At 36.7% G+C, this 1,085,474-nt stretch overlaps 4 protein-coding genes, 4 non-coding genes and 1 pseudogene across 15 annotated transcripts; 5 read left to right on the forward strand and 4 right to left on the reverse strand.

The window, feature by feature from the left end:
• Positions 1-3,678: 3,678 nt before the first annotated feature.
• On the reverse strand, positions 3,679-3,799 carry LOC150084865 (5S ribosomal RNA; annotated as a pseudogene).
• Positions 3,800-20,400: 16,601 nt separating this feature from the next.
• On the forward strand, positions 20,401-20,543 carry LOC150084866 (U4 spliceosomal RNA). The gene has a single exon (XR_016547140.1). It is a non-coding gene; the product is annotated as a U4 spliceosomal RNA (small nuclear RNA).
• A 4,871-nt stretch (positions 20,544-25,414) lies between these two features.
• TRNAR-ACG (transfer RNA arginine (anticodon ACG)) lies at positions 25,415-25,487 on the forward strand. The gene has a single exon. It is a non-coding gene; the product is annotated as a tRNA-Arg (tRNA).
• An 8,661-nt stretch (positions 25,488-34,148) lies between these two features.
• LOC150084868 (cytochrome P450 2C29-like) lies at positions 34,149-55,537 on the reverse strand. The gene is made up of 6 exons (XM_090376664.1): positions 55,131-55,537; positions 44,828-45,158; positions 42,167-42,366; positions 37,918-38,181; positions 36,751-36,927; positions 34,149-35,767 (listed from the first exon to the last, which is right to left on the reverse strand). The coding sequence occupies exons 1-6, from the start codon at positions 55,474-55,476 to the stop codon at positions 35,589-35,591; spliced, it is 1,497 nt and encodes a 498-aa protein (XP_090232790.1). The 5' UTR covers positions 55,477-55,537; the 3' UTR covers positions 34,149-35,588.
• Positions 55,538-73,431: 17,894 nt separating this feature from the next.
• Positions 73,432-73,550, forward strand: LOC150084869 (5S ribosomal RNA). Its single transcript, XR_016547131.1, has one exon. It is a non-coding gene; the product is annotated as a 5S ribosomal RNA (ribosomal RNA).
• A 17,237-nt stretch (positions 73,551-90,787) lies between these two features.
• Positions 90,788-90,906, reverse strand: LOC150084870 (5S ribosomal RNA). The gene has a single exon (XR_016547132.1). It is a non-coding gene; the product is annotated as a 5S ribosomal RNA (ribosomal RNA).
• A 14,328-nt stretch (positions 90,907-105,234) lies between these two features.
• On the forward strand, positions 105,235-698,576 carry kst (spectrin beta chain, non-erythrocytic 5 kst). Of its 3 annotated transcripts, none has more exons than XM_090376665.1 (80): positions 105,235-105,453; positions 221,403-221,556; positions 224,760-224,927; positions 232,391-232,507; positions 246,151-246,227; positions 247,108-247,304; positions 254,324-254,436; positions 259,623-259,810; positions 268,823-269,048; positions 271,995-272,126; positions 278,719-278,801; positions 292,907-293,045; positions 304,487-304,695; positions 309,033-309,210; positions 309,420-309,620; positions 313,988-314,083; positions 319,383-319,499; positions 326,532-326,726; positions 336,483-336,705; positions 338,728-338,834; positions 344,300-344,386; positions 346,820-346,882; positions 363,325-363,455; positions 370,308-370,367; positions 382,555-382,681; positions 385,061-385,125; positions 388,585-388,666; positions 388,945-389,022; positions 392,596-392,723; positions 397,653-397,812; positions 405,591-405,668; positions 419,490-419,629; positions 421,170-421,293; positions 435,846-435,992; positions 436,302-436,565; positions 444,215-444,345; positions 448,024-448,210; positions 449,879-450,079; positions 452,131-452,247; positions 455,500-455,613; positions 462,360-462,542; positions 462,968-463,113; positions 474,043-474,268; positions 474,734-474,913; positions 476,805-477,008; positions 477,460-477,609; positions 480,654-480,758; positions 484,096-484,190; positions 493,352-493,442; positions 496,309-496,467; positions 504,147-504,338; positions 508,428-508,511; positions 515,959-516,077; positions 541,092-541,206; positions 555,453-555,566; positions 563,251-563,372; positions 568,754-568,814; positions 577,671-577,772; positions 581,957-582,145; positions 583,675-583,752; positions 584,260-584,523; positions 588,239-588,523; positions 598,508-598,633; positions 603,101-603,231; positions 610,502-610,688; positions 615,671-615,871; positions 616,203-616,298; positions 621,291-621,425; positions 632,638-632,820; positions 636,861-637,052; positions 637,326-637,481; positions 643,370-643,587; positions 643,729-644,017; positions 646,735-646,917; positions 649,318-649,440; positions 654,194-655,334; positions 660,771-660,875; positions 678,235-678,372; positions 682,036-682,091; positions 697,199-698,576. In XM_090376665.1, the coding sequence occupies exons 2-80, from the start codon at positions 221,437-221,439 to the stop codon at positions 697,433-697,435; spliced, it is 12,531 nt and encodes a 4,176-aa protein (XP_090232791.1). In that variant the 5' UTR covers positions 105,235-105,453; positions 221,403-221,436; the 3' UTR covers positions 697,436-698,576. The 3 variants fall into 3 exon arrangements, with proteins under 3 accessions (XP_090232791.1, XP_090232793.1, XP_090232792.1); XM_090376666.1 differs by lacking the exon at positions 105,235-105,453 and adding an exon at positions 155,672-155,697; XM_090376667.1 differs by lacking the exon at positions 678,235-678,372.
• Positions 682,325-769,297, reverse strand: LOC150084872 (JNK1/MAPK8-associated membrane protein). Of its 5 annotated transcripts, XM_090376669.1 has the most exons (10): positions 769,168-769,297; positions 766,662-766,732; positions 744,596-744,750; positions 735,924-736,136; positions 723,274-723,443; positions 720,170-720,246; positions 714,700-714,895; positions 711,190-711,331; positions 699,629-699,958; positions 682,325-682,877 (listed from the first exon to the last, which is right to left on the reverse strand). In XM_090376669.1, the coding sequence occupies exons 1-8, from the start codon at positions 769,175-769,177 to the stop codon at positions 711,324-711,326; spliced, it is 900 nt and encodes a 299-aa protein (XP_090232795.1). In that variant the 5' UTR covers positions 769,178-769,297; the 3' UTR covers positions 682,325-682,877; positions 699,629-699,958; positions 711,190-711,323. The 5 variants fall into 5 exon arrangements, with proteins under 5 accessions (XP_090232795.1, XP_090232796.1, XP_090232797.1 ...); XM_090376670.1 differs by lacking the exon at positions 699,629-699,958; XM_090376671.1 differs by lacking the exons at positions 682,325-682,877; positions 699,629-699,958 and adding an exon at positions 697,306-697,358.
• Positions 769,298-935,939: 166,642 nt separating this feature from the next.
• On the forward strand, positions 935,940-1,041,599 carry LOC150084873 (neuroglobin-like). Of its 2 annotated transcripts, none has more exons than XM_090375605.1 (4): positions 935,940-936,182; positions 994,678-994,870; positions 1,033,946-1,034,177; positions 1,041,295-1,041,599. In XM_090375605.1, exons 2-4 carry the CDS (start codon positions 994,716-994,718, stop codon positions 1,041,454-1,041,456), a joined length of 549 nt encoding a protein of 182 aa, XP_090231731.1. In that variant the 5' UTR covers positions 935,940-936,182; positions 994,678-994,715; the 3' UTR covers positions 1,041,457-1,041,599. The 2 variants fall into 2 exon arrangements, with proteins under 2 accessions (XP_090231731.1, XP_090231732.1); XM_090375606.1 differs by lacking the exon at positions 935,940-936,182 and adding an exon at positions 955,442-955,568.
• The last annotated feature ends 43,875 nt before the right edge of the window (positions 1,041,600-1,085,474 follow it).

Here is a 1,085,474-nt window from a genome sequence, read left to right on the forward strand (position 1 = left end):
CATTCAAATATTTGTCCTCAACTGATAGAGACGGCTGCACAATTTGAACCAGAAATTAGTAATTTTCAGTTTCTTTCTCTCCCTTTCCCTCACTCTCTGTGTCAGCTGGAATCTGGTGACCAGTTACTGAAGTGACCTACATCAGTGGCACAAAAGGAACTGGTTGCATGTTCATCCTCATTTGGTGAGCCCACTGAGACAAATAAGGAAAAAGTTGTTCACTAAAACGCCTACTAATACTTAATCTAAGGGTGTTGCGCGTGTCTGTGTAAGAGTGTCTAGACCGGTTAATGTAGCGCACAAGCGCGAAGCACGTGACTGGCTTACCGCCTACTTTCATCCGACCCGTCTGACGAACGTTACCAAAATAAAATCCCATATATAAACCAAGAACTTTTATTACATACCTTGCACAGGGAAAATTTTTTTATTGCGTACCTTATGCAAAATATTCAGGTCAGAAAAAATTATTTCAAATTATAGTGCTCGGAACCCTAGTCCTTAAGCTATTTTTTTTTTTATTTTGAAAATGGTATAATAACCATAACGTGTATTCGACTCTGTTAATGACTGCAAAATGTGCTTGAAATAACTTTTTATACACACAGGGAACCTGAGTAGACAATTGTGATGGGTTTTACACAATTATTCTAATTGTCTAGGAGCAAATTCGGACTGACCTTTATACAACTACACAATAAGTAATGCAGCCTGTGAAAATACATTTGTACGCCCTTGTGGTTAGCACAGTGGTTACTATCACGGTTATACCACACCGTATGCTGAATTAATCGATTGTTTTCATCCCCCGGAAAGTCGGATTTTTCCGAGTTTCTAAGTATTTTCCAACAAATAGGCAAACGGACTGAAGAATACACACAAATACAAACACAATATACAGACGCCTCATTCATAAACGTTGTGCGACCTCCAAGGCAGATAGAAAGAAAGAGAGAAATGGAAGTGCTGTTTTGAAGTACAGCACTTACAAACAGATGTATCTGGACCTTCCAGATACAGCACGCCAGTACCACCAGACATCCTAAACCCGGATATTGCTAATTCGTTCTTACTACATATATATATTTTTATATGCAACGTTATTTTATTTTTAATATTAAAATGTTTTTAAAACTTACACGAAAAAGTGTAGGCAGGATTGGCATTAAGCTGTAGAGGGATATCTTATCTCTTTGAAAGTAGTGCAATATCAGGACAACTCGTTGTTAATGAAATTGAACAAACTTTTGCCTTAATGATAAAGTTGGGGACAAAAGACGTAATCTGGCTAGAAAAGGGTTACCAGACTTCAAGGTTTCAGGGGGCATTCGGCGAATTGCACTGCCTTGGCTCAGAAATTATTTCTTCCCGGAATGGACTTGGTTTTTAGAATACATGTTCAAAAAGATAACTCACAAGAACTGTCAATTCTCACCTAAAACATTCGTGATATTCCACTACTATGGCTGTGCTAATGTGAATGCAAGACTAGATTTACCGAGATGCAGTTATTATAAACAGCAACCCTCTGTGAAAGCAAATTTTACCTTCACAAAGGATTGTCGTGGTATTGCACTGCTTTTAAATATTTGTGTGAAATTACTGTGTAGGGCAACTGGAAGATTAACCTTTCACCACAAAAAAAAACTATTATATTAAGCCACCAAAATAGTTAAATTCATATGCCGTGCTGTGTGTCTGATGTCTGTTAATTGCGTGTGTTCTATGGTCGATTTGTCTGTTTTGCTAGACAAAAAACTCCAGTTTCTAGGGGGGATGGAAACTTGCTATCTACGCCTGAGACCGACTAACTCAGCCACGGAGTGAAAAAAGCCCATTAAAGTTCCTCGAGTCATCGACGGGATTGGAACCTGGGCCTTTTCCACCCGGTGCGGGGAGGACGGTGACGCTACCACTGTTACCCTCGTAGACATTTCTTGCTACTGGCATTCCCGTAATAAAGGCTTTTTCTATGACAAAATGGTGTCCGGGAATACAATCAATTAATAATAATTACTAGTGGGCTTCGCCCCCAGCTCGCTGCATTCCCTTCTTTTGATAAAAATAAATAAATAAAATAAAATACTTACAGAAGCTTTCGACACTGTGTGTGTTTCTTCCTCAGCTATGTACGTTACATATGGAAATCAAGAATGGTATCGCGTGGTCATGCTAGATAAACAAAAAGCATTTACGAGGTTTATCTAGCATGCCCACGAGAAAACAGAAGCTTGTTTTTCCACAGTAAAATCTTCTGTTACGTATTTTAGTATTTGTTACGTATTAGCACGTAATCGCATCCCTCTTCTTCCATTGGCTGAATAAAAATCACTAAGAGGAAAATTATTTTAATGTATAGAAAGAAAAGATTATGATCATAGAGCACTTTGTATTTAATAATGCTAATTCCTAGTTACTTAGTAGCTGGCTGCCGGTAGAAATGATGCACTTACACGTAATAATTATTATTCAATAAATGAATTTATTTATTTAATAATTAAACAAATTAATTTATAATTATATTATAATATGATTTAGATTATAAACAAATATATTGTAAAAATAAAATAATTATTAACACACATGGATTTGGGAGGATTACTCAGTCCTCTATGTGTTTTTATAGCCAACAGGATTTAAACTGCGTAGTGCAATGAGCTTAATAAGAAAAATTTTGCCTTTACAATGAGTTTCATCATTAATTTAGATTGACATCATCATTCTACGTGCCAAGCCCTGCCATAGAGATCTTTTTTTCTCCACTCATCCCGAATTTGGATTTTTGTTTTGCTTTACTGTACAGTAGTTCATTCTTGAGAGTCGGGAGTACGTCATCAAGTGGTGTGATCCTTGGTCGTCCTCTGCTTCTTTTCCCTTCAAGCTGTCCTAGTATGTTTACTATCCAATCATTGTGTCTCCAGAGATGTCCTAGGAACCGCATCTTCCTCTCTATTATGATAGTCTTGATTGTTCTTTGTTCCTCAGCTACTCTGAGGACCTCTTCATTCATCTTTTTGTCTCTCCAGTTGATTTTCATCAATGTTCTCCAGCAAAACATCTCAAATGCTTCAATTCTCCTCCAGTCTGTTGCTGTTACTGACCATGTTTCGCATCCATACAGCAGCATACTCCATATATAGGTTTTCACGAATCTACTCCTCTTTCCTTTGTTCATCTTATTATACATCACTAAAAGGTTAATCTGATATTTATTTAATAGATGAGAGAATGGCTAAATAATATATGTGTAATGCCATCTCTAAAAGGTAATCTGCTAATTGCACTAATCACTAGTTTCAATGAAATACATTTAAAAGCAGCGAGTACCGGGGAAACTCGTTTTGATGACCATTGAACTGACTAAACAGTTTAAATCATGCTAACTGCAAATAAAATATGAGGGCAGAATATCCGCATAATTTCAGTATGACCAAATTTAATTTTTATTTTAAATTATTTCGCAAATATATCTCTAGCTTTTATATAACATCTTTAGACTTTTATTATGATAATGTATTTATATAACTAAATTTACAGTCATGTGAAGGCATTTTATTTTGTTTGAATTTTTTTTACCACAAACAATAAGTTGTGGTCAACGAATAAAATAAAGTTTAATTTGTTTATTTACATAAATAAACAAACGATTGGGAAAAAAAATAAATAAATAAAAATTTTAGCCAACCGCAACCCGGTGTTCCCAGGCGGTCACCCTCCTAAGTACTAACCGAGCCTAACACTGTTTAACTGCGGTGATCAAGACGAGAACCGATGTATTCAGCCTAGGTTGATCGTTGGCTATTAGAATATCTCCTAATGGCCTTATTTATGGCTGATATAACTGCAATGAAATTTCAAATATCGTAATTTGTTTTAGAGTTTAATTAATCGAAATTCTATGATTTAATGTGTATATGTTTTGTAACAGACATCACATAATGTCCAATATATGTCTGATTAAACTTGAACGAAAAAAATATTTTTCAAGTTTTCGACGAATCACGTCACCCTCCTTTATAATGCGGTTCGTATAATGTTCGATTCTGCTTACAATCGGTATATATTGGTAAAAAAAATAAAAATATATTATTATTATTATTATTATTATTATTATTATTATTATTATTATTATTATTATTATTATTATTAGTCATATGCTGCACCAGCCAAAAAATAAAAATAAATAAATTTTTAAAAAATTCCGAGTTACCCTGAGAGAGATAGAATGGTATATTATTATTATTATTAGCCATTATGCTGCACCAGCCAAAAAAAAAAAAAAAAATTCTGAATTACCCTGAGAGAAAGAGAGTCAGAATTAGAAGGGAATCACCAAGAAAGAGAAGAATAATGATATCCAGCTCAAGATCCTGGGTGTGCCAATCCTATACTTACCAGATGTGAGCCCCTGGGTAGAAGGGAATCAAGAAAGTGAAGAATGATGATATCCAGCTCAGAATTCTGGGTGTGCTAAGCTCATACTTACCAGATGTGATCCCTCTGGGGCAAGGAAAAAAGTCAACGGCAATAGAAGACTGTAACGGTGGTATTGTAAATAAATAATTTCTTTGAGGAATTAATTTATCGAAATATGTATGTATTAAATATATACAGTATATATATTTTTTTTTTCTGCTACTTTTAAAGGTAAGCTAAGCTTAAACCTCGTCATAAGGAAACAAAATAGTTAAGTAAGAAAATGATATTCCGCATTCATTATTTTTTCTGTTCAAATAAATATAATAAATAACTGAATAAAAATATACAGGGGGTTTCCCGGTATCCGAGTCCCCGCAGTTACGAGGATTTGAAAATTAAATCTTTTATTTCCTTCAGAAAATTGACCAAGCACTTGAATATTTTTTGTGAGAACGATCTTCTTCATGGTCGTGATACAAATGTTAAGCGCGAAGTTAAAGACATAACTAAATGCTACGACACAATTTTATCTGAAAAAATACGAAAAAAAAAAAAAAAACACGAACTGTGAATTCATTCTTTATTCGTACAACTGAAAAATAGTGCAATTTCAATAAACTTTACTTAACCTTACATTATGCAACATATAATAAAATAATTTTTCTCATTTTTCAGTTCCTTCATCCATTTTTACTATGTACAAGTACATAATAAACTTTACTAATCGGTGTAGAAACAACATATCTACTCAGCCTTCATAACGAGTTGCCAATGTATTGCACCATCTCGAATAAGTAATGCTTCACTTGCAATATTATTATTAGCTATATGATGCTGTTGTTGTTGTTGTTTGGTTTTTAGGAGCATTAGCAACTAAGGCCATATTGCTCCGAGAATATGCGGTGGTCATTCCCTGACCTTTCCGCATCCTCCGTATTTGGTGGTGACGGGCTCGAACCCCGGTCTAATCAACAAGCGTGTGCTACGCACTGCTGCTCCTTCCCACCTGGCTACGGATGCGCCCTCTATATGATGCAAGGAAGCCTGAGGCTTATGCTGCACCAGCCAAAAAAAAAAAAAATTCCCGAGTTACCCTGAGAGAGAGAGAGAGAGAGTATCAAAAGTAGAAGGGAATCACCAAGAAAGAGAAAAATGATGATAGCCCGCTTAGGACCCTGGGTGTGCCAAGCCCATACTCACCAGATGTGAGTCCCTGGGGAATACCAAGATACCTATCCACCCACCGATGAAAAGCCAACTAGCTTTGAAACGGTGCCGTCTGGGTGGTGGCGCCCACAGAGAATAAGTAACAATAGTCTTCTCTATTAGTGAAGCGTTACTTATTCGAGGTAGTGCAATACATGGACAACTTGTTGTGAAGGATGAGCATAATATGAGATACAGATGAAATGATGATTTTCACACTATTATCATAGTTTTTCTTTAAGATTTGTCTATGGTGTATCTACACCGATATTATATAGATATAGAATCTTTAACTCTTAAAATATTATTTATGCCTAATTGCATTTATTTAAATAATAAACACTACGAAAATTGGTCCCCTTTTAAGTGGAACTTTCTGGAATCAATTAACCTCGGATAACGAGGATCCCCTGTATAAACAATAATAATAATCAGAAGAAATAACTACATAAAAAACAAAGAACCTACATGTGTTTTCCTCTTCACATAGGTAACTTCCAGCTAATCTTTGAATTTTCCCGGGCTTTTAGCCTCAACTGCTCGCGGAGTTGAGTTTTTTACAGTAATTAACAATTCTGGCAAAAACAAACAAAACAACTTCCTACAATCCAATATAAATCAATCTCTCTCCTCGTGATTTGAATTTTTGTTCTGGAACTATTTATATATAACAATGAAAATTTCACCATCATTAATTTTACTATCCCCTGAGAGGGGATAGTAAAATTAATAGAATTAATAGATCTCACTCAATCTTCAGTAAAGTGCTTAGTTACCCAGCTCCATAGTCCACATATTCAAAGCCTTCCCTCATGTGGATGCCCTTTTGCAAATCCCACCATTCGGATTGCCCTTCTTTGGACTCTTTCAAAACGTTTGATGCCTTTTTTTAGATACTCTCTCCAAACATGGACACAGTGTTCCATGTGTGGTCTTATAGTTGCCTTAAGTGGGATTATGAACTCCCTATCTTTACAAGGAAATGTTCGATAAATCATCGACAGGACACCATCGGTCCCTTCTTGCCACCTGTCGATACTACTCGGAGAACTTCATGTCCGATGGTATCGTAACTCTCAAATCCCTTTCTTCCTCTGTTTTTAATTAAACCCCACCAAGTGTATATCCTGAGATTAGTATTGCACAAATGTCAGACCTTGCATTTTGTTGCATTAAAAGAGAGCTGCTACTTTTCTGGCCATTCTTGAAGCTTTTCCTGGTCATCCAGAAGGACTTCTTGGTCATCATCATCATCATCAGCCATTTTCAATCCACTGCAGGATGAAGGCCTCTCCAGCAACTTTCCAGTTCCTTCTGTTTTGAGCACTGGCCATCCATTTACTACTCAAAAACTCATGAATTTCATCTATCCATCTCCGCCTTTGTCTTCGAGGTTTTCTTCTAGCTCCTCTTGGATACCATTCTGTTATTTTCTTAGTCCATCTGTCATCATGTCTTCGAGCTATGTGTCCTGCCCAAGACCATTTTAGTTCTTTAGTTTTGATAAGAATGTCCTTTACTTGAGTTTGCTGCCTAATCCATGTGTTTCTCTTCTTATCTAACAGTCTGATTCCCAATATAATTCGTTCCATTCTTCGCTGTGTAGTTCTTAGCTTCTCTTCCATTCTTTTGGTGAGTGCCCAAGTTTCACTTCCATAAGTCATGGTGGGGAGTATACATTGGTTCATTATTTTACGTTTCAGACAAACTGGGATATTGCTCTTCAGTATGTGATTATATTTACTGAATGCTATCCATCCAAAATTTATTCTTCTCTTCACTTCCAGCCATTTATCATTATTACAGCTAATAACTTGTCCCAGATAAGTATATGACTCCACCTTTTCAATTACTGCTCCTTCAATCATTATTTCCCTTTCCGTGGCATACTTGTTCATCATTACTTTTGTTTTAGCCATATTCATCTTTAGTCCAAAATCCCTACTAACTGTGCATAACTGATTAAGATTTTCCTCTAATTCTTTGGGATCGTGGCTTATGACCACAATGTCATCTGCAAATCGTAAATGGTTTAGGTACTCTCCGTTCACATTGACTCCTTTCTGCGACCAGTCTAATCTTCTGAAAGCTTCCTCAAGGGCAGCAGTAAACAGCTTCGGAGATATTGTGTCTCCTTGTCGAACTCCTTTCTCGATTTTAAATTTGCTACTGTCTTTGTATAGTCTAATAAAGGATGTAGCACTCTCATATATTTTCTTCAAAATCATAATATATGGAGTATCTATGCCTTGTCTTTCCAGTGCCCGAAACATTGCCTTATGCTGTATGGAGTCAAATGCCTTTTCATAATCCACAAATGCCAGGCATAATGGTGTTTTATATTCATTTGCTTTCTCCATTAGCTGTGATATTACGTGAAGGTGATCCATAGTTGAGAATCCTGTCCTAAAGCCAGCTTGCTCTTTCGGTTGATTCTCATCAAGTATTCTTTCTAATCTGTTAGTAATGACCCTTGTGAATAACTTGTAGATGTGGGATAACAAGCTAATTGGTCTATAATTTCCAATTTCTGATTTATCTCCTTTCTTATGCAGCAAAACTATGATTGCATTATTCCACTGCTTAGGCGTCACACCTTTTCTAATGCACTTTGTGAAGAGCCTTGCCAGTTTTTGTGTTATGTCTCTTCCTCCCAATTTTAACAACTCTACAGTAACTTCATCTTCCCCCGTGGCTTTCCGATTCTTCATTTTCTTCAATGCATGTTCTACCTCATCAGGAAGAATATCGGGTGTGTCGTATGTGTTGCTACTTTGCATCCATGTTCCCCACTGCTGGTATCATTCCCTCGCTCCTTGTATAATTCTCTATAGTAGTCTTCTGCTATTTGAATTATGCCTTCTCTGCTGTTTATAAGTACACCATCGCTATTCTTCAGTTTCAGTATCATTTGTCTTTCTGTATTACTGCTCATGGCTGCTGATTTAAATCCTTTGTTTTCCCTTAATGCTTGTTCTACTTTTCTTGTGTTAAATCTTCTTATGTCCTCTCTAAGTCTCTTTCTAATGGCTTTGCATAACTCAGTATACACAATTTTCTCCCTGTCGGTGTTTTTCTTGCTCTTCATTTGTCGTCTTTGGTTCATCATGACAAGTGTTTCATGACTAATTTTTTCTTCTTTGGATTTCTTTTTCCCTATAGGTTTCTTGGGCTTTATCACTTTCAGAAAGTTGTAATATTCCTGGTCGATATCTTGGTCCTGAGCAGTCTGCAGAAGCTCAAACTTGTTCTTAAGTTCCAGTACATACTGCTTTTTCTCCTCCTCTGTTATTTCAAAGACCTTTGTATTATTTACTCGAGTCAGTTTTTTCCTTTCCTTTCCTACATCTATATCAAGTGTACATCTTACCATTCTGTGATCACTTCCAACATTTACCTTATTCAGGACGGTAACATCATTCACAATATATCTTCTGTTAGTGAGGATGAAGTCGATTTCATTAGTTGTTAATCCATTTGGACTCTTCCATGTCCACTTTCTGTTCACCCTCTTCTTGAAAAATGTGTTCATTACTGACAGTCCTTGAGATTCTGCAAATTCCACAAGTCTTTCACCTCTTTTATTTCTTTCACCAATTCCAAAATTTCCTATAGTTCCTCTTTCTGCGCTGTTTTGCCTTTTCCAACCTTAGCATTGAAGTTGTGGGGGGTGGGGGGGATAATATTTTTTCTTTTTTTTATTATTTTTATTTATTTCTTGAATAATAATAAATCACGTTAACTTCCAGACCCACCTCTTTTAACTTTGTATTTCTCAATTAAATTTCCCCCTTAATTTACCACCCTCCACGTTAACACCTGACTTGTATACTGCACAGAAGATCACAGATTCTGGGGGAATAATAGTTCGTGTATGTCTCCTCTGGACTGGCTGAGTATTCAGAATGACTCAATACTACACATGATAAACATATACAAACTTGTTTATTTCACAGTATATACATTAAAGAATTGTATCATACAACATCAATTGGTATAATGTTAATAACTAGCATTATATGTGTGTTAAGATGTAAAATTAATAGCAAATGATATAATATGTCTCTTCGTGTCTTTCTACTTTTTCTCCTTCTGGTTTAGGTTACATCTCATAACATTATTTTTACTTTCTAACAGTTAAACTTCCCAACTGGAATTACCTCAGTGGGCTTAACACCTCTATGGATATTGTCCTAGATTTATAAATCCCCGCTATAATCTTTCATTAATTTATCCCTTCCAAAATAATTCAATCTTAATATCTTGTAACGTTTCAAGTACATAGAACACCTTTACTTCTTAACTTAGAACATACCAGTCTCAAGTACATGTATCTAAATCTTCCTTGCTTTAATTTATCCTTGAGATGAAGTACATACATCTATGAACCCTTTTCTTCCTTTTATACTAATCAATACCAAATCTACTATCAACTAAATAACCATTTTTCTAAAGTCCTTCTCTTCAAATCTACTATCAACTAAATAAACATTTTCCTAAAGTCCTTCTCTTCAAATCTAGCTTAAAATTATTATCTCGTACTTACATATTAACTTAGGGAATCACTCTTTACACTACCTTTTCTCAGTTCAGGGGCGACTCATCATCCACAGCATAGGGCATCATCAGGCTCCAACTGGAATTTTTCATCGGCAAAGTACTGCTGTTCATCTACAGGGATTCTCCTACGTTCAGGAACTCGCTCTTCTTTCCATACGGCTATTAAATAAGTTGCTCCGGCCTGCTCTTTGGGCGTCTGATCAGTTCGAGGAAACGGGGAAGCATAATAGAATTATCAGGACTCTTCTTACTACTTTATTAAGAAGCCTGGCTATGTAGCTCTTCCTTATCTTGCTATATCGAGGCTTTTCGATCCTTTTTTCTCAGCTCCAGCATAGGTGTTTCCATCTTTCAACGGTTATCTCCTTCCTATTCCAACAACTCTTAAACAGCAACTCCCACAACTCATTACTCTGTCCGCTACCTTCTGGCGATTCTCCCGGCACTTCTCGGGATTTCTTTCCAGCCGCACATCACTCAGGCATCTCCACGGGAACTCTCTAAACTTCCACCCTGCCAAAACTCACAACTCTCCTCAAAAAACTCCGTAACCCCTTTTCCTGTCTTGCATCTCCTTTTTGTTTCAGCCGCTCATTCTATTTTGATCCAATCGTCGTTCGGTCTCCATCATCTCATTATTCTCATTCGCTCTCTCCCACTTCTTCCGTTTTTCTTGGCCCTTCCCTCTCCTGGGGTAACTTCCTGTTTACAAAATTTCCAGCAACTTCGATGAACTACAGGGCGTCTAGAAATTTCTAGATATTTCCTTGTGATCATTCCCGATTCACTTACCGCCATTAGTCCACTCTTTTTTTTTTTCTACCGCTCCTTGAAATTAATAAGTGCTCAAGGAGTCGGTCTGTTTCATGTATGGGCTAGCTATTTCTACATAGTGTATATCGCATCCAGGGTTTTCTTCACCCTCTTAGTTCTTAAAATCTTCCTCTCCACAAGGGGGAGTCGGTTCCCTTGTTCTTTCCTTCCAAAGAGCTGCTCACTTTCTGTTTATGCGACCATGAACTGGCCTTGCAGTGCTCCCTTTGTACTAGTGTTCCAGTGCTCCCATTGTCTTGTGTACCGTCCTGCTACTCCCCGTTGTTACGTTAATCCTCCCCTGCTTGACTGTATGGACATAGCGATCGCAATCTAAGCAGAAAATCATCCTATGTAAATAATATTATTTAATATATACATATTTTTTCTTGTTATGTTATAATATTTATAACATAACATTCGCTAGGATAAGTGTAAGAATTTTGTTCTTACAAAGTCCCCCATAATAATAGTGTAGTGGGTTTTCTGCTCATCTAGAAGACTCTCAATTTCAGTGTACATTTCTTCAACCTCTTCATCATCATGGCTCGATGTTGGTGCATAAATCATTATAATCTTTAGCTTGTACCTCTTAGAAATCTTGAATATTAGTCTTGACACCCTTGGTGATGTACTTTTGAATTCCAAAATGTTGTTTTTAAAATCTTTATGGACCAGAAACCCAACTCCACCTTCACTCCTTTCACTGTTTCCATTGGTGTACAGCAGATTTCCACTTGATAAACTTATAAGTGATTCATTTCTTCTTCTTGTTTCAGCCAAACCGATGATATTCCAATTCACATTTTCTAATTATTTTTCCAGCTCTAATATCCTGTCTTCACCGATGAGTGATCGTACGTTATAACAGGCCAAGTTCAATTTCCGTGCATGGCAGCCTGGTCGTACCCAGAGATTCTTAGCACCCTCTGCTTCCACTCTGATCCTCTCGCTGCCGTAAGAGGGAGAGTGAAAGCTGCTGGGGACTGAGGGCCATTTGTATTGTTGTGCTCTCATTGCTGGAGGGTTTGGTCTTTTCCTCTTCACGCTGACCAGGCGTCTTGAAGAGAACCACTCTACACGTTCGTTGCCACCTAAGTGACGTAACAGGGCTTACCATCGAGAAGGCGTGCATGAGTGGATTTTAGGGAGGCAGGCCAACCGGACTTCTCCTAAATCTTCTGTAATAGAGAGATATTGGATCCATCAGTGTTTTAGGCTGAGTGTCTGATAACACACAGGATACCTGTTCCCCTCTGGTGCTGATCATTAACTACTTTCCCAATTTTCACAGTATCTATCTATTTTGACATAACAAAACCTCTGTCCTTTTGTGGATGTCATTTTACGTTTCTGTAATATAAGAATAAACTAATTGAAGATTTCAGTTAAATCATGTAGTACGTGCTTTGATACATAGTATTGATCGAGAAGACTATAAGAAATCCTTAATCCTGCAGTTTTTTTTTTTTTACTTCAGAGAAATCGCTCATGAAGTGACGTTCTTGACCTTTTAAGGTAGAAGTCAGTGTCTAGCTATTCATTATAGCACTGCCATGCTTTCCTCAGTTTTTATTTAATTAAACATTATTCGTCCATTTTTCTTGCTGGTATAATAATATCATCTGCGTGTGCTCAATATGCATTAATAAATTTCGTTAAAGACAGCATTATCTCTCTATACATTAAAAACGTTTTCCTCCTAGTGATATTTATTCCAGCCAATGGGAGAGGAGCGCGGGGAATTTACGTCACTTATTTGAGCCAATGGGAGAAGAGGGCGGGGAAATTACGTCATTACAAATGCGCAGGTTAGGTCATTTTATGATTAGATTTCGATTAGTGCGTTATAATGTTGGTATAATTTATTATGATACAAATTTTATGACATTCACAAAGAGTGTGATGTCAAAATAGATAGATACTGTGAAGATTGGGAAAGCAGTTAATGATCAGCACCAAGAAGTCCCCCATCTGGATGACCAGGAAAAGCTTCAAGAATGGGCAGAAATTTTTTTTAACATTATACAAAGTAATTCAAAGTATTTTATTATTATCTGCGGGCTCCAGGGTTTCCCCTATCCGCCGCTGAAGAGTAACTGTACATTATTTACAATTTGTGGTTTTACAAAACATCTTGATCCACCAACTTCACAGGAATGATTACAAACATATTATATAACCTTAACACTTGCAACTAAGTTATTACAATTTGTTGAAGGCACCAATTTCTGTATTAACCTTCACAACTTATACAACTATACAGATAGTTAGGACCTACCAGTTGGGTTACAATGAGGTCCGGTATATCTTACAATTTATACAATTTATGATTTACAATTTATACAATGTAAGATTTACAATTTATACAATTTTAGATTTACAATTTATGTACCTTTTTTTTTACAAGCCGAAGTCCCAGGACACCGTCCACCCAACAGTGATCCTGGCACATCGACTGATATATTCTGAATGCTATTATTGCCTTCCGGCAATAAATACAAATACATTTCCTCATCAGAGGTCTTGTAACAATACGATTAATACCAAGGAGGCAACTATATACAGTGGTAGTACACTTATTACATTACATATTTATTCTCAGCCGGCAAGTCCTTTCCTTCTGCGGAAAGCCTTGTCTGCAAAGTTAGCCAGTGCCTCATAATTTTCTTTACATTCTAAAAACTTGGTGAAGTTATTTACATCGTAAACTTCGGTCAATGCCTGAAGTTCAAATCGAATGTCTACATAATATCGACATTCTAAGATTATATGTTGGACTGTCTCCTCTGAGCCACATTTACAGAGAGGAGACGCAGCCAAACCCAGAGTAAATAACTTTGAGTTTAAGCTACCATGCCCGGATAAAAGGAAAGTTAGGTGAAGACCCGGGTTAAACCAGGGCCAATGTTTTTTGTCAAATTCGGAAACTTGAGGTATAAAAAGGGTAGTAATTCTTCCAGTGTTGGCATTAGTCCATTCGTTTTGCCATTCCTGGAGGAACTGGTTTCTTAATCTAGTGTTGTCTTCTTTCACTGGCACGTCTAGGTTTACAGAAAACTGGTTGAACTGTGCCGCAATACCCTTCCTTCTACAATACTGAAAGTAATTGTACAGCACTTCGTATTTAATTGGTAGTTTGCCGTTGATTACCTGTAATGCCGACGTTGAAATTGTGCGACAAGCTCTTGAAGTTGCAAGCAGGAAGAAGCGCTGGGCTTGAGTCAAGATTTTTTCCACCATGACTCTGCGTATACTGGGGCCCCAAGCGCCCGCAGCATAACAGACAATAGGAATAAATATACATTTGTAGTACAGCTTGAGAGTAGAGGGTTTCAGACCCCAAGAACCTTTGGTAATTCTGATTATTTTGCCTGTCAAAGTCTTGATTTTGCTTAGTACGTATTTAGCATGGGTAATGAATTGAAGTTTGTTATCTAACATAATTCCTAGGTATTTGTACGAGTTAACTAATTTTATTGATTGTTCTTTAATCTTAATACATGGAGGTCTATTTGGGTCTAATTTTCCTTTGAGAAGAATTTGTTTTGTTTTGGGAACAGAAATAGTTAATTTATGTGTACTACACCACTCATCTAGGTCTGATAGGACTTCATTGGCACGGATTTCAAGTTGTAGTCTGGAGTTTCCAGAAACAAGGATAATTAAATCGTCTGCGTAAGCCATCTTAGTAGTGCAATTATGTTCGGTAGCCAGCCACCCATCAAGGACCACATTCCAGCATACTGGTCCGAGAACTGATCCCTGAGGGCAACCGCGAGTCACAGGTCTCGCAACAGAGCAGGATCCACTGGAGACCACAAGTGAGCGATTCTGGAAATAATCCGTGATGAGACGGTAAATAGGCACGGAGACCCCGGCCTCTCGGAACCTCTCCAGGACACTTTGCCACCAAACAGTGTCAAAGGCCCCTTTGAAGTCCACAAGGAGGCCGAGGACATACTTTTCATTGGAGGCTGAGACGTTATTAATAACTAGGTTAATGGCATCCACTGTAGACATCCCAGCAGTGAAGCCAAACTGATATTTGTAGTTTAGATTTCTTTCTCTATAGTGCTTTTGGAATCTCGCTACAATCAACTTCTCTAGTATTTTTCCGAAGACCGGAAGTAGAGCAATTGGGCGGTATGAATTTGCCAGATTTGCTGTTTTGTTGGGATTCTTAATGAGTAATTTAAGATTTGCTTTTTTCCAAGGAGAGGGGAAGGATCCATATTGTAGGCAGGCATTAAAGAGGTTCATCATCAGTTGGGGACAGGTGCTCCAGATTCTTTTTATTATGGTAACTTCTAATAGGTCCAGTCCAGGGCATTTTCCATCACGCAAAGTCTCAACAGCAAGGCCTACTTCGTTTCTGTCAAAATCATCTTCGTGGCTTTGGCCTATGTAGGAAAGATGTTCTAAACGAATGCCTGTTTGTACCGGACTTTCTGGTACAGTTTCATCCTGCATAATCAATTCATCCAAAATTGTTTCCATAGTCTCGGCCCATGTCAGGGTTTCGGAGTTATCAGGTCTAAGTACAGAGGAGAATATTTCCCCCGGATGAATTTTGTCTAGAGTCAGCTTGTAAATCAAGCCCCAGGGCTCCTGGTCCATAGTTTGTTTAACTAAGCGTTCCCAAGCGGAGCGTTTTTCTTTGTAAATATTGTTGAAATATGTCCTTCTCGCGTTTTTGTATATTTCATTCAATCGGTTTATCTCGTCTTCAGGTCTACCATCTCTCCTAGCTCTCTGAACATCTCGTCTTGCGCTCTTTGTATGATTCCTTAGAGTAGAAAGGTTCTGGGACCACCAAGGAACCGAATTTTGCCTTCTCTGTTTCTTCTTAATCGTCTCGTCGCATATTTCGGTGATGATTGCCATCAATTCTTTTAGATGCTGGTCCAAAGTAAGGTCTGTCAGATTTGTCAGTTTTTCCTCCGTAAATTTTTCCTTAAGTAGTTTTTCAAAAGGATTCCAATTGATTTGTCGAGTTTTGTATCTGGGGAAGTCATGAGTTCCCCTCAAAGCTGCTGCGTTTTCATTAGATATTATGTCAAAGGTTATTACATTGTGGTCGCTTACCGACCAAGAGGAGTGAACAGTCCAGTTTTCTATGCATCTCCCGAATGTTGCATTCGACAGAGTGACATCTATGTAAGACTGACCAGAAGGGGATGAATAAGTGGGCAAATGCCCAGGGGTGTTCCAGACAATCAATCCGTTAGTTATTATTAATTCTTCCAGTAATTCACCTTTATTATTCGTTATGGGGCTGTTCCACATGGTGGAAGAAGCATTTGCGTCGGTCATTATAACTATCTTTTTGCCTGATAACCTAGTTAAAGCTGTCTCAAGGAAGTTTAGATAAGGCTCAATTTGTTGAGAATGCTGTGAGCACTGCATGTAGATTGAGATGAAGAATATTTGTCCAAAACTGCCTTCCAAGCATGCACATGCCGCATGCTCGGAGCAGAGACCATTTACCCTCGTGACCGTGATCCGCTTGTCCGCTATAACGAGAGCTGCCCACACCCTTGACACAGCATTTGCACCCTGTCCTGTAACAGATACATTAGATTGAACCACCCTACAGCCGTTTGGTAATCCTTTAACTTTGCCTTTGTAGGAGTATAATTCCTGAAGTCCTAGAATGTCAATTTTGTGATCCGTAATTAATTTGGAGATATCACTCATTGCAGATGCAGAACGCTGGCAGTTTAACTGTAATATTTTTAATCTCTCACCATGCTGTACATTTTTTATCTTACTGAATGTAATTTGTGCGAGATTTGGTAACCTCCTGAGCTCTCAAGAACTCGGGACACTTCGAGTCACGATATGAGTGATCTGATTTCCTCTTTTTTATTTTGCAGTTTGGGCATGTAACGGGTGATTCAGGAGTGGGACACGATTGCGACTGGTGACCTTGCAGTCCACAATGCCCACATGTGTAGTCCTGCTGTCTACAATATCTAGCCGAATGCCCATAGGCCAGACACTTAAAACAACGTGAAGCGATAATAAAATCCTTCACGTTGTGAACCGACCAGCCCAGGTAGACGCGAGCATTTTTTAATATTATTCGCCTGATATAGGCAGGAACTTCAATTATCCAGTGTTTGTTGTTTTTGTTTTTAGCGTTAATCTTAAATCTCACCTTAACCCCCTTTTTGAAATCTTCCTCACTAACATTGTGCTCGCACAGGTTTTTGACATGCAGATCCTCCAAGAACTCTTGGTCTGACGTATCTTTTTGTACGTCATAGATTATCACAGTCGGGTTTAGTTTTCGGGGCGAGTCTACAATTAATTTGTGTTCCCCAAATTTCGGGCAGTTCTTTAATTTAGTAATGTCTTCGTCAGTGGCAGTTTCAATTGCAACGCCTTTTTCTCTAACTTTTGTGATAGATTTTATTTTAATCCGTTTAAGTTCGGATTTAAAATTCGTTGCAATCACCTGTTTAACTTCTTCACTCGTTTTTAATTCACACTTTTCACTAGCTTTAATCAACACTACATGCTTTGACCGAGTTCCCGAGGGAATCAGTTCAGCAGCAGTCTTTATGCCTGGACTCGCTGCAGCCACCTTAGCATAAGTGGCCACAGGGGTGGACGTAGGCAAAACTCTTAAGTCTAAATTTGTTTTTAACCTCTCATTGTCGATGGTGAGATCAATCACCAATCGTTCCATACTGTTCCAGATTTTACCAGCTTCCACCACCATGAGGGGGGTAACGGTGGATCCTGACTTAAAAATATCTAGAAAATTATTTTTCAGAACACTTAAGTAATCTAAATTACCCGGGTTATTTACCGACTGAGAGTCAGCTGCACATTCAGGTGATCCCAGTTGGGGTAATTCCTTCCCTAGCATTTCTATAAATTCGTCTATAGGTTCTTTCAACCCAGTATTTAAAAAGTCTGGAGCTAATATTAGATCTCCAGGCATGTCCGATAAGGAATAATCATTAGACATCATTACACTGGTTAACGGTTTTCCTGTGACTAAAACTAAACCACACCTGGAAGAAACACCTGACTTTAATTTAGTTCAGTAAGCCTTGAGATTTCGTTCACACCAGGAGCAGTCCACAAGAAGAATTAGGATTAAGCGATTTCTGGCCGCGCTGTATAGCAGTCACAGTCTTTGTCCTTGCAATCAGTCCAGCAAGGTAAGATCAGTTGGAGTAAGGCTACTTGGCCCACATGCAGAATGGCATGTTAATCCGGACGTGGTTCGTTTTACAGTAGGAATGTACTACAATTGTCTTTCCCATACTGTTTCAAATTCCTTATTTATGTGAAGGCAGTGAAGAAGCTTCAGGCAAGGATTAACCTGCAGGGGTCACTTCCAAGCCTTCTTGCGAGGCTCGCGACCTTGACGACGTACCTTGAACAGTCTGACTATGGGAATATAGTCATTTATTAACATAATTTTCGAAAGCAATTATTAAAGAATTTACCTGTTGTATCTGTCCTAGAGGATGGAGATTAACACTGTATGAAGTGTACATTGCGTCCTCACGATAGGCAAACTTTCAACACCGTTGGCGATTTAGATCCGACAAGAAAACTATGTTGAACACAGAGCACAGTAAAATGCGACCGCACTGAACATTTCGAACCTCACTCTCTTAACATTATACAATACAAAACTATACAAATATTTACAAAATACTTAAATATTTACAATCATACCTGTACTAGATCGGGACGATGGGTCCATTCATCGGCTGATATTAATATACAAAGAACGATACAATGGAGCATCAATTATGCCGAGTGAAGAGAGAGAAGCACGTGCTTCACTGTATAATACATGACCCCTCTCGGCATCATTTGATGTTTCATTGTAACGTTAAGGTGAAGGAACCCGATATAGTTTGCATATTTGTAAATATTTTAGTCCTACTCTTTCGGATGCAATAATATTACCCGGAGGGGCTGACATCAGGTGAATATGGGCTTGGCACACCCAGGGTCCTGAGCTGGATATCATCATTCTTCTCTTTCTTGGTGATTCCTTTCTATTTCTGACTGTTTATTTATTATTTTTTTTCCCTCATGCATAATGGACACCGAAGCAAAAGGTCTTTTCCTAAGTGACCTATGTAAACGCGGGTAAAACATTAATGATCTAATTTTAAAAGTAGCAAGAGCTTCTTCAAGTAAATCAAAGTAACTTATCTGCGTTCATTGACAGGAGTTACAAAGAAGCTTTTTCTATTCGATTAGTAAAACAGTCACTATTTTCGTAGTCATTCTCATGTCAAGATGATGATCTATTCCAGTTGTTTTCAATCGGGGTTTCGTGGCACCCTCGGGTGCCACAAGAACATTCCAGGGGTGCCACGTAATTTGGATTTAAGTTGCTGGATTTTTTTAAAAAATATATATATTTATTTCATTATAAAAAGGCGCATCCTTATGATTTTAAATTTAAAAAATCTATTATATTTTTTATCTATTATAAAAGATAATAGTTTTATTACGTACAGTATTTAATATTGTATGTAATGAAACCGTTGCACACAGTCGTGTCAAAGGTTAACGTAATATTCAATATTACGTTACCTTTTGTGTCTCTTGTTGTTGAGTAGGGCTCAACATGAGAGAAACATGTGCCCCAGGACATGTTTTTTATATAAATATATATAATTTGCATTTTGAATTTTAAGTTTTATTTATAATGATATTATTATAATTACTATCATATAACATATTTTTTAAATATTAGATATATATACGGAGAGAGAAAATTGCATCTATCAGGCAGAAAATTGAGTGGGGGTGCCACAAAATAAAATAAATTACTTAAGGGTGCCGTTATTAAAAAAAAAAGGTCGAAAACCATTGATCTAATCATTAAAAATTGACTAAATTATATTTTTACGCCATTTAGTGTATATGGCGTATCCATTGCGTTGTCCCAACTACATAAAAAGCCCGTTTAACCCTCAATTTCGACATTTTCTTAACCCAAATATGGAGACAAGTCCCACGAGACATATTCCAATTTTTCAGATCCGTCTGTACAACTACTATTTTAATTTTTACAACCATATTAAATATCCAAAGGATTGGATATGCTGCAGAAACAAAACTGTATTAATTAATATTTTACGTCAAGATAATGAATAATGTACAATCAATCTATAACATAAACAAAATTTTCGAAAATACACTTTAATGGGATATTTCTAATAAAAATATTTATACACAAAACATTATACAAGTATCTATAAAACAATCTTGTAAATATAATTATACTTGTAAATAGCTTACAAAATACTACAATACTTTTAAACTATTCTATAAAACTCTAAATATTCTAAACGCACCAATTAATTTTCTCGATAAATGTCATTGAAGAAAATACGTGAAGATAGTCACGTCAGCTTTGCGCAGAGGCAATGTTGTAGCCAATGAAGTGATTACTGAGGCGCGACTATTGCTGTTTGAAAACTTTTACCAATACCCCGCCAGGGCGACGTGAAATACCGTCGGCTTAGGCAATTTTTGCGAGCCTTGTCACGAGGCTGTACTTTCAAATAACGTTAGAATCTCCATGGCAACTGCCCAAGTTTACCAATGCCCTGATGGCGCGTGAAGTGATGTCATCGATTTGAGGTTAGATTCTCCATGGCAACAAGCAGCCTTAGTTCCTTGACCACTTCTAAGTGACGTCATCCTCTTTGATTTAGTCACTTTTTGTAAGCTAGGTAGATGTAGAGCTGTTTTAGTTTTTCCCACTACAGTATATTTCCAACAAAAACTGGTTGCAATAGTGGCACAACTCAAAAATTCAGAGAAAATTTGTCTTTTAAAATTAGTTTGTTTAGAATTGAAGAAATTATGTGATTCATACCCAGTAATACTCAAGGCTGTGGCTTGATCAACATTCCCTTATGGTTAACCAAATACTCGAAAATGTAACCTTCCCCCCCCCCCCTTTTTTTTTTTTGAGTTGTGCCACTATTGCATCAACAAACACTCAAAATTTGTGATTTGAGTCTCCTAAAGATGGAAGGTAATTAGGATGAAGAACAAAAAAAAAAACATTAAACAAGAGCTTTATTTGTATTCATAAACTCAGGAACATGTATGAACTAAATTGTGGTAAAGCATAAATAAGAACAAGAAGTTAGTACGTAACTATTGGTTTAAAATAAATAAATGCACAAGGCATTGTGCATTTATTTATGAAAGAGCAAATGATGCCTACAACAACTACTTTGTAGTTTATTAAGAGTTATCTATGGTGTATCTAAACACCGATATTATATAGATACCAAACTCTTAAAGTATTATGCCTTGTGCATTTATTTATTTTAAATATTGACATCTACACCTCTTGGCATCTCTCATATTGTGTGATTAACTTCACAACTGGGTCGTCATGACTGCAATACCAGGGTACCTGCCCACCCACTGATGATCGGCCAATAGCCGTGAAACAGTGCTGTCTCGGGGAGCCTGATATTCACGGAGTTTCCGAGAATAGGTAACAACAGTCTTCTCTACTGGGGAAGCGTTGCCTATTCGAGGAGTTTATGAGTTTTTGAGTGGTGTGAGTTGAAGGAGTTAGTCCCTTTCATTCTTCTACACTGTTTCGTTTCTTCTTCTACTCTTGCTATAACTTTCTCTCTACTTTTTGCTTTTCTAAGTCTAATAGGGACAAGTGGATATTCGAGTAGATATTCACATACATACATCAATAGCCGTGAAACAGTGCTGTCTGGGTGGTGGTACTCAACTGAGAATAAGTTAACAATAGTCTTCTCTATTAGTGAAGCGTTACTTATTCGAAGTAGTGCAATATCATGGCAACTCGTCGTGAAGGCAGAGCACAATATGAGAAACAGCAAATGATGCCTACAACAACTACTTTGTAGTTTATTAAGAGTTATCTATGGTGTATCTAAACACCGATATTATATGTAATTATTGGTGTATAAACAAGCAAAATTTAGTCATTCTTAGAAAATTTTATTCTTTTCGTAAATTTACTTTTAGACTGTTATAAAAACCGGCATGAAATCTGGGAATTGTGTTACTGTTCAACAAACGGTGGAGCTCACTGTGCTTCTTTTTCTGAATGGAACTCTTTTATAGGCTTTTTTTTTTTTTTTTTTGAATTCGAAATCTCCAAAGGTTTTCTTGTTTTACTAGCTTTAACATTAACTGATTTATAATCATCCTGATTGTATGTTGTTTTATAAAATAAAGAGTCTAAATACATCTTTTCTGCTTTAAAGATAGCATTGTCATTGAATTTCATTTCGTAAGTATTTTCATTAAATGTTGTATAAGTGCTTCGGGAGAAATCTTTCAGGTTGTAAAAATTGCAATGACTCGTCTCTGTCAGTTTGAAAATGTTTCCTGTCTTTCTAGCATCTAGCTAATGTAACATATTGTGATGGGACGAATACAGGACCAGACTTTAGCGATCTTTTAATATTTTTCTATAATAACGAGTTACAACAAGAAATTTGCATTGTGTTACACTCCAATACTGGCACAACTCAAAAAGGATCACTATTGCACACAGACCGCGCTCCATTCAGTTCCAAAGTTGGGCACACTGAAGAAGTGTCACTGTTGACGCTTCTCAATGCAGTAAAAACTCAGATGGCATAACGACACTTGTGTCACCGCGCAAGATAATATTATTATTATTATTATTAGCTATATGGTGCAAGAAAGCCTGAGGCTTATGCTGCACCAGCCAAAAAAAAATTCCCGAGTTACCCTAAGAGAGAGAGAGAGACAAAAGTAGAAGGGAATCACCAAGAAAGAGAAGAATGATGATATCCAGCTCAGGACCCTGGGTGTGCCAAGCCCATACTCACCACATATGAGCCCCTGGGGGTATATTGATCTCACTTTGTACTGTTATTGCATAAACGTAGAGTCCACTATCCCAACCTCATCAGTTGTATTAACTCAAAAATTAAGAATTTTGAGTTGTGCCACTATTGCAGCCAGTGAACGATATATATGTATATATACAGTAGAACCTGGATAAGTTTTCCAAGGGACCGGAGGTTTAGAACTTCTTAAAAGGGAAAATTACCTAACGGTAATATTAGTGCACAAATGAAAATGAAAAGATACACATAAGTTAAAGATGATTTTTGAGTACTATTTCAGAATTTATAGAAATTTTGCTCTTTCTAATTGCTTAACATTCTGTTCATTAAACTTATTTAACCCCAGGGGCTCACATCTGGTGAGTATGAGCTTGGCACATACCCAGGGTCCTGAGCCTTGAATGATATCATCATTCTTCTCTTCCTTGGTGATTCCCTTCTACTTCTCTCTCTTAGGGTAAGTTAATTTTTTTTTTTTTTAGATGATGCAGCAATATTACAAGCAAGCCTCAGGCTCCCTTGCACCTATGTCTAATGATGATAATAGTTACCAAGTTGGAAGGATTCAACATACCTTAAAAGGTCACAATTACAATAAGACGAGCAATAATCCACTAAACACTTCAGGAAAAAAAAAAAAAAAAAAAAAAAAAAACAGTAAATGCTTCGCGTGATCTACGTATCCAAATATGGATATCGATGAAAACAATTGCAATATGTCACTTCCATTATATCAAAATTTTTATACTGAAAAGGTTTTAAGACTGAAAGCATCAGATTATGGAAAATTGAGCATCATTTTAGTTCGCAGTAAATCACCGAAGTAGGTGGCATCGTTTTTGTGATATCTCATATTGCGAATGCCTTCACAACGAGTTGCCTGATATTGAACTACTTCGAATGAGCAACTCTTCGACACTGGATTCTAGAATAGGCAACTCTTCGCCAGTGGGTTCTAGGCGGATACTACCACTAAGGGGTATTTTTTTTTTTTTTTTTGTTATCTTAGTTAATTATTTTTATTCTTTTCTTTCTCTTCCTTTCGGTTTTTCCCCCCCCCCCCTCTGGAATGGGCCCAGAGAAGGTTTTTTTTTTTTTTTTTTTTTTGCGTTGTCTCATACTCTGAGATTATAGGTGTCCCATCTACTGGAACTGGCCCACTTCCCGTGGTGTGGACGAGTACCCAGAATCACTTACTTCGGTGATTTACTACGAACTAAAATGATGCTATGCCCTAACGAACTTGCTCGATTACCAAAATGTTTATATTTTTTAATATTAAAAATAAATAGTGTGTATATTAAAAAAATGTATTATTGGAAAATGTCATTATAATAACACACAGTGTATTCTTTATCAAGAACTTTTTATGCGGGAAAACTTTTTACCAATGATTTCCGTTACCAGTCATCGCTGGATTTTTAGCAACTTACAATCGATAAAAAATATCGTTTTTGTAAGTGTTACAAGACATTTAACAGCATACGATTTGTATACAGTAAACCCTTGCTAATCCGATTACGGTTAATCCCAATAGAAATATGAAAAATTCTGTTCACAGTTGAGTACTTTGAAAGACACACGGGATTTAGGAAGGCAGATAAGTCGCTCTGGCCACTAGGGGCGGGCCGTCCCGATGGTGAAAGGTGTACACTGCACACGGGCGTCAACGTTCAAGAGGCACCTGAAATTTGCATACACATGAAGAAAATTTTAAATGGGACGACAAATTTCAATGGCACCCGGGCGCCACATACCCTAGGAACGCCCCTGCACTGACAAACATTACATTGTGTTGTTGACTTCGAGTCATTTGCGTACTTCTTCATAAGTATATATGTACATAAATTAATATATTTTACATAATTATGAGTTCTAAAGAATTGAAAAGTGGAATAAAAAGAAAACACGTTACTTTAACTATTATTAACAAGCTCAAATTGATAAAACAACTTATGTTCCTGGAAAATAAAAAAAAAATGCTAATTGGCCAACATACGCAACAGACAAAAAAAACACAAAAGACTCTAATAAAGGTATTTGCTTTAAAATTCGATGGACAGTGATAAAAGCAGTGTATCAAATGGATAAACATTAAAAAAAAACAAAAGAGGTGTTGCTGGAAAAAGTTGTATTTAAGTGGTATTCACAGCAATGATCAAAATGTATAAAAAGACAATACATTTTTTTTATAGTTTTTAAATAAAGGCTTCACGGTGATATTTATTTTCATCAGCACTAAATATATATCATTAAATTTTCCATTTATTTGTGTTCTAAGTTTTTTGTCTGAGGCTTATGCTGCACCAACAAAAAAAAAAAAAAATCAGAATTACCCTGAAAGAGAACAAGAGTCAGAAGTAGAAGGGAATCACCAAGAAAGAGAAGAATGATGATGTCCAGCTCAGGACCCTGAGTGTGCCAAGCCAGGTGTGAGCCCTTGGGGTTAATGATAGTAACCTCAAGAAAACGACTCAGTTATTCACATGTAAATCAAGAATATTAAGAGAGAGAGAGAGAGAGAGATTTCACCATAAGGGCCAGTGGCGCAACGGATAACGCGCCTGACTACGGATCAGGAGATTCCAGGTTCGAATCCTGGCTGGCTCGAGTTGGGATTTTTTTTTCTTTTTAAGCCTCAATGTAACTGAGTGGCGAAGATTAGCGTATAAAATAACTCACGTACGAGCTGACCCTTGTTAAAATTCACGTGATCACGAAGTACGTTTAATGATAATATTCCTGTAATAATAATAATAAATGTAATATTTAGATAATATCATAAAACCTTATAATAAGTTAAAGGAGTAAAAAAAAGTGATTTCAATGTTATAAAGATTATCATAGAAATCTGTAAAATCGCTTTTAAAAATTTAGTTCATAAAAATTTTAATAACAATAGTCTTCTCTATTAGTGAAGCGTTACTTATTCGAGGTAGCGCAATATCATGGCAGAGCACAATATGAGAAAGAGCAAATGATGCCTACAACAACTACTTTGTAGTTTTTTAAGAGCTGTCTATGGTGTATCTACACACCGATATTATATAGATATTAAACTCTTAATGTATTATGCCTTGTGCATTTAGTTATTTTAAAAAAAATTTAAGAACACAAACGAAAAGGTTGAGATAATATTCAACTACCAATTATGGTCATAACTGGCATAACTTGGTTATGCTAATGTGATCAATGATATCACATCTCCAGAAGGTTTATACCTAGTTGGCTAATCTCGTCTTTTAAATAAAGGATAGATTAACTTTTAGCCATTCAATTTTTTTGAAAGTAGTGCAATACCAGTGCAACTCGTTATGAAATTAAGTGGTTCCCCATCTTTTGTCACTCAAGTCACGCTTTAATCAAAAGACGAATATTAACGGCACACTGAAATAGTGATTGCCATCGAACTCAATGGAATTTTTCCTAATCTCGCGGCCCATTTGAAAAGGGTTACGGCACACCAATATGCCGAGGCGCACAGTTGGGAACCACTTCGACTCATCATTACCTTTTGGCCATTGAATTTTTTTAAAGTAGTGCAATACCAGCGCAGCTCGTTATGAAGGCAAAGTTCTGGTCTCTTGTCCATACTTTGTACAAGAAAACTTTTTATTTTATATAAAGTATATAAGGATATCCTTATATATATATATATATATATAATAAAGGTTTTCTTGTACAAAGTATAAACAAGAGACCAGAAGCTCAACCTGAGCTAAGAGAAAAAATAAATAAATATAAAAGAAAATAAAGGAGAGAGAACTGGAAAAATAGTACAAGTTAAGATGCATACGATGTGTAGCAGTAAACTTCCCTGACTGGTGCAATAAAAAACCCCCAAAGTGGAGGAGCTTAAAAACGGTTTTATTAAAAGTAATCATCATCTGATTGAATGCATTCTCAATCACTTAAAAAAAAAAAAAAAAGAGTCCTTGGGGGCTTTGATTTCATTGTTTTTGTCTAGGGCGCCAGTTGCTGGATGCTAATCTAGAGTCACCCATATATATATAATATAAGATTAAGATACTCCAATACCAACAGTACTGCACAATCAGTCGTTATAAACTCCTGTATACACCGCAAAAAAAAAACTGTCTTAAAAATGCAAGCCATTCCTGGTTATTGAAAACTGATTCTTATCTACGCTTATGGTTCATGAGTGAAGCAAAACAAAGCAGTTTTCAACTTATCTTACTTCGATATTTATTTTAACCTTCAATCTTTACTAATTACTTCGGTAAGCCTTTCAATTTTATTCTTTAACTCATATTTTCTCTTTTTTTTTAATTTTTCATAACTATAATACTAATCTAAAATACACTCTTGTTAATCATAGCTTCATTTTCTACAGCAATGGTAATTTGCATCTGGTAGTGCAAATAAAGTGATAAAGTAGTAGCAGTTATGGGACGGGGTAAAGATATCATGGGGTTTCAAAAAGGCATGTCTTGTCGGTCGCTTACGGTCCACTGTGGTTAAAGTGTACACAGAATGGATGTGGACATGTGTTTTTGTAAGGGGCGGCTCCTAGAGATGTGTCAGAAATGTGAGTAGTGTAGGTTTATGTATATTATGTATGGGTTATGTTGTTATGTTATGGCCACTTGGCTACCCAGAAGCATCAGTCACCTGGAGAGATGATTCTGGGTACTCGTACACACCACGGAAAGGTGGGCCAGTCCCAATGGAGCTCGTGCTGTCTCAATTCGAGACTCTGACCCACCTGATGTTGCCAAAAGGTTGGCCACTACGTTCTGCTACGTTCTCGTCCCTCATGATGGCAGGCGGGATTCGGTAACGTGCGCCTCACACTCAAACGTATGGGGCTCCACAGCAGACAACCCAAAAGACACCCGCTACTCACCTCCGATCATCGTCAGTGGAGAATGTTGTAGTGTCAACAACAAGCTGATTGGAGACGAGGACTGGAAACGAGTGTGCTGGTCGGATGGCCGATCCTGGCAAAAACTTAGGACCCTTGGTGGGTATGCAACTGTTCAGTGTAGAGGCGAGAAGGTGAGCCTGTATTAACTTAATTGCCCAAAAAGGTGAAGATCTCGCACCCACCGCAGGCAGTACTAAATCTGTGTTACTTCTTATACAACTATTAATGTTTACACTGCCGGGGCAAGAGTTTCATGAACCCTAGGCGAGACTTAAATGTCAAAGTGATGCGCCGGCAAAGCGACCCCGAATGTCATTAAACCATAAAGAGGATTATGTTGCAAAAAATTACATTTTGTTGGATGTGTAGCAGTAACTTCCCTGACAATTGTCCCCTAGGTTCATCTAATGGACGAGTAGGCTCGGAATATTTCTTGAGAGTTCTACTGGACCACTTATACCTAATCCTGCTTGGCAGAGGGTGGATTTTACTGCAACACATGCCATCTCAGGACAAATCTAAAGTAGAGTACCCAGTGCTGAACTTACAAAAGCAATAAATTTGTCATATTTTACGTATTTTATAATAGCAAGTGGCCGTGGGTGGTGGGATTTATAGATCTCATGCACTAATGCATCCCAATTGTTAATGTCGAAAATAATGATTGCTAAAAAGTAAAAGTATTAGGTCTTTATACACTATGACATTCGGAGATATATGTTGTGTTTTCACATTTTTGCAGCCAGCAGGAATTAAACTGCCTATTAATGCAATGGTCTGATAATGCTCACAGCAGAAGAAACTGTCCCGATATTGCAATACTTTCAAACAAATGCCATCGCCCAAGAGATTCTGTCTTTTATTTAAAAGAAACCATCAACTATGTGGGAAGAACTACAACAGGAAGTTATCTTTTAATTTAATATTAGATTAACCTTTTGCTTATGCCACATTTATTTGAAAGTAGTGCAAAACCAGTGCAACGCTTTGCGAAGCCAAAGTTTGTTCTTTGTGAATGGTAATGTTTCTTTGACTGGACAGTTTAAGTCTTGGTAGCCACAAAAACAGTCCTTTCTTCTAGCTATTATTTTATCGAATAAATCAATAGCTAAAATGTAGCTATTATTTATTGCGCAGAATAATAGCTTTCTGAAATATTAAATAAAACAGCATTCAAAAAAGCAAACACCAGAATTGTTGGTAATTCAGCGAATTCGTTAGTACTATTGGGGTATCCTTTGTATTTTATCTAATTATTGTCACTTAGGTCCAATTGCTACTGGAAGTGCAGAAAAATTTGACACACGCTTTCATAATAATCTTATCTTTGTAGTATTTTTCTGGTTAATAATAATATAGGATTTCTGTTATATCCAGTTTGGCGATCCAATTGTTTGAAAGTGGTGCGATATCAGGGTAACTCGTTGCGAAGACCAAATTAGTTCATTAAGACCCTTGCAGCACAATCTTCTGCTGCAAAAAAGTATGATAGAACGACAGAAACCTCCTAACTTTATGTACCTTCAGTAAAATCAAGTAGCGTTGGTTAATTTTTAATTTTGAACCTTTTTATTTTTTACACGAACCAATATGTATTCCTTCAATGAATTTGCAAACAAAGCATATAGCCCGCTTTCATATTGTTCAGCTTCATAAACCCGATTTTAATATTTCTCTCTTTTGAAAATATTCGAAAAGAATACTTTAAGTTCACCAAATAAAATTAGGACGGTAGGGATAACGCTTCATTCCTTCTATATTGTTTTGAACTAATCCTACAGCACATCTGCGATTGGTCTACTATCTGCATTGCCCATACCAACCTCCTGGTGTGAGAATACTTAATTCCACCATTTTCACATCTCTAGTTACAATTCTTTTGGCTAGTGGAGCAGGATACCTAAAATCAATTGAGCAATTTCAATGCTCTTGCCCTCGTGGAAGCACAGTTGGTAGAATCGACGTCTTCCCCACACCGGGTGGAAAATTTCTATCTGAGTTCGGATCCCCTCCGATGAGGTGAGGAACTTTTATGGACCCTCTTCACAACGTGGCTGAGTTAGTCGGTCTCAAGCGAGTTAGCATGGTTTGTTTTTTTCTCCTCGAAACTAGGGCTTTTCGTCCAGCAAGCAGAAAATCGACCTCAGAACACTCAAATTACAATATACACGGAACAATATGACTTTAATCGCTGATGCTCCTGAAACACAACAAGAAGTTTGCTGGTTTTTCATCCAGAAAACAAACAAAACGATTACACAATACACGCAATTTAAAAACACAATACACTGATACCTCGTAACCTTAATTTCCTTGGCGAAAAATCAAAACATTAATGTATATACCGAGAAAGGATATATACATTATCTTAGGACACTTCCAGCACATTCGAACTAGTTTTAATTGAATTTTGTATTTGCTTTTAATAAAGTTTTGTTGTATTGTAAACTTGGTTCCGTTTTAATTGTATGGCCTTGCATTTAAATAACTCTGAATTACGGATAAATACTGCACCTGATCCAAGTTGAATACCATGTATTGTCGAATCTCACGGAACTATCCATCTGGTCAATCACTGGATATGCATACGAGACGGTAATTGACAAAGTCGTGACATAACCATGAAAAATCTAAGGACGTATTGCCCTGTGAAGTATTATGTTTAAGTTCTACTGGGTTATATATGTACACTGAAAGGACAGAATTCATGAGATATCATGCTCCTGGGCAACGCGATGCTGTCATCCCTTTTGCTAGTGGACGAACCCACCTCTTAGCAGGTATATAGGTACACTGCATTCACGTAGACGGTAATTCGATGCCAGTATGGATAAACATCGTGAGTTAACAGACTTTGAAAGAAGGATGATAGTGGGTACCCGACGCATGGGTCACTAAATCGCGGAGTTGGTATAGGAATTGCACTATCCCAGTTCGACAGTATCAAGAGTGTATCGAGAATACGCCATTTCCGGAATAACGCCTCATCGTTCAACAGTATCAAGAATGTATCGAGAATACGCCATTTCAGGAATAACGCCTCATCGTTCAACAGTATCAAGAATGTATCGAGAATACGCCATTTCAGGAATAACACCTCATCGTGGACAGCGCTGTGGGCGGAGAAAGGTGGTAGCCGTGGCCGTCGATGTCTGTCTCGCATTGTTTCAGCCAACTGGAGAGCGACAGTGGCAGAAATCACCGCCGACTTCAACGAGGAAGGTGCCAGAAACGTCTCCACCAAGACCATCAGGCGATCATTAGCCACAATAGGTTATGGCAGCTGCCGACCCACCAGAGTCCCATTGCTAACACCACGACATAGGACTCTACACCTCACCTGGGCAAAAGAACATCGGCACTGGATCTTGGATGATTGGAGATGGGTCTCCTGGTCCGATGAGTCCAGTTTCCAGTTATTTCGAGAGGACGGGAGGGCGCATATCTGGCGGAAACCGCACGAAGCTATGTACCCGTCATGTTAAGAAGGAACTGTTCAGGCAGGTGGATGGTCGGTAATGGTCTGGGGTATGTTCAATTGACACACATTGGGCCCTCTGATACGTCTAGATGCATCTCTGAATGGTTGGTTGGTCGGTTACGTGTCCATCCTTGCAGACCTCTACATCCCTTCATGGTCATCGTGCACCCACAGGGCAATGCACTCTTCCACCATAACAATGCGTCTTCTCACAGAGCCGTGGTGACTAGAACATGGTTCGAAGAGCATTCCGCAGATTTTGCCACCATGCAATGGCCTCCCCATTCAACGGACATGAACCCTATGGAGCATCTTTTGGTTGCTGTGGAAAAGATCTTTCGAGTTTTGGATCCTCCACCCAGGAATGCGACGGAATTATGGACAGCGGTGCAGCAATCATGGATGGAAATACAGTGTACCTGTGGAATGCTTTTCTGAACTAGTGGACTCAATGCCTCGCCGTGTGACTGCCCTTATACGGGCGAAAGGTGGGCCTACCCGTTTCTGGGTAGATATCCCGTGATTTCTGTCCACTCAGTGTATTATGTAGTAGTTTTTATGTATTATGTGTTTCTTCTTCTTTTTCATGTGGCTTGTCCGATCCCCCGGACGTTGACAATTACTAAAGAGAAAGCATTCCTGTCTTCCGCTGGTCTGAGCAGTTTTACATTTCGAATGTTAGTACATTGTTAGATGTTATGGAGCCAAATTGTTCGCTTCCTACCAATCTCCCGTTTGCCTCCAATCTTGCATTTTATAATCAATTGAAGTAGAAGATATTTCTCTCCCTGCAGAATATGGTTAAGATAAGAGATTTTCCTACATTTTATGGTAGTTATTAATGTTGTCCTTGCTCTACGGAGGACTTTGTTGTTGTTTACTAAATTCGTCCATGGTATTCGCAACATCCTGCGATGTATCCACATTTCGAATGCCTCTGATTGGTTCAGGGAATCTGCCTCGTGAGTCCATGTCTCGAAAGTACTGACCAGATGTAGCATTTGACCGTACGTTGCCTTTATTTCAGTTTCAGGTTGTCATTGCAAAGAAGCGCCCTCATTTTTTTTTTTTTTTTTGAAGGTTGCTCTGGCGATTTCAATATGACTTCGTATTTCTTTCTCGGGGTCTACGTTCTCCGTAATAGTGCTACCCGTGTATTTGAATTGACCAACACGTTCGATCGGTTTGCCATTGAGTGATAGGTCTGCATTTTCATACTGTTGGCTATTAAAAATCATAAACTTCGTTAATATTGAGTCCCAGTTCTGCTCCAGTTGAACTGATCCTATTGAATAGTTTTTGGAGACCTTCATTGGTGTCGCAGAGAATGAGACTAATATTGTTTATGAGAACTCCATTGACTTTTACACCCACATCTATACCTTCCAGGGCCTTTTTGAATATTTTATCGGAGTATAAATTGAACAGGAGAGGTGAAAGGATACATCCTTGTCGAACTCCTCGTTGGATATTGTTTGTTCTTATTCCTCCGGCTTGGACTGTAGCTTTCTGTTCCCAATAAAGATTTTTTATGTGTTTACAGGCCGTTTTTGCACGTTGAACGACTGAAAAACCCAAAGAATTCCCAGGTTAAAACCAAACTCCCTCCTCCTGAGATCAATCAACTACAGCCTCAACTGAGGAGATCTCTAATAATTCCTTTAACCTGCTCCCTTGGTAGAACAGTTGCTTTGGAATAGGGCTCCAAAAGGAATTTTTACGAAACGTAACGCTTGCATGGATATAAAGATGAGGTCACACTGCACCCTTCAGCAGTGTGACCTCGTCTTTATATCACGAATCAGATTTCTCTTCCTTCGTTTGCAGGATCTGAAAATAACCAGTTTTTTTTCCTAGAATCTGGTTTATCATTTCTTCCTGAGATTTTATTTAAGATATTGTCAATTCTTGAATTTTTTTTTATTTTACTTTATTTATTGTTTTGTTAACAGCATATAATACGTATTAATGCTATTATTATAAATGGATAAATGATGCAAGAAGGACGTTTTCTGCATCTTCCAAAAAAAATATATATATATATTCTATCACCTTCCCCGATGTCATAAGTGGCAATCCAATTCAGTTTTGAACTCTCTGCCAGTGTGGCAAGCAATTCATTCCAGTGATCTACAATACACTGCCTAATTTTGTATTTATGCCCCCTAGTTCTTCTCTCTTCCTTTAATTCATAAGTAAAACTTTGACAACTTCCCCTATTCCTTCGTCAATGTAGATTTTAAACAGAAAGGCCCACAGTACTGGTCCTTGGGAAACTCCACTTGCTACAGTAGCCCACTCTGAAGAATGTTCATTTAGGACTACTCTCTGTGTATCGTGCAACGTCGTACAAATCTTTTCTGTGGCAACTGACCTCTCCTTGTTTCTACCAGAGTGTGGGTAATTTATCAGTTGTTTTTTAAATTGTGTGTAATAAAATTATTTAGACAAATGATTATAATCCTAACATGTTTTATACCTTTGTTTTATTAAAAATCCGATACATCAAATATATGCAAAATATTTCACAGGAGAAGCATTATTGAGTTATGAAAAAAGTATAGAAATGAAACTACTTGAACGATCTACTTAAATTACCAATAAGAAATCAAGTAATCATAAAATACCAGTTGCCAAATCAAGTCAGAAAAAAAAAAACTGTATTTTTATACAATACCATCCTTTATACATTGAAAACATTACATAAATGTTTGAGCTTTAGGAAAACGTTCACATTATAATAGCTGGGGTGACCATACATACTATTTCAGAGAATAATATTATTCTTGAATTTCAACGCTTGGCTTTTTATTTTGTTTTGTTTTTACTGAAAAAAATAAATAAATAAAAAAAAGAAACGCTTGTGTACGCCATAAAATGCGTACACATATTGAATAAAATATGAATAAAATACATTAATAACATAGCTTGCAAAACTACTACAGAAAACATCAGAACAAATGTTTGAATTTCGTATAATTTGATGTTTTAAGGTTTCCCTGCCCAAAATGGACAACTTTGGATATTGTAGGTGCTCTATCCATAATTAGCAAACTGCTACAAGAAAAGCAATTTCTTTCCAAACTCGCTGGGCAAGAATACTCAGCCCATTGAATATTTTTTATTTACATAATTATTGAATATATTCTAAAAGATTCGCGACTCCACTGGCAAAACTAAATATTTTTGCCAAAGATGTTTTAAGGTTTCCTTGCCCAAAATGGACAACTTTGGATATTATAGGTGCTCTATCCATAATTAGAAAACTGCTACAAGAAAAGCAATTTCTTTCCAAACTCGCTGGGCAAAAATTCTCAGCGGCTCAGCCTAATTCATCACGATCTTGAGTATTTTTTCTTTATATAATTAGTGAATATGTTCTAAAAATTCGCGACTCCATTGGCAAAACTAAATATTACATGAATAACATTACCGATTCACATAGTATGATATCTCTATGATCATATGAAACAAATTTTAGTTAAATATAAACGTGTTATTATAAAGACAAAACAAAAGGCAGTGTGGATATTTTATCTACAAAACATAGTAACAATGGGCTTAATACAACTTTAAGTTCAAATAGAGGTCAAGGACTGCATTTGCTAAACAGAGTTCCTTTTAAAAAGAAACACGACATTAGTAAATGGCAGTACAAAGCACCATTGTCTTCAGTTACAGGTCTTTGAGACAAACAAGATTGATTATGTAATCTTATTACATAAAAAAAAACTACTCGTGTATTATATTAAGAATCAAGCGATTGAAGTTCACAATATCACAGTATCTGAGTTATTATGTAACTAGATTTATTTTATTCATATTTTGGCCCATGGCCCACTCTAATTATATGGGAGAGTTGGTCAACGTCGTCTAATAATTAGACGACATAGACTAACCCCCCATTTCCGGTAAATTGTTATGTAAATATAGGATGCATGTACACTTTAGTAAAATAAAATTAGGTGAGAAACAAAAATCAGTTAAAAAATTGCAGGATAAATATCAAAAAAATAATTTTTCCCTTTAAACAATATTCTGTTTACTATCGCCCCGTGTATAATAAATTTATTTATTATATTTTTTTCTAATCAAGTAGACATAAACTAGAAAACAAGGTGGCGCTCAGGTAGCACGCAAACGCTTTTGTTTAGTGCATCTGAATGCATTTTATAAAGCAGCATTTGTATTACTATCCAATACCAACCTTCCATTGTTTAATTTAGTTATTATAAATTCTTTTTCTTTTCTTTTTTTTTTCAAAATATCGTTTATAATTTCTTATATGTGACCAGCACAAATTTACATTAGTTTCTAAAGGCAAGTGCGTACTTGCTTCAAGTTAATCTTGTGCTATCGCACATAACTTGTATGGTAATAAGTCGCGATTGGGTGTAATCAAGTCCTCAGTAGATTTATTTTGTCCTTCGGGAGTTTCAATTTTAAAACGATGAACAATTGCTGTCAGGATAAGGAACAACTGGATACGAGCCAATGATTCACCCAGACATACTCGCTTTCCTGAAAAGAAAGAAAGATTTAAATGTCTTAATGATCACGAAAATACACTGAATTTGATTTATTTTAAGAAATTGTGATACGTGCGTACAAGATAACATGCACTTCACTATTTTTGAAGTGCAATCTCGTGACTACGTTATGGCTGATTTAGTGTTGGATTCGAAGGTTGAGAGTATTCAGTGTTGTTAAGAGGAAGTTAGTCACAGTGGATCTGTTCTTCAGAATGGATTTTTCCATCACTTTAATGCGGCATGGCTCTTTCAATGGGTCTATAGTGTTCGATTCTGTTAGTGATGGGATTTTTGGAAATGGCTTGATAAGATAAATCTTCCACTCAGGTGGAAAAAATGAGTTAAATGTGAAGCAGAGAACCTAGTATATAAGGGCTGAGGCATTTTATAATGAATTGTGGGACACCATTAGCACCTGTAGTGCTAGTTGGTGGAAGGACATCGATGGTTTTAATGAACTCATGTTTCTTTAAATCGGATATTGGTAAGGATACCTGGATCTGTCTCATTTCGGGGAAGTTACGGTTCGTAATTATTATCTGATAAGAAACTGGGTAATATAGTTCAGCCATTCAGTAGGGTAGCAGGAAAGGAAAATCTTGTGTAGTCTGACTGTAAGGTGACCTGCCTTCATCTAAGGTAGACTATATGTAGTGTTTAATTGCTGCCGATTTTTCTTTGTTGAAAATAGCCCTGGAATGTCGTTGATATTTCCAATTGCTTTCCAGGTCCAAAAAGGAACTGCTTTCTGTTAATACATTTGGATAGTACTGGGGATTCCTGAATGTTTTGGGAGCTGCAGTGAGAGCAACAAAACGTATCCACTGAGATAGCAGAGTAATCGCGAGATCAGTCTTGCAAGTTTCGAGTGAGAATGATTATAGACATAAGAATTGCATAGTACATAAAAACTATACAGATTTTATTTATTATTATTATTTTTTTTTTTTGTGGTTGCATGTGAAAACTTACCTATTGAGAATGGAAAGAAGGATTCACGTCTTTCAAGTTTTCCATCTGGGCTCAAAAATCTCGCGGGGTCGAAAATGTGAGCATCGGGCCAGTACCTGCAGTCGTGATGAATCGCCCACATATTAGCAACCACAACGCTCCTCTTTGGAATGGTATAATTTCGGAGTGTAGTTTCTTCTGAAAGACCAATAAAAATATATTACATACATAAAACAGTATACTTTTATACAACATCAGTCACATTACTCTGACTTTCGATTAACCCGAAGTTAGTTCTAGCAAAAAAAAAAAAAAACTGCATTCCCAACTCAGATAGCAGGGGAGCCTTAACTGGCGATAAATGAGGTTCTTTGTGATCTAGCAAATAAAACATTTCATTTACCAACCGGATAAAATCTTTCCGGCCACAAAGACAAGAGGTGAAAAATCCTACTTTTCGTGGTTTTGAAATTATACCAATATAATAGCTTCATGGGCTTGTTTAAATATCAAAACAAATATATGGCACTGCTTATGGCTGAAAAAAAAAAAAAATAAATAAACAAATAAATACTCTTTAACTGTTTACTTTCTGACAGAGCTGAATAGAAGTAAAGTATTTTTTTGTGCTAATTTTGGATATTTTTTATAAATTAGTTAACACATTTTATTATATTTTACCATATTAAAGATTTTTAATAAATAACTAGGGGGGTTTCGACCCCTGCTCGCTGCGCTCGCTTCTTTTGATAAAATAAAATAAAATACTTACAGAAGCTTTCGACACTGTGTGTGTCTCTTCCTCAGCTATAAATACATAAATAGGTTACATATGGAAATCAAGAATGGTACCGCGTGGTCACGCTAGATAAACAAAGCGCGTGCACGAGGTTTATCTAGCTTGACCACGCTAAAACAGAAGCTTGTTTTATCACAGAAAAACAATTAGGAAAATTATTTTAATGTATAGGAAGAAATTACGAAAATGCACTTTAAAACTTTTGTAAAAGTGTTTTTTATTTTATTTTTTTTTATTCCGTATAATTCTACTGTATATTGCCAGCAACATACATATGATTATTTTTGATTACGTTTTAATTAAAACTACAGATTCCTATTTCTTATACTTTAATAACGCAGTATCTGCATAATCTAATTCAAATAACTGATTTAAAACCCCAACTGTACCTGCATTAGAGTGGAACAGTGTGAAGGGGAAGATGCTAGCATATCGATGAATTTCCATCAAGGTGGCCTCGGTGTACGGCAAATTGATGCGATCAGACCAACAAGGCAATCGTTGTACCCCGACCATCTCCCTTAATTCTTTCTTGATGTTCTTCTGCACTTCCGGGTGGTTCATTAATATATTAAGAGACCAGTACAGGGTGCTGAAAGTGGTGTGAGCTCCGCTGACAATCAGATCAAGAAGAATGGCTTTCAGTCGATCCACTGCAATAAAAATGAAGATTTATTCATACTTTCGTCTTTATTATTCATCCACCTGTTATTTCACTTTTAGTACATCATTGGAAGCCCTCGTTCTTTTAATTAAAGTGAAAATATCTCTTATTAAAAACATATAATGATATTTAAAAACATCGCAGTCTACTTTGTCTCTGTTTTGATAACCCCAAACAGATATATTTTAAGAAACGTGTGGTAAGTTCGTAAAGTTGTACTGTTATTTACAATGTCTTCCTTAGTTTGCTTGAGCTTTTGAAAGCTTATCAGCCAGACCGAAAACCCGACAGCGGTTAGCGATAACATAACTTGTCAACGATGACACCCCATGAGGAAATTCCCGACACACACATCCGGTGACTATAAACAATAAACACACAAACAACCCTAGCATTTTTCCGATTCAGTGTTGCAAATCTGTGGTTTCCCACGCGTATTTAAGCAGAAGCTGAGTTATGTAACTAAAAATACTTATCATAAATCAAGACGTTGTTATGGTTAGTTGTAGACCCTTGAAAAACTCTATGCGCATGTCAGACGTTTCCGTGACTGGCAAGTGATAAATTTTCGTCTGCTTACTTTCAAGATGCCAAAAGACACAGAAAAGTTCGTTCACTGACGTCGGCGGTCTGCCTTTCACCGAATGAAACTCGAATTTACAAACCTCTTCCAAAAACCGATTTCGTTTATTTTTTTAAAAATTCCAGAATATATAATTCACCATAGTCGGATATACCTATAAAAACATCTCTTACAGATATTCAAATAGAAAGTGTGTGTGTGGGGGGGGGGGGGCAGGTTTAAGTAATAGTCAAAACTTCAAAGGTTAAGATATATTTACATATCTCAACTATTAAGCAAATAAAATAGTACTTCATTATTTGCTTATTTAATTAAATATTATGAACTTTGATAATACGTGATATGCTTTATAATACATTAACAGTTAAATATTAGTATTAGCATTAGTAAAGGCATATGATGCAAGAAAGCAAGCTTATTTAGCATTAGCCAAAAAATAAACCCCTTCCCGTTTCACCCATCCATTTACTCCAAAATTTTGTCTAGTTCTGCCTTGAATTCATTTAAGCTGTCAACTTCCACAACGAAGAAGTTCCAGGGATCAACTACCCACTGGCTAAAGGCAAATTTCCACACATTTTTTCTACATCGGTCTTTCCTCAATTTGAATTTATGCCCCCTCAGGTGCAGAATCTGAGCAAGAGGAAGAATCCCATCAGCATTGGGCTTACTCAATCCATTCAAGGCCTTATACACCTCAATCAGATCACTTCGCAGGTGCCTAGTCTCCAGACGCTGCAATTTGCAGAACTTAAGCCTTTCTTAGTAAGAGGACCCCTTCGTTCCCCTCACCAATCTTGTTCCTCTTCTATTTACTCGTTCTAGCAACTCTACATCCTTCCTGAAATGAGGCCTTCCAACCTGTATACAGTACTCAAGGTGTGGCCTGACCATTGCCTTATACAAGGGGATAATCACTTCCTTATCCCTGCTTGCAAAATTCCTATATATCATTGACAAAACCCCATCAGTGCAGCTTGTCTACACTGATCATAAAATTTCATATCTGACTGCACAATTATCCCCAGGTCTTTTTCGTTCCCCACTACCCTGAATTTAGGGTAGTGGGGAACGAAATTTGCAACTGGAGAAGAAGCACAAGGCCCTCGTACACCACCTAGGGGCATGGCACATTGCAAAGTGGCCGGTCAATGCTCGAAAACTCTACGAAAAATATCAGGCAGCTGAAAGATGGAAATTCGTAGCAACATTGGACGAAGCGTGGATGTACCTCTCCTATTGCAAAAAAATTCGGGAATTTATTATTCGGGAATTTATTCGGGAATATATCCACAGGGTGACAAGGCCTTTCCAACATGGGCACATCAGTGCAAGGAAAGTTTTGGCCGAGGTTTTATGGCTGTAGCCGGTTTTTTGTTATAACGGCAAATTTGAGTTAGGTAAAATCGCTAAAAACGTGAAAGTCAACTCAGTGTATTACCAGACTGAAGTTCTACAGCCGTTGTTTGAACGTGAAATACCCATATTGTAGGGTTCTGACGCTGAAAAGGTCTGGGTGCACCATGATAAGGCGTCCAGCCACAGTCACATTCCACCCGTGCTTTTTTGCAGAGAATGGAAGCGGTGACAGGTATTCGTTCGATCCCATTTGAAGATATGGATTTTTGCGCATTCGGACTTTTGAAAAGAACTCTCGGAAACCGACGCCCCAGAACTGTTGAAAATTTGTGGAAAGTCTGCCAGCAGGAATGGGACAAAATCGACTTGGCAGTTTTGCAGCGGGCTTTACTTCAAGAGAAATTGCGATGCCATGCGATAGTCCATGAGCAGGGAAAACAACCGGTGGTAGCAGCACGGAATTTCGTAGTTTTAAAGGACTGTCAAAATCGTTATCAAAAGGCTGAATCAACCCTCCGTATATATATAAGCGCCAAAAACACAGAAAGAAATTAGTTTGTTAAAATAAATAAATTAATAATCAAACTAGAACTGTTTTACGTATGGGACTAGTATATCCAAATCAGACCTAAAGCAGCCTTTTTGGTTTTTATTGGCACTACCATCTATCGGTTCTTTTTTACATGTGAAAAGCTGTTGAAAATTATGTTCAGAATTACATTTTAAAATTAAATATTGCATTTTCCATTGTACAGTTATCTTCTAACTGCTTTTGCTATTAAGAAATGCAGATAGGAAGTAATCTACAGAAAGCAGTGGCGGTTTTGACCACTTTTGGAATCTTAGACACAATGTCAAGTTTTTATCCCTTAGTTGACAAGGTATTAACTCAATCATTTTCACAATTCATAATGAAAGATGAATCAGTGAATTTTTTAAGTAGTCATCTCTTTATTATTAATTTATATTAAACAAAGAAGTGCCTCCAATTGACTCTTAACAATGTTCATATATAGTGGTGGTCCCAAGATTTTCTAAAGGGTGGTGGACTAAAGCGATGTTCCAGAGAAGCATTAAGCTTTAACCATCATATAGCAGTTAAAAAAAAAAAAAAAAAAAAAAATCCGCATTATTTTTATCATAAAGGAAGACATAATCCCCTTACCACCCTGTCTGGGCTCACCATTGTTCATATACATATACACTCGTGTATTGAAATATCGAAACCTTGGAGAGCGCTATTATTGTATTAATACCACTCTTTATACCACGTGAAATTAATAATATAGTTTATTAGGCTGTTCGCCTATATTACTATACATTAAATAACGTTTCGAGTATCTTACCGATACCCATCATCAGACCATCAGTTAATGTATAATAATTTAGGGAACAGCCTAATAGACTATATTATTAATTTCAAGTGGTATCAATACAATAATAACCTTAATGGAAAACAACTACGTATCGTCCTTCCCTAACTATCTTGGAGAGCGCCTACTGATAAATCCATTCTACCATCGACAATTTGAACTTTACCCGGTGTACCGTTTTTTTTTTTTTTTTTTACTTGTTTTCATAAGCTATGGCATTTATTATATATTAGCCATTATTTATAGAATTAACTTGTAATGTTCTTAGTCATAGGTGTTCCCTTTTTTCACTCGTCAAGATTTTTTTTTTTTTGTCAGCCTAGAGTTTTTCCTAAAAGACGATTTGTTTATTTTATAACTTTATTTTTGTTTTCATTTCTCTGCATTGTCTTTTCAATGTAGTTGTAGAAGTCTTGCAAAATATTTTATTTATGTAATTACTTCTTTTTTTATGTATTTGCCATTGTTTTCCTTTTCAAATACTTTATTTAAAGTATAATAATATATTTCTCATGCGTTACCTTTTTTTTATCAAAATTCAGGAAGTCATTTTTATTCTATTCAGGAAGTCATTTTTTTATTTAAGTAGAAGCGCCATCTATTGACAAGTAGTAAAACAATAAAAATAAATAAATAAGAATAAATACGTTTCCACCTACTAGTAAAGGTGCTGGTTTTCAAAGTTCCTTCTTTTTCAGCACGTCGTCTCTCTTCAAGATAAACATCAAAATAATCTCGAAGATTTGCGCTGTCGAAAGTGTCTTCGTGCGCTTTAATATATTTCTCCATGTGGTTGTAGAAATCGTCTTTCGCCTTGTGCAGTTCAATGTAGTCCGACGCTGTTTTCCATGGTAGTGCTCTAAAAGGAAATCACTATTATCAATTTAATTCAAATCTAATTTATTAACTTGATTAAACTATATTAATATTATAGATAATCCGTTAGTTCCCAGATGAAATGACAATAAAAAAAATAGGAAACGTAAAATACCTGAACTTCCCTCCCAACTGCTTATGTATTTTAATGTGGTGTGGACATTAGACTGGTTAAAATTTAAAGTGCATAGATTTTATTGCATTGTAGATTTATGCAAATAAAACAGATTTTTTTAACACTGTATGGGTGATGTGAATGAAAATTTTCCATTGTGCGTGTCTCTGCTGTAAATACAAGTTTTTAATTGGTTATTATCTTTAAAAATCTTTAAGTTCAAGAAGCTATTGTCTTGTTCCAGTGATATTTTAAACACTGATAGACATTATTAAAATTTTAAAGGAGAATATGTAGTTTGATTGTAGACGGAAACGGATTTAGGATGTGGTCTTCTATAGAAGTTAAATAGATTTCTGAAATTAGGCTGAAATACCCAGTTCCATTAGAGGCCCATATATGTGTTTGTAAATATCCCAGTTAAAAACGTAAAATTTCTGGCCTGAATAAGAAAGACGTAAGTGTAATAATATTGTCTATTGAGCGCGTGGTACGATGTTTTAAATTTATATTGTCTGTGGGCCGTTCTTTTAATTTAGCTAATGTATAATCTACATCTACGTTGGTGTACAGTATAATAGGACGTCGAATGACGCTAGAATGTCTGTCTGCGGAGTGAACGTGGGCTGTATTCTCTACTTTAAACTTCGAAAATTTTGTGAGTGGTGATATAATTTTTACGATGTAAGAGGAAAGGTTAGCGAATGTGGAACGTCTGTACGAGACGATAGGTCGAAGTGGTTTTTCCAGTTTATGTAGTTTGATGGTACTGAAGATATAAATAACCCCAGGGGCTCACATCTGGTGAGTATGGGCTTGGCACACTCAGGGTCCAGATCATTCTTCTTTATCTTGGTGATTCCCTTCTACTTCTGACTCTCTCTCTCTCTCTCTCTCTCTGGGTAATTTTTTTTTTTTGTCTGGCGCAGAAAAAGCCTCAGGCTTCTTTGCACAATAATAATAAATCGGCATGATATTGTTCCTAATAGCTACTGCTTGTAAGGTGTGCAGATCAAATTCTATAAATACACTTTTAAGTATAATATTGCAGACATCAATAACATGGTATATTTAATTCGATGTTGACAAGAATGTAAAGCCTGATGGAAGCACTACAGTTAAATATGGCACCTCAAACATATCTAATACCAGAGAGCCTATTGTCACCAAGCCCATTTACATACACAAATACCATACAACCGAACTCAGCCAACACATCCAATCCACTCTTCATCAACCGAAAATTGATTCGGCAATAACACTAATAAAATTATCTTCCAGCTATAAATTAACCATTTTGGAGCTCTTGCAATAGAATGGTTAAAATAAAATACGCAGTTTTCAGTCCTTAATACCAAAACGTTCTCGGCAGTGTGGAATTTGAATAACGTGAGATTTCCAACGCTCATGATCGAATTGCACCACAGAAACTAGAAACACAAAAAGCTCTCCTTCCTTCCTTACCATTTTGAACCAACTGACGGTGATTCTAAAGTTCTTCCTTTGGACTCTTGGTTTAACAGTGATCTTATATAGTGAAAGCCATATGCCAAGCATTGAGAAAGGTACAAGGTACACTATGAAATTTAAATTTTAACCAGTTTAATGTCCAATCCCCTTTAATCAGTCTCATCCATACATAAGCAGCTGGAAGGTAAGTTCTGATATTTTAAGTTTCCGATCTTTTTATTGTAACTTGATTAAATTAACTAGAGTCTAATCAATTTAGCGAAAATTCGATTAAATTATATTTAATTAAAATGTTTAAAAATTTAATTTAATTTTAATTAAATTCCAGTTGATTTTTAATGTAAATTGAGTTCAGTTTAATTTAATTATTAGGTTGGCGTATTTTCTAGGTGAGGTATAATATATGTCCTCCTTTTCTCATAAAATTGTTGCCTTTCTTTATAAACCCTTGCATCTTGTCCAGATAATCAATGGTATTCCCATATCGGATGACCCACACTGGACCAAGTGAACCAGCTTATGGAATTAGGAAAGTCCAGTGATATAGCTATTATTTGTGTGCGTAACTTCTTTGATAATAACGCTGAATGGCATTCTACATTCCCTCATTCTTGAGGGAATGTCGAAAGGCTTTGAACAAAAAAAAAAAAAAAAAAAAGTGCCACAGTTTGAATATTTGTACCATTCTTTTTGCGCATCATAAAAATACAAAGGCGACTTGTGTTTTATGATATGTAGTGGGTTCTTTGAAGTCGTTACAAAAGTATTTGGTGGGATGTATAATCAAGACGTCCAAGAAACTAATTTAATTTACTATGAATGTACTAAGGTACTAAAAGGCACTAAGAATTAAATATACCTTACGAAAATACTTGAGTTGAAGCTGTTTACGGATGTCATATGCTGCCGGACTACGTTGATCTGTTGCTGTAGATCTTGGAATTCGTCATCTTCAGTCTCATATTGTCGATTAAACAACAAACTACAGATAATATTCAGCGTGCTGCTGACCAACATTTCGGAAACATCGTGAGCTTTGCCCTCTGTTTTCTTTAGGGCTTCCAAAAGACTTTCGGTAACTCGAAGAATCCGGTCCTCGAGGCTTTGCTTCCCGAAGCCGAAATCCCTGAGAGTGTGAAGGACAAAACGGCGGTGTTCGCTCCACACCGAATCTTCGGCGTGTACGATACCTGAAAAAAAGATATGGTCAAAGTTAACAGATCACACGATGCACTGCAGGCTGCAGCCATTTCCATCGTTATAAATTTTACATCAAAAAGCATGTAGTTCCTAAATGTCATTTATGACAAATTCATAATGCAATATAAATTACATTTCTTTAAGTGCAGATTCGAAATAGATGCACCTGTTTCTAAAAGATTAATAACAAAATTTTAAATGATATACAGAAGAAAAAAATACGCATGCGCAGTAGACTTGTACCCCTCAGGACCGCATCAGAGTCAAATTCCGCCATCTAACACAAAATGGTGTTTTTTTTTTTTTTTTGCTTTGTTTTGTTCTTTGAATGTCCGATGTGTCTTTTAAATTCTGACTGTTTCGTACCTATGACTGTTTGAATTTTAAAAATTTGCTTACTAGAAAATAATAAATAACAAAAAGTAGAACCACACGTAGTAGGATATTTCTGATACGTGTCCATGCTTATAATGCATGGAAGGTTAACCTTTAAGATGTCATTTGCATATGGATAGCAGTAACCACAGAGAAATGTACCAACTATGTGGTGTTACACTCAGGGTTGTGGAGAATGAAAAAGACCTGGGAGTAATTGTGCAGTCTGATATGAAGTTTTCTGAGCAGTGCAGACAGGCTGCCAGAGCAGATCATGGGGTTTTGTTAATGATATACAGGAATTTTGCTAGCAGGGATAAGGAGGTGGTTATCCCCTTGTATAAGGCAATGGTCAGGCAACACCTTGAGTACTGCGTACAAGTCTGGAGGCCTCCTTTTAGGAAGGATGTAGAGTTTCTAGAACGGGTACAGAGAAGGGCAACAAGTTTGGTGAGAGGAACAAAGGGGTGCACTTACCAATTAAAGCTTACGTTCTGCAAATTGCAGAGTCTGGAGACTAGACACCTGCGAGGTAATCTGATTGAGGCGTATTAAGGCCTTGAATGGTTTAAGCAAGCTCAATACTGATGGGATTCTTCCATTTGCTCAGATTTCACATCTGAGGGGACATGAACTCAAATTGAGGAAAGACAAGTTGTAGAATAGAGGTGTGGAAATTTGCCTTTAGCCAGCGTGTGGTTGATTGCTGGAACAAACTTCCATCTGTCGTTGTGGAAGTTGATAGCTTAAATAAATTTTCAAAGACTGGACAAACGTTTGGAGCGAATGGATGGGTGAAATGGGAAGGTTTTTTTTATGCCTATGCTAATGGGCAATTAGCCCTATAGCGAGGCCATTCGTTTGAAAGTAGTTCAATACAAGTGGAACTCATCGTAAAGGGAACTTTTTTTCTGCTCTGAGCCAAGAAAAAAATCATTTTTATTTTGGCCTGGTGGTTTATCGATCCCCTCAAGCCCATCCAAGAATCCGCTAAGGGGGTACATTTAGAGGTTCATAGACCACAGGTTAAGAAACGTAATCTAATAGGAAACGGGTTGTATTCTAATCTAATGGGATACTAGGTTGGATTCACTGTCACTACTTAAAACATTAGTTTTTACTGTTATATTCTGGCCAACGAAATAATTTTATAGTATTTTTTAGGCACTTTAGTATATATTCGTAATGCGCCTATTGTCTTCACCACGTCCGTCAGTTTTACATTTGGCTCTTTTAGAAAATTTTTCGAGCATTCCCAAATTTCATTATAAATCATGAATTATTACTATTTTCTGAAGCTTTGTACCACCCGGTCATTAACTAACTTGTTATTCCTTTATTGTGCTGCAATAAACGATTAACAAATACATGTGCTTTGAGTGACCAGGGTCCAAGCCCGTGACTGCAAAATACTGTGCTGTTTCTTGTATTCTCTGTCTTGTGAACTCTTCTGACCGTGTGGTCGTGCCGGAGTATAAACAGAAAATTTATTTAAGTCAGTTAATGTGTGCAGTAGCTAAAAATAGCAAGTTAGAACAGGGATTCGCAAAGTTTGGCCCGCAAACCATCTGCGGCCCGTGGCCGTTTTTATGATGTTATGTATAAATGTGAAATTTAATAGAATCATAAGACTTGTGTACTAACATCGAATTCATAAATATTTCTTTGTATTATTTTCAGAAATTTAAACTTGTGATCAGTGTTATACTTAATTGTTTTTCATTTAGCTTTACACTTAACATAAAATTGCTGATTCCATTTTTTTTTTCTTCTCAATATGTGAAAATTTAATGAACTTAGAGTAAGAGTAATCTTTTATGACTAGTTTAAAAAAATAGTATAAAAAAACAAGAAAAAAACAGAAGTTTGCACAGTTAAACAATAGAAATAGTATATAATGAAAATGAATATTGTGAAAGCAAGGTTTTATACATATAAATTGAGTTGTGGCCGGTAGTATATACTATTGTAATGACCTCGATGCTCGCAGAAGAACAAACTTTGCCCTCACAACGAGTTGCCCAGGCATTGCACCACTTTCAAACAAATGCCACTGCCAACAAGTAAATCTCAAATTTATTTGAAAGAGTAGACTACCACGACATATTATTTCAAGACTTACTGATTCCTCATCAGATATTAGGTGATCTCTAGTGCCAGTAATAAGAAAATACAGGGACGCCTGCAGTAATGCTCTTCGAGTTACAATCACCACTGTAATGCTCAAAAATATTTTTGTTTCAGTATCCGTATTCATAATAGTTGCATAACTGTTCAGTTGATGCAATGCTCTAATATACGAGTAGTTAGGGAGGACATTACGTGGTTGTTTTCCATTAAGATTTTTACTATATCTAATACCATGTGAAATTAATAATATAGTTTATTAAGCTATTCGCCTAAACTTGTATATATTAAGGTGACGTTTCAGGTATTTTACGATACCCGTCATCAGACCATGCTGCCGATGCTCCCAGAAACTGTTTTAGGACTTAAAGGTCCCTCTCAGATAACACGTGGCTTCTTTTAAAATAAATTTATTTTGACAGAAGTCAGCTATTTATTATTATTATTTTTTTTTAATAAATGGCAGATTTGCCTTTTGATAACGCCATTACCAGCAAATCAGGGTATGCACATCACGTTTTATGGGAGCATCGTCAAGAGGAGTCTGTCAGCAGCATAATCTGTGTCAGCAGTGAGATACTGAAATGTAGGTCAATAGCCTAATAAACTATATTATACATTTCACGTGGTATTAAATATAATAATAATCATCTTAATAATACAATGCTATTATCCGTTACCGCAGAACAAACTTTTCCTTCACAACGCGTTGCCGTGGTATTGCACTACTTCTAGATCCTCTCACATTCAATTAAAAGGTAACAGCGTGTTTCAGAATTTAAAGCTCTCTCTCAGACAATACCTGGCTTCTTTTAAAATAAATTTTTATTTTATCAGAAATCATTTATTTGTTTATTTATTTATTTTTTAATAAATGGAAAATTAGCCTTTTGGCGACGCCATTATCAGTTCAATTCCAGGCAACTCGCTGTGAAGCCAAAAAGTTTGTTTTGCTCTGAGACTAAATATAATAATGTAAATAAACTTGAAAAATAACCATATTTGTAAGGTTCCTAAGTAGTTGTTCCTAATGCAGAACTGTTTCGGTTTAGTTTGTAATTGAGATTGTCCTGTACGAACTCAATACCGAAACTCTTCTGAATTTGAAGGTATTCAAGATACCATGCGGAAGTCAGATTGCGAAAAGGAAATGAGGAAGTTACTGATTTAGCAATCCAAGAATCAGTAAATATAAATGACTGATCATTAATCGGTCATCGCGACTTTCCAGGTTTGTTTTTTTTCCTGGACCCTTGTTCAGGACTTGTTCATGTAGAAGACTTGCAGTTTCAAATCTTGTTTTAGCGTCTGGTTATATTCTGAATTGAAATATTTGTCAAAGGCTCGGACAGCACAATAATTTGATTTATGTCATATGAAAAATGATGGATTTTCCTTTCAGACAAAGAATAATAAACTGACACCGATGAAAATCTGTTGTAAATGGCATTTACGCAGTAGCTTTATTAAAATTACGAGGCAAAAACAGTGTTTATCAATTAAAATCAGTTTTTTATCAACAGCAACTTCTACACTAAGAAAATTAATCAATGATGAAATTTTTGTCTAATGACAAAAATTTCATTGTGTTTATATTTTAATTGTGCGAAATTTTTGGCTGTATTGCCATTTTTGCACTATTTTAATTTTAAAATTATTATATTTTACTTAATTAGTTCGATTTGTTGAAAATTACTTTTAATTCTTTTTTTTTTTTTATATTTCTTTTGATGGAATTTCTTCTGTTCTGTTCACTTCTGATGCACCATCACGGATCACAATTTTTTTTCATAGTAATGAATAATGAAATTTTAATTTTGCTATCTGATTAAACTTACTGTTCCTTTCTTAGAACCACTTAAAATCACTAGATAAAAAAATAATACAGAAATTTATTAGACACCTTTTCCTTTAAATTACTAAATCTAAATCAGTCAAGAAAATAGATACGAGTAGTATTTTATGCTCTATTTATTTTATATATACTGTATAGATTTGTATTAAATTGTAGTTGTTAGGGACACATCAACGACTTATACAATATATATTATTAATTGTGTGTTCTGTGATAGATCTGCCTGTTTGTTGGCAAAAAAAAAAAAAAAAAAAAAAAAATAGAAATAAATAAATAAATAAAAACAGGTGTTTCCGGGAGGGAAAATCATGCTGTCCTCTCCTGAGACTAACGTAGCCAAGTTGCAAAAATGGTTCATAAAAATTCCTCTTGGTATTCGAACTGAGGTCTTTTCTACGCTTACGGGAGTATTACATTAACTGTGCTAGCCACGAGGACTTTTGGTTAAGAATAGGTTTAATTTATGTCAATATTTAGTTCAAGCCAATTCTTTCAGGGAATGATTTACCTGGCTCTTTCGGCCTGTTTGACTTTGTTCATAAATCACATAGTTGGCGAATTCGTGGTAAAGGAAACCAGAAAAATGTATTGAAGCGATTAGGAATCTTTATGAACTTCATCTCCCAGAAGAGGGGCAAAACAAAAATTAAGGTCAGTAAAAATCGTATAGTATATTCTATTATTTGTAGATAAAGCACAGGCATATGCAACAATGATTTATTCACTAATGATTCACGAAATAAATATGCTGAGGTCAAATGTGCTGGGCGTGGATAAACCCACGGGACCACAGTCATTAATATAGATAACATGATTTGTTATTATAACTGACAACAGCTAATGGCGCAGTGGTCTACATATACATTGGACGAGCTTATTATCGACAAAATAAAATTACATTTGCACTTATAATAATGAAAAATATTATTATTTAGTCCAGATTATTATTATTATTTAGGATCAAATTGTCCAGATATGTTAAATGCCAATTACTTTCATCTAACTTGGTTGTTAAATATATAAAATAAAAATTCGTAATTTCAAATTGGATGCATTTCCAATTTCCACTTGAGAAACAAAACAACAAAAGTGGCCCATAAAATCCATATTTAGTACCATAAATTGTTTCCTTTTTTGTTTTAATCTTTCATTTATTGTTTTGATTCGTGTTTTAATTTTTATACACTATTGAAAATACTGAGTTTAAAATACGAAAACCGAGTTTAAAATACGATACTTACGGTGTTTAAAATACGAAAATACATAGTTTAACTCGTAAAAGTATCTCCTATTTGTATGTATAATTTAATAAATTACAGAGTATTAAATAATAAAAAAGAAATGAATTAGACAGATCACATTTTAATTGTATATTCTGCTTTATTTAATTATTTCTGATAGTATAATATATAAAAAGTTCACTTTTTTAATAAATTCATTATCGTCAACTCTAGGATTGCAGTATCGTCTGCTCGTCCCAAGCGTCATTTCCATTAATGGAGCGAAGGATGATATCATGCAGAAGACATGTTCAAAAACTGTTTATCTTCCCCCCTCCCCCCAACTCCCCCAACGCATCGACATACTTGTATGTAGTGGCAGTTTGTCAAGGCCTACTTTAGGAGATGTCCTTATAGGCTCCAATCACTTAACCGGTTTCAGAAAATAGTTATGTCAGAAGATTGCTATTGAGGTAAACAGTGGAGGAATTTTAAATTAAAACTCCTCGTTCACAGGAATGTTCTGCATTAGAATACTTTAATTTGGAGAAAAACTCAATTTAATAATAAATTACATCTAATTAAAAAATATTTTAAATATACTAAAACTGCGTTTAAAGAGATTTTTATATTTACATGTATTTATATCGAGATAGCTTACAAAATAATCAGATTTGTTCACACAACTATACTGTGGTGGTATAAACTATAATAATTTACATATTGTGGTCGTTGACAGGGCCAGTAACGGTTGAGTTATAACCTCCCCTCTTCAACTCCAGGGACAAAATGGCTTCAACTTAGTCCTCTCTGACAGTACAGTGCTTTCGCCATTTGTCACTCATTTGTAAAAGTATGGGTTGAAGTCCCATTCTAGAGTGGAATAATTTCAAACCACTTCTTCAGTCGAAGCGGTAGTTAGCCGATATCAGGCAAATGAAGTTGGGTTTCCCTCGTGAGTTGTGCCGGGTTTTTCATCCCGCGCAACTTACACATTGGCTCTTGAACCAACTACTTGTGCAGTCATCATACACGCAACCGGGAACAGATTATTATCATTAAATGAATGAAATTATGGACTTATTTAATTAATAACTAAACGAATGATTTTAGTCGCATTATAATATTAATCGAGTATTTTAATTATTTTTATTAATTAAATTATGAGCATAACTTAATAGAATAATTAATTAGATTATAAAAATAAAATAATTATTAAATTATACGGTGTTAGGAAGACTAGCTTGTTCTATCTTTTTTGTTTGTTTGCAGCTAGCAGGATTTAGTAGTTAAATAAAATAAAATAAATTTTCTGTTTTCACTCTGTTTTAAATTGATCAATTTATGCAAATGTCTTTATGCTGCCAGCAGGACAAACTTTGCCTTCACGAGTTGCATTGGTATTGCACTAAGTTCATTACACATTAAGCTTATTCATTAATGACATTACACACAACAGATAATCTGTCAGTTATTTAAAGCAGTAGATAATCTTTTTGAAGATGTAATGTCATCTATAAATGGTTAATCTGCCTACTAGTTCCAAAATTAAATAAATATTTAGGAAAAGCTTAAAGTTACCACAGCTTTATTTACTTGTATTTATTATATAATAAATAAGTAACAATTAAATTAAAAATAAATAAAACATAACGGAAATTCCTCCACTGGAGTAGTGCAATACTGGGGTAATTCGTTGTGAAGATTATTTAGAAGCGTAGAAACTATTTAGAAACGTAGCCCTACGAGTTGCAGTTCTTATAAATCACCTTTCCGGGAACACATTCAAAAAATCGGAGGAAGATAGTTAATAAAGCTTATTCAATCTGAAGTGCTCTTGACCATTATCCTCGCTGGAGGTTCAAAGGGCTTTCTACTGATGTCTGGCACGCTCAACTTGCAGGCTGACGAAGAGGATGGTGAGGAGAATCCTGGCTTCCTGGTACATTGCTTCATTGTGAAAATATTTTAACTCACGACAAATACCATTAGAATGAGGCAGTTATGTCACCAGATTCCGTCCTAGTTCAATGGACGCTGCCCATTGTATTTTCAAAGTTCGTTAAATTGAGGTCCGCTAAAGCGAGGATTTCCTGTATTAATTTATAACTCATTCACTATAGTTGTATTTTTTTATTATTATTATACTGTCTGGTACAGTAAAATTACTATGAAATTTAACGACACATTTTATTTGTGTAAGTCTCCAGACGTATCATCGGCCCTGTTTTATGGATATATAAAAGATTGCCGACTCTCTTGGAATTGATTTATTTTATTTTATTTTTTAGAGTTCAGAACGTTGCCCCTCAATGGCAGAGAGTTCCCCCACTGATCACTCATTGTTTTAACCAGAGACCGCCTCATTTTTATAGTGTACCAGGAAGATCGGCAATAAGTAATCTCATGCAAATCCTTAGAAAAATGTACTAAAGAAAAAAAAAAAAAAAATCTAAACTCGATAGTAGTTTGACAGTCTTTCAATTTCACCACGCCTATGTGCCGTGGAAAAATATTTCACCATATCTGGCAATCAGGATGGATATTTCTGGATACTTTCTACAGGAAAAGCACCAACTTCTCTCCATATGCGGATGATCCAAAAACTCTTCGTTGAATTCAATGGGCTTTACCAGTTAAAAATCTGTCCTTCTTGAAGCAACTAAGAAAATCAACTTACGAAAGAAATCTATCACAGAAAATCTGCCAAAATTATTTCCACTAAAAAGAAAACCGAATAATATTCCATTTCAAACTCTCACAGGTTAAATTTGCCAACGATCCCTGGATAACCTTTAGCCGACAAGAGTTCTGGCACATTATCCTGCAGGAATTAATCGTTGCTATAGCAGAGAAAAGCAAGTCAGCTCAAGGTCACTCGTTATGCCTTCTGTTCCATAGCATTAGTACGGAGTGAAGCTGTTGTTTCTCTTCCAACTTTAGATGGATAAAGTTGGGAGAGAAATGACAGGATATATCTGATAAGAAACAATGTTTTTTCAAGCTGTGGCAGTCAGATGTTGATCAACGTCACGAAAACACTTCCCATCCCATCACTTTTACCACTAGCCTGGAGTACTGACACCTGGAATGATACCTGCACTGATTCATCTTCTAGCTATACCTGGTTCTGCCACCAGCATGGAACAACTGGAACCAGGATTTGTCGGACCAGAAGGGCTCTTTTCCGCTTCTTAAATGTCCGCTTGTCAGTGTTCTGTGCCCGCTCTACCTGTAACGTTTATCCAAGAGTAGAACCCGGAGAGGTCGCCTGCTGCTATACCACATTGACGATAGGATCCGATGCATTCCACTGTTCTGCTACGCTGTCATTTGAACTATTGTGGCCATTCTGTTAGATTGCACAATTCTTTTCATCCTTGGTTAGCTTCTCATATCAACAAGCTATCTCCAACCACTGAACTGCTATTGGCTTAATGTCTTCAGTACATCCTTGCGTGATGGCCATGATCCCTCATATTTGAGCTGACCGTGGCATCAATCATCATTCCATGCTCAGAGTCCTTTAAGTCATGCTGTTAGAATCTGTTCGCGAGTTTAATTTCATACAGGAAACAACGGTTACAACGGAATTGTCTTCCAATTATAACGAACCAGAAATTACACTTTAGGAACGTCATCTAATAATAAAAAAAGGTGCATAATATATCTATACTTACGTTTCCAGTCAATCAGTGCCAGAGATATTGACCAGTAGAATTTTATCAGAGGCGGTGGGCGCGTCAGATAGGGCTAAAGGCAGTGGCGTATTAATCCAATAGGCAAAAAAGACATCTGCCTAGGACCCCGATCAGAGAAGGCCCCAAATCACTGTTTCAAACATTCACTGCTGTTTTTTACTAAAACTGTATTTTTAAGTGATTTTTTTAATCTGAAATTGAACTTTCTACCGGCCAAGGTCAATGAACTTAAAGATTAATTTGAAAAATTTTTTTTTTCAAAGATGGTTTTACCGATTTTGATGAAATTTTATATTTAGTTCTTATGTCATATGATTTGTTGTCACAATAAAATGAAGTTGAAAATGTTCTCTATATTTTTTCTTTAGTGGGGCCCCCAAATTCCATTTTAACTTGGGCCTCTCGAAGGCATAACGCGCCACTGGTTATTCATCCTCCCCCCCCCCCCCCTTTTTTTTTTTTCTTTTAACTGCTACACGATGATTACAGCTCAATGAATCCCGAAATACAGCTTCATTCTGAGTGAGTTATTTTATCAATATGCCAAAAGAGCACGATTCTATCGATTGTACTCGATATAATCATACCTCTATACAATTCTAGTGAGCTACCAAAAAAAAAAAAGGTTACAAATAAAAAAAGGGTTTAAAGTTAAACTTAGAAGAAAGAAAATAAAGAAATCACCTTGTCCATTCAGTAGGCTCAAGAACTCCTGTGGTCTTCCGGAGAATTCCTCTCCCTGTTTCAGGAAGGCTTCTTTCACAGCTTCAAAACTATTGAGGTGAATAACTGTTTTGCGGCCGAGTTTTAGACTCATCACATCCCCATAAGTCTCTGCCAGCTTGGCCAGTTTTAGGTGAGGTTCGCCACTAAGGAAAGGCAAATAACCTACGACAGGTAACCCCATGGGACCGGGGGGTAATTTAACTTTACGGGCGCGAAAATATCGCCATAATAGCCACCCTATTATTAGAGTTGCGATGAAAAGAAAAACGTCTGTCATAACAAGAGTGGACACGTCTAGCGTCATGTTCGTAGTAGTTGCTGACTGCTTTACCACATCCAGAACAGTACTCCTCCTCACTTCGCTATCCGGGTGATGTCTACGCCCACACGTTCATGAGTCAAGTATACACTAGCATATGGTGTGCGTGGTGATAGAAAAACGAAGGTCGAAAAGACAGACAGAGAGGTCAAGTTGTGTTCAGACACCGCACCATTATTTGGGGGACAGCATCAAATCAGGCATCTGTAATTAATCTGCATCGTGTTCCTTATTTAGAAAATGACCGCAGCGTTCTATTTAATACATGTACAGCGTGTGCGTACACAAAATAAATGGATAGGAAGTGCAATATCAATTGTTCATATTTTTTTATTCAGGATTGCCCTTAAAAAGGATCTGTTATGGTTCATTTTATATTGTACGTTGTAGTTCTCATTAAGAAATTACACTATTCATGAGAATATTTGTGTCTTCTTTAATTAATGGATTTTTGCACAAGGACTAGCTCATTTCATTTTAGAAAATAAGATTGTTAATGCCTGAAATATTCAGGTATTTATTCCCATTAAGTTAGGAAAAGTCAAGATTTCGCAAATGCTTGGTCTTCCTTGTGAATTATGAAACGATCTTACAATTTCTAAATTCACAGAGGATTATAATAACTCAATGGTTTTATTGCATACAATAAAATTATTGATTTTTCAGTATTTAATAATGTAGTTGACGTAAAAGATGTGGGCTGCTGCCATAAATTTTAATTTAATTAAAGGAGCAAAATCCTCCTCCTCCAAAAAAAAAAAGCCCTTGATATAGTAGAAAAGAGAAAAACATTCGCAGATTCGAAAACAGAAAGTAGTAGACAGCTATTGAAAATTGAACACGTTGCTCTGGTATTTCATTAAATGCCAAACAAATCTTTATTAAATAAATAGCAGAGTTGTTGAACATAAATGGTAACTTGTACAATGAGTACATAAATGGCAGGTTGACCCATTTGCGATGCTATCGTTTAAAGTACAGTAAACCCTCGATTTAACGTACACCGGTATACGGGATTTCGGATTTAACGGACCGGACAAATAATAATACAATAATGTGCATATTAATCTCGACGATATTATTATTTTTTAGTTTATACAAAACTTCAGTGTTATTATTAATTTTTAATTAATAATAATTATCTATTTCCATCATTGTTTTGATAATTCCTTACTTTTATTTTTATGATCAAATTCAGGAAATTGTTTTTTATCCTTTCTGAAAACGTGTTCAGAAAGTTGTTTTCCCAAATTACAGATAAGAATAGGCCGTGACTTGCGAGCTGAACGTGACTCGGGACACTAAACTGCAGGTCTACCGACTCGCTTTGTTTCGGTCTCAGTCTGCCTAGTGTTAATAAGTATTATATTAAAATATTATTATTAGTGTTCTGTTAGTGTAATTATCATTAGTGTATTTCCCCTTCTTCTACAGAAAGTGGGTTTGAGAATTGTATAATCAAATTTCTGTCTAACTAATTGTTTAACAGTAACTTGTTGATAAGGATTCTGCAATCCTTAATGAGTTTTTGATGTAATCTAATTGATGAAGACTAATAATTATTGCTTTGTATTGTGTTATTTTAGCATTAGTAGTGATACTGGCTAGTATTAGTACTAATAGTACCGCCGTACATGGGTTCAAGATGAGGTGGGGAGGGGATGCCGGAAACTTTGCTCTGCAGACTAAACATGGGTTTCACCACTTCAAGCCTCCAATAGGCAAAGTGGCGGTACTGCACCAGTGATTATTACATTGATATAGGCAGTTAAATTCTTCTGGCCACAAATACCCATGAAAGAAGAGGGCAGCCTTCCAAACTTAATATAATCTGTTAGGTCGAATAGCATTAATTATTTTAATTAATTAACGGATTTTGAAGAGCTTTAAAAATTCTGAGTTAAATTTCAGTTCCAAAAACGATTAAAGTATTGCAACACAAAGGAAACAGGCAATTTCTATACAAATCGACAAATTTTCAAATGGGTTGTAGATGATGAAATTTTTTTAATTTTCTCTTGATCAAAGTGGCAGCTCTGATCTTCGGCCAGCCCCCAGCCTCCTGGATGGGCTACTGCAGTGGTTCCCAAACTACTGAGATCTACAGACTCCTTCAAAATCAAAAAAAAGTTTATGGACCCCTTCAAAAAGCAAAAAAAGTTTGCGGACATATATATATATATATATATATATTTGTCTATTATTGCACTATTAGAACTTACCACTACAACTAATATCTTAAATAATATACAGACGGATGTAATGTTTAATCTTGTAAGATGGCATTAATCGGATCTGTGACAATTAATATAACGTATATATATTAAATTTGATATATTTATTATAATTGAGCTATTAATTAATTATTCATTTATGCATTTTACATACTTGGGAGATATATATATATATATATATATATATATCCCAAGGTTGGGATATACAACCCAAGCACGGTACTAAGTACTATAGGTTCTAATACCTCTCGTGTTTGGGGTTCACATAAAAAAAAAAAAAAAAAAAAAAGGGGTGTCTCAAAAATATTGGTACAAACGTTTAGGAGAGGTAGGTAACATCTAAAGGAATGTGAATCGCATAGGAACCCATAACCGGAAACGTCACGGGAAAGTAGTAGCAGAGGCACAAGAAGCAGAAATGACACAAGACAGTAATTAGTGGCAAACATTTATTTGACATAATATTAACAGCGCAGTACGAGATCGATGCATTTCATGATGTTACAACAGATGCTCGAAGGTTCCACCATGAGACACGATGCATGCGTGACACTGCCGCAGCATGGATTGGCGGACACGGTCGAACACACCTGGAGTTTCTTTGACAGTAGCAGCAGCGCAGACGAGTCTAGCCATGAGATTCATTTCCGTCTCCACAGGCGATTTATACACGATAGATTTGAGGGTCCTCCACAGAAAGAAATCAAGGCTCGATAAATCAGGTGAGCATGGGGGCCAGGCAACGGGTTCACCACGGCCAATCCATCGACGCCCAAAACGCCTGTTCAAATGGTCACGAACACACCTTCTATAATGGGCAGGTGCCCCGTCATGTTGAAACCAAATATTGCGTCTCACATTTGTTGGAACGTCGTCAAGTAACCCTGGTAGAACTTGTTCAAGAAAGATCCGATATTTAGCGGAGTTCATGCGGGATGGTAACAGGTATGGACCGACTAAGCAGTCACCGACCATACCTGCCCACACATTTATTGCGAAGCGATGTTGTGCCGCATGGGGGCGCACACCGTGTGGGTTGTCGTGAGCCCACACATGAGCATTGTGCTGATTGAATAAGCCTTCCCGAGTGAAATAAGCCTCATCCGTGAACAAAACATAGGCTGGAAAATTCAAGTCTTGAACACTTTCTTGGAGAACCCACTGCACAAAAGCCACACGTGCAGGATGATCTTGGGGGAGCAGTAACTGAACCCTTTGGAGATGAAAGGGGTGTAAGGAATCGTCGTGCCAGGCATGCTGTACACTGCAACGAGACACTTATAAGGTGAGCATGGGGGCCAGGCAACGGCACGTGTGCTGGTAGTAGGATTATTCTGAACGGCATTCAACACACCTTCTTCCATGGTGGGAGTTCGCGTCAAACGTGGTCTGCCTGCACTACTCCTGTTACCTCTGAATGACCCATAATCGCACAAATTTTGATGCACACGCGCAAACAAATGGTTGTCCGGTACATGTCTGTCTTTCTGGGAACCATTCTCCATAAATTTATGCGTCTCGTCCATTGCTCTTCGCTAATTCATACACTAGGTGCATGTCTGCCAGCTCACAGTTCGTATATCGATGCATGCTCTTCGTGCGGCGACTACTGCTTGAATGAGTAAACCAGAAATTTTCCTTCTCGCGAACTGATGAACAGCGCCGTGTACCGACTTACGATGACGTTTCCGGTTATGGGTTCCTATGCGATTCACATTCTTTTAGATGTTACCTACCAATATTTTTGAGACACCCTGTATACTGTATATATATATATATGCACACAGAAACATAACCCCAGGGACTCACAACTTGTGAGTATGAGTCTGGCACACCTGAGGTCCTGAGCTGGATATCATCATTCTTCTCTCTCTCTCTCTCTCTCTCAGGGTAATTTAGAATTTTTTTTTTTTTTAGGCTGTTGCAGCATAAGCCTCAGGCTTCTTTGCCCCATATGGCTAATAATAATAATAATAATAATACGCCTATACAGTATTTATATATGCCTATATACACTGCTGTGCAAAACTTAAGGATCAACACTATTTCTAAAGGTTGCAACCACAAAATCAACTGAAACAGCCTGTGGCGATTTGCATAACTGTGGCCGTTCAGTAGAAAGCTGGTGCACATACAAAAATTTGAATCGTGATGAGAGGGTTCACATAAACAGATAAAAGCAGCAGTTATGTGTAAATTACCGAATGGTGAGCACGATTGTTACAGCCGTTCGATTGGTTTTATACAGTGCTACAGACAACGAAATGGCCAATAGACAACATCTGGATGACTTTACCCGGGGTCGAATAATTGGGAAGCTCGAGGAAGGTCGAAGTGCGAGGAGTGTGGTTGCAGAATTCGGTATCATCCATAGCATCGTCTCACGTGCGTGGTCGGCCTTCAGAACGACAGGTACAGCTGTTCGAAGGACCACCACTGGTCCTTCGTACAGCTGTTCGAAGGACCAGTGGTGGTCGTCCATGAAAAACAACGCCCAATGATGACTGCTATATACTGTACTCCTACAGACCAAGAGGGACCGACATCAGACAGTGGGATCTATTGCAAATCAGCTGCACGGGACGCAGTATTTCGCGGTTTACTGTGGCCAGGCGACTCCACAAAGGTGGACTGTTTGCCCAACGGCCAGTACACCGTGTCCCTTTAACACCAGCCCATTGGAGACCATTTACAGTGGTGCGTCGAACACAAGGACTGGACAGCAGCGCAATGAGGTAAGGTACTCTTTACTGATAAGCTAATCTGGCGAGAGATTGGCACACGGTATCACCCCGCAAACATCACTGAAAGGGATAGATATCGTACACAACTCCAGATACTGGAAGGCGGTACTGTAACTGGTGCACGCTACTGTACTGAGGTAATCCTTCCCGTGTGCGTCTGTTCCGAGGTGCCATTGGCCACGAGTTTCTGTTTATGGATGATAACGCCACACCCCATCGCACTGCAGTTGTTATGCTTTTGAGGACATTGTTCGTATGGATTGGCCGGCCCGTTTCCATCAATCTAAATCCCATCGAACACATATGGGACACTCTGGGGGAGATGCCTAGCGGCACATCCACACCCACCAGAAAATGTTCACCAGCTGAAGATGGCGCTGACAGAGGAATGAATGTTACCGCAAGAACTTATCACCAACATTGTTCTAAGTGTGGACAGGTGGTGCAAAGCCTGCATTAACATTAGGGGTGCCATATCTCCTACTAAGGACCACCTCTTCCCTTTGTTCCATCTTTGGCAGTGATGCATCTGTATCATGGTAGCCAGTGCTATGTTGCCATTTTTGAATAAAGTCCCTCTGTACCGTTTTGTTTCCATTGTTGTGACGGTATTGTTTCCTTCATCATTTCTGTACTTCACCAGGTTCCTTTGATATGCTTTTCCCATATCCAGGCCTCCTATGAGAAGCTACAGGTGAAAATCTGACTGTTCCTTATGTTTTGCACACCAGTGTAAATACTGTATATGCATATGTTTCTGTATGTGTGAATATAAACCGATGAGCCAAAACATTATGACCATCTACCTAATATGATAGTGGTCCTCCACATGCAGCCAAAACAGCATGTACTCGGCGAAGCAAGCCCGCTACAAGATTTCTAAATGTGTCTTGTGGTATCTGGTACCAACACATAACCAGCAGATCTTTCAGCTCCTGTAAGGTCCGTGGTTGAACCTTACAGGAGCAGATTGGAGTTGCTGTTCCAACACAAACCACAGATGCTCGATGGGATTGATGTCTGCGGAATTTGGAGGATAGGGAAATACCTGGATGTCTTCCTCATATTCCGTGAACTAGTCTCGAACAATCCGGGCGGTGTGGTATGGCGCATTATTCTGCTGAGTGATGGCATCGCCAGAGGGGAAGACCATTGCCACGAAAGGGTGTATCTGATCAGCAATGTTTATTTATTTATTTATTTATTATTATTATTTTTTAATTATTAAATTTTTTCATGTAAGTTTCTTACTTTTATGTTGAGATTCTGAAGATGAGGGAGAAAGTAAGTCTATAGTCAATTATAAACCCTAGGACTTGGGTTTTGGTCACAAGAGGTAACTGCATTCCTTGGATTTTAACCTGGGGGGGCCTTCGAAGGTTGAGTTTGGCTCCAAAGATCATCATATTAGTTTTTGTTGGATTGGTGATGTTTAGGTAGGCGGTAGACGTCATAGTGCCTGGCATATGGATGACTGGGCCCAGGGTATCCCAGCAGAACATCGCCAAAGCACCACACTGGCTTCTTTTCATCCCACAGTGCATCCAGGTGCCACCACTTCCCGGTAAACGACGCACATATACCTAGCCATCCACATGGTGCAACAGGAAACGTGATTCATCAGACCAGACGACCTCCTTCCAAACTCGAGGTCTGAAGATGTTTCAATGCTCGCGTGTCCATTGTAAGCGCTGTCGCCTGTGAACCGTGGTCAGCATGGGCACTCGGAGCAGCCTGCGGCTATACAGCCCCATTTTCATCAGGGTTCGATGTACTGTGTGTTGTGACACATTACTCCCATCACCAGTATTCCAATTACCGGCGAGTTGCGACACAGTCGCCCTTCTGTTGCCACATACCATCCGGGAGAGCCTTTGTCACCTTGAGCATCGATGAGCCGTGGTCATCCAACACTTCGCCAGTGGTTCGTGGGTTCCCCCTCCTCGGACCATTTCGATAGGTACTAACTACGGCTGACCGTGAGCATCGCACCAGCCGTGCTGTTTCGGATATGCTCTGACCCAGTCGTCTGGTCATTACAATTTAGCCTTTGTCAAACTTGCTTAAGTCCGCTGCCATTCCCATCTGAAGAACAAGAGTAACACTGATTAACGGATCTGAGTATCAGGTGTTTTTTAAAACGTGTCCCGACCCGCACACGCGCCGTATTTCACCTGCGGTTGCTTCGATTTGCATAATGACTTGCTGGTCATAATGTTTTGGCTGATCGGTGTATTTGTGAACACCAAGTTTTCTGAAAAGAAAATTCCAAGTTTTATGTAAAATAACTCAACTTTATTCTTATTTTTACATAAATATATAATAATAACTTTATTTATCATGAATTTGCTATACATAGAAAGAATAATTTGACTAGTTCCAGAGGGTTCGTTTCGCGAACTGGAACTGGTCTATGGACCCTCTCATTAATGGCCATTCAGTTATTTTTGCTTGTCTAAATTTTTTAATTATTTTTCCGCAGTCCCCAGTTTGGGAAACGGCAGGCTACTGCATAATCGAAAAATGCACGTGTTAAAGGTCGCAAGAAAGTCACTAATTATTTCAGTTAATAAATGGTTTTACCCACCAGCAGAAATTTTAACACAAAAAGTCAAAAAGCGTAAAGGAGAAAGTTGATTTTTCAAAGGTGTATTTAATCGGAAGAATTTAGAAATAATAAGAAAAATAAATGTGATAAAAATAAAATGTTGTAAATAGTGGAAAACATAAATATGGGTTTCCTGTACATTGTTTATTGTACAAAGCATAAACTGCCAAAACTTAATTAGTACAATAAACTGTGTAAAATCGGGCATATTTTACAAAAATAAATAAATAAAAATTTTGCAATCCGGCAATATTAAGAAAGAAATCAAGAATTTGTATCAACGACTGCATTTATCATTAAAAATCCTTGCAAAAGAAAAAGTGATTTTTCTTTCTTTTTAAGATGCTTGCAGAACTATGTTGTCCTTTTTAATCTGTTTTTGCGGCCAGCAAAGTTTAAACTGCACAATAATGTAATGTAATGATCTTGTGTCAGAACAGCCTCTCCTTTACGATGAGTTGCCCTGGTATTGCACTGCTGCTTTCAAATAGACGGCACCACCAAAAGGTTAATTGTCCATTTGTCATTTGTTTAAAAGACAAGACTGTTATGACAGATAATTTCAGGGCCATCTGACCCCTCAGTAGATAGCAGGTGGTCTCTAGTGACAACAGAATACATTCAAAGCCCTAACTACCCCTTTGTGTTTTTGACCAATTCTGTTATCCTTCTCTGTACCCAATTCAGCAGATCCAATATCCCTTCCAGAATGAGACCACTAGACCTGTACTTAGCATTCAAGATGCGAACCAACCACTGCTCCATACAATAGGGCGGTCATTTCCCCATCCCCCCTACCAAGGTTCCCATACAACACATCATCGATAGAACGAGCCATCTCAGCAAGCCATCTGCACTGCTCAAAGAATCACATGTTGGACCGAACTATCACCAGGTTTCTTTTATTCTCCACTACCCTGAGTGTTGTAGCACCCAATTGGTAGGTCATTCTGGGAACAACCCCAACCAAAAGCAGTACTCCCAACACCCTTCCATGATAATTTTTCAAGACTTAGAAAACTCAGGCATAGGCCTAATTTTTCTGTCTTGCAGTAGCATGCCTTGGTTTCTGTCATTGACAGAAACTTAAGACACATTTGCATTCATCAATATTGAAAACAATAAGCAGCGAAGCCTTATATTGAGCGGTGAATGAATATATTGTATCTAAAGGAGCAAGTGAGTGATCAAGTGGTAGTTCGGAAGAAAACTTTCAATTGGTAACGTAACTTTAAGTCAATATGTATTAAACCCCCCAAAAAGCAGTTATCGCATAATTCTTTATAATAGAATAGAATTCTTTATTTTGAATAGAATTCTCAAATATATTAAGTTAAATAACTGAAAATGTCCTTTTCTCTTCCTGAATAACTCATTCAGTATTTCAGCCAAAGATTATTATTATTTCTCTCTGATTGGGAGGGGGGGGGTTACACACCAGTTGGTTATTATTATTAATTATTATTACAAATAATAATTAATAATATTATTATTTATTTATTGGTAATACTTAACTGAAAAAAATAACTTGGAAAATGAGATTTGGTAGAATGAAAACAGTACATTCCAACATCAGAATTTACCATTAAAAATTATATTCACATAATTGTCTAGCCTGACTACATCAATATACACTACATATCTATTATCACTTATACCAGTAAATGGAAAAACTGATCCCACAGATCAGTCTTCTTTGTTTTACAGGTTCTTCAGTAGCCACTCAATGTATTGGACTGCCTACTGATAGCCACGCCACAAGTCATGATGGTTGAACATTGTGTTTCATTTTAAGAAGGGCATAGAGGTACAGTGAAGGGCAACGAAATTAGTGAAGGGAACAAAAGGATGGTCTTACCAAGAAAGATTTCAGTTCTGCAAATTTCAGCATCTGGAAACTAGGCAACTACACAGGGATCTGATCGAGGCATTTAAGGTCTTGAATGGATTGAGCAAGCTCAAGCTGTTGGCATTTTTCCTCTTGCTCAGACTACACATGTAAGGGGGCATAAATTCAAACTGAGGAAGGAAGGTTGCAGAATAGATGTGCAGAAGTTTGCCTTCAGCCATTGGGTGGTTGATTGTTGGACCAAACTTCCATCTGTTAATGTAAAAATATTTCTTCACTAAATGTCTAAGAGTATGAAAAGGTTGTTTATGCATGGGTAATGCACTTCCATCATTTCTACTACCCAGGTAGTATACATGCATCATTTAATTATATCTCATATTGTGAATACCTTCACAAAGAGTTGCTGAGGTGCAAACAACCTTTTCAACTTCAATCTGTTGTTGTGGAGGTGGGTAGTTTGAATAAATTCAACGAAAAACTAGATAAATTATTGGAGGGGATGGATAGGTGATGTGGGAAGGTTTTTTTTTTTTTTTTTTGCTGATGATAAGCTTGTTTTCTTGCATCATTTGCCACTACTAATACTTCACTTTCATTGGAGAGAGGTTAGCCATTTTTTTAAAAGCCCCAATAATTTTTGAATTTTGTTTCTTAACTGGTGAAAAGTACAGATTGTTTTGCATTTTTTCAATTTCATTTTTTTAATGAAAAGGGAAAGTGAAAGGGGAAGTGATATGCTTATGTCCATGAATGTAATTTGGCAATAAGTCATACTCACAGAACACCAAACCAACGAATGTAATCTACAAAGCTCTCTCTCTAAGGGCACGTACTAGAACCATTCAATCGAAAAGAAACATAAAAAGATGCAGACGCACGTAAGCACTTTACTTGGTCACACACACACACAATAATAATAACAAAAAATTGTCTTAATATTTAAGAGTCCGTGGATGCTATTGTAACCAAAGCAGTTAAATTTCATTTCATTTTAATGACTGCAGCAGCACAATTATCAAGCATTTCATCCATGAAGCATTTCTGCTTAGGAAAAGGCAAGGGAATGCCGCACCACAGCCTAAATTTGCAAGACTTCATTAATCCATCTGTTGGCAAACTTGTGATGGCAACAATTTTTTATGACTGTGGGATGAGTGCTCATTGTTTCTTAAAATTTTCAATTGTAGAAAATTTGTAATATTTGCATGACAAGCAGTACATTAATTTGAGAATAAATGTTCCTTGTATTGGCAAAACATGAAATTTCTGTAGCTTATAAAAAAAATCAAGACCACCAAAAGTACTGAAGAATTTTGGTGTGCAAACATATATTGAATGAATTATAGCTTACAACCATATTACAGCCATTTTCCAACACATATTTTATGTGAAAAACTTAATTTTCTATATTTTACCTAACAATCTGCAAAAATCTGTTAAAATAAACTTTGATTGAAAATGTGAAATATTTACATTAAGACTACCACAATATTGTGGAAGTCTTAATATAAATATTATATTTAATGACTTAAAATTTAAAGTCATTTTTAAATTTATTTAAAGTCATTAAATATAAATTATATTTATATTTAATGACTTTCCAAGTGCATATTGGATGCATGCAGAAATATTTCTAAGATAGAGGCTATGTCAAATTTAGTGAATAAAGAACTCAAAATACCAAAACCTTGCATGCATACTCAACACTCAACAAGTTAAGTTATGTCTGCATCTGTAAACTTGCACTTACAACGTGAAAATTTGAAATTGTTCTAAATTTCACCGAATGCATAGAAAGAGTATTGAAAGCTGTATTGAAAATTTTTAAAATCAAGGTTATCAGAATTTAAATTTTACAGGAGATACTTTCAGTGACGTTTCTATAAGTATTAAGCACTGTCAAAGAGCACAAGTAAAATTAGAATTTTTCACGCGAAACATTTTTCTCTTCTAGTGCCTGGGGGTGGAGGTGTAAGAATCAGCAGAGGAGCAGGTACTTTTAAGTTTCGGCAATCAACCTTTTAATACATTCATTTCTAACATAGTAAACAATATTTCCATATGGATTTTGGCATTCTTTGTACATTCAAAACATGAAATTTACATAGCATAGACTCGTGAAGACCATCTAAATGCTGAAAACCAGCGTAAATATTCACTGTTAAGTTATTACCACACAATATGGGCAGGAGCGGATTAAGGTCAGTTGAGGCCCCCGGCGCAGAAGAAAATATTGGGCCCCTTAAAAAAAAGAGAGAGACAGGGAAAATAAAAATACAAGTTAACCATTTTTTTAAATAAGTAAAAAATATTATGTACTATTAACGTTTTATTTCCAATAAAATTTGAATATAATATATGTATAATATAATCAATAATAGCATAATAATAATTACAAAGTTTTGAACTAATAGTTGAACATATTAGTTTAACTATTAGTTGAACTAATATGTTCAACTAATTTGTTGGGGTTTTGCGTGGGCCCTTCAAAAGTCGGGGCCCAGGGCGCGTGCCTGGTGCGCCCACCATTAAATCCGCCTCTGAATATGGGTATGTCTCCCAGGGCCAAAGGTTGATGATGTTGTAGAGCAGATGTCATCTTTTAAGGGCACAAAAGGTAATATTGTTGTACATGTTGGCACTAATGATATTAAGACTAGGGAACTAGCAGAATTACTTAACAAGTACAGCTCAATGTTGAAAAAAAGCCATGAGTTAGGGTTGAATTTGAAAGTGTCTGCAATTCTCCCCAGACATGATAGGAGGGAGTATATAATGAGAGCCTTGTCGATCAATTCAGCCCTGGAGAGACTGTGCAAAGCTCAAGGGGTAGAATTTTTCTCAGCCTGGTCTGTGCTTGTTAACAGGAGAGACTGCTTCTACAGGGATGGGATACATTTAAATAGAAAGGGTGCAAGAATATTTGCTGATGGTATCGAGGCAGAGTTAGGTGGGTCGGAAAAAAGCTAGTTTGGAGGGATACAAGGACTAATAGATTAACAGTAGCCACTGGCAGAGGTGAAAGTGATTCCTGCACTGCTTCTACTGAAATGATCAGCAGACTGGAAATCAAGGTGCAGGGATTCCAGAGACTGCTGGGAGTCATTACGAAACAAGTAAATACATGGGCTGTGTTAGTGTAGCTAAGAATAGAAACAGGTGCATGTATACTTGTGCGTACACCAATGCTAGGAGTTTGGTAAATAAATTTGATGAATTTGAGGTGTTGGTCAAAACTTTAAAGGCACATAATGTTGCGATAACAGAGTTGTGGTTTCACACAGATATAAGGAATGCAGAACTGGAATTTGGGGAGTACAATGTGTACAGGAAGGATAGACAAGATAGGAAGGGAGGAGGGGGTTATGCTATTGGTTAAGAAACACAAAATCCAAGGAAGTACAGCCAGTTGACATGGCTGGACAGTGCAGTGTCGAGTCAGTTTGGTGTGCCATAAGCACTAGGAAAGCAAAATTGAGAGTAGGAGTGTGTTATAGTGACTCTGATGAGTATAATGAGCAATTGGGCAAAGAAATAGAGTGGGCCAGTAAATCAGAGTGTCTTATAATGGGGATTTTAATTTCTCAGATATTGACTGGAATTTGTGAATTGGTCACTCACACACTAGAAAGGCTTTTGTGGATTTATTGGATGATTGTTTTGGACAGAAGCATGTTCGGGAGGCAACTAGATGGAGTAATACTCTTGATCTGATTATCAGTAGTGATTCTTCATGCATTAAGAATCTGTAGATAAAGGAACCACTAGGTGGCAGTGATCACAGTGTGCTGAAGTGGGATTTACTCAAAGAGACAACTACCATCAGGGATAAAGGGAAGGGTTTTTGCTTTCCTAAAGGTGACTATGGTGGTCTGAGACAGTATTTAAATTCTATACAGTGGGAAAAACTGATGATGTTACCAACAGCAAATTCAGAATGGGAAGCATTCAAAGAATTAATCTTGAATTCTTTTCATACCAACTAAGATATATTGTTCAAGATTTAGGCCTAAATGGATGTCAGATGAACTAATTAGACGTGGCAGAGAAAAAAATGCATTGGATACATATAAATTAACAGGTGACACAGAAGCCTATGATAGATATAAGCTGATCTGTAACCAAGTTACAAAGGAGGTTAGGCAAGCAAAGGCAGTTTACGAGATATCTTTGGCAAAGGATGCAAAGAGAAACAGCAAAGGGTTATTTACTTATGTAAACTCTAGAAGGAAGGGGATGAATCAGATTGGGCCACTTGATATCGATGGTTCAACTGCTGATGATCCTGCTCAGGTAGCTAAAAAAACTAAATCAATATTTTGCATCTACATTCACATGAGGAGTTATTCAGGAAGGGGAATGCCAGAGGTGTATTAAACTCTGGCAGTAAGCTAGATAATCTTGTAATAACTGAGAGTAAAGTGGAGGAGAAATTGTTGAAGATAAACATAAAAAAGGCACTTGGAGTGGATGGAATCTATCCAGTTATATTAAAGGAGACAGCAAAGTAAGCAAACCCTTAGCCATAATTATGTGAGCTTCCTTGGATTCAAGGGAGATACCCATGGACTGGAGATGTGCAAATGTGATCCCAATTCACAAAAGAGGATCAAAGGGCAACACAAATAATTATAGACCTGTTATTTTAACTTCTGTTCCAGGGAAATTAATGGAGGCACTGGTTAAATAAGCACTGCAGGATCATCTAGACTAGACTTCAAATATAGCTCGGACACATCATGGGTTTATTAAGGGGAAGTCTTGTCTGACCAATTTGACTGGATACTATGATTTGGTTACAAAGAAACTGGATGCAAAGAATAATTTTGATATCATATATTTAGATCTTAGAAAGGCTTTTGATACTGTTGCACATGAAAGACTGCTGCACAAATTGGAGCAGTGTGGCATTGGAGGCAAATTGCTGCTATGGATAAAGGGATGGTTGAGTGGGAGAAGACAGAGAGTGGTAATCAATGGACACTGCTCTTCGTAGACTAATGTTATTAGTGGAGTTCCCCAGGGTTCAGTGTTGGGTCCGTTGTTGTTTTCTGTATTTATTAATGATATTGATGATGGTATATCAGGCTTAGTGTCCAAGTTTCCAGACAATACGAAGGTCAGCAGGGTTGTTAATGACACTACTGACAGTACGCTGCTGCAACAAGATCTAGAAAAGTTGAGCAGGTGGCAACTGAAGTTTAACATTGACAAATGTAAACTACGGCATATGGGAAGCAGTACCCCAGAGTAACGTATCAACTATGTGGTACTACACTGACAGTGGTAGAGAGTGAAAAGGAACTGGGGGTAATTGTACAGGCAGATATGAAGTTTTCTGAGCAGTGGAGATGGTCTTCAAGAGTAGCTCATGGTGTCTTGTCAATGATATACAGGAATTTTACTAGCAGGGATAAGGAGATGATTATCCCCTTATATAAGACAATGGTCAGGCCACACCTTGAGTACTGTATACAGGTCTGGAGGCCACATTTTAAGAAGGATGTAGAGCTGTTGGAATGAATACAGAGAAGGGCAACAAGATTAGCAAATGGAACAAAGTGTTGCTCTTACGAAGAAAGGCTTAAGTTTTGCAAATTACAGTGTCTGGAGACTAGGCACCTGCAAGGTGATCTCACTGAGGTGTATAAAGCATTGAATGGTTTGAGCATGCTCAATGCTGACAGGATTCTTCCTCTTGTTCAGAATAATTGCCTGAGAGAGCATAAATTCAAACTGAGGAAAGACAGTTGTAGGATAGATGTGCGGAAATTTGCCTTTAGCCAGTGGGTGGTTGATTGCTGGAACAAAATTCCATCTGTTGTTGTAGAAGTTGATAGCTTAAATAAATTCAAGGCAGAACTAGACAAACATTTGTAGCAAGTGGATGGGTGAAATTAGAAGATTTTTTTTTTTTTTTTTTTGGCTGATACTATATCAGCTTGCTTCTTGCATCATGGGCCTTTGCTAATGCTAATATCATCTCAACATAAGTTTAGTATCACAATCAGCATTCAACCTGGTACCTAGCATATTAATTCAACAAATATATCAGGGTATATCAGCCAGAGGCAAAAGGTAATTATGTACATTTAGTACTGTTAATAGTAGAGACTGTTGTAATAGTACAAAAATATTTGCTGATGCTATTGACGATGTTATTGAGGTGTATAGGGCTGTGAATGGTTTGAGCAAGCTCAATGCTGATGGGTTCTTCCTCTTGCTCAGATTCCACACCTGAAGGGGCATAAATTCAAATTGAGGAAAGACAGTTTTAGAATAGATGAGAGGAAATTTTCCTTTAGTCAGTGGGTGGTTGATTACTGGAACAAGCTTCCATCTGTCGTTGTGGAAGTTGACAGCTTAAATAAATTAAAGGCTGAACTAGACAAACTTTTGTAGTGAATGGATGGGTGAAACTGGAAGGGTTTTTTTTTTTTTTTTGACAATGCTATATAAGCTTGCTTTCTTGTGTCATATCAGTGGCATAGCTACCATGCAGGCAGGTAAGGCAATTGCCTCCGGGCCCGGGCTCTTTCGGAGTCTGGCATCTTAGGCTGTCTCCTCTTTTTGCAATTTTCGTTAATTAAGTAGGGTTCCGAACATGTTCTTTGCCTCCGGGCCCGAAAAAGGGTAGCTATGCTACCGTGTCATATGCCAACACTAATGCTATATCAATAGTTTAACAGCAGCCACAAACAAAGGCAGAAATGATTCTTGTAGTGCTTCTATTCTTCCAATTTTCTTGTCATGGTGGACTTTAATTTTCTACATATCCAGAGTGTGAAATGGGTTCTTCAATCCCCATGACAAGTAAACTTTCACCAATAGCAAACAGGATAATATATACATGCATATATGCCTGTATATGGATTTATACATGACCATAATTTGTGAATACTGTACTCCATAAAGTTAACTTATGAAAATTGCCATAACAAAATCACTTATTGTGGCACATCTTTTAAAATGAAGTTCTTGAAAAAGAGCAATCTTCTGATAACACTGGTTTACTACAGAAAACAGATATCATTTTCATTTAAGCAAAGTCTGACTTTCTTCTGAATAGTCATCAAAAAGAATGACAAATGAAATGACAGCAGAATGATAACCATAATTGCTGTATTTTTGTGTAGTTAAGTGTTCAATTTTATTGTGCATATCAATAAGATAACCACATTTCACGTATAGTAAAATTATATCTAATTATCTTTGCATCAATATTCCTTAATTTCAAACAAAACGAATGGTGGCTACCACATAAAAATTCTTCTGCAAAACAAAACTTTACACGCGTCTCTGACTGATAACCAAATTTAAGTTATATATCCCAATTTTTAAGAAAACAGTTATGAGTTTTTTTCTTATAACCATCTGTCAAAATACTTCTACTTGAACTCCTTTTGCCATATCAGTTACATATTTCAAAAGCAGTCGAATTGCATGCACTCAATTTTTTATCACAAAACCTAGTACATAAACCAGTGTTGCTATAGCATTTATCATCTGGGAAAAGCAATTTGTTATTTATTTGAATGCATTTTCTGCTTTTCGTGCAGATGTAAAGTTTTGCAACCAGATCGGTTACTTATCTACAATAAGCACATCCTTGTGTTCTTATTATAGATATGTAACAGAACTGAAATTCTGTTACCAGAATACATCTAGTAACAAAATTTCAAGGAAAAAATTCCTTATTGACAGCTACGATTTCAAAACTTCCCAGATATACAAAAAAACAAATGTATGCTACTAATTAAACAAAAATTGTTTCTTTTAGAAACAAACACTATAGAAACACTTATGTTGGTTCTATAACCTTCAACAAAAGTTATGAATTTGCACTCATCACTACACTGCAGGCAAATAGTTTAACAGCTTGCACAAGTCGGTCTATTTAGAAATGTGCTCATGTAATTTTTTTTTTTGCTGTTAACAGACTTGGAAACAGTATTGTAATAAGGAACACCTTACAATACACATAAAACTGCCACTCTGAAATGAAATGAGTTATTGTGAAAAAACTGTTCAAATAAATCATCAAAAACCCTGAGACTAGAATCACATAGTAAGATACCCTGTGACCAACAGTCAATGGAAACTAAATACAACCGTATGCATCCGACCAAAGAAACAGTGCAACGTAAGGCCAGGTAGACAAGCATAGTTGGTGCCTCGGTAGGTTCTATACAATATCACCTTCCCCTTTACGATTGTAGAGCCATTACAGCAGGATAAAAATCATTTCACACACGGACTCGTATTACAAAGGAGCGAGTTTTGAATTCATCAAGCGTTGGCATACAAGAAATGTGTTCGCTGAGGTTTAATTGGATAAATGCAGGATGCCTGTGTCTTGTCTATTACGAAACATTAAGGAAACTAATATATATAATTAATTTCGATAAATTAATTGCCAATATGTCTTAAAATTTCATTTTAAAAGTTGGTTCAGCACAATAATCGTAATTATAAATAAGGGCATTAGGCCATTTATATTCAGCCAACTGTCATACTGGGCTGAATACACCGGTTCTCGTCCGATCACCGAAGTTAAGCAGCGCTAGGCCCGGTCAGTACTTGGGAGGGTGACCACCTGGGAACACCGGGTGCAGTTGGCTTCTTTTCATTTTTAGATCCTTCTACATTTCATTTTCTCATTATTTTTTTTCTTCTTCAACACTTATTTAATAATAGCATGCAACACAGTGACCAAGTCGTTAATTTTCGTGTAAGTACATAACATGAATGAGCAGACAATTACAAATAACAGACTGTGGAATGCCAACAAAATAATAAAACGCAATGCGAATGGAACTATTGATAGTGCAAAATAAAAATATTGAAAGGTTTTAAAAAGGAATAACAAGAAATAGTTAACTGTCTAATTACAGCTTGCGAAAAGGAGTAGTGGTCCGAAATAAAAGCTGAAGGGACAATAGTTCCTTCCCCCATGATCAAACTAATGTCGATTTTTTTATTATTGTGTCATTTATTTATTTATATTTATTTATTTTTTACTGTAGAATGATAAAAAGCCTAATGATTTTCCAGAACACTACTTTAGCCACGTCCTCAAAAAAATTCTGGTACTGTCCATTGCCTGAGTGTGTCCGTTATTTTTATCAAATCATCTTTAATTAATAATTCATCTAAAAGCCTATCTTTATGTTTTAAAGTAAATGAAGGAATGTGTGAAAACGGAAGTTTAGTATTAACAAAACCAGAAATTGCGGATGTGTAAAACTGAGAGCTGTTCTCAGTTTTACACGTTGCCTTCAGAACGAGTTTCCCAGGTATTGCACTATTTGCAAACAAACACGACATCTACAAAAGGTTAATCCGCCATTTATTAAAAATATCGTATTTTAACCTTTTGGAGATGCTATTATATTGCCAAAGATTAATCTGACAACTTCGCCACTTAAAAACAAATGCATTTTAAAGTGGTACAATACCAGGGCATCTTGTTGTTAAGGCAGAGTTTGTTTTGCTCTGAGCGATAGCAGCATTGCATTAATCACATGGGATATTTTGCAGCTTGTTTTCCATATAAGAGGTAAATAAATCTACCAGTTTTGTTTTTCTTAAATAAATGGCCCACACTGACGATTCATTCAGTTTTTAAGGTAAAAACCAAAGTATAAATGAAGTATCATTCACTATATACATTGCCATCACTTCATATCGATGGATCCACACTCCTCGAAAAATTAGAGACATACATGGTGGATTTCCCCTTACCATCTTCACCTGTATGTTTACAGTTCTGTAATCGCGTGTGGCTAATTTGTGGGGGGAGGGCTGGAGAAACCAAGAATAAGTCATGGTGGGAACCCTTCACCTATTTTTTATGACCAAGTACTTGAAACCCAAATGAAAAGACAGTTACTCTGACAAAGTAACCAAGCCTAGTTATTCTCAGTGCACTAACAACCAGGTGGCTAATGACCTCTAGTACATGGCCATACCTTTCTCACTCCTTCATCATCCTGAAATACATTACCTTGGCCTCTTATCTACTGTTCTTCACTTGACTATTTCTTGACCAAAATTGCTTCCCACGACTCGTTTCATGTGCGTTCTCAAGTTGTTTGTCTGCTTATAAAAAATGGGTGGGAAGACGAAAGTTACTATGCTAGAGCCTGCTGAACGAATTAATAAGCAGAAAACATTCAAGACTGTAAACATTTTATTTTTTAATTTTTACTCCCAGCCTGGTCAAGTTGTGTATGTGTTTGGATGAACATATTTATCTTTTTTTTTTTTTTTTAGACTTAAAATAAGGTTACTATCCCCCCCCACCTTCAAGTCCGAGGACAAAGTAGCTTCAGAATAAAGAATATGTATATCCTGGTACATTTTTTAAACTTCGTGAGAATAGTTGCGACTGGTTTGTATTTGTGACTGTCTTGCTCCCTGATAGAACTGCCTTTTGCCATTCCTTGGAGTTATTGCTTTCTTATTTATGGTATCGTTAATGGTTTCTTCGAGATAAAGAGAAAATATCTAAAAAGAAAGTGATATTTAAAGTGTTAAACAAGAATAACCTGTGCAGGACTGTAACAATGAACAAAGGTAATTGCTGTATGTTCCGGAAAACTTATTGTACACAAGCAAAACGAAGGAAAGGACTGTAGCTAATCAGGAAAATTGAATACTAAAAAAAAAATAATAATAATAATAATAACTAGGGGGCTCTGCCCCCTGCTCGCAAACCCCAGCGCACGCTTTTCTACGTAAAATGTAGAGGTATGACGTAGTAAGTCAAATCTTTTCTACGTAAAAGACACACATGTCGAAACTCACTGACGGTCTTCCTCCCCTTTTTAGTTCCATCCTTCAGCTATCGCCCTCACTCATGCTTTTTTTCTTTTGTTCTCTATCAGGAAGCTCAGGCGATCCCTGATGGAGGGGAGCCAGAGTACTGTGGGCAGCCTGCCTCACCTCCCAGTGGTGGTGGCGGGCAGCATGGAGTCCCTGCGGCCAACATAGGGGTTCTGGGGCCAAGAAGCCAGCACAAACAACAGAACCCAACACTAAACTATACATGCAACACAAAATACTTTTCTGGCTTTTACAGAGATTCTGTACTTCTTCACAAAGTACCATGGCACAGATGTGGGAAACCACCAGTGACACCTTTATGTAATTATTTACCTGTACAACTGTAGTGACGCAATTGCCCCGCCCACTCGTACCACGTGTTCCGAATCCCTCTTCTCCAATTGGCTACCCAACCCACCACCACGCGGCATTCTCAAGGTGGAATAAATAACAATATGTAATTATTTACCTGCGTTTACATAGGTCATTTAGGAAAAGGCCTTTTGCTTCGGGTTCCATAATGCATGAGGAATATTGTTGCATCCGAAAGAGCAGGACTAAAATATTTACAGAATACTAAACTATTTACAAATATACAAATTATATCGGGTCCCTTCTTCAGCTGACATTACAATGGAACATCAAATGTAAGGAAGTTATATGAAACTAATATTATAGTGAAAATAAGAAAAAAACTTGAATGTAAAATGAACCTCTCATGTACTTCGTAAATACTCTGGAACATTTAAGATTTTATATCAACTGTAAATATCTGTAAATAAAAAAAATTGTCCTAGGCTGAATACACCGGTTTTGTCCGTCCACCGAAGTTAAGGTGTCGTTTCGGGAACCTTACCGGTACTCATCATCAGAAACCATATATTAGCTGTTGTATAAAGACACAAAAAAATTATATTATATATTTGTGGGCTAAATACAAAACTCTTACTTATTATACTTTATATTATACATAATAATTTTGTAAATAAATTTTAATTTATACAGGTAAGAAATATTCTTTCCTATATCATACCCAAATATAAAATTTCTTAAATCTATCGACTGGGAATTGAGTTATTATATGTATATAATGAAACTTATTATGGACGGACGAACAAAGAAATAATAATTATGGGATTCCTATTAGTCTGATTTTGATGAAATGTAGAAAGGCTGGACAAATCTTTTTAAAAGGCCCAAATAAAAAATCTAATGAAAATCTCTCCATCGGGAATCGAGTTGTTACATGCGGACGGACGGACATGGTGGGCATAACAGGCGCATTATGCTTTAAAAAAAAAATACTTGGGTAGTTGTAGCTGTCCCAGATCGAAGAGAAAGATATGGATCACGGAAGTCACGTTTTCCATAAAGGGGGGGGGGGGTATAGAATAAAAATTAATATTTATTGTGCCACTACTTCCATAAAAATGTATAAATCCAAATTTATATAACGCTAAATGCTATTAATAACACTGAACTATTTTTTGCATGTCAGAGTATTACATATGCCAATAGGAGAAGAGGGCGGGGAAATTACGTCACTACAAATGCTTAGGTAAATAATTACATCGTTGTGTTCCATTGAAAGACAACTGCCTCCATAACGTATGTCAGAGTACACTGTATTACATAAAATAGATAATGTAAACTGGTTAAAATAAGTTTTCCTTTGGTATCAACTTGGGTGAAACAGAGTACTTGTATAGACAATAATGGATGGTAACGAGTTATAAAGTTGAAAATTAGAATTTATAATAATATTTCAAACATTTTATTTACTTCCATAGGTAGGGTGCTTTATCAGTTTTAATCTACTTTAAGGAGATATGTCGAATTTACAAGAAATGTGTTGGTAAAACAGAGTAATTTTCTAGTTATTATTTTTTAAAAATCGGCCCATTGAAATTAAAGCAAATGTGGCCAAATCGAAGGTTGGTTTGTTGCTGTTTGGCTCTTGGAGAAATAATGTTGACAAATTCATGCTTAAAAATGATATTCTGTTTATCAGTTAGTCATGATATGACTACATTAATCTTTCGACAGAGAAAAAAAGGAAATTAAGAATTTTTCAATGAAAATTCTGAAAGTTGATGAGTTTCTCGACTATTGTGTATTTCTGGAAGTATTTGATAGAAATTTGTAAATTCAAATATCCCAGTGACTGTACTTCGCACTCAGGATAGTATCGTGGTAAATATACGAACGCCAATTCAAAAACAGGTGTTACAATCCCATAGATAAAGACACGTGTCTGTCTGTATAGTGACGCAAAAGCTCTTTTAAACATGATTATAGTATCAGTCCAATTGTGACTTTTTCGCTCTGTATATCACCACAATGGCGCTGACGAAATTCAAGATTCTATACGTGTTGCTTTTCTTGCAGCTAACGGTAGGTTCCTTCATATTTCTGTAAGGATTCGTCTTTCACTTTTAAAACACTAGCCATCTTATCTCATATGTGAACACCTCAACGGATTCTTTTGTTATTTTCCCTGTAATATGTGAGGACATACGCAAAATACGTTACCACAGGAAAGAAAAATCCAGATATTGAAAGTGTGGTGTCCAGTAGATTTAATTTTATGCAATTACGTAGTGACTAGGCTAATATATCGAATTATTGTCCCGCACACCCGAAGTATAAATAGAAAATTTATTTAATTTTGCATAGAGGGTTGTTCAAAAAGTAGTGGCAATAGGACGTTACTAAAAGATTAGCATTATTCGAGGAGTTTTTTTTTCCAGTATCAATACAGAGTCATATCGATAGTTTGAGATGAGGGAGGCATAATTTTTGTTGAATTCCTGTCCTCCGGGACCATTGTGAATTTCAGATCGCTATGTGGACACATTACAAAATTGAAAAGTTTGCATATATCGAAGAGAAATGTCTCAAGTGTTGTTCTTTCATTACAACGCCAATGATACAGGTCACGGCACCACTGAGGTCATCACAAATTCGGAGGGACTATAATGTTCCACCTTCTCTGTAGTTGGACGGCGTTGCAAAACAACCTTATGAAGATAGATAATGGCGCACTGGAGAATGCTGTGTAAAAGCAACTGAACACAAGAAGATACTTTTACACAGTTGGAATACATATTCGTGTTCAATACTCAATGAAAAGGTTAGTTTGCAATTCCACAATCGAGGACTACACAGAAAAATAACTTTATTCATCAATGTTATGGATATGTACAGTGCAATTTTTACTTGACTACCTTGGAAATGGCATAACAAATCAGTATTGCTAACTTAAAAAACAAATTATGGTTACCATCATGGTCGGGTGATGCAAAAATTCTGGGCCCTAATCAAACTGGAAGTAGTGTACTGATACCAGGAAACAAGGGACGCTCTAACGTTTTGATTACCAAAACTGAATTTCGAAAATGATGTGGAATGATAACACCAGGGCCCAAGATTGCAGCCATACGCAATTAGGTCCACCACTTTCCTCTGGAACTTTACTTTAGGGCTTCTAAAAGTATGTGCGCAAGGCTCTAGACTACTTGAATCCTTACTGGAAGTAAATTCACTTTACAATTAACAAAACAATATTTTAGAAAGAGGTCTTAGATTAAGATATATTTAAAATAATTGGTTTTTTCTGTTTATTGTAATCACATCATTATAAATATGAAAATATCCAGTACAGTATATTCAATACAATTATATTAAAACATTTCCAACCGCCATGAATATATTTTTAATTTTGCACGCAATAAAGGTTTTTTTTTTTTAGAATTTCAAGTGGCAAAACAACAAACGTTAACAGCGGATTTTTTATTTTCTTCTAAAATCAGCCATGATTTTACATGATTTGAATAAGAAACAGAAATTAAAGTAAAAAAAAAAAAGTTAAATAGGTTAGAAATTAATCTTATATGAATGTTGTACATCTTACAAACTGGTTTAAAAATCTATTGTCTTATAGGACTTGGAACTTTTGCTCAAGTGGTTTATATTTTAATTCAGATTTAGAATATAAGATATTATTCATCTCGTAATCAATTCCTTCTATTTTATTAAAAATTGTAGGAGTTGTACACCGAAGTCCAGAGATTGAAATAAAAATTCGAATAAATCACTTTACTATCACGCCATAGTCAGAGTCCATTTTAAATTCGTTGGGGCCCTAAGCTATAAAATGAGGCCCTTCTCTCTTACAGTTCACTTGTGACAATAAGGATTTTTTAAGGTGGAGCGAGGTCCCTTGTAATGTGAGACCTTAAGCTGTTTTTACATATAATCTTGCTAGCTTATATGTAAATCCGGCCCTGGCAATAGTGGCTTGATATTTAAAATAATTCTTTGTAAACAAGTAGTGCAGAGTATGATATCAACTTTGGTGATTTGATAAACTCAATTATGTTATTTAACTGATTTTTTTTATCTCTTATTGTCAATTTCCCATTTTTTTTTATTTTATTATTATTTTTCAGATAACAACAAATGGGAAACGTTGTCGAAGAGGAGACGAATGTGAAAAAAACGAATGTTGCGTAACTTCAGGAGAACAATACGGAGGCTGCCGTGCTTTCATTGAAGAAAGTACGATTTGAAAAACTTACTAAATAGAACGTAAATGAATATATTTATTTCTTGTGAAGATATAAAAATTTATTACATAAGATATAATGTTATCTTCATATATTATTCGTAAATTATTAATTCGAAGTAAGAGATTAGTGAGAATAACTTGAAATACTTTACCAAGAATGAAAGACAGAACATGTCTCTGCATGAATTTGAAATAATTGCCACTTTTTGATGTACAGGAGCCCAGATGGGTAGCGATGGAAATAGAAATGTTTCTATTGATGTTGCCAGGGCTCTTTCAGTTGGATGTGAGCGACTTTTATAGGCAGAGTCGCGCACATCCAAGGGAAGGGGGCAGAAGCTTTAAGTTGTGCTCTTTAGCTATTTTGATGATAATCCTCCATCCTTCGTGGTCCATTTAACTGTCCAAGTGCCAATATTAACAGAAACATTGTAGATTCACCTTCCCTCCCTCCTAAATTGCGCTATTCCTCGACCTCAGGTGCTTCCTCAGAAAATACTTCAAACCTTTCACCCCGTTATCCACTTTCTCCCCCATCCACAGTTAATTCTGCGGGCCACACGAAGTCCCAGAGAATTCAAGGCAGACAGCTAACAGCCATCCAACCGAACCCAGAACCGTCCATCCAACCCGCAGTCATTCTACGTAATCACTGTTTTTCAAAATAGACAAACCAGAGCCAATGAGCAAAAGGCAGCTTTCTCTCGAGGCCGTGGTGGCATCGCTGTCTGTTGGACTCCTGGAAATTGTAACTGTTGAGAGTGGAAAAGCTCTCACAGACGTCCGTCAAGGACCAATCTTCCTCTAACACTGTACGCCATCAAGTCGCTTCCTGGAGATGCATACTTCCTATATAGTTTTTTTTTTGGTATTTCATTAATTCAGCCTGTACAAGCTGAATTAATGAAATACCGGAATACTTCCAAAAAGTGTCAACTGCAGTTTAATAAATTAATTCAAGATGGGCGTGTTTTATTTTTCGTTCTTGGTATATCACATTACTTGCGTGCAGAAGTTGCCCTTCAACTCCTATATTATATTGAAATGCTTTGATAATATTCTGTACAAGGTTTACGTTGAATAAATGATGTGTAAAGTAATTTTCAGCCTTTTATGGTCGAGAAATATTTCTTAAATTTAGACAGCACCGCACATCAATATTAATTTTCTATGACGTCATTAACTGATTGTTTCAACAAACGCCACTTCCCTATACTTGACTAGAAAAGGTCGACTCTATACAAGGTCGAGTAGAAAAGATTGCCCTTGAAATAGATAATACAATAATAACACAAATTAAAATAAATAATTAAATAAGTACACAACTTAAAAAGATTAAGAAATCCTGATGAAAATAATAAATATTTGTAGAAGGCATAAAATACTGTAAGAGAAATCACCTATACGCCATGTTTTTACGAAGTCCTCCAATGGTTTTGCCACTTGTGACTCCTTTCGGGGTTTGGGTTTGAATCCCGTCAGTAATTGGAAGAATTTCTAAAGATCTCTTCAATCGGGGTTGTAGTTGGTCAATCTCAGGTATGGATTTTCCCTGTGTTATTTCAGGATTTTCAGTGCACATACACAAAAATCAGCACATGTACATAATACGCAAAGGAGCAACATAGTCTAAGTTGCCGATGCTCCTAAGAATGCTTATTGAGAAATTATGTATCAGCTAGCGAGTGGAGGCTATGGTCCACTCATTTGGCAAAAATAAATGGACCTTGGTAAAATGCTTATTATTGTAGATTATTTCATGGTACTAAGCTAGTATAAAGGTAATAAAGTCTTCAGAATTTTTCTTCCTTAATGGTAAAGATTCTCCCATTCGTATATTGTGGTTCTCAGTACATTAACAGTCTGCCTGTGTACTAATATATTTTTAAATACTGCAGATAGAACATGTGTAGTGGAATCACTGAAGGCTCCTATAGGAGATATGTATTTCACCTCCTGTCCTTGTGGTTGTAACTTGGAATGCAAAGCAGAGCGTATAATTGAGAAAGGATCGGTAAGTTCTGTTTCTTCCTATAGTTTTATTTATATTTTTAAGATATGTCGACGCATGAGCAGTTGGCAATTTCAGAGTACAATTGCGTATATAGCCAGTATCTACTTAAATTAGGAAATAATAAGAATGTTCTTTTGTATGTTTAGTTCCGAAATACGTGTACAAAAATGTACCAAGATGACACAGTAAACTCAAATCATAGTTGAGTGTAACTAATGGTAGAATTACAAACAGTGCAGACATCGATTATATTTAAGTACTTTACCACGTTTTGACCTGCTTTGGTAAATACTGAACACTGTTTTACTGGACGAAATCTTGTTTGTTAATCTTCTTCCTACGAGGGAAATGGAGTGAGATGTTAATGCAGCATCAGTTCGTGTTGAACGTGATTCATTAGGAGTTGAGTGCAGTACACGTGAAGATCGTAGCCTCTGACAAAGTCAAGAAATGTTAGAAGGAGGATCTCAAGAGAAATTATAAAAAAAAAAAAAAAAAAAAAGCTGAATAAATGAAAAGCAAGAGCGGATCTATTTAGAATAGCTAAGGTTTCGTTTTTCATGTAGAAAGGCCACAGCTGCAAATAATTTTATGAATTATGAGTTCAAAGGTTAAGTTGACAAATCTGTAATACGAATAGCTTCATTTCTGATTTCCACTTTACTGGTGTATCCTTCCGCCGCAGCTGAGTGGTCAGGCAAGGGTTCATAGAGTGCCTTGAGTGACCGGGTTTCAAGCCCGTGGCCTCTAAATACAGTGCTGTTTCTTGTATTCTCTCTACTTTGTGAACTCCTCTGACCGTATAGTTGTCGCGTACTAAAAACAGAATTATTTATTTATTTATTTATTGCATAGCAGACTCAAATGCGCAGAAGTTTACTGCGCACACATTTGACGTAGCTGTCATCTAGCCTGACAGTTGAAGAACTGCAAACAAAAAAAAAAAAACAATGTTATTTCACATTTTATTATATTGCATAAATATAATAAAAGTTTATTATATTTCATAAATATTATAACAGACTTAAAATTAATATATATTATTTTTCCTTTGCAGCATATATTAATTTTGGTCACGTTCTAACAGTTTACAAATTCGGAACTTTTTTTTTATTATTGAAATTAATTTTAATTTTGCAGTTTAGCTACCAATTAAAAAGATTGCTTAGTACTATCAGAGAAAATGCAGAATGAGGTCAAAAAGGGAATTTGAACAGATTAGCTAATGCAAATGGTTTTATGCTGGCAGCAAAACAAACTTTACCTTCACAACGAGTTGCCGTGGTATTGCACTACTTTGAAACAACGGCATCATGATATGGTTAAATCTTCACTTATGAAAGATAAGAGAATGGCTAACAGATTAACCTTTTGGCAATGTAATGTCATCTCTAAATGGTTAACCTGTTAATTGCTAGTTTCAAACAAATGTATTTGAAACTAGTGGTGTTTTAAAGTAGTGCAGTCTTTGGATGGTATACACGACAACTCACACGCTCATGTTGCTTTAGTTTCTGTGCAGTTTTTCGCTGCCTTAATATCACATGCACTGTATCCTGCGGTAGTTCGGAGTGGCAGCCTCTTATTTTTACTTTCTGACGTTCTGTTTATATTTCAGCACGACTTCAGAGGAGTTTACAACTAATCATCTGGATAGGAATATATAATCATCATCGTATCAGTTCTTTGGTTATAGAGCTCTGGTTGACATGTTTTATCGTGTACATATTATGCAATGTGTATTCGAAGTCCAAATAAATGAAAAATTTATGATTCTTCTTTTTTGAACAGGCCTTGAAAAGTAAACAATAATGAATTACTGTATTTACACGCATATTTTCCTTGAAATTGTATACCTTAAAACGAAATATAGAAAACACGAGAGGAATGTTTCATAGTGTGAACCTCAACTGTAAATAACTCACAGGTTAGCTTCGAGTGGAAAAAAACGAAACCATGGTGTGATTGATGGTGAGAGGTTAATTTACTTCAAATATGCTATAGAGGTGAAACAGTAATAAAACTTGCAGTCAGAAATTGCATGACTATTAATAACATTTATAACTAAGTTATCAGAAAATAATTTAGCCTGAAGAGATGAATTAAGTCTTAATTTAACTTACCAGAATAATTTTCCTCATTTATTATTTGAAAAGAGCGAAGCACACAACGTATACAATATTCGAAAAATTAAACAGCAAAATATGCGAGTAAATACGGTAATTGCGTTTTAATCATGGTGCATTCAATTTATTAATGTAAGACATGTGTAATATTATACAGGATCGAAACTGAGGGGTCAACAATCCTAATTCTAATGAAGACTATTTTTCATTCCAGGAAACGACGTACATTGATCCGCGTTGCAAAAAAATTTCAACTCCAAAAGCTGATTGTTCATCAAGATAGTCTGTCCCTGTTCAGTGATTACTGTGATGGCTGCTGCATTTAATTTGGAATTCCATTAAGGGTTATCTCCGATGTATTATTGATGTGTGTGTAACTTCTTTCAATAAATTTCTGAGCTCAGTGCTGCCATCGAATTGAGTAATGTGTCTTTTTTTTTTTACCAGTTATATTATATTCAGTACAAGAAATATCTGTACCTAAAAGGTGTGTCTGTTTACCTTATATCACATCCAACAGAGAATTTTTTCAATAAAAGTGGTTACTAAATTCAGTAGTGAAATAAGGGATATAGGATGAGATCACAAACTAATGGAACTAATTTATATATATTTTTTTTCTGTGATTAATAGAAATGAAAAGTAAATATAGTTATCTTCTTATCAATTAATTACTAAGGTTACAACTTTATAGAACACTTAATAAAACTATAGTTTTACATTCTCTAAAAATAGCTGTTCAATTAAATTTCTACTCTGTAATATTTATTACCTTTCTCCCATATACTTTTAAGTATCTTTTCTTTCTCTATTTATGTTCTTCACATCTCTTCACAAGTCTCGCGAAACATGCATGGACTGTTTAAAGCTAACAGTACTGAATTAAAACTATATTTAATCTATAATGAATGGATTTCTATTTGTACGATATTAATGAAATTTAGTTTTACCCAACAAATATTTTTAACAAGTCCAAATACAAAATCTCACGAAAGTCCGTCCATTGGGAGTCCCTTAAAATGATACGAAGATTTTCTAAAGCCAATAACGAAACATTTTATTTGTATAACCGTCTAAATAAAAATGAACTCCACACTGTTTTCAAAATGTGAGACTCATTTCCAAAAATGATTTAAATCTCGTTTCAAAATACTGTTCTATGTTTCCCAGTTAAAAGTTGAGAAAATTGTATCTTACAAGGATACCATGATAAGCGAGAATGATAGATCAATGGCGTGTTATACCTTCTTGGGACCCAAGGCAAAATGGAATTTGGGGGCGCCATCTGAAGAAAAAACTAATAAAGAACATTTTCATTTTATTGTGGCAACAAATCAAACAAATTATATGACATAAGAACTAAATATAAGATTTCATCAAAATCGGTAAAACCATTTTTGAAAAAAAAAAAAAACGCAATTTTCAAATTAATCTTCAAATAAAGTTCATTGACCTTGGCAGGTAGAAAGTTCAGTTTCCAATAAAAATCACCTAAAAATACAGTATTAGTAAAAAACAGCAATGAAGTTTTGAAACAGTGATTTGGGCCCTCCCCTCTGATCGGGGCCTAGGAAAATGTCTTTTTTGCCTATAGGATAACGCGCCACTGGTCGAATGTTTGTCTGGCTTCATCCGCTACGTCAGGCGTGTGTATGGATGGTGAATGGCCATTATGTCCTTTCCACTGATCAAGAAAGCAACCCTTTCAAACTGCAACCTCTCTCATTTTTCTAGTACTCTTTCACAGGGAATATTCATGTGATGCTGTGGTGAACCCGAAGGATTTCCCCAATTAGACTAATACTCTTTCACAACGAAAACTTTCTGTCCAATGATGGATTTCATGAACTTGAAATATGAGGAGCGATCAAAAGTTCCTGAATTGAATATATTTTAAAGCCAACATTACAAGCTTTCGTGGGTAGCACAGTTGGTAGAATCGCCATTCCCCCCCCATCTGGTAGAAAAGACATGAGTTCGAATCTTTACGATGACGTGAGGAATTTTTTTTCTGGGCCTTTTTCCCAACGTGGCTGAGTTAGTCGGTCTCAGGCGAGGGTATCGTGGTTTTTTTCTCCCGGAAACTCGGGTTTTTCGTTCAGCAAACAGAAAATCGACCACAGAACACACGCAATTCACAAACAATACAGACAGAGCAATATAGCCTTAGTCGCTGATGCTCCTAAAAACAACAGTAACCCTACTACTACACCAATATCATACATATAAAATAATCAAACTTATATATTAAATTAATTTAATTCTTCCCACTTGCCACTATTAGAAGCATTTCTGGAATTCTTCTTTTGGGATAGAGTTTGGGAGAGAGTTGCTGTGCTTCCAGCAATATTCTTGACATCCCTCAAATCTTTGTCCCTTAGGAGTTTGCCCTCCAGTTTGCCTTATACAAAAATGCAAACTTTCAATGAATAAGATTAAAAAAAAAAAAAAAATGCAATTCACAGCAATAGGAGTTGTGATCTTGGTTTTTGTGCCATGATGAAGCAGTTGTTCATGCAGTCTTCTTGATCGGCAATTTTAGACTCAACAGAACATTCCACTAATGCCTAAACTCATTATTCGTTAAAATCTCCCACAAAATGACTCCATCTTGTTCCCAAAACTGAAATTTCCCTAAGCGGAAATTTGAACTCATGGTGAGCATAATTCAAAACACTAGATCTCGAATTCCTCAGAAAGGTCTTTGTGAAATCGGGGAAGGGATCCATTTAAAACTAAAAAGTCACAAATATATGTTGTAGTTTCAATGTTACGAAAAATTGAAATGGTCTTATGATTTTGGTCGCACCTTGTACTTCCATAACGATTATTAAGTATGCATTGAAACAAGAAGACTGCAATCTTCCCCAGTTGTGAGGACCTTTGCTTTTGAATGATGTTAATGTTGTCAAGACAGTCCAGAAATAGAGTGAGCAATTATAGTTTAAAATAAAATAAAAAATAAACACAAATGAACGGAAGTGGGCTGTCGTGGTACACGAAGAAAACTGACACATGGAGATGTATTGCCGACAAAATATTCTCCGCGATGTCTTAGTTTATTTAAAAACCAGCACCGGCATAGATATAAATAAAAATCAGTAACTGTGTACAATATAAGTAATTGAAAGCAAATGCTTACTTTCACCAATGAAGAAAAAGATACGTAGAAATGTGGCAAAGACGAAATATCTCAAGATAGAACACATGTGCTCGTGGTTTAAGAACTTCTGTTTCTTTATATAGTTGTGTAAGATTTGTAATGGCTTGGGGAAATACCCGCCCACATACGGAGACGTTAGATGGACAACGAACACTCACACAGCCGCCAAGGGATAAAGTGATGACGTTTGTAACGTAGTTGGAGAGTTAGTAACAGATCTGGAGCGTGGAAGATGAAGATGTATATCTTACTATAATGGAAAGTATTTTTAACTTTTGAACCGAAAAGAAAAAAAAAAAAAACTTATTTGCTTATCTTTTCTAAATTTCTTGAAAAATCATCTTTTAGTTCCTTTATCATATCTTTTTTTATTTTATTATTTCTAAATCAGTATTTCAGTATTTTTAATTGGGATTATGTCAACTGTTGCTCGCTTATGCAACCTAAAAAATGACTGAGAACAAATTTACAACATTCATCGTCATCATCAAGAATTTTCAATCCACTGCAGGATGAAGGCTTCTCCAGCAACTTTCCAGTTCCTTCTGTTTTGTGCAATGGCCACCCATTTACTACCCACGAACTCGTGAATTTCATCTGTTCATCTCCGTTGTTGTCTTTCGTATGTTCTTTTAGCTCCTCTTGGGTAACACTCTGTTATTTTCTTAGTCCATCTATCATCATGTCTTCAAGCTATGTGTCCTGCCCAAGTCCATTCCAGTTCATTAGTTTTGATATTATATAATTCGTTCCATTCTTTTTTGCTGTGTAGTTCTCAGCCACCCTTCCATTCTTTTGGTGAGTGCCAAGTTCCACTTCCATAAGTCATGGTGGGGAGTATACATTGGTTAATTATTTTACATTTCAGACAAATTGAGATATTGCTCCTTGGTATGTGACTATATTCCTAAATGCTATCCATCCAAAATTTATTCTTCTCTTGACTTCCAGCCATTTACCATTATTACAGCTAATGACTTGTCCAATAATAATAATAATAATAACAATAATAATGGTGATCGCCCAGACTGAGTACACTCATAGACACGACCAGGTAGCCAGGATAATACATCAGAAGCTAGCAAGGAAATACCAACTGATCGAAGAAAGTGTACCGTACTACGAATATGAATCCCAGGCAGTACTAGACACCCCAACCCACAAGCTGTACTGGGACCGCGCTATAATAACGGATAAAACAATCCCGCACAACAGACCGGACATAACCCTTGTGGACAAGAAGGTAAAGACTCCCTATCTGATTGACATAGCGGTACCCAACATTGCCAACCTGCAGAAAACCCATGGGAAAAAAATCAAGAAGTACACGAACCTAAGACAGGAGATCAAAGAGATGTGGCATATGCAACAAGTAACGACCATAAGCCTCAGGCTTCCTTGCACCATATGGCTAATAATAATAATAATAATAATAATCCCGATTATCGTGTCAACCGCAGATATGGTGCCAAGGACTCTACATAACAGCCTAGCAGCAATAGGTCTCCCAGCGAACACCTACAAGGAATTCCAGAAAGTTGCAATCCTGAACACCTTATTATTATTATTATTATTATTATTATTATTATTATTATTATTATTATCCATATGGTGCAAGGAAGCCTGAGGCTTTTGCTGCACCAGCCAAAAAAAAAAAAAAAAAAAATTCTGAGTTACTCTGAGAGAGAGAGAGAGAGAGAGAGAGAGAGAGAGAGAGAGAGAGAGAGAGAGAGAGAGAAGAATGATGATATCCAGCTCAGGACCCTGGGTCCCTGGGGTGTAGGATAGTCAGTGTTCCTTGACCAACAGTAACACCAGACATAACAACAACCACCCTGTGTACTTGGTAGCAATACCCGTCACGAGATGGAACCCCCAGTCAGGGAGAAATAATATAAGAGCAATAATAATAATAATGGTTTTTACAAAGACTCACGTGATACCAACGCAGAGGCCGAATAGAACCTTGTAGAGAGTCACAGACCACCTGAATCGGTACATAATACCGCATTACCTCGACAGAAATGGTGCAACATTGGAGGCCATCCACACAGCCGTGTACAGTATTGTGCTGCGGTAGCAGCCACGAGGATTAATGAAAGAGAAGCGAGAGACCAGCAGCAGAAGAACCGAAAACAGAAGGAACCGCCAGCTTGGGAAAGAAGACTTCAGAAGGAGATAGAAGAAGAGTCAAGATAGGTCAATTGACCCAGTACCAACGGGGCAATAGGAGTAAGAAATTAATTGGAAAAGTGAAGAGCATCCTCAAGAGAGACAGCCTCCACAGCAAACATGAGACAAAAAATCAGAGAATAGGAGAGTACTTGGACACATTGAAGCAGAACCTCCTTGCACATAGCAAGGGACTACGCCGATACAAAGAGAGCTCCCAGTGGAAAATAAAAGAAAAGATTTTGCCTTCGTAACGAGTTTTCCTTGATTATGCACTATTTTCAAACAAAGGGCATCACCAAAATATGAGACCCTATGACAACTTCTTTGAGGAATTCATTGATCAACCCATTAGATATTAAGTTCTCTTTTAAATAAATAGGGATTAATTAACCTTTTGGTGATGCCATTTTTCTGAAAGTAGTGCAATACCATGGAAACTCGTTGTGAAGGCAATGTTTGTTCCTTTTGCATTAGCGAAGCAGTTTAAATCCTGCAGGCCTCAAAATCACGTGAAAGAAAAAGACAGTCTTTCCAACTGCATATAATTGGATGAAAGTTACTGCATTAATGCTCTTTTCAAAAAAAAAAAAAAAAAAACAATAATAAAAATAAACATAAAGAAATGAGAGTGACCACTACTCCTTTTCGCAAGCTCAAGCTGTAATAATTAGACAGTTAATTATTTATTGTTTTTCCTTTTTAAAAACTTTCAATATTTTTATATATTTAAAATTTTTTTTAGTATTTATGTATTATCAATAGTTCCGTTGGCAATGCATTATTTGGAATGCGTTTTATTATTTCGTTGGCATGCCCACAGTCTTTGCAATTATTTGGTTTGGATTATGTCTGCTCATTCATGTTATGTACTTACACGAAAATTAACGACTTGGTCACTGTGTTGCATGCTATTATTAAATAAGTGTTGAAGAAGAAAAAAATAATGAGAAAATGAAATGTAGAAGGATCTAAAAATGAAAAGAAGCCAACTGCACCCGGTGTTCCCAGGTGGTCACCCTCCCAAGTACTGACCGGGCCTAGCGCTGCTTAACTTCGGTGATCGGACGAGAACCGGTGTATTCAGCCCAGTATGACAGTTGGCTGAATATAAATGGCATAATGCCCTTATTTATAATTACAATTGCTGTGCTGAACCAATTTTTAGGAATAAATTTTAAAACATATTGGCAATTAATTTATCGAAATTAATTTTATATATTAGTTTCGTAATAGCAAGTCACAGACTTCCTGCATTTATCCAATTCAGCTTCAGCAAACACCTTTCTTGTAAGCCAACGCTTGACGAATCAGGTCGCCCTCCTTTGTGATACAGGTCTATGTATGAAACGATTTTAATCTACTTACAATGAATTTATAATATCGTGAAAGGGAAAAGCAATATTGTATAGAGCCTATCGAGGCACCAACTACATCCGCCTATGCTTGGCCACCTGGCCTTACGTTGCACTGTTTCTTTGGGCGGATGCGTACAGTTGTATTTGGCTTGGATGACTGTTGGCCGATTAATCTGCACGCAATATTCAAATTATTGTTTACCTGACGTCTGGGAGAGAATTGATTGCTAATCCTCACAACTACTGGGTATTTATAAATAACTCCTGTGTACTGCTCATAATGTTGCTCGACAGAATGCTCTTTCATGATCTTTAATTCTTGCAAAAGTAAATAAGTGAAAACGCAGGGCCCAGTTGAAGGAAAGATAGTACGCGTTACCAGCTTGTCCTTTGAATAGACTATTGCTGTTATGGCAATCAGCTCTTAATGATTGTGACAGGGAGTAGAGAAAGATTGTTCATATTCAAAGAGGTGAAAGTTTTTTGACCGTTCATCACCTCAATCTTTAATAGGCTTCAAGCACTGAACGTTGCATTTCGGGCACTTTCCTTTAGGCTCTACATGGTGTTTAACAGTCATTGAGGTGTTCGCATTTGAAATCAAGAATGGAAACAGCAACTTTTAATTAAAAAAAAATAAATAAATAGCTTCTAACTGGTAGAGATGGATTATAATAAGAAATACTATATAAAATATAGAACTAAACCGAAACTTGATTGAAAATAATAATCTGTAACTTATAATTTAAAGTGATTGTTCAACTGCTATTATTTTTTTATATAGAAAACATCTTTCACATCCAGACAATTGATAGATATATATATTTTTTAAGATATATATTGATAGATATATATATATTTTTTAAGATATATATTGATAGATATATATATAAAAATATATATAGATATATATATATTTTTATATATCTTGGCTATGCAAGGATAATGGAGTTTGAACTGTTCCAACGACAATAATCGTAGAGAAATATAAAGGAAACTGATTATAACTAAAACTAGACTAACAAACGTATAAAATTATAACAAAACTTACTTATTTTATTGAACAAATAATGAACACTTGGCAATCCTAATGTCACAGGGAGTTAAGGCAGATTATGGGAAATCTTTCGCTAAGATGGCAAAGAAAAATAGCAAAGCATTCTTTGCTTATGTCATCACTAGAATTAAAGAGATGAATCTCATTGACTCTATATAACTATTATATAAAGCATTTAATAGTATTGCATATAAAAGAACCCTATACAAATTACAGTAGTGCGGAATTAAGGGCAAGTTGCTGTTATGGATAAAGGGATGGTTGAGTGCGAGAAGACAGGGTGCTTCTCAATGGGCGTCGCTTTTCCTGGACTAATATTATTAGCGGAGTTTCCTAGGGTTCGGTGTTGGGCTCCTTATTTATTAATGATACCGATTAATATATATCAGGCATAACGTCAATGTTTGCAGATGATACAAAGGTTTCCAAGGAGGTTAATGATGATAATCAAGGTATATATGCTACTGCAACAAGAACTAGAAAAAAATAGGTAGATGGGGTGAGAAATGACGACTGAAGTTTAACGTTGATAAATGCAAAGTACTGAGTATGGGCAGCAGTACTCTTAGATTTACTTAGCAAAGGTGTAAATGGCACTCAGGGGAGAATCATAAATACCTGGGGACAATTGTGCAGTCAGATATGAAGTTCTTTGAGCACTGCAAACAAGTTCATGGGGTTTTGTCAAAGATATACAGGAATTTTTCTAGTAGGAATAAGGAGGTGATTATCCCGTTGTACAAGGCAATTGTCTGGCTGCATCTTGAGTACTGCATACAGGTCTGGAGACCCCATTTTAGGAAGGATATTGAGCTGCTGGAACAGATATAGAGAAGGACAACGAGATTGGTGAGGGGAACAAAAGGGTCTCTTACCAAGAAAATTGCAGTGTCTGGAGATTAGACACCTGCTAGGTAATCTGATTGAGATGGTTAAGGCTTTGAATGGATTGAGCAAGCTTAATGCTGATGGAGTCCTTCCTCTTACACAGACAACACACATGAGAGCTGCATGCATTTAAATTGAAGAAGGATAGTTGCAGGATAGATGTGGGAAGTTTTTGGGTAGCTTGAATAAATTTAAAAAGGAATTAAACAAATTATTAGAGAGGATGGACAGGTGACGTGGGAAGTGTTTTTCTTGTTTATTTATTTATTTGTTGTCTGTGCTGTATAAGTCAGCTTCTTTACAACATTTGCCAATAATAATACTAATTACTATTATGCATTAAGTAAGCATAACATGAGGAAACAGGACAGCCTTCCATGCTCATATAATTTAATAATTATTTTATTTTGTTTATAATTGAATTAATGGTGTAATTAATAGTATAATTAATTCGTATTATTAATTAACATTAATATCATTACAGTAATTAATGCTATTATAATATCAGATAATAACATTAATTACTGTCGTTTCATTTTTGATTATTAATTAAATAAATTGATAATTTTATTTATTTATTTCTGTTCCGGATATATAAAGTGTTATATTTTAATTTTCCGTATTGTTTATGTTAAAGCAATTTCGTCCTCAAATTTGAAAGGGAAAAAATAAATCCTTAGTTTAATTTTAGGTCTCCTTGTTTGTGCGTCTGAGAAGGAGTAAAGACGCCATCAGCAATAGGAGTACTGTCACATCGCTTCAATTCCTACCACAGTTGTTCTTGTAGAATAATAGGTGCACTAAAGAAGGCGGCTAAATTTCCTCCCCTCCCACAAGAACATTTTATTTATATTTTATCTATGAATTGTACTGCCACATGTTGACGCTTGAAAAGCTACCAGTGTAGAAGATACTATCCCCCCCACACATCCAGACAGCCATTGCGTAGAACAATATCAAAAATTACTCATCTATGTTTGTTATCCTTTGTGATGTTTATAATCAGATTGGTCAGGAGTGATCTCTTGACCAGTCTGATAATCTGAGCTATAAGACCATCATATTAACTATGCCATTTAAAATGCTCTGGCTGCAAATGAAAGGATAACATAGGCCTCCAAACTTTATATACTGTATATTTTTTTATAAATTGCTTTATGAAAATACTATCCAAAAGTATATAAAAAGCTACAAAGTTTTGGATAAATGGTCTTACTGAAATTACATGGAGTTAGGAGGATCATCCTGTCCTTACTTAATATTTATTTATTTAATTAATCAATTAATTATTATTATCATGCTAATGGCTGAGCAAAACAAAGTGTGCTTTCGGAATGCGTTGCTTGCAAATACATTTGTTTGAAAGTAGTACAATAGCAGAACAACTCGTTGCGAAGGGAAGTTCAAAGCGAAATAAATAATCCAGGCTATAGTAATCTATCAGCACTTATAGTTTACTACTGTACATTCTGACGCATAGGTTGACCTCAAAATTTTATACTATTTTTTTAATTCTGCAATGTCGACTTATTTCATTGTCTGCATCATATTTATCGTTTGTTTATTTAGATTAATTGCTCATCAGGAATCAATAAAAATTTTATTGTTTATAATTGAATAGTTTATTGATTATACTTTTCTGTTACCCTCCTCTAAAGTATTGAAAAAAAAAATAAAAAACTATTTTTTCGGAGATTACGCAGAAAAAAATTATTTATTGATTATTAATTAAAAAGATATTAGCGTTTGAAGAAATCCTGACTACATCATCTACATTTTACTAGAATCTACATTTTAATCTGAATTCTCAGATTAAAATCAATAATACTTGTTTATTCATCGAAAGCCAAATAAAACAAAAAACATTATGCATATAATTTCCTATAAGTGTTATTTTCTCATGTATCACCACTAGATGGCAGCACTATGTAAGTATAATTTACATGTATCTATTAGGTAAAACCCTGTCAAGCACAACAACAAAATGCAAAATAAAAGTGAGTAAATATTGTATCTGAAAAAAACACTCCTTATCTTGCATAGATAAGAGGAGCATACAAAAACATTAAGACCACTCTAGCCTCATTACTTGTACCGTTATATTAGTTATTGCTCGCTGTTCTTCTTGTTGTACTTGGGGTTTTAAGAGCATTGGCGACTAAGGCCATTTTGCTCCAAATATATGTTGTCTGTAAAAGGCGTGTGTTCTGTGGTCTATTTTATGTTTTGCTAGAAAAGCCCGATTTTCAGGGAGGAAAACCATGCTACCCTCGCCTGAGAGCGATTAACACAGCCACGTTTTGAAACAGGCCTAAAAATTCCTCACGTCCATGCGAACTCAAGTGTTTTCCACCCGGTGTGGAGAAGATGGCGATCCCACTAACTGTACTACCCACGAGGGAAATTATTGCTCAAATACACTAATCAAAACAATCACAGGATCACAGAATGTGCAAACGATGTTTATGTAAATATGACGTACTCCATGATATAGTCAGTTGTGTGCTGCAGGGAGCTCGCACGAGCTCCTTGTTAAATCTTTTGGGATTATTCGAGCCTCTTGTTAACAAATTGGAAGCCCTATCATGGACATAGTTGAAGCTTACTTCCGATCAGTATATCGAAACGTTCAAAACAAACTGCAGAGTGAATATAACTGCGGCTTTACTGGAACGTGACACACCAGAATCAAAGGTACTGTAAGGAAGTCTACTTGTAGGAACAGTTTTTGTCACCATTGTCGACGGTAAATGCACGGACAACGACTTCAGTATGGTTTATCATCCTCAGCAACTGCCTGATATGTTTGGCACCCGAGCTGCATCAATAAATTCATGCTTTAATGAGTTTTTCGGAATCACTTTTGTGTAAGTGATGATTAAGTTTCACAGGATAGTTTGGATGAGCTGTAATATGATCACAGAACGTTTAACAGAAGTGCTTGATGGGACTCAATTCAGGGAAGCTCTTGTGGACATGTGAACATGTACGAGGGGGTATCAAAAAGTTCATACCCTTACCTAGAAATAATAGCCCTAGAAAGGTGAAACTTCACAGGAACTTTAATCCTTTTTCTATGTACTCTCTATGTATAGTAACACATTTCTCCCATTTTTGGATCAGTTGTTTAATGCCTTGATCATAGAAGTTGGCACTTTTTGCCTGAAATCACGATTCCACTTCATTGATGACTGCCTGAGATGAATCAAAGCCATTGCTTTGAAATGTCTTTAGTCTCCGGGTCATACTGGTACACCCAACATTTGTCATTTGTCACTAACCGAATAAAAAAATTCTCAACATCCCCATTACACAAATCCAACAGTTCGCGATAATATTACATTCGACATTGCTTCTGAAAGGCGTCAGCAATCTTTGAACCCATCGTACGGAGAACTTAGACATGTGCAGATGGTCATGTAAAATGTTCCCCCCCCAGAAACTGGGGTTTTTAGTCCAGAAAAACAGACAAATCGACCAATGAGCACATGCAATTAACAGACACAAGAACACATAGCACGGCATATAAATTTAATTATTCAGGTACCCTAAAAATAATAGTTTGGTTTTGGTCATATAAAATGCTGTGGGCAGACCCATAACTAATTCCCGCTGCATTTGGGATGAAATGAATTGTCACTCAGCACCAGCTGTTCAACATTTGCAACTTGTACGACCACACTGGAACTCCGGTTTCCACCTTTTTCCAGTGTCATAGGAGGAACAATTCTGCCCATACACAGCTTTCATTTCTTCGTCAATTTCCTGAGCTTTCTTCTCCCGCAAATTCAGGAACTTGATCACTGCTCGATACTCCACTTTGTAAACCATAGCGTCCTTCCTCAGATTCCGGGCTCCACCTCTGGTGTACGATCACCTACGGGAATGAAATTCCACACGTTAGTTATTGAATATGTACACAACTTATATTAAAATATGTACACAACTTATATTAAAAGTGGCATCTTCCTACTGACGTTTTATCTAGGTCAGGGTACGAACCATTTGATACCCCTTCATATATATGTAAAAGGCAGCGCCTGGAACGTCTGTTTAACTTCGTCTCGTGTCTCTGTGAAGAACATAATCATTGTAAAAGGGACAGTATTGTGATTGGTGTAAGTTTGTGCGAGTAGTGTGCATGTTCTGTTGTGTTCTGGCAAATTGGCTACCCAGAAGCATCAGTCACCTGGAGAGATGATTCTGGGTCCACACCATGGGAAGGTTGGCCAGTCCCAGTAGAGCAAGTACTGTCTCAAATGAGACTCTGACCACTTGGTGTTGCCAGAAGGTAGGCCAGGATCCTCTGGAGGTTCATTCCGAAGGGGTAAAATACACACGCAGTGCTGGATATAAAAAAAAAAAGCCAGTGATACTGGTAAAAAAAAAAAGGAAAGAGAGAGAGGAACAGGAGATATGGATACCATAAGATCAGTCTATGGTTAAATTCTTCTATTCACGAACCATCGAAGTACAGTAGTAAAGTTAGTTTTAATACAGTCATGTTTTAACAAAGTTCATAATTTACCTAAGGCCAAAGATCCCTAGTAGCCTTCAATAAACACTTGTTTTGCCATCCAGGATAAATGAGAGGTCATACTAACGTCCTTTAAGATTATTCCATCGATAATTTTTTACCATAATTCCAATAATAATTTTACCATAGAAGTAAATATAGCTAATTTTGATATCGTTATGCTTAAACAAATTCATGAACAACGTAACACTACATAGAAATCCCTGAGTGTCTTCTGAAAAAAATGCAAAACTATTATATTAGTTTAGTTATCACCTGTAAAATTACTTTCAACTACGCATTTATATTGTATCTATAAATTGCTTGTTAGTTAGTTAGTTAGTTATTTTGGTTTTTAGGAGCATTAGCAACTAAGGCCATATAAATTGCTTGTGTTCTCTGTTCAATTTGTCTGGCAAAGCAGACAAATCGTTTGTTTTTTACGCCAGAAACCGAATAACTCTGCCACGGGGATAACAGTTCCTCGCATCATCGACGGGATTCGAAACCGGGCCTTCTCCACCCAATGCGGCGAGGACGGTGACGATACCACTGTGCTACACCCGCAGACGAGTGTCCTCTGAAGGTATATGTTTTGCCATCCAAGATAACTGAGAGATAAACTGATGACCCACCCAAACAGGTGCATATGGTGGACTATTTTGGTGCGCCATTTCAGCGTTGATTCTCTTTCCGCGAGCAAAGACCTCGGAGGTAAAGTGGAAGAGATCGGTGTAAATCGAGCCAAGCTGATGGAAGGAGCCATGTCCAGTTACCACAAAGGAAGTTTCCATAGTAATAAGCGTCAAGTTTTAACTGATTTAGAATAGAAACTGAGAAGGTCACATCAGACAGGAATTTTCTTTGTCAGCTCCAAGTGGGGTAGTGTCCCGTTTGGTCTGCCAAATACTAATTAGCTCTTGAAAGCATCTGGATTTCTTTTTTTTTTTTCAGATCTTCATTTAAATTTGACTGATACCAAGTGATTCTGAAGGTATTTGTTTTTTGTGTTGAAAGCAGAGGCCACGATAGATAATAAATAGATCTAAAGGGAAAGAGAGGGAGCCCGCAATAACTTGCATTGCAGCAGTGGTAGGCCAATCCATCGAGACCATACCCTTCTCTTCCAATATATTGTTGACGAGCCGTTCTTTATCTTATTGGGGTTGAGTCGCCGTCCATCAGACTGACCACTTACCTACAGCTCGCAGAAGCATAAGGAAGGTCGATGAGTCATATTGGATCTCATCTCTATACATACATGCAATCAGGGTCCTGTTCCTGATGATATAGAGGTCTATATGATCACAGAGACTAATGCCACCCCTAAGCAGGAATCCATTTCCAACGAATTGACTCTTCCTGCTGAAGAGATGGCTCTCATTCGCCTAAGATGACATTTTCAGGTGCTTCACTATGGCTCATCTTAATAGTTTGTAAGGCAAATCACCGACAGCGCCCTTTTCTGGAGAGTACTATAGGTTTGCACCAAGTAGATCCCTACCCGCACTGTCACTTGCAATAGAAAAATATTTTCTTTGCATTTTTTTTTTTACAAAAAAAAAAAAAAAAAAAAAGGCGAAACAGGAAAAACAGAATTTTTAGGAGTAACAAAGGATCACGGCAGAGTAATGAATTGCTAATTCCAAAAAAAATATTTATTAATAATTAAAACGTCTTAAAACTGAGAAATTTTAAGAGAGGAGCATCTTCTGTGGAGAAATTGATTTTTCACTATCTAAAGAAGAACACATTTTGTGAGAAGTTGTTTGTCCTGTTAATGGAACAGGAGCTTGGAGTCAAAAATGAACACAGTGTCACAGAGGGATAAAATGTTCTTTATGGGGGTTCCACATATTGAAGAGATGACATTATTAGATGGAGTATGTTTCCATGATAATGTTATATGCGCAGATTTTTTCCGATTTATGGGTAGGTTGAAGGGATGCAGGTATTCTACAAGATCAACCAACCTCTGGTTAATAAATCTCTGAGCGATGAGAGGATCATCCCTAGGATTAATTAGCATCATTACCATCAGCTTATGTTTGTCTATTGATGACGAAAAGAACCACCAATTCTATGAGGAGAACCGAGGAGAGAACACCACCTTGGGGAACAGCAGAAGTTATTGACCTTGATCTCCTGGGAAGACCATGCTCGAGAATTATGGTTTCCTTACGTAGGATGGCCTAAGTAGCCAGACAAGGTCGCCTTGAATTTCGAAGTAAACATCAAAGAGGTACACCAGGGGAAATATCCACATGACATCAAATCGAAATGAGTGACAACATTATCTTCGTAATCTATCTGATGTAGTGATTGTGGCGCCATCTTGAAGAGTTTATGAGTACCTCTAGGTTTGTTTTATATTTAAGTTTATTGAAGTTAAAAATGTAAGTTCGTCTAAAAAAAAAAAAAGAAAATATAAAAGGTTCAGTATAATAAATTAAATAATGCTTCATGGTTTTACTGAAATTATATAAAGTTAGAAGGGCAATTTATTATAACTTTGTGGCCTCTAGGATTTAAACTGCTGGAATGATCTTAATGAATACTTTGACTTCACAACAAGTTGTTCTAATATTGCACTATTTTTAAACAAATTGGATCGTCAAAAGATTAATCTGAAAATTATTTGAATGATGAGACTATTAGGGCAACGTGCTTCAGAACTTTCTGGTTCTTCCAACGGCCTTTAGTGACAATAAAGAGGCAAAATACAAAATACCCGCAATAGTGCTCAAATATATTTGTTTCGATATTTGCCACAAAGCTGACAATCATATGCATATATTGTTTTATTTAAAAAAATAAAGCTAAACGATAAGACTATTTTGTGTTTCCATGTGCTTTAGTCATTACCAAAATTTAAACTGTAAAGATATGAAAAGATAAGATATACATCCGAACTTCGTATAATTTAAAAAATCTAACATTTTTAATAATATAATTTAACAAAATTAACAAACTATAAATTCTGAGTCCCCTATCAGACTGCTCCACGTTATTTTTGGCAGCCATACCAAACCAGCTACCTCCCCCTCATTCTTTGGGATCTTCCGCGGTGGTGGTATGGTAGTTTTGCCACTTGTGAGATGTAAGATCGTTGGGAAATTGAATATCGTTATTTATTTGAAACAGCAATCAAACATGCCTTAGAGTGCAGCAACGAAAATAAAATTGCACAGCAGAGGCTTCACGTAAAAAACGGAAAAAGTACATAAATTAATAAATAATAATAATAATATTATTAATTTAAAGGCTCAGTTAACGGGTGCAGTTAGAAATTTCAGTTGCCTCTTGAAGTTTTCAGGGATATCAAATATCTCCAAATTTGCTTTGTTGATTGATCTTACAGTCCTGTTGTAGTAGTTGTAATATTCATAATTTGTTCTTGCATAGGATGGTTTAAGCAGTGGATGATTTCTTAAAGCTCTTTTCGATGCGTTGAAATTAATTTGTGAGACGAGGTAACGGCAATTTATGGTACCATTTAACAACTGGTTAAATAGGAGTAGATCGGCTTTGTTTCTTCTTTCTTCCAGCGTTTCAAATCCAAAGAATATACACCACTCTTGGTAAGATTTCTCATTATATTCTAATCTACTTTTAAAACAGACGTATTGTATTGCCCTTTTTTCGTATATTTTCAATTTCTTGTTTTTGGTAAGCTGCACGTGGAGACCAGACCTTGGAGGCATATTCTAGGGCTGGCCTAACATAAGTTTTGTAAAGAAATATGAATAGTGCTAATTGATTGAAGTCTCGGTTAATTCTTTTAAGAAAACCTAGCTTTTTGCTAGATGCTCTTCCAATGTTTCAGACATGGACATCAAAGGAAAGTGATTCTTTCATAAAAATACCCAAATTTTTAGCGCTACTAATTTTTTGATCGCCTTGTTGTAAATGCAACAAGAAAATTTAAGTTTATTTTTTTGTGTGGATTGGCAAAACTTATTTTCATTGACAGCCATTCTATTACCCTTCAGCCACTGAATTATTCGTTGCAGAACTTCGTTCAGAATGATACAGTCGTTGGTATTGCGAATTACTTTAAAAATTTTTATGTCATCTATAAAAATGTTAATTAATTGGCAGGTCGTTGATGTAGATCAGAAATAACAGCGGGCCTAAAGATGAGCCCTGTGGGACACCGCTATTGGGTTTAAAGGGTTTAATCTTGCCTTTAAAAGCACCGACATTTCTCTACCTTCCAGGTAGTTTTCTATCCTAGGCCCTATCTTCTGAGCCCATAACGATACAGTTTATTAATTAACTTCTGATGAACAAACTTGTCGAAGGCTTTGCTTAAGTCAAAGAAGATGGTGTCGATTTGTTCTCCTTCGTCAAGCGCCTTTGATATATTCGATACAAAAGATATCATATCAGTGCAGTTGGGGCGTTCCTTGATAAATCCACGAGTGCAATCCGATAGATCAAGTTTCATAAATGTAATTAGCTGCTTCATTACAATGGATTCAATTATCTTTGAGAGTGTATTTAGTTGACAGACTGGTTTGTAGTTGTTGGGTAAGGATGGATCTCTTTTAAAGGTTGCTTAACCGGTGTAGTTTCACATTTTTTTCCATAAAACAGTAGGAACACCATTCGGACCTCGTGCAAGATCCTTTTCCATACTATGGATTATGCTCAACAATTCTGCTTGGTTGGTTTTAAATACTCTTAGTATATCACTGTAGTTGCGTATTTCTTCAACGTTGCTAGCAAGGTAGTCCGCCTCAGACATAGATGACAGATTTTTGGGAATATCCAGCATGTTTACAACAGCAGTTTGATTTTTTTGCCTTGAAATAGCTGAATATAGGCTTCATATCTTTTGTCTCAAAGACTCTTCTTTCAACGAAGCCCAAGTATTTGTCGTAGTCCTGTTTTAATGTCTTCTTAAGGAATGGTAAAAAAAATTGTAACGGTCTAGACGGAATTCTTCTGTTACTAAGGAAGAAGATTCAACACACTCTCGTGAACTTTCTTGCATTGATTGGGAGAATATCCAGTTAATTTCAAAACATGTTTTATTTTCCCAATACATACAAGCACACAAGGCTCTAATGTTGAATCATCGACCAGTAACACTATTGATCAATTTATTTCAAAATAAACAACAACACGGTTTTAGATTCCGCGGTTTTACACTGACAAACCAGTTGTTTTTCTTCAGAAGTTTTCATGCTTTGGATTCCTGCCTGCATGGACACAATATGTACAGACCCCTCACGAGCTTTCGACTTTGTGAATCACCAGTTCTTTTACATAAACATGATTTTGAAATGGATAGAACCTTACGTTGGAAATAGAATGTATTTCGTTGTTGTTGTTTGGTTTTTAAGAGCATTAGCAATTAAGGCCATATTGCTCCGGGGATATGCGGTGGTCATTCCCTGACCTTTCCGCATCTTCCGTATTTGGTGGTTACGTACGGGCTCGAACCCCGGTCTAATCAAGAAGCGTATGCTACGCACTGCTGCTCCTTCCCACCTGGCTACGGAGGCGCCTTACTGTATTTCGTATGCGTCAATGGAGTATGTTCCATTTTCCCTTTGAGTTGGTGTAGGTGTGCCCCAAAGATCGTCTCTTCGTCCCCTGCTCTTTTTCATATTAATGATGATTTATTATTATCTACAAAATGTGAATGAATGTGAGTGTATAAGCATATGCGGGCGATCCCAAGTTTTTTTAAAAAAAGCTTATAATCTTATGATGATAATATTGGCCAGTTTTATAGATAGTTAAAGAAAATAATGTGAAAGTTAACATTTCCAAATATAATATAACATAATGACTTTCGTGATCCAGATCTCAGATCGATTTTATACAAATATATCGATTCCTGGATTCGAGAACCTGAACGATTTAGATAACAACTAATGTTCTAATATATATTCATGTGAACATGTGAACATGTGAACTCTATAGCAAAACGTTGTAATCAAGCATTTAGTACTCTGAGATGTTTCATATATTCCACTTCACTCTATAGAATACTTAACGTAGCTTTGGTTCTAACTTGTCTTGGAATATGTTTCGATTGTGCAGTCATCCCATTCTACACCGCAAAACGCAACAGTTAAAAAAATCCTTCTGTGAAAATGTTTATACAATACCCGGGCCCCTCAATTCTTCCTGGAAGAGGCCTTTACATCGCATTTTTAAATAATTAAATTCATTTTTACTAATCGGAAGCAATCTACAAACTTAAAACAATAAGCGTTTTTATTTAATTAATTTTTATTGATTTATTATATGTTAGAATTGACTTGTTGCTTTTTAGTCTTCACATCTACATGTGGACACGCACGCACGCACACACAAACACATATTCAAAAACAAGGGAGTCCCGTCATGTACTTTGAACTTGGGTTCGCGTTAGCTCTCGACTTCCCTGCCAATTCATTTCCATGTTCTGTTTAAAGACACCCAAACACACTATTTGCAATCAATTTTAAGAATATTCTAGATTTAGTCCATTATCAAGAATGCTTAAACTCATTAATGATTTAAACCTAGATCCCTTATAAATTTAACGTTTATATAAAGTTTTTATAAAGTTATAAAAATGCGATAAGTCAAGTTTAATCAAGTTTATTTTGACTGTTGTTTACATAGCTTAATTCTATTACTCTGTAAATCGAAATGTTAATAACATAACTACTATTTAGTTCAAGGTTCAGCATTTTATATTTCATTATTTCAATTTCACTTTTATATCAAAGTTTACAATATAGAATTTGCTTATTTATCCCTGTTTTTTATGATAATCAATAAAGAATACTTCACTACCTTGTGAAGGTAGTGCAATACCTGGATATGCTAAGCCCATACTCACCAGATATAAGCCCCTGGGGTTACCAGATGTGAGCCCTTGGGGTTCATATACTAGTTTGCTAAAATGAGATCAAATTAAAAGCTTATTACTATACTGGGAATAGAGTTTGGGATTAAATAAATTAACCACTGAATATTTAAATTCAACTTTATTTATTTATTAATTTTTATAAATTGTGCTAACAGTTTATGCAAAAATGATAACGAATTTTCTCGACAAATGCGAACTGTACAATTTGAAGTCGGCGCTGTAGAGATTAAAGCCTTCGATTTTAGGCGCCATCTATCGCCAAATGGTGAAAGTAGTTGTAATATATCGGCTTGTAATATAAAGCAGTTATATGAAAAATATTTATATTACAGAATTAATATAGAAATTCATGTTATTAAAAATACTGTAAATATTTTGCTTTTATGTTGCATACAAACTAATGTTGTACTTATTATACAAATAATCTTATAAAACTACTCCGGACAACGTAGTGCTATCGCGCTTTTGATTTATCTTTAACTTTTCCCGCAACGCCAGAAAAAAATTAATAAGAATATTTTAAATTTCGTTTTCAAATAAAATATTAATAAGAATATTTGCAAGGCTCTTTAACTTCAAACATGCATCTTTATATTGGTATTTGTGCTTTAGCATTTTATTTAATGAATTCCACGCATGAGGCGCTACAATCGCCAACACCTGCGGCACACGGTGATACCCGCCTCTCGACGCTCATTCAGGTTGTAAAAGTTGTGTTTGAGAACCCCTATGCTAGTTTTGTTTAGTATGAATTAGGCGTGCAAAATATTAATTTGGAGATACAAGAATTTTGATTCGCTTTTTTTTTCACATTCTACTTGGTTTCTAATTTTTGTTTCGAAGGCTCTTTGGTACAAAGTTAAGGTTAAAGTGCATTCGTTTTCATTTCGTCCGATCCGGAGGATGCGTGGCAAGTAACGAAGCGACGTCAAGAACCGCAGGCCGTATCTAGACAGGTAAGTTTATATTCGGACAGTGACGATTAAGCGGTCAGGGTAGATAAGAGATGGCTACGTCTAAAGTAACTGGAAGCTCAGCAACACTGTAGCATTTTGAACAACACCATTCACACGTGATGTGTACGGGAGGGAGTGTTATGTGCGGTAGTTATCCCAGTGTTGTTTATTTTAACTTTATCGATATGAATTGCATTTGTGTGTAAGAAAATGGCTCGACTTGTATGCTCGCTAGATGGTATAAATCAGAAACACGGTGGTTAATGGAAGTCAATTAACTCCAGATTATGGGTACACCTCCGGAGGAAGTGGCTTCTTTTGCTTGAATCCGTCCCGAATTACTGGCGTAACTAACCTAACCTTTTTTCCACTAGCCAAAAATGAAAGTCTATTAAAAAACCCACAATTTTTTTTTTTTTTTTTTTGCTTGAATCCGTCCGAATTTGGTCATGCCTGCAACGCGGTGACAAGGTATACCCATAATCTCGAGTCAGTCTGGAAGGCCAATGACGTATAAATTAATATTTCGAAACTTCTTAGTACTGTAGCTGAAACTGTATAAAAAGAAAAGTTAAAACAACTCAAATTATTCATAATAAATCCATAAGCGAAATTATATTGAAATTTCGTTTTCGATAGCAAACCGAAGTATGTTGCTGAAAACATGTATTTTTATAGGACATTAATATGTAATAAATTGATATTCGTGAAATGATGTTTGAAGTATATAATTGGCTGCATTTTTGTTTATTGAATTTCAGGGGTCAAGTGCTAAACCAGCAAACATTATGTGGTATTCTTTGAGTAGTTACTAATAAATTAAATGATTAGTGTATTAATGCGCACCACGTCAGAGTGGACATTACCAGAGTCCTTTGCAGTCCAAGGACCCTTGAAAATTAAAATATTGCCGTTAGTAAATCAAATTATATAAACTTGTAACCTGTTGAGGTTACAAATTTATAGAATACACTCTACCCTTGTTTGAAAACTGGAGTTTTGGAGAAGCATGGGGCTCTGGTTTCAGTTGATATAAATATATAGTTTAAATCTTGAAAACCTGAATTAATATATTAATGAATTTTAAAAATAAGTTATTTATAAATAAGCAAATAAAATTTCTGTTTAATTCGTAATGGCCACATAAGACAAGAAGTAAAATTTTATTTTTTTGTAAATAGTTCCTGTGTCAGCAGTTAAATTTGAAAACTTGTGACATGTGACCCTATTTTATTTATTTACGATTCGATTTAATCCGATGAATCGAGTTAAACCAGATCCGAAGCACCCAGGAATATGTAATGACATTAACTTCTTCTGCATATAATTAATTTAAAATATATTTTTAGATCAAATAATTTGCTTAATTGAAACGGTTTACATGCTATTAATTACAGTATTTTGATCACCGATTTTTATGCGAATGGGTTTTGTTGATAATTAGATTGGGAAATAGTGTTTGAACTGGAGAATAGCATAATCTTAATTTTTTTTTCGAAATATTTCGCAACAAAATTAGGATTAAATATATATCTTTGTTAAAATTGTATCCAACATATACAAACGTTATACACTAGTTTATATTGGTTCTGACATTCGGAAGCAACTGTTAATCGGCCAAACATTTTTAAACTGCTTTGGGAAGTTGGGCAAACGGTTGACAAAATTCACAGTAGTGGCATTTACCAGCATAAAAGTTTACTAACGTAAATAAAACTAAAGTAATATTACTATAGAAGAGCACTATCGCATAAACATAGGCGCGTTAAAATCAGTTTATGCTGTTAAAAATAATAATAAATAAAATAACTCAGACAGGACATTGTATGCGCCATTAAGTTTGGCTCATGAATAAATTTCAGTTAATGAATCTTCTAAAAGCAGAAACCTCGAGACATTCGGAATAATAATTCCGAATATATTTTGAGGTCATAGGCTTAGCTACAGCCAGGAAAGAATGGACCAATTTCTCCAATCTATCCCATAATAAATACGGATTTAGATTAGTATCCCGTTTTAAGCTATCAAGATTTTTTGCACTGATTTGTTTTTCTTTCCATGCCATACGCAGTTTGCATCCACTGAGGTTGACATTTGTGATACCCTTTTTTTTTTGTCCAATAGAAAGTTGGGAGCCAGAAAGAAGAAATAGAGGATATGCTGAACATAAAAAAATAATAAATATATAGTTAAGAAGAGTTGCTAAGTAGAGGAAACTGTAAACTTAATCTATAATAAGCTGAAGCAAATAAATAATAACTTTGGGACTGATAAACAAGTTTTCCAATATATATGTACATGGATTATAGGAATATTTCTATAGGTTTGTGCATTGGGTTGAAAGTACTTAATTGGCACACTGGAGCCAAAGGCTAAAGGTCAAATACCTCCCTCCTCAAGGGGGCTATAATTGCAAAAAAAAAAAAAAAAAAGTTGTTAGAGAGCTGTAAACTCTTTTCAGTTTAATGAGAAGAATGCACTGTGATCCTTCAATAATTAGTATTCAAATATCAAGCTGTAAAATGCAAAGTATAAGTAAAAAAATAGGCAGGGGAAGGGCTGTCCTAGATAGGGCTATAGCCCCCTTTTATGATTAAAGTGATTTGGATATTTTTTGCTGTTTTATTTATGAATAAATCTTAATGATTCCCTGGAACACTGCTGTAGCCTCCCCCTATCTGCTTTGGCCCTCTCCTTTAGAAAATCTTGGCACTGGAAATTGGCAGTAGGCTTTTTTTTTTCCTTTCAAATTTCTAGAGGTGAACTACATGTAATTGAAATCATAATGCTGTGTATGATAAAAGGCAATGAGTTTGTAGATATATACTATTGTGATCACTCACATAATTTGAGGTCCAGCACTTTTGCTGCATTTATTTTAACCAATTGTTTTTTGGTGAAATATTAAAAATAATAAATTTATCACATAGTGCATTGCAAGTAATGAATTAATTAAAAGTACTTGGAATTTGATACTTTTATGTTGTGAACTGCACACAAATTCATTATACCAAAGTGCAGTTATTTTTAAATAATTATTTTAACTTGATAAATTGGCAGTTTCTCTGGTTAAATGAGGGATCATTCTTCCTTTTCTAAATTTCTCTTTTATGTAAAAATGGCCTAAAGTAATTTTAGAATGTCTCTATTTGTTAGGAATGCTTAGGTGCTTTGAGATGTGGATTTTGCATATATAAAATTTTTTGTAGTTAAAGGAAACAACTCTTGATTAACTTTGCAATAATGTTATACACTTGCATGAAACTTGTATCACAATCCAATTGCCCTCTCTGTTAATATCTGTAATTAGTAGTTCCAGTTTTTCTTGAAAGACCACTGCTATTGAATATTAATGGAACTTTGTAATCTGTTTTTACTGGTATATGCTTGAGAGTTAGAAAAAGAAAAAAGTAGTTTCTCATCAAGAGAAAAAAACTGGATTCTGCACAAAATATTTTTTCTAATTTAAATGTTAATCACCACATTTGGTCAAAATAAAAAAAATATATATATGAAACTTTTAATTAAATTTTCAAAAGCCTTAGTTATGTATGAAAAAAAAATTTTGCTATGAAATGTATTTTGAGAAATTTTTTTTTAAATTAACGAGAAGTGAAGTTTTAGTGTAATAAAAATTTATTAGATTATTTGTGTTCAAGAATTACTTTAATTATATATAGTATATTAAAAATAAATTAGCGTTATGCTTATATATTTAAATAATGCCTCAAATATGATATGCAGCAGTAGAGAGGTAATTATGCATAAATTGTTCAATTTAAAGTTGATTATATAACTTTAGTGTATTTAATTACATAATTTTTAAAAATTATTTTTTATAATGTTTAATTTATTATGAAAAAGTTACCTATCAGCTCTTGTATACTGTTGCGAACACTGGCCTATTACCACAATAGGCGCCTCCGTAGCCAGGTGGGAAGGAGCAGCAGTGCGTAGCACACGCTTCTTGATTAGACCGGGGTTCGAGCCCGTCACCACCAAATACGGAGGATGCGGAAAGGTCATTCAGGGAATGACCACCGCATATCCCGGAGCAATATGGCCTTAGTTGCTAATGCTCCTAAAAACCAAATAACAACAATTACCACAATGATTAAAATTTTTTTTGCAATATTAAGAACTGCACATTTAAGTAAGGTTTTTTTTTTTTTTTTATGCGAAACGTTTGAAATTTTTAAGAGGGAAAATGATATAGGTCAATGTGTTTTTTAGATTTTGGGAACCGTGATGAAATTTTTAAAATTGCACTGCTGTGACAATGAAAATGCTTTGTGTATGCTATTTTGTTAGACGAAAAATTTCAGATACATGCAGTATAGAATAGGGTGGAACCTAGGCATGTTGCCAGTTATAGGTTTTGACTACTACATGACAATTTTCCTTTTTTGCCCTTGGTCATTTTGTATTGTTTATCAAATAACATTGAATATTATTAGAAAATTTTGTGATCATTTCATATTTTATCCACATTTGATACTAGAAGTTCATTTTATCAAAATGAACATCTTACATTTTCAGATTTGCTCAAGATGAATTTTTTTTTTTTTTTTTTTTCTGTCAAAAACCCAACAGAAAACATTGCCTTTCACAATTCTTCCATTTTTTCTTGGATAACGTGTATTGCTCTATTCTAGGACAGGATGTTTATGCATATATTATCATGTAACAAAACATATATATTTTCTGTTCTTTTAAATATGCAAGGATTGTGAAAGTGAAAAGCAGTGGTTTTCTAATATAATTCATTCCCACATATATGAAAAATGATATCTGCAGACTTCTGTTTTTGAATTTAAGTGACATTCCTGTTGCTTGTTTATATACATTGGGAAAGGGTTACAGGAACTTATGAGTAGGGTGCTACCTATCAATTAACAATAGGTTTACTAACCTAAGAACAAGTGCTTGTCACACACAATTGTTTTAACAGTGACTTGGTAAAACATTCATAATCTAACGACAAGCTCATCTTGTGTCTGACAGAGCTTGTAATAGAAGCCAAATTCAAGTTATTATTCAAATTGTTATTTTAATGGTTCCCAAGCTTAGCACTTTTATCTGTATGTGTAGTTGTCTGTAGAAATGTTTGTGTGCTGATTTTCACGTTGTGTGGCTAAGGCCATAATGTGCTGTATATATTGTATATAATTGCGTTTGTTCTGTGGTCAGTTTTTTGTTTGTTTTGTTGGACGAAAATCCCAAGTTTCTGGGAGAAAAAAACCATACTACCTTCACCTGAGAGTGACTAACTCAGCCACATTGTGAAAAGGCCCATAAAAATTCTTCCCATCATTGATGGGATTTGAACTGAGGTCTTTTCCACCTGGTGTGGGGAGGATGGCAATTCTACCAACTGTGCTACCTATGAGGACATGGATTGTCCTGCTGCAATAAAAACAATGTCCATAAAATGCTGCCATTTTTGTAAAACTTGACTACAAATAATGTTCAAGAAATGATTATTTATTTTGTATTTGCAGTTCTGTTGGGTGGACCATTACAATGCAGCATAACACCGTTGAAGTTATGCAAAACAGTCAAGACCTTTACTTTAGCTGGGTTTTGAACAGTTCTGTAGTCGTAAAATTAGCAGAAGATATACTCTATGAATGTTACAAAAAGCAGAGAGTATACTGTGCATATCTGGCTTATTAATCGTATTCCAGGAGTATACAGTGTATACATGTGTTATAAAATATCAAATATAGTACCAATTAGTTAAAAACAGTGGAATAAAGAGAAAAATAAATAAATAACCTGATCATGTATCAACTTTTTTATTTTTATTTTCACTGACATCTGATTTAAATGTATTTTTGCTCTATTTCCCCTTTTTGAACTATAGCTAAATTTATCCACCATTATCTGATGTCAGCTTTTGTTATTTTATTTTACAGGTCACTTCCCTTAAAATATTTCTTTTATGTTTTGTCTATTACTTCCTTTTGGCTTGCTGTGTAACTCATATCTACCTTTTTATATTTATTATAACATGCATATATATTTATATATATACATGGCATATTTACTTACTTTTATATACAGCATATATATTAAAATTTTGATTCTTACGCAATGTAATTATTGCGTAAGAATCAAATTCTAATAAATTTATTTTTTTAATTTTCAGTAAATATTTTAATAATCTTTGTGTTTTTTGGCATCTTTCAAAAACCAGAAGGTATATGCTATGCACCTAAAAAAAAATCCAGAGGGTGTACGGCATATATCTGTGTATACCCTCTACTACAGCCCTGATTTTGGATGGTTTTTTAATGGTCTTATGTTGCTGGCAGGGGTAACACTAGGTAGGGGCTATAACCTTCCCTTATGATTGAAGTAATGAGGATTTTCTTACTATTATGCGATGATTAAAACTTAAGATTACCAAGAAGACTGCTTTAGTCCCCCCCCAAATCCTGGGATCCTCTCTGATTGTAGCCATTTCACTTTGAGCTTATCTGACTGAGTCCTTATTTTAACAAAGGCAGTTGTCCAGTGCAAAAATGCAACTCCTTATCTGTTGTACCATTTATCCTTACAGTTTATGCTGGCATTGGTGCATATCAGTGAGATACTGAGGAACTGGCTAGAAAGAACTTTTAATGAGGTCTCGCACTTTCTAGATGAACTCTTGTGGTTCTAATTGTTATTCTTCCCCACCATGAAGAAAAGACCTTCGATTAAATCCCATTTGGCTGGAAAGAACTTTTAATGGCTTTGACCATGGGCCACTCCAGTCATTGTTGGACAAGAGTTGCATTGTTTTATCTTCCATAAACTCAGTGTTTTGTTCTCTTAAATAAAGCAACTATAGGGGACACAATTTACAGATACAGTATACCAGTGCCTCACGTCCTTAGTTACTTTGATGAGAATTGTTAAATAATTTAATGACTTGGATAAGGGTCGCATGTTTTTTTTCTACTTGAAACATGGATTTTTTTTTTATAACCTGGAAATAGGCAAATCAACCATAAAGTGCATTCAACCATAGAATGCATGCCCAATATATAGATGTATCATGACCTTAGTTGCCTTGGTGCTTCACCCCTTCTTCCAGATGTCCTTCACCATAGCAGAACTGTTTCTGGGCCAATCCCAGCCAGGCAAGTGCATTGTCACCCTCCCGTGTGATTCTAACAGAGAACAAATGTGTTTTGGTTGCTCTCCATTGAAGATGGATAGACTAGAATATATTTCACCATGCACATTGTCATGGCCAGGGCTCAACAATCAATTTAAGGGCTGTGGCACAAATACACTATCCCTCCTATCCCAAATATTGTTTACTGGGAAGTTTTTGCTATCATGAAGCAATTTTCCTGGCCCAAATGCCTTGCCTCACAAAATACCTTGGGAACTGGAAACTGTTACCTTCTCCCCCTTCTATAATTGGGATCTTATCACAGAAAAAAGATGTACTGAAGAAAATGCATTGTCATATCAGTTGCACACAGTGCATTGGAGATATGTGTTGTCTGTTTGGAAACAGTCTATGGATCCATTTCTGTCATAACTGGAGGACCCCACACCTCTTGAGAAAACAAGTAAAAAGTAATGATTTTATGCATGAACAGAGAACATTTTGTTTCTCTGCATCTGTCACATTGCCTATTCATTGTTCCCATCAGTGAATGGCAACAAACATAATATCCAGTGCTTCAGCTACAATGTATGGTATGTGGATAGCCTATTATGGTCCTATGTGATATGTATAAAAAAATAATAATTGCTGGATTTCTGTTGACAAATCATTCCAACAGAGCGAAATGTAAAATTTCATGAAAATCTATCTACTGGGAGTTGAGTTATTACATGCGGATGGACAGACAAATAATAATACTTTAAATAAATATCTGTTAAATAATTTCCTGATTGCCATTTGTCTGATTTTAATGAAATTTGGAAGTTCTCGACAACTCTTTCTAAAAGGTTCACATATAAAATTTCATAAAAATCGATCCACTAGGAGCCGAGTTATTACATGCAGACTGATGGATATACCGAAGACGAATAGGCGCATACATGCTAACTCACTTAAAATGCGCTCCACTGTTTCTAATCACACTAACTTGAGTGTAAAGTGGCTGCTTGCTCATTCAGCATGGCACTGCAGTGCCATGCTGAATGAGCAAGTGAATATTTTAGAGTTTTTTTTTTTTGTAATATATTAATCTGGAAAGCTTCTAATTCATAATAATAATCATAATACGACGACTTAATTTGTTAAAATTATATCGTCCTATGATTACTCTATTATCAGATCACCGAACTTTCGAATATTCGCAAACTAGTAAAATTTCAACAAAAGTTCGAAAGTTTCAGAACTACTGGTATAGAACACAAATGTCGACCGGGCTAGCCGGGTGGGTAAAGTGCCTGCCTGGCAACCCAAAGGTCGCGGGTTCGAATCCCGCCTCGGGTTTGGATCAAAGCACTGCAAAAACCTTGGGAGGTGCACTATGGCCACAGAAGCCGATGCGCCAACAACTACGGAAAAAAAAAAAAAAAAAAAGACCACGAACACTGGCTATTTATTTGCATAAGTGATCTTGACACGTTGTATACAGTGAAGTCGCAGCATCGGTACACTTCCTTATGAGTGTCTTTGTCGCACTGTAACATATCGAGGTGATAGGTGACTCTGCATCTACGGTGGTCCTTGTGGGTAGAATCGCCGTCCTCCCCACACTGGGTGGAAAAGACTCGAGTTCGAGTCCCGTCGACGACGTGAGGAATTTTTATGGGGATTTTTCGCAACGTGGCTGAGTTAGCCGGTCTCAGTCGAGGGTAGCATGGTTTTTTCTCCCGGAAACTCGGATTTTTAGTTCAGCAAACAGAAAATCGACTACAGAACACACGCAATTTACAGACAGTATAGGAGCAATGTGGCCTTAGTTGCTGATGCTCCTAAATCTTTACAATAATAACAACAGCATCTAATGCTTGATATTAACTGTAATACTGTACTTTTAATCGAGCTGTCGTTAAGTTTATTTATTATTATTTTCGGGGAGGGAATTTGCAATTGTAGACAGATGTCATGCTTCGATTCGATTCATGGGTTTCGTCTACTTTTCACAGTTAGTACGCCTACTTGTCACAGTTAGTACGTGCGATATTTCTTTTACGTGCATTGCAATAAGGAAATGGGAAGAAGTTATTCAGTTCGGATTTCGAAGTATACATGTATAATTACCTTTCATGTACATCCACTCAGTTCCTTGGCAGCTCTTGTTGAAGGTTTCATTTTAGCAATACAGAAAATATAAAATAAAAACGAGACTGTGAAAACTAGTAGAAAGAAAACCTTTATAGCTTTATACAACGATGATAACGTTCACTTTTTTAATTTATATAAAAGTAATTTAATTTTTATTGTATAATTTCCTTAAAACGCATTGGTGATCATTTAATTTACAAATACACAGAAGATTCAGATGATGACAATTCATCATCTGAATCTTCTGTGTATTTGTTCTTCTCAAAATACTCTCCCTTGAACTTTACGCACTTTTGCCACCGTCGTACTCACGCATTAAATTCTTCTTGCAGGCCCTTTTTCGAAAGACTGCGAATTGCTTCCGTTGTGGCTCTGCGAGCATCCTCGTGTCGGATGCGAAACGCTTGCCTTTCAGAGCTTTCTTCAGATGTGGAAACAGAAAGAAATCACACGGGGATAAGTTTGGAAATAAGGGGGATGTGGCAGAACCTTGACACAGCAAGTGCTTCTTTTTTAAGTAATACACCTCCCATAGATTAAAGAAGTAGTCCTTAGAACCTACTTAAATAAAGTTCTTGCTATTATGTTAGTAAGACAATAACTAGCTGCCATCGGACTGTCTTGTATATCACTAATAAATCCATTAATACTTTGACTTTAAATGTGCATCGAATTTTATTAAATGTGTTCAGTTTTTAATTTGATTTGTGTGCAGTTTACTAATTTAAATTTTTCAGCGTAAGCTTTTAATAAGTTTATACGATTTTTTTTAGTTAAATTTTTTGAAATTCAGATTTTATTAAAATTCCATGCACGTTCCCATTTAAGAGTCTTGTGATGAAGACTGTGGTTTAACTGTTTTTGTAGCAGCCCCAAATTGGCCTTGTTTTCTTTGACAGGTTGACTTATTTGAATATGCACTCTGCTGGTGATGAAATGGAACCAGTGTAAGCAGGGGAGGTGCAAGAATACAGGAGTGAAAAGAGGACATGCAGCTGAATTTAGTAATGAAGACGCAGCAGATACACTACCTTTGAAAGCAGGGAAGTGTTGATTTGTTTTCATGGTGATTGGCAGTTCTGATCTGCAGTGTTTTTTGCACTACGTGAACGAGGTGATATTGCCCAAGAGATGAGAGGCACAGCTGTAGTTGAGTGGTTAGCTTAAAATTACAAAATTGCTCACCTTATTTCGAATTCACGTGATTCCAAAATCTTCCTCCTCAAAATTTGGAACATTTGTCATTTTTTTTTATTTTTATTTTTTAATTTCTAGTCGAGTATGGACCATATTTATTCCAATTCCACCTAATACTAAAACTAAATTCCAACCCTTGAAATTTGGGGAAAAAAATATATTGGCCATTCCTCTCCCTCCCCCCTTCCATTCAGGTTCCTGCGTACTCTTCTGAAATGTTGTTGCTTATTGATTTTAAAATATATCAATCTGAATAATATCCGAATTAAGAGTTAAGTGAGATATCCGATTATCTGAATTAAATCCTCGTATTAAAAAATATATTTTTTTTTTCATGCGAAAGAGGGTGAAACTGATATAATGCTTTTGTTATAAACATACACTCGTATTTAAAACTATTTTAAATAATTACTGTATATCCATTGACACCATCGCAATTTAATTATGGCAACAAAAGTTGAAATTTGTCAACTGATGTAAAAAAAAAAATTACTACTGTATAGAGCATACGGGTGGTACTAATTGTACCAGTTGGTTCGGATAATAGATGTTCTGTTGAGTTATGAATGTCAAGTGCCACAATCACATAAAATTTGAATAAATAGATTTACTATTTAAAAATATAACTTAAGAGAATGAAGAAAATCCGTGGTTTTAAGGGACGTATATACAAATAAAACAACAAAAGTTTAAAACGAGAGCTAGGGGAAGAAAAAAAGAAAAGAAAACAGAAGAAATAAATCGTGGTTTTGGAGAAACACACCCACAGGAAGACGGTTGAGTTGTGCGAAGTGAAATCTGTCTGTACTCTGTCTGGATTATAAATCGGTTTCATCTCGAGTTGCAGTCATCACCATTTGATCGGAACAAGTCAAGGTCAAGGTTATCTTGTGTGGTTACTGTGCCCTCCCCCTTTTACTTATGGAATTCGTTGCCTGTAGGTCCCCTCCTTTGTCAATATTTTGTGTTGTGTTTTCGCTGTTATCAGCATTGCTTGTTATTAAGGTAAATATTAGGTTGATTGGTATTGCTCTTTGTTTTATTTTCTGAATTATTATTTTTTTCTTTAATGGACTTTCCATAGCAAGAGTCCAAAATACGGGCCAGACCTTTTTTAGTTTGGAAAATAAATAAAATACATCGAAGTTTAATAATTTAATACAACTTTCGTTATTCGAACATAAGTGAATACTTGGTTTCATGATGGAAATTTTGTGTCCAGGCATGAGGGACTCGGGGAAAAATCCCCCTTCCGTGCAGTAATTGTTCCAGGAGTATTGTAAACAAATTAAATGAATTTGTTGTATGATTATCAATAGTATTTGATCTTGTCTTTAGTGACCATCAAACTTCATGGCGTAAACATGATCCACTGCTTTTGACATCGACTGATACGTAAATCCAATTTACGTGCATGGTCTGTTAAGTTTACAGTGCGCAAAAGTTCCACTAATGACAACAGCAGATGTAGTTTGATTGACAACAATACAGCTGTCAATCATCTGAGAAGCAGCGAATCAGAAGTATACTGCATGATCTTTGATTGACATTAAATGCGACCAGTTGAACACGAGCAGTAAACAGCTATAACAAACTTTCCTTTAGTTATCTGTAGTTCATAACTGATGATTTTTCCTATCTCGAATGTAATTCGAGTATGAGTAAGGAAACAAAGGATTATTTTTTTTTATTATAAAGCGATAAATCTTATAAATGTGGTCTAGGGCTAGTAACAGGCTTATGCATTATCCAATATTTGTATAATTTATATATATAAAAGGAGAAAGAAGAAAGTGTTCTCCCCTCATATATATTTCTTTTGGCCTTAACCTCATAAATTATAAATTCACTAATTTCTTAATCCTTTGTTTTACCATTTCCTGGCATGTGCTTTGCTTTAGAAACAGAGACATATTGTCTTTTCGTGTGCAATTTTGATGGTGGACTCTAGATAACGATACCAGGGTTATGCGACAATATCCTTATCTATTTCTATATGTATATTTTATATCGGCTACTGTATTTATTCATACATTATATATTTTTTTCTTCTTTTTTTTTTTTAAAGATATTTTTCTTTCTCCTGTACCTTCCCGTGATGTATTCATATTCATAAATCGACTGATAATGGTTCTTTCCTTGTGCCATAGTCATATCAGAAACATGCATTTTTCAGTGTGAGGTATGCAAGATTTTTGAATGCTCCTAGACAAAGTCAGTGTCTCCATTCATCACTGATGTCGTTTGTTCATTGCATTGTTAGCGATAATTGCGGCCTCTGACCTGGTCCCTATCATAAGCTCAGACAATCCGACAGTAACGGCGACACCCCTTCTCCACTCGACGTTGTCGTGTTTCGGCTGGTTGACGTCGCTGTGGAAGGAGGGGGGAGGATCTGGGGAGGATACCGTAGCAAGTGACCCTGCTGGGCTGTTGGGGAAAAATGGTTTCTGCCTTCGTGTCTAGATAGACGAGAATCCACCGCCACCTCCCCCGTCCCTCTCCCTCCATTCTTGGTGGGGTGACGAGTGTTGGAGCAGGAAGAAATGTCAGGTCGGGGGTTCGTAGCTCTCTGAGACCTCTTCAGTGCTAATTAAAATTCAGAACCGTGTTAAGCGGATGACCGAGTTGAAGAAACAAGTTTGTCTCCGACAACTTGTGGCTGGTATTTGACTTGTAGATCATTTAGTATGCGTTCAGTTGACGAGGAATGCAACTTTGGGATGTTTCTGCCTCTCAGTTATACTGTATATGCTGTATATATATGTGTGTGTACAACGAGCATACCAAACTGGCTAATAATATATGCATATAAGTCACAAACACCAAGTGGACGTTAGTTTACAAGTAGTAATTGGAGATGTTTAAGTAACGTCTGTACCTGTTCTGTTACTGTAATTATGTTTGTAGACGTTTAAAATTAAACGTTAAGAAACGGAACGTTCATTGTTTAGTTCTAAGTAGATGTTTCATATATTTCTTTCATGTAGGTGTACCTGTCATATGTATACCGATAGTTGAACATGCACTCCAATGATGTTGTTTGATTTAAATAGTTGAACCGAAAGCGCTTCACCTTCCCAATAAATAGATTTTAAAAACTTGCTAAGTTTTTAACTATTTGATTTAATTTGTTAAACGTTGAGATTTTTATAAAATAAAATTAATGTGTATGCTAATACAGTTTTACCAAGCATTAGTAGCTTGTTACAGTCGAACGTAATGCCTATAAAAATGCCATTGAAGAATGCTACGTGGGCGCCGTCTATTATTTTTTCTGTGAATTTAAATTACAATATTGTTTCATTTTACGTAGTAACACGTTATTGTTTTGATTTAATTTATTTTATTTTTTATTTGGGTGCACCACCCCAGATGTGGGAACAACATGGTAGCGCGGATTTGAGATTTGTACAGAGTAGTTGCTTAGAAGAAAAGTAACGTCGACAGCGAAAGAGATAACCTAGTTTTTTTTATGCAGAAGAAGCAATATTTGTGATGTGCGAATGCCAAGAGAGATTAGAGTAGTAGATTTATTTTTGCGAGGTATAAGACAGGATTGATTTTTAGAAGGATTGGAATTAAGTTATCTTTTTCCTATTGGAGAGTTTTACCTGGTGGTGGATATTCGAGAAGATGAAGCAGTTTGTGAAGGTCAAGGTTTTTCAAAGTGGAAGGTGGAATGCAGTATGCATTAATATACAAGAAGAAAAGAGTGGGAGGAAGAATTGAGCGAGCGGTCAGAGAAAACCGGATACCCAATTGCAAAAACAGTAGACAATCCATAAAAAAAAAAAAAACTGTCATATTAGGGCCACCCAAGACAGCCTTATAAGCCCATGCGTATTATGCCCATAAATCGCTTCTGTTTTGGTCGATTTGTCTGATTTTCTGGACGAAACATCCGAATTTCACGGGGAGAAAAAAACCTTTTCCGTCCAAGCCTGAGACCGACTAACTTAGCCACGGAGTGAAAAAAAAAAAACCTAAAAGTTTCTCGAGTCATTGACGGGATTGGAACTTCAGTCTCTTCCACCCGCTATAAGGACGGCGATTATAACCACTGTATTATCCGCGCGAAAGTCGGCAATCCATAGGATGGATGCTTGTTTTTCTTCAAGTTCATCAACAGTTTTGGTTGATTCATAAGGTGATAGATCCGAACTGATATGTGCATTCAGATCTATCACCTACTCAAAGAAGGTAATTCAATTGGTCCACTCTATTCTAGCTGCATTCCAGAAAAGTGAATGTCCAGCCATGCACGAATGTGGAGGGCAACTATCCTGCATGAATATCAGTTTTTGAAGGTTTTTCCCCATTGCGAAATAACATTTCTTTTCAAATGGTTAACCACACTACGTTTTAAAGTATCTACAAACGGCGTTTTTCATTCACGGTATGTTGTAATTACGTCAAACGAAACACTTATTTTGGCCTGGATTTTATTTCTCCACTGTCATTCACAATAATGCAATCTTTCATAAATACTGTACTGTAATGGGAGTTGTGATGACTGACGAATTCTTCAGGATGGAGGTTTATATTATTACCTTAAGAATGATCTCAGGGTAATGATATAAACCTTGGGTTTATTCTTGTGGCAGTGTTTACTATACATACAAGTTTGAAACATTTTCTTCTGTCTATAATGATCAAGGCTTTAACATTTATATTTTAATTGAATCTGTGGTAAGAGAGGGGAATTAATTTTTGCGTGACAATTAGTCTACTTCGGCTTATAAGTGTCGACCTTTGAAGTACAAAAAAAGAATTAAGTTCGACCTGTACGCTGAGTATAAAATCGTAAGCATGAATTAGGAGTACGTGCGTGGTATTAGGCTGTGGTCACACAGCCTAATACCACGCTAGCGATTTCAGGCGAATTTCTGATCGCGTGAACTTCAGGTGTAGCTCTGTAAGCGATCCATTGCTGTTTCAGTCACTTTTCGTGGTCATTCGTTAGTTGCCTTCTTTCTTATTCATTATGCTTTTCACCTACATAATTCGTGGTACCGACTGCTTACGTAAGCAGCACGTTTCTTAGACCAACAGTTTGTTGATGAAAAGGGCTGGAATTGTAGCGTGAATGTGTCGCGAGATAGCTAGTGAATGACTTTGCCCCATCTTAAGAAATTCTCTCTACTAATACAGGGTTTACACAAACCTTTACGAAATTAAGACGTCATTTTGTGTGAATATAGTGAAGGCATTTCAGATGATAGAAGACATCTTCAAGCTTTTATTCGATAACCATTAAATGTATGCGCTTGAAGTACATGGCAGCATAATCGCAAAACTAATCATGGTGGAATTTACCAATCCGAGTAGGCACCCGGTCCTTCGGAAATGCTATCGTCACAGTCATCTGGACATGTTGCAGAATTTTCTTATGCCTCAACTGCAGGATGGTAATTTATTGGTTTTCCAAAAAGACGGAGTTCACTTTACCATAATGAAGTTCGCGCATCCTTGAACATATTGTTTCCTGGGAAGTGGATTGGAAGAGGAGGGCTGATTTTTTTTTTTTTTTTTTTTGCCACCACGAAGGCTCTTTTAGACTTTACTCTCTGGGGGTTAGCAAAAAAACAGGTGTGTTCCACCTATATGTGCCAGCAGGAGCGTATTCAGAGGGGGTATATTCCCCCTTTAACCATGCGTATAAGTGTTCCTAGGTCTATCTTAAAAAAAAAAAAAAAAGTCTGGTCGTCATGCCCCCCTATTAAGATAATACCTGGATACGGTACTGTGTGCCAGGAACCATTGTGGAACTTAAACAAGGAATTTGTGAAGCAGTTAGCCGCGTTGACTCGGATATGTCATGCCAGTTATGGAAGGAATTGAATTATGGGTGCGACATCAGCAGAGCAACTAAAAATGTCCACATCGAACACCTCTAAGTAAAACTTGAAGATATCCGCTATCACCTGGATATGGTTTCCGGTTTGTATTATGTACCTTATTCATGCAACGTTTTGTGAAGGAGGTTTGCGGACACCCTGTTGAAATGCTATTGAGCTGGGTAGGTAGCTGTTTCGGTGGCATGGAAAGCAAGGCGACTAAAGAATATTCATTATAGCAAATTTTTGCAGATCCCTGGAAAATTGATCACTGAAATTACTACAAAATTTAAGCTTCCTCACGTTGACTGCTCTTACCAAATTTCGTTACTTCTCTGTGTATACAAATAACAATTTCACAAGTTGTAATCATGCACATTGTTGCTAAATAAATGTTTATTTAATAAATCCCACTGGAAACGTTCACCTCATTTGCGGTGTTATTCCATAATTTTCTTGAAACATCCCGGTTATAGTAACTTTTCATTTTTTGCTACCACAAAGAAATTGAGAGATGATGAGTTATCCATTGAATAAATTCACTTCTGTATGTGTGATCTATGAGAAAATCGCTTATAGTGTGACTGCAGTTTTAGAAAGACACGAATTAATACTAATATATTTATAAATTATTGCATATATATTTACATAAATATACACTGTTGCTCATCTTTTAAAACTCAAGAATTTATTCATCTTCATCAGACGAATACCTGAATTTGGAACCTGAATTCGGATTCACTTTTTGAATCTAAAACAACTCCCGACGAGTATTTTTGTATATATTTCATACAAAAATATATTAGAACCTGGGAACGCAATCTTACATTTCCCAGAGACCTTTATATTTGCAACCCCTGAGATCTGTAGGAAAATAATCTCGGATCGAGGAGAACTTGCTATATTTGATTGGTATCACGTACCACGGAAAGAAAATTTATTGCTTGAACTGATAGATTACTGAATCTCCCAATTACATTCATTTTTCACATGTGTTAACTGATTTAGTTACTTTTTTATTTTTATTTTGGAAGGGGTGAGAAGGATCCGAAAATTCGTGAGAATGTTTATTGGAATTTCAAATAATCTAAATCATTTAATTTTAGATGAAAACTGAGTCCCATGTGGATGAATATTCTTCGGTCGAATAATAGTCATCAATGCAAATTATGGGGGCAAAAAAAGGAGAAAATAAAGGAATTTGTTCGTGATAACGAGAATATTCTCATGTAAACAAACTAAATTTCAATTACACACTGAGATATAGCAAATTACATGACCGACTGCATTATGATAGCAGCCACAATAGATTCGATAGTTTGATTTTGATCATTTCACGTAGCTCACAATCAGATAGTGTTTCTCAGCTGCGATCTGACAACCGTATTACCATGCCTAAAATAACCAGATTTAGAGTCCGGTAATTACGGAATATCAGGGATAAAGCTGTGGAACTGAATCAGGTGAATGAACCTTAATTCTTTGGTCATTCATCATTTCGGAGAACCAGTGCTGGTTGGTGTGGTGATTTATGACCTCCACCAACTCGCTCCAGCTTGGCTTTTGTTGTTGTTGTTGGTTCGCGAATATCCGCAGATAATGGATTCGGGAACCGTATCAAATATATACAAATAACCAATTGTCGGTTTAAAATTCGCTATTCAAATATGGATGCGTAACATTTTGTTGTTTTGCGTTTCAGATGGTCACGGAACTTTAAAGTAACATGGATAAAAAGAAAAATCCATCTTTATGAAATTCATTTTTCTTCTATAACAGCTTCGGGGAATTCTCTAAAAATGTTAGCGAAGTTGCAAGCTGGAAGAATCAGTAAGGTTTCTTTTAACTAAAGATGATTGTGTGCGAAACGTGTCAGTGATACTAGTAGTCTGAAGTGCAATAAGCCGGTGGTTTTGAAGATCGGTTGAAGTGATCCGAATGGGCGCTGGTGTTAATAAGTTGTAGTGGAATCATTGGATTTAGTAGTTCCGAGGAACATCTTCCAATGGAGACTAGGAATATTACGAGGTGCTGTTGTGGCATTGTTGTTTACTTTTGCTAGTGGATACCTGATGTTACTGTCCACCAGATAGTTGGAGATAGCCGTGTTAGTTGACTAGGCGAGTTTGACCTTTGACTGTAGCTTGTGTACATAGCCTCTTTGAGGATACAAAATGCTTATAGAAAATTCGACTGTGTATATCACTCATGGATCAAACAACGAGTTGATCTATGAGTAATATGTTATTCTAACTTTGAGTTTGCTAAGTGATTTTAAATTGTTATGGCTACTTTGCCGATTTGCATTTATAGTACTGTAACTCTGCAAGGAATTGATTTTTGATTAGTTATTCTGTTTGTCTTTTCAGTACCGTAAATTTCTCGAGTATCATCACTTAATCGGTATTAGTTAGTTTCGATGCTTTCGACTTTTATATCTGTCATCTGTTCAGTGCCTTACAAGAAGTTTGTGATATTTCCTTTCTTACTAATATACAAATATAAATATATATTAAAGAAAACAAAACGTAGATCGAACTTAAGTACGAAAAAAAAGAAGAAAAAAGATATTAAATATAGTAAAATGAAATAGTTATCTTTCAGTTCCCTAACAATGGAATATTTTTGCTTACAGGTATACCTCTCTTAACGACATTTCGTTTGATGGCACCTTTAAATAATTAAGATATATGCAAAAGCATACCACTGAATAGTAACATTCCAAGCCGAATAAAAAATTGAATTATCATTTCCATATTTCCTGCCAAACCGAGTAGAAGATATGACAAGAGGTTAACTCGGGGTAAAGTAGCAGACGCGTTTGAGTTGGTTCGAGTTCACTTAACTGCTAAATTAAATAAAGTTTAGGATTGTATTCATTGTTAAAATGCGTAGTTTTCAGATACCAGAGCATAATAACTGAACCTAACGCTTGAAAAGACCAAATTACAATGCAAAACTTGCTCTATTTTTTTAAATTAATTTCTTGTTGTAAAACGTTTTTATTTATTTTTTACAGTACTGTACTTTGCGATTTGTTGTAAAAGCCACATGTACAGTTCACGTGCAACAACCCTTCCCTCTCTCCTGATTTTTGAATTGGTGGCACGCACGTGCATTTGTAATGGTATTGGTGCCACACATAGAATTTGATCTTTTTTTAATGTTCATAGTATATTTTATATTTACTAGAATTCAATGAATTTGGGACACATTGCACCTGTACTGGAATTTTTTATCAAATAACATTCAGTTCGCATAGTATGAATGGGAGATTTTTTTCTTTTTTTAATTTGAATTAAAGTGTAGCTCCATCAAGTCCCAGGTTAGGGTGATTACTGTCAGCGATAAAACTCACCATGGCAATATAGTATCTAAATTTTGTGTGCATGCTAAACTTTTTAATGTAGCATCCGATTTTTAATATATGCAGCTTTCGGGATAGTAGCAGATTGTAACTTAACTCCAAACAGGTGTGCAAATTAATCCAGGCATTCTTAGAATTTATACTGAACTGTAAATTCTTAGAACATGCCTGTAAGCAGTACGACAGGCCAGCTTGCCATATTTTCAAACTGGTTCCTTCCTAAACTGCTTTATATACGGGAATGCGAGGTCATAGCCCCTTTGCAATTATAAACAGTACAAATGAGTGAAATTATTCTCTAAAAATATTCTGTAAATAACTTACGCACGTATGGGGGGAAAAATGGCATTGTTTAATATTAAGGAGTGATGATGAACCCGAGAAGTGATGTTTTGGCTGTCCGAGTACGAGTCTGATTGTACGAGTATAATCAGAGTATAGTAGGAAATAGCGAATAAAATAAAATTTATATATACTGTACTTCGCTGGAAAAAAATGTGCAAGTTATACCGGATTTTTCAGCCCGCACAAATGTCGATTTACATGTTGTGCAGGATGAAAAACCGGAATAACTCGCGGAAGAAAACTCTGCACCCTCCGCCACATAACCGAATATAAACCTCTTCAAACAAGTGACAGACGGCGATTTGTCATGTTGGCTATTCGTCTATCAAGAAGTGGAAGCATAGCCAACATCTACATAGAAAATGCTCAGTTAATAGTGGGTTATGTATTTTTTGTGGCGCCACAAGGTTTTAAGTATGACATTATCATCAGCCATTTTCAATCTACTGCAGGACGAAGGCCATTCCAGCAACTTTCCAGTTCCTTCTGTTTTGTGCAATGGCCATCCATTTACTACCCACGAACAACGAGTTCGAGTTTGTATGCATGGCACATATACATAAATGGTCAAATAAACAACACTCAGATCTTAAAAAAAATTCTGTATTCAATAAAGAAAATGAAATTTTCGTGATTTTTTTTTTTTTTTTTTTTTAATGCCACCTTCCCCTCTATCTCTGGTTGTACCATTTAACATTTGTAAAATGCTTCAGATCAGTCGGAAAAGTCTCGTGAGGCATCTCTGTTTTATAGAAATGTGTGGAAATTATAGGACTTTATATTTCTTTTAATTCGACATCTTAATTTCGGGACTGCTAGTAAAGGGAGAGAGAGAGAGAGAGCGAGCCAGATCATAGAAAGGATCGTTGCTTAACTGTAATACGAATGAAACAGGTTGATATCGTTAGGATTATCCGGGTCCTGGTGTTGAATTTCAGGAAAGATTCTTTGGAATGTATACCTGGGGCTGTGAATTCCCCGACCGGGTTGTTCTAGTGCGACATAGGGCCACCTAGCTTGTTCGTTACATAGTAGTAGACTTGTTCGGCACTCTCAAAGCTACGCTTAAGGAACAGCGTGTAAGACCTTCATCACCCCCCCCCCCATTTTTTTTCCTTCCACCCGCCTCAGGGTACACTGATGTCAATGGCCGACCCTCGATCTTCTAAGCCAGTTTACCTCCCTAAAAGAGTTTTTTTTTCTTTTATCGTCATCATACGAGAGTGGCTAATTATATTGTTGTCTAGAAAACGGTCTGTGGTTTGAAACATTTTGGATGAATTAGCCAACAGGAATTGGTTAACTGTGAGATCGAAAGGATTAAGACGGGATGGGAAAAAAATAATAAATAAGACCGTGTTGCTAAGAAGATGAATGAAAAATGTATCAGTGAAGATATCGTGAATCATTGTTTAAAATAAAAAAAATAAAAATGCAACAGGAGTAATTTGTATTCTACAAGGTCATAGTTGTGTCATTTTTCGTGATCTCAATGGTTACACCTTCCGGTCAATCCTTGTGGTAACCTATTCCTGGAAATTCTCTGCTTCTCCATTGTCTATTCAGCGAGAGATATAAATTGGTGACAATAGACATTGTTGTACATGATTTATTCCTGGTATAAACCACAAACAATAGACCAGGGCGTCATTTTGTTGTCATGCTCACTTTACTGTTATTTCTGATCGACGTCAGCGTCTGAAGATTTGAATTCTTTCACTTATCTTTGGAAGGATATTCTCTAACTGTTTTGGTGGTGTGATAGCCAAGTGAAATCTCGGGTCTCTATTGGGTGTATTCCATGATTTTATTAATATTATTGTTGATTAAGCTAATAACAATAATTTGTGTAAATAAATTTTTATTGTGTTTGTTTACATGAATGTCTTCTGGACTACATCCTGTAGTCGTGTAAAGTATATTTTTTTAATAAGGGGACATTCGCAAATTAACGCAGGAGGGGAGGTCAGGTTGAAGGGAACACACGAAATATTACGTGAAGAAAGTTTTTTTCCATAAAAATAAATAACGTGGTCACGAAGTATTAAGTTGGGGCATTCAAAAAAGGTTAAAAACCGCGTTATATAATTTATGAATCCCTCCCCTAAAGGAGGGATTTGGTGGTGATTTTATGAAAAAAAAAATTCGATAAACAAAACCGACAGCACTATTTTTTTTTTAAGGCAAACCGATCTCAAATTTCATTTACAGAACACATTTTGTGGTCTGTAAATTAAATGTGAGGGGAAATTGTCATAAACAAGCTTATTTACATAAGTACATTAAAATCTCGTTATCCGAAACAGTTGGGATCGAGTTATTTCGGGCAATGGATTGTTTCGAATAATCGACTCTAAATGCAGTTTTTCTATATATAAAACGGAATTAGAAAAAATTGTGGTAATTTGCACATGTACGGCACATGCTCTGTACAGTTTAGAAATAATTGCTAATGTTTTGATGCTTAAAACATGCCAGTCTTTTATTCTGGTGCAAGGTTCTGTATTTTCATCAAATCACACATTTATCCCCCCCCCCCGATTCGGCTCAACTGGTAGGGAATGGTTTCCTTAGGATATATTTATTAATAATCGTAGTATCCCTTATTAATTTTTTCATTTCTGTCTGATTTAGATTAGTCTTTATTTGGGAAACTTATTTCATCTGTCAAATAAACAATTAACTGGATCATTACGAAAATAACCTGCTGTTAAATATGTCCAAAGTATATATTACAGACATTTATGGAAGTGTACACAGAAAACATCTCTTTATGTACAATTAAATGGAGGGACTATACAAATAAAAATTTAAAGAATAAATCATATTAAAAAACAAAAACGAATGTTTCTGTGAAAATAGCCAAGCAGGCTGGTGAGATTATCCATGATGCTGTGTAGCATAATAGCACTGTGATGCATGAAAACTTTGCTGGAAAAAATAAAATGCCTACAAATTGACTATTACTTAAATTATTTGCAGCAATTTATTTATTTCTTGGTGAATATGTAGGTTTTTTTTTTTTTTTTTTTTTTTTGTGGTTTTATGCATCATGATTAATATGATTGACATTATACGGAAATGATATGGACGAAATTTACTCTTTTTTACCTCATGCATAGTGATCTTGATTTTATTGTATTCACACGCTAATTTTCTTATTTGCAGTTAAATATTAAGTTTGTAAATTTTTTGAGTGAAATTATGAGAAATATTAAAATTAAAAAACTTCAAAAAGCACTTTAAATTAAGGAGATGATTTTAGAAAATAATTCCATTCTGCTTTGTTTTTCCGTCGTGATTGTCTCTGGTGGCGCTGTAGTCTCTCCAGTGATGGTCACTGTGATTTGGCTCTGGCTCTTTAGAAACGACTACGTTTATCCACGATCCAACCTAAAGTAACTAATATCGTTTTAATCAAATAACATAATCCAGTAGGGGAATCTGTTATTTTTTTTTTTATTTATTATGTTTTTTTTTTTTAATTTTAAAAACTGTTAAAATAGTACACCGCTGTATTAAATTAAGGAGTAAGTTTATTTTCAAAACTTTTGAATCATAATGAATAAAATGTAATATAATTATAGGCCACGATTTCTCTTTTCCATAAAAAAAAAAAAAAATCAAAATATTTTGGTTCCATAATAAATTAAAACTCAAAAATAAAATAAAAACCCAAAAATCTTAGGAATTACAGTTATTAATTAATCAAGCTCAAATTGATTAATTGATACTTGTATTTTGTGTATATTTGAGCACATGATTGCGTCGATTCTCACAAATCCATAATTATTATTATTATTATATTTTTTAATATGTTGACTTGGAAAGCAATTTTTTTTTTTGTTTGCATCTATAAAAGAAAGAAGTGGATGAGATTGGGAAATTGCCTGTACATCATGATAGCATCTATAAATAAATAAATAAATAAAATGGATGTCTTAAACTTTGTGCAAGGCGACACCAGGTGACATGCAATCTGACTATTGTTGACCTGTGACGTAAACGAAAGTGAGAAGGTAGTACGCTGTTATTCTTTATCATATAAACGAATGCCATTTCGTCATCTGAGGTAAGATAAGACCGAGTTTCTAATTAAAGAAAATTCTACCTTGCAGATAGAGTCCAAGGAAACTTGTTTGAAAATGACGTTGCATATTTACTTTGGATCCTATGCAAAATAATCCTCATTTAGTTTATCTACAGACCACTTGACGTTGTTAAAGTGCATTTGGTTCTGTTCAAGGTTGAGAACTGTTAAATCTTCTGCTTATATGCATTATATCCATTATAAATTATGTCTGTGTTTCTGTAAAGTGTGGTATCCCACCTTTCTTATTGTGATCTCAAGGCATTTTACTAGAACTGTGATTAAGGTGAGGACACTCCCGCACACTTGCTTTTTTAGGTAACTCTGGTCCTATGATTAATCCTGCGAAATGGGGGCTTCTCGCTTACCTGGTTATAATGATCTTTGGGGCCGGCCCTTTCTTAAGCGCTACTGTGTGTATACACTAAATCCTCCCCCGCCCCACACCATTTGTGGATGCTATTTTTTCATTTTTTTCATCAAGATTTTGGTATATAACATTGCTAAAAATGTATTGATGGTACTGTATAGTGAACACACGCACGAAAAATAAAAGCAACAACAAAAAAAGCGTTATAAGCGGGAAAGAGTTTTAAAAGGCAGTGCTACAGACTATAAAAATGAATGGCACTCATGGGATTGACTATGGCACCAGAAGAAAAGGGTTATCGTATTTTTCGGACCATAAGATACACCTTTCTTTCTGAAAAAAGTTGCCTGAAATTTTCCCTCGTGACTTATGGTCCGAAGGCGTAGGTGTATATAGTGAGAATTTTTTTTTTAGATTAGATTGTATATTGTTTTTACCTAGTATGCGAGTAAGGCGTTAGGCTTTACTCATGTTTCATAAGAAAATGTTCTACTAAAATTCTCCTCGTGAGACCAGGGTGCGTCTTATAGTCCCAAAAATACGGTACTTAAAAGTGAGATAGTGCTGTAAGCTAGAGTGTTATAACACACACACACACACACACACACACACACACTGTAACACTGTATTTGCTGTTTATAATATGCAGTGATTGACAGTTTCAATTTTAAAATGAGAATTTTTTTTTAATGGAATTGATTGAGAGTATTGTTAATTTTTTTTTTTTTTAAAGCTTTCACCTTGAACATTTTCGTTATCATTGAGTACAAGGGTTAGGCACAGCTGAAGTGTATTGTGAAGAAATAAATTCCCCTGGTTCTGCTTAGGATTACGTTTGCGTTTTTAAATTATCTGCAGAGTGAAAAAGCGTTTCCTCGTTATGGGTAAGGATTGGCTTACCCTTGAAGTGCCGTGCGACCAGCCTTACTATTTATATTTAGGTTAAAGAATACGCTGAAGGAATCATGTTGCGGAAGGTGGTGTAGTGTATCCTCTGGGCGTTCTACCTCAGAGGGCCTCTAGGTGACGTGCCTCGGGTAGCCATCAATTCACTTCCGTTTCTGCCCTCTGATGCTTTAAGTCTCTCTTCATAAAGAAAGAAAGAAAAAGGTTTCTTGTTTTCTTTTTTTATTTTATTTAGAGGGAGGTGGAGAGATACCGTTTGTTTAGTTACAGCTAGTGCCAGAAGATTTAAGTATGTATTTATTTATTTACACTCATACCAATTACTGAAATATGCTACCTTATTGGCAAAATAGTGCCAGGAATGACTGATGTCAGGTTTCTGATCACAGTTCGTGTAACATTGCTTTATCTGCATTATTTTCTCTTACCTCTAGGTACTGTCATTTTATTCTTCATACCATGGATGGGAACAATGTTGACGTATACTACTTGCTGATATCAATTCGTTTTTCGTTTGAATTGTGGGATTATCGTGGTTTTTGGTAACCGAACGCGTGTGTTTCGAACCTGCGCGATGCTACAGAATCACGTGGCTCATTTTTAGCTGAGCCAACGCCACCCAGATATTATCTAAGAGGCGTTGACTGGGCGCAGCATGAGAGCATAAACAATCCTTTTTATCTGTCACCTTACCGGAAAACATTACCATTAGGAGTACACCAAGGAGCAATGTTAAGGTGAACAGCCATAAAGTTTGTTGTTTGCAAGGGTTAAAGAGTTCGCAATAGGCACATTACGTCTAGTTAAAGGCCAGTCGGGGGATGGGAAAATGGGGTCCATTTGGTTGAGGCCTCGAGTAATTTTCAAATTGATTTTTCCACAATGCATAGGAAAAGGCTACCAAAAGAATTTGTTAAATGAAAATGCGTTCAAATAATGTTTCATTTCTTGTTTTGATGTATTTTGATTTTATTATGTCTAAGAAGGGGTGGGGGACTCCAAAGCTGTAAGTGGCCGAACCTCTAATCTATAAATTACTCCTGTTTGCCAAGTGCAATACTTGGCATTTGCTAGTATTAAACTTGAGCTGTCATTTTTAGGCCCTTTGCATATATGTATAGAGTATATAAATCTGTAGCCATTGGCAGTCCACTGCAGGATGGAGGTCTCCTGAATAAGTAATGTTGAGAGAATGGACCATAATCCACCACGCTGGTCCAGTGCAGATGGACAAATCGATCGTATGTAATAGCCAGGGGTTTGAACCCCTGTATACTCAAAGAACGTCTGCTGTTGCACTCCCGTTTTCAAACCACTCGGCTACTGAGGCCTTTTGCATGCATATGCGTATATTTGTTTCACCATGTCCGTCCATATGTAACAACTTTTCCAGTGGAACGGATTTTCATGAAATTTTATATTTGGGTATTTTACAGATGTTTTTGAGCCATTCCAAATTTCAAAATCGTACCAATAGAAATTCAGCAGTTGTTATTTATTTTTTCCATGCAAATTGTATGGGAAAAAGAAATTCATACTAATGTATGAATTCTTTTTTCTGCATTTAATAATGCAGTTTTAAACCATTAGACAGTCCATGCATGCCTGATATCCGTGATAAATATGTATATAGAGAAATGAGAGTTGAAGAAAATAGTATACGGGAGGAGAGTAGTAAATATACAGGTGTAATTAAACTGAACGGTCGGTTTAGAGAACATAAACCTATAGAGTTTTATTAAGTGCCTATAAAGTTATAATATTAACTAACTCCTTCAGATCATACTTTTGCAGCAGCTTAGCCTGGTTTTGACATTAACCATCTTCCCAACCTTTGTCTTCAGTAGGCAGCTTTTCCTGTATTACCTCAGCAATATCATTTGGGAAGATAAAGAAACAAGGGGGGTTCGAGTACCGATCCCTGAGGGATCCCTTTTGCTACTCCAGTTCAATCCGAAGAATACCCGTTTATGACCGCCCTGTCTTCTGTCCTTCATCCAACCTCTAATGCACCAATGGATCTTATCAAAATCACTTTCCTCTTATTATAACCTCATCGTATTAACTTACCGGTATTGTCAGGTAAGATAACCCATTTAGGATACCCTGTGTTGTCGATTTGATCGTTTATTGTGTCTATAACCATAGATTCCGTATTCTTATCAAGTAAAAAAAAAAGTAAAGTGCAGCCATTATCAACCCACTGCAGGATGGAAGCCTCCTCAACAATTCATGATTCTTATCAATTGGTCTATAATTGCCCATTGCTTCCTTAGCTCGTCCCTTATGGATTACTATTATTAGCTATATGGTGCAAGGAAGCCTGAGGCTTATGCTGCAACAGCCAAAAAAAAAAAAAAAAAATATCCCTAGTTACCCTGAGAGAGAGAGAGAGAGAGAGAGAGAGAGAGGAGAGAGAGAGAGAGAGAGAGAGAGAGAGAGAGGTAGAAGGGAATCACCAAGAAAGAGAAGAATGATGATATCCAGCTCAGGACCCTAGGTGTGCCAAGCCCATACTCACCAAATACGAGCCCCCGGGATTGGGAAGGCATAAGCACTTTTACAGTCCATAAGTTCTTGAATCTAACGATGATAAATTAATATTAACAAGGGTTGGATGTGTACTCACTTTCCATGCTTGTCAGTATTACTGGATGCATGACCTCGTTTTGGCGCATTATAGCCTTAGTTTCTAATGCGCCAATAAAATCCCAAACAAACCAAACTGAATGCATACTATCTTTCTTTGGAGTCCAGTCTCAGTTTCAGTGGCTCATCAGGTAGCCACTTCTCTAATACCATTATGTCACATATTTTACAACGATTCAACTGAGATCCACTATTCACGCTTGGTACAAAAATGGTTTCAATAGTAAAGACTGTTGCAAAATACTTGTTCAACTCGGTCGCCATTTTGGTGTTGATTATGCCATCGCTGTGGTCTTGACGGAGCTTTACTACATTGAAATGTTCCACAACGAGCACATGTTCTTCTATTCCGAATGTCATGTTCTTTTACTGCAGCGCATGCGCACTAGTAGTTTTACTGACGTGGTTTTACGTAATATACATTTTAATTACGGTATATGGTACTTATCATCAATAAGTTAATTACGCGGAACCAGGTGGTAGATACCGAGACTTTTGCTATTACTAATATTCTTGCACAAATTGTTCATTTGCCTACTGGAATACTAGACAGTCCTAATCATATACTTGGCATCCTTGATCTTTTTCTCACCAACAACTCTTCCAAGTACACAGTTAAGTTAGTGCCCTAGGTTACAACTTGGCGATGGTCTCTTTTTCATTGAAGCCACAATCTCTTGTTATTTGGCATTACAAGAAATTGATTGTAACAAGCTGTGTGATTTCTGCCTCTCTTTTCCTTGGTTGGATTAAATAAATAATTATTTTTTATTGCAGAGTTAATAAGGCACCATCAAAATCTGCGATATGGAAGCTTGTGAAAATGTTCAGGGAGACTGAGAATGAATGTTATGGGTCGTGTTTGCACATGGATTTGTGACCTGGAAACGTTTAGCATAGGTTAGGTAGAGCCTGGCAGCAAATTCACGTCAAGCCACTAGGGAGGCTTGCACAACAAAAGGGAATATCGTACTGCAGTTGTCATTCAGTGGTGAGGAAATCAAAACTGTTCATGTCATGCAGCAACTTTTGCCAGTAGACCGTGGAAAAAGCCATTTCTGTGAATAATTACTGGAAAAAGTGGACGAAACCCTCAGACCATTCTTCTCCGATGAGGCCATGTTTCATCTGACTGGGTGATATAATGGTGATAATTTTGAACTTCTTTTGAAACGAATTTTTTGTATTAAAATTCTGAACAGGTGTAAACAAGTCAGTAATAAGTTCAAATTCGATTTTGAAAAGTCCAAGAACAGGGAGCTTGCTTCTTGTCCAAATGGCAGTCATGCCTTCTGGCTGTAGTCATAGCTGTTGATCGTCAATTCTGTTCACCCATTCTTCCACTTCTGTTTCACCTTGATGGTTTTATTGCTTATTCATGTAAAGGCACAGCAGATTTATTATGATCTTACTTTTCCTCCAGCTCTTGCATTGATGACCTTGATATATCTCCAACCCAACCAAACACATCTAGCTCATTGCCTTTTTTGGATGACCAACAGAAAGAGATTAGAAGAATTTTGAAACACTTTCAATATCAAGAAGCCTTCAGGCTCCGGGTGTGATTTAAATCACAATACTGTATAAGGTTTGATGCGTTTGTGGCAAACTCAATTTTCTCTTTCACTACATACAAAATGGTTTGTTATCCTTTTCATGAGCTGAATATGAGCAAACCTTTGTGTATAAGAACAAATACCAGTAGGATAAGAACGTAAAAAGGCAACTCAAAACTGGAGCTAACACTGGAGCACAAGTTGTTAAAACAAATGAAGAAAAGCCATCAGGACCTGGAGAAGTGAAGCTTGTTTGCTCTAAAGTATTCAGTGTCTAATAGCTGCACCTTTTAGTATCTTTGATTGTGGAAATGTTTCTTCACTTGGTTGTCAAGTCGTGCACTAAGGGATGCTTAGTTCTGTACTGAGGTTACAATAAACCTTGAAGCAGTCGTCTGGATAATGGCACACATTATATACACTGAAGTCTCGAGGTTGACGTTTGGTGATATGATCTGCAAATAGAAGCGGACTGGTGCTGAAACTATCACGAAACGAGAACCTCCGAAGCTGACGGAACGTGACAGGAGAGCTGCGAAGAATTGTCTGCGTGGAAGGCAGATCGAAGTTGTTGCAGTACATACAGGCTTTCAGTGAGACGATTGGGATGCTTGTCTGTACCAGTATAGTTGTACAGGACATTGCATGATATGGATTATCATGGTCGTTCAACCATCCATAAGCTACTAATGGCCCTATGCCAGACACCGTCTAACTTGGTGTAAGGCTCGCCGTTCTTGTATCGTACACTAGTGAAAATCTGTCTTTGGAATAACGAGTCGATGCGTGGTCTGCCAGTCTGACTGTCGTACCTGGTATGGCGGATGCCCTGAGAAAGTTACCAACTGTACTGTATTATCCCAACAGTGAAGTTTGGGGGAGGCAGCGTGATGGTCTGAGACCATTGGTTGTTTTTTTTTTTTACAAAACCAGAATGCCGAGGCCTATCTAGACATTCTGGACAATAATGCGTTACCTACATTGTGGCAACATTTTGGGAAAGGCCTGTATCAGCACGACAACGCTACGTGTCAAACTGTTCGCTTTGTGACAGACTGGTTTGAGGACACGAACTTCGAAAAGTTTGACTAGCCAGCTCTTAGCGCGGACTTCAGTTTTGTAGAGAACCCCTGGGATAAATTGGATCATCGGGTGCGTGGGAGGAGAGGCTGCCCCCCCCCCCCAAAAAAAAAACCAGAGCTGAAGTGGTCGCCGCTTTGAAGGCCGAATATTGGAGGACATTTACAAAAAACTGGTGGAGAGTGTTCCATGGAGTCTAGAGGCTACCATAGAGGTTTCAGTACACTTTACTAGTTTTCCTGTAAATGTTTGTAGGTATGCAGGTGTTCGAATATTAATAGCAAGCTAGTGTATATTGGAATAAATTTCTCGTTAGGGAATACAGTTTATTTGTAGTGTGAGACTGAGGAATCTGATGCTGATTTGCTTCACGAGGTGTTTGGTGCATTAAAAACACACTTCGTATGCTGTTTCGCTGTATTAGTAAAATATGTTTATATACAATGTTTGAGTTGTGTAACTATCTTAAATATACTTTTAGCGGAGGTGCTCAGGTATATCAAGAACTGGAAATTGGTGAAGTAATGAGCACTTATAGCACACGATACCATCAGCCTCAGTACGCATTAATCACCAATTTCCAGTTTTGTGACTATCTTAGCCTCATAAAGGTAATGAAAGCTTCTAACGGAAAATTCGTAGTTTTATATATGCCAGTAATTTTATTTTAACATTAAAATAAAAATAATAATTATTATTTAACGTTCTTTAAACACGATTGCAGCGCCACTGATAAAATTAACCGTTATCTGTTACATGTACAATGCTTATTTAGGCATGCGCAGCTTACCATCGAAACAATGGCACCTAGATTTCGTCTGCTTTGCTTTGATAAGGGGTGACGAGAGCTGCACGTCTTCTTTATCTTTATGCCTCTTATCGAAACCGTTTCGCGTAGCTGTCATAGCCCTTTGTGGGTGAGTTCCACCCTCTTAGAGCACAACAACAAGAGTATGCAGCCATGTACTAACGGAATGCCATCTTTTGTTGTTTATCCGATAGATCATTTTTCCGCCCATTGGTGCTACTTTTCTAACTGGGGAAGGACATTAATTTACTTTATTGTTCGTGTCTTAAATAAACATTAATAATTTTATTGTCTCAAATAAATAGGGGTTAATTTGCCATTTTGTTTCGTAGCGTGAGTTTCAGTTATGTAGGTTAATGCGTTTTTAAGAAAGTGAAAAAATAAAAATGAAAAAAAGACAGAGTATAAAATCGCATTTAATTTGTGGCGTTCATTTGTCATTAAGGTTATGATGTTTTATGCCTTTCGAGATATAGTGGTCTCTCTTTAGATTTAACAAAATCGTTTAAAGGCCTAAAAGAATTTTATAAGAATCGAGAGGTTACCAATTTTGGCAGTTAATTTCCATTCGATTGTGTTTGGTATTTAGACCTGAATTATTTATTTCCTCTTATAATGCTGGATTATGGCAGTCGGTAGATATACTTCTCAGAAAGTGTGGTCGATAAAAATATCGACCAACCAAAAGCTGCTATGAGCAGAGGAGAAGTAAGAATGCGGCCACTGTAGACCATTAATGGTCACGTGGATTATTTTGGTGTTATGTTATTTGCGTGTCCCCTTCCCAAATATCGATTTTTTAGTCAAGTACTGAGAAAATGTTCTTTCAAAAACGTGAACTCTCCATAAGTATGATTTAACAAGCTAAACAAAGAGTCTGTGGCAAATGCATTACCAGTTTTACACCTAGAGTAAGTTTGGTTGCATACTTGTTTCTGTAAGGGTTCCTTTTGACGTTAATGACTTGTTAAAAATAATACTGAGATTGCTTTAAACGGCGTTTAATTTTTCTTGTTGAAAATTCATTAAGAGATAAATACATTAATACGCTGTTACACTGCCATTATTACCTTTGTTAGCAGCATCACATTCCGGAACTTCTGCCATTCCCTAGGTTACACGCACTAGTCCTCAATAGTCAGAATCTTAAGTAAAATAAGTCGCGAAGGGAACTATTTTAGTTAAGATTATGATCATTGCTTAGCCGATGTGCTTATTCATTGAGAATTATCTTCCGTGGTAGTAAAGTGGGTTCAAGTCCCGTCGAAAATTTAAGGACTCCTTAAAAGACTTCAATTGAAGCTGGTTAGCCGATCTCAGGGACGGAGAACTGGTTACCCTTTGAGTTATTCCAGAATTTTTCAGCTCGCTCCAGTGCTGTCTTGATAATTGCTCCCTCCCGGCACTTGCAGGTAAATAATAATAATAAAAAAATTACAAATATACTTTTTGAGGCCCCTTACCATGTGGGGACCATCAGCACATGGTAGGTCAAGTGGGCCAGGGCTGTCTTTCCATGATGAAGGCGACCCTAGCACGTATGACATATAAATCAATCCTTGAATACATATTTATGGAACTTTTGTAACTTTACTAATATTCCCAAAGCAATAAAATTTCCAAGCAGAGTCATAAAATTCTTGGGTTCGTTCCGCAAGATTATCGACTGTCCTCCTCCAGTTGCTCTTTAACAACTACAACCACTCCCCGACTTACGTAAGGGTTGCGTTCCTCGAAACTCTACGTAAGTTGGAATTTCCCTAAATGCTTATGCAGCACTCGCAAATTTGATAGAAGAAAATTTGATTCAATTTCATTGAAGCAAAAAAGAGATGTTCGACGAACATGTAAATAGAATTATTTATTCAATTTTTTTTATCTGATGCGCAGGAAAAATTAAAAAAGTGTACAAAATTACAAAAATTTCAAAATTTTAAAATTACAAAAAGAGAGAGGAGACGGGCAAGTTTACCTTTCGAGCATAGTTGCCAGAATTAACTCTCCAGCTGATAAGCACGCTGCTGCGAAAGTTGAGGACTGTGGATATTTAGAAGGGGGTTTTTCCCAACACATCACAAAATTTCTTTGCAGCTGCAGAATCGGCACTGTCGACTTCACCGCATACTTTAATGATTTGGAAACCAGCGCGGTACTTGAACATATTAAACCACCCATTGCTTGCCACGAACTTTGCTTGGGGTTTGCCGAACTTATCCTTAATATCTTCATAAATACTTCTTGCTTTTGGTTGAATGGCCTTTCTGAATCTGATTTTCTATCTTCGATATAGCACCTGAACGCTGTTTTGTGATCACTGTTGATCATAAATGCATTGATCCTTTAAAATGTTCTTTTATACGCGCACTATCCCTTGAAATAGTATTCACTGTGAAGCAGCGAGACCTAATTCCATGCAATAGATGACAAACTTTGTCCTTCTTCATACTTCTTAATTAATCAACTTCATTTCTAAATCAATTTTTTGTTTCGTTTCCTAGCACTGCCGGCACTTCCACTTTCCGTTGGTCCCTTTCCTTTCACCATTGTAATAATATTAGTAAAATAATAAGAGGAGTTTACCTCAATATAGTACGTAGAACACTTCCGTATGATACCCTCCAGAAATTAAAACGGCAAAAACGAAAAAATCGACAACTTACCGGTACATTAGAGTAAAATATAAATAATTAAATAATCAATTTAACACAATACAAATCATCAATTTAAAACAATTAAAAATCAAATTAACGCAATTAAAAGAATCTAGCCAAAGGAAGGAAAATCGTTTTGAATATTTTCGTTAGATTCTTTTAATTGCGTTAATTTGATTTTTAATTGTTTTAAATTGATTTGTATTGTGTTAAATTGATTATTTAATTATTTATATTTTACTCTAATGTACCGGTAAGTTGTCGATTTTTTTCGTTTTTTCCCTTTTAATTTCTGGAGGGTACATACGGAAGTGTTCTACGCACTATATTGAGGTAAACTCCTCTTATTATTTTACTAATATTATTATCAACGTAGAACATATTGAGTAGTACAGCTCTGATTCATACTACCATTGTAATAAGTAAATAGGAATGAAGAAAAGATTCTGAATTTATTTATGTTTTTTTATATGATTCAAGATTTCAGTGAAGGGGAACTCATTTCACCATAATACCGTAACGTAAAAACCCACAGAATTCCAGTTATCGGGATTATCGCAAATGCAATAAGATCGAGTTTACTACCTGTTTATAATAGATTGCATTAACAGAAAAGCCCAGTAAACCGGAAAGTGCAAATTGGTTTTGTTTTATGGTAGTGACCTCCAGAATTGTGTTTTAGAAAAATATCACAAAGGCGTTCAAAATTAATTCTTATAACGGAATATATGATAATGATGAAAGTGTAGTGCAATTTCCATTAGAAAAATGATAAATAGCTTAGTTATATAGCGAAAATTTCAGCTTCCGAGGTCTTGGAGTGAATTACCAAAAAGAAACAGTGTTATTGAGTTCACATTACGATATGTTCACGATACTTCCATTTATTCCTACTGGATGCAAAATACGTTTCCACGATTTTTTTGTTTGCAGCAGCTGGCAAAAACGTACGTAAAGTCGAATTTCCGTAAGTCGAGTATTATGGAAAAGAGGGACAGCTTAATGCTGGTGGATTCTGAAACCCTGGACTGAATACTTGATCATCATCTTAATGCTGAATTCAACTCAAAATTTTTAGAATTAATAAATGATTCGTTATTGGATGATTTTCAATTGCACTCCAGTTGGTTAAACTGTACTACATTTCAAGGTAATGAATGACTTCCTCCCTGGCGAGTAGACAGGTGTTTTAGATTTTAAATAATGTCCTCGCGGTACCGTGACGAAATTCATCGGTCTCGGGCGAGAGCAACTTTTTTTTTTTTTTTTTCTTCTCGGAAATGTGGGGTTTCTTATCCAGCAAAATAGGCAAACCGATCAAAGAACTCACGCAATTTAAAGATCCAGTGTAATGATACTTAATAGCTCTTGTTGCCTTGATTCCAAACAGCCGAATCTAACATCGAAACAGAAATCAGAAGACATCAAAAACTGGAATCTTTTGGTTCGGGTATGAGTTCATAAATTGGCTAAAGTGTTAAGTAGAAATTATTGGTAGCAGTAGGACTTTCCCATTACATATAAACACAATTATCAAAGTTAAATATAAAATAAGTTATTTTGGGGTTAAAAAAATATAAATATCATCCATTAAGAAGAAATTAAATAATGAAACTGGAGGAATTGAAAGAAAAGTTTAACTATGGCGTAGTAAATCTTGCTTGTTGTCTTTAGTCGTCTGCATCAAATGAACTCAGAAAACTGTTCACTGATTCCGAAAAGAAAATTAGTCCATCCAGTCTATGGCATCAAAGCATTAAATGGCTCGTGCACAAATGTCTGGAGTGCTAGGTGGTGCTTCCTGGGATCGAAAGGAAGACACCAGGAGGTGCAGTTAAACTTCAGTAATTCGGACTAATAGGGAGGTGGGGGTAGTCCGAATTACAGAATATAATTATATGAAAATATTTAAGTAGTAGTTCATAAAAAGAAGCAAATTTATTCACAGTCCAGCAAACATGGTAATTTAGCTTAGAACTGAAATATGACGAAAAAGAAAATATATCGTGAAAAGGTTTATATTCGAAACGAAGTTTATGCAAAAGATCAGATCAATTAGACGAATAACACGATTTTTTTTAAAAAATAAACCTTAATTGTGTTAAATGTTAATAACTATAAATTTAATCAGACAAACAGTCCTTTGCAATCGTTATTGCCTTTTTTTAAAAAAAATCGGGAATGTTCTGTTGAGTAAAAGTCCCTATTGTATTGTCACAACCAGTTAGGTTGCGACAATAATATCCTCTTATTATTTGCAAATTTTTATTATTTGTGTTAGCAAATGTGGCATTCGCCACATTTTCCATTCATTCCTCCCTCCAACCACCACATGGCAACAAACATAATATCCAGTGCTTCAGCTACAATATACGGTATATGGATAGTCTATGTGATATATACGAAAAAAAAAAAAAAAAAAAAAAAATAGATAAAATAATAATAATGGTCGGATTTTTCTATTATTCCTATTAAATTATTTCTCTTAAAGCCAAAACATAAACTTTCATGAAAATCCATCCACTGGAGTCGAGTTATTACATGCGGACGGACGGACGAAGAAATTATAATTGCCGGATTTCTATTGGTCTGATTTTAATTAAATTTAGTATGGATCTTTAAACCTTTCTTCTTCTGGTGTTATAATCCAGGGTGGGTCTTAGCCTTCTCAACGATGTGCCACCAGTAAGCTCTCCCAGAAGTCAAACTTCTCCAACGTCTTATTCTCATGATCTTTAAGTCCTTCTATACGTCATCCATCCATCTTTTCCGTGGTCTTTCTTTTGCCCTCCTACCGGTAGGTTTCCATTTCATTATACTCTTAGTTGTTCTGCTGTCATCCATTCTCATGACATGTCTCAACCAAGCAAGTCTCGGGCCCTACCTTTCTCCACCTCTACAAACCTTTCTAAAAGGCCCAAATAGAAAGTTTCATGAAAAGCAATCCACTGTGAGTCGATTTATTACAAGAGGACAAGAAAAAATAGCAATAATAATTGCTGAATTTCTATTAAAGTAGTCCGATTTTAATGAAATTTAGAATGACTCTACTAATATTTCTTAAAGGTCCAAATATGTAATTTCATGAAAATCCGTCCACTGGGAGTCGAGTTGTTACCTGTGGACGGACGGCCAGTCAGATGGACATAGTAAAGATAATAAGCGCATTATACATATATGCTTCACTGTTCTTCTGGTTTTCAGTCGGGAGAGGAGTGAAGTAATGGTTTCAAAGAGGAGTGGCGAACCTGATGGATACATTACAATGGTAGGGAAAGAGCTAAAAATGGTTAACAACTTCAAGTATCTATGAAGCACCATCATAAAGACTGGAATGATAGACGAAGAAATAAGTAGGAGGATACAAGCGGGCGGGAATTAACTGCTGTGTGTATAGGCAGACAAGAGATCTGATCTGGAACAGGAACGTACCACTGAAATGTAAGAAGGTTATATACCAGACCTATTACGTACCAGTTGTGACGTATGCATCTGAAACTTGGACTGAGTTAAAAAAGGATGAATGCAGGGAGCAGAAAAGAGATTTGTGAGGAGCTAAAAGACAAGATAAAATCAGGAATGATGTGATTAGGGAGAGAATTCAGAGTGAAAACCTCCAGAATAGAATTGAAAGGTCCCGTTTGAAGTGGTTTGGACATGTCAAGAGGACGAACAAGAGGCGTTTGCCAAGAAGAATATTTGATTTACAATTAAGGGACAAAAGACCAAAGGGGAGACCAAGAATGAGGTGGTAGGATAAAGACCGATGTCATTAAGAGAGGAGGAAACTGGAGTGCAATCAACGTATACGGACAAGGTATGGTGGCGAGGCTTCATACTTCGACCCGTGAAATAGGGGACGATGACAGGATGATGATGATATGCATATATGCTAACGCGCCTAACAATAACGAATTCCTTAGTAGATTCATTTGTATTTCAGCTGTACTGGTAAGGATTCATTTTCTGTGTTGGAATTAGGGTTCATTTCCTGCATTAGGATTCGTTTCCTGTGTTCCGTTTCATCCCCTTGTATGTTGATTCTCTGTATCGAGACAGTTCTGTGGAGAGAGTTGCGCCCTCATGCAGTAGTTGGGCATAGAGGAGAGGTGTTTATATCTTTCGTAATTGTTTGCTTTTCGTTCTCTCCAGCCCTGAAAGGTAGCAACATGGTATTTGCGATATCTCTTTTATGGACTTGTGTCATTTAGTTGTAAAAAGATTTCTTTACTTTCTAAGTGTACCGTTTCGGTTATTATTATACTGTCATTTGCAATTCCTTCATTGTACAGAAAGACAGCGATTTAGATACAGACTCTGCACTTTTGTAATCGTTAGCGCCTTGAGATGTTGACGCATGATAACTCCATTGTGGGGCTTCCTTTCGTTCCGTGACTGGGTGTTATTGGATGGCATTGTTCGACTCGTGATTCACAAAGGCACGGTTTGTTGGCTTCCAGAAATCGGTGGACGTCGAGTGTTATTATAAAAGTAGCGTGGATTAGGCAAGTGGAGTCGGTACACAAACTCTGGAAATTTGCTGTCTCGATGGTTCGTGTCCTTTTTACAATGTTTGTCGTTTTTAGTAATAGAAAACCTTGGATGAGTGGGTGGATGGCCGGAAAACGAGCACACGCATTTCACAGACCAGTTTTTCATTCACCGCCATAATAAATCATTGTGGGCTTTTTTGTGCATATGCAACTCTACACACCCCTTCTGCTATTCAGGTTTTCAACAGATCGCATTTTATTCATAGAATGTTTCACCTTGGACTTTAGATTCTTCGTCGGTGTAGGTGCGTGGGCGCATGGCGCTGAATATTTCCTTGGCATAAAGCTAGATTATTGAATTGTCTGCTGGAAGCTTTGGACTTTATTGGATGCGAGCTCTCGGTTGACCTGCCTTTCTGTATAGCCAGCATTTTTCCCAAGGTTATCCTGGCCTTTCATACCTGTAATATATATTAATTTAAGGGAAACAGACGTTTATCTTTTCTGTTTAGGGGATTTGAGTCTCTGTAATTGGACCGGTTTTAAGAATTGTAAAGCGTAATTTTATAAGTTTAGCTATTATATATTTGTTTGTTATATTCTAACGGGGAGATCCTCCCCCCCCACATCTGAATTAGTTTAAATAAATTAAGCTTGCTCTGGTTTATTATATTTTGTTCATTTAAAAATGTATTGGAGGAAGGTATGGTGTTTCAATACACAGGTTTCCAAGCCTAGAAGGAATCAAAAGAAGGAAATAAAATAATATAGAATAAGAAAATTATTATATCTAATGTCGAAATAAGGACAAAAATATAGAAAATGTAGAATTAATCAGGTCTAAAGGATGGCAATGCATTAAAATGTACATTAATGCAACAAAAAAATAATAAATAAACTATAGATGGTTAGCATCAGGGGACTGTGGGCATGTAATCTATCTGGGACATAACATTTCGAACCTCCTTACCGATGTAGACAATAAAGGATCTAAATTTGCTTTGTATATCCTCTGTTTTATTTCAAACTCTTACATCCATCCATAATGTTTTTCAATAACACATTAAATAAATTTTTACTTTATATGTATATTGCTTAGGTGTTAAGCAACTTTAATGTTCTTGGTTGAGGTTGTAAATGCCCTGCAGTTAGGGTGCGGGTTCGATTTCAGTTACTCACCTGGAACGATACCTTTATTTTATTCTTATTAACTAAAAATAATAACTGACCACTCTTTGGGATTCATATGTAACAAACATTGTAGGCCTAACAACCGACATCTAATAATCATCATATAATGCATTCTAGTATGCCACTGTTAGTGATAAACAATATGAAACGGGATTCGGACCACGTTATATATTTCCTCATAACCACCGTTCATGACACCATTGAAAAACTAATGTGTGTTTGAAGGATAACTGAACATACTATGTATCCTTTTGAGATGATCTTGGCATCATCACAATGCGGTCTCTTTACGAGTTGCCTCAGTATTACACTACTTCAAAGAGCACTTCCCTGTTGAGATAGAAGTAAGTTTAAACTGTTAGAAAAGAATTTTAATTAAAAAAACCTTTTTGTGTTTTTTTTACCTTTTAGAAGATAATTTATTTCGGTGCTGTTACACTTAATGGAAATGACAAGTAATAGCAGGTTTTCTGCTTATTGAGGTAAAGAAGCCATCTGAGTATCCTTCAGCGAATTGATAGATTAGATAATAGATTATCATTTATTTTATTTTATTTTATTGCCTGACAGGTTGAATTCTCTTTTCCTGCTGGGTTCCTGATCAACACAGCGACCGCATTACTGAAAAGTTCATTATGGCGCAAACAGCGGGGAGTTACACTTTAGCACGTGGCTCGGCATGTGTCGTCGCTTCACGTGACTGCCGATTAAAGAGGTCACTCAAGTCGCTGCATCTTCCTGACTTGGCGTTTGACTAAGAAAAGAAATGAACGAGTTCTGTATGGTGTCTAATTGCATGAAAATAATTACGAAAAGGGAAAAGTGTAGGTAATCCGGATGTAGAAACGGAACTGCAAGATACTACAAATGGGGGGGTACTATTCTCCCCCCCATCTTTTTATAGAATAATGAACACGTAAATAATTTTGTTGTTACTGTTGTTTAATTCGGGTAGATCAGAGTGTTGTTACATCAATATGGATTTTAATAGTTTTATTATTTTTTTTTTGACTAACCCCAAATCCCTGGTAACATTTTATAAGAGGATATTTAACTTGCGAAACCCGTCAAGTTTCTCTTCAAAAATGTGCCCTTTAATAAGGTTATGTCAGACTTTATCTATGTCGTGACCTCCAGTGCGGACCCGTGCCATGAAATTAGCGGACTACCAAGAGGTGCAAAAGGGGTCACCGATTGCCAACAGGGTTTTGTCTAACAAGACCACGTTAAACGAATACCCCCAAGCTGCAGCATTGCAAAATGTAACTCACAACTTCATTATTTTTTCTCCCCCTCATCTTCAAGTTCACATGCTCACTTTCGATTTTCTGGATTATCATCCATTAACTAGTATTATGCTTCTTCATTGAAATAATTCGCCAAGTTCCAGGAGGAACTTGAACATAGAAAATTAGTTTAAATAGTTGGTTTCTTAATGGGAAGAAACCATAAAATTATCAACAAATAAACTTAAGAGTTTATGTTCAATTTTTAAGTGTTGTTTTTTAAAGGCCATCTTGAAATTCATTTCTTTGAGACAAACAGTCTAAATAGTTGTTTCATTGCTTTGACATATGTAAGAAGTGAATCATATATGGATAGAAACAGTAGTATTTCAAAAACCCCTTGGGTCCCGGTATATTGGACCCGTAAAAAGTGGTTTCTGTTCCAGTCATTTTTAGGCGCGTTTGCATATATATACTTGCACATGTTCCAGGAGTTTCTTTTTTCTATAAAGTTTTTCAGTGGGGAGCCACCTTGTCCTCTTTCCGGTGCATCTAATAACTAGACTTCCTGTAAACAGAATTTCATGAAAATTTATATCTGTTCTTTTAAAAATATTTTTTGAGCCATTCCAAATTTCATCAAAATCGGACCAATAGAAATCCAGCAGTTATTATAATCCTATAAAATAAATCTCAACTTTAAAGTTGTTGCGTAGAAAACAGTTAAAAAAATTGTAATTTATAAATATTGGTTTTGTATTATTACATTAGGAGGATATTGGATAGAAACACTGGATGCCTCTTTGAAGAAATGGAACATGCTTAAAAACGAAAAGTACTCCTTGCAGATAGTGCCCGTCTTCTCTTTTGTATAAGAATTGAAGAACCTCCTCTGTGTGGAACAATCAGCAAAGGTTGTCTGTTGAATTCTCTCTAAATGAACGGGGAATTCACTGCATACCATTCTAGTCAGGGTGCTCAGTGAAGAATTGGGTGGCTAGCGTGTGTTGTTTGTCTACTTAAAGTCGTAGCACTGCGTCTTCTGTGTGGTATGCCTTCCTCTTGGTTACAGCCCGACGACCCGTCGACAAACTGGTTTGTTTTGTAAGTATAAGGCGAGCCGCATATAAGGAAGGACAAGACAGGTCACTGTAGACCATGTAGGTTACTTCAGTTTTGCTTTGCATAAATCTCATTTTATGGCGTGTCGAGTAGTTTCCGATACACGTGCGAGAAGCAGGTGTTGTTGGAGGTCGGACAAGCATCCCATAATTCCAAGGGCCGCTGCCATGTTCAGTCACGACTACAGCAAAGTGAGGGACAATTAGTATACGTAGCAGTCAGAGGAGCTCACAAAAGGCGGCTCCTCTACGTTGTTTTATATTGGGGCCGTAGAAAAAACATCGGAGTCGAATTCGATCCTCAGGATAGCTGTTACAGAATATCGTTTTTGAGACCAAGCGAGGAGAATTATATTAGTTTGTATCATGTGTATATAGCAACTAACACGTAAGGTAGAACTTATAGTACCGTTTTTGGAATTGAAGGAAAAAAGATACTTATTGACATTCAATTTGAGTTTCTGTAGATTGTAATTTTCAGGAAATACGTGTCCAGGAAGATTGTTCCAAAGAGGCAGGAGGGATAAATGAGGCAAGGTTAGTTGTGTGAATTTGAAGTTGAACAGTTAATTGGTGTTCATTCATTCAGACATATGTTTGAACTGGTTTGGAAGAGAGAGATGGAGTCACAGAAGCCAGTTCAGAAGAATAGTACCCATGGAAAATAGATGCAGTAAACGTATGCAGTGGAAACTGAACATCTACGCGATAGATTGGAGAGCGTTTGTAAGAGGCGGTCATTAATTAACCAGATTGATTCTCTTTTGGATAGAACTTCAGAGAAGTCCTCGGGGCATAATATTCCATGGCGAGACGGATTTGAGATTTCTACGGGGTGGTCAATATGGAAGAAAACTATTTTGAATAGCTGCTGGTGTAAATATGTATAAGTTATTTAAAAAATAGTTTATAATATTTTTTTTGTTGTTGTTTCAGAATAATTTGAACTTTGGAAGAGTACCATGAGCCTTACAATGAAGGCGAGGATTGAAACTGTCAAGTTGCCTACAAAATTATGAAAATGCTGCAGAAGTTGTACGTCGGTTCAGGAAGCTTCCTCTTCATTGAAAAAAAAAAAAAAAAAAATCCCCCCCCCCCCGAATCAGAGGAAGCAGTTTGTTATTGTTATTTGGTTTTTAGGAGCATTAGCAACTAAGGCCATATTGCTCCGGGATATGCGGTGGTCATTTCCTGACCTTTCCGCATCCTCTGTATTTGGTGGTGACGGGCTCGAACCCCGGTCTAATCAAGAAGCGTGTGCTACACACTGCTGCTCCTTCCCACCTGGCTACGGAGGCGGCCAGAGGAAGCAGTATTTTGTGATATGTTTATACCAAGAGAGGCTGGAAGTCCGAGTTATCTCCAGTAAACTCGGGCAGTTGAGCATGGAAGCAGCAGTTTTTTCTTTTCTTTTTTGAAGCACCACAACCGTTGTTCGACACGAATCTGAGATGTGACCCCGCCCACCGCCAATCCATAAGCTGTCCTCATCATGACAAGAGTTCGTAACAGTCTTTCCCAGACGCATAGAAAACTTGATCTTTGCTTTCCTTCAAATTGCAACATCCCGTCCCTTTCCAAGACTAACCGCTCATACCGGAACCAGTCATTGATTACTTATATGGATACATGCCTCGCATGCACAGAGAAGAAGAAGAAGAAAAAAAATAGCGAGTTAAATCCTGTGTGTATGCGGATGGGGTATTTGAAGTGGTGGAGTGCTTCGCACGAAATCCTTGAATGGAAATTGTTGAGTGTCGGGGCGTTGTTAACGCAAGCGTCTATTCGCCGAAACCAATTTTCCTCGTTTTCTCCAAACAACGTTGCGTTATCGCCGTAGCGTAGAACTGTCTTGTAGTCTTATTGGTCCACTCTTTCACCACGAGGAACAAATTCATAATAAACAATGTTGGCGAGTCAAGAAATGGGATCTTCACATTGGATTGAGATTGACTTCCTCTTTGTGGTCATTGGAGTGGACGGAATCTTCTATTGAGAGGTCCTGGCATTTGTTTCTGGTCAAGTTGGGTCAACCATACGATTTTTCACCAGTAATGATAGAAGAAATAAAGTGTGTGTCAGCAGCCTCACTAACAACAGCGGATAGTTAAATTTTGATCACTTCTGATCAGATCACGAATATGAGCAATCGAATCGACCTTCGATTAACCTTCTTTAACCTTTGCTGACCACTGAAAAGTCTTCGAACGACGCACAGCATCTTCTCCGTAGCCTTTTTTTTTTTTTAATACTTCCTTGGGTTTCTGTTGCACCCCCCCCCCGTCAATTTTATACAAAATATGAAAATTCGCTACTCAGCAAAATCATTCATGCGAAGAAACACATAAAACGCCTTTTATTCAATTGGCCCTGATTCAGACTACTGTACTGCAGATAAATGGGAAATGCGTTACTACGTCTAGATGAGCCATTGAACACGTTATGACGAATCGCAACTCTACACCATAATTTCAAGGTATAAAATGTTTCCCCGAACTTTTTGATCACACCTTTTACGTGAGATAAATGCTCAAAAATTGCGGGGGGAAAAATCTACATTTGGTTTCACGTTATTTATGTAGTTTTAAATAGTTATCGAGTCCCAGAAGTAGAAATTAGACAAAAGACTTAAATCTATTTCGTACCTTGGAGAGAGTTTATATTGGGTAAGCCCAATATACTAAATAATATTGCAGTCTTGTCGACGTTTCGGATCCAGCTTTGGGTATTTGTTATCCAGGAAAAGTTGAGCAAGTAACAGGTCTCCAGCTTTGTTTGTTTGCTTATCAAAATTGGAGGTCTGTTACCTGTTCAACTTTTTCTTGATAACGGATACCCATAGCTGGATCCGAAACATCGACAAGATTACAATATTACTTAGTGTATTGGGCCTTTTGGTAAGAAATAGATTTGTATTTTGTCTAATTTCTACTTCTGGAATTGTTTAAAACTGCGTAGTGTGAAGTTAAGTGTATAATTTTTTGAAATTTTGTTAATCCATTCTTAACTTATAAAACGGAAGGACATTTTTCTCCCACGGCAATATTGGCCGACACCCAATACGTTTTTAATCTTATTGAGTTCTTCTGTGTTAGAGTTGCCTTTGTTGCTTTTAAACCCTTCTATATTTGGGCATACTTACACGAATACATATAAACACCGGTGGTGGGGGGGGGGGTACATCGTGCGCTTTGCACCCGGGTCCGCATTAGCCCTTGACGCCTCTGAGCACGTGACTGATATTTTACTCACTAAATATAAAACTTGGCAGCTGTGGTTTCCTTTTTCACTTTTCCTGATCGCATGGGCTCATGAGTTTTGGACCACTGGCGAGTGGTTGGAATCCTTACACGTAATGCCTTGTTCAATCTAATTTCTCGTGATTAGCTCAGAATAAGTGTTCACTCTTAGCAGAGATGAACTTCGCCTAACATAGGTTAATTTTTTTAGACTGAGACCGCTCTCTCTCTCATCTTTGGTTCCCAAGTTTGCACGAGGTATTAAATTTCTTAATTAAATCGGAATTTAGTGATACTTATAAGATAGTGTTTAAGGTTAATGTATTTGGGATGCCCTCTGAGAGATGGAGCAAGTGTGAATTGATTTTATCTGATGAGTTGAATGGACACGAAAGGATTAACATGTTTAGTTAGGATTCAAGAAGGATTTTTCAACGTGAGTTGCATCTACAATTACTAAACTCATAAAAACTTTAGAGTTTTGTATAGGATGTTTGTTTGTATATATTATTTTTATTCTTTAATTTGTTTATAATAATTATACACTATTGATTATTAGGAAGAAAACTTCGTTTAGAATAATTTATAAATAAAACAAATTAAAACCATATAAGTACTGTTTTAATTTATTTATAAATTGTAAATACGAATGCGATTTATCCTACCGCGAAAAAATAATTATTCATACAATAAATGCCATATAGGCTATTTGTCTCATATATGTTCTTCCCCACTGATTTAAATGTGGTCTAAACTGATGTTTCCAGATGGGAGAAAAATCCAAATTCAAGTCAGTACATACTTTAAATCTGCGTACCAGTAGCTAGGTTAGTTTGTTCCAATACTTTAATGCAAAGACAAGCTAAAATACACGGTACAGTCAAAATAATGGAAACACCTGTGATAAAAGTTACAGGTATGCACTAATATGGTGTTGGGTCACCATTTGTTTTTAAAATAGCCTGTATTCTATGCAGAATACATTCAAATAAATTCTCCATTCTTCATGGAGAAACGTTTCAAGCTCCTTGAGTGATGAAGGTGGAGGAGAATCTGCTTCTCACTCTCTTCTCCAAATATGTCCACAGTGGCTGAATAGTCTGGTGATTGTACAGGCCATGGGGATCTGGTTATTGTACAGGCCATGCTTAGCCACAGTTTCACGCTACTAAAATCAAGATTGGACACATCTTGACTGTGGATTGGCGTCGTTTATCATAGATTTAAGTAATAAATTACTTAAGTTTACCACGTGATATAATAGTGTAGTCTCAATCAATTCATTACCGCACAATGATGCACAATCAACCCCCTCCTCTTCCAATTATTTTAAAGAGTTATCGAGTCCCAGAAGTAGAAATTAGACAAAAGAATTAAATCTATTTCCTACCTTGGAGAAAGTTTATATTGGGTAAGCCCAATATACTAAATAATATTGCAGTCTTGTCGACGTTTCGGATCCAGCTTTGGGTATCTGTTATCCAGGAAAAGTTGAGCAAGTAACAGGTTTAATAGCTCAGATTATTGAGCTCTGTTGCTAAATCTAAGCAATAAATGTGTTTTGTGATAAAGACGTCCATTAGTGTGTAAACGAATGTAGTAGTAAAATTATGCTGGCCGCGGATGGTGAACGAAGCCACATACCCTCTCCTCGTTGCAGGTTGTGGTTCTCTGAATTTAACCAACAGAGCGAAATTTTTTTCAGACCTGAATATTTGAAATATTAAAACAGTCACACAATACCACCGTCTTCATTTCCAGTGAATAGAATAACGTATGGGTTTGTGAAATCGGATATAAGCGTCACAGTATTAGTTTCCAGTAGCACCAACTCGTCCTTGCTCACGTTATTCCACGAAGAAGAAGAAAGGCACGCACGTAACCAATGTTATATAAGAGCGAACGTCATAAGCCCTTTTGTTGCAAGGATCAAAACGTAGGAATTGTAAAATAGAAGTGGATCATTTTGGAAATATATACAGTGTTTCAATTAAAAGCAACCGCGTCTATATCGCTTACTATTAATTTTAGGCTAGTTTTCGCCTGAACCTTTTGTCATATTTGGGCCGAAATATTGAAATTTGGCGTTAAAACTGGACTAAGTACTATCGTTTTGATTTTAAGATTTTTAGTTCGTGCTTACTAATTGTTTTTCTCGATGGTAAAGTCTTTCCTAGTCATCGGTGTACTTTTGAAAGGAATGTAAAAGTTCAGTAGGCAAAATTTAAATTTACAAATCGTACCATCTGAAAACTGTAATATTTAGTCCAATTTTAACATCAAAGTCAAAAATTTCTGAAATGTGACTCAATGAATCTGAAAGATTCTTAACACCGCTTTTATTTTCCGAAGGGTTTCGTTCTTGCCTGTTTCTGGAAGAATGTTGAAATTCATTAAAAAGTACCGGGAGCGTAATCAGAAAAAAGGGTCGACTGACGGGTACAAGAACAGTGTGCTTTTATTTTTTCATATCCATGGTTTACCATATTTGGTCATCCGACTCCTGAAGTGGACGGGGACAGATGTTATCTGGGTGAAAAAGTAGGTTACCATAAACTTTAGTGTCTTGTGTCATTCTTGGCATTGTCCTCTCGTTTTCGACTTGTCATCCAAGCCTCTTTCAAGAAACTCTTGCTTTTATTGGTGTTTTTCAGTTTTACGATATACTTCCTTTAATAAACTTCGTAGACATTTTGGATGCTTCACGCATGATGGAAAGAAATCAAGCACAATTTTAAACTTTGTTAATATTTTTCTATTTCTTTTGTTTAAGAAAAATTTAAAATTAATAGTCATTTAATTAAACATAATTTATAGCATAGAGATATAAATTATTTGTATACACGTGTTTGCCATTGCAGTTTGTTTTTAACTGACTAGCAATTTCAGAATGTGGAGGGGGGGGGGGGGGTTTGCTTTTAATGAAAGAGAATACAGGAATTTTTCTGAGCAGTGCAGACAGGATGCCAGAGCAGATCATGTGGTCTTGTCAATGATATACAGGAATTTTGCTAGCAGGGATAAAGAGGTGGTTATCCCCTTGGTCAGGCAACACCTTGAGTACTGCGTACAGGTCTGGAGGCCTCCTTTTAGGAAGGATCTAGAGTTTCTAGAACGGGTACAGAGAAGGGCAACAAGTTTGGTGAGAGGAACAAAGGGGTGCACTTACCAAGAAAGGCTTACGTTCTGCAAATTACAGCGTCTGGAGACTAGACACCTGCGAGGTAATCTGATTGAGGTGCATTAAGGCCTTGAATGGTTTGAGCAGGCTCAATTCTGATGGGATTCTTCCTTTTGCTCAGATTACGAACCTGAGGGGGCATAAATTCAAGTTGAGGAAAGACAGTTACAGAATAGGTGTGCGGAAATTTGCCTTTAGCCAGTGGTTAGTTGATTGCTGGTACAAACTTCCATCTGACGTGGAAGTTGATAGCTTAAATAAATTCAAGGAGGAACTGGACAAACATTTAGAGGGAATGGATGTGTGAAATAGTTTTTTCTCTCGTTTTTCTTCTAGTTTTATCACCACTACTACTATTTCGCTAGCTGTCTAATTAAATTACTCCAGATTTTATGGGGGTATTGCATTTGAAACGTTCAATCTAAGTGAACCAAATATTCCATAAAAAGTAGAGGCAAAAGTGTACTTCATGTCAAGTACACTTTTGTTTCTTTATATTTTAATATATACCTTCAGAGGGCGTGCTTTGCTATGGGGACAGGTCACGCTAGGCGTTTTCATGGTAACAGGTTCTGAGTACTGTAAAAGTGATTGTTTACTTTCCCAATTATCCGTCTGCGTTACTATGGCAACAAAAGATGCGACAGTCGGAAAACGATGTCCTTGTCCATCGTTTTTCCATTTTTAGTCTTTAATACCACCAAGAAAATGTTTCATTTCTTTGCCCCGCTTAAGGAAGTAAACGTAACTGTCTCTTCGTGTTGCGCAAAAGGTAATGTCAGCATGCGGTTTTTGACATTGCAAAACCGACATACTGTACAGTACTTCGTCATCAATATCACAATCCTTTACTCACTTTTAAGTGCACAATCCGTCTTTAATTATACCACTTTACGCTTACGCAAGGAAACTGCTTTGCAGTGGAGATTATATGCACTAATGCATTTATGTATTTTTGTACCGGCGTATGTGTTTCATTTCTTCAAGGTCACCGAGTAAATGGATGAAATCCAGTAGACGCTATTAAAGATAATCTTGAAATTATGACCTTGGAGTGACTCACAATCTGTATAAGGTTTTGCTTTCTTTATGGTTCTAAAAAAGATTTCTGATTTGAGTGTTGTGAAAGATGCTTTTACCCCGTTGAATAGTTATGGCGCTCCCAAATTGTGTGGAAATTCCACTAGCAAATGGCCTTGTAAAAATAATGTTAAGGGAACGAATTGGGGTTGAGCCGTTGCTCATCCTTTTCTTTTTTAAAAACATGCCACCTCAAAATATAACAGGAAAAACACGTTATAAACAATAATTCGCTTGTCCCAGGCAAATTACATTCTGTACATCCCGTTTTCTTGCATATTTAAGAATATTTGTTCATTGGGAAACTATTTACGCGTGCGATTAGTTTGTGAGTTACTCACTCCCAAGGAACGAAGGTTGGGTCTCTAGACCCGTAATACTACTTCGTTGTGAGGGGAAATTAGAATGCGGAGCCACGAGGATCACGACTTTGATGCGAAACTGGCTGTTGTAATACAACCATTTTGGTGGTGTTTTCAACTATGCTTGTTATTGTGTGTAAACGTGTGATCCTTTGGCCTACCACTTGTGACTTATGCCATGCACTTGTCTTATCACTATCAAATCACTAACTGTAAGCACTTAACCGGAAACCTCGCCGGAAAACGTGGGTGTAAATTAATAGGAAAACTCCTTATAACCATCCCCTTTGGAATATTTTAATTTGTCAGCTGTTGAAAGACGGTAAAACCACTATAGCAGGTACTCTAAGAAATGTGATATTTTGCGTGAGTGTTTTGGCCTAGTGGTCAGTGTATAGGTATAGTGTCCCTCCTTCGCGTGTTTGAATCTACACGACATCACGAAATACGCAGTTGATTGTTGATGGTGAGCAGCGTGTTTGGCAGCTGTAAATCACGATAGTTGTAAGCTCTTTTTAGTGTATAAAGAGGAATTTTTCTGTTCTTTATTTATTGTTACACGCAATGAAATTATGATCAAACCATGATTACTTTATGCAGATGAAGTGTACATTGGTTGGGTTTGGACTTTAACGTCTTTTCTGTGCTCGATTTCTTGTTTTCTGGATGAAAAACCGGAATTTCCTGGACTGTGGGAAACATGCAATTCTTCCTTGAGGCTGAACTGAAATAACTCAGCCATGGTGAGTTATGTCACTGAAGATTATCTTCATCGACAGAGGGAAGCGGGCCATACTGATATATTCCGAGTTTTCCACATTAAATAAAGATGCGTGCTTTGCTCATTTTTAGGTTCGTTATCATATATGCATAATGCGTCTATTGTCTTCCCCAGTGTCCGTTCGTCCGCATTAACAACTATAATCCCAGTGGACGGATTTTAATGAGTTATATTTGGGGCTTTTAGAAAAATTTGTTGAGCCATTCCAAATTTAATTAAAATCCGACCAGTAGAAATCTGATAATTATTTTTCTTCATACATATTACATAGGTCATCCATATCCTGTATATTGTAGCTGACGCACTAGACATGTTTAATGATGGTAGTAATGGGCAATGTGGCGGATGCGCAGAAACGAAATTTTGTCGTTTGGCGCATAAAAGTCGTCGCTTTTTGATAGTTATTTTTTCTTGTTGTAAGCTATGAATTATTACTATTTGCTAACGCGTCTGAAATATAACGCACTGCGTACATTAACTAACTTGTTTACTTTTTCCCTTAGCCTGTCAGTCTGTACTTTTAAGGAGGATAAATTTTTTTGACATGGTGTTTTTATTAAACTTTGCGTGCGCCTCTTTGGCAGATGGTGGTTACGACTTTGTTATAACGCTCCTATCAGAAGACCCATATTTGTAGCGTAGCACGCACTCAATCCCCTAAGCACCTTATCTGTACGAAACATCTTTCAATTCCTAATATGATTTTGAAGTTTCTCTGCTTCAATTTGCGACACAGATATAAAATGATCTATTAACTGTCGAAATATTTAGGCCACACAGACCAGGTATAATTTTTGTAACTCTCCCAAAGCGATAAACATTTTTATAATAACCTATTATGACTGTGAACACCGATATGAAATAAATGCCAGTAAGTATAGCTGATTATTTTCTATGGGCAGAATCAGTTTTTGTGTTTATATTGTAAGACTACTATCAGAAGCTGTCAGATCAACTTTAGATATTCCTTCTGGGTTAGTTTAATAGGAGCTTGTCATCGATTTATTTAATCTCTGCAGGTGTTCCCACGACCCCTGTCGCCAGTACGGTTTATAGTTTATTTAGCAATTTGATAAGTGCGACCTACTTTTTTATAGACTAATGCCCGGTCCTAAAGAGCTATTTTTCTGATTGCGTAACATTTTTTGTTGGCTGTGTCAGCTTATGTTTATTTTGTCCGTACTTGGGCTCCTAGCAGTACTGGTAGCAAAGCGGAGGTGGCCCTTTTGTGGTAACCTTGACAACCAGGCTGTACATGGAATGCATGGAAGGACGCTGAAGGTGTAGGCTCACTGAAATGAAACGCACTGTACCGAAGTGACAGACACACTAGTTGTAGGTTACGCCCACCCCACCTGGTGACCATTGTTTCTAGGGGTTTAATAGTTGGCGCCAAACACTCACGAATTACTTCTTTGGTCTTCTAATTAGAATTTATAGCGTGTTCGTTGGAGATATCTGTGGACAATCTAGCTCAGGAGATTGGTACCATTAGGTATCAAAAGTAAAGTATATAACCACCTTTATGAAGTACTCATTTATTAAAATTATATGAACATTAATTATGCCAGTGAAAAAATGGCGAACATCTTCCCCTGTCAAGGGTTCTTTAACTCTTCCTCTCCCCTAAAGATTCTTTGTTTCCTACGAGCAAATCTTGTTATTGATCTCTTAATATATTTGCAGTCTTACCGCAGTGATTCATGATTTCTTTCAGATTCTATAGGGATATTGTAGTTGTGCTGATGATTAAGAAACTGTCTGCAACTAAGGGGGAATTCCCCCTAAACCGGGAAGTCGGCTAATGGGTGTTGCCCCAAACAAGGGTGGGGGCAGGAGTTTAGTAGTATTCAACTGTGGAGTGTGCGGTCTCATGCGAATAATTGAAAATATAATGGGAGGGGTTTAACAAAGGATGAAATACCAGACATCGCTTGAAGGAAATGCTTGGAATGGTTTTACATTGGGTAGATCTTGTGTGACGAATGCCTTAATCATCACATCGAGTAAGGTAACGACCCTACTCAATGAGAAAAGTGCGAAGTCGGTCCCGGATGTTAACAAAGATTGCTCGCTAGTTACCTCCCTTGAAGCTAATTAATAAATTAAAAACATTGCATTAGAAAGTGAACTGTTTTATACAGTGGGCCAGTATTTTTTTTTTTTTTTGTATCGGGCATAATTTCGATACTGCGGTGATACATTAATGAGGAATTCAAATAAGAATTGAATGCACATCAGAAGTAATTTTAGTTGATCTAATAAAAAAAAGTACGTACTTCAGTTTAAATCATTGATTTAAACTATACACAAATATGGTTACTGTATAGTTTAAATAATTGATTTTAAACTTTGGTCTGTGAGCAAAACAGTGTATGGTTTAAAAACTTTCAATAAGGAGTATCTTGTTTAGGTTAGACAGAAATCTTTAGAAATCTTGAGGTTGGGTTTCTAATTTTACAGATGGTTTGAGGTGATAAGATTTACAGAGTTCGGTGAATGGCCACTCGCAGGTACTGGTGTAACCATATTATACACTTGGGGTTGTTGCCAAGGTAATGAAATTATGTTAAGGAAATTCTCAGTCTTTATTAATTTAAATATTGAATTTAATTTACGGTACTTTCATACCACAGGCCATGCAAAATTCCAAATTAAGCTCACGCTTTTTACGATAATTCTGGCAATTTGATCCAAAATTTGTCATCTGTAGGCTTTATTTTCTTTGAACTTTTTTGGATTAATGTGTAAAGTATTGAAATGCTGGATGGTGTTACTTGGAAACATCCCTCTTAAGGAGTCTACGTTGTGAATGTCTTCCTGAGTGAAGGGTGTCGAATATGCTGGTTTCTATTTTTTATTTTTTTTTTTATGTGGGGGTGAGATATCTTCTATGGATAGGATGCCAATCCGGCAAGTTTGCAGCTTAATGAGATTGTGGATTGAGACCAATGAGCTTCAAGGGAACCCATACCTAAATTGACTAGAACAGACAACATTAACTACAAAATCATTTTGTAGTAAACGTTATTGTAATTAACCAAGAAAAGGTCATTGGACATTGTCTTGGTTTACCGGAAATGTGCTTACAGCCCAAGCCGACTTCTAAACTATTAGAGAAATACATTGCTATGACATGATATTGTATAAAGTTAAACTAAAGTTGTCTCAAAACAAAAATGCAATTTTGCAGTTAACGTTGTCTGACACTAAGCCCTCGATTTGGAGATGGTGAATGGGCTCTCTCCCAAACGGTTCAGCCACCACAGAGTCCGTTATTCCACGGTTAGAATTTTTTACGATGAGAGACAGGTGCAGAGGACTAGATTTGGACGCATAAAGATATAGGTGTGAGACATTTCTCAATGTACTGATCGATCAATTTAATATTGAGGCAGCCTAGGAGTTCTTGGCGGATGGCCAAGAATGCAGCACAAGTATTTTTGGTGTTCGGCTTCATGATTATGTGGGATGAAACTTATTTCATTCTCTCGCCGTTAGCAATAACTTGGATGTTATTTGGAATGCAGCTAGCTGTAGGTAGTCAGTTACCAATTGAATCTATATACCGATTCAACATTATTAATTGTCTGAGTCTGTTTAGGGTTTTGAAATAATGATGAATTTTAGATCATTAGCATAGGAGTTTAAATTTGGATTTATTTATTATTAGGAATGGTTCTAGAATAACTGTAAAAAGAGGCGGTCAACAACACCCCATCCTTGAGCAACCCCTCATTGCATAGGTGATTTTCTGGTGGGTTTTATTAGATACAATTAGCTGTCTACATTGTAGCAAAGATGCCATGACGCTGATCATTGGATTTGAAATCTCGAAGTATTCTTTTGAGATGTATATAAGTGTAGGAATCGAGACATTATCAAAAGCAGATTTAATATCGAAAAAGGTAATGTCCAATTGAGCCCTGTCATTCAGGGTTTTTTGTGCTCTGAAGAAGGTTCCAAGAGATTTGATTTGAGGTCGTGGATTTCTGGTGCAGGACTGTGAGCGAAATAGTGTATAAGTTTTAAAATTTTTTCAATAAGGAGCACCTTGTTAGAGGTTGGACAGAAACCCTAGAAATCTTGAGGTTTCTAATTTTACAGACTGGTTTGACGTAATAAGATTTCCAGAGTTCGGTTAAAGGTTACTGGGCAGGTATGGTGCCTGTCTTTAAGGTTTTCTGGTATATGTCGAGGAGTCCATCATATGCACTGAACATACCTTAAGTATAAACAGGAAGCTACAAAGCCACTCCTCAAAATCGTTTTGTTCCATGTTAAAGTGATGGTTGAACTTCTATAAAATTCTGAGTGTTAAATTCTCTTTCTGCAGACTTTTAATCACAGCTCCAATCGCCTTTTTCTTTTCAACAAATTTCTACCACATGCTGGTTTCGATTTGCGTTGAAAAAACAAAACAAAACTAGTATTGTTCATTATTTGATTGGTATGAATATATTGCGGACCATTCTACTTACAGTAGACTCCTAATTATCGGGGTGGATGAGAAATTGGCCCGGATAATCGAAATCCTCGATTATCCACAAAATAAAAAATTCCTAAATGCACTCGTAAACACCTTAGAAAGCAAAGGGTCTTCCTGCAAGAACATCGAAAAATGTAAACAAACAATACCTGGTGGGCATGTGTATTTGATTTTATTATCCGACTTAGACTTCCACAACCCCTGGATTTTACATATCAAATTAATTTAATATCTGTGCTAGTCTGTATAATCTTTCTAATTAACATGCTTAAAAAACAGCAATACAAAGAAGTATATTTGTGAAAAAACTTGGAGAAATAGAGACCTGAGGGTAATAACCAGTTGAGCAATACCCTTATACAACTTGGAGAAAGCCATAGAAAAAAAAAGTAGTACTGGATAATTTTTTCTCTCTTTCTAACTGTTTTCCTACTTTACAGTTCTTTTTATTCTTGGGTCTAAACCCATGTTATGATGCGTTGTGTGACTAATGTTGTTAAAGAACTCCAGTTCACATAACGAATTTAAACTCCACGTTGTGTGGCTTGTATAGAGAAATTCAAGGATGATCGCCGATGCATTTCCACTGGTTCTGCAATAGTTCACCGCAATGACAGCAATTTTGGCATTAAAAGTACTAGAATTCGAACAGACCGTTAACAGCGGCCCCGGCCCTTTTTTTTTTTTTTTTTTTTGAAAGGTCAAAGAAATTAAAGGTCCAGTCTTCCATGTTGCTTCCTTCTTTATATCTGCATGGAATGGTTTCAACAAATATTACGCGGAAATAAAAACCTTCGCGGAATCTGTGCTCTTATCGGTTAATATTTTCTATAGAAAAGCAGGAAATGCATCGAGAGAGAGAGAGAGATACGTCATGGGTCGTCCCAGTAGGTTTAAAGTTTCAGATTGGTGTGTTTTGTAGCATCATTTCAATGTCTGGTGTAGCTGATTTGTGGAAGCCTCCGGTGTGCACTGTGTAACCTTGATCGGCATAATGCGCCTGTGGTCAGGCAAGTTCAGTGTCGTTCAACCCGGGCTCGTGGGAGATGAAGGGAAGAAGGAAAGGAGGGGGGAGAGCAAGCAGGAGGCCTAAGGTAGTTAGGACAGTGACTTTTTAAGGCTTAGCTTCCTGTGTCTTGTATCTTTCCCTATATTCAAACACATGCATTTGTGTTTATAAAATTGGTGTATTCATTGAGTTAAAATGTATTTTTTTCTTTTAAATTCCGAAAGTAAACTTAAATAGGCTTAGTGAACGCATCTAAAGGAAGTTCAACATTTTATTCGGGAGGGAAATGTTTATCCTTCCACAGTTTTGCTTGTTAGTTCGTTCCTCAATATATGTACTGTATTTAATTAACCGACAGTCTTACATTAAGATCTTTGTGCATTTATTTCCTTGCTATGGTAATATATACTTGAAAATGTGAAATCATAAGCATGTTTATTACCGGTTTCCACAATGGTTTTATTGTCAGTGCCATAACTTGCAAGCACGCTCTTTAAGTGAACAGCGAATTACAGAGATTAAAGTATAAGTTAAGATTTACGAGGCTATAGTACATACAGACCGTGGCTACTTCCCCTTTGCACTTGACGTTTTATTTATTTATTATTTTAAATTTCAAATAGAACACATAAATATGTATTCCACTTAATATCTTTATTATATATACAAACCCACCAAAAGTATTTGGATACGACACTATCACATTTGGAAAAGCATTAGTTTTAATGAATAAATTATGAATAAGGTGCAGACCTACCTTGAATCTTAGTGACAGCATTGGGCCTTCGTGGAACCTTTCGAGCTTTTCAGCAGACAGCGGGAATTTGTGTCCATTCCTCCTTTAGTGAAGTTTGCAGAAGAGGGGCGTATTATTGGTCGCGCCCTCTATATCTCAGAGGTAATCGATCGGATTCAGTAGTCTAGTAGATTCTACAACTAGACTTTAGGCTGGCCATCCTTCACTGAATTGAAAGGGGGTGTCCGAGTACGTTTGATGTAGTTTATATTGTTTGTACTACTTGTTAGTTCATAATTTATCCATATCGAAATCAAGGCTGTTAGCAATATGCAAGCTATTGGTGAGAAGCGTCCTATCAAGGCATCAGCTGAAGCCATGTTTACAGAGACTTGCTTCTGATGTATTTACCTATCATTATGAATGATGTCACGGATGATTTCTGTTCTTAGTGTGATGAGGCTGACGAGAAGTGAGATGTTTTGCTTCAAAATGAGATGTTGCCATGTCTTTGAGTCCTGGTTGGCATGGAGTATTGATCTTGATTGAAGAAAAGCTAACACCTTGCTCTGTTTAACCATCTGATGACCCCATATTTAGACATTAGATAGAGTTTAGATTAGATGGGGGAGAAAGATTTACCTTCAAGCGTTTAGAGAAGTTTAGGTCTATATCCTAGATAAGACTCAAGTCATTGTAGTAGGGAACGTTTTGTGTTCATACCATTTATACAGATGGTAACGTTTTTCTTTGTTTTATTTGCAAAAGTTGTAGGGTTTTATTAGGGTTTATTTTTGGGTAAATCCATTTTAGAAAGAAGTCTAGATTTTTTATCCATTCTGATGCTTCTAGATTAATTTCTTTTGTGTTTGCCCTCTTGTGTAGATGTTAAGTGCCAAAAGCAACTAAGACTATGACGCGCGTCAGTATGTTGTTTGCTAGACGTAAAACCAGAGCTTCGGAAATAAGACCATGCAATATTGACCGACTAACTTGTCTACGTTGTGCAAAAGCGAATAATCGTTCCTCCTGTCGAGACAGGATTCGAATCCAGACTTTTACCACGGTAAAGAAGGAACGCGATGGTAACCACTGGGCTAACCGCTGGAGGTCTGCCAGATGTTATGAAATTCGTTGCAGTTTTGGATTGCTTATGTGATGTATTCGTCGTTTGCCATCATGAAGGTTCTAGGGCCGCTACGAAGAAGAATCTATATGGAACACCCACCTTGAAGTACTTCACATGATGCTTTCAGATTAAGAAGAATTTTTCCATAAACAGTAGTTGTGGTCCTCGGCAGGTGGCACAATTGGTCACTAGGTGGAAAAGACCTGAGTTTGGATTCCGTCAGTGATGCGAGGAATATTTATGGGCCTTTTTCACAATGTGTCATGGTTATTTTCTACCAGAAACTCGGTTTTTCGTCCAGAAATTCAACCACCACAGAACATGCACAGTTTACAAACTGCGCGTGTTCTGTGGTCGAATTTGTAACATATACAAATGCGCCTAAAACCCCGAAACAGCAACTTGGAATGTATTAAAAATTTTAGATTTCGTTAAAGGTTAAAAAGATTCGTTAAACGTTTTCATGTTTCACATCGCAATGTTGACAATCAGCTTATGATTATTGAAATTCTCTGTACTATATAGTCAATTGGACGTGTGTAGACTCTTTATGGAGCTTTATCATATTTTACATTTCTATCTCCTCTTGCATCACAAGTAATTGTGCGAACTTTTTCCTTGGCACAGTTGATACCATAGGCGATTTTTAATATTGATCTTAATGTGATGTAATTGCTTCAACGACATTATATTTGATTTTTAACTTCTCCAGTGGGTGCAGGATACTCGCAGACAGTGTTAGTTTCGGCCCGGCACTTTATGCCAGGGACTTGCATTGGGAGGCAGCCTTCCTGGTGATCTCTGCTTGGTGAATAAGAGGCCAAACAACATAACACTACACAATCCACACAAACAACGTACAATTCACACATTGGCCTATTTGTACAGTCTGTATCTCCACAGATAATCACAGTTGAGTTGAATGACGTTCCTGGTGCCTCTTTACATTAGACACTCATACATAGATCCATACAAACGTTAAAATGAGTTTGTAAGACATTGCACACTTCTTGTGTCAAGTCTATTGAAAGTGAACAACATCAAGTTATTTTTTTTTATTATGAAGAGCATTCTGAATATGAAAGGGAATTGGTCAGATAGTTTGTAACGGTTGCTTTGCCTTCAATGATTGAATGAAAGTATGGTGACGTGTGATAAATTTAAGACTGGTAGGATGTTTAATTTTTGGGAAGTAGTTTTGCAAGGTACCCTTTCCACGCCTGTACAAAAGCTTGTTTGAGACATAGGTTGGATATGTACGTTAATAGATTTTAACTGCGAAGAGGGCGGTCCCATCTGCTCCATAGTGGGGTTGTTGGGTAAGTTTTTTACCGTTCTAGTTAGGTCTTGCTTCGATAACTCAGTAGAACTTTGTCGTAGTCTTGATGTGCTTATGAAGAAGGTATGTTCGATTCTTGCGTGCTTTCATTTTGATAGCTAGTTACATGCTGGATCTTTTGATTCATCAGGTCGACACCTATTATAGCCTGTTGAGATAATTTTAGAATCATTTGTGCGTCTAATCCACATCGTATGGAAAAGGAGTGGGTTCGAATCTGGTCTCTACGGGGGTAATCCCCCCTCAAATCGTAGCACTATTAGTCTGTCTTGAACGATGGTAGAACTTTGATGAACAGTACTCGTACACGCAATTTACAGCATGATATACTGATGTCTTAGTGGCCTTCGGGAAAATACAACTCCTTATATCACATGTGATACGAGGAGTTATATTGTTTTGAATAAAACAAAGCATTTTCTTAAAATCCGTTAAAGTTACTTAGGAATTAAAGAAAATAAAATTATTTTTTTCGCGAACTACCGAATGCGGAACTATGATGTAAACTGGTTACTCCGCCTCCGTGTATCTTTAAGTTTCTTCACCTCCCTTGTATAATATTGAATGTCAGTGATGATGATCAGAGGTGGTGGTTGTTGTTGTGAGGTATAATATTTCCTCTTCCTTTCATGTTTGAAAATGAAGTTTCTGCTTTGCCTATTTGGATACCGGTTTTCTAATACTCTATAACAGTTCCTCCTTCCTGTACACAGAAGGGAGGTGTCTTGTTTGCTTTTCTCTTCCATTTGTGTAGTTTTGTTCGAATTGGGAGGGTTTGAGCGAGTACTTCAAATAGTCTTTTCTTGACGGATACTTTTAAGTGTTATTTTCTGCAACGTTGTTTATTTGAGGTCGTAGAAGTCGACTGATGCGTTTGCTTCTGGCTGGAGTGATTTAAAATACTGGACAGGCTTTGGTGGTTTTCTCTGGCTAGATTTCAAATTTTTTTTTTTTCTTGTTCGGTTCCTTGGACTTTTCTTCTCTTAGCATTCTTTAGTTTTACGCAATTGAGGTCAGGATCCATCTTACAGTTTACGGACCCCTCAAGAATCACGTTACCAGCTGGACTTCGCGCAGTGGGCTGTTATAGTAAATTTTACGAAAATCCATCCACTGGAAGTCGAGTTGTTACTCTCATAGACTGACAAAGAAATACTAATTGCCGGATTTCTGTTGACTAGGTTTTAATGTAATTTGGAATGTTGCAGTGAACCTTTTTAACAGAACCAAATATAAAACTTCATGGAATATCCATTTATTGAGAATCGAGTTATTTTATTATTATTTTTTTTTTTTAATGAAAACTCCAAACATGAGAGGTATTAGAACCTATAGTACTTAGTACCGTGCTTGGATTGGAGGTTGAGAAGACGAAAGAAGATATTTGTTGACATTGGACTTGAACTTCTGTAGATTGTAATTTTCAGGAAATACGTGATGAAGGAAGGTTGTTCCAGAAAATGAATAAACGAGGAAGATGAAAAGTTGGTTCTGTGAGTTTGAAGTTGGACAGTAAATGGATGTCCGAACACGTGCTGCCACTAGCACGTGTTCGGACTGTTTTGAAACAGAGAGCGGGAATTATAGAAGCCAATGCAGAAGAGCAGTGCCCGTGGAAGTATCTGTAAAAAAGGCATGCAGTAGAAACAACAGACTGAGTTTTAGAAGGATTGAAATCAACTAAGTTGTCTTTGCCCCACTGGAGAAATACCTGGAGATCGGCATTTAAGGAATTGGTAGTGGATGTTCCAGAAGTTGAAGCTGATTGAGCAGGACAAGGTTTCTCAAAATGGAAAGTGGAATGCAATGTGCTTTCATCGCAAAACTATGGATAGGATTTACAGTCAATGGAAGAAGGTCATTAATATTACATGCAGACGGACGGACAAAAAAATAATAATTGCCGGATTTTTACTGGCCCGATTTTTTAATTTGGGGGCGGTGCGATAAATCTTTCTAAAAGTGCCAAGTACAAATTTTTATGAAAATCTATGTGGACAGATGGACAAAGTGAAGAAAATAGGTGCTTTACGCATATAACGCGCCTAAAAAATGGGGGGCTCACAATTTTTATGAACTACTGAAAAAAAAATGGCAATGTCAGTCTTATAGTATAGCAATAAAAGCCTTATTGCAAATAAGAAAATTACGAGCATAGGAATTTGTTGAATTTTTCACTATGTTTGGCAATTTGTATGAAGTTAGTGTACACTATAGTGGTTTTGACACTAGTTATTCTTTTGGAGAAGTGTGGGTTCAATTCGTGGCGACGACTGGGCGAATTTCTAAAGTCTTCTTCAGTCGAGGCTGTAGTTAACCTCTCTTAGACGAAGGGATTAGGGTGACTCCGTGAATCATTTTGGGGTTTACAAGTTTTCCACAACGTGCAGCTCGCCTGTGAACACACTTGTACAGACAAGGATACACAATGGCACGATATGACCCAAGTTGCTGATATTCTAAAATCGAACAGCAACAAGGAAATTCCTCTAACATCGTTGAATACTGTTGGAAAATGAACGTTAAAAATTTGTAATATAATTTTATTGAAAAACTATTGCTAATTCTATTAACACATAATATTGGAATTTACGCATTTATTTTTATAATGCCGAGTGGTCAAATCGAAGTACAATTACTCATGCCACGTATTCCAATCCACGTGATACGAAATACGGAAATTTTTATCTCTTTTGGACTTTTCTGATTGTATGCGGCCCTCCTGGTGTGTATGTGTACCAACACACACACGCGCGTGCGCACGTACATTGTAATTGCCTAGCTGTATTAACAGTATAATAATAAGAGAAAATTGCTGTGAACAACATGGATGCGTCCAAATGTGTCTTGCGTGTGGTGATGATGCGATTTTTGGGTACAGAGGGTGATCAACTAATGATCGTTGCATTGTTTTCTCCAAGATGCTGAGTCTTTGGCACACACATACGCACGCACACTATACTATATATCGTAGTAATTAGTATTGTTCTACGACATCCATAGACGAGAGTACGTGGATGTCGTGGACTAACACTGTTCAGTCCAACAACTTTTCCATACTTGAATTACCCTAAATTAATATATGTGGCTGTTGCCATGGTACACTACCATCAACTATGTTTATGTTGATTCCCATAGTAATGGGTGCCATGGTAACAAAGACACGACAGACACGGTGTGTCCATTAAACAGTTATGGACTACTTGGGTGACGCCATCTTTGCTATTTATGTGTAAAGAATGGCCATGGTATTTTGGTGTACAGTGGTGTCGAATAAAATTTACTACGTAGTCGTTTGGTCGTAGTAAGTTTCATTATTTAGCCTCTAATTTCTACTGTGATGTCTTTTGGATTGGCTAAGAGGTCGTCTGCTGTGTGAACTTCATTCGACGTGCAATTCTTTTCGATGCATTGCAGTTTGCATTTGAGTAATCGGTCACTTTTAGGGCATGTTCGTTGAGCAACTTTTGATGCCAGTGTTTTCACTTGTGCTGCTTATCGAGTACGACAGAGGGTCTCAGAAGGCTACTTACACTCGATGACATCGAAAGCTTTAATACTATACCTACAACAGATGCTCAGCTAATGTCTTCTCGCTTTTCGGAAATGCAAGTCAACGGTCAAGTTCAAGGATTTTTATGGCGTGTATAAATAGCATCGTATTGCGCGTTGCTGTAAATGGGTTTTTTCAAGAGTGAGCAGACGCACGCCAGACGACGCCAGTAGCAATTGACATGAAGTGTACGGAGAGAAGTGGCTTCTTCTTCCATATCCTTACTCGTTTGTGTTAAGGCTTTGCCTTTCCGCCTTCCGTTGCTAGCCACCCACGGATTTTAATGCTAGTCACCCAGGGAAGCCTTAAAAGTGTCAAGACCCCGACGTTAATGAGGGAGGCGACGACCTCATTTCTAAAGCTGCTGCTGTCCGGTGATTTGGCAAAAAAAAAAAAAAAAAAAAAAAAAACTGCTTTTGCTTTTACTTGCTTAGATGTTTTGCTGTTACCGCTTTACACTCGGGGATGAAAAACATTTCTCTCAACTTGGACTTTTTTTTTTTTTTTTTTTTAACCACCACTGATCACGCAGTGTAGATTCTGTAAAAAGTGTTTGAATTTTTGTTTGTAGTTTCCTTTTTCAGTATTCATGGTTTTGTCCAAAACAGCCAGTAGTCCCAGGCTATCAAGTTGCTTCTGCCAACCTTTTATGGTCAGGACAATACAGTCCGACATATAGTTTTCTCCGAGCATCCGCCACACCCAGACACAGCCATAAGACATGCAAACCATGTACCGTTATTCCTCCCAGCCTCCGCAGCATAGTTTTCTATTAGTCTACGATCCAGGATTTACACCAAGCTATACGGCGCCTGGCATTAGTCGTGGTGATTAGTGGCTTGTGGACGGATGCACGACCGTTCTAATCCATATCACTGTACTTGAGCTGACACTTGTCCTAATCGTCTCACCGAGGATCTGTGTATGTTCTGCGACAACGTCGACCTGCATTCCGAACGGACGATTCTTTGCAGTGATCTCCTATCATGTTCCGTCAGCTTTGGAGCTTTTCTTGGTAATTTCCTGACGGTTTCAGCACCAGTCCGCTTTCATTTGCAGATGACATCGCTAATTGCCGTTGAAATATCACGTACAGACCGAATAATTATGTAGCCTTGTTATCATTCCGCTTTGGCAGTCTGTTAATTGCGTTGATCGCATTTCTTGCATTCACAATCGTACTACTATCTTCTCGATCCTAATCTCCAGTCAGTGCGGGACACCTGTAGTTAAAAATTTGAGGGCCCTCTTAAAACATTTTGTGGACTCCATTGTGATTACCAATCCACCCCTGCCAGTTCTAGAGTTTTTGGGGGAGGGGCACTAGATGAGAGAATTTATGTTGATAAGGAGGTTCTATATTGGATTGTTCCCATTTGTTGGGATTTTGGGGCCAGTCCTTTTTGTTCCAGAACCCGGGTGCAGTACCCCTGCTGCACCTCTTTTAAGGGCCGACCCATCTAGAAGTTATCTTACTTAATTATGAATCATTCGGATATAGGATCATTCGTACTTTGGCCTAGGTTCTAATCGAACCTAGGCCAAAGTACAAATGTTTTGATGTTTGTTTGTTTTTTTTTTTTCGTTTGTATTACACTGAGTGGACAGAAACCATGGGATATCTACCTATTAACGGGTAGACCCACCTTTCGCCCGGATAAGGGCAGTCACACGCGAGGCATTGAGTTCAGTGGTTCACGAAAGTGTTCCACAGGTATCCATGCTGTCTGCACCGCTGTCCATAAGTCCATTGTGTTCCTGGGTGGAGGATCCAAAGCTCGAACGGACCTTTCCACAGCATCCCAAAGATGCTCCATGGGGTCCATGTCCGGTGAAACGGGGAGGCCATTCCATAGTGGTAAAATCTGCGGAATGCTTCGAATCATGTTCTAATCATCACGGCTCTGTGGGGAGACGCATTGTCCCTGGAAGAGTCCATTACCCTGTGGATGCAGAATGACCACGAAGGTGGTCATTCTGCAGATGGTCTGCAAGGATGGAGACCATCTGCAGAACATGAGACCATCTGGAGACCATCTGACCATCTGCATGCAGATGGTCTGCAAGGATGGACACGTAACCTGGACCTTTCAGAGATGCGTCTAGACGTACCAGAGGTCCCAACGTGTGGCTGTTGAACACGTCCCAGACCATTACTGACCGTCCACCTGCCTGAACAGTTCTTTGTTGATATGGCGGGTGCATATCTTCGTGCAGTTTCCGCCGGATACGCATTCTCCCGTCCGTTCGAAATAACTGGAAACGGCCCAGGAGACCCGTCTCCAATCATCCAAGATATAGTGTCGTTCTTTTGCCCAGTTGAGGCCTAGAGTCCTCTGTCGTGGCGTTAGCAATGGGACTCTGGAGGGTTGGCGGCTCCGATAACCTATTGCGGCTAATGACACCTGATGGCCTTGGTGGAGACGTTTCTGGCACCTCCCTCGTTGAAGTCGACGGTGATTTGTGCCATCGTCGTTCTCCGATTGGCTGAAACAATGCGAGAGAGACTTGGACGGCCACGTTTATCCACCACCTTTGAGATGTTATTCCGGAAATGGTTTATTCCCGATACACTCTTGATACTGTCGAACGGGGATAGTGCAATTTCTGTACCACCTCCGCGATATAGTGACCCATGCGTCGGGCACCAAACTACACCTCTTTCAAAATCTGTTAACTACCGATGTTTATCCATACTGACATCGAATTACCGTCTACGTGAATGCAGTATACCTATATACCTGCCAAGCGGTGGGTTCGCCCACTAGCGAGCGGGGTGGCAGCGTCGCGTTGCCCAGGAACCAGATATTCCATGAATTCTGTCCTTTCAGCGTATAATCCTCCCTTCTGTGTATGACTGATCTACTCAAGTTATCTTGAGTAGATAACTCAAGTTATCTACTCAAGATAACTTGAGTTATCTTGAGTAGATCTCACTCCGTTTAACTGCTCAGTCTGTTGCCATAGTACGTTACCATCAACTATGTTTATCGTGTGACAAAAATTTGGGTTTTCTATATTGGGACTTTATAAGTTAACTTGTCTACAGAGGAAAGCTAAATTTGTAATAGTCTAGTCGTTAATCCATGTTTATCCTTGGACAAGTGGAAGGGCTGATGAAGTGGACAAGAAGTGACATTTTCTCTCCCTGTATTGAAGAAAACTGGGATTTGATTTTTTTTTTTTTTTTTTTTTTTTTCAGGTTTATTTTAAGCAGGCCAGACAGATTTGAATTGATTTAATGTATACGTCCTTCCTTGGATTTGCAGATTACTGTAGATGGAATGCGATTTAGACTAATGTGCTGGCTTTGAGATTAAATTCAAATTATTGTTTCGACGCCACCAGAACTTCTCGATAATTTGTTGTGAGAGCTGAAAAACCATACTCCCTCCACAGCTAACTACAACCTCGATAGAAGAGGACTTTAGTCTGGGTTTGAGTGTAGTCATCGACTGGAACGAACCCGGTTCTCCAGAGTGGCAGATGGCGATGTATGGTATCGACTAAACTGCTAAGAAATAGTTTTGAGATGACATCAAATATTTTTTTCGCTGACGGGATTTGAACCCTAGTTTTTTGAAAATATGTACCAAATTAAAAGCAATTACCTTTAGCACTTGAAGTGCTCAATACATTGATATGTGTTGTTGGACATTTGAGGTGCTCTAGTTTATTTATTTATTTATTTATTTTTTGTTATGGTTATTGCCATAAAGGTTTATTTATTTAAGATTTTAAACGTATTTCTCTATGATCGGGTTCCATATTGTTTTTGAAAGGGCAGATAATTCTTTAATTTATTTCAACCAATTAAAATTTATCTTTAGAATCTATAGATTGTTATGGGTTGGGTATAACGGAAAAGAAGAAAGAGAGAAACTCTTTTGACCTCAGTAAACGGAAACAGTTGTCTGTTGTGTTTATTGTAGCTCTCTTTCCCAGGCTCTTCTAGGAGGTATCTCGTAGGCCGTTTTGTCGACCCCCATCATGGTCTTCCGTGTAGTGAAGATGTTAATTATATTTCGCCTACCACGACTTCCTGTTACTGACACTTCGTCGTTGCGAAGGGGGAGTGTTTATGTACGTGCGCGCGCACTCGTGCACCGACACGTTCGATTGGAAGACGTAGTTTCGGTGGGAGAATAGGCTAGGGTTGTCTGGTATGACAATGAACTGCCACCCACACAGTTATCGGTTGGTCTGTTTACGTTTCAGTTGCGAGCCACATAAATGCGCGGCGAAATAGTTTTCGATACATGGCGTTCTACCAGCGTGTCGACATTTCACACGGGCTTCCGAAGGGCGTGTGGATCCGAGACCCTTGTTTGTTTTCATACCAGCGAATAGTAGAGACGCCCATACAGCTTCGCATATTTGTTCCGAAGGTTTTCTGTGTTAATCGGTAGCTGGCTTCCATCCCCCCATTTCTTTATTATAGTGTTTAAAAGTTTAGTGAAAATTATTCTACACAGGGTTATAGACTAATATAAGGGAGGGCACGATAATTTTACAATTATTTATACAGTGACAGAATATGAGGGTTGTTTGAAAAGTAGTGGCAAGTATATGTGTTAACGTAAATTAACGTGTAAATTAAAAAGGAAACAATTTTTTTATTCCTTTCTCAGTACTCGAATAAAATTTTCTACTACATTATTTATAACATGCCATTTTTCTTCTAAAAAAATCTGGTCATCCCACCTCGGGGTTTACATTGAGGAGTCGCATTAATTTTATATTTAATACAGGGGGTCGCCAGCGAAATAAGTGCGCGCGCCACTGGCTTAGACCACGGAGAGAGGATAGTTGTACAGTAATTTCATAAGTGAAGGGGAAAGTTGTTTCGCTGGACGGGGAACTGTAAGTGCGTGCTGCAGGTGCTCTGAATTGTTTGCGAAGCACGAACAGCACTCTTGGATAAGTGTTTTAAGTCTTGCACTTGTTGGGTTTTAGATGCATGAGCGACTTAGGCCATATTTACACCATTGTGTGTTGTCTGTAGAAGTGTGTGTGTTCACTGATTTACATGTTGTGCGGACTTCAAAACCCGAAATAATTCACGGGGATCCTACTCTCTCCGCCTGAGATACGCCATAGACGCGACTCGAACCCCTCTCCAAACGAGTTGATAAGTGTCGAATGCGTTGCCTACTACCTCTCGTTAATGGAGGAATATTTGTGCACAGAAGTGCGAGGAAAGCGCCCCCAATTCGTGTAGTCCACCAGTCATGTACAAAAATGCAGAACGTTGTGAAGCCATTACTGCAGCACTGCCAATGGGAAATCCTTGAGTACGTGTGACTTCTATTTGTTTCACATGATGGAGAAGCCCCTTTCCGACAACGCAAGGCATACTGGGAGCAGTAGATTGCTCTCTCGCCACTCTTCAACGAAATCAGTCGTCTGATCGTATCAGGCGACTCCAGCAAATTTGATTTTGACAGTTAGGGGACTGATTGCTTTCGGGAAATGTACTCCTCAAATACTGTTTTTTTTTTTTCCCTTTCGGTATTGGCCACATTGCCACTACTTCTTGAACAACCCCTTGTAAATCTATCTTTGCAGTTTTATTGCTAAATGAAACACAACAAATGTGCTTATTTATACTCCTGCACCACCACCACCACGTCAGAGAAGTTTACGATAAATAACGAATACAATGGTTAATCGTATTTAATAGTCACGCGAGCTTGAACCACAGTCCACTCAAAGACGCGTACTACTGACTCCCGCTCTGACCACTCAGCTACGTTAGGCCTGAATATGGAGGTAGAGAAAAACTGTGCCACTGTTTACAGAAACTTATATTGATATGTTAGTACTATACTTAATGATCTGTTATTTCGATCGTTAAGTAACTAGAATTGTCTGAGTGTAATAAAAGGTAACATTGGACACTTACAATTTGGTCAACGAGTTTAGACTTGTTCCTAGAACTGGCGATTACCTATTAATTGAAGAAAATTCGGCAATCACAAATATATTACAACCCGGCTCGCACTTGTGAAATATAGGGCATTTCCGTGGGGGAGCTTGCTGAGTGAGACACAACAATTAATGGATTTCCTCATTACTCTAGTAATGAGGTTACACCATTAATTGTATGTTCCTCAGTTTGAATTTGTGCCCCTTCCATTTCTGAAGAGGACGGAGACGCTCTTCTGAATAGCTCAACTGTGAATTTATGGACTTGGTACAACCCGTAAAGAACCCGCCCCCTCGACAATTATTGTCAGGTTTTTACTTCTGATGGGAGACATTCTTCCTACCCATCTGGACCCTCCAAGCCATCCAGTTCTGGGAAAGTTCCCCTTGGGTCCTACCAACACACGTTTAGGGAAGACGGTACACTTGTCACTTTACCGCGGGGTTGTCAGCATATGCATCTGTCAACTGGCGAAAAATTTTAACAATTTTGCCATCTTCCCCCATAAAAATTGAACATCACTTCCCATGTCTTCTTGCGTACACACTGTTAGTTGCGTATCTGTATTGCACAAACTGCCAGTCAACGAGCGAAAATCACTGAGTTGTTTTGTTTGTTTGTTTGTTTGTTATTTGGTTTTTAGGAGCATTAGCAACTAAGGCCATATTGCTCCGGGATATGCGGTGGTCATTCCCTGACCTTTCCGCATTCTCCGTATTTGGTGGTGACGGGCTCGAACCCCGGTCTAATCAAGAAGCGTGTGCTATGCACTGCTGCTCCTTCCCACCTGGCTACGGAGGCGCCTGAGTTGTTTTACCAAGTGATATAATGCATATGCATAACCTGATACAGTGCTTTCATAAGTAGTTCGTTCAGCTAGCAACTTTTCTGTAATGAAAGAAACATATTTCAGATTATCTAATGATTATTCCCTATGTATACCACGCCCTGGGTCTAGATACGAATCTGAACCAGATTTGAATATGGTGCCTCGTATTTATATCAGATGCTACCGTTTTCAGGTGACGCCATGAGGAATTCGCCTTCTGGGGACTCATCTATTTGCCCGGCCCTGCGCGTAACACATTAATAAGTAATCAATTTTAGGCCAGGTTCATATCAGCACTTTAATATGCACAGTGTCAATTCGTGCCTTTTAAAGTTGACGTGATCTCAGAGAAGTAAATCAATTGGCGTAATATCCAAACGTGTTTAATCAAACAAGATCTTATGTTTTGTTGTTGAATGATTGGAATAGATACCTGTATTTTAGCATTAACAGTCGCAAATCATGGAAGAAAGCAAGCTTATACAGCATCAGTCTCCCCCCCCCCCCCAATAGTTTATCTATTTCTTCTGTGAATTTATTTAAACTATCAATTTCCACAATCATAGATGGAAGTTTGTTCAGCAATCAACCACCCGCTGGCTGAAGGCAAATTTCCACATATCTATTCTGCAACCATCCTTCCTCAGTTTGAATTTGTGCCCTCCTTCATGTGCGTGTTTTCTCGGCAAGAGGAAGAAACCCGTCTGCTCAATCCATTCAAGCCTTAAACACCTCAATCAGATCACCTCGCAGTTACCTAGTCTCCAGATGCTGCAATTTGCAGAACTGAAGCCTCTCTTGGTAAGAGCACCCCTTTGTTCTCCTCACCAATCTCGTTACCCTTCTCTGTACTCGTTCTAGAAGCTCCACATCCATCCTAAAATGAGACCTCCAGACCAGTACGCAGTGCTCAAGATGTGGCCTGACCATTGCCTTATGCAATGGATAAATACCTCCTTAATATACAGTACTATTATTATCCTAGAGTTACCCGTAATTTAATATATTAACCTGTATTTGTGTCTGTAAATTGTGGGTGTTCTCTGGTCGATTTGCCTGTTTTGCTGGACGAAAAAAACCCAGTTTCTTGGGGGGGAAAAACCTTGCTATCTACGCCTGAGACCGACTAACTCAGCCGCGGAGTGAAAAAAGCCCACTGGAGTTCTTCGCGTCATCGACGCGATTCGAACCCGGGTCTTTTCCACCCGGTGTGGGGATAACGGTGACGATACCAATGTGCTACCGCGCAGACAATATACAGTACTAGCAAAGTTCATGTATATCATTGACAAAACCCCACGAGCTGCTCTGGCAGCTTGTCTGCATTACTCAGAAAACTTCATATGTGACTGCACAATTACCCCGAGTTTTTTTTACTTTTCGCTACCCTGAGTGTAGTACCACACAGCTGGTACGTTACTCTGGGGTTACTGCTACCCATATGCAGTATTTTGCATCTATCAATCTTAAACTTCAGTTGCCATATGGAACTATTTGCATACTATCATTAACCACCCTGCAAACCTTTGTATCATCAGCAAACTTGGACATTAAGCCTAATATACCTTCATCAATATCATTGATAAATATAGAAGACAACAGTGGGCCCAACACCGAAACCTTGAGGACTCCACTAATAATATGAGTCCACGAAGTGCAATGTCCATTGATAACCACTCTCTGTCTTCTCCCACTCAACCATCCCTTTATCCACAGCAGCAACTTACCCTTAATACCATTCTGCTCCAATTTGTACATCAGTCTTCCATGTGCAACAGTATAAAAATCTTTCCTGAAATCCAAGTATATGATATCAAAATTATTTTTTGCATCCAGTTCCTTTGTGACCAAATCGTACTAACCAATCAAATTGGTCAAACAAGATTTTCCCTTAGCAAACCCAGTGTTTGAAGTATAATCGCGGCCTTGTCTAGATGATCCTGCATTAATTCTTTTACCAGTGACTCCATTATTTTTCCTGGAACAAAAGTTAAACTAAGAGCTATATAATTACTCGTGTCACCCTTTGATCCCCTTTGTGAATTGTAGATACATTCGCACATCTCCAGTCCGCCGGGACCTCCCCTGAATTCAAGGATGCTCTTATAATTATGGCTAAGGGTTTGCTTACATCCTTCGCTGCCTCCTTTAATATAACTGGATTGATACCATGCACCCCAAGTTCCTTTCTTATGTTTAACTTCAATAATTTCTCTTCCACTTTCCTCTTACTTATTATAAAGTCATTTGTCTTCCTGTTAGAGTTTTATAAACTTCTGGCATCCCCTTCCCAAAAGTATTCCTCATGTGTGAATATAGATGCAATCAGATGCGTCAGCAACATGAACAGGATAATGAACAGTCGGACCATTGATATCAAGTGATATCAGGCATGCGAAGGATGCAAATAAATTTTTCTTGGCATCTTTCGCATGCCTGACCTCTGATTTATATGCACCCCAACCACGTTTCTTCTATGTCACGAGTTTCATCAGTTCATCTGACATCCCTTTAGCTTGTAGCTTCCTTGAACGCTTAACATTTAGAATTCGTTGATGGTAATATCATCAGTTAGTTCCACTGTATAGAATTTAATCTGAAACCACTTTAGACACCCTTACGAAAGAAAAAACCCCTCCCTTTACCTTTGATGGTGGTTACATCTTTAAGTAAATTCCAAATCAACACTGAACGTCATTACCAAAACTTTTGTCTTCTCGATGACAAAAATTAAGCAAGTTGATATGGAACAAAACTTGGCAGTTAAAAGAAAAAAGGTGGTCTAGTTTACCCACTTCATCTAGACATAGCCTGGTCACCGGAATCTCTATTATTACATCAGTGTGCCTTTATTATACAGGAAGTTTGTGAAATTATAGGGGAAGGAACAGAAACGAACATAAAAAGATACCATATGTGACTCTATCTTCTGATTTCTCTCTCAATAATATCTGTTGCTATTCTTTATGTGTATTGTCAAATCGCTACTGTCGATTATTTACTTTTTCTTGTAGTTGAAGCAATTCATTTTCTACCTCTGAAGTAAGAAAAAAGTTTGAAAACAGACTAGATATTCCTGGAACAGAAATAGGTTTGTTAACGGTGTCGAAAATGTGCTGTTGTTAATTTCAATACGTCACTGTCTGCCGGCTGCATTGAAGCAACCGACAATGAAAATAACAACTTTATTGTTGCCGATCGTCTGCTATTAGTGTATGAATATCTCACAGACGACTTAAGGCATTTTGAAGTCGGTTGTACCATTTTAGGCATAATAATTGTACACTCGAGAAGTCGTTTTGCATAAAACTGTTTTTGCCTTTAGAAAAATAGCATTGTCTTTCAAAAAAATAAAAATAATCGTATTACGATATGATGTATCACTATATATCTTCGTCTGGCACTTGTTTTTGATAGTTTATCCTGCATATTGATTTTACTGTCTGTTGGCCGTGGCTTTTCGCAAGCACGCACAGAATTGAATACTATCCATCCTCTGGTTAAACGGGTGTGGTCGCAGCAGGTTTCTTGACATTTCCGCACACCATTCGTCGAGCCATCTGTGCTTTGATGGAGCCGGTTTTGGTCAACAAACTCTGGAGAAAGCCATGTGGGCTGTTATAGGCATGGATGAAAGCAACTGCTTTGCTGTTTAGTTAATAGAGTTACATGCATGGAAATGTGACGGGATATTCAATGAATATTTAAAAATATTGATTTGAAGTTGAAAATAAAATACCTTCAACACATTTTAGTGTTTTTTAAGACATTCAAACCGTTCAGTGTGATTCATTCCTTTTGAAATATTTAAAACGAAATATTTATTTATTTTAGCAAATTAGCACGGCATTTTTAGGCGCGTTAGCACATATATGCATAATGTGACTTGGCTTTAGTGTGTCCGTCCGCATGCAATAACTCGGTTCCTAGTGGAAGGATTTTTATCGAATTTTTTATTTGGTCCTTTTAAAAAGATTTTTCGAGCTGGTTGGAGGAATGTTCCCGGTTCACGCATAAGTCTTTGATTTTTGTTATAAATCATGAATTATTGCTATTTGTTAACGCACTGTGTACACGAACTGACTTGTTTTTCTTATATGTAATTTTGACGTACTTGAGTTTCTTAAAACACTTTAGAATTGCCTGAATGCGTTACATTTTCTTATCTAAAGCGAAAATATTCTAATTAAAGTGAAACCCCACGGTTCGTAGAAGGCATGATCTGTAATATGGCGAATCTCAGACCATCTATGGCTTAAACACATTTAATTGCAGTAATTAATATTCGTAGTAAGTCGCAATATAACCACCAATCATGTTTACCAAAATACGTGGTAGAAATAAATGAATCCTAAAACAGCTTTTAGCATGCAAAAACCTTTAAATAGCAAAACTTGTCCCAAACACATTCCCGAGTTACATTCTTTGGATTGTTGAACAGTGCATGCGCTGTTGTTAGTTTCCTTATGCGCAGTACGCTTGTAAATGTAGTTCTAGGTTAAGTGGTTGGGGAGGGAAAGAGAAAAAAAAAGGTGTGGCTACATCACCTTGAATATTTTCGTCTTATTCCTTTTCTCGTATGCATACTTCCTTGGATTTAGTGTCCTTGCCAGTGGCTAGGGCATTGATAGCATAAGATACCCATTTTAAACGATACGTTAATCGCTACAACATTCAGAAGCCGTTTTGTTTTGTTCGTTTGGTAAGCGCGTGATTCGCTTTTATTTATTTATAAGACTAAAAGTTCTGTCCAGGTCCAGCCAGGGTTCCCTTATACCTATAGTCGAAGAGAGAGATAGAAGTAGTTTACTTGCCGTATCTTCTTGGATTTTGTACCTGTTTTGTGTTCGTTGTCACGCTAAGTGTTCGTCTGCTATTAAAAGATTTCTGCAACAAAGAGATGGAATTTGTAGGTCCCCCCCCTTCTTCTCCTTTAAATTGAGTAAGACGATTAGGAAGGGTGAATAATAGGCAAAGCAAGAGGTCAGCTATCTTCGGATTCTTATCTTTCACAATGGCCCAGAGAGAGTTTTGTGCCGCACCTTACTATACTGTCTGATAGCGTAGTAGACACTCCTCCTCGATTACCTTCACCATTGCTTCCTGAATGCCTTTTCAGGCTTGGGTAATACACTTATCTCCAGGATGCACAAGTCTGCATCTCTGCTAACAATCCATTCGCTTATATAATGCTTGCTGTAATTATTTCGTTAGCAGCCTACACATTTTTCTATTCTTTTTTTCACTCTTTTCAAATTTTTCATTTCTTAACGTCCAAATATGGCTCGCTGGTAGTAATAGATTTTTGTGTTATTGCGCTTTTATTAAGAGTACATCGAGATTTTGTTTTTTAGCAAAACCTCGTTCAAGTTATTATGGACAAAATCAGAGTTTGCGTAGCAGATTTCTTGTTGTTTTGTTCACGAGTGTATGAATTATAATAAAATAACATTTTTTGGGTCGTTTGATTTTTTTCGAATAATTGATTTATTCGTATCAATGCGCATATTCAAAATGGCTGATTCCATTATAATTCCATTACAAATACAAAGAGTATACTTGTTAATTAGAGTCTGCAATCCTCCATTAATTGTTTCTTGGCATATGTCAGAAATTTCCTTTAAGGAATCTAATCTCCCCTTCCCTCCACACAAGAAAAATTTATAAATCTGTCTTGGACACATTCAAAGTAGATTTCTTATATGCTCTCCTCCACCCATACTGGAAGTTTTTACCATATTTTTCCGACATTGGAGGAGTACAATAAAAACTTTCCAATATGGGTCCTTCTGAAGACCAATACTTTCTAGCCATAAAATTAACCACTACTTGATTTCATTGAAGACCTCCCTGTCGTTGATTAAAAAGGTTCAATTTTCTTAGCAAATTGCCCTTTACTTTTCGCCATACTTTGTTTTGATACTGACCTCAGTCCACTCTCTTAAATGCATATAAAACAGGGTATACCACACATATATTAATAATCTCTTTTATACTTTTAAATTAATATTACTGTAATAATTCTTTACACTTCCACAAGACAGTTTCGGTCATTTTTATCCCCAAGTTTCTAACCAGTTCCTGTTTCATTTTCAAATTTAAAAATGTAAAATGGATAAAATTAAGTTTTATTCCATACTCATTTCCTTTATCATACATTTTTGCGTCATCTTCACTGTGTCATTTGTCTTCCTTTAATGTCCCATTGAAAATCCCTTATAATCCACTAATATGTTTTGAAAAAAATTCTACCATAAGTGTTAAAGAAAGGTGGTGACCATAACAATCTTCTCTTATCCTAATGTCAATATTTACCTGTATAATTTCTTTATTATTCTTAAGTTTTTTTCTCGATACTTAACTCCTAATGTTTCTATAAAACTCTTTCTAAGTAGTTTCTTCACGATGTGGCTGGAATTTGAATTAGTTGGATCCAGCAATCCTTTTCCAGTATCCAGTTCTGATGCTCACCACAGGCTTTTCTTTCATTAACCTGCTAATATCTGATGCTTTTTGATTAGCATATATCCTGCTTTCTGCACCCATATAGTCTTGACCTGGCATCAACCACGAATTTTCGACACTTTTGGGCTGACTGCTGTCTGAGCCATTCTTGATACACACCTACTGCCCATATTGGTTAGGTTGCATTTGGACATTGTAAATACTGTATAGTCTTAGTGGCTGTTGGGGATGTCTGTTGTTAACATGTTGCAAGGCCAAATATCATAGATACGTGGCATTGCCAGTGGAGGGATCCTCCCTTACAGTATAGCGGGCTTGTTATTTATCTCTTTTTGAGGAGATAGATTGGCGAGTGGGACAGCTTCCTGGGGTGGAACTTGAGGTATCGCAGGCACAGCACGGAAAAGTTCACGTGAATTGCGAAAGGGGACGCACCCTCTGTGTTTCTGGGCGTATATATAAATACATTTCTTTGTAGTTTAAAAGACGATTCATTCCGTTAGTTGACAAAGAAATAATTTCGTCTCTCGATTTAGAAACAAATTAATAACTAGATAGTTTACAGAAATTGGAGAGAACTGGTTTCGGGAACTTTGCCTTCTCCAGATGTTTTTATCGATAGCAGTATTTCTTGGAAAAATATATCTCTTTTTGGAAAGATATCTCTTATAAAGAAGCAGCCTTCTTTATAAGAGATGTATTATAGTTAGAAACATCCTGACTGCATCCAGGTTAGAATTGCACCCTAAACAATGTATAAGCAAAAGGAGCAACGTCTCTGGACGTTTTTGGGATGGGGCGCATGGCTAGGAACTTTTTTTAGGAACCTTGCATGGCTAGGAATAAAAGGAGCACCCAGGTACGCTTCTGTGTGCTCCTTTTACATTTTCCACTCGATATATAATGGATTATTTGGAGATGCTATCTCCGGCGCTCGGAGGAAGGGTGGCATTTTGTAATTATCTGTGAAGGCGAGAAAGGATGAGATAAGGAAGCTTTCTCACCCTTGACATAATGTATAGACAAGGTCTGAACTACAAGCTAAAGAGAAGTCAACGTTCCCACAGTTTGTTTGCATAAGTAGAGTCTGACCTTTCTTGGTGGTAGCGTAAGGCCATGATTCTGATCTCAGAAATACTCTCATGCTTTCTAAGCTGTTTACGTTTCAGCTCGCTGAACTTCGACTCTACAATGAGCTCGGTTTTGCATAAGTGTATCCTATTTACTTATGCCTATGTACATCTACTTATTAACATAAACATCCTGTGTTTGCGGATCGTTGTTAGTGTTGACACGTTACGATTTTCTGTCAGCGTTTGTTATTTATCCCACTACAAAATAATTCAAGACGAAGATCAGAAAGTTAAGAACTGACACGAACCTAATAGCAAGGATGAAGTAATTAGTTTTAGAAGATAAATTAGATCTGTGTAACGGCTAATTAAAAATGAATGGATGTGCGCTTTTCTGATGATAAAACCTTTTTGAATGTGCGTTTTATGGTGGGAGTAATTAGAATCAGGATGCAGCGCGTATCCTCAATTCTGTTTTAATTATCAGAGTTCATCTGGAAGTAGTCCCATCCAGATTAGAATGCGCGTCTTGTAAAGTTATAAAATATATGGCTTCTCATTATAATGAATACTTCCCTCCCACAAGAAACGGTTTAAGTTGCGATTGACTAGTAATGGGGTCCATGAAAATTTACAACCTGAATCTTCATGGAGCCTAAAGAAAATTAACTCATTTGCAGGCGAGTGTGTGTATTGTAAATGATAGCCTATTTCCTTCATTCATTTGCATTATCTTTCTTTGTTAAACAGTAAATCAGTGCTGTTTTAACTCCTTTTCAGAGCACTGCTAAGGCTCTGAAAATGAATTAACCAGTTAGCATTTTTCATTCTCCAATGAAAGAAATCGTTGCTAAATTGCTACTGTACAAGGGCAGCTCTTCACAGATAATGTGGAAATTAAAAATTATCGTTTAGCTCCATAGATTTATCTGTAAATGGTGTTTATTAGAGCTTTAATGAATATCATGGTGTCATATTTGACCTGTAACAGGGCTAGGTATTTTAGATTTTAGTATCAAAACTTAGTATCAAACATGCGAAGGAACGTTGTTTCAAAACAGAAGTTGAAGGGATAAATGAGGAAGAAGAAAAGTTAGTTCTGCGAGTTTGAAGTTGGACAGTAAATGGATGCTGACTTTTTTGCGGCACGTTTTCGGACTGGTTTGGAGAGAGTGGTGAAATTACAAATTCCAATTAAGAACAGTGCTTATGGAAGTATCTATAGAAGAAACAGAATATCTATGAGACAGAGTGGAGAGACTTTGTAAGAGACAGCTCATTAATTAACCTGACTGCTATCTTTTGAATGGAGTCTAGACGCCTGAGAGAGAGGGTTTGGGCGCCATTCCAGATGTGGGAACAATATTCCATGGTAGAGCCAATTCGAGATTTGTACAGAGTAAGTAGTTGGTTAGAAGAATAGTAACGCCGAGTGTGAAAGAGAAAATCCAATTTTTTAGATGCAGAGGAAGCAATATTTGCGATGTACTTATGCCAAGAGAGATTAGAAGTCAGGATAATCCTTGTGATCATGTCTAGAAATCTGAGTGTCATCGAAGATAAGCATAGAAGCAGTTGACTCTTCTTTTGCGAGATATACCACAGGACTGAGTTTTAGAAAGATTGAAATCAACTAAGTTATAGTTTCCCCATTTGAGAATTACTTGGAGATCAGCATTTATGGAATTGGTGTGGATATTTGAGAGGTCGAAGCTGTTTGTGCAGGGCAAGGTTTCTTAAAACTGGTAGTTGGAATGCAGTGTGCTGTCATCAGTAAAGCTAAAAATATCCATTTTTAATAAAATTAGATTTTCTGTAGTTCTTTCTTACTATGTTGCGTCTTCCTTGGTATTTTGAACATCATCATCATCAGTCATTTTCAATCCACTGCAGGGTGAAGGGCTCTCCAGCAACTTTCCAAGTATTTAACATATAACAGTATAATAAGAATGTTATTAGTGTCGTGTATTGATTGTTAGGTTTTCATATTTAATTATTAAATGTAAAAAAAACCCAGCAAATATAAACGTTGATAACAAAAATATAATTCAAAAACTGCTTAATTAGTAGTTAATTCGGTTCTTGCAGGCCCCGCATTCACACTTGGTTTTCTATAAATAAGCAGCTGAATTGGAACATCATTGTCATTTTAATGATAACAATTTGGACGCCCTATATACTGAAGACCCGGCAGTGAGGAACTTAATTAAAGTATGAATGTGAGCAATTGAGGAGGCGGTACCTCATCATAAAACTTAATATGAGAACGTACATGGGGTTAAGTTGGTTCAGACTTTTTTATTTTTGATGTACCACTACTCAAGATCGTTGTTTTTTGCCCTGATCTTATTCGGTACGCAACAGTGGCCGGAACAAATAGTGGCCTTTTTTTTTTTTTATTAAATACTCGAACTTTGGGGCCATCATTTCGAAATTTGCAACAATAATCACTTTGCAGCTGAGAATTGTTAAAACATCAGTTCAGGTCAATTTACAACTGGCTTTTGATGTTTTAAACTACCATAAAGACATATATTAAGTGAATGGACATAATTGCGTTTTTTTGGGGTTAAGAATTGCTGCGGATATCCGCTCTATGTACAGAATCCCCGCGCAGTTTTATCCAGAAACGTGAACAGTTTCTTTCACGCAGATTATGTAAAAGATGAAAAGAATAGTGTTGCGGTGGCAAAGAAACGAAGATTTATGTATTCCTTACCGTATTTTACTCAAATTTCCGTTCTATTAAGCCATGCCCAACGATATTGGCACTCCTTTTTCATGTACTTTCACTGCTAATATGTAGGTAAACAGTTTCTACATGAATTTCTTCCTGAAGAAGACGATACGGTTGTCAGAACTTACTTTCACTGATAATCAGTGATGTCTATGCGAGCTACACACGAAGCGAAAAATTTTAATTAGTGACTTCCATGCGTAGCAGACTATTCCATAAATGGACTGCCACGCACGACGAATGGCCCCTTGAGACAAAGTCGTAAATTATTTCACTGTTTTTTTTTTTTTTTCTTTCTTGCTTCGAATGACTCATTCGCTTTCTGCTCCAAATAGGGACAGATGAAGTTACAAAGAAACAAATAACTTCATATTCAGATAAATGATCCAAAAAAATCATATGCATGATTTTTTTGGATCATACTGTAAACATACGAATTCTAAATGGGTGAATGGTGCCAATTTGAATTAGCAGCCATTTGTCTCAAAATGGTTCTTCGCAATAAAAATACCCAAGTAAGAATATCACAGAACCTTTCTCATGCACTGTAAATTTGGTTTGGTTTGTTCTAGAAACTCCTGACGTATCCGAGTGCTAAACGCAGACGATATTAGCATACACTCGTTTGAGTTGACCGTGGTTCTAGTGCACGTGACCGCTAAATACGCTAATGTACTTGTATTCTCTATCTTCTGAATTTCCCTGACCTCGTCTAGGTGTTTCGGAGAACAATCAGACATTTATTTTTTATTAGGGGGCATCATACGGTGACCTCAAAAGAGGAATAGTATCTAGATCTTCAATACATACTACTAACTTTTACCACCCTCCCAACCTTTGTATCGATAGCAAACTTCCATATAAAATCTGTTTTACCTTTATCTATGTTATTAAAAAATAGCAAATAGGAGACCGAGTACCGAACCTTTTGGAACCTCACTCGAAACCACAGTCCACTTAGAGCAATAGCTATTTTAACCATCCTCTGTTATTCAACCAATCTTTTATGCTCCATAGTATGAGAGGAAGGATAGTTGTAAACTGAATATAAGAAAATTCTCTTTTAGCCGAAGTTGGTACGATACATCGCTGCCTACCACTCGTTTGGAGATGTCTGAGTTCGATTCCGCTAGCGACTGGAGGAATTATTTAGGCCTGATCAATTGCGGATGTAGTTAGACGGTCTTAGGAGATGGGAGCAGGGTTTTTCTTATCCACACGACACGCAGATCGCTTCATGAACACGCGTTATACAGCCCAATTCTTAAAATGTTGCAGGGACTTTAGCCCACTATAGTCATTAGACATCTCAATTAATAAATTCTTTAAAGTATTCATGTGTGAGGAGTGGACCAAATGGATGGATGACCTAGTGGGAGTTGTGTGAAAGACGAGGCAGTTGCCATATCTTTGAAGAATCAGCAATGTTCTTGGTGCTTCTGAAGATGATGAACTCTTTGAAGAAACTAGAAATTCAGATACATCAGTAGAGAGTGTGACAGCAGCGACGAATAGTTATTCGTATATTCGATGATTAAAAGCTTCGACTTGCAATGATTGTTTTGTTTAGTAAGCACTTGTGAATTGTTTCAAACGCAGTATGTGTGAATCTCCCCTCCGCAGAACTTGCCTTCTGAAACTTGCCCCATCTTATCGTCGGAAAAGTACGGTAATCATGATATGTTAATGCGGACGATGTTTATTCAGCATCGTCCACCTTAACATAATAAATGCAATGCTGCATTTGTTTCCATTTATTAATTAACAATATGAGATAACAGGATCTCATTAAGAGGAATACTTTCTGCTTTAAAGATTACAAATACGAGTTGTTTTTCTCCACTAATCATTGACTATCCATCTGTTGCTTGTAACCCATAAACAAACATGAAGGCTTAACTTTGTAAGGTATCTCTCCTTCAAGGATTCTTTATTCTGCTACTTATGTCACTATCAATCACTATAATATTTCTGCCTGAAAACTTAACATCAGAATAACCTTGGCTGCGTAAGACATTTTTGACAATTCACAGAATGCCCTTGATAACATTGATATCCTTGTGCCTTCCTTTGGTGCAATATCTCAGCCACTGTGGTTTCTTGGAGTGTTAGCATTTTGCCCATACTTTCGTGTTGTATTTACCAGTTATTATTCATTTCCAACAGATCTTATAAATTTAATTTTTTAAAATTAATATTATTGTTGAATCGGATATCATGAGGCTGTTTCTTTAGAATTCATTAATAGCTGTAACGGTTCTATATGTCCGATTCATTGCAGGCATTTCTTTCCAACTACTCTTCCCCCTTTTTACTCTTTTCCTTTGGATCTGCCTGTACACCGGGTCTGGTTTTTGTCATCGAGTTTGTCTGTTGATTTTAGCTGAAATGTGTAAGTGGGAAGGAAGCTCTTTGTTGAGAGTGTGTTGGTGTTGACCCTTGGCGCATTTTGGTGTTTCCTTCACTTATCTAAGAAGGTGCCATTGAACAAGTAACTAAGCTTTAAATCCTGGAGCGGTGGGTGACTTATTGCTCTGCTTTATCACGTACTTTCCACTATGTAGTTAAGTTGGTGTGAAGTTAGGCAGACACCGGAAGCTGGAATATCAAAGTATAATCAACAATGGCAATGTATGAGAGGATGTTGCACATCTGTTTTCTAATGTTCAACTGCAATTATGAATTGAACATGAGAAAAGTTCCCATCTGGCCTTCTCAACAGAGCTGTTTATCCTATCGGAGGCCCTCGGCTCTCTCTTTCTGAACCTTTAAGGGCCCCTTTTCTGTAACTTTGTTTGTAAAGAGCTCTCCATAAGGAGTATGGATTTTTTTTAAAATTTCCAATGAATTATTATTACTTTTAACAATAATCATAATAATTAGTATAAAACAGACATTAAAACTTGTGTATATACAGTGGCCCATAAAAGATGTGAACGATTTTATATCTTTTATGGACACTCTTTTCTTTTGTTTCTTTGTTCCCCTCCCACACTCGGGCGTGGGAGGAGAACAGAGGAGTCCGAATGGACTTAATTTTTTGTAAACATAATTTCTTAATATGATCTTTGAAAACATTTTTGGCTAAGTGGTTCCTTAAAACACCAGTCCTTCGGACGATCGTTAGCCTAGCTAGGCTGCTTAATTGTCAACTGCAGAATCTAGTTTTGAGGGATTGAACTGGGTAAGCCAAAGGGGAAAGACGACTTCTTATCACTGTAAGTTGAAATTCCTTTATTGTTATTATGAAAACATATGTTTATCCTGCGTATCTGGATATTACCCGAATACTAGAACATGGCGCCCAGGGTAAGTATGCAAATTTCAAAGAATATTTTCCAAGGGTGTATATTCAGCGAATGGGATGGTCGCCACAAAATGATTTGAAAGATATTTCAAAACGTTGTTTTTCTTACAAAAGATTTAATTATTAAATCTTTAGTAAGAAATAGTTGTGATAGAAGGCTGAAACAAACATCATGTCACCATGTATTACACTTTTTAAACAAAGTCACCACACAAAATGACACATTTTGTAGAAGTCCTTAAACCACGACTCGGCAGCAGAAATCACCTCATCATCAGCAACAGAAATCACCTCATCATCAGCAGCAGACTGTTTTCCACGAAGAAAGGACTTCAGAGCAGGAAAGAGGAAGAAATCTGAGGGTGTAATATCAGGGGGAATAAGCAGGATGCGTCAATATTTCAGTTTTCCCTGCCACATCGACATTTCATGTGCACATTGTGCCCTTTCCTTCTTCTGGTAAGGGGCTCAGAAGTCTGGGAACCCATCTAGCAGACACGTTACTCATATGCAACTGTTGATGGATGATGTACTCCACAGATCCTACATTAATTTGGAGCTCAGCTAATAGTTCTTTGATGCTAATACGGAGATCATCCAGGATTAATGGCTCAGTTTTTGCAACACTCTTCTGCTGCAACAGATGCTGGGCGTCCTGGGATTTCTTCAATATGCACTGAGGTGCTTCTACATTTGAATTGTTTATACCAATGTGCAACAATACTGTAACTTGGGCATCTTCTTCTTCCAGTCACATAGCTCCCTGAGGAGCTGTTGTGGCCACCAACAAATTCCTCCAACTGCACCGATCGTGTGCTATACGAGCAGCATCTCACTGTCATGCGCAGAAGTTCACTGATTCCATCCTTCCACCTAGTTGCAGGTCTTCCTCTGCACCTCTTCCCCTTGGTTTTTCCTTCCATTATATTCTTCAACAGAAAGTTTTCCCTTCGTACTATATGACCAAAAAACTTGAGTTTTCTTTTGCTGATGCTATGAAGAAGAATTTTAGGCCCGCCAATTTTATTCAATACCCACTCATTTGTTCTTCGATCCAAGTAAGAAATACCCAGTATTCTCCTGTAACACCACATTTCAAATGCCTCAATTTTTTCCTGTCAACTCTTTTCAGATTCCATCCTTCTCATCCATAAGTGGCAACTGGCAAAATTAACGAATCAATGATTCTCAGCTTCGTCTTTAGGGACAGATCATGATCTCTCCATAATTTTATCGGATCAGCGACCAACGTTTTAGCAATTGCCGCCTCGTCTCTTTACATCGTTTGAGCAGTCATTATTTTTATTTATTCTTGACCCTAAGTAATCAAATTCATCAACTTCTTCGATATCTTGCCCATTAACCTTCACCATACTGGAATCGAGATAATCACCATAATTTTAGTTTTACACACATTCAGAAACAATCCTTTTTTTTTACTTGCTTCACATACTCTCCTCAGAGTTTCTTTAAGATGATCCTTAGAATTACAAATTAGCACAGATCATCTGCATAACGAAGGTTGTTTATCTTCAGTCCTCCAATTTTGGTGCCAGTCTCTAAATCTTCCGAAGCTTCACGCATGATATCTTCGGCATAAAGATTAAAAAGGTAAGGTGACAAAATACAGCCCTGCCTGACACCGTTACCTATTGTGAAAAAGTCCGTGTTTCCCATGTTGGTTCTCACAATTCCTTCCTGTTCCTGGTACAGTACCATAATCAGCTGAATTATGTGGATTGGGAAACCCATAATAGTAATCGTTTTCCATAGTTTCTCATGTTGAATACAATCAAATGCTTTTGCATAATCTATAAAACACAAAACGACTGGAACAGTGAATTCTTTGTATTTTTCAATAATCAGTCGTAGCCTTAAGATCTGATCTCTAGTTCCTCTACCACTTCTGAAACCTGCTTGCTCTTCTGGCATTTCTTCAAGTTTTCTTGAGATTCTGTTTAATGATTTTAAGAAGAATCTTGCTAGCATGAAAAATTAGGCTAATAGTCCTGTAATTTGAGCAAATTTTCAGATATCCTTTTTTTTTTTTTTTTTTTTGGTAAGGGGATGAAAATTGATTTCTTCCAATCTGATGGCCACCGTCCCGTTTCCCAAATTTTTACAATCATTTTATGAAATAACCCTGCGCCCTTCACACCTGTAGCTTAAATCAATTCCGCTGGGATTTCATCAATTCCAGGTGACTTGCCACACATTAGTTTTCTGATGGCTTTTTCGACTTCTTCCTTCAATGGAACTGGTTCGTGAAAGGGGGCTGGCAGATCATCAGGGCCAGCAGATGTTCGGAAGAGCTGCTCACAGTATTCTTTCCACCTTCCTTTGATTGTGTTCTCCTCTGTTAAAATTTCCCCTTTGGAGTCCTTAATTACATTAAGTTTTGGTCGGAACTTTTGTCTTAAGGACTTAATGACATCGTACATCTTTTTAATGTTGTTTCGTTTTAAACAAAGATTCGATTTCTTTACACTGGTATTCGATTTCTTTACACTTTCGATTGATGTTTGTCCTGGCTTAAACAGCGCTTGATGACTTTGCTTAGTTCCTGATACTTTTCGTATCCTTGTACATCCTGGGCTTTTCAAGTTCTTCTCTGTTCAATAAGTTTAAAAGTGACTTCTGTAATCCAAGGCTTCCTGATCTTTGACCTTTCTCTAATGTAACTATTTGCTGAATTCTTAATAATGCTTTTTGTAATTTTCCACATTTCCTCAGGCAGCATATCGTCATCTACTTCTAATAGAGCTTGAAAACGATTGCCTGTTTCAAGCATATAATCGTTTGGAATATTTTCTACATCCAATCGTCTAGGGAAAACCTTATTCATGATCTTTTTCAGCTTCAGCTTGAGAATGATGTGGAGTAGTTGATGATCACTGCCACAATCTGCTCCAGGAAGCTTTTTTGCTGTGATTACACTGGAACACCACCTTTGCTGCATAAAGATATAATCAATCTGATTCCTTGTTTTATGATCAGGTGATTTCCATGTGTAGAGCCTTCTCGGGCGCTGCTGAAAGCAGGTGTTACATACTTCTGCATAAACAGTGACTATTTCTTCGCGGATTGTTTGGGCGTTTTCTCTTGCAGAAAGAGGAACCGAATCGCCAATCTGTATTCCACTTTATCCATTGTGACACCACTTCATTCAGCGCCGCAAAGAAAAAAAAAAAAATGAATTGTTAGATCGAAAACAAAATTTGTGTGGTTGCTATGAAGATTTCAAGTATCAAACAAACAAAAAAAAAAAAAAATTCATCTTTCTATCACAACTACTTCTGGGTGAATACAAATCTTTTTTGAACTCTTTCCCCCCTTACGTTTTGCGTTTTAATTCTGAACATCTCATGACAGTACTGTCCATTCAGTTAGTTTTTTATGTTACTGTAATTTTTTAAATGAAATCCGAAGTATTAGGACCACTACCTGTTTTCTTTGATGTTTGTGCACCCGGCTCCGTTCCTGTATATTGACCAATGTCTGGAATGCGAATGAAATTTGCGATATCATCCGAAAAGGAGTTCATGACAAGAAAGTTCATTGTAGTTTTATCTGTTTGTACTGATTTCGACCGAAGCACGCGATTTACCGATTACTTTAGCAAAATAGATAAGAGTCGTGATTTTAGTTTTGGTTCTTTTCACCATTGCTGATTATCTGCTCGAAGATGATATGTCGGGGGTGGAAGAAAGGTGATTATTGTGGTGTCACGTGTTTGAGAATTTCTTCAGTTTACTTTGAGAACGTCCGATGTAAAGTAATCGTGGAAAAATAATTTGATCGGAGTGATTTTTGAAGTTTAAGAGAGTTGACATTTTTTGACAAAAATTCATGTGAATTGTGTATGGCGACTCGTTTTACCAGTTCTTGAATTGGAACAGTGGTCTGTAAGCTGTTTTTTTTAAAAGATTGTCCTTTTAGAAACTTTTATTCCAAGTAAGTTTTTGCCTGCAAGTTTTCATTTAAATGAATATAAATTGATGCCTTCCTTTTTGTGGTGAGATGATTGTCCTTTTCTCTTGGTCTTTACGGGTTGCAAATCGTCGCTGCTTTCTCACTACGCAGAAAAGTTCTGGATTTGAATCCAGAACTTTTCAGCGTCAAGAGGGAAGAATTTTTATGGGCTTTTTCCACACCGTGGAAGGGTTAAATTTTTTTTTCTTCTGGAATCTTGGATTTTGTATCTAATAAACCAGAGAAACTCGCTATAGAACACACAATTTACAGACAACATTGACGCTGTGCAGCCCTAGTTTAGCGCATAAACAAAACAACAGCTATTCTTTCACTTACACTTTTTCCTGTATATCAATGACCTTTTATACTGGCTCGAAATTCAATCCATAATTTTACTGATGTTATTGCATTCCTCTTCCCAGTTTCTGTATAAACGGCTACAATCACCTGCACGAGCTTGCCATCTTCGAATTACTTTAAACTTCTTTAGGATAAAGTATTCCTTAAATAAAGCAAAATGACCAAGTAACACGACTCCATATTCAAAATTCCCCCCCATTGTGAAAATCGATTAAAAAGGCTTACTTTTCTCTTTATCACTGCTAAAGTTCTACTGTTATTAGCTACTGTGCTTTGGGATTCGTTCCGATTCTGTAAATTGTAGAATTTACCAGTTCGTTTTGGTAAAAGTGTGAAATGTGAAGCCCAAAATGTCAATAAGCCTTCCATTTCAATGATTCATTCACTTTTCCTATTTTTCAAAAAATTCAAATAGGGGACATATTTGCTGTCCCCGCAAGGTTGTCCGAATAACATCTTCACTATACTGGGAATATAGTGATTGTGTAACAGAGACAACCTTGCGAGGGTTATAAGATATATCCCCTATGCCCGAAAAGTTGCCCAGGCTAAATATTCACCATATTCGAGGCGCCTAATTTTATTTATTTATTTAAAATTTTATGAAACCTCAAACACGAAAGGTATAGATCTAATTACTATAATATAAGAACTAATTACTAATTACTATGGGTTCTATACCTATCCCACTATAACTGTGCCGTCTTGTCTTAGCACACGTCTTGTAAGCACATTCTTTGAGTGACCGGGGTTTAAGCCCGTGACTGCTAAATACTGTGCTGTTTCATATATTCTTTCGATCTTGTGAACTCCTCTGACCGTGTGGTCGTCCCGTAGTATAAACAGAAACATTAGCCAACATTATTCGAACGATGTTTATATGTATTGATTCTTTTCACTTTTGTCTTGCTGGTTGCAGTCATTATATTCTAATCCGAAAGCAAACAGCAAGAGTGCTTCCAGAATGAAATCTATTAGGAAGGAAGTTAAAATTCATACTGTACTGCCTACATTTTGAGTAGTGTCATGCTGCTGCAACCCTCTCAGATATAATTTAACACTTATTTCGTCTTTTGGTCACATGCATTGGATCGATAAGATCTCGACATAATCCCCGCTACACTTACCGGTTTTTGTTCATGGGTCATTTAATCGCGAGTTGCACGTGCAGTTCTCGACTCTTGGTTTAGCAACATTAGAAAAGAGATGATGGAACCTTGTTTACTAAGGAAAAGCATGATGATCATATTAGGAGAAGCCGCTTTGTGCTCATACATGCAATCTGAAGACAAGAGAGCTCTAGAATAATTCTATCTTTGTTGCCTTATTTTTAATAATAAGAAGCTAAATTTAAATATTTCTCTTATGGGCTTACAAAGGAAAATTTTCGGTCCCTTACGCATCGAACAAGAGTATTTCCGGACTTGTTTCTTTAGTCTCTTATGTTCTCAACGTTTTAGTCACCTTTCTGTATAGTTAAAGGAGCTTGAGGTATCCGTTTTAACGCATAGAAAGGGTGTCAAGATTTTACAAGGATTATTTTAAGATTTACAAGTTGCATGAAATTAAAACTGTGCAGGAGATAGCTTTGTTTATCCGTAATGGTGTGTCACTGAAAATGATCGATGAGAGTTGTCTGTTACTCGATTCTTAAGACCTTTTTATCTCGAAAGAAAGGGGGAGGGAACCTAAAAACACAAGCCTGCACTGTGTTGTGAATTCGGTCAGATAGCCTCCGGGCCTAAGATGCCGTTTAATTTGATTTGCGTGATGATGTGTGCTCATTTACTTTGTCCTCAGCCATACTCCTTCAGGCATTAATTATTTTCTGTTAGTTCTATATTACAATTGATATGCCATCTTACAATGTGAAATATTTCTTATTTGAAAAGATCATGAAAAGATATGCGGATGTGGCCGTAATATGTTCCTGAATTAAAAGAAAAGGGATAAAAAATAAATAAAATAGAGCAAACCTCAAGGCATACTGCCACAAAAAGGAGGCGTATCAAGTTCTTAAAAAGTGTCGTTAAGAAGAAAAGAAAGAAAAGTAAATTTAGTCTTTAGAGTCGATCCAAACAAAGGGAATGACATCATCAATTGGAGCAGAGTATTTTAATGAACAAGTTATTGTCATCCTTTGTAGGCGGCCATTTTCAAGTGAGGTGATAATCAAAGACAAAAAACACGCCTAAGCACATGTTTTGAAAGGTTAGGAATAAATAAATACTGTATATATCTTTCTTTCATTTTTTTTACTAGGTACAGCCACCAGAGGAGTTTACATCTTCATTGTAACTGTTCTTAGACTAATGACTTACCAAAGCTATAGTTAACAATGAGCCGTACAATTTTTGTGGTGGTATAGAAATTGGACCTCGCAGCATGTGTACTATTGGTCACATGTACTACCTGAGGGTTACAACCATGACTGTCATTGGAGGTGGACTTTGTTTAGATGTTTTTGTTGTGTTTGAATTATATAATTAGTTATGCTACAGAAGAATCGAAGAATCAATATTTCTGGAGACTTGGAAACGGTGTATTGACTTAGTACATAAATTTATTACTGATGCGTAATACAAATGTGTTCTTAATTCATTAAGTTCTTATTATCCACGAACTTTCAGAACTAGGGATACAGGCAACCATTCTCATTTGCAATTTAGTCTGGTAGTCATTTATCTGATTGATTAATTCTTGAGAAGAAGATGCACATACACATCTTAAAGTTAGTGAGAGGAAGAAAAGAGTGCTCTTAACCAGGAGAGGTTTCAGTTCTGCAAATTTCAGCCTCTGGAGATTAAGCTCCTTGTTGATGGCATCCTTCCTCTTGTTCAGATTACACACACATGAAGGGGCTTAAATTTAAATTGATGTGCGGAAGTTTGCCTTCAGCCAGAGGGTGGTTGATTGTTGGAACGAATTTCCATCTGGTGTTGAACACTGAGTTTCACGTCTTCTGGTGAGGAATTAATCCTCATGGAAATGGTTCTTTTTTTAATTAATTGAAAAAGAACTGGTGTACGCCCTGAAATCCTAGCAGACAAAAATTTTCGTGTATGAATAACGAGAACCAGAAACTTTGATTAATTCATTACTAATTATCAGCGCGTCGCTAACCTTCTTCACAAATAGCCGTAGTTAATCTCATGACCTTTAAGAAATGTATCTATGTAGTTCGGAGTCCCTTTCATTTGAAGTCAAATCTCCGTCCTGCAAAATGGGATCTGTCGCGCTGTTCGGACGAATGATCAACCAAACTAAATTTGCAAATTATTGGGTGTTTAGCCGAATTAGGGAGTACATGACTTGGGAAGTTCAAACTGTACACGCAAGTTGACATGGATTAAAAAAAAAAAGTGATTATGCGAGTTGCATTTGGAGTAGGATCTTCTGTATCAGTGCGGGGAGCTGGAGATTCCAGTTCTTATTTTGTTGGATTGTCCTCATTATGCTAAGTGTAGAGTTCAGATGTTTAGCCAAACTGGTGTATTAATAGAAAATGAGTTGTCGAGGCTTTTTGAGGCAAGGGAGCACTATGAAGTGTTTATACGATTTGTAAATAGAGTTTATAGGATAAGAATGCAGGTTTACAAGTATAAGCAGAGAGCAGAATTGTTTTTTAGCGTATAGAGTGATTTTATTTGTAGGTATGTTTATGGCGTATACATGTTTTTTAATTGTAAATAGTCCACCGAGTAAATAGATTATTTTTTATGAGTTTGAGTTATGTGTTTGGAAAATGCATAAAAATAAAATAGATGTGAAATGAAGCAAAACTAGATAGTAGAAAACCCATCTCCCCGCTGGTTGGGGCGGTAACTTCCCCACGAAGCTGATTCCGTCCGTCGGTAGGGATGGCTAAGTGGTCTAAGATAAAGGTTAATGTATTTTTTAAATAATACTGTATATGGTTTGTGTTGATGAGCATTAGTTCATGAAACTCTTAAGTTTAAATGCTGATGATGATGTACACTCAAGTTAATCTTTTAGGAATGCAAATTTGGACCAAAGTTTTTTAGAAGAAAATTTATACATAAACTTTTCTATACATTTCTTCTCTATTTTACTTTTTTTTATTGTCTTCCTCCACGAACTGTGCCCATTTTGTATTTTAAAAATAGGGATTACAAACCCATTTAATAAAATTAACTCCCTACTCGTCGAAGTTTGCTGATGATTTAAATGCAGGCAGGGTGGTTAATGACCAGAGCCAGGTTAATGACCAACTTTTTTATTTCGAAATGACTTAGATCGGTTTCATAAATGATCTGAAAAATGGCAACTTGACTTTAATGCTTCTGACTGTAAGGTCAGATATGATTTACACCACGAAACAGAAATCTAGGAGTTAATTATAAGCTAGGGGAAGCAGAGTTAAAAGTTCTTCGGGATGAAAAAAAGGGAGGGGGAGAGATTATGATTCAGTTGGACATGAAATATTCCGTGCAGTGTAAACGAGTGATTAGGAAGGCCCATGGTGTGCTGTCTATGATATATAGAACATTCACAAGTATGGAAAAGGATGTCATTGCCCGTTTATATAACACAATAGCGATACTGTATTTGGAATATTGTGTTCAGGTTTAGAGGCCACACTTGAAAGACGTACAGCTTTTAGAAATGGTTCAAAGAAGGACAATCAAATTGGTGATAGTTGCTAATCAATGTCCATATGAAGAACGGCAGAAGAACCGGGGAACATAAATATAAAATTTTGGAGAGTAATAAAAGACTGGATCTCATGAAGTTTACTTTCGGGCAGCCTGTTGTAGATTATTGGAATGAATTTCCTGCCATAGTTGTTGTCGAAGTGGAGAGTAAACTTAAACTTTTTAGTAAACTTAAAAGCAGAATTGGATAGGCATTTTTGGCGACGGGGGAGGTATAAATGATAGAAAATTTTCTGTTTTTTTTTGGCGGATGAAAAAGTCCTATTCCTTGTATCATTTAGTCATTATAATACTATCTTCCTTTCTGTTCCGGCTCGACCTTTCGGGAAAAAAAAAAAAAAAAAAAAATATATATATATATATATGTATTACCTACTTCACTGGCACAAATGACTGCTGCTCCCCTGTATGTGGCACAGTATATACCGAGAAAAGGTTCGTTATCACCAACATAATTCTGTAAACCATTTAAAGAATTTATTTTACCTCCCTCTTCTTGTCATTTATCAAGTATTTAATGTCCAGCTAAATGTTCGTAATTACATATATACTCGATGAAAGATTTATCGAGGATTGATAACATCTTTCAAGCTGTTGCGACTACGATAAAGTAACCCTCGAAATGGGGAGGGTCAAACAGTTTCTAGATAAGACAGAATTATTATCTAGATAAGAGATATTACTCCTTCCGGCAATGGTTACTTGGAGTGTTAATAACATTGATCTCATATGGTTTTCTCTTAAGTTTTCTTTAATTAATGTGAGAATAATTGAAAACCTGTATTAATATGAGAAAACAAACGGTTTCAGAGATGGGAGTTGCACTTCTGGTCTGAGTTTCTGAGTCGACAAATAAATTAGGGTACATGTACTAAAAATCCATTTACGAGTAACACTACGGCCTTGACCACCTCGGTATCGATAAATTCCTAGAACACAGCAGCATTCTTTTGCAACATTTGGTTCTAGCTAGCAATTAAGTTTTGCTTGGGCATTTTATTTTTGTGTAATAAGCGGTTTCGAACTTACCATGCTTCTGGAATTTATTTTTAAATTTCGTTCAGTAATTCTGAAACTTATCTCTCTATACCAATTCAAATGATGTTCAATCATTTTAATTGGTTCTATGAGATGATTACCTCGGGGCGAATGATCAGTTTATTGCCCAAGGGGTTGAAACTGACGCCCCATTGCAGAATATCTTCGTCATCACAAACACTACACAGTAACACTAGTGGCTCGATTTGTCTTAGCACCTTTTCAAAATAAACAAATCTGCGTGTAGCATCCTATATACTTGGTTACCCATTCTTTTTCTCTCACAATAGAAGCGAATTTTTATTAGATAATTTTCTTTCGCTGTTAACATACGTAACTGAACGGACCGTGGATAACGATTGAAATAAAAGAAATGGAGCAAAGAAGAAAATGGAAGAATGTGACCACGTTGGAGGGATTGAGAAAATGGGTATGGGAAGAACAGATGAAGGTGAGAGCTGGTTGGCTAAGGGGACAGCGTATGGAAAAGAAGGAAAAGAATGATCTAATCTTTGTAAAGCTCCTTTCTTGAACCATTCTTTAAATAATGAATTTAAGAATGGGCCAAGAAAGAAGGCATCTGGGAACCGAAATGGGGAAATTTTAAAAGATACGGATCCTATACGGAATAGGTGGACTGAATATTTAGACTATTTATATGAGAGGTGGAAGAAAGAGGATGAGGGTTAGATTCAGAATTAATATGGAGTAAATGAGGATAAATTTTGTGCAGCGATGATTGAAGAGAGGTTAGAATCGCGTTGAATGAACGGAAGGACAGTTGGAATCGATGAGATACCAGTGGAAATACTTGAAGCAATGGGAAATGTCAAGAGAGAAAAATGCAATCCAGTATAAGGATTTGAAAACAGTAGTTCGATATCGCACGCAGCAAAAGTGATATTGAGGATAATGGACAGAATATTGAGGGAAAATTGCAGAAAATAATAGAACAAGAATAATATGGTTCCGAAGTGGAATGAGGGATTTGATAGGAATAATAAGAATTTTGATGGAAAGGAGAGATGAGATGAGATTAATAAGAATGTTTATCTTTGTTCTGGATTTATGGAAACAAAAAACAGCAGTTGGTTAAAGTTGATGGCGACAGTGAAGGATGTGGGAATTAATTACAGAGATGGATTGATAGAGGTGTATTGGGTCAAAAGGTAATGGTTGAGAATGGGTGTGGGAAAATTGAAATAGGAGGAGCTAGAAAAGCTCTCTCTCTCTCTCTCTCTCCCTCTCAAACACTTCATTATAGTGAGTAAAAGAAATTACAGATAATAATAAAAAATGGAGATAATAGTAAAAGATGGGGATGGAAGGAGAGTGTGTAAAGATAGCGGACAAAATTTACAGACAATGTACAATTTTGCAGATGTATGGCACTGATGTCTGATACAGAAGAAGGGTTGCAGATTTTGTTGTGAAGAATATGAAATGAGAATAAATTTTAATAACGCTATGAAGTTATGTCACCGGAAAGATATGAAAAGGAAATAATGACTAAATTGGATATTTCAAGTGAATACATACAGATATCTTGGCCAGGATAGCATTTGAGAATAGGAAGCAGATATTTACACTTATGGATATCGAGTTAAGAGGAAGAGATAAATTAAATGTTTATAATGTCATGCTTTATGGGATTGTGACAGGTCCACTAAGGAACGGGGGATATCAGAACAATTGAAGCTTTCAGTTGCCCTTATAGGAGGCTGTAAGGACCCGTCCTTACATTAATTAATAAAAATTGTTAAATATTATGAGAATGTTAACTGTAGTACGAATAGTGGTTTTCTGGTACAAACAACATGGATTAAGAAACACTGGAATTCAAAAATACCTTCCAGTCACTCTCTGTTTAGTAGTAGCTTGTTTGTATAGAAGTTCTTTGACGAGTGAGTGAAAGTAATATACCATGACAAATCCCCCATTAAGATAGAGGCAGATGCACCATAGAAAGGGCCAAGAGTGCTTAAGCTGGCCCTCTTAAAGATTTCACGGTGAAACGCTATTAGAGGTAGGCGACGTCACCAGGTGTGCGCGCGTGAGGTCACGGGAGGAGCTGTGACGCTTCTCAGTTGACCTGAACTTCCGCTTCTCTTTCTGGATTGTTCTGGTATGTTCGAGGTCCACGGAAGTTGGGGCACAAAGAATAAAGAAGACCCGCCCACGGAAGAGGAGAGGAGACAAATGAGAACACAGGAAAAAGGATGTGCAGATCTCCTATTGGCCAGGAAGAAAGGAGAGGGAATTTTGAGAGGGAGATTCTGAAAAGGTTTTCGTGGCATTCAAAAAAAGTTTTCGTGAGAATCGGAAGAAGTTTTCGGAGCGGTCTGGAGGATGATTTGAAGGAGTTGGAGAACGATACAAAGCAGAGCAGCAGTCTAGTTTGGGTGATAGCTGCAGACCTGAGGTAGATGGAAGCAGTGATAGAAATTCTGCGTATCCCGACAGCCCGTAGGAATGTTCACCTGTAAACATGGAAGCCGTAGTGAGGAAGAAGGAAGAATCACACCCTGAGAATTATATAGGCAAAGTCAGTCGAATGAGTGGTCGAACCATTGACCTACTCGAAAACCCCTCTATCCACGGAAGAAGAAATGCTGACCGGTAAAGAGTATGCGACACTGATTGATTCCAGCCGTGCAGTACCCGGTAGGGAAGCACCATAATCACCGAGGTCCCCAAATGAGCGCCCCCGCATTCCAGTACCTGAATGACCGATATGAAAGGATGCCGAGCAGAGAGGAAAGTTCCAGGCCAAACACGTAAGTCCTAGAGAGTTTACCGAAATAGGTGTACTTAATTTATTAAGGAGAGGACTTTAGGAGAAAAATGTGTATATTTAAGTAATGAATATATGAATGAACGGGTAATGTATTTAAGACGGACGCAGCCTATAATTTGAAGTGAAGATCCTCATATTAATGCTTGCTGGAAGGAGAGATTATAATAGATAACTGAGAATTGTTTAAAGTTGAGAAAGGTTTTTATAATATATATGAAATTAAAGGTTGAAATTTCAATTTATTATGAGTTGATTTGTGGAGAGTATTTCTGATTTAAGTAGGGGCTAATTAATAAGTGATATTATAAAGGTATAGAGGATTAACTGTTCAGAAGGGTAATGTTAAATTGAATTGATTAATATTTCCTGTTGACCTGATTGCAGAAAGGGTGTCTAATTGAATAAATGCAATTTTTTTTACAAATTGAGACACGAACTCTGAAGGTTTTTGTGAGCCAGTTCATTGGCTGGTAGTTGTTGGTTTATTATACAGACTGTTCATAAGAAGAGTGGGAAGAATCTATGTAAAGTGTATGACACGACCTATTGAAGTCCCTGTAAAGAACATGAAGAGACACCATGTCATAATGAATAATAATGTGTATTAGAATAGAATATCTGATGATGAAACAATTGAGTTTGAACAAGATATTTACACATATAAAGGTTAATGAATTAACAAGTCACCCGCCAAATATAGTTTGACCAAATACTATTGCTAATTTCTGTATGATATGTTAATAAACATTGTTTTATTTTACATTAATGTGTTGGAGTCTGTCATTCCGAAACTCAGCCAATCCTGTGGAGAAATACTTAAAATAATTAAGGTCCCCTACGAGTCAGGTAATCTTCTGAGAACAAACAAGTCAGATGCTAAAGTGGGAGGATTGGACTACGGGGATATACATATAAAAAAGGGGATAAATTATAATAATTAAAATATAAAGAAAATTAGGGCAACCAAGAAAAGAAACAATAATACCCCACAACCCCCCACAATAAAACCCACCCCACCCCCACAAGGCTTTGAAAAGCTGAAATGAAATGCATAAATGGCGTTAGAAATAGAGTATTGAGGCGGGTAGAAATAAATATATTTGGTAACGACTATATGAAAAAGATAGAAATTGTATTGGACATGTACTTGTGGATGGGGGATTGTTGTGGAATGTAATTAAGTTGCGGGCAAGAAACTGAGAGAAAGAAGCACTGGAATGTTGCATGACTTCACAGAAGTTGATGGGTATCCGTGTACTAAAGGAGAGGGCTATGACCTGGGGAGATGTGATGGAGTTCTAGCTGTAATGGACCTGGAATAGCAACAAACATATTTATAGGGTGGAAAAGCTTCAGTTGCGAAAAGATAAATATTAACTAAAAACAAAAATCCAGACAACTTTTTTGTTTTAGGAAGGACTGATACTGAAAAAAAAAATGATGCCCACAGTGGCGTATCTAGTACGGGATAATTCCCCATCCCCAGAGCTTGAGCAAATTGGAACAAGTACTGTGTTTCATGATATTAAGTGTTGTATGGTAATTGTTATTGCTAAATACGGTGCTGTTTCTTGTATTCTTTTTCCATCTTTCGAACTTCTCTGACCGTGTGGGCGTCCTGGGGTATAAATAAAAATTTTATTTTATTTTATCGCGTTGTATGTATTTTATATACGGGCTACTTAAAAAATTCGGGATAAAATCGTGCTAAGTTTGACGCATATGGCCGAAGTTGCCGGTGTGCCTAAAACCCAACAACAACAAGCTAAGTTCCAGTTTAATTTTAAATTACTGTCATTACATATATCACCATTGTTATATCGCTCCTTCCCCCCCTAAAAAAACTGTCTCAGTCTGCCCCTGGGTGTATCACTTAAAAATATATTACAACTAAATATTCAAAATTCCATTTGATCATAATGTGGAAGTGATTAAGAAACGATGCAGGACTTTTAAGCATGCTCGCGGATGCAAGTTTTTCACAACCTGAAGTTAATTTTATTAGACAGATTTGTTATTATTAATAAGTTGACAGCTTTATTCTGCTATGGATTCCAACGTAAACTGGTTATTCTAATTACGAGCATACCGTGATCAGCAGTAGTCGCAATAAAGCTTTCTTATCTCTAGTTTCCGGATATTTTAATTGGTACCGCAATGATTTAGTAATGAAAGGGATGAGAATTAAAAAAAACAAAAAAAAAAAAAAACCATCCCGAATTATTCTGACGCTAATCAAACAGGTTTATGGACGTTTATATCAGTTCGGTATTTGACAGATTGAGTCGCTGCTATCTAAAAGGTATTGTAGCTCTGTGAACTTGTTATCACACTGAGTAAAAAAATATATATATCAGCAGCACTGCATCTTTATCTTTCATTTCAGTTAAGATTATCAGACAGAAGATAATTATGTAGGCAGAAATTTGGGCCATCTCAAATAAATAAATAAATAAATAGAATGATGGGAAATGACTTTAGGGGCCAGCCTTTCGTCATCGAACACCAATCGATTTAAGTTGGCGGCGGTGTTTAGCCTTCTCTTTATCTACATGCCATAATTTTTAGAGGGGGGGGGGTGTCATGGGCCTCGGCGCTATCTTGGCACTCAGCACACAGTCAAATTCCAGCCACTAATGGGATTTTTAAGTTTGAGGTTGTGTTATCATTCCGATTACTGTAACAGTATAAAGACAGGTTGCATGCAATCCTCAATATCATGCAGTCACTCTGAGGATTAAAGTGTATAATTATGAAATAAAAAAATTTGGGGCAGTCACAGCGACCCCGAAATATTTTTATTTTCGATAAATATCTTGGGTTACCTGTATATAAATGGGATTATGTTTCAGCTGTTCTGGCATTATTTGGTCATCAGGTTGATACCAAATTTTCGGCGTATGTTCTGTTGGCCCCTGGGAAGGTTTAGTCCCAATTCTGAATCGATGGCATCCCCTCTCCCGCAGATTCACCCTACAGAAATCTGTATATGTATAAATGAAAGCACGTGTGGATGTCCGGGCATTACTTGAGACTTGAGAGGAGAAAAACTGGGATAGGCAAATTTTCATCATGTATTCTATTGATCCTTGGGTTTGTTTTAATAAATAAATAAATATTGGTTTATTTGCCAACCAGCTGAATGTAGAATACATATATATATATATATATATATATATATATATATATATATATATATTTTTTTTTTTTTTTTTGATTTGGTAGTTGTTGGCGCATCGGCTTCTGTGGCCATATTGCACCTCCCAAGGTTTTTGCAGTACTTTGATCCAAGCCCGAGGCGGGAATCGAACCCGCGACCTTTATATATATATATATATATATATATATATATATATTGTGTGTGTGTGTGTGCGCGCGCGCGCACACACACACACACACTGGTGTTTAAAGAAAGTGTACCACCTCTTAAAATTGTAATTGTCCTCCGAATACCGTATGTGGCAATATTTCTTAAGATTGCATCAGATAAGATTGATACGCGTAGGTGATGACGCAATATTGCATCAGCTGTTACTTTCAGCTATATAAGCACGCTCTACAAGAGTTGCAGTCATTCCTTGCTTGTGCCAGAATGGCGAGTTACGTGCAGTTCACTCCACTAAGAAAGAGTGCTATTGTTGCTTTACGTGACGAAGGATGTTCTTCCCGTCATATTGCTTATAGAGTGTCTTGTAATTAGTCACAGCATAAGTTTCAGGCTTCCTTGCACCATGTGGCTAAGTAGTAATAATAGTAATAGACGGTGAGTAGATTTCTTTCCGAACTCAAGAATACTGGTTCTGCTGATAGGAAAAAAGGAACCTGACGCAAACGAGTCTACGCCAAAACAGGACCGCGTTTTGAAGCGCTTAGTCTTAAAAACCGTAAAGCTTCTTCGTCTGAGCTGAAAAGAGAATGGGGAAAAACATACAGGAGTGGTAGCAAGTGCAGTAACAGTCAGAAGACACTTCTTCAAAAATGGACTTGTAGCCCTAAGAAGAAGCCCCTCCTCACACAAAAAATGAAAAAGGCTCGATTAATTTAGTGAAAGGAGCATGTCGAATGGACTCCCGAGCAGTGGAAGTCAGTTATTTTCTCGGATGAGAAGAAATTCAATCTGCATGGCTCTGATGGGAGACAAACGATTCGCCGTAGACGAGGTAAAGAATACCATCCAGGCTGTATGGTGTCTACAGTGAAATTCCCTACCAGCCAAATGATATGGGGGTGCATTTCGTATCGCGGAGTAGGTCACTTGCAGTTTATAAAAGGTTCCGTAAATGCCAGTGGATACTTGGCCATATTGGACGGCAAATTGCTGCCAACCATTTCAACCTGCCAAGTAACTGCATCTTTCAGGACGACCTTGCTCCTTGTCATCTGGCGAAAAGTGTAAGTAGGCACTTATAGTTACTTTAGCTTCATTTCTGCATTAGAGGTTCGACAGTAATGTGTTTACATATGTTAAAAGTGAAAAAAAAAAAAAAGGTTGGAAGAATGGTCCATTTCAACTTTTAGCTGGCCAGGAAACAGCCCGGACCTGAATCCTATAGAGAACCGTTGGCATCGTGTGGAATCTGCAGTTGCCAGAAAGAAAGCAGACCCTTCGTGAACTTCAGGAAGCCATAATCCGTGTTTGGAACACCGAACTATCAGTTGATTATCTTCAGAAATTGATCTTGTCAATGCCTCGACGGTGTGTTGCTGTCATCAGGGCCAGAGGCGGTTCAACTAAATATTAGTTTGCACTTAATGAACTTTTTATTTTGTTTTCCATTTAAAATGATAAACTGAAGCAAATTGAGGGCTTCTGAACATTTTAGCCATAATTGTCGTGTGTACCAAAATTGTTGTATAAAGGTTGAAAATGCTCATTTTGGAATATTTTGAGACTACTGTCAACTATTACTTAGCTTTGCCTTAACTGTTAATAAATATCTTTTGTTTATATTTCTATTTGTGATGCTAGTCATTAATGTAACATACCATTGCGGAAAAGGGTTAAATGTGAAATTGAAATTCCTAGGTGATGCCTTTCTTTGAACACCAGTGTATAATAAAAAGCAAGAAAGACCCATCCTGTATGGCACATGGCCAAGAGCGGGTTTACATTGAGATATAAAAAATTACAATGCAGATGGAAATAAAGTTCAGTATAATCAATAACAAAAATGGAAATAAAATAAACGTACATACATACAATATTATGTACAAACGTATGGGCTTGGCACATCCAGATTCCTGAGCTGGATATCATCAAAAGCCTCGGGCTTCCTTGCACCATATGGCTAATAATAATAATAATAATAATAATAATATGCAGTCCCAGTGCTAACATACTCCTTCAGGGTTATAAATTGGATTAACACCGAGCTGGAGGATATCATGAGGAAGACAAGGACAATGATGCCCGAGATCTGCCGTGGAGAGACTGACAATTGCTGGGAAAAAAGGAGGAAGGGGTCTCATAGACCTCATTGAGCAACAGAAGACAGCGATAGTTAATCTGAAAGATTACTTCCAGAAACACACAGCAGCAGGCCATAAGGAAGATAGACAAGCGGTATACCCCACTCAACCTAAGCGAGGAGTCCCCCCCCCCAACCAGGAGGTACAGATGAAGCTAGAAAGATGGGCAGAGAAGACACTCCATGGCAGACACTACAATGATCTCCATCAAGATCACATAGATAAAATTGCTTCCAATGCATGGCTCACGAGTGGGACGCTCTTCCCCGAGACTGAAAGATTCATGCTCGCCATCCAAGACCAGGTAATCAACACCAGAAATTATAGAAAATGCATCGCCAAGGAGCCCGGAGTGTTCGACGATACATGTCGATGATGCCACCTGGCCTCAGAAACGATCCAACACATCACCGCAGGATGCAAGGTGATCGCCCAGACTGAGTACACTCATAGGCACGACCAGGTAGCCAGGATCATACATCAGAAGCTAGCAAGGAAATACCAGTTGATCGAAGAAAGTGTACCGTACTACAAGTACGAACCCCAGGCAGTACTGAGACCCCAACCCACAAGCTGTACTGGGACCTCGCCATAATAACGGACAGGACAATCCCGCACAACAGACCAGACATAACCCTTGTGGACAAGAAGGAAAAGGTTACCTATCCAATTGACATAGCGGTACCCAACACTGGCAACCTGCAGAAAACCCATGGGGGAAAAAATCAGGAAGTACACGAACCTAAGACAGGAGATCAAAGAGATGTGGCATATGCACAAGTAACGACCATCCCTGTCATCGTGTCAACCACAGGTATGGTGCCAAAGACCCTATATTGCCTAGCAGCAATAGGTCTCCCAGCGAACACCTACAAGGAACTCCAGAAAGTCTCAATCCTGAACACCTGTAGGATAGTCAGAGAGTTCCTCGACCAGCAGTAACACCAGACATAACAACAACCACCCTTTGCTACCTTTGCTATTGCTACCATGTACACAATAGCCGCCAATCAGGGAGAAATAATATAAGAGCAATAATAATATATACAATCTTAAGTATAAATAACACATATATACACAATAGGGATTAAATTTATAGTATAAAAATCTACAAGCAGCAGACTTTATAAGACGTACACCTGTTAAGCACACACACCATTTCACTAGAGAAAATATCAGAAATTAATTTAGAGCAATATCCTTTATTCTGTATAAACAAAATAAGATCAGTGTCTTAATTATTTACTAAGTTTATAGTTGGGTATGAGAAAAACCTATCCAGATACTGTATTCTATTTTGCAAGGGATACAGGACACGCTTATCTCTGGTGGCTTTTGGAGGGATTCTGAACCCAGTTTTATTGATGGAAAATGAATAACTGAAGCATGCATTTTAGTAAACGTTTTAAGCGATTCAGTTACTAATAGACCGGAAATAGGAGTATATTTTAGGTTTTTGTACATTTGGATTCGCGACCAGGTGAAAGAGAATCCAACTTTAACGTTAACCCATTTAAGAACACTGAATACGGTAGAGAGAAGACGACAGATCAGTTTCAACAAAGGCTGACCAAATTACGGAACTATGTAATACGATATAAGTGAGCTTATGTCGTGTTTTATGATTCTTTTTTTTTTTTGATTTTGTCTTGAAGTTTTGAAGATGCTTTTTAAATTAAAGTAAATTCCAAGACCTAAATGGTGCAGATCGCTACAAAGCGATCTGCACGATTTAGTCAAAATTCCAATCCCCTTTCCCCCACTTGCAATGGAAGTTTCAATCCTTTTTAGAATTTCAGGACTTCGAATATTTTTCAATACTTGGTGCACCAAATTTCATGTCGATAACCCATTTCTCCTTATGCACCCGTCTTCTATTCAGAAGTACCGCTACATAAATCCAACTTCACAGCTACCCATCAAATGAAAATTACCACGTGAAGATTAATAAACCCTTCTTGAGGATAATATATTTTACAGTGTACAACTTTTTTTTATCCCTCAGGTAATCGATGCGCCTGAAACGTTACTTGTTTTTAGTTAGCGCTTACTTTGGATGCATCCTGATGTGAGATAACAGTGGTTCATTAATACGTGATTAATATACTGTTAAACATATAAGCGAAAATCAGGATTAAACTTGAAATTATCTTTAATTAGAGCATTTTTAAGAAACACAAAAACTTCACTTGTAAAATAATCACTTGTAAAAGCATAAGTTAAATAAAATTCAAGCTTCTATGTAATAACATATTGAAATTCAGTTTCCCCCATTGAAAACTCTGATACCTGATAGTTATTCTTGAATATATCAGTATTGGCAAAATCAGGATGAAAATCCTTAATGAATATCAGAAACAGTAGGGATTCACCATTGAGCCCTGTGGCGTAATGGCTATTTATAACCATTATGTTTTTTGCCATTCAATCATTCTTTTATCCTTATGCTGTAATGCTCCAGGTTATACTAAAGGCATTCATATGAGACAGCGTCAAAATCATATCAAATAATGTTAAATTATTCTTCTCATCCAATTCTTTTGTGACAACTTCATATTAGTTTATCAGACTGGTTTGACATGATCTACCCTTAATAAAATCCTGCTGTGATTCTCTTGTAATTCTGTTCCTGTTCAGACAACCATGCACGTTCTTAGCCATAAACTCTATAATTTTTGTTGTCATAGAAGTCAAATGGTCTGTATTTAGCCATTTCACCTTAGAACCACCCTTGTGAATCGGAGACACGTTTACACATCTCTAGTCTGGAAGGATTTCACCCGAGTTGAAAGATGCTCCCATTATTACAGTATAATGGGAACATATTTCAGCATAAAAGTGTTATGAGTTGTTCTTGCTGCGTGCTGGATAAATCATACTCGGTACGTTGTTCAGGTTTAAACATGGTAGTTTATCTTCCAGTAATTACCTTTTCAGTGATCATAGCATTAAAAAAAAAAAAAAAAACCAGTATATATTGTCTACAGGTACTATATGGCTAGATGATGGTACAACATCAGTAGCAACAGTTTTACTGCAGCTTATATACTGACAGAACAGTTAAGAATGGGGTGACTTGTGTAGTGTATGGACTTGATCTGGCAATACCCTTCCCTGTGCTTACGTACGTTAGCACAGGGCCACACCTTTTTCTTCACGTTGTCGCGGGTCATATGAAAAGGGAGCGCGGATCGTGGTTTCCTATCCCTGGTTTGGTTCTTTTGCTATTCGTATATATGTGATAATTTTTTTTTTATCGCTGTTTTTGATTATTTCTTTGCCAAAGACATCTTGTCGTCACCTTATCACGCCTAACATGACTAGATATTTTGTAGATCAAAATCAGGCACTTCGTTATAGCGCTGTAGCGTTATAGGGTTGGTGTGTTGACATTTAAAAAAAAATAATAAATAAATTTTTGTATTTACTATCACTCCAAAAAAAAAAGGTGTAACCAGGGACGTTATTAGCCAACAGGACTATCCTGCAAAAAACGGGACTTCTAGTCGTTTGAGCCTAAAGATCAAATTTCAGCATAAGTTTCACAAATTTCAGCATACAGTATGTTGTTGTTATTTGGTTTTTAGGAGCATTAGCAACTAAGGCCATATTGCTCCGGTATATGCGGTGGTCATTCTCTGACCTTTCCGCATCCTCCGTATTTGGTGGTGACGGGTTCGAACCCCGGTCTAATCAAGAAGCGTGTGCTTCTTGATTAGACTGGGTGGGAAGGAGCACTGCTGCTCCTTCCCACCTGGCTACGGAGGCGCCCCAGCATACAGTAATACCCCGAAGTTACGCGATAGGTGGGTCAGACGAAAATCGCTTAAGTCGAATTCGCATAAGTCGGGGTACAATTTTGCATATAAATACATATAAATTTTGTTTAATTGGGACCAAGGACTAACAAAAACACTAGTTTAGAAGAAAAATATTTAATAAAATTGCAGTTATTTATACATATTAATACAAATTATGTATTAAAAAATAAATGAGTTACATAAAAAAGTTATTTCGATGTCGATGGCTTCATAAAATCTAACAAATTCGTCTGACGACACAGCGCCTTCTTTTTTTCACGCAGAATTTTTTCGTAGCAAGCTAATAATTTTTTTATTTCTTGCTTTGTAGCTATAACGCGTTCTTCGTTGGAGTCTGTTTTCTAAAATTTTTAAGCCCTTTTCAATTGAGCTGAGACCTTCTGTCAAGCTTGCAATTGTCATGTGCTTTTCTGGTGGAACTGGGTCTGAAGTGTCGGATAATTCAGTGACGTTTTGCTCACGCATCTCTATGAGCTCATTCATTGTCAGCTCCTCACTATGTGAATCTAACAGCTCATTGACATCATCACCATTGACTTCCAAATCTAATTACCTGGCAAGATTAACAACTTCTATCATATGAGCGACACGATCAGTTTCTGGCGTTGTTTTCGTCTCGTTTTTGAAAAAAAAAATGGACAAAGTTTCTTCCAGACACCATTCAATGTTTTTTTGTGAATTTCATCCCAAGATTCTTCAATGATCCTTACGGCATCTAAAACATTGAATTGTTTCCAAAAGTCTTTAACAGATATCTCACTATTTTGTCTCATAGCTTCATTCAGACGTGCAAACGAACGCCTCTTATAGTAGGCCTTGAATGTTTTGATGACTCCCTGGTCCATCGGTTGAAGCAAGCTGGTTGTGTTTGGAGGCAAAAACACAACTTTCACACGTCGGTCGAAATTAATTAAGGTGCCATTGTTAATAAGAAGGATCAATTTAAATGGACTCTGTTTAGACTTGCAATAACGTTCGACTTCGGGTATGAAGTGGTGACCAAACCAGTCCTCAAAACGGAAGCTGTCACCCAAGCTTTATGATTTGACTTCCAAATCACTGGTAAGCTAATTTTAGATATAATTTTTAAAACTCTTGGGTTTTCGAAGCGATAAATTAAGAGAGGTTTTAACTTGCAGTCACCAGCTGCATTCCCGCCGACCATCATTGTCAATCGGTCTTTGGAAACCTTAAAGTCTGGAAAGTTTTTTTTTTTTTTTTTTATTCGTGAAAACGATGCAATTTCCGACAAAAGTTGAGCACGAATTCGAACGCACACATATAAATATGACAGTTGGAATGCAAATTCTTGTATATGTGTGCAGCACATGCGGCAGCAAAGCTGAATTTTGTGCATCTTTCGCTCTCACTCTCCGCCGTCGCACCGTATATCGATAGCATATGAAAAACGACCTTGAAGATAGTGGGCGGCAGTGTTGCCAAACGAAAAAATCAAGAACCGCGTAAGTCGGGGTACACTGTATTACTGTATTTCCCCCCACTTTCTTGCCAGTTTTCTATTGGACACTATCATTCAGTGGAAATTAAATGAATGGCAAAAAATTATGCTTTTTTTGCTAATTCTAAATTCATTCAAATTAGCAGGTTCTGGTGGCATGCTGTTTTTTTTTTTTAAGCATATATCCACAAAAATAAATCGCATGGGGGACACTAGAACTCATAGCTGGCCATTGTTTGGGGGAAGGGGGGTCGCTACTAAGTAGTGTCTTCTGTGTACATTAAAAGTAAACTGTTTTCAGCCTCCTTCTGTTGCAAACCTAATTTTTTTTTTTTTTTTGTTTATTATGGTTCATGAAATAGTATACCTTCTTCATTTAGAAGAAGATTTGCCATTCCTTATTTTCTAATTTGTTCAATTAGCCATCAGTTATATTTTTATTTACTTTGTGTGTTTTAACCATATTTAATTCTATTCATTTTCTTTGTGTTTCAGTTTTATATATATATATATTTTTTTTTTTTAGCACAAATGCTCCCCCACCTCTCTGTCTTTCTTCAAAATTTTAGCTAATTGTTGGAACAAACTTACATCTGATGTTTGTTGAAGTTAGTAGTTTGAAATTCAAGGAGGAACTGACAAACTATTAGAGGGAATAGCCAGGTGATTTGGGAAGTTTTTTTTTTTTTTTTCATATGCTGTATAAGCTTGCTTTCTTTTATTGTTGTCACTGTTAATAATACTAATACCAAATAAAATTCTGTTTGTCTCTATACAGCAGTGGGGAAGCTGAATTATGGGTGCCCCTATGTGACCTCCAACAATCATGCCAAATCAGTTGTTGGGCCACTGAACTCCGTGAATTATTACAAACTACTAAAATCTTGGTTGCAGTATGTCTCTTAAAATACGCTCCCTCCATTCTCATTTAGAATTTTTCCCAGGCCTTGGACATATTAGTGATAAACATCGGGAATGTTTTCATCAAGATATTGCTACTGTGGAGAAACATTACCAAAAAATGTGGAAGCCCAATACATTGGCAGACTATTGCTGGACATTGATTAGAGAAGCTAATAATCATTACAAAATGAAAAGCAAATGAAAAAAAAAAAAAAAAAAAAAAGAACTATAGTTTTATGCTGATTGTTGTAATACTTGTTAGAATTTCATTAACAATTTCAGTAAGCATAACATCTATTCCTCTCTAAATCTGTGGCACTAGGCAATATCTGATTTCAAATCTAGATTCAGCTCATAAATCCATGGTATTTACCATATTTTGAGTGAAAAAAAATCAAAAGGGTGGTTAATTTATCCAGCTTACTCTTACCAACAGCTGTTTTTAATGTTGAACATCTTACCAACAGCCAATGTTGGTAAGATATTCTGAAGCTAACAATGTTTCAAATGAGTGGGATGAGAAAGATAGGGAAGCAAGCCTAGATAAGTTCAAGGAATGTGTCAGGGTAGTACAAGAATATTTAGAATACTTAGTCTTAACTGTGTACAAGAATACTTAGTCTTAACTGTGTCTACAGTAATGTCAGGAGTGTTGTCAATAAAACAGCTCAATTTGAACTCCTGGTTAGGAAAATTAATGCTGACAGAAATAGGGCTAAAAGAAATGTGATGCCACTTGGAAATTGGGGATAATGAGTTCCACTGTGGTGCATATGATGTACGTAGGGAAGATAGAAGGAGTGGCGGTGCCATGCTTATCAAAAGCAGCTTGGATGTGAAAAGCACTTTTGCTGAGTCTGAAGTTATGTCCCCAGCATAGAAACTGTGTGGTGTGAGTTAGCGGGAAGCAAAGGTATAACGAGAGTGGGAGTAATCTAGAGACCAGAAAAATGAGAAGAGTGTGATGAGAGTCTTTACATACAAACAGAATGGGCAAGCAAGTGCAGATGTCTTATTACGGGTGATTTCAATCTGTTGCAGATTGATTGGAATAAGTGAGAGGGAAACTAACATTGGGAAATTTTTTTTTCTAAATAAACCAGATGATTATTATTTGTACCAGCATGTCAGAGATAATATTAGGGGTGAGAATATTCTTGACCTCATCATTACTCATGAATTAGATAACATCATAAGGCTTAAAATACAGGAATCATTGGCAAGTAGTGATCACACAGTTGTCAGTTAAAGGTAAAGCATGGGTTTTAATTTCAAAAGAGGAGACTTGAAGAGTTTAATTTGCTATATGTCATCTGCTAATTAGGCAGATTGCAGAGTGAGGGCGAATACACTTGAATTATGGAATGCCTTTTAAAACAAAAATCACAGAAGCCATGAATGCATACATACCATTAGGAAAATATTGTAGGAGAAGGATGCTGAAATGGATATGTGTGGAGCTGATGGTCAAATAGAGCAGAAAAAGATAGCATGGAACAGGTTACAGCGCAATGAAAAGTACTGCAACCTACAACAGCTACAAATTGATTTCTAATAGTACCATACATAAGGTTAGAGAAGCCAAGGCTGCATATGAAAAAGCACTGGCTAAGAGAACAAAGAATGGGGACAAGGAATTTTTCACGTATGTGAATACAAGGAAGAACAAAGTGAATCAGATCAGATCCTTGTGCACTGGGTGTGGGAAAGTCTTAGATAACCAGCTGATGTTGCAGATGAATTGAGCAGGTACTTTGCATCTGCCTTCACTGAAGAAAGACCCTTCATGCTGAGAAGAGGCTGTGCAAGTGAGACTGAGTCATATGAAATTAGTGATTTCGAAATTACAGGTGACTGTTTATTAGAAAAACTTTTGAGTACAAAGGCAAGTAAGGCTCCTGGAGCTGATGGCATATACCCAGTAATTTTCAGGTAGGTTGCCATGGAGTTTATTGAACCAGTGAAGTTTATTATGAGGGCATCTTTGGACTTGGGTGAGATTATTTTGGATTGGAGTAGTGCCAATGTATCACCAATACATAAAGGCAGTTCTAAGAGCAAAGTGGTAACTACAGACTGGTTAGTCTGGTTTCAGTGGTAGGGAAAACCTTAGAAGCAGTGATTAAGAGTGCAATCCAGGGATATTTAGATAGATACAGAGAATCCTCGTTATCCAAGGATAGTTGGTTCCAGAATATTCCACTTAAAATGAATCCACTTGACATTTTCGTAATGTTTATTATTTAAATGAAACTAAATGCAACTAGGCATAATATTTTAAGAGTTTAAGATTCTATATTTATATAATATTGGTGTAGATACACCGTAGACAGCTCTTAAAGAAAAACTGATAGTGGTGTGAAAAGCATCATTTCACGTGTATCTCATATTGTGCTCATCCTTCACAACGAGTTACCAGTGTATTGCACTACCTCGAATAAGTAATGTTTCACTAATAGAGAAGACTATCGATGCTTAATCTTGGAGGGCACCACCACTCAGACAGCATAGTTTCAAAGCTAGTTGGCTTTTCATCGGTGGGTGGGCAGGTACCCTGGTATCGCAAGTCAAGCGTTTCTTATTCAAAGTAGTGCAATACATGGGCAGCTCGTGAAAGATGAGTAGATATGGTATATCTACTCATCTATTACATATAGTAATGGTTATTATGTACATAGTTAAAAATGGATGAAGGAACTGGAAAATGGGAAAATTATTTTATTAGACATTTTTTATTATAAGAGAAGGCCATTCTCAAAAAAAAAATATTTAAGTGCTTGGTCAATTTTCTCAAGGGAAAAAGCTTTAATTCTTTAATTTTCAAATCCTCGTAACTGCAGAGACTCGGATAATGAATACTCGGATCCCTGTATAGCATTCTGAATAACACACAACATGATTTTTTTTTATGGGAAAATCATGTTTAGCTAACTTAGTAAGCTATTTGGCAGTTACTCATGAGCTGGATATAGGGAACAATTTTGACAGTTTACACTTGGTCGTCGACTTACGACTGGCCGCGACTAGGCGTAGAAACGAAGGTATGTACAGTATCGCTAAATAAAAGATGAAAACATTACTGTATTTAAAATGAAAAATAAAAGATGATAAAAATTTAAAAGATTATAAAAATAAATTATAAAGATGATAAAAAGATTAGAAAGGTTAAAAAATACTGTTAATAAATATATGGCCAACATACGACCAGATCGACTTACGACCTGTCAGTCAGAACAGAAGTCGGTCGTAAGTCGACGACCAACTGTATTTGGATTTTAGCAAGGTATTTGACTGTCTCTCATGAAAGGTTGCTGTACGAGCTGAAACATATTGGGATTACTGGAAAAATTCTAAGATGCATTGCTGTGTGGCTGCAGGGCAGAAGGCAGAGGTTGTGATTAATGGATATTCTTCAGTTGGTGTAAAGTCAGTAATGGGATCACCCAAAGATTAGTTCTTGGACAATTGTTGTTTCTTATTTTCAAAAATGACATCGATGATGGGATAGAAGGCTTGATGTCAAGATTTGCAGATGACAGAGATTGGTAGAGTAGTTAATGATCAGTACCAAGCAGCACTTCTTCAGGATAACCTGTGAATAGGCTGCAAGAATGGTCAGAAAAGTGGCAGCTATGTTTTAATGTAGCATAATGTAAGGTCTTACTTACACAGGGCTGGCTTTAAGGTAAGGCTGAGTATGCACTGGCCTAGGGGCGTCAGTGCCCCCTAAACCTTGGCACAAATTGGTAAAATTAATCATTCTAAAAAATAAAAATCTTTGCATTGGCAGGAGAGGGCACTGTCAGTCACTGTGGCCTACGGTCACCCTTGAGCCGGCCCTTGGGGAATAGCAACCCCAAAATAAATTATACACTTGGTGGCAGTAGCATAGCTACCCTTTTTCGGGCCCGGAGGCAAAGAACATGTTTTGGCCCCTACTTAATTAATGAAAATTGCAAAAACAGGAGACAGCCAAAGATGCTGGGTCCCTAAAGGGCCCAAAGGCAATTGCCTTGCCTGCCTACATGGTAGCTATGCCACTGCTTTGTGGGGTTTAATTGCAAACAGTAGAGGAAGAAAGGGATCATGGAGTTATAATACAGGAAGATATGAAGTTTTCTCAGCAGTGTAAACAGGCAGCCAGGAAAGCCCATGGTGCCCTATTGATGATTTATTGAAAGTTATGCTGTAGTAATATGGAGGTCATAGTCCCACTGTATAAGGCAATTCTAAGACCACATTTGGAATACTGTGTTCAAGTATGGCGACCTAATCTGGGGGGGGGGGAATGGGGCTTCTTGAACGGGTCAGAAGACGGGTAATTTGCATAGTTAGATTGGCAAAAGGGCGACATATGAAGGAAGTCTCTGATTATGTGGGCTATAGAGCTTGGCAACCAGGCACCTCAGAGGTGACCTGACTGAGGTTAATAAGGCTCTGAGAGGGATTAGTAAAATGAATGAAGGTGGAATTCTCTCTATTATAAAGAATTGTAGAACTAGGGGGTCATAATTCAAATTACAGAGGCTTAAATTAGATTGTAGGAAGTTTTCTTTTAGCCAGAGAGTCGTTGATTGCTGGAACAAGTTGCCCTCGCAGGTAGTTGAGGCTGACGATTTAAATAAATTCAAAGGTCAACTGGATAGTTACCTATGTGAGAAGAGATGCAAATAATTTGTATTTTTTTATCTACTTTTTTTTTTTTTTTTTTTTTTGCCCCACTGCAGCAAAAGCCTGTGGCTTCCTTGCACTATATGGCTATTACTATTTTTTGTAAATAGTTCTTTAACTACATACATGAAAGTGTTGACATTTTATGCAGTCAAACTTGTGAAGATTTATGCAGTCTTCACATCTGTCTTCCATCTGCTACCATATTTAACAGGATAGGGGATAAACTTAAAAATGGAAAATTTGGTGGGAGAATTGATAAATCAGTTATCAGAAATGATATTTGTCCAAGTCTCTTAACAGGTGAAGATAAGTGAAAGTGCTTTTTAATATTTCAATGATCTTTATAAATATATCAGCTATCTAATGAATTTGGTTAGAGGACAATTAGGTGTATTTAATGCACTGAAGTTAAGGAAACAAAAGTGCTACCAAGCAATAGCTGTTTTCTAAATCAAAATGTGAGCCTGAAGACAGATTTCAGTTTATATAACTAGATAAAATTAACATTTTGGAAATCCAAAATGCCAATTTTTTCAAGTTATTGGCAATACCAAATGTACTAGGGCACAACAATTCCAGGGCCCAAAGTTGCCCTTCTCCCTCACCAACATAATTATGTAACAAGTAATGTTTTTTTTTTTTTTTTTTATTTAGCTTTTAACTGTATTTTATATATTGCAATTATTGCTCTTTCATTTATTTTGTTTAAATCTATTCAGAAATATATCAAAGCAATGTATTGTGCAGCATAAAGTATGCAATTTTAATTATGTTGCTTTATTTTAGAACAGTATGATAGATAGTTTGTGTATTTATGTGGGCTATAACTCCAGCTACCTAAATTTGGTATTGGTTATTGGGATGGTTTTTTTCTTCTAATTATATCATTTTATCCTTGCATACTAGTAAGGTAATTAAATATTTCATGTGGAAAAAGTGCATTTAGTAAATATTCTTTCCTAAATATAGAACTGTTTTCCTATGTTAATCTGAGGAAACATTACCACTGGGTCCATTGATATGTATAGATGTTTCATTGATTGATCTCCTCAAATGTTTTTGTGCTGTGAGTTATATGGGTGCCATGTTATCCTTATATTTAAATATGCATAAAATTGTGTATTATAATGTAAACAGTTATTCAATTTTCAGGTAATGTGCTCAGTAAATATGAACTCTGTCACATATATTGCTAGTTTAAAATCCAATTTATGAAAATAAAATTTCTGAATTCAGATATTCAAATGAAGAAGTCTGATTTTCTTCTGTTTGTATTCTGACAAGCATTCTTTCTTGAGATGTCACAGTCATTCTTAACCTTTACAACTCTGTGGTCTTCCAATATTTTTTACACCACTTGACTTGATTAAAATAATAGAAAAGGTTCTAATTTGTAGTTACAGTTATTATCAGGAATTCAGAGGATGTTAATAAAGAAAATCTGTTTTTTATAAAAATGAATAAAACTAGTCTTAAAAAATACAATCACTTTATTGATCGTTGATCAGTACATGGACCAGTACCAGCTGGAAATCATCTTTAATTTCTTAACCTGTGTTTTTCTAAATTATATGCATCATTCAGTTGGTCAAATGAATACATATTTACAGTATCATTGATACATCAATTAGAGAGGTTCATTAAAAGTCTTGTTAGTATGTTATGGGACAGCAAGATTAGTTGATTTTTGATAATTAGGTGATGCTAAAATATTGCTACTTTTATTTATATTTTATTCTCTCTCTCTCTCTCTTATCCCCCTTTTCCCAAGAGAAATTGTTCACTATTACATACTTTGAATTTCTTGTGATATAAATATAAAACTAATTTTATTGAAAATTAGTTTTATATTTACCTATGAAATGTTATATCATCAAAAAAAAAAAAAAAAAAAATATATATATATATATATACACACACACACACACAGGGTTGTTAAAATTAAAGTATCCCTATGTGGAGGGCTCTGGAGTGGGTTCTAAGGCTCGTACTGAAGAGAAATTTGGACAACAGGTACAATAAAGAATGCACTCGCCATTTATTGGAAAAAAAAAAAATTAATTACAAAATTTGTCACTATATGGTTCTGTGGCAATACAAATCACTTGAACAGCGCTACAATTATTCAATGTGTCCTCCATTTTCGTCAACAACAGTTTCCATTCGAAGAACAGCATTTTCTTGCATGGGGTGAGGTCCGGTGATCGGGGTGGCCAAGATGTCTGGAAACAACGGCTGATGACCCGTTTGTCTGTAAAGTGTTGTCTTAGCAATCTTTGGACACAACGGTGGATGTGGGGTGACTCACCATCTTGCATGAATATGGTATTCTGAAGGCACCCACGATGTTGAGCTTTGGTATTGCAAAATTTGCCAACATTTCATAATATCACTGTCCAGTGACGGAACAGGTGCGGGGTACAGTCGGTGTTACCTGTTCAAAAAAAAAAAAATATGGCTCAATCGTGAATGTGGCCGTAAATCCACATTACACTGTCACTTTTGGAGAATGCAATGGGACCTCTTGGATAACTCGAGGGTTTTCTGTTGCCCAAATGCAACAGTTGTTCGTATTCAATTGTCCATTTAAGCAGAAGTGGGCAACATCACTCCAAAGGATGTTCCATGGCCAAGTGATATCCACTGTCATTCGCGCCAAGGATAGTATCGCAACACCTGACGCATTACTAGCCTTACAGTGGAATATGGCATGTCCACTTCACAAGAAACAGCTGGCACACTTGCGCTACCACATGGAGATTGACTTGATAAATCCATGACAGCGATCTTCAACACGAGAGGAGTCCACTCGTTTTTGACCTCTACCTGGTTGAACACTAAGATGTCCTCTCACTTCAAATTTCTCAATCATTTTGCAGACAGCACAAACAGTCATAGGTCCATGCCTTATGCACTTCTGACACTGGAATTCTCTGATAGCCACAGCTGCATTGTTACTGTTCTGATAGTACAGCTTCACTAATAGCACCTTTTTCTGCAACGTTGTTGGCATTGCTGCTGTAGTGCAGGCAAACATCTACTGTATGATTTTGAAGAGACTGCTTTGCTTTTATACAGTACAGTACAGTAGAGCTGAGTAGTGGTGCTGTGGCAATAACTTACGTTATTTGCATAATCGTAAATGCGCTCTCCATTTATTTCTGATAAATGGCGAGTGCATTCTTTATTGTACCTATTGTCCAAATTTCTCTTCAGTACAAGCCTTAGAACTCGCTCCAGAGCCCTCTACATAGGGATACTTTAATTTTAACAACCCTGTATGTATGATAAACAATTAAATATATATATTTAATTGTTTATCAGATTCTTATTTTATTTTTTTCTGTATAGTAACAAAATAAGTTAATTGCATCCTGTAACTTTATTGCTTTTAATTTTTAGGGTGATGCTTTTGGAGGAATGAGTCCACTGTAAAATGTCACAAAGGGAGAATGCCATCAAGTTTGAGACGGACCGAATTAAGGCTTTACAAGAGGAACGTCTCTATATTCAAAAGAAAACTTTTACAAAATGGATGAATTCCTTTTTACAAAAGGTGAATTAATTTAAATTTCTTCTCAATGAATAAAATTTTAAAATTATGTAACGAAAATGGAATTTAAAGCCACTTAGTTAAGATTATGTCTTAATTTAATTAATGTTATCTCTTTTGGCCAGGTATAATGAGGAGGGTTTGAATTGTCTGATTTAAATTAGCCCTCACAAGGCCTGCCTTACATATAGGCTGTCAACTGCACTACTTTACTGAAGATTTTTACAGATTCAAGAGTTAAAGTAATTCTTAGCTTTTAAAATGGTGACATACAGTGATCATATTTAGTATGCACATTTATTTTGAGATAGTATGTAATAGTATCTTAGGTGAACTTTTCATTTAAAAAAAAATGCTGTATTATAATATCTAAGGATATTGGTGGTGGTGGCTCTGAGGTGCCATATATCCTGCCCCCCCCCCTTTTTTTGTTTTTGCCAATTATTTTTAAAATAATTTTTAAACGTAGAATGTATTGAGCTGTAATGCTCAATACGTTCTACGTTGATATCAATATTTGTAAAATAATAAGAGAAGTTTACCTCAATATAGTACGTAGAACACTTCCGTATGGAGAGTATCATGCTGTATGATACTGGAGAGTATTGTATGGAAGTGTTCTATGTACTATATTGAGGTAAACTTATCTTATTATTTTACAAATATCAGTGATATTACAGTACAACTACATAAGTTATCTGCAAATGTTAATGGTAACAAGCATGTTTATTATGTATGTGTAATTTTTCTCTGGCTGGATATGAGCAAATTTCCAAGCAGAAGGAAAAACACCTTTGGAATAAGCAAGTGAAAAAAGGTGGCAAAGAATAGGAGTAAGTTCAGGAGCACAGGTTTTGAGAACAAGTGGAGAAATACCATCGGGACCTGGAGCTTTCTTACCATCAAGATTCGTCAAAATCCTTCTGACATCCTTTTGACAGAAGACCACAGGAGGCATTGAATAGAGCGTGTTGAGAATGGTGGGAGGTGTTTTACCAAGATCATTAATACATGAGTTGGAAGAAAAATGGGATGCTAGCAGGTCAGCTTTATCCATGGCTGAAGTGACAGCAGAACCATCTGGTTTGGACAGAGGTGGGAGCAGAGATGGGCAAAAGTTGTGGCCAATAGCTTTGGTGAGAGACCAGAATGCTCTGCTACCATTAGGGTAAGAAGCAAGTTTTCTACTCTTAGCCTGCTCAAACTCTAGTTTGGACTGATTAATAACTGCTTCACAATTGTTGCGAGCTTTGGTGTAGGCAGAAAATGAAACCGAAGAATTAGAAACAAGCCAATTGCGATATGTAACGTTCTGCTCTTGAACAGCTTTAGCACGTTTATTGGAAAACCAAGGAAAAGGACGAGATTTTAAAGTGGAGTGTGGGATAAAGGATTCCATTCCTGCAAGGATAATTTCACTGACACGATCTGAGCAAACGTTGACATCAGAAATTTTGAAACAGTAATCCGACCAAGGAAAAGAAGAAAAGAAATCTCGTAGGTCGTCCCATTTTGCATTCTTGTAATTCCAAACAACACGAGGTTGGGAATAGCCATGAGATAAAGATTCCATTGGAGAAGAGACAATCACCAAGTTGTGATCTGAAGTGCCTAAAGGACCTCTCACTTCGACCGTGTACTTAGAAGGGTTGTTTGTGAGAAAAAGATCAAGCGTATTGGCTGTATGATTATTCTTGTAGGCAAATGAACAATCTGTGCAAGGTCATTAGTAATTGCAGAAGCCTCGGCATCTCGACCAGTTGGGTCGGTGTGACTAGAAAACGGAAGCCAGCTGGAGTTGTGAACATTAAAATTACCAAGGAAAATTACCTCACTGTTAGGAAAGTTGGACTGGAGAAAGTCAAGTTGCAAAGAGAGGAAGTGAAAGAGCTCCAAGTGATTAGTGGAGTTGGGAGAATGGCAGAGACAACAGAGGAATTTGACACAATGAGGTAGAGAGATTTTAAGCCAGAGAAGATCAAAGAGAGGAGATTCCAAATTTCCAAGTCTCTGACAGGGAATATCAGAATGGACATATGCACAAGGTACCACCTTTGAGGTGAAAGGAATCATACAGCGAATTTTGTCAATGATACATAGAAATTTTGCTAGCAGGGATAAGGAGGTGATTATTCCAATGTATAAGGCAATGGTCAGGCTACACTTTGAGTACTGCATACAGGTGTGAGGGAAGTTTGTTCCAACAATCAACCAGCTGCTGGCTAAAGGCAAACTTTAACACATTGATCCTGCAACCATCCTTCCTCAACTTGAATTTATGCCCCCTCGTGTGTAGTCTCAGCAAGAGAAAGAATGCCATTAACATTTAGCTTACTCAATTCACTCAAGGGAAAATTTCATCAAAGAGCATTAGTATTGACAAATGATGCAAGAAAGCAAACTTATACAAACATCAGCCAAAAAAAAACCACTTCCATTTCACCTATTCATTCCATCCAATACTTTGTCTAGTTCTTCCTTGAATTTATTTAAGCTATCAACTTCTACAACAAATGATGGGATTCTTCCTCTTCCTCTGACTACAAACGTGGGGGGAGGCACAATTTCAAAATGAGGAAGGATGGTTGCAGAATAGATGTGTGGAAAATTGCCTTTAGCCAGCTGGCTGGCTAAAGGCTTGCTTTAGCTAGCTGGTTGATTGTTGGAACAAACTTTCCTCACACCTGTATGCAGTACTCAAGGTGTGGCCTGACCATTGCCTTATACAATGGAATAATCATCTCCTTATCCCTGCTAGCAAAATTTGTATGTATCATTGACAAAATTCGCTGTATGATTCCTTTCACCTCAAAGGTGGTACTTGTGCATATGTCTGTTCTGATATTCCCTGTCAGAGAATTGGCAATTTGGAATCTCCTCTCTTTGATCGTCTCTGGTTTAAAATCTCTCTACCTCATTGTGTCAAATTCATCTGTTGTCTCTGCTGTTCTCTCTTATTCCTGTTGTTGTGGCAGTGGATGATTTGAATAAATTTAAGGAAGAACTAGATAAATTCTTGAAGTGTGTGTGTGTTTGCTATATAAGCTTGCTTTCTTGCATTGTTTGCCACTACTACTAATACCACTTATTTTATTGCATAACAATAAATGATTTTTATATATATGTAAACATTATATTTAAAAATTTTTTTATTTAATGAATGAATAAATTGCAAATTTATAATTTCTATTTTTTTAATCCTCAAGGCCAGAATGGAGGTCGAAGATTTGTTCACAGACCTGGCAGATGGAAAAAAGTTATTAAAGCTGTTAGAAATTATCTCAGGGGAAAAATTGGGCAAACCCAATCACTGCAAAATGAGGGTTCACAAAGTTGAAAATGTTAATAAGAGTTTAGCATTTTTACACACTAAGGTTTGTATTAATACTTTGATAATTTAAAATTTTCATAATCAAATAATAAAGATCACTATATAAAACTATCAGATTTAATCTGTAATATATGGTTCTTTCATATTTAGTTTTTGTGGTTCCTTCATATGAGTCAGAGAATCAGAGTGATATAAGTGCATCAATTTTATAAAAAATTACTTACACCTACGTGAATTTTTCTTAACTTTGCATCCTTTTATTTTGCAAGTGATTAATCTATTAGTTCCATAGTTGACACTGTGAACAACAGATCATTATCATAGTGAGTTAAAATTAGAAACTGTTCAGAAAGAGTGGTTCAAGTCAAGATTAGATTATGCAGTGCTTTTTTTGGGAATATGGAGCGGTGTGGTGTACAGGCATACTGTTTTTAACAAAGTGATGTGTGACATTTGGATGCAGTGCAGTTCGAAATTTGTAATATTCCTTAAATATATTTCATATACAGTGGATTCCAGTTATTTGGGCCATTGGTTAATCAGGGCAGCTATTTATTTGGGGCAAATCTGAAAAAACAGAACCCAATCGAGAAAATAGCCATGGTTTACTTTGCTTAATTGGGACAACATATTTAATCAGAACAGGAGACAGCAGCACTGGAGATTACCCTAAAATTGTGCGACCATACCACGTGGTTCGGTCAGATTTCTGGAGGTCACAACCATAAAACAATTAGCAGTCATCTGTTTATTGGGCTTTTCTGTTAGTGCAATCAATCATAAACGTATAGTAAACCCGATCTTATTGAATTTTTGATGATGCTGACAGCTGGAAATCTGTGGGTTATTATGGTGAAATGCGTTTACACTTCTATGGAATCTTCAATCATATAAAAAAAATTAATTTTCAGAATCTTCTGTTCATTCCTATTTTTAAAGCTTCGAAACTTGTTACTTCGATCTCACTCGCGCATATCATGTTACTTGCAATTTGTGTGCTGAGTTCTTTGTTATTGATTGCTTATCTTTTTACTGTTTTAAATTTTAACCCAAACCCACAAATGTCAGTGAACAGAAATGTCAACTAGTTAGTATGTACATATTACAGTACATATTAATTATTCCGATTTTCACGTATAATTTAATTTTTTAATTGGTAAGGTAATAAAGGATAAATTTGTGCTTAATATATTTTTACTTTTATAGCCTGTGGATAATATTCCTACTATTTTCGCTAATTAGAATCGCTGTTTAATAGAATTAAAATTGAATTCACAAACGTGATCACGATGACTGGCGCTTACCACACATCGTATAGTGAGTGGTACTTTACTGTAGTGAGTCCATCGTAATGTGATTTGACTGTATAGTGAACCAATTGTAAAGTGGGGGTCCATTGTATTTTTAACTATTTACGTGAAACCGGATAATTGGTGCAGCCACTTAATTGGACCAAACTGCACTAGTTCCGATGCGTCCCAAATAACTGGAATTGACTGTAGTTACCAACTATTCAAATAAGCTTAAAATTATTTAACTAAATTTGCAATTTTTACTGTCTATTGTTAAGATATTTCTATATAAAACTGTATAACCATTTTTATAATTCTAAATTACTCAGTCGGATCTGTGTTTAACGAAGTCTTTTTATAGCAAATTATTTTGACTTCCCCTTGGAAGTTACATTTAAAATACTTTCTGTTGAGCAAAGAAAATTTTCACATAGTGAACAAATGGATTAGGAGAGAATTAACTCGGTCTGCACTGTTCGCATTTCTGGCCTTCAGGCAATTTAGGTAATTAGTCCTGCTGTGTGAATTAAGAGAGCTAAAGCATTCTACAACTTAGTGGTACATGGTGAAACCTATCCAACCACCTGTCCCACGTACGGAGGAGTCGCGCTAGTCAAGAGTGAGCAGATCAATGTGTATTCCCAATGGGCTCTGGCCCACCTTCTACTGCAGTGGTGTCCAACTTTTCCCATAGAATGGCAATATTCAAAAAAATTCAAAGTTAGATTTCTTTAGTGTGTTACATTTTCCATATCTTATTGCATGTAAAAGTAAAATTGAAAATATTAGAAAATTTTATTAAGTACAATACACAATTGTTGTTGTTTTTTTGGGTTTTAGGAGCATTAGCAACTAAGGCCATATTGCTCCGGGATATGGGGTGGTCATTCCCTGATCTTTCCGCATCTTCCATATTTGGTGGTGATGGGCTCGAACCCCGGTCAAATCAAGAAGCATGTGATACGCACTACTGCTCCTTTCCACCTGGCTATGGAGGCGCCCAACAATACACAATTACATTTATTGAACAGAACATTTAATGAGAATTATTTTTTGATAATTAACAAAATTTAAAATGCTGTTTTAGTTCACTTTCCTCGCGGGCTGTAGGTTGGACACCTCTGTGAATCAACTGTAAGCACCCCATTTGAGAATTAAAAAAGTTATTTTCTTTTATCCCAACAAATAATCATCTGTTGTTTCATGGAAGTGTGTTATCCACATTTTTCCATAAATTTTCCCTATCTCTTTTCACATGGTCACAGTACCTCAATATTCGAATGACACCGACATTTTGGACAGTTTCAAAAAAAAAAAAGAAAAAATTCAAATTTAAGAACTAGTGACAATACTGATGACGAGAGATGGAAAATGAGGACAACAAAGGTATTAATCCTTCTAAACATGAATTGTTGGCATTTGGTGAAAGCAAAGTTAGAATATTGTCAATTAGGTTACAGTTAAATGAAAAAGATGTAATTCGTGGATTTCAGGGATATCTAATTGATAAGGTTTCGGAAGAATTGAAGAATTTGGTGAATGCTCTGAATATGATACCAATTTCATTGAGTGAATATGAACGAGGATTTTCACAAATGAATGCCAGCCCAACCAGTTTTTTTTTTTTTTCGGAGCATTATTGCTCTGTAGCCCAACCAGTGCTTCGTTGATGACAAAAACAGTTTCTTCACTACTGTTTCTTAAAATTGTAGGCCTGCCACTGACCCGCTTCGATCCAGCAAAATATGTCAATTCATGGTTGCTTCGGAAACGTCATTCAGCAACAGACACACAAAGAGGAAGAAAAGAAGTCGGCATAGGACAGGGGTTGGCAACCTATGGCTTGCGAGTCACATGCAGCTCTTTTAACAAGTAATTGCGGTTCCTTAACTTTACAGCTCACATGAAGCATAATTTCAAATGGAATTAAGAAAGAGGATTTAAAAATCAAGGACATGTGGAGTGCAAGACTAAAATGCCTTAAAACTGAAATTGAAGATTTGGAGAGGCAAAAGGCTGCCGTTGCAATTTTACACAAATGGATGGTGATAGATGAGTTTAAAATGCAGACCAAATTGTGTTCGACTCACGGAGTAGCTTACCGGACCAATATATAAATTTGAAAATATTTGCGTTTGGACTTCTCTCAGTTTTTGGCTCGACATATTTCTGCGAGCAAATATTTTTGAACATGAACTATGTTAAAAATAAATCAAGAAACCGTCTGAATGCGAGCATGTTTAATTACGACATACTCACATGATGTTGAGAGACTCGCTCAAGAAGTTCATCAGCAAGTCACATTAATTTGTACCTAATTGGATGTTTGTTAGGTTTTTTCTGTAGTAATAAATAATATTTCAAAATATATATATATATTTTTTTTTTTTTTAATAAACACCTTCCCACTCTATTCCATTTCTTAAACTCTTGCCTCCCCCCTCCTCCCAGCTTGAGCTGAGATGCGGCTCTTCGGATACTCTCTCTCTTTTTTAATTAGATCAAAAATGGCTCTTCTCTCAATAAAGGTTGCCGACCTCTGGCATAGGGTGTCAGAAGAGAACTTAATAAAAATTTTGGAATATTCTACAAAAACTTTTTATGAAATTATTTTTACTTATATTATTATTTTTTACTTATTTTACTCCCATTTTACTTATTTTTTTATATACTTCAATAATAAATTTCTGCTTAATAAACTGTGTTAATATACTTAATTTGTTGTTCTTATTCTAAAAACATTACTACTAAAGTAACAATATCAGAAAAAAAAATTTTAGAGTACTTTTCATATCCTTTTAATTTTCAGTTTTTCTTGATAGTAAAGAATGAGTACTGGCACCTATTTTTTTTTACAAAAAAAAAAAAGCACTGAGATTATGTATACATTTTTAAAATGGTCTTTTTGTTGTTTGAGCTTTTTTTTTTTTTTTTTTTTTTTTTGAACAAAGTAGTATTTTGTTCTAAGAAAAAATGAAGTTCTAAACGTTTATTTTTTTAAAGTTTGGAACAAAATAGTTTTAAATTATGAACAAAAATGATTAAAATAGAGAACATAGTTATCAGATTGTCATAAAAAAAGAGTTTATTATTTGTAGAATTCAGTCTGAAGAGTTATTTTTCATAACCTTTAGAAAAGAATATTACTAGTCCAAAAAAAAAAAAAAAAAAAAATTTATAGATGTATGAAAAAAAAAAAGTTTTCTTTTTGAAATTCTGTACAACAAGATTTTATGGATTTTTAAATTAGAATTTAAAAGAAAATTAGCTTTAAAATTTAAAAGCTAACCAAAAATTGTTGTAATTTATGGCAAATAAAAAATTATCCCCAATTCATAAGGGGGGGGGGAATTTTAAAGGTGACACAAGTAATTACAGACATGTTAGTTTAACATCTCTTACAGGAAAAATAAAGGAGCCACTGGTTAAAGAAGTAATGCAGGTCCATCTGGACAGGAATGCAATTATACTGCAGTCAGAGCATGGATTTGTTAAGAGGCAGTCTTACGTCTTACCACTCTGATAGGTTACTATGATGCAGTGACCAAGGAACTGGATGCAAAAAATAATTTTGATATCATATACCTATATTTCAGGAAGATTTGATACTGTTGCACATAAAAGACTGCTGTATAAATTGGAGAATGTGGCATTAAAAGCAAGTTACTGCTCTGGATAAAGGGATGGTTAAGTGGAAGAAGACAGAGAGTGGTTATTAATGGGTATTGCTCTTTGTGGGCTAATGTTATCAGTGGAGTCCTCCAGAGTTCAGTGCTTCCCATCATTGTTTTCAATATTTATTAATGATACTGATGAAGGTATATCAGGTTTAATATCAAAGTTTGCATATGATACAAAGGTTTGGAGGGTGGTTAATGATAGTAATCAGAGTGAGCTACTGCAACAGGATCTAGGAAAATTGGTCAATGGGCTGAGAAATGGCAGTTGAAGTTTAACATTGACAAATGGAAGGTGCTGCATATGGATAGCAGTAACCCCAGAGTAACTTATCAACTGTGTGGTACTACTACACTCAGGGTAGTGGAGAATGAAAAAGTCCTGGGGGTAATTGTGCAGTCAGACATGAAATTCTTTGAGCAGTGCAGACATGCTGCCAGGACAGCTCATGGGGTTTTGTCAATAATATACAGAAACCTTGCTAGCAGGGATAAGGAGGTGTTTATTCCACTGTACAAGGCCATGCCATGGTTAAGGCTGCATCTTTAGTATTGTATACTAAAGTATCTAGGTCTGGAGGTCTCGCTTTAGGAAGGATGATGGAACAGGTGCAGAGAATGGCAACCAGACTGGTGAAGCGAACAAAAGGGTGCTCTTACCTAGAAAGACTTCAGTTCTGCAAATTGCAGCTTCTGGGGACTAGGCAGTTGGTTGTTCCGATTGAGGTGTTTAAGGCCTTGAATAGATTAATGTAAATGGAATTCTTCCTCTTGCTGAGATTACACACATGTGGGGGCATACATTTAAGTCAAGGAAGGATGGTTGCAGGATAGATGTCGTTGTTGTTATTTGGTTTTTGGGAGCATTAGCAAGTAAGGCCATATTGCTCCGGGGATATGCGGTGGTCATTCCCTGACCTTTCCGCATCCTTCGTATTTGGTGGTTACGGGCTCGAACCCCGGTGTAATCAAGAAGCATGTGCTATGCACTGCTGCTCCTGCCCACCTGGCTACGGAGGCACCCAGGATAGATGTTTGGAAGTTTCTTTTCAGCTAGCAGGTGCCTGATTGTTGGAAAAGGTTTCCATCTGTTGTTGTGGAACTGAATGGTTTGAATAAATTCAAGGAAGAACTCGACAAAATCTTGGAGAGTGTAGATGGATTAATTGTGTAGTATTTTTTTTTTTTTTTTTTTGGCTAATTTTATATAAGCTTACTTTCTTGCATAATTTGATACTACTACTACTACGCCCAGACAAAGCAACTGTGAACTGGCACGAAGTTGAAGAAAAAGAATATTATGAAACTCTTGCCACCTATTCCTCCTGTGTGTCATAGCAAATGAGAAAGCAGAAGATTGGTGGGGGGGTTTAGATTTACATGAAGAAGAACAGTTTTAAAAGTCATTAGACAGAATTTAGTTGTTGTGTTTCAGTTCTATTTGCTAAAGTACTTATAGGTCTGGAGACCTAATTTTAGGAAGGATGTAGAGAGAAGGGCAAAGAGATTGGTGAGGAGAACAAAGGGTGCTCTTCCAAAGAAAGGCTTCATTCTGCAAATTGAAACATCTGGAGACCTGGCACCTGCAAGGTGATCTGATTGAGGTGTTTAAGACTTTGAATGGTTTGAGCTAACTCAATGCTGATGAGATTCTTCTTCTTCTTGCTTAGACTATGCAAATGAGGGGATATAAATTCAAATCGAGGAAGGATAGTTGCAGAATAGATGTGTGGAAGTTTGCCTTCAGTTTGCCCTCAAAATTAGTCACCTTTCAAATTAGGTTGATTGCTGGAACAAGCTTTCATCCATTGTTGTGGCTATTGTTGTGGTTATTTGAATAAATTCAAGGAAGCACTAGACAAACTATTGAAGGGAATGGATAGGTGAAATGGGATTTTTTTTTATCTAATGCAAAAAAACACCTGGGGGGAATATAAATATAGAGATGGATCTCTCCATTTATATTCCCCCATTTATGTTACTTATTTGAGGTAGTGATACTTTATTATTAGCAATATCATGGCAACTCGTGAAGGAAGAGCACAATATGAGATACAGAGCAAATGATGCCTCCCACACTACCATCGTGGGCGCCTCCGTAGCCAGGTGGGAAGGAGCAACAGTGCGTAGCACACGCTTCTTGATTAGACCGGGGTTCGAGCCTGTCACCACCAAATACGGAGGATGCGGAAAGGCCAAGGAATGACCACCGCATATTCCCGGAGCAATATGGCCTTAGTTGCTAATGCTCCTAAAAACCAAATAACAACAACAAATAACAACAACTACCATCGTAGTTTCTTAAGAGTTATCTATGGTGTATCTACACCAACATTACATATATATATAAAAATTGAATTTTTGAATTGGACTTAAGAACTGTACATCAAATACACAACAGTGGCATTTTAAAGTGGTAGATCATTTATTTATTTTTAATGAAAAAAAAAAAAAAAGCCTGATTAAAATGTGACAACTTTAATTAAAAGCAGAAGTTATTACAGTAAGGAGTTTAATATTCAAACTGTTATATATAGGTGCGACTGGAGAGCATAGGTGCCGAAGACATTGTCGATGGTAATCCTAGGTTAATTTTGGGTCTCATATGGACAATTATATTAAGGTTTCAGATTCAGGAAATAGAAATTGATGTGGTGAGTTAATTTGCATTATTATGAATCAGTAGTATTATTAGTAATATTTATTAGTTTAGTAGATTAGTTTCAAATTAGGTTTAAACATAAAGGAGAAATACTCAGCAGTTTGTTTAATTTTGAAAAGAAAATATCACAGTATAATAATGATTCACACAACTGTTAATTTTCGATATTTTTAAAATTATCAATAACAATTGAATTATCACCTTTCAAATTAAAATATGGATATGTTTTGGGAATAGAAAAGTTATTAATATGTTAATTCTTATCTGGACACTAGCTAAAGATGTTTATATTTTATTATTATTATTATCATCAGTTTATTTCTCTTAGGAGAACACCCGGTTACAGCCACAGGCTAGAGGGTGAACATACATATACAACTATGTTACAAAACATACATCTATGTTACAGTTATAAAATACATGAAATACATAATATCTGATTTATAATTATCTGGAATATAGAATATTTGAGTTATTAATTACTCGCAAAGGCTTTTACTACCGTAAACTGGTAAGAACATAATACCATGACAATTGAAGCATACCTTCTGCTTAAACACACACAAGTGGGAGTTTCGCCATATTTACATAAACACAAATATTTACAGCCAAACAACGTACAGCATTTGAAACAACAGGAATGACCGCGATACAATAAAATAAAAATTTGAAAGTTCAAATTTCCAGCAGTCGTCTTCTTCTGTGGGATTAGAGTTGTGTAGGTAGGACAATCCTGACATCTATTTCTTGATGAGGTCGGGTTTCCTAAAGCCCAGTGGCTCGTGTCTGGCCGAACAAGGTGCTGAAACTGTATCCTTACATCTGTATTTGCAAGTAAGAGTTTCTGAGAACTTCCTTTCTGTAGGATTTGCAATTGCAGAGCTTTTCAGGATTGATGTTGAGGTTGTTGAATAGCTGGATGGTGTTTGCTGGAAAGAATCTTCCGAGGCTATCTAACTGCGTAAATGCCGATTTCAGTTGTGGTTTCTTATCTGCAACTCTTCTTGGTTTTTCGCCGGGTATTTTTATCCACTCTCGGGCTTTCGGTGCGTCCAGTCGTCCCGTTAAAAGCTGAGCGAGGGTCATTATGTTCCTTGACGTGATTATTTGTCTCCAGGGTGTGACCTCTAAATTGGAGTATAGTATAGCTCTTGAGATGGTAAAAGGCTTAGCTGAAATTCTGTTCAGCCATCTCAAGAGCCAGTATTCGAGTCCTAGAAAGGCTTTGATACTGCTTTCGGCAGCTGAAGACCAGATTTGTGCCGCGTATAGGGGAATAGGAGTAACACATCTGTTGATGTATTGCTTCATCAGACCGGGGTCTCTAATACCGGTGAGCTCCTGCCTGGTTGCCCAAAGCGCCGCGTATGTTTTGTTACGGATGTATGCGAAGTGCGGGCGGAAGGTCAGGCCTTCGTCCCACTTGAGACCAAGATCAACTTGTGACTGTGCCTTTTGGACGAGGATGCCGTTCACAAATATTTCCATTTTGTTTGGCTTTATTTTATTTGTGAAAGTCATTTGTGCCGTCTTTTTTTCGTTCAACTGCAGTCCGATACAATCTAGGTACTCTTGAAGTTCTTTTATTCTAGTATTAGCCACTTGGTTGTGGTAGTCAGCTGATTTCTGATCTCCTGAGGTAATAAAAAATTTTATATCATCGGCGTATGTGATGAAGTGCTTCTTGTTCTGGGCTAAGAAGGGTTCGAGGGCTATGGCAAAAAGTGTGGCAGACAATACTCCTCCTTGCGGGACACCTTTATCAACCTCATACGTTGCGTACATGTTTTCGTTTGTCACCGCAATTTGTCTGCGCCGAAGAGTGCTCTTTAATAAATGGAGGGCATGTCCTGTAATGTGAAAGTAGTCCCGCAGAATGACTATGAGAGCTGGGATGGATATGTTATCATACGCGGCTGCTACATCTAAAAAGACTACGTCTACCTGCTGCTTGCTGTTTAGTGCTTGCTGGATCCTTAGCAGTGTCCCCATGAGATTGGTGATGGTCGATCTCTGCGGAAGTACTGAGTGCAGGTATTCTGGCCTGTGCTTAAAGCAATGCTCAATGATGGTGTGCAGGATTGTTTTTTCAAAGATTTTTTGCAATGAGCATCCGATAGCGATTGGTCTGAAGTCTTTTACAGATTTTGGGTTTTTTATTTTGGGGATAGGTTTTATAAAATAGCTTTTCCAGAGCTTCGGGAAGTTCTCCTCCATCAAAATTCTCTGGAATATGTGTAGTAGAACATCGATGATGTAACAGCTACAGATTTTGATCATAAATAGTGGGAAATTATCTGGCCCAATCGTTGCTTTATTTGGGAGGCTGTTTATTGCACTTTTTAAGTTGTCTCTGCTAATACTGATTTCCTTTAGATGTTCATTGTTAGTGACAATCCGATTACTATTGATAGACTCCTTAAACCCCTTGATTACATCTTGTATCCTGTTATTGTTTGCTTCGCTGTCAATTTGGTTTTCCTTGAGGGGTGTTCCGAAAGTGGCTTCGGTCCATTCCTTAAAGGATGCCTCAGTCATTTTATGCGCGAGGTTTTTTTTGCTGACAATTCTTTTGCCTTTTTTTAGTTTTGCTTTAGCCATATCTATGTGTGCCCGTTTCTTCCCCTTCGTGAAACGTGCTCTTTCATGTTTGTACCGGGTGTGGTCCTCTGGATGCCCAGTTCTTTTCCATTTCCTGAACAATTTTTGCTTATTTTTGAAGATTGCTTTCAACTGTGAGTTGAACCAGGGCTTTGCCCTGTCTGATAATTTAATTTGCTTAGATGCTCCTTCTTCAGCCATATGCATGAGTGATTGTGAGAGCGCTGATAAGGCATCATCAGTGCCCAAAAGGTATAGGTTTTGCCAATTATATGCCATCAGATGTTTCAGAATGACGTCACTTTTAATATATTTTGATGAGAAAATTATCTTTGTATCGCTTTTTGGATGCGGACCAGTTTGGCGGATGTCCCGGATTCTTCTTAAAGTGGCTTCGCACGTGAGCGGTTGGTGATCCGAAGTGAATTTCATGTAGCTATTCCTCAACTTTATATCTGGGGTATTGTAGTATATGAGATCTAGGCACTGAGTTCCTCTTGTTGCTGGTGTTTTCAATTGGATCATGTTTAAAGCATTCATTGTATCGTCCAACTCGCTTTTTGCCTCCCGATGTTTTGGTAGTGGCATATTGAGGTCCCCCATTATGATTGTGTCTGTGTTCGTGCTCAGATTTGAGGTGAGCCACGTAAGAAGCTCGGCTCTGTTTTCTTTAGTGTGCTCCGGTGGTAGGTATATTACGCCTAATTGCAATCTCCTTGTTTCTGTACCAAGAATGGCAATGATAGCCTCGAAATTCTCCGATTGCGCCTCGAGTTCTTTGACTACTGAAAATCCTTTCTTGAAAAGAATCATTACACCGCCTCCTCTTTTACCCTCTCTTCCATTTGCGATGCAGTTGTAACCGGAGGAGTGTGCAAGGGCGTCCAGGTGTCTGTTATTATGGAGCCATGTTTCAACTAAGCATACGCAGTCATTCTCCGAGTTGAGTAGTAAGGTTTGTAGTGCGTGAAGCTTATTCGATATGCTTCTTACGTTTTGCAAGAAGATAATGATCCGGTTCGAGTCTTTTGCGAGAGAAAAGTTGACTGTTGATTGCTATTGGGCTCTTCGTAGGTTCGCGGTGCTGTTCCTAATTGTGGGCCTCCCAGCCCTTTCTCTGTATGTCTTCACTAGCGTTCCTAATGGCCAGATGTTTCTGTCCAAGAGCCGTCCTTCACTATTTAGTGGGCAGGAGAGTATGAAAGAGGAATATGCAGGATGTCGTGTGCGTATTTGCTTGACCTCTACGTCAATTCCCAATCCTCTGTCGCACATTTCTTTAATAAGATTTGGACCTGTCTGCGGATTGAGTCTTGAGATAAATATCTTTCCTCTGGTTTGTACAGAGGATATGTTAAATCTATCGGCAAGCCTCTGACTGTGTCCCGCAACACGTTTAGTTGTGGTCTCGGTTCTATTGTGCTCATCATTGATTTGATTTGTTTTTTGAACCCTATAGTCCGCGAGATTGTTCTCAAACATGGATTGATTTGTGCGAGAGGGTATCAGTGGGGCAGATTCACTCGTCTTGTTCTGCTGCGGTGCCTTCGGTCTAATGGCCGCAATCTGCGCAAAGGTAGGTTCTCTAGTAAACCCAGCATTTATTTCAGTCGTCAATGTGCTCTGGGGGTTGTCATTGGTTGATAGGGAGAGGGGACTAGCTTTGGCGAGGTCTATTCTTGTTTCTGGCCTAGTCGTGTAGTCTTTCTCAGTGGAGATTTCAGATCCTGACACTCTTAGACGCAGTAGTGACTCGCCTCCCTCATTTTTAAAGTTATTATTCCTATCATTCCTTGCTTTTCCCTTCATATCCCTCTGTAATTTGGATGTCTGCGTATGCTGATCTGTTCGTGCCCTATCCGCATCCTTGTATTGGGCCCTATTTTCTTGTTTTTTCATAGCTAGTACAGCAGTGTCAATTCTTCTATCCATTAGTTGTAACTGCGCTAATAGTGTGTTCAGTTTTTCTTCTAATAACTTTTGACCTTTGCTGATTTTAATGTTTTGCTCCCTTAGCTCATTGTTCTCCTCTTGGATCTCCCGTAGGGCCCTGTACATCGGAGAGAGGAGCTCTGTTAAGTAATATTCGTGATTACTTGGGTAGGGTTCCGAGCCGCAGTGTTGTTTTTTCTCAGTTCCATTGTAATGAGGGCTTTCTGCAACACGCTGTACAACGAAGTTTGACGTTTTTTCAGTGTCTTGGGTTCCGCTAAGAAGTCTCCGATGTTCGCAGTCATCTGGACATGCGTCGCACCCTAGTATTTCCGTTATCGAGTCACCTATGACATTAATTGGTTCTTCGGGTGTCCCAGAGCAGATACCTTGAGAGGAGTCCGTAGGCTCGCGTTCGCTGCAGGCGTCATCGCCCGACTCGCCTTCGCTAGACTCTTCTTTAGATGGCTTATTTACCTGTTCACCCCCATCGTTCCCTTTCTTGGATTTACAAGTTAGACAAAGAAATTTCTTCTTTCTAGATCGATTAAGTCGAGCTATGTCCACCGAGGAGCAACATCTTCCAATAACCGCCTTGCATCCGCTGCATTTAATAGCGCATTTGCTCACTTTTTGGCATATATTACATATTTGATCAGTTGCTTCTGATCCCTGTTTTTCCATATTTTGTAATCCAGACATGTGTTTCCCTTTAGCTTTTAAGGTCGCTCTTTCCCTAAGGGCAAAAGAAGTATAGTGAGCTACTGTAACTTTACTAAAGCCTTTCTGCCCACCTATTAAGGGGAAGTACAGCAGGAGGTATGACCTTGTAGTGATTTCGAAAGACTCTACCCTCGGTAAGCGGACACGTTGCGTTTATACGAACTAGAAAATGTCCGATCAGGTATTCGCAGATTTAATCTTTAGAAATCATATTTACCTGCATGCTTTAGTCTTCTGTTCATACTTGTTTCAGAAGCTGGAGAAGAGAGCTACCCACTGATATCAAATACACCTAGTTTAACACTTTTAATTCATACTAAATTAAGGTAAAAAGCGGAGCACATAATTCCTCAGTTAGTCAACTTCCGCCACCTAGCGGGACCTGACACTGTTTATCTTGACACTATATCTTGACACTGTTTATGTTCCGGCATGGCCGTATAGGTCAGAGGAGTATATAACTAATCAATGACAAGAATACAATAATGACTGCATTTAGTAGTGTTGTGGGCTTGAACCATGGTCATCTCAGACATATGTGTATCTATTGCTTGGGAAATAGCATGTGCTACTGCATTCCTATGTCACTTGGCTATGTCAGACTTTATGCATAGTAAAACTTATATTTTTCCACATTGACCATTATATTTTTCCACAAAAATAAAGGTTGAACATAAGAATAGAAAAGGAACACTTATTCTGATGTGTATATAAATATTCTTAATTTATTGTAAGTTCTTACAGGTATGTGTTTCTTTTCTACTTGTTTTTTTTTTTTTTTATGTTTAACCTAATTGATTGTTGATAAGTTATTAGCATTGCTACTTACGTTTTAACATATAGTATGAATCAGAGCTGTAATACTCAATACAGTATTGAGTTTTAACATATAGAAGATTAGTCCAAAAAAAAAACAAGTCAAATATAGTTATATTGTTTAATATCACAATTTGCGGATCATATTAATGTGGGAAGAGTTGTTAACAATGGTCACTAGTTTAGACAAATTTCACAACTAATAGTAAAAAAAATGTCAATTAAGCTTTAATGCTAACAAATAAAATGTTCTGCTTGAGGTTACAGTAACCCAAAGGCAAATTATCAGTTGAAGGTGAGTAGCACACTCGACACTGCCAAAGATGAAAAGTACTAGGAATTGTAATACAGTTCACTGTTATGTTCTATCAGTAGTGTAAGGCTCGCTGGGCAGCATATGGGATACTGTCAGTGATATACTGAAGTTTTGCCAATAGAGTTACAGGTAATTATTCCACCATATATGTGGTGGTCAGACCACATCTTAAATACCATATGCAGGTTTGGGAATATCTTTTCAGAAAGGATACAAAGGAGGGTAACAAAAGTAGCTGTAGACACCAAGGGATATTATTATCTGAAGAGACTTCAGGCCTGCAAGTTGCACATTTTTGAAAGTCATCTGTGTGGGATCTGATTGAGGCCTCAAGTTCAAAGCCTTAAATGTTTGAACAGATTTAATTGTGTGGGATTATTTTCTCCTTCTCGGCTGCCAGATAGGTACCACCACCCAGACGGCACCGTTTCAGGGCTAACTGGCCCTTCTTCAGTGAGTGGGTAGGTACCCAAGTGATGCAATGATGGCAAAAACAGTTATGAAATATAACTCCACAATATGAGAGATGCTTGATGGGCCAAATAGCCCTGAAACGGTGCCGTCTGGGTGGTGGTACCTATCTGAGAATAAGTAACATTAGTCTTCTCCTTAGGTGAAGCGTTACTTATTCAAAGTAGTGCAAAATCGTGGCAACTCGTTGTGAAGGTATTCACAATATGAGATATAACCTAAAACGATGCCGCCTTAAAAATTTTCTGTTTATTCAGAAATGACTGTATATTATGATGCTTAAGCACTTTATACATACATAGTCCAAATTTGTTCGCAGCTTGAGGCTCTAGCCCTAAATGCACCCTAGTCTAAAAAACAATGTTATTGGGTTCACATTATGATATTTCACGATACCTCGGGATGTAAAATACATTTCCACGATTTTTTTAAGTTTGCACTGGCTGGCAAAAACTTATGCAAAGTTGAATTTCCGTAATTCGAGTATTATCTAAGCCAGGGAGTGCCTGTACTGATATCGGTTTGCTTCTTCCTCTACCCTAAACCATTGTCTCCAGGCTATATCGCATATGAATGGCATATTAGATAACTATATTGCTACTTTTTCGTAGACGTCCTTACCTCTGCACATACTTCTCTGTGCAAAAGCCGCCAAAATAAAGTGTTCCGCAGTCTATTTGATTATTAGTCTATGCCAGTATATTAATAACCAAAAAAAAATAATGTTAAAAATTATAATGATGCATAAAATTAAAATGTATGCTACAATAAAAATTATAATGTACGCTACAAATATGCAAAATTTTCATTATTTTATTTATTTTTTTAAATTAGTAATTATGACTTTTCACTGAAAACTTGTTTGCGTCTCACAGAACACAGTTTGGAAAACTGCTCTACATGATGGTCTCATTCTGAACTCTTTGAAGGTGAGACACACAGACTCCATCATAAGCCATCCATCTCCACAGCTCTTCTGACTTGTACTCAACGTTCATTCTTTCCCATCATAAGTCAAAAAATTCTACTATCATTTGGAGTGTCATCTAGGTTTCCTGTTGAATATTTTGACTCCACAATACACCATTCAGTTGCCCATTACAGTGCAGGCCTAGGTAATACAATCATTTATATCTTTTTCACATGTTCCCAACTTGTGAATAATAGATCTCAAATATTTGAAGTGATCTACTGCCTTGACTTTGATGACTAAGAAGTCTAAGTCTCTAGCTTCTCCACTAACCACCAAATACTCAGTCTTTGTAAAATTAACTTTAAGACCTCCGATGCTGTAAACATCAACCAATTTCCTTATCATGAAGTCAGTGTCATCTTGATTTTAAACAATTAGTTGGTCATTGGAGAGTAATATTGAATGAGTGCTGTCCCCAATCTCTATTCCCATAGCCCCACACAAAGCATTTAAATGTTTTAGTACTGCATTAAGGTAGATCTTAAATTGGTTTTTGACATCCCACCTCCTTATCTCCGGCCTTTGGACATTACAAACTCAGCTGATACCAGTCCTTGACAGTTAACAGCTGTTCTGTAACTTCTGTATGTTCTCTTAATCAAATTGATAAGTGACTTGCTTACAATCATCCTCTGCAACGATCCTTAGAGTCCACTAATGGGAACTGAATCATAGACCTTTTCAAGACCCACAAGACCAAATGTGTTTCCTCTCCTTTGGTGATTCTTTTTTATGATCTGTCTTAAGGTGAAAATATTATCAATACAGGACTTTCCAACTTAATGTTGGAAAGTCCTGTATTGATAATATTTTCACCTTAAGGCAGATCATAAAAAAGTTCATGTGTCAGAAAAACAGGCTGGCTTTAATAGCCAGCCTGTTTTTCTGACACACTGGAAGCAGTGCTCTTCTCTAACTTCGTAGTTATAATTTTATACAATAACCTACTCATGGAGGCCATCACACACTAATGCCTCTGTAATTGAAGGATTGCTTTCATTGCCCTTCTTAGTGAAAGAGGTCGTACCAATCATCAGGAGTCGCATCTCCTTCTAAAACCTGATTTAATGTTTTAATAATTCTTGTTATTATCTTTATCAGTTGGACACCTCCATACTTCGATAACTCCATGGACACTTTTCCTGGGCCATCTATCTTTCCATTCCTTGACCTTGCCAAGGCATCTTGTTCCTCATCTTCCAAAATAGGATCTGCTGGCTACCTTCAGATCACCGCCTGTATCTCCCTCTATGTATTTCTTCCTGTTCCTCTTTCAGAAGGGTCGCCTCCGTAGCCAGGTGGGCAGGAGCGGCAGTGTGTAGCACACGCTTCTTGATTAGACCGGGGTTCGAGCCCGTGATCACCAAATACGGAAAGGTCAGGGAATGACCACCTCATATCCTCGGAGCAATATGGCCTTAGTTGCTAATGCTCCTAAAAACCAAATAACTCTTTCAGAAGGCCCTTAAAATGTTTCATCCAGGCTTGACTTTCTTCTATTGGAATTTTAATTTCTTCAACGTCTGATTCATTGTTTGTATTCATATTTTCACATAAATTGTCATTGTTGTTAATGTTTCTAGCAGAATCATAAATAACTGTAATTTTCATATGTGAATGAATCTTCTTCAAATTCTGTATTGATATTTACATTTATTTGCTGTCCAGGTTGCACTATTTCTTTTTGTACTTCTATAAAATCAGTTCTAAGATCAACCTCCATGTTGATATCACAGTTAATTCCACATTTATTAAAACAATTTTGTGTAGTATTTTCCAGGCCAATTTTATGTATTCAACATCTATTAGTAAAATTTTTTTTTTTTTTTTTTTCACTAAATCTTTGACATTTCATGCTGTGTCCACATTTGCTATTAATGTAGGTAAAATACATCGGCAGTAGAACAGTTTAAAATGATTGAATGATCCCTTGGTTTAGTGGTTAACAAACACATGATGTATTAGCAGGAAGAAAAATAAATTGATATTACTTAAATTCAAATTTTTGGGATGAAATGGAGCATTATCTGATAATAGTAAGATCTTCCTATTTTTGTTTCAGAAAAAATAGTGCTTTTGTCATCCACACTTTTTTTTTTTTTTTTGTTGGCATACCAATCAAAATTCATGGATGCCATATTCATGTTTTTACAACATTTTGGTCACAGCCCACAGTATTAATTATCATTTGTTGTTCTTTTTTTGTCCTGAAGAATTTAGAGACAGAAAATTGTCGCTTTTTTTCCTTTTTTATAACCAAAAGAATTAGAACCATAAATGCTAACAATTTACTTGGCAGAGCACAATAAAGAGGCTAGTTTTCATCTGTGTTAAAGATGGAAAATGCAAAATCTACTGTTCCACATAATTTTCATTCACAGATGCACTTTCACCACACAGAGTCTTCAAAACAATGTTATTTCTGTCAAAATTTTCTAAGTCATCCATTGCTAGCAGAAATTGTCCTTTTTTAAAGCTTTTTTGCAAAATTCAAAACTTTTTCTTGTAGTTCAAAATTCAAAGCTTTTTTTCTGGACTGCTTACTGGAATTTTCTTCTAGCACGTGTACCATCAAACCAGTCAAGTGTTAATTCATTAATTTCTTGATATAGTTGATATGTTTCTCATTGAATATTTTTATTTGTATTCCGAATCCACTTTTATTTAATGTTATTTTTTTCTTGTAAAATTTTTGAATTTGCATTTTTCCATAATTATACTTTTCTGTCATCTGTTTTTGTGATAAATCATTTGCTATATCTTCTGTAACTTTCACTCATGTTTCTAAATTTATAATTTTCATTTTGCATTTTTCTGCCATTATGTCTATATTCAAAAATGGACAATTAAGAAATAAATGAATGAAATACCTATTTGGTATCAATATTTATACGATTATTTCAGAAACTCCAGATTCATAGAAATCTGTGAAAAATACTGGCTGCCAAACAACAGGATTAATGGCCCAGGTCAGGTAAGACAATGGTTATCTTAGAGAAATACAGATTCATAGAAATCTGTGGAATACACTGGCTGCAAAACAACAGGATTAATGGTCGCAATCTGGGCAGAGAGTGTTTGCCTTAGAGAATACAGTTTTAATGCAGAGGACACGTATTTAAAACCATTCTAAAAGATATTTGTCTTTTGTAAAGGTAGTCTCATTGAGGAGATGGTCCATATAGAGGTTTCACTGTATGAGCATAAAGTAATCTTGAGGTACACTGTTCTGCAGATACCGTTTCCATGGCTGAATAGTGGGTGCATTATTTATCACTCATTTGGAAACTCAAGTTTGAATTCGGTTAATAATGAGGAATTTATTTATTGACACCTTTTCAAAATAGGGTAATTTATAATAGACCAGAGCAATTTACAACTGCCATGTTTGGCAGTTGTAAATTGCTCTGGTCAATATTGGTGTCTTGGAGTATAAACAGAAAATTTCTTTATTTTTTTGTCCAGTAAATACGGCAAACTGATCTCAGACACAGGCATTTTACAGACACAATGCACAAGCACTTCATAATTTGAGTTACCTTGGGGCTAATTTCAAGCAACTTCCCAATCTTCAGATATTGATGAAAATATCTTAGTCTGTTCATAGAATGTATCACTCATGAAATGCCACATGGTAACAAAATTACTGTTATTAGCAGTGCAGCAAAGAGGCATATATTTCATGGATAAGAATATACAATATTAATGAAAAGCCAACTAATGTTAGTGCATTGGCTGTATTGGAATCTTTGATCTCCTGTTTCTTTAATGGCATATTTAAGACTATAGCCAGTTTGTTTTTTGTTTTTTATATGTTTATTTTTATACAACACATAAGTGTAAATAAACCGTTTTTTTGGCTCTTAAAATCTGGCAGGAATTTTGGTTCATACTATAGAATTCTCAAAGGTAAAAGTAGTTTGTTTTTATAAATATTGGATCATGTCTCAACCATAATTTGAATGTTTGTATATCACTATTTTTATCATGTATAAGTATGAAATTTATCTTCTGATTATGTTACTGTAGTACAGGTTCATGTCAACCAAAACTTCTGGATTTAAAAAGTTTAAATGACAAAATCTGCAAAGAAAAGAAAAGGTCGGTGGTGAAAGAAAAGTGGGGGTCCCTTTTCTTTTGATGTAGTATTTTACTGTTTAAGCCTTCTGACATTTTGTGTATGGAAAATAACATGTTTGTTTGGTATCTCAAAAAAATCTTGAAATGTAGGACACTGTGTTTCAAGGACAACAGGCAGTTTGTACTGGCTATTTTAAAAAGCTGGTTAGACTAGTTAAAGAAGACTTGAAAGTGTTATGGTACAGGTGAATGAACACAAAAACATCAAGGTTTTATAATATTTGAGTATTGCTGTATGGAATAAAATAATAGTTAATAAGGGTTCCAATCATTTAAAAATTGATTTTTTGAATTTTCATATTTTACCATATTTTCTAGGTCATATGTATAATATTATGTGTTTACTTAATATTATTTTCATAATATTATTAAAAACTATTGAATTGATTTTTAAGCCTAAACTTACTGGATTTAAAGATCATTTGGTTAATTCTTGTGAAACCAGCAAGACAAAAGAACCTTGACAGAAAACCAAAATCTTGATTTAACAAAAAAAAAAAAAAAAAAAATTGGGATATTGGATTGTTTGTGTATGGGTTGGGGTTATTTCCAGTTACAAGTTCAAACACATCTGTAATTAATTATGGTGTTCAAAAGTTGGCCTGAGTTCAAAATCATTGTTAATGATAGGGATATCACAAAAAGGAATAGAATAATGAGAGAAATATAGTGATAATTAGGGAAAAGTATTCCACAAAACTATTTAATAGTTGTTCCATATAAATATTTAGTTTTACTTTTTTTTACTAGTTATGTTTTAAGATAATTTCATTCCAGTGTACCATAGTGAGGATGCTCAGTAAATGAGGCTGTGAGTTAATTTTTTTATTATTGATATTTAATTATCTGATATATGACATATAGCTTATAAGATTATCATGTTACAACTGATTAATTATTTAGTTTCTCTTTATACTAGTTGTTGTGAGTTGTCAAATGTGATTAAGGGATTGAAATAGACCATAATTTAATGCATATGCTTGTGTTGCAAATTCATTGAAGAATAAATTAGGTATTTTAACCAACCTGATTGTTTAAATTCCTTATTATTATTATTTGAAAATGACTAGTTTTTTTTGGGCTGCTTGATCTCAGATTGTAGACATGGTGATTATTATTGATGTTAGTCAGTGCTTAAAGTGGGAAATGTTAACAAATAAAATGCTAATATTTGGCAACAAAAATAAGATATTAAATATATTTTTTTATTAAATGTTTATTCAATTCATGCAAACATTATACATCAGTTCTTATTGGTTTTGACTTTTGGATGCCACGATTAATTACAAATGTGCTTGAATTTGTAATTAGTTATGATCATATAACAGAAACTACATCAGAATAATTAGTATAATAAATGCTTTTATTTTTAAAGAGTAAGCTTATTAACTAGAACAGTGTTCTTATTCTGTTACGTTCATTCAAATTAAAGCACAAAATTAACATTGTTTGAAGATGTTATGGTGGAAAGGAATCTACTATTTTAACTGTGTGTTGTATACATGGTGGCCAGCAGTGAATGAACTCGTTCCTCAGCAGTCTGTAAAATTGAATTGTATAGTAAGAAGAAACTTTCAATTTTTTGACTTTTTTACTAGTTATATTTTAAGTTAAAGATTGGACAGTTTTATAATATTTATGAATGTATTATTTTTTGTCATAGAATGAAGATGATGAAAGTAGTGAGAAGAAATCTGCTAAGGATGCTCTACTTCTGTGGTGCCAAAGAAAGACCGCTGGGTAGGTATAGAATATTTACATGAGAAAGGTGAAGTGATTAAATTTCTTTTGCATATTTTGTGCTTTCATTCACGTGAATATTTATGCTAATTTGTACAGATCTTTAGAGATGAAGTTGCTTAACGAACTATTCAAAAAAAACAAAAAAACAAAAAAAAAAAAAAAATAGTTCTATACCCTTGTTTTTGGAAAGTCTTAGCTACTTTCCAAAAACAAGGGTATAGAACTATTTATTTTAAAATGACAGTTCATGATTTGAAATTCTGGTATGTATTAGCTTGGTTTTCTTAGCAGTAAGCGCACATCCAGCGATGTGTGTTAAGTGCTTAGAATATCTTAATACATATTAAGTAATATATTTTTCTGAAAATAATAACAAACATCTAATTGTGACTTGTCTGAAGAGAAGAAATAGAAAGCAGAGATGTTGCAAAATTTGAGTTTCCAAAGTAAAGAGAATAAAGAATTGAGTAATGGAGGCAAGAAGTAGTGAAATGTAAAGTAATTTTGTTGTAATCTGTATAGGTTTGAACAGATAAGATTTCCTTATAATTCTCCAATCTATTACTAATGCCTACTGTGGAATTGCAATACACTTGATTGCAATATACGGCTTTCCTATTATTCTATGACTGCTGCTACTACTATTTTCCTTGACTTAAAAGTCTAAATATATATGTATGTAATAATTCAGTCTCTACATTGTTTAATGCAGTTAAACTACTTTGGAATAATTGCAACACATCCTTGTACTGACTGAACTATTTCTGTCATATCTTGATTTATATTCATAGTTTCAATATTTTGTATTGTTATTAGTCAGGAATTTTATTGTTAAATTGGACTGAAATCAATTTGTAAAATTGTTATTTTTATGTAGTTATCCAGGGGTCAATATCCAGGATTTTTCAGGCAGCTGGAGGAGTGGATTGGGGTTCAATGCCCTTATTCATTCACACCGACCTGATGTAATTGACTATGGAGCCCTTACACCTCACAATCATATCCAGAACCTCAATAATGCTTTTGATATTGCACAAAGGGAACTAGGAATTCCAAGGCTTTTGGATGCAGAAGGTAGAATTATTTATTTTTTTGATTGATATTTATTATTATTATATTTTTCAGTTGAAAGGAAAACAGTACCACTGGAATTTGCATTTTTCATTAAAAGTCATTGATATCTTTATGTACCATTTATAAATTTTTTTTAAAAAACTAATCATATTAGTTTGAAAGCAAACTAACTTTCACAAAAAAAAAAAAAAGTAAGTTTGAAAACAATAAGTCACTTTCTCATGCCATAAACTAATTAAAATGAATCTGATAATTTTAAAAATGTTTTGTAAATGGTGAGGTGGAGGGGCTGGCTCTGGTAGCTTTTGCACTTTTTTTACTCATGATTCAAGTCCTTTTAGATTCAATTTATTTTTAGCTATTAAAATGCTTAATTCTTAAATTCTTAAAATGCTCAATTTGGCAATTTATTTTTCTGTTTGTACCAGTGGGATGCTACGACTATTAGCATTCTTAAACATTCATCACTAGATTAAATCTGTTCATTTTTTTTTTTTTTTTTAGGGAATATTTTAGTGGAAAAACACCACTATTCAAACTTAGTGACTTGTGGGTACATATGCAGTCCTTGTCCCCACTCCACAAAAATATTTGGCACAATGAAGATGTGACCATGTAAGAGATTCTATTGGTCACTAGCTGTTTGCATTGTACTTGCATTTGTACATTTAATTTGTATATTACACTTTACATTTAGTTAAAGTGTAAAGTGAGATTTAGTTAAAGATATAACTACCGTCAAAGGAAGTGAAAAGATTTTGATTTTGTAAAGGTGACTATAATGATCTTACTTATTAAATTGTTTTCAGTGGGACCTAACTGATGACATTACCAACTGCAAATTCTAAATGGGAAGCTTTCAAGTATGTTATCATCAAGCTACTCAGCTTTTTATGCCAACTGAGGGATATTAGCATTAGCATTAGTAGAGGCACATGATGCAAGGAAGCAAGCTTATACAACATCAGCCAAAAAAACCCCCTTCCCATTTCACTGATCCATTCATTCCAAATGTTTGTCTAGTTCTGCCTTGAATTTGTTTAAGCTATCAACTTCCACAACAACAGATGGAAGTTTGTTCCAGCAATCAACTACCCGCTGGCTAAAGGCAAACTTCCTTACATCTATTCTACAACTGTCTTTCCTCAGTTTGAATCTATGCCTTCTCAGGTTTGTAATCTGAGTAAGAGGAAGACTCCCATCAGCATTGAGCCTGCTCAATCCATTCAAGGACTTATATACCTCAATCGGATCACCTTGTAGGTGCATAGTCTCCAGAAGCTGCAATTTGCAGAACTTAAGCCTTTCTTCAAAAGAGCACCCATTTGTTCCCTTTATGAGTCATGTTGCCCTTCTCTGTACTCGTTCTAGCAAATCTACATCCTTCCTAAAATGAGGCTTCCAGAACTGTATGCAGTACTCAAGGTGTGGCCTGACCATTGCCTTATACAAAGGGATAATCACCTCCTTATATCTGCTCGCAAAATTCCTGTATATCATTGACAAGACCCCTATGATCTACTCTGGCAGCCTGTCTGCACTGCTCAGAAAACTTCATATCTGACTGCACAATTACCCCCAGGTCTCTTTCATTCTCCACCTCTGAGTGTAACACCACATAGTGGTACATTCTCTGGGGTTACTGCTACCCTTATGCAGTACTTTGCATTTGTCGATGTTAAACTTCAGTTGCCACTTTTCAGCCCATAATATGTCATCTGCATACCGCATGTAAAGTTTAATACCAGGAAGGAAAGGTTGAAGTACTCGGTTTTTGATAGCAGCTAAGTAGATTTCTGATAAGGGAGCTGAAATTCCTAACCCCATGGGAAGGCCAAATGTTTGTCCAAATATTTGGTTTTGAAAACAGAAGTGTCTAGCTTCGAGTAACATCGAGGTGAGTTCTAAGATACTATTAATGTTAAGGGAGATGCGATTAGCTAAAGTGTTGTTGTACATTAGGGGTTCACGTAAGGCTTGTAATGTAAAGGGTAAATGTACATTGGTGTATAAAGAAACAACATCAAAGGAGGCCAAGAAATTATAAAAGAATTTATTTGTTCAAAAGCTTGGTTGGTGTTGCTGACCTTAAATTTTGAAAATCTAAAAAGTCCGTTCTTTACAATCAAATCCACAGTGCCGTAAAGTTCAGTTCTTCACAAGACGACTTATCCACCAAATTACAATATCTCACAAAGAAATTCACAGGCAAGAAATATCTGTTACAATTAATTCAACACACAAATTTCTGTTACAAGGAATAATGTCAATAACCTGCGTAATCATAAGAACAAACAGAACACACATATTATTTTATCCTATCACAGCAGTCTCGCCAGACAGTTCCGCCAAGTGTTCGCAAACACAGATATCACATTAACATTTTCTTCATACAATAAATTAGGGACTATGTTTAATACATATAAAGAGACACACAAATATCCAATAAGCGACATCAATAACATAATATATTTAATTAAATGCCAACCCGGTTGTAACGCATGCTACATCGGGAGCACTACCACAAAATACGATTCCACCAAAACTTCCAATACACGTGCTTATTACCATTACAACAGCTTCGGAACTAATCAAACCAGCACCGAACTTACACAACAGTACATTCTCATAACCACAACCCCCTAGTCGATTTAGTCATTACATTTATTAAATTAAGATCCAGTTACAAAATCTTCCAACATGAAGCACTTGTCATAGAATGGTGTCGCCATAATACTAAACTTAACGTCCTAAATACAAAACTACCTACCAACCTCTCCCCTGTCTGGAATCTTACGCACATAAGATTCTCACATGTCGCAAAATGCATTATGGGAACATATAAATCCTTTAAATACACAGTTTCCTTCCTTCCTTTCTTATCACTGCCAACCGATGACGTTTAATACGAAAGTCTCTAGTGTGACTATTGGCCTTGCTTATTTCATATTATTTTAAATTTCAATTTTTCAAATGACAACCAGGGACTAAGTAGTGCACTTCTACTTCCTTGAGCAAATTTTAACAATTCCGTATTCATTCAATTAACTTATTTCAACTTATTTTAATTTATTTTAAACTTCAACCTAAACTTCATTTCCACCCCAACTTCATGTAAATAAGCAATTCAGTCAAGGTGAGTACCGTCTATTAAGCTTTACTGCTATTCACACCATAAATGCTATGTTAAAACTTAATTTCACAAGTTACAATCAATTTTTTTTTTGGATCTAGAACAGTTTATAGTTCTAATATAATGTTTGAATGGCATACTGCATAGGTTATCTATATTAAAATACTTAATGAATGCATTCCACCCATGTGAAGTTTAGAATCTATTTGTTACTAACAGAGACTAAAAATCATGTGTTTTTCAGATGTTTTCTCCTCCACTTCTTCAGTGACTGCAGAGTTAAAACTAAGTTGGTTAACCCATTAATTATACTTATTATATTTTTTACTAACTTCTTTAATTTTATTATTATTCTTTAATTTAAACAAAGTTGTCAGGTACTGTAATTTTAAACTTGATTTTTATATTTAATCTTTAATTTAATCTAATACTAAAAAGGTTGTTAAAAATATTTACTAGAGCTAATCTTAAGGTAAATCACTTGTAATCTTATTTTTACATCACAAAAACACCAAAAGACCAAACTGGTAAGCATTTTTTTTTATATAGTTACAGCTATACAGGGTGTTTCAGTTAAACGTTTCAGAACTTTTAAGAGGGGTAGGGTACATCCTGACAACTCGAAATCATATAGCAATGTGGGGTCGGAAATGCTTTCCTGAAGCGGTGTTGTACACAGAAGCACCATAAAGAAAAGAGACCGTAAGTGAGAAATCGTTTTAATAATACATGAAAAGAAGCAAAAGGTACATGGATTAAAGTAAGTGTTCGAAGTTTCTTCCACGGGCTACAATGCACGCCTCACATCTCCAACGCATGGACATCCGAACATTCTGGAATACTCCAGGCGAATTTCGAATTTCTTCGGCAGCTACTGCGAATCTTGCAACCAGCTCCTCAGCATTGTCAACAGGGGTGTCATAAACTAGCGATTTCATATGACCCCAGAAATAAAAATCAAGACATGATAGGTCGGGTGACTGAGCAGGCCAATGCACGGGACCACCACGTCCGATCCACTGTTGACCAAATGTGACATCCAGGTAGTTACGAACATCTCCGCTATAACGGGCAGGGGCTCCATCGTGTTGGAACCACATTGTCTGTTGTGTCGATGCAGAAATCTGTTCATCTCTCAAAAGTTGTGGCAATACTTGCTGCAGAAAGATCAAGTAGATAGGTCCGGTTAAACGACACGGTAACAGGTAAGGTCCGATGAAGTGATCTCCCATAATACCAGCCCATACATTGACCGAAAATCGAATCTGTGCTGCACGACGTCGTATTGCATGCGGGTTCTCGACCGCCCAGATATGGTCATTATGCGTGTTGAAAATTCCTTCCCTTGTGAAGGAATTTTCACGGTCATATGAAATCGCTAGTTTATGACACCCCTGTTGACAATGCTGAGGAGCTGGTTGCAAGATTCGCAGTAGCTGCCGAAGAAATTCGAAATTCGCCTGGAGTATTCCAGAATGTTCGGATGTCCATGCGTTGGAGATGTGAGGCGTGCATTGTAGCCCGTGGAAGAAACTTCGAACACTTACTTTAATCCATGTACCTTTTGCTTCTTTTCATGTATTATTAAAACGATTTCTCACTTATGGTCTCTTTTCTTTATGGTGCTTCTGTGTACAACACCGCTTCAGGAAAGCATTTCCGACCCCACATTGCTATATGATTTCGAGTTGTCAGGATGTACCCTACCCCTCTTAGAAGTTCTGAAACGTTTAACTGAAACACCCTGTATATGCTTGACTTAGTTCTCTGGATCTAGGCATCACTGTTATTTAATTGGCTAAAAAAAAGTAATATGAACCATTAAGGATTAAATACTGTTTGGCTGGAATTAACTAGGATTAGGTAAAGATCTCCAGGTTCTAAATTTTAGAACCTGAAGCTTTCTAGATTTTGCCAATCCAAAGTTAGATTCTAGATTTCCTAAGGGCAATTTAGAACCTAAATGAGGATACATAAGGAATATATATAAAAATTAGGTGTTGTTGCAATTATATAGGACTTTATTATATATAATTACAACACCTAATTTATATACATTCCTTATGCACTCTCAATAAGTGAACAAACAACAAAATTACCAGAAAGTGTATTTTCAGGAACAAAAACACTAAAAAATCTCTTAAAAACCCTGTCCTCTTATTTATCCTAAATCTAGGACTCTAGTGACTAAAGCTCCAATTTACAAACTGTAGTGTGGGAATTTTAATAGCTCTTACGTTGAACAGAGTAAACACAGATTGCGTATGAGAGCCAAAGAACACAAATCTGGCATAACAAAACTGGATCCTGCTTTCCACTCATGGACACGAAAATTTTCCCAAACCTTAGTTTTAACAATAATAGGAGATAATATATTTACCACCCTTTCAGCAGTCCTTGAAGAGGTATATGTGTATATTTTATTTCATTTTGGAGGGCTTGACCTTTGTTAAGGTGAGAAGCTTTCACAATGAATCCTTTTAATTAAAATATCTGTTTTGGTTCCTGGGAGTAATTGGATGGGAGTGTAGTGTAGTATAGAATCCTTCCTTTATTGGTTTTCTATATATCTTAGTAATAGTTGTCCTTGTATTGGTAAATTTAAATCTAAAAAGGCAAGGTGTTATCTTCTTCAATTTCAATTTTTAAGGAGATTTTGGGGTGATGGCTATTGGATCATGTGAAAATTATGGAGTTGTTCATATGTCCAAATCACAATCATTTCATCAGTATGTTGACAATATGCTAGTTTTAAAGGTGGATGTTATTTAGTGCCGGTTCTTTTAAAGCTGTCATAAATATGTTGGCCAAGGGAAGGGGGAGGGACAACAGGTTCCTATTCCCAGTTCTGATGCTTGTATGTGCATTTGATTAAGAAATTTGAAATAGTTGTCTGGTGGTTAGATCTATAAGGTCCATAATGTCTGTTGTTTCCAGAGATCAGGAGAATCCTGTGTTAAAAGAATTTCCTAAGAATTGGCTAAGGATGATTTTTGGAGAAGACTAAGCCATTCTCAGATTAAACAATAAAATTAGAATTAATAATTTAAGTAAAATATAATAGAGATAAATAATATGTTAACCATCTTATCTTTAATTTTTGCAATCATTGAGGAAGTAGAGGAGGGAAAATCTATGGAACATTATTTTTAGGCTGTATTAATAATAAATATATTCTAAATTTTACATAGATAAAGTGCTTTCAGTTCAGATCTTTTTGTTTTCTATAAATGCACAACTAGGACTTCGGTGAATACCTCTATTATTACTATAAACTTATATATGAATATCTACTTTAAATACTAGGTTTTCTCATTTCATGATTTTTCTTCTAATATTTTTTTAATATTTAAATTTGGAAAGTGAAAAATTGTACAGGGAATCTGTTTATATTTAAATGTGTTTTACTCATTCAGGTGACCATACTTCTACTTTAGTTTTCCCTGTTTAGTGTATTTCTTGACTGTATAACTTCTGCCTCTTTGGCTGTGACCCTGCTCACTTCTTGATTATCCTGTATTTAATTATAAACTATGATACTCTTCTCTCTTCTTCTGTGGCAAAAAAAAAGTATTCATTTTGTTTAATCACAATCTCTGAAGTGTAATTGACAGAATCACAATCTCTGAAGTGTAAGGAAAGGTATTTCGAACGAACAGAGAGGTGAAGTGGAAGTGGTTTTTTTTTTTTTTTTTTGGCTGATGCTGCATAAGCTTGCTTTCTTGCATCAAATGCCTATGCTAATGCTAATTTAGATGTTTGTTTTGCTGTTATTTATGTTTATAGTTATAACATCTGCACATTGTGGAACCTCAGATAATTTAATAAACAAAAATCCATTGATAATTTTTTATTATTTAATCTATTATACTTCTTTCTTTTCTAGACATGGATACAAACAAGCCAGATGAGAAATCAGTCATTACCTATGTAGCTTCCTATTATCATACTTTTGCAAGAATGAAAAATGAAATGAAAGGAGGGAGAAGGATAGCAAATGTGAGGATGTGTTCATTATTTTAGTAAATACAGACTTTGAAATCAAAATTTTACTGGATAATACAAATTTGTATAGCAAGAATTCAATATACACTATGTTACCAAAAGTATAAAGACATTAAGGAAACATTTATGCAAATTGTTGATTATAAAATATTGTAGATGCCATTACAATAGAATAAAGGTATAAATGAAGCCGCAGGTGGTACAGGAGCTAGTTTTCAGTCTTGTAAAATTGACAGGCCACATGAAAACTAATTCAAGAAATTCAGACTTATTCTTTGGTATGTTCTAGGGTAGGAATTATTGTATGATGGATTTTAGAATTTTTAGAATTCTAAAGGTCTCTGTCCAGAACAATGAATGCAAGTGGAAGGCAGCCAAAGTTGAGCATAAAACAGGAAATATATATATTTTGACTTAACACAACAAAAGTTCTCCAAACATTTTGTTGTGTTAATTGGGAAAACTGCATTCACTTGCTAAAGAATCACCCGAGGAGCCTGGGAACACACAAGAACAGTTTTCAGTGTGTATACTGTAAGCAGTGTATTGACCCATTAACCAAAAAAGTATTGTCTGATTTATAGGTTCTTCATGAGAGTATAGTATTACAGTTTTGTCATTTGTTTTCAAGAGGTTTGAGTTTGAATTCTTTTGGAGACTGGGACATTTCTTAAAGGACTTTTCAGAAGTTAGCCAATCTCAAGCCAGAATGAAATATCTCGGTAGGGGGTTCCTCCCAACCTGTGAGTTATTCTGAATTTTTCAACCTGCATGGCATCAATATGTTACCTATTAACATATTTTTACAGATATACAATAGTGCAACATGTCCTAAAATATTAATGTGCTGTAAAATCAGCAGCAAAAACTGGTTTATTGGTTGATTGAAGTGTACATTCTACACTTGGATTTTTCAAAATTAAAAATTGGTATAGTCTGTGCTCAATTTGAATAAAGGTAAATTAGGAAAATTTAAGGCTCAGAATCAATTTTTAATGATATCTCTTTATAGAGAATTTTTGAACCATGTTTCTTTTGATATTTTCTCTAAAAAGTATTTGTCAATACATGAAAAAATCTAAAATGTGTGTGTGGGAGGGGAAGAGAGAGAGAGAGAGAGAGAGAGAGAGAGAATTAACACAAGCAATGCCAATGTATGAATTATTGCTTTATTCAAGTACAACTAAATTTTTTAATTCCAAATTCTGTGTACCATATCTCTGCTATATTGTGATTTTCAATAATGATTTTCATTTTCCCCCCCTGCAAAATGGATTATCCTCCATTTATTTTATCACCTTGAATATTGCTGAAGAAGCAGTCCACACCAAACAAAAGTTAACAGCTGCTGTTGAATTGATGGACCAAATCACTAATATTTTCAGTTTGATATTAGCTGAAAATGCCTTGCAGTGTGATAATGAGTCTTTCACAGTTATTGAGAATGTTATCCTTGTAGAAGCCAATTTAAGCATTTTTCAAAAAAAATCTAAAATATGAGAAGAGACAGAATTCAAAGTGAAATTCAACATTTATTCAAAATGACAAAGTTACCAAACCATAAGTAGAAGAAGAATAGCTAATTTTTGGGTTTCTTCTGTGAGGGAGCCCAAAGAAAAAAAAAAAAAAATATATATATATATATATATTAATATAATATATAAGAGATATATATATATATATATATATATATATATATATAAAATGTGGTTTGTAAAATAAAGTGTCTGTGAAAATGGAAATGAAAAGTACACACAGTGCCTGAACTAAGAGAAGTTTAAGGGATAGTCAAAAGTGGAAGTGAAATAGTGGTTAAACAGGTGAAAGAATTTGAAAAACCTAGTACAAAAATGAACTGGTACTGAGAAAGCATAAAAAAAATGTACAAAAATAAAATGAAAAATAATAAATAACAAATAAATTACTGTGTTAATTACTTATTTATTGGAGCAGTGTGGCATTAGAGGCAAATTGCTGCTATGGATAAAGGGATGGGTGAGGGGGAGAAGACAGAGTGGTAATCAATGGACACTGCTCATCGTGGACTAATGTTATTAGTGGAGTCCCTCAGGGTTCAGTGTTGGATCCATTATTGTTTTCTGTATTCATAAATGATATTGATGATGGTATATCAAGCTTAATGTCCAAGTTTGCAGACGATACAAAGGTTGGCAGGGTTGTTAAGGACACTACTGATGCTATGTTCCTGCAACAGGATCTGGAAAGGTTGAGCAGATGGGCTGAGAGGTGGCAAATGAAGCTTTTTTTTTTTTTTTTTGATTTGGTAGTTGTTGGCGCATCGGCTTCTGTGGCCATATTGCACCTCCCAAGGTTTTTGCAGTACTTTGATCCAAGCCCGAGGCGGGAATCGAACCCGCGACCTTTGGGTTGCCGGGCAGGTACTTTACCCACCTGGCTAGCCCGGTCGGCAAATGAAGTTTAACATTGACAAATGTAAAGTACTACATATGGGAAACAGTAACCCCAGATCAACGTATCAACTCTGTGGTACTACGCTGACAGTGGTAGAGAATGAAAAGGACCTGGGGGTAATTGTGCAGGCAGATATGAAGTTCTCTGAGCAGTGCAGATGGGCTGCAAGAGTAGCTCATGGTATCTTGTCAATGATATATACAGGAATTTTTCTAGCAGGGATAAGGAGGTGATTATTCCCTTGTATAAGGCAATGGTCAGGCCACACCTTGAGTACTGTATACAGGTGTGGAGGCCTCATTTAAAGAAGGATGTAGAGCTGCTGGAACGAGTACAGAGAAGGGAAACAAGATTAGTGAATGGAACAAAGGGTTGCGCTTACGAAGAAAGGATTAAGTTTTGCAAATTACAGTGTCTGGAGATTAGGCACCGGTGAGGTGATCTGATAGAGGTGTATAAAGCCTTGAATGGTTTGAGCATTCTCAATGCCGATGGGATTCTTCCTCTTGCTCAGTATAATCACCTGAGAGGACATAAATTCAAATTGAGGAAAGACAGTTGTAGGATAGATGTGCGGAAGTTTGCCTTTAGCCAGTGGGTAGTTGGTTGGTGGAACAGACTTCTATCCCTTGTTGTGGAAGTTGATAGCCTAAATAAATTTAAGGCTCAGCTGGACAGGTATTTCGAACGAACGGAGAGGTGAAATGGGAGAGGGTTTTTTTTTTTTTTTTTTTTTTGGCTGATGCTGAATAAGCTTGCTTTCTTGCATCATATGCCTCTACTAATGCTAATATATATAAACCTAAATATTATAATAATAATAATAATAAAGATATAGTTCAAGGCATAGACTTAAATGGATGTCAGATGAACTGACAAGACTATGGCAGTGAAGCAAAATGCACCTGATAATATAAATTATCAGGTGATACAAATGCTACAGTAGATATAAACTAGTCTGCAAACAAGTCACAAAGGGCAAGGGAAGGTAATTACAAGAAGTCTCTGGCAAAGAAAAGCAGCAAAGCTTTATTTATGTAAAGAGTAGAAGGAAGGGGATGAATTACATTGATCCACTTAATATCAGTGGTTGATGATCCTGCTCAGGTGAAATATCGAATAGATATTTTGTATCTACATTCATGCATGAGGATTTCTTTAGGGAAGAAGATGCCAGAAATTGATCAAATTCTAACAGGGAGCTGAAAGATTTTGTGTTAACTGAGAGGAAAGTGGAAGAGAAAAAGAAACTGGTTGTAAAAAAATAATTTTTGACGTCATATATTTAGATTTCAGAAAAGCTTTTGATACCGTTGCCCATAAACGACTGCTATACAGTGTGGTATTAAGGGCAAGTGGCTGATATGGATTAAAAAGGATCTGGTTGACTGGGAAAAGACAGAGCGTGGTTATCAATGGGCACTGGTCTTATTGGAATAATGTAATTAGTGGATTCCCCCAGGGTTTAGTGCTGGGTCCATTGTTGTTTTCTATATTTATTAATGATATTGATGAAGGCATATCAGGCTTAATGTTTAAGTTTGCAGATAATATGAAGGTTGGCAGGGTAGTTAATCACAGTAATTAGGGTATGCTATGCAACAAGGACTAGACAAATTAGGTAGATGGGCTGAAAAGTGACAATTAAAGTTTAATATTGACAGATGCAAGCTACTTCATATGAGGAGTAGTAATCCCAAATTAATATACCAGCTGTGTGGTGCTACACTAGGGCATTGGAGAATGAAAAAGATGGGTAATTGTGCAGTCAGATATGAAGTTCTTTAAGCAATGGAAACAGGCTGCCATGGCACCTCCGTAGCCAGGTGGGAAGGAGCAGCAGTGCGTAGCACATGCTTCTTGATTAAACCGGGGTTCGAGCCCATCACCACCAAATACGGAGGGTGCGGAAAGGTCAGGGAATGACCACCGCATTTCCCAGAGCAATATGGCCTTAGTTGCTAATGCTCCTAAAAATCAAATAACAAACAAACAAACAGGCTGCCATGACAGCTGATAGGGTTTTGTTAATGATATACAGGAAAATTTCCAGCAGAGATGGAGAGGTGGTTATCCCATTATGTGAGGCAATGGTTAGATTTGAGTACTGCATACAGGTCTGGGAATCTTATTTTAGGAAGAATGTTGATCTGTTGGAATGGGTGAAAAGAAGAGCAACAAAATTAGTGAGGGGAGCAAACAGGTACTTTTACCAAGAAAGGCAGTTTTGCAAATTGTAGCATCTGTGTAAGCTAGAGCTTCTGTAAGGAGAACCGATTGAGGTGTTTAAGGCTTTGAATAGATTGAGTAATTTTAGTGCTGATGGAAACCTTCCTCTTGCTCAGACTGCACACAAGGGGGCATAACTTCAAATTGAGGAAGGATGGTGCTGGTTGGATGTGTGTAAATTTTTCTTCAGCCAGAGGGTAGTTGATTATTGGAACAAACTCCCATCTGCTGTGGTAGAGGTGGATAGTTTGAATAAATTCAAAGAACTGGAGAAGCTGTTAGAGGGGGAAGGGTCAGGTGAAATAGAAAGTGTGCCCCCTGCCCTTTTGGGCTGATGCCGTATAAGCTTGCTTGCTTTCTTGCATCATTTGCTGCTGCTACAACTATTACTGTTAATAATAATAATAATAATAATAATAATAATAATAATCAGCCAGTGATTAAAAAAAAAACCTAATTGCACTGTATTTGTGAAATTATAATTGTAAAATTAATAGTTTTATTATGTTTTTCCTTAGATTGTTGGGCAGTTAATTGACATTGATAAGTTGAAAGGAAGTTATGAGTTCTTCACTACTAATATTTTAGAGTGGATACAAGCCAAAATTGTAGAATTGGATAACAGAAACTTTCCAAACTCATTAGAAGGAATACAGAAAGAGTTATTGAAATTTAAAGAATATAGGACTGTTGAAAAACCACCAAAGTAAGCAACTTTAAGTAAAGATATTTGTTGTTTAAAATTAAATATAACAAGTTTAAATTCTTCAGTTATATTTGTTACATTTTATTTAAAAAAATATATAATGTAAGAAAGAAGAAATTACTTCCCTTCATTTAATTCTTATGTTTTGATTTATTTTAATTTATGGGATTCTAATTTCTAGTGATAGTCAGATTATAACTGTATTGATGTTCATATTCCTTTAACAGTTTCATTGCTAAATAAAAAAAAAAAAAAAAAAAAAAAAAAAGAAGAAAAAAAAAAAAGTGAACAAGATAGAATAAAATGGCTTGTTCCTTTGTTGAAAGCAGGGATGTTATTCATGCAGCCATTTGGCTATGTGCGAACCTAACACTTCCATAATGCAACCCAAATGTTGTCAGCTTTTACAAGTTTATAGTAATATATATATATATATGTGAGAAAGTGAGAATAAACTGTGTAGCCACTTTATTAGGTATGCCTACCCTTTTCATGAAATGGAGCACTCCTTCAATAACAGTATCACTTGTTTACACCATGCGATGTGGACAGCTACATGGGGATACTGCATGTGAGCAATTCAGTGTGAGAATGAGCAAGACGAAAGATTTAAGTGATTTTGAATGTGGCATGATAGTTGGTGCCAGATGTGCCTGTATGAGTATATCCAAAATTGTAACCCTTCTGGGTTTTTTATATATGACTGTGTCTTGTATGTATTGGGATTGGTCCAACAACCACACAACATTCAGCCAATGGTGATCCTGTGACTAGAAGCAGCTTGTTGATGTGAGAGGCCACCCAAGACTGATACGACTTGTGCAGGGTAACAGAAAAGCTAGGGTCAGTCAAATAATAAGTCACTACAAACCAATAAAAGTTTAAATCTATGGATATGGTAATTAAACAGTTCATTTCAGAATGCACACATTGTACCTTGTCACAGATGGGATGTGGCAGTGGGCAACTGACCTGGAATTGCATTCTTGTCCGGCAAAAAAAAAAAAAAAAAAAAGGTACAGTTACAGTGAATTCAGGAATACCAATGCTGGAAAGTAGTGGATTTGGAAAAAAATTGTCTGGTCTGGCAAATACCCATATCTGCTGTTTCATGCTGATGGCAGGACCAGAATATGGTGAAAACAGTACAAGCTGATGGAGCCACCCTGCCAGATGTCAATGGTATAGACTGGCAATAGCAGTCAAATAGTGTTGAGTTGTGTTTTTGTGGTGCACATTGAGCCTCTGGAGAAAAATTTGGTTGGCACAGGTTATCTGGAACTTGTTTCTGACCAGGTGGATCCTTGCATGGCTGCAGCATATCCATCTGTGAACATGCTGTTCAAACAAGATAATACACCATGTCACAATGCCAGAATTGTATAGAACTAGCAACAGGAACACGAGGATGAATTCAGTTTACTTCGGTAGCCTTACTAGTCATCTGATATCAGTCCAACTTGAACACCTGTGGGATGAGGTGGAACAAATTCTTCAGAGTTGAGATCTGCAGCCATCCAATTTGCAAAAACTGTGGGAAACAGCTGAATTACCATGGACCATCATCCTTGTGGTATGCATTTAACACCTCGTTGAATCCATTCTACAAATTCAGGCTTTTTTTTTTATTGCTAAAGCGGGACTTTCTTGCTATTAGGTAGGGGTACCATTACCATTTTAACCTCCATTCGCCAAATCCGCTCCCTAGGCCGTGGCCTATCCACGGTAAAATCAGAGAATGGGATTTTTCCTAACTTTTAGAATTCAATTTTGTTAGTATAAATAAATAAATAATAACCAAACAAATAATTCCTATCTGGCCACTTAGCCTCATGCAAGGAGAATCAACTTTGATTTACTATCATTGATCCTAATTGGATGAGTTGACATCCCTGCCACTTGGAGGCGTGTCTCTACTACCCAGCAATCTGAATCTCCTTTTAAATACTTCCGAAACGTACTTATTAAAATAAGTAAATAGTCTTTTATCAGTGAACATGACATGGAGTCTCTCCTTCTCCAGATAGCCAATTGATAGTTTCAATTCCATTCTCAAGTCAACATAATAATTGCAGTCAAGCATAACATGCTCAGATGTCTCAAGCTCTCCACATTTACATAACCCATTTTCTTTAAGTCCAAGCTGAAAGAGTCTCAATGCCAATCCATGTCCAGTTAACAGAAACATAGAACAAAGACCAAACTGTTGCCAAGTCTTTCTTTTAGTATCAATTATATTTATTTTCGGCAAAAACATAAAGGTCTGTCGTCCTTTTTCAGATGTTTCCCATTCTATTTGCCATCTTATTTTAACTTCTTCTAAAATTCTATTCTTTTCACTTTTAACATCTGCTCTTGTATAAATTTTATCTGGTTCTGGACAAGTTCTTATTCTTACTATCGTCTTCCTAATATTCCGTTTAGTAAGATATCCTACTCTAGCTATTAACACTACATACTGGACTGGCAACCTACCTGATATTACCTGCAAGGCTTCTGTGGACACCGTCCGACATGCCCGAGTAATCCCTAGTAATGCAAATCTTTGTGCTTGTACTAGGTGTAATCTTATTCCCAATCCTATGAACCCAAGCCCCGGCAGCATAACACATTATAGGTGAAAACAAACAATCGTATAACAGATTGAGGCCTCTACCTTTTATGCCCCAATCTCTTCTAATCACCCTCTGGAGTTTGGCATATAAGGTTTTAATTTTGACTTTTAAATACTTAACGTGTTCTGTAAAGAACAAACGTTCTTCAATCATTAAACCAAGATATTTCGTTACTCGTGCATATCGAACGGCACTCCCCATCAGCCGTACAGTAGGAGCTCTATTCATGCTTAGTCTTCCCTTAAGCAACATCTGAACCGTCTTTTCCTTTGAAACCTGCAATTTATGTTTCTTTGTTCATATTTCCAATGTAGTCAAAGCTTCTTCTGCTCTACTTTCTATGGAAGATCTGGAATTTCCTTGAACCATCATTACCAAGTCGTCAGCATAAGCTATTTTTGTGACTCCAGCCATTTCTTCATTTAAATATTCATCAAAGACCATGTTCCACGTAAAGGGGCCTATCACCAAGCCTTGTGGACATCCTTTAACAACTTTCCTAATTATCTCTGTATATCTAGTTTTAACTACTACTTCCCTATTGGAAAAGTAGCTTCTAAACACCTTATATAATTTTGTCTTACAATCTTCTTTAATTCTAGACATGATGCCACCCCAGCATAAGTGGTCGAAAGCACCTTTAAAATCAATAAATATACCTAAACAATACCGTTCCTCACTGTCCTCCACCGCTTGAAGCAATCTATATACCGCATCTTCAGTTGATGAGTCTTTCTTAAAACCATATTGGTTTTGTGATAACATATTTCTTGTTTCATATCTCATCATAAGACGGTTCATACATAATCTTTCATATATCTTACCCAAAACGGAGAGGAGAGCGATTGGACGATATGTACCAGTTTCGTTAAGCATACGATCTGTCCCTTTTATAAGTAATTTTATCTGTGCTCTCTTCCACTCATCCGGAAAGGCACCCTCTTCTAAACATAGATTATACAAATTTAAGTATAACTCTGGAGCCATTTGAAAAGATCTTTTCATCACCAATACTTCTATTTTGTCTAGGCCCGGCGATCTACCATCCTTCGCTTGGCCCATGGCCGTTGTCAGTTCTTCTAATGTAAACTGTTCTTCTGGTGTCACGATAAAATTCTGACCATCTATTTCTAAATCATTGACTTCTTCATTTTCATCTGGAAAGAGATCGTCCAATATCCTGTTCACTGATTCTTCCCAAGTTAATGTTTGACTATTTTCATTGCCGATAGTACTCATTATTTCCGATAGGCTTCTCTTATTAGTTAATAATTTAAAAATGGAATTCCATGGATCCCTAGATCCTTGTTTGCTCACATATTCCCTCCACTTATTCTGTTTAGCTTTACAGATAGCTGTAACATATTCTTTACGACAAGCTTTATACATATTTTTATACATCTCACACAAATCTAAATCTCCGTTTCTTCTTACAGCCTGGAACTTTCTTCTTAAACAAAATGTTTCTCTCCTTTTTTCAGATAATTCAGTACTCCACCAGAATACTGGCCTATTAACCTTATACCTTTTCTTCATACTACAAGAACATGCATCTATTAAAATAACAGTTAATTGTTTAACATAATCATTTGATGTCAGGCCTACCCAGTTTATTTCATTGATACTACTCAAAAACACCTGCTCAAACTTTGGCCACTTTGCAGTTTTATCCATAAATCTATCAATATCATTACTGAATCTTTTATAACACAGGAAAAAGAGATGCTATTATGATCACTAGTGATATGATGTTCTATCACTTTCCAATTTCTAATACTATCCACAATAGAGGTAGTTGCCAAAGTTAAATCAATACATGACTGACCATGTACCGTGGAATAAGTAGGAGCATGTCCTGTCACATTTAACACCTCTACACCTGAGGCAGCAATGAATTCCTCCAGCATCACTCCTCTTTCATCGGATACATCACTACATAGGTATACATCGGATACATAGGTAGGGGTACCTAATAAAGTGGCCAATCAGTGTACAGTAGTACTTAAAGGAGATATATCGAGTGGGTAATTTTATTAGGTAAAAAGGTAAAGTGCAGCCATTATCAACCCACTGCAGAATGGAAGCCTCCTCAACAATTCATGCTGAGGAAAACGGACCATAATCTGCCACGCTGGTCCAGATTTTATTAGGTACAATTACCTAATAGTGAGTAGGTTATCTTCCTTTAGCCTTAAGAATAGTTTGGATTCAATGAGATGGTGAAAGCATGCCATAGGATGCTGGTCTATGGTGACTCAACTGCTTTTCACATTTGTTGCAAATCAGATGGTTGTGGATTTCCATTCCAAAATAACAAGAAACGAATTTATGGTGCAGAACACGGGGAGCTTGAAACAAAACCTTTCAAGTGCTACGAACAAATGTATGCACCTAATTTGCCAATATCAGGTTGGAAATATATTGCTCCAATTTTGCAAGAAAAGCAAATTGTCTAGCTCAGAAACATGGAATTAGTGACTTCAGATGTACCAAAGGATATTTTTAATCTTGAATAGACAGGTTTATTTTATAATTTGCTGCTAAAAAAACATTTGCTGTTCGAGGAGAGTCTTGTCATGGTGGAAAATTAAGTAAGCAAAGACTCAGCGTTCTGTTATTCTGCAATTCAGATGGCAGTACAAAACTACCCCCACTTGTGATTGGTAAATTTTCCAAGCCAAGTTGTTTTAAAGAAGTTAACCAATTCCCCTGTGATTATGAGGCCAATAGAAGTGCTTGACTTATGGTTGAAATTTTTAATCTTGGTTATCAAAAGTGGACAGAAGAATGGTTTAAAAAAAAAAAAAAAAAAATGCTGATGATGATTCTGGATTGTTGTACAGTTATTTGTTATTATTTGTTATTTGATTTTTAGGAGCATTAGCAACTAAGGCCATACTGCTCCGGGATATGCGGTGGTCATTTCGTGACCTTTCCACATCCTTCGTATTTGGTGGTGACGGGCCCGAACCCCGGTCTAATCAAGAAGCGTGTGCTACGCACTGCTGCTGCTCCTTCCCACCTGGCTACGGAGGCGCCTTTGTTGTACAGCACATTCTAGACACGTAATTTGACAAATGTACGGCTGTTGTTTTTACCTCCCAGTGCCACCAGTTTTATGCAGCCACTGAATCAAGGCATTATTTATAACCTCAAGAGAGCATATAGAGCCCACCTGATAAGGTACTTGATCCACAACATAGAAGGAGGGAACAATTTGCAGCCAAATTGGAATGTCTTGGATGATATCTGTAATCTTGTTATTGCTTGGGATAGTATTGCATCAAGTGTAATAATCAACTCCTTCAGAAAGAGTGGCTTTGGAGAGAATATCATTGAAAAATATGGTCCAGCAGATGAATGTGATAGCAATATTGAGGAATGGTTGTTGGCAAATTTGAAGAGTTTGTGAAGATGGATGAAGAAGTTGCTACCAGAGCAATGCCAACACCAGAAGAGCTGCTGAGTAACCAAGCAAAACAATGATATTTTTGTTGCCATCACAGCAAAAGTGAAGAAGCACACACACACTGCCATCTAGAAAAGATGCCCAAAATGCATTGAGCATAAAAGAGAATGTGTTAGCCTGCAGTAACATTGATAAAGAAACAACTATTGCATTTGATAATGTCTGTGCTGTAGTTAAAAATGCATATATGATAAAAACTGTGCAAACAACATTGGATTCTTTCTTTAAATTAGATTAATTAAAAAGTTAATTTTTTGTTTGTCTCCTTTTATATTAAGATTGTAATTCTTTTTACTGTGATACTAAAATGTTGTATATATCGAAATATATGCTGACAATATTTTCATTTCTGTTAATTGCTTTTTTCTTAGTTTATCTTATAAATAAAATAAAATCATTAAAAAATGTGCTATTCCTATTACTGTATTGTTAGACAAGGCTTTTGTTTTTATTTTTTTAATTTTTATTATTTTATTTTATTAATTTAAATTTATTTTTTCATTTATTTTTGATATTATTATTATTTATTATCTACATATTTAATATGGAAGCCGTTTTCTTTCGACAGTCAGTGTGAATGATAGGCTTAACGGAACAGGCTGGAATTGGTCTCAACTTGAAGTTATTTCTTCCTAGGTGTGCAGAAAGTTGTTAAAATTTAAAAATTCCGAATAGTTTTATTTTACGGAACGGGACAGTTTTGTAGTACAAATGAAATTGGTTCAACATTTACTTCATAGATGGAGCCACAGGAAGATGTTAACTGTTAAACAAACAGTTGTCTAAGTTGATAAGGCATTTTTTTCTGATTAAAAATTTTCACTTTAATTATTTAACCGATTAACAATTTTCACATTCACACAATTGTGTCCTTTGTTCGGAAAAAAAAATACTAATAATAATAGTAATAAAACTCTACCAATTGTAAAATTGCCTACCTTAAAAGAAAGAACTAATTGTTAGGATTCCATTTCACTGCTCACAATATGCTCCCATGTTGCGCACACGAGCTCATACACTCATTGCCATTCGTTATATTTAATACATTCAGAACTCATCGTGTTATTGGCGCCTCTGTAGCCGGGTGGGCAGGAGCAGCAGTGCATAGCACACGCTTCTTGATTAGAAGCTAATCAAGAAGGACGGATGGATGCGGAGAGATCAGGGAATGACCACTGCATATCTCCGGAGCAATATGGCCTTAGTTGCTAATGCTCCAAATTATAGAATAAAAAAAAGAAAAACCAAATAACAATGACATCATGTTATTGTTGTCAACTTCAAGTTTATTTGTTTTTTCCTTTGAGGTTATTTAAGGTAAGTAATTTAAGGATTTAGAAGTATGTCACAGTCAGAATGCGGAAGACATGTCTGCCATCTGCTACTCTGACTGGTCGTGTTGAACATACCTTGCATCAAAGAAGAAATATCCCTTTTTGTGTTTCTGCAAATGTATTCAGGATCGTTCTGAAAGACCAACCCTGAATACATTTACACGTATATATTGATACTACATTTCTTTAGGACAGCTAGAGAAAAGCTGTACCAATTGCAAAAATTTTGCAACGGGTACAGCTAGCTGTAGCCATTGTGTATGATAGGCCTAACCAATTTGGTCTCAAATTGAAGATATTTCTTCCTAGGTGTGCAGAAACATGGGAAAATATAAAAATTCCGAATAGTAAAAAATCTGAATAGTTCTATTTTACAGGACGAGCCAATTTTCTCTACTAGTGCTGCCTACCTTAAAAGAAAGAATAGTTTTATTTTACAGAAATGAGAAAGGATTCGATACATGCTGGCTTACCTGCTCATAATCAAACACTGACTACATTTCTTTAGGACAGCTAGAGAAGAATTCCGCTACCAATTGCAAAATTTTCTCAATGGATACCAACAAAAAAAATGGGGGAGGGGGGGGGATTAAATTTTGACACTTTTGGGGGACCTTGTTACTATAAACTTTGTTATTACAAAATGCGAAAATTTAGGTTCCTTGAACTTTGTATTAATGAGATTGGACTATTAAAATTTAAAAAAAAGTCTACCAATTCTTAATCTCCCTTCCAGAGAAGAGCATTTTCAGAATTGGATGATAAATCTGGTGAAGAGGATAATTGGGATTGTACTTCAGAGGCCTATTAAAAGTAAAGTGACATTTCCCTAATTAGCAAGAATTGGATGACTTAATGAGGAATGTGGTTCTAATCAAATCCAATGCAGAGCTCTGTCATGTGGAGGATCAACTAAAAGACCATTGTGATGTGGTTAAGAATGCTGATTTTGCCTGGACAGCAGTAGCTATGCATTATTGGCTGGAAGGGCATAACCTCATGCCAAGTGATGCCCGCATAATCTATTATGCGGGCATCACTTGACATGTGGCTTTAAGATCTGCTGGTTGTTAAAATCTGTATACATCAATATTACTCGGGCTTCAGTTAATAAGGACCATGGTACTTGCATTTACCCTATTTGACCCTTTGTAGTAAGCAGATGTTCCATCATTCCACTCCTCTGTCTCCTCCTCTTCTGCCACTTAGTCCTCTATTCTAGTCTGGCATGTCCTTCTGGCTACAGCATCCGAAAGCTACTGTTTACTTATTTTTTGTTATTAATTAGCCATTGTTGTTTTTAGTTTCTTCATCTATATTTTAAAAATATTTTATAATTTTTTTTTTCCAAATTGGCCAGTGAGGGAGGGGGGGGGAAGAGAGAGAGAGAGAGAGAGAGAGAGAGAGAGAGAGAGAGAGAGAGAGAGAGAGAGAGAGAGAGAGAGAAAAATTACATTATTGTAGCAGTTTACAACACTGATTATTATTGTAGAATTTCCCTTTATTAAAAAAATTTTGATGGTAGCATTAATAGTACTTGATAACAATATGCTTGTTAAGTAAGTAGAATAGAATTTTTTTGTTGTTAATACAGATACAAAGAAAAGAGTGAAATTGAAGCACTATTGTTTGCCATCCAGACAAAAATGAAAGGTCTTGGCCAACCTCTTTATGTTCCACCTGAAGGAAAATTAGTTCATGATATTGAAAAGGCATGGGATGAACTAGAGAAAGCAGAACACAGACGTGAAGTAGTTTTACGGGAAGAACTAGTCAGGCAAGAGAAACTAGAAAACCTTGCCTATAGGTTTGAAAGAAAGGTGAGCATAAAACCAAATAATTAAATATAAGTATATGCCTTGCTTAATGATGGATTTAGGCTCCTCAAAAATGAGTCAATAACCAAAATGTTGGTTAAGTGATGTGATTTGCCATATACTTCCAGCTTATTATGATAAACAGATTACTTTAAAAAAAAAGATTAGATAGAAATTTTTAAATGTAACATCTTTTAGAATTTAATAGAGTAATAGCGAAAGAAGCATACTTAATTATTTTGCATATAACAATAATATAGTTAAATAACAGTGTAATAATGAAAGAGAAGATTAAAATTTCACGAATTGATTTATTGTTTAAACTATCCCTGTTAAGCCTATAATTAAGGAAGAAAGGAAAATTATAGAATAAAAAAAAGAAATGAACATTTTTGTTGTTGTTGTTGTATTAGTCAGTTATGGTGAAAATTCTTCAGTTGTAGGTGCAGGTGATGAAGTTAGCATTAGCAGTGGCAAATGATGCAAAAAAGCAAGTTTATACTGCATCAGAAAAAAACAACAATGACACCTCACATTTCGCCTATTCATTCCCTCCAATAATTGCTCTAGTTCTTCCTTGAATTTATTTAAGCTATCAACTTCCACAACACATGGAAGTTTGTTCCAGCAATCAACCACCCGTTTGCTAATGGCAAACTTCCGCACATCTGTTCTGCAGTTTGAATTTGAATTTGTGCCCACTCTAATTTGAATTTGTGCCCACTTGTGTGTGTCGGTTGAGCAGTAAGAAGAATGCCTTCAGCACTGAGCTTGCTCTATCTATTCAAAGCCTTAAACACCTCGGTCAGATTACCTCGCAGGTGCCTAGTCTCCAGACACTTCAGTTTGCAGAACTGAAGCCTTTCTTGGTAAGAGCACACCTTTGTTCCCCTCACTAATGTCGTTTCCCTTCTCTGTACTCGTTCCAGCAACTCTATACCCTTCCTAAATGAGGTCTCCAGATCTGTATATAGTACTCAAGGTGTGGCCTGATTGCCTTATACAATGGGATAATCACCTCCTTATCCCTGCAAAGGGAGTATTATATTTCCTTGAGTTATTCCAGGAAAAATACCATCTCAGTTAAAACACTGAGATAGATAGTGTTTTTCAGATCGAACAATAATACAACACTACTACAAATTGGCCCCTGAACACATATACAGACCATAGGAAGTGGCAGTTATATAAATTGATGCACTGTAAGCAAGTAGCTGATGCACCAAAAAACCCCAAAACAATTTAGAAACCACTCTTAATAGAATGTTTATATTAAGTCTGCACAGTTATTAATAAAGAATTTTTAAATATAGATTACTATAAATAATCTACAAACTGAAAGCTTGGTACTTGTGCTTGGTACTTTGATGTGGTTCATGGGAGCCTTATTCTATTGTTTTTTGCGAAATCTGTTTTCGTCGAGTTAATAGGCTTATTGTATAGTGTCCAAACTTCATTTGACCACAAAGTGCAGTCACCCTTGTGGCATTTATGATAGTACTCCTTTCAAATGTATGAAAACATAGTGTTTACCATAGTTATTATTGCACACATATACAGCAGTAACCCAGAGTAGTGCATCAACTGTGTAGTACTGCACTCAGGACAGTGGAGAATGAAAAAGAGCTGGGGGTAATTGTGCAGTCAGATATGAAGTTTTCTGAAGCAGTGCAGACAGTCTGCAAGAGTAGCTGATGGTGTCTTGTCAGCGATGTACAGGAATTTTTCTAGCAGGGATAAGGAGGTGATTATCCCCTTGTATAAGGCAATGGTCAAACCACACCTTGAGTACTGTATATAGGTCAGGAGGCCTCATTTTAGGAAGGATGTTGAGCTAATTAACTACTGAACGAGTACAGAGAAGGGCTATGAGATCAGTGAATGGGAACAAATGGTTGCTCTTACAAAGAAAAGCTTAAGTTCTGAAAATTACGGTGTCTGGAGACTAGGCACCTGCAAGATGATCTGATTGAGGTGTATAATGCCTTGAATGGTTTGAACAAGCTCAATGCTTATGGGATTCTTCCTCTTGGCCAGATTAATCACCTGAGGGGACACAAATTCAAATTGAGGAAAGACAGTTGTAGAATAGATGTATTGAAATTTGCCTTTAGCTTAGCAGGTGGTTGATTGCTGGAACAAACTTCCATCTGTTGTTGTGGAAGTTGACAGCTTAAATAAATTCAAGGCAGAACTAGACAAACATTTGGAGTGAATGGATGGATGAAATCGGAAGGTTTTTTTTTTTTTTTTTGGCCGATGCTGTATAAGCTTGCTTTGTTGCATCACATGCCTCTACTAATGCTAATGCTCTGAATTTTGACTAATTTTATAATAGAATGGTTATTGTCAAGCATGTTATGAGTGCATGGAGAGATCTGTCACTAAAGGTTGCTCTAAAGAAGCAGTCCATGGCCCAATAGTATGGAATGAAAAAGACTTGCTTTGCCTACTAAGGACTGCTGCCAGTATTGGACTCTTGGTGTTTTATAGTGCTAGCACAGTATGTTATTCAGATTGGAGGATGTGTTTGTATTTCTGTGATGGACAAGTGTGTGTATAATGTATTCAGGTATATACATACATACATACATACATGTGGACATACACGTGTAGTGTACTCTCATATTTCAAGTAATTTTGTCTACTATTTTTGGTGGAGGGGATGGTGAAATGAAATTCTTCACACTCAATTTGTTAGGTGGTATTAGTATTAGATATAACAGTTAATTAAAACTTATTTATATTTGTTAAATGTTTTAAAATTATAAATTCTTAAACTAAAAATGTTTTGAATTGTAAATATTTTTCTTGTTTAGTATAGTTAATTTTTAATGAAGTTGCTATTTTATATTATATGATAGAAGGTTATATATTTCCTTTATTTGTTAACTTTACTAAGATATATAAAATTCTTCTATTTTATTTTGCACTTTTTGTTTTCATTAGAGTGTTTTACGTGATGGATACCTGAAAGAAATGACTCAAGTACTATCTGATCCTAGGTACGGCAGTAATTTAGCTCAGGTTGAGGCCACTGTAAAAAAGCATGAAGCCATTAGTGCAGATATCTTGGCTAGGGTAAGTATTGGAAACATTATGGAATTAAATCTGCTCAAGAGTTGTATCAAGAAAGTGTTAAGTTAACCACATGCGTAGTTTAGAAAGGAATATGAATAATTTCTTTCTAGACTATACAAGCCTTTATATCGATTACTGAATAAGGTTGTGATTAAACCAAATTCAGAGTTCGCTTAGTGGATTTTTTTACACCAACCATTCAAGTTATGAAAATATTGCGTGCGTGTGTGTGTGCACGTGCGTGCGTGCGTGCGCGCGCGCGTGCACGCACACACTCCAGGAAAAAGGAAAATTTAGTTGCTACCATGGCATATAGAATATATACTGATAACAGTGCCACCATATTTAAGGAAACAAAATTTATTTTTGAATAGCCATAACAGAAATGACATAAATGAATAGCCATAATAGAAATGACATAACTGAATAGTCATAACAGAAACTGATATAATAAATATTTTAGAAGGAATTGCTCCTTCTTTTTTCGCTATTAACCTTTGTTACTTTTAATAATTGATTTACTTGCTAGCAAAGAAGGAAGTGGCATTTCTTTCCTGAATGCTAACCTACTGGTTTCTCTTGATGTTATATCTGTTCAGTTAATGTTGGCAATTTCATTAGTTCTTGGCATTCTGTAACCATTATCATATGTAATTGTTGATAACTTATGAAGCAACATATGCTAAGTTAATTTGTAAATTGGTCGAGGATTTCCTGTGCGGACGTGCCTTTCTGCCGCTCTTGGAATAGAGAAGTTTTTTCTGATTTATTTTCTGCTTTATTAGTTTAAATTGACATATTAACTTATTTCTAGAGTAGCTTTATATTCCTATTTACGGTACTTAAAGTTAAAATAACTTAGATAGAGATTTTGTAGGTATTACTTAGTATCGGAAAGGGTATCAAATCCACGTGTTTACCGTTCATAAACGGCCGCCATTGCTACGTGAAAATTAATCAGTAAAATCTATTAATCTTGTCGAACTTCATTGGCAATTAAATTGTAATTTTAACTATACATATAACCACTTAGGTTACGGAACATAAATAATTAGTAAAAATAAATAATTAATACATAACTTGATACAGAAGTTATATAAAGGGATTTCGTAGATAACACTCGTTACTGAAGCGCGATACAGCATATCCGGAATTCGATAGCATTAGCTTTGTATAGTATAGTGCATAATATAATATTGTCAATTAATCAGTACATCTATTAATCTTGTTAAACTTCATTGTCAATTAAATTGTACTTTTAACTATATATATATAACGACTTAGAGTACAAACGTAGCAAATAATTAATACATACTTGATACGGAAGTTATATAAAGGGAACTCGTAGATAACACTCGATACCGAAAAATAAATATAGCGTTATAACTGTGTTAAGATACAAGTTTAAGGTTTTAATTTTGTTCTGAAATTGTAATTTTATTGACATTTAAATCGAAATCATGACTCTGACCAGAGCAGCAAAGCAAAAGGCTCAAGCTAATGGGAGTGCTGTGACTCAGGGGAGAACTGAGGGGGGCGGTTGCCCCCTGAATCACGGCCTTTTAAGATGCACTGTTTGCTTGATGTTTGCGGAGCAATCGGGTACGGGACATGATACTGCCATGGGGGATGTCTTTGTGTGTGCACGATGCAAGGAGTGCAAGGAAATTAGGCGACAACTCGGCGTTGTTATGGGCCTATATGAGACCTTGAAGGACAGGGTGGATGCCCTCGAAGGAAATAAATTGAGGGGCCCATCAAGCTCTCAGCTGCCCACATCAACACCAGAGCTTGGACTTGGTCATCTTGCAACACAGAGGCAGCCCCCAAGGCAGAATGCGCTGGTCCAACAGGAACTAGTAGTTGTTGGTGACTCAATTGTCAGGGAAACGGGGAACATGCTTTGTAAAAAGGATAGGTGGAACAGGACCAGGGTATGTCTGCCAGGGGCAAAGGTTGATGACGTTGTAGAGCAGATATCATCTTTTAAGGGCACAAAAGGTGATATAGTTGTACACGTTGGCACTAATGATATTAAGAGTAGGAGACCAGCGGAATTACTTAACAAGTACAGGTCACTGTTGAAAAAAAGCCGTGAAGTAGGGTTGAATTTGAAAGTGTCTGCAATTCTGCCCAGACACGATAGGAGGGAGTATATGATGAGAGCCTTGTCGATCAATTCGGCCCTGGAAAGATTGTGCAAGGCTGAAGGGGTAGAATTTTTTTCAGCCTGGACTGTACTTGTTAACAGGAGAGATTGCTTCTACAGGGATGGGATACACTTAAATAGAAAGGGTGCAAGAATATTTGCTGATGCTATCGAGGCAGTGTTAGGTGGGTCGGAAAACTGCTAGCTTGGGGGGAGACAAAGACTAATGGATTAACAGTAGCCACGGGCAGAGGTGAAAGAGATTCTTGCACTGCTTCTATTGGAATGAGCAGAAGCCTGAAAAACAAGATGCAGGATATTTCAGAGACTGCTGGAAGTCATTGCGGTACAAGTAAACACATGGGTTGTGTTAGGGTAGCTAGGAATAGAAACAGGTGCATGTATACTTGCGTGTACACTAATGCTAGGAGTTTAGTAAATAAATTTGATGAATTTGAGGTATTACTCAAAACATCAAAGGCAGATATTGTTGGGATATCAGAGACGTGGTGTCACACAGATATAAGGAATGCAGAACTGGAATTTGGGGAGTACAACGTCTACAGAAAGGATAGACAGGATAGGAAGGGAGGAGGGGTTATGCTATTAGTTAAAAAACACATAAAATCCAAGGAAGTGAAGCCAGTTGACATCGCTGGACAGTGCAGTGTTGAATCAGTTTGGTGTGACATAAGCATAGGGAAATCAAAATTGAGAGTAGGAGTGTGCTATAGGCCTAATGACTCTGATGAGTATAATAAGATACTGTACAGGGAAATAGAGTGGGCCAGTAAATCAGAGAGTCTTATAATGGGGGATTTTAATTTCCCAGATATTGACTGGAATTTGTGGGTTGGTCACTCACACACTAGCAAGGCTTTTGTGGATTTATTGGATGATTGTTTTCTACACCAGCATGTTCGGGAGGCAACTAGAGGGAGTAATACTCTTGATCTGATTATCAGTAGTGATTCTTCATGCATTAGGAATCTGCAGATAAACGAACCACTGGGTGGCAGTGATCACAGTGTGCTGAAGTGGGATTTACTCAAGGAGGTAACTACCATCAGAGGTAAAGGGAAGGGTTTTTGCTTTCGTAAAGGAGACTATGCTGGTCTGAGACAGTATTTAAATTCTATACAGTGGGACCAACTGATGATGTTACCAACAGCAAATTCAAAATGGGAAGCATTCAAGGAACTAATCTTGGAAGCTACCAGGCTTTACATACCAACCAAGAAATATTGTTCAAGGTTCAGGCCTAAATGGTTGTCAGATGAACTAATGAGACATATGGCAGAGAAGAAAAATGCATGGGATACATACAAATTAATGGGTGACGTGGAAGCCTATGATAGATATAAGTTGGTCTGTAACCAAGTCACAAAGGAGATTAGGCAGGCAAAGGCAGATTATGAGAAATCCTTGGCAAAGGATGCAAAGAAAAACAGAAAAGAGTTCTTTACCTATTTAAACTCAAGAAGGAAAGGGATGAATCAGATTGGTCCACTGGATGTTGATGGTTCAACAGTTGAGGATCCAGCTCAGGTGGCTAACAATCTAAACGAGTATTTTGCATCTACATTCACACATGAGGAGTTATTCAGGAAGGGGAATGTCGTAGGTGAAGTAAACATTGGCAGTGAGCTAGATGATTTTCTAATAACTGAGAGGAAAGTGGAGGAGAAATTGTTGAGGATAAACATAAAAAAGGCACCCGGGGTGGATGGGATCTATCCAGTTATATTAAAGGAGGCAGCAAAGGAAGTAAGCAAACCCCTAGCCATAATTATGAGAGCTTCTTTGGACTCAGGGGAGGTACCCATGGACTGGAGATGTGCAAATGTAACCCCAATTCACAAAGGAGGATCAAAGGCTGACACAAGTAATTATAGACCTGTTAGTTTAACTTCGGTTCCAGGAAAATTAATGGAGGCACTGGTTAAAGAAGCACTGCAGGATCATCTAGACAAGACTTCAGTTATAGCTTGGACACGGCATGGTTTTGTTAAGGGCAGGTCTTGCCTGACCAATTTGATTGGATACTATGATGTAGTCACAAAAGAACTGGATGCAGGGAATAACTTTGATATTATATATTTGGATCCTAGAAAGGCTTTTGATACTGTTGCGCATGGAAGACTGCTGCACAAATTGGAGAAGTGTGGCATTCGAGGCAAATTGCTGCTATGGATAAAGGGATGGTTGAGTGGCAGAAGACAGAGAGTGGTAATCAATGGACACTGCTCAACGTGGACTAATGTTATTAGTGGAGTTCCTCAGGGTTCAGTGTTGGGTCCATTGTTGTTTTCTGTATTTATAAATGATATTGATGATGGTGTATCAGGCTTAATGTCCAAGTTTGCAGACGATACAAAGGTTGGCAGGGTTGTTAAGGACACTACTGATACTATGCTGCTGCAACAGGATCTGGAAAGGTTGAGCAGATGGGCTGAGAGGTGGCAAATGAAGTTTAACATTGACAAATGTAAAGTACTACATATGGGAAACAGTAACCCCAGATCAACGTATCAACTCTGTGGTACTACGCTGACAGTGGTAGAGAATGAAAAGGACCTGGGGGTAATTGTGCAGGCAGATATGAAGTTCTCTGAGCAGTGCAGACGAGCTGCAAGAGTAGCTCATGGTGTCTTGTCAATGATATACAGGAATTTTTCTAGCAGGGACAGGGATGTGATTATTCCCTTGTATAAGGCATTGGTCAGGCCACACCTTGAGTACTGTATACAGGTGTGGAGGCCTCATTTCAAGAAGGATGTAGAGCTGCTGGAACGAGTACAGAGAAGGGCAACAAGATTAGTGAATGGAACAAAGGGTTGCTCTTACGAAGAAAGGCTTAAGTTTTGCAAATTACAGAGCCTGGAGACTAGGCATCACCGAGGTGATCTGATAGAGGTGTACAAGGCTTTGAATGGCTTGAGCATGCTCAATGCCGATGGAATTCTTCCTCTTGCTCAGAATAATCACCTGAGAGGGCATAAATTCAAATTGAGGAAGGACGGATGTCGGATAGATGTGTGGAAATTCGCCTTTAGCCAGCGGGCAGTTGGTTTGTGGAATAGACTTCCATCGCTTGTTGTTGAAGTTGATAGCCTAAACAAATTTAAGGCTCAGCTGGACAGGTATTTCGAACGAATTGAGGGGTGAAATGGGAGTAGTGGTTGTTTTTTTTCTTTTTTTTTTGCCTGATGCTGAATAAGCTTGCTTTCTTGCATCATATGCCTCTACTAATGCTAATGCTAATGCTAATTGTTACTAGTTCTTGAGTAAAGTACTTAAAAAAATAATGATTATCTTCTAAATTTAATTGAGTTTGTTTTTAAAGTTTTTTGAAAAAAAAAAAAAAAGTGTAGTGCCTTACTTTAATTCCTGTTACTCTGCATGCATTGCCTTAAATTCTAAAGCTGCCTTTTTATTTTATTTTTTATTTATCATGTCTCCAGTTTTACATAACATTAACAAGTGAAAACCTAATTATTATCTAAATTTTGAAAGATAAAACCACACCATGTATTTTAAGGTGAGAGTAATAATGATGTTTACTGAAATATATCTTTTGTATAGAGCAGTTATGTACAGCCTGCAGGCTGCATTCTGCCCGCCTGAAAAATTTTTGCAGCCTGTCTTAGCCTATAAGAATATTTCAATAAATTTTCATAAAAAAATTATGTAGTTCAAGTATCAAAAGTAATAAAATAAATAGTTTCTGAAAACATAAATGTTTTCAGAAATAATACATAACAGATGTCATAAGTGTCATTTCCATGTTGCTTACATCAGTACTGCACTAAATAGAGAAATAGTAAATTTTCTTGCATTGACAAGTAATGTAAATAGTTGTTTTTAAAACATGATAGTGTTCATGTCACAGTTATTGCCTGATACATAACAAATATTGCAGATGTGAAGTACACCTTCATATATGAATTCTAATTATTGATGATTTAAATGCATTGTTTTCCTGTACCAGTGTTAAGCTATTATTGTATTATTTTATACTTTACTAACATAAGTACAATTTTAAAGTTTAGAATAAAATTGCTGTTTTTTCATTATACAACAAAAGATCCAGTTCACACATACTGTGACCTGCAGATATGAAATAATTTTTTTAAATGGCCCTTCAAAGGAAAATGGTTGCGCATTACTGGTTAGATTATAACTCTTTCATTATGTGAGGTATAGAGCTTGTGGTGTGCTTTAGTCTTAGTATAATGAATTTCATTATGGTTGTGTTTTTTTTTTTTTTTTTTTTGTCAAGACCCACTTATTAATAATATTCATAAATAATAATATGAACAATTTTTAAGTGATTCATATTATTATTTAGAAAGATACAATGACTAGCAGCCTTTGAGGCTATAAGCTTAACTAGTAATATTCATGATTTAAATGTTTTTGTTTTTTTGCACTTTTTAATAGGAGGAAAGATTTCAGAATTTAAGTGTTATGGCTGATGATCTTGTACAAGAAAATTATCACAGTAGTGATAAAATAAAGAACAGGTATATGCCACTTATTACTATTTTTATTGGTTTATCTTGTTTTGATTAACTCATCTGTAGGCATGTCAGAAGCATTAATCAATTCTAAAAGGATATTGATATAAAAAGACCACCCTTTCCAAGGCAGCAAAGCAATGGCTTTTAAAATATATAATCTTAAATATAGTAAATAAATAATAAATTATTAATATAAATAAAATAAAAAATGTATAATTTTAAAAGATATATATCACCATTATTAGTAAGGTATTTTATTTTTACAGTTCTTTTGATATTACTGATCAGGGAAAAACTTATTGAACAGTATTCATAGTTAAATACAATATATGATTTTAATTAGGATAAAAAATGCCACTCTATAATGTTTTTTTTTTTTTTATAGGCATAAAATTATGTTTAATATGTAGCAGTGGAAAGTTTTGTTTAAAATATAGTATTGGAAACTTGTTTAAAATTGTAGTCCAGCACTATACAGAATATAACAAAAAATTTTATTCTGTATAATGCTGGACTACAATTTTAAACAAGTTTCCAATACCCAATACCCAGTTATATCCAGTTATATTAAAGGAGGCAGCAAAGGAAGTAAGCAAATCCTTCGCCATAATTATGAGAGCTTCTTTGGACTCAGGGTGGATACCCTTAGACTGGAGTTGTGCAAATGTGACCCCAATTCACAAAGGAGGATCAAAGGCTGACACAAGTAATTATAGACCTGTGAGTTTAACTTCTGTTAAACCAATTTGATTGGATACTATGATGTGGTCACAAAAGAACTGGATGCAGGGAATAACTTTGATATTATATATTTGGATCTTAGAAAGGCTTTTGATACTGTTTCACATGGAGACTGCTGCACAAATTGGAGCAGTGTGGCATTGGAGGCAAATTGCTGCTATGAATAAAGGGATGATTGAGGGGGAGAAGACAGAGAGTGGTAATAATTTTTTTTTTTTTTGGTAGTTGTTGGTGTATTGGCTTCTGTGGCCATAATGCACCTCCCAAGGTTTTTGCAGTACTTTGATCCAAGCCCGAAGCGGGATTTGAACCCGTGACCTTTGGCTTGCCATGCAGGCACTATACCCACCCGGCTAGCCTGGTCGGCGTGGTAATCAATGGACACTGCTCATCGTGGACTGATGTTATTAGTGGAGTCTCTCAGGGTTCAGTGTTAGGTCCATTGTTGTTTTCTGTATTTATAAATGATATTGATGATGGTATATCAAGCTTAATGTCCAAGTTACAGATGATACAAAGGTTGGCAGGGTTGTTAAGGACACTACTGACAGTATTCTGCTGCAACAGGATCTGGAAAGGTTGAGCAGTTGGGCTGAGAGGTGGCAAATGAAGTTTAACATTGACAAATGTAAAGTACTACATATGGGAAACAGTAACCCCAGAGTAATGTATCAACTCTGTGGTACTACACTGACAGTGGTAGAGAATGAAAAAGACCTGGGGGTAATTGTGCAGGCAGATAGGAAGTTCTCTGAGCAGTGCAGATGGGCTGCAAGAGTAGCTCATGGTGTCTTGTCAATGATATACAGGAATTTTTCTAGCAAGGATATGGAAGTGATTATTCCCTTGTATAAGGCAATGGTTAGGCCACACCTTGAGTACTGTATACAGGTGTGGAGGCCTCATTTCAAGAAGGATGTAGAGCTGCTGGAATGAGTACACAGAAGGGAAACAAGATTAGTGAATGGAATAAAGGGTTGCTCTTACGAAGAAAGGCTTAAGTTTTGCAAATTACAGTGTCTGGAGACTAGGCACCGGCGAGGTGATCTGATAGAGGTGTATAAAGCCTTGAATGGTGTGAGCATGCTCAATGTTAATGGGATTCTTTCTCTTGCTCAGAATAATCACCTGAGAGGGCATAAATTCAAATTGAGGAAAGACAGATGTAGGATAGATGGGTGAAAATTTGCCTTTAGCCAGCGGGTTGGTTGGTGGAACAGACTTCCATCCCTTGTTGTGGAAGTTGATAGCCTAAATAAATTTAAGGCTCGGCTGGACAGGTATTTTAAATGAATGGAGGGTGAAATGGGAGTTTTTTTTTTTTTTTTTGGCTGATGCTGCATATATGCCTCTACTAATGCTAACAACATTAATTTGTGAAGAGCACTGCCCATTGATAACCACTCTCTGTTTTCTTCCACTTAACCATCCCTTTATCCACAGCAGTAACTTGCCCTTAATGCCACATTTCTCCAATTTATACAGCAGTCTTTTATGTGCAACTGTATCAAAAGCTTTCCTGAAATCCAAGGATGTGATATAAAAATTATTTTTTACATTCAGTCCTTGGTCACTGCATCATAGTAACCTGTCAGATTGGTTAGATGAAACCATTCCTTAACAAATCCATGCTTTGATCACAGTATAATTGCATTTCTGTCCAGACAGTCCTGGATTACTTCTTTAACCAGTGAAATTATCTCTACTCTCATAATTATGAGATGGTTTGCTTACCTCCTTTGCTGCCTCCCTTAATATGAATGAATAGATCCCATCCACCCCCAGTGCCTTTTTTATGTTCATCTTCAACAATTTCTCTTCCACTTTCCCTTAAGTTATTACAAAGTCATTCATTTAGCTCATTGGAGTTTGATAAACTTCTGGCATCCCCTCTCCTAAAGGATTCCTCATCTTTGAATATAGATGCAAAATACCTATTCAGTTTGTCAGCAACCTTAGTACGGTTAACTGTTAACCCATTGACATCAAGCAGCCCAATATGATTCTACTTCTTCCTTCTACTGTTAATATAAGCATATAAGTTTTTTCTACATTTCTTTGCATTCTTTGCCAGAAACGTCTCATAATCTGCCTTAGCTTGCCAGACCTCCTTTGTGACTTGATTAAAGACTAATTTATATCTACCATAAGCTTCTGTATCACCTGATAATTTATATGCATCCCATGCACTTCTCTTCTCTGTAATATATCTCAATAGTTCATCTGATAGCCATTTAGCTCTAAGCCTTGAACAGTATTTCTTCATGAAAAGCCTAGTAGCTTCTATGGTTGCTTCCCTGAATGCTTCCCATTTAGAATTTGCTGTTGGTAGCATCATCAGTTGGTTCCACTGCATAGAATTTAAAAATTTTCCGAGACGACTGTAGTAACCCATACGAAAGCAAAAGCCTTTCCCTTTACCCTTGACAGTATTTATGACTTTAATTAAATTCCACATCAGTACATTGTTATTGCTGCCTCCCAGCATGTTTTCTACTTACAGATTCTTAATGTAGTAGTAGTAGTAGTAGTGGCATTTGATGCAAGAAAGCAAGTGTATGAGCTAAATGCAGCATCAGCCAAAAAAAAAATCGCACCATTCCCTCCAAATGCCTGTCCAGTTCCTCCTTAAATTTTTTCAACCTATCAACTTCCACAACGACAGATGGAAGTTTGTTCCAGCAATTAACCACCCACTGTCTAAAGGCAAATTTCCGCACATCTATTCTACATCTGTCCTTTCTTAATTTGAATTTATGCCCCCTAAGGATCGTAATCTGAACAAGTGGAAGGATCCCATCAGAATTCAGCATGCTCAACCCATTCAAGGCCTTATACACTTCAATCAGATCACCGTGCAGGTGCCTAGTCTCCAGCCATTGCAATTTGCAGAACTTAAGCCTCTCTTGATAAGAGGATCCCTTCATTCCCCTCACCAATCTTGTTGCCTTCTCTGTACACGCTCAAGTAAATCTACATCCTTCAAAAAATGAGGCCTCCAGACCTGCACGCAGTACTCAAGGGGTGGCCTGACCATTGCCTTATACAGAGGGACAATCACCTCCTTCTCCCTGCTAGCAAAATTCCTATATATCATTGACAAAACCCCATGATCTGCCCTGGCAGCCTGTCTGCATTGCTCAGAAAACTTCATATCTGACTGCACAATTACTCCCAGGTCTTTTTCATTTTCTACCACCTTAAGTGTAGTACCACATGGTTGGTACGTTTCTCTGGGGGTTACTTCTACACATATGCAGTACTTTGCATTTGCCAAGGTTAAACTTCAGTTGCCACTTCTTAGCCCATCTGCCCAAATTATCTAGATCCTGTTGCAGTAGCACACTGCCATTACTGTCATTAACAACCCTACAAACCTTTGTATCATCTGCAAACTTCAACATCAAGTCTGATATACTTTCATCAATATCATTGATAAATATACAAAACAACAGTGGACCCAACACCGAAGCCTGTGGGACTCCACTAATAACATTCTTCTTCTTCTTCTTCTTTGGTCCTTAGCTGGCAGCTGGGGGAGGCGGTTGGCCACGCAACCAGTATGCTGCTGTAGGTGCCGCAGGGTTTCGGACTTGCTCTGTGATGTTCTTCCATACCTTACGATCCATGGCTTCAGTCCTGGCCTGGTTAAGGTCGAGACGTCGGCTCTTCAAGTCATCTTCCACTTGCTTGGCCCACGTTTTCCTAGGCGCGGTCCGTTGGATGCTCCATTGGGTGGGTCGTTGTCTCCAAAGGAGTGTGGATGGTATTCTGTTCGTGCCCATTCTACATACGTGGCCAAACCATCTGAGCCTTCGCTTCTGGATTTGGTCGGCAATGGTTGGTTGCTGTTGGCATCTGGCGCGGATGGTATCATTAGTGATGTGGTCGCGAAGAGAGATGCCCAAGATCTGCCGCAGGCATCGCATTTGGAATACCTCAAGTTTGTTCAAATCTAACTTGAGACAAATCCATGTTTCCGATCCGTAAAGAAGAATGGGCAGGATCAAAGTCCGGAAGAGTCGGATTTTAGTCTTTGTGGAAATGTTGGTCCTCTTCCACAGACACCATTTGAGCGAGGCGAACGCAGTGGGCGCCTGTCCAATTCTGCTGTGGATTTCCATGGTGGATGCAACTTTCTTCTCCTGTACCAGCGACCCAAGGTATTTAAAGTCCTGCACTTGCTCGATCTGGACGCCTTCGAGATAGATGGTGGCTTTCGACCCATCTGACCCTTGCCACCCTCTGTCTTCTCCCACTTAATCATCCTTTTATCCATTGTAGCAACTTACCCTTAATACCATCTGCTCCAATTTGTACAATAGTCTTCCATGTGCAAAATGTCAAAAGCTTTCCGGAAATCCAAATATATGATATCAAAATTCTTTTTTGCATCCAGTTCCTTTGTAACTGCATCATAATATCCTATCAAATTTGTCAGACAAGACTTCCCTTAACAAACCCATGCTCTGTCTGAATTATTGCTGCAGTCTTGTCTAGTTGATCCTGCAATGCATCTTTAACCTGCGACTCCATTATCTTACCCGGAACAGAAGTTAAACTAACTGGTCTGTAATTACTCGTGTCACCCTTCGATCCCCATTGTGAATTGGGGATACATTTGCACATCTCCAGTCCGTGGGAACCTCCCCTGAGTCCAATGATGCTCTCATAATTATGGCTAAGGGTTTGCTTAGTTGCTTTGCCATCTCCTTTAATATAACTGGATAGATCCCATCCACTCCCAGATGCTTTTCTTATGTTTAACTTCAACAATTTCTCCTCCACTTTGCTCTCAGTTATTACAAAATCATTAAGTATCCTGCTACAATTTGATAACCTTCTGCCATTTTCAAACCTTAATAATTCCTCATGTGTGAATGTAGATGCAAAATACTCATTCAGTTTGTTTGCTATCTGAGCAGGATCATCAACAGTCGTACCATCAATGTCAAGTGGACCAATCAGATTCATCCCCTTCCTTTTAGAGTTTATATAAGTAAAGAAATGCTTCCTATTTTTCTTAGCATCTTTTGCCAAGGATTTCTCGTAATCTGCTTGTTGTTTGTTTGTTATTTGGTTTTTAGGAGCATTAGCAACTAAGGCCATATTGCTCGGGGATATGCGGTGGTCATTCCCTGACGTTTCCGCATCCTCCGTATTTGGTGGTGACGGGCTCGAACCCCGGTCTAATCAAGAAGCGTGTGCTACGCACTGCTGCTCCTTCCCACCTGGCTACGGAGGCGCCTGTCATAATCTGCCTTCGCCTGCCTAACCTCTTTTGTGACTGATTACACACTAGCTTATGTATGCCATATGCTTCTGAGTCGCTTGATAATTTATATGCATTCCATGCATTTTTCTTCTCTGTTACGAGTCTCATTAGTTCACTAGATAACCATTTTAGCCTAAACCTTGAACAGTATTTCTTAATAGGTATGAAACTTTTAGTAGCTTCCGCAATTAATTCCTTGAATGCCTCCCACTTAGAATTTACTGTTGGTAACATCGTCAGTTGATCCCACTGTACAGAATTTAAAAACTGCCGGAGACCACTGTACTCACCTTTAAGGAAGCAAAAACCCTTTCCTTTACCCCTGATGGTAATTAAATCTTTAAGTAAATCCCACATCAGTACACTGTGATCACTTCCACCTAGTGGTTCCTTTATCTGCAAATTCTTAATACACGAATGATCACTGCTGATAGCCGACCGGGCTAGCCGAGTGGGTAAAGTACCTGCCCGGCAACCGAAAGGTCGCGGGTTTGATTCCCGCCTCGGGCTTGGATCAAAGTACTGCAAAAACCTTGGGAGGTGCAATATGGCCACAGAAGCCGATGCGCCAACAACTACCAAATCAAAAAAAAAAAAAAAAAAAACTGCTGATAACCAGATCAAGAGTATTACTTTCTCTGGTTGCCTCTCGATCATGCTGCTGCAGAAAATAATCATCCAATAAATCCACAAAAGTCTGACTAGTGTGTGAGTGACCAACCCACAAGTTCCAGTCAATATCTGGGAAGTTAAAATCCCCCATTATAAGACATTCTGATTTACTGGCCCACTCTATTTCTCTGTACAATTGTTCATTGTACTCATTCGAGTAATTAGGCCTATAACACACTCCTACTCTTATTTTTGTTTTCGCAATGCTTATGTCACACCAATCTGACTCACCAGTGCACTGTTCATCTATATCAACTGGATGCACTTCTTTTGATTTTATGTTTTTCTTAATTAACAGCATAACACCTCCTCCCTTTCTATCCTTTCTGTACACATTGTACTCCCCAAATTCCAGTTCAGCATTCCTTATATCTGTGTGACACCACGTCTCTGCTATCCCAACAATATCTGCCTTTGATGTCTTGACCAACACTTCAAATTCATCAAATTTATTTACTATACTTCTAGCGTTGGTATACATGCTGCTATTCCTATTCCTAGTTACCCTAACGCATCCCATATATCCATCTATTTCAGGATGACTGCCATCCGTCCCTGAAACCCCCAACACCCCTCACTCCAGGTCGCTACTTATTCTAATAGAAGTTGTGCAAGAATCACCTTCACCTCTACCTATGGCTACTGTTAATCTATTAGTCCTTGTATCCCCCCCCCCCAAGCTATCAGTTTTCCGACCCACCTAACACTGCCTCGATAACATTAGCAAATATTCTTGCACCCTTTCTATTTAAGTGTATCCCATCCCTGTAGAAGCAGTCTCTCCTGTTAACAAGTACAGTCCAATCTGAAAAAAAAATTCTATCCCTTGAGCTTTGCACAATCTTTCTAGGGCTGAATTGATCGACAAGGCTCTCATCATATACTCCCTTCTATCGTGTCTGGGCAGAATTGCAGACACTTTCAAATTCAACCCTAATTCTCGGCTTTTGTTCAACAGTGACCTGTACTTGTTAAGTAATTCTGCCGGTCTCCTACTCTTTATATCATTAGTGCCAACGTGTACAACTATATCACCTTTTGTGCCCTTAAAAGATGATATCCGCTTTACAATGTCATCAACCTTTGCCCCTGGCAGACGTACCCTGGTCCTGTTCCACCTATCCTTTTTACAAAGCATGTTTCCCGTTTCCCTGACAATAGAGTCACCAACAACTACTAGTTCCTGTGGGACCAGCGCATTCTGCCTTGGAGGTTGCTGCTGTGTTGCGTGATGACCAAGTGCAAGCTCTGGCGTTGATGTGGGCAGCTGAGAGCCTGATGTGCCCTTCAATTTAGATCTTTTGAGGGCATCCACTCTGGCCTTCAAACTCTCATATAGGCCCATAACAATGCTGAGTTGTAGCCTGATTTTCTTACACTCCTTACATTGCGCACACCCAAAGACATCCCCCATGGCAATATCATGTTCCGTTCCAGAGAATTCCTCAAACATTTCACAAGTTGCACATTTTTTTAGGCTGTGATGCGTCGGAGAATTGCCTCCCTCAGTTCTCCCCCTAGTCACAGCACTCCTGCCATTTTGTGCCCGTTGCTTTGCTGCTCCAGTTTGGGGCATGATACTTTAAATTAATAAGATCAATAAATTAAATGAACTAAATATCAATACTACGCTATCTAATAGAAACAGTGAAGCGTATTACTCTATATAATTATACATTAGAGCTACCTAGCTACCTCAATTAAAAATTTGAATTCCTTACCACTATATACAAAAACAATGACTGCAAGATTCGAACGAAATAACGGTTTTACCTATATTAAGTATTAATCCACAAAACTCTTTATCTAAATTAAAATAAAAATAACCAGCATAACTATAACTATAAGACTACGTATTAAGTACAATATAAAATAACAATTATGTAAATAAAAAGGCAACCACTTATCGTTTTTTCGGAGCCTGTAACTCACGGCTGTAATTTTTAAAGAGAGTTTGCGCCCTCTCCCGTGTAGAAACACTGCTGATCACCTTTTCTATCGTCTGTTACGCAGTGGCAGCTTCTTCTTGTTGCCTCTCTAACATGCTGCTGTAGAAAACAGTTGTACAAGAAAGCAACAAAAGTCTTATTAGTGTGTGAGTGAACAAACTGCAAATTCCAGTCAATATCTGGAAAGTTAAAATCCCCCCTTTATAAGACATTCTGATTTACTGGCCCACTCTGTTTTTCTGTATAATTGTTTGGTATACTCATCACAGTCATTAGGCATAAAGCACACCCGTACCCTCAATTTTGTTTTCCTAGTGCTTATTTCATACCAAACTGACTCAGCATTGCACTGGTCACCCCTGTTGATTGGATGTGCTGCCTTAGATTAATATGCTTCTTAACTAAGTGCATATCCCCTCCACCCCTCCTGTCTTTTCTGTCCTTCCTGTATGCACTGTCCTTCCTGTATGCACTGTACCCCCCCATATTCAAATTCAGCATCACTTATGTCTGAGTGACACCATGTTTCTGCTATCCCTACGATATTTGTATTTGATAACTTAATCAGTATTTTAAATTCATCAGATTTATTTACAATTCTCCTAGAACATGTACATGTTCTTACTCTTAGTTAACCTTACACAGCCCATGTATTCACTCATTCCATGATGGCCCATAGCAGGGACTTAAATCCCCAACGTGTTACTTTCCAGGCTGCTGCATTTTCCAATAGAACAGTGCAAGAATCACTTTCACCTCTGCGTACAGTTCTAGTTAATCTGTTAGTCTGTGTATCCCCCCCCCCAAGCTAGCAGTTTTCTGACCCACCTATCATTGCCTCAATAGTATCAGCAAATATTCTTTCATCCATTCTATTTATGTGTGTCCCACCCCTGTAAAAACAGTCTCTCCTGTTAACAAGCACAGACCATGCTGGGAAAAATTCTACCCAATAAGCTTTGCACATTCTCTCTGAGGCTGAATTGATTGACAAGGCTCTCAACACTTACTTCCTCCTATCATGTCTGGGCAGAATTGCAGATACTTTGAAATTCAATCCTAACTTGTGACATTTTCGCAACATTGCCCTATATTTGTTAAGTAAGTCCTCAGATCTTCTACTCTTAATATCATTAGTGCCAATGAGTACAACAATATTACATTTTGTGCCCTTAAAAGGTAATATCTGCTCTACAAAAAAGTCATCAACTTTTTCCCCTGGCAGACATAACTGCTTCCTGTGGGACCAGTGCATTTTGTTTTGGAGATTGTGGCTGTGTTGACTGATGCACAAGTGTGAGCTCTGGTGTTGAGTTGGGTAGCGAAGTTGATGGGTGCCCCTATTTTAATTCCTTTGAGGGCATCTACCCTACTCTTCAAACTATCATAAATGCCCATCAGAATTCTGAGTTGGTGCCTAATTTCTTCACACACACTCTCTGCACCCAAAACGTACAGAGACATCTCCATTGGCTCTACATTCCAGGAAGATTGGCAAACATTGCACAAGTTGGACATTTTGTTAGGCCATGATTCAGTTCTCCCCAGAGCCATTGCTGCTCCTTTGTGCCCGTTGCTTTGCTGCTCTAGTCTGGGGCATGATTTCCATTTAAATGCAATTTGATCGATCAACAATGAAAATTAGTAAAATTAATCAATTTAATTCATTTAATTGATTAAATGAAAATACTACACTAAGCTAATAGATTCCTAAATGCAGTGATACATACGAGGGGGGGGTATCAAAAAGTTCATACTGAGAAATAATAGGCCTTAGAATGGGGAACTTTACAGGAACTTTATAATCCTTTTCTATATACTCTCCATATGTATAGTAACACATTTCTCCCAACTATGGATCAGTTGTTTAATGCCTTGATCATAGAAGTCCACACTTTTAGCCTGAAACCATGATTCCACTTCATTGATGACTTCCTGAGATGAATCAAAGCGGTGTCCACACAATGGTTTCTTCATTTCTCAAAACAAGAAGAAGTCTGAAGGTGCTGGGTCAGGAGAATAGGGTGGGTGCTGCAGTAGTTCGAAGCTGCACTGGGCAACAAAGTTGGTGGTGGCAACAGTCATATTAGCCGGTGCATTGTCTGACAGAAGACAGACACCTTTGGTTAGCATTCCATGCCTTTTCACCTTCAAAAGCATTGTGTATCTTTTTCAAAAGATTTCTGTAGTATTCTCTGTTAAGTGTGGAACCACATAATCCGTCAGGAATACCCCTTTTTTTGTCCCAAAACACGGACAACATCACCTTCTTCGCAGATGGAGTGGTCTTTGCCTTTTTGTGAAGTGGGGAGGAGGTGTGCTTCCACTGCTTTGACATGTCTTTAGTCTCTGGATCATACTGGTACACCCAGCATTCGTCATTTGTCACCAACCGATCAAAATTCTTTGACTGTACACATGTACTTGTCACAACAGGAATTGTTATTATAATCAGAGAGTATAAATTTACATGACATTTTTCTTTTAATAATATACTGTGGAGAAATTCAATCAATTTCATGAATGTAATAGCAAAGATCACTGATTTTTATTTTTGCTTCCATTATAACTATAGCAGAGAGAAAAAAAAAAACAGGTGGTCAGGTTTACTCACTGGGTCTTCTCTACCATAGCTTTAGAATATAATAGGAAACCAAGCATGTGAACTTAAGCCACCTTTCCCCCCCCCTTCATTTTGTAGCTATGCACCTGACAAACTGTATGACTAATTATAATGATGGCAAAAAAAAAAAAAACTTGGTTATGTGGAATTAAATCTTTTGTTTGTGCATATCAGTAAGTTACTATTTATGGAAGAGATTAATCATAGATTTAATTGAAATGAACATTTACCAGCTGTACCTGTGCTGGGCATTTTCATTTCTCTTTGCTCTCAGCTGTTTTCTTTCAAACTAGTCACCAGTTCATGCAGGGCTGTATGAGCAGCTACATAGCTGTAATTTGTAAGGGAAGTTCTCACAAAAGGTACGAAGTTTACTGAATAAGAGATTGACTAAAAGGGAAAAATTCAAAGTTATTGCTAAAACTATATGGCCTCAGAGAAATTATAAGATGTTTGCTGTCTTTTCACCTACTATAATTTTTAGTGTTTCTCACCAACCATTGAAGTAAAAACGGAAACCAAAATCTTAAAAAGTTTGTTTACGATAAATTTACAGTAGATCAAACAAAATATGATTATACAAAATGTTACTGATAATAAAATACTGAATTAGGATAAAATAAAACAAATGTAATTTATAGTGAATATACAAATAAAATGATAATAAAATACTGAATTAAAATGCAATAAAATATACTAGATTAAAAGTGCTAAAATAACTGAAGCTTTCAAAGGCTTCTGCCTTCTTCCTCAACAGTGTACTTCTATACTGCGGTGCCTCATTAAATACCAGCAGGTTCACGGTGCATCTCACGTAAACGTGTATTGTTCCCGTACATGTTGGAACCGGAAGCGGCTCGGGAACGTTCATCCCCTCCAAGGATTACCGCCTCAAAGAGGGGATGAATGCGTGTACCCCTGTCTCTATTTATATTGTTCCCAATAGAACTAATTCGTAGGCTCTCGAGCCACTTGCGGTCCCAAAATCGAGAGCCTACGAATTAGTTCTGTTGGGAACAATATAAATAGAGAGACAGGGGTACATGCATTCATCCCCTCTTTGAGGCAGTAATCCTTGGAGGGGATGAACTTTTTCACCTGGAACGCTCCCGAGCCGCTTCCGGTTCCAACATGTATGGGAACAGTACACGTTTACGTGAGATGCACCGTGAACCTGCTGGTATTTAATGAGGCACCGCAGTATAGAAGTACACTGTTGAGGAAGAAGGCAGAAGTCTTTGAAAGCTTCAGTTATTTTAGCACTTTTAATCTAGTATATTTTATTGCATTTTAATTCAGTATTTTATTATCATTTTATTTGTATATTCACTATAAATTACATTTGTTTTATTTTATCCTAATTCAGTATTTTATTATCAATAACATTTTGTATAATCGTATTTTGTTTGATCTACTGTAAATTTATCGTAAACATAAACTTTTTAAGATTTTGGTTTCCGTTTTTACTTCAGTGGTTGATGAGAAACACTAAAAATTATAGTATGAATATACCCAACCCCAGAGGCCTATTTGAAGGTCTTTTCACCTGTTTCTATGTCCAGCAGGATTTAAATTCTGTTGATAATGCAATGGACTTAGTTCTCACGGCAGAATAAACTTCCTTTTGTAACGAGTTTTCCTGGTGTCATACTGTTTTCAAACAGATGGCCTCACCAAAAGGTTAAAAAATAAAAAAATAAATTTTCTGTTTATACTCTGGAATGACCACATGGTCAGAGGAGTTCACAAGATCAAAAGAATACAAGAAACAGCACCGTATTTAGCAGTCACAGGCTTGAACCCTGGTCACTCAAAGCACATGTACTACGTACCCTCGCATTTGACCACTTGGCTATGGTGACCTTAATTGGCCATTAGTTTAAAAGATGAAACTGCTCTGACAGCTCATTTCAGGACTAACCAGTCCCTTATTAGATAGGATGTATTCTGTAGTGAGCACATTCAGACTAAACAGATAGCTTTAAAACTCTGATTTTGTATGCTGTATGGGCTTCATATTGAACAACTTTTTTACAACTGTTTTTATGTGTGTTGTCATTATACATCTTTAAAACAAATGACATTAAATTTTTATGAAGTTATATGTTTGAAAGTGGTGCAATACCAGGGAAACTCATTCCAAAGGCAAGTTTATTCTTTTGTGAGAATTAAGATTGCATTATCATATGTAAGTTTAAATTTTGCTGGCTGAAAAAACAACAGTTTAAAGGACCAGATAGTTCTACAACCATCTTATAAAGAGAAAAATGTCACTTTTTTTGTATGGATTCTTAAAGACAAATGCAATTGTTGATGTAAGTGCTAGATTACTTTCTTAATATTGCCATATTTTGAAATATTGATTTTTTTTTTTACAGAGTTTACTGTACTTCTTAAATTTAATAACTAGTTGTAGTTTTATTTAATAAATAGCAGTAGAATGAGACATTGTTATATAGAAATTGCTTAAAGAAGACACTTGGGAAATATGAAGTCAGAAATGTATTGGGAGAATTGAGGGATTCCACAGCCTTTTGAATATGAGGAAGGAGGAGAAAGATAGAGAAAACATTTCAGACTTAATTTGTTAAACAGGATCCAGAGTTACTTTTTAGATGAGTAATTTTATTTTGTGACAGAGGAGAAAGATTTCTGTCCATTATGAAAATTGTTTAAAACAATTTAATTGTGCCCTGAAATAATTTCAATGAATGTGGTGGTGTATAAATTGTATATTATGTTTAAAATTTTTCATAGAAGTCACTGAAATTTTTTGATTAAGTTTTTTTTAAGAAAATTTAGTGTGTTGGAGCAACACAAATAATTTTAAAAATATTTCTGTTTACAGAGAACAGGAAATTATGTTGAGGTGGAAGCTACTTTTAGAACTTTTGAAGAAACATAGAACAACCTTAACAAATCTTAGTAGTCTAATGAGTATGCTTAGAGAAATTGATACAATAACGACAGAAATTAAAGACATGGAGGTTAGTTATTTTTTTTTTTTAGTATCCAATAATCTTTTCTGAAATGTTTCTTTAGAAATGGATGCATAATTTAACTTGAACATGAGTCATATACATAAAGTCAAAGTGACCAAAAATTGGCTGTATATTATTATATGATTCCACATTACTGATAACCAGCTTAGAAATTTTTTGTGTGTTTGTTTTTTGTTTACATTTTATGCTACATATTGCACTAATAATGATTTGTATATTGCAATATTGATTTGTAAATGCTTTGTATACTAGCCTTCACTTAAATTTATTTTGAAATATTAATTAGTTTCTCCTTATGCAGGATTGTAGTGTCTGTATGAACGTAGGGTGTATAACTTCTGACAGATATTCTGTAATTAATATAGCTTATCATAAAAAGAGAGGTTATACAAGGAATAAAAGACCCAATCCATAGGTATGTGAGTTTGGGCCTTTTTTTGAGTTGTAAATGACAGAGAAGCCGAACAGCTTGCGAGGTTTTGTCAGTGATATATGGGAACATTACCAGCAGGGATAAAAGAGATGATTATCCTATTGTATAAGGCAATGATTAGACCACATCTGGAATACTGCGTATATGTTTGGAAACCTCATTTTAGGAAGGGCATAGATCTGTTGGAAAGGATGTAGAGAAGAGAAACAATTAGAAGAAACTCAGTATTTTCATCCTTAGCCACACATGTTTATAGTATCATAAAACCCTTTATACAGGTGATACAATTTGGGATATAAAAAACTATGGTACATTATTTAATAACCTTAAGGACTGTAGGCTCAGAAAATGATAATTTATTCTCACTAGACGTTACTTCCTTATATACGAATGTAAACATTGAATTCGCATTAGATATCCTTTAGGATATGTCAAATAATAACTGTACCGATTAATTATATGAAGCTTCCTATTAAAGAAATTTTTAACTTAATTAAACTTTTATTTGAAGCCAACTATATCACCTTTCAAGACAAAGTATATAAACAAATTTTTAGTTTGCCAATGGGATTGAGTCTAAGTGGCTTAATATTGGAGATCTATCACTGAACGATTGAGCATATACATTTGATGCCTTTTCTATCACATGCTACGCAGTGGCAGCTCATAACTCTGATGTATGAGGTGCTGCTTCTTAAAGTTACATTAAATTGCCTTGGTTTTAAGACATGTAGACGTAGATGGTAATAATAATAAGCAAATTAAAAATACTACAACATATTAACTGGACACTTGCCATTAACAGACTTGGGTAATCTCGAAATTTTATTTAAAAATAAAATTCAGTCTTCGGTTTTTATTTGTTGAAAATAAATTAATAACTTTTTCATTCAAGTTTGGTGAACTGTTCAAATTGGCACTCCGCAGTTCCTTTGACTCATTTTATCAGCTCTAAAATTGTGTATTGGCAACCTGGCAACTAAGCATTGACTCAACCACTGAGGCCTAAATGTGGAACTGTATAGTGCACAGTTCTACTTATGGTTAAACTTAAGTCGAAAACAATCTTGTTTTTATTCGTTTATTATTGAAATGATTATTGGAAATAGGGGCTGAGTATACTATATACGGAACCAGTTAATAAAAATGTTCATTGCATTGCATTGTTCCTCACAAAATTTCATATAACTCCGTTGACTGTATATTTAGATTTAAAAAGCTGGGGGTGCAGCAGTTCCACAGTGCCTACCAGCGAGCTGCCCCTGATGCTATGGGAGGTATTTAGATGATGTTCTGGTTATTACTAATAGTATCGCTATTCAAGACACTTTATACATTCATTTAATAATATTCATCCTAGACTCAATTTTACATTGGAAAGGGAAAATACAGATACTAAGTCATTAAATTTCTAAATTTCACGCTTACTCGGGATGCTAATAAAATCCAATTTATCATCTATCATAAACCAGCAAACACTGGTACAGCTATCAGCTATCATCTGTTCACCTACAAAAGGGTTATTATCTTTAATCAGTTTCTCAGTGCCTATAAATATTCAATGACAGAATCTGCTTTAGACTCAGAAATACAGATATTTTGACCAGCAGATTCTTAAACAGGGGTTACCCTCTTGCTACAATAAACTGAATTATTGTACATGCTAAGGATAGGATAGGATACAAAAAACTAGACCAACCAACAATAGTAACATCAAAAAATACTTTATTTCTGTCCCATATGTTGAACAGTGGCACAAGCAGCTTAACAGATTCTTTAAAGATACCAAATTTAAGATTGTGGCCAGACCAATATGGAAATTACACACTATACAATTAATTATACTATACACACTATACAAAATTACTATACACTATACAATTACACACTGAACAATTGCTCAGTCCTTTCTTCTTTCATGACACAGATAAATGACTTGGTATACAACATTTCTTGCATCTTATCAAGGATCTATGCAATTCCTGCTGATTGTTCATGTAAAACAGCATTCATCCTCAATTCATGCTTCTCGTTCAGCACCGTCAGAATTAGCCTTTCATGCCGTTAACGAAAAACATACATTTTTATTTAACAAAGCCAAGATACTTAGTGTCCAATGTAATTATATGAGACTATTAATTGCAGAAACCATCGATATTAAATTACACGAGAATTCTATTAACGTTTGCTGTCCATAACGTTTTCCGTCCCTATCTAATCTCCGATTTGTGGTCTTTTGTGCACATGCACGAAGACAAATAATCACAGTCTTTCACTCGCATGCATGAGGACAATTAATCTCTTTTATTTAAGATTCAAGCTCATACACTCAGTAATTTCCGGTTCCTGTGATCACGACATATGGTCAAAAAGTATTGTCTGCTTCAGGAAGGAAAATCGTTTTTCAAAATTTACGTTTAACTTTAATTAATTTTATTAAATTGTTTTTTGAATTTTAATTAATTTTTGAATTGCTTTCAATTGATTTTTTACTGTAATCATTTTGCGTTAATCTTTTATTCGTTTTTAATTTCTGGAGAGCATCATATAGAAGTGTTCTATGTATCATATTGAGATAAATTTCTCTTATTCTTTTACAAATATTGATATCGACGTAGAATGTATTGAGCACCATAGCTCTGTTATATACTATTAAAAAATCTTGGACAATCACAATACCCATACTGGAGGCAGCATTTGAGCTGTGATCTTTATTTCTTAGGCAATTATATTACCAACTGGAAAATCCAGCAGTATAGGTAAACATTTTGGCTTAATGCTTACAATTATTTTCTGTGGAGATTATAGAGATCACAGCTAATAAAAATAAAGAATTACCTTGAATACTTAATATGTATAACCTTCAAAAAATCCAGAATATGCTATGGCACCCAAGGATGCTTCATTTATGAAAGTTCTACCATACTAACCTTGGGAATATTTTAAATTCTTGTGGACTGTCTACTGTTTTTGTAGCCAGACTAAAGCAGAGTGTACTTCAGTAACATATACCAAGACTTTGACCAGGTTTCAACATGGTGCAGTGGTTGCACCATCTCAGTAAATGTAGGAAAATAAACAAACAAACAAAAAAAAAATAAATAAAAAAACCCTGAAAGGACCCAGTTGAAGCTTCAAATTTGATAAAACTCATTAACTTCAATTATGTCATCATTGATACAGTCACAGAGGAAAAATTCAGTTTGAACTTCATGGCTATGGCTGAAAAATAAGACTATGGTATTTGAATAAAAGCCTCATTATTATTTGTGAAATAGATCTAGCAGTGGGTCTAACTTTGGTAAAATTTAAGTGAGACATAAAAGGTAATTGTGTTGTGATGTTTTCACCTTTTTAACTCAATATACCTTTTCAATCAATCATTTATAAACCTTACAACAAACAGTTCTCACCAAGTTCCTTCTATGCTGTATTATTTTCATATCTATGAAAAATTTAAACTGTCACCTAGACATAGTGATATAAAAAAAATGCAAAAACTTTCAAATTATGAGTATTTGAGTCTCAACACTTATAATAAACTAAATATACATGCTGTCACACCTTTCATATGTCTAGTTTTGATTGGTTGGCTCAGGCGAAAAATTTTAAATTGATATAAGGCACAGTTTTTTTGATAAATCCAATACATAGTCCTACTTTGGATTAGAAGAATAGTTTAAAAAAGTTTATAAATAATATTTTTCAGAAGCATCCTGTACCACTCAAAGGTGCCAAAACATTTTTATCTTGAGTTAATGATTTCTCACCAGTGAGGTACACATGACACACTTAAATTAGAAAGCTTGCCACTGAAATATTTGATTTTTACAAAACATGCACAGATCCCCAAGTTTGTGAATTATTTAAAAAAAAAAACAACCCAATAATAATAAATAAAATAAAGTTTGCACAGTTACACACACACACACACACACACACACACACACACACACACACACACACACACACACACACACACACACTGCATGTATGTAGAATACTTGATGAGAAGGCAGTTTACTGATATAGTCAACACTTTGGTTGGAAGGAATGACCAATGCACAGTGCAAAGAAATCACATCAATATTCAAGTAAAGCAGACAACCCAATTTCCAAAAACAGCCCATAAATTTCCAAAAACAGCCCATAGCAAAAACCATGTTAGAAAAATTCATCTCAAGATCTCCAAGATGCATAACATGTGAAGCTGGGAATTTCTTTTATTTTATGGCAGTAATAGAAAAATCAAAAAAAGTTTGCTAACTTGTTAATTATCCAGTACGATCTAATACTAAAATTCGAATTCCAGGACATACTTTCAGGTTACAAGCTTTCCAGTTTATTACAAAAAAAATCCATACACAGAGCATATGGGTGCACTTAGAAACATATAATCACTCCTCCCTCTCTCACACACACAGAGTAAAATAATGTTATGTTGCTATGCTCACATATGGGATAGAGTATGACTTTCTGTAGATTATATTCTGGTTCAAAGCTAATTTCTCTGAACCACATAATGTGACAAGGCCTTGGCTGAAAAATGCAGAGACAGAGAAAATATAACAAAAAACTCTGATAAACAGATACAAAGGCAGAATAAAGTTATGTGGATCTACAGTCAAACTTGGTTATAATGAGCATGGAAATAATAAGATCATGGCTATAATGAGTAAAAAGGCATAATGATTTTAATTTACGCATATTTCCATACAATTGCTCACTGTTATAACGAGTGTATGACACAGATGTACCGTACAAATTTTGGTTACTATGCAAATATTAATTGCTTGGGTAGTCGAAAAAACCCAATTCTTGGAATAGACAAAAATGAAAAGGGCGACCTTTATGACCACTCGCATCAGATTAGTGGACAGTTTATGACCTTGTCGGCACCTCCATAGTCAGGTGGGAAGGAGCAGCAGTGTGTAGCACACGCTTCTTGATTAGACCGGTGTTCGAACCCGTCACCACCAAATACGGAGGATGCGGAAAGGTCAGGGAATGACCACCACATATTCCCGGAGCAATATGGCCTTAGTTGCTAATGCTCCTAAAAAAAAAAAAAAAAAAAAAAAAATGACCTTGTCCTCTTTTGGGGATAGGAGCTATGCAATAGTGCATTTGTATCCTGCTGTCGCATTACCCTATTTACAGATTGTCTTCTATTCGCTAAACCATAAATTTATTCAGGACTTCTAAGAACTTTGTGTGCAGATCACTTTACTGTGATTTTAAAGTAATATCAGTTAGAAATGAACCCTTCTTTTGGAAACATGTATACTAACGAAAGAGAGCTCTCAATTCGCGAAAAAGTCGAAATTATTCGTGAGTTAGAATGTGGTGCAAAAAATGTTGAAGTCTGTAAAAAGTTTTCTTTGCCCTCTTCAAGCAACAGTGTGGAAGAATAAACATGTTTACATATCAGCACTGGAAAAGAACATAACCGGGGGAAAAAATAATTAGAAAGTGTAAGGTTACAAATGTCAATGAAGCATTGCTTCGATGGTTCACTGCACAAAGAAGTGCTGGATTTTCAATAGATCATCCGATCTGGAAAGCTCAAGCAGGAAAAATTTGCTAAACAATTTGGACGCGATGATTTTGTTTGTAACAACAGTAGGCTGGATCGATTTAAAAACCAAATACAAGTAATATGTAGGTATATACTAATATTATTTTTTTCTCTCTAATATTTCTTTTGTTTTTTGAATCTATCTTTTTATCACATTATTGAGAATTAAAAAAAATAGGAAGTAGATTTAATTCATCACTGATATAGTGATAATGGTTATAATGAGAAAATTTTGTCAATCCCTCGATGCTTGTTATAATCAAGTTCAACTGTATATTAAAATAGTACCACATTCTTGATGGAGTTCTGATATCAATTGCTAAGTGGTACTAGACTCAGAATCCCCTGAAACAGTAACATGCAATAGCATAACATAAACAGTAACATGCAGAATTCTTGCTTAGATTACTCTAGACTATGAGGATGCAAGAGAATATTTCCCATGAAGTTGCTTTATCAAATTGATGTGCCGGACTTTTTAGGGCGGAAACATGCTACTATCACTTCACGGGACTTCACATGTAAACACGTCTACTGTCAAAAGTGGGGGAGCTATATTTCCCATTTAGTTTATTGCTCGGAGATGCACTGTTGTCATTGTTGTATTTACAAGGTAACACGACGGACTTCAAGGCTGAATCATGTTTTCAGGAGCTCAGATATTTCTGTTTGAACAGAAATTTTGTTAGGCGTGACAAGAGGAAAATGGAGGAAATGCTAATAGGAAATTAAATAAGTAAATAATGCTGTTTTGAGAGCATTAGCTACTCGGCATACTCGCTGCAAATGTCTAGTCACATAGATGCTCAAAAATGGCCAAAGGAGGAAAATAGACCAACAATATTACAATTAACAAATTTAGAGGATGAACAAGTTGATCATTTCAATATGTAAAACTCATAACAATTTCTTACAAGTTCAATTTTTAGCATTGAAAAGTAGTTTTTTGTTGTTATTAAATTTAATTAAAAATTTTTGTTTTGTATTTTGACAGAATAAAATCCTTATTCAAAATTAAACTTACAGTATTGGAATTTTCATTAAACATACAACTAATTTTTCCTTAGTGCTGATTGAATTTTGAAATTGCTTATTTTGCCCTTGAACATCATCCTTAATTAGATTATATAGGAAATTAAATTCTTCTTTATTCATCCGTAAGTACATCTTAAAGCGATTTTCATCTTCTTATAAGTCTTGCAGTAAATGATGGAATTCGCCTTTTTCTGTTCTCTTCCAGTTTCTGTTGTGTATCCATTGCGTACTCTCTTTTGTTTTCTCGGCTATAAGAAAAGCACATGCATTTTCTAAATCTTCCTCAAAATCTGAAGAAGAGGATGAGCTGTGGCAATTCATTTTGCTTCAGCTTTCCTTAAAGAGAATAACACATATACAACGTTAAGTAATGTGGGGTATAATATCCCCTTTTTTTTGGAATTATAGTAAATTTCCAAGATACCCCTTTTTTAAAAATTTGAAATGGGATATTTGAAAAAAGCAGAGATCATAAAATGCCCTGATTATTTAGGAAGAAAGAATTAACTGACAATAAAGTTGTTGAAATGCACCCTTAAAGACTCAAAAAATGACATTCTATCCTATTTACAAAGATAGTTATAGAATATTTATATTATATAACATTTTATATAATATTTTTAACACTTTACATTCTACTTGACTTCTTTTTTATTTTGTTGTAATGTTTTAAGGCTCAGGCAACAAACTTTGCCCGAGCCTTCAACAAATGTCGAAGTTTGCAGATGATACAAAGGTTGGCAGGGTTGTTAATGACAGCAATGGCAGTATGCTACTGCAACAGGATCTAGATAATTTGGGCAGATGGGCTAAGAAGTGGCAACTGAAGTTTAACCTTGACAAATGCAAAGTACTGCATATGGGTAGAAGTAACCCCAGAGAAACGTACCAACTGTGTGGCACTACACTTAAGGTGGTAGAAAATGAAAAAGACCTGGGAGTAATTGTGCAGTCAGATATGAAGTTTTCTGAGCAATGCAGACAGGCTGCCAGGACAGGTCGTGGGGTTTTGTCAATGATATATATAGGAATTTTGCTAGCAGGGAAAAGGATTGTCCCTCTGTATAAGCCAATGGTCAGGCCACGTCTTGAGTACTGTGTACAGGTCAGGAGGCTTCATTTTAGGAAGGATGTAGATTTGCTTGAGCATGTACAGAGAAGGGCAACAAGATTGGTGAGGGGAATGAAGGGATCCTTTTACCAAGAGAGTTAAGTTCTGCAAATTGCAGTGGCTGGAGACTAGGCACCTGCATGGTGATCTGATTGAGGTGTATAAGGCCTTGAATGGGTTGAGCATGCTGAATTCTGATGGGATCCTTCCACTTGTTCAAATTATGAACCTAAGGGGGCATAAATTCAAATTAAGAAAGGACAGATGTAGAATATATGTGTGGAAATTTGCCTTTAGCCAGCGGGTGGTTAATTGCTGGAACAAACTTCCATCTGTCGTTGTGGAAGTTGATAGGTTGAATAAACTTAAGGAGGAACTGGACAGGCATTTGGAGGGAATGGTGTGTTTTTTTTTTTTGTTTTTTTTTGCTGATGCTGCATAAGCTCATACACTTGCTTTCTTGCATCACATGCCACTACTACTACTTTTTTTTAAATTTAAAATTCCCAATATAAATATCGATTTTGTGTATGAGGAATACGTTCTGTTGAAATCATTCCATAAAAATATTGAGATAAAAGACCTCAAAAATACCACAGATATTTGGATAAAATTTTTAAATGCATATGAAGTACGTAATACAGAAAAAATAATTAATTTTGTTTTTCCTTTGCCTCACTCAAATGCATTGAGTGAGCGAGTATTTAGCTTAATGTTTAATGTCTGGAAAAAGGATAGAAATAAATTAGACCTAAAGAATGTTGAAGGAGAACTGTTGGTTAAAACCCATCACAATATGTCGTGCAAAGAATTTTACGCTTATGCACTAAAATATGAAAAACTGTTAAAGAAAATTCGCTTAAATGAAAAGTATTGCTAGGTAAATATTTTCTTTTTGATAAAATAAATCAGGTTTATTGAATATGTATTGTAAACAATTATGTAAAACATTGATGTTAATATTTATAAAAGTTTTCTTTAGTGTTTATAACTCTTGCAATAAAATTTTCCGAATTAAACAAATTAAAGCACAGGTTATAATTTTATTAAATTTTATTAAAATTTGACTAATTTTGCATTTCATGAGCTTGTAAAAATCAACGGCCGACCGGGCTAGCCAGGTGGGTAAAGCCTGCCTGCCTGGCAAACCAAAGGTCGCAGGTTTGGATCCCGCCTCGGGCTTGGATCAAAGTACTGCAAAAACCTTGGGAGGTGCATTATGGCCACAGAAGCCGATGTGCCAACAACTACCAAAAAAAAAAAATAATAAAAAAAGTAAAAATGAACAAAATACAGAAATAAAATATTTGTTATTAAAATTGTTCGTTTTTTTTTTGTTTTTAAGATATAATGTGAGTACCCCAAAATGAGGAATGAATACCCCAAACATAAGCATGAGTACCCCAAGATCAAATTTTTAATCTGGTCACCCTACGTTACAGTGATGCTTCTTCTGTGACCGACTTCACAGTTTACACTATACAGTGACATGACGAGAGTCCCGTAACGAAATAATAATGTGTTTCCACCTTTATTGTAAGACCAGATCAAAAGCTAGTGCTGTTTAGTCACATTCACTATAAATAAATATTCAATCTGCTCAAAATTCAGCATAAAAGGGGGCAGGGGGGATTTCAGTCAGAATGGTAACTCAAACATATGTCCACATACAGATTTTGCCTGTTCTTCCCTTGTCTCTGAACTGTTGACATACCTTTTGCATCACAATAGAGTCACTTTATCCTGTAGTGTACTTATCAACACACAAGTATTCACAGTAAAATTTTCAAACAGTTGACCATAGTGAAAATGAAGGCAGATGGGAGAAATATAAATATCATATTTAGTTGTATGGAAATGTCAGACACATGATGGGCTTTGAAACAGATGAAAACTGACAGAAAAATTTATGATCACCAAGAAAAAAACATTATGGATTAAGTAATTTTAAACCAAATAAAAAATGAGACATTTATATATACTTTTTTTTATATGAATTAATGATAAAACAAATAAACATGCTAAAGACAACAATACAATATTCCACTAGTGGGAGATGTAAAAGAGAACCAGCCAACTAATTAAAGGTTATAATTTTTTAGCTTTCATTTATTAGAAAATGTTGATTGCAAAGGTGAGTATAAATTTTCCATTTATTAAGTTTGAAACCATACAACACTTCAAGACAATTTTTTTGCCTAACTATTAATGATAAAAAATTAAAAATCCAATTGTCTGGTGAGTGGATAAAGTATGAAATGTTCTTTCCCCACCTTAGTTTACAACTACACAAAACTACAATGCCTGGGCACATAGCCAAATGTAAATCACAATAAAATAATATAGTTAATAATATATGTAGTAAACAGAGTAGTAAATAAGAAAATAAAATAAAAAAAGATTCTCACTTTCTTATGTGCTATGTTCTGTCCACTATCAGTGACTGATAGACCAACTGGTATTTTTCATAAACTGTTTGTGAGCATCCCTATACATAAAAAGACAAAAATGGGTATAATTTATTTAGTATATATTAGCTCAAACAGAAATTTTATTTTGTATCTAAAGATAAGTTTTAAGGTTTTATTAAGATTACTCACCGTAAAAACATACATTATGTCTTCTCTTTTCTGAATATGCAATGTCATATGGGGAAAGTAGGAGACAGGATTTTGCTGTGAGTATTTAGATTAAACATTGGCAAATTCCAAAAAAAAGTTTTTTCCTTTTCTATTATTATATAATCTGTTTCTCTAAGCTGTGGTTCTTAGAAGAGATTTAAGACTAGAGGCAATTTCTCATTGCTAATTATCTGCTCCTTTACTGTTTCTTCTTTTCATATAAGAAAAGGAAATTTTAATGTGAAAGAGTCGAATAACTTCAATAATAACATTTATTCGATCTCCAACATCTGACATTCCATAAAATTTATATTAATAATTAATGCATTAAATCTTTATTGCATGTTAAATACAATAAATTATCTATATTAGATAGCAATTTCTAAAATTATTTATGTCACATCTGGTGAGTATGGGCTTGGCACACCCAGGGTCCTGAGCTGGATATCATCATTCTTCTCTTTCCTGGTGATTCCCTTCTACTTTTAACTCTCTCTCTCTCTCTCTCTCTCTCTCTCTCTCTCTCTCTCTCTCTTTTTTTTTTTTCCTGGTGCAGCATAAGCCTCAGGCTTCCTTGCATCATATGGATATTAATAATAATAATAATAATAATATTTTTGTTACATTTGTTTGTTTTTTATTAATTAGGGAAGTTTCTGTTCTGATGACTATGGACGACATCTTTTGGCAGTAGAGGACTTGCTACAGAAACACAGTCTAGTGGAAGCACATATTAGCTCTCAGGGAGAAACTATTCGGAAACTAAACAACCAGGCTAACACTTTTATTGGGGATGGTCACAAAGAAGCAGCTGTACTCCAGAAGAGGCTTGACAAATTAAACAGTGAATATGAAAGGTATACTTAAATGCTAAAACAAATAATTTTAATAGTTAAGTAAATTATGAGATACAAATAAAAAGCTATTATTGACTTTGTGTCACATGAATAAGAAATAATTTTTAATTTAAAAGTATTATTGGAAAAGTTATGCAGATATTAAGATTATTACTATTTTTAATACCACTCGTATACCACAAGAAATTAACAATATAGTTTATTAAACTATTCGCCTAAACTACTATACATTAAGGTGCCGTTTCAGGCATCTTACTGATACCCACCATCAGACAGTGCTGCTGACATACTCCTCTTGCTGATGCTCCCAGAAACTATATTATTTATATAAATTATCTAATAAAGTAGATTATTAATTTCATGTGGTATATGAGTTGTATTAAAAATAGTAACAATGGTATGCACATCAGGTTTCTAGGAGCATCAGCAAGAGGAGTATGCAGATATTATTAAAACTGTTTATTATCAACACAATCTAAAATCAGTATTAATTAACTTAGTGTTTCACTGTACTAGTAGACTTGGATTAGATGATAGATGTTTAATACCCTAAATTAATGTTCATGTGTGCGTGTGTGTGCTCACGTGCGACTATCAATAATTTTATTCAGGTTTTCTTGGGTAATCAGATTCGATAAGTTTCTTGACATGTGATGTTATGCATAATTTCAAAAGAATTTTGGCAATATGAAGCAACTTCAGTGCATCGTGAAAGTTGCTTCATATAGGTAATTTAATCAAATCAAATACTCACAATTATAAATACGTAAAACACTGACCAAATCTGTAAATAAAAGAAAATACCTTTAATTTAAATCTGTAAAAAATATAATTTTATAAAATTAATGTTTATACTATGTACAATAATTAATATAATGGACAATAATTAATATAATAATTAATACAATTAAAATTTAGCTGTTAAAATGAAATAATACTGTATATATAGTAAAATGAAATAAGCCCCAATGACAAGACTAAAATAAAGTAAGTTGCAACACAGTATGTACTTACTATGTTGCAACTTATTTCTTCATTTCATTTTTAACTTCTGAATTTTAATTATACATAGTCCTTTATATTTTACACAGATTTTAATTATTGTTATGTATAGTTTTGGTGTTTTATAGATTTTAGCATGTATTGTGCTCCTGATCTCAGAGTTTTTTTTTTTTTTTTTAAATATAAATGATAAATGCACTTATGCAATTTTTATGATGTTTCTTCTAAATTATATTTTATTCAAGTCTAAAAAAAAAGAATAAAAATGGATAGAACCTCATGCTGATAATTTGTGGGCTGCTCCAAAATTAATGCCTCCATATTTTTTTCTTGCTGATGTGGTTTTGTGAAATGTAAATGATTTAGGTGAAAATTTAAATCTTACTGCCAATATCCTGCAAGCTTCAACACTGTGTACCAGGTGGTGAAAATGTAGAAGTCTGTGAAATTGTAGCAATAATTCAGACAGAGCATGGGTTTGTTAAGGGAAAGTCTTGTCTGACAAATTTGATAGGATATTATGATGTGGTTACAAAGGAACTGGATGTAAAAAATAATTCTGATATCATATATTTGGATTTCAGGAAAGCTTTTGACACTGTTGCGCATGGAAGACTATTGTACAAATTGGAGCAGAATGGTATTAAGGGTAAGTTGCTACAATGGATAAAAGTACGGTTAAGTGGGAGAAGACAGAGGGTGATAATCAATGGGTGCTGCTCTTCGTGGACTAATGTTATTAGTGGAATCCCATAGGGTTCGGCGTTAGGTCCACTGTTGTTTTGTATATTTATCAATGATATTGATGAAGGTATATCAGGCATAATGTCGAAGTTTGCAGATAATACAAAGGTTGGCAGGGTTGTTAATGACAGTAATGGCAGTGTGCTACTGCAACAGGATCTAGATAATTTGGGCAGATGGGCTAAGTGGCAACTGAAGTTTAACCTTGACAAATGCAAAATACTGCATATGGGTAGAAGTAACCCCAGAGAAATGTACCAACTGTGTGGTACTATGCTTAAGGTGGTAGAAAATGAAAAAGACCTGGGAGTAATTGTGCAGTCAGATATGAAGTTTTCTGAGCAATGCAGACAGGCTGCCAGGGCAGGTCATGGGGTTTTGTCAATGATATATAAGAATTTTGCTAGCAGGGAGAAGGAGGTGATTGTCCCTCTGTATAAGGCAATGGTCAGGCTACGCCTTGAGTACTGCGTACGGGTCTGGAGGCCTCATTTTAGGAAGGATGTAGACTTACTTGAGTGTGTACAGAGAAGGGCAACAAGATTGGTGAGGGGAATAAAAGGATCCTCTTACCAGGAGAGGCTTAAGTTCTGCAAATTGCAGTGGCTGGAGACTAGGCACCTGCGCAGTGATCTGATTGAGGTGTATAAGGCCTTGAATGGGTTGAGCACGCTGAATTCTGATGGGATCCTTCCACTTGTTGAGATTACGAACCTAAGGGGGCATAAATTCAAATTAAGAAAAGACAGATGTAGAATTGATGTGCGGAAATTTGCCTTTAGCCAGCGGGTGGTTAATTACTGGAACAAACTTCCATCCATCGTTGTGGAAGTTGGTAGGTTGAATAAATTTAAGGAGGAACTGGACAGGCATTTGGAGGGAATGGTGTGTTTTTTTTTTTTTTTTTTTTTGGCTGATTCTGCATAAACTCATACGCTTGCTTTCTTGCATCACATGCTACTACTACTACTTTGTAAAAAATTAATAAAATTATTAATTTAATCTATTAATTTATTAATTTAATTAATTTATTAAATAAAAATAATAAAAAATTAACATTGTAAAAGTAACTAAAATCTTTACCCAGGATTGTCTATTGGAGCAGAAGAAAAATGATACACTATTAGCTTAGTTATAAGCGCTTTTTCTGTGTCACAAAATGATGCTGAAGAATGTGTGAAGAGTGTAAAGAAGCTTACACTAATAAGCTAGGGGCAGATCCAGTTGTTTTGAGAACTAAATTGTATTCAGTTAACATTGGGCCACGCAATTTTTGAGGAAGCATGCACATTTCATTATGGGATGTTAATAATAGTGACTCCCCTCTCACACAACTAACAGCCAGCCCACATAATCAAAATTTTTCTTTGTTAGGATGATATTCAAAAACTACAATATAATCTTGTGGAATCACTTTTTATAACAGACACACAATTGTGCACAAAAAATTGTCTGAATGCTTAATGATTATAGATTCTATTTGTTTAGGATTATATAAGATTAAGAAATTTTGTTTAGTTCTGGATTGATGTGTCTGTACATTTTCACTTCAACTAATTAAAATTGAAATAACATAAGACAATAATAGTTTAAAGACTTTTTTTCTCATGTTAAATTTCCGCAAGTCCAACTATATTAAAACATTTATACTTGAAAAACTATTAAATGGCATTATGTATACAATATACACTATATATACAATATACACAATATACCACTTACAATATACACTTCCTATATGAACATTTTCTTAACCCCCCACCTTATTTTCTGTTTATCTTTCCTTATATTTTGCATGTAGCACTGGTAATGCATATACAGCAGAAAGCTGTGCTAACTACTACTAGTTTGAGGCTAATAGACTACATAAGATGTTATATATTGCTATAGTTATTATTAGTTACCATAATTTCATAATAATGCTACATTTTGTTATATTTTGTTATATTTTGTTATACATTTTGCTACATTTTGTTATATCTCCAATATATCATATAAGAGAGAACATCAAATTAACGAAGCATGATAATGCAAGAAAAGGAAATTTTGTACAAGAAATAATTACAATAGGATTAAAGAAGCTATAAATGCAAGTACATCAGTTTTCTTTTGTTTCAGTTCTTAAGTTGACTTATTGTCTGTGCTGACTTACTATAAAATTTATGTGCACTTACAGTTAGGCATAATTTACGATATACGTAAGATAACACTTCATGTTGAATCAGATTTTGGACCTAAAGTTCAAGTCTGTATAATAACATTTCCTAAATAAAAGAACTTTTTTGCATATACAAATTCTATGATTAACCCTACAACTTCACAATTCCAAAGATTCTTGATATATTTCATATAAAGTATATCTTTTGATACCTCTTGTTTATTAAGTATGTACCATTAATACCCTTTATTCATTAATGCATAATGAAGAGGTTAAGTAAGATATAAGTAATAATTATGGAAAGATCTGGCATTTATGTTTTCTTGTTTGTTAACTTCAGGTATATCATAAGAAATATCTCAGAGTTTATTCTAATTGTTTGTTTATTTTAGTAGTGTACTGTTGCTGTTATTAAAATATGGTATTTCTTTAGTCTTGTGCAACTGGCTATGGCAAGAAGAGCAAAATTAGAGGAATCTCGAATGTACTATCAGTTTGTACAAGACCATGAAGAGGAAGAAGCATGGGTAGTAGAGCGACAAAGAATCTGTAAAGCTGTGATTTCGGGTAAAGACCTGCAAGGTGCTTTATCTTTACAACAAAAACACAAAGTAAGGGTCTAATTTTATTAGGTGGTTTTCCACTTAATCCAAAGTCATAATCTGTGAAAACTTTAATTACAGTTATTTAGTGTATCAAGAAGATAGTCTGTTTTTATAATTCAAACAACATTTGTTTACAGCACATTGATTGATTTCATAAACATTCATGAAAGTATTATTTTTTAATTACCAATGTAAATTTTTTTATTTTTGCTCAGGCTTTGGAAGCAGAGATAACATCTCGATGGCCTGGAGCTCAAAAAGTAATTCAAGCAGGTGAAAATCTTATTAATCAGGGTCATCGTGAAAGTCGAGATGTTGGTCAACGCATTGAAGATCTTAAGAGTAACTGGAAAAAACTGCACGAGCTATGGGCATTAAAATCAAAACAGTTAGAAGATGCTTCTGAAGCTTTTCAGGTAGAGAGTAATTTCTCTTTTTATTATTAAATATCATCATGTATTTAATGAATAAGGCCTTATTAACTGAATAATTAATGACAATCCTTGGTTGTGGTTGTTTACAGTAGAAAATTAAAATGGTTTAACTTTAAAACTTTATTTAGAGAAATATATATATATATATATATATATATGACAACAAAACCATATTTACTTAATAAAACAAAAAACTGTAAAATATTATTATTCAGTTAATTCCCAAAACCTCTTTTTTATTTGCTGTAAGTGCAGTATTGCACTATCTTAAATTTTCTATATTCTCTTCAGGAATGCTACATATCAAGGTGAATATAATGATCATTAGTGATTGCTATATTCATCCTGATCTGCCATTATCTATGGTGATCATATTTTGACCATCATGAGTAATAGCAAAATTATTTCTGTTCTGAGCACTGGCACCAGCACACAGAATAAATAAAACTCTGTCCGTTTTTGTTTTTGCTAACTGGGTGCATAACACATTATCACAGCTTATACCAAGCCAGCATTATGATTTTTCTCATTAATGCCATGCAACAGTTGAGATATCAAAATTGTCATTGTGAATTTCATTCACATGTGTTCCCATTTATTTTCCAAATTCTTCTTTAATTTATCCATTTAATGTACATTCGAATCATGGTTTCATACAACACAGATAACATAGGAAACAGGCCTTTTTCTCATTATTTAATGACAACCCCATGCAACCCCAACATTATGATTTCTGAGGCATGATATTTTCTGCAACTCAGAAGTAATGGGAGATTTTGTTATTTGGGAGGAGTTTGAGACTGTCATGAAGTTACTGACTTCTTTATGACAGTCACACCTTTGTCAGTTACATTTATTATCTTCTCAAAATTACAGTGAGACAACATCCTGGTTATGAAAACTGAAACCTGAGCTATTTCTGTGTGCCAGAGCATGCACAGTCTTCTTATAAAGTGTCTTTTACACTCTCTCTCTCTCTCTCTCTCTCTCTCTCTCTCTCTCTCTCTCTCTCTCTCACACACTCCTTCCTTCCTTCTGGGCAATAATTTCTTAAAAACTGCAAAAGCAAAAAGTTTCTAATTGCAGTTATTATTATTATTGACTTTAAAAAAATGTCTTTAGCGGTGTTATTTGGAAAAAAGTGTTAATTACCTAGAAATCGTTATATAAAATCATCACGAAACCCGATGCACATGCGTTCTACTTGACATTAAAAACATCCTTTCTTGGGTGCATACATACTTGTTGCATTCAGTGATGCAACAAGTACAATACATGCACCCAAGAAAACTCAATTGTACGCAACAAGTGAAGTGAAGTGAAGCAACAAGTTGCAGTGACACGAGTACAGTTGAGCAGTGACGTGCTACATTATACAGTTATATCAGCATAATGATTAACAGTTGAGACTTGTCTCAACTTCATCCAGACTTGTCTTGACAGGTCTGGATGAAGTCTTCACATGATGATACTCTTTTGCTTCTGCTCATCTGTGAAGCTGTGTGGTACAAATTTCGCACAGACCTTACTTTTCCCTAAATCTTCATTCAGAATTTGACATTTGAATTTGAATTTGACCCCCTATTCATATCCAACTCATCAGCTATCATTTTGAGGGTCACAAGATGTTTTCATTACAAAAGGTTGATGGATGCCCACTTCTTGGTCATCATGAACATCCTCATGTCCATCTCTGAATTGCTTATACCATTCAAACACACTGGTATGGCTTAAGTGTTTCTTCACTATAAACAGGTTTTCATATGTTTCTGTTGCAGATTTTTCCAGTTTAAAGCAAAATTTGATTTGTTTGTTGCTCCATTGCAAAATCATGACACAGAACGTTAACACTAATAACAAAACTGTTTGTTACTTACAACCTGTCAGCCTACTGGACAATCTCTGTATTACCATCTGTTGGAAGAAGTTTGAATTAAAACATACTAATTCCATTTATTTTGAAACTCATTGAACATGACTACAACAGCATTAGTCCTATAACTTTATTGCCACGCCTTTTATAGCAGCTTATGATACAGAAAGTAATCAAACTTTTTGTTCAAAATTTTTCATACTTAAATATGCATCAAATATTCAAATATGATGCTTGAATGGTATTGTTCTCAAGGAACAACTGTTAGGAATAGCAAATTCCTAACAGTTGGATACACTTCCAAAAAATAATGTTATTCCTAACACTTTTTTTTTTTTTTTTTTGTGATTTGGAGTGATGAGTCACAGTATGTGGCCTACTAGTCTGACATTCATGGTTGTAGCAGATGCCTGGAGAAAGCTATCTGCTGGACTGTATCATCCCAGCAGAGAAGTTTGGTGGAGGAAGCATGATGGTGTGGGAATAGTTTGGCCTGGGATCATTGGTTGTTTTGGACAAAACCATGAATGCTGAGGTCTAGCTAGATCTTCTTGGATGATAATGCATTACCAAACTGGTGGCAGCATGTTGCAGAAGGCCTGTACCTGTATCAGCAGGACAACTCTCCATGTCATACTGCTTGCATTGTGATGGACTGGTTCGAGGACATGAGTGTTGAAGTTGGACTGGCTAGCCTAGAGCCCTGGCCTCAGTCCAATAGAAAACTGAACTGGTTGCTGCTTTGAAGACCGAATGAAAAAAATGTCGCAGGATATTTATAGAAAATTGGTGGACAGTGTTCCACAGAGACTAGAGGCTGTCATAAAGGCTAAATGTTTCAGCATACATCATTAGTTTTTTCTCTTAATAAAGTACTAAATGAATTTAGTTTCATATGGAGCAGAACTGTTTCCCTAAGTTCATAATTCCCAAATTAACTTTTTCAGAGTACAGTAATACCCCGACTTACGCGAACTCGGAGTTACGCGGTTCTTGATTTTTTCGTTTGGCAACGCTGCCGCCCACTATCTTCAAGGTCGTTTTTCATATGTTATCGATATACGGTGCGACGGCGGAGAATGAGAGCGAAAGATGAACAAAATTCAACTTTGCTGCTTTTATGTTTTTTATATCAGTGAAGGGGAAACACATTTCACCATAATAACGTAAAAACCAACACAATTCCAGCTATCGGTATAATCGCAAATGCAATTAGATCGAGTTTACTACCAGTTTATAACAGATTTCACTAGCAGAAACGCAACTGGATTTTTATTGTTTTATTGTAGTAACCCCTAGAAATGTGAGGTGTTAATAGTGTATCTCTGCCTTTATGGTGTTGTTTATTCAGTTGCTACATGCGCGCAGCTTTGTTTATGCGTATCAAGCGTGCCTCCTCGTTTTGTAATTGTGCTTTATTCCCTAAAAATGAGTAAAATACTAAAAGGTGTGAAAAGGAAACGTCCTGATGAAGACACTGCAGATTCAGAGAGAAAAAGAAAAGCAATTATCGATAAACAGAGGCGGACTGGATCAAAAATTCTTACCCGGGAAAATTTATAGTGGCCTCATACTATGGTTTATGGCCAAAATCACACCGGCCCACCGGGGTTTCCCCGGCAAGGCTTATGGCCAGTCCGCCTCTGTCGATAGAGAAAAAATATGAAATTGTGAAACGCTTTGAGGAAATGAAAGACCATGTGATATTGCACGTGCTACAGGCCTAAATGAAGCAACGGCGAAAAGCACATGACAATTGCAAACTTGACAGGTTGAAAATTGAAAAGGGCTCAATTGTAAAGGGCTTAAAAATTTTAGAAAACAGACTCCAACGAAGAACGCGTTATAGCTACAAAGCAAGGAATAAAAAAATTATTAGCTTGCTACGACGAAATTCTGCGTGAAAAAAAAAGGCGCTGTGTCGTCAGACGAATTTGTTAGATTTTATGAAGCCATCGACATCGAAATAACTTTTTTACGTAAGTCATTTGTTTTTTTAATACATATTTTGTATTAATATGTATAAAGAACTGCAATTTTATTAATATTTTTCTTCTAAACTAGTGTTTTTGTTAGTCCTTGGTCCCAATTAAGCAAAATTTATATGTATTTATATGCAAAGTTGTACCCCGACTTACGCGATTTTCGTCGGACCCACCTATCGCGTAACTTCGGGGTATTACTGTATATCAGTAATTACTTTTTTTTTTCCCTGTCTTTCAACTCACTGCAATGCTTTAGTAGAGAGAGGAGGGGAAAGCATATATTTCTCACTGCTATCTCTTTAAAAAAGAGTAGCAGTTCCATAATTCTTCAAAATTATATGCTGTATTTAACCTCATTAGTAATTAGTGGATTTTATTGAATAAAAATTACAATCATTAATGTAATTTTTGCTGATTATTTTCCTGGTAGTTTTATTAATTTAGATTTTTTATTATTACAAATTAATAGTGTAGTATATTAATATTTTCAGTATTATGCTGATGCTAATGAAACAGAGTCGTGGATGAGAGAAAAAAGGCAACTCATGTCAAGTACTGATTATGGAAAGGATGAACCAAGTGCTCAAGTAAGGAGTCATGTGTAATGATGTATTGTACAGTAATTAAAGTAGTTGAATGTCTTTTAATATGTAGTTTAAAAAATAAAAGATTACAAATAATGATAATTTAAATATAAAGATTGTTGCTATTACTGTATAGAAGGTCTAAGCTGTTAATCAAAATATTTGAAAAAAGGGGCATTAGGAGTTGCAAATATACAAAATGTATGAAATTTTAATTTATAGAATTGATAAAATTTACATTGTCATCTTCAAATATATATCAAATTAGAAATTTGGTGTAGATGTGTAGATTTGGGTCTGACCTAAGAGTAAAAGTAAAAAAAATAACAGCAGACCTTTGTAAACTGGTATGGTAAAATAAGATGTACATTGGAGGAAATAAATATTTCTATTCTTCAGTGTGCTTGCAGGAAGGGGGAGGAAGGACTAGCAATAATAAATTAAGTAGAAAAGAAAAAAAAAAAAACAATTCTCATGGTTGGTTTACTTAAGAAAAAGTTATTGCTATGGATAAATTGATGGTTCAGTGGAAGAAGACAGAGTGATTATAAATGGGCACTACTCTTTGTGGACTAATGTTATTAGTGGAGTTCCCTAGGATTCAGTGCTCAGCCCATCGTTGTTTTCAATATTTATCAATGATATTGATGAAGGTATATCAGGCATAACATCTAATTTTGCAGATGATACAAAGGTTGGCAGGGTGATTATGACAGTAATCAGGGTGAGCTACTGCAACATGCAAAAAGAGCTAGGAAAATTGGGTTGATGGGCTGAGAAGTTTAACACTGACAAATGCAAGGTACTACATATGAGTAGCAGTAACCCCAGAGTAACTGTGTGGTACTACACTCAGGATAATGGAGAATGAAAAGACCTTGAGGTAATTCTGCAGTCAGACATGAAATTCTCTGAGCAGTGCAGACATGCTAGCTTCCAGGACAGCTCATGGGGTTTTATTAATGATATACAGAAACTCAGAAACTTTTCTAGAAGGGATAACAAGGTGATTATCCCTTTGTATAAGACCACGGTTAAGCTGCATCTTAAGTACTGTATACAGGTCTTGTCTCATTTTAGGAAGGATGTAGATCTACTGGAATGGATGCAGAGAAGGGCAACCAGATTGGTGAAGAGAACAAAAGGGTGCTCTTGCCGAGAAAGGCTTCAGTTCTGCAAATTGCAGAACCAGACCAGGCTCCTGTAGGGAGATCTAATTGCGGTGTTTAAAGCTTTGAATGGATTGATAAGCTGAATATTAATGGCATTGTTTCACTTGCTAAGACTACACACATGAGCGGCATTAATTCAAGTTGAGGAAGGTTGGTTCTAGGATAGATGTGCAGAAGTTTACTTTCAGTCAGCAGGTGATTGATTGTTAGAATAGGCTTCCATCTGTTGTTGTGGAAGTGGATGGGTTGAATAAATTCAAGGAAGAACTAGACAAATTCTTGGAGGGTTAAGGATGGGTTTACTGCATAGGTTTTTTTTTTTTTTTTTTTTTGTTAATGCTATAAAAGCTTGCTTTCTTACATCAATACTGCTACTGCCATTACTACTACTACTACTACTACATTCATCAGATAAAGTCCAACAAAATTAATGAGACATCAATGTTTCATGTCACACTGGGTCAGTTGGTTAGTGCTTCTTGGTGAAATCACTGTAAATGGTCATAGTGTGGCATTTATTGCTTTATGATAGTAGGAGATGGGCTGTGTGCATTTTGTGTGATGAACCAGTCATTAACACATGATGTGTTGATGAGTGAGTGGTTCACATGTTTTGTAGGCTGTAAAACCTATAAAATTGAGGTAACCTCTCTCTGAGATCATTTAACAGCTCTAGTTATAGAGGCTTCAGAATTCTTCCAGTTTTCAATGGGATTCAAACCCAGAACTGTCTTAGATTGTTCCTATAAATTGCTTTTATTTTTAATTTGTTTGCATGTACATGGGAGAGAAAAAAAAAAACTCTAGTTTTTGGTAGATGAAACGTAGACCTTTTTGTATAACTAGGAGGCTGTATAACTGCAGACCTGCATGAAATTGTTATAGAGAAAGTTTTCTGGTCAGCAATGGGAAACAGGAATTGATTGGGAATGGGAAACAGTCATTAAGATCAATAATGTGTCTGTTATCCCCAACATAGGAATTTGAAGGTACCCTAAAAACATATACTGTATAAATGTTAGCAGGCAAATAAAACTGCGAAAATGATTGTCTAAGAATATGCAGTACCTTTCACATGTGAAAAGTGACATTATGTACAGCTGATGGAGTTTGAAAGGAGTCTGATCATTTGGTTGTCAGAAGCTGGTTTGGTGAACATGGCAAATTGCCTTTCCTGTGGGTTGTGGTGCCCAAACAGTTGGACACTGTTGGCAACAGTGCATACAGAAAGATACTCAGACATTGCCAGGGCTCTGGTGGCATCAGAATGGGAGGATCAGCTGATAATGACAGCAAAGAGATTTGCCACAGTCCATCAGATTTCCATCATTGTGACTCCATCCCTGTGTATTGGGAGTATGATTAGTAGTTTAATGTGAGAAGTTTTGCTGCATTGGGTAGAGAGAGACTTTGGGACAGGAATGGTATTATGTTGATGAATTACATTTCCAGTTGGGATCCAGTGATGGATGTATTCTAATCACGAATGACAACTACTGTTATTCAAACTGTATCATATAACAGGAATCTACAGGAATCATCATTATTTGTGCCTCTTTATCTCATGTTTAGCAACACACAAGAATTATATATTATGTGGTTGATTGTATAAACCACACACTTGCTAATCGCATTGCTGAAACTGCTATTGCACAAATCTGGAATAAATGGGCTGTTACTCTTATGTCTTGAAAATACAAGTTTGAATCCTTTTTATTGTATGAAAATACTTTTACTTTGATGAAAAATAAGGCTGTTAAAAGTTTCTTGTCGATTGCTGGTTTAGGTTATTTTAAGATTAAATAAGTAGAAAGAAGTATACTAAGTTATATTAAAGATGGACAAAGTTTCTTAACTTTTAACTTTTAATTCAGTTTATTATATTACATCAAAAGATGGCTAAGGTAAAGAAAGCCTGCATGAGAATGATGAGAAACGTCAGATAACTTATGTGGAAAATTTGTTTCCCAATATGGCACTCTAGCGCTGCTCACTCGGTAAACAGATGGTAGGTGTTATCGGTCTGGAGAAGATGACAGGTAGGTGTGGCAAACGATGAAATGATTGGTGGTGGGCGCGACAGATGACAAGCTACTGTGTAGTCATTGGTTGGCATGATGATGTGTATTTATCAGTAAAGAATGGTGCATAATAGTTTTGTAATGAATGATGAACAGGTAACAGTAACGATGAATCCTTTAAGGTGCTAATTGACGTTATGATACGCATGTATCCACATGAGGTGTCTTTAAAAATAAAAGTACGGTAATAAAAAATTAGGCGCCTCCATAGCCAGGTGGGAAGGAGCAGCAATGCGTAGAACACGCTTCTTGATTAGACCGGGGTTCGAGCCCGTGACCACCAAATACGAAGGATGTGGAAAGGTCAGGGAATGACCACTGCATATTCGCGGAGCAATATGGCCTTAGTTGCTGATGTTCCTAAAAACCAAAATAACGAACAACAAACAATAAAAAATTAATATTTTGTTAATAAACAATTTATGTGCTAGTCCACCCATGATTCTAAAGAAAAAAAGGTTAGGTTACCCCCTTCATTTCGGGAGGGGTTCAAGCTCCCATGAGATTCAAGTGGAGGAAAACTGACCTTTTTTCACCATTAGGGCATATTATTGAACAAGAAAATAAAAATATAGTCATAAAAAAATTTATTTTTTTTATGAATGTATTTCTAAATATGACTGATTCTAAAGAAAAAAGGTTTGGTTACCCCCTCCACTTTGGGAGGGATTCAAGCTCCCATGGGATTCAAGTCGAGGTAACCTGACCTTTTTTAACCATTACGAAATACTGTAATGGTGAAAAAAAAGATTAAGGCATGTGCGATTAGGACAAGTTACCATTAGTGCTGCTAAAGTGATACTAAACCTATGTTATCGTGTGCTGTGTTGTGTTCGCGCACCAATCAGCACATCATTTGCCATGGCTACCTGTCAATCAATATATTGTTCTCGACTTTGCTCCAGACCAATAACACCTACTGTCTGTTTACCAAGTGAGCAGCGCTAGAGTGCTGTATCGGGAAACTAATTTTCCATGTAAGTTATCCAACGTTTTTTATCGTCCTCGTGCAGGCTTTCTTTACCTTCGCCCAAAAGCTAAATGGAAAGAAAACTGGAAGTTTCTCATATAGCATTCTTTAAGTTTCAAAAAATGAGTGACTTGGTTATTTTTCATCCAAAAAAGTTTTGGTGATAAACAGCAAAGTTATCACTAATTTTTGAAACTTAAAGAATATTCTTTGATGGACTCAATATACTTAGTTTTATTTGCATTTACTTTTGTGGAATATATGAACAATCATTTCAATACATGCTGCATCCTGCTATAATGAGCCATCTCACAAAGTGCATTTGAATTTATGTACATTTATTTGACACCTTGTCTGTTGTGACATACATGAAAATTCAAAGTTATGCACACAAACCCACACACTGCTATGTTGCACTCTTTCTCATAGTATCATTTTAGTTTATGGGTGTACATGAGTGCGTTGTATATTTTGATTTGTTATATATTTTGTGTGAAAAAATTTATATACAGTTGCAATATATATACACATTTTTACTGCCTGTACTGTAATAATAAGTGCAGACAAAAAAAAGCATTTTAAAAAAAATGGAAGACATTAAATATTGAAATTAATTTTAAAGTTTTAGCGAAAATGGTTTCTAACACGGATCCAGATATCAAAAGAAGCTTTACATTAATCTTCCTTCTTCCTTACATTCATCCTTAGATTCATTTTTTAAAAAAAATCTCCCCTTTTTCTGATGGAAAATTTAGCCATCAAAAATAAAACAATATTGTTTACATATATTATTTCAAAATTTTTTATTTAATGACCTTTGAATTTTAATGTTATTTAACAATCATGATATAATATGCATTGATAAAAATAAGTTTGCAAATGGAGTAAGTAATGGCAGTTTAAAGCTTTTATGGAACCTATCCCTGAATCCCTGACTGTTATATGGAAATATGCATACTATAGTGATTGTTTCTACTATGTGCTGTTTTTTAGAACATATGCTGTGCATTGCAGCAGCATGAGCTGTATTAGTAAAGTTTCTTAATGCGTTATGTTAATAAAATTTAATGTATTTGTAGGCACTTCTGCAACGACATTTTTGTCAAGAGACTGAAATAAATTCTTATGGCTCAGATATTCAACGCTTAAATGACCAAGCTAAAAAGATGGTAACATCAGGAATTGCAAATTTAAGTGTAAGTATTGTTTCTATTTTTGTAATTATTTTGAATTTTTAAAAATTAGACTTTTTTTTTTTGTTTGGTTTATTGGTTTTACAGTGCATCAGCATATTATGTTTGTATGAGCGAATGCTCATGGCCAAAAAAATGGAATAACTCATGAAGGTAGAGAAAACTATTTTCTCTACCTGAAGTCAGTTGACTACAGTTCTGATTAAAGAGGTCTTTAAGAATTCCTCTGTCTCTGATAGGATTCAAATCTAGACCTCTCCAAATTAGGGCATCCAAAAAAACTGGAAATTTTTAAAAACTGGTTAGTATGTTGTTAAATAACTGATTAAATGGTTGAAAAAGTATTCATTGTCAACATTGTGATCATTCAATTCATTCTCACTGTTTCTAGCATTATAATTTAATTGTGCTTCATTATTAACAGGAGCTAAGTTTACTTCTTTCTCAAATGAATTGTGTGGTTGTAGCAAAGCTAATTTTATATATTTAACAGTCTTCCATATTTTTGCATGACTTTTGCACCATCATTAGTGGATGGTACAGTACTACCTTCTAAGTTAAGGCCAAATTCATCTGATTTTTCTTTTACCAATGTTTTAATTCTAAAAGCATCAAATGACCCTTTAACTGTAATTAAATCAAGTTTATAGTTCTGTTGATTATTGTGTAAGGTTACATTCATAAATCTTTTGAGATTTGTATTGACCCACTTGTTAACTGTAATTGAAATCCATTTATCTTTTTTAATTAATGCTAATAATTAAGTTTAAACCGAATTATAAAACCGAAACAAATGGAGCTTAAAAGCTCCACTTGTTTTTCTTTAAAAAATGCAACAATTAAAGTCCTAACAGTTGTTTCACTTTCTGGTATTGTATATTCTTGTTTAGTAATATATTCTTGGATTGAGCTATAATGTGTCATAGCTCGGATAGAAAACTGTCATAAGCAGCATTTTGGCCAGCAATTCGTCTAGGCTTTCCCTTTTAATGAATTCAACGTATTTGAGGCCAGAATATTTTACCTCCTTGTTAGTAACTGCTTCGTTTTCGGTCTTTTTCACATTAATATTATGTTTAGATTTCAGGTGATTTGCAGGTGCTGACTTTGACCCTTCTCTGCATTTAAAAATTGCATAACATTTTTGAAATTCTACTGAATCTTCCTCTTTTTGAAAATCAGTCCATATGCCAGACTTCTTAGGGCTCATTGTAATGGTTCTGTCTCAATAAATTAATTTAATTTACTTAATTAACAAAATATTTATATTGTTATGATAATGAAAAATGAAATATAACAAAATATGAGTGTTATATATAGTTCGATGATATTTTATATTTTATATCCATTTTAGTATTTTATGTAGATATTATTTATTTATTTTAATAAATTTATTTTAAATTTATGTTAATTCACTTTGTCGGCTGTTGATAGAAAGTTTTGTATTTTATGTGATAAATATGAATATGAATAACTGAAAGAAAAAAAATTCTAGGTAAAAAGTAAGCTGTACTTTCGTTATATAAATGAGTCAATCGATGTTGAGTCAAGGGGTGTGATGCCAGCAAGTGGTGCTGGTGGGTAAACCGTACGATGGCAGGAGTTTAAAAAGAGAGTCTGGAATGCAGTTAGAGAAGATTGGTTGTCAACTGTACAGTGGAGGTTACTTATTCAGGCCATTGAAAAAATACCTTCATATGACCAGGACACAGATATGTATATCAGAATTTGGTTATTCATAGTTCACATTAGCAGTTATTGTGTGCATGTTGTAGTTCACAAAAAAAAAAAAAAAAAACGGTAGTAGCAATGGCAAATTATGCAAGAAAGCGAGCTTATACAGCATCAGCCAAAAAAAAAAAAAAAAAAAAAATTCCCAGTTCACCTTTTCATACCCTCCAAGAATTTGTCTAGTTCTCCCTTGAATTTATTCAACCCATCCACTTCCACAACAACAGGTTGAAGCATTTTCCAACAATCAACCAACTGCTGGCTGAAGGCAAACTTCTGCACATCTATCCTGCAACTATCCTTCCTCAACTTGAATTCATGCCCTCTCTTGAGCTGTTTCTTCACAACTTGTGTAGCCTCAGCAAGTGGAAGAATATCATTAACATTCAGCTTATTCAGTCCAGTCAGAGCTTTAAACACCTCAATTAGATCTCCCTGCTGGTGCCTGGTCTCGACATGCTGCAATTTGCAGAACTGAGCTTTTCTAGGTAAGACACCCTTTTGTTCCCTTCACGAATCTGGTTGCCCTTCTCTGCACCCATTCCAGCAGATCTACATCCTTAATAGTGAACTACTGATGTTAGTAACATTCCAAGGCAGTGAAACATTGCTTTGTATTGACAGGAGTGCACACTGCACATATCAGTGGCTTGAAATCTCTGCCATAATGTGGTGCCTCCGTAGCCAGGTGGGAAGGAGCAGCAGTGCATAGCACACGCTTCTCGATTAGACTGGGGTTCGAGCCCGTCACCACTGAATACGGAGGATGCGGAAAGGTCAGGGAATGACCACCGCATATCCGGAGCAATATGGCCTTAGTTGCTAATGCTCCTAAAAACCAAATAACAACAACTGCCATAATGTATAGTTATCAAGTTATCAACTGCCTGTTAAAATTGCTTTAACAGGCCAAAGTTCACCAGTTAGCTGTTGTTTTGTGTTAGTGCTAATACCAAAGAATGTCATTAACTTTGCTGTCAAGTGCAGTGCATTCATTTATGATGCATAGTTTGCACCATAAATGAATTGCAGTCAAGATTGTCCTAATTTGGCCTATTAGCAGTTTCTGTGAAAAATGAAAGTTTGGCTGAGTCACCACATATTTGTAGGTTGCTTGTTTCATAGCTTATGCCAGCTTATCCAAAAACTGAACTGATGAAACACCCACTTCCCCTCATATTTCAAAATAAGAAATCTGTGGACATTACGCTAAGTGAACAAAGTGGATCTCCTTTCCTAATTTGTCTTGCAGAAAGCACTTCATCTAAAAATTAGTGGTGAGATCCCAACTTATGCTGTGCGCCTTATGTGGGAATCTGTCCTTGGCTGTAATTCTTGTAGTTGTGAATTACATACAACTAAAACATGTGAGGTAAGCAATGCTGGCTGCTGTTGGTTCCGTAAAGAAGAAAAGACCCTACAATTTTCTTGTGTGTTATGGCACACCAATATTGAAACTTTAGAGCAGTTTCTTGTACATTTCAATACAACAAATGGGGATTCAGAGTCCGATATTTGGCAGTTATACCTATCAACATAACTGGTATTAACATAACTTCGGGGGTGGAGTGTGGAAGGAATCCAGTTCATTGTGTAGCCGTTCTTCTTTTCAGCATAGTCTAACATGCATACATTTTTTTTGCACTTATTCCTTATTTTTTCACTTATTCATTCATTTTCGTTAGACTTGAGCTGTTTCTTCACAACTTGAATTCATAGTTACCAAAAAGGCTTGAGAGTTTTAGAATTTTAAGTTGTATACACTATTAAGTCACAATAAATACATTTATTTTACAGTATAATATTTAAATTTTAAACACTTTTCCCAGTTCCCTGGTCATATGCAGATTAGACAGAACCAGTTACAAACAGTTCTTTTTCTCCTGTTATAATGTCATAATCAATGAGAAGCTTCCAGTTCAGATCTTATATCTGAGTTGTAATGTCATGGTGTAAAATAAACATATTTACTGTGGTGTAATAGTATGTGTAAATAATATGAAGGTCTGAGTTAACAGAAGAGAAGAAAAAGCAATATGTATTGGAACTTAAGAACAAGTTTGAGCTTCTGCAGACCTTTCAGGACCAAGATATCAACAGGAATGTGCATTATAGCCTTAGTTGCTAATGCGCCAATTAAATCTAAATCGAGAGGAATGCAGTGACTTTCTGAAAGTGATAAATCCCAAGACACCTATAGGTAAAAAAAAAATCCAAAGAAGAAAGTCAAGAAACACTTGTTATGATGAAATGAAGATGACAAATGAAAAGATAAACACTGACAAGGACAAAAATGAGTATACTGAGTTATGCAAAGCCATTAGAGAGAGAGAGAGAGAGAGAGAGAGAGAGAGAGAGAGAGAGAGAGAGAGAGAGAGAGAGAGGACATAAGATGATTTAACACAAGAAAAGTGGAACAAGCATTAAGGGAAAACCAAGGACTTAAATCAGCAGTCATGAGCAGTAGATACTGAATCTGAAGAATAGTGATGGTGTACTAGTAAATAGCAGAGAAGGTATAATTCAAATAGCAGAAGACTAATATAAAGTATTATATAAGGAGCAAGGGAATGATGTCAGCAGTGGGGAAGATGGATCGCAAATCAGCAACACATAATGACATACCCAATATCTTTCCTGATGAGATAGAACATGCATTGAAGAAAATGAAGAATCAGAAAGCCTAAGGAGAAGATGAAATTACTATAGGGTTGTTAAAATTAGGAGGAAGAGACATGACACATGAACTTGTAAAACTCTTCACAAAATACATTAGGAAAGGTGTGACCAGGGCCTATCTTACCCCTAGGCAAACAAGGCAATTGCCTAGGGCCCATAAAACCATGGGGCATAGTCCCCTCGAATCACAAAATAAAATTTTTTATTTACAATTCAAAAAACACAAAATTCTACCATAGTATCCTCTGCCGCTATGAGAACCTTAAAACTACAGATAAGTAGACGTCAACTGTTCTTCCTTGGCGAGTACGGCTGCACAAAATGCCTCGCGCCTCCGTAGCCAGGTGGGAAGGAGCAGCAGTGCGTAGCACACGCTTCTTGATTAGACCGGGGTTCGAGCCCGTCACCACTAAATACGAAGGATGCGGAAAGGTCAGGGAATGACCACCGCATATCCCAGAGCAATATGGCCTTAGTTGCTAATGCTCCTAAAAATCAAATAACTAACTAACTAACTAACTAACAAAATGCCTCATATTCTGCACAATTTGGCTTTAGCCATTGGTGAGTCTGCTGGAGTCTAGACAAGTGCTCTAGACAAACCAATTTATTGCTACTTGTGTGTGAATGCTTGTACACCAGTGGCGTTATTAGACTTTAGCCCAGGGGTCCCAACCTTTTCCTACCTGTGACCCCAAAATTATATATGACGATCACATGTGACCCATATGTTTGGCTTTGAACGTGCCATTGGTGCCATGACGTCACAAAACGGCACCAAAACCTATCCATTTATCATTATTATTATTATTAATCCAAAAACATTAAATGTCATTCCATAATAAACATTTTTACAGGGCCCCCAAAAATACTTTTGCCTAGGGCCCTCTTATCTTCAAGTTAGGCCCTGGGCATGGCACCTAAGGAGTGAAATAATGCAATCATAATTTTGCTGCATAAGAAAGGAGATAAATCAGAAGTCGGAAATTATAGACCAATTAGCTTGTTGTCCCACATCTACAAGTCATTCACAAGGGTCATTACTAACAGATTAGAAGAATACTTGATGAGAATCAACCGAAAGAGCAAGCTGGCTTTAAAACAGTATTCTCAACTATGAATCACCTTCACATAATATCACAGCTAATGGAGAAAGCGAATGAATATAAAACACCATTATGCCTGGCATTTGTGGATTATGAAAAGGCATTTGACTCCGTACAACATAAGGCCATGTTTCGGGAACTGGAAAGGCAAGGCATAGACATTCCTTTATTATGATTTTGAAGAAAATATACAAGAATGCTACATCCTTTATCAGACTAGACCAAGACAGTAGCAAATTTAAAATTGAGAAAGGAGTGTGACAAGGAGACACAATATCTCCGAAGTTGTTTACTGCGGTCCTTGAAGAAGCTTTCAGAAGATTGGACTGGTTGCAGAAAGAGTTAATGTGAATGGAGAGTACCTAAAGCATTTATGATTTGCAGATGACATTGTGATCATAAGCCATGATCCAAACGATTAGAGGAAAATCTTAATCAGTTATGCAGAATTAGTAAGGATTTCGGACTAAAGATGAATATGGTTAAAACAAAAGTAATGATGAACAAGTATGCCACAGGAAGGGATATAATCATTGAAGAAGCAGAAATTGAAAAGGTGGATTCATATATTTATCTCGGACAAGTCATTAGCTGTAATAGTGATAAATGGCTGGAAGTCAAGAGAAGAATAAATTTCCGATGAATAGTTTTCAGGAAATATAGTCACATAATGAGGAGCAATATTCCAAGTTGTCTGAAACATAAAATAATGAACCAATGTATACTCCCCGCCATGATTTATGGAAGTTAAACTTGGGCACTCACTGAAAAAATGGGGGAGAACCCTAAAACTACACAGCGAAGAATGGAATGAATTATATTAGGAATCAGACTGTTAGATAAGAAGTGAAACACATGGATTAGGCAGCGAACTCAAGTAAAGGACATTCTTATCAAAATTAAAGAACTGAAATGGACTTTTGCAGGACACATAGCTCAAAGACACTATGATAGATGGACTAAGAAAATAACAGAATGGTACCCAAGAGGAGCTAAAAGAAAACCTGGAAGACAACAACAGAGATGGACAGATGAAATTCAAAAGTTCGTGGGCAATAAATGGATGGCCATTGCACAAAACTGAAGGAATTGGAAAGTTGTTGGAGAGGTTTTCATCCTGCAGTGGATTAAAAATGGCTTATGATGATGAACAGTATGTGAAGATAGATAATTCCCTCAAAGAAAATGACTTCATTAAAGGAAAGATTAAATTAAATTAATTGATCTTTTCTCTGGTAAGCTTTGCAAATAGTTTGAAACTTATGAGAGTAAGGCAAATAAATAAGGTGAATTTTAGATTTTCATCTATGTAAGCATTCATTATATACCCATAAGCAACCTATTACTTAACATATAATTGTTGTCTCTGCAATATAACATCGATTGACATTCACTTTTTTAAATGGTGTCACACTGCCAATGAGTTTCCAGATTTTACTAATTTTTCTGAATATCTCAATAATAAATAGACTAGAAAATTAACTGTTTATGTTTTAGAAAACTTTATTTTTTTCATTAGCTTTTAGATGCTGTGGTTGATGAACCAGACACTGAAGAAATAGTAGAAGAGGTGATAATGGTACCAACTGAAGAATGGGTTGAAGAAATAGTTGAAAAAGAAATTTTGAAAGATACAGTAGAAGAAAGACGATTACCACAAGTTCGTGCATTGTATCCATTTAAAGGGCAAGGGATGATCATGGAAAAAGGAGAGGTATTTTAACATGTAATTAATTTATTTATTAGGATTTGTAATGCTTAGATAAAACAGCTTAGCCCTTTCAGGTTTTTTTTTCTATTATTCCGAAAGGAGTCATCAGGTTATATGTGGGAAGTAGTTTAAGTTCTATTGGAACTTTAGGTTGGCTAGACTTAAAAATAATGTTTATGGTAGTATAATGATTTTCACTTTTCATCCATTAATTTCATCCATTACTCAGATTTGTAAAGGAACCTGTCAAGAAACCTTTCAACAAGTGCTTGAATTACCAGTCTCTTTTAAAGAGAGAGCACCACCACCACCACAACACATAATCATTAATGAAACATTGATTTAAGCAATACATGCTTGCACTTTCTGAAACTGATGATGGTGCTGATTTCACATGCTGTATGCAGATTAACATGGCCTGACTCCATGGTGATATTAGGCGTTGATGTAGCCTATCTGGCAATCATGTTTTATAAGGAAGTGGCCAGAAAAGTAGCTTATTTTTTATTTGGCAAATCAACCAGTTAGCTCAGGGTTATCAGTTTGTTAGGATTGACAGAAAGGGACCACCTGTCTGAATGTTTGCACTGAATAGCAATTGTAAAGATTGACGTTGGTCAGTTTTAAGCAAATGTAGCCAGACAGCTCAATGTTGATTGTATGGTTATCTACACACTTGAAAGAAAGTGGAAAGAACTAGTACCAAAAGAGATAGTGGAGATAAACCTAGAACAACATCCTTGAATTATGGGATGTTTTTTTATTGTTGGCACTACAGCAGTGCTTGACACCATCTTGACTGTGTTTGGACCTTTGGGAGTTGTTAGCTTTGGACCTAATGTCTTCTAGGATGTTGTATGAGGGTGGCCTCTGTGCAAGACAACTGTTATTATATATGTGTAGACTGCACGTTACACAAACCTGAGACAGTAGCATTATATGTTGTTTTCCAGTGAGTCCAGGTTTGTCTTGAGAGAGAGAGAGAGAGAGAGAGAGAGAGAGAGAGCACCATGGATATGCTGTTTTCTGGTAACAGCATGAAAAAGGATATCTGTCTGGAGACATATCCTGGATTTTGGAGGTAAATATCATTATTTGTATGGCATGATCATTGCAACCACCCAACCTAAGGTCCATATAGCATGTTTGGGTTGCATTTGTGAGATTTACTGCTAGCCTCCAATTTTTGGAAACCTGATTTTTATTTATTAACAAAACAGGCAGAATGAGTTGCAGTACAAGGGGCAGTCGATGCTTATCCTTACATAGAAATATTTGAGTTAGGGATTTGATATTATGTTTATATATACTAAGTTTATATATAGAAGTTTGAGGTTTGATCTGTTATACAATTTCTTCATTTGCAAGTGAAACAAATCCACGAGGAGATGAAAGCTGTATATGGGGTGGATTGCCCACCATACAAGACTAAAACATTGGAAGCAGTGTACATGATGACCAAGAGAAGTTAACCCATTTCAACCACAGACCCTGCCACTGTGTCTAAAGTGGAACCTCTAGTCCTTGAAGACACATGGTTGACTATAAATTTTATAGCAATGAAGTTAACATTAGCCATGGGTGGCTTTGCACCATAATGCACGAGTTCTTGCATATGTCAAAGGCGACAGCCCAGAGGGTTCTGAGGATTGTTGACACTTCATCAAAAGATCCACAGGAAACGAGTGTTCTGCACATTTATTGGAGCTTTGCACAATGTTGATTTTTTTTTTTTTTCTTACTGAATTGTGACAATGGATGAATGCTGGGTATGTCGCTATCAGAAACAATGGAAATATTCACCCCCCCATGAAAAAAAAAGCCATTGTTCAATTGTCCCAGAAAGGTTATGTTTTTAGTGTTTTGGGAGTCTTCACATTGTCAGGCTTCTGCTCTAAAGGTGCATCCTTACAAATTACCTCTTAAAGTGCAACAGCATTTTAAGCTTCCCTTAACTTTTCCAAGAAAAGTTAAGGGAAGGCTTTTAAGTTGAAGAAACTTAGGAAGCTATCCAAAGTGTCTGCCTCCTAGCTGACAATGCTCTCACAATGGATTTTGTGATCAGGCATGGCTTTGAAAATCTGCAGCACCCACCTCATTCTCCCAACTTCACACCTTCAGACTTCTTCCTCTTCCCTAAAATGAAGAATCCATTACAGACTGCAGATTTCAGACTTACGAGGAGGTAGTTAATGAAGTGAAAGCCTGGTTTTCTGCTCAAAGTGAGGAGCTCCATATGAAGCATGAAAGAGCTTATTCACAGATGGGAAAAAATGTTTAGCTGTAGAAGGTAGCTACATAGAGAAGGCTGAAATTGCCAGCCAAGTTTAAAATCCCTAACTTATATATTTCTAAGTGAGGGTAAATACTTATTGTCCACCCTTCTATATTTCAAAAAATATATGTATATATTTTGAAAAGTTAGCAGATATCCATATCCGAAAATCTGGCATGATAAATTAAACACAGCATAATAGACAGATAATGCATTTGTCAAATCAAAATTTGTGCCCTCTATCTGCATTTGATTTCAATCATGAAAAAACTTTCTGCTCTTACTGAAGATTGAGTGGTGAGTGTTAAATACTAAAGCTTGAAATTATGTTCAGCTTAGAGACAAATACCATTATCTTTGGTTCTGCCTAAGTTTCTAATATGTTTTTAAATTGTTTGTAAAATAATAAGAGAAGTTTACCTCAATATAATACATAGAACACTTCTGTATGATACTCTCCAGCAATTAAAACTAAAAAATCGAAAATCTTACATTACAGTAAAAAATAATTAAAAATCAAATGAACACAATTAAAAATCAAATGAACACAATTAAAAATCAATCGAACACAATTAAAAATTAAATAAATAAATTAAAAGAAATTTAACGAAAAAATTGCAAAACAATTTTCCTTCCTGAGAATTAAAAACATAACCACTCTGGGTTTACTTTTAATCTCTAGAATTGGGTCACGTTTGTCCTAGTAGTACAGTATTATAGGACTGCGAGGTATTCTAGCACAGCAGTTGAAGTCAAATCAAAATTCATTTTCACTTTAGTTGTGTTTAATTTGTAATGTTTTTAAATGGAAATTTTACTTTCATACACTGCTTCTCTCTCTTCACTTAGACCAAATACATTATTCTCATAATGGCATACATTTGCTATGGAGACTACCTGTCAGCTGGTAAACAAATAATAAGCTTTGAAACAGTTGTTAACAAGAGTGTCTCAGCTTTTTAAATGTTTAGTGGATTTACCTATTTTTAGGTATTGCTTTACAATGTAAAAAGACATTATTAACTTAGGCAAAGCTATGGATAATGGTGTTTGTCTCTATGTTGAACATAAGCGATGATTACCTGGTGCTTGATCTTCATCAAGAGTGGTGTCTCTTCAAAATCAAATACAGGTAAAGTGCATGAATTCAATTCAGATTCAATTTCAACTACTGCAGTAGTTGAATTTGAATCTACCGCAGTGAAATACCCTTGCAATCTTACAGTATTATGCCTGTCCAGTTCCTCCTTAAATTTATTCAACCTATCAACTTCCACAATGACAGATGGAACTTTGTTCCAGCAATTAACCACCCGCTGGCTAAAGGCAAATTTCTGCACATCTATTCTACATTTGTCCTTTCTTAATTTGAATTTATGCCCCCTTAGGTTCGTAATCTGAACAAATGGAAGGATCCCATCAGAATTCAGCGTGCTCAACCCATTCAAGGCCTTATATACCTCAATCAGATCACAATGCAGGTGCCTAGTCTCCAGCCACTGCAATTTTCAGAACTTAAGCCTCTCTTGGTAAGAGGATCCCTTCATTTCCCTCACCAATCTTGTTGCCCTTCTCTGTACATGCTCAAGCAAATTTTCATCCTTCCCAAAGTGAGGCCTCCAGACCTGTACGCAGTACTCAAGGCATGGCCTGACCATTGCCTTGAGTACTGTGTACAGAGGGACAATCACCTCCTTTTCCCTGCTAGCAAAATTCCTATATATATCATTGACAAGACCCCATGACCTGCCCTGGCAGCCTGTCTGCATTGCTCAGAAAACTTCATATCTGACTACACAATTACTTCCAGGTCTTTTTCATTTTCTACCACCTTAAGTGTAGTACCACACAGTTGGTACATTTCTCTGGGGTTACTTCTACCCATATGCAGTACTTTGCATTTGTCAAGGTTAAACTTCAGCTGCCACTTCTTAGCCCATCTGCCCAAATTATCTAGAACCTGTTACAGTAGCACACTGCCATTGCTGTCATTAACAACCCTGCCAACCTTTGTATCATCTGCAAACTTCGACATTATGCCTGATATACCTTCATCAATATCATTGATAAATATACAAAACAACAGTGGACCCAACACCGAACCTTGTGGGACTCCACTAATAACATTAGTCCACGAAGAGCAGTACCCATTGATTACCACCCTCTCTCTTCTCCCACTTAACCATCCTTTTATCCATTGTAGCAACTTACCCTTAATACCATTCTGCTCCAATTTGTACAATAGTCTTCCATGCGCAACAGTGTCAAAAGCTTTCCTGAAATCCAAATATATGATATCAAAATTATTTTTTGCATCCAGTTCCTTTGTAACCACATCATAATATCCTATCAAATTTGTCAGACAAGACTTTCCCTTAACAAACCCATGCTGTATCTGAATTATTGCTGCAGTCTTGTCTAGATGATCCTGTAATGCATCTTGAACCAGTGACTCCATTATTTTACCCGGAATAATGTTCAAATTCTGGCAAGAACTTTTAATGGGCTGAGCATTTCAAATCTCTACATAAAAAAACCATGTCCAGTATGTGCAATTCATACTTCATCTTCAATAAACTTACTGCATAAAAAGGGGATTCACTAAGTCATGTGGGCCCAAATATTAAAAACAATTTTGCAATGCAAATTGAACTTATTTACCCACAGACTCATTTTCCTTCAAACCCTATCTCCAAAGGACCAAGGTAGAATCTTCTTTTGATTTGATAATTGATGTGGACTTGAAGCAAAATGCAAATATTCTTTGAAAAAAGGCTGTCAGTTTCAAGGCTCTTGACTATAAATGGCTGATTTTTTTTCATACACATTTAAGAGATCACGATATACTTCACCTTTTTTAGATGGCTGTATAACCTGTTCTACCCCAAAGAAATAATGCATTTCTAGACCATCATTTTGGATAACCTTCCTCTGGCAACCCATTATTGTGGGAAAGAATTGGAATTACTTGATTCCAAAAGTGTATTTCAAAGACCAGACATATTTGTTAGTTTGTTTCATAATATGTACATATTATGAAACAAACTTAAATTCTTTATCCCACTAAGTATACCACTAAGTACATAACATCAAAGTAATAAAAGAAAAGGTATACTTGGGATATAGTTGACTATAAGGATGAAAAAATATGAGTGCTAAGATATACGTTCTACAAACTGCAGCATCTGGAGACTAGGCACCAGCAAGGTGATTTGATTGAGGTGTATCAGGCTGTGAATGGTTTGAGCAGGCTCAATGCTGATGGGATTCTTCCTCTTGCTCAGATTACGAACCTGATGGGGCATAAATTCAAATTAAGAAAAGACAATTGTAGAATAGATGCATGGAAATTTGCCAGTGGGTAGTTGATTGCTGGAACAAACTACCATCTGTCATTGTGGAAGTTGATGGCTTAAATGAATTCAAGGGAGAGCTGGACAAACGTTTAGAGCAAATGGATGTGTGAAATGGGATTTTGTTTGGATGATGTTGTATAAGCTTGCTTTCTTTCATCATATGCCCCTGCTAATGCTAATATGTTATGAAATTACACCTTCAAGTACCTTAAGAAGAATGTAATATAAAGATATGCATATAGAGTCACCTGAATATGGGAATTTTAGTCTATTTTCATACTTCATTCGTTTTTAATTACATATGTATATAGAGATATATGCATGGAGATAAGAGAGAAGTAGGTTCATATTCAAACAAATAAGTAGCCAGTATGTGTCCTCTGATCCAAAACAATGCTGAGCATTGTTGAGCCCTGTATAAGAAGAAATGCCATATACATAAAAGGAAGAAATACTATACAGGGTGTTACGAGTTTCTGGGTTAATGAGTTTTTTCCCCAAGTATCAACAAAATTGAAAATACGAACATTAATTGCAATAAATAAATGCTAAACATTCATAAATATGGCATTTCAACCCACGCTCATAGCTATACAATACAGTACTATTGTGCATATGTTTTGTTTGTTCAGGCAGACGAAAGCATCTTGTCTGCTTGAACCCAGATAATATAAAGCAGTTACCACATTGATGTTACATGATCCTGTCATGAAAACTTACAAAGGAAAGAGGACTGTTCTGTAAAAAAAAAAAAAAAAAAAAAAAAAAAACCCGACTCTTGTAGCATTTCTGAAGAAGACGACACTCCAACAAACCAATGACCAGCACCGGGCCACTAATGAGTGCTGAACCATCAATGAATGTGCATTTAGTCAATGATGATGAAGGATAAACATTCATTAACATTTGTATGGACATAAATAAGTTCTTTATTATTATAATTTCCTTGATTTTAAAGGCTATGTTTGTTTTCATTTCTTTGGATAAATAAATCATTGTTTAAGCATAAACTATTGTTTTGTTGACCTTTATTTATTACTGCAATGGTCAAATTTCATTGTTGAGATTGCATTTCCTGTTTTAACATTACGTCTATGGGAAATAAATTCCCATTTTACGAGTTTTCGCTTCGTGTGCTAGGAACGAATTAACTTGTAAAGTCGGGAACTACCTGTATACATAAAAGGAAAAAATAATATATGCATAAAAGGAAGAAATGCTGTATACAGGGAATCCTCGTTATCCAAGGATAATTGGTTCCAGAAAATTCCACTTAAAATGAATCCATTTTTAAATAAAACTAAATGCAACTAGGCATAATATTTTAAGAATTTTTAAGATTCTGTATCTATATAATATCAGCTTAGATACACCACAGATAACTCTTAAAGAAAAACTATGCTAGTAGTGTGAAAGGCATCATTTTATCTGTATCTCATATTGTGCTCATCCTTCACAACGAGTTACCATGTATTGCGCTACCTCGAATAAGTAATACTTCACTAACGGAGAAGACTATTGTTACTTATTCTCGGTCGGCACCACCAACCAGACGGCACTGTTTCAAAGCTAGTTGGCTTTTCATCAGTGGGTGGGCAGGTACCCTGGTATTGCAAATGAAGTGTTACTTATTCGAGATAGTGCAATACATGGTAATTCGCTGTGAAGGATGAGCACGATATGAGATACAGAGGAAAGGATGCCTTTCACACTTCGTAGTTTTTCTTTAAGAGTTGTCTATGGTGTATCTATATCGATATTATATAGTAATGTTTATTGTGTACTTTTACATAGAAAAAAATGTATGAAGGAACCGAAAAATGAGAAAATTATTTTATTAGACATTTTTTATTGTAATATGCTGCACAATGTAAGGTTAAGTAAAGTTTATTGAAGTTACACTATTTTTCAGTTGTATGAATAAAGAATGAATCCAGAGTTGTTGGTGTTTTTTTTTTTTTTTTGCCGTAATTTTTCAGATAAAATTGTGTCGTAGCATTTAGTTATGTCTTTAACTTCGCATTTAATTTTTGTTGCACGATCATGAAGAAGATCATTCTTACAAAAAATATTCAAGTGCTTGGTCAATTTTCTCAATTTAATTGTTTAATTTTCAAATCCTCATAACTGCGGGGACTTGGATAATGAATACTCGGATATCGGGAACCCCCTGTACATAAAAGGCCAGTTATAAATAGAATATTGAATGGTATGTTATTAAGGCCTAGAGATTGTTCCCCCAAATGGCTTACAGATATAAGAGTAAATTATATGACGTATGACATTTAAATTTTCAGTTGATTTCTCTTTTGAGTTTTATTTTTATTTATTTAATTTTAATTTTATTATTGTGATATGATATTTTTAAGCAGCCAGCTTTGATCACAGGGCACTGAGTTGGTATTAAGATATATCTAGATCTTCCATTCTGAAGAGGGTTATAATTCATTCTTGCTCCATTATGAATGATATTTTAGTGATAGGAGGCCATGGTTTCCTTTATACCTAGGCATAGCTCTTCCTATTAAAATCCTATTAGCTATGAATTTGATTTTGAATTTATTTATTTTTTGTTATTTTAGTCTTCTGATTCTCTGATTTGTGCTCATCTTGAATTTTGAATAAACTCGTTTGATAGTTTTTATTTCCAGAGCATAATGTCATTCTGTTAGGATTGAACATCTGTTAATTGCTGGATTTCCCTAAAAGTTCAGTATTTTCACTCTAGTATTAGTAGATTGTCATTAAGGTGTATCATTCAGGTTATTAGCCACACTATATATACCATGTCATGTTAGCTATTCCCTGATGTCAGTTCGTTGAAATTGCTTTAAAATTTCCTACTGTTAATTGTCTATTTTACCAACCATTTTATACGCCTGTGTTATTCAGGGTTGAATTCTTTATTCTATTCTGTTTGCTCTTCTTTACGATTTACTGTGATCACTTCTTATGGAATGGCAGTTACACTCCCAGTATGTCTGGGAGTGTAATTGCTGGGAGTTACAAAATCCCAGGATACTGTAGCGGCGCCTCCATAGCCAGGTGGGCAGGAACGGCAGTGTGTAGCACACGCTTCTTGATTAGGTGGTGGTCACAGGATTCGAGCCTGTGACCACCACCAAATACGGAGGATGCGGAAAGGTCAGGGAATGACCACCACATATCCCCGGAGCAATAGGGCCTTAGTTGCTAATGCTCCTAAAAACCAAATAACAACAACAATGATACTGTAGCTCCTGCCTTTTATGCCTTTTGCTTCCTATTTCCAATTTTTGTATCCAACAGTCTATTAGAGTTGTAATATATAGTTTCCAGGGAGACAGAGTGGGGTACTGTTCATTATCATATTTTTCCTACTGATATTGCCTAATTTTACATTAGCTTATAGTATTCCCCCCTTCCACTTTAGGTATCAAATATGGTTATCTTTGATATGCATATACTTGTATAGTTGATATCTGTTGTACTAGCTGTTATTCTCCCAGTAATCTGTTAAACTGTTGCAAATATAATTTATTCTTATACCCAGTGGCCAAACAGCCAATCTTTTAGGCCTAGCCATAACAATAGATAGCAATTATAAACAGATAGCTTCAGCTAGTTTTAATATGGATATATTGAATTGTGCTAGTCTATGATAACATATTAATCAATATAAGTATTTATAATTAGCAAATTTATTATACTTTTTCTTATGGGCCTCTATGCATTGTTTTAGATAACTGGTGTACATACTTTGTTTTTTATTTGTTCAGTTATAAGCCTATTTCTCTCTTTTCTCATATAAGAGGTTACTTCTCTCTTAGCCAGTTACATATATTTCTTCTCTCTTTGCTAATTACGTATATTACTTCTCTGTTAGCTACATGCATATATCTGTATTTTGTAGTCAGATGTGATGTTCAGTTGTTAGTTCAATGGCATTAATCTTGTCTATATTATTCTACTCTATATTACTTTCCATTATGTTCCTTACATCTGTTATAATTGGATTTTTCATGTGTGTGTGTGTGTGTGTGTGTGTGTGTGTGTGTGTGTGTGTGTGTGTGTTTACATTTGTGAGAAAGAGAGAGCTGTTTCCACCATGTACATGTGTTAGAATATATTTCATTCTTATTTAATTAGGTAATGATACTTCTTCAGAAGACTAATTTAGACTGGTGGAATGTTCGAAAAGCTAGTGGCCAAGATGGATTTGTTCCTGCAAATTACGTGAAAGAAATTGAGCCAAAGTTAGTGAGGAAAGTAGCTAAGCGACCAGTTAAGGTACCAGAAAAACAGCAGGTTAAGAAAATGATAATGAAGAAACAAGTAGTTAGGAAAAAGAAAGAGAAATCTCCACATAATAGTGAGCAATTTCAAGAAGTTTTTTATGCCTATGTCTGTCACCAAGTTTAGAAATTTTTGTACATGCTACTTTTAGCTGTGCCGTATAGCGAAGAAGAAATTGTTAATCATCTTTTGATTAGCTCGTTATTAAAGTTTTTTTTTTTTGCACAATATGCAGGGTATATCATAACATGTGGGACCCACTTCATGGATGGATTTAGGACCTAAAAACAATGAAAAAATAATTTCATATATAGGTCTGATTTTTCCTTTTTTTTATGAATTACAACCATTTTTGTGTTCCAGCAACTATCTGCTTACATTTACAGGAAATGCTCAAAATGAGTGCCGTGCACCTGAACAAAAGCTTGCAAACACCTTATCATAGACCTCCTCACCCACTCAAAAGTTCCAGGTGTCTATCAGATTTGTTGGCAGCCTTATTCCACACATTGGTGGAGCATTTCAATGTTATCAATGGTATGTAATAAATAATGGCTTTCAGATGGCCCCAGAAATAAAAATCAAATGGATTCAGGTCTGGGGAGCATGCAGGTCAGGCAATGGGTCCTGTGACCTATCTGTTTATTAGGGAATCACTCATCCAAAATATTTCTAGCGACACAGCTAAAATGAGGTGGAGCACCATCGTGCATAAACCACATGTGACGAATGGCATCAAGTGCAGTTTCTTCCAACAACTCATTCTTTTAAAAAATTGCAGTAGGATGGTTCTTTCTGTTAATCTCCAGGCAGAACAGTAGGCCCGATTAAATTGTTGCCAATTATTCCTGCCCATACATTCATGCTGAATTGTTGCTGGTTTCTTGATTGACCATCTGATCAATGAGATGGTGTGGTCAAATTTCACAATTTGACCACACCATCCCTAGTAAATCCAGCTTCATCAGTAAACAAAACAGCAGATGGGAAATGCTGATGACGAGTACACATCTGCAGAAACCAAGTATAAAAAGCTTTTCGTGGTGGGAAGTCGGTAGGATAAAGCTGTTGTTTCCATAAAATTCACCACAGTCACATGTCCCATGTTCTATGCTGTTGCTATCCTTCAGGTGCTGTCACCATCATTTTCTTCAATGTGATTGAGAATCCTTTCTTTCAAATTAATGGTTCTGGTGCTTATGTGTCTAACACCATCTGAAACTCGTTTTCTAAATGAACCAGTTTCTGCAAGGTGATCATGTATTTGCTGAAAGGTCTTTTTATTTGGTACATGATGATTAGGGAAGTTTTCTACATACAGACATCTTGCTTCAGCTGCATTGCATCTAGCAAGTGCAAAAATGAGATGCATGTCTGCCATATCTCGATGTGAATAAGCCTCCATTATCACAGAAAATGCACAGTATCAAAATGTTAATAACAAGCTCAAAATGTACTGCTCTTATCAGGAGAACTAACTGAAATCACTTAAAGAACACTATGGGATCTTGTTTACAGCAGGACCCTCTCTGAGATATCAAGCATTATTTGTAAATGGTTGAATAGAGCCAGCTTTCTAACTCAGTTCGTGGAAAGAATTGCTGGAACACAAAAATGGCTGTAACTTGGAAACAAGGTGAAATCAGATCTAAGTTTCATGAACTTTTTTTCTTTATTGTTTATAGGTCCTAAATTTATCCCCGAAGTAGGTCCCACACGTTATGATACACTCTAAATAAACATGTTTTACTACAGTAAATTTAAAATCAGCTTGTTATTTATTTTATTTTTTATTTCTAAATTAAACTGTTATTTTATTTCTAAATTAAACTAAATTATAAAAAAATTAAACTGTCTTTCCTAAATATAATTGATTAAAAAAAAAAAAAAAGAGAGAGAAAGTTAAAGATAGCTTTTATAGTTGAGCAATAGCAATCAGTGAAAATTTTTCATGAATTTTGAGAATGGTTTAAGTTTATAATTTCAATAATTGCTAGAATAATTATCATAAAACTTTACTTTCATTCATGTTTTCTGAATTTATCCTCCTTTATAAATTTTGGTTGACTTATTTCTAATTAATTTTTTTTTTGTTTAGAAAACTCACCTGCTCGGTCTTCAAATAAAATACATGAAAGTGAGAGTGTTGAGCAGAGACAGAAAGCTATCAATACAGCTTATTCTGAACTAATACAATTATCAAAAGTATGTAAAAATAGTAAATTTTGTATTTTGTACTTTATTTGTAATTCAGTAGTGTGTGTGTGTCAAAAGTTTATGCTTTGTGTCAAAATGAATTATTTGAAGATTATTCATTGTAATTGGTGCAACAGCTTGAAATTAAAAGAAACTTATATGTGATTGCAGTAATATTATGCTTTTCATATAGCCAAAGTAAGATAATACAAACTTCACTTTAGATTTTAACTCTTTATTCAGCTTATTGTATAGAATACATCACTATGTATTAGAAGAATATAGGAGAAAATTTTAAAAGAAAATATGACTATTTTTCATTCAAAAAATAAGAATATTTTTTGAGTTAAATGCAAAATATTAAGTTTTAGATTACAAAGTGAACAGCATGTTTGCTGCTTATTTCGTAATCTATAAATTGTAATCCACTGCTTAACCACAAACTTCTGGTTAAACCACTCTCTTAGAAATTGGGCACAGTGGCTCAGTGCTCTGTGGATATCAAAGACAAGTCTTTACAGGATGTTCAAATCCTTAAATTCCTTCAGAAGGGGAGGGGGACATACTTCCCAAAAATAAAACTGAACAATTTGAAAACTTTTGCCCTTTTAAAACCAACCGAGTGTAATGTCAAAACTAAATAATGCATAGATTCCTACAGTGAAACTGTAGAGGATGCTGTAACAGTTTTGACTTTCTTTAACTTTGGAAATAAAAAAAAATTGCAGGTGCAAGGTTAGGGCTGTAGGGCAGATGAGGAACACATTTGACATTAATGCTAGCCAAGTACTCAATGGCAGTATGAGCAATGTGAAATCTTGCATTTTCATGATGCAGCATCTACCTACCAGTGCGCAGTTGTGGTTGTTTGTGACGAATATGGTCCTGCAAAGTGTGCAGTGCAGTTCTGTAGTAAGGTCCTGTAACATTTGTATGACATGACACAACATGCTGGTAGGAGCCTCTGTGGCCAGGTGGGAAGGAGCAACAGTGCGGAGCACACGCTTCTTGATTAGACCGGGGTTTGAGCCCGTCACCACCAAATACGGAGGATGCGGAAAGGTCAGGGAATGACCACCGCATATTCCCGGAGCAATACGGCCTTAGTTGCTAATGCTCCTAAAAACCAAAATAACGAACAATAACAACATGCTGGTAAACCATTCCTTGAGAATGTCAAAAAAAAAAAAGATGACCATAATCTTTCATGCAGAAGCCACAACTCTTGCTTTTTTTTTTGTGTTGGCGATGACGTAGACTTCCAAATAGAGCTTTATTGCTTACTCTGGGTTGAAATGATGGAGCCATGTCTCTCCACCATTATCATCTTATACCTCACCATCTTCAGTAACCATCCATTGCAGCTCCTGACAAACCTCCATTCAAACTTGCTGTTTCTCTGGTGTCACCACAGAAACCATAAACACTGCATTTGTAATTGTGAAAGAAGATCATCATATAACAGTAAGGCAACTGGCAGAGATGCTGAGAATATCAGTAGAAAGCATGTACATTATTCTCCATGACCATTGCATACGACACATGTTTGTGCATGCTCGGTTCAAGCTCCAAGATCCCCAATTTTTGTAATTGAATCATGTCCTTTTTTAAACATTCTAAACCATATTAGAGCTGTATTATGTGAAAGCATAGATTCACCAGCCTCTTTTAACATTTCATATGCTTCACTGATGTTTTATTGATATGGAAACAAAATTTGAGAGCAGCATACTGTTCCTTGTGTGTCATGTCCAATGTTACTTAGGCGAAAATGAACAGGCATAAACTTGACAGACTGCCAAGGTCAGACTGTGCGTGCGAGTCAACTGCTCAGTTGCTATGTGTCGCAGCTTGGTTTGGTCTTAAATTCCATGGCTTAGCTAGAAATGGCAAGCATTATGATTGTTCATGAAAAATTATGGGATATTTAATCATTCTGTAATTATGATCATTCTTTATTGAAGAGCCCTTGTATATAAAGTGATTTGCTTTTATAGTTGTTGTCCTGTATTTCCTACATGGATCTTGAGACCAATTTTGCCAATCCTATCTGAATAATAGGAAACTTTAATGCCCATCATCCTTTGTAGGGTTAGACTTTAGACAGATGGAAATGAGATGAGATAACAACTCTCAAATTTTTTTTGAATTTTTTCAATTAACAATTTCTGAGTCAAAATTCACATTTACACTCACAAAAGTTTGTTGGTCTTGTTCCCTATTTCCATGTTTAACAGCAAATAAGAAAATGACTTATCAAAAATGATTGCCTCTAAAGTTGTTTTGAATATTGTTCATATACATTGCATTATTAAATTAAAATATATATTTATTTATACATAATTGATTATAGATATCAGTTATCCACATGTTTTTTTTTCTAATGTGAGGGTTAACCCAAAAGTAAAGCACATTAAATACATGTGGTAGCTTTCTGGTGACTATAGGTATAACTTCTGACTGTATTACAAAGATTCTTTTATGGTTTTCATTGTTGTGTGAACTATAAAGTTTTGAAATAGAAGGAGAAAATGTTTAATTTCAGATAAATCAGTTACTACTGTCCTATTATATGGTATGATTTTTGAAATGGATTTTGGAAGAGGATAAATGATGTTACTTCGATTTAACATTTTGAACCAGAATTCAAATTGCAGTCTATGCTTTTAAGACATTTTCTGCCGAGTGTTGAGGGAGATTTCCACTGAAGTGAGCTAAGGTATTTTACATCTCAGCAAGAATGGCTGACAGATTGGAGTGTGAGACTACCAAGACAGATATTATTTTGCAGTAATTATTGTGAAATTTGTGTGTGTGTGTGGGGGGGGGGGGTGCTATTATATTGAAGAACTGTTAATTTCACTTATAAAATAAAAAGTTCCTATCTATGTAACAGTGTACTGTGCATTGCCTTTGGGATATTCTTCATACTTTTCTTGCAGGATAACTTATCTAACTGCTATCATATTTACTTCTGAACTTTTAATGATTATGCCATTCACTCAATCTTAATTATAGGACAAGTGCTGTGTATACAAGATGTCCGAAAAGTTTTAGGACTACATTTGTAAAAAATTGAAACTACAAGGAAAAAATATATTACCATTTACTCTTCAAAGTACATCCCTTGTAACTCAATACACCTCTTTGCATGGTCATACAGCTTCTGGATGACTCTGAGGAATCCTAATTTCCTCATCACACTGGTTTGGATGTCTGAAATACTATCAAAATTGTGCCTTTCAGGTGGCATTTCACTGTGGGGAACAGAAAATAATCAGCAGGTGCCAAATGCAGAGAATATAGGAGATGATGATGATGGTAAAGCACTGTAATGCCCTTCTGTGCAAGAAACTTCTCAACAATGGTCATATTGTGTGAAGGTGTATTGTCGTGAAGCAAGACTCGCCAGACTCAGCCATGTCTGGCCTAACATGCTGAATTCTTTTCAACCGTCTGTCCATCACTCCCCCGTAAAAATCAGAGTTGACTGTCCTTCCGGTACAAATTCTTGTGCACAACTCTTCTGCCGACCGGGCTAGCTGGGTGGGTAAAGTGCCTGCCTGGCAACTCAAAGGTCGCGGGTTCGAATACCACCTCGGGCTTGAATCAAAGTTCTGCAAAAATCTTGGGAGGTGCATTATGGCCACAGAAGCCAACGCACCAACAACTACCAAAAAAAAACAAAAACACAACTCTTCTTGCCAATCAAAAAAAAATCACCACATTCATTTTGGTTTGAGATTTTTGGAACCAGGGTTTCTTCAGCCTTGACAAATTTTCTCCAGCCCATGCAGCTGATTTGTTTTTTGTTTGGGTTGTATGCAAAACACCAGGGTTCATCACCAGTTATGATTTTTTAAAAAAATTTTGGATCACTGTCTGCCATCTCAATCATCTTGAGATGGCAGATGGTGCATGTCAAGATGGCATCTGCCATCTCGATATACAGCAACTCTTTCCTCCTTCTGTTCTGTTCTGCCGTCAATGCATGTGGTACAAAGTGCAAGCACACTTTCCTTTTTTTCTAATCTTACAACAACAATCAAATGTATGGCATCCTTGCTGATGTGAAGCTGTTCTGTTATCATTCGGAGGGAACAGGTGGCGATCTTCCATTAACAGTTGCTGAACTTTTTCGATGGTTGAGTTTGTTTGAGACTGGGATGGGTGACTACTCTGCACATCATCCTAAAAATTTTTCCACTCTTCACAGAACCACCAGGCACTTCCATAGCCATGGTCAGGAGCAGCAGTGCATAGAACATGCTTCTTGATTAGACTGGGGGTTCAAGCCCGTGACCACCGAATACGGAGGATGCGGAAAGGTCAGGGAATGACCACCGCATATCCCCGGAACAATATGGCTTTAGTTGCTAATGCTCCTAAAAACCAAATAACAAACAAACAAACAGAACCACCCATACCAGTGAAAATGTTGGATTGCAATAGTGCTTTGCATCCACAAGCTGCACTCACCATTACAATCATTTCAGTTGCACTTTTTCAAACTTTAAAACAGAATTTTATCGCCACTCTTTGCTCAGTACTCGAATCCGTGATGATATGATTTTACTGTGCCAACTTAAGCATGACTTTCCAGTAGAATGTTTTTGTGCCTTTGTGCATAGTGATGAAACTTGGAACAGAGTCAGTTTAGACTTGATAGTGAATAGTTTCAACAGTGGGCAATGTATAGTGCTGGTAGTATCATTTAAAAAAAAATCAGTCCTAAAACTTTTCAGACACACCTTGTGCATAGCCCTGAAAATTTTTACACTTAGGAAATCTCTTCAATAACTTAAACATCTGTTTATAGTGTTAATTTAATTTGGCCGTAATCTCTGTTGCTCAGTCTCCAGTTCCAAAAGCAGATTTCCCCCCCCTCCATTTCATAAGTCCTTTTGTTACTAATTCATGAGTCACCTGTTACAACTTGCCAGTGAACTTGTAACTAAATGGATTTGTTACAGTTGTAACAAACTGTAGAGAAGTACAAATGTAGAGAAGTACAAACTGAAAAATGACATGTACATACAAAGTATGTACATGTCATTTTTCTCCTGTCTTCTCAGTTTACTTACTATAGTTGAAGCTCTCAAAGAAGAGATCATAATGTTTGGTTATATTTAAATTCTGTATTGTTTTTGTTCACATCTCTAAATTAGTAAATGTTTTTTAATTACATGCAGTGAAGTGTTTCATTATCCTAACTTGTTTTTCTGTAATTCTTGAATTCTGATGCCCTTAATTGTCAGAATAAGAACTAGCCGATATTGCTTGGACAATTTTTTTCCCCTTTCCACAATTATATAATTGTGTAAGTACATAAATGAAATTAATTTCTCATATGTCACTGACTCTTTTCTTGTTTACCATTTAGAATGACTTATTTACTTAATAAAGAAAAACAAAGCTTACAAAGGTTTATTTTAAAATATTTTTACCTTAAAACTATTTTTCATATTAATTAGGCTCGTCGTCATTTTTTGGAGGATGCAATGCATTTATTTGGATTTTACAGAGAATGTGATGATTTTGAAACATGGATGAAAGATAAGGTAAAAACATTTGATACATTTGTATTCTATAGTACTTTCTTAATTTTAATTTCATAGATTTCTTAAAATTCATAGATTTAAAAATATGTGATTTCAGTTGCTTTGAAACTATGGAAAATCCACGCGTAGTTTTCTGCCATTAGTTTAAAATTATCCTAATAATACATTATGGGAACTTTTTAAGAGACTTATCATGGAAGACACTAATATATCCTTTCCAGATTAAAGAGCTGAAAGGTTTAATTGAGGGGGGGAAAGTATGGGGCAGTTATATTATTGTTTTGTATCACGGTTATAAGCATATTTGTAATAAAACCACCAATGGGATAAGAGGTGAAATCTGAGTATGAGAAATTCCTAGGAAAGAGAGCTAAAGATTTGGACAAGGACTTAAACTCATGTGAATACAAGGAAGAAGAAAGTAAATTACATAGGTGTCTTAAAAGTTGCTAGTAGCAGATTCATAGACAAATGAGGCAGCTGATATGTTGAATAGGTACTTTGCAATTATTAATATTTACAATTTGAATCAGAAGGAAACAGTGAAGAGGGGATCAGCCTGCTGTGAAATTAGCAATGTAACAATCTTGAAGAGTCTATCAGAAAAACTGTAGAGGCCAAGGTAAGATAAGGTTCGACCAGGTGTGTATCCAGTATTAAAAAAGTGGCATGTTAATGTATTGAACTATTAGTAATTTTAATGAGATCAGCATTAGATTCATTTTTTTTTATGAAAACCCCATAATAAGATAAGCATTAGATTCATTTTTTATGAAAACCCCAAACACAAAAGATGTCAAAACCTATAGTACTTAGTAGATAAGTTGAAGGAGATTTGGGGAAGGGGGCTCCAGAAATTTTGACTAAACATGAGTTTCACCATTTAAAGCTTCCAGTAAGCAAAGTGGTCATAACTTGACTTTTTGTGCCTATGAATGTGATTGGAAGAAGTGAGATTATCCAGTTTTTTTTTTTTTCTGCTTCCTAAAGAAAGTAACAAACAGGGGCAGTCCCAGAATTTTTTAAAGGAGGAAATTAAAGCAGTGTTCTGGGGAATAAGTAAGCTTTAATTATCACATAGCAGTAAAAAAATCCACACTATTTTGATCATAATGGGGATACTATAGCTCTTTTACCCTCTACACCTTCTACACACTGATGTCTCACAGGGTTCCTTTCTTGGTCCATTACTTTTTAATTTCTATGTAAATGATCTAGCCTGTCTCTTAACAAATTCTGATGTGTCTTTTTTATCATAAGCCAACAACTTAAAATTTTTTTTTTTTAGGGTAGTCAGTTTTGCTCACTTTCAATCTCTGCAAGGAGCTTTTACCGTTTTTTATTCTTGGGCATTAAAAATAAGTTTTTATCAATATTTCTAAATGCAGTGTGATGCCTTTTTTTTTGATCCTGACACTCATTTTATGACATATGACTACTCTATCAACTGTATAAGCTTAATGAAGATTAATGCCTATAAAGAAAGAATATTTGAAAAGATATTGCTTACACCTTCTATCCCACAGAAGAACCATCATTGGACTTTAATTTCTTTACAGAATCATTAATAATAAGGTTGTCTGTTCTGATCTCCTTTCCATTATAAGTATTCTTTCCAGATAAACCTACAGAATCACCGAGTTTGTCTTTTTGTACCAACACTGTTGTTTTAGGTCCCTTTTTAACTTATTAAATTTAATCAACTTTTTGGAATTAGACCCTTTCACAGATTGAAATTCTCTTATTCACTTGTGTTTATTTCCAAAAATGTTTAAATTTTTATTATATTTCTTTTTTGAGTTTCTTTTTGTTGTTTTATCTAATAAGATATCCACATTATTTATGTACCTACATTATTTATGCATCGAACTTTTACTTGTCCTTTGTAGTATTGTTTTTTATGTTGTTTTTAATATATTTTATTGTATTTTACTACACTTTTATTAGTTTGCATTTATCTGTTTCATCCATTTGATTTTGCATGTTATATATTTTATACAATCAGTTTATTTTTATTCATTATATATTTAATTTGTCTGTTTACCTTCACACATTGTAATTGTGATCATCCTTTATGTGTGAATTAATAAATTAAATTAAAATTAATTACAAATAATACATAGTGGACCAACAGTCAGAACAAATGAGGATCCTATAGGTTTGTTATGTTTTAGTCATTGTGATTTACCAGACATCTGACAGTAGGAAAGACAGGAGATTACAGTTTACTATACAATGTTATTACAAGTATCATGTCAACTTATTTCCTCCATTTATTATTTATTTCTGAATTTTATCTTAGTTATTTCTGAATCAAATTTATATTATTTGCATTTTATAAATGAATGTGAATTCCATAAATTTATTAGAACAAAGATTTCTAAGTAATATTTTTCCTTTTATTGAAAAAATGTTTATTATTTTCTTTCCTAGGAAAGAATGCTAACATCTGATGATCCAAAAGAGGGTGTTGAGGTTATGAAAAAAAAGTTTGAGGTAACTTATACAAGTTAACTTTTTACTTTTTATGAGGTATTGAAATGTATATGTGTGTGCACGTGCACACACACATGCACATTAAGTTTTCATGCTTTTTATGTAGAGAACTAAATATATATATGTACATGTCACATTTCCTGCTCAATACAGAACAATGGTGCAAGACTATGTATAAAAACCTTTTTCTACTGTGGTATCCTGTTAAGTGGTCTAATCTGATTCATCCCTTTCCTTCTAGAGTTTACATAAGTAAAGAACTCTTTGCTGTTTTTCTTTTCGTCCTTTGCTAAAGATTTCTCGTAATCTGCCTTTGCCTGCCTAACCTCCTTTGTGACTTGATTACAGACAAGCTTATATCTGCCATAGGCTTGTGTCACCTGATAATTTACATGCATCCCATACATTTTTTTTCTCTGCCACGAGTCATTAATTCATCTGACATCTATTTAGGCTTGAACAGTATTTCTTAGTTGGAATGAAAAGCCTAGTACCCTCCAAGATTAAGTCCCTGAAGGCTTCTCATTTAGAATTCAATGTTGGTAACAACATTACTTGATCCAACTGTACAGAATTTAAAAACTGTCTGAGACCCCTGTAGTCACCTTTACAAAAGCAAAAGCCCTTCCCTTGAGCCTTGATGGTAGTTACATCTTTAAGTAATTCCCATATCAGTACATTTTGATCACTGTCACCCAGTGGTTCCTTTCTCTGCAAATTCTTAATGCATGAATAATCAGTGCTGATAATCAGATCAGGGGTATTACTCCTTCTGGTTGCCTCTCGAACATGCTGCTGTAGAAAACAATCATCCAGTAAATCCAAAAAAGCTAGTGTGCGAGTGACCAATTCACAAGTTCCATTCAATATCTGGAAAGTTAAAATCCCCCATTATGATATATCCCACATTCTGATATTCTTATTAGGTTAGGCGCCTCCATAGCCAGGTGGGCAGGAGCAGCAGTGCATAGCACATGCTCCTTGATTAGATTGGGGTTCGAGCCCGTGACTACCAAATATGGAGAATGCGGAAAGGTCAGGGAATGACCACTGCACATCCCCGGAGCAATATGGCCTTAGTTGCTAATGTTGCTAAAAACCAAATAACATAACATCTTATTAGGTTAATGGGTTAGTTTTAATTCTCTAATATCTTGGTTACTATTGCTTTAGCTTTTGTATAGTCACTAGCAAAATCACTAACATATTTTTAGTGAACACCTAAACTGTTAGAAATAAAAAAATAGCATTCTTTGGAATTTATTTAATTCAAAGTTGTTGCATGTCGATATAACAGTATAACACTATTGGTGAGCTACATCACTCTGAAAGGAAACTTCATTTTTGCTACACCACTTGAAATGTAAGTGTAACGCAAATGAAGGTATTTGTGTTACACTTACATTTACAGTGTAACCCAAATGTATTTTTCAGAAAGTGAATGAATTTTTTAAGGAAGAAGGTATGGAATGGAGTAACTGCATTGGTGTATGTACCCATGGTGCTGGAGCAATGATAGTAAAGAATGCTGGATTTGTAGCCAGAATTAAATCTGCCAATAATAAACACATTACTTTTACTCATTGTGTCATTCATCGAGAGACACTTGTGGCTAAGAACATTTCTACTGATCTCAAATACATATATAGTTATAGTTATTACCCAGTTTATTAACAAAAACAAATTATAATAAAATATAATAAGATAAAACCAGTAGCTTTCGGGACGCGTGTCCCTTTGTCAACTGACAAGTTAATATAAATTTTGAATACAATACAGCGAGCAAAGTGGCACGTTAATCATGCGTCATTGTTGTTGCACGGACGTGTGCTGCTTCTACGCCACTGATCATCCAGCAGTAAAACGGTAGTTTCCAGGATGGGATGTAGACGCATGCCTTTCTGGCGATTTAATGCCTTAGGATTGTTTATTATGTTGAGTGACTCTAGCCATAGGCGGTGGCGAAAGTGTCGTGAATGGCCCACTATCTCAAAGTCGCGTTTGGGGTCAAGATCGTGGTTGGTGGCCCAAAAATGTTCTGCGACCGCGGACTGGTCAGTTTCGGCAAGCCGGATTGCTCTGTCGTGTTCCGTGAGGCGATCCTGGAGACGCCTTGATGTCTCCCCTATGTAGCAACTGTTACAGTCTCTGCAGGTGATACGATACACCACATTGCTGCGTAAGACAGGTGTGACAGGGGTCTTCACGTTGGACACAAGTGACCGTAGGTTCCTGCAGGGTAATTGCACACATTTGATGTTGTAGCTTCTAAGGACCTTCGAGATGCATCCTGACACTCCTGGATAATACGGAATGTAGGCGGACGATATACTGACCTGCTTCGGAGGTCTTGGGTTGGATGTGAGTTCTTCTGCCTGTAACAGGCATCTGCTTAGTACATGTGGTGGATAACCGCATTTGGTTAGGTTCGTCTTCACACGGGAGATCTCGTTACGCCTAATTGTGTCGTTGCTGGAATGGCTCCAAGCCCTGGAGAATAGGGTGCGGGCAGTGCTATTGAGATGGCGTGGTGCGTGGCCGGACCTGTAGTTGGTGAATTGACCGCACCACATGGGTTTGCGGTATACTGAGGTCTCTAGATGTGGGCCTACGCGATGTACCAGGACGTCTAGAAACGGGAGCGAACCGTTCACTTCTGATTCTACTGGTTTTATCTTATTATATTTTATTATAATTTGTTTTTGTTAATAAACTGGGTAATAACTATAACTATATATGTATTTGAGAACTATGGACCCCATTTGTTACCATTTCCACTGATCTAAATACTGTACTACAAGATGCAGTAAAAGTTATCAACTTTATTAAATGTTGTGTATTTAATAGCTGCCTTTTTGCAAATGTATGCAAGGATATGGGATCCGATTATGATAAATTATTGCTGCATACAGAAGTAAGATGGTTGTCAAGGGGATGAAGTTTGAGATGACTAATGGAATAAAAAAATGAAATAGTTTTATTTTTTTCTGAAAATAATTCAGATTTTGCAAAATTTTTTCACAACTACATTTGGCTTTGCAAATTATGTTATTTATTAGATACATTTGAGAAACTCAAATGAACTGAATATGTCTCTGCAGGGAGAGAACACTAATATTTTATTTCTGAAAGATAAAGTCCAAGCATTTATGAAAAAAATAAACTTATGTAAGAGTAAAATTGTAAATGACTCATTTGAAATATTTCCATGCATGGACGAGTTTATTACTGGAAATAATATTAGTTTTAATATGATAAAGCAGATTATTCTTGATCATTTGATATGCTTGGAAAATCAGTTTTGTAAATATTTTCTTCCAGATTTTAAAACTGATTATACCCAATCAAAATGATAAATACTGTGAAAATTCATTGTACAAATGGAGGAGGTAAAACATCTCTCATTGCAGGCTCAAGAAGAATTTTCAGAGCTTTCTAGTGATGGAAATTTTAAGCTTGAATTCTTGAAGAAATCTTTAAATGCTCTTTGGCTTCAGGTTAAAGCTGAATATCCAATACCCTCAGATCTGGCAATGAGAGAACCTCTGCCATTTGCTGCCATTATTTATGTGAGTCAGTATTTTCAACATTGGCTCTAATAAAAACAAAATACCGTTCTAGTCTTAATAACATTGAAGTTGCTATGAGACCTGCACTAACAAAAACTTTGCCAAGATTTAATTTGTTTTACCGAAATAAACAAGCTGATCCATCTCATTAAGGTCTTTTGTTTGTTTGCTGCATATATAACAGTATTTTTGTATTTTTTACGTTTGTATTTTTTGTAAAACTGTAAAAATTTGAGTAAAAGTTTTTGTTTAATACCACAACGAGTACCCCAATGTACAAGGTGGAGATAAGTGTATAAAGGAAGGAATGTAGTAGTAGCAGTGGCATGTGATGCAAGAAAGCAAGTGTATGAGCTTATGCAGCATCAGTCAAAAATAAACAAAAAACATACATATATAAACATATATAAAAAAAAAAAAAAAAAAAAAATCACACCATTCCCTCCAAATGCCTGTCCAGTTCCTCCTTAAATTTATTCCACCTATCAACTTCCACGACGACAGATGGAAGTTTGTTCCAGCAATTAACCACCCGCTGGCTAAAGGGAAATTTCCGCACATCTATTCTACATCTGTCTTTTCTTAATTTGAATTTATGCCCCCTTAGGTTCGTAATCTGAACAAGTGGAAGGATCCCATCAGAATTCAACGTGCTCAACCCATTCAAGGCCTTATATACCCCAATCAGATCACCGCACAGGTGCCTAGTCTCCAGCCACTGCAATTTGCAGAACTTAAGCCTCTCTTGGTAAGAGGATCCCTTCATTCCCCCTCACCAGTCTTGTTGCCCTTCTCTGTACACGCTCAAGTAAATCTGCATCCTTCCTAAAATGAGGCCTTCAGACCTGTACGCAGAACTCAAGGCGTGGCCTGACCATTGCCTTATACAGAGGGACAATCACCTCCTTCTCCCTGCTAGCAAAATTCCTATATATCATTGACAAAACCCCATGATCTGCCCTGGCAGCCTGTCTGCATTGCTCAGAAAACTTCATATCTGACTGCACAATTACTCCCAGGTCTTTTTCATTTTCTACCACCTTAAGTGTAGTACTACACAGTTGGTACGTTTCTCTGGGGTTACTTCTACCCATATGCAGTACTTTGCATTTGTCAAGGTTAAACTTCAGTTGCCACTTCTTAGCTCATTTGCCCAAATTATCTAGATCCTGTTGCAGTAGCACACTGCCATTACTGTCATTAACAACCCTGCCAACCTTTGTATCATCTGCAAACTTCGACATTAAGCCTGATATACTTTCATCAATATCATTGATAAATATACAAAACAACAGTGGACCTAACACCGAACCCTGTGGGACTCCACTAATAACATTAGTCCAAGAAGAGCAGCACCCATTGATTACCACCCTCTGTCTTCTCGCACTTAACCATCCTTTTATCCATTGTAGCAACTTACCCTTAATACCATTCTGCTCCAATTTGTACAGTAGTCTTCCATGCTCAACAGTGTCAAAAGCTTTCCTGAAATCCAAAAATGTATGATATCAAAATTATTTTTTGCCTCCAGTTCCTTTGTAACCACATCATAATATTTTATCAAATTTGTCAAACAAGACTTTCCCTTAACAAACCCATGCTGTGTCTGAATTATTGCTGCAGTCTTGTCTAGATGATCCTGCAATGCATCTTTAACCAGTGACTCCATTATTTTACCCGGAACAGAAGCTAAACTAACTGGTCTGTAATTACTCATGTCACCCTTCAATCCCCCTTTGTGAATTAGGGATACATTTGCACATCTCCGGTCTGTGGGAACCTCCCCTGAGTCATAATTATGGCTAAGTGTTTGCTTAGTTGCTTTGACGCCTCCTTTAATATAACTGGATAGATCCCATCCACCCCAGGTGCTTTTCTTATGTTTAACTTCAACAATTTCTCCTCCACTTTGCTTTCAGTTATTACAAAATCATTAAGTATCCTGCTACAATTTGATAACCTTCTGCCATTTTCAAAACTTAATAATTCCTCACGTGTGAATGTAGATGCAAAATACTCATTCAGTTTGTTTGCTATCTGAGCAGGATCATCAACAGTCGAACCATCGATGTCAAGTGGACCAATGAGATTCATCCCCCGTCCTTTTAGAGTTTATATAAGTAAAGAAATCCTTGCTGTTTTTTATAGCATCTTTTGCCAAGGATTTCTCTTAATCTGCCTTTGCCTGCCTAACCTCCTTTGTCACCTGATTACAGACTAGCTTATATCTGCCATAGGCTTCTGAGTCGCTTGATAATTTATATGCATCCCATGCATTTTTCTTCTCTATTACGTTTCATTAATTCATTATATAACCATTTAGGCCTAAACCTTGAACAATATTTCTTAATAGGTATGAAACTTTTAGTAGCTTCCACGATTAATTCCTTGAATGCTTCTCACTTAGAATTTACTGTTGGTAACATCGTCAGTTTATCCCACTGTACAGAATTTAAAAACTGTCGGACACCACTGTACTCACCTTTACGGAAGCAAAAACCTTTTCCTTAACCCCGATGGTAATTAAATCTTTAAGTAAATCCCACATCAGTACACTCTGATCACTGCCACCTAGTGGTTCCTTTAACTGCAAATTCTTAATACACGAATGATCACTGCTGATAACCAGATCCAAGAGTATCACTTTCTCTGGTTGCCTCTTGAACACGCTGCTGCAGAAAACAAACATCCAATAAATCCACAAAAGTCTGAGTAGTGTGTGAGTGAACGACCCACAAGTTCCAGTCAATATCTGGGAAGTTAAAATCCCCCATTATAAGACATTCCGATTTACTAGCCCACTCTATTTCTCTGTACAATTGTTCATTGTACTCATTCGAGTCATTAGGCCTATAACACACTCCTACTCTTATTTTTGCTTTCGCAGTGCTTATGTCACACCAAACTGACTCAACAGTGCACTGTTCATCTATATCAACTGGATGCACTTCTTTTGATTTTATGTTTTTCTTAATTAACAGCATAACACCTCCTCCCTTTCTATCCTGTCTATCCTTTCTGTACACATTGTACTCCCCAAATTCCAGTTCAGCATTCCTTATATCTGTGTGACACCACGGCTCTGCTATCCCAACAATATCCGCCTTTGCTCTTCTTGGACTAATGTTATTAGTGGAGTCCCACAGGGTTCGGTGTTAGGTCCACTGTTGTTTTGTATATTTATCAATGATATTGATGAAGGTATATCAGGCTTAACGTCGAAGTTTGCAGATGATACAAAGGTTGGCAGGGTTGTTAATGACAGTAATGGCAGTGTGCTACTGCAACAGGATCTAGATAATTTGGGCAGATGAGCTAAGAAGTGGCAACTGAAGTTTAACCTTGACAAATGCAAAGTACTGCATATGGGTAGAAGTAACCGCAGAGAAACGTACCAACTGTGTAGTACTACACTTAAGGTGGTAGAAAATGAAAAAGACCTGGGAGTAATTGTGCAGTCAGATATGAAGTTTTCTGAGCAATGCAGACAGGCTGCTAGGGCAGGTCATGGGGTTTTGTCAATGATATATAGGAATTTTTCTAGCAGGGAGAAGGAGGTGATTGTCCCTCTGTATAGGGCAATGGTCAGGCCACGCCTTGAGTTCTGCGTACAGGTCTGGACGCCTCATTTTAGGAAGGATGCAGATTTACTTGAGCATGTACAGAGAAGGGCAACAAGATTGGTGAGGGGAATGAAGGGATCCTCTTACCAAGAGAGGCTTAAGTTCTGCAAATTGCAGTGGCTGGAGACTAACCTTGACCAACACTTCAAATTCATCAAATTTATTTACTATACTTCTAGCATTGGTATACATGCAAGCATACATGCTCCTACTCCTATTCTTAGTTACCCTAACACATCCCATATACCCACCTATTTCAGGATGACTGCCATCCATCCCGGGAACCCCCAACACTCCACGCTCCAGGTCGCTACTTATTCTAATAGAAGTTGTGGAAGAATCACCTTCACCTCTGCCTACAGCTACTGTTAAACTATTAGTCCTTGTATCCCCCCAAGCTAGCAGTTTTCCGACCCACCTAACACTGCCTCGATAGCATCAGCAAATATTCTTGCACCCTTTCTATTTAAGTGTATCCCATCCCTATAGAAGCAGTCTGTCCTGTTAACAAGTACAGTCCAGGCTGAAAAAAATTCTACCCCTTGAGCCTTGCACATTCTTTCCAGGGCCGAATTGATCGACAAGGCTCTCATCATATACTCCCTTCTATCGTGTCTGGGCAGAATTGCAGACACTTTCAAATTCAACCCTAATTCTCGGCTTTTGTTCAACAGTGACCTGTACTTGTTAATTAATTCTGTCGATCTCCTACTCCTAATATCATTAGTGCCAATGTGTACAACTATATCACCTTTTGTGCCCTTAAAAGATGATATCCGCTCTACAACGTCATCAACCTTTTCCCCTGGCAGACATACCCTGGTCCTGTTCCACCTATCCTTTTTACAAAGCATTTTTCCCATTTCCCTGACAAAAGTCTCCAACAACTACTAGTTCCTGAGGGACCAGCGCATTCTGCCTTGGGGGTTGCGGCTGTGTTGCATGATGACCAAGTGCAAGCTCTGGCGTTGATGTGGGCAGCTGAGAGCCTGATGGGCCCCTTAATATAGATCTTTCAGGGGCATCCACCCTACCCGTCAAACTCTCATATAGGCCCATAACAACGCTGAATTGTCGCCTGATTTCTTTACACTCCTTACATCGTGCACACACAAAGACATCCCCCATGGCAATGTCATGTTCCATTCCAGAGAGTTCGGCAAACATTTCACAAGTGTTTAAACACCTGTCCTCATTTGATATATTGAAATTGTATGAAAAAACGTAAATTTTAAATGTAACCATATTATAATATTGTTACACTTGAAATACCAGGGGTCGCAAAAATTTTTCCATTGTCAGAAGGGATCGCGGGTAAAAAAGTTTAAGAAGCCCTGATTTTTATCACCCATTTTGTTATGAAACATAGTTATGTGTTTATTTTTGGAAACTTTGAGCTATGCAAAATCACTAACATATTTTTAGTGAGCACCTAAACTGTTAGAAATAAAAAAAAAAAAAAAAAAAAATCTTCATAAATGAAGATGCCTTGCTAACTCTAACTTTACAACTTAAAAATAAAGCTTTTAGTACAACTTCATTTTCGTATAACTTGATTTTAATGATCTGTTGGCTCTCTAAGTTCATTTCTCCATTCTTTTGTGGTGTTGTTGATGTTTTGTTTTTAGGAGCATTAGCAACTAAGGCCATATTGCTCCAGGGATATGCGGTGGTCATTCCCTGACCTTTCCCCATCCTCCGTATTTGGTGGTCTTGGGCTCGAACCCCCGGTCTAATCAAGAAGCGTGTGCTACGCACTGCTGCTCTTGCCCACCTGGCTACAGAGGCGCCTCATTCTTTTATAATCTCTCTTCTGAGTACATGTCGCATGTGGTGCTGACAACAGCAGTGGCAAAAATCAAAAAACACATTTCTCATTACCCGAGGAGGAACAATTATGCAAAAGCATGCTACAGTGAATTATAAAGTATAAATACATTTTCAACTGTATAGACGGATATCAAAGTGATAAATATTATAAATCAAAAATTGTATTCTTATCTGAAGAAAACCTATATTTTTACATACAAATAACTTTGGTAAATTGAGTTAGCAAACAAATTGGAGTAGCGCTGTACAAATTGGAGCAATGTGGCATTAGAGACAATGCTATGGTTGAATGGCAGCAGGCAAAGAGTGGTTATTAAAACACTCAGGGTTCTGTGCTGGAGCCCTTATTATTTTCAATTACTAATTTCAAATTAATGATATTAATGAAGATTTATCAAATTGGTAAAATCAGGTTATGTTGCTGCAACAAGACTAACTGAGAAGTGGCAGTTGAGGTTTAACATTGAAAAATGCAAGGTGTTAATCTTAGAATAACATACCAGTTGGTATATTATTCTAAGATTAATTTTAAAATAACATACCAGCATTAATCTTAGAATAACATACCAATTGGGTGGTTCCACATGCAAGGTAATAGAGAACCAAGAAAACCTAGGGATAATTGTACAGTCTTACATGAAATTCTCCAAGCAGTGCAGACAGGTTGCTAGGACAGCTCATGGGGTTTTGTTAATGATATATGGGAATTTTGCCAGCACAGGCAAAGAGGTGATAATCCATTGTATATGGCAATGTTTAGGATCCATTTTGAGTACTTCATACAGGTCTTGAAGGCTAATTTTAGGAAGGATGTGAATCTATGGGAATTAATGAGGGGGGAAAAAGAGCGCTCTTATGAGGAAAGGTTTAAGTTTTGCAAATTGCAGCATCTGAAACTAGGCCACCTGCAAGGAGACCTGATTGAAGTGTTTAAGGACCTAAATGGATTGAGTAAATTAAACGTTAATGGCATCCTAACTCTTGCTTGAATGACACAAAAAATTATGGGAACAAGAAATGTTTTTAATTGTTAGGATAATGTTTCTTTGTTTCTGAAGCAACTGACATATTTACAGTAATTTATAAATCTAATATTGAGTATTCTAGGATGTAATGAAAGCTCTAGGCCAAGCATGATTTGAAAAGGAATGCTGTATGCACTGTTACTGTTTGACAATGATAAATCACATATGCCCATCTTCAGAATAAGGTATCATATACAAAGCTGCTCTATTGATAGGAATATGTGATTCTCAAAACTAATAGTACACCTTACTTTTTGTTATTATTTAATATTGATGTAGTATATATTATATTCTTTTCTGATTTATGCTTAATAGTGCATAAAAGAATTGCTTAAGTTGCTGCATTTTTAGGTACATTTGCACATACAGTATATATATATATATATATATATATATATATATATATATATTTTTTTTTTTTTTTTTTTTTGCAGTATAATGTAAAATATACAGTGTAGTAAAAATCTATACTGAATATTTTTCAGTATATAGTGTAGATATTTTTTTCTTAAATCAATTAATTTAAGAAAAAAAAAAAAAATCAGGCATGCCTGAGATGTAATTCATTGTATACATTAACAAACTTATTATCCATACAGTTTGTAGTTGGTCCACCAAATGATTATTCAAAGAGTTTAACATTTGAAGCACATAGGAATAGAATATGTCTTTATGTTACATATTTGTTTCTCTAATGAAGTAATGTAAATGAAGTAATGAAGGCACATATAAAAAAAAATTAAGCAACACTATTTTTGTATTTTGGCTCCAAAAAATTCTGTTTATACTCTGGCACAACTACATAAGGCAGAGGAGTTTACAATTATTAATTTTTTGACAACAAATACAGTCATTACTGCATTCAGCAGACTTGTTGGGCTCAAACCATAGTCAACTGAAATGTGGGTGCCATAGCATTAAGAATTAAGCAGTAGCAGTAGGAATTAGGCCTCATGTAGCCAAGTGACTACATCAGGCCTAATTCTTACCTTGTCCATGAATACATGTATGACAGTCCAAAAGTGAATGCATGGTGCAATTTTATACAAAACTGTATTCTCTAATCTTTCTTCTGTACTGGGAAAAATATAAAAGCTATAGCGCATCTAGATTTCTTGGAACAGTAGACGTTTCTTCAGTCTCATGTGGGTTACCTACATTATTATTACTGTGATGGCAACACACTGCAGTTGCATTGTGGTTGAAGAATATTTGCTATGGTAGGAAGGGTTTACATACCATAACTTTAATGCTACCATTAACAAGGTACCTACTTTTCCCCTGTGAGAGATCCTGGGTTTCTCAGCCCACACTGCATGCAAATCAACCCACACACACACACACACACACACACACACACACACACACACACACACACACACACACACACACACACACACACACACACACACACACACACTTGTATAAACATTATGTACAACGGTTCAGTATAGCATAATGAAATAACTCACTGATGCACCTAAAATCCAAAAACAACCAAGTATCTTAAAGCTTTTCTCTGAAAGCCTTTGTGAGAGGTTGGACCAATTAATAACTGATTAAAATGCTATGTCTATATACCGGCTAGCATCATATAATATATATAAAAAACAACCTAAAAATAATTTCTGTTATATTAGAAAATACAAGGAAGACCGCAAAAGATTGCCTCTTAGTTTATAAATTTAGTGCTAGATAGCACAGCAGGTACCAAATAGGTTTCTTATATAATAATTCCTAGTTAGTAAGTGACTAGTAGCATTTCTGTGTTGTTTACGAATTATACTGTTTTAAATGAAAGTATCTTTGAACACAGTTCAAACAATGGGTGTTATCCAAATGGAATTTTTGGAAAGAAGGGAAACACAGTCAATTCAGTCTGGTATATTGAGAAATTGAACAAACTCAAAAAAACCCAGAACAAGTTAGGCCTGGCAATACAGCAATGTTGTAAAAACACAATGGTGCACATGCAGCATTGGCAAGGATTTCTTTGCTAGGAATCGAAATTATTCTGCATACTCTCTATAGCTGAGATCTGGCAGTCAGTGATTTTTTTTTTTTTTTTTTTGTTTGTTCCCAAAGCTTAAGGAACATCTCCGAGGCAACAATTATGACTCCGATAAAGAAGTTAAACCAGCCTTTGAAGTGGTAATTGGCTTTTCAGGTGAAAGTTTTTTTGTATCATTCAAGTAAAACTCTCAGAGTTTTACTTGAATGGCATATGTCAGATTAAAGAAACTTTTTTTTTTTATCTACAAATTTGTTCCTTTCTTTTTGATTTATTCTATTTCTTCAAAAGTTATGCAATTAGAGCCATTATTTTTCAGCTCACCCTTATGGCGCCTCCGTAGCCAGGTGGGTAGGAGCAGCAGTGCGTAGCACATGCTTATTGATTGGACTGGGGTTCGAGCCTGTGACCACCAAATACAGAAGATGCGGAAAGGTCAGGGAATGACCACAGCATATCCCTGGAGCAATATGGTCTTAGTTGCTAATGCTCCTAAAAACCAAACAACAAACAGCTCACCCTTATAAAAATAATTTTTCATTCTTTGTTAGCAGCCATCACCTATGTACACTTAGATTACCTTTTTTCTTGTATTATACCTACCAAGGTACAATTTATTCCATCATGTAAATCGTCTAAAATTTTAAGGTTGACTTATATTCTGAGTATTAAATCCTAATCTTGGATTACTTTTTTTTTAGCATTAGCATTAGTAGAGGCATTTGATGCAAGAAAGCAAGCTTATGCAGCATCAGCCAAAAAAAAAAAAAAAAAAAAAAAACCCACTTCCACTTCACCCCTCTGTTCGTTCAAAATACCTGTCCAGCTGAGCCTTAAACTTATTTAGGCTATCAACCTCCACCACAAGGGATGGAAGTCTGTTCCACCAACCAACCACCCGCTGGCTAAAGGCAAATTTCCGCACGTCTATCCTACATCTGTCTTTCCTCAATTTGAATTTATGCCCTCTCAGGTGATTTTTCTGAGCTAGAGGAAGAATCCCATCAGCATTGAGCATGCTTAAACCATTCAAGGCTTTATACACCTCTATCAGATCACCTCGCTGGTGCCTAGTCTCCAGACACTGTAATTTGCAAAACTTAAGCCTTTCTTCGTAAGAGCACCCCTTTGTTCCATTCACTAATCTTGTTGCCCTTCTCTGTACTCGTTCCAGCAGCTCTACATCCTTCTTGAAATGAGGCCTCCAGACCTGTATACAGTACTCTAGGTGTGGCCTGACCATCGCCTTATACAATGGAATAATCACCTCCTTATCCCTGCTGGAAAAATTCCTGTATATCATTGACAATACTCCATGAGCTACTCTTGCAGCCCTTCTGCACTGCTCAGAGAACTTCATATCTGCCTGCACAACCACCCCCAAGTCCCTTTCATTCTCTACCACTGTCAGTGTAGTACCACAGAGTTGATACGTTGCTCTGGGGTTGCTGTTTCCCATGTGTAGTACTTTACATTTATCAATGTTAAACTTCATTTGCCACCTCTCAGCCCATCTGCTCAACCTTTCCAGATCCTGTTGCAGCAGCATAGTGTCAGTAGTGTCCTTGACAACCCTGCCAACCTTTGTATCGTCTGCAAACTTGGACATTAAGCCCGATATACCATCATCAATATCATTTATAAATACAGAAAACAATAATGGACCCAACACTGAGCCCTGAGGGACTCCACTAATAACATCAGTCCACGATGAGCAGTGTCCATTGATTACCACTCTCTGTCTTCTCCCCCTCAACCACCCCTTTATCCATAGCAGCAATTTGCCTCCAATGTCACACTGCTCCAATTTGTGTAGCAGTCTTCCATGTGCAACAGTATCAAAAGCCTTTCTAAGATCCAAGTATATAATATCAAAGTTATTCCCTGCATCCGGTTCTTTTGTGACTGCATCATAGTATCCAATCAAGTTGGTCAGGCAAGACTTCCCCTTAACAAAACCATGCTGTGTCTGAGCTATAACTGAAGTCTTGTCTAAATGGTTAGACAAGACCTCGCAGTGCTTCTTTAACCAGTGCCTCCATTAATTTTCCTGGAACAGAAGTTAAGCTCACAGGTCTATAATTACTTGTGTCAGCCTTTGATCCTCCTTTGTGAATTGGGGTCACATTTGCACATTTCCAGTCTATGGGTACCTCCCCTGAGTCCAAGGAAGCTCTCATAATTATGGCTAAGGGTTTGCTTACTTCCTTTGCTGCCTCCTTTAATATAACTGGATAGATCCCATCCACCCCGGGTGCCTTTCTTGTGTTTATCTTCAACAGTTTCTCCTCCACTTTACTCCCAGTTATTTCAAGATTCTGTAGCTTACTGCTAGAGTTGAATACACCTCTGGCATTCCCCTCGCTGAATAACTCCTCATGTGTGAATGTCGATGCAAAATATTCATTTAGTTTGTTAGCTACCTGAGCAGGATCATCAACACTTGACCCATCAATATCAAGTGGACCAATCTGATTCACCCCTTCCTTCTAGAGTTTACATAAGTAAAGAACTCTTTGCTGTTTTACTTTGCATCCGTTGCCAAGGATTTCTCGTAATCTGCCTTCGCCTGCCAAACCTCCTTTGTAACTTGGTTGCATATCATTAAAGACACATTTATGATATGTATTGATATGAATATATTTAAACATAATATAGGATTTGAAAGGCATTCTTTCACTCACAAGCAGGTAACATAAAACTGAATTTATATATATAAATAAATAGCGTTAAAATAAAAACTCGCATTGTGTACTTTATTTTTTTTGCATAAATATACATTGTTGTTCACCTTTTAAAACTCAAGGACTTGTTCACATTCATGGAATTTGTCCTGAGTTAATGTTTTTGATTTAACTTTTCCATTTCTCAAACATTAACTGTCGAGATTGCTAATTGTAGATGTGCTTCTGTATTGTGGCACTGTTTATAGAGAAATCAATTTGCAATACAGTACTAGAAACAGGCAACAAGGAATGGCTCAGTTACATAATCAAAGCCTCCCATATACGTGTATAGTCTATGAGCAATGTCACATTGTCACTATAGATTTAATGACCTTCTACACAAGGAGGTACTGTGTGTTCCTTGAAGCACTTTATAGTTTACTGTGCAGTGTAATAAAATGGCATATTGTAAACTTTTAAAGAAAAAGCTGAAATAATTGAATTAAAATGTGGACAGTGGTTCTTAATGCATATTTACCACTATACAGGATGTGAAATATAACTATAAAAAATGGTAAACTTATACAAGAGATATATGATCATGAATTTTGAAGGCAAAAAAAAGTAGAAGTTGACTAACATTCTGAGTTGACTTATATTCTGGAATATATTGTATGTGAATATATTTTAAGTAATTATTATTAATTTGTCCCTGAAGAAGACTTTCAGAGTAAAGCTCTAATATAGGTTAAAGTTATTAAAGTTATTGTATCTAAATCTCCTTACCATAATAAATGTACTTTATCTAAAATGCAATTGTGTGTTATCATTTTTTGTGTAAGTATATAAGATCTGCATTTATGGACATGTCTTTTAACTTTCATATCTTTGGCTCTCTGCATTACGTTATTTATTGTCTCTGACTGAGGCTCTGATTTCTATAAAACACATTTAATCACAAATTTTGAGGTGATAAATTGAATATGTTGGTTCAGTATCTAAATCTCCTTATCTTATGTTGGTTCAGTATCTAAATCTCCTTATCTTATGTTGGTTCAGTATCTAAATCTCCTTATGGTAAGGAGATTGTATCTAAATCTCCTTACCATAATAAATGTACTTTATCTACAATGCAATTGTGTGTTATCATTTTTTGTGTAAGTATATAAGATCTGCATTTATGGACATGTCTTTTAACTTTCATATCTTTGGCTCTCTGCATTATGTTATTTATTGTCTCTGACTGAGGTTCTGATTTCTATAAAACACATTTAATCACACATTTTGAGGTGATAGATTGAATATGTTGGTTCAGTTGTCTATTTTACCTCATTCACCCTATAGCACTTCACTAAATTTCTATTTTTAGGGATGTGAAAAAGATAGTTTATTTGCATAGCAACATTGAAAACCTGAAAACAAAAATAATCAATTCCATAATAATGGTGGTTGCGAGGCTGACACTAGATATGCTTTACCTTATATGGGAGGAAGTAGCATATTGTTTGAATGTTCTAGGAACCACTACAGATTCAGTGAGTATGTGGATGTGTGAAGAAAACTGAATTTACTTACCTACTTGGTGGCAAAAAAATACTACAGTGTTTCTCAGTTTTAATTAAGTAAATAATTTTCAAAAACCCTAGAATTATTTCATATATCTGTCTTAAAATAAATATAATCAGGACTACTTATTATTGCTAATATTCTCCTTGCAGAACTTTTTAACTGATCTCTCTGCAAGTAGTCGGCGTATTGAAGACATTGATCGCTTAGTTGAAGAATTTATGCACAGCAGACACAGCCAATTAGATGCTATTAAAGCAAGACAGAGGCAAATGCATGTCCGGTTGGTATGAATTGTTTTAGTTAATGATAATTATTTACAGAAGTAAGCATTGTTATAAATCACTAAAGGAATTGTTGAAATTGCAAGAGGTAATGATGAAGAGGTGCTAATTGCCACATTCGTTGAAGCAAAAAATTAAGAATCAAACTACCAAATAAAATAATTTTTTTAATTTAAATTTTATGTATTATTAAGATAGTAAGATAAAAAATAATAAATCAATATTTTATTATAAATGAAATAATAATAAATTAATGTTTTTACAACATTTATTTTATTTCGCAGTTTGATTTTCAATTTTTGCTTCAATGAAAGCAGTTGACATTTTTTCAGCATAATTTGTTGGTTTTCAACAATTCCTTTAATGTGGCATAACTATTTAATTTTGTAAATCATTATTTGATCACACTACCTTTAATTTATATATTTAGTTAATGATTTTAATGTTATTTCTATAAAGATGAATTATCCATATCTTATTCCCACTAGTTTTTTAATAATGTGTACTGAATGAAGGGTAGAGGAACTATGCCTTAAGAAAGTTTTTTAAGTTTTAAGAACATGTTTGGAAATGAATTAGGCACTAAGCAATAGCAGACAAGAAGAAGTCTAATCATAAAGTTTTTCTGAGGCAATAGTAGTGAAATGTATTGCATACTCATTTTTTGTAAGCTCTGGTCTTCTTCATTCTAACTATTAGTACACATTGTTTAGTAAAGCTCTACCTGTGTCCCTCAGTGTCATGTGGGACACTGATAGAGCTCCAATGATATAAAAGTTATAACAGGGCTATTTTTTAGTATTTTTTGCAATTTTTTTTCTTAGTGGCCAGTGATGGATTAGCATTAGTTGAGGCATATGATGCAAGAAAGCAAGCTTATACAGCACCTTAACCAAACAAACCCCAAAAAAACTTCCCATTTCACTCCCATCCGGTCACTCTAAATGTTTGTCTAGTTCAGCCTTAAATTTATATAAGCTAACTTCCACAACAACAGTTGGAAGTCTGTTCCAGCAATCAACTACCCCCTGGCTAAAAGCAAACTTCCGTACATCTATTCTACAATTGTCTTTCCTCAATTTGAATCTATGTACCCTCAGGTTCTTGATCTGAAAAAGCAGAAGTATCCTGTCAGCATTGAGCCTGCTCAAACCATTCAGGGCCTTATACACTTCAATCAGATCACCTCACAGGTGCCTAGTCTCCAGATGCTACAACTTGCAAAACTTAAGTCTTTCTTCATAAGTGCACCCCTTTGTTCCTCTCAACAATCTTGTTTCCCTTCTCTGTACACGTTCTAGCAACTCTACATCCTTCTTAAAATGAGGCCTTCAGACCTTTATGTAGTACTCAAGGTGTGGCCTGACCATTGCCTTATACAAAGGGATAATCACTTCCTTGTCTCTGCTGGCAAAATTCCTGTATATCATTGACAAAACTCCATGACCTGCTCTGGCAGCCTGTCTGCACTGCTCAGAGAACTTCATATCTGACTGCACAATTACTCCCAGGTCTTTTTCATTCTCCACCTCCCTGAGTGTAGTACCACACAGTTGGTATTTCTCTTGGGTTACTGCTATCCATATACAGTACTTTGCATTTGCCAATGTTAAACTTCAGTTGCCACTTCTCAGCCCATCTGCCTAACTTTTCTAGATCCTGTTGTAATAGCATACTGTCTTTAATGTCCTTAGCAACCCTGCCAACCTTCGTATCATCTGCAAACTTGGACATTAAGCCTGATATATCTTCATCGATATCATTGATAAATACACAAAACAACAATGGGCCCAGCACCGAACCCTGGGGAACTTCACTAATAACATTAATCCACGAAGAGCAGTGCCTATTTATTACCACTCTCTCTGCCATCTCCCACTCAACCTTCCCTTTATCCATTGCAGCAACCTGCCCTTAATGCTATACTGCTCCAATTTGTACAGCAGTCTTCTGTGTGCAACAGTATCAAAAGTTTTCCTGAAATCCAAGTATATGGTATCAAAATTATTTTTTGCCTCATGCTCCTTTGTGACCACATCACAGTATCCAGTGAAATTAGTCAGACAAGACTTCCCCTTAATAAACCCATGCTGTGTTTGAACTATTACTTGCAGTCTTTTCTAGGTGATCCTGTATTACCTCTTTAACCAGTGACTCCATTATTTTCCCTGGAACAGAAGTTAAACTAACAAGTCTATAATTATTTCTGTCACCCTTTGAATGCCATTTGAGAACTGGGGATACATTTGCATCCATGAGGACCTCCTCTGAATCTATGGATGTTTAGTGTATTAAAAATAAAACATTATTTTCATGGTATTATTAGTTTTTTTTTTTTTTTTTTTTTTAACTTAAGAAAACAGTTTGTTAACCAAAGTTGCTGTGCAAGTAAGTGTTACGTTATAACATGTGGAAGTTTCTGATATGGCTATACATGTATTAGAGACTTCCACAAGGTATGGTATATAAAAAAATAAACTTTCTGTTTATACTCTGGGATGACCAAATGGTCAGAGGAGTTCACAAGATAGACAGGATACAAGAAACAGCACCATATTTAGCAGTCACGGGTTTGAACCCTGGTCACTCAAGGCATGTGTACTTATGCACACATGCGCATGCCTGACCACTCGGCTGCAGTGGCCGTTATATATGGCTGTAGGTATATATTTGAGCAGTGTAAAATGTAATGCTAATATTTAGTATTACTTTTGTAAAGCGATTCTGAAAATTAAAATACATACTTTTCTCTCAGTTATAACATGCGAGAAAGTAAAAATCGTGAATAAAGTTTGTTAGATCTACTTGTATTTTTGTTTTAAAATTACATACTTACATATTGTATAAGTTTATAATATGAAACAAGAAAACAAAGAAACCAGTCAGTACAAATTTCTTCCTATCACATTGAATACTGTATTATGTATGCAGTGTACAACATGTGATATGTATAGACTATATTATGTGTACATAATTTTAAAAAAATCTGTATTTATTGAAATTTAATTGAAATAGTCATACATTGTAAGATGGGCTGCCTTATGAGAATATTTTAGCAGCAGTCTTAAAGTTATGTGTTAATTAATTTCAAGCTGAATCATTATGTGCTTATCTGTGTTTAATAAATTCTTGGACTTTGACCATAATAAGAAACCTACAGAATTGAAAATCCAAATTTTTGAAAGTTAAATTAATCAAACTCATAAAGATGCACATGTGTAAAATAGTCTGTTGAAAAGATTAAGAGTCATTTGGTAATTTCCTTCTTTCAGGACATGGTATGTGAGAAAGGATGAGAAAAGGGAAAAGGAATAAAAATATAGTGCTTCTGGGTTAAAAAGAGGAAAGGGGAGAAAGACTAGGTATCTGTAAATGTATGGTTATTAAGAGTTCACAGCTGTACTTTGAGAGCAGTAAGTGTTCATTGCTTCTAACTATTGGCAGCATCATTGGTATCTGCCAGCCAGTGATTACGGCAGATTGAAGATACAAATCTATAACAGGAGACTTATCATCAGCAAATATAGGCACTGGTATTCACCTGGTGTTTGAATCACATAAGATGTTATGTGATGCATCTCAAAAGAAAGATACTTATGAGAGAAATGTATGAAGTATCTTGTGTCAGGTGGCTCCTAAACAATAGTTCAACCTGGTTGTGTTACTCTGTGAGGTTGATAGAATGCTGTTAAAGACCAGGTGTGCATGTAAGATGTATATTTGGGAGCATTTGTATCGGTTATATTGATTTGTTGTACCTGGCCACTTAGCTACCAGAAAGCAGTGATTACCTGGAAGGCTGCTGCTCAGTAACTGTCTCTGCCATGAGGAGGGTGATAATAAGCATGTACTGCCCTGGTCCAAAGACAGATGGGAAAATAAAAATAAATAAATAAACAATAAAAATAAAACTAAATAAGGCTAGAAAAATAAAATAAAACTAAATAAGGCTAGAAAAATAAAATAAAACTAAATGAGGCTAGAAAAATAAAATAAAACTAAAAAGGATAGAAGGATAAATAATAATAATAAAAAAATAATATAAATGAAAAAAATCTTTCATATCATTACAGCCTAACAAAGTAGTGCCATCACGTAGTAGTGCCATAGAGAACAACAAGATCTCACCCAAAGGAGCCAACATATGTTAAAAATAAATAAAAAATAAAATCCTATTCAGTTAGAACTAATCTTGGCAGAGTGAACAAAGTTATCTTTGAAGAGATATGGCGTCACTTCCTCCCTTCCCAAATGATTAAAAAAAATCAAAGAAATAATAACAATAATTCGAATAAAATAAACTTGGGAAGAGCCTCCACCCAGGGAACATGAATCATGAAGTCTAGAAGGTCAGTTACTCCACAGGAATGAGGTGAAAGAAGTTTGGGAGGTAGCAAACAGATTCAGGAGATTCATTAATTGACTATGGTTACTTTAAGGGTATTAAAGTGAATGTATTTCTTCTAGAGAAGGGCTTTGATAGCAAAATCTTTTAGAAGTCAGAACATTTCTTGGTTTCCACAAGTTTTTCCCTCATCACAGGAGCGAAATTCTCTGAAGCAGCAGCCACAGAAGCCTATGGTCATCATAAATGTAACATGATTAGAGTACACAAACCCACTTTTCCCAACCACCACAGAGGCACTGGTCAGCATTGGAGATCCCAAGGCTGTGAAGAGCTTGGTGTTGAGAGAGCTGAATCTAGTCAGGATAAGTTATATATTTTTCACCATATCAGAACCATTTCGTGATATGGTGAATGTTAGGAAAGAAGTATCTAGTAAAGCACCCTTGCCTAGCAAGAGACCAGCATTCCTGCCATCATCTCATCCTGGGAACAAACACAGAGAAAATGACTGTGAGGCATCTTTTTCTCTACCTTTGTATCTGTATTGTTATTTATAGTGATGCCCAGAAACTCTAAGGGAATATTTTTTCTAATATGATGCATAATTCATGGAAGAGGAAATGAAGATCTATGGGCAGAATTTCTGAGAGGACTTAAAGGCTGAGGTAGCTGTGTTTTGCAGGCTAGGGTAATGTCAAGGAGCATCAACCTTTGAATGTATAGCAATTTATTCTGACAGCTGGTGACTTTGACATGATGAAACCAGACTGCCACAAGAAATGTGACAATAGGAAAAAAGATTGCCTTATAGAGTAAAGTTTTCTTTTTTAGGCTCAAGTCGTATTTAAAGACTCTGATCAATGTGCCAGTATAGCTTTTGATTTTTGCTGCCACCATATGTTTCGTAGGCAGGAGAAAAGAAAGCTTGTTGTTGAGAATAATTCCAAGCGATGTTTTTACATTAGGGAAAACAGGAATGAGTGAAAGAAGAGAAGCAAGTCTGACATTAGGAGCATCATCAGTTTCTGCTAATGAAGGTTATAGGAATGTTAACTACCTCCAGAAGATACCATAAAATCACATGGTCGTGTCCACGTGTCTTGCTCTTGAATTTAAGAGGCTGCCAGATGAGAAACAAAAAGAAAGACATTATCTGTTGTTAAAAAGGTGATTTATTTTATAATAATTAGTATATATGGTGTTATTCTAGTTTTAACTTTATAATGTGAATTGTACATAGTATATTTTATACCAATTTTAATTATCGTACATAGTGTAAATATAAATTTTCATAATAGATTATTTTTTATCCACAGATTTAAATTAAAGGTAATCTTTTAGTTATAGTTTTGGTCAGTGTTTTTATATATTTCAGCATTTATTGTTTTTCAATATCTGTTCCATGTACACAGTTCCCAGTGCTATATCTCGGTTTTGAGTGGGTCATTATTTTCTCTGATGAAAGTTGTTACTTCCCATGTTGAATGACCTATACTTTCTACCGTGGGGCTTTTTTAATTTAATTTTTTTTTTTTTTTTTTTTTTTTTGTTTATTCCAAAACAGTGGAGATCCTATGAGACAGAAAGTTTTGTCTCATAGCACCCCATCTCCTTTGAGCTTTTTTGTTATTGAGAGAGCAGTTTTGCACACGTAGTTATGATAATTGTCTTCCCAGTGACAGATACTCTTATGCTTCCGGTATCGAAAAATAGTATTTTCTCTGTATATTTCCCTGACCAGACTGTATATTTAAATAATGCATTAATAGCTAGATTATCTTAAATTCAGAATTTCCTTTATTTAAAAATTAGAAGATATAAAACAAATATTAAATTGAAATAAAGCATTAAACTGTTAAAGAAATACTGATAGAATAATGAATTTCTCATGAAGCAAATCATATGTTATGAATATAAATTGCAATTAAAAAGAGCAAACAGGCTTTAAGTAATTTTATAATCAAAATAATTCTTGAAGGAAAGGGGGGAAAAGTGATAGTCTAAGTGAAGCTCCATTTTTCTCTTGTCGCACACTGCATTTTATCTTTTCAGAAATTATTTTTGCTATGAAACTGTGATCATTTTAGTACTAATTATGATTTTAAGTATTATTATGTTGATGTGCTTTCCTTTATATATTTTATAGCAACATTTAGTTGCTATAAAATTCTTCTTGATGAGTTTTTTTTTGTTCAGATTAGCTTTTTTAATTTTCTTCTTTTTAGACAAAGCGCTGTTCTTAAACAAAGATCTTGAACTAAAGCTATCTGTTAGTGTATGGACATATTAATACATTAATGTATTAATATATTTATTAAATATAAAAGTATCTTTTGTCTAGTTAAGTTTGAGTACCAAAAAATAAGAGTAGGCAATATCTGCTTCCAAATGATATTATATTAAAATATAATATAAATGATATTTATTTACATTATATTAATTTTTTGACAGATGTGCTTAGTATTAATATTTTCAAGAATAAATTTTATTTTTCTATACATAGATGGGATAATTTGAATCACTTAAAGCATGAAAAGGAGAGGAGCTTAGAAGGTGCAACAAGGTACTTATTTAAAGCCTATATATATATCAGGATGTTTTATATTTTTATTTTCTTTCTCTTTGTGTTTTTCTGCGACTGTTTCATTTCTAAAATATATCAATTTCCCATTTAAAATGAAATTTCAATTTTTATCTTGTTTATCATTGTTGTTATATGACAATAATAAGAAGTTTCTATATTTGACATTTGTATTTTGGTAAACCTTGTTTTTCTGCACAAAAAAATTAGCAGAGCAAAGATAATAGTATATAAAGTATCTAAATATGTCCTCATGATTCAAGTGGCTGTATCAAAAAAATTTTCCAAGAGTGGCCATTTAGTATTTAGAGTATGCCACAGGGATAAAATACGCTATATGACCAAAAGTATTCAGATACTCTTCTGCAAATATTGCACACTGTACCAGAGGTTCTCCACATATGCATATCAGCTGAGATGTATAAATAGACAAACAGACCCATGATATATAAATCTCATGGGTCTGTTTGTGTGGTAGCAGTAGTACATTAAAAGCCAGTATGGGTTGTTAATTGAAACTTACAGATTTTCAATGTGGAATGATAGTCAGATGCCACATCAGTAACCTTTCTATGCCACTTTTTGAAATTCATTATGGCAGATGTTATTTCAAAGATAGAAGACTGTAGATGATGCTTCAGTGGAAAGGCGGTCTGGACATTCTTATAAATGCATAGAATATGTTTGATGAACCATACCATGCTCGTGGAGCAGGTCCAAGAGGCTACAGAATCATCTGTCAGTATGTGAACCATCCATAGGGAGATGCATAGCTTTGGGTTCAATGGTAGAAGAGCTGCACATAAGCCCAATATCATGGCTACCAATGTTGGATTGGCCATCAATGTGAGATGACATTTATGAATTCTAAGATAGTGAGCAGAAGATACTGTCAGGTGACAAATATCTTCCCACTGTGTTTCATCCAGCAGTCATGTTTGGGTATGGAGGTTGCCCAGAGAGTTCTCCTCTCCTGTCAGCATTTACCATTTCAACCAGTAAATTTGGTGGAGGTGGTCTGTGATGGTATGGGACTGTTTCAGCCATTTGGACTTGGCCCATTGATAGTCATGCCCGAAACTACCTGTGACCTACTTAGACAAGTAGGAAGTGGGAAGCATTCAAGGAATTAATCGTGGAAGCTACTAAAAATTTCATACCTATTAAGAAATATTCTTCAAGGTTTAGGCCTAAATGGTTATCAAATGAACTAATGAGACTCATAACAGAAGAAAAATGCATGGGATGCATATAAATTATCACGCGACTCCGAAGCCTATGGCAGATATAAGCTAGTCTGTAATCAGGTGACAAAGGAGGTTAGGCAGGCGAAGGCAGATTATGAGAAATCTTTGGCAAAGGATGCTAAGAAAAACAGCAAGGATTTCTTTACTTATATAAACTCTAAAAGGAAGGGGATGAATCTGATTGATCCACTTGACATCGATGGTTCGACTGTTGATGATCCTGCTCAGATAGCAAACAAACTGAATGAGTATTTTGCATCTACATTCACACGTGAGGAATTATTAAGATTTGAAAATGGCAGAAGGTTATCAAATTGTAGCAGGATACTTAATGATTTTGTAATAACTGAAAGCAAAGTGGAGGAGAAATTGTTGAAGTTACCATAAGAAAAGCACCTGGGGTGGATGGGATCTATCCAGTTATATTAAAGGAGGCGTCAAAGCAACTAAGCAAACCCTTAGCCATAATTATGAGAGCATCCTTGGACTCAGGAGAGGTTCCCACGGATTGGAGATGTGCAAATGTATCCCCAATTCACAAAGGGGGATCGAAGGGTGACACGAGTAATTACAGACCAGTTAGTTTAACTTCTGTTCCGGGTAAAATAATGGAGTCACTGGTTAAAGATGCATTGCAGGATCATCTAGACAAGACTGCAGCAATAATTCAGACACAGCATGGGTTTGTTAAGGGGAAAGTCTTGTCTGACAAATTTGATAGGATATTATGATGTGGTTACAAAGGAACTGGATGCAAAAAATAATTTTGATATCATATATTTGGATTTCAGGAAAGCTTTTGACGCTGTTGCGCATGGAAGACTATTGTACAAATTGGAGCAGAATGGTATTAAGGGTAAGTTGCTACAATGGATAAAAGGATGGTTAAGTGGGAGGAGACAGAGGGTGGTAATCAATGGGTGCTGCTCTTCTTGGACTAATGTTATTAGTGAAGTCCCACAGGGTTCGGTGTTAGGTCTACTGTTGTTTTGTATATTTATCAATGATATTGATGAAGGTATATCAGGCTTAGTGTCGAAGTTTGCAGATGATACAAAGGTTGGCAGGGTTGTTAATGACAGTAATGGCAGTGTGCTACTGCAGCAGGATCTAGATAATTTGGGCAGATGGGCTAAGAAGTGGCAACTGAAGTTTAACCTTGACAAATGCAAAGTACTGCATATGGGTAGAAGTAACCCCAGAGAAACGTACCAACTGTGTGAGCTGACGGCTAGCCGAGTGAGTAAAGTACTTGCTTGGCAACCCAAAGGTCGCAGGTTCGATTCCCGCCTCGGGCTTGGATCAAAGTAGTGCAAAAACCTTGGGAGGTGCAATATGGCCACAGAAGCCGATGCGCCAACAACTACCAAATCAAAAAAAAAAAAAAAAAAACCCCAACTGTGTGGTACTACACTTAAGGTGGTAGAAAATGAAAAAGACCTGGGAGTAATTGTGCAGTCGGATATAAAGTTTTCTGAGCAATGCAGACAGGTTGCCAGGGCAGGTCATGGGGTTTTGTCAATGATATATAGGAATTTTGCTAGCAGGGAAAAGGAGGTGATTATCCCTCTGTATAAGGCAATGGTCAGGCCACGCCTTGAGTACTGCGTACAGGTCTGGAGCCCTCATTTTAGGAAGGATGTAGATTTACTTGAGCGTGTACAGAGAAGGGCAACAAGGGTGAGGGGAATGAAGGGATCCTCTTACCAGGAGAGGCTTAAGTTCTGCAAATTGCAGTGGCTGGAGACTAGGCACCTGCACGGTGATCTGATTGAAGTGTATAAGGCCTTGAATGGGTTGAGCATGCTGAATTCTGATGGGATCCTTCCACTTGTTCAGATTACGATCCTTAGGGGGCATAAATTCAAATTAAGAAAGGACAGATGTAGAATAGATGTGCGGAAATTTGCCTTTAGACAGTGGGTGGTTAATTGCTGGAACAAACTTCCATCTGTCGTTGTGGAAGTTGATAGGTGGAATAAATTTATGAGGAACTGGACAGGCGTTTGGAGGGAATGGTGTTTTTTTTTTTTTTTTTTTTGCTGATGCTGCATAAGCTCATACACTTGCTTTCTTGCATCAGTGCTACTTACATTATGTAATTAAGTATCAGCATGACCACACTCCATGGCATACAGCACAGGTCTGTAGGCAGTGATCTAAAGTAAGTTGTATTAGCCTGCTCAGAGCTGAAACTTTAGCCTTATTGAATATCTGTGGGATTAATTGGTGCTGGAGATTAAACTATGGCTAAAACAACTTTTTAAAACTGGCTCCGGCAGAAACTTTGGAGAAGGAATGCAGGTAAATTCCAACCGATATCTACTGGCAGTTGGTACAAAGTATGCCAGGAGAGTCATGGTTTGTCCAGGGCAAAAGTGGTCCTATTATGCATTACTTTTTGAATTAAAAGCTCTTATTAATTAATAAGAATTAAAAGCTCTTATTAATTTTAATCTGTAATTAAAATTAAATATTTTTTGATCACATAGTATGCAACAGATAAATACTTTTTATTTCATTGTTTCGTGACCCTACTTCTTCAGTTCTAAAATAATTGGCAGTGCAGGAAGTTTGTATACATGACATTAATGTAATATGAAAATTTGCAGCACCATTAAAATAGTTTAATATATTGTTACTATGCTTTTTACACTGCTTACCCTCTGGAGGGAGTATTATTGTCTGTTGAACTTGATTTCATACACAAGGAGTAATGGGCATTTATTGAATATTGTATTGAATTCTATTGACAGTTATGAACCAAAATTGAATTTTGTATCGAAAGGATTAATATCTGATTATCACAAATAATTTAGCTTCTGTTATATTACATGGACATTAATTAATATTTCTAATTGCTTCAGATAAGCCAACTGCATTATACAAATTAATGTAGTTGTACATTTAATTTTTTTGCTATCACAAATTATAACAAAATACATAGTAATTAAGTGACATACCATTCAAAGGCTTGCAGTGAAAATGTAATTATTTCATTTTAGGAAAATAATTTCTTTTATTTATAGTTTTTCTTTTGATAATTGTTATTAATTTCAATTACAATTTTTTTTCCCCCAGTACACACTTTTTCTTAATTGATGAACATATGGACTTATAGTTAAATAAAATTGAAACCACCACTATTTACAGTAAATTAAGAATGGAAAACACAGTAGCTGAATTATTACATATAGAGAAAAATAGATTTGGAGTTTGTAATTGATGGTCTAAAATTGCCATGAATTACAAACCCCAAAGATTCAGGTCAAAAGGAAGCTAGAAGAAGAAGAAGAAATGGCATGAGGGCCTTGAGGTCAAAAAAGCTTCTGATAGCGAAGTTAGATCTAATAAAATTATATGAAGACAATTTTGAAATACATAAATGTTTATATATTTTCCAAAATCGTGTATGCTGTTTATCTCTGAACAGCATATATCATATCTAATCAGAAATGTATACTTATTACAGAAACGTTGACTCATAAGTGGGCCTAGAAGCATGCTCAGTTTTACTTCACACGTCACATTTTCTTGAGAAATTTAATATTCTCTCTCTCTTCAACACAATTTTACAGTAAAAAAAAAAAAAAAAAGTGCAGCCATTATCAACCCACTGCAGGATGGAAGCCTCCTCAACAATTCATGCTGAGGGAAATGGACCATAATCTGCCACGCTGGTCCAGTGCCGGTTGGCAGATCGACCGTATTCAGTAGTCAGGGGCTTGAACCCCGGTCTACTCAAAGAGCGTGTACTACTGCACTCCCTCATTTTAATTTTACAGTAAGTAATATTAAAATGAGGCCAATGACAGGAGAATTAGTCCATGTTAACATATGGGACCTTGTTGCTATTAGATTTCCTTCCTAAGTTTATTTCAAATCTGGATAGACTTTAAAGTTTGACTGGCCTTTGCATGTGCAAAGGCTCAGCTGGCCTCCGAGGTTTACTGCATTGATTAACTTGGGATTATTATTATATTGTTTTATTGCTGTAATATTGTATTATAAACTCTTGATTATTGTAAACCCTTGATTTTATGAACTTAGGAAAAAGGGTGTCTTTTATTGCTAAATGTTCGATAAATCAAATGTTATATTTTGAGATCATGTGTACCTAAAATAACTGAAAATTTAAAGTTACTTTGTATATGAGGTGGGGAAATAAAGTTCTTGGGATGGTGCAATAAAAAATAATGCAAAGTGAAGGAGCTCAAAAATTGGTTTAATTTTTTTATTCAAAGTAATTGCCATTAACCTATTATGCTGTTCTAAAAGTTCCTGAAAGAGTCAACAAAGCTGTCCAAAGAGATGATGTTCAGTTTGGCAGTTACCTCATTCTCTATTGTCTTCAACATCATGAAATCTCTTTCCTTTGAGGGCAGTTTTCACTTTGGGAAAAAGGAAGCAGTCTGCTTGTGCTAGATTGGGAGAGTAGGGTAGATGTTTGATCTGTGCAGTGCCATGTTTCATCAGAAATGTCTTCACAAGCAAGTGCAGATGTGCATGGGCACTGTCAAGAAATAAGAACCAGCCACTTTTCTCTCAAACTTGCGGCTTCTCCTGGGAGTGCTTGAATAGTTTGAAGCATACATATGATTGTCAGATGAACTAATTGAGACATTTGGCAGAGAAGAAAAATACATGGGATACATTCAAATTAATGGGGGACATGGAAGCCTATGATAGATATAAGTTGGTCTGCAACCATCACAAAGGAGATTAGGCAGGCAAAGGCAGATTATGAGAAATCCTTGGCAAAGGATGCAAAGAAAAACAGAAAAGAGTTCTTTACCTATTTAAACTCAAGAAGGAAAGGGATTAATCAGATTGGTCCACTGGATGTTGATGGTTCAACAATTGAGGATCCTGCTCAGGTGGCTAACAATCTAAACAAGTATTTTGCATCTACATTCACACATGAGGAGTTATTCAGGAAGGGGAATGTCGTAGGTGAAGTAAACATTGGCAGTGAGCTGGATGATTTTCTAATAACTGAGAGGAAAGTGGAGGAGAAATTGTTGAAGATAAACATAAAAAAGGCACCCGGGGTGGATGGGATCTATCCATTTATATTAAAGGAGTCAGCAAAGGAAGTAAGCAAACCCCTAGCCATAATTATGAGAGCTTCTTTGGACTCAGGGGAGGTACCCATAGACTGGAGATGTGCAAATGTAACCCCAATTCACAAAGGAGGATCAAAGGTTGACACAAGTAATTATAGACCTGTTAGTTTAACTTTGGTTCCAGGAAAATGAATGGAGGCACTGGTTAAAGAAGCACTGCAGGATCATCTAGACAAGAATTCAGTTATAGCTCAGACATAGCATGGTTTTGTTAAGGGCAGGTCTTGTCTGACCAATTTGATTGGATACTATGATGTAGTCACAAAAGAACTGGATGCAGGGAATAACTTTGATATTATATATTTGGATCTTAGAAAGGCTTTTGATACTGTTGCACATGGAAGACTGCTGCACAAATTGGAGCAGTGTGGCATTGGAGGCAAATTGCTGCCTCCAATGCCAAAGGGATGGTTGAGTGGCAGAAGACAGAGAATGGTAATCAATGGACACTGCTCAACGTGGACTAATGTTATTAGTGGAGTTCCTCAGGGTTCAGTGTTGGATCCATTGTTGTTTTCTGTATTTATAAATGATATTGATGATGGTATATCAAGCTTAATGTCCAAGTTTGCAGATGATACAAAGGTTGGCAGGGTTGTTAAGGACACTACTGATGCTATGCTGCTGCAACAGGATCTGGAAAGGTTGAGCAGATGGGCTGAGAGGTGGCAAATGAAGTTTAACATTGACAAATGTAAAGTACTACATATGGGAAACAGTAACCCCAGATCAACGTATCAACTCTGTGGTACTACGCTGATAGTGGTAGAGAATGAAAAGGACCTGGGGTTAATTGTGCAGGCAGATATGAAGTTCTCTGAGCAGTGCAGACGAGCTGCAAGAGTAGCTCATGGTGTCTTGTCAATGATATACAGGAATTTTTCTAGCAGGGATAGGGATCTGATTATTCCCTTGTATAAGGCATTGGTCAGGCCACACCTTGAGTACTGTATACAGGTCTGGAGGCCTCATTTCAAGAAGGATGTAGAGCTGCTGGAACGAGAACAGAGAAGGGCAACAAGATTAGTGAATGGAACAAAGGGTTGCTCTTATGAAGAAAGGCTTAAGTTTTGCAAATTACAGAGTCTGGAGACTAGGCATCGGCGAGGTGATCTGATAGAGGTGTATAAGGTTTTGAATGGCTTGAGCATGCTCAATGCCGATGGGATTCTTCCTTTTGCTCAGAAAAATCACCTGAGAGGGCATAAATTCAAATTGAGGAAGGACGGATGTCAGATAGATGTGCGGAAATTTGCCTTTAGCCAGCGGGCAGTTGGTTTGTGGAATAGACTTCCATCACTTGTTGTTGAAGTTGATAGCCTAAACAAATTTAAGGCTCAGCTGGACAGGTATTTCGAATGAACGGAGGGGTGAAATGGGAGAAGTGGTTGTGTCTTTTTTTTTTTTTTTTTGCTGATGCTGAAATCTTGCTTTCTTGCATCATATGCCTCTACTAATGCTAATAGAAAGCAGCATTAACTCTCTCCCGTTCAGGAACAGATTCCTGTGAATCACACCCTGTTTGTCAAAAAACATGATCAACATCATCTTGATCTTCAACTTTTACAAATGAAATTTTTTGGGCCTTGATGATTTTGAAGTCTGCTGCATACTCTGACAATTCGTCTCTGGATCATACTGAAACACAAACATTCATCTTCAACGACAATGCCATTGAGGAAATCAGGATGGTCTTGACAAGTCTGGATCACGTCTTCACATGATGATACTCTTTGTTGCTTCTGCTCATCTATGAAGCTGCACAGCACAAATTTTCCATAGACCTTTCTTTCCCCTAAATCTTCATGCAGAATTTGACAAATTGTCTCCTTATTCATATCCAACTCATCAGCCATCATTCTTACTGTCAAACAATGATCTCGAGGTTGACAGACCCCTCACGTCTTGAATCATTACACCATACTTAATTTGAATTTGTGCCCCCTTAGGTTCGTAATCTGAACAAGTGGAAGGATTCCATCAGAATTCAGCATGCGCAACCCATTCAAGGCCTTATACACCTCAATCAGATCACTTCACAGGTGCCTAGTCTCCAGCCATTCACTGCAATTTGCAGAACTAAAGCCTAACTTGGTAAGAGGATCCCTTCATTCCCCTCACCAATCTTGTTGCCCTTCTCTGTACATGCTGGAGCAAATCTACATCCTTCCTAAAATGAGGCCTCCAAACCTTTATGCAGTACTGAAGGTGTGGCCTGACCATTGCCTTATATAGAGGGATAATCACCTCCTTTTCCCTGCTAGCAAAATTCCTATATATCATTGACAAAACCCCATGACCTGCCCTGGCAGCCTGTCTGCATTGCTCAGAAAACTTCATATCTGACTGCACAATTACTCCCAGGTCTTTTTCATTTTCTATCACCTTAAGTGTAGTACCACACAGTTGGTACGTTTCTCTGGGGTTACTTCTACCCATATGCAGTATTTTGCATTTGTCAAGGTTAAACTTCAGTTGCCACTTCTTAGCCTATCTGCCCAAATTATCTAGAACCTGTTGCAGTAGCACACTGCCATTGCTGTTCATTAACAACCCTGCCAACCTTTGTATCATCTGCAAACTTCGACATTAAGCCTGATATATCTTCATCAATATCATTGATAAATATACAAAACAACAGTGGACCTAACACCGAACCCTGTGGGACTTCACTAATAACATTAGTCCAAGAAGAGCAGCACCCATTGATTACCACCCTCTGTCTTCTCCCACTTAACCATCCTTTTATCCATTGTAGCAACTTACCCTTAATACCATTCTGCTCCAATTTGTACAATAGTCTTCCATGCGCAATAGTGTCAAAAGCTTTCCTGAAATCCAAATATATAATATCAAAATTATTTTTTGCATCCAGTTCCTTTGTAACCACATCATAATATCCTATCAAATTTGTCAGACAAGACTTTCCCTTAACAGACCCATGCTGTGTCTGAATTATTGCTACAGTCTTGTCTAGATGATTCTGCAATGCATCTTTAACCAGTGACTCCATTTTTTTTACCCCGAGCAGAAGTTAAACTAACTGGTCTGTAACTACTCGTGTCACCCTTCGATCCCCCCTTTGTGAATTGGGGATACATTTGCACAACTCCAGTTCGTGGGAACCTCTCCTGAGTCCAAGGATGCTCTCATAATTATGGCTAAGGGTTTGCTTAGTTGCTTTGCCGTCTCCTTTAATATAACTGGATAGATCTCATCCACCCCAGGTGCTTTTCTTGTTTAACTTCAAAAATTTCTCCCAGAAGTGAATCTTCCCAGAATTTATTGATGCTCTCATTAACATTCTAAATGGTTTGCACTGCCATATGGCAGTGCATATGAGTCATTAAAAAAACCAACTGAATATCTACCATCTACCCCTTGAACCTTTCCCACCTTTAATTTCAGTAGCATTTTCTAACAAATGCTCATCTGAGATATCATAACACTTATTTCAGTAGTTTGATATCTTAACTGATACCTCAAGTTCACTTTAAACTGTAAATATTGATGAGAAGTATCTGTTTAACTCACCTGCTGTTTCTGCTGAGCTTTATATGGACCTTACACTGCAACCAATTAAGGGTCCTATTGGATTTTCTCTCCTCTTTCTTGTATTCATATACGAGAACTTTTTATCCTCATTCTTAACTCACTTTGATAGTGCTTCTCATAATCAGCTTTCACCTGTCTTACTCCATCAGTGGCTTTGCTGCATCTTCTATTATAATGGCTGTACAAATTGTAATCACATGATTGTCTGTAATCATCTAGTGCTTGTTTCTTTTGCTCAGTTGGCTTTTGGCATCTTGCATTTATAGATTTGACTTAATTCCACTAAATGATTGACTACATGTATACAGGGTGTCTCAAAAATATTTGTACAAACATTTAGGGGAGGTAGGTAACATCTAAAGGAATGTGAATTGCATAGGAACCCATAACTGGAAACGTCATAAGTCTGTACACGGCGCTGTTCATCAGTTCGCGAGAGGGAAAATTTCTGGTTTACTCATTCAAGCAGTAGTCGCCGCACGAAAAGCACGCATCGATATGTGAACTGTGAGCTGGCAGACATGCACCTAGTGTATGGATTAGCAAAGGGCAATGGACGAGCCGCTCAACGAATTTATGGAGAATGCTTCCCAGACAGACATGCACTGGACCACCATTTTTTTGTGTGTGTGCATCAAAATTTGTGCGATTATGGGTCATTTAGAGGTAACAGGAGTAGTGTGGGCAGATCACGTTCGACGCAAACTTCCGCCATGGAAGAAAATGTGTTGAATGCCATCCAGAATAATCCTACTACCAGCACACGTGCTGTTGCCTCTGCCTCAGGAGTGTCTCGTTGCAGTGTACAGTGCAGAGATGGGATAAATCCCAGGTGCCGCCTGACACGAACATACCTTATGTAGTGTAGAGCGTGTCTGGCACGACGATTCCCTACACCCCCTTTCATCTCCAAAGGTTCAGTTACAGCTCCCCCAAGATCATCCTGCACGTGTGGCTTTTGCGCAGTGGTTTCTCCAAGAAAGTGTTCAAGACACTTGAATTTTCCAGCCTATGTTTTTGTTCACGGATGAGGCTTATTTCATTCGGGAAGGCTTATTCAATCAGCACAATGTTCATCTGTGGGCTCACGTGCACAACCCACACGGTGTGCGCCCCCATGCAGCACAACATCGCTTCGCAATAAATGTGTGGGCAAGTATGGTCGGTGACTGCTTAGTCAGCCCATACCTGTTACCATCCTGCATGAACTCCGCTAAATATCGGATCTTTCTTGAACAAGTTCTACCAGGGTTACTTGACAATGTTCCAGCAAATGTGAGACGCAATATTTGGTTTCAACATGATGGGGCGCCTGCCCATTATGGAAGGTGTGTTCATGACCATTTGAACAGGCGTTTTGGGAGTCGATGGATTGGCTGTGGTGGACCCGTTTCCTGGCACCCACGCTTACCTGATTTATCGAGCCTTGATTTCTTTCTGTGGGGGGGCCCTCAAATCTATCGTGTATGAATCGCCTGTGGAAACGGAAATGGATCTCGTGGCGAGACTCGTCTGCCCTGCTGCTACTGTCAAAGAAACTCCAGGTGTGTTTGACCATGTCTGTCAATCCATGCTGCGTTGGTGTAATGCATGCATCTCATCTCATGATGGAACGTTTGAGCATCTGTTGTAACATCATGAAATGCATCCATCTCGTACTCCATTGTTAATATTATGTCAAATAAATGTTTGCCACTAATTACTGTCTTGTGTCATTTCTGCTTCTTCTGCCTCTGCTACTACTCTCCCATGACGTTTCCGGTTATGGGTTCCTATGTGATTCACATTCCTTTAGATGTTACCTACCTCCCTCCCCTAAACGTTTGTACCAATATTTTTGAGACACTCTATATATATATATATATATATATATATATATATATATATATATATATATATATATATATATATATATATATATATTATGTTTAGGTGGGTTGTTTTATTAAAAATTGTTGTGAAATATTGCTTTAGAGAGCATATGAGTTTTTAAGTTGTATTTTTCCTTTCTCTGCATGCACTTTTAAGTTAGAAATTCAGCTTTACTTTCTATGGAAGAGAGCCCATTAAATTTTTTCTTTAAGACATCTCATCCCTGTATGTTGTTTGTACTATATTTAACTTAGGTACATGTTTATGTTATATTTTAAAATAATTTATCTGTTCATAGTTGCATAATGTCTTTGATGTGTGACAGATAATATATATATATTTATTTAATTTTATTTTTTATGCACAAAGTGTGGAACTGTTTAATAGAACTTGTGATGATGCATGTGAATGGATGATGGAAAAATTAGACAAAATGGATGTAGATGATCTTGGCAGGGATATGAAAACAGTACAAGCACTGCAGAGAAGACACCAGGTATTTAATTTTTTTTTCTTAATTACTTAATAGTGTTATTTATTTAAAAATAACCAATAAATTGTATGCTATGCCTTTTTCATAAAACAAACATTAGAATTGGAATAATTGTCCCTGTAGACTAAATTTTCTTATAAGCCCATCAAAATTGATTAAATACTGTATCATATTAATAATAGAAATTACAAAACCAACTGTTTAGACATTTATTTAGAAAATATAGAGAAAGGGGGTGAGAACTAATGCTTTCTCAAGCTAACTTTTTTTCCTATAAACCATCTGACATTTAAAGAACAGAGTTAGCACACAGCTAATTTGTACTAATGTGGTATTAGTCTTCGTATTCTGTAACTGCTAAGTACAGTAGGAACTCAATTATCTGAGCTTCAATTAACCAAAGTCTCTGTTAATCAAGCTGGTTGGCCAAAGGAAAAGAAAAAGATTGTACATTATACTTACCTACTTACCCCTGTTGCTAACTGTCAGTTAGTGCCTTGACAATTTGCTTCCATCTCCATTTATCCATTGTTACCTTTTCTAGCTCCTGTCATAATTGCTGCCCTCTCTCCTTTTTTGGATCATTCTCCGGCAGATTTTCTTTAGTTTCCCCCCCCCCCCCCCCTCTCTTCTCTTACCATTGGGTCTCCAATTAGCTGCTAATCTCTTGTGGTACTGTCCCATTTCTTCTTAAGATGAGTCTTAACTATTTCCACCTTTTTCTGTTATATATGAAGTGCAAGACATATTGTTGTCCTGTAATCTGTTATATTTCTTTGTTAGTTATTTTTTTATCTGGTGTATTTCCTTAAATTTCTATTTTTCTATTGGTTTAATCTATCCTCTTTTGTTTTGTTCATTAATTATATCAGCTGCTTATGTAAGTGGTGTTCTTTTTAAAGTATTACACAATTTTATTTTCTAATCTAATTAAAACTTTTCATTTCATGATTAATTTTATTATTATTTTTTGATGCATTTGCTTTAGTTTTCATATTTTGTTTAATTTACTACAATTCCAGCTGCCATATCTTTTTTTTTTTTTTTTTTTTTTTTTTTTTTTTAACATTTATTTCTGAATATATTTTTCTTTACGTTTATTACTGCCTTAAAGGTATAGAGCTGTTAATTTCTTATATAAATGGTTCTGGTGAACTAATTTTATTAATTTTAATATATTAGTTTTATTTGGATTTATTTGAAGACCCAATTTTTTGTATATTTTCTTTTATTTTGCTAAAGTTTTGTTTATGTATCTTCTATTGCCCTTAGCCTTGAACTTGCCTGAGGGGCAGAGAACTAGAAGAAGGAAAAGGATCTTCTCTTGATTGCACGATGAGTATTATGTCATCAGCATATTATAGGTCTCCCAATTTTTCTATTTCATGTATAGTTGAGTCCTAGTTTCTGTATTTGTTTTTTTTTTTTTTTTTTTCCCTACTCAATCCAACATATTTGGTCTACACATGGACTTTGAAAACCTGCTTGTTGTTGTTTACGTAGTATATTTTTCATCTTCATTTGAATTCTGTTTACTATTAGTACAAATACTATTTTGCTCGGTATTGATAGCAGCATATAGTTTCATCTTCCATTTCTACAATTTTATTATTATTCTTTTATTCCAGTCTTTTTGTCCTATTCGTTTATCTGCCCAGATTTTATTTATTAAATGAGTAATATGAATCTTTTGTCCTTTTAGCATTTCACCTTATATTTCTTAAAATCCCAAGACCATCTCCCACTGTTTAATATTTTAATATAACAGTGCAATATAAAGAATTTTATGGCTGCCTGCCTTCATTGTGTGAAGAACTTTGTGTGCTTGTATCAACACATCTAAATCTTTCTCATCAATGACATCCTTCAACAACAATATAATATAAAAAAAGTAAAATTATTGGCTAATGCATTTAGAGCCTTATGTTTTTAAACAGTTTTATTAAATGCCATGAGAGAGAGAGAGAGAGAGAGAGAGAGAGAGAGAGAGAGAGAGAGAGAGAGAGAGAGCAAACAAAATTACAAATTTATTAATTTGTAATTTCATTCACTAATATGTAATTAGTGCATTCTATATATTATGCATATTTTACACATACTTCTGTACTGCAGTTTGCTTAATAAATTTAAAAAAAAAATTTTCCATATTTATATATATATATATATTTTACTGCAATTACTGTATACCCTTTATACTAATAAATGTACTGTATTTATTACATACATATATAAAAATTATCAAAAAAAAAAGTTTGGTTTATATTATCTGAGTTTCAGTTAAGTTCACCTTGGGTAATTAAAGTCCTATTGTATTATGTTTATTTTTCAGAGACCATATATGATATTTTATGCTAAATGTTTTTATTTTTTTTTATTTTCCAGAATTTAGAAAGAGAATTAGCACCAGTTGAAGAAAAATTCAACAGAGTCAACCTTTTAGCTGATTCGTAAGTTTTATTCTGTGAACCAGGAGATTTAATGATGTACCATAGTTTGTATTAATATTAGAATACTCAAAAATATACTTTGCTCATTGTTGTCAGTCCCAGTGGCTGAACAAGGAGTACCACATATCATCCAATTCTTCTCAAAATTTCCATATGTTCTTAATCCTAATAATCTTGGGAGATTATTTATTTATTCCACTGATTAATCATTCATTGGCCAAAATCAACTTCCGAGATCCAGTGTATTTGTGGAGACCAGTCTCTTGCTCTTGGCAAGAGGATGTAGATAAATTCATGAGACACCATGTATCTTCATGGCTGGCTGTCTACATTGTGTGGAGAACTTTGTGTGCTTGTACTGTGCCTAAATCTTTCTCATCAGTGATACCCATTAATTTCTACCCCCTTCTCTGCTTATAGGCGAACTGGATTATTATTTCCCAGGTGCAAGTTCTTTTTTGTATTATCTGCAAATTTTGACAGAATGTTATATGAATACCCTTCTTCATCAGTGTCATTTAGGAATATCAGGAAGAGTGGCTCCAAAACTTGAACCCCTAGGGGGTACTAATAATTGCAGTCCCCAAAGAATAATTATTTGTAGCTCCTATTTTTCAGCTGTTCCCTTGATCTTCCCAAAGATCTTATCCATAATCCCAGCTTTCTCCAGTTTATACAATAACTGCTCATGAGGGACCATGTCAAATGGTTTACCAAAGTCTATTTATATAATGTCAAAATTGTTTCCTGCATCTAATTGCTTCATGATGATGTTAATGTCTAAGTTAGTCAAGCAAGATTTATCCCTTTATGAAACCGCACTGCAATTTCTTTAATGTATCGTGTCTGTCAGATGCTCATGTAGTGTGTGTGTGTTTTCTTATCCGTAGGTGCAATGATTTTTTTCCCTCCACCGTCATCAGCTTAGTGGCTTATAGTTGCTCATCTGCATCATTTTAGATTGGAAAGATTCTACCTCTCCAGTCAAAGGAATTATCCCAAATCCAGTTACATCTCATAATTAAACCTGATATTATAGCTTATTAGCTTATTTGGTATAGCCTATTAAAGATATTTGTTTGGTACATCAATTAGTTCATTTGGGTTATCAATGATATTATCACTTCTGTCTAGTGAGGTTTGGGGCTGTTTAATTTACTCTACCCTCCAGTAGAAGATCTCTCACATTAACAAGTAAAACTCCTTGTTCACATTTATAGCTCACTTTGCCAAGAACCTATACTCAGCTTTTGTCCATCTGATTCCATCTGTTTTCCTATTACAGATTGACTTATACTTGTCATATGAGTCTGCATCTCTGGACACCCAATATCTAGCACATATTTTCTCTTTTTTGCTTTTATCGAACCAGTCACCTCCTTTACCATTCACTTTTGGCATATTTCTTGTGCAGTATTTCTCTAATAGTATGTGTGGCTTCCAATGTAAGTTCCTTAAAAATTTGCCATAATTCTTGTTCAGCCATGTGTATTTATTACCCAATGCATAGAGCCCAAAATGCCTCAATTTTTCCCCCTCTAAAAGTCAAATTTCCTTACCCTGTGAGGATGTTCATTATGTCTTGTATTTTCTCTGATGTGCTGAAATAAATAAGTTTCCCAACTAATTCAGAAATCATCTTTTAATATAATTCAGAAATGGGTTTGCTGGGCGAATGGAAAGTCCACGACTTCCATTTGATAGATGCTAAATTAAAGTTAACCATAATATAATCTGACAACTCATATTTGTTGCTCACTCAAGTTGCCTATAAAGACTCTTATTGTACTACTCATGGTTATTTTACTTATAATTTACTCCAGTTTCATTTTTAGACACATTTTGAAAATGTACTTTGTGCTTGCAAAATGCCTATTATTCTCCCCTCTCCCATTTGAGACAGAGATGCAAAGTCAAAGTGATTTTCTTATTAAATCAGCATATTTGATCACTCTAAGAAAAAAAAAAAAAAAAAAAAAAATGCAAACTCTTCTAATCTGATCCTACAGTGAGCATTGATGAAAGCACAGTATCGTTCAAGCAGAAAATATCCTTTAGGATATACAACAAAAATAAATCAGACATGTTTAATATAAAAATATTTTTCTGTTAGATTTCCTAAATGAGGAAATTTGGTATAATTTCCGATTGTAACTGCACAAAAACAAAACAACTCATGTTGTGAAAAAACATGGTCTTTCATTGCAGAAAATTCAAATAATCTTCCTTTAGGATACCTTGATTATTGTGAGAGATAATGTTGCAATCCTGAACTTACAGACAAATCAAATTCCACGAGTATGAATTTGACTGACATAGCTATGTCATCACAGAAAAGAGGTTCAGAGGAATTACTAAATACAAACAACATAAAAAAGGGAGTATATGATTTGATTCAGGATGAGCAGATGACCATGTCATTGAAGGTTAAAATATATCATATATGACCAAAATATTTAAGTATCAAAAAGGATTCAAAGAAGATATAAAGATATGCTTCTTATAAGTATTCAGAAAACCTCCAACTACTAAACATAACGTGATCATAAATGTACTAAGCATATGAGTGTGATTAACAAAATAAAAAAAAAAAAAAAAAAAAAAAACTACTTCATTATTTACTATTAGTTTTTGCTATGGACTAAGAAATAGTTCCAGAAAGGTTTTTTTTTTTTTTTTTTTTTTGGCACTTTGAAGTGTCTGATAAAGGAAAAGAAAAAATTACATCAGAGAAGAAGGCAAAATAGTGATTGTAAAAGATCCATCTGTATACAGGTAAATTCCAAACTGCTTCAACAAAAGGAAAAAAGGATATGTACAGTGTGTGGTATGCTCATTGAAGATACTAAGGAAGGAAAGAGTATTTTACCCTAAGAATTCTGGATACTTAGGTCTTTATTCTGATATTACTTTGAGGTATATTTTAGTGAACAAAATATAAAAATATAACATAAGACTTTATCTGCTACCCTCATATTAGAATAGAGGTCTTATGCATGTAAAGGTATTTCATAAAAAAGGTCAACACATTTTGCCAGAGTAATTACTACTTGACTTTTTTTTTTTTTTACTAAAAATAATTCCACCCACCATGGTGGGTTAATATTTCATTGTAATTTTAGGATCTACAGCACTCTTCTGTTGCCATTTAATTCTCATCACTTTTTTGTAGTACCTTGTTTTTATTAGTGATTTACCTTATTTCTCTTGAAATTGCATATAGTTCTATTATATGTCTTAATCAGTTCATTCAGCTGCTGATAAATTTGATAGTTATCCTCTGATGAATTTTTTGATAGTATCGTATTCCTCACCCAAAATAAACTATAAGATGATAATTTCTGTGAAATACTTAAACCAGGAAAGTACTTCTTTAAGTCTTTCATTAATATGTTTTTTGAAGAAAAATTTTTAATCTCTTTTAGCTATTTTCATTAATTTTATATATATTTTTTATAGAGTGAAAGCTTCATATCCTACTGAGAGAGCAAATGTGACTACAAGGCAGCGAGAACTTCAGGAACTGTGGGATAAAGTAAAGGTAAGACAGAAAAAAAAAAAACACTGTCCATTCTAAAACTGAGCCTTTTATATCTTTTATTTTGGGGGATCTCTGCCAGTTTTATGTTTTTGATATTTTTGATCCCTTTGCATCATGTGCTTTCTTATATCAGAATAGTTAATATAATTCTAATATATTATGATATTAATCTGAATTATATGTATTAATTTGAATTTTTGCTTTTTGGTATTTTTTTATTTGTTGCACTCTTAATTTTTGCGATAGTTATAGAGAAATTATTTATTTATTTTTTACAGGCCAAAGCTGCAGAAAGAAGAGCAAGGCTAGATGAATCACTTGGTCTACAAATTTTTAACAATGGTTCCAAAAGCTTGGTAAGATCATTTCTTGTTTAAATTTTTTCCTATTTGTACATTATTTCCCTTTTTAATCCTTAATTAGATATATCCTAATTAGTAGACTTAATTAGACAGACCCTATAAGTGGGATGACATTTTCAGGACATAATAATGTCCCGTATTTTAATGTTTTCAGGAACCTTATGATTAAATATGAATAAAAAGTAATACTTTCAATGTAGGAAATGTAGTCTGCTTTGTTTCCTCATTCATTTTTCATGAAAACAATTTAAATTGCATATCCTCGTATGAAAGAAGAGAGAGTAATCGTGGCAGCAACAAGATGAAAGTCTATTTTATGAGTGAATGAATCTCCATAGGGCTTCAAATTACATCTTCCTTTTTGCTTTGTGACGAATTCAGTTTTCTTTGGGGCATACTACGTACATTGTGATAATGTAATAGGCTGGTGACATTTCAGCTTCACCTGTCACAGTTGTGCGTGGTGATTACACAAGCATTATTTCAGAAAACTTAATTTCAGTTCAAGTCTTACGAGGTTTCTTGACTACATTGATTTGATACTGTAGTTGAGGTTGTAACATCGCCAATCAACTGAAATTGAAGGTGTAAAAACTTATTATTCAAATTATTGGTGTTCAGCATCAGTTCTTCCAGTTTCATTATCAAAAGTCAACTTATGATTAATTTAGAACACTCGTACATACCAAGTACACGTACTTAAATTATTTTATTAAAATATCCTCAGGGTAGATTACAGTTTAAATTTAAAAACTTAGTGCTATTTTTTATTTTTAAATTTAATCGATTTAGGATAAAATGCCAAAAAGGTGATGCAGTTATAGAGAGGAATACGGGAAGCAATGGAGTTTCATTTTAAAAAAGGCTGGAAGGCAGAGGAATCTGAGTGTGGTTTATGTAACTGTTACATAGATATAGGCCATGGAGGAAAATCGGACATTAAGCAGCATATATCATCACAAAAACATCAATATTCACTTTCAAATTGTCCGGGAACATCAAAAAATATTACCACTTACTTCAACAAGAAAGATTCTTCTCAGGAAGACAGTGTAATAATTAGTGAAATTACCTCAGCTTATCATATTCTAAAGCATCACTCATCCTTTTGTTCTACTGATTGTAATAACAGAATATTTTTAAAAATATTATTTTCTGATTCTAACATAACAAAAAATGTTTTCCTGTGAGAGGACTAAAATGGTGGTATTAATTAAAGGCACTTTGCTGCATTTTGCTTTAATGAAATTTGGAAGGATTTAAAAGATTTTTTTATGGTATATCTACTGATACCAGCAACCACAGAGTAGAAAACATTGTTTCCCTCATAGTGTATTATTTTTCTAAAGAAGGTGAAATGAAAATTAAATTTCTGAAAATTGAGAGTTTTCCTAATGAAATATCTGAAACATTAGCATATTTTGTAGTTGCTATGTTATCAGCACAAGGTATTGACATAAGAGATGTATTGGTTTTGGAGCAGACTATACAAATGCAAATGTTGATGGATTGAGACATAAAGGAAAAAAACAGCATGTTATAAAAACTGAGGTCAAGTTAATGTTGGTATTTAAGAGGTTGGTTGTTCTGCTCATATTTTACATAATGCCATTCAGTATGGACTAGGGAGATTATCATGCAATATCGAAGTTCTTATTATAAATGTATTTTCCATTTTTTTTTTTTTTTTTTTTTTTTAACTATACTGTAAGGACAGATTATCTTGAAAGAAATTTGTTCATTTGTAGATATTGAATACAAAAATTAATGTCTCATTCTAAAACACATTGGCTGTCTTTACATACAGCTGTTGATAGGATATTAAAACTTTTTGATTCTTGGAAAGTGTTCTATTTTTCAGAAGAAAAGGCACCAAAATATTTTTTAGATTTTTTTCAGTAATCCTTTAAATGAATGTTACTTACGATTTGCATACTCTGTGATAATTCCTGTTCATTCATCAAATTAAAAACATCAAGAAGGAACAGATTTCAATAATTGCAGTATTAAAATATCTTGATGAAACAATAAAATCAATTCAGCAAAAATTAGTTGAAAATTTCATTCCATCTAAGTAAAAGAAATATTTCAGGAAACCAAAGTGCTTGAAAGTCTAGAATTTTGTTTTATGGTGAAGTTAAAGATTGGTATCAGTCAATTATAGATTATCTAGAGGATTGGTTTGAGCCATTGAATAAATACAAAATATTTGAGTGGATGCTGCAAGAAAAGGTTCCAATGTGGGTGACGGTACAAAATATTACTGTTTCTGGTGAACTTGGGAATAGATATTGGTGAAAATGAACTTTTCCAACAATTCTCTGCCTTAAAAAAGTTTGTATTCCAAAAATAGAGAATGATAGAACAAAATGGGTCTCAAAATCGTGCATTGAGGAGTGGCAAGAGTTTTTTCTTTGATCGAGTGTGATGTACATAAGAGTGAGTTTTTTAAAGTTTGCAGTTATATTTATTTGCATTACTGGTTCATAATGAACGTGTTTTCTCATTAATCAATTGGCTGTGGACTGATGAAAGAAACAGGCTGGAAATTTCATCTCTGAATTTTGTGGTTTTTATTTTATACAACTACATGATGACATATGATAACTTTTACAAACTAGCAAAAAATAATACAGGAATAATGAAGTAGGATGTTCTAGTAAATACATCTAACTTTTGGAAAGATTTTTAAATCTTATTTAGTTGTTTGTTGGAGACATTAGAAATAAAATATTTTTTCATTTAATCACTATTTATATGTCATGTATGAATTTGAAGACAACCTCAATTTCTGTTAATTTTTTCTCAAATAATTTTTAAATATGTAAACTGATATTTTTGATATTTACATATTTGCATATTTACATATTTTTGACACATTACAGTTGTGTCAAATTTTATTTATAGTAGATAGTAGTAAATAATTTCCCTTTAACATTGCTATAAATTATGCACCATGTTCTATTTTTCTAGAAAACTGGATATTCCCAATATTTCTGTTAGCTACATATTGCAATGATTCTTTAACATACAGTGAAAACAAATTTTTTTCCAGTTTATCAACTACACAAACCATTAGAAATGTAAATTTGAGGTTACAAAATGTTCATCATTTAAATCAAATGTGTGTAACTCTTATCCTGTTTTTTCCCCATAAATTCTGGTAAATGTCCCATTTTTCTGCTGTAAGAATGTGGTTACCCTACCTAATAAGAGATCCTGGGAAGAAATGTGTAAAGATAGCACGGAGCTGGAATATGCACAGGATTGAGCGTAGTGGAGTGGATTGGAATCATATGAGCAAGAGGCTTAAGGTTAATCTAGAATCCGACTGCTAGAAAGAGGAAGAGATGACCAGTGTTTCCTAGTTATAATATTCAGTTTTACTATTATTTATGACATTTTTAATTTCATAATCAGCGAGTTACTGTTGTGTTATTCAGGTGAACATATTTCTGGTAGAAATTTTCATTTTAACATCTAGTTTATAATTAGGGACAAATGTGTGTTGAAACATTACTAAATCTATATTGGTTATGGTTTTAACTGTAACTATTCCTTGTTTAGCTTGCATGGGTTATGAATGTAAAACAGGCTCTGAATAGTGATGAACCTGCCAAAGATGTTACTACAGCTGAAAATTTATTAAAGCACCATCAGGACCTTGGTGATGATATTAGGGCTCATGAAGATGAGTAAGTTAATATCCTATAAAATCTATTTTTCTTTTCATTATCAACTGTAAATAAAAACATTTTTCTGAATAGCCTTTTATTTATTATTTTTCTCTGTCTTAGTTCCTTCTGCCTATCATTTATGCAATGGTAGTTAAAGATGTTTTTTTAATTACTTTCCAGATAGGAACTAATTACAGCAGGCCTCCATTATAACGTGGTTCGCTTTACGTTGATTCGCTATAACGCTGTTCTTATATTATAACCTGTATCTGACAATAACGCTCTTTTACAGATTGCATTTTTGGCATATTTAATGAAATCGTTTCATTTGATGGAGTCGATAGCTTGAAAATGAATAGCAAAACAGCATTGTTGTTTGTTGTTTGGTTTTAAGGAGCATTAGCAACTAAGGCCACATTGCTCCGGGGATATGCGGTGGTCATTCCCTGACCTTTCCGCATCCTCCGTATTTGGTGGTCACAGGCTCGAACCCCGGTCTAATCAAGAAGCGTGTGCTATGCACTGCTGCTCCTGCCCACCTGACGGAGGCGGTCCAAAACAGCATTAAAACGTTTCCCACGCTCAGTGAAATTTTCTTGCATGCTAATTTAATTGCAGTACAGTGACTTCTACGTAGTTCCGAGATCAACATTTTAAAAAATAATCAAGTATGTTGCTTGTAATATTTGCGTTATATGCATTTATCCAAAGTCTAGTCATCACTCAGTACAGTATTAGACATCGTGCGTAATGGAAGTTTACTCGAACATTGTATCATAATTAATGCAACCAATGCAGTTACATTTTCAAAGAGTTAATAATGGCAGATAAGAATGAAAAAGCAACAATGTCTGGATGCAGTATGAAGACTATAAATGTAAGAAAAAGACTGAATTTGGAAATTAAATGAGACATTTTGAAGCGAATAGATTCTGGTCAACGACAAGCGGATGTGTGCCATAATTTTGGACTGGCAAGTTTAACTGTAAGAACAATTATAAAAAATAATGAATTAATTTTAGCAGCAGGAAAGACAGCTGTTTCCACTGCAAGCAACTAGGGCTAGGCCGGCTATTAGGATCGAAATGGTGAGACTAATTTTATTGAAGAAAATATCTATTGCAGAATTCAGTTAAGCTAAATGTTATAAAAGAGAGAGAGATTAGCCTATATGATGATCTGAAGAAAACATCATATAGGCTAATCTCTCTCTCTCTCTCTCTCTCTATATGAGGTTCAACCATTTAAAACTAGTAAGGGTGGTTGAATAGATTTAAAATCCACAGAGAGAAGCCTCAAGTGCAGATCAAGGAGCCGAAACTTTCAAAAAAGAACTTGTTAAAATTATCAAATATTGAAGAAGGGTATTATGTGTTATACTTCTCAACAAGTTTTTAACATAGATGAAGCAGGACTTTTTTGGAAACAAATGCCTAAAAGACGTTTAACATTGAAAGAAGAAAAAAACATGCCAGGTTTCAAAGCTATTGGGTGGTAACGCTGCGGGGGATTTAAAATTAAAATCCCTTTTAGTTTACCAGGAAGAGGGCCAAAGTACAACCCAAAATCGACACATTTTTCATGATTAAATTCATAAATTAAATTCATGATTTTAATTGGAATTTTAAGTTTAATTTTGATACGTAAGTAGTTATTATTGATTAGGAAATATCCTATTGCACTAACCGCAACTCACAAATATATATGTTACCTTATGGGAATGCGGCGCTTGCTTAGCGTGGATTCACTTAGCGCTCTGTTTTTCCGGAACGAATTATCAGCATTAAGTGGAGGTATCTAGTTATGGTGTATATACATACACCTATATATAGTGTATGTATATGTGTGTGTGTTTGTCTTATCTGTCTGTCTGTGCATGCATCCATCTTTTAGGTTATAAGATTTTCCATAAACAAGATGGGAACATATGTGTATATCAGGCATTAAATTTATCTATTATAATAAAGCTATTTAGAAAGAGTGATCTGATATGAAACAAACAAAACAGATTTCAAAACCTTGTCAATGATTAAATTATACTTAGAAACACTTGAACCACAAAGTAAATACAATAAATTAATTAATGCTGTTAGTAAGACAATGTATATATATTGTTTTGTCCTTTTCTTTTCTATTATTTTAGTTATCGTAAATTTTATTTTAGCCAGAGAGTTAAAAATTACTGGAATAAGACTTACATGGGGGTGTTGTTGAGACTGACAGTTTGGGGAAATTCAAATGTCAGCTGGATAGTTTTCTACAGGAGGAGGGAAATGCACAGGCTGTCTATTTCCTTTTTTATTATTATTATTATTTATTAATTATTCATTTTATTTAATTTTATTATTGTTATTATTTTACTTTTCTTTCTTTTTTTTTTTTTTTTTAGCTTACACAGCATAAGCCTTAGGCTTGCTTACACCACATCTTATTTATTTATTTTATTCTTTTTTTTTTTATATAGGAATGGTTAGGGTCATAGGAACAGAATAGCACCTTGCCTTACCTATAATCCTATTAACAGCATTAATTAATTTCCTGTATTTATTTTGTGGTTCAAGTGTTCCTAAGTTTAATTTAATAATGAAATAATTACATTTTCATTCCCCATAAAAAATTATTACCTTGCCAATGAGTTTGAAAATATGAAGTATAAAAAGACAGAGAACAACACTAAGGAGGATTATGATCTCTTTTCTTGGCATTAAGCACTTCACAACTCCTTTATGAGAATCTGAATGACATTTAGTAATTAAGAATTCCTGCCCTTGAAAAGTGTTAGTCTAAAGTCATGGAAATCTTTTGCGGCAGCATTCAGGTGTTGATCTACCTGAAAAACAGGGGACTTGATACAGGTAGATCAATATAAGGTTAATTATGCTGTAGAAAGGTTATACCAGTCCTTGTACAGTGGATAACATTACAAAAAAAAAAAAAAATTGTAATCCTTAATTGTAATCACCAAAATGTAATCCTTAAAATTGCATTTACCTAAAAATCAATATAGGTATTCACCGTAATCCCTAACCATCGATCACAAATTAATCCTCCCTTAAACATATATTATGATTAAAAACAGACCAACCAAATCAAATCAGACCAGTTGGTGCCCCGGCCTCCTATAAAGTGGCTCCCGGGCAACTTGCATGTCCTTCCTCGCACCAACCTACAGCCATACTGATCACAGGTAATACCTGTATACTTTTTATATTAACTCTGATGCATACCCATCAGGCTTTGGGTCTGAATCCCAGTTTGCAGCTAATAATAATCCAAAATTTAAAACTAAAGTTAACCAAAAATTAACAATTACAGTTAATAAAATTTATTTGATTTACTTGAATTGTTCACTTAGGACAACCATAACTTAACATGAGTACTTACAAAGCGAAACTGTTATTGAGACCACAGAAACAGGTATGCCCATGGCATTCTTTTAGTATGGTTATCTATCTGCTCAAATCTGCCGAGGAAGTAGCAGAGAGATGGCCATGTGAAAGAAAGTCACCTTCCTATTTTATATTTTTATTAACTTTATCCCATGTTAATAGTTAACATGGAACCATAGGTGATCCAACAACTGCTAGTAAAACCACAGCTAGCCAGTTAGTTAGGCCTTAATTACCGGTAATACTTCCCGCCAAAAAAAAAAAAAAAAAAAAAAAAAAATTCCCCACCACTCGCAAACCAAAATCTATCGGGATCTTGACCTAATATATCAATGCGCGTATAATGTTTAATTGTTCATCCTACAATAGCATTAATGCCGCATAAATGCAATATTGTTCGAAACAAATATAGAACATTAACTTAAGCGGTTGCCCCAATTATCCCCTTCCCTTTTTTACAATTGGTTCACTGTACAATCAAATCACGTTACGACGAACTCAACATTGTAAAGTACCGTTCACTATACAATGTGCAATAAGCGCCGGTCATTGTGATCTATTAAATAGCAATTCTAATTAGCAAAAATAGGAGGAATATTATCCACAAGCTATAAAAGAAAAGATATATTAAGCAGAAATTTACTCTTTATTACCTTACCAATTAAAAAATACATGAAAAGAATATACATGATAATCGGAATAATTAATACGTACTGTAATATGTACATACAAACTAGTTGACATTTCTGTTTACTAACATTTGTGGGTGGGGATTAAAATTTAAAACACTAAAAAGGTAAGCAATCAATACAGAATTCCAGCTGTCGGTATTATCGCAAATTCAGTAAGATCGAGTTTATTGTCCGTTTATGATAAATTTCACTAACAGAAAAGCCCAATAAACAGGTGACTGCTAATTGTTTTTATTGTTTTATGGTTGTGACCTCCAGAATTTCGACTGAACCACGTGGTACCATCGGAGACAATCATAGGGTAATCTCTAGTGCTGCGGTCTCCTGCCCTGATTAAACGGCATGCTGTCCCAATTAAGTGAAGTAAAGCCTGGCTATTTTCTTGATTGGTTTCTGTTTTTTAAGATTTGCCCCAAATAAACGGCTGCCCCGATTAACCGGTGGCCCAAATAACCGGAATCCACTGTATATGTATATATATAAAGAAGATACCCTTAAACCTATTCTTTTCCCAACAGAAATCTTTTTAGGAAAAATGTGTTCCCCCCCCCCCCCTCCTTACTCTTCCTCTCTTCCCATTAGATATGGCAGCATTTAAAGTAAGATATTTTCAAATCAAATTTAGCAGTATTATTTTTTATTTATGCATTTTAAAAATCATTTTTGTGTCACAAAACTGTTATTCTTTTCAGCTTTATGATATGATAATGCTTTAAGGCAACCATACCATTAATGCATTTTTTAAAGGCCTCTACTTGATTTTCACTTATAATTTATCTGAGTCACTATCTCTGTTACATGTTCTGGAATTTTATGAGTTCAGTTGCCTTTTTAATGCAGATTGATTTTTATTTATCATAATTTAGATTTTCAGATATTCAAGAGCTGGGTAGGAAACTGTTCAGAAAGAATGCAGATGGAGATGAAACTCATAGTATTCTAGTTCAGCTGCAAGAAGAGCAAGAAGCAATACATAGAGGGTGGCAAGAGAAAGGAGATTGGCTCCGACAGTGTATGGATTTGCAGGTAATTTTCACTATACTTAGTTTGATTGAAAATATGGTATATACATACTGTCCATCAGCTTTCTCTTTTATATGCTCGTATTTTAAAACTTTAATAAAAACAAGATATTGGACTTCTTGAAATGCAAATACTACTTACCATGATTATAATGATGGGGTCAGGATATTTTACTTATAAACATTGAGAACTGTGGCTTGAAAGAAAAGAGGAGTGGAACTTGCATTCTGCCCTTGGTTTTCAGTGAATTTCTTTTTCATTTTCTTTTGAAGAAAATTGATTTTTTTTTAATTCATTGATTTAAGACAAGAACGAAACAACAAACAAAAAATACACAGTGACAGTTTGTTATAATGTATGCTCACTGTGGCATGCACAGTGAGCATACATTATAGGCTGTTAATGCACTGCCGGTTTAATAACACTAATTATACAGAAACTATATGTTATAATGAATGATATATGTCTAAATATCAATTTACATATATCCCAGAAATGATGTAATTTTTCTTTCAACAGATAGAGAATTGTACATATAGAGGAAAGATGATAGTTATGAAATACCATTTTTATTTGGACTTTTTGTGACATTATTTATTTCTAAAAATACTAATTCACGCTACAGTATATGTGCATTCTAAACAATATGCTTGGAATCAAAATTATACTCTAAATTTTTGTCATAAAAAATATTTACTTGAAACATACACTTTTTTACCCATTGAAAAATATGATACCTAATATGGAATACTGCTGTGTATATATTTTTTCTCATTACATTTAAATTTAAGATGCCTAGTGTTACTATTCGTAATCTCTCATTTTCAAAATTCATCAACATGTCATTTTCTGTTCCTGAACATTCTGTATGGTGCCAGTGTAAACACCAAATCCACTTCTAGTATTTTCGATCTTGTGAAATCACAAGATCACTTATGCTTATTGATTCTTCATCTGAAGAAGGGCTATCATCTGTCAAGAAGGGCTTTCTGGTTCATGATATCAGAAGCATATTCCACAACTGACACCTTTCCTCTATATCAGGATAAATGGAATTATTTACTCTGCAAGAAGCTTTATAGAGGCATGTATGACTTATATAATCTATTACAATTTCTCAATCACATGCAGAATAATAAATGAAATGGGAAAGATCAAATAACCCACAAAGTTGATGGCTTGCTCAAAAGCATGATTAAGTAAAAATGTCAACAGTTCACAGTCTTAATGATGAAAGACCAAGAAAAGCAAGGTATAATTACAATATGAGGTGTGGCAATAATGTTCCAGGATGGTGCAATAAAAAAAAATCAAAGTGAAGGAGTTAAAAAATGGTTTTATTTTTATTTAAAGTAATCACCACCTGATTGAATGCACCTAGTTTCTGAAAAGAGTCAGCAAAGGCATCCAAAGAGATGATGTTCAGTTAAGTAGCTATGTTTTTTTATATCCTCACCATCCAGAAATCTCTTTTCTTTGAGGGAAATTTTCAACTTGGGAAAGAGGAGGAAGTCTGCTGGTGCTAGATCGGTAGTGTAGGGGATAGTTGATCTAGAGTGCCATGTTTCATTAGAAATGCTTTCAAAGCATTGCAGAATGAGCAGAGGCACTATCAAGCAATAAGAACTAGCTGCCTTTCCTCTCAAAATTGCAGCCTCACTTGTCTTTGAAGCACTGGTAAATAGCACACTACATTGACTCTCTCTCCTCTTCGGGCACAAATTCCTTGTGAATCACATCTGTTGGCGCCTCCGTATCCAGGTGGGAAGGAGCAGCAGTGCGTAGCACACGCTTCTTGATTAGACCGGGGTTCGAGCCCGTCACCTCCAAATACGGAGGATGCGGAAAGGTCAGGGAAATGACCACCGCATATCCCGGAGCAATATGGCCTTAGTTGCTAATGCTCCTAAAAACCAAATAACAAACAAAAACAAAACAATCACATCTGTTTGTCAAAAAATGTGATCATCATGATCCTTGATGATGATTTTGAAGTCCACTGCATGCTCTGTAACTTCCTCTCTGAGTCATACTGAAACATGAAAGCCATCTCCAGTGACAATACAGTTAAAGAAATTAGAATTTTCTTGACAAGTCTAGATGAAGTCTTTGTATGATGACACTCTTTGTTGTTTCTGCTTATCCTTGAGGCTGTGAGGCATAGATTTTGCACAGACCTTCCTTTCCCCTAAATCTTCATGCAGAATTTGATGAATTAGTATTAATAATGGCCATATGGTGCCAGGAAACCTAAGGCTTATGCTGCACTAGCAAAAAAAAAAAAAAAAAAGAAAAAAATAAAGTAAAATAATAATAATAATAAAATTAAATAAAATAAATAATAAAAAGAAAAGGAAATAGACAATCTATGAATTTCCCTCCTCCTGTAGGTAACTCTTCAGCTGACGTTTGACTTGCCCCAAACTGTCAGCCTCTGCCACCAATGTTGGTAACTTATTCCAGTAATCTATAACTCACTGGCTAAAATTGTCTCCTTATTCATATCCAATGCATCGGCCATCATTCTGAGGGTCAAATGATTTTTTGCCAGAATTTTCTGAACTTTTGACCTCATTTTGTGAGGCCAGTAAATACCCACTTCAAAGAAAGACATGAACATCTTCATGTCTTTCTTTGTACTGCTTATACCATTCAGACACATTGGTCGACTCACTGTAAACAGTTTTTAACATTTCATATGTTTCTTTCTGTTGCAGGTTTTCCCAGTTTAAAGTAAAATTTGTTATTCGTTTGTTGCTCCATGGTAAAATTGTGATACAGAACATCAACGATACTGATGAAACAGATTGTTACTTGCAACCTGTCAGCTACTGGACAGTCTTTGTACCACCATCTGTTGGAGGAAATTCGAACTACAACATACCACTTCTGTTTATTTTCAAACACATTGAACATGACCAGAACAGTGTCAGTCAGGGAACTTTATTGCCACACCTCATCATTTTCAACTTCAAACACATTTAATAACTTCATTTTTAATATGAAAGAAATGGAAAACAAATGATTTGACAATGAAGGAAAATGTGCCAAGTTTACAGTATTTCGCTGTATATGGGTTCTGGAGGTGATTGCAGTAGCCATCCAGTGATGTTATGTTATGTTGAGTTTTATTTTGTTTGTTATTGTTCATATGATCAAGGGAACTAGAATAGGTTCTTCAATGCTTGGTTATATAAAGTTTCTTGCAGAATAAATCATTTTATATATTGTGATCGCATATTTGTGTATTTATCTTTATCGCTTGTTTGTAAATAATGCATAGGAATAACACTTATTGAGACACGTCATTTAATTTATTTAATTTTAACTGTTTTTTCAAAATGGCATGTTTCATTATGTTTTTCTTTAGAGTTACGAAAACCAATTTTATATGATTAGAGTAGTTGACTGAAGTGGGAATGTTTTAATGCAGTTTCTGAATTGCAAATACTACCTGTCATATTTATGCATTGCACTTTTTAACTTGTAATTTGAATATAATGAAAATCCATTATAATGATTATTTTTTCTGATTTTCTCATCTTTGGTTATGGTGGACATCATTATACACTGAGTAGCCACTTTATTAGATACATCTATCCTTTCTATGAAATGGAGTGCTCCTTCAGTAACAGTATCCCATGTTTGAACCATACGATATAAAACAGGTGGGGAGATATGTAGGGATGCTGTGTATGTGCATTTTGTGTGAGAATGGTTAAGACAAAATATTTAAGTGGCTTCGAAATGTGGCATGACAGTCTGTGGCAGAAGTGCTGGTATGAATATCTTGAAAACTGCAACCCTGCTGTGGTTTTCACTTACAACCATGTCATGGGTGTATCAAAATTGGTCCAATAACCAAATAACACTCAGCCAATGGTGATCTTATGGTTGGAAACAGTTGGTTGAAGTGAGAGGCCAACTGAAGCTGACAAGGCTTGTGCAGCATAACAGAAAGGATGTAGTGCCAAATAACAACCCAGTACAACAGTGTCAGCCAAAGAGGCATTTCAGAATGCATAACTCGTTATACTTCGTCACAGATAGGGTATTGCACCTAACTTGTATGATAGTGACAAATTGTGGTCTTGCAGTTTCATACTGATGGGCGGACCAGCATATAGTGAAAATAGCAGGAGTCCACGAACTGATCCAGGCATTAATAATGCTAGTGGAAGTGGTATAATGGTGTGGTGGTAGTTTTGTAGTGCACATTGGGCTCTTGATACAAGTGGAGAAACATTTGGATGGCACAGGTTATCTGGAAATTGTTTACATCCCAGTACATTCCTTCATGGCTGCAGAGCATCCATCTGTTAATGGGTTCTTCCAATGGGATAATGTGCCATGTCTCACAAGTAGAATTGTATAGATCTGGTTCCAAGAACATGGATGAATTCACTCTACTGCAGCATCCTCCCAGACACCACATCTCAACCCAAGTGAGCACCTCTGGGATGAGGGGAACAAACTCTTCAGAGCAGAGACCTGCAACCATCCAATTTGCAACAACTGTGGGAAGCAATTGAGTCAGTATGAACCAGCATGCCTGTAACATGCTTTTGACATCTTGGCAGGTCACTGCTGTGGCAAATCTAGGCTGTTTTGAGAACTAAAGGGGAACCTAGTTGCTATTAGGTACATCTACCAAATAAAATGGCCATTCAATATATAAGAATATCTTGATATACAAAGTAGATATCTTTCTGGAGCTTCATTTCTGTGTTGACTTGTAACATTAACCCACTGTGAGGATGCTTTTTTTAGCCTTTGTAATGTAAGCACTTCCTAAAGTACAATTCATAATTAATGTTGTAAACAAAGAGTAACAGTTATTTATATATAAAATATATTTTTTTCTGTGCAGTATTAAAATTAAATTACATGAATAAAATGTATTTACATTCAATAGCATGATCTTCTATAGAGCCGTAACATTGCATTGCCCACTGAACACTACAGCTCCATATGGAGGGGGGGGGGAACAGATTTTGATTAAGTTATGAATGAACTGACAGGATTTACTGATGAAAATTATCCAGTTTGAGGCTCTTCCTCCTCTCTCTTGATGATGAGTAACTTTCTTTTTTTTTTTTTTTTTTTTTTATAGTGACATTAGCATTAGTAGAGGCATATGATTCAAGAAAGCAAGTTTATACAGCATCAGCCAAAAAAAAAAAAACCCGTTCCCATTTCACCCATCCATTCGCTCGCTCCAAATATTTGTCTAGTTTTGTCTTGAATTTATTTAAGCTGTCCACTTCAACAACAGATGGAAGTTTGTTCCAGAAATCAAACACCCACTGGCTAAAGGCAAATTTCTGCAAATCTATTCTGCAACTGTTTTTCCTCAATTTGAATTTATGTCCCCTCAGGTGATTAACCTGGGCAAGAGGAAGAATCTCATCAGCATTGAGTTTGCTCAAGCCATTCAAGGCCTTATAAACCTCAATCAGATCACCTTGCAGGTATCTAGTCTCCAGACACTGTAATTTGCAAAACTTAAGTCTTTCTTTGTAAGAGCTAATCTTGTTCCCTTCTCTGTACTTGTTCCAGCAGCTCTGCCTCCAGACCTGTATCCATCTATCCTTTCTGCCTCAGCTCTGCCTCCAGACCTGTATACATCTATACTATACTATGCTATACTCAAGGCGTGGCCTGACCATTGCCTTATACAAGGGGGATAATCACCTCCTTATCCCTGCTAGAAAAATTCCTGTATATCATTGACAAGACACCATGAGCTACTCTTGCAGACTGTCTGCACTACTCAGAAAACTTCATATCTGTCTGCACAATTACCCCCAGGTCCTTTTTATTCTCTACCACCCTGATTGTAGTACCACACAGTTGATACATTACTCTGGGGTTACTGCTACCCATATGCAGTACTTTACATTTGTCAATGTTAAACTTCAGTTGCCACCTCTCAGCCTGTCTGCTCAACTGTTCTAGATCTTGTTGCAGTAGCGTACTGTAAAAGATCTAGACAACCCTGCCAACCTTCGTATCATCTGCAAACTTAGACATTAAGCCTGATATATCTTTATCATTAATAAATAGAAAACAACAATGTAGCAGTTGATGTCATTCATGATAGCACTGCTTTGCTCCAGATTTGGAACATTCTCCAAGAGCATTTCCGATGATGTACCAGAAATTTAATTTAAAGCAGCAGAATGAACTTTGATTGTGATGATTCTCCCAGGTACAGCCTCTCAAACACTGTGTTACCTTCTTTTGCTACACTGTTTGTCCATCTCCTTCCACCTACCCTGCAACCTGATGTTCATTCATCACGAGATTTGGAACACGCTCCAAGAGCATTTCAAATGATGTACCAGAAATTTAATTTAAAGCAGCAGAATGAACTTTGATTGTGAGGATTCTCTCAGATACAACCTCTGTTTTGTTACTTTCTTTTGCAACCTGATGTTTATCCATCTCCTTAATGGATTTTATCCTGTATTTTCTTCATGAGAAATCAAACACTTTCTGTTCAGTTTATAAGTTTTACAAAGTGTAGCATTATTAGCCAGTTTGACAATTTTAATTGTCAGCTTGATGTTACTTTCGGAAGCTGAATTCAAAAGGTTGCAGCTGTTACTTCTACTCAACTCTGGGTCTGTGCTAATACATTTTTTTTTAATGTAAACATGATAATAAAAAGGTAAAAGGTACTAAATATGCAACTCTGCTTTTGACTTATCCTGTATATTATTATATATATGTGTGTGGTACTAGCATACACACATGGTATAACTGATTATGATTGCTTTCTTTTCCCTGGCGATTTTTTTGCCTGATAAACTCATCCGTCAATCATTTTGCATCATTTCGATGCCTCATGTTATTTTTTGTTATTATGTCTGACATTATATTTGATGGTCCTGAAAGGGTTCTGTTAATGAGCATCACTGGCAGCGAATGAATAATTTACTGAAACAAACTGAATGTTTATCATCAGAGTTCTTGTCTTTTTATGTCTAAAATCAAAATATTCAGACATCTATATAACCATTCCCACCAGTACAGGAAACTCAGATTCATCAGATTTAAGCTGACAAATTTTGACTTCAGTACAAAGAAATACCTCATGTAAATGATGAAGTTGAAGGTGGAAAATTAAGCATGGAAATAAACAATAAAGTAAGGAAAGTAGAAAATGTAGAAAGTCAGTTAGACATTCATTCAGAGTAAAAAAGAAATTAGCTAAAATAAAAAGTGTTTTAGGCTTAAAAATGACGTTTATAACATCATTTTTTAACTTATGAATCTGAGAGCTGAGTAAGAATATAGTAATGAAAAATTAGTGACTGGAAGGTTAATAGTCCAGAAGAACAGAGTTGTACTGACACAGTGACCTGTAAATCTATGGGCATAACAGAGACAAATGATGATGAAGATTGAATATTCAAATAACAAATAATATTTACACATTATTGTGTTGCTGTTCACACATACAGGAAATGAAAATCTTAATCTTGTTAATCTGTATCAAAATATTGTATGTATATTTTTAAATGTACATTGTTTACTTTTAAATATAAAATTACACTGCCATGTTTTAAGGATTTGTTCTCTAATTCATAATAATAGTTCAGTTTCTGTTGTAGCCTACGTTTATTGGTAATCACAGCATCAGAGTTTATGGAATTCACTGATATCTTATAAAAATTAAACACAATTATATATATTTTAATAGCTTACTATTAAATATCATTATGTGTTTTTTTTTTTTTTTTTTTTAATTTGAAAATATGACATTTTTAATGCAGGTGTTCAACAGAGAAGCAGACCAGATCGATAGCATCACTAACAGCCATGATGCATTCTTAGAATTTGAAGACCTTGGAGTAAGTATTTTGGAATGTGAGTTTGCTGCCCGTTTGTGTAATATTCAAATAATAAGGTGTTTATCAAAATAAATTGAATTTTATATAAGGCTTTGTCTATATTATTTTAAATAGATCTTGTTTGAATGGTGTTTTCATATAATAATAGTTATTGAACAATAATTTGAAAAAGTTTTACACACCAGTGTTAGTAATGGCAAATGATGCAAGAAAGCAAGCAAGCTTATACAGCATTAGCAAAAAAAAAAAAAAAAAAGAGAGAGAGAGCGAGCGAGCGAGCCAACACTTCTCATATCACCTCTAACAGTTTATCTAGTTCTTCCTTGAATTTATTCAAACTGCCCACCTCTGCAACACCAAATGGACATTCGTTCAACCACCCACTAGCGGAAGGCAAATTTCTACACATCTGCACTGCAACTATCCTTCCTTAATTTGAATTTAGCTCCCTTGTTTGTATTCTGAAGAGGAAGGATTCCATCAGCATTCAGCTCAAATCCTTAAACACCTCAATTAGATCTCCTGATAGGCGTCTAGTATCCACATGCTTCACTTTGCAAAACTGAAACATTTTCTGGTAAGAACACCCTTTTGTTCCTCCTACTAATCTTATTGCTTTTCTCTGTATCAGTTCCAAGATATCCACATCCTTCGTAAAATGAGGCCACCAGACTCAAGATTTTGCTTGAATACTGCCTTGTACAATGAGACAGTCTTGGCAAACTCCTGTATATTATTGACAAAATCCCACAAGTTCATTCAGTTCCCTGTTAGAATTTTACACAGTTCTGGTATCCCTATTCCTAAAAAAATTCCTCATATGTGAATATAGATGCAAAATACATATTTAATTTTTCAGCGACCTGAGCAGCAGCATCAACAACTAAATCATTCATACCTAGTGGACCAATGTGGTTCCTCCTCTTCCTTCTAGTGTTTACATAAGTAAAGAAGTCTTTGCTGCTTTTCTTTCCCAGACTTCTTATAATTTGCCTTAGCTTGCCTAACTTCCTCTGTGACTTGATTGCAGACTAGTTTATATTTTCTGTTGGCATCTGCATCACCTGATAATTTATATGTATCCATGTATTTTTCTTTTCTGTCATGAGTCTCATCAGTTCAAATGACATCCATTTAGGTCTACACTTTGAACAGTTTATCTTAATGGATATAAAATGCCTAGTAGCATTTTATATCCATTAATGGATAATAAAATGCCTGTAATTCTAGAATTACATGCCAGAAATTTCAGAGAATGGTGAAGCATAATCTGTAAAACCATGTAAAGTTACAAGAAGTATATAAGTGACTAACATATAAGCTGTATGCATAATGAATCGATGCAAACATTCACACTGGAAAGTGGCCTGAGAAACACATTACAGTAGTTGTGATATGTTAGCTACCAGGAATCAGCATTAAATTTTTATCAGCCAGATAACAATAAAGCAGGCAGATAACAATAAAGCACCAGATAACAATAAAGCCAATTCTGTTATAACATTAGCATTAGTAGAGGCATTTGATGCAAGAAAGCAAGCTTATGCAGCATCAGCCAAAAAAAAAAAAAAAAAAAAAAAACCACTTCCACTTCACCCCTCTGTTCGTTCAAAATACCTGTCCAGCTGAGCCTTAAACTTATTTAGGCTATCAACCTCCACCACAAGGGATGGAAGTCTGTTCCACCAACCAACCACCCGCTGGCTAAAGGCAAATTTCCGCACGTCTATCCTACATCTGTCTTTCCTCAATTTGAATTTATGCCCTCTCAGGTGATTTTTCTGAGCTAGAGGAAGAATCCCATCAGCATTGAGCATGCTTAAACCATTCAAGGCTTTATACACCTCTATCAGATCACCTCGCTGGTGCCTAGCCTCCAGACACTGTAATTTGCAAAACTTAAGCCTTTCTTCGTAAGAGCACCCCTTTGTTCCATTCACTAATCTTGTTGCCCTTCTCTGTACTCGTTCCAGCAGCTCTACATCCTTCTTGAAATGAGGCCTCCAGACCTGTATACAGTACTCTAGGTGTGGCCTGACCATCGCCTTATACAATGGAATAATCACCTCCTTATCCCTGCTGGAAAAATTCCTGTATATCATTGACAATACTCCATGAGCTACTCTTGCAGCCCGTCTGCACTGCTCAGAGAACTTCATATCTGCCTGCACAACCACCCCCAAGTCCCTTTCATTCTCTACCACTGTCAGCGTTGTACCACAGAGTTGATACGTTGCTCTGGGGTTGCTGTTTCCCATGTGTAGTACTTTACATTTGTCAATGTTAAACTTCATTTGCCACCTCTCAGCCCATCTGCTCAACCTTTCCAGATCCTGTTGCAGCAGCAAAGTGTCAGTAGTGTCCTTGACAACCCTGCCAACCTTTGTATCGTCTGCAAAATTGGACATTAAGCCCGATATACCATCATCAATATCATTTATAAATACAGAAAACAATAATGGACCCAACACTGAGCCCTGAGGGACTCCACTAATAACATCAGTCCACGATGAGCAGTGTTCATTGATTACCACTCTCTGTCTTCTCCCCCTCAACCACCCCTTTATCCATAGCAGCAATTTGCCTCCAATGTCACACTGCTCCAATTTGTGTAGCAGTCTTCCATGTGCAACAGTATCAAAAGCCTTTCTAAGATCCAAGTATATAATATCAAAGTTATTCCCTGCATCCAGTTCTTTTGTGACTGCATCATAGTATCCAATCAAGTTGGTCAGGCAAGACTTCCCCTTAACAAAACCATGCTGTGTCTGAGCTATAACTGAAGTCTTGTCTAAATGATCCTGCAGTGCTTCTTTAACCAGTGCCTCCATTAATTTTCCTGGAACAGAAGTTAAGCTCACAGGTCTATAATTACTTGTGTCAGCCTTTGATCCTCCTTTGTGAATTGGGGTCACATTTGCACATTTCCAGTCTATGGATACCTCCCCTGAGACCAAGGAAGCTCTCATAATTATGGCTAAGGGTTTGCTTACTTCCTTTGCTGCCTCCTTTAATATAACTGGATAGATCCCATCCACCCCAGGTGCCTTTCTTGTGTTTATCTTCAACAGTTTCTCCTCCACTTTACTCCCAGTTATTTCAAGATTCTGTAGCTTACTGCTAGAGTTGAATACACCTCTGGCATTCCCCTCGCTGAATAACTCCTCATGTGTGAATGTCGATGCAAAATATTCATTTAGTTTGTTAGCTACCTGAGCAGGATCATCAACACTTGACCCATCAATATCAAGTGGACCAATCTGATTCATCCCCTTCCTTCTAGAGTTTACATAAGTAAAGAACTCTTTGCTGTTTTTCTTTGCATCCCTTGCCAAGGATTTCTCGTAATCTGCCTTCGCCCGCCTAACCTCCTTTGTAACTTGGTTGCATATCAACTTGTATCTATCATAGGCTTCTGTGTCATGTGTTAATTTGTATGTATCCAATGCATTTTTCTTCTCTGCCATATGCCTCATTAGTTCATCTGACATCCATTTTGGCCTAAACCTTGAACAATATTTCTTAGTTGGTATGTAAAGCCTAGTAGCTTCTAAGATAAGTTCTTTGAATGCTTCCCATTTTGAATTTGCTGTTGGTAACATCATCAGTTGGTCCCACTGTATAGAATTTAAATACTGTCTCAGTCCATCGTAGTCGCCTTTACGGAAGCAATAACCCTTCCCTTTACCCCTAATGGTAGTTACCTCTTTGAGTAAATCCCACTTCAGCACACTGTGATCACTGCCACCTAGTGGTTCATTTATCTGCAGATTCTTAATGCATGAAGAGTCACTGCTGATAATCAAATCAAGAGTATTACTCCCTCTAGTTGCCTCCCGAATATGCTGATGTAGAAAACAATCATCCAATAAATCCACAAAAGCCCTGCTAGTGTGTGAGTAACCAGCCCCCAAATTCCAGTCAATATCTGCGAAATTAAAATCTCCCATTATAAGACACCCTGATTTACTGGCCCACTCTATTTCCCTGTACAGTTCCTTATTATACTCATCAGAGTCATTAGGCCTATAGCACACTTCTACTCTCAATTTTGATCTCCCAATGTTTATGTCACACCAAACTGACTCCACACTGCACTGTCCAGCGATGTCGACTGGCTTCACTTCCTTGGTTTTTATGTGTTTCTTAACTAATAGCATAACACCTATCCCCTTCCTATCCTGTCTATCCTTTCTGTAGACGTTGTACTCCCCAAATTGCAGTTCCGCATCCCTTATATCTGTGTGACACCACGTCTCTGATATCCCAACAATATCTGCCTTCGATGTTTTGAGCAATACCTCAAATTCATCAAATTTATTTACTAAACTCCTAGCATTGGTGTACACGCAAGTATACCTGCACCTGTTTCTATTCTTAGCTACCCTAACACAACCCATGTGTTTACTTGTACCGCAATGGCTCCCAGCAGTCTCTGAAATACCATGCATCTTGTTTTTCAGGCTTCTGCTCATTCTAATAGAAGCAGTGCAAGAATCTCTTTCACCTCTGCCAGTGGCTACTGTCAATCTATTGGTCTTTGTCTCCCCCCAAGCTAGCAGTTTTCCGACCCACCTAACACTGCCTCGATAGCATCAGCAAATATTCTTGCACCCTTTCTATTTAAGTGTATCCCATCCCTGTAGAAGCAATCTCTCCTGTTAACAAGTACAGTCCAGGCTGAAAAAAATTCTACCCCTTGAGCCTTGCACAATCTTTCCAGGGCCGAATTGATCGACAAGGCTCTCATCATATACTCCCTCCTATCGTGTCTGGGCAGAATTGCAGACACTTTCAAATTCAACCCTAATTCTCGGCTTTTGTTCAACAGTGACCTGTACTTGTTAAGTAATTCTGCCGGTCTCCTACTCTTAATATTATTAGTACCAACGTGTACAACTATATCACCTTTTGTGCCCTTAAAAGATGATATTCGCTCTACAACATCATCAACCTTTGCCCCTGGCAGACATACCCTGGTCCTGTTCCACCTATCTTTTTTACAAAGCATATTCCCCGTTTCCCTGACAATAGAGTCACCAACAACTACTAGTTCCTTCGGGACCAGCGCATTCTGCCTTGGGGGTTGTCTCTGTGTCACACGATGCCCAAGTGCAAGCTCTGGCGTTGATGTGGGCAGCTGAGAGCTTGATGGGCCCCTCAATTTAGTTTTTTCGAGGGCATCCACCCTGTCCTTCAAGCTCTCATATAGGCCCGTAAGAACGCCGAGTTGTTGCCTGATATTGATACACTCCTTGCATCGCGCACACACAAAGACATCCCACTTGGCAGTATCATGTCCCGTACCCGATTGCTCTGCAAACATCAAGCAAACAGTGCATTTTATAAGGCTGTGAGTCAGAGGACAACTGCCCCCCTCAGTTCTGCTCTGAGCCACAGCACGTCCATTAGCTTGAGCCTTTTGCTTTGCTGCTCTGGTCTGAGTCATGATTCTATTAATTTATTAATTAATTATGTTATGTTATTAATTATATTACGTTTGTAATCTAAGTCGTTATATGTATTTATTTAAACGTACAATTTAACTGCTAACGAAGTTCAACTAACGCTATCTAGTACGGTATAAAACCTACGGTATATCTAGTACGGTATCACAATGGCGGGAAAGTTACTAACGGTAGCGATAGTTACGAACACGTGGAAACCCTTACCGATACTTTTACAAGGCCGAGTAAAGAATAAATACACCAAATTAATGAAAAAATCACAAAATAATGTTATACTACTAAATTTAAATCAAAAGTTTTAGGAAAACAATAATTTCAAATCAATAAATAGGAAAAATCCACTTAGCGGCTTGGAACACGACCGTCACTAGTAGCCTCGTCAGCAGACTCAACTCAACATGGCATCTGTCAATGCATGTTTCAAGTTGTGTGTTTATTTATTTGACTCCTTGAACACCATGATGTTTGCCAGAGGATTTCATCACCCAGGAATGCTTTGATCATCCAAATTTTGAGTTATTCCTTTTTTTTTTTTTTTTTTTTTTTAATGTGAACCCCAAACACGAGAGGTATTAGAACCTATAGTACTTAGTACCATGCTTGGGTTGGAGGTTGCAAAGACGAAAGAAGATATTTGTTGACATTGGACTTGAACTTCTGTAGATTGTAATTTTCAGGAAATACGTATGAAGGAAGGTTGTTCCAGAAAACGGCAGTTGAATGAATAAATGAGGAAGATGAAAAGTTGGTTCTGTGGGTTTGAAGTTGGACAGTAAATGGATGTTGGCTGGTGGCAGCACGTGTTTGGAATGTTTTGAAAGGGAGAGCGGGAATTATAGAAGCCAATTCAGAAGAACAATGCCCATGGAAGTATCTATAGAAGAGGCATGCAGCAGAAACAGTATGTCTATGAGACAGCGAGTGGAGAGACTCTGTTAGAGATGAATCATTAATTAACCTAACTGCCCTCTTCTGAATGGAATCAAGAAGCCTGAGAGAGGTTTTTGGGGGCACCACTCCAGATGTGGGAACAATATTTCATGGCAAGGCGGATTTGCGATTTATACAGAGTGAGCAGCTGTTTGGAAGAAAAGTAACACCGAGAGCAAAAGAGAAAACCAAGTTTTTTAGATGCAGAAGAAGCAATATTTGTAATGTGCTTGTGCCAAGAGAGATTAGAAGTCAGGGTAATCCCCTAAAGAGATGTATCATTTTGGCTAGAAATCGGAGTGTCCCTAAATATAAGCATAGGAGCAGAAGAATTCTTTTTGCGAGATATAAGACAAGACTGAGTTTTAGAAGGGTTGAAATCAACTAAGTTGTCTTTGCCCCACCGGAGAATTACCTGAAGATCGGCATTTAAGGAATTGGTAGCAGATTTTCGAGAAGTTGAAGCTGATTGAGCAGGACAAGGTTTCTCAAAATGGAAAGTGGAATGCAGTGTGCTATCATCGGCAAAACTATGAATGGGATTGCCAGTCAGTGGAAGAAGGTCATTAATGTACAAGAGGAAAAGAGTGGGGGAAAGAACTGAACCTTGGGGGACACCGGCATTAGTGGAGAAGTTAGAAGACAGAGAGCCATCTACTATCACCCTCAGTGAACGATCAGAGAGAAAACTGGATAGCAAATTACTAAAAACAGTTGGCAAACCATAAGATGGAAGTTTATTTAGAAGACCTTTATGCCAAACACGATCAAAAGCCTTTGAGATGTCAAGAGCAACTACTTGTGTTTCACGGAACTTTTCCATTGAATTAGTCCATAAATGGGAAACATAAGCCAGAATATCACCAGTGGATCGACACTGACGGAATCCATACTGGCGATCGTTGATCAGACAGAAGGTTTCTAGGTAGTTTAAGAGTTGGCGGTTAATTGATTTCTCCATTACTTTAGAAAGAGTAGAAGTAATTGCAATGGGACGATAATTGGATGGGAGGGATTTGTCACCCTTTTTAGGAACTGGCTGGATATGAGCAAATTTCCAAGCAGAAGGAAAAACACCTTTAGAATAAGAAAGTGAAAAAAGGTGGCAAAGAATAGGAGTAAGTTCAGGAGCACAGGTTTTGAGAACAAGTGGAGAAATATCATCAGGACCTGGAGCTTTCTTAGCATCAAGATTCATCAAAATCCTTCTGATATCCTTTTGACGGAAGACCACAGGAGGCATTGAATGGAGCGTGTTAGGAATGGTGAGAGGTGTTTTACCAAGATCATTAATACATGAGCTGGAAGAAAAATGGGATGCTAGCAGGTCAACTTTATCCTTGGCTGAAGTGACAACAGAACCATCTGGTTTGGACAGAGGTGGGAGCAGAGATGGGCAAAAGTTGCGGCCAATAGCTTTGGCAAGAGACCAGAATGCTCGGCTACCATTAGGGCAAGAAGCAAGTTTTCTACTCTTAGCCTGTGAAATACCACCACTTTGCTTATTGGAGGCTTGAAGTGGTGGAACCCATGTTTAGTCTCTAGAGCTAAGTTCCAGTCAACCCTTCCCTATCTCTTCCATCATGCAGTATGATTGATGACTTTTGAGGTTATGATGAATGTCGTGGCGAGATCCAATATTCCTTACATTTCGAGGGTACAGCTCTAAAACGGTGTTCGCAGGCCGGATGCTAGTTAGTACACCGGACCAAACTTATTGGTAACTATTGGTATTCAGTCCAAACTTATTGGACTGAACCTATTGGTAACTCTCTAGGAAGCTTCTTGATCAGCTAGTGTATAATCTTGCTACCTCTACTGAGCCAGATAGTGACTGGAGGGAGTCCGAGTAGTGTGTATGCAGGGGAGCATTGTCGAGGCCACGTTATGTCAAGGATCTGGGTATATTCTTACCACATGTACGCCATATCCAAAAATTTCATTACTTCATACAGCATGTACCACCTACTTTCTTACTATTGAATACACCATGAATTGTCAAACTAATAGAGCAAGATTATCTGCGAAAAGATCTAAACCTCCCAAGGACTTCCTAATTCATTTCACAAATATACGTGGTCTCAATTCTGATCTCAACGATGTCCATTTCCACTTGCAGTCTGCCAAACCCCATGTACTTTTTCTGACAGAATCTCAGATATCGTTTGATTCATCTACTGCTCATCTCAGATGCCCAAATTATTTGCTGTATGATTCCTTTCGCCTCAAAGGTGGTACTTGTGCATATGTCTGCTATGATATTCCCTGTCAGAGACTTGGCAATTTGGAATCTCCTCTCTTTGATCTTCTCTGGCTTAAAATCTCTCTACCTCATTGTGTCAAATTCATCTGTTGTCTCTACCATTCTCCCAACTCCACTAATCACTTGGAGCTCTTTGACTTCCTCTCTTTGCAACTTGAAGTTCTCCAGTCCAACTTTCCTAACAGTGAAGTAATTTTCCTTGGTGATTTTAATGTTCACAACTCCAGCTGGCTTCCGTTTTCTAGTCACACCGACCCAGCAGGTCGAGATGCTGAGGCTTTTGCAAATACTAATGACCTAGCAGAGATTGTTCATTTACCTACAAGAATACCGGACAATCCTAATCATACAGCCAATACGCTTGATCTTTTTCTCACAAACAACCCTTCTAAGTACACAGTCGAAGTGAGAGGTCCTTTAGGCACTTCAGATCACAACTTGGTGATTGTCTCTTCTCCAATGGAACCTTTATCTCATGGCTATTCTCAACCACGTGTTGTTTGGCATTACAAGAATGCAAAATGGGATGACCTGCGCGACTTCTTTTCTTCTTTTCCTTGGTTGGATTACTGTTTCAAACCTTCTGATGTCAACGTTTACTCAGATCGTGTCAGTGAAATTATTCTTGCAGGAATGGAATCCCTTATCCCACACTCCATTTTAAAATCTCGTCCTTTATCTAAACCTTGGTTTTCCAATAAATGTGCTAAGGCTGTCCAAGAGAAGAATGTTGCATATCGTAATTGCCTTGTTTCTAATTCTTCAGTTTCATTTTCTGCCTACACCAAAGCTCGCAACAGTTGTAAAGCAGTTATTAATCAGTCTAAACTAGAGTTTGAACAGGCTAAGAGTAGAAAACTTGCTTCTTTGCCACCGTTTTTCACTTTCTTATTCCAAAGGTGTTTTTCCTTCTGCTTGGAAATTTGCTCATATCCAGCCAATTCCTAAAAAGGGTGGCAAATCCCTCCCATCCAATTATCGTCCCATTGCAATTACTTCTACTCTTTCTAAAGTAATGGAGAAATTAATTAACCGCCAACTCTTAAACTATCTAGAAACCTTCCGTCTGATCAACGATCACCAGTATGGATTCCGTCAGTGTCGATCCACTGGAGATATTCTGGCTTATGTTACCCATTTATGGACTAATTCAATGGAAAGGTTCGGTGAAACACAAGTAGTTGCTCTTGACATCTCAAAGGCTTTTGATCGTGTTTGGCATAAAGGTCTTCTAAACAAGCTTCCATCTTATGGTTTGCCAACTGTTTTTAGTAATTGGTTATCCAGTTTTCTCTCTGATCGTTCACTGAGGGTGATGGTAGATGGCTCTCTGTCTTCTAACTTCTCCACTAATGCTGGTGTCCCCCAAGGTTCAGTTCTTTCCCCCACTCTTTTCCTCTTGTATATCAATGACCTTCTTCCATTGACTGGAAATCCTATCCATAGTTTTGCCGATGATAGCACATTGCATTCAACTTTCCATTTTGAGAAACCTTGTCCTGCTCAATCAGCTTCAACTTCTCGAAAATCTGCTACCAATTCCTTAAATGCCGATCTTCAGGTAATTCTCCAGTGGGGCAAAGACAACTTAGTTGATTTCAACCCTTCTAAAACTCAGTCTCATCTTATATCTCGCAAAAAGGATTCTTCTGCTCCTATGCTTATATTTAGTGACACTCCGATTTCTAGACAAAATGATATATATCTTTTGGGGATTACCCTACTTCTAATCTCTCTTGGCACAAGCACATTACAAATATTGCTTCCTCTGCATCTAAAAAACTTGGTTTTCTCTTTCGCTCTCGGCGTTACTTTTCTTCTAAACAGCTGCTCACTCTGTATAAATTGCAAATCCACCCTGCCATGAAATATTGTTCCCACATCTGGAGTGGTGCCCCCAAAACCTCTCTCAGGCTTCTTGATTCCATTCAGAAGAGGGCAGTTAGGTTAATTAATGACTCATCTCTAACAGAGTCTCTCCACTCGCTTTCTCCTAGACGCACTGTTTCTGCTGCATGCCTCTTCTACAGATACTTCCATGGGCACTGTTCTTCTGAATTGGCTTCTATAATTCTTGCTCTCTCTTTCAAAACAGTCCGAACATGTGTCGCCACTAGCCAACATCCATTTACTGTCCAACTTCAAACCCACAGAACCAACTTTTCATCTTCCTCATTTATTCATTCAACTGCCGTTTTCTGGAACAACCTTCCTTCATATGTATTTCCTGAAAATTACAATCTACAGAAGTTCAAGTCCAATGTCAACAAATATCTTCTTTTGTCTTCTTAACCTCAAAACCAAGCACGGTACTAAGTACTATAGGTTCTAATACTTCTCGTGTTTGGGGTTCACATTAAAAAAAAAAAAAAAAAAAAAACTCTAGTTTGGACTGATTAATAACTGCTTTACAATTGTTGCAAGCTTTGGCGTAGGCAGAAAATGAAACTGAAGAATTAGAAAGAAACCAGTTACGATATGCAACATTTTTCTGTTGAACAGCCTTATGACATTTATTGGAAAACCAAGGTTTAGATAAAGGACGAGATTTTAAAGTGGAGTGTGGGATAAAGGATTCCATTCCTGCAAGAATAATTTCCCTCACACGATCTGAGCAAACGTTGACATCAGAAGTTTTGAAACAGTAATCCGAACAAGGAAAAGAAGAAAATAAGTCTTGCAGGTCATCCCATTTTGCATTCTTGTAATGCCAAACAACACGAGGTTGGGAATAGCCATGAGATAAAGGTTCCATTGGAGAAGAGACAATCACCAAGTTGTGATCTGAAGTGCCGAAAGGACTTCTCACTTTGACTATGTACTTAGAGGGGTTGTTTGTTAGAAAAAGATCAAGCGTGTTGGCTGTATGATTAGGATTGTTCTGTATTCTTGTAGGTAAATGAACAATCTGTGCTAGGTCGTTAGGAATTGCAAAAGCCGCAGCATCTCGACCTGCTGGGTCGGTGTGACTAGAAAATGGAAGCCAACTGGAGTTGTGAACATTAAAATCACCAAGGAAAATTACCTCACTGTTAGGAAAGTTGGACTGGAGAAAGTCAAGTTGCAAAGAGAGGAAGCAAAGAGCTCCAAGTGATTAGTGGAGTTGGGAGAACGGTAGAGACAACAGATGAATTTGACACAATGAGGTAGAGAGATTTTAAGCCAGAGAAGATCAAAGAGAGGAGATTCCAAATTGCCAAGTCTCTGACAGGCAATATCAGAACGGACATATGCACAAGTACCACCTTTGAGGAGAATATCAGAACGGACATATGCACATGTACCACCTTTGAGGCGAAAGGAATCATACAGCAAATAATTTGGGCATCTGAGATGAGCAGTAGTTGAATCAACCGATAACTGAGATTCTGTCAGAAAAAGTACATGGGGTTTGGCAGACTGCAAGTGGAAATGGACATCGTTGAGATTAGAATTGAGACCACGTATATTTGTGAAATGAATTAGGAAGTCCTTGGGAGGTTTAGATCTTTTCGCAGATAAGCTTGCTCTATTAGTTTGACAATTCATGGTGTATTCAATAGTAAGAAAGTAGGTGGGACATGCTGTATGAAGTAATGAAATTTTTGGATATGGCGTACATGTGGGAAGAATATACCCAGATCCTTGACATAACGTGGCCTCGACAATGCTCCCCCGCATACACACTACTCGGACTCCCTCCAGTCACTATCTGGCAGAGTAGAGGTAGCAAGATTATACACTAGCTGATCAGGAAGCCTCCTAGAGAGTTACCAGTAGGTTCGGTCCGGTGTACTAACTATCGGCTGACCTGTGAACACCGTTTTAGAGCTGTACCCTTGAAATGTAAGGAATATTGGATCTCGCCACGATGTTCATCATAACCTCAAAAGTCATCAATCATACTGCATGATGGAATAGAAAGGGAAGGGTTGACTGGAACTTAGCTCTAGAGACTAAACATGGGTTGCACCACTTCAAGCCTCCAATAAGAAAAGTGGTGGTATTTCACCGTTGATGAGAGTCATCTACCACCTAGTACTGCCTGGTAACATAGAGGGGCGGCGTTCCTTCATGTGGTGTGGGCGCCACACCTCGACCCCTGCTTACGTTGGTTCACACCTGGGTGGTCACCCACCATGTACTTGTGGATGGAAGTTATATCCAGGATTACTAACAGTCCCACCATCGTGAAGATGCAAGCAGAGGATTTGGCTGTCACAGAACATCCGGACTTTGCCGAAATTGGGTTCACTTGACTTGAGTGTCACCCGAATATCAGTTCCATCAGCGTTTTAGACTCCCAGGTAGCAAGTATAGCTTGTCTGGCATATCTGAGAGAATGTCTGTGACAACCTCAAGGACCAAATTCCCCACATGTTTTGATTATTCCCATCAACCAGGAAAGCTTTGATGTATTTCTTTATCATTTTAAGATCCAGATAGATAAGATTGCTTTTCAGTATCTGTAGATTCTAAATAATTTATGATGCATAATTTTGTTTCTTAAACATTAACTTCTCATTAATAATTACACCTAGAAATAAAATTATTGAGGCTTTTTGAAGATGGAGCTAATCTAGGGGAGGAGCTAAGATGTAACTCCCTCTCCAGATTATTCCTGGTGTTGTTTTTTAGCATATCAATTTCCAGATATCAGTTTTGATTATTTCCAGAGATAGAAGAGGCTTGTTCATGAGTAGAAAGTTTGAGAGCTGTTCATTATGGTAATTTTTTTGTATACTAAATGTCATCTCATCCCAGAACAATTATTAAGATACATAGATGTATGGCTTTATCACTGAGGTGTGTGTGTGTGTGTGTGTGTGTGTGTGTGTGTGTGTGTGTGTGTGTGTGTGTGTGTGTGTGTGTGTGTGTGTGTGTGTGTGTGTGTGCGCGCGCGTGCAAAAGTAAGGACAATAAATTGATAAAGTGCATGCATTTTGTTTCTTTTGTATTGTCATATAATAAAAAATAGTTATAATAGATATTTATCCTCTTTGAATGTGCCTTGTATAAACATTTAAAGCAATTAAATTATTAGATATAAATCTTTTTTTTTTTGTTTGAAATGAGACTTTTAACTTAGCAGTTGTGTAATATGTCTGTCAGAAGTTATCTGTTAACCTTCTATAGACACTTGCATCATAATTTAATTTCAATATTTTTACTTTTTTAAAGACAACTCTTGATGATGTGGAAGCTTTACTAAAAAGGCATGAAAACTTTATCAATACTTTGCTAGCTCAGGATGAAAGACTTCGAACATTTAGTGAAATGGCAGACAAATTAATTGCTGCAAGACACTATGCTAGTAAAGAGTAAGTATTACTGTTATATTTATCATTAAGTTAAGGACTGTTTATAGTTGAAAATGTTCAAATATATTATTATTTGTGAATTAAATGTTACTTCAGCTTTGGTGGTGAAGTGAAGTGGTGGTGATGTAGTGAAGACCAATTATGAAGCAAATCACCATGAGTTGCCACTATCTCATGCTTGTGCTTCGGATAATAAAAGTGCATGGCCATAGAAAGAATCTCTTGGTGTGTGGTGCCTTCACAATTATAAAACTGATGCATTTTGTAGCAAACGTATTCTTCCTCTTTGCTATGCACACAACTGAAACTTTGTGAACTCGTTTCTAGTATTTTTTTTATAGTACTAATGTGCCTAAAGCCTTTTCTATAAATTTACTTGAGTATTTCTGATCTGACATAACTATGCCAACACATTATGTAGGCACCAGACCATAGCCTGCTAGAGCACGAAACCAAATTGGTGGCAATAGTGTTTTTTGAAAGGCTCATCTGGTCTAAGGAATATTAAGACAATACAATTTTGACATTTACAATTACAAAAGGATGTTCATTTTAAATTTGGAAAACTATTTTCCAGATCTTCTAAAGAAAATATACATGAAGTATTGTATTTTTTTTTCTATGAAGGGAAAAAAATTCATTTCAATTAACAAAGTCACTAATAGGTAAATGTAAACTTTCACAGTCACAATATTTCCACATACATTATAGACTTCGAATTAAGTAATGTAGCATGGAATAATATGAAATTTGAGCTAAATAGACAATTTTGTTATCCAAATAGATATTTATGGTATACATGTTCAGAATTCAGAACTTGGATTAATTTCAGTATTTTGCTGAAATTAATGTAACAGGATTTATTCATCAAAATATAGCTTGTAATTTCATATTTAAGATACAATATTATAGTTTATAATTTAAAATATATTTTTGCAATATTTAATACGAACAGAACAGTTGATGCACTAGTAATTTCCCTGAAGTAGGGGAGGGGGAATATCAGTGGCAAATGTAAGTGGTGGTGGGAGCAGGGATACTGGTAGTAGAGAGTTGGGAAGGATGAGGATCACTAATAAACTGGAAAATTTTCTTCATATCTAAAAATATTTCACTTTTTAGAGATATGAATTTCTGTTTATACTCCATATGGTCAGGTTCAGAGGAATTTTTCATTGTAACTGATTTATTGCAGCACAATACATATCAACTGCATTATTTTGTGATTTATAAGAGCTTAAATCTTGCAAGAGCTTAAATATTTGTAAGAGCTTAAATCTTATACTGATGTCCCAGCTTCAGAGGGTTATCATTAACCCTTAATTGCTTGATGATTCAAAATAAATGACTTAGATGAATGGCCAATAGCATATTAATGTGACTAACAGGTTTAATGATAACTAAGTGGTAATGCCATGAATATGGAAAAATATACAACTGTAAAAGTGAAATATAAATGGTAGATTTGAATATTAAAATGTATGCACTTTATATAGCTAATAAGTGCTAAAAAATTTTTTCTTGACTATGTTTCTTTTAGAATTGATCTGAGACGAGATGAAGTTTTGGCAAGACGTCAGGAAGTTAAACAAAAAGCACAACACAGAAAAGACATGCTTTTAGCATCGTATACATATCAAGAGTTTCGAGCTGATGCAAATGAGGTACACTTTATTACTCTTGAAGTATCCTTATGCAATGCAAAGAACTGTTTTTTGAATTTTTATTTTTATGTTTATTTTTAAATATGAATGGTCCAAATGAGGAGTTCCCTCTGTTATAGCATTTGTGCCTTGATCTTGTTTTCATAGGAGTAAATCTTGTGCCACTGGTAGTGTGTGACAAAATGGGGTTTATAATAACAGACCCTCCTGTTCCTGCAACCATCTCATTCTATGTTATGCTATGCTTTACCATTACTTATCTTTGATCAAATTTATCTTCACAAAACTGAAAACTGGCTGGACTGTAATTTTTTTCTAAGAAAAAACTTTTTTTCTTAGAAATTCTAGAATTATTCCAATTTTAGAATTTCTTAGAATTGGAAGAATGTGAACTCCTTGTTTTATTACTTGTTATTTTGCTCTTGATATATACAAGGCATAACACATTAGCTGTACTTTCAGAATTGATTCAGAAAACAATGAAAAAAAAAAGTTTATATAAACATATCTGATTCCTAATTCTGAATTGTTACACAATTATACATGTTTGAATTGTAGAAAATAGCAATGGAGTTTTAATGATAAAAAATAATTATATAACATATATAATATAATAATAGTGAATAAGAATAAGCAGACACATACCTAGTAAAATAATTGCTTGCTTATTTTTATTTGTTTATTATTATTTTTGTTCTTTTTTATCATTCAAAACTCCATAGCCATTTTTTAAAATTCAAACAGCCATATCTCCATGTGTGTTCAGAATCAGACACATAATATGTCATAATATATTATGATATATGGTCAAGTATGCTACAACAAATGATGCTACAATGAACGAATGCTACAACGAACAGTTTTTATCAGTAAAATCAGGATGCAACAAAGCATGCGTGTGTGCGTGGCGTGTTGATTAGAGTGCTTCCCACTTTGATTAGAGCATCAGTTATCATCTTTGTTATCGTTTGTAAGGTTCAGTTGTCTGCTTATTTGCCTTTTAGCAGTGAAAATATTTTTTAAAATTATTCTGCTATATAATTTTAGCCATGAGCCAGAAAAATAGAGTGAGAAAGCTAATTAACATAGACATTAAGAAAGAAATAATTTCCTAGCAAGAAAATGGAAAAAGTGTAGGAGATCTAAGTGCTGAATATGGTATGGCTAAATCAACAATCAGTACAATTTTAAAAAACAAGGAAGAAATAAAAAGTGCACAGGTCTCGAAGGGGATCTCTAGGTTAAGCAGTTCACGTTGTAATGTCACGGAAAAGATGGAGACTCTTCTATTAGTGTGGATTAATGAAAAAGAAATGGCAGGTGATATGGCAGTGTCAGTGAGGCGATTATTTGTGAAAAGGCCAAACAATTGTTTGGGGAACTTGGTGCTAAGGCTCCTAGTACAAGTACTGGATCTGTAAAGGAGTTTTTTGGCGCCAAGGGGTGGTTTACCGGATTTAGGAAAAGGACTGGATTACACAGTGTTGTGAGGCATGGTGAGGCTGCCAGTGCAGATAAGGATGCTGCTGAGCAACATCATGAGAAATTTAAGAAAATAATTAAGGATGGAGGCTTTCTTTCACAGCAGGTGTTTAACTGTGATGAAACTGTCCTTTTCTGGAAGAGAATTCCATGCAGAACATATATCACGAAGGAGGAGACCACCTTGCCTGGCCATAAGCCAATGAAAGACCGGCTTACATTGCTCTTTTGTGCCAGTGCTTCGGGTGACTGCAAGGTCAAACCACTGCTCGTGTACCATTCGGAGAACCCCAGAGCTTTTTAAAACATCAGGAAAAACTGCCTTGGAGTTTTCTGGCATTCAACCACAAGGCTTGGGTGACCAGGAGTCTTTTCTCTGACTGAGGTGTTTGGCCCCACTGTCTGTGACTATCTTACGGAGATGGATCTTCCATTGAAGGTTCTTTTGGTCATGGACAGTGCTCCAGCCCACCCTCCTAATTTGATGGAAGAATTACCAGGTGAGTTCAGTTTTATCAAGGTTCACTTCTTGCCACCTAATACAATGCCTCTCCTCCAGCCTATGGACCAGCAGGTGATCGCAAATTTTAAAGACTACACTAAGGCACTGTTCAGGAAATGTTTTGAGGCCACCTCTTCCAGTGATGTGACTCTGAAGGACTTTTGGAAGGGTCACTTCAATATAGAGGATGCTGTTTTCCTAATTGTGGTTGCTTAGAATGATGTTTCTGTTAGGTGCTTGAATTCGGCTTGGAGGTCATTGTGGCCTGACGCTGTGGCTCCAAGGGACTTCGAAGGCGTTCAACAGTTGGAGGAAGAGCTTGTTGTGCAGGAAATTGTGTCTGGGCAGTTCTATGTGTCTGGGCAGTTCTATGGGCCTGGAGATCAATGAGGAGGACGTGGAGGACCACAGGAAGGAGCTATCATTTGAGGAGCTAGCAGAGATTCACAATGAAGAGGCAGAGGCACAGAAGAAGAGGAAAGCTTTTGGGGACGAGAAGGATGAGGACAAGGAAAAAAGTCACAGTATTCCAGCTGAGGACCTTAAAGAGGTGTTCTCTTGCAGGAATAAACTATCGAAACTTATAAAAGATTATCACCTGGATATTGCCGCTGTGGAAATGGACCTTAATCATTTTAATTATACCTTGATGATCCACTTTCGGAGGGTCCAAAAATCCAGGATAAAGCAGTCAAGCCTGGATTCATTCTTCAAAAAGGTGGACAAACTCCCTCCAACTGATGAACCTCCCACAGGACAGTCACCCAAGATGAGTAGGAACGATGACTCCTCTCCTTCCACCTCTGTGTGATTTTTTATTTTATTATTTTTTTTTTATTAGGGAAAGTTTGTTTATATTTTCACTGGGGGAATATTGTTTATGCTTTTCAAATTTTATGTACAGTGTATAAAAGTTAAATAAATTAATTTTATATTATTTTTACACTTATATTTTTCATTTTGTATTATATTTTTCCTGTTTAAATCGTTGTATTGGATGGTAACTTTGCTCTAGACTGCGTGCCTGGAACGGATTACCCCTAAATACATATATTTCAATGCATGCTAGAACAAACAGAAGCTATAATGAATGTTGGTCTAGAAACAATTACATTCGTTCTAGCATACCCCACTGTATTAATAAAATATATCAGATATGCCTAATTTATATGAACCTTTTTTTTCGTCCCCCCCCCCCCCCCCAGAAAGGATCAATTCAGACCTGAATTGATCTTGTAAAGGCCAGACCACATATTTTGAAACACTTCATATAAATATTTGATTGGATACTATGATGTGGTCACAGAGGAACTGGATGCAAAAAATAGTTTTGATATCATATACTCAGATTTTAGGAAAGCTTTTGATACTGTTGCACATAAGACTACTGTACAAATTGGAGCAGTATGGCATTAAGGGTAAATTGCTTCTATGGATAAAGGAATGGTTGAGTGGGAGAAGACAGAGTGGTAACTCTGTCTTCTCCCACGAAGAGCAGTGTCAATGGACATTGCTCTTCGTGTACTGATGCTATTAGTGGAGTCCCCCACTAATAGCATCAGTACACGAAGAGCAGTGATGCTATTAGTGGAGTCCTCCATGGTTCGGTGGTGGGTCCATTGTTATTTTCTGTATTTATTAATGATATTGATGAAGTTTGCAGACTATACGAAGGTTGGCAGGGTTATTAATGACAGTACACTACTGCAACAGGATCTAGAAAATTTGAGCAGATGGGCTGAGAGGTGGCAACTGAAGTTTAACATTGACAAATGTAAGGTATTGCGCATAGGTAGGAGTAACCCCAGAGAAACACACCAACTGTGTGGTACTACACTCGGTAGTGGAGAATGAAAAAGAATTTGGGGTAATTGTACAATCAGATATGAAAATTTTCTGAGCAGTGCAGACAGGCGGTAAGAGTAGCTCATGGTGTCTTGTCAGTGATATACAGAAATTTTTCTAGAAGGTGATTATCCCCTTACATAAGAGAATGGTCAGGCCACACTTGAGTACTGCATACAGCTCTGGAAGCCTCAAGTGTGGCCTGACCATTCTCTTATACAAGGCCACACTTGAGTGCTGCATACAGCTCTGGAAGCCTCTTTTTAGGAAGGATGTAGAGCTGTTCGAACGAGTACAGAGAAGGGCAACTAGATTGGTGAGTGGAACAAAGGGTTGCTGTTACCAAGAAAGGCTTAAGTTCTGTAAATTGTAGCATCTGGTGACTAGGCACCTGAGAGGTGATCTGATTGGGTGTATAAGGCCTTGAATGATTTGAACAAGCTCAATGCTGATGACATTCTTTGACTTGCCCAGATTATTCACCAAAGGGGACATAAATTCAAATTAAGAATAAAATCAGTTGTAGAATAGATGTGCAGAAATTTGCCTTTAGCCAGCAGGTGGCTGATTTCTGGAACAAACTTCCATCTGTTCTAGAAGTGGACAGCTTTAATAAATTCAATGCAGAACTAGACAAACATTTGGAGTGAATGGATGGGTGAAATGGGAAGTGTTTTTTTTTTGGCTGATGCTGTATAAGCTTGCTTGCTTGCATCATATGTCTCTGCTAATGCTGAGAGCCTTGTCGATCAATTCGGCCCTGGAGTGATTGTGCAAGGCTCAAGGGGTAGAATTTTTCTCAGCCTAGCCTGTGCTTGTTAACAGGAGAGACTGCTTCTACAGGGATGGGATACACTTAAATAGAAAGGGTGCAAGGGGGATACACAGACTAATAGGTTAACAGTAGCTGCTGGAAGAGGTGAAAATGATTCTTGCACTGCTTCTATTGAAATGCAATTGAGCAGCAGCCTGGAAAGCAAGGCAATGAGGATTTCCAGGACTGCTGGGAATCATAGTGGAACAAGTGAATATGTGGGTGTGTTAGGGTAACTAAGAGTAGAAACAGGTGCGTGTATACTTGTGTGTACACCAATGCTAGGAGTATAGTTAATAAATTTGATGAACTTGAAGTGCTAGTCTTTGGATGCTGACCTTAATAAGTTTTCTTGTGATAAGGAGTACAGACGCCACATCCTTAAATTGTACTTCCCTGTCCCTGATCCTTCTCCTTGAAGCTCGCCTTAATGCCGCAATCCAGCAATATGACATGACGATGGCTTACCAACCAACCTTGCAGTTTTCCACCTATATATTCTTTGATGTTTATAGTTGTATTATACTTTGTGTGTTGAGCTGAATTTACTTTTATTGTTCACATATGCATTTTTATATTTAATTTATTAATTTCTTTTTCTTATATATTGTAACATTACTGTTAACCCCTGGCCTTGTGGCCGTGAAGGGCTTATTTCTATGTATCCATTGTATTACTATTATTATTGCAATAAAGATTTCTGCTAGTCATGACAACAAAGGCAGATATTGTTGGGAAATCAGAGACGTGGTGTCACACAGACAAAAGCAATGCAGAATTGGAATTTGGGGAGTACAATGTGTACAGAAATGATAGACAGGACAGGGAGGGCGAAGGGATTATGCCGTTAGTTAAGAAACACATAAAAATTAAGGATGTGCATTCAATTGATGTTGGTGGACAACGCAATGTTCAGTCTGTTTGGTGTGATATAAGCACTGGAAAATGAAAAAATAATAAGAGGTGTGTGTTATAGGCCTAATGAATCAGATGAGTATAATGAGCAGTTGGGCAGAGAAATAGAGTGGGCCAGTAAATCAGAGTGTCTTATAATGGGGGATTTTAATTTTCCAGAGATTGACTGGAATTTGTGGATTGGTCACTCACACACTAGCAAGGATTTTGTGGATTTATTGGATGATTGTTTTCTACAGTAGCATGTTCGGGAGGCAACTAGAGGGAGTAATACTTTTGATCTGATTATCAGTAGTGATTTTTCATGCATTAAGAATCTGCAGATAAAGGAACCACTAGGTGGTAGTGATCACTGTGTGCTGAAGTTGGATTTACTCAAAAAAGTAACTACCATCAGGGGTAAAGGGAAGAGTTCTTACTTTCGTAAAGGTGACTACGGTGGTCTGTGACATTATTTAAATTCTATACGGTGGGACTAACTGATGATGTTACCAACAGCAAATTCAAAATGTGACATGTGGCAGAGAATAAAAATGCATGGGATACATAAAAAAATTAACAGGTGACACAGAAGCCTATGATAGATATAAGCTAGTCTGTAACCAAGTCACAATGGAGGTTAGGCAGGCAAAGGCAAATTACGAGAAACCTTTGGCAATGGATGCAAAGGAAAACACAAAGAGTTCTTTACTTATGCAAATTCTAGAAGGAAGGGGATGAATCGGATTAGTCAGCTTGATATTGATGATTCAGCTGTTGATGATCCTGCTCAGGTAGATAACAAACTAAATGAGTATTTTGCATCTGCATTCACACTCGAGGAGTTATTCACGGAGGGGAATGCCAGAGGTGTATTAAACTCTGGCAGTAAGCTAGATAATCTTGTAATAACTGAGAGTAAAGTGGAGGAGAAATTGTTAAAGATGAACATAAGAAAGGCACCTGGGGAGGATGGAATCTACCCCAGGTGCCTTTCTTATGAGGCAGCAAAGGAAGTAAGCAAACCCTTACCCATAATTATGACAGCTTCCTTGGACTCGGGGGAGGTACCTATGGACTGGAAATGGTCCAATGTGACCCCCCAATCCACAATGGAAGATCAAAGGGAGACACAGGTATTTACAGACTTGTTAGTTTAACTTGTGTTCCAGGGATATTAATGGAGGCACTGGTTAAAGAAGCATTGCAGGATCATTTAGACAAGACTTCAGTTATAGCTTGGACACAGCATGGATTTGTTAAGGGGAAGTCTTGTCTGACCAATTTGATTGGATACTATGATGTAGTCAAAGGAACTGGATGCAAAAAATAATTTTGATATCATATATTTAGAAAGGCTTTTGATACTGTTGCACATGGAAGACTGCTGCACAAATTGGAGCAGTGTGGCATTGGAAGCAAATTGCTGCTATAGATAAAGGGATGGTTGATTGTGAGAAGCCAGAGAGTAGTAATCAATGGACACTGCTCCTCGTGGACTAATGTTATTAGTGGAGTCCCCCAGGGTTCAGTGATGGGCGCATTGTTGTTTTCTGTATTCATAATGATATTGATGATGGTATATCAGGCTTAATGTCTAAGTTTGCAGATGATATGAAGGTCAGCAAGGGTTGTTAATGATACTAATGACAGTACGCTGCTGCTACAGGATCTAGGAAAGTTGAGTAGATGGACTGAAAGGTGGCAACTGAAGTTTAACATTGACGAATGTAAAGTACTGCCTATGGGAAGCAGTAACCCCAGAGTAACGTATTAACTGTGTGGTACTACACTGACAGAGGTTGAGAGTGAAAAGGACCTGGGGGTAATTGTGCAGGCAAATATGAAGTTTTCTGATGGTGCCCATGGTGTCTTGTCAATGATATACAGGAATTTTTCTAGCAGGGATAAGGAGGTAGTTATCCCCTTGTATAAGGCAATCGTCAGGCCACACCTTGAGTACTGTCTACAGGTCTGGATGCTTCATTTTAAGAATGTAGAGCTGCTGGAATGAGTACAGAGAAGGGCAACAAGATTATTGAAAGTAACAAAGAGTTGCTCTTACGAGGAAAGGCTTAAGTTTTGCAAATTACTGTGTCTGGAGACTAGGCACCTGCAAGGTTAGTTGGGTTTTATTGGTGCATTAGCAACATTAACTCTGTAATAATAATAGTAATGGAGGCATGTGATGCAAGAAAGCAAATGTATGAGCTTATGTAGCATCAGCCAAAAAAAAAAAATTCACACATCCATTCCCTCTAAAAGTTTGTCCATTCCTCCTTGAATTTATTTAAGCTATCAACTTCCACAATGACAGATGTAAGATTGTTCGAACAATTAACCACCCACTGGCTAAAAGGCAAATTTCCACACATCTATTCTACAACTGTCTTTCCTCAATTTGAATTTATGCCCCCTCAGGTTCGTAATCTGAGAAAGTGGAAGAATGCCATCAGAATTCAGCATGCTTAATCCATTCAAGGCCTTATACACCTCAATCAGATCACATTGCAGGTGCCTCGTCTCCAGCCACTGCAATTTGCAGAACTTAAGCCTTTTTTGGTAAGGGGACCCCTTTGTTCCCCTCACCAATCTTGTTGCCCTTCTCTGTACATGCTCAAGCAACTCTACATCCTTCCTAAAATGAGGCCTCCAGACCAGAATACATTACTCAAGGTGCGGCGTGACCATTTGCTTATGCAAAGGGATTATCATCTCCTTTTCCTTAGTAGTAAATTCCTGTATACCTTTGCATTTGTCAATGTTAAAATTTATTTGCCACTTCTCAGCCCATCTGCCCAAATTTTCTAAATCCTCTTGCAGTAGCACACTGCCATTACTGTCATTAACCACCTTTGTATCATCTTCAAACATTGACATTAAGCCTAATATACCTTCATCAGTATCATTGATAAATATACAAAACAACAGTGGGGCCCAACACCAAACCCTGGGGGTCTCTGCTAATAACATTAGTACATGAAGAGCAGCATCCATTGATTACCACTCTGTCTTCTCCCACTGAACTACCCTTTTATCCATTGTAGCAACTTATCCTTAATATCATACTGCTTCAATTTGTACAATACTCTTCCATGTGCAATAGTGTCAAAAGCTTTCCTGAAATCCAAGTATATGATATCAAAATTATTTTTTGCATCCAGTTCCTTTGTAACCACATCATAGTATCCAATCAAATTTGTCAGACAAGACTTTCCCTTAACAAAACCTTGCTGTGTCTGAATTATTACTGCAGTCTTGTCTGATGATCCTGCAATGCATCTGTAACCAGTTACTCCATTATTTTTCCTGGAACAGAAGTTAAACCAACTGGTCTGTAATTACAGGTAATCCTTGTGTAACATGGTAGTTAGGTTCCTTTAAAATCTTGTGTAGTACGAAACTGTGTTATATTGGACAAAAAGGGTGAGTGTTACATTCCATTTTGTTAACATTTTGTTAATTTCATTAACAAAATGTTAACAAAATTAACAAAAATACACAATTCTAGATTTTGTGTATCTTCTGTTCCCTTTAAAAAATCAGTAATCTGAGTGTGTTTGCATTTGCTTGATAGATCTTTGTAAATTTCATTATATGGAACTAAGCATTTTTGAAGCTGCCTTTTGAATTTTGGGCTCTTTTCAGTCGAAGGATCTGCATTCAAAAAAGAAGATTCTAATTGCTTGGCTAAGTTTATGCCTTTCTATATGCTTTTTAGCGTAAAATTTGGAAGTTCAAATTTTTTCATCTGCGCTATCATCCTCTGAATTGATTTGGTTTACTTCCAATGCTATTTACAACAAATCTTCTTTGGCAGCCTCTTTTTCTACCAGTAATTCTTGAACGTCTTCAGTAATCATATATATATATATATTTTTTATTAGGATCATTTGCAACTAAGGCCATGTTGCTCCATGTATATTGTCTATAAATTGCATGTGTTCTGAGATTGACTTTCTGGTTTTCTGGACAAAAAACCCAAGTTTCTGGGAGAAAAAATCATGCTACACTCATCTGAGACCAACTAATTCAGCCACATTGTGAAAGAGACCCATAAAAATTCCTCCTGTAATCAATGGGATTTGAACTCAGGTTTTTACCCTTGGAGTGGTAGGGGTGATGGCGATTCTTCCAATTGTGCTACCCACGAGGGCTTCAGTAGTTGTATCATCAAAATCTTCTCTTCCTACTGACTAGCAAGTTCTAATATCGCACTGATTGTCTGCATGAGTAGCATAGTGGCATCATCAACGTCCTCCCCACACCTGGTGGAAAAGGTCCAGGTTTGAATCTAGTTGATGATGATGTGAAGAACATTAATGTACCTGCGACCAATTAACTCCATGGCTGAGTTAGTTGGTCTCAAGCATAGATAGCATGGTCTTTCCCACAGAAACTAGGATTTTTCATCCTGCAAAACAGGCAAATTGACCAGAGAACACACATAATTCACATATATGGGTATATGTAAGAAATTACTAGTGGCCATAAAATAATAATTTGAATTTGAATCGCACTGATTCCATTTTTTGCCGGTTCGACCATATTTCCTGAATGAACTGACTCTGGCCATAAATTTTTCCAACATGCATTTAATGTTAATAGTAATAAAACTTTGAAATCTATATTTTTTCACAAGTTCAATAATAGCACAGAACCTAACATGGGGATTTCCCAACAAAAAAAAATACGAGGATTTCCTAACAAAATAAAATATGTGGATTTCCCAATAACTTTTTTTTTTTTTTTGCATATGACTAGCAAGTCAACAGCGGGCATTCACAAAAAATAGTGGAAATGTTGAAAAATTACATCCAACATAAGAGCAGAGTTTCTCCTGCACAAAAGCTCAAAAATACCATGTTATGCAAGGTTTGGTGCAATTCTCTAACCGTGTTATATAAATAGCACGTGCAAGACTTTCCGCAATTTATCAGTCGTGTTAGAGCGAAACCCTGTTGTACAAGTACCACGTTATATACGGGGGTTGCCTTTACTCATGTCACCCTTAGATCTCCCTTTGTGAATTGGGGGTACATTTGCTCATTTCCAGTCCATGGGTACTTCCCATGAGTCCAAGGATGCTCTCATAATTATGGCTAAGAGTTTGCTTACTTTCTTTCCCGCCTTCTTTAATATAACTGGATACATCCCATCCACCTCAGATGCCTTTCTTATATTTAACTTCAACAATTTCTCCTCCACTTTGCTCTCAGTTATTACAAAATCATTAAGCACCCTGTTACAGTTTGATAAATTTCCAGCATTTTCCTCCTTTAATAACTCCTCATGTGTGAATGTAGATGCAAAATACTCATTCAGATTATCAGCTCTCTGAGCAGAATCATCATCAGTTGAACCATCGATATCAAGTGGACCAATCTGGTTTATCCCCTTCTAGAGTTTATATAAGTAAAGAAGTCCTTGCTGTTTTTCTTAGCATCCTTTGCCAAAGATTTCTGGTAATCTGCCTTCACTTGCCTAATCTCCTTTGTGACTTGATTACAGACTAGCTATCTGTAATAGCTAGTCTGTCAAGATATCTGCCATAGGCTTCTGTGTCGCCTGATAATTTATATGCATCCCATGCATTTTTCTTCTGTCACGAGTCTCGTTAGTTCATCTGACATCCATATAGGCCTAAACATTGAAAAATATTTCTTAATCGGTATGAAAATCTTAGTTGCATCCACGATTAGTTCCATGAATGCTTCCCATTTAGAATTTGCTATTGGTAACATCATCAGTTGGTCCTACAGTACAGAATTTAAAAACTGTTTGAGACCACTGTAGTCACCTTCAGGGAAGCAAAAACCCTTCTCTTTACCCCTGATGGTAATTATATCTTTAAGTAAATCCTGCATCCGTACACTGTGATCACTGCTACATAGTGGTTCCTTTATCTGCAAATTCTTAATGTTCGAATAATCACTGCTGATAACCAGTCAAGAGTATTACACTCTCTGGTTGCCTCTCGAACATACTACTGCAACAAACAATCATCCAATAAATCCACAAAAGTCTTGCTAGTGTGTGAGTTACCAATCCACAAGTTCCAGTCAATATCTGGGAAGTTAAAATCCTCCATCATAATACAGTCTGATTTACTGGCCCATTCTATTTCTCTGTACAATTGTTCATGGTACTCATTAGAGTCATTAGGCCTATACCACACTTCTACTCTCATTTTTGCTTTCTCTGTTCTTATGTCATCATACCAAACTGACTCCTCATTTCTATCTATGTCAACTGGACATAGATAGAAATAGAAACACTTCCTTAGGTTTTATGTTTTTCTTAACATCGTAACCCCATCCTGCCTATCCTTTCTGTACACATTGTACTCCCCAAATTCCAGTTTTGCCTTCCTAATATCTCTGTGACACCATGTCTTTGATATCCCAACAATATCCGCCTTTGTTGTCTCGACCAGCATTTCAAATTCATCAAGTTTATTTACTATACTCCTAGCATTGGTGTACATGCAAGTATACATGCACCTATTCTTATTCTTAGTTACCCTAACACAGCCCATGTATTTGTTTCATGCATTTGTTTCACCAGTCCCTGAAATCCTCAGCAGCTTGCTTTCCAGGCTGCTACTCATTCTAATATAAACACTTTCAACTCTGTCTGCGGCTACTTTTAACCTTTTAGTCTGTGAATCCCCCCAAGAGCAGTTTTCCGACCCACCTAACACCGTCTCAATAGCATCAGCAAACACCCTTGCATCCCTTCTGTTTAAGTGTATCCCATCCCTGTAGAAGCAATCTCTCCTGTTAACAAGCACAGACCATGCTGAGAAAAATTCTACTCCATGAGCCTTGCACAATCCCTCCAGGTCCGAATTGATCGACAAGGCTCTCATCATATACTCCCTCTTATCGTGTCTGGCCAGAATTGCAGACACTTTGAAATTTAACTCTAATTCACGACTGTTTTTCAGCATTGACCTGCAGATCTTCTACTCTTAATGTCATTAGTGCCAACTTGTACAACAATATCATCCTTTGTGCTGCCCTTAAAAGATGATATATGTTCTGCAACATCAATGTTATCTTACTGATTATGAGTCTGCTTTAACTACCATAACCAATTGGTTTTGTTTTTTTGGAGTTTTATATACATGGAAGTACAACTCTGGAGGAACTCCAGATAGGATTTTTATGTGGTATTCTGTAGACATAGAATACTACATAATAAAGATAAGACATCATCAGTTTTTGTTTTTTTTTCTTTTTTCCAAAGGGGACAGTGACACTATAGTAGTGACTGAAGAGCATTATTAGAATATATGTAAGGGAGCTTTTTTTTTCTGAACTTTGTAGAAAAACTTTCTCTGTATACTGTATACGGTTCACCCAAGATGGAGCTGTCTGTCAGATGACAAGATTTCCATATTTTTTGTTAGAAACAATTAGTGATAGGCTTATCTCAAGGAGGGTTTTAGTTTACTTTCTTGAAAGATCATTTAATTTGACTGCATCCAAGTTCTTTTTTGGAAGACTGTTTTACAGCTCACATATACTAAAGCAAACTCAATTCAGAAATGCTGAAAGAAAGAAACTGACATATAATCAGTGGAATTAGCCAAAAAAAAAAAAAAAAAACATAACCAGAAGATTATTCATAATAAATGATGATCTGGTGTGATACAGATTTTGCATTCAAGTTAATGACATTCATCATAAGGAGGTAATTTTCTACAAATTACTTCACACTCCATGAAGCAAATGACACTATCTCAGTTTCCAAATTATATTTTACTTTTGTAAATGATTTGAACATTATAATTATAATATATTTAACAAGTTGACCTAACATGTTGTACCATTTAGCAAGATATAAAGCACTGCCCTGTGATGATTCAATTTGGTAAGAAATGTTTTTGAAAAGTTAGGTATATTCAAAGATGTTTGTGAATATGCATTACAAATGTTAAGAGTTAATATAATCGTTTTATTTTATCTGGAATTATTCTGGATTCATTTCGAGCCCTGCAAATATCACAACTTCTCTGTAATATTTGCAGAGCATGAAATGAACCCGAGCACACCAAACTATTGTTTTGATTCATCATGCATCAGTAATGATGCATCAGTAATGTTATGCACATATTTGATTATTAAAAATAGATATTTTATTAATGAACACTCTGTTTCATAAAATTTTACATTTTGATCCCAGGATATTTGTGATCCAAGTGGATTACAGAATGCCATGGAGGTTGGCTATAAAGGTCAAAACTAAGTTTGCAGTTTAACATTGAGCAGTTTATTTAATCAGTAAATTCCCTTCCTGGTGACATGTTTTTTTTTTTATTTATATTGCTTCATTTAATTTTTCTGTCTAAAGAATCAGGAAATAGTTAGAGAGAGGGAAAAATACTGTCTATGTCTGGATTTCACATATAACCAAAATAATCATATCACATCACATATAACCATCACATATAACCAAAATAATCATATTGCATCACATATAACCATCACATATAACCAAAGTAATAAAAATTCATGACTTTTTTTTTTCCATTTTACTACTGGTTAAACTTGTTGTTCTTATGATATTCTAATTTAGAATGTGAGTTAATCATTTGTACAAATGCATCAATTACTTAATTTCATATTTAAAATTACTCATTAAATTTTGGTTAATATCATAAACTTAATTCCTGGTTGAGAACTTTCAAATGATATGCGATTATTTTATTTATCTTTATAGATGTAAACTCAAGGCCAGTATTTTGAACCAAATATATTATATTCAAGAATGGTTTTGATAATGTATAATAGATTTTCTTGTAAAATCAGTATGTAGCATAAATGGCAGCCTATCCTGTACATTAATCTTTTTTATTTTAGAAGTTGTTATATAGTGCTTGCATACACTCATATTTTTTAGGTATCAAGTTTGTGGTTTGAGAAAAGTAATGTTTTTTTTTTTTTTAAGTTTTCTCTTGCTCAAAAAATATGTCTTTATATCTATAAATAATACTGCATTTTTATGCAGCTTTCTTCTTGGATACAAGAGAAGCTAAAAACAGCATCGGATGAGTCGTACAGAGATTTGAATAATTTGGAAAGAAAGTTACAGCGACATGAAGCTTTCGAAGCAGAATTAAAATCAAATGAAGAACGTTTGGATGCTATCAATGCGGTAAGTTAAGAATTCTAGTATATTGTTGTATTTAGGAAGCAAGCAAATATATATTATAATTTGATTTAGTATATTTGATAAAACTCTTTATTATTTTGTTCAGAAATATGACACGAAATATATAGAAATAAGAGAGGTTTACTACTGCATAGTTCTCGAACTAAACAGTTCTCGAGAATTTATATAGAGCAATTTTTTAATCAGAAACTGTGTAATGAAATGCTTGTATAACTTACATTTTACAAAATTCGAGTTAATGTACCAGTAAAATATTTCTATTTATTCTTTTTTTAACTTATATATTTACAGAATGGACGTGCGTTAATTGTGAGTGATCATTATGCTGCAGACAATATAAGTTCCATTTTGAATCAGTTAAATGCTCAGTGGGCTGAACTTTGTGCAAAAACTGAAGATAAAGGACAAAAATTAAGACAAGCAGTTGCCCAATATACTTACAATCACACTCTGGAAGATGCACGTACAAAGTTGGATGAATTAGAGAATGCTTTGGCATCTGAAGATCTTGGTCATGACTTGCGAAGTGTTAAACAGCTACTTAAGCGACATCAGGTAATTTTTCTACACTGATGATTTTTGTTTAGTTTGGTTTAGTTGTTTAGGTATTTTATAGCACATTGACAACATAGATTATAGTGTGCCAAATGAGTTTTGTTCATTACTTCTTTATAAATTCATCAACAAACCTTTAAATTTTATTGTCACGAATTCTACCGTATCAAAAAATATATCTCCTAAAAATCTTTGTTACTATCTTTATCATGGCAAATGTGATAGCTATGTGACATACAGATATATTTACTAAAGAATTTTAATTGAAACTCTTTGTTCCTTTTTAAATAGTTGTTAATAATTTTTGCACATGCTCTATTTTTTTAGCAGTGTACATATTTTCTCAAAAGTAAGAAAATTTACTGAAATGTACAATAATTTACCTTTAATAACAATTTGTCATAGATTATAGTACCTGTCTTTTTTAATTCATAAAAAAAAAATAAATAAAAAAAAATAATAAAATAAATAAAATAAATATATGTGCAGAAACATTGGGCAATAACTCATGCCTCAGTTTTTCTGGCCTTTCATTATATATATTCATGCCAGTTGGGTAGAGACAAAGGGATTGTTTCTAAACCTCTTCACCTGTGTCTGTACGTATGTGCACACACAGACGCGCACGCACGCATGCACGCACGCACGCAGACACACGGTAGAACCTTGTTAATACAAACTCTGTTTGTGCAAAGCATTAGTAGCGACATACAGAAGCTTATCAACTAAACATTTAAAAAAAAAAAAAAAAAAAAAGCACTTTCCATTTCACCTATTCATCCAAAAGTTTGTCTAGTTCTTCCTTGAATTTATTTAAGCTGTCAACTTCCACAACAACAGATGGAAGTTTGTAACTGTCTTTCTGCTGTTTGAATTTATACACCCTCAAGATTGTAATCTGAGCAAGAAGAAGAATCCCATCAGCATTGGGCTTCCTCAAACCATTCAAAGCTTTAAACACCTCAATCAGATCACCTCACAGGTGCCTAGTCTCCAGATGTTGCAATTTTTAGAACTGAAACCTTTCTTGGTAAGGGCACCCCTTTGTTCTCCACTAATTTCATTGCCCTTCTCTGTACTCATTCCAGCTGTTCTTCATCCTTCCCAAAATGAGGCCTGCAGACATGTTTGCAGAACTCAAGGTGTGGCCTGACTATTGCCTTATACAAGGGGATAATCATCTCCTTATCCTTGCTAGCAAAATTCCTGTATATCATTGACAAAATGTCAGATTTTTTGGACTGATACTTGACAGTAAGCTAAACTTCTTTTAGCACATTAAATTTGTACTCTCTACTTTTCTCAAAAAGCTGAACATACTAAGAGTTTTATCTGCTTTATCATGGGGAGCAGATTGTGCCTCTTTGCTATTCATATATGAGCACTAATTAGATCCCATTTGGATGACTGCTGATGAATCATTGATATTCCAATGCATTGGAGTATCAATGATTCATCAGCATTGGAATAATGAGATTGACGCTACTACAAAAAAAAGAATAACGCTAATGGCAAAGTATGGTTATATATTGTCATGCAACAACAACCAATTTTTGGAGTTGAACATTTTGCATCTCACCCGACAAATTCAATCCCACAACCTCTTCAACACCTCCTCATAGAGGTGCATTATAGCCTTACTTAGATGCTAATGCGGCATAAAATCCTAAAACAAACAGCTGCCTCTGTAGCCAGGTGGGAAGGAGCAGTAGTGCATAGCACATGCTTCTTGATTAGACCGGGGTTCGAGCCCGTCACCACCAAATACGGAGGATGCGGAAAGGTCAGGGAATGACCACCGCATATCCCTGAGCAATATGGCCTTAGTTGCTAATGCTCCTAAAAACCAAATAACAAACAAACAAAACAAACAAACCTCCTCATAGAACTTTTTCGTGACTGTTGTCACTTGAGGCACACATTTATGATGGATAACTCCTTTGATATCGAAGAAGTTGATCAATATGGTTTTCACTTGCGATTTTTCTAACCACACTTTTTTCTGACAGGGATAGGACAGTGAATGCCATTCTGAACTCTGACTTTGTCTCGGAATCATATTGAAATACTCAATTCTCATTACTGGTAACAATTCTACTCAAAAACATTGGGTCGTTGTCAACACATGGCATCAAATCGATGCAACACTCAACTCTCTTTTCTCGTTGCTCAAAACTCAACAAATGTTGTACAAAACGGGGACAAATTTTTCTCTTACACAGATCTTCTTTTAGAATTTCTTGTACAGATTCCTTATTGTTACTGATCATCTCAGCAAGCAAACTCGTTGTAATTGATCTGTCTTCAGTCACAATTTTTCTAACCTTTGTGACAATCTCCGGTGTTTAAGCAGAGATTGGTCGGCCAGGTTGGGGATCATCCTCTAACGACTCACGTCCTTTACAAAAATGAGAAAACCATGCAAACACTCTTGGTTGGGACAAACATTCATCAGCATAAACTTTTTTTAAATCATCAAAAGTTTCTGTAGCACTTTTTCCCAATTTACAATAAAATTTGATAACTGCTCTTTGCTCCATTTTCAATTTTCTGATAACATGCACAAAACTACTATTATTCTTTCCATCATAAATCATGAACTACTGACTGGACAAGTTTCAACTTGCACTTGTTGGAAAAAGCACACTCTAGCAGATCTAATCACGTACTATTTTGGCCTTCTACATTAATACTAAATGCAAAGCGCATGCAGTCTTGTTATTTAATTGGTGCACTGTGTACGATTCTGCCTGAAGGAGTGTCTATGCTGGCTGAATTGTATACCACACAGTCTTTGCAGTTTGCATTTGCTGCTTGCAGGACATCTCTGACTCATAGTCTGTATATTGAAACTCATGCAGCTTCCTGTAACTCCACAAGAAAACAGTACTAAAGTATGCAACCAAAAAATTGATTAAGATGCAGAAAGCTGCTTTCTGCATCCTATCCAGCCGTACCTCTTCAATATGCCACTACAAAATCTCTGTATAAATAAATCTAGTAAAATAAGACTAGCAGGGCTACAGCTTCTTGAACTGACACACAGTTGGATTGTTCCTTTTCTCAATAGGCAATAGGTAATGAATCACTCTCACCCACCTTGGACTCTCCCTCCTCATCTGGTCTGTGATACTTATTTTTGTTAATGCAAAAAGACTCTTCTACTGACACTCAGCATGAAACAACTCCACGCACATCATATTCAGAACTGTGCTGATTTCTTGTTAACATACAGGGTGTTTCAAAAATGATAGTCAAAAATTTAAAGGTGAAAAGTACAAACTAAAATAAGCAAAAAAATTCCAGTGAACATCGGCCCGCAAATGAACCATTTTCGAGATAATGCACATTTTCTGTTTCAGATCCGCCACTGACTATGGGAGCACTCTGGGAGGGTAGTCTGTATTGTTGAGACCTTGTACACGTTGGATGTGGTAGGGGTACAGTATTTGGTGATGTGAAATTCGCCACACACTGCTATGACTCAGTACACGTTCTTGCAGAGCAACCCTCCTTGTTGAAATTCCTGGATTTTGTTCTGTTCTTTCTAACATCCTTTCCTCAACATTGGGTGTTATGCTACTGGGCCTACCTGCTCATACTCCATGTGCGAAGTGCCCATGTTCTCTAAGGCGTTGATGTACTCTGATGAATATGCACCTGTTGGGCTGCCTTCAGCGGGGAAATGCTTCTTGGTACAAACGTGCAGCCTTGAGTGTACTGCCATTGGTTTTACCATACATGAAGTGCATGTCTGTGTACTCTTTGTTGCTGTAACATCTTTCCATGTTGACTATCCTTTGACAAGTACTAGTATGCCTGCTACATCTCAGAGCATTGAGAAAGGGGAAAGGGAGAGAATGAACATAACCTAACCTAAACAAACAAGTCAGTGGTGGATCCCAACTAGAAATGTGCAATATCTCGAAAACGATTCACTTAAGGACCCATGTTTACTAGGCTTTTTTTGCATATTGTAGTCTTTACAGTTCACCTTTAAATTATTGACCATCACTTTTGAAACACCCTGTATACTGATGGTTCCAAATCACATTCAATCACTGGAGCAGCAGCAGTGTTTTCCTCTGCTATCATTTCTGCTCTCCTTCCATCTGAGTATAGCAGCTTTTCAGTGGAACTACACTCAATAAAATTAGCTTTAGAAAATCTGAATATTTTCCATCTTCAAAATATATAGTTTACACTGACTCTCTCAGCCAATTACAGAAATCCAAAATTCTTCCTATAAGGTTTACCCTGTTTTAAACTAAATCAGGATCCTGCTATTGCAAATTAAAGAACGTCATCAGTTAGTGACCTTTTGTTGGATCCCAACACATTCAGGGGTAAAGGGGAATGAACTGCCCATTAAAACTGCTAAAAATCCATCAAATTTATATTTTACCTCTGTCTCTATTCCCACCTCTGATTATAATTTCATCATGCAAACATTATTGACTTGCATAGTGTAAAAAGCTATGGCACACAAAACCAATAATAAACTTTATCTGTTGAAACGGCCTAAAACTTTGGCACTCTAGCATTCAGGCGGTGTGATGAGAAGAAATGGTACTTGCATGGGCAAGAATAGGACATACTTATCTGACTTATCTCCATGTACTCACAGGTGATGATCCTCCTCAGTGTCTGCATTGTTCAGTACACTAACAGTCAAAAACATTCTGATTGACTGCCCTCACTATCAACAAGACAGAATTCTGTCCTTTATTCTCTGTCTAATCTCTGAGAACCAGTGACACTACAGCATATTATTGGCAATGAGGAGAATACTAACAAATTTTTCTGTTTTCTGAAACAAATTAGAGTATATCATTAATTCTGAATGTGTTTCTGAAATGAAGTGGTTACATTTCTTAATTATTTCTAGCACATTCCCATGAATAGGTACACTATAGCTACCGCAGCTTATGCACCACTTAACCCCCATAGTACATATACAGTATTTATATGATTTTTTATTGTTTGAGGACTTAATGATTAATTTTGGTTGATTGTGACTTGGGTAATTCATAAGCTGAAAGCCTGAATTTAGGTATAATTCCCCTATAATCTGGATTTTAAATATTCTGGCATCATTAAGTGTAACTTCATGTGTAACTTTCCAGTGTAACTGAAAAATTGAAAGTTTATTGTGTGTATATGCATGTGTAAAAACTGCCCTGGTAAAGTTTTTTAGGACCATGGTAGTTTGTGCTATATGCAGTAATCTGTGAAAAATTATGTAAATCCATAGTGTGTGTGTGTGTGTGTGTGTGTGTGTGTGTGTGTGTGTGTGTGTGTGTGTGTGTGTGTGTGTGTGTGTGTGTGTGTGTGTGTGTGTGTGTGTGATGTCTGCAGGAAAGCACCCTGTAAAGCCAGTGACCTGACTAGCACCTAATTCAGCTCACTGGCAATGGGAAATGGACAAGATCTCATGGACCTCTGAAGAGGTAAGATTGTTATGCATGTTTTTGAGGTGCTATAGCATATGTGTTTGTCTAGTGTTTGAGGACTAGTGTCATTCAGTTCTTTAATGAATGTAAAAACACAAGAAAACACCCATCAACAGATGAAACTACAGCCAAAAAATGTAAAGTGATAGAGCAAGAAGCTTGATATGTTAGCAGATTATCAATTGTAATCATTCAAATGACAATGGTTAGCCTGTGCATTTAATATGGGAATGTTACATGGCATCAGTACCTGTGCCATGCAGAGAACTCTACAAAGAATGCACTTTGGGAATAGGAGGCATTCATGGAAGTTACCAATCTGGAATCAACTGGAAAATATGGCTATGTGGTGCAGGGAGTGCAGAGGATGGATGCAGGAGGACTAGAAGCAAGTTATGTGGTCCAGTGAGTCTCAGTTTACACTTTCAGTACTAATGGACGAGTACCAAAGAACAAATTTCAAAGATTTATCAAACCCCATTTTATTTGAAAATCGATATGTTAAATTTTTGGCCATTCTGTACTTTGCAATGGTGAAGTAGCAATGAAAACAGTTATTAATGAGAGGTGGTAGGAATGTACCACAAAATGTCTCATTTTGATTAGACATTTTGTGGTAGTTTGTATATAATTTCTGTTGGAAATAAATAGATAATTGTTTTACATATTGGTAGAAGTGCATTATTTCTTCTTTTCATTTATTTGATCATATTATGTTTGATTTTTCATTTACTGATGATAAAAGCATCCTCAACCAGTACATGTTATGTCCAGAGAAGTAGTTGCAAAGAGCAGCATGAAACTGCTGCTCTTTGCAACTTTGCTTTTGTCTTATAATTAACAACAAAAAAAATATTTACATAGTTAATCAACTAATTTAGGGTAAAAAAGGAATCAGGTTTTTGATTGAAAATTGGTGATTTAGACAGCTCATTTATGACAAAGTCTCCAATGGCACTTTGATTTGATTTGAAGTGGTCATATTCATTCCTTTGTACAAAAGCACTTAAATTTCTTATTCCCTCCTCAACTATATGCTTAATGAGAAATTATGTAATGAGAAAGCATCTTGCACCTAAAGTCAAAATACATACAACAAACTTTATGCAGAATTTCTGTGCCACTTGTGTTTGCTGCATGTTTTGCTAGTTTGCCAGCCCTTGTGGATCTCTGCAACATTTGGAAACAGCCCAAGTTGCTAGTGAATTCTTATTTCTTAGGGGATGTGCCAATCAATTTTAACAAGATTTAGGAATGCAACATGCTTCAGCCAAGTGTGTGCCTTGCATCCTCACTGATTTGTGATTATAATTGTTTTCTGTTCAGCTGAACTTGAAAGTACCATATCATTCAAAATAAACTCACAAGTTTGTTTCAGTTTATTGGATTTGTTTTCCGGTTTTTTATCGTTTCAAGCATTATATTTTAGTATTACTATGTATCTATCCACAGTTTTTATTTTATAAAATCTTGACTGATGAATAAAAGAAATGTAAAGATAAAAGGTTTGGAAGTGCTATTATTGGGTGTTTTTATAATTATGTGGAAACAACATAAATTATTATTGGTCGGGGCAACATAAATTATGAGCTGTAGGATAATTTTTGAAAATTGACTGTATTTTAAAATATCAATTATTTTTTATCAGAAGGGGAAGGGTTTTCAAGTTACTGTAGTAAAACAGTACTTCTCTGTAGGACGCAGAATTTCAGGAATTTCAGTATTCCATTATGGAATATTTTCCAGAAAAAAAAAAAAAATCCTATTTGTGAATTTTATCAATAAGGATGAAATTGCATTATTACAGATCATGCATTTCCAAATGAATTGTGGAATGCACATCAGACAGCTTACTATATTTCTTATTTCCTTTAGTCTGATCTCTTGCATTGGTTGAATGAGATGATTTCATAGTTTAAAACTGCTTTCTGTGTAATTATCTGTAGATAAAATTTCTTCGAAATACTGAAGAGTGGTTGTGTAGCATAATTTTTGCATAAAACTATTTCATGTAGAATATTATTGTAGTAAATCATTTCAACTTTTTTGTTTAAGCTTTTTTTTTTTTTGTCATTTTATATGTCCAGCTTTTGTATAAAGTTATGTAATTATGCTAATTTGTACTAACATTTAAGTAAGTTTTTATATGTAAATGGATTCTGACATAATTTACTAAGCAGTCTTAATTTCTTTTAGTTATTAGAAATTGAATTAGCTACCTGGGAGAACAAAGTATGTGAACTGGTTCGTCTTGGGGAAGAAATGGCCAAACAAGGGCATTTTGATGCCCAAAATATCTTGAGATCCACAAAGAGTGTTAGTAATAGGTAGGCTTTAAATTGATCATCAACTGTTACAGATTTGCTCATAATATAATTATTAATATTCATTTAGAGTGCAGTTTATTAATAGGTAGGTAATCGAAATGTAATATTATTACTTTAAATAATTGCAGCTTGTATGTAATCAGTTTTTAAATATATGGTGCTATATTACATATATACTTCTGTGATTGAAATGAACACTTGCCTGCAGCCCTCTCTGGACGCCTGACACACATTTGCATGGATCCGTGGGATAATGAAACATCACCAGAGATATGACTTGCCATGTGGTCTAGAAGATCCCATTACTCTTGTGTTGTGGTTAGTGGCAGTTGTACCTAGGTTGGTCCTTTCAACTTTATCCTGCAAATTATTCAATTGGGTTGAGATGTTCTGAGACGTTGGGTCAAGAAAAGGGCAAAGGTTGTTTGAATGCTCTTAGAATTCCGAAGCAAACTTTTTTTCCAGTCATTTGACCTTCACTTGTGATGTTACCAGCACCATGCAAGTCACTGTTTCCTGTCAAATTGTTTCAGACAAGGGTTCTGCTTCTACCACCCAGTAAAATATTTGACCCACTCTGCTTCTGAAAATGGATGTTGGCAGTATTGCATGATGAGTTATTCCACTATCATCCTGTTTACCCAAATTATTGAGAAATGGGTGAAATTATTCACCCATTTCTTAATATGTGCATTCATTTATTCCTATGCCACTTGTGTTTGCTGCATGTTTTGCTAGTTTGCCCACCCTTGTGAATCTCTGCAACATTTGGAAACAACCCAAGTTGCTAGTGAATTTTTATTTCTTAGGGGGCATGTCAATCAATTTTAACAAGATTTTGGAATGCAACATGCTTCAGCCAAGTTTGTGCCTTGCATCCTCACTGATGATTGCAGAGAATATTGCATTTTTGTATGTTAGGGATCTTTGTCAGTGTGCTGCTGCTGACCCGCCCGTTGCTTCTTCCATCATTACTGGTGATGAATTGTGATTGCCAGAAATGATGGAAGAAGCTGTGATCCAGAAACCCAGCCTTCTCATTTGAAGAGTTTGTGTCTTTCAATGGTCCAAAAATTCTAGACAATCTTGATTAAATGTGAAGATCATGCTAATCACATTGCTTGATTCACAGGGTGTTATTCATTGCAAATTTGTCCAGCCTGGTCAAACATTGAACCAGGAATGCTACAAAACATTTCTATGGTGACTGTGTGATGCTGTTTGAAGGAAACATTTGGAAAAGTGGGCTTCAGGGAATTTTCACTTACACTGTGACAATGCCACTGTACACATGACACTTTTCATACTATCCACAGTAGTTGGAAATATCTGTTTATTATTACCTGTTGAGACTATTGAAGTGTTTCATGAGAAGCAAGTACCAGATGAGGATAAGTTATTCAAAAGTTACAAGTTTAGGCAGTGACCATCTTCTGCTGATTATGGAGTTAGTGTTTGAACTCCTGTGAAGAAATTCAAGAAATGGTAAGGGAAAATGACCTACACTAAGATAATGCCTATAAGTTGAAGCAGGTGGACTTCCAACAGAAATACAAGGAGGAGGTCAATCAGAGACTAGGAGAAGCCAAGCAGACAGTCATAGCAACAAAGTCAAAGTCATGGGATAAGTTTGGAGAATTCCTGGAAATGGCAAAAAAAAAAAGAAAAAAAGAAAACCAGAAACTGTTCTACAGGGTCCTCAAGAACATGAAGAAGGATAAGGAATGTTCCTTTAAGTTCATTAAATCAAAGGAAGGTTTGCTTCTCATTGAGAAGGATAAAGTTATAAATAGGTAGGAGTATTTCAAGGAACCCTTGGTGAGCAATGAAGATTGTGATAGTGAGGGAGCTACCTTATGTGATGATTTTGTAGATGCAGACAGCTAGGAGAATGATATCAGTCTGACAGCACTGAGTGTGGCTATATGAAAGATGAAAGTTGGAAAGGCAGCAGGACATGATGGCATAACACTTGAGATGGTGAGGTATTACTGTAATATTATTTTTTTGATTCCTGACCTGCAAGATATGAGGGAAAGTGTTGCATATGGTGAAGTGACACAAGGATGGATCTCCTATTGATAGTGATGCAGCTGGCATCACTATGGAAGAAAGAAGGTACTGGCAGACTGGGATTTATTAGTCATTGTGCCCATTTTTAAAAAGGGTGACAAACAGGAGTGCCAAAACCATTGTGGCATTTCCTTGCGCAGCATATCAAGGAAAGTGCACTCTTGAATACTAAAAATAAGACTTATGAAAGAGGTGGAGAAGGCCCAATGCGGGTTCAGACAGGGAAGGAGCACACAGAATCTTATCTTTATGTGCCAGAAGATTATTGAGAAATTCATTAAGTATGACTCAGAAGTGCATCTTTGCTACCTTGACCTTGAGATGGAATTTGACAAGGTCACATGGTGTGAGTTATGGGAGAGTACTGGAGGAGAAAAATGTTAGCAGAAGATTAGTAACTGCCATTAGGCTTTACTATAAGTGATACCGCAACTATGTGAGGTGCCTCAGTAGCTAGGAGGGCTACTGAGGCACCTCACATAGTTGCATTCCTGCAAATCTGTATGCCATTTGATTACCTTAGATGGGAAAACATTGAGCAAGTCCATCACTTCAAGTATTTGGGATCTGTCATCAGTGAGGATGACTGAATAGATGAAGAGCTAAATGCAAGGAGTGCACCCTTAGTATGTCTATACTATGTCATAAACTGAGGGCTTATCAAAAGAAGGAGATGAGCAAGGACCAATTAGCTATTTACAATTCCACCTATGTACCAACTTTGACATACATCTGTGAGTCATGGACCCTTTCATTTTCAGCATCAGAGCCAACTGCAGACTGCCGAGATGAGATACTTTTGTAGAGCAGAACAGAAGACAAGACAAGACCAAGTCTGCAGTCAGACTAGCTGACCGGGCTAGCCAGGTGGGTAAAGTGCCTGCCTGGAAACCCAAAGGTCGTAGGTTCAAATCCCGCCTTGGGCTTGGATCAGAGTAAAATACAAAAACTTTGGGAGGTGCATTATGGCCACAGAAGCTGATGCACCAACAACTAACAAAAAAAAAGAAAAAGAAAAAGAAAAAAAAAAAAAGCAGTCAAACTAGATGGGCTGCATTAAATTTAAATCCATTTCAAATGCAGATCCAAGAAGCCCAATTTTGTCGGTGTGACCATGTCATCAGAATGGACAAGAGGTGTCCATGTTTATCCTGGGAAGCCAAATCCTCTACATCCAGAATAGCCTGGTTGAGAGAGGATTAGCCTGTAGACAGGTCAGAACCGTTGCTTGTGACAGGAAAAGATGGCGACCTCTCTGTGAAACCCTCGCACCATCTATCTGGTACAAGAGACTAAGTAAGTAAGTAAGTAAGAGCAGTGTGTAGCATTGCAAATGTACTTTTTTAGCAGAAGTATTTTGAATCTTTTTTAGTAGGCAGCTCTGTCAATCAGTTTGATTTTGTGGAAAGTGACAAGTCTGTAAATATTCTCTTTACTCAATACTTTTGGTTATGAACCACAAAATCATACTTTCATGTTATCTTGGAAAAATTATTTATTACACATAAAGCATTAACATTATTTAAGGATATGAAAAGTTTTGCATAAAGAAATTTTAACTTTCAAATTATTGAATGGATTCTAATAATTAATTAATTCTACCAGATTTGCCAAGTTGAAAACTCCTGCAGAAGAAAGGCGGCATAAATTGGAAGAATCTTTGAAGCTTCATCAGTTTAATTTTGAAGTTGATACAGAAATGCAGTGGATTAGAGAACACCTTCCTGCACTTTCTTCACAGGATTTTGGCCAAAATCTTATTGATGCACAAAATCTATTTAAAAAACATCAGGTATGAAAAACACAAAAAGAATTGCTTTTTTTTTTTTATAAAAAAAAAAAAAAAAAAATTGTCATATCATATTCTTGTTTGTGAATATGGTATGACAAATTTTAAGTAGGTGCAGATAACTAACTCTGTATATAATTATTTGAATAAGAATTCAATTCTTATTACAAAGGCTTTGCTTGCTCACAAAAGCTGCATATATTAGCAGTTTTAGGTATTGAATCCCCTTTTAGATTTCTACATAATTGCATAACACTAATAATATCATAAATTCGCTTGGAAAAGAATGATTTAAAGATACAAGAAATCATCACTACAAACATTAATTGTATTTAGTAGTCACGGGCTTGAACCCTGGTCCACTCAAAGAATGCGTGCTATTGCGCTCTCGCTCCGGACCACTCGGCTATGTCAGACCTAGGTTTACCCATACAAGCTTGATATTTTCTTTTAATCCTTGAAGCAAATACACTGGTGATTTAGACAGTTCATGATAGATATTTAACTAAATATTGCCTACTAGATAGAGGTTTCATGTTGCTGCTGGCCACTCAAAACACTGTTTTGATTTTTAAACCAGTTAAGAACTTTTTTTTTTGTATGACATGGTTAATCTTTTTTCTGTTTTGGTTAACCTTGTCCATAAATAAACTTATTGACATGCACAAAAAGAACAAATTTAACTCCCCACAATCATGGTAAACTTTCACAACTGTAATCAACCACACATTTTTCCAGCTGTTCTAAAGTGATAAGTACAATAAATGACAGTGTTTAAAAAAAAATAATAAATAAATAAAAAGTAACATCTCCTTTTTGCATTGATTAGAAGCAAATTATATAGCAATTAATATCCTTAAATATGGATACTCTCTCTATCAGGTTATGAACAGTTATACATAATAAACAATATAATGCTTATTTTACATAAAGCTTGTGTAAATCAAACTGTATGGTTAGTAATGGTGGCAAAGACAAAACTTAGCAATATGTTCTTATGTGCAAGAAATTGAATTTCTCCACAGTACAAATGTTATCTTTCTCACATTGAATAAATTAAAGCATTAATTGTCTATTAACAAACATCTACCACAACAAAATTAAAAAAATCCTTGACATTTTAAATGAGAATTGTAAAAGTCTATACAGTGTTAATAAGAGTATCTAAAAATTTCTCTTTAATAATAACATTCTTATCTTGTATAGATATGTCAGACTTTTAAATTGAAATGAATATATTTTGGTCTCTTTAACTTCAAATTAATGTGGTTTTACTGTATATTTATGCTTAAATATGCATGTGCCTTCTGCTGATGGCAGAAGGCACATGCCTTCTGACATCTTAATTTCAACTTTCAATGAAAAATTTGTGGAAGATAATACAGTATTTATGAAGCATAAGTTTAACTATCAACTTAATTAATAAAATTGTCTTAAACATGAATAATTTTGATTTTGTTTGTTTACACTATTCAGTAAATTCATGTTTATATCATGGTAAAGACCTCACTCTTTTTGGATATTCTTTCCTTCAAGCGATTTTGTAATAGTCATGTACTATAATTGTGAATAACTTACCATTGATTTTATAGAAATTTTGGATATATATATAGTAAATTTTGAAGTTCTATATCTGTTATTTGGTTAATTTTTTTTTTGTTTTATTTTTAGAAACTAGAAAGAGAGATCCAAGGCCATGAGCCAATTATTGAAAAGACATTAGGAAATGGCCTAGTGTTAATTAATCAGCAACATTTTGCTTTAGCAGCAGTAAAGGAAAAGTGTCAAGAACTGAGGGATAATTGGCAAGAATTATTGGAACTTACTGTGATCAGAAGGAAGAAACTTGAAATGTCACTTAGAGCACAGTTGGTATGTTTAACCTTTATTTGTGTATTTGTTAACTTATTTTTTATTTTTCTTCATTATGTTAAGATGAGGACATTAAAAAATTATAGCATTGTCAAAGCTGACAATAGCCTTAGGCTATTGTCAGATTTGTAATTTTAAGAAATTCTAATATAATGATATAATGCAGAAATAAACAAACTGACGAAGCTTGACACCAACTGTACATTGTAAAAAATTGTTTTGTATAGGATGAGTATAAAGTTACAGAAGATGTAAAACAGTAATTGTATATTGAGTGGATTGATTAGCAGAGAGAGAGAGAGAGAGAGAGAGAGAGAGAGAGGGGCCAAAATATGGTGTTATTCACAACAAAAAAAGGGGAAAAAAAAAAAAGCAAATGTATAACTATAAATGTGCTTATGCAAATTTACATGTCTATAAAAACATCTAAAACACTGGGTAGTGCCAGATATCTAGCAATGATGTCACAAGGAAAGGTTCCAGTCAAATATTTTGTAGTTTGGGGGAAAGCTAGAAGTTTCAATTTAACCATTTCACTTGGAGAAATTTCTTGATCACAGAATCATTTGTGGGCTTAACTCTTCAGATATTTAATAGCCAATTTGAAGTATTGCACATCACTTGAGAAGTGGAAGACCCAACAACAGTCACAAGCATTGCACAGGAGACTGCTGAACAGCTAGAAGCAGAAGGTCATCAAGGATCTGGATCTGCATGACCAGCATCTCATGATTCTGGAATAAGTGACAGCACAGCATTCAAGATTCTATGGTTTCCCCTTTACTGCTATCCATATGTGATCTAGTGAGTGCAGTGTGATGATGATGATGAGGTGGTGTTATAAATGGCTCTTAACCCCACCAGACTTCCCTAACCTAATATTTCCATATATGAGGTTAGAGAATATCTGAAGAAAATGATGTATTGAGATAATCCTTGCAGCCTTGTAGATCGAAAATGGCTATATTTCAGGAGGACACATCAATTATAACTGAGATATTGCACTACAGTGTACTGGACAGCATGCACTACAAGGGTAACACAGTGAACATTTGTGCATGTGATTAACCTCATTTCTGGAAATTATTTCATTTCAACTTACTCTAACTCTATTTTAAACCCTACCCTATCTTAAACTAAAAATTGCTAAAACGTCAATAAATTATCACTTAATTAGTTTTTGTAATGTAGTCAAAGTGTTATTAATTTAATTCTGTAGATTTGATAAAAAGACTTTTGGTAGCTTAATTACATTTTTTTATGTATTGGTGAGATGGACAATAAATGGATTTTTGTAGTCTTATGATGTCTTTGTTAGGCAAAAAAAAAAAAAAAAAAAAAATCAGTTCACTTAATTTTGCTGACCTGTTATCAATCTAATTCAGAGGTTCACAGAAACTTTTTCCATTTGAAACACTTTTGACCAAATTGTTATGATGGTTGGGATCAATTAGGATTGCCTTGGCAATAGGTTTGAGGATATCTGATCCATTTATAGATAATCACTCATCTAACTGATATAACAATAGTGAAATTAGTAAGTTCTCAGAACTCTAGTAATGAAAAATTCCAATTAAGAGTGTTATAATTTCTTATGTGTGGGTATATGGAGAAGGTGTTATGAAAGATATTTTGTCAAACTAAAATTAAAAAAGTCCACGAACAGATGATTTTTAAAAATGCTTTTTTTCTCTGAAACAAAAAAAAAAAAAAAAGAAAGAAGCATTTTCAAAAATAAAAATATATTATTATTTTATTAAATTTAAAAGTGCCATGTTCTTTTGCCTAATCTTAGTTAACTTAAAAAGTAGTAAAATAATTGGCTCATCAGTTTTATTTACTGTATATGAATTAAATTGGCAGAAGTGCTGGAAGTTTATTCCCTGTTAGCAAAAAGTGGTAATCAGTTATATTTTGACACAAACATAAAAACAACTGAAGTAAAATTGATTCTGTAGGATCTGATTTATTTATCTTAAAGTGAATTAATGTCATTTGGTTGAGCTTCATAAGACTCATTAAAATGTTAAACTTTTTTTTTTTTTTTTAAGTTTTTTTCTGAGGCAAATGAAGTTGAATCCTGGATGAATGAGAAGATGGATATGTTAACAAGCACAGATTATGGAAAAGATGAGGATGCTGCTGTTAAACTTCTGACAAAACATAAGGTAAATTAAATTTAGACTAATATTTTGTTTATTTTATTTAGAATATACTATTTATCAGTTTTTATTGTACTCTTTAATTACCCATATGTTAATTTCAAATGAAAAAATGAAACGAAATTTTCAAATTAAAAATATTTAATGAACAGAGGGCCAGCTTGGAGAGTAATATTTTTAGCTTTCCAGTACATAGAGAATCTGGGAGGATTTTTTTTATCTCATAGGAGTGTATAATCATAGAAGAATCAATTTTAGAGAAAACCGATACATTTTATTTATTTGAGATGAATGATCATAGTATTTGAGTAATCCTAAAAATCATTTTGAATGAAAAAAGTGTTTAACTGGTTTTTATGAAGTTTAAGAAATAGAGAAATAGTATGCATTGTGGTTTTACTTATGGAAGGTCAATATAATGAAGAGTGCAAAAAAGTTCTCAGGGGTTAGGCATTCCTGCTTAATACATGATTTCTTTTATATTATCACCAACTGAACTAACTATTGCATTACATTGTGTAATGCAATAAAATGAAGTGCCAAGTGCTGTTCAACAACTGTCACTTCACGATTTTAAAGATTTTAAATAGTGTTAAGATAAATATTATGACATAAAAAAAAAAAAAACCTGCAACTTTTGAAAGTGATGAGCATTCCTCATTAGCATTACTTGCTTCTTCTTGCTTAATTTTAAATATTGTTATTGAAAGATGCTGCAATAGTACATGACTGATTCTGATTGACTCAGTAAACACATTGTAGATTAAAGGCTAAGTTACAGCAAGTAAGCTGTACTATTTAAGAAGAAAGCATATTGTTTTTAAAAACTATAATGTCGTCAGGTGTATACAGCTGTTATACTATTTTTAGCCTTACAGGCTATAGCTCATGGCATAAAACAGGATGACTAATGGGGAAGGGAAGGGGGCCTGAAACTTTTGTACCCCCTGATAAAATTCCTCTCAGAGACCCTGGGTGGAGTACAAAGTTGTAAATGTTTGGGTTTTTCACTCCTCATGTTAATTTGTCTTGTTTTTATACAAATTCAGAATATCTAATGTAGAATTTTATCGTTATTATTATTATTTGTTTTATTTATTTTTTTGTTTTACAACTTCATACAATATAATCAATTAATTCAGATTACTAGAATTTAAGGTTGAGATAATGTTTGTAGCATGCAGCAGGGAATATTAACTTGAATTTATTATTTGTGGTTTATAAGATTATTGTACCTAAGATTATTGAATAGATGTTATTTCTGTAAGAATTAAGTCGACTAAAGAAAAAGGGTCTCAGAAATTTCATATGCTATTTTTGCATTTCTCCATTATTACTTGCCATGAATTTTTTTTTTTTTTTTTTTTTTTTTACTTTGAATGATTTTGGTATCAAATTATATCCTAATCATCTGACAATGGATTCCTGTCATAGTAATGAAAACCTGAGTAGAGGCAAGTTCTGATAACTGTACATATTAATACTTGAAAAAAATAAAATGGTTTTTGTTCACTCAGGAAGAACACTTCATCTACTCGCTGAATTGCAGGTTCATTTTTGCTAGACCCTTAAAAAAAATTAGATGAACAGTGTTCTCGTGGTTACTAGAACAACCAGCTTAATATTGAGTTTAGGAAAATTTGAAAGACTCTTACAGCTAGTAGTTGACATAAAATGCGATTATCTTTGCATGCCATTTGCATTTAATTGGCTCTCTTTTGATCCTTTACATGCCTTGCAAATGTTCCTGAGTTTGTGTCTGAACCTTTTGGCTTCTGGCAACACAGTTCAGTCATGGCCCATGAATGGAAAGTTGAAGAAGTAAATATGGTTCTAATGGTATTATAAATCCTTCATGGAGAGTGTCATATAAGCAACCTCTTTTTCTTTTCTTTTTTTCTTTTTAATCAATTTTAGATATCAGTCCTTGAAATAAACAAAACATTGAACCAAGACACCATTAAAATAAAGAAATAAGATAGAATATATTTTCACGATATGAGGAATGATTACAGTACAGTTCACCTTTGCTACACATCAGTATTTTTACTTCACTGCATCGATCTTAGAGATTAAAGTGGATGACCATCCATAAAAATGTTATTTAATGAATGACTAAAATTTCCTAAGTGCCATTGTTTCAGGAGAAATGATTCACAGTTCACTACCAAACAGTCTTATATCTGATTTAATGATACAGAGCATTATTTACAAAGACAAAAAAAGAAGATTTTTGTTTACTAATGTTCTGCAATGTTCAGTTCCATAACATTTTTCAAATACAATATGAATATAATAAACTACTCAAATAATGAGACAATTATCTTAATCATATAATCAATTTCACTCATGAGCAAACAGACAAATTCTGTATCCAAAAAATAAGCTTCAGAATTCTTTCTTTTTTTTCACTAGACTTCACATGTACAAATATTCCTCCCCAGTGTGAAGCAGAGCCGTGCCGAGGGTGAGGCGAACGAGGCTCTTGCGTCAGATTAAAAGCTGAAAGGGGCACCAAAAGAAAGATTAAATAATTGCCAATGTTGCCATGATTAACAGTAGGGCAAAATTTTTAATCCTTGCCTCAGGTACTAAAATGGCTCGGCATGGACCTGGTGTGAAGCATAGTTTGTGTAAGGAAAATAGCAAATAAGCACTCCATCTTACCTGAATACCCATTAAAAAGTGGTATTTATAACATCCTCTTGAAAGAAGTAATTCTATTTTGATGACATTCACTTGTTGTATTAGTTGTATTAGTAATTGTGTTGTTAGTGTTATTAATTGTATTAGTAATTGCGTTGTTAGTTGTGTTCCAACATTAGTTTTTACTATTCTCAATGTAAAGGATTATTAGAAAGCACTTTAGTCAAGCACAAGTTATTTAACTCAACTATTTGGTGTGTGCCATTGATGTTTTCCTTTTTTTTTTTTTTTTATCATAGATAAATATCAGCAACATAAGACATTGTATTAATGTATAAAGACAAACCAATTGTAAACAGCTGATGTGGGGTTAGTGTAATAATGTTGCAAACTATTGAAGGATAGTTTTATGGTAAAAGGGATGTGATAAAAGTAGTTCGGAGAGAATAGATAAACTTTGTTAAAAGTGAAAAACACTGTCTTTCAACTTTGCTTTCCTACTGATAGTAGCAAAATTTGTTCAAAATGTCATTTTTATCCTGTAACATGAAAATGATTACTTTTTTATGTTGTCTATTAACACCTTTTTTCCCCTTTTTATTTCTTTTTCAGGCTGTAGAATTAGAAATAGATACATATTCAGGGCTAATCACTGAGATGGGCCACCAGGCTCAAAGTATGGTAGATAATGAACACCCCGATTCCAAGATGATTAATAGTAGAATGGTAATATTTTATTTATTATTATTGTTGTATATATATTTAATTTTTTAAATACAATTTGCTGAAATTTATTAGCAGGTGATAAAGCATGCATTTGTTGATGGTGGTGATGTAATATTGGTGGTAAGCTCTCTCATGAAAATTTGTGGATTTGAGTCCTACTATTTAGGTATCATAGCCAGGTGGTCAGGAGCAGGAGTGCAGTAGTACATGCTCTTTGAGTAGACCGAGGGCCAAGCCCTTGACTGATAAATATGGTCGATCTGCCAACCTTCACTGGACCAGCATGTCAGATTATGGTCCTTTTCCCTTAACATGAATCGCTGAGGAGGCTTCCATCCTGCAGTGGATTGATAATGGCTGCAGTTAACCTTTACCTTTTATTTAGATATAGAAGATTTGTAAGTTATGATCATATTTTGATTCTGAGCAGAGCTTCAAAATTTATTGAGATTATCTTTGAATCAGTTAATTTTCATGACTGTTATACTAGAGATGAATAGATAGGTTGTTGCACTTAATTTATTATAGAAAAGGAATATATAGATAATATAGATAAAGAATAAAAAATATGTAATCATTTTTTGAAACATTTTATTCTGCTTATATTTACAAATTGCTATCAAGAAGCTTTATATTTATGTGATATTTTTTGATTGCTAGTATCACATTCAACAAAAGGATATTTTGGTTAGGTTCTTTGAAATATGAAATGTGTTTCACCAAATAATTTGAAATATGTTTCAAAGTATTTGGTGTTTCAAAATATGTTGAAGTTTTACATTGACAAATGCAAAGTACTGCATATGAGTAGAAGTAACCCCAGAGAAACGTACCAACTGTATGATACTGCACTCAGGGTGGTAGAGAATGAAAAAGACTTAGGGGTAATTGTGCAGTTAGTATGAAGTTTTCTGTCAATGATATACAGGAATTTTGCTAGTAGGGAAAAGGAGATGATTATCCCTTTAGTCAGGCCACGCCTTGAGCACTGTAAACAGGCCTGCAGGCCTTATTTTAGGAAGGATGTAAAGTTTCTAGAATGAGTATAGAGAAGGGCAACAAGATTGGTAGGGGTATGAAGAGGTCCTCTTACCAAGAAAGGCTTAAGTTCTGAAAATTGCAGCATTTGGAGACTTGGTACCTGAGAGGTGATCTGAATGAAGTATATAAGGGCTTGAATGGGTTGAGCAGGCTCAATGCTGATGGATTCTTCCTCTTGCTCAGATTATGAACTGGGGGGGGGGGGAAGAGGCATGAATTGAAATTGAGAAAAGACAATTGTAGAATAGATGTGTGGAAAATGCCTTTAGCCAGCGGGTAGTTAATTGCTGGATCAAACTTCCGTCTGTTGTGGAAGTTGATAGCTTAAATAAATTCAAGGAAGAACCGGACAAACTTTTATAGAGTGAATGGATGTTTCAAATGGGAGTTTTATTATTATTATTATTATTATTTTTATTTTAATTTTTTTTATTATATTATTATTTTTTTTTTGGCTGATGTTGTATAAGCTTGTTTTCTTGCATCATATGCTTCTACTAATGCCAATGTTTCAGAGTATTTGGTGTTTCAAAATATGTTTCAGAGTATTTGGTACTTTGAAATATGTTTCACAAAATAATTCTCTATTACAATATACAATGTTAATTTTTAGTGCAGGTACCACTGAATTATATAAATTACTAAAAATGAACGTAGTAGTAGTAGTAGTAGTGGCATATGATGCAAGAAAGCAAGTGTATGAGCTTATGCAGCATCAGCCAAAAGAAAATCACACCATTCCCTCCAAATGCCTGTCCAGTTCCTCCTTAAATTTATTCAACCTATCAACTTCCACAACGACAGATGGAAGTTTGTTCCAGCAATTAACCACCCACTGGCTAAAGGCAAATTTCTGCACATCTATTCCACATCTGTCCTTTCTTAATTTGAATTTATGCCCCCTTAGGTTCGTAATATAAACAAGTGTAAGGATCCCATCAGAATCAGCGTGCTCAACCCATTCAAGGCCTTATACACCTCAGTCAGAACACTGCGCAGATGCCTAGTCTCCAGCCACTGCAATTTTCAGAACTTAATCCTCTCTTGGTAAGAGGATCCCTTCATTCCCCTCACCAATCTTGTTGCCCTTCTGTGTACACGCTCAAGTAAATCTACATCCTTCCTAAAATGAGGCCTCCAGACCTGTACGCAGTACTCAAGGTGTGGCCTGACCATTGCCTTATACAGAGGGACAATCACCTCCTTTTCCCTGCTAGCAAAATTCCTATATATCATTGACAAAACCCCATGACCTGCCCTGGCAGCCTGTCTGCATTGCTCAGAAAACTTCATATCTTACTGCACAATTACTCCCAGGTCTTTTTCATTTTCTACCACCTTAAGTGTAGTACCACACAGTTGGTACATTTCTCTGGGGTTACTTCTACCCATATGCAGTACTTTGCATTTGTCAAGGTTAAACTTCAGTTGCCACTTCTTAGCCCATCTGCCCAAATTATCTAGATTCTGTTGCAGTAGCACACTGCCATTAACAACCCTGCCAACCTTTGTATCATCTGCAAACTTCAACATTAAGCCTGATATACCTTCATCAATATCACTGATAAATATACAAAACAACAGTGGCCCCCCCAACACCGAACCTTGTGGGATTCCACTAATCACATTAGTCCACGAAGAGCAGCACCCATTAATTACCACTGTCTGTCTTCTTCCACTTAACCATCCTTTTATCCATTGTAGCAACTTACCCTTAATACCATTCTGCTCCAATTTGTACAATAGTCTTCCATGCGCAACAGTGTCAAAAGCTTTCCTGAAATCCAAATATATAATATATCAAAATTATTTTTTGCATCCAGTTCCTTTGTAACCACATCATAATAACCAATCAAATTTGTCAGACAAGACTTTCCCTTAACAAACCCATGCTGTGTCTGAATTATTGCTGTGTCTGAATTATTGCTGATCAAGTGCATGCACTATCCATTTACTGAGTGTATAGAGGGCCAATGGAGGACAGATGTTCATCATTTAATGAGCACATAAAAGGAAAGTTGCTGCACTGATCATCTTGTCTAGATGATCCTGCAGTGCATCTTTAACCAGTGACTCCATTATTTTACCTGGAACAGAAGTTAAACTAACTGGTCTGTAATTACTCCTGTCGCCCTTCGATCCCCCTTTGTAAATTGGGGATACATTTGCACATCTCCAGTCCGTGGGAACCTCTCCTGAGTCCAAGGATGCTCTCATAATTATGGCTAAGGGTTTGCTTAGTTGCTTTGCCGCCTCCTTTAATATAACTGGATAGATCCCATCCACCCCAGGTGCTTTTCTTATGTTTAACTTCAACAATTTCTCCTCTACTTTGCTCTCAGTTATTACAAAATCATTAAGTATCCTGCTACAATTTGATAACCTTCTGCCATTTTCAAACCTTAATAATTCCTCATGTGTGAATGTAGATGCGAAATACTGATTCAGTTTGTTTGCTGTCTGAGCAGGATCATCAACAGTCGGACCATCGATATCAAGTGGACCAATCAGATTCATCCCCTTCCTTTTAGAGTTTATATAAGTAAAGAAATCCTTGCTGTTTTTCTTAGCTTCTTTTGCCAAGGATTTATCGTAATCTGCCTTCGCCTGCCTAACCTCCTTTGTGACCTGATTACAGACTAGCTTATATCTGCCATAGGCTTCTGAGTCGCTTGATAATTTATATGCATCCCATGCATTTTTCTTCTCTGTTACAAGTCTCAGTAGTTCATTAGATAACCATTTAGGCCTAAACCTTGAACAATATTTCTTAATAGGTATGAAACTTTTAGTAGCATCCACGATTAATTCCTTGAATTCTTCCCACTTAGAATTTACTGTTGGTAACATCGTAAGTTGATCCCACTGTGCAGAATTTAAAAACTTTCTGAGACCACTGTACTCACCTTTACGGAAGCAAAAACCCTTTCCTTTACCCCTGATGGTAATTAAATCTTTAAGTAAATCCCACATCAGTACACTGTGATCACTTCGACCTAGTGGTTCCTTTATCTGCAAATTCTTAATACACGAATGATCACTGCTGATAACCAGATCAAGAGTATTACTCTCTCTGGTTGCCTCTCGAACATGCTGCTGCAGAAAACAATCATCCAATAAATCCAGAAAAGTCTGATTAGTGTGTGAGTGACCAACCCACAAGTTCCAGTCAATATCTGGGAAGTTAAAATCCCCCATTATAAGACATTCTGATTTACTAGCCCACTCTATTTCTCTGTATAATTGTTCATTGTACTCATTCGAGTCATTAGGCCTATAACAAACTCCTACGTGTTTAGTTTGCCATTAGAGCTTTTCTCTGTTTCTTCAAGAGGCCTATCAAACATTCCCACTCAATAACTAGTCATATCAACTGCATGTTACCTAGCTTTTAATTTTACATTCATTAACAATTATATGTGATATATGAATGTTTTTGAATTTAGATGTCATTAGTTGATCATGTGAATGAATTTGAACGTGTGATTCATGTTTATTTTATATTGAGTTTTGATTTTTGTTCCTCTAGATGAGATATTATGCCATTGTTAAAAAATTTCCAGGTGGTATGACTTTCTAATTTTCATTTGAGCTCTTTTATGCGTATTTGCCAAGGGGCAATATAGCGATTTGTGCTTACTATAAGCATAAGCAGATGAAGTAGGATGCTGTAATCTTATGCTCCAGACTTATGAATATGTAAATTAAAAAAAAAGAACCATATATATTTGTTATCATAGGTTTTCTTCATTTAGCATACATTCTGAAATGGCTGTATAAACATTCCCACTTGACAGCTGCTTATATATTGGCCACTACAACTATTTATAAGCATAAATATAACATTTCAAACATTTTAAAAATAAAATGTTACATTAAGATAGGTTAGAGACATTTTCAGAATGGCCAGCTGGTAGAATATTTTGGATTTCATATGAATCATCAGTTTTGTTGTTGCATACATTACGTTATTTACTCATTGCAGGACTGCTTACCAGATTGTAATCAGTTGCTCTGTTATTTTGTAAATTTATGCCACTGACGGAGTGCTCATGTCCTTCATTTACCTTTGTTTGCATTTTTCCATTATGGCTATTGGAACACTGCTGATCAAGTGCATGCACTATCCATTTACTGAGTGTATAGAGGGCCAATGGAGGACAGATGTTCATCATTTAATGAGCATATAAAAGGAAAGTTGCTGCACTGATCATAGTTTCTTTCTTTGACTTTTCCACTTGTTTCTTCTTGAATTTGGTTTGGTTTGGTTTTTTTTTTTAGGAGCATTAGCAACTAAGGCCATATTGCTCCGGTGCGGTGGTCATTCCCTGACCTTTCCGCATGCTCCGTATTTGGTGGTGACGGGCTCTTCTTGAATACTTTTGTGTATACTTTGAGAGGAAACACCCGCATTCTTTTAATTTTTATATCTCTACTGCTAGGGGACATTGTCTCTCCTGTGACAGTAGCAGAGCTTTGGCTTATGGCTGTGTTATCTATGAGTCAACTTAAAGTATCTACCATCTTTTTTTAATTGAAAAACAGCAGCAAGTAGGCAAATCTGTTATTCATTAAAAACTCGAAGGCACCATTGTGACCAGTTTTTGAACTATTTGGTTTCATCATCAGACAAGAGGTTAGCCTCACTTAGTGACCTTGTACAAATAAGTGAACAAATGTATTGAATCTTAATGAACAGTCAAGTGGCATTTGGGGAAAAAAAAAAAAAAAACTTCAGCTTGCAAATATTACCTTCATTATATGAAAATAAAACCTTTTTTTTTTTATAGGCAGCATAGCCTTACTGCATTAATCAAATCCAGTAAGAAATATAGAAGTGGGTTGTTTTCTCTCAAGCTATTTAAATACTTGCTTTGAAATAATACCTTGCTTCTGTATCTTTGATCCTATATTTTTAAAAAAATTCTAAATGAAAAAGGCAAGGGAAACACATGCAATCCCAGTCTGGTAGCAAATTATTTTTATGGCACTTTTGCTGTTCACTTATTACCAATTGTAATAAGTCTTTAATTTACTTATACTTATTAGTAGCCACTACAAACAACAGGTGTTGTTTGTAGTGGCTACTTATACTTATTAGTAGCCACTACAAACAACAGGTGTTGTTTGTAGTGGCTACCAAGATTGTTCATTAACCTCTGTTGAGTATTCTCAGAATCTGATGGTTACTCATGGATTGCACCTTTCCCACCTCAGTTTTTCGTGCATAATCACTTTCTGTGTTGCTGTAGATTTTCTGTTGCCTATTACAATTGTGTACTCACTGATTTATTTTAAAGGTTCTTTCAGTTTGTCAATTTAAGAGTTGGCTATGCATTTATTAAAAGAATGGAATGAATAAGCATTAAATAAAAATATACGAAAAATGTATTGTCATGCCAATCAACACCCATATTAGAAAGTATTTCCTGCCTTTATTAGATTTCATTTGAATAAAAAAAATCATTAATATTTGCTAAGAGCATTTGTTAACTTCTGTTGATGTAAAACCCACATAACTAAAAAAATATACTTATAATTCAGAATTTTTGCCTAGTTCCATTATCTTCTTGCTTGCTCAATTAGGAAATGGATTTTTATTTTTACTAATATTTTGTATAGCTTTAACATTTTATTTAATAAGATATAATGAATTAAGATATTATGAGACAGAATAATTAGATCCTTAATTTTATTTAATTTAGCAAGTAATATACCAGCAGATGAAAAATCTGCAAAAATTATCTACAAGTAGACGTCAGAAATTAATAGAATCAAAGCATCGCCTTGAATATTTTCGAGAGACAGAAGATTTAGAAAATTGGATAAATGAGCAGATGGTTACAGCAGCCTCAGAAGAATATGGACAAGATTATGAGCACCTTTTGGTAAGTATTTCACTGTTTGAAATGTAAGCTATTAAATGTAATGTAAAATTAAAAATGATTTTATAGATCTAACAAGATTTCATTGCTAGACACACCATATCGTCTTCCTAATTCCCCTTTCATTATCAAAAAAAAAATTAGACTGATTTAGATAAAAAAAAAAAAAAAAAAACACAACTTCTGTTAATATTTTTCCTTTCCCAGTCAATTACAACAGTCAGTCAGTTACAAACTTTATAATCAAAGGATTATAAAGTCTGTAATTTTTTATAACTATTCAAAGCACTTGAATTTAGGCAGATTAGAATGCTTTTTTTTCCCCAAGTAAGTTTTATATAAATTAATGAACATCTAAAATAAAATTTTGAGAAATGTGTTTATGTAGTGTTTTATTTACTTCTTTTTTTTTTTTTTCCCCCTTGAAGCTTTTGCAGAGCAAATTTGATGATTTCAAACATAGAATAGAATCAGGCTCTGAACGATTTGTTCAGTGTGAAGAGTTGGCAAAGAAGCTTGCAGCAACTGACAGTCCGTTTGCTGGAGACATCGAGAAAAGACAAAACCATTTAACGTGAGTTTAAGAATCATTTGATTATTCTACTAGAAATCAAAACAGGTTTTTGTTTATAGGCTATGTATACTGGATTTAAGGTTAGTTAATAAATATTTTTAAGTAATGTGGATCTACTCGGTTAATATCATCATGAACTTGGTCCGGCTCAGGTCTTTTAAGGCCTGTTCCGTTGTAGCTCTTGGAGGTGGTCTTGATTTCGCCATCGTTGTCTTGGTAAACCCACATCTCTCTTGCCTGTAGGTTTATAGTTAAAGGCTAATTTTGGGATCCGGTCTAGGTTCATTCTTTCTAGGTGGCTAATCCATTTTTTTCTGGTACCGTTTTATGTCATTTACTATGTTATCTACTTTTAATTTCTCGCAGATATCTAAATTTCTTTGGCAGTCTAGTCTTGTAAAGCCTAATAATGGTCTTAAAAATCTCATTTGTGCTGCTTCTAGTTTGTGTGCATCTTTCTTATTTATGACCCAAGTCTCACAGCTGTAGAAGAGGGCTGATTTTGAAGTGATGTTGTGCAGTCATAATTTTGTTTCAGTTGTCATTTGTTTTCCGAAGTGGCGTTTAATCATTCCATTCATTTTATTATATTTTTGTAGTTTAGTGTGGATGTCTTTCTCTTCATTTGATATTAAATTTCCCAAATAGATGAAATCAGATATTTGTTCTATTATTTTGTAATCAATAACAATTTTGACTCTTTGTATATTTTTTCCACATAATCCCATTGATTTTGTTTTTGAGGTGGAGATTTTCATCTCGTACTTTTTACCTATTTTATTCAGTTCATTTGCTGCTATCTGTAGTTCATATTTGGCTTTTGCAATTATAACTTGATCATCAGCATATAATATAGTTTGGATTTTATTCCTGTTGTTCAACTGTATTCCGTTGTTAATTGTTTATTTCCATTCTTTAATAATTTTATTGATGGAGATATTAAATAAATTTGGTGATAGTTCACAACCTTGTTTGACTCCTTTATTGGTGTTAATTGGGTCTCAGAGTTGACCATTAAAATATTTTATGCAGACTTTTGCATTTTTATATAGACTTTGCATTGCTTTCCGGAGTTGGGTTGGGATATTTTCTTCACATAGAATCTGCCAAAGTTTTTTCTGATTTACATTGTCATATGCTTTTTCATAATCAATAAACAGTAGAAATGTTGGTAGATTGAATTCTCTTTTTTTCTCCAAAATTTGTTGTAATGAAAAAATGGCATCTATGTGTTTCTCCCTTTTCCGAATCCACATTGTTCTTCTTCTAAGAATTGTTCACTGTATTTATTAAGTTTATTCTTTAGTATATTAGAGTATAGCTTTGAAGCAGTTGATAGCAGTGTTATCTCTCTCTGTAGTTGTTAGGGTTATTTCTGGAGCCTTTTTTGTGTAAATTGATTACTATTCCTGTTTCCCAATCTTTGGGTATCTGTTGCTTATGCCATATGATGTTAAATATTTTTAGTAAAGTGCCACCATATTTAAATAGTTCTACATTCAAATTGTCTATGCCTGGGCTTTTTTGGTTTTTTGTTATATTTTCTTCATCTTTGGTTACCACAGATTCATCTTCCAATTCCATAGTGCCAGGGTTATATCATAGTTTGGAATAGTGTTGCTTCCATTCTGCTTGAGAGATGGAGTTGGTTTTTATTTGATCATTTGTCTAGTTGTAATTTCTTAAAAATTTTAAAACCTCTTCTCTGTGGGCTCGTGATATCGCGTTCTAAAGATTTAACAAATTTATCCCAGTCATCTTGTTGGATTCTTCTGGTTAGTTTTCTAACTTCTGCTCTAAGCTTTTTATATTTTATGTGTAGATGTAGGTCTTTAGTTTGTAGGAACAGTTTATAGGTCTTTTTTTTTCTCATTGATTGTTTGTTTCAATTCTTCATTCCAAGTTCTTAACCAGTTTTTATTTTTTATAGATCTATATCCAAGACTTTCTTTAGCGTCTCCTAGAATTGATTTTTTCATGTTTGACCAGATTTCCTCAACATTATCAATTTCATCTGATTTGAGTTTATCTTTCAATCGACTTTCATACAGGAATTTAATGCTTTCATCTTCCAACAAATGTATTTTTAATTTCTTAGTAGTTTTTGTTAGTATTTTCTTCTTTTTATTAAGATAATTTCTTTTTATTTTGAAAGTGCTTTCTACTAGGTAGTGATCACTGTCAATTTCACTGCCTCTGAATACTCTAGTCTCTAATTTTGTCATTTAAATTTTCATTAATGATAATATAATCTATTATAGACTTTGTTTCTTGCTTCCCATGTGAATTTATGGATATTCTTGTGTCTGAAGAGATTATTTTTAATTTTAAGTTTATTAAAAATGCAGAAGTTTATCAAGCATCTTCCATTATTGTTGACCACGGGTTCGTCTTCTGATCCTATACATTTGTCTTCTGATTGAGCACCAACCCTTGCATTAAAATCTCCTGCTAGTATGAGGTATTCGTTTTTGTTAGTTTGGTCTATGATCTCTTGTAATTCGTCATAAAATTCTGCAGTTTCATTAATGTTGCCTTCTACTGGTGCGTAGATGCCAATGATTGTTATTGTTTAAAATAGAATTTTTAGTCTTAATTTCAATATTCTGGGTGATATCCAAGAGTAGTCTAATATTTTGTTTTCCTATTCTTTCTTTATTATAACAGCAACTCCCGATGATGCCCACATTTCACTTTGTACGTCTGAGTATATCATTATGAAGTTACCTATTTCTTTGGATCCTTTGTTCTTTTTTGTTTCGGTAATGACTGCTATGTCAATATTTCTATTTTCTAGTTCCATGGTCAATTCATCTAATTTGTGATTTATTCCCCTAACGTTCCAAGTTGCTACTTTAATAAGTTCCTTAAATTAGTCCTATATCCATTGCCTAGGTCATTATCCTTGAGATCCATCCAGTTTTTTTCCTTGAGCTTATTTCAAGTATTTAGAATGTCCCCCGGACAGGTTACCAGCCTTTCGTGGGGTAAGTCTAGTGGTGGGGCTGCCACCTTATAGCCTCTAGACATGCTTGGTTAATATTTTTATATATATTTTTTAATGAGATAGGAGGTTTTGGTGTGTTTTTGCAGTTCGCACAAAACAGTCTCGTGCGGCCATTGTGCCAATGGAGGCCACGTCTTCTCGGAATGCACGCACAAAGAGGAGCCACCAAAATGTGTCAACTGTAAGAGGAGAAATCGAGATTTTCAACATTCTGTTCGTGATAGCTGCTGTCCCGAATACATAAGAGCGGTGGAATTGACAGAAAAGAGAACACAATATGAATAACACGGCTAATCCAAATCCTCTTTTGAGCGTAAATTATTCTTACCAGGGCATTAAAATCCTGCAAATTAACGGCCAAAGAGCTAGAGCAACTATGGACGAGATAAGGGTGGCGGCATTTGAGAATAAAATTGAAATTATTTGTATTCAGGAACCTTATTGCTCTGCACAAATTGGTGGTAGAGCATTTAAGCTAATGGGCTTCCCAACTTCTGCAAGAATTGTGCACTCGCTTGACAGTTCGCCCAAGACAGCTATCGTCATTCTGAATAACGATTTAGTGGTCACCTCTATTTCTGGTGAGTGTTCTCAGAACGCAGTCTGTGTGCTTGTCTCCTCGAAATTTATAAATTTCTATATCGTTTCTCTTTATTGCCCGCCGTCAGAAGACTTCCAATTGGCTCTGCACAGTATAGATAGATTATGTACAAAGTTTGCCTCGAAAAACTTGATAATTTCTGGTGATGTAAATGCAAAATCCAATATGTGGCATAGCAGGTTTAATGACCCTCGTGGTTCGACCCTAGAAGATGTTATTCTTGCTCATGGACTTACTGTTCAGAATTTGCCTAATAAACCCTACACTTTTTCGACCGTCAACGGTGAAAGCAACATTGATATTACTCTGACCTCTGTCAAAATTGATTGTTGTATCTCTCATTGGGATGTTGTCCCAGAGTTAATCAACAGTGACCACCGTGCCATAGTTTATGGTCTTCTTCCTGGGCAGCAAGTTGATGACCTTCAACTTACTGATCTTAGGAGATTTTCCATTAAGACTATTAAATGGAACAAATTTAAAGATTTCCTCTCTGCTGTCTTTACGACCGAAATGATCGAATCCCTTAATATATTAATGGCTGAGGAGATTGTTGAGTTTGTTCAAACCCAGCTGTATCTGGCCATGGATTACGCAGCAAAGAAAAAACACAACAAGACAACTCCTGTCCCTTGGTGGAACTCAGATCTTGCAAATTTAAGATCGCAAGTTCAGAACACAAGGAAGGAATATCAAAATCACAAACATCTGTCTCGACAGGATGTTCAAGCATACAAGGATTCTTATAGAGATCTTCGAAGGAGATACCACAAAGAAATAGCTAATGCTAAAATAGATTGTTGGCAAGGATTTGTCAAACAGGTTGGAAATTCAGAACCGTGGGGATTAGTTTACAAAATCTCCAGAAACAAATTATTCTGTGGAGAAGTGTACAATACAGTAAGAATAAACGGAGCAGAATCTGAGGACTGGAGCTCCACGGTACATGCTATAGTGTCAAGTCTGTTCCCTAAAGATATTCCAGCGTTGGATACATTGGAGCAAGGCAAGATACGTCTTGAAAACGGGTTCAACTGATATTGAGTGTTTCAATCTGTTGGAGTTGGGTTCTGCCATAGCTGGACTAAACAGCAAAAAATGCCCCGGAATTGACCTTCTGGAGAATCTTGTTATCGTCAAGTTTTTCAACTTTTACCCACAAGTACTGCTAAATCTCTTGAACAAATGCCTCCTGGAAGGATACTTTCCAAATCAGTGGAAATTGGCATTGCTCAAGATTCTTCACAAGACAGGGAAAAATATATCCGATCCCCGTGCTTACAGACCAATTTCCTTACTTGCTAATCTGGGAAAGTTATATGAACGTCTTCTGGCTCCCAGAATACTAAAGAAATTTGAGGAAAACCAACTATGCTCAAACTGTCAGTTTGGCTTCAAAAAAGGGAGGTCCACTGACGTTGCTATTCTTACGGTGGTGAACTTTATCCAGAATTCATCTTCTAAATATGTTTTGGCAATTTTTGTGGACTTTGAGGGCGCTTTCGACTCCCTCTGGTGGGAGAGTGCCCTCAGGTCTTTAAGGCTGGCTAAATGTGATAATTATGTGTACAGGGTACTGAGATCATACTTTAATGAGAGATACATCATGGTCAAGGCAAAGCATCTGTCTTACAAGGCCCAGGTTTCGAGAGGATGCCCCCAGGGGTCGGTGTTGGGGCCTCTACTCTGGAATGCCGTACTAGATCAGTGGCTCACGAAATCACACGAGGATTCTCTAAATGTGGCCTACGCCGATGATCTCGTGATTGCCATAGAAGGAAGGTCACGTAAGGTATTAGAGGACAAAATTCAACCCATCTTAGATGATTTGGTGGCATGGGCTGACATCAACAAGCTCAAGATATCTCCGAGTAAAACGAATTTCATGACATTTAAAAACCACTTTAATTACGGAAGACCACCAAGAATTCGACTGAATGGTTTACAGATACCTTATGTTCCTCAAAACAAATATCTTGGCATAATTCTTGATGATAAATTAACCTTTCTCCCTCATGTCACCAAACTGAAGGAAAAAATTAGAAATTTTACTGCTTCGGTCATAAGAATCTCCGAAAGAGACTGGGGTTTGAATAAAAAGACCTTGAAACTATATTATAAAGCAATATTTCTGCCTATAGTTTTGTATGGAGCAGGTATTTGGCACCAGAACGTCGTTAAGGTGAAAATTAAAAACAAGTTACTATCAATTCAAAGGACAATGCTTCTGGCACTAAACAATGCCCCTCGTACAGTATCAAACAATGCCCTCCAAATTCTTGGAGGAGAACTGCCTTTAGATTTATTTATCTTATACCGTGGCATGATTTATAAACATAAGAAAGGACTGCAGGTATCTATTATGGGAATTACAACCGACCCAGTTAGTAACTTAAAGACAGAACGGAAAAGATTATGGAGTGAAATGATTAGTATTTGGCAAAGTAGATGGAATGAGTCTGTGCACGGCGAAGTCACAAAGAAGTATATTGAAAATGTTGAGTTTGCTTCTACTCAACCTTCTGTTTCGTGGTTTGCACCAAGCATGTTTACGACGTATTTATTTAACAGGCCATGGATCTCTGAGGGCCAAACTTTTCGACAGCGGTTTGGAGCCGGATCCTTTTTGCACCTGTGGTCAAATGGAGGACTGGATCCATGTTTTACTGTTTTGTCCGCAATATACAGACCATCGAGTATTGCTACTTAATCAGGTTCCAGGTCTAGCTGAGGACAACGTGAAAGTACTAGTTGAGAACAAAACAAACTTTGAGACTTTCCAGACCTTTGCAGAATCGGTCTTTAAGAAAAGACTTCAACTAAGAACTCAAATCCAAAATGGAGTATAAATCTGACAGCTGAGCAGTTAATATAAATGTTGGTATCCCATTAAATATAAATAGGATGACTTGTCAGATATGTAAATTGAATTGTATTACCAGGATTTAGAGTCAAAATTTTATTATCTTTTGTACATATGTAAATATTTACTTCGTTTTTTTTTTTTTTTTTTTGCTGGTTTCCAGGTTTGGGCAACCTGGGGACGGGATTGCTGGCACCCACCGGTATTGCACTATCTCCGGTGGGTGTGGGATTTGTGCCCATGGCACTAAAGGTAATAGTAGACCCAGGCTTGGCTGCTTGTGCCTGGGGGCAGGCAGCGGCTGCCTGGGTGTTGGCTGCTCCCTGGTGGCAAGGTGGACATACACAAGTGATAAAAGGCTTGCTGAGTTTCTGCACCACCACAGACGTGCAAGGTGGAGATGGGCTAAGGCCTAGGAGCCACCCTTGATACAGGTAAAACACACACACACACACACACACACACACACACACACACACACACACACACACACACACACACACACACACACACACACACACACACACACGTGTTCATATATAATATAGTATATATATAGGTATAATGAGAATGATAATGCTAATGTATATAAAATTGTATATATATATTCTCTGTAAGTTCTTGTATATAAAATGTAAAGAATTGTGTGTACAAATAAATGGAAAAAAAAAAATGGAAGTTCACACTTTTCTGTATTTAGCTTTATATCCAAATAAAAAAAAAATAACTTGAAACAGCATACTGAGAAATTGTTCCTTTCTTATGTTCTAGCAAGAATCCCCCCCCCCTTCCTATTTCAGGACTAGTTATAGATATTGCTGACCAACTTCTTAGTTGTATCTGAAGATATCAGGTTCAGTGAGACAGAAAGTCTCTGTTAAAGGCATTCCTTGATATTATATATGCACATTAAACTCCTATTATAATGCTTTCTAGGGACCAGTCCTTTGTTCCACTTATACTATGCTAGCTAAGCAAGGGATAACAAGTATGTAGTAATGATGCAAATTCACTAACTAATGTCATAGTTTGAATTTTGCATAGATTGAGGCATTCTACCTTAAATATTATTAGTCTAAGAAGCACAACTTTTGGTGTCTCTCTCATGTTGTTAATAAGTCACAACTAGGTTGTCAGCCCTCATACCTCTGGTACCTACCTTCTCACTGAAGAAGTCAAATAGTTTTGAAATGGTGTTGCCTGAGTGGTGGCACTCAACTGGAAATAAGTAATAATAGTATTCTCTAATGGGGAAACATTACTTATTTGAAGTATAAGGAGGGCAACTCGTTGTGAAGGATTTCACAATATGAGATGTTATGATAATGATGCAAATGCACTAACTAGTGTTAATAAGTTAGTGTAGTAACAGTGCAAATGCACTAACTAATGTCACAAGCATAGTATAATATAAATGGGATGAAACTGTTTAAAATGAATGAAAAATTTAAAAAAGATCTTAGACTAAATAATATTTTAGTATTAGTATAATATTGATATTATGAGCAGTAATGGTGCAAATGTACTGAATAATGTCACAAGCATAGTATATTATAAATGGGACAAAATTATTTAAAAAGAATGAAAATTTAAAAACATCTTACTAAATTAAACCAAACATATCTTGAGTATTCTAAACACATAAACACATGCACTTCAAAGGTTGGATGAAACCCTGATTACTGTACTGAAAAGGAAAGGGAATGAATTAAAATTAAGCTGAGGAGATCATGCAGATGGAATAATAAATGGCTAGACATGAGTTTTGAGGTGACATGTATATGATGTATGATCAGAAAATTACAAGACTGACATTGTATCTTGAAATTGTGGCATCATAACAGGTTGTGACTTGTTGAAACATGTTTGGTGACTCATCTAGACATAGTAACACATGAATTCACTCATTTATATGCATTCAGTCTTAGTATGAATTTGAATAGATATGTTATGTGTTTTGCTGAATTTTAAAATGGTGATTTTACGGGTCAATGAATTTGCATAAAATATTGTTTTCAAATTAGAGGAAAAGTGTGGAAAAAACTTATGAAATGTTAAAAACAACTTTTAAAGAAGATGTTATGGAGCAACAGAGACAATCCTTGCTCTGGCTGCTTATTGCTTCAAAAACAAACAGTGTCATTGTTCATGATCTGATAAGGAGTGATCAACGCTTAACTATCTTCAAGTTGCCAGTGAAATTTTTTGGGACATGTCAGTCAATTTTAACATAAGATTTAGGAATGCGATGCATTTCACTCAAGTTTCTGCCTCATATCTGCACTGGTGATAATGGAGAGTGACAAGTTCTTGTATGACAGGTGTTCATCAGTGTGCCTATGCTGAGCCACTGTTTGTTTCTTCCATCACTATTAGTGATGAATTATGGGTGTATGGCTTATGATTCAGAAACAAAGGCCCAGTCCTTTCTTTTTTAGAAGAAGAGTCCATCTTCTTCAAAGTCCAAAAGGGCAAGAAAAACCTTGATTACTGTGAAGATCATGCTAATTGCATTGTTTGACTCAAAGAGAATTTTCATTATTAATTTGTCTAGTGTGGTCAAAACAGTGAACCAGAAATATTACAAAACAGTTATATGGCAATTGCCCAATGCTGCCCAGAGAAAACAGCTGGAAAAGTGGGTTTTGGGGAATTGCAACTTGAATCATAACAATGCCCCTGCACACTTGCTGTTTTTAATTCAAGAATTTCTTGCAAAGCACCGTATCACTGTAGTTCCCCATCCATCACACTCATTGAATTTAGCTCCTGTGATATTTTGGTTCCCCAAACTTAAAGGCCCCCCCCCCCAAAAGCTTGAATATTTGCAGTGCCTAAGGAAATTGTTCAGAAAGTGATACAGGAACTATTGGCCATTTCAAAAGAAACCTATCAGGAATGTTTCCAGCAGCAGTATAAGTGTTGGAATCAGTGTATAAAGTGCCAAGGAGGATAATTGAAGGATGTCCATCCCAATAGCCATAAGCTTCATTTCCCAAATATTAGTTAGTTTCCATACTTTTTGATCACACCTTGTATATTATCCACAGTGGTAGTGCAAATATAACATATGAGTATTTATGCCAGCTACATTGACAGCAGTTCCATGATTTCAAATGTATGTTGACACTAGAAATTAGAATATTTGAGTTCATTTAATATGCATATATAAGCATTTTTTCTGCTTAACAGTGTAAAAAGTTTAATCACTCTGTAATAAATATTATTTTTAAAGAACTATTCTTCTGAACTAGATGTTCATTTGTCATAAATCATATGACGATATGGTATTCTCTAAAAAGTATTTGGAGACACCAGTAATATTGAGGGAAAATGGAGTTGTTGCAGTTGCTCATCCTGATGACTGTTGTTAACCACCCTGCCAATCTTTGTTATCTGCATACTTTGACATTAAGCCTGATATACCTTCATCAATATCATTGATAAATATACAAAACATCAATGGGCCTAACACTGAACCTTGGGGGACTCCAGTAATAACATTTGTTCACGAAGAGCAGTGTCCATTGACCACCACTCTGTCTTCTCTCACTCAACCATCCTTTTATCCATTGTAGCAACTTGCCCTTAATGCCATACAGCTCCAATTTGTACAGTAGTCTTCCATGTGCAACAGTATCAACAGCTTTCCTGAAATCCAAGTATACGATATGAAAATTATTTTTTGCATCCAGTTCCTTTGTGACCACATCATAGTATCCAATCAAATTGGCCAGACAAGACTTACCCTTAAGAAACCCATACTGTGTCTGAATTATTACTGCAGTCTTGCAGTAATAATTCAGACACAGTATGGGTTTCTTAATCCTACAATGCTTCTTTAACCAGTGACTCCATTATTTTCCCTGGAACAGAAGTTAAATTAACAGGTCTGTAATTACTCATGCCACTCTTTGTGAATAAGGGATATATTCACAAATCTGCAGTCTGTAGGGACCTCCCCTGAATCCAAGGATGCTCTCATAATTATAGCTAAGAGTTTGCATACCTCCTTTGCTGCCTCCCTTATTATGATTGGATAGATTCCATCTGCTTCAGGTGCCTTTTTTATGTCCATCCTCAACAGTTTCTTCTCCTCTTTCCTTTCAGTTATCACAGTCATTTAGCTCCTTGTTAGAGTTTGATAACCTTTTGGCATCCTCTTCCCTAAAGAATTGTTCATATGTGAATGTAGATGCATCTTGTTGTGAAGGCACCCACAATATGAGATACTATTAAAAGGCATCGTTTTATTTTCTTATTTTACGTAGTTCAAATTTATGAGTAAACTATGGTATATCTACACCAATATTATATAGTTAATTACCTAAACCCATAAGAAATTATGCCTTGTGCATTTCATCTTCTAATATCATACTTGCGTAGGATCTAAATAACTTTAGAAATAAATAAATTTCATAAAATAAATTCAAAAATTATATACATTTTATATTCCAGTCAAGCATGGAACCTTCTATTGGAATATATTGATGCTCGAGATCAGAAATTGCATGCTGCTGGAGAAATCCATCGTTTTAACAGAGATGTTGCTGATGCTTTGTCTCGCATCCAAGAAAAGTACACAAGTATTCCCAGTGATTTGGGCCGAGACATAAATTCAGTACAGAATCTGCAAAGAAAGCATGAAGGGTTCGAAAATGACTTGGTAGCTTTAGAAGCACAGGTAAGCAGTCTACTTTTTATTTTCTTATTTTAATTAAGCAGTTTATTTTTTCATTTTCTTATTTTATTTTTAAGATCTTTAATTTTTTTAATACTTTGTATAGTTAGATCAAAAATGATTCAAATCAAAAATGTGAATAATTTTTGATTTGAATATCTGATTATGTTAATTTGAAACAAAGAGACTTCATTTTTGAAGTCTCTTTGTTTTCCTTTTATCATATTTTTATTATTAAATTTGTTTACAGTTTTTGAAGCATAAGAATAATGGGTTTTCTATTGTCTGTATTCATATTTATTAACAAATAAGTTAGGGAAATAAGTAATAATTCTTAATTTGAGAGATTTTTTACATTGTGTTCTGCTTTTTCCTGTCTGTATTTTTAATATCAAGTTCTGAGTTTTAGTAATTTTACTAGTCTGATAGCTTTCAGTTAAACATATCCGATTATGTTTATTCTTTTAGCTGCAAGTTCTAATTGATGATAGTGCCCGGCTGCAGGCAGCTTATCCAGGTGGAAATGCTGAACACATCTTAGAACAACAGCATATAGTAATAGAAAACTGGAATGCATTAAGAGACCGAGCCCACCAACGTAAAGTAGAACTGGATGCTTCATATGGTCTTCAGAAATTCTTAGCTTCGGTATGTCTCCTCTCTCTCATAAAGTCTTATTTATGAAAAATAAAAATAAAAATAAATTATATATGCTGATGTTGTTATTGTTGTTATTTGGTTTTTAGGAGCATTAGCAACTAAGGCCATATTGCTCCGGGGATATGTGGTGGTCATTCCCTGACCTTTCCGCATCCTCCGTATTTGGTGGTCATGGGCTTGAACCCCGGTCTAATCAAGAAGCGTGTGCTATGCACTGCTTCTCCTGCCCACCTGGCTATGGAGGCGCCTATATATGCTGCATAAATGGCCACAAGTGCAGTTATTATAATTGAAAGTGCTTAGTGTCAAGCGATATTGGTAACCACAGAGATCTTTTCCAGTGAATCATCTAGTGATTTTAACTCTGTATATTTTATATAATAGTACTTCTCTTAAGTTTAGCAACATTTTCATTGTACCCACCTGCTTTACTTTGAATTTTTCACTTTAACATACTATGAGTTTGGTAAATTGAAACTTGCATTACATCTTGATTGTAGTAGACTAACTACATATTTACTAACCTAGAAATAAAAAGTTCCTTTCTTCTTTCCTCAAAAATGGAGTGCACATAATGGAAGTTCAACTTCCATTATTTGGAGCAGGTATACATTACCCAGAAATAGCATCCTACAACTACATGTAGCCCTCAGTTCCTAATATTTGAGCCAACAACACATTAATTCAGTCGATACCACATGAATGCATCATGTGCATAGCTTAATTAATGGCAATACAAATAGTACTGAAAGGGTGATTTTAAGTCCTCGGAAATGTCCTTCAATGTATAATTTTTAAAATTTCTTAAGTTCGCTATAAGCTTTGTCAAATTCCTCAAATGCATCTTTCAAAGTATATTTTTTTCTGATTTCTTAATTTCATTGCAAGATTTGTCAAATTCCACAAATTTCTCTCATCCCATAATTAGATGAATAAGTTCACTGCAACTTTGACTAAACATAAGAGAGTGAGATATGTGCTTCTTCTGGATCTCAGGATATTCTAGGCAATGAAAATTCTAGACAATGAATTAACAGGTTTTGTTACCAGACTATATCCACACTGGCTGTCAGTGTGTAGGAGATCATATAACAAAGACTTACACATGTAATATAGAGTAAATTTATGTACTAGTGGCAAACAAGATGACAAGACTTGAACAATAATAAACACAGAGATCAAATTAATTCTTACTATGGTCCTTTGCCTTAGAGCAAACTGACATAGATAAAGTAATTATAGCTTGCTTGCAAATTGTCCACACCAGATATCATCTTCCTACCTCTTGTGAGGGTAGCTGTCTCTTCTCTCCTTAAAGTTGCAATTCCCATCTGGATCTTTGAGGACTTTCAAATTAGATACACAGTCCTGCCAAGAATATCTGAGGAAGTAGTGTAAACATGTTATTCTAAAACTGTTATCACCCTGCAGTGAGCATGAGGGGCGGGGTTAGTCACATAGGCAGTCACATTATGTCATAACTGGTGCCCTAGCCAGCTCAAATGATTCTTTTCACGTCTTTATAAGGAATTCCTGTTCATCATCTTAAAGTACTCTTGATTTTTACACATGATCTTGCAGAAAGTATCTGAGGAATTAACGTAAATATGTTATTCCAAATTTATTATGAACTTTGCAGCAGACACATAACAAAAGTTGAATGATTTTTAGAAAAAGAAAGAAATAGTTTAAAATGGTGTCTTTAAAATCATATCTTTATTCTTATACTATATTGGTTAATAAGATCAACGAATATCTTTAGAAAACAACAGTCTTTTTATTCAGAAAAGAATGCACCATTTTTTATTATAATCTACTAAGTTATATAATCTTGAATATTTAAAATTTTATACTTTAATAGTTGTATTTAAAATTTTAGGCTCGAGATCTGGAAAATTGGGCACTAGGTCTTTGTTCAACCTTGAAGACTGAAGAAAAGGTCAGAGATTTAGCTAGTGCACAACTATTAAAAGATGAAAATGAACAGTTAAAAGCAGAGATAGAAGCACGAGAAGAAAACTTTAAAACTGCTGTGCAGTTAGGTGAAGATCTCATTCAATCAGAACACTATGCAAGTGAAGAGGTAATAATAATAATAATTATTATGAAATAAAAATTATAAACTAATTACATGCATAATTTAGGGAATTACAGTTTCAGGAATTTTTCTAATTTGATTAAAATGTGTCAAACATATAAAAATTCTACTATACTTAATTGATAAAAAAAGATGCTGAATCTAATATAGGTATTGAGCATTTTAAGATAAAATCAAATTGAACTTTTCCTAATTATAGGAAATAGAGCTTAAAGCTATATATTAATCAATAATTGCAAATCTCTAAAGATGTGAATTAAAATATTATTACCTTCTTAATACTAATAAAATAAATTGCTAATGCAAGGTGAATAGTTAAAAGTGATAATCATTTTGACTATTCTTTGATTATAGTATTGTTAACATATCAATGTTTAGTGTAAAAATTATTTTTAAAATTTATTTTTTATATATATTTAATTGCACATCTATATAGATCCAGGATAGGTTGAATCAGTTGTTGCAAGTTCGAGATCAACTGCATACCATATGGCACCAGAAGAAGGTATATCTGGATCAGTTATGTGATTTGCAATTCTTTTTGAGGGATGCTAAGCAACTGGATACCCTTAGTAGTCAACAAGAGGTAAGAATAAATTAAATAACCTGTATCAGTCAATAACCTGTAAATAACCTAAATCAGTCAATATAAGAATTAAACAAAAAAACAACAACAATCAAAATATATTTATCTTCAGGATGGAAATTAAAATCAGTAGGCTTTAAGTTTGTATAACAGCTTAGTAATACCAGAAAAGGCTCTAGATAAGTTCTCTTAATTTTACATAATAGTTGTAATGTATCTAAAATCGAGATTGTCATACACTTATGTAATTTAATTTACAACTGCAAATTTTTCATGGTAAAATTTTTTATTATAGTTCATGAGCAATTCAAAAACAACCAAAAGTTTTTTTTTCTAGAAATTTAGAGAGAGAGAGAGGGGGAAGGGGAGGGCACCTGTCAGGTGCCATGCTATGTTTTGTGTAATAAGGTTTCCACCACCACTGCCAGGTTAATGCTGAATGAGTGTTAGTTGAACTAACAGTCTTCTTTTCTTGAAAGTATAATTTTATTATGAATACAGATGCAAAGAAAGAACTTATTTAACTCAGCCATTTGCTGCTGAATGATATGAAGATATCCTAAGCGGCCTTTTTTTTTTTTTTTTTTTTTGCCAGTTTAATCAATTATTTGGTCATCCATTTTAGTTTCTACTTTGTGCCATATCTTTTTAAAGGTTTCATATGAAGTATTGTATAGAATTATTTTCTGGACAATACTTCATATGAACAATACTTCACAATACTTCAATACTGGATAATACTTCAATACTTCATACTGGAACATCTTCCATTTGGCATGTTCATCCCTTGGGATTTCAGCTGCTCTCATTGAGTTGAACTAAAATGATGTCTAAGGCCAATCTAATCTCTTCTAAGAAAATGAAAATCCATGAACTTGATATTGGTTCTGTAGTAATGACTAAGTCAATAATATTTTTCTCCCGGTAGCATCCATAAGTTGATTTATAAAGCTGTCACCTAAATGGACCAAGCACTTGACTGCTACCAGGCAAGTGTCCTTCCTCAAGTCTTAATCTATGTCTGTATACTTAGTCTTACTTAATGACAGTCTGATTTTCTTTCCCACTCCAGTTGTATGTATAGTGATCATCATATTTGCTGATCTAATTAGGTCTGTTTGTTAGTACACTCTTTCTCTCAGTTGTATTGTCCTAATATTTATATCATGCCAGAATGATATATCATTATTCTAATGTTCTCCATTCAGGAGATATACTCTTCTTGATTGTGTATGCTTATCAGAAGTATAATCTCCTCTACTATCATGCATGTCTTTCCCATACACACATTGTACTTACTATATTTAAATTCTACATTTAGAAATCCTTTTGTATTGTTGGCATTTATTGGTTAAAAGTATAGATATATACTTTAGAAGGAGTCAATGTGAATGGAGAGTACCTAAACTATTTACGATTTGCTGATGACATTGTGATCATAAGCCATGATCCCAAAGGATTAGAGGAAAATCTTAATCAGTTATGTGGGGTTAGTAAGGATTTTGGACTAAAGATGAATATGGCAAAAACAAAAGTAAACAAGTATGCCACAGAAAGGGATTAATCACTGAAGAAGCAGTAATTGAAAAGGTGGATTCATATACTTATATGGAACAAGTCATTAGCTGTAATAATGATAAATGGCTAGAAGTCAAGAGAAGAATAAATTTTGGATGGATAGCATTCAGGAAATATAGTCACATACTGAGGAGCAATATCCCAATTTGTCTGAAACATAAAATAACAAACTAATGTATACTCCCCACCATGACTTATGGAAGTGAAACTTGGGCACTCACCAAAAGAATGGAAGAGAAGCTGAGAATTACACAGCGAAGAATGGAACGAATTATATTAGGAATCAGACTGTTAGATAAGAAGAGAAACACATGGATTAGGCAGCAAACTCAAGTAAAGGACATTCTTATCAAAACTAAAGAACTAAAATGGTCTTGGGCAGGACACATAGCTCGAAGACATGATGACAGATGGACTGAGAAAATAACAGAATGGTACCCAGGTGGAGCTAGAAGAAGACCTGTAAGATAATGAGGGACATGGACAGAGATGGACAACGAGATGAAATTCACGAGTTTGTTAGTAGTAAGTGGATGGCCATTGCACAAAACAGAAGGTTGTTGTTGTTGAAGGTTTTATGGCACAACAGCAGCTAAAGGCCATTATGCACCAAACAATGGTAGGAGTTACTGGGTGAAAACAGAAGGTTCTGGAGAGGCCTTAATCCTGCAGTGGATTTAAAATGGCTGATGATGATAATGATAGATATATAGGAACATAAAACATGCAAGTGTTTGTTCCCCTCAGACCGTTGTTTGGCCATCAGTGAAAATGTTTAAGACCAAATCTCAATGTTTGATCTTTCCTCTTTGGTTTTCTTAATTTATTAATAAATTAAGAAAATGAAATGTAAAATGTATTGTAGTTTATTTTCTTACTATAGTCTACATCATTTTCTTATTACATACAAAATTTGGTTTGCTGATGAAGCTCCTTAGAGAAGTTTACAATAAATTGACTTTTATGCAAAGAGTTGTTTATTATTTCAGTTTCTGCTGCATGTCATCATGAAAGTAGGTAGTTTGAATACATTTAAAGGTGGATTGGACAGATTATTAGAAGGGATGGGCCTGTGAAGTAGTTTTTTATTTATTATTTTTTTTTTTGTTAAGCCTACTTTGGTTTTGGTTTTGTACTTGGCGCTCATTTGGAGCTATAGTTTTCAGCCCACACATCATACAAATTGGTCTGTGAATACAAACTTTTACAGATAATACGTGCTGTACAATATGGCCTTAGATGTCATGTGCTGTTAAATAATAATGACAATATAACATTAAATTTCCTATTTTTTATTATTTTACTTTGATTTTCAAAATAATTTAGTGAGTATGAACTCACTCACTCACACACTCTGCATGCCAGAAGGAAAACTTTGGAACCAGACAATTAATTTTATAGAAAATTGTTTTATGAACAAAAAAGATTTTAGTTACAATAAATTAAATTTTTTATCTTTATTTAAGGTGTATCTTTCAAGTTCTGACATGGGCAGCACAGTAGAAGACGTTGATGTTTTAGTGAAAAAACATGAAGCATTCGAAAAATTGATTTCTACTCAAGATGATAAGGTATTTTTAGAATTATTTTAATAAATTCTGTTTGATATAAAGCAAAATATTTTCTCTTTAAAATTAATTCCCTAAATTTGCTTTCTTATATTTTCATATCAGATGCAAAAATTCCTAACATCTTTTAAGCATTATTATTATTATCTATTGAATATATAAATAAACTTAAAAAAGAATTTTTCATTGTCAAAATATCTGTGAGGAAGTTTTCTCTTTCTAAGTATAGATGTGAGCTAATGCATATTTCATGCATATATGGCAATAATGATTATATAGAGAAGGTAGTCATATATATTATATATGCGTGTGTGTTGAATATAAACCCTCTGGTCATCATATTAGTATGATGCTTGAGTTGACTGTGGGCCTGAAGACATGTTGCAGTATGATTAGGTATACTTTAAGCATTGTTGTTTCATCCTGTGACTGACCTTCCTTTTATTTGAGAATGTCCTTTGTATTTACGTTACTCCCTGTAAAATACGTTTCCTTCTATCATGTTATTGTAGCTTAATCTGTAGTTTTTCTGCAACAGCATACTGGTAATTTCTTAATAATTGGGTAACTAAACCCTGTGTTATGAGACATATTTTTCGGAATGCCAAGGAAAAACTTTATTCAATTTCTAAATAAAATAATCTGTCAGGTTAATAAGTAAAGTTAAAAATTAAAATTGGATGATAATTGTATTTGAATTGTTGATATCATGGAATATTTAAATAAAATGTTTTCAAGTAAATGTATCTATATATGTGGCAATAAAGAAATAACATGGCCTAACTTTTTTTCCTTAATATGTATATATATATTAATAAATGTTTAGTAATGCTCAGGAAATGTTCTCCTCTGAAAAAGGCATTTACAGCTTCCTTGAGATTGCTATCACTTTAAAATTGATGCCCACACAGGGATTTATGAAGAGGAAATAATAATGACTGAGGGGGCCAGGTCTGGACTGTAGTGCAGGTGGTTTAACTCCTGGAATCCACAATCTTTCAGAGCAGCAATTGATTTTGGGACTTGTACAGGAGCATTGGTACAAAAAAACAAGGCATCTCATGTCATTTTCCCCCTTCTCTTCTCTGCTACTTTATAGCCTCTCTTAAATTTTTGAAATAGTAGCATAAACATCTCCAGTGATTGTTTTTATGTGGTCTGTAGTCTATCAAAAAGAATTCCTTCCATATTCTAGAAAATGGTGGCCATGAGCTTTCTGAAATAGGGTTGAGTTTGAAGTTTTTGTGGTGGTTGTGACCCATGTGTTGAGTTTCCATTGCATGGACTTTGTTTTCTTTCCGAATCCCAGTGATGAATCCATGTTTCATCACCTGTTAGAATTTCTTGAAAGTGACCCTTGTGGATTTGTATTGTGCATATGTAAATTTTCCTCACAAATTTGAGACGTGCACTGTTTCTGCTGAGGTGTGAGCATTCTTGGCACTCAGTAGGTACTGACTTTTGATACAGATAATCATTCGTGGGGGAAATGGTCAGTACCAACTTCTGAGAAATATTGCATTTTGTGGCAGTCATAGATACTATAATACATCTATCTTGCATAACCAGAACTTCAATTTTTTGGTATATTTCTGGAGTTGCCACTTCTGTTGTTTCCAAGAAGTGGTCATTGTCTATGGATATTTAATCCCATTTAAGTTGCTTAGACCAAACTTTTATCTGGTATTTAGAAGGAACAGCATCATTATATACAGCCTTCATGCATTCATGAGTACCTTTTGGTCTATTTCCTTCTTTTGTTAAAAATTTATGATAGCCCAAAGTTCCGATTTTGTGACATCCATGTTTTCCTGTTGGTTTTCTACTTTAAATCTATTCTGTTCTTTCATACTTCACTGTATTGAGGTTGTTCTGTTCTTTCATACTTCACTGTATTGAGGTTGTTTATCTTACTTGTCTATCACAGGTAAGATAGACATTCATGACAGTATGATAAAACTACAGATTTTTATGTGTCAAGCATATTTATAGTTAGAGTAGATAACTTATTAATGCCCCTCTTGTGAAATGTTTTCAGTTTGGTACATGATAGCATCAAAGTTGGTCAGAGTATCATAACAAGAAATTAGAGCTGTAATAAGATTTCTGATGTTGAAAATGTGGTTCTTGTAATCATTGTAATGAATCTACTTGTAAGCAAGTAGATTCATTGAATTTGCCGATTCATTTAATGAATTAGCACAGTACTGGTTACATTATTTCAGGAACAGAGAGGAAAGCTTAGAAGATTGACACTAGCCCACTGAAATGCATATTTCAAAGTAAATATTGCTGCTGTGGACAACTCTGTTGGATTAAATAGATTAAACAGGGGTCATCCTATTCTCTGCAGTTTAAATGGTGGATTAGGTTCATCATGTTACTTGACTATCCTCATAACCACAAGATTTGTGTATATTGAAAAATAAAAATATTGTAGGAGAGGGGTTTTAATGTGCAAGTGAAAATTCCGATATAGTATTTTCTGCATTACTGGGGCAGTTGATAATTTTCTTAAATGCAATTTAGCAGTTTCTAATGTAGTTATAGAAAGGCATGTTAATAGGAGATAAACAATATGCAGGGAAGACAGGTTGTTTATGACAATGTTATTATTCAAACAGGTAAAGCCATGTTTAGAGCACTTGAGTATTCTTTAATATGCATGGTCCTCTTGAGAACCACATATATTAAAGAATACTCGAACCAAAGAATTTTGACTTTCTCTGTATGCCATAGCAGTTGGACATCTTTGAATGTGATTAAATGTTTGCTAGTCGTGCTGTTATTTGAAGCCTCTTCAGGATTACTATTGTATTTTCTCCCCACTATAGGAATTGTGAAACAGTTTATTTAGTGGTTTTTTGGCTTGGAAATTATAGTCACCCCTTATAGACACCTGTAAATGCTCGAATATTTTGTTATGTAGGTTCTGCCTAGTTGGTCTAGTCACGAAGAGCCTTAAAAGGAAATTTTTTCCCCCCATTAGACAGTATAATAAATAGAAGGAACTGGCAGTAAATTTATTCCATTGATAGCTAAGTCAGTACAATGTGAAAGCTGTTTGTTATCTTGCAAATAGATAGAACAGTTGTCTGAACTACCATTAGAACATGTCTAAATATTTATATGTATAATAATAAACCTTAGAGACTTTGTTTGTATACATCCTGTATTAATGTTACACCTGTTTTACTTATGTAACTTTTAAGTTCTGGACTGGACAGTTCTTATTTAATGGAAACCTTTTGTGTTAGACAAAATTCATTATGTGCCCCTCTACTTTAAACACATACTAGCTGTATACACAGTTATAATATTTTTGTTTTCTCTTTTTAAGCTTATTGCTCTGCAAGAGCATGGTGCCAAGCTTTTTCAGCAAAACCATTTTGATAGTAATGCTATTCAACACAGGATGGATGAAGTTTCTTCAAGGTAACATATTTTTAATAATAATTAAATAGATTATGGGTATATAGAAGTGGTTTTGGCTAAGGTAAAGAAAGCCCACACGAGAAGCTTGCAAAAGTTCGATGAAATTTACCAGTAAAAGTACTTTGCTGTAATGGCATTTGTGTTGTTGCTTGCTCAGTAAACAGATGGTGGGTGTTATCAGACTGGAGTAGAAGTTGAATCCCACGGGAGCTTGAAATCCTCCCAAAGTGGAGGGGGGGTAACCTGACCCTTTTTTTTTTTTTTTTTTTTTAGAATCACTAATTGAATCACAAACAACAGAGTCATATTGGAAGTTCTGGCATCGTAAAAAACGTTCGTAATGTAGTCTCACCGGTAAACTTTTTCGATTTGCCGTGCTTCTCGTGTGGGCTTCCTTTACCTTTGCCTTTTTTTTCTTAATAAGCAATTTATCCACTAGTCCACCAGTGATTCTAAAGAAAAAAGGTCAGGTTACCCCCTCCACTTTGGGAGGGTTTCAATCTCCCATGGGATTCAATTTCTACACTTGACCGATAACACCTACTGTATGTTTACTGAGTGAGCAACAATACAAATGCCGTTATGGAAAAGTACTTTTACCGGTAAATTTATTGAACTTTTGCGTGCTTCTCATGTGGGCTCTCTTTACCTTCACCGTGATTTTTATTAAGCTGCATCATTTTGGAGACAGTAGATGGAATGGAATGGACTATAGGCAGGCATTGTAGAAAGGAATAATGCAAAATAAAAATTAGTTCCTTGAAGTGTCACCAGGAGAAATGATACTGTATAACATTTTTCCTGGTCTCAAGGTACTGTTAGTTTTCATAACAATGTTATGAAAACTAACAGTACCTTGGCTGCTCTTTGTGAATACTACTACAGAGAAGTTAAAGCATGGGCCTCTGTCACAAAACAGTACAGAAGGTTGAGGAGATGAGTAGTTCATTTGCATACTAAAGCAGAGAAAAACAAGCAGTTTTTCAGAGTATTGCTGATGAGATTGCTCTTGCAGTGACTAAAATCACAGCATATAATTAACATTCATCTGATAGTGGTAGAGCATTCGCTACTTAACTGAATGCTTTTGTAGTTTATTCTGTGCAGTGCTACACTTGCACTTTTATAAACTGCACATGATGCAGCAGCTGACACAAAGTAATCCTGAAAAATGTTTAGATTTTGCCCATCAGTTCATTGCTAGGATGGAGGTGGACAGTACAAGTAATTGGCCTTAGAACATTTTGTGGATCAGTGAGAGGCATTTCCAACAGAACAGTATTGTCAATACCTAGAATTGTCAGATATGGGGAATGTATCCATTTGTCTTTGATAAAATTCTGCTGAAAACTTTCTGTAGCTTTACCACTTCATTCACTATAGGACCATTTACTTTGAAGAGGTTTAACCACATGGTCTTCTAACATTTACCGTGAATGGTACACAATACCACGAACTTCTTGCGGTACACAATACCATGAACTTCATCAGTGGTAGAGAATGAAAAGGACCTGGGGATAATTGTGCAGGCAGATATGAAGTTTTCTGAGCAGTGCAGATGGTCTGCAAGAGTAGCTCATGGTGTCTTGTCAATGATATACAGGAATTTTTCTAGCAGGGATAAGGAGGTGATTATCCCCTTGTATAAGGCAATGGTTAGACCACACCTTGAGTACTGTATACAGGTCTGGAGGCCTCATTTTAAGAAGGATGTAGAACTGTTGGAACGAGTACAGAGAAGGGCAACAAGATTAGCAAATGGAACAGAGGGTTGCTCTTACGAAGAAAGGCTTAAGTTTTGCAAATTAAAGTGTCTGGAGACTAGGCACCTGCGAGATGATCTCATTGAGGTGTATAAAGCCTTGAATGGTTTGAGCATGCTCAATGCTGATGGGATTCTTCTTCTTCTTGCTCAGAATAATCACCTGAGAGGGCATAAATTCAAATTGAGGAAAGATGGTTGTAGGATAGATGTGTGGAAGTTTGCCTTTAGCCAGCGGGTGGTTGATTGCTGGAACAGACTTCCATCTGTCATTGTAGTTGATAGCTTAAATAGATTCAAGGCAGAACTTTGACAAACATTTGGAGCGAGTGGATGGGTGAAATAAAGTTTTTTTCTTATTTTTTGGCTGATGCTATATAAGTTTGCTTTCTTGCATCATGTGCCTTTGCTAATGCTAATTTACCGTGAATGGTACACAATACCATGAACGTCTTGCCCAGTTTGTTATTCCCAATATTCAAGCTAGAACCTGCAGTAGTAATGCCATAAAACTACTGGACACAGTAGTTTTATCCCACATGAAATCACTGTGCCCAATATAATTTCCTCTGTTCTGTTCCCAGTTATTTGGTCACATCATCCATCTGACTGACCTCAATCCATGCAGTTTTTGGTTGTGGGATTATATGAAGGATAAAGTGTATGAGAACAATGTTGAAACCTCTGGCTGATGCAAAAGACAGAATAACTAGGTGTGTTGGGACTGTTCCTTGGGAAATGAAACGAGTGGCAGTTGACAGTGTGGGTTCATGTTTTTGTTGTATTGTTAATGTTAATGATGTCTCATTGATTAGTATGATGAATGTCTAAATGGTGTTATATAACTATTCCCCCTACTCAATGTATGCTACCATGTTTTTTTTTGCTTTTGCATCATTCCTTTCTGTATTTCTTGACCATTGTCTATTCTAAATTTCAGTTATTTTTGATTAACCATTTTACACCTACAGGCTTTCAAAGTGGCCCAGTTTAATTATAATCACTTTGTATACCTAATATTTTGATAATAATGCATATTATTAATAATAAAATGAATGGCATATGATTATTAAAAAACTTATTAATTAATAATATTCATTCTTACGTTGATATCTCTGTTTTTCTATGCTGATTGTGATGAACTGATAAAAACTAAGTTTGAAAACTGAATTACATTAATAATAATTAAGATGCAGTTAACAAGTTAGGCTATTTATTCATTGCATTACAGTTCAGGCGTGTTTGAGAATTTTTTTTACTTAAATTAATAATTTTTTTATAATTATTTTTTTGTTAATTTTTATATAGCATTATAGCTAATTATAGCTAGTTAAAAAAATTAATGAAATCTATTATGATGACTAATTTTACAGCTTGAAAGCTTGAAGTACTGTTGATTATCTATTAAGATTCTTAGCAAAGCTTATTATCTTAGTACTCACCTCTAGATTCATATTGGTTAGGGTTAAATTTACATAAAGGAAAATAAAGAGAGTAAAAGTAAAAGTTTCCAATTATATTAATAGATTAATTAATTTAAAAACATGTCTCTAGGAAGAGGAAGTGCACCACCTTTTCCTGGTCACATACGGAAGTGTGACTATTGTATTTTGTGTATGATCGGTACTAATATTATCAATGCAAGGATTATTAATTTTTTCTTTTACAGCTAATATGGTTTCTTGATTTAAAACCATATTATTGAAACCATATTAGCTGTAAAAGAAAAAATTAATAATCCTCGCATTTATAACATTAGTACTGATCATACGCAAAATACAATAGTCACACTTACATTAGAGCTACCTAGTTAGAACTAGGTAGCTCTAACGTAAAATTATATAGCGTAATTCGCATCCCTGCATTTAGTATTCTATTAGATAGTGTAATATTGACAATCAATTGATTAAATTTTTTGATCTTATTAATTTAAAATATCATGCCCCAGACTAGAGCAGAAAAGCAATGAGCACAAAGTGGCAGGAGTGCTGTGACTCGGGGAAGAACTTAGGGGGGGGTGATTCTCCAACGCATCACAGCCTAAAAAAAAATGTACAACTTGTGAAATGTTTGCCGAACTCTCTGGAATGGAACATGATCTAGCCAAGGAGGATGTTTTTGTGTGTGCCAGGTGCAGAGAGTGTCTAGAAATTAGGCGTGAGCTCAGCATTCTGATGGGTGTCTATGAGAGCTTGAGGTGTAGGGTAGATGCCCTTGAAGAAATTAATATGGGGGGCCTGTCAAGCTCTCAGCTGCCCAACTTGATGCCAGAGCTCACTCCTGGGCATCAGGCAACACAGCGGCAACCTCCAAGGCAGAATGCGCTGGTCCCACAGGAGTTAGTTATCGCGGTGACTCTATTGTCAGGGAGACGGGGAATATATTGTGTTAAAAGGATAGATGGAATAGGACCAGGTTATGTCTGCCAGGGGCAAACGTTGATGACGTTGTAAAGCATATATCATCTTTTAAGGGCACAAAGGGATATTGTTGTACACGTTGGCACTAATGACATTAAGAGTAGGAGATCTGCAGATTTACTTAACAAGTACAGGTCAATGTTGCAAAAAAGTCGTGAATTAGGGTTAAATTTGAAAGTGTCTGCAATTCTGCCCAGACACGATAGGAGGGAGTATATGATGAGAACCTTGTCAATCAGTTTGATCCTGGAGGAAAGGCGCCTCCGTAGCCAGGTGGGAAGGAGCAGCAGTGCGTAGCACACGCTTCTTGATTAGACCGGGGTTCGAGCCCGTCACCACCAAATACGGAGGATGCGGAAAGGTCATTCAGGGAATGACCACCGCATATCCCGGAGCAATATGGCCTTAGTTGCTAATGCTCCTAAAAACCAAATAACAACAACAATAACCTGGAGGAAATGTGCAAGGCTTAAGGGGGTAAAATTTTTTTCAGCCTGGTCTGTGCTTGTTAACAAGAAAGACTGCTTCTACAGGGATGGGATACACTTGAATAGAGAGGGTGCAAGAATATTTGCTGATGCTATCGAGGCAGTGTTAGGTGGGTCGGAAAACTGCTAGCTTGGGGGATTCACAGACTAAAAGGTTAAAAGTAGCTGCATGCAGAGGTGATGGTGATTCTTGCACTACTTCTATTAGAATAAGCAGCGGCGTGGAGCGAGGGTGTTGGGGGTTTAAGGGACTGATGGCAGTCATCGTGAAACAGGTTGGTATATAACTAATAATAAGAATAGGTACATGTATACTTGCATGTATACGAATGCTAGTAGTATAGTAAATAAATTTGATGAATTTGAAGTGTTGGTCAATGCATCAAAGGCAGATATTGTTGGGATAGCAGAGACGTGGTGTCACACAGATATAAGGAATGCAGAACTGGAATTTGGGGAGTACAATGTGTGCAGAAAGGATAGAAAGGGAGGAGGTGTTATGCTGTTAATTAAGAAAAACATAAAATCAAAAGAAGTGCATCCAGTTGATATAGACGAACAGTGCACTGTTGAGTCAGTTTGGTGTGACAGAAGCACTGCGAAAGCAAAAATAAGAGTAGGAGTGTGTTATAGGCCTAATGACTCGAATGAGTACAATGAACAGTTGTACAGAGAAATAGAGTGGGCCAGTAAATCAGAATGTCTTATAATGGGGGATTTTAACTTCCCAGATATAGACTGGAACTTATGGGTTGGTCACTCGTACACTAGTAAGACTTTTGTGGATTTAGCAGCAGCATGTTCGAGAGGCAACCAGAGAAGGTAATACTCTTGATCTGGTTATCAGCAGTGATCATTCGTGTATTAAGAATTCGCAAATAAAGGAACCATTAGGTGGTAGTGATCACAGTGTACTGATGTGGGATTTACTTAAAGATATAATTACCATCAGGGTTAAAGGAAGGGGTTTTTGCTTCCGTAAATGTGACTGTAGTGGTCACAGACAGTTTTTAAATTCTGTACAGTGGGACCAACTGATGATGTTACCAACAGCAAATTCTAAGTGGGAAGCATTCAAGGAATTTATAGTGGACGCTACTAAACGATTCATATTTATTAAGAAATATTGTTCAAGGTTTAGGCCTAAATGGTTGTCAAATGAACTAATGAGACTGGTGGCAGAGAAGAAAAATGCATGGGATGCATATGAATTATCAGGCTACAGAGAAGCCTATGATATGTATAAGCTAGTCTGTAATCGTCACAAAGGAGGTTATCCAGGGGAAGGCAGATTACGAGAAATCTTTGGCAAAGGATGCTAAGAAAAACAGCAAGGATTTCTTTACTTATATAAACTGTAAAAGGAAGGCGATGAATCTGATTGGTCCACTTGATGTCGATAGTTCGACTGTTGATGATCCTGCTCGGATAGCAAACAAACTGAACGAGTATTTTGCATCTACATTCACATGAGGAGTTATTAAGGTTTCAAAATGCCACAAGGTTATCAAATTGTAACAGGGTGCTTAATGATTTTGTAATAACTGAGAACAAAGTGGGGGCGAAATTGTTGAAGTTAAACAAGTTAATCATAAGAAAGGCACCTGGGGTGGATGGGATCTATCCAGTTATATTAAAGGAGGCGGCAAAGGAAATAAGCAAACCCTTAGCCATAATTATGAGAGCATCCTTGGACTGGAGATGTGCAAATGTGTCCCCAATTCACAAAGGGGGATCGAAGGGTGACATGAGTAATTACAGACCAGTTAGTTTAACTTCTGTTCCGGGTAAAATAATGGAGTCACTGGTTAAAGATGCATTGCAGTATCATCTAGGCAAGACTTCAGCAATAATTCAGACACAGCATGGGTTTGTTAAGGGAAAGTCTTGTCTGACAAATTTGATTGGTTATTATGATGTGGTTACAAAGGAACTGGATGCAAAAAATAATTTTGATATCCTATACTTGGATTTCAGGAAAGCTTTTGACATTGTTTCACATGGAAGACTACTGTACAAATTGGAGCAGAATGTATTAAGGGTAAGTTGCTACAATGGATAAAAGGATGGTTGAGTGGGAGAAGACAGATGGTGGTAATCAATGGGTGCTGCTCTTCGTGGACTAATGTTATTAGTGGGACATTGGGTCCACTGTTGTTTTGTATATTTATCAATGATATTGAAGGTATATCAGGCTTAGTATCGAAGTTTGCAGATGATACAAAGGTTGGCAGGGTTATTAATGATAGTAATGGCAGTGTGCTACTGCAACAGGATCTAGAAAATTTGGGTATATGGGCTGAGAAGTGGCAACTGAAGTTTAACATTGAAAAATACAAAGTACTGCATATGGGTAGAAGTAATCTCAGAGAAACGTACCAACTGTGTGGTATTCCACTTAAGGAGGTAGAAAATGAAAAAAAACCTGGGAGTAATTTTGCAGTCAGATATGAAGTTTTCTGAGCAATGCAGGCAGGCTGCCAGGGCAGGTCATGGGGCGTTGTCAATTATATACAGGAATTTTGTTAGCTGGGAAAAAAAGGAGGTGATTGTCCCTCTGTATAAGGCAATGGTCAGGCCATGCATTGAGTACTGTGTGCAGGTCTGGAGGCCTCATTTTAGGAAGGATGTAGATTTGCTTGAGCGTGTACAGAGACGGGTAACAAGATTGGTGAGGGGAATGAAGCAATCCTCTTACCAGAAGAGGCTAAGTTCTGCAAATTGCAGCAGCTGGAGACTAGGCATCTGCAAGGTGATCTGATTGAGGTGTATAAGGCCTTGAATGTGTTGAGCACGCTGAATTCTGATGGGATTCTTCCACTTGTTCAGATTACGAACCTAAGGGGGCATAAATTGTGAGGAAGGACAGATGTAGAATAGATGTGCAGAAATTTGCCTTTAGCCAGCGGGTGGTGAATTGCTGGAACAAACTTCCATCTGTCGTTGTGGAAGTTGATAGGTTAAATAAATTTAAGGAGGAACTGGACAAATATTTAGAGGGGATTGTTTTGTAATTTTTTTTTTTTTTTTTTTGGCTAATGCTGCATAAGCTCATATGCTTGCTTTCTTGCATCACATGACACTACTACTACTACTACTACTACTTCTGTATCATAGCCAACTTGCACCTCAGCTCCGCAATATTTTTAGAGGGACAAACATTACACTGAGTTTTTCATCATATAATAAACTAAGTACTTTTTTCAGCAAATACTGAGAAACCTATAAATACAATATTCAAAACATAAACAATATAATATACCTTATAAAATGCCAGTCTGGATGTAATGCATGCTACATAGGTAGCACCACCACAAAATATGGAACTTCCAGAACAGCCAACACGAGAGCATACTATCATTATAATAGTTTCAAATCAGACCAACCAGGAACTGAACTCAGTCAGCACGTACACTCTTTTAATCAATATTCATTAATAGATAATGCAATTAAACTTAAATCGAATTATAAGATATTCCAGTACAAAGCCGTAGCTATAGAATGGTTCCGCCAAATAGATCATATGGAATTTTAAACACTAAATTACCCATGAATCTATCAGCAATATATGGCAGCTCACACGAATCAAATTTCCAGGTGTTTAACATAATGCATCCTGGGTACTACAATACTATAAATCAACACTTCCAACTCATGTCAGTCACCAACTGATGACGACGACGACATCGAAAGCTTCTCTTCCAGCTCTTGGTTTTTCAACATGCGAATCTGCTTCATATAATTTTATAAATGACAACCAGGAAAAAGTGGTGCACTTCCTTTTCCTAGAGACATGTTTTTAAATTAATTAATTAATATAATTGGAAACTTTTACTTTTACTCTCTTTACTTTCCTTTATTTAAATTTAACCCTAACCAATATGGATCTAGAGGTGAGTACTAAGATAAGAGTACTAAGACAATAATAATTAAGAAAAGAAGCAAAGTATTTGCTTTGCTTAATTACTTTATAATCAGATAAATGCATATATAAAAATAATCTTTATTCTAGTACTATATAGTTCAAAGTAATGTGTCACTGCTGAAACACCAGAGGTTATTACTTCTCAATCCCCCCCCCCCCACCCCAACTAGCAGTTTCCCCAAACCCTTAAGGTCTCCTCAGTGTTATTGGCCAAGACCCTTAAGGTCTCCTCAGTGTTATTGGCCAAGACCTGTGCACTACCTTTATTCAAATGTACTGTTACGGCTTAAGTTGTTTTTTCTACCTATAAGTGCAGTATCTTTCAAAAACCTTTTAGAGTTCATTGCTTGAGTTAATCCATAAGGGTTTCTGCATTAAATCCCTTCTATTGTGCCTGGGCAGGATTGCAGACACAGTTCTCTCTCTCTCTCTCTCTCTCTCTCTCTCTCTCTCTCTCTCTCTCTCTCTCTCTCTCTCTCTCTCTCTCTCTCTCTCTCTGTGTGTAAAAATTAAATATAACAATATATTTAATTTGTAACACAGTTGTATTTCTTGAAATTATTTAGGAGAAGTAAAGTAAAGGCTATGAGTGCTATTAGAAAACAAAGGCTTGCTGATGCTTTACTTCATGCACAGTTTGACAGAGATACTACAGAGGTAGGGAAACTATCCTTGTTATATTAAAGTTCAATTATTACTTTTATAGTTGTAAGAAAAGTTAAAAAAAAAAACTCCACATTTTGTTTATATTAAGACCATTCATTCTTTTATTCCACAAAATAGTTATTTTCAGGTGATATTTCTTTAAAAAGCATGCTCATCCCAATTTTTTATTCCCAGATATCACTTTGGTGAATATCAAAGAATAAGATCAAATCAAATATGAAAATCAAAGAATAAGACCACTAATTAATTATATTGAGTATTCTTTATTTTTTATTGAGTGTAGCAGGAAACTTGAATATCTTCAAGTTTCCTGCTACAATTATATTTACATGCTACAATTATACAATGAATTTTTCCATTGTATAAGGCAATGGTCAGGCCACACCTAGAGTACTGTATACAGGTCTGGAGGCCTCATTTCAAGAAGGATGTAGAGCTGCTGGAACGAGTACAGAGAAGGGCAACAAGATTAGTGAATGGAACAAAGGGGTGCTCTTATGAAGAAAGGCTTAAGTTTTGCAAATTACAGTGTCTGGAGACTAGGCACCAGCGAGGTGATCTGATAGAGGTGTATAAAGCCTTGAATGGTTTAAGCATGCTCAATGCTGATGGGATTCTTCCTCTAGCTCAGAAAAATCACCTGAGAGGGCATAAATTCAAATTGAGGAAAGACAGATGTAGGATAGACGTGCGGAAATTTGCCTTTAGCCAGCAGGTGGTTGGTTGGTGGAACAGACTTCCATCCCTTGTGGTGGAGGTTGATAGCCTAAATAAGTTTAAGGCTCAGCTGGACAGGTATTTTGAACGAACAGAGGGGTGAAGTGGAAGTGGGGTTTTTTTTTTTTTTTTTGGCTGATGCTGCATAAGCTTGCTTTCTTGCATCAAATGCCTCTACTAATGCTAATGCTAATCTTAAACTAGATTTACTCTTTGGGGAAGCCAGTATATTGTTAAGTTGGCGCACTATGGTCATAGTTGCCGATGCGCCCAATAAATCCCGAAACAAACAAACAAACAAACAGTATATTGTTAAGATAGAAGCTATCATACTAAAGACCTGTTTCACATACAGAAAACAAAGAATTCCAAATTCCAAGGAATAAAAGAAAAATTTCTATTTCATGAGAGTCTAGTTACTACAAAACAGAATGTGCATATTATTCGCTCATAGCATATATTTGTTATTTGTGACAAATTTGACAAGAACACAATTCAGATTTTCAATAAATTTTTCCAAAAATAGTGCATTACTTTGTTTTTCAAGTACCTTACCATCATGGTTTCACACTCACTGTTTATATCTAAGCCATACTCACCAGTTCAAACAACTTAGAGTCATTCTGAGAGTCTGTAATAATTTTATATGTTTCAATGTATAATTTTAATAATTACAAAGCATATTAAACATATGCTCCTTTTATCTTCTTCCTAACATTACCATGTGGAAGGAATGGAGCATCTCTTCAACTTGAAAGAGAACTTTTCCAGTATTAGCACCATTAATATAAATCTCAGCTTTGATATTCCCAGAGTTGGTGTGATTGCAATATATCTTGTAGATTATCATTTTGTAATCATTCACATCTTTCTCTGTCTGGTTGCACACAGGAAACTTTGCTTTCTGGAAACACAATATTATTATTTCCTGCTAAACTTGCCTTGTTATTTTGAAATCCAAACATTTGTGTCAAGCACTGAAAATAATTTTGTAGTTCTGTGGCAGATGAAGAGGATTCCATGTTAGTAATCAGTGATCACACAAGAGCTAATTTGATCTAACAGAACTAATAATTCCTTTATCCATTGTCTGATATTTGTAGTGTTGAGAGAGAGTCACACAACTTTCACATTGGAAAACTCAGTGTGGTGATTATGTTTTACATCTTCATGGTCATGATTGATTTTCAAACAGTAGGAAATTCTTTTACATGTTCTTAAATACTTTTCTATAACTGAAGTCTTTTCACTTTTCTTCATCATAAAACCTCAGAGGAAAACTGTCAGTTCCTTAGAAATATATAGCACTGGCACTCTTTTTTTTTTACCTTTCAAAAGTTTTTCTTGGGCGTATGAAACATCCCAGATCATTTAGTAAGGAAAGACAACTTATCACCACAGTCTACAGCACTTTCTTCGACTTTATATGCTATTTATTTATAATCTGTGGGCAGTTTCATTCATCTGTTTCTGAATTTCTGCAGCCATTATTTCAAAACTTTGAAACCACTTTTTTTTTCCCACAAATTTCTTGGCTTGTATGCCTGAAGAATTGGCCCTGAATATAACTTTCTATTATCCATAAAAAAACTCCCAAACAGTTTTTGCTTATGTCTTCATTTCTTGTTTCTTATAGTTCCATTTTTATTAGACTATTTCCTTTAAAAGTCTAACATTTTTGATTCTTTTTGAAGCCTGTTTCTAGTTTTGAAAGGAAGATTGGCTATAAAATAAGATTTTGTAATTTCCTTATGGTATCATAACTTAGTGTATTTTATGCATTAGGCAGAAGCATGGATTGAATAAAAGAAAAAGAAACTTGAAGCTGAACAAGGAATGGTTCAAGTAATGGTCTTTAATGGTCTTATACTTTGAAAGTTTGTTATGGTTACTTGTCATGACCATCACAACATCATGCACAATAGAGTTTGAATTTCATATTTATTTTCTATTTTAAGAATGCTCTGCTCTATTTAAGATAGCTTAAACAGAGCAGAGATTCCACTTAAGACAGTTACAATTTTAGATAGATTTTTCTGTGTGTACAGTCAGATTTTTAGTTTTGAAAGGAAGATTGGCTATAAAATAAGATTTTGTAATTTCCTTATGGTATCATAACTTAGTGTATTTTATGCATTAGGCAGAAGCATGGATTGAAGAAAAGAAAAAGAAACTTGAAGCTGAACAAGGAATGGTTCAAGTGACTAGCTTAGAAGACAAGATGAAGAAACTTCAGAAACATCAGGCATTCCAAGCAGAATTAGCAGCTCATGAGAGTAACATTTGCAGTATTAAACAGGTAGTTTTATATTTTTATAAAGATATTTAAATTTTTATTTTATTATATGTACAGTATATAATAGTACATAATAGAATGTTTGTTAACTTACTGAACTACAGTGCCCTCATGAGTAGCACAATGGTATAATCACCATTCTCCCTACACCGGGCGGAAAAGGCCTGAGTTCGATCCCCCCCCCCCCACACACACAACGTGGCTGAGTTAGGCAGTCTTAGGTGAGGGTAGCATGTTTTTTTTTTTCTTTTGGAAAGTCAGGCTTTTTTGTCCAGCAAACAGAAAATTGACCACAGAACATGCAATTTACAGACATTATTTATGCAGTTCAATATGGCCTAAGCTGGTGGTGCACCTAAAACTATACAACAACCAACTTAACTGCAGTAATTTAACATGTAAGTGTGCATGCATGCATGATAATTCAAAATATGAGCCTTATTAATCCCCTTTATTTTAATTTTGTTGATGATTTGTGGTACATTTAAGGCAGTTTTTAGAGTATTTATGTATATATATATATATATATATATATATATATATATTTGAATAATGGCTTAAAAATTTTATAATGTAATAACATAAAATAAGAAGATAAATAAATATTAAGCAATCATTAGAGGCAGCAAAATGCACATCCTCCACATGATGCCTAGTACATAACAGATAATTCATATAAAAATAATACATAAGCCAGTAGCATGGCAAAACTGTAGGGCATAAGTTAACATAAAAATTAGCATAAATTAAATCAACAAGGAGCGGAAAAGTAAAGGTAAAAAGACAGAAACCGTAGCTGCAGCTTCCCAAATAATTTAGAGTTCAGTTAAATCCAATTAATAATAATGAATCCATATAAATTTAAAATAATGCCAATTATATAATAATTTGGAGGTACTCCCCTTGTAAGGTACCAGTTCCAAGAGACGTGAAATATTACCAAAAAGGGATTAAAGCAAATTACTAAAAAAAACAAAGTAACAAAATAATAGACTGACCATTATGCCCCATATCGACAGAGGACCACGAAGCCAATAATGGTCATGGAATCGCTGCATTTCAGCTGCTAGACAAATCTTTGCAAAGGTGAACAGATCGAAGGACCAAACCACCTCTTCCTCCTCTGATCAATCCACAAATGCAGAGGATTTGCATAGCAGTGGTCCTTATGCAGCGAGAAATAAACTATTGAACAGACAGCACTCTAGAGCAGAGCCACACCGCCGACATAATGTAAGCTTTAGCCAGCTTATATAGACAGAAAAAGAAATATAGATGGCGGCACAGGCACTGCTTTTTGAATATCAACCCACTACTACCACCTGAGTAATATTTGAATAATGGCTTAAAAATTTTATAATGTAATAACATAAAATAAGAAGATAAATAAATATTAAGCTATCATTAGAGGCAGCAAAATGCACATGATAATTCATATAAAAATAATACATAAGCCAGTAGCATGGCAAAACTGTAGAGCAAAAGTTAACATAGAGGAAACAATATAGTTTATTTCTCACTGCATAAGGACCACTGCTATGCAAATCCTCTGCATTTGTGGATCGATCAGAGGAGGAAGAGGTGGTTTGATCCTTCAATCTGTTCACTTTTGCGATGATTTGTGTAGCGATTGGAGGGGCTTAGAGGGGAACAGGTATCCTGTGAGTTATCAGACACTCAGCCTAAAACACTGATGGATCCAATATCTCTCTATTACAGAAGATTTAGGAGAAGTCCGGTTGGCCTGCCTCCCTAAAATCCACTCATGCACACCTTCTCGATGGTAAGCCCTGTTACGTCACTTAGGTGGCAACGAACGTGTAGAGTGGTTCCCTTCAAGACGCCTGGTCAGCGTGAAGAGGAAAAGACCAAACCCTCCAGCAATGAGAGCACAACAATACAAATGGCCCTCAGTCCCCAGCAGCTTTCACTCTCCCTCTTACGGCAGCGAGAGGATCAGAGTGAAAGCAGAGGGTGCTAAGAATCTCTGGGTACGACCAGGCTGCCATGCACGGAAATTGAACTTGGCCTGTTATAACGTACGATCACTCATCGGTGAAGACAGGATATTAGAGCTGGAAAAGGAATTAGAAAATGTGAATTGGAATATCATCGGTTTGGCTGAAACAAGAAGAAGAAATGAATCACTTATAAGTTTATCAAGTGGAAATCTGCTGTACACCAATGGAAACAGTGAAAGGAGTGAAGGTGGAGTTGGGTTTCTGGTCCATAAAGATTTTAGAAACAACATTTTGGAATTTAAAAGTACATCACCAAGGGTGTCAAGACTAATATTCAAGATTTCTAAGAGGTACAAGCTAAAGATTATAATGATTTATGCACCAACATCGAGCCATGATGATGAAGAGGTTGAAGAAATGTACACTGAAATTGAGAGTCTTCTAGATGAGCAGAAAACCCACTACACTATTATTATGGGGGACTTCAATGCTAAGGTTGGAAAAAGGCAAAACAGCGCAGAAAGAGGAACTATAGGAAATTTTGGAATTGGTGAAAGAAATAAAAGAGGTGAAAGACTTGTGGAATTTGCAGAATCTCAAGGACTGTCAGTAATGAACACTTTTTTCAAGAAAAGGGTGAACAGAAAGTGGACATGGAAGAGTCCAAATGGATTAACAACTAATGAAATCGACTTCATCCTCACTAACAGAAGATATATTGTGAATGATGTTACCGTCCTGAATAAGGTAAATGTTGGAAGTGATCACAGAATGGTAAGATGTACACTTGATATAGACATAGGAAAGGAAAGGAAAAAATTGACTCGAGTAAATAATACAAAGGTCTTTGAAATAACAGAGGAGGAGAAAAAGCAGTATGTACTGGAACTTAAGAACAAGTTTGAGCTTCTGCAGACTGCTCAGGACCAAGATATCGACGAGGAATATTACAACTTTCTGAAAGTGATAAAGCCCAAGAAACCTATAGGGAAACAGAAATCCAAAGAAGAAAAAATTGGTCAAGAAACACTTGTTATGATGAACCAAAGACGACAAATGAAGAGCAAGAAAAACACTGCCAGGGAGAAAATTGAGTATACTGAGTTATGCAAAGCCATTAGAAAGAGACTCAGAGAGGACATAAGAAGATTTAACACAAGAAAAGTAGAACAAGCATTAAGGGAAAACAAAGGATTTAAATCAGCAGCCATAAGCAGTAATACAGAAAGACAAATGATACTGAAACTGAAGAATAGCGATGGTGTACTTATAAACAGCAGAGAAGGCATAATTCAAATAGCAGAAGACTACTATAGAGAATTATACAAGGAGCGAGGGAATGATACCAGCAGTGGGGAACATGGATTGCAAAGTAGCAACACATACGGCATACCCGATATTCTTCCTGATGAGGTAGAACATGCATTGAAGAAAATGAAGAATCGGAAAGCCCCGGGGGAAGATAAAGTTACTGTAGAGTTGTTAAAATTGGGAGGAAGAGACATAACACAAAAACTGGCAAGGCTCTTCACAAAGTGCATTAGAAAAGGTGTGATGCCTAAGCAGTGGAATAATGCAATCATAGTTTTGCTGCATAAGAAAGGAGATAAATCAGAAATTGGAAATTATAGACCAATTAGCTTGTTATCCCATATCTACAAGTTGTTCACAAGGGTCATTACTAACAGATTAGAAAGAATACTTGATGAGAATCAACCGAAAGAGCAAGCTGGCTTTAGGACAGGATTCTCAACTATGGATCACCTTCACGTAATATCACAGCTAATGGAGAAAGCAAATGAATATAAAACACCATTAGGCCTGGCATTTGTGGATTATGAAAAGGCATTTGACTCCATACAGCATAAGGCAATGTTGCGGGCACTGGAAAGACAAGGCATAGATACTCCGTATATTATGATTTTGAAGAAAATATATGAGAGTGCTACATCCTTTATTAGACTAGACAAAGACAGTAGCAAATTTAAAATCGAGAAAGGAGTTCGACAAGGAGACACAATATCTCCGAAGCTGTTTACTGCTGCCCTTGAGGAAGCTTTCAGAAGATTAGACTGGTCGCAGAAAGGAGTCAATGTGAACGGAGAGTACCTAAACCATTTACGATTTGCAGATGACATTGTGGTCATAAGCCACGATCCCAAAGAATTAGAGGAAAATCTTAATCAGTTATGCACAGTTAGTAAGGATTTTGGACTAAAGATGAATATGGCTAAAACAAAAGTAATGATGAACAAGTATGCCACGGAAAGGGAAATAATGATTGAAGGAGCAGTAATTGAAAAGGTGGAGTCATATACTTATCTGGGACAAGTTATTAGCTGTAATAATGATAAATGGCTGGAAGTCAAGAGAAGAATAAATTTTGGATGGATAGCATTCAGGAAATATAGTCACATACTGAAGAGCAATATCCCAGTTTGTCTGAAACGTAAAATAATGAATCAATGTATACTCCCCACCATGACTTATGGAAGTGAAACTTGGGCACTCACCAAAAGAATGGAAGAGAAGCTAAGAACTACACAGCGAAGAATGGAACGAATTATATTGGGAATCAGACTGTTAGATAAGAAGAGAAACACATGGATTAGGCAGCAAACTCAAGTAAAGGACATTCTTATCAAAACTAAAGAACTAAAATGGTCCTGGGCAGGACACATAGCTCGAAGACATGATGACAGATGGACTAAGAAAATAACAGAATGGTACCCAAGAGGAGCTAGAAGAAAACCTGGAAGACAAAGGCGGAGATGGATAGATGAAATTCATGAGTTTTTGAGTAGTAAATGGATGGCCAGTGCTCAAAACAGAAGGAACTGGAAAGTTGCTGGAGAGGCCTTCATCCTGCAGTGGATTGAGAATGGCTGATGATGATGATGATGAGGTTACTGCCACACATATGCAGTACTTTGCATTTGTCAATGTTAAACTTCAGTTGCCACTTCTCAGCCCATCTGCCTAACTTTTTTATATCCTGTTGCAGTGGCATACAGTCTTTACTGATATTAACAACCCTGCCAACCTTTGTATCATCTGCAAACTTGTACATTAAGCCTGATATACCTTCATCAATATCATTGATAAATACACAAAACAACAATGGGCCCAGCACCGAACCCTCGGGGACTCCAGTAATATTATTAATTTATTACCACTATTGTTTATTTTAATAAATTATTATAACACTTTATTATTATAATTTACAATTTATTAAAATTTATTATAATTTATTATAATTTTTAATTTTAATTATTTATTATTATAATATAATAATACTATAATTTATATTATTATAATATAATAATTATAATATTATAATTTATTACCACTCTCTGCCGTCTCCCACTCAACCATCCCTTTATCCATTGCAGCAGCTTGCCCTTAATGCCATACTGCTACAATTTGTACAGCAGTCTTCCATGCAACAGTTTCAAAAGCTTTCCTGAAATCCAAGTATATGATATCAAAATTATTTTTTTTGCATCCAGTTCCTTTATGACCACATTGTAGTATCCAATCAGATTGGTCAAACAAGACTTCCCCTTAACAAACCCATGCTGTGTCTGAACTATTACTGCAGTCTTGAGCCGACCGGGCTAGCCGAGTGGGTAAAGTACCTGCCCGGCAACCCAAAGGTCGCGGGTTCGATTCCCACCTCGGGCTTGGATCAAAGCACTGCAAAAACCTTGGGAGGTGCAATATGGCCACAGAAGCCGATGCGCTAACAACTACCAAATCAAAAAAAAAACAAAAAAAAAAAAAAAAAAAACTGCAGTCTTGTCTTGATGATTCTGCAATGCTTCTTTAACCAATGACTCCATTATTTTCCCCGGAACAGAAGTTAAACTAACAGGTCTATAATTATTTGTGTCACCTTTGCACGCCCTTTGTGAATTGGGGCTACATTTTCCAGTCCATGGGGACTTCCCCTGACTCTAAGGATGCCCCAATAATTATGGCTAAGGGTTTGCTTACTTCCCTTGCTGCCTCCTTCAATATAAATGGATAGATTCCATGTGCCCCAGGTGCCTTTTTTATGATTAACTTCAGCATTTTCTCCCCCACTACTTTCAGTTATTACAAAATCACTTAGCTCTCTGTTAGAGTTTGATAAACTTCTCGTTTTCCCCTCCTTGAATAACTCCTCGTGTGAATGTAGATGCAAAATATTCATTCAGTTTATCAGCTACTTGAGTAGAATCATCAATGGTCAAACCATCTATATTAAGTGGACCAATCTGATTCATTTCCTTCCTTCTAGAGTTTACATAAGTAAAGAACTCTTTGCATCCTTTGCCTGCCTAACCTCCTTTCTGGCTTGATTACAGACTAGCTTATATCTGACATAGGCTTCTGTGTCACCTGTTAATTTATATGCATCCCATGCATTTTTCTTCTCTGCCATGAGCCTCATGCCTGATTTCCTAGTTGGTATGAAAAGTCTAGTGAATGGAAAAGTTATGGTACTACTTACAGTTAGGAAATGTTCTGGTAAGTTGCAATAATTGACATAAAGATACTGGAGGATGCTCAGAAGAATGGTAAATAGATCTTTTATTTCTCACTGAATACTGTCAACCGGGAGTTCAGGAAGGCTACAGGAGCCGATATTAGTACAAAGATGATAAATAGGGAGCTACACAGTATTGAATTTTATGGAAGAGCTGCAGTATCAGAGTACTTAATGCACACTGTTGACTTTTGCATCATTCATTATAATTGGTCTATGGAACATTGGAAAAACTGTGTTAGAGTGTGAAATATCATAATTTCCAGTTTTCTAATCACAGTGTTGCCTTGACTGTGAAGTGTGGCACCTCTACAAAACTTCACAGTTAGGACAACCATCTGGGGTTGATTCATGTGGTTTGGGTTTAGACCAGTTGCTATTTCTGTAACAGTTAATACTATGCTATATACTGACGTCCATTACAGTTCCACTCTTCTTACACTGTGGCAGTAATATAGGGAGTACTCATTTCTGTTTCATCATTACAATGCATCATGTCATTGTACACAGACTATGCCTTGGTTTGAAGATATTGGCATGCAAAAGGTTCATTGACCTTCTTAGAGCTCCATCCTCAACCCCACTGGAATGCAAGCATGGGGGTGAGGGGGGGGGCAGGCCAACATGCCTGCAGTCCGAGCTGAATTTATCACTATGTTGAAGGAGGACTATACCAAAATACTGCCTTCCTGTTATCAAAAATTGGTTCAGAGTCTATCAACTAAGATACAGTGTGTAATTAAGGCCAGAGGTGGGCTAACATGTTAAATATTTATAAAAAAAGGTTTTTGAAATTCACAGGCATCTAGTTACTTTTGACAGTAGTGCGTGCGTGCATGTGCGTGTGTAGTAGGATTTGATTATGTAACTAAGCTGTTCCTTGTTGTCTGGTTATTACTGTACTACAAGTTGGTTTCTCTGTAAAAATGTGCCTCAACATGATAGCATTAAAAAATATACATTTTTACACGAAGGCTGAATTGATTAATAAATTGTAAATGTATTTATATTAATTCGTGTGACTTTGATTCATTATTTAGAATATAAGTCCACATTTTCTTTCTTTTATTTTAATGTAGAATTTTTAAATTACATTTTGCATTTCTAAAGCTCTAATCTATGATGTAAAATAAAATTAGTAGAATTAAAATATAATTTGTGGTAAAAACAAATTTTTGATTATTATACAGAAAGGAGAGATGCTGCTGTCTAAACGACATGAGGCTTCACGTGAAATTCATTTACAATTGGAGAGACTGTTAGCAAAATGGAATGAACTCCTTGCAGCATCCAATAGTAGAGGCAGAGGGCTGGAAGAAGCACAAGATATCCTTGAATTTAATAATCAAGCAGAGAAAGTAGAAGCATGGATAAGAGATAAGGTTATATTTGGTTTTTAATTTTTTGTACTAATTTTGATAGGTAATTTTTATTGTTAATCAATGATGATAGATGAAAGTATGGTCAAAATTTATAGGGTAAATTTTTTAAAATTAATATTCAAGTAATATGATGCATATAAGATGAAGATCTGTCCCCCCCCCCAATATACTATATGTTCATTCTAACAGGACTTCATGATAGGAATCAAGAGCATATTAAATTATGGAGACAAAAAATGCTTTTTCTTTTTTTCAACTTTTGTTTTCAAAATATAACTTAATGTACATGTAAAAGGCATCTCTCATATTGTGGAGTTATACTTCATAGCTGTTTTGCCATCATTACATCACTTGGGTACCTGCCCACCCACAGAAGAAGGGCCAAATAGCCCTGAAACGGTGCTGTCTGGGTGGTGGTGGTATCCACTGAGAATAAGTAACGATAGTCTTCTCCTTTAGGTAAAATGTTACTTATTCGAAGTAGTGCAATGTCATGGCAACTCATCGTGAAGGTATTCACAATATGAGATATGACTTAAACGATGCCGCTTTTGCAAATAATTTGCTAATATAGAATGGGCTGTGTACTAATATGATGCATTTGCACTAACTTGTACAATAAATCATATTTAACTCACAGCTAATGAGAAGGCTAGCCTTGATTTCATTTGTCAATATAGCATCACATAATCAGATGAAATATTGAAATACCATATGAAGCATTTTTGTTCTCTTTTATGGCCATTAAAGTAATTTTTTGAAAAGGTGTGAAGCATTTCAACAGCAACTCATGTTTACAGTTCCTACTGTTACAAAGAAACTGCAAACATTAAAGCAAGCTGAAATTCATGACATTGGTAAGTGTCCACTGTACTTTAAACTTGTGCAGAAGATGAGAAATTTTGTTCTTGTGAGCATGTTGCCAAGTTCCCATTACAGTATCAGCTTCAAGCCAAAGCTGTCAAATTTCACAGTCATTGTATATGGTCATAAACTACAATACCTTCTCTTCAGACTTTGAAAATCAGCCTTATTATCATCACCTGAGAACTCTCAGGAGATGGTTATTTGAAGACATGTCAGAAAATTGCACAGCTAAAATCTGCATGCTCCTTCAAGCATGTATCCCTTTAGAAGATTCAACTCAGTAGAAGCACCAAGCAGAAATGATTATCCTTATTGTCACCCTTTACCAACCTGCTGATTGGGTCAGACATCAGCAAAGTGTCACTTGAACCTCCAGAGAGGGTACTGGAAAGCTCTTTAGACTCTGAATGAGCTTTAGTAAGAGTTGCCACTATGTAATATGATAATATTTCAAGCATTTATATGCCATATAACTGGTAAGTGCAGCAAAATATGGTATTACAGCATTTTTAATGTTTTTTTTTTTTATTTTATTTTTTATTTCATAGAACAGCAGTTTTTCATAACATTCTAGTAAATTGAGCAACTATAATGTATTTATTTCTAGTTTAATGGATATTTAGCATCAGTGAATAGGCCCTATCTTACTGGAGTTTGTTAAATCAAGGTTTTACTGTGTTACTTATTTTTCTACATATTATATACTACACTGCACTGGCTTTTAAGGAAATTATTGGAAAGCAGTCATAAAAGTACAAAAAGCATGCTGAAACCTCTGCAGCTTGCTGTCAGATAGTGCAAAGTTTGTAAAATAAAATAGGATAAAATAAAATGGAATAAAATTAGAATAAATATTTTTACTTTAAGAAGGTTTTCATCTACCAAGGCCTTATCACTTCAAGAACTGTAAGGCCTTGGTGAAAGAAAAACCAAAGCAGATATAATTTCAGTAACATCATAGTGCTGGTCTACAGCTCCATTTAATTGGCAACTTCAGTTGAGAATACTTATCAAGTTGAACTGAAGAACTAAAGATAGAAAGTTGCGAAATAAACCATTAAATACTCCTTAACTTATTTTTGTTTGTATGGAGAAAAAGAGGTTAAAATAAATAGAGAAACCAGTAATGAAGGTTGTATGGTCCTGGATATATACCTTTCTAGTCAGCTAGCTAGAATGTGTAGAATTGAATAAATTCTTAGATTGTTTAAAAACAAAATATGTGTGTGTGTGTTACTAAAAGCCTGAAATCTAATAAATCAATACCCATTTCCCGATGTTGACGTCGATGGGATCCTTGTGTGTAATAGCTGTAGAGGATCACTTAAGAACAATCCATTCAAGCACTATCTAAGTTTAATGGCTTTGTCTACCCATAAATTCCATCCCATTTACCGAATTTGGATTTAGTGACAGAGAGGCTTATTTCTTCATGCTTATTGTTTGTGCAGATAAAGTGCCTGAGACATGCGTATGGACAATATGGCATTCTAGGCCAAGTGATCAACGTGCCGGTTTCAGTCAACACGATGGTCCGTCGCTTGCCAGTGGAGATTTATGATCATTGTATAAATGTGCTTATAAAATGCAAGAAAATACATGAGTCTAGCTATTTCACCAGGTTAGTAAGAAAGCGAGTGGTTTAAGAGTGGCTTCAATATTTGGTTGACATGCCTCTCTACTGATTAGATCAATTCACAATGGGTCAGTCATTCTTTGATGACAGTCACATGGAAATTAGGCTGGGATAAATCCATAAATTAGGCATAAATTCATTGAACTAGAACAGCTGAAATTTTGGAAATTTGTGAATAATTAATATTTATAATGCAAAAGCTCTTTTATTTCATAATTAATATATACAAATCAAAATAACTAAAATGTAGTTGTGTATGTTTTGAAAAACCTTGAAAAACTTGTGGGGGAACTATTCCTCCCCCACCTGAGATGGGCTGACTACTAAGAGCTTAGAAATTTATTCGCTCTGTGGCAGGCTTAAATCCAGATCTCTCCAAATAAGTGACAGATGGTAAAACTACTTAACGTTCATGGAGGGAGATCAAAACTAGAGAACAAAAATTAAATCAGAAATTTGGAACTGGATGTAATCCTTAAATTAAAAAAATAATAATAAATAAAACAAATAAATCAAACCATACCAGTGGCCAAGTGAAGGTTGAATCAGGAATAGTGTAGGCCTCAAAAGTTTCTGGTGTGCTACAATATATGGATGTATAACTCTTCTAAACATCTCCAAAATAATGAGTTTTTATCTGCTGAAATGGAGCATGTTTCAGAGGGCATAGGTGGCAAAGAACGAAATGATCTGTCTCAATTATGGCTAAAACAAGTAAAATTGTGTGTGTGATTCATATAATAGCACCAAACAAAATGTTTATGCACCTGCTTAGACTTTATTTGTCTCTTTACTGGTATCTAAGGAATGCTCAAACAAAGTAATCTGAAATAAACTCTAGCTGTGGAGAAAAAGAGAGATGTGCATTCTACAGACTATTATATGCCAAACACTAATGAAATATCTATGATAAACTGAATTCTATTCTCTTACTGAGTACTGATGAGACCTCAAAAACACAAATAGAATAGTGATAAGGAATGAGAGAAAATAGCATGAAATTACTTGTAGAATTAATATTGAAAATGGTATACCAACTGGATTTACAGCTTATTGTACAATCAGTGATGAGATAAAGAAGGGAGACCTTTCTAAAATGGACTATGCCAAACCTGATGAATATCATAAAATAAATTGTTGTTTGGAGGTTTATTGTACAAAAGCTACTTCGGATATTTTTATTTTGTTCTATGTTATATTAAAGATTTTGATACAGATTTTGAAAATGCAGTGGAGACAAAATAATTAGCAGGCTTCTTATACTTTTAGTGTTTCCAGCAATTTCTTTCAAACTCTGTGCACTGTAGTGTATAGCATACAATTGTAATTTCTTCATATTTAAGCTTTGCATACATTATTTTATAATAATGTGTTTTGATTACAGTGAGTATGATTTTAACTCATATTTAACCCTTTGCATACTTATTAGAATACTATTTTTTGATTTAGCCATGGTTCAGAATAAGAACTTATTTTCCTGCATAACTAATGTTACTTTTATGTTATTAATCAAATACATTGTTTGTTTTGGTTAAGTTTTGAAAATCATTATACATGTCTCTCATAATAATGTTATCCTTTCTTAGGAGATGATGGTCCAAGCAGGTGAAACTGGAATAGATTATGAACATTGCCAAGCACTTCAGAGGAAACTGGATGATGTGGATTCTGTAGGTTCAAGCAGTTTTTAATTTTTTCCTTTGAATTCCAGTTTTGTAAATGATGGTGTTTTGGTTTTGTTTATTTTTTAAATTCAGAAATGAACATGATGGCATGAGCATTAGCATTAATAGAGGCATATGATGCAAGAAAGCATCATATGCCTCATAAGCATCATAAGCAACCAAAAAAAAAAAAAAAGAAAAAGAAAAAAAAAAAACTCCTTCCCATTTCACCCATCCATTAGCTCCAAATGTTTGTCTAGTTCTGCCTTGAATTTATTTAAGCTGTCAACTTCTACAACTAGAGATGGGAGTTTGTTCCAGCAATCAACCACCTGCTGGCTAAAGGCAAATTTCCACACATCTATTCTACAACTGTGTTTCCTCAGTTTGAATTTATGTCCCCCTCAGGTGACTAATCTGAGCAAGAGGAAGAATCCCATCAGCATTGAGCTTGCTTAAACCATTCAAGGCCTTATACACCTCAATCAGATCACCTTGCAGATGCCTAGTCTCCAGACACTGTAATTTGCAAAACTTAAGCCTTTTTTCATAAGAGCAACCCTTTGTTCCATTCACTAATCTTATTACCCTTCTCTGTATTCTTTCCAGCAGCTCTAAATCCTTCTTAAAATGAGGCCTCCAGACCTGTATATAGTATTCAAGATATGGCCTGACCATTGCCTTATTCAAGATATGGCCTGACCATTGCCTTATATAATCACCTCCTATCCCTGCTAACAGAGGAGGAGAAAAAGCAGTATGTACTGGAACTTAAGAACAATTTTGAGCTTCTGCAGACTGCTCAGGACCAAGATATCGATGAGGAATATTACAACTTTCTGAAAGTGATAAAGCCCAAGAAACCTATAGGGAAACAGAAATCCAAAGAAGAAAAAAATTAGTCAAGAAACACTTGTCATGATGAACCAAAGATGACAAATGAAGAGCAAGAAAAACACTGACAGGGAGAAAATTGAGTATACTGAGTTATGCAAAGCCATTAGAAAGAGACTCAGAGAGGACATAAGAAGATTTAACACAAGAAAAGTAGAACAAGCATTAAGGGAAAACAAAGGATTTAAATCAGCAGCCATGAGCAGTAATACAGAAAGACAAATGATACTGAAACTGAAGAATAGCGATGGTGTACTTATAAACAGCAGAAAAGGCATAATTCAAATAGCAGAAGACTACTATAGAGAATTATACAAGGAGCGAGGGAATGATACCAGCAGTGGGGAAGATGGATTGCAAAGTAGCAACACATACGACATACCCGATATTTTTCCTGATGAGGTAGAACATGCATTGAAGAATCGGAAAGCCCCGGGGGAAGATGAAGTTACTGTAGAGTTGTTAAAATTGGGAGGAAGAGACATAACACAAAAACTGGCAAGGCTCTTCACAAAATGCATTAGAAAAGGTGGGATGCCTAAGCAGTGGAATAATGCAATCATAGTTTTGCTGCATAAGAAAGGAGATAAATCAGAAACTGGAAATTATAGACCAATTAGCTTGTTATCCCATATCTACAAGTTGTTCACAAGGGTCATTACTAACAGATTAGAAAGAATACTTGATGAGAATCAACCGAAAGAGCAAGCTGGCTTTAGGACAGGATTCTCAACTATGGATCACCTTCACGTAATATCACAGCTAATGGAGAAAGCAAATGAATATAAAACACCATTATGCCTGGCATTTGTGGATTATGAAAAGGCGTTTGACTCCGTACAGCATAAGGCAATGTTTCGGGCACTGGAAAGACAAGGCATAGATACTCCATATATTATGATTTTGAAGAAAATATATGAGAATGCTACATCCTTTATTAGACTAGACAAAGACAGTAGCAAATTTAAAATCGAGAAAGGAGTTCGACAAGGAGACACAATATCTCCGAAGTTGTTTACTGCTGCCCTTGAGAAAGCTTTCAGAAGATTAGACTGGTCGCAGAAAGGAGTCAATGTGAACGGAGAGTACCTAAACCATTTACGATTTGCAGATGACATTGTGGTCATAAGCCACGATCCCAAAGAATTAGAGGAAAATCTTAATCAGTTATGCACAGTTAGTAAGGATTTTGGACTAAAGATGAATATGGCTAAAACAAAAGTAATGATGAACAAGTATGCCACGGAAAGGGAAATAATGATTGAAGGAGCAGTAATTGAAAAGGTGGAGTCATATACTTATCTGGGACAAGTTATTAGCTGTAATAATGATAAATGGCTGGAAGTCAAGAGAAGAATAAATTTTAGATGGATAGCATTCAGGAAATATAGTCACATACTGAAGAGCAATATCCCAGTTTGTCTGAAACGTAAAATAATGAATCAATGTATACTCCCCACCATGACTTATGGAAGTGAAACTTGGGCACTCACCAAAAGAATGGAAGAGAAGCTAAGAACTACACAGCGAAGAATGGAACGAATTATATTGGGAATCAGACTGTTAGATAAGAAGAGAAACACATGGATTAGGCAGGAAACTCAAGTAAAGGACATTCTTATCAAAACTAAAGAACTAAAATGGTCTTGGACAGGACACATAGCTCGAAGACATGATGACAGATGGACTAAGAAAATAACAGAATGGTACCCAAGAGGAGCTAGAAGAAAACCTGGAAGACAAAGGCGGAGATGGATAGATGAAATTCATGAGTTTTTGAGTAGTAAATGGATGACCAGTGCTCAAAACAGAAGGAACTGGAAAGTTGCTGGAGAGGCCTTCATCCTGCAGTGGATTGAAAATGGCTGATGATGATGATGATCCCTGCTAGAAAAATTCCTGTATATCATTGACAAGACACCATGAGCTATTCTTGCAGAGAATTTCATATCTGACTGCACAATTATCCACAGGTCTTTTTCATTCTCTACCTGAGTGTAATACCACATAGTTGATACATTGCTCTGGGGTTACTGCTATCCACATGCAGTACTTTACAATTGTCAATGTTAAACTTCTTTTGCCACTTCTCAGCCCATCTGCTCAACTTTTCTAGATCCTGTTGCAGTAGTGTACTGTCATTAGTGTCATTAAAAACCCTGCCAACCTTGTTATCATCTGCAAACTTGGACATTAACCCTGATATTCCTTCATCAATATCATTGATAAATACAGAAAACAACAATGGGCCCAACATGGACCCCCGGGGGACACCTCTAATAACATTAGTCCATGAAGAGCAGTGTCCATTGATTACCACTCTGTCTTCTCCCACTCAACCATCCCTTTATCCATAGCAGCAACCTGCCTTTAATGCCATACTGATCCAACTTGTACAGTAGTTTTCCATGTGCAACAGTATCAAAAGTCTTTCTAAGATCCAAAGATATGATATCAAAATTATTCTTTGCATCCAGTTCCTTTGTGACCACATCATAGTACAATTTGTATCTAATCAAATTGGTCAGACAAGACTTCCCCGTAACAAACCCATGCTGTGACCGAACTATAACTGAAGTCTTGTCTAGATGATTCTGCAGTGCTTCTTTAACTAGCGCCTCCATTAATTTCGCTGGAACAGAAGTTAAGTACACAGGTCTGTAATTACTTGTGTCACCCTTTAATCCCCCTTTGTGAATTTGGGTCACATTTGCACATCTTCAGTCCATGAGGTCCTCCCCTGACTCTAAGGAAGCTCTCATAATTATGACTAAGGGTTTGCTTACTTCCTTTGCTGCCTTCTTTAATATAACTGGGTAGATCCCATCCACCTCAGGTGCCTTTCTTATGTTTAACTTCAACCATTTCTCCCACACTTTGCTCTCAGTTATTACAAAATCATTTAGCTCCCTGCCAGAGGTTGATAAATGTCTGGCATTCCCCTCCCTGAATAATTCTCATGTGTGAATGTAGATGCAAATTATTCATTCAGTTTGTCAGCTACCTGAGCAGGGTCCTCAACAGTCGAACCATTGCTGTAAGAACATAAGTTAAGTGATTTAATGCAGAAATTGAAAGAAACAAACAAAATAAAATGCAGAGAATCCACATGATTCTTGAAACAACTGAATATTATACACTGCTGCCAAAAGTAGTATAATGCAATCAATTGAAATGTAGGCAAATGTATTTAAATGTTTTGATTGTTACATGCATTTGTCTTCCTAAGTATAAAACATCATGGCATGCAAACAGATTATAGTGGCAAGGAATGGCTGGCTGAAGAGAGATTGCTAACTTTGAAAAGAGCAGTACTAGTTTATTTAATACTGAGCATTGAAGTCCAGAAGATTTATGTCAGGAGCTTAATTGGATGCCCCCAGTATTAGAAGTTCCATGGAAGGAGATTGATTGGATGTCCTCAGTATTAGACATTCCATGGAATTTCTAATAATAGTGGGGGGACATCCAGTTGGACATTTTCTGGTTTGATTGTGTGAGAGCAAGAGCGAGCTATTTATAAATCTTTAATCACACTAAGAAACAGGGTGTGATAGGTTGAAGTTGGTGCAAGGATATGTGGAAAGCTCTAAATGTGAAGTAATTAATCATAGTTCATGTTATTCCATTGGCATGCATATGAATTTGGTGTTAATTTGTCCAGATGACTAGTCCTAATGAGTCAGTAGAATGTTTTTGCACATTATATTTGATCTTGATTATGGCAATTTAATGATATAGATGTTGTTTTGAAGAATAATGAGTTGTTCCTAAATTTACTGAAAGATGCAAGCACAGTCATCGTTAATGATTCCTTTTAAAAGTGAAAAAAAAAAAAAAAAAAAAAAAAACGGCGGTAAAAAAACTAATCTATGAATTTTTTATTGCACAAAAAAGCCTTTATTTTGAATACTAATAAAAAGTTCTTATGTCGATGCATAGGAAACTCTTAAAAATTTCTGAGATTGTGTAATGTATTCATTCATTCAACAGTCACATTTCTTTTCTCATTTTCATCAGTGGTGGTAGGCGATTGAAAAAAAGACTACACAAAGTTAGATTAACACTGAAGAGATATGACTTGAAACATTTGAATGATTGGATAGAATTATTACAGTTAGTTGGCTGTTGCAGTTTCATGCTATTAAAAAAAATTGCATATCCTTGCATATCTTTTTCATGTTATTGTAGCTACTGATCACAGAAAATATGCATTCTGTCATATGACAAATATTACAACAAAATTTCATTATGTGGGGTGTGATCACCTCAGTATGTTATAATAAACAATTTCATGTGACGATAGTGCAATTTTCATGTGTAGTTTTGTAAAAAAAAAATCACAGTATATGAGTGGTCAAAGGGAATAACCCTGCATACAAAATGAAAAGACTTTAGATTTCTTTAATGTATTTTGCTTTTGTTCCGAAGTGTAGTCTTCAAAGTTGATGCACTTCAGCACTATATCACATATGCAGTGCCGAGCTGCACTCTGTAAGAACTTTAAACTGTTAAAACATGCAAATTTTTCTTAAGTAATTACAGAGTAACAGAATTTCAGCATCTGGAATTCTGTTACTCTGTTTTCTGGTATAGAGGTATTCTGCTTGAAACTATACAGGTTCTGTATATTTTTTAATCATGTATTTACACATTGAAAAAAAGATTTGTATTATATTATATTATATGCAAATTTTTGGAGGGCTATAAGGCTTATTATGGTGTAATCATCAATTCAGATATGAATGTCAGAATTTTTGCCAGATTTAAATATGTTAGAACTTGCTGGCTACTTCTGGTTATTGCATTTCTGTAAATATTGTGCATGCACACAATGCTTGGCCAAAATATTAGAAACCCTATTTAAATTGCATTAACAGTGTACAAAGGAAATATATTCAAATTGGAGAATCATGCAGTATGGTCATATTTCAACCTTGGTGCTCTTTTTATTGTTATGGTTTATATAGTGCATTAGCATTTAAGGTCATATGGCACTGAAAAACCTTTATGCATTGTCAGCATATTGAACAACCAGAATTCAATAGAAAGATGGAAGGTTGGCAAATTGTGTCATTGTTGGTATGGGAGAAGCTGAGACTACAACAGTAGGAACTATAGAAATCACAGGATTATCAAAGGCTACGATTTCTGGAATTTCCAAAAACATTAGAAGATGGGGAGGCATTGATGGAGGGAATAACCATGGCAGAAGAGAAATTGCAGAGGTTTTTGTAGGACTGTGAGGCAAAATTGCCTATCTTCTATTAAGCAGCTGAAATTTGTTTTCAATCCAGGTCAACCAATATCTGCTCAAATGGCATTCAGGAAATTGTAAAAGCTGTGTCTTGGCAGCCATTACCTTATCCATAAACCACTTGTTTTAGAAATTGCTTTGTCTTAATGTGTTTAGATTGTAGAGGATTGGAAACATTCTGGTGTGATTAATTCTGATCTATATTTATTCTTGTTGTACAGCAAGGCTAGAATGTGCAAACTGCATTCATCATTTGTCACTTCTACTGTACAAGCTGCAGTAATAATTGAGTATTGTGGTGTGGAAATTTGTTAAGAAGTTTACTTTTTTTAATGAAATTTATTTGATGATATATGCCCTGCAGTGCTTCATTTTTATCCTGAAGGTAAAAATGAAGCATTGCAGCAACATTCCAAATGATAATCGAATAATCTACATTATCTTATCTCTGTTTGCAAGAAATTAATGGAACGTGATGATGAATTTAGTCACCTTTTTTGCTTATTCCCCCTATTCTTTAGAACTGAACCTATATATCATATTGGAATGTAGTATTTAAGCACACAATCTGTAGTAATAGTAGTAGTAATGGCAAATGATGCAAGAAGTCAAGCTTATATAGCATCAGCCAAAAAAAATAAAAAAATAACCCACATGGTTCACCCATCTGTACCCTTCAAGAATTTGTCTAGTTCTACCTTGAATTTATTCAACCCATCCATTTCCACAACAGCAGTCAGCCACCTGCGGGTTGATGGCAAACTTCTGCACATCTATCCTGCAACTGTCCTCAACTTGAATTTATGCCTCCTAATGTATGTAGTCTCAGCAAGTGGAAGAATACCATTAACATTTAGCTTACTCAATCCATTCAAGGCTTTAAACACCTCATTCAGATCTCCCCCACAGATGCCTAGTCTCAAGATGCTGCAGAACTGAAGCCTTTCTAGGTAAGAGCACCTTTTTATTCCTTTCACCAATCTGGTTGCCCTTCCCTGCACCCATTCCAGCACAACTACATCCTTCCTAATTTTCATCCTTATAGGAGTTATTACTACAGTAGCAGCTTAAAATTACAATAAATTCTTCTTGTTCTGTGTGCTCTTAAGCAATACAAGACATGTATGCTTACAGATTTTCATCCATTGAATTTATTTTTCTTGTATGAAGAGCTGTTCATTTTTATTATGGACAGGATTTTTTTAGACCTAAATAATTTTTTATAAAATGCAAATAATATTATTCATAAAGAAATGGAGATTTGTATTTTGGTAGATTTGGAAAATGATTCTTTTATTACAGGATATGCGAGTAGATGAGTCAAGGATGAAAACTATCAATGCTTTAGCCAATAAGTTAATTCGGCAGGGCCTTTCAGATACTCGATCAGTTCAGCAACGCCGAGAGGAACTAAATAAAAAGTAAGGAGTGCCTCTTACAAATGTTAAAATTCTTGACAAGTGTGTAATGACTGATTTAAGTGGCTTAACAGACATTTTTTACAATGTAATATTAATGATTCAGGTGTGTGTTCTGAATGAAGGATTAGGTAACAAGTTATAATATTTAGGGTAATAAAAAGGTAATGTAAACCTTTTTTGAAGTGAAACTTCTTTAGGCATGCTCCAGACGGTTTTCAGATAGGAGTAACTTGTGTTTATGGATTGACAAAAAAAAGTAAACGCATTACAGGCATTCTGAACAGCTAACTATCATACTATGCTAAATGTCCGGGCTCTCGTATGATCACCAAAGTTAAGCAGCATTAGGCCTGGTTAGTAATTGGTGACCACTTGGGAATACATGGTGTAGTTGACTTTTTGCCTTCCGTTTTTTTTTTCCCCTTTTGTTAACCTGTGGAAAATATTCTGATTTTCACGTATCATTTAATTTTGTTAATTGGTAAGGTAATAAAGTGTCAATCAGTGCTTCATATTTTTACTTTTATAGCCTGTAGATAATATTCCTCCTATTTTTAATTATTAGAATTGCCGTTAATAGAATTAAAATTCAATTTGTAAACACGATGACCGGCACTTACTACATATCATATAGTGAACGGTATTTTGTTATGGTGTGTCCGTCGTAAAGTGATTTGATTGTACAGTGAACCAATCGTAAAATGGGGGTCCACTTTAGTGAGCATTGTAAGGCATATGGAGCACATACATGTGCAGTGCATCCATGGATTGACAAAAATCGCTAAGAAAATGTGACATGAAATTATTCAATCCCCCCCACCACCGCCACCATTGTACCACTCTGTACCAGGCACGAGCGATGCATGACCCAATCAGTGTCTCCTACTGATTGCATCATTCTATTTCTTTCGTCATTCTCCACCGTATTTAATAAAAAAAATTATAATTCAACATGTTGAAGACTAATAGTGAGTGTTGTAAGGTGTATAGAGCACATATACATGGAATGCGACCACCGAAACCGCCTCCATTGAATATAAAGGAGAGATCTAAGCTATTTCGTCAGCAGAAGAAATTATAGTGTGCAATGGAGTTGAACAAAGAAGCCGGAGAAAGTCCATCCACATCTTCAGAGTCTTACATCTCCCCAGAAATGTTAGAAGTAAATTTGGAAGGAGTCTTGGAAGTTGATACTGCAAATGAAAATGATGAAGAGTCCTCGAAGCCCAGTTGTAGACTAAAAGTGAAGGAGCCAAAACTGACTGCCAGAAGTACTTCATCAAATTGTTCAACATGTAGCAGGCATAATACACAGCCAGAGCAGCAACAGGATTTTAAGAAACACCGAAGCATGCACGCACAGTTTAAACATACATTCTTGGATAATGATTTTGGTTCAGTCTATTTCATGTGTTTCGTTCAAGAACGATGTGAAGATTGTAGCAGCTGGAGATCTTCTTCAAACAGCATTTCAAAATGAGGATGTAAGTTAAATGTCGGCCTGCAACAGCTGTTGTGGCTCTCTCAAGAACAAAGTGATTCCGGCTCTATCGAAGTCAAATGGTTTTAAATATCATCCGATGCTACAGCATTTGCTGAAACTAGATTTGGAAACAGAACATCTCGTATCTCCAAGGGCCCTATTCATGCAGATTCGTTGCCTACGGCATTCATACGGTGAGTCCTTGGTCAAGTGATCAATGTTCGCCTAAAAAAGTTTCACTTAACTTCCGCTATGCATGCCTAGCACACACACAATTTTTTTTTTGTAATAGCTTGAAATGGCATCAGAATAAACAGAATGGCAGATTCACTTTTTCAAAAGTAGCCATATAGGATAAGTGTCCTTTTATACTCTCAGTGGTCTCTGGTCAGTGTCGTTTACAACCTTGTTGCTGTGGCAGCTAAATTAACAGCACTCAAATTACTAATGGGCTGTTCATTTTATGTGTTAGCTCAGTGGTGCACAAACTGGTGCGACCCCTAGAGCGGTCGCAGGATAAATCAAAGGGGTCGCGGAAATTTTTAAATAATTTTTTTTTTTTTTTTTGTACATATAGAAGTTATTGTTGTTACTAAACCTGTTGTTAAAATTACTTTTTCAATACTGTACGTGTAGAAATCTTACTACTGGAACTAAGTCTGAGATACGAATGAACCGTACTGCTTCAGCAATTCGCCTTAATTTGCTCACTGACCATGGACACAAAAAGCGGCTGACTGATGCAGCTTCTCAGTACAACTCAGCAATGAGTAGTACCGAGAAGTACTATTCAATTAATCCCTTTAGCTCTTAATTCGTGCTTGCTATGCTCCAGCACAAATTCTCAAATTGCCTAAAGACCAGAGGTGTGAATATGCAGTAGCAGTAAATATATATAGCAAGTGTGTTGCGCGTGCGCTTTATTCTGCTTCGTAATTCGGTGCTTTCATACAACTTGGATGTGTTTTTCATTCTTCTGCTACTTTTTCTATTGCACATTTCATTATTATTATCATTGTTTTTAAGAAGAAAAAAATACATATTTTACCATGGACAACTGGGTAATCAGAACAAAAAGGCCGAGGAGTGACGACAATAATATTGCTACATGTACTTCAGAAGCTAATAAGGTAAGAAATATTATATCATGTGAAAATTTGGACACTAACGTTATTTCAAGTGAAGTGCAGCCACCAATTTCTGGTAGAGAGCCATCATATTCCAAACCAAAAGGAACAAAAAAGAATAGAAAACATCAAGAGGAATTTATGAAGTATGGCTTCACCTACAGTGTTGTTGATGATGAGCAATGTCCTTTGTGCATAATATGCTACGAAAAACTGGCTAATGAAAGCATGAAACCTGTTAAATGAAAAAGACACTTGCATACGAAACATCCAGAGCTAATAAAAAAAACTGAATCCTTTTTCAAAAGTCATGCCAACGGCATACAAGGTCAGAAATCTTTCATGAAGAAACATACGGCAGTTCCGTGTAAAGCTTTAAGAGCATTGCTAGAAGTTTCGTATTTAATAGGAAAAAATTTGAGATCACATACTATTGCTGAATCCATTGTTCTCCCTGCTGCAATAAAAATGATTTTAATTATGCATGGAGAAAAATACATCAACAATTTAAAAACCATTCCTCTGTCCAGAGACACAGTCTCGTGGCATATTGCAGTTATCGCTGACAACATAAAATTCAATTTATTAAATCGATTGAGAGAAAGTCCAATTTTTGCAATGCGGTTAGATGAATCCACAGATATTTCAAACCTTGCTCATTGTATATGTATATGTTAGATAATTGTATATGTTAGATACTGCTACGAGGGAGATATTTTGGAGGATTTTCTATTTTGCAAAGCTTTGGAAGGAAGAACAACGGGCGAGAATATTTTTGATGTTATAAATATTTTCTTTCAAACAAATAATCTGACATGGAAGAACTGTGTTGCGATTTGTACTGATGGTGCAGCTACATGAATAGGAGAAAATAAAGGTTTAAAGGGCAAAGTAAAGGAAGTTGCTCGTCACAGACATTCTCTCAGATATGCCAGACAAGCTGTTCTTGCTACCTGGGAGTCTAAAACGCTGATGGAACTGATATTCGGGTGACACTTAAGTCAAGTGGACCCAATTTCGGTGGCCCCGGGTGCCAAGCGTTCCGTGGCCAAGCGATTTGTAGTGCATTTCTAAAAGCGATTTCTGCAAAGAGTATTTGAGCAAACAGATTCTATTTTTGTTTCAAAAACCGTTTTCTTGATTTCTTTGTATATCCAAGTAGCACTTTCACTCTACAAGAAGTAGGGAAAGGCCCAGAAAGGGAATCCACCTTTCTGTTTTTTTTCTATAAATACTAATTACTAACCCAACCGCTTGGTCACCTCGTGGCACTGCTCCTGCCTCCCCGTGGCGGGGCCGGTAACCTGGGTGGAAAAGATAATCCCCCAGGGCCAAAAGGAGCCATCATGGATTCTACAAATTTTCCACCCTTAGAGCCTTCAAGCTCAAGACCAGAATATGGTAACGAAGACAAGGAAAATAGCCAACCCAAAAGGCTTCGAACAGAAACACACTGTTCAGATATTCCCAATTTTTTGGTGATGCACTCTCTGTCTACCCAGCCTGTGGGTAAGTTATCTCCGTTCGTGATTCAAAGACATCTAGAATCTATTGCAGGATCACCAAAAATGGTAAAGCGACTCCAATCCGGAGATCTCCTGATTGAAACAGCCACCACAAAACATTCGGAGTGGCTATTAAAGACAACGACATTTGGTGGGTTGCCAGTATCTGTTACTCCCCACAATACCTTAAATTCATCAAAGGGTGTCATCACAGAATGGGACTTAATTACTGTGTCTGAGGATGAATTAGTACAAGAACTTAGCAACCAAAAGGTAATCAGCGCTAAAAGAATAATGACAAAAAAAGATGGAAATCTCATTCCAACTCGTTCCATCATTTTAACTTTTAGTACTCCTGATTTGCCATCCTCAGTAAAAGCTGGATATTTAAACTGCCGAATTCGTCCATACATCCCAAATCCTCTTCGCTGTTTTAAATGCCAGAAATATGGCCATTCACAGCAGGCATGCAGAGGTGATGCCATCTGCCCTATTTGTGGAGCAAAGGATCATACGCAGGCAGATTGTCCAGCCGCAATTCCCATCTGCCCCAACTGCAAAGGCAATCACCCCGCATTTTCTAAAACATGTGAAATGTGGAAAACAGGTAGGAATATCCAAAAATATAAAGTAGAACACAAAGTCACATATCCTGAGGCACGCAGACAAATAATGCTGACCATGCCAAGTCCATCTTATGCCTCTCGAACCCGAAGTTTTCATACAACTGCAATTCAAACAGATGTGTCGATACCGCCCAACGTCTCGCTAGCTAATTGGGTTAAAGCAACCATATCAACCACAGGAAAAGAAAATTCTAAAACGAAAACCAGCAATGCCACCAACACCCCAATTAGTATCCCAAATGATACTGAGACAGTCTCAAATGACACAGAAAAATTCCCAATTGAGACTCGGACAGTTCTGCATAACAAAGAAAAACTTAAAACTGCTAAAGATAAGAATAAACCTGAATCATCAGCCAGTAGTATGGAAGTAGATGTAAACCCAGATCATGAAGAACCCATACTAGAACTTCATGCAAATGACACGATGGATACTGGACGCCCTACTTTCCCGAAAAAAGACCGAAAAAAATCCTCTTCAAACAAAAAACAGTCAGATGATTCATCCTCAACTAAACCAAAATGAACCACAACATCTTACAATGGAATTGCAGAGGCTTTCGTTCCAACACAGACGATATTCAATACCTAATTAACCAATATTCTCCGGTTGCCTTTTGTTTACAGGAAACTTACCTAACCACACAAATTTCTCCTTCGATAAAGAACTATTGGATTTATCGAAGAGATCGAAATACTGCTAACACTGCCCATGGTGGTGTGGCAATACTAGTAAATTCAAAGATCCCATCTAAACATATCCCACTCCAAACTGAAATAGAAGCTGTTGCTGTTCGTATAACTCTCCATGGTACAGTAACACTAGTCTCAGTCTATCTACCACCAAACTGTACTTGCTCTTTAAAAGATCTCGAAGACCTCTTTATACAGATACCTCCACCTTTCTGTATATTAGGGGACTTTAACGGGCACCACCCATTATGGGGCTCTACTAAATTGGATAGACGAGGTAGACTAATTGAAAGTTTTTTGGAGACACTAAATCTCACTGTACTCAATACAGGTGCACCGACACACGTACAGCTCCCAGCAGGACACACCTCAGCAATAGATCTCTCAATTTGTTCACCAGTACTAGCCCCAACCATAGAGTGGTATGTAATAAACGATCCCATGGGCAGTGACCATTTCCCAATAGTATGCAACTTTCTGAAAGCAAAGACTCCTTCATTTCAACCCAGCAGAAAGTGGAAATTTGTCCGAGCAGACTGGGCAAAATTTCAGTCATCAATTGACCTTGATGAGGAAAAAATCCGCCTCCAGCATATTGATGATGTGACAGAATACATCACGTCGCATCTTCTAAATGTGGCTAAAGACACGATACCACTATCAAATCCGCCGGGCCGAAAGCACTATAATTACTGGTGGAATGACAAATGCACCACAGCAAAGAGAGCAAAAAATAAAGCCTGGAATTTGTTTCGGCAGTGCCCAAGCACAGTCAATCTCATTAATTATAAGAAATTAAGGGCAAAAGCACGCTTTATACAAAAGCAAGCAAAGAAAGAATCCTGGACCCGGTTTGCATCCACTTTTCACAGAAATACTGATCCCAAAATAATATGGAAAAGAATTAGACAGCTGTCTGGTAAGTTTCCTACCATACCTTCTCCAATCCTCTCCTGGAATGGGCAAGATATATCTAATCCTGTAGATATAGCCAATGCTTTGGGCAATATTTTTGCAGAAATCTCAGCAACATCAGCATATACTAGCTCATTCCAAAGAATTAAAAACACTAAAGAAAAGCATGGTATTAATTTTGAAACTTCAAACCTTCTCCCATATAATAAACCTCTGCAATATTCTGAACTATTACATGTCATTAGAACAGCCCGCAATGGTGCTGCTGGACCAGATGGGATTTATTATGTCATGTTACAACATCTTAATGACAAAGCTTTGCGCCTCCTCCTAGTCTTTTACAATCGTATATTTTTAGAAAATGTTTTTCCAGTTTCTTGGCATCACTCTACAGTTTTGGCATTCCTAAAACCTGGAAAAGATCCATCCAACCCATATAGCTATAGACCCATATCTCTCTCAAGCTGCCTCAGTAAAATCCTTGAGAAAATTATCCACAGAAGACTCATCTGGATCATCGAGTCGGAAGAGCTAATGAGCGGTAGTCAATATGGCTTTCGTCAAAACAGGTCATGCTTAGACCTTATGGTCAAGGCTGAATTTGCCATCCGTAATGCTTTTGTCAAACATGAACATCTAGTAATGGTTTCAATAGACATAGAGAAGGCATTTGATACCACCTGGAGGCATGGTATACTTAGTGATCTGTACTTTCTCGGACTACGTGGCAACCTTCCTGTGTTTATTAAGAACTTTCTACATACTAGATCATTTCAAGTTCGATACCAACATGCTCTCTCTTCAACTTTCATTCAAGAAGAAGGTGTTCCACAGGGATCAGTATTGAGTGCCACTCTTTTTGCTATTAGAATTGATTCCATCACCAAACAGCTTCCAAACACAATTGAGACATATCTATATGCAGATGACCTTTCCATCTCCTGCCATTCCCAAAACATGAGATCTATTGAAAGACAGCTTCAAATTTCACTAAATAAAATACAACAATGGGCCAGCCTCAACGGCTACCGACTCTCTCAGCAGAAAACAACTGCAATTCATTTTTGCAGACAACGAAAACTTCATCCGGATCCTGAACTTCAAATTTCCAATGTATCCATCCCAATCGCTACTAACATCAGATTTCTAGGATTAATCCTTGACCACAAATTAAATTTCCTAGATCATATTAAAAATGTACGGACTTCCTGTCTGAAAAAGATAAACATACTCAGAGCGTTATCTGCCCGAACGTGGGGTGCAGATCGTACCTCCCTGCTTCGGTTGTACAAGGCATTAATCAGATCCCGTCTCGATTATGGTGCTCCAATCTATGATTCTGCCAGAAAGAGTGCATTACGCTGGCTTGATCCTATTCAACACAGTGCTTTGAGAATTGCAATTGGTGCGTTCAGAACGTCACCAGCACATAGTCTCTACATAGAAGCTCACGAGCTCCCACTAACTTTACGCAGGAAAACACTGTTGTTGAAATATGCTGTCAAGATACAAAGTTGTGCCTCTCGTCCCGTTCAGTCATACCTTTTAAACCCACCATTAGAAAACCTATACAGAAACAAACCCAGCATAGTTAAACCAGTTGGTCTTCGCCTTCTTGAACTGGTGCAGGTTTGGAATATTTCCATCCGGAAAGTACAGCAGATACCAACCTTTGCTCAACCACCATGGGCTCCTCCTCCTCTTCCAACATGTGACACTTACCTCTGCCAATGGAGAAAGAATACTTTGCAAGCAACAAACTTCAAACAAATTCATGATGTTCACATTCAAAGATATATTGATTTCTACCAAATTTATACAGATGGCTCTAAATCTAATTCAAATGTTGGAGCAGCTGCAGTGTTTCCAAATACAGTTGTATCAGTATCCCTTCCATCAGATTTTAGTATATTTTCTGCTGAATTGTATGCAATAAAACTTGCTTTAGAAAATCTCTATTCCGACTGTTCTTTAAAATCTGTTATTTATACTGATTCCCTCAGCTCAATCATGTCACTAAGTAATTGCGAAGATAAAGTTCACCCTGTTCTAGATGAAATCAGAAGCTTGTTACTACAAATCAAAAAACGTCAACAACTGGTTGCTTTTTGTTGGATACCCGCCCATTCCGGTATTTTAGGCAATGAACTGGCTGATAAAGCTGCAAAAAATCCAACTACCTTTGATTTAACCAACATCCCTGTTCCAGCATCAGATTGTGTACTAACCGTTCATGCTGCTTGCCTATCACAATGGACAGCACTCTGGCACTCTCAGACTAATAATAAACTCTTTCAGTTTAAACAAGATCCGAAAATTTGGCGTTCCAGTGTTCGTACATCGAGACGAGAAGAAGTAGTCCTTTCAAGGGCAAGAATAAGTCATACTCATCTGACACATCTTTATTTACTCACAGGAGGTGATCCACCACAGTGTACACATTGCTCTAACATCTTGACTGTTAGACATATTCTAATTGACTGCCCCTACTATAAACAACACAGAGCTTCATCCTTGATCTCACTGATAAATAAACGTAAACCAATAACTCTTGAAAATCTCATTGGTGATAAAGCAAATATTTCTGAATTTTTTGACTTCCTCAAGCAAACTGGACTTTTTAATAATTTCTGATTTAAAATTTTCTTTTGATTTTATGGAAATTCCTCATCTCCTAAAATAATAAGTGAATAGGCACATTATAGCCATAGATGCTTATGTGCCATTAAGCCTCCATAACAACAACAACAACAACCAATTTCGGCGAAGTCCGGACGGTCTATGACAGCCAAATCCTCTGCTTGCACCTTCACGGTGGTGGGACTGTTAGTAATCCTGTGTATAACCTCCATGCACAAGTACTTGGTGGGTGACCACCCAGGTGTGAACCAACGTAAGCAGGGGTCGAGGTGTGGCACCCACACCACATGGAGGAACGCCACCCCTCTATGTTAGCAGGCAGTACTAGGTGGTAGATGACTCTTATCAACCGGTGAAATACCACCACTTTGCTTATTGGAGGCTTGAAGTGGTGGAACCCATGTTTAGTCTCTAGAGCTAAGTTCCGGTCAACCCTTCCCTATCTCTTCCATCATGCAGTATGATCGATGATTTTTGAGGTTATGATGAATGTCGTGGCGAGATCCAATATTCCTTACATTTCGAGGGTACAGCTCTAAAACGGTGTTTGCAGGCCGGCCGCTAGATAGTACACCGGACCAAACTTATTGGTAACTCTCTAGGAGGCTTCTGGATCAGCTAGTGTATAATCTTGCTACCTCTACTGAGCCAGATAGTGACTGGAGGGAGTCCGAGTAGTGTGTATGCGGGGAGCATTGTCGAGGCCACGTTATGTCAAGGATCTGGGTATATTCTTACCACATGTACGCCATATCCAAAAATTTCATTACTTCATACAGCATGTCCCACCCACTTTTTCTTACTATTGAATACACCACGAATTGTCAAAATAATAGAGCAAGCTTATCTGCGAAAAGATCTAAACCTCCCAAGGACTTCCTAATTCATTTCACAAATATACGTGGTCTCAATTCCAATCTCAGCGATGTCCATTTCCACTTGCAGTCTTCCAAACCCCATGTACTTTTTTCTGACTGAATCTCAGTTATCAGTTGATTCAACTACTGCTCATCTCAGATGTCCAAATTATTTGCTGTATGATTCCTTTCGCCTCAAAGGTGGTACTTGTGCATATGTCCATTCTGATATTCCCTGTCAGAGACTTGGCAATTTGGAATCTCCTCTCTTTGATCTTCTCTGGCTTAAAATCTCTCTACCTCATTGTGTCAAATTCATCTGTTGTCTCTACCGTCCTCCCAACTCCACTAATCACTTGGAGCTCTTTGACTTCCTCTCTTTGCAACTTGACTTTATCCAGTCCAACTTTCCTAACAGTGAGGTAATTTTCCTTGGTGATTTTAATGTTCACAACTCCAGCTGGCTTCCGTTTTCTAGTTACACCGACCCAGCAGGTCGAGATGCTGAGGCTTTTGCAATTACTAATGACCACACAGATTGTTCATTTACCTACAAGAATACCGGACAATCCTAATCATACAGCCAATACGCTTGATCTTTTTCTCACAAACAACCCTTCTAAGTACAAGGTCAAAGTGAGAGGTCCTTTAGGCACTTCAGATCACAACTTGGTGATTGTCTCTTCTCCAAGGGAACCTTTATCTCATGGCTATTCCCAACCTCGTATTGTTTGGCATTACAAGAATGCAAAATGGGATGACCTGCGAGACTTCTTTTCTTCTTTTCCTTGGTCTGATTACTGTTTCAAAACTTCTGATGTCAACGTTTGCTCAGATCGTGTGAGGGAAATTATTCTTGCAGGAATGGAATCCTTTATCCCACACTCCACTTTAAAATCTCGTCCTTTATCTAAACCTTGGTTCTCCAACAAATGTGCTAAGGCTATCCAAGAGAAGAATGTTGCATATCGTAATTGGCTTGTTTCTAATTCTTCAGTTTCATTTTCTGCCTACACCAAAGCTCGCAACAATTGTAAAGCAGTTATTAATCAGTCCAAACTAGAGTTTGAACAGGCTAGCCGAGCATTCTGGTCTCTTGCCAAAGCTATTGGCTGCAACTTTTGCCCATCTCTGCTCCCACCTCTGTCCAAACCAGATGGTTCTGTTGTCACTTCAGCCAAGGATAAAGCTGACCTGCTAGCATCCCATTTTTCTTCCAGCTCATGTATTAATGATCTTGGTAAAACACCTACCACCATTCCTAACACGCTCAATTCAATGCCTTCTGTGGTCTTCCGTCAAAAGGATATCAGAAGGATTTTGATGAATCTTGATGCTAAGAAAGCTCCAGGTCCTGATGGTATTTCTCCACGTGTTCTCAAAACCTGTGCTCCTGAATTTACTCCTATTCTTTGTCGCCTTTTTTCACTTTCTTATTCCAAAGGTGTTTTTCCTTCTGCTTGGAAATTTGCTCATATCCAGCCAGTTCCTAAAAAGGGTGACAAATCCCTCCCATCCAATTATTGTCCCATTGCAATTACTTCTACTCTTTCTAAAGTAATGGAGAAATCAATTAACCGCCAACTCTTAAACTACCTAGAAACCTACCGCCTGATCAACGATCGCCAGTTTGGATTCCGTCAGTGTCGATCCACTGGTGATATTCTGGCTTATGTTACCCATTTATGGACTAATTCAATGGTAAGGTTCAGTGAAACACAAGTAGTTGCTCTTGACATCTCAAAGGCTTTTGATCGTGTTTGGCATAAAGCTTCTAAACAAGCTTCCATCTTATGGTTTGCCAACTGTTTTTAGTAATTGGTTATCCAGTTTTCTCTCTGATCGCTCACTGAGGGTGATGGTAGATGGCTCTCTGTCTTCTAACAACTCCACTAATGCCGGTGTCCCCCAAGGTTCAGTTCTTTCCCCCACTCTTTTCCTCTTGTATATCAATGACCTTCTTCCATTGACTGGAAATCCTATCCATAGTTTTGCCGATGATAGCACATTGCATTCAACTTTCCATTTTGAGAAACCTTGTCCTGCTCAATCAGCTTCAAGTTCTCGAAAATCTGCTGCCAATTCCTTAAATGCTGATCTTCAGGTAATTCTCCAGTGGGGCAAAGACAACTTAGTTTATTTCAACCCTTCTAAAACTCAGTCTTGTCTTATATCTCGCAAAAAGGATTCTTCTGCTCCTATGCTTATCTTTAGTGACACTCTGATTTCTAGGCAAAATGATATATCTCTTTTGGGGATTACCCTGACTTCTAATCTCTCTTGGCACAAGCACATTACAAATATTGCTTCCTCTGCATCTAAAAAACTTGGTTTTCTCTTTCGCTCTCGGCGTTACTTTTCTTCAAACAGCTGCTCACTCTGTATAAATCGCAAATCCGCACTGTCATGGAATATTGTTCCCACATCTGGGGTGGTGCCCCCAAAACCTCTCTCAGGCTTCTTGATTCCATTCAGAAGAGGGCAGTTAGGTTAATTAATGACTCATCTCTAACAGAGTCTCTCCACTCGCTTTCTCATAGACGTACTGTTTCTGCTGCATGCCTCTTCTACAGATACTTCCATGGGCACTGTTCTTCTGAATTGGCTTCTATAATTCCCGCTCTCTCTTTCAAAACAGTCCAAACATGTGCTGCCACCAGCCAACATCCATTTACTGTCCAACTTCAAACCCACAGAACCAACTTTTCATCTTCCTCATTTATTCATTCAACTGCCGTTTTCTGGAACAACCTTCCTTCATACGTATTTCCTGAAAATTACAATCTACAGAAGTTCAAGTCCAATGTCAACAAATATCTTCTTTCGTCTTCTCAACCTCCAACCCAAGCACGGTACTAAGTACTGTAGGTTCTAATACCTCTCGTGTTTGGGGTTCTCATAAAAAAAAAAAAAAAAAAAAATACAGTTTTTAATGATTGCATTATGCATAGGGAAGCATTAGTAGTTAAGGAAATGCAAACTGATTTGTACGAAGTTTTGAAAGATGCAGTAAGTGTGATCAACTTTATTAAAAGTAGAAGCTTAAATAGCAGACTTTTCACTATACTTTGTAATGAAATGGAATCTGCTTATGAAAAATGCTTCTTTTATATAAGAAAGTGAAGTGGTTGTTCAGTGGTAAAGTGTTGCGACGTCTTTTTGACCTCAAACATGAAGTTTTATTGTTTTTATGAGATACAAATCAGAACCTTGCCCAATTTTTTACAAATCAAAAATGGCTTGGAAAACTAAGTTACCTTGTTGATATATTTGAAAAACTTAATTATTTAAATTAAAGTCTTCAAGGACAGGGAACAAATATATTAATATTCAGTGATAAAATAGAAGCTTTCAAAAAGAAGCTTAATCTTTGTAAAACTGAATTTGAGTGAATAACATTGAAATGTTCCCATGTCTTTCTGATTTTGTTATTAGCAGTAATATTGACATTGTACAATTTAGAGATATCATTGCCATCTACCTGACAATGCTAATTAAGAATTTTTCCAAACAATTTCATGTTTCTCCAGAAAAAAAGTTATATTGGATTCGTGATCCCTTTGCTTTTGATATTTCTTCATGCCCCAAAATTACCATTGAGCAAAAGGAAGATCTTATCGACCTGTCGTGTGACGAAGCATTACGTGCTCGTGCCAACATTACAACTTGTGAAAAATTTTGGCTTTCTCTTTGAGACGAGTATCCAGAATTATCAAAAATGGCGATACAAACATTGCTACCTTTTGGGTCTACATATTTATGTGAGGTTGATTTCTCAAAATTAACAGCTATAAAAACAAAACAGCGTTCCAGAAGATGACATGAGATTAGCAATTTCAAATATTGAGCCAAATATGGACCAAATATTATCGGTTATTCAGGCTCATCCTTCTCATTAATTGTTTTGTTTTGTTATTGTTAATTTTTTATTGTTTTGCAATTATTCATTTTTTTATTGTTTTGCTATTATTCATTTTTTTATTGTTTTGTAATTGTTCATTTTTTATTGGTTTGTAATTTTAATTGAAGAATAAGAATTTGATTTGTTGTTTTTACTGTATTCAATTATACAATTATTTTAATGTGTAAGTTAAAAAGAAAGAAATGTTTATTCCTTTCTTGGTACTCGAATAAAATTGTCTACTGTATAATTTATAAAATGCTATTTTTTCTCTAAAAATCTGGTCATCCCACCTCTGTATTTACATGGGGGGGGGTTGCATCAATTTTATATTTAATAAAAGGGGGTCGCGAGCGAAATAAGTTTGCGTGCCACTGTGTTAGCTTACAGATTTAATCACAGCATGTTTGCAGTACTGACTGCACACATTATCCTAAGATTAGTATTTGGCTGCAGAAAATTATTCAATGGAATTGTAGAGGACTAAGAAGCAATCTTGATGAATTAAAATACTTAATGCACCAGCATGATCCTGCATGTATTTGTCTACAGGAAACTTATTTATCATCAAATTATACCCCATACTTCCTCACGGTATATGCTATATAGACGTGACAGATGTTCTGAGTCTCCGTCAAGAGGTGGAATAGCAATATTAGTTTGTAATAATGTACTGTTGAAACCTGTTCAGCTTTCCACTAATCTAGAAGCAGTAGCTGTTCGTATTGTTCTTGGAATTAATCTCACTCTTATCTCCATTTATATTCCACCAAACGTTTCATGTTCCATTGCAGAACTTTACAATTTACTTAATCAACTGCCCCAACCTGTATGCTTTCTAGGTGATCTAAATGCTCATCATCCTTTGTGGGGTTCCCCGAATATAGATCGTAGATTGAGGATGATCGAAACTGTACTTGATAACCATCACTTAACACTACTGAATATCAGTGTGCATATTTATATCCACTTGCCTACAGGACCAAGCTCTGCTCTGGATCTGTCCATATGTTCCTCGTCCATTTATCCTTGCTTTGATTGGGCAGGTATTAACTGACCTTCACAACAGTGATCACTTTCTTATAATTTGCAAAATACAGACGGATACAAACTATACATCTAACCAAAGAATTACGTGGAATTTTCAATGAGCTAACTGGGAGAAGTTTTCAAAAACAGTGCAATTTGATAACCATTTGATTCTTACTGCATCTATTAATAATGCCACTAGACATACAGTAGAAGAACTACTTGGAGCTGCTGCCAGCGCAATACCGAAAGTAAACCATACAAAACAAAGATATAATAGTTGGTGGACAAGGGATTGCTTTCTTGCCAAAAGAAAACAAAACAAAGCTTGGAACATTTTTCGCTGAAATGCTACAATGGAGAACCCTATAAACGGCTGAAAGCTGAAGTATGCCAAATTCGTAGAAAAGCTAAACAGGATGCATGAATTCGATTCAGTTCTACCATCTTCAGAAACACTGACCCCAGAATAATTTGGAGAAAGATCCTCAGTGGAAAGTGTCAACAAACCAAAGCCCCAATCCTGTCCTGGAAAGGAATAGATATTTCTTCTCCAACTGATATTGCAAAGGCATTGGCAAAAACATTTGCAGTCACTTCATCATCTCAATCTTATGAAGACTCATTTAGATGCAAAAAAATGTCCGTGGAAAAATATAAAATTAACTTTGTTACAAACCAATCTTATTCTTATAACCTTCCGTTCACTATGAATGAACTCAACGAAGCTCTCCAGAATTCTAGAAATAGTTCTGCTGGACCAGATGGCATTTTCTACATAATGCTTCGCCACCTCAACTCAAAATCTATACTACTGAAATTTTACAATAGAATCTTTGAAGAGAATGTTTACCCTGATACATGGCATCAGTCAGTTGTGGTAGCCATAGTGAAACCCGGGAAAGATGCTGCCTCCCCCAATAGTTATCATCCTATATCTTTGACCAGCTGTTTAGGAAAGATAATAGAAAAGATGGTTCACAGGAGACTTGCCTGGATTGTTGAAGATCAAGATGCTATACCACGCCATCAATTTGGTTTCCGCCGTAACAGGTGTACTAACTGATGTCCACATCAAGGTTGAAGCTCACATTCGAAATGCTTTTCTTAAAAAACAGCACATGGTAATGATAACTTTCGATATTACCAAAGCATTCGATACAACCTGGAGATATGGAATCCTCCAAGACTTATACAAACTTTGGACTGAGAGGTAACCTGCCTAGATTCATTCAGAATTTTCTTCACCTCAGGACCTTTCAAGTAAGATTTCAGAATGAGCTGTCCAAAATTCACACGTAAGAAGGAGTACCTCAAGGATCGATTTTAAGTGCCACACTCTTTGCGTTACATACCAATAGCATTATAAGAGACATCCCAGCTACGGTAGAAGTTTATATATATTCAGACGATCTTGCTATTTCCTGTCAATCATCGAACATGGCTACCATTGAAAGACAACTACAGATAGCAATAAACAAAATTGAAACCTGGACAGAAAGCAATGGCTATCAATTAACCAAGGGGGAAACAGCAGCAATACACTTCTGTAAATTACGATCGCTTCATCCGGAACCCATATTAAAACTGAAAGGCAGAGAAATACCGATGACAGACTCCAAAAGATTATTGGGTCTGAATTTAGACACCAAATTAAATTTTCGTAAACATGTAACCTATCTACGAACTATGTGCCTTCAGAAACTAAACATCCTTCGTACAGTATCCTCCACATCTTGGGGTGCTGACAGACAGTAATTGCTGAATTTATATCATGCTCTAATCCGGTCACGATTAGATTATGGAGCTATAGTATATGCATCAGCTAAAAACAGCATCTTACGGTCTGTGAACACCGTTCAACACAGTGCCCTTTGATCAGCACTAGCCGCCTACAGAACCTTGCCAGGACAGAGCTTGTATATAGGAGCACACGACCCTCTGCTTTATCTTAGAAGACAATGCCTACTCTGCCAAAATAAGAAGCTTTCCAACTCACCCCTGTTGGGTATACCTCTACTAACCTCTATGGCCAACACTTTATGAATCCAAGCCTAATGAAACCAGACCTGCTGGGATTCATCTTCAAGAAGTAATACAAAAGTGGAAAATCGATCTCAATAAAATTGCGGAAAGTGCAAATATGCCTTTACCTCCATGGAATAGACATGATATAAACATTGATCTTTACTTCGCTCAGTGATTAAAAAAAAATACCATTCCATCACTTAACATCTGACAGTTACATGCCAAATATACTTCGGAACACACTGGGAAACTCATAATCTATATGGATGGCTCTAAGTCCCAATCACATGTAGGTGCAGCAGCCATGTTCCCTTCGCACGTAATTTCAAAATTCCTTCCAGTTGAGTGCAGCATACTATCTGCAGAACTGTATGCTGCATTAAGTGAAATATGTCAAGTCGTCCCTCTGTCTTAATATATACCGATTCGCTCAGTGCTATCTCAGCCATACAGGATATACAACATTCTCACCATCCCCTTCTACAAGAAATTAACTTTCTTATCTACCGATGTCAAAAAAAAAAACACTCTAAAATAACTCTTTCCTGGATTCCAGGACATTCTGGAATAGAAGGCAATGAAAAAGCAGACAATGCAGCCAAGTCAGCATCAGAACTATCAAACAAAACAATGATAGTACCATACACTGATTTCAGACCAATTATTATTAGAGCAAGTGAAGATGAATGGACTCAAATTTTTTTTTTTTATGAAAATCCCAAACACGAAAGGTATCAAAACCTATAGTACTTAGTACCGTGCATGGGCTGAAGGAGAAGTATGGTGGGGGGGGGGGGTGCCGGAAACTTTGCTCTAGAGACTAAACATGGGTTTCACCACTTCAAGCCTCCAATAAGCAAAGTGGTGGTATTTCACCGGTTGATGAAAGTCATCTACCACCTATGGATGGGAAAATCAAACTAATAATAAACTCCAAGAAATAAAACTGAATCCAGAAATATGGAAATCAAGCATCAGAAAAAGTCGCAAAGAAGAAGTAATGCTTGCAAGACTACGAATTAGCCACACTCACCTTACGCATTATCATCCTCCTCTCTGTTTTCAATGCCAAGTTCAGCTTAGTGTCAAACACATCCTATTAGTATGCATGCACTTCAGAAATTCCAGACTACTTTGCTTCCAAAGTCTATGTAATAACCAGAATCCACCTACCCTACAACAGATATTAGATAACTCTGCAAATCTAGAGGAACTGTTTAATTTCATTGGGAAAATCCAATTTGACAAACGAATCTGAAAATAGTTACAAAAAAAAAAAAAAAAAAAAAAAAACCTGGAAAGACACATCTTGGCCTTGATGCCCTTGTGTCTTAAAACCCTTAATCAACAACAACGATTAGTATTTGTCAGCTTACAGATGTAATCACAGGATTGTTGCAGTACTGATTGCATACATTATTCTAAGATCACAGCTAGTCATATCATAGTTGTTAGTCCATAATGGACATTACAGATTATGAACTCTGGCTTTATATGTAATGTTCAACAAAATGGACATTATATATAAAGCATTAAACATATTTAGACTAAAAATAATCAAACTGTTCCTGTACAATATATAAGAAATATTGATTCCCATTGATATTTTCTCAAGAATTGATGGTAAAAAAAAAAAAAAAAAACCAGAAATATTTTTATTAAGAACAATTTTGTTATTATCAGAATAGTTTATAAATAACATCAGGAAATATCTGCATTAATAGCTGTGGTTCTCAATTTAATATCAAATGGTTGTGTAATGTACCCTATTTATAGTAACAACCATATAGTGTAAGGAAGCCACAGGCTTTTGCTGCACTGGCCGGTGGGGGGGAGAAGAACACACACACACACACACACACACACACACACACACACACACACACACACACACACACACACACACACACACACACACACACACACACAAATTATTTGCTTTCCCCCTCACTCATAGGTAACTATCCTTTTGACCCTTGAATTTCTTCAAACTGTCAGCCTCAATTACCTGCGAAGGCAGCCTGTTCCAGCAATCAACAACTCACTGGCTAAAAAAAAAAACTTCCTACAATCTACTCTAAACCTCTTCCCCTGTAATTTGAATTATGTCCCCGAGCTCTGGAATTCTCTATAACAGTGAAAATTCTGCCTTCATTCATTTTACTAACCCCTCTCAGAGTCTTCTAAAGCTCAATCATATCACCTCTGTTTACCAAGCTCTGTAGCCCACATAATCAATCTTTCCTCATATGGTTGCCATTTTACTGATCTTACCATGTGAGTTGCCCATCTTTGGACCCTTTAAAGAAGTTCAGTGTCTTTTTTTCAGATGAGGTCTCCATACTTGAACATGGTATTCCAAATGTGATCTTACAATTGCCTTATACAGTAGGACTATGACTTCCATATCTCTACAGGATAATGTTCGATAAATCATTGATAAGAAACTGTATGCTTTCCTGGCTGCCTATTTATAGTGCTCAGAAAACTTCATATCTGCCTGTAAGGAAGCCACAGGCTTTTGCTGTGGCTTCCTTACAGGCCTCCCAGATCCCTTTCTTCCTCCACTGTTTTCAATTCAACTACACCAAGGGTATAATTTATTTTGGGGTTTCTATTCCCCAAGTAAAAGACCTTGCATTTTGCTGCATTAAAACATATCTGCCACTTTTCAAGATTCAGATATGTTTTAATGCCTGTTCTTGTCATTCTAAAGGAGTGCTGCTTGGCACTGATCTATAACTAATTTACCAATCTTTATGCTGTCCAAATTTTGACATCAAGCTTTCTATCTCATTATTGATGTTGTTTATGAAAATCAGATAAAACAGTGGTTCAAGAACTGATCCTTGCAGGACTCCACTTCTGACTTTACACCAATCTGAAGAATATCCATTAATCACAACCCCCTCTGCCTTCTGCTCTGCAGTCACCCAGTAATCCCACCATGCAGGATATATGTGCAGAAGTTTGCTTTCAGCCAGATGATGGTTGATTTTTTTGAACAGGTTTCCATCTGTTATTGTGGAAGTGTATGGTTTGAATAAATTCAAGGAAGAACTAGACAAATTCTTGGAGGGTATGGATAGGAGAAGTATGTAGGGTTTTTTTTTTTTTTTTGGCTAATGCTATATAAGCTTGCTTTCTTTCATCATTTGCCACTGCTAATACTACTATATTCCAGCATATACAATAACCTGTCATGTGGGACTTGCCAAAGGCCTTGCTAAATTCCAAATAAACTATGTCGGAATTATTGCCTACATCCAGCTCATGAGTAACTGTAAAAATAGCTAAGTTAGTTAAACATGATTTTCCCTTAACAAAATTATGTTTTATGTTATTCAGAATGCCCCATCGATCTAAATGTCCCTGGATTGCACTCTTAATCATTGCTTCTAAGATTTTCCCTACCACTAAAGTCAGAACCTAGTTACCAACTTTGCTCTTAAAATTGCCTTTGTGTATTGGTAATACATTGGCACTTCTCCAATCCAAAGGAATATCTCCCAAGTCCAAAGATGCCCTCAAAATAAACTTCACTGGTTCAATAAACTCCCTGGTGACCTCCCTGAAAATTACTGGGTATATGCCATCAACTCCAGGAGTCTTACTTGCCTTTATGCTTGAAAGTTTTTCTAATAAATAGTCATCATAATTTCAAAATCACTAATTTCATATGACTTAGCATACTGCCTTTTCTCAGCATGAAGGGTCTTTCTTCAGTGAAGAGAGATGCAGAGTATCCTCAATTCATCTGCAACATTAGCTGTTTTGTCTAAGTCTTTTCTGCACCCAGTGCACAAGGGGCTAATTTGATTTTTTTTTTCTTCCTTGTGCCCATTCTTTGCTCTTAGCCAGTGCTTTTTCATACATAGCTTTGGCCTCTCTAACCTTATCTGTGGTACTATTACAGATCAACTAGTAGTTTTAGGCTTCAGTACTTTTCATTGCTCTGTAACTATCCCATCTATCTTTTTCTGTTCTACTTGACTAGCAGTTCCATATTCATCTATTTCATCATCCTCCTCCTGCAATATTTTCTTAATGGTATGTATGCATTCATGGCTTTTGTAATTTTTTGCTTTAAAGGTATTCCATAATTCAAGTGTATTTGCCTTCACTCTGCAATCTGCCTAATTAACAGATGTTATATAGTGCCTTAAACTGTCAAAGTTCCCTCCTTTGAAATTAAAACTAGTGCCTTTACCTTTAACTACTGCAGCATCTTTCTTCCTCTTCCAACTGATGACTGTGTGATCAATATCTGCCAATGGTTCTTGTATTTTAAGCCCTGTGATGTCATCTAATTCTTGAGTAATGATGAGGTTAAGAATGTTCTCACCCCCGGTATCATCTCTGACATGCTGGTACAAATAATAATCATATAGTTTATTTAGAAATTTTTTTTCCCAAGGTGAGTTTCCTTCCCACTTATTCCATTCAATCTGGAGCAGATTGAAGTATCCGTAATAAGACATTCACACTTGCCTGCCCGTTCCATCTGCATATAAAAACTCTTATTATAGTCTTCACAGTCTTCTGGTCTGTAGATTACTGCCACTGTTATTGTTCCTTTGCTTCTGTCTAACTCACACCACACAGATTCTCTGCTGGCAGATGTAACTTCAGGGTGTCTCTGTAGCCAGGTGGGAAGGAGCAGCAGTGCTTCTTGATTAGATCGGGGTTCGAGCCCGTCACCACCAAATATGGAGGATGCGGAAAGGTCAGAGAATGATCACTGCACATCCTGGAGCAATATGGCCTTAGTTGCTAATGCTCCTAAAAACCAAATAACAACAACAACATGTAACTTCAGACTTATTAAAAGCTCTTTTTGTGCTCAGGCTGCTTTTGATAAGAAGCATGACACCACCACCCCTTATATCTTCCCTATCTTTCCTAAATACAGTTATACATACTGTATTGGAATTTGTCATCACCAGTTTACAGGTGGCACCACATTTCTGTTAGCCCTATTTTGTCAGCATTTGTTGACCTAACCAGGAGTTCAAATTTAGCCATTTTATTGACAACACTCCTGACATTACTGTAGACACAGTTACGACTAAGTATTCTTCTATAGTTTACTACACTGACACACCCTTTGAAGTTATTTAGGCTTGTTTCCCTATGTTTCTCATTCCACTCATTTGAAATGTTGCTACCTTCAGAACATTTTGCCAATCATCGGCTGTTGTGGCAACAAACAAGAATTCTTGAGGTGAGTGCATGCATTACTTTGACTCATATCATCAGAACCACATTCACAAAATTTTTAAGATAAAAAAAGCAAAATAAGATTAATAGAGTTCCATTCTTTGCTAAATGTTAAACATAAAGTAAAAGGATTAATATTTTGTATTTGTCATCTGTTAACTGCACCTCAATTTAATTAATTTATTTTGTTGGTTAAGCTGACATATATAAAGGAATCTCACATAGACAATGTTGAAGTAACACAATATTTTATCCCACTATTTGGACATTTTGTTGATAGATACCCATCACTATTCTCATATCATTTGCCTTCTAACCCATGAGGGCAAATAATAAAGAACATAATTGTAATGTTAAATCAGTGATTCTGTTCCATGTAGAAAGAAAATAATTCAAATAAAATAATTAAGGGGAGAATTTCACATGTAGCAATATCTTTGAAGAATAAGAGTTATCTTCCCCATTCAGTACCGATAACTTTGTGACCTATATTCAATGGAAAACAGTTAATTAATTATCCTAAGATCACAGCTGTGATTTTGGGATTATTAACTAACTCTTTATCCTTTACAAACACTAAAATGATAACTGCTTGTAAAGAAGAGGGAAAATTGCCATTTGCCACTTTTTCATGTTTATTGGTTTCTTCTCTTCACCTAACACACTTATTTTCTTACTATATATAACAAGGGTCAGATTTTAGTATATCTAATGTTCTTTTTTATTAATTGCTGTTATAGAAAGAGTTTGGTAGGGCTATAGATTCAACCTACATAAAAATTTCACAACGAAAAGGTTAGTGCAATTGCATCGTGTTTTTGATGTTAAAAACGTTTTTACTGGCATTATTTGGGAAAAAAAAAGCATTACATTACCTAGAAATTGTTACAAAACCCGATGTGCATGCGTTGTACATGTTGTGTGCAGTGATGCAACAAGTACAATGCATGCGCCCGAGAAATTCAATTGTATGCAGCAAGTGCGGTGATGCAACAAGTTGCAGTGACACAACAAATACAATTGAGCAGTGATGCGCTATGTTATACCGTTATATCAGCATAATGATTAATACATGAGTTACTGTGCCAAAACCTACAGCCCAGCGTTCAAAGGAATATCGTGAAAGAAAGAAAGGGAAGTTGGATAGAAATGTGAATCCAGATAAATTCAACAAGAGTGTTTTGTTATGCCTGGGAGTTCTCAAACTGCACCCAAAAAAACTCGAGCTGAAATAATGAAGGAATATGGTGAATGGAAGAAAAGGAAATTAGAAATTCAAACTATTCCAAATTATAATGAAATTCAACCACAGAGTTCTACTATGCCTGATACTTATCAGGAATCTAAAACTAGAGCAGAACGAATGAAGGAATATTGTGCGTGAAAAAGCGAAATTAGAAATGGCTAATAATGAGATTCCTGATTATATCCCTATAGTGTCTACACGAGCTGACAGTGAGTTTGAAAAACTAGTGTACAAAAACCCATTTGGATTTAGTTGTAATGTTTGTGATTGTTTATGGTTTCAGTTAGATTTGAAACCATTTCCAACAACTTCATATGAATTACTTCAAAATGAATTTCATTTACAAAAAGTGAGTACTTTCATGACGTGTAATACATGTCATACTTCATTAAAAGAGGGATGGATATCAACTAGGGCCACGTCAAATGGATTTATATATCCAACATATCCTATTCATTTGCCTCCACTGGATGTAACTGAGCATTTGATATCACTACAATTACCCTTTATGCAAATTTGTCATTTACGTTATGAACATGGATAATATGGAATCATTGGACAAGTAATAAATTTACCAGTTAAAGTAAATACGATGGTTCATCAATTACCCACAGAATTAGATGATGATTATGCCATTAATGTACATATAAAACAAAGACTCATCCATAAATCATCATATCTACATAGATGTGTGCAGAAGAAAATAGTGAAAATATGGTTACGGTATTTGATAAATTCACCATTGTATAAATTATATGGCATAGAAGTGAGTGATGATTTCTTGGGGAAAAAATGATGATAGTGAACAGGAACATTTCACAATTCAGATGAAATTGTGAAACCTGTCAACAATGATGAACTATTGATAATTCAATAACAAACATTGTTATGGTCTGAAAATAAATATTTATGTATAGCACCGGGTCAGAAATCATATCCAACAAGTTTCACATTTGATATACATGCAGAAGAACTTTCTTTTCCAGCTGTATATTTGGGACATGCTTGAAAATTTAAAAATGGATTGAAAATTACTCCCTTTATGATGGCATTGAGTGAAATTCGTAGATCTGATTGTCGTGCAGTAACTCTCCAACATTTACCATATATATGGCAATGATAATTATGTGAATGCATACCGCCGAAAATTTGCAAATCGCATTTAAATCAGTAGGAATAACAGCTAACATTACTTGTTCCAATTTTGTAATGCATTTAAGAAAAAACATGATGCAATTGCACTAACCTTTTCATTGTTGTTATAGATTACCTATAATAGCATGTTCCCTTGGCCTGTGTTAGGTTACAGCTTTTCTCTTTCTCGGAAGCTTTTTGTGGAGTAACATAATATTATACAAGTAGTTGACAAATTATACAAGTAGTGGAATAATGTAATTTAGTGTTTTACTTTATTGTTGTGCCCACTGAGAAAATTTTCTTAAAAGTTCCAAAAGGGTTTGTACAATTTATATGTAACAAAAGAATGCATCTTGTCTTTGTTCAAAAAGTTAAGTTCATTAGATAAAAAAAAATAATGGAATAATGTACATAATTAGATAAAAATCAACAACTGAAATCTATAGGGCTGCTTATAACCTTATTTTTTAGTGCTTATGGAAAAATTTTTTTTTTTCCAGCAAGTATTCATTCTACTTGTAATACTGCTATTTCCTTTATCATTCTTTTATAAATAATAATAAGTAATTAAAAACTGTACGTAATCTTTTCTATTCCTGTTCTTTAGGTGGAAAGCTTTACAAGGTGCATTAGAGGAATATCGCGAGCTGTTGGGTGGAGCTTCTGAGATTCATGCCTTCAACAGAGATATTGATGACACTAATGACCGTATTAATGAAAAAGTAAGTCTTTTAGAGCTTAGATAATACTATTAAAAAAAGGTTCATCTTTTTTATTATTTTTATTTTAAATAATAAATACTCCATTTTCAAATTGCTAATTGTTGGGTTCTGCTTTTTCTTTAAATACACAATACTCTAAATTTGATAAATTTAATTCTCTCTGCTCTGTTTCTATTATATTATGTTATTTTGTTAGTTTGTTTCTTAAAGGTTTCTTCTTTTTAGAATTAACTGATGCAAATCATTCTTCTATTAACTCATAAGATAGATATTAGCTGCACTTCCCTTAATAATAGTTTTTATAGAAGATAGTCTGCCAATAGATCACTTGAAGATAGCCAGTTGACTTGATTCTCTTCATTAGTCATCTTCTGTAATTAATTTCTCATTTTTACTTATGGTTGTAGTTTAAAACTATTCATATTTTTGTGCATAAAAAATTGTGGAGTTGTTTTTACTCTTAATTGCTGATGGTACTGTTTTTGAAGATTATATGTGCAATTGAAAAAAAAAATGTCCCATTTATAATCTTAAAAATCAGCAAGAAACAATTCAGAATTGTTCACTTTTTGATGATCCTTTTATTTTCCATCTATTGTGAATAAATACATCTGTGAAAAATTAAAACTTTTTAAAAAAAAATCAAAACCCCTCTGCAGTTCTCCAGATATGTTTATCATCACCTCTGTTATTTGGGAATCGAATATTATCTCCCTTATTATCTTGACCGTTGGCAAGAAAAATGTCAATTATAAAATGTGTGCTTCAACAATTGTATGTCAGCCAGACTCATGAGATTATTATTAGCAGCAGTGGTGGCAAATGATGCAAGAAACCAAGCTTATACAGAATCAGTGTGTGATGGGGGAAATAGACAGCACTTCCCATTTCACTTATCCATTCTATCTAACAGTTTTTCTAGTTCTTCCTTTAATTTATTCAAATTACCCACATCTACAACACCAGTTGGAAATTTTTTCCAACAGTCAACCACCCTCTGGCTGAAGGCAGAGAGGGGGTTGATTGTTGTACTTTGATTGATATTTTGGTAGTTTTTACAGTCCTATATTCTTTAAATTTCAAAGGCTCTTTTTGTATTCCTTTTAATTAGTTTGGAAGTTTCTGTTATCCAGTTCTATCCACTTTCATCTATTTTTCAGTTTATATCCAGTTTCATCATTCTATCCAGTTCTAGATAGAGATTTTGCAGGTTATACTTAGTATCGGTAAGGGTATCAAATCCACGTGTGGAGAGGTTTTGCAGCTACCACAAACACAAAGTTTTTAATTATACTTAGCTGCTTTATTGACTTAATTGTTAGATTAAATTATTTTCTATAAGTAGCTTATAGACCTATAAGCTACTTATAGTCAAGCTCCGTGGTTTATTTTGAATTTAGATAGTGCGATTTGGAAAGTAAATAATACCTCGTGTCTGTAGATTAACCATTCGTAACTTGCCGCCATTGGTATACGATACAACGTGTGCTAGCACAAGGTTTAACAGAAAACTATTGTAATTGTAATTGCGTAAGGTTTAACGGAAAACTAGATAGCGAGTATAGTAGTATCAGTTAATCAGTAAAATTTATTAATCTTATTAAATTTCATTGTCAATTGAATTGTACTTTTTTAACTAAATAAATATAGCGACCTAGTTATTACAAGCGTGGCATTGTGAATTTACACATATAAGTTAACAGGGAATAAGAAAGCCATATAACGTAACTCGGAGATAATATTCGATACCGAAATACATATATATATATATATATATAGTGTTATAACTGCATTGGAATATAGGTTTAGGGTTATATTTTGTATTGGAATTTTATTGAACTTGAACAGAAATCATGACTTAGACCAGAGCAGCAAAGCAAAAGACTCAAACTAGTGGAAGTGCTGTGGCTCAGGGGAGAACTGAGGGGGGGGGGGGCAGTTGTCCTCTGAATCACAGTCTATTGAAATGCACTGCTTGTTTGATGTTTGTGGAGCAATCAGGAACGGAACATGATATTGCCAAGGGGAATGTCTTTGTGTGCGCGATGTAAGGAGTGCGATGAAATCAGGCACCAACTCAGCATTGTTGTGGGCTTATATGAGAGCTTGAAGAACAGGGTGGATGCCCTCGAAGGATTTAATTGAGGGCCCATCAAGCTCTCAGTTGCCCACATCAATGCCAGAGCTTGCACTTGAACATCACGCAACATAGCGGCAATCCCCAAGGCAGAATGCACTGGATGACTCTATTGTCAAGGAAACGGGGAACATATTGTGCAAAAAAAATAGATGGAATAGGACCAAGGTATGCCTGCCAGGGGCAAAGGTTGATGATGTAGGGCAGATATCATCCTTTAAGGGCACAAAGGGTGATATTGTTGTACACATTGGCACTAATGATATTAAGAGTAGGAGACCGGCAGAATTACTTAACAAGTACAAGACAATGCTGAAAAAAGCCATGAGTTAGGGTTGAATTTGAAAGTGTCTGCAATTCTGCCCAGACACGATAGGAAGGAGTATATGATGAGAGCCTTGTCGATCAATTCAGCCCTGGAGAGATTGTGCAAGGCTCAAGGGGTAGAATTTTTCTCAGCCTGGTCTCTGCTTATTAACAGAAGACACTGCTTCTACAGGGGTGGGATACACTTAAATAGATAGGGTGCAAGAATATTTGCTGATGCTATCGGGGCAGAGTTAGGTGGGTCAGAAAACTGTTCGCTTGGGGGATACATGGACTAATAGATTAACAGTAGCTGCTGGCAGAGGTAAAAGTGATTCTTGCACTACTTCTATTGAAATGCAATTGAGCAGCAGCCAGAAAAGCAAGGCAATGTTACTTTCCAGGACTGCTGGGAGTCATAGTGGAACAAGTAAATACATTGGTTGTGTTAAGGTAATGTGTTAAAGGCTGTGTTAAGGACAGTAAGATCTCCTCAACAAGTATACTTGCATGTACACCAATGCTAGAAGTATAGTTAATAAATTTGATGATCTTGAAGTGCTAGTCAAGACATCAAAGGCAGATATTGTTGGAATATCTGAGACATGGTGTCACACAGACATAAGCAGTGCAGAACTGGAATTTGGGGAGTACAATGTGTACAGAAAGGATAGACAGGACAGGAAGGGAGAAGGGGTTATGCTGTTAGTTAAGAAACACATAAAAATCTAAGGAAGTGCATTCAATTGATGTTGGTGGACAATGCAATGTTGAGTCTGTTTGGTGTGACATAAGCACTGGAAAAGGAAAAATGATAAGAGGTGTGTGTTATAGGCCTAATGAATCTGATGAGTATAATGAGCAATTGTGCAGAGAAATAGTGGGCCAGTAAATAAGAGTGTCTTATAATGGGGGATTTTAATTTCCTGGATATTGACTGGAATTTGTGGGTTGGACACTCACACACTAGCAAGGCTTTTGTGGTTTTATGGATGATTGTTTTCTACAGCAGCATGTTCGGGAGGCAACTAGAGGGAGAAATACTCTTGATCTGATTATCAGTTATGATTCTTCATGCATCAAGAATTTGCAGATAAAGGAACCATTAGGCGGCAGTGATCACAGTGTGCTGAAGTGGGATTTACTCATAGAGGTAACTACCATCAGGGGTAAAAGGAAGGGTTTTTGCTTTCGTATAGGTGACTACGGTGGTCTGAGACAGTATTTAAATTCTATACGGTGGAAACAACTGATGATGTTACAAACAGCAAATTTAAAACGGGATGCATTCAAAGAATTAATCTTGAAAGCTACTAGGCTTTTCATACCAACAAAGAAATATTGTTCAAGATTTAGGCCTAAATGGATGTCAGATGAACTAATTAGACATGAGACAGAGAAGAAAAATGCATGAGATATATATAAATTAACATATGACACAGAAGCCTATGATAGATATAAGCTGGTCTGTAACCAAGTTACAAAGCAGGTTAGGTAGGCGAAGGCAGATTATGAGAAATCTTTGGCAAAGGATACAAAATAAAACAGCAAAGAGTTCTTTACTTATGCAAACTCTAGAAGGAAGGGGATAAATCAGATTGGTCCACTTGATATCGATGGTTCAATTGTTGATGATCCTGCTCAGGTAGCTAACAAACTAAATGAATATTTTACATCGACATTCACACATGAGGAGTTATTCAGGGAGGGGAATGCCAGAGGTGTATTAAACTCTGGCAGTAAGCTAGATAATCTTTTAATAACTGAGAGTAAAGTGGAGGAAAAATTGATGAAGATAAACACAAGAAAGGCACCTGGGGGTGGATGGAATCTATCCAGTTATATTAAAGGAGGCAGCAAAGGAAGTAAGCAAATCCTCAGCCACAATTATGAGAGCTTCCCTGGACTCAGGGGAGGTACCCATGGACTGGAGATGTGCAAATGTGACCTCAATCCACAAAGGAGGATCAGAGGGGGAGACAGGTAATTACAGACCTGTTAGTTTTTTTCCCTGGAACAGAAATTTCCTGGGAAATTTCTGTTACAGGGAAATTAATGGAGGCACTGGTTAAAGAAGCATTGCAGGATCATCTAGACAAGACGTCAGTTATAGCTTGAACACAGCATGGGTTTGTTAAGGGGAAGTCTTGTCTGATTAATTTGATTGGATACTTGATGTAGTCACAAAGGAACTGGATGCAAAGAATAACTTTGATATCATATATTTGGATCTTAGAAAAGCCTTTGATACTGTTGCACATGGAAGACTGCTGCACAAATTGGAGCAGTGTAGCATTGGAGGCAAATTGCTGCTATGGATAAAGGGGTGGTTGAGCTGGAGAAGACAGAGTGGTAATCAATGGACACTGCTCTTCATGGACTAATGTTATTAGTGGAGTCTCTCAGTGTTCAGGCTGCCTCCATAGCCAGGTGAGCAGGAGCAGCAGTGCGTAGCACACGCTTCTTGATTATACCGGGGGTTGAAGCCCATGACCACCAAATACGGAGGATGCGGAGAGGTCAGGGAATGACCACCGCATATCCCCGGAGAAATATGGCCTTAGTTGCTAATGCTCCTAAAAACCAAAAAAAAAAACAAACATCAGGGTTCAGTGTTGGGTCCATTGTTGTTTTCTGTATTTATAAATGATATTGATAATGGTATATCAGACTTAATGTCCAAGTTTGCAGACGATACGAAGGTTGGCATGGTTGTTAATGACACTAATGACAGTACACTGCTACAACAGGATTTAGTAAAGTTGAGCAGATGGGCCGAGAGATGGCAAATGAAGTTTAACATTGACAAATGTAAAGTACTACATATGGGAAGCATAGCTATAGACCGATATCTCTCTCAAGCTGCCTCAACAAAATCCTAGAAAAGATTGTCCATAGAAGACTCGTCTGGATCATTGAGTCAGAACATCTAATGAGCCATAGTCAATATGGCTTTCGTAAAAATAGGTCGTGCTTAGATCTTATGGTCAAGGCTGAATTCGCCATTCGAAATGCCTTCGTTAAACGTGAACATCTTGTAATGGTTTCAATAGACATAGAGAAGGCTTTTGACACCACCTGGCGGCATGGCATACTTGGTGATCTATACGCCCTTGGTCTGAGGGGCAACCTTCCTATATTTATTCAAAACTTCCTATGTACTAGATCGTTTCAAGTTCAGTACCAACATGCTCTATCTACAACGTTCATGCAGGAAGAAGGTGTTCCACAAGGATCAGTACTGAGTGCCACTCTGTTTGCTCTTAGAATAGATTCTATTACAAGACAGCTTCCAAATTCAATCGAGACTTACCTTTATGCAGATGACCTCTCCATCTCCTGCCATTCCCAAAATATGAGATCTATTGAACGGCAGCTTCAGATATCACTAAATAAAATACAACAGTGGGCTAGCATCAATGGCTATCGGCTCTCGCAGCAGAAAACAGTTGCAATTCATTTTTGTAGGCAGCGCAAACTTCATCCAGATCCTGAACTTCAAATTTCTAATGTCTCCATCCCGGTCACTAATAATATCAGATTTCTAGGATTAATCCTTGACAACAAGTTAAATTTTATAGACCATATTAAAAATGTACGTACTTCCTGTCTAAAAAAGTTAAACATTCTCAAAGCTTTATCCGCCCAAACATGGGGTGCAGATCGTACTTCTCTGCTTCGGCTATACAGGTCATTAATCAGATCCCACCTTGATTATGGAGCTCCCATCTATGATTCTGCCAGAATGAGCGCATTACGCTGGCTTGATCCCATTCAACACAGTGCTTTGAGGATTGCACTTGGTGCTTTTAGAACGTCGCCCAAACATAGTCTCTATATTGATGCTCATGAGCCCCCATTATCGTTACGTAGAAAAACACTGTTACTAAAGTATGCCGTTAAGATGCAAAGCTGTGCCTCGCACCCGATTCAGTCATACTTGTTCAATCCACCACTAGAAAACCTCTTCAGAAATAAACCTAGCATAGTAAAACCAGCTGGTCTTCGTCTCCTTGAACTGATGGAAGTTTGGAATCTTTCCGTTCATTCCGTACAACAGGTAGCAACCTGCTGCCAACCACCATGGGCTTCTCTTCCTCTGGTGACTTGTGACACTTATCTCTGCCAATGGGGAAAAGACATTTTACAAGCATCTAATATCATACAACTTCATGCAGTTCACACTCAAAGATATAGTGATTTTTCCCCAATTTATACAGATGGCTCTAAATCAAATTCAAACGTTGGAGCAGCTGCAGTGTTCCCGAATACTGTTATTTCAGTGTCCCTTCCATCTGAATTCAGTATCTTTTCAGCTGAAATATATGCAATTAAACTGGCCTTACAAAATCTCTGTGCTGATCGATCTTTAAAATCAGTTATTTACACTGATTCGCTTAGTTCAATCATGGCTTTATGTAATTTCTCAGATAAAGTTCACCCCGTTATAGAAGAAATAAGAAACATATTACTAAAAATTGAAGAACGCCATCAACAGGTCATCTTCTGTTGGATTCCAGCACATTCTGGTATTTTGGGCAATGAACTGGCTGACAAAGCCGCAAAAAATCCAACTACCTTAGACTTAACTAATATCCCTGTTCCGCCATCAGACTTTGCAGTAGCTATTCAAGCTGCATGCTTGTCAGAATGGACAACAATCTGGCACTCTCAAACAAATAATAAATTCTTTCAATTTAAACACGATCCAAAAAATTGGTGCTCCAGTATCCGTACATCAAGACGAGAAGAAGTAGTCCTATCAAGGGCAAGAATAGGTCATACCCATCTAACCCATCTTTATTTACTTAGAGGAGATGATCCACCACAGTGTCCACATTGCTATATAAATCTGACTGTTAAACACATACTCATTGACTGCCCCTACTATAGACAAGACAGAGCATCAACCCTGCTATCACTGGTAAATCTTAATAAACCAATAACTTTAGAGAATCTCATTGGTGACAAGGCAAATATTTTCGAATTTTTCAACTTTCTGAAGCAGATTGGACTTTTTAATCTTTTCTGATTTTATAAAAATTTTTTGATTTCCCTATATAAAAATTGAATAGGCGCATTATAGCCATAGTAGCTTATGCGCCATTAAATGCCCATAACAACAACAACATATGGGAAGCAGTAATCCCAGAGTAATGTATCAACTCTGTGGTAACACACTGACAGTGGTAGAGAATGAAAAGGACCTGGGGGTAATTGTGCAGGCAGATATAAAGTTTTCTGAGCAGTGCAGATGGTCTGCAAGAGTAGCTCATGGTGTCTTGTCAATGATATACAGGAATTTTTCTAGCAGGGATAAGGAGGTGATTATCCCCTTGTATAAGGCAATGTTCAGACCACACCTTGAGTACTGTATACAGGTCTGGAGGCCTCATTTTAAGGATGTACAGCTGTTGGAACGAGTATAGAGAAGGGTAACAAGATTAGTGAATGGAACAAAGGGTTGCTCTTACGAAGAAAGGCTTAAATTTTGCAAATTACAGTGTCTGGAGACTAGGCACCTGCGAGGTGATCTGATTGAGGTGTATAAAGCGTTGAATGGTTTGAGCACGCTCAATGCTGATGGGATTCTTCCTCTTGCTAATAATAATGACCTGAGAGGGCATAAATTCAAATTGAGGAAAGATGGTTATAGGATATAAACATGCGGAAGTTTGTCTTTAACCAGCAGGTGGTTGATTGCTGGAACAAACTTCCATCTGTCGTTGTAGAAGTTGATAGTTTAAATAAATTCAAGGCAGAACTTGACAAACATTTGGATCGAGTGGATGGGTGAAATAAGGGTGGTTTTTTTTTTTTTTTTTTGGCTGATGCTATATAAGCTTGCTTTCTTGCTTCATGTGCCTTTTCTAATGCTATAATTTTGCCTTGTATCCACACTAAAATATTAGTAGTGAAGAACTCATAATTTCATTTCAACTGATCAATGTCAATTAACTGGCAAACAATCTGAGGAAAAATATAATAAAATCATTTATTTTTGAGTTATAATTTTATACATACAGTGCAGTTATGTTTTTTTTTAACCAGTGACTGAATATTATTGTTAATTATTATTAGTATTAATAGTGGCAATGATGCAAGAAAGCAAACTTATAGAGCATCAGCAACAAAAAAAAAAAAAAAAAAACCAATAATAACTCTAATACTTCCAATATTTCTCATTTCACATGTTCATTTGCTCTAATAAGTTATCCAGTTATTTCTTGAATTTATTCAAACTACAAACTTCTACAATGCCAGATGGGAGTTTATTCCAATAATCAACTGCCCTCTTGCTGAAGGCAAATTTATGCTCATCTGACTGACCTGCAACCATCCTTTATCAAATTGAATTTATGCCCCCTCATGTGTATATTCTGAGCAAGAGGAACTATTCCATCAGCATTGAGCTTACTCAATTCATTTAAGGCCTTAAACACCTCAGTAAGATCTCCTCGTAGGTGCCTAGTCTCCAGAAGCTAATGTTTGAAAAACTTTTCTGGTAAGAGCACCCTCTTGCTCCCCTCACCAATCTTGTTGCTTTTCTCTGCACCTGTTCCAATGGATCACATTCTTTCTAAAACAAAGCCTCTAGACTCAAGTACTCTAAAACAAAGCCTCTAGACTGCAGTACTCAAGATGCAGCCTAAACATTACCTTTTACAGTGCGATAATCACCTTTTTATCTCTGCTGGCAAAATTCCAATGTGTCATTGACAAAATCTCAAGAGCTGTTATAGCCGCCTGTAATTCTGAGATTACTGCTGCACATATGCACTACTTTGCATTTTCCAATGTTACACTCTAAATGTTGCTTTTCAGCCTATCTGCCTAATTTTTCTAGATCTTTTTGTAGTCGCATACCCCGATTACTATAATTAATCACCCTTCTAACATTTGTATCACTAATCATTAATCCCAATATGCCTTCATCAGTATCACTAATAAATATAAAAAAACAGAAATGTGCCCAGAACTGAACACTGGATACTCTGCTAATAACATTAGTCCAAGTAGAGCAGTGCCCATTGATAATCACTCTCTGTCTTCTCCCAATCAACCATCCCTTAATCCATAGCAGCAACTTGCCCTTAATGTCACACTGCTCCAATCGGTATAGCAATCTTTTATGTGCAACAACATCAAAATTGTTTTTGAAATCTTAAGTATATGATATCAAAATTATTTTTTGAATTCAGTTTCTTTGTTAGTATGTCATAGTATCCAGTCAAAATGATGAGACAAGTTTTCCCCTTAACAAATCCATACTGTGGCTGCAGTATAACTGCCTTCTTGTTTAAATGGTCCTGCAATACAAATTGTTGAAATAATGATCACTTCAATCTGTGTGGAGTATAATCTGCCTTTAATTTCTTAAAGAATTATAGATTATTCTGAGACATTTCATGGACTTTCTCTACCACTTCTTCAGAGACTAAGGACAGCAATCCTGGTAAATTTATGGTGATTTACATAGTAGTGTTAATTTGATTACAATTTTTTTACTTGTTAATATTTAGCCTTTAGTAATTATATGTGTAAAGATAATGAGTTAGAATTATTAGAGGCAAGTAATGCAAGAAAGCAAGCTTATATAGCATCAGCAAAAAAAAAAAAAAAAAACCTTCCCATTTCACCCATCCATTCACTCCAAATTTTTGTCTGGCTTTAGCATCAGCAAAAAAAAAAAAAAAAAAAAACCAACCTTTCTCATTTCACCCATCCACTTGCTCCAAATGTTTGTCTAGTTCTGCCTTGAATCTATTTAAGTCATCAACTTCTACAGCGACAGATGGAAGTTTGTTCCAGCAATCAACCACCTGCTGGCTAAAGGCAAAGTTCCACACATCTGTCCTATAACTGTCTTTCCTCAATTTGAATTTATGTCCTCTCAGGCAATTATTTTGAGCAAGAGGAAGAATCCCATCAGCATAGAGCATGCTCAAACCATTCAGGATTTTATACAGCTCAGTCAGATCACCTCACAGGTGCCTAGTCTCCAGACACTGTAATTTGCAAAACTTAAGTGTTTCTTCTTGAGCAACACTTCATTACTTTCACTAATCTTGTTGCCTTTCTCTGTACTCATTCCAGCTGCCCTACATCCTTCTTAAAATGAGACCTCCAGACCTGTATACAGTACTCAAGGTGTGGCCTGACCATTGCCTAATACAAGGGGATAATCACCTCCTTATCCCTGCTAGAAAAATTCTTGTATATCATTGACAAGACACCATGAGCTACTCTTGCAGACCATTTGCACTGCTCAGAAAACTTCATACCTGCCTGCACAATAACCCCCAGGTCTCCTTTTCATTCTCTACCACTGTCAGTGTAGTACCACACAGTTGATACATTACTCTGGGGTTACTGCTTCTCATATGCAGTACTTTACATTTGTCAATGTTTAACTTCAGCTGCCACTTCTCAGACTATCTGCTCAACTTTTCTAGATCCTATTGTAGCAGTGTACTGTCATTAGTGTCATTAACAACCCTGCTGACCTTCATATCAGCTGAAAACTTGGACATTAAGTCTGATATACCATCATCAGTATCATTAATAAATACAGAAAACAACAATGGACCCAACACAGTCCTGGAGGACTCCACTAATAACATTAGTCCACGAAGAGCAGTGTCCATTGATTACTACTGTTTTTCTCCCACTCCCCACTCAACCATCCTTTATCCATAGCAGCAATTTGCCTCCAAAGGCACACTGCTCCAATTTGTGCAGAAGCCTTCCATATGCAACGGTATCAAAAGCCTTTCTAAGATCCAAATATATGCTATCAAAATTATTCTTTGCATCCAGTTCCTTTATGACCACATCATAGTATCCAATCAAATTGGTCAGATAAGACTTCCCCTAAACAAACCCATGCTGTGTCCGAGCTATAACTGAAATCTTGTCTAGATGATCTTGCAGTGCTTCTTTAACCAGTGCCTCCATTAATTTCCTTGGAACAGAAATTAAACTAACAGATCTGTAATTACTTGTGTTGCCCTTTGATCCTCCTTTGTGAATTGGGGTCACATTTGCCCATCTCCAGTCCATGGGTGTCTCCCTTGAGTCCAAGGAAGCTCTCTTAATTATGGCTAAGGGTTTGCTTACTTCCTTTGCTGCCTCCTTTAATATAACTGGATAGATCCCATCCACCCCGGGTGCCTTTTTTATGTTTATCTTCAAGAATTTCTGCTCCACTCTGCTCTCAGTTATTACAAAATCATCTAGCTCACTGACACTTTAATTCACCTCTGGAATTCCCCTCCCTGAATAACTCCTCATGTGTGAATGTAGATGCAAAATACTCATTTAGTTTGTTAGCTACCTGAGCAGGATCATCAACAGTGGAATCATCGATATCAAGTGGACCAATCTGATTCATTCCCTTCCGTCTAGAGTTTATATAAGTAAAGAACTCTGCTGTTTTTCTTTGCATCCTTTGCCAAAGATTTCTCATAATCTGCCTTTGCCTGCCTAACCTCCTTTGTGACTTGGTTACAGACCAGCTTATATCTATCATAAGCTTCCATGTCATCTGTTAATTTATATGTATCCCATGCATTTTTCTTCTATGCAATAAGTCTCATTAGTTCATCTGACATCCATTTAGGCCTAAACCTTGAACAATATTACTTTGTTGGCATGAAAAGCCTAGTAGCTTCCACGATTAATTCTTTGAATGCTTCCCATTTTGAATTTTCCTGTTGGTAACATCATCAGTTGGTCCTACCGTATAGAATTTAAATACTGTCTCAGACCACCGTAGTCACCTTTACGAAAGTAAAAATCCTTCCCTTTACCCCTGATGGTAGTTACCTCTTTGAGTAAATCCCGCTTCAGCACACTGATCACTGCCACCTAGTGGTTCTGTTCTCTGCAGATTTTTAATGCATGAAGAATCACTACTAATAATCAGATCAAAGAGTATTATTCCCTGCAGTTGCCTCCCGAACATGCTGATGTAGAAAACAATCATCCAATAAATCCACAAAAGCCTTGCTAGTGTGTGAGTGACCAGCCACAAATTCAAGTCAATATCTGGGAAATTAAAATCTTCCATTATAAGACACTCTGATTTACTGGCTCACTCTATTTCTCTGTACAGCTGTTTATTATACTTATCAGAGTCGTTAGGCTTATAACACACTCCTACTCTCAATTTTGCTTTCCCAGTGCTTATGTCACAAACTAACTCAATGCTGCACTGTCCAACCATGTTGACTGGCTGTACGTCCTTGGATTTTGTGTTTCTTAACTAATAGCATAACCCCTCCACCCTTCCTATCCTGTCTATTCTTCTTGTGCACATTGTAATCCCAAAAATTCCAGTTCTGCATTCCTCATATCTGTGTGACATCATGTCTCAGATATCCCAGCAATATCTGCCTTTGATGTTTTGACCAACACTTCAAATTCATGCCGACCGGGCTAGCCTGGTGGGTAAAGTGCCTGCCTGGCAACCCAAAGGTCGTGGGTTCGAATCCTGCCTCGGGCTTGGATCAAAGTACTGCAAAAACCTTGGGAGGTGCATTATGGCCACGGAAGCCGATGCGCCAACAACTACCAAAAAAAAAAAAAAAAAAAACCTTCAAATTCATCAAATTTATTTACCAAATTCCTAGCATTGGTGTACAGGCAAGTATATATGTTGTTGTTGTTGTTGTTGTTGTTATTTGGTTTTTAGGAGCATTAGCAACGAAGGCCATATTACTCTGGTGCAGTGGTCATTCCCTGACCTTTCCGCATGCTCTGTATTTGGTGGTGACGGGCTCGAACCCCGGTCTAATCAAGAAGCGTGTGCTACGCACTGCTGCTCCTTTCCACCTGGCTACGGAAGCGCTCAACACAAGCAAGTATATATGCACATGTTCCTATTCTTAGCTACTCTAACACAACCCATGTAGTTACTTGTTCTGCAATGACTCCCAGCAGTCTCTGAAATCCCCTGCACCTTGTTTTCCAGTCTGCTGCTCATTCCAATAGCAGCAGTGCAAGAATCATTTTCATCTCTGCCAGCGGCTACTGTTAATCTATTAGTCCGTGTATGATTCTAAACCTGTTGTTTGTAATGTACATTACCATATTCACTTTTAAGTACAGTAAGAATTTTTATTGTTCTGAGGTTCACATAATTCATGATTTGTATGCAAGTGCATAAGCATTCCAGGTGGGGGAAGGGGGAACTATGTAATATCCGAACTATGTAATTTCTTATTTGATTTTGTTTTGTTTAATTAATATTGCAGTTGTGTTATTTCTACTTTTTAGTTATGTTATGAGTTTAAAAGGCTTTTGCGGGATAGTATTGGTATCTAATCTTCATTCATAACATTGTTTCTAAGGGAAGATGTATTTTGAATTTATTTTTGGAACATTTGGCTCTGCAATTACAAAATATTGGTAGATAATAAACTATCTGTAGTTCTGAATGGTTCATTTGTTGGGAAAATCCAATAACTAACGGTTCCTTAGTTTTTGGATTTTGTTCATTAGTTATTGTGCTTTTGTTGTAATGAGTAAGTTGATACTGAGAGAACAAATGTTAAAGCTTGTGTTTTGCAAAGTAATTTTAGTATAATTTTTGATATGAACTTTTACTGTTAATGGTAATAGTAATAGTATTCGTGGACTGTAGTGCAAAGAAGCCAAGGCTTTTGCTGCACTGGCAAAAAAAATAAATAAAAACACAACCAAATAGATAAGAAAATTTGCATAATACTATTCTCTGTTATTTTATTGATAATTAGAAAATGGTGTTTATAAACACTGTGTGAAATATTTAACTTTCTAGGCACTGGCTTTGTCAATGGAAGATGAAGGTAAAGATCTACAAGCAGTGGAAGCTTTACAGAGAAAACAGGAGGCTGTAGAGAGAGATATGACTGCTATAGAAACAAAGCTTAAAGTAAGTTTATATATATATATATATATATATATATATATATATATATATATATATATATATATATATATATTAAAGCATTGCACCAATTTGTCTAACTATTACATTCTTTTTCTTTCTGTTATTGACTTTGGCCTGATTGCTTGCTTTTTTTTTTTTTTTTTTTTTTTTTTATGAAAACCCCAAACACAAGAGGTATTAGAAACTATAGTATTTAGTACTGTGCTTGGGTTGGAGGTTGAGAAGACAAAAGAAGATATTTATTGACATTAGACTTGAACTTCCGTAGACTGTAATATTCAGGAAATATATACAAAGGAAGGTTGTTCCGGAAAACGGCAGTTGAATGAATAAACGAGGAACATGAAAAGTTGTGTGAGTTTGAAGTTGGACAGTAAATGGATGTTGGCTGGCGGCGGCACGTGTTCGGAATATTTTGAAAGAGAGAGCAGGAATTATAGAAGCCAATTCAGAAAAACAGTGCCCATGGAAGTATCTGTAGAAAAGGCATGCAGCAGAAACAGTACATCTATGAGACAGTGAGTGGAGAGACTCTGTTAGAGATGAATCATTAATTAACCTAACTGCCCTCTTCTGAATGGAATATAGAAGCCTGAGAGAGGTTTTGGGGGCACTGCCCCAGATGTGGGAGAAAAGTAACTCCAAGAGCGAAAGAGAAAACCAAGTTTTTTAGATGCAGAGGAAGCTATATTTTTAATGTGCTTGTGCCAAGAGAGATTATAAGTCAGGGTAATCCCCAAAAGAGATATATCGTTTTGCCTAGTAATTGCTTGACATTATTACAAGACTGAATTTGCCAAAATTATCTGAATGACAAATAAGAACAACATTTTATTTTATTTTCTAACTTAGATTATCTAGAATTTTTTTTATAGTAGGTAATGTTTTAGCTGCATGTGCAGCAATTCATTTGAGGAGTCTGTTTCCTCCTTTTCTGTTGTATAAAGATTCGTGAGTATTGACTATACTGCATACTTCTCTTTATAGACATGGTATTAATTGTCAAGTGGCATGGGGGGGCGGGCAACTGCAGATACTTTTAGTATGGACAGTCTGGTTTCATTTCCTTTCAGTAAACCAGAGTGATTTATTCCCTCTGGGGATTGCAGGATCATCTAAAGGTTTTAAAGTTATTTGTATCAACATGTCAAGGAAAGTACTAGAGAAAAGAATATCCTAGACCTCATTATCACCCATGAATCAGATGACATAACAGGGCTGACAGTAGAGGAACCAGTAGCAGGAAGTGATCACGGAGTTCTACGGTGGATGATGAAGACAGAAGTAGCAGTAGTAAAAGGCAAAGGAATGAGTTATAATTTGTATGTAATGGGTTATAAATGGTTAATGATATTAAAATTTTGAAAGATTATTTAACGAAAAAACTTTCGAGCCTACAGGCTAGTAAGGCTCCTGGAGTTGATGGAATATACCCTATAATCTTAAGGGAGGTGGCAAGTGAGTGCATTGAACCATTGAGGCTAATTATGCAAGCATTGCTAGACTCTGGGGAGATTCTGTTGGATTGGAAAAGTACCAATGTATCTCCCATACATAAGGGTGGTTCTAATTGTGCAGTAGGAAATTATCGACCTGTCAGTCTGACTTCAGTGGCAGGGAAAATCGTGGAGGCAATGATCAAGGGTGAATTCAGGATCATTTGGATAGAATTGAAATTATCAAGGATACTCAGCATAGTTTTGTAAAGGGAAAATCATGTTTAACAAATCTGGTTCACTGTTTTGAAAGGGTCACTCATGAGCTGGATTTAGGGAATAATTTTGACATTGTTTATTTAGATTTCAGCAAATCTTTTGAATCAGTCCCACATGAGCGGTTGCTTTGTAAGCTGGAACAAGTTGGAATCAGTGGGCAAATCCTTAGATGGATATCAGGATGGCTTCAGGGTAGGAGGCAGAGGGTTGCGATAAATGGCTGTTCCTCAGATTGGGTTGATGTAAGAAATGGGGTTCCCCAAGGATCAGTATTAGGACCACTGTTGTTTTTAATTTTCATAAATGACATTGATGAAGGGATAGAGGGCATGATGTTTAAATTTGCAGATGATGTTAAAATTGGTAGAGTAGTTAATGATCATCAAGCTGAGCTTCTTCAGAGAGACCTAGATAGACTTCAGAAATGGTCAGAAAAATGGCAGCTATGCTTTAATCCAACAAAGTGTAAGGTATTACACCTGGGAAACAGTAATCCCAAAATAACTTATTCACTTGATGGAGTTCAACTAAACCCAGTACTGGAGGAAAGGGACTTGGGTGTTACGATACGATCAGACATGAAATTCTCTGAGCATTGTAAGCAGGTTGCAAGGAAGGCCAATGGTGTGCTATCAATGATCTATCGAACTTTTGCAAGTAGAGATAGGGACATGATAATCCCATTATATAAGGCTTATGTTAGACCACACTTGGAATACTGTGTTCAAGTATGGAGACCGCACCTAAAGAAAGACATTGAGCTTCTTGAAAGGGTGCAAAGACGGGTAACTCATCTGGTGAGATTTGCAAAAGGGTGTCCTTGTGTCCTTCGAATATGTGGGTTGCAGAGTTTGGAAACTAGACACCTTAGAGGAGATTTGATTGAGGTGTTTAAGGCTCTGGGAGGCATCAGTAAAATGAATGATGAAATTTTCAAGATTATAAATGATGCTAGAACTAGGGGACATAAATTCAGGGGGGGGGGGAGGAGATGCTTAGATTGGACTGCAGGAAGTTTTATTTTAGCCAGCAAGTTATAAATTACTGGAATAAGTTGCCTACATGGGTGGTAGAGGCTGACAGTTTGGGGAAATTCAAAGGTCATCTGGATAGTATCTTTGGGTGAGGGAAACATATAGGATGATAGGTTTAATTTCCTTTTCTTTTATTAATTATTAGTTGTTTTTTTTTATCATTGTTTTATTCAGTTTTTTTTTTTTTTTTTCTGGTTAGTGCAGCATAAGCCATAGGCTTTCTTGCACCATGCGGCCATTACTAATACCAATACTAACTTTTGGCTAAGTTAGTCAGACTCAAGTAGAGATATAAACATTTTTATCTTGGCAACTCAAGTTTTTTATCCTACAAAATAAACAGACCAACTGCAAAATACACACATTTTACAGACATGATATTTTGATGTTTCATGGTCCTAGTCCCCCCCCAGTAGAAGCTTCCAATGGTTAGTAGAGTGCCACAGTTACCAAAAAGTAATAATAGCATGCCTGTCCAAAGAGAGTTGCATTCATCCACCATAACAAACAGAATGAAGAGTAGAACTCCATTGCCGACTTGTTAAAAGTTGCCTTTATTTTTTATTGCAACAACTTTGTTCCTTCACTGAAGTTGTGATCCCACAGTCAACGTTGCTACAATACCTAATTTTTATTTCTTTGGTATCTTAAGAAAGAAATTGGCCTCTTAATTAATTAAGAAAAAATAAAGCTGAGGAAAGTTTTATTTCCTTTGCTGAAAGATGATGTAATTCAACTAACAAAATCACCTGACTTTATCATTATTCCATTTTCTTTCAGTAATAGTGCCTGTAACTATGGTTCCTGTTTTCTGGAAATAGATAACAGGAGGACATAATAATGAAAGATTTTTAGAAGGGTGCATTCAACTGCTTTGAAACAATTTCTAATTATTTCAAAGGAAATAATTAGTTCAAAAAAATATTCTGAGATGACTGTACCCAATATTCTGCATTGAAAATGATTACTAAAAATTTCATTTTCATTTTAGATGTACAGACTTGTACAGCTGGTCAGTATATTCTGCTGTGAAGCAGAATACAATGATCAAGATGGGGGGGAGGGGACAGTAACAGTTGTTAATAAAATCCATTTTTCAGTTTGTCTTGACTGTTTTCTTGTGACCTATTTTTAATGTTAAAGAACTATCTAATTCAGTTATTATTATTACTATTATAGTGGTTGGTATTAGCATCATAAATTCATAATGTTAATTCCATGAATATTCAGTGAGTATTAGTTTTACATAGTTTAGTATGCAGATGTTGAATTCCTATTGAATTATGCATAGTTTTTTGAGGAAATATTTTTATATGATTTATTGTTATAATTTTTTTAAAAACATTCTGTTAGCAGCATGGTGCACACATATATCAAGAACTTGAATTTTGTGAAATAATAAGCACTTAAACCTGCATGGAATGTAATCTGCCTTTAATTTCTTAAGGAATTATGGACTGTTCTCAGACATTTCATGGTAGTAGTAGTAGTGGCATGTGATGCAAGAAAGCAAGTGTATGAGCTTATGCAGCATCAGCAAAAAAAAAAAAAAAAAAAATCACACCATTCCCTCAAAATGCCTGTCCAGTTCCTCATTAAATTTATTCAACCTATCAACTTCCACAACGACAGATGGAAGTTTGTTCCTGCAATTAACCACCAGCTGGCTAAAGGCAAATTTCCGCACATCTATTCTACATCTGTCCTTTCATAATTTGAATTTATGCTCCCTTAGGTTCGTAATCTGAACAAGTGGAAGGATCCATCAGAATTCAGCGTGCTCAACCCATTCAAGGCCTTATACACCTCAGTCAGATCACTGCCCAGGTGCCTAGTCTCCAGCCACTGCAATTTGCAGAACTTAAGCCTTTCTTGGTAAGAGGATCCCTTCATTCCCCTCACCAATCTTGTTGCCCTTTGTGTACACGCTCAAGTACATCTACATCCTTCCTAAAATGAGGCCTCCAGACCTGTATGCAGTACTCAAGGCATGGCCTGACCATTGCCTTATACAGAGGGACAATCACCCCCTTCTCCCTCCTAGCAAAATTCCTATATACCATTGACAAACCCCATGACCTGCCATGGCAGCCTTTCTGCATTGCTCAGAAAACGTCATATCTGACTGCACAATTACTCCCAGGTCTTTTTCATTTTCTACCACCTTAAGTGTAGTATGACACAGTTGGTACATTTCTCTGGGGTTACTTCTACCCATATGCAGTACTTTGCATTTGTCAAGGTTAAACTTCAGTTGCCACTTCTTAGCCCATCTGCCCAAATTTTATAGATCCTGTTGCAGTAGCACACTGCCATTGCTGTCATTAACAACCCTGCCAACCTTTATATCATCTGCAAACTTCGACATTAAACCTGATATACCTTCATCAATATCATTGATAAATATACAAAACAACAGTGGACCCAACACCGAACCCTGTGGGTCTCCACTAATAACATTAGTCCACGAAGAGCGGCACCCATTGATTACCACCCTCTGTCTTCTCCCACTTAACCATCCTTTTATCCATTGTAGCAACTTACCCTTAATACCATTCTGCTCCAATTTGTACAATAGTCTTCCATGCACAACAGTGTCAAAAGCTTTCCTGAAATCCAAATATATGATATCAAAATTATTTTTTGCATCCAGTTCTTTTGTAACCACATCATAATATCCTATCAAATTTGTCAGACACAACTTTCCCTTAACAAACCCATGCTGTGTCTGAATTATTGCTGCAGTCTCGTCTAGATGATCCTGCAATGCATGTTTAACCAGTGACTCATTATTTTACTCGGAACAGAAGTTAAACTAATTGGTCTGTAATTACTCGTGTCACCCTTCGATCCCCCTTTGTGAACTGGGGATACATTTTCACATCTCCTGTCTGTGGGAACCTCCCCTGAGTCCAAGGATGCTCTCATAATTATGGTTAAGGGTTTGCTTAGTTGCTTTGCTGTCTTCTTTAATATAACTGGATAGATCCCATCCACCCCAGGTGCTTTTCTTATGTTTAACTTCAACAATTTCTCCTCCAGTTTGCTCTCAGTTATTACAAAATAATTAAGTATCCTGCTACAATTTGATAACCTTCTGCCATTTTCAAACCTTAATAATTCCTCATGTTGAATGTAGATGCAAAATACTCATTCAGTTTGTTTGCTATCTGAGCAGGATCATCAACAGTCGAACCATCGATGTCAAGTGGACCAATCATATTCATCCCCTTCCTTTTAGAGTTTATATAAGTAAAGAAATCCTTACTGTTTTTCTTAGCATCTTTTGCCAAGGATTTCTCGTAATCTGCCTTCGCCTGCCTAACCTCTTTTGTGACCTGATTACAGACTAGCTTATATCTGCCATAGGCTTCTGAGTCGCTTGATAATTTATATGCATCCCATGCATTTTTCTTCTCTGTCATTAGTTCATTAGATAAGCGTTTAGGCCTAAACCTTGAACAATATTTCTTAATAGGTATGAAACTTTTAGTAGTTTCCACGATTAATTCCTTGAATGCTTCCCACTTAGAATTTACTGTTGGTAACATCGTAAGTTGATCCCACTGTGCAGAATTTAAAAACTGTCAGAGACCACTGTACTCACCTTTATGGAAGCAAAAACCCTTTCCTTTACCCCTGATGGTAATTAAATCTAAGTAAATCCCACATCAGTACACTGTGATCACTGCCACCTAGTGGTTCCTTTATCTGCAAATTCTTAATACACGAATGATCACTGCTGATAACCAGATCAAGAGTATTACTTTCTCTGGTTGCCTCTCGAACATGCTGCTGCAGAAAACAATCATCGAATAAATCCACAAAAGTCTGACTAGCGTGTGAGTGACCAACCCACAAGTTCCAGTCAATATCTGGGAAGTTAAAATCCCTCATTATGACATTCCAATTTACTAGCTCACTCTATTTCTCTGTACAATTGTTCATTGTATTCATTCAAGTCATTAGGCCTATAACACACTCCTACTCTTATTTTTGCTTTCGCAGTGCTTATGTCACACCAAACTGACTCAATAGTGCACTGTTCATCTATATCAACTGGATGCACTTCTTTTGATATTATGTTTTTCTTAATTAACAGCATAACTCCTCCTCCCTTTCTATCCTTTCTGTACACATTGTATTCCCCAAATTCCAGTTCAGCATTCCTTATATCTGTGTGACACCACGTCTCTGCTATTCCAACAATATCCGCCTTTGATGTCTTGACCAACACTTCAAATTCATCAAATGTATTTACTATACTTCTAGCATTGGTATACTGGTCCCACTTGTACACTTCTTCAGTGAACTCCTGTAATGCTGTCATTACAATACCATCAGCCTTACATACTGGGTATGAGATGGCATTGTAAGGACTGCATTACAAGAGTTCACTGAAGAAGTGGTATACAAAATACCACAAAATGTCTGAGAATAGTCTGTAATTCTTTAAGAAAATAAAGGCAGATGATACACGGTACCTCCTCTGCCACTTCTTCAGTGAATTCCTGTAATGCTGTCATTATGATACCATCAGCCTTACATACTGGGTATGGGGTGGTATTTTACGGACTGCATTACAGGAATTCACTGAAGAAATGGTACACGAAGTACCATGAAATGTCTGAGAATAATCTGTAATTCTTTAAGAAATTAAAGGCAGATTACACTCCATGCAAGTTTAAGTGCTCATTATTTCACTAATTTCCAGTTCAAAAAAAATTTTTTTTACCTAATAATTTTATTTATTGAATTATAATATTCATTTACTTTAATGCATGATTTGTATGCACCTGATTATACAATAGAGTTCTTATTCCTTATTTCCCATTTCCGTTACACCATTCAACAGCTACCTATATATATAAGATTCAGAAAGTGGCAGAAACATGTTAATTTAGTTCAATGTTTCAGGAACATGATGCAGAAGCCAGAAAATTAGTTCAAAAATATCCTGACATGGCTGCACCGATCAGAGCTAAGGTTTCAGAGGTGCAAGATAATTGGAGACACCTAACTAATATATGTCATAATAGGCAAGTATATATGTTTTTTGTTACACAAGTAATTTGACATATATAAATTTTTGGAATTCCTTTTTTAAATCAATTATAATTTCTTTATTACCAAAAGAAAAATAGCATAAAGTGGAATACCCTTGATCAGAAAGCCTTCAGGGTTTAAAACATTCAAAAAATCAACATGTAAATTTAATTATGAATTATGATAAGATTTTTGCATAAAATTGTTAACATAATTTTATGTTAATGAACATGGGAACAATTAGTACTGGCAAAATGATGCAAGGAAATAAGCTTATACTACCCACTTTCACAGCACCAGATAGAAATTTGTTTTTACAATTAGTTATCTCTGGCTGAAATAAAATTTTCTTACATCTGTCTTATTACCATCAAATTTTTCAATTTAAATTTATGCCCCTTTATCGGTGTCATCCTAGAAAGAGAAATGATGCCATCAGCATTTAATTTGCCCAATTCATTTACAGTCATAAACATTTCAGTTAGGTCTTGTTGCAGATGCCTAGTTTACAGAACTCAATTCTTTCTTGGTAAGAGTACCCTTCTGTGTCTCTCACTAATATTGCTCTTCACTACATCTGTTTCAATCTGTATCTTTTCTTAAAGGTGGCTTCCAAAACCTTGTGCAGTACTCAAGCTGTGGCCTAACCATTGCCATACACAATGGGATAATTGCCTCCTGTTCTTGCTGGCAAAATTCTTGTGTATATCATTGATGAAAGATTTATATGAGATGTCCCATGCTATATGATGGGATACTTCCACTTGCTCAGATTAAGAACCTGAGGGGGCATAGATTCAAATTGAGGAAAGACAGTTGTAGAATAGATGTGCTGAAGCTTGCCTTTAGTCAGCAGGTAGTTGATTGCTGGAACACACTTCCATCTGTTGTTGTGGAAGTTGATAGTTTAAATAAATTTGAGGCGGAACTAGACAAACATTTGGAGTGACTGGATGGGAAGGTTTTTTTTTTTTTTTTTTGGCTGATGCTATATAAGCTTGCTTTCTTGTGTCATATGCCTCAATAATACTAATATCCTAGCATCCTGTTTGCAGTGCTCAGAGAACTTCATGTTGGACTGTGCAATTACCCCTAGGTCTTTTTCATTTTTCACTACTTTCAGCGTGTTAGCACCCAGTTCATATGGGATTGTGAATTGCTATGATATATTTTGAAATTAATGGTATCCACACATGCAGTATCATGCATTTATTGATGTTTAACCCCAGTAGCTGCCTTTCAGCCTATCTGCTTAATTTATACCAGTCTTGGAGTAGCATGCCCTGATTACTTCCATTAATCACTCTACCCAACCTTTCTATCATCAACAACTCAGACATTAAACTTGATATGCTTTCCGCAATATTGTTAATAAATATTGAAAACAGTAAGGGGCCCAACATGATTACTATATAACTGCTTTCTTGTCATGATGAGCCTACATTACTTTTTTAACTACTGACTCCATTATTTTTCCCAGCATGGAAGTTAAGCTTGTAGGTCTGTAATTACTTGTTCCGCCTTTGTGAATAGGAGAGACATTTTTCAGTCTGTAGGGACCTTCCCCGAGTCCAAGGATTCTTTCTTGATTATATCCATTTGTTTTTTTACATGTTTCACTGTTTTTTTTAATATAATTGGATAGATTCTGTCAGCTCAAAGTGCCTTTTTTACAACTCCAACAACTTCTCTTCCACTTTCCTTCCAGTGCCATAAAATCATTTAGTTTACAGTTAGAATTGAGTGTGCTTTTTTTATACCATCCCTAAAAGCATAATGAATGAATTTGGATGTAAAATAATATTTATTTAGTTTGTTAGCAATCTGTATAGAATCATCAATAATTATGGCAGTCATATTCAGTAGAACAATGTGGTTAAAAATGCAAAGAATTCTTTGCATTTTTAACCAAAGACTTCTCATAATCTACCTTAGCCTTAATCCCCTTTGTGACTTGATTAGTCTAGTTTATACTCATTGTAGGCTACTATGTCCCCTAATAATTTATAATCATCCCATGCATTTTTTTCTCAGCCACTTGTCTTATCCGTTCATATAACATCAGTTTAGGTCTAAACCATGAACAATATCTCTTAGTATAAAAAGCTTAGTAACTTCAATGATTACTTCCCCGACCACTTCCCATTTAGCATTTATTGCTGGTAACAATACCAGTTGGTCCCACTGAAAAGGATTTAAAAACTAAGACTATTGTAATTACCTTTGTATTAGCAAAATTCCATCCCTTTACCCTTGACAGAAGTTTTAACTTTAAATAAATTTCACATAAATACATTGTGGTCACTGCCACCTAGTGTTTTCATTACCTGAAGATTCTTAATTCATGAAGAGTCACTGCTAGTAATCAGATGAAGAATCTTGCTTTCTTTTGTTGCCTTTCTTTGTCTAACATGTTGGTATAGAAAAATGTTCCCCGTTGAATCCAGAAATGTTCTACTATGTGAATGACCAGCCCACATGTGTTAGTTATTATCTCTGTTAGTTAGATATTCTGATTTATTGGCCCACTCTATTTGTCTGTATAGTTGTTCATTATGTTCATCACAGTCATTTGGCCTCTAACTTAACTCCTACTGTTAATTTCGTTTTTTGAGTGCTTATTCCACACTAAACTGATTCAACATTACATCTGCAGGCCAAGTCAGACAGTTGTCCTGCCTTAGAACTATGCTCTTATGAACTAAGAGCATACCTTCTGCTCCCCTTTCCATCCTATTTGTCCTTTCTGTACATATTGTACTCACCAAAATCAAATTCTATATTGCCTATGTGTATTAATTCTGTATTTTATGACAACCAGTATTTAAAATTTGCCAAATCTATTTACTTCTTCCCCAACCTTGCTTTCCAGGCTGCTGATTGTTGCAGTAGAAGTACTACAAACATCAATTTTACCTCTGCTTGTAGCTGCCGGAGATCTGTTGGTCTGTGTATCCCTTCAAACTAGCAGTTTTCTGATACACCTAACACTGCTTGATACTGTCAAAAAATATTCTTGTACCTTCTATTTAAGTGCAGCCCATCTCTATAAAATCAGTCCCTGTTAACAAGCACAAGCAATGTTGAGAAAAATTCTACTCCATGAGCCTTGCACAGTCTCTCCATGGCCAAATTGTTTGACAAGGCTCTCATCATGTTTGTATTTTTGTCACGTGTGGGCAAAATTCCAGATACTTTAAAATTTAATTGTAACTTTTGGTTTTTTCTCAGTGTTGTCTTATCTGTTAGCTTAATCTTCAGATTGCCTGTTCTTAAAACACAAACATATGAAGTGTTTTAAGTCTTACAATAGCATTATGGCACTATAAATTAGAGTTCAAAACTTTTCTGTTGTAGTAATCAACAGCATGATTTATGAAGTTTGTTTCCAGAACCAACCACCTGCAAAGAAATCCAGGAGGGATATTTCAGGTTATAATATTCCAAATATTGATGTAGTTATCTGGCTGTTGATGAGTTGCACAAAGACTTGAATGGTTTGGTATGTCCAGTATTTTCATCACTTTGAAATTGGTGGGAATTTCAGTAATTTGGTCTTTTGGGTTTGATATTAGTTCAGTTCTTGAGTGCCGGGTGGGTAAAGTGCCTGCCTGGCAATCCAAAGGTTGTGGGTTTGAATCTCGCCTCGGGCTTGGATCAGAGTAGTGCAAAAATCTTGGGAGGTGCATTATGGCCACAGAAGCCGATGGGCCAACAACCAACATAAAAAAAAAAAAAAAAGTTCTTGAGTGGGTGTATAGTAGACTAACCTTAAGTTGAGCCATTTTAATATCCCAATATTCACTTTCTAACAGAGGCTGCAGAGTTGGGATGGGGGGACCAGATTAGAGCACAGTAATGACTTGATGCACAGTCGTTAGTGCTTCATGACAACCTAGTCTCATAGTAATCCAAGTTATAATATTCCAAATAATTTCAATTTCATGATAATCTAATCTAATTTTATGCCAAATATGAGGTCAAGTTTCAAGCACCATAAAGATATTAGTGCCTTAGTACAAAGGTATTGTACATGTGCATGGAAGATCAACTTAGAGTCAAAAATCAGTAATAAGAACTTTACTTCTTTGGAAGGAAATATGTATTTTTGTGATCAAGGAGTGAATGAGATATTGAAAATTAATTTCTGAGTGCGACTAGCACTGAATTTAAGACTGTATACAGGGAGGAAAAAAAAAAGAGTAAAGATTGAGTTTATTGTTCCAGGCCTGCAAGTTTTTAATAATTTACTCATATATACAATTGCTAATGCAATTATTGACGGGATCACAAAAATAAAAAGAAAACTTAAGAAAATGAGGAAAAAAATCTAGAAAAAATACAGAACAATACAAAAGACAGCCAATAATTTCTAGTGCCCTCATAAAAAAATATATTTAAGAGATTCAAACAGGAAATGTATAGTGAATGGCTGGTGGCTTATACATAAAAATTTGAGATGAGTGGGTATTGAGAAAGTAAGATGGAGTTAATAGCAAAAATGGTCTAAAAGTTATTAATGTCAGAGAGTAAGTGATTTAGTATTTTGGTAAGATTTTGGAATTCATTTTAAAAATCTTCCAGTTTTCATACTCTGCAGTATAATAGAGGATGATGTAAAATTGGGCACTTAGAAAACATTTTGTCCAGAAAGGCACCTGATCTTGAATGGAAATAGAAACGTGAGTGCCAGTTGAAATTTTAGATTCTTTTTTGGACTTTGAACCAGAAGGAAGCAGTGGAGGTTAGAAGGAAGTTTAAATTTACAGTAATTGCAGCAGACAAGCACTAGGATGACATTGGTTGAACTTAACTGATATTTTGCTGTGACAACCTAAAATTGAAAACATTTTGAAAATATCAAAAATTCAAGTGACAAAAAAAAAAAACACATCCCAAATCAATATCCAATAAGGCATCCTGCAATGCAATTGCATGACAAGATTTAATAGTATGCTGTCTGTGAGTTAGTCTTAGAAAGTCATGACAGTAGGCTCTCTGTGAACTAGGTTAACATGACGAGTGCCAATTAGAACTACTTGGTATACCCACTTTGTTCACTTAATGGACAAAACTTAACATTGATAAAACCTAGGATTAAGCCTAATTAATATGCATTAATAAATACAAAATATAACAAGAAATAACATGAGAAACATTACTAAATCTTGAAGCATTGAAAAAGACAGTCATGATGTGTAGCCATACTTCTATAATATTATATTATAATAGCACGCTTATCATGTTAATAGTAAGTATAATGTTTTACCTGCATTGTTGATGCTTATAAAATATTTATGATATTTTATGTATTTAGAGCTACCTCATTGAAATTATCATAGCATATCATATATTATCAGAATTAATTTTTCAGAATGCAGTCCTTGGCTAGTTCCTACACGCTTCATAAATTTTTGGCAGATCTTAAAGAGCTGGTAAGTTCATATCTTTATAATAATCTATATAGTATAAGATAGCAGCTATAATTGCTATATTATTTTGTAATGTGTGTGTTCTTATGTTGTAACTGAGTAAGGCGCATTTAGGGCTAGAGCCTCAAGCTGCGAACAAATTTAGACTATGTATATAAAGTGCTTAGCATCATAATACACAGCCATTTCTGAATAAACAGAAAATTTTTAAGGTGGCATCGTTTTAGGTTATATCTCATATTGTGAATGCCTTCACAACGAGTTGCCATGATATTGCACTACTTCGAATAAGTAACGCTTCACCTAAGGAGAAGACTAGTGTTACTTATTCTCAGATAGGTACCACCACCCAGACAGCACTGTTTCAGGGCTATTTGGCCCTTCGTCAGTGAGTGGGTAGGTACCCAAGTGATGTAATGATGGCAAAAACAGTTATGAAGTATAACTCCACAATATGAGAGATGCCTGATGGTGTATGATGTATTTAGACTAAGGCGCATTTAGGGCTAGAGCCTCAAGCTGCGAACAAATTTAGACTATGTATATAAAGTGCTTAGCATCATAATACACAGCCATTTCTGAATAAACAGAAAATTTTTAAGGTGGCATCGTTTTAGGTTATATCTCATATTGTGAATGCCTTCACAACGAGTTGCCATGATATTGCACTACTTCGAATAAGTAACGCTTCACCTAAGGAGAAGACTAGTGTTACTTATTCTCAGATAGGTACCACCACCCAGACAGCACTGTTTCAGGGCTATTTGGCCCTTCGTCAGTGAGTGGGTAGGTACCCAAGTGATGCAATGATGGCAAAAACAGTTATGAAGTATAACTCCACAATATGAGAGATGCCTGATGGTGTATGATGTATTTAGACTAAGGCGCATTTAGGGCTAGAGCCTCAAGCTGCGAACAAATGAGATATAACCTAAAAATGAGATATGAGATATAACCTAAAACGATGCCACCTTAAAAATTTTCTGTTTATTCAGAAATGGCTGTGTATTATGATGCTAAGCACTTTATATACATAGTCTAAATTTGTTCGCAGCTTGAGGCTCTAGCCCTAAATGCGCCTTAGTCTAAATACATCATACACCATCAGGCATCTCTCATATTGTGGAGTTATACTTCATAACTGTTTTTGCCATCATTGCATCACTTGGGTACCTACCCACTCACTGACGAAGGGCCAAATAGCCCTGAAACAGTGCTGTCTGGGTGGTGGTACCTATCTGAGAATAAGTAACACTAGTCTTCTCCTTAGGTGAAGCGTTACTTATTCGAAGTAGTGCAATATCATGGCAACTCGTTGTGAAGGCATTCACAATATGAGATATAACCTAAAACGATGCCACCTTAAAAATTTTCTGTTTATTCAGAAATGGCTGTGTATTATGATGCTAAGCACTTTATATACATAGTTGTAACTGAGCATAAGTAAAATGATTGTGGTACTGTATAACTATATAGGAGTATTATGTAGTTCAGAATCAGTAGTGTTATCAGTATTACATCCTTTTGAGTTTCCTTTGGAGTTCCTGTTCTCAGTACATTAATCCTGTTATTACATTTATTATTTAGTGTGCTAGAGTTAGAACTTTTTATATCTTAGTAATAGGTCAAGTGCTCCAAATGTCTGGGAAGCTGTCATTTGGAGACATCTCCTGAGGTGTAAGGTTGATTTGATTTTTTGATTTTTGAGGTGCAAAAACAGCAAGGTTATAGTGTGCCAAAGAGGTGTAAGGAATGTAACACACAGACTGATAGTTAGTCTGATAGTCAAATCATTAAGAAAAAACTGTAAGAGTTCTGAATGTATATATTTTTTGATGTATTGAACTTGCATTGGTAAGATATGTCTTGCATTAAACATGCAAGACATAAGAGTTTATTGATTCAAGCAAACACATTGATTGCTTATCTTTTTACTGTTTTAAATTTTAACCCCACCCACAAATGTCAGTGAACAGAAATGTCAACCAGTTAGTATGTACATATTACAGTACGTATTAATTATTTCGATTATCAAATATTTTCTTCCGATTTTCACGTATCATTTAATTTTTTAATTGGTAAGGTAATAAAGGGTAAATTTGTGCTTAATATATCTTCACTTTTATAGCCTGTGGATAATATTCTTCTATTTTTGCTAATTAGAATTGCTGTTTAATAGAATTAAAATTCAGTTCACAAACGTGATCACAATGACCGGCATTTACTACACATCGTATAGTGAACGGTACTTTACTGTGGTAAATCCATCGTAACACGATTTCATTGTACAGTGAACCAATTGTAAAGCTGGGGTCCACTGTATTTTTAACTATTTACATGACTCTTCGGATAATTGGGGCAGCCGCTTAATTTGGCCAAAATGCACTAGTCCTGATGTGTCCCAAATAACTGGAATTGACAGTGTGTGTATATATATATATATATGTATATATACACAGTGGATTCCGGTTATTTGGGCCACCGGTTAATCGGGGCAGCCATTTATTTGGGGCAAATCTTAAAAAACAGAAACCAATTGAGAAAATAGCCAGGGTTTACTTTGCTTAATTGGGACAGCATGCCGTTTAATCTGGGCAGGAGACTGCAGCACTGGAGATTACCCTACGATTGTCTCCGATGGTACCACGTAGTTCGGTTGAAATTCTGGAGGTCACAACCATAAAACAATAAAAACAATTAGCAGTCACCTGTTTATTGGGCTTTTCTGTTAGTGAAATCTATCATAAACGGACAGTAAACTCGATCTTACTGAATTTGCGATAACACCGACAGCTGGAATTCTGTGGGTTATTATGGTGAAATGTGTTTGCACTTCCATGAAATCTTCAATCATATAAAAAAATTAATTTTCAGATCTTCTCTTCATTCGTATTTTTAAAGCTTTATAACTCGTTAATCGGGTCTCACTTGCGTGTATTGTGTTACTTGCAATTTGTGTGTGCCGTGTTCTTTGTTATTGATTGCTTATCTTTTTACTGTTTTAAATTTTAACCCCCACCCACAAATGTCAACTAGTTCGTATGTACATATTACAATATGTATTAATTATTCCGATTATCATGTATATTCTTCTGATTTTCACATATCATTTAGTTTTTTAATTGGTAAGGTAATAAATTCGTGCTTAATATATCTTTGCTTTTATAGCCTGTGGATAATATTCCTCCTTTTTTCACTAATTAGAATCACTGTTTAATAGAATTAAAATTCAATTCACAAACATGATCACAATGACCGGCGCTTAGTGCACATCGTATAGTGAATGGTACTTTACTATGGTGACTCCATCATAACATGATTTGATTGTACAGTGAACCAATTGTAGGGGGGGGGGTACATTGTATTTTTAACTATTTATGTGAAACTTCGAATAATTGAGGCAGCCATTTAATCGGGCCAAAATGCACTAGTTCTGATGTGTCCCAAATAACCAGAATGGACTGTATATATATATATATATCCATATTAGGTGAAGAATGATTTATAAATTTTAACATTATAGATAACTTAAGGTTGTTAATGAGATTGGGCATTTTTGACACACAGGCCTTTTGCAGACTGCACCTTATCTCACTCAACCTGCTACCTCATTGCTAATCCGATATATTTTTACTCAACACACACACACACACACACACACACACACGTGTGTGTGTGTGTGTGTGTGTGTGTGTATAATGTTTTTTAAAATTTTTTTAATAATATTTATATACAAAGTAAACTTAGTAAATTAATAAGAGGAGTTTACCTCAATATAGTACGTGGAACACTTCCGTATGATACCCTCCAGAAATTAAAACGGAAAAAACGAAAAAATCGACAACTTACCGGTACATTACCAATAAGTTGTCGATTTTTTCGTTTTTTCCGTTTTAATTTCTGGAGGGTATCATACGGAAGTGTTCCACGTATACTATATTGAGGTAAACTCCTCTTATTAATTTACTAATATTATTATCAACGTAGAACATATTGAGTATTACAGCTCTGTTTCATACTATACAAAGTAAACAGAAATATATGTGTATGCTATATATTTCTGTTTATTATATATGAAATTTTGTGCATTTAATGATCTTTTAAACTGAAAAATGGGAAAGAATAGACTGATCTTTTTGTTTTATGTCTAGAACATTTTTTTTTTATATATATTTATTTATTTTTTTGAAAATAAAAGGTGTAAAATACAGCATGCTTTAAAATTTATTTTTTATTAAAACTTAAAAAGTACATAGAATAAGTACTGTAATCCATTAAGAATAGATGAATTATTGACATTGTTTAAACTGAATTCGAAAAAAGAGAGAACATTTGATACCTGTCAGGTGACCCACCACTTTTTGCTACATTTTGGATAACACCACTGCTGGGTTAAGGAAATAAATGCCATGACAATGGTTGCATCTTTTCAGTCTGCTTATTACATAACAAACACTATAATTAATCTAAACAAGTTAAAAAGTTCTTAAATTACTATATAAAAATTATAAATTTTACACGATTAAATTCATTTCTGTTTTGTTAATAGTACTTCTGAATATATCAGTAGACATTGTCCATGATTGTATATGTCTTGTATAGATATGTTGAAATGTTATAGGTAATTGGCTATTTGTTTAAAACTAAAATAAAGGAAATGATTAAATATAGTACTAATGATATTATAAAAGATAATCTAGATAGATACCATAAATATAAATTGAAGTAGATATCCCTTGCTTGTATAGTTTCTGTACAGGAGGCACATGACTAGTTTGCTTATAAAAAGAAATGGTATGTTGTATGCATACAACATACCATTTCTTCACAAAATAAACACACCAAATACAACACAGACTGTTGTATTGGTATGTTTATTGTAACTGAAAACAGTTGTAATTTGAATGAGAACACTTCAAACTTAGTGGAGAGATAGAAGATATTTTATATATATATATATAAAGGTTAGATTTAATTCTTTGAAACTGGATAAAGGTGTTTTAATGTATATATGTTTTGAATTGGTTCTTTTGTGTTTTTGTAATGCTGAAAATACATATACAAATATATATACATTTAATGTACACACACACGTGCGCGTGCGCCCACACACACACACACACAGGGTGATTCAGGAGGAATAGTAAATATTTTGGGAGATTATAGTATTGATTATTCTGAGTAAAAAAGTACATATAAGCATGTGTCCAATTCTCAATGGATACATAGATACAGCTTTTTGAAACTGGTGCACACAACTCCCTGAATCAGATGTGACCAATAAGCAGTTATAACCCGACGCTGTTTGATGTCAGAAGTATTGTTAAAATGCCGCACATCTCCACACCATACAAGCAATTTGTACAGTGTGGAGAATACTGCAGAATACTGGATTCAAGAGCGTTTACACCAAACTGTGTGAGACTGTTCCCAGCACTCATATTCCTTCTGAACATGCAAATGAACAAGATGTGAATGAAATAGAACACATTCTTCTGTTGGTAGAACTTAGTCCTAGATTAGGACATGAAGAATTTCTACACATAACAGTGTTCCGCAGACAAGAGTATGGTGAACATTACGTGAGCAAGGCTTGTAACATATAGTGGGTGCAACACCTTCAATTTTATTGGTGGGTAAGTGCTAACTGCTGATTAATTCCATTAATACTGTTCAGCGATGAAGGCACTTTCATCCATGACAGTATCAACAACACCTGTAACTCTGATAGGTGGTCAGACGAAAATCCACGTGCCACTGTAGAAACAAATTTTCAGCATCACTTCTCTGTAAATGTATGGTGCGATATCATCGACAATCAGTTGATTAGGCCTATTGTGTTACAAAATCGTCTTACAGGGCCCATTTACCTAGATTTTCTGCAAAATGAACTTCCACTACTATTGGAGGATGTTCCCTTGGCTACAAGGATTGGTATGTACTTTCAGCGTGACGGAGCTCCTGCACATTATACCCATCTGGTGATAGCCAATATCTAAATCGAACTTTCCCTGAATGATGGATCGGCCGGCCATGGTGGTCCCGTTTATTGGACACCAATGTCTGCAGACCTCACTCCATTAGATTTTTGTTTGTGGGGATGGATGAAAAGGCAGTATACAAAGAAAAGGTAAATACAAGAGATTAATTGCTTGCTTGCATTTAATTGCTTGCTTGCATACTGCTGACCTCATAAAGGAGTGCCAAGACTACCTCAGAAGAACAACACTTCATATTACCACAAGAGTTGCAAAGTACATTGAGGTTGGCAGTAGGATTTTCGAATATTTACTATTCAGGTGGAATAGTAAATATTTTGGGAGGTTGTAGTATCGATTATTCTGAGTAAAAAAGTTCATATAAACGTGTCCAATTCTCAATGGATATGGAGATACAGCTGTTTGAAACTGTAAAAAAATTTGTCAGTTATTCAAAAAGTCAATAAATACAAACAATAAGTCATTTATCATTCTTTAATATCTCTCATAATGACTTTGTGTGTGCCAGTTTCAAACAGCTGTATCTCCGTATCCATTGAGAATTGTACACATGTTTATATGAACTTTTTTACTCAGAATAATCGATACTTAACGTCTTGAAATGTTTACTGTTCCTCCTGAATCACCCTGTATATATAGTTTGGATAAAATGATCGAAAGTGACGTGTGGAAATATGGGCTAATTATGTTATAAAAGTTATATGGCAAATGCATCTAAGTGTGTTAAGCAGCAGCAAAGGATACAAAAGTATATATTTTAAGTATATTTTTTTCTCTTGCTTTATTACTTCAATCTTATATATATATATATACAGCGGCAGACAAAAAAACTGCATCACTTGTGAAATTTGCAAATAATGTGTTTTGCGCTGCACTGTGGGTTGCAGAAATGTTTGAAATGCATTTTTTAGATGGGATATATATCTCTGTGAATGAAATCTAATAAAAAGACTCCACCCTTTGCTATAAATATCTTCCCAAAGGGTAAAATGCTTAATTAATGGAAATGTGAGAAATCAGCAAATGGCAACCAAATATACATTTTATTGCATGTACGTGTACAAACTGAAATGATAAGTTAATGTAATCATTATGTACTGTATGTATATCGGCAAAATAAGTCCTCGATATTTTGTTTTCCTCCTCGAGCTGCAATTACAGCCTTGTAACGATCTGGCATAGAGTTAATCAACTTCTGGATATATAGTTGCCCAATTTCGTGGTACCTTACAGTGCTCTCCTGCAGCTGAATCTTACTTGTTGACTTCTCCTGAGCAATTTTAAATAGAGTTCAAATGTGAACTTGTTGCCAAGCCAGTTTCACGGTACTTTACAGTGCTCTCCTGCAGCTGAATCTTACTTGGCTTCTTCTGAGCAATTTTAGACGACATCATGTACGAGCAATTTTCAATAGGGTTCAAATGTGGACTTGTTGCCAGGCATAGCTGTATCAAATATCGATCTTGGGATGGCATAGTCACTCTCTTATGGCCTGATCCAGGTCTTCTCTTCACATCACTGGTTTCATGCTTTAATTTCAGCACCCAGGATACTGTCAACTGGTGGCAGCTTATTTTATCAGCGATAATAGCATGCATAGAAAGCCCTTCCTGGGACAGAACAACAGCTACACTTTTTTTTCTTGGTGTCAACTGAACATATGGAGCCATGCTTACACCTCTGCAAAACAGGACACTAATGTGTGTCTATACCCTTCCAACGCCATATCAATAGAAACAGCTGATGCAATCCTTGTAATTACTGTCTGATGTAACAGAAGAGTTATCTAATGCAATACCTTTGCTTTGCAACAAACAAAATGACTGTAATCAAACAATATCTTATACGTTTCACTACAAATGTTACTTTTTTTTAAGTTGATGCAGTTTTTTTGTCCGCCACTGCATGTGCAAGTTGATGTTACATTATTTTGAGAAACTACAGAGACTTTCTTTAAGAAGATAACATTTATTATACAAATTTAATAAAATATATGCACACAAGAAAAATACTTTCTTTGTTGGAATAGGTTGCACTAGGAAGTCTATCAGTGTCACCAAAGTAAAGATTTTTTTTATTCTGAAATATTGATTTTGCAAACACTTTGCCCTTGTTGTCTATTTACAGTTGGAATTTGAAAGTAAGGGCTCTTTGCTATGTTTTTTGGCTGTCTGTAAAGTAAGAACTTTCTCTTTAATGAATTGTTAAAATAGTTGAGCTATGTGCCTAACTATATTAGCAGTTCATTTGACAGAAAGTTATTCCTCCTGTGTTTTATAATATTACTTCTAGATTAATTGTTTGTTTTTTAATATGTTGTAATTAAAGATTTGTTTTCTTATATATATATATATATAAGACTGTTTTGCCACTTTGCTCAGAAGACAACATTTCACTAGCAGATTATATTCTTAATGTGTGCAATCTGTCATACTATTGGAAAATTTAGAATCACTGGGTAAGGTAAGGTTTTGGGAACTCCTGCAGTTAATTTTTGTGCTTGCTCCTAAGTAGTTAAGAGTTAAAGGTACATGGTAATTTTAAGTTTGCAGACTTAAATGCAGCAAATAGCTGTTTTCTTTAGCAAAGTATAGTAATAGTATTTGCCATATAGTGCAAGGAAGCTACAGGCTTTTGCTGCACTGGGGGGAACACATATAATTCAAGGTGGAATCATGTAGAAATAGTTTTATTATTTTTCTTTTTGAACTGCTAATGAAACCATGTGATAAAGATTACTAAAAAAAAATAATGTCTTTTGATTGCTTAGCTATATCATAATTTAAATTTCTATTTGGTGGTGTGTGTGTGTGTGTGTGTGTATTAAACAGATTTTTGCATTTATATGTATATATAACAGGAATCATGGGTCTGTGACATGACCAACAGAGCAACATCAGGTGAACTAGCTACTAATATTTCAGAAGCTCAAAGTATGCTCCAGCTTCACGAGGAAAGAAAGGTAATAAAATATTTTGATTGATATACTATTGGCTGTTGAAAAGTATTCCATTAATAATGAAACCTTTTTGTTTGACTATATACGAGTACACTAACAAATGTAGAATGAAATATTTTATAAAAATATGCATTATTTTATATAAATTATACTTAAATACCTGATAAAAATTAATAATTATTGAAAGAGTAAATGTGGAAAACATTCATTTCTCATCTCTAAATGACAGATTAATTTTAATATTAAAGATCACCTTTTATTATCACTTTCTCCCATACTACAGTTGCTATTTCAGTTGGCCATCTACTTATGTGTAATCACACTGGTCAACACACATTTTATCATGTGAACATTTCTTGTGAATTTTTTTGTATTTTTTGTTGCTGAATTCAAAAACACAAACAGAATTTCTCTATCACACAATTTTTATGTGAGACACAAAGTTTGATATAAATTATACAAAAATGAAATAGTGAATGAACGTATGGAAAGTGTTTTTTCTGTGTGCTCTTGTCAGGTTGAGGCATGTTTAAACATGTTCAAACCTTCTGTGAATCTCTATACTTGAAGCAGATGGCTGTTTAAACAAATTCATTCCAGACTTAATGTTGCTTAACTCTGCAAAGTAGACTGCTTTCTCAGTTGTGTACTGTATGTCGCTTGGTTAAGGTCATTATTGTTTGTGAATCTGTTCTTTAAGTGTTGTGTATACCTGTTTAAAGTTTCTGTGCATTTTTTTTTTTTTTTTTTTTGTTAGTTGTTGCCACATCAGCTTCTGTGGCCATATTGCACTTCACAAAGTTTTTGCATTTTCTACTCTGATCCAAGCCCGAGGCAGGATTTGAACCCACGACCTTTGGGTTGCCAGGCAGGCACTTTACCCACCTAGCTAGCCCGATCGGCTCTGTGCATTTACAACTTAAGATGACTCATAATGTATCATTCATCCTAATGGTTTTTGTTATATATGTGGTGAGCTAACTTTTAAATCACAGAGACAAAACTTCACTCTAGTTAAAAAGCTTATGAACTTTATTTCGGATGTAAAGTGGGTGACCAAGATAAGTTTTGGGCCCCTCATTTTTGCTGTATCAGTTGTGTTAAATTACTTACTGCCTGGTTAAATGGATCTCACTGTCATGTGCTATTTGCAGTTTCTATGATTTTGAGTGAACCAAAAGGCCATTATACAGATTGTTATTTTTGTTTAACAAACATTTCAGGGATTACCTCTATATCTAAACATACTGTAAAATATCCAAATATACCATCATCAATAAGACCTGTTTTATCCAGTGAAGAACTGTCTATACCAAAACCACTAGAAACTTACAATTTGGATGAAGAAGACGAACCAGATGATTTTGAGTTGATGGAGAGACTTAGCACGACTATGGAGAATACCAAGAAGTTAGTGACCCCACATATGAAGTGACATCCTCATCCTCATCCTCGAAACCGCACTTATCGCAAGAGGAGCTAAATGACGTTGTTCATGATCTGAACTTATCTAAAAATCAAGCTGATTTTTGGCTTCTACGCTGGAAGAATGGAATCTCCTGCAAGAGGACATAAAAATATGCTATTTTCATAAATGCCAGCAAACATTTATGCATTTATTTTCTCAAGAAGTCAATTTTATTTACTGCAGCGATGTAAATTCTGTAATGGAAACTCTAGGATATCTGAACGATCCAACTGAATTATCGATTCCTCAAAAGCAAGTTTGAAAACAGTGTTGCTCCATAATGGAAATACATTGCCATCAGTACTGTTAGCATATTCTGCACAAATGAAATAAACCTAATATAACACAAAACTTCTCTTGACAAGCATCAAGTATGAGCAATTTCCTTGGCATATCTATGGTGACTTTAAAGTGATTGCTCTTCATTAGACCTACAACTTGTCTATCCCAAATATGTTGCTTTATTTTCGAATGGGACAGTAGACATAAGGAAAACCATTATGTTAAAAAACAATAGCCTCAAAGAAAAGAACTGATTGCAAGAAAGAAAAATGTTGCAAACAAACCATTGGTTATGCCTGATAAAGTTTCGTTACCACCATTGCATATTAAACTTTATATCAGTTTAATATGTGATGATGAAATTTGTTTAATGAAACATTTTGTCAAAGCAGTGGATCGAAATGGAGCAGGTTTTCTTTACCTAAAAGAGAAATTTACTGGAGTTAGTATGGACAAAACCAAAGAGAGCATATTTGTGAGGCCCCAAATAAGAAACCTGATGAAAAATGAATGTTTTGAAGAACAGCTAAACGAAGTTAAATGAACTACATGGAACTCTCTTAAAAAAGATATTGAAAATTTTTTTGGGAAATTCCAAGGCTGAACATTACCAAGAAATAGTCAGTGAGCTTCTCAACACCTATGAAGGTATGGGATGTAATATGTCTCTAAGATCCATTTCTTGGATTCACATTTGGATTTCTTCCCAGAAAACCTAAGAGTTGTAAGTGATGAGCACAGGGAGCATTTCCATCAAATTACACACACTGGCCAAAAAATATGAACCTCTGTATTAAGAGAGTCACAGACATAAATGCAAATAGATGCAAATAAAACTGTGACATGGGGTGATGATGTGTTATGTTATTGTGTATAAAGATTGCACAGGCTGTTTGACTGCAGTAATATGAAGCCAAAATGAGGAAATGCGTGATCTATCAGACTTTGAAAAAGGTCTTATCATGGATGCATGTTTAGCAAGAGCCACGATTCAAGAAACTAAAGACATAACTGGTTTCTCAATAGCATCCTTCTAATAGGTTTTTAATGACTGGAAAGCAAGCAGTTATTCCACATCTCAAAGGCGTAAATGTGGCAGAAAAAAACAATACTTCAAGAGTGAAGTGCTCGTATTGTAAGGACTGTAAAATAGGACATCCAGTGTGCATTGATACTGGTGGAAGGTCTATAGTCATTCAGGGAGTATTTGTACTTTGTATCAGACCTACCACACACACACCCTGCGATGCTACACTTTTATCTTGAAGGTGATGGCTGCATTATGGATAACATTGCAACTGCGCATCATACCAGAATCGTGCAAGAATGGTTTGGAGAACATGACACGGATTACCGCCATCTTCCGTTGTCCCCACATTCATCTCATCTCTATTGAGAATATCTGGGATATGGTGGAGAGAACTATTTGGTAATGAAGTCCTCTTCCTTCAACTTTGTTGCAACCCAAAGGTCGCAGGTTCGAATCCTGCCTCGGGCTTGGATATCACCATGGCGCCACACTATCCGGTTGGATCTCACCCCCACAATACACAAAGGAGCAGGAAGGAACTGGTTCCTTCGTGTATTGCTCACATCATACAATTAAAAAAAAAAAAAAAAAAAAAAACTTTGTTGTAGCTCTGCAATATTTTGCTGGGAGAATGATTACAGTTAGATTAAAACACCTTATAGAATCCATGCCACCCCACACACTTGCTGTTATTCAAAACAAAGGTGGCCTTATTCGATATTGAATAAAAATTTGTATTTTTTTGGTCAATGTGTGCATTTACACAATGTTAAAGAGGTATCAGGGCAAGTGCCACCCAAGCATGCTGGCTGTTTACTTAGGAGGTAAACAGCCAGGTAAACACTGAGGAGGGATGTTTCACAGGTAAAATACAACAGGAAATCATTAGGACATTTTAGTTCAGTTAAAGATGACCAGTTCATCTTTAAAAAAAAAAAAAAAAATCTAGTGTCACCTATTCTAATGTTTGTATAAAACTGAAATTACATTAAAATTGTGGCGCCTCCGTAGCCAGGTGGGAAGGAGCAGCAGTGCGTAGCACATGCTTCTTGATTAGACCGGGGTTCGAGCCCGTCACCACCAAATACGGAGGATGCGGAAAGGTCAGGGAATGACCACCGCATATCCCTGAGCAATATGGCCTTAGTTGCTAATGCTCCTAAAAACCAAATAACAAACAAACAAACAAACAAACATTAAAATTGTGGGTGATGGACAAAAACTGATTTTATATTTGAAATCAGCACATACAGAACACACTTTCAAATTCACTTAATTTGATATGTGCAACAGGAAAAAAGTTTTTTTCTTTTTTTTTTGTTTATTAGTGTAATTTGATTTTCCAACTAATTTTATTAACTAGCATATTATTGATAGATGACTGCCGTGCTGTTTATTTGTTTTTAGGCAGAGATAGATGGAAGGCAACAATCGTTCAAGGTTTTAAAGGAGTTTGGTCATCGTTTATTACAACAGAAACATCCAGCACGAGGAACAATAGAGCTAAGCCTGCAACATTTAGAAGAACTGCGACGCAGTTTGATTCAGGCCTGGGAAGAAAGAAGACAGATGTTAACCCAATGCTATGATCTTCAGGTAGGAAAGAAGTCACCAAGCTCATGATATTTGTTTTTATATATATATAAACAAGAAGTATGCACTTTAAATTTTTTAGGTGAGCCATTTCTAGATTTTTGTATGTGTAACTATTTGTAGATTTTTTATATGTAGAATACCATCTAAAAGTAACTGTCTAAGAGTACTGACTTGATAAAGTCAGTATTTGTTCATCTTGTTTTGGGCAGTCACATACACTGAGTCATCACTTTATTAGGTACACCTACCCTTTTCATGAAATAGAGCATTTCTTCAGTAACAGCATCATGTGTTTATACCATGCAGTATAAAGCAGGTGGGCAGAAGCATAGAGATCTGTATATATGCAATTCAGTTTGAGAATCGGCAAGATGAAAGAATGTGGTGGCACCAGATGTACCAGTATGATTATCTTGGAAACTGAAACCCTATCATAGTTTTCACTGGGTTTTGAGTATGTATCAAGATTTTGAGTATGTACCATGAAAGGAATGTGCCTGGTTGAAAACAATTTCAAGATAGCTGGTATCTAGATGCTACTCCACTGGTATCAAGGGGGCCAATGTGCACCATGAAAACACTGATTTCAAATCACAAATGACTGTGATTTTTGGTTTTGTGGTTCAGTCTGTATGAACAATATGATCAAGACAATTTCTTTTGAATTTTCAATTATTATTATGTAATTTTTATATGTATATTAAGTCACCTAATCTCTGGTCTAACTTGCTGAGTTTTTATGCCATTTTTAATTTATTTTATGGTGAACTCATTAGCCTGTCTTGGGACGCCCTTGTTATTATCATTAATTTCATCTCAGGCAATAAAGGAATTTTATACATATACACATAATATACTGATATCTCCTGATCTAACTTATATTGCCATACTGATCTTATTATACTGATATCACGACCTTAGCACAAAACAAAAGCTGTATAAAAACTGTAAATTGGAATTCATCAGTCCACAGTATCCGTTTGCAGTCCTGTTTACAACCCAACTGCATTGATCAGAGACCTCTAGAGTTTGTTTCCAATTTCTAATTGGAACAAATGATTTATAGACAGGGTAATGGCTGTAGATATGGACTGATCTTGTCTTTGGTTGATTATGAAAGTATCTCATAGTTGTTTTACAGTAGATCAGTGATTCCTACATAAAACCCTACGATCTTCCTGTAGTATATTTTTTGACCACAGTTACTCCTTTGAGAAATGGATGTCCCATCTTTGCTGTGATTTTCATAGTTCTTAGTACTGTAACTCCAGCTTCTCATACACCAACAATAAATTCTTTTTTTGGAAGTCGGTATTTCCATGTGTTATTTCATTCATCTTGATGTTGAATTTTATTATTGACTGTGCTTATGAAATTTGTCATGTGATTTCCCTGATCTTAATGTATTTCCTTTGCACTGTGTCTGTGTAGATGGGATAGATTTTAAGTATTTTTTTTTTTCAGATAGTGTATATATATGTATGAGTATGTGTGTGTATATATAAAATGATTATTTTTTTTATGTGTAGGTTTTTAAGGAGCAAGTAGAAAAGGCTGATTCTTGGCTATCAAGCAAAGAAGCATTTCTCAATAATGAAGATCTTGGGGTAAAAGATTTATTTCTTTTACTTTAATTTACAAATTTTTTACTTAATTTTAAATCATCCAGAGTACTGGTGCATCTGTTTATAATATAATTTTATAAATTTAGAATTGAATTCCAATTATAAATTGAAAACTCATTTTCAGAAACATTCCTTTTTTTTTTTTTTTAAATTAGAGCAACAGCATTGCTGCAGAAAGATGATATGATAGGAATGAATATTAAATATTAATAGTTTAGTTTTTTTCTATTGAACATAATTTATTCAAACACTATCAAAAAAAAAAGAAAAAAAAGTGAATTGTGAACAGAAAACTTCATTTCTTTTATGTATGTATATATAAGGAATATGGAATTTAAGTAACAAAGGAGGAATAAATAAAAGAAATGAAGTTTTACAGTAGATCAACAGATAAATAGTAATTATTTATGTGTTGTGGTGAATATTTAAGATTTATAAGATTTATCATATAAATTATTATATATATTTATAAGATTTAATTTATTATAGGACTCTATAAGCAGTGTAGAAGCTCTTATACGTAAACATAGCAATTTTGAGAAAACTATGAGTGCTCAAAGTGATAAAATAGATCAGCTTGAGAAATTTGCTGCAGAACTTGTTGCAAATAGACATTATGATAGTTCAGCTGTTCAAGCAAGGTGCCAATCCATTTGTCAAAGAAGAGATCGCCTTCAAGAAAATGCCATGCTGAAGCGTAAAAAGCTCCAAGAATCAAAACTACTTCAGCAGTTTTTGCGCAACATATATGAGGTATGCTATAACTTATGAAGTATGCTGCATTTTTAATGTATCATTGGTTTTACTCTGGTTTCTTGCATGCCTAAATTATAGATTAATTTCTGATGAAGCTAAAATGTGATTCTGTCCTGGTTCACCTCAGCAAGCACACAAAAATTAAGTAATCTTAAATCTTATTGTAAACTGTTTTGTTTGTTTATTATAATTGAAGTGGTGAAACCCGTGTTTAGTCTCTAGAGCAAAGTTTCCGGCATCCCCCTCCCCCCATACTTCTCCTTTCAACATGCACGGTACTAAGTACTATAGGTTGATACCTTTCGTGTTTGGGGTTTCATAAAAAAAAAAAAAAAAAAAAATCTTAAAAATATTAATGTGGAAATAATTAATCTAGACCTTTGCATCTCTTTAACCTCTCCCTCCCTTTTTTTTTTTTTTTTTTTTATATACTCGTTGCCAACACCTGAGCAGCAGAAAATATCAAAATCCCCACTTTCAACAACACACAGATTAGGGTATTGTCTATGGCAATAAATTCTCTTCCAGCTTTCATATGTAATTCCTGTTAACTACAATTAGAAAATTCTAATTTTAAAAATCATTCATTGTAAAAATCCATAGCACTTTAACATCTTTACATCTATATACACTTTCACATGGTAGTACATAATGGTTCTTTAAATAAACTGATGAAATTTATAAAAAGTGTGTGGTATTAGTCCTTTCTTAATACACTAAGTCATCTTTAGCATTAAAATTCTATAATCAGCAAAAATATACTGATTTTTTGTCTTACTTTGCAGCAGAGTGACATAAAAAAAAAAAAAAAAAACTCTAAACAACACCTTATTTGCATTTTCGTTAGTAGTTATGTGCAGAAATATTTGTGTAATTTTTTCTAGGAAAGGCTATATTTTTTGGGTGTACAGCTGGTTAATTTATGAACTATAACTAATTCATCCCAGACATTTGTAAGTTTCATTTGATATGAAATAGGGAGATTACGCTGTTCATGCAGGTATAATGATATACAGTAAACCCCCGCTATTCGCGGTATCTGTATTCGCGGTTTCACGTATTCGCGATCGCCGATTTAATATAAAATGAAACCTAAAAAATGTGAATTTTAAAACGCCGTGAATATTTTCCGCCATAAAAAACATGGGCGTGGCTAAAATTATCTTTCCCGGTCAAAACAGCGCTCATTGGGTGGGTGAGAGGGGTGAAAAAATCGGGAGCGTGGATGTTTCTCGCTAATCCTTGTTCAGTATGTGTTAGTCATGGAAGGTTTCGTCGTTTGATTTTAATTTATATGTTTATAAATTGAATAAATTTATCAATTTATAAATTGATATGCTTACAAAAATGATAACTCTACCGTTTTTCAGTGTAAAACAGACTTTTTCGAGTGCGTTAACGGAAGAAAGTGACTTTATTGTGGTCAAGTTCTTTCTAACCCCTACAAAAATATGGCTACGAATAAAAAGAGAAATGTGAAAATATCAAAGAAGGTGATGACACTAGCGAATAAAATTGAGTTATTAGACGAAATTTCTAATGGTGAAAGTGTCTCCTCAGTGGCAAAACATTATAAAATCAATGAGTCAACAGTACGATCAATCAAGAAATCGGAAGAAAAAATCTGCCGTAGTGTCCGTGAAAACACGCTAATTGCTTCAAAAATTTGCTCTGTAACTCGTGATGTTAAATTAAAAAAAATGGAAAAGCTTTAAATCTGTGGATAAAAGACCGAATTCAAAATAAAATTCCGTTAAATTCACTCATCATTCGTGAAAAGGCAAAACTTCTTTATCAACACTTTAGCGACACTGGCGATAGCACTGGCGGGATGTTTTTTTTTTTTTTTGCTAGCAAAGGCGCTACGTAATTTGAAAGATTTGTTTAAATTTCTAATAAATATTACATTTAATATTAAATTGTTTCTTATTTTCATTTCGATGCCATATGCTTGCATTTCACTATGTACTGTCATGTACAGTCATATTATGAAGGTACATATAATATATACATAGACAAAATTTTAGACTAGTTTTTCTTATATATTTCATACTTTGGAACGGAACCCCTTTATTACTATGGGAGCCATAACTCAGTATTCGCGTTTTCGGTATTCGCGACATTTCTCAGGAACGTAACCCCCGCGAATAGCGAGGGTTTACTGTATATGAGGAAATACTTCACTGTGTGGAAACAAAGAAATTTCATTTAGAAAAGCTAAAACTTACATTAATTTTGATTTAATATAATTTAAACTGCCACACATGAAGAATTCAAGGTGAATTCATAATCTCTGGCCTCAAAAATAACAGGTAAAATACGAGACCTGTACTACATAAAACTAAAGCCAGTTTATAATAGTACATGCTTTTACTGCCTTGCTATCAAATTTTACATGAATATTCCCAAATTTATTTTCTACTCGATGCATCTGTAATCACAGTCTTTGGTGCTGATCCCATAAAGCACTTCAAAGGCAAGTGAACATGGATAATAAAGAACTGTAGCCTAATGAGGACCATTATATATGTCACCTTTTCATCTAAGATTGACCTCAGTGCAGCAAAAGGAGTTTTATGTCTGCTTAACAAATATTTGGAAGGCTGCCTGTAATAGCCCTTTTTGTGCTACTATCTGTAGCTTGTGCTCCTTTGATTCCACACCAACTGAATCTAAACCAAGTCTTAGGATATGGCATCAGTGGAATTTGGTAATACAAACTGAGTATGTTGCATGCAGCTTTAAGAGTGACTTCATTCATGAGTATCTTGATCTGCAGTGAAAGAGATTGAGTATACTGAAACATCTTTCTGAGAACACTCAAACCTTTTTAAAGTCTTGTGATATGGGTCAGAGTTTCACTGGATGGTCATGATCTCCATGTGTTCAAGTGAAGAACTTTCATCAGATTGAGGTACAGGGACAAAATCTTCATATCCATATGTATAAGAGCACAAGCAGGTGTCATTTGGAGAATTTCCATTTCAGTGAATAAAATGTACAGAACTGGTTAAAGACTGGCAAGAACAAGGAGTTGTTTGTATGGACAGCTGGCAAATTTGAGCCTCACAAATTTCCATTGGATTTGGATTGTTATTTTACTGAGGCATATACTTCTTTTTTTGCAGTGGAAAAAAAACTAGTTGTTTTTAAAAGTTGGATTTAGCACAAGATTTGAGTTTATATTCACACTTACTGTTCCTTGAAGTGCATTGAGTGCATTCAGTGAAGTGCATTCCATTAGTTACTCAGGTAAATCTTGCATATCTTGAAGTGAACTATTTGAAATCTTTCTGTGTGGACTACTTTACGAATTTTAATTCAGTTTGCTTTTACTTTCTCTGAACAGTGAGGAATTACATTAATGGCTGTTTAGCTTTCATGATTATTTGAAGTTGAAAGTTTTTCTACCTTAAAAAATAAAAAATCATGATATTTAATTTGTTTGTAGTCATTGTAATTTTGTTTCATTTTATGTGTTCATGTTGAAATTGTGTCTAAATCCAAACAGTTCAAAAAATATATATATTTTTTAATATATGTTTACTTATTTTAATTTACCCCCCCTGGATTATATTTCTTGCAAGTAGATGATGCAATTTGAAGTGGGGAACTTTATACATGGTCTTTTCATTGTTCTGCAAATGATAACTAGTGTAGAATTGTATATGAATTCTAATTTTTTAAATTTAAATAATTTGTTTTCTTTTAGGTCGGTGGTTGGATTAATGAAAAAATGCAAGTTGCATTGGATGAGTCATATCAGGATCCATCTAATCTTCTCAGCAAAATTCAGAAGCATGCTGCTTTTGAAGCTGAACTGGCAGCTAATAAGGGAAGGGTTGATGGTGTAACACAGGAAGGTGAGAACCTTATTGGAGGTGGCCATTTTGCTTCTACGGAAATACACATTCAGCTTCAAGAATTAGAAACATTATGGAGACAGCTTCTAGACCAAGCTGCCTTAAAACGGGAGAGACTGCAGGATGCTTACCAGGTATCACTATTGCTTTTTTGCCATCTTTTAGTATTTTATTTGATATTATACTGGTTTCTTTACTATCATGATGATGTATTTTAAAGTCTAAGTGCTCATGCACAAAGTCAAAGTCAGCTTGCTTGTGCTCTTGAATGAAAAGTAACACATAAAGTTATTAGCACTGCGATTGTGCCAATACAAGAATGAATGCCTATTTTATGGACACATAAAGATTGTTATTCTCAAGACTGATACAGGCTCCAAAAGGATTAGCAACTTAGAAACAGGTAGTAATTCCCATAGTAATTGATGCAGACACATTATATTTTCAAATAAACTTAGAAAACACAGTTAAATAGTCTTTCCTGCACTTTAATCATTAAAAACACTGCACTGATAATGCAGGCCTACAGGCCTACAAATTTAAAATTTTTAAAAGGTTTTTTTTTTTTTTTTTTTTTTGGTTATAATAAGTAATTTTTCATAATTAACTATGCCAATTTTGAAAACAGTCTTAATTTTTTTCTACCATGTAAGGAATTTTTACAAATTAGGAAGAAAGAAAATAGTAAAATAAATACAATTGTTATATAATTTTATTTATTTTAACAAGCAAAATAATAAATAAATTATTTTGCTTGTTAAAATAAATATTAATTTGAAATGAATGTTCATCATAATTGTATATCTGACTTTGTGAAATCTTCATCTTTTTTTCTGAAAGCTACATGAACTACATGCCTTTTGTGTAATATTTCTGCAGTTTCCATTATAACACTGAGCAGTAATCAGCCATCATACTGATATTTCATCTCCTTGATAATCCCCTCTTTACTTCCTTTATATTTTGGTATAACCAAAATATAAAGGAAGAATATATAGAATATAAAGAATTTCCCTTGTTTGTTGATAATAGCTCCAATATTTTCTCAGAGATAGTCCAAGTAAGTGTGAGAAATGAAGTATCAGTGTCATATTGCACTCCAGCTTTGAATTTATTGATAGGCTGGTTGTTTATAATATTTTTGGTAATCTAATTATTTGTTGATAACATCTTTTTAATGGTCTTAAAAGTTTTTTTAAACTGTTCATGTTCACATTTGCAAAAAAAACATCTGTTTTTCTTCTGAAGAGCAGAGAATTTACCATGTAGATGAAATATTTCCATCTTTGTCTAATGTTTGTACTACATGCCTTTTGTGTAATATTCACAATTTGTGTAAAAGTCACAGTTTTATGTGAAGTAAAGGTAATGGAACTTTTTTTTGAGGTTAACCAAACTTTCACATTCAATGTTTTTGGTACCTAGGATTAGGCTTACTTACTGTGGCCTTCTGAATCCAAGGTCTGCCATCCCATTCACACAAAAAAACAGAGAAGTCTAGATTTGTGTACATTTCCTTTAAGTGAATAGAATTAGCAATGGGCGTGATGTGTATAAGTTACTGTGTTGAAGAAGGATACTTTAGAGTAGAATTCTTTTAAAGGAATCATTGAACCATTTCCATTCACTTCATAGATTGGAGATGAATTCTTCATAGCTAGAGGTGAATTATTTCTCATGATTCTGCACCAGTAAAATGATGTGGCTAGGGAAAGTTTTTAGCCCAAAGTCTGGACTTCATAGTTTGAGAAGAACCTGTCGGAAAATCCAATTCCTTCACCAAGTCCTTTAGTTCACTTTTTGTCAAAAGCTGGGGTTCATTAGACATTTCAGGTTAAAATTTCATATCATTGTTCCTATTACCATTAGATTCAGAAGCAGATGAAAATTGTACATGATTCATTAGTGGAATGGGAATACATATATGAGGTCCATGAGAAACAGGTCTTAAAGCAGATTGAAAGTCCAGATAACAAACTTCCTTTTTATATTTACTGTTGCAGCCTTCCACAGGCACACTATAGCCCCAGCAGCTTATGCACCCTTGAACCCCCATAACACACACACACACACACACACACACACACACACACACACACACACACACAACCTTCCACATTACACAAGCAAAAGTAACAGTCATCTCTGTAGTTTCTAAGCTAATGTCAGATAACTAATTCCACAGGTAATATTTTTTCTTACCTTGCATCATCTCAGTTCTGCACAAACACTACAAACTTTGTGAGGAGCCTGTTATTTCTTGATCTCAAAATTTTAATCTCCAGTTGTAATTCCATGTATAAAATGCATTTTCACAAATTCCGTAATGTTTTGTCTTTATTTCTTTATGACAAATTAACCTCAGGTAAAACAGAAAATATCTTGACTGTTTATATAATTTCTTGTTATCACATTCATGGATATATACAAAAAAATTTGTGTATATATATATATATAGCAGTATGTTTATCATGGTTTCTATAGTGATCTGAAGTGTCTTACCACTGACTGGGAGCTGCAAGTTTAATTTTACATAAGGAGTTTCTCTGCCATCCTGAATTCAATCTGTGTTCTAATTATACTCATACAAATCTTTTTTTTTTTTTTTTTTGAAGTATTTAGATCCCAACAGATTAGATTAATTGCGTGAAATATGAAATGATCTCTTTTATGAAATACTTTAGTTTTAACCTATGTTGTCCAAATTTATTCTGTATTTCTCACTTCATTACTGGTTCCCATTGGGATGATCAAGAATGCTCTTGCAGTTATTCTAGAAACAGCTATAACCAGTGGTTTTCAATGTTTAACGTGCAGTGAAATGTGATCCAATTTCAATGGCTCACTTATGTAAAATTGTCAAATATGATGTTTTATGAAAAATCTGTATGTGGTAGCAGAAATGGGATAATATTTTCAAAATCAGCTTGCAGGAATTCCTATGACAGCTATAAGCAAAGTTGAAGTACTGATGAAATTAGTTTTATTACAAGTAGTTTTGAATTGTGTGGAAAAAAAAGTTGTCAATTCTGAAAAAAAGGTTGAAAGTGTAGATAGTGCAGGTTGTTGAAGCTGAAGTATTTCATCAAAAAGGGTCTTTGTGGCCAGTGGACTGGCTATACCATTTAATTTGCATTTTTGCATTTGGAAATTGTCTGGATTCAATTTCTAATCCTAGCCAGTCCTCATATGTAGTACAGTTGTATTGATCATCATCCTCCCCGCACTGGGTGGAAAAAGCCAAGGTTTGAATTCCTTTAGAAATTTTTATGGGCTTTTTCACTGTGTGGCTGTATTAGTCAGTCTGAGGAGAGGATAGCAAGGTTTTTCATCCACAAAAACGAAAAACTGACCAAAGAACACACATAATTTATGGATATAATGCACATGGATGGATGAGGTTGTTCTCTAGTAATATGAAAAGTTTTTCTAATCTAGACTGGAGCAAGTTATTTACATGTGAAAATGGCCCCGAGTGCCAAGCGATATTAGTGACCACAGCGCCTTTTCATAGTGATTATCTGATACGCTTTACTGTATATACGTTTCTCCTGAGTTTCGCAAGTCCGTTAACTCTTGAGCATTATAATTGAATAGATCTCTTATATTATATAACCCAGAAAGGAAAGTACCTTTCTTTAACCCCCTTTTTTATTTTTCGTTAATACTAACCTTCACTTCGCTTGGGTCACTAGGCGGCACCGCTCTTGCCTCCACGTGGCGGGGCTGGTAACCTGGGAGAAAAAGGTAATCTCCCGGGGCCAAAAAGAGCACGTCATGAGTAAATCAAACTCTGACTTATCTGGGCTGCCAGATGCACCCCAGTCAACAAAAAAGAAAGACAGTTCTATTGCAGGAACTTCAAAACGGCAGAAAACTGACTCTGACATCTATCCTACTCCAGCTTTCCTGATCATGCACTCAACTGGTGAAAATGCAATTGGCAAAATCTCGCCATTTAGGGTACAGAAGGAATTAGAAAGCAGAGCTGGAACTCCTAAGTCTGTAAAAAGACTTAGGTCAGGAGATATTCTGATCGAGACCTCTAATAGTAAACACTCAGAGCGACTCTTGAATATTAATCTCTTTGCTGGAATACCAGTTACTGTGACACCCCACAGATCACTGAACACCTCTAAAGGAGTGATTTCTGATTGGGATTTAATAGATGTATCCGAAGAGGAGATGCTTGAAGAACTTAAAGAAGAAGGCGTTATACAGGTCAAGAGAATTTCCACCAGAAAAGAAGGAGTTCTGACTCCTACACGTAATCTCATTTTGACCTTTAATACACCACATCGCCCAGCATCCATTAAGGCTGGATATCTCGTCTGTAATGTCAGACCTTATATTCCAAATCCCCTACGGTGTTTCCGATGCCAGAAGTACGGACATTCCCAGACAGCTTGCCGGGGAACTCCTGCTTGTGCAAAGTGCGGGTCAGTTGATCACAACTGCGAAGCCTGTACTGCACCCCAACCGATATGCCCAAACTGCAAAAAAGATCATCCCGCTTACGCTAGAACATGTGAACGCTGGAAAACTGAGAAACTTATTCAGATTTATAAAACCAATCATAACGTGTCCTATCAAGAAGCTAAGCGAAATATCTCACCACCAAACCTTGCAAATAGATCTACGTATGCTCAAATCACCAAAAAATTCCAATCAACCGCATCGCAAACTGATCTAACAGTACCCCCAAAAGAGTCTTTCTCGAACTATGTAAAAACACTGTTCAATACAACTGAAACTCAGGCAGTCAATACGCCTATTTCTGTACCAATCGAAAATCACCACTCCCCGGATGAAGGGCACAAAGAAAAACAAATCGTAACTACTCACCAACAGGAAATGGATACTAAGGAAATACCCCCAGATGACCCGGTCCTACACATTTTTGTAGAAGAAGACATGGAAACAGAAAGGCCCTACTTTCGAAAGAAAGACAAAAACAAGAGTGAAAAACAGAGAACCTCAGCACCAAGAAAACGCTCGGAAAGTCTAACTAGAGATAAACAATGAACACAATAATTCAATGGAATTGTCGTGGTTTCCGTGCCAATATTAATGACCTATACGACCTTATCTCTAAATACACAACAATATGTCTCTGCCTCCAAGAGACATATTTCAAACCTCAAGACACACCAAAACTGTCTTATTACAATATCTTTAGAAAAGATAGAACTGATCAAAATACTGCACATGGTGGAGTAGCTGTTATAACAAACCCATTTGTTCCTGTCAAACAGGTCTTACTAAACTCTCCTCTCGAGGCAATAGCGGTCCGTGTAGCTGCTGACATCCATATTACAATCTGCTCCTTATATATTCCACCAAGCTATCCCATCCAACAAAATGATCTAAACAACCTCATAGCTCAACTCCCCACACCTTTCCTCATTCTGGGAGACTTAAATGGTCATCACACACTATGGGGTAACAACAATATTGACCAAAGAGGAAAACTAATTGAAAAATGTTTAGATGATAACAACCTTCTCCTTCTAAATGACGGCTCACCTACTTACGTTCACCTTCCTTCTGGAACATATACTGCAATAGACCTGTCTATCTGTTCTGCAAGTTTGTATCCTACTCTAAAGTGGACGGCAAACAATGATCCACCGCATAGTGATCACTTTCCCATTACAATTGAATTAGTAAATAAACCCTCTTATCAACTTACTAGAATTCCTCGGTGGCTAATTGATAAAGCAGACTGGGAGATGTATAAAAAATTAGCTAAAGTGGACCCTGAAATTATACAAAAATTCCCAACCAAGGAAGCGGTTGAGTATGTCACAAAAACTATACTACACGCAGCAGGACAAGCTATACCAAAATCCTCCTCAAAATTACCTGTACACCCAAAAATATGGTGGAATGACGAATGCCGTGCAGCAAAAAGAGATCAAAATAAAGCTTGGAATACTTTTAGGCGCTATCCAACCACAGCTAATCTCATTCAGTTTAAACGCGTTAGAGCAAGAGCCAGGTATGTTAGACGCAGTAATAAAAAGGCCGCTTGGATTCGCTTCACTTCAACCATCAATCAAGCAACTCCCACACACAAAATTTGGAAAACAATCAGGAAAATGAGTGGTAAATATCAAACGACACCTCAGCCTATCATGGAATGGAGAGGGCAGAACATTTCTGACCCCGCCCAAATTGCCAATATACTAGGAGAAACTTTTGCCAAAACATCAGCAACAGAAAGTTACATACCAGCCTTCAGAAGATTCAAAGCAAATTCAGAAAAACAAAAGTTAAACTTTTCTTCAAAAGCAGAAGAACAATATAACTTACCATTCACTATCCACGAACTACATAGAGCCTTGTCAACATCTAGGCGTAGCGCTGTAGGACCAGATAATATCCATTATTCAATGATACAGGAACTAAGTGCTGAATCACTGCAGTCACTTCTTGATCTGTTCAATAGGCTCTACCGGGAAGACACATTCCCTGAGCAATGGCACCACGCTACAGTCCTTGCATTCCTTAAACCTGGAAAAGACCCGACAAACCCTACTAGCTATAGACCCATTGCTTTGACCAGTTGCCTTTGCAAAATTCTGGAAAAGATGGTGAACCGTCGACTGATATGGTACCTGGAAAATTTCAATCTCTTAAATTCTGCACAATTCGGCATTCGACAGAACAGATCAACACTAGATATACTAGTAAAACTAGAGAATTCCATTCGGAATGCATTCCTTAGATCGGAACACCATGTAATGGTTTGCTTTGACATCAGCAAGGCCTATGATTCCACGTGGAAGTATGGAATACTCCGTGAGCTACATCGCCATGGACTTCGGGGCCATCTCCCGATTTTCATACGCAACTTCCTAGACAAGAGAACTTTCCAGGTTCGATTTAAAACTTCGCTGTCCAAACTATTTTTTCAGGAAGAAGGAGTTCCCCAGGGCTCTGTACTCAGCGCTACACTCTTTATAATTGTGATAAACACCATTGCTGAACAACTTCCGAACACTATTGATAAGGCACTGTTCGTAGATGACCTTAGTATTTCTTGCCATGCGAAAAACATGAATACGATCGAGAGACAATTACAAGGGGCAATAAATAAGATCAGTACATGGGCACAAACCAATGGTTTTCAGCTTTGTTCTCAAAAAACGTTGTGTATCCATTTTTGCCGACAACGTAAATTGCACCTACACCCGGAACTACAACTGAACGGAAAACCAATAGCAGTTCAACCCAGCATACGATTCTTAGGAATCACCTTAGATCATAAACTTACCTTCCTGGAACATATTAAAAGACTAAGAACATCCTGCCAACAAAAATTAAATATCATCCGGGTTCTCTCAGCAACAAAGTGGGGAGCTGATCGCCTTACCTTATTACGGCTATACAGATCTTTAATAAGATCAAAACTTGATTACGGGGCCCCAGTATATAGCTCAGCAAGGCCTAGTGTCCTTCGCTGGCTTGATCCTCTCCATCATAGTGCAATACGCATTGCTCTAGGAGCATATCGTACGTCACCAACACATAGTCTATATGCCGAAGCTCACGAACCCCCTCTCTCTATCAGAAGGCAACAACTTATATTACGCTATGCATATAAAATTAGATCTATGCCCGAACACCCAAATTGGGAATTACTTTTCACTCCCCAACACAGCAGGTTATACCATAACCGCCTTACTGCTAACAGACCGTTAGGTATAAGAATAAGACATCTTCTAGAAGAACTTAATCTGAGTTTTGATAATATCACAAGTACCCCTCCACTACTCCTTCCACCGTGGAGAATTACTCCACCTTTATGTGATAAATACCTTCATAAATGGGATAAATCTGCACTAAATAAAGAAAATTTTTTGCAATTGTACCATGCAGTGGTGGAGCAGTTTCCAAACTTCATTGTAGTTCATACAGATGGGTCAAAGAATGACACCCACGTTGGAATCGCCGCAGTTTTCCCGAACATAACATTAGCCTACAAACTGCCACATGAGTTCAGTATCTTTTCTGCTGAACTAATGGCAATTCAGGTTGCACTGAAGCATATCGAGTCCTCCAATATTGAAAGCAGCATAATATTCTCTGATTCTCTAAGTGCACTTCAAGCCCTGGAAAACACCATGAACATCACCCACCCTGTCGTTAAAGAAATAACAAACTCTTTATATACCTTATCTGAACTTGGAAAAACCATACACTTCTTTTGGGTCCCAGGACATATGGGAATTCCAGAAAATGAATTAGCGGACAGTGCCGCAAAAACGGCCGACTTACCACCTGATGTACAGTGGAGAGTTCCACATCACGATTATAGACAAATAATACAGGAAAAATGCATGTACCAGTGGCAATCAACATGGCAAAATCAACTTGAAAATAAGCTTCGAAGTATCAAGCCAAAACTTGAGCAATGGCCTTCAAGCCTCAGTGCAATTCGACAACAGGAGGTAATACTAGCTCGTCTCCGAATAGGTCACACTAATATTACTCATGGTTATCTTTTAAGAGGGGAGAATCACCCCCAGTGTGATCACTGTAAAACAGTACTTTCAGTGAAACATATCCTTGTGGAATGCGCAAAATTTGCAATAGAACGCCAGAATATCTTCACTCCAGCCACAACTGAAGACCCACTAACACTTGTTTCACTTTTGGGCAATAAAACAAATGTCTCAAAGATTTTTACTTTTCTCAAAGCGATCAATGTATACCACCTCCTTTAGCTAGTCAAAAATCAGTCTCCTGACCCTCGATCTATAACGAAATAGCAGAAATACTAACCTATGTATGGCGCACTATGGCCATAGATGCCCATGCGCCAAAAAAATCCCCAACCAAACAAACAAACAAACAAACATGTGAAAATAGGTACTCTCATTGAGCTCTTCAAATAGTTTCTGGGCTAGTTGGCATTTTATAAAAGCACAAACACAGGAGTTTTCTCCAGAAACTCCCCCCTTCCAAAAAGCAGAAATGGTTTACTGATGGTATACCAATGCCTCATAGCTTTAGATGCCTCAATACTTTTTTAAATGAACCAGTCTAACTATTAATAAAAGATTCATCACTTCCTCTCTTTCAAAGAACTAATTTCTCATCAGTGCAAGAAGTATAATCAGTGTACGTATGGAAGATTGAAGATTGTGAAACATATGGAAAGTTTTTATTTTCTGAAGAAAGAATTAAAGATTTTTTTTTTGACTGAAAGGTACATTGTACTTCATAAATTGTGAGAACTGCATGCAGTCCATATCAGTTTTGAACTTCTCCCGGAGTTGCAGTCTTAACACTGTCCCATTGAACACAGACACAGAAATTCACTTTTAAAGTATTCTGTTTCAGAAGGGATTATTACCAAAAAATAGCAAGTTTTTAATACCAAAGCCATTTTGGTCTTAACACCGATGGCATTCTATTCTATGCATGCTCTTTGATAAATTTTAAGTATTGTAAAAGCTTTGTGAAACTTTCGATAATATTAAAGTTGGTGTAATGTATAAATACATCATTGGATTCATTAGTGGTAATTGTTATTAAAGTAATTCAGTAATGGTAATAGTTTTATTAAAGTAATTTAACAATGATTTTATCTGGGTAACAGTTTATTGGATAAAACAAGGGCCAAAGCCTGTAATCATCTGGCTTTTGATAGTGCAGTCAGCTAGAAGTAATATTAGCAAGGCTAAGATTTGGGCACACACACTTCATTCACTTGTATCTCCTAATGATGAATACTAGTGCTGCTTCCCAGTCCACATCTTATGCGCAACTGACTCTTCATCATTTGGTAGTAGACTGCCCTCACTATCCAACTACCCATTTAAGTACTTTTCAGTGACAGTTGTAAATTTACAACCATCACTAATATTATCATTGCACTCTTGGAGATGGTGCTAATGTGGAAGAAATTTTACTTATCTGAATTATATTGGAATATACCAATATCATATGATCATAATTTATAAAGTTATCTTTTCTTTTTAATCATTGGATAGACACAGTTTGGCCATGGCAGCCCTTGTGTTGTTAATTCCTGTAAAAGACACTAATGATTTCATTTAAGGTTTTTCACTTGTCACTGACTTTCATTTTTTTCCCCCCTCTTCTAGGCTCTACAGTTTAACCGAATGTTAGATGACTTGGATTCTTGGATGGATGATGTTGAGAATCAGTTACAATCTGAAGATCATGGAAAAGATCTTACATCTGTGCAAAATTTGCTGAAAAAACATCAGGTATGATTGAGTGTGCAGGTGCGCACGTGCATGTGTTGAAGCACCCTCATAAAATGAATATTACTCTGGTAAACTATGTATAAATATAGTGCAAATGCATCAAGAATACATAGCTGTATCTGAATAAATCAGATTATTAATAAAACGGCATCGTTTTAAGTTATATCTCATATTGTGAATACCTTCACAACGAGTTGCCATGATATTGCACTACTTTGAATAAGTAACGCTTCACCTAAGGAGAAAACTAATGTTACTTATTCTCAGATGGATACCACCACCCAGACGGCACCGTTTCAGGGCTATTTGGCCCTTCTTCGGTGGGTGGGTAGGTACCCGAGTGATGCAATGATGGCAAAACAGTTATGAAGTATAACTCCACAATATGAGAGATGCCTGATGGTGTATCATGTATTTAGACTCAAGCGTTTAGGGCATAAGCCTCAAGCTATGAAGGAGTCTAGACTATGTATAAATATAGTGCAAATGCATCAAGAATACATAGCTGTATCTGAATAAATCAGATTATTAATAAAACGGCATCCTTTTAAGTTATATCTCATATTGTGAATACCTTCACAACGAGTTGCCATGATATTGCACTACTTCGAATAAGTAACGCTTCACCTAAGGAGAAAACTAATGTTACTTATTCTCAGATGGATACCACCACCCAGACGGCACCGTTTCAGGGCTATTTGGCCCTTCTTCGGTGGGTGGGTAGGTACCCGAGTGATGCAATGATGGCAAAACAGTTATGAAGTATAACTCCACAATATGAGAGATGCCTGATGGTGTATCATGTATTTAGACTCAAGCGTTTAGGGCATAAGCCTCAAGCTATGAAGGAGTCTAGACTATGTATAAATATAGTGCAAATGCATCCAGAATACATAGCTGTATCTGAATAAATCAGATTATTAATAAAACGGCATCGTTTTAAGTTATATCTCATATTGTGAATACCTTCACAACGAGTTGCCATGATATTGCACTACTTCGAATAAGTAACGCTTCACCTAAGGAGAAAACTAATGTTACTTATTCTCAGATGGATACCACCACCCAGACGGCACCGTTTGGTGCCGTCTGGGTGGTGGTATCCATCTGAGAATAGTAACTAGACTCCTTCATAGCTTGAGGTGTCATGAGATGCATTGATTCTGAAATGTCAAAACTAATTTCTTCCAAGCAGTACCAAATTCATAAAAAACAATTAAAGATAATCAATATATTCTAAGACCAGCACAATTTACAATCTTTCTTCTTTCTGTGCTAATTAAGAGAACCATTACATCACATAATGTCCATTATTAGAAATTCTGGCCATTGTTAGCAGACAAGAGTAACACTAACATATTATCAAAATCTGACAAAAATAATCATACGCAAATATAATCAACTTCCATGTTAATCAACATGGAAGTTGACCAAATATGAACTAGTAAAGGTAAGAATAGTGTTCACCTATTTTCAAAATGTCCATAGAATAAAAAACACAAAATTCACAACCCAGTCCATTCTTGTTGACAGATTTTGTCTCATCATTTCTCTTTTGTTGATGATCTATAACTCTTAACTGGACATCTACGGTCTAGCTTTCTTGGAACCAATTTCAATCTGCTGATGAGACTTGTGAACACTCCAAGCCATGCTGCAACTTGATGTTATGATCATCCCATCTCTATTCTCCCTCCTTGACAGCTCCAGGTGCCAAGTGATTTGTGACAGATCAATTTCTTAGTGCTTCAGGTGAGATTTTTCTAGAGTGATTATTAGTTCTTTTACTTTTCTGCTTTTGGTAAAATTCCTTATTTAATACCAACCTTTTTTTTCAAAATATTTGAAGACTGTAAGGAAGCAAAGTTATCTTTCTTTATATTTTTCACATTCTAACAGATAATCCTTATTAATCATTACAGTCACACCAGGTACAGATTATGCCTACCCCTAAATGCTTCACTGTGATAATTCACAAGTCTTTTGCAGCTCATGGATGAGATGCATCAGCAATATGGTTGAGTATTCAATGAAACAATTACTGCATGAATTTGCATGATCTTGGCCTGTATTTAGCATTAGCATTAGCAAAGGCACATGATGCAAGAAAGCAAGGTTATGTAGCATCAGCCAAAAAAAAAAAAAAAAAAACCCTTATTTCACCCATCCACCCGCTCCAAATGTTTGTCAAGTTCTGCCTTGAATCTATTTAAGTGATCAGCTTCTACAATGACGGATGGAAGTTTGTTCCACCAATCAACCACCAGCTGGCTAAAGGCAAACTTCTGGCACACGTCTTTTCTCAATTTGAATTTATGCCCTCTCAGGCGATTATTCAAAGCAAGAGGAAGAATCCTATCCGTATTGAGCATGCTCAAACCATTCAAGACTTTATACACCTCAATCAGATCACCTCACGGGTGCCTAGTCTCCAGACACTGTAATTTGCAAAACTTAAGCCTTTCTTCATAAGAGCAACCCTTTGTTCCATTCACTAATCTTGTTGCCCTTCTCTGTACTCGTTCCAACAGCTCTACATCCTTCTTAAAACGAGACCTCTAGACCTGTATACAGTACTTAAGGTACTGTATACAGGTCTAGTACCTGACCATTGCCTTATACAAGGGGATAATCACCTCCTTATTCCTGCTAGAAAAATTCCTGTATATCATTGACAAGACACCATGAGCAACTCTTGCAGACTGTCTGCACTGCTCAGAAAACTTCATATCTGCCTGCACAATTACCCCCCAGGTTCTTTTAATTCTCTACCACTGTCAGTGTGGTACCACAGAGTTGATACATTACTCTGGGATTACTGCTTTCCGTATGTAGTACTTTACATTTGTCAATGTTAAACTTCATTTGCCAGCTCTCAGCCCATCTACTCAACTTTTCTAGATCCTGTTGCAGCAGTGTACTGCCATTAGTGTCATTAACAACCGTGCCAACCTTCATATCGTCTGCAAACTTGGACATTAGCCTGATATACCATCATCAATATCATTTATGAATACAGAAAACAACAATGGACCCAACACTGAACCCTGAGGGACTCCTCTAATAACATTAGTCCATGATGAGCAGTGTCCATTGATTACCACTCTGTCTTCTCCCACTCAACCTTCCCTTTATCCATAGCAGCAATTTGCCTCCAATGCCACACTGCTCCAATTTGTTCAGCAGTCTTCCACGTGCAACAGTATCAAAGGCTTTTCTAAGATCCAAATATATGATATCAAAGTTATTCTTTGCATCCAGTTCCTTTGTGACTACATCATAGTGTCCAATCAAATTAGTCAGACAAGACATCCCCTTAACAAACCCATGCTGTGTCCGAGCTATAACTGAAGTCTTGTCTAGATGATCCTGCAATGCTTCTGGAACAGAAGCATTGCAGGATCCATCTTCCCTGAAAATTTCCCTGGAACAGAAGTTCCAGGGAAATTTGTTAGTGAACTTATTAATTTATATATGCAAGTCACTCTGTGAATGTATGTTATCATTGCAGCCATATGGTGAATATCCACATGGTAGAATGTTGCAGTAGATATCCATATGGTAGATTGTATAGTGATTCCCTAATTATTTTAACCATTGTGTTTTATGTGAATTAAGTATTTATTGAATAAATTCAGATATTAACTAGCATTGTGTAATTTGGTGGTCTGCTCTTTTTTGGTTAAAATTTCTGCATCTGCCTAAAGGTTAAGAGCCACTGCTATATGGTGTTCTTACAATGTTTACAACTGTATATAGTTTGTATGTATATATATATAAAAAAAATAAATATAGTTTTGCTGTAGTACATTCATAGTACTTGTATCCATATTTTATTGGTGAAATAGGAAATAAAAGTTTACAGCTAAGAAAAGAATTTTTTGTACTTCTAAATTTAAAAAAAAAAGAAAAGAATTTTTTGTACTTGGATTGATACTCTTTGCTCATATTGTAGTGTTATCACTGTGATTTGCCCTAGTATTACATCATAATAAACAGCATTTCTCATAAGAGAAGAATGATGCCATTTATTTTAATACAAATCTACTCCTCAGACTATCATTTCAGTGCTTACTGGAACCTTATCATTGGGAAGCCATGCATCCTATTAGTGTAGCACTTGATAACACAACCTAGTGGTAATTTAACTTACAAGGTGAAAGATGCTAAACATCACACAAATTACAATAATGGCATTTTACAGTACTTCTGTTGCGAGAAGTGCTATGACATTGGGGAAATTTGTAATGGTAGTTTCAGAACATGAGAGAACAATGGCACTCATGAATCTTTTGTTAGGCAAATTTTTATTTTGCTACTTTGTCAATAAAATATGGACTTACACAAGTTGTATGAATTTACTACTGTATTTACTGCAGGTGAAAAAAAGAGCTTTCCCTTTACCTACTATACCAAAATAATTTTGCAGAAAATTGTGATAATTATATGTGCATTTCTTCCTTGCAGCTTTTGGAAACTGATATTAATAATCATGCCGAAAATATAGAACAGGTAAAAGACCTAACTAGTAGTTTTCAGAACAGTAACCACTTCATGAAAGAGGAAATTGATGAAAGGGCCAAAGGAGTGGTGAGTAGGTGAGTTACACAACTAAATGTTATTCAGGTAGTGTGAATCCTATAGGTGTATATAAATAAAAAAAAACAAAAAAAACAATAAACTTCCATTCTCTAATGGTTTGATCTTTAACAATGACCCACTTTCCCACACACAACAGTTTATTTTATGGCCACATCATGCAGTTTCATAGAAGTTCTTATTTTATAGCTGCTTATGTATTTTAGGCCAGTATACCACATTGTTAATAAGTTAGCTAAACTTTTTATATGGTATGCAGGATGAGATGGCTGCATTTTTGGGAAATTTTATTTTATTTATTTATTATTTAATCAGAAAATGCTGTATAGATTTACATGCTCTTCTGGATTTGGATATAGAAGTAGATTATTTCAAAGAAGTTACTTTGATTATTTTGTCTATTGACTTCATGATTTAAGACTATCTTAAATTTTATATTTTAAGTTGCTATGGGATACAAGATCATATGAGAAATTAACTTTATTAGCTAATCATATTTCAGATATTTCAGAAATTTTTTATCAATGAAAAATATATTTTTTAATCCATTGGTAATTTAGAAACATAATCAACTAAAATGTTGTACAGATTTGGCAGCTTGATGACTTGCATGTAGAATGAGAAGAATGAAAAATATAGGCCGCAGTATGCATTTCAAGTAGGCAATATCAAGATATCAAGATAGTCTCTGACATTGCCTATTTGAAGTCAGAAAGAGAAAAGAACTGAAAATGTAGAAAGTAATATGAAAGAGTAGTGTTGTGTGTTTTTTTTTTTTTTTTTTTTAAGGAGCATTAGCAACTAAGGCCATATTGCTCCGAGAATATACGGTGGTCATTCCCTGACCTTTCCGCATCCTCCGTATTTGGTGGTCACGGGCTCGAACCCCGGTTTAATCAAGAAGCGTGTGCTATGCACTGCTGCTCCTGCCCACCTGGCTATGAAGGTGCCTAAAATGAACTGTACTCTAACTCAAACTGTAATAATTTCAGTATTCCAAGAGAAGGATACAGTGTACTTGTTCATAATGAACTAATTAAATGTGAATAACACTAGTTAAACCATGTGAATTAGTGGTTTTATTATCAAGTTATTCAAGTGAATTTTAAATGCTAAAAAGTATTACATTAAGTTAAACTCCCACACAGTAAAAGTACTTAATAACTGGTAATGTTTCTTGATTGTATACTGAATCCTCTCATAAGGTCTAAAAGGAAAGATTTAGTGCCTGTTTCTAATTTTACAGGGTGGAGTCTTAGGCTTTCCTGATTATGCCTGATGACGTAGTCTGATGGCATAAAATGTGTATTACATTACATAAAACTCCTACACAATACAACTACTGTTTATGGATTCCATATTGAATCCAGAAATAGTAGTTGTATTGTGTAGGAGTTTTATATAATGTAATACACTTTTACACAATTAATTTTGCTTTATAACAACACTTGGTTTAATTAGCATTCTTTACATTGTAATAATTTTATTTTAGAACCCCCACATTGGCATACGGTGTCTACAAAGTATTGCAATCTGTTTAATAGGTTTCTGAATCCCTTTAGATTTGAAAAAGACCTGCTTTTGGTTTGTGCCTTTTTCTGGCATACTAACATATAAGATTTTTGTAAGCTTGTCATCTATATCCCCTTCCCTTGGTATGGATAGCCTAGGCTATCCATACCAGGGCTAGATTTATATATAACTAGCAGGTTGGTTGGGGTCACTACAAACCTGATGCTCCCAAGTAGTACCAAAATTAATTATAAAAAAATAATAATATATAAATACTTAATATATATAAGTATATATTTACTTAATATTAATACAAAAGAAATAAAATCTCTAATATCTAAATGATATAAATGACTGAAAAGTAAAATTGCCAGGACGAATTAATGCCATCAGAATTTGATTAAACATTACATACGCCTGCGAAAATACAAGAATTATGTTTTTTATTTTTAACAATATAGCCTAAAATACGCGTATAACCATAACCTACAAGGCGCCTAATAGTTACTATAAAATAGCGAAACCATACTAAATCAAATATTAACAAAATAACAAATCTAAAGTATCATAATGTCATTACTGCTTATGCCTTACATTGAAAGGCACATCAACTGGGGCTAGAATCTCTCAATATATGCCATCAGTAACAACATGAGCCATCTGTTTCTGCGAGTTATATGCCAGTCTCACCTTATTTATATATACTAAATATAGTATACATAATAGCTTTAAGATTAAATTTAAGTTAAGTTAAGAATAGCATAATATGCTAAACATGCAAAATATAACGCTTGTAATAAAAATACGAACGGCTGACTAGCAAAATATAACTGTTAGCCCTACAGATAGCTTTACTCTTACATTATTAGAATATTTACACGAGCGTTTCTGTTTCTGTAGCTTAATGGGCAGGAAAAAGCAAGGCAAGGGCATAAGCCCAAGAAATAGGCGAAAGGAAAAGGCAACAAGAATAGTAGTAGCAATTTCCCTCGAATTACTGTAATAGATTTTGAGGCATAAGATAGAAGAGTTAGACAGCAAATAGATAAAAGTAGAGGCAAAGATAGCAAACTACTCTGGAAAATTACCAGGGGTGTAAATCCCTGACCCTAGTAGGGTTCCTGGTAATTCGTTGTGTAAAGAAACATGTATCATTACAACTAAGATTAAATGACTTAAATGCATAAATGAATGTTATAGTAATAGCTAGAGTCAAGCACCGGAAGACAATCTTTAGAAAAATGCAAAAATAGCTAGTATCAAGCTTTAGGAAAATGCAAAAATTTTACCGATACATCAGAGCTACCAAAATGTGGACTGATCCAAGCTACAGCATGAAACAAAAGAAAGTTCAAGGGCTCCCTCTACTGACATATGCGATTACAGAAATAGCATCCACCAATTAGAAGTGATATGAACAAAGGTGACCTCTGGATAAGATCAAATGTGTGGAAAGAAAAAAAATAAATAAAAAATTTATTCCTTCCTATAGAACAACTATGGGTATAACTTTTTTAGAGTGTAAGACACAGATCAATAGTTCTGTGAGAAGTACCTAATATTTACTTATATACATAAGCTCAACATAAGACATCTCTTTGGCAAAACCCCCAATTCCTAACTATATCTTGTGGGCAAATATTGACATGCCATAATTTTATAGCAATAAAAATAGCTCTGCTTAGATACTTAAATATAAATTTAAGGGGGAAGCCATTTTTGCATAGCTTGTTGATAAAATCGGTCAGAGATACTAAAATATTAACACGACTATTACATATTTTTATTATTCTTAATCCTTGCAATATAATTATATTGCTATGAATTCTATGTGAGATGTTCGAATGCCAGTGCTTTAGATTTATAGTCTCAAAATTAAAATCGTTACGTTTGTCGTAAATGTTAGTATCAACCTTCCCAGCCTTTATTTTAATATCATATCTAAAAATGTGGCAGCAATAAAACTATCATTATTGGTACATTCAAGCTCCAGATCCGAAGGATAAAAAATAGCCATTTCTTGCAGAAAATTTGACTCATTAATTGCAATAAGGTTATCAGTATATCTATAAAGTTTGGCACTGTTATTAAACTTACTTTCAAAATGGTGCAAATATAGATTGGCCACAATACATGAACTACATGCACCCATAGCTATACCCTTATGTTGCCTATAAACCACACTTCCATTGACGATGAAACAATTAAATAAACATAAGTCTATTAAATTATCCCAGTAATACTTATCACAAGGGATAACCCTATAATATGCACTATAATATTCATTTAAAACTTTTCTTAAATTTTCATGCAATATACTAGTAAACAGATTTTTGAAGTCATAAGTACCGATATGTCTAATGTTTGTGGTATTGGTATTAAGATAATCCAAAACTTTTCGATTATTTAATATAATCGAAGTGGCTCCTACCTCACCCAATACAATTTTTAGCAACGATTCTAACTTTTTATGTGGTACTTCTACGTAACTATTTCTACAAGAAGTTATAAACCTAAATGCAACGGGGACTTATGACATTTAGGGATCCAATGCACGTTTGGAAACTTAATGTTATAGCAGCTAAGTTTTAACCTTTTTCTCATAGCAATCAGTCTTTTGCTGGTAATACTACTGTTAGTATCCACTGTCTTGTACGTGGTACTGTTGTTAAGCTCATTAGTCAAAGAGGGAATATAAAACTTTTTACAAATAATCTCATAGTTGTTGGCTGCTTTGTCAACCGTGTTTATAATAAATCTTGATCGCAAATCTAACAACTGCTGCTTAATTAACTTTAAATCAAATATCTTGTCCCTATAATACCATTTGAACTTACTATGAACTTGTTTAACCAAAGCCTCGTGTACAAGGCAAGTCCACATGTGGAAAGCCTCCACTGGTATGCCATACTTATATGCCAATTTTAGGCCAAATTGTACTAGATCCATGTGTATTTGCTTATAAATTTGCTTAACACTAACCCTAAAACAGGGCCTAAATTTAAAACCATAGGCTAACAACCTCCTAAGTTCTACCTGCTTAACAATACTCAGGTCTCCTGTTATTATATGTTTATGATGTTTATTGGCATACGAATGATATTCTGGCAAATGGCCTAAGCAAACTGCATAATTCTCTGTAATATTCAGCTTTTTAGCCTCTAGCTTATAATTATGGCACCTCCGTAGCCAGGTAGGCAGGAGCAGCAGTGCGCAGAACACGCTTCTTGATTAGACCGGGGTTTGAGCCCATGACCGCCAAATACGGAGGATGCGGAAAAGTCAAGGAATGACCACCGCATATCCCCGGAGCAATATGACCTTAGTTGAAATGCTCCTAAAAACCAAATAACAAACAAACAAATAACAAGCTTATAATTACAGACAAGTCCAATAGGCTTAATGTAGCTGAATCTAGTTACAATACTAGAATTAGATAATGGCAATGAATATTTAAAATGATTTAGAATCTGCTCTAGATTTATGCTGTCTAAAACTTTATTTAAAAATTTAAAACTTACTACCCAGTTTAAACTTAAAAATATCCAATAATAAATGCTCCAGATGCACATTGATAAATTTATAATCTCTGCTTACTTTAAGCAATGCCTTCAACCAGCTAACTTTAAAACAAACACCATATCATGAATAATCTTGATACTGATAACAGGTTAATCCCAAGTCTTTATCAAAACTGAAAAATTACCTATCACATTGTAACTGATGGCATATATTGAGAGGCGCTAGCCCCAATTGATGTGCCTTTCAACGTAAGCCTTAAGCAGTAATGACATTATGATACTTTAGATTTGTTATTTTGTTAATATTTGATTTAGTATGGCTTCGCTATTTAGAGTGACTATTAGAGCCTTGTAGGTTATGGTTACGTACATATCTTAGGCTATATTGTTAAAAATAAAAAACATAGTTCTTGTATATAATATATATATATATATATATATATATATATATATATAATCATCAAGAATAATGCAATAGAGAAGTTATATGCTATAGGGGGAAGGAAAATTAAGAATAAGATTAGATAAGACTGAATTACAATAACATGAATTATGGATCAGGATCACTGCTATCACAAAAGTACCCCACAGCCATAATGTATATATAAAATATTATTAGTATAAAATACAGTAAGTAGATGTTTATGCATAGAAATAAACTAATGAAATACGGTGTACCCTGGGAGCGATATACGTTGTGAACGAAGGGGGGAAGAAAGGAACCAGAAAAAATAATTGTAACGATTGAAAAGTAAACCAAATGAATTTTTTGAAGAAACGACCAAGGTGTACCCTGGGAGCGATATACGTTGTGAACGAAGGGGGGAAGAAAGGAACTGGAAAAAATAATTGTAACAATTGAAAAGTAAACCAAATGAATTTTTTGAAGAAACGACCAAGGTGGAGAAAGCATTGCAGTCTTTCATAATTTTTGTGTCTTCATCAGAGGTCATCCACCAAAATCATGAAAAAGACAGCAATGCTCTTACTTCTGTTTCCGACATGCTCTGTATGTCAAAGTACACGTGTGAAAGTCCACGTGGTAATATCAATTTTAAATTTTGAATAAAATTTGAATAAAATTATACCAAGTTTGCAATTACATAATGTGTTAATAACGTATTGCATACAGAACATGGATGACCTTACAGAAGTAAGTGGAACGCTATGAAAGTAGAAAAAGCAAAGACAAAGGCAAGGAAAATCCAAATGACAAGAACTTACCGCTACAGGCCGGACTGACAGAAAAGACTGTGTCAGTGGGTTACCAGTGTATTTATGCATGGGTACGCTAGCAGTGCCTAGCGTTAGACAAATTTTGATGTGTGTGTATTTTTTGAAATACAATGAAATGACATGGGCGGTGAAGCTACGCTAGGTTAAGTACACGATGCTCAAACTGCCCAGGACAGTTAAGAAATATAATAGCTGACAAAGTAGCAATAGAAGGCAGCTAAACTTTGTTAAGGCGAAAAATAGATTGGGTAAAGTTAGAAAAATAGAGCCCTGATGTCGTGTTCGGGTAAACTAATGGCTCACAGGACATAAGATGTAGAGGCTAGTAAAGTAGAAAGATGATTATGGTAGAAATATGTAGTTGGGCTAGGGTGGTTCGGGGTTGCAAACTCGTTCCTATAGTTACGACCCTGAACGAATGTCTGGGAGTTAGTGCATCATGTATTTAAGGTCAGTTCACCTTGTACACAACTACTATGGAATGCCATGAATGGTGAATGCTACTTGCAGTCACTTTAAGAAATTGTGTGACTAACAATTTCATAATAGGAAAACATTGAATAATTGATATTCATGCAGGATGGTTTTCCTCTCCCACATTTGCATTAACTCTGGATGGTTATGAAATTTTGAACTCTTCAGACACCTGAGCAGTTTTGGAGTATACATTAAGAGCCAATTTATCATGGATATAAGGCATCAAATGTACTACAAACTGCTCCTATATATGCTATATTTTTGTAGCTAAAACAAAATAAAAGTAGGGAATTACTTATCAGCCACTCTGTGCCTGACACAGAGTGGCTGATAAGGTTTCTAGATTAATTGTATGTTAATATAAATATAGAAACAAAATGACATTTATAACCAATGCGAAAATGCTTCACGGACAAGCTTTCTTATATATTTTAAATGTTGCTATTTGTATAGTTGATTTATTTATTAAAACATAGTCCTCCTCTCTCTTCCCCCACCTCCCCATTTTATTTCTGTTAAATAGATATCAGTCTCTCCATGAGCCTGGCCAGATTCGAAGAGAAAACCTAGAAGATGCTTTTCTGTTGCAGCAGTTTTACAGAGATGTAGAGGATGAAATGTCTTGGATAAATGAAAAAGAACCTTTGGTTGCCTCTAAGGACCTAGGCAGTAATTTAATTTCAGTTCAGAATCTACAAAAAAAACATCAGGTCAGTTAATTTAAAATTGATTGAAATTTAATATTAATTACATTTTTATCTAGAATTACTTGAATCCAGTAAGAGAAATGGCCTGATCTTGATTTGAATGCAGAGGAGCTGCGTTTCATATTTCTTAACTGTTATTTTTATAGGGTGCACACAAAGTACTTTAAAACTTTATTTTTAAATTTTAAAAAAGTAAATTAGATAAAGGTAAAAATAAAATACTCTTTTTTACATAAGACAACAACCAGTAAATTTAAATGTTAAGTTTTTCTCTTTACTTTATTTTAGAATTTTTTAATTAATTTTCTGGAAATACATATACAGATACATATGAAGGAAGGTTGTTCCAGAAAATGGAAGTTAAATGAATAAATGAGGAAGAAGAAAAGAAAAGTTGGTTCTGTGAGTTTGAAGTTGGACAGTAAAAGGATGTTTAGTTGTTGCGGCATGGGTTCGGACTGCTTTGGAAGACAGAGCGGGAATTATAGAAGCCGATTCAGAAGACAGTGCCCATGGAAATATCTATAGCAGGGGTGGCCAACTTAATTTGTGATGCGACCTACTTTTTTTCTTCAAAATGTGCCGCGATCTACCATCTCAAGAATTTCATTGCCATGGTTAAAAATGTTAATCAATACATATTGAAAAATGTTGTTTGTAAATTTTAAAATTAAATACAGTTTAGAATTCTTATTTTAAATTCATGTGTATTTAAATTTTTAATTTATGTGAAGTTTGTGTCTTCATGTCATCTGCCAAGCTTTCAAAATCGGGGATATACTGTGATAAGGCCAACCATAAAGAGTCTTCTGTATGCAAGTCCTTAAGAGTAGAGCGACTCTTCATCTTTGTTTGTTTCAAATACGAAAAGACCAAATAATTCACATAGATATGTGGCACCAAAACAGGAATTTAAAAGTTCATTTTTTTAAATTTGAGTACTTTTCTCGGCAAACATATTTCCAAAAGTCTTTTTATGATGACCTGGCTTTTAGGAAGGTATCGTTTTACGATGTAACAATTTCATTTTCAAGTAATATTTTCTCCATGTGAAAAATCTCAGTGATTTTTTTTTTTTTTTTTTTTTTTCCTGCAATTTGTTTTGTATCTAAGTCAACATTAAATGGATAAGAAATATGGTGAACAATGTCTTCAATTGTTTTCAAATCACTGAATCCAGTTTCAAAATTATCCACAACTTTCTCAATTTCAGAAACATATTTCTTACTATTAAATTCAAAAGCAGGGCATATTTGCAAATGATTGAATTTTTTTTTCTTTGAGATCCTTAGCCATTGCCAAAAATTGATATTTATGTGCAGAAATACTACTAATCATATCACCCACATTTTTTTTATTTTTTCCTTGTAATTCCAAATTCATATCACTTAATTTACTGGTAAAATCTCCCAAAAAAGCCAGATCACACAACCACTCTTTATCTTGTAGCTGATGATAATCATCTCCCCTTTGATCAACAAATTTTTTTTAATTTCATTCAGCAAATTTCGAAATCTCTGTAGAAACTTACTCTGACTCGGCCACCTCACATCTGTGTGTAATATCAGATCTGGTTCATTTTCATCGAGTTGCATTTTGAAAAGTTTCCTTTGAAGAGATTGTCCTCTGATGGAATTCACGATTTTGAAAGCTATGTCCATAACACTTTTAGTATTTAATCTTTTGCTGGCTAACACTTGTTTATGGATGATACAATGGTAACTCAAAAAATCTGGGAATTCATCATCCTTTTGGCACAATGTGATGAATCCGTTAAGATGCCCCGTCATTGTTTTAGCTTCATCTGCTGTTATTGATACGAGCTTAAATATTGGCAATTTAATTTTTTCAATTAAATTTTTGAATGTGTTAAATATATCAAGATTTCTAGTTTTTTCATTTAATGAAACCATACTCAGCAGTTCTTCTCTAGTGGCAGAATCATTGAAAACCATATCAATAACAATGAGCAGTTGATCTGTATCACTGACGTCATCCGTGTAGATTCATCCAGTTGTAAAGAAAAGGACACACAATTAGCAGTTGTTCGCTTACATTTTTCTCATTTTTTCGATGCGTCACATCATAGTATTTCAAGATAATTGCAGATCTTGAAGAATACTTTTAATTTCATTTTTGTTCTTAAAATTTTAAAAAAGAGAACCTGTTATTTCTAAAAATGTGTCTTTGATGAATTGACCATCAGAAAATAGTTTTCGTTTTTTTGCAAGATGATGACTCACTTTATATGATGCTATAGTTACTGCTTTAGATTGTAAATTAGGTGTCATGAAAAAATTTTGTTGTGCAAATAATCTGTATTTAAGTTCTTTTAATTTATTTTTTCTAAGGTCATTATTAGGTGAAAATCCGATTTGCATTTACCATGGAGTGCATTGAAGTGCCTTTCTAAATTTACTTTTTTGGATATAGCCACGGAAGCACATTTCAAATCAAACAACATTTTTCTTTTATCATTACAAAAAAGTATTCTACTTCCCACTCTTGATGAATATGATACGTTTTACTCTTTTTCGGAGTATTCATTTTAAATCAAAGGGTATTAAATTAACATATAAGTACTGTCCAGTTATTAGTATTAAGTAAGCTAAATAAGAATTCGACACATATACTGCTCTCCACAATGTAACTGCGTGAATTTTTACTAGACGAGCCCAGCGGCTGCGTGGCAACAAAAGTAGTCATGTGGTTCAACGGATTTGTAATATGAGTATGCAGTGGGGTGCATAAAAATAATAACATTTAGATTTTGGCTAATCTATTTTTTTTTATATATATTTAAAATTCATCGTGATTGACTGAAATTAAAGCACGATTGACTGGTAGATCACGATCGACTTGTTGTCCACCCCTGATCTATAGAAAAGCATGCAGCAGAAACAGAATGTCTGTGAGACAGATTGGAGGAACCCTTGTAGTGATGTGTCATTAATTAATCTAACTGCCCTCTTTTGAATGGAATTTAGAAGAGAGGTTTTGGGGGCACCACCCTAGATGTGGGAACAATATTCTCACATTTGGGAGAATCTGGTAAGGCATATTTGCGATGTGTATAGAGTGAACAGCTGTTTGGAAGAGTGATACTGAGAACAAAAGAGAAAACCCAGTTTTTTTAAATGCTGAGGAAGCAATATTTGTAATGTACTTATGCCAAGAAAGATTAGAAGTCAGGGTAATCACCAATAGAGATATGTGATCTTGCCTAGAAATCAGAGTGTTATCAAAGGTAAGCATAGGAGCAGAAGAATCCTTTTTGCAAGATATAAGACAGGTCTGAGTTTTAGAAGGATTGAAATCAACTAAGTTATCTTTGTCCCTCACTGGAGTTATTACAAAATCATTTAACTCCCTGTTAGAGTGTGATAAACATCTGGTCCTCTCCTCCCGAATAGGCGTCTCTGTAGCCAGGTGGGAAGGAGCAGCAGTGTGTAGCACACGCTTCTTGATTAGACCGGGGTTCGAGCCCATCACCACCAAATACGGAGGATGCGGAAAGGTCAGGGAATGACCACCGCATATCCCGGAGCAATATGGCCTTAGTTGCTAATGCTCCTAAAAACCAAAATAACAACAACAAAATAACAACCTCCCGAATAAAACTCCTCATGTGTGAATGTAGATGCAAAATACTCATTTAGTTTGGCAGCTATCTGAGAATGATGATCATCTACAGTCAAACCATTGATATCAAGTGGACCAATCTGATTCATCCCCTTCCTTTTAGACTTTATATAAATAAAGAAGTCTTTGCTGTTTTTCTTTGCATCCTTTGCCAAAGATTTTTCATAATCTGCCTTTGCTTGCCTAACCTCCTTGATGATGGACAACCTGAGTGCTCAAGATTCTCAACTGAAATTTGAAGGTTACCTTGGAAGTGCAAATACCATTGAAAAGTTTGTGTTCTATCTATAGCATCATCACCAAATGCTTGTTTAAGCATTTTGTAAGTCTGATTCTGTTTTCCCAAGTTTTTGACAAAATTTGATGCAAATTTGCTGTTTATTAATATACACTATTTTACTTGGCTACAAAAGCCACAAGGCACGCTCAACAGAAATGTACTTAAACACAATTACATAAAAGCACAATGTCCTATGGTGAGAAACTATCACCAGTAGAATGTTATGCTTTTATGCCATTGTCTAGAAACTTTTGGTCTGTGCCTTATACATTGTCTTATTAACAGTTTGGCTTCCTGGTGTAAATTCATAATGGATTATGCCTTTGTATAGTCAGAAAAACTTCTAGCATAACTTCAGACCTGTTAATCCCAATTTTATTTTTATTAGGAGACATGACAGACTTCCATTCAGAGGATGGATCTTTTTCTGCAGGTTTTATCACAAATTTAAACCATTTGTTGTGAAAGCTCAACTCTTGTTTCCATCCGATTTGCTGTTAAAAGTATGGGGGTGAAAGAATTTATATGCTTTTGTCATGTTTTAACTAGTTTGTTTAGCTAAAGAAGTTTTAAATTGTAAATATCACAGTACTGTTTTCAATTTTAATCATAAAGATTAAAATTGTGTTCTTTCATAAAAATATTGATGTCTGTATTTTGGCGATATCAATATTTGTTACTTGTAAAACAGCTTTGTTTAACTTTTATAAATTAAGCATCTACTAACTTTTGGAATCAGGTGAAATTTTTATTTTTTGTATATGTATATTTTAACAGTTGTAGCTGGTCATGTACTCTTTTCATCCAGAGTGCCTATTAGGCACTCTGAGCAAATGGGTGTGTTCTTGAATTGATTACTGTTGAACATAAATGTGTTTACTAACATTCTAGAAAATGCACTTTAGAATATGAACAAAAACCTACTCTGAAGTATTCTGAAAGTAAATATACTGATTTTTATAATCTTTTGTATTTTATTAATGTAAATAAATTATATTTACAAGAATTAGTTTTAGTACATAAAATTTGCACATATTTTTAACAAGAATATTTCATATTGTAGATTTTAGAGGCAGAGATTCATTCTCATGAACCTTTAATTGCTACTGTAAGTAGCAAAGGACGCCAGATGATCCGAAGTGGTCATTTTGCCTCATCTGATGTAGAAACTAAGCTTCAAGAATTGCAGATGTTGCTGCAGCAATTGAAAGATTTGACTAGTGTTCGTAGATTAAGGTTGTTAGATGCAGTGGAGTCACAAATGGTATAACTTTCTTTTATATATAATTTTTACATAAATAATTTTTAAATATTTTAAAGTACTTAAGTTTATCATAAAATCTAACTGTAGTCCTTATGGTTTTATTTACCCTGCATATTAATTTAATGTATGCATCACATAAAAGTCACTACATTCTGTTGGTTAGGGATATAAAGTTACAAAACTGTTTTACTAAAAAACTAAATGTTGGACAAGGATTTTTTTTTAAAGTGTTATTGCCAATTTTAAAAATACATAGGACAGTTTGATTTTCATATTGAAAGTGTCAAATTTATCATTTTGAGTTTGAAAGTGGGTTTCTTTATTTACTTAGTTTTATTCAGAAGCAACAGAAGCTGAAACTTGGATTAAGGAAAAGAAACCTTTGCTTACCAGTCCAGATGTTGGGAAAGATGAAGATTCTGTTCAGGTGAGAAAGATTGCATTTTTATATAATTATGTTGTTTAATAGGCATACTTAAAACACTGAGCACCTATGGTTTGGTGAGCTAATTGAATTCAGATTGCAGTTGACAGATTTTCCAAAGGTGCTCATTTATACCAGAAAGTTTCCAGAAGTTCATCTGAATGCTTTGCTAAACTGCTGAATCTTTAGTTGAATAGAATGCCAGTTGTTGTTGTTGTTATTTGGTTTTTAGGAGCATTAACAACTAAGGCCATATTGCTCCGGGGATATGCGGTGGTCATTCCCTGACCTTTCCGCATCCTCCGTATTTGGTGGTCATGGGCTTGAATCCCGTTCTAATCAAGAAGCGTACGCACTGCTGCTCCTGCCCAACTGGCTACGGAGGTGCCTTAGAATGCCAGACTGTTAAACAGTTTGTCATAATAACTTTTTATTTTAGCTGCATTATTCCATGTACATATGGCTATTGCATCTGTGCACAGTCCTTGCATTTTGTAATGCCAAACCTTATGAAAAGAACATACTCTTTTTAAAAACTCAAGGCACCGCTGTGACCAGTTTTGTAACTATATGGTTTCATCATCAGACAGCTGTGACCAGTTTTGTAACTATATGGTTTCATCATCAGACAGCAGGTAGTCTTATTAGCAGCCTCATGTCACGTAATGAATAGACATATCAAATTTAATTTTAGATTTGATGCATTCATTAGATTTAGATCAAATCTAAATTTAGATTTGTTACAATCAGAATGTGTATGTATTGTTCATGTTGGATTTATATTTTTATTGTTCAGCAGGCATACTGGCACATTTTCTTGGATTACTAAATATGCAGATTAGTCCAGTTTAAATTGAAAGATTGGCAGGGAAGAATATGGTTACTTTTAGTTAAGGGGCACAGATTCTGTTGAAATGTGAAAAATACAAATAATTGATGTGAGAATGGACTCTTTTTTTTTTTTATTGATGACAGTTGATAAAAGACAAGACAGTAAGGATGAGAAGTTAATTTTTCCCATTACTAATTTGTTAAATAGTCTCAAGGTAAACATCCTTTTGGAGCTTCAAAAAAGTAAGGGAGAAACATTGGTACTAATATTCACAGGCTGTCCAACTGTAATGCATTCTTTATCTGTAATAGATGTAATAGTAATGAAGTGGCAATTTTTTCTGTGCTTTCTTATTTTCCTATTTTTGTTTTTGACCATAATGTACAATGTTGTTTTTCAAATGGTAGTCAATAAGTAAATTTTTTCTGTATGGAACATTCTTCTTGCAAACATATAAAGAATGTGCTTTCATCCAGTCATTTATGACATGAGAAAATAAGCAAAATACCACTGACATGTTTCCCATGCTAATATACTGTGATCAAGTGAAATCGCATTTTGTGTAACTTTTCAGTTTGTTTTTCTGATAAGCTAATCAAATCAATGAAATATCCAGTGTTATTGATGATATTTGTGTTGTCTGCATTTATATGTACCAATGATGTAGATACAGTTAAGTCAAGGGCAAAAACTTCAGGCTATGAAAGTTATAAAAAGTCATTGCACATGTCAGAAATAGCCTCTTTCTGTATGCAGCTTTGAGAAAGCTGGGTTTGCTACTGATACAGTAAAAGAAGTAGCCATAATTGAGGTCTAGGGAAAAAAAATCACAAACTCTAAAAAGTCATTATACATGTCAGGCACAGCCTCATACTGTACATAGCTTTGAGCAAACTGTATTTGTTAGTTAGTGCACCAATCTCATTCTAGGAGGCACTTTGCCACTAATTGCCTTAGTATATTACTACTCTAAATAAAAAAGTGTTTCTTCAGTGGAGAAGTGCTTTTTTAGTTCCATTAGATATGGTGCAGTAAATGAAGTAGACTTAATCATATCTAGTTCGTTTTTACTGCACCATCACACAAGTAGTGGATATATCTTACCACTGGATTTCCAGATGTTCACAGTGCTTACCTACCATCAGAGGAGACCCCAGTCAGGGTCAAAACCATGGCCTGGGTAGTGGCATACACTTTCAATAAATAGCAGTATACTTCTCTTTTGGAGAAGTGCCTTTTATTTAAAATAGTCAAATACCAAAGCAACTTGTGGTGAAGTGCCTCCACAATGTGAGGTTGATTCAATAAATAGCATAACAAGTTTATTTGAAGCTAGGTACAGAAAGAAGCAATGCCGAATGTGTAATATGCATTAATGATTAAAATAGGCATTTACGAATACGAATGTATATAATCTGATGTCTTGAGATCATTTTGAATGGAATACTTTTTAGGAGATAACAGTATTCTATATTAAAAAGTTATTTAAGGCATGAATAGGAAGATATTCCATATTTGGTTGATTTTCTTTATAATGTTTATCCTTTTGAATTAATTAAAAACCAAAAGTTTATTTATAGTGCCTTGAATATGGTACACTTCTCAACAAAATTAACAGAAAAAAATATTTTTCATGAATATTTCATTGTGAACAGCATTGCCGAAGGCGAACAGTTGATATAATAGGCATCCTGGCATGCAAATTCTGAGTATCCAATAGAAATTGACCTACTACCTTACAGAGCTGCACATTATGCAAATTATTCATGCCTATAAAAACACGACTTGCAACCGCATTGCTTCATTTCCCATTTTTTTTTTTTTTTTTGGCTAGCTCAGTGGGGTAGCCACATCTCCAGTACTTCGGATGGCAAGTCATTGTTGTTTAGATGATTCTTTGAGATGGTGGGCCACTGGACAACTTGAAGCCAGGCAGTCATAGGTATGGGTGGCACATTGGCTTAATGTGTCATGCAGTGTTGTCTCAGCACTATGGAAGCAGCTTTGGGAGACAGGAACCATTACAAAAAGAGCTGGCCAAGGTCACTCGAGGGCTAGGCCAGAACAGACCTCTATCTGAGTCTAACAGCAAGATGGAACCCTACGATGTCATCAATCGCCTGTTGAGGTTGCTGTGGCCACAGGTGAAAACATTTCCAACTGGTCTGTGTTAAGAAGGCTCAATTCAAGTGGACTCTACTCAAAGAAGCCAGTGGGTTGTATCCCATTTACCACAAATTACTGCAGTGCTTGTCAAAACTGGTTCCATGAACATGTGACTTGGAGCCCTGACAAATGAAGTACAGTTCTGTTCTCTGATGAGTCTCATTTTAGCCTACAAACAGATTCTAGACATTATTTCATCTGGAGACAATGAGGAATGCAGTACCATCCATCCAACATCAGAGAAAGGAACACTTACAGTAGAATCAGTGTTCTCGTGTGGGGTGAAATAATGATCAATGGCTGCACCCCTTTTCATGTTTTTGATAGGGATACTGTAACTGCACAGAGGTACTGAGAAAAGATCCTTGAACCCTATGTGTCACTTTTTAGGGACACAATTGGCCCAGATTTTGTTTTCATGCACGACAAGGCCACTGCATATAGAGCTCAAGTGATGAGGAATATCTTGAAACTGAAGATATCCAATGAATGCCATGGCCAGCATGATCATCAGATTTAAAACTGATCATATATCGGTTTTAAATCTGGTGATCACCCTTATACCGAGCATGATTCACTATTGTTAGCCCTGTTTAACTGTTAGAGGGGATTATATGACGTACTAATGTCATGTGATCATATTTTTGTGTATCTTGTATTGTGACATTTTTGGTAATTCTTCAGCCCCTATAAATGTTCTTTATACATGTCTGAAGTTCCTTGTCTTCTCCTCATTTCATTGTTATTCTATGGTGCACCACCATACCAAATTTTTTATTGCGCTTCACAATTCACAACTCGTGCAGCTTGTGAAGCTGCACGAGTTGTGAATTGCGAAGCGCAATAAAAAATTTGTAACTTGTGCAGCTTCACACGAGTTACACTGTGTTTTCTAAATGTTCTGTTAATTTTGTTGAGCTATGTAGTTTAGGTATATTGAAGGGAGTAGAACAAGTTGGTTTTTTTGGGAGGAGGGAATGCTTTGACTACTTCGGTTGTAGTGTGCCATAGTAGGAACAAGTTGTAACACCATTTTCAGAAATTACTTCACTAAGATTGTTCTGTTTGTACTGCTATGTCTGTACTGCTGTTTCTACTGCTAACTCCTCGGTCACTTGGTGATCTAAAATCTGCACTGGTAGAAGAATGGGATTTGTTGCCACAGAATCTTATAGACACCCTTATACCAAGCATGGTTCACTATTGTTAGGTCTGTTTAACTGTTAGAGGGGATTATACGACGTACTAATGTCATGTGATCATATTTTTGTGCATCTTGTATTGACTTCTGTAATGTGACATTTTTGGTAATTCTTCAGCCCCTATAAATGTTCTTTATACATGTCTGAAGTTTCTTGTCTTCTCCTCATTTCATTGTTATTCTATGGTGCACCACCATACCAAATTTTTTATTGCGCTTCACAATTCACAACTCATGCAGCTTGTGAAGCTGCACGAGTCACACCATGTTTTCTAAATGTTCTGTGAATTTTGTTGAGCAATGTAGTTTAGGCTGTATATTGAAGGGAGTAGAATAAGTTGGTTTTTTTGGGAGGAGGGAATGCTTTGACTACTTTGGTCGTAGTGTGCCATAGTAGGAACAAGTTGTAACACCATTTTCAGAAATTACTTCACTAAGATTGTTCTGTTTGTACTGCTATAAGATTGATAATAATGTTAATAGCACTTTTTTCCCTGAACTTGAATTTCTGTCTCATCTCTGATGCTACAATGAAACAAATTCAAGAACTTATGATATTCCATTATGGCAGAAATATTGACAGAAAATGGTTTCAGTTATGGTAATTGTTGCTACTTTATTTCATTTACTTTATTATTACTGCTTTACTTTATTGAATTTAATGATTGCTGTAATGAACAGTGAAGCAAAGGCTGACCGAACTTGGTTAAATTGTTATAAGAACTGTTTACTGACAAGAAAGAATAAATAAACAAATATGTAAAAATAAAATATAGCAATATTATTTCCAATCTAGGCTTTGATAAAAAAATTGGATGGACTAGAAAGGGATATTGAAAACTTTGCCAACACCATAATGAAATTAGCTAAGCTTAGTCAAGGACTTATCGAACGGAGGCACTTTGATAGTGAAAACATCCAGAAGAAACAGGTATTTTGTTAGCATAATTTTGAAATTTTTTTTTTGTAAATGTTACAGTAAAACTTGATAAATCCAGTGTTCAAAAATCTAACACAAAACTTTACTTAAAAAAAAAAATCCAGAAATTACTCTGAACTTATGATCTTCACTGATTGCTATTGATTTGGCTGTTTTAAATTATATATGACTATAGGAAACTTTGCTGTAGCTTTCTAGTGGGAATCAAACTCTGTGATGTATGTCTCCCATTGGTTGCTTCTGATTGACTGGTGGCTGTTTTTATTGAAATCTGAAAATTAACTATAAATATGGGAAGTTTCAAAGTGGCAGCTGAGGTTTAATGCTGATCTAAGGTTTTGCACCTGGACAGTAAGAACTCAGTAGTATCTTACAGGTGGGTGGGATTAAAAGTGGTTCAGGACAAAAAAGATATATGGTTTATAACACAATCAAACATGAAGCTTACAATGAAGTGTAAATGGGTTGGCCAGGATGACACACGGTGTCCTACTAGTTAGTTATTGAACCTTTGTAAGGTAAGGAAAAGATGTAATTTTTCTTGATGATGGTGTAACTGCACTTGGAATTTTGTATTCAGCTCTTGAGGCTGTACCTAAAAACAGAAAAAAAAGGAGAAGGAACTTAAGTGCCTATTGGAAAGTTTCTGGAGATAAACAGTATGCTGAATCAACAAGATCACAATCAAGAAACAAATGCACACCAGACATAAGTTTAAAAATTATTTGTCTTTACATAGGGTGAAGACGTAAAGACAAGAGCTACTTGTCTTTACATATTGCATTTGATTGTCAATGAACATTCCAGTTGTATGATAGCATGAGCTTGAGTTGAAAAGCCACTTTGAGAGGTTATGACTTAGAATGCAATACTCAGAAAAGTTTTCAGAAGCTGAAACGTTGCTTCACTGCTCCATCAAAATGCTGAGTGACCTTTCTACAGTAACTGATGATCTACGCATCTTATTACCAATGACAACATACAGTATTAGGTTTCAAAAATCCAGAAAGAGTTAAATCTCAGTTGACGGATTTATGAGGTTCTGCTATAGTTGTAATATATATATATGATCTTAAAATTCTAAATTGTTCAAGTGATTGACTATACTTTTAATTAACTAAAATTTAAAAAATTTGCTTTTCATTTCTTGTCATGTTTTTTTAATTTTTATTTGCAATTTGGTTATAAATAAACTGTTCCTGTGTAGAATTGTCTGAAGAGCAATGTATCAAAGGAAATACAGTGTAACTTTTAGTGACAGAGACAGCAAAATAAATATTAATTTACAAGTCCATTACTCTGGTGACACTCAAAACCAAAACCACCAATATTTTGTTTTGTTGTCTCTTTTAATATGACAGATCTTTTTTTTTTTTTTTTTTTTTTTTTTTTTTTACGAAAACACCAATCCCAAAAGGTATTAGAACCTGAAGGTTGAAATGAAAGTACTTGTTGACATTAGACTTGAATTTCTGTAAATTGTAAATTTTGGGAAATACGTGTGAAGGGAAGTTTAAGGGATAAATGAGGAAGAAGAAAAGATGGTTCTGTGAATTTGAAGTTGGACAGTAAGAGCAGTGGTCGAATCAACCAATAATTGGGATTCTGTCTGAAAAAGTAAATGGTTGAGATTGGAACTGAGACCCTGTATGGTTGGGTGGGGGTTTAGATCTTTTCGCAGATAAGTTTGTTCTGTTAGTTTGACTATTCTTAATGTAGTCACTAGTCAAGAAAAGGTTTCATTACTGTGTGAAATAATGAAATTTTTGGATATGGTGTATACACAACAAGAAGATACTTGACTCCTTGGCATGTGGCCGTGACAATGCCCCCCCCCCCCCCAATCACTATCTTGCAGAGTAGAGGCAGTGAGCTTATACAGGTAACCTCGTATAACACAGTAGTTAGGTTCCTATAAATTCTTGTGTAGTGCGAAACCATGATAGCACGGAACTAAGAACCAGTACAAAAAGGGGTTATGTTCCAAAGGCTAACAAAAATACACCATTTTTTTATAATTATCAGAAACTTAATTTCTATTAAAATGGTAATAACTGAACAAACGTCTTACAAACTATGATACATATATGTCAGACAATGTACGTTCATCTAATTTTTTCCCTCTTCATCTTTGCTAAGCACATTCAAATGAGAGAATGTTTTTTCTGTTGCAGAATATCTTTATCTTCTGAACTTTCTTCTGCAGCATCTAGATTTCATGTATCTTCTGCTCTCTTTAAAAAATTGGTAATCTGGGTTTGTTTGCTTTTGCTCTAGATATACCTTTGCAAATTTCATGGTATGGAGCCAAGCATTTTTGAATCTTCCTTTTGAATTTTGTGCTCATTTTGGTCAAAGGATTTGCATTTAAAAAATAAGATTTTAATTGCTTGGCTAAGTTTATGCCTTTCCATATGCTTTTAGTGTAAAATTTGTAACTTCAGAATTTTTATCTGCGCTATCATTCACTTAATTGATTTGGTTTACGTCTGATGCCATTTCCACCAAATCTGCTTCGCCAGCCTCTTTTTCTACCAGTAATTCTTGAACGTCTTGAGTAGTCATATCATCAAAACCTTCCCCTCCTACTGACTTAGCAGGTTCTACTATTACATCGATTCCATTTTCTGCCAGTTCAACAAAATTTCTTGAATGAACTGACTCTGGCCATACATTTTTCCAACATGCATTTAATGTTGACCGTTTTACTTCTTTGGGCGATAAAGCTATTATTCCAACACAGTCCACAATTGAAAAATGTTTCCATGCCTCCATCACTTCAATAGATTCGGAATCAATTTTTTCCAAACTCATTGTAATGATTTTCTGATGTAATGAGTTTTAAAGGTAGATATAATGCCTTTGTCTAATTTTTGAATTTAACAAGTTGTATTAAGTGGTAGGAACATTACTTCAATGTTTGAATGACTTAAATCTTTTGGATGGCCTGGCGTGTTATCCAATAGTAATAAAACTTTGAAATCTAGATTTTTTCACTTTAAATAGGTTTACAGCTGGCACAAAACAATTTAGAAACCATTCTTTAAATAAATCAGCAGTTACTCAAGCTTTTTTATTTTGCTTTCTGATATACTGGTAACATGTTTTTATTTTCACCTTTCATTGCACGAGGATTAGAAGATATATAAACTAGCATAGGTTTTATTATGTAGTTTCCTGATGCATTACTGCATAAGTTATATTACATGATCTTTTGATGCCTTAAAATCTGGTACAATTTTCTCTTTTTTGAAATAAACATTCTGTTGGGCATTTTTCTCCCACCAAAGACCTGTCTCATTGGCATTGAAAAGTTGATGTGGTGTATGTATCCATGCTCTTCAATAATTTTTTGAAATTTCTCTGCATACTTCTTGGCAGCTTCACTCTCCCCTTGAATTTTTATGTCATGTGACGAGAAGTAGTTTCCAAATCACTCAAACCAGCCTTTACTGGCAAACAACTGTGGGTTAACAGAAGATTCTCCATTTTCTTTGGCATGGTTATTTAATTTTAGTGCCTTTTGTTTAATTACATTGCCGTCTAATTGGATCCATTTTTTACGGCAATTTTCAATCCAAATACTGAGTGCTTTTTCCATTTTCTCAATTATTGGCATTCGGGGACGAGTTTTCATATTTGCAGAAATGAAAGATCCTGCAGCAACAGCAGTTCTAATTTTATGTTCATTTTCCTTTATGGTCTGGATTATTGCTTCATTTAAATTTAAACCTTTTGCAATGTATGATACCTTTTCCTCTTTTTTAAAGACAATCGAAAATTTGTGTCTTTGATTCTAGAGAAATAAAGTTTATTTTGAGAGTTGCTTTTTTACTTTCTTTAGGCATAATTTAGGGCTGGTATTTTAATTCACAACAAAGAAATTATTCCAATATGTTTCTTAAGAACAACGTTTAGTAATACACACCCAGGAAAATTTATAAACGATCAAATAAAAACTAAAATAGCTTAAAAAGCTTACGAAAAGCTTAAAACTCATGAATTGCATGCTTCAAAGTCAAAATTTTTTATAGTCTCATGCACAAGTTCAATAGCACAGAACTAAATACAGGGAATTCCCAATAATTTTTTTTGCATAACGGCTAGCGAGACATTGGCAATTCACAAAAAAGAATGGAAATGTTGATAAATTACATACAACATAATAGCAGGGTTTTCTCCATGCAAAAGCTCAAAAATACCCTGTTATGCGAGATTTGCTGCAATTTTCTAACCCTGTTAGAGGGAAACCATGTTGTAAAAGTACCGTGTTATATGGGGGGGGGTTGCCTGTACTCTATCTGATCCAGATGCCTCCTAGAGAATTATAAGTTTGGCCCAGTGGGCTGTTTAGCAGCTAGCCTGTGAACACCATTTTAGAGCTGTACCCTTGAAATGTAAGGAAAATTGGATCTCATCATAATGCCCATCATATCCTCAAAAGACATCATTCATACTGCATAATGGAAGGGATGTGGTTTTTGGACCTTTGCTGCTCTAGAGACTAAACATGGGTTTCACCACTTCATATCTCCAATTAGCAAAGTGGTGGAATTGCACCAGTTGATGAGAGTCATCTATTGTCGCGTAACATAGAGTGGTGGCATTCCTCTGTGTGTGTGTGGTCCCAAAATACTGCACCTAGAATACTGGAGGTGACTCTAGTATTCTAGGTGCAGTATTTTGGGACCTTCACATGGGTGTTATACCAAGGTTTACTAACAGTCCCACCATTGTGAAGGTGTAAGCAGAGGATTTGTTTGTTGCAGAACAACCAGATTTCTCGGAAATTTGGTCCACTTGGCTCAAGCATCATCTGAATATAAGTTCCATCAGCATTAGCTTGCTATACCTGAGAGAATGTCTGTGACAAGCCTCAAGGACTTGGATTGTCTGGGCTAATGTTTCTGACGCGTGATTCTGTTTCTGAATGTCTGTGAAGGTAGGTATGCACTTCAGATTATTCCACAGAGTTGCTCTATCTTGCATGTAAGGCATACCTTTGCATTGCTAAATAACAGAGTGTATAATCTGGATTTTAATATAAGGACTACTTATAAAATGTCTCAGATTAAATTATTGTATAGAATTTTTTTTTTTTTTTTTTTTAATGTGACTAGCTCCACCAACCAATGATACTGGTTGGTGGAACTACTTATAAAATATCTTTTTTTCACATCTGTGCTCATGTATATCTTGATCAAGCAATATTTTAAATAGAAATTTGTAAAACAACTCCCCCCCTTTTTTTTAAAATTAGCATTAGCATTTAGCATTAGTAAAGGCATATGATGGAAAAAAGCAAGCTTATATAGCATCAGCAAAAAAAAAAAAAAAAACCCCTTCTCATTTCACTCATTCACTCACTCCAAATGTTTGTCTCGTTCTGCCCTGAATCTATTTAAGCTATCAACTTCTACAATGATAGATGGAAGATTGTTACAGCAATCAACACCTGCTGGCTAAAGGCAAACTTCTGCACATCTGTCCTACAACTGTCTTTCCTCCATTTGAATTTATGCCCTCTCAAGTGATTATTTGAGCAAGAGGAAGAATCCCATCAGCATTGAGCATGCTCAAACCATTCAAGGCTTTATACACCTCAATCAGATTACCTCGCAGGTGCCTAGTCTCCAGACACAGTAATTTGCAAAACTTATGCTTTTCTTCATAAGAGCAACCCTTTGTTCCATTCACTAATCTTGTTGCCCTTCTCTGTACTTGTTCCAACAGCTCTACATCCTTCTTAAAATGAGGCCTCCAGATCTGTACACAGAACTCAGGGTGTGGCCTGACCATTGCCTTATACAAGGGGATAACCACCTCCTTATCCCTGCTAGAAAAATTCCTGTATATCATTGACAAGACACCATGAGCTACTCTTGCAGACCATCTGCACTGATCAGAAAACTTCATATCTGCCTGCACAATTACCCCCAATCCTTTTAATTCTCCACCACTGTCAGTGTAGTACCACATAGTTGATACGTTACTCTGGGGCTACTGCTTCCCATATGCAGTACTTTACATTTGTCAATGTTAAAACTTCAGTTGTACACCTCTCAGTCCATCTGCTCAACTTTTCTAGATCCTGTTGCAGCAGCGTACTGTCATTAGTGTCATTAAAAACCCTGCCGACCTTTGTATCATCTGCAAACTTAGACATTAAGCCTGATATACCATCATCAATATCATTAATAAATACAGAAAATAACAATGGACCCAACACTGAACCCTGGGGGACTCCAGTAATAACATTAGTCCACGAAGAGCAGTGTCCATTGATTACTACTCTGTCTTCTCCCATTCAACCATCCCTTTATTCATAGCAGCAATTTGCCTCCAATGTCACACTGCTCCAATTTGTGCAGCAGTCTTCCATGTGCAACAGTATCAGAAGCCTTTTCTAAGATCAAAATATATGATATCAAAATTATTCTTTGCATCCAGTTCCTTTGTGACAACATTATAATATCCAATCAAATTGGTCAGACAAGACTTCCCCTTAACAAACCCATACTGTGTCCGAGCTATAACTGAAGTCTTGTCTAGATTATCCTGCAGTGCTTCTTTAACCAGTGCCTCCATTAATTTCTCTGGAACAGAAGTTAAACTAACAGGTCTGTAATTACTTGTGTTACCCTTTGATCCTCCTTTGTGAATTGGGGTCACATTTGCACATCTCCAGTCCACGGATATCTCACTTGAGTCCAAGGAAGCTCTCATAATTATGCTTAAGGGTTTGCTTGCTTCCTTTGCTGCCTCCCTTAATATAACTGGATAGATCACATCCACCCCAGGTGCCTTTCTTATGTTTATCTTCAATAATTCCTCCTTCACTTTGCTCTCAGTTATTACAAAATCATCTAGCTCACTGCCAGAGTTTAATTCACCTCTGGCGTTCCCCTCTCTGACATCCATTTAGGCCTAAACCTCATGTGTGAATGCAGATGCAAAATACTCATTTAGTTCGTTAGCTATCTGAGCAGGATCATCAACAGTGGAACCATCAATATCAAGTGGACCAATCTGATTCATCCCCTTCCTTCTAGAGTTTATATAAGTAAAGAACTATTTGCTGTTTTTCTTTGCATCCTTTGCCAAAGGTTTCCCATAATCTGCCTTTGCCTGCCTAATCTCCTTTGTGACTTGGTTACAGACCAGCTTATATCTATCATAGGCTTCCATGTCATCTGTTAATTTATATGTATCCCATGCATTTTTCTTCTCTGCCACATGTCTCATCTGACATCCATTTAGGCCTAAACCTTGAACAATATTTCTTAGTTGGTATGAAAAGCCTAGTAGCTTCCAAGATTAATTCTCTGAATGCTTCCCATTTTGAATTTGCTTTTGGTAATATCATCAGTTGGTCCTACCGTATAGAATTTAAATACTGTCTCAGACTACCGTAGTCACCTTTACCCTTGATGGTAATTACCTCCTTGAGTAAATCACACTTCACTACACTGTGATCACTGGCACATAGCAGTTCCTTTATCTGCAATGAATGCATGAAGAATCAATTAATGCATGAAGAATCATTACTGATAATCAGATCAAGAGTATTCTCCCTCTAGTTGCCTACTGAAAATGTTGCTGTAGAAAACAATCATCCAATAAATCCACAAAAGCCTTCCTAGTGTGTGAGTGACCAACCCACAAATTCCAGTCAATATCTGGGAAATTAAAATCCCCCATTATAAGACACTCTGGTTTACTGGCCCACTCTATTTCTCCATACAGTTGTTTATTATACTCATCAGAGTATAATAAACACACTAGGTCGTTAGGTCTATAACACACTCCTACTCTCAATTTTGCTTTCCCAGTGCTTATGTCACACCAAACTGACTCGACAGTGCACTGTCCAGCCATATCAACTGGCTGTACAGTAAACCCCCGCCATTTGCGGGGGTTACGTTCCTGAGAAATGCCTCGAATACCGAAAATGCGAATACTGAGTTATGGCTCCCATAGTAATAAAGGGGTTCCGTTCCAAAGTATGAAATATATAAGAAAAGATAGTCTAAAATTTTGTCTATGTATGTATTATATGTACCTTCATAATATGACTATGTACATAGTAAAATGCAAGCATATGGCATTGAAATGAAAATAAGAAACAATTTAATATTAAATATAATATTTATTAGAAATTTCAACAAATTTTTCAAACTAGCGCCTTTGTTAGCTAAAAAACTTATCCAGCCAGTGCTATTGACAGTTTCGCTAAAGTTGATAAAGGAGTTTTGCCTTTTCACGAATGATGAGTGAACTTAACGGAATTTTATTTTGAGTTCGGTCTTCTATCCACAGATTTAAAGCCTTTTCCATTTTTTCTAATTTAACATCATGAGTTAGAGCAAATTTTTGAAGCAATTAGCGTGTTTTCACGGACACTACGGCAGATTTTTTCTTCCAATTTTTTGATTGATTGTACCGTTGACTCATTGATTTTATAATGTTTTGCCACTGAGGAGACACTTTCACCATTAGAAATTTTATAAAACAACTCAATTTTATTCGCTAATGTCATCATCTTCTTTGATCTTTTCACATTTCCCTTGTTATTCGTAGCCATATTTTTGTACGGGTTAGAAAGAACTTGTCCACAATAAAGTCACTTTCTTCCGTTAACACACTCGAAAAAGTCTGTTTTGCACTACAAAACAGTAGATTTATCACTTTTGTAAGCATATCAATTTATAAATTGATAAATTTATTCGATTTTATAAATTAAAAGCAAACGACAAAACCTTCTATGACAAGCGCATAACACATACGGAATAAGGATTAGCGAGAAACATCCACGCTCGCGATTTTGTTACCCCTCTCCTCCCACCCACTGAGCGCTGTTTTGACTGGGAAAGATCATTGTAGCCACACCCATGTTTTTTTATGGCGGAAAATGTTCACGGCACTTTAAAATTCACATTTTTTTATATTCACATTTTTTCATAATTATATTAAATCAGCGACCGTGAATACAAATACCGCGAATAGTGGGGGTTTACTATACTTCCTTGAATTTTATGTGTTTCTTAACTAATAGCATATCCCTTCCTTCTTTCCTATCCTGTGTATCCTTCCTGTACACATTATACTCCCCAAATTCCAGTTCTGCATTCCTTATATCTGTGTGACACCATGTCTCTGATATCCCAACAATATCTGCCTTTGATGTTTTGACCAACATCTCAAATTCATCAAATTTATTTACCAAACTCCTAGCATTGGTGTACATGCAAATATACATGCACCTGTTCCTATTCTTAGCTACTCTAACACAGCCCATGTATTTACTTGTTGTGCAATGACTCCCAGCAGTCTCTGGAATCCCCTGCACCTTGTTTTCCAGGCTGCTGTTCTCATTCCAATAGAAGCAGTGCAAGAATCACTTTCACCTCTGCCAGCAGCTACTGTTAATCTTTTAGTCCTCATATCTCCCCAAGATTTGGAGGAAATTAACTAATTCTTATTAATGTGTAAATTTATAGTTGTTCCATTATATGATTTATGTATGACTTCAGTAGAAAAAAAAATAATTGTGAGTAGGTTTCCCCAAGACCTCACAACAGTCTGATCCCACCATAACCGTACCTCCTGGTGTTTTGCCAATATGAATGGAACCTGATTTGGCCATTGGATTCGATTTCCTGTTCACGATAAGGTGTAACAAGTTGTGCATCCTGAAATGCTTCTTCGGTTATAGCTGTTGTACTGGGTTCTTTTTGGACTGAATGTAGCCTTTTTATTACTCTGCACTGCTGTATTTTTCTTGTCATCCATTGGTCTCTTTTGCCAACAAGCTGTTTCTGACCACAGGATCACCACTGGTGGGAAAATTATTTTATTATTTGTACCCACCTTGATACACTGGAGACACAACAATTGTATATGTCAGTTCCAGCACGGTTGCAATTTCTGACTACTCATACCAGTGCATATGGTGCCATCTACTTTTTCATGCCCGGTCATTAGATCTTTCATCTCGCCCATTATCACAATGGATTGCACATCTACAAAATTCTCAATTATCACCCACTTGCTTTATATCACATTGTATGAACACGATACTGTTTCTGAAAGAGCGCTCCATTTCAAAAAGGGTAGGTGTACCTAGTAAAGTTACCCTGAAGTACAATAAATATAAAGCGTGAGTCAATACAGTAGACACATGCCATATCCACAATCAGAACAGTGTCCTGTGCATTATTGAATGTTAGAAAGGTTGTCAAGATGGCAGCCACCAAATACGGAGGATGCGGAAAGGCTAGGGAATGACCACCGCATATCCCGGAGCAATATGGCCTTAGTTGCTAATGCTCCTAAAAACCAAATAACAAACAAACAAACAAACAAGATGGCAGCACGCCTACAAATTACAAAAAAGAGAGCAGGCTATCACTAGTAGTCTTTGTTTAGAATACTCACAAATGGAATTCACACTGAAAGTTCACATTGTAAAAATTCCACCATTTATCCTATATAAAAATCCAAATCACAAGTGGAGGTGTGCAATTATTTAGGACTGGCAGGTTCAACTGTAAGAATAATTATAAAAAATAAAGAATAAATTTTAGTAGCAGGATAGACAGCTGTTCCATTATTTATTAGGAAAAATGCTATGGCACAGATCTCAACTCACAAATACATATGGTACCTTATGGGAATACAATGCTCGCTTAGCACTGATTCACTTAGTGCTCTGCTTTTCTGGAACAAATTATCAGCATTAAGCAGGGGTCATCTGTGTAACCATTTCCAACCTCTTAATGCCATCGTTCCTATTGAGATTTCATGGGTTCTTTATAATAATGTGAGATCATGTAATGTCACACCAACACTTGATCACCTTCACCTCTTTTCCTTCATTCTTTTAGTTCAATATTGGCAGATGATGAACAATTAAAAAAAAACAAAAAAAAAAAACGTGTGGTTCCCAGTGTCCCTAAACTAAATTTTTGTTAGTTTCATAATTTCAAATTTTGACACTTGCGCATATCTCTGTAGATCCTTTATTTCAATTTTTATTTTAATTTATTTTTTCACTTTAATTTCTTGCAGCATCTAACTATTACAGATTTAAAAAGTGGGTGTAGTAAAATTAATAGGTTGTACCAACACTTCAATTCTTTAAAAAAAGTTTTCATGTTATTCTTATCTTTTAAAAAAAGAATTTAATATACAAATAATTCAGGTGGAAGTGGAAGCCAGTTATCAAGAATTGAAAACTTTAGCTGAAGAGAGGACTTACAGGTTGCAAGAAAGTAAAAGATTTTTTGCCTTTATAAGAGATGCAGATGGAGTTGCTACCTGGATCCATGATCAGATTATAGTAGCAAGTTCTGAAGATTATGGAAAAGATGTGGAACATGTAGAGGTGGGTTTATTTAAAATATTAAGTGGTACATAGAATTTTTCATTTTTAAATATAAGTATAATATTAAATATATTATGAAGTATTACAATTATATTATTAACATATCACTAATAGTTAAGAGGTATTTTTATTCTATCCCACCTTGGCTTTTAGTGGCTGGGTTTGTTTAAGATTACAGATCCCATTGTAATTGCCAATAATCTAGGAGACATATTTGCTATCATATCTGCTGCAATATTCTCCAGAGTTTCTGGCCAAAAACTGAATATCAGCCAGTCTTTCTCCTGGCTTTGTGTTTAGTTAATGGTCTTGAATTTCCTAGAATTAGCATCTCTATCATGTCAAAAATAGCTTATTATTTATACAATTTCAAGCCACACAACAGATCATGTCAAACAATGTCAACTGCAAAATTGCATTTTTTTTTTAGATAACTTTAGTTTTACTTTATACAAATAGCAGTACATATCATGTACTGCTATTTATATCTCTCTAGTACTTTAGACATTAGCTTGGGCCATAAGCACATTTCTGTAAACCATGAAGATGTCAAATGACTTTTTCTTGGTTAATTAAAAAATGTTTACTACAAAATGATTTTGTAGTTAACGTTGTTTGACACTAAACCCTCGATATGAGAAGAACCAAGAACAAGAACAGCATTCTCACTCTACCCTATGAAGGTGCTGTACTGTTGGATGAGACTTCTTTAAATACCTTTTGAGTAACATTAATGGATTATTTTATTCTTCTACAAACTAAAATATTTCTAGAAAAAGCTGTTTTTCTCCTTGTCTTCTGTCTGGACAAAATGAGATCTAGTAATTTTCAGGAACTACTATCCTACAGCTGTAACAAAATATTTGTATTCATTTATTGCCAAAAAATGATATCCATACACAGAGTTTACACAAAACAAAAACTTTAAAATATATAGAGACTGTACTTCCAAAATAAAACAAATAACTCATGCATTAGTCACAAAAAATATTATTCTAATTATAAACTGACACTTTTTAATATTATTTCAATAGTGATGATTTTAGATTTACTTAAATCTAAATCACCATCAAGGTTATTCTCATTATAAAATTTCAATGCTACCTTAAAAAAAAAATCAAGTGAATTTTGAGCCTCATGATTCTGAAGGAGAGAAGAATGAGTGAAGTGATTTTAATCTCCTTTCTACAGAAATGGACTGAACCCTGAGATTATTTAGTAGCTATAATTTTGAAATTTTATTAGGAAATTGCCTTCAACAAATGCGATTTGTGTCCAAAACTCACAAACCATAAGAGGTCAGATTATAGATAAACCAACAGAACACAAACCTGTGAGGCATAGTTAAATTATGAGCTTATTAGATATAGTAGTATTCAAACTAAAAACTGATAATTAATGTTTGCATTAAAAAAAAAAAAAAAAAAAATTGTTTATTGTTTATACTCCGGCATGACCATCAGATCAGTGGAGTTTACAGTAAATCATCAATACAAACGTTAATTGTATTTAGCAGTCACTGGCTTGAACCCCGATCCACTCAAAGAGCACGTGTTACTGCACTCACACTCCTGACCACTCAGTTATTAATCACACTGCATTAAAAAAGGATATGCCAATTAAACTTCAGTTTAATTGGCATATCCTTTATGAACAGTAAAGATGTACTGCAGGATCACCTTAACAGGAATGGAATTATATAGAAGTTACAGCATGAGTTTGTTAAGGGGGGGGGGGGATCCTGCATGACCAGTCTAACTAACTACCATGACACAGTGACAAAGGAAAGGATTGCAAATAATTTTGACATATATTTTGATTTCAGAAAAGTTTTTGATATTGTTCCACATGAAAGACTGCTGCTAAAATTGGAGCAGTTTGGTATTACAGCAAGTTACTGCTATGGGTAAAGAAATGGTTGAGTGAGAGTGGTTATTGATGGGAATTGCTCTTCTTGGTCTAATGTTATTAGTGTAGTGCCCCAGAGTTCATTGTTGTTTTCTGTATTTATTAATGATATTGATGAAGGGATATCAGGCTTAATGACAGTAATCAGTGTATGCTGCTGCAACAAGATCTAGAAAATTTAGGCAGATGTACTGAGAAATGGAAGTTGAAGTTTAAAATTTGCAAATGCAAGATACTGTATATATGGGTAGTCGTAATTCCAGAATAATGTACTAATTGTAAGTTACTACGTCCAGGGTGGTGGCAAATGAAAAAGACCTGGGGGTAATTGTGTAGACAGGCTGCCAGTGCAGCTCATGGGTTTCTGTCAATAATATATAGGAACTTTTCCAGCAGGGACAGGGCAGTGATTATCCTATTGTATAAGACAATGGTTAGGCCACATCATGAGTACTGCATACAGGTCTGGAAGCCTTATTTTAAAAAAAGATATGGATCTCTTTGAATGAGTGCAGAGAAGAGTAACTAGATTAGTTGAACACAAAGGGGTAACCTTACCACAAAAGACTGGTTCTGAAAATTGTAGTGCTTGGAACCTGAGCACTTGCATTGACGTGTTTTAAGGCTTTAAATGGATTGAGTAAACTTGATGATGATGGTATTCTAACTCTTTCTCAGACAACACACACAATGTAAACTTGCATTGAGGAAGGATAGATGCACCAAAATTTGCTTTTGGCCAGAGAATAATTGATTGTTTTGAATGGGTTGCCATCTGGTGTTGTGGAGGTGGGTTTTTTTGAATAAATTTAAGGAGGAATTGGTCATATTATTAGAGGAGATGGATAGATGGAGGCAAGTAGGATTTTTTTCTTTTTTTGTGTATGGCCGATGCTGTATAAGTTTGCTTCCTTGCATCATTGCTCAATCAGTGGATATCTACCGAGAATAAGTAACAGTAGTCTTATTAAGTAACATTGAGGGTAAGTAACAGTAGTCTCTAATGGGGGAGTGTTATTTATTCAAAGTAGTACAAATGACAGGCAACTTGTGAACATAGTCACAATATGAGATGTAATGAAAATGATGCCATTTCATGAACTTCAGTGATTTACTACATACAGAACTGATGCATTGGACTAATTTGTACGTTAATTAAGGAAATAACAAAATAGTGACTTGGAAAATAATAAGACAGGCCAAAGCAGAAAAGATTTAGGGTAATGATGCAATCTGATATAGAGTTCTCTGAACAGGAACAAATTTATGTAGCCATTAAACTTATAATAACTTTCTTTAACAAATATTAGGATAAGAAGAGCAGTGACCATTCTAACCACTCTGTGTTCTACTAATGTTAACTATTCTTTTTATCCACATTTGTAACTAATGCCACATTTGCGCCTCCGTAGCCAGGTGGGCAGGAGCAGCAGTGTGTAGCACACGCTTCTTGATTAGACCGGGGTTCGAGCCTGTGACCACCAAATACGGAGGATGTGGAAAGGTCAGGGAATGACCACTGCATATCCCCGGAGCAATATGGCCTTAGTTGCTAATGCTTCTAAAAACCAAATAACAACAACAACAACAATGCCACATTGCTCCATTTTATACAAAAGTCATTTCTGTGGAATTGTTTCAGCTTCTGGACCCTTAAACACGTTTGGCTAAACATATCACAAAATTTATTGATGCTCTAATTTATTTCCTATTTTGAAGATGTTTGGCTAAACATATCACAAAATTTATTGATGCTCTAATTTATTTCCTATTTTGAAGATTTCCAAGAAATGTTTTTCCAGCAGGATAGAGCTCTACAATTTGAGGATGAGGTTCTTGAACAGAAGGTTAACTTGGATGATGGATTAGCCCATGGATTTTAAATTAATGATATGGCTTTGAGTCTCACCTCAGCAAGACTTCAAAATTCATGTATGTAATGCTGTGGTATTCACTATGGAAGTATTAGGGAAATTGTAACAGGAATTCCAACACTGGCTGATATATATGGTTTCATGCTGTTTTATGGAAAAAAAAGAAAATTATTATTATAATTGCTGTGTTATGTGCTTTTTAGTTGTTTGACAACTTTTAAGGGGTTAGTTTAATTATAAAATAATATTTTATTGCAGATACTCATTCAAAAATTTGAAGGTTTCTTAAGTACTCTTCATACTAGTGAGGAAAGAGTGACCATGATTCAGAACATTGCTAAGTCCTTAATCAATGAAAACCATCTTGATTCTGAGCAGATTAAGGCAAAAAGTGCTGAAGTTGCACAACTTTGGGAAGAACTGAAAGACTGTGCACAATCCAGGCAAGATGTAAGTAATTAATTATTACATTTAATTTTTCATTTATTTAAAATTTTGTTTCATTATTTTTATTAAATAAATTAAAAAAAACATAGAATAAGCATAATTTATCATTTTGAGTAAAACTTGTAAAGTCTGAAAAATTACAGAATTCTGATTAATTCCAGAATTCTCATTAGGAATTGAATTAGATACTGAAAATAATTGAAAATCATATTTTTAAATTTTTTTTATCATATAGAAATTTAAATATTAGTAAAAAACCCTTTTACTGTCCTTTAGGCTTTGACAGGAGCTAAACAAGTACACACCTTTGATCGCAGTGCTGATGAGACCATTAGTTGGATTCATGAAAAGGATGCTGTTCTCTCAAGTGAAGACTATGGTCATGACCTTGAGAGTATTCAAGCGTTAGTGAGACATCATGAAGGTTTTGAGGTAGTAATTTAAGTAATAACTTTATAGAAATAATCCCATAATGTTGCTCCATACACTTATATTGAAAAAAAAAAACAAATGTTTCAGGACAACTATTAGTAAAAAAATGTTTTTCTGACAAATGATTTCTCATTGATGGGTACGGGTATCGCTTATCATTTATGGTGGGGGGATCAGACTGGAAGACCCTTGCAAATATGGATAAAGTAATAGGAGAGGGCTCCTATGATCCTAGTGAATTGAAAAATAACAGCGCATGATTTTTAAACAATAGAAATATAAAGAATTAATTGTTATCAGCAATCCAAGTTAGATGTTATAGCTACACTAAGATATGCAGTTTAAATGTGCTAAAAACTGCAGCAGAATAAAACCCTGTTTTGTATAACAATTGTGAATCTGAAAAATAAATATTACAATTTTTTTATATACATTATGCATAAATGGATATATAAGCATAAGCTGTTAGTGAACAGCATTTTTTTTTTTTGTTGGTATCTTAAAAATAACTCTGTGTGTGTGTGTGTGTGTAGTACAGTAAACCCCTGCTATTTGCGGTATCTGTATTCACGGTTGCTGATTTAATATAAAATGAAACCTAAAAAATGTGAATTTTAAAGCGCTGTGAACATTTTCCACCATAAAAAAACATGGGCATGGCTAAAATTATCTTTCCTAGTCAAAACAGTGCTCAGTGGGTGGGGAGAGGTGACAAAATCGCGCGCGTGGATGTTTCTCGCATAATCCTTGTTCGGTATGTGTTATGCACTTGTCATGGAAGGTTTTGTCGTTTGCTTTTAATTTATATGCTTAAAAATTGAATAAATTTATCAATTTATAATTTATAAATTGTAAATTGATATTGATAATTTATAATTTATAAATTATCAATATCAATTTATAAATTGATATACTTACAAAAGTGATAAATCTACCGTTTTGCAGTGTAAAACAGACTTTTTCTAGTGTGTTAATGGAAGAAAGTGACTTTATTGTGGACAATTCTTTCTAACCCATACAAAAATATGGCTACGAATAACAAGGGAAATATGAAAAGATCAAAGAAGGTGATGACATTAGCGAATAAAATTGAGTTATTAGATAAAATTTCTAATAGTGAAAATGTCTCCTCAGTGGCAAAACATTATAAAATCAATGTGTCAACGGTACGATCAATCAAGAAATCGGAAGAAAAAATCTGCCGTAGTGTCCGTGAAAGCGCGCTAATTGCTTCAAAAATTTGCTCTGTAACTCATGACGTTAAATTAGAAAAAATCAAAAAAGCTTTAAATCTGTGGATAGAAGACCGAACTCAAAATAAAATTCCGTTAAGTTCACTCATCATTCGTGAAAAGGCAGAACTCCTTTATCAACTTTAGCGAAACTGGTGATAGCACTGGCGGGATAAGTTTTTTAGCTAGCAAAGGCGCTGGTTTGAAAAATTTGTTTGAAATTTCTAATAAATATTACATTTAATAGTAAATTGTTTCTTATTTTCATTTCGATGCCATATGCTTGCATTTCACTATGTACTGTCTATGTACATAGTCATATTATGAAGGAACATATAATACATATATAGACAAAATTTTAGACTAGTTTTTCTTATATATTTCATACTTTGGAACGGAACCCCTTTATTACTATGGGAGCCATAACTCAGTATTTGCGGCATTTCTCAGGAACGTAACTCCCGCGAATAACGGGGGTTTACTGTATATATATATATATATATATATATATATTTTTTTTTTTTTTTCAATTTTAAAGAAAGTACATTCTATAAAAAAATACAGTATTTAAATGAAAATTTAAGGTAATAATAAAGAGCTTCGCTGATATTTGAAATGGTTTAGCATTTTGTATCTCATTTATCAAATAAGTTACTGAATTTCAACTTACTATATTCCCAGTGAATAAGCAAAACCTGATTCATAAATGTTGAAACTGTGGGGGGGGGGATAAAAAGGTAACTGTGACCAGCAAATATGAAAAGGATATGGTTTGCAGTTGGTGAGGGGATATCTATACTATCTAATTATTTGAATCCTTAAAATAATTTGTTTTCCTTGATTCTTTATTAAATTAAATAAATATATTAGCATTAGCATTAGTAGAGGCATTTGATGCAAGAAAGCAAGCTTATGCAGCATCAGCCAAAAAAAAAAAAAAAAAAAAAAAAAAGTAACATAAATAAATAAAAATAACCACTTCCACTTCACCCCTCTGTTCGTTCGAAATACCTGTCCAGCTGAGCCTTAAACTTATTTAGGCTATCAACTTCCACGACAAGGGATGGAAGTCTGTTCCACCCACCAACCACCCGCTGGCTAAAGGCAAATTTCCGCACATCTATCCTACATCTGTCTTTCCTCAATTTGAATTTATGCCCTCTCAGGTGATTTTTCTGAGCTAGAGGAAGAATCCCATCAGCATTGAGCATGCTCAAACCATTCAAGGCTTTGTACACCTCTATCAGATCACCCCGCCGGTGCCTAGCCTCCAGACACTGTAATTTGCAAAACTTAAGCCTTTCTTCGTAAGAGAACCCCTTTGTCCCATTCACCAATCTAGTTGCCCTTCTCTGTACTCGTTCCAGCAGCTCTACATCCTTCCTGAAATGAGGCCTCCAGGCCTGTATACAGTACTCTAGGTGTGGCCTGACCATTGCCTTATACAAGGGAATAATCACCTCCTTATCCCTGCTAGAAAAATTCCTATATATCATTGACAATACACCATGAGCTACTCTTGCAGCTCGTCTGCACTGCTCAGAGAACTTCATATCTGCCTGCACCACCACCCCCAGGTCCCTTTCATTCTCTACCACTGTCAGTGTAGTACCACAGAGTTGATACGTTGCTCTGGGGTTGCTGTTTCCCATATGTAGTACTTTACATTTGTCAATGTTAAACTTCATTTGCCACCTCGAAGCCCATCTGCTCAACCTTTCCAAATCCTGTTGCAGCAGCATAGTGTCAGTAGTGTCCTTGACAACCCTGCCAACCTTCGTATCGTCTGCAAACTTGGACATTAAGCCTGATATACCATCATCAATATCATTTATAAATACAGAAAACAATAAAGACCCCAATACTGAACCCTGAGGGACTCCACTAATAACATTAGTCCACGATGAGCAGTGTCCATTGATTACCACTCTCTGTCTTCTCCCCCTCAACCACCCCTTTATCCATAGCAGCAACTTGCCTCCAATGCCACACTGCTCCAATTTGTGCAGCAGTCTTCCATGTGCAACAGTATCAAAAGCCTTTCTAAGATCCAAGTATATAATATCAAAGTTATTCCCTGCATCCAGTTCTTTTGTGACTGCATCATAGTATCCAATCAAATTGGTCAGGCAAGACTTCCCCTTAACAAAACCATGCTGTGTCCTAGCTATAACTGAAGTCTTGTCTAGATGATCCTGCAGTGCTTCTTTCACCAGTGCTTCCATTAATTTTCCGGGAACAGAAGTTAAACTCACAGGTCTATAATTACTTGTGTCAGCCTTTGATCCCCCTTTGTGAATTGGGGTCACATTTGCACATCTCCAGTCAATGGGTACCTCCCCTGAGTCCAAGGAAGCTCTCATAATTATGGCTAAGGGTTTGCTTACCTCCTTTGCTGCCTCCTTTAATATAACTGGATAGATCCCATCCACCCCAGGTGCCTTTCTTGTGTTTATCTTCAACAATTTCTCCTCCACTTTGCTCTCAGTTATTACAAGATTCTCTAGCTTACTGCTAGAGTTGAATACACCTCTGGCATTCCCCTCGCTGAATAACTCCTCATGTGTGAATGTCGATGCAAAATATTCATTTAGTTTGTTAGCTACCCGAGCAGGGTCATCAACAGTTGACCCATCGATCTCAAGTGGACCAATCTGATTCATCCCCTTCCTTCTAGAGTTTACATAAGTAAAGAACTCTTTGCTGTTTTTCTTCAACATATTTCAACTTACTATATTCCCAGTGAATAAGCAAAACCTGATTCATAAATGTTGAAACTGTGGGGGGGGGGATAAAAAGGTAACTGTGACCAGCAAATATGAAAAGGATATGGTTTGCAGTTGGTGAGGGGATATCTATACTATCTAATTATTTGAATCCTTAAAATAATTTGTTTTCCTTGATTCTTTATTAAATTAAATAAATATATGCCATTATTCAACTGGCAATTTTAATTAAATTCAATAAAATTAATCCTTCAGGGAAAAATTGCATTAGACTGTTTTTCTATATTGTATTAGTAATTTGGTTGGTGGAACCGACTTCCATCACTTGTTGTTGAAGTTGATAGCCTAAACAAATTTAAAGCTCAACTGGACAGGTATTTCGAACGAACGGAGGGGTGAAATGGGAGTGGGTTTTTTTTTTTTTTTTTGGCTGATGCTGAATAAGCTTGCTTTCTTGCATCATATGCCTCTGCTAATGCTAATAAAACAATTTTAAAGCTAAGCTTTAACTTCATTTTTTTTTTTTTTTTACTTAGCACCGAATATTACTTCATTCAGTTAAGCCAATAAATACAGGATTTAGTTTATATTTGTAAGGGATATAAAAACATTCTCTAGATATTTTTGAATTATGGACTTGAATCTTAAATAAGTTTATAGGTATTTTGACACATGAAATGGTTAAGAGTACTTTTTTTGAGATGATCCCACAAGGAAAAAAAAAAATCGAGAAATAAAAATGTGGTGAGGGATTTTTCAACAGGAAACACTAACTTTGCCAATTAAGTTCTTTTGAAACTTTTCATTCAAAAAAGCTTTTAAGGTACAGTGATATAGATTAATAATTAATACAAAATTACTTACATTTTATATTCAATGGGTTCCCCAAACCATGCCAAAAAATAATAATCAAAAAGAAAAATGTGCATTAAAATAAAAAATACACATAGTTCCATTCTGAGATGATAATTGTTTCCAGTAAATTATGAATTTATTTATTTTTAGACGCGCCTATGGAAATACATTTAATTGGATTGTTGTTCCACTCTTGTTAAATTCACATATAATTGAAGAATTGTATAATTCTTGTGCAACTGCTATAATGTCCACTTGTTCCTTCAAATTTCTTAATTTAGTGTCTTATTAGCCTGAATAGAAATCCTTGATGTAGTGGTTTAAAGTTTACTTCTTACAGCAATTAGACTTAATTTCAGTTAGTTCAATATATAGTTATATTAGCCATTTTGTTGTGGCATTTTTAATTTCAATACCCTTGTTAATGGTTATTTATGTGCAAGTACTGTTCGAGCATTGTTTCTGAAAATAGCTAAAAATGCAAATAGGTCTGTGGCAAATGCATCAAATATCTCATATTATGAAATAAATCAGTATGAGCTGCCTCAGTCTTAAATAGCACTTCTATAAGAGAAAAATACTGCTAAATATTTGTGTCTTTAAGGATTTATTGTTTTTTCATTAGTGCATAACCTCATAATTCAGAAATGATAAATTCCTACACTATGAGAAATGTTAACAGGTGTAGATGTTCAAACTCCGTATAAATTTAGAGCTAATAAGCAACTGGGTGGTAAAGGTATGTATTACAAATAGCGCTAAGACTTTTTTAGCTACAGAATGATGCTTTAACACTACTTGTAAATAAAAATAATTCAGCTTTTGCATAGTTCAAGCTTGTTTTCCTAGTTTACAAATAAAATCACTATTTCTGGAAAATGCATAAGGACTTCATAAAGCTCTTATATTTTAAAGTGTTAAGAATTAGTTGAATTTTTTTCAGTTTATCCTTCTGAAAAGCCATATTTTTGCATTTTTTTCTTAATTTTTATGAATAAATAAATTCACTCCTTATATCATTTTAAGAGTAAAATGGTGCTTATTGCTATTACAACATTTAATTTTACCCTCCCAGAGGGATCTGGCTGCAGTAAAAGAACAAGTTGTAGCCTTAGTAGAAGAAGCCCGACGTTTGGCTGCAGCATTTCCAGATGCAAAGGAGCACATTGATGCAAAACACGAAGAGGTTGCAGAGACGTGGAACCAATTGTTGGAAAAGTCAGCCCAACGCAAAGACAGGTTACATCAAGCTGAAAAGTTACAGGCTTACTTTGATGAATATAGGGAATTAATGTGAGTAGTTTAGGTATCCTGTAAAATTAATATTCATAATTGTGTTGTAAAATAAGAATGAGTAGCGATTTCTAAAACTTTTGTTTTCTTAATATTATATTAAAATTTGGTCATCATAGAGAATTTTTGGTTTTTCTTTAGGGCATGGATTAATGAAATGATGGCTCTTGTTACATCAGATGAACTTGCTAGAGATGTACCCGGTGCAGAAACTCTACTTATTAGACATAAGGAACATAAAGCAGAAATTGATACACATCTAGATACTTTTGTACGGTTTCAAGAGACTGGTGAAGCTATTATTGCTGGAGGGCATTTCATGGCAGATGAAATAAGAGATAAAGTACAGAGATTGAATTCTGCTCTTGAAACCCTTCTGGATACATGGTCCAAAAGGCAGATTCTCTATGAACAGAATTTGGATGCACAGGTGGGATTATGATACATCTTAATATTTAAATAAAATTTGGTATAAATAGTAAAAGGTTTTGAGTGGGAAATAAGATTAAAAACAATTACGTTGCATGTAATAGTTACCCACTGTTTCTTGTATACAAATTTGTTTACAGATATATCCTGCATCATATGTGCTGAATCTTAAAGTTATGAACTTCTTACAAAATAAATTTACATCACCAGTTTCAGTTATTAATTTGTATTCGACACACAAGGTGTTTATATTATAATTTCAGAGTAATATCAACATCTCTCTCAGTAGCAATTGGTTTTAGATATATGAAACTCTGTAAGTTACATCTCTCTCTCTCTCTCTCTCTCTCTCTCTCTGTCTCTCCCCTTCCCTCCCATGCACACACAAGGATGCCACGGTTACAGGTTTTGATCACTAGTGGTGTCACTGTTACACACTTTTTATGTTGCTTGCTGATTATGGATACAAACAGGCAGTTTTCTTTTTCAAAACAGTATCATGAGAATAACAGAAAATAAAAGAATGAGACTGTGAAATTATTTCACAGAGAGAGAGAGAGAGAGTACTGATGCCCATATGGGATTTGCTGTAGACCTCTTAAGACCAAGCTTCCCTGATCTAATGTGAGGGAGTTAGGAAACAGACCAGTTTGCCTAAACCAGGCAAAGGATAGGTAGACTAAGAGTGTTAGTGACCATTGCAGATGCAAGAGAGGTAGTAATCCCAGTGCCATTGTTCAGTGCTTAACCTTGCTCATTTTAGCTGTAGGAAGGCACTTTGCACCAACCTGTATATGTACATACACTGAGTTGGCTTTGCATTACCAGCATTTAACTGATACCTTGTGGGGGCCACCTTTTGTCCACAGTATAGCCTATACACATCTTTCATGGACTCCACAAGGCCCATTCGTTGCACAATATGTCCAGTAATTCCTGCACATTGTTAGGGGTAGATGGTCATAGCATTGAATGTCTTTTTCCAGTAGGTCCCAAACATGCTCAATTGGGTGGAGACCAGTTGAGCCACTTGTTCACAGGAGGATGGAGAATTCATTGTTGTGTTCCTGAAACTAGTTAGCAACCTATTAGGCCTTGTGACATGTCACATTGTCTTGTTGATAGATGCAGGAGTTGTGTGGATATGCTGTCATCATGAAGGGTGTACTTGGTTGGCAATAATAGAAAGGTATTCTCATCGAGCCATTGATTAACAGTGATCACAGGACCAAGGAACAGTCCCCAAACTATAACACCACCCACCTCTGACTTGCTGAACACCAACAGTGCATCCAGATGCTATGGCCTCATGTAGATATGCCCATCAGTATGATAGAGTTGGAAATGGGATAAACTTCCAGGTAGTACTGACATGCCCATGTGAGGTGTGGCTGCATGTGAAGTGTCTTGCAGTGAGCATGGGTACCTCTGACAGCCGTTGACTGCCATAGCCTATACAAGATAATGTCTGGCACATAGTTCATGTGGATATTGGTCTTGCTATTCCTATGTTGTACTAGGTGGTTAGCTGGGCTACTGTGATACATTGCTGCTACATTATGAGATGAGATATGTTGGACAGATAACTTATGTGATTGAGACCCACTAATATTAGCTGGTCTCGATCATATAAGTTCTGTCCGACATGTCTAGTAAAGTTTTGAGACAACAGGATTCCCATAATGTTTTTATATAATGTCTGTGGGATGAGATGTGATGCTCACTATGGGGGTCGACCACATGTGGCTGTCCCATGTGTGACCTTTGGTTGGTTGGTTGATTTAATTCAAGTTACCAAAGGGTGTAAAAACATTAGTTTCATTAGTATGAGAATGCTCTAATCCTGCTCTTAAATTACTATATAGTAATTTTACTATTTTTACCAATTACGATTATTCTGTCCATCAATTGTGAACCTGTTTAGCCTACATTAAAGGTTGTATGCCTAACTTTGTACATATAAAAGCTACCACATACCACACATGTGCTAAAGGCCCTTAAAATGTGTATAATTCCTGATCTTCAAAGAACATAATATTAAACCAATTAGCGAAATTTTTTTAAAATTTATTTATTGAAGAATATTTTAACAATTCGTGCTACTTTAATAGTAGCATGAACTATAACTCTTAACTGTCAGTTTGATTGATGAAGGTTACCATAATAACTGAAAGCTTTTATATGTGTTTAATATTTAATATATGTGTGTTTTACAATTAGTATTAAACTTGTCATTATTTATTCTGTCTTCAGTTTCACTCTGTGTCACACAATAATACTTTAATAGTTTATATTAATGGCATCAGTAACAGAAAAGTATAGAGAATATATATGTATTAGCCAGAGTTTTACTGTTTACAGAAATAATAATGAAATAACAACCATTAATTTCAGGGGTTAAACTTCCTTACTCAAATTGAATGTGTTGACTGAGCTAACACTAAACTCACAAAAATTTTGCCTCTATAAAACTAAATGCCAAGAGAATATATTGATTATGAAGCTTGCATGGGCAGGAAATTCCTGCGATGCTAAATTTATTCTGCTACACAGTTTTGTATATGCAGTATAAAAAAGAACTGTTTATATTAGTTTTGTTTTATTTTTCTTCACTGCTTATGGATTGTACTGTGTGTGCGTCTGTATGTGTAAATTTTTAATTAACATAATGATAAATATCTTTTAACTAGTCTAACAAAAGAATTAAAAATTTTTCAGATCTTCAAAAGAGATGCAGAGCAGCTCGAATCTTGGTTACAGAGTCGAGAACCCATTCTGTATGATAATCAGTATGGAGACTCGATTTCTTCTGTTGAAGAATTGATTCGTAAACATGAGGACTTCCAGAAAACTATAGATGCTCAAGAAGAAAAATTCCTTTCTTTGAATAGAATTACCAAGGTAAAAAGAAAAAAAAAATCATTTTATCCAATAACCATCATTTTAGGATATGATTTAAAAAAAGTATTACCCTTCTGTAATAGATTTGTAATATGTAGATGATGTAGAATTTAGCCTTGTTTCAAGAGGTCAGCTTAAAATAGAAAAATACTCATCAGAATATGCTAGACTTCCCCCCCCCCCAGCCGCCACCACCACATGTTTGTTTGTTATTTGGTTTTTAGAAGCATTAGCAACTAAGGCCATATTGCTCCGGGGATATGCGGTGGTCATTCCCTGACCTTTCCGCATCCTCCGTATTTGGCCACCACATGTACTGTAAAATTTATTTGGATCAAACTAACCTTAGATAAAAGTGTCAGATAGCAATAAACTTACTTCTGTCAGAATACTATAACTCACATTTTTATTTATTTATTTTTTTAACTAATTTTGGTGAGTTTAGAATTGAATTGTGGACAGATGTATATATTCCAACTATGACTAGATGTATATATTCCAACATGCTTGGAAGAATACTGAAAATCTGTATAATAGATGGACTGAGTTTGCTGTTAGTACTGAGGAGCATAATTCAGCCTGACTTTCTGTTTAGTTTTGTTATTTTTATAAAGTTAACAGCTATTTAGAAGAAAAGTAATGCTTAGAGAGAGAGGAGGGGGGATTAGGAATTACAGTTTTGCCCAATAGAGATATGTTCTTGTCTAGAAATCTGCTTATTGTTGAAAACACACGAGAGCAGAAATTATCATTTTTTTTTTTTTTTTTTGCCAGAAAAATTTAAAGGCCAATTTTTCAAATATTCAACAGGTGTTGGATATTTGAAAAGTTGTAGTTGTTTCAAAAGGGTAGAGTTAATCAAAATTGGAATGTAGTGTGCAATCATCACTATGGATAGGATTTCCAGTTGATGGAAGATGGTCATTAATGTGTAGGATAAAAAGGGTGGCGAAAGCACAGAACCTTGGGAAACCTAGCATTAATTGAAATGTTATAGACAGAGTGCCATCTACTGTCATGTGCAGGAAGCTTAGAAAGCCTTTATGCCAAACATGATTGAAAGTCAGAAATATCAAGGATATTCTTTCATACAATTGTATATCGATTGATTAAAATACAATTAATGATTAATACATTAAGATTTATAACTTTTTTTTTTCTTTGTGTGTGCGTCATACTTAGAGATTAGTGAGCTGTGGTCATATTGTTTCTTTTTCAAAAGCTAATAACTGACATAGTCGAATTGAAATAGCCTTGGTTAATCTTGTGCTTAATATTGCATATCTTTCCTCTTTCTTTCTCTTGTTTACATGTTTTTGCCCAAAACAAAGGAGGTTGTGTACCACTGCATTTACCATCAACTTAAAGATAAGGAAGAAAATGGGTGGAGTGTTGCATGAATTTGGCACATGCAGAGTGTGTTGGTATCAGAAAGTTTGGAAAGCACTGACATACAGTTTAAATTCTTCTTTTATTGCCAGAAATTATGACCAGTTTCAGGATGACAGGAATATTATTTAGTGGCTCATATTTCTTGCCTTTTAGCCTTATAATTCTGGGCAGGCGAACATTTATTTTTTAATCTGTATCAGATTTATTTTATAAATGTAAAATTGTTCTCATTTTTTTTTTTTTTTTTTTTTTTATAAGCACTTAGTATAAAACACCTTTGCACAGTTAACAAAAACATTTGGTGGCACCAGTACAGATCAGTTATTAATTTTTGATAGCTATTCTGGATCCATCCCCTAGATGTATTCCCAACATAATTATGTGGCATGCTGCAGGAAAAGCTTTAGGTAAAGAATGAGGTATAGTATTAAAATGATGGAATTATTTAAGGAAGCAATGTTGATTGCAATGTTGATAAAGGATTTATCCCCCTTTCACAAATAACTTCAATAATATCATTTGAGTATTATGAGTGGGAGCTTTAAACATAAAGGTTTGTGATATAGGTTAAGCTTTACAATTAGTACTTAACATTAACTGTATACTCTAAAAGGTTGTTGGTGAGAAAAGATTAAGTTCTGTTAGGATTGTCTAGTAGTCTAGTAATGTCATTAAAACCTGAATAACATTTATCTTAATCAGTATTAAAAATATTAAATATTTAATAAATAAATATAAATATTTTAATATTTAATATATTAAATACACATATTTTTAATATTTAGTATATTAAATATTCAATATTAAAAATATGTAATCCGTATATGAGATCCAAATGTAAGAAAGTAAGATAAATCCTATTCTGATATATATAGATTGATATTACTACCATCATAAGTGCCATATGAGTGCTAATAGCTGTCAGTGGGAAGTGGATACAAATAGCTGCTTATAGATATAATTATGAAAAAGTAATTATTGTAAGAAAGTTCTTTTTTTATATTTTAGATTGAGGAAGCATTCAGAAAACAGAAGGAAGAGGAGGAACAAAATAGAAAAGCTGAGGTGCAACGCCGGGAGCAAGAAAGAGTGGATGCAATGAAGCGCAAGGAGCAAAAGAGGATACTTGAGGTAGTAAATAATAGAAAACAGAGGAAGTGTGTTTTTTTTTTTTTTTAGTGAAATACTGTTTGGAAATACATTGATTATGATAAATAGTACATCTGAGAATTAAATTTCTGGGACTATTGTAAGAAAGAGAAACACCAATTATCATGAAACTAATGTGGCAAATTAATGCTACAATTAGAGGTAGAGGGGGTTGTACTTAGAAAGGTGTGATTCTGCTATGCAAGTACCAAGATATCCTAATATTCGAAAAAGAACAGAATTAAAAAAGTAGAAAATAACAAGGCAACACTTACCCCAGCAGGCAAATGCATTAATTCTTGCTCAAAAGGCATATGTTAAACCCACAAAGGAAGACTGTCACTGTTTATTTTTTAATTTCATTTATTGTGGAAGTGACTTCCACAATAAATGAAATTAAAAAATAAACAGTAGTCCTGGGAACCCAGCACCACCTTCTCAAAGAAACCAGCACTTACAAACTCCAAAAGGATTGTATTTCAGTCTTGACCACCATCCAGCCAAAGGTCAGTAGATGCCCATATACATTCTGAATACCAGATGAAAAATAGCCAACTAAACGCAATGATATAACAAGAAGAATGCAAATTTGAACATCATCAACTCAACCAACTGACAGGTCTAAACTAAATGTGAATACAGCCACTCCTTGGCTTACGTATTATTCGACTTTACGTAAGTTTTTGCTGGCCGGTGCAAACTTAAAAAAATCGTGGAAACGTATTTTGCATCCTGTATGAATAAATGGGGATATCGTGAAAATATCATAATGTGAACCCAATAACATTTTTTTTGGTAATTTGTTCCAAGACCTCGGAAGTTGAAATTTTCGCTATATAACTAAGCTATTTATCTCTCTAAAAGGTCATTTTTATAATGGAAATTGCACTACACTTTCATCATATCATATGTTCCATTATAAGAATCAATTTTGAATGCCTTTGTGATATTTTTCTAAAACACATTTCTGGAGATCAATACCATAAAACAATAAAAACAATTTGCACTTTCTGGTTTATTGGGCTTTTCTGTTGGCACAATCTATTATAAATGGGTAGTAAACTCAATCTTATTGCATTTGTGATAATCCTGATAAATGGAATTGTGTGGGTTATTACATTATGGTATTATGGTGAAATGAGTTCCCCTTCACTGAAATCTTCAATCATATAAAAAACATAAACAAATTTTCAGACTTTTCTCTTCATTTCTATTTACTTATCACAATGGTGAGGGACCAACAGAAAGTGTAAGTGCTGGCAGTGCTAGGAAACGAAGCACTGCCAGCACTTACAGTGCTAGGAAACGAAGCAAAATTGATTTAGAAACGAAGATGATTAATTGAGAATTACAAAGCAGGACAAAGTTTGTCATCTATTGCACGGAATTAGGTCTCACTGCTTCAACAATGAATACTATTTTAAGGGACAGTGCACATATAAAAGAACATGTTAAAGGATCAATGCATTTAAGATCAACAGTGATCACAAAACAGCATTCAGGTGCTATATCAAAGATGGAAAAGCTATTAATAATATGGATGGAAAATCAGATTCAGAAGCAAGAGTCCCCGAGTCCAATGGCCATTCAAGCAAAAGCAAGAAGTATTTATGAAGATATTAAAGATAAGTTCGGCAACCCCAAGCCAAGTTCATGGCAAGCAATGGGTAGTTTAATAGGTTCAAGCATCGCGCTGGTTTCCAAATCATTAAAGTATGTGGTGAACTCACCAGTGCTAATTCTGCAGCTGCAGAGAAATTTTGTGATGTGTTGGAAAAAACCCCTTCTAAATCTTCACAGCCCTCAACTTCCTCAGCGGCGTGCTTATCTGGCAATGATGCTTGAAAGGTAAAACTTGCTGACATTATGCCTGTCTCCTCTCTCTTTTTGTAATTTTATAATTTTGAAATTTTTGTAAATTTGTACGCTTTTGTAATTTTTCCTGCGCATGAGATAAAAAAATTTTATATAAATAATTCTATTTACAGTTCGTCAAACATTTCTTTTTTGCTTCAATCAAATTTGCAAGTGCTGCATAAGCATTTAGAGAAATTCCAACTTATGTAGAGTTCCGCAGAACACAACCTTTACATAAGTCAGGGAGGGGCTATATACCAATTAACCTCAAGCTAAATCATAATAAATAGAATCGACAATAAATTAATAAATAAATTGGATAAGGTCATTAAGGAAAATCAAATGAGAATAAATTAAAACATAATGAAGAAAACAAGGGGTTGCCATGTGCATTCATTCAAATTAAAGAGAAAAGAGTGAGATAGAAGAAATATACAGATTAAAGATTATGGTGAATAGTGTTTTTCTTACAATAGTCCTGGAGACATAACCACTTTGATAATTTTATCAAAGTTACATACTTCAAATTTTTAGTTTCTCAAAGTATTCACCCTTAGCATCTATGCAAGTTTTAATCCTTCTAAACCAACTATCAAAGCAGTTTGACCAGTCTTCTTTGGAGATCATATTTATTCCATCGATGAAGGCCTGAAAAGCTTCTTCGTCCCTCTCAATTTTTTTCTCTTTAAGAAGAATTTTGACTTTTAGGAATAAAAAGAAATCACAAAGTGCTAAGTCTGGAAAATAAGGTGGATGGGTGACTAATTGAACACCAGAAATGGCTAAAAAAAGTCTAATGTCTGAGCTCAAGTGTGAGCCCTTGCATTGTCATGGTGAATCAAGATCCCTTTAAGTTGTTTTTTGTGTCTGTTTTGAATGATTTTTTCAAACACTTTAGAAAGCCATTTAGTAGTATACCACTCATTGTTGACAGTCTTTCGATCTTCTAGCTTTAAAGTTTCTAAAAATCCATTTTTTCTGAAAAAAAAGAAGCAACCTTTTGTTTTCCAACATTTTTGGTTTTGCAAACTTTCTTGGTGGAGATTGTTTGAGAGCACGAAATGGTTGAATGTTGCTTTGTTTCTGGATCAAAATTGAATATCCAAGTGTCATCACCTGTAACAATATCATAAACAGCCTTGGATTTTCCTTCATCAAACTTTTTAAACATGAAATGGCACCATTTGACACAAGCAACTTTTCGATTATTATTCAAGCTGTGAGGCACAAAACTTTCTGTACTTAAATGGTCATTGATGGTGGTGTTAATTACTGCTGATCCAATGCTAACATCTTTTTCCAACTGCTGATATGTAATTCTTTGACCTTCTCAGTAAAAATCTTACCAGATCAATGTTTTCAAGCGTGACAGCTGCTGATAGCCTTCCTGAGTGAGGTTCATCTTCAAAATTTTTTTTTTCCAAATTTAAATTCATTGAACCAATTAAAGCTGTTCTAATTGACGGTGCTTGATCTCCTAAAGCATTTACTAACCTTTCATGGGATTCTTTAGCAGTTAGATTCAATTTAAAATCATGACACAAACTTTGGCGATTAATATCCATTTGTCTTACACAATCTTTAAAAATCAAGCGCATTGTCAAAAAATCATGCCCTCCAGCAGCGACTATTTGAAAGATTTCGGTGAAACTTGGTGTTTAGGGTAAATAAAGAATGTAGATTTTAATGGTACTATTTATTTTTATTATTTAATATCGATTGCAAAGTTTTGGAGTGACCCTTGTAGTTAAGAATTAAATGTCTGAAGTTTAATTGACAACAAACACTTTCTTTTAATTTCTTAATTAACATTGATAATCTTATGTTTCTTTGATAATTTATTCCACTGATTTACAATGTGCTGCCCACAGAATATACTTCCTTTATTCATTTTTGTGATTCCCTTAAGATTCCCCTAAGATGTCTAATTTGCCAAGTTTTACAGTCTTTATACCATTCTTCATATGGACATTAATTATATTTATACCATTCCTCATATGGACATTAATTAGCACGTCTTAAGTTTGTTCACCCTTGAATAAAAGAGTGCAACTTTCTCTGCACTCCTTCATCAATGTTATTAAGAAAAATTGGAAACAGGAAGGGAGGGGATAGCACTGATCCCCAAGACTCCATTTACTATACTGGTTGATCTGATCCAGTGAAGGATCTTACTGCGTAATAGCCTGTCATGTAGAACTCTATCGAAAGCTTTACTGGAGTATAATTATTTGATATAAAAGAGATATCTGTATTTTAGAGATTGTAACAGCTAACACTAATGATAATTTGGCTGAATAAAACTAGTTTTCCAGCTATTCATATTCAGAATTAAAAATACTCTAATATATGAGTATAAATTAGTGCAATTATACTCATAATTTCAATTTATTAAAAGAAATTCTGATTTCTATCAAATATTGCATGACTTTTCTTTCAACATTATTTCTCTTGTTAATAGTCTTCACTGAGACTTCACTGAAGAGACTTCAAATTAATAGTCTTCACTGAGATCTCATTAACACAGTATTTATGAAATCTCATTCATGCTTTCAAGTTAATAATATTAACTTGAAAGCATGTTTATTTTTTTATATTTAAGAATTTTACTTTCCCACCAGTCAAAATAAAGTTTGTGCCTTGTTTTTGCCCACTCAGTGCATTATTTTTGGGAAATTATGGCTTAGGCACTCATATTAAACCAACAGTATGCACCAAACATTTTAATGCCAACTTGTTTTTTAAAACATTGTTGGGCTTTTGTTTTATACTCCACTCCTTTCAAATATATATATATATATCATTATTAGTTGAAATTTACTTCTGTATTCAGAATATAATACTATATGAGGAAAATTAATGTTTTTTTCACCCCTAGGAGAGACGTAAAGAAGATGAAAGGAGAAGAACTCAAGAAATTGTTCTTAAAAAGCCAGGTGAAGAAAGACCCATTGATATTGATGGTGAGCCTGAAAGGAAAGATGATTCCCTATCATCAATCTCTCTGTCTGGTGGGAAAGGTTTGTTTCGTGTGGCAAGCCAGAAATCTTTAGATGGCGATAAGCTAAGCATGATAAAGAGGGTAGAAAGTATGAAAGTTGATATTTTGACACCTAAAAAGCCTGAATCCCCAGCAATGGTGAAGAGATCAGAAAGCATGAAATTGGATGAGCGCACAAAGAAACCAAAGCGTACTCCTAGTTTTACAACTAGAAGACGTCCTCAGAGTTTTCGACGCCAGAAAACCCCTCAAGATCTTCCACCTGTAGAAATTGAGGGTTTCTTGGAAAGGAAACAGGAACTGCAAAGTGGTGGTAAACGAGCTACTATCCGTTCTTGGAAAACATATTATACAGTGGTCTGTGGTCAGTTATTGTGTTTTTTTAAGGACAAATCTTCTTTTATGGATAATAATGCAGCAGCTCCACCAGTCAGTCTGTTACAAGCCAGATGTAGCAAAGCTTCTGACTATACTAAGAAGAAACATGTGTTTCGTGTTCAGCTGTCAGATGGGGCAGAATTCTTATTTGTTGCTCATGATGAAAAGACAATGCAGGACTGGATGAATAAAATTGCTTTTCATGCTGCCCTTCCACCTAGTATGCAACTGTTACGTTATGATACGCATAAAGACAGTAAAACTTTTGCACCAGGTCAGGGAAAGACAGCATCTCCAGGCAGTGAAGAAAGCACCACAAGCACTCCAGTTGCTGATCATAAGTCACATGATACTCTCTCAGGTACATCCAGTCAAGGTTCTTCACCTGAACAGAGAAGATCCATATCCTCACATCCATCTGCCAATTCACGTGATGGGCAGCAAAGGTTACAACCACCTCATCCTCCTACTTATGATGAAGTCATAATTTCTAGGAAAAAAAATTCAATCCCTTCACGAAATAGTGTTTCTCGAGTTGCCTCAGAACCACCAACTTCCGATGATAGAGTGTCTGTTCGTAGTCGTATTGAAATCTTCCAGGGACATTCATCTGTATCTGCTCCCTCTGGCCATCCACAAGGTACAGTTATATTGCTATCTATTAAAAGTAAAACAGTAACTCTGAATGAAGAACTATTAGTTATACATAGTTCCATAAATTAAATTCTATGAGACTTAAGAGTGTGAAAAATTATTATTCCTAGGAATTCCTAAGATGGGATTTTCAATCATAATGGAATACTTCAAAGTGCTGATTAAATAGATAAATTAAACTATTAATATGATATAAAGTTAAAATATATTACAAAATATAAAGTAGAATTATGCACAATAAATTAAGGTAAACACGTGTAGGATTTAGGACTAAAAAAAATCACGTGTACTCTGTATGCACAAAAGATGTTTTATGTGTAAACAACTTTGACAACATCTACTAAATTTTGAACAGCTAAACTGAAATCATGATCGATGTAATTTATGCTCACACCCGCTATTTACTCTACTAATAAATAGGATACACACACCTTTATGAACTGCTTTACCAAATCAATGTTTGGAAAAGGTTAGGCCAATAGCCTAATTACCCACTTGATTGTAGCCATTTGTTGAATAGTATGATTGCAACAATACAAGTATTTGTATTGTTACAATCATACTATTGTGTTATTCTGTCATACTTTGTTGCAAATTACACATGCAGCGCTATGAGATCTGCAGTATCTGCAAGAAACGACAGTAACCACGCATAATACGGCATCAAAACTATGAGTTGGCTCAGGATCTCAATGAGTACAAGCATGAGTTGGTAATGCTGTACATTCTATTTCGCGATGAGGAAACAGAGATACTATCAGAGATGAAATATATCAAGATCTACGACGATAATGAAGAACTCATACTAGATCGTAAATTGTATGAATTGGACTTGGACATTCACAAAACGATTGAAATATGTAAGATGATGTGTCAAGACAACAACAACATTCATCCTGACGAAGCATGCAGTAATAACCTGCATAGCCTTGTAACACAACTGCGAGAAGAAGATCCCTTTCGAAACTTTTACTATCATCCAAACAGCGAGGTAAATGACGATCTAAAGCTCACCATGCTCAACCGACTCAGTGCAATTGCAAAGAAATGTGAAAACTTGAGAACCAATGAAGACTTCTGCAACTTAATGAGAATAACCAATGACAAGCAAAAGATTCTACTCATACATGTAATTTGGAGTCTGTTATCTCCCAGTTGCAAACCGATTCAAATATTCTTGACCCACCCAGCTGGTTGCAGAAAAATGTTTATGATCTGCCTCTTGATGGAACTATACAACCACTTCAGTAATACAGATGGGTACTGTAATGCCTACATTACATGCGCTTCAACCAGTAAGGCTGAAGTGCATGTAATGTAATGATCTTGGATATGCTCAGAGTTGGCATAAACCAGCTCTGAGCACATCCAAGATCACCTCCCATGATCCTTTGCTTTAAATGTTTTACTTTACTTTAAATTTTGCAAGGTATCCATTTCTCTGGCTACCAAAAGGTTTCTGCCACAGGTGGTAATAGTTAGCCCAAAGCCACCTAAGTGGTATGCCCCAAATCATAAATGTTTTTCTGACACCAGTTGCTTTATGCCAGCTCTGGCCACATCCAAGATCACCTCCCACGATCCTTTGCATGATCTCCTCTCCCAGCTTCATTTTTCTTTGTTATGAAATGGAAATGGCATCATTTCTGCTTCGCAAAATCATGACAAATTGATTTTACTACCCTCTGAAAATTTGTAGGTGATCTGCAAGATCATCTCCCATGATTGGTGCCTCCATAGCCGGGTGGGCAGGAGCAGCAGTACGTAGCACACGCTTCTTGATTAGACCGGTGTTCAAGCCTGTGACCACCAAATATGGGGGATGCAGAAAGGTCAGGGAATGACCACCACATATTCCCGGAGCAATATGGCCTTAGTTGCTAATGCTCCTAAAAACCAAATAACAACAACATCTCCCATGATCCTTTGTGCGATCACATCCAAGATAACCCCACATGATCCTTTGCACGATCTCCTCTCCTGACTCCATTTTTCTTTATGAAATGGAAATGACATCATTTCTGCATTGTAAATTTATGACAAATTGATTTTACTACCGTCCGAAATTTAGTAGGTGCCACCAAAGATGTTTACACATCAAAAAGCCTCAGACTGCAGGAAAAGTTTACTCTCATATAAATTAGTGCGTTACCATCATTTCTGTACCAAACGAAGTAAACCAACCTAAGTTGTACAATGGCATCGTTACATAACATCTCACATTGTGAATTCCTTCACAAGTTGCCTATCTCATTATACATCAAATAAGTAACGCTTCCCCAACAGAGAAGACTATCTTTACTTTTTTCTCAGTGGGCACTGCCACCACCATCGAGATAGCTGTTTCAGGGCTTTTTGCCTCTCATCAGTGAGTGGGTAGGTACCCAGCTGATATAAACAGCTGGCAATCCAGTTGTTTGTTAAATTCATGATATCAGAGATGCAAAGTGCAGTGTAGTTTAATACATATAGGATACATGTAGGCTGAAGAGTTTATTGTCATATAAGTTAGAGTTGTCAGCTGTTATACTATCTGGGTACCTACCCACTCACCAAGAGGGGCCATATAGCCCTGAAATAGCTATATGGTGGTGCACACCGAGAATAAGTAACAATAGTCTTCCCCATTGGGGAAGCATTACTTATTCGAGGTGTAACGAGGTAGGCAACTTGTGAAGAAATTCACAACATGAGAGTTTATATAATGATGCCCCTCTACAACTTTGGTTGGTGTACTGTGTATAAAAATAATGTTAATGCACCAACATATATGATATTAGGGTAAACATAAAAGCTATAGTAAATAAAACAGAATGCACACTGGTATCCCCAGCCAGACTATCAAGAATCATGGTGCAGTTTATAACAAGGAAGGATGAGCACATTTTTTATGGATCACTTAAAATTGATATCCTAAACATCAAGCTAAGAACTATTATTTCATGCGTTAGCACTTTCACTGATTTCTTGGCCGGATGTATTGCAGATATTTTAAAACCATTGGTAAGTAATACTCTATTTACTGCTCTGAGTAGTGTATCCAATATGTCTGAGACATCACCATGAGCAAGTGAGACATTTTAGTTTCTTTTTGATGTCTATAACAATTACAAGTTTTACATGTGACTCAGCGTGCTCAAAAAGCTTTAGATAAGTTCAGCTCTAGATCTGATGGTTCTGTTATGATATAATAGAAACTCTACAATTTTATGTATATTACTAATGAAAACTGTACATAGAAATTACTGGGTGGCCATAGCATCTCCTCTATAATTGCCAGTCTTGCTAATTTAATTGAATATTTTTTTTATAAAAAATTTACTTTGTTATATTAACATGTAGAAATGGAATACATTTGATGTCTTCCTCCCACCATTCACAAGGGTTGCAAAGAGGCTGTTTCTTGTAATAAAATACAGTAAACCCCCAGGGGGTTACATTTCTGAGAAATGTCGCGAATACTGAGTTATGGCTCCCATGGTAATAAAGGGGTTCCGCTCCAAAGTATGTAATATATAAGAAAATGTAGTCTAAAATTTTGTCATGTATGTATTATGCGTACCTTCATAATATGACTATGTACAATGACAGTACATAGTGAAATGCAAGCATATGGCATCAAAATGAAAATAAGAAACAATTTAATATTAAATGTAATATTTATTAGAAATTTCAAACAAATCTTTCAAACCAGCGCCTTTGCTAGCAAAAAAACTTATCCCGCCCATGCTATCACTAGTTTCGCTAAAGTGTTGATAAAGGAGTTTTGCCTTTTCACGAATGATGAGTGAACTTAACGGAATTTTATTTTGAGTTCGCTCTTCTATCTACAGATTTAAAGCTTTTTCCATTTTTTCTAATTTAACGTCATGAGTTACAGAGCAAATTTTTGAAGCAATTAGCGCGCTTTCACGGACACTACGGCAGATTTTTTCTTCCGATTTCTTGATCGATCATACCGTTGACTCATTGATTTTATAATGTTTTGCCACTGAGGAGACATTTTCACCATTAGAAATTTTATCTAATAACTCAATTTTATTCGCTAATGTCATCACCTTCTTTGATCTTTTCATATTTCCCTTGTTATTCGTAGGCATATTTTTGTACGGGTTAGAAAGAACTTGTCCACAATAAAGTCACTTTCTTCCATTAACACACTAGAAAAAGTCTGTTTTACACTGCAAAACGGTAGATTTATCACTTTTGTAAGCATATCAATTTATAAACTGATAAATTTATTCAATTTTTAAGCATATAAATTAAAAGCAAACGACGAAACCTTCCATGACAAGTGCATAACACATACCGAACAAGGATTAGCGAGAAACATCCACGCTCGCGATTTTGTCACCTCTCCCCCCCGCCCCACCCACTGAGCACTGTTTTGACTGGGAAAGATAATTTTAGCGACGCCCATGTTTTTTATGGGGGAAAATATTCACGGCGCTTTAAATTTCACATTTTTTTAGGTTTCATTTTATATTAAATCAGCGATCGCGAATACGCGAAACTGCAAATACAGATACCGCGAATCGCGGGGGTTTACTGTATAACTCCTGCTGTTCCGTATAAAATTCATTACAGAAATAGATCAGGCCCTATTTATATATATTAATCATTTCCATTTATTTTCCACGTGCACTAGTCAGTACAAACTATGCCTCATTTCAAGCACATAATGGCACAGCTTATATTCTGTTGTATAGTGCCTGAACACACTGTTGGTGGTAATATTTTTTATTGGGAAACTCAAAAAAGATGTTAATTGTAAACTCATGGACTCTTCAACAGAGTCATGAGGATTTTACAATGGGGGAGGGACCTGATACATAAATAGTATATATAAACATAATACATACCAACAAACACATTAGTTGTAGAAATTTTCTGATTGATATACCATCATTTCTGTACCAAATGAAGAAAACCAACCTAAGTTGTACAGTGGCATTGTTACATAACATCTCACATTGTGAAGGAATTCACAATGTGAGATGTTATGTAACAAAATAACAGAAATAATTATTGCTAGGGAAAAAAATAATATAAAGTTAATAACAGCCCCTAAAGTTACATATAAACTCTGTTTTTTAATCACAGAAACAAACTTTGTTTTGTTGCCTTTCTTTGTGTCTAAAGGCTCTGCTGATCTTTACTTTAGGGTCTTCAGATTTATCTCATATACTTAACTTATCATTAAAGATCATCATTATTATTATGTCTCTGATAAATAATTTTTATATATATATATATATTGGAACATTTTTTGGTATTAGAACTACAAATTGGGTGCCAAGTTGCAAAAGTTGAAGGGTGGTTATTATTAACTTTATGAAATTGATCATTTATTGTGAACAGTTGTAAAAAAATTAACATATTTCAGATATCTTTTTTTTTTTTCTTCCTCCCCTTTCCAAAGGCCATCCAAACTTAAATGGTGTAATTTCTTCAGGTGGGAGGGTATTTCAGGGTAACTTGGTTCACCGAACATCTGATGACAGCATTAGCTCAGTTGGAACAGATGGTAAGAAATCTTTAAAACTTTTTGTCAATAAACATATTTTTTAATTGCTACATTTTCATTATTTTCAAGTCTGATTTCTCTTTATTTCATAAGCCAAAAAGAAAATCTTACATTGCTTTTCCCAGGAAGTTTACTTTATTGGGAAAAAAACTTGAGTATCTCATATCATGCATATTTGGTTTGGTTTAGTTCTGCTAGTAAATTATTGTTTTCTTCTATTGTTAAAGTGATAGTATCTCTTTAATATATGTTTTTTCTAATTGTATTTAGTTTTTAAAGACATTAAAATATTACTTCAAGTACTAGAATTAATTCTTTACATCTTTATATATCACCACTTCTAAGCTGAACCATCAATTTTTAGCTCTGAGACTCAAGTTTACCAGCAGATATAAAATTATTGGAAGAGACACTCTTTCAAAATTACTCCATTTGTTTTCTATGGATTAGAAGTATTTGACGTGATAAATTCCTGAATAGTGTAGACAGGCACGAACTAAAGCAGTACAAAAAATGATACTTTTAGCAGTATGCTGTTCACTTATACTGATGCCATCCTGTATTATGCATTCTCAGTACCTCTGGAAGTTTTTCTCTTTGCAAATGTGTTAAAAAAATCTATAACCAGCGGTCTTCAGTTTTGTAATCATAAAACAGTAATATCATTTTTGTGTATTTTTTATTCAAAAGCATAAAAAAGAATGTGACATTTTATGAAAAATCTGTGTGTGATGGAGAAAAATGGATGAAACTCTGTACAAGAATTACTAAAAGACTGTAATTAGTCTGATCCATCGCAGACCTCTGTGTTATTGGAGTCACAGTAAACATGGGATGAATGAACATATGACAGAAGACTTTTTTTTTTTTTTTAACTGATCAGTTGGAAATTCCTTTCTTCTGTGTGTGTGTGTGTGTGTGTGTGTGTGTGTGTGTGTGTGTGTGTGTGTGTGTGTGTGTGTGTGTGTACACACAATATTCCCTTGACTGACAATGTATGCGACTTACGGCAATCGGACTTATGATGGTTGTTTCCAGAAAAAAATTTAAAACTATTTTACACATCTGTAATGCTGCCTTACAAACTACCTCACTGCCTGCGCAGTGGTATTAAAGGAAGCATCCATACAGATAGCCCATGAAATTGCCAAAATCATCAATGTAAGTTAGATGCATTTTTTTTTTTTTTTTAACAGTTCAATTCTATGTATTTGCAAAAAAAAAAAAAAAATAGAGACAGAGAGAGAATCCTTCCGGTTTAAACCTGGCAACAGAGACAAAATATGTATTCCTAGTGTATTAATTCTTATTAAGGAGACTTCTGGCAACTTATTTAATGCATATAGCATGAAATATCTGATCAAATGATGACAACATTGACACTCCTAGACGATGGGCATTTGGAAACTATATGTGCTGTAAAGGATAGGATTTTAGACATTTAAACTAATAAAACATAAAACTAAAATATAAAATAAAATGAAAAAGTTTAATAAATAAATAAAAAATGTGTTTTGTACCTAAAAAAAATGGGCTTATGTCCAAATTGACTTATGACATGGTTGTTGGAACGTAGCTCTGCTGTAAGACAAGAAAAAACTATGTGTGTATGCGTATGCATATTATTTTTTCCTAATATGAAAGTTGATGCATGCAGGTATTTCGATGATGGGTTGGTTCAGATGATCTAGTTAAAAGTGATTATGCTGTAATGTAAGAAGAATAAAATCTAAAGGACATATGAGAGGCAAATTTCAAAGTTTGTTATTCCTGCCTGAAACTTCAGAATTAAAGAATCAGTAGTGAGATTCAAGGGTCATTTTATCTTTCAAACCTGCAATCAATTAAAGCATAATGTGAGAAATATAAAAATTTTTGCTTGTTAACAGTAACACAGACCATGCCTATTGAGTTATTTTCTTGGTATAGCAGAGCAATTTCTACTGAAAAATGATCTTCATTAGGTTAAAACTAGGTTGAAAAGTCCTTCACAGATATGTGATCATCATTAATTGATAGATTTGAACCAGCAAAATAATGGTACTAGTGAAGGATATAAAATTTATAATGCAAGGCATATTTATATTGATGCACGTGCACATGCACAAGCAGGTTGGCAGAATTGAAATTATAATTGTCCTCTTACAGGTACCATATTGTTGGTAAGAAATTAAAATCCTAACACACGAAAGATTTAATGTACCATACGATTAGAAAACTTATCTCATTAAAGACTAAAGAGTGATTCCCATTGAGATTAATGGGAATCACTATTTAGTCTTTAATGATATTATAAAAATACTTGAACTTGAGTTTCTGATGAAAACTTTGTTGCTGCATAATTTTATGCACAATTACACTTAGCTTTTCCACTAATAGATGTGGCTGATGAACCATAAAACAAATTTATCTTTAAGTAAAAATACTTTTTTTTTTTTTTTTTTTTATATAGTATAAACTGTTTATGAGTAGTCATGTGGCAGTATATTTTCCTTTGGGTGCTACTGATTCAGTGTTGCCGTATTAATATTAGTAAGGTTAAATAATGCAAGGAAGCAGATTTTTTTTTTTTTTTTCATTAGTCAAAACAAAAATAAATAGAATAATAATTAAAATAAAACAGAATAGTCATACTATTCACATTCTCACAATCAGAATTGAAATTCTCACAATCCTCCAATGAAAATAAGGCTACTAATATGAAATATAGGCACATGCACTGCAAAAAAAAAAAAAAAAGTTATAAACCTCATTTCAGTGAAATGGACTACTTGTACTCAGATCTCAGATGGCAGCCAGGATTCAATGCAGCTTGGACTCTGATAGAGTGAATCCAACCATTTTTGGTGCAGAATTTGTTCCAATAACAGTAATGTTATATACATTGTCATTGTTGAAAGTTGCTTAATTAGTAATGTTCATATTATAAGCAATAGTGAAAGCAGAATATTACAGGACATCACATGGATTAAAACTGGCCTCTGATTCCAGGATCCATGGTATACTATATCACATGGATTCTTTTTGGCATTGGTTATCAAACTATGTAATGTGTATTCCTCATTACTGCTCTAAGATTATTCAATATATTTGAGACATCATCATGAGTAAGTGAGACATTTCCATCTTATAGTTTCTTGAGAGAGAGAGAAATTGTAAGATAGAAATTTTGCTATTTGGGATTTAAATCCCTTAGTTGATTGGTCATGGAAATTAAGTAAATCCTGGTCACACACCCGAAGCCATGTATGTTTTTCTGATATAGAAGGGGCATGTTTGAAACACAGGTAATTAATGACAAAAGACACTTTCAACAAAATCCAAAGTAAACCAGTTTAATTAAAACAGAAAAGTCTTTTTATCTTTGGAGCCTGTTTTCTTATTAATTGCAATAATATTCAGTGCGAAATACTAATTCCAAATGCCATTTTCAAAATGTATACTCATATTTCAAGATTTTTGGCAGAAATTGCTCGAGCACATCTCACAGCTGGAGTTAGTCCCCATAACAGCTTCTTTCAATTGTGGTTGCTCTGATTCATCATGGATTCCTCTATATTCATGTCAAGTAAAGCCTAGTAAATACCATCATATCTACAAGGGCTGTTCAATAAAGACTGATCGTAATTTTTCATGAACCGTACTACTTGCTATTTCTCGTGAGTTGCAGAATTTAAGATTAAACCAAGCTGCATCGTGTAACAACTGTGCAGTTGACTTGTGCACACTGCATGACTTGGGCAGTCAGTCAAGTGTGTGCCTGTTCAGTTTTGCCTATGTAATAATGGACATGATGCACAAGGAACAGTATGCTGCTCTCAAATTTTGTTTCTGTCTCAAAAAAACATTAGCTGAAGCATATGAAATTTTGGTGAATCTAAGCTTCCATATAGCACAGCTCACAGGTAGTTTAGAATGTTTAAAGACAGATGTGATTCAATCGCAAAAATCAGTGGTTCTGGAGCTCCAAACACTTCTGTCACCACAGAAACACTGCATTTGAATTGTGAGAGAAGATCATTGCATAACAGTAACGCAATTGGCAGAGATGTTGAGAATGTCAGTATGAATCATGCACGTTATTCTCCATGGCAATTTGCTGCATATGACGTGTGTTGTACATGCTGGGTCCCAAGACTACTCACCACACCTGGGCAACAGCATATTCACATGGAGATTTGTCAGGAGCTGCAATGGATGGTTACTGAAGATAGTGAAATTCTGCATAAGGTGATAACTGTGGATGAGACATGGCTTCATCATTTTGACCCAGACAGTAAGGAACAAAGCTCTTTTTGGAAGTCTGCATCATCGCCAACACTGAAAAAGCAATAGTTGTGGTTTCTGTAGGAAAGGTTATGGTCATCTTTTTGAAGTTCAAGGAATGGTTTACCAGGATGATGTGCATCACACGACTGTTACAGGACATTACTACAGAACTGTACTGCACACTTTGTGGGATAAGATTCGTTGCAAATGATTACAATTGCACAGGTGGGTGGATGCTGCATCATGACAATGTGAGATCTCACAATGCTCATGTTGCCATAGAGTACTTAGCTAGCATTAATGTCAGGTGTGTTCTTCATCTGTCCTACAGCCTTGCACTAGCACCATTTTTTTTTATTTCCAAAGTTAAAGAAGGAGCTGTGAGTAAAACATTTACAGTTATCAAAAGAAGCTGTAAAGACATAGGGGGCAATTCTGAAACATGTCAAAAAATGGCTTCCACCACATTTTTGAAGAATGGCAGAAATATTGGAGTAATCCGTTTCATCAAATGGGGAATACTTTGAAAAGGACCATCAAAATATGGATGATTAATAAAGGTATGTTGTGGAATTATGATCATTCTTTATTGAACAGCCCTCGTTCAAATTTTATTGGTATAAGAGAGAAGTATTACTCATATTGCAATTCAGAATAGTGTATTATAGCTGTAGCTTCAATATATATATCTTCTGTTGAAAAATGTCAAAATATGAAGAAATTTTCATAAAACAGTAAATAGGTTCTAAAATTTAAAAGTAAAACTGACAGGACAATCCCTTTGTATAAGGCCATTGGTTATACTGTATCTTGAGGCCTCACTTTAGGAAGGATGTAGATCTGCTGGAATGGGTTCAGAGATTGGCAACCAGACAAATTTCAGAATATTTAAGATTCTCTATTATGGCATTTTAATAACTAATAAGTGGCTTACAGTGAACATGACAATAAACTTACGTGCTTCTATGCTAATTCAGAAGATCATTTATAGAAAGAATTTCTGAGAAATACCGATCTCTAACAGTTTATCGTATATAGTATATACAATTTAATATATTTGTTTTTCTTTCTCAGTTAACAGAAATAAGTATGCTTAGCACAGACAATTACAAGAAATGTGTAATTTTAACTGGTTTTGTTGATTAGAATGTGTAAATTGTTAATAAAGTTCTTGTTTGATTTTCTACTCCTGTTAAAGCAGTTTAGCTTATTTACACAATTATTTCAATTAATTCATTAATTGAAATAATTATTCATTTCATTAATATTATCAGAGTTTAATATACTATAAGATTTGATTTTCATTTTTTGTAATAAATTAATTGTATTGGTATACATCTAAAATTATATTATTGTAGTTAGATGTGTTGAATCTAAAAATTATAAGGGGTGATTAAGTGAATACTATTAACCAGCTAGAAATTAAATTAATGATGTGTAATTATATATTTAAAAGAAGTTTGCAAATTTTACGCAACTGCATGCTCTTTTCTAATATTTTATTTTATTCATTGATAATTTGTAAATTGTGGGTTTATAAACAGATTTAAATATTGACCAGAATTTCAAGTATGCTTAATAATTTTTACTAGTCTTAAAAATTTTCAAGACTAGTAAAAATTATTTTACTAGTCTTGAAAATTGTGTTGGTGATGTGAGTAATTGATTAATTGATTCAAACAAATCATTCTTTGTATATTTTTTAGATAAGGAAAAGTGTCTTTTGAATATAAATATCTTATTTTTCTATTAAAATTAATGTAAAAATCTTATTTTTACATTAAAAGTAATCTGTTTTATTGTTGGCCACCCTTACATCTATTTCACTATAGCAACTGGTCAGTTGCTTTTGTGCCAGAAAAATAAAATAGAATTACATCTATTTACTTAAGACTAAATTGATCATTTTTAGTCTGCTTAATTTGTATATTTGCTACTTGCTTACTGGATGAAATGGTACAGGTTAAGAGTTTCATATAACATAAATATAACTTATGTAACATAAATAAGGTGTCTGTGAAAATGGAAATGAAAAATACATAAACTGCCTGAACTAAGAGAAGTTTAAGGAAGTGAAGTAGTTGTTAAAAAGTGTTCCAGTTTCTACTATCCCTTAAACTTCTCTTAGTTTAGGCACTTTGTGTATTTTTCATTTCCATTTCACAGACACCTTATGTTACAAACCACACATTATTTATATCTTTTTGCTTCCTTTACTGCTGCGCTGCACGTTTTGGAGCATTAGCCATATGATAACTTTTGTTATTTTCCTTATATATTGTAAAAAATATATATATTTTGTAAAAAATATTGTAAATTGTAAAATTTATAAATATATATATATATATATATATATATATTGTAAAAAATAATTATATTTAAATAATTTTAGAAAAGAAATATTACTTTTCTAACATTATTTAAATATAATTTATATGACTATATATTGTAAAAATATATATATTGTAAAAAATAATAATAAAAAATAAAAAATATATATATTTTTTATTTTTTTATTATTATTATTTATATATATATATATATATATATATATATATTTTTTTTTTTTTTTTTTTTTTCGCGATGCTGAATTACTATTTTATATTTTTTCTGTTTATAAAATATGGTTTCTAGTTTTTGGGATTTCCCATACGAGCTCCACTTGCATATAGATAGATATAACTAACACCCATTGAAATAAAACTAAGGTGGTGGCAAATGAAATAATATACCAATTAAATGTATATATAAATGTGTGTACAGGGTTATCACAAAAGAACTGAACACTTACCCATAATAAATTTTTTAAACTATGAGGGGTTTTCGAAAAGTAAGGTAACACATTTTCCCCCCCTTAATAATGGTGAAAGGGAATGAGATGAAACATGGTGGACATATAGACCTGTTAATAATGTTCAAAAAGACCACCAGTGCAGTGTTGCAGTACTGTCGCCTCACAGCAGATTCCAGTTGCAAAATGGCAGCTACCATGCGAGTGTGGTCCAAAACAGGTGTTCATGAAGTTACTCACTTTTTGCAAGCAAAAGGGTCTTCACCAAGTGACATTTACCGTAAACTGGTTGCTCTGTATGGCAAAAAGGCGATGACAAAGAAGCAGGTGTGTTTTTGGTGCAATGAATTTAAAGCGGGCTGTGTTGACATTGAAGATCGACATTGGGCGGGCTGGCCTTCATCGAGCAAGACAGAAGACATTTCGCGCATCAAGGGCATCGTTCTTGGAAACAGGCAAGTGAAACTGCGTGAAATTGCACAAATAGTGAAAGTAAGTAAGTCGACCGTTCACGAAATTGTTCACAATGTCCTTGTCTTTCAAAAGGTGAGCCCAGACAATTGCCAGATGAGGACAAAACAAAGCGCATGGGGATGTGCCTGGAGAACCTGTTGCAATACAGCAACTAAGGAGAGGATTTTCTTGCTCGCATAGTCACAGCAGACGAAACGAAACGTGGGTTCATCACTTTACCCCAGAGAGCAAACAAGACTCCATGGCCTGGAAACATCCACAATATCCTGTGTGCAAAAAATTCAAAACTGTTTCCAGTGTCCAAAAAGTCATGGCCACAGTGTTCTGGGATTGTCAAGGCATTCTGCTGGTGGATTTCTTGCCGAAGGGAGGAACAATCAGTCCACAGCTTTACTGTTCAACGTTTGAAAAACTGAAAGCCAACATTCGATGCAAACGATCAAGACTCCTGACAAGCGGCATGATTTTGTTGCATGACAACGCAACTCTGTACACTGCCCACACCACTCGCGAGTGGTTGTGCCATAATCATTGGGAAACTCTGTCACATCCTGCCCAGACTTAGCGCCTTCAGACTACCATTTGTTTGGTCCTCTGAAGAAACACCTTTCAGGAAAGCATTTCACCACAGATGAGGAAGTTCATCAGGCAGTGCGATGTTGGTTACTGCGTGTGGGCATGGACTTATTCAGTACTGGTATTGATAAACTGATCCATCATTGGGACAAGTGCATCAATAAAATTGGAGACTTTGTGGAGAAGTAGTGCATGTTCACTTATTTCTTGGTGTGTAATTTCAATTTCGTATTATTAAACATCATCGAGAGAAAAAAATGTGTTACCTTACTTTTCAGAAACCCCTCATAAGTCAACTACAAAAACTTGAGGCAGATTATGAGAAGTCTCTGGCAAGAATGCAAAGAAAAACAGCAAAGGCTTCTGTGCTTATATTAACAGTAGAAGGGGTTGAATCACATTGGGCTACTTGTTGACTATGGATTAAATGTTGATAACCCTGATCAGGTTGCCGACAAATTGAAAAAGGTATTTTGCATCTACATTCACACATGAGGAATTCTGTAGGGAAGGGGATGCCAGATGTTTATCAAACTCTAATGAGGAGCTAAATGACTTTGTGATTACTGAAAGGAAAGTGGAGGAGAAATTGTTGAAGATGGACATAAAAAAGGCATCTGGGGTGGATGGAATCTTCCAATTATATTAAGGGAGACAGCAAAGGAGATAAGCAAACCCATAGCATAATTATGAGAGCATCCTTGGATTCAGGGAAGGTCACGATGGACTGGAGATGTGCAAATGTATCCCCAATTCATAAAGGGAGATCAAAAGGTGATGTGAGTAATTACAGATCTGTTAGCTTAACATCTGTTCCAAGGAAAATGGAATCACTGGTTAAAGAAGTAATGCAGGACCATCTGGACAGGTATGCAATTATACTGCAATCACAGCATGGATTTGTTAAGAGGTGGTGTTGTCTAAGCAATCTTATAGGTTACTATGATGCAGTGCCCAAGGAATGGATGCAAAAATAATTTTGACATCATATACTTGGATTTCAGGAAGGCTTTTGATGCTGTTGCACATGACTGCTGTATAAACTGGAGCAATGTGGCATTAAGGGCAAGTTACTGCTATGGATAAAGGGATGGTTAAGTGGAAGAATGTTATTAGTGGAGTTCCCCAGGATTCAGTGCTGGGTCCATTGTTGTTTTCAATGCTAACCCCAGGGCTCATATCTGGTATGGGCTTGACACACCGAGGGTCCTGAACTGGATATCATCATTCTTCTCTTTCTTGGTGATTCCCCTTCTACTTCTGACTCTTGTTCTCTCTCTCTCAGGGTAATTCAGAATTTTTTTTTTTTTTTTTTTTTTTGTTGGTGCAGCATAAGCCTCAGGATTCCTTGCACCATACAGCTAAAAATAATAATAATATTGATGAAGGTATATCAAGTTTAATGTGCAAGTATGCAGATGATGCAAAGATTGACAGAGTGGTTAATGACAGTCATCAGGGTGAACTACTGCAACAAGATCTAGGAAAATTGGGTTTATAAGCCATATGGCGCAAGGAATTCTGAGTTACCCTGAGAGAGAGAGAGAGAGAGAGAGAGAGAGAGAGAGAGAGAGAGAGAGAGAGAGAGAGAGAGAGAGAAGTAGAAGGAAATCACCAAGAAAGAGAAGAATGATGATCTCCAGCTCAGGACCCTGGGTGTGCCAAGCCCATACTCACCAGATGTGTGAGCCCCTGGGGTTACACACACACACACACACACACACACACACACACACACACACACACACACACACACACACACACACACACACACAGTGGATTCCGGTTATTTGGGCCACCGGTTAATCGGGGTAGGAGACCACAGCACTAGAGATTACTTTACAATTGTCTGCGACCATACCATGTGGTTCGGTTGGATTTCTGGAGGTCACAACCATAAAACAATAAAAACAATTAGCAGTCACCTGTTTATTGGGCTTTTCTGTTGGTGCAATCTATCATAAATGGATAGTAGACTCGAGCTTATTGAATTTGTGATAATACCGACAGCTGGAATTCTGTGGGTTATTATGGTGAAATGTGTTTACACTTCCATGAAATCTTCAATCATATAAAAAAATTAATTTTCAGAATCTTCTCTTCATTCCTAGTTTTAAAGCTTCGTAACTTGTTACTCCATTCTCACTTGCATGTATTGTGTGTGCTGTGTTCTTTATTATTGATTGCTTATCTTTTTACTGTTTTAAATTTTAAACCCCACTCACAAATGTCAGTGAACAGAAATGTCAACTAGTTAGTATGTATATTTTACAGTACGTATTAATTATTCCGATTTTCACGTATCATTTAATTTTTTAATTGGTAAGGTAATAAAGATTAAATTTGTGCTTAATAACTTTACTTTTATAACCTGTGGATAATATTCCTCCTATTTTCGCTAATTCAATTCACAAATGTGATCACAATGACCGGTGCTTACTATACATGGTATAGTATATGGTACTTTACTATGGTGAGTCCATTGTAACATGATTTGATTGTACAGTGAACCAATTGTAAAGTGGGGGTCCATTGCATTTTTAACTACTGTATTTATGTAGAAACTTCGGATAATTGGGGCAGCCGCTTAATCGGGCCAAAATGCAATAGTCTCGATGTATCCCAAATAACCGGAATCAACTGTAGTTAGCAGTAACCGCAACGCAACTTATCAATTGTGTGGTACTACACTCAGGGTAGTGGAGAATGAAAAAGATCTGGATGTAATTGTGCAGTCAGACATGAAATTTTCTGAGCAGGGCAGACATGCTGCCGAGACAGCTCATGGGTCAATGATATACAGAAACTTTGCTAGCAGTGATAAGGAGGTGATTATCCCTTTGTATAAGGCAATGGTCAGGCTGTATCTTGAGTACTGTATAAAGTCTGGAGGCCTTACTTTAGTAAACGATGTAGCAACCAGACTGTTAAACGAAACAAAACGTGGGTCTTATCTAGAAAGGCTTCAGTTCTGCGAATTACAGTGTCTAGGCACTTGTTGGGAGATCTGACTGAGACAGATCAGTTAAAGCCTTGAATGGATTGAGTAAGCTTAATATTAATGGTATTCTTCCACTTGCTGAGACTACACACATGAGGGGGCATAAATTCAAGTTGAGAAGGTTAGTTGCAGGATAGATGTGTGGAAGATTGCCTTCAGCCAGCGGGTGGTTGATTGTTGGAACAGTCTTCCCTATGTTGTTGTGGAAATAGATGGGTTGAATAAATTCAAGGAAGAACTAGACAAATTCTTGGAGCTTACAGATAGACTGGTTTTTTTTTTTTTTTTTTTTTTTGGCTGATGCTATATAAGCTTGCTTTTTTGCATTATTTGCCATTACTACAATTGCTACTACTTCTTATGGGGTTGCGTCATTGATCAAGATTGTGTTCCATACCCTGCCAAACATTCTGCAGGTACTCAAAAACAGGTGCTGTGAATCAGTGGATTTGTGAAATTTGTTGACTCAACTTTTTTCACATATCATTTGGGTGATATGTGAAAAAAAATGTCTGTGATGATCCAGGGGTTACATGCTTCCCTACCTTTAAGTATTCAACATGGAGCCCATGTCAAATGCTTTATGTTAGGAATAAAATTTTTCAGTTATCCTTACAATCTTTGGCAAAAGATGCTAAGAAAAACAGCAAGGATTTCTTTACTTATATAAACTCTAAAAGGAAGGGGATGAATATGATTGGACCACTTGACATCGATGGTTCGACTGTTGATGATCCTGCTCAGATAGCAAACAAACTGAATGAGTATTTTGCATCTACATTCACACGTGAGGAATTATTACAATTTGAAAATGGAAGAAGGTTATCAAATTGTAGCAGTGTGCTTAATGATTTTGTAATAACTGAGAGCAAAGTGGAGGAGAAATTGTTGAAGTTAAACATAAGAAAGGCACCTGGGGTGGATGGGATCTATCCAGTTATTTTAAAGGAGGCGGCAAAGCAACTAAGCAAACCCTTAGCCATAATTATGAGAGCATCCTTGGACTCAGGGGAGGTTCCCACGGACTGGAGATGTGCAAATGTGTCCCCAATTCACAAAGGTGGATCGAAGGGTGACACGAGTAATTACAGACCAGTTAGTTTAACTTCTGTTCCGGGTAAAATAATGGAGTCGCTGGTTAAAGATGCATTGCAGGATCATCTAGACAAGACTGCAGCGATAACTCAAACACAGCATGGGTTTGTTAAGGGAAAGTCTTGTCTGACAAATTTGATTGGTTATTATGATGTGGTCACAAAGGAACTGGATGCAAAAAATAATTTTGATATCATATACTTGGATTTCAGGAAAGCTTTTGACACTGTTGCGCATGGAAGACTACTGTACAAATTGGAGCAGAATGGTATTAAGGGTAAGTTGCTACAATGGATAAAAGGATGGTTAAGTGGGAGAAGACAGAGGGTGGTAATCAATGGGTGCTGCTCTTCGTGGACTAATGTTATTAGTGGAGTCCCACAGGGTTCGGTGTTGGGTCCACTGTTGTTTTGTGTATTTATCAATGATATTGATGAAGGTATATCAGGCTTAATGTCGAAGTTTGCAGATGACACAAAGGTTGGCAGGGTTGTTAATGACAGTAATGGCAGTGTGCTACTGCAACAGGATCTAGATAATTTGGGCAGATGGGCTAAGAAGTGGCAACTGAAGTTCAACCTTGACAAATGCAAAGTACTGCATATGGGTAGAAATAACCCCAGAGAAACGTACCAACTGTGTGGTATTACACTTAAGGTGGTAGAAAATGAAAAAGACCTGGGAGTAATTGTGCAGTCAGATATGAAGTTTTCTGAGCAGTGCAGACAGGCTGCTAGGGCGGGTCATGGGGTTTTGTCAATGATATATAGGAATTTTGCTAGCAGGGAAAAGGAGGTGATTGTCCCTCTGTATAAGGCAATGGTCAGGCCACGCCTTGAGTACTGCGTACAGGTCTGGAGGCCTCATTTTAGGAAGGATGTAGATTTGCTTGAGCGTGTACAGAGAAGAGCAACACGATTGGTGAGGGGAATGAAGGGATTCTCTTACCAAGAGAGGCTTAAGTTCTGCAAATTGCAGTGGCTGGAGACTAGGCACCTGCGCGGTGATCTGATTGAGGTGTATAAGGCCTTGAATGGGTTGAGCACGCTGAATTCTGATGGGATCCTTCCACTTGTTCAGATTACCAACCTACGGGGACATAAGTTCAAATTATGAAAGGACAGATGTAGAATAGATGTGCGGAAATTTGCCTTTAGCCAGCGGGTGGTTAATTGCTGGAACAAACTTCCATCTGTCGTTGTAGAAGTTGATAGGTTAAATAAATTTAAGGAGGAACTGGACAGGCATTTGGAGGGAATGGTGTGATTTTTTTTTTTTTTTTTTTTTTTTTGGCTGATGCTGCATAAGCTCCTACACTTGCTTTCTTGCATCATGTGCCACGACTACTACTACTACTACTACAAGAAATCTAACTTTGGTTTTTAAACTTTAGTTTATTGAAAAGAATTTTTTTTAGTGTTCAATTCTTTTGTAATATCTTTTCTAACCCTGTAATATATAGGAGTGGGAGGAAGAATAGTTATATATGCTATACTTGTAATTATTCATATTAGTAAAATTATTAATTAGGCATATAATGATTTAAACTCAATATTAAAACTAAAGTTAATTTTTCCTCATTAAACAAACTCACATAGGTGGCAACACAAAAGAAAAGTCTTTTGAGAAATTAAACCTTTCTTAATGAATCCCTCAGTTACTAATGACATGAAGATTGCATTCTTTATAATAACTTAAGTTTATCTTAAACATTCACCAACTTATTATTTTATTCAATACATCTAAGATCATAGCTATCCACCTAATTCATTTTTTCCTGTTGGATTTTCTTTCACATCAGAATATTGGTTTAATTCTCACCCTCCCAGATGTACCTGAAATTTTACTTTAGGCTATATTAGAATTTCTGTATTATATAAAATATACCTGTGGTAATTTTCAGTAGCACTCAAATTTTCCAGTACCAGAATTCTTTGCAATTTTTTTTTTTTTTTTTTTTTTTTTTTTGCCTTCAGAAACTTGGCTGTTTTAATGCTCAGTTTAATTCTTAATATCTGATTCTGCTTAAAATATAAGTGAAAAGTTATATGATGGTTTCAAGCTTCTCAGATTACGAGGTAAGCTATACATGATTTTTAACCATAGAGAATGGGGAGATGTTGGGAAGCTTAGCTTAAACAGAACAGAATAGCTCTGCATAGAGTGCAGTTAGTAAGAGTTTAAATGCCAACTGGAAATCTGCCAGATGACCCATAGAATTCAGAGATAAATTTATACAGAGAAGATAAACTTTGAAGATTTTACCTTTCTTTGATCATATGTTCTATATATGGTTTCATTACAGACAATGTTCATAACATTGTCTGTAATGAAACCATATTCATCTCTTAATAAGGGATGGATGGCTCTAACCATGAAATAAAAACGTTGCTATTTTTAAGATATGTAAATAAAGTGGATGCTGCTTATTTGTGATCACTTCATAACTCAGCTGAAGTGATAATAATAGCTGAAGAAACAAGGATGCAGCTGTACTACTGTTTATTGATGCTGAGTGGAAATGTGTACACAAAAAAGGTAGAAGTGGGCAGAAAGAAAACATTAAAATCAAATAATATATAAAAATATATATTTTGTCTGTCCACTTTGACTTCAAGAAAGTCATCAATAAAAATGAAACTCATAATGTTCCTGAATATCCATAAAAACAAAGAAAATATTAAAATCAAGAATTAGAAAATGGTTAATGCTCTACTGTAAAACTATCATATTGGTAGGTACAGATACAATACTTTCTTTCACAGAGCAACAACACTGACAACCACAGGAGCTGTATGAAGCAAAATCAGTAACTAGCCACACAATGCATCAGAGTTCAAGAATAAATTAGGATGTTATGTAATCACTTGCACTGCACATGCTTAAAGCAAAACATAAACCAAATGGCTGATTATAATAAATGCTGTTTTTTTTCTGTATATTAATATATGTTCCGATGGAGACTTTATAAGTTATAACATTATGCAAATAACATTATCCCTAATTACAATAAGTGGCATACACTGTATTTACTTCCAGTGATGTATTTTCTATGAATGAAAATTCTAAGGTTCATGACATACTTATTATGCATAGAGACCATTCCTTGGATAGTAAAACTGTTAATACTGCATGATAAAATTAGCAATAATGTATAGTGTACTGAAATTAAATGTTTTTAAAGCAAATTATGAGCCCACTATTTACAGTCATGTACATGGTAAATATAAAGTCATTTCCCACTCTTAAAATTAAGAAATCAAGCTATCATCAAAAAACTTTTTCTTTCTCCTTGTTTTTTTTTTTTTTTTTTTTTTGCATTGTAATCGGTATGTATGTATGGGAGTTTTTTTTCTTTTATGTCCTTTATAAAAAGGAATAACTCTGGGAGTGGAGAATGCTCATCATACTCTTATTCTTATTCTTTATTGTCATGAAACAAGCTGTGATCAAAAAGTTTGGGGACTAAACTAATATTTGGGAAATTAAGCTTCTGGCTATTCAGATGGATCAAAGTAGTTTCCGTGACTATCCCTGAACTTTTTGATAAAGCATTAATAGATGTATATGCCAATTCCAATACTTCTGCAAGTATTCTTGATAGGCTTCTTTTGGAGCCGATAGTCCCTATGTTGCATTCTGAATAATTTCCTCTGTTGTTGGAAGTCTGTGTTCTTTTAAGGAGGCATTAAGCTTGGGGAAACAAAAAAAAATCGCACATCTAAATCCACTGAGTATGACAAATGGGGGACCATAGTGATCCCCTATTTGCCATTGCTACTATTGCTACTACTTCTTATGGGGCTGTATCATTGATCAAGATTGTGTTCCATCCCCTGCCAAACATTCTGCAGGTACTCAAAAACAGAGCTTTGCAATAAATTCTTGAATGGAAAGTTCAGGGGGATTGGCATTATGCAGAGCAACCTCCAGACAGCAACATAGTCACAGTAGAACTGTTTTGTAGTAGTCCTGACTTATTGTTTGACTGTATGGAACTAATTCATAATGAATAATACCCTGTAAGGCAAAAAATACAATAAGCACGAACTTGATATTTGAGATTGCCTTGCTTTTTTTCTTTCACTTGGATGAGTGATATTGTAGTACAGGACAGCATACTTTCACCTTGATGGATCTGTTATAGACACAAATTGTTGAATTGGGATGTAGAAAACCCCCATGTACATATTGAGGAATCACTGCCAACCGGGCTAGTCAGGTGGGTAAAGTGCCTGCCTGGCAACCCAAAGGTCGCAGCTTCGAATCTCGCCTCGGGCTTGGATCAAAGTACTGCAAAAACCTTGGGAGGTGCATTATGGCCACAGAAGGCGATGCACCAACAACTACCAAAAAAAAGAGGAATCACTCCATCCATTAAAGGTTACAGGATGGTGTTGATTTATGTCACACTATTACTGGTCCCTTTTTCTTTGAAACCAGTTTAACAATTGAGGACATCTTTGAGACATGCACAATGCCTCAAAATGTTTGGTTTACATGGAAGCATTATTTTTATGCAGGGTGTTGCTATGTTGACAATAACATCAAATAACTGCTATGAGAAACCTTCATGAAAGAGTGAATTATCAGTCACCATTTTCCCCATCCCTAGCCTGCAAAATTGTCAGACTTATAGTTGAAACAGTATTGGTAGAGATTTGAAGGATGCAGTCTGTCTGGAGGTAGTGAACATTCCACTGGAAATTCTGAAGGCAGCTGTGAAGAACATAATCCCCCATATTGATTCATTATTAGAAAATAGTAACACATGTGGAGATTGTGCATCAATACAAATTGGTAAAAAAATTACCTGTGTAATTTTTCTAAATAACTTTACACAAACTCCTGGTGTCAAATTTTAAACTTTTTTTTTTTTTTTTTGTTTTGAAAGAATTTCCATATACTCTGATTACAGTGCAGAAAAACATTTTTTGATATGACCTATAGTTTGAGTTATTAATTTTTTAAAAGTGGGAAAGTACTTTATAACTACCCTGTATATTTATCATTTAATTGAAAATAATATGTGTAATATGTATTTAATTTGGAATTTTGCTGCATGTGTTCAGTCTGCATTTTCTTTATTTTTTATTATTTTTTTTTTGTCTTTGTTGGCTTGGCTGCTATGTTATATTTTGTTGCATCCTCAGATATCCCATCATCCCCCAACACTGCCCCACCACCCCTCCCACACAATCCACCACCTCCTAATGCAATAAGAGCTCCAGTACATGAAGATTCAGATGAAGGGTGGCATGTATCATCTGATGGAGAGCATGACAGGCATGGTGAGTAATATGCTGCATTGATATCACTGCTATTACTGTAAATTGCTTGCTTTCTTTGTTAAATTTTGACAGTCATTGCACCCAAGCTTTTAAGAAGTCCAGATTAATTTGTGTGTTTAACCGTTTTGTAACAGTGATATTAGCAATAAAATAATAATTGCTAGATAAGTGAATTTTATTTGTTTTTTTAAGCGGCCTGGTGTACAGGTAAATTAGAATTTTAATTAAAGAAAACGAACCACTTTTCCCTGCATGAGTTAAAATCTCCTTTATTTCTTAAAGAGACTATGTTGGTGTGTTCAGATGTTTTTGTGATAAGTACTCGTATCCCTTTGCCAGTTACAGTTTGTTGTCTTTGTTTTCACTGTCACAAAATTTGTGACGGTAAAAGCAGAAACTAGAAAATAGTCACTGAGAAAGTGATACAGGAACATGTCGAATGTATCAGTATGAGTAACAAAGGCAGATTTCAAAGAGAAGTGCTTCAATTTCTCATGATCAGATTATCAGAATTGCATGTGAGTATTGTTCACGGTAAGGAATTTTAATATCATTTTAATAATGTATGAAGTACTTTTTTTTCCAGCCTTGGCATGAATAAATAAATATCAATATATTGGCACAATAAATTATAGAAGCATAACTTTCTCATAACCTATTGTGGATGACACAGGCAAGATGGGATTTACAGCAGAAAAATAAGTCCAAACAGTTGGATTATACAACACTAATCAGGTACACAAACGTATACATGTATCACTTGTTGTAGTATGTACACAGTTGTAACTATTATTCAGGACAGCATTCACCCATAAAAAAACACTGATAACAGTACCATCTATATGAGTAATGCACTACTTTAGTACATACAATTTCAAGTTTTCAGGGTTTCTGTGCTATAGAGCATTGATTCATGTATTAACAAGATCTGCTGGTTTGGGAAAAGTATTGTGAGCCAGATCTCATAGCAGACAGAAGGTTATTTTCAAATTAAAATACTATGTGAAATCCATTCTCAAATAAAAACATAATAATAACTATGCATTACTGAATAATTAAAATATAGCAATAAGTCATCACTCTAAACCAAACACCCAACTCTCAAATATATGATAAATGAAACTGTTCGTTCATTCTATTTGTGAACTATTCATTCACACAAATAAAAGCTTGGAAATCTACACTAATAACCATGATATTAAACAAAAAAATAAATAAATGAAGAAATGGTATAACTATAATTCTAAAGCTAACCTGTTAAAAATATTTTCAAACGGAAAGGAATTTCTCAAAAGTCGAAATTAAACAAGACTGATCCTTCCTGAAGTTAAGTTTTTTTATCTTCCTCAGAGAGCAAGAAACTGAGAACTAGTCAGCACTTTGCATAGGAAGCAAGCAAAGAAAGAGGGCAGAAATTATGTCTTGGTCTCTTTTGAATTGCTCTAATAGATTCCAAGATGGAAAATAAGACAAAATAATCTTGGAACAATAAAAAATAAAAGTACGAAAGTTTTTACTTGGGGCGCTCCCAGTTTGTAAATGTCCATTGAGATCCTGGAGAGGCCCTTATCCAGGTTCTTCTCAACCCTCATCTAGGATAAAATAACTTGGTCATGGAGTCAGAAACACTTGATAAAAGACAGAGAGATATACCAGATACCTTCCTGCAGCTCATTTTACTTCTTTATTACTAGGAAACATTTCTTTTTGTGACTGATGACACTAATTTTTTGGGAGTTCCATGATGCTGGGCAGTGATACATTGTGTATGTCCCATTTCTTGCTCCCAAAATCTTTGTATGCATATGTGCTTGACTTGAAGCCTGGACAAAAGGATATGAATGCCCAGTGGGCCACTTTTGGTAAGCAGAACTGTTGCTGTGGGATGAACCAAAAGCAAGGTTAAGACCTAAAAAGTTTGGTCTAATAAATAACACAAAAACTGGACAGGAATGGAGATGACTTTCAATATTTAACACTAAAATTTCTAGTCATTAGTGATGCCAAAATCAAAGATGGTATATTTGCTTGTTGGCAGATCAGAAAGTTACTGAACTTTCAAAATGTTCATCTTTTAGTTACTGAAAGATGTCCTGATCATTAAAAAATATATATAGACTTGTTTTTTATATCATTACTGTAATACTTGTTAAAATTTTATTAAAATTTTCAATAATCATCAATTTTGTAACCAAAACCCATGTGATGTGTTGTATTTTGGGAGTAAAAAATCAAAGGATTATTTTTTTAATAATCCTGATTTTTTTAATAATTGGAAATGTATAGATGTAAAAAATTGTTTGTGGCTCCATGTTAATATTAAAAATGTGCTAAACACCTCCTCTTGTGTTGATTTTCTGTACATTTTTGATTTGGCTTCAGTTTCTCTTTCTCTGCACTGGAAGTTAGGTAGCTGGGGAATTACTTTTATTGGATAACAAGCCTATTTATTAAAGATATTTGTTCTTATTATCAAATTATATGTCAGAATAAAATTATAAGGTGCACTATTTTAAACTATTTTTTTGGCTTTTTTTCCCCAAAAAAAATTCTGACTGTTGACTGATTAGCTGCAAAAATATTTCATTCCGCTACAATTCTGAACCTAATGTAACTGCCTGTTTCATTTACTTAGATTTTTATGTTCTAGCTGTATAAGCATAAAGTCATATCAACAGTGAAAAACGTGACACATATTGTGCAATTTCATCAGCTGAAATTATGGGTTCTTCCTGGATGATATAGTTAATATGGAATGCTACCTGAAACTCCTTCAAGACCACTTTGTTCAAACTCTTCAAAGCATGGGAGTGAACACGGAAGAACTATTTTTTTCTAACAAGACAAAACAAGTTTGCCTACATACAGCTAATGGAGTTCTTTATTTCCTGAGGGAACAATTTGTGTATAGGATGATTTCTGATGTCCTGGATGAAATTGGAATGAATGGTCTTGGTCACTATATACTCCCTGGATATGAATACCTGTGAAGAACCAAAAGGTGAAATGCCAGCTGTTGTGGAGGATATCCTGAAAAAGGCTGGCTACAGCTTTGATGAACATCTACAAATGTCTTAAATGCATAGGGTTCATGTATTAAATGTGTGTTTGCTTGAATAATAAACTTACATGTTCGGTGACATTAGACGTACCATATGTTATTATACGTTAAAAAAAATACAGTAAATTCCCAATTTTTCAGTTGTGGATTAACAAAGGTTTTTATGGCACCAGTTAATCCCACTTTCTCTCATGTGGAGTCTCAACTTGAATGAATGGAACAGAAACAATGGCCAACCAAGGGAAAAGCAAACATAATTTTCCTTTTTCAAAAAAATGTGTGGGTATTAAATATGAATATAATGTGTAAATAAGTTTATTTGTTACACTTGGGTTTTCCTGAGATATCAGTTATCGAAGAAAAAATTATTTTCCATCCACCCTGGATAATTGGGAGTCTACTGTATAGTCATTCATAACTGTTGTATTTTTTGATGACCTTGTGCATGTGTACATATATAAAAATAATATACATGTATATTTTCTTTTTAATAGATAAAATAATATCATCATTTTTTACACTGAATTATATTTAAATTAAGCATTTTGCTTAATTCATAATAAACCATTCACTTATTACACATTTGATTTCTCATCTTTCAGGAATGTATCGGAGGAAAGACTCCGTTGGAAATGATGTAGATGGCAAATATCGACAAGTAAGACATTTTTTAATTACAGTTAGTGATTTTTCTTTTAATATAATTTTTTTTGTAGTGAAGCTCACATTTGGCTGCAATCCTCTTAGATTTCTTTTTTGAATGAACTTAAGGTCTTATAGTACATTTAAAAAACACAGTTTAAACAATTGGTGTAGTTCTGATTTTAAGTAACTTTATGTTCTGCCAAATATGTACATGTTGTTTTTCACAAATTTTTTATTTTGGCTCAACATAAATAGGCAACACCTTTTTGCCACTGAATCTTTGCTGAATTTGCTAGATTATAAAAGACCAATTTGTTTAATATAAGTAGCAGGCAAACCTTCCAATTATGGAAAGGCCTCTTTAGTTGGAAACTGTGATGAATATAATTAACATACCAACTTGTAAGTATAGAAAAGCTGTAATCACCAAGCTTTCGTGAACCTATACAACCCCATTCTGCATATGGATTGAACTAACGCATACTTAAGATCTTCCCAAGGTTTTCATGATTATATGTCTATCAAAAGAAGTAAATTACTATAAAAAATTAAAAACATGTAACATTAATTTATCATACTGATTGTATCCAACTGATAAGCCATTTTGGGAAAGTTCTGTCCAGCATTTTTTCTGGTCGACCAGTGCATTTCAGAATAATATCAATTATTCTGAAGTGACCATCCATTCATGAATACTGTTAGTGCTGTAATGTGACTGGAACACTGAACTTGAGGCACTTTGATTTTGTCTTCACACTTAGATCACATGCCGTACTTGAGGTATTGGAATTTTTAATGCCTGTAAACAGAAACAAAAATTATTACTGTCTCTGAAATAGACATTTGAAAAGTTTACTTTTTTTTTTATAGGAAAAGCAGCAAATTATTTTTAGTTTTTATTTGGATATCCTTAGTGTAACTGTGAGTAACTGTATTAGTATATGAAACTTGATACATATTTCATTACAGTATGTTCCTTGTTAATTCAATATTTTGATTATTCAAAATGTGATGTATTTTGAAGTTGTTACCATTCCCTGGCCACTGATAATGTTCTGTATGCTAAAATATTTTAGTACAGATTATTCAAAATACAGTCAGACCTCTATATAACAAAATTGATTGTTCCCTTGAAAAAATTCGTTATACAGAAATTTCGTTAGAAAGAAATGATCTTTTCAACAATGAAAAATACTGTAAATTCAGAAATATAGTAAAACATGTGAAATAAATCAGAAATAAGTGGGAATTGTTACATTTTCTGACATTTTAAAACAATATATTAATACATACATATTAAGAAATGACTACATACATGATGCGCAAAATATATTAGTACACTTTTAAGAATTATGTCGTAAAATATTTGGTTATTTTTTGTTGTACACTATATTCTACTGTACACTGTTGATAAAAATGTTCGAATTTGTTAAACTTTAACCACTGAGATATATTTTCTGTCGATATTGTCACTAGTTCTTTAAATAGGCTCCAAAATGTTGGAGTCACTCGGATATTCAGCTATTATGACATCATTATCGACTCCTAAAAATTCATCAAGAACAATCTTGCCACTGATTAAACCTTCCTTGGAACTCTTCTCAAGATTGCTCAATGTCTTCTAGTAGTTCATCTCTCTCATCTCTGTTAATTAGCATTTTAGCAAAACAATTCTTAATCGTTGTTTCTGTCGTATCTTGACTCCACACTTTCGCAAACTCTGATATGCACATCCACAAATCTATAACAGAATCTATAGGTTGGTTGGTTTCTATTCTCAGTATAATTTTTTTCAGTATGAGCCTTTCAGTAGTGCATTTTCAAATTCTTGATAATGCCTTGGTCCATTGGCTGCAGTCATGGCCGGATTTAAACTTGTTGCGGCCCTAAGCTATGAGGCCCTTCTCTCTTACTGTTTACCTGTGACAATATTAAAAAAAAAAAATTTTAAGATGGAGCAAGGCCCCTTGGAACATGAGGCCCTAAGCTGTAGCTTGTTTGGTTTATATGTAAATCCAGCACTGGCTGCACTTAAGACGAATTATTCAGAAGGAAGAAAACAAGCTTCACACTTGTTTCAAAATTACCAAACCAAAGCGGGCAGGGCAACTGTTGACAATCAACATGATTTTTCTGTTTTCTTTGGTCATCTTTCTATCAAAATTTCAAATCCACTGCCCAAAAATTTCGCTTATCACCCAAGATTTTTTGTTGTAGTTCAACTCTAACGACTTTACTCCTTTGAAACATAGGGGTTGTTTACTTTTGCCTGTTACCAAAAGCTTCAGTTTTTTCATTACTAGCCATATTTGCAACAAATAAGAGTGTAATTCTCTCCTTACTATTTTTACCACCTAAACATTTATCACCTTTAAAAGTCAGTGTCTTGTTCGGAAAACATTTAAAAAATAGACCTGTTTCATCAACTTTGAATATGTCTTTGGACTCGTAATCCTCTATAATTTTTTTCAAAACTGTTTCTTTCCAATGGGTATAGTCTTCTTCGATTGCAACTCCTCCACTTTCATGAGAAATAACTTTTTCGAGTAAGCCATGACACCCTTTAAATTTGTCCAGCCAACCAGAACTGGCTTGAAATGTTTTGTGCCCCAGAAAAGATGCATACTCCAGAGCCATTTCTTTTATTAATAGTAGTAGTAGTAGTAGTGGCACATGATGCAAGAAAGCAAGTGTAGGAGCTTATGCAGCATCAGCCAAAAAAAAAAAAAAATCACACCATTCCCTCCAAATGCCTGTCCAGTTCCTCCTTAAATTTATTTAACCTATCAACTTCCACAACGACAGATGGAAGTTTGTTCCAGCAATTAACCACCCGCTGGCTAAAGGCAAATTTCCGCACATCTATTCTACATCTGTCCTTTCTTAATTTGAACTTATGTCCCCGTAGGTTGGTAATCTGAACAAATGGAAGGATCCCATCAGAATTCAGCGTGCTCAACCCATTCAAGGCCTTATAGACCTCAATCAGATCACCGCGCAGGTGCCTAGTCTCCAGCCACTGCAATTTGCAGAACTTAAGCCTCTCTTGGTAAGAGAATCCCTTCATTCCCCTCACCAATCGTGTTGCTCTTCTCTGTACACGCTCAAGCAAATCTACATCCTTCCTAAAATGAGGCCTCCAGACCTGTACGCAGTACTCAAGGCGTGGCCTGACCATTGCCTTATACAGAGGGACAATCACCTCCTTTTCCCTGCTAGCAAAATTCCTATATATCATTGACAAAACCCCATGACCCGCCCTAGCAGCCTGTCTGCACTGCTCAGAAAACTTCATATCTGACTGCACAATTACTCCCAGGTCTTTTTCATTTTCTACCACCTTAAGTGTAGTACCACACAGTTGGTACGTTTCTCTGGGGTTATTTCTACCCATATGCAGTACTTTGCATTTGTCAAGGTTGAACTTCAGTTGCCACTTCTTAACCCATCTGCCCAAATTATCTAGATCCTGTTGCAGTAGCACACTGCCATTACTGTCATTAACAACCCTGCCAACCTTTGTGTCATCTGCAAACTTCGACATTAAGCCTGATATACCTTCATCAATATCATTGATAAATACACAAAACAACAGTGGACCCAACACCGAACCCTGTGGGACTCCACTAATAACATTAGTCCACGAAGAGCAGCACCCATTGATTACCACCCTCTGTCTTCTCCCACTTAACCATCCTTTTATCCATTGCAGCAACTTACCCTTAATACCATTCTGCTCCAATTTGTACAGTAGTCTTCCATGCGCAACAGTGTCAAAAGCTTTCCTGAAATCCAAGTATATGATATCAAAATTATTTTTTGCATCCAGTTCCTTTGTGACCACATCATAATAACCAATCAAATTTGTCAGACAAGACTTTCCCTTAACAAACCCATGCTGTGTTTGAATTATTGCTGCAGTCTTGTCTAGATGATCCTGCAATGCATCTTTAACCAGCGACTCCATTATTTTACCCGGAACAGAAGTTAAACTAACTGGTCTGTAATTACTCGTGTCACCCTTCGATCCACCTTTGTGAATTGGGGACACATTTGCACATCTCCAGTCCGTGGGAACCTCCCCTGAGTCCAAGGATGCTCTCATAATTATGGCTAAGGGTTTGCTTAGTTGCTTTGCCGCCTCCTTTAAAATAACTGGATAGATCCCATCCACCCCAGGTGCCTTTCTTATGTTTAACTTCAACAATTTCTCCTCCACTTTGCTCTCAGTTATTACAAAATCATTAAGCACACTGCTACAATTTGATAACCTTCTTCCATTTTCAAATTGTAATAATTCCTCACGTGTGAATGTCGATGCAAAATACTCATTCAGTTTGTTTGCTATCTGAGCAGGATCATCAACAGTCGAACCATCGAAGTCAAGTGGACCAATCATATTCATCCCCTTCCTTTTAGAGTTTATATAAGTAAAGAAATCCTTGCTGTTTTTCTTAGCATCTTTTGCCAAAGATTTCTCGTAATCCGCCTTCGCCTGCCGAACCTCCTTTGTGACCTGATTACAGACTAGCTTATATCTGCCACAGGCTTCTGCATCACCTGATAATTTATATGCATCCCATGCATTTTTCTTCTCTGTCACGAGTCTCATTAGTTCATTTGATAACCATTTAGGCCTAAACCTTGAACGATATTTCTTAATCGGTATATAAAGTCTAGTAGCTTCCACGATTAATTCTTTGAATGCTTCCCACTTAGAATTTACTGTTTGTAACATCGTCAGTTGATCCCACTGTACAGAATTTAAAAACTGTCTGAGACCACTGTACTCCCCTTTACGGAAGCAAAAACCCTTTCCTTTACCCCTGACGGTAGTTACCTCTTTGAGTAAATCCCACTTCAGCACATTGTGATCACTGCCACCTAGTGGTTCCTTTATCTGCAAATTCTTAATACACGAATGATCACTGCTGATAACCAGATCAAGAGTGTTACTTTTCTCGAACATGCTGCTGCAGAAAACAATCATCCAATAAATCCACAAAAGTCTGACTAGTGTGTGAGTGACCAACCCACAAGTTCCAGTCAATATCTGGGAAGTTAAAATCCCCCATTATAAGACATTCTGATTTACTGGCCCACTCTATTTCTCTGTACAATTGTTCATTGTACTCATTCAAGTCATTAGGCCTACAACACACTCCTACTCTTATTTTTCCTTTCGCAGTGCTTATCTCACACCAAACTGACTCAACAGAGCACTGTTCATCTATATTAACTGGGTGCACTTCCTTTGATTTTGTTTTTTTTAATTAACAGCATAACACCCCCTCCCTTTCTGTCCTGTCTATCCTTTCTGTACACATTGTACTCCCCAAATTCCAGTTCTGCATTCCTTATATCTTTGTGACACCACGTCTCTGCTATCCCAACAATATCCGCCTTTGATGTCTTGACCAACACTTCAAATTCATCAAATTTATTTACTATACTTCTAGCATTGGTATACATGCAAGCATACATGCTCCTATGCCTATTCCTTGTTACCCTAACACATCCCATATACCCAACTATTCCATGATGACTGCCATCCGTCCCTGAAACCCCCAACACCCCTCGCTCCAGGTCGCTTCTTATTCTAATAGAAGTTGTGCAAGAATCACCTTCACCTCTGCCTGTGGTTACTGTTAAACTATTAGTCTTTGTATCCCCCCACACTAGCAGTTTTCCGACCCACCTAACACTGCCTCGATAGCATCAGCAAATATTCTTGCACCCTTTCTATTTAAGTGTATCCCATCCCTGTAGAAGCAGTCTCTCCTGTTAACAAGTACAGTCCAGGCTGAAAAAAATTCTACCCCTTGAGCCTTGCACAATCTTTCCAGGGCCGAATTGATCGACAAGGCTCTCATCATGTACTCCCTCCTATCGTGTCTGGGCAGAATTGCAGACACTTTCAAATTCAACCCTATTTCACGGCTTTTTTTCAACAGTGACCTGTACTTGTTGAGTAATTCCGCCGGTCTCCTACTCTTAATATCATTAGTGCCAACGTGTACAACTATATCACCTTTTGTGCCCTTGAAAGATGATATCCGCTCTACAACGTCATCAATCTTTGCCCCTGGCAGACATACTCTGGTCCTGTTCCACCTATCCTTTTTACAAAGGATGTTCCCCGTTTCCCTAACAATAGAGTCACCAACAACTACTAGTTCCTGTGGGACCAGCGCATTCTGCCTTAGGGGTTGCCGCTGTGTTGCGTGATGACCAAGTGCAAGCTCTGGCGTTGATGTGGGCAGCTGAGAGCCTGATGGGCCCCTCAATTTAGATCTTTCGAGGGCATCCACCCTGTCCTTCAAACTCTCATATAGGCCCATAACAACGCTGAGTTGTCGCCTGATTTCCTTACACTCCTTACATCGCGCACACACAAAGACATCCCCCATGGCAATATCATGTTCCGTTCCAGAGAGTTCGGCAAACATTTCACAAGTTGCACATTTTTTTAGGCTGTGATGCGTTGGAGAATTGCCCCCCTCAGTTCTCCCCCGATTCACAGCACTCCTGCCACTTTGTGCCCGTTGCTTTGCTGCTCTAGTCTGGGGCATGGTAGTTTAAATTAATAAAATCAATAAATTAAATATCAATAGTATTTGAATAGAAACTATTAAATAGAAACAGTGAAGCGTATTACTATATAATTATGCGTTAGAGCTACCTAGCTACCTCAATTAAAAAATTTGAATTCCCTACCACTATATCCAAAAACAATGGCAACAAAAATGGAACGAAATAACGGTTTTACCTATCGTAAGTAAAATCCACAAAAACTCTTTATCTAAATTAAAAATAAAAAATAACCAGCGTAACTATAACTATATGACTACGTATTAAGTACAATATAAAATAACAATCATGTAAATAAAAGGCAAACACTTATCGTTTTTGCGGAGCCTGTAACTGACAGCTGTAACTTTTAAAGAGATTCAGCGCCCTCTTTCCTGATATTAGCCCTGATATTGGCGTGTTTTGGTCTCGAATCAACTTCATCCACTTAAAAACTGCTTCATCTACATCTTTCCAAAGGCATAATTTTGCATGCTTCCGACTGGGTCCCGTTTCCTCAAACAGGTTGAAAATTGAAACACGGTTTTTCAGAATGGTTGATACACTGCTTCTTTTTTTAATGCTCCGATCTACACTATTAAGCACTTCCACCTTTTCACACTACACTCAAGGATTAGACACTGTAAGGTTACTTGCACAGCAGTTAAAACAGCTGAAATTAGGGACCACTTGTAGCTATCATGTAAACAGAGACAGGTGAAAGGTGAAATTTAGTGAAAGAGAATGATTCATTTATTCGAAACAACAGATAAATTTCTGAGATAAAGGAAAATCACTCTCTCTTAATTCTCTAATAGGATGCTTACAGTAGGAAATAGGTTGACCAGAGCCAATGGCCACATCAGGAATATGTCTTAATCTTTGCCAATGGCTGTGGACAGCTGATCAGCAGGACTTCTCAGTATAGTAGTGTATATACTATACTGAGAAGTATAGTATATATACTACTATATAAACCTATATTGTATAGGTTTTACTTCTTTTTAGCCATTGCTGACCCTCTGCTGGGCAAAGGACTCTCCCAGAACCTTCCATCTTTTCTATCCTGCTCTGTGGTTGGCCAGTTTCCTCATGCAGGGTTTTACAGGCACCATTAAATCGTAAAATGTTGTAGCTCTTAAGTCATGGAATTAATGCCTTTGGCTATTAGAAGTTAAAGGGATTAATTCTTAATCCTTTTAGCTCATAATTCGTGCTTTCTACAGCATCAGCTCTATCCCAGGTCGCACCCAGGTCTCTCGAAATCAGTTTGTTATATGTAAATTTTCAATGTAATGACCAAGGGGAAATCAAAAAAGTTCGCTATATGGAAGTTGGTTAAAGAGAGGTCCGACTGTACATGTACAATAAAATTCATTCTGAACTGGGTGAGACTTTGAATTTGGCATAGTGTTAAAAGAGTGACTAAAAAAAAAAAAATTTTTTTTTTCTCATTTATTATTATTATTATTTTTTAAAATATTATGTAGACATATTCTGAACTTGTATGCATAAGAGCCTGTTTAAACTGAAATGGACATATTTTGGTACCTTCAACTTTGGTTTAATGATATTTACTGTAATGTATAATTAATATAGTGTATGTAATGAAATTTAAATTATTTTCAGCATAGACATTGTTAAAGGTCTTTTGTGTAGTTACAGGTTGGTGCTATATACAAGTTATTACTTGTACAGGCCTGGCCACATTGTATGATGTGAAATGTAGCAGCCATGCTCAAAGAAGCACCATAACTTTGGCTTTGAGAGAAGGCGTGATCATGGGTAATAAGAGGGCAAGTAGCATTGATGATGGAATATACATGGTGAGCCACGAGGAATGTTCATAAATTCAAGGTGTGCTTCTGAAGTCATTCTGAGTAAAAGAAAATGTTATATCAACGTCGATCTGATTCTAAGAAGTTATGGTGATATGGCTGCTTCAATAGTAAAATAAATAAATAATAATAAGCAATAGCTTATTAGCTTCATAATATGCAGCTAATTATGAATAAACATTTCACAGGGTACATGCCTACTTATGCTTATTTATATTTTAATTATTTTTTACTATTCAAAACACCATTGCACCGTAACCATTTAAAATTAGACCCATGTTGATATAGCACTTTTTTACTTGGGATGACTTCAGAAATCACATCCTGAAGTTATCCACATTCCTCACAACGTACCCTGTGTGTATGTTAAAACCGTTAAATAATTAATCATAAATTACAAACTGTGTTAAACATCAAAACATTTCTCTGTTCAAATTTATTTGTAAAAATAGGATTGTGTAAAATGGGCTTTAAAACATATGTACCAACATAGTGTTGTTCTACTACATGAATCATGCCAATTACCCAGTTGCGAGTAACCGGTGTGGCATATATACTGATGAGCCAAAACATTATGACCACCTACCTAATATGATGTTGGTCCTCCACGTGCAACCAAAACAGCTCATACCGGGCGAGGCATGGATGCTACAAGATTTCTAAACGTGTCTTGTGGTATCTGGTACCAACACATAACCAGCAGATCCTTTAACTCCTGTAAGGTCCGTGGTTGAGACGCTGCAGATCGGAGTTGCTGTTCAAACACAAACCACAGATGCTCGATGGGATTGATGTCTGGGGAATTTGGAGGCCAGGGCAATACCTGAAAGTTTTCCTCGTGTTCTGCGAACCAGTCTTGAACAATCTGGGCGGTGTGGCATGGCGCATTATCCTGTGAAAGACGGACGGCACTGCCAGAGGAGAAGACCTTTACCATGACGGGGTGTACCTGGTCAGCAATGATGTTTAGGTTGGTGGTAAACATCAGAGTGCCCAGCACATGGATGACTGGACCCAGGGTATCCCAGCAGAACATCGCCCAAAGCATGACACTGCCACCACCAGCTTGTTTTTGTCCTACGGTGCATCCAGGAAAACGATGCACACGTACCTGGCTGTCCACATGGTGTATCAGGAAACGTGATTCATCGGACCAGATAACCTTCTTCCAGTCACTCGATGTCCAGTTTCGACGCTCATGAGCCCATTGTAGGCACTGTCACCGGTGAACCGTGGTTAGCATGGGCACTTGAAGCGGCCTCCGGCTACGCCACCCCATTTTCAGCAGGGGTCAATGTACTGTGTGTTGCGACACAGTGGTAATTGGAATGCTGGTGATTCCTGTCACCAGTATTCCAATTACTGGCGAGTTGCGCCATAGTCGCCCTTCTGTTGCCACTTATCATCCGGGAGAGCCTTCGCTCACCTCGAACATCGATGGGCCGTGGTCGTCCAACACATTGCCAGCGGTTCATGGTTTCCCCTCCTCAGACACTTTCGGCAGGTACTAACCACGGCTGACCACAAGCACCCCACCAGCCATGCCATTTTGGATATGCTCTGACCCAGTCGTCTGGCCATTACATTTTCGGCCTTTGTCAAACTCGCTTAAGTCCGCTGCCTTTTCCATCTGAAGAACAAGAGTAACACTGATTAACGGAACTCAGTATCATGTGTTTTTTATACAGTATCCCGACCCCATGCACGCACCGTAGTTCACCTGCAGTTGCTTCGATTTGCATAATGACTCGCTGGTCATAATGTTTTGGCTCATCGGTGTATATATAACTGATATGATTTTAGTTTATGATGAGGGTCAAAAGAATTTTGTATCTGATGTTTACAGATATACTGAAAATCTTCCAACTCATTGAGTAACAAATTGTAAAACATTTTCTGCTGTCGAGAAATGACCTAAAGAAATGGGTATGCTGAAGCTATTGCAAGTAAATGCTGATAGAGGGAGCTTGACAAACTGCAAATGTTGAAGAAGAGCAAATACTTCATGCCATACAAGTATCTCCTACCACAAGTACCAGAAAGTTGTCAGGTCACATAAATGTTTTGTTTGCAAGCATATGAAAGACATTACATTAACAGCAATTGTATCCATTTCACAGTATGCCTGTAGAAGTATTGTTATCTTACCATAAGATAGGAATGAATGCAGAAACCTTTGTCAGTGTCTCTTTTCCAGTGTGCACCTGATTTATAATTTCTCAGCCACATTCTAATTACAGTTTGTGTTTCAAAATAAATGGAATTAACTCTCCAAACCCACATAGGATTATCAGTACTCATTATCAACATACCTTTTTTTGAACATTTGGTGTGGCATTCTTGGTGGACAGTCTTACCAATCCTTATTTTTTTTCCAGCAAGGCCATTTCAGGAATGGCATACTTACAATTTGTGGGAATTACTGGAAGGCATTTGGAAGAGGATGTGGTTTAAGAATGAATGTACATCAGCCATTTTTGTTTTGCTGTGATGTTTCTGACTTCTTAAATACAAAGTACAATAACTGACAGATTGATTAGAATGGCCCCTTATGATGGGCCACCATGATCATGCGACCACACACCTTTTTTGTGTGAGGTTGAATAATTAACCATCACATGATATCCATGGTTTATTCTATGCATTATCATGCAGGGTGAATTGTGAAACTGCTGAAATGATAAGACATGCCAAGTTCTCCACTGAACAAAATGGAGGTCGCTTTGAACAGCTACTTTAGATATTTTTCTTTTTGAGGTTTATTTCAGTTTATTTTTATATTTTGTAATTTATGAGCAAATACTTTTGAGATATGTTTGTAGGAAAGTTTTTTTGTTATTTTAAACTGTAGAATATTCATTATACAGCTAAAAATAAGAAAAAATAAGATTGCCTATCAATTTTAATTAGTGAAATGCTGTTATTTTAATAATTTTATCAGTCATTGTTGCTCTTCAAGGAGATGAAGCTCAATGGCAATTCCCCTTTTTTCAATTCATTTTTATGTGGTTGATATAATGGGAGGGAGATTTAAATATTTACTTCACTGGCAGTTAATTTAGTCTCATTGCATTGTTTTTATTCTGAATTTATTTAAGATGTACATACACCTTCTACAACACTACTGAATTTAAATCTCCCCCACTTCAGTTTGTTTCTTTCTTAACGCTAAATCTATTTTTATTTTGCACTTTCTTAACTCTGATTTTGCAACTTTTCTTATTTTATGTAATATACAAACAGCATTCTGACATGACTGCTTTGTACCTTCTGAGGTTAGTTGTATTTAACATTTTTATTTTAATCATCTTTTCTCATCTAATGTATAATCACTATTGTCCAACATACATTGTGGCTTCACAATAATTAACCATTACCTGTAAGTAATAGACAATTCTAGAGGTCATATTGCAGTTAAAAGTAGAATATAACAGGCCAAACAAAATAACAGGTAGATGGAAAGTATGAGACAAGAGTGGAACTCAGAATGCTATATGCTAATGGAAGACAGACGGTAATGCAACTACTCATCCAAAGTTAGGTATATCACCATTAACTGAAATGGACATTGAGAAGAAATCACAAAAGTGCCCCTAATGAGTTGATGAATGGCAGTTAACAGAACTATTTCGATAACTTTCATTCATCAGCTCATTAAGGTTACCTTTTTGCTTTATTCTCAATCATAGAATAGGGTATCATGATTGCATGGCTGCTTGTAAGCCGAAACTGTCTCCTAGCAATGCTTGTCACTATCTATTCTGGTGCAGAGTCAGAAAAATTAAGGCAGTGGTAGAAGGTGATGTAGAGGGATAAATCGTGCTATACAGTCCAGGCATCAGATAGATGCACTTTCGTGTGGCATATGTCAAAAGAATGGTTTGACTCATTTAGAACAGTAAATTTCAGTGGTGGTATAAATGTGGCTATCTGTTGCAACATTCTGAACAATTCTGCCTTACCTACACTGTGGCAACTTTTGAAAAGGGGACTGTATTTGTATCAACAAAGCATGATCAAGTACAATGGTGGTTTCGGAAGAATAACATGCTGAATTTGCCATTTTTGGCCCAGAACAAAATCTGAATGAGCACCTTTGGAATGTTGTTATATAAGCAGGAAACGAATTGCAGCCTCACAGAAGGAGTAGAAGGTTCTAGTCTCTACATAACAAAAATTTGTAGTAAGTGTTCTCAGGAGGTTATACTTAATATTAAAGTTTATTATTTCTAATCAGATGTTTTTTTAATTTAGTGTTTCAATACATATTGAGGGATATTATGTGTATACCTCTACTAATGTTTAAATTAACTATATATACTGCAATACCTTGCTTAGCACGGGTTTCACTATAACATGGTTTTCAATTAAGTTTAAGTTGAAAATTTACTGTACACATTAAAACCCATTCAATTGCCTAGACACGTACTCTACATATATGCTGTGTTGTCGTAGCCTAGGTAAACGTACATATATGCTGCGGTGCCAATTATATTGTCGCATATGCCAGTAGCTCCCCTCAGGCAGTCAGCAGCAACGTGCAGCAGTGTTCAGTATTCTTAATTCCATTATGACGAGACAATGTGATACCTTTTCAAACTTTTCATTTCACAATTTATTTTTTATCCCTTTAAATACGATCGAAAATATGTCTGCATCTTGGCTAGAAATCACTGCCAACAACATGCCTTCTGTTTGGCAACATGTTTTGCCCCATTTGGCAAATTATTTCACTGGTTTTGAATCGCAAGTTCAAACAACTGCCAAAGAATTTTCAACAGAAGAATTGGAGAAAGTTTTTCTGGGGATTGACATGGCCTGCGAGGCGATTATGAATGGAGATCCGAACGTTGAACATAGCATCAAGATACGGCAAATTTTACAAGATGGGATTCGATGCTACAAAGACTTGTATGCCGAGAAAAAGAAGAGACTACTTCCCCAGACTTCATACTGAAATACCTAAATAAACAATAAAGCTTTTTTCTCATCTCTCATGCTGTTGCCTTTTCATTAATTAAATTTTTGCAATATATATTTTTTTCCAAATCCTTTTAATTAGCTATCAAGTGCAAATTGTTTACAGGTTTATTATAATTTGTTTCTCTGGTACGCATTCAATTAAAACCAATTATCAGTGCTATGCGAGGTATTGCTGTATGTATATGTATAATTACTACAGTAAGAGTGTATTAAGTACAATAGAAGTATTCAAAGCAGGCCCTTAGGCCAAAAGAGCAGATGTATGATAAGACTTTAGAATAACAGTATACAAAGTGAGCCATATGCCAGAAGAACCGATAAAGGCTATAGCCTGAGTTGGTTTAATGCACTATACCCTATAAATAAACAAATAATTAATAATAAAATTAAAAAAAAGTAAAATAATGATGTTGAGGCTAATTATTGATAACAGGATATATTGAATGGTACATTGATGAGGGCTAGCACCATTAAATATATCCAATCAATAATTAGCAAGCTATCTGTTTCTGTTATTTATATGCAGTATATAGGAAACATTTATATGTTGCTATATATATATATTTAAATAATGGCTTAAAGTTTAACGTAAGATAAAATAAGAATATATAAAAATACGTTAAACTTTAAGCCATTATTTAAATATAAATCAGGGTAGTAGTGGGTTGATATGCTAAATAAGCAGTGCCTGTGCCGCCATCTGTTCCATTTATTTTCTTTATATAAGCTGGTTAAGCTTACATTATGTCAGTGGTGTGGCTCTGATCTAGAGTGCTGTCCGTGCTATAAATTATTTCTCGCTGCATAAGGACCACCGCCATGCAAATCCACTGCATTGGTGGATCGATCGGAGAAGGAATGGGTGGTTAGGTTCTTCGATCTTTTCGCCTTTGCGACGATTTGTATGGTGATTGAAATGCAGCGATTCCATGACCATTATTGGCCTCGTGGTCCTCTGTCGATATGGGGCATAATGGTCAGTCTATTATTTTGATGTTTTGTTTTGCTTTTAGTAGTTCTTTTAACTCTTTTCTGGTGATATTTCACGTTTTTCGGAACTGGTACCTTCAAGGGGGGTACCGCTAAATCATATTATAATTGGCATTACTTTAAATTTACATCTGTTTTATTAATTGGATTTAAAGTGCTAAATTATATAGGGTATAATCGGCTACTGTTTATGTCTTATTACCTTTACTTTCTCTTGCCTGTTTGGTTTATTTTACGTTATTTTTATTTTTATATTATTTTTATGTTTTTATTTTTATGTTAATATTTCGCTCTACATTTTAGCCATACTACTGGCTTATGTTTTAATTTTGTTTTATTTTGAATTATCGAATATATATATATATATATATATGAATATATACATATAAATGTTTCCTTTTACAAATGGCAAAAATTAAACATGCATACCATATGAAAATTTGGTGAAGCCTTAGTAAATATTTCATTGTTAATTGATAATTAGAATTAAAAATCGCAGAATTATACAAAGCATGACAAACTAATGGGAAATCATCAATAATGAGAAATGGAATGTACTTTCATGGGTTACCTTCAGAACCATACGTAGCATAAGAACAGATACAGATGAAACTGCAGTTATTTTATAGTTCAATATATATTCATATTTCTTGACTTCTTATCATCGTATGTATTTATCAGTAAAAATGAAATATAAATATTTGTTAAGCTGTTATACTTCACAATAATTGTTTTTCAGACTTATCCAGGTTTTGATACATCACTCCCAAATCGTCACCTTTCACTTCCTTATAATGCTGCACCTCCCACTAGTGGTGGCCACATTATTCACCATTATCCTACAATGGATGCTCGCACGAGGGCAACTTCTTCAGAAGGTTCATCTGAGGGGGAGCATACTTCTCATAATGAAAAGAAGACAGAAAGAAAAGAAAAAAGGAAAGGTGTATTAGGCAGTATCTTTAGGAAAAAGTAGCATTTCCATTCATTTACAGATGCTGAAAGTAGTGCCTCTTTTATTGTATATACATAGTTTACTTTCATAAAAAAGGATATTAAAGCCAGATGTATATCTATGCGCATGCGAAGCAACATCTAAAGACAAGGAGTTTTATTTTTGTATGTGTGTGCGTTATCTGTACAGATATGTATATACACACATGTCACAGAATATAAGGTACCGTTTGTAAAGAAGTAGGACACTGCATATTACAGTGTTGATTATAGATCTTCTTTAAGTCTTATGTCTACAGGAAATGGAATGGTAACTGTAATACACAAACTTCACTGTCTTTGTGACTAACCAAAGTTCGCTGTTCTATAACTACTTACCGGTAAGTTATGACCAATACTTTTCACAGAGTGTGGTTTCTTTATAATCCTGTTGTATGTATAGAATTTCAGTTTTCAGGAAAACATGGATATATAATTTGTACATTATTTATTTAATTATGTCATGGCACTAAATAAATATGACTTCTGCAGCTCACATTTTGTTACTACGTCATAGTTTGTATTAAACCATCTGCGATGTGTAACTTGTTACTACTGAATTAGCATTGCAAATTTGGATGCATTTTATTAAATAAGGCATATTAGGATAGACTGAATGTAAAGCACCATTTTATTTTCTAAACAAGTGACAAACAGCATACATTAAATCTAATGTGTCAAAAAAATATGCATGCAGTGGGTAATCTAAATATCATAACATACTGTAAAGACTTCTTATTTATCATTCAGTTGGCACGTGTCACCTTTTATTGCAATTTAAACTGTGAACAAAGAATATAAAAGCTATGTACTCTTAGTTTTTCATTCTCCTTCTCTCCACTAATAACAGGTTTAAAGTGAATAACTTGTATATGCCTTAGGCTCTGCAGTCCTTCAAGGAAGCACATTTGATGGTGTGACTTGGAAATTTCCATTTTCCACGAGTTGCAAACAACTCAGATTTTGAATATTGGAATGCAAGAATTAATTGCTATTTTGCATCTCATCTCAGCCTTGTTGATTAAGAAATTCTAAAAACTATTGCGTAATTCTTCCCCCCCCAATTTCACCTACTAGGTGAAATCTATTTGTTACATTTTATGTTTCAAGAAAGTAAAGATAATTTAACAATATACTGAGCAAAAAGAAAGGATCCAATAGATGAGGAATTTTATTGTGGCTTAAACACAGAGCGTACAGATAAAGCAGAAATATATGAGCTTTCGGCTATATGGTAGCCTTCGTCAGAATTAAAATACATGAATGGCAGTTGGAATGAAGATGTGCACTGCCAGGTGCGTGAGACGCGAGGTTTAATTGTTTGTTGACGTCTGTGGCTGTGACGCATGATGACGTGGCCAGCGCTTGTCCAATGACAGAACTACTGACTCTGTGATCGGGTTGACTTGGCAACCACTGTTCCTGTTTAAGGATTTATCCGAAGATTTTATATTTAATGATTCCAACCAGGTACGCTTTAGGTAATGGTGGGATCTGTCTACCACCACGACATCGCGGTGTGGGTCGATGTCGTGGTGGGTTGTCCAGACATGTTCGGCGATAGCTGAGTGTTCTATATCCGCTAAACGGATATAGAACAAACGCGATCCGTTTAGCGGATATAGAACACTCAGCTATCGCCGAACATGTCTGGACAACCCACCACGACATCGACCCACACCGCGATGTCGTGGTGGTAGACAGATCCCACCATTACCTAAAGCGTACCTGGTTGGAATCATTAAATATAAAATCTTCGGATAAATCCTTAAACAGGAACAGTGGTTGCCAAGTCAACCCGATCACAGAGTCAGTAGTTCTGTCATTGGACAAGCGCTGGCCACGTCATCATGCGTCACAGCCACAGACGTCAACAAACAATTAAACCTCGCGTCTCACGCACCTGGCAGTGCACATCTTCATTCCAACTGCCATTCATGTATTTTAATTCTGACGAAGGCTACCATATAGCCGAAAGCTCATATATTTCTGCTTTATCTGTACGCTCTGTGTTTAAGCCACAATAAAATTCCTCAATGAATCCAGAACGCGTAGGCCTATTTCGTTATGATCCAATAGATCCTAAGACATGTATAGTCCACATTAATTATATTTAAAATGAAATGTATTTTTATGTCTTATTTTCATAATAGTCACTATATTTTGGTATCATTACCTTGCGCTTCAGAGTGGTCTCATCTATATCAGGTTAAACTGACAAAGTTCCATGCGGTTTCATTTTCCTTTGGAGAGAATCCACTCCTTCTATTGCTTGGATAATGATTTCGATTTACGGTAGGTCCCCAAAATGCATTGCTTACAAAACATTAGATTTCTCTGTCCATTTCTTCAAATCTGCAAGGTGGTGGAATAGTGAGACTGCTTCTGCAAAATGATTTTGCAACTTCACTCCTATTACACAAGTGCCATATTGAAGAATTTGAGAAAATTTCTTTCTGAATAAATGCAGTAGGTGTTAGGTTTATCTTAGTTTAGCTGAACATTACTGGAAAAAAATTAGAAAAATAATTATGTGGTTACAACAAATGCTAAATTATAGGTATAGGAAAAGTGTATCAGGAAACATTGTTTAAATGTTTCAATATATTTTTAATTTTGTGAGAGATTACAAACAGTAACTATCCTAATCATGCCAATAAATTTACATTTCTAAAAGAAAATTTCAGAATACTGTCAATTTTTATATCACATATTTCTGGTGTACAAGATAAACTGTTGAATTAGGTAATTGCTTACAGTGGATATCATTGAGAGAATGATTGAAGGAAATATTAAATTATGTAACTTTGTTTTTATAGAAAGAGGTTTTATGTGGATGAATGGATGGATAAATTGGAAAGTGATGTGTATTTAATGTTACTATACAATTTCCATAGATATACAAAGAAGTGAACTCTTGCAAATGAGCTTGTATAGTATATATTAACTGTTTATAAATAAGAGAACTGCTCCATATTTGTTAATATTTGAAGAGACATTAGTGATTTGGTTCATTTATGTAATAATCATTACAGAGAATGGCTAACTTTTTATGGTGTACAGTCCACAGTTTCCATCCTTCATAGCATTTGCACTCCACAATCAAGTTAATATTTTTTTAGAGAAATTTTTAATTTATATAAAGTTGAACAATTCCTTTTTGCAGACATGCATTTGATAATGTAATTTAATTGTATGTTAGATATTTTGTTGTTATTGATAGAGGGAGGGAGGACAAATAGTTTTGTTAAAAATTTGATAGCACGTTATATATTTAGGTATTAAATATCAAATGCTTAATTTTACCCATCAGGTACTCGTATATAAAAACTAACTTGTGATATAACTGATTTTAGTATGTGCATTTGGAAATCAAACGTGCGGCGGAAAAGTCAAAGCTAAAGAGTAGCATCTCACTTCAATATAAAGCCATTTATTTCATTTATGTTAATGTATATCCAAAATTTTCTAGTCATGTTCTGAAATTTCACAAGTTGAAATATTTTATTTTCATTTAAAATTTCATTTATATATGATGTAAATCATGTGATGATATAAAAGATGTTTATCATTAATGCAGACTTGCAAATGCTAAATTAGTTAATATTTACAGTTATTTCAAAAATGTTATATATATATATATATACACATATATATATATCTTTTTTTAGGGTTGAAAGTATTTTTTGTATTATCAAAAAATACTTTTACACAAAAATCAGATAGAACTTTGTTGAAGTGGTTACTCTTTTATATATACTCTCGTGTATAGTTAACTTTTAAATTTGTAAATTCTTGACTGTTTACTACTTATTTGAATGTTTATTACAGTTATGAAATATGAATTTCAGAGGTGTGCTAATGATTGGGTCCAAAAAGTTTGTCTTCCTTTGTCTAGTAAATGTAATTTATGTGGTCATGTAACACTTGGACAACTGCGAATAAAATATTGTTTTCTTAAAATGTTAGTCTTATATTTAATAATCTGTAATCCATTCACAGTTGGCCTAACTATTCTCAAGTAATAACAAGAATAAATTAGAGAAGCATAAATGTTTCTCTGATTTATTCCTTATAGACACACTCTTTACAAAACTAAAGTACTAATTTTCTGAAGGAATTTATTTATGCATGGGTAATGCACACACATTTCTACTACCAAGGTGGTTTTAATGCATCATATTATGAATACCTTCACAACGAGTTGCCATGGTATTGCACTACTTCGAATAAGTAACACTTCACCAATGGAGAAGACTAGCGTTACTTATTTAAGGTAGTGCAATACTATGACAACTCGTTGTGAAGGTATTCAAATTATGGGATATAATCAAACGATGCAAAAAACTACTTTGGTAGTAGAAATGTGTGCGCATTACCATGCACAAATAAATTCCTTCATACTCTTAGGCATTTAGCCAAGAAATATCTTTTATACTAATTTTCTGTCTGTACTCCAGAATGGCCACATAGAATGAGACAAGTTTAAAAGATATAGAATACAAGAACATTACTTATTCTGTGGTATGGTCACATGGATAAGCAGTCCTAAGCTGAAAAGATAGTCAAAAATCTTCTCTCACTAACCACAGCTTTGTATTAATGTGATAACTTCAGCATGTCCTGAAATACACATCTAGCAGTATTCATCTCAATATTAGTTTTGTTTTGTTAAAAATCTCAATTAAGGCAAACAAATGTATACATCGACAAAAATGAGATGTTTTCCTGTTGAACTAGGTAACCTGTAAATATGTCTTCCCCTGATTGGTTCAAGCTGTGTTAAAGATAATAGTTTGTTAGCCATACTGAGTTGCAGCATGTTAATTTTGATTTAAAAACTAAAATATATTTGACTTGACAAATACAGGCATTGCTATCCATTCTGTGCACTTTTAAGTACTCTCAGAGAATAGAAAGTAATTGTAATATTCTAGTAACTTAATTAATAGATATTTGGTAAGAGCACCAGTGTAGTGAAACCAGAAATCACTAGAAAAATCAACTGTATTGTTCTGTAGAGGCTGCATGAAAAATGCAAAGGAAGAGAACTGAATTGCGGAAGGATAGTTGAATGCTCCAGCACACAATGCACTCTCTGTTCACCAGTTTCTTACCAAAAAACAAATCCCTGTGTGTGAACATGCACCCTACCCACTAGTGACTTTTTTCCTCTTCCCTAAACTGAAAAGTGTACTTAAGGAAACCTATTCTCAGTACACTGAAGACATTAAAAGAAAAACCCTACTGAAGGATTAAAAGGGCTTACAGAAGATGACTTCTAGAAATATTTCTATTCTTGAAAGAAACATATGGAACAGGGTCTGCAAGCCAAAGGCAATTATTTTTAACTTGTAAGGTATGAAATATTTCATTATTTTATTGCAATAGTCATTATTTAATAGCCACACCTCACAAACTTATAACAACTCAATACTAAAGAAATTTATCACTGTTCAAGATCCTGTCACTCTTATACAGGGTGTTTTTAATTCAGTGAGCCTATTGCATAAAGCCATAATGCATTATAAGAGATGATGGAAGTGCCTACAACTTTATGCTAAACATGCTTGAACCCAAAAACATGTTTTTGGTAATGTTTACAAATGTTGCTCTTTAAGATATCTGACAGAAAAAATTCAGGAAGAGGTAAGGTCTGGCAATCTTGGTAGCCTGAGTCCATTAGAGATTATACGATCTTTAAACACAGATTTCAATGTCTGCAATTCACCACAGATGTGGTGTGAAGTTGCATTATCTTTTGAAAATACCTTACCAACATTTTAGGCACACTGCTAAGCAGTTTGTCAATCACAATCACACAAGCCAGTTTCACTAAATTTTTTAATCAGGTCCTATCTGCTGGACTTACTTGGCAACTAGTGCTAACTTCTGTAAAGGAATTAAAAATAAAATGTGAATTAAAATATCACTTCACAATAAAGCATCTCTCATAGGTTAGCACCATGGCTTTCTCAGGAAGTAAATAGTGTTATTGTACAAGTAACTCTGTATATACATTGTGTGCTTCCATTTATTGTTAAGCTTCCAATCTATACATCAATTAAATTATATGTTATTCCTGCAAGTATAACCAGATATATATGCAACTGTATGGGTTTGGTAACTTTAAAATGCCCTGTATAAAACTTCAGAAACTGAAGAGCCTTTCCTTTAATCAACATTTTTATAGAAATTTAATACTTTGTTAAACTGCTATAATACAAAGGAAATATCAAGAGCTTTTCCTTAAAATGAACATTTTTCAAGAAATAATTATTTAAAACTTTGATATTTTCATATTTTCTTGTGCTGTAGCACAAGAAAATATCAGCTGTTTTCTTTCTTAGCAAGAATGAAAAATTTATTCTTTCATTTTCTCATAGAAGATAATCCTATAGCCCTAGCCATGTATTTTTACATGGTAAGTTTCTTTTCAAGTCATTGTGCACAACTGACTATTCAATTCAATAGAATGATCCTTTCCATAAAATTTAAAGACCTTGCTATGTTTAAGTGACTGCACAGAATGTACAAATCCAGCTTACTTCAGTTGCCAAGATATAGAGAAGAAGATCATCAGAGACAATATGGGACAAAATACTCTTAGCTACCATTTTATAGTAATACATACAGAATGCTGGAGATTCTAAACTGTCGAGAAACTTATATTCACTGAAGATCTTCAAATAACATGCACTATACAGTCCACATTATTTAACTTTCTAGTCCAATGGTCTTCAAACTTTCAACATTTACGGAACCTTTGTCTCTAAATATTATTTCTGTGGAATCCTACTCATTTAATACGTGTTTTTAGGTACACAAATGACTTAATTTTTAGAATCATAATATGTACTTTACTAAAACATTAATTATTATAATGGTGAGGAGAAGTAGAAAGGGTCTGTATGGTGACAACAGCTGAGACTGCATAAATGAAGTATGTGTGTGTGTATATATATATATATATAGAATGAAATTACTAAAGTGTAGAACTGGGATATTATAAGATTATATTAACCAATCAGATTAATGCCATCTGAGATAGAACATTACATCTGTCATTAAATATATGCAGGAATGAAATAATATTAAATTGTAAAATGTAGAAGATGTCCTGTAGTTTAAAATACCTGAAGCAATCCAAGAACAAACTGGACCCTAGGCAACAATGGTTAAACATAAATATTAAATTCAATAAAAAAATATACATAATTAGCCAACCATGGGAAAAGATACTTTGCAAGGGACTTTGTCAAGGGCTAAACCCCTACAAAATACATAACCCATGGCTGGCAGAGCCTTCAGTTTCTGTTGTCATCTGTCTGTATAACTAGGACCGAAAGATGTCGAAATGGACACATAAGTTAGGTATTAAAATAAAATAGAAATTAAGTAGCTTATTAATAGTAATTTTGCAGAAGACAGGCTGGATAACATTTAGCCTGACCGATAGCTGTAACAAAATAGTAAATGAGCAATGCTGAGAACCAAATTAGCTAACAAAAGGAGAACGGAGAGAAGGCTAGTAAAGTAATAGTACCTCAATCCCCCTCGAATGTGCTTTGACTTACGGTCCTTCTTGTCTACGCTTCTACAGGGTAAGGTAATGTATATTTAATGCCGTATTACTTTTGTGTTTTCACTATGGGTATATCCTACTCCCTATGACCTTAACATTTTCACTATGAATATTGCTTATTTGGTGTTTAGGAATTTATATTAGGAATTAGCCATTCCGGTATTCCACTTTTCGATATATTTCCGTTACATATTACCATTTTTTATCGGCTCTTCTTTGCTGATTTTATCTTAATATACCAGGATCCCTTTCTTATAGGGTTGGGAAGTTACGCTCCCGGTTCCATCCTATGTACAATTGTATAAACACTTTTCCTTCACTTTTTACTTTTAACTATCTTATTCTTATTTTTCATACCTCATGAACTATTAGAGCAATTCTAGGGGGATTGAGGTACTATTACTTTATCTAGCCTTCTCTCCGTTCTCCTTTTGTTAGCTAATTTAGCTTATTATGTTTAGCAGATTATTTGGTTCTCAGCATTGCTTATTTACTATTTCGTTACAGCTATCGGTCGAGCTAAATGTCATCCAGCCAGTCTTCTACAAAATTTACTATTAATAAGCTACTTAATTTCTATTTTATTATACTATTTTATTTTAATACCTAACTTATGTGTCCATTTCGACATCTTTCGGTCCTAGTTATACAGGCAGATGACAACAGAAACTGATGGCTCTGCCAGCCATGGGTTATGTATTTTGTAGGGGTTTAGCCCTTGACAAAGTCCCTTGCAAAGTATCTTTTCCCATGGTTGGCTAATTATGTATATTTTTTATTGAATTTAATATTTATGTTTAACCATTGTTGCCTAGGGTCCGGTTTGTTCTTGGATTGCTTCGGGTATTTTTAACTACAGGACGTCTTCTACATTTCTAAATGGTCTATGCACATCAGAAAACCAATAATAATACTCAACTCAAATCAAGCAATGCACAATATTTCTACAGTTGCTTGTAGTACAGCCAAAGTCACAGTAAGCGGTAGCAGAGTGCTTCCGATTAAGGGTCCCAGTAATACGTAATTTATATAGAAAACAAATAGCTCTTTAAAATTGTCGCGAAAATTTTTGTTGTTACGATATGTTAAATTTTTTTTTCTCAAGTGTAAGTGCTATTTTAATAAATTTTTTTGAATAATATAATTATAAAAAAAACCAAAAATTATAATTTTTGTGAAACTTCTGAAAATGTCTCGCAGAACCCCGGGATTCCGTGGAACCCAGTTTGAATATCACTGTTCTAGAGTAATACAGACAGCTGCTATAAAATACCAGATAACTAAATACAGACAAATTTTTGTAAACACTGGATTCCTCGATGAGTATTCATAAAGCATCTGTAGCTGAAACAGCTACCTATTCTTTAACATTGATAAAAATTATTTCCATACAAAATAAAGTTTCAGCTTTGCATAATGCTTTTTTCAAAAGTTAGTCCCTCATTTAAACCCCAGTAATGTTGTAGAGATGAAGGTAGTAAGCTAAGCAAGTTGTGATGAGAGTAGCAAATGAAGTATCATTATCATTTATAGTTTCTTTATTTTATAAAGAAAGACAGCATAATTAACAGAACTTATTTGGGATCTTTCGGTTAAATTCCATTGCAATTAGTATTAACAATATAGTATAAGGAAGCCACATGCTTTTGCTGCACCAGCCAAAAAAAAAAAAATAATAAATAAAGGAAAACATATATACAAAAAAAGGAAAAGCTACCTAGTGTTTCTCTCTACCTGAGTCCTTTAGTACAATTATCCAGCTGACCTTTGAATTTCCACAAGCTATCAGCCTTGCTAAGGTAGCTTATTCCAGTAATTAACTCACTGGCTAAAAGAAAACCTCCTATAATCCAGTCTAAATTTCTTTCCCATAATTTTAATTTGTGGTCCTTAGTTCTAGAATCATAACCGTGAAAGTTTCACCTTCATTCATTTTAACATCCCCTTTTAGAGCTGTATAGCTCTCAATCGAAGGGGGGGGGGGGGGAGTCCCTTTTGAGGTGCCTGGTTGCTAAGCTTTGTAGTCCACAGATTCAGTCTTTTCTCATAATCTTCTCATCTCACCAAGCCAGGTGCCCATCTTTTGACCCTTTCAAGGTGTGGTCTCAATATCACTTGAACACAGTATTCCAGATTCAGTCTTACAATTGCCTTATACAGTGGGGTCACAACAATGGTGTCCTTTCAATAAATCATCAAAAGGACACCATTGCAATCCTAATGTAATGGCATTTTTATCTTGTGGTGCTGGGTAATGTTCAGTAAGTTAGTATTCTGATATAGTTGACTGCAGGAGGGTAAAAGTAAATTGAGTTGTAAAATTTTATTTATGCTGTACACGCTACTGGAAAATTGTAAGAAAGTTTTCTAGATTTATCAGCTGTTTTAAAACTGTGGCTGCGATACATCACTATTAGTACCATCCTAGCATTGAATGTAGGTTTTCTTACTTCAGAGGTTATAATAAGAATTGGATAATTTTCAGAACTTGTGAATTCTTTCCATTTGAAACACTGACATATGTTAATAAAATAAATCAACTACTGAAAAAGTTATACAATTGGGATCAGAGGTAAGAGATGTTTTCTACCCTTTTATGAATTTGAAAACTGTGTTTATACTTCTCTCAAATCAGAAACTAAATCCTAATGAATCAAATGGAAAATAAACTTGTTATATCTGTATATTTAAATCTTCATTAATGTGCTTATCCGTTTTACAAAGGGAAGTAGTAATTAGTGACCAGAAACCAGCCAGCATCCATTCATTGTCCGACTCCAAACTCACAGACCCAACTTTTCCTCTTTATCTCTTCTACTTTCTGTTTTCTGGAACAACATTCCCCCACATGCATTTCCTGAAAATTACAATCTACAGAAATTCAAGTCTAATTTCCTCTCATCTTTTAATCAGTGTATTGCACTAAGTATTAAAAGTTCTAATATCCTTTGTGGTTAGATTTCCATTAAAACAAAACAACAAACAAAAAAGGAACCAGTAATACTCGCAATGCTTTTAGAAGCAAGGCCAACACAGTAAACTAAAATCTATTTAGTTTATCCAATCTCTGTATGGGATTGAGACCTTCCTTTAAGAAAGGAGTAGTCTGAGATTACAAAGCACTTTATTTTTAGGATAGGCACAACCATAACTGCACACCAACTTTTAATTTTTCTGCATAAACCAGATCATCCCACATTAAGAGAGTTTTTGTAACCCAAGCAATCACAGACTAGAATTAGTTGACAATGTTATGATAGGTTGGACATACCCTACCTCTACATATGTCATATTTAACATTTAGAAGTGATAACTGCAAATGATAGTAATTAAAATGGTGTGGTTTAATACTTATGGCTTTCAGTAGTATAATGAGCAGTTTTTAGGAGGTATGCTACAAAATTAATGTTGATATTTACAATTACATCATTGTGCAAAACATGTACATGCAAACATAAACATTATATACATTCAAGAATTAAATATAAGTAAAAGAAACAAACTAATATAGTATTCAATTATACTATGAATACTATATCAGGCTTAAGAAAATGCATTGGTTTTTTTGCAAGTTCCCACAACCTGCTTAGTAGCATAAGAATGCACAAATCTGGACATAGTAATGCAAAAATTGTCCATTTATCTCCAGTCAGTCTGAATTAATGCAATTGAATAGAAGGTATTTTATGTAGTGTTTTATGCTGATCAGTCATATTTTAAAATGAGTGACTTTACTGAGTAGTAAACTTGCATTAAATTTCATTTCAAATTAGGGAAGGGTGATTTCATTAAGAACCCATGTAAGATTGAAAACAGCTTTTGCATATTTTGAAGAATTTTCAAGTGGGTTGCAAAGTTTAAAGAGGGCTGTTGGTCCATTGAAGATGATCTTTGCTGTGGCCACCATTCATCTTCAAAAACCAATGATTCAGCCACTCATGTTTGTGATGTGATCAGGAATGATTGACATTCAACTGTCTGTGAAGTTGCTAGTGAAATTGGTATTTCTTATGGGACAAGGCAATCAACCCTTCCTCTTGCTCAGACTACACATTCAAGAGGGCATAAATTCAAATTGAGGAAGGATGACTGCAGCGTAGATAAAAAAAATTTACCTTCAGCCAGCAGGTGGTTGATTGTTGAAACAAACTCCTGTCTGGTGTTGTAGAGGTGTGTAGTTTGAATAAATTCAAGGAAGAATTAGACAAACTGTTGTAGGGGATGATAGGTGATATAGGAAATGTTGGCTTTTTCTTCTTCTTCTCTTTTTTTTTTTTTTTTTTGCTGTATAAGCTGGCTTTCTTGCCATTACTGATACTAATTTTAACACAACATTTAGGAATGACCAAATGTGAAAACCATGCTTATTGTATTTTTTGACTGATTATGAGTTAAAATTTATCCCATATAGTCAAACAGTGAACCAGGAATACTATAAAACAATTATAGGGTGATTGTGTGATGCTGTTCCCTGAAAGCAGCTGGTAAAGTGGGCTTTGGTGGTGGGGATTAGCCTTTGCATTGTGATAATGCCCCTTCGTGATGGGAACTTTGCATTCAAAAGTTCTTGCAAAGCACTCCACCGCTGTGATCCCCCTCTGTTGGCACCTCCGTAGCCAGGTGGGTAGAAGCAGCAGTGCGTAGCACACGCTTCTTGATTAGACCAAGGTTCGAGCCCGTGCCCACCAAATACAGAGGATGCGGAAAGGTCAGGGAATGACCACCGCATATCCCTGGAGCAATATGGTCTTAGCTGCTAATGCTCCTAAAAACCAAACAAACCCCATCTGTTATATTCACTGGATTTAGCTCCCTGTGATTTTTTCCCCCACCAAGCCCCATTGAAAAGTCACAGATTTGCAACAACAGGAAGTTATTCAGAATGTTGTTGTTTTGGTTTTTAGGAGCATTAGCAACTAAGGCCATATTGCTCCGGGATATGCGGTGGTCATTCCCTGACCTTTCCGCATCCTTCGTATTTGGTGGTGATGGGCTCGAACCCCGGTCTAATCAAGAAGCGTGTGCTACACACTGCTGCTCCTTCCCACTTGGCTACGGAGGCGCCATTCAGAATGTGATAAAACAGGAAACTATTAGCAATTTTCCAAAAGATGCATATAAGGAATGCTTTCAGAAGTTGCAGAAGCATTAGAATCAGTGTATACAGTGTTAAGGAGATTAATCTGTAGAGCCAGTTTGTTTGTTTGGTTTTTAGGAGCATTAGCAACTAAGGCCATATTGCTCCGGGATACGCGGTGGTCATTCCCTGACCTTTCCGCATCCTTCGTATTTGGTGGTGACGGGCTCGAACCCCGGTCTAATCAAGAAGCGTGTGCTACGCACTGCTGCTTCTTCCCACCTGGCTACGGAGGCGCCATAGAGTCAGTAAGCTTCATCACTCCTAAAGATTATTTCAGTCTGAAAAGTTTTTGATCACACCTTATATTGTATTTAGTACTTTGGCTGCCAAACATATAGGGCAAGGCAGTCCTCAGTTTATATTAGGCTAAGAAAATGCCTGCTTTTAAAAAATGTTATTTTTTTAAAATCCGATGACTTGTAAATGAAGGGCATAGGGTAAGAATGTTCAGTCACCAAAGAGTGGTTTTCAGAATTCAAAAAACAAACATTTCGGACTTGGTGCTTGAAAACTAATGCACATAGTGTTTTGGTTTGGTTTTACTTATTTTATTCGTAGGACATTTGTTTACCACTCTGGTAAATAAAATGTTGATTATAAAATTACAATATGTGTAGTTTATTGTCCAAGATTCAGGATATTCAATAATTTGTTATTGTCTACAAATGGAAGAGATTAATCATGGTTGCCTCTTCTGCTGGTTCACATTATTTCTCTACAATCATCTGGCATATCTGGACAAGACAAAGTGGTAACAATATAAATAATGGACCCTGATCATTCTAATAGTCCTTGGGTATTTTATTTCTGAATGCAGTTTACTAATTGTCTGATTAAATATTTCTTGATGTGCCATTAGATGGAGCTATTAGTTTAAAAGTGTGATGTGATCACACTTTTAAAAGGACTCTGTTCATTCTTTCTCCCTGTGCCTTTCAAATCCAAAAGATTAAAAAAAAAAAAACATTGAAAGTTATTCTATCATGAGTATTGTATAACAATATTTACTTACAATAGTTGAAAGTCTTCTGGCTGTAAAACGTACAGGAAACAGCAGTCCTCAATTTGTTGAATTTATTTCTATGGCCACATGGTTGTATTAAATACTTGAAGTTTCCAAGGATCTTTTTTCTTCAATTTAATGTTTTAGAACTCTAAAGAGGTTTCAGAGATGTGAGAGTCACAATGTTAAATGGGTAAAGTAAGTTAAAGACTTACACTAGCACAAACACATAATAAAAGTTTGACTAGTTTTACAACCTTCATTTATATTGATTTAGTGCCAACTTATAATATTTAGAGTATATCAGCAAGTTCTTTGTATCTTTCATACTATTCACTGCATAAGAATTATTCTAATAAAAAAGTGAACAAAGAAACATATACAAAATATTTATTTTCCTAAATGCAATTTCTCTTTGATGGTCCTAAACCTTGTTTGATAATCTACTTATTTAAACTTTATTATTTTATTAATAAAGTAATCAAGCTAAAATTATGAACAATCAGATGTTATGTTTTATGATTTCTAAATATAGATCAAGTAATTGAAACAGTGGAAATCTTGTAAAGAAAAGTAATTGAAACAGTGGAAATCTTGTAAAGAAAAGTAATTGAAACAAAATCTTGTAAAGCCTGTCATATAAAATATTAGTTGCATGATTTTTATAAGTGACTGTACTTTTGTTATACACAGAGATTTTCTTTCGGTTCATTGTAACCTCCACTGGAATGCTTTCTAGAGCATATGTTCTTTTATTTTATGATTTTAGCAATAAAAGAATGTCAATCTATATTTATACATGTAGCATACATATACATGGGGTGATTAATGATGTAGTGCCTTAGACCATATTGTACTGTATATATTGTCTATAAATTGAATGTTCTGTGGTCAGTTTGACTGTTTTCTGGATGAAAAATCATAAAAACCATGCAACCCTTGCCTAAGACCAACAAATTCAACCACATTGTGAAAAAAGCCCATAAAATTCCTTGTATCTTTGATGGAATTTGAACTCTGGCCTTTTCCACCTGCTGTGAGGAGGATGGTGCTTATGTGCACTGTGCTACCTGCGAGTGTAATAACCTTGCCTTAACGAGGTAAAAAATGTCATAAAAATGTCATATAACCATAGGCCTGATTCTCAATGGCTATGGAGTTATTTATCTTATTGTTAAAATTAAGAATAAGCAAACAAGCTGATAACAAATGTTGAAAGCTGTGGAAAGTAATTTCTAATGTAGATTCTAGGTAACTGCACTATTCTTCATAATCAGTTGATTTTGAGCATTTATCTAAAATTTCTGCAGAAGAAACCAGCATACTGTTAGATGACCTTTGGAAATGATTGCATATGTAATCCAACATTATAATTTCACTACATGATGATTGAAGAACCCTATGAGGTCAGGGGTTGGATACATATTATTATTTCGTGCATGCACTGACCAAGTGAAAGGAACTTAATATATAGTGATAGAGTAAACACAGTTAAACAAAAATGTAAACTTACACTAGGCACAGACATTCTCGATATAACATAATTTAGCACAAATATAGACCATGGATATAGTAGCCTTTATCATATACTTAGCCATGGTTGACCTTAAAGTATGTAAGAACGCATGGTCATGGATGGGGGGGGGAAATAGGTGTGTGTGCAAAGGGTGATGAGGAAGTGGAAGAGAGAGCAGTCTGGGGGGGGGGGGAGAAAGTTGAGGTAGGTGAATGGTGATGGTGACTGCCAACTTTGCAAAGTATGAGAGGCTCAAAGATGGGGTGTATGCGAGTGCTACAGTCTTTGTTGATGGTAGTTCCAGTGGCCCTGATCCTAACCACTGGTGAAACGAAATTATGTGAAAAGCCTATAATTTTAGCATCATTGGGTGTGATTTTGTGTCCCTACTGTCACAGCTACTGCTGAATGGGCCAAGTCAGCTCTAGTGATGGTCCTCCAAGCGATGGATGGCTTCGCTGATGTAGCTAGCATCACAGTCCCAGCAGAGTATGTGGTAAATGATCCCGTTCCACTTCAGAGACAGTATTAGATGGGATATATGGATTGCAGCTTTTTGCCGGGTGTTTGTATGGTGCAGATGTAGCTCCATAAGATTTTGGATATGCCCTGTGATTGTGTACGGTAAAATGGAATATGGGTGATGCCTGTAAAACTGGATGTTTCAGGTTGATGGTCAGCAGATGAGGAATTTCTGACGTGTAACCGTGACGTGTGCAATTCCCAGTAATTGAGGATCTGTTGGGGGTAGCTGCATTTGCTGAGATTGGATTGGCCCTGTGTATTTCGTTGTGTATTCCTGTTTAGTTGGAACAGTGTGTCCAAGAATTATGTCATTAGTGTGTGGGTAATGCTGTGACATTGTGCACCAGTGTGAAAGGCTTGGTGTAATTGGTGTATTGTCCAGCCTAGGTGTATTTCCGATGGACTGATGCTGTGAATTTCCGTGTTCAATTTGAACATTAGAGACCAACACTTTCCAGCCAACTCCATCTCTTGCTTTGTAAAATAGTTCTTCTGTTCTAAAATCCCCTGTCCATTCTTTGATGTTATCAAGCCACTTTATCTTTGTCTTCCCTTTAATCTTCTCCTGCAGGATTAGTCTCTGCAGGTCATATTGTGGGAGTCTTATAATATGCCCGAGGTAGGCAGTCTTCTTTTACTGTGACTGAAATTACCCAGTGGTGGTGGAGGAAGGGAGGATGTTTCTGTGTAATGCTCATGCACCTGGTTCTGAAAATGGAACCATGACTCATCTCTGTAACAGTAGATTTCAAAAATCTACTTTCACATACCCATTAATATCAACTAGGATGTACACCTGAAATTATTATTGGTTATCTACTGACTTCCCATAAACCTGTATGGTGATAAATATCAGTAGTGGCTTGATCAACACTGGAAATGTTGACATTTCCCACTTTTCACTGAACAACCCTTGTATGTTACATGCTTCTTTTCTGAGCAGGTAGCTCTTTTTCACTGTTTCAGGAATATCAGTTTCTAACATCAAAGCTTTCATTTCTAATTTACTAATCTTTATTATTATTAGCGGAAAATGATGCAAGAAAGCAGGCAAATAACAGTATTGGCAAAAAAAAAAAAAAAAAAAACACACCTTACATCACCTGTTTGCCCCCTGTAATTCTTCTTTAAATTTATTCAAACTGCACACTTCAACATGGTGATCCAAAATTAACTGCCAATTTAAACTAACCAACTTAATTAATATTAATTAACAGATAGCCAAATACGGTACTGACCTCTCATAACTGTGACATTAATTTTTATCCTAAAATATAGAGGAAAGCTTTGCAAATACTTTAAAACATTAAACTTCTCAACAGAAAAATTTCTCTTCATAATTTAAACTAAGATGGTTAATTTCATTTGCTATATTGATACATAGAAACATACAAATCCCGATGTCATTTTTATTTAATCTTATTATTAGTAAATTGCTGCATGGTAACAACCAAGAGTTTATTCTACATGGAGTTTACTTGGGTCAGTGAACTTGGAGGTTACAATATAGAACAGAGCAGGAAGAGGGACTAAGGCTATAAGAGATGAATGCATCACAGGATTTTTTAGTTCAGTAATAGCAATTATTCCATAGGCATGGAGCAGCCAGTGTCCAAGTAAAATCACAAGGTTTCTGATATCTTTAAATGTTGTCAGGAACAGAGATTTCATGGACTGAAAGAAAAAAATAATAATGTTTGTGATTTGTTTACCTTACTATTAAGAAATATTTGTTTATACTCATTCTCATATATTTTTTTTCTACCTTCAAGACATAATGCATCATGGATAAATAATGATAAACAAGTAAAGATTCAAATTTCTTTTCTCACAACAAAATCCTTAAACTTATTTTATTTGACAAATTGACTTTTATAAGAAAAATATTTGAATAATGTAATTAAGTTTATTTTCTTTGTACTATAAAATTATATGGTCAATATAGGAAGAGACAGAAAACCAGACAACTCTGTTTACTTAGCCTGCCAGCTGAGATTGAAATGAAGACTTTTTCTATGGCTCTAGTTTTCTCATACTGTTCGATGACTGTTCATCTTCTAACAGTACGAAGGCTACCTGTTAGGAAATGAACAGGCTGTACCATTATGAAAAATAACGACCAGAGGAATTTTTCAGTTCAAGTTCAGCTTACAGGAAATAAATAAATTAAAGATGGAATAATCAAGTTTTCTATCTTGGCTATAATTGACTATAAAATTTCTAATTAAAGCACTTTAAGATGCATCTTAACCCATTTGCAAATATGCAAAATCATATACAGGATATTGCCAAATTTGTAGCACTCTTTTTAACCATGTAAAATTTTTAAATGGAGAAATTCTGTAGAAAGGGGGTGTTTCTGTATGCATCAAATCAACCAAAGCTGTGAGGCATCAGTGTATTTCATGTACTCAATGGTAAATTTGCCTGTTTGCTAGATTAAAAAAGCCATGAGGCTGACTAGCTTTTTTTATTTTTTTGCTACTGAGGCTCACGAACTCAGTAGCAAAAAAATAAAAAAAAATTCCTTGTGTCATTGATGGATTTGAACTAAGGCCTTTTCATTTGGTGTGGAGAGGATGGCGATTATATCCGCTGTCCATTATACTAACCACAATGGCAGAAAAGGGGGTAAGCAGATTTAAAATGCAATATTAAAAAAACATGAACGTGTTTCTGAAATACTGTTCACCATTGTTGGAAGTTATGGAAACAAATGATGGGCATTTCAAATGTGTCCATCTTTAAATAATATCTGGTAGCTAGCTGTAGGTGGCTACCTACTACTACGATAGATAGCTACCCTTTAATTTGTGTACTGCCAATTGGAATAAAGATAATTTTGAAATGGTGATACATTTTTATGTCATCCTGTATATACTGAGTGGATAGAAATCATGGGATACCTACCTAGAAACGAGTAGGCCCACCTTTCACCTGGATAAGGGCAGTCGCATGGCGAGGCATTGAGTCCACTAGTTCACAAAAGCATTGCACAGATATTTCCATCCATGCTTGCTGCACCGCTGTCCATAATTCCATCGCATTCCTGGGTGGAGGATCCAAAGCTTGAATGGACCCTTCCACAGCATCCCAAAGATGCTCCACAGGGAGGCCATTCCATGGTGGTAAAATTTGCAGAATACTCTTTCAACTATGCTCTAGTCACCATGGCTCTGTGGAGAGGCACATTGTCCTGCTGGAAGAGTCCATTGGTGGGTGAGTGCACGATGACCATGAAGGGATGCAGATGGTCTGCAAGGATGGACATGTAACATGGACTGTTCAGATATGCATCTAGATGTACCGTAAGTCCCAAAGTGTGCCACTTGAACATGCCCTAGACCAATACTGACCATCCATCTGCCTGAACAGTTCCTTGTTGACATGACGGGTGCATAACTTCATGCAGTTTCCGCCAGGTACACACCCTCCCATCCGCTTGAAATAACTGGAAATGGTACTCATCAGACAAGGAGACCCATATCCAAGGACCAGTGTCGATGTTCTTTCGCCTAGTTGAGGTGTAGAGTCCCGTGTTGTGGTGTTAGCAATGGGACTCTGGTGGGTAGGTGACTCTGATAACCTATTGCAGCTAATGATAGCCTTGGTACCTCCCTTATTGAAGATGGCGGTGATTTGTGCCACTGTCACTCTCCAGTTGGCCGAAACAATGCGAGACAGATGTCGATGGCCACGTTCATCCACCACCTTTCTCCACTCACAGCGCTGTCCACGATAAGATGTTATTCTGCAAATGGCATATTTCTGATACACTCTTGATACTGTTGAACGGGGATAGTGCAATTTCCGTACCATCTCTGCAATAGTGACCCATGCATCAGCACCCACTATTATCCCTCTTTTAAAGTCGGTTAACTCATGACGTTTATCCATTCTGATATAAAATTACCATCTACATGAATGCAGTATACTTATATACCTGCCAAGCAGTGGGTTTGTCCAGTAGTGAGAGAGGTGACAGTGTCGCATTGCTTAAGAACCAGGTGTCCTATGAATTCTGTCCTTTCAGTGTAATGACTAATATTTAAAATGGCTGGAAACACACTGAATTATAATTTACCTTATCAGGATAAAACCAATACCCATAAGAACAAGTTGGGGGGAAAAAAAGTCTTCCTTAATTTTTTTCTCCTTAATCAGAATAGAGGCTGAAAAATTTTTCCTGCTGAAGAATAGAGGCTGAAAAATTTTTCCTGCTGAAGATCCTAAACAACCTCTTGACTTGAAGATATAGACTGCAGTATGCTGGGTGAACACAATTTCTACCAAACTCAACATCCATTAAAAGTAGGGGATTAAATACTTTTCATAAGCACCTGAAAAGGTGTATAAACGTTTATAGTCACACAGCCAAGTAATAGACAAACCTAATGACTTTTTTTTATCCAGGAAAAAAACTAAACTTCACTTGGAGTTTAATGCAAAATGGATACTTAATCTTCAAACAGGCCTATGGGGCTGGGAAATTCCATACTGCAATAATTAAAGACAAACACCAGCCAAGGAATAAAAATAACGTGATACACTATTCGGAGGCTGCTATCTCCTTCTTCAACAGTATACTATTACTGCAATATCACATCCTTAGGTAGCTAGCAGACCCATGGCACTCATGCACGTGGTCCATCAGACACGTGGTCGGCATTCCCCACGTGCGCATCGGAAACGGAAGTGGCTCGGGAGCGTGTCAAACAGAACCAGTCATCCCGTCTGAGGATAACTGCCTCAAACAGGGGGTGTAAACGTGTCCCCCTGTCCCTGTTAATAGTATTACGACTGGATGAACCGATTCGCAAGCTCTCGAGCCACTTGCGTTCCCAAAATCCATGGGCACGGTCCGTAATGACCAAGTCTTCAGGGGAGATCCAATGCTGCTTCTCCCAGAAGCGGCAGAGCTTGCGAATCGGTTCATCCAGTCGTAATACTATTAACAGGGACAGGGGGACACATTTACACCCCCTGTTTGAGGCGGTTGTCCGTGGACGGGATGACCAGTTCTGTTTGACACGCTCCCGAGCCACTTCCGTTTCCGATGCGTGCGTGGGGAATGCCGACCATGTGTCTGATGGACCATGTGCATGAGTGCCACGGGTCTGCTACCTAAGGATGTGTCATTGCAGTAATAGTATACTGTTGAAGAAGGAGACAGCAGCCTCCGAAAGCTTCAGGTTTTATCGCTTTTAATCCAGTTTATTTTAGATAATTTTATTGCTTTGGTATATTTTTAACTATATTTTTAACGTTTTATCGTAATTTATTGTAATATTTCCGATAGTGTATCACGTTATTTTTATAGTAAAAATTTTTATTCCTTGGCTGGTGTTTGTCTTTAATTATTGCAGTATGGATACTTAATTTTGTTCCACAAAGTAACTATAGTAGTCACTGCTGTTGAAGGACTATTTGCTGTCGTAAAGAAGTTTAGTTCTTTTCCTATGTAAAAAAAGTCACCTCAGGACTTTTACCACATTCAGAAATTGATAAAAAGTGCCTGAGGTGCCACGAACACCCTGTGCACACTCTTATTCAATTTTTTTAAAGGTGAAATGTGTGCTAATTGATTTATGACTTAAAAATGTATTGGTTGGTTTTGGAGTTCCTTCCATGGTTCCAGTGTACATTTTATGTGCAATGCAAGTAAGAGTCATTGTGACTTTCACAGTGAGTACAATTGCTGTCCTTCCACTTGGCCTCAGCTGCCTTCAATTTATTCTAAACAACCTAACCTATCACATTATTCCAACAAAAATTAAAAGCTTAAATATAAATTAATTTGCAAGTAGAATAAAAAATCTGTACTCTCATTTTCTTTTGCAAAGAAAAAGATATTGGACAACACAACAAAAATAGTGTCTGTTACAAATATTTTATCATATAAAAAGCTAAGTTTACACAACATTTTTAGGAAGCTATAATTCATCAAATCTAGAAAACAATCTCTGTAGACAAATTGTGACTATTTATATTATTTGCTTATATAAATTTACTCTGGTTCACTCTGACCTTGAGCTGTGTTTTTTTTTAAAGTTTAATGAATGAATGATTGGTTCTATCCTAAAAGTACAAAAATGTACCTTTCTGTTTTTGTATCTTTACAGTTATTACTGGCTGTATACTTGGTATTATATTATAGTTAATGTTCAGTATAGCCCGAAGAAGGAAGTAGGATGCTATTTGAAAGGTCACTTCATGAATTCCATTCTATTCCTCATTCCTGTGGAATGTAGGTTTGTGGTAATTGCTGTCCTAATTTCCCAAATTATCTAATGTAAACACATGCAGAAAACTATCTTGGTTCTTTGCCAAATGCACAAGAATATTGAAAATGTGACCTTATAGTTGGCAGTCTTTTAGATATCCTCAAAAGGATTAGTTGATGTTCAAGTGTGGACACAATTTTTTTTTTATTAACTTTCAGATGTGGAACAGAACAGTAAAAAAATTTCTGCAGATGATAGACATACTTTAAAGCAAAATGTATTGTGAAATCCTACAAATACAAACTGCTTTTAAAGACAAAAAGCAATGCTTAGGAGGTTGTGACGAAAAAAAAAAATGTGTAGTTGAGTGAAATGAAAAAAATCAGTTTTTATTAATTTTCTGTATTCTTGGACTGATTAAAGTAATCAAATATTCAAAACCTCTTGGTGCCACATATTTAAAATTCTTTAACTATCCAGTTTCTTCTTCAAAGACCAAATCAGATAAATTGTCACCACTGCAGTGTGATGGGAATGGCACAATAAAATTGCGTCATCCCCATCACACTGCAGTTTACTCTTTGTATTTTTAATGAATTATTATGCATTACAGGTTTGGCCCAATTAAGATGTATATGAACATTTGCGATGATAATAGAGTAAATACAATAAATAGTACTCAGAATGATTACAAATGCTATAGCAGAGGAACAAATAAACAAACCTGATCAAGGCGAAATGCTAGATGAGCTGCTATTGATATCACTGACATAATTATCATAACATATGGGAAGGAATAATCTGTAAAGGAAACATTCCAATTATTTTTAAATGAGTCATATAATTTGCTTAAAAAAATACTGAACATATTAGTTAGATTATCTAAAAACTGTTATGTGCTTTTTTAAAATGGAAACCCATTACTGTGATGTGTGCCTTTAACCCCTAGAACTGGACCGTGTTTGCCCTATGCAGTATTAAAAGGTGCAACTACTTGGCTAAGAATGCAAAGAATTCTTTGCTTTTGTTAACAATGGAAGGGAAGGAAAGGAATGAACAACGTTGCTCCACTAGATAAGAATATCATAACAATCTTGTTCAGATCGCTGAAGAACTGAATAAATATTTGGCATCTACATTCACATGTGAAAAGGTTAACATCTAAGGGCACAAAGATGTTGTACACATTGATACCAATCCTATTAACAATAGACTATATAAGGATTTACTTAACAGGTAGAGAGCAATGTTCAGAAAAAAACACAAAATAGGATTAAATTTGAAAGTGTCTGGAATTGTGCCCAAACGTGACAGGAGGGAGCACACGATGAGAGCCTTTTCAATAAATTTGACTCTGGAGAGACTGAAAGGCTCAAGGGGTAGGATATTTTTCTGCATAATCTGTACTTGTTAACCGGAGTGTATACCCATTTCTTTTTCAAGAATGGGTACACTTAAATAGGAAAGGTGCAAGAATATTTGCTGATATAAAATATTCTTGCCCTTTCTATTTAAGTGTATGATATCAAGGCAGTGTTAGGTGTATGGAAAATAGCTGGTTTGGTGGGGGGAGAATAAACATCCTAATACGCAGTTCAGGAATCAGTCACACAGAAGTGAAATTGATTCTTGTACTCCTTTGACTGAGATATTCAGAAAACCGGAAAACAATGTGTATGTGATTAAAAAGCCTTTTGGGGATTCTCATGGAACAATATATGGGTTCTATTAGGAATACTATGAGCAAAAACAGGCATGCACATGCTTGTACACTAAGAGCATTGGGGGGCAAGTTACTACTATGGAGAAAGGGATGGTTGAGTGGTAGGAGACAGAGAATGGTTATTTTAATGGACACTGCTCTTCATGGACTGATGTTATTAATTGGGGTCAGTGGGGTCACAGAGTTTGGTGCTAACAATATTCTCCTTATTGTTTCCAATATTTATTAATGGTATTGATGAATGCATATCAAGTTTAATGTCTAAGGTTGGAATTACATATATTCCATATATCCATATAATTACATATATCTTCCAACCTTTGTAATAATAATTACAAAGGTTGGAAGAGGAGTTAATGACAGGAATTGGGATATGCTGCTGAAAATATAGAGAATCTAGGCAGACTGGCTGAGAAGTGGTAGCTGAGGTTTAATATTGATAAATGCAAAGTACTGGGCAGCAGTAACTCCAGAATAACATACCAGTTGGTGTTACCACATTTACGGTTGTGGAGAATGCAAATGACTGGTAATTGTACAGGCTGACATGAAGTTCTCTAGGCACTGCAAACAGGCTGCTAAGGAGTTCCGTTGTGATATACAGGAACAAGGGGGTGATTATCCTGCTGTATAAGGCAATGGTTAGGCCACATCTTGAGTACTATTTACAGCTCTGGAACTGTCGTTTTAAGAAGTTTGTTGTTGTTGTTTGTTATTTGGTTTTTAGGAGCATTAGCAACTAAGGCCATATTGCTCCGGGAATATGCGGTGGTCATTCCTGACCTTTCCGCATCCTCCGTATTTGGTGGTGACGGGCTCGAACCCCAGTCTAATCAAGAAGCGTGTGCTACGCACTGCTGCTCCTTCCCACCTGGCTATGGAGGCGCCGTTTTAAGAAGTGTGCGACTCTTTTGGAAGACATACAAAGAAGGGCAAAGACTCTTACTAAGTAAGATTTCAGTTCTGCAAAATTGCAACACCTATAAAGGAGGCTGCCCACGAGATCTGATTGAATTGTTTAAGGCTTAGTCCACAACGAGCACTGTCCACTGATTACTCTCTGTCTTCTTCACTCAACCATCCCTTTATCCATAGCTGTAATTGCTCTTAATGCCACAAGACTTAGATTAGTTAAGAGTTTGTTTAGTGATTCAGACTAAAAACATTACCATTAGCCAAAAATGCTTTAATCCTATAATTATGAAGCCAGTCATTTTTACAGCTTGCAAGGTTTAATTGTGTTTTATTACTATACTTGAAATATTAATAAATATTTGTGCATTGTAAATAAGACACGAACATTTCTACCTAATATTGTTTATTGCACAAATTAACCAGGGACAGAGAAACACATGATTTAAAAAATATTTGTTCTTAATTTTTTTTAACTTTTGGAAAACTACATCATCTGTGAGTATGCTACTACTTGTTATTGGGCAAGATGTGTCTCTTAAATTGAATTCTTTAATTACACACTCTTAAAGACCTGTTCTCATGAACAGACTACGACACTAAATAGTTGACATTACTTGTCAGTTAGTATGAAAATGAGCGAATTACAAAAATCTAAAGCTTATTAAACATTATTTGTACCCTAGCAGTGGGCAGGATAAGGCTATCAGGAGTCTCAATTCTTTCTAGTGAGTAAAAAATATTTCAAGGCATTTGTTTCAACATAACTAATTAGACTGCCACTTACAGATATGTAAGATAATTTTGTAATAAATATTAACATTATTGTTCTATGTTTTTGTAAATTCATTAAAAAAATTAATTTTTTAAATAATTATTTCCATTTTATTGTTTAAACATTGTTAATGTTTATGTGTATGGGAGAAAATTTTTTATTTTGTCTGGGGCACATGAATATCTAGTTATTTCCTGATTACAATTACTGATCCAAACTTCTGCCTTTAAAATTTAATGATTACTTAATCTAGTTCAAATGTCTGGCAGTGAAATGTACGCTTTCCTTGCACAGTAAAGTCCACATTTCAAGCTAATGAAAAAATATATAATTTTAATTGAAATAAGCAAATGAATGAGAAGCTATATTACTGTAACAGTACAATTACTGTGACAAAATGCATTTATATAGCACTTACAAAGAATTCCTCCACAAGTGGCTTGCACAACTATGAGACCAGGAATAAGGTACATAGTCAAATAAATCGATTTCTTTCCTTTTCCAGTTAAGAAGCGGCTCACAATCAGTGGTCTGATAAGTAGCATAAATACCAAGGCAAAAGCAAAATGAATAAATACTATGGAATACCTAAAATTAAAGATAAAATATAAATATCAAATGTACTTTTCAGCTTACTAATATATCAACTACATATAATATCTCATGATACCTGAATGCAATACATGTAAATTCATTGAAAGAGATGTCAGTCAATTTTCATAGAACATGCAAATATACAATAATATCGTAAAAGCTATCTGGCATCCAACAATCTGAAAAGCTCACAAAACAAGCATATTTTAAAAAATCATACACTAAAAAAATAAGAATATCTGTACCACACTGATGAGCCAAAACATTATGACCAGCGAGTCATTATGCAAACTGAAGCAACTGCATGTGAACTACAGCGTGTGCGTGGTTCAGGACATAGTATAAAAAACACCTGATACTGAGCTCTGTTAATCAGTGTTACTCTTGTTCTTCAGATGGGAAAGATAGCGGACTTAAGCGAGTTTTACAAAGGCCAAATTGTAATGGCCAGACAACTGGTCAGAGCCAGTAGCAGATTAAGATTGTTTGAGGCGCAGAAGAAAATATTGGGCCCCTTAAAAAAAAGAGAGGACAGGAAAAATAAAAATACATGTTAACCATTTTTTTAAATAAATAAAAAATATTATGTACTATTAATGTTTTATTTCCAATAAAATTTGAATATAATATATGTATAATATAATTAATAATACCTAATAATAATAACAAAGTTTTGAACCAATAGTTGAACATATTAGTTCAACTAATTTGTTGGGGTTTTGTGTGGGCCCTTCAGAAGTCTGGGCCCAGGGCGTGCGCCCAGTGCGCCCGCCGTTAAATCCACGTCTGGTCAGAGCATATCCGAAACGGCACTGGTGGGATGCTGACAGTCAGCCGTAGCTAGTACCTACCGAAAGCGGTTCGAGGAGGGAAACCCACGAACTGCCAGTGAGGTGTTCAAGGTGAGCAAAGGCTCTCCCGGATGGTATGTGGCAACAGAAGGGCAACTGTGGCGCAACAGGCCGGTAATTGGAATGCTGGTGATGGGAGTAATCTGTCACAACACACTGTATATCGATCCATGCTGAAAATGGGGTTGCATGGCCGCAGGCTGCTCTGAGTACCCAAGCTAACCACGGTTCACTGGCAACAGCACCTACAAAGGGCACATGAGCATCGAAACTGGACCTTGAGTGATTGGAAGAAGGTAGTCTGGTCAAATGAATCACGTTTCCTGTTGCACCATGTGGATGGCCGGGTACGGGTGCGTCATTTACCTGGAGAAGCAATGGCGCCTGGATGCACTGTGAGATGAAAACATGCCGGTGGCCGCAATGTTATGCTTTGGGCGATGTTCTGCTAGGATACCCTAGGTCCAGTCATCCATGTGCCAGGCACTCTGACATCTACCACCTACCTAAACATTACTGCTGACCAGATACACCCTTTCATGGCGATGGTCTTCCCCTCTGGTGGTGTCGCCTTTCAGCAGGTTAATGCGCCATGCCACACCACCCAGATTGTTCAAGACTGGTTCGCAGAACATGAGGAAGACTTCCAGGTATTGCCCTGGCCTCCAAATTCCTCAGACATCAATCATCTGTGGTTTGTGTGCGAACAGCAACTCTGATCTGCGGCATCTCAACCATGGACCTTACAGGAGTTAAAGGATCTGATGGTTACGTGTTGGTACCAGATACCACTAGACACATTTAGAAATCTTGTAGCATCCATACCTCACCAGGTACGAGCTGTTTTGGCTACATGTGGGGGACCAACATCATATTAGTTAGGTGGTCATAATGTTTTGGCTCATCAATGTACCTAACTAGTAGCAAAAAGACTGTGAATTACATAACTGAACATTGCAAAAATGCATTAAATATAAAAATAATGTTTAAACAAGGCAAAATTTATATTTAAAAGTAAACTGGAATAAATTTTTTATAAAGTTGGAAAATACTATTTCTGTTTAAATTTACATCAAAAGTGACCGCCAAAGGTACTGAAGCCTGTGCTTCATGCAGCTGTTAAACAAGTAACCAAGTACGGGTATTTATATCATCATATCAGTAAATGATGCCATATCTTATGGTCAGAAGATCATAAAGAAAAAGATGAGGAAATTGGTAAAATCAATCACTGGCTGAAGGCAAACTCCTGCACATTTATCCTGCAACCATTCTTTCTCAACTGAAATTTATACCCCCTCATGTGTGTAATCTCAGATTGAGATTACACATGAGGTGTATAAATTTCACAAGGGGCCTTTCACATTGAGCTTACCCAATCCATTCAAGGCCTTAAACAGATCACCCCCACAGGTGGCTAGTCTCTAGATGCTACAATTTGCAAAACTGAAGCTTTTCTAGGTAAGAGCACCTAGAAAGTACCTTGTTTCCTTCACCAATCTGGTTTCCCTTCTCTGCACCTATTCCACCGGATCCACATCCTAAAGTAAAGCCTCTAGACCTGTATACAATACTCAAGATACAGCCTAACCATGGCTGTGTACAAATGGATAATTACCTCCTTTTTCCTTCTAGCAAAGTTTCTGTATATCATTGACAAAACGCCATGAGCTGCTATGGCAGAATGTCTGTGCAGCCCAGACTTACCCCCAGCTATTTTTCATTCTCCACTAGCTTGAGTGTAGTACCACACAGTTGATAAGTTATTCTGGGATTACTGCTACCCATATGTAGTACCTTGCATTTGTCATTGTTAAATTTCAACTACCGTTCTCAGCCCAATCGACCCAATTTTCCTAGATCTTGTTGCAGTTGCTCACCCTGATTGCTGTTGTCAATCACCCTGCCAACCTTTGTATCATCTGCAAACTTAGACATTAAGCCTGATATACCTTCATCAATATCACTAATAAATATTGAAAACAACAATGGGCCCAGCAGAATCCTGGGGACTCCACTAATAACATTAGCCCATCGATAACCATTCTGTCTTTTTCCACTTAGTCATCCCATTATCCATAGTAGTAATTTGCCCTTAATGCTACATTGCTCCAAGTTGTTCAGCAGTCTTTTGTTTAACAGTATCAAAAGCCTTCCTGAAATCCATGTATATGAATTAAAATTATTTTTTGCATCCAGTTCCTTAGTCAATGCTTCACAGTAACCTAACAGATTGGTTAGACAAGACCATCCCTCAACAAAACCCATGCTCTGACTGCAGTATAATTGTATTCCTGTCCAGATAGTCCTGCATTACTTATTTAATCAGATTCCATTATTTTTTCTGGAACAGACATTAAGCTAATTGGCCTGCAATTACCCTTTTCACCATTGATTGCTTTTTATGAGGTGGGAGATGCTCATAATTATGGCTAAGGGGTTGCTTACCTCCTTTGGTGCCTCCCTTAATATAACTGGATAAATTCCATCTGCCCCTGGTGCAATTTTTTTTTTTTTTTTTTTGTCCATCCTCAACAATTTTTACTAGACTTTCCTTTCAGTTATCACAAAGTCATTCAGCAGCTCATTACAGTTTGATAAACTTCTGTCATCCCCTTCCCTAAAGAATTCCTCATGTGTGAATATAGATGCAAAATACCTATTCAATTTGTCCACAACCTGAGCAGCATCATCAACAGTTAACCCACAGATAGTATGTGTTAATTAGATAGCATGAATCAGAGCTGTAATGCTCAATATGTTCTACGTTGATATTAATATTTGTAAAATAATAAGAGCAGTTTACCTCAATATAGTACGTAGAACACTTCCATATGATACTCCCAGAAACTAAAACAAAAAAAATCGAAAAACTTACATAAAAAATAATTAAAAACCAATTAAACACAATTAAAATCAATTTAACACAATTAAAAATCAATTTAACACAATTAAAAATCAATTTAACACAATTAAAAATATTAAAAAGAAGCTAACGAAAATATTCAAAACGATTTTCTTTCTTGAAGCTGACAACACTTTTCGACCATATGTCGTGATCACAGGAATGAAAATTACCAAATAGGGTTGAACATGAAACTTAAATAGTGATTATTTGTTTTCACACATGCGCGTAAAGGTCCACGCATCGGAGATCAAATATGGCCGCCGAACATTAACAGAATTCTCGTGTCATTTAATTTCTACGGTTTCTGCAATTAATAGTCGCGTATAATTACGTTGGACATTAAGTAATTGGTTTAATTGGTTTTTAATTATTTTTTACTCTAATATAGGTTTTTCGATTTTTTCGTTTTAATTTCTGGAGAGTATCATACGGAAGTGTTCTACGTACTATATTGAGGTCAACTCCTCTTATTATTTTACAAATATTAATATCAACATAGAACGTATTGAGCATTACAGCTCTGATTCATACTATCTAATTCATTTTTTTAAACTCTTATTGACTATTTCATTCACTTCCTGTCTCTCCAGGGGTAACCTATCGATACACACAATTATGGGGGATTTTTTGAACAGCTTGGTGCAAAATTACATTAAATGAACACTAAGATACTCAGGCCAAAGTTACCATATTTCTTTTCTAAAATATTGCCTTCAAAACAACATCGTTCCGAAGTTTGCCAGGGTTAATTTAAATCAAAAAATTTCGAGCGTAAAACAACGAACACTGACCACATCGTGTAATATCGTTAAGCTTGCCATAAAATCTCGATATTCAAATAAACAAAAATACCTTTCCCAGGTTAGGAAGCTTCGCAATAAATTAAAAAATTATCTACATCCGAACGATTGGTCTGTATTGAAGACCTCCACAGATTTGTGATGGGAAGCACAGGCCACAGAAATAAAAAACAGACACGTTAATAAAATGTAAACATTATCGGAAAGGTCAAGACATGTTCATGCGAATTCTAACACATTGTCGCGGGCTTGCGACCAAGTACACACGAGTTGGATGACAACCCCCCACAGACACACAATGTGCTACCACAGAATACATCAGCTAGTTCACAAACATCCCCTCACCCAATATTCAACGAACCGACATATCAACAGGTTACAAATCTTTCCTCATGTACGCAATCACAGGACCAGATTTCACTTTTATCCAAAGGATTAAATTATAATTTACCACCTCGAAAACTACCTAAAAAACAATGCGTAATTAATATTGAATTTGGACTTTGTAACGTTCCACAAAAAGATTTATTTATTTAACATGTTAACCAAGTAGCGAATAACATAAAAGAAAAGCGACTTCCTAAATTGAATATACATGACAGTTCAGCTTTATGAGAACTTCGGGAAAATAAAGACATTATTATAGAGAAGGCAGATAAAGACTAATATTAATATAATCTGGTTTATCTAGTGGTAATACTAGATAAACCTGATTATATTAATAAGTTAGATTCAGTTGTTTCAGATACTTCCACTTATCTTGAAGTAGACCCAGCACTGTTTAACCAATTTCGTCAATCAATATAATAAAACGTTAACCACGTATCGAAAAAATGACTAAATTACTGTGGCTCAGTTAAAGGAATTGAAGGCCAGAACATACAATATTCCTGCACTTTTCTGTCAGGTAAAATTACACAAGACTGGATTTCCTATTCGACCTATTGTTTCCTACAGGAACTCGGCATTTTCATCCTTAGCCACACATGTATATAGCATTATAAAACCCTTTAGACAGGTAATACAATTTGGGATTAAGAACTATGATAAATTATTTAATAATTTTAAATACTGTAGACATGGTGACAATGACAATTTATTCTCACTAGATGTTACCTCGTTATATACGAATATAAACGTTGAATACACATTAGATATTATTTGGGATATATTAAATAATAACTCGACACCGATTAATTATACAAAGTTAACTATTAAGGAAATTTTTCACTTAAATTAAACTGTTGGTTGAGGCCAACTATATCACCTTTCAAGACAAGGTGTACAAACAAATTTTTGGATTATCAATGGGTTTGAGCCTGAGCAGCTTAATGTCAGAGATCTATCTCTCAAAGATTGAGAATATACATTTGACACCTTTTCAACCCCGCATCACATACCATGGGAGGTATTTAGATGATGTTCTAGTTATTACTGATAGTAATACTATCCAAGACATTTTACATTTGTTTAATAATATTCATTCTAGACTCAAATTTATTGGAAAGGGAGGATACGGATACAAAGTTATTAAACTTTCTAAATTTCATGTTTACTTGGGACTCGAATAAAATCCAAGATCTACAAAAGATCGTTTATCTTTAATCAATTTCTAAATGCCTATAAATATTCAATGATGGAATCTGCTTTGGGCTCAGAAATACAAATATTAACTAGCAGGTTCTTAAACAGGGGTTATCCCCTTGCCACAATGGTACAGGTACTATCCCCATGGTACAGGCTAAGGACAGGATACAAAATACTACACCAATCAACAATAGTAATATCAAAAAATACTTTATTTCTGGCCCATATGTTGAACAGTGGCACAAACAGCTTAATAAATTCTTTAAAGATACCGAATTTAAAATTGTGGCCAGGCCAATACGGAAATTATACACTATACCGAACAATCGCTCAGTTCTTTCCACGTTCGCAAATACACAAATTAATGACCTGGTATACAACGTTTCTTGCGGTGATTGCGACTCGTCTTACCAAGGTTCGATGCGTTTTTCTCTGAATATTCGTGTAAATCAACATGAAGCCTCAGTTTGTGCTTCTCGTTCAGCAGAATCAGAATTAGCCTTTCATGCCATTAACGAAAAACACTTTTTTATTTAACGAGACCAAAATACTTAATGTCCAACATAATTATACGCCACTATTAATTGCAAAAACCGTAGAAATTAAATTGCACGAGAATTCTGTTATTGTTCGTCGGCTATATTTGAGATGCGTGGACCTTTATGTGCATGCACAAAGACAAATAATCACTATTTAAGTTTCATGTTCTACCCTACGCTATTCGGTAATTTTCATTCCAGTGATCACAACATACGGTCGAAAAGCGTTGTCAGCTTCAGGAAGGAAAATCAATTTGAATATTTTCGTTAGATTCTTTTTAATATTTTTAACTGCATTAAATTGATTTTAATTGTGTTTAATTGGTTTTTAATTATTTTTTACTCTATTGTAAGTTTTTCGATTTTTTCGTTTTAATTTCTGGAGAGTATCATACGGAAGTGTTCTACATACTATATTGAGGTAAACTCTTATTATTTTACAAAAGGTTTACTGTTAATATAAGCATAGAGGTCTTTGAGCTTTTATTTCCATTCTTTGTAATAACTTCTCATGATCTGTCTTAGCTTGCCTAACCTCCTTTGTGACTTGATTAAAGACTAATTTTTACATACCATAGGCTTCTGTATCACATGATAATTTATATGCATCCCATGCACTTCTTTAATCTGCCACGTGTCTCAATAGTTCATCTGATATCCTAAGCCTTGGATAGTATTCCTTTGTTCGTATGAAAAGCCTACTAGCTTCTATGATTACTTCCCTGAATGCTTCCCATTTAGAATTTGCTGTTAGTAACATCATCAGTTGGTCCCACTGCACAGAATTTAAAAACTGTCTGAGACCACTGTGGTCACCCTTGTGAAAGTAGAAGCCTTTCCCTTTACAGCAGTTATGTCTCTAATTAAATTCCACATTAGTACACTGTGATCACTGCCACCCAGTGAGTCTTTTACCTGCAGATCTTTAATGCACGAAGAATCACTGCTAATAACGAGATCAGGAGTACTACTACTTCTTGTTGTCTCTCTAACATGCTGCTGCTGTATGAAACAGTCATTCAAGAAATCTACAAATGCCTTGCTAGTGGGTGAGTGACAAATCCACAAATTCCAGTCAACATTTGGAAAGTTAAAATCCCCCATTATAAGGCCTTCTGATTAACCTCCTCACTCTATTTCCCTGTACAGCTATTTGGTATACTCATCACAGTCGTTAGGCCTATAACACACTCTTACTCAATTTTTATTTCCCAGTACTTATATCACACCAAACTGACTCAACATTACACTGGTCACCCTTGTACTTATGAAGGAGCACATTTGTCTCGTCAACAATTTAAACATAAAAAGCATAACTGGTAATAAGTTTTCAGTGATATGAAGTGAGTATTATTTTAAAATTAAACCAAAGAAAGTAAAGTATGATGTATATAATTTTTGTGTGATTAAGAAGTTTAATTTCACATTATGGCATTTATTTTGTTGCTTATCTAACTGATAAATTTGTGCAACTGGTGCACGTGTAAAATAATTTGCACATTTTAAAATTTATTGACTATGATAGAAAAAAAAATAAACATACAGAATTTATCTACAGAGTAAGAATGTGAATGATTATAAAGAATATATGAAACTATGAATCCAAGTTAGAGTACTTAAGAAAAATTCATGGAGAATCTGGAGCAAACATGTCACGGGATACAAAAAAGAAGAGGCTTCAAAGCATTCAAAAAAACTTCAATCAACAGAAAACGATGGACTAAGAATAAACTTAATCACAAAAAAAAAAAAAAAAAAAAAAAGGATAAAATATTATACATTATTATGGAATGAAGAACACCAAATAGATGACAATATTAATGGGGAACAACAAAATGGAACTAGTAATAGACTGGAAAATATATAAGAAATAATCTCAGTTGTTTGTTTGTTATTTGGTTTTTAGGAGCATTGGCAACTAAGGCCATATTGCTCTGGAGATATGCGGTGGTCATTCCCTGACCGCATTCTCTATATTTGGTGGTCACGGGCTCGAACCCCGGTCTAATCAAGAAGCGTGTGCTACGCACTGCCGCTTCTGCTCACCTGGCTACGGAGGTGCCTAAATAATCTCAGATGAGCTAGAAGTTTAAAAAATCAAGAAACAGAAAAATTCCAGGTTATAATAGTATTGAACTATTTAAAAATGGCAATTATTGCTTAGAGATAAAACTACTAATCTTATTTAACAATATTCCGAAATCTCAGCAAATCTCAAAAGAATGGAAAACCAGAAAAGTAATAAACATCCATAAAAAAGAACACCAAAAATAAATGTAAAAACAACAAATAATAACACTCTTTACAACAGATTCCAAATTATACACAAACATTTTAAAGAATAAATTTAAGCATTAATAGAAAATTGGTTAGAACATATGAACTCAGAAAAGGAAGAAGATGCACAGATGCCATTTTTACAACTCAACAAATTATGATAAAAAGAAAATAATTTTACCTACCCATTTTCCTTCTATTTATTGACTATGAAAAAAGTAAATGAAAACCTTGATCATAATATATTTTGTAAATCCAGCAATAAGGTAATATAATACCACAACTAAAAAGCAATAAAAATCTTATACTGTACTAAGGTACAAAAGTAGTCATTAAGCTCACAGATATCTAATCAATTATCAGAGTCTATTACACAAAACAAAAGTGTAAGGCACAGCTGTGGCCTCTCCTCTGTGCTGTTTAGCATTTATATAAAGAAAATCCTAAAAGAACAGAAATCAGTTGTAAAGAACTGAATCCAATTAACAAAGGATTTTAAATTAAATATTATTCTTTATGCAACTGACCAAGTTTTAATTACTACATCAGAAGATGACTTCAAATTGAAGCAAATCTCTTGAACAAAATAGCCAAGAATTATAAAATGAAAATAGCTAACACAACACGACAAAAGCAACAGGGATTTGTGGAAATAATATTCAAAGAATAAAGATACAAAAACCACAGTTGGAAACATTATATCATACAAGACTATAAGTCATTCAGAATTCAAAATGCAAACCATGAATAGAAAGCATAGAACGAATGGAATAATCAGACAGCACTCTGGAAAACTTGGCTAAGGCTATATAAAATCACATCAAAAGCAGCTCTTAACTCTGTGACCAGTGCTTTCCATTTGAAACTGGCATTGGATTTTTCCTTGCCAACGGGCATATTCCAATGATATTGTGCTCCTCTGAATATGGTTGGCAGCATGCCAAATTTATCTTTACCAGTATAATTATCCTGGTGGCAATTGCTGCCCAGCCCAGGCATGCATGCATGCACACACCCATACACATTATATATATATATATATATATCCCACATCCCTTGCTCTGCTTCTCCTTCTGCGATGTACAGGTACAACAATAAGCAGTGAAATCACCAAATTACTAGTATTAGTAATTTGGTGATTGCACTGCTTGTGTAATTGACCTTATCCCTTCTTTACCTAAATGACTCACTAGTGGAGACTATTAGTATTATAAAGGCTAAATTCTGAAACTGAAATGGGTACAATCCCAAAGAGGTTTTCATAAACTGTATATCAGAATTTTGTGTTACATTAACCACCTTTGTGCATTACTTTTGGGATGACCCATATATATATATATATTTTTTTTTATACATTATATATATTTATATATTATTTATATTATGTTATATCATATATTACAAAGTCATTGACTAATTGTTGCTTCACGGCAAGCCTGCTATTTCATGCGATAAAAATCTCATCTTTACTTTGATAAAGTAAAATAAGAAGGAATGCCAATGGCTTTCTTTATGCATCAAAATAACCTTGGCCAATGACTGGTTATTCAAATGTAGCAGCACTTAAAACAGTTTTACATGTTTTGCATGACCAAACAGAACAGGTCTATAGCTAATTTTCTTTTCTGTCTCTCTGCCTCTTCCTCCCTGGGAGGAGGACCTTCTCCATTCTATAACTGGTCAAGGATTCAATGTCAGTTACATGTGGTAAAAGCAGGAAATGAATAAGTGCATTACTGTGCTAAGTAATAAGGTCATGGAAACAAAGCTACTGACCAACTGCCATTTCACTGCAAACCAACTTCATAAAAAAAAAAAAAATTACAACTACACAGATGGGCATGCTTTATGTAGTGCTACAAATGGAGTAATACAGCTGTTGTATTATTTTTAATGACAATATCATTTAATTTGAGACAACTAATGATGCATATCAAAAATAAAAGCATTGCTTGAAGAATACTAAAATTTTCACATTATTAACTCTGATAGACACTTTTTTTTTCTAAAAAAGATCCTAAAATACCTTAGCACTTTAAGGGTCAATGCACCTACTACAGAATTAAATGTGGAAGTGAAATTTGTGTTTGAAGCAAAGAGACAGAGACTAGCGATCTAACCAGGTGTGTTATTACACCTGGGCATAACAATGCTACAGTGAAAAAAAAAAAAAAACACAGACATAAGAAAACAACCAAATGTAATAATACAGTAAATAAAATAAAAGATTATCACAAAAATTAGCTTAATCACTTGAGAAAATGAATAAACAGACTTATATGACAAATTCTAGACTATACCTATAAGAAGAAGAAGAAAATAGGCCAAAACGAAGATGGAGAGACCAACCTTGTCTTGACAGCTAAGACCAGGTTTTCTGAAGCCTAGCCCTAAACTGTAAGACAAGACAAATGTTATTTTATAAATAAATATTTGACAAAATAAATTACCATCAGCATAGTATTTTGATATTAGCAGAGCCACTTTTCTGTACTGCTTTCTGATTTTAAAAGAAATATAATAAAAACCAAAAAAAACCTACAATTACCAAAAAAAAAAAAAAAACTCATCCTAATCTGGACAATAACATACCTTCTAATATTATCATGCTTACTGGGGGGGCGAGATTAAGTTTGAAGACATGGAGGATACCAATGCTGAACAATCTCAACTGATGAAAACCAGAAAAAAAAAAGAAAAAGAAGTTACTGTCAAATACTATAATTCACTACATTAAACTAAATAATATTATAAGATAGTCATAGTGCACACTTTTTTATTAACTACGGCTTTAAAAAGTTGCTTTACTATTAGTATATACAGCTACAAAACCTGTTGTGTCAAATATGCCTATAATTTGCTGATATTTTACAACAACCAACATAGTATCTTGACCTACTCCCCTCGAATCATCAAGCACAGGACACTCAGCTCAGAAAACCAGGAGTTCAGCTGCAATACACTGCTGACTCATCAGCTCACTAGGCCTTCAAATTCTTCTACACAAGGATAAAGTGTTCCATTTTTTTTTTTTTTTGTTTCTACTGAACTAAGAAAAGTTCAGTAGAAACAAAACTATTGAAAATAAGAAAATTTCCTCCAGCAGTCCAAACTGCTGGAGGAACTTTTCTTATTTTATTCATTCTTTTCTTTTATCTAGTATGTAATTCCTCATGCAACCTCCTCCTCATCCTATTTTATTATTGCTGACAAAAAACCCCAGGAAGATCTTCAGATTTCTTTAAATTATTTAGTTAAGTATCAGTTTAGTGTATGAAATTAAAATTAATAAAGTTATGTAGCATAGCGAGCTTTTCATCTTAGAGATACCCTGCATAAGAATGCCTTTCAAAATTCAAATCAAATGAAATAATTATTGGCTGTAATTAACATGCAGTAATCTTTTCAATTATAAAATGCAGCAAAAAAGAAATATGAATAATGAATAACTCATTTTCAAGAAAAATGCTCCAGCTTATAAAAATAAAAACGACATCTTACAGTATACTTACAGGGGATATACAGCTTCCTGAGTACAACGCAAAGTGGTCTTATATCTAGGACTTGGATTATGTAGTAGTGTATACCAATCAGATAGTCTCTTTACTCTGCATGCATGAAGTTTGAGACTCCCTACTGGATCTATTACCAATAATGTTAAGAGAGCTGCAGTCACATTTTCAATAAAAGCACTAATGTGAAGTGTTACCACATCTGTTGTGAATCTGTAGAAGAAAATCAATAACTAAATAATGCCCTAAAAGTAATATACATGTTATATTAATGTTTTCATGAAAGCTATTAGATAAATAGTATATAAAAGCAGCAACTGAAAAAAAAAAAAAAAAAGAAAGTAAATTATAAATAAAATAATGGCTGCAAAATTTCTATTCCAGAAATATTGTGGGAATTTATGATTGGTTTGTCCAAGCTGTAGATATGGCAGTTGTGGATGAGACAAGATCCTTAGGTCTCTGTATATAGCTTAGTGTGAGTAATAGATGTTTTTTCTGTTTTGGTCTTGAGTTGATTGTAAGGACTAAACTTAGGATGAGGTTTGATTTGTTTGTGTTAATTGTTGATTTGTTGGGCACTATGTGAAACTTGACGATTTAAGCATGGAAAGGATACATACTGTGTTTATGTTCTCTTTTAGGTGTATGTGTGTTGGTTAACCTACTTGATAGGGTTAGTTAAAGTGTATCCTCTAAAATGGATGGAGTTTACATGTAAAAGCTGATTTCATCATTATTTCTTTGTTGTAGCATGTTAGTTTTCTTTACTGTCTTATTATGAGTGTTCTGATTTCTTCGCATAAGTGCAGGAGTGAAAGCACCCTTCCTAAAAGGGTTAAATTAAATTAATCTCCAAAAATGATTGTAGTTTTGATAACCAAATTAAATTAATCTCCAAAAATGAGTTTTGATAACCAAATTGTATTATTTATTGCTGTAAATAGTGATTTGTCTATTCTTCTCTAGTTGAGAGAAATGTTATATTGTTGGCTTTGTAAATAATGTGTATATTAGTTTTGCTTTTGATTTGGTTGTGTGGCCTTACCGAACTGTGTAAGCTTTGTCCATTAGTGTTTTATATTCTTTAATTTCTTGCTTTCTTCCTCTTCTGGGGATGCTCATTTCTTTCATCCTCATGCTTTCCTTTTCTTTTTCATCCATTCCCTTATTTTCATTAGGAAGGAACATGCTATGTTCCTTCCTAATGAAAATGAAAAGGAAGGAACATGCTATGTTCCTTCCTTTTCATTTTTCATTATTTGTGGGATAACAAGTTTTCTTGCTATCCCACTAAGAGTCTTTACCTATTCGTGGTCCCTGGCATGCCTCCACATGGCACGGGATGAGAGTCAGGGGACAGAGGACCAGGTGCTCACTGCCCTCTGGCTGCGAAGTTGCCGGCACTCAACATTCAACATAAAACATACATAAACTTTACACATCAACACTTATTCACACTTTCCGGCTTTGGCAAATTTGCTTTTCAGACACTATTGCGGTACATAGGGGAAACCCTGGAGACTGCCTCCAAAAACAAGAATACCTTAAATTCCAGAAATAGAACACGTCGGAAAACAGTTGTAGAAATAAATGGAAAGGATTACTGTATATAAGTTGGCAAAAATGTTAATTATGTAAATAGTTTAGAGAAAAATAAGCTTCTACAAAATGCATCAATCTCATATTCTGAAGCATGTCACAATGACTTACTTTTACTCTTCAAATAAATAGCAATGCTCCCTAAAGGGTTGTTGCTTTTGTTGATTTTAGTGCACATCATCAGCATCTTAAAAATCTTGTCCTTTATCTAAGACCACGGTTTACATAAAGGATGAAATTTTAGGGCAGAATGTGAAAATAAAGGATTTCATTCCTACAAGAATAATTTCACTGACACAACCTGAGCAAACATAGGGATCAGAAGATTTAAAACAGCAATCGAACCAAGGAAAAGAAAAGAATCACACAGATCATCCAATTTTTCATTCTTGTAAGGCCAAACAACACAAGGCTGAGAATGGCCATGAGAGAAAGACAGAGTAGCTCCACTGGAGAAGAGACCATCACCAAGATGCAATCTGGGGTGCATAGATTAACACTAATAATGAATATGTACTTCAAAGAGTTTCTAGTGAGTAAAAGAGCGAGGTTATGTTTAGGACTGTCTAGTATTCTGGCAGGTAAGTAAACAAGCTGTGAAAGGTCATTAATAACAGCAAAAGCTTGAGCATCTTGACCAGTTGTGTCTGTGTATCTGCAAAATTGAAACCAATTGGAGCTCTGAACATTAACATCACCATGGAAAATTACCTCACTGTTAGGAGAGTTAGAGTGGAGAAGAAGAGTTTCAAAGAAAGGAAGTCAAAGAGTTCCAAGTGATTAGGGGATTTGGGAGAACAACAGAGGCGAGATGAAATCTGACGTAATGGAGTAGAGAGATTTTAAGTCAGAGGAGGGCAAAAAAAAGTAAAGTGGAGGTTCCAAATTAGGAGGTCTCTGGCAAGGAATATCAGAACAGATATATATGCTCAAGTACCACCTATGAAACAACATGAATCACAGAGCAAATAATTAGGTCAACTGAGATAGGCAGAGGTTAGAGCAATTGACAACTGCGATTCTGTCATAATTTTTTTTGGTGTGTACTGTCAGAAAAGGTAAGTTGGGGCTTAGCAGATTGGTGGAAATAGACATCACTGAGCTTGGAACCGAGACTGTATATTTATGAAATGAACATGGAAGTTTTCGGGAGGTTTAGATATTTTCACAGTTAAGTTTATTTTATTAGTTTAACTATTCATGACAAGTTCAGTATATAAAATAAAAGTAAAATTGGGCTCACTTGACTTGCAAGTGGGACATAAATATCCATCAGCATTTCAGACTCCCAGGTAGCAAGCCCTAGCTTGTCATACCTGGAAAGATGTCTGTGACAAGTTGCAAGGATCCTTTTCTGATCTTAACCCTGTGGAGCATGTCTTAGATGCTCTATGAACATATACTGCAGTTTCTCCTGCTCCTCCATTTCTCTATGATCTTTACAACTCTTCTATCTGGCAGTTGAGATTAGTGCTTTCATCATTAATGACAGAGTCATTCTCAATATGACAAGACATTGGAGGGCATATAATTTTAAGATACATCTTTTAAAAATGACAGAAACTTTTTTGGAAAAAAAAAAAAAAAAAAAAATTACATCCCATAGCCTTTAAAAAATGACTTCTTGTGGGTGCTCTATAAAATTAGAAATATGAATCTGAAAATAATAATACATTTGTTATTTCTGTACTCAACAAAGGTAACTTTTAATTTAAAAAGCATAAAAATTTTTTTTGGTAAAAAATGTCAAGATTGTATTTCAAAAATTATAATGGCACTGTTTAATCTCTTGATGAATAACTGAACTTTGCAATTAAGAAAGTTATCCTAAAATTTTATGAAGATGAGATGAAAAGCTAGGTAGGGTAACCATCCACTGAGCATGCCAATATATATATATAAAGGCGCTAAAAAACTTAAAAATTAAAATGCGTATTAACACTATCATCAGCGTGAATTTCAGTAATCTCACCATTTGTTTTGACTTCTATATATCATTACTGTGCTAGAATTGGAAAAGTACTGCCATAAAAAATCAGATCTTTCACTATTGGGAATACAAAGTATGCCATGCATCAGCTAATAAAATTCATTAGCTCACAAAACTGCCTTTATTTCAACCGCTTTATTCTTGCTTTTATTTCAAAAAGATACACTGAATAACACACAATGTATGTTACATATCAGCTTGTGTTGTTGCATTAGAGTTGCACAAACAAATTTGTAACTCCATAATTAAAAAAATGCATATTATTCATAACTATTATATGGGGGGGGTTTGAAAAGTCTCTAGCATCTCATAAAAGGAATACTAGAAAGTTGTGAAAACCCATTTATTTTTCACCATAGCCCCTGCTTAAGTCAACACACTTTCTGGTACGATTTGCTAGCTTTCGTAACCTGCTCAAATAAAATTCTTAAGATTTTGATTGACAAGTTTTTGACTGCTTCCATCAAGCATTGTCACTATTGAATTTCTTTCCTTTAAAGTCCTTTTTCAGATTAGGAAATAGAAATTAGTCTGATGGATGAGTAATACAGATGTAATAGCTCAAACTCACAGTCACACGGTGTTGCCTGAGTGAACTGGCACAAACATTGTTGTCTTGATGCAAGATTAGTATTAGTAATGATGATACAAGGAAGCCTAAGGCTTATGCTGTACCAGCCAAAAAAAAAAAAAAATTCTCAAAAGATGGATGCCATGACTTTCCCAGCTGACTTCTGAATTTGAAACTTTTTAGTAGAGGAAGAAGAGGGATGCTTCCACTGTTTTGGTTGTTCTTTTGTTTCATGGTTGAAGTAGTGCAACCATGTTTTGTCCATAGTGACATACCTTTCTCAAAACTGAGCTTCATTAGTTTAAAAATGCTGCACAATCTCATGATAAAATCTGACTCTTTCCTGCTTCTGATGTGTATTCAGTGCTTAGGGATCAACCTCAAAGGAACCTTCTTCATTCCTAAAACAATCAGCACAATATTGTGAACTTGTTTATGGGAGATGCTGAATGTTGTCTCAATTTTCTTCAACAGCATTGGGAGATCAAAATTGAGAGTAGGAGTGTGCTATAGGCCTAATGACTCTGATGAGTATAATAAGAAACTGTACAGGGAAATAGAGTGGGCCGGTAAATCAGAGAGTCTTATAATGGGAGATTTTAATTTCCCAGATATTGACTGGAATTTGGGGGCTGGTCACTCACACACTAGCAAGGCTTTTGTGGATTTATTGGATGATTGTTTTCTACATCAGCATGTTCGGGAGGCAACTAGAGGGAGTAATACTCTTGATTTGATTATCAGTAGTGATTCTTCATGCATTAAGAATCTGCAGGTAAATGAACCACTAGGTGGCAGTGATCACAGTGTGCTGAAGTGGGATTTACTCAAAGAGGTAACTACCATTAGGGGTAAAGGGAAGGGTTATTGCTTTCGTAAATGCAACTACGATGGACTGAGACAGGATTTAAATTCTATACAGTGGGACCAACTGATGATGTTACCAACAGCAAATTCAAAATGGGAAGCATTCAAAGAACTTATCTTGGAAGCTACTAGGCTTTACATACCAACAAAGAAATATTGTTCAAGGTTTAGGCCTAAGTGGATGTCAGATGAACTAATGAGACATATGGCAGAGAAGAAAAATGCATGGGATACATACAAATTAACACGTGACACAGAAGCCTATGATAGATACAAGTTGATCTGTAACTAAGTTACAAAGGAGGTTAGGCAGGCGAAGGCAGATTACGAGAAATCTTTGGCAAGGGATGCAAAGAAAAACAGCAAAGAGTTCTTTACTTATGTAAACTCTAGAAGGAAGGGGATGAATCAGATTGGTCCACTTGATATCGAAGGGACAACTGTTGATGATCCTGCTCAGGTAGCTAACAAACTGAATGAATATTTTGCATCGACATTCACACATGAGGAGTTATTCAGCGAGGGGAATGCCAGAGGTGTATTCAACTCTGGCAGTAAGCTAGAGAATCTTGTAATAACTGAGAGTAAAGTGGAGGAGAAATTGTTGAAGATAAATACAAGAAAGGCACCTGGGTGGATGGGATCTATCCAGTTATATTAAAGGAGGCAGGAAAGGAAGTAAGCAAACCCTTAGACATAATTATGAGAGCTTCCTTGGACTCAGGGGAAGTACCCATGGACTGGAGATGTGCAAATGTGACCCCAATTCACAAAGGAGGATCAAAGGGCGACACAAGTAATTATAGACCTGTTAGTTTAACTTCTGTTCCTGGAAAATTAATGGAGGCACTGGTTAAAGAAGCACTGCAGGATCATCTAGACAAGACTTCAGTTATAGCTCAGACACAGCATGGTTTTGTTAAGGGGAAGTCTTGCCTGACCAATCTGATTGGATACTATGATGCAGTCACAAAAGAACTGGATGCAGGGAATATCCTTGATATTATATACTTGGATCTTAGAAAGGCTTTTGATACTGTTGCACATGGAAGACTGCTGCACAAATTGGACAGTGTGGCATTGGAGGCAAATTGCTGCTATGCATAAAGGGGTAGTTGAGGGGGAGAAGACAGAGAGTGGTAATCAATGGACACTGCTCATCATGGACTAAAGTTATTAGTGGAGTCCCTCAGGGTTCAGTATTGGGTCCATTATTGTTTTCTGTATTTATAAATGATAAATACAGAAATCAAGCTTAATGTCCAAGTTTGCAGACGATACGAAGGTTGGCAGGGTTGTTAAGGACACTACTGACACTATGCTACTGCAACAGGATCTGGAAAGGTTGAGCAGATGGGCTGAGAGGTGGCAAATGAAGTTTAACATTGACAAATGTAAAGTACTACATATGGGAAACAGCAACCCCAGAGCAACGTATCAACTCCGTGGTACTACACTGACAGTGGTAGAGAATGAAAGGGACCTGGGGGTGGTTGTGCAGGCAGATATGAAGTTTTCTGAGCAGTGCAGACGGGCTGCAAGAGTAGCTCATGATGTATTGTCGATGATATATAGGAATTTTTCTAGCAGGGATAAGGAGGTGATTATTCCTTTGTATAAGGGAATGGTCAGGCCACACCTAGAGTACTGTATACAGGTCTGGAGGCCTCATTTCAAGAAGGATGTAGAGATGCTGGAACGAGTACAGAGAAGGGCAACAAGATTAGTGAATGGAACAAAGTGGTGCTGTTACGAAGAAAGGCTTAAGTTTTGCAAATTACAGTGTCTGGGGACTAGGCACCAGCGAGGTGATCTGATATAGGTGTATAAAGCCTTGAATGGTTTGAGCATGCTCAATGCTGATGGGATTCTTCCTCTTGCTCAGAATAATCACCTGAGAGGGCATAAATTCAAATTGAGAAAAGACAGATGTAGGATAGATGTGAGGAAATTTGCCTTTAGCCAGCGGGTGGTTGGTTGGTGGAATAGACTTCCATCCCTTGTCGTGGAAGTTGATAGCCTAAATAAGTTTAAGGCTCAGCTGGACAGGTATTTCGAACGAACAGAGGGGTGAAGTGGAAGTGGTTATTTTTTTATTTTTTTATTTTATTTTATTATTATTTTTTTTTTGTTTTTTGTTTTTTTTTTTGGCTGATGCTGCATAAGCTTGCTTTCTTGCATCAAATGCCTATGCTAATGCTAATGCTAACATTGAAGCACATTGATGCTGAATATTGTCTCAATGTGGTTTAATGTTGTTCTGCAGTGTTTCATGATTAGGTCATGAATGACATCAATATTTGTGTCAACAAGGTAACAGGCCTCCTACTGCAAGGTGCTTTCAACACTGTCTCATCCATGCTTAAAATTCTGCAACACAGTTTCTGACTGTAGTATATGAAGGACAAGATTCCCCTAACGTTTGCTGCATGTCTTGATAAATTTCTTGGCTTTTCCTTTAAACAAAGCTACTCAATGACTGCATGGCACTTGATTCTTTTAACATCACCATCTTTATTCACTTTCCATACTCCCTGTAAAAGGGAAGGATATAGTTAAAAACCTGAAATTTTCTGTGAACATACAAGAAGAGTCATAGCACAGATGGGCATTAATGTCTTTCACAAAATGCCTTGGTGACCTATATTGGTCTGAAAACTTTTCAACTCCCCTTCTCTCTCATACATTACAGTTGCTTATTATACATTTATATGATATTATAAAAGTGCAAAATTTTAAACAACTTCTAGCCTTTATTCCAAATTTATTGAATAGTGTACAAAGTATGCAATGTACCTGCTTGTTTAATTTTTTTTGAATGCATCCTGTTCAAGGTTAATTTAACTTGAAAAGTGTAGTGCTTTAATCTGGCAATGGTCACATCCAAAATCATAACAAAGATGGTTGTGCAGGATGCACAACTTTTTCTATTTTATTCTGGAAAAACTTTTTTTTTTTTTTTTTTTTTACTTCTGCTTGGAGTATACCAATGTTGACCTTTTTTAAATTTTTCTGAAAATTTGATTTTTACACCTGCTGTTTTCAATAAAACAAAATTGGTATTAATTCTTCTGAAAATAAAAAGCTATTATAGCTTGGCTCTGAAAGGGCCAATGTCTAATTCTCTTGTGTTACTAAGGGCTCAACAAAATAATAGTTTGAATACACTATAAACACAGTAAGCATAAAACAAAAAACTCGACACTGGCTCTTTTAGAGCTAAGCTACAGAAATATCAAACTATTATCAACTTCCATTTTCATGAGTGTGCAAAAGTCAAAATTGCTTGTATATATACATACACACTATTAGTACTTCCATTTTCAAGTTTATAAAACTGCTATGGGCATGGAAACTTAAAATTATCATGTAACACCCAAGAGGTCCTGCATGAGAGTCATAATACAGAACCTGACAAGCAAAGAATAAACTTCACAAATAAAGTTCGCTTCCAAAACTACTCAAGTGAAACTGCATCTATTGTCTAGGAATGTACAGAAGGATACAGCTATTAACCTTTAACCAACATTAATGTTTAACTGATATTCTAGAATAGGATCTATTAGGCCCTGCACAACCACTAGAATATTAGCATATATTTTAATTTTTCATTAATTTTTTTATCAAAAATCAAAAACTTACATTCTCCTCTTCATGGTCTGGTCAATAACATACCATTCCAAGACTAATAACAACAAAGCCATAAATCCAAGGTACAGCCAGTCATAAAATTGTGGCATATCAAGACAAGGAAGACATTGAGAACTGGCTGAAGACCTGTATCCTTGAGAACAAGCCTAATAAAAAGTAAATAAAAAACAGCAGTATTAATTTGTATAAAATCTATAATTAAATTATGGAAAAAATACAATCACATCTGTTTCCAGTTTTTTTAATATTAAAAAAAATTAAAAAGATTTTGTGTGGCCTTCTGTGCTCCAACATCTTATATTCATAATAAGTTGTGATCTGAAAGAGTTTGGTGGGCTATAGCCTCAACCTACATAAAGATTTCACTTAATGAAAAGGTTAGTTCAATTGCATCATTTTTATCTTATCTCATATTGTGAATACCTTCATGACAAGTTGCCTGGTATTGCACTACTTTGAATAAGTAACACTTCACCAATGGAGAAGACTATTGTTACTTATTCTAGGTGGATACCACTACCAAGATGGCCATTTCAAGGCTATTTGGCCTATCATCGATGGGTGGGTGGGTAGGTACCCTGGTGTTGTAATAGTGACAACCCAGTTATGAAGTATAACTCCACAATACGAGAGATGCCAGATGGTGTATAACAGTTTAAACTGAAAGAGTTTGGTAGGGCTATAGCCTCAACCTATCACATAGGTTGAGGCTATAGCCCTACCAAACTTATTTCCCAGTGCTTATGTCACACCAAACAGACTCAACATTGCATTGGCCACCAACATCAATTGGATGTACTTCACTTACGAAAAACATGATGCAGTTGCACTAACCTTTTCGTTAAGTGAAATCTTTACTTAAGTTGAGGCTATAGCCTGACCAAACTCTTTCAGTTTAAACAGTTATACACCATTTGGCGTCTCTCATATTGTGGAGTTATACTTCATAACTGGGTTGTCACTATTACAACACCATGGTACCTAACCACCCACCGATGATAGGCTAAATAAATAGGCTCAAAGTGGCTGCCTCTGTGGTAGTATCCACCGAGAATAAGTAACAAGTCTTCTCCATTTGTGAAGCCTTACTTATTCGAGGTAGTGCAAAACCAGGCAACTTGTTGTGAAAGTATTTACAATATGAGATACGATAAAAATGATGCCATTTTATCAATTTGGTAATTCACTTATGAAAAAACAAACATGATGCAACTGCACTAACCTTTTCCTTAAGTTGTGATCTTTATTGTGTACACCGTGTCTGCAAATCAGCATTAGTAGAGGCATATGATGCAAGAAAGCAATTTTATACAGCATCAGCCAAAAAAAAAAACCCTGCTAATAACATTAGTCCAAGAAGAGCAGGGCCCAATGATAACCACTCTCTGTTTTCTCCCAATCAACCATCTCTTTATCTATAGCAGCAAGTTGCCATTAATGTCACACTGCTCCAATTTGTACAGCAGTCTTCCATGTGCAACAGTATCAAAAGCTTTCCTGAAATCCAAGTATATGATATCAAAATTATTTTTGGCATTCAGTTCCTTTGTGACCACATCATAGTATCCAATCAAATTGGCCAGGCAAGACCTCCCTTTTTAACAAACCAATGCTGTGTCTTAACTATTACTGCAGTCTTGTCTAGATGATCCTGCAATGCTTCTTTAACCAGTGATTCCATTATTTTCCCTGGAACAGAAGTTAAACTAACAGGTCTATAATTATTTGTGTCACCTTTTGAACCCCTTTTGTGAATTGGTGATACATTTGCAAACCTCCAGTCCATGTGGACCTCCCCTGAGTCCAAGGAAGCTCTCATAATTATGGCTAAGGGTTTTAGCAGTGCAAGAATGCCTCCTTTAATATAAATGGATAGATCCCATCCACACTAGGTGACTTTTTTATGTTTAACTTCAACAATTTCTCCTCCACTTTGCTCTGTTATTACAAAATCACTTAGCTTCCTGTTAGAGTTTGATAAACGTCTGGCACTCCCCTCATTGAATAACTCTTCATGTGTGAATATAGATGCAAAATACTCATTCAGTTTATCAGCTACCTTAGCATGATCATCAATAGTCAACCCATGTATGTTAAGTGGTCCAATATGATTCATCCCTTTCCTTCTAGAGTTTACATAAGTAAAGAACTCTTTGCTGTTTTTCTTTGCATCCTTTTGCCAACGATTTCTTGTAATCTGCCTTCGCCTGCCTAACCTCCTTTGTGACTTGATTACAGACTAGTTTATATCTGCCATAGGTTTCTGTGTCACCTGATACTTTATATGCATCCCACACATTTTTCTTCTCTGCCATGAGCCTCATTAGTTCGTCTGATATCCATTTAGGCCTAAACCTTGAACAGTATTTCTTAGTTGCAATGAAAAGCCTAGTAGCCTCCAAAATTAATGGAGGCTACTATTTAGAATTCTAAATGGGAAGCCCGAAGGCTTCCCATTTAGAATTCACTGTTGGTAACATTATCAGTTGATCCCACTGTATAGAATTTAAAAACTGTCTGAGACCCCTGTAGTCACCTTTACGAAAGCAAAAGCCCTTCCCTTTAGCCTTGATGGTAGTTACATCTTTAAGTAATTTCCACACCAGTACATTGTGATCACTGTCACCCAGTGGTTCCTTTATCTGCAAATTTTTAATGCATGAATAATCACTGCTGATAATCAGATCAAGAGTATTACTCCCTCTGGTTGTGTCTTGAACATGTTGCTGTAGAAAACAGCCATCCAATAAACCCACAAAAAGTCTTGCTAGTATGCGAGTGACCAATCCACAAGTTCCAGTCAATATCTGGAAAGTTAAAATCCCCTATTATAAGACATTCTGATTTACTAGCCCACTCTATTTCTCTGCACAATTGCTCATTATACTCATCAGATTCATTAGGCCTATAACACACACCTACTCTCATTTTTCCTTTCCCAGTGCTTATGTCACACCAAACAGACTCAACATTGCATTGGCCACCAACATCAATTGGATGTACTTCCTTAGATTTTATGTTTCTTAACTAACAGCATAACCCCTCCTCCCTTCCTGTCCTGTCTATCCTTTCTGTATACATTGTACTCCCCAAATTCCAATTCTGATTGCTTATGTGTGTGTGACACCACATCTCTGATATCCCAACAATATCTGCCTTTGATGTTTTGACTAGCACTTCAAGCTCATCAAATTTATTAACTATACTCCTAGCAGTGGTAAGCATGCAAGTATACATGCACCTGTTTCTACTCTTAGTTACCCTAACACAGCCCATGTATTTATTTGTTCCACAATGACTTTTAGCAGTCCTGGAAATCTCCACTGCCCTGCTTTCCAGGCTGCTGCTCATTCTAATAGAAGCAGTGCAAGAATCACTTCTGCCTCTGCCTGCGGCCACTGTTAACCTTTTAGTCTGTGTATCCCCCAAGCTAGCAGTTTTCGGACCCACCTAACACTGCCTCAATAGCATCAGCAAATATTCTTGCACCCTTTCTATTTAAGTGTACCCCATCCCTGTAAAAGCAGTCTCTCCTGTCAACAAGCACAGACCAGGCTGAAAAAAATTCTACCCCCTTGAGCTTTGCACAATCTCTCAAGGGCTGAATTCATCGAGAAGGCTCTCATCATATACTCTCTACTCTTGTATCTGGGCAGAATGCAGAACTTTCACATTCAACCCTGACTCGCAACTTTTTTTCAACATTGACTGTACCTGTTGAGTAAATCTGCAGTTCTCTTACTCTTAAAGTCATTTGTTCCAACGTGTACAACAATATCACCTTTTGTGCCCTTAAAAGATGATATCTGCTCTACAACTTCATCAACTTTTGCCCCTGGCAGACATAACCTGGTCCTGTTTCACCTTTCCTTCTTGCATAGTACATTCCCCGTCTCCCTGAAAATAGAATTACCAACAATAACTAGTTCCTTTGGGACCAGCGCATTCTGCCTTGGAGATTGCCTCTGTGTTGCCTGATGCACAGGAGTGAGCTCTGCCATTGAGCTGGGCAGCTGAGCTTTATGGGCCCCTAATATTAATTTCTTCGAGGGAATTTACCCTCGTAAATTCCCTTGAAAATTCTCCTAAATGCCCATCAGAACGCTGAGATGGCACAGAATTTCTTGACACTCTAGACACATAAAGGCATCCATCCTCCTTGGCTAGATCATGTTCTGTTTTAGAAAGGTTGGCAAACAAAGGTTGACTAGAAATGCATTCAAAATAAATCTTTACAAGCAGATCTGCACTGTGTGTAATGAAAAAATAAAATAACTCAACAAAAAAAATTCTGCCTGCCTGCCTGAAATTAGCTAAGTCCCAAGTGATGTTTTACAGTTCTATTTGGACAGAGAAAAGAAGTTAGAACTATTAAATCACACATTTCATTAGTTCATCTGTCCCCATGATATCAACATTCCCTTATACATTGGAATAAATAACACCCTCCTAAGAATTATACTCAGATAAGAGAAGAAAACAGTGTGCAAAGTTCAAAAATGACTTATCTAATATATATATATTAGTATTAGTTACTTCTATTTGCAAATTTACAAAAACTATTAAGGGCACAAAAACTTAAGATTTTCAAGTGACACCCATGAGGTCCATTTGAGAATCGTAATAAAAATAATGATCATAACAAAAAAAAAAAAAAAAGATCATAGATTAAAACAAGAAAATAACAGCCACGATCAACTAAAAGAAAGAGAATGGGGAGAAGAGAGTGTGAGAAGCATAAGAAATTACTATACAATCCCATAATATGATTTATTAAATTCACTACCAGCTTGGGACCCAGTAGCCATGTTAGCAAGAGTGCAAGGCTGTACTGAGCGGGGTTCGAGACCAGCTGTCGGTAGTCATGGATTTCCTCTTGGTTTCTTGAGTTAGTCAGTCTCAAGGCTGGGTGCTATTAGCAAGTCAAATCCAGGGATCCTGACTAGAAATGCATTCAAAATAAAACTACCAGCTTAACCAGCTCGGCTACGATCAGATTTATACAGCTCACCAATTCAATCAGCAGAAATCAGATTAATGATATATAGCTCAGTCTACTGTCAATACATAACAAAAAATGACAGATGATGAATAATTTTTTTGATTTCGGCAGGTGACAGTTCAGTTTCCAAAAATTTCTGATTCCCCTCCCACTGCTCCTTCAGATCTAAAGGTTTGACTTATAGTAGCATATAATTTTGTGAATTTAGCTAGTTAGGTTATATGTAGTTCTGTTCCTAATTTCCGGTTGTATAGTTATTTTCCACTTTGAAAAATTTTCTCCAAATCAGCTCCTCTTGTAAACTAATGACAGTAAATATTATGTCACTAAAGAATTACTGATTTCTTATGAAGTGAACTGTTCAGTAAAGAGGTTCTAATTAAATGTTTATATTAATTAGGCAAGTTGAGCTATATGAGTTTTACTTTTCTCTATAAGGTAAAATCACTTCAATTAGACATATAATAGATCAGAGGACTGTATTCCATTTTTTGTTAGTTAGACATCTGTCCCCATGATCAAAACAATATGAATGGAATGGATCAAAACTCATATGAATGGAAACTTTTATTCCTCATTCTGGTTTAAATTATCCTTTATATAAGCTTTTTATTTTAGTACTGATATGTAAGACTGTTTAAGATAAAAATAAAGCATAACATAACTGGTTGCCATCAAAATATTTAAGTTTTCTTTTTTGCTTAAACAGAATGAAGCTCACAATAGTTGTAAACAAATTATTAATAAATCTAAAACTGATTTTTTAAAAATGCAAAATCAGAAAACCTGCCTCATGCTCAAAAGATAATTATGTTTTCTGGTCCCTTTCTAATTCCAGTAACTACAAACTTCAGTATGCAGCCACACTTCTACCTCCTTTACATTCAGATGGTTCTAATATATTTTCAAGATAAAAGCTAACCTACCAGTACTACCTACTTTTTCTCTGACTCCTCTGGTGATGCTCTTAATAAATATCCTCCTACCATAATATACACATACAGTACAAAAATTCAAGTGTTGCTAATATTTCTCTAGTTGTTCTTATAACATGAACTTTAGAATTAATTCCTAATTTATTTCTCTTTTTAATATCATCTCTAGTGACGTTTTTCTTGTTGGATGGCCATAATCCAGTCTATTCCTTAAATGAAAAGTAAATATTTGCCTATCCTACTGACCTTATTTCTACCTTTTCTAGAGTATGAGAGAAATCCCTTAAAGTCTAAATAAATGATTTTCAATGTCGATTCCACCACTATAAATCCACACAGTATTTTCTTTCTCGTATCCAATGGTCTATTCTATCTTTAGCAATGGTCATTCATTGATTGGATTGTTGACTGACCATTTGAGAAATTGCTGAAGAGATGGTACTTTCTTTTTGTTCAGTTCAGGCCATTCTGACTAAGGATATGGAATATGGTGAGGGAATGCAAAGTTTTCATCATGCATTCTCACTCGAGATCAATGACAGCATCGAGCCCTCATTCCATTGGAGATATTTGAGCAAGCTTACACTTTTAGCAAAAATTATAACTGGTGATGAGTCTTTGGGTGTATGAATATGAGCCAGTGGACCAAGATTCAAAGCTCCCAATGGAAAACATCATTACCAAGGCCAAAAAAGATCTGGCTGCCAAAATCAGCGAAGGTCATGCTGACTGCATTTTTTTTGACAATGAGGGGATAGTGTTATCAGAATTCATTCCACAAGATGTTACTGATAATGCAGCTTAGTACCAAGAAATTTTAAAATGGTTGAGAAGTGCAATCAACTGTAAACGATCCAAAAAAATTGGCAAAATAGTTGGTTCCTTCACCAAGACATTGTGCCAAGTCACCTGCTGTCCAGCACATTTTTGACCAAAAGAAATATTCCCATCATACTTTATTTGCCCGATTTTCCACAATATGATTTTTGGCTATTCTCAAAATTAAAAACAGGACATGAAAGGAAAATCATTTGAGGTCAATTCAAGAAATTGAAAATAAAATAAGATGTGCAGCCTATGAGCATTCATAAAAGAAGGCTTCTAAAAATATTTTAATCAGTTGCAGACACAATGGAATGAACATATGGTTATAAAAGGAATTTATATTAGTATTAAGTAAGATCAAATTATGCAAGAAGTGGACTTTTTCTGTATCAGACAAAAAATAAAATATAAAAATAATACCACTAAAATAAAACAGAATATTAGCATTAGTAGTGCAAATGATGCAAGAAAGCAAGCTTATACAGCATCAGCAAAAAAAAAAAAAAAAAAACACCCTCCAATAGTTTGTCTAGTTCTTCCGTGAATTTTTTCAAACTATCTATTTCCACAACAATGGACAACAGTTTGTTCCAGCAATCAACCACCTGTTGACTGAAGGCAAACTTCTGCCATCTATTCTGCAACAACCCTTCCTCAATTTGAATTTGTGTCACTCATGTGTGGGGCTAAGCAAAAGGAAGAAGCTCATCAGCATTAGATTGCTAAATCCATTCCAAGCCTTAAATACCTCAATGAGATCACCTCATAGGTGCCTAGTCTCTAGATGTTGAAATTTGCAGAACTGAAACCTTCCATGGTAAGAATTCCTTCTTTGTTCCTCTCACCAATCTCATTGCCCTTCTCTGTACTCCTTCCAGTAGTTCCACATCCTTCCTACAATGAAGCCTCCAGACCTGTATGCAGTACTCAACATCTGGCCTGACCATTGCCTTATACAATGGAATAATCACTTCCTTATCCCTGCTAACAAAATTCCTTTATATCATTGACAAAACTTCCTGGGCTATCCTGACAGCCTGTCTGCACTGCTCAGATAATTTCATATATGACTGCACAATTACCCTCGGGTCTTTTTCATTTGCCACTACTCTGAGTGTAGTACAGGGTGTCCCAAAAAGGTGTAACCAATTTTAAATGTTTGTAACAAATGTAATTTTAATGATAGAAACACAAAACCTGCACTAAATGTGAGAAAAACAGTTGAAGTTTTTACTTCAATAATCCGTTCTTTTCTTTTGCAGATTGTGACGGTTGTCCTGAAGTTGAAGTAGAGATGTAACAAATGGATCCCGTGACCAAAGCACAGGTAGTGGAGTGATTTATTGAAACCCGGTCTGAAATGCAGGTTCAGCGTAATTTCAGGAGTAAATACGGGATAAAGCCACGAACCCATAACAGCATCAGAAAGTGGTATCAGCTATTCAAGGAAACAGGTAGCGTCCATCCTACGAAAAGCCCTGGTCGACTAGCATTTTTGATGCAGGAAAGAGTGGAAGTTGTGAGAAACGCATTCGTTTGTCCTCAAAATCCGTTAGAACAGCAGCACTGCAACTAGCCATCCCCAAGACTTCAGTGCATATAGTGTTGCAAAGAAAATTGAAAATGTACACATAAATTGCAGATTGTCCAGCACATAATCTGGGATGACCGTGTGAAACGTAAACAATACGCAAAAGACATGTTGGAGAAAATGGAACAAGATGAACTTGTAATGACACGGATTTTGTTTCACGGACGAGTGCATATTTCATGTTTCAGGAAAGGTGAATAAGCAAAATGTCAGAATTTGGGGGAGTGAAACCCCACACTGCGTGCAGGAGTATCAGCGAGTTAGCCCAAAGGTGAATGTGTGGTGTGGCATCATGGTTGATTGTGTTACTGAACCCTTTTTCTTTCAAGAAGCAACTGTGAGAGCAGATAATTACCAGGACATGCTTGAGTTTTATTTGTGTATCCTCAATTGGATTAACTACCAAATGGGGTTATTTTCCAACAGGATGGAGCGCCGCCACATTGAGCTTTGAGTGCGAGGAGGTCTCTTGATGGCAAGTTTCCTGGCCGTTGGATTGGGCGTGATGGGTCCATTACGTGCCCACCACGTTCACCAGATTTATTCCCTTGTGATTTCTTCTTATGGGGATTCATCAAAGACACAGTCTACAAGACTCCTGTTGCAGACATCGCAGACTTAAAGCGCAGGATTACAAATGCGATTACCATGATTAAGCGTTACATCCTTGAAAAAACATGGGATGAACTTTATTACTGATTAGATATTGTTCATGTGACAAGTGGTGCAACAATTGAATGTCAGTAAAAACTTCAACTGTTTTTCTAACATTTAGCACAGGTTTTGTGTTTCTATCATTAAAATTACATTTGTTACAAACATTTAAAATTGGCTACGCCTTTTTTGGGACACCCTGTATATACTATACAGTTGGTATGTTACTCTGGGGTTGCTGCTATCTATATGCAGTATTTTGCATTTGTCAATATTAAACTTCAATTGCTATTTCTCAGCCCATCTGCCTAATTTTTCTAGATCCTGTTGCAGTTACATACCATCATTACTGTCATTAACCACTCTACCAACCTTTGTATGATCTGCAAACTTAGATGTTAAGTCTGATATACCCTCATCAATATCATTAATACAGTCATACTATTCATACATATAACATACATATACACAATATTCATACATATAGCATATGCATGAATATTGTGCATATGTATTATATGTATGAATATTCATACATACATATACATACTATTCATATTCATATATTCACATTATTCCCAATCCCACAAGGCAACCTTCTATTTCTCACCTGAATTTAACCAGACTCACTGTCATACTAGAAGGCAAATTATTCCGGTATTCGATGACCTCCCTACCCATAGGTAAATTTCATTTAGAATTTGCTGGTAGTAACATCATCAGTTGGTTCCACTGCACAGAATTTAAAAATTGCCTGACCACCGAAGTCATCCTTATGAAAGCAAAAGCCACACGCCTTTCCCGTTACCCTTGACAGTAGTTATGTCTTTAATTAAATTCCACATTAATCTACCCAGTGGGAGTTATTTACCTGCAGATTCTTAATGCATGAAGAATCACTGCTGATAACCAGATCAAGGGTACTGCATCCTCTTGTTGCCTCTTTAATATGCTGCTGTAGAAAACAGTCATCCAAGAAATCCACAAAGGTTTTGCTAGGCTTTCTTTTTTTTTTTTTTTTTTTTTTAGGAAGAAAGGCTGGTCAGTGTCTATATCTTCTACATATATTTCTAAAACTGGATCTTCGTGTTTAGATGAGTCATCTATATCCATGGATGTGCCTTAAATATTCTTTGTTGAATTCAAACTTGGACTTTGTGATGTAGTAGCAATCACTGGAGGAAGAGGAGCAGATATCACTTGTATTGTAAGAGGAGTATTTCTTGCCTGGTCTGAGATCAGTCAGAGATTGATATGTTTAAAGGGACTGTAACATCAGTTTGAGTGGCCACTGTTTGATGTTTTGTGTAATACTGGCATAAGTATGTTCGGACAAACTGGGTTCAATTAGTTTCCTTGCATAACTTACTTTGTTTTCAACCTTATATTTTACAATTTTTTTTCTCAGTTTTCTATCACAGATAGAAAACTGAGAAAAAAAATTGGAATATGAAGGATGGTTGTCTTTGCAGTTGGGGCAGGTCATTTTTGTCACCAAACAATCACTTTGAATGTGACTGGAGGATCCACAGTTGAGAATTGGGACAAACTGAGTTTCCTCTGCATGTCATTTGAGATTGGCCATAATTTTGGCACATAACATCTCAAGGGATTAGGAATGTAGGCAGGAATGTGGCAAAGTAGATAACCTGCTTTTACAGATGAGGGTAGTCTTAGGGTATTAAATGTAAGAATAACATTCCCAGTAAGTGTAAGTTTATTATCTTTTTTAATCATAATTCATTTGACTCTAATTACATTTGTTTCTGAAGCTCTCGAGTTATTTCTTCCTCTGTAATATTCAACAGATCCCAGCTAGATATAACATCCTTAGACATATTCAGAGTTGCAAATGGAAATACTTACCTTGGCAGATTAACTTTACTGTCATGATTTCTGGCCCTGCCATGTGGAGAGTGGTACCGCCAATGACCAAGCAATAGGAGGTTAATGTGTTATGAAGGTTAGTTCTATATACAAGAACAAAGGTGCATTTCCTTTCTTTTTAGTAAGCTTCCTTCTTTACTTTGAAGAGCAGAAATCAAATAACTGTGTAAATGTAAACTTAAATATTCTCTGTGATTTATTGATTAGAGAGAAGGCACAAAATTCACTTAGAAATTTGCTTTGATCACTCACTTGGCACTCAGTGCCACATCTTTTGTGAAAAATATATATGCCACATATTTTGGAATTAAATTAGGTGACCAAGTTGGGCCTCCCACAAAATGTGGCATACAAGTCTGGGTTATTTATGTTTGTGGAAATGTGATAAAAAGAAAGCCAAGCCATTTGCCATTCCCGTGGTGTGGAGGAAACCTCGGGATCATATTAACGTTGCTACTTTTGTTTGTAAATGCAGAAGGTAATAAAATGAAGAACAAGCAAGCATTGTATACCCCACAGAACTGAACTACAGGTACAACTTGCACCTAGGTTTTTGAAAATATGCCATCAGATTCCAAATTTGACACCTGTGATATACACAATGATACAAACTGTTGTTGCAAAGAAATTCACTACTTTGGACCATGGCTGTTTACATATATTGAAATTGATCTTATGGGAGATTTAAATATACCCAAAGGGTCTGCAGAGCTTTCAGGGTGAAGATTGAAATCCAAGGATCTGCTGGCCACAAGAACATTCTTTTCATGGTATAGATATTGTGAAAAAGAATTGATTACCATTTTTCTGAAGGAGGCTCAACAAATAATTGTAACAACTTTCCTCTGGTTATGAATTTTTTTGAAATTTTCTATCAACTAACCATAGTGGAGGCTATTTATTGACTTATTGAAGCAAAGATTTAAAAGTATTCTCTTTCATAACGGAAAGAAATATGCATCCATTCCTGTAGCCCATTCAACACATTTAAAAGACAACTACGAAAATTAAGTTTCTTTTGGAAAAAATTTAGTACAACGATTACAGTTGGCTCGTGTGGCAATTTTCAAGTTATTGGTCTGCTACTTGGCCAACAACTTTCTCATACAAAAATGTCTTGCTTGCTTGCAAGTGGGATAGAAGAATAAGAAGTGAACATTAGGAAAGTGTGGCCACCAAGACTGTCTCTGAAACCAGATTTGAAGAACACTAAAGATGAGCCACTAGTTTTTTTTTTTTTTTTTGTTAGTTGTTGGTGCATCGGCTTCTGTGGCCATAATGCACCTCCCAAGGTTTTTGCACTACTCTGATCCAAGCCCAAGGCGGGATTTGAACCCGTGACCTTTGGGTTGCCAGGCAGGCACTTTACCCACCCGGCTAGCCCAGTCGGCTGAGCCATTCAGTGGATCAAACCAAAGTACCATTACCTTCTCTGCATACCATTTAATCAAATGGCTCAGCCAAGCCCCAAATAAAGAAGGAAACTGTTTCAAGTATGTTTCCACTAAATTTTCATTGCTTAAGTGCACAAAAAAAAATCAAAGCAGTAATTTTTATTGGGCCTCAAATCTGCAAGCTGCTGGTAGATTCTGTATTTAAAAAGAATCCACAAACCAAACTGAAATAAATGCTTGGACTGGCTTTAAAAATATAGTGCCCAATTTTCTAGGAAACAATGAATACTCAGATTATGAGATGCTAGAGAAGTTCAGAAAACTAGGTTGTAATATGAGTGTTAACTTCTTGTGCTCACATCTCAACTATCTCCCAGAAAATTCAGGTAGTTTAAGAAAAGAGCAGGGAAAAGATTCCAATAGGATATAAAAGAAATGGAAAAAAAGGTACCAAGGGGAATGGAATGTCAATATGATGGCCAATTACTGCTGTAAGCTGAAAAGGGGATGAGCCACTGAAACTAGCTGTCTGAGGAAGTCAAAAACACAAAAGTTTAAACTAGTTCAGTGTATAAGAAATACAGTTTGTGGCCACCTATGTGATATTAATTCGATATTTCTGTTTTTAAGTAATTTTATATAAAAATAACTTATTTGTAAATTCTATAAAATTACAAAATAAACCAGACAATTCCCTCAACAATATTTTTATTTGTAAAAAAATTTAACATGATAAGAACAAATTACAAGTAACTTTTGAAATTTCCATTAAAAATATAGTTGACATCTTATCAACAGTAAAACATCGCAGAACTTTTCTTAAAATGTAGACCTATAATCTGTCTAATACTTTCAACAATCAATCACTCTCTGGCTAAAAAATTTTTGCACACTATTCTAAAACCATACTTTTTTCAATTTAAATTTATGTCCCCTTATGCATGTTGTCTGAGAAAAAGTATGGATGTCATTAGCATTTGGTTTACCCAATACATTTAAAGCCTTAAACATTTCAATCAAGTCACCATTTACCTTTTATACTTTACTTATTTACCTTTTTTTATTACCTCTTTGTGTCTTTTGACTAACCTAGATGCTCTTCTCTGCACTCGTTCCAACAGATCCCCACCCTTCTTAATATAAGACTTCCTATGCAGTACTCAAGATGTGACCTAACCATTGCCTCAAACATTAGTTCTTGTATATCATTGACAGAACCCCCCTGAGTTGTCCTAGCAGCCTGTCTGACAATGCTGAGGGAGCTCCATGCAGGACTGTGCAATTACCCCTATGTCTCTTTCATTCTCCACCATCTTGAGTGTGGTACCACAATTAGTATGCTATTATCTGAATACTGCTACCCACACACAGTATCTTGCATTTATCAATGTTGAACCTCAATTGCTATGTCTCAGCCCATTTCCCCAATTTTTTTAGGTCTTGTTGTAATAGTATGTTTCGATAACTATTATTAACTAAACTGCTGACATTTGTTTCATCTGGAAACTGAAAATATGCTTGATAGGCCTTCATCAATATCATTAATAAATACTGAAAGTTGTGTGGGAGCCCAGCATTGAACACCGAGAGACTTCATTAGTAACATCAGTCCATGAAGTGCGGTATCCATTAATAACCATCTCTTTATCCATAGCAGGAACTTGCCCCTAATGCCACATTGCTTCGCAAATCTGTGCTGTGGATTTGTTAAAGGGAGATCTTGTCTTGAAAGGATTGTTGTAACATCTTTTTAATAACAGAATTAACAAAATATAACCACACTCCTTTCAATATGATCCTGCAATGCATCATTAAATGCTAACTCCATTATTTTCCCAAGAACAGAAGTGAAGCTTACAGACCTGTAATTACTCACTTCGCCTTTGATCCCCCTTTGTAAATAAGATAGATATATTTCCACATCTCCAATCTGCAGGGACCTGTGAATCCAAGAATGCTCTCACAATTATGATGGAGAGTTTGTTTACCTCTTTTTCTGGTTCTGCTAATATAAATGGATCATCATCATCATCAGCCATTTTCAATCCACTGCAGGATGAAGGCCTCTCCAGCTACTTTCCAGTTCCTTCTGTTTTGTGCAATGGCCATCCATTTATTACCCACAAACTCATGAATTTCATCTATCCATCTCTGCTGTTGTCTTCCAGGCTTTCTTCTAGCTCCTTTTGGGTACCATTCTGTTATTTTCTTAGTCCATCTATCATCATGTCTTCGAGCTATGTGTCCTGCCCAAGACCATTTTAGTTCTTTAGTTTTGATAAGAATGTCCTTTACTTGAGTTTGCTGTCTAATCCATGTGTTTCTCTTCTTACCTAACAGTCTGATTCCCAATATAATTTGTTCCATTCTTCGCTGTGTAGTTCTCAGCTTCTCTTCCATTCTTTTGGTGAGTGCCCAAGTTTCACTTCCATACGTCATGGTGGGGAGTATACATTGGTTCATTATTTTACGTTTCAGAAAAACTGGGATATTGCTCTTCAGTATGTGACTATATTTCCTGAATGCTATCCATGCAAAATTTATTCTTCTCTTGACTTCCAGCCATTTATTATTATTACAGCTAATAACTTGTCCCAGATAAGTATATGTCTCCACCTTTTCAATTACTGCTCCTTCAATTTTTATGTCTCTTTCTGTGGTATACTTGTTCATCATTACTTTTGTTTTAGCCATATTCATCTTTAGTCCAAAATCCTTACTAACTGTGCATAGTTGATTAAGATTTTCCTCTAATTCTTTGGGATCGTAGCTTATGACCACAATGTCATCTGCAAATCGTAAATGGTTTAGGTACTCTCCATTCACATTGACTCCTTTCTGCGACCAGTCTAATCTTCTGAAAGCTTCCTCAAGGGCAGCAGTAAACAGCTTTGGAGATAGTGACAACACTCGTTCAGACGACACGACTTCTTTCGCCTTGAATCTAAGTAACAAACAACTGTCCAACGAGCAGCTGAGTGTTTTATCAAACGGTATGAAATTCGCCGTTATACCATCGAAACCTCCCATCACACAGCTCGCTATGGGTATAGAAGCCAGTATTACCAACCTTCCCGAAGAAACTGCCAACGAGATCCGATTCAAGACTGCCGCAGTCCTCCGCAACACTCGAAAAACGTGCTCAAACCTCAACCACCGCCAACGTGCCGCCCTGTCATCTATAAGAAAAGACAACTCCATCGTTGTACTTCCTGCGGATAAAGGGCGCCGGACTGTTGTGCTGGACCGATCAGCCTACCGAGAGAAAGCCTTGGCCCTATTACTCGATCCTAACGTATATGAACCTCTACCTGATCCTCCCGTTAAAGTCTTGAAACGTCTGGAAGCAAATGTTAATAAACTTGTCCACGCATGGCTTAAAGATAAGAAGATCCCGACCGCGACTCACCATCTTCTGCGTGCTACTGGCTGCCAACTACCGCAATTCTACGGATTACCAAAGATCCATAAACCGGGTATTCCTCTCAGACCTATAGTGTCTTGCTGCAGTGCCCCAACGTATGAACTGTCCAAACACATCGCGAGCCTCCTCTCGCCTCTTATAGGTAATACATCTCACACCGTTAAAAACAGCAGTGAATTCATTAACACCATTAAGGACATTTCAATCCCTGATAACTCCATCATGGCATCATTTGACGTGGTTTCTTTATTCACCTCGATTCCCGTCCAACAGGCCGTGCACTGCGCCAGAAGGCTCCTTGAGAGCGACTTAAGCCTCCAATCCAGGATGTCACTATCCACTGATGACATCTGTACCGCCCTCAACCTATGCCTCTCTAGCAGCATCTTCACCTTTGAAGACTCACTCTACAAACAAGTACATGGCACTGCTATGGGTGCCCCTGTCAGTTCCGTAGTAGCTAACATCGCCATGGAAGATCTGGAGAAGCAGATACACCAGAACCCACCTACACCTATTACAACGTGGTGTAGATACGTCGACGATATTTTTACCATAATACCACGTGGTTCTGAAACGGTACTACTAGAATACCTCAACTCTCTATCCAATTTCATCAAGTTCACCGTAGAATCAGAGGTGGACGGTTCGCTCCCGTTTCTGGACGTGCTAGTGCATCGCGTAGGCCCACATCTAGAGACCTCAGTATACCGCAAACCCATGTGGTGCGGTCAATTCACCAACTACGGGTCCTGCCACGCTCCAAGCCATCTCAATAGCACTGCCCGCACCCTGTTCTCCAGGGCCTGGAGCCATTCCAGCACCGACACAATTAGACGTAACGAGATCTCCCGTGTGAAGGCGGACCTAACCAGATGCGGTTATCCATCCCATGTACTAAACAGATGCTTGTTACAGGCACAAGAACTTACTTCCAACCCAAGACCTCCGAAGCAAGTCGGCATATCATCCGCCTACATTCCGTACTATCCAGGAGTGTCAGGACGTATCTCGAAGATCCTGAGAAGTTACAACATCAAATGTGTGCAATTACCAGGTAGGAACCTACGTTCACTTGTCTCCAGTGTGAAGACCCCTGTCACACCTGTCTTACGCAGCAATGTAGTGTACCGTATCACCTGTAGGGCCTGTAACAGTTGCTACGTAGGTGAGACATCGAGACGTCTCCAGGATCGCCTCACGGAACACGACAGAGCAATCCGGCTTGCCGAAACTGACCAGTCCGCGCTTGCAGAACACTTTTGGGCTACCAACCACGATCTTGACCCCAAGCGCGACTTTGAGATAGTGGACCACGCGCGACACTTTCGCCACCGCCTATGGCTAGAGTCACTAAACATAATAAACAACCCTAAGGCATTAAATCGCCAGAAAGGCATGCGTATACATCCAATCCTGGAGACAGACAACCGTTTTATTGATGGATGATCACTGGCGCAAGGCAGCACACGTCCGTGCTACAACAATGACGAATGAGTAACGTGCCACACTTTGCTTGTAATGTATTCAAAAAATTTTGTCAGTTGAGAAAGGGACACGAGTTCCGAAAGCTACTGAAATTGTACTTATATTTCATTTTATACTGGGTATACAATAAATATCTATTTGTTAAGCTTTGGAGATATTGTGTCTCCTTGTCGAACTCCTTTCTCAAGGTAGTGTTCTCATATTTTCTTCAAAATCATAATATATGAGGTATCTATGCCTTGTCTTTCCAGTGCCCGAGTCAAATGCCTTTTCATAATCCACAAATGCCCCCCCCCCCGGGCTTTCTGATTCTTCATTTTCTTCAACACCTGTTCTACCTCATCAGGAAGAATATCATATCAGTATCATTTGTCTTTCTGTATTACTGCTCATGGCTGCTAATTTAAGTCCTTTGTTTTCTCTTAATGCTTGTTCTACTTTTCTTGTGTTAAATCTTCTTATGTCCTCTCTGAGCCTCTTTCTAATGGCTTTGCATAACTCAGTATACTCAATTTTCTGCTTGTCAGGGTGTATCTTGCTCTTCAATTGTCACCTTTGGTTCATCATTACAAGTGTTTCTTGACTAATTTTTTCTTCTTTGGATTTCTTTTTCCCTATAGGTTTCTTGGGCTTTTATCATTTGCAGAAAGTTGTAATATTCCTCGTTGATATCTTGGTAATGAGCAGTCTGCAGAAGCTCAAACTTGTTCATAAGTTCCAGTACATACTGCTCTTTCACCTCTTCTGTTATCTCAAAGACCTTCATATTATTTATCAAGTCAGTTTTTCCTGGTATCTATCCATATAAATGGATAGATACCATCAGCTCCAGGTACGTTATTTACTTTTATCTTCAACAATTCTCTTCCACTTTCTTCACAGTTATGACAAAATCATTTAACTCTCAGTTATAACTTGGTATACATCTGGTATTCCTATCCCTAAAAACTTCATGAATGAATGAATATAAAAGCAAAATATTTATTTAGTTTATCAAAAAAACTGAACGAGATCATCAGTTGTTATGCAATTCATATATAATGGGCCAATGTGGTTCATCCCTTTTCTTCTAGTGTTAACGTAAGCAAAAAAAAATCGCATGTGTACCCTGTATGCTCGAAAGATGTTTTATGTGTAAACATCTTTGATGACACCCACTAAATTTCAAACAGCTAGAACTGAAATCATGAACGATGTAATTTATGCTCACAACTGCTACTTACTCTATTGAATCAGTGTTAGTGATAAATAGGATACATATGCCAGCTGATTACTCTACTGAATCAGCATTTGGAAGAGGTTAGGCCAATAGCATAATTAACCATTTGATTGTAGTCCTTTGCTGAGTAGTATAATTGCAACAATACAAGTATTTGTACTGTTACAATCATACTATCATGTTGGAACATGTTACTCTGTCATGCTTTGTTGCAAATTACACATGCAGCACTAACAAGATCTGCAAGAAATGACAGTATTCACACATAATATTATAATATGCTATTGAAACTATGACTCGGCTCGATCTCAACAAACACAAGCACAAGACGATAATGCTGCACATTCAATTCGCAATGAGGAAACAGAGATACTGTCAAAGATGAAATATGACAAGATCTAAGATGACAATGAAGAACTCATACTAGATTGTAAATTGTATGAATTGGACTTGGACATCACAAAATGATTGAAATATGTAAGGTGATGTGTCAAGACAACGACAACCCTGACAAAACATGCAGTAATGATCTGCACAGCCTTGTAATGTGACTGTAAAGAAGACTCCCTTTCAAAACTTTTACAATCATCCAAATAGTGAGATGAATGAGGATCTAAAGCTCGCCGTGCTCAACCCACTCAGCGCAATTGCAATGAAATGTGAAAACTTGATGATCAACTTAATGAGAATTGCCAATGACAAGCAAAAGATTGTACTCATGCATGTAATTTGGAGTCTGTTATCTCCCAACCATGAACCGATTCAAATATTCTTGACCAGCCCAGCTGGTTGCAGAAAAAAGTTTATGATTCGCCTCTTGATGGAAATATACAACTGCTTCAGTAATACAGACGGGTACTTTAATGCTTACATTAAATGCACTTCAACTGGTAAGGCTGAAGTGCATGTAATGTAATGATATTGGATGTGCACAGAGCTGGTTTATGCCAGCTCTGAGCACATCCACGATCACCTCCCATGATACTTTGCTTTAAATGCTTTACTTTACTTTAAATTTTGCAAGATATCCATTTCTCTGGTTACCAAAAGGTTTCTGATACAGGTGGCAATGGTTAGTCCAAAGCCACCTAAGTGGTATGCTCTGAATCATAAATATTTTTCTGCAACCAGCTGGTTTATGTCAGCTCTCATCCAAGATCACCTCCCATGATCCTTTGTGTGATCTCCTCTCCCGGCTTCAGCTTAGTACTTTCTATGATTACTTCCCCGAATGCTTCCCATTTAGAATTTGAAGTTAAAAACATCATCAGTTTATCCCACTGAAAAGAATTTCTAAGGTCATTGTAGCCACCTTTATGAAAGCAATATCCCTTCTCTCTTTACCCTTGACATTAGTATATCAATATATTATAGTACATCAGTATATTATGATCACTGATGCTTAGTGGTTTCTTTACCTTGAGATTCTTATGCATAAAGCATCACTGATGATAATTACATATAATCAGATCAAGTGCATTCCTTTCTCCTGTTGTCTCTCTAACATGCTAGTGTACAAAGCTGTCATCCAACACATCAGAAAGGCCTCTGCTACTGTGCGAGCCACCCACACCGAGGTACCAGTCAATATCTGGAAAGTTAAACTTCCTCATTATAAGATATTCTGATTTGCTGGTCCACTCTATTTGTCTGTATACTTGCTTGTTATATTCATCTTAGTCATTTGAGCTATAACATACTCCTACTCTCATCCTACTGTCCTTTCTGTACACATTCCACTCACCATATTCAAATTTTGAATCCCTTTATGTCTGAGTAGTTTCCAATATCCCCACAATGTTTGCATTTGATTACTGAACCAGTACTTCTACTTCAAATTTGTTTACCAGACTCTTAACATTGATGTACAAACAAGTATATATGTGCCTGTTTTTGCTCTTAGTAACCATAACCAGCCCACGTATTTGTTTGTCCCATGAGGATCCATCCCCCCCCTCCTCCAAGAAGGCGTGGCATTTTGCTTTCCAGGCTTTCCAACAGAAGCAGTGCAATAATCACTTTTACCCTCTGTTTACAGTTATTGTTAATCTATTAGTTTATGTATTTCAACCTCCCCAAGCTAGCAGTTTTCTGGTCCACCTACCTAACACTGCCTCAACAGCATTACTTTAGTTTTTTTTTATTCCTTCATTGAACTGCACTTAGAACAGATTTTTATTGTTGATCTATTAGTTAATGTATTTCAACCTCCCCAAGCTAGCAGTTTTCTGGCCCACCTATTTAACACTGCCTCAATAGCATTACTTTAGTTTTTTTTTATTCCTTCATTGAACTGCACTTAGAACAGATTTTATGAGAGGAATTTATAATTTTTTTTAATAATTTTTTAAGTATTAATCTGATATCAAAAATCACAGTCACTGGGATTGCTGTGATCTTTTTAAACAGAAAGGTCTCAAATTTTAATACAGAAATCAGAGAAGAAACATTTTGTGAGATGTGAATTACAGCTGAGTAAACTGTAGAGTGCAAAAGGGCTAAAACAGAGAGTAAAAATGACCCTATCTGCAATGCATTTGCCAACTATTAAACCAAAACAGCATTTCTAAGATATTTAATTCAGAAATTAAAACAAAGAGAAACTGTTATATGTTAGTATTAGATTATATATACATATTTGATACTGGAAAGTTCCTGTTTGATGTTCCACAGTGTTGTAAAATATTTGGATTTTGGTTTCTTTAAAGTGCTAGAGAAATGTTAGATTATTATTCCAGATGAGCCCAAGATCTCTACAGAATTTGACCTTTTTAAATTTGGGCATTATTGATTTGAATGGTTATGTCATTTTTTCTGTTTTTATCTTTGCAAAGGTCATTTGAGCTGATTTACTGTGGTTAATTTCCAGGCCAATTGAGTTTAAGCAGATGAGAAGTTCAACTAACAGTTGGGTAACTTGAGTTTTTGTGGGCACTTGATTTGGGTCATCAGAATACATAAAGAGCTTGAGGTTTGTTTGTTTGTTATTTGGTTTTTAGGAGCATTAGCAACTAAGGCCATATTGCTCTAGGAATATGCGGTGGTCATTCCCTTGACCTTTCCGCATCCTCCGTATTTGGTGGTGACGGGCTCAAACCCCAGTCTAATCAAGAAGCGTGTGCTACGCACTGCTGCTCCTTCCCACCTGGCTACGGAGGTGCCAGCTTGAGGTTATTTGCATGCGATAGCATATCAGAATGACTGGAGAAAAACTGCTCAAGTTTGATGGAAAACAAAAAGGTAGAGAGCAATCCTTGTGGGACTTCTCTTGAAGCATTGGTAGGTGGCTGAAAGGCATCTCTCCTTAACAATGGTTGCCAAGATTAGAAAAATATTTCCATAGACGTTGAAATTGTATTGTACTGCCTTAAATTTTATTCATGTGTTGCTGCCCTGCAACATATAGAAAATTAGTTTATATTAAGCAGTTCCATAAAGTAGGTTCAAAAGTGTAGTTCAACAACTACCTATGATACAATTTGTTAATCTTCAATAATTTGACAAGTGTTTTTTCGCAGATTAGCAAAAGCAACTCTAAAATGCTCATTAAAAAAACTGTATATTAAATATCAGTTTCATTTATACTTTTTAATCTTACAATAAATGTCTTTCTTTGAACATAACTGAAATATTCTTACCCCACATTCACCCCATGTGCCATTTATCAGCATCCTACCACAATAAAGTCCTGGACATTGAGGCAAAATATCTACAAAATAAGGAAAAGAATAAATGTCATTATGTCTCTAACTTCCAATTATAAATAACATGCATACACTGCATTTTATTATTATTGACTAACAAAAAGTAGTTCTCCTCAGTATAGAAATCTAAACTCATAAGGATTTATCTTTTGTAAAGCATAAGGAAGGAAAACTGCTGGTAAACTATATTTTTACAGTTTACCAGCAATAAATACAATTTGTAAAAATAAAGACACAGTATGTTTTGCTTTATAGGTAGACAGACGAGTGATATATTTTTTAAATGCTAAACTTGAACAAAAGGTTATTGGGATATACAGGAGTCTCATTAAGGAGACTCCTGTATATCACATGTGAATTGAATACTGAGTCTGCACACTGAATGGATCTTAATACAAAACGTAGAGGTGATAAACAAAAGGCATTACACACTTCATGCAATACAATGTTACATTTCACAAAACAGTAATTCCTCTATATTTGCAGATTTAATATTTGTCAGTTATGTCATTGTACAAGTATACCTGTTTGGCATTTGTGATTTCGATTATTTGCAAGTAGTTTCCCTGCAAACTTATGTTACATTTCTAGCATATGTGTGTATACACCCCTACATAATTACACTGCAGAAGTGTAGCTGAGAACCTGATCCAACTGATGGATCAGTTTCATCTTAACATTTAAGTCAGATTATGCTAACCACACATTTGCAAGAATTCTCTTATCATATGGAGAGCAATTCCTCTGCCAATCAACACATGCTGAAAAAAAATACATCACTGACTGTACAACAGATATAAAGTACTGTCCAGATGAAATCAAACCATCAAATTGGAATGAGTACTGGAGGAATCTGTTTTTCAATGGGATGAAAGACTTGAAAGCTTCATCAGCAGATGGGTTGTAGAAGACTGCAAGTCTGGCACACTGATGTGAGAGCAGAACTTGAAAAAGAAATATTATGAAATGCTCTCCAGGATAATAAATGAAGAAGGCATTAATAGGTGTGAATGGCAAATAGATGTTATTCTTTTATTCTGCCTATCCTGTAAACTCTTTTGACATTATGTGACTGCCCCAGCATACAAACAGAAAGCTTATATGCTGGGATTTAACACAATCCTGATATACTGAAAAAAGAAACTGGACACTGATATGTAGTCATCTTACAAGTATTACTGTTTCTCTCAGAAACACTGATTTTTTTCTCAGTACATAAATGCTGTATTTTTTTAATATTTAATTTTATGCAGTTAAGGAACTAATATTAATAAATACTTTATGCAGGAAGCTAGGTTTATGAAGCATCTTTTTTTGTGTGTGTGTCTTAAAGAGTTATTATTTTAATATCCCTCCCTCTCATGGTTTGCATCCTGGTATTTATCTAGCACATTTTTAAATTTACATAACTTAACACTAATTACACAGTAATTATTATATAGTTTAAAATTTTTGTTTATTTTAATAAATTTTATTGTAACATCATGCATATTGTGGATATATCTTGTCACTGTTTGTTCAAGTCTTCACAATGCTGATCTGCCCACTGATGAAATCCAGGTCTGGGTAGACTTGTGAACCTTCAGATATGTTGAGGTTTGAGAGTATGATAATTTATAGTGATCTCTTACGTTACGACTGATTATTTCACACCCCATATGTCTCTTTTTCCTTTGTATCAATTTTTTGCTTTCACACCCAGAGTCCTGAGCTGGATATCATCATTCTTCTCTTTCTTGGTGATTCCCTTCTACTTCTGGCTCTCTCTCTCTCAGGGTAATTCAGAATTTTTTTTTTTTTTTTTTTTTTGGCTGGTGCTGCATAAGCCTCAGGCTTCCTTGCACCATATGGCTAATAATAGGCTAATAATAATAATATACCAATCATGGCAAAGCATCTCCACAATTCAGAAACAACCTTCCTTCACATGTATTATCCAAAAATTACATGGTACTTGTTGACGTATCTAATGTCAACAAGCAACATCTGTCTTCGCAGCCTGCAATGGATGCACGGTACTAAGTATTATGGGGGTCTAATACCTTTCGGGCTTTCCTTAAAAAAAAAAAAAAAAGAAAGAAAGAAAGAGAGAGAGAGAGAGATCGATGCACTAAATAAACAGCACATTCAGTTTTCTGACATCAACGTACAGAAAAAGGCAATGCCCGAGACATGTGCAAAGCCTTTGCAGCTAGTATGCCCTAACATGATTTTTCTGCAATTAAAAGTAAATGGGCCTATAACTCATCCGCCTTATCTTCGTAGAAATAATTAATAAAAATTAAAACAAAATTGTAAAAATATATATTTTTAAACTAATGTTTTCTTTCTGTATCTTCGTGTATGTTTCTATTTTGTCTCTGCATAAATGCTTTGAGCAAGTAAATATGTATTTTTTAATATTCTTAATATTATACTATAAAATGTAAAATTCGCTCACCCATTTTCATATTCTTCCCATATTTGTTAAATTATTCTATGTAGCAAGTATCATGCAAGCATACTACAGATACGGGTAATAAACCCACTTAATCATTTATAACTTGCCATTTAAACTAGAGAGATAAAATCAAATAACACTGCCACCCAAATAAACATGAAATTAAAACACAGCGCCGCTCAAGCACTTGAGGAAAAAAATAATAATACAGTAATTTAAATAAAAATAATAATAAATATACAGGGTATCTCAAAAATACACGGCATACTTCAGGAATGAGTTCCTCATATGTAGACAATAAAAATATTTTATATCAACATAGTTCCGAAAATGCTTGGTTTCCGAGTTTTGAAGGTCTGTCTGACACTAACTATTCACATCACCTTATAGTAATTGTTCAAAATGTTCACCTTCTTCCTGAATACAGGCCTCATATCGATGTCTCATGGACTCGAAAAGACGATACCAAATTCCTGGCATGTTTCGTATTGTCTCACAACCTGCCACAATTCGATTGCGGAGAGTTTCCACATGAGCTACCGGAGTCGAATATACCAATGACTTTAAATGGCTCCACAAGATGAAATCAAGTGGATTTAAATCAGCTGAGCGTGGAGGCCAAGCAGTTGGTCCACCCCTCTACTTCAAGGGTCGTAGATCTTGGTCGTCCTCTGTCGGCAGCACGAGGTATAAAGGTCCTATGTTCACATAGGCGGAGATGGATACCTTCAAACGTTTTCCTGTCTGGACATCTTCGTTCTGGGAACCTTTCGTGGTACAAACGACGAGCCTCCAGAGAATTGCCGTCCGCCAAACCGTACATAAAATACATATCCGCTTGCTCCTGATTTGGTACATGGTCGGAATGGAAAACCACCAGATTCTGTCAGTACCTTGTGATGAAGGAAATCATCTGCGGAAGATATGACATTCCGGTCAATAACTCGGGAACCAAGCATTTCCGGAACTATGTTGATATAAAATATTTTTATTGTCTACATATGAGGAACTTATTCCTGAAGTTATGCCGTGTATTTTTGAGACACCCTGTATATATAACGAAATTCTGTTACAAACGCAATGCGCTATTTACTCTAGTTGTTTTCCAGAAGGAAGGGTGGGCAAAAAATAAAAAATAAACAAAACCATATACATGTTCTCGTAAAAAATTATTAAATCGAAAAGAGAGAAGACTGTTGTTGTTGTTGTAGTGTTTTAGAAGCATCAGCGACTACTAGTAGTAAAAGTAGTATTAGTGGCATGTGATGCAAGAAAGCAAGTGTATGTAACAAGCTTATCCAGCATCAGCCAAAAAAAAACAAACAAATCCCGCTAAATGTTTGTCCAGTTCCTCCTTAAATTTAGTTAACCTATCAACTTCCACAACGACAAATGGAAGTTTGTTCCAGCAATTAACAACCCGCTGGCTAAAGGCAAATTTCCGTACATCTATTCTACATCTGTCTTTCCTTAATTTGAATTTATGCCCGTTAGGCTCGTAATCTGAACAAGTGGAAGAATCCCATCAGAATTCAGCGTGCTCAACCCATTCAAGGTCTTATACACCTCAATCGCAGGTGCCTAGTCTCCAGCCGCTACAAATTGCAGAACTCAGGCCTTTCTTGGTATGAGCAGCCCTTCATTCGCCTCACCAATCTTGTTGCCCTTCTCTGTACACGCTCAATCAAATCTACATCCTTCCTAAAATGAGGCCACAAGACCTGTACGCAGTACTCAAGGCGTGGCCTGACCATTGCCTTATACAGAGGGACAAGCACTTCCTTTTCCCTGCTAGCAAAAGTATTATTGTTATTATTACTAGCTAGCTATATGGTGCAAAGAAGTCTGAAGCTTATGCTGCACCAGTCAAAAAAAATTCCCGCGTTACCCTGAGAGAGAGAGAGAGAGAGAGAGAGAGAGAGAGAGAGAGAGAGAGAGAGAGAGAGAGAGAGAGAGAGAGAGAGAGAGAGAGAGAGAGAGTCAAAAGGGAATCACCAAGAAAGAGAAGAATGATGATATCCAGCTCAGGACCATGGGTGGGCAAAGCCCATACTCACCACATGTGAGCCCCTGGGGTTAAATTCCTATATATCATTGACAAAACGCCATGACCTGCCCTGGCAGCCTATCTGCATTGCTCAGAAAACATCATATCTGACTGCACAATTACCACCAGGTCTTTTTCATTTTCTACCACCTTAAGTGTAGTACCACTTAGTTGGTACGTTTCTTTGGGGTTACTTCTACCCATATGCAGTACTTTACTTTTGTCAAGGTTAAACTTCAGTTGCCACTTTCCAGCCTATCTGCCCAAATTTTCTACATCCTGTTGCAGTAGCACACTGCCATTACTGTCATTAACAACCATGCCAACCTTTGTGCCATCTGCAAACTTCGAAACTAAGCCTGATATGCCTTCATCAATATCATTGATAAATATACAACAGTGAACCCAACACCGAACCCTGTAGTACTCCACTAATAACATTATTACACGAAGAGCAGCACCCATTGATTACCACCCGCTGTCTTCTCCCACTCAACGAATCCTTTTATCCATTGTAGCAACTTAATACCATTCTGCTCCAATTTGTACATGCGCAACAGTGTCAAAACATTTCCTTAAATCCAAGTATATGATATCAAAATTATTTTTTGGATCCTGTTCCTTTGTAACCACATCATAATAACTAATCAAATTTGTCAGACAAGACTTTCCCTTAACAAACCTATGCTGTGACTGAATTATTGCTGCAGTCTTGTCTAGATGCTCCTGCAATCCATCTTTAACCAGTGACTCTATTATTTTATCTGGAACAGAAGTTAAACTAACTGGTATGTAATTACTCGTGTCACCTTCGATCCCCTTTGTGAATTGGGGATACATTTTCACATCTCCAGTCCGTGGGACCTCCCCTGAGTCCAAGGATGCTCTCATAATTATGGCTAAGGGTTTGCTTACTTCCTTTGCCGCCTCCTTTAATATAACTGGATAGATCCCATCCACCCAGGTGCCTTTCTTATGTTTAACTTCAACAATTTCTCCTCCAGTTTGCTCTCAGTTATTACAAAATCATTAAGCACCCTGCTACAATTTGATAACCTTCTGGTACTTTCAGACCTTAATAACTCCTCATATGTGAATGTAGATGCAAAACACTCATTCAGTTTGTTTGTTATCTGAGCAGGATCATCAACAGTCGAACGATCGATATCAAGTGGACTAATCCGATATATCCCCTTCCTTTTAGAGTTTATATAAGTAAAGAAATCCTTGCTGTTTTTCTTAGCATCCTCTGCCAAAGATTTCTCGTAATCTGCTTTTGCCTGCCTAACCTCCCTTGTGACTTGATTATATAGCTTATATTGCCATAGGCGTTTATGTCGCCTGATAATCTATATGCATCCCATGCATTTTTCTTCTCTGTCACGAGTCTCATTAGTTCATTAGATAACCATTTTGGCCTAAACCTTGAACAATATTTCTTAATAGGTATGAAACTTTTAGTAGCTTCCACGATTAATTCCTTGAATGCTTCCCACTTAGAATTTACTGTTGGTAACATCATTAGTTGATCCCACTGTACAGAATTTAGAAACTGTCAGATCACTGTACTCACCTTTACGGAAGCAAAAACCCTTTCCTTTGCCCCTGATGTTAATTAAATCTTTAAGTAAATCCCACATCAGAACACTGTGATCACTGCCACCTAGTGGTTCTTTTTCTCTGCAAATTCTTAATACACGAATGATCACTGCTGATAACCAGATCAAGAGTATTACCCTCTCTGGTTGCCTCTCGAACATGCTGCTGCAGAAAACAATCATCCAATAAGTCTACAAAAGTCTTACTAGTGTGCGAGTAACCAACCCATAAGTTCCAGTCAATATCTGGGAAGTTAAAATCCTCCATTATAAGACATTCTGATTTACTAGCCCACTCTATTTCTCTGTACAATTGTTCATTGTACTCATTCGAGTCATTAGGCCTATAACACACTCCTACTCTTATTTTTGCTTCGCATTGCTTATGTCACACCAAACTGATTCAACAGTGCATTGTTCATCTATATTATTCTATATTATGACTAAGGCCATACTATTCTGTGTATACTCTCTGTAAATTGCGTGTGTTCTGTGGCTGATTTTCTGTTTTCTGGACGAAAAACCCGAGTTTCCAGGAGGAAAGCATACTACCCTCTCCTGAGACAGACTCAACCAATAGAACTTCGTTGTTAACAATGAAAAATCAATTTCCTTATTCTTGGCGTGTTGTGAATTTTCTTCTTGATAAAATGTCAGCAGGAATAAATGCAAGGTACTGCATACGAATATTTATAATCCTAGTTTAACCTAGCAAGAAGAAGAAAAACTTATTATATACAGAAGGCACATTGCTGTATACAACTTCCTTCATGGCTGCAAGCCAGGGGTTTACATAAAAGAAATTTTACAACGTAATAAACAAAAATGAAAAAAAAACAGCATTATGACTCCAGAAAGGTTTGAACACTGGAGTGATGGATCTATGGCAGTGATGGACAGGTCCTCGGGAGCAGGTTCTAATGTCCTGTGACGTGGTCCTGGGAAGGAAGTCGACTGAGTACTTTCTGCCTATATTTCTTATCGACTGCGAACTTGTAGAGGTCACCGTCCAAGGAGCGTATGTCTTGCAGCATTTGCGCGGGTAGGAACCGATCAGATAACTTTGACAAGTTTGGAATGGCCTGAAGGATTTGATTAGCCCTAAAGCTTGGGACCAGGATCCTCCATCCGCAGTTAGCCCAGAAATCTGGTACTGAAATAATGCCGACCATCCTTTTGACGGCAAAGACCATTCTTCTCTTTTGAATGATGTCAGGTCTGATGTCGAGAGCTGCCGCCATCTGGGTGGTCCTTCCTTGGAGCAGAGGAAAGCCGAAAGTTCCATATGGCCCACTTCAGTAGCCAGAATTCTTCCGCGAAAATCCGTCTAAGATGGGTCGTAGCATTTGAAGTCCAGACTTCAGCGCCACAGTATGACCGGACAAACATGTCTTAATATATCTGCACCGAACAGCCTTGTCAAGGAAGTGCATAAATTTGTTTAATCGTCCATCGGAGTCGACAGAACTTTATTTGCAAGTGGTCTATGTACGGTAGAAAGGAGAGATTTTGATCAAAAATAACGCCCAGATCTGTATGTTGTTGGACGGCAGAAATCGTGGATCCTCTTAAAATGGGTTGCACTGTTGTGGGCGCTTGAGAGAGAAAGTAAACTGTTTTGACTTCTCAGGATTGACGTGAAGTCCGAAACCGGAGAGAAAGGCCTCAAGGTTTCGGATTTTCTGAAGGATTCATATTATGACTAATATGAATTCATATCAAGGCACTGGTGTATTCAGCAGTGTCTCCAGGGCTGATGGGAGTAAGCAGTTTTATGTCATCAGCAAAGGTGATCATATCAGTTCGGCCCGTCACGAACGGCACAAGAACAGCTGAGAACAAGATTGAGGACTGGAGCCCGCTTTGTCGGACTCCAGCTGTAATAGCCCTGGTGTAAGCATCGCGAACAATAATGGTCCTGTTCTCAAGTTTGTTTGAATAAACCAGAGTTACATCTCCACCAATGAGGTAATACTCACGTAATAGCCTTGGCAACGCGTGAACGGATATGGAATCAAATGCTTCCTGGACATCGATATACGTAACGATGATTTCCGAACGATGCTCAAATGCCTCGAGGACCTTGGTAGTGGTGGTGACAAGATTTGTAGCGGTGGATCTTGACCGGGTAGCGTAGTGGATCTGAGGTGGCTGTTGTGGCATAATTTGGAGGGTTAACGTTCTCAGAAGAGATTTCTCAAAGAGCTTTAATAGGCTTGATGCAGAAGAAATTGGACAGAAGTGACTGGGCTGAGAAGCAGAGCATATTTTTGGCAGCGGTCTTACTAGAAAGACATGCCTCATAGGAGGGAAAAATTTTTGATTAAGGATCATGTTAAATAACGACAAGATATGATCACCAACAAATGTACTAGGCATTTCAACATAAACTGAGGAATTCCGCCGGATGCGGCCGTAAGTGCTAAGATATTTGGTGGGTTTAACTGAATTTAACGGATCTGTCGAAATCGGACTGATTGGGAATTCCATTGGTGTAGTGGATTCTGGATGAGCCGCGAAACTAGTTTATGGTCGAGCCAACTTCCCACATTGAGTGAGTCAATGGCGTCCTCTAATTCTCTTCTATGGAAGGGCTTCCCCTTATTTATGGTAGCCTCTAGGTGAAGTTTTATCGCCTCCCTCTTGTTCTGAATAAAAAGCGCCCTAGCTCGGGAAAAGGCAGTTCTGTCCGAGGGTAAGCCGGAGTCTTTCCACTTTTTGGGCAACTGGTACGTCTGCACGGTAGCACAGTGGTATCGTCACCACCCTACCCACGCCAGGTGGAAAATGCCCTGGTTCGAATCCCGTCGACGACTCGAGGAACTTTAAGGAGCTTTTTTGTACTGTGGCTGAGTTAGTCTATCTCAGGCGTAGATAGCGAGGTTTCTCCCGGAGGTTTTTTTCCCAGCAAAACAGACAAATCAGCTATAGAACACACTTAATTAACAGACATAAGACACAGCACGGCAGATGAATTTAATTATTAGGGTGGCCTAAAAATAATAGTTTGGTTTTTGGTAGCTACGTTAAAACCAACAACTGGTAGTGGTACTGCACTCAGTATAGTGGAAAATGAAAATACCCTGGGGGTAATTACACTCAGATATAAAATTCTCTGAAAATGCAGACAGGCTTCCAGGACAACTCACAGGGTTTTATCAATAATATACAGGGTGTCTCAAAAATATTGGTACAAACGTTCAAGGGAGGTAGGTAATATCTAAAGGAATGTGAATCGCAAAGGAACCCATAACCGGAAACGTCACGGGAAAGAAGTAGCAGAGGCACAAGAAGCAGAAATGACACAAGACAGTAATTAGTGGCAAACATTTATTTGACATAATATTAACAATGGAGTAGGAGATGGATGCATTTCATGATGTTACAACAGATGCTCGAAGGTTCCACCGTGAGACGTGATGCATGCGTGACCCCGACGCAGCATGGATTGGCGGACACGGTCGAACACACCTGGAGTTTCTTTGACAGTAGCAGCAGCGCAGACGAGTCTCGCCACGAGAACCATTTCCGTCTCCACAGGCGATTCATACACGATAGATTTGAGGACCCCCCACAGAAAGAAATCAAGGCTCGATAAATCAGGTGAGCGTGGGGGCCAGGCAACAAGTCCACAACGGCCAATCCATCGACGCCCAAAACGCCTGTTCAAATGGTCACAAACACACCTTCCATAATGGGCAGGCGTCCCATCATGTTGAAACCAAATGTTGCATCTCACATTTGCTGGAACATCGTCAAGTAACCCTGGTAGAATTTGTTCAAGAAAGATCCGATATTTAGCGGAGTTCATGCGGGATGGTAACAGGTATGGGCCGACTAAGCAGTCACCGACCATACCTGCACACACATTTATTGCGAAGCGATGTTGTGCAGCATGGAGGCGCACGCCGTGTGGGTTGTCGTGAGCCCACGCATGAGCATTGTGCTGATTGAATAAGCCTTCCCGAGTGAAATAAGCCTCATCTGTGAACAAAACATAGGTTGGAAAATTGAAGTCTTGAACACTTTCTTGGAGAAACCACTGCACAAAAGCCACGCGTGCAGGATGATCTTGGAGGGAGCAGTAACTGAACCCTTTGCAGATGAAAGGGGTGTAAGGAATCGTCGTGCAAGACGCGCTGTACACTGCAACGAGATACTCCTAAGGCAGAGGCAATATCACGTGTGCTGGTAATAGGATTATTCTGGACGGCATTCAACACACTTTGTTCCATGGCGGGAGTTCGCGTCGAACGTGGTCTGCCCGCACTACTCCTGTTACCTCTAAATGACCTATAATCGCACAAATTTTGATGGACACGCGCAAAGAAACGGTGGTCCGGTACATGTCTGTCTGGGAAGCGTTCTCCATAAATTTGTTGAGCGGCTCGTCCATTGCCCTCTACTAATCTATACACTAGGTGCCTGTCTGCCAGCTTACAGTTCATATATTCGTATATCGATGCATGCTCTTCGTGCGGCGACTACCGCGCCATCTACCGACTTACGGTGACGTTTCCAGTTATGGGTTCCTATGCGATTCACATTCCTTTAGATGTTACCTACCTCTCCTAAACGTTTGTACCAATATTTTTGAGACACCTTGTATACAGGAACTTTGCTGACAGGAATAAGGATGTGACTATCCTATCAGAGAAGGCAATGGTGGGGATTTGGGGGAGACCTTGGTGCCAGGCGCCTCCGTAGCCAGGTGGGAAGGAGCAGCAGTGCGTAGCACATGCTTCTTGATTAGACCGGGGTTCGAGCCCGTCACCACCAAATACGGAGGATGCGGAAGGGTCAAGGGAATGACCACCGCATATTCCCGGAGCAATATGGCCTTAGTTGCTAATGCTCCTAAAAACCAAACAACAACAACCTTGGTGCCACTTGACAAGCAACACTATGTAGAAGGCAATGGGAAGGCCCCATCTTGAATACTACATAGAGATCTTGAGGCTTCTTTTATGAAGAACGTAGACCTTCTGGAACGGAACGAGTGTAGCGAAGGGAAACGAGATTGATGAGGAGATCAAAGAGTGCCCTTACCAAGAAAGGCTTCATTGCTTGGAAAATTGCAAGTCTCTAGAGACCAGACACGTATGACATGATCTGATTGAAGTGTTTAGAGCTTCGAATGGAAAACTGCACACACGAGGGGACATAAATTTAAGTTGAGGAAGAATGGTTGCAGGAAGAATGGTCTGGAAGTTTGCCCTCAGCAAGCCGGTAATGGATTGTTGGAACAACCTTCCATCTGTCGTTGTTGAAGTGGAGAGTTTGAATAAATTTAAGGAAAAACTAGACAAACTATTGGAGGGGATGGATAGGTGATGTGGAAAGGTTTTTTTGTGGATTCTGTATAAGTTTGCTTTCTTGCACCATTTGCCACTACCAATACTAAGGTCAGTGCCTTCTCTTTTCAAAATCCAGCAATAATCTGCAGATAATACGCTACTAACATTCTCTACGCAACTTCTTCATAGTTATGTGATCTACTCTTTCCAAGAAAATCGTGCACGACGCCTTTAAAGACTCCAACGCAGCTTTTACATCTGCTTCTCGGACTAACTGAGGACTATTTGAGGGCTTACAAATACAGGGTGATCCAAAACTCAGTAAAAAAAAAAAAGTAAAGAATCGGTATTTCAGAGACGTATTTCGGTATTTTTGACGTATGGTAGCGAGATTAACGCAGAAGTGCATAGAATTACGTGGAATTTTTACCGAAAGAATGGCAAAATTAGTTCCAAATATGTCCACCAGACGGCGCTGCACCATGAACGACGTTGCGCAAGTGTCTGCTGTCAAGTCCTGCAAGAACAACTAAGCAGTTTAATGAACGTTTGGGAAAGAAAAAGAAGAAGAAGCTAAGCGGTCATGTTATTACCGTATAAAGCACTGTTGGTGAAATATTATTACCTTAACGCTGAATCTACAACTGCAGCTTTGCGATCTTTCCATCAGCTGAAGGGTATGCAACGTGAGAAAGGACCAATGACTGTTGCAGGACTAAAGATGATGATTAAAAAAATTGAGACAACTGGTTCGTTACAAGATCGTCCACGCAGTGGAAGACTATCAACTTTGCTACAACCGCGGCTGCAGTTGCGGAAGACATGGATACTCTAATGGCATCATCATCACATGGAGAAGCAAGTTCTCGTGATGTTTCACGTCGAACTCGCGTCCCATATGGGAGTGGGTGGAGAGCACTAAGAGTAGTCCTCCGTAGATATCTGTACAAAATTCAACACCTTCAAGAACTTAGGCGTCCCGATTTTGCAAAGCTGGAAGCATTTGCGTTCTGGTTCTTTCAGCGAATTGAAGAACGTGACAACTGGCTGTCAAATGTTTTGTGGACGGATGAAGCCCATTTCACTCTCAACGGCACTGTAAACACACACACAATTGCAGAATGTGGGCAACGGAAAACCCTCGAGCTTACACAGAAACTCCATTGCATCAGTCAAAAGAAAAGGTGTGGTGTGGATTCACCTCTTCTTTTGTTATAGGGCCATTTTTTTTTCAGGAAATCAGTGGCTCTGGTTTTGAAACTGTCACTGTCATTGGCAATGGGCAATGGTCATTGGCAATGTTAAAGACTCTATAAGGACAGCAGGTATCGATGATACCTCCAGAAATGCTGTTTCATGCTGTCCATAACATCGTTACTCGTCTTCAGGCGGTGCTCGACAACAAAGGCCGCCACATTGAACATTTACTATAATGAAGTGCTTTGTGGTATTACAGATCAAGCGTCACCTGGTGGACATATTTGTAAATAATTTTGACATTCTTTCGGAAAAAAACTCGCGTTAATGCGCTAATCTCGTTATCATACGTCAAAGATTCACTGAAATACCGATTCTTTAACTGTTTACTGACTTTTGGATCACCCTGTACTATTTAATTTTGGTCGCTGATATGCAGAAATTGTGATTTATTGTATTCTAAACCAGACTGTTATTCTCCATATCTTTCTCAAAAAAAGTTTTTTTGAGAACTAATCTTATGTTCAGGCATTAAGAGAAAGTTATTGTCGAGAAAGGGATTGTTGAGTGGGAGAAGATACCAGGGATGATTATTTAATTTGCGGACTGGTGCGAGATCTTATCTTAATTGTCATCATCTGAATTTCTTCTTCTGAAAATACTCTCCCTTGAACTTTACAAACTTTTGCCACCATCGTACCCAAGCATTAAATGCTTCTTTCAAGCCATTTTTCGAAAGACTGCGAAGTGCTTCTATGTAGCTCTGCGAGCATTGTTGTGTCGGACGCGAAACGCTTGCCTTTCAGAGCTTTCTTCAGATAGGGAAACAGGAGGAAATCACAAGGGGCTCAGTTCGGTAAATAAGGTGGATATGGCAGAACCTTGGCACCTATGGCAGTGATCACTGCCTGCACAATATTAGCCGTATGGAGCCTGAAATTGCTTTGATGGAGAAGCAACTTCACGCCGGAATATGGCTGTCCTAATGAAATTTATAGTAATGAGTGTCCTACCAAGACACTCATCATCATACATTTCATTCATCTCTTTAACATGCATTTAAGCCCCGTCTGACACAATAACGAATCATATATCGCCGTTCAATCTGTATGTCCTACGTGATAATTGCATCAAAACGCTCAACAAGTACTGGTATGCACATGCATAGTCTGCTCAGTAGCGATCAGAGAGAGAGCGCCTCTAGTGGCAAACAGAACTGCAGGTTTTGAAGCCTCATTCAGCTACGATGATGAAAATCCTTATTTTTCTCAAGAGTGGTTATTTCTGCTTTATTATCAAAATATTTGATCATGAAGAAATAACCTTTGAAAAAGTGATTCCTCGGCTCCCGCTAAGCTGTGGGAAAGTCTCGCTATGTACACCTCGTATTGTGTGCATACTGCACACTAGATGGGATGTAACCCCAGCCGCTCACATCTGGTGAGTATGGGCTTGACACACCCAGAGCTGGATATCATCATTCTTCTCTTTCTTGGTGATTTCCTTCTACTGCTGACTCTCTCTCTCTCTCTCTCTCTCTCTCTCTCTCTCTCTCTCTCTCTCTCTCTCTCTCTCTCTCTCTCTCTCTCTCTCTCGGGATAACTCAAATTTTTTTTGGCTGGTGCAGCATAAGCCTCAGGCTTCCTTGCACCATATAGCTAATAATAATAATAATAATAATAATAAAACATAGGGAGTGGATGCGCTTGACTATAATGTTCTCGGTTTTGTCTGAGAAGGTAACACAGTAGTAAAAACCACCGTTCTTCCCATCAAAGACGCGAGGAACATTTATGAGTTTTTTTTCACGCAGTAGCTGGGTTATTCGGTCTCATGTGTGAATGTGGACAGAAAGATTTTTTCACAAAAAACTCGGATTTCCCGTCCAGCAAAACAAGTACAGCGTCTAGAGAACACACTCAATTTATGGACATAATAGATATGGGCTTATATGTTCGGTTTTGGGTGGCCATAATATGACAATTCGTGGTAATGGCTTCTTCAGGTCACTAAACATCACCTACTAACTTTTGAACTTTCTGCCTTTTGTGCTTTATGTAATTTTGGTCAGTATGTCTCCTAGTTAGACAATCCATGCTCACTGTCGCAGTCCTTGTGGGTAATAAAGACCAAAGGTCGAAACCCATCAACGACGTGAAGAGTTTTTATGGGCCTTTTTCATGATGCTCAACTAGACGGTATCAGGCGATGGTAGCCTGTCTTTGTTGTCAGAAACTCGGATTTACATCCAGCAAACAGGCAAGTCGACCACAAAACACTCGCAATCAATCTACAGACGTAATATACGTATGATCATTAACACGTGTGGTCATTTTTGCAGCTTCTAAAAAAAAAAAAAACAGTTTTGGATTGTTGGAGTTCCAGTCTCCGTAGAACAAAAGGTAACAGTAGAAAGAACAGCCCAAGCCACACCCATGAAGAGATTTTTGTCATATTTCCTCCAGGGATTTCCGAGATATCGCTGTTTATATTGAATGTATTTTCCTATAGGTCAGGTTGCATATTCGCCATAGGATGTAGAGAATCTGCTAGGCAATTCCTTGGTGTGCAGCGACCCTGCTGAGGTACTTTTGACTGCGAATGGATGACTCCATATGTAACGTTTTCTGAGAAATCATTTGTGATTATTTCTAAGATAGGTCTGGTTGTTTTGAAAAGCCCTTTTTACCATCGTCCTCTTTGTTTACTGCCATGACACTTTTTTATTTACTTAACTTTCCCTGTGCATATGGTTTGTGAAGCAGCTGGTAGAGAACAAAGGTTTTAGCGCTGTTCGACTAGGGAACTTTGAAATCTCCCCGTGTGTCTTCATGCTTCTTTTGGGCATTGATTGTGGGGACCTCAGCCTCCCCATTCCTCTTGAAAAGTGAGAAATAGCATTTCATTCGCTTCAAAGCAGTACCTTGCCTTGGGAACTAAGTGGCACACCAGGACGTTTTTGTGTTCTCTATTACCCCGTGTGTATGTGTGTTATAAAAGTGACTATCCTTATTTTCTTGTGTTTTCATCATGTGTGACTTGAAACACAACGTGGATCCCATGATGGTTTTATAGAAGAAGAAACCATCTCCAGACCCTGAATATGAAGAGTTGAACGAGGAAGAAGAAAGAAACAAATTAAAGATAGGCCTACCCTGAATCAGATTTTTGTACTGAGAAAGAGACTGGAACTTCGCACAAGTAATGACCAAAGCAGAGACATTAAAGAAGTGACAGATACATTTACTCGTTAGTGAGGAATGATGGCAAAGAATCTCGTTAACTCCTTTTTGAGAATAAAAAGCTAAAAATCATTAAACCTGCAGACCACTGCTCTGCCTACTTTCCCTTATGTAGCTGCGGTGAAGATGCCTGCTGCCTTCCCAAAATTTCCCAAACATGGAGTCATTCTCTAGGTAGAATGGGGGAAAAAGTAGTACGGCGGAAAAACAAATTTTAAAGTCTCTCATTCTATTGCTCAACAACAAAGGTTAACAGTGGCAGGAAAATCCCTGACCGAGCCATTTTGGTTAGAACTGCTCCAAGAAGCACATAGAAAAAACAGTGTGATGGCCTGGGAAGTATTGGCTTAAAACCTGAAACACCCAAAAGAACGGGTTACAATCACCCTCCTCTTTGACGTAAAAACACACTGTCCAAAGAATGGAGACAGTTTATCTACAAGATTGATCCCCCGAATTTGAGTGATCACTGGATCTTGCGGATGCCACGAATGAATCAAAAATTCAGTTCGCCCACGAACAGTCAGAACTGCATCCTAGAAGTTTTTCTTAGTGTGCGAAAAATGTCTGCGCGGGTAGTAGAGTGGTATCGTCACCGTCCTTCCCACACCAGGTGGAAAAGGCCCGGGTTCGAATCCCGTCGATGACGCGAGGAACTTTAATGGGCTTTTTTTCACTCCGTGGCTGAGTTAGTCGGTCTCAGGCGTAAATAGCAAGGTCTTTTCCCTAGAAACTGGGGTGTTTCGTCCAGCAAAATAGACAAATTGACCATACAACACGCAATTAACAGACATAAGACACAGCAAGGCAGTTGAATTTAATTGTTCGGGTGGCCTAAGTATAATAGTTTTAGTGTGCGAAAAATATTGAAGAACTAGGACAGTATCTTTACAGGTTGGTTATAGCATATATATCTCGATTTTGTACCAGCGACCAAAGTTCTCCTCGTTTGGGAAAAATATTGAAGAACCAGGAAATTACAGACTAGTTATAGCATAGATTTCGCGATTTTGTAACTTAGGTCATATTGTGCCGTATGCATTCTGTGGTCGAATTGTTTTTTTTTTTTTTTTTTTTGCTCTAAGAAAAACCCGAGTTTCCAGGAGAAAAAATTATGTACCCCCGACTGTGACCGATTAACTTAGCCACATTGCGTTGTGAAATACATCCTTAAAAATTTCCTAGCGTCATTAACGGAATTCGAACTGAGGTCTTTTCCACTCGGCGTGGGGAGGATTCTGATTATACCAACTGTGCCACGAGGGCCAGAGCACTCTGGATGCAAACACAGAGAAAAGAGAAGTGATTATCGCTCAAACAGTGGTAGAATACTCTATTGCTCAAACAATACGTATAACGACAGAAAATTCCATCTCCTATAAGGAGGCTGAACATCCCATTAGGAAATTTAATTAGAGATTAGGGCCTGGAATGGTCCCCAGGACGATCCTTTCCAACATTCTGGTATCCTTATTGAATTAGTGTCTCTTCATCGGTTCTGTTGTAGCCTAATTGTCCAGCTCGTTGTGATGATCAGTCTCTAGGATGTGATGCTTGTTCTCATCTGTGGACAGCGTCTCTTCATCGGTTTCTGCTGTAGCCTATTTGTCCAGGTTGTTGTGCTATAGCTGAGGGGATGACCATTGCACAGTATAGTTGATTTGTAATGTGTATGTGAAATTTGTATTAATAATTGTATACTGTACTATACCATTTCTATATAGCGGATTTGCCAGATTTTTTTGGTTAGGGCCGCTTTACTCAATAAATCAACGAAATGAAGTCATATCCCCACGGACATTTTTCCATAGAAACATGCAGTTTCTACTTTGTTCTCAACGAGCCGTCAATGGTTGAAGATGCCTCGAAAGCTTACTACCCTATTGCTCTGCTCCCACTCCAGTTTGGAGGTTTATGAGAAGTTACTCCTATCCACTTTCCTTCTGGTGTATGACGAGAACGGTTTATGTGCTACAAACTACTTCATGTTCGAGCCTTGTACGTCATCGACAGATGTAATAGCAGATTTGCAATCCAATGCCTGCGACATTATTGCTATCTTCATGGACTTCCGGTGTGCGTTTGATTCAATCTAGGAGGACAGCATCATCAAGAGGGCTAGAGAGGCTCACTGCTCTGTACAAACTTACCAGTGCCTAGCAAGCTTACTCCAACAGTAGACTTTCCATCACCACCAAACTGCACCATATCTCGAGAATCATCGACAATGGGCGCACTCAGGGCTTCGTTCTCAGACTCATGGTTAGAAATATGGTGACAGATGGATGGCTCAAGACCACCTTCCAAGAGACCACACTTCTTTCTAATACTGATGACAGCTCTCATCACTGATGGCCCTTCTAGATCCTCTTAAACGCAAGGCATATGTCTTTGTCGCCGCCTGCTATCATGGATGGATACAAACAAACTAACCATCTCCACAGTGAAACCTAGAACACTGCCCATAAATAGGAAATTTAATGACCACCGATTCTGACCATCCGGGTGGAAGATAATTTTTAAAGAACCAACGATCCATCAAATATCTGGCAATCACTTAGGATGATAGATGTTCCTTCTTTCTACACCTGAAGACGATAAAGGCGATGATCAAGGATTTTTCGGTAGGATTTCTCAGATTATTCAGGGACTGGTGCTCAAGGCCCAGTACCTAGAATCTATTTACAAGGCAATTTTCATATCAATTGTTTCCAATGGAGCTGTTATTTTTTTTATTTTTTTGTTTGATTTTAGCCACATCAGCAACTTAGGCCATATCGTGCTGTATATGTTTGTAAATTGCATGTGTTCAGTGGTAGATTTGCTATTTTTCTGGACGGAAAAACGGAGTTTCCTGGAGAAAAACCGTACTATCCTCACCACACTGACTGATTCAGCCACGCTGTGAAAAAGAACCATAAAAATTCGTGTCATTGACGGTATTCGAACTCGAGTCTTTTTCACATGGTTTGGTGAGGTTGGTGATTTTACCAACTGTGCTACCAAGAGTGTCTGCGATTTGGATGTTGTGGGGTTTTATGAGCATTAACAATTAAGGCCATATTGCTCCGTACATACTGTCTGTAAATTGCGTGTGTTCTGTAGTCGAGTTGCTTTTTGCTGGACGAAATCCCCGAGTTTCCTGGAGAAAAAACCTTGCTACCTTCGCCTGAGGCAGCCTAACTCAGCCACTTTTTGAAAATCCACCAAAATTCCTCACGTCATCGGGGAGGACTCGAACTCGTGTCTTTTCCATCTGGTGTGAGGAGTACGGCGATACTTTCAACAGTGCTACCCCCAAGGGGATGCGATTTGAAACAATCGCACTCACAAATTAATAATTTCAGCTCATGTAGATCAGATTAATCGTTCTTCAAATGAACAGTGCATAAAAAAACATCTACTCTAGCCCTTCAAGTCATACCTGGCATGCTTTCCTTCTAATTCTCCACTTGTACCATGGATTTTTGCGTTCACTTAAAAAGAAACGGAATTTCTAGGCATCAGCAACCCCTAACACCAAGCCTGAAAAACGACGCACCTGAAGTGACCTTGAGGAATTTGGCAAGGATGGTGGGTTCAGTGGCTGGCAAGAATTGCTGAAAGGGAAAAATTACCAAAATATTCTCACTTATCATTGCTGCATTAAAAAGAAATTAACTATGTGACCTGCTACTGATTCTGTGTTTGCATGTGTAGCTCAGTGGATATAGTCATTGTCTACACCTACACCCAGAGGAGTAGGCGATGACGAGAGAAACCTTTATGGGTTTTTTCATTCCGTGACTGAATTATTGAGTCTCAGGCGTGGAGGGCAAGGGTACTCGTGAAAGTACTCGAAAAATCCGAGTACGAGGGAGCACTCGGATTTTTCGTCTAGAAAAACAAGCAAAATCGACCAGAGAACACACTCAGTTTATGAACATACTACACATTGGTAGATAAGTTAGTTCTTGGGTGGTCATAACATGAGAGTTTGAATTACTGATTCTGTGGTGTGGTGTGGCAGTGCTTACTTGCAAATCAGAATCAAGCTTATTACTAAACTAGTCCTACCCACTCACCAGCCTGTCCACATCCTCATTCAAAATAGACAATCCTCCCAGGCCTTCATGGAATTTACCAGCGAATTATGCAAGAGACGCTGACTCCTGGCCAGACATACAGTCCAAACCACCCCTTCAACCTAATAAGATCCCTAGTACAGACGCTTCTTTTCTCTGCTTCATATTTCAGAGAGGCCACATGCAATACATGCTTCCTACATAGCCTCAAGTATCCTCACGCTGGGCTTTCTGTCCATGTTCAGTTTGTCTTCGCTCTTGCTGGAATTTGTTCCTGCTAACCTGGGCTACCATCTGGGTAGGATCTGCTGATAGTAGCCTACTCTACTGTGGGGATTAAATCACCCAGTGCTTCTTGGTGGACTGCTCTATACTCTCACCCTCCTAAAACCGGAAGGCTTTCTCCAACGCGGTCCCCCTCCCCCGAGTGCTTTCTTTGCATTCTTTTTTTAGTCATCTCCACTGACTTGCCTGGGTTTCTCAGTCTGGTAGGATTTCTGGCTGCAGAAGTCCTGCCAAAATTACACCATCTTTCACCTGCTGTTCCAACTCCTGTATACCCATGCCACCTCGGATCTCTCCTGCCTGTCAAAGTACCATTTATCCTTTTTTATTGCCTCAAGATGCCGACCTGATTTACCGTCCGAAGTGGGGTTCATGCTGACAACACTCATGCACTTCGCGGCTGTAGAGTTGGTGATTTCTTAAGGAAGGACCCCCCCCCCTCCTCCTCTAGCTCCTACCATTTGCAGACTAGTGCCTATCTCTAGATGAATTCTGCTGTACATATGCCACCTTGTCTTTTCCTGCGTACTCCTCCTGACTTTCCTCTCTTCTGCAGGAAAAGAGGAAAGTCAGGAGGAGTATGCAGGAAAAGACAAGGTGGCACATATACAGCAGAATTCATCATGTAATGCTGAACTGGAAAACCTCTCCCAGGTGGAATCTACTGCTGATGGCGTCATGGGATGTTCTTTTTCTATTAGGAAATTCCTCCTGTTTCCTTAACATGCTGACTCATGAGTTGCTAGAGTGGAATCACTTGCTGACACTATGGATATTCTTCTTGGTGTGGATGAAAGGAATGGACTTGTACACGGGAAGTACTCCCGTGTGCAAGTCAACATTCCTTCATTTATGATTGCTCTTGTCCTGTCTCTCACTTCCCATACCCTCCTTTAGAGTTAACACTTATAAGGGCTTCCTACCTATATTTTCGCCTGGAGATGCCTTCTAATATCCCCCTCTATATCTTCCTCTTTTGTCCAAACTGTCCCTACTATTAACCTCCCTTTCCTTTCTCAAGGGCTTGCCTGCACTCTTATCGAGTTCAGAGTGCATTCAGTCCAGCCAGTTGTTTCATTAAACAGCAGTGAGCCAAAGAGCTTGACTTCCAAAACCCTAGGGAGGTAGAATTCAATGGAGACAAAAACTAACCAGCAGCTCTCCCAGTGACTTTTTTTTTTTTTTTTTTTTATGAAAATCCCAAACACGAAAGATATCAAAACCTATAGTACTTTAGTACCGTGCATGGGTTGAAGGAGAAGTATGGGGGGAAGGGGATGCCGGAAACTTTGCTCTAGAGACTAAACATGGGTTTCACCACTTTAAGCCTCCAATAAGCAAAGTGGTGGTATTTCACGGGTTGATGAAAGTCATCTACCACTTCTGCTGTCTATATGCTAAGAGGCCAGTCATACAATACAACACAGCCCACATAATATTCACGACTGGCTTAGCGGTGTTCCTGTTCCTTCACAATGGCACTTGGAGGATGTGGGAAATTAATGGTGCTACTTATACTGGTAACACTTATGTCCGTTCTTTGGACGACCAAGTCATATTTTGAGAGAGAGAGAGAGAGAGAGAGAGAGAGAGAGAGAGAGAGAGAGAGAGAGAGAGAGAGAAACATCTGTGGAATGAGTGAAAGCACCCGTCAGTGGACGTTATTCCAGCGCATTAACTCCAGGAAGCTATTCAGATAATACCTATAACTTATTTTTCATATCGCAAATACCCAGAAGAAGTAGAGGGTTCGCCCGCCTATTAATTAAACATGACTATGGAATAAATTGCTATGCATACAGTTTTGAACATACAGTTATGTAGCTGGAAAAGTGGCTATGCCCAAATATCTGTTGCTATATGGCTTGGAAAGGTGATCCCGAATGGTTAATAATAAATATATTTTTTTGGGAACCGAATTGCCAAGTGAAATTATATTCAAAACATGACAGTTATATAGTAGCCGATCGCTTACTTTGACAGAAAGAGGCCATATTAAACATATTGTCTAACGAACTATCGGGTTCCCATCGACACAGATTCGAACCCAGCCTTTTTACATACGGTAGCAATACTAGCTCTCAGATTCAAGTATCATTCTTGATCCTTACGTTAGTCCTGCTCATTCTTTCTTTTAATGGACCAAATGGCGTGGATTCGAATCCTCTCGATGACACGAGGAAATGTTTTGGACTATTTTCACACCGTGATCGAATCAGTAGGTTTTGAGTGAGGGCAGAATGTTTCGTACAGGGGAAAACATGTTGAAAGACCAAACGACACATGGAATTTTCAAATTCTTTCTGGGGCAAAAATTAAGTTTTCACAACCTAATCTGTGATATAATCGTGTACAGTGGCATCTGATGTGTGATTATTTAAAGGGTCGCGGATGCCCAGACATAATTCCCAACTTCCCAAGCTCTCACTTATCATTTCGTGGCCAGAATAGTTTATCAAGAAGTTTTCTTTATAATGATCGAAAGTAAACTTTGCTTTATATTAAGGCAAAGTTCGTTTTTACAGTGGTATGCGACACACAAAAAAGCAAAACTATCAAATATTAAATTTGGATAAAAACTATTATTATTGGGTTATATTTAATAATAATGGTTTTATCTACATTTAATATATGATCCCTCATAATAGTTTAATTTAATTTTCATTACCATAAAATCTAAAACTTCACTCAAATTTTGACCACGTATCGCAAAATCTAAATTAAAATACTGTTTCAATTTAACCAATTTAATCAGTGACTTATGCAAGTAATTTCACACAACGAACTCTTGATGGATAAAATTTGCCTGTTTAGAAAACAGAAACAAACTCTATGTTAATATAATATAACATCTCTTAATATAAAGCAAAGTTGAACTGGGCCCCTATTATTGTTCAATGAATTGTGCACGAATAAAATATACTTTTTGCAACAGCATCGCAAAACATAACACTTTGAGCAAATTAATTTTGCTGCTGCATGAGGTTTTCCCTTTACAAATTTGTTTTTTCTTTTCGTCCCCCCCCCCCTTTTCTGTTTAATATTTCGCGAGCACGGGGAAAACTGTGCTTTTCGTGAGAGGGCACTTCAGTTATATAAATAATGCATGTAGCATGTGTTTTGTTAATTGTGCATTAATTCGATGCTTGTAATTTCAACAGGATATCCATAATTTTGGATATTTCAGTTCGTTGCCACCTCATATCATTGTACAGTGTACCTTTTAAACAGATTTTTGATCCCAAAGTTTAGTTTAACATTTTCTGTTATAGTCCTTCCTTCACAGTTGATTTTTAGTTCCTAAAGTTTAGTTTAACATTTTCTTTTACAGTATTTAATTAACACAGTTTATCAAGGTAATAACATCTTCCAAAATATAAACATTCTTGCCCAACGACAGACTAAAGAATTTATTATGCTTATTCCCAACTACCAGAGCCTTTTTTCTATATATGCAACTTAAAATTAAGACTTCGACAGAATATTTGCAGCGTAATTTGTACGGTACAAGTACAGTACTCATTTCTTTTGTGTTTTTTTCAGAGACGGTTGCATTCCATTAGCTGTTAAGAATTGTATTATATTAGTGCTGCAATATTACTATAATATAGTTTTTCAAAGCTGAGAAAGACGGTAGAAAAAAAATGCGATATTCTAATAACATTTCTTATAACCTTAAATTTTTCAATATTTATTGTTATAATTTTATGTGTGGTTTTAGTCAATTCAGTTGTGCCTATTTTAAAAAAAGTATTATATATAATAGCGCTAATCTTCTTATTTTGAAAAACAACCTTTATAAATAAATTTATAAAGTTTGATGTCACAGTCAAGATGATAACAGGCATAACTGGGATACGTGTGGCTGGAGGATTCCCCCTGCTGCCCTTAGGGCCAATCCCGAGCTCTACCCGCGTTCAGCACTACTCCATCTCTCGGACAGGTTCATCCCTCAGCAGATGCTCAAGCAAACCCAGGCACTTGACGCCGATCTGAACAAATTCGTGGTTGACCGGACTTACAGGGAAAAAAATTATGACTAGCAGGACTAATCAGCAATGACTGATCTGTACCGTGCATCTGCTCCTGTCTGATTGAACTGGTGCCTTATCTCAATGTTAAGCCAGCTCGATCAGGCCTGACTCTCGTGAGGAGTTCTTTCCTTTGTATTAAAATGTTTTCATTTGTATAATTACCTTTTTTCATTTTGTAAATAATTGTTCGAGTATCCCGAAAGTATCGGGGGCTATAAACCCCTGGCTTTATGGCCGTGAAAGGCAATAAAGATTATCTCTCTCTCTATTTTCTGAATTGCATTTTTTAATAGTAAAATTTCACATATTAAATGTTATTGTTGCAGTTCTTCGTCCTTATGTAAAAATGGGAAGAAATACCGCAAGAGGAGAAAAAATCGAATTAAAAATCGATTTTTCTCCTTCAAAAATATTTGCTTTTTTGGTCTCCAGATGGCATCATTAACACCTTTGTCTGATTCTTCGATGTGATGAGTGAATTTCACTGGATATTTCTCCTGTGTTAAAATATATATATATATATCACCTATTGTGTTTGTAAATTGCATGCCTTATCTGGTCGATTTGCCTGTTTTGCTGGACGAAAAACCCCAGTTTCTGGGGGAAACCTTGCTATCTACGCCTGACACCGAATAACTCAGCCACGGACACGGAGAGAGAAAAAAAAAAAAAGTCCATAAAAGTTCCTCGCCTCATCAATGGGATTCGAACCCGGGCTTTTTCCAGCCGGTATGGTGAGGACGGTGATGATACTACTGTGCTACCGCGCAGATTTCTAGTGTCTAGATATTTTTGCAACACAATGAAAACTGCAATGATATGTTGTTGAAAGGTTTTAGGCGCATCGGCAGCTTAGGCGATATTGCGCCGTATATAATATGTCTGCAAATTGCGTGTGTTCTATGGTCTATTTCTGTTTGCTGGACGAAAAACCCAAGATTCCGGGAGAAAAACCATGCTACCCTCGCCTAATACACACTAACTCAGCCACGTCTTGTAAAAAACCCATCAAAATTTCTTGCTTAATTGTCGGGATTCGAACTCAGGTCTTTTCCACCCGGTATGGGGAGGTCGGTAATTATGCTAATTGTACTACCCACAAAGTGCCTGCAATGAAATACAGTCGAAGCTCCGTATAGCGACCCTCTTTTTAACGTCCCACACGTTATAACGTCCTATGTGGTTGGTCTCGGCCAATTTCTCATTAACCTAATACTAATTTATGAACAATCGATATAACACCCTTCCGATATAACGACCTTTTTCTCATTCCACTTGCGGGGTCGTTATATAGGTCTTCAACTATACAACAGTCGAAGCTCTGAACAAGCAAAATTAGCAGACTTCAGTAGAGAAAGAATTCGCATAATCCTATAAAAGCAAAATTTGTTGAAATGCGCAAGCTTCATGTAACCAGAACCAGAATTGATTTTCCAATGACTGTAGTCTACTGTATTAGTATCATAGAAGACAGCGGTTGGTAGGTCGATCTTATAGAAAGTTTTATGGTAATACAATAGCTTTTGAAACTGTGCCTCTTCGTGTCTGTTTTTTTTGGAAATACGATTGCGGTACGTGTTCATAGTATGTCTTTATTACAAGTATTGACTTTTTGGTTAAAATTCATGTATAAGTCATTCGCAGTTAGTGAAAAGCGACAACTTTCGAAAGCTTTTATTTGCAATACTGACATTCATACTCTTGGATATACAGAGTAAACAAGGTTATTGCAGCGCCGATAATAATCATTAGTACTTTCACTTAAAACACTTTTTATAAAATCTGATCTCGTTTTCAATGTTTCTTCTTTACAAACAAGTCCACCGGCCATATTAATTCGCTGTAGTCGTTATATATACTTGTACGAGATCTGTGAGAGTTCAAACGTCGTAAACAAGAATACTGGTAACAGGGAGGGGATTGCACAGCATATCGAGTTTTATAATTCTCTTCTTCTCAGCAGAATAAAATGTCAGCCAAAGATTCAATGTTCCTCCAATTCCCGTATGAGCGTGAGCATTTTCTATGGATAAATCGTTGCTTGGTAGTTATATACATAGTTTATGTGGTGTTTTTTAAAAAAATAAATATTTCTCCAAAATTTGGGAAGGCAACGTCAATTTTGATTTTATTTTTTCAACAACCTTTATAATTTAAGCTTTAGTAACAATAACATTAAAAAAAAGTTCTTTAATTGAATTTCTAGCATGGCTTATTTTAAGCAGCATGTTTGTAAAATTCGCAGAAATTAGAATTTGGGTAAGTTTTGAACCTCTGTATCGTAAGGCAGCAAGTCGCATCGGTTTTAAGGGCAAACAAAACTTCATTCAGTGATCGAAATAGGAAGATACGCACCAGAATTTCCAGTTTATAAGTTTACTTTTTTTAAAAAATTAAGCTCAATGCATTCCAGTTGGAGTACTGCATTATGGGCCATCTATATGTTACGTCAAGCTTATGTGAGGCTGGGTTGAAATTTTGTGATGTGAGTGGATGGGAGAAATTTAGAAAACAGGGACATCGCAGTAAATATTGAAATTTCAAAATATTAAAATTAAAATGTTCTTGATATGTTTTTTTCCTGAGCAGAAAAAGGCTTCATCTTTGAAGGCTTTGAAAAACCATGAAACTTTTTGTTTAACAAGAGGATTTTTTTTTTTATCCAGAGAAATACGCAGTTCTGGACTAGTTTTTTTTAAAAAATGAAAAACTAATAATATTTTAGAAACGAGTTTTTTTTTTTTTTTGAATTTTTCGTTGAAAAAATATTTTTCTGTAAGATATTGTAATATGTATAGCGTCTTGCACAGATTTTGCCACGCATGGGGGAGAACTGGGTAACCCCGGTCACATAAGCAGATACTAATATTAGTCCTTAAAATGATATATTTATTTTAAAAATATGATGCTGGCAAGGAAGTCCGAAACTTTTGCTGCACCAGGCAAAATATTAATAAAAATAATAATAAACGAACAAAAAATAAAATAATAAAATAAAATGATAAAATAAAATAAAATAAACTACCTATTTGACTCCCTGCTCACGTAGATACCTATCCAGCTGACTTGAATTTCCCCAAGCTATCAGCCTCAATCACCCAGGAGGAAACACTTATTCCAGTTATTAACAACCCGCTGGCTAAAAGAAAGCACACAGAAGTCATGCAGTATGACTAATTTGTATAGAAAATAAACAGAAACAGAACATAATACATTTATGATGAATGATAAAATACTAAGAGTAACATTTTTGTTGATTGGCAGAGCGTAGATGTAGCCCCTGACACTAAATCATTTATGCTAAAGTCTTTCTATTTAACAATGCAATATTCACACGATAATAAAGAATGTCTGGCCGAGTGGTTAGGGGCGGGAGTGCACACGCTCTCCGAGTTGACAGGGGTTCAAGCCCATGATTCCTAAATACGGGCGATTTGCCAACTCGCACTGGACTAGCGTGGCAGGTTATGGTCCATTTTACTCAACATGAATCGTTGAGGAGTCTTTCAATCCTGCTATGTATTGATAATGGCTGCAGTTTAAATTATTTTTTGATAAATAGCTGAAGTTTTATCTGGTTCATTATCGGAACATTATTTATGATCCCAGAATTTGTACGTGAAGCATTGGACCATTGTAAATGTTTCTCTAGCCGACCGGGCTAGCCAAGTGGGTAAAGTGCCTGCCTTGCAACCCAAAGGTCGCGGGCCCGAATCCTGCCTCGGGCTTGGATCAGAGTAAAAATGCAAAAACTTTGGGAGGTGCATTATGGCCACAGAAGCCGATGCGCCAACAACTAACAAAAAAAAAAAAAAAAAAAAGTTTCTCTACAAATGCACTCTTTCTCATTTGCTTTAACTACTGAGGAGTCAGAACTCGGGACTGACCTACTTTTGCTTCTATACACCTAAGGAAACATCTGCTTTTTTAGAAGTAAAGTGGCTTTCAAGATTCACGGATTTTTGCAAGTTCGGTACCGTTTCCTTTCAGCCAGAATTAGATTTTTTCTTCTCCGTGAAGGTTTCATCGTTAAGACTAAAAGTCAGGATTTCACTTTTTTTTTTTTTAACTTTTCTTCTTCTAGATGTGCTGCTTCTGTTGCTATCATCAGTAAACGGCGTTAAATTATTTAAATTTTCTTCAGTCTATTTATTGTTACGCTTATCATCATTTTATTTACAGTTTGTGGAAGTAGGTTCGGTTGCTTACATAATGTTCTAAGTTTAAACTTAGAGCCAAAGAATTTTTAATAGATCCTTCAATTCCAGGAACCTCTACTGAACCTTCCCCTGAATTTAGGCATTAATAAATAAAACACTACTAATTAATATTCCTTTTTATTAATAGCTAATTAATATTCGCATTCAGTCCTTTCCATTTTGTCCGGGGCTACCCCACTTTGATTGAGGAGCACAGCTCCTGTGCTACTCATTTTGCTTTTTTGCTTAGAAGCACATATAATGCTTTTGAAACTCATTTCAACTTATTTAAGGATGGACATCTCTGATTATTGACCTAATTTTGTGCCGGGGGGGGGGTGAGTTTTTGGGCGAGGCGGTCAAAAATTCTGAGAGTTGAGAGCATAATTTATGGATGGCCCTTTATTCCCTAAGGTTATGATTTTAATATTTTAAATTATTAATATGCTAAATTATATGTTTAGCGGTTTAAAGAAGTATCGGTACTTAATATTGAATTTTCAAACATTCAGGAGATTATAAACGGTGGTCATTCGTGAAAATATGATTTTTTTTTAATAATTTAGTAACCTAAAGTTGTGGCAATTATGGAACCCGAAACCAAAGGATTTCATTGTTAAACAAGGCAATTGAGTTCAATGTTTCACCAAGCTGAAAAATCCAACAAAATGTTCTGGGACTAACTAGAAAGGAAATATTTTAGGCAAGCAGTTGGTACCTTAGGGAGTTAGAACAGACTCTCATAAGTTCAAAAAATTAGATGCCCTACTTTTCTTTCAACTAAATATACCCATCGATTTTTTTTTTTTTTCATATACAGCATATGATTACAACTCGCGACAAATGTGCATAGAAAGGTCTATGTTACATAGTAAGACATCGACCAATCACGTTAATACAGTTATACTAGGATTTGTGGAAGCTGACATGTTTCTGCGAATTCACACTTGGATGTTTTTGTGGAGAGAAAGCTAAAAGTCTGTCTTCTTCTGTCGGCGGTTTTGGTCTCACTGGTGACGACGCAAAGCCAGATCTTTCTCCTTCCATTTCGGGTGTGAGTGCGGGAGGAGGAGGCTCACGTACTGGTTGATTCGACGGTTTTCTTGCTCGCTGTTGTCTCTGACGCTCTAATTGTTTTGGAGTTAGATGACTTCCATGATAGCCCGTCAGTGCTCTGAAGAAGGAACAAATGCAGCCCATTTTGTGGGAAACTAAGAAGAAAAGGTAACAGGCAATTATATGGAATGAGATCAAAGAAAAAGTAGAAATATTTATGTAATAATAATAATTTTCAGAAGTCGGATAAATAAGTGGGGCATATACAGTCTTATGTGGACTGTTAATTGCATTTCTGAAGTCTCACTGGGGCTGCTTTATATCTAAAAACTGCGCTACAGAAATCTATTTTATTTCTGTATTGTTATTATTATTAATTTCTGCACATTGAAATCTTAAAAATGCCAAATATGGTATTGGTCTTCTTTATTTTTGCAATTTGGGACTTTTGTACGGTTTTGTATGTTTTGATATTCTTTACGTTAGCTTCAGTCGTCTGTAGTTCTCCGTGACAATATAGTGGATCTCAAAAAGAGGGCGTAGAGTTCTCCCCCCACATTATTTTTGGTTTTTCAGTCTACGCAACATGCAAATTGGCCATTGAACAACCGCTTGTATGGACAACACACAACGGCACAATGAGGTCTAAGTTGCTGATGCGCCTAAAACCAACAACAGTTGTTGAAGGTTTTAGGTTGTACATGTCCATGATGAACTTGGCTTTGTTGCAATGAACTCTGTTTTCGATAAACCTAAAGGAGAAAATACAACAGAACCTCATAAATCGAGGAACACAACATGACTATGTGAATAACCAACCGGATTTTTGAAAATTCCGGTTGGTTATTCACATAGCCATGTTCAGGGGTAATTAGTTATTTTTATTAGCATCACCAAAGAACAGTCTCCTGTATTAAGTTAAAATGTTAACCCAGATTGGTCCAGTGGGCAACGTATCTGCCTAAAGAACGAAAGAGTTCGAATGCTGCCTCTGGCATCGGTGTTGCGATTGCCCAGTATTATTTTTAATATGAAGTATAAAGAGTGCGATTTTAATTAGTCTTTGCCACAATCTGACTGAGCCAGTCATGCTCAGGCAAGGATAGCATGGTTTTATTTTCCTGGTAATCGGGCTTTTCTTTCAGCAAAACAGGCAAGTCGACCACAGAACACACACAATTTACAGACATATTATACATGGTGGAATATGGCCTTAAGTTGTTGATGCTCTTAAAACCTTATAACAACCAACTAACCATCAAGTCATCTTATCTTTTCCATCCTCCTCCATATCCACATCTCAAAACTTTCCAATTTCAATAAGAGTTCTACTACTGTATAGAACCGCAAATTCCCGCAAAACAGACAAATTGACTATACGCTCAATATGCAGACATATTGACACTCACAGTGTTAGTTACTTCAAGCCCTTTGAGTAGACCAGTTTCTGCAGGCTTCTTGTACAATTTATAAATTACTGTTTTTCGCTACAGCGGGTATACAATGGTCACCCGCTGTGGGTTGGTTCCGTGTTATCCCTAACTGATCGGAAAAAAAAAAAAATAAATAAATAAAACCATTATAAAAAATAATTGTAACGGTTATGTCTGATTGAACCTCCCCATACGCAACTAGCAGACATGATTACGTTGAGCCAAATTATACAAAGATTTACTTGAATAAACGATCTCCAAATAAAATAAGAATTTAACCATGACATCCTTGTTTAAAAGAACTTACTATCAAAGATGACTCATACCCGAATTTTCTGGCTAAACTGTATTTCTTAAATAAATTTAATTAAAAGTAAATTTTCGTACTGATTTTTCCACACCTGTCGATGGATATTAAATTTTTGATCGCTAGCGAACCATGAAACTCTCAACAGTCAGGGAAAATACAGTTTTTAAATTTTAAAGTACAGTATAAAAGTTGTACAACTTAAAATTATTATAATTACATTTAGTTTAGCGTAATTATTAAACTGTAGTAAAATTTTAAATTTTAATCTACAAACTTACTAGACAAAAAATTAAAACTCTTTGATGATATTGTTTAATTAATAAAGAATGAATGATTTATTTTTGTATTACGTATTGGCTTTTAGTATAACTAAAATCTGAAACAATATGATTATTTTTATTTTCTGTAATATTATTTATTAGGCTAAAAACCAAACTAATCTGACTTGTTCAAGGTAATGAATACTGAGAATTTTGGCAGCTAGATGGCGCCAGTTATATGATGAACCAAAACATAGTTAAAGTAAAATACTACTTACTAATTTCGTTTAAAATACACAAGGTTTGACAAATAAGTTCAGGGCTATGCCCATTGCATGAATATGTAGGACCATGATGCAGCATGCCGTGACAACTGATCTACGTGGTTGTTTCTTTCGACAAGGTCAATTGCGTATCATAAGTCGTTCGCATGCAGTAACGTTAGATTTAACAGAATTCGCTACATTCAGAATTGTTTTCAAAATTAATGAAGCACAAAAGTATTTTACTTTAACTTGAAGATGTTCATCAAAATATCTTGCAATTTTACACGATCGTTATTATCTTAATGGAGTGAAATAAATATAATTTAATTTAATTAAAAAGTGCCGAAAGTTTGTAACAGGAATGAAAAACGAAGGGATCAAAAGTTGCAATACAATGTGTGTGTATACCTGGGAAACAGACCCTCGACTTTATTAATAAAGTCCATTTTTTATACTTGGCAACGTTATGAGAAAAGGTAATTTTCCGCTATAGAATGGTTCACCAGTCTTGCGAAGCTATCGCTCTAACATAACAATCTGTTTTAATGACACCGTCTGAATTTAAATGAAGCGCTCTCGAATATTTAATTAAAACTACGTGCTTTGGAAGAGAATTTCCTACTTTTTTTCGTTTCCAAAACCCGAGAGCATCGGTCAACTGTGATAGTGGAGTGACTGCGCAATCCAAATCTAGCTATAAGCAGTGTTCAATTTTTTTCAGTCTCTGGCAGGAAATAGCTCTTATTGCTGTATGGATGGCGCCGCTTTGGTAATAAATATATCAAAAAAAAAAAAAAAAAAAGAAGTGCTGAGCCATATACGAGGGGTAATCATTTAATTCGCGAACTGGTGCAAGATCTTCGCTTAATTGTCATCATCTGTGGATTTCTCCTTCTCGAAATACTCTCCTTTGAACTTTACACACTTTCGCCACCGTCGAAAGACTGCGAAGTTTTTCCGTTGTGACTCCGCGAGCGTCGTTGTGTCGGACGCGAAACGCTTGTCTTTCAGAGCTTTCTTCAGACGCGGAAACAGGAAGAAATCACATGGGCTAAGTCCGATGAATAAGGAGGATTTGGCAGATCTCGGCACCTATAGCAGTGATCACTGCCTGTACAATATTACAGGGGCCTGGCATTTTGTCTTGATGGAGAAACCACTTCACACCAGAAAGTTCGGTCACACCGAAATATGGCTGTCCTATCAAGACGCTCATTACCATGCCATTTCATCTCTTTAACTGTTTCCGATACATTTAAGTCCCGTCTGATACAATAACGAATCACATATCGCTGTTCATTCTGTATATCCGACATGATACTTGCTTCAAAACGATCGTCAGTGACACCCGGCTAAAAAAAATCTTCAGGGAACACTAGCTCGACAAGTACTGGCACGCGCTTACAGAGTCTGCTCATTAACGATTAGGGAGAGCGCCTCTAGTGGCAGTTACGGAAAGTTCGCGAGGTAAACATGAAATCTTGCACAAGTCTGCGAATTAAATGTTCACCCCTCGTATATTTTAAAATTTTCTATGGTGCCACATAGGACGGAATAAAAATACGAGTATATGATTCTCTCAACACGACTTATAAAATTGTGGATTATTTTCATGGTCACAACGGTATTAAAGTTTACTTTGAATTTAAAAGATGGTAATATCAGAGTAGAACAAGGACAAGGCATATATCAGACGAATTACAACACTGATGTCCAGCCCTCGGGTCGCACAGTTGGTATAATTATCGTCCGTCCGTCCCACACTGGGTAAAAAAAAGGTACAGGTTCAAATCCCGTCCATGAAGCGAGGAATTTTTATCGGCTCTTTTCACACAGTGGCTGAGTTAGTCGGTTTCAAGCTAGGGTTGCATGGTTTTGTCTTCGAGAAACTCGGGTTTTTCATCCAGTAAATAGCCAAATCGACCACAGACACACACAGTTTTATAGACATAGTATATGTAGCACAATATAGTCTAGGTCGCTGTGATCCTAAAACGACAACACTGTTATCCAAAAGTTAAATTACAACCATATTTGTTATTGTTTATTTTTTTAAGGTAGTTGCATACATTTTTATAGGAAATTTAATGTCTGTGATCTAATTTAGCATTATAAATCCTATAGAAATTTTTATAATGCGAAAAATTTTGGATTTGACAATAATTCAAGAAGAACGTGTGGAAATCGTACGAATTAAAATTTAATTTGCCATTACAGTATAAACTGTTGATTTTATTTAGAGCTTTTACTTCGAGAAATTTTCTTAGTTGCAAACTCACTTATAGTTTTAATTCAACCACAACTGCATTGTTCGCTATTTGGTTCTTCAGAATTATGGGTTCCTTGTCTCATTTTCTGTTTAGCTAAATCTGGTTGGTTAGAATTTTTGTCTGCATTCGCTTTTCTTCTTACACTAGATTTTTCGAAAGTCTCGTTACGCATTAAATTCTTATCCTTTTCGGAGTTTCCGGACTTTGATACTGCAACCAACATTGTCATCGTAGTCTCCTTGATTTTTGTCTCTTCGAGGAATTCGTTACTCTCTTCCATCATAAATATTTTAAAATATCACTCACCCAATAGTTTCAAATGATCCTTAAATTTCTGGTATAGGAAAAATAGGAACAGTCGCCTTAGTGCACGCGTTGGAGTTGGCCATAGTTGTAGCCATTATTAAATAAATCTAAACAAATAAAAGCAAAGCAACTGATGCCCCATTGAAGTGATTAATGTGGTTCCCCTAAAATTTCTTTTTTATTACTGTTCATCTGGTAATGGGTATCGATATTTGCTTTTGGATTTGATGAATGGATATAGATTCCTCTTGGTATTCTGGGCTACAGTTGCGCCTTTTCTTGGCAGGATACGATGCTGCTGTACCTCCTTGTTGGTAGCACAGCTGGTAGAATCGGTGTCCTCTGCAAACCGGGTGAAAAAGACATGAGTTCGAGTCCCGTGGATGATGGGAGGTATTTCTATGGGTCTTTTTCACAACGTGGCTGAGTGGTACAACAGTGTTAATTTGATGAAAAGACTTTTCCGTTTTTATTTTCCTCGATAGGACATTAACATGCTTAAAACCAATGAAAGAGTTAAAATTATGGCTTTAATAAATACTAATGAGCTTTATATCAAAGGTAATAATTGCAATAGCCAAGTGGTGTAACCGATGAAGTTATGCTGCGAAGATTAAGAAATTGTAATCTTTAATGTAACCTTTAAATAATCACGGAAAGAGTAAAATCCATTACAAGATTAGAAAATTAATAGATATTAAACAAAGTTTCCCCTTGAACTCGTTACCAAGTTAAATTTTAAATATTCGCAGCGGCATCATGCACCAATGCATACAAATGGCTAATCAACGTGAACTATGATTAATTCGACCTCAGGGAAAGACTTTCATTACTGCTAACCACGCCTTCATACATACGTTAAATTAGAGAGGAAGTATGTCCATCGATTCGGTAGTACCGTTCAGGCGACATCAGAACTATTCACAAGGTTTCAGAAACCCTTTTGACGAAGCTATTAATTATAAAATACAGGCTGGAAATGAGTTGCCATTGGTAATAAGCTACAGGCTGCAATGTGTCTAGTTCATGCGCATTCAGGTAAGCAAGATGATTTGTACTGTACTGAGTGGATTATTTAGAATAAACGCCAGGCCACTCAAGCCGTGAGGCATAAGTATACCATGTTGTAAATTATGTAAATTCTGTGGTTGGTTTGTCTGTTTCATGGAATGAAAAACAAGAGCTTCTTATGGAAACTCGGGTTTTTCATCCAACAACCCATGTCCTCATCCTGACTGGTGACGTTAAGTAGATTGCTGAAATGATGTAAGAAACACTTTAAAGTTCTTGAAATGCATATAAATCTTTTTTTCCCTTTTATTATTATTCCAATAATGTTTTATTTTCTGTGTTCGACAACTCGCTGCCCATAGGCGAACTCCATCAAATCCAATCCTCTGTTTTTCCCTGAGATTTTACATTTGTGTCCCCAGGTTCTTTGTCTCATCTACGAGGAAGATCATACCTTCTTCATTCATTTTACTCAACCCCTTCAGTGCTATATGCACTTCAGTTAGATTTCTCCTTAGATGTTCATTTGTCAAATTTACACCTTCTAAGCCATTCTTCATATGTGCACCGATTTGCATTCATCACCAATCTGGTCGCTCTTCTTTGAACCCTCTCCAGAAAGTTCTGTGTTTCTGCGGTCTCCAGACCTGAATACAATATTCCAATAATGTCCTCCTCCCTACTAACAAGAGTCCAATAAATCGTGCACGTGCCTTCCTAGCAGCAACTCAGTACACAGTGCTCGTCACCCCACAGTTAAAAGTGGAGGACACGCATTTATCTTGATTAAATGTCTGAACAGTTTTGGGTACAAGATGCAAATAGTTCCTCTAGGACGTGTTGTACCAGAGTAACAGCTGAAATCAGTCTATGATTACAATAAACTCCACGCATATTTGCGTCTGATTAGTCTGTAAACATGGGGGGGGGGGAATACTTTTTGGTTTCGTAATCCACGGTGCACATCTTTGGTCTCTTGGTTAGTTATTTCTCTAACATTATTGATATCATTTTCATTTATTCATATGCATAAACCATAATTCTCTGATTTCTCTTAATATAATTTTTACGCTTGCCTATCATGGTGGCATGCCGATTAATTTAGTAATGATAACAACCTCCAGGGCTTTCGTAACTCCAGTTTAACGATGTTTCTGATGGAAATACGTCTTACAATCCATAAATTACCATCAATAGAAAACACAAACAAGTTAACTAGCATGCCAAACCAATATACATTTCCCTCAAGACAGTACACAGAACTCTTACTGCGTTGCAATAAGGTTTGTTATATCGTAGCAAAACTTAATAGGTATTCAAGTCTGTTGTTGAGCATAATACACAAGTACATTGCATATAAATTAACTATTCTACCAACAAGAGACACCTCCATTCCTCATTTGGTTATTTTAAATGCTACTAATCAGGTTAAACGGCGCTGTTTTTGATAAATTAGTCGCATCATAGGATTACTTATTGTGATGAAGGGAATAACGACATTGGTTAGTTGACATTGAGTTCTGCATAAAGCGGAACGCCGCTAACACATTACGGGTGAACAACACAGCTTTAGATTACCATAGAAGTCTTTGACAAACAGGGTTATTACTTACGACACAAGCTAATAACTCATGTTGGGATAGTGCTATATTCACTGCATTCCGACGAATACGCTCCCCAGTCGTGTTTCATGTCATACTCTCAATCACTTCTGTTTACTGCTACCGTGCAAACCTCTACTGAGGCCACAAATTAAAATGAAGCACGTAGCGAAAAACTTTCATTATTCTTTATTTCAAACAGCTGTTTCAGTAATGATAACCACCAATAGTTTTTAAATTTAATCTCAAAGCTTTATACTATTAATATGTTCCTACACCGTATGGTAAAGGCGCAATTCTCGTCTTGGTGGAAGGACCTTTGAGGACTTTTTTTTGTTCCCTTGCTGGAGTTATTCATCACAAAAACAGACACACCATGCCATATAATTTGCAGACACAATATACTTTTGACCCTTGCCTTAGCCGCCTTGGAGCCTTTCTTAATAATACAATTCTTGCCCTGTAACCCAGTACCAAAATATCCACGTCTCCAAAAACATTTTTTATTTTTCGTGTAAAAAGAAAAACAAAATTTTAAGTTTTATAAAATATAACTGTACTTCTTCTATAATGTTCATAAAAGTTTTCATACAGAAAAGTTGTAGTTTTAAATTTATTTAAAATAACTAATTTGGGTGCTTGTAATATAACAGCAGACAAACAGTCATCTCTTTGTATGAGAAAGAAGGGGGGGGGGGATGGATAAGACTTGGGAGATCCAGAAAATATTCACATTACGTATATAGTGTCTCCAGCAAAAAAAATGACTAAAGGCTAGTGGCTTAAAAAATTATATAATTGAAGTTTGTAAGAAGATTTGAGGCAGGACAGATACAAGCTGAGATGACAGGATGGCTGAATGTGTCGTGAAGATGCTGTCAATACTTGTGAAACAATTTCAATGATGGGAAATCATTGTGAAGTGACCTGGATAAATCAATCTAGAGGTTACTTCAAAGAAAAATGGGAATTTTGTTTAAATAACAAGACGTAACAGTGATATGTCATCACGCCATCTGCCCCTCATGCTGTTTGGAATCTCCGACATTCCACTTGGACGCATGTTAGCGATAACAATGTACTCTTCTGTGAGTTTTAATTCAGCCTGAAGACAATGAAATCTTGGGGGGTAGTTTGGGAGTTTATGGCGCATCAACAGTGCGTTGACTTTTACTGCTTTGTTGGTGAGGCAATTTCTGGAAAAAAAAAAGTCCGATTCTTTAGAAGGAATATTCTGCTTATTCTCCCACTTTGGCTCCATCTGACTTCTTTCTGCTATTTTCACGCATCAAAATTGTCCTGAAACGAATACATTTTGGGTCTCTGGAGGACGTTCATCAGCTATTCTTACCAGAACTCTAGGACATTCCTCCTTGAATGTTTGGAGGTATGGTAGCGGCACACCGCATTGATACCATACTACGAAAGAATCCATATTTTATTTCTTTTTATCGAGAAGACTGATATCCGGGATATCAGTTTGTCATTTATATTTACATAAAAATGCATATTAATTTATAAAAAGATGTATATATATTACAAAATCAGAATAGGGTACCATTATTTTTTGAAATTATTTAGAAATATATATTAATTTTTATTTAAGTGCATATACATTTTCCATTGTATAAGTTGTATACTGTTAAACAGAAATTAATATCTACATCATATTAACACAGTTGATCTATTAATTTTTTTTATTTATGCAGTGAAACAGAAAAATCAAAAGTACTCACCAATTTTTATTGTATTTAATGAATTTCCATGATCCTAAAAATAAAAATAATTAATTTAGTAATGTTTAAATTAATGTTAACTCTTAATAAATGGAATTTAAGATTAAATTTAATTTTTCACTATTCAGTAATAGTACTAATTGGAAAATGTATGTTAAATTCACTATATAAAAAATTAAGTTTGAACCTGAGTTTGTAGCAAAAATTCAAACAAATATTAGTGGTAGTTCGAGAGTTTTTAACTAATCACACAACTAATGAAATTACGTCAACCATGGAAATAGCCAACTACACAACTCTTAGGTAAAAAAAGTCTGATCGATAGAATAGTACAAGAACTAAATAGGGGGTCTTGAGGGGGGATTTTTATTCTATTTTGATTCTGTGCAAGGGAAACTTGGGCCATTAGCTGTCGTGTATATTGTGTCTATAAATTGTGTATTCTATTGCTGGTTTGCCTGTTTGCTGGATGAAAGACCCAATTTCTAGGAGAAAAAGTCATTAAATAAACGCCCAAGGCCGTTTAATTCTGCCACGATGCTTCAAAAAAGCCTTCTGTTTCTTTGATAAATTACTACACAGGCAGAATAAAACCGTTCGCAAATATCTATTATCTGGTTGAAAACGGTTGCAAATTTAATATTCAGCTGTCACTGCGTTGTTCTGAAAGTATTTAAATATGAGCGGTGCCCATATTCGAATAGCAGTTTCCATGACTACAGCTAAACAACTATACCAATTTAAGCTTTCTCTGTTCTCGAAACATCCGTATTTCTGCGAGAAACAAGCTGAGAAATAAATTATTTCAGGTGCCGATAAAGGTTGCTTGTAAGTCAAAACATTTTGTCCTATTTTTATACCAACTGTATAAACCGTGTAATTAGCATACAGGTACAGAATTCTACGAAGTAAACAATTCATCTGACTTTATTATCGACGACCTGGATAGAAAGTCAGGTTTTTTTTTTAAGGAACAGTTTCTGGTCCCTAATCATGATTTTAAACGAGTCATTTTTAGCATGACTATAATGCCCTGAAAAGATGTCACTGCAGCGTACTTGAATTTTAAGCTTATTCTGGTTAAAAAGAAACCTTTCTGGGTATAACACTCTTCTCCAAGGAATATTTGTACAAAATCAGTTTGAAAGTTAATTCAAATTAGCCAGTTATTGTAATATGCAATTTGCACAGTAATAAATATTAAATTACCAGGTATAAGCACATGTAACGATGTTATGGTACATGCAAATAGTCCTTGTAATAATCATTTCAGGTCTCTGATAGTCATATTGTGCATACGACTCGTAAAGATGTCACTGCACCTTACCTTAGCGAATGTAATTCTCTGTTATTCTCCAACTATTTATACAAAGCATTGTGTTTTTAAAATTATCTTCATAATTGCATATACACCGTATGCGCTGATTAATTCCACTTGGCCTAGTTTAATAAATTATAATTGGTTGGGAAACTGTGTTTCTTTATTACCATCATTAGGAAACGAAATGAAGACGTTCCATCTCTTAGTTGTGATGTTTATATTACAGATAATAACTGGAACCGTTTTAAAATTATGCCTGACTCATTACATCTTCCTTTGTATTTCCAAGTATTTTAAGCAGTTTGTTAAACTTAACTTCCCTTTACCTCTGACATAAGGAAACGTAATTTCTTTCTGCTTCCCTATCTACAGATCCTTCATAGAATAAAACACCATCTGGAGTTTCCCATTTCTGAAGAAGATTTATAAAGAGAGAAATTTCTTTAACATTGGTTTTGAAATTAAAAAATACATAGTACTAATGGTCACAACCATTAATACTAATAGTCATTCTCATTCAAACACAAAAAATTGTGAGGAATGACGTAAACCTTTATAAAGAAGTGTTGTTAAGCGAAGTATACTCCTGATATACCCCTAGTTTCGAGAGAAAAAGCGGGATTTTTAGAAATGGTGTCCCCATACACGTGAAAGATTGCCAAGGCTTTTTTATTTTCATATAACGGCTAAGAATTACATTTTAATTTCTTATACTGATAAAAAGATATCACCATGTCCGGCTATTTTCTTTACCCCTTGGAGTGAAAAAGGGGATTTGCTTGAAGTTTTAAGAATTTATCTGATAAGAACCCAACACACGAGTAAATGTAATGCAATTATGGCTGTGAATGCTGTTAACCTCGGACTGTAATCATAAATTCAGTTAACAGAAGATGCTTTCCATAACTTTGATAACCTAATGTATATATTAGTCCCTTTACTTTTAGAACAGATTTAAAAGTAAGGAAAAATTACATCTTAGAAAACACGTTCTTTGCAAATCAAATAACTGGTATCAGTTCAGCTAGTTATTTTCAAATGAATTTTTAAAGAGAAACACTAACTGAAACGAAATTTAATTAAATACGTGAATAAAAATAAACAGCTAGATGGCACCTCCAGCATAAGAACGAAACAGGCGAAGGATGGGTACAGCATTTTTTAAAATAACATAATCTAACGAATTATGTAGGCAGAAAGCAATAGCACCTAAGGGTACAGCAATGACGCGCGTCTTTGAATGTGTGCTGGATAGCAAAAATAGATTTCAGCCAAAGTCAGAGAGATAAATGTCAATAATGTCTCAAGAAATTATTGACATTTATCTCCAACTTGATTCATTTGCTGAACGTAGTCATATGAGTAGAGAATATTCTCAAAAAAGATTATGAAAAAAGATTCTTGAGAATGATCAATCGTTAGTTACATATGCACCACAGAAATAGAACTGCCAAGTGGTCGTACTGGGTGATGAAAAACCGTGTTTCCAGAAGGAAAAAATCCAACCCTTTACCGATTAATTCGTCTACGGCCTACAAAACTGCCAATAAAAGCTCCTCCTGTCCATTAGAATCAAAGTATTTGTTATAGAGTGTGGAAGAACTTAGTCACGGCGTGTGTTTATGTGTGTGTGAAGGAAGATAATTTCTTTCTCGAAAGAGAGACATAAAATGATCAGTAAGTAGCTAGCAATAACATTTACTTGTCACGGCAACGTGATGGTGATGTTGAACTTCCTAAAAATACATAAAGTCTAAAGTGGCAATTTGGACAAAGTATCCGAAAAAAAAAAAAAAAGAAAAACGGGTCCTACAGGGAGATACAATATCTCACTAACTATTCGCAGTTACATTAGAATATGTTTTCAATAAATCAAAGTGGAAGGATAAAAGAATCTAAATAGATGGCGAATATTTCAATTCAATAAACTTCAGTTTGAGGATGATATTATTCTGTTAGCAAATACTCCCCAAGAACCAAAGACGATATGTGGATTAAGAGAAGAAAGTCTAGAAGTATATCTTAAAATGAACATGTCATAAACGATACAAATAAAAAAAATTACAAACTGCCTAAAAAGGTATTAAAGATCGAAGGGAGAGAAATCGAAATTGTCAAGAAATATAAATATCTGGATCTGCATCAACAGGATAAGATGATGAAATACAGGCAAGTAGATAGAAAGCACATTAACTCCACGATCTGACTATTCCAGTCAGTTTAAATAGAATATTAACAAATGAATTTTATTTGCAACGATCTATGAAACATTGAGGAATAAACAATAAACATACGGACAAGCTCTTGATAACTAAGAGAAAAAATGGAAAGAATAATTTTCGTAGTCACCATTAAAGACAAGAAAAGAAACGAATGGATAAAGGAGAAGACTGAGATAAAGGATATTAAAAAAGGAAAAGAAAACAAATGAATATGGGCTGGACACGTGGCAATAATAGGCAAACAACGGGTGGACATGAAGATCAACAAAATGGACACTAAGAGAAGCACCAAAAAGAGATAAGGGATAACTTGGAACTAACGACAAGATGAAATCCAAGAAAGAGCAGGACTATAATGGATGAGAAAGACACAAAACTGATCATACTCGAGAGACCTAAATCCTGCGGCAAACGCTGACGATGATAATCCGAAAATTCACTGTGCTATTTAGCCAAAAATATTATGAAATCTATAAATTTAGAAAAAGGCGCTACACTTCACTTCCTATAAACCTTCTGAGCGTATGGCCCTATTCACTGGTTAAATTCGTTTCCTCTGTTTTCATTTTTTGAATTTTATTTCTTTATCTTCCTTCCACTGCTGGTAGGCTGGAGAGTATGCAGGCTGCTCTCCTTGGCAATTCGTAAAACTTGGCTTTGAAGCTGGGCATTTATTTCTCTCGTGGTCTTTGGCACTACATCGAGCAGGGTTGCTAAGACAGCCTGTTTGCGAGTGGCCATACTTTTGGCAAGTAAAACAACTCAGCGGATTTGGAATGCAAATCCTTAAAGGGCGGTTGGCCTACCTTGATGGAACTTGGATGCAATGGGGAGTTTAATGTAAGGATGAGAACTCGAGTAGAAACGAGATTCTCATCCTTCTGCATAGATATTCGTTTACTGCTGTCATTCCTTGATATTTCAGTTTAGAGCCTCTTTTTAAGAGACATGAAAAAAATTCTACTCTGATATGACACCAAATGAAGAGTTCAGAGTTTTATGTGGGGATACGATGATAGGTATTCTCCTTATCGATGTGGCTCTCAGGATTTTCTGGGAAAGGTTTGGACATGAAGCTTCGACTAAAAGGTCTCCAAGAACGCAGCCTCTTTATATTTTGGAGATCCTGTCAACCTCTCCAATTCTTTCTGGATGAAGAAGGGTGACATTGTCCCGATTTCCCTTCACCCACCAAGCTCCCCCTCCCCTTTTCGAGTTTCCACGGGTCGCGGTGCACGGCTGCACAGGCCGGATTTCAATTATGTAACCCTGGAAACAAGGTAATGGGAGTTGGATCCCAGTGATGCTAATTTGGAAGCCCAGCAGCATCGTTGGGATGTCCGCTCAATACATACATATTTTTTTTGTCCCACATCGAGGGACAAAAAAAAAAAAAAAAAAAAAACAGGAATGTTCTTTTTCTTAAAGACTTGTTCAAGACAATTTTCTAGATAAATATTTCCTAGTTTAATGTTCCTTAAATCTAGCAAATTTTACTTTTAGAACAGAAGAATATACGAAGATGAATCAGAGAGATATCACAGTCCTTGTGTTACGTCTGTAACAAAAGGACTGTGATAAAGAAGCAAAAAAACAAAAATTTGTTTTTTTGCTTCTTAATTTTTCACAACAGTATATTTAACTATTAAATCTCGAAAAAAAGTAATTTTCACCATACTAGGCCTCACTTCAATTATCATCCGGGTCTACAGTTTCAGAAACATTGCTCAAAAATGTTCAGACTGTAGACGTGTTCTGGTTTCGTTGCAAATAGAACTACAGGAAAAAGAGATGCGAACATTCACGTCTTTAAGTGAGATGCACCAAAAAGAAAAGGCGTCCTAATATTAATTTATATCCTAACAAGTTGCAGTGTCTGACCTTTTCTAGCCATCCTAGCATTCAGAATTAGATTAACAGAGGCAGCACTTGTCTAGCGAAGCTTGCATAAATAATGTTCGTTATTCATCTTATATGCGTTCTCTATAGACGCCGATAATTTATCTTCTCCTTGTTGTTGTTAATGAGGTTAAGTTTGCTAAGTCATGGATACCACCTCAATGGTACTGCTGCATTTGTTTAGTAAAATAAAGATCTTTATTAAAGATTAACGTTTTCTTTAATGTCTGACAAATTAACCTATTGCGTATAACAATTTATTGAAACGAAGATCCGTTTTCCGTAGCAATTACTTGAAAGAAAATCAATGGTGCAATCTATTGAAATATTTAATTTGACAGTCATCACGGATCGTTGAATGGCTTCACAGCCCATTTCTAATATAAATGTCTTTACTTCTAATATTCTTAGAAGATTGATTTATTATTAAAGACAAATAAACATGCACAAAGATGTACGCTAAGGACTTGTCTCAGTTTCTTCGAATGTGCTTATATACTGATGTTCGTTAAAAACATCAGTTAGCCTTTCTTCCATAGCGATTAGAAAGAACAAAACGAAAAAGAACACATTTCGGGAAGGTGAGAGTGGAAAGTTTCTTGACAAATGTATATGGGCTCGGTGCAACTCAATCATTTAGCTAATTGCTTTGGTAACCTCTGAATTCCCCAAAGGGATATTATTGAAGCGAAGCAACACGATGATTGGTTGGCTCTAATGTTCTCTCGTTTTTCGTGAAAAGGTGAGTGATTTACCTCAGTATCGTAATAATATAAAAGCGCAATATTTTCTCTAGGATATTTTCTTTTGTTTGTTTTCAAAATACTATCGGAGAAGCTATCACACATCTATGTGCGTCTTTCGCTGTTTCTCTCGCCTTTTCTTATTTAGTTATATCTCTCTTTCTTCTTCTTCTTGTCCTAAAAGTGGCCTCTTTTGATGAAAATCTGTAAGATGATCTGGAGGGGTTTAGTAAAGTCACGCTTATTTCAGCTGATAGTTTTTACCATCCAGGAAATAATCTCAGCAGATTATCTAAAGTTTATGGCTTCGCATATATCCGATTGGATTTGGTATTACTGTTTGCTGCAATTTGTTCCAATGGCTTGTACCAGGAGACAGGATATTTTACGGATTTTAGTATCGTGTAAGAAAATAAGCGCAAGTCTAATAGGTAGCTGAGAAAGTATCTTGACAACATCTCCAGTTGGGCTTTGACGATCTTTTTATCTTCTCTCCTTTTTACTTCACAAACATTGTAGACAGCAAGTAATAAATAAAAACAAATGAAAAATGAATAAAGCTATGTTCAATAGTGTGCGCACATCTAAAAGCCCAAATTTTTATCAGCACGCTTTTATTTTTATCCAAAATTTTAATAAAAATTTTTATACTTGAACTTTATTTTATCTCGCTAAATATAATAAAAGTGTTAATCCAGTTCTTTCAGGGTTCACTTATATAGTGTAAGAACCAATAGTCAGTATGAATAGGGGACATACTCATGTTTCATTAACGACCTTTTTTTTTTTTTTCTTTTTTTTTTAAGAGTGCATGCACGATCATAGCAACCACTTTGATTTTTACTTACTATACGTTTGTACATAATATATATTTAAATAAATTGTTTCCTGGGTTTTTAGAGCAGCGTGGCTGAATTAGTCGATCTCAGTCCAGGGTAGCATGGTTTTTCTCCTGGGGTCTCCGGTTTTTCGTCCAGTAAACAGCAAATCTACCACACAACGCACGCAATTTACAGACATTATATACGGCGCAATATAGCCTAAGTTGCTGATGCGCCTAAATTCCTACAACAAAATCAACCAACACTTTAAAATAGTCTTTACTTGGTTCATTAAATCTTGTACGTAAAATGTAAGTAAGTAGAGAAGCGATTTGTAGGTAGAACTACACCACTAAAGCAAAAGTATTCGGACAGCAATTAATTTGTTCAGTAAAAACGAGTTTTACTGAACAAATTAATAAGGTGCAGGTCTACTTTTGTCTAAAATAACATTGATCAGTCGTAGAACACTTTCGAACGGTTCCTTGTACAAGAAGGCAATTTCAAATAAATATGGAATTATGCTTTTTTCGGGTTAATTTGGATATTTGTGCGGGACTGAAAAATCCGAAATAAATCACGAGGTAAAAAGATGGCATTCCCTTCGTCTGACATTGGCTAACTACAACATTGATTCAATAAGACTTCAGGAATTCCTCTGGTCCATTGAAGGGACCCAGACCTCTCCGAACGAGTGGCAGATGGCTGTGTATCGCACCGATTAAGCTGTCACGGAAGACTCCTTGTAGCAGTCAGGCAAACAGGAATTAGTGTCCATTTCTTCTCCAGTGCAGTTTCTAAAGATGAACTCCAGTGCACTTCATCTTTAGAAAAGAAGTTGCGCATTGAAGAAGTTCAGGTTCATCGCAAACATTCTAGGCCAGCCAGGAAAATTGTTCAACTTTTTTCCTCGAACCATGTTTTCATTGCTCGCTGTATGGTTGCATTGCTCCAGCCATTCATCGTGCGATCCAGCATGCTCGTTGAATGGAGCATTATCGTGCTGGAATATGGGAGGTCTATTTCCAAAGGACTGCCAGGGTGCAAACCCCATGGATGGAAGAATAAAATGTCGGTGTCTAAGATGGTTTTAGCACTGCACTCACAGTACGAGTCAGAACCAAGAAAAGTAACTCCACACTATGACCCCCCCTCTTCCTCGAACTTCAATGGGGGTCACAATACAGTGCATTACATTACCCGTCGCTGTTCCTTGATCCACGAACAATGGACTAACAACACTACAAACGACAGAATTCATTTGTCTGACGTGAATTCACACCAAGTCCACATCGCAGCTCCCTATGGACAATGGCCACAATCTATAAACTCTCTTATAGAAATACTCTTATAGAAATCTAGAGCTCCGAAGTATCATTTTTTAAGGCCACCTTTTGGAATTTGCTCCACCTATTCGTCATATTTTGAAACCTACCTGGCCGTTTGCGTTGTTGATATGAATCCAACAATTAAACCTTTTCGAAATTGCGTAAGCGTCTTGCCAGGATTCATTCTGCATGAGTATGATATCTCTGCTACTACTTGCACGCTGTTTGCGCTAGGAACAGTGGTAAAGGCTCGGGTTCAAATCCCGTCAGTGATGCGTGGGACTTTTATGGGCTTTTTTCACTCCGTGGCTGAATTAGTCGGTCTCAGGCGTGGACAGAAAGGTCTCCCCCAGAAATTCAGCTTTTTCGTCCAGAAAAACAGGCAAATCTAGCAGCAGTTTCTGAACATGTTATACATGCACAGATGCATTAGCTCTCAGATGGCCCTAAATGACATTTTATTGCTTGCACATTTCGAAACCTGTTCCTACTTTGAGTACATCTCTTTTGCACGTTCACTACATTGGGAGGGTTTACAGATTCCATTTTTTTGATAATGTAACAGTTTTTGTAAACCTAAGTTAATGGTGTCAACTTGGTTTCCTCAGAAAAACTAAGGAAAGCAAAGTTAACGGTGGCATTATTTTTACTTATACCGTAGAAAATTACACAATTACTGACACTTTGAGAAGATTTCTTAAATTGCCACTCGTGCGTCACAGTTTATTTTTGGTTTTGACTTTCAGAGTAACGATACCAATATAGAAATTATACACTATCTTTTTTTTTTTCATAAGGGAAAAGGCACATCGCTTTTTTCAGAGGATTTCTCACATTTAGAGCAGCAAATGCAAAAATTATTGAACTTTTCAGAACAGATGACATTTTTTGCCACCAAGCGAAAACAACTTAGACTGATTTATCACACAACTTTCTTGAGCTTAACGTTCGCATACAACTTTTGAATCACTTTACGAAATTGTACGTGTACACAAAAACGGAATACTTAACTCGTTTTAGGTATGTTAGCGTACATACCTAAAGCGCTTACTTTCTTCACCATGTCCGTCCTTACTGTATGTAATAATTCGACGCACAGTGGATGGATTTTTATGAAATTTTATATTTAGCTCTTCCAGAAAGATTTATTGATCCTTCCGAAATTTAATTAAAATTTGAACAACAGAAATCCAGCCGGAAATTATTTCATACATATCACATAGCCTATCCATATGCCATACATTCTAGTTGAAACATTGGATATTATGTTTGTTTCCGTGAGATGATTGGAGGAATGAATGAGTAATAATATGGTGCATGTACAGAAAGGAAATGTTCTTGATTGACACATAAAATCGTTGGTTTTTGTTCCTTTTTGTTATCAGTTTACTAAATACATTAAACATGAATTAAAATACCTTATTAAAATTCTCCCCCCTCAAAAAAAAAATTCACTTATACATTTCCTTCAATAATTTATTTAGTCCTTACTTGAATTTATTTCAGATATCAACTTCCACAACAACAGATGGAAGTTTGTTTCAGAAACCAACCACCACCACACACACACACGCACGCCGATTGGAGAGGTTGATCTTCCCAATTCGGGACAGAAATCGCTTTACAGAATTGTACCTATAAATAACATGTTAGTTGATGTTTGCATTTCTTTACATTTCGGGTGTGTTAGGATTTTTATTTCTTAAATTAAATGATTTTTTAAAAAAATTTTCCGTACATCCATTCTGCAATCGTCCTTCCTCAGTTTGAATTTGTGGCCCCTCATGTGTGTATTCTGAGCAAGAGGAAGAAAGAAGCCCATCACCATTGAGCAAGCTCGTTGCTGATGGGATTAATCACAGCAGAAACGTTAAATTCGTGTTATATTTTAATTGTTATTAAAATTACGAAATGTGTTGACACATACTACAATTATTTAATTCATTAAATTATAGAGCATGAAATACGTGTTGCATTTCACACGCCGTTGATCATAAAGTATTAGAAAGCGTGGAGTGAATATTACATTGGGAGGCATGTGTAATGAAGACAAAACAATAATATATATATCGAAATGCAAACATTAACTAACATGTTATTTATAGGTACAATTCTGTAAAGCGATTTCTGTCCCGAATTGGGAAGATCAACCTCTCCAATCGGTGTGTGTGTGCGTGTGTGTGTGTAGGATGCCTGGAGACGTCTGTTATCGTGGTGCATTGTGTTAACGATGACTTTCGGAGGAGGTAGAGTTATGGTGTGTCTAGCACTTTTCGTTGTTGTGCGGGGAACTATGAACGCCGACGTGAACCTTGACATTTTGGACAGTTCCATTCTCTCTCTCTCTACGATATGGAAGTCTTTTGATACGGACTCATTTATTTTAACAGAATAATGCCCCGTGCCATATTACCAGTGCTTTTTGAGAGAGGCTTATGGACATGAATGAACAAAAGTTGGAATGGTGAGCTCAGAGACTGGACTTTAACCCTAAGGAACACTTGTGGGATGAACTGGAACGTCGGGCGAGGGCAAGACCAATACGTCCCACATCGGTAACTAAACTGGTCACTGTTCTGTGAGACGATTGGACGGCTATATCTGACTGCTATATGGACAATTACGGCCGTTGTACCATGCAAGGCGAGACCGATGATTGAAGTTGGTGATGTTTGGCTTATGTGCCGCCGTTCACACAGGAAAACCGAGGCTGCGGAGCTTCGAACGCAGTGTTCGTACGGACCTCAACTCCCGTTGACGCCTGAAACTCCTGCTTGATGTTTTTGAGGGATGCTTGACGAGATTGTTGTACTACCCTTCCGAGCACCCTTCGCCATGTGAAGTGAGTTTCCATGGTCTTCCTGTGCATTTCTGGACCGTGGTAGTACTGTCAAACTTCCATTTCATGATGACATCACTGATAGTCGATGTAGGCTGTCTGTTTGCACGAATCGACAAGCCAGCAATGCAACGTCCGACAACAACACTCCTCTCGACATCAGTTAACTCTACGTGAAATGACGAGAATAACTAACTTGTGTAGCTCATACACATTCCTTATATACCAATCTAAGTTTCTAATTTATCTGGAAAGGATCAATGGATAACGAAAACAGGAATGTCATATTACTTTTGGAGGGCGGTTACAACTTGTTAGCAAATGTTTCTTATTTTTAAGTGCTCTTCTTGATTTAAATGGAGTTAACTTAATTTAGTTCATAATAATATATATTATGATTAGTGGTGTCGTTCTGCTGCTGGAGAATAGACACTAGATTTAAGACTTTGTCTTCTTGCCGTTTATCAAGGAACTGAAAATCGGTTAGAAAAGGTATACAAAACAGATCTATAGCATTTAATTCCTATGAACAAGCAGACAAAGTGCAACATGATGTGTCTCCGGATCAAGCCCTGCTAATTAACCAACTTGTGAACAAGAATACAGTTCAGCGTGCAGTTAACCAAATACGCCCTGATAGTAGTGAAGGTCCTGACGGCATCCCTGGTTTTATTGTTAGATTGTCCAGCGTATACATTATTGATTCGTTAGTCCTGGATAACCTCCTCTAGACAGCAACTACCCAGCACCGGAAACTTCCAGACATGAAACTGCAAATGGCGGACAGCCCTGTCGACGCCGCTCCGTGATTCTCCATTGTGACGATCCTGGACTCTTTAATTTGAACTTTACCTATTCTCTTCTTCCTACCCACAGTCTTTCTTCAGGACTCCCACAACTGCACCTAGCACTCTTCCTGCTCCGTTTCGCCTGGGAGGATGCCTACGCTCTGTCATCCTCGCTATCTTGTCTGTCTTCCACTTTCCTGTCTCTTCTCTGCTCTTTCCTTGGCCTTCCCCACTCTCGCTCCTGCAAGAGTGTGGACGGCCCGTCAGATGTCTTTTACTCCCTGGTCCGGCTCCTCGTGCCAGTGGACGGATGCTGGGAGGCTCCTTCCTGGTGATCGCGCCTCCCAGTAACGAAGAGGCCAGTCACACAACACAAACAACACACTACTCACACATAACCCACACTGACTGGCTTTGCTATGTTAACAGAGTATTTAACGCGGATTTGTGGGAAACCACGGGAACCGCATAACAAAAAACACTATGTCCACTATGTCCACTATTGATTCGTTAGTGCATATAATTTCCAGGTGCATCTGCCAGCCATTCCTTCCAAGACAGTGGAAAACTTTCAGGATTACGCTGATTCCTAAAAAAGCTTGCAGAAATAACCATCCCGGCCATCGACCAATTGCTGTTTCGTCAATAATTACTAAAATTATTGAAAAAATCATGCTCCCATATCTTCAACATGCAATCTTCGCTAATGCGCCTGTCAATATGCATTTTGGTCCTAGAGGGCGCTCCACAACAACAAGCCTAGCTGACACCATTGTACGCATCCAAACAGCGTTTCAAGATAAGGCACAATGCGATGTATTTTATTTTGACATCAAAGGTGCTTTCGACAACATAGATCTCAAAAAAGCTTTTCAAATACTAAAAAATCATTTTCTCGTTGACACAATGATTATTTCCTATCTTCAATACAGCCTAAATCGCAGACTTCTCCTCTTCCCCGCTAGTACTGACAATATTCTCGTCACAACCTCAACAGGCATTCCCCAAGGAGCCGTTCTCTCCAGTACTATATTTTCAGCATCTCTTCAACCACTTCTACAAGGAAATCCAAATCTACTGGCATATGCCGATGATTTAAAGTTATTTATAATCTCCAAAGTCAGTGATGATATTCGCAAAGTTATCAATGATGCGAATTCACAGATTTGTGAAATCATCGAGTACCTGAAAGATCTCAATCAATAAAAATGCAAGCAAATCTGCTCAAATTACTTATTCCCTTCAGAAACAACCCAACCACATAGAAATAAAAATTGCAGATGTCCCAATCCCAAATGTTTATGCTCACAAAGACCTTGGAGTTGTTTTTGACAAAAATCTCTCCTTTAATGCCCACTATTTATATGTTGCTCAAAAAATTCAAAAAGCAAAATGGTTAATCAAACAAGAAACAGCAGCGATTCAAGACAGAAAAACAGTCATTAAGCATGTTCAAAGATGCATCTTTCCCATTCTGTCCTATGCTTCCGAAATCTGGTCTGGTGCTCCTCAAGTAACCGTCAAGAAATTCCTTGCCCTAGAATATTGGGTTCTTAGATGGCTCAATAGTAAGCTTCGTTTTCCCCATACAATATCCAGGCAACAGCTTTATAAAAACCTAAAAACAAAGCCTTTGCAACAGATGATCAACGAGTCTGGAGTCATGCTTCTAGCAAAGTTAATCACCTCTGCATGCGATTCACCAAACTTAGCCAATATAATAGCTATCCCCAACAGGGAAAATTCAAGAAACCAGCAATTCAAATCCAACCTCTCCAGGCTCAAACAAATGGACAGAATGTTCCCCAATGCATCTCTTCACCTCATAAATCATCTCAACATTGATTGCAACAGGTTAATCAACTCTGAAGCCTACAGGAGTCAGATCTCCGATAAAATGAAGAAAAATAATCCAACCCAATAATTGCAACTGAAAGCCAAATGTCCTGTCTGCATTTTTTTTAAAATTCATAACTGTTCTGCAATTTTTAAATTCATAATTAAAATTCCTAAGCGTTGTTAATATCTATATAAAATCTGCTATGTACATATACTTGATTATTTTATATCATTCCCGTTGTATTTTTATCTGCCCCTAGCCATGTGCTGTGATGGGCTTGCTGTATTTGCAATAAATGAATATTTATTTATTTATATTTGTACTGAGATAGAGAATACAGAGTATGTTATATGCCATATTTATAACATTTAGAAAAATTCCTCCAATAATCGCTGCACTCGTATTTTCATTTTGCAAAATGAGCACAGAAAGTATGAGGATTACTTGAAAATTTTTTTGAAATCAGTTATGTAGACCTTAAAATGACTAAAACCCAGAGAAACTGATCACATGACTTCGAGTTATTTATAATATACGAATACAATTTAAGTAATCGATTACTTTTTTGGTTTTAAACATTACTATTTACAACTATATTTTAATGAAAATGTCAATAACAGTGGCCAGCCCTAGGAAAGGAAGATCATAAATAATATCGCTTGTTGATCTGCGTTCGTGTCACCTAAAGCAAGTGTGACATCTCTGTCAAGTGAATTTGATACCCTTTCCTCCGAAACTTTCCTGCGAAGTCTATCTAATCTACGATGGCTTTATAAAGCTATTTTCGAATTCATATTTTCACATGACACCAACAGAAAGAAAATCTCAAAGCACCAGCTCAGATTCCATATCTCCAGTAGGCTCATTTTCGTTAAACTTTCCTAGGAAATAACAGTTTGGAAGATAAATATTGACAGCTACTCTGAGTTCATCTAAAAATAAAAGACCTCACCACTGAGTAATGCATGAAAGTTATGACTTTGTCGTTCAGGCAGTAATATTACGTAGCTGGATGGAGTCTCTGTACCAAAACAAAATCTTGTTATTCACGAAGAAAATCGCCCATACTCTAGTGATGAAAACATATCCATATGTTTGAAAGATATCGTTTCAAAAATGAAATAACGGCTTTTTTTATTTCAATGTACAATTCTAGAAAAAAGTACACCGAAATTAATGAATTGTAGAGAAGAAAAGTTAATTCCGAAATATTTCGTCTGTGGGCTACAGAAAAAAACTGAGCCTTACTAACTACCCTGTAAATCAACCATTTCAAGAATGAAGAATGCTCAGTAAAAAACAGTAAGCATGCTCAGTACACATTACTAATTACTGGAGAACGAGCATCGATTCTATTAAATTATATTTATTGATCTCTACTTAGATTCATCTGAAACTAAGCGAGGCCTCACTAATGAGCGCCAAAAATAATTTCTACCTACTAAACTTTTTGTGCAACATAAAAATAGTCCACAGATATTAAGATTATAATGTAATTGTACAGGGATGCGAAAGAAGATTACCATGGAAATAAATATTACAAAATGTATAGGGGCTCGCTTACATTTAATTAACCAATTTGTATTCAAAGACTGACAAAAGACTTCCAGTTCTCATTCTATGCTTATTATTACATTCGAAAAGGCAGATAAACTACAGATAAACGTTATTTGTTTAATGATATTCAGTTTACAAAACTTACAAATAATACAATTAAAATTAATGGCATTTTCCATATGAGAACATTTCATATCATGGTACAATAAATTTACAAAGTAGTTTCGCAACGAATCTCATTTCAGTTACTCTTAAATAAGACTGCAGTGGCTTAATTTCCATCGGTGAGCCAGTTTCCCCTCATCAGAAATCAAAACATCCACAGGTTTTCCTCACGCAGGAAATAAATTACCATAAACAAAAGAAATCGAAAACATGACCTACTGTACATTATTTCAAAACAGTCAGGTTACGTGTTAGAATAAAAACATTTGATATCGGATTTTATGCCTTGATATTGCTTAATGAAAACAGTGTCTTCTCATTTGCGTAAATTAAATTTGCTTTATATTTAAAATATTTCAACATGTTATCAGTTTATTTTCTGATAACATGCACATCAGATGTGTAGCGCTATGTGCTAGTTCCATTATTGGTTGCAGTCGGGGTTGTATCTAGTCGATCTTAGGGGGATGGAACAGGGTTCCCCCTCGTCAGTTACAACGGTTTTTCAGGCAGAACAATATGCAAACTGGCCTATGAACACACACACTGTAATGATATTATATAACACGTGCGTGTACGTGTGATCCAACTCGAAGACTATGAAACGTAAAATACTGAAACTTTGCATATATACCAGGGATGCGATTGTTAATTTTTAATGCATTCATTGAAGCCATTAAATGTCATCAAATTATATCAGTTTAAACAGCATATTGTCATGCGATGAATAACGGAAATCTTCACTTGAGGCAATGTCGTGAAACAATTCTGCACAACTAAGAATGGACAAAAAAAAAAAAAAAAAAAAGCTCAAAGAAAAGAAACGAAAAGAAAGGGAGGTTTGAAGGGAATGGTAAGACAAAAAAAAATCAAAACCTGGAGACGCAAGTTGAAACGAATTTCATATCTCAAAATAGCAGATCTCATAGTGGGTTCCTTGTGGAGAATCGTGTGTTTGAATTTGGAAGAGATACTTCACAAGGAAGATAACTATATTCAGAGCTTAAAGTGTCTGCATATATATGAGAGAATGACCAGAACAAAGTACCAGACTAAAGAGAAGTCATCAAAAAAAAAAAAGAGGTCTGAAGCAATGTTTCAATAGGCTTGTTGACATTTTCTTCTTGAATATTCCAAATACTCCAGGTGGCACTACGAAAATCTTCCTCGTTAATCTTTGTTTGGTGAATATTTTGTATGAAACGATGATTGCCCTTGTGGCAATATTGAGCACTGCTACCACACTGCAACAAGAAATGTGTGTTAAACGCCAAGTAAATTAAGGGACAAGACACGTAAACCGACCAGTTCGATCAATTTGCGTGTGGTCAGCACTCTTCTTGTCCAAGTACTGGTCCCCTGCGGGTTTTAGTTTTCTGTCACATTTGGTGGCGATTTTAGTCAATCTCTATGCACGTTGCTGTAGATAGCTATTAGTGTTTTTCTCCTGGTGATATTGCACTACTTCCAGTGCGTGCGGGATTTTGTGCACTTTGGCATGTAAGAGGTTTAAAAAAAAGGGAAGAAAGGGGAAAAGAAGGAAAAACCCAGGCCCGGCTACTCGTGCCTGGGGACAGGCACCACCAGGCAGTAACTGCCCAGGTGTTGGCTGCTCCTTTGCAGAGGTCCTACATTCAATACAGATCCACTAGGTGGAGATGGGCTATGCCTATGGACCACCCTTAATACCAGGACAAACACATGTGATTTGTACAGTGTTTCTCAACTGTATTCTGAACAAAAATATATATGCTAGGATAATTATATATGAGAATGAAAATGTACATAAAATTGTATATAAATTATTGTATATGTTTCTTGAGATTGTACATAATATTTGAGTGTGTAAATAAATGAAAAAAAATGGTGAATAGGTCTTGCGCATACTGGGAGAGCGCTCTATATTCATCCTCAGTGTCCAGGAAGTGGTGCTCCAGTCCTCCTTTTGGGAGGTATCTCAATCTTGTTATTAGTAGCCCTCTGAGGTCTTCATAGTGTTGACAATCATAGACTATGTGGCTCCAGCTTTCGCTCTCCCCACATATGCAGTTGGAGTCCTCAACGTGTCCGAAGCCAAACAGCTTCTCCTTGTAGGGTCCGTGTCCTGTTAATAGTGTTGTCATATGGTACCCTGGGAAGTACCACGGTGGCTGCTTTGGGTATATTTTCCGGAGGTCTGGTAGAAATCTTTTTGTTACTTCGCTTTTTGTAGTCTCTGTCCACCTTTTCTGCCAAAGATCTAGGAGGTGGGTCTGTAGCCTAATTTTTTCGTTTTTTAGATTGCCCGCCGGGTCAGTCGTGTAGTCGCGGGTTCGAATCCTGCCTCGGATTTGGATCACAGTAAAATGCAAAAACTTTGGGAGGTGCATTATGGCCACAGAAGCCGATGCACCAACAACTAACAAAAAAAAAAAAAAAAAACCACCATGCAAGAATTTCAACATAATAATAAACACTGATAGTCATTCTACGTGGAACAAAATATGATGAACTATACACTTGCCCCAAAGCCTCCATATATTTGGAAGAACACTTAGCAACTCAGCCTAATGAAAAAATTGCGAGGGCATTTAACAGGTGATGCATTTTACTGGAGAGGTTGTTAAAAGCATAATGAAAGTAGAAAATGGAACCATTTCATTAGATGCAACGTCTCATTTAGCACCAATATGACTCCTTAAACGTTTTTCCTAAATAACTGAAACAGACAGTGCACAATATAAGAAACCCATGTGTATTTTCAACTTTTTTTTTTGCCAAAATCTTTGATAAAAGCACATCAGAGCCTTTCCTCAACCCATTGACTGCCTTTTCGGAATCGTGCATACTGACTAATTTTACTGCCATGTTCCAAATAAACATCTAGAGTGTTTCTTACTGGACCGTGAACAGAGCCCTTAACATTATGATGTATGTGATATTGCTCGGCGATCACAATTGCTACGCATTGCGCACTTTGGCAACCTCTGATGGAGAAACATGAGACAATTTTCTCTCCTGTTATCTACTGATCTAAGAGTCTTTGTTAACGATATTATGTTCAACACAACAATCCCTCCCCCCTTTTCTACAGTGCTACTAGAAATAGCCGAAGAAAGGTCATCTATTTGGCTTACTGCATGCGGCTACTGGCTTTCAGCGATACATTGATACACAAGTCACGGCCTGCAGCGCTTTCTGGAGGTTATGTCAGACCGTAAGCTAACACACACACACACACACACACACACACACACATATATATATGATTTCGGGGAGGTGGTGAAGCTGGTTTGCGTGCTTTCACTTTGGAAGTCTGGTCGTTATAATTGCGTACGTTGTTAGAATAAACTACTACGCAATCAAGCAATACTTCTTGATTAGTTTAGGCTTTTAGCAAAAATTAATAGTAATCCTGCGTGTAGCGCACATAACCACTATATATGGGAAACCACTGTATATGTGCAAATTAGCATTTTAGCATAAACTACTGTACTTTCATATGAGGAGTAGGACATCTGGTATCGCATCTCATTCAAGGGAACAATTTTTGTGTGGCGTTGTTTCAATTTATTTATTTATTATTATTGTTTAAAATACAATTGAAGCTATAATATTTCAAGTCTTCCGTCGATTTCTAATTAATAATTAGAAATTAATTAATATCTTACCATAAAAGTGAGCATTGAACTTACCAATAATAATCATAATCTTCAGTGGTGTAACTGGCAACTATTCGAAGTAAATAATAAAACGTTTAATTTATAATATATATGAGGTGTGGCAATAAAGTTCCTGTAATGGTGCTCTGGAGATAATATTCAATGAGTTGAAAATAAACGGAAGTGGCCAACAGATTGTGGTACAGAGATTGTCTAGAGGCCGACAGGTTACAAGTAACAACTAGTTTCGTTAGTAGCGTTAACGTTCCGTGTCACGATCTTGCAAGGAGCTACGAACGAATATCACTTTTTGCTTTACACTGCGAAAATCTGCAACCGAATTGTATGAAATGTTAAAAAAAACTGTTTATAGTGATGAAACGTTTAGTCGTAAGGATGTTTGCGACGATCCAAGAAATGGGCGTCCGTAAACCTCTCGAAATGATGTCATAATTGCAGAAGTTCGAGTAAATGTGGCAGGAGATCGCGCTTGACCCTCAAAATGATGGCTGATGAGTTGGATATGAATAAGGGGACGATTCGTCAAATTCAAATTCTGCATGAAGACTTAGGGAAAAGGAAGGTCTCTGCAAAATTTGTGCCACGCATCTTCGCGGACGAGCAGAAATAACTTCATCCAGACTTGTCAAGATAATCCTAATTATCTCTGTTGTGTTTTCACTGGAGATGAGTGTTTAAGTACGACCCAGAGACGAAGCATCAGAGCTGCAGTGGACTTCAAAATCATCACTAACGCCAAAATGGTTTCATTTACAGAAGTCCAGGATCAAGATGATGCTGATCATGTTTTTTGACAAACAGGAGATAATTCACAAGAATTTTTTTCTGAAGTGGGGAGTGTCAATGCTGAGTTCTACAGAGAGGTGCTTCAAAGACTATTTGAAGCGGATTTCCGGGGCGAGGCTGCCATTTCGAAAGAAAGGCAGCTGTTTCTTGTTTTATTATCGTTTTGAGAACTGGACAATGCTTCGCCCATTCTGCACTTTTGTTAAGCCATTTCTGACGAAACATGGCATTGTAGAGTTCAACCATCCGCCGTATTCTCCCCATCTAGCACCAGCAGACTTCCTCTTTCCCAAGGTGCCCTCAAAGGTAAGAGATTTCAGGATGTTGAGGACATAAAGGAAAAACGTAACCGCAGAACTAAATATCATCTCTTTGGTTGCCTTTGCTGACTCTTTCCAGAAAGTTTTAGAATGGTGTAATGAGTGCATTAAATTAGGTGGTGATTACTTTGAACAAAAATAAAACCATTTTTGAGTTACTTCACTTTGTGTTCTTTTTATTGCACCACTCGGGAACTTTTTTTTGTCACACCTCATATATTGTATATATTATTATAATCACAAACATATTTTCTTTTCAATTTCGTCCACAAATCTGCCACAGTACTTTTTTTTTCTTTTTTTTTTTTTTTTTTTCATAAAGAAAAAGCCTACAATCGAATTTAGCAAACGTTTCGTGCGAAAATCACAACAGGCCAAATCAATATCTTCTCTACGTTCCCATTTAATATAATTGGACTTACACCTCATTGTTTCTGTCATAGCTTGTTGCAAGATTTTCAGATCGTTACTCCAGACTGAACGTTTTTCTGACACATATGGTGTTCATTTGGCAAAAGAATTCTAAATTTATGGTCATGTCCAATGCAGGTAGGCCAAAAAGAGGTCTTTCATCGCTTGTAATTTATCTTGGACGCGAATAAAATCGTTAAATCGGATTTTAATCAAACATTGGTGAGCGGATACACAGGATACTTTTCTTCGTTTCTGTCTTCCTCTCTTTTTGTTCACTACTTTCATTTTCATTTTGTTCACGTAAAGAATACCCATAATTACTTTTCTTAACTCACAGATCACGCGAAATCTGCACGATACCAATTTTTATTATCGTTTTGAGAACTGGAGCCTTTGTATTTTTATTCCTAGGAGACTACATGGCCTTGTTAGTACTGAAATACAATATTAAATAACTTCAGAAACCTGTTATTTTACACTTGTATACGAAACCTTGCTTTATATTAATAACATACCGTAGCTAAGCAACAAATAGAGGGACAATGCCAGAGATAGATGGGATCAACAAGGCTTATCTGCAGAATGCGATCATCAGTAGTACAAAGCCAAAATTATTAAACTTCCAATAATTATGCCTTTCTACTTTATATAACCAGCAAAAATAGAACCTAATCCTTCGTTCCTTGAGTATTGGTCTTTGTAGAAATAGAGGTTATTCCGGAACTAATGAAATTTTCCCCCGGAAGAACAGTCAACAGCAGTCTTTAAAATATTGCAATAATCTTAGCCACGACTAGAGATAAATCCTGTTTTGCCTCAGTATTATTCTCTTGGGATTAATTCATCGATCGCCGTTTCCAGTATTCAAAGAGAGTAGAAATAAGTTTGCGGTTTCCATAGTAACCACTTTATTCCGCTTTAATGAGTGTTCTAAAATTTACGAAATTTGTCTTCAATCCGAAAGAAGCATCACAAATAAAATTAGTGTTTGATCTTTTTTTTTTTTTTTTTTTTAACCAAATGATGCTCCTATTTAAAAGCGCGCTTTGCAATTAAACTGGGTCTTATTAAAGATGTAATTTTCTTCCTTTCAGAAAAAAATATAATCAGAAGCAACGAAGAAGTACCATTATTAAATTATTGTTGCTAAGCTTCATTAAGAAGAGGTTTCATTTGCTTTCATCTTTGTCATCGCTGACTGAATGATAACCTATTTACAGAGCAAACTGTGCTCGATTTCGTTTAAATGGTTCGCTTTTGTCGCAATGTTTTATGCAGTGTCTAGACACCTAATGACTATTACTACTTTAATGTGTGGTTGGAGGATATTTTTTTGGAAAATTTTCTTCCGCTCTCTCTATCGTTCAATTCTTTTCTATCTGTCTACCTATTTCATATGTGAACTACATAAAACGATATCAGTATTTGAACTAAACTTCATTTAAAATCAAAGAAACTATTACCAATCACGTTCACTGCGGACGCATATTTTATGTGCCTTGTATGTACTTTGTAATAGTGAATCATCATCCCCTGGCTACATGAGGATATTCTTCTTTCACCTGTTTATCAGGTGATTAGTTATTAATATATTTGTATTAATAGTAACTGAAGTATGGACGAGTGCCGAAAATCCTTCTGGCATTCTATAATGAATTTCCGTTGGAAGTTGCTGAGCTCAACGTCTCGAACCGTCTATATTTCGTTGATCTATTTGCTTCTGGCGTGAACGCAACATGTGGATGGCGGGTAAATTAATTTTTTGCGGATCCCAGAGGTGCCCGGATATTTTTTGGCAATACAGTGTATATTCATTTATTTGGCACAACGTTACTGATGGTTCAGGACTGAATGTAGAGGGGGGAGCTATTCACATGAATACACGGATGATATGGAAGGTAACTTCATTAAAGAAAACTTATTTTTTTATTTGTTATTTTAACACAAACAAAGTGGTGGGTGGTGTGGATTAAGCACCAAAGAATATAAGGCTATAAAGCATAAGAAGAACTCTTGACAGTATACAGAATGCACATTGCTGTACCCAACACCCTTCATGGCTACAAGCCAGGGAATTTATATAAGTACTGTATATCGTGTCTGTATTTTCGTGTGTCCTTCGGTCGTTTTGACTGTTTGCTGGACGAAAAAGCCGACCAACCCTGCCATGTTTTAAAAATCCAATAAAAGTTTCTCTTGTCCGGGCGTTTTCAGCACAGTTTTCTGGCAAGTTTAATGAGCTAATCAAATTTTATTTAAATTGTATGCATTCTATAATTCATATTATTTAATTTTTAATTACTTCATCAATTTCCAATTAAAAAGTAAGTTGAAAAAATTTCGCCAAACAGAACTAAGATGATTCGTATTTCTTAATTACATTAAGAATGCACAAAATTTTAATCTTACGAAAGTTTGCCATAGAAGTAATCTTCTATGGTAACAGACATCCGTGTCCATCCGTTAAATATTTATTACTCGCAAACGAATGCCGGTAATATTTTCTAATTACTCAAAACCAACCATATGTTCCAGAAATTTCATTAAATCTGGTGGATTCTAACTGGAAAATTAAGTTTGTGGGAAGAACTAATATCATTTGAGTGCTAGAAGCGTCCGCTATAAGAGGAGTTCACATAGCACGACGAACATATATTAACCGTTTAGAAAGGGCGAGTTGGACAGCAATGGCCTTGACTACAGTTTAAAAGCAATATAATTTCAGTTAGTTCTCAGTAGTGGGCCGTGTATTTGCTGTTGAAAGCCAGTCTTGCTGTGAGTGACTTCTTCCATGAATGTAAAGTAAGCGAAGATGTCTGGTTAGTGAACAGAGCGTTTGATAATGCATATCGAAATCACGCTGTTGGAGAGTGCGAACTCTTTTATGATAGGACCGAGTCTGATCACGTTAGTGCAGTACTCTGTCATGTGGGGTTTCAGCTGGTTAAAATCTCAATTCACAAACTTCAGTGCAAAACAAAAAAAAAAAAAAAAAGAAAAACGGCAGTGTTTATTCTACAGATGTTATTTGATGAACGCACTGTAAGATGTAGACACCAGACAATAAACTGCTCTCTCAGAATGGTATGAAAGGCCTGTATTACGAACTAAGCACCCTTGTCCAAAATGATGTTTGTGCACTTAGAGAAGAAATCCACTTTTCTCTGCAAGCAATTTTCACTTGCTGCAAAATCGTGGGTTCAATTTTTTTTTCGCTTTCTTAAAAACGTCAATAACAGAAAATTTCCAATTGATAGAGAACGTCGTCAGCAAATCTATTTTCAGCTGACGAAAGCAGTTCTAACGTAAGAAAAATATACTTGCCCCTCAGCAGTAGCAATCAATTCTACTCACGCTAAAGTTATGGTGTTGAAAATAATTTATGTAAACTCAGCTTCTAAGAATATAGCAAGTTCCACTTTTAGATTTATGTGTGCTTTACCAGCACACATAAATCTAAAAGCTCTCTTTATCGGCGTAGACATGCTTCAATTCTAATAATATCTACTTAAATAACGTAGATTAACGAACATTTCTATAAATCTAAAACCCACATAAACCCAAAGAGAAAATGAATCCATAAAGTGAGTGATACAAAATCTACCAATTCAAGCAATGGTAATTATTTCAATGTACCTATGTAAAATATATTAAATAATTAAATAAATAAACTACTGTATTCATAAGCAGCTGGATTTCTGCACAGGTGTCATTAACCAGGAAAGTGGATGATGGAAAATTAAATTATCACTACTATAGTTGCAAAATGGCATCGAGTAGGACATAACTTGCTATTGCGAAAATACGCTATACATTACGTTTAACAGAACAATAATAATACTTCATGTTGTCATAAGAGTTCTCGAATAATGAAAAGTTTAGTCCCAAGCCCTTGTATTCTATATGATGTTGGTGACTGCTCGTACGACTCATGAATAATAACTACAAAATAAAAAGTATTCGGGCACATATTTATATGGCTTTTATCCGAGAATACAACCCTAAATTTTTCGCACATACTTTTGAAATACCCTGTACAGGAGGAGCTGATATGCCTATATCTTAATTTTAGAATAAAAACAGCTCAGTCTCAAGTCAGGACACAGTTTCTTTCAAATTTCTGGAGGTTAAATTCGCTGACAACACTACAACTGGGTGACCTGTCCACAAAGAAAAAGGTAATGTCACACCTCTGAATCAAAGGATATCCACCTTCGGAGGATATCCATGTATATGCCTTCTCATATACAGCAAACTGCAGTATTACTAACATTCTGCTACCTTCACAAACGTCCGTTACGTTTGCTTCTTCCTCACAAAGATTGCGAAACTCCTAGCTAGGGCAGTGTTTATTTGTGTTTCTGTTTTTTTTGTGTTTTTTTTTTGTTTTGTTTTTAATGTAGTAAAAGCCTCTGACTTCCTTGCACCGTATGGCCAGTTTTGATACTAAATGGGACCACATGATTTTTTTCAACAAAAGCGTTAGTAACACGCATTAGTATTAACTGTATACCGTAAGGAAGTCACAGGCTTTTGCACAGACCGAAAAAAAAAAAAACAGTAAAAAATTGATAAGCAAATACAAATTATGCACTTCCTTCCTGATGGTTGACCTTTGAATTTTATCAAACTGTCAGCCTCAACTATCTACGGAAGCAACTTGTTCCAGTAATCAACGACTTGTTGGCTGAAAGAAAACTTCCTTATAATTTAAATTTATGACCCCTAGTTCTGGAATTCTTTATAATACTGAAAGTGAAATTAAATTTCAGCCTTCATTTAGTTCACTAATCCCTCTCAGAGTCTTATAAACCTCAATCAGGTCACCCCTCTAGGGTGCCTGGTTGCCAAGCTCTTATAGCCCACATAATCGAAGTCTTTCCTCGTACAGCTATCCGTTTTCCGATTTCACCACGTGAATTTTCTGTCTTTGAACCTTTTCAAGAAGCTCAATATCTTCTTTCAGATGAGATCTCGATACCTGGACGGTGTTCCCAATGCAGTCTTACAGTGGGATTATGACTTCATTTTCTCTACAGGATATTGTTTGATAAATCGATAAATATAAGTTATATTGGGGTTGGTACCTTTGCTGCACTTTGCTTCATTAAACATAGCTGGCACTTTTCTGGCTATTCCTGAAGCCTGTTCAAGTCATCCTGACGGAGCGCTGCTTGGCACCGACCATTAATGACTCTCCCAATCTTTACACCGTTTGCACATTTTGACATCAAGCCCTCTATCCCTAAGCCGATGTCGTTTATGAAAATCAGAAACAACAGTGGTGCAAGAACTCCTCCTTGGAGACCCTACTTCTGACGTTACACCTATTTGAACTATATAGTTTAATCAAAATTAGGTACCTGACTCGCTGTTTAGAATAAATTTTTATTTGAAGCATAAATGTGTAGTTTTATTTAATGAAGTGTAGTGTTGTTTTTTTATGTTTTAGAGTCCTTAACACGCTATGATTTCTATACACACATTTTAGAAATATGACAAGCGAAATATTGTATCTTAATTTTTTTTAAATCAATAAGAAAAAGCACAAAAATTTTTGATATGAACTTTAGTCATTTGATCTGGATTTTCGTTTACTGGATAATCTTGCAACAGGAGAAAGACTAACATGAAGGAAACTGGCTGAGGCTTCATAAAAATCGAATACGGATTGAACTGAAGGTGTCTTCTTCAGTTCATAGAAGATCTCTTTGTAGCAAAACACAAACTCTTAATCGTTGAAACGACCCCAGAACTGTGGCTGAAATTCGAATAATCTGTCACGAAAATTTTCAGCGCCGACTCGATATCCTTGTACATCTCCGAATGTCTCTGAATGGTATATGCTAGGAGAAAGAGAATATCGACGATAACATCTTATTTAATGACCTTTTCTTGCATTTACAAAATCATCAGAAAATTCCTCAGCATCAGAATCCTACAGTTCAGTAACGTCTTTGGTCAGGAGAAACTTCAAGATCCAGTCGATTTGCTAACTTGACCACAACCGACCGGTACGAGATCTAAGGATCCGCTACGCCTACTGCAATGGAATTTTTGTTGCTGCTGAGTTCTGGCTCTTTCCACGGATCTCATGTTCACGTGCGATGTCCTTGGCTAGGTTGTAGCGATGGCATAGTTGGCCACACTTGTGTACAAGGGGTGACACCTATTCGCCCTTAAAATGAATACTGGTCAAATCTCTACCCAAAATACAGTATGTGGGATATCAGCATCTGGAGAATTCCGATACCAGCTCTAAGAGTTACTCCCACACTTTTTTCTACGTGTTGAACAGACTTCAATTATCGGATCACATTCTTCAGGCCTAAATGCCTCCAAGTCTAATCCTTGGATGCGGACCAGCATTAGGTTCGTCACTGAAAGCTTGGTACTAGTCCCAAATTCTGGAGCTAAACAATCATATATCCAGCTTTTCGTCCTAGTGCAACGGTGGGCAAATGCGGCTCTCAGAGCCGCATGCGGCTCTTCGTTGAGTTAAGTGCGGCTCCCATTGAAAATTTAAATCCGTTTTTTTTTATTATTTCAGAAATTTTTCAGTGAATCTTGTTAAATTATAAAAATATAACTAAGTAACTAATATTTTGTTATACGGATTTTATGTTGTGTTTATTTTTTTTTTTGTCTAGATATCTTGCTATTTTTATTTTGATTATAAATAAATCCGTGCGCATTTACACTGCTGGCGCCATCAGTGGACTTGTGCGTAAAAAGTTACGAGTGTAATTTTTCCGCGCCGTAAATTAATTTAATTATTTTGTTTCAATTTCAGACTTTGGAATTAAAGTTATTTAAATTTTTTGATAACATGACCTCAGAAAATATCAAAAAACGAAAATACGAACAAGAAAATAGAATCTTTCAAGAAGAGTGGGTAGAAAATTTTGCTTTTATTGACAATAATGGAAAGTCGTTGTGTCTTATTTGTAAAGTTACAATTGCAAACTACAAAGTAAGCAATTTACGTCGACATTACGAAGTAAGTCATCCCCACTTTTCAACTCAATATCCATTAAATTCAAAATTGCGAACAGAGAAACTTAAGTCCTTGCAATCTGGTCTTCATAAGCAACAAGGACTCTTGTCTTCTTTTAATCGCGAAGATGACAGAGCAAACGAAGCTAGTTTTTTGATAGCTTGGAATATTGCTCGTGCCAAACGTCCATATGGAGAAGGAGAATTTATTAAAAGAAACATGGAAGAAGTGGTTAAAGTTTTAGATCCAGATAATACAAAACTGCATAAATTGATCGCACAGGTTCCTATGTCACGCCGTACAACTGAGCGTCGTATTGGTGCAATTAGTAAAAATGTTGAAAATAGTTTGATGTGTGATTTGAAAAATTGTACAGCATTTAGTTTAGCTCTCGACGAGTCTACAGACATTCAGGATGTTCCACAATTGGCCGTTTTTGTCCGCTATGTATCTGCAGACGTAAATGTGAAGGAAGAAATGTTAGACCTAGTAGCTCTTATCGAAACAACTCGCGGTATCGATGTTAGAAATGCGCTTGATGAAGTAATGAATAGGTTTGAATTGCCTCGTGATAAACTTGTAAGTGTTGCGACTGACGGAGCGCCTGCAATGGTAGGGAAAAACCAAGGTCTCATTGGTCTTTTAAACAGCGATCCTAAAATTCCACGTTTCTTACCTCTTCACTGCATAATTCACCGCGAGCATCTCATAGCGAAGTACTTCAAATACGAAAATGTGTGGAAGATTGTTTTGCAGATTTTGAATTTAATTAGAACAAATGCCAAAACACATCGTCAATTTAAGAACTTTTTAGAAGAGTTGCGAGGGAATGACGAAACAGATGAATTGCCCAGTGATTTATCCCTATGGTGTGTTGTAAGATGGCTGTCAACTTACAATGTTTTGGGCCGTTTTGTGGAACTCCTAAATCCTATCATAACATTTACAAAAGAAAAAGGTAAAAAATACCCAGAATTAGAAAATGAAACTTGGCTTTCTGACTTAATGTTCCTTACAGACATTATAGAACATTTGCAAACACTTAATTTGGCTTTACAAGGAAAGGAAAAAAACATTATTGATTTGTCACAAACTGTATTTAGTTTTGAAGCTAAACTTCGACTTTTTGTGTACGATCTTAAGAACAAAATATTTAATCATTTTCCACGAGTAAAAGCAAATATAATTAATATCAAAGAAGAAAAGTTAGACGAATACAAAGAAAAATTGGAAGAATTGCAAGCAGATTTCGAACATAGGTTTGAAGATTTGAAAAGTTTGAAATCTACATTTGCATATTTTGTGAACCCATTTATTTGTGATATTATTGAAGATGGATTTCCAATTTCTGAAATAATATTTGTTGAAAAAGCGGCTGGGCAATTGGAGTTATTAGAGATGAAAGAGGATCAGGCATTGCAAATGCAGCACAAATCTACTAATGTAATTGAATTTTGGAAACTCGTGCCAGAATCAAAATATCCACATTTAAAGAAAGCTGCTTGCCGTCTAATTTCAATTTTTGGTACAACATATTGCTGTGAATCTTTGTACTCCACAATGAAGTTCGTGAAGTCGAAATATCGTTCACAGTTGACCAATCATCATCTCGCTGAATTGCTGCGAACGGCTTTAACAAATTTTACACCAAATTTCAAAGATTTGACCAAAGGTCTTCGTTAAATGTTATACTTTTTATTAATGCATTTTTATTATTAAAATTTTGAAATAATTATTTTGTATTTTCTTTCTCTTAATTATATTTTCTTATATATGTATACTTTACATAGCACTTAAGGCTTGTGTAGAATATGTAATCATATTAATTAAATTAAATTAAATTTGAATTTGTGTATTTAATACTATGTAACTATGGTGTGGCTCTTTATAATATATGAAAAACTGGAATGCGGCTCTCATTGACCTCATGCGTGCCCACCCCTGTCCTAGTGTGAAGCTAGGAAACAGATACCTCGATGAACAACAATGGGGTTGCATTGGTCTGCTGACCAATGCACAACACTTCGATGTGGGCGCTGCCAACCAAGCATCTTCTATTTATTTTCAGAAAACGATTGGTAATTGAATTTTCTGTTGCTATGCGTATGTATCCATTTCATTTTATCTCACAAATAAATTTTCTGTCTACACTCGGAGACGACCATATAGAGTTAACTAAACTATTATATTAGAGTCACCTATAAAGTCACAACTGCTAAATGTTAAATTACGTGTATTCTCTGGTCGAATTGCCTGCTTTGCTGAACGAAAAACCCTACTATCTACGCCTAAGACCGTAGTAAGAGCACCCCTTTGTTCCCCTCACCAATCGCCTTTCCTTTCTCTCTACTCGATCCAACAGCTCCACATCCTTCCTTAAATGAAGCCTACAGAACTGTATGCAGTACTCAAGATGTGGGTCAAGATGTCAGATCAAGATGATCTGACCATTGCCTTATACAATGGGATAATCATCTCCTTATCCCTGCTAGTAAAATTCTTGTATATCATTGACAAAAACCCCATGTGCTTAACTAGCCGCCTGTCTACATTGTTCAGAGAACTTCATATCTGACTGCACAATTACCGCAGTTCTTTTTAATTCTCCACTACCCTGAGTGACTTACCGCACAGTTCGTACGTTACTCTTGGATTACTGCTACCTATATGCAGTACTTTGTATTTATCAATGTTAAACTTCAATTGTCATTTATCAGCCCATCTGCTCAACTCCTCTAGATACTGTTGCAGTAGCATACTGCCATTACCGTCATTAACCATCCTGTCAACCCTGTCAAGCTGCAATATGAAGGCATATCAGGCTTAAACATTAAGCCTGATATGCCTTCATCAATATCATTGATAAATATACAAAACAATGGGCCCAACACCGAACCCTGGACGACTTCACTAATAACATCAGTTTATGAAAAGCAATGTCCAGTGATTACCATTCTGTCTTCTCCCACTCAGCCATCCCTTTATCCATAGCAGCAACTTGACCTTAATGCCACACTGCTCGAATTTGTACAGCAGTCTTTTATGTGCAACTGTATCAAAAGCTTTCCTGAAATCCAAGTACAGTATATGACATGAAAATTATTTTTTGCATCCTGTTTCTTTGGTTACAACGTCGTAGTAACCAATCGAGTTGGTCAGACAAGATTTCCCTTTTAAACCCATCTGTGTTTGAAGTGTAATTGCGGCCTTTTCTAGATGATTCTACATTATTTTTTTTTACCAGTGACGCTATTATTTTCCTCGGAACAGAGGTTAAATTAACAAGTCTGTGATTACATTACTTGTGTCCCCCTTTGATTCCCCTTTGTGAATTGGGGACACATTCACACAACACATCTCCTGTTCGCGGGGACCTCTCCTGAATCCATGGATACTCTCATAATTATGGCTAAGGGTTTGCTTACTTCCTTCGCTGCCTCCCTTAATATAACTGGATAGATCCCACCCATTTCAGGTGCCTTTCTTATGTTTTTTAACTTCAACAATTTCTCTTCCACTTTCTTGTCCGTTATTACAAAATCATTTAGCTCTCTGTTGGAGCTTGATAAACTTCTGGAGTCCCCTTCCCTAAAGAATTCCTCATGTGTGAATATATAGATGCAAAATACTCTTTCAGTTTCTCAGTAACGTGAGCAGGATTATCAACAGTCAAATAATCGATATCGAGTGGACCAATCTGATTCATCCCCTCCTTCAAATGTATACATAAGTAAAGAAGTCTTTGCTGTTTTTCTTTGCATCAATGGATTTACGTTACTAATTATATATAATTAAAATTCGAATGTTCTTATCGATATACCAGTTTCGTAGCAATAATACTACCACGCTACCAAGTATGCGTTATATGTATTACTTATAATGTATTATACCGTTACGCTTGAAAGTTAAGTTAATTATAATATATAACAAAATTACCCAACTAACCACAACTTAAGTGATTCGAATGATACAGAGGTTCTACGTATATTTAGTACTAAGCTAGAAAATCTCTAGCTAAATTAAAAAATAAAATAACGAGCGTGACCTAGGATTATAAAGCTATTTATAGAGTATGATTTAATACGACAATTATGTCAATAAAACAGCAAAATTCTCCAAAAACTTATCGTTTCTTGGGGCTGAAAATGCTTCGATTAACGCGTGGATACTCTCATTCCAGAGAATATTAGTTCATGAAAGTAGCTTTAACAGGTTATAATTCCGACCTGTAGCGTAAGAAAATGTGACCCGGTAAAAGATGTTCCTTATATATTCACTTTATCATCTCATTTCTACCATTGGAATTTGCACTCAGCCATCTTCCTGTGTTCATAATGCTTTCTTTATCCTTGTGGATAGCATATTTGGTAATGACCGTCCTTCCCACAAAAGGTGGAAAAGACCAGAGTTCGAATCCTGTCAAACACGCAAGAAATTTTTATGGGTCTTTCTATCAAGGTAGCTGAGTTAGTCAGTGTCAGACGAGGACAGAATGGTTTTCAGTTCTGTAAACAACAAATCGACCACAGAACACACGCAATTTAGAAGTATTATATACGGCTCAATGCCTAAGTTGCTGATGCTCCTAAAATCTTAAAACCAGCTTTCTTTACCGTTACAGACAAGCAATAACGTTGGTGTAATCTAGAACAGTTACAATGATCGAAACTTTCAATAATAGAGCATGTGTACGTGCATGACATACTAATATACGAACATTGTCCATTTGAATAACAGTTTGCTAGCTTATTTACCCAACCACACTTCTATTATTAAGGGAACTTTACTGATACGCTTTTAATATGTGAAAAAAAAAAATTATTCGCAACATGCATGCACCTTTGATGACTGGCTCCATAAACGATTTTAGCATTTATGTGCACTGTTGCCTCATGGAGGAAATCGTTTCCTCGTATAGATATATAATAATCTAAAGCTCTTGTAAGGATAAAACGTCGAAAGATCAATTACATTGATCTGCTGATGTAGAAACTTTCTAAAATAATGAAATACATGATAGAAAATATATGCAAAGTAGTTCGGTGCCGAAGTAACAAAGCGCACGTTCGTTAACTGGGTATTTATTATTAAAATACATTCCAGACTATTTTTTATACAAAAGAAATCAATATTTGCCGGATAAGATGCAATAATATTTAAAATTCAGCGTGCCGGGTTTGAACTGACGCAGTTGACATTATTTTGAATATTATATTAGTAATACATATTCTACTAATCAAAGTAGTTGGCTTTTTCGACGAATTTCAATATTCATTGTAACACTTTGTTAGCCCAGAGGTACGGGTATGTAAAGTGCTCTGATGAATAATTTCTAATTTGTTTTGGAGTTAAAGGACTTCTTTGTGAAATGTTTTTATCCTTTAAATTAAAACTTGTTGAAAAACTGCTAGTGCATTACCAGGCGATATCATTTACCAGCACTATATTACCTGTGGAGTCAAAGCTCTGTACAGCTAAAGAAGGAATCATGGGATATTACGGATTATTGCGTGACACTGCCACATACACTGAGTGATCACTGAATTATGACCATCCCTATGAAAACTGAATGCGACCCGTTCACCACGTGAGGTATGAGAGTGCACAGTTAGTCGACCTACGTAGCATAGATAAGGTGTCAGTGGGTCAGTAGGTAGTAAAATTCCGAGCGTGATGGGTAAAAGGAAGGATTTATCGGACTTTCATAAAGGACAGATTGGGGTGCTCGAGGAGCTGGTGCCTCAATTTCCCAAACGGCTGAACTGGTGGGGTGTTTGAGAGCCGCCGTAGTTAAAGTATACCAGGACTGGCGTCAAAATGGTCAAACAACGACTCGACGGCAAAACTGCAAAAGGTCAGCTAAAGGTTGATTATAGAGGTGAGCGCCGGATCCGACGACTCGTACAGGCGAACAGGCGCAGCACTGTTGAAGAGTTGACTACCCAATACAACCAAGACTACCCCATACAGTATAACATGAGCCAATCCGGAACAATATCTGGCATGACCATGCGTCGCACGCTCGCACGTATGAGCTATACCAGCAGACGACCCCTATGGCATCCTCTCCTAATCAAGGTTCATCGGCGTAAAAGACTCGCCTGGTGCAAAGAGCATGCAAGTTGGACGTTAGAAGACTGGAAGAAGGTGTGTTGGTCGGATGAGTCACGTTATTTACTCCACACCGTGGATGGTCGTATACGGATGTATGGTGTGGGGCATGTTTCACTGGTAGGAACTTGGACCCATGGTGTATGTGGAACAACGTATCAGTGGTCTCCGCTATCGTCAACTGCTTGCTGACTGTGTACACCCTACTATGTTACACTTTTTCCTGAATGACGATGGTGTCTTCCAAGATGACAATGCGCTGAGACATCGGGCACTTGTTGTAGGAATGGTTTGAGGAACACAGTTCTGACCTCCAGCATATCGATTGGCCTCCGAACTCCCCCGATATCAATCCTATAGAGCACTTGTGGGACACTATGGAAAGGCATATCAGGCGTCTGGATACACCAATCACCCCCATACCTGCATTGCTGACCGCGTTACACACAGCTTGGTTGGCCATACCTCCTGAATGCTTCCGACATCTTGTTGAATCAATGCCACGTCGGATAGCTGCTGTACTGAGGTCAAAAGAAGGACCTACGAAGTATTAGGTAGGTGGTGATAATTCAGTGATCACTCAGTGTACGAGAGCTACTGCATAAGCAGACATACAGTATAACAACATAACGGATCGGGTAAGAAAAGAGAAAGCTGAGTATGAAAAATCGCTGCGAAAAGAACTAAGAACGGGGACAATGAGTTTTCTTAAGCCAATTCAAGGAAGACAGTAAATCGTATTGGTCCCATGTAAATCTGAAATCGTGAAATAATTTCTCTATTTCACACCTAGAGGGAGTCTTAAATGATATCTAGCTAGTGGAGTCCTTCAGGAATCCACCTTGGGATCCTGAGGGACCCACCTTGTTTTTGATTTTCCTTAAAGATATTGATGACGGTATACAGGAAAAGCTGTCAAAATTTACTGATGGCAGTGGAAATTGACTGACGGCAATGGTAAACAACCCGGACCGGGCTTAGACTGGTTATACGTATGGTCCGAAAGATGGAAATCCTGCTAAATGTACGAAGTGATATACGGATTAGGGGACACGAAATTAAAGGTGGTTAAGGATGAGAAGGATCTATGGATTATGATATAAGCTGACAGGAAGTATTCCTTGCGGTATAAGCAGGCGTCCAGGAAAGCGTAGGGTGTGCTATTAATGATCTATGATGGGATCATTGCTAGCAAATATGTTATTATTCGTCTTTATAAATCGATGGTGAGACGGTGGTTTGAAATACTAAATTCAGGTCTGAAGGATTCACTGAGAAAGGACAGAACTTCTGCACAAGGTTCAACTTGAGTGGTTGGGAGCGCTAAGGGAATCCCTATGAGAAAAGTCTTAGATGATGGCGACTGCAAATCTAAAGACTAAACTGAAGACTAAACATCTGAGTATGATCTGATAGATGAGAAAAAAAATATAAAATTTTCGGATGCGACAGAAGATTACATCTCATGAAAGTCACCTGCGGGCAGCGTGTTGTTCATTCCAATGATCAAGAACAGCAACTTTTTCCAATGATTAAAAAGGGGGAATTAAACAGTTTTAAGAAATGTGAAAATTGTCACCCAAAACTTCTGCCGATATTTATATATGCATATTATCGCTTTTACTATACAAAGCGATTACCTATGATTCTGCAGTATTAAAAATTAGATTACGAAAACCTAGATTATAGAAAATCAGTACGAGTACTAGTATAGTCTAATTTCCTAATATTCTTATTTAATGTATATTCATAATATTCTTATTTGGTATTTGGTATGTTGAGTGTCTTGCGGCTCCTGGGATTTCTCCCATCACCGCGGTGTTCTCTGTATCGAGTGACAGTACCCTGTCAAGCCAGAGATTTAAAGTGTGTGGATCGTGTATAGTGTAGTCTGTTGTGCCCATTGTTCATCTGGCTTATTGGCCATCGGGCCCCTGATGGGATCCGACGTTGCCCATACCTGGAGCCCATACCCATACGACGTTGTCCATACCACGTGGAGGCTAGCCAGGTGTTACCAGTAAGGAATCAGTACTCTGGCAGGTCCTGCCACCTACTTTCCTCAGATTTCAATGGCTAGGACCTATAAAAAAAAACCCATGCGCGGTAATAAGTATTATTACCGTGCATGGGTTTTTTAATATGGGTAGCAGTAATCCCAGATAGCGTCCCAACTATCTGGCGCCACACTCCGGGTAGTGGAGAATGAAAAAGACCTGGGAATAAATAACTATGTAGTCAGATATGAAGTTTTATGAACAATGTAGACTGGCTGCCAGGACAAATCATAAAGAGTTTTGTCAATGATATATAAGAACTTTGCCAGCAGGGATAAGGTGGTTGTTGTTGTAATAGGGTTTTAGGGGCATCAGCAATTAAGGCCATATTACTCGGTGTATACCGTCTGTAAATTGCATGTGTTCCGAGTTCTATTTTCTGTTTTATGTCCTCGCCTGAGACTAACTCAGCCACTTTGCGAAAAAAAGCCTATAAAAATTCCTCATGTCATCGACGAGACTCAAACTCAGGTCTTTTCCACCCGATGTGGGGAGAACAGCGATCATACCAACTGTGCTACCCACGAGGGTCAGGGATAAGGAGGTGATTGTCCCATTGTATAAGGCAATGGTTAGGCCGCATCATGAGTACTGCATACAGGATGGAGGCCTCATTGTATAAGGCAATGGTTAGGCCGCATCATGAGAACTGCATACAGGATGGAGGCCTCATTTTAGGAAGGATGTAGAACTGCTGGAACGGGTGCAGAGAAGGACAATGAGATTAATGGGGACCGAAAGGATGGTCTTACCAAGAAAGGCTTCAGTTCTGGGAACTGAAGCGTCTAGAGCAGTGGTTCCCAATCTTTTGTAACTCAAGTCACACTTTAAGTTAAAAGACGAATATTAAGGGTACACCGAAATAGTGATTGCCATCGAATTCAATTACACTTTTCCGAATCTCGCGGCATACTGGAAAAGGGTTGCGGCACACTGATTGGGAACAACTGGTCTAGGGACTAGGCACCGGCGAGGTGATCTGACTGAGGTTTCAAAAGCTTTGAGCGGATTGAGCAAGCTCAGTGCTGATTGGCATTCTTCCTCTTGCTCAGACTACACACATGAGGGGGCATAAATTCAAATTGAGAAATGATGGTTGCAGGATAGATGTGACAAGGTTTGACTTCAGCCATCGAGTAGTTGATTGTTGGAACAAACTTCCATCTAGTGTTGTGGAGGTGGACAGCTAGAATAAATTCAAGGAAGAAGTGGATAAATTGTAAGAAGGGATGGACAGGTGCAATGGAAATGTTGTTGTTTTTTTTGTTTGGATGATGCATGCTGTATAATCTTGCCTTCCTGCATCATTTACTACTACTATTAATAATAATAATAATTTTGATTAATTTGAAGGAAAGGATATGTGAGGTTGTTGGAAAACTTCACGGAGACATTCTAAGAAATTTATAGCCGAAAACAGATACTGAATAGTAAGGAAAATGGTTTTATTTGTACAGCTGGCATTACATCGTATTTTTGTTATTATTTTTTTTTTAAATAAATTTTTAAAATCCATAAGAGCAATTTGTGTGTAATGAGGGTATATACAGTATCTGACTGTCCTGTAATTCAAGCACTCATGAATCCTGTGAAGCACTATGTGATGTGACTTTTCTTTGCAGGTATATCTGACGATCGTTGACCACATTCTAATGAATACATTCTTTATAAATGCTTTGACTCAAGTAGGATTTGCAATCTAAAGTTTTAGGTGAACAGGAATGAAGCGCACACACGAAAACAGTTTCATCAGCTTTGCGTACTGTGTCCGTTAACACTCTCTTCAGCAGTCTGTCGACATTTCTGAGGAGATAAATGTTGACAGACTGTAATTCAGTCCACAATAATGTAATTGTGGACTGAATAATGTAACACTATCGGCAACGCAACATGTGCTTCCGTAGCCGAGTGGTCAGGAGCGGGAGTGCAGTAGCACACGCTCTTTGAGTAGACCGGGGTTCAAGCCCCTGATTACTAAATACGGTCGATCTGCCCACCCGCAGTGGACCAGCATGGCAGATTATGGTCCAATTCCCTCAGCATGAATTGTTAAGGAGGCTTCCATCCTGCAGTGGGTTGATAATGGCTGCAATTTACTTTTTTTTTTATCGGCAACGCTGGAATTACATTCCAAGAATCTTTCTTTAATACAAAGACGGTCAGTTACCCAAGTTGGGGCAGGGAAGAAGGTTGTATTCTGTGTTTATACACTAATAATGATGATGAAGAACTTTAAACACGACAGGATTTGTTTTGTGCCAAAGGAGCCATGGCAACTATATAACGATGAACATTAATCCAAGAATTTCGGAAATCGTAGACCAGGTGCACTTTACCCGTTCGCGCAGTTTTGCTCTGAAACTCCTAACTGCTTCTGGTAATCTATCACTGTTGTAACTAATTTTATTTAAATCAGTTCAAGGTATATACTGTATATTACCTTAAAAACGGCCTCGCTGTTATTTTTCTTATTTATAACGGAAGAAACACAAAGATTACTTGAATTGCCTCAGTTATACAGCAGGTTTAGCTAAAATCAATAATGTATAACAATAAATATTCAGCATACATAAACAGATAATGACATTAATTATAATTAAAAAGGGAAATTTTTACTTAAGGTAGCACCTTTCTTGTGGCCAATATCAAATTGGTAGGTGCTAGGAAGGAGTGTATACACTCAATATACTATCTCACGCTAGCAAGTCTATCTTTTATTTGAAGAGCTTCGACAGGATGAATATGTTCACTTTGATTATGATTAGTTTCCAGGGGATACGTTTCAAGTGAGCGTGAGGAATGCTTCTAGAAATGGTAAACGGCTTTCCGAGGTAGCGGTTCATTCACCTCAGAATCCAATATTCCACAGATAGGAGTCTTCTAAGATTAACGGTGGAAGGCATAAAGAGCGACTGGAGATAGACATTTCACTACATAGTGCGTTACGAAGTTGCAACACAGTATCCTAGTTACTTTGTCGCATTTATAATGTAAGGAGAAATGTAAGTTTGTCCTCCTATATCATACCAAATCCTTGCATTGGGCACTGTCTGAACGGGAGCCCATTTAGAATGGCAGTAATGTTTACCTTCAGTCTTTTCATGTTGAAAGACATTTCAGCAATCTCGTTGGGCTTAAGAGAGAAACCAGTGTTATTGAGATAGAAGGCTAAGTCTTCGAGCTGTCTAGAATCATCCTTGAAAATCAGTTAAGCATTTAGATGGTCACTGGAGGGAATGAACATCTTTAGGTTGTCTGAATACGAAACTAAACTGTCGACTCCTTTTCGACAGCAGCGGCGAAAAGAAAATCGGAGAGGATGTCACCCTGAGCGACTCCTGTGTTCAGGGTGTAGGTTACAGTTATATTGTCTTGAGATACTTGTGTTTCCCTATTTGTGAGAAAATTTTCAATTGTAGCAAGTAGGGAGGTGGTCATGCAATATTTTTAGAAGAGTTTTCACAGAGAGTCTGTCAAAAGGTGGATGATTTCAAAAAAAGTCCATTTTACCTCCACTATTCAGTGAGCAAAGGAACACCAAAATTTTGAATTCGCTACTTTTTTTTCAGGCTGATTTCCAAAAGGAGCAGACTTCATAGTGTCATCCGTCTGTCTATTTTTTTTTTTTGATTAAAACTTTTTCATGACCTCATACATGAAAAAGTTTTAGTCATACTGATATGAAATAAAATTTGCATGACGGTCACTTAAGTATTAGACATAGTAAGGAAACCACAGGTTTTTGCTACTCCAGCTAAAAAAATTTTAAAGATTATAAGATACAAATTATGAATTTCTCTCCTCACGTAACTATCCTAACTGACCTCTTAATTTCTTCAGACTGTCAGCCTTAGCTACCTTGAAACAGGCAATTTGTTCCAGTAATCAAAAACTCGCTGACAGAAAGAAAACTTCCTACAATCTAGGCTTCACCTCTTCACCTGTAATTTGAATTTATGGCTTCTAGTTCTGGAATTCTTTATAACAGAGAAAATTCCGCCTTCATTCATTTTACTAATCCCTTTCAGAGCCTTATAAACCTTAATTAGATCCTTTCTAAGATGCTTGGCTGTCAAGCTCTGTATCCAACCTAATCGAAGTCTTATCTTGTATAATCAGCCTTTTGCCGAACTCACCACGAGAGTTGCTCTTCTTTGGACTCTTTCAAGAATTCAATGTCTTTTTTAACCTGGTACATCTGAAACGATGTACCAGCTTACATAAAAAAAAACCAAAGAGCTAAGCCAGTCATGACGGTGAGAGGTTACAGAAAGGTTACCAATCAATTTTGGGCTTGTTCAAAAAGTGGTCATCAGGTCATCTGACATTCTACTCATCAGGAGTAGAATGTCAAGAAACGCATTTAAGGTAGTCTAGATGACGTAGAAGAGGATTTTTAAGACCATGAGAATAAGAAGTTTGACATCTGGGAGAACTTATCGGTGGAACATTATAACACTAGAAGAAGAAGATTAAAGACAAACTAGGACTCAATAAAGATCTACTGATAATGACTTGAAGTGCGTTTACAGAAATAGGGAATTTTCCTAAGATAAATAAGGGGAAAAGTGAGTGCAATGCTTTAACTTACAGTGGTTGGTATCATAAAGATTGTATTGTAGCCGAAAACGAAGTTCAATTTTTTGTGATATTTGAACTGAATAAATATACAGCACGGGTTGAAAAGTAATTATGAATACTTTGTGTGTGTGTGCTCAATAAAATTATTGATATAGGGGTAAGAGAGCATTGTTGAATCATGTTCCAACATACTAAGGTTCATTATTAACGTAATACAGATATTGTGCCCTTCTAAGGAACCGATCTAATAGAAGATGGGTCTACATTATCTTAACTTTTATTTACTTCTATTCATTCCTTTGAAACTCATCAAAGTAGAATTTGATTTTTTTAAATGAAAAAGGATTGCGGCACAATTTGTGCCAAGGCCCACCAAGCACCAGTATATAGCAAATATAGTATACAGTACGTACTGTCATGTACAATGTAAATAACTATAACCCTCGGTAGTCGTGAACTGGATACATGTGCAATGCTTGGTTGCTAGACAAGATTTCAAAATATATTTATTTTTTATTAAAATAGGCAAATAAAATCTAAACCAAATCGTTTTCATTAGAAAACATTTTACTCTCAAACGGTCTACGTTTCAGTAATATTTTATTGTATGCTTAATCGAAGTTATTTAGATTTTATTTATATATATATTAATAACAAATAAATGTACAGTACTTTGAAAACCATAGGAATCAAGGATTATTCAGGAACATACAATGTAATTCATATGGTCTTTTTATCCTTCATTATGTCTGAGAAAGTGCGTGTAGGCCGATCTGTATGGTACATAGGCTGGTAAACCCGAAATAACTCAGAAGGGAATCCTAATCCTCTCTCTCTCTCTCTCTTCATGAGATTGGTTAACTACAATCCTGACTGAAGAGGTATTTAAGAATTAGACCTCTCCAAATAATGAGTGATCAATAGCGAAATCATTATTCTATTCTAGAGGACAAATATAGATTAAAAGTGTATGTTAACAGTTATAAACAAGTGTAATGAATTTGAATAACTTTCTAGTTCCTTTAATTAATTATTATTCAGTAATTTTTTTCTCATACAGAATTATTCTGGTGTAATAAAAAAATGGAACAGTAAAACACAACTGTCTGCCGTTCTCGTGATGGCAGACAGTTGCTAAGGGTTTAATTGATGAAAGAATTTTAAAACTTATGAGATGCAAGTTTGCTTTAAAATGGGGCATTCGTAAATAGCAATTGAAAATGAATCAAAACTTGAAAATAAGTATTTTTTCTTATTGTTGCAAGGTGATCAACAACGACTTTTACTTAACGCTGAAATCTGGAAGGAGTTACGTTCAGATTAAACAGAGGTACCTCCTTCCAGATTTCATCGTTAAGTGAATTAAGTTCAATTTATAATCAGTTTTATTTTGGTTTAAAAACAATAAGCGCGCTTCGACTGGATTACATTTTAAGATGAATAGAGAAAGGTTTACGCGCGTTAGCATATACAAGATAACGCGCATGCGCAATGCGTCTATTGTCTTCACCATGTTTGTGCGTCTGTTCGTCCACGTGTAATAACTCGGCTCCTAGTGAATGGATTTTTATGAAATTTTATATTTGGGCCTTTTAAAAAGAAGACTGGTTCAGCCATCCCAAATTTCATCAAAATCTGACGAACAGAAATCCGACAATTTTTATTTCTTTGTCCGTCCGTCCGCATGCATTAAGTCGACTCCCAGTGGATGAATTTTAATGAAATTTTATATTTCTCTCTGTTAGAACGATTTATTGAGCTTTCCCACATTTTATTAAAATCGGATGAACGGGAATCCGAAAATTATTATTATTATTTATTTATTTTTTTTTTTCATACATATCACGAAGCCTATTGAAGGAAATAATGTGACGGATGCGCAGATATGAAATGTTCTCAGTTCCTACATAAAGTCCTTGCTTTTTTGCACACTTTTTTGTTATAAATCATGGATTATTACTATTTGCTAAAGCTTGATATGTAACGCACCGCGTACATTAACTAACTTGTTCAAAAAACTTACATTTCGTATTTTAAAATTTTTTCATTTATACTTTTAATGTTCATTTAACCCAACAGATATTGAGATAAGTTATTTAAAAAGAAGTTCTTGCTATTTTTAACATTAGATTAGTCAGACACAGTAACTAGCAGCCATCGGGCTATGATTAATATCAGCACTTTTTCGTTTTTTTTTTTTTTTTTTTAATTTTGTAGTTCCACCATTTCTCCATGTTTTACTTTAATTTCTTAGTAGCAGTTAGCACTTTAAGTATTATGTGTTGCATTTAGTAATCCATCTTTGTGTGTGGTATAAAAGTGGTTTAATTTTGAAACATTAATTGATTACACCACGTTTAATTTATAACTTGATTAAAGAGAAGTTTACATTGCCGAAATCAGCCTTTTAAATACTATCCGATTTTGTTTCTGAACATTTCTTGCAAGGTGAATAATACGAAATTATTTTATACAAAGCCAATGTTTTTTGTAGATAGTAGGAAACTGAAAACGTCAACAGTTTTAAAAAGAGATCTTATTCTTATCTAATTTCTGTCTGCCGTTCTCTTGAAATGATGTAATAAAACATTTGGAAAATAAGTGAAATTTGTATTGTTTTCTAGTTTAAGAAAAATAGCAGATTATCTTTATGATCGCCCTCTACTTCAAATATTATTGGATAAAATTAAATATTTTTGAGTAATTTCTCTTATTTAGATGAGACAGAATTTCTATGTCCAATCAAATGAAATGACTTCTTTTTGTGTCAGGTAATTTCCGAAACAATTCTTTCCAGCATTCAATCAAAGAGACACAGTGGGGGCAATTTTGTTGACTCTGTAACGCATTATACACTGAGTGGCTAGCTTATTAGGTACACCCACATCATCCAAGGGATCAACTGCTCTATCACAAGTAGTGTGACGTGTTTGTACCTGCCTAAAAAAAAAGGTAGATAATTTAGATCGATTTTCGCATTTATTGTTTCCATCCTTGGCTTTTGGAGTTCCATGGGCTGCATCTATATATTTTCATTAAAAAGTCTGAATTCATTCATCTTTCACCATTCCAAATTTAAGATGGCTTCAAACTTTTTCCGAAGCAGCAGTTGTCAGTTCGTAATTGCTTTTAAATCAGAAGGAATAAGAAAACATCAAGGATAAAATCTAAATTAATGAATCTTTGTTTGTGTTTACAAGTACACATAGTACACTGTTCTAAATTCCATTATAAGCAGAAGAGGCCCCAAGCAATTTGTTTGAAGTGGCCATTCTGAACCATTATCATTAGCGTATAGCTGAGTGGAAGCCAAACAAAATTTAACGAGTTCTCAAAAGCATTTAGATTAAATTATAAATATTAAAGGTAAGGGAAATCACCGGTCATTATTTTATCTCTACCAGACGTTTATTTAATCACTAATTCATGATTTACGCCTTGACAATCATGAGTTAGTATTTAAACTAAATGCAGCTCTTCGGTTTATGTAATGGTATCTTGTTTAATTAGACATATTCTCAAGTGGGATCCGTTTCGTTACTAATATTTCGAATGCAAAGGAAATGTTCTGAATAATAATAAAGAAAATCTTTTGGAATATAGTTAGTAAATAAAGATGACTTTACGGATAAAGGGAACTAATTGCGAAATCACATTAGACTAAAATTACAACCAATGGCTACGTAATGAATGCAGAAGTGAGAGAAAAACGTAATACCAAGTAAACGAGCAACATGCACACAGAAATTTCAACCACAGCATAAGGAAGGCCCTTTAATCCATTATGCATAGCACCTGATGGATTCAGGTTCAGAGAATGCCGCCATTTTGCTGTATATAAGACATAAAATACAAATACAGGATGGGGCACATGTTTGTTTACCATCTCGAGAAGAGATGGAAATTACCGAAAACAGTTTGAACAAGTAATTTTAAATGCAATATTAATAAAATAACACTGGAACGAAATTGGCTAAAAGAATTGAGTACAAATTATTTATCGGTAAACTAATATGTGATATACCTTGTATAATATATCGTATAAACGAATAAGCAATATAATAAAATAAATATAAACTCATAACTAGCCGCATGAGGAACTTAATGTGAAAAAAAAAATAGTCGCACACTTTTTGAAATATCTCATCCTCGCCTGTTTGAATTTTTTTTCAATAAAATTTCATTCAGACATTGAACATCATACAAATTTCATATCATGAATGGTGGGGGGGGGAGTGATCATCCTTCACTGCTACTCTCAGATTGAGCTCTTATGATGCAAACAGGGTTATTCAGTAGGTTACGTTTTTTCTCTTATTCAGGGTCACATTTTTTTCTCTCCTCTGGAGTGCCCCCCCCAGAGGAATCTGCCCTACCTTTTGGCAACATCGAGATAATACGAGCTTTACTGGGTCTGACCCACCTTCCAGTGGTGTGGGACGAGTTCCCAGAATCATCTCTCCTGATTCTACTGGGTAGCCAGGCGCCCAGAACACACACACACACACACACACACACACACACACACACACACACACACACACACACACACACACACACACACACACACACACACACAATACACAGAAACCTATATTACTCACATTGGCCCTTTAGCAGTGGTACTGTTCTTCGCAGAGATGCGAGGCGGAGTTGAAGTTCTAGGAGAGGCCCTCTACAAAAACACATGTCCACATGTCGAGTTTGCCTGTTAACGAAAGAGATTGATTGTCTTTCGATGTTGTTGCCGTGGACGAACTCGCAACCTTTTTTGCGGATACATCTTTCTGTCTCCTGCATTATTTCTGTACCCTTGAGACGACACTTCCCGACACGTTGAACGATCTAAGCAACTTCCACGTGTGCCTAGCCCATCCATACAACACCAACCCTAAAAACAAAATACTTATGGCATCTCCATGCCACTTGTACAGTATTATAAAATACTGTATGTGTACCAATCAACACGTTCTCTTGTCTAGTAAGAATGAAAGTTAAAAATACCATTTAAACCTATTTCTAAAAGGTTAGAATTTTAAACCAATTTCTAATGTGAAAATGCCATGTTAGGGGCCTTTATGCGTATTTATATACATTTCCTGAAAGAGCAGGTAAAAATTTATATATGGCTTATGCATCTCCAGGCATATGCATCTTATGCTCTTATGCATCTCCTTAAACGTGTAATTTTCCTATCTTTTGGAAACGGATATATTTACTAAAGGTGTCAGTTGGGACAAAATCTGCAGAAATGAAAGTTGAGTTCGTTTCAATTGCTTTAAAACCTCAATCTACGAATTACATTACGTTTTAATAGAGGCAAATTACAAAACTTTAACCGAGATTTTTCACTTATGTGAGTATAAAAAAAGTTTATTTCAAAATCACTTCTATATTCTATAATAAATAATGATTTAAAAAATATTGTTGGCGATTTATAGAACCCTTGAGTCTCTTCTAAGAAAGTAGGCAGGTAGAAAACCAATTCGCAAGCTTAGTAATACTCAAAAGTCCGAATCGATTACCATGCCTGAGGCAAAATTTAAAAAAAAAAAATTTTTTTAAATTTTTCTCCTTTAAAATTCTCCTCTAAGTTGTCAGCGACCCTCACCTCCCGAGGGATTCTCAACCATAGTTGAAATTCCAATCAAAGAGGTAACATTGGCTAGTAGAAAGAGCTCATTGATGTTGATGAAGTAGATACCACCAAATCATCACCTTAAGTTTTCTAGAGATAATGCAAGAAAATATCGAAATATAAGATCTGATTCATAATACCTAGGCGGACAGACTATCGCAGTGCAGTACAACTGACAAATCAATTCAGAATCGACTTACCTTTTTATGATGATTTGGGTGGTGGTATCTGCTTCAACATCGACGAGTTCGTTTTACTAGCTAATGTTACCTCGTGCATTTCCAACAAACATTTCCAGAAGAAGTATGCATCAAGATACAAAATAATACAACGAACGGAGATCAATTCATAACATGAATCGATGAATAGAGAGAAACAGGAATAGACTACCTCGTTAAAATGTTTCAAAAATTGTTTCTAACTAGTCCCTCAGGGTGTGAGAGATTTGTCTGTAACTTCTGGAAGTAAAAACATTGTTTATTATATTCATATATTGTTTGTTTCTATTGTTCAAACGTTGTAAGTGGCCTTTTATTGATGTATTTAAACGACACTGTTGTCTACGAGTTGTTTTCATGCCGTATGTGGTGTCTTTTCCATGGCAATATTCCAGTGAAATCGGCTGATAAAGGTTCAATTGTGAGGTTAATAAGGAGGATAGTGGGGGGGGGGGCTTTCCCCGGAATCTCATGCGATTTTTAGTTCCAGGGATATTTGAAGAACAGCAGCAACCGTGGGTTGTGTGTACACCATACGTTTGAAAACGTATCTCAAACAGTATCGCGAATATCGAGTTGTTACATTATTTTGATTTATCAGAGGAACAGAAAGTGTTGAACAGTGGCCTAAGGTATCTGTCTGTCCATGAACTTCATTTTCCGGATTTTCTTAGAATTTAACGTACGTGCTCTACGCTGTTCTGAAATCTTCAGAAGGTGGCCACTGATGGTCCAGGAATGCTAATTGCTATGCGATCTGACGTGGCCACTCGTATTCGGTCCAGATTCGTAGGTAAATGAATCTACGTTGCAGTTCCCGTACCTGTTTTATTACTCTATTTAGCATCTTGGCCTTGATGTATTTTCAAGGTGGTGAATAATATTTCAGGGATATTTGAAGAACAGTATCAGTCGGTTGCGCGTACACCCGTAGATCTGAACTTTGCAATTGAGTGTTATCGGCAATCCTTCGTAATTACGGCGTCGGCACTTGTTAGCCCTTTATAATTAACATCATGCGCGCTGTCATCATTAAAACGGCCCACTATTTTGTTTTGTCTTTTATTAATGTAAATATTATTATTTAATAATTGTATTTTTCAAATTTCTTGTAACTTTAACTATAAACTGTCTGTCAAAAATGACTACTTACCTAATAGTGGGTGTGGGTTTTGTCCACTGCTGGACAAAATTAACAGAACAAAATGCTTTTCATGAATATTTTATTGTGAACACTGTCGCTGAAGGCGAATATTTGATATAATAAGCATTTTGGCATTCAAATTTCGAGTATCCAATAGAAATCGATCGACCATAGTACAGAGCCGCACATTATGCACATTATTCATACCTATAAAAAGAGGGTTGCGACGACATCACTTCATTCTCGTTTTTTGGCTTGCTCAGTGGGATAGGCACATCTCCAGTACTCAGGATGGTAACTCGTCATCATTTAGGCACTATGAAAGCAATTTCAGAAGACAGGAACCATTACAAGAAGAGCTGGCAAAGGTCGCCCGGGGGCTACATCAACTAGAACAGACCTCTATGTGGCTTTAAAAGCAAGACGGAATCCAACGATTTTCTGTCATCAACCGTTTCTTGAGATTGCTGCGGCCACAGGTGAAAAAATTTCCAACCGCACTGTGTTAAGAAGGCCCAATTCAAGTGGATACTACGCAAGGAAGCCAATGGTTTGCATCCCATTAATCCGAAACCACCGCAGAACTCGTCATCATTTAGGCACTATGTGCCAAGAACATGCACAAATGTACATGTACAAACTGGTGCCAAGAACATGTACAAATGAAGTACAGTTCTGTTCTCTGATGAGTCCTGTTTTAGCCTACAAACAGATTTTAGACGTTATTTCATCTGGAGACAACGAGGAATGCGGTACCATCCCTCCAACATCAGAGAAAGGGACACTTACGGTGGAGGCGTTGCTCTCGTGTGGGGCGGAATAATGATCAACGGCCGCACCCCTTTCATGTTTTTGATAGGAGCACCGTAAGTGCGCAGAGGTACCGAGAACAGATCCTCGAACCCTATGTGCGACTTTTTAGGTGTGCCGTTGGCCCAGATTTTATTTTCATACACGAAAAAGCCACTGCACATAGAGCTCAAGTGATAAAGGTATATCTTGAAACTGAAGATATCCAACGACTGCCGTGGCCAGCACGATCATCAGACTTAAATCCGATCGAACATGTGTGAGACGCCCTTGGGCGTCGCACTGCACCCCGATACAAACTCCTCGATCTCTTGGTGAGCTAATGTCTCCGTTGGTAACGGAGACAATAAATCCCAACTAATGGGATTTATTGCCACAGAATCTTATGGACACACTTATATCAAGCATGGTCATCACAATCAGGCCTATTTAGCCGTTGGAGAGGATCATATGCCGTACTGATGTCATGTGGCCTTTCTGATCTCTCGCTGTCTCGTCATTTCATCGTTATTCTATTGTACACCACAATACCAAACCTTGTCTCGCTTCATCGCGAGCTGCACAAGTTACGTCTCGTTTTCTACGTGTTCTGTTAATTTTGTAGAGTAGTGTGATAGTCGGTGTGTGTGTGTAATAGCGAGGCATGGACTCTACAAAGTATTGCATGAAGTACGTTGTACTACATCGCTAGGATTGCGGTCTGTAGATTTGCGATAGTCAGTATTGGAGGATCCAAACGCCGGATCTGTCGATCCACGTAATCCCAAAAATGTTCTATGGGAATCGTATCCAGCAAATTCGGCAGCCAAGGTATCACCTGGAAGTCACTTTGGTGTTTGGCGACCACTCTCTAACAATGCCAGCAACGTGACAGTGCGCTTTATCCTGCTAAAACACACCTCTGCCATCTGGGAAGACAGGCACCACGAAGGGGCGTACCTGATCAGCCAAAATGGATAGTTAGGTTTTAGCATTGAGAGTGTGGTCTAGAGAAAACATCTCCCCATACCAAAACACTGCCGTCACCTTCCAGTTTCTGTTAGACCAGTTGTAGTGATTCCCCTCCGGAGTTTTTCGCCGTATCCTCTCTCTTTTCACCGTATCCTCTCTCTTTTCACCGTATCTCTTCCATCTGCCGTCCACCTGGCATACAGGAAATATGATTCATCGGAAAAAACAATTTATTTCCAGGCTTCAAACTTGAGCCGTCATTTGGCGATGAGTGGCCATACTCAGGTATACCTTGACCGGGAGTCTTCTCTGGCGGTCCATACGGAGGAAGGTTCGTTAGGTCATGGCCTTGGAAATACCGCTCGTCATCCCCCCGGTTAAAGCCCATGATCTAGCCAGCTTTCCTGGCTGGGACCGCCTTCTATCTATCGCAATACTATATGAGTAATTTCAAGTATAACGTACTACCACTAGTTGGTTATCATTCCTGGCATATGGAGACGGCCAGGGATCGTCTGTCAGCGTACGTAATGATACAAAACAGCATAAATTATCTGTCAGCGTGCTGATAACATAATACACAACATCAATATAATACGCCCAATTTGTAGGGTATATCAGTTAATTAGTTTATATTTCAATGACATACTCCAAATTGGTGGTATTAAAGTCAGCCGTTTTACCCTTTTCCGTCTATCAGCTTTCCCAAGGCGAGACAGCTTGTGTTCAACACGACCATCGATAAACGTGGACGCTCACCATTGGCCCGGCGACTGTTGCTCTGTCCACCCTCCGTCCACTTTTGGAACACCTTAACACAGCCTCTGCAAACAGCCTACACCTACAATATTCGCAATTTTCGTAATACTTTCACTCTTCAACCAGTACCTGACAATCAACCCTTTTTCTAAGTTCGTTAGATCACGTCCCTTTCTCATATCGAACAAATATTTCGTATGGAACACATTCCCCGAACCTGCAGTATTACATTTACTAACTCTCACCGCAACACATGTGCCACCAGGCGGGAAGGAACTGTCTTTACTTTTTTTTTGTAAACAGCCATATTGCTTGGTTTCACTGCTTTTAGCAATCCGGAATAAAGGGATATGATATTTGGCTGGTTGCGTTCTCTACAATATGCCCAATTATCGCGCTTGGAAATGCATTGAATGGAGCCAACATCAAATCAAACTAAAGTTCGTGAAAGAGATTATTCAAGCTTGTTTTGATCCGACCGCCCGCATGTATATTCGAGGTTTTCTTAGAGATAGATAAAGGCAGTCGATTCTCGGAAAACTGATGCCAATCATCTGACGGAAGTAATTAACGTCGTTGTAACTAAGCCACACTTTCTCAGTTGTAAAAGACCCTAAGGAAACAAATACTATAAATTACTGGAGGCGTAATCCCATGCGAATCGGGAAACTCGTTGTTTATATAATTGTTCTCGACGGCTACTTATTGAAGGCACACGTGCAAAACCGTTAGAAGGAGTTTTCAGAGAAAATAAAGGAAGAGTAATATATTTGAGAAAATAACTATTTTATTTAAAATATTAAGAAGAAAGAGAGAACCAATAGTACATGCTTTTAGTTCTACTCAATATAGTGCTTCTAGTATTTTATTTATTTTTATGAAAAATCCCACTCTTATAAGGATTGATTTACTTGTTAACAACTCCAGGATAGCTTCCGTGGACAATAACTGAGCATCACAGAGAAGCTATCTTTAAGGAGGCAGTAATTTTCTCTCTGCCAGAAACGTTTTCATTCTGCAAACAGGCAAACCGACCGCAGAATCATGCTATTTACAGATACATTATACTGCCTCTTCATGCTAATAATCAACTTTAATAACTTTGAACAAAATATATTTATCTTGAACTCGAAATTAAACAGATATATGATTATAATAGCTGTTGTGGCAACTGATGGTAACTGTGAATCTTCAGTATATCTAAGAAATATTCCATCTTCAGCTAAAAAAGAAAACACTGGCGTGTAATTTACGAACAGTTAAGGCTAATAACAGCCTTATGCAATATATTGTTATGCTTCAATAATATGTTCTGACAAACAAAGCCAATATCAAGAAATATATAAAGCAGAATCAAATAAACAGAATTCTGGTCCTCTCATAACAGAACACATGCTGGCCGAGTGAACTACTCGTGAAAAGTATCGGTTATGCGCATGTACGTTACATCGCTAGATGCTAATACTAGTCATGTTTTTTACATCTGCTTAAAGGTTACCATCTAAGGAAGTGACGGTGGTCCAAGTCCCTCCGTTTCCGTAAACATATGAAAAACCCTTATGCGCAATCTGAAGTAGAAAATTATAGCATATATTTTCAACTCGGCCCAGTCAGCTGTCAAGGATTGATTTACTCGTACACTGCAGGAGGAACACTTCTGTAACCAAGGCATCAAGGAATCTCTCTCATTACACTTGAACCATTGTCTAAACAATCTCAGTGTCTACGTCGCAAAGTAGCAGCACTGGTGTACTTGAGGTGTCTAGTCATCCCCCCCCACCTCACCCCAATGAGATGTCAACTAGGGCAGCAACGGTCAGCAGGACGACCGTTTCAAGGTAACCATACAATCTGAAAGATAGAGATCAAATGCTTTTCGCAAGACTGCGTCTTTATTTAAATGTGGCATAAAACATGGAGAAAATCCCACTACAGCTGTAGTATGTATTTATTGAAAATCTCAATTTTTATCCCATATTAGAGAAGTTACAAAGAAATACATCAGTATCTGCTATGTAAGTTTTAATTTTAATCTTAAGAAAGGAATAATTAAAACTTAAAATACAGAGCAGATCGAATATGCGAAGATTGATACCTCCCAGAGGAGCTATTAATATGCAGGCTGTTTCAAATCAAAGGTACTTTAAGCTATTTGCCGTCTGGACTGTTTTTTTTTTTATTATATTTGGGCAGACATTTTTGAAGTTAATATTAAAAGTAGACGAAGTATTACCGGTTAGATTTTACTATTTCTAAATTAAAATTTTGCTTAATCGACTGCTTTTTTCCTCAACGGGAAAGTTGTTCCCTGTCCTTGATTTAGTCTTAAAAGTACTATCGGTGTACTTCTGAAACGAGCGTGAAGGAAAAAATAATAATGACAATAACATAAAGGGAATTAGCATGTGGGGACGTGAACACGTGTGTATGTGCTGAAAAGCATACATCATGTACAACGTTATGTTTGTTCTGTTCTGTTCTTCATATACGAGACTCGTACCCGTACTTTAATTAATTGACAAAGACAGGTTATTTACAAAAATACATGTGGATGCGGTAAATTAGACATCGGGGGGGGGGGGGTAGTTAGACTCATGAATGGAGAACACCTAAAACGTTAAAAAAAAATAGGAATAAAACTTCTGGAATTGCAGAACCCGCGTATGTATATCTGCAAATTTTTTAATTAAAAAATTCACTATCACTTAGAATGAAAGGAATTTTATTAAAAGGAAAATAAAAGAACTATTTAATTAGAAACCTTTATAATGTACAATCGTCAGAAATAATAGTAGGCATACTGAAGATATTTAGGTTGGACTATTCGGACACCAGTTATAATCGTCTTACATGTGAAACTCCTATAGACTAAATATTTGTGTCAAAAAAAGAGTGACAGTTTGCTTACTTGATATGACGTAAGTACTTTGCTGAAATGTATTTAAGTAATATTAGTAAGATTTTTTTAGGAATATCAGCGACTAAAGCCGTATTGCTCCGTGTATATTGTCTGTAAATTGCGTGTATTCTATGGTCGGCTTTCTGTTTTGCTGGGCGAAAAACCCCAGTTTCCGGTCCTGAGACCAACTAACTGAGCCACATTGTGAAAAAGGCCCATTAAAATTCCTCACATCATCGACGAGACTCGAACTCAGATCTTTTCTACTCGGTGTGGGGAGGACAGCGATTCTACCAACTGTGCTATCCACGAGGGTGTATTTAAGTAGTTATACGTATATTGTATTGCAGTTATGGTTCTTTGTCACTTGTATGGAATATATAATGCTAAAGTTATATTACCATGGTAATAAAAATAATATTATTGTGGTTTAATATGTGTGAATAATTCACATTTTTTTAATGGAAATAACCAAAGAAGACAACAGCTTGTTTTTAAAGAAGGATTCAAGACGACTCAGACAATTCTACTAATATACTGTATGACGTGTAGTCTGGAGAGATAATTATGAAATAGTTTCGTATTCCCAATTATTTAGGTAAGACTACTCTTTTATACTGCACTCCCGCTCCTGACCACTCGGCTACGGAGGCCCGTAGCCGAGTGGTCAGGAGCGGGAGTGCAATAGCACACGCTCTTTGAGCAGATCGGGGTTCAAGCCCCTGACTGCTAAATACGGTCCATCTGCCAACCCGCACTGGACCAGCGTGGCAAATTAAGTCTATTTCCCCTCAACATGAATTGTTGAGGAGGCTTCCATCCTGCAGTAGGTTGATAATGGCTGAAGTTTACTTTTACTCTTTTATTAACATATCCTGCTTATTCTAGTGAAAAATTTACTTACCAGTCTTATCTCCGGCTCTTTTTGCCTCATACTATACACCACATAATTATTCTCCAACTCTTTTCATTCAAACTATACACACATTAACTTCACAAATGTTTTCTAATCTCACATGTGTTAACTTGGGCGAGGGCATGGCGTCTTTTGATTTTGTCCCATTTCATACCAGAAAAGAAATTAAAATCACCCCATGCATGTGGGTTATACTCGTATGATCAGCGATGTTAGTTTTTTTTTTTATGTTTATTTTGTGCCTTTCGCCAAAGCAACTAAGGCTATGAGGCATCAGCCTATTGTGTTAAGCTGTGTGTATCGCATGGTCAGTTTATTTTTTTCCCTTCTTCTGGATGAGTTTCCGAGGAAGGGGAAAAGTTGCTACAACTATTGCTGGGCCATTTTATCATATTGTGACAGAGCTAACATGCTATAGTGTAAAAGAAAACAATAAAAATTCATCCAGCCGTGATGGGATTCAAACCCAGTCCTTTTTCGCACCATGGAGACGAATTGTAACCATTGTGCTACCTCTGGGATCTATCAAGAAGTATTGATACTAGGTACAAGTGTGCTGTTTTCATTTTCTGCTAAGGCTGGTGAAATTATCTTTTCATTTCTTGTTATACAGTAAAATCCCATTACAACGAATTACTAGACGTTGCATAAAACATTTCTCTGTACCGAAATTTTATTCTAATGAACACTGTCAAAATCAAATCGTTGTTAAAAAACCATTATGTATTCAAACAAGTTGTGCTGAACTTTTCTAACAAACAAGGAAGAAGTAATCCGTTTTATTTTATTTAAATAACGCCTTTTAAAAACAATAATAAATATAACGTCAAATACCTACTATAAAACTAAAAGTACTTGTCAGTGAAATCATTTAGAAAGCATAATTTATTTATAATAATGACATGAAAGAAGCGTATGAAATTTTCATAAACCACACATGCAGAAATGGATTGGAGCAATATCATTCAAGAATGTGGAAAGAGTAAAGGGTTCGATACTGAATTACCAACAAGTGTAGCACGCTGGTTACGATTCCTATCCTTTAACACACCGTGTGAAAAGACTTGTTTAAATTCCCTCAAGAGGGGAGAAGTTTTTATGGAATTTCTTCATACCGTGTCCGAGTTAGACCGTCTCAGAAGAGGGGTGCATGGTTCAGCCCTCCCCCAGAAGTTCGGATTTTTCATACAGAAAAACAGGCAAAGCGACAGTCGAATACACGTAATTTGCAGACACAGTACACTAAAGTTTCATTGTAAACTTACTCCCCATGGCGCAAAATAAAACACAAGTTGATACTGAATTCTTCCCAAATTTTTAAAACTTCCATTTATTTTTTTGATTCAAGCGGTTGCGTTGATGTTTCTTCATTCCTTCCTTAAAATTTACATGTGGATGCACTCGAAGTGTTCCAAGAAATAAGGTTGGACAAGACTGATGATAGAAACAGTTGTTCTTTCGTTGTAAACCAATATATTTTATGCATAGATGGAATCTGAAAATAATTCATTGTACTGAATATTTCATCAGAATCTTATGATGCACCATTAATAAGGAAGTCGTGCGGGACTTGAAAATATATTTATTGTATTTTAAATTATTCGTATCATAGGAAAAGGAATTTACTTTCCCAGTGCGTGCTCTAACCTCTTTGCTTCCAAATTTTCTGAATTGTAATTTTTTTTAAAAGTCTGTATAGTACGAGTACTGTATATATTGTCGTTATATAAATGGTTAATCTTTTCTGTATCTTTAATATTGTACTTTATCTCTTTTTTATTCTTACTTTTTGTCCTCTTTCTACCTATATCCATCTTTTTGAGACCTGAGCGTGTCCTCCCTTTATATTTTGTAAGAAGCAAGATTAATGAATAAAAATATTAAAGAAAATGCTGTCGCAAGTTAATTTTCCCGTGAACAATACATATCATTATAGCAAATTGTAAGAAGGAAATAATAACTAATACCTCTGAAACAGTTCCTCGACAAGCTATCAAACTCGATATTATCTCTTAGTAATTCATAAACTAGCAGCAGTGATTGGGATCACATAAAACATCACCTGTCACTTTTAACGATCTTAGAGGGAAACCGTTCCAAATGTATCCTTTCTCTTATTTAGTAGCCCATCAAAATGAAAAATGATTGAAGTACGTCTGCCTTAATGAAAGATTCAAACCTCCTCGTGAATCGCTAACAAGCTGCTATTTTTCGACCATTAGCCATTAGTGTGGTGCAAATGGTTCAGCCCCTGACATACGAAACTATTGCTGTAGATTCTGCTGCTCGAATTGTGATTAACTACTGATGTTTTCTCTGAATTCGTTTGTACGCAGTTGTGTTTCCTGGGAGACGTTTCATGGACTCGTTATTCACATATCACTCGACAAGATTAGCTGTAAACATTAAAACTCGCTGCTCGTTTAGAGATAAAGAATACAGAGATATGAGATTAGAAATAAAGAATAAAGATCTTACAAAATATAAAGGGAGGAACATGCTCAGGTCTCAAAAAAGATGAATAGAGGTAGAAGAGGACAAAAAATAAGAATAAAAAAGAAATAAAGTACAATATCGAAGAAACAGAAAAGATTACGCATTTATATAACGACAATATATAAAGTACTTTCGACAGTAAAAAAAAAAATTGTTATCCTACACTCAGCGATACTGTACACGAAAATACTGACATAAAGATCTTTCCTTTATAAAAGGTACTCGACAGGCAACTATTCTAAAGTCAAAGTTCTCGGTTAAAAGTCTAAGGGCGCGCAGGTATCGCACTTTTAATCATCTCCGATAAAGCAGCACGGTTTTGTATTGTATTAATTTTGTGTGGTTTCACAGAGAAACGGGCAAGTAAACAGGTGAAAGAAATGCCCTCTACTGGCACATCAATAAAATCAATGGACAGTTCCCCAATAATCAAACAAGCAAAGAGACGGTTCTAAAAATAAACATCCTATTATAAGCGCATTCATCACGTGAACTACATACCATTGACGTTTCCCCATCACCCCAATCTGTGTACGTGAACTTTCCATAGGAAATAAAGTACAATAAACATCAATAAAACGGAATTCTGTTGTAAAATGAATCATTTTTCGACAAGTTTTACTCCCAACGCCACGTTCGTCGGCCACTTCAGAAACTCCGACTTTTCCTTTGCCGATCGTAACCATACGTTGACCTTCTGCGCACCATATGCTACGTCTACAGCGTCCTTTCGCCAAACATGCTACTTATCGGCGTCGGCTAACCCTCGTCAGGTAAGGGGGAAATTAAAGTCAAATTGTGCGCCACCTAAATTAAACACATTCAGCAACGTCGTCAGATCCAACCACCAGAAATTTCTGGCAATCAAATAAACAAATAAAAATTGACATAACTTACATAAGAGAGTGTTGAAAGTTTCCTCGTTCTATGCCGATATTTTCCGTTCACTAGAGGTAAACTCTACCTGTTGGTTACCTTGACAGCAATGTTAGGTAGATACCAGTGCGCTGTGGCAACCGACAGTGTCGCATCCTATAACGGAATGGAGAGAGCTCACCACGGTAGCTCAGATAGTAGAGCATAGTCTTATTGATCTGCTCACGTTAGCTTGGGGAAAGGACGTGTGTTGTCATCCCTTTGGAAATAAGTCCAATCGGCGCATGTCATGTCTTGATATCGTTGCTACTAATTCGTATTACACGTTGGGCATTATAACTACTAAAACATGTTCCAAAAATACGATTTTTATTATTCTTGTGTACATGTGACCACTTCATGGTAGATAGTTACGATCTGGATGAGAAATGATTCGATATTCAGCTGTGTCGGTCTCCTGTCAGATGCGATAGGACATTGATTTGCATCGTGCCGATGGAATTCGTCTATTTAATAGAATCCTTCTCAATGACATTTCTTTACCAGTGTAAAATGTCTGTCAAATAGCTCTACAAAAGTTTCAGCCAAAGGCATTTCGCACAAAAAACCAAATGCTTATCCGTATGACTCCAAAACATTATGACACAGCAGGAAAAATGCCCTATAGTGTGACCAGCATATCTATGAAGGGTGGTACCAAGTAACGGAGCGTAATTTGTTTTCTGAAAGCGATGTTTCCGGGTAGAAGCAGAATGGGGTCATTCAGATAACAGGTGGAGCAGCTGCTCTTTCGTTTACTATCACATTCGAAGTTATATTACCGGTGCAGTTGTAAACATTCCCTTCTTGTATTTACAGCAAGTTTCATGACAAGGGACTCAAACTGAATATGTTGAACACCCTGGCAGAGATCACGAGGCATCGACAGATATAAAGAAATGTTTGGCCGAGTGTAGGGAAAACATTGACAAATACGACATACATAAAACGCAATTCTGATGTTTATATAGTTATAAAGAGTATATGTGGTGTAAAACCGAAATTACCGTTCAGGTATTTTGTACCTGTCACAAATCGAAATCTGACACCTCTTTAATGCTAAGCAATCTTTTTTCCGAATTTTTCAATTTAGGAAAAAGAAATAAGTAGCAGAAAGATAAATAAATAAATAAAAGAAAGGAGGAATAGGGTAGATAAACAAGTTGTTGTTCGTTTTCTTTTTATTAAAAGATGTCTTATGAAAGGGTGTAAACTGGCACAATGTTGTACTATTCCGTAAAATTATGACATTCTTTCTGTAGCGAAATTTCATTCTTCATCGATTACCTGACTGGCAGAATAAAGCCAGCATTAATGATGTCAGTGATGACTACGTCGTGCGTCATAACTAACAACTCTCTCTGACTATTTCCAATATTTTATACCTATCAAAATATTAACTCTACACATTGCTTATTTCCTATCATATTAATATTCTGAATTAACTCATTTGCAAATTTTGCTCACTTCACGCTCCGTTTAATAGTTTTTAGTTATAAAAACATCAGACTTACAAAATGAAACAAGTGCATCACTTTCAACCTAGCTAACAGTAGATTTTAACAAAATCTAATTTTCCCAATTTTAACAAAAATTTGCTAATGCGCGATGAAATATCGCGCATTAGCAATATCGGATCATGTCTTTGCAGACATTTACAATCATCTTACAGAGGCCGAACGATGCCGACCGGGCTAGCCGGGTGGGTAAAGTGCCTCCCTAACCATCCAAAGGGCGCGGGTTCGAATCCTGCCTCAGGCTTGGATCAAAGTACTGCAAAAAAACAAAAGACCTTGGGAGGTGCATTATGGTAAATTCAATCTCAATTTATGGCCGCACCTTGTGCTTTAACTTTTTTTTTTTTTATAAATCGTGCTATCGTATTTGTATTCTGTTTTACACTAATAATAAACTGAACATTTGTTTTGTTCTTTGTATTGAAAAAGGCTTATTCGAAATAATAAAGACAGTCCAATCAGCATGGAGGAATCTGTTCCATGTACCACAGGACTAGCGGTAATTCGTTCCTGTGTGTGTGTGTGTGTGTTCGGGCCTAAGTTGTAAAATGAAGCATATCTTCGAGGCTTATGATATCACTTATGGACTAGTAAAAAAGAAAATTACTACAACATGCTATTTTTGGTTCCGTTATGAAGACGTTCACAATGTTGACCTTTTCCAAGTTCGTCACCGATTAAGAGATATTTTTAGCATCCCCACGACAGCCCTAGGAAGTGACTACAATGAGATGAGATCAAGAGAACTATAAGTCGCTTGAGTTTTTACTTCTTTTTTCACCATAGAATTTGACAGCTGATGCAACTGCTTATGTCCTTTGTCTAAGTTCGTTGCTCTGACGTCGTCGTTGTTATGGAAACTATCACAGACATTCGTTTGTGTGTAAGGGCCAAAATTCGCGTTAGAAAAGGCCACCTATAGATAAAATCCAGCAAGTAATTACGCTTTTTAACCCGCCTAGAGTCTACCTCTAATATAGGAGTCCCAAAGGAGAGAGCCCATATAATCGCCGGGAAATGGCAGGGTGACTATCACTTTAAGAGTGTTAATAAGAAAAATAAGTGCAGTATTCCAGTTCAACGAGCGAAAATTTTTTTTTTCACAACATGGGCAACTTAGCTGGTTCTGAAATGTGGGTTACATTGTTTTTATCCTTTCCAAAAACTCCTGTTTTCGATCCTGCAAAAAAGAACGCAGATGTAATATTCACCCATCTCATAGCCTTAGCTGCCTAGGTGCTAATTATAAATAAACAACCATCTTGTGTCATACGCTTCGAAAAAAAAAAGAGATTCAAGTCAGGATTGGCATTTCCGAACAACTGATTTTAATCTTAATTTCCGAACAACTGATTCTGATTTTAATCTACTAGAAATTAAACACAATAGCCACAAACATGAATAGAAGTGAAGGCTCTGTATAAGCATTGGCAATTATCCAGAACTTCGAGTTTCTAATTGGAAGTAATAAAGATAAGGATCTTTATTGCAGTTACTACGTTAGGCCAGCAACAACCAACCATCGCGGCTTGGCAGCCAAGTTTTAACAAAACGTAAATTACAAGAAATCAAGTCTACCCAAGCGGAGGCGCACATCTAGGTGTTGGACCGTAGACTGTCAGAAGCAGGCAAGAGGTTGAAATTTTGTTAATGAGTGTAGTCGAAATAACCCATTAAATTAAAAGGTAATATAATAAAATGGAAATAAATAGAACTATAATGATAGAGAATAACAAATAACACAGTAAATGCAAATGGGCCTGTGGTACTGGATTCCATGACTTAAAGAAGAAAGTAACACAGTATATATCCAATACAGGCAACTCTCGGTTTACGAAAGAGTTCCGTTTCAAGATGTTGTTCGTTGTACGTTTTATTCGGTAGGTGTATCTTGCATTCCTGAGCTTTTACAATACGTATCGTATAAATTATCAGCCATTTTAAAGCATTAAAACCATATACTAAACATCGAATGGTCTTTACAATACGTTTTATTATAATGTATGTATGTGTTATGGTTTATCGTATACGATACGTAACGTAAAATAAAAAAGAATAAAAAAAAACAAGATATCGTACTTGTTAATTTTAATTAAAAACATAGAGTTACAAAATAGAAATAAAGAAAATGAGCACTAACATAATATATGTACTATACATACATATGTATTCAACTTTTATTCGTCAATGTCTTCATCAGAGTTCAATATTTTCCACATAAGTGACATAGATGCAGATGAGGTAGATGGAAGGGAATCTGATAATGAAGAAACAGCTGAGTTTTCCACTTTTTTAAAATATGTTTTTATAGAAGATTGCACAGTTAGATTCTTTTTTTTTTTCTTCAAAAATCTCACTGTAGCATGCTAGACAGTCATAAACGCCTTTTTTCACTTTTTCAATCTTTCCATATTTGCGTATTCTTCTCCAATGCTTGCCAACCCCCTCAGAAATTTATCTAAAAGCTGCAGCCATTTTCTGCCTTGTAAATGTTCTGGGAGGATGTGAAATATCAGGTTCTTCCGTTACTTCACAATTTAGATGTGTCATTATTTCATCGGTTGTTAATTCCTCAAATTGCGAGTCCAAAAGCTCTCCCACGTCAGTAACATCAAGGTCTAGGTCCATTTTATTGCTCAGTTCAACAATTTACTGATAATTATAGTAATAAATACATTTTTTAAAAGTTTATTTATTTAAATCTTACAATTATGTTCACTATATGTTTTGCATTTCGTTTTATAAGGAACTCTATCTATTGGCGACTTTAAGAAATTTTGAATGATTGTGACGTTCGTTATAGCGAATGTTCGTAAACCGAGAGTTGCCTGTAATTAGAATTTTAATGACAAAGACTGGAGCTTTCAGGGCAAATGAACCCCTTCCTCGGCAAACGTATTCAGATTATAACAGAATATCCTGTTATAATTTGTATACGTTTGCTGAGGAAGGGGTCCATTTGCCCTGAAAGCTTCATTCTTTGTCATTAAAATTCTAATTACTGGATATATATTGTATTATTTTCTTCTTTAAATAACACAGTGGTAAAACTAGAAGAAAATATTTTAAATGGAATAAAATGAAAAAGGTGACACAACATGTTCACCCAGCAGATCAGACTCAACTGGAGGACAGCGCAGGACTGAAGGAGTTAGGTTACTTAAGCTATCTCAGTTAGCAGCAGGATATTGTAAACTCACCCGCCATCTCGAACGTGGATTATATCTACAACCAGCACAAAATGACAAATTTGGTCTACTTAAGAACTTGAACTTAAGTTATTTCAACAAGACAAAAGTAAGCGGCAAAAGATTTTAGATAAATTTCATTAACTAAGACTGGAAACCCATTGCAGAAGAACAGCGAGAGGGAAAACTGTGGTCTAGAAATTTTCAGTACTTTTATATAAGAAAAACTTGTGTCTATGTCTAGAGAGACAATGATTTTCAGACGTAGTAGTTCGATTAATGAAAAGCAATTTAAAAAAGGAGTTCACTGCCAGGACAACTCTTAATGAGTTGCCCTGGCAGTCAGTGAGTACCTTCTTCGATAACACCAACAGATCTCTAAGCTAGAGGATTCTTCAAATTGAAGAGAGAAATCTTATCAATCTACAGAATATTGCTTTGGAAGTGTATTCTTTCTTTCTGGGAAAGGTTTATGAGTCAATATGAGATGTACTGTGAGGCAATATGAAATGAATCCTGTAGGAAATGGATTCAACTCCTGCATTTTAAAACAATGGGTCTCTAACCTCGTTTTTGATTCAGAACTACTGTACACTATACATTAAAAAGTATTCGGATTCCCTTGTAACACAATCTAAGGAGATTCGACAGGTCACATAAGTAACAGGAGCACTACATATAAGTAGCAACTAAGATGAGTAAAATTTCGGAGCATATTATTTCGGTTTTGCGCCAAAGCAAATCATAGCCACGAGCAGTCAGTGTACTGTGTCTGCAAATTGCGTATATTCTGTGATCAGTTTTTTTCCGGATAAAAAGTCCGAGTTTTCATTAACTAACTCGGCAAAAAGATTCTATCCAGGATATTTTCCATTAGGTGTGAGGAATGATATATAAGAAGTGAATCAGTCTAGAAAGATTCTAGAAATATTCTAGAATCTTTTTAGAATATTTCTAGAATCTTTCTAGAATATTTCTAGAATCAACAACTAACAAAAAAAGAAACATTCTGAAATGGCAGCAATATTGTATAAAAACGATATCTGAAGAGCATGATCATGTAATTCCGATAGTTTTCTGCAGCAACGCCATCTAAACGTCTTTTCAGTGAATTCGCAATCCTTTAGGGATTTCAATAATTTGTGATTCTGCTCGGAAATCCAGCATAACATCAGCGAATGTAAACGCTTCTTAGAGTAATGTTACCTATCATTCTTGGATCTGAAATAAAAACAAAGAAGTCTTATTGTAGAAGACTTCAAGTTACAAATCGTCAGTTAAGATCATGCATCAGTCTTATCGGGTCTGTATATTGTTTATCATCTATGGTTGGCAAATTTTAGTTGTTCCGTCAGTGCAGTACTTTGCAAATGGACGCAGTTGACGTCTCTGGACTTAGACACCAATATGTTTCTCTCCATAAAAGGTACTGAAACAGATTGTTTTACTCTCCCTTTTCTATTGCATAAGGTTTCCAGTCATTTTAATTTAACTTTTTGGGTATCTTCATAGTGTTTCCAACGCTGTCCTTCCAAAATCTGTGGAAAAAGTCTAGTTTCGAATCCCATCGAGGAGAATTTTTTTATGATCCGTTTCTACATGTGGGTAGTTGAGTTAGTTGGTTTCAGCCTAGAGTTGTATGATTTTAAATTCTCAGAAAGCTAAAGACCTAGAGGCAATGTAAAATAGGATCCCCTTTAGCCTTCGAAACAAACTGGATTCGTGGTAGCATGGACTCAACTGCTTCCCACAATTGCAAATTGGATAGTTGCGAATTTCTATCTCGAAGAGCTTGTTCCACTTCGTCACAAAAGTGCTCAATTGTACTGATATTTGATGACTGGAGAGGAACATCGCAATAGGTTGAGTTCGCTCTCATGTTCTTAGAACCGCTCCTGTACAATTCTAGCATTGTGACATGGCGCATTATCCTGTTGGAGGAGCCCATTCGAAGATGGATACACTGAAACCATAAAGCGATGCGCCTGGTCGGAAATAAAATTTCCTGCTAACTCGTGGCATTCAAATATCGTTCCACTGGTATCTGGGGGGGGGGGCAAATTTGCACCCCGCAAGCATTCCCTCGGCACCACTACACTGCCATTTCCTACCAGCCTGCATGGGTTCATAGAGTTATCCTGTTTTCGCCATATTATATTGAGCTTGAAACAGTAGGAATCGGTAAAACATGTTTCCAGTCCACTGTCCAGTGCTGGTGTTCCTGAGCCCACCATAACCGTACCTTCTTTTCTTTTTTTTTTTTTTTTGCTTTCTTTTTTCGCTTTTTGGATTGATATTTGACCGACTGTGGCTTTCCTGTTACCCTGCACAGGTTTAATCATCCGGCATTGGCCTCTTGTATCAACGAACTATTTCGGACCACAGGATGGCCTTTGGCTGGATTGGATGTTATTTGGTTACTGGACCAATCTGGATACAGCCGAGACATAGTCATACTTGAAATCCCAGCAGGGTTGCATTTTCCGAGATACATGTACATAGTGCCTGACGCCGACTACCGTACTACGTTCAAAGTGGCAAATCTTGTCTACCTCATTCTTGCACGGAATTGCACACATGCAGCATCCTTACGTATCATCCCACCTGCTTTTCGTGTTATAAACGTGTTGTTAAAGGAGCACTCCACTAATAAAGTGGCCATTCAGTATATATTACTTACATAATCTGTATTTTTGCATACACTTGAATGCTTTACTGTGCTCTTTGTATGTATACCAAATATAGACAATAAAGAATGATTTTTCGAGAACTGAAAAGGAACTGGAAGAGAAATTTATCCTGTGTGGTCAAGGTACTAGGAGCTGATCTAGTCTCTAATCATATTAAAAGAGGCAGCAAAAGAGGTCATTGCTATTATAAAGAAAGAATCCATGTACGCAGGCGACATCCTTATGTATCAGACACAGACAAACATCTCTGCTATTGGTAAATGTGGCTAAAAGAACTACGGTCCTATCATTTCGTTTTTAATTAACGCTAAATAAGTTTTCTTCCTTCCACGATCAATACTGTTGGCGAAAACCAGTCAGTATTAATGCCCATTCAACTTCTAACTCAGCGAACTTTATTTTCTTCTTTTGTTACATAGTATTTCCATTTTATGAGAGAACTTCCTTTTAATATGCAAGGTATTTCCTAAATATTGCAACCTACCTTAGAAAACTTCATGTCCAGTATCGGAAAGTTTTTTTTTCTATTTTCCAGTCCTTACTCCATTCACTCCAGTACTATTTTTATTTTGTTTACCGTTTAAATATTGTTTCATATTTGGGATAACCGTAAAGATGCAACTAAGTTTTGCAAACAGAGGCGTGCCCTCAGGGATGCATAACCAATTACACGCTTAGAAGAAAATCGAAACGTTCGCTCTTCTCATTTATCTATGCAGCCGTTTCTTGATTAAGAGTAATCCGTGATATTTAGAGCTGATGCTATTTCCATGATTGCAGCAAAAACTCAATAGACAGAAGTTAGAAATAACCGAGATGGAAGGGCAAGTAATATCTGTACGCCGCAGTGATGGCATTATTTTATTTAACTACTGGAATGAAAGAGTTTTATAACTACATCCGAGTAAATATATTGTAATACTGTACAACTCCTGACACCATTTTTTTTCTTTCAGAAGGAATTTATATTCTGTGAAAACAGCGTCTTTGAATTCTAAGTCCGCCTGTTAGAGAAGGAAAGGTGGAATATTTAGAGATCATAGACAAGTTCTAGGTCAGCGGAAACTATATTAAAAGACATAAATCATGATTTATAACAAAAAAAAGCAAAGACTTTTATGCGCGAAACGAGAAAATTTCGTTTCTACGCATTTGCCACATTTCCTATTCATTCCTCCAACCATGGCAACAAATATAATGTCCAGTGCTTCAGCTACAATATAAAATATAACCCATGAGATATGAATTGAAAAAAAAGTAAATAAATAATAACTGCCAGATTTCTATTAGTCCGATTTTAAAGAAATTTAGGAAAGCTCGACAAATCTTTTTAAAAGTCTCAAATACAAAATTTAGTAAAGTAATAGTATTCGCGATATAGTGCAAGGAAGCCACAGGCTTTTGCTGTACTGGCAAAAACAAAAAACAAAAAAAAACAAATAGATAAGAAAATACAAATTATATGCTTCCCTTTTCATACAGGTAACTATCCAGTTGACCTTTGAATTTATTCAAACTCTCAATCTCAACTACCTGGGGGGAAGGGGGGGGACTTGTTCCAGCCATCAAGGACTCGCTGGCTAAAAGAAAACTTCCTACAATCTGGTCTAAACCTCAAACCCTGTAATTTGAATAGTTCTGGAATTCTGGCCTCTAGTTCCAAAATTCTTTATAACAGTGAAAATTCTGCCTTAATTCATTTTACTAATCCCTCAATTCCTTATAAACCTCCCCTCTCAGTGCTTTATAAACCTCAACCAGGTCACCTCTGAAGTGCCTGGTTGCCAAGCTCTCTGTAGCACATATAATCGGAGCCTTTCCTCATACGGTTGTCCTTTTGCCGATCTCACCATTCCAGTTGCTCGTCTTTGGACCCTTTCACGAAGCTTCATTTATTTTTTCAGATAAGGTCTTCATAGTATTCCACGTGTGGTCTTACAATTGCCTCATATAGTGGGATTATGACCACCCTACCTCTATAGGATAACATTCGATAAATCATCGATTGAACACCGTGGGCTTTCCTGGCTGCCTGTTTACACTGTTTAGAAGCCTCATATCTGCCCGTATCGTAACTCCCAAATCCCTTTCTTTGTCTACTGTTTTTAATTCAACTCTACCAAGTGTAGAATTTATTTTGGGGTTGCCCTTCCCCAAAGGTAAGACCTTGTATTTAGCAGCATTAAAACTTAGCTGCCACTTTTCTGACCATTCTTGAAGCCTGTTCTTGTCATCCTGAAGGAGCGCTGCTTAGCACTGATCATTAACTACTCTACCAATTTTTACGTCGTCTGCAAATTTCGACATCACGCTTTCTATCCCTTCGTCGATGTCATTTATGAAAATGAGAAACAACAGTGGTCCATGAACCGAACCTTGAGGGACCCCACTCCTGACTTAACATCAATCTGAAGGATATACTTTTATCACAACCTTCTGCTTTGCAGCTGCCGAACAGTCCATTTAGAATCTTACCAGTAATCCCAACTTGTTGAAGCTTATAGAGTTACCTCTTATGAGGGACCAAGTCAAATTTCTTTAAAATCATTCCACTGGGAGTCGAGTTATTACATGAGGACGTACAGGATGGAGACTGTAGGGCATTATGCATGTATGCTAAGCGCCTAAAAAGGAAACATTCATCCCAGACCTTATAGAATTAGGCCTAATTCTATAAGGTCTGGGATGAATCTGCCTAAATTCTATTAGGCAGATTTCTTTCTGCCTAATAGAATTAGGCAGAAAGAAATCCAACTAAACATCTAGCTTCTACATATCTCTACATTTTGGGGGTAGGGGGTCCACAGAAAGTTTCTTTGTATTTCAAATCATTTTAATAGAATGCGAGTATTTAAAAGGTCATTACGTAATTAATGAATTTGTTTGTTGCGAGTATTCATTAAAAATTCAACTCGAAACAAACTCATTTAGTAATTAAACAATTTATGAAAATATTAATTCAGTAGGCTACTCTTATTACATTTTTATGTAAATTATTAACCTTCTTTTTATCTGATCTCGTATGGCATAAAGTGTTCGTGTACGACAATCAGCAGCTAACTCAATTACTTCATTGCCGATTTTACATGCTGCTATTATTTATTTCAAAATCCCATCAAAATCACACTGTGGAAAATAAAATAAGTTTACCACGGGTTACTTGAAGGTAGAATATTAAAGAATGGTCTTCATTAATGGCATTCTTACGTTAAGTGTATAAAAACTGAATTTTCTATCTCTAAAATGCATGGTTTTTTTTATTATTATTTCACTGCAGTTTAGCTGATGATATCAGAAGTCGTTTATAATGCATCCTAATGGACTAATCGATATGTTTTTTTTCGGAATTTTAGAGGACTGCAAAGTTTAACAATACCATGCCTTATTCTATAGTAACGCGAATTTCATTGACAAAAATATGTTGTCATATGCAGTCATTGAGAAAAAACTCCATATTTGAAATGTTAATATCGCGTGTTGTAAAATATTGAAAACTTTTATATAAGCACCACCCAGATATTTGACTCAGTTCAAGCGGAACTAAGTATGCTGAAAGTTATGGTAGTAGCTAAAGCCCTGATAATTCTATCTCCTGCACGTGACTCAAATCACTCAAATACTCTTAGCATAGACCAGAGTGTTCAACCTTTTTTTTTACCTCTCATGCGGAATTTTAATAGTAGTATTTGCCATACAGTGCAAGGAACTCACAGGCTTTTGCTGCACTGACTAAAAATTAATTAATAAATAAAAAATAAATATATAAATAAATAAAATAAAAAAATAACTAAATAAAAATAAGGATTAGTTATTTTATCATTTTATATCATTTTAGTTCGAAATTGATTATACACTTGAGTTGGCATTGCATAACACCTAATTAATACTTCTTGGGACCATCTTTAGCCCGTAATACAGCCTGTATATGTCTTGGCACGGACTCCAAAAAGTGCTACAGGTTGTTCTGTGGTAGTGCTACCCATGCATTGTACAATGTGTTCAGCAACGCCCACATTGTCAGGTGGATGGTCGTAGCGTCGAAATTCCTTTCAGTAGGTCTCAAACATGCTCAATTGGGTTGAAATCGGTTGAGCTGGAGGCCTTGGGAGCATGGAAAATTCATTGTCATGTTCCTAAAAACTGTTAGCAACTTTCTGGGCCTTGTGGCATGGTGCGTTGTTTTGTTAGTAGACGCCGGAGCTGTCTCGATACACTGCCATCATGAAGGGGTGTACTTGATCGGCGACTATAGAAAGGTAGGCGTTCCCATTGAGCCGTTGATTAACAGTGATCAGAGGACCCAGGACATACTACAAAAACAGTCTCCAAACCATAATACCATCTATGCAGATGACCTGGTCATGCTCTTTTCTGCCAATAACAGAGCCCAACTAGAAGCAACTGCCAACCAGTCCATCTCCACCCTTCAAGCTTGGGCAGAGCATAACAACCTAAAGATCTCCCCAGAGAAAACCAATTCGATCCTACTAAAAGGTACCCTTGATTTGAGAAGACCACCGCAAATCAAGGTCAATGGTATTACAGTAAAACTAAAAAAAGAGCTTTAATATCTAGGTTTGATCTTTGACAAAAACCTTTCCTTCACTCCTCATCTAGATCAACTCAGGATTAAGATCAGGAAGTATGCTGCTCAAGTCTCAAGAGTTGCCAGGAAGGACTGGGGCTTAAAGAAGAGAACGCTGTCCCTCTTCTATAAGACAGTTTTCATCCCGGTTATCACCTATGCCTCTGGAGTCTGGTACAAGAAGGCCAATACAGTAGTAAACAGATCGCGCCTAGGAACTGTCCAGCGCTCTCTTCTCCTTCTGTCCTCGCGTGCCTGTCGCACTGTCAGCACCCATGCGCTCCAGGTCCTCACTGGATCTCTTCCACTGGACCTGGAGATTGTTCGTCTTGGGTTGCTCTATCAGATAATCAAAGGAAGAGCAGTTACCTGCGCAGGTTTCATCACTGACCCAGCAAATAATAGAAACGCTGAAAAGAAGAGACTTAATGAACATCTAACAGACACCTGGCAAGAAAGATGGCAGACCTCAACTAAAGGCGCTGTCACCAAAAGATTCCTCCCGGATGTCAGGGCCTTCTACCCCCTCACACCTGTCTGGTTTTCACCGGGACTCTATGCTACCTACCTCCTCACTGGACATGGCTCCTTCCAGAAAAAACTACATGACTTCAGAATTTCAGACTCACCCCACTGTCACTGTGGAGAGGATCAGACGTGGGAGCACCTTGTCCACAGCTGTGAAATCTATGAGGACTTTAGGAGGATCCTAATAACGAGACTACGCTTCAACTACCAAAATCAAGAACACCTCACCCTACAGAATGAAGAAACTTACAGAGCCCTGACTCAATTTGCTATGGACCTATTTACCAGGCAGAAAGCGCTACCACCACCTTAGCATCCGAATCAATATGTCATAACAACCATGACTGCCAACTGTTGCTGCGCATCATTGAGCCATGGATGCTAACGCCTTGGACCAACTTACACAAGACTTGACCAACAAACCATCCGGAGTACAGAACCCAACTTGATCCCTCACATCTCAAGTAGTCAACTGGTCTCCTCACTTGGTTGGGACAATACTAGCAGTGCAATCAAAGACAGGGTCCACACATACCTTGACAAATTCCTCATCATTGATTCCTGGACCAACTTCTCCCGACCAGACGTGACACATCTCATCAAGAAGAGACCTACCATCGATCCCTGGACTTGACCATCATATCTTGGACTTCTGGTTTTGACCACCCCACTATTCGTTATCATGGACTACTGGACCAGCCTTCAGTCTGGATGCGACACAGACTCACCAAATGAAGTTCCAATTGACGACACCTGGACTAGACCTTCCTGAACATGACCCATCCACCATAGTAGCACTCACACTGCTGGATTTCCACCAAGTGTTGGCTCCAACTGACTGGCCGTGCTAGCTGTACATACCCTGCACCTGCGGGGTATCTCTTTCTCTCTCTCTCTTTATTATTATTATTTTTTTTTTTTGTGGCTTCTTACTTCTGTTTCCTTCCATCTGTCCTTTTACCCCCCTCCCCCCTATTTTTCTCTTACACAATGATTTTTTTTTTTTTTTTGTGGTGAGGTGGTTTTTTTTTTTTTTTTTTTGTCCACCCCACTCCTTCCCTCTGGTGAGGCCCTGGGCATGCCACACTGTCATCAGGGGCCATCTTCCCTGTCGGCCCCCTTCTTCTGTTTCCTACCCTCCAGTCTTCTGCCTACCTCCCTTACTTTTCTCTTGCACAACGTTTTTTTTTTTTTTATATGTGTGTATGTATATATATATATATATATATATATATATATATATATATATATGCCCACAGGTCTAAATCTAAATACATCAAAATTATTTCCCGACCTATTTGGCCCTAGAACAAGTTATCAGCGAACAACCCTACGCTCTGTTAAAATTACAACCGTTGCTCAAGAAACAGCGATCATCTCATTATCAAATCTGGACCTAGCCACTGAAATCCCAGGAAAGTAGGTGGCAGGACCCGCCAGAGTACTCTAGCATCAGTGGTGCACCCGGTCAGCCTCCACGGTGTGGTAACGTCGGGTCCCATTAGGGGCTCGGCGGCTAATAGACCGGAGGAACAAAGGGCACAACACAATATGCAGCACATGACCCCCACATACTTAAAATCTCTGGCCCCATACAATGTATACCCGCGGAGATGGGAGAAATCCCAGGAGCCGTTAGACACTAACATACCTTACACCTTACACCTTAGACCATAATACCACCGCCTCCAGCCTGCCATACACCAAGGGTGCATCCAGGTGCCATGGCCTCATGTTGCTTTCTCAATGCAGATACGTCCATCAACATGATAGAGTTGGAAATGGGTTTCATTAGACCAGGCGACAGTTTTTCATGTCAGTGATTTAGCGTTGGTGCTGACGTGCCCATACAGACCGCAGTTTCTTGTGTCTTGCAGCGAGCATGGGTACCCGTGACGACCATCGACTGCCATAGCCTGTACGAGCTACTGTAATTGGTCTTACTATTCCTACGTTAGTAAGAATAGTAAGCTCTGCTGTGTTACGAGATGAGACACGACGCTCACCATGGGCATCGACCACACGTGGCTGTCCCAGTTGTAATCTTTGACTTGTTGTTTGACTGCTGTTCAGCCAGTCACGGTAGACTCGTGACACCACAGAACGGGAGCACTTAACCGTGTTGGCTGTTGTCGAGATACTGGCATCTGCACATCTTGTCCCCATAATCATTCCATGTTCGAAGTCGGAAAGCTCTCCACGCTGACCCATTCTTTCCCGCAGACACTGAAAAACTGGTCGCCATGCGTGCGAACTACAATCTTATATTAGCCGTTCCCGACTTGGAACCTTCACCAACGTCACAGACCAGTCCATTCCTACAGACGGGAATGTTGCTAATGCAAAGGCAACTCAGTGTATATTTACGTATTCAGCTTTCGTTAGCTTGAATGAGAGTGTGGGTTGTAACCTGTTTCCTGAGCACTAAAATTCATGAGTGTAAGTAATTTTATTGTGTATATTACTACAAGCAATACCTTGGAAAAAAAGTTAAGTGCTGCCTTCTTATATTTAAGGCTAGCAACATTGAACCATCGTCCCGTTATTAAAAAATAAATACATAAAGATAAAAAGAAAATAAACAACGCATATAATCCGGTGACAATCAATGGACGGTAAGTCATCGATTGCAAGACATTATTATCATACTGAATTAAAATAAGCTGATTAGAAAGAATGGTAAGTCAGTGGCAGGTTATGTACACAATAATAATAACAACGTGAATATGATAATTGTTCTGTTTGCTTGAGGATATTACGTTTACTCATTATTCTAATTATTTTCCACGGGCTAGCAAATTACTTAGGCAACTTTAAACCTTTTAAAGTTCAATAAGTCAACATGCACCGCATTTAAATTATTATTAAGTAACCTTGAGGTTGGTAATATTCATATGATTTCACGTGTAGTTTTGCTATTGCGGTATCTATGAATGAAAAGTATTAAAATAGAAAACATGGCATCAGCTCATCATAAGAAAAACTTTATCTTCAAAATGAAGTTCAGTTTTTTTGTATAATACCATTGGAAAAGAGCATCACTAGTCAAAAGGAAAAATTTACCACTCAACTTGTTAAAGATGCAATGGATTCGATATTAAAAAAGGAAAAAAAAAAGTCTTCCTTTAGAAATTCTGTACAAGGCCCTTTCAGATTTTATGGATTTTCAAATTTTTGAATTTAAAAACAAAATTTAATTAGCTTTTGGGTTTAAAAGATAACTGAAATTGTTGTCGATTACTGAAAATGATAAAGTATACCCAAACAAAAAAGGTTGAAGAAAAAGAAATCATGGATTCTTGGTATTTATTCTTCCAACACCACTGAGGGAACTTTAAATCTACATGAAGGAAAATAAAAGGTTTAGAAGCTGTCAGACAGAATTTAGTTATGTTTTGTTTTCCTTTCTATTTTATGCAAAAACAATAATTTTCACCATTACAATTTCCTAATTACATAAGCAGATAAACGAATTTTCTAATTTGTTTGTCGATACTTGAAACTTCTTAGTAACTGTCATTTTTATGGTAAAAGAGTTGAAATATCATAGAAGATTACTAAAAAACATCGGAAAAAGTATATTTTCTGAATGGAAAAAATAACTTATACCCCTATCAACATTTAAGGTTTTATTAATCGTAGATTTAAGGTTTATGAATATTTAAGGCTACCTTAAATCGACTTTTATAACAATGATAATTACTTAGAGATTGCATCGTGTTTCTTGATTTTTCTCTGATGAGTTGACAAAAACACTAAAATACTTGAAAGAGTACAAATTTTATTTACACCACTACTCATTAGTAACTATTAAGTTTGGTTTTAATCTTGGAAACTCAGGTTTTTCATCCTACAAAACAGGCAAGTCGATAACAGACGTAGTTTACAGACAATATGCTGATGCCAAAGTTGCTTAGATGCAGTTTCTGAACAGTCAACCGTAATTTTCAGTGTAGAAGTGCATCTTTGCAAGTGTATATAAACCAAAATTTTAACTAAAATGTATCACGCGTTTCAAATGTTCGCTGTATGTATAAGATGCAGAATAGCTTTGCATTTTTGTTACACAGAGGAGGGAATTATGAAAAAAAAAAGTATGGCAACTTTAAGGATTCAATAAATAAATAGAATAAATCCCGTTTAAATTCATTGTGATTGGCACGCATTATAACTAATAAACAATACCAGAAAATTATCAGAACGGTTGGGAAAATTGCATACAATCATCACAGGAAACGTAGTGGAAAAATGGCCATTGCGAACAGAATAAACAGCACTGTTCTGCTAGATTTCATTATAATAAAAAGGAAAACAAACAGTTGGAATTGTTCATTACGTCATATTGGTCTAGACATGGCAGCATATATTTTGGCTACCAGATACACCAAAAACATGAGGGAAAAGGTTACAATTACGTGTACCTCAGGTACACATACTCTTGCTTACTGTCTAATCTATTGGCTTGAAAATTTAAAGCACTCCAAAAACTAACAAGAGAAGGGCACCACTGAAGTTGTATTTCATTGTTTATGGGCATCTACATTTTAGAACTTGTTGAACATTTTAAAATAAATCTGATCCGTTTTCAAGATGTATTAAATTATAAATACCCCAGTTTGTTTTCGAAGATTATCTGAAAACTATCCATAGCTGTTAAAAAACACTAGTGCCATCTGTGACCATGCCGACGATGAAGGTCAAAAAGTAAACAAACATCGGCGTATACAAATGATGAAGCCCCGAGACATTAAGTCACGCACAAAGGGAAACTGGGGAGAGGTTGCGTGCATTTTTCTAGTATAAAATGATATGTTCCGCTTGTCTCATTGGCATCCAAGATATTCAAACCACTAGACAAAATAGCACTGCCTCTACGTTAGTGTCACGTGATTGTTGAATATTTTCGAACGATTGCTCTCAGTGAAAAGGTTATAATAAAGCGCACAAATATATCTTGTATCGTATTATCTTGTCTCATTCGTCTACTTTGCTCATTATCTTCCTACAAGTATTTATCACGTTGTAAAGTATCGATTCGGGTATTTTTGTTGATATAATGCCACAGGATAGAGAAGATAAACGCGGTCGAAGAATGAAGCTAACGACCTGGTCTCCTAGTTTGCCGATGTTACTCTAATCAGCATGCTTTCGTACTTGACATAACATTGGAAGGATTTTTTGCTCACTTATTACAAACAGTAAATTCTCATTAGTGAATTTAAAGGGCTTCTTTCTCGGTTGCAAAAGGTCTGTCTTCCAATCCTGAAAGTCCATAAGAGCTCTTCACGTGATGACGTGAAGAACTCTTATGGACTTTCTTACATTGTAATTTAGTCGGGCAAGGGTGGCATGAATTTTTTCGCGCGGCAAACAGACAAACCGACAAGAGAACGCATTCGATTTATAAACATGATATGCTATGGGCATATGAACTACTTGTTGGGGTAACCGAAAATTAAAAAAGTTTAACTGAAAATGTCTCTAGTCGTCTCCTACAGTCCACGATGCCTATCAGCCTCTATCAAATCATATCCAACATTCTATTCTGCTTCTTTTTCTCGGTTTACGATTTACCTACCGAAGAGGACAAAATAAGTCCGAAAAAGCCGCGGGGGCTGGCAATTTTTCTCTGTATTGAGTGAATAATTATCCTTTTATAGTATGGATTGTTTGGTGCCTCTAAAGAACTTCACACAAGGTACAGGAGTAGGCTTTTGTTATAACTTGAGATGTGTAAATTTAAAGTTAGAAGGAAAATTTATACTTTATGGCTGGCTATGAATAAAGACTTATCAAAATGAGACTGACATTCCATCTGACGACAGATCTTGGGGAATATCTGGTTAATGCAGTGGTTTTCAACCGGGATGCCGCGGCGCCTTAGGGTGTCGCAACAACATTCCAGGGGTACCACGCAATTTGGGTTTAAGTTACTTAAACTTATTTTTTTTTTTTAATTTATATGTTTACTTAGTACCTCTATATAAAGAATAAAATTATTATATACTGTATATATATAATTTATATTATGGAATGTAATTTTTATAACTATATTATTGTAATAACTGTCATACAACATATATATTTTTTAATATTAGATATATACGAGTATATATATATACACACACACACACACACACACACACACAGGGAGAGAATCGGATCTAATGGGCAAAAAATTGAGTAGGGGTGCCGCAAAATAAAATAAATTACTTAGGGGTGCCGTTATTAAAAAAAGGTTGAAACCACTGGGTTAATGGAATAAGAGTTTTACAGTTTGTGCATCACTGGACTAGACCAACGGAAAAAATTGCTTCGCATTTATTCAGTAATGCAGTATTCCAGTAACTTTTATTTTAAACAGAAATTGTCAGCGTGGGTAGAATTATCCAGTTATGTTCAGCAATTCTTTTCGTGCTCACTGCCTTGCCTTTGTAACCACTGTAAATGGTTCTGGTCGATTTGCATTGCATTCCTTAAGCCAATTGATCTTAAAGAAAAATCCATTTACAGAACTACAAATACCTCTGCTTGCCTTTCCATCAGATTTGAACTTATTCGAAGAGTAACAGCGTTCACAATCCTTTCAGTGGGAGCTGATTCCACAGCCCGATTTTTAAGGAATTGAAATCCTTCGAAGAAAATCATATCTAGACCAAGCATCGGCAACCTTTTAACAGACGCCGCACAAACAATTTTTTTTTTTTTTGCATTCAATTTTGAAGTTTTTGCATTGATATGCAAAAAATCAAGAGGATGGCAAATATCGAGCGCAAAGCAAAACTTTTGTTCGTTATTGCATTTACATTTAACGCAAAAGAGAGATTTCTGTATATCCAACCTGCGCAAAAAATACAGATAAGCTTTAAAATGACAACTGCCGAGCAGCGATGTCGGTTAAATATTCATGATAGAGGTTAGAAATCGGAAGATATTTTATTTAAATCCATACATTTAAATCTGGGAACTAAAGTCGCTTGACAAAAACTACGGAAAATATTTGAATTTTGTAAAAGTAGAAACGATTTTCTGAATATTTTAATACGATAATTTAATAATATTTTAATATTCAGAATGATTAATATTCGGAATCGGATAAATATGGCAAATCGAAACATTATTTAGGATGCTCATTATTATTAGTAATGAATTGCACATACGGAACTGGTTTAAAAATTCTTGGTACCGTATGTGAAGGCTCTTTAAGCTCATTAATGCTCATCAGCTATCAAATGTTTTGGTTCCAAAGTGCCTGGAAGATAATGGTTGCAAGCGCTATGCTTCCACACAGTGTGGTTAAAGCCTGCGTTCGGATCCCATTAAGACGGGGGGAATTTCTATGGGTTTTTACACCGTGGCTGAGTTATTCACTTTCGGGAGGTTTCGCGGTTCCCTCCACAGGAAAGTAGGATTGAATTTTCATCCAGCAACAACCGACCATAGAATACATGTAATTTACAGGCACAATATTTATTTATTTAATCAGGTAAAGAAAAGTTACATCCACCCCTTGACAACAAACAATCAAATGCCAGGAGGGTAAACACAACTATAAAAATTAATACGATGGGATCAATATTGGGTAAAATAAAATATACAGAGATCAAGTCAATAATTAATTACAGAAGTTAAGACAGATTAGGTTCGACATAATACTCTAAATACATTCAGTGTCTGTCCAAGAAGTGTGCGGGGATGCCGTCAAGATGCTGGCCGCAGGCTGTCAGGAACAGGAGAAGGAGCGCATATCACCCTCCAACACAGTAGCCATGTAAAGCAATGGTGAAATGAAAGATCTAAACTTGCAAGATTGTGTAGGTATCAGCTAAATCTTTGGATCTGCAGGCTTTGTCGATGCAAATCGTCTCAGGGTTGATATTTAGGTCGTTGAGGAGTCCAATTGTGTTTTCTGGGAATATACGGCTGAGCGAGCTGATTTTGTTGAGGGCAGGTCTGATCAAAGATATTTGCCGGTTAGTTATTCTGCTGTTCTTCGTGGGCAGGATGATAAGGCTATCGATGTTAGGAGTATTCAATCTACCCGAAATGAGCTTGGAGAGAGTAATTATGTTGCGAGTAGTGATGATTTGCTTCCAAGGAGTCATTACACGCAGTGAATGTAGTATACCCCTAGAGATAGTAAAGGGGTGTCCTGAAGTCCTACTGAGGGATTGAAGAAGCCAATACTCAATCCCCAAGAACTGCCGCAGGTATGTTGGAGGGGCAGAGAACCAGATTTCTGATGTGTAGAGTGCCACCGGTACCACACAAGTTCGGACAAACCTAGTTATTAGCTTCTTATTGCCGTAAACGGCCTCCGTAGCCGAGTGGGCAGGAGCGGGAGTGCAGTAGCACACGCTCTTTGAGTAAACCGGGGTTCAAGCCCCTGACTGCTGAATACGGTCGATCTGCCAACCCGCACTGGACCAGCGTGGCAGATTATGGTCCATTTCCCTCAGCATGAATTGTTGAGGAGGCTTCCACCCTGCAGTGGGTTGATAATGGCTGCACTTTACTTTTTTTTTTTTTTTTATTGCCGTAACCAACCAGTTCCTGTCGAGCAGACCAAAGGGTTGGGAAGAATTTTGTTTCTTTCTTCCTTGAAGCGCTTCAGAAAAGACAGGTTCGAATCCAGACCAAACTTAGATCCTTTTGAGAGTTGACAAGTTTAATTTGATGTCCATTTATAGAGATGTGCATTGGATTTATTCTTCTCCTCTTTGTAAACGTCATCTGGGCAGATTTTTCGGCATTTAGCTCAAGACCAATGCATTGAAGAAATTTGCTTATCTGAGAGATTTGTTTTGTTGCAGCTCTTTGAACAGAGAGCGTTTGCTCCTGCTGATCCGAATGAATGAAGAGCTTCAGATCATCGGCGTGAGATATGATGTTTTGGAAGTTTGCTAGCAAAGGTTCCAAAGCCGCTGCAAACAGCGCTGCTGACAAAACGCCACCTGTGGAACCCCTCTAAAGAAGTAAAGGATCGTGAGAGCCCATTGTGCTCAGCAAGGAGCCGTCTTTCCTGCAAATTTTTTTTTGAGTACAGTGAGGAGGTTATCGGAAATCCTGAAGCAGTTCTTCAGGATATGAAGTAAAGATATCACATCTTTACTTCATATCCTGAAGAACTGGAAATCCCATCATATACAGATTTAACGTCAAGAAAAATTATGTCGAGCTGCTTTCGAGAATTCAAAGCTTCCTGTATGTGAAACAGCGTTTGAAGGAAGGAATGAGATTGGTGGTAGTAGATCTCCAAGAGACAACGTTGTGAAGGTGACGTGGTCTGTGCTGAAAACAGTGCTCAATAAGTTGCGCTAGGATTGTCTTTTCAAAAACTATAAAAAGCGAAGAGCCCACTGAAATCGGACGAAAATCCTTCGCAGTTTTAGGCTTCGAATTCTTCGGAATGGATTTGACGCAGTAGTGTGTCCAAATTTCAGGCACAGAAGATGTTGGCAAAATTTCATTAAAGATATGTAAAAGAACATCCCCAATGAAGACACAGGATATTTTAACGATGAACAAAGGAAATCTATCAGGCCCGACGGTAGCTTTGTTCGGTAACTCGTTTATTACTTCACAACAGATTTTCCTTTGTGATATTAAGTGTAGACAGGGGAGTCAAATTGCGTGAGGGGATGGGGTAGGGACGATTAGATTCTTCCTTTACGCAACTCTCGCCAAAGTATTGTCTGCCCATTCTATGAAGTGGCTCTCATCCATCTGAATATTCTTGCAGTGGCCGCTTCGAGCATACTAATCTTTTAGCTATATATCTATAGTTGGCTTGTCGTTTTTGCTTCAGAAATGTTGTTTGTTGTTTGTTTGGATTTTTTGGCGCATTAGCAACTAAGGCTACAATGCACCAAGGCCAGATAATATCTAAAAATTTAAGCTCTCGGTGACCAAATTAATTAGGCCACCATGTCCAGATATATAATAACAAATATCTAAAAAATACATCAAAGAGATAACAATAACATAAATTTTAAATACAATTAAAAACCTCTATTGATTTAAAATAGCTAAAAACAGCAGACACGTTGTCATTGTCGGATAAAATCTCACTGAGTGTATAAGGCTCAGTCAGATGATTAAAAGCGGTAAAGCGGGTGCTGCTAAAATCTGGACAGTCAATTAAAAGGTGTCTGATCGTTAAAATTGTGCCACAGGACACACACATATGAGGGTCATCAGCCCTCAGCAAAAACGAATGAGTCAAATAACTATGTCCTATGCGGGTCCGGGCGAGAACAACTTCCTCTTTACGATTCTTGCGCAGACTGCCACGGTTCAATTACAGGCTTTATACGATATAATTTATTCGCAGTCTGTCTATTCCACGAATCCTGCCATTGGGAATGTATCTTTTGGTGTATTATTTGCCTGTATTGCTTCAGAAAATATGCACGTTTCTTTTTAAAGTTAATAAAATCGTGTGTGGTTCCTGAACTCATCCATTTCCTGAAGGCACGCTGCTTACCTAGAAAGGAGGGCTTCAGTTCTCTTGAGAACCTTGGTTTTGTCCATTTGGAGATTTTGATGGTTTTTGAAGCTCCTTGAATAGCCATTGCTGTCAGGTGGGAAGCAAGGCCATTAGTGGCTTCATCGATCGGCAGGGTGGAAAGAGCATCCCAGTTGGTTGAGGTGAGAAAACTTATAATGACATCTTGCTTGAAGAAATTAACTGAAAAAAATGGTTTTGGTGAGGTTTTCATCATCATCAGGATACATCGACGGGAACGTAAAGCAAAGGTTGGGATTGTGGGCATTATATTGGCAGCACGATGAAATACTAGGTCTAAAGCCTAGTTTCCTCCTTGTAGGCTGTGATTCAAGAAAATCCAGCCACAAGTTATCGATAAAAGTGATGAAGTCTCGTCTAGTTTCAGTGTGTCTTGGGGTGAGCATATTGAAGTCCCCTAAGAAAGGTTGGTTCATCAGAGGTGAGATGGGTCGCGAGCTATGACTGCAATTCAACCCTGGAGTCTTGTGTATGATCAGGTGGAAGATAAATTAGACAAATTTGGATTAGGTGATTTCCACATGTAACATTAGCATATAAAGCTTCAAAGCGTTCTGTACTGCTGATCTTTGGCAGGAAAGTGAAAAATTACGATGATAAATAATCACAACACCTCCTCTTCTTCCCGTACGATCATTAGTAGCTGAATGATAAGGTTCTCAACAGGGTATCGAGCTGTTTATTGGAAGGCATCCAGGTTTCTGTAAGGCAAATAATCTCAAATTCCTCGAGGAACAAGAGTGATTGCAGGGAGTGTAGCTTATTGCAAATGCTCCTGACGTTTAGTCTTATTTGCTTTGGCGCTACACGCACCTATGTAGTTAAAATATTTCATGTTTAATACTCCTAGAATTGTTACTCGTTCGAAAAATAATCATTTACAACAAAAATTACGTATTTATTTTATTTTTTAATATACGACAGAAAATCGTATGGCAACTTCGTGTGGGCTACTGGATAATGAAGGCTGTAACATAATCATGGCAATCTATTCCTACGAGCAAGTTCAGTCAGAACATATAATCTCCGAATTAAAATTTACGCAATCTCTTTAGTCATGACTAATTACGGCTCTCCCGGCAACCAAGATTCGTTTACAGAACATTCCCAGTTAATCATTAAGCGTGGTTCTGCCCTGATTTCCCAATGGCTTTGTTATATAGTCTTCGTTGCAACAAATTAGAGAGCATCAGAACTAAAAATCAACTAGATCAATTTTATAGGATGAAAGTAGAGAAATTATTTAGTGAAACATTTGAATTGCAGCGAGTAACTGATTTCCAGCACATATATATATATATATATATATATATATATGTTCGTGAATTGCGTGTCTGGTCGATTTGCCTGTTCCTGGCAGGGGGAAGGGGGCACATTGCTATCTACACCTGAGACCTACTAACTCACCCATCCACGGAATGAAAAAAGCCCATAAACGTTCCTCGCATCATTGACGGGAATCGAACCTGGGCCTTTTCCACCCAATGTGGGAAGGATAATGACGATGCCACGAAGGATACTGACAAAGGATAATGATAATGCGACGCACGCAGACTTCCAGCATTTCAGTTAAAACAGGAGGACCATAAACAAATAGATGCCATGGAACAGTGATTAGTGATACGATTTTTAATGGATATTCTTGTCCAGGCATCGAAAGTAGAGAAATTATTTAGTGAAACATTTGAATTGCAGCGAGTAACTGATTTCCAGCACATATATATATATATATATATATATATGTTCGTGAATTGCGTGTCTGGTCGATTTGCCTGTTCCTGGCAGGGGGAAGGGGGCACATTGCTATCTACACCTGAGACCTACTAACTCACCCATCCACGGAATGAAAAAAGCCCATAAACGTTCCTCGCATCATTGACGGGAATCGAACCTGGGCCTTTTCCACCCAATGTGGGAAGGATAATGACGATGCCACGAAGGATACTGACAAAGGATAATGATAATGCGACGCACGCAGACTTCCAGCATTTCAGTTAAAACAGGAGGACCATAAACAAATAGATGCCATGGAACAGTGATTAGTGATACGATTTTTAATGGATATTCTTGTCCAGGCATCACTTAACGTAAAACTTCGCTCGTAAGCAAGCACAACAATCTAGGCGTTATTTTTGACCAAAAAAATATGATTTGTTGCAACTCAATAAGTTTCTACAATAAGTTTGGAGATCCGAAAATACTTTCTGTATGTAAAATATCTTAAGACCATTATCATATATCTACAAGTGCTTGTTTATCCAACAATTCTGTATTCCACATAAATCTGAACTTCTGCTGCACTAATCCGGAAGAAACCTGTTTATGTCATGAAACACTGGTCTCTGGTTATTAATTAATTAATTAATTTTTTAAATATTATTATTTTATTTATTTATTTTGGCTGATGCAGAAAAAGTCCGTTTCCTTCCATAATTTTACCGTCCTAATACTAAATCCGCCTGCGCGTGTAGCACAGTGGCATCGTCACCGTCCTTCCCACACCGGGTGGAAAAGGTCCTGGGTTCAAATCCCGTCAGTGACGAGAGGAAATTTTATGGGTCTTTTTCACAACGTGGCTGAGTTAGTCGACCTCAGGTGAGATGGCATGGCTTTTTCTTCCTGTGACTCGAGTTTTTCATCTAGCGAACATCAAATCGACCACAAAACACATGCAGTTTACAGACTATATATACCGCGCAATATGGCCTAAGTTGCTGATGCACCTTAAACCCTACAAACAACAGCAGCAAGGAATTTTTATGTTTTTATTATTTTTTTTGTTATTGTTTTATTTAAAACTAGTTGTGGAGTTGTTATTTATGTTAATTTGATAAAGCAGGATTTTTCTTACATGAACTCCGAAATTGCTGAATAACAAGTGCAGGTAAGAGAGAATTCTGCCGCTATTGTCATCTTTGATAGTATTGAGTTTCGTATTCCTTTTCATATCGCTATTCACATTTTCTTTTTTAGTTGTGTAGGAGTATAATTACTATTAGAAGCGTTTTTCGTAAGGCTATTAACTAATTTATAACACTATGAGTGAAACTGTATAGTGTAATATAATAACGTAATTTTGTTGTGTGATATACTATATAATAATAATAATGTAAACTCATGTATATATATGTATATATAAATATATAATAATGTTATCTAGTGTGCATGATGCATATTATTGCAGTTAGGTATCTCTTATTTTAGTAATTCCAATTAAACTGAATTTAAAAGGAAATCATGCTTTAGACTAGACCAGCAAAGCAAAATGCTCAAAGTAGAGTCGCGGGAGTTCTATGGCTTAGGGTTGAACAGAAGGGCGCAGTTCTCCTAGGAATCACGGCCTTGCAAAATGTGCTATTTGTTCGATGTTCGCTGAACCTTCTAGAGCAGGATATGATATAGCCAACAGAAATGTCTCTGCGTGTGTTCGGTGCAAAAAGTGTGGATTGGTCGCAGCGCGGTAGCTGTAAATTCTTTGGCCCGTGTCAAGATTTTGGGACTGGATTTAAAAACTTGGCCAGTAAACATTGAGTAAATTGATTTGTAGTGTTATGGTTGCTGTAAACACTTCCTTCACGGTGACATTTTTTTGATCATTTTGATTAAAAAAATATTAAGTTTATAAATAAGTATCTCTTATTTTACCACTTAAACATAATCTCAATTTAGTTTTTGAAAAGACAAAAAAAAAAAAAAAAAAAACACACAGACTCTTCATTTCATTCAGAGGCATCCCCTGCAGTATATGTTCGATCGTTGTCTTGCTGAAAAACGGCATCAGGCACCCCAGTAAGAAAGGGAAGAACAAGGGTTCCAGAATCTCGGTGACATAGCGGCTTGCAGCCAGACTGCCATTGACGAACACCAGCGACAGACTATCAAATCTGATCGCTCCCCACACCATAACACCAGCAAGACGTTCAACAATGTCTCTAGAATCATTAATTCACCACGTCGTCGCTGCATGTGTATGCGACGATCATCGGGCCCCAAAGCAGAAGCGGGATTCATCGCTGAAGACCACTTGACGCCATTCTATATCACAGGTGGTGTGGCCACGGCACCACTCCATACGCTGTTGACGATGGTCAGAAGTCAGGGGTTATCGACATAAACCGGTATGCATAGCAGCCCCCTTCTGCCAAGGTTCGACGGTTATAGCCAGCTGATGTCGCAGCTCATTGGATGGTAGCCAGCGTGGCTGTAGGTGTGGTGTAAACTTGTCGATGGATAAGACAATCTTCCCGTACTGCAGTCCTCCATCCTGCTCCACTACCCATTCGATGAGTAGTCCTACCTTCCCCCAGCCACTATTGCTAACATCTGTGGACTGTGATATTGTCACGGCCCACACGTTCCGCTACGCAAGGAAGCGATCATCCAGCCTATCGAGGCCGATAATCTGTCCCTCCACTGAAGTCGCTGAGTTGCTGACATCGGTGTCGAACGTGACGTCTGGGTAGTTCCAACAATCTTCTTGCACTGAAGTCGGTTCCTGCGAATTCAGAAGCCTGTTAACGGCGTCACACGCCCTTTGCTTTTAACTACACGATCTCTGCGTTCGTTTTTATATCGGCTGAACCTTCCACCAGATTGGTCCCATATTCTGCGTAACTCATCCGCCTGCTGATTTGAAAGCACTTCCGATCATTCCTTCTGGGTGCTGCATTGAGTGTATAAATAAAGATTATTTATTTAATTTCCAGATATAAATTAATTCATCCTGCACACGAGTTTTCTTCTTGATGTCTGCGTTCAAAGTGAGTTGTATCCCCATGAAACCAGCTTGTAGACGCGTAAGGCAAAGTCACGGTTGATCACGTCTAAGGGCAACTTTCTTGTGAATAGAATATTTTTTTTAATTTTAAATTCATTTCACTGTCCTCACAATCACTGTTGGACTGATCATGCTGATATCTAGAACTTGTCGATGGATAAGACAATCCAAATGCTCTTGTCACGGTCTGCTGATGTTATCTGTCTTACCTGGCTCCAGCCACATCAAGAGTCTCTAGTCGCTACTGGCTACAAGGCCTACTTCAAATCCAGATCTATAACGAGGGGTGAACGAGTAGCTCTGTTTGTACGTGACATAGCAGTTCAAATCATCTCGGTCGCCTACTAGGATTCAGAGCTTTATGAGGTATTACTTGTCACTTTAAAAGTCCACACAGTACTCTTAGATATAGCAGTCGTTTACATTCCACCTGTCCCTAGTCTAGAAATGGTAAATAATGTAGTAGACTGGCTTCTCAACAAATTACATGTGTCAGCCACCCATATAGTATGTGGAGATTTCAACCTTTCACCACAGCTCAATAACCTGCTGGACACTACGTTAAATAGACTACAGCCATGCTCCACCTCTCTTATCAATGACCAACCTACAAAAGGTGAAAATAGACTTGACCTAATTCTGTATTCTGGTAAATGTATAATTGATGTACCCCCGAAATGTTCTTTCCACCCGATCATAGCCCAATTGCAATGATCATAATGCTACCGTATATGGACTTCACTGCCAAGGAAAAAATTTAGAGCCAGCTCGTCACTTCGCCAGCCTTCCTGGACCCAAATAAATGCTTATTTGCTACCAGCTGTATCCCGTGGGAATGTCTACTCAAATGTGATGCCTTATTTGCAACAACTCTATTAACCAGTTGGATCAACTCTATTACAGAATTTGCGGTTTCCAAAGTAGTAAGGATATTATCAAGATCGAAAACCTGGTGGAACTCTAGCCTAACTACATTGTTTAAACTTTAAACTAAAGCAAACTCTGCACAGAAAATGGAAACTGTCTAATGATACACAAAATAGAATTAACTCGAGGGCCAGAGCAATATTTAACAGGGAAAAATCTAGAGCAATCAACCTCTACATGAAAGACACACTCAACAGGGGAAAGCTAGCTCGTTGCACACATAAGAGTGTCACAAATCAGGGACTTGACAAAGAAGCGTGGATGGACCACGTCAGCAGATTCTCCAGCATATACATGTGTCTCAAGTCAGGGAGTTTGAGTGGGATCAATTAGTTGACAATGAAATGGAGTCTGTTCTTATCACTAAAGAAGCACTAATACAGAGTATTAACTCCCTCAGGGCAGCTAAGACAGCTGAAGTTGAAGGAGTCCCTCACTTCATGGTAAAGTGTACCTAATTGAACCACTCTAAGCAATTTATAGCTCTATCCTTGCTTGCCGAGTTTTCCCTGAGAACTCGAATAAGTACGATGTAATTCCAATGCCGAAAATTACAAAGCCTAACCTCGTGGAGAATTATAGGCCTATATCTACTGCATCTACCCTGTTAAAAGTACTGGAGAAAGCTCTACTGCCAAAGTTGTCGAATCAGATACTGGCCGGGCAGCCTCAACAAATTCACATTATTCAATAACTACAAGATCAACCATTACTAACCTCCAGACAGTTCAAGCCGCAAATACTAAATGCTTTCCAAGCCAGAAAGGAAATTGCAATAATTTATGCTGATATAAAAGCAGCCTTCGATAGTCTGGATGTACATGCCTTACTTCATCTGCTCTAACACGCCTTCCAATTAAAAGGAAGTTTGCTGAAGTTCCTACAGGCCTACTTACTTGTCGGTCCATTTATTACCACACAGACAGTCAGATCCTCCAATGCCAACTCCATGCAGGAGTTCCACAGAGCGGAGTCTTATCTGGACTCCTCTTTACCGCCATGATGATCCCGTTCTGCAAGGATAGGGATGATGCATGCACTTACGCAGACGATATTAAGACCAATAGTGCGTTGTGTGATCAGATTAATTATAAGCTTCTGGGCTTATTCGTGTACTTAGATAAATTTGGCTTGTCCCTAAATCCGCAGAAGACTGGTGTACTGGTATAATCATGGTGTACTCGTTCAAAAAATCGCTTACGCTCGTACACCCGAAACTTAATGGCAAACCTACCCCAGTTGTTGAGACGCGTAGAGATCTGGGAGTAACATTTGATACTAACCTTACGTTCAAGTCGCATATTGACCTGATTGTAAAGAAAATGAACTACTTACGTTGAGCAACAAAACAGCACCTCTTGAACGTGAAACAGACTACAACAACCGCACGATATTTAAGAACCACAGTGTATTCAGCCATTTTGTATGGCGCCGAATTGTGGGCGTCAGTCATCTGTACCCACATTAGGAGAATATATGCGAGTGAATTCTGGCTGCTGAAGTGGGCAAACCATAAGCACCATCTCCGTCAACAGCTAAGAACCACGCAGCTCTCTGAGCAGATTAAACTGCAGCGTTCACCAGACATCATTGCCTGGAAACGATTAATAACCACAATCAAAATGATGACTGGCACGATATCATCACCATGCTTCTGGCAGCTTTGTGAGTGGCACATCCCGCCATCTGCATTAAGAGGTACAAAATCCTTGAGAATGAAGACCAACAGACTGAAGATGGCCAATAGGTTTATAACCGTCAGTGAGTTAGAATCAATTCAGTGCCTAACACATATCGGAATTGACCTACTAAGGCTCACAGAAGATTCGAAATATAGGAAACAAACCGCAGTGTGGTTCGCTGAGGCTACTGTTGCCTAGTAGTTGTGTGAATTTCTGTCAAGAACTGTACGCAATTGAATAGTGCATATCTGACACAAGTTGATTCAGTGGATGTGATGTTAAGATGAACTTTGGTATTACAATTGCCAGGACTCTACACAGAAATGTAGTGATGAGTAATGCAGTTTATATTTCATCTTTTCGTGTATATTTTATCTTTCTTCTATATATTTTAGCCATTCTTTTATTTTCGCCAGAATAACTGGCATTATAAAAGTTAGAAAAAAAAAAAAAAAAAGGAGAAAAAAAGACCTGGGAGATGGGTGAGTGTTTATTTGTTACGCGGTGGTTTTCCAGTTTTATTAGTCTTATCCGATAGTCGGTCGCTATGCGATAGAAAGCGATTTAACCTTCCCACTTTTCAGTAAATCCTCACTATTCAGCCCGCAAACTATACAACAGGAGTTTAATCTTTTATTGAACGTTAAATTAAAAAAATAAATAAATTTAACAAATGCATACAGAGAAAGGGAAAGGCGTCCATCTTTCTTCGAGGGAGGAGGGGGAAGCGAACCAGCTTCTTCGAAGAACTTCGCCAAACTAATTTTCTTTACAGCTGTAAAGGAAAAGCAGTAAAGAAAGGCTAGCCTCTTTCTCTACAGCTCACTTGCTAGCACTCCCTGCTTGTCTAGAGTTCACACTGATAATTACTATCGGGAAAAAAAACCCAATGATGAAAGAATAAGAAAAAATTCAGTTCAGTGGTGTTTGTAATTATTTGTAGATGAGAATTAAAAATAAAGTACCTATACTGTTCCTGATTTTTTGGGAAAGCCTTAACCTCTAAAGTTTCCTGATACGCTTTACGGCTATCTTATTTCATACCGACCGGGCTAGCCAGGTGGGTAAAGTGCCTCCCTGGCAGCCCAAAGGTCCCGGCTTCGAATCTCGCCTGGGGCTTGGATCAAAGTAAAATACAAAATCTCTGGGAGGTGCATTATGGCCACAAAAGCCAATGCGCTAACAAAAAAAATCTTATTCACCTTTAACTTTTTTAATATCAGTATATTATATATTTCATTATGTATATTCATTAAAGCCCTGATAGCTTAAACTGCATTTAAGAAGGAAACGACTTACGAGTTAAGTCGTTTGCTTTACTCGTACTTGAATACATAAAGAAAATGACACTCTTCCACCTTGAAGTCTGAAAATTTCAAACTGCAGAACAGCTAATATTTTCTTTCTCTTTTACGTAACAGATGCTGTGACAAGCAACTACCATCTCTCTCTCTCTCTTTCTCTCTCTTTCTCATAGCAGACAGGTTTTTTTTCCACTGGACAATGTCCCTTTCTCTGATGAGTCGCAGTTATGAGAGCTCGCTGCAATTTGCAAAGTGCTCCTAATTTAATTCTACCCAATATGATTTTTTCTGGGCTAGGCACTATTTTTCAAGCATTTTCCAGACAAGCGATAATAGTGAGGAGCAGCGGGGCTATCGTCTGGAAAGGTCATACCTATCGAACATTTAAAGTCACTGAAAACCAGGGCCGAGTAACTGAGTCATTTGACTAGTTTACAGCTCATGGCAACAAAAACCCGGCACTAGTTAAAAATATAAAGCATTGTTTTAGAAACACTTGGAAAAGGAACTGCAGTACAAGAAATCATTAATGGTAACAAAAATAAAACAGTAAACTTCAAATGCAAAAATTTTTGCGTTATTTATATATTTTTTAATTAATTAATCTAAATGGCATAAAATTTAAATTTAATTAATTCAAGAGTTCAAAACAAGAAAAGCCTTTTTTTAAACCGTAATGTGAATCTCCTGTGTGTATTCCATTGGCGTGCGAACACTGACTCTATCACAGGACCACAGAGAATGTTGTAATCTGACTGCTATTTCAGTCTCTGTTTCAATAATGTTTCAAGCAGTGGAGAGAAAAGGCAATTTAGCATGAGAGGTACTACAATTAAGCGTCGCAACTGGTGAGATTGGCAAAGGGACGTCCATATGAAAAAGATTTCGAATATGTGAAGTGCAGAATTTGGTAACTAGGCACCTTAGAGGAGACCTGACTGAGCTGAGGTGTACAAGGCTCTGAGGAGAGGAAGTAAAATGAATGAGGTTGATTTTTACTGTTATAAATGATTCCAGAACTAGGGGCCGTGAATTCAAATTACGGGGCAAGAGGCGTTTAGAGTGGATTGTGGGAAGTTTTCGTTTAGTCAGCGAGTTGTTGACTACTGGAATAAGTCACCTCAAATGGGTGAGGCTGACACTTTGGGTAAGGTTCACCTCATGAGACGTCAACTGACCACTGACATCGCATGTGTAAGCGAATTTACATACTACAGTCAAAATGACCCCTTCTGAAAGCCTTCAGTATTTGCCCGAGGTTTTTTGCGCCCCAAACGAGTTGTTGGATGATGCCCCTAAAATTGAATTTTTGTTTATTTGTGAAATCAGAATTTGTGTGAAACATGCCCTATATCTTTTAGCTAATAGATGTAGGTAACGCCTATTATAATTTACTTGAATAAATAAATCATCTTTATTGTCGGTAAAATATTGGCCAAAGTTTAAAATTGTCTTCGATTGGAGCAAACTCGGCGATGTTCTTTACAGACCACATCTTTTAGTTACATTATTTTATTCAATTCGCTGGCAGAATTAACTATTAGAAATTCCTTACGCCAGAACTCAGTACAAAATATGCGAGCTCTTCTCAAACATTGATAAAAGCATGATGTTTGCAAATGCATAATGATGGAACTAAACCTATTTAGTGGTGTTTGTGTACCACGCCAGTTCATGTGAAAGGCATTTAAATCTCTTAAGTCATCAATTTACTTGCCTGAGATTAAGTGATTATGGTATATTGAAGGAACGCACTAATGGATTTCTGAGCCTAAAGATGGACATTTATTACAGTAACTTGTATACATGAAATTTAATGTTTGTTTAAGGCAAATATAGCGAAGCTAAATTGATGCAAACAATTCGAAAAGAGTCTTCAGCTTAGTTATTAAGAAAAGAAAATCTTCATAGAAACTGCGGATCGTAATAAAGTTGAAACACACAGAGACTTCTGATGGATGCCATTTCTTCGGAGAGTAATTTATGTAATAATTTCAAGGAAAAGCTGACTAACGCTTTAAGTGGTTTAATTGGTTATATCGCATTCACAAAAAAAGACTTAAGAGAGAATCCTACGTAATTTCCGTGACGTATGATTTAAAATTAGCTCCTCGTTTTATTCAATTTGGTAAACTTCGAATTAGTTCGGCATTAAGTGAGCGATGTTTAAAATAAGCGAAAGATTAGCACAAGTAAAACTAAAACCAACAAGGGACTGAATTCGGATTTTTATGAAAATGGCTTACAGAGGTGTTGTTGTAGTAGGGTTTTAGGAGCATCAGCGACTAAGGCCATATTGCTTCGAATACTGGCTGTAAATTGCGTGTGTTGAGTGGTCGGTTTTCTGTTTGCTGGACGAAAAACCCGAGTTTCCGGAAGAAAAAATCGTGCTATCCTCATCTGAGACCAACTAACTCAGCCAAGTTGTGAAAAAGACGGCGATACTACCAACTGTGTTACCCACGAGGGCATGGCTTTCAGAGCACCAATAAAGACATTAAAAGAGTTCAATCATTCTTTGAAATCAAAATGACAGAAAAATAAATCAAAATACCATTCGGAATGACTAGCTTGGAAATCTTTTCACTGCGTAAAATTTACATTGGTATAATTTCTATTCAATGATGTGCTTCCGTTAAAAATCAGATGTTCCATTATCGTGTGAATAATTTAGCGTGAATTGTAATTGTGTTTTCATTTGCTGTGTTTTGTCACTCGACAGAGTTTTGCTTTTTTATTAATTTACGTTTTTTTTCTTTTTTAATTTTCCTTATATTCCAGATAAAAGAATTTATTCAAAGTGTACATGAAGATTTTATGTTTAAGGAAACATCTTAATCCTGATTTTTCATTTTATCTCATTGGTTAAAGAAAACAAACGACAGCATTTAAATTTTAATGTGTTTACCATTGCCTCGTTATCTAAGACATAATTAGAAAAATGGACTACTGTTGGAATCGTACTGTTTCATATTTTTTTAGAAATATTGAAAGAATTCTAAGAACTGCATTAAACCATTAAAACACTGTTCGGTATGAATGCGATAGTTTCTGGAACATGCAAATGCAATGCATATTTCATTTTTAAAAGCATTAATTGGAAAAAAAAACGCATAATAGAGTATTTTTCAACCTTTGAGCATAAGGGGCGGGGAAAATTATTCTCTGGGTAGGATGCATTTAAATACTGATGCCGAGTCCTTCCGAAAACAAAACGAAAATAGCAGTTTGAAATTGCTGTTTGAATCGTCGATTATCTGATGAGATGTTTTGTTGTTAACTCAAGGAACTCGGGCTTATTTTTTATGGTAGTGGGTAAGAGAAAATAGTGACACAGGCAGAAAAATAAAAATTTCAATTTATATTGACCGAGATCGACCTTTTACAAAATTTTGCGTCCTGAGCTTGAAACAATACAAAAACTCTTTTCTTGATGTAACCCTTCGACCTTCGCCAGTTCTATAAAATGGAACTGTTTCATTTCATCATAAACATTTCGATGATGTCAAGGAGATGGCGTTTCACTTTAATTCGAGTTATATGGTTTGCATTACGGAAGCTGAAAACACAGCATCATATTCAAACCGTACGTTGAAATCTATCATTCACACTTATATTTCCTCTTTAGTCAATAGTATCAAAATTCTTGAGACATAGTGTGCCTTTTTTTACTTGTTGTAGACACTGGCCAACAGCCTACATCGGAACTAAATTGCAAGACAAGATGGAGAATTCATCTCCTTCAATCCTATATATCAGAGAGTGGTGTCAATCAGCAAGTATCTGAACGGCACTAATGCAGCTCTTCCTTCTGAATAATAAATTACACTGGTCGCCACCAATTTCCTCCCTGAAATAATTTCGACAGATATTCTCGTAGCAAATATGTTCAAAAACTCAGATATGTGCTTAAAAAGTTCTCATCTCCACCAGTTTTCAAATATTGTAGATCAATGACCGAAAACGAAGACCTGTCGTTAAAGCTTCATTTCCTACATCCCATTTAGACTTTTTCCCTGAAAACTTGGGAACGGTCTCCGATGAACACGGTGAAAGGTTTCACAAAAACACTTCTCAAATAGAAAAAAGATACCAGGGGAAAATGGAGTCCAAATATGTTGGCAGAATACTGTTGGAATCTGGTATAGTAGATGCTAATGGACGATTATAAAAGGTAAAAAATGACAAAATAAGTGTTTTGTTATCAGATAAGCATTTTTGTAATAGAATAGGGTTAAAAGATCCATTGTTCAATATACAAAATATATACTGTATGTAACATTTTCTTAAAATATATAAAATTTTTTTTACTAGAAACTTTTTTACTTTAATCACTTCTCCCTTAAAACTGGTGGATGTTACAGCAATATGGTTGCCATATTTGAATTCAGCAACGTCAAATCCACAAAAATCACCCCTAAATTTTAACAGAGAGCGAAAAACATTTTTAAAAAAAAAAACTAATTCTCTCTCTGAGAAAAAGCAACTTCACTTCACAACTCAGAAAAACTGCACTGAGTTATTGTAATATTAATAAGCGAATTACATGTCTGTAAGAATATTTAATTCTTTCATGCAAAAATAGACTTAATTATTAAAACATATTTTGGTACTTTAATAAATATTTATTTAATTTTTAGAGCACTGATGAATGCATAAATCTAGTTTTCCAAACATACAAATTTCTCCCTCCTCTGTAGTCATCAGTTTCTCAAGTTCATGATGTGTTGTTCGTATAGAGCTTAACGACACAAGGGCTACTGAGGCCAAATTGTGTCTGACAAGTTCATGATAAAGGCTATAAAGCCTTTATCACACTTCAATATTCTCCTACCGTCGTCAATACTTCGCTGATTCTATCTGTCCATTTCGCCCTTTTAAGCATCTACCACACCCACATCTTCCTGTAAATATCTGTTTCTCCTTCTCAGTGCCATTTTTGAATTGTGGTTTCGCTTATGAGAAGATTCCCAAGATTTCAATATTATCCTCTTATGGTCCATTTTAATTTATTTCCTTTTCATCCCTTCCATTAATATTATTCTCATCCCACATCATTTTTACATCTTTTTTAAAGTTTTCACAACAAAATCTCTAACCCCTCTTCTTTATCAGATAACAACTCCACATCATCTGTCAGTTTATACAGTCTTCCCCACCCCATCTTTATATCATCCTCCTCTTGTCCTTTTATTTATTTATTATTATTTTTTTTGAGGTTAGGTATGTTAAGCGCCAAAACAACTAAGGCTATGGAGGCGTTAATATACTCTTCATATAACTGCATGCGTTCTTCGGTCAGGTTGTTTCTGCTAGACAAAACCCCGCCTTCTCTGTCTCCCCTCTTACTACCTCTACGTTTATAATGAATAATGTTAGAGAGAGAGAGAGAGAGACAGAGATCGCAATTTATTCATATAGATTTCGTGTACAACTGCTGCCATCTGTCGATAATACACAGAAATGAGTTTATAGCGGATGGAAGATAAAAAAAAAAAAAACACAACTGACATCGGACTTGTCACTGATCTGTCCTCAATGCTACAATCGATTCTTCATAGAGATTTTCATAACACCTACCAATTTCATCATTAAGTATTTATCGTTAATTTAAATGTTAAAACGTGTATTTCTATGTAACAAATATGTCTGAATATAATAAAAAAGTTTAAATGAGCATCTTTTCAATGATTATATATCATCATCTGAGTTGCAAACATGAGCTATAAATAGCAGACATGTCGAATATCACATTAGAAGCGTCAGGCAGGATGAGTGTTAAGATGAACAGTGGTTCGTACGTGATGGGTAAAGGAACGAGAAAAACATAAAGATGCAGCGTTATCGCAATACTCAAAGGAGCCTTCTATTCATGAGATACTGAAAGGAAAGTTAGATTTCGCCTTTCAACCGAGTACATTTACTACTCAAAGGATGCGAAGAGATTGGCAGCGTTAACAAAGGGCGAAAGAGGTGTTCTCCAATGGCTGCAGAAAGAACGTTGACAGAGAAGTTTGCTAGCTCATCTTCCAAAGTCAAGTAATCCGTTAGGGGTATGGAGGAGGGGACTTAAATTTCTTTATGCCGTTCTTAGTAAGGATCAACTGGAAAAGAATTCTTTGTTGCACAGTAAGGAGAATATGTACTCTCGGTTTCCTTTTCTTCTTAAAGTATAATAATCGGTCTTTATTAAAGTGTGCAATCGTTGCAAAAATGCTTACATACTCGTATGTGAGGGGGAGCTTAAAACTCATTTGAATTATTTACTAAAATCGTTAACGGTTTGCGATTAATTTGATTACCTAGAAGACTGGATTTTTTTAAAGGCAACTACCATATTGGACTTAAAATGAATTACAGTATCTGAAAATATTTTCTGAAACAAATTTTTTTTTAACTAAGGAACTTTTAAAGAAAAATATAAATATGCTTTAAACTCTTAAAATAAAAGCATGACAGGCAGACAAACCCAAGAAACAGATATCGAGTTTACTACATTATAGTGAGGGAGATGAAAAGATGTGACTGAGGTATACGACTCGTGAATTAATATATTACGAAAAACCTAGTAGCTACATATGCCATTGTATCAAAGTGGTATCTACAAAGGATTTTCAAATTGCACGGAACAAATGTAGGCGCATATTATATGCTCCAACCCGCCATTTCTTCCATCATGCAGTATGAATGATGTTTTTTGAGGTTTTATGATGGACATCATAGATCCAGTCTTTCTTACTCTTCGGTGATACTCCAAAACCGCAGGCCGGCCACCAGATAGTTCATCGGACCGAACCTATTGGTAATTATAATCATCTAAGAGACATCCCGATCAGCTAGTGTGTAATCTCGCTGCCTCTACTCTGCCAGATATTGATTGGAGGGAGTCCGAGTAGCCTATATGCTGTGGGGATCATTTTCGAGGCCACGTTATGGCAAGGAGCTGGGGGTATATTCTTGCCGCGCGTACGTCATAACCAGAAATTTCATTTTTATGCATATAGCATGTCCTCCCCACCTTTTCTTACTGCAGAATACATCATAAATAGTGAAATAGAACAAATTTATCTGCGAAAAGATCAAAACCTTACAAACACTTCCTCGTACATTTCACAAATATACTGTACGTGGTCTCAATTCCAATCTCAACGATGTCCATTTCCACTTAGTCTGCCAAACCCCATGTACTTTTTCTCACAGAATCCCGATTATCAGTTGATTCAATCACTGCTCATCTCAGTTGTCCGGATTATTCGCTGCATGATTCCTTTCGCTTAAAAGGTAGTACTTGTGCATATTTCGCTCTGATATTACCTGCCAGAGACAGTAATTTGGAATCTCTTCTGCGGCTTAAAATCTCTCTACCCTATTCTGTCAAATTCATCTGTTGCCTCGTTCTCCCAACTACACTAATCACTACGGACTCTTTTACTTGATTTCTTCGAAACTTGACTTTCTTCAGTCCAACTTTCCTAGCAGTGAGGTCATTTTCCTTGGTGATTTTAATGTTGGCAACTTCAGCTGGCTTCAGTTTTCTAGTCACACGGACCTAGCTGGTCGAGATTAGCATTAGCATTAGCATTAGTAGAGGCATTTGATGCAAGAAAGCAAGCTTATGCAGCATCAGCCAAAAAAAAAAAAAAACCCACTTCCACTTCACCCCTCTGTTCGTTCAAAATACCTGTCCAGCTGAGCCTTAAACTTATTTAGGCTATCAACCTCCACCACAAGGGATGGCAGTCTGTTCCACCAACCAACCACCCGCTGGCTAAAGGCAAATTTCTGCACGTCTATCCTACATCTGTCTTTCCTCAATTTGAATTTATGCCCTCTCAGGTGATTTTTCTGAGCTAGAGGAAGAATCCCATCAGCATTGAGCATGCTTAAACCATTCAAGGCTTTATACACCTCTATCAGATCACCTCGCTGGTGCCTAGTCTCCAGACACTGTAATTTGCAAAACTTAAGCCTTTCTTCGTAAGAGCACCCCTTTGTTCCATTCACTAATCTTGTTGCCCTTCTCTGTACTCGTTCCAGCAGCTCTACATCCTTCTTGAAATGAGGCCTCCAGACCTGTATACAATGCTGAGGCTTTTATAATTACTAATGATTTCGCATAGATTATTTATTTGCCTATCAGATATTCCTAACCACACAGCCTTGATCTTTTTCACACAAACAACACTACCAAGTACATTGTCGAGATGAATAGTCCTCAGATCACGACTTGTCTTTTCTCCAATTTAGCCTTTCTCTTGTGGCCATTCTCAACCTGATGTTGTTTGGAATTACAAGAATGCAAAATGGAATAACCTTCGAGATTTCTGTTCTTCTTTTCCTTGATTGTATTACTGTTTTAAATTTTCTGGTGTCAATGTTTGCTGCTCAAATTTTGTCAGTGAAATTATTCTAGTAGGGATGAAATCCTTCATTTCACACTCCACCTTAAAATCTCGTCCTTTATCTAAACCTTGGTTTACCAATAAATGTGTTAAGGCCTTTCAAGATAAGATGTTGTATAATGCAATTGGCTTACATCCAAATCTCCAGATTCATTTTCTGCTTAGACTAAAGCTCGCAACAATTATAAACCAGTTATTAATCAGTCCAAACTAGATTTTGAACAGGCTTAAAGTAAAAAACTTGCTTCTTGTCCAAAGGATAGTCGAGCATTCTGGTTTCTTGCCAGAGCTATTGGCCGCAACTTTTGCCCAGCTCTACTTCCACCTCAGTTAAAATCTAATGGTGTTATTGACACCTCAGCTAAAGAGAAAGCCGACCTACTAGCATTCTAGTTTTCTTCTAACTCTACCAAGGCTCACGTGGCTCATTAATGAAAGGAGGCTCGTCACAAAAGTCAAGTTCATGATCGATCTCATCTCCTCCCCCTCCTTCTGGGACAGCTGAGAATGAAGGATCCCAGTGGCGCGTCTACGAGAAACTCCCCAGCTATGCCATCTGCAATGACGCCGTCACCTGTATGACCGATTTCTTCTTCAACAGCTGCTATCTCGAGTCCAGGACTTAGATGTAGACTTCAATGAGTTCTGTCAAGATCGACAATATAGGAAAATAATACTTAGTGGGGTAGCCAAGGCTACTATTATTATAATATGAGTCTTGAGTAATGTATACTCTTCATCCAATCAACTATGTATATAATTATGCACGTCAATATATATCCTTATAGTGTGTATTTTTGAAACATGGTCTGTACACTCAGTTAATTTTCTATATATTTAGTATACTCAAGTGATTTCTTCATTTCTCTGTACTTTATTTCACTTATTTATTTTTTTTATTATTTATGTATTTTTTGGCTTATTGAGGCAATAATGACTCTTTAGTATATTGTTAACCTCTGGCCACTGTGCCGTAACGGGCTGTTGTAACTACTATTATGTAAATTATCATTCTAAGCGTTGCAATAAATATTCTTCTTCTTGGTAAACTACTTAGTAACATTTCCAGTATACTCAATTCAATGCCTCCTCTGGTCTTCCGTCAAAAGGATGTCAGAAGAATTTTGGACTGTCTTGATACCAAGAAAAGGCCAGGTCCTGATGGTATTTTCAACTTGTTCTCAACACGTGTGCTCCTCCCTAGCTGACTCCTAATCCGTGTCGCCTTTTTACACTTTCTTATTCCACTGGTGTTTTGTTTTTCTTTCTGTTTGAAAATTTGCTCATATCTACCCAGTTCCTAAAAAGGATGAAAAATCCTTCCCATCCAGTTATCGTCCCAGTGCACTTACTTCTGCTCTTTCTAAAATAATGGAGAAATCCATTAAACGCCAACTCCTAAACTATATTGAAACCTCCCATCTGATATGATCGCCGTTATGGATTCCGTCATTGTCGATCAACTGGCGTTATTCGGGCTTATGTTGCCCATCTATGGAAAATTCAATGGAAACGTTTGGTGAAACTCAAGTAGTTGCTCTTGATATTTCAAAGACTTTTGATCGTGTTTTGCATAAATGTTGTCTAAATAAGTTTCATCTTATTGTTTGCGAACTGTTTTTTGTAACTGGGTATCCAGTTTTCCCTCTCACCGTTCACTGCGGATGATGATAGAAGGCTCTCTGTCTTCTAACTTTTCCACTAATGCTGGTGTTTCCCAAGGTTCAGTTCTTTCTCGCATTTTTTTCCCACTTGTGTATTAATGACCTTCTTCCATTGATTGTAAATTATGTTCATAGTTTTTCTGATGATACCACATTGCATTCCACTTTCCAGTTTGAGAAACCTTTTCCTGCACAAACAGCTTTAACTTCTGAAATATCCACTACCATTTCCTTAAATGCTGATCTTTTATTCTCAGTGGTTATTCCCAAGTGGGGTAAAGATAACTTAGTTAATTTCAATCACTATAAAACTATCATTGACAACATTCAGATTTCTAGGCAAGATCACATCTTTATTAGAGATTACCGTGACTTCTAATCTTTCTTGACATAAGCACATCACAAATATTGCTTTCTATGCACCTAAAAACTGTGTTTTTTTTTTGTTTGCATTACTTTTCTTCTAAACACATGAGATTTGTACAGTATATTCACTCTGTACAAATCTCAACTACCCTACCATGGAATATTGTTTCCACATCTGGGGCGGTACCCCATAACCTTTCCCAGGCTTCTAGACTCCATTCAGAAGAGGGTAGTTAGTTTAATTAATGACCCATATTTTACAAAGTCTCTTCACTCTCTGTCTCATAGACGTTCTGTTTCTCCTGCATGCTTCTTCTGTAAACACTTCCATGGCCACTGTTCTTCTGAATTGGCTTCTATAATTCCCGTTCTCTCTTCCAAAACAGTCCGAACACGTGCCGCCCCCAGCCAACGACCATTTACTGTCCAACTTCAAACTCATAGAACCAACTTTTCATCTTCCTCGTTCATTCATTCAACTGCCGTTTTCTGGAACAACCTTCCTTTATACGTATTTTCTGAAAATTACAGTCTACAGAAGTTCAAGTGTATGTCAACAAATATCTTCTTTCCTCTTCTCAACCTCCAACCCAAGCATGGTACTAAGTACTACGGGTTCTAATACCTTTCGTGTTTGGGGCTTTCATTAAAAAAATCATCTGCAAGCATGTGGAGAACATTACATGGACAGAAATATTAGCTATTTGTCACAGACGCCTGTGCAAGAATTGTAGTCACAACATATCAATGAAAGCAGAAATTTCTGTCTTATTTTTGCAATGTACACGTGATCAAATCAATTTCTCAGCCATGTTCTGGTTACCGGTGAATCACGGTGTACAAGAAATTGCTTTCTCAACTCTCGAAACCAAAACACCTCTGCCGAAAAATATCCACATACAATTATCAGTACTCATTACCAACGTACCCTTCTTTGGTTGTGTTTTGTTGGTTGATTGATTGATTGATTGTGTGATGCAAGACAAATAAAAACAGTACTACACGTGTGTCGTAACCTATAAAGGGGCTACTATGTCAAGATCGTAAAAATGAGGTTCAGAGGTATATAAAAAGCAGCATGGTAAAAATAAATAGCAGAATATAAAAGTAACATATAATAATATTCAAATCTGTGTATATAAATTAATCAAGTATAAAAAGTTAAAAACGTCAGACGTATTTTCTCTGTCATCTAAAATCTTGCTGATTGTAGACGGTTCAGCCAGATTATTAAAATAGTTAAAAACGGATTTGTGCCAGATTCAAGATGGCTAATTATCGTGGGTGATTGCCTCCTGCTCTCTGTTCTGCTGAAGGGGGGAGGGGGGGACAGCATTCTCGAGGCATTTCCTCTTCGTACGAACCAGTGTCACGCTAAAGTTTTCGCCCCAGGCTTCTTTAGATTTCAAAATAAATATGTAGATTTAAAAAATAAAATTAGAAACTGTTCGCAGTCTGCTCGATGTACAATGGGCCTCCAGAAATGTTAGAGAGGGGAAAAATTCGCTAACAACTGATCTCTCAGAATTAGTGTGACGAGTGAGCGTTTCTGTTTTAAGTAACTCCTTCGTGGAGCACATGGTGATAGAAGTCTACTTCTGAAGTCTACTATCACTGAAACCCATTGATTTGTATCCAGGGGGTTTCAGTGCCCTGGGAACTTCAGACCATGGTTTGGGACACTGGTCTACACGCTTGATTTTGAAGGTCGAACAAACATGCTCATTAATTTTGAATCTTCGCATAGTTATATTTCCGTTTCGTATAGTGCTGCCATCTATTGGGAATTTAATCGAAAGCTCTTTCTTGAGACAAACTCATTTATGGAACTCATTTATAAGGCTGTTTAAGCTATTGAGTTAAAACTTAATATAATCAAAGATAATAAAGAAAAATACTTTCTTTTAGATGAACAAGTTTCCTGTTTTTCTTTTTTTTATCAATGAAATTATTGGCAAATTTGCTATGTTTTCTATAGTATCATCTGGAACTATAAGAGAACCTCTCAAAAGTTAAACTCTTTTTGTTTGTTATTTGTGTAGCGCATTAGCATATAAAGCCGTATTGCACAGTGTGTGTGTATTATGTCTGGACAAGTCTGTGCTCATATGATTTATATCTTGAAAAACTCATCCTTACAGCCAGAGATTGGCAAACTACAGTCCCAACTGAAGAGGTATTCAAGAGGGCGCTATACGATTATTCATGATTTGGGGTATTCCCCATAATAATAATCTGTAATTAACATGCCTATACGTATCTATTGAAAATCAACAAATGGAGACTGTTCCCGAACTCTGTACTTCAATTAATACACAGAATCGACTGTCACAAATTTGTCTCTAGCAATCCAAAAGACATGAAATTGCCAACCTGTTCGGCTTCACCCACTCCAGGGAAGTGTAATCTTAATATATGGCCTCCAAATTCAACCGAGGAATGGTTCCACATATCTCCCATTTGTTATAATCTACGAAGTGCTTTCAAGTTATAAGGTCTCCAAATTTATTTCTCACAAAATAATCGAAGTGCGGGACTGCTTTTAGTCTAACTGCCAGTTAGCTCTGAATGTCTTCAGAAGATGGCAGCACAATGCAGTATGTCATATTGATTGCAGCACCGTAAAGAGTATACAGTACTATGTTTATAATACGTACTTAAAATGGCATCCTTCACTCATCAAGAAGACAAGCACACAAAAAGACAATCGTGTCAACTTGCGTGAAGCAATTCTCGCTCGAGATGCTGCAGTGAATGGACCTTTCTTTTCCTCGATTGTCACAATGGTTGAGAGGTTTCAATCTTCAATCTGCACTGCGCTGCCACTTTATCAGGTACACCTACCTAGTAGCGTATTCAGCCTCCTTTTAGCCTTCAAAACAGCCTGAATTCGTCTAGGTATGGATTGAACAAGATGCTGAAAATGTTGTGCAGGAATGGAGTACCGTGCAGACATGAGCCGTAGTAGCCGCCGTAGCCTAGTGGTCAGGCGCGCGGGTGCATAAGTACACGTGCCTTGAGTGACCGGGGTTCAAGCCCGTGACTGCTGAATACGGTGCTGTTTCTTGTATTCTGTATATCTTGTGAACTCCTCTGACCGTTTGGTCGTCCCGGAGTATAAACAGAAAATTTATTTATTTATGAGTGTGTCACGCAATTCCTTGAAATTCGACGGAGGTATAGTCCTACAGTGAACAGCTCTTTCCAGCTCATCCCAAAGATGTTCAACAGGATTGAGATCCAGGGACTGAGCGGGCCACTGCAGCAAAGAAAAGCCATTGTCATGTTCCTGGAACTATTCCATAGTGATTCGAGCATTGTGCACCGGCGCATTATCCTGCTGGAAGTAACCATCTGACTGAGGATAAACTGTCAACATGAACGGATGCACTTGGTCAGCAACGATGTTTAGGTACGATGTGGCATTTAGACGTGAATCTATGGGTATCAATGGACCTAACTTGTACCAAGAAAACATTCCCCACACCATAACACTGCCCCCACCACCTTGCACAGTAGTCGTCAGACATGATGGCTCCATGGATTCATGTTGTTTTCGCCAAATTCTGAGCCTTCCATCAACATGATGCACCAAGACCTTCGACTCGTCAGACCAAGCAACTGTTTCCCAATCCTCGATAGTCCAGTGCTGGTGTTGCTGTACCCACAGGAGGCGTGCTCTCTTGTTCTTCATTGATAACAAAGGTACGCGATGTGGCCGTCGGCTGTTGTAGCCCATTCGCGACAAAGTGCGACTAGTGGTCCGTTGCGATATTCTGTTTGCTTGCACAATTCTAGCCATCCTCCTCTGACCTCTCTCATCAACAAGCGATTTTCTTCCACAGGAGTGCCGTTGAAAGGATGTTTTCTGTTCATTGCACCATTCTTGATACACCCTTGAAATTGTGATGCGTGAAAAGTTCAGTTAAACTGCCGTTTCAGAGATGCTTTGTCCAGCACGTCTTGCACCTACTACCATGTCACGTTCGAAGTCCGTTAGATCACTCCTTTTCCCCATTCTTGCTACGGTTTGTAGGCTGAACTGATACTAGAAAGGTTGTTCTGCTGCATTTATATCCACAACTGTGTTCATGTGAATTATAACGTTGTGGAACAAACCATTTGTGTGCACAGCAGGGGCGCACCTAATAAAGTGGCGGCACAGTGTAGAAACTAAACGTCAGTCTGCTCAATGGAAGCACGCTGATTCACCACCACCCAAAACGTTCCGCGTTGCTGCAAGTGCAGAGAAAATGATGGTTACTGTTTTCCAGGATACTAATGGAATAATCCTTACACTGTGTACCCAAGAGCACTACAGTGACAGGAAACTAATATGAAAAAGTGCTGCAGAAAAAGTTCCACCATGATATTTTTAATACTGTTCTTTAATTTATCAAAAAATCACATTCCGGTTTAGTTATATAAATTTGAATGTGATTTGCGAATTATTAAATAATTTCTTAGGTATTCTGATATATGCATATTACTGAATAATAAAACAAAGAAATGAAAATATTACTGCGAAGCTTTCTTTTTATCTTCGAGAAGAAACAAAGAATGATCAATTCTCGAAATGAAGTAAAGAACACTTGAAATGCATTTCACCAAATAAAACTCTCTTGTATGTGGTATCGCCGTCATTTGGCTCCAGTCATATCACCCAACCTAGACCACTCATTTGGAGAGGTCTGGGTTCGATTCCGGTCCCACCCAAATAATTAAGTTCGTCCGCTGTACTCTGTGTCTTATGTCTGTTAATTGCGTGTATTCTATGGTCGATTTGTCTGTTTGCTGTACGAAAAACCTCAGTTTCTGGGGGGAAAAACCTTGCTAGATACGCCTTAGATCGACTAACTCAGCCACGGAGTGAAAAAGCCCACTAAAGTTCCTCGAATCATCGACAGGATTCGAACCCGGGGCTTTTCCACCGGGTGTGGGAGGACAGTGACGATACCACTGTGCTACTCGCGCAGACTCCGGTCTATGACTGGAGGAATTTCTGAAGTCCTCTTCTTCATTCGAGGCTTTAGTCAGCTGATCTCAAGTGGTGAGTGTAGATTTTTTTTCTCCGCCCGCATAATGTGCAAATCGATCCATGAACACACTTGTATAGATGTAATACACTTAAGATTATGGACGCACCTTGAGGACCATTAGAACACACTTGTATAGATGTAATATACTTAAGATTATGGGCGCACCTTGAGGACCATTAGAACACACTTAAGATTATGGGTGCACCTTGAGGACCATTAGAACACACTTGTATAGATGTAATACACTTAAGATTATGGGCGCACCTTGAGGACCATTAATACCATTCTTTTTTGATTAATCGTTAGTTGTAGCACCAGGTATAGTTTCCACTTTCGGTATTTTAATCCTTTTTTTACGATACTGAATATTATTAACGAACTTGAACTGGATCGTTTTATGAATTTAAGTGATTTTATTAATTAAAATAATAATAACTAGGGGGCTTCGCCCCCTGCTCGCCCATCCCGCGTACGCTTTTTTCCGTAAAAGGTACACTTGTCGAAACGCACTGGTCGATATCTAATCAGGAAATGACCTATGTAATTATTTACCTGTGCATTTGTAGTGCGCGGCATTCTCAAGGTCGAATAAACTCCAGAACAGTGTAGTCCCTTCAACATGGCGGCAAGCAAAACAGTGGAAAAGCAGTGATTGACAAGTTGTGACTCCTATATTTCGACAAACGGACAGGAACAAAGCAGTGATTGGCAGATGCCACTGCTTTCTCCGCCCACTGTGCTCCTAAGGTGTTTTTCCCCCGATTTGACACTGTTTTTAAATTGGGAACTCGTTTTCCCATTTTAAAACAGCGAGACGGAGAGATAAACACCCTACCTAAGCTAAGTCCCCCTCCTCGACGACACAAAACAATCAGAAAAGGGAGATGCCTTCACCTGTCAATTATCGCCGTCTTCCTCGCTTTCATCGAACTACTTTTTGGTGTATACTATCCTGGACTTCAGCCACTATCACTATATAATTATTTACCTGCGTTTACATAGGTCACTTAGGAAAAGGTCATTTGCTTCGGGTTCCACAATACATGAGGAATATTGTTGCATCCGAAAGAGCAGGACTAAAATATTTACAAACTATACAAATATTTAAAATATTTACAAAACACGAAACCACAGTATTTACAAATATAGAATATCTAGTAAGTGGCATGTCTATCTAGTAAGACCGCTGCCAAAAATACGCTCTGCTTCTCAGCCCAGTCACTTCCGTCCTATTTCTTCTGCATCAAGCCTACTAAAGGTATTTGAGAAATCTCTTCTGAAAACGTTAACCACACAAATACAAATTTGTAATGCCACATCAGCCACCGCAGATCCACTATGCCACCCGGTCAAGATCCACCGCTACAAATCTAGTCAGTACCACTACCACGATCCTCGAAGCATTTGAGCACGGTTCGGAAATCACCGTTACTTATATCGACGTCCAGGCAGCATTTGATTCCGTATCCGTTCACGCGTTGATAAGGCTATTACGTGAGTATTACTTCATTGGCGGAGATGTGCTCTGGTTCATTCAGTCAATGCTTGAGAATAGAACGATTATTGTTCGCGATGCCAATCGACGCTACACCAGAAATATTACAACTGGAGTCCCACAAGGTGGGGTCCTCTCTGGTATTTTGTTCTCAGCCGTTCTTCTGCCTTTCGTGACGGGCCGAACTGATATTATTACCTTCGCCGATGATATAAAGCTGTTCACTGTTATCAACCCCGGAGACACTGCTGACTACACAAATGTCGTAATCGAACATAAAATCCAGAACCTTGAGGCCTTCCTCTCCGGTTTCGGCCTTCACATCAATCCTGAGAAGTCGAAGCAGCTCACTTTCTCGCTCAAACGGAACCCAACGATGGTGCAACCCAATATAAGAGGATCCGCGATTTCTGCTGTGCAGCAACACACCGACCTGGGCGTTATTTTTGACCAGAAGCTTTCCTTTATACCACACATAGACCGCCTGCAAAAAAAATTCTGTCGACTCCGGTGGATGCTTAAGCAACAACTTATGCATGTCCATGACCAGGCCGTTGGGTGCAGGTATATTAAGACGTGTGTCTATCCGGTCATTCTTTATGGAGCAGAAGTCTGGACCTCAACTGCCGCAACGCATCTAAGACGGATTTTTGCGGGCGAATTTTGGCTATTGAAGTGGGCCATATGGAAATTCCGACTTCCCCCTGCACGAAGGACCACCCAGATAGCAGCATCTCTAAACATCAGATGTCTTCCTGCCATTATCCATGAGAGAAGACTCGTCTTTTCTGTAAAAATGATGGTTGGCATTATTTCGCACCCAGACTTCTGGGCCAACTGCGGTTGGAGGATCTCGGTCCCAAGCCTTCGGGCCAATCCAGTCCTCCAGGCCACCCCAAACCGGTTAAAGTTATCCGATCGCTTCATACCCGTGCAAATGCTGCAGTACGTATACTCCTTGGATGGCGACCTCTACAAGTTCGCATTGGATAAAAAATACAGGCAGAACTTACTCCATCGACTTCCTTCTCAGGACCATGTCACAGGGCATTAGAACCTGCTCCCAAGGACCTGTCCATCACTCCCATGGATCCCTCACTACATTGCTCCAACTTTCTGTGCCTGCTCAGATGACTCCAACACTGTAAGAGGACTGCTCCCTGGAGGATAAATTAGCATGATAACATGCTGTTGTGTATTTATGTTCATATGTAAATTTTCCATTTGCTTTCATTTCATTACACTTGTATAATTAGTAATAAGATTATTTTTTCTCCTATCTCATCCTTGTTTATTGCAGTGTATTAGCCTTTGTAACCTTTATATTAGACTTTTACCTTGTGTTAACCTTTACTGTAAACCCCTGGCTTCTAGCCGTGAAGGGTATTGTGTACGGCATATGCATTTGGTATACAATAAAGATTTCTTCTTCTTCTAATATTCATTAATATACAAAAAACGTTACAATAGAAAATCAAATGTTAGACAGAGAATCACGTACACGAGGTTGGTGAACGTTATGGAGGCAGTTGTCAATAATTAATTGCATTTATAGTGACGTAATTGCCTCGCCCTCTTCTCCCATTGGCTCGAATAAATATCACTAGGAGGAACACTTTTTTAATGTATAGACAGAAATTACACTCTCTAGATATTTTCGCTTTTCCTAAATTCATCAACCGATAGAGAGATATGGGGAAGTGCGTTTACCGTCCGTAATTGAACAGCTTCACATAAGACTAAGATTTCATTTCTGTATTATCCAGTAGTCTGGGTCTTGTCCTGGGAGACATGGCGGGTGTGCTTCCTCTAATTGTGAGGCTTTCCTACACCATTAATCTCTACCAGAAAAACTATCTTTCTCATATGTTGGAGCGTTGTGATATAGAGCACCTTCTCTCTCTCTCTCTCTCTCTCTCTCTCAGTCGTTCAGTTAGTCCGTCTCACTCTCTACGGGTACAACTGAACTACATCAGTGCAGCTGTATTACATTCATGGTTCTATGCACTGTGATCAGTGGACCAAGTCCAGAAACATCCCTCACAATTGGGACTATAACAAACTCAGCAGCGCGCTCCAGACATACTCCAGCACGTCTATCACACAGCCAGGGCGTGCAACGCGACTCGTCGCTCGACAGGACCGATTTCAACTGCTTCACAGTTCAAATTCAGTGTGCACCATACAGATTTCTCTGTGGCTGCTCGCGACTCAAACTCAGATTCTGATAAGTGATAAGGCCACTAAGGCATTAGTATATTGTGTCTTCAATTGTGTGTATTCTTCGGTCGGTTTGCCTGTTTGCCGGACAAAAAAATTCGAGTTGCCGGGAGACAGAACCATACAACCTTCGCCAAAGGCTGACTAAATCTGCCATAATGTGAAAAAAAAAAAAAAAAAACGCATAAAAATTCTTTGCGTCCTTGATGGGATTCAAACCCAAGGCATTAGATATCTAAATCCAATACTAATTTGGAGTAAATCTTAAATTGTAATCTATGCGTACGAGAGGCAATTTCCACACGATGACTAAAATACTCTATGGTCTGACTGTGACATGGGGTAACCAGACGTCTCAAGGCACTTCGGCTACTGTCAGTCAGTATTTTACACCTTACCTGATCATTTATTTAGCTCACTATCACCCTTACACTTCCATTTATTCAGCATGTTGCCAATTTCAATCTGAGAATGTCTAATTTGAGCAATAGCACGCACAAGCATTTCCCCCCAGACAACGTCCAACTGGCATTTCCCTCCTAAGCTCTATTAGGTCTTTCCTGGTGTTCATCATTCAGCATGTACGCTTGAAATTAATTCCTGGCTAAATGCCAATCACATTCATATGCCTAAATATTTGCATATTCCGTTGCCACACAATTTTCTGCAACCAGAGTAGTGTCTCATAACTTTCGATAATATAGCACGCTACGAGTATATGTACTGTAGAGTACATTGTTCCATTTGGTAGTGAAATAAAAAAGTAAATCACTTGTATTCTCAGTGCTATCTGAACAGAGGCTTAATAAGAAAGAAAAAGGCTTATTTTTGGGTGAGTATCAGCCACCTACTTCTCAAGACACGGAGAGGTAGTAAGTCAAGGTATAACTTCCGTTCGGTTGCAGACTGTTTCTAAACAAACAAAATGTATTTTAAACAGATTAATTAAGATTTGCTGTTTAATATTCGTACGTAATCCTTAGGATTAACTCTTGACGCTTTCCTGATGTCATAAATGACAAATACAATCACAGCATCAACCTACCGGAGTAAAAACCATCGATGTACTGAAAACGCTGTATAGTCAACTGATTTTGTGGACAATCAAGGCTCTGTTGACGTGGTGAGATAAATGTTCTTTAGAACTCTGCCAAACATTTTCTCCAGAGCAAAGAATTTTTTTAAACTTCAAAGGAAGAAAAAGAAAATTCCTTTTATTGGTCTTATGGTCAGTGCTTTACAAGCAACCACACCACCTCCATTATAAAATTTGACGAAAATGTTACATTATCGCTTTTCTGGGCACAGACGTATATGTCAGGTCATAAGAGCAGAAGTTACGCTTTGAAATAAGTTTAATTTTTGCTAACATTTCGGCTCTTCAAATAGTAGTAAAAATAATTTTCCTCCGATTAAATAAACGCTTTAATTACTGTAAATTTAAATATGGGAAAAATTCAGATACCTCCTTCCGAAAAGTTGAAGGAACGAGGACAATTAAAACTATCTTCGTCCGTAACGTGGTTTACAAGAATAACTAAATTGTGAGCATTTTTGCAGTTAAAAATGAATTATCTACAATTTAAAAGGAAGAAAAATTTTAATTTACAATTTTGAACATTTCTGACCGTTGTACATTTAACCAACACATTTATATATTAGTAATACGTTGTTAAAAATTCAGGAGTTGGTTGGAAGGTAATTTTAATTCAGATATCCCTAGAAATGTGTTTTATTAGTAGCGTCTTGAACCGGTTTAGTGAATTAGCCTTTTCGATATTTATAGATGATTGTTCTAAGTTTCTGGGGTTATGCATTTTATGTTTTTCTGTTTGATGGAAAAGTGGTACCTTGAGTTCTGCTATTTCTCAAGTTGTGGAAAGCGTGTTTTCTGACGATACAAAGGTTGAAAATAATGTACTTCACTGGTTACGTCTTACGAATAAGAAATGAAATCCTTTTAGACAAGAAAATAAACAGAAGTCAAATTATATGCCGAATTATATCGGTAAACACCTACTTATGAATATGATAAAAATTAAAATCTTCTACATTGGTGCCATCCGGAAAGTTTTCAAGGAAACAGAATTCAGCGAAACTTCCAACTCAACTGCAGCATTAAGATGTTGATTTCGACGGAGTTGAAAATGTGCACAAACGCACACACGGATTACTAGAGCGGGAATGACACATAGAAATGGAGCACCAGATAAATCTCTTTCATCCCGACACTCTTGTATTGCGCCATCTTTGCAAGGTCTTTTCTTAAACTAGAGTAGATAATTTACTTTGGGGAGAAACCGCACTCCTTTCTTATTGATCCATCGCCCAACTTCTGTAGAGGGAAGGAGGGGATGGGGGATTCTGTTTAACGATGAAGCACTTAAGCTCAAGATCGGAAAGAGAAGTAGAACAGACGAAGTATCAACGAACCACTTTGCAGAGGTTTACAGAGCGCCAAAGACCGAAGAAAGCTGCACAGAAAGTAACATCCAGACAAAAGGATCGGAGAAATCTTTTTGCGGCTTTAAGCGGAGAACTCTGAAATTTCCTCTTACTTTTCTACACCGCTTAGCCCATTCTTCAACTCGGAGTTGTTTTCTTTTCTCTGTTCTTAAAAAGAGAAAGCGAACTTTCTTTAATATCTCCTTAAATCTTACAAAGTCTTTATAATTCTAATAAAAAAGGTGTGGAATGTTTATAAGCTCGGTTAGAAAATACAAAAGAAATAAAGACTTAGGTGAACATCAGCTATGACTTTTATACTGTTGTAATTACGGACATTATATTACATTTACATTCATTAAATTCCTTACACGTTGCTAACGACATTTATAATTATGTTTTTAAATTCTCTTTCAAACTAAGGGCTTAACATGCATTTTGATACTCGTCTCCTCTTTCATTATTGTACTACACTTCGTAACATCAAAGCATAAAGATATAAATTATTTTTATCTATCTCGTTTAGTAACATCGGCTTAGGAATGTACGTTGAGGGAGTCCTGATAACTTAAAAACATCTTCCATGGAGATGTGTGAACGTCTTAAAGTTTTTGTCCTTTACCTCTTTCCTATGTTTTATCCTTCAGGGGGTCTACCTGTACTCTAGCTTGTCTCTGTCAGTCCTTTGACATGCCTGTTGTAATGTAGGAGGATGTGACAAATTGAAAAGCTTTACAAGCAAGCTTCGTACGAAATCTTATTTGAATAATCCGATTTGTCTTCCTTAGATGTTCACAATTCACTTACTTATCATCTCGCGCATCTTAAATAGAAGATGCTAACAAAAGAGAGTGAAGTCAATAGACACTGTGTATAAAGGAGAAAGGGGATTCGCTGTGGGAGTGATGACAGTTGCTGTTGTTACTTTCTGTTTTTTCAAAGGACTACAGGTTTGTCGAGCGTGCTGGGGATTTTGTTACCGCTGCTTATATGAAATTACTTTTGAGGGAGGATAGTAACTGAAAGGTACTTCGGACTCATTGTGCAAGTATTTCAAATGCAATGCAAGCATTAATCGCAAATTAACATCTTTTACAAACGAGAGAGAGAATTAAAAAATCCAACAGAATCTTTTCCTTTATCTTCTGATTATTCAATCTCGAGGGAACTGCTAATAAACTCTCTCCATACTTAAATAATATTCGATGTATAAAGGAAAAACGTACTGACAAACTTTAAATACACAGCAATGTTAATGGCATTACATACAACACCCCCCCCCCCCCGGTGGAGAGTTTGATTAGTTTAAAACCCTTCGGGATACTTTAATTTTGAAACTCAAGGTTAGCACTTGCACGCATTTATATCAAGTTAAATGAATAGCAAACAGCACACATGGTAGTACTCTACAGAGTAGTCTCTACAGCCAATATAAAACGTCAAGTGGTATTATTCTGTCGTGGCTTCAAGATTAATAACATTTGCTGTTACGGTTTACAGCTGGCAGGTTTAATTTATGTTATGCTTGTAAAAGCTTGCTCGCCGAGTTCATACCAGAAATATCCACTACTGGTCCTAATGAATCCGGAAGTCTCCTCAAAATGCACATTTGTAATCCTAAATCGTGCTATTAAGACATGATAATCTTCACAACACAAAATGCAGTACTTCAGAGCACTTGTGTAATTGGTATTATCGTATGCGACTGGGTATTGTGGTAATAACAGTTTCATAATTAGCTGAGTGCCTTTGAAATTTATGAGAACCTGACTTGAAAGATTTAAATCAGATTTTCTAGCATTTTACTAGAATTGCTTCTCTAATGGTGGCCCCCTTTTTTTAGTTAAACTTCTTTTCAACTGATTCAATTTATTTACGCAAGCATACAGATACCTTTAAAAACATTAAAACATACAAATCATACCTCTAGTTAACGCAAATTTCAACATTTCACGAGGAAGTAAGAGCACGCAAAACTATTGTTTTAATGGAGCACTAATTTTTATGTGTGCTTCCAACTATATGACATAAATAAATTAATTTATTAAATGAATGAATATCGTAAAGAACTTCTTGTTCTCTACCACATTTTGTACTGCATGTTGAATGAATGTACATTTTAACTACAATGAATTTTCAAAGCTAGTGACAAATGGGCCTGGAGTACTGGGGTCCATAGTTTAACAGATATTTATTTAAAGTATACCCAGTAAAATAAAATAAAATAAAATATTTCCAGAAGCTTTCGGAACTCGTGTCCCTTTCTCAACTGACAGAATTTTTAAATACATTACAAGCAAACTGTGGCACGTTACTCATTCGTCATTGTTGTAGCACGGACGTGTGCTGCCTTGCGCCAGTGATCATCCATCAATAAAACGGTTGTCTCCAGGATTGGATGTATACGCATGCCTTTCTGGCGATTTAATGCCTTAGGGTTGTTCATTATGTTTAGTGACTCTAGCCATAGGCGGTGGCGAAAGTGTCGCGCGTGGTCCACTATCTCAAAGTCGCGCTTGGGGTCAAGATCGTGGTTGGTAGCCCAAAAATGTTCTGCAAGCGCGGACTGGTCAGTTTCGGCAAGCCGGATTGCTCTGTCGTGTTCCGTGAGGCGATCCTGGAGACGTCTCGATGTCTCACCTACGTAGCAACTGTTACAGGCCCTACAGGTGATACGGTACACTACATTGCTGCGTAAGACAGGTGTGACAGGGGTCTTCACACTGGAGACAAGTGAACGTAGGTTCCTACCTGGTAATTGTACACATTTTATGTTGTAACTTCTCAGGATCTTCGAGATACGTCCTGACACTCCTGGATAATACGGAATGTAGGCGGATGATATGCCGACTTGCTTCGGAGGTCTTGGGTTGGAAGTAAGTTCTTGTGCCTGTAACAAGCATCTGTTTAGTACATGGGATGGATAACCGCATCTGGTTAAGTCCGCCTTCACACGGGAGATCTCGTTACGTCTAATTGTGTCGGTGCTGGAATGGCTCCAGGCCCTGGAGAACAGGGTGCGGGCAGTGCTACTGAGATGGCTTGGAGCGTGGCCGGACCCGTAGTTGGTGAATTGACCGCACCACATGGGTTTGCGGTATACTGAGGTCTCTAGATGTGGGCCTACGCGATGCACTAGCACGTCCAGAAACGGGAGCGAACCGTCCACCTCTGATTCTACGGTAAACTTGATGAAATTGGATAGAGAGTTGAGGTATTCTAGTAGTACCGTTTCAGAACCACGTGGTATTATGGTAAAAATATCGTCGACATATCTACACCACGTTGTAATAGGTGTAGGTGGGTTCTGGTGTATCTGCTTCTCCAGATCTTCCATGGCGATGTTAGCTACTACGGAACTGACAGGGGCACCCATAGCAGTGCCATGTACTTGTTTGTAGAGTGAGTCTTCAAAGGTGAAGATGCTGCTAGAGAGGCATAGGTTGAGGGCGGTACAGATGTCATCAGTGGATAGTGACGTCCTGGATTGGAGGCTTAAGTCGCTCTCAAGGAGCCTTCTGGCGCAGTGCACGGCCTGTTGGACGGGAATCGAGGTGAATAAAGAAACCACGTCAAATGATGCCATGACAGAGTTATCAGGGATTGAAATGTCCTTAATGGTGTTAATGAATTCACTGCTGTTTTTAACGGTGTGAGATGTATTACCTATAAGAGGCGAGAGGAGGCTCGCGATGTGTTTGGACAGTTCATACGTTGGGGCACTGCAGCAAGACACTATAGGTCTGAGAGGAATACCCGGTTTATGGATCTTTGGTAATCCGTAGAATTGTGGTAGTTGGCAGCCAGTAGCACGCAGAAGATGGTGAGTCGCGGTCGGGATCTTCTTATCTTTAAGCCATGCGTGGACAAGTTTATTAACATTTGCTTCCAGACGTTTCAAGACTTTAACGGGAGGATCAGGTAGAGGTTCATATACGTTAATATCGAGTAATAGGGCCAAGGCTTTCTCTCGGTAGGCTGATCGGTCCAGCACAACAGTCCGGCGCCCTTTATCAGCAGGAAGTACAACGATGGAGTTGTCTTTTCTTATAGATGACAGGGCGGCACGTTGGCGGTGGTTGAGGTTTGAGCACGTTTTTCGAGTGTTGCGGAGGACTGCGGCAGTCTTGAATCGGATCTCGTTGGCAGTTTCTTCGGGAAGGTTGGTAATACTGGCTTCTATGCCCATAGCGAGCTGTGTGATGGGAGGTTTCGATGGTATAACGGCGAATTTCATACCGTTTGATAAAACACTCAGCTGCTCATTGGACAGTTGTTTGTTACTTAGATTCAAGACGAAAGAAGTCGTGTCGTCTGAACGAGTGTTCGTCTTTAAGGAGTTAGTTTCTATGCTCAAGTTTATGAACTTGCGCTGTTGGCGTAAACGGTAGGTATCCGAGGTCTGACTAGCCCGATGGCAGATGGTATGTATAAGGTTTGTAAATACAATAGGCGAGACCTTACCTTGTATGTGTTGTAACAGTCTGGACTTGTTGTAGTCAGCGTTCCTGATTTCACGGTGGAGATGGGATATCCATAAATTTAACGTGCGAAGGTTGAAGTTAAAGCAGGCACGATCCATATGAGAGTTGTGGAACGGGGCTTTGTATCGGAACCCTTTAGGTATAATTCGATTGCTTTTGCATCTGTGGGCGAAGCGTAAATGTTGCCTGTAGCGAGCTATTGAGAGGAAGCACTTTTGCAACTGTGCACAATCGTTGTAGGTATTATGGCCATAAAGTGATCGAATAGTGACAAATGGGCCTGGAGTACTGGGGTCCATAGTTTAACAGATATTTATTTAAAGTATACCCAGTAAAATAAAATAAAATAAAATATTTCCAGAAGCTTTCGGAACTCGTGTCCCTTTCTCAACTGACAGAATTTTTAAATACATTACAAGCAAACTGTGGCACGTTACTCATTCGTCATTGTTGTAGCACGGACGTGTGCTGCCTTGCGCCAGTGATCATCCATCAATAAAACGGTTGTCTCCAGGATTGGATGTATACGCATGCCTTTCTGGCGATTTAATGCCTTAGGGTTGTTCATTATGTTTAGTGACTCTAGCCATAGGCGGTGGCGAAAGTGTCGCGCGTGGTCCACTATCTCAAAGTCGCGCTTGGGGTCAAGATCGTGGTTGGTAGCCCAAAAATGTTCTGCAAGCGCGGACTGGTCAGTTTCGGCAAGCCGGATTGCTCTGTCGTGTTCCGTGAGGCGATCCTGGAGACGTCTCGATGTCTCACCTACGTAGCAACTGTTACAGGCCCTACAGGTGATACGGTACACTACATTGCTGCGTAAGACAGGTGTGACAGGGGTCTTCACACTGGAGACAAGTGAACGTAGGTTCCTACCTGGTAATTGTACACATTTTATGTTGTAACTTCTCAGGATCTTCGAGATACGTCCTGACACTCCTGGATAATACGGAATGTAGGCGGATGATATGCCGACTTGCTTCGGAGGTCTTGGGTTGGAAGTAAGTTCTTGTGCCTGTAACAAGCATCTGTTTAGTATCAAGCATCTTGCTGCAGTGCCCCAACGTATGAACTGTCCAAACACATCGCGAGCCTCCTCTCGCCTCTTATAGGTAATACATCTCACACCGTTAAAAACAGCAGTGAATTCATTAACACCATTAAGGACATTTCAATCCCTGATAACTCTGTCATGGCATCATTTGACGTGGTTTCTTTATTCACCTCGATTCCCGTCCAACAGGCCGTGCACTGCGCCAGAAGGCTCCTTGAGAGCGACTTAAGCCTCCAATCCAGGACGTCACTATCCACTGATGACATCTGTACCGCCCTCAACCTATGCCTCTCTAGCAGCATCTTCACCTTTGAAGACTCACTCTACAAACAAGTACATGGCACTGCTATGGGTGCCCCTGTCAGTTCCGTAGTAGCTAACATCGCCATGGAAGATCTGGAGAAGCAGATACACCAGAACCCACCTACACCTATTACAACGTGGTGTAGATATGTCGACGATATTTTTACCATAATACCACGTGGTTCTGAAACGGTACTACTAGAATACCTCAACTCTCTATCCAATTTCATCAAGTTTACCGTAGAATCAGAGGTGGACGGTTCGCTCCCGTTTCTGGACGTGCTAGTGCATCGCGTAGGCCCACATCTAGAGACCTCAGTATACCGCAAACCCATGTGGTGCGGTCAATTCACCAACTACGGGTCCGGCCACGCTCCAAGCCATCTCAGTAGCACTGCCCGCACCCTGTTCTCCAGGGCCTGGAGCCATTCCAGCACCGACACAATTAGACGTAACGAGATCTCCCGTGTGAAGGCGGACTTAACCAGATGCGGTTATCCATCCCATGTACTAAACAGATGCTTGTTACAGGCACAAGAACTTACTTCCAACCCAAGACCTCCGAAGCAAGTCGGCATATCATCCGCCTACATTCCGTATTATCCAGGAGTGTCAGGACGTATCTCGAAGATCCTGAGAAGTTACAACATAAAATGTGTACAATTACCAGGTAGGAACCTACGTTCACTTGTCTCCAGTGTGAAGACCCCTGTCACACCTGTCTTACGCAGCAATGTAGTGTACCGTATCACCTGTAGGGCCTGTAACAGTTGCTACGTAGGTGAGACATCGAGACGTCTCCAGGATCGCCTCACGGAACACGACAGAGCAATCCGGCTTGCCGAAACTGACCAGTCCGCGCTTGCAGAACATTTTTGGGCTACCAACCACGATCTTGACCCCAAGCGCGACTTTGAGATAGTGGACCACGCGCGACACTTTCGCCACCGCCTATGGCTAGAGTCACTAAACATAATGAACAACCCTAAGGCATTAAATCGCCAGAAAGGCATGCGTATACATCCAATCCTGGAGACAACCGTTTTATTGATGGATGATCACTGGCGCAAGGCAGCACACGTCCGTGCTACAACAATGACGAATGAGTAACGTGCCACAGTTTGCTTGTAATGTATTTAAAAATTCTGTCAGTTGAGAAAGGGACACGAGTTCCGAAAGCTTCTGGAAATATTTTATTTTATTTTATTTTACTGGGTATACTTTAAATAAATATCTGTTAAACTATGGACCCCAGTACTCCAGGCCCATTTGTCACTATTCGATCACTTTATGGCCATAATACCTACAACGATTGTGCACAGTTGCAAAAGTGCTTCCTCTCAATAGCTCGCTACAGGCAACATTTACGCTTCGCCCACAGATGCAAAAGCAATCGAATTATACCTAAAGGGTTCCGATACAAAGCCCCGTTCCACAACTCTCATATGGATCGTGCCTGCTTTAACTTCAGCCTGCGCACGTTAAATTTATGGATATCCCATCTCCACCGTGAAATCAGGAACGCTGACTACAACAAGTCCAGACTGTTACAACACATACAAGGTAAGGTCTCGCCTATTGTATTTACAAACCTTATACATACCATCTGCCATCGGGCTAGTCAGACCTCGGATACCTACCGTTTACGCCAACAGCGCAAGTTCATAAACTTGAGCATAGAAACTAACTCCTTAAAGACGAACACTCGTTCAGACGACACGACTTCTTTCGTCTTGAATCTAAGTAACAAACAACTGTCCAATGAGCAGCTGAGTGTTTTATCAAACGGTATGAAATTCGCCGTTATACCATCGAAACCTCCCATCACACAGCTCGCTATGGGCATAGAAGCCAGTATTACCAACCTTCCCGAAGAAACTGCCAACGAGATCCGATTCAAGACTGCCGCAGTCCTCCGCAACACTCGAAAAACGTGCTCAAACCTCAACCACCGCCAACGTGCCGCCCTGTCATCTATAAGAAAAGACAACTCCATCGTTGTACTTCCTGCTGATAAAGGGCGCCGGACTGTTGTGCTGGACCGATCAGCCTACCGAGAGAAAGCCTTGGCCCTATTACTCGATATTAACGTATATGAACCTCTACCTGATCCTCCCGTTAAAGTCTTGAAACGTCTGGAAGCAAATGTTAATAAACTTGTCCACGCATGGCTTAAAGATAAGAAGATCCCGACCGCGACTCACCATCTTCTGCGTGCTACTGGCTGCCAACTACCACAATTCTACGGATTACCAAAGATCCATAAACCGGGTATTCCTCTCAGACCTATAGTGTCTTGCTGCAGTGCCCCAACGTATGAACTGTCCAAACACATCGCGAGCCTCCTCTCGCCTCTTATAGGTAATACATCTCACACCGTTAAAAACAGCAGTGAATTCATTAACACCATTAAGGACATTTCAATCCCTGATAACTCTGTCATGGCATCATTTGACGTGGTTTCTTTATTCACCTCGATTCCCGTCCAACAGGCCGTGCACTGCGCCAGAAGGCTCCTTGAGAGCGACTTAAGCCTCCAATCCAGGACGTCACTATCCACTGATGACATCTGTACCGCCCTCAACCTATGCCTCTCTAGCAGCATCTTCACCTTTGAAGACTCACTCTACAAACAAGTACATGGCACTGCTATGGGTGCCCCTGTCAGTTCCGTAGTAGCTAACATCGCCATGGAAGATCTGGAGAAGCAGATACACCAGAACCCACCTACACCTATTACAACGTGGTGTAGATATGTCGACGATATTTTTACCATAATACCACGTGGTTCTGAAACGGTACTACTAGAATACCTCAACTCTCTATCCAATTTCATCAAGTTTACCGTAGAATCAGAGGTGGACGGTTCGCTCCCGTTTCTGGACGTGCTAGTGCATCGCGTAGGCCCACATCTAGAGACCTCAGTATACCGCAAACCCATGTGGTGCGGTCAATTCACCAACTACGGGTCCGGCCACGCTCCAAGCCATCTCAGTAGCACTGCCCGCACCCTGTTCTCCAGGGCCTGGAGCCATTCCAGCACCGACACAATTAGACGTAACGAGATCTCCCGTGTGAAGGCGGACTTAACCAGATGCGGTTATCCATCCCATGTACTAAACAGATGCTTGTTACAGGCACAAGAACTTACTTCCAACCCAAGACCTCCGAAGCAAGTCGGCATATCATCCGCCTACATTCCGTATTATCCAGGAGTGTCAGGACGTATCTCGAAGATCCTGAGAAGTTACAACATAAAATGTGTACAATTACCAGGTAGGAACCTACGTTCACTTGTCTCCAGTGTGAAGACCCCTGTCACACCTGTCTTACGCAGCAATGTAGTGTACCGTATCACCTGTAGGGCCTGTAACAGTTGCTACGTAGGTGAGACATCGAGACGTCTCCAGGATCGCCTCACGGAACACGACAGAGCAATCCGGCTTGCCGAAACTGACCAGTCCGCGCTTGCAGAACATTTTTGGGCTACCAACCACGATCTTGACCCCAAGCGCGACTTTGAGATAGTGGACCACGCGCGACACTTTCGCCACCGCCTATGGCTAGAGTCACTAAACATAATGAACAACCCTAAGGCATTAAATCGCCAGAAAGGCATGCGTATACATCCAATCCTGGAGACAACCGTTTTATTGATGGATGATCACTGGCGCAAGGCAGCACACGTCCGTGCTACAACAATGACGAATGAGTAACGTGCCACAGTTTGCTTGTAATGTATTTAAAAATTCTGTCAGTTGAGAAAGGGACACGAGTTCCGAAAGCTTCTGGAAATATTTTATTTTATTTTATTTTACTGGGTATACTTTAAATAAATATCTGTTGAATTTTCAAAGCTGTTATTATTGTGTTATTTGTAGCAACCCTTCGTTTGTACTATTCGTGCAATTGTATAATTCTGAATTACCTTTCTTAGTAATAGAAAGTGATAAATACAAAACCAAGTTTCCTATAAAACGCATCAATCTTATATTGTGAAGAAATTCATTACGAATTGCCTCAGTCTCACACTACAAATAAATCGCACTGTTCCCAAAGGAAAATTATACTGCTACGGCTATCTGGGTAAAAGCACGCATTACAAATATACAATAATACAGTAGACTGTCGATTATCTGGGGTGGATGGGAAATAAATTTGTCTGGGAAACCCTGGATAATCTTCAAAGTGATAGAAAAACTCGCACGTATAGTAAAAACGTAAGCTTATTTACATAAATACTATATTTATATTTATAACAGTATACTGCAGTTTGAAAATATTCGACATAAAATTTAATAAGTTCACATATCTATTATGAAAAACCAAAACAATGAAGTTTGTTTTTTCCCTTGGTTTGCCTGCAGGAGAATTGTAGAGGATAAATATCGAAGCATTGTCATGTTAGCGACAGCGGCGTCTCCTTGTTATCCTATTTAGTCGAGTAGAGACTTATTAGAGCTGACACTATAGCATCTTTATCATGTTTTTTGAAGGGCTGAAGTTTTGTTCAGTATAACGAACAATCCTTTTCCGTTTTAACACGATGGATGCAAGAGGACCTCTCCCCACCCTTCCTCCAATCCCAAGAAACTCTGAGAATAATGTTAAAATTAGTCCCACATCTATAATACTGAAATATGGTTAGAGTTAAGCTAGCAGACAGAAAAGAAAGGCAGGATGTGTTTCTGAAATATTAAAGGGATTTTGTCTAAAAGAAATGCAAAATGTAAACAAACAACACCTGTAACGGATTCCATGAATTTCTTTTTTGATACCCAACTTAGAATTGTAAAGAACATAGTTAATCGGAAACGTGGATAATTCGCCCCCAGATAATCGAGAGTAAGTGAAATCGATAAAATTTATAATGATTCTCTTTCCAATATGAAACTGATGGCTTTGTAGCAAAGTTATCTTTCTTGGTAAAAGTAGCAAATGATGCATTTGCACTAATAGTAGAACCGAATTTTATAAATTCCATTACCTAAAACTCTGCAGCTTTCCGAATTTGATCCTGCATGTAAGTTGTTGTTGTTTTTGGGTTCTAGAAACATCAGCGACTAAGGTCATATTGCTCCGTGTATATTGTCTATAAATTGCATGTGTTGTGTGGTTGATTTTCTGTTTTCTTTACGAAAAACCAGAGTTTCCGGGAGAAAAAAAATATGCTACCCTCACCTGAGACCGACTAACTCAGTCACGTTGTGAAAAAGGCCCATAAAATTTCACGTCATCGGCGGCACTCGAACGCAAGTCTTTTCCACCAGGTTTTTTGTGGAGAGAACACGCGATTCTACCAACTGTGCTACCCATGAGGGCCATATAAGTTGTACGACCCCTGGATCTACATGTGTTGTATCGTGGTCTTTGTTACCATGTTAAGAGGGAAATTCCTACAGAAATTTGAGGTATAGAGATCAATATTAGCTCTGACTGTAGAGGTGAAAAGAAAAGATGTTTGAATGAAGTAATCAATTTATGGCACACAAGATGGGATACCATACCTACTGGAAGAGTGATCAATTTGTTTATCCCGAATGAGACTTTCCTTAATGATAAAAAAGTTCGCAATTGGTTTACACTTAGTTTACAGTCATCATTTTTGTTAACAGGGCACTGGTGAGAAATTATATGCATTAGGACTAAGTAACACAGACCTTTGTTTTTGTGGGGCCAGGGAAGGCTCGCAGCACATACTATATGATTGTCGAATATATGACAATACCAGTACAGCGATACATGAAATTCTTGACAGTATAGCTCCAGGACAAGAATCTATATTTTTAACAGACTGTAGTAAGTTTCAAATGTTTCAGGTACGTATTTGCTAAAGCGTTTGAAGGGAGGTGTTTTTTTTTTTTTTTTTGTCTCATACTCTGAGACCATAGGTGTCCCATTACTGGAACTGGCCCACCTTCCCGTGGTATGGATCGATACCCACCATCATCTCTCCAGGTGACTGATGCTTCTGGATAGCCAAGCGGTCAGAATATAACAACAGAACAATATAAGACACACCAACCTACACTTCTCGCATTTCTAGCCCTTTTAGAGTGGTACTTTTCTTCACAGCGATACGAGGCGGAGTTGAACTAACGTTCTAGGAGCCGCCCCTTACATAAACACATGTCCACATGTACGACGGCTGTTTGCAAAGTAAAGTAGATGTTTTGGAAAGAAACTACTTATCCCAATAAGGGAAACGAAGCGTGAATAAAGATACACATATGTTGTTTCTTTTCTTCTTGTTACAGGATGTTGTACATTTTGATGACCTAAAATGACTAAACCAAAATGGCTTCCCAATGTGAAACGTGGACAAATGAAGTAGTGAGCGCAGATTATCCGCTTTGTTTTTACATTTTAAAAGGACTAATCCCACTAATTCAAGAGTCGTGTCCAAGAAACAAGTGTGTCTGGTGCAATCACTTTAAACAGTCGTCTTTCTTCACACGACAGTCTTACCCCCCCCCCCGCAACAGTCAAGTCATTCAACCTGTGTCAATTAGAGGATAAAATATATGCAAAATTTAATGCACAGAATTCCTTGTGTCAGTGTTTACATCATGGTCAGCGTCTTCTCAGAAAGCAGCGAATTTTGTTCGCATCTTTCTGAGTGAAATAAATGAAATGACTAAAGTATGTGGCCACCTGATCCACGATCTACAGAGTATTTCTTCACAACCAGAGTCATCAGAAGGGAGTTTATAATATATTTATTGTAAAAGCTCGTTCGAAATTCAATAAATACTAAGATTTACTAACTCAAGTTGGTGAAAGCTAGAAATTCGCAATTTTATTATTATTACTAAAGCGTTTGATAAATCCCAGGATATATACAGTTTTCTGTGGTAAAAGTTCGAAATATCAACTTTTACTGAAAGATGGTTTTGGTTGATGATGATTTTTAAAAATGAACAATTAAAAATAAGTAAAGTTATTATTATTATTTAGAAGGTTACCTTCACACATTTTAGCGTATTATAGAAACAAACGCCATAAATAGATATGATTTAATACGTTATATGTTAATATTTTATTTGTGGTACTTCGAATTACATATTATGTTAGATGATCTGCACAAACATTTCTTGCTGAAACATTTTCGTGTGAAATTGCATATTTGGAATCTTTGCTCTCCACAGACATGAGGTACATCTCACAGCAAAAATCTTAAGCTGATTTCTTGGATATTATTATATCTTCAAAAAACACAAAGATCATTAAAAATCTTTCTTAAAACACTAATATACAGGACAAAACAGAAGAGATTTTTTAAAATATAACAGTTTCTAAAATATTATCTGCTAGATACTTGGTCAAAAAAGACAAAGAGCACACCGGTGAGCTCATTAATATGTTAGAAAAGATTCTGGTCTGTGATTTCTACTATCTCTTACTAGCACAGATAACTGATTAGATTTAAAAAAAGGACTAGGCAGCCTAGTGATAAAACAACCGACATACGTTTTTTGGAGAGCCTTTTTAGCGATCTTGTAAAAGTTGTGTGAATTCAGCGATTATTATTATGCTTTAAAACCTCTAGTAAATGCCAAATCGGAAAGATACTGAAAGGTCTCAAACGTTTCTTCTGAAACTAAGAAGACTATCTAATCCATTCATGAAGAATCCATTAAGATAAACAATTTCCAAAAAAGAAGGAGCGGGAATTTTGTATTGCATGAATAAATAATTCCCTGAATTCGATTTATGATGATTAATAATATAAATGCGAGCTTTCACTCTTGGCTGTTGGGTTTGAATCGTAGACTCGATACAATACTCAACGTTGCCTGACAAAGAATGAAATGTATGCATACCTTCGCACCTAGCGAATGCATGTGTTCCCACACCGCATATAGAACCCTTTTCGGGAAAACAAGGATGTTTGATTTCGTCGGCAGAAGTTGTGAAATGTTTTCCTTGGAACAAAAGACACTAATGAGGTTTTCATCACACAGTGGCTGAGGGAATCGGTCTCGGCGAGGGCTGCGATGTTTCTTTCATCCGACAAACATACGCTCAAAACTTAAACTGGTGCAGATACGGAACCGCTAGCTCTCCTCTAGATCATCCACGTTTTATAAAAACGTGACCCATTTTTATAAAACAGCGAGCTATTTCATAAAAATGGGTGACAAAATTCATTACACACAGAAGTAAAGATTTTTGCCACTACAAATCCTTACATACAGAAGTAGATCTTTCCCTTCCCATTTCAAAATCAAAAATTAATCACTGGCGCTTCAGACTCCGCTCTTGATATTAGAGGAAAAGCCTACATAGCAAAGTCAACTTGGTATTCTACCTGTGAAAGGTTACCGACTCCTGGAGATTATTTTAGCATGGCCGATGAATTCAACGAATGAAATCGGTAAATTTTTAAAACCAGATCTTTGCAATTCGTAAATAAAAGTTCACGCTGCGAGAAATAGAAAACTGAAGATAGCTTCAGGCAGGAAATTTATTATCTTTAGGTTCAAAAGAAAAAAGACAGACAAAACTACTGCAAACTTAAGTATCTAGGGAGTGAAAAATAGTAAAAAAGATTAATAGCGAATCATTTGTTTCAACGAAGAACAAAAGAAAAATGTGTAGCAGAGTACCTGAAAATGATGGTTTTAAATAAAGTTAACAAGCTTATTTCTTTGTATTTTTAATTATTATTGTATCTTATGATCCGTCCCAAAATATTTTTCGAGGCCTTCTAAGAAATCCCAAATAGGAGCAGAAAGCCACTCCGTTAGAGAATGTCTTTCCTTGCGTGTGTGTATGAGGAAAAGACGTCGACCAATATTTTTCCTACTTGTCGGATCCTACAGGGGTTTACCGAGTTCTTTACTTTTTACTATTTACATTAGTGATTTAGCTCTGGAGATTAGAGACTTACACATTTCTTCCTACACACGCCAATGAAGTGAAAGTTTTCAAGAGCTCAGTTGAAGATTGATGTTCCTTAAAGAACTGCACCTGACTGATTAAGCACAATTCTTCGAAGTAGAAAAATACCTGGCATATTTGCCAGAACATCGATCAGCGTGACCGGCTATTATACGGTTATTCCATTAATAATCTGCGTCCGAAGATGGTATCTGATATGTATAATCTTGGTTTGGGGCCACCAGATCATTCAGTTTGAATTTAGATAGGTAATTATAAGATCCGCTGAACGGCATGGCCTTCTGAAATAATCTTAAAATATTTCAGCAAAGTTCATGCCACACTTTTTTCCCCCAAGTCATAAATTATTAGATTAATTTTAAATATTATTCTATTAAATTATTTACGTTCTGAAACTGCTGACTGAAACTGCATCCAACCCAAATCGAGGCAGGACTCTTAATTGTGAGGGTTTTCTTTCGTTGAATTGTTTTTCAGAAAAGTGCCAGACCATCGCAGAAGAACATTACTGTTCCATTTTGCACAAGTTTCTTGATGATATCAAAGTTAAGTGGCGGTTAACGCTCACAAAAGAAATCGCCTTTCACTAGGGCTGACTGCACCGGCAACACCGATCGGTGGCTTTGGCTTTAAGCACCATCTGACCTCCACTTATAATAGCAACTTGAAAAATCAGTGAAAACTGATGGAACACATTTTCGCACAAATCGAAATGTTGTTGTTGTCGTCATTAGGGTTTAATGATGCAAGTGCTGCCACAGCCATATTGTTCCTACCAATTCAAATGTCGTGGTATCCGTCAATGACATTTTAGAGGGCTTGGAAAAATGTTCTTTGAGGACGAAATTAAAATTTTGCAGAAACGGGAAGTGAATGTAGAAAAATAACAGGTGCAGTAAAGTCTCGATTATCGGAGTTGCGGATAAAGCCAGGTCCCTCCTGCCCACGGAATTCTAAGTCACTTTTAGTCGGATAACAAAATAAATATATGGAATCCTTTGCACTGCTATTCGTTTGCATTTTGTAATGTTCCTGTAAAAATGATCCTTAAATGATCCGTTTGCACCTCTACCAACTAGCTCAATACGGTGATATTTCAATAACCCCTTTGCTATACTTTTGCTGAATCTAACATTCTTCTTCGATTTTTTTTCTAAATTTGCGTTTATCATGTTAAAACGGCAAAGGATTATTTTTCTGTTGAAAAAAAAAAAACAACACGATTGATCAACAAACATGTAACTAATGAGTCTCTTCTCAACACAGAGAAGCCATGTTGGCTAACAAGACAATGTTTCGAAAGTTACGTTGTTATTCGCTGAAAGGCATGTAATGTTTTACATGCCTTTCAGCGAATACCCAAAAATAGGTAATAGGTATTAAATGTTATGTTAATTTTCTCATGCAGTACAAATGTATGAGTACTTGTATACTGTGAATAAAGTATGTATGTATATTTACTTATTTTCTTCATATTTACAAGTTTTTTCATATTTACACGTTTTTCTTTCATTTTGCGCATTACCAGGTTTCGATTATCCGGGAAAATTTATTTTTCCCAAACATCCCGGATAATAAGGAATCTACTTGTACAGTATTTATTTTTCTTTCTTGCTTCTTTGATGGCTAAGTGCAAAATCACAACTGGAAATATGACTAAATAAATTACATCCCTAAAGCAACTGCTTATTTAATTATTAAAGCTGAAGTGAAAATATTACAGAAATTTGAATTAATCCTAACAATCTACTTACAGTACTCTTGTTCGGAAAACTCTTTTGCACCTTCAAAGTTTTGTAAAGACATTTCTCAGTCCTAGACAGTGTTCGGTACTTTGTAAATGATTACCTAATTAAAGCTCTCACAATTAACGTTTAAACATGATAAACAGTTATCGTGTCAGTATGTTGGCTGCTAAGATATGTGATCTCACTCACTGTGCCTTTGATTTTCTGATTCGACACAACCGATATAGGCAATGTATTGGGACTGGTTGTAAGCTAAAAGAATATTTCAAGACATTAAATCAAATGGTCAGCATACTGGAGTTTTTACTACAGTGAAGACAGTTAATTAAAGCTAATGAATTTCACCAGAAAATCATCTATGCAACGAGGGGTTGCATAGATGGTTTTGTCTCAGGGTGGGGTGATGTCGACCACCATCTTTGCAATTCTACTTGAACCATTCCTTGAAACGAATCCAAACTTTAGCTCCTACGCTGACGATCTAAAATTCTTTATTATTTTAAAAGACCCCAAACACATTCAAGAAATCAGTAATGAAACTTCCAAGCAAATTCAACAGTTAACTGACTATGTACAGCTAGCTGGACTCCAACTTAACAATGCCAAGATATAAGAGGAAGTTCAAGAATGCCATCCGAGTTATAGTTAATGGTGAGACAATACTAAAAGTTTCATCGCATGCTGAGCTAGGGCTAACGTGGGTTGAAGACTTAAATTTCAAAGAACACACTTCATAAGAGCAAAGAAGAAGACCTATGCTGAATTCTGGGCTATCCGCCAGGAGCTCGTTGGCTGCCACAACATTAAACTGATCGGTCAATACACTGATAGATGTCTTACACCTATACATCTATATCCCTCCGAAATCTGGTCTTCCGCACCTACCTCTCAGCGTAACAAATTTTCGACGATGGAATATTGGATTCTGCTGTGGCCGAACCATCTGGAAGAAAACCCGTTTACGATCTCGAAATCTCTTCTTCTAGTCAATATAGGTATGACCTCCTGGAAGCTCACTGTTCTCAAAAAAAATCTCTGTCCAAACTCGCTAAACTGCCAGATCGACGCCACATTCATGGAAGATATCTAACTTCCAAAAGTGTAAAATAGAAACCACCAGTTCCAGCACCCTCACTTAGGAAGAAGCTCACTAACCTGGACTCCTTAAAAGGAATGTTTCCATATAACATCATCCAACATTTCAACACCTTCTCTATAAGTTCGAAGACAATAAGACATACAGAAGCCAAATTATGGACCAAATCACCACAACTACCATAAAAACTAAGCTTAATTTAAATAAGAAATAAATAGTATGTTAATAATTTAATGCAATAATATAATGTAAAATCTAAGCAAATAATGACAGTTACTGAAGAACTGATATGTAGGTCAACCCGTATATACCTATATATTTCTATAAATTTAAGATAAATTTAATATTACAGTGAATCGTTATCCGCTATTTTGCAAATATAATTATCTAATTAATATCATTATTTTAAATATTTCAAAAATTTATATGCTGTATATATATATAATTTTTTTACAATAATGATTTTTATTGTAATTATCGTATTACTGTATTGCGTAATTTCCAGTCATATATATATGTGTGATTAGACATATATATATGATTAGACATATATTATACAGGGTGTAAAAAAAATTATTATATTAAGGTTACCCATAATTGATTACATAAATCCCTATTTTTGTCTGTAAATTGCGTGTGTTCTCTGGTCGATTTGCTGGAAGAAAACACCCCAGTTTCTGGGGGGGAAACCTTGCTATCTACGCCTGAGACCGAATAACTCAGCCACGGAGTGAAAAAAGCCCATTAGAGTTCCTCGCGTCATCGACGGGATTCAAACCCAGGCCTTTTCCATCCGGTGTGGGGAGGACGGTGACGATACCACTGTGCTCGCAGATTTATATACAGGGTATCTGATTTCGCCTTGTTTCCGAGTTACAGACATTTTTGTATTCAGCAACTAGCTGCTTACATTTACAGGAAATGCTCAAAATAACCACCGTGTGTCTTAATACAAGCCTGTAGACTCCTTATCGTAGACTTCCTCACCCGCTCAAGAATTTCAGGTGTCTATCGGATTTGCTGTTCTGGTGCCAATTGGTCTGCCACCATCTTGAAACCCGTTTTATAAATGAACTAGTTTCCCTAAGGCGTTCATGTATTCTCTGAAAGGTCTTCTTATATGGCAGATGACGATTAGGGAAATTTTCTACATACAGACTGCTTGCCTCGGCTTGCATCTAGCAAGTCCAAATCGAGAGAAGGCAGACATGAGATGCATGTCTGCCATCTCTTGATTTGGCAACTCATCATATCACAGTAAATGCAGTATCAAAATGTCAATAACAAGCTCCAAATGTAGTGCCCTTATTACGAGAACTAACTGAAATCACTCAAACATCACCACAGGATCTTGTTTACATAATTATTTACCAAGGCCCCTCTATGAGATATCGAGCATTGTTTATAAACAGTTGAATGGATCCGGGAATGCGAACTTAGTTTGTGGAAAGAATTACTGGAACACAAAAATGGCTGTAACTCGGAAACAAGGCGAAATCAGACCAATGTTTACACGAACTTTTTTTGTTTTGTTTTCAGGTTCTAAATCCATCTCCGAAGTGAGTCTCACATGTTATGACACACTGTATATATGACCAGTCATATATATATATATATATATAAGGGCACTACAATATATAAGGGAAGTCATATATATAAGGGCACTACAATATATAAGGGAAGTCATATATATATATATATATATATGACTTCCCACATTCGAAAATATCCGAGTTCCAACCCAAAACGTGTTGAGGTATTTTTAAGCTGGAAAAGCTAGCTGACCTCGGATGGAGACGGAAGGTTTTCACCGGGATTTCTTCGAGCTTTTTACTCTCACAAACTGGCCTAAGAACACAGCAGTTTTCAGGAAGCATGCGCCTAATGACTGATTTGCCTAATGACAAACGCCTAATGACTGATTTGCCTTGGTGATAATCCAAACACTTAGCATCGCTGTTCCAATTACTCGTAAAGGATCCCATCATCAGCTTTTCCACTTGCAGGCGTAAGGCTATTGAGTACGGGAGCTTGAGAAAGAAGTTTGTTTCTTAAGTTTATATTTGTTGCCAACATCTTTAATGAAGCAGAAGATGTTTACGCAGATAAGAGAAGCCTCACTTTACCGTAGCAGCGGATTTGTAACGTCTCTCTCTCTCTCTCTCTCTCTCTCTCTCTCTCTCTCTCTCTCTCTCTCTCGATTTTGCCTCCACCTGGTGTGCGCTGGTTCAGCATCGCTGGGATGAAAACGGTCATCTCACCTATTGCGAGTCACCGCGATTCTAACAAGCAACAAATGCACACTGAGATGCACACACATACACACACGTGCTTTCGGTTAGCACTGCGTGCGCGTCGCCGCTCCTCAGTGATAATGACAACCAAATGAAAGACACACTGCTGACAAGCAGCAACAACGATTCTGGACAGAAACAAGTGTGGCATCTCGAGAGGAGTAAATATTAGGGTTAACCATTATCGGGTTTGTTTCCTTTTTACGACTCTGAAACGTCTACCAGAAACTGCGTTCGCCGGTGGAGCATCGTACGGCCACGAACGGTAGAAGCCAAGATTTCGAAGGTATTCTTCACAAGGACGTTCCGTTAAGGATTAACTCTGTGCAAGCCATTCTAAGTACCCATAAGCAGTTGAGAGATTTACAGGTGAGTGCTTTATTTACAACAATTACACTTACTGACAACAGGGACACGCGCAGAGAACTATAAAATAAGATTAACTTTGTTTTCGCCCAAAGAGATCACATTTAAATCTTAAGTGAATCTCGTTAAAATTTTCTGTTAGGTCTATGAGAGTTGATGTTTAACAGAGCTGCTTTTATGTGCAATCAAGGAGAAATAAAATGAAATAAACAACAGCAGAACTTTCACCATTAAAATGAAAAATAAGTTGTGTTATTTTGTAAATGATTTTCTATTTTAAACATATTTTAATAAATGATTCCATCTGCATCGATGCAACCTTCCCGCTAACTTCGAAAGACAAACGCAATTCAATGAACACTATATTTCCCAACCTTTCGCATCTACTTAACACTACAGCTCATGTAGAAAATGCTGACGAACCTAAGTTAAACACAGCACTGCTTGTGGTTGCACTTTAGAAAAACGATATCACAAAAAAGAAGTGTCTTAATAAAGCTGTACTTCCTGATCATTAAAATAAAGAATTAAACAAATTTCGTGGATTGACTTGTGTCTAGACGAGAAGATAAGAATAGATTGTCGTTTTCGTAATATTCCTAGGAAGAAAGAAAGACACATGGAACATGGAAAAGAAAACAAGTACAGCGAAGATCAAAAAGAAATAATAACATAAAATAAAAAGGACAGCAGAAGGCAGTGACGTAACTAGGGTATAGCAAATGTAGCGCCGACCATAGTCATTGAATGGATCCAAAAGATGAATAAATGAGATCGAGTAAAGACTGAATAACTGAATTTATAACTCATTTTAAAAATATTACGTAAACTATTATAAATTTTGGACAATAATTTAATAATAAATATAATATAATTTATTATTAAATTATAATTATTGTTCTTGAATATCGACTTTAAAATCAATAAATAAATCAAACGACGTGAGCTACAAATGTAAAAATATTTTATGCAGGGAATGTCGCTTTGAAAGCACATCATAAGAAATGCCACACATTCAGAAATACGATCTAGTATCTGCTTTTCATATATTAATACACGAATTTTGTTATTAATGCTCAACTTTTTTCCCAAATTTTCCCACCTAAAGGATATAAAGGGAAGTCGACCGGGACCTACATATATTTTCGTTTTAGTGAAATTTTAGTTAAACAGGATTTTACTGTATAACGTTTAAGATTTAATTCCGGCGAATTACTTCTGTTTCAGCCAAATTACTTCTGTTTAATCAAAGCGCCACCTATTTCACCTACTTCCTGCTGAATATTAAATGCAGCCATTATATTAATAGCTATTTTACTTCTTCTATTTTTCATATTCCAACAAAGCAAACGTCCATCCGATTATCGATTATTTTCGGGCTTCTTCTAAGATCTCTGACAGCTGCAGATGAACCTTAATTAATTTCTCGGAAGGTAAGGCCCCCTTCAGCTGGAGGAATTTTTTAACTCCTCCCCCACTCGCTTGGTACCTATGCTGTGTCTGGGGAAAGAGGTTCTAAAGAGCTCGAATAATTTTCTTCTGCTGAACCCGGATAATTCCATTTTAATTACTCCCTCTTCCGCATTTTCTCACCTTTAGTAACTTCTGTAAAGAATAGAAAAGCAGAGGATAAATCTCTTAAGAGAAAAGAACACAATCGGCCGGAAGGCTTCATGAGCTTGTTGACAGCAGCATCCATCTGTGATAAACTCGCGTTGCACGAATCAATAACAACTATGAGGTGTGATGTCACTCGAGATGCACTTTAATTAGCTTTTAGATAGAAACGTTTGGACTGTTTTGAAAGTCATGTGAAGAAATGCGAAGTCAAACATAATCCTAAGCTAAGGTTACACATTGAATTTGCGGGGAAGCAAAGCTCGGCATTGAGTTCACAAATTACTTCAACTAAATATTTTTGAAGCAAAAATTTATTTAATATTCCTGTAGGAACCGAGCGACTTCTAGACTTTCTGTATCCCTGTAATTATCGAAACACAATGATCCGTCTTTCTGGTTTTCTCTGATTTCGTAATACGCTTAGTAAACGTTACAGCTAAGCTTGGGATTTCTTGAGACGATTGTTAAAAGGATCTTATTAGTGGGGATGTTTACAGGCCAAGTAACACTGTTCGCTAATTTCACTTGGTCTTTTGTAGCGAGGATCAGGTTGGGTCGTTATCTTCTCTGGGCTGGCTGCTGCAGCTGCTTCCACGTGCATCTGTAAATAGTGGAGTGATGTGAATCTGTTGAACTATCCTTATTCATTCCTCCAATTCAACAATTCCAAATACCGGGCTTAGGCAACAACAGTTTCATACAATTTCTTTAAAAAAACATCGTGGAGGCAGTTTGCTAGCAAACTTTACTGTATCTTTTACCAGAGCTAATTGTTTAGGCTGTCGAAAGTGCTTGGTAATGAAAGATACGTTTCTTAGCTTTCAAAAAACAGTTTCCCTACGTTCAAAGAATATATTTCCTAGGGACCTAAATTCCTCCATTTTAGGCTGAAATTTTTAAAATATATTAAGCCTAGAGTTATCGAAATTGGTTAGTGTGCTTTAAGTACCAAAACAACTAAAGTTGTAATTCATCAGTATATTGACAGCCTATCTGTCCTTTGAGATATTCTCAGGAAATGAATGAAATCTTTACAGAATTTTGCTAGCAATTAAAACTGAAACTTTTTTTTTGTCATAGTCTTACGAATATTCAAAATCTGGAATGAAGAAGGTGGAATTTAGGTAAGATCGCTACAGAGTCCATCCAGGTAAATAAGCAAAAATAAATAAATTTTCTGTTTATACTTCGGGACGACCACGCGGTCAGGGTAGAGAAGAGGAAAAGCATAAGCTAGGTATCTGGAAAGCAAGGCAACGGACAATATGGAGTAAATTTACTGCATGCAACTTTTAAATCTTTGGTCTTAATAACCGAAGATTTGAAACTATAATGAAATAAATTTTCTGTTTATAATGTGGGACGACCACATTAGGTCAGAAGAGTTAAAATAAATTCTCTCCCACTCGCTTTCGGGAGGAGTTTTAACCTCTCGCCCAAGCCAGTGGGGTTGAGATTAAAAAATTCTTCCAGCTGAGAGGGGTCCTTACCTTCCGAGAAATTAATTAAGGCTCATCTCCAGCTGTCAGAGATCTTAGAAGAAGCCCCAAAATAATCGATAATCAGATGGAGTTTGCTTTGCTGAAATATGAAAAATAGAAGAGGAAATAGAGGGGGTACAAGAACATTCTACTCTATTTAGTGGTTATAAGGCTTGAACCACGGTCATTCAAAACGCACGCGCACTTTTGTACCCACGTGCTTGGCTACTCGACTAACCAATTAGTAGCCGTTGAAAAATGACCATCCATCTGATAAGATGTTGGATCTCTTCTAGCTGAGATAACGAACTGATCACGCCGCAGCATCGATGATATGAGATGTCCTCTTTCAACACATGAGGTGGCATGTGTTGAAAGATATCATCATCAGCTGGGCACAACGGGAGCATGAAAACGCGTACCTAATCCTGAACTATTCAGGCGATCCACAGCACTTAAAAGTTATTGCGCCGGTGTCAGAGAACTAAAGAGTACCATAAAAACATTTTCCAAACTATGGCATCATTGCTGCCAACACTGCACTGCCTGAATCATATCGTGATGAAAATGGATCTGGATTGTCCACTCTCGGATTTTATTTCTCGGTTTACCAATCTGTGTATACCTTCTTCAATTTTGTGAATTCAACTAATATCAGAGTAATAGTTAGTCCCTGATTTTTGAGTATGTATTTCTAAATGTGCTTGAGGCTGCCTCTGCTTACAATTTAGCCAATTGTAAGCAGAGCCAATTTGCTTGCAAATTGGCTTAAGACGATTGTAGCATCTTTCTTTGTAGCATCAAAGAAAATTTCTATTATGCCTCGATCCAGAACATGGTGGACTTCCCATCTTAATATGAGCTCCAGGTTAAAACAGCATCTGCACAAAATGTGAAAGCAGTCGCAAAGTGTTCAAGACAGGATAGCTTACTCTAGAGCCCGTGCAACATTTAACAAGCTGAAATATCAGTAATTAAAAATTATATGGACACTATCCTTCGTAGAGGAAAAATCCCCAACTTTGAGCGGCCTTCTGATTTCCCCCTAAATCTTGAACCTGACCAGTGACTTGACTATATCTAGATTTGTCTCGAACTTGGAACAATGTGCTAATCTTCAGACACCAACAACTGGAATCCAACCTGCCGCGCTGTCTGCAGTAACGATCTCCAGGGAATAGCTTATTGCTGCCATTAATTCTACACCGGCTTCTGCCACGGCAGGTGCAGATGGAATACCTCAATTAGCCCATACATTTTGGGTCCCCTTCTAACTATTTTAATGCTATTTTGTCAAGTCATTTCTTTCCCCAGCAGTGGAACATCTACCTTGTGAAGCCTATACCCCAAATTCAATCTCCTACTCTTCTTAAGCATTACTGGCCAATCTCTAATGCCTCAAGCGTTCTTAAACGCCTTGAGAAGGTACTTCTTCCCATTATAACTAAACAACTTCTTCCACATCAGCCTAATCAAATCCATTACTCCCGTCCTCATAGATCCACTGTGACATACCTCTTAGCCACCACCAGCTCTATCCTCTGCGTTTGAATCTCATGCAGAGCTTGCAGTCGCCTATGTAGACCTCGAATCAGCTTTCGACTCAATAAATGTTCCTGCAATGCTGAAGCTACTTTCAGACCATTATCAAATCAAGGGAGATACACTTCAGTTCCTCACTTCACTCCTTCAAAATAGAATAATCCGGCATACTGTCCACGGCCAAACATACGAACGATCTATCTCTTCAGGCGTGCCACAGGGTGGTGTCTTATCCGGGCTCTTGTTTACAGCGCTTATCTCTCTCCGCTTGTTGAGTCCAGGCATGATACTTTATGCTATGCTGATGATATGAAACTCCTCACACTGATTTCTCCACATGATGATCTTCTCGTGATAACAGCATCAATTGACAATATACTCTTGGAATTTTCAAACTACTTCAACCAGTTCGGACTAAAATAAATCCAGAAAAGTCAGAATTTATGATATTCTCATTAAAGAAAACGCCTTCTTATATTCAGCCAACACTGTGTAATTCTCCTATTCCCATCGTCAATAAGCGTGCTGATCTCGGGGTTGTTTTTGATAATAAGTTCTGCTTTGGTGACCACATGGAAAAGCTGCTCAACCAGGCAGCTCGACTTCGATGGATGGCCAAACAGCATTTGCATTATATTAATGAAGTCGTGACTACCAGAAGATATATAAAAACCGCAGTGTACTCTCCACTTTTATATGCTGCAGAGGTAGGGGCATCTGCTGCCCCAAGCACAATTAGACCACTCTTTTCTACAGAGTTTTGGCTCTTAATATGCGCCATAAGGACAAATGAAATGACCAGTTTAATAACAATTCGCAGACACCCCACGCTGATTAGGGTGAAACGCTTTACCACGACTGTAAAAATTATCACTGGCAAGATTTCGGCACCATCATTCTGGGACTTATGTTCTCGGAGAGTCCCTCAACCTTCTCTCACAACGACTCCAACTCTGTGCCTACATCTCAACGGTTTCCACCTATCTGATAGGTTTCTGCCATTTCAGCTACTTTCATGTGCCCAGTCGTTGTATGCTGACCTTAATAAGTTTTCTTGTGACAGGAAATACAGATGTCGCATCCTTAAATTGTACTTCCCTGTCCGTGATCCTTCTCCTCGAAGCTCGCCTTAATGCCGCAAGCCAGAAATATGACCTGAAGATGGCTTATTAATTTTTCAGTTTTCCACCTATATATTCTTTGTACATTTTGATGTATATAATTGTATTATACTTTGAGTTTTTAGCTGTATTTCCTTTTATTCATCCACATATGTATTTTCTTATGTTTATCAATTTATATTGTGCTATTACTGTTAACCATCCTTCATATTGTGCTATTACTGTTAACCGCTGGCCTTGTGGCCGTGAAGGGCAATATTGCAATGTATCCATTTGTATTTATTATTGCAATGTATCCATTTGTATTCATTATTGCAATGTAATCATTTGTATTCATTATTGCAATGTATCCATTTGTATTTATTATTACAATAAAGATTTCTATAACAGTAGCTCTAGAAGAGCTAATTGGACGCATTGTTTCAGAGAGAGGGAAACTCTCCTTCTAACAATATTTCTTCTCTTTCAAATTTCGAAAAATCACGAAATTCCCCATGTTTGTTATAGCCACTAGTTACACAAACACTACACACACCAGCAGAATTCTGCTAGGAGTAGCTTTATTACACTGGAACATTTTATTCTTCACATTTACGGAGGATGGTCATATTTCAATGTCTACTTAAACTGGAATTTATTTTTAAATCATTCAATATATTGTTTTCTTAATCTTTAATCTTTAATCTTTATTGTATACAAACATGGTATATACAATAGACCCTTCACAGCAACAATGCCAGGGGTTTTACATTGGTAAATGTAAAACCCCTGGCATTAATGAATACTTTAATCGTCCAACTACAAAGGTTTAATGACACGTCTTAATTTCTGAGAAATCATCATAATATGGAACACCTTCTTTATGTTATATTCGGCAGTAAGCATGCTAGTTTACCAAAACTTATGTAAAACTGTTTTCCTTAGAAAGTGTGTAGGTAGTTGGAATTCACGAGTTTGCAAGCAAATTAACATTCCACCAAAATATCGAATGGACATTGAATTTTCGCAAAGGAGAATACCTCCTCCAATATTCATGAAAGCACGGTTAACGTTGGTTGCGACAATGCATTTGTCAAGGTCAAAAGAGGAGATGGTGAATTTAAGCGTGGGTAAGAATATGAAACATAACCTCCATCACTCTTTGGATGACAATACTAAAAGATCGCAAAAACAGACTCAGAACACGTATAAATTTCATAAAAAAAACACAATAAAACTAAGGGCTTATAAAAAAGAATACTAGATCATTTAGTAAGGATAAATTCATTCTAACACTTTTATATCAGGCAGAGTTTAGTCGTGTCTGATACACCACAACACTATTAATCTCAGTGTAAGAAAACCTGTGAAACCTTTCTGTTATCTCGGTTTTATTTAATGAAGATGATATGAAAACATATGATACTGTAAATCACATCAGACACTATATGGGTTTGGGAAAAATAATCGATGATCTGAATGAAAATAGAAATTAAATATGAAAAAAAGTGCAATAATAAAAACATTTGCTTGAAGATAACCCTATTGATGATGTTAAATATAATCACCATCCTCTCAGACCTGACAAGAAAGGCTCGAGTTCGTTTCCGTCAATGACGAGAAATTTTATGGGCTTTTTCCCAACATGGCTGAGTTAGTCAGTCTCAGGCCAGGGTTGCATGATTTATGCTCCCGGATACTAGGGGTTTCGTACAACAAACCGACAGAAAGATACAATATACTGATGCTTCATAGCCTTACTTGCTTTGGCGCTTAATACGCACTTAATTCTCAACAATAATGGAATCTAAAAATAATACTCAGTGAATTTAACTTACGATAAGTATTTATCGTAAGTAATGCAATTAATAAAGCAGTTGTATTACCTATTCTGGAAGAATTACGCGTGTTCTGGTGTATTTGCTGTTTAATGGAACTAAAATTCGAGTTTCCCGAAGAAGAAACCACGACTCTCGTCTGAGACCGATTAACTGAGCAAAGTTGTAAAAAAGGCCCATATAAATTCTTTGAGTCATTGACGAGATTCGAACTCAGACCTTTTCCACTCGGTGTGGGGAGGACAGCGATTGTACCAATATATGTATGTTGAGGGTACCAATATATGTATGTCACCCTTTCCTATATGTATGTACCCTATATGTATGTTACATACATATAGGAAAGGCCACCATAATAATGCGTATTCAGACGTAACAAGATGATATTTTTATTTTTATGTGTCCTCATCAATAGTTATGTCCTACACGATTATACTTCTACACATCCAGTAAAGTTTTTGCTTCCTAATATAGCAGTTCCAACTTAGAAAACCAATATGGTTTCGCAATGTGTATGTAGCCCTGGAATATCGTATTTCCCTTGAACACACGTCAATGTGAATCTTATAACTACAATACGAATTCTACGCGGAGTAGAAAAACGTCAAAGTCATTTTGCTTGCTATGAGTACAATTTGGCTGCGGGCTCTCTTGAAGGAAGATGGCAGTTTGGACCATAACAACAAAGTGCCAGAATCATTATATGCGGTTGATGTTTTCGAGAGAGAGAGGGAGAGAGAGAGAGAGATGCGACACCAAGTACAACTAGGCGTAAGGAAAAGTCTGAAACGCTTTTACTTGGAGACTTGCAGTTGGTTGGTTGTTTTATAATACGCACCGAGGCATTCGCATTTTTCCTTACACTCAATTGCACATTTCGCTCTCGAAAACGCCAGTCGCATGTAACGATTCTGTCAATTTGTTGATATGATTCAAAGTGCCATCTTCGTTGAAGAGACCCCCGCAGCAACAATTCCCGAATTGATTTTTCAGGAATCTGGAACACACGCGCGCCCGCACACACACACGCACGCACACACACACACACACCATCCAAAAGTTAAACGAGTAGTATTAATCGACTCGATTATGTTGAACTTGTAAAGAACTTGCCTCTATTTTAATGAATTATGACCATGAATCATGACTACCCAAAATTGAAGAACCGTGTCTACATTAATTCAGGAGTTTAATAGGGAGTATCATGAACCCCCAACAGCCTTACAATGAGCGCTCACGTTTGAAAGACTAATCATAAGGCCTTGTGGCAATGAATCCACAAGAGTACAAGATTCCCCTTAAATTCTGACCTGCAGTACCTTTTTCCAGAGAAATAAAAAACTTTTTTACTTCAGTCAGAGAGGTTATACAGATTTATTGAGGTCCAGGATAAATATATGGAAGTACGTAAAATATGTAATTAGGGAGACATTTTAATTTTCCTTATTTTATTTACTTATTATTTTTTCCCTACGGACAGTCCTGGTTTGTTGACCAGAGTCCCGTTTTTTTTTTTCTCCTTCTCTGATGCTGATCATTTCCAGCATCTGAACCATCAGACACATTAATAGATTGATATGGTATTTTACTTCGCAAGATTAACGTCCAACTTATACAAATATTATCTGAAAATAAATTCGCAGAAGCCTGGCTTTATTTTCGGACTGCTACTGCCTGTATCCCATTCAGCCAGTATTCAAAATGCAGGGACAAAAATTCCACTGGTATTGAAATTTCAAACATTATAAAATCAGCTCAAGCAAAAACAGATTTTTTTTCCTTAACGGCTGTATGCCAAATAACAAGCAGTATGGGAAAAACAGAGCACAAACAAACCAGCTAACACAAAGTTTTAGAGTCAGCCAGATTTCATTGGGAAACTTGTTTATATTATTTAAATTTTTTTACGTAGAACTTTGAGGAATAGAATACGACTGAGTTTTGCTACATCGAACACACACACACACACACACACACACACACACACACCCCAACGTGCTGAAAAAAAGAGATACGAAACTATTATTAGGAAATTTTACTTAACAAGTGACCTAGAATTGTTCACTGAAATTACATGTGTAAAGAAAAAGGGGGGAAATGATAAAAACCTGTTGATACGAGAAATGAAATGAAAATAACTTTGTAAGTCACAGGCATATATTTTTTCCGCTAACGCAGATAATTCCATCCGTAGTTACTTAACACTTCAGTAATTAATAACGACAGTAGCTATATATACAAAAGAAACTTCATAAACACGGACCTCGTGTTACTAAATTACGGTTCACAGTTTTGGACTTCAGAAAATCTGGTTATCTCACCCAGGCTTATCTTCAACAACATATCTCTTTAATGGAATGGGATTAACTCTGACTTTTTGATTACCCTTGACATAAGTACATATGTCCTTACAGGCAGAGTTTTGCTGCGTCAAAAAGAACATGGTTTTCTCTTTTGTTCTAGCTCTACTTTTGCTCAAAGAAATCGCAATATCTGCCATACCGTGGAATATTATTTTTACACAGGGATGTAGTCTTATTTGTGGATTTTTCAGGAGGTAAAATATCGGATTGATACCAACGTTTTAGAATATATACTCTTAGGCTCTGGAAGTTTTAAGGCTTGACTGAGATTCCACAGACTGCAACAACTCGCCGCCTTTAGAAAAATTGCTGTAACGTTGGGACAGCAGCTTCGATTCTTTTCAAAAGTTCGGATGCATTTATCCTTGGAGATTTTCTATACAAAATTCATTCTGAGAAGGTAAGTCATTTTTCCTGAAGTTTTGGTAAAAGCTTCTCGACCCCGAGAGGAAATATTATCAAGACCCATTTGTGTAAATATACACAAACATATTCATTCTCAAGAAAACCTTGTATCTACGCTCCGTTGAATGTTACTAGCTGTATTTTACCTCCCCCCACGCCAGAAAAATGTCCAGTCAGATTTCTAATGATAAAGAAGAGGTTTCAATTTCAAGAAGAGATATTATGACAGTATTAAATGCTACAGGGACTCTACCAACCGAAAATGATTTTTGTGCTGCTTCTATTGGGATATGCAGCAGCCTGGAAAATAGGATGAGCGAGAGAGAATACAAGGCCTCCTGGAACATGCAAAGAGGAGGGGTGATCATTTCATTCGCGGACTGGTGCAAGATCTTATCTTAATGATCATCATTTGAATCTTCTGTGGATTTCTCCTCCTCGAAATACTCTCCCTTGAACTTGACACACTTTCGCCACCGTCGTACTCAAGAATTAAATTCTTCTTGCAAGCCATTTTTCGAAAGACTACTAAGTGCTTCCGTTGTGGCTCTTCGAGCATCGTTGTTTCGGACGAGGAACGCTTGCCTTTCAGAGCGTTCTTCAGACGTGGAAACAAGAAAAAATCACAAGGGGCTAAGTCCGATAAATAAGGGGGATGTGGCAGAACCTCGGCACCTATGGTAGTGATCACTGCCTGCACAATATTAGCCGTATGGAGCCTGGCATTATCTTGGTGGAGAAACCATTGCACACCGGAATATGGCCATCCTACCAAGGCACTCATTATCATAAGCTTCATTCATCTCTTTAACTGTTTCCGATGCATTTAAGCTCCGTCTGACACAATAACGAATCACATATCGCTGTTCAATCTGTATGTCCGACATGATACTTGCTTCAAAACGATGTGGCACGCAGCTAAAACATCTCTCTTCCCGCAACACTAGCTCGACAAGTACTGGCATGCGCACACAGAGTCTGCTCAGTAGCGATCAGGGAGAGCGCCTCCAGCGGCAGTTATGGAAAGTTCCGGCGGTAAACATAAAATCTTGCACCAGTCCTCGCATTAAATTATCACTCCTCGTATACTGGCTGGGTAGGGTTACCAAGGACGAAAACTGGCACGCGCATAGTTGTTTATACATTAATGCTAACAATATAGTAAATAAATTTGAAGTATTGGTTATCAAATGCGAACATTGTAGGTATTTTGGAAATATGATGCCACTCTTAGACATAGAAGATGAGAATTTGAATACTGTGAGTACAATGTGTAGAGAAACAACACACGGGAGAGGAGGGGAGGGGGAGGATTTATGGTCTTCATTAAGAAGCACAGAATTCAAGGCGGTACACCCAGATGACGTCAGTTGCCAGTATAATGTAGAGTCAGTTTAGTGTGACGTAAGCACTGGGAAAAGAAAAATGAGAGTAGAAGAGTGTTATAGGCCAAATGACTGTGAAGTTCATACAAATAAAAATGTACAGTACCACGAGAGTTCTGAATAATCCTATGTTTTATTCAATTAGTGTGACGTAAGCACTGGGAAAAGAAAAATGAGAGTAGAAGAGTGTTATAGGCCAAATGACTGTGAAGTTCATACAAATAAAAATGTACAGTACCATGAGAGTTCTGAATAATCCTATGTTTTATTCAATTAGTCTGCACTTGAAACACGAAATATTTTGGAGATTATGTTTATTTATGAAAGATTCGTTCCTAAATTTTGCCATGTCATGAAAATAAAAAACTGTAATACTTTCACTGACACAAGGAAGTTAGCTATTTTTCAAATTTCGCATTAGATATAGCAAAACTGAATCAATCTTTTTTACTATTGAAAAGGATTATAAAACTGAATGTCTGCGATTTACAGCCGGAAATGGTTGTCAATCAATGCACGATAAAATTAAATTAAACATTATACATTTATATCATCTTTATTTTCGTAGTCAAATTCTGTTTTCAGAATTTATGAACACGCGCAATGACTTTTAGTGAATTGCCAGATAAGTTGTTAAAGAAAGGAAATCCTGGTATTATAGTTAGGGATGTTTTAATAACAATGAAATGAAATGATTGATAAGAATTCGAAGCTGTTTATGTTACACGCAGCATGTAACTACGAGCTGAATTCATATTGGATAACAAATTAGATTTGTGATCGGTATACGAGACAAATGATTGAAACGTCGAGTGAGGGGATCCAGATTATGACGTTACGATAACTTATTTCTTACAATGAACTCAGTTAGGGAGAGTTACGAAACATTTTAAATGCGTTTCACCATACAGTAATTTGTAGCGAAACGCTCTAGAGCAGCGTTTCTGTATGATTTGGAGAGCATTTTCTACTGGTAGAAGATGATAGAAACGGAAGGGAAGGTTTTTTACTATTATTATTTTTTCAGAATCCTCACATATCCGCTGTTCAATGAAAGCATTATAACCACCCCTTCCTAATCGACCCTTCCTACTCACCTGGTGGTACATTTGTTGCTTGAGAACCAGTAAACGTGATAGAGCAGGTTCGTGGTGTGTTGCAGACCATAAAGTGCTTGACCGACATGGCCAAGGGACATGATCTGACTTACTTCGTAAAAGGAATGATTGTCAAGTACCTGCTGAAGGGTAGCAATACAGTATTACGGAAACTGCGAAACCTGTGGGCTGTTCGCACAGTGCTGTAGTTAAGGTGTTCCATGAGTGAAAGGACAGTGGACAAAGCGGCATTGGTCGCCGGACCAACGGCGGGCGCCCACGCTTCATCGATTGTTTGTGATGAAGGTAGGCTGTCCCGACTTGTGCGAGCCGATAAACGGAAAATGGTGGAAAGATTGACCATGGACTTTAACCGAAGTACGACCAGTGATGTTTCCCAGACCACGATCCAACGAACCCTCCTTCATATTAGAAACCAGAGTGGGCACCCCGTAAAGGTACCCATGCTTACGGCCATCCATCGACAACGACGCTACAGTTTGCACTTTAACGGCGTCATTGGACCAAGATGACTGGAAAAAAGTTGCCACAAAGCAATGGCAGGAATCACGTTTCCTATCATTGCTATGCGGGCGGTAGACAGACGGTACGGCGAAAAACTGTGGAGAGGAATCAATCCAATATCCTATAGTCCAACAGAAATAGGCAGGTGGCGGCAGTGTTTTGTATGGGGAATGTTTTCCTGGGAATCTCCTGGGCCCTCATACTCCTAAACTACGCACTAAATGCCAAAATTTCCTGGTGCCGTTAGACTTTCATTCATGGTGCCGTTAGACTTCGCTTGCATCACACTGATCTCTGCAGCTGCGGGAATACAGAAGATTGGAGTCACCTGCTCTATAACTGTGCAATCTACGACGATCTTAGGGTGAAGCTCCGAACTGACGTTCCAGATCTCTCTCCGGGGAATGAGGAAATGCTTCTGCATAATAAGAATAATCTCTCAGCACTTCAGAACTTTGCCTCCGAGGTGTTTGCTCGCAGAAAAAGAATCAACGCCAGATTAGCGCACCAGAACAATCCACCAAATACAACTGTGTAAGCAAGCGGGACAATAGTTTTCTTCTATGGTTCATGTCTGCATGAATTGTCACTGCACCGATCCTAAAGGTCATCATTCCACATCTGAATTATTCTGGATACAAGAGTATTTATTGAAGACTACCCTTTTTTTTTTTTTTTTTTTCTTCTCTCACCAGCACCAGTCTGTGTGTGTCTGTTTTTTTTTTTTTTTTTTACTATTAGTTTATTATTATTTTATTTTATTCTTTTATTTATTTATTATTATTATTATTATTATTATTTTTTTATTATCACGTGTCCTTTTTTTTTTTTTTTTTTTTACCAGCACCACGGGTTGTGTTTACTTTATTATTATCATTATTATTTTCTTTTTCTTTTTTTTTTCTTCTTTTTTTTTTTCTTTCTTCTTTCTTCTCTCTTTTTTTTTTTTTTTCTTTTTTTTTTTTCTCTCCTTCTTTATTACAATTAAAATTTATTTATTTTTTATTATTTATTATTATTTTTTTAATTTTATTATTATTTTATTTATTTTATTTATTTTTTTTTCATTTTATTTTATTAATATTATTATTATTTTTTCCCCTCTCTCGCTCCTTTCTTTTTCCTCTGGAATGGGCCCCCGGAGGAATCTGGCCCACCTTTTGGCAACATCAGGTGGGTCAGAGTCTCTTTTGAGGCGTTACGTGCTCTACTGGAACTGGCCCACCTTCCCGTGGTGTGGACGAGTACCCAGAATCATCTGTCCAGGCGACTGATGCTTCTGGGTAGCCAAGTGGCCAGAACATACAACAGAACACACACATAAAACACACAAACGTACGTCACACACATATCTGGCCCATTTGTAGTGATACTGTTCTTCACAGAGACACGAGGCGGAGTTGAACAGACGTTCTAGGTGCCGCCCATTACATATACACATGTCCACACATGGTGCCGTTAGACGGCCAGAACAGAACAACAGAACACACGCAGAATACACACAAACCGACGTCACACACATATCTGGCCCATTTGTAGTGATACTGTTCTTCACAGAGATACGAGGCGGAGTTGAACAAACGTTCTAGGAGCCGCCCTTTAACATATACACATGGTGCCGTTAGACATCAATACACTTTACACTTATTCATTGTGGCATAAAGATAGACGGAAATTAAAAATATATATATTATTTTAGGGTTGCCCGTAATTAAATACATTAACCCGTATTTGTGTCTGTAAATTGCGTATGTTCTATGGTCGATTTGCCTGTTTTGCTGGACGAAAAAACTCCAGTTACTGGGGAGAAGATAGACGGAAAGCAAATCCCTTTTCTTCCTGAATTAAAACATCTTGGCGTAATTTTAGATGACAGGTTAACATTCCCCTCTCATATTAATCACCTCGCCTCGAAGATTAAGAAGTTCACTGCAGCAGTTATCCGAATTTCCAAATCGGACTGGGGACTAAATAGGAAGACTCTCTTACTATATTATACAGCAGTATTCGTACCAATAACAACATATGCTTCGGGAGTCTGGTTCCATAGAGCCGTTAATGTTAAACTCCGTTCCAAGCTCATCTCCATTCAACGGATTATGCTGCTTGCCATGCTCCGGGCCTGCAGGACAGTGTCCTCTGCTGCTCAGCAGGTCCTTGCCGGAGTCTTACCACTAGACCTGTATGTAATCTTCAAAGGACTGTGCTATCATCTAAAACAGGGAGTTCTCGGCGAGATTCTCGGCATCTCATGCAACTTAACTGCTAACATCAAAGACGAGAAACGGAGAATCTGGAACGAACTTATCAGTGTGTGGCAATCATGATGGGATTCCAGTACTACTTGTCAAGTCACCCGCTCTTTTGTTCCTGCAGTTACCTTCCCTCTCAATAAGAATGTCCGCCAATGGTTTTCTCCTAGCCTAACAACATCGTATATACTTACTGGGCACGGCTCCATCAACTCCAAACTATTTCAATTTGGCTTGTCTGATACCAATCTCTACTTGTGTGGTGTTGAGGAAACCTGGATGCACATTCTGTATCGCTGCAGCCTGTACCACGATGACAGATCTACACTACAAGCTGCTGTCAGCAACTTCTCTGAAGGAAATGAAGTGGCGCTGACTGAAAATTCTCAATCGTTCTCAGCTCTACAACAGTTCTGCTCTGCTGTTTTCACCAAAGGAAAGCGACTCTTCTCAAGTTTATCAACATATCAAGAACAAGGAACCAACCCAACACCAGCAATGTCTATCGATATTTCTTAAAACTGATATCGCCTGCCATCCACTTTTTTTCTTTTTTTTTAAAGCTGGTATCCCAGTTTGGGCAGCTGTGGACACAGAATTAGCTAACACCCATTGGTATAGCACTACCTCCAGTGGGTGCGGTTTTCGTTCTTCCTAGGACAGAAAAAGACTGCTGTCTTCTGGTTCCTGTACCACAATTAATACTTCTGATTAGTTGCGTGATGTGACTTGCTGTGTGAACATGTTACATGTTCATTACACCTATAACATTGTAATTAACACGATTATATGTATATATCATTATATATTGTATCATTATATGTATCATATATATATATATATATATATATATCATTATATATTGTATCATTATATGTATCATATATATATATATATATATATATATATATATATATATATATATATATATATATATCATTGTATATATATATATATATATATATCTATGTATGTACATAGCGGATTTTCCAGTTTCTGGCTAGGGGCCGCTTGCTGTTTTGTTGATAAAGAAAAATAACTTCCACCCGGTGTGGGGAGGACAGCGATCAAAAAAAAAATATATATATTCATTGTGGCTTTTTTTATTATTATTATTTTTTTTTATTTTTCTGGCTCTCAGGCGTGGGTGGCATGGAAGCGGGATTTCTGGCACCCAATGGTCTAGCACTTCTACTGGCGGGTGCGAGATTTTTGTGCGACTAGCACAGACAGTGCCAGACCCGGCCCGACTCCGTGTGCCTAGGGAAGGGCGCCGGGCAGCAGTTGTTCTGGGTGTTGACTGCTCCGTGGCATGAATATTACACAAGCAACACTCATTCAGGCCCATTTATGTAATTTTGTTTAAATTTGACAGTAGCACTAGGTGGATTTGGACTTATGTCTAGGGGGCCGCCGTACAACATACATATTCATTGTGACTGATCAGGTAAACCTCTGTGCGGTGACCATCTTCCCTGATGGCACAGGTGTGTTCCTTCAAGATAATCCCTGTCACGTTGCCGGTATTGTTCGAGAGTGGTTCGGTTATCACGAAAGGGACTGCTAGGTGCTGCCTTGGCCACCGATTCTTCGGATGCGAATCCCGTAGAACACCTCTGGGGTTACATGGATCGACAGATCCGATGTTTGGATCCTCCATCACGGAGTATCGCAGATTTATGAAACACAATCCTGACGATATGGTACAATATACCTTCTGCAACGTTCATAAACCTTATAGGTCTATGCCTCGCAGTGTGGCGGAGGTACTGGGCAGCACAAGGAGGACATAACCACTGTTAGGTGATGTAGGTGAACATCATTTTTTGACTGGGCTGCGCCTATTTTCCGAAATCAGAGCGCATTTCCCTTATTCTTATCTAAGATAAAGCCGTGTAACCATAGCCTGAAACCGAATAACTAGGCCATGTTGTGACAAAAAGTCCATAAAAATTTATTTCTCGCACCATTGACGGGATTCGTAAATAAATCTGTCATTTACGGATTAATCGCCGTTATCCCTCCAGTGTAGGGAGGGCGGTGATTATACTTTTCCACCCTCAAGGATGTTACAATGTGGAACATTCTCCTAGCCTGAAGCGTACTTAGCATATCCATTGATAATAACATGTCAGAACTTGCCACCTTGTGCCAGTGGACAGGTTAATCTATAATAGGATATTATGTTTTAACGTAAATTTTATGTTTAACGTTTTATGTTTTACTCGTGACCTGTATTTTTTTTTTAATTAAACGTAATTTATTTCAGTTTAATGAAGACATTTGTTTTCAGCGAAATAAACAGGATAACATTAAAGGTGTACTTAGAGCAAACAGCCGGTGCATGTCCCCCCGCTTTATGTTAATACGAGTTTCCGCTTTAAGTTAAAGCTTGTACATTGTTAAAGTGCACGATTATATCACACCAAACAATTCTGGACATTCCGTGTTAGTGAAAATACTTAACTTACTGCATTTAAAGATGTATACTCTAGCAGTATTTGATAAATCGAAGTCCAATGAAAATATATCGTACAAAATGCTGACTTTAAGTATAAGAAGCTACAGGAGAGTTGATGCTAAAACATGAATGAACTGGATGTACAATGACAATACGAAATTACTTGCTGTCCAAAGCGCGGGTTCTGCAAATGCAGGAACACGATTGTAGCTTCCTCTGTAGGAAGGAAGGCAGCTTCCTCTGAGGAAGTAAAGAAAAAGATTACCTTCAGACTGGTCTCTCTCTTCTAGTTTACCCGGGTTTATCACACGTTTAGAACGTCGGTTGACCGAAATTCGAGTTGTTTAAACTTAATAAACATTCTATATGAAAGAATGTCTCCATATTTCATCCCCCCAATCTGACGCAGGTATTCATGCGAGTGCGTTTTTTATGCGACGTTCATGAAAAACAAACCCGTATTATGAGAATTTTGAATATCTGTCTTTTATTCAATTTGCGCTTAAAACACGACATAAACTGATGCAGAAAACCGTGTTTATAGCATAATTCCAAGGTAGATATCGCTACCTGCGAAGGTCAACGGTCTTTTCCATATTGGATCAAAAAACTGCCTGTACATTCTAACGTCTGCATTCTAACACTAATCAGCTAATGTAGAAAGGTTATATACACGTATTTTAATTATTTACAATAATCTCTCTACGGGGAAAACTCTAATAAACTAGGGCAAATACAAATAGGTTCAATTCGCATAACTGAAATAAATATTTTGTGGGAGAAAAGTTTTAGGCCATTATTTTCTATACAATATCATTTAGTATATTCCCACAAGGGCTACTGGAACAGTGAAACTGAAAATACTTTGCCCACATCGGCGAGTACCCCACACCATCACACCCTGATTATGAGAAACACCCTCGCTGACGGCCGGATTCGTTCCCGGGCTTAATAATGATAAATAAATAAATATAGTCTTGACGATCCTACACACCCACACGCTGCGTTATTTATGGTATCGATCTAGTTTGTTTTGATGTTGTATTTGATTTCGGTCTAGCGTACCGTTATATCCGTCAGCCGCTGCGCATAGTTTTTTTTTTTTTTTTTAAACCGAGTGATCGTGCGGCGGTCTGTTGACGCAGAGGTCTTTAGAAGAGTACTTCGCGGCCGTATCAAAGAATATTTCTTATTTGTGTTTCGATTTGGAGTCAAATACTAATGGCCAAAACGTGCTGCAACGATGTCTTCAGAAACTTGTATTAAACAGAACCAAATGACATTATAAATGTAGCTCTAATTGGACTTTGGACTAACAACGTAAGTTGTTTATTTACTTGCATTGCTTATATTTAAAAAAAAAAGATTTCGCATATAAATATAAAGCAAAATTTACCTGGCAGCACGTAACTTAATATGAATTTTAAAATTAAATTAAGATAGTCGCAGAATTGTTGACATTAACGGTTCTGTAATTATCGGTACTGTTCCAGCCTGCATTGCAATGTTTACGCTAGTTAAGAATGCATTGAATAAACAATGGATAGGGGATAAACAAACATCATTACAATGCATAATGGGAACGGAGGAACTGCTTTTAAATTCGGAGGATTTTTTAATAGCTGTTAAATTTTGATAAATTTTAATTTGGGTATTTTTTTTTGAGTAAATCAATTTAATGACTTTTACAAAATACATATGTGCTGGTACTATTGACAATAATGATGTGAACTTAACATACAAGATTACAAGTGCACTTTTTAATAGATAGACCGGGCAAAGCTGAAGTCTTGTTTAATAAAGACAAAAGTTAGTTGAAAGAGACGATACGGGGATATATTCTCTTAAAAACTGTATTATGAGATAAAACACTCTTATATCACGTGTTATTATTAAAATATTTATTAAAATGCCAAAATAAACTTGATCCCACCTCAGTACATACACTTAATACAAAATTAGCAACGTTTTACGATTCCGCTGAATCTCGATATCAGACTTATAAAAAAGTTATAAAGAATTAAAAGAGTTACAAAGATCACTGGTATAAATTTAATTTTATTGTAAAGTTTCGTCAAATATCTTAATCATTATAAGTGACTTAAGGGAGTTTTATTTCACAATACATTTTTTAAAAAGATAAGTCTTTTTACATAGCATTGATCTCCAAAACTGTGTGGTTCTCACAACTAGTTGCCTTAGAATTACGCTATCAACGAATAGCAATTTATTCAAGGAAAGGTGTGTAATGCTACTTATTTGAAATGTGGTGATAATCCTCACATTGAAACTTTTTTTTTTTTTTGCGCTTGTCAACAGATCTGCGGAGGATCAAGCATCTTATCAGTGCAGCAGTTTTGGTCATTTTTAGCCCAAATTTTTTTTATTAAAAAGTTCATATAAACGTAAATGTAAAAATCATAGTTATTTTTTAAATATGAAATCCACATTTTAATTAATTTAAATTTTGCATAGAGCGGAAGCTCAGTAGCTAAGCTACTAACGTTAAAGCGGTTAATTACCGGGGCTTATTGTAATCTGAAATTTAATTAGTATGGTTCCTTCCCTCAATTGTATGCGATATATTACTTCAGCTGTTGCAGTAATGTTGGTAACAATGGCTAGTACACGCAGTCCTTTACTTAACTCCACAGAAAAAAACAAAGGGGCCATCAGATCTGACATCTCGATGAGGAAGTAATTCAATCCTTTTTTCCATCCATTTTTCAGGGAGTTGTTCATCCAGAGGTGCTCGATGATCAAACGTTTCCTTTCGATTTTTTCCACAAAGTTAAGAGGGCAATAAACCTTTAATCGTTATGATGTTTTTCGGATCAAAATCCTTGTTTGGATTTTGATTCACGCTCCCTGCATATCTTTTTCGGTGGCAATATACAGCGATAATAAATATTTGTTCTCTCTGTGATTTTCCTTTTATTATATGTGCCTTTTTAAATCAAAGTTTTTGTGCAACTAAACATTCTTCGCATTTGTCTTTCTGTTTCGATCTGTAAGATGTAAAATCTTACAAGTATAATATTTTATAGAAAAGTGAGATTAATTTAAAGTAAAACTTATAATATAGCAATATGGGGCAGCGAAACCCTAGAAGTCAAGAATATTACTAAGATCACTCGCAAGGGATTAAATTAGACAACGTCTATACAAGGGGAGCGGTAAGCTGAAAGGCTATTAGCAACCTAGGTACACTTCGACTCCCAGCACACAGACAAACCAAAACAATAGAAACGAGTAGCAACTGCTGTTAGTAATAGGTGTTAACTCTGGAAAACAATGGTGCGGTGGACCATGATACTGTCAGGACATTTCTTTGATCGGTGACATCTGGAGAAGAGACAGGAAGTAAATACCGGACAAATGCTGGAATTAGAGTTAAGACTGGCGTCTGGCTGTCAGTGATGGCAGAGTTTGTAGATCGTGTGAAATTAGTCTGCTAAAGTATAACTATAAGCGGCTGACTTCAAAGGTACAGACAGCCTGTGAAATTTTACAAATTTCTTAAAATAAGAAGTTTGATCAAGCAATAAGGAGTCAGCTTGAGAAAATAAAACAGGCAAATAAGAACAGAGTGAAAGTTGATAAAATGAGAAAGATTGGTTAAGACTCAGAACAAGGGCAGTACGTAATTCAGATGAAAAAGGTGAGTGAAAGGGGGGAGAAAAATGACAAAGTTGAGATTCTTGTCGGTGTTTCTGAAATGGGATAGTCAAGAACTCAGTTGAGTTTTGTCGGTGTTTGTCGAAATGGGTTAAAAAAGTGACTGAGTAGGAAACATACAGAACCCCGAGTTGAGTTTATGTGGGTGTTTATGGAAATGAGTTAGGGGAGACACAGTTGAGGTTTTTTTGTCGTGCTAGAAAATGTGAGTAGACACAGAACCCCGAGTTGAGTTTATGTGGGTGTTTATGGAAATGAGTTAGGACGGACAGTTGAGTTTTTTCGTCGGTGTAAGTAAAAATGAGTTAGTAACATGGGCAGTTGAGTGTTTGGTCGTGGTAGAAAATATGAGTTGGTAGCAGTTGACAGTTGAGTGTTTGGTCGTGGTAGAAAATATGAGTTGGTAGCAGTTGACAGTTGAGTTTTTTGTCGTGTTAGGAATTATGGAGTGTAAGGAGAATAAGCCTGTCCGTCATTGGAAGGCAAGAGCAGTGGCCGTATGCTATAGTCTAATCCACATCGGAAGAAAGGCAAGGGTAGTGACCCGAATGCAACGAGCGCTGTGAAATATTTCTTAATTTAATAAGAAGTTCTTAATAGGTGGAGCGAAGAAGCGAGGGTGGCACCCTATGAGCTATCTCCTTGTGGATGAGCTGTAAAAAGTGGAGTAGAGAAGGAGTTAGTGTGAGATGCCCTGTGAATTTTCTTTTTGTGAATAAGTTTTAATAAGGTGGAGAGGGAAGGAGCGAAGCCGAAAAATTAGTAGCTCGATGAGAAGGAAGGAAGCAGCGAATGGAAGGTAGCCCGAATAAGGTGGAGAAAGGACGCCAGTCCCATGCAGCCAAGAGTTCCTGAAAATTATCTGTAGCAGATTCAGGTTGATCAGATGAAGGAGATCCTCAGAGAGCCAAAAATGGAAGGTTGAAACCTCCCCGGAAAGGAAAGAAAAAAAGATAGAAGTAGGTGAGAAATATAGTAAGTACTGTAAGCTAACAAGGACTGTTAGTGAAAGAGTATAGTAATTAATTTAAAAAAGGGAGTAGCTCTAGAAGTAAAATGATAGATAAATCACCTCTGAAGTAAATTATATATACTAACAGAGTTATTATGTTAAAAAAAAGTTATTGTAAAATGCAAGGGAAACGAAGGATGAGTAATAGATTAAATTGTTGTTCAAATGATTATAATGTGTTAGAAGGGTAGTAAGGTTTATATGAGAAGTTTTGAATATGTTTTAAGGATAGATAATTGAATTGTATGGGAAACTTTGAATGTTTTAAGGACAGATAATTGAATATAGTGTTTGTATTGATGAAGAATTGTTGGTTCATCTGAAAGACTAATAACAAATAGAGACTTTAGGAAAGTTAAGATTGGTCTTCAGTGTATTGTAACAGAATGGTGAGAACACACAGTATAATGATGAAAGTAGCATATTGATTGTTAATATAAGAAACACAATTGTATCCAGGAGTAAGTGAAATAGGTATGGTGAATGTGTATAAGTGTTAGGAGTTAGTTAGGGCAAGAAGAATGAATCAAGTGTTTTCATATAATGGTCAACTCAGATTAGCTAGTGAAGGGAAATAGGAATAAGAATAATATATGTAAGGTATCCTTGATTTAACTTTCTATGCATATTACATGTTTTTTTTATTCAATTGTATATTATGTTGTATATATATATATATGTAAATAAACTTTGTTGTTTATTAATTGGTGAGTTTGTTATTCCTGAACACTCAGCCTTTCCGAAGGGAATTATACATAATTGAGAAGTTCCATTGAATCTGGAATTCTCCTGTGAAGCAAAGTCATATGTGTACGTGGGGGTGTAAGAAATAGAGGTCTATATAGTTATAAGGGAACAGAACAAATAAGGAATATTTAATAAAGAATTATTATTATACATAATTAAAATAAAATTAAACCAAATTCACTTTTTATTCCCCCCCACAGATCCTGGCCATAGACACTGCTTCACGTTTTTCCCAATTTTTTGCATCATTAATCACATTTATGATATTTTACCTAACTGATATAATTCTGGCCATGTCACAGCGTTGAGTAATACTATTTACAGTACTGTATTACCTGTGCTGTATTTAGAAAACAATAAAAATTATTTTTTATTTTATTTTATTTATTTTTAAAATACATAAAATATATCACCTGGGGATTCCCACTGCCAGTTTCAAGTGAAGCAGATGGATTCTCAGATCCCCATATGAGCAAAACGAGCGAATACGCAGTAATTATCCACCCTCTTAAATGTATACACATCACTGAAAACCAAACGTTGAAGACTATGAGTATTATTACCTTCTTCCACCATTTTCCCGCAGAAACGCACTTGGACGAACATAACACACAACGGAGCAATATGGTATAAGTCGCCGATGCGTCTAAAACCCAATAAATCCACAGAATGTACCATTAAACATGGCATATTCGTTTTTTCGGCATCTAGCAAACGACTATCTCCCCCCATGCCACCGTTTTGTTGCATATAATTTTCATAAGTTCGAACTCGGATTGAATTTATGCCAGGGGTTTAATTTCTCCCACACGTTTATTTTATAAATTACTCCAGTTATCGACGGAAATCGAACCCAGACCTTTCCAAAGGAGTGGCAGACGACGATTTATTGCACCGATTAAGTTGCCGCGGAGGACATCAAATTCAGCACAGGATATGCTTTATACATTAACCAAAGAAAATTACCATTTTTTTTTTTTGCTGCGAAAACTACACTGCAGACTGTCATAGTAGTCGGAATTAAAATGGCCCAGTTCCCAAGTTGCCAATATAAATTCCAAATATGTACCAGAATCATCATTCAATTTTCAGTTCACGGACTGCATATATATATGTGCAGTCCGTGAACTGAAACTATATATATATATATATATATATATATATGCACTTAAAATGGACCGATGAATGAAACAAAATGTATTTATTATGAAAATGTAATAGCTCAGAATGACTAAATCATGATATATCCTAGCGAATCAGAGTGTTTGGAAATTCATCATAATACTGTAAATTATACGGGGCGCGTTTTTATTTTGGGATACGAATGCTCTTGTTCTATTCGCTCGATAAAAGGAAACTCTTTTTTCACGTAATATCGCTGCTCTCGAACATTCCAACTATTAGTTGTGCGACTAAACTATTTGGCGTTGAAACACATAAAAATGCAACATTAATTATGCGATGTTGTTATGCAGTCCAAATTTTCACTACATTGAACAGCGGCTAAGTGGTGTAGTAAATCATAACGGTTTCGTGTAATAGGAATGAAAGAGAGAGAGAGAGCAGAGGGCGTTCGGGCGTTCCCGTAGGATTTCATCATAAGGCTCGCTGGTATCATCTTTCATTTATGCTTAAATGGTTACTTTTTATGACCAGGTTTTGGCGCATTATAGCCTTAGTCGCTAATGCGCCAATAAAACCCAAGCAACAAACAAACAAACAAACAGCTTAAATGGATAGGTGGACTGACATCAAAACCGGACGCAGAAATAATCAGAAACAGACGTGCTTCTAAGTCAAAAACCGCTGGTTAAGGGAAAGGAAATTACATTTTGTTTTGTAATCCTTCCATTTAGCATAATTGTTAAAGCCCAAATAATAAACATCTAAAGAGAAATAAAAGTGCAAAGAGCGTAAGCTATTCACAATCCAATTCTTAGAAAGACCATACCTAAGTAAGGCAGTTACTGATGCCTAGGTACGAACCTCTTCCAGAACGGAGGAATTTTTGCGGTTTTTCACACGGTAGCTGAGATAGTCGATTTCGAGCAAAGGTTAAACATCCTTCCCTCGCCGGAAACTCGGGGTTTTCAACCAGTAAAATAGGCAAACCAATCACAGAATACACCCTATCCTCCGTATTCACGAATCTTTTCCTTAAATAAGTCTTGAGAATGAACTCTTCAATTGTTATTGCTATTTAACTTTATTGAAATTATAAGTTGGGAGGACCGTCTTTTCCTTTCAATTTTAACTACCAAGTTAATGCAATGGTGTTATCTCTCACAGCAGAACAAAACTTTGCCTTCACAAAGGGTTGCCCTGATATTGCACTAATTTCAAACAAAAAAAAATTGTCACATTAGGTTTACCCGAGAACATGCTCATCCCCCCCCCCCCATGTGTGTTATGTTCATAAATTGCGTGTGTTTTGTGGTTGGTTGGTTTTTCCTGTTCTGCCGGACAAAAAACCGAGTTTCCGGGAGGAAAATACCATCGCCTGAGACTGACTAACTCAGCCACGGAGTGAAAAAGCCCATAAAAGTTCCTCACGTCATTGACGGGGTTCGAACCCGAGTCTCTTCCACTGTAGGGAGGACGGTGATTATAAACACTGTGTTACCGCGAGGACACTACTTTTAACAAATGGCATCACCAAAAGGTTAATGCGTCATTTAAAGTGTCTTTAATATTGCATTTTATTTAGAAACAATTTCATTAAAGGTTTGCCACCACTGTACTGTTGGAATGCAAACCATTAAAAGGATATGCTTGAGCCCGTGGACTTATTCACTTTCACTGCAGGGACATATGCTTTCCGAATTACGGAGGGTGCTAGCGCTGTAGGCTGTCATGGATTTTACTTGTTTCTGCGAAACCACTAAAACAACAGCAACACGCATATAGGAATTCGAAAGGGGTTAACTTTCAATTTGTTTAACTATTGTACTACTAACATATACTTCACTTTTTGTTCTGTCAGTTCACTGAAGAGTCTTTAATCTTAAAGTGGCCTTGATGTCAAGGAAACATTCATTCTTGGAGATTCCATGGATACATTGTGGCTTCAATTTCGTTTTCAATTTAGGTACTGAAACTTTCTTTCGTTCACAGCGGGTCCTTTGAGAATTTTTAATTCACCTGGGAACTTCGGACACAAAAACTTCCCGTGTTCATAAGAATCTATCTGAGAATAGAAAAACAGACATTCTAACGTTTCGTTTAACGTTGTTTCTGGTTCTTTCTTACTTGGTCAATCATGTCGGATGAGATGCTCTGAGCCACGAATTTCCTCGGTTAGCTGAACAATTTCTTAGTTTATATATTACGCAAACCGACAATGCAACCAAGTTAACTACCATTGCACAGATAATATTACACAGAAAAAAAGTTTTTAGCTTGCATGCACAGGAAATGCAGAATGTGTGTTTTGATTTTTTTTTTTTCAGAGCAAGCCAAAAATTCAATTAAATGTTATAAGACAACAGTTTTCTTTCCTTTCAAAAATGAAATTTTAAAATTTTAAACTCTTAATACCGCGTCTAAATTAATTTATAACTATAAAGTGAAAGCGTGTATTTACTACAGATAGTGTTCTTCATCTATAGTTTTTTGTAAAAAAAGGAGATAAACTGTACTACTATCTTGAAAAAACTTGTAGTACGAAGGTGGTTTAAATAAATAGCGAAAGTTAAATAAACGAACGATTCATTATTCAAACTGTAAAGGAGTTCACAATTTTTCAATATAGCCTTCTCCTATCCCAACATACTTCTTCCACTTAAGAAGCTAATGCTTGGACGGTCAGAGAAGAATTTCTTTGGTTGCTTGCCGAAGCCACTCATGCGCCGCTTTTCTGGATTTCATTATCAGAGTGGAAGCGTTTTTTCACTAATACTGCTCTGCGTGGTCCAAAAAAAATGATAGTCACTTGGAGACAAGTCTGCAAAATAAGTAATGGGTGACAGCACTTCAAGACACAGATCATCGTAAACGGTGTCAATAGTCGTGCGTGCAATGTGTGGATGGGCTGTGTAGACAAAACCCTCTTGGGATCAATCCTTGCCGTCTGGCACAAACTGAAAGCTTCAGATGGCTCGTAAGCATATCGCAATAAGAAACACCATTTGATATCCTCCTTTCTTCATCTAGCTCTCCAAAATAATCCCACTTATGCCTTAAGATACAGTTAGCATCAGCGGAATGTTCGCCTCTAAAACAGGAAAAAAGTCGAAAAACTCAAAATTTGGAATTAGAAAAAAATAATAATAAATAATAATAATAAAACTTGATAATGATTGTAAGCTGTTTATTTCCTAACATTATAATTTTTTTTATGATGTAAAGTTGCGCATTTTCTGAAATTTCTCTATCTCTGTGATTTCTATTGGTGTTTTCGTAACATTTTATCATCCACGGCCTGTGGAGTGAAGATAAATATTAAAAAAAAAAAAAATACAAAAGAATTTTTAGAACTACACTGTCAGGTACTATACATTAGTACTATATGAAAAGATGATCGACCAATAAGAACTTTAAAAGATACAGAGAATGGAATTCCACAAAATTTTCTAGAAAAGCAATATGAGGATTTGCTGCATAAATTGTTAGCTGCATAAATTGTTAGCAGCATCTGATCCATTCAATTCAAATTTGAGGGAACTGCGAGAAAAGTGACAAAAACAAATGTTCTCTGAAACTTGATCATACTTCGGAAACTACAAACAGAGAAGCAACAGAGGAAGAAGTTAAAGAGAGAATTATGAATAGAGCGATGTATATTATTATATACTAATAACTCTAATGATTTACTCTAGACAAACCACTTTAAACTTTAGAAGCTAGACAATAACCCTTTTTTGACTTTTTTTATTAATGACTTCACTAAAATTGTGTCGAGAAGGCGTGTCTGATTAATATTTTAATTATTGCAAATAATATAACGTTACAGTATATTAATTTATTTCTGCTTTTTTACTATAATGACGTGTTAATAAAATTTTTATAATTAAGCGCAGATTGAGAAAAGTTTGTTTGTTTGTTATTTGGAGCATTAGTAACTAAGGCCATATTGCTCCGGAATATAGCGTTGGTCATTCCCTGACCTTTCCGCATCCAGTGATGACGGGCTCGAACGGCGGTCTAATCAAGAAGCGTGTGCTATGCACTGCTGCTCCTTCCCACCTGGCTACGGAGGTGCCTTAAAGAAAAGTATTTGCTTATTATACTTGTCAGCCTAAAGAAACTTTAAATCCATAAAACGCCACGTTTAGTCGCAAATGAGATATATCCTCTTTAAGAGGCAAAAGTTCCACTGTGCATCACTTTTTTTGTAGATGGCATTGATCAGGATTTCTTCGGCTTTGGGGAGGCTGTAATGACTCCACTCTTTACTGCTTCGCTTACAATGAAATTACACCTTTACGCTTCACACCAAAGCAGCAATGCAGAGCACGCATCAAATAAATATTTTTTTGTTTATACTTCGGGATGGTCACACATGGTCGGAGGAGTTTACGAGATAGAGAATAGAAGAACATTACCGTATTTAGCAATCGTGTGTGTGTGTGTGTGTGTGTTCGAACCACGGTCAACTGAAATGTAACCACTCGGCTACATCACAGCTACTCGTCTTTGTTTCAGCTCATCTGTAAATTGACGTATCCGTCTTTCACACGTTATTATAGGTCATTACGTACAATGTGTTGAACAGAAAACGATGCTCACGTGAAGCTTTCAACAGCGATTTTGTGTGACGTGAAAAAGTTGTTTCCATTGGCAGCAGGTCGAGCAGAAACCTCTAGTTCGTGGACTCTATTGTTAAATTTTTAAACGTTTGGACCTATTCATACATTGTTCTCTATGGAAAACAGTTCTCATCATATATTAACCCCTATACGATGAATTTCAATGGGTTTCAATTGTATTCAACAATCGTATAACTACTCACATCTTACACAAATTACAGGGGTTGAGGCTTAGATTAGATTGTAGGAATTTTTTTTTTAACCAGTGAGTTTTTATCTTGTTCCAGATTGCTGGTACAAGTTGCACTCCCAGGTAGTTGAGGCTGACAGCTTGAATAAATTCAAAGGGCAACTGGATAGTTACCTGTGTGAGGAGAAAGCATCTACTTTGTAGTTTATTTTCTTTTTTCTTTTTGCCAATGCAGAAAAATCCTGTAGCTTCCTTGCACTACATGGCGAATTCTATTACTGTCTTCGTCTTGGTACAACTTTCCATACATGAAGTCATCTTGCAGCCGCAAAATAATGAAGGATTCTCTAAAAGTGGAGATACGGACTCTCTGAAGATGGTGTGACATGGAGATATCCCTGAAAACGTTTTGATAAGAGCCGTACTGTGTCAACTGTGAAGTGGTTTGGGGTTGGACCGACGGTTTCTGTGGATGGCAGCTTACCGGATCGATATTGTAAACACTTTCGATAACGCTGTTCTCTCAACATCCATGAAAATTTATGGCACAGGATCTTAAGCTTTTTTTTTTTTAAGAGGAATGTCGCCAGCTACAAAGCTCAGTGTTTAATGGCTACTTTTGAAGAGTATAAGTAGCACTGAAGGTTCAGAACGTTCCAATTTGCCTTATGAGCCCACTTATGGAGGATATATTATCGCTTGCCCAATTAAAACTTCAGCCGGAGGAGTGGAGAATAATCACGTCTATCCGTACAGTCTTTTTTCCTGAATTAGTATGTTCTCGCATAACATAAGAAACTAAGTGAGTGTTTACCATTTTACATCTCTCTCTCTCCAATTCATTTCGCACGCTATTCTTAACATACGAGGCTAACTTCAGTAATGATCGCATGTTTAGGTTTATTGATAGAAACTAAAATATTTTTTTAAAAAATGGAAGTAATATATAGAATACAATTATCTTTTAATAAAGAGCGCAGTACCGATAGTTCAAACAAATGCGTGGTAGGAGGATAGAAAATGGCTGATTCTACGGTTTATTGCGAAACCAGTGTTCTTCATACAGTCTTTCACAACGCCGTTCTCTGTATTTTGCGTTTCAGGAAAACTTCCACACGTTTCTCGGTAACGTGCATGAAATCCATGTATCCATGGATACCGACAGCCGGCGTTAATAACTCAGGTAATAGCTAGGAGATCTACGTGTAAACTGGTTCCCCAGAAATCTTGGGAACCACTAAAAATCGTTCGGTATTCTGCTCTTTAGTATCTTCTCTATCTTCTCTAGAGTTTCTCGGGTAAGAAACTATTCATTACGTTATACAAAAAGATTACGCCTCGGTTCGTTTTGCTAATATGTACATACAGTTAATGAATAATTTCTCAGCAAATTAACTCATAAAGGAACTTTTTCTATTTATTTTTCATCAAATGAAAGTAAAAACCATTAATGTAAATATTCAGTTTTTATGCGACTTTATTCTGAAACTAATTCTTAACTGTGAAGGTGCAATAAGTTTACTATATGAATCACTTTACGGTTTGAATGATCATGCACTCAATAATCAGATAACTGTAGCACTCACTCCTTCGTAAACCAACGTAGTAAACCAACGTAGTACTGATTCTCTACTTACTTTTCTTTTGATGACGTTCTGTCCGTATTGCAATATGTTTATTAGTAAGATACTAGGAAAACACTACTAAGGTAGAGTTTTCCTAGTGCACAATGTAAAATACATCAAGAGAAAACAAAATATTATCACTAATAATCATAAAGAAAGCATACTTAAGGAGATAAAATCGCCTGGGCATATTAGTATTAGCCGTGTGGTGTAAGAAAGCCCTGGGCTTTTGTTACACCAGCCAAAAACAAAACAAAAAAATAATAATACTAAATCACTTATTTGACCCTTTCCTCACGTAGGTATCTATCCAGTCGAGCTTTGAATTTACCCAGCTGTCAGCCTCAACCACCCACAGAGGCAACGTATTCGAATAATTAACAACTCGCTAACTAAAAGAAAACTTCGTGCAATGCAATCCGGCCCAAACTTCTCCCCCCGTAATTTGAATTTATGGCTACTAGTTCTGGAATCATAACAGTGAAACTTTCACCTCGTTCATTTTACTTTTACATTTCCGAGCCTTATACACCTCAATAGTATCTCCTTTAAGGAGTCTAGTTTCCAAGCTCTCTAGTCTACATAATCGAAGTCTTTCCTCGTACGGTCGTCCCTCGTACGATCTCACCAAAGGATCCAAAGACGGGCAACTCACCCGTCTTTGTATCCTTTCAAGGCTCTCGGCGTCTTTTTTCAGATGAGGTCTCATACTTGGGCACAGTATTCCAAATGCGGTCTTACATAGTGGCATACTATTTAGGGTAAGGCGCCACCGGGGGTCTCCCACAACTGCACCATCAATACTCTTGTGAAGTATGAAGAACTCTGTAAATGCCAGAAGTGTAAGGGGTATGTATGTTTCCTGTCACAGGGTGGCACCCGGATCTATATCCATCTCCACCAATATAATTGTAGGCATAATACTCATCTAAATATGGTGGCCTGTTAATGTAAGTGTGTATGTAGTATATTATAGCGAACAGGCCACTCAGCCACCAGGTGATAGCCACAATTGGGCAAATATCACCTGGTGCCCGCCCTGTCACGAAAAGCCAGATCTGGGTCTGCTATCACAGACGGTACGATATGTACTTAACTCCCACACCCACTAGTGAAGTGCAAGACTAGTGGATGCCAGCATCCCACCCCTAGCAGCTCGCAAAAAAAATATAATAAATAAAATAAAAAAATCACACACACACACACACACACACACACACACACACACACAAAAGGAGATAACTCCCAAATACGGGGAAAAATCCCGCAACCTGAATTCACCGGAAGCCAGCTTATATATATATATATATAAACCCAATAGTTAACTCCTAAATACGGGGCAACATCCCGCAACCTGAATCCACGGGAAGCCAGCGGGAAAAAAAAAAAAGTACATGCATAAACATATTAGTAACGTCATTAATGCAATTATTCACTAATAGTATTAACTGACAACAACCTCCTCTTTCTAAAAACCATTCTACAAAAATGCTAATGCATCATAATTAACAGCTGAAGACAACAACACTGCCTCATTCACCCTGCCAAAATTAGCCACCAAATGTATCAGCACACATCTGAACTCATAATACAAATTACAATCGTATAACACGTGATCCCATGAATCTACCATGCCACAAACACAGTAAGGCTCATCTTCCAATCCTAACTGATGTAATTTCGCTTTCAGTGAACCATGTCCTGTAAGTATGTATGAACCCTCCATACAAGGATAAAACCATTCGTTTAATTTATTCTTATAATTAAATTGTACACTAGAAATTAAAGAATATGTTGTCCTACCAGTTACACTTGAGCCCCAATGCTCTTGCCACAAATTAACTAACTTAGATAATATATCCCGCTTGTTTTCTGTAATTGTTAATGTTGGGTTTACAGTAATACCCAAAAACGTTATTTGACCTTACATAAAAAATAACAGAATGATCTCTATACAAGAAATAAATTCAAAGGCATCACCCCAGCTAAAACTTGCATTGCATTGGTCGACACCGTCTTACATACCCGTAACATAGTTAGTAACATAATTCTTCGTAGAGACAATAATTTCTGCTTAAATTTTACCCGAGCGGTTCTTGCATACCAAATAGAGGCAGCATAAGTAACTATTGGTATAAAATAGCATTATAATATGAATGCATAACCTTCTTACCTAAACCCCAATCGTTTCTAGTTAATCTAATAATGGAAGCAGTATAATTTTTAACCTTAGACTCAGATAGTCTAAATGTGGTGTAAATTGCAATTTATCATCAAGAATTACTCCTAGGTATTTAACTTGAGAAACTAAAGGAATCTGTTTACCATTTATTGTTAATCTGAGTGGTCTATTGTAATCCAACTTTCCTTTTAATAACATCCTAACTGTTTTATCAGAAGAGATCTTTAATTTGTTTAATTCAGCCCACTTAATTAAATCCGGGATAATCATATCTAACCTACTTTCCAAAGCTGCCCTTGACTTTCCAGTCACGCATAAAGTCAAATCATCTGCATGAGCCACCTTGTAGCAGTAAGCTGCAGATCTACTCAACCACTGGTTTAAAACAAGATTCCACAATATGGGACCTAAAACAGAACCCTGTGGGCAACCACGATTAATATCTCTTTCATACCTTAAATGAAGAGATTTAACTATTATTTTCCTCCCCATCAAATAATTCCTAATGATCTGATACAATAGCTGGGAACAACTTAAATCTCTAAGCGAGGCAAGAAAGCTTTGATACCAAACGGTATCAAATGCTCCCTCAAAATCGACAAACATAATAAATGCATATTTATCTATAGTATTAACATTGTAACTAATTAAATCCTGTATGGCGTCCTCAGGTGAACATTTTTTCTTAAAACCATACTGATGCTTAAATTCTAAGTCCTTATCTCTAAACAACTGTTCTAGTCTTAACAATATCGGTCTTTCACATATTTTCTCCAAATTTGCCAATAATGAAATGGGTCTATACCCACGTGGATCTGTAATGAGTTTACCAGATTTCTGCAACAATTTTAACAAAGCGATCTTCCAAAAACCAGGGAAATCTCCCTGTAAAATACACTTATTATACATATTCATCAAAACTTCTGGATATAATTCAGCACACTTACTAATACAATTATTTTCAATCATATCAATTCCTGGTGTCCTATTTACATTCACATTAGATCAAATCTCAAAATGACTTCAATAAATAACATGAAATGCTGCAGGAGACATCGTTATAAAGCTTCAAAAGGTGGGATGGTAACAGAGTTCAGATTGTGAAGATTCGAAAAAACTAAGGCATCGATATATCATCTGTAAACTGAGTGTAATCTAAGATCAGTCTCCTGTTTGCAGGTTGAAAAACCCGAGTTTCCGAAAGGAGAAACATCCGACCATTGACCCACTATCTCCCCAAGATGTGAATCAAGTTAATAAAAGTTCCTTTAGCGTCACAATAATGAGGACGGGATGTTAACGTGCAAGGAAAAATGGCGTATGTCAGCAACACCAAACGATTGCTTCATTAGTTATCATCCTGTAAGCCTATGCTACACACACGGAAGTCCCCATTTCCCTAAAAGAAGACGAACTTCTGCTCTCTGGCCAAACGATCATAGAAGACAATACAATACTTTTGTTCATTTTTAAAGTATGTTTTAATTTTATCCTAAAAAGCTGTACTAACTTTCTTGAACAACTGGCAGAACTTGGCCTGAAACTTTGTCGACCATTAAGGACATAACTCACTAACAAAACAAAAATTTATATTTCTAATGAATAAGAGCTTACTCTCGGCAGACCTTCATGATGTAGAGCTGTATTTATTTTATTTTTTTTCTTTTACGTAAATCAAAGTCAATAGTTACGCAACTTCCTATGCCAATTTTCTGCTATAGTGCAACGGAGTCTTCTGAAAAATCTTGCTTCTGCTGGTGAGAAGATGAAATCCATAACACAAAAGGGGAAGAAAATATATTTTGTAGAAATGGATGATGAATATATAACAGTAAAGTCTTTTCTGAAGACAAAATTGAAATTAATGAGAAAACAGTAAAAAAAAGGTTAAAATGATGCCCACCAAGACTAACATTGTAGGAGATATTTCAAAGCAATAGTTAAAATAAAATAACTCCTTGTATTCGGCCTTCAGTGGGAGCAGAATCCAAATGACAGAAAATCGAATGCTGTAAAGCATTCGAAGTTTGCCCACCACGACCATTCTGTTCTTTGATACAGTTCAAAGGTGGTGAGAAATTTATTGCAAGGAGTTTAATTTTTATTTTTCATACAAACACAAATAAAAAAAGTCAAAAATTGTTTTCGGGTGACAAAAGTTGGGAAAAACGGCAGAAATCTGGAAAAGTTTAAAGCTAAGAGAAACTTTACGGAGTCCTTAAATACCAGGTATATCCACACTTCAGAGTTTTTTTTGGAAAATTCGAAATAAAATTCAGTTTTTTTTTTTTTTTTTTTCAAATATGGTACAAGGCAGCAATTGCTACGAAATTCTGGATAGTAAATTACTAAGATACTGTTTATAACTGTTTCTACTATAAAACATACATCGATTATTTTACTATACTTTTTAAATGAAAAATTATATTTTACATTTTGTTTTGTAAAACAAACATGGTTTTATTAAAATGTGTTAATTTTTATAATGCACTGGTCACATCTTAAAAAAGCTATCGATACTATAATTAAATATTTTAATTAATTTTGGTAATGTAACTTCGTTTTATGATATGGGCGGGTGATGCAAGTTTGAGTTCTCACTGTACTACATATTTAAGACACCTGTTCCCACCCCCTCCCAAGAGAAAAGGCAGATTTCGATGGATACTTAAATAAAATTTGATGAGTCAGATTAACGCTAACTGAAGCTGACGAGTACAAACTATATTCATTCACAAACGATCTAAAAAAACAAAACAAAACAAAAAACTATTATCCCGTAGGTGTCTTAAAATCATAAAACTGAATTGTGACATTTTAATACTCACTTTATGTGTTTTTTTTTTTTTTTCCCTGTGAAATCAAGTTAGTACTAGGTCACATCTTGATTTCGTAAATGAGTTCAAAGCTTTAAACCTATCTTCATTTTCTGATTCAAAGGCTGGTTTAAAACCAGGCAGAGAACGTTTGTAAAGGTTTTCGCATGCAGACTTCAGAAGCTGTGCGGAAGGCAAAGTAAAAGCCTTGTTTTCATCTTCTTCAAAGTGCATTTCGGCGTCGAATATAACTATCTGTTTTGTTATCTTGAAAAGTTTGTGTAGACTACTACTTCCGAAATAGCCACCCGTTTCTATAGCAACACCATCTGTACCAAATCAGTGCTGCGTGTCTAAACCTTCGGCTGTATATTTACGACTATTACGATGTCAAAGTGCTTGCACGCCAGGGAAGGAAAGAAACTACAGGCATAGGAAAGATAAGCACACAGCTGGTAGTAACGCAAAAGTGGCCGGCGATAGAGACGCAGGAAGGTCAAGCGTGGTCTAAAATTGAGATGGCCACTTTATTTGCCTTTCTATAAACGTTTTTTTTTTTTTCATCTTATATTTATCCAGAAACAATGTTTGCATTGCTAACAACAGTCACTGTAGTCTGTTACTTTCTACTCTTATTTTTTACTAAATGAATTATGGTGAAATACATTCCAGCTCACCTCAAACCCGATTCTTTCACCAAAAACAGGAAAAGATATATCCATTTTAACTAGCTGGCGAAATCAAATTTTCAGACAAATGACAGTTAGTGACCCTAAATTTCTAAACGCCTCAGTGAGTTCCGTATGTCACTCAAGGATTCAGACCAAATTTTTGCCAAACGGGTGTAATGACAGTCACTGTCAATATCAAGGAGGGGAAAATCTATTAAAACAGCTAAATGCGATTGTAAGATGGACGCTGCTTCCTAGAGGAATTTTGTAAATGCACTTGTGTCTGAAATTGAAATTAAAACAATGTTTTTTAACGTGGAAATTCACGTTCTTAATATAATATATTTTTCATTCAAATTCTCCGAATATGACGTCAGTACAGAATTTTAAGATTTAGAGGGATGAATATAGCTATTGGTAAAATTTTGGCAGCAAAGTTTCAAGTTAAGATGGCTAGAGCACGTGTCAAGAATGTAAATTTCAAGGTCAGTGGAAACACCAGGAGGCAAGTTCAATCTCGAAGGCAACTTCAAAGTTTTACAAGAGTTACAACACCCCAGAATGACCTAACTGGCCCTAACAGCGAGACGCGAAACGTCTATTATCGGAAAGGTAACCTCTTATATTCATATACGAAATTTTTAGAAATCTTCAAGTACCGTGTTAATAGACTAGAAAAGAATAGCGAAAGCTTAAAAAGCGGTACTCACCTTGAAATTAATCTGCGATGGTTTACTTAGGTAGCGTGGTTAATGTTTAAGTTGAATTGTTGAATTGAAAAATTAAAAGGGAGGGAAGTAGGTAAAAGTTGACTGAGTTAAATAGGCGCAAGGAAATAGAAGTGTACACATCCAATCCTTGGTTGTCATCGAAATAAAGAGAAGAATAATTAAAAACTATGTAAGTGAATCCGATGAAGCCAATAGTCTTTACGAGGACTTTCGTTAGTTAGAGAACGTCTTCAGTTGGCAATGTGTGGGGAGAGAACGCGCGTGATATTTTAAGAATAAAAAATTATACTCTCGTGATGCCTTTTTTGACATGTGGGAACTTTAATCTCGAGAGGTTCCAAATTGGGGAAAGATTGAAGGGGAGTTTAGAATTTAGAATTTTGAGGTTAGAGTGGTGCTTGTACCATTCAATAACTAGGGCTTCATATTGGAGTATTCTGTAACTGGATTTTAGTTTAATGATGGAAATGGCAGAGTCGATGAGCGGGTTGTGGTTGTGAGTCTGGGCATGAGTTGTAAGTTCTGTGACAGATTGGTTAGACATGAGACTATGGAAATGGTAGCCCAGACTCACAACCTCATGCCCAGACTCACAACCACAACCCGCTCATCGACTCTGCCATTTCCATCATTAAACTAAAATCCAGTTACAGAATACTCCAATATGAAGCCCTAGTTATTGAATGGTACAAGCACCACTCTAACCTCAAAATTCTAAATTCTAAACTCCCCTTCAATCTTTCCCCAATTTGGAACCTCTCGAGATTAAAGTTCCCACATGTCAAAAAAGGCATCACGAGAGTATAATTTTTTATTCTTAAAATATCACGCGCGTTCTCTCCCCACACATTGCCAACTGAAGACGTTCTCTAACTAACGAAAGTCCTCGTAAAGACTATTGGCTTCATCGGATTCACTTACATAGTTTTTAATTATTCTTCTCTTTATTTCGATGACAACCAAGGATTGGATGTGTACACTTCTATTTCCTTGCGCCTATTTAACTCAGTCAACTTTTACCTACTTCCCTCCCTTTTAATTTTTCAATTCAACAATTCAACTTAAACATTAACCACGCTACCTAAGTAAACCATCGCAGATTAATTTCAAGGTGAGTACCGCTTTTTAAGCTTTCGCTATTCTTTTCTAGCCTCTTATATTCATTAAAAAATGGCATCGTAAATTGTAAATAACACGAAAAACCACAGTACTTCCAGAATATATGGTGGAAAAGCTACATCCATTTTAACTAGCTGGCGAAGTCAAATTTACGGACGAATGACAGTAGGTGACCCTAAAGAAACCATTACTCTCCAACAGAAAATAAAAGCTCCAATAATAAAAAATAAAAGAAATAATAATCATATTTCTTATTTGCTAAACGTAACGATACAGATATCCCCAGAGGCATCTTACGAATACAAAAGGTAAGACAATTAATAAACATTAGTGCAGTCCAGTTCGAAAAAGAAACTTGTCTCTCTGCATGTTTGAAAAAAACAATGCTAACGGTGAATAAATTGCGGGTTACTAACATAATGATTATACAAGAGCTGAAATACATAAAAAGTACTTTTCCGGTGGCTGTACAAAATTAAAACAAACAAAAGCACAAAGCTGAAACTTCAACGTTTCAGTTTCGCAATGAAAGGCACTTTTATTTATTTGAAAAGGTTATTTAAAATTGTTTTGACATTGTCAGGATGGTCCTACGCCCCATTCTGACAATGTCAAAGAATTCAAAAGAATTCTTTAATGGAAGAGCGAATTATCAGTCGTTATCTTCCACATCCCTGGCCTATACGAGCGCTCGACCTAATTTCAACTGACTTATAGTTGTGAGGATATCTGAAACACTGTGTTCATAGAGATTTCTCTTCAACTCTTTCAGAGTTGAAGGAGGCAAATCTGTTAATAATCCTGTCTTGATTGTTTATGAAAAATAATGGTGATATGTGAAGCTCTGACCGTCAACAAAGATTAGTAAAAAAAATTTACCTTTGTGTTATTTTTCTAAATTAATCATTTTTGTGCGCGGCTTGGTGGTAAAATTTCGAACCAATTTTTTATTGTTTAAAGAATCCACATATACTGATTACAACACAAAAAACAGTTTTTCGATACTATCTATAGTTTTGATGCTGTTAATTTAAAAGTGGAAAAAATAACATCCTGTACGATCCGGAGACGCCAAAGCGTTTTTTAGCAGCAATAAAAGCAGTACTATTTGCACAGAAACAAAGGCTAAGATGAGATGCATAAATTAACGGCCTTCAACGTATATCTCCACCTCCACAGAACCTAATCGATACAGCGTAGGCTCTTTCCTGACCTGTTAATATCGATGAAGGCCGTCCACATCGGTGCTTGCCAATTTTAGCACCGGTATTTTGAAACTTCTTAATATTTCTTAATAACTCAACGGACATCTATAAACCATGTGCGAACTGTCAGCTACTCTGATCGTAAATTAAAATCTATCAAATACCCGTTGGAGTTTGAGATGTCTCCCAGTACTCGCAGTTAATACTCCATGTGAAAACTCTCAACAACTGGGTGACTGGATTCAACCAAGCGAAGGGTAATGAGTAGTACCACGAGGACTGATTTAACTAGAGGTAGTAAGCAGTAATTATGTGGAAGGTGGTGGAGATTGTAATACTTTGTGTTATTTACCACACTTTTATAAACATTGTTCTTTATTTATCTTATAATTACTCTGAATAAATGTATAATATTATTGTATTTGTGTTTTCTGATATATATGCTCAAAATCGTTTAGATTTTTTTAATGACATTTTCTGATCAGATTCACCCTTTTTCACCAGCTGTAAGGAGGTCTGATATTTCCATCGATTTAATCAGACAATGATGTGAGAAGGCCTTCACACAGTGATTTAATCAGCAACCCGCAGAATTCTACGCCGAAGGCAGATGTTTCAACTGCATAGCAGCTTATTTTTAACCAAATGCGCCTCTGAGCTGTTATCAACAAAAGTCTATGTTTTAATTTGAACGACTTACTATTTGATAAGAAGATTATTTTATATTACAAGATGATTATTTGATATTACAATTTGATAATTTAAACGACTTACAATTTGAAAAGAAGCAACAGTGCCAAAATAATTTTATCTACTAAATTTTTTGAGAAATTGAAGAGAACGCTGAAAAGAAAAGCTGAGAGAAAACAAGATGACAGGATGTATGACTTCTAGGTAATAAACGTTTTCTTGACCAAATCAGCCAAGAACGTGAAGACCATAAAAACCTGTTTAAGGCGTAAACGTACCTTCTCGTGTCATTCATAACACACAGAACGACAAATTAAAATGGACGCATCTATATCTTTGGCACCTGCTATTTCGTTTCGTATTACAATTCAGTGAAGGTTATTTCAAATCCCTTTATAATTTAGTAGGAGATAGGTTGTCTATTTTACCGTTTTCCTCTATAAGAAAACGGTACAGCAGATGTAACCGTCAATTTATCACTGCCAGAGTTTGACAAGTTCTCTTGATGGTCCTATTGGGATGGCTCTTATGCCGTGGTTTGCGTGATAAAGATAGAAAAGATAAATGGGGATAAATGCACTTCGTGAAAGGTATGGTAAATGATAGCCACTGAGACCTTCTGACAAAGTGAAAAGGAAGATAAATGGCAGCCAAGGAGTTCAAGCATAATGCATCGCTTGGCAAACAAAAAAAAGCTTCATACATCAAAGGATATTGTTAACATAATTGGGAAAATGTGGTATGTGAGTAAGAATAAAATTGTTGAGTAATACCCGGTACCCGTTTTCCATGTGCTGGCCAAATACAGACGTAAAATAACGAGTTTCGGAATTTGATTATAAAGACGTTTGAGTGTTCCTATTTAGGGAGGCAAATATGCACGTTCTGACAAATAAAATTAATCACCTCTTTCATTCTCTGCGATGTTTACTGGCTACTGCTTTTTAGTCTCCAAAAAATGAAATCGTAAAACTTAACGCCTGGAGGGGGATTGCCACTCTCTTCCTATGGTTTTAGCGTTATTTAATCTACTATTATTATTTATACTATTATTACTGGTGTAATAATAGTAGAAAAGAAGTTCGAAGTATTTTATATAAAATTTATTACGATCAATAAGCGTACTCCTAGTATTTTTAATTTTTACAGCTATCCCAAACACTAATGGTACCAAGATCTATAATGTTCTAGTACCGGTAATTAGTTGAAGGTGGACAAGTTGAAAGAAACTTTCAACTTGTCCACTGTATGGCACCCCAGAATAGCCCCAGGGGTTATTCTGGGGCGCATAAAGTGCGAGTTATCCGAGTGATATATAGATTTGATTGTGAATTGTGTTAATTTGCTTTCTTGTTTATTTTACTTGTATAGTTTGCCAAAGCCAGTCTAGCTAGCCCTACTTCCTCGTAGTCTGGGGTGGGCAGTCGGGGAGAATTCCCCGGCTGGCTAGTAATGGGCTAAATTGATTTTGTTTGATTTGGGATTTTGGAGAGCTTGTTAAAAAGCATTTCCGTGCCCTTGAGTTTTGTTCCTGGGACCACAACCCGTTTAACTTGGGTGTGGACGGTTTTAGTTGGTTTCTGATAGATTTCAGGGATCTTTTAGTAAGTTCATTCAGCAGCTGTGTTTATTCAGTGTTCATTGCGCAGGACTCTCGAGCCGTGTACATATTGTGAATACTTGTTATTTCTCACTGTTGAGACTTAACTTTTAAATTGTAAATAGTTGTTTTTATTGTATACATGGCAAGTATTGAAGAATCAGATGTAACATCAAATGAAGAAGAACTGGCGGAAGTAATATCTGAGGCTACAGATGATGAAAAGATGGAGATAACAGGAGAAGTTCTGTCTAAGCAAGTTCAAGAACTGTCAGAGACGCATCTTTACTGGAAGAACCTTGTTAAGGACTCCTCCACGTCTTAGGTCCTCCTCTCTCTCAACTTCCCAACAGAATTCACAAAGTCATGGTGAAACTAAGAAAAAGAAAGCAAGAGCTGGTAATAGTGTTGAAAAGAACAATCAGGAAAGTGTAAAGAAAACTGGTTCTCATAAGAAAAGAAGAACTGATGGGAGCAAAGAAAGATCCAAGTACGAAGGATTGGAATATGTCAAAGAAATAAGGGGTAGGCTTAGAACCTACTTATATGATACGCAAAATAAAGTTCCCACAACAGCTATGAAAACAATTTTAGATCTGTGGGACATCTTGGAAATGAAGGCTATGGATGTTCACATAGAAAACTTGTTATTAAAAGAAAAGCTACGCTTACGTGGCTCAAGAACCAGTAAAAGAAACCAAGAAACCATCAACGTGTGTATTGATTAAAGCAGCAAGTGAAAGATTCAAGACAAGCGAAGACGTAAAACAAGAAGTCTTGAAAGAACTTAGACCAGTTCTGAAAGAAGTAAAAGTAAAAAATATAAGAACAATAAGAGACCGCGGGATTGTGTTGGAGGCGGAGGGAGAGGACGACATTAAGAAAATTAGAGGATGTTCAAAGATACAAGAACTTGGATTAAAATACGTAATTCCAAAAGTTGTTCATCCTAATATTGTGGTTTTTGACATTGAAAAGGACATTCAGAAAGATGATTTTCTGGAGCAGGTTTGGATAAAAAATTGTAAAGAATATGGGGTATCCAGGAAAGAATTCAATGAAAATGTGTAAATTGTCTCTATAAATAATGTTAAAAATGGTAATGTGTCAAATTGGATATTGGAGGTTAGATCGAAGCTTCTGAATATAATAAGACAGAAAGAAAGATTATATGCCGATTGGATGGCATATAAATACAAAGAAATATTCTCTGTGGCTCAGTGTTACAAATGCTTAGGATTCGGTCATGTATCCAAATATTGTAAAAGAGAAGCTGTATGGCGCCTCCGTAGCCAGGTGAGAAGGAGTAGCAGTGCGTAGCACACGCTTCTTGATTAGACCGGGGTTCGAACCCGTCACCACCAAATACAGAGGATGCGGAAAGGTCAGGGAATGACCAACGCATATCCCGGAGCAATATGGCCTTAGTTGCTAATGCTCCTAAAAACCAAATAACATAACAGAAGCTGTATGTGGACATTGTGCCCAGAAGGGACATGCATACAGAGACTGTAAAAACAAGGCAAAGGGACCAGTCTGCTGTAACTGTAAAAATAGAAGCAGAAAATGTGATCACACTGCTACTGATAAGGATTGCCTTGAGTACAAAAGAGCTTTGGAATTATATAAAAATAAGATAAATTATAGCTGAAAAACTAAGTGTGCTACAACTAAATGCACAACGAGCAAAGGCTGTAGCGGCTCAAATTCACTTAGAAATGGAAAAGAAGGGTATTGACATAAGTCTATTTGCAGGAGCCCTATGAAGTGGGGGGGCAACGTACGAGGATATCCAAGTAATTATAGGATTTTTACAGACGGAAAAAGCCCGAAAGTTGAGATAGTAGTGAGAAGACACGATCTTGTGAATACTAAGATCAAAACTCTATCAAATGAAAACATGATATGTGCTGAAGTCATTGGCGCATTTGGTAGAGTGTACATGATCTCACTATACTGTCAGCACTCGGTTGATATAAATCCTTATATCAATTACTTGGAGAAGATAAAGGACGTACTTCAAGGTTGCCATATAGTTGTTGGAATGGACTCTAATTCTAAATCTGTATTATGGGGTAGTGCGGAATCTGATGATAGAGGTGAGATCCTTGAGGACTTCCTATCTACCTCTGCTATGGTGGTGGTCAATACTCCTGGCCATATACCAACATATAGCGCTGTACATGGGCAATCCTATATAGATGTTACAGTATGTACTACGTCAATTCTTGATAAGATACATGACTGGAAAATAGTTGATTATTTGACTACAAGTGATCATAATGGTATTTTGTTTGAACTGAGTCAGATAGAGAAAGTACGGAAAATAAAGGAAATGGAAAGGTTTTCTGTCAAAACAGTTAATTGGGAAAGTTTTGATCTAGCTTTCAATCATGAAGTAAATGAAATAAACTGGGATTTATTAAGTCCTGAAGAATATGTATGTAAATTTCAGGACATAGTTTATAGAGCTTCAAAATTATCAATGAAAAAGAAAAAGCTTGTAACCAGACCTGTAATGTGGTGGAATAGGAACTTGCAACAAATGAAGAAAGAACTAAGAAAAGCCAGAAAAAGATTCCAAAGGTATAGAAGGTTGGGGGACGCTCAAATGACGGAATTATATAAGAATACGTATAGGAATCTGTGTAAAAATTATGTTAAAGCAATTAATGATTCAAAGCAGACTTTTTGGAAGTCGTATGTTACAGAAAAAGGCTTGAGGGATCCCTGGAATACTGTTTCTAAATTAATTACAGAAAAGTATATTTTTAATTCCATAAATTTTACTGTCAAAACAAGAAAATATGGATACCTTAGGATGGAGTGGATCCATGGATGTGATCCTGAATGAGTTGTTTCCTGATATGGACACACAAGAACTAAGCCAAGAACAGAAGGAAATGCCACTCAACGTTCCAATATATGTGAACAAAATTTTGCCATGAAAGAGGTCCAAGATGCTGTTGCACAGGCGGTTGACGGCCGGTCGCCTGGTCCTGACTTAATAGAAGTTAAAATAATGAAAAGGGTTTTTAATATAAGACCCGATTTAATGGTCAAGATGTTTAATAAATGCTTGGAGATGGGTTCGTTCCCCGAGGTGTGGAGAGTGGCCGTTTTGAAACTGATTATTAAAAGTCCGGATAAACTACCAAGTGAAGCGGGTTCGTATCGTCCCATAGCATTGTTGTCTGTAATAGCTAAAACTTATGAACGACTGTGTATCAGTCTACTAATGATTAAATATGATGAGAATCAAATGTCCTCTGATAACCAGTATGGTTATAAAAAAGGTAAGTCTACAGAGGACGCTATTTAATTTTTGTTGATTTTCATGGCGCATTCGACATGCTTTGGTGGGAGAGAATCCTCTCCAGGATTAGAACCATTGGATGTTCTGAAAACTTGTATTCTGTTTTTAAAGAATATTTTTCAAAATAGAAAGATAATTGTTAGGACAAAATATACTGAAATAGAAAGGAATGTCAAACGAGGTTGTCCACAGGGCTCGGTAATTGGTCCTCACGCCTGGACAATAGTTATGGATGATTTTTTGAGAAGAAATTACGTTGGTGTGAATGCAGTGGCATATGCCGATGACTTGTTAATCCTGGTATAAGGCAATGCAAGGTCCCGCCTAGAGGTACGTGCCTCACAAATAATGGAGGAACTGATGGGGTGGTCCAAATTGCATAAGTTGCAGATCTCAAAAACAAAGGCTGTACAGATGCTGCTCAAGGGACGCCTGAGTATGAATAGAAATCCAGTAGTTAAAGCATTTGATATGTCAATTAAGTATGTGACCTCTGTAAAGTACCTTGGTGCGTGTGTGTGTGTAGGGGAGAGGATGGCGTTTTTGGAGCACATGAAGTACTTAAAAAATAAAGTGCGAGTGCTATACGCCAAGCTGAGAAGAATGATCAGAACAGATTGGGGGGATAAAAGGAAGAAGCCTGAATCTCCTTTATGAATGTGTATTTGTCCCCATAATCACATATTCTTCTGTGGCTTGGTTGCACCGAATAACTAATACTGTTGAAAAGAAGTACTTGCTCCAGCGCAGAGGTTCGCTCTCTTATGCACAACACGAGTCTGTAGAACAGTGTCGACAGATGCTCTGCAGGTATTAGCTGGACGATTTCCGGCTGATTTGCAGACCATCTTGTCGGCGTTACTATATTGCACTAGAAAGAACATCAGGAAAACTGTGTTGAGTGTGTCCTCTTGCCCAGATCTAAATAAGATATATTCGAGATCTGATTATAAACAAGAAAAGGCAAGAATTAAAAATGAACTGATGGCTGTATGGCAACAGAGGTGCGACACAAGTGAAAAAGGCCGTGTCACCTATATGTATCTACCAAGAATTGCCATATTAAATGTGCGGGCAAGTCCTTGGCAGCAATTTGAACTACATGCCACTTTCCTTTTCACTGGACATGGATTGGCAAAAAGACTCCATGAGTTGGGCTTGTGGAAAATGATTTATGTTGTGGGTTACAAGAAACTAGTGTCCATATTATGCTCCATTGATCACAATGGAGCATAATATGTTGATCTAAGGCATGAACTGGAGATAAGTCTAGATAGACTTGAACAACAAGATCTATGGATCATGTTCACGGATAGGGCTCTCCTATGGTACTTCAATAAGTTTGTGAGTTTAGTTTTTAAACTGAGAGCAAGACTAGATAGTAGTTCCCGCCTCCTCGTGGTTGGGGACGGTAACACAGCCAATTAGGATATGTGAGGACGATGATAGCTAATACTATATCCTTCTTGGCTGTGGCTAAGAGGATTAGTGCTCTCCCAAGATGTGTTGTGTTGTTTGAATTTTAAATAGTATTTTATTATTACTATATTAACATTTTTAGAACGGCTCAAGATAATAACACTGGAGTAGCATAATCCACATATAAGCCTAGGCTTAGGAGGTGGACTTGCTGAAGGTGAGTTGAATGGATGTAAACGACAGGCATCGTTATGGATAAAACTTCATGAAGATTTTTATATAATCCTCCAGACAATAATAATTTAATTCAATCTTTTTAAACATGATTTTTTCTAATAAATAGCCAGCAGTAATACCTGGAAATGTAACGAAACAGGCCTACGCGCTCTGGATTCATTAAGAATTTATTACAGTATACACAGAGCGTACAAATAAAGGAAGAAATATATGAGCTTTCGGCTATATGGTAGCCTTCATCAGAATTAAAAATACATGAATGGCAGTTGGAATGAAGATGTGCACTGCCAGGTGCGTGAGACGCGAGGTTTAATTGTTTGTTGACGTCTGTGGCTGTGACGCATGATGACGTGGCCAGCGCTTGTCCAATGATAGAACTACTGACTCTGTGATCGGGTTGACTTGGCAACCACTGTTCCTGTTCAAGGATTTATCCGAAGATTTTATATTTAACGATTCCAACCAGGTACGTTTTAGGTAATGGTGGGATCTGTCTACCACCACGACATCGCGGTGTGGGTCGATGTCGTGGTGGGTTGTCCAGACATGTTCGGCGATAGCTGAGTGTTCTATATCCGCTAAACGGATCGCTCTTTTGTGCTCCGAGAGACGTTTCTCGAGTCGACGTCCAGTCTCTCCAAAGTAGCAGCTAGTAGAGTCACGGCAAAAGATGCGGTAGACCAAACCGCTCTGCAGAAGGGTGGGGACAGGTGTTTTCACGTTGGAAATGAAAGAACGCAGTTTCTTGCCTGGGAGTTGGATGCACTTTATTCCGTGCGTTCTCAGGATTCTACCGATCTGTTGTGACAGGTTGGGGTAGTATGGGATGAATGCCCTCGTGGATGGCTCGTCACTGTTGGTGTTGTAGCTGGTCGTCACGATGTCACGTGTCTGTAGATCACACCTGTCGAGGACGTCAATGGGGTAGCCACACCTCGTAAGGTCTACTTTGACCCTAGTGACCTCTTTGCGTCTTTCATCAGCGGAGCTGGAGTGTGTCCAGGCGCGAGTAAGCAAGGTTCGGGCAGTGGAGAGGAGGTGGCCTCGCGCGTGTGCTGACCGGAAGTTGGTGAACTGGCCAGCACACATGGGCTTACGATAAACTGTAGTCCTCAGGTATGTGCCTTCACGTCGGACAAGTGTGTCTAAATATGGTAAGGAGTTGTTCGACTCCAGCTCAATCGTGAATTTTATGAAGGGCGATAGTGAGTTGAGGTATGATAGAAGTCGCTGACCTGAGTCTCTAGGGATGACCACGAACACATCGTCAACATAGCGACACCAAAAGGCGATGTGATCTGGCGCGTGTGCAAACGCACGTCCCTCTAACTCCTCCATCACGATGTTTGCTGTGACCGAGCTGACAGGGGAACCATGGCCGTGCCATGTATCTGCTGGTAGACTGAGTCATTAAATATGATCGCACCCCCTGTTAAGCACAGTCTGAGGGCGGCGGAAATGTCATCGGGTGTGAGACCAGTTCTTTCGTTGAGGGTTCTATCATTGTCCAAGAGTTGTTTTGCACAAGAAATGGCAAGTTCCACAGGGATGGAGGTAAAGAGCGATATGACGTCGAACGATGCCATAACTTGATCCTGCGAGATGGATACAGTGCGAATCCTCTTTATGAATTCAACACTGTTGGAGACGGTGTGGGTGGTCTTGCCAACTAGAGGAGAAAGAAGTCTCGAGACAAATTTAGACAGCTCGTAAGTCGGTGATCCACAGCAGGATACAATTGGTCTCAGTGGTGTGTCTTCTTTGTGCACTTTCGGTAGGCCGTAAAACCGTGGGATCTGACATCCGGAGGCACGGAGGTGATTACGGGTTGACTGTGTGATCTTCCCTTGTTTCAGCCAACTGTTGATGAGGATATTCACCTCTACAACAGTTGCGATATTCTGGATATTCTCCTCATCAACAGTTGGCTGAAACAAGGGAAGATCACACTGTCAACCCGTAATCACCTCCGTGCCTCCGGATGTCAGATCCCACGGTTTTACGGCCTACCGAAAGTGCACAAAGAAGACACATCACTGAGACCAATTGTATCCTGCTGTGGATCACCGACTTAAGGGCTGTCTAAATTTGTCTCGAGACTTCTTTCTCCTCTAGTTGGCAAGACCACCCACACCGTCTCCAACAGTGTTGAATTCATAAAGAGGATTCGCACTGTATCCATCTCGCAGGATCAAGTTATGGCATCGTTCGACGTCATATCGCTCTTTACCTCCATCCCTGTGGAACTTGCCATTTCTTGTGCAAAACAACTCTTGGACAATGATAGAACCCTCAACGAAAGAACTGGTCTCACACCCGATGACATTTCCGCCGCCCTCAGACTGTGCTTAACAGGGGGTGCGATCATATTTAATGACTCAGTCTACCAGCAGATACATGGCACGGCCATGGGTTCCCCTGTCAGCTCGGTCACAGCAAACATCGTGATGGAGGAGTTAGAGGGACGTGCGTTTGCACACGCGCCAGATCACATTGCCTTTTGGTGTCGCTATGTTGACGATGTGTTCGTGGTCATCCCTAGAGACTCAGGTCAGCGACTTCTATCATACCTCAACTCACTATCGCCCTTCATAAAATTCACGATTGAGCTGGAGTCGAACAACTCCTTACCATATTTAGACACACTTGTCCGACGTGAAGGCACATACCTGAGGACTACAGTTTATCGTAAGCCCATGTGTGCTGGCCAGTTCACCAACTTCCGGTCAGCACACGCGCGAGGCCACCTCCTCTCCACTGCCCGAACCTTGCTTACTCGCGCCTGGACACACTCCAGCTCCGCTGATGAAAGACGCAAAGAGGTCACTAGGGTCAAAGTAGACCTTACGAGGTGTGGCTACCCCATTGACGTCCTCGACAGGTGTGATCTACAGACACGTGACATCGTGACGACCAGCTACAACACCAACAGTGACGAGCCATCCACGAGGGCATTCATCCCATACTACCCCAACCTGTCACAACAGATCGGTAGAATCCTGAGAACGCACGGAATAAAGTGCATCCAACTCCCAGGCAAGAAACTGCGTTCTTTCATTTCCAACGTGAAAACACCTGTCCCCACCCTTCTGCAGAGCGGTTTGGTCTACCGCATCTCTTGCCGTGACTGCACTAGCTGCTACTTTGGAGAGACTGGACGTCGACTCGAGAAACGTCTCTCGGAGCACAAAAGAGCGATCCGTTTAGCGGATATAGAACACTCAGCTATCGCCGAACATGTCTGGACAACCCACCACGACATCGACCCACACCGCGATGTCGTGGTGGTAGACAGATCCCACCATTACCTAAAACGTACCTGGTTGGAATCGTTAAATATAAAATCTTCGGATAAATCCTTGAACAGGAACAGTGGTTGCCAAGTCAACCCGATCACAGAGTCAGTAGTTCTATCATTGGACAAGCGCTGGCCACGTCATCATGCGTCACAGCCACAGACGTCAACAAACAATTAAACCTCGCGTCTCACGCACCTGGCAGTGCACATCTTCATTCCAACTGCCATTCATGTATTTTTAATTCTGATGAAGGCTACCATATAGCCGAAAGCTCATATATTTCTTCCTTTATTTGTACGCTCTGTGTATACTGTAATAAATTCTTACCTGGAAATGTACTTTTAAATGAAATGCTTTCTAGGTTAGGGTGACCAGAAGTCTCAGTTTTCAATATTTTGCCAGGGGGGGGGGACCCCGAAAGTTTGTTTATAGGATGCATAAACATCCCGGCTTTCTGAAATTTTAAATATAATGATTTAAACAGCAGTTTTTATGATCTCCATTTGTATGAATTTATTTTCAGTCTCAAACATTCTCTCAAATACTACTTTATAAAAGGCTTTTCTTGTGCTGAAAACCCACTTATGGGTGTGACCAAGAGGTGATTCTAAGAAAATGAGGATAGCAGCTGGACATATTTTCCCCTTCCTTCTCTTCTACAGTATAAACGGTCTTAGGGGTACAGATTTGGACCCGCTGTGTCATCCTGTATAGTATTCTGCTATGGGCTAAAAGGCGAAATTCCCATGGACAGTGGATTCACAGACAATCTGCGTTCCGGATAATGTCTTGCATTCTATATTGGCCTTGTTCAAGGATGCGATGTTATTTTCACTTGACTTTTATCGGTCGAACTTTGTAATTTTAAGAATTTTGTTCTTTAGAAGATGTAAAACATATAACAAGTTACCGATACATTCAAACTCTCGCTGGTTAAGTTTATACCAAGCGATCAATCGAGTATTAATTATTTTCAAAGTATTGAGCGTATTTTTTCTTGCAGAAATAAAAATATCCTGTCTTTGCCGAAATTTATTGTAAAAAGTTTTGAATGACCATTAAATTAAGCATGCTTCCACGTTATGCGCAGACTACTTACTTGACATATTCAATAAGCAATTAGTAAAAGAATGTTCCGAAAATAATAACGCTTTAATTAAGCATTAAAGAAAAATTTGTTCACTTAAATATTGTAGTTGCAAAATTTTAAAACCATCAAAATTTCAATTGAAGGAGTAATATAATATAAAGATGAAATAAATACTTAATGTATAAAACAAGTTGTGAATACCCAGAAAAAATTGGCTGAACTCTTCAATAAATTGAAATTTTTAGAATAGGTGCTTTTAAAGCGTAGACCTGTTTAAGAGGAGGTACAATATATGCGTAAAATTATTACTAATATGGAATCTTAAATTTAAGAAAATTTATTATTTAGTTTTTTTTTTTTTTTTTTGCTTAAAAATTTTATTTTAGAAGAGTTGAGAGGAATGGCGATGGCTTAAGAGATCTTGTTACGGTTGGCCATCGTTCCTTCCGAAGTTTGTATTTCAAGAGCAGAGCTCAGAAATTGAAAATTGTCTGTCTGCTATTCTGGCACATAGTTGAAACTATTTTCGGAAATTCATGACTCATTATAATTGGCCACACCTCACCTCTGCTACACCGATATAGAGTTCTAAGTTATATTTTAGAGAAATCTTAAATTCATTTAAAGGATTATTTAATTTATAATCTACTATCAATCACGCTAAAAAATATTTACATTTCCTTGGAAATTTTAATTTCCTAGAATACAGTTTTAACAAACCACGTTGATTAAAATGTGTGTTTAGAATGCTATCTCGTCCTGTCAGTGCTAATTTGTCAAATGGACGAAACCGTGTGGTAAAATGTTAATACTGTTAGGTTATGTGGGAATCCTCGCCCCCCCCCCCCTCTGGAAATCACTAAAAGAATATCATCAATTAAATTTCTTCAGAAAGAAAAGTTTTTGCAGCTCTTAAAATACTATCCATGGGATTCTCTCAAAAATATTCCTATACAGTTGATTCAGCCATTCATATAAAATGGCTGAATGAACTGAAAACAGAGTCGGCATCCAAACTTGTTAGAATATCTTCTCACTCCAAACCTTGGTTCAAATCCCACCTGAAACCTTACTTTAAAAGTAAGCAAAAATATCACAGACAGTGGAAGAAATACGGCACTTCATCAGCACACATAAAATATAAAAAGAGCAGAGCATTGTTTCAACTCAAAAAAATTCAGTCATACAAAAATTATGTTATGTCCACGCTAAAACACAATAAAAGAGCACTTTCTACAAAAACAACAGCTACCTTACAGCACGATCTAGTTTCTGAATGGATAAGATGCAATATGGAAAAAAGCAGATCTGACATTTTCACTGAAGGTATACAAAACAGATTTATAGCATTTAATTCCTATGAACAAACAGACAAAGTGCAACATGATGTGTCTCCGGATCAAGCCCTGCTAATTAACCAACTTGTGAACAAGAATACAGTTCAGCGTGCAGTTAACCAAATACGCCCTGATAGTAGTGAAGGTCCTGACGGCATCCCTGGTTTTATTATTAGATTGTCCAGCGTATACATTATTGATTCGTTAGTGAATATAATTTCCAGGTGCATCTGCCAGCCATTCCTTCCAAGACAGTGGAAAACTTTCAGGATTACGCTGATTCCTAAAAAAGCTTGCAGAAATAACCATCCAGGCCATCGACCAATTGCTGTTTCGTCAATAATTACTAAAATTATTGAAAAAATCAAGCTCCCATATCTTCAACATGCAATCTTCGCTAATGCGCCTGTCAATATGCATTTTGGTCCTAGAGGGCGCTCCACAACAACAAGCCTAGCTGACACCATTGTACGCATCCAAACTGCGTTTCAAAATAAGGCACAATGTGATGTATTTTATTTTGACATCAAAGGTGCTTTCGACAACATAGATCTCAAAAAAGCTTTTCAAATACTAAAAAATCATTTTCTCGTTGACACAATGATTATTTCCTATCTTCAATACAGCCTAAATCACAGACTTCTCCTCTTCCCCACTAGTACTGACAATATTCTCGTCACAACCTCAACAGGCATTCCCCAAGGAGCCGTTCTCTCCAGTACTATATTTTCAGCATCTCTTCAACCACTTCTACAAGAAAATCCAAATCTACTGGCATATGCCGATGATTTAAAGTTATTTATAATCTCCAAAGCCAGTGATGATATTCGCAAAGTTATCAATGATGCGAATTCACAGATTTTGAAATCATCGAGTACCTGAAAGATCTCAATCTGAATATAAATGCAAGCAAATCTGCTCAAATTACTTATTCCCTTCAGAAACAACCCAACCACATAGAAATAAAAATTGCAGATGTCCCAATCCCAAATGTTTACGCTCACAAAGACCTTGGAGTTGTTTTTGATAAAAATCTCTCCTTTAATGCCCACTATTTATATGTTGCTCAAAAAATTCAAAAAGCAAAATGGTTAATCAAACAAGAAACAGCAGCGATTCAAGACAGAAAAACAGTCATTAAGCATGTTCAAAGATGCATCTTTCCCATTCTGTCCTATGCTTCCGAAATCTGGTCTGGTGCTCCTCAAATAACCGTCAAGAAATTCCTTGCCCTAGAATATTGGGTTCTTAGATGGCTCAATAGTAAGCTTCGTTTTCCCCATACAATATCCAGGCAACATTTATGTCCGATTTATGTCAATCACCTCTGCATGCGATTCACCAAACTTAGCCAATATAATAGCTATCCCCAACAGGGAAAATTCAAGAAACCAGCAATTCAAATCCAACCTCTCCAGGCTCAAACAAATGGACAGAATGTTCTCCAATGCATCTCTTCACCTCATAAATCATCACATTGATTGCAACAGGTTAATCAACTCTGAAGCCTACAGGAGTCGGATCTCCGATAAAATGAAGAAAAATAATCCAACCCAGTAATTGCAACTGAAAGCCAAATGTCCTGTTCTGCAATTTTTTTAAAATTCATAACTGTTCTGCAATTTTTAAATTCATAATTAAAATTCCTAGGCATTGTTAATATCTATATAAAATCTGCTATGTACATATACTTGATTATTTTATGTCATTCCCGTTGTATTTTTACCTGCCTCTAGCCATGGGCTTGCTGTATTTGCAATAAATGAATATTTATTTATTTATTTATTTATTTATTATGAAAATTTAATAAATTAATGTGCAAATATTTTTATTGATTAAAATATAATAAGGGCAGAACTAAGTTTAATAAAGACTGAGTAATGCCATTAGCTCCCGATTTATTTTATAGAAATAGTGCTTAATTATCCTGTAAATAAGATTAATATATAAAAGAGTATATAGGAGGAGAATAATAAATATTATACAGTCGTAATTAAACTGTATGGCTAAGTTTAGAGAACGTAAAGTAAATTAATATCTTGTTAATTAAATTCATAAGGTGATAACTATATTTACTTTTCATTTCTATTAATAACAGAAAATGAAAAAAAAAGTCATTTAATTTAAGAAAAAAATTGAAAGCGCCAGAAATGTAATGCACTGCGTACATTTACTAACTTTTTTTTAAAAATTATTCCCTGATTTCAGGATTTAAACCGCATTTTTTACCGGTTATCAGCATCTGGTTACCCTATTTGGTAAGGCCACTTGCCGATGGGCGCTCTTATTGATTTTCATTCAACAGATAACTAGGAACATCTCTTCTGAAAGATGCGCATAAGAAGAAAGAATGAACCCAAAAGAAATTCCAGTTTCGAGATTTTACTGGTACCTCTAGTGAACAATAACTGAATCCTGAAATCCAGTTCTGTTGTAAAAGGCTAACGCTTTGAAACTTGCGACTAGTAACTAAATATTTCACTATGCAGAGAATCCTTTCTTTTTACCAGTTTAGAGTATTCGTATCCTTTCTTTCGGTGTACCCTTTTTCTTTTTTTTTAAGCCTACATTTCGAATTTCGAAAATAAAAAAGCAGTTGCGTGTGCGTATGTTCAACATTTGTTTCATATTTTCACTCTAATTCAAACCAAATTTACAGGCAGTGTGTTACATTTCAAGCGCGTTATCAATTACTGTAGTAATAATTCAAGATTAATAACAAAAAATAGAAGAGTAAAAGACAGCGACTTTTATGCGCGAACCTAGATAATTTCTTTTTCGCTACATTACCCATTCATCCCCACCCCCAACCAGCGCATGGCAATAAACAATATCCGTTGCTTCATCTACACCAGCGGTGGCCAACGAGTCGATCGCGGATTTAATTTCGGTCGATCACGACGAATTTTAAATATACAGTCATCCTTCGATTTGTGCACCTTGTGCAATGAAATTTTTGAGATGGTAGATCGCGGCACATTTTGAAGGAAAAAAGTAGATCGCATCACAAATTAAGTTGGCCACTCTTGATCTACACCATGGGTCGGCAACCTGCGGCTCTTTGAGTATGTAATTGCGGCTCTTTAGCTTTTAGCCCGCACGAAGCACAATTTGAAATGGAGTTAGAGGACTTAAAAATCAAGGACATGTGGAGTGCAAGACTAAAATGCCTTAAAACTGAAATTGGAGATTTGGAAAGGCAAAAGGCTGCCCTTGCAATTCTACACAAATATACAGCGATGCATGAGTTGAAAAAGCAAGACCAAATTGTGTTCGATGCGTGCAGTAACTTACCGAACACGTATATAAATTTGAAAATACAGTATTTGCGTTTGGACTTCCCTCAGTTTTTTGTTCGACGTATTTTTGCGGGCAAATATTTTCGAACACGAACTATATTAAAAATAAATCAAGAAACCGTCTGAACAATGCGAGTCTCAGCATGTTTAAAGATGAAAATTACGGCATACTCGCCTGATGTTAAGAGACTCGCTCAAGAAGTTCAGCAGCAAAAGTCGCATTAATTCGTACCTAATTGGATGTTTGTTACGTTTTTTCAGTATTAATAAATAATATTTCAAAAAATATATTTTTTTAATAAAACACATTCCAGCTCCATTCCATTTCTTAAAAAACTGCCTCCCCCCCCCCCAGCTTGAGCTGAGGTGCGGCTCTTCGGATTCTTTCTTTTTTAAAATTAGATAAAAAATGACTCTTCACTCAAAAAAGGTTGCCGGTCCCTGATCTACACTATACGGTATGTGGGTAGCCTATGTCAATGGTTCCCAATCGGCACAAGGTAAGGAAGAGCTGCACTGAGTTAAATGGTTGTCACTATTTAGGTCTGCCATGAATATATCTTTGAACTCCAAGTGTGACTTCAGTGACAGAAGATTGGGAACTACTGGCCTATGTGACATGAATGAAAAAACAGAAATAGTTGCCAGATTTCTATTAGGTTGAGAAATTTCGGATTTCCATTAATTTGGGAAGGTTTAACAAATCGTTCTAAGAGAACTAAATGGAGAATTTCACGAAAAGCCAATCACTGGGAGTTGAGTTGTTACATGTGGGCAGACGGACGGACAGACAAAAGAAATAATACTTGTCGAATTTCTATTGGTTTTATTTTAATGCTAGGCAAATCCTTCTAAAAGGCTTAAATATAAAATTTCATGAAAATTCTCATCCACTATGAGTCGAGTTGTTACCTGCGGACGGACATGATAAAGACAATATGCGCATTATGCTAATACGCCTAATAAGAAATTCAAATAGTGGCAATTTTATCTGTAGAAGTAAATGTTTATTTGTTCTACCAAGAATAACCATAATTTAGTTAACGAGGTATACTGAACAGTCTGTAACAGAATCCCTTGTACCGCCAACAAGAATAAAATTGTTGCTTTCCGCATTATTGTATTAAAAGAACAGAATACATACGCAAGTAAGTATTGGAATAATAGTACAGCGCCCATTCTTACAAGCGCATATTCTAAAATATCTTCGAACAGAGTCGACTTTTCAAAAATATTTTATTACCTAATTAAAAATATAAGTAATCAATAGAAGCCAATAAAAGAAACGAACGGTTAATTTCAAAATAATAATATCAACACATTTGGTATAATGTATGAGTGTTATTTTAATTTTATTATTGAAAATACCTTCTGTCACAATGCGCTACTTTTTCAAAACATGGCAGACAATAAATAAATAAATAAAATCTTTATTGTAAAGTTCATCGGTACACGCAGGTACCACGACCCTACTATACCCTTAACAGCATCATGCCAGTGGTTACTTCAATTTCGACTTTTTTAGAGTGAGATCCTGATCTGAATGACACCACATTGCATTAAAAATTTAGTACTGTTTCTCGAAATTGTTATTGAAAATGCAGCATAAACCATCAGTTTTACAAGCTTGTCCTAGGGCGTTCTGTCGAGGAAGGGGGTTAATTGTTCTACACTACATTGCGATCACACTTTTGGAGTAATGATATAATAAGTCTCCTTCGGCCTTCCATCTTCTCCTTCCCTTTTATTTCATTTTATTTATTTTGCCCACTTCCTAATTATCTCTCCGTTTCTTTTTCATTCTTTTTTTTTTCTCTTTTCATCATCTCTCTAGATCGAGATTCTTTTTCCGTTATTATTATTCAAGGCATTCTGGATCGTCATGTGTTTCAAGAGGTTAATCTCCCTACTTTCTTTGGTGTCATTATAACCGCACGTAAGAAGACGGCATCAACTCGTTAACACTTAAAAGTCCAGAAACTCTTCGAACGAACCAATATAATAACTTTCTCGTTATAGCCTTTGAATGCCTTTATACTAGATAACAGATCTTTCCGGTGTATCTCAGCACATTTCTACAAAATCCCTCCTGGCGATAGGTAGCAGATTGTGAATGGCAGTGTAAACAGTCATTGAAAGAAACCGAATACATTAATTTTGGTGCGTCGGAATGTCGCTTCTACACGGCGAATATTCGATCTGCTGGTAATCTCAGAGATTCCTGAGGACGCAGAATCTTTCACGCATCTCTGGGTATCCTATGTTGCGTGAAGACATTTTCTTCAATAGTTTGGAGCAAATAACGCACACAAATCAGAGCTCCGGTGACATTAACGCACTAAGTTCCAATAAAACAGTTAAAAACATACACCGAATAGCCACATTATTAGTGTTTCAATTCTGCTCTTTCTCCTTTCAGAAATCTGGAATCTGGCTTGGAAGTAAAAGACATTCGCAATGGGTTGTAGTGTCGGGAAGCAGACAGTACTACGGGGATCTGTGGACCCACAGCTCATGGAGAATATGACCCCTCGGCAGGTAGAACTAGTCAAATCTTCATGGTCTGTAGTAAGCGAGGATTTGGTGGGAATAGGAACTGTTGTCTTCAAAAGGTGATTCATTTTCAGTTAGAACATAACTTTACTGAAGTGATACGATAATTCAGCAAAAAGAAACGGGTCTTTTGGAAAGACGCTTGTCTTTTTGCTGCACACTGTAAAGGCATCAAATATTCTAATTTTATTTAATGTCCTCAATGGTAATATAGAATGGTCCACTCTATTTTTGTGAATATGAACTTGATCTTTATTGATAATGGCAATATAAGGTATAGTGTACAACATAAAACTTCTAAAAAGGCTTTCAAATGGGACCGAATTGCTGGTCTCTGGAGGCGATTTATTTTTTTCTATTCTCTCTCTCTCGAAAATTCGAGTTCATCTGATGAACGGCCAAACTAATCAGGAAGGTATGAACCTATCATGCCCCTCGATTTCTCCCCATTCATACAACGAACAAAATATTGCATTTATTATAAAATAGTAAGCCTAATTTTTTAGTTATCATATATTGTTTTCTATTTATTTAAAAAAAACATACTTACTCCGGTATGCTGTAAACTTTTTTTCATGCTTTCTTTTCACCAAAAGGTATAAAATTAGCTTTAATGGGTGTAGCGGTAGCACAGGTAACGTCATACGACTAAGTAAAGGTCCTACTACTTATAAAAAACAACGTTTAATGGCAACCAGACATAATGTCTGATTGCCATTAAACGTTGAATACAGTAATCCAAGCAGCCGGAAACTTCTTAAAGAGCTCTGAAACTATAAAGAGATTACACACTACCAAAAACTAGATTAACAACGTACAATTTACCAATTAACGATGGATTGCAACATTTTGGGATTGCATTTTTGGTTTATGCAATACATGTAAGGCATTTTAAATTGACGTGAAACTTCCCCGAGTACAGCGATTATGAAACCAGTTATAGTGGAGAGGAACTTTTTGATTACAGCGTTTCCTATTGTGATAAACGTATTCCATCTTTTGCTGTGCCATTTCCGATTCGTTACAGTATTGTAATAACTTCATAATTAGTTCTCTGTGTTTGATACTTTATACAGACTATAACGAACGAAGAGAAGAATAACAGGATTAGTCAAGGGCACAAAAGGGTACTCTTACCATGAAAGACTTCAGTTCTGAAAATTGGAGAAAACTAGGTACTTGCGAGGAAACCTGATTGAAGTGTTTAAAATTATTTAAGTGGATCGAATAAATTAAATGCAGATGACGTTCTAACTCATGCTTGGACGACACACATAACGGGATATAAATGTAAGTTGAAAAAGGATGGTTTGCTTTCAGTCAACAAACTAATTAATTGCTGAAACAAACTTCCATCTGGTGTTGTGCAAGTGGGTAGTTTGAATACATTTAAAGAAGAATTGGGTAATTATTAGAAGGAATCGGCAAATGAAGTTGAGCATTTTTTTTCGCTGTTTCTGTATACGCTTATTTCCTTGTATCATTTGCCACTGCTAATACTAATTCAACCTATCCAAAACTGTTCAACTCACTCAAGCAGTTAAAAAACAATATTGACATATACATAAATAAATAAATACAGTATATAAAATATGCCTTTGTTAAAACAAAATTCATTTTAAACTAACCACACTAACCTTGGTCTGACATGAGAGAAGTTCTGACCTTTGATTGATTGATGGATTGGTTGGTTGATTGGTATAGTTTGAACTATACCAATCAACTATTGTATTATAAACCTTATAATACAACACATACGGAGATGCTTTTCCTGCCTGTTTCTCTCTGTGCATCTGTTAACTGATTCTTTGAGTCCTCTCCCCTGAAAAATTAAGAATTTCTATGGATTCGAATACTGGATCCTACGTTGGATCAACAGTGGGGAAAACTTCACAGTTTAAAAAGCAATTACGTATACTAGCTTGGGTATGACTCCATGGAAAGTAAAAATCACAGCAAAACTCACTACAGGTGTCTTGGATACCCTCTCAATTGCTTCGATCATAGAACAAGTCTCAAGAGCAGAGAAACCGACTTTTTTTTTTTTTTTTTTTTTTTATGAGAACCCCAAACACGAGAGGTATTAGAACCTATAGTACTTAGTACCGTGCTTGGGTTGGAGGTTGAGAAGACGAAAGAAGATATTTGTTGATATTGGACTTGAACTTCTGTAGATTGTAATTTTCAGGAAATACGTATGAAGGAAGGTTGTTCCAGAAAACGGCAGTTGAATGAATAAATGAAGAAGATGAAAAGTTGGTTCTGTGGGTTTGAAGTAGGACAGTAAATGGATGTTGGCTGGTGGCGGCACGTGTTCGGACTGTTTTGAAAGAGAGAGCGGGAATTATAGAAGCCAATTCAGAAGAACAGTGCCCATGGAAGTATCTGTAGAAGAGGCATGCAGCAGAAACAGTGCGTCTATGAGAAAGCGAGTGGAGAGACTCTGTTAGAGATGAATCATTAATTAACCTAACCGCCCTCTTCTGAATGGAATCAAGAAGCCTGAGAGAGGTTTTGGGGGCACCACCCCAGTTGTGGGAACAATATTCCATGGCAGGGCGGATTTGCGATTTATACAGAGTGAGCAGCTGTTTGGAAGAAAAGTAACGCCGAGAGCGAAAGAGAAAACCAAGTTTTTTAGATGCAGAGGAAGAAATATTTGTAATGTGCTTGTGCCAAGAGAGATTAGAAGTCAGGGTAATCCTCAAAAGAGATATATCATTTTGCCTAGAAATCGGAGTGTCACTAAAGATAAGCATAGGAGCAGAAGAATCCTTTTTGCGAGATATAAGACAAGATTGAGTTTTAGAAGGGTTGAAATCAACTAAGTTGTCTTTGCCCCACTGGAGAATTACCTGAAGATCGGCATTTAAGGAATTGGCAGCAGATTTTCGAGAACTTGAAGCTGATTGAGCTGGACAAGGTTTCTCAAAATGGAAAGTTGAATGCAATGTGCTATCATCGGCAAAACTATGGATAGGATTTCCAGTCAATGGAAGAAGGTCATTGATATACAAGAGGAAAAGAGTGGGGGAAAGAACTGAACCTTGGGGGACACCGGCATTAGTGGAGAAGTTAGAAGACAGAGAGCCATCTACCATCACCCTCAGTGAGCGATCAGAGAGAAAACTGGATAACCAATTACTAAAAACAGTTGGCAAACCATAAGATGGAAGCTTGTTTAGAAGACCTTTATGCCAAACACGATCAAAAGCCTTTGAGATGTCAAGAGCAACTACTTTTGTTTCACCGAACCTTTCCATTGAATTAGTCCATAAATGGGTAACAAGCCAGAATATCACCAGTGGATCGACACTGTCGGAATCCATACTGGCGATCGTTGATCAGACGGAAGGTTTCTAGGTAGTTTAAGAGTTGGCGGTTAATTGATTTCACCATTACTTTAGAAAGAGTAGAAGTAATTGCAATGGGACGATAATTGGGTGGGAGGGATTTGTCACCCTTTTTAGGAACTGGCTGGATATGAGTAAATTTCCAAGCAGAAGGAAAAACACCTTTGGAATAAGAAAGTGAAAAAAGGCGGCAAAGAATAGGAGTAAGTTCAGGAGCACAGGTTTTGAGAACAAGTGGAGAAATACCATCAGGACCTGGAGCTTTCTGAGTATCAAGATTCATCAAAATCCTTCTGATATCCTTTTGACGGAAGATCACAGGAGGCATTGAATGGAGCGTGTTAGGAATGGTGGGAGGTGTTTTACCAAGATCATTAATACATGAGCTGGAAGAAAAATGGGATGCTAGCAGGTCAGCTTTATCCTTGGCTGAAGTGACAACAGAACCATCTGGTTTGGACAGAGGTGGGAGCAGAGATGGGCAAAAGTTGCAGCCAATAGCTTTGGCAAGAGACCAGAATGCTCGACTACCATTAGGGCAAGAAGCAAGTTTTCTACTCTTAGTCTGTTCAAACTCTAGTTTGGACTGATTAATAACTGCTTTACAATTGTTGCGAGCTTTGGTGTAGGCAGAAAATGAAACTGAAGAATTAGAAACAAGCCAATTACGATATGCAACGTTCTTCTCTTGGACAGCCTTAGCACATTTATTGGAAAACCAAGGTTTAGATAAAGGACGAGATTTTAAAGTGGAGTGTGGGATAAAGGATTCCATTCCTGCAAGAATAATTTCACTGACACGATCTGAGCAAAAGCTGACATCAGAAGTTTTGAAACAGTAATCAGACCAAGGAAAAGAAGAAAAGAAGTCTCGCAGGTCATCCCATTTTGCATTCTTGTAATGCCAAACAATACGAGGTTCGGAATAGCCATGAGATAAAGGTTCCATTGGAGAAGAGACAATCACCAAGTTGTGATCTGAAGTGCCTAAAGGACCTCTCACTTCAACCTTGTACTTAGAAGGGTTGTTTGTGAGAAAAAGATCAAGCGTATTGGCTGTATGATTAGGATTGTCCGGTATTCTTGTAGGTAAATGAGCAATCTGTGCTAGGTCATTAGTAATTGCAAAAGCCTCAGCATCTCGACCTGCTGGGTCGGTGTGACTAGAAAACGGAAGCCAGCTGGAGTTGTGAACGTTAAAATCACCAAGGAAAATTACCTCACTGTTAGGAAAGTTGGACTGGAGAAAGTCGAGTTGCAAAGAGAGGAAGTCAAAGAGCTCCAAGTGATTAGTGGAGTTGGGAGAACGGTAGAGACAACAGATGAATTTTACACAATGAGGCAGAGAGATTTTAAGCCAGAGAAGATCAAAGAGAGGAGATTCCAAATTGCCAAGTCTTTGACAGGGAATATCAGAACGGACATATGCACAAGTACCACCTTTGAGGCGAAAGGAATCATACAGCAAATAATTTGGACATCTGAGATGAGCAGTGGTTGAATCAACTGATAACTGAGATTCAGTCAGAAAAAGTACATGGGGTTTGGAAGACTGCAAGTGGAAATGGACATCGTTGAGATTAGAATTGAGACCACGTATATTTGTGAAATGAATTAGGAAGTCCTTGGGAGGTTTAGATCTTTTCGCAGATAAGCTTGCTCTATTATTTTGACAATTCATGGTGTATTCAATAGTAAGAAAAAGTGGGTGGAACATGCTGTATGAAGTAATGAAATTTTTGGATATGGCGTACATGTGGTAAGAATATACCCAGATCCTTGACATAACGTGTGGCCTCGACAATGCTCCCCGCATACACACTACTCTGACTCCCTCCAGTCACTATCTGGCAGAGTAGAGGTAGCAAGAATATACACTAGCTGATCCGGAAGCTTCCTAGAGAGTTACCAATAGGTTCAGTCCGGTGTACTAACTAGCGGCCGGCCTGCGAACACCGTTTTAGAGCTGTACCCTCGAAATGTAAGGAATATTGGATCTCGCCACGACATTCATCATAACCTCAAAAATCATCAATCATACTACATGAATGATGGAAGAGATAGTGAACCAAAGCCTCCTACGATCAGTATTCAGAGGCTACTGTTGTTCCGATATATCTTCCGGTGAACAGAATAAAACACAGGAACCAAATTCTTCAGAATTCATATGAATTAAATGAAACTTGTAGTGGAAGCTGGAAAAGAATATATGTACACCGTCGTGGCAGCTAAAGGAAGAAGATATCCTGGGTCTTAGTTTCCGGATTTCCAGCCATCAGAAGTAAATTCCTGAAAACATTTTCGAAGATTTAAATGCATGAACAACTTTAACTCTTCAGAAATTTGTTCAATCTGTAATCTCTTATATTGAAAATCCAAATTAGATAGTATGAATCAGAGCTGTACTACTCAATATGATCTACGTTGATAATAATATTAGTAAAATAATAAGAGAAGTTTACCTCAATATAGTACGTAGAACACTTCCGTATGATACCCTCCAGAAATGAAAACGGAAAAAACGAAAAAATCGACAACGTACCGGTACATTAGAGTAAAATATAAATAATTAAATAATCAATTTAACACAATTCAAATCAATTTAAAACAATTAAAAATCAAATTAACGCAATTAAAAGAATCTAACGAAAATATTCAAAACGATTTTCCTTCCTAGCTTCCTAGAAAAATCGTTTTGAATATTTTCGTTAGATTCTTTTAATTGCGTTAATTTGATTTTTAATTGTTTTAAATTGATTTGAATTGTGTTAAATTGATTATTTAATTATTTATATTTTACCCTAATGTACAGGTAAGTTGTCGATTTTTTCGTTTTTTCCGTTTTAATTTCTGGAGGGTATCATATGGAAGTGTTCTAAGTACTATATTGAGGTAAACTCCTCTTATTATTTTACTAATTGAAAATCCAAGGACGTTAAATGAATGTCCTAGAACTGTTTATTGTTGCTTAGCTTTTGCCGTTGTGTTTTTCATTTTCTCTTCAAATGCCATCTTGCTTTGTTTATTGTTTTTGCTATTTATTTGTTTATTATATTGTAATTGTTGGTATGCTTTCCTTGCCCTTATGTCTGTTTCTAAAGGGTAAACCTTCCGTAAACTCCCCATGGTTTAATAAATGGAATAATAATAATATTTTTGGGACTTTGGAAGAAATCAATATCAGTAAACGAGTTCCAGAAATGCTTCCAATCCTGGCAGAAGAAAATGGTTTCATGTAGAGCTTTTCAAGGGAACTACTTTTATGGGGACAAAAGCAAATAATTGGCAAGTTCTATTTCAATTTACTTCTAGTCATTTCTGGATCTTTCTTGCCGCACCTCGTAAATCAATAAAAACTCCAAATTGCTGGCAATGATAGGGATATCGCAAGAAGCAGAAAGACGCTGACCGAGCTTATTTCAAAGAATGGAAAAGTACAGAGGATTGGGTAATCCTCTGTGTTCGATTAAATGCATATTAACGTGATAACTACTAAAATATAGATATTTTAGTAGTTATCACGCCGATTGTTTCATATATGTTTTACGTTATTTATTGTATTCCAGTGAAATCATGTTGTTCTGAATCCATTTATACCGGATGTAACGTCACGAAAATCTTGACCGTTTCTCTTAAAAACTACGCTAGTGAAAAAAGAAATCCTAAGAATATTTTCAATTCCTTTTGCTATCAGGAATACACTGTCGAATTTCTGACATGCAATTCAGAATCATCTTGTATAAGGGGCATTCATCTAGTTTTTTTTTTTTTTTTTTTGGCACTAGTCGTGAGCTGTCGCATGTAGCTAGGAATTCTTATGCTCGTAATGCTATGATGTAAATTCTTTGCTGAATAAACTACTTATCGTGGTGTGCTCTGAAACTAACCGGTCAGGTCGTGTAGATATAGAGCTTAGGTGTCCCTGAACATACAAAATATATTAAAAACAATGGAGAAATATATACTTAAAATTTAGTAAATATCAAGCAACGTTATTAAACAGAAAATTCTATTCTTAATTACAAAACAATCGAGATAAAAAAAAATGGAAAATAAATTATGTTAATTTGCAATAGTTGCAAAGAGTGTGATTTATACTTTTCTACTGATGTAACTAAAAGTACATAAATCTGCGTTTAGTGATTATTAAAATTAAGAAATTGAGCTGACATTTCACTTTCACGGTTAACTTAAAAGAATTGAAGCCATGTTGATTATCCCATAAACAAAGCTGCAGCCATCCATCAATTATGAAAACGAAGTTTGCGCACTAAAATTGATCGCGTCTACAAGAAAGAGATTAGAAATGGATATACGGGTATATGCGAAAAATTTTAATACAAAATTCCATACATCAAAAGGCGGACAAATCTATCGAAAGAAAGAACCCATCTCCGGGTGCGGTACCCTGGTGGAACCCTGAGCTTCAGCAACTAAGGCAGGTAGCAAACACCTGTAGGAAAAAATTCCAGCGGGCTAGACGTGATTGGCCTATTGCAGAAGTAGAGGCGCTCCGGGAACGATACCGTACTGCAAGGAATCAATACACAGCAAAAATCAGAGAAAGAAAACAGCGTACATGGGAGCACCTAGTTTCCACGACAGGAAATGACAGCCCCTGGGGAGTGGTCTATCGGGTGACTACAAACAGGTTTCCCAGAGGCGAGGTACTCTCAGCAATGAGGAAACCGCAAGGGGGGTTTACAAAGACGTGGCACGAAACGGTCAACAATATTTTGGATGCTATGTTTTTGGAGCACACTAATCCCACTACGCCAGAACAAGTACTGCTCTGCCAACAGAACAGCATATACACAACCCAGCAAATTGAGGAACCTTTCACCAAGATTGAGCTGGAGATTGCGGCGGCCAAGCTGAGAAACAAAAAGTCCCCAGGGGAAGATCTCCTAGAGCCAGAGATCATCAAGAAAACAGTGGACACTATCCTAGAGGAAATACTGAAACTATACAATAAATTCCTCAAAGAAGGCTACTTCCCGTGCAGTTGGAGGGTGTCGACGCTCCGGCTAATCTTGAAGAATCCCACGAAGAGGCAGGACCTTCCAGGGTCCTATCGCCCGATAGCGCTCCTGACAGTTCTCAGCAAGCTTCTTGAACATCTCCTGCGAAACAGGATAGAGAAGCACTATAGAAACGCAGGCCTAGAGTCACCCAAACAATTTGGATTTCGAAAAGGATACTCCACCACCGATGCCCTACGCAGCATCATCAACGCTGCAACAGAAACAGACCGCAAATACTTTCTTGCCATCGCGGTTGACTTTGCCGGGGCGTTTGACACCCTCTGGTGGCCAAGCGTCCTCAGCAGGCTCCGTGAGGCCAAACTCCCAAGTAATCTATACAATTGCGTCAACAGTTACCTGTGCGACAGGTCAGTAAAAGTCACTGCTCCTTACTGTACAATAACCAGACGCATCTACAGAGGATGCCCACAGGGCTCCGTCCTGGGTCCACTGCTCTGGAACGTGGTCCTGGACGGATTCCTCAACCTCAACCTCGGAAATGCAACCTCCCAGGGGTATGCGGATGACCTTGTCCTGACACTGGCAGAAAACTCCAGGGCACAGCTGGAAAACACAGCAAACCGGGCGCTCGCCATTCTACAACAATGGGCTGACGAAAATAACCTGAAGATATCATCCACTAAGACAAGCTCCATCCTACTTCGGGGAACCCTGGACACCAGGAGACCACCCCAAATAAAAGTACAAGGAACCACCGTCAAGCTGACCACAGAAATGAAATTTCTTGGGGTTGTCCTTGATAGAAACCTATCCTTCACTCCCCACCTTAACTACCTCAGAAATAAAATCAGAAATTACTCGTCACTATTTGCAAGAATCACCCGCAAGGACTGGGGCATAAAGAAGAAAACCCTTGCTCTTTTTCACAAAACTGTGTTCCTGCCAGTCATCCTCTATGCCTCGGGTGTCTGGTACAAGAAAGCAACCACTGCAACTAATAAAAGAAAACTAGAAACCATACAGAGGTACATCTTGCTGACTATCTCACGAGCTTGCAACACAGTGAGTACACACGCGCTTCAGGTGCTCACGGGTGCCCTCCCCTTGGACTTGGAAGTGATACGCAGTGGACTCCTCTACAGCCTTTCCAGAGGTATACCGGATACCTGCCTAAATTTCACATTAAACGTAGCCAGCGAACCGAAAATAGAGAAAAGAAGACTAACTGTACATCTCCAACAAACCTGGCAAACACGGTGGCAAAACTCAACAAAAGGGCAAATAACGCGAAAATTCCTCCCAACTGTCTCGGCCGTATACCCAAAATACCCAAGCTGGCTCTCCCCAGGATTGCTGGCCACGTACCTCCTAACTGGCCACGGCGCTATCAGATTCAAACTAATGACCTTTGGACTGAGCAACACTGCCCTCTGCCATTGTGGCTTAGTGGAAACGTGGGAGCATTTAATGTACCACTGCAATCTTTATGAAGACCTCCGATGCCGACTAATTACAGAATTACATTATGTACCAGAGAATCAAGAGGAACGCTTACTGGAGGAGGAGCACAGCTACAAAGCACTGGCAAACTTTGCACAAGATCTTTTTGACAGAAGGCGTACTCTTCCGCCCCCACAGCCACAATAGCGATTCTCAGGCCCACAATATATGACTTTGCAAACAACAACCATATAAGGTGCACGGACAGTCACCATCAAGACAATCCACAAAGGGATTGCATCCCAGGAAGAAACAGCAAAAAAAAAAAAAAAAAAACACCAGGACTCGACAAACTCGGATCCAACAAATGGACGAGGATCCAATAACTAATGACCATGACTCCAGACAGATCAGAGACATAAGTAACCACAGACTGGACTAAATACCCGCAACTACGGACCTGACTAAGGCACCTGTTCTGCTGCCAAGTGACACCCACAGACAGGAACCTACACACGAATGGGACAACTAGGACCCAACCAAGGACCTGACTCAAGCAGACATGCAGCCGCCAGGCCATACGGCGACCTGTGCCGGCTCCCTTGCCGGGCACACGTTCCTCCCTTCCCTGGCAGAGGGGGAGGCGACAGCCTTCTTGTTGCCTCCCCCTGCCATCCCACATCTTTTTCTCTGGTGGGGCATGGGCATGCCCCACTGGCACATGCTGGGGTCGTCTACTCTATAGATACCAGTCTTTCCTAGCTATTCCCCCCCTAGCCTTCAGTCTCCTCCCCTCTCTATCTGTATGCCAGCGCAAGACCCACATCAAAATTCTAGCTTCTTTAAATTATTTCACCCTCTCCTCGGCCATTAAATTTTCAAATGCAACCCCTTCAAACCGGGAAACATGTATGTGATCAACATACAACGTGCAAAATGTTTTTTTTTTTTTTTTTTTTTAAGGTCCTAGCCACTGAAATCTCAGGAAATTAGGTGGCAGGACCTGCCAGAGTAAATTAATTATAATACTGGTGTATCTGGTTTGCCTCCACGGGGCGAAAGTGGGGCAACGTTGGGCCTCAGTAGGGGTCCAGCGGCTAAATGACCAGATGAACAACGGTACACGACACTACATATGAACAATATCCATACACTTTTAAATCTCTGGCATTTCCAGCAAACTGGCACACCCATCACAATGTAAACAACGCGGAGATGGGGGGAACCCCTGGTGCCGTATGACCCTAAATACACTTTTCATCAAAAGAGCTGAAATCTCAGGAAATTAGGTGGCAGGACCTGCCAGAGTGAACTATATACTAGTGGGTATCTGGTCTGCCTCCATGGGGCGAAAGTGGGGCAACGTCGGGCCTCAGTAGGGGTCTGGCGGCTAAACGACCAGAAGAACAACGGTACACAACGTTACACATGTACAATATCCATACACTTTTAAATCTCTGCCTTTTCCAGTCAACTGGTTCACCCACAATGTAAACTACGCGGAGATGGAGGAAACCCCTGGTGCCGTTTGACCCTAAACACACTTTACATTTTACATCAAAAGAGCTATGAAAATTTTAATTTATCCTATGAGAATCTGACGGAGCGCTGTGATATTTAGTTCATTTTTTTGTAATTAATATTAGGTTACTTCATGCTTCTTTAAAGGAATGCTTTTTAAGGTATCCTGATTATATAAATCTAACAGTCCATAGTTTTTTGAAATGGCAGAAAACATCACTGATCTAAACAACCGACATGAACCGGGAGATATATTTTACAAACGAGGATTCAGTGATCTTATTAAAAAGGATTTAAGAGCCACTGTGAAGTGCGTGATACCCACCATGAAGACTGATGCACAGATGTGCCTGTCAAACTTACAAGAAAGAGCGAGTGTAATGCCCAAGAAGCCAATAGGAAAACACCCCGAAGTCCAGAGAATGTGAAAAAGTGGACGACAGTCGATAGCGCCGGAAATTTGTCTGCTGTTTTTCGCAATAAATCGGCATAAGCACCAGAAGTGCGCCTCTAATTCTGAGCGAGTTAGCTTCACACTCATCCCCATAAAATCCAACTTATCTATCTTTAATAACCTGCAGATAGCGTCAGATGGCTATATTTTCTCGCAATTTTTACAAGCCTACGCAGATAATGAGTGCTTCTCTCTCTTTCTCTCTCTCCATCCCCTCTGCCGAAACTCATTACTTCGAGACAATCTGACAAATGAGAACGAGTTTTATGTCAACATGTACAGGGAACGGGTATCAGGAAATCCGCTCGAAATCTTGAAGTGGCTTTACATTATAAAATAAGCAAATGTGAAAAAAATTGCAATAAAGGTTTTAATAATAACAAACCATCAGATAAACAAGAAACGATATGCAAAATATGTACTGACTTAATTTTAAACAGGTTTTTTTTTCTTATTTTTTTAATTACTCGTGTTTCATCTGTGTTAAACGTTGTTTATACTCGGGCACGAGCACTAGATCAGAGGAGTTTATAATTAATCATTTCGACAAAACCATTAAATGTATTTAGCAATCACGCAGGCTTGAACCACGGTCCACTGAAATGCGTGTGCTACTACATTATTGGCTTTGACCACTCGGCTGCGTTGATCAGATGTTGAAAATGATCAGAGCAACTTCAGAGATAACAGTAATTTCGGTACATCACAATAGGCTTTACAAAGTACAGACGCTAAATGCTATGCTTTTTTCCGGTTTTCAAAATATCATTGTATATATTGGAGGAAAACAGCAATTATATAAACGCTGCATATTTTTAGAATGAAAATTGGAAATCTGTCACCCTCGTAGATAGCAAGTTGATGGAATCACCGTCCTCCCAACACAAGGTGGAAGAGACATGAGTTCGAATCCCGTTAGTGACACAAGGAATTTCGATATATTTTAGGGCCTTTTACACGACGTGGCTGATTTACCTGGTCCCAGGAGAAGGTGGCATGGTTTCTTCTCCAGAAAACTCTGGTTCAGCCAAAACAGACAAATTGACCACAGAACACACGCAGTTTACAGACACTGTGTATGGAAGGCGCAGTATGGTCTAGTATAAATCGCTGATGAGCCTGTAAAATAAAATAAAAAAAAAAACTACAGCCATTATCAATCCACTGTAGGATGGAAGCCTCCTCAATAATTCATGTTGAGAGAAACAGATCATAATCTGCCACCCTGGTTCAGTGCGAGTTGAGAGATCGACCGTATTTAGCAGTCAAGGGCTTAAAGCCTCGAACACCGGTATACTCAAAGAGCGTGTGCTGCTGCACTCCCACTCCTGACCACTCGGATACGGAGACCTTCGTGCAACCCTACTATAAGCCTGTATGAGTCTGTAACCCTATTATAACAACAGCAAATCTGTATGGACCAGTAGTTAATATCCCAGATAGCTTATTAACCACATTAATAATTAAGGTAATATTTTTAAGTACATGTTTTAGGTTAATAACAAAAGCTGTTCGTTTCTTTTGCTTTATGAATTCGGACAATATATCCATTTGGCAAGCAGATGTTCAAGTTGCAGTTTAGATTGCGTGTTTGAATGTCGCAGCTGGCCATCGTTCAAAAACCTTGTCCTCAATTCAGAATTTTGTGTTATTTCTTAGTATTGTTCTGTTTGTTGCTTTTTTCTTTATTTGTAAGTTGAATTGCCCGCTTAAGTTGTATGAATCTCACTTTAAGTTTCTTATGCTCGATAACGTTTTCATTGGATGAATTTCTTCATCACTTTCTAAAAGATTTTTGTTTTTTCTCAAAAGCAGGTTTAAGAAAAGTATTAAACTGTAGTTTGGTTCTTGGTGTAATTTTTGATTCTCTAGAGCAATGATGTGCAACCCAGAGGGCAGCATGTTGTCCACCTAAACATTTTTCGCGGCCCGTCTCAGCCTATAAGAATATTTCAATAAATTTTCATAAAACATGCAGTGCGAATTGCCCCAGTGAAGTCAAAGGCTGAAAAAAACCCGGAAGATAGAAGACAAAAACCGTGTATTCCAAGGGCAATGGGCAAACGAATATTGTTTCATTGAATATAATAAAAATGTAATTTGTTTGATGTGTCAGCAAAAAGCGTACCAAAATAATATAATCTGAAAAGGTACTTTGAAACAAAACACGTAGATTTTAATGAAAATATTTTTGTGAAGGTTCTGAAATCCCAGACAAGCCTTACACGCAATTTCAAAATATCTCAGCTAATAACTGAGTCATCAAAACCATTTTCTGATGGATATTTTGTAAAAAAATGTTTACTTCTTTTTGTCATAAAAGTTATATTGCAAAAAATGTACAAAAAAGTTTGAAAATATCAGTTTAAACAGAGACACAATCTAATATCTAAAACTTAAAATTTTTCAAATGATATCAAAAGAAAGCTTTTCGAAATTTTGAAACGGGGTAACTAGTTGCCTTTCGCTTGCTGTTGATGAGTTAGTATATATCATCACTTCAACAGACAGAACAATTGTCTATTTTTGTACGGGGAGTGACATCCGATTTTAAGATATATGAAGAACTTTTAGAATTGCATCCATTAAAAGGCCAAACAAAAGATCAAATTTGGATTTATCTAAACATGGGAGAATAACTACTGACGGTGCACATTCTGTATCGAAAGTGAATATAGCGACATTGTGTACTACACTGAAGTATGATGAATTAGCAGAACTGAAGTTTACTACAGTTTTTGTCGCTATTTGAAGAAATAAAAGTGTTTCTTATTGATAAGAAACACTTTTATTTCTTCAAATAAAAGTGTTTTTTATTGATAAAGGACAAAGTGTGGATCACTTTGAAGTTGAAAATTGGATTTTCAACCTAGCGTTCTTGGTGGACATATCTGGTCATTTGAATGAACTGAATAAGACTTCACAATAAAAGTTAAATTTTAACCAAACTTACCAATGATATCAGCTTTTCGAACGAAATTATCGCTATTTGGGGCTCAACTTTCGAATAACAATACTTACCACTTTCCAATTTGCCAGAAAATATTTCAACAATGTAAGAAAAATAGTAGTGAGTACGTCAGTTAATTGAAAAACTTCAGCAGTTGTTTGAACAGAGATTTGAGGACTTTGAGCAAGATAAGATATTGTTTAAAATCTTCATATGAAGAAGCTGAACCAAATTTACAACTTGAACTAATTGATCTCCATTCTAATTCATGATGAACTGAAATTAAAATTCACAGAGATCAATTTATTGGCGATTTTATTCACAGAGGCCTCTCTCAAGACAAATATCCAAATCTACATCATAATGCAGCTGCTTGTGTAAGTTTATTTGGAAACATATATTTGTGAACAGGCTTTCTCTATAATGAAAATGAACAAGTCAGTTCATCGCAACCGCCTTACAAATGACAATCTCAGCTCAATCACATGATTCGAAACAACTAATATTGAAGCAGATTTAACAGGTTTAGCCTTCTCTATGCAAGCTCAACGCCTCCGTAGCCGAGTGGCCAGGAGCGGGAGTGCAGTAGCACACGCTTCTTGAATAGACCGGGGTTCAAGCCCCTGACTGCTGAATACGGTCGATCTACCAAACCGCACTGGACCAGCGTGGCAGATTATAGTCCATTTCCCTCAGCATGAATTGTTGAGGAGGCTTCCATCCTGCAGTGGGTTGATAATGGCTGCACTTTACCTTTTTTTTATGCAAGCTCAAAATCTCATTAATATATTTTACTATAAGTTTTTGTTAATTCATAAAAAAAACTTTGTATGCTTTACTAACATAAATACAATTTAAGTTTCAAATAAAGTTGCTATTTTTCATTATGTAAGAAAATATCCAGTTCCCTCATTCTGTGGCCCGCCGATATAGAATATTTTTTTAAATGATACTTCGAAGGAAAAAAGTTGCGCATCACTGCTCTAGAGGTTCCACTAACCGCAACTCTGCATGCAAAGGATCACAGTAGCTTCGGGATTAGTATAAACAAGGACTTGTTTCCAGTCAAATGAAGTGGGGATTATAATTTTGCGGGTTGAGAAATCTGGGAGTAAACACTATGACCATCGGATGAAGAAGGATTTCAAGGAAGAAAGTGAAGGCGCAACATATGGATGATATTTATCAAGTAGATTTTTGCATGCAGAAAAGGTGAGAGAGGCGTGGTAAAAATTCCCTGTAATGAAGATTTAAATGTTAGGCAGCAAAATTAGCAGTAATCCATGTTCCACTTTAATTTCAGGAGGTATATTCCGGAGGTAAGTAAACTGTACAAACTTCAGTTTTGATCAAAATCATTTCCAAGTATCATTGAGAAGTTCTCAAAGTCGTTTTTTTGGATCCTGCATCGCTTTAATGTCGGATTTATTTTGTATTACCGAACAATCTTCATGTTCACGTTTCATGTATATAGTCAACAAATTAATTATAGGTATCATAAACAATGCCACAAACACAACTGTAAAAAAACCACTGACTTCCGGTTTTTCCCCCACAAATGTATGTCAGTTTGTTCAACTAATATTGCAAAATAAAAACCACTAGTTGGCAGTGCCGCACCCTGTATTTCAGTCCATGATGTTATTGGCGAATTCCGCGTAGCGATGGTAGGGTGTGTATATTAATAATTGAATATCGGTTAAAGAAAACATTTATCGAGCAAACAGAAATATTCTCACACAGGGCAGAAAAAAAGAATATCTTTAAGCATGGAAAAATAGAGAATGTGTTATTCCATGGAAAAAAGAAAAAAAATCAGCAAGCACGGAAAAAGAGAGAGAAATCCGCAGCTAACAACAAATTAGTTACTGTTTTTTTGTTGTCCTGAAAGTTTCCCAGTTCTGTAAGGACTTGTGTTCGTTATAGAGAATCTTTCTTCAAAAATGCCTATGCGATTGTATTAAGTTCCGGTGCCCTTGTATCCCTAACTGAATACGAAATTTAATGGCAGCTCTCTGCTTCAACTTTAAATGCATGCGAGTACGCGTGTGCACTCGAAGATTTCTCGCTAAGATCTGAACTGAGTTTGGAGCATGAAAACATGCTCGTATATGCATCGCAGTTGGACATATCACGTGACAGAAATATAAGATTCTACGTGCAGTCGTTTGGTAGGGCAATCAATATTTCATATCTTCATTCTTTCAATTTATTCTTTAACAAAATCTAGTCATCTTAAAATCTATCTTAAAAAGAACATCATTTCAATCACGGCATCTCTCGATTCTAAAATTATTAGTCTTGTCCATGAACATAAGGATCTTTGAAGTTATATCGATTCCGATCATATAAATTATCTCTCGAAAAACTTCCAAAAGCTATTCAGCATGCGAAACAACATCTGCAACATATTCAGTCTGCCCACATTATTATCAAACATTTTTCGAGAGATAATTCACCGATCTGTACAGGTGTTTCTGACTCAAACTTCAAGAAAATCACATCTATTGAATTCTCGTTTCTCAGATGGACTTTTTTTTTTTTTTTTTTTTTTTTTTAAGTGCGGCTATGCCTATGAACCTGTAGGATCGCGATCTATCATGACAAATTTATTATTTATTTACAGACTTCTTACCTACAGGTCACGCAGACCTTAGATAATTGTGAGAACTCTGAGAATTACATAGAATCAATACAAATCAGTCCCTAGTATTAAAATTTGTACAAAATTTGGATTAACAAAACGGAGTAAGGGGCAATTTCTTATACATAGACGGTTTAAGGGTAAAATCAGCATTGTGATTACTCAATACCTGAACGAAACGGAACAGAGGACTTCCACGTAAGTCTTGGGTACGAAGGACATGCAGTGAGAAATTAGTTTTATAACGAGAATCAAAGCGGGCTATACTAAAAAGGTATTTGTTCAAGACGAGATGGAGAATCGATAATACAGTTTACGATACTATAGATAAGAAGAGACCCACGGAGTTGTCGTCTGGAGTGAAGAGGAACGATTCTGAAGTGATGACAAAGAGTTCCATAGTTTCAACGGTGAAAGGCAAGGCGATTTCGAAAGCATAAGGATTTAATGAATTTAATTTGAATTCTCTCAAGTCTGTTGTGGGGACCAAATAATATCACAATAATCGAAAACGAGAAGAATAAGCTGCTTGTAGAGTAGAATTATAGCTTTGTCACCTTTGAAAATCGAGGAAGACAGCTTAATTAAGCCAAGAAATTTGGAAGTCTGAGATATTACATGATCAACATAGGAAGTGCGATGAAGATTATATCCGAATAGGACACACAAGTCCTTGAACGTATCAATACTTGAAATTAGAGTTTCCAATATAATAATCAATAAAGACGGAGGGTTTAACTGCACGATTCCAGCGAAAGCGACATAATTTACATTTTAATGGGTTTAGAAAAAAGTTATTTTTATTTCGCTAGAGTGCGAAGGTATCAAGACAGGACTGGAGTTCACTGTCAGTTAATGTAAGCAATAAACAAAAGCGGACCCAACGATGAGTCTTGAGAAACACCTTGCGTAACAGTAAACGGAGTTGATGAAATAACATCGATTATTACAGATTGTTTACGATTTCTAAGCAGCGAATCAAGAAATCCAGTAAAGGGGATCGTAGACCATAAGATAAAAGTTTAAAGACCAGAAGACCGATGTGACAGAGTGAAATACATGTGAAATATCAAGGAAAAGTGAATAAATTTGATTTCCTTTGTCTAAAGTAGTTTGTAGGAAATGAGAGAACAAGGTCAGATTTGAAACAGTTGATTTCCTGGGAAGCGAAGCATACCGATGTTTATTGATAAAAGGGTGAATGTAGGAACTAAAATATTTATAAAGTAGGAATCCAATAATTTTTGCAATTGTATTCAGTATAGTAATAGGTCAGTACTTATTCGGCACAGATTTCTCACCCTGTTTTTTATATATCGGAATGATATAGACCTCTCTGAAAGCTGAATGGTAATAAACCATGAAGAAGATAGTAATTGAAGAGATTTATAAGAATTGGAGCTAGAGGAACTGCCTTTCTTGAAGAAAAGAGCAGGGAGGGTATAAGGACCAGGAGCACTGAAATCTTTAAGCCGAGAAACGGCTGACTGGACATCATCAGTAGCGAGAATTAATCTATCAAAACTGTCATTAGTATTATATTCAGACGGATAACAGGGAATAGAACGTTGCTGTTCAGGAGAACAAAGTTTCAAAAATGGGTGACAAAAAGATCAATAATGCCAAGAGGACAGTTGATTGAGATATTCGAATCATTATTTAACATAGGAATTCTGGAAGATCTCGATAGCTTTTTGCGATAGCACCATAATGGTCTGGAATTGAAATTTCGAGTAAGTTCAGCTTCAGCTAAGTGAAGATAATGAGAAAATTGAGATTTCGTCAATTTCTTAACAAGACGTCTAAAGGAAGAGATGGAAAAGTAGGTAAAGTTAGTTTTGAGCTTTAAATGTGGTGATAATTTTCTCGACGAATTAGATACGCAATATTGTTCAACATAATCAATGTAATGACAGAATGAAAGATAATCAATGTAACAACAAATCCATTCAAAATTTTGGATGGGAATCCAATCGACATTGCCCAGAAACTGATTTAAAGATTTAAAGAAGTCCAGCCAGTGTGCCAGAGTAAGGTCCAGACTTATAAGAAAAGAAATCAATGACATTAGGGAAGTGATATGATCGGACGAAATTGTCACCTTTAGAAATTGTGAAGAGAGTTGATTCATGGGTAAAAACTAAATAAAGGTAAGAGTGCTGGGTGGAAAAGGTACAGTTTTGAGTTAGGGCATTACTAAGCCAGATGCTGCAGAATTGCTTAGTCAGTGATGGTTGACCGATTCAGGTCAAAGGCAGTTGGGACATAAAAATCACCCAGAATGAGTTGTATTGCTTTTGGAGGCTTCAAAAATATTGCTTCTTCTATAATATTCTCTAATTGTTGAATGGTGACTAAAGAAACTGGTGAGCAAGGTAAAAAAGCATAAACAGAAGGAGAAGCTTTCCTGCATAGTTAATAAGAGCATCAATTGACCAGATATCCGTATCTAAAATACTTGCTTGTTCAGATGAATTACTTAAGATTAGAAACGAAGGGTAATCTGGATAACGGGTGAATAGCTTCCTCACAGAGGTGTGAAGACCTAATTCAGTATTGAGAAAATCCTCAATATCTGAAGAATCTGTGGAAGAAGCAAGCCGACTGACGAAAGACCAAGCTTGGCGAGGAACAGCTTAAAATCTAGAGCTCTTATTGGTTCCGAAGGCGAAGAGTGGCGCTCTACTTCTGTTAAATGAAGAACGATATACGTCAGCTGATATTGTTGGCTATTTATTAGATATACGCTGATTAAAGTTAGTTATTATTATTATTATTTGTTTTTTTTAGGAGCATTAGCAACTAAGGCCATAATGCTCCGGGGATTTGCGGTGGTCATTCCCTGACCTTTCCGCATCCTCCGTATTTGGTGGTCACGGGCTCGAACCCCGGATCAAGAAGCGTGTGCTACGCACTTCCGCTCCTGCCCACCTGGCTACGGAGGCACCATTAAAGTTAGTGGGTCGAAGAAATAGCAATGGCTGGTTGGCTATTGTTGGGTTTTAAGAGCATCGGCAACTAAGCTCATGTTGCTCCGTGTATATTGTTTGTAATTTGTTTGTGTTCTGAGGTCAATTTTCTGATTACTGGACGAAAAACCGAGTTTCCGGGAGAAAAAACAATGCTACCAGTTCCTGACACCAACTAACTCAGCCAGATTGTGAAAAAGGCCCATAAAATTTCCTCCCGTCATAAACGGGATTCGAACTCAGGTCTTTTCCACCCGGTGTGGGGAGGATTGCAATTCTACTAACTGTGCTATCCGCGAGGGCTAGCAGCGATGGGCTGAAATGCTTTCATAGGGCCATTCACATTATTCGGCATGCATACCGCAGAAGAGTATGCAGAATTGAGAAATATATTTGAAGACGTAGTGGAGAACTTAACATTGTCAGATAGAGCGCCAGTTAACTGAGCTGCATCAAAAGAAGAGTGAACAACTTGACTGAAAGTAGCTTTGCCGTCCAAATAAGATGGCAATGCCCTGTAGGACTTGAATATTCAGCTGGTTCACGAACATTATTGAAGCAAACCTGCTTAGGACGTAAGATAGTAGGAAAGGGAAGAGGTACTGTGCGATCAACTGGATGACTCTTTCACGATTTCACATTCAGAAGAATCAGCAATGGAAGATTGATTGATAGTATTTGTTGGGTGAGGCTTAGAGTCTTCGGTAGCCCCACAGTTTAAAGATGTAAAACTTGGAACACTACGTCGTACATCTTGAACTGGAGCGAGGACTTGGAATTTACCAGTGTGTTTAAAGTAAGACTGTAGCATAGAGAAGTCTGAAGGGTGACCGTTTGTACAGGAAGAGAATGAGACCAAAGCTTGAACAATTTCAGAAATGTTCACTGATTCATTTCTGGGAGTACTGGAAATAATAATTTTGCAGAGGTACTCGATTCTGTTTAGCTGGGGTGACACAAATCAGATTGCAGAGGTAAGGACCACTGATATAGATTGAAGATTAGGCGACGATTGGTTAGAAATTGGTGCTGAATGGGAGACGTTCAGAGAGTCGACAGTAGAGGGAGAAGTAAACTAGAACGTAATGCTGACGTGACAACCAGGATTCTGGTGTATAGAAACATCATCAAGCATAAAGTTGAAGCAACGCTTACATACATAGTTTTTACATAGTGTGCACTGGACTGCAGTAAAAGCATTATCGGAACAGCAGACACAAACACGAAGTGAAATGCCAGATCTACAATCTTCAATTATGGTATAAATTAAACAAATTCTGGGTAAGTCGAAGCGTCATTATTAGAATCCTTTCTATGCATTTGAAATACGTTTTTTACTTTTTGCTTTTTACTTGGTGTTTCAAGCTTAGGAATTGTTTTTTTTTTTTTTGGATGCAGTATTGATAGCGTCGCAATGTTCTCTGAGAGAGTTAAGTTTAATAAAAACAAGCGCATCTATGTGACCTCTTTTAGAACTGTTATTCAAAGTAATATCAGTATTAGATGAACGAAATTTGGAAGAGTAAGTCGAAGATTTAGAGATGGGGAAGCATTCCCCACACTTCTAATGGTTGCGAGCTTTTCTAGATAACTTGCGATTGGAAGGAAACAGCTCAGCTAACTGACACAGATAAGACAAATCTGCGTCTCCATTTATACTGAATAACGATATTCAAAGAAATGTAAGATAAACACTGAGAAGAAAGAAAATGAGCGCGATTTACTAAAATATGTGATGTATTTATACCGTTCTATTTAGTTAAAACAAAACATTACAATTTGGCCTTTGTCAAACTCGTTCGTTCGTTCGTTCGTTCGTTCTCTCTCTCTATCATGCTTTTCTTGAAACTACCGACTTTTTTATTATAAATTATTTATTTACTTACTTTATTTTATTAATTACTATCTACTGTACTTAAGCCCCTGTATGTGTTTCATGGCTGTCTCGGAACGTGCTTTGCTTGTCACTGTCTGTTGTGTCCATGCAACAACATGAACAATGCATTGTTAATCCATAATATATGTGCACGTGGACTTCCTCGATGTTGAAATTCAATGCGTTTAAAGAAATTCACAACATAATATTTCCCAAAAGGACTATTGGTTTACGATTTTTAAATTTTGAGTATACTCTCAACAATTTTATTAAAGTATATGGCACACGTTACGGGGTCTTCATTTATTAATGTAGCTCTTTCCATGTAAGGTAGATCCATAACTTCATTAGTTGTAATTTCTCGTTTATATCTGAATTTGAATAACATACTTAGTAATACGGGCCATGTTTGATCACACGCACTCAACGTCAAGAACATTGTAGGTTTTCCTAATTGACAAATCATGGCAAACATATCTCGTTTACGTTGACTCCAATAATATGCTGAATTGGGAACTGATTTTAGAAATGCCAAGTTAGACTCAAATGATTTGTTTATAAATTCTTTCGATTCTAATATAGAGCGAGTAATGTTAGCTGTTATTCTTACTGCTTTAAATGTAATATGCAAATTTTCTGCCGTACGCATTCGCATAATTTTCATTGCCATATATAGCGCAAATGTTGGGGAGTTTCTCCACGACGATCACATCTAAGAATTTCACTCGATGACATCATAAAGGGCGTAATTTTCAATCCATTTTTAAATTTTCGTGCATGTCCTAAATATATAGCTGGTAAAGAAAGTTCTTCTGCATGTATATCAAATATAAAACTTGTTGGAGATGATTTCTGACCTGGTGCTATACATAAATATTTATCTTCAGACCATAATAATGTTTGTTATTGAATTATCAATAGTTCATACATCATTGTTGACAGATTCCACAATTTCATTTGAATGTTCCTGTTCACTATCATCATTTGCCCCCAAGAAATCGTCACTCACTTCTATGCCATAGTATTTATGCAAAGATGAATTTATCAAATACCGTAACCATATTTTGACTATTTTCTTCTGCATACATCCTTGAAAATATGATGATTTATGTACGAGTCTTCGTTTTATATGTACATTAATGGCATAATCATCATCTAATTCTCTAGGTAATTGATAAACCATCGTATTTACGTTAACTGGTACATTTATTACTTGTCCAATGATCTCATATTGTCCATGTTCGTAACATAAACGACGAATTTGCATAAAGGGTAATCGTGGTGATATCAAACACTCAGTTACAACATCTAGTGGAGGAAAATTAGTAGGATATGTTGGATATTATTATTATTATTATTAAAATCAGTTTATTTCCCAAGAAATCTTGGGTCACCCTGGGACGGCTCTGTGCCAGAAGGGTGTGAATATTTACAGACTAAGGTGCGAGGAACGCAATACAATTAACAACAGTACATGCGTGCTCGACCCGAGATATTTACAGGATTAAATATACAATAATGTACAAAATATACAGTAATATACAAAACATATGATTGCATGAAGACAAAAAGTCTTTATCATATACAAATAGGCAAGTTAAAAAAAAAAAAAAAAAAACAGTCTGTCCAGGAGCAAGTGAGTATTATAAGTTCATTATCTGGTAGCAGTTCTTGAGGATTTCCTTCCTGTAGGGCTTGTCTTCACAGAACCTATCAGGATGAATCCTAAATTTATTAAAGATCCGAAGACAATTAGCTGGAAACATGTTCCTCAGGGAATCGATGTTTGACAGCGTAAGACGTAGAGGGAGACAGGAGTCGGGGTGCTCCCCTCTTGCCCTCCTAGGGCCAGAGATAAATGTGGATACCGATGGAGCATCAATTCGCCTCGTTATAAGCCGTGCGAGCGTGAGGACATTTTTTGTCACGATGATATGTCTCCAGGGAATGGTGCCCAGATTTGCTTGTAGGATAGATCTGGAGATAGTTAGGGAGTGGCCTACCACCCTGTTCATCCATCTAAGCAACCAGTACTCTAAACTGAGATACTTCTGAAGGTATGAGGCAGGGGCAGATGACCAAATTTCTGAAGCATAGAGAGGAATCGGCATAATACACCTCAGGATGTGCCGAACAAGCAGCGCTGGCTGAAGCACACCAACGAGCTCTTGACGCACTGCCCAAAGAGCAGCGTACGTCTTCTGCCTCATCCTGGCAAAGTGAGGCTGAAATGTGAGCCCAACGTCCCAGGTGAGGCCAAGGTCAGTATGAGAGGTCACCTTTTGCACCGGTTCCCCACTAACAAAGATTTGGATATCATTTTTGACTTTCTTCTTGGTTATCGTCAGTTGTGCTGATTTGGAAAGGCTCAGATGCAGCCCTATTGTGGCAAGATAACTTTCCAAGCTCAATATCTGCCTACAAGCTTGTTGGTTGGTACCTTGAATCTGATGATTATGATCTGAGCTCACGTAGAACTTCAGATCGTCGGCATAAGAGACAAAGTTCGGATTCTGAGCAAGGAAAGGCTCCAAAACTGCTGCAAACAGGATTGCTGACAGTACGCTTCCTTGTGGGATGCCTCTTGAGACGTCAATTGTTACTTGTAAGTCATTGTGGGTCACAGACAGATGTCTAGAAAGTAAAATAGACTTCAAAATTTGAAGTAAGGTATCCGCCAGGCCGAAGTAGTGTTTCAGAATGTTAAAAAAAAGCTGGGAGGTGTATTTTGCCATAAGCCGATTTTATGTCGAGGAATATGATATCAATCTGTGATTTGTTGTTGAGGGTGCGCTGAATTCTGAAGAGGGTATCAAGAAGATTGGTAGTTGTCGATCTCCTTTGTAGAACGGTATGCAGGTACTCGGGCCTGTGTGCAAAGCAATGCTGAGCAGTTGTTGGCTGGATTACTTTTTCGAAAATTTTGAGTAAACAACAACTGATGGATATTGGTCGCAGGTATTTAGGAGATTCGGGTTTCTTGATCTTTGGAATGGGCTTAACATGGTAGGTTTTCCAAATTGAAGGAACTATTCCAGATTGCAGGACTTGTCTGAAAAGGTGAAGGAGAAGGTCGATTATATATGGGCTGCAAATTTTGATAATAAAGAGTGGGAAACCATCCGGACCTACGGTGGCTTTGTTGGGTAGTTTATTGATGACATCAATTAGGGTCTCTCTAGTTATTTCTATTTCAGACAAGTGTGCCCTAGGTAACCAGTCCTCCTGCGAGAGAAAGGAATCAGAGTCAGGAAAATCTGCCTGCTGTAAGCTGAACTGTGCCCATTCCTGGACAAGATTTTTGTCAATGGTTAGATGATGATGCGAAAGGATCCTTCTACCACTCTTCAACCTATTGAGAACAGCTTGGTTAAGGACCAGCCTTTTCTTTTTCAAGAAGCAAGCTCTTTCTTTCTTAAAGATGGAATGGTCTGAGGGAAGTTGAGTTTTCTGCCATTTCCGGTAGGCCTTCTGCTTCTTGATGAAAGCCATCTTAGTTTCCTTATTGAAACCCCGATTCGACCTGTTACCAATCCTGGTGATTCTGGCTGCACCATGTAGTGCAATTAACTTCAGTTGTTCCGACAAGAGCATAATGGCATCCTCCAACGGCTCAGAATAGAAACGCCCCCAGTCAAACCCAATCAAGCATTGGAGAATGATCTCTGGCTTCAGATATTTGGTAGAGAAGGCTATCCTAGGCAATTCAGCAGAGTACTCCTCAGGTAACCCAAGGGAATTTCTCTGTAAGGATAGTTTACATGCAATTGACGAGTGATCAGATTGGAATCGAAAGTTGCTAGGCAGGAGTTTGATATCTTATAAATTGTGGAAGATTAGGTCCAGCGCTTGACACGCTCTAGTTGGTTGAGTCGCTAACCGTGTAAGGTTGAAGGCCCGAAGAGTGGCCTCAAGGCCCTCAAGGGCATTCCCATGCCTGGGCAGTGGCAAGTTAAAATCACCTGCTACAACAGTTTGAATTTTAGGCACTAAGTTCGTTGCTAACCACGTGAGCAGCTCCGCTCTAGAGTCTTCATTGTAGTCCGGAGGAAGGTAGACCAGGCAGCATTGGATTTGAAGAAGAGGACTCCTCAGTGTCAGGCAGACTGCCTCAAAGTTGTTAGACTGGCTCACTCGTGTCCTTATTGGCTGGAAGCGATCGTTGTACAGGATTTCAACACCTCCGCCTCGCCCGTTAATCCTGTGATTCCCGATGTGTTTGTAAGGGGTGTTAAAATGGGCAAGATCAAGCTGTCTATCCGCCGCTAACCATGTTTCTGTAAGGCAGATGACATCAAACTCATTAAGCAATAGGAGAGTCTGGAGACAATGAAGCTTGTTTTTTAGGCTGCGTACATTCTGCATAAACCAAAGAATCTCTCCTTCGTGTGAACCTGGTAGCAAGTCATCCTTTTGTAGCTATGGCTGTTTATCTCGCCTGGAACCGCTGTAAGCGATCGATCTGCTCCTCTCTTGGAACGGCTTTATAAGGGTGCCTACCGGCCAGCAGCTAGAATCCAAGACGATATGCTTTGCATTCGCAGGGCAGGAGATGATAAAGGAAGAATAGGTTGGGTGTCTAGTTTTGATCGCTTTTGCGTCTAAGTTGATCCCATGTTCTTGGGCAAAGAGTGCCCTGATACTTTCTGCTTTTGTTGCTGGTCCCAGTCTGGAAACAAAAATTCTCTCTCGGGTCTGGACAGCTGAAATATTATATATCTCCTCAAGTCTCCGCGACAGAGGGACCGAGGCAGGTTCAGTAGGAACGGACATATTAGGCTCCTCGCATGGAATTCTGTTACCTTGTGTTTTCACAGTCAAAACACTTTGAGCGCAAGCCATTTGTGGGTTATGCCTGGGAAGTTGCGCAAGATAGTTAAATTGATCAGAGAGACAGAAAGCATCCGCTTGAGCATAGATCCGCTCCTCCCTGTTTTGGCGTGGGGTTTCTCTCATCTCCATCCTCTTGTAACAGTGATGAGTCTGGCTAAGAACCTGGCGACCAGGCTTCTCCTGACGTCTTTTGCAAGGTTGGTGCAGATTAGATTCACCAGGAATCATACACTTGTCCTGGATAAAAGGGCTGTCAGCCTCGAAGGTCGGATCGCGCTGATGGAGAGCGGTGTAAGGGGGGATGAGTATCCAAAGGGTTCAACATCACGGCCGGGGCTACGATCTGTTCAGTCGTTCTGTCTGCAATAAGAGGCGAACTGTGCAGATTTTTGAGATTTCTTTTTCCTCGCTGGACGCGCTCAGTTTGAGTTGGAGGTCTTCGTAAATCCATTTGTCGTGGCCATAGTTGGTGTCCGTCCCTCTTTTAATGAAGTATGCCATGTATTATTACACGTCATTAAAATACTCACTTCTTGTAAATGAAATTCATTTTGAAATAATTCATATGAAGTTGTTGGAAATGGTTTCAAATCTAATTGAAACCATAAACGATCACAAACATTACAACTAAATACAGATGGGTTTTTGTACACTAGTTTTTTCAAACTCATTGTCAGCTCGTTTAAAACACTATAGGGATGTAATCAGGAATCTCATTATTAGCCATTTATAATTACGCTTTTTTCGTGCACGATATTCCTTCATTCGTTCTGCTGGAGCTTTAGATTCCTTATAAGTATCAGGCATAGTAGAACTCTGTGGTTGACAAGTATCAGGCATAGTAGAACTCTGTGGTTGACAAGTATCAGGCATTGTAGAACTCTGTGGTCGAATTTCATTATGATTCGGAATAGTTTGAATTTCTAATTTCCTTTTCTTCCGTTCACGATATTCCTTCATTATTTCAGCTCGAGTTTTTTTTTTTTTTTTTTTTTGGCTGCAGTTTGAGAACTTCCAAGCATAACGAAACTCTTGTTGAATTTCATCTGGATTCACATTTCTGTCCAACTTCCCTTTCTTTCTGTCACGATATTCCTTCGATCGCTAGGCTGTGGATTTTGGCACAGTCACTCGCGTATTCATCATTATGCTGATATAACGGTATAAGTAGCGCGTCAAAGCTCAATTGCACTTGTTGCGTACAATTGAGTTTTCTTGGGCACATGCGTTGTACTTGTTGCGTCACTGCACGCAACAAGTACAACGCATGCGCATCGGGTTTCGTGACTATTTCTAGGTAACGTAACGCTTTTTTCCAATAACGCCGGTAAAAACTTTTTAACGTCAAAAATATAAAAGGATTTTGCATTCAGTTTACACCGATGAGCAAAACATTATGACCTAATATGATGTTGGTCGCCTGCGTGCAGCCAAAACAGCTCATACCAGGCGAGGCATGGAGCTACAAGATTTCTAAATGTGTCGTGTGGTATCTGGTACCAACACATAACCAGCAGATCCTTTAACTTCTGTAAGGACCGTGGTTGAGACGCCGCAAATCAGAGTTGCTGTTCCAACACAAACCACAGATGCTCAATGGGATTGATGTCTGGGGAATTTGGAGGCCAGGGCAATACCTGGAAGTCTTCCTTATGATCAGCGAACCAGCTTGAACAATCCGGGCGGTGTGGCATGCTGCATTATCCTGCTGAAAGACGGCACCGCCAGAGGGGTAGACCGTTGCCATGAAAGGGTGTACCTGGTCAGCAATGATGTTTAGGTAGCGTGTAGAGTGCATTTAGTGTCAAGCGGCACCAGGGGGTTCCGCCATCTCCGCGTTCCTTTCATTGTAGGTGTGCTAATTCACTGGAAAGGCCAGAGATTTAAAAGTGTATGAATATTGTATACGTATAGTGTTATGTACCGTTGTTTTTCTGGCCATTTAGCCACTGGACCCCTGCTGAGGCCCAACATTGTCCGCACTCAGCTCCGTGGAGGCCGGCAGGTATACCAGCATTATAAATATTTACTTTGGCAGGTCCCTAATTTCCTGAGATTTCAATGGCTAGGACCTTGGAAAAAAAAAAATGATCCTTCGCGTGGGGGGGGGGCGTAATAGCGTTAGGATTTGAAAGGCCGAAATTATTGGCGAACAGTAATTTGGACATGATTAAATTTGGACGTCTAGGGCAATCGCTTGTGTACAGATAGAGTAGGGGAGGCCGACTAAAGACTGGGGGGAGAGACAGAAATATGAGGTCAGTAGGGAAGGCAACCCCAATGGGTGTCAGTGAAGCATGCCCATGCCCCATCAGAGCGAAAAAATGGTGGTAGCGAGGAGGGGAGGAGACAAGAGGACAATCACCTCCCCCCCCACTGCCAAGGAAGTGGAGTGGAAAGCAAACCAGGAAAGAGTGTCCAGTTCGGATCACCAATTGGCGCACTGGTAGCAAATCTGCTGTTCACGGTGGGGAAAAGATACGGGTCCAACGAAGCAGTCGGAACCAGTGCCCCCATGTCATTCATGGGCCATGTGTCCATCCAGGTATGTTGAGGTCAGTCACGTTTATGGGTTATATATAACCGACCAGGGTAGAGTGTCTCGTAGATTGTCTTTTGCATACCAGAGGGGTCTGGTACGTTGATCCTGTTTCCTTCAACAGGGAGGGTGGTCCAGTACCTTTTCCATCTAGTGAGCCCATCATTTCTGTGGTGTGGGTCCTATTCTAGTAGGTTGGTTGGGTCAGACAATTTGGGTTTCAGTGCTGGTGTATTTGCTAGTAATCCGGTTGTTGTCGAAGTTTCATGTCTGTTACAAGGCATACTGTGCCCTTAGTTCCTGATCGCAGAACGGGTTCTTCTTCAGGAAAAGAGTTCCTGTGCGAATCTGGTGAAGTTCTTATATTCTTCGCTTGTGCCCAAGAGATGATGCTCCTGCTGTCGCGGCAGGTAGGTCAATCTTGTTATTAGGTTTCCAGGTAGGTCCTCATAGTTTTTACATTCATACATGAGGTGGGTCCAGCTTTTCGATTCGCCACATGAACAGTTGGGGTCTCTTCTTCTTCTTCTTCTTCTTCTTCTTTGGTCCTTAGCTGGCAGCTGGGGGAGGCAGTTGGCCACGCAGCCAGTATGCTGCTGTAGGTGCCGCAGGGTTTCGGACTTGCTCTGTGATGTTCTTCCATACCTTACGATCAATGGCGTCAGTCCTGGCCTGGTTAAGGTCGAGACGTCGGCTCTTCAAGTCATTTTCCACTTGCTTGTCCCACGTTTTCCTAGGCGCGGTCCGTTGGATGCTCCATTGGGTGGGTCGTTGTCTCCAAAGGAGTCTGGATGGTATTCTGTTCGTGCCCATTCTACATACGTGGCCAAACCATCTAAGCCTTCGCTTCTGGATTTGGTCGGCAATGGTTGGTTGCTGTTGGCATCGGGCGCGGATGGTATCTTTAGTGATGCGGTCGCGAAGAGAGATGCCCAAGATCTGCCGCAGGCATCGCATTTGGAATACCTCAAGTTTGTTCAAATCTAACTTGAGACAAATCCATGTTTCCGATCCGTAAAGAAGAATGGGCAGGATCAAAGTCCGGAAGAGTCGGATTTTAGTCTTTGTGGAAATGTTGGTCCTCTTCCACAGACACCATTTGAGCGAGGCGAACGCAGTGGCCGCCTGTCCAATTCTGCTGTGGATTTCCATGGTGGATGCAACTTTCTTCTCCTGGACCAGCGACCCAAGGTATTTAAAGTCCTGCACTTGCTCGATCTGGACGCCTTCGAGATAGATGGTGGCTTGCGACCCATCTGTTGTCAGAGCCTTTGTCTTACCAGCATTGATCTTCAAACCGTATGGCCGGGCAATGTGGGCAATGTCGTAGAGGATGTCCGTGGCTTCAGTGTCGTTACTGGCAAGGATAGCACACAGCAAACATCAGGTCAGTCACATAGTGATCCTTGTCATATTGTATGCCCTGTCTGTTTCTGAATGCTTGCCTCATAATGGCGTCGACCACGATGTTGAAAAGGAACGGGGAGGCTACATCCCCTTGGCGGACTCCAGTTTGGATGGTAAATTCCTCAGATAAATCGTTCTGGATGCGCACCTGGCTGGTTAAACCGTTGTATGCAGTTTGGAGGAGTGTGATGACTTTTCGAGGTACATGTTCAACCTCTAGTAGTTTCCATAAGGCAGGCCGGTGGACACAGTCGAAAGCAGACTTAAAGTCAATGAAAACAATGACGGTTCGCTGTCCACACTGGATCCTCTCCTCCATCAGCTGACGAATGGCAAAGATTTGATCACAGCATCCTCGCCCGGGTCTAAATCCTGCCTGTTCTTCTCGACTGGTTTGCTCGCGATGTTTTTGCAGTCTTGACTGGATGATCTTCATAAAGACCTTTCCGATGATGGAAAGGAGGCTGATGCCACGGTAGTTCTTGCAGTCCCGGTTATCAGGCTTTGAAAAATGATTACAGAGACTTGAGGAAGAGGTACCATAAAACAATTGCTGATAGCAGGCAAAATTGTTGGCAACGTCTGGTGAAGGAAACAGGAAATGCTGACCCTTGGGGTATAATCTATAAGCTTTCAAGAAATAAACTTTTGTGTGGTGAAATTTACAACACGATAATTAGAGAGAATCAAGAAACTTCGGACTGGGAATCTACAGTCGAAGGGATAGTGAGTAGCCTATTTCCGGAAGATTTGCCGTTTATGGACAGCCCTGATCAAGCGGAAATTAGACGCATTAATCGTGAATATAAGGGGACAACCGAAACTGCCATTTTTAATATGCTTGAGCTAGGTGCTGCAGTAGCTAAATTGAACCATAAAAAATGTCCTGGCATTGACCTCATTGAGAATCAAGTAATTGGAAAATTTTATGAATTCTTCCCTGAGATTTTATTAAACTTATTTAATAAATGCCTGCTAGAAGGGCTTTTCCCTCTCGAATGGAAGCTTGCGCTCTTAAAAATCTTGCATAAACCGGGAAAGCCAAAAACAAACCCCAGAGCATACAGGCCAATCTCTTTATTGGCAAATCTTGGCAAATTATTTGAAAGAATGATTGCCCCAAGGATTTTTAAATTATTTACAGAACATAATCTCTCCTCTGATTGCCAGTTTGGATTCAAAAAAGGACGTTCCACTGAGGACGCAATCTCAACCCTGCTGACTTACATTCAGGAGGCAAACAGCAAATATGTTCTTGCTGTTTTTATTGACTTTGAGGGCGCTTTCGATTCCCTTTGGTGGGAGAGTGCTCTCAGGTCACTGCAACTGGCAAAGTGTGATGACTACCTGTTCAGAGTCCTCAGATCTTACTTTAAGGATCGACAAGTTAGAGTATGTGCAAAGCATTTATCATACACGACTACCGTTTCAAGAGGATGCCCTCAAGGTTCAGTCTTGGGACCTCTCTTTTGGACTGCAGTGCTAGACCAGTGGCTCACGAAGGATAGCGATGAGTTCATCAAAGTTGCATATGCAGATGACTTGGTGGTGGCGGTGCAGGGAGGATCAAGACAAATTCTCGAACAAAAAATTCAGTCAGTTTTGAATAATTTAGTGGCATGGGCGGGTTTGAATAAACTAAAGATTTCTGTCACCAAGACCAATTTCATGGTGTTTAAACACCACTTCGATTATGGAAGGCCGCCAAAGGTAACCCTATATGGTACTCAAATTCCATATGTACAGAACACCAAATATCTGGGTTTAACTTTAGATGATCGTCTCAGGTTTCATGTACATGTCACTAAAATCAATGAAAAAATCAAAAAGTTCGTAGCTGCAGTTGTAAGAATTTCCCGCAAGGAATGGGGTTTATCCAAAAAAACTCTGGTATTGTACTACAAGACGATATTTCTTCCCATTGTAGATTATGGTGCTGGTATTTGGTTTGCGGCTGCTACCAAGGTTACAACTAAAGCCAAGCTTCTGTCCCTGCAACGTACAATGTTGCTTACAGTTATACGCGCTCCAAGGACAGTGTCGACAAATGCCTTACAGGTTATTGCAGGTACCATCCCCTTGGATTTACACATTATTTTCCGAGGTATTGTATATAACTTAAAGAAGGGAAGGGCGTTACAAATATTGAATATCACCTCTAATCCAAATAACAACATAAAGGAGGAAAAACGTAGAATTTGGGGCGAGCTTGTGAATTGCTGGCAGCAACGTTGGGATTTGAGTGAGTATGGATCCATTACAAGAGGCTTCATTCCGGCCATAAGCTTTGCAATGGACAGGAGGGTGTCGTCTTGGTTTGCTCCCACCATGACAACGAGTTACTTAATCACTGGACATGGCTTAAGGGCCAAACTATTTGAAAAAGGATTAGAACCTGACCCCTACTGTTCGTGCGGTGAGGTGGAATCTTGGAGACATGTCATCCTTGAATGCGGACTGTATACTTCAGACAGGCAGGAATTACTAAATAGGTTGCCAAACCTCACGGAGAATAATTTACCTCTCTTGGTTCAGAGGTGGGACATCTTTGCTTTGCTTCAGGAATTCTCGGCCAAAGTTTTTAAAAGAAGACAGGAGCTAAGAAATCTATTGCAGGATACCAATTAAGGGAAGTGCTGCACATTTGACGACAGAACACTTCGTGTAATGTCATCTTTATAGGATGTTTCTTGTCTACAGCGAGATGATCTTCTGCTCCTGGACACCCAATTCAGGCTTGCATTTGTGGATGGACTCTAAAGTGGAGATAATGTTAATGTTAATGTTTCTAAGTGTTAAGTTAATGTAAGTGTATGTATTTGCTATTTGCATGTAAATAATCGTATAATGTTGCTTTTTTTTTTCAACAAGTGTACATTGTTCTTAGTTGGAAAATTTTTATTTTTATTTTTTATTTTATTTTTATTTTTATTTATTTTTTTTTTTTTCGCTGGCCTCCAAGTTTGGGCAGCCTTGGGGGCGGGATTGCTGGCACCTACCAGTATAGCACTACTTCCGGTAGGTGCAGGATTTGTGCATTACAGCACACATAGAGAATGGTGGATCCAGGTGTTAGTTAATCCCAAAGAGCATTATGTCAGGCGAAATGGCCTGACATAATGCTCTTTTTTTCAGGCCTGTCTTGCAGACGTTCTGAGCTTTCTCAGGAGTAAAAGGTGGAGATGGGCTTGTGTCTAGGAGCCACCCTTCATATCAGGACACACACAATCAATGTACAGAAAGACTACAGTATATATAAGAGCATGTATATAAATCTGTATATAAATATTGTATATAAATTGATTAATATTGTATGTAAATTGATTAAGATAACTTGAGAATGTATATACAGTTGTGTGTTAATAAATAAATAAATAAATAAAAGTCCCGGTTATCACCTTTCTTGTGGATCGGTACGATAATGGCTTTCCTCCATGTTAGCAGAATTTGTTCAGTGCACCAGATGGTTTTGAGGATCGAGTGTAGTCGGCGAAGCAGTACATCTCCCCCGGCTTTGATCGCTTCTGTGGTGACTTGGTCCATTCCTGGTGCCCTGCTATTCTTCAGGGATTGTATGGCTGCTTTCACTTCTTCTACTGTAGGCTCAACATCGACCATGGAGACCTCAGGGGGGTCGATCGAGAGTGCTGTTGCTGGCGGTCCCTGAGGTGGGTCGTGATTATACAAAGCTTTGAAGAATTCACTCCACCGTTGCAGGCGTTCGGATGGTGATCGCACGAAGGTCCCATCAGCATTCTTGATGTTGTCACTAGTCAATTTGGTCTTTCCACTCAGACATCTGAGGGTGCGGTAGAGAGTGCGGTACTCGTTCTTGGATGCCGCCACTTCAAGATCGTCTGCCACTTGGTTCCAGTATGCTTCCCTTTCTGCTGTCATTCTTTGTCGGACTTCTCGGTTTAGCTGCCGGTACCGTTCAAAGTCGACCAACTTTGCATGTTTCCGTTTGTCCACGAGGTCGAGGCACTCGTCTGATATCCATGGTTGCGTTCAACGTCGGGCAGGTGGACATAAGGGCTTGGCACATTCCAGGATGGCATCAGAGATCTGCTTTTCTTCTTCATTTATATCCTCGGGCACGGCCAGCATCTCGAAGCGGTTGGATAGGGCGATCTGATATGCCTGTTTGTTGGCAGCATTCATTAGCTGCCTCCAGTCCAGCTTGGCTGACCGAGATGATCTTTTTGCATGCCGTAATTTGAGCTGCACCTTAGCCCGGATGAGGTAGTGATCAGATCCGCAATCAGGTCCCCTCATGGCACGAACGTCCATGAGTGATGAGCGAAATTTGGCATTGATCAAAATGTAGTCCAGGATTGCTGAGTCCTTGCTAGATGGATTTCGCCATGTAAGTTGATGTTTTTGAGGGTGCTGGAAATGGCTGTTTCCAATGATCAGGTTGTTAGATGCGGCAAAGGACAACAAACGTAGTCCGTTGTCATTGATCTTCCCATGGCCAAACTTGCCCATTGTTGTTTCCCAACCAGATCTGTCCACGCCAATGTGGGCATTAAAGTCCCACATTGGCGTGGATGATCACTTCTGTCTGCGGAATTGAATCCAGCATATGTTGGAGCTGGTTGTAGAAGTCATTCTTGGTCGGGTCCAGGCTAGTCTCAGTTGGCGCATAGGCGGAGATATTATGGGTCTTGATGGTACCCTTGACAGTAAGGACTGCCAGGCGGTCCGATATTGGTTGGAAAGCGATCACACTACTGGTGGCCTGAGCATCGACCATAAAGCCCACTCCTGCTTCTCGTTTCTCACCACCAGAGTAGAATAGCATAACCGCTTCGTTAGGTGTTGGTGGTTGGATGATCATCGTTCCAGACCCGGTGAGCCTTAATTCGGATAATGCCGCGATTGATATCTTGCACCTAAGTAGTTCTTGGGCAATGATTTCCTTTTGTCCAACGTGGTGCCCCGTTCGAACATTCCATTCGCCAATGTTAATTGTCCTTTTCGGCGTAGTAAGCTTATTGCTGTGGCCAGTGATCCACTTCACACCAGCACCCTGGGTCCCCAGTGCTGGCGCATCGGCTACCCCGGATGCGGTAACATTGTTATAAGAGCTTGTTCTGTGGCCAGTGGTCCACTTCACACCAGTACCCTGGGTCCCCAGTGCTGGCGCATCGGCTACTCCGGATGCGGTAACATTGTTGTAAGAGCTTGTTGGGGTCTTGGAGGAGGCTAGATGTTAGGTTCTCGTTGAAGGGGCCGTGACCCGTCAATAAGTGGGTGGCATATAGGCCTGGGTGGAACCATATAAGTAGTTTCGGGAACACCCTGTCTACATCAGGTATGCAGCGTCGTGTCACTTCCGCTTTGGCTGAGTCTGTCCACCTGTTTTGCCATTCCTGTTTTAAGTGTGTCAAGAGCCGAGGTAGTTGGTAGACATCAGAGTGCCTGGCATATGGATGACTGGATCCAGGGTATCCCAACATAACATCGCCCAAGCATGACACCGCCGCCACCGGCTTGTTTTCGTCCCACAGTGCATATCCAGATGCTATCACTTCCCCAGGTAAACGATGCAGACGTACCCGGCCGTCCACATGGTGCAACAAGAAACGTGATTCATCGAACCAGACGACCTTCTTCCAATCACTCAAAGTCTAGTTTCGATGCTCGCGTGCCCATTGTAGGCGCTATCGCCGGTGAACCGTCGTTAGCTTGGGCACTCAGAGTGGCCTGCGGCTACGCAGCCCCATTTTCAGCAGGGTTCTATGTACTGTGTGTTGTGACAGATTACTTTTGTCACCAGCATTCCAGTTAACGGCGTGTTGCGCCATAGTCGCCCTTCTGTTGCCACGTACCATCCGGGAGAGCCTTCGCTCACCTCGAGTATCGATGAGCCGTGTTCGTCCAACACCTTGCCGGCGGTTCATGGGTCCCTCCCCCCCCCTCCTTGAACCACTTTTGGTAGGTACTAACCACGGCTGACCGTGAGCATCCCACCAGCCGTGCCGTTTCGGATATGCTCTGACCTAGTCTTCTGGCCATTACAAGTTGGCTTTTGTCAAACTCGCTTAAGTCCGCTGCCTTTCCCATCTGAGAAACAAGAGTAACGGAGCTCAGTATTAGGTGTTTTTTATACCGTGTTCCGACCCGCGTACACGCTGTAGTTCACCTGCAGTTTCTTCGATTTGCATAACGACTCGCTGGTCATAATGTTTTGAGTCATGAATATATTCCCCAAAAGTATAAAAAAATAAATAAATTTTTTGCTTATACTCCAGAACGACAACCAAGTCAGTAGAGTTTACGATAAATCGTCAATACAAATATTTATCGTATTTGGTAGTCACGGGCTTGAACGCCGGTCCACTGAAGGAACGCGTGCTATGCATTTTAGTTCCTGACCACTCGACTACGTCAGGCCTGATATAGTTCTTGCTCTACTTTAATGAAGCCAAAATTAGAGATAGTAAGACAATGCATTATGACTTGGTTTATGCAAGGAAGATGATATGGAACTGCATTAAACGGACCTATAAAGACAGCATCAAAGAAAAGACTTTGGTCTCATATCAACAGAATAACAGAAAGTGATTGATGGCTTGAACTTCAGAAAAAAAATAATAATTTTCATGTACGGAGGTACTAGCAGGGAGAGATCATCCGCTGATCAGCTGCTGATTAAATATTTACTAACGCTAGAGCTTTTAATAATATAAATGGTTACAACCACTCACAAAAATCGGTATGGATGAACTGTGCATTATTCAAAGAATGGATTTTTCATGAATACCTTCCAACTATATTGATCATATGAATACCTTCTGTAATGAAATTGAAGAAAATAAACTTACCTGAAAAAGGCTATTTTGGATAACAATCTATATCCCAAATGGAAGGAACTTAAAAGTCGTTTTAAGTTCGTGTTTTTACCACCGAATGTAGCAATGTAGCATCCTCGATCCATAGGGCTCAAGAGGTTCTGGAATCTTTATGAGACGACATCGGAGAAAAATTTTGAATTCAGTTTAGGTGGGGAAAAAAATAGAAGACGTCTTCTATTTACATGTCTTATCGAATCGTTAAAAGTTAGCATTTTAACGTTACGCTACGTGTTTACAAATATAGCACTAGCGTGGAACGAAATTCCAAGTTCAACATTTAATAAATATTGGAAAAAAACTTTGGCCCAAAGTTGGCAACTTTAATGAAAGTCCTGAACTACAAGGACATAAAGAACATACTTTATTAACTGATTTCATGCAAATAGAAGGTTCCGAAGCAGCAAGAAGACATACAACGATGGATTCGACAATAGTAGTAGTAGTAGTCGCATGTGATGCAAGAAAGCATGTGTATGAGCTTATGCAGCATCAGCCAAAAAAAAAAAAAAAAAAATCACACCATTCCCTCCAAATGCCTGTCCAGTTCATCCTTAAATTTATTCAACCTATCAACTTCCACAACGACAGATGGAAGTTTGTTCCAGCAATTAACCACCCGCTGGCTAAAGGCAAATTTCCGCACATCTATTCTACATCTGTCTTTTCTTAATTTGAATTTATGCCCCCTTAGGTTCGTAATCTGAACAAGTGGAAGGAACCCATCAGAATTCAGGGTGCTCAACCCATTCAAGGCCTTATACATCTCAATCATAGCGCTTTAGCTGCATCGGCCGTCATCCAAAATAACCTTTTGAAACCCAGTTAGCCAACATCAAAGGATTTTACGAGTGTGTTTTTTTTTTTTAAATGTAAAATCAGGCCATACGATGTTTTCCAACAAATAATCCCCTATTTGTTAGAAAATGAAATCATGAACAATACAGAAATCATACGAGCTGTGACAGAAACAGGTGGACCGAGAGATTAAATCGGATCAAGGGCTAAAAATTTCTCGTGCAGCAGCCAAAGATGCCCCAGGTACAACTTTACATTATATTGAACAACGGACTGATTCAACATCAGCAATTAATGCTTATTAAAAAATGCAGACACTACGCTGCAAAACGTCACATTTCATCATCTAAACTGATAAAAATTACTGATTTTATGTAAACGAATGTACATGTTTTATTTTAAAATAAAATTCTTAAGGTTTGAATGTGTACTTTTTATGATTTCCCGCTTGTTTAACGTATGATTTAATTAAATACACACAATTTTTTTATTATTATTATTTTTGAAGGCTCCTTACAAGATATCCAGAATTGTGCAAAATGTTTAAGAAATTCATGACACTGCGGGAAGATGGAACCTACGACTGGGACATGGAAGGCCTTCAACGACATGCTCTGTTAGTAATGCAAGGATTGGAAGCCGCTATAGAAAATTTAGATAACAGCGAAGTTTTGGCAGGTATTTTATTCGAGTTGGGAAGGAAACACGGTCGCTTCAACGTTCAGGAGAACATGTTTGATGTAAGCATTTTAGATCAACTTTAACTATGTATTTATTTGTTTGCAGATATAATAGTCCAATAACGTACATAAAAGATTGAAAAACATATCCTTGGAATCTCCTCCCCTCTTATGTATCTGGTTTTAATACAACTCATGGCTTTAGCTGCATCGGCCGTCATCCGAAATAACCTTTTTAAACCCAGTTAGCCAACATCAAAAGATTTTACGAGTGTGTGTGTGTGTGTTTTTTTTTTTTTAATCAGGCCATACAGCCATTGAATAGCGCACATTCTGTGCTTCAAAAATGAGTGATTAAGTCATTTATTTCCGTCAAAAAATGAGATGGAAAGGTGGAATAAAAGTTACTTTGGGGGAGAGACGAATAATCAATCACTCGTTTACTGAAATTGAAGTCTCTTGTTACCAGTAAGTTACGCTACCCTTACTTATTTGTAGTTCAATACCAATGCAACTAGTCACGATGGACCCCCCCCCCCACATTAAGAGTGTTCAGTGCCAACCATTAAGATTGCTTTAATCGAACAAGCTTTAGCTTCCGATTAATACGATTAAAAGCAGTTATAAATAGCAGCACGTGTGGTAAACAGCTTTAACTGCAACAAGCAATTAACATCATAAAATAAAAATAAAGGATAAATGCACGGAAGTTTGCCTTCAGTCAATTAGGGCTGTAGTTAGCCGATCTAAGGAGCGCCGCAGTAGGGTTTTTCAGTCCGCTTAACATGCAAATCGGATCATGAATATACATGAATATACATTTACAGACGAAAAATACATTTCAATGTTACCTTAGAGGCTACCCGAAGGTTAATTCCTACACTAAAGTTTACATCATTCATTGTGAGTATATAAATCTGGTTGTTTTTTTTTTTTTTTTTTTGGTTTTTTTATAGTGCTGTCTCCGCATATGGATCTTAAATATTATTTTAGCGGCAGGTACATCAAAAACTGGAAGATAATGAGCACTTAATCTTGCGTGGAGTGCAATCTGCCTTTAATTTCTTAAAGAATTGCACATTATTCTCAGGCATTTCGTGCCTGCCCTGTATCTTTTCTTCAGTGACGGTAAAGACAGCAGAACCCGTAAATTACGATGACTTAATTTACATAAAGATGTTAATTTGATTATATATTTCTTGATTGTTAAGGTTTAGTCTTGAATTAGTTAACAAATAGCTATTATTAAAGATTATATAACCTTTAATATTTAACAGGTAAATATTAAATCAGGTTAAGGTTATATATTATATAACCTTTACCTGATGTTTGCTAATAGCTATCTGTTAACTGTTAGAAGATTGCTATAAATATACTTTTTTTCAAATTGAGCATTATTATTATTATACCAAAATCGGAAATTGCTACAGATGCAACAACTTAAGTTCAACTTGTTGCAGTTTGCAGCTATTTCTTGCCAGAACTCAGACTTCTAAGCCAAATACCGTACTGCCATCTGTCAGCGTGCATCGTAAGTATGCACATTTCGCTTTAGTTCTAGAGAATACGCAGAAGGAGATTTTTTTAGTAATTCTGAGAGATACTGTAACATTCTTTGAACAAAGCAGCTTACATGAGAATTCATAAATTACTGCAAATTTCAAAATACTGAGACGGAAGTAGCTATGTTTTTCTCTAATTTTGTGGTATGATAAACAGTTTATTATTATTATTTATCTTTTTTTTTTTTACCCGAGTGGTGATATACATTCATTAATGAGGTATCTGAACCCATAACTGATGGCGAGAGAAAAAAAAAAAAAAAAGAATTTTTTTTTTTTTTTTTTATGAGAACCCCAAACACGTGAGGTATTATAACCTATAGTACTTAGTACCGTGCTTGGGTTGGAGGTTGAGAAGTCGAAAGAAGATATTTGTTGATATTGGATTTGAACTTCTGTAGATTGTAATTTTCAGGAAATACGTATGAAGGAAGGTTGTTCCAGAAAACGGCAGTTGAATTAATAAATGAGGAAGTTGAAAAGTTGGTTCTGTGGGTTTGAAGTTGGACAGTAAATGGATGTTGGCTGGTGGCGGCACGTGTTCGGACTATTTTGAAAGAGAGAGCGGGAATTATAGAAGCCAATTCAGAAGAACAGTGCCCATGGAAGTATCTGTAGAAGAGGCATGCAGCAGAAACAGTGCGTCTATGAGAAAGCGAGTGGAGAGACTCTGTCAGAGATGAATCATTAATTAACCTAACTGCCCTCTTCTGAATGGAATCAAGAAGCCTGAGAGAGGTTTTGGGGGCACCACCCCAGATGTGGGAACAATATTCCATGGCAGGGCGGATTTGCGATTTATACAGAGTGAGCAGCTGTTTGGAAGAAAAGTAACGCCGAGAGCGAAAGAGAAAACCAAGTTTTTTAGATGCAGAGGAAGCAGTATTTGTAATGTGCTTGTGCCAAGAGAGATTAGAAGTCAGGGTAATCCCCAAAAGAGATATATCATTTTGCCTAGAAATCGGAGTGTCACTAAAGATAAGCATAGGAGCAGAAGAATCCTTTTTGCGAGATATAAGACAAGATTGAGTTTTAGAAGGGTTGAAATCAACTAAGTTGTCTTTGCCCCACTGGAGAATTACCTGAAGATCGGCATTTAAGGAATTGGCAGCAGATTTTCGAGAACTTGAAGCTGATTGAGCTGGACAAGGTTTCTCAAAATGGAAAGTTGAATGCAATGTGCTATCATCGGCAAAACTATGGATAGGATTTCCAGTCAATGGAAGAAGGTCATTGATATACAAGAGGAAAAGAGTGGGGGAAAGAACTGAACCTTGGGGGACCCCGGCATTAGTGGAGAAGTTAGAAGACAGAGAGCCATCTACCATCACCCTCAGTGAGCGATCAGAGAGAAAACTGGATAACCAATTACTAAAAACAGTTGGCAAACCATAAGCTGGAAGCTTGTTTAGAAGACCTTTATGCCAAACACGATCAAAAGCCTTTGAGATGTCAAGAGCAACTACTTGTGTTTCACCGAACCTTTCCATTGAATTAGTCCATAAATGGGTAACATAAGCCAGAATATCACCAGTGGATCGACACTGTCGGAATCCATACTGGCGATCGTTGATCAGACGGAAGGTTTCTAGGTAGTTTAAGAGTTGGCGGTTAATTGATTTCTCCATTACTTTAGAAAGAGTAGAAGTAATTGCAATGGGACGATAATTGGATGGGAGGGATTTGTCACCCTTTTTAGAAACTGGCTGGATATGAGCAAATTTCCAAGCAGAAGGAAAAACACCTTTGGAATAAGAAAGTGAAAAAAGGCGGCAAAGAATAGGAGTAAGTTCAGGAGCACAGGTTTTGAGAACAAGTGGAGAAATACCATCAGGACCTGGAGCTTTCTTAGCATCAAGATTCATCAAAATCCTTCTGATATCCTTTTGACGGAAGACCACAGGAGGCATTGAATGGAGCGTGTTAGGAATGGAGGGAGGTGTTTTACCAAGATCATTAATACATGAGCTCGAAGAAAAATGGGATGCTAGCAGGTCAGCTTTATCCTTAGCTGAAGTGACAACAGAACCATCTGGTTTGGACAGAGGTGGGAGCAGAGATGGGCAAAAGTTGCGGCCAATAGTTTTGGCAAGAGACCAGAATGCTCGGCTACCATTACGGCAAGAAGCAAGTTTTCTACTCTTAGCCTGTTCAAACTCTAGTTTGGACTGATTAATAACTGCTTTACAATTGTTGCGAGCTTTGGTGTAGGCAGAAAATGAAACTGAAGAATTAGAAACAAGCCAATTACGATATGCAACGTTCTTCTCTTGGACAGCCTTAGCACATTTATTGGAAAACCAAGGTTTAGATAAAGGACTAGATTTTAAAGTGGAGTGTGGGATAAAGGATTCCATTCCTGCAAGAATAATTTCACTGACACGATCTGAGCAAACGTTGACATCAGAAGTTTTGAAACAGTAATCAGACCAAGGAAAAGAAGAAAAGAAGTCTCGTAGGTCATCCCATTTTGCATTCTTGTAATGCCAAACAATACGAGGTTGGGAATAGCCATGAGATAAAGGTTCCATTGGAGAAGAGACAATCGCCAAGTTGTGATCTGAAGTGCCTAAAGGACCTCTCACTTCAACCTTGTACTTAGAAGGGTTGTTTGTGAGAAAAAGATCAAGCGTATTGGCTGTATGATTAGGATTGTCCGGTATTCTTGTAGGTAAATGAGCAATCTGTGCTAGGTCATTAGTAATTGCAAAAGCCTCAGCATCTCGACCTGCTGGGTCGGTGTGACTAGAAAACGGAAGCCAGCTGGAGTTGTGAACGTTAAAATCACCAAGGAAAATTACCTCACTGTTAGGAAAGTTGGACTGGAGAAAGTCAAGTTGCAAAGAGGGGAAGTCAAAGAGCTCCAAGTGATTAGTGGAGTTGGGAGAACGGTAGAGACAACAGATGAATTTTACACAATGAGGTAGAGAGATTTTAAGCCAGAGAAGATCAAAGAGAGGAGATTCCAAATTGCCAAGTCTCTGACAGGGAATATCAGAACGGACATATGCACAAGTACCACCTTTGAGGCGAAAGGAATCATACAGCAAATAATTTGGACATCTGAGATGAGCAGTAGTTGAATCAACTGATAACTGAGATTCAGTCAGAAAAAGTACATGGGGTTTGGAAGACTGCAAGTGGAAATGGACATCGTTGAGATTAGAATTGAGACCACGTATATTTGTGAAATGAATTAGGAAGTCCTTGGGAGGTTTAGATCTTTTCGCAGATAAGCTTGCTCTATTATTTTGACAATTCATGGTGTATTCAATAGTAAGAAAAAGTGGGTGGGACATGCTGTATGAAGTAATGAAATTTTTGGATATGGCGTACATGTGGTAAGAATATACCCAGATCCTTGACATAACGTGGCCTCGACAATGCTCCCCGCATACACACTACTCGGACTCCTTCCAGTCACTATCTGGCAGAGTAGAGGTAGCAAGATTATACACTAGCTGATCCGGAAGCCTCCTAGAGAGTTACCAATAGGTCTGGTCCGGTGTACTATCTAGCGGCCGGCCTGCGAACACCGTTTTAGAGCTGTACCCTCGAAATGTAAGGAATATTGGATCTCGCCACGACATTCATCATAACCTCAAAAATCATCAATCATACTGCATGATGGAAGAGATAGGGAAGGGTTGGCCGGAACTTAGCTCTAGAGACTAAACATGGGTTCCACCACTTCAAGCCTCCAATAAGCAAAGTGGTGGTATTTCACCGGTTGATGAGAGTCATCTACCACCTAGTACTGCCTGGTAACATAGAGGGGCGGCGTTCCTCCATGTGGTGTGGGCGCCACACCTCGACCCCTGCTTACGTTGGTTCACACCTGGGTGGTCACCCACCATGTACTTGTGCATGAAGGTTATACCCAGGATTACTAACAGTCCCACCATCGTGAAGGTGCAAGCAGAGGATTTGGCTGTCATAGACCGTCCTGACTTCGCCGAAATTGGGTCCACTTTGACTTGAGTGTCACCCGAATATCAGTTCCATCAGCGTTTTAGACTCCCAGGTAGCAAGAACAGCTTGTCTGGCATATCTGAGAGAATGTCTGTGACAACCTCAAGGACCATGAGAATGTCTGAGAGAATGTCTGTGACAACCTCAAATGACTAGCCTTTCGCTGGAAAAGTTGAAGTACTTAAACAATGTTTATTTTACATCATATAATCACATGGAAAATTCACATGCTCAAAGTTTAATCAACGATTTAGTCATTATACCACACAAAAGCAGTCAACCCCTATCCCTCATTTGGAACTTAATACCGTCAATTTTAAGCACAGTTGAACGAATCGGATTCTAAATTGGAGATTGATAATTTTCATAAATGAAATAGTTAAATAAAGGCTTAAATAAACAAAATAAATTCATTTATAGACATAGAGTAAAAAAAAATGTGGAGGTCCTAAAGTCTCGAAACTTTATTAGACAGTTGGACAGACAACTTGAGTAGTCGAGACCCGTTAGCGGTTCATTTATAGACGTGAAGAAAACGTACGCCTCAGAACCCTATGGTCCTAACTGGCTTCAGTATGAGTACCTTCTTTTTTTAAACATCGTGTATTTTACGATCAAGGGTGGCATGCCGTAAAGCAACTAAGATTTTTGGCATCTGTGGGCAAATATCAAATTCGCCTTCAGTTTCCTTAATTTTTTATTAAATTATTATTCAAATACGGTAAATTTAACAATTAGTTTTATTGATTTTAATAATTAAATAAGTAATTAAAAGCTTGTAGCTTTTATAAATTTGTAACAGTCGTAGCTTTATTTTTCTTTTTTTGACAAGCGCTGGTCTCTAAATTTTTTTATTTGTATAGTTTCTCGATTAAACATTTCATAAACAGGGGCATTTTCTATACAATTCGATGAACTCTAATAAATTCTACGTACATTTTAAGAGCAATGCACAAAAACGAAGACAAAGCATGAAACGGCCGTTGTTTTTCTAATAATCCAGGTACTGTAACCACTTTTTGATAGAAAAGTGGTTATAGTAGGCAGAAAATTATGTTAATGATAATGTATACCACGGAATCCACTAGCAAGCGAAACATTTAATGCCCTTCACATTGCTATTGGATGGGCCCAATTGCGAGAAGTGAGTGAGGACTAGTTTGTGTTTGATGAAAATATATAATTTTACAGCGGAGAAAAAGGGATGAACATCTATCAAGTTGCAGAACATTGTCAATTATGTTAAGCTGTATAACCATAATGTGCATATATAGGTGGAAATTACTGTAATCTTCTCTCATTAATTTTTCTCTGCTTCCCTTTGATATGTAGAGCCCATTTAAAATCGATTATCCGGAAAACATCGACTATCCGAGATACCCTCGGGCTCAACTATTTCGCATAACCGCGAATCTACTATATTTTGACCAGACAGTGAAACTATCTGAGTTTAATATTCTGTGTGTAAGGTTTTGGGCAGAAAGTTGGAAAAAACAATGGTTACGCCTCAATCACACGAAAGTAAAATAAATAATTAGGATAAATTGAATAATTATAAATAATTATTTGGTTAATTTTTAAATGACATATATCAATCCTAACACTAGTAATATAATAATAAATTTACTTCATATATTTTACAGAAACTCTGGGAAGCTCTTCGATATGGACTAGAAGATGCTCTTCAAGAAAAGTTGACCAGAGAAAGCTCAGACGCTTGGTTTACTGTGTTCAAGTACATTTCCAGGCAGATAATTCTTGGTATGAGGGACTATTACTCTAAAAATGATACTCATGGACTTTAGCACACGGTCTTTCTACTACACCGTATTTGAGTCAAACCATAAAGCGCTTGGATCACTAAAGAATCACTTCAGCCGAATGTTTTGGCTGCTACCAATGCATTCTAAATGTATTGTACATTAACTGATTCAGCATTTCAGATTATATTTTCAACGACTGTTTTCGGAGATCGGTGTTCTGTTGGTTGGTTGTATAGATTGATTACGAGTATGAAAAAGCAGTTCGACTTTATAGGAAAACAACGGTTATCAATAATTTAAGCTGTCCCCGATGCCATTCTGATGCACGCTTAAAAGAACTAATTAAATATTGTTCATTTATGCTAAAATCGTTTACTGTTTCTCTTAATTCTGGCTTAAAACTCTAAAAATTCAGATATCGCATTGGTTGACTTGAATGGGTTTTTTTTTTTTTTAATCGTAAAATAAAAACATTATCTTAATTGATCTTATACATTCCCTGAAATAACCACATCCTAAGTCATATTCCGATCTTTGGCTTCTAATGTCAATATTTATAAAACTGTTTTTAGAATTAAAAAAAAATGTGCACTCGTCTCTCAAGTATTGTAACCAGGTAACACAACACACTCTCCGTAATTTATAAAAGCACTTCTAAATTCGAACACCCTGAAGTGAGCTCTATTTGTTTAACTGTCATTAGTGCGACTCATGTAAACATTATTTCGTCTCACGTAGACTTGTTGTACAGGCTAATGTGCTGTTCCAGGTGATTACCGTATGTAATACTGTATCTGGTGCTGCATAAAATTTATTTTCTTTACGACTCTGCTTCTTGCTGCATATAAAGTGGAAAACAACAAAAAAGAAACCTTTTTTGCTGATATTAGCTGCACTTTAACTGAAAAAGAACAACATAACTGGACGAAAACTGCAATTACAAGTACTCTTGATAGTTGGTAGAATTGTACTAAATTTAGCGATTTTTTGATTGTTATATCAAACCATGAGTATTGGGAAGTTTCCTTTAAATAAATATCACATTGCACTTTCTATTCATCTTTAAGTCTTATTTTTTTTAATAAACACTGAACTTTTTCTGAAAATCAGTTGAATTTACAGGAAAAGTTTGGCTGCTCTGTGTAACTACTGCTAAGTAATGAATGAATGTCGACTACTCTAACAAAATTCCTTGTTCGGATTCACTCTCCTGTTTAAATTATTCGTTGCAAAATCGCATTTTAGTAGATGTTTATAGGTAACAAAATTTTTATAAATGCAAATTAACATCACAAAAGTACAAGTACCATCTGATGCGTCGTACATATTCTGTATTGCTGCCCAGCATGTGGATGGAAATTCTTCATTCTGAGTTCTTGCGTCAAAATGTAATATTTTTCTTAGCTTCTCGGAGTTGTCTTGCCTGTCGCATCCTCATATTCTAGGTGTGAGTGTGAGTGTGTGTGTGTGTCGAACTTTAGCACAAAATAAGAATCAAAATTATTGCGATCTTCAATAAGCTCTCGAAAGAAGTCGAAAAAAATCAAACATTGTCTGGGGACCATATTTTATTCGGGAGCATAGTATTTAGATCAATAAGGTAACTTTCATCTACATATTTATGAAATATACATTTATATTTCATCTGTTAAAGAGTATAATTATTTTTATTTTTTTTTAGGTCGAAGCTAGAGAGTCTGATATATGAGCAAGACAGTTCATGTACGCAGCGCATTCCATTTCAGCCGCGTTAGAAAATAGTAATAATTCATGTTTATAACAAAAAAAAAAAAAAAAGAAAGAGCAAAAATAAGAAAATTTCTTTTCTGCGCATCTGCCACATTTCCTATTCGTTCCTCCAACCAGCGCATGGCAACAAACATAATATCTAGTGCTTAAACTACGATATACTGATAGCCTATGTATGAAAAAAATAATTATAATTGTTGGATTTATATTTTTCGGATGTTAGTGAAATTTGGGAAAGGTCGAAAAATCGTTCTAAAAGGCAAAAATATAAAATTTCATGAAAATTCAACCACTGGGATGTAATAACACGCGGACGGACAAAGAAATAATAAGCCAGATTTCTAATGGGCTGATTTTAATTAAATTTGGAAGAATGGCTCAAAAAATCTGGTTAAAATACCCAAACGTAAAATTTCATGAAAATCTGTACACTAGAGTCGATTTGCTACATGTGGTGCATATTTTTATGTATTCGTATGCTAATTTGCCTAAAAATGGGACGATTACGTTCTTGTAATTGATAATAATAAACAGATCAGTTTAAAAGTCAATGAAATAATTTTAATCATTTCAAGATTCTTCTTGGATAAAACGGATAAAATTAGACCCGCCGAAGACACAATCATACGAGTACAAAGATCGTCGAGAAGGTAAAAATGGAATACACAACTTTTTCTGCACATTAATAACATGTTATTATTGATTATTCAATGATGTGATGAATACCTCAAGACCAAATCTGAAGACTTTTGCAGTTTCCAAAGAAAATATGAATTCGTAATTTTAAAGCAGCATGTCTCCAGACGAAAAATAAAATTAAAAAATTAAAAGATCATTCAAATAATGAAAAAAATGATGGCCTAAGGAAGCACCTTTGGAGACATCCTTTTCTCTACGAGAAAAGGGAATGGAGTAGGCCCTTTACATTACTTTACATATTTATTTTCAAAAATATAGAAATGTAGTGAAATCAATTAATATCCAAAGCCAGCCACAGAAATTTAAATCAATAGTATACCGACAAACAATCTTTAGTTAACATATAGCTACTTTAATGTCTTTCTGCCTTACACAGTTATTTGTTATGCTACAACTTGTTCCAAACCGATTTTTTTTGGATACAAGTCAGTGTATTTAATAAGTCGCAAACTCACATTCACAACATGTATCTAACTTCAGCCACTTTTCTTTTCTTTTCTTAGATGTTAAGTTTTAAAAAGTATATAATTTCAATGCTCTGATTATTTTCACTCCATAGAAGTTGAACGTACACAGAATTTCAGCTCTAGGCCTTTCTGGTCCAATCTCTAACAGTTAACACGATCTCCCTAAATTCCTATATTAGCTATAGGCATAGAAATTTTGATTTTTCTTTTTTCTATCCATTTTTCGGAACCCGTTCTGTTCTCCCGAACAGCAACGTTTTATCCCTCATTTATCAGTTTGAATGCAGTATAAACGACTGCTTTTATAGATTAGTCTTTGCTATTGATGATGTCCAGTCAGCTAAAGCCATTCTCGCCTTAAAGATTTCGCTGCTCCTGGTCATGACACCTTCCCTGCTCTTTTCTTCAAGAAAAGTAGTTCTTCTCCAGCATGAATTCCTACAAACCTCTTGAATTACTTTGTTCTGCATGTTATTACCCTAAACTTTCAAAAAGGCCTACATTCCCATATATATATAAAGAGGCTGACAAAGCTAATCTAGCAACTATCGAATCGTTACTATACTTAACACAATTGCTAAAAATTTTGGACTTCCTCTTAATTCATACCTTCACTCATTTATCAATAATCGCCAATATGTTTTTATTTCCAGAAAATTCACTATTTCAAATATTCTAATTTCTTTCGAACTACGAGTAATTTGGAATAAGGAAATTAAATAGATTCCCTGTTCCTTGATATTTCTAATATATTTGACTCTATTCGCATCGATCTTGTCATCAAGCTTTCATCGTATGATTTATGACCCCTTTACTATATCTGTTTGATTCGCTGCTTAGAGATCGCCAATTATCTGTAATAAGTGACGGTACCTCATCAACTTCATTTAATGTTTCACAGGATGTTCCTCAGGGCTCACCGTTAGGTCCTTATTTACATTAAGAATCTATCAAATGTATTCATTCTCCCAGTGTTTAGTGGCACTTCTATGCAGATGAACTTAAAAACTTTACAAAGTTTTCTATTCTCCGACTGACAGTGATGAACTCCAATCCTATCTCAATCCCTTTCACTCAAACTCATTAAAAAATAGCAGGTTTCCAAATCCGTTGAAATGCAAATTATGTGGTTTCCACTCGAATCGTGCAGTTAGACCTTTAGTCTTCGCTAATTAACACATTGGAAATTCTGTTACTGCAAATTACTGACACATTCAATGACTTGTCTTATTCATCTTCATCCTTCCTGCGACATCGATCCTGTAATATCACTGATTCCAAACTACTCTGTTTAATTAAGTGTTCTACCGCGACTTTTAAGAGTGTCAAAGTTATAATTCTTCTCTACAAGCAGCTTATACTTCCCATTTTTGATTATTGTGACATTATTTGGTCTCCAGAACAGGAATATCTTTTTATCACAGATTTTAGCGAATTCAAATTCATTAAATTGTTATATTTTCGAAATCGTCTTACCTTTCGCTTTGCCATTTTTCAGAATCGTCCCTCTCCGCTCCAGACTATAACTCAATAGGTCTCTTTTGTTTACAGTATCATAAACTCTCTTATCGATTCCATCTCTTCTTGAACAAATACGGTTCACTATACCCCGCTTGAATTCTTCTCATAAAACTTTTTTCTCATTATCTGCCCTTCACACTCAATATTTACTTGCTAGCCTTACCTTTCTCACTTGGGTTTAGGGTGTGTGCATCCTGTGGATGAGAGATAAGTTAGGTTAGGTGTCTGTTAAGCCCCAAAACAACTAAGGCAATGAGCCATCGTATTGTGTCTGTAACTGTGTGTATTATTCGATGAGTTTGCCGGGTGAATAAAACATGTAACTCTCGCCGGAGACCGACTAACTCAGCCAAGTTATGAAAAAACACCCGCAAAATTTCATGTCACTGACGGAATTCGGATTCAGGTCTCTTCCACCCGGTACGGAGGACAGTGATTATAACAACAGTACTGTATTACAAGCGAGAAGCATCTAAATAAGTGATGTTTTATTATGCTACAGCTTGATCCAAACTTCTTCCTTTATATTAAAGTTTAAAATAAATGTTTGGCCTCACGCATTTAACACAGCAAAATTACATTTAATTATCACATACAGATATATATCTGTAACAGCTGGTAACATGTATATACTTTAATGAGGCGCGCCACCTTTCGGTCTTCAGTCAAATTACCACAATTTTCTATTTTTTTTTTGTTAAGTTTAATCTTGTCGTAATTATAAAACAAAAATTTCATTTTGGTGTACATCATACATTTAGTTTAACTTCGTTTAAAATTTCAAGTTTCTTTGAAGAACGTGTATCTACTCTAATTGTTTGCCCTGTCTTAAAGTGAATAAAAATGTATACCATTAATAATTTTCCACAAAGGGTCACTGATACCTGACGTTAACGGCTACATACTGATTAATTAACTAATCACTCCACAACGATAATTGTTATTAATTAATCACCGGTCATTAATTATTTGACAGTCGAGTCTTTAATTATGTTTGTACACCGCTGCTGACTTAGCTCGTGCTACAGCGTTTCAACACACTCAGTGATGGGAAAGAAGAAAAAAGAAAAAGAAAAAAAAAAACAACAACCAACTCGCTGTAATTCACGGGGTGTTACGCACTGGGAATGATAACGTCGTTAATTTCCTTATCGGTAGATGGAGCCACTAAATTATAATCCAGAGTAGCTGAGAAAATTGCGGTTTTTGCTACCCAATAAAGTGTTGATAACGCACGAATATCAGAAGTGTCACGATAGTTTTACGAGCAATCTATCTGAGCTGTTTCGTCCACTTAAGTAATGGCATACCAACTACACTAATTCCTTTACTCCATCGTAATTCATCACTGGTCTTGAATCTTTCCTGGTTCCTATCTCGTACCACAAGGGGAATAAAATAAAAAAATAATATAAAAAGGAAAAAAAAAAAACCTGCCAGACGAGATTGTGTATCCTTAGAATTCATGGCAGCTATCGCCAAATGACTTTTTAACGTCTTAACACGACAGCGCTTGTTTTGAGTTGTTGTTAGGTTGTATATTTGAATTTAAACAAAATCTGCAGACGATTAAGTTTATTATTATTATTTTTTAATTTCTGTTATTATTTTTGCCGGTACAGTAAATACGAGTATTCAAAAGACGGAGGCAGCAGTGAATCGTTCATTATACTTTAGCTGATGTTCAATTCGTATAAATCTTAGCGATAACACATTAATAACATGCACATCGCAACAAACAATCAACAGTCCAAAGAAGGACTCTGCAAAAAAGATGCGGAGGTTTTGTGTACAAAAACGTAGTTTTATATACAGTGGGAGCTACTTATTACGATCACTTCGGGACTTAACTAAATGTGTGTATATAAAAAGGTGGAAGTGGGCAGAAAGAAAACATGAAAATCAAGCAGTACAAAATAATTTAATTTAACTCTCTGCTATTTCTTTAGGAAGTCATCGATAAAAATGAAACTGGCAATGAAAGAAGCCATTGAAACAAATAACGAAAATATTAAAATCAAGAATTAGAAAAGGGTTAATACTCTGTTGTAAAACAGTCAGATTGATTGATAGGATACAGTACTTTCTTTCAGGGAATAACGACATCGATGACCATACGAACTGTACGAAGCAAAAGCAGTAATTAGCCACGCAACGTGTCTGAGTTCAAGAACTAATCAGGATGTTATGTAATCACTTCCACTGCACATTCATAAACCGCGATAAGGCCAAAAGCTATAACATAAACCAAAGCAGTGATTAGAATAAACACCATGTTTTCTATGTGTTTAGTACATGTCCGATCGGGATTTCATAAAAGTGATAACACTGCACCTATGATAACATAATCTGTGATCACAATTTAGAGATGCGAATATAAAGAAAAGCTAAAGTTCAAAATAAAAATTATTAATTATTATACCTTTTTGGGACGGCGAATATGTATATCCCCCATATGCCTTTTTGAAATAGGGGATATACTCCCCCCTTGTTTAAAAATCGGAACAGTGAATCTTTGACTTTGTAACAATTTCGCAATTGTTAATGTGGACTATTTTTGAAATTTTCATATTATCAATGGTTTGAGCAAATTCGCCATCTTGTTATTACATCCATGTCACTAAACGATACATATGAAAATATACTGTACGCGAATTCCCACTTTTCTGCTTGTAGGCAAAGTCCCCACAACCCCAGAGCTTCAGCCCGCGCCATTTTTATCCACGGAGTATTACTATATTAGTAATAATTAATAACCTAAAACTGATTTGCTATCATAGCAACTTGGTAAAGGCCCATCTGTTATAGCTAAATATAATACTAAGTATAATACGGTCCAGATTTCTACAGAGCAATCTAAACTGTATTATACTTATAACAAATTGCCGTATTAAATTTTTTTATGGGGTGTGTATTTAATTTACAATTCAAAACTTAAATCGCCACTGAGTGGACAGCACTCTTACTTACCAACAACATTTTATTAATTATGAAACTGAAATTTCCCAGATATTTCCCATTAATTATGGAAAATATCCAAGCGACAAAGAATGCGGTCGATAATTCCAATGAAAAGACTTCAGCAAAGTTTTCGTAACTGCTAAAAGTTTTTATAACTTGATAACTCTTTAAAAAGAATAAACCAAACGAGATTAAAATTCCCTGATCACAGTCAAATTGAACATTTTTCAATTTGAGATCACTGTCTCACCCTGGACAGTAAGGCGCCAGCAAGGTTTACATCAGTTTTAAGTCAATTATGAATTATAATAATGAGATTATAAAACTCAAAAGATAAATAGTCAGCGTAAACCAAATATAAAAAAGATTTGGAAATAAGTTGCAAAAATTGATTGAGAATAAAAATAAATCAATATAAAAAAAACTAGAGTCAATTAAATAACTAATATTAAATTAGCACTTTTAACGCATTCTAAATAAGTTGTTTTTTTTTTTTTTGCGAATCCTAGCAAGCAGAAGCATGATATTCGACATTTAAGTTAGCGTTTATCTACTTGCGTGTCCAAACTACACATAAATATATCGGTACTACTTCACTAGATATTAAACGGCCGCCGTAGCCACGCTCACTCAAGCACACGCGCTTGAGTGAGCGTGGTTCAAGCCCTAAATACGGTGATGTTATTGTACGCTCTCTGTTTTGTATGAACTTCTCTGGCATTTGCTCGTCCCGGATTATAAAAAGAAAATGTATTTATTTCTTTAATTTTGAATATGACCATTAGAACGCTTCAGACACCCGTGCATAGTATCATCAGTGCAGCTCAAATGCGCATACCTTAACGAATTTTAAAACTTTGTCTTCGATATTACCACGGGATTAAATTTCGCTAAAAAACAGCATGAACTTTACACATGACTTTCGATAATAGCATCACGCCAAAAGGATTAATGCTCCTTGTGTCGGATTACAATTTTTATATTCAGCTATCACCGAAAGAGTTTTTTTTTGTTTTTTTTCTATCAATAAAATGTTCAAACAGATCGTTATAAACGAACGTGAAAAGACACATACTTATCAGGGAATTTCATTATTTTATTTTTAAGTAAACGTCACACAAGTAAATTACAGCAATTAGTTGAAGTTAGTCACATTAAAAACAAATTTTCCGCTTTTTTATTTTTTATTTATGTATAATGCGCCTATTGTTTTAGCCATGTCCGTCCGTCCGCATGTAACAATTCTATCCAAGTGGACAGATTTTCATAAAATTTTATATTTGGGCCTTTTTTTAAAAAGATTTATCGATCCATTCTAAATTTCATTAAAATTGGACCAACAGATATTCGCAAATATTTTTTCTTTTGTCCGTCCGTCGGCCTATAATAACTTTCCTCCAGCGGATGGATTCTTGAAATATTATATTTTGGCCTGTTATAACGATTTGTTGACCCTTCCCATATTTCATTTTAACGGAACACAGAAATTCAGCAATGAAGCGTAATAATGTAATGCGCTGCGGGCATTAACTAACTTTTTTATTTTTTGTTAATAAACTATAACTAGAACTTTGCACTACAACTATCTTAATAATTAACCATTTGGACTAAGGCGCATTTAGGGCTAGAGCCTCAAGCTGCGAACAAATTTAGACTATGTATATAAAGTGCTTAGCATCATAATACACAGCCATTTCTGAATAAACAGAAAATTTTTAAGGTGGCATCGTTTTAGGTTATATCTCATATTGTGAATGGCAACTCGTTGTGAAGGCATTCACAATATGAGATATAACCTAAAACGATGCCACCTTAAAAATTTTCTGTTTATTCAGAAATGGCTGTGTATTATGATGCTAAGCACTTTATATACATAGTCTAATTAACCATTTGTTATAAATTAACCGTACATAGATATTCTAGAAAAATAACAATGATGAGAAAACTCTGTAAATCACACCGTAGCATGCAAACAACTCCAAACAATGGTTCTTCGTCGAATGCTCAAAATCCGCGTAAGAATGAAGACGCGTTAAATGAGAAAAAATTGCATGTATTACCTAACTTCTGTTTCAAAGATAGAAAAGGAAAACAGAAAGTACTGAAGCCTTGTGAACTTAACATTTTCGGTGATGCACAGCGAAAAACAGTTTTTATGTAAAGCGATGTCATATTAAATAAATGATTTTTTTTATTTATTTAATATCACCGAGAACTTGGTGACGTCACGTCATGAAGTACTTCATGACGCCTCTCTTTTTTTTTCTTTTTGTTTTCAAACGAGCAATCGGCCAGATCTTGCATTAAGTCAAACTCAATTGATACTATCTCACAAACGAATCTGAGATAATGTAAATGTATTTTAGAGAACCAAAGCGGTAGGAAGATTTAAAATTTGTTAACAACATCATACTAATAAACACTCCCCTGTAATAGATAAATTAACCATTTTCGGCCCAATATTCGTGGAATTCTTACTTCTGCGAAAACCATTTATAGATCGTAGAACGAGATACCTTGAAATACTGGAAATAGCTTTGGCTTGTCACTCCAAAAAATACAAGAACGTCTTCAAGGATGTTAATTGATCCCCAACAGTTTAACGACTTCGGATTAGGAAAGTGTTGGCAAACATTTAATCGCTTTATCTTTGAAGGTTCGTGAAGACGCCAGAACGATTTTTTTAGACCGATTGGTATGCACGATGCTGTTTGAACGCAGTTATAAATTAAGGGAACCCGAGCAATAAAAATGCTTGGAATTTACTCATGGGAGGTCAAATAAAGAGAAAAAACATAAGAAAAGACAGAGAGAGAGAGAGAGAGAGAGAGCGCTAGAGAGAGAAATAGAAAGAGCGAGAAAGAAAGAAAACGAAAGATAAAAAAGAGTAAGAAAGAAAGAGAACGAAAGAGAAAACAGAAAGAAGGAAAATAAAGAAAAAAAGATAGAGAAAGAGAAAGAGTGAGTGTGGTGAAAGAAATTGTGGGGTTTATTTTAGTTTTCTTTTTGAATGAGCTGACTCGCTCTTACCCTGCGAATAACAACTGGGATGTTTACCCGCCGATAAAGGGACATTAATCCCTAAAACGGTCCATCTAGGTAACAGCATCACTGGAAATAAACAGTGATATACTTCGCTACAAGGCCTTCGCTGGTTGGACAGTGGTTAGGATCAACTGCCACAGTGTGGCCACTACTTTGGCCTTACTGTGACAGTTGATCAGTGAAAGTGTGTTTACGGTGGGGAACGTTACTCCGCCGAGATAAGAGCGCAGCAACCAACTCGTAATTTCTTAACATCATAAGACGCTAAGAAACTACGAGTGGTATACGATTCTTTTCCGTGTTAAATTGGACTACGATTACAGCTACGTACGTATGATGCTATTCGTACTACTAGTATTAATTCAGAGAGAGAGAGAGAACACACACACACACACACACACACACACACACACACACACACACACACACACACACACACACACACACACACACACACACACACATGATAATTATGAGAACAAATAGAAACGGAGAGGACATCGAGAAAAGGAATAGAGAAGAGGAAAAAAGCAGAAAGAAAATTGCAAAAAAGAAAGACAATGAAAGGAGATCAGAGAAAAAGAAAAGAATCAGAGAATGAAAAGAAAAGAGATAAGAGAAAGAGACCGGGAAGAAGAGGGAAAAGCAAAAAAGAAAGATGACAATAGAGAAAAAGAGGAGGAGAGAGAGAAATACAGAAACAGAGACGCCTCTTATTTGTATAGCCGAATACTTGTATGTGATCCACGCACAATGCATTTCGTTATTTTAAGCCGGAACAAATTCGAATTCCCTCCATCCTCATCCTTCATCACCTTAAGTTTTTAACGTTACCTCATCACGCAAGTGAGTAGTTAAAAGCGAAAGGGGACGAAGCGGATTAAAGGGATGAGGCAACGTCGAATTTGGCTTTCAGATTTCCATCGTGTGGTGAAGCATTCATCGGATTGGCAATTAATGAGGATGGGTAGACGCTTTTCTACTCTTGTTTGACCGCAGCTGGCGCCACTACAACTAATGTCCGCCCTCACCCCTAACTACCACGGGTTAATTAATTTCCTGGCGCAGCTACTCATGTGTTACTGCGTTTACGGTTCGCTGCTTAATGGAGCCCCGAGATAAGAGACGTGACAAAAAAAAAAAGCTTGTAGCAAGTGCTGGGAGGTGGTGAAGAGGCATAATAGAATGTTCTCCCTGCAGGGATGCTGGTTTGGAACCTGAACTGATAATCAGTTCGCAGTCGATCCGTAATGAAGGTGGCGGTAGTAGGTGTCGATAATAGGATTTCCTCACTTGGTGATGATTTACGGGGACTTTAAAGAAGCGATTTCGAGAAGATAAATGACAAAAGAGAGAGCAGTGGATATCGAGCAACTTCGAGGGTTGTTTCTACTGAAGGCAGTAATTAATTTATATCACGCCGCGGACTGCCCTCACAAGCCCGTGATTCATCCGAAGTAAAATTCGTGACCGACTCAAACAGAGCCTTTCCTTAGTCAGTTCACTTATTCTACATCAGTTGAGCTAAATGTTGCTGCTGTCTAAATATCAACTTTACCGTTTAAATTACACATTCAGCGGAATATATTTTCTTTTGTTTCATTTGCACACTTTTTATAATACAATACTCTTTTTTTTTTTTTTTTTTTGCAATTCGGCAGAATCGCGTGCGCATTACGATTCTATTCCGACAACTTACAGAACAAAAGTGAAAGTGAAACCCTGGCTTGGCACTCGTTTGGAGAGATCTGAATCCAGATCTCGTCGCAGAATAGAGGAATTCTTAAAGACATTATCAATCGGAGATTGTAGTTGGTTGCTTAGGTGGTGGATTCCCTCTGCCTGGGATAAAAGACCCTGGGACAATTGATGTACTCTATCTGCTGATGTCACTCATTAGCAAAACGTAACCTATCTGTGTGACATCTCTGAAAAGGTAGGAGTACATCAGTTGAATAAAAGAGCTTGGCACAATACCGGGTCCACCCTCCATTACACCACAAAAATAAAACGGTTCACGTTATCGTCAGTAAACATTTCCAAGAGAAAACTAGCATCCACCTATTTGGACTAAAAAGAATGATCTTTCATTTAACAGACAGTGAAAAATCAATGACTGGGTAACGTCCTCCTGACCAGCGGTTCAAAATTATAGACGGTGAAATTAAACGTCGCTATTCTACTGGTCGCCTAAAGTGCTTTTTGGGTAAAATCAGTCACCAAAAATTGATCCATCAGAACCACAATTATTGACATTCATACCCCACGACACTGATCATTGTAAATCGGTGAAGTTAGGTTGTTGTTTGTGAGGAGGGGAGAAGAGAAGGTTTCCTTGGCATACGGACTACGTACTTTAGTCGATGCATTAGTTCATCCGGTTTATCGCGTATTCACGAGCTGATTTATATAACTCATGCGGGGGCTAACTTACTCCATCCGGCTGAGATTGAGCAATTATTGTCCAGATTGAGGAGGCCCTTAAGAATTCTTCCAATCTGCAGGATGTGAATCCAGATCTCTCCAAACGGGTGTCAAGCCAGGGTTGTTAAACTCTTAGCAGCATAAAAGCTAAAAACCATCTGGCTAAGTGCGGCTATAGATGAATTGTTGTCAGAAATCTAGCAATAATATCTCATTTTCACTTATCAATTCCGAGTAAAAAGGAAGATTCTTAAATGAATATCACTGCATTCGAAAGTGGAATAAAATATTCCCTTTTAAATATTTACTTAATTTAGTTTTTTTAAGGCTGTTAGCCTTAAAAATAATAGAGTATATTTTTAAAGCAAACCAACAGAAGATCCAGCCCCAACAAGCTGGATCTCCTGTTGGTTTGAACTCTAATATCGCTGGCTGTTCTACAATATCATTATTGATATGACCACAGCAAGGTACAGTGTTATAAAGGTGAGAAAAACACACCATGCCAATATTTTATCGCTGGAAATATCTAGATGGGCAGATAGTATTTTCATAGGTACGCTTGAAATATGTAGGAATACAGGTTCACCATCCCCTTTTCACTATACTGCCCACGATGAACCGTAACATAAGATGCAGCTGATACTGTCACAACTTTCAATGCCAGTTACCACATCACGTACTCAAAGAGTCCGAGAATTTGTTCTACCGAGTGCTTTAGTTTTTAAGAAGTCTTTGTGGACGTGAGTGATTCTCCGTAGGCAATAACGATGCCAAAATAAATGACAAGAAAGTCGATACTGTGTTTATGAAACTCGGGGTAACCTCAGAGTCTTAATTCTAATGACTTAGCACAACTCTGTATTTTTGATTTTGTTGTCCCTCCCCGCTTTCCCCCTAAACACAAGACGCCAAGGTGACTGGAATGATGGACATAAAATACCAGGCTGGCGACACTTGGTCCCACTGGTGAACTGCTATTAGCTAAAGTCATGCAAATGGTGTCGAACCGCAAAAAGGCTTAAGAGGCACGCAGAGGATTCTTAACGGACTAAAAAGAAAGTAGGGTCAAAGCAAGAAAGCGTACTACGGTATTCCTGGTGGCCATCATTAAAGGAATTACACTAGAACTGTCCTATGGAGACAGAGCAGCTATCACTGTAATCTGACCTGTCCATTTGATGGCTAACGAGAGAGAGATGGTAACACTAGCTCCGGATGTCCGGGGCACAACGCCACAGTAAAAATCATGAATCATATGACAGTCTTCGGTGCTATCGGTAGAAACAGAAAAGAGAGATGCAATCTTTTTCCGAACAGAATTATATAAGTGGCTGTTAAAAGTCTGCGCATCCAGAGAGAGAGAGAGAGAGAGAGAGAGAGAGAGAGAGAGCTAAAATTCACCGCCAGCTTGCAGGAAGGTATTTGATACATTAATTACATTATAATGAATACATTACGGAAATTCCAGGGTCACAGAGACACACCAGTAATTAAAGATGAATATTTGTGTGCTTTCATAAACAACAGTATGTTTAAGAAAGTTTATTTGACCTTGAAACGCTGGACTGGATTTAATCTTCATGCTGGGAATGATTTTCAGAGGATAAAAGGACATTTCGATTAGTAATCCGAGTACCCTATTTTCACTCACGAAGGTCATCAATCACATCTTGTGCAAACAATAAAAATGGGTTTTGCACTGTCGAAGTCTTGGAAGGAAGAGGGGAATAGTGTGTACCTCTCGATTCGAGCATCCTTGATGTACAGCCACAAACAGAAACCGCTCTCTCTTTTTCTCTTATTCGTATAACTTTATTTTTTCTTTTTCCTTTCCTGCCAGGGTCCAGTGATGTTCGTAAGTTACCCTTGCCAGCCTTCGTCTTTGCACTCCTTCGGAGAAATAAAATAAGAAGAAAGGTACCTGCATTTTCCATGGACGACACACGCATTCATCCACAGAGTAGTCGTAGTCAGGTGGCCACGTGGAAAAGACCGCCTTAACCACCGTGCTGTCTTAGTTGGAACTTGTAATTATGTCGATGTGGGTGTGAGCCTGTCAGGTGGCCCCACGTAGACGAGGTAATCAATTACAGCTACAATGGGTAGCAAAAACTTTACAATCTAACTGTGTAATCATTGGGTGCCTTCTTTTCCTAGCTAAGATTATCGTAATTTATTTGTTTAGGCGTGTTAATATATGCACGTACGTCACAGCGGTGGGCGTCAACGCTCTAGAGCCGTGATCGAACATGTGACTCAGGTGTTTTCTCGAACAGCAAGCAAAATCAGACTGGAAAGTCAAGGTCTTCCTTCCTTCTATCTTTGTTATCCTGTGAGTGTACTTACACTTCACAGAGAAGTTCTGCTTTTATGTATATCTTGTGAATCTCTCTCTCTCTCTCTCTCTCTCTCTTAATATGATGAACATTCAACGGAAGTTGGCAGAAACGGATAGAAATTTCGGACAAAACTCTTAGTAGGTTTTCCTAGCGCTATCCTTTCCTATCACTCTGCCTTTACTTAGTGACACAACTTATTTACTTCGTATAATTCTCAGCAAAAACATCTAAAATGCCTAATGTATGATAGAACAAATACTTGTAATAAAAATCCATGCATCCCACACCACTCGTATAAAAATACAGTACAAAGCTCTGAGAGAAATGTTTTCTGAATGGTTCTTACGTTGTAAAGCGATGAACAGGCTCTAAATTAGTAATTTAGTGCCGTGTATGGATTGAAGGAAGAGAAGACAGAAAATAACATATCATATTCCAATGAATCTCATATTACGATACAATTAAAATATATAATTAATTATATATTTTAATATAAAATTAATAAAAAAAATAACAATTATATAAAATCATATAATTAAAAGCTTTTAAATTTCTTTACGTGATTAACCTTCATCTGTGTGTTAAATTAATTATTACCGGCTTATCGAAGTAACGCAAATCGAAAAACCACAAGGTCATAAATAAATTAACAGTCACTCCCCGAGTTATGAAAGCTTGACGTACGACCGCTGTTCATGATCAGCTTTAGTGAGAAATAGCTGTTTCATTGACATATGAACTAATGAACTGACATATCCTCCAAACTGGGGGTATTATACTGTATTGATGCTGAGCTTGAAGTTATTAGTACACTGGCAGACGACTGATGCAGTATTTGATATCTGTACACAGGCAGACGATTCCTGGCCGTCCGCATGTGCCAGGAATGATAACCAACTAGTGGTGTACAGTATTTCAATAATATTATTATTATTTTATTTCCACATCAGTGGGCACCCCTAGAATAGCCTGGTTCGGCTAGAAGGGTGTACATTATGCAAATTCCAGGGATTACACTGATTGGACTTGCAAGAGATCAAAACAGATTGAAAATACACATCAAAATAAAAATCAATAAATAAAATAATAAAAAATAAAATAAATAACAAAAACCACAACGGTAAATCAGGGAAGCTTTTGCAGGGCATTAGTGAGCATGAGTGAGTATGGCCGGGTCAGGAATGGAAAGCCTTGTATTAAGATGAGTCGGCTATGGTACCATAGCGTGTTTTCTGCTGTCTAAGTGGGTGAAAGAGGCGTTAAAGTTGTTTCTGTCACAAATCAGGATAGTTCTTGTTTGGATCCTCGCTACTTATGTGAATGTAGTTATGCAGATTCTCATAATGCAGATTCTCATTGGCAGTTTGTGCCGCATTGAGCGCACCAACGTCGACTGGGGTATGTGATCAAAGTTCAAATAGTTTTGTCCAAACTACGTGAATAATACGTGCTGTAGATAGACATGGTACGTCACCCATACCTTGATAAAGAATTATAGAATTTGACATCTTATCTATGAATATTATATTTCTGAAGTAGATATAATCGTCACAAGAAGCTTGTCAGAATTTAAAATCAGTTATGGAGGTTAATAATGCACTAAACTGATAATACATACCGCTGAAAAATTCTACAGTGAAGTATCTTATTTCTAAGAATTACATTCCTGATCTGGCCGTAGACAAGACAGAATTCATTTTCTATCATTTTTATCTGTATGGTATTGTCTGTGTGATTTATTGGTATGATATGGATTTTATCTGTATGTTATTGTAAATAGGGCGGGGTTGCAATGAGTTGGCAGGGAGCGCCTAATACAACAAAGAAAATGTCCTCTGGTATTGCTGTTTTGTATGAAAATAAGTAAGTAAATTAATTGAAGACTGACTGAGTCTTAATGTGAATAGTAATATTTAAGAACGCTTTAACTGAGCAGAGTTTAAAATTTTTATTAATGATTTCCAAAGCATGACAGAAAAGTTCTGAAGTACTCTGTATTAGGTAACGTTTTTTCGGAAACTCTGACCAGAGGCAGAACTGCAAGTTCTGACTTTCCAATTATGCTTGTTGTTTGTTTGTTTGTTATTTGGTTTTTAGGAACATTAGCAACTAAGGCCATATTGCTCCGGGATATGCGGTGGTCATTCCCTGACCTTTCCGCATCCTCCGTATTTGGTGGTGACGGGCTCGAACCCCGGTCTAATCAAGAAGCGTGTGCTACGCACTGCTGCTCCTTCCCACCTGGCTACGGAGGTGCCTCTAATCACATGCAATATTTCTGAAGTACTGTCCGATGGATCCTTTACTCTTCCCCTCCATGATAGTCTTTAATGTTTTTAGGGTCTAACGGCACCAGGGGTTTCCCCCCATCTCCGCGTAGTATACATTGTGGTGTAATACAGAACACTGTAGAGGCCAGAGGTTTAAAAGTGTATGAATATTGTGGTGTGCAATGTTTTGTACTGTTGTTCATCTGGCCTTTTAGCCGTTGGGCCCCTAATGGGACCCACTGTTGCTGCTCACACTAAACCCAGTGGAGGCAGACCAGGTATACCAGTATTTTAGATATTTACTCTAGCAGGTCCTGCCACCTAATTTACCTAATTTCCTGAGATTAGCTAGGGCCTAAAAAAGGGGGGGGGGGGAGAAACGCTAGAAATTAGGTCAGACCGAAAGAGATATAAGTTATGCAGGGTAGAGTTAAAATTTTTGAGTGTGAGGCTTGTGTAATTTTTAGCAGGGTCAAAGGCTAGTAGTAAGATAACTAGAGTGGAAAGGGAGACTGAAGACTTGGGGGATGAGAGACAGAAGCATGGGGACAATAGGGAAGACGGCCCACAGTATCAGTGAGGCAGGCCCATGCCTCAACAAGCAAAGAATGGGGTGGTGGGGAGGGAAGGGGACAGCACACCGACTCCTCCCCTCGTCCAGGAAGGGGAAGATTAGGGGCACCTCACCAGAGAGTGAGATACAGATCGCCAATGGTGCCAGCAAAGCTGGGAGTTTTCACAGTCAGTGTTAGAGTCCATATCAGTTGTCGGAGCTCCGCTGTGAGTCATTCATGGGGAAGCCCCGTCCGGTGAGGTTGTCTTGATGTTGGTAGTTTTTGGTCCACTCGAGGTCCAATTTGTGTGACTCGCCGGGTTATACGTGTGTATAACCAGGGAGGGGAATATCCCAAATTTCGAATTTCCATTTCCTTTGTGTGTTGTCTCTTCTTCATCTAGTTCGAGTTGTGTTTAGCTGGTACCGTGAATAGCAATCAACGTTCTTCTCCTGGAGAATAAGTCCTGGGCGAAGCGCTCTGTAGTCGTCCTCCGTTTCGAGTAAGTACCACTCTTGATTCAGCGGAGTGTATCTTGTCCTTGCTATTAGGAGGCTTCGCAGGTCCTCATAGTGTTCATATCGGTGCATCAGATGGTCCCATGTCTCCGCCCCTCCATGATAATGGGTCTAGTGGCAGAGTACTCATAGTTACGCCAGTGCTTCCTATAGATGTGAGCCTCACAACCTCGGTGATTATTGGAAACAGCTAAACCCAATCTCTCAAGTGAAAGTGATCGTGAAGGGGAAGTGTTTCTGGTCTTCGGAGGAAGTTAAGCTTAATGGGACAGAATCACTCACGAGACCAAGAAAAATACCTGGGTCACTTCTCGAAATGCATAGCTAGTGACAGAAGTGCGTGCCGCAAATGAAAAGTATTTAGAAGGCATTCTCCAGATTTTCAGCAGGTTTCTTCACCGTCAAAGTGTGTCGACAACTTTTTTTTCAATAAAAACCTCAAAAATATTAGACCTTTTGTGCTTAGTACCGCGGGTGGATTGAAGGATGAAAAAACAGAAGAAGACACTTTCGTCATTAGACTTGAATTTCTGTAGATTGCAATTTTCAGGAAATGCGTTTAAAAGGAAGTTGTTCCAGAAAATAGAAGTTGAAGGGATAAATGAGGAAGAAGAAAAGACAGCTGTGAGTTTGAAGTTGGACAATAAATGGCACGTGTTCGGAGTGGTTTAGAAGGAAGAGAGAGAGAGAGAGAGAGAGAGAGAGAAGAAATTATAGAAACCAGTTGAGAAGAACAGTGTCCATGGAAGTATTTATAGAAAAGGCATGCAGCAGAAACAGAACGTCGCCCATGAGACAGAGTGGAAGACTTTGAAAGTACGGGTTATTAATTAACCTGACTGCCCGCTTTTGAGGGCGCCACCCCAGCAATATTCCATGGTACGGTGGATTTGAGACTTGTACAGAGTGAATAGTTGTTCAGAAGAAGAGGAACGGAGGGAGCGAAAGAGAAAACAGTTTTTTAGATACACGTTTTAGAACTTTTGTAAATGAGTTCTCCTTACTTTGTTTTCTCCTTACTACAGAGAAAACAAAGGAACATAAATTTGAATTCTACTAATTTAATAATAAATCCGTAAACTAACTTTGGCTTAGGCAAAAAGCTTAATGAAAAATAAACAATAAATGAAAACAATAACGGTTAAAAACCCGCGGCAACTAATTTATTTTTTCAAATTTACCTCATAATTCCTCCCAACCTCTCTAGCCTAACTATTATCAAAGGGCTTTTAGCAAGAGGTACAAGGTTTACGTATTGTACCCATATTTCTAATACTACATCGTTTTGGTTACTTTTACACGCGTAGTGTATGTAGTGTCAATTTGTAGTAGTAGATGCAATATTAATTTATTTTGTACTACTTTAAAGAACAGTGCTATAATATACACTGTGGCCAAAAAAGTACGAACCTCTGTATTAAGACAGTCACACAGAAGAAATGTAAATAAATGTGAATAAAAGCAAATAAATGCAAAGAAAACTGTGACAAAGGGGTGATAGCGTGTTGCCTCGTTGCGTATAAAAAATGGAACAGGCTGTTTGACTGCTGCAATCTGAACAGTGCTATAATATACACTGTGGCCAAAAAAGTACGAACCTCTGTATTAAGACAGTCACACAGAAGAAATGTAAATAAATGTGAATAAAAGCAAATAAATGCAAAGAAAACTGTGACGAAGGGGTGATAGCGTGTTGCCTCGTTGCGTATAAAAATGGAACAGGCTGTTTGACTTCTGCAATCTGAAGCCAGAATGGGGGGAACGCTTGATATATCAGACTTTGAAAAAGGTCTTATCGTAGGTGCACGTTTAGCAGAAGCGATGATTCAAGAAACAAAAGACATAACTGGTTTCTCAAAAAGCTTCCATCTCAAAGGTTTTTAATGACTGGAAAGCAAATGATTCTTCCACATCTCAAAGGCGTAAATGTGGCAGAAAAACAATATTTCAAGAGCGAAGCCGTCAAACTCTAAGGAGGACACGAAAAAATAGGAGTTCCAGTATGCTGCAAAAAAAATAATATCTGAATTCAACCAAACCCAGTACTGCTCTATTTCAACCGGTATCATGCTCCGGGAATTGAAGAAATTGGGTATTGGCAGTCATCTGCCTATTCGTAAGTCACTTCGTCTCAGAGAAAAACGGAATAATCAGCTTGCAGTGGCGCCGAGCATGTCGTGACTGGACAGTGGAACAATGGAAGAAAGCCATGTGGTCAGACGAATCATGATACACTTTGTTTTGCATTGATGGTAGGCACCGAGTGTGGCGACAACGTTTCGAAGCGATGCATCCTGTTTGCATTGTTAAGACAACCCAAGTATCTGTAGGTTGTATCATGGTATGGAGAATATTTTGTTGGCGCGGACTGAGTGCGTTGAACCGGTGGAAAGTCGAATATCATCCTGAATTTTGTATCAGATCTACTGCAGCCTATACAACGTTACACTTTTATTCCAAAGGTGATGGCCACTTTATGGATGACAATGCAATAGAGGAGCATCGTGCCGGAATGGTTCGGAGAACATGACAAGGATTTTCGCCATCTGCCCTGGTTCCCACTTTCAGCTGATTTGAATCTTATTGAGAATGTGTGAGATATATGCTGAAGGGATCTATTCGGCTTTCTAGGAATATAGTTGGACAGTAACCTAAGCTAGGATAAGCAAATAATAACCATATGCAATATGACAAAGGATAGGTCCAAGGAGTGAGCCTTGAGGTACACCCCTGGAGAAATAACAAATGTCTGAATAAGACTGGCTTGTTTTTATAACGAATGGACGTGCGGTAAGGTACTCTTTAAGGAGAAGGTTAATTTCCTCTCAACAGTGAACGGTACTTGGAACAGTACTATTGCACTGATGTGGCCCTTTTCAAGACCGTCTGTGATCCTGGAGTAAAAGTCAACAACAAAGCACGGTGAATCTTTTTGAACGATAGTCATATTGTTGTTGATGAATGACCTAATTGGCTACAATAAAATACACGAGTCTACCATGAACAATTTTCTCAAATAGTTTTGTGAAAAACTGAAATAAGAGCTATTGGACGAAAGTTGTTGACAGAGTTGCTATGTGCTCCCTTTGAAACGGGGACAATAACTGCCTTTTTAAACTGAGAGGGAAATTTACCAGGTTGAAAGGAGAAATTACATACTCACTGCTCGACAAATTAACAGAACAAAATATTTTTCATGAATACAGTATTTCACTGTGAACAGTGTCGTGTTGCTGAAGGCCAATATTTGATATAATAGGCATCCTTGCATGCAAATTCCCAATATCCAATAGACATTTATTTACCACCTTACAGAGCCGCACATTATGAAAATTATTCATGTCTAAAAAACAGGGTTGCGGCCACATCACTTCATTCTTATTTTTTGGCATGATCGGTGGGATAGCCACATCTCCAGTACTCAGGATGGCAAGCCATTGTCGTTTAGATGATTCTTTGAGATGGCGCGCTGTTGGATGATTTGAAGCTAGGCAGTCGCAGGCAGATGTGGAATGTTGACTTAATGTGTCACACAATATCGTCTAGACACTATGAAGAGCTGTCTTGATCCGCGGAGGCCGCCTCAGATCAAGATACATGGCACAACCATCAAGCTTGTTACCCAGCTGAAACTCCTTGGCATTATCATCGACAGCAAACTAACACTTCTCCCACACCTTAACTACCTAATGAGGAAAATAAGAAATTACACTGCACTGGTCGCCAGGGTGACCCGCCGAGATTGGGGCTCAAAACGTGCACCCTAGCATTGCTCTATAAAGCCGTATTCATACTGGCCATCACCTACGCTTCTGATATACGGTTCACCAAAGCCTCCACCGCGGTAGGACGAAGAAAACTGAACAATATTCGGCGGCCAATTCTCCTTCCAACCTTATTTATATACAGCAAAAGATAAAAAATTATACCTCAATAGTCGCAAGAATAACAAGTGATTGGGGACGCAAAAAGCGGACTCTTTCCCTGTTGTACAGAGCAATATTTATACCAGCCATCGCTTATGCCGCTGCCATCTGGTTCAGGAAGATCACCACCACAGTTAACCAAAGAAAGTTGGAAAGATTCAATGCTCCATACTACTTACTATCACTCGGGCTTATCGCACTGTTAGCACGCACATCCTCCAGGTCCTCGCTGGCGTCCTCCCTCTGGACCTGGAAATTGTTCGGCGTGGCATGCTGTTTAACCTGACCAATGGAAAATCTACCACCTTTCTGGATTACATCACAGATTTAGCAAACAATCGTTCGGCAGAGGAAAAACGACTTTCCTCTTTCCTGCAATTGGCACCATGGGCAGTCACTAAGTAAGTGGTCATCGAGCCTGGGGAGAACCGGGTCGGGAGTTCTGGAAAGTTTTGGATATTCCGGTAAGAATTTTTTTGGTAATAGTTCTCTGTCCTGAGGCCGCCCATCTCTGCTGTCAGGCCTGTTGCAGAAAAGAGGAGACTATGCCACCACAGATACAACAAACAATCGTTCAGCAGAGGAAAAACGACTCTCTTTCCTGCAACAAGCCTGGAAGCACAGATGGGCAGCGTCAGGACAGGGAGCTATCACCAAAAAAATCTTACCCAAAGTATCCAAAACCTTCCCGACCTCGTTCTCCCCAGGATTGATGACCACCTACTTACTGACCGGCCATGGTGCCACCAATGAAAAGCTCGCCACACTGGGTCTAACTGACACCCCACTTTGCTCCTGAAGTCACCAGGAACCATGGGACCACCTAATGCATCACTGTCCGCTCTACGAGGACCTCTGATCCATTCTGATTACTAAATCCATTTCATTCTAAAAGACCAGGAAAACTACCACCTCCTGGAATCGGAAGAGGCTTACACTGCATTCTCTAAATTCGCACAAGACCTCTTTGCAAGACGTCGGACCCACCCACCGCAACAATAGCCCACGTCCAAAACCAACCCCATTCATTGCCCACTGAAACTGACATTGCATCGCTACTACGTCGTGAAGCACCTGGATGCGACAACATATGTAACTATCACCTTGGACGGGACCATGTCCCAAGAATGACAATACACCGGACTGGACATTGAATGAGACATGCAGCTTTGCTGCCGACACGCCGCTTTAAACTGAGCGCTCTTTCCCCCGGTTCTCTTTAATTCCCCTATCCCTTGACAGGGGATATTCATGTATTGTTGAGGCGGATCCCAGGGTTTCCCCTATGAGCCGCCGTTGTACATCTTGTGCAGAAGCTTATGCCCAAAACGGCCATTTTTATGTCGTGTGTTGAATGCGTAAGTGTAGTGATATGGTGTGTTGTTATGTTTTCGGACGGTACCTAGCTCTTAGCAGATGGGAAGTAGCAACACCTGGTCACCACGTCCTACCCCCCATCCCCGCCAGGTGGAGGCGGCCAGGATCTACTATCTCCTGCTGGACTAGCCCAGGGAAAAATACCCGAGAGAGCCCAAATTAGGATGAAATGAAAAGACTATAGAAGGAGAAGTTTGGGAGCTGGAGAGGTAGGAAAGAATAGAAGAGAGGAGGATCAAACAGAGGAACCCTCCAATAGTTAGAAGGTATAAGAAATAAAGCAAGACTAAAGGAAATAGAGTTGGAGAAGTGGACTGCCTTCTCATGCTAAGGGAAATAATCCCATGGAGGATCCCATCCCAGAAGCTAGGATCAGCAAAATTTCTTAAGATATAATTATGTATAATGATCTCTTGTAGACATTGTTCCAGGCACTTCCTCGGAGAAACAAGTTTTTTATTTATTTATTTATTTATTTATTTATTATCATTTTTTTAAAACCCCGATGACGCTATACATAGGTTCCACGTCTTCAGAACACCGATATTTACACTATATACAGCAACACGGTCAATGTCCAGCAGGGTATATTTGATTACAATGAGTATCCAATCATCATCAACTCCTGAAAAAATTATCCCAAATTAGCAAGTCTAAGCTCCTCTTTTCTTTTAAAAGCACAGGAGGCAAGGGTGTTCAGTGCTGTAAGTGCTGCTTGAGATCGGATAAGCGCAGGTTTATTTCCCATTGTGAAGGTATCTGAAACAAGTTGCAGTTCACGCCTGTAGTCTTGATAATATTGACAGTCGAAAATAATGTGGTCAATACTCTCTTCCTGCCCACAGAGACAAAGTGGAGTAGGAGACAATCCTAATTTGAATAATTTGCTGTTAATACTGCCATGGCCGGTGAGTAAAAATATACCATGCAAGCCAGGTGCAAACCACAAAGATTCTATCTTCCTGAACTCCTTCACCTTTGGTAAAAACTCTCTGGTCACGGCGCCAATTTCCGAAGCTGAACAGTCTCTTTGCTATTTATCTACATAAATGGAATGAAGCCACCTTTTCTCAGATGTTAAAGAAGCATCTAGGTCAAGTTGCACATCATCCAAAGTAACAGGTATTGATTTCTTCAGGTGATACATCCTACATCTGTATTGTATTTCATACTGTAGAGGTAATTTTCCCAATAACACCTGCAAAGCCATAGTAGAAGTGGTTCCACACGCCCGTGACATCATTATGAGGGCAGCACCTGCAGAAGCTGTTTCATAATTGCAGACTTGTTAGCCCTATGTCCCCACGCTCCAGCTGCATAAGCAATGATAGGCAAAAAAAAAAAAAAACACAATTATAGTATAACCTGAGTGAATGGCCTCCCAGGCCCCATTCCTGCCTGGTTACCTGTCTCAATCTGGATAAGAAAGACTTACACTTCTCTTTCGCATACCTTGTATGTGACAGACGGGTTTCTGTCTCCTCTCCTCCCTGCCTCTTCCATGCTTTTGTCTGGTGGGGCTTGCCCCCACTGACTTTCTGGTGTCGCCTTCCCTATCGTCTCCATATCTCTACCTGTTCCCCCATGCCTTCATTCTTTTCCTCCCACTCTACTTTACCCAATCACCGTGTATGCCCCTAACCTAAATTTAACTTCAACTTACCATAGCCGAGTGGGCAGGAGCGGGAGTGCAGTAGCACACGCTCTTGGGTAGACCGGGGTTTAAGCCCCTGACTGCTGAATACGGTCAATCTGCCAACCCGCACTGGACCAGCGTGGCAGATTATGGTCCATTTCCCTCAGTATGATTTGTTGAGGAGGCTTCCATCCTGCAGTGGGTTGATAATGGCTGCACTTTACTTTTACTTTTACTTTACCGTCTAAAATTAACCTGCCACCTTAATCTAAACTCTAAATTGGCTTAACTTAACCTCATGCGCTTAAAGGTCCCCTCCCCCCTTTATATATATATATAGGCCACTGAAATCTCGGGAAATTAAGTGGCAGGGCCTGCCAGAAAATTAAAGATCTCTCTACTAGTTGCCTGACCTGCCTCCTAGGGGCTAAGCGTGGGCAACGGTGGGTTCCACTAGGGGTCCAATACAAAATCCACACACTTTTAAATCTCTGGCCTTCCCAGTGAACTGGTACACCTACAATGAAAGTAACGCGGAGATGGGGAAAACCACTCGTGCCGTTTGACACTAAACACATTTTACATTTAGGGGCCCAAACGCTAAATGGTCAGAAAAACAACAGAACATAACAGCACACGATGTAACCATTCCGCCGACCGGGCTAGCCAGGTGGGTAAAGTGCTTGCCTGGTAACCCAAAGGTGACTGGTTCGAATCCCGCCTCGGGCTTGGATCAGAGTAAAAATGAAAAACCTTGGGGAGGTGCATTATGGCCACAGAAGCCGATGCACCAACAACTAACAAAAAAAAAAAAAAAAAAAAGTAACCATTCCCCATACACTTTTAAATCTCTGGCCTCCACAGAGTTCTGTGCTACACAAACAGAGTACACAACGCAGAGACAGGGGAAATTCCTGATGAGGTCAGACAATGAACACACTTTACACTTTACTATGAAAGCAGTTTCAGGAGACAGGAAGCATTACAAGAAGAGGTAGTCAAGGTCGCCAGAGGGATAAGTGAACTAGAACAGACTGCTATCTGGCTCTAACAGCAAGACAGAACCCTATGATGTCCTGTCATCAGCTATCTCTTAAGGTTGCTGCGGCCACAGGTGAAAACTGTCCAATCGGACTGTATTAGTATTAGTAACGGCCATCTTGCCATTACTAATACTGCAATGGCCACCTGGCCATTACCAATACTGTGTTAAGAAGGCTAAATTCAAGTGGACTCGACATAAGGAAGCCAGTGGTTTTTATCCCATTAACCCGTCTGCGCGGGTAGTAGCACAGTGGTATCGTCACCGTCCTCCCACAACCGGGTGGAAAAGGCGGGAGTTCGAATGACGTCGATGACGCGAGGAACTTTAATGTGCATTTTTCACTCCGTGGCTGAATTAGTCGGTCTCCGGAGTAGACAGCAAAGTTTTTTCGTCCAACAAACAGGCAAATCGACCAGAGAGCACACGAAATTGACAGACATAATACATATGCAGATTATGTAAGAAATTACGGGTGGCTCTAACATAATAATAATTTGAATTTTTGAATCCCGTTAACCCGAAATTACCGCAGAACTCGTCGAAACTGATGCCATGAACATTTACTTGAAGCCCTGAAAAATTCGGTACAGTTCTGTTCTCTGATGAAAACGTTTTAGCCTACAAATAGATTCTAGACGTTATTTCGTGTGGTCTCATGTGGGCGAAATAATTATCAACTGCCGCATCCATCTTCATGTTTTTGATAGGGGTATGTAACTGTGCGGAGGTACCGAGAACAGATTCTCGAACCCTATGTGCGACTTAGAGGTGCAGTTGGCCCAGATTTTCTTTGCATGCACGACAACGCCACTGCACATAGAGCTCAAGTGGTGGAGGAATATCTTGAACCTGAAGATATCCAACGACTGCCATGCACGATTACCAGACTTGCTTCTGACCGAATGTGTGGGATACCCTTGGGCGTCGCATTGCAAGCTGATAGCCAACTACTCGGTCACTTTGTGAGCTGTCTGCGCTAGTGGAACAATGGGATTTGTTCCCAAAGGATCTTATAGGCACCCTCATATCAAGCAGCATCCAGTGATCTCCAATGAAGTTCTAAGACTTCCAGGTAACAGCTTGTTCAAAACTGCCCATTTTTCCTTGCTTGCTATGATGCCTGAAAGTTGAGAACTATAAAATTTTCTCTTCTCTGACCGAATGCAATCAGTGTCTGTTTCTGTACATTGTGTATTTGTTTTTATCTTCCTCCCTTTTTGTTGCTCTGACAATTCTTGCGAGTTTATCCCTTTTCTTTAACATGTTGCTATGGTAGTTTTTTTTCTTTGAGCACCTGACACATAGTATGTATTTTTCATGAGTTTAGGATACGCTTAAAAAATGAGTTGGTGGCACTTTTCGGATCATCTGTAGCAAGGATCTTCTCCCGTGTAGACTGCTGGAGGTTTTAACGAATTAGGAGAGTCCACGGTTAGAGGTCTGAAAATAAGGATGTTCTCAAATTCATTTACTTCATTTTCAATTACCATAACAATAGCATGATGATCAGAAATAGCTGCATCAAGTATTGCATATGTGATTGAACAGTTCCTAATCGCGAAATCAATTGTAGTTCCCCTATTCTTGTTGGGATATTACCATCAGTAAGAACAGAAAACCCATTGGAAGCAATAACATCTAAGCGGTCTTGCACATGTGAGGAAGAGCTCTGAAGAATGTTAAATTTGTAATCTACAATCCGTAAATGACTAAGGCATTTGTTTGCAAAGTGAGATAGAATACTGTCAGAGGTTAAAAGAAAGTTGACAGAAGCTTAAGGAGGACGGTATAAACAACACGCCAACCACCAACGAAGCAATGCGAATAAAAATGAATTCACAAGCTTGATCTGACTAAGTTCAGAAAGGAAAGGCAGAGCAACGCAGATGAGTGTGAATACAAATAGCAACTCCACCACCTTTTGAAGTACATCTACAATTGTGAAAAAGTGAATAGTCAGTAATTTGAATGGAGACTTCAGGAGAGAACCAGGATTCTGTAGAAACCAGCAGGTCTGGATGAACGTCCCGTGGTGTAAGTCGATCAAGAATTTCATCATAATGTTTTACAAGGCTACAAAGCATGTAAAGTAACAGTTGTTAACGCAGGAAAGCTCAAGGACTGGAGTTCGCTGTCGGGAAGGCTTATAATATTTTCTGGACTGGATCCCGAGTTATTTCCATTCTGCTTTTGCTTTGACTGCCTCCGATTTATACAGCATGGGCCCCTTCCACGAATCAATTGATTGCTCGAACACGGAATGGAAAAAAAAAGTCCATAAAAGATTCTACGATCGAGATTGAATTCAACTCCGTGCCTTTCCCACACAGCGTAGAATAGCTAGCCACAGCTGGTACCAAGCACCGTTGACCAGCAATTAACAACGTGTTACATTGAAACACTTCAATTAATCGGAAGACGCGGAGTGACTGGAAAATTTTCGTCTTTTATCTAGAACTACTTTTGCACTGGAGTTAAACGCTGCAGCCGGTTAATCATGAACGATCACCCATCGACATGACACTTTGAAGAATGAGCTATTTCGTGGAAGAAAATGCAGACTTTCTAGTAAGCTTTGTAAGAACAAAAGAAAAAAAAAATAGAATAGTGTTCGGCAAACCTAAAAATTGATATATTATTTCAACCAACTAAGAAAAAAAAAAATAATAAAGAAAAAGCGCTAATAGTACAATCAACCACACGTCAGGGTTATTCCTCAAAGATAAGATAAAGGATAATGTCAACCCTTCTTGACTGATACTAATCGGTAATGTAATTTAATTTAACAACTATTTTAATTTGATATTACTACGTGATGATTAATCCTATGTTCACCAGAAGCACAAAAATTAAGATTTAGCTGATAATTATTTGGCTTGGATGTAATTTCCCAATTTTTATTTGGTTAAACTAGCTATATGATACAATTATTCTAACATCATTCATGTAAAATTGAAATCTCCGATTTTCCTCAATTCTATTGTACTAAATTCTCTATTTACTGCTTGACGACCTCATAATCTTTATTATATATTGAATTTCAGTTCATAATAAATTCAATACATTAATAAAGATTATCATCATCAGGCCTCGACAAATTTGTTCAATATTTTTTGCGACTATCAAAAACAGTCGTCAGCTTGGGGGAGGGGGGTAACAAAAAGTCTTCGGAAATTACGCAGTCGATTCGCGAGGTGAGGTGAAAATGCCAATATTAACCTTAAATTCATATACCAACTTCCCAAAGCAATCGATTTCGATGAACCTCACGCTGTGATAATTTATGGTCTGCTGAAAATCAAACTCTGAAAAGCACAGCAATTTACAGTGAAAAAGTCCTCATGCTATAAAAGTATACAGGGTGTCTCAAAAATACATGGCATAACTTCCGGAATGAGTTCCTCATATGTTGACAATAAAAATATTTTATATCAACATAGTTCCGGAAATGCTTGGTTCCCAAGTTATTAACCGGAATGTCTTATCTCTCGCAGGTGAGACTTGGTGACCTAATTCGTTAGGCCACAAAAAAAAAAAAAAAAGTTTTTACTTTTTTTTAATGACTAGGTTTTGGCGCATTATAGCCTTAGTCGCTAATGCGCCAATGAAACCCAACAACAACAACAACAAATCTCGCAGGTGATTTCCTTCATCACAAGGTACTGACAGAATCTGGTGATTTTCCATTCTGACCATGTACTCAAATCAGGAGCAAGCGGATATGCACTTTATGTACGGTTTGACGGACGGCAATGCTCTGGAGGCGCGTCGTTTGTACCACCACGAAAGGTTCCCAGAACGAAGATGTCCAGACAGGAAAACGTTTGAAGGTATCCATCGCCGCCTTTGTGAACATTTGACCTTTACACCTCGTGCTGCCGACAGAGGACGACCAAGATCTACGACTCCTGAAGTATAGGAGGAGATTTTGGAGGTTGTGCATGCCACACCTGGAATCAGCACAGGCATGTTTGTTTTCCTGTCTGGACATACCTTCGTTCTGCGGATGAAGAGTCTTCGAGCATTTATATTGTTTTGTGATCAATTAAGAAAGGATAAAATTATGTTTATCGATGTCGAATAAGAAAACTAATTATGAAATGCTCTCCAGGTAACTAATTTCCGCACTGTTCTAAAGCACGTTAAGTATGATTTATTGGGCTATTATTCTTCGTCATGTTCCTTCAACCAATAAAATCATTTCATGTAAAATGCTGTCGATAATTCAGCGTCCATACTACGATTCCATCGTACTGTTGGAATCGTAGTATGGATGCTGATCAATCCTTGATCAGTCCTCGGCGTAAAATAAGGAATTGACAGTTCAACATAACGGCCGCTGGACTGATCCATAAAATTCCGGTCGCCAAGTCATATTTCTTAGTTGCCGTGGTGACTGTGTTTGTCGAACCATGATCATTACTAACATCATACTAGTCAGATAACCAATGATATAGCCAGCTTATGTAAGGTCTCTCTCTCTTTCTCTCTCTCCATACTTACACTAACCTACTGTGTTGGTGTACTCTAACCTCTATTGCTACTGGGCCATGGAAGCTTATCTAACTTACGTGGCACAGTGGTCAGCATGAAAATTCCACATGTGATGTTCGAATCTACATGCCAACGCAAATACGCAGACCAGAAACATAACGTTGTTCTCCGTTGGTTGGTGGGTTGCTTGTCGTAGGGTTTTAGGTGCATTAGCAACTTAGGCCATATTGCACCTTATTTAACATGTCTGCAAATTCTGTGGTAGATATCCTGGAAAAAACCCCGAGTTTCTGGGAAAAATAATCGGGTTATATTATGTCGGTCTCAGGCTACCCGCATCTGAGACCGATTAACTCGATCACATTGTGAAAAAGACCCATAAAAATTCTTCGTGTCATTGACATGTCTCGAACTGAGGTCTTTCCCACCCGGTGTAGGGAGGATGATGTTTATACCAAATGTACTGTACCCAAGGGCTCGTTCCCTGTAAATTCCTCTGGCCCGATGTGATTTATCCAGGAATATAAACTATCGTGGCTGGTCTAATGACTATGGTCGCTGTTCTTCCAGATCGTGTGGAAATGATTGGAGTTAGAATCTATCTTTACAAAATTAACTGTTATTCTTCTCACCCTGCCAAGTTAACTGGTCTCGGGCGAGGATTACATGGTTACATCTCCGCAAACTTGACCTTTACATCCAGCAATGCGCACAATTTACAAGCACTTCATGGTTTTCCAGCACCAACACGGGCTATGAAATTCATTTATATCCCGTGTTTTCCTATATTACCTAATATTGTATGCAAAAAGAGAGAAACGTAGCGTTGCATTTTCGCTGCAGACAGACTAAGCCCACCTAAGCACAGGTAGTTAAGCTATTTGCATCTCACACCCATTATTGTGCCCTTCGACTTTCATAAACCCTCACACACATACACAATTAGTCATTAATATTATTTTGGAGTTACAGCACATTCATCAGTTGTCCCTACCCTCCTTTTACAGAGACGAGCACTTATTCTTTTTGCCAAAACACCGTCCTTGAATACCAGATTGAGTAGCTGGCACAACCTACCAACATAATTACCCTTGCCTTGAAAGATGTAAGTGATTTGGACCCTTGCGTGGCCAAGTCTAATCAGGGATGTTTCCTATTTACCAAAAATAAATAATCATTATTGAACTCCTGGTACAATATGAACAGCCATTTGGTTATATTTAACTCGACTGATTGTTAACGATCGCCATGAAATAAATGAAACGGCAATTTACTCTTGCATACTTTTCAAATAGTCTTCAGAAAAATACTCTAAAATATATTAAGTTTTAAGAAAAAAATGTTCCGTTTATACCCTGACAGGCTGATGCAAGTCAAAGAGGTTTAAGACTAGTCGTTTTGATAAGAATATTAGCAATAACTGTGTTTAGCGGTCACGTAATCTCGAACCTCTGTTAACTCAAACGTGTGCACTACTGCACTCCACGTTGGGCATTCGGTTACGTCAGACGTATGAATCATGTTCTGATCTTTGTTCAGGTAGAAAATTAGGAAATTAAATTCTTCCACTCCGCTGCAGATTCATTCAAATTTGTAAGAGGTGGAGATGAATTACCATGCAGGTGTGATCACTAAGGAAAGACTTTGGAAGAATCCGAGTTCGATTCCCTTTATTTATATGAGGAATTAACGGCTTTCTCACTCTGGTTTGAGTTAGTGAGTCCCTCACTACATGATTTATCTCCAGAAACTCGGAGGTTTTCATCCCAACATAGGCAAACAAATCGCAGCATACACACATTTTCCAAATACAATTACAGCTACCTCGCGGCTACAGTTGCCTGGAGAAAATTCTAAACAATTTAATTAAATCCAGGCGAAGGTGTACGATTTTTTATTCTACAAAAGGATCACACTTCTTGCGAGGCGCCTCCGTAGCCAGGTGGGAAAGAGCAGCAGTGCGTAGCACACGCTTCTTGATTAGACCGGGGTTCGAGCCCGTCACCACCAAATACGGATGATGCGGAAAGGTCAGGGAATGACCAGCGCATATTCCTGGAGCAATATGGCCTTAGTTGCTAATGCTCCTAAAAAAAAAACTTCCCGCGAATATGCTTATATAGTTATTTATTTATTTTTTATTATTATTTTTTTTATTTTATTTTTTTTTGCACCACGGGAAATACATTTTGTTTCTGTTTTTAGTTTAATTTTTATTTTATTTATTTATTATTTTTTTTTATTTTTCCCCCCTCTCTGGAGTGGGCCCCCAGAGAAATCTGGCCCACCTTTTGGCAACATCAGGTGGTTCAGAGTCTCGTATCGAGACAGTACGTGCTCCATTGGGACTGGCCCACCTTCCCGTGGTGTGGACGAGTACCCAGAATCATCTGTCCAGGTGACTGATGCTTCTGGGTAGCCAAGCGGTCAGAACATAACAACAGAACACACACATAATACACACAAACCGACGTCACACACATCTGGCCCATTTGTAGTGATACTGTTCTTCACAGAGATACGAGGCGGAGTTGAACTCACGTTCTAGGAGCCGCCCTTTACAAAAACACATGTCCACATGTCCACATATAGTTACCAAAATGCGAGTAATTTTCCTTCAAGTAGGCATAGGCACTGGGGATAATATTAGAATGTTCTTTTCATACTCCAGCATGACTACTGTAAGAGGAGTTAGCAATTAATAGAATCGTTAACTGAATTTGGCAGTCACGAAGGCTTGAACCACGATCCACTAAAACGCAAGTGCTGCTGCACATTTTTGATTGATCACTCGGCTATGTGAATAGTTCTTAAAATTTGTGATTTAAAGAACTCGATGGCAATTATGGAAACAGCAGAATAATTTCAATATATTACAATAATTTATTATATTAATATTCAATGCTAAATTGAAACGCCTATCTAGAATTGAGACTGTGAATATTCAATTTAGCAATTAAAATATGCTATTAATGATCACAGTGGCAATTTGGGCTCTTATTTATCAGTTCGGGATTTTCTCACGAGAAAACCATGACCGGTCCACACAACAATCACCTTTTCCCAGTAACTATTCTTAAACGGTAAACTGTTTTTCATTCCAGCCACATTCGTGGTACCAATGAGTAATCGTGAAAGTGAAACTCACCAGATAATCAAAAGTTAGATGACCCAGTAAAAAAGTTAAATTACCCTAAATCGACTGGCCAACATTCATCATGTTTATCATTACTTCCTGGATGTAACCTACCAATTATCTTCCAACAACTATAAGACACCGCTCTCAGCTACCAGCAAAAATAAATAACCAGCTCTACAAATAGCGATTAACTCTGAATTGGGATTGTCTTTAAAGTGTGGATTTGCCCGTTGTCATCACTAATCGATAAAGCTTCCTGGTTGAAGGCCTTGAACGTTAATATTTAAATATGAGGGTTGATTGTTGGCTAAGAAACTTTCATTAACGTCTACCTGAGATCGTGAATAGCAGTAAACTGTTAATGGATTATCGCGTATAAACATGACGGTGAACTGGAAAATAGCAATAAAATTCAGGCCCATTAAGGCACTTAAAAAGTTTACCTTGTCAGAGTAACTAAATTAACGCAGCTCCATCGCAAATTGCAGATGTTGCAATTTGTCAATTAACAAAAGCAATAAAACAAAGGAAACATAATGGGGAAACCCAACGACTAATTCTCCTAAACTGGATGATTACTGAGGAAGCAAACACGTATTTCCTGTAAACGGTATTGCTTTTAAACGTATTTAAATTTCTATTACAGTATTACGAAAAAAACGCAATTAGCAATCATTATAGGTTATTTATCACCAGCACTTTGGAAGGTGGGGGGTGAATACTATTACTGCAACACAATCGTGTTGTGTGGAAAAATTTCTTCTTAATATTGCTGATTAAAGGTCTCCTTGGGTTTGTCACGCGCCACTCGTTTGAAAAGTCTGTCCCAGTCCAATCACTAATGGGAAGAATGCTTTATAGTCTTTTTACAGTTCTATTCTTCATCCTTAAAATATACAACCGACCTCAGAAACAAATAAATAATAGTTCATAACTACACTAGCAGGAAAAATTAAAGATGACAGGATACGCAATTTTTATGCGATGAATTCCGAACGGCCAATCGAAACGGTTCAAGTGGTGACTACGAACATTTCAAAGCTTTTTCTTCCTTACGTCTATTACGTCTATTAATTAAAGTTTGGGGTTAGTCGACTTACGTAGCATAGATGTCAGTGGTTCTGTAGGTAGTAAAATTCCGAACGTGATGAGTAAAAGGAAGGATTTATCGGACTTTGATAAAGGACAAATTATAGGTGCTCGACAAGCTGGTGCCTCGATTTCCGAGACGGCTAAACTGGTGGGGTGTTCGAGAGCCGCCGTAGTTAAAGTGTACCAAGACTGGCGTCAAAAATGGTCAAACAACAACCCGATGGCAAAACTGCAAAGGTCAGCTAAAGGTTGATGTTAGAGGTGAGCTCTGGGTCCGACGCAGATATTGTTCCGCCAATCCGGAACAATATCTGCCATGACCATGCGTCGCACGCTCGTACGTATGGGCTATACCAACAGACAACCCCTACGGCATCCTCTCCTAACCAAGGTTCATCGACGTTAAAGACTCGCCTGGTGCATAGAGCATGCAAGTTGGACGTTAGAAGACTGGAAGAAGGTGTGCTGGTTGGTTGAGTCACGTTATTTACTCCACACAGTGGATGGTCGTTTACGGATTTGGCGTCAACAACATGAGGCTCTTGTTCCATCATTCATGGATCAATTATCATATGACGTGGCCAGCGAGGTCTCTGATCTGTCAGATAGAGCATGCTTATGATGATCTTGGGAGATGTTCGAACCACACCACAACTCTATAGGAGTTTGACGTGCTCTGGTGGACAAATGAGTATCATTTATAAATGAGCGTCTTGACAGTTTCATCAACAGCATCGCTGTGACTTCTGTACTGCAGTCAAAGAGGACCATATCCGTTATTCATCAGCAACTACCGTTCCAATATATTCACAAGTACTCATTGTCATTTTCTGTTTTTCAATCTATAATAAGCTCTTAATGAAGTAAATCAAATGTGTCAATAATTTGATAATACCGTCGAGCATATATATTAAACCCTTAAGGCGAGTATACACTGAGTGATCACTGAATTATGACCACCTACCTAATACTTCGTAGGTCTTCCTTTTGCCCTCAGTACAGCAGCTATCCGACGTGGCATTGATTCAACAAGATGTCTGAAGCGTTCAGGAGGTATGGCCAACCAAGCTGTGTGTAATGCGGTCAGCAATGCAGATATGGAGGAGATTGGTGTTTCCAGACACCTGAAATGCCTGTCCATAGTGTCCCACAAGTTCTGTATGGGATTGATATCGGAGGAGTTCGGAGGCCAATCGATATGCTGGAAGTGCCCGATGGCTCGGAGCATTGTCATCTTGGAAGACACCATCGCCATTCGGAAAACGTGTAACATAGCGGGGTGTACACAGTCAGCACGCAGTTCACGATAGCGGAGACCACTGATACGTTGTTCCACATGCACCAGAAGTCCAAGTTCCTGCCAGTGAAACATGCCTCACACCATACAACCGCCTCCACTGGCCTGCACTTTTGATACCATGAATGATGGATCAAGAGCCTCATGTTGTTGACGCCAAATCCGTAAACGACCATCCACGGTGTAAAGTAAATAACGTGACTCATCCAACCAGCACACCTTCTTCCAGTCTTCTAACGTCCAACTTGCATGCTCTTTGCACCAGGCGAGTCTTTTACGTCGATGAACCTTGGTTAGGAGAGGATGCCGTAGGGGTTGTCTGTTGGTATAGCCCATACGTACGAGCGTGCGACGTATGGTCATGCCAGATACTGTTCCGGGTTGGCCCATGTTGTATTGGTCAGTCAACTCTTCAACAGCTGCGCCTGTTCTCCTGTACGAGTTGTTGGCCCGGCGCTCACCTCTAACATCAACCTTTAGCTGACCTTTACAGATTTGCCGTCGGGTAGTTGTTTGACTATTTTGACGTCTGTCCTGGTACTTTAACTACGGCGGCTCTCGAACACCCCCACCAGTTCAGACGTTTGGGAAATCGAGGCACCAGCTCGTAGAGCACATAGAATCTGTCCTTTATCAAAGTCTGATAAATCCTTCCTTTTACCCAACACGCTCGGAATTTTACTGCCTAATGAACCACTGATACGTAGGTCGACTAACTCCGCGCTCTCGTAGTCAACGGGTCGCAGTTTTCATAGGGGTGGTCATAATTCAGTTATCATTCAGCGTATACTCGTATATAAACTCTTGTCTCCACATGTTGTTACTTACCAATCGACAAGCAGTTCCTGTAATGGTAAATTCGCAGCAGGACGAGATTGTGTGTTATTTAGACCAGTAATCTCTCAATTTTTCCATACATATAATAAACGATATAATGGGCGGCTGAGTGCTAAAACATTTTTCCTTCTTTATTGTATAGTTAGTATATGGGGGTAAAATGTAGGTTTAATACACAGATGATGAAATTACACTAGTCGAAACAATTAGATCACTACTCAATCTACAGAATCGATATCCATTATAATCGCAGTTATAGAACATCGACTGACGTGCAGTCGATGCTCTGTCATTCTGAAGTTCCCTGACGTAGCCGAGTTTTCAGGAGCGAGAATGCAATAGCATGCACTCTTTGAGTGGACTGGGGTTCAAGCCCGTGACTACTAAATACGATTAATGTTTGTACTGATGATTTATTGTAAACTCCACTGATCTGGTGGTTGTGCCAGAGTATAAACAAGTTCTCCAAACAAATGCCGGCAGAGAACATGCAAATTCAGGTGTATCGCAGATTCATCTCATTTGTCATCTACAGCTGCAAAAGACAAAACGGCTGTCGATGATCGTAGTAAAGCATCTGAAAATGTCAAATCAGACGGATTTACCAGAGGATTTAAGATGGATTTATGGCTTGGAGCATCACCGGGAGACTTGAGCCAGAAAAATCAAAGCAAAGCAGCAGCATGGCGTTGTGTGCCACAAAGTAACATGATCGGTTGTGGAATCGGTTCCTTCATTTCCTTTACCCAGACTTGATGTTTAGGTCAGGATCATAGACCATTAAGAATGCTGAGGCAAGATCAAGGAGTGATCCTTGCCGTAGCAACTAACACTTTAGTAATATCCAGACATTTTGCAGCAACGACAGGAACTAACATTCCATTGAGTGCTCGACATCGCCGGGCCAAAATGTGGGCATTTCATTGGACTTACGAGGAATGGCACCGTGTGCTATTCGTAGATGAGTCCGAGTACAGTTTGCAGTCGGATTCTCTCGGATATTAGTGTTACTTGAAAGAGAAACCAAAACAACCCTGTGTATGTGCAGAAACACAGTCAGTTCGGTGGAGGTGGATTGCTGTTATGGAGCATGATTAGTCTCTGTAGCTGTACAGACTTCCATGTCATCGGGAACGGGATCCTGACTGCACGTGGGCATAAAGATGAGACCATCGTGGGTCTCGCAGATAATATAATCACTATCCTGTCCACACCGGTGGAAAACACCAGAGTTCGAATCCCGTTAATGACGTGAAGAATTTTTATGGGCCTTTTTTCACAACGTGGCTGAGTTAGTCGGTCTCAGGAGAGGGTAGCATGGTTTTTCTCCCGGAAAATCGGGGTTTTCATCCGGAAAACAGTAAAACGACCACAGAACACAAGCAAATTCCAGAAATATTATATACGGCGTAATATGGCCAAAGTTGCTGATGGGCCTAAAATCCTACACCAACCAACCAATGATAAAGATGAGATCCCGCGATCAATGATCCTTCCCTATGCTTCAGTTGTAGTCGAAGGGTTCGTTCTGATGGACGGCAACGCTCAACCCCGTAGGCCATAGCCGGTCAATAATATGTTGGAAGATGAGGTTTCGTCCGTACGAATTGTTCTACCTGCTCCCCGGCCTTGCATCCCATCGAGCACGTCTGCGATGCCTTGGAAAAACGTATTGTAGCTCGTCCGGAACGTTGTTGTTGTTGGTGTTTTGGTTTTTTGGAGCATTAGCAACTAAGGCCATATTGCTCCGGGATATGCGGTGGTCATTCCCTGACCTTTCCGCATCTTCCGTATTTGGTGGTGACGGGCTCGAATCCCAGTCTAATCAAGAAGCATATGATACGCACTACTGCTCCTTCCCACCTGGCTACGGAAGCGCCCGTCCGGAACGTACAGTTACGCTTAATCAGTCGGAAACAGCACTTGTACAAGAGTGGCAGCCGATTCTGCATCGATACATTGATTTTATGGCTGCATCGCAGATGCGAAACATGTCTAGAGGTTACTGGGATTAGACCATACTAATCTCGCTGTCTGTACATATGCTATCTCAACGGTGACAAGAATTGCTTCTAGAAGTTTGCGGTACTTTGTTTCTGATACGCATGTTCCAATAAAGCTACAATTACCGTTCACTCTAGAGTTGCTTTGAACGTTTTCGACACACACTGATTGGAACTTGCCTTCAACTACATCCTGAAATACATATGACATCATATTAACATAATCGTCCTTTGCATATGTTATGGATTCAATGCTGATGGGATTCTTTCTCTTGCTCAGAATAATCGCCTGAGAGGGCATAAATTCAAATTGGGGAAAGACAGTTGCAGAACAGATGTGTGGAAGTTTGCCTTTAGCCAGCGGATGATTGATTGCTGGAACAAACTTCCATCTGTCGTTGTAGAAGTTGATAGCTTAAACAGATTCAAGGCAGAACTTGACAAACATTTGGACCGAGTGGATGGGTGAAATAAGGGTTTTTTTTTTTTTTTTTTTTTTTGGCTGATGCTATATAAGCTTGCTTTCTTGCATCATGTGCCTTTGCTAATGCTAATTCCTAATTATTTTGACCAGTGTATTTTGATTCTCATTTATTTTACCTTCAAAAGATGGCATCCTGTTCAGTTTCTGAAGTTGAGAAAAATTCCACAAGATTGAGCTTTCTTTGAGTTCTTAAATCGAACTTAAAGTGCCAAAATTTGTTACTAACATCGAATTCTCGTAAACGAGGAGAGTACTGTATTCGACAACAAAGTAGAGGCAAAAGTTTTGGGCATTGAGGGTGATAGTTGAAATGAATTTCAAAAATTGTATGATAGGGTAAGATAAGATGGGAGTGAAAGATAAAATAAAAAAAAATTGAAGGGTGAGATAAATTTTGTTATCAGATGCATAAAACTGATTTATTTTTATTTGGTTATCGGCAAACATTTCTGAAGTAATTTTATATATGTAATTTTTACCTCATTTCAATGTCGTAAGTCTCCATCCTGGCATTAAAGTCTATGCTTGCGTGTAAATACAACAAATATATTATGCTAGTTGAATTATGAGATGTCCTCCAGTTGAATTATAAAACATCCCTCACGTAAAATTTAGGAATTTTGACTATATAGGTTTGATGGAGAATAAAAGTTATTTCAGAGACATCTGATTTAAGCACCGGATGCTTTCTATACCATAATTACTTTAGGTGCTATGGAGGAACCCTTATTATCATTCCCGTGTTCGGCCGCAGCTGGCTTCTTTTAGACAGCTTTTTAGGCGCGTAATGCACCTATTTTCTTCACCATGTCTGTCCGTTCCCCTGCATGTAACGATTCCTCTCCCAGTCAATAGATTTTCATTAAATTTTATATTTCAGCCTTTTAAAAGGATTTCTCGAGCAACTTTTTCTTTGTCCGTCCATCGGCATGTCATAACTCGACTCAAGCGAATGAATTTAAAGAATTTTACACTTTGCTCTTTAGTACAATTTGTAGACTGATACTGTATATTGTACACTGATCAAAAGTTACCAGGTGTTTCATGTTAAGGTAATTTTATATGCAATATCATTCTGCTGGATCGGTCTGTTGAGGTGTCTCGCTCATATGTCTTTTTTCCTTTTTTTTTTAAATTAGCAACAAAAGGAATTTACATAAAGTAGCACTATGTTCTCTGGCATGCTTTAATGCTAATGCTGTTAGTATGTCACACTCACTGCCACATAAATTTGCAATGTGTAGACGCCAACTTACCCTGTACTTCTGCCATATGCAGAGATAATGTTCATAGCATCAGTAAAGAATAAGCTGCCCAGTAACATTTTATGATAAAAATGCAAATAAAAGTAGGGAGGGTAGTGTTATAGGCAACTTTTTTTTTGTAAGCGTTTTCCAAATCCAACGCTCCAACATGAACGTTGCGTAGTGGAACTCGTGAACCATAGCACTCCCGGATAATCAGCCGGTACAACTATCTATGTGGACATGTGTGTATATGTAAGGGCGGCACCTAGAACGTTTGTTAAACTCCGCCTCGTATCTCTGTGAAGAACAGTATCACTGCAAATGGGCCAGATGTGTGGGACGTAGGTTTGTGTGTATTATGTGTGTGTTCTGTTGTTGTGTCTGGCCGATTGGCTACCCAGAAGCATCAGTCACCTGGACAGATGATTCTGGGTACTCGTCCACACCACGGGAAGGTGGGCCAGTCCCAGTAAAATACGTACCGTCTCGAAAGAGACTCTGACCCACCTGGTGAATAGTCCTGAAATTTGGGGTTCCAATGTCAGGTACAGTAGGGATGGCTTCTCGAAAAGCGACCATCTTCAGGGTTCGCGGATCCTGGGCGTCAAAAGTTTTGGCCTACTAAATCGTGGTTTAACTCTTTTATCAACCTTGGTCTTCTATCTTTTCAGCATCGACCGCTGTTGATAATGAAAAGAATGAAGACTCATACTGGCTCCTACTGATATCTCTTGTGTGTCCTGCGCTCGTTTATGCCTCACATTGTTCACTACCTTCGGAGAGGTGCCTTATACTTTTGAGAAGATGGTGTATGAAAGAACACTAGTTTCCTAAAGGCAGACTAAATTTGGAATTTTTATATAAAAATATTTTGAGAAAAAATAGGGGATTTGTGAGGTCAAAATCTACTGCTTTATATTCCAAATTTCAAGATTGTAGGTAAATAATTGGTGGGCTTTAGCTTGTCGGCAATATAACTCACATGGCCAGAAGCAGGACAAGACGTCATCGTGATAAATGTCCTTTAGCTGAGTCACTTTTACATTTTTATAAAAGTATGGCAATATACTTTCAGTTGCGGTTTACTATTAATTGCTTGAAAGAGCCAATGATTTCTAAGTTGCCTTTAATTTTATGAATTATGAAGATGCGCATAATTCATAAAGAATAAAATGAGTGTATAACCAGTTGATGATGTCTTAAATGGTTAGCAACAACTTCTCAGGTATACACGGTTCTACAGCAAGTAGTGATTAAAAAAAATTTTACAGCAAATGAAAAAAATCATTTTCAGATAAAAAAAAATAACGGTTCTTACTAGTTGAGGGGAAAAAGCAAATTTATTAGACTGAAATAAGTATGAATAAATACACAAACTATCGCGAGTCTCGTAGCAAGGTGTAGACTTCCTTTAGCAGTATATTTCCTTGTGGCAAAGAAACCGTGAAAACTCTAGACCGCTTAAGAAAGCGTAGCCAGCTAAAATAAACGAGGATATGAGGTAGCCTCGTTTCTTTGTTTGTGGTTGAGCTACTTATCTAACTACACTGTACGCACAAGTTAGCAAGCAGAAGACATCATGAGGGCCCTTAAGTCCCATTTTGTTCTGACCTCCATGTGCTTTTGTTGGTACGCTGAGCTGGTCAGAAAAAAATTCAGGCTATCCTTAAAAACTTGAGGTTAAAGAAATGAGTACTCAGTAACAAAAATAATGGCAGAATGTTGAAAGAAATTCTAATTGGAATTCTGATAGAGATCAAAATTACAAATTAGAATTTGTTTGACACCTCTGAAAACATTTGTGTTTTCAGTGGTGTCTCCTGTTCACTTAGTAATAACATAAGCACGCAGAGACAAACAAAATCGCATCAGATTTAGAGAGACGAACGAAATCTATCAGTTTTTAGAAGTTTTGTTAACTTCGTTATCAGAAAGTAACCACCACTAAATGAAACATTTATCGTCCCCCTACTATGGTATGGCATCATTTGAGGAAGAATGTTACGACAGAGATTTTATTGGATGGATGAGCATTTAACACCATATTTCAAAAAAAAAAAAACACAGCATTTGAGCTTATCGGATAGGAAAAATTGTGCCCCACTCTCATCCGTTGCATGTATTCTCTTTATACCGAACTCATTTAAACTGCACTAGCTAAATTATTAAGAACACAACCCTTATTTACCTGAATATCAAAGAACAGCCCTCCAGCAATTAAACATTGTCACTAAGCCATGAAAGAAAAGCTAACTTTACAACAACCCCCACAAGTATACGAAAATGTCCCTCTCTGTTTATGGTATGTCGCTGATTATTAGTCGATATGTTTTATCTAGAACTCTATTGATGTGTTCATAGTGCTACTGTTTATTTTTTAAATTTGTTTTCTTTAAGTTGTTTGGCACTATTATCATCAAAACATGGTTTATCTGCAGTGATGAAAAAACAGAGATTAAACTGACTTCAGTGAAGCATTTTTCGAATTTTTCCATTATGAACGAAATCCAAACTCTGGAGATTCGGCTGGTGTTAAGGAACTACTTTTACATCTGATATAATTTCACCCATCTTTCCCTTACAGAGTAGGTAGTGGGGGGGAGGAGATATAGGAAGTTCTGGAGAGGTGGAGAGCGAAAGGTGCAACAACGCTTAAGATACAATTTTCTGCGAATTTCCATAGCAACAGTGTTATCATTCTACGAGTACAAGCACTCTGACCTTGACCTGAGAGGCGGTAAATTACGAGATGAGCTCCTGATATTAAAACCGCGAGCTGGTCCTGGAAGCAGTCAGTTGAGCAGCATGACGACTAGGATAACACAACACGAGCATTTGGCGAGTTAATAAAAAAGTCTCGAGGTCATGAGCGACGGGACCATCACAGTAGTTTTGGCGACCCCCGAACAACCTTTACCAGTGACGTCCAGGTA

This window comes from Mastigoproctus giganteus, chromosome 6 (genome assembly GCF_048544385.1).
Source record: "Mastigoproctus giganteus isolate SK-2022 chromosome 6, ASM4854438v1, whole genome shotgun sequence".
Classification (NCBI taxonomy): domain Eukaryota; kingdom Metazoa; phylum Arthropoda; class Arachnida; order Uropygi; family Thelyphonidae; genus Mastigoproctus; species Mastigoproctus giganteus.

Excerpts from the sequence above, each read along its gene's own strand:
- LOC150084868 (XM_090376664.1), bottom strand. The coding sequence starts at position 55,476 with ATGACGCTAGACGTGTCCACTCTTGTTATGACAGACGTTTTTCTTTTC. Across the intron at positions 38,182-42,166 it reads GAAAACCAGCACCTTTACTA|TGGATCGACTGAAAGCCATT; the intron begins GTAGGTGGAAAC and ends TTTTTATTGCAG. Across the intron at positions 35,768-36,750 it reads CTTCTTTCCATTCTCAATAG|GAAAGCGAGTATGTCTGGGT; the intron begins GTAAGTTTTCAC and ends CTTTCTTTTCAG.
- kst (XM_090376665.1), top strand. The coding sequence starts at position 221,437 with ATGTCACAAAGGGAGAATGCCATCAAGTTTGAGACGGACCGAATTAAG. Across the intron at positions 397,813-405,590 it reads GACAGTGTATGGATTTGCAG|GTGTTCAACAGAGAAGCAGA; the intron begins GTAATTTTCACT and ends TTTTTAATGCAG. Across the intron at positions 582,146-583,674 it reads CCCAATGCTATGATCTTCAG|GTTTTTAAGGAGCAAGTAGA; the intron begins GTAGGAAAGAAG and ends TTTTATGTGTAG.
- LOC150084872 (XM_090376668.1), bottom strand. Across the intron at positions 736,137-744,595 it reads CAGACCATGAAGAGGAGAAT|ATTCACAACAGATGTGGTAA; the intron begins GTAAGTTTTTGA and ends TTTCTTCTACAG. Across the intron at positions 714,896-720,169 it reads TAGCATTTCGCCTTGATCAG|TCCATGAAATCTCTGTTCCT; the intron begins GTTTGTTTATTT and ends TTTTTCTTTCAG.
- LOC150084873 (XM_090375605.1), top strand. The coding sequence starts at position 994,716 with ATGGGTTGTAGTGTCGGGAAGCAGACAGTACTACGGGGATCTGTGGAC. Across the intron at positions 994,871-1,033,945 it reads GGAACTGTTGTCTTCAAAAG|GCTCCTTACAAGATATCCAG; the intron begins GTGATTCATTTT and ends TTATTTTTGAAG. Across the intron at positions 1,034,178-1,041,294 it reads TTCAGGAGAACATGTTTGAT|AAACTCTGGGAAGCTCTTCG; the intron begins GTAAGCATTTTA and ends TATATTTTACAG.